Raw genomic sequence first — 932933 nt, forward strand, 5'->3', positions numbered from 1 at the left:
TGTGTGAAGTCAGGTTTTCATCACCCCAACCCATATATCACAACTGATGGGAAAATTCAGCTGTTCTCTATTAAGCCAGATATTAATGAGATTTGCAAAAGAAAGGTGAAACCATTGCATTCTTCTCACTAAATTTTTTCTTTTGAAAACATAGTTGTTTTCAATAAAGTGTTACTGTTACCATGTAATGGTTTTGTTTCTATTTTTTATGAATTAATGTTTTTAAAATTTCTCAGTTTGAATTTTTAATATGGTTGGTATTGACAGATTCAACCTATACAAACAAAAGCTCTTTGAAGCTTCCAATAATTTTTAAGACTGTAAAGAGTCCAGAGACCAAAACATGCTGCCCCAAGGAAATAATTTAAACTGAGTTTAAATTGAAGTAATCCTTCACCTACTTTCCTCAACTAGAGGAGAAAGTCCTCCAGTTCCCTGAAAACATTTGCTAATTTAAACATGAGCATTTAAAATGGATGCCAGATATGAGGTTGAATGCTGTTCTTACTTCATAACTAGTTATGACGTCAAAACCATGCTGTAATTCCCAAGGCTTCTGCTTGCTTGAGCTAATACCAAAGAGAGAAAGAATCTTGCTACAGAAGGAAACGGTAATCAAGTTTCAGGTCTCCTGTGGCCAAAGCAACCACTCCATGGCTCCCTTTACCAACTCAGTGTTGAAAGTTAAATAATTTTCCAGTAACTCATCACCAGCATTCTAAAGTGAAAGAGAGGCAGGGCACAGATAGGCTAGTTTTATGGATGTGGTCTCAGGACTTTTTTTTTTTTTGGTATGTTCTAGGCTGAGCTCCTACTCTTCTGGCTGAAAGTCGGGGAAAAATTACAAGTCCTGTCTTTCTCATTGATTGTTGTAGTCCTGCTATCTAGGATCTCAGAGACTGGTTGGCACATATTAGGCATGCAATAAATATTGTTGAATGAAGTCAAATTCCTTTATTTTTATTGCAGAAGTTAGACTCCGCTTCCTAATTGGCAGGGAGCTAAGGTAACTAAAGTTTTAACAGATGGATAGAGGACCTCCCTGGTGATCCAGTGGTTAAGAATCCGCCTGCCAATGCAGGGAACATGGGTTTGATCCCTGGCTGGGAAAGATTCCATGTGGCACTGAGCAACTAAGCCTGTGTGCCATAACTGCTAAAGCCCTTGTGCCCCAGAGCCTGTGCTCTGCAACAGGAGAAGCCACCGCATCAAGAAGCCTGTGCACCACAAGGAAGAGTAGCCCCACTCGCCCACCCAGAGAAAGCCCTTGCACAGCAACAGAGATCAAATGCAGCCAAAAATAAAACAAATACATTTTTTTAAAATGAAAGAAATTTTATTAAAAAGAGATGGATAGAAAAAGAGGAAGCTTCCAAAAGAGAGAACGACCTGTTCCTGTTATTCAATGTAGTGTATGGAATCCCCTGGTGGTCCAGTGGTTAGGACTCCATGCTTTCACTGCCAAGGCTTGGGTTCAACTCCTGGTTGAGGATCTAAGATCGCTTGAGCGCAGCAGTGTGGCCAAAAAAACAGAAACCTCACAACTCCCGCCCAAAACCAGATAATGCAGCTTAACAATCTGCCTTAAAAATATACTGCTTAAAACAAAACAAACAAAAAAGAATTATTTTATTGTTATTTCACAATTGTTGGAGTCTAGACTCAGCTCTTTGGGTTCTCTCATCCAGTTGCAGCTTCTTAACTGGTCTCTGGAAGCAGAGATTCTATTATCAAAACAGCAACCACAGTGATCCTTTAAAAGTCTGTTATATCGCTGCTTCTCTGCATAAGTCAAGGTCCTCACAATGCCTATAAGACCCACAGGATCTGAATTCTCCACCTTCTCCCCCATTGCCTCTTTGGCCTCCTCTGCTGTCATCCACTCTCCCCCAGCTCACTTTTCTTCAGCTCTATTGGCTTCTTTGTTGTTCTCTGAAGTTGCCTTCTCTCTCCAAGGCCTTTGCACTTGCTGGCTAGTCTTCTTGGAAGGCTCTTACCCAAGATATTCATTTGACTCACTCTCTCCAAGCCACTGTTCAGTATCACCAGCACAGTGCGTGCTAAGTCGCTTCAGTCGTGTCTGACTCTGGGCAACCTTATGCACTGTAGACCGCCAGGCTCCTCTGTCCATGGGATTTTCCAGACAAGGATACTGGAGTGGGTTGCTATGCCCTCCTCCAGGGGATTTTCCCTACCATTACAGTGAGATCTTCCCGAATCCCACACCAAGTTTTGATGGCTAAAGGTGGATGTTTTCCATACCATAATAATCTGGTTCAGAAAGCCAACGTTGAGCGGCCACATTAGACCTCACTGGACATAGAAAACCTTGGCAATCCTTGGTGATTTCTCCACTGGTCAGCCCTAAACTGCAGCTCCCAATGAGCTGTCCTTCCGCAGAGTGGTAGTTGGGACCAGGTCCTAGAAGGAGAATTGCCTGAAGGAAGAGACTGTGACTAGTTCCCCTGCAACTTGAGGGACGCTCAGTGGGCGTCGGTAATTTGTGAATGAATGAAAAGCCTCCGGCGGCCCCGCCTCCTCTACTCCTCTCCGCCGCGCTGTTCTCCGCCTTCATCTATTACTCGGTGCTCGTTTTCTTCCCTGCAGGCCTGCCCAGCGCGTCCCATCGATCTGCCCGGCCATCGTGCGCCTGCGCCTTTTGGCTGTCAGTCGGCGGCGGCGTGGGGAGCGCGGGGAGCCCTGGGAGCTGTGGCGGCGCGCGGGGACCTGAGGTAAAGCTGAGGCTTCTGCGCTGCCAGGCCGCGCACGAGCGGGCTGGTGGGGGGAGCCGCGCGGTGGAGGCCGCCGAGCCTCACTCCACCGGAGGGAGGCGGGCTCCCCAAGCCTGGCAGAGGAGGGCCCGAGGGGGTTGCAGGTGTGCAGAGCCCGAGTCGCCAGCTCGAGTGCCTGCCGGACCTGGCCGTGGAGCCAAGTGGCCGAACTAAAAGGAAGCTCGGGGAGCATCCGAGCCAGCCACCTTGTGCAAAAGCTGAGAAAATTGAGTTTCAGGGAGGGGAGGATCTGCTGGAAGTCACCGCGAGTGAGCACCAGACGCACTGAGCACAGTGCCTGATCCTTTCCACTTAAAAGTCCTTCGTTCTTTTATTCTATTTTTGATTGTTTTAGGTGCAAGATACAAATACAAAGAGCAATACAATAGTCTAGCTGAGAGATGAGTTGTATTCGGGGTTTTTATCAATTTACAAAGGGAGAAGGCAGTGAGGGCTGTATCGGAGGCAGGTTGAAGATGCCGTGAACACCCTCTCTAAAAGCCTGAGTGGCTAGCGAGTTTTTGCCTTGATTCCCGTCACTCAGAGTCGTGGCAGTGACATTGAGACATTTGTCAGGCTGCCCGGTATCAGTTATGTTTATGATTATCACCCAGAGCCTCATTGAGAATAGGAACCTCAGATCCTAGTGACCTGGGTTCTCATGTCCCTTCTGCACATGTTTGAGCCTGATGCTTACTCTGGGTTGTGAGGTTCACAGATGCTCATTCCACAAGTACTGACTGAGTGCCTGGCATCTGACAGAAATTATGTCAGGTACGGGGGATACAGCGATGGCAGTCAAGGAACTCAACAGGAAATAGACATTTAAATAAACAGGCAGATGGCCTTCCCTGGCAGTACAGTGGTTGAGACTCCACACTTCCAATGCAGGGACAGTGGGTTCCATCCCTGGAGGGGCAAGTAAGATGCCACATACCACACTTGGTGGCAGCCAAGAAATAAAAATGAAAATAAGTGGGTAGTAAAACCTGAAAGGTAGAGATGATCTGTACATAGTAAAGTGGAAGCCTTTAAGGAGACAAGAGTTACTTCTCTGGGAGGATGGGAAGGGATAGGAATGTCTTTATACACAAGGTGATTCTTCAACTGAGTCTTTAAAATTTAATTGGTGATTACATACTGGACGCAGGAGAAAGGCAACTAAGGAAGCAAGAATAGTGATACAGGGACCAGAATTATGCAACAGCATGGTTCAGCTGGCACAGAAAGTTTCCATGACCTGACTATCATCAAAAACTTACATAATGCTTATCATTGTTTTGTGTGCTTTACATGGGTTAACTTATTTAATATTTATAACAACTCTGTGAAGTAGAAGCTAATTATCCTCACCTTAGAAAATTTAGAAAATGGAGGCTTGGGAAAGGTATGTAGCTTGCCCTGGATCGTACAACTAATTCATGGTAGAGCTAGAATTAAAATCCAGGCAGTCTGGTTAAAGGGCCTGTGAACTTAACCACCAGGCTCTTTTCTAGAAACTGAGGACACTGAGTTTTAAATGTCAGGCCCGTAGTTACCTTACCTGTGACAGAACCAGAACTCAAACTTAGGTCTTTTAACTCTTAAGGATCCAGGGTTAATACTTTTCATAGTAACATCAGATGTAATGAGGTTTATATAATGCCGGATTGAAGTTAAATTCCAATCTGAGGCAGTGCCTGCTGGAATTGAAATGACCATATCTTGTGGATGTTGTGTAAGAGCCTTTACTTTGTGCTTGGGTGTATGGGGTGTGTGTGTGTTGCAGTTTAGATACTGATGTGAGGAGCCCAGGACTGATCAAAATTATGGTAAAAGAGCAACATTATTTACCAGTTTGGTGTTAAATACACTTTTTTTCAGAACATTGAATTTCATTTTGTTTTTAAAAGGTTACATTATTTGTTGTAAATCAAAGAGTACTTTTGTTTTAAATCAATAAGGATTTGTAAGCTTTTAATGTGCCTCTCTTCTGTGGTAGCTGCTGTAAAGAGATTTTTTTGAACGTCAAACAGTTTCATTTATCACCTTGAGTCTGAAAAAAGAAATTAACTTGGTCTGTTTCTGTAATTGGGCTCTGCAAACCTAGGTTAAGATACAAGCCTACATTTGTGTTTATAGTATTATATTTCAAGTTGGGGGTAATGAAAAAATGGGAGCAGGTGGCTGAATTAATAGAAGCATCTTAAGTCATTTCATACTTTGCAGAGATCTAATGTGCTTGTATTTGTGCTGTTAATTCTAGTCGGAAGTTTAAAATTTTTTTCAGGGAATACAAACTCACATATCAGAAGCCAACCTGGTAAACTCTCACTCCTTTAAGAGTCAGCTCAAGCATTACTTTCCTATAAAACCTTCCCTGTCTTTTCTAGGAGGACTTAGGTGTTACTGTCACTATATATGCCTACTGCACCTTAGATATATCCCTGTCATGGCATTAATGATATTATATTGTAATTTACTGCATTTGCCTTCACTTAATTGTCAACAACTCAAATGCAAGGGCCAGATTTTTGTTTTATTCATTTCCCCCCTCCAGTCCATAACCCCAGGCTGGAAATGAGAGTATGTATCAGTAAGAGAATAGGATAAATGTGATGTTTATATTGTGGCTCGGAGTCTTTCTTATTCTGGTTATTGGCATTGTAAATGACATATTTGTCATGAGTGAATATCAATAACCTAAATAAAAATAAGATTGATACTGTGTGTGCATTGATTTTTATTACTTTTTTCTCTTGTTTTTCTCTGTGATTACAGTTTTTAAAAATGGAATTTCAAGCAGTTGTAATGGCAGTTGGGGGGGGATCGCGAATGACAGACTTGACTTCCAGTATTCCCAAGCCTCTGCTTCCAGTTGGCAACAAACCTTTAATTTGGTACCCACTGAACCTGCTTGAGCGTGTTGGATTTGAAGGTGAGTTATGGCAATGAGATATACTCACAAAACTTTTAGGGTTCTTCATCCCAGTGATTTGTCAGCTTTATGAGGGTGAGAGAAATGAATGAAAGAAGACTAGGACTCAATGTTGGCTGGAGACTGGCCTCTTTAAATTAGAAACTTTGGAGTACTCTATTGCTGTGTAAAAAAGATTGAGAAGATACTGCTAAGAGTTTCCTTTTTAGAGCTGGTCTCCACAGTGATCCAAGATAACCCTGGAAGGATATCAGAACATAATATGAGAACGACCACATGCCTCATAGTATTTACTGAGAACCTGTATGTGCCAGGTAGTATATTAAACACTGGAGTACGGAATTGGTTAACTCAGGCCCTGATTTCTAGAACCTTAAAGTCTAGTGGAGAGATACACATGTAAACAGGTTATCGTTGTGTAATGTATAATGTTATAACAGAGGCACATTATAAGTGCTTGTTATTAATATAAGGAAGTTACTGTTTGAACTTGAGAGATTCAGAGAATGCTTTACAGAGTAGCTGACCCTTGAATAGACTCTTGAAAAATAGACTGACATTCTGACCTGTGTGGAGGAAGTATTCCATACAGAAGTAGTAAATTTTGCAGAGATAGAGTCATGATCAGCACATATTCTCGCAACTACTTTTCTTTCTTTCTTTTTTTTTTAATAACTACTTTTCATTTTATGTGGCTGTAATATCAGTGTGTATTCCCTGGTGGCTCAGAGGTAAAGAACCCGCTTGGCAATGCAGGAGATGCAGGTTTGATCCCTTGGTTGGGAAGATCCTCTGGAGAAGAAAATGGCAACCCACTCCAGTATTCTTGCCTGGGAAATCCCATGGACAGAGGAGCCTAGTGGGCTCTAGTCCATGGGGTTGACAAAGAGTTGGACATGACTTAGTGACTAAACAACAACAGCAACATCGCGCGTAAGAGGGAATAAATGTAATGAGAGAAATAAACAGGCATTATACTCTGAAGGGCCTTGTATTCCATGTTGAGGAATTTAGATATTTTTTTTTTCTTGAAAGCAGTGGGAAATCAGTGAAGAGCCTTTTTTTTTGGCTGTGCCACAAGGCATGTGAGATCCTAGTTCCCTAACCAGGGATCAAACCCATGCCCTCTGCAGTAGAAGCACAAGGAAGTCCTGAAAGGCTTATTAAACTAAAGTTTAATATGGTTAAATTCATGTTTTCACTACTCTGAGTCCTTTGTATCTTTATATAAATTTCAGAATCAGCTTATCAATTTCTACAAAAATAGTTGCTAGAGTTTTAATTAAGAGTGAATTGAATTCATAGATCAGTTGGAAGAGAATTCACATCTTAACAGTATTGAGTCTTCTGACTGAAGAGCATGGTATATCTCTCCTTTTATTTAGGCCTTTTGTAATTTCTCTCAATAGTACTTTATAGTTTTCAGTGTATAGGACTTACACATATTATATTTACTTGTAGGTAGTTGATATTTTTATGTTATCATAAATGGTAATTTTTCCAATTTCCAGAAAATTTGTTGCTAGTACATAAAAACATAGCTTTTTTATGCTGCCCTGTATCCTACAAGTTTGCTAAATACACTTCTTATTAATTCTGGCAGCCTTTTGTGGATTCCTTTGGATTTTTTACAATTTTACCTAATTGACATTTATAGAACATGCCACCTAGTAAAGCAGAATGCACAATTCTTTTCAAATGCTAAGAACTTTTACCAAGATAGACCATATTTTTTGAAATAAAACAGGTCTCAATAAATCTTTGAAGATTAAAATAATACAAAATATATTCTCTAACCACAGTAGAGTTACATTAGAAATCAATAACATAGAGATATCAAGAGAATCCCTAAGTATTTGGAAATCAAACCACATATTTGTACATAACCCAAAGAAGAAACCACAAAGGAAATTTAAAAAACAATTTTATTAGAGTATAGTTGATTTACAGTATTGTATTACTTTCAGGTGTACAGCAAAGTGAATCAGTTATACATACACATATATCCACTCTTTCTTCAGACTCTTTTCCCATATAGGCCATTACAGAGTATTGAGTAGAGTTTCCTGTGCTATACAGTAGGTTCTTATTAGTTACCTATTTCATATAGTAGTGTTTCTACATCAATCCCAAACTCCCAATTTATTCCTTCTCCCCTTGTCCCCTGGTAGCCATAAGTTTGTTTTCTATATCTGTGACTCTGCTTCTATACAAGGTTCATTTGTACCCTTTTTTTTAGATTCCACATATAAGCAATATCATATGATGTTTATCTTTCTGTGTCTGACTTACTTGACTCAGCATGACAGTCTCTGGGTCCATCCGTGTTGCTACAGATGGCATGATTTTGTTCTTTTTTATGAGTGAGTAGTATTCCACCAGGTATATATACGACATCTTCTTTATCCATTCCTTTGTTGATGGACATCTAGGTTGCTTCCATGTCCTGGCTGTTGTAAATAGTGCTGCAGTGAACATCAGGGTACATGTATCTTTTTTTTTTAGGTATCTTTTTGAATTGTGGTTTTCTCTGGGTATATGGCTAGGAGTGGGATTGCTGGATCATACGGTAGTTTCAATTTTGAGTTTTTTAAGGAACTTCCATACTGTTCTCCATGGTGGCTGTACCAGTTTACATTCCCACCAACAGTGTAGGAGGGTTCCCTTTCCACCACACCCTCTCTAGCATTTATTGTTTTTAGATTTTTTTGGGTGATGGCCATTCTGACCAGTGCAAGGTGATAGCTCATTGTAGTTTTGATTTACATTTGTCTAATAATTAGTGATGTTTAGCATCTTTTCTTGTGCTTTTTGGCCGTCTGACCACAAGGGGAATTTGAAAATGTTTTTAACTTACTGAAAATGAAAATTCAGTGTTTTCAAATTTGAGGGATGTAGCTAAAGCAATGTTTAGAGAAAATTTTATAACCTTAGCTCTCTGTTGGAAAAGAAATGTCTCAAATTATCATCTAAGTTTCTACTTTGACAAACTGTAAAAAGAGAAGCAAATGAAACTCAAATAAGTGGAAAGGAGATAAAAATGTTAAGAGTAGAAGTAAGTGAAATAGAAACCAAAAGCATTAGAGAAAATCAGTAAAACCAAGAGATGATTCTTTTAAAAAAATCAATAGAATTGTTAAATCTTTAGTTAGACTGATCAAAAAAAGGAGAGAAGACACAAATTACTAATAACAGGAATGAAAGAGGAAACATCACCACAAATCCTACAGACATTAAAAGTTAATAAGCAAGAGAGTTCCTTGGTGGTCTAGTGGTTATGATTCTGCACTTTCACTGCCATGGCCCAGGTTCAGTCCCTGGTGGGAAATTGAGATCCGATAGCCATGCAGTGCAGCCAAAACAAGCAAACAAACAAAAAAGATAATAAGCAATTGTGAACAACTTTATGGTAATAAATTTGAAATAAAGATTTTTTAAAAAATTGCTTTGGGAGGTGTATGAAGAATCAGTGTGAGGGGGTCAAGACTATAAGCAAGGAGATGAGTTAAGAGATTGATACAAAAGTCCATGCTAACAACAAAGAGGGCCTGAACTAAGGCATTAGCACTAAGGATGGAGAAGAAGGACCATCTGGGAAAGTTGTTGATTAATGGGGAAGGGTAGTGGAAAGAAAGGGATGAGTTCCCTCTACTTTCTGCTTAGGTAACTAAGTGGATGGTGATGCCAGTAATAGGAGAGGAAATATAAGACAATGAACAGGTATGAGCGAAGACAGTGAGTTTGGCTTTGGCCACAATGTGTTTGAGGTGTCCTTTAGTTAGATATAGCAGATTAGAATACCAGATGGAGGTGGTGCCAGATCCTGGGCCCTAGGGTTATGATCCAGTGTTTATTCCACTCATACTTTTTTGAGACAGACCCATGAACACTTCTTTGCAGTGGTCTGTATGATATTGATATTGAAATGTGTTTTAGAAAAGATTTTCTTTTTAGAGGTCAATCTCACAGGTGAATGACACATCTTAATACACTTTTAAATATACTGCTTTCCTTTAATAAGTTCTTATGGCTTTGTCATCTATCACTGTTTTTTTCCTCTTGCTATATATGTTTAGTTATATTTGGGGATGGTCTTTTGTGGTATATTAAATACCTATTATATAGAAAATTCCTTCTGAATGAGGCTAACTCAGAATTTGGAGAATGACTCCTAAACTTGGGATTCTGGAGTTGATCTATAAACTCTTTGTTCATTCTATTCATATTGTTCATTATTTTAGGAAGTTCATATCCCTGCTTCGCATTTGTCTCTCCATAACGAACAGCAAGGAGAGATAAGAAAGCCTTCCTAAGTGATCAATGCAAATAAATAGAGGAAAACAATAGAATGGGAAAGACTAGAGATCTCTTCAAGAAAATGAAGAGATACCAAGGGAACATATCATGCAAAGATGGGCACAATTAAGGACAGAAATGGTATGGACCTAACAGGAGCAGAAGATATTACAAAGAGGTAGCAAAAATACACAGAACCATACAAAAAAGATCTTAATGACCCAGATAACCACAATGGTGTAATCACTCACCTAGAGACAGACATCCTGGAGTGCGAAGTCAAGTGGGCCTTAGGAAGCATCACTACAAACAAAGCTAGTAAAGGTGATGGAGTTCCAGCTGAGCTATTTCAAATCCTAAAAGATGATGCTGTGAAAGTGCTGCTAAATATACCAGAAAATTTGGAAAACTCAGCAGTAGCCACAGAACTGGAAAAGGTCAGTTTTCATTCCAGTCCTAAAGAAAGGCAATGCCAAAGAATGCTCAAACTACTGCACAATTGCACTCATTTCACATGCTAGCAAGGTAATGCTCAAAATTCTCCAAGCTAGGCTTCAACAGTATATGAACTGTAAATGTCCAGATGTTCAAGATGGATTTAATAAAGGCAGACGAACCAGAGATCAAATTGCCAACATCCGTTGGATCATAGAAAAAGCAAGAGAGTTCCAGAAAAACATCTACTTCTGCTTCATTGACTATGCTAAAGCTTTTGACAGTGTGGATCATGACAAACTGGAAAATTCTTAAAGAGATGGGAATATCAGACCACCTTACCTGCCTCCTAAGAAATCTGTATGCAGGTCAAGAAGCAACAGTTAGAACTGAACATGGAACAATGCACTGGTTCCAAATTGGGAAAGGAGTACGTCAAGGCTGTATATTGTTGTCCTGGTTATTTAACTTCTGTGCAGAGTACATCATGAGAATATGGGACTGGATGAAGCACAAGCTGGAATCAAGATTGCCAGGAGAAGTATCGATAACCTCAGATATGCAGATGACACCACCCTTATGGCAGAAAGCGAAGAGGAACTAAAGAGCCTCTTGATGAAAGTGAAAGAGGAGAGTGAAAAAGCTGGCTTAAAACTAAACATTCAAAACGAAGATCATGGCATCTGGTCACTTCATGGCAAGTAGATGGGGAAACAATGGAAACAATGACAAACTTTCTTTTCTTGGGCTCCAAAATCGCTGTAGATGGTGACTGCAGCCATGAAATCCAAAGATTCTTGCTCCTTGGAAGAAAAGCTTTGACAAACCTAGACAGCATATTAAAAAGCAGAGACATTACTTTGCTGACAAAGGTCCATCTGGTCAAAGGTATGGTTTTCCCAGAGGTCGTGTGTGGATGTGAGAGTTGGACCATAAAGAAGGCTGAGTGCCGAAGAATTGATGCTTTTGAACTCTGGTGTTGGAGAAGACTCTTGAGAGTCCCTTAGACTGCAAGGAGATCAAACCAGTCAATCCTAAAGGAAGTCAGTTCTTAATATTCATTGGAAGGCCTGATGCTGAAGCTGAAGCTCCAATACTTTGGCACCTGATGTGAAGAAATTATTCGTTAGAAAAGACCCTGATGCTGGGAATGATTGAAGGCGGCAGGAGAAGGGGATGACAGAGGATGAGCTGGTTGGATAGCATCACTGACTCGATGGACATGAGTTTGAGCAAGCTCCAGGAGATGGTGATGGACAGGGAAGCCTGGCGTGCTGCAGTCCATGGGGTCGAAAAGAGTCAGACATGACTGAGCCTGAACTGAACTCACTGGTCCAATTATGAGACTGACTGTCCCATGTTTATAGTTAACTCCCTTCACTGGACCTAAAATCTCTCCACCCTATGGAGATGTCATCTTCTTGAAATCCCAAACAGTGTCAGTCACCCTGTCCTCTATCCTTTCATCACACTTTGTTTTTCTATCTCAGTATCGTTTAAGGTCTGCTTTATGCTGTAGTTAGTGGCATGGGAGACTAATCTTCCTGAGAGCAGGTACTGTGTCTAATTCATCTTTGTAACATCAGCATTTTATATATGGTATGTACTAAATTGGACTTGAGTTCATCATGGCCTGCCTCAAAAGCCATCCCTTCCATGAAGCCTTCCTTAACCATTTTCATGACTGAAAGAAAGCTAAGTGGGAAAAGGAAGAAAGAGAGAAGGAAGGAAGGTTAAATGATTTGAAAAAGGAAGAAAGAAAAGAAAGTGAAAAAAGATTGATTATAGTGAAAGGGAGAGGTAATTGAGCACTGTCATGAAACAAATATAGAAATTGTTACACTTTCAGTTCAGTTCAGTTGAGTCGCTTAGTTGTGTCCAACTCTTTGTGACACCATGAATCGCAGCACGCCAGGCCTCCCTGTCCATCACCAACTCCCGGGGTTTACCCAAACTCATGTCCATCGAGTTGGTGATGCCATCCAGCCATCTTATCCTCTGTCGTCCCCTTCTCCTCCTGCCCCCGATCCTTCCCAGCATCAGGGTCTTTTCCAATGAGTCAGCTCTTCGCATGAGGTGGCCAAAGTATTGGAGTTTCAGCTTCAACATCAGTCCTTCCAAGGAACACCCAGGATTGACCTCCTTGGACTGCTTGGATCTCCTTGCAGTCCAAGGGACTCTCAAGAGTCTTCTCCAACACCACAGTTCAAAAGCATCAGTTCTTCAGCACTCAGCTTTCTTCACAGTCCAGCTCTCACATCCATACGTGGCTACTGATAAAACCACAGCCTTGACTAGACAGACCTTTGTTGGCAAAGTAATATCTCTGCTTTTTAATATGCTATCTAGGTTGGTCATAACTTTCCTTCCAAGGAGTAAGTGTCTTTTAATTTCATGGCTGCAGTCACCATCTGCAGTGATTTTGGAGCCCCCCAAAATTAAGTGTGACACTGTTTCCACTGTTTTCCCATCTATTTCCCATGAAGTGATGGGACAAGATGCCATGATCTTAGTTTTCTGAACGTTGAGCTTTAAGCCAACTTTTTCACTCTCCTCTTTCACTTTCATCAAGAGGCTCTTTAGTTCTTCACTTTCTGCCATAAGGGTGGTGTCATCTGCATATCTGAGGTTATTGATATTTCTCCCTGCCATCTTGATTCCAGCTTGTGCTTCTTCCAGCCTGGCATTTCTCATGATGTACTCTGCATATAAGTTAAATAAGCAGGGTGACAATATACAGTCTTGACATACTCCTTTTCTGTTTGGAACCTGTCTGTTGTTCCATATTCGGTTCTAACTGTTGCTTCCTGACCTGCATACAGGTTTCTCAGGTGGTCTGGTATTCCCATCTCTTTCAGAATTTTCCATAGTTTATTGTGATCCACACAGTCAAAGGCTTTGGCATAGTCAATAAAGCAGAAGTAGATGTTTTTCTGGAACTCTTGCTTTTTTGATGATCCAGTGGATGTTGGCAATTTGATCTCTGGTTCCTCTGCCTTTTCTAAAACCAACTTGAACATCTGGAAGTTCACAGTTCACATATTGCTGAAGCCTGGCTTGGAGAATTTTTAGCATTACTTTACTAGCATGTGAGATGAGTGCAATTGTGTGGTAGTTTGAGCATTCTTTGGCATTGCCTTTCTTTGGGATTGGAATGAAAACTGACCTTTTCCAGTCCTGTGGCCACTGCTGAGTTTTCCAAATTTGCTGGCATAATGAGTGCAGCACTTTCACAGCATCATCTTTTAGGATTTGAAATAGCTCAACTGAAATTCCATCACCTCCACTAGCTTTGTTCGTAGTGATGCTTCCTAAGGCCCACTTGACTTCACATTCCAGGATGTCTGGCTCTAGGTGAGTGACCACACCATCATGATTATATGGGTCGTGAAGATCTTTTTTGTACAGTTCTTCTGTGTATTCTTGCCACTTCTTCTTAATATCTTCTGCTTCTGTTAGGTCCATACCATTTCTGCCCTTTATCGAGTTACACTTTAGAGATGCGGAAATCTGATCTTCAGATATCTGCAACACATGTTGTATTGCAGTGGATTACATTACCCTGCCAAAGATCCATGACAGAACCCCAAGTTTTTGTTAATTGATGGCTATATGGATAAGGTGAAGGCCTGTCTATTGCATGGAAATTGTGTGTTACTGGAAACACCAATAGCCATCTGATGGGAAGTGGTGATAGCTCTTTCATTGTAGTGAATGAAGTTTTAAAATGTGATCCCAGGATTTCCCTGGTCATCCAGTGGTTGAGACTCCATGCCTCCAATGCAGGGGGCGCAGGTTCAGTCCCTGGTCAGGGGAACTAAGATCCCACATGCAGCATGGCGTGACCAAAAATTAAAATTAGAGTAAAATAGAATAAAATATAATCTCATTGGTATATGGTTTAATAAGTCCTCTTTTGCATTCTTTATGTCAGGAAGAAGTGGTGTGTAATATATTAACATGTTTTATCTTCGATCTCTTGCTTACTAGTTTTATGTACCCTGAAGAAAGTCACTTCATATCTTTTAGTCCAAGTTTCCTCATTTGTAAAATGAGATTGCTGTAAGAATTGAGAAGATGCATGTAAAGTGTGTTGCAAAACCTCAATAATATTAGCTGTCATTACTAAATCTAGCAACAGACCAAATCGAATTGAAGTAGTGTAGCCATTGTCTAAATGAATGATAGTTTTGGCACTTTTCCTTCCTTTTTTTTTTCATGCTATAGAAGTCATTGTCATTACAACCAAAGATGTCCAAAAGGCATTGTGTGCAGACTTCAACAAGATGAAAATGAAGCTAGATATTGTGTGTATTCCTGATGAAGCTGACATGGGAACTGCAGATTCTCTGCGCCACATATATCAGAAACTTAAGGTGAAAAACTATTTATTGATTTTTTTTATTTGTTGAAAATAAAGATCATCTTATGTTTTCCCAATGCATTGCAGTTTACAATGTGTTTTAAAAGATATATTCTAGTACCCCATAGTTTGTTGCCAGTGTTTCAACTGCTGTTTAGTTTGGTTTCTAGTAAAGATTTAGACAGTTGTCACAGTCACTAGTTTCCAGTATTTTTCAGTCATAATATATCTTTATAAAAAAGATACATTCTAATATACTTCAAAAGATTCCATTTATATAAAGTTCGTGAATAAGCAAAACTTATATATAGTAAGGGCTTCCCTGGTGGCTCAGCTGGTAAAGAATTTGCCTGCAATGTGGGAGACCTAGGTTGGATCCCTGGGTTGGGAAGATCCTCTGGAGAAAGGAAAGGCCACCCACTCTAGTATTCTGGTCTGGAGAATTCCATGGACTGTGTGGTCCATGGGGTGGCAAAGAGTTGGACACGACTGAGCGACTTTCACTTTCATTTTCATGTATAGTAATAGAAATCAGACCACCAGTTGACTCTGCAGATGAGAGATTGAGTGGAAAGAAATAGGAAAAAACTTTCAAAAATTTTGGCTCCCTCACATTGATAGTATTTGAAAGTTTAGTCTCCTTTGATTAAGCAACTAACATGAGTGGGCTTGCCTGGTGGCTCAGTGGTAAAGAATCCGCCCTCCAATGCAGGAAACACAGGTTTGATCTCTGATCTGAGAAGATCCCACATGCCTCAGGGTAGCTAAGCCCATGTGCCACATCTATTGAGCCTGTGCTCGAGAGTCTGGGAGCCACAAGTACCGAGCCCACGTGTCGCAGCTACTGAAGCCCCCACACACTAGAACCTGTGCTCCGCAACAAGAGAAGTCACCACAAGGAGAAGCCTGAGTACCTCAACTAGAGAGTAGTCCACACTTGCTGCAACTAAGAAAAGACCGTGTAGCAATGAAGACCCAGCACAGCCGAAAATAAATAAATAATAAATAAAATTATTTTAAAAAGTATATAGCGAGTAAATAAAAATAAGGAAAAAAAAATTATATAGCGAGCCTGTGGATATGGGGATGCAGTCTCCCCCATGGTCTGTGGCACATAAACTGAGAAAGATCCACTGTTGACTATTCTAAAATTGATGTCCTTTGGAAAAAATTCATTCTGATAATGAATGATAATGTTGCCATCTTATTTGAGTTGGGAAGCAAAATTTCTCTTGCTATTTCTGGTGACTGCAAACAGATATATTAATATTTTCTGCCTATCTATGCACCAAAGAGCGAAATATTAATGCAGATATGTACATGGCCTTTCCCTTCCTTTGCGTGCTCAGTTGAGTCCAACTCTTTGCAGCCCTATGGACTGTAGCCAGTTTTTTATTCTTGTCCAGGCAAGAATACGGGGGAGGGTTGCCATTTCCTACTCCAGGGGATCTTCCCGACCCAGGAATCAAACCTTCATCTCTTGAGTCTCCTGCATTGGCAGGCAGATTCTTTTACCACTGAGCCACTGCTGAGCTGTATACACAGGGCACATTTACTGTGTATAAATGTGTTTAACATTATACACAGTAAAATACACAGATATTAAGTGTATAGTTTGATGAGTTTTGACAATTATATACACTCAGATTGTGCTGTGCTCAGTCACTCAACATGTACAACTCTTTGTGACCCCGTGGGACTATAGTCCGCCAGGCCCCTCTGTCCAGGGAATTCTCCAGGCAAGAATACTGGAGTGGGTTGCCATGCCCTCCTCCAGGGGATCTTCCCAACCCAGGGATCAAACCCAGGTCTTCCACATTGCAGGTGGATTCTTTACCATCTGAGCCACTAGGTTATCATTATTCAAACCTGGAACATTTCCATCACCTCTCAGAGTTCCTTTGTGCTTCATTTTAGTTAATCCCCCACCTTTAAAGTCAACTGCTATCCTGATTTCTGTCACCATATGTTAATTTTGCTTGTTCATGAACTACATATAAATGAAATCATATAATTTTAGTTTGGTTTCTTTTGTTCAACATAGTATTTTTCAAATTCATATTATTGCTGGTATAACTAGTTTGTTCTTATTTATTGCTGAGTAGTATTCCATTGTATAAGAATACCACTATTTGCCCATTTTTCTGTTGATGGTCATTTGCATTGTTTCAAAATTTTAGATATTATGAATAGAGCTGTTATGAATATTATTCTGCACATCTTTTTGTAAAAATATTATAGTTTGAAAAAATACATTCTAGTTTGTAGCATTTACTGTATTGAGAAATGCCAGATAGTTTTCTAAGTGGTTGTACATTTTATACTTCTGTCAGCAATGTATAAGAATTGCATTTACTTCACATCTTCATCAACACTTGGTACTGTCAGTCTTTTTAATTTTAACCATCCTAGTGGGTATTACATAACACTATCTCATTGTGGTTTTAATTTGCATGTCTCTGATAATAATGATACTGATCACATTTTCATGTGATTATTAACGATTTGTATATCTTCATGGAATGTCTGTTCAAGACATTTGCCTTTTTTTCAGTTGTTTGCCTTTTTATTATAGATTATAGAAATTCTTTGTATATTATAGTTACAAGCCTCTTTGTCAGATATGTGCTGTGAGTATTTTCTGCCAGTCTCTGGCTTGTCTTTTTTTTATTTTTTTTATTTTTGTAATTTCCCCAGTTTATTTGAGAACAATTTTTTCTGACATATATTCATATGAATTTTAGATCAGTTATTTCAAAGTGTGCACAAATTATGTATATTTGCCTATAACCAGGCACTGATATAAGAATACTTAATATATCAATATTTAAGCATTCCAACATAAAAGGACTTTTTCCAACTTAATATTTTTTCCCACACAAGGTGATCTATAATTGACATTCAGGCAATTACACACATGTAGAGGCAGACACAGCCCCCGAACTGACTGTAAGATAAACCAGCACACACGTGTCCTTCTCCTGGATGTAATTACATTTCCAGAGGCTGCTGCTGCTGCTGCTGCTAAGTTGCTTCAGTCGTGTCCGACTCTGTGCGACCCCGTAGGACGGCAGCCCACCAGGCTCCCCAGTCCCTGGGATTCTCCAGGCAAGAATACTGGAGTGGGTTGCCATTTCCTTCTCCTGGCTTGTCTTTTTATATTCTTAATGGTGACTTTGATGGCCAAAAGTCTTACATGTTGATGAAATCCAAATTACCGATTTTTTGTTTTATGGGTAGTACTTTTTTTTTTTTTTGCCATACCACAAGGCATGCTGGATCTTAGTTCCCCAACCAGGAATCGAACCTGTGCTCCCTGCAGTGGAAGCATGGAGTCTTAGCCACTGAACTGCCAGCAAAGTCCCCTGTGGTTGGTGTTTTTTGTGTCCTAAGAAATTTTTGCTTACCCTAAGCTTAAAAAGATATTCTTTTGTGTTTACATCTAAAAATGTTATAGGTATAAAAGTTTACTTTTTTCTGTATGAATATTCAGTTGTTCCTGCATCATTTGTTAAAAAGACTTTCCTTTCCTCATTGAATTGCTCTGGAAACTTAGTTGAAAATCAGCTTACTGATTATGTGTGTGCTGTTTCTGTTCTCTCTACTTTGTTCCATTGGTCTGTTTGTCTTGTCTCTGCTTCCATACTACATTTAATAAAATCTTGATTATCTTGATAGAGTTGGTCTTGAAGTCAGGTACTATAATTCTGCCAACTTCGTTCCTTTTCCTTAAGATTGCCTTGATTATTCTAAGTCCTTTGCATTTCCACATAAATTTTAGAATTAGTTTGCCAGTTTTTAACCAGAAAAATGCTTTCTGGGATTTTGATTGGCATTGCACTGAATCTTTTGGTCATTTTGGGGAGAATTGACATCTTAATATTGAATCTTCCAATCCTTGGACATCTACTTATTTAGATTGCCTGTAATGTCTCTCAGTAGTGTTTTTTTTTAAATAATTTTCAGTATAGAGGTTTTGAACATCTTTCAGTAATTTTATTCCTATTTCATTTCAGTTTGATAATATTGTAACTAGTACTTTTCGTTCTATTTTCTAATTGTTTATTACTTGTATATAGCCATACAGCTGGTTTTTATGTATTAGCCTTGTACCCCATGACTTTCTTAAATTGTAGATTCTTTAGGATTGTCTATATACAGCATGTTGCTTGCAAATAAAAACAATGTTACATCTTTCTTTTTAATCTTAATGCCTTTCATTTCTTTTTATTGTCTTATTTCCCTGGCCAGGACTTGCAGAAGTTCAGTGTTTCCTTTTACTTTTTGGCCTTCTTTTTGTCTTTCTATGCTTTCATACAAGTAGATTTTGGTGCTTCTGATCAGAGGGAGATCTCTAATACTATCACGTTGGGTGTGTGGCTTTCTTGAGTCCAGTTTCTTATTTAGGGAAGAAATGAAGGATTTCACTAGGGTGATAAGAAGAGAACTGTGTTCTTTCACAGGGATAGATGCCAGGTTTACCAAGAAGCTTAGGATGTTTAGTGGTCTTCCCAGGAGCTGTTTTAGTTACTGTCTATAAGTTTAGTATGGAGGTATAGACTAGACTCTCTACTCCCTAATCTATAAATTTTAGAAATGTTATTTTTGCCCTAGCCTGGAACTGGAGATCCTGGGAGTTCCATGCAAATGAGTTCCTATAACCCTTAGAGGCTTGAGAAATAATAGGGGCAACTATTAATAAATAGGAGAGGGCATGAGGTAAAGAGTAAAGTAACTGCCAAAAGGACATTTTATTCCCAAGTCACTGCCTCTTCTTATGGTTTTGATTACTTACTTCTTATTTTAGGGCTCCTCCTTATCCCTAAGATCAGAATCCTCATTAACTCATTCTACACAGTCTCATTTCTTTTCCTTCCTTACTCCTGTTTCCACATCATTTACACAGCGTCCTTTACCTATAATCCTACCTCTGAGCTTTCTTAAGCTGTGACTTTGACTAGCAGGTCTCTGCTCTCTTTGCTATCTCTGCTTGGTTTCTCTTGTAAAATCCTGGTTTCTTCACACAGCTTGCATTCCGACCTGGAGTAGAAGGCAACAAAACTGACCTGTGGAGGAAAAGTAGACTCCTGAATAACCATTAAGAACAAAGTCAAACTTGAGCCAAAATTCAGAACTGTCTGATTGGGATCAACATGAACTTGTAGGAAGCACAATGGAAATGCATATGAACAGTTGAAGAGTTGAGACAGCCTGAGGAGGCAGTTGTTTGCTAAGGGATGGCAGGTAGCTCCTTAAGGGAGAAAGTAACATCTCCAGCTGTGCTGTGGTTTAAAAGCAGTGCTTCTTTGAGCCAATTTATTCCTCTTCCCTTTTGCCCACAAGAAGGAAGTGAGAAAGTGAAGTCGCTCAGTTTGTGACTCTTTGCAACCAACCCCATGGACTGTAGCCTACCAGGCTCCTCCGTCTAGGGAATTTTCCAGGCAGGAGTACTGGAGTGGGTTGCCATTGCCTTCTCCAGAGGATCTTCCCAACCCAGGGATCAAACCTGGGTCTCCCGTATTCCAGGCAGACACTTTACCATCTGAGCCACCAGGGAAGCCTAAAAGGCGACTTCCTAAACACTGATTCTTTTTCAATAAGATTTTAGGTAAGATAAGAATATTACCTTTGAGTTTATTAGCTTTTGGTTCTTTTATTTTTACCCACTTCCTAAAGATTGAGTTCCTCAAATATTACTGTGAGGTTATCCCATGTGGTTTCTGCTTTTCTCAGAGAAAGACCACAGTAGTATATTAGCTTTATTTGGCTTCTTTGTTTAAAATGTATTTTACCATTTTAATTTACCATCTTTGTCATTTGCATTGCATTTGCTAAATGTATATGCTTATAGATTATTGGAGGTGGACATCATATCTGCTATGTTATATTCTTTCAACATATTTCATTTGGTTTTATTCTTCTGGCATTCTTTTCTATTTCATTTTGCCTTATCTCATCATACAATTGCACTGATTTACTGGCTTATCACTTTTTATTTCAGCTGCCCAAACCTCTTTCTCTGACTTATCAAAAGAGATTATTGGCTCATTCATTCTCCCAGGCCCTGGGTGAGTGAGCTCCGTATCAGTGAGCTGATAATATAAAAGTACTTAGATTTTATATTTTCTTCATAGTAGTGTTTCATATTTATCAGCCTGATGAAGGATTCAGTCTTACCTGTGTCTGAACAAACTTTGTCCTACCATTTCTGTTGACTGCAAACAGATGTATTAATATTTTTAACCTACCTGTACACTTAAAGAACAAAAAATTCAGATATGTACATGGCCTTTCCCTTCCTTTGTGGATGCGCTCAGTTGTGTCTGACTCTTTGCACTCCTGTGGACCATAGCCCTCCAGGCTCCTCTGTCCATGAAATTCTCCAGGCAAGAATACTGGAGTGGGCTGCCATGCCCTCTTGCTCGGGATCTTCCTGACCTGGGGATTGAACCCACATCTCTTATGTCTCCTGCATTGGCAGGCAGGTTCTTTACCACTAGCACCACCTGGGACAGTACAGTATCATTAACTATAGTCACAAAATTGTACATTGCATCTCCATGACTTACTTATTTTATAACTAGAAGTTTGTACCTTTTGGCTCCCTTTGCCTATTTCGCTTACCTCCCGCTGTGACCTCTGGCAACTGCTAGTCTGTTCTTTGTAACTATGAGCTTGACTTTGTTGTTATTCATTTGTTTTTAGATTCTATGTGTAGGTGAGATTATATGATATTTGTCTTTCTCTGTTTGACTTATTTCAGTTAGCATATGCCTTTAAGTTCCATCCATGTTGTTGCAAATGCCAAGATTTCACTATTTTTAATGGCTGAATAATATCCCATTGTATGCATATACCACATTTTCTTTATCCATTCATTTGTCCATGGACACAGGTTGTTTACATATCTTGGCAGTTGTATATATGCGGCAGTGAACATTGGCTAACTTCCTTCTTTTTTTCAGTATTTTCTGATAAACTGGAGTTTGGATCTAAATTTTAATTAGATTCAGTGCCAACTTTTTTTGACAATAATACTTCATGTGTTTACTTCATATTGCTTTATATTCAGAAATGAAATCAGATATTTCTTTTAAAAGCCTTGATTTTGATTATAATGTCAGTCTTAATGCTGCTACTGCTAAGTCGCTTCAGTTGTGTCCGACTCTGTGCGACCCCATAGACGGTAGCTCACCAGGCTCCTCCGTCCCTGGGATTTTCCAGGCAAGAGCACTGGAGTAGGTTGCCATTTCCTTCTCCAATGCATGAAAGTGAAAAGTGAAAGTGAAGTCACTTAGTTGTGTCCAACTCTTAGCGACCCCATGGACTGCAGCCTACCAGGCTCCTCTGTCCATGGGATTTTCCAGGCAAGAGTACTGGAGTGGGGTGCCATTGCCTTCTCCGCCATTTCTTTCTAGAGATATGTCTTAATAAAGTGGTTAAAAAAACAGCCCAAATGGTTTCTTTTTGTGGAACATGTTTATGGACTACAATCTGGACTCTAGGAGAAATAGAAGCTTTTAAATTTTATTGAAATTGATTTTTCAGTTTTTCTTTTATGGTTTGTGATTTCTGTTTTTTGCTTTAGAAATTTTTCCCTATTTTAACATCTTAAAAGAGATTTTCTTAAAATTTCGTATAAAAGTTTAATCTTGCTTCTTATATTTCAGGCTCTAATTCACTTAGAATTTCTCCATTTATTTTAGTCTTTTAAAATATATTCCAATAAAGTTTTATAATTTTCTTCATAAAAATCTTATTTATCTTTTTATAGGTTTGTTCCTAGATTGTGTTTTCATGCTCTCTTTTTATTAGTATACATATTGTATATGCAAATAATATACATATATATATAATTTAAAGAGGCAAATAGTTATAAGACTTAAAGAACAAGGGTCTCTTGCACTATCCTTCCTTGTTTATTATTCTTACTCTTCAGAAGCAACTGCTTTCAGCTCTTCTTTTTTTCCTTCTGATAATGCCCTCATATTTCTAAGTACCATATTTATACTGCTGTTGTCTTTAAGTTTTTAGATATTATCTATTGTAATTCCACTATGGAAAGTAAGGATTTGACTCATTTAGCACTTTGTCTGCTCTTCTCCGTGTACATAAGCTCCCCCTTTCCTAATCTCCCAATATAGTAGCTTCAAAATTTTTATTAAATCAATTATGAGGGACTTGTTTACAGCCAAGTCATATAGTGTACTAGTGTTACATTTCCCTTTTTTTTTTTTTAAACATTTATTTATTTGGCTGCTTTGGGTCTTAGTTGCAGCATACGGGACCTTTAGTTGTGGCGTGTGGGATCTAGTTCTCTGACCAGGGATCAAACCCAGGTCCCCTGCATTGGGATCACCAACTGTTAGCCACTAAACCACCAGGGAAGTCCCTATATTTCCGTTTTTTAAAAATCAGCTTTATTGAGTTATAATTTGTATACAATAAAATATGCTCATTTTAAAAGTACAGTTTGATTTTTTTTTTTAAATCAGGTTTATGGAAGTATAAATTACATACATAAAATTACCTTTTTTGGTATACCAAGTTGTTGTTGTTGTTGTTGTTGTTTTTTAATTTTATTGGAGTATAGTTGATCCACAATGTTGTGTTAGCTTCAGGCATACAAATAAGTGACCCAATTACACACATACATATATCCATTCCCCTCCAGACTTCCCCCTGCCTCATATAAGTTATCACAGAATATTGAGTAGAGTTCCCTGTGCTACACCATAGGTCCATGTTGGTTATCTATCTTATATATAGTAGTGTGTGTGTTGTATACTGAGTTTTGATAAAGATATAGATATGGAAGATATAGATATATATTGAAATATATATCAAGATGAAGAAAAGTTCTATCAACTCTTCCAAAAGTTCTGTCACCTGTTCCAAGTTCCTTTTTTTAATACAATGATTTATTTTGCTTAGAGCTATTAATTGCCTCCCTTTTAAAGTTGCTTAGTTTTTTGTTTCTATCACTAATTCATCCTCAGATCCTTTGCAAGGAACGAAAAGATGTCAATATGCTTAAACACTTTAGGTATTCTGTCCATCTTTTTTTTTTTTCTTTTGAGACTGTCCTCCTGGAAGCCATCTATTCTCTCTTGAAATTTCTACTCATTGCTGTAGCCTGCTGCAGATCTGTCATCCTGGGACTTCTTTTCGCTATCATTCTGTGAATTCCCTTTTCTCTCCTGTGTTGGATACCCTGGTTCCTAGATCTCACATTTTATTCTTTCTTGGTTTACTCTCCCATTTCAAAGGAACCCAATCCTTATTGGCTTTTTAAAGAGAGCATGGAAGGTAAATATTTTGAGAGGTGCATGTTTAAAAATGTTTATTCCATCCTTACTCTTGAATGATAACTTATCTTTGCATAGAATTCTAGATTAGAAATAATATTCTCTCAGAATTTTTTGTCCCAGGATCAAACAGACAAACATCCTTGATGACTCCCTGTGCTATAGGTGGATTTTTTTTTTCTCCAAATTTACCCTTTCACTGAGGTCCCATTTAAGCAGAATCTCAGTTCAGACTCCCAGCTTTCATGCTTTCATACCAGCTTCAAGCTACATCTTTTGACCCAGTGTATCTGGTGGCTCAGTGGTAAAGAACCTGCCTGCCAATGCGGGAGACACAGGTTTGATCCCTGGATCAGGAACATCCCCTGGTGCAGGAAATGGCAGCCCACTCCAGTATTCTTGCCTAGGAAATCCCATGGACAGAGGAGCCTGGCAGGCAACAGTCCATGGAGTCTCAAAAGAGTTGGACACAACTTAGCAACTCAGCAACAACAGCAAAGTTTTCAATGTGGTTTTCATTTCCTTTTTCAATTCTGGCCCTTGTTATTTTCCTATTCTTTCTCATAAGTTTGAATACATTTTGAGTAATTTTTTGTTAGTGCCTTATCCATAATTTTTAGGTAGTTATAACAGTTTTTGGGTTCCTAGTCCAGAGATTTCCAACACCAGAAGCCTCCATGCTATATGCTTAATATGCATTATATAATTTAATCCTCCAACTGCACTCTGAGGTATATTGTCTTTATCCCCATTTTTTCCTTTTGTTTTTTTTTGCAAAGATATCCCATATTTATGAATTAGAAAAATTAATATTGTTAAAGTGTCCACACTAACCAAAGCAGCCTACAGATTCAATGCCATCACTGTCAAAGATCCAGTAACATTGTTTACAGAAATTGAAAAAAAATCCTAAAATTCATATGGAATCACAGTTCAGTTCAGTTCAGATCAGTTCAGCCGCTCAGTCGTGTCTGACTCTTTGCGACCCCATGAACTGCAGCACGCCAGGCCTCTCTGTCCATTACCAACTCCCGAAGTCTACCCAAACCCATGTCCATCGAGTCAGTGATGCCATGTCCCCTTCTGCTGTCCCCTTCTCCTCCTGCCCCCAATGTACTTTTCCTGAATCATATTTTTTGTTTTTACATTTTTTCAAGATCCTGTAATAACCTGTAATGAAAAAGAATCTTAAGAATATGTACATATATATGAACTAAATATATATATAAATAAATCTTAAAAATATTATTTATATATATAAGTAAATCTTAAGAATATTTTATATATATACATGTATATATACGTGTATATATAAGCTGAATCTTTGTTGCCATTTTACAGGTGAGGAAAGTAGGGCTCATAGAGGTTGAATAACTTTCCTACACTTCAGGTGGAAAGAAAGACTGTACATTAGGTGCCAAAGTCTAGGTAAGTGCATTGAGTAATTGAGGGATTGATAGGATTATGTCTGCTGGGTACAGTCAGATGGCACTTATCTCCTCGGAAATTGAATTTTTATTTGAGAGTGCAGTAGTGGAGTGGGTTAGGAACAAGGTGGGATTCCCAGGTGGCTCAGTGGTAAAGAATCCACCTGCCAATGCAGGAGATGCAGGAGACGCAAGTTTGATCCCTGTGTCTGGAAGACCCCCTGGAGGAGGAAATGGCAACTCACTCCAGTATTCTTTCCAGGGAAATCCCATGGACAGAGAAGCCTGACAGGCTACAGTCCCTGGGTTCTCAAACAATCAGACACAACTGGGCAACTCTGAGCGCAAAGAGTTAAGAGTACTATGTACCTTCTAGAGGAAACTACTTAGCTCTGCTTATTGACGCTTTCTAATTGATTCTTGTAGGAAAAATAGGAATTTGTGATGGTGTGGAGATGAGGAAAGGTAGATGTTACTAGTATGAAGGAGCTAGAATAGCTCCAGAAAAAAACATGAAAATGTTGGTAGATTTTCTTGAAGAATTACTACAAAGCTGAGATATGAGGGGATATTTTTACCTCCAAGTTGTGTGATCTGAAGGCCTTACCCAGTGTTGAGCATATACCTTTAAAACTTATACTCAAGTCTATGTTTTTTTTGAGATGTACTAAAAAATAAAACATATCAATTAAATAACTTAATTGGTACTCTTTTTCTTTCTGGGTTGTTGTTGTTCAGTCACTAAGTCATGTCTGACTTTGTGACCCATGGATTACAGCACCAGACTTCCCTGTCCTTCACTATATCTCAGAGTTTGCTCATACTCATGTCCATTGAGTCAGTCAAACTATACAGTCATCTCATCCTCTGTCACCCCCTTCTCCTCCTGCCTTCAGTCTTTCCCAGCATCAGGTTCTTTTCCATCTGATGCTCTTTGCATCAGATGGCCAAAGTATTGGAGCTTCAGCTTCAGCATCAGTCTTTCCAGTGAATATTCAGGGTTGATTTCTTTTAGGATTGACTGGTTTTATCTTGCAGTTCAAGAGACTGCATCACAATTCAAAAGCATCAATTCTTCGATGTTCAGCCTTCTTGATGGTCCAACTGTCACATCCGTACATGACTACTGGAAAAACCATAGCTTTGACTATACAGACCTTTGTCAGCAAGGTGATGTCTCTGCTTTTTAAATATGGTGTCTAGATTTGTCATAGCTTTCCTTCCAAGGAGCAAGCGTCTTTTAATTTCATGGCTGCAGTTACTGTCCGTATTGATTTTGGAGCCCAAAAAGATAAAATATGTTACTGTTTCCGCTTTTCCCCCTTCTATTTGCCATGAAGTGATAGGACTGGATGTCATGATCTTAGTTTTTTGAATATTGAGTTTTAAGCCAGCTTTTTCACTTTTTCTGGATGGCAGCTTGAATTATATCCATTTAAGGTTAATTTGATCATTTTTGTTTAAGTTGAACAATTTGGAAGAGAACAGAAAAGCAGATGAAAGATGAAAGTGAGACGCTACAGCGACCTGTTTTGTATTAACAGCTGATTATTCACACACGATCTATCTCTGCAGCCAGTTGAGCACTTTTAGGGATAATTAAATTGGCTAAAGCTTTGTAAATGAGTACATTTGAGAAATTAATTAATTTACTTCTGTTCTTAGAGACTGCTCGAGAGTAGGGAGTTAATTTATTGGCTAAATATCAGGATGTAAGTTTCATTTTCTGTGGAGTTACCTAGAATATTTTCTCTGAAGATTGCAAGGGAAATCTTCCATGTTTACTGTGTGTGTCTGGCCTGTGTTTCTGATCTCTACAGCCGCCTTGATAGGTAGATGGTATTACTCTGTTCTGCAGTTGAGAAACCTCATACTCAGAGAGCTTAAATAACCTGCTCCAAATCCCATACCTGGTTAGGTGCTGAGCCAGAGCTAGAACCCAGTCCTGGATTTTGAGATGCATTAGTGCATTTCAGATGCCCATGCTTTTTTTACTTTATCATGTAGTCCAAAAGTCTACTTTAGACTTTTGGCTTTAGAACAAGTTCAGTGGTCTGGTATTTTTCAGAATTATATTTTCCTCTTCTTTTTGTGTGGTTGGTAGTTATTTTTATATATAGAACTCTTTTAAAGTATGCAATTTAGTGTAGAACTCTTAAATATTTTTATGTAAAACATTAAAAATTAGCAAATCTCATACCAAGACTCAAGGAACTGTGTTGTCTTCCAAGAGTGCTGCTTTTGCTCCTTGATATCTTTCTAAAGTGGAGGGAGACCCAGTGTTGTAGGGAAATTTTCTGTCCTGTTTAGAGCCATATGAGCAAGAAGCCTGGCTCCTCTTGTGCAGGAGGAGCACTGTCTGTTATGCAGGAAGTAAGGATGCAGCCTGTGATCAGCACATAAAGCAACGCTGGCCGAGTCCTTGGACATTGAGCCTGACTTACATTAGATGCTCCTCTGATTGTCTGAAGTAATTAGGCTTTGGTGCCTTTTTTGTGCTTTAGAAACAATGCTACCATTCCTTAGGTACATGTTTTGAAAACAGGTTAGTGGAGTATATTTGAGAGACCTCAGCAGACTAAATCCACAATGGAGTTCTGTAACCTGTGGTTAAAGCACTTATATTGCAGGTCTCATGGCTTCCTTTAATTTAGAGATTGTGGAGCTGATAATTTTCTAATTAATCTAGACAGGAATCTTTCTATGGCCTCAGGCAAGCCTTATTTACCCTCTGCCTCAGTTTCACAACCAAGAAAATAGGGAAATAATACCAACACACTAGTTAGAGGTTTAGTTATTTAAGTCCTTTGATGTGGAAAAAGAACTATTGTTATAGGTCTTATGAAACACCTAGCGTGCTACAACAAAGAACAAACTATGCTGATGAAATCCCCATTGGAGAGACAGCTTATTAGCAAGATTGAGTGTATGTGCTATTTTTAGATGTTCAAAAAGCTGAGTGCAAGTTGTTTTCAGTTGAGTGTTTGATGTCTTTATCAAATTATAAATCTCTGTCATTCTTTCCTGGAACCTTTCATTTTGCCCAGGGATTTGTTTTTGGCAGATTTTTATCTTCTTGAAAAGAATGAGTACAATTTGGTCAGGGTAACATCTGAGAACTAGGCCCCAACTTGCCTGAAGACTTTAAAGTGGCAGCTTTCCTTCTCATGACTGCTTTGGTGGGCTGAGGTTGCCTGGGAGGGCCTCAGTATATCCCCAAATATGCCTTTGCTGAACCTGGTGGTGGCATAGTGAAAAGCCCAGGAGTTATGACAGAAACAAGTTAAAAAGTTAGTTGAGAGAATTTTTGAACATTTTTTCCCGTTCCCCACCCCTACCTTGGGAAATCTCGATGGAGCTTTTCTTTTGACTGTAATAATCTAGTATATGTATTCACAAGCTTGAAATGTTTTCATCTTTTCCTTGTTGGAACTCTGGTCTATAGGATAGGATTTTTCAGCCCTGTACCACATTCAGTAGCCAGAAAAAACTTGCAAGTTCTGTGTGAGCTTGATTCCTTTGAGTCTCTTCTACTGGAAAACTTTCATGGAATGAGGGCTGTAGGGTAGGAGGGAACTGTGATAATTAGGATTATGATAGAAAGCCCAGGCTGTCTTCATAAGCTCTCATTACCTTGGGTAACAAGTAGCCCACATGGCTTAGGTTTTTTGAAACTCTTGGTAGGACCACCTATCCTGCTCTGAATCATAAGGTAACCATAGCCTGACCAGTGAAATGGACCCATGTGTACAATCTGTGGGAAGTCAGTAAGCATTCTGTCATCATGACCAGAGTTCATTTGAAGTAGCCTGTAGCTACCCAACCTTTTTTCAGCTCTTACCTTGGGTATCATCCTCTCTTAACAAGCTTTCCCTAGCTTTCTAAGACTGGATTAGCCTCCATTTTTCTGTAATCATAGAGAGAATTTAAATTATCTGTTATAGCATCATCTCCCTTCACTAGACTGTGGAATAAGAACCATATCTGGACCTCTCAGAGAGTCCCAGAGATGTTCAATATTTGTTAATGAATAACAGACAGAGGTAAGCTCTTTGTAAACATTTGGAACAAGCTTCTTACTCCTTTAATATAGACACAGATGTTTATGTGAGCCTTAGTGTGAGTGGATGAGATTCAGTGATTGTAGACCAGAGGGATCATAACACTGGCTGCTTGGCATTCATTTTCTTTACATCTGTAAGTTCCCACCAAGCCTTAAGTTTACTGACGTTGCTAGACCTCTATCCCAAGCAAGTTATCCCAGAGGGAGGGTTATTTTATTTTATTGGAGGGATAGGATAGCATAGTGAAAAGAATACAGACTTTCAAAGGAAATCCAAAAAAGAGGATATATGTATATGTATAGCTGATTCACTTTGCTATATAGCAGAAATTACACAACATTGTAAAGCAACTGCACTGCAATAAAAATTAATTTGAACAAAGAATGAGGACTATTCAAAACAAATTTTATGAAAACTTTACTGTAAAAAAAAATACTTAGTTCAGTTCAGTTCAGTTCAGTTCAGTCGCTCAGTCGTGTCCGACACTTTGCAACCCTATGAATCGCAGCATTCCAGGCATCCCTGTCCATCACCAACTGCTGGAGTCTACCCAGACCCATGTCCATCTAGTTGGTGATGCCATCCAACCATCTCATCCTCTGTCGTCCCCTTCTCCTCCTGCCCCCGATCCTTCCCAGCATCAGGGTCTTTTCCAATGAGTCAGCTCTTCGCATGAGGTGGCCAAAGTATTGGAGCTTCAGGTTCAACATCAGTCCTTCCAGTGAACACCCAGGACTGATCTCCTTTAGAATAGACTGATTGGATCTTCTTGCAGTCCAAGGGACTCTCAAGAGTCTTCTCCAACACCACAGTTCAAAAGCATCAATTCTTTGGTGCTCAGCTTTCTTCACCTTCCAACTCTCACATCTATACATGACTACTGGAAAAACCATAGCCTTGACCAGACAGACCTTTGTTGGCGAAGTAATGTCTCTGCTTTTAAATATGCTATCTAAGTTGGTCATAACCTTCCTTCCAAGGAGTAAGCGTCTTTTAATTTCATGGCTGCAGTCACCATCTGCAGTGATTTTGGAGCCCCAAAAAATAAAGTGTGACACTGTTCCCACTGTTTCCCCATCTATTTCCCATGAAGTGATGGGACCAGATGCCATGATCTTAGTTTTCTGAATGTTGAGCTTTAAGCCAACTTTTTCACTCTCCTGTTTCACTTTCATCAAGAGGCTCTTTAGTTCTTCTTCGCTTTCTGCCATAAGGGTGGTGTCATCTGCATATCTGAGGTTATTGATATTTCTCCCAGCAATCTTGATTCCAGCTTGTGTTTCTTCCAGCCCAGCATTTCTCATGATGTACTCTGCATAAAAGTTAAATAAGCAGGGTGACAATATACAGCCTTGACGTACTCCTTTTCCTGTTTGGAACCAGTCTGTTGTTCCATGTCCAGTTCTAACTGTTGCTTCCTGACCTGCATACAGGTTTCTCAAGAGACAGGTCAGATGGTCTGGTATTCCCATCTCTTTCAGAATTTTCCACAGCTCAGTTTTACAGGTCTTTTATTTAGATGATAGCAGGAAAATCCATCCTTGAAGCATGAGGGCATGCCGACCGTTGACCCAAAGACGGTGGGGAGGGTTGGCATCTTGCTCACTTCTGTTCTTTCAGAGAAAGGTATCTAATGAAACTAGGAAAGCAATACACCTGGTCACTTTAGGGATTCATTATGTGTGTGTTTTTTGAATAGGATATTTTAAAATGAGACGTTAGAGATAGTGCAATTATTGGTAATGCCAAGGAATAGAGTATGACAAAATGGTTGAGTGAAGTGGAGAAAAAAATAATCAGAAGTGAGGTCAAGGAACCCTAACAAAGTGTATGTTGACATTTTACTAAGGTGATAAAAGAAGGAATGAAAGGAAGATAGTTTTAAAGTCTTTCAAAAAAATACTTAGTATTTATAGCTCAGAGTTTCTTCCTAAAAATATTAGTGCCCTGCCCCCCTCTTCTCATTGCCTTTTCCATAAAGGTAATCACATTCTCTTCTTTTAGCTATTTATTTTGGTTTTCACCCTTGTATCTCTAAATAACATGCTTAAATTGTTACTTTCGATTATGGACACTACTTATTGATTCCCTATTATGAAACATGAGGATTTTGCTCCTTCTAATGTAGTTACGGGTTTCCTAGTGGCTCATTGGTAAAGAAACCGCCTGTCAACGCAGGAGATGTGGGTTCAATCCCTGGGTCAGAAAGATCCCTGCAGAAGGAAATGGCAACCCACTCCAGTATTTTTGCCTGGGAAAGCCCATGGACAGAGGAGCCTGGCAGGCTACAGTCCTTGGGGTCACAAAAGAGACAGACATGACTTAGTGACTAAACGACAGCAACAATATAGTTATATTGTAATTTTAGAAGATAAATATTTAGTGTTTATTTGACTATGTAGTTTGACCATGTATACTCTTGAGCCTAGTAGTCATCTACAGTTTTTTTCCTTTACCACACCATTTTTTTTTGCCTGCAGGGTAATTATCATAGCTTGTCCTTTCCCAAGCTTCATTTTCTATGAACTTTCTTTTGCCACACCATGGGGCATGCCGGATCTTCCCTGACCAGGGATCAGACCCATTCCCCCTGCTTTGGGAGTGCAGAGTCTTTAACTGCTGGACCACCAAGGAAGTCCTTCTATGCATTTACTGATTAACCCCAACCTTTTTACTAGTTGTCTAACCATCTCTCAAGATATTTAGACTCCTTTGCTAGTCTGTCAATTTCATCTTCCTAAAGAAGTCTCTCCCAGAGTAGCAGTGATCGCCTTCCATGCCTGGTGCTCAGCTGTCATTCTGTCATCTCCCTTCATCATCATGAGGATTTACTTTGCCTCTTTTCTTCAGTTTCCTGGAATCCTTATTTTCCTTTTTCTTGGTGTACTCCCCTTGCTTTCTGAAAAACTTACTCGAGCTTCCTGACAAAATTTGTTTTGGAGCTAATTGTTTTGAGACTTTGCCTGCCTGAAAAATCTCTTTATTCTACCCTCATACTTGATTGATAGTTTGACAAGGATAGAATTCTCAGTTGAAAAGCTTATCCTTAAGAATTTTGAAAACTTTGATCCATTGTCTTTACCTTCCAGTGTTGTTAAGTACTCAACTTTTATAATTACTAACCTTTTAAATCTGATCACCTTTTTCTCTGGAAATTTGTGTCATCTTCTCTTTGTCCTGAATGTTCTGAAATTTCATGATGATGTACTTTCATGTGAATCTGTTTTATCCAGGTGAGCCCTCCTCTCAGTGAAACTGTTCAACTTGGATTTTCATGTCCTTCAGTTTAGGGGACCTTTAAAAAAAATCATTTTATTGATGATTCTTATCTGTTTTTTTTCCTGTTCTTTTTTTCTGGAAACCTACTATTCTGATAATGGATCTCTTAGACTGGTACTCTAATTTTCTTATCTATTCTCTTATATCTTCCATTTCTTTATCTTTTTGCTCAAGTTTTGTGTGTGGATGGGGCATGTTGACTATGAGCTTCACTGTAGGGTAATATGGTAATGTGGTTGGGCTGTTTCAGGAGAATCTCTTATATTTGTATCTTTAGGTTGTTTCCTCTTAGACTAGTCAAATTTCCCAGAGAGAACTATTAAATTCTGCTGCCTGAAAGGTGATGGTCAGGACTGGGGTTGGGGCAGGGAGGGGAATTGGGTGTCTGAGAATCCTGTATGCATTCTTTTTTAAATCCCTCCTTTTCTCTAAGGTACATCCCCTCTCCCTACTGCCAGTTGTGATTATGCTACCCCAGTCCAGATATCCTCTGTTTTATTCTCTTCAGCCATCTGCCTCAGTGAGACCCATGCAGTAGTTGGGCTGCAGAGTAGAAAAGAGGGATCTTTCAAAGGACCTGTTTAATTTTAACTTCTCCCTTCCTAGCTATATACTCATATCAGTTTCTGAGCCCTTTGGGGAGTCTGGTATAAACTGAGTTGCTTCTCAGTTTTCCTACAGCTGACTTGAGTCATTCTTGTCAGTGTTGTCTCCTTTCCCATTTTCCTGTTTTTGTGTGTTTGTGCCCATTTAAAAAATCTTATTACTACTATTTCATTGATATTTTGAGAAAGGAAATTATAGTTGTGCCTTTTCAATCTGTCATCTTTACTTTAAAACTTTCACAATATCTAAAGAAGAAGAAGAGGTGACAAGGGAGTTCTGTAGCTGCAACATGGAAGAATACATGATTTTGTCTGTTGTCATTTGCTTCATGTCATGAACTGGGGTAATGGAGTGAGAGAAATAACCTGGAAATGATAATGTGTAAGGAGTTTACTTACTCCCCTCTGGGCCCTTTGGTTGGAGGACAGTATGAAGAACAGAGAAAACGTCCTAAAAATTCCTTTGGTGCTTTTATAATTATGAATGATAGACTCTTAGGACCTTAGAATTAGAAAAGGTTTATAAAGACATCTAATCTAATCTTTTACCCTTCACAAGAATTGATTTGTGACTATTTCCCGTGGAGATTATGCTAGGTCTTGTTTGAAAACCTCCAGTGGGTATTTCTCATGAGGGTCGAGATATTAGAATGTTTTCGGTAATGTTGACATCAGTGCTTCTCTTGCTGTGTTTTGTTTTTTGGCCCCAACGTGTGGCATGTGGGATCCCTAAGTTCTGCTCTTCTCCTCTCTAAGGATTACTAGGTCTCATGATTTTCAGACCCATCAGCATCCCTGTAACTTCCTTTGACGTCTCTGATTTGTCAGTCTCTTTCAAAATGTTATGTTCAGAAATGTGGCCTGAACAGTGACAGTGGTATTATTTACATCCTATGATTTGGAGGTCATTATCATGAGCAATTTATTAACTTTTCATTTAAGTATCATTAATTGACTTACAGTATTATATTAGTTTCATGTTGTACAACATAATGATTTGATATTTTTATACATTACAAAATGATCACAGATTTCTTAATTTCAATAAAAGCAAAGTCTTACAATCATACAGTACTTTACAGTTTTCAAGTATCTTGTAATTTAACCTATCTTCCAGTTTTTTTATCAACTGTGATTTAGTGTTAAGTAGCAAGATGCCTGACCAAATTTAAATGTAACATAGGTATGTATAAAGAAGTAGATTCATTTAGCACCACATCTATTATTGGGGTGTGTGTGTGTGTGTGTGTGTGTGTATTTTGGAAGGCAATATGATGGCAAAGGGGCAGATCCCATAGTATTTCTGAGCCTACTTTTTGTCTATAAAATGAGTTTAACTATTTTGATATTTTAGAACTATGTGAATTTAGAATTAAATGAAATATGTGTAAAAGCTTTGTAAATGGTAAAATGCTGTCAAATTTTAAGTTACTTGATTTGCCATGAACTTAGAGATAACATAGCCTTAGAGAACCAACTGAACGGATGATGGTAGCAGGTAGACTGTAATTAGTTTCCAAACTGGAATCTTTATGGATCACAATTCTAAAAGTATGTGATTCATCAGGCTATTGCTAAAAAGATTTTCAGAGACACATGTTTTAATGAATGAACTTGGATGGTAACATCTCTTTAACCAGAATGGTTAGCTTGTTATGGATTTTTGTGCCTAATTGACTTCTCTGAGTAACTGAGAATTGCCATACATGGATTATTACTTTGGAATTAATTCAAGTTTTTAATTTTAATTGAGTATATTTCAGTTGATATAAATATTGTATAAGTTATAGGCATACAGTTGGTTAGATAGCATTACTACCTCAATGGATATGAATTTGAACAAACTCCAGGAGATAGTGCAGTACAAGGAAATCTTGTATGTTGCAGTACATGGGGTCGCAAAGAGTGGGGCACAACCTAACGACTGAACACACAACACTCATAGTGATTCACAGTTTTTAAAGGTTATACTCTATAGTTATTATAAATATTTATTGTATTCCCCATGTTGTACAGAAAGAATTCAAGTTTAATTAAATTTGGTGAGCCTCAAAATTACACTTAATGTGATTTAATCTTTCATGAAGATTCCCAAAGTGAACTTTAAGATCGCCACTATTATTAATGCCACTGAACCCAGAACATGGCTCTAGATAAAGAATTGATAATAGCTTGACCCTGGTAATCATACAGATTTGTGCCATGAAGGGCTTCAAAGTTGGTACAGCCTTTTTATCTTATAAATGAGGAAACTGAGGCTCAAAGAGGGAATGACTTATTCAAAGTCACATGTGTAATTAATAGGAAAAGTAAACATGTCTAATCTTAGAAGTTACTTTTTGGGGATGATAAAATTCTGATTTTAATTTCTTTTTTTTGGTTTGTTTAAACTTGATAGTTGTTTGTTTCTCATATTGTTATAAATGCCCGTCTTTTATAACCCTCTGCTGATCTTCTTCCAAACTTTTAGGTTTCTAAGTAAACTGGACACTATTTCTATGTCATATACTTCAGGATAAAATTAAGATTCAAGTTACAGGCAGAAAATATGTAATGTAATTGTAAGAGCATACTCTGTGGTCTTGAAATGGGGCAGTGATACATTTATCTTGTGGCATATGTGTGTCTGACACAAAGAAAAAGAATGAAGTTATTTATTATAAATTCATAATAATAAATTATTTCAAAGTGAAAGTTTGATTTGAGAGAATAAAAAGCCTTTGTTATTTCTCTATTAATATCAGTACATTTGGAGATTAAAATTAAATTATAGATATCTAAATCTTGGAAGAGGAATAATCAGCATTTTTATGTAGAACTCATTTAACAGAAATTAACACATTCTCAGTTAGTTTTTAGCTTCGCATAGGAAAGATGAGTAGAACTCTTCTATTTGTTCTTAACCTGAAGAGGAAAACTTATTGTAGAAAGGTGAATGAACTAAAAATATTATAACTGTAAATGTTGAACCTGCATTTTAAAATTATAAATCTGGCATATCACCCTCTAGCCATGCTGTCCAGGACAATGGCATCTGATTCCTTTCAGACATCTCTGCCTTTTCTTTGGAGGCACCAGATTCGTCCCCTACCTCATTGCTTCAGGAAGCTGCCAGGTTACCTCTGTGATCCCTGCCCTAACTCCAAATAGTCACAAGTTCTACAGAGGACACTCGGCTCTGTCAGAAAGTATGCTATTTCTAAACATCTAAAATTGGATGTTCTAATCTTTGAGTCAGTTTAAACAAGGAGAAGGAGGTAACAAGAAGATTGCCAATATTTACTGATGCTTTTGTTTGTTAGTAGCAGGTTGAACTCTGAGGATACAAAGATATAAGAGCTCCTTATGAAGTTCAAAGTCTAAATGGGGAAAAAGACAGCTTAGTGATTTAAGGTCAGTAATGGATCAGAAAAGACTTCATCTCTAGATGAGATGAGTCAATATATTGACTCTTTGTTTTCCAGTAACTATGATAAGACCTGAATCTTGATGTTTGGTGGGGTGGAAAGAGAGAATTGGGAATGCATTCTTGGCAGTTTACTCTAGCAAATTAACATTAACTATGTGGAGGGGGGATTGTGGGAGAGAGGCTGGCTAATTAGGTAGGTGGAGTCACATTTTGAAGACCCTTAATGTCATGCTAAGGAATTTGAACTCAATCCTGTAGAGCAATGATCTCCAAAATGGAGCGTTCTCAGAGACAGAGGGTGTGCCAGATGGAGTCCCAGAGGAAAATATTAGAATCTCTAGTTCTTATTTTCTTGGGCTCTAAAGTTACTGCAGATGGTGACAGTAGCCGTGAAATTAAAAGATGCTTGCTCTTTGGAAGAAAAGCGATAACAAACCTAGACAGCATGTTGAAAAGCAGAGACATCAATTTGCCGACAAAGGGCTATATAGTCAAACTCATGGTTTTTCTAGTTAGTCATATACAGATGTGAGAGTTGGACCATAAAGAGGCTGAGTGCTGAAGAATTGATGCTTTTGAACAGTGGTGGTGGAGAAGACTTGAGAGTCCCTTGGACAGCAAGGAGATCAAACCAGACAATCCTAAAGGAAGTCAACCCTGAATATTCATTAAGGGACTGATGCTGAACTCGAAGCTCCAATACTTTGGCCACCTGATGTGAAGGACCAGCTCATTGGAAAAGACCCTGATGCTGGGAAAGATTGAAGACAGGATGAAAAGGGGACGATAGAGGATGAGATGGTTGGATGGCATCACTGACATAATGGACATGAATTTGAGCAAACTCCAGGAGATGGTGAAGAACAAGGAAGCCTGGTGTGCTGCAGTGCATGGTGTTGCAAAGAGTCGGACATGACTTAGAGACTGAACAACAACAACTAGTTCCTTTAATTTTATTTCTTCTTTTAAAAGTATCTGTTTTTTTTATATGTTATAGAAAGAGTATATTATATCATTTATAGTGATTTGTGTGTTTTTAAATAAATTTAAGTGAGAATAAACGGGTAAGTATTTATCTTTTTGTTTGGAGAACACTACTTTAGGGCAAGAATACACAGAAGAACTGTACAAAAAAGATCTTCACAACCCAGATAACCATGATGGTGTGATCACTCACCTAGAGCCAGACATTCTGAAATGTGAAGTCAAGTGGGCCTTAGGAAGCATCACTACGAACAAAGCTAGTGGAGGTGATGGAATTCCAGTTGAGCTATTTCAAATCCTAAAAGATGATGTTGTGAAAGTGCTGCACTCAATATGCCAGCAGATTTGGAAAACTCAGCAGTGGCCACAGGACTGGAAAAGGTCAGTTTTCATTCCAATCCCAAAGAAAGGCAATGCCAAAGAATTCTCAAGCTACCGCACAATTGCACTCATCTCACACGCTAGCAAAGTAACGCTCAAAATTCTCCAAGCCAGGCTTCAGCAATACGTGAACTGTGAACTTCCAGATGTTCAAACTGGTTTTAGAAAAGGCAGAGGAGCCAGAGATGAAATTGCCAACATCCACTGGATCATCAAAAAAGCAAGAGTTCCAGAAAAACATCTATTTCTGCTTTATTGACTATGCCAAAGCCTTTGACTGTGTGGATCACAATAAACTGTGGAAAATTCTGAAAGAGATGGGAATACCAGACCACCTGACCTGCCTCTTGAGAAACCTGTATGCAGGTCAGGAAGCAACAGTTAAAACTGGACATGGAACAACAGACTGGTTCCAAATAGGGAAAGGAGTATGTCAAGGCTGTATATTGTCACCCTGCTTATTTAACTTCTATGCAGAGTACATCATGAGAAATGCTGGGCTGGATGAACCACAGGCTAGAATCAAGATTGCCGACAGAAATATCAATAACCTCAGATATGCAGATGACACCACCCTTATGGCAGAAAGTGAAGAAGACCTATACAGCCTCTTGATGAAAGTGAAAGAGGAGAGTGAAAAAGTTGGCTTAAAGCTCAACATTCAGAAAACTAAGATCATGGCATCTGGTCCTGTCACTTCATGGCAAATAGATGGTGAAACAGTGGAAACAGTGTCACACTTTATTTTTTGGGGCTCCAAAACCACTGCATATGGTGACTGCAGCCATGAAATTAAAAGACGCTTACTCCTTGGAAGGATATTCTGACCAACTTAGCATGTTAAAAAGCAGAGACATTACTTTGCCAACAAAGGTCCGTCTGGTCAAGGCTATGGTTTTTCCAGTAGTCATGTATGGATGTGAGAGTTGGACTGTGAAGAAAGCTGAGCACTGAAGAATTGATGCTTTTGAACTGTGGTGTTGGAGAAGACTCTTGAGAGTCCCTTGGAGTGCAGGGAGATCCAACCAGTCCATCCTAAAGGAGATCAGTCCTGGGTGTTCATTGGAAGGACTGATGTTGAAGCTGAAACTCCAATACTTTGGCCACCTTGAGAACAGCTGACTCATTGGAAAAGACCCTGATGCTGGGAAAGATTGACGGCAGGAGGAGAAGGATATGACAGAGGATGAGATGGTTAGATGGCATCACCAACTCAGTGGACATGAGTTTGGGTAGACTCCAGCAGTTGGTGATGGACAGGGAGGCCTGGCGTGTGGACTCAAGTGAGCGACTAAATTGGAAACTGAAACTGAAGCAGTGAAAATTGGAATATGGATTAGAATATAGGAAAATTGCAGTGAAAGAGACCAGTTAAGAGACTAGAAAAATATTTTGAGGCCTGAACTAAGACAATGGAAATAAAAGAGGAGGACTTGGGGTCAGAGAAATATGGGGAAGGGGAACTTGGCAGGAGAGAGAGGACTTCAATCCTAGGCTATGGCCTGCTTTCTGACTTAAATCCTGGATGGTGGTGACACTGTGATTAAGTTAAGGAACAGAAGAAGGATATTTAGTTCAAAGCCTAAGGATTGTCACATTTCTTATTTACATACTAAGTTGGTCATTCCTTCTTGCACCTGCTTGTCCAACCATAGTAAAAAATAAAATGGCAGCTGGCCCTTTGGTGAGCACTTTGGGGACTGAAGACGGTGAATCTTGTCCAGGCATTTTCAACCAAATTGAGCATAGTGAGGTCTCCATTGCAGTTAGCCATGGGTAATTATTAAAGATTGAAGGCAGGAGGAGAAGGGGACAACAGAGGATGAGATGGTTGGATGGCACCACCGGACTCGATGGACATGAGTTTGAGCAAGCTGTAGAAGTTGGTGATGGACAGCGAAGCCTGGCATGCTGCAGTCCATGGGGTCGCAAAGAGTTGGACATGACTGAGTGACTGAACTGAATTGAACTGAATTATTAAAGCACCAAACTACTCTTGGAGATTGGATTGAGATTGGACCACATAGAAAAATGTAAATTGTGGCAATTCACAGTCACACCAAATAGCTGAATTCATTAGTTCCTTATTGGCAAGGGTGGGTATGGGGTGGTGATTTGGATCATAGCCATTGTTTGTGGAAGTGCTGAGTGGGTAAAAGCATGGTAGTTACCTTACCCTGACAGTTTTTTTCCAGGGAAGTAAGTGTGTTTTTCTTTCTCATTGCTGTAGGAAATTGTTTGCCAGATTGTGTTACTTATGACAATCTGTCATAGAACAGCTGCCAGGAAAAGAAAAGAGGCTATTCCCAGTAGCTTTTCCCACCTCCTACCCTACCATTACCACCACACATGCATACATCCGGTTTTGTTTTTTTCTTCTAGTTTTACTCAGTGGTTTTGGCTTGGTTGAAAATGTTCTTATAATGACAGATTTCTGGACTTTGCCATGGCTTGGTAATTGGATTTTCTAAGCTCTGTTTGTTTGCTTTAGCCCAGACTAATTGGCAGCAGTTCAAGTTGTGAATTCTAGGGTATCTTGAATACCAAAGTACTATCTTCTACTTTCCCTTGAAGACCTTGTATGTTTCCACATGGTCAAAATGCACGCATTTACTGTCCTTTTGAGCTGTGCTTTTCACCCTTGACGTTGCCCTCATTCCTTTACAGGAGCAGACTTGGGTAAAGCTTACTGAGGACTGTTAGGATAGTGAATAGGGAGGTCTGTGGAGATGCCAGTTGGTCTCTGCAGAAGATGAGGCATACTCTGGTGTTAGAAAAGAACTGGTCAACCAGAACACAAGGCAGCTGAGGGTTGATGTCTCCCAGGAACTTTCAAGTTAATTGCATTTCAGATATACAGTTGTTTCACAGTCCAAACAGTCTATGTTTATTCATGGTTTGTGGTCACACGTGATCAGAAATACTTCTGGCTCTTTTAAGAGTTTTTCCACTTTCTCTCTGTGGGCTCCAGTTAGTAAAAGAACATTTGCATTTCTAGAATGGCCTTTACATTTTTAGAATGAAAATTAAACAAAACAATAGTCATTTATTTTCTTACAATTATAACTTTTATTAAACAAAAATAAACAGTATTAAAAAAAGATATAAGGATGATTTCATTTTCCTTTTAGACTTTAATTTCTTCTTCCAGGATTTCTAGCCTTGGAAACAAAGTACATTGATCAGTCAGCAAAGACTTTCCTTTGGAAATGCAGTTGCAAAGAGGACAGGAATGTGTTTAGTCTCAGTGAGAGTGGTGCATTCTTTGGGAACAGAGGCAGGAAGAGGGCCTGATGGAATAGCACCTCCATCTGTATCCCAGGCTCTGCCCTTTCAGACTGAATCCTTTCTTTTCACACTGAGAACAGATGGCAACCAGACACTAGGAGGAGGGCTCCGTTTCTTGTGCTCCTTGGGGATTTTGCATTCAGTTTAGCAAAAAGTCATCTAAAAGCAGAGAGAAAAATGAGGCTGCAGACCGTTCACAATTATGCAGGACTTGTTTGGCATTCATTATGCTGACAGATTTATTTTCTGCCGATAATGAATGATAACAGCATTTATTTTCCAAGGCAGCATTGTCACCACTTCAGAAGCATCTGCATTGGGGTCGTTTTCTTCACTTTGGAGTACAGTTAATAACTTAATTTATTGTGGAACAGTCAGCTTGCAGAAATCAGTCATCTTATTAGAGAAACTTAGAAAAATAGAAAGGGTTTTTTTCCTTCAACAAACTGTCATTTTCATTATAATGAAATGGGGTAACTTCTGTGCGGCTCTAGTGACATGTCTTTAGTAATGGCTCATGATTCCTGCCTTTCTAAGTACTGTTAACAAAAAGTGGGATTCTGCAGGCTATTTCTTCCTTAGCTTGCATGTATGTGGACTGATTTGTTAATGTTTGACGGTTCCTGGGTGGTGAGTTGCAGGCTTAGGAATTTTTTTTCCTAAAAAGAAGATGTTTATAGGAACTTTTTTTTTTTTAAGCTCAGTTAAGATCCAGAAAGAACTAAGAGTAGAAGAGTAGAAAAAAAAAATCCAAATTTGAACTTCTTAAACCTGAAGCCTTCAAAAGGAATTGTTTAGGTTATAAATAATGAGTTTTATGTAGAAAAAGAAATGATGGCCCTAGTACAGATTCTGTATTTGGAATAAGAAATTACAGGCAGTAAGATAAGGCATTCTGATGGTTGAGTCTCACTTTCTGAGCAAATGTGATTCTTTTTCCTAGAATGTAAGTTGAAATTGTCTATTTTCCCCCAAAGCAAGAATCTTGATTTTTAAATTAAAATCTTAGAAAAGTTGGAGCCACTTACAAAAATTTCTCTAGATATTCACTTTATTCTTTAACCTAGATAATGTAGTCCAGTGTTTTTCAGACTTTTTAAAATAGCAGAACTTGTATTGTTATGCGGATTAAATGAGTGCTTTTATACATACACAAGGTTGTAGTATAATGGTTTATTAGCTTGACTGTTTTCCCAAAGAGGGGCACATTATAATATATTCATCCCATTATTTATTTCCTAGTATTGTAGCAAAGTGACTGCTTTAAAATAAAGCATTTCACAACCTTATTGGATCATCAGATTGTGTGAAAGCACCTTTTAAACTGTAAAGAGACATATAAATTTTAAGATCATTAACTCCATAGTCACAGAAATAGACAATGTGATGGTTTTCATACTTTCTTCCTTAGAGCCCAGGATTCCAGAGGTGCCTCAGGGACAGCAGCAGTAAGGCACACACAAAGGGGAGGTAGGATTTCCAGACCCTCCCCCAACACAGTTCAACTAAAACAACCCTATTTTACCTATTCCACCGCTGTGAAAAAGGTTTGAGGACAAGTGTCCAATTTGTGTGTGCTTCTGAGACATTGTGAGTTTATCCTGTGATGATTTGTGTGATCCTTTGTCCTGTATGATACTGACTTTTCCTCTTCTCCTTTGACAGACAGATGTACTGGTCCTGAGCTGTGATCTGATAACAGATGTTGCCTTACATGAGGTTGTGGACCTGTTCAGAGCTCATGATGCATCGCTTGCTATGTTAATGAGAAAAGGTCAAGAAAGCTTAGAGCCAGTTCCAGGTCAAAAGGGGAAAAAAAAAGCAGGTAAGGAGGGTGGAGTTTGATTTATTTGTTTGTCAAATTCTTACAATTATCATTCATGCTTTCACTTAAAAAGAAAATATTTATTGAGAACTGACTATGCTGCAGGCACTGTGCTGGGGGTGGATGACATAAAGTCAGATAAGACACAGCCCCTGATTTAAAGAAGCTTATAACTATTGATTGGATTCTGTATTATCCAAGAGGCTTTTGTCTACAGAGAGGAGCACTCAGAACTGTTTGCACTGTGTAACTGAATACATACACCTAAGAAACAAAAAAATCTAATTTAAAATCACTTTTTAAAAAATAATTAAAATCTGATGACAAGTTAGATATCTTTAAGCAATTAAGATTACTATTGCAAATTTAGAATGGTTGATTCTTTTGAATACTCCAATGACCCTGAAAGTTGCTCAGTCGTGTCTGACTCTTTGCAACCCCATGGACTATACAGTTCATGGAATTCTCCAGGCCAGAATACTGGAGTGGATAGCCTTTCCCTTCTCAAAGGGATCTTTCAATCCAGGGATTGAACCATCTCCCACATTGCAGACGGATTCTTTACCAGCTGAGCCACCACGAACCCTAAATAGCCAGTAAACAAAACAATCATTAACTATGTTGTGTCTTGGGATTACAACATATCTTGATATTTCCCTGGATTCCAGTAGTGGGTTATTTTTTTAATCTTCAGAGAGTTATAGTAGTCCTACCAGATCCAAAAGAAAAGGAATAATACTCTACTTCAGCCAGGGTAATAGAATTTAGGTTTTTGGCTTATTGTTGATTTTTAGTTAAGGCATAGTTCATGACTGCTTTTCCCAGAGTATTTCAGCCCAGTCATATGACTGGGCTACTTCTAATAACTGAACTTATGACCAAAAAACTTTGTTAGATCATACTTTTTATATAGGTTTTAGTTTTTCCTATAATGTGTTTTTTTCCCCTGGAATGATGTGTCCTTTAGATTTTTCTTAGTCAGCATTATATAACCCATTGTCCTGTCATTATATATTGACATGGTCTGTTAAAATTATTAGAAGCTATGTATGGTTTATTAGTATCTGATTATTATTAATAGAGCCACCTAGAATGTTCATTCCTAGGATTTTAGTAATGTAGTTTATACTTTTAGCTCTCTTTTTCAGAACATTTGGTTAATTTATAATTTTGAACTATAGCATTGAAACTTCTTTCTAGGGGCTTTTTGTATTAAAGCAATCGCTGATACAGATTAATTGTTGAATCCTCTTTCTATCTTGTTATTATGTATACTTCCCACGTGGATCAGTCCTTTGGTTCTTGATATAATTTCTACTTTTGTGAGCTCTGGTTTGCTTACTCACAATTCTTTGTATTCATCCTTTTCTACCTACTAGATAGAAGCAAGTATATTGTCAGACTTTATAAACATATGTATATTTTACAAATATTATTGTTTTCTTTTTTTATAATCCTCTGCGTATAACAATGTAAAAAATCAAATACCTTACTATAGTTACTCTTCTTGGTATTACAACTCTTTTGTACATTGTATATTAGCTTTTATGTCTTAATTATCATTATAGATGAGTTCAGTTCAGTCGCTCAGTCGTGTCCGACCCTTTGTGACCCCATGAATCGCAGCACACCAGGCTTCCCTGTCCATCACTAACTCCCAGAGTTTACCCAAACTCATGTCCATCGAGTCGGTGATGCCATCCAGCCATCTCATCTTCTGTCATCCCCGTCTCCTCCTGCCCCCAATCCTTCCCAGCATCAGGGTCTTTTCCAATGAGTCAACTCTTCGCATGAGGTGGTGGCCAAAGTATTGGAGTTTCAGCTTCAACATCAGTCCTTCCAATGAACACCCAGGACTGATCTCCTTTAAGATGGACTGGTTGGATCTCCTTGCAGTCCAAGGGACTCTCAAGAGTCTTCTCCAACACCACAGTTCAAAAGCATCAATTCTTCGATGCTCAGCTTTCTTCACCATCCAACTCTCACATCCATACATGACCACTGGAAAAACCATAGCCTTGACTAGACAGACCTTTGTTAACAAAGTAACGTCTCTGCTTTTTAATATGCTGTCTAGGTTGGTCATAACTTTCCTTCCAAGGAGTAGGTGTCTTTTAATTTCATGGCTGCAATCACTATCTTCAGTGGTTTTGGAGCCCAAAAAAATAAAGTGTGACACTGTTTCCACTGTTTCACCATCTATTTCCCATGAAGTGATAGGACCAGATGCCATGATCTTAGTTTTCTGAATGTTGAGCTTTAAGCCAACTTTTTCACTCTCCTCTTTCATTTTCATCAAGAGGCTGTATAGGTCTTCTTCACTTTCTGCCATAAGGGTGGTGTCATCTGCATATCTGAGGTTGATAATATTTCTCCCGGCAATCTTGATTCCAGCTTGTGCTTCTTCCAGTCCAGCGTTTCTCATGATGTACTCTCCATATAAGTTAAATAATCAGGGTGACAATATACAGCCTTGACGTACTCCTTTTCCTATTTGGAACCAGTCTGTTGTTCCATGTTCAGTTTTAACTGTTGCTTCCTGACCTGCATACAGGTTTCTCAAGAGACAGGTCAGGTGGTCTGGTATTCCCATCTCTTTCAGAATTTTCCGCAGTTAATTGTGATCCACACAGTCATGAGTAGCTTTTCATAATTTTTTTTTAAATTAACTATTACCTGTCCATTTTAAAATTGATGCGTAAATGGTAACAAGATGGTTATTGGAAGTTTCTTTAAGGTGGCTCTTCTGTTTTTGAAAAAGTGTGATATTCGCTGGTAAATTGCTATATGGTTAGATTCTGAGTGCGGAGGGCAGGGAAGCTGGAAATGGTACTGGAGAGAATACAGGGATTAGACTAACGAGTTTGAACTTCATCCCCGAAACAGTAGGAATGTATTTGAGGAATTTTAAACAAGAGAACGTCATAATCAGATTTGCATTTTAGATTTTTTCATTCTTTACGTGAAATTTTGAAGTCCTCAATATTTATATTTTGTTGTATTTGAGAACTAAGTTTTAAATTCTTACCGTGGAATGCTATGCATTTCAATGATAAGCACTTTTTTTTTAAGAATCATAAATTTCTCAGATTGTATGTTTGGTCTGCCTTTTGACTGCTCTTATGTGCTAGAATAGCCAGTGGTCCTCTCTTTCTCAGATATTGTTTAATAGTCTGGATCCCTTGGGTCCAAGTTTCCCAAACAGTGTTCTTACTAGCTTATTAGTGAAAAGTGAAAGTGAAGTCACTCAGTCGTGTCCGACTCTTTGCGACCCCATGGACTGTAGTCTACTAGGCTTCTCCATCCATGGGATTTTCCAGGCAAGAATACTGGAGTGGGTTGCCATTTCCTTCTCCACTTATTGGAGAATGGCTAATGGCTAGATGTTTCAGGAGCCATCTTTCTTCCTGTTTCCACTTCCTTCTCAGATTTTTAGGAACTAAAGGTACCAAGGAGGGCAGGATCAAATTAATTTATGTTTGGATTTTTGGAGCTTTTTTTTCCCCCCTGCTGCAAACCTTTACATGTGATGTTTTCTGCCAGAAATGTTCTCCCCTTACCCGAAACACATGCACTCTAAATCCAACTTAACTTTCAAGTTATCTGCTGAGAGAGGCCTTCCTTGACCCTCTAATTCAACCTCTATTTGCCTACATATGGCAGCCGTACTCTTGTACTTACTCTCTCCTCTATTGGACTATAAGCTCCATGAGAATAGGAGTCATGTCTGTTTTGTTTAGTTTATCCCCACATCTGGCTCAGTTATGGCCCATGGTGACCAGTCAATAGATATTATTGAATGATTGAGGAGCCTGCCTATAAAGGTATCTCTTATTGCCCTCAAGGTAAGAGAAAGTATATTCAAGCCCTAGATGTTTAAGTCCTAAGGTGTAGTTGGATTCATGAATGGGTATTATAAGAGTCTGAGTTTCAGCAGTGTTCAATATACTGACACTACATTGCCTTTTTTTTTTTTTTTTTAGTTTAATCTTAGTTCCCTGACTAGGGATCAAACCTAAGCCCCTGCAGTGGAAGCATAGAGTCCTAAATACTTGATCACCAGGGAATTCCCATTGCCTATTCATTTGTGTTTAGAAATGTTTCCAAGATTTGTAAATTAAACAGCTACTGCTGTAGCATGGTTGTTAAATGCACAGGTTCTGGAATTCAGACTAAGTGGGCTTCAATGCTCAAAAACTGTGCAGTCTTGGACAAATTATCTAACTAACCTGAACTTCATTTTCTTTAGCTGTAAAATGAGACTGAATCCTTTGAGGATTTTTGTGTGAGAATTAAATGAGATGTCTGTAAATCAGGCAGTCTACTTCCTGAAACAGCATAGTTGGCCCTCTGTATCCAGGTTTCACAATATGAATTCAACCAACCAGTTGTATAAAGATTTCCTTTTTTCATCCCTTGCTTGTTAGAAAATCCAAGGTTTCCTTCTCTCTCAATTTCAGTGAGAACATATTGTATTTATTTTGCTTCATCACAGATAACATGTTTACTAAGAGGCTTTTTTTCCTGGGCATTCCTCTATACAACTGTTTAATGGTATTAAAATTATGGTTTTATGATTCAAATTAATGACTATTATCTCTACAGTTCCCATGTCTCTTGGAATGTTTGAAATGGAAAATGTTCTAGGAAATTGTTATTTAACTTACCCAGTTCACTGTAGTATTTCTCAAACTCTTCCCTAGTTCTCAAAGTAATCGATAGCTTTGGTCCAGACTGTGTTAAGTCATTTCAGTTGTGTTCAGCTGTTTGCAACCTTATGGACTGTAGCCTGCCAGGATCCTCTGTCCAAGGGATCTTCCAGGCAAGAATACGGGAATGGATTGCCATGCCTTTCCCCAGGGGATCTTTCTGACCCAGGGATTGAACCCATGTCTCTTATGTCTCCTGCATTAGCAGGCAGTTTCTTTACCTGGGTCCAGACTAGATCAACATATATCAGGGTCCTTCAGAATCTCACAAGTGAAAGATGTCACTTGGTTGTCACCTCTCAGTCAGCTTAGCTCCCTCTGTATTAACAAATGTTGGCAGGCAGTTCTGAGCCTGTATTTCTTTTGCTTCGGCTTCCTTTATTTCTCTCAAAGCTCTACTTCAGCAAGCAAACTTCTGCTCCTGTTTAGGCTTCTGATTTTTTTTTTTTCTCTTCTCAATCTCATTCTTTCTGCCCCAACCCGTTTTTCCCCTAATTATGTCCAACAGAAGTGGTTGAAACCCCTGCATACTCAAAACTGAAATTCTTGTGACTGAGAAATCAGTGTACAGAAATAAGTTGAAATATAGTAGAAATTGTATGTCATGATGTGACAGGTACAATAACAGGAACATGTACAAAATACAGGGAGCAATTTAATGTTTCAGTTACAGGGAAGTGTGCTTCTAGGCATAATATTTGAGAAGAAGGAGGCGAGTGATTTACTTAGGTACAGACAGGGGTAGCTGGTATGAAATCAGATCCCTGACTAACAAATACATTGAATTTTGATGTAGTCATTGAATTTAGGACATATTATATATAAAATCTATGCTAAGCCCTATATGAGAAACATAAATAATCAAGATTTGCTCACAAGATAAAATTAATGGGGCTAGGTAGTTTTGTTACTTACCAACTTGTATAATCCATCTATGGCCTAATAACACATTGTGGATAGTTGTTCAAAAGTCACATCAGTGGTAAGTGACAAAATCAGAACTTGAATTCATGGCTTCTAACTCCACAGCCTGGACTTTCTAGTTCTTTTTTTGTTTTTTTAATTTTTTAATCAGTGTTTTATATGCCCATAATGTGAAAACTACTATAATTATTCATGGTATATTATGATAAATAGCAACCCCCATCCTGTCTATCCTAACCTTACTCGGAGGCAGCCACCTTAACATTTTTAGCCAATTTTTTTTCACATTTAATCCCACATCTCAATGACTTTTGTTTGCTGTGTCTTGATGTTTTTAGTTTTAGGAATTATCTACTTACTTTCTACTGTGAAACTTAAAGATTTAGTTCTGTTTTACCACACCCTCTCCCCCCACACACAATGCATGCAAATTTCCAGTCTCCCCAGCTTCCTAATATAGTGACTTATATTGTAGTGTTGATTAACTGAATATTTAATGTTTACATTATTATGAACTTATAAATGATATTCACAGCAGAACCTTGTAGTATGTTGTTATTTTTATCTTTATTTTCCTAAAAATTGTCTTGTTTTTTCATTTGCCTAATTTTCTATGTATTTATTACCAATTCAACCTTAATGCCAGTCGTGTGAATTGCCTCTAATTACTTTCCAACAATCTGAGTATTCCCAAAATTTCAAATTCTTGAAGATCTCTTTCCTAGATTCTGGATTAGTTACTCTGCTATAGAACTGTCTTTTTAGGTTCACCCTTCATTCTCATATCTTGAGCCTCATATTTTCCTCTTAGCTTATGTACCTTTGTGTGTGTGTGTGTGTGTGTGTGTGTATAAATATATCCTCTGGTAGCCTCCTAAGATGGGGTTTGTGAAAAATAAATTTTGTGAGCTTTTCACGTCTTTATTCTGCTCTCCTACTTATTGGATATTTTGGCTGGATATAAAATTCTCTTGGAAATCCTGACCTGTCAAAATTTTGAAGGTATTATTTCACTATAGTCTAGCTTTTCTGTGAAGTCCAATGGCATAGTGATTCTTGAGTCCTTGTATAAAACTTTTTTTTCCCTTTCTAGAAACTTATAGAATCTTTTTATTGCCAAACTTCTAAAACTTCACTTTGATATGCGTTAGTGTTTTAAGTCATCTCTTGTGTTGGATGACATCTCTTGTGTTGGATGATCTCTTGGGCCTTTCAATCTGAAAATTCAAGTCCTCAGTTCTGAAATTTTTTTCTCAAATTAATCTCCTTTTTTAAAAAAAATTAAGTGAACTTTTTTTCATACATGTTTAACGTTCTCTTAGACTCCAATTCTGTTTTGTTTGCCTGTTTTTTTTTTCATTAAAGTATATTATAGTTGGTTTACAATATTATCTAAGTTTCAGGTGTACATCATAGTGATTCAGTTTCTAAAGATTATATTCCATTTATAGTTATTATGAAATACTGACTACATTCCCTGTGCTGTACAATCTATTTTTTTTAGCTTATTTATTTTATACATGGTTGTTTGTACAGACCCTACCTCTGTTATGCCTCCATCTTCCTTCTCCCCACTGGTAACCACTGCTAAGTCGCTTCAGTCGTGTCCGACTCTGTGCGACCCCATAGACGGCAGCCCACCAGGCTCCTTCGTCCCTGGGATTCTCCAGGCAAGAATATTGGAGTGGGTTGCCATTTCCTTCTCCAGTGCATGAAAGTGAAAAGTGAAAGTGAAGTCGCTCAGTCATGTCTGACTCTTAGCGACCCCATGGACTACAGCCTACCAGGCTCCTCCGTCCATGGGATTTTCCAGGCAAGAGTACTGGAGTGGGGTGCCATTGCCTTCTCTGCTGGTAACCACTAGTGTTGTCTATATCTGTGAGTCTCTTTCTTTTTATTTTTTAAATTTCACATAGAAATGATAACATACAGAGTGTGTCTTTCTCCTCTGACTTAACTTCACTAAGTAAGTATAATACCCTCCAGGTCCCTACATGTTGTTACAAATGGCAAATTTTCATTCTTTTTTATGTCGTGCTGAACTCCATACTGCAAGTTCTGAACAATGTTAACTTAGATTTTCCATTAAGAATTTTTAAGTTTTATGCTTGACACATAATTCCTTGATCCAAGCAGATTTGTCTTTTGTATACGGTGTAAGATTGGCTTTTTTTTTTCCCATGGAGATGTCCCTTCTTCCTTGCTCCATTTGTTAAATGGACCTTTTCTCCAAGGAGAAAAGGTGAGAGTCTTCTAGCAAAACATAAGTTGTGAATTTATGTAACCTAATCACAAATGTAATATCTCATTACTTTTGCCCGTTGCTGGATAGAAGCAAGTAACTAGGCCAGCCCATACTCAGTGGGAGAGGATACAGAAGGGTTTGAATGCTAGGAAGCTGTTATAATTCTTTGAGCCTGCCTACCAAAGCTGAACCCACTAATATGTCTAGGGCTTTAGCTGGGACAGCCAAGTTCTTTCTTTAAAAAAAAAAAATTATTTATTTATCTAGTTGTGTCGATTCTTAGTTGTGGCATGTGAACTCATAGTTGCAGCATATGGGATTTAATTTCCTGACCAGGGATTGAACCCAGGCCCCCCTGCATTGGGAGTGTGAAGTCTTAGCCACTGGACCACCAGGGAAGTCCCTTTCTTTTTTCATTTAGTCTCTCACACAGGAGGCTAGCCCAGGCTTGCTCACATGGCGGCGGCAGCAGGTTCTAAGAAAATAACAGAAGCTACACAATCTCTTGAGGCCAAAATCAGAACTTACATTGTGTCACTTCCTCCAAACTCTTGTTAGTCAAAGTTAATCACTAGACTAACCTAGATATAAAGGAGGGGAAACTAACCTTACTTTTTTTTTTTTTCCTTCTGGTCAGCACTCTTTTTTTCTCATACTTTTTTGTTGTGGTAAAAAACACGTAACATAAAATTTAGTTTAGTGGCATTAAATGCATTTATAATGTGGAGCACCATCACCTCTACCCTTCTCCATAATTCTTCTCATCTTATAAAACTGAAACTTCATAGCAATTAAATATAAATCCCCATTTTCTCCCTCCTCCTGCTGCTGCTGCTGCTGCTGCTAAGTCACTTCAGTCGTGTCCGACTCTGTGCGACCCCATAGACGGCAGCTCACCAGGCTCCGCCATCCCTGGGATTCTCCAGGCAAGGACACTGCAGTGGGTTGCCATTTCCTTCTCCAATGCATGAAAGTAAAAAGTGAAAGTGAAGTCGCTCAGTCATGTCCGACTCCTAGAGACCCCATGGACTGCAGCCTACCAGGCTCCTCTGTCCATGGGATTTTCCAGGCAAGAGTACTGGAATGGAGTGCCATTGCCTTCTCCGCTCCCTCCTCCTAGCCCCTGGCAAATGCCATCTGCTTTCTGTCTGTATGATTTTGGCTACCTTAATTTAAGTACCATATATAAGTATAGTATTTGTCTTTTTGTTACTGTCTTTTTTTCACTTAGTACAATGTTCTCAAAGTGTATCTATGTGGTAGCATATTTTAGTATTTCCGTCCTTTTTAAGCTGAATAATATTCTCTTATGTGTATATACCGCATCTTGCTTATCTGTTTAGTTCACAGATGGACATTTGGGTTGCTTTTACATTTTAACTATTTTGAGTAATGCTGCTCTGAACATGGGTATACAAATAATCTCTTCAAGACCTTGCTTTCAGTTCCTTCGGGTATATACCCAGAAGTGGAATTGCTGGATCATATGGTAATTCTATTTTTAATTTTTTAAGGAACCACTATGCTATTTTCCACAGTGGCTACCATTTTACATTCTAGGCTCTATTTCTTGATGGGAAGAGCTACAACAAATCTGTAACCCTTTTAAATCTATAATATACACTGTTACTTTTTATTTGCTAATATTTTATTCAGGATTCTTATATAATGAGTGAATTTGCGTGTAATCTTCCTTTCTCATATCTTTGCCTGGTTTTGGCATCAGAATCATACTGGCCTCATAAAATGAGATGAAATTCCCCACCCCAAACATAAGGCCTGTCACAGGGCTGGTGCACAAATATATTTCTTAGTTGAATGAATGAGTGGATAAGTAAACGACTAAAGAGGAAACAGAGAAGAAAAACACAACTGGAAAAATACATGGATAGTTGGTTATGACAGAATTTTTTAAGATGGAAGTTCATAGTTTTAACTGCTTCTTAACCTTATTTGTGTAAACTTTCTCTTAGGGTGGACAATCTAATGTTCTTGCTCTGCTTCCCAAGTGGAATTCACTTTGTTAATGCAGAACAGAAAGAAACTTGTCCAAGTTTCTATAATTTGTATCATATTCTGAGGTCCTAGTTACTATGGTAGCCACAAAGAAGCCAATACAAGGAGGGGGGCCTGAGAGTGAGGGAAATGTGACTGAGGTACAACATAGCTGAAAAATTGATTTGTTGGAAATTATTGCTCCCAGGACGTTGAGTAATTCAAGGTTTCTGTGGGCCAGAGGAGTTGGATAGCATAAGCACTCCAAATGTATCCAAAAATAACATCTCTGTGTTATTTCTTTTTAAAATGTTGGCTTGTAATCAGACCTTTGCAGACTGTTATATTCTCAAGTTTCCATGTAATGGATGAATTGATATATGTCACAGTTGCTTTGTGGCATTTGAAATCTCTGTAAAATATAGGTTCAGTTGAAATTCTCTGTAAATTTCATATTGGTATTCTTTAAAAAAATTTTTTTAAATTAATTTATTTATTTTAATTGGAGGCTAATTACTTTACAATATTGTAGTGGGTTTTGCCATACGTTGACGTGAATCAGCCACAGGTGTACGTGTCCCCCCTTCCCAAACCACCCTCCCCCCACTTCCCTCCCCATCCCATCTCTCTGGGTTGTCCCAGTGCACCAGCTTTGAGTACCCTGTTTCATGCATTGAACTTGGACTGGTCATCTGTTTCACATATGGTAATATACATGTTTCAATGCTGTTCTCTCAAGTCATCCCAACCTCGCCTTCTCCCACAGAGTCCAAAAGTCTGTTCTTTATATTTGTGTCTCTTTTGCTGTCTTGCATATAGGGTCATCATTACCATCTTTCTAAATTCCATATATATGTGTTAACATACTGTATTGATGTTTTTCTTTCTGACTTACTTCACTCTATATAATAGGCTCCAGTTTCATCTACCTCATTAGAACAGACTCAAATGTGTTCTTTTTAATAGCTGAGTAATATTCCATTGTGTATATGTACCACAGCTTTCTTATCTATTCATCTGCCAGTGGACATCTAGGTTGCATCTAGGATGTCCTAGCTATCATAAACAGTGCTGTGATGAATGTTGGGGTACACATGTCTCTTTAAGTTCTGGTTTCGTTGGTGTGTATGCCCAGCAGTGGGATTGCTGGGTCTTATGGCAATTCTAGTTCGAGTTCTTTAAGGACCCTCCACACTGTTCTCCACAGTGGCTGTACTAGTTTTCATTCCCACCAACAGTGTAAGAGGGTTCCCTTTTCTCCACACCCTTTCCAGCATTTACTGTTTGTAGACTTTTTGATAGCAATATATTGGCATTCTTTATCCTTCCTTCTTTGGAGTTCACTTATCTTGGTAACAAAACAAGAATGTAATTTTTTATGACAGTTTCTCCCTATTCAGATTAAAACACTGAATGTGAGATAACCAAAAAACATTTGAAAGAATGAATGCTTTCAAGAACCTGAACTAAAAACACATTATACACTTGAGTGAAACATTTGGTTTTAGGTATAGGCAGCTGCAGCCAACAGGGAAGCATATTAGATTATATAGTGGCCATTGTCTGTCAATAGGAGGTAGACAGGTTCATCTTTAGAGATGCCATTTTTCCTAGAACTCAACTTTTAGTTTTTCTCTTTCAAAGAGGTGTTGAATTATTGCTTGTTGTGAAGATCAAATGAGAGCATGTCTTTTGTTTAATTTTTTTAAACTTAAATATTTTATTTGATGTTTTAGTTAAAAGCACTAAATACAGCTTTATAGATATTATTAATTCGTTTAGTTCTCCTAACAATCCTGTGAGGTAGGTGTCGGCACTATTATTTCCCTCTTACATATGAAATTGAAGTAATAGAAGTTTAGTATTTTGCTCAAAGATGTACAGGTAGTATGTGGAATTCATACCCAAGTAGTCTAACTTCAGAGGCTCTCTTCTTAATCATTACACTATGCTGTCTCTATGTGAAGATGCTTTTGTAAGCTATAAACAGATACTGTACGGATGTTAGTAGCAGATTTTATTAACTGTTCAACATTGTACTAGAGGTTGTGGAAGATCTAAAGGAATCATAAATCTGCCTTTTTAGAGTTTGTAATCTTGTTGGGGGAAAGAAATATGACACAGAAGACAGCAATAATATGGCAGCCTATAAGATCACTGTCTGCCAGAGAACTCTCCTCATCTAGTAAATATGTGCCTTACTTTTTTTCATTGCTCCCATCCACAGCATAGAATCTAGTGCGTAATACACATATAGTTACTGTTGGCTAAATGTGGATGTCCTTAAACACTGTTTCCATTTACACAGTGAGCAGACCTAGGTTATTATTTGCAGAGAAGTAGTTGTACTTTCCTTCTGTTCCATGCAGTGAACTTGCTATTCATCCACTTAATTTGGCCAAGCAGTATCTTGATTGCCCCTCTTTTTCTTTAACTTTTCATTTTTGATATTTACTTATTATTTTTAACAAATAAAAATTATATATTTAAGATAAGTGGCATAATGTTTTGATATATGTAAACCTTATAAAATGATTACCACAGTCAAACTAATTAAAATATCTATCCTCTCCTTAACTTTTCACTTTTTAATATAATTTCACATTTACAGGTTATAGGGGTAGTACAAAGATTGCATATATCCTTTACCCAGATTGCCCAAATGTTACCATTTGCTCTAGTATTCTCCCTCTTTCCCTCTTATGTATTCAATATGTCTGATGTATATACAATATATTATGTTATCATTTTTCTGAATTATTTATGAGACTAAATTGCAGATATGATTCTCTTTGCCTTTAACACATCAATGTGTGTCTTTCCCCCATACTCCTCACCCAAAAAGGACAGTCTCCTAAGATAGGAAATTACATTGGCACAATACTTTAGTCTGCAGACTTTATTCAAGTTCACCAGCTAACCTAATTATATCCTTTAGAGCAATACAAAAAAATTCTGACTGCCCATGTTTTAAACACTGTGATGAGTACGTGTTAAATAATACTCACTCCTGTATTTGGCTCCAAAAGCATTGTGAGCAGGTGCCCTGTCCCCTGACTTAGTCACACAGGCATGGCCAATGGCTTTGTTTGATTTTCCTTTTTTTGTGTGATTCAGTGGAGCAGCGTGACTTCGTTGGAGTGGACAGCACAGGCAAGAGGCTGCTCTTCATGGCTAATGAAGCAGACTTGGATGAGGAGCTGATCATTAAGGGATCCATCCTGAAGAAGTAAGCCCTGGGGTTTTTCTTTTTGGCAGTTCTCCTTGTCTTAAAACAAAATAAAACCACCCAGTGGATGGGAAAGACGAAATGAAAACTAGATTAATCTGTGTGAAACTGACAAAAGTATGTGAATGTTTTCCCATGAGGTAGGATAGAGGCTTTTCTTCACCACACAAGCTTAGCTTTTCCCTGTGTCTTTTCTTGCCAAGGTAGAATCAAATCCTGCTTCAGAGCAGGGCAAGTGGCTGTGGAGAGAACAGGAAACAGAACAATCTTTCCAACAGTGTTATAGAACTTACTGGGTTTTTTTCAACTGTGGTAAACACACAACATAAAATTCATCACTTTAACCATATTTAAGGATACAGTTCAGTAGCATTACGTGTATTGACATTGTTGTGAAGCAGATCTCTGAAACTTTTTCATCTTGCAAACCTGAAACTCACAACTCTCCTATATCTCCTCTCCCCAGCCCCCAGTAACCACCATTTGACTTTGTTTTTCTGAATTTGACTACTTTAAGTACCATTTATAAGTGGAATTATATACTATTTGTATTTGTCACTGGCTTCTTTCACTTAATTAGTATAATGTCCTCTAGGTTTATTCACGTTGTAGCATGTGTCAGAATTTTTTTTCCTTTTCAAGGCTTCATAAATTCCATTGTGTATATATACCACATTTTCTCTATCTGTTAATCAATCAGTGGACATTTGGGTTGCTTCCACCTCTTGGCTATTGTGAATAATGCTGCAGTGAACATGGATGTACAAATATCCCTTTGAGATTCTGCTTTGAATTCTTCTGGATATATACCAGAGATGAGATTACTGGATTATTTGATAGTTCCTATTTTTTATTTTTTGAGGAGTATCCATACTATTTTCCATTTTACAATCCCACCAACCATGCAAAAGGGTTCTAATTGCTCTGTATTCTCATTAACATGCGTTATTTTCTGTTTTGTTTTGTTTTTGATAGTAGCCATCCCAGTGGCTACACATGGGCAACATAGTCACATTTTCTTTAATCAGCATTTTATTGACTGCTTCCTCAGCTTGGACTTCAGAAGCCACTATCCTCAGTGGGCATCACTGCCTGATGCCACTACATAGGAATGCTTAATAAATGTTTGGAGCCTGGATGAAATGAATGTGAGAGGGAAAATTGGGAAAGAAAAATGTCTTACTGGTTGGTATGTTTTTTCCACTGGTTGGTGTGTTTTTTCCTGTTCATTTGTTTTGCTCTCCAGCACATTAGAGGTAGCAGACATATTTTAGAGTATATATTTTAATGAAAGTGAAGTTAAACTCTAGTTTCAATTGGCCCAGTTATTCCTATGGATAAGAGTTCTGTATTAGAACTTTGGTTGTCTCATCTATAAAAATGAGTTTAATAATAATAGGGCTGCTATGGGGAATTTGTTGTTGTTCAGTCATTCAGTCATGTACAACTCTTTGCGACCCCATGAACTGCAGCACACCAGGTTTCTCTGTCCTTCACCATCTCCTGGAGTTTGCTCAAACTCATGTCCATTGAATCAGTGGTGCCATCCAACCATCTCATCCTCTGTTGTCCCCTTCTCCTGCCTTCAGTCTTTCCCAGCATCAGGGTCTTTTCCAGTGAGTCAGCTCTTTGCATCAGGTGGCCAAAGTATTGGAGCTTCAGCTTCAGCATCAGTCCTTCCAATAAATGTAAGTAAAACAGTTAGCATAATGCCTATTCCATAGTGGTTGACCAGAACATAGTAGACATCACCTGTAAATAAACAGCTCTTGAGAAAAACACTTGTAGATTAAAGTGGCTACTTCAGATTATATCACAAAACTTCCTACTCCTAGTTTCTAATCAAGTGTGAGAAATAGTTTAAAAAACTGGCAGAGGGACTTCCCTGGTGGTACAGTGGGTAAGAATCCACCTGCCAATGCAGGGGATACAGGTTCAATCCCTGGTCCAAGAAGATTACACATGCCGTGGAGGAACTAAGCCCATGCGCCACAGCTGCTGAGCCCAAGTGCTGAAACTACTGAAGCCCGTGTGTCTAGAGCCTATGCTCCAAAAGAGAAGCCATTGCAGCAAGAAGCCTAGGCACTATAACAAAGAGTAGCCCCTGCTTGTCACCATAAAGACCCAGCGCAACCATTAAATCAATAAATAAAATAAAAAATTTTAAAAACTGGCAGACTTTCAACAGTAGCAAACACAGTAGGATAATTAAACATAATAAAGCTCAAAAATTGGTGACCAAGGAAAGAAGCAAGATTCCAATGAGGAACAGAAAGGAATAACAGTAGGCTCCCAACTCCACCTTATCAGCATTCCCCAGAAGCCATACTGATGTGTTAATGAAATCCTGCAAATTCTCACTAATAGCTCCAGATCTGAAAAGAAGCAAACTGAGTACCTATCTGTACATTTATCATCTTCTGACTGAGAAGCAATGGAAACACTGCTGAGGAGTAAATGATGCACCAGGGAAAATGAATGATGAGGTTGACTCTAACAGAAACAAAAGATCTGACCTTAAACAATGAACAGGTGAAATAATGTGAAGCTGGAGACTTCCATAGGAATGGGGTAACTCCTTAGGTATATGGAATGAAACCAGAATGTTTAACAGAATCTTGAGAAAGAGAAATAATCAAACAAAGACTCTACGGTACCCTGGTGAGTTCCTTATACCCTTTTCATCTCTCCCATGTACATCATTCCCTGAAGCTGTAGAAAAGTACACAGAATACAAAATAACCAAGACTCATATGATAGCCACTCTCGGATACGAAAGGATGAAAGATAAGAATTCATCTATGGGACTTCCTGGTGGTCCTGTGGCTAAGACTCTGCATTACCAATACAGGGGGCCCAGATTCAGTCCCTGGTCAGGAAACTAGATCCCACATGCCACAATTAAGATCTCACATACTATGACTAAAAGATCCCACATGCTACAACTAAAACCCAGTGCAGCCAAATAAATAAATATAAACATTAAAAAAAAGAATTCACCTATAATATATCACACTAAATAAAACAAGCATGGGCTTCCCTGGTGGCTCAGTGGTAAAGAATCTACCTGCCAGTGCAGAAAACGTGGGTTCCATCCCTGGTCCGGGAAGATCCCACATGGTGTGGAGCAACTAAGTCTTGCACCCCAACAACTGAGCCTGTGCTCTAGAGCCTGGGAGCCACAACTGCTGAAGCCTGTGCACTCTATAGCCCATGCTCTGCAACAAGAGAAGTGACCGCAATGAGAAGCTCATGCACTGCAACTAGAGAAAAGCCTGTGCAGCAATGGAGACCCAGCATAGCTAAAAATAAATAAAATTATTTTTTTTAAAAGCATGAATAAGACCAAAAGAATCAATGTATACAACTGTACAAACGTATAGCAAAAATTAAAGCAAGAAAAATATACTGCAAAAACCTGTCATGAGAAAAACAACTCAGTGAATACAAAGAATTTCCTTACAAATATACAATTCTACAACTGCAGAACAACTCAATGGACTGTGAATTTAATAAATAAGAATTCAGTGATGAGATGGGTTTGTAAAAACAAAATGAGATAAAAGAAGATATTATAGAACCAAGAAAATAAATTGAAGACCAAATAACTACAGAATTAATTAATTAATTTTAAAATGGCAAAGAACAGAACTGACACAACTGAAAATCAAATTATACATAATAGAGGAAAAATTTAAGATATCCAGTACTTTAGATGAAAATGAAATAATTGAAATTAGAATCTAATAGAAATAAGAGAGAAACATAATTCAATATAATTAATGTCTCATGTGGTCAAAAGATGCATTCAAAGATACAAAGGATTCTTGGTAAAGTAATTGAAGGATTTGGGGGAGGGGCACACCCTGCAGGATCTTAGTTCCCTGACTAGGGATTGAATCCCCGCCCCCTGCATTGGAAACACAGAGTCTTAACCACTTGGACTGCCAGGGAAATCCAGCACTTGGTTTTATATCTTCTTTTACTCCCCCAGTGAATCATTTAGGATTCTGTTATCCAGAATTTTGAAGGATCCCAAAAAGCATCAGTTCAGTTCAGTTCAGTTCAGTCGCTCAGTCGTGTCTGACGGTGATCCCATGGACTGCAGCACACCAGGCCTCCCTGTCCATCACCAACTCCCAGAGTTTACTCAAACTCATGTCCATTGAGTCAGTGATGCCATCCAACCATCCATCTTCTGTCGTCCCCTTCTCCTCCCGCCTTCAATCTTTCCCAGCATCAGAGTCTTTTCAAATGAGTCAGTTCTTTGCATCAGGTGGCCAAAGTATTGGAGCTTCAGCTTCAGCATCAGTCCTTCCAATGAATATTCAGGACTCATTTCCTTTAGGATGGACTGGTTAGACCTCCTTGCAGTCCAAGGGACTCTCAAGAGTCTTCTCCAACACCACAGTTCAAAAGCATCAATTCTTCGGCCCTCAGGTTTCTTTGCAATCCACCTCTCACATCCATGCATGACTACTGGAAAAACCATAGCCTTGACTAGATGGACCTTTGTTGGCAAAGTAATGTCTCTGCTTTTTAATATGCTGTCTTGCATGCATGCATGCTAAGTCGCTTCAGTCTTGTTCAACAGCCCACCAGGCTCCTCTGTCCATGGGATTCTCCAGGCAAGAACACTGGAGTGGGTTGCCATTTCCTTCTCTAATATGCTGTCTAGGTTGATCATAACTTTACTTCTGAGGAGTAAGTGTCTTTTAATTTCATGGCTGCAGTCACCATCTGCAGTGATTTTGGAGCCCCCAAAAATAAAGTCTCTCACTGTTTCCACTGTTTCCCCATCTATTTGCCATGAAGTGTGGCAAGGAGAGATAAGAAAGCCTTCCTCAGTGATCAGTGCAAACAAATAGAGGAAAATAACAGATTGGGAAAGACTAGAGACCTCTTCAAGAAAATTAGAGATACCAAGGGAACATTTCACGCAAAGATAGGCTCGATAAAGGACAGAAATGGTATGGACCTAACAGAAGCAGAAGATATTAAGAAGAGGTGGCAAGAATACACAGAAGAACTGTACAAAAAAGATCTTCACGACACAGATAATCACGATGATGTGATCACTCACCTAGAGCCAGACATCCTGGAATGTGAAGTCAAGTGGGCCTTAGAAAGCATCACTACGAACAGAGCTAGTGGAGGTGATGGAATTCCAGTTGAGCTATTTCAAATCCTCAAAGGTGATGCTGTGAAAGTGCTGCACTCGATATGCCAGCAAATTTGGAAAACTCAGCAGTGGCCACAGGACTGGAAGAGGTCAGTCTTCGTTCCAATCCCAAAGAAAGGCAATGCCAAAGAATGCTCAAACTACCGCACAATTGCACTCATCTCACATACTAGTAAAGTAATGCTCAAAATTCTCCAAGCCAGACTTCAGCAATATGTGAACCGTGAACTTCCAGATGTTCAAGCTGGTTTTAGAAAAGGCAGAGGAACCAGAGATCAAATTGCCAATATCCGCTGGATCATCGAAAAAGCAAGAGAGTTCCAGAAAAACATCTATTTCTGCTTTATTGACTATGCCAAAGCCTTTGACTGTGTGGATCACAATAAACTGTGGAAAATTCTGAAAGAGATGGGAATACCAGATCATCTGACCTGTCTCTTGAGAAACCTGTATGCAGGTCAGGAAGCAACAGTTAGAACTGGACATGGAACAACAGACTGGTTCCAAATAGGAAAAGGAGTACGTCAAGGCTGTATATTGTCACCCTGCTTATTTAACTTATATGCAGAGTACATCATGAGAAACGCTGGGCTGGAGGAAACACAAGCTGGAATCAAGATTGCCGGGAGAAATATCAATAACCTCAGATATGCGGATGACACCACCCTTATGGCAGAAAGTGAAGAAGAACTAAAGAGCCTCTTGATGAAGGTGAAGGAGGAGAGTGAAAAAGTTGGCTTAAAGCTCAACGTTCAGAAAACTAAGATCATGGCATCTGGTCCCATCACTCCATGGGAAATAGATGGGGAAACAGTGGAAACAGTGTCAGACTTTACTTTTTTGGGCTCCAGAATCACTGCTGATGGTGACTGCAGCCATGAAATTAAAAGACGCTTACTACTTGGAAGGAAGGTTATGGCCAACCTAGATAGCATGTTTAAAAGCAGAGACATTACTTTGCCAACAAAAGTCCGTCTAGTCAAGACTATGGTTTTTCCAGTGGTCATGTATGGATGTGAGAGTTGGACGGTGAAGAAAGCTGAGCGCCGCAGAATTGATGCTTTTGAACTGTGGTGTTGGAGAAGACTCTTGAGAGTTTCTTGGACTGCAAGGAGATCCAATCAATCCATCCTAAAGGAGATCAATCCTGGGTGTTCATTGGAAGGTCTGATGTTGAAGCTGAAGCTTCAATACTTTGGCCACCTCATGCGAAGGGTTGACTCATTGGAAAAGACCCTAATGCTGGGTAGGATTGGGGGCGGGAGGAGAAGGGGATGACAGAGGATGAGATGGTTGGATGGCATCACCGACTCGATGAACGTGGGTTTGGGTAAACTCCGGGAGTTGGTGGTGGACAGAGAGGCCTGGCGTGCTGCAATTCATGGGGTCGCAGAGAGTCGGACACGACTGAGCGACTGAACTGAACTGAACTGAACTGATGGGACTGGATGCCATGATCTTAGTTTTCTGAATGTTGAGCTTTAAGCCAACTTTTTCACTCTCCTCTTTCACTTTTATCAAGAGGCTCTTTAGTTGTTCTTCACTTTCTGCCATAAGGGTGGTGTCATCTGCATATCTTAGCATAAAGCATACTTATTTCCTCAGACAACTTCTGTACATCTTAGAGAAACATGACAAACGCTGTAGTAGAGAAAAGTAGACACCCATTTTCAATCCAACATTTACTTGTTGAACTGAATTAGAAAAAACTACATACATATATCAGGCTGTTGGACTTTTAAAAAATCATAGTTCTCACAAAAACTGAGAAAATTTGTTTGTAACCAAATCTGGGTAGATGGTTGATTTGGGAGGTAGTCAGTGGACTCATTAAATTTCACATTATGAGTCTGTCCATGGACTCATTTAATTTCACGTTGCCTTTTAATGTTGTTGCTGGAGTTTTGGGCTGCCAGCAATCTCTAAGTTCTCAAGAGAGGTGTTCATAAATTCAAATCATTTTTGTCTTCCTCATTAACTCTGGAAAAGATACTGAGTTTTTGTTATTTCTGGTATCAGAAACCTAAATAATCAACTGCCATTTCATATCAGAGGAACATTTCTTATATTCTTGTGGTTGCAGTCTGAGTGCTATCAGCATAAGCTCTTTCCTAAGTACAAAGTAAAACCTCAGAAATGCTAGAGTTCTCTCCTTTCTTAGGTGGTCATGACCATCAGAGACAGCTTGCTTTCCTACAACATCAGGAAAAGATAATGGTGGTGGTGGTGGTGGTAGTGGTGATGATGACAACAAAGACAATAATGGCAGCAGCTCTAGTTTTTCAAATTTTGTGCCTGGCATTGTGTTAAAGGCTTTTTTTTTTTTTTTTTTACAATAGCTCTGTGAAGTAGATTCTATTATATGCCATTTTACAGATGAGGAAATGAACAAGGATTAGTCAGAAATAAGAAATTCCAGTAAATATTTGTTGAATGAATAAGTGGGAAATCACCTAGTGACCAGCTATGATTGAAAGTCTGTAATCTAGGACTTGGCACTCTGTGATGAACGTTGAGGTATAGAACAAGGATTGGCAAATTTTTTCTATAAGGGGCAAATAGTAAACATCTTAGACTTTGCAGACCATCTAGTCTCTGTTGCATTTATTCAGCTCTGCTGTTACAGCACAGAAGCATCCATAGATATGTACCAGATGAGCATGGCTGTGTTCCAATAAAACTTTATGAAAATAGGAACCAGGATCTTCCAACTGACAGAAGGCAATGGCACCCCACTCCAGTACTCTTGCCTGGAAAATCCCATGGATGGAGGAGCCTGGTAGGCTACAGTCCATGGGGTCGCTAAGGGTCGGACACGACTGAGCGACTTCACTTTCACTTTTCCCTTTCATGCACTGGAAAAGGAAATGGCAACCCACTCCAGTATTCTTGCCTGGAGAATCCTAGGGACGGCGGAGCCTGGTGAGCTGCCGTCTATGGGGTCGCACAGAGTCGGACACGACTGAAGCGACTTAGCAGCAGCAGTTTACCAGCCCCATTAGAGTTTTTTTTCCTCTCCCTCTCTATAAAGAGTATCTATCATGGGGCCATTTTAACATAGCTTGTTTATGACAGCAGTCAGGATATGGCTGATGGGATGTGGAATTCTTTCTGTTGAAGAAAGAAGTAAGAGGGTTCTTACAGATTATTGTTTCCTAAACAATTTATCAAAATAAAATTTTAGGAAACAGAGGAGAATTTCTTTATATTTTAGAAGAGCCAAGAACATAAGATGCAATTAGAGGATATCTCTTATTGTATTGAAAATATGATCTTACTTATAGATATTTTAGAATCAGGCTATCACAGTTAGAAGGTCATTTGGCCCATATATTTCAGATAATGATACTGGAAGCCAAGGGAAGAAGGATTTGTTCCATATCATTTATCTAGTTAAAGAGTGTTAGAGACAGGCCTTTTCCATTTAGTTCATGCTTTATACTTTTCAGGAATACTATATTCAACTGGCAAATGTTTACTGAGTTTCCTCCTCTTGTTAAACCACTGTTTTGGTATTTAAGGAGGCAGGAGAATATCTCAAAGAGTTCACACTAGCCTTGGTGGAAGAAAAGATTATGCATATAAAAGCCTAACAAACAGTAGCAAACAATATCAGATTCTGAACAATTATGGCCAACAGTGTTCTAAGGGAGGCATCAAACTCTAGGGGCTGAGGTGATCAAGAAAGCATAATAGATTAATTTCAGCTTGAAGAATGGATTTGGGTCTGATACAGAAAAGGATATGGGAAGCTGAATCCTGTGTGGGGAGAATGTTCTGAGCAAAGATACGGGAGGCAGGGTATGCAAGACTTGTTTAGAAACGGTTTGGCCCAAATGGAAGCTCTCTGTTGGGGAGCACTAGGACTTGAGGCTGGGAAATTAAGTTGGTATAAAAATAGAGGGTCTTGAATATTGGGGAATTATTAAAAACATTTTGAGCAGAGAGAGAATGCTTTCAGTTCTGGACTCTGGAAAGGTAATCTGACAGTAGTGTGCAGGATAGGTTTAAGGTATAAGACCTGAAAAGAAATCCAGTGTTGCATTCCTGAATTCACAAGACTCCACAGAACAAAGGGAATGTGTCCTCTGGAATGCAGAAGGGACTACTTGTGGTCATCTATTATTATGTGAAACAAGGGACCTGACTCACTTATGTATCCATCAAGCACTGTTGTTTATGCTATATTAGATTGGCAGGCTTATTCATAAAATTCTTAGAAGCCAGAGTCTAATGTTTCTGTAATCACAGCTAGAAGCTGGAGATTGTCTCCTGCTTTCTCTTTAACCTCCTGGGGAACTAGTTTGTTGTTCTATATGGTGAATTGTTAGTAAATATCTCAGTCTCAGAGGTCCCTGCCAAACAGAGCAAGGTTTAAGCATGATAGGAGCAAAGAAGATGGACATAGCCAAGAGGTAAGGTGAAAATGAACAGCAGATGGAGGTATATTTTTCCTTCATACCTGTTGATCTCAGGGCCTTGAGTAAATGCTGGGGCAGATTTTCAAGCACTTTTTGAATACCAGAATGCAGTACTTCCTATCTTTCTTTTCAAACTGAAATTCCAAAGGTGGGAGTTAGTTCCTATGGGGAAAACACCAAAGTTGTCTTGGAAAAGGTGTTTGTGTATATAGAGAGCCAGAAGCCTCTTGTTTTCAAGTTTTCTTACTTTTACATGTACTGGTTGTAGGAGAAAAGGACAGTGAGGATGGAATGTACATCCCATCTGTTTTTTCACTGTCCAATAGAGGATGAAATATTTGACTGCAAATAATGTTCTGTTCTGTTGGGCCTTGGGCATATTTGGTCCTGGAAAATGAGATAGTGTAAGACACTTGAAGTAGGAGTCCTGCTCAGCCTACGGTCAGGTACAGAGACATTCTCCCTCTGTCATCAAGTAGTACTGATAACTTTATTCCAGTGGGCCCAAATTTCTTCCTGCCTCAGTGGATTTGGAGAAGGCACAGCATCCATCAAGCACCTTTCCCATCTATCACGTTGATGTATTACTGACTTGGAGAGGCAGTATAGGTAGTGGAAAAGAGTATTGAATGTTACTGATAGAAAGAGCATAGTACTAGAAATTCGAGTCCAGAGAATTTGGAATTTAATCTTGAGAGAGAAAAGCTGTATGACCTTGAGCAAATCACTTTGTTTCTCTAAGCGTCAGTTTCCCCAACTGAAATTGGCTTAGTTGTTCTTTAATGGCCCTTCCCCAGCTCTTAAATTCCTGTTTTATTTCTGAAAGACATGTGTTTTTAATAATTTGTGAGTAAACGTGTTTGTGCCAAATATTTAATACGAAAATCATGTGGCTTTTCTCCAATGTTAGTTGTTTTCTTTTGAATACTAGTCAAGGTTTTTTACTGGAAGGGTAATGAAAATATTAAAACAAGCTTCTAAATGATGTCTTTTAAAAATGGAATAAAATATTCACACGTTCATCTTGGAAAAAGACAGGAACATAAGTCAAAAAAAACCTCAAGGATCATGGCCACATCTCTATTTCTGGGACTACAGATGATGAGAAATGGGTTCACATTATTGATTATTTTGCTGCTGGTGTGGAAAGTCTTGAAATGCATGCTGTTTATCTACATTGATTCCCTTGTGGCTCAGATGGTAAAGTGTCTGCCTACAATGTGGGAGACCTGGGTTCGATCCCTGGGTTGGGAAGATCCTCTGGAGAAGGAAATGGCAGCCCACTCCAGTACTCTTGCCTGGAAAACTCCATGGACGGAGGAGCCCAGTAGGCTACAGTCCATGGGGTCACAAAGAGTCAGACACGACTGAGCGACTTCACTTCAGTTCACTTCACTTTGTCTACATTAGGATCCCCACTGCTACTGTCCAGCTGAAACTCCTAAAGTACTCCTTCAAACTTTCTAGTGGGTAAAAGTTATGCTGCCAATTTCTAGTCTTTTCAGGGCTTCTGCAGTACAAATCAGGTAGCTACTCAGCTTTCCTTATGGCTGGTTTAGGATTCAGCTTTCTTAGGTATGCTAAGTCTGTTACCACTGTCCTTTACAGCTTCCAAAATTTTGTTACTTTCTTCTCCTGGTCTTTGTCTTTGGGGTTGTAGGGAAAGAGCAAATTAGCCAGGATAGCAGTGGTCAGGCGCCCTCGCCCCACGTGCCCTTGCTCTCACCACATGTTTTGTAAATAATGGCTCTGCATGGTAACTAACAGCTGAGATCCTTTGTAGTACTGTGTGCGTGTATCAAGCCCTTGTGGCTGTGTCTGCTGGGTCAGCTACAAGAGAATATAGTATGTCTGCTGCTGCGCCAGCCCGGAGAGAATAAACATGTCTTCAGTTCCTACAGCTCCTCGAAGTTTCCTCTAGCTTCCTCACTCGCTCCTTGCCTACCCTGGGTTCAGTGAACAGTGAGACAATTAGTGTAGTTGGCAGGATACCCAGCAGGTAGAGGAGCCTGAGGCTCCAGTCGATGGAGGAAGCCAGTGGCCATGGTCCTGTCAGCATGGGCCCCGGTGGAAGATTGGGAGGCAGTGGACAGGTCACCGTATAGCATTGAGAAGGTGTTGCAGTTGGTAAGTTTCCGTTTGCCGGACAAGATGGGACAGACTGCTGCTGGCATCATGGGGTGGATTTCCTGACTGCCCTGAAGGCTGTGCAGAGATGCTTGGAAGACCTAGAGCAATGTATATTGGCATTAGAGCAAGAACTTCATGGCCTGGAAGAATCCAGTGTCTCTGACAGTGAGACAGAATTGTATCTTTTTCAGACTACAGGTCCAGGTCCCTACTTGTTAGTGAGGCCTGTCATGCAGCAGAAGGATGGGGCCAAGAAGGTGAAGTCCCGGGAGGCCTTGGGCACCAAGGAGGCCAAAGAGAAGAGGAACGGCACCCAACTCTGCAGCCAGGGTGAAGTCCAGGAATATGAGCAAGGAGCAACCCCAGTGGAGAGAAAGAAGAAAGGAAAAAGGGAAAGTGAAACCACAGTGGCAAGTTTAGAGCTAGATCAGGTCCTGCTGAACCCCCCTCTGTGGAACCCCGAGGAAACCATTGAATCTGCAGACAGCTTCACAGGATGGCAAGTGAAGCTCAGAAAATACAATGAGGACCTGGACTTAAGGTGGTGGATGATGACTGGGAAACCATCACCATGCTTGGAGTTGGCTGGACATCCACCCTATCAGCTTCTGTACTGGTCTGGCAGGTGGAGGAGCCTCCAGAAGATGACAAGCATTTTATAGGCGGCATGCAAGTTGCCATTTTGAACAATATCCTGTCTACCCTTTTGGTTCCTTAATTGCCACCTCAGTGGTGGCAAGCTTGGGAGAAGTAGTAGAACGGTGGCAGGCGAAGGGGATTTGAAGTGTGAAGACCCTGAAGGGAGGGCCAGTTGGTAAAGGCCCCTCCTGGGTTACGCAGATGCAAAATGTGGGCTGATTTGCTGGCAGAGGGAGTTGACAGAAATAAAATTGATAAACAGCTCAGTGCTCTGCTCCTAGAGCTATGGAGGCAACTGAGACCAGAACAGCAGTTTACCAAGTTTGGGAAACACCAACAGCAAGCAATGCGGGTGGTTCAGCTAGAAGATTACATGGCACCCAAGGATTTTCCTTCAGATGCCCTTTTCCACTTTGAAATACTGTAAAGGCTGTGTGCTTACCTTTGGAAATTGGGTGGCTCCCTCTGTGGAGGTATACTGTAAAGGCTGTGTCCTATGATTGCTACTAACCTCTGATGCTCTTGCAGATTTAGAACAGTGTGCACTAGAGGTTATAAAGCATACAGAATCACTTGGATGGGCTATGAACACTGCAAAAGTCTGCTCTTTGAAGGGGTGGGCCTGGTGCCTGTGCAGGGTTTTGTGGGTCCTTAATAAAAACCCCGCAATTTCAGGACCCTGCAGTTTCACAAGGAGAGACAGTGGGCTGGACTTGGCCATGGAAGATAAAGGCACTCCACGTGTGGTGGGTGGCTCTTCTAGCCCCATGAGGGCAAGGACTGAAACATGAGTTCCAAGTGATACCTGGAGTTGGGTTTTGCTATGTATTGGGGATGTAACTATTTGCTGTTGTAGCATCTACTGCTGTTGCAGAATGTGGGTTCAAGGGTCAGTGTTACTAAGCCAAGGGAATATCACAGAAGATGGACTGGGTCTGGATTGTGAGGTGAGAGACCCTGAAGGGGTAGAATATAGAGAAAGAGCAAATTAGCCAATATGGCAGTGGTCAGGCCCTCTCACCCCCATGTCCTCTTGCTCTCACCCCACATTTTGTGAATAATGACTTTGCATGGTTATGTAACAGCTGAAATCATTTGTAGCACTGCACATGTGCATCATGACCTATATAAGCACCACCTGAAAAGCCCTTGTGGCTGTGCCTGCTGGGTCCACCATGAGAGAATACACCATGTCTTGCTACTGCTCCATCCTGGAGAGAATAAACATGTCTGCAGTTCCTACACCTCCTCAAGTTCTCTTCCAGCTTCCCCACTCGCGCTTTGCCTACCCTGAGTTCAGTGATCAGCAAGACAGGGGTTATGCCTTCAGAAACAAACATTACCAAAAAACTGTTTACTGTGGCTTCCTGGCAGTCCAGTGGTTAAGAGTTCATGCTTCAGTAGCAGGAGGCACAGGTTCGCTTCCAGGTCAGGAACTGAGATCTCGCAAGCCTCAAGACATGACCTCCCCACCCCCACCCCCACCCCCACCCACCCCCCGCCAAAAAAAAATCTTACACAAAGCGATGGATAACTGAAAAGAGAATTGAGCATAGGAGAGTCCTGGGATAATCAGTGTGCTATAGTCTGAGCCCCAAGGATCATGTTATACATCTTAAAAATATATATATATTTATTTGGCTACTTGAGACTCTCTAGTTAAGATGCGCAGGCTTAGTTTCTCACTGACATGTATCAATAAATCTATTTTTTAAAAAAGATATTTCAAAGCAGTCAGTGTTCTACAAAACAGATGATTCACTCTCTAATCATATGGCTTGTCAGGGGAATAAAAAGGGGGAACTTTTTTTAACTGAAATTGCCAAATGCATTGTGAGGCCCTGATTCAGACAGACTAGCTATAAAAAGAGAAATCTGGATTTGGATTGGATATTAGATGTTATGAAGTTGTTGATAATTTTATTATGTGTAGTAATACAGTGCTTGTATTTCATAGTCCTTATCAGTTGGAAATATTTACTACACATACTGGAATATTTACAGTAAGATGATTTTGTGTCTGGAATATGCTTTTAAAAACTATATTAGTTTGCTATAACAAATCACTATAAACTGGGTGGCCTAGAACCACAGAAGTTTATTGTCTTCACAATTCTTGAGGCTAGAAATCCAAAATCAGGGTATTTTCAGCTTTGGTTACTCCTGAGGTTTAGGAAGGAGAATCTGCTCCACCCTTCTATCTTCTGGAAACCTCGGGCTTTCTTGGCTTGTAGATGACATTCTCCTCGTGTCTTCATATTGTCTTCCCTCTGCATATCTGTCTCTGTGGTCGTTTCCCCTTTATTAAGGTACTAGTCCTATTGGATTAGGGCTCTTCTAATGACCTAACCTTAACATGATCATCTATAGATGTCATATTTCCAATTAAGATCATATTTGCAGGTGTTATGGGTTATCTTTTGGGGGGGACACAATTTAACCCATAATAAATACTGCAGCAAAAAGTTTTTAAAGATTAGAAAATGTTGATAATTGAAACTATTTGGGCACATGGGAATTTATTATGTTTTTCTCTTATTTTGTGTGTGTTTGAAAATTTCCATAATTAAAATTTAAGAAGTGTGTGTGTGAAACAGATTAAATTGATATTTGTATACTCATGTTCATATTTGTACACTCATGTTCCACCAAAAGGTGGAAGCAATTCAAGTATCCATAGACAGATGAATAGGTAAAGAAAATGTGGTACACACATACAATGAAATATTATTCAGAGTTCAAACGGAAGGAAATTTTAACATATGCTTCAACATTAACTGTGAAGACATTATGCTAATGAAATAAGCCAGTCACAAGAAGAACAAATGTATGATTCTTACATGAGATTCCTAGAGTAGCCAGAATCATAAAGACGAAGTAGAATGGTGGTTGCAAGGGGCTAGGAAGAAGGGAATGGGGAGTTAGTGTTTAATGGATACAGAGTTTCAGTTGGGGAAGATGTAAAAGTATTGGAGATGGATGTTGGTGACAGTTGTACTACAAAGTGAATGTAATTAATCCCACAGAACTACTTGAAAATTGTTAAAATAGTAAATTGTACAAACCAGCTAAGGACTGTCTTGAAGATACTTTAAAAGCCATTGATCTTTGCAGTTAAACAGTAAATGCTTAGCCTTGCATCTTTCCCAGTATTTATTTCATTTATACATTCCTCATTTATTCTAAAATAATATTAATAATTATAGTTACTACCTGTTGGTTTTTTTCCCTTGCTTTAAAAACTGGTATTCCTGTTTGTAAGATCATAAAAAGATGCTTGGTTTCCCTTAAATTTTAAACGCTATAAATTTGAATTCTAAATTATATACCTTACTATTTTAAAAATAAGTCTATAAAAATAATCCCAATGGCTTATATTGTCCTAGGTAAATTATAACTATTTCTAAATGTCCTATCATTTCTATTACTGATTTCTTTATTTTGTACAAATCAAAACATCTTCTTGGCCCAGAGCAATCAACCAGTTACCCAGATTTACTGGTGCCTCTTTGAGGTTTTTTGGTTTTGTTTATTTTGTTTTATTTTAAACTATCAATTCTTATTTCTAATGCCATTTAAAAACAATTAAAAGGGGAAAAATAAAATAAGAAAACAGCCTTTGGGGCAACTTAAATGGCATTAAATCCTGGTCCCAAGATTTGCATTCAATACAAATTTCATGTGAAAGAAAAAAATCTCTGAATTGCCCATCTCTGTTCCTTTATTGTATTTCAAATTTGTAGCTAAATCTCTAGTGTTGAGTGTACCAGCTAAATTTTTGGAAATTTTTTCTAATGGAAGAATTTTTTGTTTTACCTACTTTATATGATGAGAGTAAAAAGCAGAAAAAATTTATAAACTGTAAAATGCTATATGAATATTATTGCCGTATGAGCTAGGGATTGGTAACAGTTTATAAGATGATTACTCAAACTTTTAAGTTATTCCTTCCCCAGGTGTATGATACAAGTTGACTTCAGCTATAAATATGAGATATATATCTATTTCATAAGATAGTTGCAAGGATGGAATCATTTAAGTAGAATATGTTGAACGAATCAAGGAATTCACAAACCAAGGAACTGAACAAGAGAGTTCAGCTTCCCAAATTGGTTAGATCAAGGGAGAGAATTATCATAGTGTGAACTTCAAATCAAACCCGGGCACCACAAGGTAAGTAACCATATTTGCAAAATTCTGTTTCCTGAAGAATTTCTTAGAACTCAAGAATTTCAGGAAGTGAGAATTGGGATGTAACTTTCTTCTTCATCCTCATTGTATACAGTAATTGGCTTTTGGGGTATGTGTGTGTTATAGATGTGAGATCTGAAATCCGACTTTTCTCTTGCTCTTTTGGAAGCATTTTGTTCCCCCTTCTTCCCAAAAGAGTGGAAGCCCAGGGTGGTGTGTGTGTGTTCTGTTGCTCAGTTGTGTATGACTCTTTGCGACCCCATGGACCCTGTGGACTGTGGCCCACCAGATTGCTGTCCATGGGATTTTCTTGGCAAGAATACTGGAGTGAGTTGCCATGTCCTCCTTCAGGGGATCTTCTCCACCCAGGGATCGAATCTGTGTGCCCTATGTCTCCTGCATTGCAGGCAGATTCTTTACCACTGTGCCACCTGGAAAGTTACTTCTAAGGTATCTAGATCCTATGCCAATAATTTTCATTGAGACTATAAGCAGTCAAAGGAGAGTAACACAGAGTAGAAGATAACAACCAGGCAGCTACAATTGGAACTGCCATTCTTCCACCCTACTCCTCGCCTCCTCTCCTTCAGCTATCTTTTATTTTATTAAATAAAATGACTTTGAACATGAAACATGGCATTTCTTCAGGCTGAAACCAAAGTTAGTAGACTAAGTAGTAACTAGTGCATGTTCAGTCTCTCAATTGTGTCCAACTCTGTGCGACTCCATGGATTCTAGCCTGCTGGGCTCCTCTGTCCATGGGACTTCCCAGGCAAGACTGCTGGAGTGGGTTGCCATTCCTTCTCCAGGGGATCTTCCAGACCCAGGGATCAAACCCACGTCTTTTGCATTGGCAAACAGATTCTTTACCACTGAGCCACCAGGGAAGCCAATAAATAGCAACTAGGCAAATGCCTTAATTTGACCTAATTTATTTGTGTGTTTGTCTGTTCAGCCACTATGAAACAGTCATTCTCTGTGAGATCCAATGCTAAGTACTAAGACTATAAAAATAAATCTTGAAACTTTCCTGGTAGTCCAGTGGTTAAGAATCCACCTTGCAATGCAGGGGACACAAGTTCAATCCCTAGTCAGAAAACTAAGATCCCACATACCAGCGAGCAATTAAGCCCGTGCACCACAGCTACTGAGCCTGTATAGTGCAGCCTGCATGGACACAATTCAAGAGTTCATGCATCACAACAAAAGCTCCTATGTGCTACAGCTAAGACCCAACGCAGCCAAATACATATTTAAAAAAATAAATAAATCTCTGCCCTCAGGTAACTTTTAGTCTAATGGGAAAGAGCACAAGTAAGTAGGCTGTTACTTTGCCGTATGCTAAGGTATCTGGTAAAAGTGGGCACCAAGTGTTGTAGGAACACAAACTTGGGTCCTCAGGGAAGATTTCCTAAAGAAAGTAAACCTGAGGAAACTCCTGATGAATAATTAAGAGTAAGGAGTTAGGGATTATTCATAAAATTTTACTTCATCTTCTATGAACATGGAGTAATATATGTCAAATACTAAAGGAAATCATGGCTTAAGTATGGCCTGCAGAAAGTGAGGCAGTTAGAGTAGAAGCAAGAAAGTGTTAGTTACAAGAATTGTGGGTAGGAGTTTGTAGTAAAATAGAAGATGACTTGTCAATGATTTGATGGCTTACCAGTTTTGGTTTCATGTCTTTGGAAGCCTAAAGACCTCATAAAGTGTGAAATAGGGCTTCCATAAAGAGACAACCTTTTCTGTGGTAGCATCAGAGCCGATAATCACCTTCTTGGTCTCCCCAGAGTGAGGTGTAGGCAGCATGGCTCTGACCCTCAGAAACTTCCTAATGCATACTACCTAATAATAGAGTGGAACTCATATGACCTTCTTCTCATTCTTTTGCAGGCACCCAAGAATACGTTTCCACACAGGCCTTGTGGACGCCCACCTCTACTGCTTGAAAAAATACGTTGTGGACTTCCTAATGGAAAATAAGTAAGAAGGAGGGAGATTGAGTCAAACTCACAGCACTTAAGCTACCCTGTGACTTAGTTAACAGTTTTAAACCTTGATAATAATCAGTTATATAAATAACTAGTTTGTATAAATAACATAGTTTATTATAGAAATGAAATTATGTTATCAGCATACTGTTATTTCATCTGTACCAGAGTCCCCTGCTTATATTTTGGGGGCCTGTGCTATGATAACTGACAAATTACTTTTATAAAAGTAATATTCACTTATGAAGCATCTTTCTACACAGCTTCAGGCTCTTCCTTCTTTCTGCAAGGGTGAGCTCCCCAGATGTAGTGCTATTTTGTCTCCAAGAGGGTGTCCTTTCCCTGGGCAATTATCCCATAGATGGGCCCTCATAGCAAAGGTCCAGACACTTACCCAAGAGAAGGAAAGAAAGAAGAGCAAGATTTCCTCCAATTTTGGAAAAGAAGTCCACCTTGCTGAGTGAAGTTTCATGAATTTCATGAATTCATGAATTTCATTATTTTCATGAATTAAGAAATTTGGTAGTTTCTGTGGTTTTGCTTTGATAATAGAACTATGGGCCCTAAATACTCACCAGAGACTATCTGGCAGATCACAGGATGTGGGTGGGTTTCCAGAAAGAAAACTTCCATTTGTGGTTGATCTCAAGGATATTTTCATACATAATTTTGTTTATTTATTTTTTACTGTGATGGATCTTCTTTGCTGCACAGGCTTTCTATAGTTGCAGAGAGTGGGGTCTACTCTCTAGTTGTGATGTACAGGCTTCTCATTGCAGTGGCTTCTCTTGTTGTGGAGCACAGGCAGCTACAATTGGAACTGCCATTCTTCCACCCTACTCCTTGCCTCCTCTCCTTCAGCTATCTTTTATTTTATTAAATAAAATGACTTTGAACATGAAACATGGCAGCTACATGCTGAAGCGTGAACAAGCTTCAGTAGTTGTGGTGTACTGGCTGTAGAGCACAGGCTCAGTAGTTGTGGTGCGTGGGCTTAGTTGGTCCGCTGCATGTGGGGTCTTTCCAGATCAGGGATGGAACCCATGTCTCCTGTATTGGCAGGTGGATTCTTTACCACTGAGCCACCATGGAAGCCTAATCTCAAGGATTTTGGTAGGCAATGCAACTAGAGTCCTCAGAAGAACAGGTAGGAAAAGATTTAATAACTACCTGGTTAAGAAGAGAAATAGCTAGTCTTCATTGATGGCTGCTCTATAAGTTTCTACCTTGCATAGTACTGGTAACTGGAAAGCAGTCAGGCTGGTACGACAGCAATAAGTTCCCTCAGACAAACTGGGGAAGGGAGTCTGAGAACTGAGTTTTAAGTGCTAAGCATGCTGTTGACTGGTGGACTTGGATACATACAAGAATATTAAGGGGAAGAGAAATTGTCCCTCCATGCCCAATATAATATTTTTTTTGTAGCATTCTAACCCTTACCACCTATAACTCCTGCTAACCCACTACAGAAATCCCACATAGAGCCAATGGTAAAACAAATTATTTGGACTCCTGGAAAGCTTTCCCAGGTATTGTTTCTCTGTTTTCTCTCACGAGGACAGTATTGCCCTGCTCCCTTCTGACTTATTATTGTGTTTTTTCATTCAGTCAGCACATATTTATTAAGCTCCTGTTACGAGGCAGGCATTGTGCTAAATCAGCTGTGGGATCCATGGTGCATAAGCAGATAGGGGCTCTGCCCTCACAGATTAAATTTATTAGGACCCATTTTCCAGTTACGAGTGTCTGGGCTATCCATGTTTTAAAAGTGAAGTTAATTCTTTGCCATGAAAGGGTTTATTTTTTTAATCCCAAGTGAAAATGAATCACTGTCAAATAGGTCCTGGCCTTGACATGCTGAGAGAGGTAATGGTAGAGTAATGGTAGAGACTTTTTTTTTTTAAATTATTTCCTATGGAAAATTTCACATAGATACAAAAGTAGAGAAACTGATGCAGTTAACTCCCATGTACCCCTCATACAGCTTCAGTTCAGTTCAGTCATTCAGTTATGTCCACCTCTTTGCGACCCCATGGACTGCAGCCCTCTAGGCTACCCTGTCCATCACCAACTCCCAGAGCTTGCTCAAACTCATGTCCATTGAGTCGGTGATGCCATCCAGCCATCTCATCCTCTGTCGTCCCCTTCTCCTCCTGCCTTCAATCTTTCCCAGCATCAGGGTCTTTTCAAATGAGTCAGTTCTTCACATCAGGTGGCCAAAGTATTGGAGCTTCAGCTTCGGCGTCAATCCTTCCAATGAATATTCAGGATTGATTTCCTTTAGAATTGACTGGTTTGATCACCTTGCAGTCCAAGGGACTCTCAAGAGTCTTCTCCAACACCACAGTTCAAAAGCATCAATTCTTTGGTGCTCAGCTTTCTTTCAATCCAACTCTCACATCCATACATGACTACTGGAAAAACCATAGCTTTGACTAGACAGACCTTTGTCGGCAAAGTAATGTCTCTGCTTTTTAATATGCTGTCTAGGTTGGTTACAGCTTTTCTTCCAAGGAGTAAGCGTCTTTTAATTTCATGGCTGCAGTCACCATCTGCAATGATTTTGGAGCCCAAAGAAATAAAGTCTGTCACTGTTTCCATTGTTTCCCCATCTATTTGCCATGAAGCTGGATTTTGAAAAGGCATAGGAACCAGCAGTCAAATTGCCAACATCCATTGAATCATAGAAAAAGCAAGAGAGTTCCAGAAAAACATCTACTTCTGCTTTATTGAATACGCCAAAGCGTTTGACTGTGTGCCGTGAAATGATGGGACCAGATGCCGTGATCTTAGTTTTTTGTATCTTGCATTTTGAGACAACTTTTTCACTCTCCTCTTTCACTTTCATCAAGAGGCTCTTTAGTTCTTCACTTTCTGCCTTAAGGGTAGTGTCATCTGCGTATCTGAGGTTATTGATATTTCTCCCGGCAAGCTTGATTCCAGCTTGTGCTTCATCCAACCTGGCATTTCGCCTGATGTACTCTGCAGTGTCAGACTTTATTTTTTTGGGCTCCAAAATCACTGTAGGTGGTGATTGCAGCCATGAAATTAAAAGACGCTTACTCCTTGGAAGGAAGGTTATGGCCAACCTAGATAGCATATTTAAAAGCAGAGACATTACTTTGCCAACAAAAGTCCGTCTAGTCAAGGCTATGGTTTTTCCAGTGGTCATGTATGGATGTGAGAGTTGGAAGGTGAAGAAAGCTGAGCGCCACAGAATTGATGCTTTTGAACTGTGGTGTTGGAGAAGACTCTTGAGAGTCCCTTGGACTGCAAGGAGATCCAATCAATCCATCCTAAAGGAGATCAGTCCTGGGTGTTCATTGGAAGGACTGATGTTGAAGCTGAAACTCCAATACTTTGGCCACGTCATGCGAAGAGTTGACTCATTGAAAAAGACCCTAATGCTGGGAAAGATTGGAGGCAGGAGGAGAAGGGAATGACAGAGGATTAGATGGCTGGATGGCATCACTGACTCGATGGACATGGGTCTGGGTAAACTCTGGGAGTTGGTGATAGACAGGGAGGCCTGGCGTGCTGCAATTCATGGGGTCACAAAGAGTCGGACACAACTGAGTGACTGAACTGAACTGAACTCTGCTCACATGATGTACTCTGCATATAAGTTAAATAAGCAGGGTGACAATATACAACCTTGACTTACTCCTTTCCCAATTTGGAACCAGTCTGTTGTTCCATATCTGGTTCTAACTGTTGCTTCTTGACCTGCATATAGATTTCTCAGGAAGCAGGTAAGGTGGTCTGGCGTTCCCATCTCTTTAAGAATTTTCCACAGTTTGTTGTGATCACAGAGTCAAAGGCTTTGGCGTAATCAATAAAGCAGAGGTAGATGTTTTTCTGGAACTCTCTTGCTTTTTCTATGATCCAACGGATGTCGACAATTTGATCTCTGGTACCTCTGCCTTTTCAAAATCCAACTTGAACATCTGGAAGTTCATAGTTCATGTACTGTTGAAGCCTGGCTTGGAGAATTTTGAGCAAGCCCTCATACAACTTCAATAGTCACCAATTCATGGCTAATCTTAGTTTATATTTGCTACCACCAATCTTGCCACTGTCACACCAGATTATTTCAAAGCAAATCATTATGATATAATTTCATCTGTAATGATTTCAATTGTAATTGTGTATAAATATTTCAGTATATATCCCTAAACATAATACCTCAATACTACTCTTGCACTTAAAAAATCTAACAGCGTTACCCTAATACTATCAAATGGGATTTTAGCTTTTGGTGTCTGAATATGCAGTAGTTTTGCAACAAGGCCAGCCTCGTCCTGGCTGCTGCAGCTCCTTTGTAGCTCATTTGAGCCCCACCGGTTAGCAGGTCCCCCACCTGGCAAGTGTAGTGTGGTGGTATGTACCTGGAGGACAAGCCTCGATTTGGTGATTCGATGGCTCCTGGCCAGAAGCTCCACCAAATGGGACTTTCCCAAAGCTTGCTGTAACAGAGGAGGATACAGAGCCTCAGCTCAAACCACCTCCCCATCTCAAGGTCTTAAAGACCTTTATATCTTTCTTCTCCCCATCTACCCATTACCTCTCAGACTTGATGAGATTAAAGGAGGCATTTGTAGTAATCTGGTTATGAAAATGACTCCTTTAGAGATAGATGGGGAAAAGGAAACCTAGGAGATATAGCTTCAAAAAAGGACTGTTTTAGCAATCCTTTTTGTCACCTATGAAAATTAACATTCGGCCCTGTAAATTTTAATTGTCTATTAATACATATTAATGTCTTCCACGCAGATTCCTTGAGATTAGATTCCTACCTGTATTGATAAGGCATTCAATATATGCTTGATGAATGGAAGGAAAGGAGATGCTGTGACAGTTTAGACAGCAGAAGTAATTAGGTACATCAGTAGTTAAAGAAGACAGGAGTATTTCTGCAGTTGAGTAGAAAAGCTATAGGGAAGGCTGTGGAGAGAAAAAAACCTGTACAGTCTTTGACAAGAGAAGCTTAAACTGAGCTGTGTGACCCTGGACAGGTGTTTACCTTTCTGTACCTCACTTTCCTCAGCCGGAAATTGGAACAGATGATACCTGACACATAATGGTGATTGTGAAAAATACTTGTGAAGAGCTTAGAGTAGTACTTGGTGCATAGTAAAGACTTTCGTTAATCACCTATGTTGCTGGACAGTAAAGATGAAACGAAGTAGTTTCTGCCTTCAGGTTGCTCACAGTTTAGAGAGAGGCAGACAAGTTAAATTATTACAGTAAATGTGCTAAGCAGTACGAGAGTATAGCTGAGTAGTATAATAGTGTGCTAGAAGCACAGGGGAATTTGAGAGGGATGATGGAAGTACTTTATATCTTGATTTGGAGTAGTGATTACAATAGTATATATTTGACAAAACTTATTGAACTGTGTGTTTTAAATAAAAGTAAAGTCTTAGTTGCTCAGTCATTTCCGACTCTTTGCAACTTCATGGACTGTAGCCCACCAGGCTTCTCTGTCCTTGGAATTCTCCAAGCAAGAATATTGGAGTGGGTAGCCATTCCCTTCTCCAGGGGATCTTCCTGACCCAGGGATCAAACCCAGGTCTCCTGCATTGCCGGCAGATCCTTTACCATCTGAGCCACCAGGGAACTCTTAAATAAAAGGTACATTTTATTATATGTAATTTACAAAAAAAAAAAAAAATTCATTTTAAAAGTTTAAAAAATGAATTGGACTTATTATAATTTTTAAAAAATTCAAAGCAATAGACATTTAATAAATACCTAAATATATTCCAATTGCTATGTTGGGGGCTGAGGATACCAAGATGAATACAGTTTTACAGACCATTATCTCTGTAACCTTGAGAAAATTATATTATGAAACAAGAGAGAAAAAATGAGTCAGAGATCCCCAGTCTTAATAAATGAGAAAAGAGCACTTCGGGCAGCAGGAGTGTCATGACAGCTATGCTTTAGAAAGATGCTCCAGCAGCAATGGGAGGGAGAGACTGAACAGTTTTTGGGCTGAGCTTAATAAGATAATGTAGTTCAATATTGATTTTTAGCTAACAGTTTATCATTTCTCAGCTGGCTTAATATAACATTCTCCTTGCTAGTCTTCTGCCTCTAGGCTATCCTCTTTTAATTCATCCTTCCCAAAACTACCGGGGAACTTTTCTAAATTGCAAATCTGACTGCATCCTATCTAGTTGACTAGCATCACCACGTCCAACATTTACCAGTTGAAGTAATGCATGGGCCCAGAAGTAGTGCCTGGGGTAATAAAGATGTAGCAGGAGTTGCCTTAGAGATGCCACTGTTTGACTTGGATGCCGATGTCATGCTGAATGTCTGCTAGTCTACATGTGTATTAAGGCACTTAGCTTCATCAATATGTGATCTTGAGTTATTTCTAACTCAAGCTTTCTAAGTATCAAATAAATCTTAGAAGCCATTAAAAGAAAAGAGGATTTATAAGTTTGACTAATACCAGTTTTTAAATTTCTGTGTTGTGGGGAAAAAAATCCAGTAAACATAGTATAAAAATAAACAGGGACTTCCCAAGGGGCTCAGTGGTAAAGAATCTGCCTGCAGTGCAGGTGATGTGAATTTGACCCCTGGATTGGAAAGATCCCCTGGAGAAGGAAATGGCAACCCAGTCCAGTATTCTTGCCTGGAAAATCCCATGGACAAGAGAAGCTTGGCGGTCTACAGTTCATGGAGTCGCAAAAGAGTTGGACACGCACGACTTAGCAACTAAACAACAACAACACAAAAATAAACAACAAAGGTCTTGCAATACCAACCTACCCCAAACACTAGTTTCCATACATTACAAAGAGCACTTAAAATCAATAAGGAAAAGACTGATGACTCAGTAGAAAAATGGAAAAAAAAAAAGAAAAATGGATAAAAGCTGTAAGTAGTGGGTTCGTAGAAAAAGTTAGTACACATCAAAAGATGCCTACTCTCATAAATAAAAATGCATGTTAAGCAGTTTTAAAATACTATCCTTATTGTATGACAGAGATTTTTAAATTTTGTGATGAAGCTAGCAAGGCTGTAGGGAAATTCTTTTATACTTTTCTACATAAACTTTTTGGAGGGTAGTTGATACCTATCTGAACTTACAACTATATACTCCCTGCCTAAGCAGTTCCTCTTCAAAGACTCTATCCCACAGAAATATTTACTTAAAAGTATGGAAATATTCATTGCAAAATGTTCTTTGCAACGTTGTTCATAAGAGGGAAAAGTTGTAACAGTTTAAACAGCGTAATTAATTATATTATTGTGCAACTATTAAAAAGAATTAAATATGACTCTGTGTGGTGATATGGAAAGATTTCCAAGATATGTTTACTTAAAAAAAAAAAGAGCAAATTGCAGTATTAGTGTATAATTTCAGTGTAATGTAATTCAATTTTTTGCTCTAAGGAAATAAAAAGATATACATAAATATGTTTTAGAAGATCTTTTTATCCATTTCTGAATGTAGTTTGACAGATGGATATTCCAAAGATTGTCTGAAATTTTTAATTCAAAAATGTGTTGGATTTTATGGCCAGAGCAGAGCTTAGACTGAGTATTATCACTGTGATGTCTCTTGAGGCTGAGTGGTAAGCTTAAAGTTTCTCCTCTTTTACAAAGTATCTGATCTAAGCTTAAGGAAGCTGGCCATTTTGTAACTTTTTGTGTGGCTTAGCAAGAGTTGCTCCAAAAGGAGACTGGCCCTGTAAAGAACTCAAGCAGTATGTTGGCTATCTGAGCTGAAGCCTTGGAAGACAGAAAGTTTATACCAGAATTAGTCCTGGTTTCCTTTAGGATAGAAACTCGGGGAAAAAATTGTCTTTCTCTTCCTGTTCCTGACCTGCTAGACCTGCTAGCCATTTTAAGGGATCTAGAAATTAATCTTTGAAAAAGGAAGAATTAAAACTGAATACTTCCTTTCTGTTCAGAAGAACCCAAAATTGTAATCAGCCTCTTCTAGTGTTAAAACCCAATCCATCGGTGCAGGACATACAACTTTAGGGTTTGGTCTTCAGAGCACCATCCATGTACCAGGTACTGTTCTGGGTACTTTTCACACTTCAGTTCATTCACTCCTCAAAATAGTTCTCTCATTTGGTATTAACTTCATATTATAGAAGAGGAAAATGAAGCTTGAAGTAATTTGCTTAATGTCATACAGTCAGGGCCCTGATAAAATCAGCCACTGTTGATTAATTGGTTGCTAGCAACATCCACCACATATCTCAGATGTCTCTCTGTTACAGACCCACACACATGTGCATGTATACCTGGGAGGATAAGAGAGCAGTCACAGCTTCCTGGTCTTAGCTAAATAGAGAGGCAGAGGAGTAAGGATGGGTTCCACAAACTGAAGTCAGGAATTGGGAATAGGCAACTACGCTACATGGTCAGAATCAGGGTGATAGTTAAAGCCACATGCAAGATAATGTGATAGACTGCTTAGAAAAGACTGCGACTCATGAGTCGCATAGGAAAGCAGAGAAGAGATAAACAGATGAGGGACAATGTAGTGCCATGGGAGATAGGCAGGAACCTTGGTTTCTTACTGTTCAGTTCATGTATCCATATGACTTAGCTGTACTTGTTTTCCTGTCCTTAGATGTGCTAGAGATTGTATGAGGTATCTTTTACTTAAACAACCAAATAAAACTAAGGTAAGAATTAATGGTTTACATAACCTTCTAACCAGAGCTGTTATATGGTAGCTGTGTACTGATATCTGAATATGTAGATGCTACCAAAATTAAACTAGGGTGGTCTTCTCTGGACTTCTTGGTTACATTCATCTTGATCTCTGGGACTTCTTTGCTGCTGAGAAAGGGACAAAGTCCTAGCAGCACATTGACTTTTGTTGTTGTTGTTTTGTTTTGTTTTTTTAATGGTGATTTTCATTTATTTATTTATTTAGGCTGCACTGGGTCTTCATTGCGGTGCACGGGCTTTTTCTACCTATGGAGCACGGGCTCTAGAGCCCATGGGCTTCAGTAGTTGAAGTGCGCAGGCTTAGCTGCCCCATGGCATGTGGGATCTTAGGTCTCTGACCAGGAATTGAACCTGCATCCCCTTCATTACAAGGCAGATTCTTAACCACTGGACCACCAGGGAAGTCCTGGCTCATTGTACTAACTTATAGTTAACTTAAAGGTGAGCCCCCCCAGCTGAGCATTGCCTAAGCTATCATAGGGGACCATGGGCCAGATGGTAGGAACGATAAAAGTATAATGCTTAACTGATATGCTTGCCTTCTTTCTTCCTTCTCTGACAACATTCTTAAATATCCGTTAAAACTTACCTAGATATTAACTTCTCTAGGAAATTTTTTCTCAATTTTTTTTCTCTTCACTTCCACTAGGAATAGGTACCCTTGCTTTGTGCTACCATAGGCATGAAAATCATTCTCTCTTCTGATCTTGTATAATGTTCAGTTATCACATGCATCCTATTAAATTGAATTTGCATGTCTTTTTTTTCCTACTTTTTTGAACTCCTTGAAGACAGAAACCAACTCTGATTCACCTTGTGACACATAGTAGATGCTCCATAAATAAAAAGGCAGCCAGATCATCAACTTCATACTGAAACCACTAGGTGCTGTTTCAGGGGGCTCCGAGGAGCTCCAGTTCCTAATGTCTCAGTGCAGAAAGAATTCAACAAGAGGCAAAATGATATATAAGAAGTGATTTGTTAGAATAGGATGCTTGTGAGGCTTACAGGCTGGCGGGCAAGAGGGCCGAGAACTTAATGGGCTGCAGTTTTATAATCAAAGAAAAATTAGGGAAGGGCAAAAAACCACCTTCTTCCTCATTCTTTTTATAATCTTTTTTTTTAATTGAAGGATAATCACCTTATGATATTGGTTATCATATATTATGATATATGAATTGGTTTCTGCCATACACCAACCCGGATCAGCCATAGGTATACACACATCCCCTCTCTTTATTTTTTAATTTATTTATTTTTAATTAAAGGATAATTGCTTTACAATATTGTGTTGGTTTCTGCCGTACATCAGCATGAATCAGCCATAGATATACACACATCCCCTCTCTCTTAAATCTCCCTTCCACCTCCTATCCCATCTCACCCGTCTAGGTTGTCACAGAGCACAAAGTTTGAACTTCCTGTGTCATACAGCAAATTCCCACTGGCTATCCATTTTACATATGGTAAAGTATGTTTCCACCAGGACTTCCCTGGTGGCTCAGATGGTAAAGCGTCTGCCTAAAATGCAGGAGACCCGGGTTCAATCCCTGGGTCAGGAAGATCTCCTGGAGAAGGAAATGGCAGCCCACTCTAGTATTCTTGCCTAGAAAATCCCATGGACAGAGGAGCCTGGGGGGCTACAGTCCATGGAGTCGCAAAGAGTTGTACACCACTGAGCGACTTCACTTTCACTTCACTAAAGTATGTTTCAATGCTACTCTCCCAATTCGTCTTTCCCTCTCCTTCCCCAACTGTGTCCACAAGTTTGTTCTCCGTGTCTGCATCTCCATTGCTGCTCTGCAAATAGGTTCATCAGTACCATCCTTCTAGATTCCATATATATGCATTAATATACAATATTTATTTTTTTCTTTCTGACTTACTTCATTCTGTTTAATAGTCTCTAGGTTCATCCACCTCATTATTCCTCATTCTTGAGTAGATGTCACACTGACATCATCAGCTCCTCCTCCAGGTTGCAGGGGGGTTTTCTTGTCCCTACTTGGTCAAGCCAGGACTATTATAGCACTCTGGAAAAATTATTTCAGATCTTAGTACAATGAAGATCTTTCACTTTGAAATGTCACCTTTCTATAAAGTATTGTTTTTTATGTGTGCAGAGAGCATGTCCTAAATTTTACCAGCTCACTGGGCAGGATGTGGGTCTCATGCCATGATTGTTCAGTGGCGTGTCTCATGCTTCTGTTCCATGGTTTTGTTGCAAAGTGGGCTTGCTTGATTTTGTGGTTAGGCAGACCTGCTTTCTTGAGTGATCATTATTTTACAGGAGTCTCCCATACTTTTTTCTTCACTTACACTCCCCTAGTGGGATTAACTATTTAATTACCAACTTTGTCCCTTTACTCTGTTCCTATCAATACGAGGGCATGGATTTACCTGTTTTTTTTGACTGTTATATCCCTACAGTCTAAAATATGCCTGACACATTTGGGGTACTCAGTGAATAAATTCAAATGAATAAAATATTCGTTGACTTGCCCTAAGCCTAAGCAGTCTTGCCAGCCTGTAGGATCTGAATATGTTTGTCTTTCTCAAGACATATGCACCAGCATCAAAAATTTATTCTTATAGAAGCTTTCAATATTTTGTTTAAAAGAGGAAAACAATATCTCAGAATATTGTATACCAAATACTTGGTTCTAAAGTCAATACCTTTTAATCTAAAACAATTTCCTGTTTACTATTCCAGATTATATCTATTTTCTTTGATCAGCAATAAAAAAAAAAGCCTGAAAACAAAGCATAGGGTTAACTCAGCAATCATGTTTTCTTTCCAGTTACAGCTCTGCTGAGAGAAGAGGCAAGAAACCCAAACCTTTAGTGTTCTCCTCCGCAGTCTTGAGTTGCAGGCCTTATAAAAGTAGGTTTTCTGTTCTGCCTCTCTGCTAACTACTGTTTTTAAGGACTGACTTGAAGTGGAAAACAGAGGATTTTAAGTCTCTTTAAATTTGCTTACAAAAACAGAACAGGCAGAATGTAATAGTAGCCAATTTTTTCCCTTTGCCATGGACATAATTTTTAGACTTTCCCTAAAAAAAAAACTTACAGCTATAACAAAGACCTGATCACAGATCAAGGCAAAATGCTAAAAACAATAGATTTAAGCAGAACTAGTATCATGTGTTTTTTTCAGATGTTGGATTTTTTAATGCTAATAATATTAATAATACAGAAACATATGTAGAGTTCATTTACATTTCCAAATCAGGAAAGTTCTTTCTATCTCCAAAAATCAGAAGAAGAAACTATTGCCAGCTGTCTGGCTTAGAGGCATTACACTCAATCATTCACATATCCACTCATTCATCTATTCAAATAAATATTTATTTAGCACTGACTACATGTTTATTGGCATAGAGACAATAAGCAGAAAATTTTCAACCCTGTGAAAAGTGCTGTCGTTGCAGAAAACACAGGATACTGGTTAGAATGGTGTCGTGGAAAGAGTCGTGGGCTTTGAGGTAGATATGGAGTAAGTTTCCACTCTACCAGTTATAAAAGCTGTGTTGACCTAATCAAAATAACTAACCTTTCTAAGCCTTGATTTCCTCACTTATGAAATGAGGATGATAACACTTATCATGCGGATTGCTATAAGAATATGAGATGATATATATTAATTTCCTAGCATGAAACTCACGCTTGATATTGATTCAAAAACAATACAAATAACCGTCTTTGCTATGACAGTACAGAAACCTACAAGTGTTACAAAAGGCTTCCAAGTAGAGATAATATTTGAGAGCAGTTTTATAGCTCAGTTAATTTTCACAAAGTGAACACTCCCTTGTAACTACTATTTAGATCAAAAAGTAGAATATTACCCAGTTTCTAGAAGCTCCCTTTAAGCAACTATCCCCTGCACACAAAAGTAACTGAGTGTTAAATAAATTTAAGAAGATAAGATCAGATTTGTACTTCAGAAAAATCACTGTGCCTGCAACACAGAAGGTGGATTGAAGGAAGGAGAGACATGATCAGATTGTGCTTTAGAAAGGATATTCTGTCTACAATACAAAGGATAGATTTCATGCGGTAAGACTGGAGGAAGAGAAACGGATTAAAAGCAGATGAAAGAGTCCAGGCAAATAATGACAGTAGCTTAGACTAGACAGTAGCTGTAGAAATGCAGCGAGTTCATAGTTTTGAAAGAGATTTAGGGGATAAAATCAGCAGTGTTTGGTGACGGGTTGTATGTGAGGAGTGGAGGAAGGAGGAGTCAAGATGATTACCATGTTGTTAGCTTGGGTGACTAAATGAATCTCCATATCACTAAGCAAAGTAATCAGTGGTTGTTTGGGGTAGGAGAAGGGTTGGGAGAAAGATGATGGATTCAGTTTTAGACTTTATGTTTAATGTATTGTGGGTCTCCTAAATGAAAGGGTCCATCAGGCTATTGAAAGTGTGAGACTAAAAGAAGAGAGGACTTGGCTATGGGTTTACATTTGGGAATGAGTAGCAAAGAAATCACCAAGTGATCTATCTCAGGGAGACAAATAGCATGAGAAAAATACAGGCAAAAAGGACAATCCTGAGAAAGACCACATATTTTAGAGGAAACAAAGAAAGAGGTATCAAAAATAGGAACAGATCAAGAAAGTAATACCACAGAAAGTAAGGACCGAATGGCCTATGACTGTGAAATTTGGAAGATTCAGAAAATATTTAAAAAATTGTACCTATAGGGGATTTACTGGGCAGTCCAGTGGTTAAGATTCTGTGCTTCCACGGAAAGGGCATGGGTTCAATCCCTGGTCCAGGAACTGAGATCCTGCCTGCCCTACAGCAAGGAAAAAAAAAATGCTACCCATAACTCTGCTCATGCTTCCCTGGTGGCTCAGGTGGTAAAGAATCCACCTGCAGTGCAGGAGACCCAGGTTCAATCCCTAGGTTGGGAAGATCCCCTGGAGAAGGGAATATCTACCCACTCCAATATTCTTGCCTGGGAAATCCCATGGTCAGAGGAGACTGGTGGGCTACAGTTCATGGGGTCACAAAGAGTCGGACACAACTGAGCGACTTAACACTTTCATAATTCTACTACTGTGAGATAGTTGCTAACTTTTTTTTTGGCCACGCCCTGTGGCATGAGAGATCTTAGTTCCCTGACCAGGGATTGAAGTCCCTTGAACATTCTAATGTATTTCTTTCCATCATTTTATTTATTTTTATATATACATGTACACACTTGAGATTATGCTGTATAAATAACTGCCTTCTGCTTTCTTTGTTCAGTATTTTTTCACGAGCATTTTCCTGTGTCATTAAAAAATTGTTTACTGAGTTTTGCCTATATGCTATTCTATTACATATGTGTTTTATTGTTTTTCTATTGTTGAATATTTGGTGGTTCTCTATTTTTATAAATAACATTAAGAGTTTTTTTAAATAACTATTTAATAACTCTTATTTTATAAATAACATAAATATCTTTTTGTTCAAAGATCCTGTATTATTATCTGATTATTTTATTTATTCAGGATATATTTAGTGAGCACAGATTTATAGAAATAGAATTATAGAATAAAATAATATGAATATCTTCAAGACCTTTGTTATGTACTGCCAATTTTTAGAAAAGATTTTTACCAGTTTATGAATTTACAAGTATGAGAAGTACCCTTATCACTAATGTGAGTTATTTTAAATCTGCTAATTTGTGAGAGAAATTGCATCTTATTTTAATACTTATGTTTTAATATTTTTATATATTTTGAAACATTTCAATCTATCTGTGAAGAATATTAATCTTTTTCTATTTGTAGCAATTATTTTGTCTTATTTTGTGGAGTTGCTTGTTTGCAGCTAGTAGTCATATCTTTTGTTCTCCTTTGTGATTTTTTTATTTCTTAGGAGCTTATGACATGAGGCAGGTGTTTCTGGGAAAACTATCTAAGAGAGAAGCGAGAGGGGATTTCCCTGGTAATCCAGTGGCTAAAGACTCTGTGCTCTCAATGCAGGGGCCCTGGGTTCGATCCCTGGTCAGGAAACTAGATCCCTCATGCCATAACTAAGGCCCAGCGCAGCCAAATAAATAAATATGATTTTTTTAAAAAAAATGAAGATGAAGAAAAGGAGAAAGTGAGGTTGCCAAGGCCCAGGGCAGTGGATCCAACTGCTGGTCTTCAGCCCAGGATGTTCACAATGGTTCACGGTGGGCTGTCCCACTGCTTGGCATAGCTTTGAGCTACTTTTAGTTTGACTGGGAAGCAGGAAGAATAATTTTGTCCTCCATCATGATGCTAAGCCAACTGCATTATGAGAATCGACCTGACTGCTGAGCGCCTGCAGAGGCAGGTGGGACCTGGCAGGAATGCTTCAGGTCCTCTCCTCAAATCCTTGTCTGATCTCCTTAAAAGGTTCTGCCTAAAGAGGCTGTGTGCCAAGGCTTGTTTGCTTGCCTCTTGCAGTGACAGTTCTGTTTGGCCTATAATGTAAACATCATGGCTCTGAAATCCCCCAGCTGTCCACGCTTTGTCATTTCTTCAAAAGGAACTGACTTGTTTTCCACCAGAATGGGGCCAAGGAACGTTTGCTACCCACACTGGCTTGGAGTATTAAAAGGGGAGAAAATAGCTAAGAATAAGTGTTGTTTCATTCTTTGTATTCATATGGAAATTTTTAATCTTCATCAAAGGATCAGAAGAAAAATCACATTGAAATTCAATACAAGAGCTTCCAGCTTACACAGAATTTTTCAAAGGTGTTTGACTTGATCCTTTAAAAATGACAAAAACCATGAACTATGTAGCTCCAGGGTTTGTAATTTTGCTTACCCTCCTCAGCCTCTGCCTCTGTGTTGCCTTCCTACCTACACTTCATCTGTGTGGTCCTGTGTGAGCCTGCAGAACTTCTTTGAATGGGGGCTGGGAGAGGGGATGGGAAGTATGAAGCAGCAGTCAGATTTACTGGGCTCTCATACATTAACCCCTCTCTCAGGCCATGTTATCTCATCTTTCAGAGTCTTGTAACTGGTCTCTTTTCATTCTCCTATTCCAAGCCTATTTTCACTGCTACCAGAATCACCTCATTAAGAAATAAAACTCATCATGTCGCTTTCCTGCTTAAAAACTACCTCTAGCTTGTCTCAGTGCAAACTTTCTAGACTGCCACAGAAAGCTTTCATGATCTGGCTCCGTTGCCTTCTTAAGCAGCTTCATCTTCTTCTACTCTTTTCCTTAAATCCATGCGCAGGCTACTGTCCACTAGATGATGAATTTTTTGAAGTCAGAAACAGTATATTTCCAAGGTCTAGCAAAGTCACTGGCATATTACTTAGTCTTGTTAAATTCTAAGGTAATTAATTAGTGATTTAAAATTCTACAAGATCTACAGTGTGAAAGAGAAAATTAAAAATCATATGGCAGTCTTGCAATTCCTTTGCTAAGTATAAATTAGAAGCATACTCACTGTACTAAGGATTAGGTCCTTCTTCCCCATTACATATTACTGGTCGTTTAAGCCAGATATCCTGGTTCAGCACCCATGGGGAAGCACCATGCCTCCTGGGACCCAAAGGGGCCAAATGAAGAGTTCCAAACCTCTTAGCCAGGGTGGCTTATTGCTTGTATCTGAGTGATACAAAATAGTATAGGAAATTTCTTGCCTTCTGAAAGTTTTTCTACATATTGATCTTTGGTCTGATTTTCTTTCTGTAAGTGCTGTCCTAGACTGATCTAATTTCATGAAAGTAAATTGAAGTTAATTTTGTTGTGGATATTCTCTGGTAGCCTTGGTAAATGAGTACAACTGTTATAATATGAGGGAGCCCACTCTTAAGTAGAAGAGAGGCTGAAATCTATGTGGGAAATACTGAATGGATTAGGATGGATTAGTCATTAAAATGGATTTTAAATTTGTAGAGTCCGGAATCAAGCCAAGAGAGTAGTAGAATCTGTAAGAGTAGAATCTAGGAGAAAATAAAAGACAAGAAACATAAAGAATGGCTTAAATTATAAAATTTGATAATTTACAAAAAGATTAGAAGAATCACCCATAATTCTTCTACTGTAAGAGAGTATAGAGTAGAAATTGTATAAGTGGTTTTTGAATAGTGTTATTCAACCTGTTAGTATCAAAAAAGAATTTTAATTTTAATTTATTTATTCGCTGCACTGGGTCTTTGTTGCTGCACACAGGCTCTCTCTAGTTGTGGCAAGTAGGGGCTACTGTCTAGTTGCAGTACGTGGGCTTCTCATTGCAGTAGCTTCCCTTGTTGTGGAGCACAGGCCCTAGAGCATGCTGGCTTCGGTAGCTGTGGCACATGGGCTCAGTAGTTGTGGCGCACAGGCTTAGTTGCTCTGTGGCATGTGGAATCCTCCTGGACCAGGGATCGAACTTGTGTCCCCTATATTGGCAGGCGGATTCTTAACCACTGGACCACCAGGGAAGACCTAGTATCAGATAAAATTTTAATACATTACTATAACAGAGCAAAAGAGGAGAAAATATGATAAGCTCCATGGATGCAAAAAGAGAAAATTCAATACCCGTACATTGATGCAAGCTTTTAGCAAAGTTAGGAATAAGAGAGATCTTCCTTAACTGGATAAAGGTTATCTACAAAACCAATAACGTGCGAAGTATTAGCTATAAAGTACAAAGCCCAATGTCTATACATAGAGGACAATCAATAAATGGTGGCTTTGGTGATGGAGGATAAAACCTATAACAATCATCAGTCTAAATGATAAAAAAGAAAAATTCCCTTTAAAATCAAGAATAAGTAAGGATGAACTGCTGTTAGTGCTTCTTTTCAGCATTAGTGTATTGAAAGTCTTAGCCAATACGGTAAGATAATGAAAAATACGAATTAGGAAGAAGGAAAATTGTTGTTTACGTAGTTGGTATGATTTTGAGAATCTACAAATAAATTATTAAGATTGTTTATCAAGGCAATCGGCCCCAAGATTGAAATATAGTAAAATGAGATTCTGTTAACCAATAAGAAGAAAATAATAGTTGAAAAGACACCATCTGTAATACTAACCCCCCCAAAACTAAGATACTCTGATTAATCTAATGGAAAATACAAGGCCTTTGTAGAAAAAAATTTAATATTTAAAAAATTTTTTTTCAAAAGGCCAGAGCATTCTGTCTTCTCATGAGTTATTATCAGTTAATAGTCAAGACACCATGTTAAGACATATGCACACACATACAAACATTCAGGCACACACTTTGTAAACAGGAATTGTAAGAGACTGTTTTCTGCATAGATCAGGGGAAGGGCATCTCAGATTCAGCACACTGCTTGCCCATCTGCAGCCTGAACTGAGAGAACTTAGATCCTCTGCTTCTCCAAAACTACCAAGCCCTTGCCATTTCTGATCTCTGTCGATCCCAAGGTGGCATGACAGGAAGGAATTTGGCTTTTCCTTGGATGCACAGTTTTTTATTCTAATTGAATCCAGACCATCAGATTTCTGATATTTGGCTACTCTTTCTTCCTAGGTCAATCACTTCCATCCGGAGTGAACTGATTCCATACCTAGTAAGAAAACAGTTCTCCTCAGCTTCATCACAACAAGGACAAGAAGAAAAAGAGGAGGATCTAAAGAAAAAGGAGCTGAAATCCTTAGGTCAGTGCTTGAGTTGGTGCAGTAAGGTATGGGTAGTGACACTTGTGGAAAGAGTGGCTGGACAACTTAGCCCAGCCCAAGATACCTATCTCAAGGCATCACGTTCTCATCCAGCCAACAGGCAGGCTAGTTTAGCTGACACCACTCCCTGAGCTCTGGGCAGGCTTACTCAAGCAGATTCTTGTCCCTGTGCTCTTCAGGGACAGGCTAACCATGCCTTGGGTCTGTTCTCTGGTTAACAGGCCTGGTTTGGCTATGTTCGTCTCTAGACCTTTTTGACTTTGCACTCTGCCCACCATTTCTCAGTTCTCCTGTTCTCTAGGCTCTGGGAAGCCCCACTCCTGACTAAACTCAGCCTCTCCTATCAAGGGAAGAAAGGTGAAGGGCTGTATAATGACAGTCCAACCAGAGCCAACAGACTTTCTCCTTTCAAGGATGTAGGGATGAGGTCAGTCTTTGCTCTTATATCCTTGCCTAGTCCCTGGCCCAGTCCTGAACTCATAGTAGATATTCCCAAAAATGTATTTATCAAAGGAGTAAATCGAGACAGTATAGCATGATGATTAAGATATCAGGGCTTAGCATCTCAGACCTGGGTTTGAAATCTGACTCTACCTTTTATTAGCTCTGTGACCTAAGGCAGATTTTTCAGTCTTTTGAGCCCCAGTTTTCTTTATCATAAAATAAAAGATTTCAAATGACTGTTGTAGGAGTTGAAAAATTGGGGCCCAGGTCCTGTGCTGTTTCTCTCACAGCACAACTACCAGATGTGCTAATAGAGGCTAGCAGCACAAAGCCAATAGGGCTAGGCACTAACGCCTGGACAGACACTTGTGTTTCTCCATGGTGTACAAGAGTCTTTTATCTTCCCCAGTAGAGCTTGATCGTCAGTCAAACTTGCTTATAGGACCTCTTTTTAAAACATTTTTGTGTCATAATATTTCAAATGTACATGAAAGTATGTTGCCTCTTTTAATCTTTGACTTAGTCTTTCAGGTTTTAGTGGGATTTCCCCAGGGTCCATGCTGCATGGTTGAGTTGCAGGGGAAGAGATTTGAGCTGTACCCTCTTTCAAAACTTGACTGAGTCTATATCCTTTCTGTTATCTCTCTCACATACTTGTTTGTTTTTGGTTTCGAAGATATCTACAGTTTTATAAAAGAAGCCAATACACTGACCCTTGCTCCCTATGATGCCTGCTGGAATGCTTGTCGAGGAGACAGCTGGGAAGGTTTGTCCAGATCACAGGTGCGCTGCTATGTCCACATCATGAAAGAGGGGCTCTGCTCTCGAGTGAGCACCCTAGGACTCTACATGGAAGCCAACAGACAGGTGAGAGGATGAGTTCAGAAGAGAAATCATGGGGATTCGTCTCCCAGGAACAGACCAGAGCCTTTTGTCTTATTTCTTCATTGCTACTGCTGCTGCTAAGTTGCTTCAGTCGTGTCCGACTCTGTGCGACCCCATAGACGGCAGCCCACCAGGCTCCGCCATCCCTGGGATTCTCCAGGCAAGAATACTGGAGTGGGTTGCCATTTCCTTCTCCAGTGCATGAACAGGAAAAGTGAAAGTGAAGTCGCTCAGTCATGTCTGACTCTTAGCGACCCCATGGACTGTGGCCTACCAGGCTCCTCCGTCCATGGGATTTTCCAAGCAAGAGTACTGGGGTGGGGTGCCATTGCCTTCTGGTGCACAGTAACTTGTACAGAATCCCTCATTCCTAAGGTTGAGCAAGACCTGGTGTGTCAGGAGACACCATAGGGGTACCTGAGTACAGCAAAAGGGGAAGTGAGGGGCATGGTGCAGAGGCAGAGCCTCTATGGCTCCAAAGAAAGGCCAAGATCTCCAAGAAGGCTTAACTTCTGGCCTCTGGGTTCAACAGATTTCTCCTGTTCTGCTCAGCATGGGGATAGCCACAGCACTTCATAAACAAGCAGATAAATACTGTGTAACCATTACTGTGATGAGGTAAACAGGCACACAGGGGAGGCTTTCCTTAGAAGGTGAAGGAACAGAGTATAGAGTACCCAGATGGCAAAGCATCAGGGAAGGAATGCCTATGTGAGAGAAGTCTGGAGAACAGCATTAGAGCGTGCAGTCTTGCTAACCCATCCTTTTAACCCTGAGGTTTGTAAGGTGTGGAGAATGAGTAGCTTCTATTGAAGAGGAAGCAGTGCCCTTAAGGCCCACCAGGTTTTATTTAAGGTGAGGGTGAAGAAGGGGAACAATGAGGAGGCCGCTTGTGTGCAAGAGCTCTTTATTGTGTAGCAGAGACAGGAGGAGGGGAAAACGAATTGAATCCCTGAAGAAAACCTTACTCAAGAATCTTGAGGACCCATACCATGTGGTAGTAACAGTCCCAGACCCAGACCTCAAGCTAGCCTCAAACTGGATTGGTTATAGTCAAGGGAATCCAAGCTACAGGGTTTATGAGAAGTCCCAACTAGTCCCATGTTTACCCAGGGCAGTCCTGGGTAAAGTTGCCCCTGTGTAGCATTAGAGGTATATAGAAGGCTTCCTTAATTTGACTTTTAGTTCTCCTTATTCAGTTCTATGACTAGTCTGACTAGTCTGACTGTCTGGCTGGTCTGAAAGCAAGTTCATGGATAGCCTGAGGCCAGAGAAGTATCCTCTGGCATGTCAGCAGGGGCTGTGCATCAGACAGGCATGAATGGCATTGGCTGAAGTATAATAGAGTAGATCCCAGGGATAGGGACAGAGGGATTAGCCTTCACATCACCGGTATAGCCAGTCTGGCCAGGCCTCCCTCAGTTAGAGTGTCTACCACACACAGTCCTCTGACCAGCATTCTGTCCACACTGGAGAATCACAGATATACTATCTCTGCCTTAATGGGTCCAGAGCTAAAACACTCCACACCCATAATGTTTTCAGTTTTCTCATATTGGAAAGAGAATAGTGTGAATGTCCCCTTCGACATTTTATTTTGGTTGGTAAAGAACATGGATGCCTCCTTAGGGTGTGTCCTGATTGTGGAGTTGGCTAACATTACTCCCATCTTCACCTCCTGCATGGTCACTGTGGTTCAGGAGGCGAACAAGAACCTAGGATGACTGTGGTCAGGCCTCAGGGTTCCCCTTGCTCTCTTTAGACCTCCTCTCCCAAATGCTGCCTGGCTATCTCGAAGGCTTGTCTCACAGCCTCCCGGTTGAGGGACGTAGCAGTACTTCAGGGAGGAGACTCTCAGCTAGGAAACTGAGGATGAGACTGTATAGAAGCTGTTGCATAAACAATCCTTGTCTTAGGGGAAATCCATCAGCCCGCCTCATCCAGACAGGAAGCAGTGGCTAAAAATTCCCCACATCTCTTAACTGAACACGGGGTTCTGCTTAACATGCTTTCAGGTGTTTTCCGGTTGTACTTTACTGACCAAACCTCTTTCCTCAAGGTGTCCAAATTGCTACCTGTTATCTGTCCAGAAGAATCACTAATTCACTCATCAGCCCAGATTGTCAGCAAACACATGGTAAGTGCTGGCTTGAGCAGGGCAGGTATGGGACATTGTCTGGGTACACTGAGGCTTGTCCTTGAGAAACTGGTTTGGGGGTGTCAAGCCCTGAACATCATTGGCCCCAGGGAAGTCCCAAACTGGGTTCTGGTTATAAAATCTTATCTTCCAGTCCAGGCTCTCAAGCAGACTGCCTGGACAGGTGCTGAGCCCAGCCACACAAACCCTATAAGGAAGGTTCGTTACAGCCTTTGGACTCAGACACAGGATCTTTCCATCTGTGTCTGCCTCTTCTTACCCTGACTTGAGCACTGCCTTCAGGAGAGCACCTCGGTATACACAAGTGCATGAGTGTGTAAGTCTGAGTTGGTCTCAGAGATATTAGGTGACCTTGTGGCCCTGAGAAATACTGGTGATGATCCCTCTTGCTGAAGTGTCTCTAGGAAAAGATCTCACTAGACCCCAGCTCAAGGGATCTGGAGGGTTGGTTTGCAGTTGGTTGAGATGAAGGGACAAGGTATTATATTGTGTATTTTTATCTGCCTTTTACAGGTTGGAGCTGACAGCCTCATTGGGCCAGATACACAAGTTGGAGAGAAGTCATCCATTAAGCACTCGGTCATTGGTTCATCCTGTGTCATAAGAGATAGAGTGACTGTCACCAATTGCCTTCTCATGAACTCAGTCACCGTGGAGGAAGGGTATGTCTTCCCTTGTACCCGCCTGAGGCAAGGCCCCTGGTGTCTCTGGGAGGCTTTGGAGGCCACCCTAGCCTAGGGAGGTGATCAGCTTGGGGAGGGGAAGAAAGAGGAAAGGAAGAAATAGTTCCTAGGCCTTGGTTTCGATGCCATAATAACATAGTCTCGGAAAGCATTTCTAGCAGTCTTCTCGTGACAATTGGAGTCCTGAGAGGAGCTGCCTTCTCTTGCTTCGATATCCTGCTTGATGGGATGACCACACTAGTGAGCCCGTGGCAGGGCTGGAATGACACTGCACCGATGTCTAAGAGTCACCTGCCCCCATCTCAGTGTCCCACAGAAAGCGGAGGCCTACAAGGAGTGGACATATAAGACACATTCCATTTTCAAAGGAGAGCTTCTCTGTTACTAGTTATAGAGAATCTTTTCCCATTTTAAGATGCTTTGGAATGCCCTAAAATCTTGGTTTATGAACAACCTGAACTTGGAATAAGACTTAAATGATGCTTAATAAAATTCTTCCTCTGTATGGACCTCAGGGTTTTTTCCTTGTATAAAATGCAAAGTTAGTGGTGGAAGAGAGGAAGGATATTACCAATGGTTTTCAGACTTTTTAGAAAGGAAACTTTTTCTTAAGATAATCTTAACAGAAACTCATTATTTAAAACTGGTAAAGGCATTGTTGTTTGGAATACAGTGGGGAAGGGGCACTTATCCTTCCTATGGAATGTGAAAACTGATCTATAAAACAAATGTTAAAAACTACTCTGCAACCCTGTGGGTTGTAGCCTGCTAGGCTTCTCTGTCCATGGGATTTTCCAAGTAAGAATACTGGAGTGGGTTGCCATTTCCTTCTCCAGGGGATCTTCCTGACCCAGGGATCGAACTCTGGCCTCCTGCATTGCAGGCAGATTCTTTACCATCTGAGCTACCAGGGAAGCCCCAAATCTTGACCACACCCCCAAGATATGTGGGATCTTAGTTTCCCGACCAGGGATCAAACCCTCACTCCCTGCATTGGAAGGCAGAGTCTTAACCACTGGACTGCCCTGGAGTTGTGGCTAAAACCACTAGGTGAGAGAATTCCCTGGCCGTCCAGTGGTTAGGACTCTGGATTTTCACTACCAGGGCCGGGGTTCAGTCTCTGGTCATGGAACTAAGATCCTGCAAGCCGCTCAGCTCAGCCAAAAAAAAAGCCAGTAGGCTAGGTCAGCCTGAGATTGATTCTAGCTCTGACGTCTGTTGATTTCTCTGTCCAGGAACTGATAGGAGGGAAGGATAGGGGAAGACTGCGTGCATGTGCTAAGTTGCTTCAGTCATGTCCAACTCTTTACGACCCTATGAACTGTAGCCCACCGGGCTCCTCTGTCCATGGGATTCTCCAGGCAGGAATACTGGAATGGGTTGCCATGCCCTTCTCCAACGGAAACATTATAAAGGCCAGTAAAAGCTGAACTACCTCTCACAACTGTCTTTGGGATTTTAAACGAAACATTTTAGGGAGAGGTACTACATAGGGATAGAGCTAAAGAGCCTTTACTCTTTAGAAAGAGTGGCTGATGATAATTTTGTAAAGTAATTAGCCTCCAATTAAAATTAATTAATTAAAAAAAAAAGAGTGGCTGATGGAAGACAATAGCGACAGGGTGAAAACGGAAAGTACTATAATATGTCTTCCCCCAAGCCTACATCCTGATGATTCCCAGAATCCTGGTGAAGAGGCCTAAAGTCTTCTGTCGGGAGTTTGGAAGAATCTTTTCTGGAGAATCTGACCAGCCCAAGAAGAAAAACCTGAATTTATTTACATGAGAGATTTCTAACAGCCCAGTCAAATCACTCTATAGTTAAAATTATGGATGACAAATTCCATTCATGTGCTGTTTTAAAATCCTTTCCTAAATATGAAGAGATAATCAAAGATTACCAGAGATCTAAAGAAAGCCTCTATCATGAAAGAGAGAGACCAAATCAAATAGAAAAAAGCAACTTAAAAAGAGACAGAGACTCATCAGAGAGAGAAAGATGCTTTCAGACAACCTGTCATTTCAAAGAACAAAAAAGAAACTCTTAAGAAATTTAAAATATGGTAACAAAGAGGGAAGACTTCAGTAAAAAAAATTGGAAGATAAATTTGAAATTTCCCAAAAAGTAGAAGAAAAAGATAAAAAGATGGAGCATATAAAAGAAATGATAGAAAGTAAGAGAGAAAGTCCAGGATGTCTAACATCTGAATAGGAATTCCATAAAAAGAGAGTTGATAAATCATAGGAGGAAATTATTTAAGAAATAATGTAAGAAAATGTCCTAAAACTGAAAAATATGAATCTACAGAATGAAAGGGCCTACTAAGGGGCCAGCCCAATGGTAAAGATAAGCCCACATCATTGTAAAACTTCAGAACATCAGATACAAAGCATGCTACCAACTTACAAAGAGAAATAATAGGTCATAAACAACTAATCAGCAACCAGAATGGTTTTAGACTTATTACCAGTAGCAACAATGAAAACGCAAAGATAATAGAACAATGCCTTCAAAAATCTGAAGGGAAATTAATTTCAACCTAGAATTCTATACTCAAGCTGAGTGTTAGTCAAGTGTGACAGTAGAAGAGACATTTTCAGACATGAAAAGGTATGTCCCACCAAAATGAAAAGTAAACCAAAAGGAGACTGATGAGAAACAAAAGAACCCCACTCAGAAAAAGGCAAAAAGAACTGTGGGATATGGGGACTTCCCTGGTGGTTCAGTGGTTAAGAATCCACCGTCCAATGCAGGGGACATGGATTCGGTCCCTGGTTGAGAAACTAAGATCCCATATGCCTCGGGGCAACTAAGACCCAACACAGCCAAAAAATAAATATTGAAAAGAATCCATGGGATGATAGCAAAGGCAGATCCAAGGATGACTGCTATACATGAAGCATAAAGGGAACAATTAGTCCAGAGTGGAATCCAGCAAACACTTATTCAGGAAGATGAAACTGATAAATACATATAAACATCTTGAAAAATTTAGACAATTGGCTAAAAGTTAGGTTTGAATTAAAATAAAACAGATATTAACTCTGTTTTTTAAAAAAAAGTTGTATAAGAAAGGAAAAGGCATCAGAGTTTCCTATGGTGGCTCAGTTTGCCCCGATGGCTCAGTGGTAAAGAAATCTGCCTACCAACGCAGGAGACACAGGTTCGATCCCTGATCCAGGAAGATACCATATGCCGCAAAACAACTAAGCCCATGGGCCACAACTATTGAGTCTATGCTCTAGAGCCTGGGAGCTGCAACTACTGAAGCCTGTATGCCTAGAGCCTGTGCTCTGCAACAAGAGAAGCCACCACAGTCAGAAGCCTGTGCACCGCAACTAGAGAGAAGCACAAGCAACAGTGAAGACCCAGCACAGCCAAAACTAAATAAAGTTGTTAAAATAATTTTTAAAAAATAAATAAACACTGATCATTAGCCAAAATTATGCTATAACTACATTGAAAGGATGAAAGGTAGGAAGGGAGAAAGGAAGTAGTGGCAGGAAGAAAAGAGAGCTAAACCTTCATCTTCCATTATGCAAAGTCTATTGACAATGCTTAAAACTGAAAAATTAAGTAGTGATTGTTGTTGTTTGGCCCCTAAGTTGTGTATGACTCTTTTGCGACCCCATGGGCTATATATCCTACCAGACTCCTCTGTCCATGGAATTCTCCAGGCAAGAATACTGGAGTGGGTTGCCATTTCCTTCTCCAAGATATTTTCCCAACCCAAGTACTGAACTCGGGTCTCATGTGTTATCAGGCAGGTTCTTTACCACTGAGCTATAGGGAAGCCCTCAGTTTGTGAGTAGAGGTTAGGAAAAGAGGTCAGACCAAGAGACCTCTTCCTGAATCATGTATTCTCTGACTTACTTTCCTGTCTCCATTTTTCTTTTTCTGCCAAATCCACGCTTCCAGCATTGTTTTTATGGATTAGAGCATGAACTTTGGGATCAGACTGCCAGATTGAATACTGGGTCTATCACTTATTAGTCACTTAGGGGATTGGTTTTACCTCTTTGAGCCAAATTTTCTCACAGTAAAATAGGATAAAAACCCAATTGCCTCAGAGGTTTATTAGGAATACTAAATGAATTAGTAGACATAAAGCAGTGAAAACAGCTCTTGTCACAAAGAATGTTAGCTGCTATCACCATCATCTTCTTCATCATTACTTTATCTCATTTCACAGAGGTGGCATGTTCCCTGTGTTGTTATCTGAAAGAATATCTGATCATATCCCCGTCCTATTCAAAAACTTTTAAAGAATCCATTCCATTATCTTTAGAATAAAGTTTCGATCCTTTGGAAGAATTTGAGAAGGATCAGTATAAGTACCTCTTTGTGCATTTGGTAAAATTCTGCAGTGAAACCGTCTGGTCCTGGACTTTTGTCTGTTGGGAGTTTTTTTTATTGCAAGTTCTATTTCATTTCTAGTGATTGGTCTGTTCAAGTTATCTATTGCTTCTTGATTCAGTTTTAGAATAAAGTTTCAACTTCAAGGTTTCTCATGTTTTTCATGATCTAGCTCCAACACTGGGTTCTGGAATGTTAGAATGAAATGGGGTCTTAGAAATCATCCAGCTCAATTTCTGCATTTTTACAAGGAATAAATGGTGGTGGCAATCCAGACTTTTTTCTTATTGTACTTGTGCTACTCCATGTCCCATTCCAGATTCCTGCATAAGACTGAAGATGTCACCATTCTCTTGAAAACCAGAACTACACTTGTATTTGTCCATTTGATCACTTAGTTCTAGAGTAGCTCATGAGGCTTTGTAACTTCTACTCTCTGTCTCATCTTACCTCAGACCTTCCAAGGAAGAGAGTGCTATAACTTACTTGTTTGCTTTAATTGGTAACCTCTCCCTCTTTCCCTGTGGATGGGCAGATAAAGGAGCAGCTGTTTAAAGCCCACTGTTAGTGTCCTGAATTAATGTAAATAAACTTGATCGAAAAAGCAAGAGAGTTCCAGAAAAACATCTATTTCTGGTTTATTGACTATGCCAAAGCTTTTGACTCAAGTGTGGACCACAATAAACTGTGGAAAATTCTGAAAGAGATGGGAATACCTGACCTGTCTCTTGAGAAACCTGTATGCAGGTCAGGAAGCAACAGTTAAAACTGGACATGGAACAACAGACTGGTTCCAAATAGGAAAAGGAGTACGTCAAGGCTGTATATTGTCACCCTGCTTATTTAACTTCTATGCAGAGTACATCATGAGAAACGCTGGGCTGGAAGAAGTACAAGCTGGAATCAGGATTGCCAGGAGAAATATCAATAACCTCAGATATGCAGATGACACCACCCTTATGGCAGAAAGTGAAGAGGAACTAAAGAGCCTCTTGATGAAAGTGAAAGAAGAGAGTGAAAAAGTTGGCTTAAAGCTCAACATTCAGAAAATTAAGATCATGGCATCTGGTCCCATCACTTCATGGGAAATAGATGTGGAAACAGTGTCAGACTTTATTTTTTTGGGCTCCAAAATCACTGCAGATGGTGATTGCAGCCATGAAATTAAAAGACACTTGCTCCTTGGAAGGAAAGTTATGACCAACTTAGATAGCATATTAAAAAGCAGAGACATTACTTTGCCAACAAAGGTCCATCTAGTCAAGGCTATGTTTTTTCCAGTGGTCATGTATGGATATGAGAGTTGGACTGTGAAGAAAGCTGAGCACTGAAAACTTGATGCTTTTGAACTGTGGTGTTGGAGAAGACTCTTGAGAGTCCCTTGGACTGCAAGGAGATCCAACCAGTCCATCCTAAAGGAGATCAGTCCTGGTTGTTCATTGGAAAGACTGATGTTGAAGCTGAAACTCCAATACTTTGGCCACCTCATGTGAAGAGTTGACTCATTGGAAAAGACCCTGATGCTGGGAAGGATTGGGGATAGGAGGAGAATGGGACGACAAAGGATGAGATGGCTGGATGGCATCACCGACTCAATGGACATGAGTTTGGGTAAACTCTAGGAGTTGGTGATGGACAGGGAGGCCTGGCATGCTGCGATTCATGCGGTCGCAAAGAGTCAGACACTACTGAACAACTGAACTGAACTGAAATGAAACTTGGTAAGGAAACTAAGGCTTCCAAGGAACTCCAGTTTTTTATATGAGAGATTGATAGAAAGACCTAGCATAATATCCCAGAGTCATATTGGGCGGAGGTATAATCTTGGTTAGCCTAGTAAGGCATCTAGCCGGGGAAACAGTAAAGGTGTAAATGGTGGCTGCTGCTGTTTTTACAACTATTGTAAAAAAAAAAGAAAAAGAAAGTTAAGTGAAGCTCTAGGTAGCCCACCTGGGGCTAATGACTTGGAAGGCCGTTAGAGACTACCCAACCCTGCAGATTAGCTCTTGGTGATATGATCAGACATCTTGCATCCTATATGATCTTTTTTCCCATTATTTTCAGGTCATTTAGTTTTAATTACTTACAGTAAATTTAGGGAAGGTGATTAAATTGTAGTCATGTGAGACTTGATTACCCTGATGCTATTACATCTGGACTAAATGGCAGAGTAGGAGCATGAATTTGTCTAGAAGGGAGTTTCTCATATTCTTGGTCTGCTTGTCTCTGCCAGCAGTGGTTTGAACAGTGGCTTGAACACCTGCCCGAGGTCCTCAGGGCTTGAAGGATGCTAATAGGACCACCTTGGGAAAGGTGTAGGCAAGACTATGCAGAGAAGGCTTCTGCTTGTCTTTCTCATTTTCTGCCACTTCCAATTTATATGACAGCTGATGCTCAGCAATCCAAAGTATAGTGAAAACTTAATTGTCAATCCCATGCTCTGTGTCTTTGGTCTTCTGGTCTTGATTAACACCTGCATTTCCTCGTGGTCCAAGGTGAATGACCCAAGCAGCAGTCTAGCGTAACACCTGCACATGCAAGCAGGCTGGGGAACCAGGATTTTACCTGGATTTTCCATACTTTCTACAGGCAGCAAGTGCACCCCTCCAAACCAAACATGATATTACTGTTTCTCATTGTTACCCTGAGTGTCCTCTGTACCGACGTTAACCCACTTTCCTGCCCACTGAGCCCCTTACCTTTCCACTCTCCTTAGTCCTGACATTGACTCTGCCTGAATTGCCTCTTTCTAGAGATCTTTACCTGTAGAAATCGTACCCATATTTCAAGGTCTAATATGTATTCCAACTGCTTCATGCAGTTTTCTTGAATTTTCCTAGCCAGAAATTATCTCCCCCACCTCTGTGTTCCTGGTGTAACCATGACTTATGCTTGTGTGATATTCAATGCATCTTTCTTTTTTCCTCAACTGGACTATAATTTCTACAGAAATACTTCTCATATGTCTTTGTATCCCTTAATTCACAGTACTGTACTTTTCATGTACTAGATACCTTGTAAGTATTTACTAAATGAAAAATAGAGATCCCTGATTTAAGCCCTCCTACTGTAATTGACTAATTTCTGTCGAGAGAGCCCTGTTTACTTCTAGAAAAGTCTTGGAGTAAGTGCTTTACTCCTTGAAACTCACTAAGCTGAAAACAAGACTAGAGAAGGAAGCTTCATCTGTAATAAAACAGGTAACTGCCATGTACCTAATCACAGACTAGAGAATATCTGCCAGACACAATGAAATTTAGGTCAAATCCAAAAAGAACACCAAGATTGGACCAGCATAAGGAACAGTGACATGGGCAGTCCAAAGGAGAAATGGTAAACACCACATATACAAAATCTCAGGGCACAGAGAAGGAAAACCAGGCTGGCCTCATACTTTTCTATGACATTTAAGGCCAGAAGACAGTGAAACAACATTTAGAAAATTTGGAAGGAAAACAGTTATGACTTAAGAATCCTATAGATAGTGAAGTTAGGATTAAAGTATAAAATCATCAAAAATACTCCAAGGCTTAGGAGATGTGGTGCCCGTGAACCCTCTAGAAAACTCTGCTTGAAGACATAATAAAGCCAAGTAAGTAATGAAAAAAATGCTGACAAATGGATAGGTTTGTGTAAGTCTGTGGCAGTGAGAGTTGCAAAAAGATCATAATCATTAAAAGAATTCTGTCCACGTTTCTTCAATAACACTTTTATAAAAAAAAAAAAGCAAATTACAAAACTTTGACAAGATCCCCTGGACTTAAGGGGCTCCTTAGGACTTTTGATTCATTCTCTATTTGAACCATTTGCACTAAACCCATCTTCTGAGAATACTCCAGCTTATTTCTTTTAAGATTGTTGCATCTTGGGAACTCCTTGGCAGTCCAATGGTTAGGACTCCATGCTTTCACTGTTGTGGGCCAGATTCAATGCCTGGTTGGGGAGCAAAGATCCTGCAAGTCATGTGGTATGGCCAAAAAGATAATAATAATATATATGTATTTTTTAAATTGTTACCTCTTTACTTTGATTCCCTCCCAAACCCTTCTTTTTCTTTTTCTTTGCCGCTGCTTAGGGAATATAATTCAATTTCTTAGGAGGGAGACATTTTTACCACTAAACCTTTGTGTAATGAAGGGAGACATAGAACTAAGAGGAAGAAATGTTCAGCCTACTCACTGGAGACAGTACATTTCACATATTTATTTTTTGGCTGCCCTGGGTCTTCAACGCTGGGCATGGACTTTCTCTAGTAGTAGAGAGTGGGGGCTACTCTTCGTTGCAGTGTGCAGGCTTCTCATTGTGGTGAATTCTCTTGTTGTGGAGCACAGGATCTAGGTGCACAGGCTCAGTAGTTGTGGTGCACAGGCTTAGTTGCCTCTTGGCATGTGGGATCTTCCTGGACCAGGAATCAAACCCATGTCCCCTGCATTGGCAGGCAGATTCTTAACCACTGGACCACCAGGGAAGTCCCTGAGACAGTACATACTAACCTACAGGACCCAAGAGCAAGAGTGGCTAGAGACAGGAAGACAGTGAGATATTTCTTCAAGTATTATATCTCATTACATGAATTAACCTGGGTAAATGTCACAGATATGATGTTGAAGGGGAAATAAGGAAGTTGCACTGGGATACATAGACGTAGAGAATGATAGCATTTATATAAAATTTTTACAATTTGCCAAAGAATACAATATATCATTTACTATTATATGAAGTAAAAATGCTTAAGAACAATAGATACCAGAGTCAAACAGTAATTACCTATGGGAGGAGAAGGAGGGAAATGTGAGCAAAGAAAATTGCTGTATTTTTGTATTATTTTTTGTTGGGTTCTTTATATTCTCTGTATTTTTCTCTGCTGTGCTGAGTGCTAAGTTGCTTCAGTCATATCCAACTCTTTGTGACTCTGTGGACTGTAGCCTGCCGGGCTCCTCTGTCCATGGGATTCTCCAGGCAAGAACACTGGAGTGGTTTGCCATGCCCTCCTCCAGGGGATCTTCCTGACCCAGGGATCGAACCTGCATCTCTTACATCTCCTGCATTGGCAGGCAGGTTCTTTACCTCTAGCACCACCTGGGACTTATCTATGCCTGAAATAGTTCATTAAAAATAATACATGGTTCTTCTTCCAGAAGAAGACACCTGGCCCAGAGCCCCTTGGGCCCAGGCTAGGAGCCTCTGGCATCTGGAGAGATATGGGCAACTCAGCCATAATCTTTGGACTGAAGCAGTGGATGGGCCTAAAGTGGACCTTTAGTCATATGCCTAAAAAGCTATGTGTATTTCCAGTTCCATACTCTTTTCTCCCCCAAGGTTATGAATAAATTTATCAAGCCTGCCAGCTAATCCCCAGAGAAGAACCTGTCTGTCCTCACAGTTACTGAAAAGTTTCATGGCTCTTTGCCAAACACTGCCAGTCAGCAGCTGAGGCAAAAGCCCGTGGCACAGTGAAGGGTCACTTCCCACTGTGTAGGCTTGGGCACATGGCTTAATCTCTGTGAGCCCCAGTTTTTTGTGTAAAAATTTGAATAAGTACCACCATTCCTGCAGGTTTGCTAAAAGGATTAAGTTACATAATGAATATAAAGTGCTTTGTGTAGTGACTGAGCTGTATTAGACATTACATTTATGTAAGTTCCCTTCTCTTCTGAGATAAACTGAAAAAGGTCCTAACTAAAACCAGAAGAAGAATGAGAATTTGGAGGCATCCCTGATTGCAGGTGAGGGCTTCTTCCTCATGTCATGTGCCATGGTGTGGCATGATGTGCCTGGCTAAGCAGTAATCTTACTATAGGCTTCTGTGTTTTTCTCATGGCCTCCTGTCCACTGAAGCTTTAGGGTTTTCAGGGTAATTTCCCAAGGCTTGCAGCTTTGCTTAAAATTTGACAGCATCGAGAAGTGAGGGCTTCCCAGCTGGCACCAGTAGTAAAGAATCCACCTGCCAATGCAGGAGATGCAAGAGATGTGGGTTTAATCCCTGGGTTGGGAAGATCCTCTGGAATAGGAAATGGCAACCCACTCCAGTATTCTTGCCTGGAAAATTTCATGGACAGAGAAGCCTGGAGGGCTACAGTCCACAGGGTCACAAGAGTCAGACATGACTTAGAAACTGTGCACACACACAAGGAGAAGTGAAGATCAAAAGTCCATTAATCTTAGCCATCTCCAAGCAGATTCCTAGAGAACACAGCCAGACATCAGCACAGCAGAGTTCTTAGTACCCAGCTGAGAGCTTAAAGTAGGATGTAGAAGCTGTAGTTCTGGTACTGCAGCCAAGTCTTTTCATGAGCTATATATATAGGAAGTCACCTCTCCTCCTACTTTAAGCACAAGGCAGTCTTTACTGTGGACTGCCAACGTGGACGGGGCTTGTGAGATATGGTAGTGTCTGTCCTTCCCCTCCAACCTGAGCAAACACACATACTTCCAGTAAAATCCTTAACCTTGGAGTTCTTTCTCAACAGGGGGAAAGCTAAATTGGCTTAAAATTTTTCCAGAGAACCTCAGCCTTACTAATGAAGGTGACTTGTGACTGCAACAATGATCATGGGAAACAATTGAAGAAACAAGTGGTAGAAAACAGTTTCACACTCACTGAGGCCTTTTTTCAAGTGTTCATCTCAAAGCCTTCCACAGATCCACTGACCAGGAGCTTCAGAAGAGCCCCCAGCTTCCATCAATCAACCCACTTTTTCCTGATCACATCTGCAGACTCATTAGTGGTGGTTTATTTGTCTTAGAGGGAGTCACACACAAACTAGATGAAACGAGCAACAAAGCAATATGGGTGGTTCCTGAAGACCTCAGTCAGGCCTATAAAACATAAGGAGAATCCAGGCTCTCCATTGCTGTAGAAATCTGACCTCAGTCATTCCAGACTCTTCCTTTCAGAGATGGTTCCCACTTGTGTCTCAGATTCCAAAATAGTCATTTAGTACTCTCTGATTATGGCTGCTTGAGTTCCTGTTGGCTCTTTCTCGTTTACTGACTATGTTTACCTCTTGCCTAACTCCAGAGCATACTATATACTCTTAAGCTACTGAGCAGGAAGCATCTTCTTACTCCCATTTTGAAAAAAGAAGTGAGACTTTTCAGTGACAAACTAGCAGCCAGTTGCAAACCTACTACTATATCTCAGAAGCCTCTGTGTGTGAAGCTTTCTGTATACTTCCTTACTACTCTTTTGGGGTGAATTTTCACCGAGGATCAGGAATCACCCTAACTGCTGACTGGACTGCTTTCTCTCAGGGAGGGCAAATTGAAAAGTTCTGGAATGTCCCTTAATGCCCACTCACTGAGTATATCCTGAGTTTGAGCCAAAAAAACTAGTACTGGGACTTCCTGGTGGACCAGTGGTTGAGACTCCATGCTTCTATTGCAGGGGGCATGGGTTTGATCCCTGGTTGAGAACTAAGATCCCACATGCCTCTCTGTGCAGCCAAAAAAAAAAAAAACCAACTAATATTTTCTCTACCCATCTCTAGCCCACACCACAGAATGCTATGGCTTTGACCTTTGCTGCTTTCTGACAAGCTTTAACCTTCTAGAAGAATAAAGAAGGCTCTGGAATGCCATAAAGTGCTGGAATTTCTTTTTTGCATTTTTCTAAGATTTTGGCACTTGGCAAGAATCTCTTTTTTTATGGCCTGTGGATGATAGTTTCAGTCCTTGGAATGGCCTCTTTTCCATCCCCCATGCCTCTTGGATTGCTTGAGGATTTTTCCTTAGTTGATGTTTTATTTTGTTTAAATGGATACTCAGACCCTTCCTACTCACCTCCTTCTCCCCTCCAGCTGCCCACTTCTGACTCTTTAGGGACTGAATATTCCCTTATTAGGATAGATCTCATTCCACAGAGCCATCTTGGCTCAGAAAAACAACTAGGCAGTCCCAGGCTTCCTCTAGTCTTCACCCCTTAATTTCTTTGTATGGCCATACATGTATGGATTCTGGAGTCAGGCAGACTTAGTTTTGAAATTGCTACTTGGCAGTTCTGTGGTTTTAGGTAAATGGTTTAACTTCTCTTAATCTGTTATCTCATCTGCAAAATTTGGTTATTTTATCAGAGGTAAAAATGATACTCCTAGAATCATCTCAGTAAGTCACTTCTGTAATGTATGTAGACTGCTTAGCACAGTGCCTGGCCTGAAGTAGGTATGCAATAAATGCTAGTGAAGATTTTCAAAAGGACTTTTCCCCCACCCACCCAGCCTCAGAAGCCAAGAGGATGCTTTTTAAACACATTCAAATGCTAAGAGCCAGTGGTGCTACTCTTGAGAGTGTGGCTTTAGGGTCTAGAGTAGTCTCTTACGTAGCATGGAGTTGGCTTTATAAATGTCCTGTTTTTCTAAATAATTATGGTTTTGATTAACCAGGGTCTGTGGTAAGAGCTGTGGGGCATCCATTATTTCTATAGCTTATCTCCTAGGAAGATTCATTGGATCTGAGCCTCCACTAAATTTTTTTATATATTCCCAGATGAGAGGCAGAAGCAATGGATCAGCCCAGGGGTCAGGGCCAGCTTCCACCGCCAGACCAAAGGAAGAGCAATCGGGTGGAATTTAGACCTCCAGGTCTGGGGTGCCTAAAGAACTGAAGTCATACAGTTTGCTCTTTTCAGGCTTTGGGTGGCTATCATTATGAGCATAAATAGACTCTGGACTTCTCTAAAGCCCAGTCCTCTCTTGAGGCATTCTGTCTTCTAGCATAAGCATGTAACCATTAACTAGACTGGCCAGCTATTCCTAGCATATAGAGGAGCCAGAACCCCCAACCCATAAGGATGAGGATGGTGATGAGAGACATGGACACTCGCTAATTTGGCTACTGTGTTACAGAAGCAACATCCAGAGCAGCGTCATCTGCAACAATGCTGTAATCGAGAAGGGAGCAGACATCAAGAACTGCCTAATTGGAAGCGGCCAGAGGATTGAAGCCAAAGGTAAACCAGAATCCAAATTACAATCACAGATGCCAGTGTTTTCATATCACACTAACACAGATAACACTCTGTGCTGATGAGAACTGGGGAACAAGTATATGCATACCCCACATGTGAGAACATAAGTTGATAAAAGCCATCTTAGGAGGGCGATTGACATCACTGTCAAATTTTTAAATTCTGACCTCACAGTTCCATCTTTGGAAATTTATCTTGTTAGATAAGTCTTCATATATATTTATGCAGCCTTACTACCAAAAAATTTAAAACATACCAGAAATAGCTAATGACCCAGATTGGCACCAATACTTTACAGTGGCTGTCAGCCATAAAAGAAAAGGGCCAATGATCAACAGAGGCTCTGGAACTATCTCTGGCAGCCTCTTGCAGTCCTTGGGTACTTCATCTGACCTGGTAGTTAAGGGAGAGGAGTCCCATGGATTCTTGGCCTGGAAGAAGGTTAGTAGCTTCTTGAAAGCCATTCTCTTAGTGCCATCCTCAACTGCTTAGAGATGCTTTAGTGTTAGCTCACTCTGCTCTGTAGCTGTAGAAAGTCTGTGTAATGCTTGAAAGACATACAAACATCAGGGTTTTCCTGCTGGGCTGGGCAAATTTAAATGGTCCATAATTTGACTGAGGATTTTTAACCAAAAAGTAGCCAAAGCTCAAGATCAGTAAAGATGGCACATTCCTTTTCAGATTATTCCTTAAACTTAAACTAGGGTGGGGTAGGAGAGTTGCTGAAAGAACTAAATCCACCAGTTCTGAGTTGGTGGAAGCCACCTTTTCCTTCTCCCAGTAAGTAAAAGCCTTCTTCCATTTTTCCTCCTTCCCTTTTTTTTTTAAAGTCATATACCTCTCCTGTGAGCTTTAGACCCAAATAGACCTGGGTTCAGATCTCAGCTGTGCAAATCACTGGATGGGCACCAGGTTAAGTTTTTAATTTCTAGGCCTCAGAGGTTTGAAACTAGAAAAACTGAGACAATAATAACTTATTTTGGAGGATCGTTGTGAGAACTAAATACAGTTAAGTGTTGTGAGGATTACACACGACTTCTGGCGCATACCACAGGGCTTATAGCTCCACATATGCCCCATGCTCTTGTGCCTCTCCGTGCTTTCGCACATGCCCTCTCTCTGTCTGAAATTCTCAATGATTCTGCCCAAGTGTTTTCTCTATAGAACCTTCCTGACTCTTTCCATGACTCCTCACAGTCAAACTGAGCATTCCTTCTTCCTCCACACCTTTATCAATGGCTTAATTAAAGTATATACACAAATGGCAATTATCTATGACTCTCTCTTCCCTACTAGACCAAGAACCTCAGACCAAGGTATTCAGTATGTGTCCCTAGGTCTCAGAACAGGTCCTAGTTTATCGTAGATGTGGAAAGTGTAGAGATGAGCAAATGAATTTTGGATCCCTTGGTAAAGGGAATTTGGTGGCATTTTAGGGCAGAGAGTTAGGGTTCCAAAAAAGACATTTGTGAGACAGTTGCAATTATCATGAGATCTCTTCTGACTTTTTTTCTAAACTTATGCTGATGAAAGAACCAAATGCAACACTGATAAATGAACTGAGGAGATGCTGCCTTGGCCTGAAACCACCCTTCAGCTTTATTTCTTCACTTGAGACTAGACATAACTCTTCTTCTCGCTGCCTTTCTTCTCACATTTCAAATACTTTCTTCCTCTACATGTGAGAATTGTCATTTCTAAAAGGCCTTTTCTGGGTGATATTAGTTTACCAATAAAGTTCTTTATTGTAAGCAATATAAACTAACTCTGGGTGATTTAAACTGATAAAGAATTCATTGAAAAGATACTAGGTAGCTCACAGCTCCACGATGGCTGCAGAATCAAACTTAGAAAATGGGTCACAGCCAAGATTTACCCTCCAGACCATTCTGGTGAGGACACTGCTGCCATCCTCACTGAACACTGAATACCACACGCTTGCTCTGCTGCTCCAGCCGCCCAGCAGCCCCAAAGTGGAATCTCTCTGGTTCCTGCATTTTTGCGTCACTAGTTCCCAGCTCATGGTTTCTGGTGGCTGTGATAACAGGTCAAACCTAGGTTATCTATCCATGCCCTTGCTGCAGGGAAGGCTGGCATTTTTAGTTCAGTCTGTGGGAGACAAACTCCACCTGGTGTCTCACCAGAGAGCCTTTGAGCTGGAGTGTTGGTCAGCAGTCGCTTCCCAGCTGTTGGTACCTTCTGCCAGATCCCGTGCAAGCTGAAGGTATGAGCCTAGATGAGAGGGCTGGGACACCAGCTTGAACCCCAGCACAGGGGGAACGGATGGCACTGCCTTCCGGGAGGGGGGGGGCACTGGCTTGTGGCTATCGTGTACAGCTTTAAATGGTCTCTCGTGCACTGTCTTATTGGGTTCTCATGAAAGCCCTCTGAGGTAGGGATTCTTTATTGACTCATTTGGCAAAGTGGAAACTGAGACTTTGAAAGTTGAAATTTACCAACAGTACACAGCTAGCACATGACACAACTGGGTCTTCAGCCTGAACTATTGACAGCCTCCAAAAAGACCAGAGGAAGAAGCCACTCCTGGCTTGCCTAGCAAAGTTTAACCAGTGATACTCTTTTTCTCCCTTTAGTTCATCTTTCTCCGATGGGTAGGAAAAATATATTTGGCCTCCATATCCTGGCTCTTTCCTCAGGAACCTCAGGTCTTAGCTCTTTCTCCTGCTCAACATACCAGTTCACCCATACCTACCCTCGGCTTGAAGAGAAATTTGGTTTTTGATCATCTAGGCCCTATTGATTGTTTCTTTAAAATAGAATTCAGAAACTCAGCCTATTCTCTGACTTTGTGGAAGGCCTTGGAAGGAATCCTTCAAAAGCAGGACAGGATAATCCCATCTGCTCCCTGACTCCTCATTACATTTCTCTGTCCTTCTTTGTTCTCTTCTATTTGGGTTTGTGGCCCAGGACTACCTCCTTCTTGCCTCTTTGCTTTGTAAATTAGCTCTTGCTCAGAAAAAAAGTAGAAATACCCGAGTGCTTTCTTGTTTTAGTCCCTCCTAGAGCCAGGAGATGCTTCCTTTTGTTGTTTTTACAGGCATATTTGAATGTGTGAACTCCATTTGCCACTGCCCTACAGGGTCGTACCCCCCGCTTTCTTACATGCTGGAAGCTGGAACCTCACAGTTTCTCCTCTTTCCTCTCCCCACTTCCAACAAAGTCATAGTGCTCCTTTCTTTTCCTTTGCAAGGACCCCTCTTAGTTTTGTGTGCAGAATACATGAATGAATAATGAATGCCAGACAGTGAGGGTTTGAGGCACGTCATCTCCCATCAAGAAGCACAGGGCTGGGCTTCCCACACCCCTAAGATGTCACAGGCTGCAGTGTCTCCTGGGCTTTCTGGTTCTAACTAACACTATGTGCCCTCTCGTTAAGGGTTCTGAAGGAAAGGGAGCCAGGGAAGTCTTTAAACTGGAGATCCCCAACATTTCTTGCTCTGTCCTCTATGGTAGAGGGATCACTGCGTCCAGCACAGTAGTCAGTGCCTTCCTGCCACAGGTATTCCTGGCCGGTCAGCCTGTTCCCACTATCACTTTTCTTTGACGCTGAGCTGTATTAAGAAAGCAAATTCCCAGCCATCAGTGTCGCAATCTAGACCTGTTACTATGGATGACCTAGACAAACATCAACTTAGGTCCTCACTAGCAAAGAGGTCAGGAGATAGCAAGGTCCCCAGTCAGTCTTTCTCCCATGGAGGGATTTCAGGAAAAAACATTCATCCTCAGAAGTAATACTGTCCCCTCTCCAAATCCCAATCATTTGCATGCCACAGAGTCACCACATTCATACCAAAAATGGGACTCTACACCAAAAACAGGACTCTCATAACCCAGTGTAGGCCCCACTGCCCTTTTCTAGCATTACTGGGAGAACAAGGCATTTTCTAGCAATTCTGGCCTTTCTCACCCCACCCAGCATGCTCAGTTAATGAGATTATCTCTGGCAAAAATCCTGGCAGCCGAGTTTGACCTCCTGCTCAAGCCAGCTGAAAAGCTACAGCCAACAAAGTCAAAACCTGGGAGACTAATTGGACATTTCATCTGAGTCTCTTATTACTTTCAGAGAGAGAACTTGGATCTCTTCCCTGGGAGCACAGTGATCAGTCCTTTGGCCGTGCAAGTAGACCTGATGGGTACATAGGTCAAGTCCTGGCTAGCAGGAATCCTCCCCAGCCTCCCAACAGTGCAGCTTCTCATATGTGACTTGTCATTCCCCTCTGTCTCATTGATTTTTCCTCAGCTTACTTTCATCCCTTGTGCTCTTCTCTTTAGGATCTTTGCTGACCTGATTCCAGCCCAGAACTTTTCCAATGTGTTTATTGGAGCCTGCTTCCAACCCTGGCCAAGCAGAACTAGCACTGCTTGTTTTTCCCCTTCAGGTTTCCTCCACCTTACTGAAAGTCTCCATAAAAATACATCTTCCCCCAAAATGCCAGATACGATATTTCTCCCCTGAATCCCAGTGAGCAAGCCAGAGAAGGTGCAGGTATTTATTTGGAGCCTAGCAGAGCAGAATAAGATGTTGTTTGCCTCAGCCTGACACCTCATTCACCCCTCTGGTCTGGAGCGCTAAGGACCAAGAAGGGTGTTAATAAAACTGGGACTGTCTTCAGAACATTCCAGTGTCCTGGAAACTAGGAGGAGACTGGGTGAAGGGAAAGCAGATGTCAGAATCTAGATATGAGATGATATGGCTAACTCATGGCCACAGAGGGGATAAGGGCCAAGAGGAACTTTTGGAGGTTCCTGGGAAGCTAGCCCAAGATGCGTTTCCTTTGTTCTTTTCTGATCAGTCTTACCTCAAAGTCGAGCCTGACTGACAGTCACACTCCAAGCCCAGCCCCAGCCCTTGGGAATGTAGAAGCCTGAGCACTGTCTGGGCCTCCCTCCCATTCTTCTCACTGAAGGAAGCAGATGGCTTCCTAGGGCAGGACCACACAGGCCAAACCCAGGTGCACTCTGTAACTTCCGTTTAATTCTTACCAAGGCTCCTTACATCAGTTATCTTACTGAATCCCCACTACTTTGTGACATGGAATAATGTGATCAAAGTCCAATTAGAATTCAAAGCTCTGTGGCTCAGAGCTCTCCTATTCTGCATTGTCCCCTTTTCTTCTCACGTGAGATTGCCTCTGTCAAATATAATGCTATATCAGAAACTTTGTGAAAGGCCTAGACCTAGGTGTCTCTTCCTACTGGAGAACATTAGAGAAATAGGCCCAAAGATGCTCTCGATCCCTAGCACCTTTGCTGTGATGCACCAGTGTGTCAATTGTGTTCTTTGACAAGGGGATTGAAGGCCTTCCCTACATGCTCCTTTTCCTTCTTCTGTACCCTCACATAACCACCAAGAACACACACACTTTCTTCAACAATTACCACCTCCTATATTCTAGGCTCTGGGAGACTAGGGGTGTAAAGATGAGTAAGACTTGCCTTTTACTGTCCAGCTGCTCAGTCTATTATAGAGACACAGATAAGTAAAGAACTAAGTACAGTAAAGTTTCACAGGTATGATGTCAGGGTTCATTAAGGACAGCAAAGAGAAATCATTCAGTTCTTGGCACAAGGATCAGGCATACCATCTCAAAGGAAGGAATTTAGGCTAAATTTTTAAATTGCTGGCTATATACCAAATATACAAAAGGGAAGAACTTCTCAAACTAAGGGGAAGCATGCAAGCAAAAAACTCTCTTGTGTTGGGAACTGCAAATCATTTGGAAAATCTAGAATACAGTATGTAAAGGAGATGTAGCAAGAAACAAAGCTAGAAAGGTGGGTAGACCAGAAGACATTTCTCAAATCTCAAAGTCTCCAGGGCTTCAGTCAGAAACCCCATTTCTGCTGGCAGAGCAGAAGTAGGCTCCAGGCTGTGGGCAGTATGAACAGTCCAAAACATCTCATATTATCAAACTTGGTCCCATTATCAACGATTTTCATTTTGCTGCACCAAACCCTTCTGAGGCTGAAGTAGAGCTGCAGGAAAGTAAAGAGTTTCTGCCTTACCTATCAGGGTCACACTTAAGGTCCAAAGTATGGCAATAAAGATTTTGGACCTTTAGAGGTCAAGCTCACCCAGAAAGAATCCATTGTCAGCCAGGTGGTCAGCCTTTTCTGAGTCAGTAGAAGGCTGAACACTCCCCTCTCTCCTACATCTGCCCCATGCCTCCAGGGAAGAAGGCATGCCACTGGTTTCCCCTGCCCCTTCCAGACCACTGGTTCACTGCCTCCTTTCTATAGCTTCTACTCCTTGAAAGTTAACCTTCTTCTTACCTTTCACTGCATCATTGGTCAGCTCCCAGGGCAGTCTCCTAAATATATCAAGAGTTCATAGTCTTCCCCTTTCCTCCCTCTCTTTTTCCAAACATCTTGGACAACTTCAACGTATTCATCAGTGAACCATCCAGCCCCTCAGCTTCTCCATTCCCTGACCTTCTCTACTTTACCAACCTTCACTTCCTTGCAACTTTAGCTCTCCACTTACATAGTCACACCCTGTCCTTTAAGACTCAATTCTGGTTCCCCTTCAACGGGAAGTCTCCTGAAAGCCAGGTGTATAGAGTCAGTCCCCACCTCCTGGGTGGGAAGATGCTGTCTCTCACAAAGTCCTTTTGGCAAGTTGTTATTCCCAAGAGCTTCTAAAGAGCAGAGCCACATAGGAGAGGAATAAATGTTTATGAACACAGAATTAGAAGTAAGCAGATTTGAAATGACATCATTTGCTTCCAGTTCTCAAACAACCTTTTCTTTTTCTTTTATAGCCAAACGAATGAACGAGGTGATCGTGGGGAATGACCAGCTCATGGAGATCTGAGTTCTGAGCAAGTCAGACTCCTTCCTTTTGGCCCCCAGAACTACAGATGTTGGCTGGCCCACCTGTTTGACTCTGTATTTATTTCCCAATAAAAGAAGGGCTCCCAAAGGCATTCTGGAGACTTATGGTGTAGTCGGGCTCAAAGGATGCAGTGTATGTTCCTGTTGGAAAAATTGTCGAGAGCCAGCATGTGGGACAAGATAGGACACTTGGCCTGGTTCCTGTACACCAAGGTTATCAGGCAGGGACAGCAGCTGTCCAGTCGTGAAGCTCCCAGGAGGGCTACTTTCCAACTGGCTGGCCCAGCCTAGTCCTTAAAAGCATCTCCCACCTGAAAGGACATGAGGGTACATCAGTCCCCAACCCTAATCAGGCTTTCTAGACCCATAGGCCTAATTGCTGCCACTGCCACCTCTGCATGTGATGCACCTCCTGCAGCTGCCAGTGTGGGCAGCCTGGCCCCTGAATCTCAGCCCAGGACTTACTACGCTGCTCCCATACCTACCCACACAGGTTCCTGGCCCCTGCCACCATGCCACCCCAGCCTCACCCTCCCACCCCTGCCATTTACTTCCCCTCCTCCCAGTGTCTGGTCAGTTTCTCCAGCCCAACTGTTATGCCCTGGAGCCCCTAAAAGCAAGCAGGAAGCAGCCCCTACCTAGTCAACAATGCTATCCCCACAGGTTTTAGTGGAGGCAAGAACAATAAAAGAAAGCTGTGGCCTGAGAGAAGCCAGACCCCTTCTCACCTCTTCTTAGTGAGGTCTGCCCAACTGGGTAAGGAAGAGCCAGGAACCCACATCATCATTTGAAATTCCTACTGATTCTTCTCCAGCTGCACTCCTTTATATCCTAATTATACAGACTCTGCTGCATCAGGTAATTGAGAAAGGAGACTTCAATTCTTAAGGCTTTTCTGGAACCCCATCCACCTTGCCTTCACCACCCCCACTCCCAGATACTCCTATTCTGCTCCTGCCTCTCCCTACACCGCTTTTAACCACCTGCAGGTGTTTGGTGGAAGATGAAAGTGGTTCCTGGGGTGAGATTTCACCTCCTGGAATTATCAAAGTAAAGATTTCTCTTGATGTGTTCACTGTGGGTGGCAGTAATTATAAAGAATGATTTGAAATACTTGTTTCTACATTGCTTCAAAAATCTGAAGTCTCTCAAGTTCATTTGAGTGATCCTGCCTGAATCTTAGTTGCTCTCATTGGACTTGTGAGAGAGGAACTGAGCGTTCCTCCCCTGGGGGAGCTCCACCTCCACCAGCCTTCTGGGTTGCTCTAGGGCTCCACATTCTCCCCACTGGTCAGGACAAGGTTCCTGAAAGTCTGCCCTCATCAGAGAGAAGCTGAAATGGCCCAGCAGAGTAGTTGAAACCGAGAGGACTGTGGGGAGGTAGAAATAAAGAGCTGTAGTGGTGCCCAAAATGATCCCGTTTGGAGCTGAAATTAAATGTGTGGGGCAGCGATGGTGCTGGAGACAGTCCTGGCCTGGATAGAAGACCGGAGCTCTGGAATGTAGTCTGGCTTTGGACAGGTTACTGTCTGCCCCGAAGTTTGCACACCTGCAAAATGGAAAAGTTGAACTGGGTGACAAAATTTTAAGGGCCCTTTTAATCTCAGGTTTTATCCCCTCTCAGAGCTTTCTGATGCTTGGGGTCCAGGTGCAGAAGATGGCTCCTTGACCGCAGAAAGGGGCTAGTGGTGGGTGGGTTTGGAGGAAGGGTGGGGTCGGGGAAGGGAAGGGATTGGTTATACTGTCCCAGAACCTTCCCATTCTCCTTTCTGATCTTCCCCATCAAGCCCTTGGGTAGAGGAAAAGCCTCTCTTCTGCCTTCCCTTGCTCCTGCTCCAAGGAAAGAAGGGAGCTGAAAGAAACAGACATGGTAAGGGTTCCCCAGGGGAAGGCCTTGCTGAGTTTGAGTCCCAGCTGGGAGCAGCCCCCAGCTTGGGACACTGCTGCTATTGTCTCCACCAACTCCAAAACTGGCTGAGTGCCCAAGATGCTTTGATTTCTCTTCTGTTCACTCTGTTTGTCTGCCAGAAGGCAGGACAGTTTTTGTTTTCTTTTGGCAACATCTCCAGAGGTTTGAAATAGAATGAGCAACTGAATGTCCACTGGCCAGCTACTTCTTCATGGGAAAGAAGCCAGAAGGCTATGCAGGCAAAAGAATTGACAGGCTCTGCCGTGCCTCTCCGAGAGGTGCTACATGAGGGGAGTGAAGAAGAGGGGCAGGGAGCCTTTAATGGCAAATCAAGGAGGTTTCTTGAGGAGGTGTTGAGAAACGGGGTTCTGGGAACTTGTCAGATCAGACACAATTTGATGGCTACTGCTCCAAGAACCCTCACCCCCACCCCCGGTAACACCTCTCCCCTACTTGCTAGAAAGAGTTCCCTGAGCCTATAAAGGGACTGACTGCCAAGCCCAGAAGCTGAACTTCTTCCCATTTCTTCACCACATTACTCTTGCTAGTCCACTCCCATCTGCATGGGAAAGTGGGGGAAAACTCTCTTTAGCTGGACCCCCAAGAGTGATTTAGGGGTCTGCACAGCCTAGTTTAGAAGCTGTTTCTGTTTCCAGAGAATTGCAAAGAGTATACTTTTTTTTTAATCCACAAGCATCCCTCCCCCTGAGGAACTATTAATACATAAGCCAGGTCTTTGTATACTGCTTTCTAAATAGTTAAATGTGTCTGAGGAAAGGGGAGAGGGGTGTGGGAAGGACCACCCAGACAGAAGGTCTAGAAAGCTCAGCTCTGATGGAGCTGACAGGGAGGGAAAGAGGCTAAGCAGGAGAACACATTCTACTAGAGGTCAGGATGCCCATCCTCAACCTGAGCCATCTGCCACCACTCAGAAGGCTTCCATCAGCGGCTTTTCTGCCATGGATAAACAGGGAAATTCTACTCTGATTGTTTTTTTTGGCTGCACTGGGTCTCAGTTGTGGCATATGGGCTCTAGTTCCCTGGCCAGGGATCGAACCCAGGCCCCCTGCACTGGGATCCAAAGTCTTAGCCACTGAACCACCAGGAAAGTACCTCTACTTTGATTCTTAATCCTCTCTCCTTACCTCACCATCAAGTTAAAAGGTCATTCTCTGATCTCTGGTTGCATCCTCTAGCACTAGAGACTTGGCAGGTCTTATTGGCATAAATACGCCTAGAGGGAAGGGGCATACATTCCTAGATGTGGTCCCTAAACATAGTGGGTGGCAGTGGGGGGTTGCTAGGGTCTTTGCTTCTCTCCTCCACATCTCAGAGTTACTGACTTTGGCCCAGATAACAGAAGCCAGCCCAAAGCCAAAGCGTGGCGAGTGAGTAGCTTGGGGAATGGCAGGGAAAGAAAGCCTGACCTAGTCCACCCTCATGGACCCTACCCTGAAGCCAGGCTGACCACTTTCCCCAACAGTATGACTGTGTGTGTTTTGCCTCACCCTTCCTGGCACTGCTCCTAGCCCACATATATTATCTCCTTTAAACCTTAGGGCAATGTCACACTATGTAATCTGCCCAAGATCTCATAGCCAGTAAATGAAAGATCCAGACCTTGAACCATGTCCTCTTTGTTTAGATTCTGTCACCCTCCCACTTCTCCCATCCAGTTCCTCTCACTTCTGGAAATTTCCCTGAGTATTCTAGCTCACGGTGGTTTCCCCTGTAGTCTCTGTGCTCCCTCTTAGGCTATGAACTTTTAAAAAGCAGGTACCCTCCAACCTCAGAGCTTAGAAAAAGGTGGATCTATAAGAGACCTTAAAGAATGTTTGTCCCATAAATCAGTAGTTAGATTTACTCCTTGGTGGTGATGAAGGATTGCTTTTCTCTTTTGTTTGTCTTTGGAGAATTTCTCTGGTTTAGGCCAAAGACACATACCCAGATCCAGTGGAAGTGACTGTGAACCAGGATATTCCATAGTTGAAGCAAGCTGCTTACAGAGAGAAAAGAGGAGCTTCTTCCCTCCCGGTTCCCTGGGGTCTGTGGCTTTAGATCACCACTGGCTGAGCTCAGCTATACTTAGGAACTCACTTTGTTGGGGAGAAGAAAGGTCACTTTGGAGCCCAAAGCACCAGAGGACACCAGGCCCTGGTTGGAACTGTTGGAACTACAGACCAATTCCTCCCACCCTGGTCTTTGGACTTTACAAAGCAAGAAATTTTCTCAGGAGGGAGGCCCTGCCATTAAAGCATCCATGGATGTGCTGTTAGCAGTGGTAGGCCTGGTGTGGAAACAGAGTCCCAAGGCCCAGATGACTATAAATCTATTTCTCCATGGACTTTACTACGTCTGCAAATCTAGCAAGAAGGAAGTTTCAAGAACTACTTACAGCAAATCCTCTCTACTTCTAGTCCTGATAACACCTAGCCATACCCATCTTTTGCTGTAACTGCAAAAGCAATCTAAGAGCCCATACAACCTAGTTTAGAGGCTATTTCCATTTCCAGAGAATTGCTGAGGGTACGCTTTTTAAAAAAAAATAATGTTTGTTGTTTTGGGGGGGGAGCGTTTTTTTGGCTACACTGGTATTTAGTTGCAGCATGTGAACTCTTAGTGGCAGTATGTGGAATCTAGTTCCCTGACCAGGGATGGAACCTGGACCCCCTGCATTGGGAGCACTGAGCCACTGGACCACCAGGGAAGTTCCCTAGGGTACACTTTCTTTATCTATAACAGGACCCTCTTCTCTATGACAGGGAGGAACAAAGTGCTATGCACATATGCTGTTATTACCATGTAGTCACTACCTGGCCAACAGCATCACACATGTATTAGTTCCTCCAAGGCATTTTGCTGGATGAACACCCACTAGATGTTCACCCCCTCAGCCTAAAATTCCCCTTTCCCGAGAACTGAGAAGAGATCTCTAGGGAGATTATGTTAGTTGACACAAGTTTTCAAGAAGCAGTTTGGTAATATGTAGCAAGAGCCATAAAAATGTTCATACTTTTTGACCCAACACACTTCTGGGAATCTGTCCTAAGGACAGTCTCCAAATGATTGATACAGTAATATGAAATGTTTATGATGTAATCATAAACAAATCTGGAAGAATTGACCAAGATATTGGCCAGAGATAATAGTAGTTGTGTTACAGTAATGCATTTATTGGAGATTCTTTTTATCTTTCTCAAACTTTACATGCTGGTGTATTGATTTTACCCTCCTCTGCCATTCAGGGTTAATCAGTCAGGAACCTGCAGAAACAGCATGCTCAGAGGCCAGATAGTTGATGAAAGTTTAATAAAGGGACTATTTTCTGTTTCCAAGTCATTTCCAAGACTGGTTTCTGCAACTCTCAAATGACTCATTCAACAATTATTGAACATCTATTTATTATCTAGTGAGGCAGGCAGACTTTCAACTACATAAATTGTATCATATTGTATCATATGCAATAATATATAAATTAAGTGTTATAAGGAGCACAAAGAAAGATGCAACTATCTTTAGGAGGGTGGTGTGAATCAAGAAAGGCTTCGAAGGGACATGGTTAACTCATCTCAGTTTCAGGGTTTTTTTGTTTTGGTTTGGTCTTTGGTTTTGGGAGGTTGGCCACACCACTCGGGCTTGTTCCCCCACTAGGGACTGAACCCCGTTACTTGGCAGTGAAAGCGCAAAGGCCTAATCACTGGACTGCCACAGAGTTCCCTCAAGTTCAGTTTTGAAGATGGTCTGCCAAAAATGGCAACCCACTCCAGTACTCTTGCCTGGAAACTCCCGTGGAGGGAGGAGCCTGGTAGGCTGCAGTCCATGGGGTCGATAAGAGTTGGACACGACTGAGCGACTTCACTTTCACTTTTCACTTTCATGCACTGGAGAAGGAAATGGCAACCCACTCCAGTGTTCTTGCCTGGAGAATCCCAGGGACAGGGGAGCCTGGTGGGCTGTCGTCTATGGGGCCGCACAGAGTCGGACACGACTGAAGCGACTTAGCAGCAGCAGCCAAAACAAATGGGCTCAAACATGTACGAAGGCAGAAATACATGGCATAACACGGTGGGTTTAGGAAATTCCGTGTAACTGCAGAGCTGGAAGGAACACGGGGTGGGTGTGAAGGAGCTATGGGAGAGAAGATTTTAGATCTTGCAGGGCCCTGTACTCCACGTGGGCTTTGTGTTTTGGAGCTATAATCAGATTTGCATTTTAGATGACTGGCCTCAGTGGAGAGAAGGAACTGAATGGGGAGAGAATGCCCGCAGAGAACTGTAGAAAGAAGTCTTTGGGTCTTGGCTGGGTCGACACCTCTTAGCCCTGATCTCTCCTGGCTTAGATTTGGCCAACGCCTAGCCTCTCCAGGATCTCCCTCCCTCCTCCTCCCCGAGGGCCTGGCGGACGCGCGGGCGGGGAAGCAAGGCAAAGGGTGGCCTGCCTGGGTGGTCTCCTGCCCCGCCCCCGTGGGGCGCCGTTGCCTAGCAGCAGATCCGGCCGCTAGGCTCCGGGTAATTTGCGGTAGACTCAGCCAATGGGAGGGCGTAGCCCCAGCCCGCTCCTTTTTTCTGGGACTGCAGACGCGTCCTCGGCACTGCGGTCGCCAACTCCAGCCGCGCCGGGCCAGTTCCTGCACGCGGGACCCACTCCGCCGCACTGCCCTACTCCTCACGCTCGCGGACACCACTGCACACCGTACCCGCGTCTTAGCTGCCGCGCTGAATTCCGACGCGTAGCTCAGCGGTACACCGGACCAGGCCAATCTATGGGGGCTCCCAGATAACGCAGGTTGGGGGCGTCCATGCCCCCCCATACCCGTCATCATGGCTCGGCCGCCACCTCTCGGGGAGCTGCCCCCGGGCTACACACCCCCAGCTCGACCTGCAACACCCCAGGTGAGTGGAGGGGAAGGCGGAAGAAGGAACCGGGTCTGCAAAGAGTAACGTCTCTAAACCCTGGGAAAACTCTGTGTGTGTGTCCTCAGCATCTGCCTGGTGAGACAGAGGGTGTTTGTGTCGACTTCTGTCCACCTGAGACCCCGTGTGTGTGTGCGTGTGTGTGTATCCTATCTCAGAAAACGAATCTATGCCTTCTTCAAGTGTGTATTGGGTGGGAGGCAGGGAATGGAGTTAAATTTTTTCCAAGTTTGGGCCCCGTGTCTGTGTAGGTCCTCCCTGTCTTGCATCCAGAAACCAAGAAGCTAGAGCTTGGCAGAGGGTGGAATAAGGAGAAAAGGGAAAGGTTTCATGGGTGGTTGCAATAATGCCTGGCTGACCCTTCTCTTTCTATCCCAGATCCTAGCTGGGAGCCTGAAGGCTCCGCTCTGGCTCCGTGCTTACTTCCAGGGCCTGCTCTTCTCTTTGGGCTGCGGGATCCAGAAACACTGTGGCAAAGTGCTATTCCTGGGACTGTTGGCCTTTGGGGCCCTAGCACTGGGTCTCCGTGTGGCCATCATTGAGACAGACCTAGAACAGCTCTGGGTGGAAGGTGAGTTGTGGGCACTGGTTGTAGTTGCTTGGATGTGGTAAACCCAAGACAGGAATAGGGTAAGAAGCTGGCTATTGAGTTCTAGTGGGCTTTGCTCTGGGTGGAGGGGGCACCTGCCTGCCAGAGCCTGGGCATCTGGGAGCACTGCTCCTCCAACACCCATAAACGGACATCTGCAGATGGTGGAGCCGGGTGAACAGGCATATGGAGGCTGTGAGTGTATGTGTGTTTATTTAGCATTTATTGGCAATCTTTTATATGTATTTGACTGCACTGCAGTGTTTCTAAGGCAACTGAAGACTCGTCTTTCAGTAGCAAGGAAAGTAAAATACATGCTGCGATGTAATATACAATATAATACAAAGCAGAAAACAAGTGTGTCATACAAGAGAAGGCAGGGAGAGATCACGTCTGACTAGGAGAAATAGAAGTGTTAGAACTAGAAGGCTGGGGGAACTGATAAATCATCTGGCAGGCCTCTAGGGAGAGGTCCCATACACCGAGGCCCCCTGCAAGCGTTTAGTGGAAAAGTGTCACAGAATCTGCACTTTGAGGCAACAGCGGAGTCAAATAGAACCAGATCTTCACTTCCTAAGGGAAGCATTAGATTAAAATGATTTCTTATTAATAGTTTTGACGTAACTCTCCTTTCCTGGGCCCTGGCATGACAACCCTTTAACAGAGTCAAACTCCTCTCTGTTCTTTCCTGGGAAATTTGCATTTGTGGGCTCCTTCGAACCTCCCCCAGCCCTGGCCCACACCCAAAGGCAGGGCCAGGTTAGACTCTCACACCCCCAAGTTATTTTAAATGCTGGCACGCCTGAGGATCCAGAGCAGATGTTTCTTGGAGCCTGCCTGCCTGTTAGGATCCCACACCTCATCCTATCCTACCCCCCACCCTCTGCAGACTCACATATATACACACTCCAGGCCAGCCCTGGGGTCCAGAGCAGATGTTTCTCTGTGCCTGCCTGCCTGCCCCCAGCCCCAGGACAAACATGTGCATACAGGAACAGACACTTACCCCCACCCACACCACTGCTGCCTGGGTGGTCCCAAATGACTCTTGGCTCTCCTGCCACAATAGAGGCTGTCTCCCACCCCTTCTTCCTTCTCCATTCCCCAGATCTTCCCAGTCTAAACACTGCTTGAACCTCTATGTTTGCTCATCCTCTCTCCTGCATTCCAGCACAGGCCAGGCTCGATCTCACTGGATTTTTGGTGCTCTTTGTGGGAGGGTCATATAAGAGGGCAGGAATCAATTCCTAGGTCTTTTTCCTTTGTTTTGGAACATCACTCTGCTCTCTGTTGGGGCTGGAGGTGAGTTGAAAGCCGTGATCCTGACCTGAACTTTTCTCTGTACATCCGTAATCGAGGCTTCTTCCAGCAATACCCTCGGCAATGAGGACTGAAGGGTATTCTCCATTCCTTTCCTGTTTTGCTAATACAGAAAGCAAAGAGAGAAGCATGGCATTAGCTCTGAGAGTTCTGGGTTCTCCAGCTTTGCCATGGTGAGATTTGGCATGTGACTTCTCCTTCCTCATCAGTGTTAAAGGTGAAGGACTCAGAGATAAATTCTCTAAAATAAAAATCCCAGGAAATTCCCTGGTGGTCCAGTGGTGAGGACTCTGTGCTTTCACCACCGAGGGCCCTGTTCAGCCCTTGGTCAGGGAACTAAGATCTTGCAAACCAGGTGGTGTAGCCAAAAAAATAATAACAAGAAAGAAAGCAAAGAAAAATCACAATGTAGAGTCCAACTAGTACTTTCAGGAACAGTGATAGAAATGGTTTGAAATTGGAGCTGTCCCTGAAGATAAGGAATATACAGCCCTTCTGTCTAGAAGGCAGGTGACAGCCATGTATCAGTTGGTGGAACCACTATTCACTCAGATTCCCAAGGCTGAAACCTTGAGAGTCAGTCTCAGTTCTTCTTGCTCAGTTAATTGGTTACTAAACAATTAAAATTCTTCCTTCTCAGCCTCTCTCATGAGGGATCCCTTCTTTCCACCCTTGTGGCAGTTGCTCTAGCTAAGGCCTGGCAGTACAGTCCTTATTGTATCATTTAAAATATGTTTAGCCACATTAAGGAGAGAGAAAGGGAAAGAGGGAGAAAGGAAGAGGATTGATTTATTATTTCCCTCCTCCCCTGCCAACAAGAAGTCTAGCAGTAGAGAGTAGAGAAGTTCCACAATGGATAATTCAGCAACCTAAGGACATCAGCAAAAGGTTCTTCCTATCTTTCTCCTCTGCCTTCTTCTGTATGTTGGGCTTTTGCCCTCAGGTTTATCACACTTTCTCCCAAGGTGGCTGCTACCATGGTAGAAAAGGGAAGTCATGCCTGTCTTGCACACCTTTTTTGAAAGTGAGGAAAATTTTACTACCCACTCCTTCCCACCACCCACCCCCACAGACTTCCCATTTAGTTATTTTGGCAAGAACTGTGTAGCATCCTATGTCTGAATCCTTCACTTGGCAAAGACAGTGGAATTATAAGTGATTGACTTCTTAGTCTCATCAAATTTCAGCTTCTAAGGCTGGGGAGGGGCCCAACTGCCCTGAATCACTAGGCCTTTCTGAGGACGGCCCAGGAAATCTAGGTCTGTTAAGGGATTGCCCTTTCCCCTCACCTTTAAATCTGCCTCCACACTGCCCTCCTGTGGTGCATCTAAATCTGACCAAGTCAGTCAGTCTCTGCTTAGTGCTTCCCCTAGTACTTAGTCCTTAGTGCTATAGTGACTTAGACCCCTTATAGAATCTGCATGCAACGCCAGAACCCTGGATTCAATCCCTGGGTCAGAAGGATCCCCTCGAGGAGAGAATGGCAACCCACTCCAGTATTCTTGTCTGGAGAATCCCATGGACACAGTAGCCTGGTGGGCTACAGTCCATGGGGTCACAGAGTCAGACACAACTGAAGTGGCTTAGCACACACATGCACACAGAGCCCTTCCGCCACTCTCTACTGGCTTCCAGGGAGTCTCCAGAATCAAGTTCAAGCTCCCTAGTACACTCGAGGTTGCTTACCCAGCTTTGTCTCTCCCTCACCCTTAGCAGCCCAGATGCTGAGCCCCTGACAGTTACCTGCACGCACTTGGTCCAGAACCCCTTTCCCTGGCTTCTTACCCTGGCCAACTCCTGTTCATCATTCCCAGCTCAGCTCCAGAGTATATTAGGTGATGAAAAAGCCAGGTCATCTCAACTTCTCTGCTCAAAACCTCCCATGACTCTGATTTCATACAGAGACAGCCTGAGTCCCTACAAAAGCTTACAGGTCCTTACATGTGAAATTTCTAAACCAAAGATTGTGAACATTTCTGAGGGTCCTAAAACATATTGCAGTATCATGTGTGCTCAGTCTGACTCTTTGTGACCCGCATGGACTGCAGCATCTCCTGAAGTTCTTTCACTATCTCCTGAAGTTTGCTCAAACTCATGTCCACTGAGTCAGTGATGCTATCTCAAGATGTTTGAAAGAGGGTAAGTTGCATTTATTGGATTACCTATAAAGTGGACTCTATCCATGCTCTAACTAGTTATATTATCCCTCTTGTAACGTTTTTAACAGATGTGATGATTTTGAGTCTCCTTCCCCTGTTCTGCCTACTTTCTCCCCACTTACTTACAGTCTCTTTTTTTCTTCAGTTCTTTCTCATGTTTCTGTCACATCATTTCTCTCCCAGCAACTATTAAATAATAATTCCATATCTATACCTCTTGGGTAGTGGACAACTTCCTAAGTACTTTGCTCATATTGATTCTGTGTATTTATTTATTTTTGGCTGCGCTCTGTCTTTGTTGCTGCACACAGGCTTTCTGTAGTTGCGGAGAGCACGGGCTACTCCCTAGTTTCGGTGCACAGGCTTCTCATTGCGGTGGCTTCTCGTGTGCAGAGCATGGGCTCTAGGGTGTGGGCTCAGTAGTTGTGACACATGGACTTAGTCGCTCCGAAGCATGTGGAATTTTCCCTGACTAGGGATCAAACCGATGTGCCCTGCATTGGCAGGCAGACTCTTAACCACTGGACCACCAGGGAAATCCCGTCACATTGATTCTCAATCCACCAAGGTGGGCATTGTCCCCATTTCTCAGATGAAGAAATTGCAGGTCAGAGAGACTAAATAATTTACCCCAAGCATCAGAGCCAAGACCCAAAGCCAGGTCTGTTCGGAAGCCTTTGTGCTCCCCCAGACACCTGCTGTCTCTTCTGGCCTGCACAGTACACCCAGTTCATCTGTCCTCATAACTCACCATCACTGTCAGCCAAAACATAGCTTTCTCTTCCTCATTTTCTCTGAGGACTCCTTATTCTCTTTGATGCTGTATTTTATTCTTTCTAACATTTATTTATTTATTTGGCTGTGTCAGGTCTTAGTTGCAGCACTCAGAATCTTCATTGCAATATGTAGGATCTTCCATTGAGGCGAGTGGGCTTGCTTTGTTGCCCCAAGGCATGTGGGATTTTCTTAATTCCTCGATCAGGGACTGAACCCATGCCCCTTGAATTGGAAGGCAGATTCTCAACCACTGGACCACCAGAGAAGTCCTTTGATACTGTGTTTTAAATTGTGCCTGTCCCTTTTTCTTGCTTTCTCATTAGCTCTGTCTGGGTTGCTTCTTTCTTCCATACCTCGGTCCCCTCAGCAGACTCCCTTACTATGGGGAGCTTCTCTCTCCCCTCCGCTCCTGTCCCTCCTTGTGGCAGCTCTGGCCTAAGCCTGGTGAAATAAACACAGCAGTACAGGTCTGCAGAAGTGGGGAATCAGGAAAGGAAGAAAAGAAGTATGTGGAATTGACAGCAGAGAAGGCAGGATGGCTGTGTGAGACTGTTCGTGAGGGGAGGGTCAGGAATGTGCCTGGGAGGGGGGATGAGCATAGGGGTGAATCTGATGAGCGTGACCAAGGGTTTGGGGCTCTCATGAGCGAGGAGATTATGTGGGTTTGAAAGAGATGGGGTAGTATGATGATCCCAAATAGGACTGGAGTCTTGGAGAAGCAGTCCAGTGGGCCCAGGGGTGGCAGTGACCTCCAGGAAGAGGCCCCAGATAGGGGAAAGCAGGACTGGGCCTAAGACCAGGCCAAGTCCGCAAAGCCTCCAGGGTGGTTTGGCCTTAGCCCTTGCCTCCCCCAAACCACAGTCAGGTCATAGCATCCCTCAAACCTCCCCGCCTCCCCAGGCCTCTGGTACAGAGCTGGCCTCCGCAGCCAGGGCAATGCAGGACTTGATCAAGATGATGAAGGCAGGCCTGGTGCTGGGATTCCTCAACGTCTGGACTGAGAAACTGGTGAACGGGATCTTCTTTCCTCAGCCCACTTTGATGTCACCTCTGCCAGGGTCCTTGAGCTATTTCCTGAGAGGAAGCAGTATGCTGGCAGCATCACACTGAAAGGCCATTTGACCCTCCCCCTCACCTGTGCCACTACAGAGTCATTATTGCCAGACATTTACCCAGCCACCCACCCTCTTTACAGAGCAGTTTGCAGAAAGGTGTATGGATATAAACCACTCTCTGGGACAACCTGAACTAGGAACCAGCCCCAGCATTAGACCTGTTCCTTTAGGAGACCCTCCAACAGCAGCCTCCCTGTTGGCCCCTTTGTCCCTCATTGTCCTCCCCGCCAGAACAGAGAGGAGCTGTGTGAGGGCTCCCTTACCAGGACACCCCCATAACCCCACCCTGGCCCTGGTCCTGTTGATCTCTCATTTTTAAGTTATTTGCTCCAAACACAGCCAGCCAGGTTCATGCTGAAACCTTAGGTCTCACAAGAGTTCCAAAGAGCCACACAGCTGGGCCTCTCCACTCCAGATTCTGAAACGAGGGCCAGGAGCCTGGGGGCTCAGCGTGGCCATCAAGGAGAAGTTTTTCCCACTTGTCCTGGGAGGCCTCTGGAGTTGGGGTCCCACACTCCTTGGAGCTTGGATCTCCCGAGGCTCTTGCCCCCCAACTTTCTCTCTCTGCTCTGGCAGCAGGCAGCCGGGTGAGCCAGGAACTGGAATACACCAAGGAGAAGCTGGGGGAGGAGGCTGCGTATACCTCCCAGATGTTGATACAGACCCCGCGCCAGGAGGGGGAGAACGTCCTCACGCCCGAGGCACTTGACCTCCACCTCCAGGCAGCCCTCACCGCCAGTAAAGTGCAAGTATCACTCTATGGAAAGTGAGTCTGGCTGAGCCCCCGAGCAGCTTGGGAGCGAGAGGTGCCACAGCAGGGCTGGAGCCAGAGTCGCCCTCTTCTACTGACGTCCCATGCCCCTGGCTATTGCAGGTCCTGGGATCTGAACAAAATCTGCTACAAGTCAGGAGTTCCCCTAATTGAAAATGGAATGATTGAGCGGGTGAGTCTCCTGCACTGTTCTCTGAGACAAGGTAGAGGTGGAGCCTTCTCTGCAGTAGGGGAGGTGTTGGGGGGGGTGCAAGTAGGGGGCATTGCGGGGACAGGACTGATGTTCAGCCTGGGATGTCCCTGGCAGATGATTGAGAAGCTGTTTCCATGCGTGATCCTCACCCCCCTCGACTGCTTCTGGGAGGGAGCCAAACTCCAAGGGGGCTCTGCCTACTTGCCGTGAGTGCCACTGCTGCTGCTCCCGGGCCCTGCTTCATCCCCTGCCAGGACTTCCCCAGCATAAAGGAGGGATGGTGAGCAAAAGCTCACCAGGGCCTGATTACCACCCAGGCCAGGGTCAGGGCACAGGCAGCCTCAGGGCTCTCTCCCCATGCCCCTTCTCCTCACTTCCGAAGGAAAGGCAGACCTGTCTTATTTAGATAAAACACGAAGATCTGTAAGATCTGAACAAAGGAGAAAACAGATCCCCAGGAGAATGGATACATGTATATGTATGGCTGAGTCTCTTTGCTGTCCACCTGAAACTATCACAACATTGTTATTGGCTGTATTCCAATATAAAATCAAAAGTGTTTTTTTTGTTTTTTTTTTTAAGAAAAGATCCCCAGAAAGAGACTTTGCCAGGGAGAGTTAGCTAGGTGTCAACTCAGCTGTTGCCCAGGCCGGAAAGAAAACCTGTTCAGGCAGGCGCCTGTATGGTTATGTATCAGAACCAAGGGTAGACGGTTTGGGAAGGAATGAAATGGGGCTTTTGTGGTCTTTTCCTTGTGTTAAGAACCATCTGTCTTGAGTTCCATCTCAGCTCCTGTATCCATTCAGAGTTCACTGCAGCAATCTGCTGGACTGAGCCTCCACATAGAGGGACAGATGAGCAGCTAGGAGTGGGGTGGGCTACCCCATGGGTCCCATGGCAGCAGTCTGGAAGATGGGCATTGATCCCTGATCCTCACCAACCACAAGCTCTCCCCACAGGGGCCACCCTGACATCCAGTGGACCAACCTGGACCCAGAGCAGCTGCTGGAGGAGCTGGGCCCCTTTGCCTCCCTTGAGGGCTTCCGGGAGCTGCTAGACAAGGCACAGGTGGGCCAGGCCTACGTGGGGCGGCCCTGTCTGCACCCTGATGACCTCCACTGCCCACCTAGTGCCCCTAACCATCACAGCAGGCAGGTGGGTTCCAGCCAGGTCTGCCAGGGAAAGGTTATTTCCTTCCCTTTCCCCTCGTGTTCCCCTGTTCCTGGAGAGAGCAGACTGCTCTATGCTCTGCCCCCTACTTCCTGGATACTGTTACCCTGTCCACACTGCACTCGACACCTAAAGTTTTCCATTCCCATTCAAGTCTCTTAAGGACTCCTCAAATAGCATATGAATCCCTTTGGCTTTTTCTAAGCCCAGAAAGGCTGGACTTCATCAAAACACACATGTACAGAGAGACAAGACAAATTAGATAAGCATGGGTGTCATACCTGGTTTCCTGAGTGTCTGTGTGGCCCTGTGAATGTGGACCTTTTCCCAAAACCACCAAAGTTCAACCAGCTCCTCCCTGCAGCCTGTTTCTAGGCCTCTGCTCCCTCTTGTGGCCTCCTCCCTGCCAGACTCTAGCTGTTCGCTTACAGAGCAGGCAAGAGGCTTAGCACAACAGTATCTACACCCCAGGCCCACGGAGCTCCATGGCAAGCATGGTTCCTGGAGGCGCCCGCTCAGAGTAGGACCTGGAGTAACAAGCTTCTCTCCACCCCCTCCAGGCTCCCAACGTGGCTCAGGAGTTGAGTGGGGGCTGCCACGGCTTCTCCCACAAGTTCATGCACTGGCAGGAGGAGCTGCTGCTGGGAGGCATGGCCAGAGACCCCAAAGGACAGCTGCTGAGGTAGGACCCCCCACCGGGAGTTGGCAAGGGGACACCCCAGGCATGGGGAGCCACGCCCTGATGCCAGGCAGCTCTGGCAAACGCCCCTTGCACACGCCCCTCTGGTCGTTCAGACCAGCCGACTCCTGCTTCTCCTACACCACCGCCAGGGCAGAGGCCCTGCAGAGCACCTTCCTGCTGATGAGCCCCCGCCAGCTCTACGAGCACTTCCGAGGTGACTACCAGACACACGACATTGGCTGGAGTGAGGAGCAGGCCGGCACGGTCCTGCAGGCCTGGCAGCGGCGCTTTGTGCAGGTCAGCATGGAGCCAACGAGCACAGCGCCCAAGGCTGCTGCTTCCTCCTGCGCCTCACACCATCCTGTCTCTCCAGTTGGCCCAGGAGGCCCTGCCCGAGAATGCATCCCAGCAGATCCACGCCTTCTCCTCCACCACCCTGGACGACATCCTGCATGCCTTCTCTGAAGTCAGCGCTGCCCGCGTGGTGGGGGGCTACCTGCTTATGGTGGGTCCTCTTGGTGCCTTGCCCCCCCCACCAGCCCCACCTGGGCGCCCCCGTCCCAGACTGTCCTCTCTCCCCACAGCTAGCCTATGCCTGCGTGACGATGCTGCGGTGGGACTGTGCGCAGTCCCAGGGTGCAGTAGGCCTTGCTGGGGTGCTGTTAGTGGCCCTGGCGGTGGCCTCGGGCCTGGGGCTCTGTGCCCTGTTGGGCATTGCCTTCAACGCCGCCACTACCCAGGTAGGCCAGGTCTGCGGGCAGACTTGGGGCCCACAGCCTAGGCTGCTCAGATCCTCCAACTGCCTGCCCCCATGCCCCTCCAGGTGCTGCCTTTCTTGGCGCTGGGCATCGGTGTGGACGACATATTCCTGCTGGCACACGCCTTCACAGAGGCTCCACCTGGCACCCCTCTCCAGGTGAGGCCTCGTCCTCTTGCCTGGGTTCATCCTAGGCCATGCTGCTGAGGGGCTCAGAGCTGCTTGGTTTGAGTGACTTTGGGCTGGTAATAAGCCTCTCTGTGCCTCACTTCCTCATCTGTAAACGGGTAATCATAGTGTTTGTGTGGTAAGGGTTGTGGTGAGGATCAGTAATTCGAGTGCTTAGAACAGGGCAATAAACGTTAGCTGTGTGGTTCCTGTTCCTCCCCTGCCGTCCTTCACTCGGCCTTGTCCTGGCAGGAGCGCACAGGGGAGTGTCTGCAGCGCACAGGCACCAGTGTCACACTCACATCCATCAACAACATGGCTGCCTTCTTCATGGCCGCCCTCGTTCCCATCCCTGCACTGCGGGCCTTCTCCTTGCAGGTGAGGCCTCACCCGTGGGGCCCAGGCTCGGGGTGGGCATGGAGCCCGGCGGGCTTCATCCAGGTTTTGTGCCCCTCCTGGCCACCCCGCAGGCAGCCATAGTGGTGGGCTGCAACTTCGCGGCCGTGATGCTTGTCTTCCCAGCGGTCCTCAGCCTGGACCTGCACCGGCGCCACCGCCAGCGCCTGGATGTGCTCTGCTGCTTCTCTAGGTACCCCTGTCCCACCAAGCCGTCCCCCCTGAGCCCCATCCCGTCCTGTCCCCTTGGCACCACTTCCAGACCCTCGCCCCCTCTCTGCCTCTTCCAGCCCCTGCTCTGCTCGGGTGATTCAGATTCTGCCCCAGGAGCTGGGAAACGGGACGGTACCAGTGGCCATTGCCCACCTGACTGCCACGGTTCAAGCCTTTGCCCACTGTGAAGCCAGCAGCCAACATGTGGTCACCATCTTGCCTCCCCAAGCCCACCTGGTGCCGCCACCTTCTGACCCTTTGGGCTCTGAGCTCTTCAGCCCAGGAGGGTCCACACGGGACCTTCTAGGACAGGAGGAGGGGACAGGGCAGAAGGCAGCCTGCAAGTCCCTGCCCTGTGCCCGCTGGAATCTTGCCCATTTCGCCCGCTCTCGGTTTGCACCTTTGTTGCTCCAGTCCCACACCAAGGTAAGCCTCCAGGCCCGGGCAGGTCAAGGTGGGATGCGGCACAGACTTCTTAGATGTCTCTGGGCCTCCAGCTTAGTCACCTTTTCCCACAGGCTGTAGTACTGGTACTTTTTGGGGCTCTCCTGGGCCTGAGCCTCTATGGAGCGACCTTGGTGCAGGACGGTCTGGCCCTGACTGATGTGGTGCCGCGTGGCACCAAGGAACATGCCTTCCTGAGCGCCCAGCTCAGGTACTTCTCTCTGTATGAGGTGGCTCTGGTGACACAGGGTGGCTTTGACTACGCCCACTCCCAACGCGCCCTCTTTGATCTGCACCAGCGCTTCAGTTCCCTCAAGGCCGTGCTGCCCCCACCGGCCACCCAGGCACCCCGCACCTGGCTGCACTATTACCGCAACTGGCTACAGGGTGAGAGGCGAGGAGACGGGCAGGGAGGATGCGGCCAGCAGGAGCCCCCAGAGCCCACAGGCCAATTGGACTCCTACCTCGCCCTCTCCCAGGAATCCAGGCTGCGTTTGACCAGGACTGGGCTTCTGGACGCATCACCCGCCACTCATACCGCAATGGCTCTGAGGATGGGGCCCTAGCATACAAGCTGCTCATCCAGACCGGGAATGCCCAGGAGCCTCTGGATTTCAGCCAGGTTGGAAGAGAACCGGAGGGCTGGGGAGCACAGAGGGGCTCCAGGGCCCGTGGGCCCATACTTAACCCCCTCTGCCTCTGCAGCTGACCACCAGGAAGCTGGTGGACAAGGAAGGGCTGATCCCACCCGAGCTTTTCTACATGGGGCTGACCGTGTGGGTGAGCAGTGACCCCCTGGGTCTGGCAGCCTCACAGGCCAACTTCTATCCCCCACCTCCTGAGTGGCTGCATGACAAGTATGACACCACGGGGGAGAACCTTCGCAGTGAGTCCTGGGGGAGCCCAAACTGCCTGGGCCTGGGCCCACACAGGCCCTCCCCTGAAGCCCTGCCCACTGCTACCTGTGCTCACCAGCTGCCCCTCCCTCTCCCTCCGCCCCCTCCCTCCACAGTCCCGGCGGCTCAGCCCTTGGAGTTCGCCCAGTTCCCCTTCCTCCTGCGCGGCCTCCAGAAGACTGCAGACTTCGTGGAGGCCATCGAGGGGGCCCGGGCGGCGTGTGCCGAGGCCAGCCAGGCTGGGGTGCGTGCCTACCCCAGCGGCTCCCCCTTCCTCTTCTGGGAGCAGTACCTGGGCCTGCGGCGCTGCTTCCTGCTGGCAGTCTGCATCCTATTGCTGTGTACTTTCCTCGTCTGTACCCTGCTGCTGCTCAACCCCTGGACGGCTGCGCTCATAGTGAGTCTTGCAGGAATGGGGTTAGAGGGACTCATAGTTCCCCGATCTGCCCTACCCAGGAGCCCTGGGTGAGCCCTGCCCTCCCCAGGTACTGGTCCTGGCGATGATGACCGTGGAGCTCTTTGGCATCATGGGTTTCCTGGGCATCAAGCTGAGTGCCATCCCGGTGGTGATTCTTGTGGCTTCCATAGGCATCGGTGTCGAGTTCACTGTCCACGTGGCTCTGGTGAGCACAGGCACTAGGAGAGGGGCGGGCCAACTGATTCAGTTTTCAACAAATACTGTGTGCTCAGTACTGGGGAGATGAGAGCAATACAGACACACTTTACCTTCAAGAATGTTGAGATAAACAAGTAAATAAACAAATAAATAAGCAGCCATTTCAGTAGAGAGGAGAGACAAAAGCCTGACCAGAATGGGATGAGGACAGAATGGAAGTTGAGAAAATGGGAACCGACAGTTGTTTTGGATGGATTTACTGTGAATCAGAGCGATGGGGTGGTAGCTAGATGACAGTGAGCATAAAGGCAAGATCCTTCTAGGACAGAGATCCAGAACAGAGGTGGGCTGGCCTCTCCCACAGCTTCGTGTTCTCCAGCAGAGGAGGGATGGGGGTGGGGCGGGAGCAGTGGACCTGTAGGGAGCTCCAACACAAACCTGGCCAGACCCCACAAACAGCTTCCTTCTTCCTTCCCCCATAAAATCCTTATTATTTTTCTGGTTATAAGAACAACATATACTCACTGGGGGTCAAAAACGTCAGCATGCAGAAAAATACCAAGAAGGAATCAGAAAGCCTCTGAAATGCCACCCTAAGAAGTATCCATCCTTCTAGATCAGGCATCAGCAAACTTTTTCTGAAAAGAATCAGATAGTAATATTTTAGGCTTATCAGTCCATATGGTCTTTCTACCAGTGTAGCACAAAAGCAGCCATAGATGATAGGTGCATGAATGGGTGTGGCCGTGTTTCAACAAAACTTTATTTACAAAAACATGGGACAGGCTATAGATGGCCAACCTATTCTGAAAGAAAGTGAAAGTCACTCAGTCGTGTCCAACTCTTTGCCACCCCGTGGACTATACAGTCCATAGAATTCTCCAGGCCAGAATGCTGGAGTGGGTAGCCTTTCCCTTCTCCAGGGGATCTTCCCAACCCAGGGATCAAACTCAGGTCTCCCACATTGCAGGCGGATTCTTAACCAGCTGAGCCACAAGGAAAGCCCAGCCTATTCTAGACATCTCTGTCTCATTCATCTAGCTCAGCTGGTAAAGAATCCTCCTGCAATGCAGGAGACCTGGGTTTGATCCCTGGGTTGGGAAGATCCCCTGGAGGAGGGCATGGCAACTCACTCCAATATTCTTGCCCGGAGAATCCCCATGTACAAAGGAGCCTGGCGGACTACAGTCCCTGGGGTCCCAAAGAGTCGGACACAACTGAGCAGCTAAACACACACAGCACATTTCACTCATCTATACAGGGTTACCCACATGGACTTGTGCTTGGGTCCTGCACAGTTCCCAGGAACTCGGTTCACCTGGCCTTCTGTGGGCCAGGCATGGGTGAGCCTGGGGACACAGATGAGCTGGCCATGGTTGGTCGAGGAGCAGCTCTAGGACCACTCTGTTCCCCCAGGGCTTCCTGACCACTCAGGGTAGCCGGAACCTGCGGGCTGCCCGAGCCCTGGAGCACACATTTGCCCCAGTGACCGATGGGGCCATCTCCACGTTGCTAGGTCTGCTCATGCTTGCTGGCTCCAACTTTGACTTCATCGTAAGGTAGGGGAGGGCTCAAGGCAAGGAGGCAAGGCTGGCCTACACTGGATACAGGACCTGACCGGGCTGACCCCTCTTAACACCCCCAGGTACTTCTTCGTGGTGCTGACGATACTTACACTCCTGGGCCTCCTCCATGGGCTCGTGCTGCTGCCGGTACTGCTGTCCATCCTGGGCCCCCCACCAGAGGTGACCACACCATCCTGCTCCCAGCCCAGGGGGTGAGGTGGGACAGAACTAAGACAAAACACCCTCAGTGGCCATCAGACAGGGCTCAACTCACAAGCCCCCCTCCCCATGAAGTACCACCAGCTGAAGTTAGCAGCCTCCCCTTTTGCCCAGATATCATGTCCCTGCCCTTCAGCCCTCCTGACTTCTTCCTGGGACCCACCTTAGCCTTTAGGTGCAGGATTGGTCCCTGGTCTCAACATCCTGTCCCTTGTTAGCTCTTGTCTCCTGCTGGAAGCCACCAAAGACCCCAGCTTCCCAACTAGGAAGTTGCTGAAGGGGGCTGAGTCCCCAGTAGCCCCCAGGCTCACTGGGGCTGCTGTTTCCCCCCAGGTGGTACAGATGTACAAGGAGAGCGCAGAGGTCCTGAGCCCCCCAGCTCCACAGGGAGGAGGGCTCAGGTGGGGGGTATCCTCCACCCTGCCCCAGAGCTTTGCCAGAGTGACTACCTCCATGACTGTGGCCCTCCACCCACCCCCACTGCCTGGTGCCTACATCCACCCAGCCTCTGAGGAGCCTACATGGTCGCCTGCTGCCACACCAGCTGCCAATGGCCCCAGCAACCTCAGCTCTAGGGGACTGTGTCCAGCCATCGGGTGAAAGAGCAGCCGAAGCATGGAGACCCGATTCAGGCCACGTGAAGTCATTGGGAAGCAGTGGGGGCATTGCTGAAGACAGGGCACACTCCTGGGGAGCCCAGCTGCTGCTGCCACCTCATCCCCTCCCCTGACTGGGCCATCGGAGACCTTCCCGAAATCCACACAAAGCCACCACTGTCTAGGCTGTGAACAGCCTTGCATGCCCGGCTCCTCTGGGCCTGGGCCTGTGTCTGGGTGGGGTAAAAGCCAGCACTTCGGGCTGCAGTGCAGCCCAGACCCCCCTCCCACCCCACACTGCCGCCCCCAGCAGACCAAGCCTGAGGGATCCTGTTAGCACCCTTTGCTGGGCCTGGTCCCCACTGCTTGGTGACTCCTGAGGAGGCGCTCTGTATCCCTGTCCATCTCTCACCGCATAAATTATTTATATGGAGATGTTTATTTTTGTAGTTTGGATGTTAGCCATGCTAAAAGTTTTATTTTTAAAAGAGTGAAATATATTTTATGTGAACTCATCTCAATTGCCATTGGTGCTTTATGTTTGGATAGTTGTGAGTTTGCACATAGAGGTGTCAGGGCCTGAGGTCCTAGCCCTCTAGTCCTCCGTGTGTTTATTCACCTGGCAAGTGAAGATGATGTGCAGCAATGTGTTGGTCACATACTTGGTAACAGGGTCTGGCTGAAGTGCTTAGTACACAAAATAATACAAATGTTTTTGGTGTCAAAACCCTACTTACTGTGTGGCTTTCAGAGCCATCATAATCCATCCTTGCATTCCTCTCCAGATTCATTGGTCACCTCCTGTTTCAGCAGCCTGGGGGGATGGGCAGAGGGACACAGGAAACAGGTGAGAGGTGAAGTGGAAGCAGATCAAGAAAGTGGCCAAGGGAATTCCCTGGTGGTCCTGTGGTTAAGACTCAGTGCTCTCATTGCCAGGGGCCCGGGTTTGATCCCTGGTTGGGGAATTAAGATCCACAAGCCTCTTGACATGACCAAAAAAAGAAAAATGGCCAATTGAAACAGAGATGGGGAGGTGTTTTAGGAGTTTTGTGCCCAGACCAACCTCCAAGACAGAGGCCTCTGCAAGTCAGTAGTCTGTGGTGCCCCAGAGGCATCTTTGTCCAGACAGCAGAGGATCAGTAGGGCCACTGTAGAAACAGGTTGCACTAGCAACCAGTGTTGCTGTTGTTTAGTTGCTCAGTCATGTCTGACTCTTTGCAACCCCATGGACTGCAGCAGGTCAGACTTCCCTGTCCACTATCTCCCTGAGTTTGCTCAAACTCATGTCCATTGAGTTGGTGATACTTCCAACCATCTCATTCTGGGTCACCCACTTCTCCTCCTGCCCTCGATCTTTCCCAGCATCAGTGTCTTTTCCAATGAGTCAGTTCTTCGCATCAGATGGCCAAAGTATTGGAACTTCAGCTTCAACATCAGTCCTTCCAATGAATATTCAGGATTGATTTCCTTTAGGATTGATTGGTTTGATCTCCTTGCAGTCCAAGGGACTCTTAAGAGTCTTCTCCAACACTACAGACAAAAGCATCAATTCTTTGGCCTTCTTTATGGTCCAGCTCTCCCATCTGTACATGACTACTGGAAAAACCATAGCTTTGACTAGCAACCAGTGAGGTGCTATCTTTAAGCTGTTTGTTCTGTAAAGGTTGAACAATCCCATTGTACAGAGGTCTGGATGATTCTGGCCACACCCCTGGGTGTAGTCTCATCTAATGGATGGGAGGGAGAGGTCTTTTAGTGCCCTTCTCCAATTATCCCAGGGCTCAGTCTCAGCTGACACACATTCACACCCTGGGTTCCAGCCACACACTCACCAGGAACAATCCCATCCCCAGAGCACTGCCTTCTCACACCACACCCCACCCCACCAAGCCAAAGGCCAGAAAATCATGTTCTGACCTAATGTTGAGAGTGGAGGGGGGGATACCTACTGCAGCTGAATCAACACTGAATCAAAAAAGAGAAGGTGGTTGGCTTAGAACCAAGGGTAGGGGGTGCATCCAGTATGCCCAAGAGATAGACCCTGGATTTGGGTCCAGTGGTGTTTGGGTCACTAGAGAGCGACTTTAGGGTAGAGCAAGAGAGCTCACCGGGCTGGAACAGTGCAAAAGATGTAGTCAGCCCCCACCCCCAGGTCCACTTACCAGCTGAGTGAGCTGGAAAAGTCAGACATCCTCTGAGCCTCAGTGTCTTCATCTGTGAAATGGAAGATTATAGAGCATTTTGTAGGCTGCTGGTTTTTCCTTTTAGGATTGCAAATGAAATATTCATGTAAGAAATGGCCTGGCTTCTCATAGGTGCTCTCTGTAGTTTGTGATACCTTAGCTATGTTGAAAGTTTGTGCTCTGATCGAATGCTTAGTGAATAACCCTAAAACACTGAACGGTGTCATGATATGGCACTAGCTGAAGGATTCCAGCCAACTGGAGCTGGACCGCCCCAGGAATAGTCAGTTCCAGGGCACTGACCACAGCCAATCTTGGGGACAAGCCCCAGTGTTTTCAGAGCAAACCACCCTGTGTGGCACTGCACACTACTCAGCCCTCTGACTTCAACACCATTTCATGGCTCCCTATTGCTGATATAACAAGAGCAAAGCCAAGTCCTTTCCAGGCCTAACTGGATCTAGCCTCTGCTGTCTTCCCAGCTCTCTCAAGACAGCTAATGGCCAGATTCACGCCCTCATTCAGACACACCACACCCTACTCCGGACAGGCTGAATTACTTTCAATGTTCACCTCCCACGACTTCACAGAGGCTATTCGAGAACGCGTTTCCACTTCCCATTCACTGGAACTATCCTTCCAGATAAGTTGGATGCCGTTTCCTCCCAAAGGGGTGGTGATGGCAGGGGTCTGCGGGTATGAAATGACTGGGCTTTAACCTCAGCCTCGGTAAGGGAGCGTCGGTTTCCCGGCGGACCCGCAGAGAAGAGAGCGAGCCGCAGCCCTGAGGTGCCCACAGCGCCGCCCGGCCCGGCCAGTGACTGCAGTCACCCAGCGGCGGAGCCGCCTGCGATTTGCATACCCATAATGCACCACGAAAAGACGATTTCACGCGCTTGAATTCCAGTTCCACGGGGCTTTGTCCACTGTTGGAGGGGACAGTACCTGTTAGAAACCTATGATCTGTGCAAATTCCACTCAAGGTGCCCAAACCGCGTGGGAGCGGAGCAACCATAAGTGTTCAGGGTGTTACGTTGCTCTGGGAGTTCCAAGCGACGCTACAAAGGCATGCTCTGGTTTCTCTTCAGATCGTATAAATCTTTCGCCTTTTACTAAAGATTTCCGTGGAGAGGAACAATTCTGAGTCTTTACCCAATTTTTTGAGGCTTCGTTTTTAACGAGGCTATATTTTTTTTCAGGTTAAAAATTAGAATTTGATGTTTGTGCGAGTGTTTTGCGGAGAAAAGTTGGTTTTAGCTAGATATAATTAAAGATTTGGTTCGTATTGTAACTCCGTTTGTGTTGTTAATTTTGGGGTTTTATTCTGGGTGTTTTATGTGTGCAGTTTTAGCAGTAAGTGGTTTAGAAACAGGCAAAGATTTTTCATATGATAAAACACCAAGGACTTCCCAGGTGGCGCTAGAGATAAAGAACAGAGGTAGACGGTAAAAGACACAGGTTCAATCCCTGAATCTGGAAGATCCTTTGGAGGGAATGGCAGCGAAGTCCGATATCCTTGCGTGGAAAATCCTTTAGATAGAGGGACCTGGCAGATAAGCAGTCCATAGTGTCAGACACGACTGAGGCGACTAAACACGCAAGCGTACAGAAAGGGGGTGAACGCAGTAATTCTTTTTCTCACCAGGTTATGCTCGGCCGTGTTCGACTCTGCAACCCCATAGACCGTAAGGAAACCCGCCAGGCACCTTCCTCCCTGGGGATTCTCCAGTAAAGAATACTGGGTGGACTCCTCCAGGGGATTTTCCCAACTCAGGGATTGAACCCAGGCCCTCCATATTGTAGGTGGATTCTTTACCGTCTGAGCAACCAGGGAGGTCCTATCAGACTACCTGGTTCGTTTCCCAGAGGTTGTTACCTGAGGAAAATTAGCTGAGGCACTCTAGTATGACTTACTTCAGACTGCCTGTTCAACACTCACTCGATGCCACTTTTCCATTCTAAAGATAACACGATTCTTTCCATTAAGGAGCTTAATTTTTTGGTGGAACCGAGAACTTTAAAAAAGGTAGATAATACATAATCTCCGTGAAAGTGCTCTACAGAAACAGCATTATGAGAGAACAAGACTAGCTACCAAATGTGTCCGCTTGTCCCTAGGTCTACATCCTCCCTAGGGGAGATCACCTAGGCCTGTGGATTTTAGTGAGTCACTCAGTCGTGTCCGACTCTTTGTGACCCCGTGGACTGTAGCCCACCAGGCTCCTTTGTCCATGGAATTCTCCAAGCAAGAATACTGGAGTGGGTTGCCATTTTCTTCTCTGGGAGGATCTTCCCCACCCCGAGATTGAACCCAGGTCTCCTGCATTGCAGGCGTCCTCTTCACCATCTGAGCCACCAGGGAAGTGACTTCTAAGTGATTATCATCCCATACTTGGTGTCCTCCAGATTCACAGCCATTAGCAGATCCCACCAACTCCATATTCAAAATGTGTACTTCATGCAAACACATTTTACCTCCTCAAATGTTACCAAGCAAAGAGCAAAGAAAACTTTTCCTCCCAATATTATTTTTTCTTTCCGCAAAAGGAATCATGCTCTGCTTGGTCTGCACTGTGCTTTTCTCACCAAAGACCATGGCTTTTTAAAAAAAAAAAAATCACTGTAGGACTATACCATTGTTAATTTAACCAGCCCTCTAAATTAAACCAGTCCTCCAGGACATATAGCTTTTCTTCAGTTTTCATTATCTAAGGTTAAGGGTAACCACATTTTCAGTCTTGAGAGATACAATAACAACTATTTTTAACCCATGTACAACATATTTTTATGTAAAATCCCTGAGAAAGAAGAATAACTTTATTTTTTTTCCAAATAGTCAACTAGGGATTTCCCTGGGGGTCCAGTGGTTAAGACTCTGCATTTCCACTGCAGGGGGCACCAGTTATTAAAAGATGCCTGGTCAGGGAACTAAGATGCCCGCAAGTCCAGAGGCACAGCCAAAATAAAGTCAGTCCCTAATTTCATATTGACAATATCTTAATGGAATAAAATAATATTTAAATAAGAAAGCAAAGTCATCACTGAACATTTGCAGAGCACTGATTATGTGACAGGGACTGGGGAAGTAGAAATGAATTAGGCACTACTCCTGGCCCCAGAGATCTTTCTTCAGGGAGATCTGGATCCTCAGGAAGACAAAATGTACAACAAATGAAAGGAGAGCATGGGGAGTCCTCAATAACCAAGAGAGAAAATCCAGGGATAGAATACTAGTGTATTTTTTTTTAATTAATTTTTATTTTTGGCTGCGCCGTGTCTTCATTGCTGTGCACAGGGTTTCTCTAGTTGCAGCAAGTGGGGGTTACTCTTCGCTGCGCCGTGAGGGCTTCTCATTGGCATAGCTTCTTTTGTTGCAGAGCACAGGCTCTAGGTGCTCAGGCTTCAGTAGTTGCATGCTTGAGGCTTCTAGAGCTCAGGTTCAGTAGTTGGGGCCCACGGCCTTAGTTGCTCCAAAGCATGTGGAATATTCCCGGACCAGGGATGGAACTCATTTCTCCTGCGTTGGCAGGCAGATTCTTTATCTGCTGCTGTGCCACCAGGGAAGTCTGAGGACCAGTGAATTTTTGCAAAGGTAGTAGTTGAGAGAAAACTTACTAATGTTTGGAACCACCAGTATTTTGAGTGCTCTAAAAGTGAAACAGATTATATTTTGTCCAGAGGGCAGTGGGTAAAGAGAGAAACTTAATAAAGGGCGTAGGGCTGACAATTTTAGACAGGTCTAGAGGCACTGTGGGAAATGGTTGGGGAGGAGGTCTCCACCGGAGTGAAGGCAGGAAGATTAATAAGAGCCTGTGGCAGTAATTCCGGCCACAGATAGGACTGGTTGAACTGGGGTAAGAGAACTGAACCAACTGGAAAGATCTTGTAGGAAAGGAAAAATAATTTTACCTCTACTCTCTGAGACCTTTGTAATGAGACAGTTTAACCAGAGAAACAAAAATGGAAGTTTATTAACATGTATATCTCACATATACATGGGAGATACCCAGGGAAAAATCAGTAACTTCCAGAGGTGGCCGAAAATACCTGCTTAAATACTTCCTTCAGATAATGACAAAAGAAAGAAAAGTGTGGGGAGGCCAGATATCGGAAGGCTGTCAGGAAAAAGCACCGAAAGCAAGAAGGTTTATTAAGCAGATCTTAGTGATTTCACAGGAAGTCTCCCGTAAATTAGTCATCCTTCTGTACAAAGAGGGAGACACCCTTACCAATGTAGATTTAGCTTATAAAAATTTCCCTTACAAAAGGGTAACTTTTCTGTTTTCAAAATGTCTCCTTTTTTCTCAAAATAATCAGCTTAAAATAACCCTATGCCAAAACAGCATATTTTGGGGTGGCATATTCTGCTTTCAGTCTCTTAAGAAATAGAAGCCATGGGAGGCAACTGTGAAGAAGAATAAAGCAAGGATGACATCTAGGTTTCTGGCTTTGGCACCCATGGAGATGAGAAACATGACTGGGGCAGAACTGGGGAAAGATGAGGGGCGAGCACAATTTTGGATTGAGTCTTAAGTGTCTGTGGGACTTGTGGAGAGAGATCGCCAGGAGCCAGGTCTGGAGTTAAAGAGTGGGCTGAGTTGAAAAGACATGTGGGAATTACAAGAGTAAAGGAGGCGGGCGATAGTGCTCAGAGACAGGCTGTAGAGCCAGAGCACGCGGGCAAAAAAACTCCTTTCGCGCTTTGTCGGGGGCTGGAGGCCAAGGCTCAGCGGAAGACAGCGACGTTCAGGCCCGTCCACCTCCGGAACCTCACCCATAGCGCCTGCGTTTGGCACACATGGGTCTTCCCGTCCCCACTCGCCCGGCATTCTGGGAGCGGAAGCCCGCTTTGAGCGCGGAGCGTGTTGGGAGCTGCAGTTTAAGAGAGGCGCAGGATGCTTCGCAAGTCATGGCACTGGTCGCTTAAAAGGCAGGTCCAAAAAGCGATGATGCTCCCGGGGCAGGGTGCCCCTCCGGCGGCGGCACGGGGTGCCCCGGGCCGCATCCCCTCTCCGCAGAGCGTGACACTTCCACGCCTCCACGATCTGTTCCACCTGCAAGGGATGCCAATCACCGCGGAGTTCCGCAGTGCCCACCTCACCCTGCAGACCCTGGACCACGCCCCCCTCGCCTCCCCCAACACCACGGAGTGGATCCGAGACGTGTTCCCCGCGTCCGCACCGGGATGAGCGGCTCCCGCCGGTTCTGTTCTTCCAGGGCGCTCAGCTCTGCCGGAGCCAGCAAGGCCAGTCTCAGCTCCCGCACCACCGGGGCCGCCACCTCAGCCACAGGCCGCTCTAGCACCGCCTGCGGACGTCAGCACTCAACCTGGGCGGGCGGGGGCCCCTGCCCAACCGCCTGCTTTCCTGGTTCCTGCAGCTAGAGCTTCTTTCAGCACCCCCACCTCCCACTCCCCTCAGCCCCTGCTCACCGCGCCCACGCGCGCCCAACTCCGGGCGGCCAGGACCAGCTCGGCCTCGTCCACACAGAGCTTGTCGCTACGCAGCAGGGGCAGCAACGCGGGCGCGGACAGCTCCAGGAAACCACGGGTTCGGAGCGTCTCCTATGGGCCCGCGATTGGGTCAGGAAGGAGCAGAACGAGGGGTGTGGGGTAGGGAGTATCCGGTGGGGAGTACCTGGCTGTGGGCCTCAATGAAAGCTACACAACGCTCCTGCAGCGGTCCCAGGCCAAATGTTACAGCAACCTGAGAGCAGAATGAAGGAGGTCAGGTTGGAGATGGAGAGGCCGGGCAGCCTGGCCCTCCACACCGGAACCTCCTGCAAGCCTGTCCAGCGATACCCACCTGCAGGGCCTCACAAACCAGCTCCACGTCCAGTGCCTTCACCACAAACTCCAGGCACAGCTGGGAACAGAAATGAAGGTGGGCTGTGCCCAGATGTCCCTGTTCCAAGGCCCCAGCCCCAGCCCAGAAACAGTGAACATCCTTGGAGCAGTGAGCCACCCAGGCTACTAGCAGCCCCAGGCCCACACAGACCTCCCAGACGAAGGGAGGCAGGGAATCACCAAGGCCTGAGACTAGGAGCTAGCAAAGCCAAGCCCAGCAGCCCACCTTTTAGTACATTCCTCACTAATCAGACTAGATAAGAGCCATGTGAAAATTCCACTCTCCTTTTCTTTCAAGACACTTCTCTTTCTCCACACTTTTCTCTGAACTCAAAGACACTATTTTAACCAGAAACTTGAATTCATCTGTGACATCTCCCTCTCACCCCCTACATCCAGAAAAGCCCTGGGTAATGCCAGTTCACAGGGTCAAACCAGCCAATCCTAAAGGGAATCAACCCTGAATATTCACTGGAAGGACTGATGCCGAAGCCAAAACTCCAGTACTTTGGCCACCTGATGTGAAGAGCAGACTCACTGGAAAAGACCCTGATGCTGGGAAAGATTGAGGGCAGGAGGAGAAGGGGGAGACTGAGGTGAGATGGTTGGATGGCATCAGTGACTCAATGGACATGAGTCTGAGCAAACTTGGAGATAGCAGACACAGGGACGTCTGCTGTGCTGCAGTCCATGGGGTCGCAAAGAGTCAGACACAACTGAGCCATTGAACAACAACACCGGTTGCTAGCGTAACCTCAATTTCTACAGCGACTGAACTATGAACAATGCCAGTTCCACTTCTCTCAAAGGCAGGCACTTCTTTCCTGGGCAACCACTGCCACCCCTGTCCCTACGGGACTGGTGAGCCCTTCCCATGGCTCCCAGTCCCTTCTCCTCTTAGCTTCCAAATCCTCACTACCTGAAACCTCCAGTGAAACTCCACTGCCCTCTGTGTAAAAGAAGTCCAAATTCTTGAAGGCCCTCCAGGAACCAGCCCCTGGCACCCTCTCCAATCTCATCTCTTCCTCTCTCCCTTTCACACTCTTAGTCCTCTTAGTCTAGCTACACTAAATGTCTCACCAGTTCTTTTTGTGCTTCTGTGACTAGAATACCATCTTTCCTCTCCCCGCTGAACAAAAATCTTACCCGATGCAACACAAATGTTTCCTTCTCCAGGAAGTCTTCCCCTCTTCTCCCTCATGGTGAGACTAGAGAGGCTCTCTGTACAGTCTCAGCACAATATGCCCTTATCTGTCACACTTCTTATGCCACTGGGTTAAGCGTTTTTCTTGTGTCTGTCTCTCTTTGAAGAACAGGGATCAAGGCTAACTTATCCCGGTATCTACACCCCCATATGCCCCCACAGGGCACACACGTATCCTTTTACACATAGGCACGCATCAGTGCCTGTTTATGTAGAGATACCCATACTTCTCTCTGTATTGGTGCACAGTCCTCTCCAGGTTAGCGGGTGTGTGAGGCAGGGTGTGAACCGCGCCCATAAGAGGCAGGGGAAACGAGACAGCTGCCCATGAACCCACCTCTCGAAGTTCCTCCAGCCCATACTCCACAGCCGCCGTCAACACCTCGAGCACCTGCAGAGTGGGTGGTTGGCATGGTAGAAGAGAGTCTTCCTGCCCCTCAGCCACCCAGATCTTGCCCACCCAGACCCTTTCCCAGTGGGCTCACAGAGTGGCGGTGCAGCTTGGCACTGTTGGTATACAGAAACTCCAGCACTGCCAGGAAGGCCTCAGCTGGCACGGTACTCAGCACCACAGGGCTAGGCACCTCAGGGCCTGGCTCTGAGCTCAGAAGTCGCTGGAAGAAGTTGCATCTACACGCCAGCAAGCACCGGTGGGCAAACACCTCCTGCCGTTCTTGACCAACCACAAAGCGAACATCACTGTGGAAGAGAAGGGCAGAGAGCCAGGAAGAAGAGGCTAGCCTCTCTGTGTAACTCTAGACTTTGCCTTTGCCCTGTCTGGCCCTCCGTTTCCTTATCTGCCATATAAGAGGCAGTCCCTCTAGCAAAAGGTCTGGGTCACACAGGCCTGGTTCTAATCACAGCTCTACGTAGGCAAGAGAAGCCTAGGGAAGAGATTTCTGACCTATTGCCTCTCAGGTTTCTCATCCCTGAAATGGGATGCTCATCCCAAACCCTAGGGTGGCTAGGGTGGCTAACATTAGGTGGCTATGTTTGATCACTGAGGGGGCACCAGGGCTGATACAAGATCAATCCCAGTGTCCCTCTCCTCCCCAGCCTGTGTCTCTGGTGAAGGGAAACTCTTTTTGGCTTCTCCTCCACAGACTGCAAACTCAGCGTTTTCAGCCTCCTCCAGACAGGAGGGGGGAGGAAGGAGGCTGTGGAGGGCACTGACTGCAAACAGACACGTCAGTGATGCACTCTCATGGGGCCAGACCACATTTTCCATTTTCATGATCTCTTCCGGCCCCAGCTTCTGGGCCTCTGAACAGCACAGTGGGTAAGGGACAGATGATGAAGCTTGAGCTTCCTGGAGCCTTCTAGTCTCGAGTCCAAGGCCTGGGGTGTGGGGGTGTGGGGGTGAGGGCGGCGGGTCCCACTGCTCAGACCAGACTGCGACTCCCAAAGCAGTAGGGTTATAGAAATCGCCAACCTGTGGGAGGACTCCAGCTCTGAAGCAGTGGAGACAGAAAGCTGCATTCTGGTTCTTCTGACCAGCCCTGCCCCTGTACTTGGTCCCTGGTTCCAGACACTACAGGCAGTGAGTCCCAGGCAGTACACTTGAACTACTTCCTGTCTGCAACTCTGGCTCAATCTCTTGAGCTTTGTTCCCCTTACAAGTCCCCAGTTCCCAGAACAGGATCCTCTGCTCCTCTGCCTCCCCAGGGAGGCACTCAAGTTACACTCCATTTCTCAGGATCCAGAGGGCAGAGGGCTTTTCTCTGCCAGGAGTCTAAGATCCAAAAAAGGAAGGCCTTTCCCTGAAGTCACACAGCTGCTCTGAGCTCCAGTCCCCCCTGCCCCCACCTCTGGCTCCCAGGCTATCACAGACACTGCGTGATCAGTAGCCATCCTCTACACTCCACTTCCCCATGCTGAGTTCACCGGGAAGGAGGGTCAAGTCCTAATTCTCCACTTCCTCTGTACTCAGAGATTCCTCAGAGTCATAGGTCGCAGCAGAGCCAGTTAGGGAAAACCCACAGACAGGCGCCCCTCTCACCTGTATAAGGGGTTGTTGACGAGGCTCCGGAGTGCTGTGGAAAAAGGCGCCACCTCCCCGTGCACAACCAGTCCTGGGGTCTCCATGGGTGGGGCAGGGGACTAAGCAGGAGGAACAGCCTAGGAGGCTTGTTATGTGTGGGAGAGACAGTGCGTGGAAGGAGCAGGAGGCCTGGCTGAGCCCTAGAGCTGGTGAAGAGCTAGAAAGGCCTGAGAGGGAGGGGCAAGAGATCCAGATGCCTGTTTGCTGGGAAGCTAAAGTTTAGGAATGAGGCAGGAGAGGCCCAGAAGGCATCAGAGGCCAGTGGAAGAGGCCAGAGGCTTGGGGACTCAGGGAGGGGACGAAGAGAGGCCGAGGTAGAGCAGACCGGACTGGGGAGGAGAAGCTGGCGGCGGATGAGGCCCCAGCTGGGAGCCTGCCCGGCAGCGCTGGGGTGGGAAGCCCGTGGGTTTCCACGGAAACTAGAGCCGGGCCTGAGAGGAGGCCCCGCCCAGCTCCCACAGGCCCAGGGAAATTTTCAGCCCTAGAGGGGCCCTAAGCAGAGTTGGAGGGTCTTAGCATCCTGCCTATCCAGGGTTCAGAGTTCAAATTTCCTGCCCCTCCCTCCCCTCCCCCTACAAGCATACAGGCTAACCAGACCTGAAGAACTCCCATCAACAGGGAAAGTCCTTGTCCCCATGGACCATTTTCAGGGTCCAGACCCGGCTTGTTTGGGAGGTGGCAGTCCTGGCCCTCCCAGAGAGGGGTCAGGTGAGGAGGCGTTAATACTGACAGAGGCATCATGGTCTCTGGCGTCCCTGAAGTGCAACCACAGTGCGGATGGGGGCAGTCTGGGCACTAGGGCACACAAGAGGTGTGGACAGCGGGGGACAAGGCCAAGGACACTTAAGTTAGGTCAGCAGGATTCACTGAGGAGTGAAGTCACCACTGTTGCATCAGATCTGAGTTCCAATGGGTCTCCCTTCCCCCTCCCCCAGCCCAGAACTGAGGAAGTCATCCAAGCCCCACCCTAGCTGTACACAAGGAACGGAAATGTTTGTCCTAATTGAGGCCGATGGGGAGACGATAGGGCCGTGACGTGCTCCTTCCTGTAGGCCCGGATCCTGATTCCTGAGCAGCCACCCCGGTAGCCTCAGGGTTTCCCCATATCCCAGGCCTCTGCAACTCGCTCACAAGTAGAGAGCCAGCCTTCACAAGGGGAGAAATGGACAGTGGCTCAAGAGCCCTGGGGTAGGGGCACACCTTTCTGACCAGAGCCTCCCTCTACATCTGCCCCTTCACTCACACTTGTATGCCCTTGGGCTCTGGCCCCCTGTTGATCCCCCTCCCCGATGACTCAGCCACCCGGCATTCAACTGGCATTCAACACACGTGCTTACAGTAACACTCCCAGGTTAAGCCAGAGCCAGGACTGCTGAGAGGGAACCAGGAAGAGGAGTGAGTGCTTGCCCAGCAACCCAGGGCAACTCCACAACACAGGCAAGGGGCCCTTACCCTCCTACCTGCCATCAGGCCCGTCGGGCAAGGGCTGTTAGGAGAGAGCCTGGAGGACACAGGCTGCAGGTGCCTAAGGAGTTGGGGGAAAAGAGGGCAGCCATCCCAGAACTGACTCTGGAGGTAGGGCCAGAAGCCAAAAACAGGCTGGAAGGACCATCCTGAGTCACCTAGCCCCAGGCTCTGCCAGGTGTGGGGATCTTTGTGCCAGCCACCCTAAGAGCAGGGAGGGGGTGGAGGATGGCTGGATTCAAGACTCACAGAGGCTAGAAGGATCTGTGGGGGCTGAAGGAGCTGGGTCTGTCTGTCCCTCCCTCTGGTTAGGGGGTGGAGGCGCCACTGTCTAGGTGCAGGTAGAGGGCAGATACATCCCAGTTTCTGCTGGTGAGTCAGGTGGAAGGGAGGTGTACTTGGAGCTCACTTTAACCTCCATAGTGCCCAGGTGAAGTGGAGCTCAGAGAGCAGGGAGAGAGAGATGATAGTCTGAGCAGCGTCTCTTTCCTTGTCCCTAACAGCCCTTAACCCTCCAAGCACCCAGGAATCCACGCAGCTGGGAACTATTTGATTCATCGGTCCGAAAAACACAGGTAAGGAGGGATTAGAGGGTAAAAACTCAGCGCTGAGTAAGAGACTAGATGGTGTACAAAGATAGCTAGTGAGGGCCATCCCATCCAAGTCTGGGTCTTCCAGCCGGCAGGTCCATGGCTGGCAGGCCTGTGCCCCCCGGACGCCAGGAGGAGGAGGCCAAAGACCATGGGCTGAAACTATCAGCAGCGCGGCCTCTAGGCCACCTGCCCAGTATCGATGAAACCCGACCAGCTGGCCTGGGCCCGGCCTCCCGCCGTGGCTCCGTGCTAGGTCCGGTGTTGTCCTTTTCACGCCGCAACTCGCTGGCAGGGCCAAGTGCAGGCCCTGGGAGTCGACGCCCATCCCTGGGCCCCGTGCCCCCTCTAGGCTCGCGGGTCAGCTTCTCTGGCTTGCCCCTGGTGCCCGCCCGCCGGATGGCGCCCTCCTACCGCACGGAGCCGGCGCCGGGGAAACGCTGGGAGGCCGCGCGCGCACAGCAGGCCCTGGAGGCGGCGTTGGCCGCGGGACTGCGGGACGTGTACTACTCGGGCGCAGAGGCTGGGCGGCTGGCACAGGAGCTGTGCGAGCTGGTGCGCATGAGCCTGCGTGAGCTCTGCCCGCCGCGCTACAAGCTGGTGTGCAGCGTGGTGCTGGGGCAGCGCGCCGGCCAAGGCGTCCGCGTGGTCAGCCGTGCGCTCTGGGACGTGGCACACGACGGGTTGGCCTCGGCTGCCGTCACCAACGCCTCGCTCTTCGCCGTGGCCACAGTCCACGGACTCTACTGCGAGTGAGGAGGCCCTCAAGTTCTGCAAAAACGGTTTATTATCCCAGAAGGAGACCCTTCGTGGGGCTCACATCCCAATAAATAAATGTCAATAAATAAAAGTGGTCCATAAATAACGTCCCCTAGAGGGGGCTAAGGCTCAGGCTTTTCTTGGAGAAGGGGTGGGAGGCCGCCTCCAACCCCAGTAAAGCTGGTCCCTGATTCCCTGGGGGATTCGGCCCGGAGCCCCCAGTGAGGCACCAAAGGAACAGGGAGGGCCACAAAGGTGAGGGCCAGAGCCTGACAGGCACAGGTCTCAGGCCTGAGGGCTTGAGTGGTGGCCGGGCCCCCAGACTGCAGCCTAGACGGGGCAGCGGTCCCGGAGCAGGCACAGAGCATAGTGAAGCCGCTGCCGCAGATCTGGGGAGCAGCCCAGCTGCTGAAGGTGGGAAGTGAGGTAAGTACAAGCACTGCGATTGCGGGCCACAAAAGTCACAAGGAGGGGCTCCCAGCCACTGAGGATCAGCTTGGTGTGGTCTCCGTAGAAGTTCACCTGTGCACAGGAGGGCGGCACTGATCAGGGCCTAGCGCCCAGATCGTTTCTTCCCCAGCACCCTGGACCTCCTAGTCCTCACCCCCAACTCCAGGCGGAGCTCTTACCTGGATGGTGCCATCACTAAAGAGCATGAGTAGGGCCTGATCGGTCTTGACCCACTGCAGCAGGAGTGGGGGCACAGGCACCTCCACCTCTTCCACACTGGGCAGATCTCCACCCTGGGAACAGGGGCAGGTCACTTGTCTGACACCAGTCCTCTCCCTATTCATGTCTCCCTTAGAGGGTCAGCTTCTAGCTTCAACACCCACCCCACTGTCCACCCACCCCCAAAGGGGACTAGGAGGGGATCAGGATGTGTTAGTCCTGAATGTGCCTAACCCCCCACCCCTGCCCCCGGACCCAGTCCACAAACCTTCATGAGGCGCTGCTCCATGTAGGAGGCGAAATACTTCAGGACACCCAGCTGAGGCTGCAGAGCCCGTGGCACGGCGCCCACAAAGAAGGAGAAGTGCTTAGTGCTAGTGGGGTTGTAGTGCACAGTCCTGGAGGAAGCAGACAGAGACAGAGGTCAGAGGGAGCCCTGCACCCACACCCCCTCCTCAGAGACTGCAGGACCGGGAGCCCAGGAACACACACTAAGTTGCAGCACTACTGAGTACAGAGGCCTGGATGCCAGGCACCCCATCATAGCACTTACTTTCTGTTGGCCGACAGGGCCATGTGTGTGCCATTGTTGAAGAGCACAGCCACACGGCGGCTGGAGAGTTGATACCCAAAGCCAAACTTGTTGGAGTAGTCAACCCACTTGCTGACCCACACCAGAGGTTCTGGCTGTGCCAGGGGAGCTGGGTTCTGTTCAGCTGTCATAGAAGAGGTAGGAATGAGGACTTGTTCCTGGCTTCCCAGTCAAAGAACTCCCTCCACCATTCACATGTGCCAGGCCCCAGCCTCACCTGGGGGCATGAAGGCCAGGCAGTTTCTCAGAGCACAGAGGGCTGACTCCACCACTGTGGCCACAGTCAGACCTTCTTCAAACCCTGAAGGGAACGGGGCACTGAGAATTAGGCAATAGTCCCACAAGTCCTAGACAATGACTCTCCACCCACTCCTTCCGTCCGGGCTTGGTCTCAGCCCCCGCAACCTCGAGCACCCTTCACCCTCCTGGTGGCTCACCATCTCCACTGCTTGCCAATGTCCCACGGGGTGAACTGTCTTCTGGTGCTGTCTCTACCAGGCTGAGGGGGGCTGGACCTGAAGCTGCTGGAACCTGGAGGGTTGGGTAGGGAAAAGGAGTGAGACAGGCCCTGAAATCCAAATCCTTGAGAGTCCATGGCTCACCCTGCCCTGGCAACCAGGGCACCCCAGGTCACCCTGCTTGACTGATGAGACGCAGCCAATTAGGCCACCACAAGGCTAGATGCTTCACCAGCCTCTTTTATCCCAGGCTTCCTGCAGCTGCTAGGGTGGGGGTGAGTCAGGGGAACACCGTCCACATGAGCACCTTACCTCGGGCCTGGCATCCTGATGGCCAATGGACGTCCGGGTGAGGCCATTCACCAAACAGGAGACCTGGTCCCGCTCCTCTGGATGGTTCTTATCTGGGTGGGGGGAGATAGAACCCTCAGAATCCTGCCTAGACCCCCTGCTTCCCAAAGAGATGACATAGTTAGGCATAGCCAAGTGCCTGTGTAATGCATGCTATCCCCAGGGGTCCCCAGGGACCCTACACTCACACCCCTGCTGCTCTGTACCCTCAAATCCACTGACGTCTCAGACTTACTCTTATTCTTCTTTCTCCCAAAGAGGCTCTTGGTAACTTTGACGAACAGAATCCTAGCTGGGTTAAGGGGTGTCAGGTCTGGGACTGTCACACAGCTGCTGACAGGGAGCCGGTCCGGAGTGTAGCCCTGAGGAAAGAAAGCGTGTGAGCAGAGAAGAGCAGCCCAGGAGTCCTGTCACCTGCTCCCAATTCAATCCCTGGGGAACTGCAGACTGGCTGTGTCTGGGGCACCACAAACCTTGGTAAAGAAGTCATGGCGGAGGATCTGGTCAATTGAGGGGCGGTCTTGGGGTGAAGCTCGAAGGATGGCAGCCAGGAGCTGCCGGGCAGGCAGTGAGAGGCTGGCAGGCAGCGTGTAGTGAACCTGCTTGATGCAGCGGTACGTCTCCTTCAGGTCAACGGTCTCAAAGGGGGGGCTCCCACATAGCAGCGTGTACCTGTGGGGCAGAGAAAAAGTGGTCAGGAGTAAAGAAGAACATAGGCCTCCTTGGCCACCCCCTGTGTACACATGACCCTGGCACTCACATGACACAGCCCAGGGACCACACATCTGCCTCCGGGCCATGGCCCTGTCTCTGCAGCACTTCTGGGGCCACATAGTTGGGGGTACCACAGATGGTCCTGATGGGATAGGGAGGAGGAGAGGGCAAGGTTCAGAGGCAGCCTGGCTGGCCCCTCATCCCTGCCCCCACTGAGAGTCCAGACAAAGCAGCTGCCTGTCACCAAAGGCCAGAGAACTCCTATTTGTTCTGAGACAATGGAGCCAGGGATGGCAGCTGAGTCCCTGCCCACCCGCCTGGCCCAGCTGCTCAGCGACTCTGCAGAACCGGGGAGTTCCTGACCCCTAACCCAGCCCCCTCCTCCGGGTCAACAGAGGGTCCATCACTGATCCCTTCCTCCTTCCCCTACTCCCACCACAGGCTGTCACTTCTTATGATCTGTGCTGTACATAATCAGCTGTCACATCCCCCATGAACACTACTGCCACACATGCTGTGTTACACACCCAGTCCTCATGGCCACAGCAGGGTTTTCTGACACAGGGTGTCATGTCCACCATCTCTACACTCAGCCTGTCTCACACACACACTGCTTATGTCACCATCCACATTCACACACAGGACTGGTCATACACTTTCAAGAATCCTTACACCCCATCTGTCTTAGGGACTCAGACACACATTGGACCAGCAGCCTCTCCACCATTCCCAGGAACCCAGGCTGCCACTGCCACCTTCACACACACACACACACACACACACACACACACACACAGCTCATCATCCGTCACATCAATCACACAGTCACATCAGGCAATCATCGTGCCTCCTACAGATATAGTCAGTGTCTGTCACTCACGTCATCTGTGTCACACAAACTGTGGCCACCCCCCTCCTCAAACACTCACTTCTTCCTATGCTCTGGGGGCTCCAACCGGGTTGCCAGTCCAAAATCCCCCATCTTCAGTTCCATATTTTCAGTGATAAAAAAATTTCCTGAACGGGGGCGGAGAAGTGTGTCAGACGCCTTTTTCTCCGCCTCCCCAGCCCCCCATCCTGTTGGCCCAGGAGTCTCACCTAGCTTGAGGTCCCGGTGCAAGATGCCCCGCTGGTGCAAGTACTTGAGTCCGGAAAGGATCTGCCGAAGGTAGTAGCGCACCTCTGGCTCCAACAGGGTGTGCCGGGCCTTCCAGATGTGGGCCAGGGACTGCAGAGAGCGGCGGCCTCAGCCCCTCGTCCGCCCTCCCCGACCCTCCCTCCGTGTGCTCGCCGAGGAAGAACAGGGCTCCAACTTTGGGTCTTACGGTCCCTACTCCCTCCCCCACCTCCACCATCCCTCACCTTTCGGCTGCAAAGCTCCAGGAAAATGTATATGTTGTCAGCATCCTCAAAGTGGTGCGAGAAACGCACGATGTGGCGGTGCTGCAGGCCGCGGTGCAGCTCAATCTCGTTTAGGATCTGCAGTGGCGGCGCGGGGTTATCATCCGTCTAGGGCTCCCTCGTCACCGTCCCACCCCACCCGTCTCCCGCTGGGCCTGGGCCCTGGCTCACCTTCTCACGCTGATGCGGCTTGGTAATGCGGCTCTGCGAGATGACTTTGACCGCGTAGGCATTGCCGGTCTCTGTGTCAGTGGCCTCATAGCAGCGGGCAAAGCCCCCCTATGAGGAGAAGGCATCAGGCAGGTCTGGCCGGCAGACGTACCCATGCAGAGGCCAAGCGGCCCCGCCCCGCTCCGCGCGGGCAAAGAAGTCGGCAAGGCTCCCCTACCCTCGCTGGCACCACTCCCCAGCTCACCTTGCCCAACAGGCGGCCTTTGAAGTAGGTGCGGCCGCTCCGCGGGTCGGTGATGAGGCGCCCGGGGTCCGGTGCCGGAGTCTCGGCCAGCACCTCTGGCTCAGATCCAGGCTTGGGACTTCCAGGAGGCCCGGGTCCGGCGGGGGGCGCTGGCGGGGCGGCCGCACGCGGGAAGGGTCGCGGGGACAGGAAGCCGGCCGCGGGCTCCATGCGGGCGGTGCGGCGCAGCGCGAGCCGGGCTAATTTCTGGGTTCCGCCAGGCCCGGACCGCGCGAGGCGCTGCCAGGATTTGCTACGCGGCTCTCGCGCCCCAGGGAGCCCAGCGTTTTTATCAATGAATGCCTGCCCCCTCCCCGGCGTCTAGTCATTAAGAGCCCGCCCCCTTCATGCGAGTCACCGAGAAGCCACGCCCCCCATCAGGCCTTACGTCAACAAGAAGCTCCTCCTTCCACCCGCGCACCCAGAGGCCAAGCCTACTGCTCCCGCCTTCAGGACGCAGCCATACTGCTAGTCACCATGTGAGTGGCCATCAGGATGTAAGAGCCAGCTTTGTCCCTGCCCTTCTACCTCGTCCTGGTGACTGAGAGTCCCTCTAATGGGGGTCCTTTCGCCCCCCCATTCTTGGGGGCTTATGTTGAAGTCCGAGGGTGCCTGGGCGTATTGGGAGTCTCCTCAGCAACTAGATGGACCAGCGTTCCAACCAGGAGGGCAGAAGCAGGGACGCCGCTCGCCTTTGCCCGAGTTGGTCACCAACCCTTTAAGTGAGCGGCAATTTGTGTTCGTCGCACGCTCTTGGCCAGAGACCGCAGGTCCAGGCCAGTGCTGCCCCCTTTAGGGGCTGAGAGGAATTGCATACTCCCAGCTGGGCTTGCCTGGAGTGGGGAGTGTGGAGGCCTGAGCTCCTATGCTGAGTCTTGAGATCAAACAGCCAGGCATTCAAGGCTTTTGTAACGGACCAGGTCACATCTTCTGCCACCCCTACACCCACACCCTTAAGGGGCAGATCTCATGTTCTGGAGAGGTGCCTATTCTCTTTCCCTGAAAATATCCACTGCCCTGCGTCCACAGCCAGAGGCCAGAAAGTGAAGAATGGTACTTGTATTTTCTCAAATCTAGCAAAGGACAGTTGGGCCGGTGGTCCTGGGGCCATCTGAACCCGCAAACCTCTGGTCCATGCCACCCTTCACAGGGCCAGAGACAGAGAGATGGGGCCTTTTTTTATTTATTTACTTTTTTGAAGTATAGTTGATTTACAATGTTGTATAATTTCTATTGTACAGCAAAGTGACTAAGTTATACATATATCAATATATCCATTCTTTTTCATATTCTTTTCCATTATGGTTTATCACAGGATATTCAATATAGTTTCCTGCGCTATACAGTAGGACTGCACTGTTTATCCATTCTTTTTTTTTTTTTTTTAAGTTTATTTGGCTGCACCAGGTCTTAATTGTGGCATATGGGATCTTCGGTTGCAGCATATGAGATCTAGTTCCCTGACCAGGGGCCGAACCTGGGCCCCCTGCACTGGGAGTGTAACCTCTTTGCCCCTGGACCACCAGGGAAGTTCCCTGTTTATCCATTCTATGTGTAATAGTTTGCCTCTGCTAATCTCAAACTCCCAATCCATCTCCCCCCTTGGCAACCACAAGTCTGTTTTCTATGTCTGTGAGTCTGTTTCTGTTTCATAGGCAAGTTTGTGTCATATTTTAGATTCCACATATAAATGATACCATATGGTATTTGTCTTTCTGTTTCTGGTATGATAATCTCTTCACTTGGTATGATAATTTCTAGATTCATCCATGTTGCTGCAAATGGCATTATTTCATTCTTTTTATGGCTGAGTAGTAGTCCACTGTATATATGTGCCACATCTTTTTCCATTCATCCGTCAGTGGACATATATGTTGTTTCCATGTCTTGGCTATTGTAAATAGTGTTGCAGTGAATATTAAGGTGCATGTATCTTTTAGAATTAGAATTATCTCTGGATATATACCTAGGAGTAGGATTGCTGGATCACATGGAAACTCTAGTTTTTCGAGGAACATCCATACTGTTTTCCATAGTGGCTGCACCAAGTTACATTCCCACCAACAGTTTAAGGTGGTTCTCTTTTATCCACACCCACTCCAGCATTTGTTATTACAGAGTTTTAAATGATGGTCATTCTGACCCATGTGAGATGGTAAAGAGGTGGAGTCTTAAACCCTCTGGATCCCAGGATCACAAGCTTCTTCCTGGCCTCGACCTTTCGCCTCTCTGTGCTCACTCTGTACCATCCAATCACTTATAAACCTATTCAGTCCTCAAAGATCTGAGAGCACTTGGTCAGTGCCCAAGCACTGTGTGTATAAGATTGGTCAAGATTGCAGCCCTCATTTAGTTTACATTCTTCTTAATGGAAACAGACAATAGGCAAGAATATAAACAAAGTAATTGCAGGCTGTGAAAAGTACTGTGAAGGAAGTAAACAGGAGAGTAACCAAAGAGCTTACATTAGAAAGAGTGGCCAGGAAAGTCAACAAATATATATTTAGTACTCGATTGCTGTCAGTTTTATCTCCCAAATATCTCTGAAATCTATGCAGTTCACTCCATCTTCCCCAAGCACCCTAATCTGGGTCACAATCTCTCAAGTCAGGATTACTGCTGCAGCACCTTACTGGTCTCCATTTCATCTTCCCACCATATGACCATCCCATCCCATCCCTCACCAGGCCCACAAAAGTCTACTTCTCTAACCTTATCTTCCATGTCCCCTGAATGGAAAACCAAACCAGCCTGAAATGTGGAGAAATAGTAGCTCAGGTGAATGAGGGGGAGAGAGAGGGGGGGTGGGCAGGAAGGCCTTAAGTACCATCCTCAGGAGTTTGGTCTTTATTCTACAGGTCAACACTTTTCCAGATGGGGAGATGATAGAGGTAAGGCCAGAAAAAGCAAACCCACAGGGGAAATGGGGCTGAGGATGTATAGTTTGATAAAGCATATTCGATATTGCCATTTTGTATTTGGAAACTAGAGCGAAATGTCTTTGTATGAGTTTTCTAGGGTTGTCATAACAACATTACTATAGACTAGGTGACTTACACAACAGAAATTTATTTTCTCTCACTTCCAGAGGCTGGAAGGTCAAAATCAAGGTATTGACAAGGTTGATTTCTTCTGAGGCCCCTCTCTTGGTTTGTAGATGGCAGTCTCCCTTTGACTTCACATGATCTTTTTTCCCCTCCTTGGGACTGAACCTGTGCCCGCTGCAGTAGCAGTGCAGAATCTCGTCTGAACCACCAGGGAAGTCCACACATCTTTTTCTGTGTGTCCTAATCACTTCTTCTCTTAAAGACATCAGTCAGATAAGGTTAGGGTCTACCTGAAGAACTTGTTTTAACTTAATTACCTCTTTAAAGGTCCTATCTCCAAATATAGTCACATTCTAAGGTACTGGGGGTTAGCAGAAGTCAAAACTCTACCCATCTTAGGTTTTCATACAGGGCTCTTTATTTTCAGTTTTGTATTTTTTATTGGTAGGCTTTATTTTTTTAAGAATGGTTTTAGATTTTTCAGAAAAAATTGAGCAGATAGTGCAGAGTTGCCATATACTCTCCCACATGCCCCCTCACACACACAGAATTTCCTTTACTATTATCATCTTACTAGTTGGTACATTTCTTACAAGTAACTCTTCAGGGGTGTCCCTTTAGTCTGAGAATGAAATTCAGAATCCTTGAGACGGTTTGAGATGGTCTATAAAGTTCCCCATAGTCAGGCCCTGTCGACCTCTCTAAACAGTCTCCTCTTGCCTGCTTTGCTCCAGTCAGAGAGGCCTTCTTTCTGTCTTTCTCACACATAATAGAACTGTTTCTGCCTCTGAGCCTTTGCACATTTATTCCCTCTGCCTGGAATACTTTTCCCCTAGTTTTTACTTATGACTTACTCATTCTTATCTTTTCTGGCTTAACTACACTATCTAAAGTTGGATTCCCACATCAAATTAACCCAAACAGGACTCTTCAACAAAGAGATTAACAACAAGTACAAAAAAACAAAAAGCAAGTTTATGTATTTTTTAAAAGGATTATTTTATTTTAATTAAAAACTTTTTTTTTTTTGGCTGAACTAGGACTTCATTGCAGTGTGGGCTTTTCTCTAGTTGCAGAACACAGGCTTAGTTGCCCTGTGAGATGTGGGATCTTAGTTCCCCAACAAGGGAATGGACTAGACGGACCTTTGTCAGCAAAGTAATGTCTCCACTTTTCAATATGCTGTCTAGGTTGGTCATAGCTTTTCTTCCAAGGAGCAAGTGTCTTTTAATTTCAAGTCTGCAGTCACCACCTGCAGTGATTTTGGAGACCAAAAAAATAAAGTCTCTCACTATATCCATTGTTTCCCCATCTACTTGCCATGAAGTGATGGGACCAGCTGCCATGATCTTAGTTTTCTGAATGTTGAGTTTTCAGCCAATCTTTTCACTCATTGACAGGAAAGTGTTGGATCCCACTAAAAAAAAAGATACCCCACGTCTGAGGGCAAAGGAGAAGCCTCAGCAAGATGGTAGGAGGGGCAAAATCACATTTAGAATCAAACCCCATACCCACCAGAGACGCTCGGAGGGCTCAAACAAAACCTTGTGCACAGCAGGAGACCCCACACAGGCTGAGCCAGACCTGCCTTGAGTGTTTGAGTGTCTCCTGTGGAAGTATGGGTCAGCAGTGGCCCTGCAGGGGCAGGGGCTCCGGGTGCAGCAGACCTGGGTCTGGCATAAGCCCTCTTGGAGGAGGTCACCATTAACTCCACCACAGAGCCGCCAGAACTTACACAGGACTGGGGAAACAGACTCTTGAAGGGCACGAACAAAACCTTGTGTGCACATCAGGACCCAGGAAAAGGAGCAGTGACCCCCACAAGAGACTGACCCAGACTTGCCTGTGAGTGTCCAGGATTCTCCAGTGGAGGCATGGGTCGGTGGTGGCCTGTTGCAGTGTCGGGGGCACTGAGTGCGGCAATGCATACACGGGACCTTTGGAAGGAGGTTGGCATTTTCTTCATTACCTCCACCATAGTTTGGTCTCAGGTCAAACAATAGGGAAGGAACACAACCCTGCCCATCAACAGAAAATTGGATTAAAGATTTACTGAGCATAGCCCCGCCCATCAGAACAAGACCCAGTTTCCTCCACAGTCAGTCTCCCCCATCAGGAAGCTTTCATCAGCCTCTTACCCTTACCCATCAGAGGACAGACAGAAACCAGATTGTGAAAACCACAATCGCAGAAAACTAATCAAACTGATCACATGGACCACAGCCTTGTCTAACTCAGTGAAGTTATGAGTCATGCCATGTAGGGCCACCCAAGACGGACAGATCATGGTGGAGAGTTCTGACAAAACGTGGTCCACTGGAGAAGGGAATAGCAAACCACTTCAGTAGTCTTGCCTTGAAAACCCCATGAACAGTATGGGAAGCCCATACATGGGGAATATTCCAGGGGAAAATGAGTAACTCCTCCATGTGGCTTAGAATTCAGGTTTAAATACCAACTGAATAGAGAAAGGGGTAGGGGAATGTGAGTCTCTCAGGGGAAAGTAAATAATTTACAGGAAAGAGATATGGGCCCTTAGAAGAATGGATGGGAGATGTGATAGTTTATGACAAAGTTGGTCTGGATGTGATATAGAATTCCTGTGATATGAGATGAAACTCCCAGGAAGGGGATTTGTGATGACTGAGTTTCTTTGGAGGCTCCCTCTTTAGGCAGATAAGGTGAGTTCAGAGAAAGCCTTTCCCTGCATTTGCAATTTTTCAAGTGCCTATTTAGCTCAAAGTAACCAATATGCCAAAATGGCACATTTTGGGGTGGCATATTCTGTTACCCATCACTGTCTCCTCCCCTTGGAAGGTTAACAAGGTTCTGGCACCCTCCTCTGGGAGCCCGGGCATCAGGAGGACATCCTCCTGGATGCTGTAACTGAAGGGCCTGCCAGCCTGCTCTGCCTCCTCCCTCAGTGTCACATAAGCTGCCATTAATGGATCTTATACACTGTCACAAACCAGGTACGGGGCTAAGCACAGTAACCTTATGATGTCATGGGATTATTATCTCCATCTCACAGATGAGGAAACTGAGACTCATGGGGCTAAGCCTCTTGCCCAAGGTGAAGGGGCAGAGCCAAGATCTGAACCCAAGATACCTGACTCCACTATTCACCACTACATGACTTTTTTATTTATTCTTTGGCCACGTGGCATGCAGGATCTTAGTTCCCCAATCAGGGATCAAATCTGTGCCCCTTGCAGTGGAAATGTAACCACTGGACTGCCAGGGAATTCCCCTGCCTGACTTTTCTGAGAGTCACTAGTTCTCTGTCCTTGCATCTGTCCTCCTACTCTACTCATCTCCCAGTCCCTCTTACTAGTGCCCTTTCTCCCCCTCACAAGACGCTCACAACCTCTGACCAAGCTGAGGTTTTTCTGAGCTCTCTGAGTCTCCATCCCCCAGAGGATGCTCTCAGGCCTGCTGCTCCTAGTTGAACACCTATCCCAAATGCCTACCCCTTGGCAGCTCAGAGTCAGAATCTCTTGATAGTATCAGGTCACAGAGGTCAAGGGAGTCTTTCAAGAATGAAAGATGCAGGACTTCTCTGGTGATCCAATGGTTAAGACTCTGCACTTCCAATGGAGGGGACACAGGTTTGATTCCTGGTCAGGGAACTAAGATCCCACATGTCTGTGTGGCCAAGTAAATATATAAAATTAAAAAAAAAAAGAGTGAAAGATACCAAGTAACGTGAGGACTCAGGAGAGGCCTACTGGATTCAGCAACAAGGAGATCTCAGGTGTGCTTAGCGCACCAGAAAGGAGAAGTTAATAGCTACAGGAGCCTTTCATGCTTACCAAGTACTGCATAAATATTAATTCATGTAATAGTCACAACAACTCTGTGAGATAGGTATTATCTTTGTTTCCCCACAGGGAAATTAAGGACAGAGGTTAAACAGTTTGCTTAAGAACAAGGTCACAAAGGTAGTTTACTGTGTAGTCTGGATTTTAAAATATGGGCAGGGACTTCCCTGGTGGTTCAGTGGCTAAGATTCTGTGCTCCCAACACATGGGGACTGGGTTCGATTCCTGGTCAGGGAACAAGACCCTATATATTACAACTAAGAATTCACATGCTGCAACTGAAGATCCCGCACGCTGAAACTAACACCCGGTGCAGCCAAATACATAAATAAATATTGACTCAATGGACAGGAGTTTGAGCAAACTCTGGGAGACAGTGAAGGACAGGGAAGCCTGTTGTGCTGCAGTCCAAGGGGTCGCAAAGAGTTGGATACGACTTGGCGACTGAACAACAAAATAAATAAATATATAAAACGTGCTCTTAAAAAAAAATTATCTAGGCAGTCGGGCTCCAGACTCCATGCAATAAACTGCCAAGTCATATATCAGCTCTCAGCTGTGAGGAGGGGAGGGGGCACTGGTGGTTAGGACCAGAAGAGAGGGAGGGACAAGAGCTAGGGGAGGATTAAGAAGGGTGGGGAAAATGATTTACAGGTGGAATGGTTCCCTCTCCTTGACCATAAACCAAAGGGACCTGTCAGAAACTGGGAAGGGAGATAAAGTGACTCAGGAAGGAGGGCTGGGTGGGTCCTGGGGACTGCTCCCTCCTGGGGCAAGGCTTCAGGTTCTGTACCTTTACCCATGGGTCTGTGGGAAATTCACAGGCCAGAGATCCAGAGAGCTGGGTAACAGGCAGATGTGAGAGACCCTCAGATGGGGATGGGAGCTAAGGACTGAAACGCAGCCAACTGGAAGCACTGTCAGAGAAGTGACAGGACCTCAGGGCCTGAGCTCCCCAGGTACCAGAGACTCTTTAAGAGAAGCAGTCCAGAATGCTCTAGGAAAGCCACAGATCAGAGCGTGGGAAGGGGCTGCAGGGCCATGGGGGTTAAGTCCCCAGAACTGGTATCTTGCCCTTTTGCAGGTCAGCTTGTGGGTTTTCCAGACCTCCAGGACAAAAACACACAGAGTCCTGTTCTTTCTACATATGGACACCTCACCTGAGCCTGGGAAGGAGAACATAACTCGTCAGGCCATGAGTTGGCTCTCAGACTTTGCTCATTCAGGAAGTTTCTTACAAAAAGTGGGGAGAGGGACCAGATGTCTTTCAAGCTAAAAGATACATGCACCCCAGTGTTCACAGCAGCACTGTTGACAACAGTCAAGATGTGGAAGCAACCTAAATGTTCATCAGAGGAATGGATAAAGAAGATGTGGTACATATATACAATGGAATATTACTCAGCCATAAAAATGAAATAATGACATGGATGGACCTAGAGATTCTCATGCTGAGTGAAGTCAGAGAAAGACAAATATATGGTATCACTTATACATGGAATCTAAAAAAAAATGGTATAAAAGAACTTATTTACAAAACAAATAGAATCACAGATGTAGAAAACAAACTTAGAGTTATGGAGGGAGGAGGGGGGAGGGATATAAATTGGGAGATTGAGATTTATATATATACACTACTATATATATAAAGTAGATAACTAATAAGGACCTGCTGTATAGCACAGGGAATTCAATACTCTGTAACAGCCTATATGGGAAAAGAATCTAAATAAAAGTGGATATATGCATATGCATAAACGATTTACTTGGCTGTACAGCAGAAACAAACACAGCATTGTAAATCAACTGTAGTCTAATTAAAAAATTTTTTTAAATAAAATAGAGAAAAGAAAAGCCTTCCTGGGTTCAAGTCCTCAGCTTTATTGAGATGAATCAGATGTAATCCTGTCCGAGGTCTTGTGGGCTGGAGGGAAGACCTCTTTGTAGAGGATTTTAGGGCAGTATGACTAACTGATCTTAGAGAGGACCTCAAAGGAGCAGTGAAAAGGAGCGAGGTCAGAGGCTGATGACAGCAGGTGGAAGTGGGGCCATCTCATAGGCCTTATATCTATGTTAAAAGCCAGGACCTGGCACTGTTTGGCTTGGGGACAGGCTGGCCAGGCATCGGGGGATAGGTCTCTGACTCTCAGTCTCTGCAGGATTGCCAGGTTCTGAGAAGCAACAGTGGACCACTAGGTGGAAACCAAAGGGAAAAGACTGGCTTTTCATGGTGATAGTCGCCCAGGATAAATGCCTGCATGCTCCAGGCTCCGGGCATTCTTGCTCTGAATATGCCCCACTGCCTTGTGAGGAAGGAGTTATTGATACTGTTTTAGAGAGGAGCAAACCGAAGTTCAGTGAGATTAGGTATCTTGGACAAAGCCACAGAGAAGCAGAATTCAACCCCAGGTGTGTCGGCCTTGCAAACTTACGTTCCTAACCACCTCTCCATGAACCACTCTTCAGGAACCACTTGCAGGGAGAACCAGCTCACAGCATGGGGAGGGAGCTTCCCAGGACAGGCCAGAGATTGGATGGAGGGGTGCTCTGGCACAGTGCCTGTCACTTAGTCAGTGCTCTGCCATCAGCAGCTGTTAAAACACTTTATCATGCATGTCTTCTCACCTGGAGCGTGGGACAGTCAGTTCTGTCACCGTGGCTCCAAGGACATGGTGTGAGCTGTGGGGTCAATGCAGAGGCATTTATAGCACTCAAAGGCCAGCCCAGCCCTGCAGGCACAGCCAGTTCCCAGCACCAGGGAAAGCCGGGTGACAGCCTCAATCCATCAATGATAACCTCAGTCTGGCCAAACTTTATGGACCCGGGAGGTACATAAGTGTTGTGGGGTGAAAGCTAGCTCAGTTCCCCTTCCTTGGCACAGACTGCTGTCCAGAGCAGGTAGGTAGGTGTGGGGTAGGGGTCAGAGTGCCCTGTTCCTTGAGAGACCATCTATCAGCTTCGAGAGCAAGACCCCACGGTGTGTGGGGCTGGGCTACAGTGGAGTCTCCTGTCCTCAGCAGTTCAGGGGTTCCTCCTAGTCCTGCAAGTGGAAGAGGAGCTTGGGGCAGCCTCAGGCAGGAGAGGATGTGGATCTCAGCTCCCCTCTGCCCCATCTCATACTGGTTTGACCCATGTGCCACTGAGTCCAGGGGGCTGGGGGCGTGCTCTGTCTCCTCGCCTGCTTCCTCCCCTTGGTTTACTGAAAGCGTGAAGGCTGGGGTCGGGGGGTGACCAGAGTTGTGGGAGGTTACCTGGGCACCTAAGCTGGGTGATGAGAAGGCAGGCTAAGGAGAAGGCTTATGGGGGGAGAAGGACAGCTCCAAGGGCAGCTCTCATGATCTTCTGTCCCAGGCCACCAGCACCATGACAGTCTCCTACACCCTCAAAGTGGCCGAGGCCCGCTTCGGAGGCTTTTCTGGACTGCTTCTCCGTTGGCGGGGAAGCATCTACAAGCTCCTCTACAAGGAGTTCCTCCTCTTCATCGCCCTGTATGCTCTGCTCAGCGTCACCTACCGGTGCGAGGGTGAGGGCAGGGTCTCAGGGCTGGCCTGCGGGGGACTAGGCTGCTCACCTCCCTCTAACCCAGGTCCCACCTGACCTTCCCCAGGCTGCTGCTGACCCAGGAGCAGAAGCACGTGTACGCTCAGGTGGCCCGATACTGCAACCGCTCTGCGGACCTCATCCCTTTGTCCTTTGTACTGGGTAAGTTCAAAGGACAAGGGGTTCTCCCTTGCAGCCTTCTAGCCATCTTTCCTGACCTTTGGGCTGGCCTGCTAGCTCTGAGGGTCAGAATTAGCCCAGCGGCACATCTGGAGGTCAACCAGAGCAGGCTCAGCATACATGGGAGCTGTGTGCCGGGTCCAGGATTCCCAGAGGACTAGGCCCTGCCTATCACCAGCCCGACCCTCACTCCAAACACAGCCCCAGCCTGCTGCTGGCCTCACAACCCTCTGGGTCCTGAAGGGGAACTGGAGAGAGGTGACACCTCCCTCCGCACCCTCATGGGAAGCAGGGCTCAGAGTTAACCACTGCCTGGACTTGAACCATCACGTCTCTTCTGCCTGAGGAGGTCTGCAGTCTTCTTCCTCCCTGCCTGGTTTGGTCCATCAGGGCGTGATCAGAGGATGAGGCTGTCCCTCTGACAAGCGAGGCAGGATGCTGGAGTCAATGCGTCCTTCCCCCTGCCTTCGTTCCACCTGGCTTGGACCAGGCGTTCTGGTTGCGGGCAGGACACACTGACTTCCAAGCCCTCCGTCTTCCCTTCCCGTCCCCAATACCCATGGCGGCGACCAGGTTTCTACGTGACCATGGTGGTGAACCGCTGGTGGGCCCAGTACACAAGCATCCCGCTGCCGGACCAGCTGATGTGCGTCATCTCGGCCACCGTGCACGGCGTGGACCAGCGTGGCCGTCTGCTGCGCCGCACCCTCATCCGCTACGCCAACCTGGCGTCGGTGCTGGTGCTGCGCTCTGTCAGCACGCGCGTGCTCAAGCGCTTTCCCACCATGGAGCACGTGGTGGACGCAGGTGCCGCGCTCAGGGAGCCCTGGGAGGGACTGGACCGGACCTGCCCGAGGGTCTCCTAGGCGGGGAGGTTTGGCCACCAGGGGGAGCTCCAGGGCCCCAGAGCGGTGAGTCCTGGAGGCCAAGGATGAGCATTCCTTTTTCTTCATCCCTGCAGGTTTCATGTCCCAGGAAGAGAGGAAAAAGTTTGACAGCCTGAAATCTGACTTCAATAAGTACTGGATCCCTTGCGTCTGGTTCACCAACCTGGCGGCCCAGGCCCGAAGGGATGGGCGAATCCGTGATGACATTGCTCTCTGCCTGCTCCTGGAAGTGAGTCAGCCTAGGACAGGGCCCATCTGCCCTCCTCCCCTTGGTTTTGCATACTGCAGTCATAATTTCAGTGCTTAACACCTACATGGTGTCGATTATGTAGTGTGGCAAGAGTGAGGAAGTGAGGAAACTGAGGCAAGGAGCGAAAAAAAACTTGCCCAAGTCACACAGCTAGTTAGTGGAACTGAGATTCATCCTCAGACCTTCTGGCTCCAGGGTCTGTCCTTGCAGTCACTGTGCTAAACTGCCTTCTATCACAGGCACCCCAGCCTGACAACACCTCTGAAAGCAGAATGAGACCTGGCCCAGGCCTAATGTGTACTGGGCTCCCTGTCCCCTTCTCCTTTCTTCCTTTCTGTCTCCACTGATTCCTCTTCCTGCTGTTCCACCAGGAGCTGAACAAGTACCGAGCCAAGTGCAGCATGCTCTTCCATTATGACTGGATCAGCATCCCCCTCGTCTATACCCAAGTAACTGCCTCTCACCTCCCCAGTCCCAGTGCCTACTGTATGTCCTGTGCTGTGTGTGACATTGAGAAGAACTATAGATGGTACCTGCCCAGGGGCAGTTCAGTCCAGTGAGACACTAAATAGCCAAGGGCTCATCCTCAAAGCCTCCCTGGGCTCTCACTAAGATGATCCCCTCCCATTTGCTGCTGCCACACCTTGCTACATGTTGTATTTATTTTTTAAATTATTTTTAAAAATATTTATTTATTTGGCTGGGTTGGGTCTTATTTGCACCATGGGGGAGCTTTAGTTGGCACATGTGAACTCAAGGTGCAGCAATGTGAGATCTAGTTCCCTGACCAGGGATCGAACCTGGGCCCCCTACATTGGGAGCTCACCATCAGGGAAGTCCCCACTACATGTTTTAATTACTTGTTAGATCTACCACTGACCCTCGGGGCAGAGACAGCATTTTAACCTGTCCCACTCAGCCTGGCATCCCCTCCTCCAGGTGGTGACCATAGCAGTATACTCCTTCTTTGCCCTCTCCTTGGTGGGCCGCCAGTTCGTGGAGCCAGTGGCAGGGGCTGCCAAACCTCGGGAGCCTCTGGAGCCAGGGCCAGCCGCAGGAGATCTGGACATGTATGTGCCTCTCACCACTCTGCTGCAGTTCTTCTTCTATGCTGGCTGGCTCAAGGTGGGCACTTCAGGGGGTGGAGCTATGGGCCCAGGACCCACCCACACTTTGGGATTAGAAAGTAGGGCTCTGAGCCCAGAAAACACTCTCTTACCACCTGCAGGTGGCAGAACAGATCATCAATCCCTTTGGTGAGGATGATGACGACTTTGAAACCAACCAGCTTATAGACCGCAACTTGCAGGTGATTCAGGGTCTGGTGGCAGCTCCTGGCAGTCGGGCTCTCCCTCCTTGCCAGCTCTCAGTCCGGGTTCGCAGAGGAGAAGGGGATTCTTGTGACCTGCTGCTCCCAGGTATCCCTGCTTTCCGTGGATGACATGTACCAGAACCTGCCTCCCACGGAGAAGGACGCGTACTGGGATGAGGACTCGGCGCAGCCGCCCTACACGGTGGCCACGGTGGCCGAGTCGCTGCGGCCTTCCTTCCTGGGCTCCACCTTCAACCTGCGGTGAGTAGCCCACGCCGGCCGAGGCAGGACCTGAGTCAGTAGCCAGGCTCCAGTTCACCGCCCACCCTCCAGGCGCCCAGGACTCCCCCCTCCGGCCCACCTGCTGTCAGAGGCTTGCTCACGCAGCCCTCCTGCCTACCCGCAGCATGAGCGACGATCCTGAGCAGAGCCTGCAGGTGGAGGCGTCCCCTGGGCCAGCCCGGCCGGTGACCGCGCAGACCCCGCTGCTCGGCCGCTTCCTGGGTGTAGGCGCTCCCTCGCCAGCCATCAGCCTCCGGAACTTCGGCCGCGTCCGCGCCCCCCGGACCCCGCATCTGCTGCGCTTCCGGGCCGAAGAGGGCGGCGACGTCGAGGCAGCGGACCGCATCGAGGAGGAGGCGTCGGGGTCAGGGGACGAGACCCAGCAGCCTTGAATCAAACCAGCCGGGGCAGGCCGTCCAGCTGCCTCGCCCAGGTCCGCCCCCGCCCACTTTGCGGGCCCTGCGGAGCTATTAGAGCAGCACTCCCAAGTCCCCTAAGCCGGGGCACCTAGGGACCGCTCCTGATGGCAGAAGGGCCTGAATCAGGGCAGAGGATGCTTCCACGTTGGGTTGGAGGTGAAGCTAGGACGCAAAGGCGAGGCAGAGGACTAGAGCCCAGGTGCACGGTTTATTTCCGCTGCGATTTTGGGCTAGGCCAGTTCTTAAACTTGAGGGAGCATCAGTATCACTGAAGGGTTGGTTCAAAAGTCTTGGGTACCACTCCCAGCATTTGATTCAAGTCTGGGATAGAGGTTAAGAATGTGCGTATTTCTAGTAGGTTTCTAGGGAATGCTGCTGCTGTCCCCAGGGTAACATAAAAAGATGTTTAGGATATACCTTATTCTGGTAACCTCACCCTGAAGAGGGGCCAAAGTGTGTACTGGGTACTTTATCTGTCATGTTCAATGTGTTTACAATGAGAATGTATTCATTTATTATTTGTGCAATTAAAATTGCTTAAAACTGAATTGGCATACTCTGAAGTGGGCTTAAGATAAGGGTTTGGGGGGAAAAAAAAAGGGTTTCAGAGTCTGCCCTGGAAGCTGATACTGAGATGTGAAGGCACCCAGCCTAGACTTGCAGCATCTGAACAAGCCCTTCTCTGCTCCCACCAAACAGCAAGAAAGGACAATTTAAGGGGTGAAAACTGCAGGTCCATCTCCGTGGTGGGACTGGGGCACTCAGCTGATGGGAATAAGAGGGGGCCTTTGGAAAAGAGCCCCACCAAGTACTAGATTAGAGCTGCTGCTAAACTGAGTTTCTGTAAGATTCCTGCCTTCTAAGAAATTGATGAATGCCAAAGCTGAATATTAAAGCCAAATGAAAACAAATGCCAGAACTCAAAAACAGGAGACATGAAGAACGTAGGGAGAGCTTGAGGACATGAAGCCTCCGGCATTGTTAAGAGGATTACCATGCCGGGTTCTCCTTTCCTGCTGGGTGACAGGATACTGAACTTTTCTCAGCTTCGGTTGACAAACCTGTACTGTCCAGACAAGACACCTTGTGGTCACCATTCACTCAGAAGGCACCTGAAGTGTTTTATAGGATTGAGAGAGGAAGCCTTGCTTCAGGTTGAGTGCTAATCAGCGAGAGCAGTGGAGATGTAGATGCATTCAAGGCTCTTTTGTGGCCGTGTCACACCCAACACACAGCTCTCAGAGCAAACATCAACTAATGACCAGGTGTTGTCAGGAGATCACTGGGTGGGAAGGCAGAGGTCAAGTCCCCGGAGTCAATGGTAAGGTTTCATTTTTTTAATAATTTATTTTAGTTGGGGGCTAATTACTTTACAATATTGTAGTGGTTTTTGCCACACATTGACATGAATCAGCCATGGGTTTACATGTGTTCCCCATCCCGAACCCCCCTCCCAATGGTAAGGTTTTAAAGGGTTGGTCTTAGTGGGCCACCTTTTCCAACTGCTTAGTCACAGAAGTCTGCCGTCAGCCAAGTTGATGAACCAATTTAGATTTGCAGCTCATTTAAGACAAGTACTTTTCAACCACTTTAAATTGGATAAAACCTTTTCTTTAAAACTCCTTCAAGTACATATTTGAATGGTATATTGCTGTGCCTCTTTCCAGGTACTAGAGATGCAGCAGTAAACGTACCTGTTTCCCCAGGAGATATATTTTAATAGAGGGGCAAAATAAGATAAGCAAATAAACAAAATGCATGCCAAATAAGGAAAAAAATGGGCAAAAGATACGGCATGGAAGGGAGTGCTATTTAAAATTCAGGTAACTCAGCGGACTGACAAAGATCTGAAAGGAGTGAGCAATGTGGGCATATGACAGAAAGTATTCCCAACAAAATAGTAAGTGAACACATTAAGGATGGCAGTCACCATAGAAGGGATTAGGTCTCATTGAGTTCCACAGCTTCTGGTTGGAACTTTGAGGTGGGATGCTGTGTAAAAAAAAAAATTTATCTTTCAGGGACTTCACTGGTGGTCCAGTGGTTAAGACTTAACATTCCAGGGGACACAGGTTTGATTCCTGGTCAGGGAACTAAGATCCCAGAAGCTGTGCAGGCAAAAAACCAAACATAAAAGCAGTATTGTAACAAATTTAATAAAAACGATTAAAAATGGTTCATATCCAAAAGAAGTTTTAAAAAAATCTCTTTTTAAAATGATCACAGAGAGCTGGGACTGTGTTAGAGAAAACAAGAGGCAAGTAGGATGCAGAAAAGTGATCAGAGCAGTTGTGCTTTGTGCTCAGTTGCCAGCTCTTCTCAACGCTTGGACTACAACCCACCAGGCTCCTCTGTCCATGGGATTTTCCAGGCAATACTGGAATGGGTTGCCATGCCCTCCTCCAGGGGATCTTCCCAACCCAGGGACCAAACCTGCATCTCTTTTATGTCTCCTGCATTGGCAGGCAGGTTCGTTACCACTAGCACCACACAAAATGTGGTGACATTTGACGTGGGAGTTGTGACCCAAGGATGACCTAAGATTTAACCTGTCTTATGAAGACCACTATTTGCTACAATCAAATAACTGAGGAACTATGAAAAGGGAAAGCTGAAGAAACCGATTTAACAACTTAACAAACTGACTTTTGAGTAAGGAGAGGGCAAAGAATTAGAGTTCAAGAGAAAATTAAGATAATGTGTATAACTTGCTCAACAATGCAGAAATGTAGAACACAATTTCAAGGTTTCTAGACCAGGAACCTGAAAAAAACCCCAAACCAAAGTCTGCATACAGGGTCTCTAAAAGAACTTTAGGGAGGCAACATAGCTTTGGTTCCAACGATGGTCCAGTCAACAGCCCAATACTGCAGGGGCCCCAAGCTGGGTTACCTCCCTCATAGCCTGTTTAGTCTGCACAACACATCCCTGTTGCCACTGAAACTCAGCCTCAGGAGTGAGACATGTTCCTCCTGCTAGAGTCACAGCCCCATAACAGGCCTGGCCTTCAGGCACGGGGAGTTGGGGCATTCTGCAGTGTGCCAAACAATGAAGTATTCTCAGAACATGAACATGGAACAGTAAACGCCTTTATTATATGAGCTAAGACAGGAGGGAAGAGGGTTTATTTGCCTTTCCGGGCCTTGATCTTCCTCAGATAGAACTCGAGCTCTTTTCCCTCTAGCACATAGCCATCTGCTCGGCCACACTGGCCTGGTCTTGAAGCGATGCATGCTGCAAGAGAGTATGTGGTCCTCAGGAAAATGACACTGTGGCCCTATCCACACCTACGTATCGTATCCCCTTAAGTGCCCATGTTGGTCCAGGTATCCTGGGGGCAGACACGAAGCCCAATGTCTCCTCAGATATACTTTATCATCACTTTGAAAGTCAGTAGCAGAACTGGACAAAGTTTTCATCACTGAGACAATCCCCTCAGCCTGAACACAGACTTCTCAAGATACTCCTGAAACTCAAGAGGCCTAGACCAAGCTCAGGCCTATGGGCTCCTGCCCACTATCTTCCATTTCCGCTTCAAACGAACCAGATGATCAAATATTCTGATTTGTGCTTGTGTGCTGTTATCAAACCCTTCTGGTGAACTCTCTAGCCCCCAGAGAGCACACCGTATCTTGAGATGCCTCCTCCCCCAAATGCAGGAGTCATCTTACCAAGAAGCTTGCCCTGCTGGAACTGCTCCTCGAGAAGACTGCTGATTTTGGCATTCTTTTTCCTCTCATCGTATTTCTTCTGAATTTTCTTTGATCGTTTCTTGTTTAAAATCTCCTCCTCCTCAGGAGTCTGAATAAAGGAAATACAGATGGCTTAGAGGGCGGCTCCCCAAATCCTAGTCCAGGAATGTAACATCCCACAGCCCGGCCACCTTCCTCAGCACTAAAGGCTTTCATCTCTCTCCCTTCAGTAGCAGAACTGGACAGAGTTTTCATCATAAGAAGGCTGGAATCAGGCTGGCCTCCCCCTGCACCCCCTACAGGAAGTTGCTCCCCAAACACGCACCAGCTTGGCTCCCTTCTTGCGGCCCAGGGGCAGTGCATAGTGGGACTCGTACCACTGTCGGTACGGTGTGCTGTCGATGAGCACGATACAGTTCTTCACCAGGGTCTTGGTTCGGACCAGCTCGTTGTTGGATGCGTTATAGACAACATCGATTATTCTTGTCTTGCGTGTACAACCTGCTCATAGAAGAAATCCAGAATCAAGCCAAGTAAACCTGATGCCAACAATCTTCCATTCCCACCCTATTAAGGCCTAAGAAGGGTAACTCTAAGCCTCCATCGGGCCATAGAGCAAACAGTTCATCTTCCACAAACCTATCTTTCCAGAGGTGGCTGGCACCCACACATTGTCTCCAGATTCAGCCCCAATCCCTGAGGCTATACGAGTTAAGAGGCAGGACAGGACTGGAGATAAGTCTCCACAACCTCAAAGCTGTTGAACAGGAGAACTTTAGTATCTTGGTCCAGGCCATGGACTTCTGCTAAAAGCACTTCCTGAAGCTTGCAAACAAGGATTAGGTGCTGAGTTCCCACCCACGCCTGCAGGGCTTCACTCACACTCCGAGCCCCAGGAGAAGTTCCCCACGTCCAGCCTCAAGGCCCGGTACTTCTTGTTGCCTCCCCGCACACGGACTGTGTGTATCCGGCGGGGGCCAATCTACAAAACACAAGGAGACAGGAACTAGGTTATCAAGGAGAAGCAAGAGACAGAAGGGAACCCGGGCGCGACGGAGGTAACAGTCAGTGTAACTATGACAAGCCCTAGCATTGGCAAGTGGCACACAGGTGACCAAGACAGCCACAACCACGCCTAAGGATACTTTTTCATCATTCCAGTCACCTCCAAGAAAGCCCGATTCCAAACATTGAAAATTATGGGCCTCTGCTTCCAGGGCACGAGTGGGCTCGGAGCACTGAGGAGCCCACTCTTCTCCGGGCGCCCTTGCTGGTACTACTAGGACACGGCAGCAGTCTCCCTGCAATCTCTCAGAATCTACCCAACACGCGAAGGCAAGAAGAAGACCGCCTAGTCCCCACAGCAACTCGCAAAGCCCCACAAGCTTCAACCGACCCAGCAGAAGCGACCTCCCGGGCGGTGAGGACCCGCACGCACCTTTGTGTTGGCAGCGGGGCGTCCGAGCTCATACTTCCGCTTCTTGTGGTAGGGCTTTCTCTTGCCCCCGGTCTTACGGCGCTTGTGCCAGTTGTCCCGAGAGATGCCTGCGTGTGGAAGCGGGGGGCGAGAACCTGAGCTGGGGAGCCCGGAGCCGAGGCCGCCAGCCCAACGCCCCACGCCGGCGGCCGCACGCTCAGCTCTCCAAGGTTAGCTCCCCCACAGACAGTCGGGAGGTCACAGCATTTCCAAGGTGTCATCATGTACGTGCGACGCAGCCCGGACCCTTCCCGTCCCGACCCCGGCAGCCATGATGGTGCCGCTCGCGGCCCCGAGTCCTGCGGCTCCAGGAATGGCCCCTGGAACGGTCCCGGCGGCCCAAGCCCGAGCACCACCCTCCTCGCGGGGGTTCGGTGTCTGGGGGCCTGGGAGCCCGCGCTGCCGGCCGGGTCCCAAAGCAGGATGGCGCCGGATTGAGCTCGCTCCCGATCCCGGGCCTGAAGCAGAGCGCCACTCACCCATCGCTCGGCGCTGGCTGGAAAGAGAAAACGCAGCGCGTCACGGTCCGGTTTGTAAAACGTAGCCCCGCCTCCTTACGTATCTTCCGGGCGCCTCAGAGAGCGGCTTGGAGCGGGAGGGCGGTGTTGCTTACGTTTTTGAGGCGGCGACGAGGCCTCGGGCTTGGGAGGGTCCTGAGAACGCTTCGCTGCGAACGAGGGCCGCGCGGGGATCTCGCGGTGTCTGGCATGCGTGGAGGCCTCCGCTTCCGCCGCCACTCCGGCGAGGGTTGCCTGGCTTTATTTACGTTTTGAAAAGACCCGTTTTAGGTGAGAGCTGTGGGTGCGGGTGCGTTGAAGACAGTAGAGGGGGACTTAGGTTTCGTTTGATATAGGGGAAGGGAGGTGTGTCGGGGAGTCCGAATTCCTCACGTGGCCAGTTGGATGGATATTGGTGCCACTTAGTGAAAAGGGGTACGCTGAGGTAGGAGCTGGTCTGGTCTTGTTCATTCTGATCTCTTGGTGACTCCTGCACGTGGGAATGACAGGCAGCTGGATGGTCATGTCTGGTCATCTGTTGAGAAAGGAATCCGGACAGAAGTTGCTGCTTTGGGAATCCTTGGCATATGCATGGTAACCAAAGCTACCAGGATGAATGGAACATAGGGAGAAAGCATAAAGCAAACTTTTCTTGGAAACGGTGTGTTAATACTTTGGCCTTTGTGGGCTCTGGATTCTGTGTCACCACTGCTCAGTTTTGGTGCTGTAGTGTGAACACAGCCATGACAATAGGAAACGAATGGATGTGACTGTGTGTCAATAAAATTTAAGGGATACTAGCATTCACCTGTCATGAAACGTACTTTTGATTTTATTTCTCCCAGCATTTAAAACAAACACCAGGACTTCCCTGGTGATCCAGTGGCTAAGACTCTGTGCTCCCCACGCAGGTCAGGGAACTAGATCCCACATCCCACAAGTAAGAGTTTGCATGCAGTAACTAAAGATCCCGCATGCCCCATCTAAGACCGGGTACAGCCAAATAAATAAATATTAGAAAACAACAAAAACAGGAAAACTCTTCTTAGTTCACGGGCCCCATCAGCATACAGTAGTGTGCCAGCTGGTGGCACACAAAGAAATACTGTACACAAGGAGGGTCTAGGACCAAGGCTTGAGGAATGGCAACATTTAAGGCCAGGTAGAGAAAAGGAGCTGGAGGGAGCAATTAGAGCAGCTAGAGGAAAGCCAGCACAGGGTGAGGTCATTGTCTAATGCTACTGTGACATCTAGTTAAAAGGAGGACTCAGTTCAGTTCAGTCTCTCAGTTGTATCTGATTCTTTGAGACCCCATGGACTGCAGCATGCCAGGCTTCCCTGTCCATCGCCAGTTCCCGGAGTTTGCTCAAACGCCTATCCGTCAAGTCGGTGATGCCATCCAACCATCTCATCCTCTGTCATCCTCTTCTCCTGCCTTCAGTCTTTCCCAGCATCAGGGTCTTCTCCAGTGAGTCAGTTCTTTGCATCAGGTGGCCAAAGTATTGGAGTTTCAGCTTCAGCATCAGTCCTTCCGATGAATGTTCAGAACTGATTTCCTTTATGATTCACTGGTTTGATCTTGCAGTCCAAGGGACTCTCAAGAGTCTTCTCCATCACCACAGTTCAAAAGCATCAGTTCTTCAGCACTCAGCTTTCTTTATAGTCCAGCTCTCACTAGTGATTATTGGGTTGAGTGCTACATTGGAGTGGGAAAAAGTTTGAAACTGGATTTTTCAAATTCAAACAGGAAATTTAAAAAGATACAGTATATGTAGATAATTCTTTTAAGAAGTATGTCTTTAAAGAGGAAGAGAGAAGCTAGCTGGTGACTGAAGAGAAACTCAAGCAGAGGGAAGTTTTTCAAGAGTAAACTGCCTGATAGACTCTGTTGCACTTAGCTCTGGATCCTATTGCATCCCATGCTAAGAGGATTCTCCCAGCATTATTCCATTCTCTCTTCTGTATGTTCAAACTTCCATAGCTTCCCTGCACATTCAGAATAAAAATCTAAATTCCTTATGGCCTAGGAGACCCAGGGGTATTGGACCCTTGCTTATCTCTTTGCCTTATCTATTTGACCTCATCTCCTACCTCTCCCCCTCCCTCACCTGCAGGCACTCTCACCCTGCTGTTCCTGTCTCAGGCTTTCCTTCTCTTGACTGAAAAGGCTCTTCACATAGGTCTTAGCTTGGCTTCCTCCCTCACTTCAAGTCTCTGCTCAGAATCTCACTACCAAGCCTATCCCCCATATACCTTTCCTGAGCCTGCTTTGTAAAGCAGCAACACTATACTAACATTGGTTTTACATGCTTATTATCTGTCTTCCCACTAAAATATAGCAAGCATGAGAGTAGGAACTGTGTTCACTACTGTATTTCCAACACCTAGAATAATGCCTGGCGTTTAATAAGTACTCAATAAATATCTGAGTGGTACTCAAATATTTCGGAGAAGGCAATGGCACCCCACTCCAGTACTCTTGCCTGGAAGATCCCATGGATGGAGGAGCCTGGTAGGCTACAGTCCATGGGGTCGCTGAGAGTCGGACGACTGAGTGACTTCACTTTCACTTTTCCCTTTCATGCACTGGAGAAGGAAACGGCAACCCACTCCAGTATTCTTGCCTGGAGAATCCCAGGGACGGCGGAGCCTGGTGGGCTGCTGTCTATAGGGTCACACAGAGTCGGACACGACTGAAGTGACTTAGCAGCAACTCAAATATTTGAGCAAATTATTTTTCTGCTTACTACATTGTATCAATGGGTTTTACCGGTAGATTGAAATCTTAAAAAGTATAGTGCACATATGTCATATATCTCTCTATCCACAGGAAAAGGCAAGTGTCTTGGACATAAAAGGGGAAGTTGGAATCAAGGGACACTTGTTGGGTGATGGGATTTTGTGATAGACTAGATTATAGGGATGACAGAAGAGCAACATGAGGTTTGTCCCCTGGGAAAACACATTAATGGTGGAGTGACATCACTAGACAACACAGGAGAGGCAGGTTTCTAGAAAGTCAATGTTAGGATAAGTTTGAACTGCCTGTGGGACATATAGGTGCTATTTGTATTGCAAGTAGTTGAAAAGATGAATCTGAAGCTTGGAAGAGAATGGGACTGATATTTCCCACCCCGCTCACCATGGTCTCACTCCTCTATCCACCTAACCCAGTGTCCACCCCATCAACTAGTCTATGTCACTCGAACATTAAAATCTAGTGCTGGGACTTCCCTGGTGGTCTAGTGGTTAAGAATCCTTCTTGCAGTCCTGGGGACTCAATCCCAGATCCGGGAACTAAGATCCCACATGCCTTGGAGTAACCAGGAGCAACTAAGCCTGTGCACCACAGCTGAAACCTGCACTCTTCTGGAGCCTGCCCGGCCGCTGCAATGAAAGATCGTGCACGACATGATGAAGACTTGACTCAGTCAACTAAATAAATATTTTTAAAAGCTCAGTGCTATTTCATAATACAAACACTCAAAGTAGGAATAAAAGGAAATTTATTTAGTATGGAAAAGAGTAGTATACAAAGCCACAGCAAACATCATCCTTAATGTTAAAGGCTGAAAGATTTCACTCCTGAAATCAAGGTGGCCAGGAACCTGGCCTTCACCACTGTTATTCAGTAGTATACTGGAAGTTCTACCCAGAGTCGTGAGGAAAGAAAGAAAAGACATCCATGTGTGAATGGAAAAATTAAAACTGTCTATTCACAGAACACAGATCACATCATATTATATATAAGATTTACTATAACCCAGGTGGTACAGTGGTAAAGATCTGCCTGCCAGTGAAGGAGATGTAAGAGACGTAGGTTTGATTCCTGGATTGGAAAGATTCCCTGGAGTAGGAAATGGCCACCCACTCCAGTAGCCTTGCCTGGAAAATTCCATGAACAGAGGAGCCTGGCAGACTACAGTTCATGGGGTCGCAAATAGTCAGACACAACTGAATGACTGAGCACATATACACATAACAACAAAAAATTGTTTGAGCTAGTCAACTAATGTAGCAAAGTTACAAGACGTAGAATCAATTCACACTATCTTACACGTATATACTAGCAAATAATCAGGAAAATAATTTATGAAAGCAATTTCATTTTAAATAATGTCAATATTTAGGAATATATATTTAGTCAAGATACAAGACTTGCTTTTATGTATGTAAAACTGTCTGTAAATTTGAAATTACTGGAAAATAAATTACTTTTCAAAATACCAAGTTGGGGCCAACAAGAGGCTCATAAAAAAATAATAAATTTAAAGAGAAGAAATAGGGACTTCCCTGTTGGTCCAGTGGTTAAGACTCCACACTTCCACTGCAGTGGGCACAGGTTCAATCCCTGGTCAGGGAAATAAGATCCATGAGGTGTAGCCAAAAATTAATTAATTAATTAAAAATTTAAAAAAAGAAATAGAGGAATATGGGAATTTTTTAAGTTCCCACATTTTCCTGAAAATCTAGAAAATTTAGAAAGTCGTGTGTGTACAGGACTGAGTACACACCCAGGAGACTTGAAAACCCCCTAATGTCAGTGAGATACGACTGACCAAGCTCTGCGCAAGCGGAAACTGAAGTCTACACCATGTGTAAGTGGAACTTATTTCAGGTTTGCAAGGTTGGTTTAATATCTGAAAAATCAATTAATGTAATATACCTTATTAATAATAAAGCAGAAAAAACATATGAGCACCTCAAAACACAGAAAAAAATTTGACAAAATCCAGTATCCTTTCATGATAAAAACACCCAACAAATTAGAAACAGAAGTGAACTTCTTCACCTCTTAAAGGCACCTACAAAAAGCCCACAGCTAACATCATAATTAATGATCAGGGACAAGACAAGGATGTCCATTCTCACTACTTTTGTTCAGAATGACATTGGGTGTTTTATTCAGGGAAGTTAGAAATAAAAGGATAAGAAAAATAAAAGGAATGTTAATTAAAAAGGAAGAAGTCAAACTACCTCTATTCAGATGACATGATCCTAAATAGAATAAATTCCAAAGAATCTACTAAAAAAAACTATTAGGGTTATTAAAAGAATTCTGCAAAGTTGCAAGGTACAATATCAACACTCAGTGTGGCCAGGGAGGAGAGGAGATAAATTAGGAGTTTGGGATTAATATGTACACACTACTAAATATAAGATAGATAAACAACAAAGATCTACTGTTTAGCACAAGGAACTATATCCAAAATTCTTTTCCTATAATGGAAAAGAATCTGAAAAATATATGTATATATATACTTATATACAATATATATAAATATATGTATATATAAAGTATATATATCCAAATCACTTTGCTGTACATTTGAGACTAACTAATACAACATTGTAAAGTAACTGTACTTCAATTTTTTTAAATAGTTTAAAAAAAAGATCAACACACAAAAATCAGTTGTTTCTATATAGCAGCAATGAACAATCTGAAAAGGAACTTAGAAACAATTCCTTTCGCAATAGCATCCAAAAGAATAAAATACCTAGGAAATATATTTAACCAAGGAAGTAAAAGACTTGTACAATGAAAACTATAAAACATTATTGAAAGAAATTAAAGACTTAGATAAACAGGAAGACATCTTGCATTCCTGGATTAATATTAAGATGGCAATACAACCCAGATTCGATGCAATCCTGCAAAATTCCATCAGACTTTTTGGCAGAAATGGAAAAGCTGATCCTTAAATTCATATGGAATTGCAAGGGCCCTCAAAAAGCCAAAACAATATTGGAAAAGAACCAAGTTGGAGGACTCACATTTCCTGATTTCAAAACTTATGGTTGTTCCTTTGTGGCCTAATGGTTAGGATTCCAAGCTTTCACTGCCATTGCCCAGGTTCAGTCCCTGGTCAGGGAACTAAGATCCTACAAGCCACATAGCATGACCCAAAAAAGAAAAAAATATAAACTACAGTAACCAACAGTGAAATATTGGCATAAGGATAGACATATAGATTAATGGAAGAGCTTCCCAGGTGGCTCAGTGGTAAAGAATCTGCCTACCAATGCAGGAGATGTAGGAGACCAGGGTTCAATCTCTGGGTCAGGAAAATCCCATAGAGAAGAGAATGGCAACCCACTCCAGTGTTCTTACCTGGAAAATCCATGGACAGAGGAGCCTGGTGGGCTACAGTTCATGGGGTCGCAAAGAATCAGTCAAAATTGAGCATGCATGCACAAAGACTAGTGGAATGGCATTTAAAGTCTCATAAATAAGTGCATTCTCATTTTTTAAGTTAGTTAACGCTCGAGGAAGTATAGGCTTCAGTAATTGTTTCATGAAGATTCAGTAGTTGTGGCTTAGTTACCCTGCAGCATATGAAATCTTCCCGGACCAGGAATCAAACCCAAACCCATGTTCCCTGCTTTGGCAGGCTGATTCTTAACCACTGGACCACCAGGGAAGTCCTCATTTTCTTTTAAAAAAATTTATGTTTATTTTTTCTTCCAGTTTTATTGAGCTATAATTGAGGTACACCACTATATAGGTTTAAGTTGTACAGCATAATGATTTGATTTTTATATATTATGAAGTGATTATCAGGGCTTCCCTGGTGGCTCAGAATCATAATAAGTTTAGTGTACATCCATCATCTCATGTAAATATAAATTAGAAAAAAATTTTTTTCTTGTGATGAGAACGCTTAGAATTTACTCTCTTAACTTTCATGTGTAACATACAGCAGTGTTAATTATATTTATCACGTTGTACATTACATCTCTAGCACACATATATCTCATAACCAGAAGTTTTTACCTTTTGACTGCCTTCATTCAATCCCTTAGTCCCCATGCCATCAATTGATTTTCAAGAAGGTTGTCAAGACCATTCAATAAGGGAAAGAACAGTCTTAAAATAAGTGATGCTAGAAAAACTAGATATCCACATGCAAAGAATGAATTTGGAACCCCTACCCCACAGTGGCTACAAAAATTAACTCAAAATGGATCAATGGCCTAAATATAAGACCACAAAACTCTTAGAAGAAAACGTTAGAGCAAATCTTCACAGCCTTGGATCTGGCCTAGGATTCTCAGATATGACACCAAAAGTACAAGAAACAACAAAAAGTTAAGACTTCATCGAACTTGAAAACTGTTGTGCTTCAAAGGATACCATCAGGAACATGAAAAGACAACCCACGGTGTGAGGAAAAATATCTGCAACTCATAAATTTGATGAAGGTCCAGTATCTAGAGGATGTTGTATAAATAGCTCTTACAAGTCAATGATAAAGACAATCCAACTTAAAAATGGGCAAAGGGCTTGCATATAGACAAGAGAGTTTTGTCTGAGCAAAAAAGAAGTTTTGCTCACACAAAAACTTGTACACGAATACTGATAGCACAAATGGTCTATTCATTATGCCCAAAAGTGGAAGCAACCCAAAAGTTCATCAACTGAAGGATAAACAAAAACTGCTATAGCCATTCGATTGGAATATTATTTGACCACAAAAAGGAGTGAAATGATATATGCTACAACATGATCCTTTAAAACATGCTAAACGAAGAAGCCAGACACAAAAGACCACATTTGATATTATGATACTGTTTATACCAAATGTCCAGAATAGACAAATCCATAGTGAAAGAAAAATAGATTAGTGGTTGCCTAGGGCTCCAGGGAGAGGTGAGTGGTGGTGTATATGTGGCTGCTCATGGGTAATGGATTTTTTTTAATTGAGGTATAGTTGATGTACATCAGGGTTTCTTTTGGGGGAGTCATAAAAATGTTCTGGAATTAGGGGTGATGGTTGCCCAATTAGTGATAAATGAGTACACTATAAAAGCCCGCTAAATTGTACACTGGAAAAGAGTGAATTTTATACTATGTGAATTACATTTCAATAAAGCAGCTATTATTTTTTTAAAGCCCTAAAAAATAAATAAAAATTAAAAAGCCCTGGCATATTTAAGAAATAAAGACCAGTGTTCGCAGCCGCCGCCGCGCCGCCGTTGCTCTCCAACGCTAGGGCCGCCTCTAGCTTGCCGAGCTCCAGCCGAAGGAGAAGCAGCGTAAGTAAGGGTCTCTGGACCACCGCTTGTTCAAAGCCGACTGTCCACCATCAACGGAGGGAAAAGCACGGAGAAAGCGACTGGCCACAAAAGCCGCTCACAAGAGTGCGCCCTCTACTGGAGCAGTGAAGAAACCTCATCTTTACATGCCTGGTACGGTGGCTCTCTTGCTTTCTCTATAATCCAACGAATGTTGGCAATTTGATCTCTAGTTCCTCTTCCTTTTCTAAACCCAGCTTGGACATCTGGAAGTTCTTGGTTCGCATAATGCTGAAACCCAGCATGCAAGATTTTAAGCATGACCTTACTAGCATGGGAGATGAGTGTAACTGTCTGATGGTTAGCACATTCTTTGGTACTACCCTTCTTGAGGATTGGGATAAGGATTGAATTTCAGGAAAACATCTCTGTATCATCAACTACGCTAAAGCCTTTGACTGTGTGGATCATGACAAACTGTACAAAGCTCTTAGAGAGATGGGAATATCAGACCATCTTACCTGTCTCCTGAGAAACCTGTATGTGGGTCCAGAAGCAACAGTTAGAACCCTGTATGGAACAACTGATTGGTTTAAGATCGAGAAAGTGGTACTCGTACTCACCTATATGCTGAACACATCATGAGAAATGCTGGGCTGGATAAATTACAAGCTGGAATCAAGATAGGTGGGAGAAACATCAACAACTTCAGATATACATGATACCACTCTAATGGCTGAAAGTGAAGAGGAACCAAAGAGCCTCTTGATGAGGGTGAATAAGGGGAGTGAAAGAGCCGGCTTACGACTAAATATGAAAAAAGCTAAGATCATGGCACCTGGCCCCAATTACTGCATGGCAAATAGAAGGAGAAAAGGTGGAAGTAGTGACAAATTTCCTCTCTTGGGCTCCAAAATCACTGCAGACGGTGACTGCAGCCATGAAATCAGAAGACGATTGCTTCTTGGCAGGAAAGCAATGACAAACCTAGACAGTGTGTTGAAAAGCAGACACATTACTCTGCTGATAAAGGTCCATATAGTCAAGGCTATGGTCTTCCCAGTGATCATGTACAGTTGTGAGAGCTGGACGGTAAAGAAGTCAGAATGCCAAAGAATTGATGCCTTTGAACTGTGGTGCTGGAGAAGACTCCTAAAAGTCCCTTGAACAGCAAGGAGATCAAATAAATCAACTTTAAGGGAGATCAACCCTGAATATTCACTGGAAGGACTGATGCTACAGCTGAAGCTGCAGTATTTTGGTCATCTGATGCAAACAGACAACTCATTGGAAAAGTCCCTGGTGCTGGGAAGGATTGAGGGCAGAAGAAGAGGGTGTCAGAGGATAAGATGGCTGGATGGCATCACTGATGCAATGAACTTGGGCGAACTCTGGGAGATGAGGGACAAGGAGGCCTGGCATGCTGCAGTCCATGGGGTCACAGAGTAGGGCACGACTGAGCGACTGAACTGAACTGAAATGGTGTTTGTAGCATTTTTGTCATACAGTAGATTCCATCCATTCACTATACTTTTCTGAGTTGTCCTACATGGAAAGACATGTTTTTAATGTTGGCTGTCTCCTGTGCTGTTCCTGTAAGTTTGCGATTAAAATACATTAAACTATAAAAAAAGGAAAAAAAGTAAGACCAATGTGGTTGGAGAATCATGAGAAGTTAGAGAACAGTTCATTTATTCATTTGAAATATACATACTGTGTGCTTGTTCAAGATATTGTAGATACAATATTAAAACAAAAATCTTTGTTCTTCTGTGCTTAAATAGCTAGCACTTATTAAATGTGAGACATTGTACTTACTGCTGGGTGTGTGAACTCAACTTTCTTTTAACAGTGCTGCATGGCTTGTGGCATCTTAGTTTCCTAACCAGGGATCAAACCCAGGCCCCTGGCAGTGAGAGTGCTGAGTCCTAATGACTGGATAGGCAGAGAATTCCCAAACACTATACCAGCATTATTCTTACTCTACAGAGAGCACGAGGTTAAATAACCCACTTAAGTTTCTACAGTCACAGATCTTGGATCGTTCCCTACACTATGGCTTCAGAAGCTGGGCTCTTAGTCTCCAAATCATTCTGCTCAAATTATGTTCCCACTGGACCAACAGAAAGGAGCTGACCAGGTGCCAGGTGGGGTCTAATAGGCCATGGGAGGGCATTCAGAATTTGTTATTAAAAGCTTCCTCTGGCTGGTTGGGGAGAGTGGGTCTCTGTGAGTCAAGATTTCAAGATAGGGGGCCAGTTAGGGAAGGTGGTCAGGTCTGGGATGGTGGCATTCATTGATCTTTGCAATTCTGAGGTGGTATTGGTGGCCTCATTTTATAGATGTGGCAAGGTGGAAGCTTTTAAGGCCTCAAGAGTTAGTGCCATTTCTGTCAAACTTTTTTTTTCAATCACATGTAACTTTTGAGCACTTAAAACGTGACTAATATGTCTGAGAAATTAAATTTCTCATTTCACTAATTTTAATTATGGTAAGTGGTTAGTAGTAGTAGTGTTTCATTATTGAACACCACAGGTAAAAATATGGAATACTTCATGAATTTGCCTATCTTCCTTGCACCAGGGCCATGCTAATCTTCCTGTAGTTCAATTTTAGTACATGCGTTGCTGAAGTGAGCGCTCTGTCAAACTAATTTAGTGGAATTTCTTTTTTCAATGTCATTACAAAAATTTTTTTTAATTTATTCATTTAATTTTTGGCTGTGCTGGGACTTTGTTGCTACTTGTGGGCTTTCTCTTGCTGTGGTGTGTGGGATGGGCTACTCTAGTTGTGGTGTGTGGGCTTCTCATTGCAGACTTCTCTTGTTGCAGAACACAGGCCCTAGGGCGTGAGTTCAGGTGTGGTGCATGGGCCCAGCTGCCTCGCAGCATGTGGAGTCTTCCCAGACCAGGGATTGAACCTGTGTCCCCTGCATTGGCAGGCAGACCCCCAACCACTGGACGACCAGGGAAGTCCAAGGTGAATTTCTGAATCTAGGTCCTCTACTTGGTTATTTAATGGCACCTCAAACTCATGTGATTTTCTCACCACAAGATAGAGAATGCTCCTACTTTACAATGAAGTTCCTGAGGCTGAGAAAGAGGGAGAGAACCTGATCCATCTGACCCCACTCCTCTCTGGGTCTCTGCAGCAGCCCAGGTGTCCTATGCCCCTGTGTCTCCCTGACTGAAGCCTTCCTAAAATATGTATTTGGTTGTGTGGCTGCTAGGCTAAAAACCTTTTAGTGGTGCATTACCATTTACCTGGAGAAGGAAATGGCAACCCACTACAGTATTCTTGCCTGGAGAATCCCATGGACAGAGGAGCCTGGTGGGCTACAGTCCTGTGGGGTCGCCAAGAGTCGGACACGACTAAGCAACTAAGCACACACCATTTACCTGATTCATGTTCTGTGACGTGGGATCTGGAGTCTTCTGGTTCCCAAACCATCCATGCCCTGTGTTTGGTTCCTCAGTCTATATGGCAAACTTCTCATTTTTCAAGAGCAAACGTGTTAACTTGTCAGATCCTTTCCTGTCTAGCAAGGCAAGTGCTTTCGTGTCAGTGTTCCCACAGAATTTTTTAACATGTCTTTAGCAGACTGTAAATGACAGAGCACCATTTCCTTTCTGCTTAGAGCTCCTGTGTCCAGGAGAAGGCGTAGGACCTAGTCAGCATTGAACAAGGCAGAGGTTGGCGTCTTCACCATGTCACTGAAACCGCATGTATGGATGTGGCCTCCTGGGGAGAGTACAGCATCAGCACTACCCTGCGGTAGTGTCTGAGTCCCAGAAGGCTCTTCCCACACACCACTCAACAGGCTGATTTTTTTCTCTTTATTATTAGACATAATGTATAAACACATAAAACAGAAAACAGCAGGGATCCTCACGGGCCTCAAAAACCAGCAGGGAAGAAAGAGGCCCTGGGAAACTTTTTTTTAGTACAAAATATATTAGTTGCCAGACCAAGGGTGTGGAAGGCAGGCCAGGGCCAGCAGAGCTGAACTATAGGCTCCTTCTCTCCCCACAGAGCCAGGACAGCACCGGGGAGCTCTCCCCCAGAAGCCAGTCCACACGGGCAGATTGTTGCCTACGGGAAAACTCTACGACGGAGAGCTTTCCCCTCTTGGAGAGAAGGGCAGTGCACAGGATAACTAAAAGCTCCTTCCTTCCATCCTTTTTTCCTTCATGGCTGCAAGTGAGGAAATGGAAAGCTGTGTCCTATGCACACTGACAGACCCCTCCCAGCTGCTCTGGGCGCAAATGCGCCCATACTTGGCATTTACCAAAGCCTGTCCCAGCTCAGACCCACCAGGTGCCCAGAGTTCGCCGAGGAGGGAAGGGGAGGGGAAAGGCTGGGTATGACACCAGACAGATCTTTATTTGCTGTCGTCACTGGGGCCGTTTCTTGCTGCTTATTTGTTTGCTGGCCTGCTCTTCTAGCTGCATGGCCAGGCGCAAGGCCTTGATGACATCTGGAAGGCAGGGGTGGTGCACTTGAAGTCAGCAGGTCTCTCAGAGACCCTGTTCCCTCAGGCAGAGCCACCATCAGCCACAGAGGCCCCACCCCCCGGCTGCACCCACCTCGCAGGGCTGAGAAGTGCTTGGCTTGCTGGGCCAGGGCACACTCTGCTTTATTCACAAAGGTCTCCAGGTCGTAGTCTGGCTGCTCAGCCATCTCGGAGAGCTCCAGCCAGTCTGGCCCTTGCTGCAGCGACACAAGATGGACCTTGTCAGGTCAACAATGACCAAACCAATTTAGCAAATCATTCCCAGGGCTCTACCATCTGCAATGCAGATGCCTGTTCCTCTAGCCATGGCCCTGACCCTGCCTCCTGACCCTCCCCCCCATAACTCATAGCTTGAATCTATCCTTCCCCTGCCTGTCAAATACTTGTCCCTGTCCCTGAGGTCAAATGCTTATCTTGATGCCCAAGCCAGAAATCTGAGCAAAAATTCTTTCACCCAGCTTGTCCTCCAATCCTAATGACTGCACCCCTGAAATGGTTCTTAAATCTCATGCCTTCCCGTCAATCCCACGACCATAGTCACAGCTAGTCTAGAAACCAATGTCTCTCCTGAACTCTAACAATCTCCTAACTGCTCTTAACTCCTAAGCGTCTCTACTCATGCTCTCCCCAGGTCCTAAAGCCAGGCTCTGTACTGTGGCCACAACAAGGTACCTAAAGCTCTAACGTGACCAAGTCACCACTCTGCTTTACTCCCCTCAAAGGCATTCACTGCCCTCATAACGAGTCCAGGCCTTTGGTGTGAACCATAATGTCCTTTAGCATCAGGTCCCGGCTGACCGGTCCACAGCCTTGATCTCCCTCCCTCACCTGCTCACACCTTTTGCTATGGCCAGAGTGAACCTATCACTCTTCCTGAAAGTACCACGTCCTTTCAAACATTTGGACCCTGAGCACATGAGGGAGGGAGGACACATGGAGACACTTACCTTGCACGTTCCCCCCTCAGTTCTAAGTGCCCCGAGCTGCCCTCTCTGCTCCACACTCGGAGTGCCCCACTGTTAGGATGCCCTTCAGGCCTCTCCCCCACTTGTGCTTCCACAGCAGGGATCACGGCAGTGGTAGCGTCTATCACCTACTAAAGGCTGACCACATGCTGGGGAAGGCTGAGTGTTTAACAACATATCACTTAATCCTTAGATGTAACCATCTTGTCTTGACCATTTTGGAGATGAAGAATTTGGGGCCCAGTGAGCCTCATTGACTTTCACAAGGAAACTGGCTCATAAATAGAAGAGTCGGGATTGATCAAGTCTTTCTTTAGGCCTGTTATCCATACTTCATGATTTTGGCCCTTGGTCTCAGCACAGGAGCTGGTGGTATATAGAAAGTATTCACCAACATTCATGAACAAACAAGACCTGGCTACCCTCCAAACCCTCAGTCAGGAGCACAGGAGAGAGAGACTAGTTCCAGCCAGGAGGATGGGGGAAAGCTTGTGTGCCAGGCTGGAGAAGGAGGTGCGGTAATTAGCTGCCCTATAAGAGCAGCTGAATAATTAACTGGAGAATTAAGAAATGCTAATCTAGAAGGCTGCCTCTTGCCACCCCAGCCAGAAGACCTGAGGAGGGAGTGTATTTGTGCATGTAAAGCTCAGGTCACATTCAAAGAATGACGCTGAGCCCAGGGCCAGCTCTCCACCTGTGTGATCTCCTTGAGCTCTTCCATGGCCCTTTCTTCCAGCTCCCTGATCTGAGTCATGGCTTCATTGAAGCTGGACATCTGGGAAGACAGTTCCTCCTCTTCCTTGGAGAACTAAGGGGGCAAAAGGAGACACATAACAGTGTGGCCCAGTCCCCATCTCAGCTGGCCATGTTCCCTTCTTGCCTGGCCCACCTCCCCTTACATTGCCTGCACTCAAGGCCCCATTGGAGCTGGCTTCCATCTCTTCTGTTTCCATCTGAATTGGCTGCTCCCCACTGGGTCCACTGTGGGGGCTCAGCTCCTTGACCCTGAGAAAACAAGAAGGTCACAGCTCCATAGCAGCCTCTTTGGCACTCACAAGTGTGCAGCACCACTCAGATTTCGAGACTTCAAGGAGATGGAGTAGTGGCTTTGCTTTGACCTAGAAGGATTCTTATTCACAATGCTCCCCACCAGAGCCTGAAGGGGATCAGACAAAACCTTGTAGCATCATATGTGAACTCCCAAGCCTCAGACTTAGCGAGTCACAGAAGAGGAGACAATAGGCACTGAGTCCCCAGAGCCCCCTCCCCACTCTCATCACTGCCATTCCCTCCCCAACCCTGCCCCTTCCCATCCCACCTGGCATAGGTACCAGTACCTGTCTGCATATCTTAGTGTATTTAAAGTATATTCACAGGAGCTTATGCCTGGTGAGATCATGGCGATCTGCAAAAGAAGGAATGGGCAGTTAATGGTCAAGGATCCCAGGGTAAGTGTGCTCCTGGAGAGGCTGCCAGGAATTGGGGGGAGAGCTCATTAAATACCCACTCTGTGCCAGGCAACTTGCCCCATGGGCCCTGCAACCTAAGGTTCTTTAAAAATTGGTCCCCTGTCTTTGCTGGTATATCTAATTACTCCTGCGTCTTTACTTCTTTACTGACCCGTTCCTCTCACCAAGGTCACAATGCAAGGCTCTGTGATTCCTGCTGGAAACTTTAGTTCACCTAGGCTCAGAGATACTGCCTTAGGGAGAGGGGTTTAGAGCTTAGTCAGAAATTCCCACCTTCCTCAGCAGGCAGGAGAGAGGATATTCCCTGGTGAGAAAGGAGGGCAGATCTGAGCTAGGAAGCATTATGGATAAACTAAGGGGACAGAAAGTCACTCAAGGCTGAGGCCCTCTCCAATTTCCTAGGCTGGGAGCCAGTGACCCCTGAGGGAAGTCACAGAGGGACGAGGACTGCCTCTCCTGCTTCCCCAAAGGTCCTCCTCCTGAATCCTGCAGCCCCCTTTTCATCAGGTATGGGAGGAATGACCTCCCCCAATCCAAGAGGTGCACAGACACACAGTAAAGGGAGAATATCCTTTCCTCCCTGCTTGCGGAGGCAAAGAGGAGCCTGCTGCCCAAAAGCAGGGGGTGAAGCCCAGTTAAATTAGAGCCTGAAAACCCAGCTAGCCAAGAATATGGAGCCTCTTGCCCAGGGACAGGACTGCACCACTCCAAAGGACCCAACTCACCATGCAGGTCCTTGAGTTCTCACCAATAAAGGAGTCCCTCAACACCTGTGTCAGCTTGCTCTCGCGGAATGGGGTGTGGGCCTTGTTCTGTCCCAGGGCCCTGATGCATTCCTGGGGGACAGCAGGGGAAGCTGAGGTCCCCTTCTTCCTTTCAAGATGCCCTCTCCCTCCCGCCCTCTCCTCCCGGCAGCCCTCCAGGGCCACCTGCTCCCCTGCAGCTGGGCCTGGCTACCTTCAGAGCCAGGAGACTCTTGTTGATTTCTGCACCCTCCATTCGGGTCTGCCGGTCAGCACTGGAAGTGTCTGCGCCTCGCTCGTTCCCTGCCAGATCCACCAAAGAGAACTTGCCATGCACTCTCCCTTTGGTTCGAAGAAGAATCTGGAAGCAGGCGTGGGAGCGGGAAGAGTTGGAGTTGGCAAATGTCTGCCCAGAGGTCCTGTTGCAAAGGAGAGATAGAAGGGCTATGAGCTCCTGGGGGGGCGGTCACCAGCCACCATGGCACCTGAGGCTCCAAGGCAGTCAGTTCTCCAGGAAGAGAGGGAGATGGGCCAGGACTCTTAGATGTTCTGTGTCATCCTGTCCCACTTCTGTCCTTCCTTCCCTGGGCAGCAGCCCTCCCTCCAGCCACTCTGGGCATGGCTTACCCTGGCAGCCGAAGTACTGAATTCTGTGTGAGGGCCTTGGCCAGACCCTGGGCCATAGGCTGTGGGGAAGCATGAGTTACCTCTGCTGCAGGGTACACAGGGAAGGAGGGGCTGTCATGAACCACTTGCTAAACTCGAGGGCCCTGGGGAGGTAGCCCCTCCCTGGTCCTCCATAAACTGCTCAGCACCCACTGCACCACGCCAAGGGCCCTGGTAGAAGAGCACTTTGCTCCCTCTACACAGAAGCTCTGGCCCTATCACTTCCAGCTAGAGCATACCCAGTGCTTCTGTCCCCCACCACAGAGAGAGGGAACAGCAAGGAGAAACTCAGAGAAGTCAGGAACCATGCCTCTGGATAAAAGCCTGGTAATAAAGCCTGCCTTGGTCAGATTCAAGATGATTTGACTCGCCCCTGACGAGTCTTACCCTGGGTCATCAGCCCCATTGCGACCGCTTAAGGCAGAGGCCTTCAGAGCCCTCACCAAGCTGGGGGAAGCGGCGCTCTGTGGAAACAGCAAAAGGCTCAGTGCTCATCTATCACCTGACCCAGCATTAGAAGGTGGCCCCTTCCTCCGGCCAAACTCTGACCTGCAGGCACTGCCCATGTCGATCATCTTGATGACGTCGTCAGCACAGCTCACCAGGCGCTCCTGCAGCCCCACCACCTGCACCTGCTGCCTGCCATCCTCCAGCACACGCAGCTTGGCCTTCTTATTGAGCAGGTCGAAGAGCTGTGCCAGGCAGGAGAACAAGGCCAAGGCCGTCAAGCGCCAGGCACCCACCGATCCCTCCCCGCTCAGAGCCTGTCGCAGCTTAGACAATGGCTGGGAACAGGAAAGGTGGGAGAGGCTACACTGGGTGATGTCAGATGAGCAGAGAGCAGTTCACCTGGGAGCTGAACTGGGCCACCTCAGTTTGATGTGACCCTGCTTCTTTACTGGCTATGTGACCTGGGAAGGTACTTAGCCAACCAGCCTCGTTTCTCATCTGTGCAATAGCGACAGTAACGGTGATACTTCCTGGTAGGGTTGTGGTGATGAGCTGAGACAAGTTAAGTGCTTAGAATAGTGCTCAGTACCTAGTAACATGTTAATAAGCCACATTAGCTATTATCTAGACCCCACTCAGGGAAGGTGACTCTGCAAAAGCGTAGAGAGATACATAGAAATATAGAGAGAATACAAGTATGAGAATGAATGTGTACGATCAGGAGAAGAGAGATTTAAGAGGGAGGTGCATGGAAGGAGGACAGGGCACACACAAGCAAACCTCCTGTCTGAGAGGAAGCCCTGAGGTGTGTTCCTGCATACTTGTTGAGCGTGCCTCCCATCCCACCATCGGATGAAAACCTCCAACACATTTGGGCAAAGTGGCCCAAAGGCATGACAACACACAGGGTGTTTGTCTTCTACAATTTCTAGCCAACCTCAAGATTTTAGAAACTTCAGGGGCCCCAGCAGCATAAACAGAGGGCTCCCTGCCAGCTACCTTCCCATTATAGATCTCGAAGAATGTCACATAGACTTCCAGGTCCAGCTTCCGGTATCGGGGCTGATTCTTCAGGAGGAACACATCCCGGGCTGTGGGGAGAACCTGGATTAAGTAAGCAACCTGCCTTTCTATGCCCAACCCTGCTGGGGCAGAACATACTACTTACAGGCCATCGCATAGATCCCTTTGGATGCATTCTGGGCTTTTCCATAGAGGTCTCCACCCATCGTCTGCAAAGGGAAGGGACAGGAGACTGTGCTAAAGAGCCCTTGGCCTAGGCCAGAGCATTACTGGCTCCACCACCACCGTGGGCCATACTATAGCCGGGAAGGGATCTGGACCTGCTAAGGCCCCTCCTTGCCCCTGGCACAGCAAGAGCATCTGGAGGTGGGGCATCTGCACCGAGGGGACCTCCTGCAAGAAACTCATTGTCCTCCTTTTCAGCAGCTCAGAGGTGCACTAAGGGCAGGGTTACTCTCTGCCAGGCTTGAATACTCACATGAGTCTTGCCACTTCCCGTCTGGCCATATGCAAAACAGGTTGCCTTTCCACCTTCAAAGATTGTTTGTACCAGTGGCCTTGCTGTGAACCTAAGAGAAAGGATGGGGAAGCATGCATATCTCTGCTTAAATGTGCTTCCTAGAACGTGGTTCTGCTACCCTTCCAAAGCAGGATTCCTGGGGGCTTCCTTCCAAGCAAAGTGGTCCCATCTGACCCCAGTCCTACTTACAAATCTGAAATTCTCCTAGCCACCTGGGGAGGGCTGGAGCAACTGGCCAGGAGGAGGCTGCTGGTCCATACTCTAACTGAGCCACCAGCACCTCCTCTACCCCGGAGACACAGAGGGAAGCTTGAGCTCAGCAGCCCACTTCCAGCATATGATACACTACAAAGATCAAAGAAACTCTCTAAAGTAAAAGCCTAAAATATTTTAGGCTTTGTGGGCCACATAGATCTCTTCCATATATATACATACATAAGTATACATATATATACATTTTTAAAATTTATTTATTTGGCTGCTCTGGGTCTTAGTTGTGGCAAGTGGAATCTTTAGTTGCAGCATAGTGCAGCATGTGGGACCTAGTTCCCTGACCAGGGATCGAACCTGGGCCCCCTGCATTGTGAGCTCAGAGTCTTAGCAACTGGACCACCAGGGAAGTCCAAAATATATAGATATATATATTTAATGATTCTTTGAAAACACAAAATCCACTCTTAATTTGAGAGCCATATAAAAAGGGGTTATAAGCCAACTTTCACCCATGAGCTACAGTTTATCAATCTCTAGTCTAGAGCAGCGCTGTCCAATAGAACTTTCTGAGGATGGATACTGGAAATGATCTCTATCTGTACTGTCCAATAGTAGCCACTGCCACACATGTCTACTGAGCACTTGAAATGTGGCTCGTGTAACTGAAAAACTGAATTTTTTTTTGACCGCACCATACAGCATGTGGGAATCTTAGTTCTCCAATCAGGGATTGAACCCATGCCCCCTGCAGTGGAGGTGCAGATTTTTAACCACTGGACCACCAGAGAAGCCCCTGAAGAACTGAATTTTTAATTTTTTTTAACTTTTATTTAAACAGTCACATGAAGTTAGTGGGAGCTGTACTGGACCAAGCAGCTCCAGAGTTTGCTGAGTCTGCTAAGCCCATTGGGTAATGGGTGGCTGCTGTACAGGACACAGGAAGAACCCCTGAGGCCTGCCCTGCCCAGCCTCAAAGAGGGCAGTGGGTAATGCTTCCCTTCTGTCTACTCAAGCATGGGCCACAAAAGCTGAAACATAGGATGTGACAGCCCCAACAGGGCCTTCCTCGTGCTAGAAGCCAGAGCCAGCTCTGCGTCATGGTCCATCCAAAGAAGACACAAGAGGAAGCCAGGAAGGGATTCAGAGTCAGCATGCCTGAGAGTGCAAGTGTTACCACAAAGTCCCACATTGGAAAAAGGAAAGTGTCAGGAGGAAGGGGAGAAACAGAGGCAAGGGACTAACCTGTAGACGACTTCATTTGAAGTCGTTTCATCAAATGCGAAGTCAAAGCAGAATGCTTGGTTCTCCAGATACTTTGTTAAGTCCACTTTTAACTTGGGCTCATGGACCAAGAGGACACACTTGCTAGGAACGGAAATCACATCAATTTCTTTCTTGGCCAACTCTGCAGAAGGACAATATTTCAGGGGATGCTCCCTGGACACGGGGGACCCTCAGTCTGAAGCCTCATTCTGACTGAACTTACCTTGGGGCTAAGGTAAGGTGGGGCTTACCTTGTTTATTCAGTGGGCGTTTCCTAACACAGACACATATCCTGTGCTCTTCGATCTTCAGGAGGAAGAGAGAAGACAACCATCAGCAAAAGGTCAGCGCAATATTGAAAGAAAGCTTGTCCAGAACCCCTCTCTTACTAATCATATGTTTGGCCCAGTCAGGGGCCAAGACCTAACACTGGGACCCACTGTGCTCATAGTTAATCTAGAACACAAGGTGGCTCTGAATTTTCTTCTCAGTTTTCTCACTCTGTTGCCTATAGGAGGTTTCAGCACACTTGCATGATTAGTAGTAAGAATCTAGCCAATCTATTGAAGCAGGGAGGATGGGGGCTGGAAGGGAGTTTGTAAAGATCAAGAGTCTCCCATCTAGCCTTGCTAGCTCCAGCCCCCCAAAGGGTATTTAAAAACCCCTTGAGGGTGAGTGACGATTCCTGTATGCTCTCATTTCTTTAAGAGATATTTCTGTCTTTCAGTTATATGCCTACTCAGGAAAAGAATCTTTTTATATATATATAAAAAATGAATCACTTTGCTGTATACCTGAAACTAACACAATATTGAAATCAACTATATATAAAAAAAAATTGTACGCCTACTCAGGAAGGAGAGATAGAAGCCCTTTGAGGTTACTTACCGGATCAGCCGCAGTAAGTGGATGACATTCCAAAGTAGCTCGAAATTCTTTAATCATGCGGGCAAATTCCCAGTTTGGAAAGCTGTTGTCATACTCCTGTTTGGGGTAAGATTGAAGGACTGACTGCCAAGGTATAGGTGTTCCCAGGCCTCAGTACTAGGCAGTGGCAACAACAGCCCTTCCTATGTACAGAGCCCCTTCAGGGCTGAAAAAACCCCCACATGATCTCATTGCCCTGGACTCTGGCTCTGGGCAGAGAATCCAGGCACCAAGTTTTGGGAACAGAGATTGGCAGGGGGGCCTAGGCATGCAGCAACCACTCTAGAAAGCGGGGCAAGAGCCACTGCCCCATGTCTTAGGAGACCAGCAGGCTGGGATTCTCCTGTGCCATTAACCCAACCAAAGGGAAATAATCCAAACTGTAACCCAACTGTAGCACCCCACATATGCACAGCTAGGAGGTCAGGGGAAGCAGGCAACTGTACCCAGCAGCCCACTGGCCACTGCACTGTGTGATGGGCGTGCCCACTGGATAACCAGTAGGAAATATTCTTCATCTGAAGGCCTTCAGAAAAATATCTGAATTATTTGTTCTCTGAATCCTGATGAGAAACTGGTTAAAATTCTTGGTTATCAGAACTGGAGCCTCAGAAATGCTGGGACTGAACCGTTATCCATCTCTGTTGCTGGCAAGGTTGCAGTTAAGGATGCCTGTCCAAAAACCCTTGCCCTTGCTTCCCCAGAAAGGTACCTGAGCTCGCTTTATTCTCATTTCAGAGTTCTGGGCTCTCTTCTCTTCTCGCTTGTTCTTCATTTTTTCCATTTCCTTCACAATACATGATTTCCTCCGAACTAATGGAAGAGAAAAAAAAAAGAAGCCCTCTCTTTTACCCATCTAGGCCAGCCTGCTCTTCTCTGGCTGTTGTGCGGAGTCCTGGGCCCGTCTCATGGCTAGACCTTCTCTAGACTCTTGCTCTTACATCACCACATGCAAAGAGAGGAAGCACCAGCTATGACTCTTGGGATGCCAAGCTGACAAGAAACTTGCTAATATGAGCACTCCAGGTCTAACCCAAGCTCTATGCCTCTGTGGCCTTTTTCTCAACAATCAGTAGAGATGAGATTGTCCCTGTTTGGTGGTCACTCTGGGCTGTTGTTCAGGTGTTGACCAAGACTTTGGTGACAACACCTCAGTTACATCAGAGAGCTTCTGCCAGCTGGCAGTGAGTGACAGGGTCACTTGTTGTGAAAGATTGATTCCGTGGCCACAGGGCAACATGTCCCCATGTGATAGACATGGTTTGAACTCAGGTGCCAAGCAAGCCAGGTTTGGGACAGGCTATAACTCCTATCCTGCACTAGAAGCAGGGTAGCAGACAGCTCAGTGTGTCTACCTGACTTCACAGAGTTTGCAGAAGACCTGCCTCGGATGGAATGGACTTGCTCTTCCACCTCCTTGCTGACCATCGTCAATGGTATTTCACCCACTGCAGGGCAAGAGGGCCTAGAGGGGCCAGCTGTGGGGGAACAAGAGTCATTGGAGAAGCAGGCAGGCATACGGCAGCTGTGTTCATCTGAGCCCTAGAGGGTCACAGGCCAGGAGGATGGCTACTGACTGCCAGCTCAGCAAGGGCTCCGGTTCTACTGTGTAAGCAGAGCTCAGGCTTTTCCCTTCACCTCAATCCACACCTTGAACCCAGTAAGCCCCACCACAGGGGCTGGCTCCTGGTGTCAGGAAATCTTAAAGGTGATGTGAGTTGCTCAGTATGCACTTAACTATGAAGGGAAAAGCCTTTAAAGGTCTGACCTCTTTAGGTTTGACCAAGTAAGGGTTCTTAGGCCAGGCCAGGTCTTTCAGCTCATTTGGGAAAAATTTCTGACTTCAGAACCCAAGTGGTTAACAGGAGCAAGGACTGAAAACCAGGAATAATGGGAACCTGATTCAACCTAGAAAGGTACAACCAGAGAGGTACAACCCACAGCAACTTCCCATACCTGGCCATGACCCTTTTGTTTACTTTGACTTTAAATCACTTAATATACTAATAGCTAGTACAAATTAATAATTAAAAATGTTCTTAAAATCCCACTTATATAAAGTCCAAAAAAAGAGAAAGTTAATTTATGTGACCCAAAGCCAGGACATAGATACCCTTGGGGCTTAGGAATTGGGAGGGGGCCTGAAGGAGACTTTTGGAGTGCTAGTAATGCTGTTTGATCTAGGTGTCAGTTATATGAGTGTGTTTACTTTGTGAACTATACAGTCAATGATAGGTTTACTTTCTTGTGTGTGTGTGTGTGTGTGTGTGTATATATATATATATATAATGTTTAAATAAAGTTTAAAAAGTAAAGTGAGATGATTTTCAGATAAGGGAGCAGTGATGCAGGAGCAGAACGATATGAAAGCCAGGGAGTACAGGAATCCTAGGATATTCCAAAATAGGCTCAGGGCAATGTGTGAAGAGCAGCTCTAGGGCCTCAAACAGGGAGAATAGATTCATTACTCACTGGAAACTGAAAACTGTTTGCGGGAATTTGTAGATGCAGGCAGCTCCACCTCCATATCATTCTCCTGAGTGGCGATTTGAACCTCTGAGACAGTGGACATGCGAGTGGAGCGGCCTCGGAGACCTGAAGGACCAAGGGCCGCAGTCAATCAGTGCATCGTGATCAGGAGAGCAAAACAGATAGAGGGGTGGTTGAGGATAACCCTTCAAGATTCTATACAGGGTGAGATGGGTCCCAACACCTGGAAAGGAGCCCACCAACTTCCCATTCCTTCCATCCAAGGAAAGAAAGGCCAAGTACCAGTGACCCCAAAACTAATTTGTTACATTCTGCAGTCTAAGAGCTCCTGAGGGCTCCCACAAGAGCATCTGTCTAGAGTAAATGGAAGGACCTGCAGACAATCTGAGATCATTTCTGGAGACACAGATCTAATCCCAGAAAAAAAGCATTTTAATCTTAGCAGCAGCACCTACCATTCTACAATCTTCCCAAACATCCAGAGATAAATACCAGTATTCCAAACTGATAAAAGGGGACATTAAGGCATAGAGAAATTAAGCAATTTGCTCAGTGTCACTCAATTAGTAAGTGTCAGAGTCAGGATGTGAACCCAAGACTGCCAGATTTCACGATCAGGGCTTTTTCCACTGCTCCAAGATGCTTTACAGAGCCAGACCTGGCCCACATCATCAGAAGCCATGGGACCAGCAACTGATTCTTCTGGAATCTTAAAAGAATGCTTAACTGACAGAAACAATTTAACTGAGTTTATACAATTAAGTTGTTTAAACAAGTTTAATTCTTATCAATTTCTACTCATCTATATTGCTTCCCTCCATAAGAAGAAATAATGTACCTATAAAACAAAAGTAGTAAATTTGGAAATAAAACACTAGTGTCATATAAACAAATATCAACTTGTATGGAATTTGAGTTTCCTAAGTTTAGGCCGATGTGATGGCTCTACATAATCAATCTACGTTTTTCATAAAGAGCAGGAACTATTATAACATTCCTATTTCTCAAAAGATCTGCGATCTTCTGTTTCACTTCTACTGTTCAATATCATTCATTCAATAATGAATCATTATTTTTTTCCCCATTAAAAGGAGCGGTAGGGGTCCAGTGGTTAGGAGTCCGTGCTCTCACTGCCGAGAGCCCAGGTTCAATCCCTGGTTAGGGAACTAAGATCCCATGAGTCAGGTGGCATAGTCAAAAAAAAAAAAAAGGAGCAGTGGCAATATCTTTTTGGGACATGCATGTAGAGAGAGACCACTGCCACCCATATTTCTCCTGGAGGCCACTAGAGTGGTACAGCCAGCAAGAGAGGGCCAGCATTACACCACTCAGGCCTAGCTCAAGCTCAAAACCACACCACCTTTCACCTTGGGCCTCTGGGAAACCTGAAGTTCCAGTCACGTAGTCTCTGGGCCCAGGGTGGCTGGATTATGTTGAGACAGTGATAACCCCCGGACTGGGACAGGTTGTACAGGCTGTGAAGTATAGCTGGCTCTGGGTTATAAACTGGATTATTTGGGCAGCTTGTGCATATAGGCACCCGTCACAGCCTACCGTAGTTAAAGTAGGTTTATGCTGATTCCTGCAGAGAAAGCCTAACTTTCTCCTGGAGTTCAAAGCACTGCTATTATTTGTCCAATCCCACCCTCCCCCCAGATCACCACAGCACTACCAACTCTATCTCTACATGGTCCTGACCTAGCTTTTCTGACAGCCCCTCACCACCTCACTCCAAGGCATGTCGTTTCCCCGGGGAGAGAAAACAAGCCCACCACGGTTGATTACTGCTCTGGATTCCACAGGAAAGGCTTCCAGGCCAGCTAGCAAATTTCCCAAATGCACCAGATCCAAAGAGACTGGTCTAAGTTAAGAGCTGTAGGTTGAATGGTTGGATTCTCTTTTTCTTTTTTTTAACTGCTTCAGAGGTAGGATTGACATAAAAACAGCTGGAGGTATTTATGTGTACAACTTGATGGATTTGGAGGTAAGTATACACCCATAAAATCATCATCGTAATCAATGCTATAAATCTACTCATCACCTCCAAAAGTTTCCTCCTGCACCCTTCGTTTTATACTTTGTTTTCTCCTTTTGTGGTAAGATCACTCAACATAAGATCTACCCTCACAGTAAATTTCTAAGTGTACAATATACTCATTGATCATGGGCCCTATGAAATACATTAAATCTCCAGAACTTCTTTATCTTGCCTAACTGAAACTTTGTACCTTTTGACCAACACCACTCCATTTCTTCCTCCCTGAAGGTTGGATTCTTCCTCACTGAGAAAGAGGTGTGGAAGACAGAGCAGGACTCAGCCTACACAGTAGAGCTCTTCTAAACTGGAACCATGAGTCTACTCACAGCTTCCTGAGCCTCAAGAACATCATTTCTGGCACAAACCCCATGACAGTGAGCCAGTAGAAATCCATTTACCTTCCTTTGGAGCAGGAATTTTGGAGCTGACTGATCTGCGCTTTTGTTTCTGAAAAACAAAACAAACCACCACAACATATGGGTCTTATCAGTTCTCAAGGGCCTATCCTGGGCCCATGTGCTGTGCTGAAGTACTAAGCAGGCCCAGAAAACAAACCAGCAAAGTCCCAAACAAGCCAAGTGCATCCTCTGGGGCACTGGAAGCTACCTGAACCGTTACATTCTCCTGCAGGGGAAGATTGTCCTTTGGGTGTAAGGGAAGAAGCTGTAAGAGTTCTGGGTTTACTGCAGCCACATCATCAAAATCAACCTGCAAGGAGAAAGTAAAAGTTTCTGTGAACAACATAGCTTGTTCAATTGCATTTCGGCAATCAAGGCTACCCCTAAATTCAGATTTTATAAACTTTAAGTTCTGCCAAGTACTAACAGCTATAAACAAATATTTATTCCCTGATCATGTTTTATCTAGATGGATATTGGTTTCTGATTTCCAAGCCAGTGGTAGATGCCAGTGATGAGAATGAGGTGAGGAGGAAGGCAGACAGGCAGGCAAACAGTCAGACAGTCCACAGTAGATCTTGGCCACTTGACTCCCTACTGCTCTGTGGGGCAGTGGGGTCCTGCTGGGCACAGCCCCCTGAACACCTCTTGCTGCCTGCCACCAAGGGGGAAACAATTCTAACTGTCCCACTGATAGTCAAATGGAGGGCCCTTCAGGATCTTATGGGCGGGGACAATTTCCTGAGAGCTGTTACCTAGTCCTAAATCTACCTACATTTTCTACTGGGCCCAGAAACTTCTTCCCCAGTCACACCATCCTACTCATGCCTTCCCTACTTCTGTGCATACCTGCAATGAGGTCACAATTCCAGGTTTACATCACCAGAGTACTGAAACCCTCTAGGGACAACTCAGGGTTCATCAGCATATTTCACAGCAGATTCAAACACACCGAAATAGTACCAACTTGATTATTTGTGTTTCACATTTGTGATAAAATGTGAAAGAGCTGCACTCCAGGGTGAGAACCTCACTTCCTACATATGCAACTTTTATGTATTAACAGCTTCTTCAAACACTTATTAGGCATGAGTAAGGCAGTAGGGGGAAGGTACTTAAAAGTGAAGTAAGACATGTATTGGACTTCCCTAGTGGTCCCATGGTTGAACGGCTGGGAAGATTTCACATGCTGGGGGGCAACTAAGCCCGTGAGCTACAGCTACTGAGCTCAGGCTCTAAAGTTGTAAGTACTGAGCCCATGCTCTGCATCAAGAGAAGCCACTGCAATGAGAAGCCCACATACTGCAACTAGAGAGTCGTCCCAACTCGCTTCAACTAGCGAAAGCCCACATGCAGCAACGAAGACTCAGTGCAACCAAAAAATAAGCCATGTATTGCCTTTGCCTTCAGTGAGCTTATATTCTAGTGGGGGAAAGAAGCCATATGCACAAAGGGCTGAAAACCCAAGCAGCATGGGATAGACAAGAAGGACAGAACGATCAAGTGCAAAAGCTGGTGAGTACTTCAGTAGCCACACTTCTATTCACTTTTCTTACTACTACCCCTCCATCCCAATTCCAATCCCTAAACTACAGAGAGCATAAACAATGCAGGAGACCAGAGTTCTGACATTAACTGATTCTCACATTGATGATTCAGGAAGGGATAAGAGTGTGGAGGCAGCGAGGCACTGGGCAGGATCACTGAGTGGGGAACTGCCCCATTTGTCCCTGGCACAGGATACTTTGGGAGGAGTGTATGGTAAAAAGGACAAAAGTTGATTGGGATCAGATCTTGAAAAGGCTTTGAATGCCTCACTAAGAAGGTTGAACTTTATTCCACAGGCAACATTTGAGCTGGAGTTAAGACCTAATAAGAGTTGTATTTCTAAACAAACAACAAAACAAGTCACAAGGAACTGCTAATAGATGGTTGAAAGGGCTTATAGGAACCTCTTGATTCAAGGACAGATAACATGAAGAATTCAGTTCTTCTATTTCTCAAATATACCACCTAAATAAACAGGTACCTACCATATGGCACTATGCTAAGCAAGCACTTTACATGTGTTATCTCATTAAGCTTCAGGGAAGCGGGTCCAGGTTTGTCTTATTCACCTCTGTAACCCCAACACCAAACACACTGGCTGGCATTTTGGAACCAGTACAAAAGGATTTGTTGAATAAGTCCTCAAACAACCCTAAGAGTAAATATTATTATCATCTTAATTTCATAAATGAGGAAGCTGAATTTCTAATAGGAGCAGAAATGTGCTTGAGAACACATTAAGTAGTGGCAGGGCCAGACTCTAGAATCCAGGTTTTTGTACTCAGCCTGGTGACTTCTTCACACCACATGCCTCTAAAACATAAATGTCTTAGACATATCTCTCCTTCTTCTCAAAATCCTTCCAAGGCTCCCACTGTCTGCAGAATAAGATCTTAAACATCTTAGTGCCAGAGACAAAGGCCTTCTAGTCTCCTTTTCCAGTCTTTTTGCTGCTGCCAAGCATATTAAGCCTTCCTGTGCCTGGAGCCAGTTTCTTTACCAGTCCCCATGAGGGCCACCTCACTGTTTCTTTGGCCCCACCCCCACAAACTCATCTTCAGTGAGTTTCCATCTCTGAGCTGCTCTAGCATTATTCCATCTGTGAAAGTGAAAATGAAGTCGCTCAGTCGTGTCCGACTCAGTCTTGTTGCAACCCCATGGACTGTAGCCCACCAGGCTTCTCTGTCCATGGGATTTTCCAGGCAAGAATATTGGAGTGGGTTGCCATTTCCTTCTCCAGGAGATCTTCCCAACCCAGGTCTCCCACATTGTAGGCAGATGCTTTACCGTCTGAGCCACCAGGGAAGTTACACAAAATACATGCCTACCAGGCAAATCCTATGTAGATGTCATTTTATAAAACTAACATTTGTCTACCACATATCTAGCAGCCTCACAATATTCTCCAGCAATAAATAAAGTTCATAAACTAAAGCTTCCTACATCATCTGCCCTCAAACAACTCAAAAAACCTAAGACTAAAGCCAAATGATAACTGGCCCCCAAAATATTTCCGTTCTATGACTTTTAGTATCACTAGTTTTATACACACATATGTGCATGTATTCATATGTGTTTATATGTATACATAGATACGTATGCAAAAACATCCCTGCAAATCGTGGGCTAAATGTTTAGAGCAAATGACTACATATTCTATTTTATTAACCACCATCTAAAAAAAATCCCTTAACTGCCCAATTATTTACTCAGATAGTCTGAAAATTAGGCAAAATTTTCACTCTCTCTGCATAGTTAATGTTTTATAAAACATGCATAAATTATAGCTCATATGCCTAAAAACATATAATAATGCTATTATATTCACATAATATAAAAACATTCCTTTGATCAGCCAACTATTTCATGAACTCAGGTCTGATATACTATCACTAACATCGCCCATAAAAACTTACATATTGTCTATACAACTATAAATAAGTACTTTAAAACAATAATTCACTATTTTCATTAAAAGTCAAATGCCACTGGCAAATGAAAACTTTTCTAACCTATGCTGTTTTACCAAATGTGAAGATTTCTCTAAGTTTTGTATATAACTATATCTGAAAAACATAAAAGCAGTCCAGTGATATTTCCACCATGATGAATCCTGTCATAAAATGATATATTTACTTTAGATACTCCACACTATGTATTTCCCACAACCTAAAAATTGTGTCTAATGATCCATTGAACATACTGAGAGGCTGGAGGGAACATTTCTTTTGGCAAACAAAAATATTTCTGTCCTATTAGGTTGATATGTATTTACAATGATATAGACAATTACAAGTTAAACAAAAAATTTAACATTGCTTATAACAAACTGTTTAACAACTTCTACCAGAAATGAATTAATATTGATTGGCAATTAGGATATTTATCAAATATATTTAAATATATTTGATAAATTCCATCTGTAGTTGCCTTCTATTATTGGGTGTTTCAGAAATACATTTTTGTCTCCCCAAAGAGATTATCAATTTTACTCTCCAAATCAGTATCATAGGTAGTGTGCACTCAGAAGCTAGTTTGGGTAAGTAAGGTTTTAGAATTCTGTGCAGTTTGCTTTCTACAAACACACCAGAAACTGTTGATTGCTTCAATTTAGAACAAGGCTGCCTTAAAAAATAGTCCCAAAACATTCAAAGAGGACCACATTTAAGATTGGGGAGGACAAGTCGGCATCGAAAACAAGGCTGACATAAGTTCCATTTCCGCGCATGTCTTTCTAATTGTGGTAGAGGCACACCCACAGAACCCACCTCTTTGCCCTTTGTATCTCCTCCTTCTGTCCATTCCACTGAAACGCAGGATTTCTCCAAGTTCACAGTGCTTATACTGGCACTGTGAATTATGCCTACAGTATGAAAAAGCCAGAGTTAAACATCTTTTTCACTTTTTGGATCCCAGAGACTCAAATGTCAAGTTGACCTGAAGGAAAGGACAGTTGACTTTCTTTCTAACCCCAGCAGACAAACCTCCTGGCACCCTGCCCTTGGACTATCCCTCAGTGACCTAGGCAGGGAACAGTTAAAAATGAGCTGCAGAGGATGACTCACCCCTACTCAAAAGAGAGCCTACAGCGTGGTGACGGTATGTTTGGGCAGGGGAGTCTCTCTAGTGCTTAGGTGAGCCATTCTTCAACACAACACTGAGGCTCTAGCGCCCTCAGCTTTCCCTACCTTACTCCTGACCTTTATGTCTGACCATTCTAATGATACTGGTATCATTAGACCTGCCATAGTTGAGATACCTGCTGAACTGAAAAGGAGAGGGCAGAATTGCAAGCTCTTGAATGAAGAGCAGGGATCTCATCATCTGTCCCATTACCCCGAATCCGGTGTCTGACATATTGTAAGTTCTCAGTGTTTATGGGAGAGTAGAGGGGTCAGAGAGCCGAGGTCCCTGCAAGAGCAGGGCAGTTTCAGGGGGGAACTCTGGAGGGGAAGGGAATCCTGACTTCCCGGAGAGGTCCAGTGACACGGGGGCTCCGCCCACTCCTGGAGGACGGAAAGGAGAGGCACGGCCAGTGCAGAGGCCCCTGGCAGTTGGTAGGGAAGGTTGACCGCCAGTGAGGAGACCTAGACCAGGGGTGTGGGGGGATCCCCAATAGTGACTCAGGGCCTGCCATTTGGGGAGGGGAGGTAATTTCAGTCGTCTCAGGCCACGGGTCCCTTTGGTCTCAGGACCCCGACCCTCACCATTACTGCGCTGGATCTTGATGGTGAGACCAGGAAACAGGCGAGCCTGAAGCGACGAGTCCATGGGCAGGCGGGAGCTCCGGTGAGGGACACGCGAAAAGGCAGAAAACCTCAACTCTGGTAATCCTAACGCCGCGCAAACCGCCGAAGTTTAAATCCCGCGCGCCAGCGTCCCGAAACGTCATCACGCTGTCGCCGGTCTCCCTTCCGCCAATCAGCGGCGTTCTGCGGAGCCTTTTGGGATACGTAGTCTCCGGGACGCCTTCCGGCGTCTGGAACCGCCCACTCGTCTGGCCAGGGCGCTGAACGCAGGGCTTGACAGGAGGTCTCCTTTCCCCTAAGTTCAACCAGCGGCATCGCTGCTGAGGTCCTTTAAACGCAGAAACCTCAGGGTGATGTGAGAGAGGAAGAGTTCTGGGGTCCTATAGTCATGGGTTCGAACCTCAGCTTCATTAGTTGCCTACTCAGTGACCTCATACAAGTTAACAAACTTTGCTTCTTCGCGCGATGGGGAGCATGTTTTCTCCCGTGTGATATTATTGCTAAGTTCTGATAATGGGTGACTACGTTTGGAGTGCGTGGAAAACCTGGTTCACTAGTATTTTATCGAGTGTCTTATCACGTGCTAAGCGCTGGAAATAGTAATTGTGAACAGGACACATAGTTCTTGCCTTCGACCTAACATTTCTAATGCTGACAGGGAACAAAACGAAGTAAATTACAAGTAAGTTACGAAGTGTGGTTAAGTGCTCTGAGGGAAACAGAACTGGAATACGGAAAAATGGAGGAACCTACATTAGGTAAAACGGCAGGGGAGAAATCTTTGAAGTGATAACCTGAGTCTAGAGAACAAGAAGGAATGTCAAAATGAAGGGTCTTGAAGAAAGAAGCCAGTGTGGCTGGAAGGCAATAATAGGTGAGTGGGAGAGGAGTGAGATCAATTTGGCATCTTGTATCCCATACTAATAATTTTGACTTTTATCCTCATGAGAAATCACTGAAGAATTTTGAGCAGAGGAGTGACATGATCTGAGTTACATTTGAGTTTGTTTATTGGGCTTGCTCTGTTTGGAGAACTAATTTGAAGGTGGCAAGACTGGAAGTGAGGTGACCATTTAGTAGGCAAGAGATTATTCTGGCATAGCCTGTGGTTGTAATACTGGAAATGTAGCCAAGAGAATGGATTAAAGGTGTACCTTATTGGAGAGGTGGAGTGAATGGATTTTGTTGATGGGGTTTGTGAAAAGATTTCAGTCTTAAATGAAACAGGAGGATGTGAAATGGAGAATCTCACACATCCACCCTCCACAGAATGGAACTTAGAGACTAATTTGCCATAATTGCCTGGCTTACAGAAAAAAACACTTCCTGATCAAGGGAACATCCACCAAAAATTACTCTCCATCGTCAAGCCAGTGAACTTAATACTTTGGAACTCTGGCCAGTCTTTCTCCTCTTTGTTCTCCTGGCCCATAAATACAACTCATCCAAACCCTCAGTGGACTTGCTTGTATCTTGCTACAGCATGTGTTTCTCGAATTACAAATCAATTTCTGATAATTTGAACTTGCCTTGGTTTACCTCTAGGTAGACAGGTTGGATGTGCGGATGAAGGAGAAAGGATAATCATGATTGACTGCTGGTTTCTGGCTAGAGTAGCTGGGTAGGTGGTAGACCATTTCCTAAAATAGGGGAGTGGGGTTATAAAGGAGACAATTTGGGGAGTTAGGTAAAAAGTTTTACTGTAGTCATGTTGAGTCTGAGATATGAAGACTTCAGAGTGGAGGTGTCAGTGAGCAGTTGGATAGGCAAGCTAGGAGCTCAGGGAGAGATCCAGCCAGAGAGAGATTTGGCAATTATTTTAGGTAGATATATTCAGAGTCCTGGGACTAAATACAATCTAGAGAGAGAGTATAGATGGAGATGAGAAGAACCGTCACGGAGCCACAGAGCATTCCAACATCTTGAAGGAGGGCAAAGGAGGAAGAGCAAAGGAATGAGATGAGGGCGGTTTGAAAGGATGAGGAAAACCAGGGAGAAGCAAGCAGAGGAAAGAGTGTCGGAGGAAGTAACTCTGGAGAGCTGCAGTGAGGACAGGCAAGAGGAGGACTTGGAAATATCCTTTATATTTGCTAGCACCTAAGTCATTGGTGACTTCGAACAGTCTTGGTAAAGCGCTGAGAATAAAAGTCAGACTAGAGAGACAAGTTGGATATTGTTTAGGGATACATACATACGCAATAAAAGAATAAAGGTATGCTTAGGAATGATAAACACTAAGGTTCAGGAGAGCAGCTGCCTCTGGAAGCGAGAGTAAAATGATTGGACGGGGTAGTTCAACAGAATACAAATTTTGTTTTTTTTACATGAATCATGAGTATACATGGTATTCATTATGTTGTTTTCTGTGCCTCCTGAATTAGGAAGGCAATGTAAATTTAGACCCATGCCCACCTTTTTTTCTTTTTCACCTGTTGGTCCAGGTAGTTGCAAACCTCCTTGCTGCTTCCCAAGGCTTTGGGGCACATGGGTTTTGCAGGGGCCCTTATTTCCAGTTCCTCAACCTTGCGCAGACCTAGTGAATTTCTCCTGATCTTGCATGGGTGATAAAACTCTAGCCCTTATAACTTGTTTCTGATTCCAATACTCTCCTGTTACAGGAACCTGAAATCAAGAAATTAATATTGAGTGATTCAAAATCAATAAAAACTGCAGCAAACGCTGAGTTTTCAGAGTCAAGAATTCCTTTTGTGCCAAAAATGAAGAGAGTAGTCAGAGGAACAAGGGGAACTGACCAAGGAGAGTCCCATGGTATGAGAATAATGAAACCTCTAGAACTTTAGGAAACACCAAACCATTAAATTAGAGATGCTTACATATGCCAGGGTCTCCAACATATTACCATAGACATACCACCACTATAGAAAAAGAAGCCCTCCCTTACACTGGTAATAGAACAATTGGAGTCTATAAAACTGGTATCCATGCTTGTATGCTAAGTCGCTTTAGTCGTGTCTGACTCTTCGTGACCTTATGGACTGTAGCCCTACAAGCTACTCTGTCCATGGCAAGAATACAGGAGTGGGTTACCATGCCCTCCTCCAGGGGAATCTTCCCGACTCAGGGATTAAACCCATGTCTCTCATGTCTCCTGCATTGGCAGGTGGCTTCTTTAACACTAGTGCCACCTGGGAAGCCCATAAAATTGTTATGCTTAACATCAAAAAAATAACAAAATCATTGTGAAAGGATAGAGCAATATGTAAAAAAGAACCGATATATGAAAAAAAAAACCTGGAAAATCGTTTAAAATACAGCCACTGAAATAAAGAAAACTTTGAAACTGTATGTACTGCAGTTTCCAATTAATTTAGTGATTCAGTGGATGCTAGGTAAAAGGTTACCGAGTACAGTATGTTTGTCTGGTGCCAGAGCATTGCTCCACAGATTATTTACATTAAAATTTTGCAAAGGGAAAGCATACCTTTACATGGAGAAATGTGACAGTGACCATTATAAGCAAAGGATCAAACAATGTCATCAATAGTGCAGTTCAGTTCAGTTTAGTCACTCAGTCATGTCCGACTCTTTGCCACATCAGGGACTGCAGCACGCCAGGCGTCCCTGTACATCACCAACTCCCGGAGCTTGCTCGAACGCATGTCCATCGAGTTGGTGATGCCATCCAACCATCTCATCCTCTGTCATCCCCTTCTCCTCCTGCCCTCAATCTTTCCCAGCACCAGGGTCTCTTCCAATGAGTCAGTTCTTCACATCAGGTGGCCAAAGTATTGGAGTTTCAGCTTCAACATCAGTCCTTCCAATGAACACCCAGGACTGATCTCCTTTAGGATGGACTGGTTGGATCTCCTTGTGGTCCAAGGGACTCTCAAGAGGCTTCTGCAACACCATAATTCAAAAACATCAAGTCTTTGGTGCTCAGCTTTCTTTATAGTCCAACTCTCACATCCATACAAGACTACTGGAAAAAGCATAGCTTTGAGCAGACGGACGTTTGTTGGCAAAGTAATGTCTCTGCTTTTTAATATGCTGTCTAGGTTGGTCATAACTTTCCTTCCAAGGAGTAAGCGTCTTTTAATTTCATGGCTGCAGTCACCATCTGCAGTGATTTTGGAGCCCAGAAAAATAAAGTCAGCCACTGTTTCCACTGTTTCCCCATCCATTTGCCATGAAGTGATGGGACCGGATGCCATGATCTTAGTTTTCTGAATGTTGAGTTTTAAGCCAACTTTTCCACTCTCCTCTTTCACATTCATCAATAGGCTCTTTAGTTTTTCACTTTCTACCATAAGGGTGATGTCATCTGCATATCTGAGGTTACTGATATTTCTCCCGGCAATCTTGATTCCAGCTTGTGCTTCCTCCAGCCCAGCATTTATCATGATGTACTCTGCATATAAGTTAAATAAGCAGGGTGACAATATACAATCTTGACGTACTCCTTTTCCTATTTGGAACCAGTCTGTTGTTCCATGTCCAGTTCTAACTGTTGCTTCCTGACCTGCATACAGGTTTCTCAAGAGGCAGGTCAGGTAGTCTGGTATTCCCATCTCTTTAAGAATTTTTCACAGTTTATTGTGATCCACACAGTCAAAGGCTTTGGCATAGTCAATAAAGCAGAAATAGATGTTTTTCTGGAACTCTTGCTTTTTCGATGATCCAGCAGATGTTGGCAATTTGATCTCTGGTTTCTCTGCCTTTTCTAAATACAGTTTGAACATCTGGAAGTTCACAGTTCACGTATTGCTGAAGCCTGGCTTGGAGAATTTTAAGCATTAGTTTACTAGCATGTGAGATGAGTGCAATTGTATGGTAGTCTGAGCATTCTTTGGCATTGCCTTTTTTGGGGATTGGAATGAAAACTGACCTTTCCCAGTCCTGTGGCCACTGCTGAGTTTTCCAATTTGCTGGCATATTGAGTGCAGTACTTTCACAGCATCACCTTTCAGGAGGGTTTCATTATACAGGTCGCATCGTCTTTCTCTGGGGAATGAAGAGGACCCATGTAGCAGACTACCTCATTGGTGCTAACCAGAAAATTCCAGACTAATGGATTAAGATTACATTTCTGATGAAGGTTGTAACTGCAGGAGGTGAAGTATTAAGTCTAGGATTGGTGTCATGGGCTTTAGCACAAGTGACGCCACTTTGGGTCTGTGTTTTCTCTTCAACAGTTGCAAAAATCATGGATTATTGAGCTCTAAGCCTTTCAACATGCATCTCCCAAGAATAAGACCATTCTCCCACATAATTAAGATGTCATTATCATACTTAATAAATTAAAAATAATTCCCTAAAATCTTTCATATCTGGAAATGAGATTTGTTTAAAAACAATTTAGTAATCTTGGTGGACCAGTGGTGAGGGATGGGGAAACAGGAAATAACTGTGGACATGAGTTGATGCTAGTGGATGCAAGGTGATGGGAAATGGTGTCTTTGCATTCAGTGTTTTGTTTGCCTAAAATTTTCTATTTAATAATAACAAAGAATAAGAAGTAGAAGGAGGAGAGAGGGATTGAGGATTTGAGAATCTAAAGTAAAAATGGAGAAATCCATGAGGAGATAGAAGGTAGTGGAGCCAGTTGTGGGGAGACTGTGACTAGCAAGAGGGGAAGGGGGTCAGGTGCCTTGAGATGGGGGGTGAGGCTGAGGGAGAGAGAGTTCAGTTGTGCATACCTGTGCCTCTCCCCTCCTCACCCCTACTCCCTAGGACCCGGGGTAGATCATCACCTGTCCCATTGGCTCATAAGGCTGTAAACCCAGCACTCCAGCCTGAGTAGGTAGGGCTAGACCAAGTGGACCTTAAACATTACCTCCTCACCTCCTTCTTCATAAACTAGGGTCTGGGTCTTAGCCTTCCCCTAAATTCATTGACACCCTATTGTTTTTTTTTTAATTAGTTTATTTATCTATTTTTTAACTTCACAATATTGTATTTGTTTTGCCGTACATTGACATGAATCCACCAAAAATATGGAACGCTTCACGAATTTGTGTGTCATCCTTGCGCAGGGGCATGCTAATCTTCTCTGTATCGTTCCAATTTTAGTATATGTGCCTGCTGAAGCGAGCACTCATTGACACCCTAAAATAATAGAAACCCAAAGAGGAAACGTGCAATAAAAGAAAAAAAAAAAACAGAGAAACATATTAGAAGCTGACTTAATAGACCTGCTCAAGTTTAAAAATAATAAATATTCTTAAGAGATAAGGGAGGATATTGTTATCCTAAAACTCAGCAGGGGCCACAGGACTGGAAAAGGTCAGTTTTCATTCCAATATCAAAGAAAGGCAATGCCAAAGAATGCTCAAACTACCGCGCAACTGCACTCATCTCACATGCTAGCAAAGGGATGCTCAAAATTCTCCAAGCTAGGCTTCAACAGTATGTGAACCGAGAACTTGCAGATGTTCAAGCTAGATTTAGAAAAGGCAGAGGAATCAGAGATCAAATTGCCAACATCCGTTGGATCATCAAAAAAGCAAGAGAGTTCCAGAAAAAACATCTACTTCTGCTTTATTGACTACGCCAAAGCCTTTGACTGTGTGTATCATGGCAAACTGTGGAAAATTCTGAAAGAGATGGGAATACCAGACCACCTTACCTGCCTCCTGAGAAATCTATATGCAGGTCAGGAAGCAACAGTTAGAATCAGACATGGAACAACAGACTGGTTCCAAATTAGAAAAGGAGTATGTCAAGGCTGTATATTGTCACCCTGCTTATTTAACTTATATGCAGAGTATTTCATGCAAAATGCTAGACTGGATGAAGCACAAGCTGGAATCAAGATTGCAGGGAGAAATATCAATAACCCAGATATGCAAATGACACCACCCTTATGGCAGAAAGCGAAGAGAAACTAAAAAGCCTCTTGATAAAGGTGAAAGGGGAGAGTGAAAAAGCTAGCATTCAATAAACTAAGATCATGGCATCCGGTCCTATTACTTCATGGCAAATAGATGGGGAAACAATGAAAACAGTGACAGATTTTACCTTTTTGGGCTCCAAAATCACTACAGATGGTGACTGCAGCCGTGAAATTAAAAGACGCTTTCTCCTTGAAAGAAAAGCTATGACCAACTTAGACAGCATATTAAAAAGCAGAGACATTACTTTGCCAACAAAGGTCCGTCTAGTCAAAGCTGTGCTTTTTCCAGTAGTCATGTATGGATGTGAGAGTTAGACCATAAAGAAAGCTGAGCGCCAAAGAAATGATGCTTTTGAATTATGGTGTTGGAAAAGACTCTTGAGAGTCCCTTGGACTGCAAGGAAATCAAACCCGTCAATCCTAAAGGAAATCAGTCCTGAATATTCATTGGAAGGACTGATGCTGAAGCTGAAACTCCAATACTTTTGCCACCTGATACGAAGAACTGATTCATTGGAAAAGACCCTGATGCTGGGAAAGATTGAAGGCAGGAGGAGAAGGGGATGACAAAGGATGAGATGACTGGATGGCATCACGGACTCGACGGACGTGAGGTTGAGCAAGCTCTGGGAGTTGATGATGGACAGGAAAGCCTGGAGTGTTACAGTCCATGGGGTGGCAAAAAGTCAGACGTGACTGAACTGAACTGACTGTTAATTTAAGGTAAGAACAAATAAGAAGAATCAGTTGCAACTATTGGGAATGAAAAATTTAATAGTTGAAATCCATACATGGATTGAATAGCAGAATATTTACAGCCAGAACAAAATGATGAGCAATAAGATCAGGGTGAGGATTCATCCAAAAGGCATTAGGAAGGGATAAAGAAAACAAGAAAGATAGAAAACAAATGACTTCATTTTCTGTGACATACATTGTTGGTGGGTAATCCCACAGTCATTCCCAGCCCCCTTCTCCCTTACTCATCTCCACATTGGAGACCGAAAAAGAAGGGACTGCGATGAGGAGCCTTTCCTTGTTATATCTCCTCCCCTTTTTAACTTGCCTTGTGTATGGATGTTTTGTCTGGAGCTGTGACAGCTTTCTTGTGATCATGAGGTAGGTTGCTAGTCATCAGTTCAAAAGAAATTCATCATACTCAGGACAACCAAGTAGGAAGGCAGGAAGAGCCCAAGAAGGTTCTTGGTGGCTGAACAGTTGAACTAATGCCAGCAACCACCTACCAATCAGATTCCTTGCTGTGCAAGTACAAAACAAAGCAAAACGAAACTCAACTTTTTTATTTATGCCACCATTATTCATGTTTTCTTTAATTAGCAACTGAAAACATACCTAACTAAAATATTCCTAACTGGTGCCTTGTTCAATAATTTGGAAAAGGATTACAAAGTTGAGATTCAAAGAAATAAGAGAGGGGGAAATATTAGAAATCAGTGAAAAAGAAATTTTAAGAAGTATTTTCAAAAGCTAATTGTGGACTTCCCTGGTGGTCCAGTCATTAAGAATCCGCCTGCCAGTGCAGAGGACACAGGTTTGATCCCTGGTCTGGGAAGATTCCATATACCTCGGGGCAATGGCCCACACTAGAGAAAATCTGTGCACAGCAACCAAGACTCAGCAAAGCCAAAAAAAAACAACAGGGTGATACTGGACAGGAAAACTGAACTTCAGGATACTGGTTACTTGTGTGACCAGAGAGGCAGGGGATGGGATTGGAGAGGAGTGGTCAGGGAATAATGCTAATAGAACAAGTCAGGTTCTGTTTCTTAATTTTTGTTGGGGATATTTAGCTTTTTATTATTATTATTATGCTCCAAGAATACAAGTTTAATATACTCTTTTATGTATCAAACACCTCATAATTTAAAAATAGAAAAAATAGATTTTAAAAATGGAGCACTTTCTGACTCCAGGAAGATAAAAAGTTATATATGGCAAGAAAGGTAATCATAGAAGTCTACTTGGCTTGACTCAAACAGTATTGAATATTGAAATATAATCACATGAGGATGATGGGCATGGGGATGAGGGGATGTGAGGGAGAAAACAACCTCGTTTAGCATGATGCTAAGTGTCAAAAACAAGACAAAATGCCTAAAATGTGATGGCTTGTGCTAAACCCCAAACCGAGACTTAATTACAGTTTGGGCTCTCCCAGAACTGGAATCTTAAACCAGTCAAGCAGGAATTGCCTGATCAGCATTAGTAAGGTCATCTGCCTGATAGACCCTTGCCCTCCCCAAAGGAAAGAAAGCTTAACACAACCAACCCGATTTTTGGCCTAGTACAACTTCCTTGTTCCTGCTCCTTTCTGCCTATAAAAATCTTTCATCTTTTTTTTTTAAAGTCTTTCATCTTGTACAGCTCCTCTGAACTTCTTACTATTAGCTACTTTGGACAGTGCTCAATTCACAAATCATTGAAAAAAACCAACAAGATCATTGAAATTTACTCAGTTGAATTTTATTTTTTAATATAAATCAAGAAGTTATGTTTAAAATTAGTGACTTAACCACTAAGGACCTACCGTATGGCACAGGGGACTATGCTCAATATTTTGTAATAACCTATAAGGGAAAAGAATCTGAAAAAGAATGTATGTTTATAACTGAGGCACTGCTGTATGCCTGAAACTAATACAACATTGTAAATCAAGTATATGTCAATAAAAATTGTTTTAAATTTTTTAAAAATGAAAAATAAATACAATTAGTGATCTAAGAGGCAACAGTATAGTTGTTATTCTGAAACACAGGCCTATATCCAGCAGAAGAAATAGCTGAGAGTTGACAATAGTTGCTTCTGATAACAGAAATGGGTGTGAGGTGGGATGCAGAGAAAAAGTAACAGGTTTTGTGTTTTTTTTTAATGCTATTTAGCACTATCTGCCTTCTGCTTTGAATACTGCTTGTGGTGGTGGTAAGGAGACACTTACTTCTTCTGAAGATGTTGATAGAGCCTATGAAGGTCAAGTCAAGATGTTACAGTTTAGGACTCCTGAGAAGAAATTCAGCTCCCATTCAGCACTGCACCTTCCCTTGTTGGGGCCAGTGTGAGAAAGCAGGAGAGACTCCATCTTGAAGCCTGTCATCCATGTTAAAGACAGGATATGAACTGGGCCTGAACCCTGCCCAAGAGTGAGGAAACTGTTGCTAGTGAAAACCAGATCTCCTGGAGACTTCCCTCCCTGCAGATGACAAACGGAGATTGTAGTTGAGGTCAGGCTGCCCCTGTTAGATTAACCATGGAGACACCCCTGCTTGATGTATAATCATTGTTCCCACCCTTTAACCTTAATTGTTTGTTCTCCTAGCACCTACTTGTTGTAAAACTCAATCATATACAACAAAGAAGTTGCTAACATGTAACCAGTCATGTAGTGGGGGGTTTAAAACTAGGCCTCTCAGAAATATCAGGGTCCTTGTTGGGAACTGATTCCCCTTGCACCCGCTGGCATAATAAACTGTTCTCCACTGTCTTGAGTGTCCTCCGAGGTGTTTTGCGACTCCAGATTCCACAATACCCTTACACCACTCTCTTTTACTGCTTGTATCATGATTACAGCATTTATGTCTTTCTGGGCACACAAATAATTTCCCCTAGACTGTGTGATCTTTTTTTTCTTTTTAAGTTTTATTGAAGTATAGTTGATTTGTGATGTGTTAATTTCTGCTGTACAGGATAGCGACTCAATTATACATATATATGTATATATACATATATATATTCTTGTTCATATTCTTTCTCATTGTGGTTTATCACAAGATATTAAATATAGTTCCCTGTGCTGTACAGTAGGACCTTGTTGTTTATTGGATTGTGTGCTCTTTGAAGACAACTCAGTTTGATTTGTCAGCCTGCCTCCTTCTTTCACTTTCCATTCTTTCTTATTGCCTGCCACCTCTCTTCCTCTCTTTCAGTTGCATTTCATAGCAGTTCTGCTTGTCTGTCTGTCTATCTATCTATCATCTTTGGCCCCCATGAGATGATTATACTCCTGGGTTCATGACATTATCATCAGTGATCTGTAGAAGTTTATTCTTGCTATTTATTCATTTATCTATTTATCTTTCATTATTTATTTTATTCTCATATCCCTCTCCCATTTGCCTTCTTCTCCCAGGCAACCATCCCTCTGTGTTTTTTTTTTAATTAATTAATTTTTTTATTGACGGATAATTGCTTTACAGAATTATGTTTTCTGTCAAACCTCAACATGAATCGGCCATAGGTATACATTTATCCCCTCCCTCTTGAACCCCCCTCCCATCTCTCTCCCCATCCCACCCCTCCAGGTTGAAACAGAGCCCCTTGTTTGAGCGTCCGTAGATGTGTACAGATGTGAGAGTTGGACCATAAAGAAGGGTGAGTGCTTAAAAATTTGATGCTTTCGAATTGTGGTGCTGGAGAAGACTCTTGAGAGTCTCTTGGCCAACAAGGAGATCAAACCAGTCAATCCTAAAGGAAATCAACCCTGACTATTCATTGGAAGGACTCTTGCGGAAGCTAAAGCTCCAATATTTTGGCCACCTGATGCGAAGAGCAGACTTACTGGAAAAGACCTTGATGCTGGGAAAGATTGAAGGCAAAAGAAGGAGTGGTAGAGGATGAGATGGTTAGATAGCATCACCAACTCAATGGACATGAATCTGAGCAAACTCCAGGAGATAGTGGAGGACAGAGAAGCTGGCATGCTGCAGTTCATGGGGTTGCAAGGAGTGGAACATGACTTAAGTGACTGAACAACAACAAATTTTTTATGTGCATGAATTTTTAAAGTTATGTTAATGATATTGTATGGTGCATCTTATTTTTGTCACTAAACATTCTTTTTTTAAAAAATTTTGGCCACTCCTCGAGGCACGTGGGATCTTAGTTCCCCAACCAGGGATGGAACCCACTCTGCCTGCAGTGGAAGCACTGGAAGTGCTGAGTCTTAACCACTGGACTGCCCTGGAAGTCCCTAAACATTCTGTTTTTTTATGCAATATGAACGTCTAACATATTATTTCCAACTGTTGTGTAATAGTACATTTTACCTACTAATCTCCTAGTGATGGATATCAAATTGTCTCCAACCCCCTGCACTCACTAAGGATGCTGCAGGTAATACTCCATGAAATAAAATTAGGTCCTTATTTCACATCATGCAGACAAAAAAAAAAAAAATCTAGGTCATATGGAATTCAATTGTAAAAACTTTAAAACTTTTAGAAGAAAATGTGAGTATATTTTTATAGCATGAGGGTAGGGAAAGATTTCTTAAAATATGGAAAACTATAAAGTGAAAATTCATGAATTAAACTTCTGTATGATAATAAACATTAAAAAACTGACAGTCTACAGGAAATAACTTGCAATACATATAAACTGTCAAAGGTTTAGTTTTCTCAATATGAAGAGTAAGAAATACCAACTGAGCTATCACGGAAGCCCTATAAGTCAATAAGCAAAAGACAAAAACAACTTAAAATGGATAAAAGACCAGAACAGGCAATTCCTGGGGTGGGAAATGATTACCAATAAATGAGACGATACTCACATGTATTTCTCTGTATGTATGTTTTAAAAGATTACTTGTAACCTTAAGTCTCTGAGTGTTAACACACATCTTCTGGGTTGAATTATTTGTCATCCTAAGTACATGACTGATCGAAACAAGATAAGAATTTTCAGCCTAAAAAGTAAAAATTTATTGGAAATACATCTCCTAATGAGATGAACAAACTTTTATTTTTCAATTGGCTTACATAGAGTGAGACAGAGTTTGTCACCAGTTCTATTCCTATTTTTGTTTTCACAAGCAAAAGACCTAAGAAACCAGACTTCTCTGGTGGTCCATTGGTTAAGAATCAACCTGCCAATGGAGGGAACACAGGTTCCATCCCTGGTCCAAGAAGATTCTACATGGCAACTGGCAACTAGAGACAGCCCCACAGCAACAAAAAACCCAGTACAGCCAAAATTAAATAAATAAATACAAGTTAAAAAAAATCTAAGAAATCTTAGAATAAATAAATGGGGGTTGGAGAGAGGTTTTATGTTGTTGTTGTTGTTTTAATATATATGGTAATGTCAGTATATGTCCCTTTGTTGGATGTCCCAGGCATTGTGGTATACTCAAACAATGGAATATTGAGCAGAAAATAAAATGGATGAGCTGAAACTAGGTTTACAGATACCAACACAAATAAATCTTAAAAATGTACTGCTGAATAAAGTAAGTTTCAGGGAATTCCCTGGCCGTCCAGTGGTTGGGACTCCACGCTTTCACTGCAGAGGGACTGGGTTCAAATCTCTGGTCTCAGAGCTAGGATACTGCAAGCCCTGCAGCGCACCACCACCCCCGCCCCCGCAAAGCAAGGAAGTTAGAGAATGATGGGAAGGTATGATATTTATACAAATTTTAAAAACACAAGACTGATATTGTTGGTGGATGGAAGACATACCAAGTTCAGAATAGTAGGTATCAGTGGATAGAAGGGGAGCAAAGGGGATTGGGGGCAACAAATGCAGGCTTCAACTGTATAAAGTTTTGGTTCTAGTTTCATTTTTACAAGAGAACATTCACACTTTGATTTATTTTAATAAGTTCAAATTCTTGAGTAGTACAGCATCATACAGATTCTGTGTTCAATGGCCTTAGCTGGAAGGTTGCCTCGGAATTTGGCAGGAACCAAGATTTCGTGGGTACAAATTGCATTTCCTAGATTTCTCTTATTCGTTGGGTTTGCCACCAGGAGTCACTGTTCTGCCTTTGCTTTGTACACACAAGGACTTCTCTTGCTTAGGGAGAATTTGGTTTCATCCTGAGCATAAACATTTTCAGTTTTCTGAAGAGCTGTGTGCTCTCTTTGATTCGAGACCATGCTTAGAGCCAGCAAAAATGGCTTTGCACAAAGCCTTCCGAACGTATTCATCATTTTAAAGTCCTGTTCCCAGCAGGCCTCCACATCCTCCAAAACAGATGAAAGGGAGCTATGTAAGGTTTACTGTCTAAACATATCTAAAGCACATCTGAAGAAATGTTTATATCTATTAAGTCTGAGTATCAGGCATGTTTTTTGTCCTCTGCACTTTTCTGTGGAGTTAGAAATAGTTCGTGATGAATTTTTAAAGTAATAAAGAATGAGGGCTTCTCTGATGGCTCGGTGGTAAAGAATCCACCTGCCAATGTGGGAAAGACAGGTTTGATCTCTGATCCCGGAAGATCCCACATGCCTTGGAGCAACTAAGCCCGCCACCACAAAAACTGATGCTGTGCTCTAGAGACACAGCTGTGTGCTATGACTCCTGAAGCCCTACAGTCTGTTGTCCACAACAAGAGGAGTCACCAAAATAAGAAGCCGGAGCACAACTAGAGAGTAGCCTCTGCTCAATACAACTAAAAAAAATCCCATGCAGCAATGCAGAAAATCCAGCACAGCCAAAAATAAATAAAATAAAATTATAAAAGAGAATGAGAAGTGAGGAAGCAGAGACAAGGGGAAAAACTAAGAACTCTGTTTTAATACTGGAATTATTTCACCTAAGTGTAACCTGGTGTCTCTGTCATTTGAATCAACCTCAAGGTTTGTGAAGCATTGTTTAGATAATTACAAAAGTCATTAAAAAATTCAGTGTGAAAATTAACTAATTGAAAATGGTACCAGTTGATGTAAATGCATCCACACTAAAGTGTTACTAAGCTTCTTGAGGGCGAGGCTCAGTGGAAACTAATTGTTTAGAATGAAAGTTCCACTTGTTCTCTTGCGGTGGTAGAAAAGTTTGTTTGCTTTTTTTAAAAAATTTCTGCCAGAATTTTTCTCTGAAATAAAAACATACAAAGTTTTTTCTCTGTTGTGGTTGATTGCTGTATTCCAAAAGGAGACTGCCGTTGGCGGGTGCTGCGGGTTCATCCTCCCCTCTCCTCCTCCCCACTTCCTGCCCCCACTTTCTTTTTCAGCTAGGAGTTGATGGAGGCTACTTGGTCTGCAGGGATGAACAGGTGGGGAGGAGACAGCTGGTGCCCTGAGGGGGACCCAGAGGAAGCAGCACAGCATGGGGATGGTCTCTGATGGGAGGAGGGCTGAGGAAGGGGCAGATGATGGGCACTGTTAGGTTGAGGGTGGGAAGATACAGGCAACAGCTTCTGCTTTCTCAGCAACTTCTGCTGTGAGGTCATCTGCTGAGCACCAGAGCTGGGGAGGAGGTGTGGGATGGTTTCGGTGAGAGAAGGTACATAGAGAGTGGGAAGCAGAGCCAAGTAGAGACGTGTCGACTAATAGCAGGACCTTCATCAGAGGCCTGGCTCAGTTGTGTGATTTTTCCAGTAGTTCAGCTGTGGCAGGGTGGATACTGAAAAGGCAGGGGAATCTCAGGGTCAGAGTGGTGGGAGGAGGAGGAACTGCTGGTGAGTGACTGGATGGAGGACCCGCTCCGTAAAGATCTTCGTTGTGGTGGAGTTAATACTGCACCTTCTCGCTCCCCTCTTTCTGCCACCAGGGGGTCAGAGTCGGGATCCTTCATCTTACCTAAATGGACCTCCACCCTCCTCCCCTCTCACTCCTCAACCCCCCTTATCTGTAATTCCTCTCTCTGGGATCTTCACTCTCTCCATCTGTATTGACTCCTTTCCAAGGGGTTTAAGCATGTTTAACACTCTCCTAATATTAACAAAAGGGCTTCCCTGGTGGCTCATGCGTGTGTGCTAAGGTGCTTCAGTCGTGTCCAAGTCTTTTTGACCCTATGGACCTATCAGGCTCCTCTGTCCATGGGATTCTCCAGGCAAGAATACAGGAGTGGGTTGCCATGTCCTTCTCCAGGGGACCAAACCTGGGTCCTCGGCATTGCAGGCAGTTTCTTTACCATATTAGCCACCAGAGAAGCCCAGCAGTAAAGAATCTGCTCGAAATGCAGGAGACGCAGGATACACTGGTTTGATCCCTGGGTTGAGAAGGATCCCTGGAGGAGGAAATGACAACCCACTCCAGTATTCTTGCCTGGAGAAGCCCCATGAACAGAGGAGCCCGGTGGGCTACAGTCCATGGGGATGCAAAGAGTCGGACACAGCTGAGTGACTGAGCACACTCACAACATTAACAAAAGAGGTGGAGGGAGGCTACCTTTAATCCCAAACCCTTTCCAGCTACAGTCTCTATTTGGCTTTTCAGGGCCAATGTCTCAGAAGAGTTGCCTGCATTCTCTACCTCCGTGGCCTCCTTCAACAGCTTCCTGCGGTTGGACTTCCACCAATGCCCCCCTGTTTACACACTCTGTGGTCACCAGTAACTGCCCTGCTGTTGAATCCAATGTGAAACCACTAGGTGGCATTTTGGGGGCTCTGAGGAACTCCAGTCCTTTATGTCTCAGGGCAGAAAAAATTCAGTGAGAGGCAAAATGATAGATAAGAAGTGACTTATTATTAACAGAATAGGACTCAAGTGAAGCTTACAAGTGGGTGGGTGAGAGGCCCTGGGAACTTAGTGGGCTACAGTTTTAAAACCAAAGGAAAAGTGGGGAGGGGGAAAAACACCTTCTTCCTGATTCTTGAGTAGGTGTCATTAGCTCCTCCTCCAGGTTGGGCAGGGGAGTTTTTTTGTCCCTACATGGTCAAGCCAGGACTGTAATGGCACTGTGGAAAAATTACTTCAGATCTTAGTTACAGTGAAGGTCTTTACTTTGAAATGTCACCTTTCCATAAGCTATTGTTTTTCATGTGGGCAGAGAGCATGTCCTAGGGGTCAGTAACTTACTGGGCTCACTGGGCAGAATGTGGGTCTCAGGCCACCATTGTTTTATTGCTTGGGGGCATGTCCCACGCTTCTGTTCCATCGTTTTGTTGCTAAGCAGGCCTGCTTGGTTTCGTGGTTAAGCAAACCTACTTTCTTAAGTGATCATTAACTTACCATGGTCTCCCAAAGCCCCCTAAAGTTCCCTCCCTATCTAAAACACCCTAATGGGATTTCAGAGCTAACTAACCCTATCCCTACTAAATGAACTTTGCAGTCCCAACCTCATTTGATCACTCATCTGACGGAACTGATGGATCTCCTCTTTTCTGCTGTTGATTTCTACACTTTCCACACTGCTGCTTTTCCTCTGGCCTTCCTAATTTCACTGCTGGCCACTGTTCTCTAGGGTCTTATTCTAGCCTTGTTTTTTCTCCTTACTTTACACTCTTTCTCCTTGAACAGTCCTGGCCATCCCCTGGTCCAGGCTGCCTTTTATTTCTCTCTGGCTTTACTGCTCAGTCGTAAATCATTTTCCAAACTTCTTGTCCACCATACAGTCTCCATACTTTATCCAGAATAAGTGTCCAGTGGTTCTCAACTTAACCTGCATCAGAATCACCTGGAAGACTGTTAAAATTCAGGTACCTGGGTCCTACCTGGAGTTTCTGATTCAGTAGCCCAATCATTTGTATTTCTAACAAATACCCAGGTATATTGGGCTTCTCAAGTGGTCCAGTGGTAAAGAATCCGCCTGTAAATGCAGGAGATGCAAGAAACTCGGGTTGGATCCTTGGGTCAGGAAGAACCCCCGGAGTAGAAAACGGCAACTCACTCCAGTATGCTTGCCTGGAAAATTCCATGGATAGAGGAGCCTGGCTGGCTGCTGTCCATAGGGTCAAAAAGAGTTGGGCACAACTGAGTGACTGAACACACACACCCAGGTATATTAGGTGTATTTTTTAGGATGCCGTAACAAAACACTACAAACTTGGTGGCTTAGAAATTTATTGTCTGACAGCTCTGGAAGCCTCATTTAAACTAATTACATCTACAATGACTTTATTTCCAAATGAAGTCACATTCTGAGTACTAAGGGTTTGCACTTCAACATATGAATTTAGTGGGGGAGCTGGGTCGAGACACAATTCAACTCATAATATTGATAATACTAGATGATGCTGATGCCGCTTCAAAACACTAATTTGATCACATTATTCTCCTTTGATACTTTGGCCACCTGATGTGAAGAACTGACCCACTGGAAAAGACCCTGATGCTGGGAAAAATTGAAGGCAGGAGGTGAAGGGGATGACAGAGGATGAGATAGTTGGATGGTATCACCGACTCAGTGGACATGAGTTTGAGCAAGTTTTGGGAGTTAGTGATGGACAGGGAAGCCTGGCGTGCTGCAGTCCATGGGGTCACAAAGAGTTGGACACGACTGAGTGACTGAACTGAACTGATTCTCCTTTAAAGTTTTTCAGAGATTCCTCATTGCTCTCAAGGTAAATCCAAGGTCATGCATTGGCATTCGACCTGATCTGGTCCCTGTCACATAGCCACTTGTCCTTTCACCACTCAGGCTCACACTGTTCAAACTGCCTTTCTGCTGAGAACGCCCTCACCACCCTACTCCTGTGGATCCTCTCTTGCTCGGCCTATGTGTCACTGAAACAGTCATCAGTGCTCATCACACATGCTTGTCTCATGGGGCCTAGCACATGGTCTGACACAGTGTTCCATACATTTTTGTTGCATGAATGTATGAAAACAACTATTTTCAGGGGTCTAAAAAATTCAGTTTTAATTTTTTAATTCAAGAGCAATTTTATTTGAGTATTAAAACAAAATCTAAAATAGAGACACAACAAGGATATACTGTATAACGGAATTATAGCCATTATCTATAATCTGTACTGGAGTATAATTTGGAAAAATACTGAATCAGTATGCTGTACACCTGAAACTAACATAATATTATAAATCAAATATACTCCAATAAACAAAAAAACAGGCATTCTGGTGCAGAGCCGGGCGGTGATACGGTGCAGCTATCGTGTTGGGTGCTCCAATACCCCCCAAGGAGACCCTCAAGGAGAGGAAGAAATTCTCTTTCAAGAAACCTTTCAAACTGAGTAGCCTGTCCTTCAAGAGAAATTGGAAGGAGGGTGAGGTGATTTGTCTGTCTCCTAATCCATGGAGGAAGAGCAGGAGCAGGCAGAGATCTGATACTTACAGTGAAGAAGGCACTGCCCAGGAAGGAAGGTTGCTGCCTCCCCTGTAAGCCAGGAACCTGAGGTCCAAGGGGCAGAGGCTAATGCTGCCTCCAAAGGAAGAGAAAGGTTCCAGACCACAGAGCTATCCACTACCTCGGGGCCCTATACCATGGAGGAAACAGAATGAAGAGCTGTTTCATTCTGGGACACGTGGGTGATCTCCAAGCTGCAAAAGCTGTGCTGTCTTTGTGAGGTCACTGCCTGGACCCCGAGCTCTGGCTGCCTTCCTGTGCCCAGAAAGGAAGGAACTGTTGCCCCCTAGCCACATTCCCTCTCCTCTCCCTCCCATGGATTCTCCCATCATCCATCTGGTGTTCCTCTTAAGGCCAGTTTAAGATGGTTCCTTGCAGTTGCCCAAGTTAGGTTAGTGATGTGAATGCTCCTAGCCTTAGCCCCACCTCCTTCCCTGTTCCCACCAGGAAGAAGGCAGTTGCTGGTTTTCTTTCCCAATTCTTTCCAAGGAGGTTACGTTTGCTGCTCAAATTCCTAAGCCAGATGTGGGGTTGCCTACACTCCGAAATCCTGAGTCTTCTGCATTCCCTTGAGTTTTTAGGCTAGTGACACCTGGGCTGAGGAGGACATGGCCCCTGTCTAGGTTTTTATAAGTGCCTTAACTGAAGTTCAAACCTCCAGTTTGTGAATCAACTGTGTCTCTTTTTCTACTTGGTAAGCAAGTATTAAGCTTTGGGTTGGGGAAGGTCTGTAACGTCTTGTCTTTTTCTTTTCTTCCCTCCCATTGTTGTCAATAACTTTTACTGGCCAAACCCCAGATTTGTACTTTTCTTTTTCCTTACTGCTAAAACCATTTTTTTCTCTCTCTTCTGGTTTTACTGTAACATTTGGGAAAGGCATAGATGTCGTCCCTTAAAAAAAGGATAAAATCGAATTTTCTCGTTGGACCCGGCGTCTATACTCGTGCCGATCTCGCTTCTGCTCCGCCCCCTAGTGGTGGCTCTAGACCCAGACGCCTAACGCCTTAAATTTTAAGACATTTCCCGAAATGCGAAGTTGGTGAGTCAACTTCATTTACATACCCACAATGCATTGCATTCAGGATCGCGCCTACTTTAAAGGCTATATCCTTTTTTTCTTTTGATTTTCCTCCTACTTCTGAAAAATTAGGATATTTTCATAGAATTATCTGCGATAAGGGCAGAACTTACTCGCTTTTTGGGCGGGTATATAGTTACCATATCTTTGTTAGGACTTATGGTTAACCGAGGACTGTGTGCCGGAGCTCTACAGCATACTCTGGTTTCTCTTCAGATCGCATAAATCTTTCGCCTTTTACTAAAGATTTCCGTGGAGAGGAACAATTCTGAGTTTTAGACCAATTTTTTGAAGGCCTTGCTTTCGCGAGGCTTATAAACTGGTTTAAAAATAGATGATGTTTATTTCAAGTTATGTTCTTTGTGTTTTAAAACTAAACCGTAATTTTAATAGTATTCTATGCTTAGTACGTGGTTTATCCCAAGAGAGTTTATTGCTCAATTGTTGTTTGTAAAAAAAAAAAAAAAAAAAACTCGCTTAGCCTGGCTTTGTTTAAGGCTTGTATTTAAGATGTAGGCTTGGGGCATGTGTGTTCAAAAACAGCTTTCACGCGGGGATGACTGAGTATGGGGAGTAAGCAAAGATCCCCATCTACTTTGGGGCTGTGGTTTTAATTACAGCACTTGGTGTACGCTTTAAAAGTGAAAATCCTGGAAAATTCTTTGATGGTCCGGTGGTTAGGGTTCCATGCTTTCTCTGTCGGGTATACAGGTTTGATTCGTGATTGTGGAACTAAGGTTTTTCAAGCTGTGTGGCACAACCGGAGAAAAAAATAAGTTCTGAGGAGTATCTGTAATTTTCAGTTTTTATGTGAATCAAGACAGCAAGTTAAAAAAAAAAACAGTAATTGCTATAAATTTGAACTTTAAAAATAAGCTTATACTGCATGACAGTTGGGCTTCCCCCATAGCTTAGTTGGTAAAGAATGTGCCTGAAATGCAGGACCCAGGTTCGATTCCCAGGTCAGGAAGATCCCTTAGAAAAGGAAATGGCAATCCACTCTAGTATTCTTGCCTGGAGAATCCCATGGACAGAGGAGCGTGGCAGGTTACAGTCCATGGGATCCCAAAGAGTCGGACACGACTGTGTGATTAACTCTTCATTTCTTGGCCTGTGCCGCCTTCTGTGTATTACTCTAAACCTCTAGCTTTTGTTATGTCATCTTCTAACTAACTATGGATTGTCCTGTCTTATAAAGACCTTTGTATTTACCTGGGACCCACCTAGATAATCCAAGAGAATCTTCCCATCTCAAGATCCTTAATCACACCTGCAAAATTCCTTTTACCACATGAAGTAACACATTTACAGGTTGTTGGGAGTAGGATGTAGGTGCATTTGGAAGCCATTACTTAGACTACCACAATAATGATACAGTAATTATGTAGGAGGATGTCCTTATTCTTACTAGAAACAATGTGAAGTTTTTAGTAGTCAAGTTTTTAGTTGTCAAATGTCATATCTGAAACTTTCAAATAGCCCAGTAAATAAAAGAAAATGTGTCAAAGGGTATAGGTATTCACTGTATTATTCTTTCAACTTTTTTGGTAATTTTGAACTTTTGAAAGTTAAAAGTTGGGGGAAATAAATGTATATTAATAAATTTCATGTAATGTATATTTGTTTTAGATATTTGTAGTTACTTAAGATTTCATTTTAAAGCATTCCATTGTTATTAAACTATTATACCAGAGTTTTAGATTTTTTTCCTGTGTTTTTTTGATTTTCTAATTATTAAAATTTCCAAAAATTTCTGGGGTACTGTTTTTAAAATAATTCTATAAAAAGAAAGGCTATTTCAAGACTAAAAACAGTAAGAATGACTTGACACTAAAGGACAGGACACGTCTTTAAAATAGGAAATTCATTTAGCTTTAAGGAAAACATGCTGGATATTTTGTTAACTTTTCTTTCCTCCCTCTGCCCAAATAGAGGAAAGTGGAGGCTCAAAATCCCAGTTAGGGGTAAGGCTAGGCAGCCTTTGACCGACAACATCCGGGCCAGTGATGCCCTCTGGTGGCATCCTAGAGAATTACTGCCATCTGATTTCATTTCCTCTGACCTTGAGGGACAACTCCCTCACAATAACTCAGTCATTCATTCATGTGTGCCAGGCACTATTCTCAACATTTGGGAAATATCAGTAATGAAAACAAATATTCCTGCACTACTGGAGCTTACATTCAGGTGGGGAGACAGATAATAAAAAAAAAATACATAAATAAGTGATATGGAATAAACAGGTGAGTAGCAGGGGTTAGGGATTAGAGTACAAGGACTGGTGGTGTGGGATGCAACTTAAAAAAAAGAGTAACCCTCATTGAGAAGCTGACTTTTGTGTAAAGAATTGAAAGAAGGTGAAGAAATCAGCCATGCAGATAACCTGGGGTGAGAGTTCTAGGAACAGAACCTGTTCAGCAGAAAAGCCAGCACAAAAGTCCTAAATCATGAGCTTGTTTGTCAGTTTCAAGAACCACACACTGCCAATGCAGGAGACACAGATTCAATTCCTGGTTCAGAAAGATCCCACATGCCCCTGAGCAACTAAGCCTGTGCGCCACAACTATCCAGCCTATGCTCTAAGGCCTGGGAACAGCAACTACTGAGCCCATGTGCAAAAACTACTGAACCCCGAATGCCCTAGAGCCTGTGATCTGCAACAAGAGAAGCCACCACAATGAGAAGCCTCAAGATTGGGGAGTAGCCCCTGCTAAGATAATGTCTCAGGAGATAACCTCCCTTCTTGATCTTGTAAGGGGCCATGATGACCCATGACCCACTACTTGCATTGTAGGCGTGAATGGCATTGTATACATCATTTAAGGTACAGCCTTCTGTCTCAAAAACTTATATAACTGAGCTTTGACCTCTAACAAGCGGAACAGTTCTCAGAGCTTTCTGAGAGGCTGTTCCTAGTTTATAATCCTCAATTTGGCCAGAATAAAACTTTCCATTTCTTTCTTAGATCGACTGATTAAATTTTTCGTTGACAACAAAATGAGGTGGAAATGTTTAGCTGGAAAGAGAAATATGGGAGTCATTGTATATAAGTGGTATTTAAAGTGATAGAGGGAATTCCCAGGCAGTCCAGTGGTTAAGATTCCATGCTTCTACTGCAGGGGGCACGGGTTGTAACCCTGGTCAGGGAATGTCTCATGACACGGCCAAAAAAATTAAATTAAAAATAAATATATAAATACAAGTTAAAAAAATAAAGTGATGGAATCACCAGGGTGTAAACATAGAGAAGAGGCTCAAGGTCAAAGTCCTGCCTCCCTCCCCCTTGAAGGAAGCTGGGTTGAAAAGGAGGAATCCATAAAAATGCTTCCCAGGTGGCTCAGTGCTAAAGAATCTGCCTGCCATGCAGGAGACACAGTGGATGTGGATTCAATCCCTGGGTTGGGAAGATCTTCTGGAGGAGGAAATGGCAACCCTCTCCAGTATTCTTGCCTGGGTAATCCCATGGAAAGAGGAACCTGGCAGACTACAGTTCATGGGATTGAAAAGAGTTGGACATGACTGAGCATGCATGCATGAAAGAATGAAAGAAAGCAACCAGAGAAGCAGGAGAGAACCCAGGTGGGTGTGGTGTCCTGGAGGTGAGAGTACAGGGGCCAGCAGGGACTGGAGGTGAGGCCCACTCCTCACACTACCTCCTTGAATCTTCTAGGACGTTGGTGGTCCTTCCCTTCGGATCAGCCTTTTTCCTTGATGAGCAGAGGCACCCTGGTCCGTCATCACAGCTCTCACTGGATCTCCCTCTGCCCTCCACACATGGACACCAGGCAGCCAGCAAGACTTGTTTATTGAAGACTTCCCAGCTGGCTCTCTCTCTCTCCCACTGGAAGGCAGAACCCCCAGCTTCCCACCAAGGCCAAGAGGAGTCAACAGGAGCTTGGTTGTGACTCCTCCCTTCTGCCAGGCTTCCCTGCCACATAGCCTTGGCTTCCTGGCTTGCCTCTGAGGCTCCTTTTTCCTCCTCTTACTCCTTTTCTTCCACATCCTCCTTCTGGAAGTGTGTGATGTAGGCCACTTGATCTTCATTAGGATGGTCAAAGTTCATGTTGCTGTAGGAGAGGCCGCTGAGGTGCAACACTGGTGGCAGGGAGATGAGCCTGAGACTGGGTGCCGCTGCACCTCTGGCCCAGGCCCCCTCGCTCCCCACTCACCTCTGGTGACATTGATTTTGTTGGCCGCCAAGATGTCCGCCTGAATGCTATCTATTTTCATGTACAGATTCTCGGCATTGCTCTGGGGACAGAAGCAAGGGAAACCTGGCTAGATGCCAGGGCAGCCTGGACTTGGAGGTGGGCGTGGGCAGAGGGAGGCTGCACGCTGCAGTCAGGCTCTTAGCCTGACAGGATGGGCCGGAAAGGGAACGGTAGGGTGCCAGGTGGAGAAGCCCAAGCAGGGCAGTCCCTTCTGTCGCCCGCCCCAGCCGGATCTTGCGTGAGGTGTCCATGGATGGGGGCGGAGGGCGTGAGCTGCGACAGGCGCAGGGCCACTGTTTTGTCCCACTTACTAGGAAGAGCTTGTAGAGTTCCTCCCCCATGGTCTTGCGCACGTGCTCCTCCACCACCGGGAATAACTGCACGAAGTACTGTGATGGGCGGGCGAGGGTGGGGCGTGACTGCAGTGCCCGTGCGCCGTGCCCGCCCGCCGCCCAGCTGCCCCGGGCACCTCCAGCGTGAGGCTGGCCTGCCGCTGGCTGTTGCTGTGATCCATGTTGCCCATGGCGGCCATCAGACTGTGTACCACTCGCAGGTGCAGCATCTGCTCGGCCAGGGTCGTGTTGCTGCGCGCTAGGATCCTGGGCGGGGGTGGGGTGGTTTGGGGGTGGGGGTGGGATTCGGGGTGCGGTGGTAGGGTGGGACCCTTCGGCGGCCGGAGCCCTCCCCCGGCGCGCGGGCAGCGCAGAGCCCGGCTTGCCGCATCCGCCCACCACCTGCGGCCCGCTTACCCGATGGCCTTGGCGGCCGCGGCCTGCTGCAAAAACAGCGGCAGGTGGGCGGTGAGCTCACGGACCGACGAGTCTGGAAGAGGGAGTGGCCGTGAGACTGGGAGGAACCCGCCTCTCCCTCCTGCCCCGCCAGGGCCCACCCCCCAATCCGAGCGGATCCCTACCGCTGACGATCTGGAACTGCAGTTTGCTGGTCTCCTTGAAGGACGGTATCAGTAGCGCTACGAGGCCCTTGAGCAGCGCTGGGCACACGTCGTAGTTGACCAGGTCCTTGATCAGCTCGATGGCTGGGGAAGGCAGAGGCGCTGGAGAGGCCGGCCGCTCCACTCACTCCCTACCCCCGCAAGGAAGCACCCTCCGCCTTCTTTATCGACCTTTCGTAGCTCCTCTTTCTGGCCAACAATGTGCCAGGCGTGGGGGCAGCTGGCCCGGCCCTCCTGGAACTGGTGGTCAAAGAGGAGAGGGAGGAGGGGGGCGAGGTCCCCTGGGATTCACAGAAGCAGCTAGAGCGGGAGGAGAAAGGGTTTGAGGCTTAGAGGGTGAAAAAGCTGAAGGCCGCGCAGAGGCAGGGCCGCTTTCCGCCTTTGAGGAATCGAGTAGGTTTTGTGGAGGAGGGAGGGGTCGGGTCTTCAGAGAGAGACAGGATCGGGAAAGACGGGGTGAGAAGGAGACAGAGCAGGTGGGTGGGGCTGTGTGGCAGAAAATGAGAAAAGAGGCAAGGCTGACAGAAGTTTAGAGAAACTTTGAGTTTCTGACGAACCCTTGTCGAGGCCTTGTTTGCCCAGGCTCTGTGCTGAGCGCTCTCGATATCCCACCGCCGCTCGCCCGCCAGGACCGACGAGGTCCGCTTTGCACCAGCACGACGAGTTTTATGCCCATTTTACATTTGAGGGGATGAGGCACAGAGGGGTAAAGCACTTGCCTAGGGGGTACCACAGCTAGGAAGTGATGGAAGCAAAAGGAGGGAAAGATTGGGTTAGGAAGGAAGAGGGGACTAGAATTTACTGAGGGGCTTTTCTGTAGATACTTCCCAGTCGTTCCAGCTTTGACTCAGCCTTTCGGCCAATCTGCATAGGAAGCCTACTGTCCCCCTAGACCAGTTTGGTGACAAATGCTGTAAACGGGGTCCGTGGGCTGTAGGAATACCTGGGAAGATGGAGGAGGGCGGAATATTTTTGTAAGAAAAAGGAACCAGAGGGAGAGCTGGATGGCAATGCGGTGGTACACCGGATAAACACGGCGGGTGGGGTGGGGTGTGGTGGGGCTTGCGGCCTGAAAGACAGAAATGCGCTCTCCCTCAGCTTGAAAGTCAATGCCACCAGTCTCTCCACTTACTCCCAGGGGCGAAGTTGTTTCCCTGATTAGCTTATTTGCATATCAAAATGCAACGTTATATTATCTGTTTTAATAACTTAAGTTACCCGTTTTATTTTCTTGTTAGGACATCTTACCCAGTAAGAACATGGTGATGGTGATGGTTTAGTCGCTAAGTCGTGTCGGACTCTTGCCACCCCGTGGACTGGAGCCCGCCAGGCTCCTCTGTCCGTGGGATTTTCCAGGCAAGAATACTGGAGTGGGTTGCCATTTCCTTCTCCAGGGGAATCTTCCGGACCCAGGAATGGAATCTGGGTCTCCTGCATTGCAGGCTGATTCCTGCATTGGAGGCAGATTCTTTACTGACAGCTACCAGGAAAATAAGAACATATTTAGGGATAATTCTCTACAATGGAAGAAAGACTTTTGTTGGTAGGTGCAAAGGCACCACACATTATAAGGGAGTATCATGGGACAATGGGCACTGATGGTAGAGAAATACATGCTTTCATGGTTCACTTTGTCCTCTGGTTACCTTTTGTGTCTTAGCAAAGACTTCTGTGAAGAAGAACAATTGAGACTGGTGGTGTGGCCTTTTGAGGTTTCACTTATTTGAAGCTAAGTATGTAGACTTTGTGGACTTCCTAGGTAGCCGAGTGGTAAGGAGTCTACCTGCCAAAGAGACAGTTTCAATCCCTGTGTCGGCAAGATCTCCTGGAAAAGGAAATGGTAACTCACTCCAGTATTCTCTTGCCTGGAAAATCCCATGGACAGAGGAGCCTGGTGGGCTACATAGTCCATGGAGTCACAAAAGAGTCAGACACAACTCAACAACTGAACAACAACAATTCCTGATGTGTAGAAATACAAGTAGGTTCTGAAAAGTAGAAGGTATGACCAACTTGCATTAGAAAGCAGTTTCAAGTTTAAGCTGTAGGTTGGGAAATAGGCTGTCTGGTTCCCTGCCCTCTCAGCTGTTAAGTGAGGCTCTACAGAAGTTATTGGGATTCGTGGATAGCTCAGTTGGTAAAGAATCCGCCTGCGATGCAGGAGACCCTGGTTCAATTCCTGGGTTGGGAAGATTCGCTGGAGAAGGGACAGGCTACCAACTCCAGTATTCTGGCCTGGAGAATTTCATGGACTATATAATCCACGGGGTCACAGAGTTGGACACGACTGAGCGACTTTTTTACTTTTCTTTTTTTCTACAGAAATTATACAGCAAGGTTACTTGTGAACATAGGTGCAAAAATTCTTCACAAAATATTAGCGAATTGAATCCAGCAGTATGTAAAAAGAATAACGTGCCATCTGGGAATGCATGTATATCATCTTCATAGAAAAAAAAAGTTTGACAAAATTAAATATCAGTCTGATAAGAGCTATCTATAGAAAGCTATAACAAGCATCATACCTAATAGATGAAACATTGGAAACTTTCCTTTTCGATGAGAAATAAGGCAACTTCCCACACTTTCCTCTCCAGGAAATCTTTAGTAAAGAGTAAAGGATAAACCATCTGAAGAGAAACCAGAGTACACTTAGCTACATTTGCCACATTAACTGATTATAACTCTCCAAGACTGGTATCTATTCCTGTACTATGGCCACTCCTCCAGGAAAATCTGTAAAAGAGAATTTTGGAAAAGATGTACTATCTTTTTCTAACCTCTGGAAGAATTTGTGTAAACCTAGAATTTTTTTTGTTGAATGTTTGATAGAATTCTCTGAAGCTTCTGATCCTATGGAAAAATTAATTACTGATTAATTTTCTTTAATAGAGGACTATTTGGGCTTTCTCCTTCTAAGTCTGTTTTAGTAAATTTTATTTTCTAGCTGTTTTCATCTAAATTTTCAAACATATTGAAAGAAGTTTTCATTATATCATCAAAAATCATTTTAATGAATGTACCATCTATAATGATGTCACCTTTTAAATTCTTAATATTGATATTATGGGTTTTCTTTTTTTTTGTATCAGTTCCCTTTGCCCTCATAGAGCATGGAAGTGGAAAAGGCAATGGCAACCCACTCCAGTACTCTTGCCTGGAAACTCCCATGGACAGAGGAGCCTGGTAGGCTGCAGTCCATGGGGTCACGAAGAGTCGGACACGACTGAGCGATTTCACTTTCACTTTTCACTTTCATGCATTGGAGAAGGACATGGCAACCCACTCCAGTGTTCTTGCCTGGAGAATCCCAGGGACGGCGGAGCCTGGTGGGCTGCCGTCTATGGGGTCGCACAGAGTCGGACACGACTGAAGCGACTTAGCAGCAGCAGCAGCAGCAGCAGCATGGAAGTAACACAGATGGATTTCATTACAAAGAGGAGTCCTGATTTCAGAGAACCTGAATGCTATACAGTAGTCAGTAAGCACGCCTGCCCTTTGCTATAAAGGGGGAAACTATCTTTATTTTCCAAAGCTGTTTGCCAAACAAACATCCTTGAAAATGTAGTCTGGAATGGAGAGCAGCAAGTATATCGTTTACAATATATGCAGAAATGTGAAAGACCTGTCTCTATTGTCTCCTAGGATTATTTTTCTTTTGCTAGAAGTAATCCTTTAGCAGACATACTGGCTCTGTTCCTGAATTTCCAGGGACAGCATTCAGTCTTTCGTTATTAAGTATAATGTTAGCTGTAGATTTTTTTTCCTGGTAGATGCCTTTTATCAAGTTGGGAAGTTCTTCTCTCTCTATTTTCCTTTTTTTTTTCTTTTGGTCATGCTATGTGGCTTGCAGGATCTTAGTTCCCCAACCAGGGATTAAACTCAGGCCCTTGGAAATGAAAGTGTGGTCCTAACCACTGTACTGCCAGGGAATACCCAGGGAAGCTCTTCTCTAGTCCTATTTTTCTGAGAATTTTTAATTACAAATGAGTGTTGAATTTTGTCACATGCATTTTCTGCACTGATTGATCTAATAATGTGATTTTTCTTCTTTAGCGTGTTAACTTGGTACATTAAATTGGTTGATTTGGGATATCAAACCAGCCTTGCATTGTTGGAATAAACCTTACTTGGTCTCAGCCTGTTTTTCCCAGTCACAGAATCAAAGAATTATTCTCCCAGGAGGAAAATTCTCAAGGATGTCTGGTGCTACCTCTTCCAGTTCTTGGCAGTCTGGGGGCAGGCTTTCTGGGGCAGCCCCTTTCCCTTGTGGGCCAACCTGATTCAGAAACAGCTGGCCACTGCTTCTGCACTTTCTCTTGCATCCAGTTCTACTGAGGTAGCTCTTGCAATCCCAGCTATGCTTCACTCCGACCTCTGATTACTCAGGTATGTTTCTAATTTGGAATCACAGAGACAGCAACAGTGTGGAGGGAAAGCCACCAGCACACTGAGTCTCCCTGCATTCCCCCAAATACTTTTCCACTTGGACAAAAATGAAGCCTGGGATGCCTCTGGACACTTGGTAGCTCTGGTCTAGTGCCACAATCCCCAAGTCTTTCTCACTTGTTCTTTTATTGTTTGGTCATGAAACCTTTTCTTCCTTTTTCTTGAATTAGTGCTGCTTGGTTTTGGGGTCTGAGTAGTTATTTCCTCCTTATATCTGACTACAGGGGCCTGGTCAGCTACAGCACAGCTCACAGTACTAGCTGGGTACTTGTCAGGCACGAGCTGATGGCACCTTAGTGCCAGGATGCCCTGGAAAAACTGCCTCCCTGTACCTCAGAGAGTTCTTCCTGCAGCAAGAAGTGATTTGGTGAACATTCAGGGTAAAAATGAATGGATGAAGATATTTCAGTGAAGTTTCCCTGACCAACAATGGCATTCTCCATCCACGTGGGACTAAGCACTTCAGGAGACAAATATCTGGTTCTGTCTATTTACTTTACACCAATGCTTGAGGCTTAATTGATTATATATCTGCTCCTTGATTATGCATGTAGATCCTTTACAAAATAAAATTTTATTCACTGAATCACTTTTTATTGAGTTTTAAATTTCACAGCTGTCACTGTTTACACCCAAAGTGCTAGTTCCTGCCCAAATGTCTCCAAAAGAACCACAGCCAGTTACAACTCTATACCCTGTGCTAGTTACTCATTATATCAGACTCATTCAGAAAGCAGAAGGAACAGGAACAGGAGACCTTTAGCAGCTTTGCCTGAAGCCTGTGGTGCTGACAACATCCAACTGGCCTAAATTGAAGCTGCCGTGGATTTATTCATTGGTTGATTCATTCATCTAACAAAATACTTCTTGAGCATCTTCTCTGTGCCAGATCCCTGTGCTGGGGTTATCAGGAGGCCTAAGATACAATCCCCGCCCTCAGGGATGACACAGTTCAATGGAGAGTACCAGTAAAGAAACTGGCATTTATGATGTGTTAAAAGAGCCATGGGAAGAGCTGGGCTGGTGTGAGGGCATGTTGAGGGGGTGGAGAAGGTGGCAGTGAACTAGCAAGGCCATGAGGAGAAGAGAAGGAAGGAAGAATGTGGCGGGTGCCATGTTGGATAGTGTGTGCCACCCTGGTGGCCAGGCAAGCTGGGAGGTGTGGCTGGCACACAGGGTGCTAGATCACTGAGTGAGAGCCAAGGCTGTGAGATGGGTGGTAGAGCTAAGACAAGCCAGCCTCAGTTTCTGGAGGCTTTGCATGCACCCACCACCCTATAGAGCAGATGTTTTCTCATCTTTCATTTCAGAGAAGACTTAAGACTCAGGAATATTGACAAGCTTGCCCCAGGTCAAATAGTTAATGAGTAATGAAATAACTCTGTTGGATTCCAAAACTCATATTCTTCTCCATTAAACTAAGCCCCACTGCATCCTCTTTGGTGGAGAACCAGGAAAAGAGATTGTGTGGGCACCATGAGGGAGAGATGGAGGTCAGTGTAGATGTGAGAAATACAAAGACTTGAATTACAGCAGTGGAGACAGAATGGAGAAGGGGGAGCAGATCTGAATGATACTGGGTTAGAGTTGACTGGTCTTGTTAGAAGTTGGTTGAAGGTGGGAACCAAGAGCAGATGATGATTACCCACATGTGTAGCCTGGGTTGACTGGGTGCTTTTTTTTGCTGAGACTAGGACCTCAGAAAATGAAAGGTTTGGAGTAGGAAAATCAGGATTCTAATACTGAACGTGGTCAGTGACATCTAGGGGGAGATGTCTAGAAGGCAAGTGAATATGAGGGTCAGGTCCTCAGGCTCAGGAGAGAGATTTCAGCTGCACAGCAGCCACCCAGCCACTCTGACCCTCAACCACAAAACCAAAGTAATAGGTGATGCCTGCCTCATCAGCTTGTTGTGAGGACTTGGTGAGTAAAGAGCTAGAGCAGTACTGAGCATATAGTCAATAATTCTATATAAAGGTGTCATTGTTGTTCGGTCTCTAAGTCGTGTTGACTCTTTGGGACCCCATGGACTGCAGCATGCCCGGCTTCCCTGTCCTTTACTATCTCCCAGAGTTGGCTCAAACTCATGTCCATTGAGTCGGTGATGCCATCCAACCATCTCATCCTCTGTTGCCCCTTCTCCTTTTGCCTTCAATCTTTCCCAGCAGCAGGGTCTTTTCCAATGAGTCGGGTCTTCGCATCAGTTGGTCAAAGTACTGGAACTTCAGCTTCAGCATCAGTCCTTCCAGTGAATATTCAGGGTTGATTTCCTTTAGGACTGACTGGTTTGAACTCTTTGCTATCCAAGGGACTCTTGAGAGTTTTCTCCAGCGCCACAATTCGAAAGCATCAATTCTTCGGCACTCAGCTTTCTTTATGGTCCAACTCTCACATCCATACATGACTACTGGAAAAACCATAACTTTGATCGTATGAACCTTTGTTGGCAGAGTGATGTTTCTGCTTTTTAACATGCTCTCTCGGTTTGTCATAGCTTTTCGTCCAAAGAGCAACCATCTTTTAATTTCATGGCTGCACCCACCATTCACAGTGATTTTGGAGCCCAAGAAAATTAAATCTGTCACTGTTTCCACTTTTCCCCCATCTATTTGTGAGCTATGATTATTTCCTTCTTCTTTTTTTTTAGGGGGCTACTCTCCTATGGTACTCAAACCCCTCATGTGCATGAAATGAGACTGGAATGATTACCTTCTGACCAGGAGTTGTTCCCTGGAAGCTAAACTTACTGGATTGTCTTACTTTTGTATATTTGAAATGTAAATATGTACCAAAAGAACTTTGCCATGAAAAGCAACATATTTAGTATCAGCATGGTTGTAACTCACTTTTATTAAACTTTGTTGTTGTTGTTTAGTCACTGTGTTGTGTCCAACTCTTTTGCCACCCTGTGAAAAAAGGCTCTTCTATAGCCTGCAAGGCTCCTCTCTCCATGGGATTTCCCAGGCAAGAATACTGGAGTGGGTTGCCATTTCCTGCTCCAAGAGCTATTATTTCTATCATTATACATGGTAATTAAAACCACGGGAGTGGGTGAGGTGCCACAGAACCAAAAAAGAAGAGAAGAGAAGATGACCTGGGATTGAATCCTAGGAGAAAAAGAAACCAATACCTAAGGGACTGGTGGAAGAACAGGAATGTATGAAGGGCTAAGAAGTAGTATCCAGAGAGAAAGGAGGAAGCCAGGACAGTGTGGGTCTGGGAAGGAAGGGATCAGAGTCCTCAGGGAGGAGAATATGATCAGGAGGGTTTGGAGTTGAGAGCTCATGCCCAGTGAGGCTGAGAAGAAGCTCTGCAGGGCTCATGCCCATTAATTTGACAAGTAACACATTGGGTACCTGTCAACTACAGCGTTGGCACTGACTGAGACAGCAGTAAACAAAATATGCAAGGAACATGCCACCGACGCTTGAAGGAAACTACAGTGCAAGGGGAAGGATTCCTCCAATCCAAAGAGGAACCACAGAGCCCACAGCCTGTCAGCTCCGAAAGAAAGCTCTGTGATCACCTGTCTGATAGATGCAGAAACCCAGAACAAAAACTTCCCCGGGGGATCTCAGTGAATAGCAGACAGAGCTGTAGCAGCAGGCTTCATGTTTGTGTGTCTCAGAAATGGCCCTGCATCTGGGAATTGTTGCTCTGTCAGGCAACCGTTTCCAGCGCTCTCAGCTCTGATGAAGTTAGTTTTTACAATTCTTTGCTCCTAGAGCTGGCGAAAACCAGTGTCCTGTCCTTTTCTTCACACCCAGGCAAGACTGCCACCTACTGGTCACACTTAAGAAGTCCGCCTCAGTGCCATCCATAGAGAGCTTTGCTTCCTTTTCCAGTAGAGCTGGGGAATGGCTAACCACTGCAGTATTCTTGCCCTGGAAATCCCATGTATAGAGGAGCCTGGAGGGCTACACTCCATGGGGTCATAAAAAGTCAGACACAACTGAACGACTTTCACCAAAATCTCACTTATCGCAAGGTGCGGACCAGAAAGAAATATGTCCACAAATGTCCTCCTTTGAAGAGGAGGAACCCAATTCTCTACTCCCCTTGTGTGTGGGGTCAGCTTAGTGACTGCCTTCCAATGAAGAGAGTAAAACAGAGGTGACATATGCAGCTTCTGAAATTAGATTATAAAAGATACCGGAGCTTCCTCTTTGCTGTCTCTTGGATCACTTGCTCCAGGAGAAGCCAGCTGACATGTTGTCAGAACACTCAAGCAGCCCTATAGCAAGATCCATGTGGTGAAGAACAGAGGCTTCCTGCTGACAGCCAGCACTAGCTTGCCAAGTGAGTAAGTGAGCCACCCTGGAAGTGGGTCCTCCAGGCCTGGTCATGCCTTTGGATGATGATAGCCCCAGCTGACCACCTGACTGCGACCATATGACACACCTTGAGCCAGAACCACTCAGTTAAGCTGCTCCCAGATTCCTGATCCACAAAAACTGTGGGAGATAATAAATGTTCATCTTTTTTTTTTAGCTACTGGATTTTAGGGTGATTTATTATATAAGCAATAGGTAATGAATATAGATGAACTGATTTAACAGATTTTGTGGATTTCTGCAAAGTTTGAATATAATGTCTTTCATGTTGCCTTCATGGCAGCATTTTAAGGAATCTTCATTTGTCTTTGCCTGAGCTCTCTGAGGCTGCAGTGGCAATGGGTAGGGGCAAGAAGGGGAGACCTGATGAGGGAACTTGCTGGAGGTCACCATGCTACATGGCCTAGACTGCCCATCCTTGAGAGAAGAGGGGGTGGGAGGGGGTTCGGCAGAGAAAGGGAGGGCAAGGGCCAGAGAAGGGGGCCAATGAAGGGTAGGAAGTGGGTATGGAGGGGCAGAACTTCTGAAAACTCAGAAGTTCTGGCTTCTCCCAGCTCTCTTAGGCCCTACCAATACAACCAAGAGGAGCTGCTATACACTTTAACTTTTTTATTTTTATGTTTTGACTGCCCTGGGTCTTCATTGTGGTGCTTGGGCCTCTCTAGTTGTGATGCTCGGGCTTCGTTGCCCCACAGCATGTGGGATCTTAGTTCGATCCCCAGGGATCGAACCTGTGTTCCCTGTATTGGAAGGCAGATTCTTAACCACTGGACTACCAGGGATATCCTTATACTTTAAATATTTAAAGTAAACATATTTTCAGTAAGTTGGTGATTTGGTGAACTGGGCACTCAGCAAATTGGTCGTCTGGTCAGTTGATTTTTGGGTAAGCATACATTTGGCAAATTAATTTATACTGATGGGTCAGTTTCTTATTAAGTCATACATAGTAATTTTTAATGATGCTAAGATAATAATTTATTTGTAACAGATACTAATATATTTACCCACACAGATATATATTTCAGATTCCCAAAAGAATTAATTTCTCCTTCCAAAAAAGTTTGTGACTTTGACATTTCTCTTCTTCACGGAGGGAGACCAGTGAGTGATGATTAAGTCCCCATCTGCCACTAATTCCTGGAACAGCAATCCTCCCTGGGAGGAAACTGCCATTTTTCACTTCAGAGTCATTATAAATGGAGATAAATTCCAGGCAGGACCACTTTGGAGAAGTCCCCCCTTAATTTTAATTTTGACTCTTTTAGGTTGAATGGGATCATTATTAAAAGAAATTCTAAAATCTTAATTCTATGGGGAAAAAAAATCCTCAGAAATTAGCGGATGTAGGCGTCAGAACCCTTTCCCCGGTTATTTCTATGAGAAAGTGAATAACAGACGAGAATAGACAATCAGAATCTGCTGCAGTGGGGACCAGAAAGCCATGGCTTGGTCCCGGTTTCCTCTTCCACTCTTTGTAAAAACCTGGAAGGGCAGGGCATTCCCCACGACCTTCAAGACGGGGCTCCCGGGGCTCCCTGAACCACAGCTCCTCCCAGGGCCCCTGCATGGCTGTGGGGGAGATGTAATGTTACAAAATCCAGCTCAGCCAGACAGACATATTTTAGGAAACTGCCTGAGAATATTGAGACAGGGAAGAAAGAGGAAGAAAAAGAAGCTTATCTCACCTAGACAGACATAGAGCCAGCACCACACGTGTGCCCCAGGTGCCACAAGTCCCACTGTCGTCGTTTTAAAACTTGGTCATAAAATTATCTGATCCTCCTCCCATCAAGAGGTAGAAGCTGCTTGCTTCCCTTGAGTCTGGGCAGGAAGTGACGCTATGTGACTTATGAAGCTAGGTCAAGAAATGCCATGCAGCTTTGGTTGGGAATGTCTTGGAAGCTTGCTCAGGCTGCCCCCTCTTGGAATCCGGCCACTGAGCTCAGAGAAGCCTAAGCCACAGAGCTACAGGGAGAGGCCACATGAAGGTGTGCTGCAGGGCACAGGCCCAGCTCTGAGTCCCACCTTCAAGACCCAGCACAAGTCCCAGTCTGCTGGTGCAGCTCAAGGCTGGGACTAGGGCAAGGCAAGTGAGGCATCTGCCTGTGTTGCAAAATTTAAGGGAAGGGCCAAAATCCAGTAATCAAGAAAGATACTTTTTAATGCAATTCAAAAATGAATGCAAGGGACTTCCCTGGTTGTCCAGTAGTTGCGAATCTGCCTCCCAATGCAGGGAACGAGGGGTTGATCCCTGATCAGGGAACTAAGATCCCACAAAGCTGAGGAGCACTAAGCCCTCAAACCACAACTAGAGAGGCCCACATGCCACAACGACCGAGCCCCTGTGCTCTAGAGCCTGTGCTCTGCAACAAGAGAAGCCACCACAATGAGAAGCCTGCATGCGGCAATGAAGACCCAGTGCAGCCAAAAAAAAAAAAAAAAGCAAAACAATTTATGATGAACAACCTATCGAAATGTTATATAAAAACAGAATCGGTAAGGGCTTCCCTGGTGGTACAGTGGATGAGAATCCACCTGCCAATGTGGGGGACACAGGTGCAATCCTCGGTCTGGGAAGACTCCACATGCTGCAGAGCAACCAAGTCCTTGTGCCACAACTACTGAGCCTGTGCCCTAGAACCCACCAGCTGCAACTGCTGAATCCTGTGTGCTTAACACTTGTGCTCCAAAACAAGAGAAGTCACCTCAAAGAGAAGCCTGCACACTGCAACAAAGACCCCTGTTTGCTGCATCTGGAGAAAACTGCATGCAGCAATGAAGACCCAGTGCAACCAAAAATAAAAACGAAAACAAAAAAACACAGCATCAGTAAGAGTGCCACATGGAGCCATACTGGAGCCTGAGACAAAAGGAAAAATCAGTAAGTAATGCTCACTAGTTTCACTCTAGTTCCTGCTGTGGCCCCCGTTGTCTTTCAGCTGAGGCCCTGGATATCATGGAGCAGAGATAATTTATCCCTGCTACATCATGTTCAAATTCCTGACCTACATAATATGTGACAGTAAAATAGTGATCGTTTTACGACACAAAAGTTGGCATGGCTTGTTATAAGAAGTAGGTAACCAGAATACCGGAAAAGGCAATGGCACCCCACTCCAGTACTTTTGCCTGGAAAATCCCATGCACGGAGTGGCCTGGTAGGCTGCAGTCCATGGGATTGCTAAGAGTCGGACACGACTGAGCGACTTCACTTTCAGTTTTCATTTTCATGCATTGGAGAAGGAAATGGCAACCCACTCCAGTGTTCTTGCCTGGAGAATCCCAGGGACGGGGGAGCCTGGTGGGCTGCCGTCTGTGGGAAACCCACAGAGTCGGACACGACTGAAGTGACTTAGCAGCAGCAGCAGCAGCAACCAGAATATCCATCCTCTGCTTGAGAATCTTACCATTTCCTACCTTCCTTCTCTTTTCCCTCTTCTGAACACTTGCCTTGTTTCTAAGAACTCGCAGAAAGAGTCACTTAAGACACACAGCCTCCATGTAGCCATCTAGGCTGAAAAAACTAGGTATTTCAAATTCTATTCCCATTATCATGACTGTTAGTACAAATTAGGGTATACACAATTCAGTCATCTCAATTTATTCGGTTCAACAAATATTTAAGAGCTTACTCTTGCTAGTGCCCTTTAGGCATTAGGGATACAACAGTAAACAGAGAAGATGAAGTCTCAGCTCTTCTGGAATGGACTTTCTAACAGAGGACAGACAATAAACAAATAAATGAGGTCATTTTCGAAGGAGATAAATGCTATGATGTAAGATGATGGAGAAAGACCTAGAGGGATGGTGGGAAGGAATGGGGAAGCTTAGAGAGAGTGGTTGGAAGGCCTCTCTCAGAAGTGACGTCTGAGATGACAACTTGAAATTTGAGAAGTTGACCATCAATTCAAGGCCTAGGGCTTTGCAAGCCATGGCAAGTATACAGTTCAGGCCAGGTTCAATGGGAAGCTAAGGAGTGATGTTGCCTAGTTTATGTTTTAAAAATGATAGTGACTATAGTAGGGGAATGGACTGCAGGGGCCCAGAATGGAAGCAGAAAGATAAACTAGAAGACAGTGAGAGAATCAAACAACACTCAGTTGTGGATGTGACTGGTGATGGAAGTAAAGTCCAATGCCGTAAAGAGCAATATTGTATCGGAACCTGGAATGTTAGGTCCATGAATCAAGGCAAATTGGAAGTGGTCAAATAGGAGATGGCAAGAGTGAACGTCAACATTTTAGGAATCAGCGAACTAAATGGACTAGAATGGGTGAATTTAACGCAGATGACCATTATATCTACTACTGTGGGCAAGAATCCCTTAGAAGAAATGGAGTAGCCGTCATAGTAAACAAAAGAGTCCAAAATGCAGTACTTGGATGCAATCTCAAAAATGACAGAATGATCTCTGTTCATTTCCAAGGCAAACCATTCAATATTACAGTAATCCAAGTCAATGCCCCGACCAGTAATGCTGAAGAAGCTGAAGTTGAATGGTTCTATGAAAACCTACAAGACCTTCTAGAAGTAACATCCAAAAAAGATGTCCTTTTCATTATAGGGGACTGGAATGCAAAAGTAGGAAGCCAAGAAATACTTGGTGAAAGAAAGTGAAAAGTGAAGTTGCTCAGTCGTGTTCAACTCTTTGCGACCCCATGGACTGTAGCCCACCAGGCTCCTCCATTCATGGAATTTTCTAGGCAATAGTACTGGAGTGGGTTGCCATTTCTTTCTCCAGGGGATCTTCACGACCCAGGGATCGAACCTGGGTCTCTCACATTGCGGACAGATGCTTTACCGTCTGAGCCACCAGGGAATCCCAACCAACTCTTTGTGACCCCAAGGGCTATATAGTCCATGGGATTTTCCAGGCCAGAATATTGGAGTGGGTAGCAGTTCCCTTCTCCAGGGGATCTTCCCAACCCAGGGATCAAACCCAGGCCTCCTGCATTGCAGGCAGATTCTTTACCAGCTGAGCCACAAGGGAAGCCCTGAAATACTTGGAGTAACAGGCAAATTTGACCTTAGAGTACAGAATGAAGCAGGGCAAAGGGTAATAGAGTTTTGCCAAGAGAATGCACTGGTCATAGCAAACACCCTCTTCCAACAACACAAGAGAAGACTCTACACATGAACATCACTAGATGGTCAATACTGAAATCAAATTGATTATATTCTTTGCAGCCAAAGATGGAGAAGCTCTATACAGTCAACAAAAACAAAACCAGGAGCTGACTGTGGCTCAGATCATGAACTCCTTATTGCCAAATTCAGATTTAAATTGAAGAAAGTAGGGAAAACCACTAGACTATTCAGGTACGACCTAAATCAAATCCCTTACAATTATACAGTGAAAGTGAGAAATAGATTCAAGGGATTAGATCTGATAGACAGAGTGCCTGAAGAACTATGGACAGAGGTTTGTGACATTGTACAGGAGGCAGGGATCGAGACCATCCTCAAGAAAAAGAAATGCAAAAAGGCAAAATTGCTGTCTGAGGAGGCCTTACAAATAGCTGTGAAAAGAAGAGAAGAGAAAGGCAAAGGAGAAAAAGGAAAGATATACCCATTTGAATGCAGAGTTCCAAAGAATAGCAAGGAGAGATAAGAAAGCCTTCCTCAGTGATCAGTGCAAAGAAATAGAGGAAAACAATAGAATGGGAAAGACTAGAGATCTCTTCAAGAAAATTAGAGATACCAAGGGAACATTTCATGCAAAGATGGGCACAATAAAGGACAGAAATGGTATGGACCTAACAGAAGCAGAAGATATTAGGAAGAGGTGGCAAGAATACACAGAAGAATTGTACAAAAAAGATCCTCACAACCTAGATAATCATGATGGCGTGATCACTCACCTAGAGCCAGACATCCTGGAATGTGAAGTCAAGTGGGCCTTAGGAAAAATCACTACAAACAAAGCTAGTGGAGGTAATGGAATTCCAGTTGAGCTATTTCAAATCCTAAAAGATGATGCTGTGAAAGTGCTGCACTCAAAATGCCAGTAAATTTGGAAAACTCAGCAGTGGCCATAGGACTGGAAAATGTCAGTTTTCATTCCAATCCCAAAGAAAGGCAATGCCAAAGAATGTTCAAACTACTGCACAATTGCACTCATTTCACACGCTAGCAAAGTAATGCTCAAAATTCTCCAAGCCAGGCTTCAACAGTACATAAACAAGGAACTTCCAGATGTTCAAGCTGGATTTAGAAAAGACAGAGGAATCAGATATCAAATTGCCAACATCCATTGGATTATCAAAAAAGCAAGAGAGTTCCAGAAAACATCTATTTCTGCTTTATTGACTGCCAAAGACTTTGACTGTGTGGATCAAAACAAACTGTGGAAAATTCTTAAAGAGATGATAATACCAGACCACCTGACCTGCCTCTTGAGAAACCTGTAAGCAGATCAGGAAGCAACAGTTAGAACTGGACAAGGAACAACAGACTGTTTCCAAATCGGGAAAGGAGTACGTCAAGGCTGTATATTGTCACCCTGCTTATTTAGCTTATATGCAGAGTACATCATGAGAAATGCTGGGCTGGATGAAGCACAAGCTGGAATCAAGATTGCTGGAAGAAATATCAATAACCTCAGATACGCAGATGACACCACCATTATGCAGAAAGTGAAGAAGAACTAAAGAGCCTTCTGATGAAGGTGAAAGAAGAGAGTGAAAAAGTTGGCTTAAAAGTCAACATTCAGAACACTAAGATCATGGCATCTGGTCCCATTGCTTCATGGAAAATAGTAGGGAAACAAGGGAAACAGTGAGAGACTTTATTTTGGGGGGCTCCAAAATCACTGCAGATGGTGACTGCAGCCATGAAGTTAAAAGACGCTTGCTCCTTGGAAGACAAGTTACAACCAACCTAGACAGCATATTAAAAAGCAGAGACATTACTTTGCCAACAAAGGTCTGTCTAGTCAAAGCTATGGTTTTTCCAGTAGTCATGTCTGGATGTGAGAGTTGGACTATAAAGAAAGCTGAGTGCCAAAGAATTTATGCTTTTGAACTACAGTGTTGGAGAAGACTCCCTTGGACTGCAAGGAGATCCAATTAGTCCATCCTAAAGGAAATCAGTTCTGAATATTCATTGGAAGGACTGATGCTGAAGCTGAAACTCCAATACTTTGGCCACCAAGAACTGACTCATTGGAAAAGACCTTGATGCTTGGAAAGATTGAAGGCGGGAGAAGGGGACAACAGAGGATGAGATGGTTGGATGGCATCACCGACTCAGTGGACAAGAGTTTGAGTAAACTCCGGGAGTTGGTGATGGACAAGGAGGCCTGGCGTGCTGCAGTCCATGGGGCTGCAAAGAGTCGGACACGACTGAGTGACTGGACTGAAATGAATTGAGAGAGCCAATTCCTAGGCATGTTGAGAAGAATTCCAGGGTCCCTGAGGAGGAGAAGGGGGTCTGGGGCTCTCAAGGAGGAGATAGGGGTCTGGAATTCTCAAGGAGGAGGAAAGGACAAATGTTTTTTCCTACATTCCTTAGTAAGGATTATATAACAATAATGTATTCTGGTTGAGGACATGTTTCTCCTTCCTGAAAACCTTCTGACTAATCCTGTTATCTTAAAATGTATATTATGGGAGTGGGTCTAGTAAGGTCTTTACAACCTTGAGACATTCTTTTGATTTATTGTAATAACCAATTAAAAAGTATATAATTCCCTTGCTAAGCCTAGGGATTGGGGCACTCTCCATCCCCTTCTGAGGTCTGTGTCAGAAGCTTTGTCTGTCCCTGCCTCACTTTAATAAAACTCTGCTACACAAAACCTCTTGAGTGATCAAGGCTGGTCCTGAAGTGAAATCTTCTTTGGAGATCACAAATCTGAGACCGTTCACTGTAAGCTATCATCTTGGGTGCTCATCCGGGATCTTCAGAACAAGGTAAGAGCACTCAGAGCGCTAGACTCTCTGCTTTCTCAGTACACACGTTTTCTGCTTTACTAACTACAGTGTGCTTGTGTGAATGAATGACACGCCCTGCATGAAGCAAGTGACGAGCCCTGTTCTGCGGTTTTGCGGTGCCTCTTAATGACTGAAGGCAGCCCCAGAAAGGGGAAACCTGTCGGGGGATTAATCCGACCTGCCAATGCCAAGAGATACCCAAGGTTCCTGGGAGGGGAGCGGCCAGAAATGGGTGAAGTATGTGGACCGAACTTTCCTTTCTCGGTCACCTTTTCCTGGTCTCTTTGACCATTTCATAATTGCTTGGGGAATTAGAACTGCTAACCTGTCGGATCATAGACTTTCAAGGGACTTGTGATCCATGCTGTTACTATGCGCTTTTACTTAGACCCCATGTATGGAAGCACCTAGCCTTGCTAGGAGCCGAAAATTACAAGAGTACATTTGGGAGTGAGGCAGAGCTCTAGCTCTAGGAATGTCTCTCAGGCTAGAGGTCACTCTCTTGGCTGCCTCAGAGGCCAGAGACCTGAAAGTGAGTCTTTGTTATGGCTGTGCCTCCGATCTATGTGGATAGAAGCACTGCTGGTGACCATAAGGTTTTTGAGGACACAGATTGGGACTTGCAGGATCTGGTCAGATTGGCAGTGCAATGGGCTTCTTCCTTTGGTAGCACTAGCTCTTAGTGGACCAGACGAGGCTCTTTAGTGGCTTTTGTCCCAACTCCTTAGATATTCTTTCTGTGGGATCTGTGGGAATGAACTGGAAGGACTGACCCTAATAACTTGAGGGCAAAAATAACTTCTTCCTCACTGGCCAGCCCTTCACCATCTCTTTTGCTATCACTTATACTGGTGTGGCGGAGAAGGCAATGGCACCCCACTCCAGTACTCTTGCCTGGAAAATCCCATGGACGGAGGAGCCTGGTAGGCTGCAGTCCATGGGGCCGCTAAGAGTCAGACACGACTGAGCGACTTCACTTTCACTTTTCACTTTCATGCATTGGAGAAGGAAATGGCAATCCACTCCAGTGTTCTTGCCTGGAGAATCCCAGGGACGGCGGAGCCTGGTGGGCTGCCGTCTATGGGGTCGCACAGAGGCGGACACGACTGAAGCGACTTAGCAGCAGCAGCAGCAGCAGCATATTGGTGTGGTGATGCTCAGAAGGAATATATTGGTTTTATGTTTGTACCGGTTTTATTGTGGTCAAGAATATACTCAGAGTTGTGCACAGGCACTCAGGAGATGAATGTTTCCCCTAGCAGTCTTAGCTTGGGAGGCATTCTGGAAGGTTACTCTGATTGCACCCTGGGTGGCAACAGAGGCAAGCAAGGTTTTAATGGTGAGGAACTGGACATTAGTCTGGGATGTCATCAGGTCTACCCCTGGTGCATCTCCACCCTGCCTCGGTGGTAGAGCCCGGAGGGACAAGTACAGTGCCTGCATCCGTAAGGAACAAAGTCCGACCAGGGAAGGAAAGCTTCAGTGTAAAGTCTGTCTATACCCCCATCTAGAGCAGGGAGGGATACCTCCGGTAGAAAGATGCGCTGGTCTTTTTTTTTTTTTCTCTCTTACAGATGGCAGCTAACAATTCCAGCCTTGCTCCTTTGAACTGTATCTTGAAAAACTAGGACAAGTTTGATCCCCAGAGTTTAAAAAAGACATGCCTGATCTTCTGTGATTCTGAATGGCCACGGTATCCATTGGAGGATGGCGAATGGTGGCTGGTTGGAGGGTCTCTTAATTATAATACTGTTTTACAATTAGACTGGTTCTGTAGAAAACAAGGGAAAGGGGTAGAAGTAGCATATATGTTGCCCTTTTTCTCTCTGGGAGACCTGCTGGACTTATGTCTTAAGGGTATAGATTTGGATATGAAAGCTTCAGCTCCCTCCTGTCCTCCTACTTTGCCCCCACACCTGGGGCTCCAAAATGAGCAAACTGAAAGTCAGGGAACACTCCCAGGAAGGGTTGCCTTGGTCTCAGTAAAAACCCAAACTGAGATTCAAACTGCCCAAGTAGAGTTCTAAACAACCCCAAGGGCCTCACCAGCAACCTCGTATCTGAGCAGAGAATTAGATGCAGTGCCACCTGGGTGGCCACACTGAGTATAATCGGGGCAACTGCTTTATTTGCACTTGAAGCTCTCAAAATAATCAATGGGTGAAATCTTACTGTACTGATTTCTCATGATGGGAGTGGAATCTTAAACTCTAAGGTTAATACTTGGATGACAGACAGTAGGCTTTAAAGGCGGAGCCACTGTCACTCTGAAGGCTGACAGTAGGCTTCTCAAATATCCGTCATTGTTGTTAGAAGGACCAATAACTAAGCTTAAAGTTTATGGAAACTTAAATCCTGCCACTTTCCTTCCTGAGAAAGAAAATGAATTACCTGATCACAATTGTTTCCAATTTCTAACTTTAAACTATGCGGCTCAGGAAGATCTGACGGATACCCCACTAGACAATCCTGACCTGGAAATATTTACAGATGGCAGTTCTTTTGTTCAGGATGGGAAGCGTAAAGCAGGTTATGCTGTGGTGACAGCTGAACAGGTTTTAGAAGCAAAATCTCTGCCCCAGGGAATGGGTGCTCAGCTAGAGGAGCTTGTGGCTCTGACCCGAGCTCTAGAGTTAAGCAAAGGGCAGCGAGTAAATATCTACACTGATTCTAAGTATGCTTATTTGACTTTACATGCTCATGCTGAAATATGGAAAGAAAGACAGTTTAAAATGGCAACAGGAGAACCTATTAAGCATTTCAGAGAGACTGAGAGACTTTTAACTGTATATATTGTTCTAAAGAAGTAGCTGTTATGCATTGCAAAGGGCACAGCAGGGACAGGTAGCTGAAGTTAATCAGCTGGCTGACTGTCAAGCCAGAAAGGCGGCGCATTACGGAAACCCCTTCGCTGCTGCAGACACCTTTGATCTGAACAGGTCCTGTAGAACAGGAAAAACCACAATATGCTAAGCAAGAATTAAAAAGATATGAGAAAAGAGGAGCAAAGATTAATGATAAAGGATAGTTATAGTCTGAGGATGGATGATTAATAATTCCTGAAAATGCTCAATGGAAAATTCTTAAGAGTTTATACCAGAGTTTTCATTTAGGTGTTGAGAGTACTTACCAGATGGCTTCTCGTTTGTTTGAAGGTAGAAGTGTAACGAAAACTTTAAAGAACATTATCAAAAGATGTGAGGTTTGTCAGAAAAATAACCCAAAGACTGAAAAGCTAGCAAAATCTGGGTTACAATGAAGTGGAAAATATCCTGGAGAGGCCTGGGAAATTGGTTTTACTCATTGCCAAAAGCAAAGGGATATTCTTGCTTAAAAGTTTGGATGGATTCTTGCTTGCTAGATGGATTGAGGCTTTTCCCTGTCATAGTGAACAGGCTAAGGAGGTTATAAGAATTTTAATCCACGAAATTATTCCCAGGTTTGGGCTGCTACAGAGCCTTCAGAGTGACAGTGGCTCCGCCTTTAAAGCTGCTGTAACTCAGGGGGTGTCAAAAGCTCTAGGAATAGAATAGAATATTACTTACACTGTTCCTGGAGACCCCAATCCTCAGGAAAGGTTGAAAAAGCTAATGACATTATTAAGAGGCATCTGCACAAATTAACTCAAGAGACACAGGACAATTGGCTTAAAGTTCTACCCACAGCATTAATGAGGTCTTGAACTGCTCCCCAAAAGGAGGAACTGTCCCCCTTTGAATGTATTTATGGAAGACCCTTCTTATGCACAGACATTGTTATAGACTCTGAAGTCTTGGAATTAGCTAATTATGTAACTCAGCTCTCAGCTTTTCAACGGGCATTAATGGAACTCTGGGAGGTGACTCCTGACCCAGCCTCTGAGTCAAGCAAGCCTCTCTTTGAGCCAGGAACTGAGGTCCTGATAAAAACATTGGGATCTGGGGGCCAATCTCTCGAGCCTCTCTGGGAAGGCCCTTACCAGGTTATTCTTTCTTTTCCCACAGCAGTCAAAGTGCCAGGAATTGATTTGTGGGTACATCACACTCGAGTTAAGAGATGGCACCCTGGCCAGAACTAAGTGATGTCATTTTATGCCTTTACTTGCTATGCTCTGGCTTTGTACTTTTCAGATGGGCCTGATAATCTACGTGAGCCTGCTTCTGCTAACTCCAAAAATCCTGGGTCTGCCGTTTGATCCTCAAGACAATGCCTTCCTGTCCTGGGCTCACTCCTATGCTGCATTCCACAATCGGTCTAACTGCTGGGTCTGCGGAGCAGTCCCTTCTTCATCAGTGGAAGGTTTCCTGTGGTGGGTTTCTCCACTTCAAGGAAAGGACTTCCTTCAACTCTGCGAATACTTTCACCAACAGCAATCATATGTGATGCCTCTTCTTGATCTGATGACATCTAACAATCCTAAGAGGGACTGGTATAACATATTGTACCTTAACTATGGACATAATGTGACTTAATTTTGATTAGGTTTTAACTTGGTTTAATGACTATTTTGCCTTATGTAACTGTAAAACAGGGTTTGTTTCTAACTGTCTGAAAGCTTCTAAGTTACAAATGGTTGTCCAGGCTCCTATGAGTGCCACAGCCACCTCCAACTATTACTTGGGGCCTCTGGATCAGAGACTCTCAATATGAGGGTTAGGAGAATATGTTGCCTCAACAATTTAGGGATGGAAGCAAGTAGTTATGGAACGAAAATGACGCTCCTTTACCTTGGCAACATAATTCTCCTAAAAGAAAAGGGGGGAATGAGAGAATCAATTCCTAGGCATGTTGAGAAGAATTCCAGGGTCCCTGAGGAGGAGAAAGGGGTCTGGGGCTCTCAAGGAGGAGATAGGGGTCTGGAATTCTCAAGGAGGAGGAAAGGACAAATGTTTTTTCCTACATTCCTTAGTAAGGATTATATAACAATAATGTATTCTGGTTGAGGACATGTTTCTCCTTCCTGAAAACCTTCTGACTAATCCTGTTATCTTAAAATGTATATTATGGGAGTGGGTCTAGTAAGGTCTTTACAACCTTGAGACATTCTTTTGATTTATTGTAATAACCAATTAAAAAGTATATAATTCCCTTGCTAAGCCTAGGGATTGGGGCACTCTCTGTCCCCTTCTGAGGTCTATGTCAGAAGCTTTGTCTGTCCCTTTCTCACTTTAATAAAACTCTGCTACACAAAACCTCTTGAGTGATCAAGCCTGGTCCCTCGTCCTGAAGCAAAATTTTCTTCTTTGGTGATCATGAATCTGACACCATTCACCATAAGCTATCAACAAGCTATGGTGGGTTAGCCTAGGTGATCACAGTGGGAACAGAGAAAGTAAGTGGAGGCAGAGCCTTGAGGACTTGACAAGGATGGAATGGGTGGGAGGTGAGAGAAAGTTGGTCATCTGGTATCAGTCCTATACTTTTTCTTGAGCAATTGGGTTGGTGGTCGTAACTTTTATTGAAAATAGGAGAAAGAACAAGTTTGGGGAAGAAAATGAAACAGGAGGGAAGGGGGCAGGGCACAAGTTGTAAAGAATGACATGGGTGTTGAGAAAAACAGGATATGACAAAAACTGGTTAGACCCTACTAGGCCCAAGATGGTGAAAGATTCAACTTCCAATAGACTTTGAGCTTCATTATACACTCATTGTAATACATTAGCATATGCTAAATAATACACCCACAGGCCCCATGACAGTTCCAAGGCTGACCCTAAAAGGTCAAAAAATGGGTGGTGGCCCAATTGCTAGAAATCCTCACTCCTTCCCCCAAATAAATAATCCTCCCACTTAATAGCCTATGAAATGACACAGCCCATAAAAACTAACCCCTCCTGCACCCAAGGGAGGCTCAAACTTTCTGAGTCTGACTATATTTTGCCTATGGAATTCAAATCTCTGCTTTCACTTTACTTTGACTCACTCTTGAATTCTTTCCTGGGAGAAGCCAAAGACTCTCACTTGGTGGCCTGTCCCAGGGATTCTCTAGAGACCTAGGATATGATCATTCTCTCATTCTCCTACAACAAAAATCGAGAGTTCTGTTTTGGCTATACATTTCAGATGTTATTAGACATTCATGGAGATTTCAGGGGAGAGATCAAGGCCAGAGGTACAGACTTGGTAGCTGAATACATAACATATACATGTGGTGTGTAAAGCCATGGGACTAGACAAAATCACTTTGCTGACAAAGGTTCATCTAGTCAAAGCTAGGTTTTTACAGTAGTCATGTATGGATGTGAGAGTTGGATCATAAAGAAGGCTGAGAGCCAAAGAATTGATGCTTTCAAACTGTTGTGCTGGAGAAGACTCTTGAGAGTCCCTTGGACAGCAAGGAGATCAAACCAGTCCATCCTAAAGGAAATCAACCCTGAATATTCACTGGCAGGACTGATACTGAAGCTGAAGCTCTAATATTTTGGCCACCTGATGTGAAGATCTGACTCATTGGAAAAGAACTTGATGCTGGGAAAGATTGAGGGCAGGAGGAGAAGGGGATGACAGAGGATGAGATGGTTGGATGGCATCATTGACTCAATGAACATGAGTTTGAACAAACTATGGGAGATAGTGAAGGACAGGAAAGCCTGGCGTGCTGCAGTCCATGGGGTCGCAAAGAGTCGGACATGACTGAGAGACTGAAAAACAACACCAGGCAAAATCACACAGGGAGAAGGTGTTGCTAAAGAGGTGGGATGTAGGCTGACCCAACATTCTAGTAAGAGAAAGAAAAAACCAGCAAAGGAGACTTGGTGAAACCAGACCGCAGGAGGAAAACTCAAAGTTGTATCCCAGAAGCTGAGAGAAAAGAGTGAGTTGTTTTTTGACCAACTGGGTCAAAAGCAGCTGTGAGATCATGTAGGAAGCAAATGGAAAAATGGAGCTGGAGGGGAACTTGAAGTCAAGGAACTTGGAACTGTGCATTTTTGAACAGGATAAATTAATCTTTTTTTTTTGAGGGGGGTGGTTATGTCTTTTACATATTATTTAATCCATAGGTTAGCAAGGAGGGGCTCATTTTGAAGCTGGGTGATATGCAGCCTATTTTTTAAAATGTTTTAAAATTTTATCAGCTTTATTGAGGAATAATTGCCATCTACAGAGCATGTCTACATGTGAATGGAGATGAACTGCCAGAGAAAAAGGGAGGGGGCAGCTTCAGAAGAGAAGTCTTCGGGAATGTGCTTCAGAGAACAAGCAGAAGTAGAAGGTGGGGCTCTGACGGGAGCAGGGACACTTTGCTGTAATGGAAAAGAGAACAGAAAGGTGAGTGACCTGCCAGGCAGGTCGGTAGGCTTGGAGGTGGGAAGGTGGGGTTCTCAGTGTAAAAGGAGTTAAAGTCATCTCCTGGCTCCTCCATCGCAGACACCGTGGCAAAGGGAAGGGGTCACCAGGCCTTCTGAGCCTCTTCACCTTCTGTTCTCAATGGGACTCTCCCTGAGAGCCCACTTCCCCTGGAGCCTCCCCAGGGAAGGATGTCCTCGCCCTACCTCCACCACCTGCCACGCAGCACACAGGGTACAGAGCACAGCCTCCTTACCTTCCCCCTTCCAAACTATTCCTTTTTCGCCTCCAATACAAACAAAAGTAAACAAACCCCCAGGGCTTGGCATAGTACTTGGCACACCACAGATGTTCAATCAATACTTGTTTTTTTGAAAAAACAAACCAATCCTACCTTTACAAAGGTTAGTCCTTTCAGCCATATCATCTGTGTCCCCTGATGTTGCCATCATCCTGGGGGGAGGTGGGCGGGGGGGGGGATGGTTGGTGGCGGGGAGTGCTCCACCTTGGCCATGCAATTTGGTGTCCTCAAACTCAGAGAAATTAACCTCTGGTCCTATCCAGTCACTGCTGTGAGAACCCCATCTAAGGCCTGTCCGACCTTCCCGCCCCTGCCCTTGGCGGAGTTGCTGTGCAAACTGAGAACTGTATGCCTGCCTGCTAAGTCGCTTAAGTCGTGTCGGACTCTGCGACCCCGTGAACTGTAGCCCGCCAGGCTCCTCTGTCCATACGGATTCTCCAGGCAAGAATACTGAAGTGGGTTGCTATTTCCTTCTCCAGAGAACCGTATTCTTGCCCTTAACTTCCGCTCTACCCATCTTGTGAAAGAGTTCCTCCTAGTGGACAATCAATGCACATGCATGCTCTGAATTCCCGGGGACAGAAAAAGACTATTTTGAAAGCGCCTGGTAAAAAAAAAAGGAAGAGTAATTCTTTCATTCAACAGACGTTTCTTGTACCCTGTTATGAGTCTGGCTTATCTGAAATTATTTTGAGGTGCACAGTTTCGCTGTTATCACACCAACAGACATCAAACCAAGAAGGCAGTCCAGAGCTTCATGCCCCTGCGGCCTCTGACAGAGTAGGTTGTTATGTAATAAAAACAGAGGGACTCAAGATGGGGTCCGATATGGGAAGAAGCTGGGCCAGTTCAGCTCTGGAGGGCTTTAGTGGAAAAACTGAAGCTAAGCCATTTTTTCCATAAATTTATTCAACAAACTTATAATGCGTACCAGCCTTTTTTTTGCCAGGCCCTGAGCTGGAGAAAGAGATGAATCAGACCCCATCCTAGGCCTGAAACTGCTCACTAACACAGTGTGCATGGGGGGACTCCCTCTCTCATCCACTCAACAGACATGTACCCAGGACCTAACCTATGCTGGGGACTGTGCTGAGGGTGTTAGGGGCAAGCAACCTGAGCTACAAGAAAACTGTTCACAGTCTATATAAAGGGCGGTATATTCTGGAGATAACTACTCCAGGGGAGGGAGGTGCTGGAGGGGAGAGGGGAGTGCAAGTTGGGAAAAAGGAAGCAGGCTGACATTTGGATAGGGTTGAAGACAGGTCTGGTAAGGCCTCAGAGAAGAAAGCTTAAGCTGGGAAGTGATGGATAAGTGGGAGTGGTCACTTTGCCACGTGGAGGTGGGGCGAGGGGAGGGAGGTCACAGAGCCACGCAGTCTAGTCTTCTCTGGGTTGTATGATTAAGTTTCCTGACATGATTCTACCGCCAGCTCACCCCCTTGCTCCAATACCAACTACAACTCTCTACTTGACCTGGCCTTGACCTAGGTGCCTCCACCACTCCACTCCCTCACCGGTGACTCCTCCCCAGCTAGGAGACTCTGCTCCAGCTGGAATCAATTCCAACATGGCACTGCTGATCAACATAGGCGTCCATGTACCCCTGCAGGGGTCAAACAAATACAAAGTCGACAGTGCTGCTGAAGGCAAGATAAGACAGACATTCAATTTCAACACTGCTTCTGAAAAAATAATCTAGGCTGGGAGTGAACCCCAGGATCTCACGTGCATACCTTAACCCCAGTGCCTGTCTACTCCTTCTGCCCCACCCCCCAGGCTTCCTGGACCTGGGGGTTCAGCCTGTCCTCCTGGACACAGGTGGCCCTTCCTGTCTGGCGGGCCTCCCTACCCTGGCCTCCTTGGCCGGGCCCATTCCCTCTTCATGTGCCATTTTATTCTCCACACCTAGGTGGTCCCCAGGCATGTCCCTCCTCTCTCTTGCTGGAGCCTCTCTCCCCAGCTAGATCAGCACAGTCCATGTTGCTGTCTGAACAAAGGCCTTCCAGCTGGCCTCCAGCCTCTAGTCTCCCTGCAGTGCTGGCTCACGATTCCATCTGGGATTCTAGAAACTCCACGATCTGGTCCTGGCCTACCTTCCTAGGTCTTCCTGGAGTGAGACCTCTACCAAACCTCCACCAAACGACCTCCCTGCCATTCCCTAGACACATCTTGTACTTCCCTGTGTCTAGGCCTTTACACCAGGCTCCTTTCCAGAATGCTCTCCTCCTCTTTCTACCTTCCCTAATCCTTCCCATCTCAAAGGCTCAGCTTAAATACCACCTTCTCAGAGAATCCCTCTTTGATCTCTCCTGTTGAAAACAGAATCTCCCTTTTCTGAACCATGGTAGGAGCAGGGAAGAAAAATAATATCCTATAAACACCTGCCATGTGCTACATTTTAAAAGCACAGGCTTTGGAGTCAGACAGCTCTGGTTTGAATCTGGTTAGCTGTATAAACGTGTGTAACAGCATCCTTCATCTCTCTGTGCTTCAGTGCTTTAGCTTGAAAAACATAAAAATGCCAACCCTCACCATTCATTCATTTGAACATTAGAATATCTAACATGTGCCAGAATCTATACTCTTGTGGTTATTTTGAGAATTAAATGGAATGATGCATGGAAAGTGGCTGGTGCACAGGCGACCCCAATAAATAAAAACCTATTAATACTACCATTATTCAATCTAGTTTCTTAGAAGAACAGTCCTCAGGGTGATTTCTAATGGAGGGGATGTGCCACATAAGTCCGGGAACCAGAGCCAGCCCTGGACCCAGGAAGATTTTAACAACTGCGAGAGCATGCGGCTGATTCCTAGTGCAGAACGTGACTGTCATTTTCTGCATAACTTGACCATCAGTACCAAGTCAGCACCTTCCGTCTGCTGAGGCTGTCTCAGACACTCAATAAGGCTCTTTGTGAATAGGAGAAAACGTCTCAGAGCCAGTCTGCCCAGTTCTCATGGCCACCTTCGGCCATCTGGAGCAGATCCGGCCATCTCCCTTACCTTCATACTGGACTTCCAAGTGCATCGTACATAGCAGCTTCAGTACACAGTCCACGATGCTGGGGTGTGTGGTCCCGACGATCGACTGGCAAGACAGACAGGGGGACAAGGTGGTTACTCTTTCCATCTAGTCCACTTGGGAGAAGTGAAAAGCTGACTTCCAAACAGCCAGGCAGCCTGGCTGAATGGGGAGTTGCGGGGGTGGGGGAGGAGCAGCAGTGAGTCATGGGGCCTTGGCCCCGACACTGAAGAGGTTAGTTTCTTCTGGAGAAGGGGGTGGAGATGAGCAGCCAGAAATCTCCCGAGAATCTGCCAAGGTTGCCACTGGACCGCCTGGCTCAGGAGGCACTCGGTGGAAGGCTAGCCGGCCATTGCTAGAAGTGCAGACACCAGTTGGCTATCTCTGCTCAGGCGGAGGATGGGTGCAGGCCCAAGAGAAGGGAACTCATCTAAGATCCTAAGTCTCTTCTTCAGCAAGACCTCACCCAGTCAGGCAGCCCCCTGCCCTGTCTGCATCTTCCACCCCTGCCTGTGCATTGGGTTCCTGTCCTTCAGCATTAAACATCCTCATGCTCAGCCAGCTTCAATGCAACTTTCCTTCAACTCTGTCTCTTCTCATTACTGCTTGTTCCCTCTTTACACCTAAGTTTCCTAGGGGAAGCCACGTCTCCGTCCTCCATGCATCCTTTGACAGACGGCTATAATTTTTGTTTTCCTGCCATTGGATAGTCCCCCAATTCAGCAAAACTTTTCCTGCTGGGCCCAGCTTTCTGTTGTACCCACACAATCTCTCTACTATATTTGAGCCAGCTGATCATGTCCTGCTTCTTGAAACTCCTTTCCATTCATTTTCACAGATCTGTGTTTTTCTGTTCTCCTTGTATGGCTTCTGGTTCTTTTTCAAAGAGGCAGCATGGTATATGGACAGAATAAGGTCTTGAGGTAGAGCTGGATTTAATAGTCACTTAGTAAATATCTTCCACTCAGTGTTCGGCCTTGAATAAGTCACTGAACATCCTCCTAAGGCTTGGTTCCATCACCCATCAAGGGGATGACAGTCCTTGTCTCCATCAGCCCTTGTGAAGACTGAAAGAGACAGTGTAAGTAAAGCCTCGAGCACAGTGAAGGAGGCACTTAAAACATGGGAACTGGAAATAATAATGCTAATCAGATATTTTACTGATCTTCTTCCTGAGCTCATCTCTTAAACGTTGGTGGTGTTCCTTTTCTTCTTACTTGGTACACTCTACCTGGGTGATCTTATTTACTTCTACTCTTTCAGATACCACTTCTCCACTCAGAAACTCCAACAAAAGGCCATCTTCACCTCAGATCTCTCTGGAGCCTCAGACTTTAATTTCCTGCTGTCCTGTGGGCATCTCTACTAGATGTCCCCAGCAGTGATTCCTCAATGAAGCTAGGAATCATCACTGTCTGGGGAAACTTAAAGGCCCCCTGAAAGCTGTCAGATTCTCTGGGAGCAGGGCACAGGATTTAGTATTGTTTGCACAAGTGACCCATCTATATCTTTTGCAACCAGCTTGGTCTGCTGCTCACATGGGGACTTGGGAGCCATTGAGACTCATCAAGTTTATTGGGTCAAAACCTAACTCCATCGAAATCAAATCCATGTTTTCTGTTCTTTTGGTGGCATACAACTCACCCGTGAAGTCCAAAATTGGTGTCTTGACTGCTTTTCTTTTTTTTTTTAAGATTTTTTTGTTTTAATGTGGACCATTTGAGAGCCATGGGTCTTCATGGATGCAGGGCTTTCTTTAGTTGTGGTGAGTTCGGGGTTGCTCTTCGTTGCAGTACTTGGGCTTCTCATTACAGTGGCTTGTCTTGTTGCAGATCTTGGGCTTTAGGGGGCAGAGGCTTCAGTAGTTGTGGCTCTCGGGCCCTAGAGTGCTGACTCAGTAGTTGTAGCGCAAGAGCTTACTCACCTCGAGGCATGTGGATTCCTCACGGCTGAGGGATTGAACCTGTGGCCCCTGCATTGGCAGGCGGATTCTTAACCACTGAACTACCAGGGAACTCCCTAAAGTCTTTATTGAATTTGCTACAATATTGTTTCTGTTTTATGTTTTGCTTTTTGGCCATTAGGCATGTGGGATCTTAGATCACCGACTAGGGATCAAACCCCCACTCCTTGCATTAGAAGGTGAAGTCCCAATCACTGGACCACCAGAGAAGTCCCTCTTTGATCTTTTAGTTGTCTCTCTGCCTGCAGCCCCTCCTGGAGCTGTACTGAGAGCTTTAGATGGTTCATCTCAAAACCTCTCTTGCAGGCATGGTGTCCCCGCCTCACTAGGCATGGTTTCTTCGTGTGGTCATCACCATGCCCCAAAGCTGACTTTGCTGTATGCCAGGGCACCCAGAGGAAGGCAGGAGCCGATGAAAGAAATGGAGCTTTCCCATGCACTGGCGATCCGGCTCCTTTCTTCACTTACATGCAGCCTACAACGCCACCCTGCTTCTTTCCCTATCAAATTGACTCCTTTAATCTTTTCTATGGTCCTTTCATCATCCTTGTTGCTTGTCTCAACCACTTTTAAGTCTGCCAACATCTTTCTGATCCTCAAGTAAACAGGACAAATCAGTCTGCTGGGAGACACGAACTCTCTGCCCTGCTCTGGCCTTCTGGAAGTAACGCTGATTGAACAGCAGACAGGCAGTGGGAGGTCGAGCTCTGTGTCTCATGCCTGTGTGGAGCGCACCTGTGGAAGGTAATTGTCAGATTACTGAGTTGGAATCAGAATCACTGGAGCGTGCGGCTTGGGCTTACCTGGGCAGTCCTGAGTGTCTGCAGCGCCAGCTGCTGAGCTTTCGGGGACGCACAGGGCAGCAGGGCTATCAGACCTTTGTACACTTGATTCTGGTACTTGGGATTACCGTGGAGCAAAGAATCCAACAGGACCTGAACTTCTTCCTGAGTCTCTTCTGACTTGGACTTGGCCAAAAATTCTGCTATGGATCGTACACCTGAGTAAAGGAGAGGGGAGATGCTAGATGGGAAGGGGTTTATGAAAATTTTCCTCACTTGAGGTTATATCATATGAGATAATAGGATTAACACATATTTAACCAGCCCTGTTCAAAGCAAAATCGAGGCTCTGTTCTCATGTTGCATCACTGTTTTTTTCATCTCACGGTTATGTGTCCGGAGGATTTTGTTTCAACCTAGGCATGTTAGCTTGTCAAAATCTGTTTTCAAATTTAAAATGGCTCTGCAAAATGCACAAGTAAAACTTGCCTGTTTGATGGTTGTATGATAATTAACACATAGGTAGCAGTCAGCACTAAATGTTTTAACAAATACTACTATATTTAGTCCTGGAAACTACACTGAGAGAGAGGTATTAGTCCCATTTTATGAATAAATACACCAAGGCTCAGAAAGACATGAGGGAAGGGCAGTGAGGGATGCACTTTAAAGAGGGGTGCGTGGTGATGGCCTTTCCAGTGCATGTCTCAAGCAGAGTGCTTGGCGGAACATCCTGTAAAGACTGGGTGACTTCCTTTCCTAACTTCACTGGAAGCTCTTTGAGGATAAGGACTGTATTTTATTTAGCTTTGTATTCCCAGCACCTTAGTTATGCATGCATGCTCAGTCGCTTCAGTTGTGTCCGACTTTTCGCAACCCTATGGAGTATAGCCCACCAGGCTCCTCTGTCCATGGGATTCTCCAGGCAAGAATAATGAGTGGATGGCCATGCCCTTCTCCAAAGGATCTTCCCAACCCAGGGATCAAACCTGTGTTTCCTGTATTGCAGGTGGGTTCCTTATCACTGAGCCATCAGGGAAGCCCACCTTAGTGTATACCTAGCACCATATTTGACAATTTTAGTTCAAATTTATTTCTAGAGTTATTTACAAATGACTCGACAACTCATTGCTGAATGGATGCATGAAAGAAACTATATTTGAAATGAAGTATTTCCAAAACCGCCACGAAAAGATTTGAGCAAATGATGAATCAGGAAAATCATAAATCTTGGTCTTCTGGAGGTGAATATGGATGGGAGCTAAGTGAGTTCACTCTACAGAATGCTTCCTGTGCAGCCAGGTCCCTGGGGTATTTTCCTCTAGCAGTTCTGGGGGTCCCCAGGGAGATGGGGGGGGAGTGACACCCTTGTCCTACACAATACCCACCGTAGCTTTCACAGATGAGCTCCTTGTACTTCCTGCCGGAGTTTGCAATCACCTGAAGTAGCTTGATGGATTCCTTCTTGTCCTCCTCCCTGATCTTATTCAGTGCAAGGATCTCCAAGAGGGTTAGGACCCCTCCAACCTCAAGAAACTCTATGAGGTATCGATTACTGTCCAGAGAAATAGAAAAGCAGAAATAAGACACTTGTCGAGTTCCTTGGCACTAACCCTTCTAAGGTTATGATGCTTTTGAACTGTGGTGTTGGAGAAGACTCTTGAGAGTCCCTTGGACTGCAAGGAGATCCAACCAGTCCATCCTAAAGGAAATCAGTGCTGAATATTTATTGGAAGGATTGATGCTGAAGCTGAAGCTCCAATACTTTGGCCACCTGCTCTGAAGAACTGACTCTTTGGAAAAGACCCTGATGCTGGGAAAGATTGAAGGCAGGAAGAGAAGGGGATGACAGAGAATGAGATGGTTGAATGGCATCACCGACTCGATGGACATGAGTTTGAGCAAGCTCTGGGAGTTGGTGATGGACAGGGAAGCCTGGTGTGCTGCAGTCCACAGGGTCGCAAAGAATCAGACACGACTGAACTGAACTAAACTGAACCTTTCTAAGAGATCTCAAGGACCTTTCTTCATATAGTCCTCCTATCCAGGAAATGTTCATGGGTAAACTGATACAACAGTTAGGAAATTCTTCCCCCCGGAAGGAAATGTGAAAGTCAAATACAGTGGCCATTTCCTGTGCTTGACTTTCCAGCATCTGTGTCTCTTCTTGAAAGAACACCTCAACTGTCCCTTGGGGAATCACCCCTTCATCACTCATGAGCCATGTGGTTTTGGGAGGGTGAGCAGATGACAAAGAGTATGTCATCCTCTGACTGTAGTAATTGATTTGGGGCCAGGCATATGACCTAAGTTGGTCCAATGAGGCTCATGATTTTCTTGAGAACCCTTGGGAAATACATGCTCTCTCTTTTTTTTTCACATGTTCTCTTAAAACATTTTTTTGGGGGGATTGCACTTCATAGCATGTGGGATCCTAGTTCCCTGACCAGGGATCAAATCTGTGCCCTCTTGCATTGGAAGTATGGAGTCCTAACCACTGGACTTCCAGGGAAGTCCTACATGCTCTATTTTTGATGTGACTGAGCTAGAAGGATGCAAGTCTGGAGTGTCTGAAGACCACGGCACATGGAGGTCTATGAATATAGAGGAGAACAGAGCTGAGAAATGAAGAAAAAGCAGGAATGACCAACTACTCACATTTTTTGAGCCCTTGGATCTAGTGAACCTGGAAATATGGATTTCCATCTTCCTGACATTTCAGTTAAGTGGGCTAATAATGTTTACATTTTCCTTGTCCAGTATGAGTTGAAAGTGAAAGTGAAAGTCACTCAGTCATGTCCAACTCTTTGAGACTCCATGGACTATTCAGTTCATGGAATTCTCTAGGCCAGAATACTGGTAGCCTTTCCCTCCTCCAGCGAATCTTTCCAACCCAGGGATTGAACCCAGGTCTCCCTCATTGCAGGCAGATTCTTTACCATCTGAGCCATCAGGGAAGCCCAGGTTCAGTATGAGTTAGTTTCCTGTAATTCACAACCAAGAGGATGCTGACTAGCAAAGTATCAATGGAGCGCATGAGAAGGAGGAGCAACTAGACCAGGACTACAGGTGCCACCACCTCTGGGTCCATCTTGAGGGCTACTAGGTACCCACTGATAACTAGGAAGTCAAGATCCCATGGGGTAGGAATCCCAAGGACACCATGAGCCCAGTAGGCAACTGAGACTCCAGAATCTCTCTAGAACAGAACTCACCTGCTTACAGCTGATAAGAAGACGCCAATGGACCTGAGCAGCTTATCTAAAGGCGAACCAGTCATGTAGCTGTACGACAAGTTAAAGAGTAAATTTCAGGGTGGTTTTCCATCCCGTGTCTGATCCCTGATACCACCTATGGCCCGGATGACTAACAGCTGAACTGTGCCCTTTATCTGAGAGGGACTACTAGGTTTCAGGGACAGGTGGATGAGGGGTGCTGGCAGGCGTGTTCATGGTTCTCCAGGAAGCTCTTCTGGGGCAGTTCAACCACCCTGGCTCTGATGGGCTCTCTAGAGAGTAAGAGGCTCTGATGAATAGAAGGTGCATGAAAAAAGCTGGGGGTCAATTTCACAACCCTCCCTATGCCATGACCATTGTACCCTTGGGTCTCAGCACAGTTCATTACTTTGTGCCTCATTCTTGGACTTCTCTAAAAAATAATCAGCTTCATCATTAATTTTTCAATTTTATCTTGCTCAAAGCTTTATACTGGAGGTCACTATCTTTATGAAGAATTGTGTGTCTTCCTAATAAGAACAATAGGAGATGGTGGAAAAATTAAACTCTGATTTAAAACAACCTCAGTACTTAATGTTATTTTTTAATGTGAGCTTTTGCAAAAAGCTTCATTGTAATAAAGCACCCAGAGCACACATCAGCTCGGATGCAAGGTATGAAATCAAGCCACAACAGAAGAGGAACCAGTCAACAATTACTAGGCTCATAACACATCACGGGCTCTTAGAACACTTAAGAAATTAGCTGAAATTACTGCAGCTCATGGAGGATGACTGAGAGCTTCCAAGACTGATAAAGGCTAATGTAATGGGTTGGAGGTAATGGTGCTTTGTTGGTAAGGGAGGGTGCATGAGGCAAATTATCTCTGCTGCACCCTGGTTCCCAGGGTGCCAATAGAAGTAGAGACAGATTGGCTCATTAGGAAAAGCTCTTTACTGCAAAAACAGTGTTTGCTCTGGAGCCAGGCTCCCCTGCCTGTTGCCATTGTAGCTGGGGGCCAGGCTACCAGCCCATCACTCTGCTTCCCTGAAACCCCCGCCCCCATTCCTGCCTCCATACCTCCTCAGTGCCTCTTTTCTTCAGTCACCAGTGAGGCTGACCAACTTTTGACACCTTCTTTTCCCTCTGTCCCAGGCTAGCCTTATTATCATAACCACTCACTATATGTATTTCTGGTCCATTATTTCCAGCAATTAGTTCCAGAAGTTTGCCACTCTGCCAAGCTATCAGCAGGAGCTAACAAGTGCTAAGCATTACTATTGTGTGCCAGGCACTGTGCTAACAGCTTTGCCTGCCTGGTCTCAGTTAACTGTCACTGCACCCTGCAGTGGATGCTATCAGTATTTCTACTTTATTCATGAGGAGATAACCCCACACAGATTATAATGACCTGTTCAAGGTCCCCAGGTTCACTGATGGAACTGGTATTTGAACCTAGGTAGCCTAACTCAGAGTCCGAGTTCTTACTGTCAGGCCATCCTGCCCGGATGGTCTCCTTAGATGGTGTTGAAAGTGGGACCGTGGCAGGGAGACCCTGAGGGAGAGTGGATGATGTCTGGATTTGGGGCCAGTCTTTATCTGTGTACCTGTGCTGTGCTGTGCTTAGTCGCTCAGTTGTGTCCAAGTCTTTGCAACCCCATGGACTGTAGCCCTCCAGGCTCCTCAGTCCATGGGGATTCTCCAGGCAAGAATACTCGAATGGGTTGCCATGCCCTCCCCATCTCTGTGCCTACTAGTAAATTATTCAACCTTTTCAAGGCTCATCTTTCTAATCTAGAAAATGGGACAATACCAATCACCTATTAGGCTTGGTGTGAGGCTCAACTGAGATATTCATATGGTACACAGAGTTCAGTGCTTAGAGCATAAAAAGACTCAATATATGGTAACTAATCATTTTTGTCATTATGATATATACATCCTTAGTTTTACTGATCAGTTCTGGAAGTTCAAGTTTAAAAAAGAGGTTTGAAGCTAATGTGGAATGAGGTGGCAGTCAATTTTATAAAACATGATGATGCTATATTGATTTGTTTTCCTTCAAATCCACCATAGCTGGAGGGCTGGAGAGTAGTGAGGTGGGGGGGGTCACTGATTCAAAATACAGCATTTATGCTATGTGTCTCCAGCCAGTCTGTTTTCTCTGTTGTATGACAAGGTCACAAAAAGTTAGGAAATTATAATTTCAAGTGTAGAAACTGGATATACAAGTGTATATTAAAAGCGTGGTTCAGGAGTTCCCTGGTTGCCTAGTAGTTAGAACTCCACACTTTCACTGCTGTGCCCGGGTTCAGTCTCTGGTCGGGAAATGGGATACCACAAACTGCACAGCGCGACAAAGCAAACAAACAAACACGTTGTTCATTCAATAAGCATTGACTGAGTGTCCACTAAATGTCTGGTGCTCTGATTGATACTGAGGATGTGGAGAAAAATGATACAATGCCTCAGTTAACAAGTGCAATGATTGAGGAAGAAAAGAAGAGAGCTGAAGAGAGAATTCTTGGAAACACTAACATTTAAGGGGTGGTAGAACTTCCAGATGTTCAAGCTGGATTTAGAAAAGGCAGAGGAACCAGAGATCAAATTGCCAACATCTGCTGGCTCACAGAAAAAGCAAGAAAGTTCCAAGAAAACAGCTACTTCTGCTTTATTGACAATGCCAAAGCCTTTGACTGTATGGATCATAACAAACTGTGGAAAATTCTTAAAGAGATGGGAATACCAGACCACCTGACCTGCCTCCTGAGAAATCTGTATGCAGATCAAGAAGCAATGGTTAGAAGCAGACATGGAACAACAGACTGATTCCAAATTGGGAAAAGTGTACATCAAGGCTGTATAGTGTCACCCTGTTTATTTAACTTATATGCAGACTACATCATGCGAAATGCCAGGCTGGATGAAGCACAAGCTGGAATCAAGATTGCTGGGAGAAATATCAATAACCTCAGATAGGCAGATGACACCACCCTTATGGCAGAAAGTGAAGAGGAACTAAAGAGCCTCTTGGTGAAAATGAAAGAGGAAAGTGAAAAAGTTGGCTTAAAACTCAACATTCAGAAAACTAAGATCATGGCATCTGGTCCCATCACTTCATGGCAAATACATGGGGAAACAATGGAAACAGTGAGAGACTTTATTTTGGGGGGCTCCAAAATAACTGCAGATGGTGACTGCAGCCTTGAAATGAAAAGACACTTGCTTCTTGGAAGAAAAGCTATGACCAACCTAGACAGCATATTAAAAAGTGGAGACATTACTTTGCTGACAAAGGTCCATCTAGTCAAAGCTATGGTTTTTCCAGTAGTCATGTATGGATGTGAGATTTGGACCATAAGAAAGCTGAGTGCTGAAGAATTGATGCTTTTGAACTGTGGTGTTGGAGAAGACTCTCGAGAGTCCCTTGGACTGCAAGGAGATCAAACCCATCAATCCTAAAGGAAATCAGCCCTGAATATCCATTGGAAGGATTGATGCTGAAGCTGAAGCTCCAATACTTTGGTTATCTGATGCAAACAACTGACTCATTGGAAAAGATCTTGATCCTGGAAAAGATTGAAGCAGGAGGAGAAGGGGATGACAGAAGATGAGATGGTTGGATGGCATCACCAACTCGATGGACATGAGTTTGAGCAAGCTCCGGGAGTTGGTGATGGACAGGGAAGCCTGGTGTGCTGCAGTCCATGGGGGTCACAAAGAGTTGGACACGGCTGAGCAACTGAACTGAACTGAGGAAAAGACCCTGTAATGGTTACTGAGAAACAGTGATAGGAGAAGGGAGAGGAGAGGAGAGCTTTAGAAGGGGCAGTGGTCAAGCAGGGCCGGGGCTTGGGTGTGAGGCAAGTGACTCACTTTCTTCTGGTAGGATTTTTTTTTTTTGCCCATTCCATATGGCTTACAGGATCTTAGTTCCTTGAGCAGTGATTGAACCCACACCCTGGGCAGTGAAAGTGCAGAATCTTAACTTAAGTGCCAGGGAATTTCCTCAAGTATGAAATTTAAGGGGCTATCAAAAGACTCAGTGACTAAATAATATTTCCTGTACTATTTAAAAAAAGAAAAATAATACAAATATCCATGATGAAGAATATATCAAAGTTTTGGGACTTCCCTGGCAGTCAAGTGGTTAAGACTTCACCTTCCAATGCAGGGGATAAGGGTTCAGTCCTCAGCTGGAGAGCTAGGATCCCACATGCCTTATGGCCAAAAAAACCAGAACATTAACAACAGAAACAACCTTGTAACAAATTCAATAAAGACTTTAAAAATGGTCAACATCTATCAATCAATCAATATCACAGTTTTAAATAAAGCTAGGATCTGACCCTGAACATGTATGACCCTGCCTCACTCGCATCACCCTTTGGTTGAATGGAAAATGTTGTCAGGTTAGTGACAGCCTTGGTGAGGTTAGTGTCACGAGTTGAGGGGACAAAGTCAGATGGTAGTGCTGATGTTTTTCAAAACACCACTTGTGGATCACTGGCATCAGAGTCACCCAGCATTTTTTTGACAAAGATTCCAAGGACTCACCCTTAATCTACTAAATCAAACCTGGGAGTTGTGTGTGTGTGGAGGGGGTAACATGTTATCTGCATCTTAAACCTCTTTTATGCACATTAATGTCTAAGAACGCTGGGGTTAACCCAAAGATGTATTCAGAGGACTCCCTTTGGATTGTGTCCTCGGCCTGAGTCTGATTAATAATTTTATCAGTGATTAACTGTAAAAAAAGAAAGCTGTGGTTACCTAAGCCTTTAGTTCTGCTTAGTTGCAGGTTCTCTGGTTCAGTCATTCCCTTGTTCAGCAAACATGTGTTAAGCACCCTTTATGTGCCAGGCATGTGCCAGGTATTAGAAATACAGACATGAGTAGAACAGATGTAACTCCTGCCCTTGTAGAGTTTACAGTCCAGTGGGGGAAGAGAGATCAATATCTCAGGTAATAATAAGACATTAAGCACTATGAGTATATTTAACAGGGGAACATAAACTAGTCTGGGACTCTGAAAAGGGCTTCCTGAGAAAGTGATGCCTGGATTGAGACCTGAATAATAGAGAGGAATTGGTTAAATAAAGAGGAGGTTTAAGGGAGAGGGTTCAGGCAAAGAGAAAAATACGTAAGAAAAAGGTCTGAGGACTTCCCTGGTGGTACACTGGATAAGAATCCACCAACCAAAGCAGGGGACATGGGTTCAGTCCTTGATCCGGGAAGATTCATGCCACGGAGAAACTAAGTCCCTGCATCACAACTACTGAGCTGCACTCTAGAGCCTGTGAGCTGCAACTACTGAAGCCCGTGTGCCTAGAGCCTGTGCTCCACAACTAGAGAAGCTGTGGCAATGAGAAGCCCGTGCACCGCAACGAAGAGTAGCCCCCGCTCACTGCAACTAAAGAAAGCCCGTACACAGCAACGAGGACCCAGATCAGCCAAAAATAAGCAAAAGAAAAAGAAAAGGTTTGAGATGAATTCATGGAGTGCTACCACCCACCACTCAAACTATCTCCGTGATGGGGGCTACCTCTGTCTTCGGCCTCCGTCTGCTGCTGGGGCTCCTGAGCACAGGCACCTCAAACATATGTCCCAACTCAAATGTATCCACTCCAAACTCACGCCTCTCCTTGTATTCTCTTCCCATGTAATGACACCCCAGGCACCTAGCTTCCCGAGCCAGAGACGTGAGAGTCCTTCTGTGGGAGACAAGTGGAGTGGCAGTTGGGTTAAAAGACATGGAACTCAGATTCCAGAGAAATGTGGGCGGGGGACACAACTGAGAGTCCTTAAACTGGAGTGATGGCGACATCTCGACAGTGGTTAGATCACTTAGGGAGAATCTGGGAGTGAGCAGAGAAAATGGCTGTGCCTAGAGTTCCATAGAACACCAAAGTTTAAGGGGTGGCTGAAGAGCAGCAGGTTGGACAGAGAGAAAGGAGAAAGCCAAGAGAATTGGTATCACAGAAACCATAGGAAGAGTGTGTGTGTGTGTGTGTGTGCGTGTGTGTGTTTGGTGATGTGGTCTACAGGGCTCCTTTTTCTTTCCTTTTTTTTCAAATTGAGGTACAACTTACATAAACATTACATTAGTTTTAGGGAACAGTGTTTTGAGAAGTGGGAATGGTTTGTGTGACAAATGCCACTGACAGGTCATGTATAAGGACTGAGGATGTGGTCACTGGGTTTCACAATTAGAAAAGCATTGGTAACCTTGGCAAGAGCTGCATCAGTGGAGCGGAGGGGTCAGAAGTCAGACTGCAGTGGGTGGAGGAGAAAGGGAGGTGGGGAAGGTCAACAGCCTTTTCCACAAGCTTCAGCACAAAGGGCAGAAGCAAGGTGGAATATAGGTTCCAGCAAGGACTGAATTTCAATTTTTAAATTAGAAGAGATTTAGGAATACATAAATGCTGATGAAAAAGCTGGTAAGGAGGAAATTCCCTGGTGGTCCAGAGGCTAAGACTCCATGCTCCCAATGCAGGGGGCCCAGGTTCCATCCCTGGTCAGGGAACTAGATCCCACATGCCACAACTAAAGATCCCAAATGCTGCAACTAAGATCTGGCGCAGCCAAATAAATTTAAAAAATATATATGTGTATATATATTTTAAAAACCTGATAATGAGGCAAAAGTAAAGTCTATAGGCTGCTGCTGGTGCTGTCGCTTCAGTCGTGTCCGACTCTGTGCGACCCCATAGACGGCAGCCCACCAGGCTCCGCCACCCCTGGGATTCTTCAGGCAAGAATACTGGAGTGGGTTGCCATTTCCTTCTCCAATGCATGAAAGTGAAAAGTGAAAGGGAAGTCGCTCAGTCGTGTCCGACTCCTAGCGACCCCATGGACTGCAGCCTACCAGGCTCCTCCATCCATGGGATTTTCCAGGCAAGAGTACTGGAGTGGGTCACCATTGCCTTCTCCAAAGTCTATAGGAGAGAATGAATAAATCCTTGGGGAGACAGGAGGGGATTCAAGCATAGTACAGATAGAAGATTGGTCCTAGACAAAGAACACCCACTTCAGCTCTGATGGGAGCAAGAGAGGTTAGCAGAGAAAATGAGGATATATTTACAGGCTGGAAAGACAGGATGCTGAGAGAGTTCTTGACTTCGGGGATGGTATTTTGATCACTATTACATCCTGTTCTAAAATCTGAGAGGTAGTCAGGGAAAGTGCTCCCTTGACAGTCTTCATTCCCTTTCTCTTTTGAATATCACCTAATTGTCTTCCTGTTCAGCAAAGGATACGTGAGTCTCAGCCAGGTGGTCAGGCGGACCAGGAACAAGCTGGCTCCCTGGGAAAACTCCTGCTCCAGCTCAGGGGCAGTCTTGCCTTGGTTGGCTTCGATGAAATTGTTGAGGATGTTACTCCTGGCGACTTTGCCAGCATTGTCCCAATCCTGTAAAAAACTCAAGAGCCGGCTGATTGCTGCCTGCTCCTTTATAGAAGTCATGATCAGTCAGTCCTGAAGCTGGCTACGGAGAAGGGGAAACAGACAGGTTACCAAAGTATTCAGAACCATGCAAGGCCTGTAGTTATGCTGGAGATTTGGCTTTCCCAGCAGTCATCTGGAGGCAGGGTGAGCCTCTGTCACCCATGTGGCTGTGGTGATGTTCAAAATACACCTCTAGGACTGGCCACCTGCTGCTCAAACAGGGAGGATCCAGCTGTGTTGTCATGGAGTCAAGAAAATACATTTGCAGGTCTTTGGCTTCTCTGCTGGTGCCAGTGACTAAAAAGACCACAGGCTCCAGTGGATACGAAGAAGCTGGAGAAAAACCTGGCCTCTCTCAGCCCTCACCTCACACAGCATCAGAGATTGGGCCTTTAGAGACCCAGCCCCCTCTTACGCCAATCAGCCAAGGTAGAACACTACTCAATCTTATACCTTGGCTTTTAGGCTAACTCTTTTAAAAACAACTTTTTTTTTTTTTTTTTTAAGTTAGTGGGAAGAAAAAGTTCTCATTCCATAGTTGGATTAATGGGCTGTGGTTTGTAGGAGTCTGTGTCCTTGGGAGAGTGTTTTCAGTGGGGGAGGGAAGGTTTAAAATAAACCCGTTTTCCAAAAATAGTTGTGATTGAAAGTGTTATTATCCATAACAAATGTTAGTGCTGATGGGAAAGAGGCATGTGTGATTCTTTTGTCTAACAGACAAGTGAAAGTCATATTTCACATTATCATGGGGTTTTCTGTGATTTACAGAATATTTGTGAAACATTACTTGCAGGGCCATGATTGATATGGAGAGAACAGCTTGTGGGTAGGGGAGATGTGTATTTCACGAAGACGGTTCAACATGAAATTTACAGTCCCATAAAGTGCTCCTACATCTTCGCCAGAGATCTAGTTAAAAGGACTTTACAGTCTGAAACATCCTAAAATTGATTCTAAATTAACGTTTCCTCACATGTATTTGAGATATTGATGGGGCCCAGCTATCAGAATTTTATTAGGAAGCAATAATCTGAGGCCTGCTAAGACAGACATACATACACACCAACCTCCACTGCACCCCAGAGGGCACTGGGTATGTTCTCCCAGGAAGGGCGTCCACGTAGTCTCAGGGATGGAGTCAACCAAGATAGCCTGTCAGCATTAACATCCAGGTGAATAACTGTGGATCAACTGAAACACAGAAATGACCAAAACCTCTCATGGGATCAGGCATCCATCACTGTGAATGACATTACAGCCCCAAGTCTGAGAATAACTTACAGAGGCTACGGCCACCTTTAACAGCCAAACTGGCCTCAAGTAAATGGGGATGCATTGGCTGTACTAGACCCCAGGATGGAGGGGCTGAAACACCACCATCGGCAGGAAAACATTTGTGCCGCTCCCCTGCTGTGGATGGACCCTTTCTAGGATCAAAACTCAGAGTGCTATCAGAGATGCACCCAGCGATTCTAGAACACCGAGGGTGGGAGACTTTCAGCTGGATGCTCCATATTATGGTCCCTTTAGGTTTCTTTGGATCTGTCTTCCTCTATCAGTTTCTCCTTCTTTTTTGGGGGGGATATGCATTTATTTTTAATAAAAAAAGGTTCCCTCCAACAATTGAGGGCCATGACTCATTCCATCAATTCTCACACATGTGCAGCTGTCTGGACCTGGGGAGGAGGACTCACAACCTTCTCAGGACATGTTTCCCGTCCTCCCTCCAGGGGGGACGTCAGCCTCCAAACCAAGATCAGCCAGAGGTGTTTGTGTTTCTTCCAGCCTCAGGGGCCAAAGCCAGAGAGAGCTCCTCCTTCTAACTAAAGAAGGGCCTTCAAATCCTTGAGAAGGTGTCTGAGTTGCCGCATGGGCCTCCTGGACAGCAGGGGTGGCCACTCCAGGGTCACCACATTTGGCATGTCTGGATCACCTCCTTCAGGGTCGTCACCACCTCCATGCTCTTGTCCTTCATGGCCAGGGCGAGGAGAATGGCTGTGTTTTCCAGTTTTTTGAGACACAAATGCCACGAGGTTCTTTGTGAAGACATGGATGAGAGGGTCATCCTTCCCGAGGAGGACTTTAGTGGTCAGCACAGGCTTGCCGATGTCACTGGTCACACTGCTGGGTTCCAGGGAGACCAGGGTACCCATCTTCCCCAGCTGGGTCACCATCACCAGGATGCGACGGCTGAAGGCTGTGCAAACCACTTGAGTGGGGACTCCACACACCACTGCAGTCTTCTGTTTGGATATCACCAATGGTTTACCTTCCACAGCTACATCTGCTCCATGGCACCCTGCTCACCGCGCTGCGCCCAGTTTCTTCTGCTTTTTTCTTAAACCGGTAAAGAAACCTGACAAATGGCAGCTTTTTAAATTTAAAAAAATTTTTTTTATTGGAGGATAGTTGCTTTACAATGCTGTGTTAATTTCTGCTGTACAGCACAGTGAATCAATTATACCCATATAGATATACCCTTTTTTAAGATTTCCTTTCCATTTAGGTCACCAGTGGCTTTAAAGGTTACAGTGATACAGTTGTAAGTCAGACCCATGTAGTCAAGTGCTGTGCAAGATACTGAGGGCAGTGAGGAGAGGCATGAGGCACTGCCGTGGCCTGGAGGAGCTCTGAACCTTATGGTAGTTGGGAAGAACACGAGGTTTAGACTCAGACTGGGCTCAAGGCCTGGCTGCCCATCTGATATCTAGTAAAAAGTAAAAAGGTAATAACACTTGCCTCCCCCTTTGCCATCCTCCAGTCTCACTCCAGAGGCAACCACTTTCAACCCTTTTGGTTATTTCTTCTGGTGCTACCTCTGTACGTCCAAATAATGAGTTTATACTACTTGCTACAGGCTGAATTCAACAGATTCATATGTTGAAGCCCCAGTTCCCAGTACCTCAGAATGTGACTCTATTTAGAGACAGGGTCTTTATTTTTATTTATTTACTCATTTCCAAATCAGAGTTGCATTTTTGTTGTTGTTGTTTGCTTTTTAATTTTTTATTTATTCTTTTTGGCGGCACCGTGTGGCGTGCAGGATCTTAGTTCCCGGACCAGGGATTGAACTCATGTCTCCTGCAGTGGAAGCGTGGAGTCTTAACCACTGGAATTAGCCACAGGGAATTTCTTAGAGAGAGGGTCTTTTACAAGATAACTGAGTTAATGAAGTCATCGGGGTGGGCTCTGATCCAACATAACTGGTATCCTTATAAATGGAGCTCAGGACAACAACACGTGAAGGGAGAAGACCATCTGAAGGCGGCCATCTACAAGCCGAGGAGAGAGGCTTCAGGAGAAGCCGATCCTGTGACACCTTGATCTTGGACACCTTTATCTGAGGTGCAGAACCGTGAGAATAAATTTCTATTGTTTAAGCCACCTGGTCTGAGTTACTCTGTAACAGGGCAGCCCTCACAAACTAATAATTACTACTACCTGATTCATCAATTTTAGGCAATATTTATTTTTAATTCTGAGGAATTAGCTCTCTTACTCCACTCGAAGCCCTATTGTCCTCCCCTCATTCTCACAATATAGTTGTCCACAATTTATAGTTAATCTATATTTAGTGTTTACATTATTGATCATGTAAATAAACACTGTTCACTCAAGCTGTAAACTACTATTATGTTTTCCTTCTCTTAAAGTTGGTTTCATCTGCAGTTAGTAATTGTTTCTTTTTTCAACTGTTTACTTTTCTAAGTACTAGAGCTGTTTTCCTCCAAATATTTCAAACACATAGCAACAATCTTCCCAAATGTTCGACCGCTAACTGATCAGTCCCATCTTCTCCCTGAAGACCTCTGTCTCATGAACCTCTTGTCTTTCTGTTCCAGTTTGGACTGACTGTTTGCTGAGCCTGGTACACAAATGTTGTCCTGGAATTTCCTTTTGCTAGTCTTCTCTGTCCATCACCGTATTTCCTGGGTCCACCTCACCTTCTTTGGTTTACTCTCTCATTTTGTTGAAGCACATTCTCCAGTAGCTTCCTAAGTAAGGAATTTTTTTTTCTGTGTCCTTGAAAGTCTGAAAGTATTCTGACCGCATGTCAGATTGGTTGGCTGTATGATTCCAGGTTAGCAACAAGCCTCCTTAGACTGAGCTGTTTGCTGTTTGCTAGGTTTGCTGTTGAGAAATCTGACATCATTCTGATTCCTGTGCCTTTGTTTGTGGCTTGTTTTTTCACTCCTGATGCTTTGAAAACCATTTCTGAAATTGTATGACGATATGCCTTGGTGCAGGTCTTTTTCATTTGTTATACTGAGCCTTTGGTGGGCTCTTTTCAATAGGTGTTGTTTCCTTCAGTTTTGAAAAATTCTTTTTTTTTTTTAGGAAGTTGATTTAAAAAATTGTTTATTTATTTGACTGCACAGGGTCTTAGTTGTGGCACATAGGATCTTTAAGTGCAGCAGGTGAACTCTTAGTTGTGGCATATGGGATCTAGTTCCCTGCTGCTGCTGCTGCTGCTGCTGCTAAGTCGCTCCAGTCGTGTCCGACTCTGTGCAACCCCACAGACGGCAGCCCACCAGGCTCCGCCGTCCCTGGGATTCTCCAGGCAAGAACACTGGAGTGGGTTGCCATTTCCTTCTCCAATGCATGAAAGTGAAAGTGAAGTCACTCAGTCATGTCCAACTCTACTCGACCCCATAGTTCCCTGACCAGGGATCAAATCTGGGCCCCCTGCATTGGGAGCTCAGAGTCCCAGTCACTGGATCACCATGGAAGAATCTCAAAAATTTCTTTATCAGGCAGCAACTAGATTTGTCATTGAGAAACTCTTAAATGTCAGTGGAGGTTTTTTTCTTTTTTTCCTATCCCCACCTGGGGTTCTCAGGGCCTCTGGAGAAGAGTTTTCTACTTTCACAGGGAAGATGAGAGGGTGAAGTGAAGTTGCTCAGTCGTGTCTGACTCTTTGTGATTCCATGGACTGTAGGCTACAGTCCATGGGATTTTCCAGGCAAGAATACTGGAATGGGTTGCCATTTCCTTCTCCAGAGGATCTTCCTGACCCAGGGATGGAACCCAGGTCTCCCGCATTGTAGGCAGACACTTGACCGTCTGAGCTACCAGGGAAGCCCCAGTAGGATGAGAGGGTAGGGGTGCTAAATGCCTGGCAGTTGGCATCCGAGGGAGGCGTGGGGGAGGGGCTGGGGCTGTCACTATGAAGTAGATAGATCTTCCCTCTATCCCTCAGTTTTCCACCCTGTACCTCCTCCCTGCCCTTCAAACCCTGCTTGAGGTCCCTGAGTATGGAAGCCTCCAGAGTTCCTCTATATGCAGCAAGACAGTTTACAGAGTTGTTTGGCTTTTTTTTTCTGGCTGTGCTGGGTGTTTATTGCTGCTCTCGTGTTGGGTGGGGGGCGCTACTCCTGTGGTTCGAGGGCTTCTCATTGTGGTGGTTTCTCTTGTTGCAGAGCACAGGCTCTAGGGCCCTCAGGCTTCAGCAGTCGCAGTGCATAGGCTCTGCATAGAGCATGGGCTCAATAGTTGCGGCGCATGGGCTTAGTTGCTTTGAGGTATGTGGGATCTTCCCGGGTCAGAGATCGGACTGGAGTCTCCTGCATTGGCAGGCGGATTCTTAACCACTGGACCACCAGGAAAGTCCATAGAATTATTTGGCTTTTGAGAGCAGAGCTCTGGGGCCACAGCAAAGGGCTCTGCACACGGACTCCAGCCAAGCACCTGTGTTTAATTAACCCTGTGCCTCCAAGCTGACCTTCTGGGGTAACTCATGCTTCTCAGGCATTAAACCTCTCTGAAGTTAAACTGGGTGAACTGATTTGCTTCATGTTGGTAATCTCTCCTGGTTGGCACTTAGTCTGTAATTTCTTACAAAGTTTCTATCCAGGTAACACTTCACCACCTGCCTTCTGCTTTCCAAGTATCTTTTGACTTTCATCTGCTATTGCCTCCTTTTCTGAGCTTTTGTGTTTCTTTTAATATTTCTTTAGTGTTAAATTGGTGAAGTTTTGAGAGGTAGGGGGAAGTAAAGAGGGGCAATCATGTTCAATTAAGAGACTCCAGCCACTTATCTATTTTTGTCTCAACTTCTCTTCAAAATAAGATTTGCTGGGAATTCCTTGATGGTCCAGTGGTGAGGACTTGGTGCTTTCACTGCCAGGACCTGGGTTTCAATCCCAGGTCGAGGAACTAAGATCCTGCAAGCCACTCATGGTGGCCAAAAAAAAGAGAGAGAGAGAGAGATTTGATGATGATTGAAAAAACCAGTAAGTACAATTTTAAAAAGAACTAAAACAGTGGGTAAGGGGGAGAAATGTATCAATTTTGAGTTCCTATTACACCTGTAGGTTTTATGACTCCCAAATCCGTCAGTTCAGTCACTCAGTCATGTCCGACTCTTTGCGATCCCATGGACTGCAGCACGATGGGCTTCCTTGTCCATCACCAACTCCTGGAGTTTACTCAAACTCAGGTCCATTGAGTTGGTGATACCATCCAACCATCTCATCCTCTGTTGTCCCCTTTTCCTCCTGCCTTCGATCTTTCCCAGCATCAGTCTTTTCCAAAGAGTCAGTTCTTCACATCAGGTGGCCAGAGTACTGGAGTTTCAGCTTCAGCATCAGTCCTTCCAATGAATATTCAGGACTGATTTCCTTTAGGATGGACTGGTTGGGTCCCTTTGCAGTCCAGGGGACTCTTAAGAGTCTTCTCCAACACCACAGTTCAAAAGATCAGTTCTTCGGGGCTCAACTTTCTTTATAGTCCAACTCTCGCATTCATACATGACTACTGGAAAAACCATAGAACATGACTAAATGATCACAGACATCTTCCTTGGTAGGTTTCATACACCCTTTATTAAGTCCCATCATCAAGGCCTCCCACTGCTCCTGTGCCTGTGTTGGTCCTATTTCAGTGTCTGTTATCACTCTCTAGTCACTCAAGAGAAATCTTTGCTGTATTTCTCTCCCTTGCCCTCCTCATCAGAACTGTTGCCAGACTCTTACCAATTAGACCATTGAATTCTCCCTCAGATTGTCTATCTCCATCTCCATCTCCTCTTCCACTGTTGTAGTTTACCCCCATCCCTCATGGGGATCCCTGCTTCAACCTCCTAACTGATCTTCAGGTTTACCCCATCCTAATCTCCAGAATGATGTGAAAGACTTTTTTTTTGTATCATTACAATAAAATGTGCTTATTTTTTTTATACAGTTTTAAAGGTTACACTCCATTTACAGTTATTACAAAATATTGGCTATATTCTCCGTGTAGTGATGTGAGATTCTTTAAAAAAATGCAAATAGAGCAGATTTGCTTAAAACTCTTCAGTTGCTTCCCATTACTCTCAAGATAAAGTTTCAAACACCTCAGGCCAAAGAACATCTTCCATGTACATTTTTCCACAACTGAAATCTGACTCTGTCCCCAGCACCAGTCCATCCCCTACATTACTGCTTCCAGTGGGAATTAAGAGGAGACTGCTAGCTTCCCCCCACTTCACACACTATTCTCTAAGGTCCTCATACTGTTTCTCAGTCACTTCCTTTCCTCCGAGGTCAGGCCTCTTTCCCCCTCTCCCTTGACCCAGTGCTGATTCACTGGCCACTTCCTCCTGCAACTAAGCCCTCCTGTTTGCCCACAAGCTGCCAGGCAATTCCAACATCAACTTGTTCCATCTTCATGATTTTGGCCAGCATCGTCCCTGGCACATTACAATATTCAACAAGTGTTATTTAAATTGCCATTCAACACACTGTGTTCATAATGAGCACTTTACTTTCCTAAACTCCACACAGTAATTAATTAAACAGATGTCCTGAGTGCCAGTCCTAGCCAAGCACAAGGACTGGCAGTGGTTAACATAACAAATATATTCTTTGCTCCCAAGGTGCTTGCTGACTGATGAGGCAGACAGAAAGGCAACCAGGTGATTTTATTGAAGAGTGCAAAGTGCTCCAATGGGGTTAAACCCGTGATATGTTGGGGCTCACAGGAAAGGCACATGATCTGGACTCCAGTGACCTCTATCCAATTTGGCATTCATACTCACGGTCCACAGCCTAAACTTTGTGAATGGCCTGGTAAATCTACAACTCCAAGCTCCTTACCCTTCCACCTCTGCCCTCTGTTCTCAGAGGAGATCTACTTGTGGGCTCAACAAAAAGTTATAGGCCATTAGGCAAGAATGTCCTCACAGCCTCCTCATTCTTCTCGTGTTATGGAATCCATACCCATCCTTCTCTTTTCCTTCTTTACCCCTTTACCAGAGCTTTACACCTACCAAACCAGTCTCCTTTGAGCCCTCACTCCATCCATTACTCCCTGTTCCCCTGGGTCCTCAACTGGTCTCTTTAATTAGGCATTTTTCCGTTAACTTACTTAATTCTTACTGATCCTAAAATAAAAATAAGCAAAAAAAAAAAAAATGAAAACAAAAATCACTTACCTCTACCTCCTGCCCCCTTCCAGTCAACTTTCTGGTTTTCTCACTTCACAGCAAAGCTTCTACATACTTTCTGTTCCTCTACAGACCATTTTCTCCTCAACTCACTACAGTTCTGTTTCTCTGCCACCTCTACCCCTCCAACTTGCATTACTTTAGCCATGTCTCTGATAACCTCCTAATTGTGCAGGTCAGTGAAGAGGTGCAGGTCAATCTTAGTCCTTTGCTCACCCGTCCTGTTGGGGCAACAACTAACATCACTGGCCACCTCTCCTGCTCAAAAGGCTTTCTTCCCTCATGCCTCTCCACCCTGACATCTTCTCTTGGACAGCTTGCATCCCCGGCTGCTGCCTCTCTCTGCCCGGTCTTTCAGTCTCCAGTGCCTGTCACATTGTATGTAAATCCTCAGTAAATTGCCTCAGATGTGACTAGGAATCCTTCTGGCCCACTGCCAACCTCACTATCAGCAGCTCCATTCAATGTGAAACTCAACAAATAGTGGCAGACAAGTGTGTCCCATCCCACAAGCCCCATCCCTCTAGAGATAACTGAGAAAGACACAGTTCCTGCCCTAAGTGGGTAAGGTTAAGTGTGGCATAGAGCCCTGGAAATAAGCAATTTTAAGTCCAATAGTGTAGCAAGTGCTAGAATGGGGCAAGCAACAGGATACTGTGGGAATGTGAGCAAGGGACACCTAACCCAGCCTTAGTTGGGATGGGGCTGTTATGGAAGATTTCTGGAAGAGATGCTAACCAGGCTGAAAGGCATCTGCAGCTGGCCAGGTGAAAAGGTGAGGAAACTGTGTTCCAGGCAGAGGGAATAAAACATGTAGAGGCTCAGAGGTGTGCAAATGTAAGGCATATTTAAAGAATTGTGAGTGGGAGGCAGTGCGGTGCAGTGGAACACAGACACTGGAGTTGGATGATCTTCTACCTCCAGCCTGTGTTATCTTATGCAAATTACTTAACCTCTCCAGGCTTCACTTCTCTTACCTGAGGAGAGGGGATAATACGAGTTGACTCTCATAAGGGTCAACAAATTGCCTAGCATATAGGAAACCCTTGGGCAACAGGAGGGTATTAAAGGGCTTTAAGTCTAGAGTGGTGGGCTTCCTTGATGGCTCAGCAGTAAAGAATCTGCCTGCCAATGCAGGATACATGGGTTCAATCCCTGGGTTGGGAAGATCCCCTGGAGGAGGGTATGGCAACTCACTCAAGTATTGTTGCCTGGGAAATTCCATGGACAGAGGAGCCAGGTGGGCTACAGTCCATGGGGTTGCAAAAGAGTTGGACATGATGTAGCAACTAAACAACAACAACAAGAAGTCAAGAGTGACAAGAAATGACTTTGTCCTAGAAATATCATCTTGACTGCAGTGCAGAAAGGTGATCAGGAGGGGGCAAGACTAAAGGTGGGACAGCAGTTAGGAAGCTGTTCCTATAGTCTGGACAAAAGACACTGATGACACTAGGGCTGGAGAGAAGTAGAAATGTCATACAGGTTGGAGCAGCAGGACGTGGTGACTGTCTGGAGTATGGAAGCTGGAGGGGTCAGGAAAGATGCCCAGATAACCTTGCTTCCTGCTTCACAGGGAAAACAGAGCCCATCAGGAGCAACTCCCTTCTCTCCTTCCATTTTTTTTTTTTTTTCTTCTGGCTGTGCCACATGGCTTGTGGGATTTCAGTTCCTGGACCAGGGACTGAACCCAGGCCATGGCAGTGAAAGCCCAGAATCCTAACCACTAGGCCATCAGGGAACTCCCTCTCCCTCTACACTTGACCTCACCGCACGGACACCCAGCTTCACTGTGTGTGCTAGATTCTGCTCCTCTATCTTCAGTCTCTCCATCTCCTCTGATTTCTCTTATACCAATTTCTCTTATTTCTCTTATTCCAATCTTTGCCAACCCCAACATAAAATATAAAGACTTTCCTTCAAGCTTCTATACTCCCTCCCTTCTTTATCTACAGATTTCTCCCTCTGGCCTACAGGATAAAGTTTACCCTCAATATGGCATAAAATATCCTTCAAAACTTGACTCCAGCCTAGCCTCATGAACAGTCACTTCCACATTGCAACTGGTACCGACTTCTCAACTCCCCAGGCCCTTCCAGGGCCCTCTTGTATCTCAACCCTGCTCTGCCAGCAGGGAATAGCCAGGCTCCTTTTTGCCCTGACACAATTCCCCAAGACAGCCAGGGGTTCTCAGGTGTATGGTTCTCTGTATGCCACTCTTCTCCTGCTATGCTGTAAAACTTTACCATTGCTCCCACTAGAGTGTGAGTTCCTCAAGGGCAGGGATTGGTCCTCCCTGTCTCTGTGTCCCCAGGGCCTGGCCTGGCACAAAGTAGATGTTTAATAAATGCTCGCTGGATGAATGAGTGGAGAAATCAGCCAGCTCCCGTTTAGATGGTTATATCTGAATGTTCATGATATGTAGGTCCATAAAACCACCAACTTCCCAAAGCTGCCATGTGCAGAGTGGCAGATTCCCATCCAAGAAGGCCGGTGCAAAGTCTATGAGGCATTTTACAGCTACGACAGGAAATAGCAATGTCAGCAGCGGTGTCATCTTTGGACACTAAGGACAGGGATTCAGTGCCATGAACGGTCAGTTAAATTGTAATTGGAGTGAACTGTTCCTCTGCAAACCATAATGTTCTTTAGCTGCAGCCAAATGGCATTCAAGAAGAGGAGAAAATTTTTTGAAATGTCAAAGAAATCATTTCCAATTTGGTGCTCACAACCAGAGACTCTAATGATCAGTGGAAATGAGAAGCAAACAAATTAGCACTAATGGAAAATGGCTTTTGGAGAGGAGGATTTAATTTATAGTCAACTGATCATGGCATGCAGCATGCAGTAAAAGTCAGTTTCACCAGCTTGATCATAAGAACCAGAGAATACCCGGAATGCCAGAGAAAAATATACGTGTGCCATCATGCTTATTGGAATCTCTCTGTAAGTGGCAGCCAATTAAAATGGTCATTATTTTACCTTGGAGAGAAAATGGTCTGAAAAAATCAAAGCACATGAAATTAAAATCTGGATTAGGAGCCCCTGTCCAAATTGGTTTGTCTGTGGCCTTCTAACCTTGGCAAGGTCTTCTGCAAGGACGACAAACCTACTTTGTCTTCAGCCCAGAGTGGTCTCTTTGTTTTTAATTTCCTCTCCATCTTCAGAGGTGATTAATAAATCTAGACTCATCCATAAATCATTTCTATAGCAGCCAAATGGTTCTTCTTCATGCCGGGAAACGAAAATCATAGAAACCTCAAAACCCCCAGCTCTTGTACTAAGCCAAAGGTCCTTAACAACAAGAGAGAAGAGGTATTAAAAATCAGAAGGTCACTAGGTCTTGTTTCTAAATAAAATTTCTCAGAGGACTTTTTTGTCCTCCTAAATCAAAAGACATATTTCAAAAAGCAAGAAGCCTCCAGGACATGGGCTGCCAGCCTGGCTCCCTGTCCTCACATGGCCTTGGAGACAAGGCAGTTGCTCTCTCCTGTTTCTGCTGGTTCCACCTGCAGAATGGACAGAGGCCTCTCCCAGTCCTACTCTTCACTCTCAGCTCCTCATTCACAGAGAGAGAGGGAGAGATGGAGGGAGAAGACAGACGAAGAGGGAGAGAGAGAAACATTCCCCTTCCAAACTTCATGCCCAGGGTGTCCTGGCCTTCACCTCCACCTTAGGGCCAAACGCATTACAATTTGTCACTTTCTCCTCGTAGACTTTCTTCCTTCTGCTCCCTACTCATACCCTCTTCACACACCCCTTCTGCTACCCACCAGCTCCCCACAGACTCCATATGCCCCTATCTCTTCCCCACAGTCAGCTGCCATTCCCTCCATCCTCTCTCCACAGACCATTTTCCCTATCGCTTTCCTGCAAAACCCTCTGCCTTCACCAGCTGCCCAGGCTTACCCTCCTTCTCTACCCACAGACCCCCTTTTCCTCACCCCAGACTCAATTCTGCCTCTAGCTCCACTCTGCAGGACTGTCCTCATGCTCTCCCCCCAAAATGTAAATTATCTAGGTCAACCAGAGTCTCTCTGCCCAAGTTCTCCTCACCCCTTCATTGCTCTACACTTCATCCTCCCGGACCTGATTTCTTGCCTTTCCTTCCCTTCCAAACTTCTTACTCTGCCCTCAAAAACTTTCGTTCCTGATCAGCAAAGTCTCCCCTACCCTTAGCCCCTTAGTACCTCCACACTTGCCCTGCCTACCTCCAGCCTACTCCGAAAGCTGGGTCTTCCTCAGGGCACCATTTCTGCATAGCTAACCCTGGAAAAGGCCGCTTACACTCTTACATCCCAGGGATCTCAGGGCTGGGAGAGGGGCTAGGGTCTCCCTACCAAAGCCCACCTTAGTTCCTACTCTACCTAGGAGTTCTTTGTGAAAACACTTGCTACTTTAGCATCATGCCATTCAGCTGTATTAACCTTTGCCCCTCCTCCTGCTGTCATCTACAGACTACAGAACAACCTGCTATATTCATCAAGGACCTTGGTACTTGGCTCACAAGCATCCTCCTCCCTTTCCTCCCTTCAAGTTTTGCCATCACCTGGGGGGATTTCAAGGGCCATATCAACATCCTGGCTTTCTTCTGTACTCCATTTTGGCACCCCACTACCATGGCCACACCCTGGACCTTGTCATCACCTGAAACTACTCAAACTTCATTACTCCACTTTGTGATTATAATTCTCTCATTCAACTGTTTCCAAGATCTGGGTTCTCTGACTTCACTGAGACCTCTAGCCCATAACACTTTTACACTCTCCTATGCATTTTAGGGTCTATGGTCCACCATTTCAATCACTCTTTTGCCAGGATCCTCAACTTCCTTGTCCTTTGTCCTTCCATTTCATCCACCTGATAAAATTCAAACTGAGATCAACTCAATTCACCTTTCTGCACCCACCAGTAGAAGGCTGAATATTATTGGGGGAAAAATACATAGCACACAACCTGCAGACTGCTGCTGCAATAAATTAATGATCTCCAACCTCAACAGAAGGACTGATGCTGACGCTGAAACTCCAATACTTTGGCCACCTGATGTGAAGAACTGATTCTTTGGAAAAGACCCTGATGCTGGGAAAGATTGAAGGTGGGAGGAGAAGGGGACGACAGAGGATGAGTTGGCTGGATGGCATCACCGACTCAATGGACATGAGTTTGAGTAAACTCTGAGAGTTGGCGATGCACAGGGAGGCCTGTCGTGCTGCAGTCCATGGGGTTGCAAAGAGTTGGACATGACTGAGCGACTGAACTGAACTGAACCTCAACAGGGCTTATAATTGCCCAGAAATCTGTGGGCTAGCTCAGTCAACCTGCTTCCATTCTCCATGGCAGCTATTTCAATCCTCCTCTGCTCATCTCAAATCTTGCACTCCATCTCCAACCTCTCTCTCCCTGGCTAATACCATGATCCTACTACACAGAAAAAATAGAATCCACCAAACATGAATTTTCTCAACTTCCTGCTACCAAATCTACTAATGGACTAGTCTTATATGCTTCCTTTCTGTCACAAGGCGGATATCCCTCAAAGTGAATTTTGCCACCAATGCTTTCGATCCCCAACCTTATTCTTTACCTGGGGGCACCACTCTCTGTTTTTTCCTCTTCCCTATAATCTTCTTCCTCTTTGCTGGATCCATACCGACAGCATTTCTCCCATATGAATAAAAAACCGTCTCTCCTTCCAGCTTTCACCTTCTCTCTCTTCTCCTAAAGAGCCAAACTTCTTGAAAGTATAGTCTTCACTTCCTCACCTTCCCACTTACTTTTCAGCTCAATGTAATTTGACCTCTGTTCCTGCAGTTCCACTGAAACTGTCTTTAGAACCACTTCCTTGTTTCTAAATTCAGTAAATCTTTTTAGATTTTATTTATCTTGATTAGTAATCAAACTTTAACGCTTTTCTCCTTGGTTACTGGAAAAGCACGTTCTACTACTGATTAATGAACTACTGTAGACACTTCACCTCAATTACCTTTGCAGATTCATTCTCCTTTGCCAGAACCTCAAACACAGGTGCTTCTCAGGGTTCTGTCCTAGGCTCTCTCCTCTTCTTTTAAAAATGTTTATTTGAAATAAACTCCCGCATGCTCAGTTGTGGCATGAGGGATCTTTAGTTGCAGCATGAGAACTCTTCATTGTGGCATGTGGGATCTAGTTCCCTGACCAGGGATCAAACTCAGGTCCCCTGCACTGGGAGCATGGCGTCTTAGCCACTGGACCATCAAGGAAGTCCCCTCTTCTCTTCTTTCTCTACACAGGCTCTCCAGGCAAGCCAAACAAATCAATCCAGTGTGTGGCTGCCATCTTTAAGGCACTACAGACTACATATTTTAATTTCCAGTTTAGACTTATCTTGCAAACTCCAGTCAGGCATACTTAGCTGCTTCCTGGAGACTTCCACTTGGATATCCCACTGGCACCTCAAACTCACCATGCCCAGAACTGATTCTTTCCTAACAACTCTGCTTTCTGTTTGCCCAAGGCAGGAATTAAGACATTCTTCACGTTTCCTACTTACCTCACATCCAACCAGTCACCAAGTCCAGTTATTTTAAACTCATAAGTGTCTAAGGAATCCATCCTTCTCTTCAATCCTGTTACCTCTCCATGCTTCAGGTCACCATAATCCTTTCACATGATTGAAACAACTTCCTAAACTGGTCTCCCTCCTTCTCCCAGTCTCCAAGCCATTCTTTTTTTTTTTTTTTTTTAATTTTCTTAACCATCTTTTAATGAGTATCAAATAGCACTATAAAATGAAAAATAAGTTTTGAGTAAATTTGAAATAATTAATTAACTTGGTGGTCAGTTAAAGTAATTGCAATTTATCATATGTATTTGGACAAGCCATTCTTTTCATTGATCTTTCTAAAACATTAATCTGATTGTTACTCTATTGTTTAAACCTCTGCAGCCTTCCCATTGTCCTTAGGATAAAGTCTAAGCTCTGGTGCTCAGTGGCATAAAATGCATTGGAAATATTTTTCCATCAGTAAGATCTACCCATAAGCTCAGGGTTGAGTGTGGCATCAAAGACCCTCCAGAATCTGGACCTACCTATTCTTCCAAGGTTGCTCTCCCATTAGTCTCTCCTCTGGCCATTAGATGCTCATAGTTCCTGGCACCAACCCCTCACTTTCCTCTTTGAGCCATGCAGGACTCATGTCTCCATAAGTCTTTCAAAGCCCAGCTCAAGAGCCATCTGCAAGGCCAAAAATTCCCCTTCTAATTCTAAGCTCCTAAAATCCTTAGGGTCTACTCTTCTTGTAGTATTTATCCCTCGCATAGTATTAGAGCTGGTTCATGCACAGTTTCTCTCCCTCTCCTTTTAAGAATTACGGAAGTGAAGCGAAGTGAAAGTCGCTCAGTCGTGTCCAACTATGCGACCCCATGGACTGTATAGGGAATACTCCAGGCCAGCATATTGGAGTGGGTAGTCTTTCCCTTCTCCAGGAAACTTATGGAAGTCAGGGTCAAAAACAATCCTAACTAGAGTCAGCTTATGTAACAGATGGTAAGTAAATATTGTTTAAGTGCGTGGATAAATTTAAGAAAACTTTACTCCCTAACCCCTTACGTCGCGCACGAAGAGGGCACTCTCTAAAGTCTTCTCCAGAAGATGTCACCTCCTTTGCATCCTACCCATCCCACGATTCAAAATAAGCCTCGACCAACTGGGTGGACCACGGGCTGGCACGCACCCCTGTGGCCGTTTTGTATGGTTTTCTACCTCCAGCCCTCGGAGCTGCGGTTGGTAGAGGTCGGTGGAAGTAGCTAGATGATGCAAGTCAAAGGGCACTGTTGTCCGTCCGGTAGGATAAGACGCGGTTACGAAGGGAAACCCTCCTGATCCCCAGAAAACTCAACTCTCCCACAGACCCCCTTACCTACACTGGAGAGGTAGGGGACTCTTCCTGACTGGCGTCTTAGCTGGCCAATACCTAATCCAGACCAAGCTAGTTAGCCAATGGCCGAGGGCTAGAGATAGAGTAGGGCGGGGCATGGTTGCTAGGCCCTAGCAAGCGGGGTGAGGCGAGAGGCAAGGGGAGACACTCGGTGGTTGCTAGGGAGAGAGGTCACAGAGCGCGGCTCAGGGATTGGGTAGCGTCGAGGGAGGTGGGTGGTGATTGGGCGGTGTCCAGGAGACGCTTGGGTGAGGTGCAGGCGCGCGAGCGGGAGTTCCGGCCGGAGGCCCAAGCTGAGGGCCGGCTCCTTCACCATGGCTTCAGCCCAGCTGGACTACACCATCGAGATCCCGGATCAGCCCTGCCGGAGTCAGGGTATGGAACGAGGGTTGGGTCCAGTAGTGGGTAGGTGACCTAAGGAGTCCGTGGGTTGCAAGCGCAGCTGTGGCCCCGCCCCTCTTGCGGCCCCGCCTTCCCGCGGCCCACCTCCTCATAGGGTCAGGCAGGTCCTTAGACTTGGTCGGGTCCAGAGAGCCCCGCCCCTTAGTAAGCCCCGCCCCCAGGGCGCTCTCCCTGTCCGAGCCCCGCCCCTCCTCGGCATCTACACGCCCCCCCGCCCCCCACCAGGTTGGGGCCCTTTTTTCTGTCTCTAGGTCTCAGGTCCAAGCTTTCGCTTCTTTTCCAGTAACTGAAGGCTGCCGAGGACAGGGGACATCCTCATTCCTTTGTTTGGAGTCGGGTTTCCCACTGCTATCCTTTCTTGGCTGTTGTGCTTAGGGTTATATTCCATCCACTATTTTCCCCAGGGTCCATGGAGAAGCCCAGGACACAGAACCTTCACCCTTCCCTCTGCACTCTCCTTGGCAGGATAGTTAGCAGAGCCGTCTCTGCTGAGAGTTAGAAGTCGGCTCAAATCCCGACTCCTCCCTTCAGTAGCTGGGTGACCGTTGGTAGGCTTCCAGCTCTTAACTTCGGCTTCCTCATCTGCACAGTTGGGGTACCAACAGTAACCTCCCTCCGACGGTGGTTGGTTGCACAACTGAGATTGTTTGTGTAAAGGACTTAGCATAATGCTTGGCACTGAGTGAGTGTAGTGATTAGCTTTATTTTCCTTCCTGCAGTCATATTAGAGAAAGGAGTGTCGCAGGGCCACAGAATTAGTAGCCTGTAGAGCAGGTCTGGATCCCAGGCAGTGTGAGTCGGATTGGGGTTCCAGAGAGTGGAAAGTTTGGCCCGGATTGGGAGTGAATTATCGTAGAGGAGCCTTGTCATACAGCCCAGCTCAAGCTGCAGGTCTTGCCTGTCTTACTCCACATCACCTTCATACCTCCAGTCTCACCACCAGCCCCACCTCACCTCTTCTCCTGCCACCCCAGCCATCTTCCCAATGCAAAGCTTTGATCTTATCACTATTCTACCTAGAACCCTTCAGTGATTCTTTTTTGCCCTCAGGATAAATCAAGTCCTGATTCCTTAGCATGGCATTCAAAGTCCTTCATCATTTAGCAGCCCCTGCTTACCTCTTTGTTCACTATGTCCTTTCACTGTTCACTTTGAGTTTTGTGTTTTGGCCTCCCCAAGCTGCTTGTGATTCTCCACACCCTTCCTGCTTCTCTCTGCTCCTGCTGTTTCTTCTGTCTGGAATGCCTTTTCCTCTCTGCTGCCCCACTCTGCCTGCTCCCATATCTGGTTCATCGTTTAATGCTTCTCTCAGATGTTACCTCCTTCAAGAGAGCCTTCCCAGACCCCTTGCATAGCAGCTTATTTTCCTTGGATGGGGTCTGAGAGAGGAGTGCAACCCCTAGGGAGGGGGTGCAGAGCAGGTAGCTCCAGACCAGTTGTATTTCACTAGAGCTGGATCTGTTGGCCAAAGGCTCTTGGGCTTATAAATGTAAAAATGCTTTTGAAAAGTCTTGGCATCAGTGGGAGAGAAAGTCAATTAATATTATTACCCTTGGGGACTTCCCTGGTGGTCCAGTGGCTAAGACTGCAGGCTCCCAGTGCAGGGGGCAGGTTCGATCCCTGGTGAGGGAACTAGATCCCGAATGCCACAACTAAGACCTGGCATATGCTGCAACTAAGACCTGGCACAGCCAAATAAATAAAATGTTAAAAAAAAAACTATTTAAAATAATTTTTAAGAAGATTATTGCCCTTGGAGCACCTTTAGTTGCAAAGGCCTGGAGCTGCCTTCTGCGTGGCCAGGAGGGCAGAAGTCTGTTCCTCAGCCCCAGTGGGCAGCCTTTGCTTTTCAGTTCTACCTCCTGCTCTTCAGTTTTGGCAAGTTATTGAAGCTCTCTGAGCCTCAGATTCCCCCACTGTAAAATGGAAGTGATAAGAGTGCCTACCTCACGGCATTGTGAGGGTTAATGAGGTAGTGACTGGCATGGAGCAGGTGTGTGCTCTCCTGTGCGTGCTGCCTGACGTGTGCTCTGTCAGTATATTTCCTCCCCTTGTGGCCGCCGCCTGCTTCAAGGGGCTGGGTCCTTGAATTGAAAGAAATCTCGGGGGGCCATTTTGTCCTGAATCCTTCTCCTGTCATGAGAGCTTGCTGTTAGCACCAGACCCTTCCCTGACAGGATACTTCCTCCCAAATATCCTGACCTGTTGGAGGCAACTGGATTGTTAGAAAGCTTCCCTTTCTTGAGCCACAATAGGCCTTCCTGTCACTTCTGCTTTCAGGTCAGCATTTGCTGTGTCCTGGCCGTGGGCTAGTTGCTGGTCACCTCAGAAGTGACTCACACACAGACTCCCTGCAAGGAGCTGTGGTTCAGGGAGGACTGAGGATTTAGAAGCAGGTGGTTTCACAATGATGTGGTAACTGCAGGGCTAGGAGGTCATGGTGGGTACAACACAGAGCAAGGTATTCTCTCTTCCTCTCTTTTCAAGATGACAGCTTCATCTCTTTTCTCCAAGAGAAATACCCCCGGGGCCTTCAGCTGTTCCTCCTCTGGTATGGTTCTAATAACCCTCTCCTTATGATTGCCCTTCTGCACTGGCTTTGGTTCCTCATGCCTTTCTCTCTCCAAGTGCGTACCCCAGAGCCAAACTCGAGGCTGTGGGACCCCTCAGAAGGAAGTGACAGCACTGCGACCCCCACATCTCTCTGCTTCCTGTCTGTAGAGAGGTCCCCTCCAGGCTGGTGTGGCGTCATAGAGCGACAGTCTTTGGGGGTGTGGAGATTGTTTTTCTTTGGCACTTACTGTTTAAAGGTGGAGAAATGTGTAGGACGTTCATATTTGGTTTCTGGAATTGCATTTCCCCCATAACTGAGCTTTAGAGCCACAGAGCCTGTCACTGCTGTGAGCTGATAAGAGAAGCGAGCAGCTGCTGCTGGCACACAGTTAGCAGGAAGGCAGCTACAGATCTGGGGCCCTTCATCGCTCAGGGTCCTTCTGCTGGAATTCCCACCAGGCAGTTATTTGTGGCTGACTGGGCCTAACAAGGATCGTCTGCCTGGTCCTTTGCCAAAGCTGATCCCTTGACCTGGCCTTCCCCCCTCCCCACCCACTCTTCTTTGACCAGTGGTCCCCTCACCCTCCTAATGAGAGTTGGGTGTTCTCTCATTTCCTTGGGGAAGGTTCTGTCCTCAGGGCCCCCAGTGCAGGGATCCCTGTTGTGTTGTTTGGAGGGTTTTGCTTGCTGTTGCCGGAGCCTGGCAAGGAAGATGTACCCGAAGAGCTGAAGGGAGACATTTGGCAGCACTCCGGCCCCTCCTGAGGTGCTCTGCCATCCAGGCCAGGGTTGCACTGCCCCTCCTCCCAGCCAGAGACTGGTCAGCCAAGTCCTGCCCCAGGGCCCCTCTGTGGCTTGTGCAGGCACTTCTTAAAGGCATCCTGTTGCTCTCATGTTCCATAAACATTTTTACAAATAATTGATTTACAAAATTAATGGGGCTGGGACAAGGGGCTCACTCTTAGCCTTCGGGGGAGTCACAGAGAAGGCAAGCAATAGGTCTGCTGTGAGCCCAGGCTTCATTGTCAGTCTGCCCTTGGGCTGAGCGCTGTCTGGGGTCAAAGAAATGAAGACCTTGTCTTAACCTCCAGGAAGTTTCTCCCAGCACCAGGGAAACAGTATGGGGCGGACCATAGTTTGGACCACCATGGTGGGCTGCAGGGGTCAGCTGGCTTCCTGGAGAAGAGTGGCCCAAGCTGGACCTGGAGCTGTAGATAGGGAGCAGCAGAAAATGCAGAGCCGGGGCACTGGGGGACTGAGAGAGGCCCAAAGGAGTGGGGCCTCGGCAGGAGGCCGAGGTGTGCTTTCAGGAGCAGGAGTGAGAGAAAACCTCAAGAGCTGTCAAACCAAAGAGGCCTCATAGGCCTGGGTGCCAAGATGAACTAGACTCTCTTCTTGTCTGTGTGAACCCCAGGGGTGCTTTTTTTTTTTCCCCCCTAAACAGAGGAGTTTTGTTCATTTTTTGAATCATGACCTCTTTTCTTTCATTCATTAATAGAAACCCTTCCTAATTTGTCTGCTTTATGCCAAGTGTCATGCTAGGCCCTGGATCTGAGCTCCAGACCTGAAGGACCCTTTGCCTGAGGTCTCTGTGGTTTCAGGCTTACACTGTTGACCATGCCCTGCTCACATGCCAGATTCACCAAGAACCCCTCATATGATCTTATTACTCTTTACGACCACCTTGTGAAGTCAGGAGTACTCTTATCCCATCTTACAGATGAGGGACAGGCGCTCAGGGGAGGTGAAGTGTCTTGCCCCAAGTCATCCCAGGTTCCAACTCAGGAGCCTCACTCCAAAGCCTGTGTATGCATATTTCAGTTGCCATCAGGAAGTGCTGCCTGAATACAGTTCCATTTCTCGGAAACAGTTAAGGACATGCACGAAGAAAGAGATGTCCATTAAAGTACTTTTATAACAGCAAAAGATTAGAAACAACATCGTGTCCAATAATGGGAGCTTGGTCACCATAAATTACGAAATATCTATAGCTGCTCTGCAGCCACTAAAAAGAATGGGGTAGAAATATATAAACCAACAGGGAGAGATCTTCACAATATATTGCTAAATGGAAGAAAGCAGATTACAAAGTGGTATGATTCCAATTGTATAAGATATTCATTTTCTACTTTTTCTACAGTGAGCATGCATTCATCATGAAGTAATAACTTCAATTCACTGAACTCTTTCTTTGTGCTAGGGTAACATGCTAAGCCCTCAGTAGTCATTTTCTTGTTTAAAAGCCTTATGTACTGTTATCCTCATTTCAGTTAAGAAAATTAAAGCTTAGAGAACTAGCTCAGGGTCTGTTTCATGGTTATTAGTGGCAGAGACAGAGATTTGAACCCAGATAGGGTTTTATATGGTAGGTGCTCCTAGACACCATGCTACTCTCTGTACCATTATTCCAAAAGGTTAAAAAAAGTAAATTTAAAATGAAGTAATTTGGTTTAAATATAGAAACTCTAAGACTCTAGAAAGTATTTCTTGGGAGTAAAGGAAATTAAGGATCCTTTGATTCTTTGCATTTTAAGAAGAAAACATAGTTCTTTGTATTCGGAGTCCCGCTTGCTGATGAAAAGCACATATTGTTCCACAAATCCTTTTTCTTTGTCAGCCTTTTCCTTTGTCTTCCCCACATGCCCCTGGGATATACACAATCTAATTTATGCTCTAGTTTTATGACTTGAACTGTTGTACAATATAGTATGTATCTGTAATTCTTGTATTATCAGTGTCAGTGTCATTTGTTGAGAAAAGTCCAGAGGACAGAGAGCCCTTGAGATTAAGTTGTTTTGTGGGTTACTTAAGAAGTGTCAGGCTTGAGAAGCCTTGCCAAGGGACTTCTGGGCATCTATGATATCTTTGACTTCTCAACTGCTATTGACTCTGCTGGATACCCCTCAACCTTTTTTTTTTTTTTTAATATTTTAACTCTCATTGCAAAAGTGATACCTATGGATTTTTAGACTGTGAATTTAAAAAATCATGAAAAAGAAATTGCCTCTAACCCCAGGAATAATTACTATCAATATCTGATGCTTTTTTTTCTATACATAAGTATGTGTAGGTGTGCATGTATGTATGTACATAGGATTCCGTTGTACACACTCCTTTGCAACTTGCTTTTTTGCTTAATGTGTTATTATTAATTTTTAATAACAATGCTGCTGCTGCTGCTGCTGCTGCTAAGTCGCCTCAGTCGTGTCCGACTCTGTGCGACCCCATAGACGGCAGCCCACCAGGCTCCGCCGTCCCTGGGATTCTCCAGGCAAGAGTACTGGAGTGGGGTGCCATTGCCTTCTCCGAATAATAATAACAATATTGAGATATAATTCACATTCCATAAAATTCACCCTTTTAAAATGTGTGATTCATTGGTTTTTAATATGTTCACAGGATTGTACACCCAGCAGCACTATTTAATTTCAGAACATTTTCATCATCTCCAAAAGAAACCCTGAACCATTAGCAGTCTCTCCCCATTTCCCTCTGCCTCCAGCTCCTGGCATCTGCTCTCTGCCCTATGGATCTGCCTATTCTGGACATTTCATATAAATTATATAAGTGGAATCATATAACGTATGGTCTTTGTGTCTGACTTCTTTCACTTAAGATATGTTTTCAAGTTTCACCCATGTTGTAGCAGTGCTTCATTCCTTTTTATTACCAAGTATATTCCATTGAATGGATATACCACATTTTATTCACCCATTTACAGGTGATAGGTATGTGGATTGTGTCTACTTTTTGGCTGTCCTGAATATTGCTGCAGTGAACATTCATGTACAGGTTTTTGTATGGACATATGTTTTCGGTTCTCTTGGGTCTTATACCTAGGAGTGAAGTACTGGTTCATAAGGAAACTCCATGTCTAACGTTTTTGAGGAACTGCCAAACTGCTTTCTAAAGTGGATATACTTTTTTGCATGCTCACCAGCAGTATATGAGGGTTCTGAATTCTCATTCTCAACACTTGGTGTTATCTGACTTTTTGATTATGGCTATCCTAGTGGATCTAATGTACTGTCTCATTGTGGTTTTAATTTTCATTTCCTTGATGACTGTGATGTTGGACATCTTTTCATGTTTTTATTGGCCATTTGTACATCTTCTTTGGAGAAATATCTCTTCAAATCTTTTGCCCGTTTTAAAGTTGAGTATTTGTCTTTTCATTGTTGAATTGTGAGTGTTCTTATATATCCTGGATACAGTCCCCTTATTGGATATATGATTCGCAAATATTTTCTCCCATTCTGTCAGTTTGCTCAACTTTTTGATGTTATCCTTTGATGTACAAAAGTTTTCAACTCTGATGAAGTCCTGGTTTATCTGTTATTTTCTTTTATTCCTTTTACTTTTAGTTATATCTAAGAAACCATTCCCTAATCCAAGGTCACAAAGATTTACTTTTACATTTTCTGCTAAGAGTCTTATAGTTTTAGCTCTTACATTTATGTCTATGACCTGCTTAAGATATTCCTGAATATTTCTGTCATAGATTAAGCATTTTCCTTTCATAGAAGTGCAATCACTAAGTCAAAGATTGCATGTTTTTGAGGCTTTTGCTACACATACCAGAGTTGTTGTGATTCTTTTCTTTCTATCGTTTTCCTCTCCCTTCCTACTTGTCTCCCGCTGCCCTGGTTCAGGCCTTTACTATCTCTTGCTTTGCATGTTACAGTCATCTCTGACTTATTCCTAATGGGACCTTTCAGGGCAGTGGATAAGCACAGTGGCATGCTGGTGGTGGTGCTGTGATGGTATAGATGAGGGGCATCTAGCCCTGTCTAGTGATTTAGGGGCGTGGTGAGAAGGGGTTGGAGAGGGCATCAAGGGGAACTTCTTGGATGTCAGCAGTGAGCTGACTCAGCAGGGGGCATGGGCATTAGTAAAGCATAAACATGGATTATCAGCATCCTGGCTGGGGAGTGAGGAGCGTGTGTGCGGTCCTGGAGGCAGGGGGCAATGTGGAATGTGGTGTGGTCATTCAGAGGTGCATGCTGGCTCTGCCACTTCCTGGCTCTCTGTTTTTGGGGAGAGAGACTTCTCTCTGTGTTTTAGTTTTCTCATCTGTAAAATAGGGATAGCAATAATAGTTAACTCCTAGGATGGTGGAGGGACCAAATGAGGCAGCATGTGTTGAGGTTCTGACTTTGGTGGCCAGTCCATGAGGAGGAGCAGGTGGAAGAGGTCAGTGTTGGATCTGTTGATGGACAGAGAAAACCAAATGTACAGGTTTGGAGCTAAGTGGAAAGAGATTTGGTTAAGACTGGGGACTTTTTTTTTTTTTTTTTTTAAACTCAGGGGGCCAGCTGGGATAATGGTGATGAGCTGGTCTCTAAGAGTCAGACCACCTGGGTTTGAAATCTAGCTTCACTGCTTATTAGTTGTGTAACCTTGACCAATTATTTATTATCTCTGTGGCTTAGTTTTTCATCAGTAAAATGAGAATAATAACAGTACCTTGTTCATAGGATTGTTGTGAAGATTAAATGAGTTGATCTATAAAGTGCTTAGGGACTTCCTTGGTGGTCCAGTGGTTAAGACTCTGTGCTCCCAATGCAGGGGGACTGGGTTTGATCCCTGGTCAGGGAACTAGATCCCACATGCTGCAACTAAGACCCAGTACAGCCAAATAAATAAATATATTTTTTAAGTGCTTAAAATAAGTGTCTGACACAATTCTCTTTTTGCTGTTATTGTTTTTCTTGGTGATGGGGAAGAGAGGGAGATAGGGGCGGAAGGAGATGCGAAATTCAGAGAAGTTTGTGATGGTTTAAGACTGAGGTGGGTTTGCTTGCCTGTGCAGGGCCATGGTCAGTCCTGGTGTAGAAATGGGAGAGGGGGCCAGTGCCTGAGTCTTCAGTGCCTGAGTCTTCACTGCCTGAGGGGCAGTGGTCAGAGGCTGGGAGATGTCAGCAGCGGGAAGGGGAGAGGGTGGTGACCAGTGGGAGGAACATAAAAGGAGCAGGGGCTCTTACAGAGGGTGAAGGAATCACACGATCCGGATGTGGCAATAAATAACAATAGCCGTAGCAATTACTTTTATTACTCTGGAAAGGGCAATGGGTAACAAGAGGAACGCCAGCTCTTTCTCCTTGGATCCATCCTTCACTTTGCAGGCATGTGTTCATTCATTCAGCACGTTTCTGCTGAGTGCCTGGACGGGCCAGCTACAGTCCTGGGCACCAGGAATGTGGCACTAAGTGTGACAAACCCGGTTCCTGCCTTCAGGGACCCCGCTGGCTGAGGGGTGACAGATGTTATTCAAATAATTGTGCAAGTCATTAATCTGTATAGATTGGATCTTGCCTCTCCCCCAGTTCCAGAATCTATTCGCCTTCCACTGCTCCGGATAAAATCCTGACTAGTAAGCATGGCTTGGATCAGGCCCCCAGTCCCACTCTTAGCAGCTCTCCTGCCCAGTGTTGCTTCCTCATCTAGGCTTCTAGCCTCCCAGGACTGCTTGCTGTGCTCCAGAGTGACTGTAACATCTCCATCACCTCCTTCCCCTGCTCGCGCCCTCTTTCCACCTGGCATGCTCCTATGATCCATCAAGACTAGCACAGCAAGCGTGTCACCATCACTCTCTCAGCCATGGTCCCAGAGCACCTTGGACTTTTCTGGATGATAGCACTTCATGTCTAGAATCAGAATGGGCAGCATGGCTCCAGTGGGAGGAGGTCATGACAAAGCTCCAAGTTAAGAAGGGCATGGAGAAGGGGGTCCTGGGAGGAGACTGTGTTGGGGGAATTGGAGATGCCCGTGGGTAGGAGGGCCACCTGTGGTTCAGGTGGGGTGGCCTTGAGTGTCTGGCTGGAGTGGGGGCACCAATTCCCTCCTTTTAGGAACCTTACGAAAAGCTTGGGCTCCGGGAAGAGGCAGCGTGTCCAGGGTGTCCATATTCTGAGTTTCTTCATAAAAGGCGTGTCTGGTGAAGTCATTCCTACCTGAGTTGGTGAATCCAAGGGTGCCAGGAAAATCTGAGGTGGAACAAAGTGGAGTTGTAGAGGCCAGCCGTGGTGGGAGGGGCAGGTCAGAGAGCCAGTGGAAGTGTCTGAACCTTCCCTGTCTGGGAATGCGCCACCACTGCTGGTCAGAGCAGTCACCAGGGGATGTGACCTCCCTCAGCCTCCTTCTCTCTATTTGAGATGAACCCCCTAACCCTTTGCTGATGTTTTGGTGGTGGTACCTGGAGGGGAGTGCCATAGGGAGGTGCTGGGGAAGGGAAGTCCATACTCAGACAGTTGCTTGGAAGTTAGGGAGCCTCCCTGGGGCAGGTCTCAGAAATCCAGCGGCTGGACCTCAGATGGTCAAAGGTGGATCCGAATGGTAGCTGTCGATCACCACCTATGAGGTGGTTGCAGCCCGAGCCTTATGGGTAGCCATCGCCAGCAAGGTTGGGCCTCTCCACCAGAAAGGCCAGTGCAGGCGAACTGCTGCCCTGGCCAGGGACCAGGCCAAGAAAGTTGGTGACAGTATTTTGAGTGGCCTAACTTAGAGCTGTGGAACCATCCCTCTTACTGGAGGCCGAGGTCAGTGTCAGGGGAGCCTGGGAGGGCTGGCAGGGGTCAGCATGGGACTGAGGCGCTGGCAGCTCCTGCTCCAGGCTGAATTGTAGCCCAGCCCGGGATTCCCGTGGGCGCAAGTAGTTAATCTCCAAAGGCCAGAGTCGCCACCGCTGGAGAGCAGAAATACTGAACTTTTCAATCACATTAATTTCCCCAGGAAATTGTTGTCTTCCTTTTGTCCAAAGGTTAGTGATTTATATTTACCATCCTCTTAACTAGCCTTGAAATTTACTGTTGCCAGGTCACCACCAGCATCCATAAATCTCCAGGTGGCAGCTGAGCATAGCCAAATGGCTTGATCCTTGGAAGAGTAAACCCTGGCCCTTTCAGGAGGGCAGATAACTGGCAACAGACAGTCCCTCCACAGAAGTCACCCCGAGGGGTGTGAGTGCTTCCATGGTGGGGAAAATGAGAGGAGGCCTGACTGACAAGGTTGTGGGGAGGCCTCCAGAAGCAGCCATGGAGGAGGCAGCTGGCTTGTGCCTTGGCACATCAGGGAAGGAGATGTACTTCTGGTGGTGGACGGGGTTGGCAGCCCAGAAGACCAAGCGAGTTAGTTAGGATGGGGAGTAGGGACCGGGTTCCCAGCTCTACACTTCCTGTATGACTTGAGGCAAGCAACTTAACCACTCTGTGCCTCAGTTTCCTCATCTGTAATAATATTCCCTGTAGTGTGCTGTGAGGCTTAAATCTCAGTAAATACTGGCTGTTACTCTTCTCTGTCAGGACGGGGTTTGGTTTGGTAGGGGCCCCCAGAGTCGGTCTGCTTCACTTCCCCACCTACACTGCCCTATCGGTTTCTCTTTAAAACCCTCTTCTGTCCGTGGAATTAGAACAGGAGCTGGCCAACTGTTTTCTGTAAAGGGCCGTACCTTAGACCTTAGACTTTGTGAACTGTGTGGTCTCTGTTGCAGCTACTCAACTCTGCTGTTTTAGCTTGAAAGCAGCCATAGACATTATGTAAATGAATGAGCTGGGCTGTGTTCCAATAAAACTTTATTTGTGGATGTTTACATTTCATGATTTTCACACCACAAAAATCTTCTTTTGATTTTTTTTCTAAAACTATTTTAGAATGTAAAAAGCACTTTTATCTTTAGCTCAAAGGTCATATGAAAACAGATCATGGGTTGAATTCAGCCCATGGCTTGTATTAATATCTATAGTTTGCTGATCCCGGGATTAGAAGGTGAAATTGCATGGAGGAAGTGTTTTTTCATTTTTCTCACCTGGGCTGTGTCTCTGAAAGAAAAGAAAGGGGCCTTCAGGTGGCTTTTTCCAGTTACCTGGCAGTGCCACCTGAGAAGCCTAAAAGCCAGTTGAAGGACAGAGGAAGGAGCCTCCCGGGCACCCGAGGCACAGGGGCTGGAAGGATGCCTAGGCCTGGCCCCTGGCGCTTCCCTGCCAGCAGCTCTGGATGGGCCAGTCACCCCATCCCACACCCTAACTGCATGGCTGACAGTCCCGCCCTGCTTGTGTTGCAGAGAACAGCCCTGACCAAGACGGGAAGGAGGCTGGGACTCGACTGCCTTTGGTGATTCTCTTGGGCTGGGGAGGCTGCGCCGACAAGAACCTGGCCAAGTACAGCGCCATCTATCACAAAAGGGTGAGTACTGCAGGCGTGTGGACACCCAGTGCACTGGGGCCCCTCTGGGGGGGCTCTCTCCTCTTTGGCTGCCCTCGTCTCCAGGCTGCCGTGGAGGCTGACCACCAGTCAGGGGCCAGGAAGGCCTGGGAATGGCACCAGGACTAGCCTGTGAGGAAGATGCTGGGCCCATGGGGACTTGGGCAGGATTATCACCCTTTGCAGCCAACTCTGTGTCCTGGTCTGTCCCCTCCAGCCCCCTGACCTGCTTCCCCTTCCTTCCTCCCCAAGGCCCGCGGTGGCAGCCCATCTCCGCTGTGCTCCTGGCTGAGGTGTCAGCCCAGACCTCAAGTCTTTCTGGGCTGGTGCTGCCTTTTTGGGCAGCAGGAGCCTGGGCCGGGTGTGCTGGGCATAGTGTGGACTCCTGGGGCTTCCTCCTCGTCTCACTGGGAGAGTTTCTGTCTTAGGGTTGAGCATGGCACCTTCATGTTTCCAGGGTAGAAGGGCCTTCTGGAGAAGAATTCAGGCCTGAGGTTTCCTTGTTTCATCTCAGGCCTCACGAGAGTTGGATATAGAGGTTGCAGTGATTGGAGGGAGCCTTGGGAGGGCCTTTTATACCTGAGCACCCCTTTCACAGCTTTGGCCACTGGCCTGGCCCTGGCCTCCTCACCCAGGCCTCCTAAGGGAGGGAGGCAGTACAGACCACTCTCCTCCCCACCCCAGCCGCCAGCTGGAAACCCTGCACTGAGGAGGAGTGGCAGTCACCTGGGAGAAGGGCCAGCTAGGGCCCCCTCCCCTCAGCTTCCCTCCCCTGACCCAGGTCTGCGCTGTGCCCAGGTGTGTGGTGGCCCTGGAATAGGAGGGGAGTTGGAGGCCTCCTCTAAGCCAGCAAGCCTGGTGCCCTGACATCACCTTACTCCTTAAGTAGTTTCAGTTACTTCTGAATTCCACTCCCTGGGAGAGGCTACTTTGTCCGGCTTCTCCATTAGACTAAGATCCTTGAAGGCAGGCGGAGGCCAAGAAATAGGTGAGTATGACCAGAACAGAGGACAAAAGGAAGGGCAAGTGTGAAGAGATGAGGCTGGGAGGGTCCTCAGGGGATTTAGGCTGGGGTGTGATATTAGACTTGTGCTTCTCAGAGTCCTTCCCTGCCAAGTGGAGGAAGGGAGGCCAGGGCCAGAGGCCACGAAGTGAGATTGTTGCGGTGGCCGGAACCTTGAGGCTGCTGGTGCTGGTGGAGGGAAGTTGATGGATCAAGGGGCTTGTTAGGAGGCAGAGTGATCGGTGGATGAGAGACTGGGTGTGGGCACAGGGATAGGTGGGGGTCCAGGGTAATGCCAGGTTTCCGGCTGCAGCAGATTCCTGGTAGAGGTGGGTGTGTCCTTGGAAACAGGAAGCACTAGACGAGATGCCATAGGCTCTGGGCTGGATGAGATTCCTCCAGGGAGTGTGTAGAGAGCAAGGAGAAGAGGCCAGGTCAGAACCCAAGCTCTGAGGAGCAGGAGATAAAGAGGATCCACTGTGGGAAGAAGGAGAGGCCACAGGAAGAGAAATAAACTCAGGGGAGCATGATTGAATCCAGAGGAAGAGAGTCTTAGTGAAATGGGCCAGTGACAGGGAGAGAGGAAGGACTTTCTTGGGGTGGAAGTCACAGGGAGGAAGTGATGGAATGGAGAGAGAAAATGATCCTAGGGAAGGCAGAGGGATTGAGGGGGCAGGGCTGCTTGTGAGGGGTCACCTGGAAAAGGAAGGGGTGCTTTTACCTTCTGGTCAGGAGGATGAGATGGGGGCAGAGAAGAATTTTTCCAACCCCAAACTCCTAATACTTCATTATTTAAAAGAAAAGCATTATATTCTACCCGCCAGAGATGACCTCTATTGAGCATCAGTATGTGTCCTTTCAGCTTTTTTTCTGTGTGTCTTTTCTTTACCTAAATAAGGTTTCTTGAATATGCTATTTTTGTATCCTGCTTTTTTTTGGACCGTGATTTCCACTGTCCCATGTTAATTTATTTTAATCTCATCAAGTTTCCAATCCACGGTCAGATTCTCTGATAGTCGCCAAAGTGTCCTTTACCGCTGATTTTCCTGAACCACCAGCATCCAATCCAGGATCACCCATTGCATCTTGTTATTTTGTTCCTTAAGCCTCTTTTGTCTAGAACAGTCCATTTTTTGCTGATATTGTTATTGAAGAGCCAGAGAGTTTTTTCTTTTTTTTCCTGTCACACCATGTGGCATGCGGGATCTTAGTTCCCTGACCAGAGATCTACCCGAGACTCCTGCAGAGTGCGGAGTCTTAACCACGGGACCACCAGGGAAGTCCCGGAGAGTTTTTCTAAGAGCTTGTGGTACCAAATGCTGCTGGAAGGAAAGTACGATGGGGACGGAAAGGCATCATGGGATGGAGCCCTTTGGGAGGGTGTGGGCGACGTTGGTAAGAGCAGTGCAGCTGTCAGAGTGGAGTCCTTGGGAGAGGACCAAGGACGGAGAGTGACTGTCAAGGTTTGTCTAGGAAGGTGAAGAGAGGGTGGGACAGACTTAGTGGGGAATATGGTGTAAAGGCAGAGGGTTTAGTTTTTTTCAAATGAGATCAGTTTGTGCAGGAATCTGGAGTGAGGAAGAGACTGAGAATACAGGAGGTGAGGACGGATGGAGCAGGCTGGGACTGAGCGAGTGCAGAGATGGAGAGATGGATGGCTTCCAGGGAGAGACAGGAGATTGGGATCTGACAGGCGCAGGGGCTTCTGGGAGCATCTGACTAGAAGCAGCAGAGGTGGAAGCCTCAAAGTGAGGCCCAGGGAGGCTCCATGTGCACACTGCACAGGAGCGTTGGGCGTTCATAAGGCCTGCTGTGTGTGTGCACCCACGGGCGACCTGGAGGTAGAGAGCACACACGCCCTCAGAGCCGGCACGGTCACAGACACGAATGAGTTCATGCCTACTCCAGCAGGTAGTTCTGCGTGGGAATGCTTCTGGGGACGAGTGTGTGTGCATGTGCGTGTGCTCCTGCGTGTGTGTGCATTCCTAAAGGTGGAGGTGTGTGTGCTTGTGGGTGTGCTTTGGCAGTTGTGTGCACTTCACAGGTGGTGCATTGGGTACTCTAGTGTGTGCTGGGAGTCATGGGCATCTGCATCTAAGGGGTGTGAGGTAGAGAGGCTGTGTTTAGTCCCAGGAGTCGCGTGTGTGTGGTGGTGGTGTGGAGTGTGTTTGTATTCATTGGCAGTGCATGTGTAGGTTGAAGGTAGGTGGAGAGACATTTCACAGCACCCTGGGGAGTTGGAGCAGAGCGCTTTGTGAAGTTTTCCAGAGCTGTGGGGCCAGGTGGCACCCGTGACACCTCGCTGCAGTCTTGGGAAAGGTGGTAAGGTCCGCTAGGGCCTTGGCGACAGCAGAGCCAGGAGGAGCCGGGGCTCACGTTGATCGCAGTCAGCCAGAGGGGAGGAGGTCAGGGGGCTGTGGCAGGGTTACCTCAGCTGACTCTTTTTGGCTTTGGGTCATTCAGGTACTGCGCCCATATAATTTTCTCCTTGTTATTACTCCTGCCACCACTAATGACTGCTCTTCTTAGCTGGAACTCTGTGCCAAGTGCTGTTTGGGGGCACTGGAGACACTTTTTTTTTCTTTCATTTAATTATACTGTAATCCCATGAGATGGATGTTGTCCCAGCTTACAGAAGGGAACACAGACCCAGAAAGATGAGTTAAATTGCTCTTCATCTATACTGTTTATAGATGCTGGTCCCAGGAACTGAGCCCGGAACTGTCTGACCCCAGGGCCTGCCTAACTCAGAGTCCCCTGACAAAGAGCCCTTTGTCTCTGGCATGCATTAATGGCAGAGGGTTAGGACTCAGGGAGGCTTTGGTCACCACCTCTAACTGGCTTAGAAGGGGATCTGTGTGAGGACCTTCAGGCACTGAAGGATACAGAGGCCTAGAGAGGGTTCAGCTATTTTAGAAATTGAGGAATAACACATTTACTGTACTTGGAATTTCAGGGAGAGCGAGGAGTGATCCCAGGCCTCAGAACCTGCGAGGAAGGTGGCAGTGGCCAGAGACTGATGCCATGTGGGCCTGGCTCATGAGTGGCCTCTAGTGGTCAAGGCTGGGCCTGCAGGCTGTGTCTTAGGTGCTGGGTCTCCTGGGGGTACCTGCTTGTCCCTGGGAGGAAGGGACCATGCAGAGCAGAGTGGCTGCAGCAGGGCGTTACCAGGCAGTGAGGCCTTAAGTGTGCCAGAGTTGATCAGATGAGGATGCAAGGTCGTGGGTGGGAGGGAGACAGCAAGCAGACAGAGTGAGAAGGCTTCCTTCTGGTCAGCCCAGAGGCCTCCGAAGCAAGCTCTGGGCTCTAGACATCAAGGGCTTGGCCAGCATGAAGCAATTATTCCACAAATGGGCCTGGAGTGGACCTTCCCCTCTGGGAGGCACCTGTGTCTAGGAGAGGTGAGCATGCACCTAGGCTGCAGCAGGGCCTGGAGGACTTCCAGCTTATGGGCCTGTGGAAGTGAGAGCTGCTGGACCCCTCTGACCTTAGCTGGTCCCCACCTCTTCTCCGTCCCCCATCCCCGAGGACCAACCGGGCCTCTCTCCTCTCCCCAGGGCTGCATCGTGATCCGATACACAGCCCCCTGGCACATGGTCTTCTTCTCCGAGACCCTGGGCATCCCTTCACTTCGTGTCTTGGCCCAGAAGCTGCTTGAGCTGCTCTTTGATTACGAGGTTGAGAAGGAGCCCCTGCTCTTCCACGTCTTCAGCAATGCTGGCGTCATGCTGTACCGCTACGTGCTGGAGCTCCTGCAGACCCACCGGCGCTTCTGTCACCTGCATGTGGTGGGCACCATCTTTGACAGCGGTCCCGGTGACAGCAACCTGCTGGGGGCTCTGCGGGCGCTGGCAGTCGTCCTAGAGCACCGGCCTGCCGCACTGCGCCTGCTGCTCCTGGTGGCCTTCGCTCTGGTGGCCTTCCTGTTCTACGTCCTGCTCGCGCCACTCACCGCCCTCTTCCACACCCACTTCTATGACAGGCTGCTTGATGCAGCCTCTCGCTGGCCCGAGCTCTACCTCTACTCCAGGGCTGACGAGGTGGTCCTGGCCCGGGATGTGGAGCGCATGGTGGAGGCACGCCTGGCGCACCAGGTCCTGGTGCGCTCTGTGGACTTCGTGTCGTCCGCACACGTCAGCCACCTCCGCGACTACCCTACTTACTACACTACCCTCTGCGTCAACTTCATGCACAGCTGTGTCCACTGCTCAGGTCCTTGCCCTCCCCACCTCACCTCTGCTCCAGAAATAAATGCCTGACTCTTCCCCACAACCTACATCCATGGGTGGGGTCCTCTACTGGTACAGCTCCCTGCAGCTCTCGGGGTCTTTGTGGTCCTCCCGGTAGAGAATTCCCATGGGCCTCTGTCCTGGGGGACCATGGTGGTCTGCTTACCCCAGGATCCTGGGGGCAGTTGTGCCTGTACAGGTCTCTGCAGGAGCCTTGCTGTGCTTGTGTTTGCTAAGTGCAGCAGTCAGGCTGCTGATTCCTGTGGCATTTAGGCTGTGAAGGGTTAATAAAGCTGGGGGTGGGGTGAGGCTGAGCCCCAACAGTGATCTTTGATTCCTTGAATGGAAGGTGAGCTTTGCAGGGAGGTGTCAGAACGTAGGGGAAGGCTGGGGCAGGGGCTGTGATCTGTGCTCCCAGGACCTGGAAGGGCAGGCAAAGCCCCCTCAAGCCTGGAACACCGTCCCTTAGGATCCCATTTGGCAGTTCACTCAGGCTTCTCATTGCCAGGGAGTCTGAGGTAGAAGCCATATGGGGAGCTGACAGGTGGTGGTGGGGGTCTGTCCAGGATCTACTACACTTTGCCAGGAAGCCACTGGACCCAGGGAAGTTGCAAGATGTGTGTGGAGTGGACAGATGGTGTGGGGAGCAGGAAGACAGCAGCACCAGATGGGAGCTGGGACAAGCTGAGTCAGGAGTCCTAAAGACCAGAACCATTGGCCTTCATCTCCATGAGGGAGACCCATTTGGATCCTCTGGAGACAGGAGCAGTGGCTTCAGCCTTAGAATTCTGTATCCTCTATCATCCTATAAGTCACTGCTGCACAATACTGGCACATAGTAGGCATTCAATAAATATTTGTTGATTGATTGAGCTTACTGTGGTGATCCCTTCCCAGGTGGCGCTGGTAGTAAAGAACCCGCCTGCCAAAGCAGGAGACATGAGATGCAGGTTCCATCCCTGGGTCGGGAAGATCCCCTAGAGGAAGGCGTGGCAACCCACTTCAGTATTCTTGCCTGGAGAATCCCATGGACAGAGGAGCCTGGCGGGCTACAGTCCATAGGGTCACAAAGAGTCAGACACGACTGAAGTGACTTAGCACACTGTGGTGATCAAGGGACTTTGTGGGGCAGGGATGGGCTTTGAAAGTTTGACAGTCAGTGAAGGAGATGGCTGGAAGAGCTCTGGGTGGGAGCTGACCCCTGATAGTCTCAGAGCTGATGCACCTTCTGTCTCCAGAGCTCAGCCCTCTGGGATGGCCCCTCAACTGCTGCAGCCCGTTCCTACCCTGTGTGGCTGCATTCCTAGCCATGGCCAACAGGTGGCAGTGCTGCCTGTGCCATGAGATGGAACTCAAGGATCCCTCAGCAGGGCAGGTTTCATGCCCTCACTCTGGGTTAATGTCTTCTATTAGAGAGCATTTGACCCCTGGGGGTGAAAGTAACCAGCCATCAAGGACCTACTGAGTCCAAGGCAGGGAGAGAGGAGAGTAGAAATCTGATAGGAGCCAGCCTGATTGGAACTGGGCATTGTCCACTTCTCTTCTAAACCCTCAACCGTCACTGGAGCTGCTCTGCTCAGGCCACATACATTTTCCTAGAGTCTTGGGCCCCAGGATCCTTGCTTTCAGAATATTTGGTGCCATCAAGCTGGGCCTGGGGCTGTGAAGGGCCTTCACTGGACTCCAACCAGGGTGATTTGTCATCTGGGTGCAGAGGTGGACAGGCACTGGCAACTGGACCTGATTCTGCAGTATTCATTGTGCACATCCCAGAGGAGATGAGTGTGTCTAAGATTTGGGAGGCAGGGTCTGGTATGTGAGAACATGTGAAGGAAAGGAGTCTGGAGTCATGAAGATACCCTGGGGTTTTGAATTTTAGCAGAATCTTCTGTCAGAACAAGCTTTCTGTGGTGGGCAAGACCTCCTCTGCAGCTCTGAGCACCTGCCCAAGCACCCAGACAGTTGCTCACTCCCTGGTACTGCGCAGTTGTGGGGATCACTGCTTGACCAAGCTCCATCTCAAGTGGTGGCTGCCCAGCCTCAGTTCCCTGACTTGAGGGTCTACCTTGGATAAAGGGGGTTCTTATTTTTCGTTTGATCTGGGCAGTAGCTATAGCAGGCAGTGGTCACTAGGGTGGAGAGCAGATGCCGCCACAGGGGACCAAGATGGTGGCTTTGGTCCCTGGATCAAGGGACTAGAAAGGGACAGAAGTTTGGGGATTATGTTTTCACTTTAGCTTACAGCCTGTTCCAGCCCTAGACCAGGGGATAGAACTTGCATCCCCTCGGTACCCCCAAGCTCTGACCTCTCCTGTGATTAATGAGCTGACGATTCTGCATCGATAAGGAATTAACCTGGAGCCCCTACCCATCAATAGTCAGGAGTCCAGGTCCTGGCCCCACCCCCCACCCAACAGAGCTCCAGGGCCCCTGAGCAGACTAACCCCACACGGTTTTACAAAGCCATAGCCAAGTCCTTTTCCCCACATGGCTGCCAGGAATTAACCCCTTAACTGCCTCTGTTCCTACCACCCCATCATCCTCCCCTCCCTGCACACATACAAAGAGACAGCAGCTGTTGATACTGGTTTAATCCATGTCAAATGTAGTTTACAAAGGGAAAGGACAAGTACCTTTGTATAGAATATACAGACACAGCATCACACCATGGGGCCCACAGAAGGGCAGGGGAGGCCACACTGTTCCGGGGAAGAGCAGCTCTAATCCCAGGAAAGGTTCTCTGCGGAAGGCTGGCGAGCCAGAAGCACCCTCATCCAGCCCAGTCTCAGCCCCTGCTTCAGCTCGGTTCCCACGTCTGTGCCTCCCCCCTCCCCCAACTCCTTACCAAGAGCCCCAGGAGCTAAGACTAAGGAGAGGATCATGTCCCTTGGGGCACGTGCCCCACGTCTGGGAGAAGAAATATACACCACTGAACACCGAGCACATGGGAGAGGGAAGGGACACCAGGGAGAGGGGTGTGAGGCAGGCACCCCAAGAGGTGGATGGGCCGAGCCCCCAGCCAGCCCTGAAGGAGGCACTGCCTCCAGGCGTTCTTAACAAAAGAAGAAAATCATACAACCGAAGGGAAGGGGAAGGGGTTAAGGGCGGGGAGTTGTCCCATTTATACACAACATTGTAAACATACACGGTCTATATTACATGTGCTTCAGTCTGGTGTTTGCATGTCTGTCCGTGTGGGGGCTGGATCTCAGGAGCCTTGCTTGACAATACTCCCCCCACCCCCATCTCCCTGCCCCACCCTGGGAACAGAACCTGGAACAGGCATGGTCCCCAATCCTGGTGGGAGCCAGCAGGCAGGGCCTAGGCCTCAGCCTCCATTCTGGCTCCAGAGTCCTTTGTGTGTGCGTGTGTGCGTGTTCATGTGTGTGCATGTATGTACATGGGGAACCTGTGTGCAAGTATGTACAAGGGGGCATCTCGTCACAGGCGGGGCAGGTGGGGCGCTTGAGGCAAGGCCTGCTTGGGGTGGCCAGCTCACAAGTAGATTCTCCGCAGGTCTCCGGGCGCTGTGATGGTGTTGCACTGAGGGCAGAGCTTCTTGGCACCCTGCGGGGAGAATGGGGGCAGGGGAGGGGCCCTCTGGTTAAACCCGGTGCCACACATTTGACAGTGTGAGCACCAGGGCCTGCAGCCGTGTCTCCCTGCACCAGTTGTGTGCCGGGACCTTGGACTGGTCCTGTCCGCGAGGGCTGGGGAGGCCTGGGCGGCCTCTGTGAGCAGGCAGGCACGCTCCTGTGTTGGGGGGATGCCAGGATCAAACCGCCTGGCTAGGCCCGCAGCGGGAGCCCCGGTAATGAGAACAAGGCTGGGTCCAGCTGTGGCTGCCGCGGCCCTAACGAGATTACACGCGGCCTTTGATCAGGACACAGAGCCCATGTCCGGGCCTTTTATTGCTGTCTCCGGGCGACATTTTAATGGCTGCTCCTGAGCGAAGAACAGGGGCAGGAGCAGAAGGAGCTTAGTAATGGGAGGGGGAGGGGCTGAGGCCCTGGTCCTGCTTACCCACACCCAGCCTCCTCCTGACCAGGATCTCACTGCTATGTGTAACACGGGGGCCTTCCAGGGTGGGGGCTGGGGGAAGGGAGCAGACAGAGACCCCATGGGTGGGGAGAACTGGATAAACCTGGCGTGGGGGCAGGGAGAGGCTCATGAGCTTGGGGATGAATATCCTGGATTCAGGCTGTGGTCTGTGCTTCTGCTCTGCCTGCTCCTTGCTCTTCCTCCCCCCAGGCAGGCTCAAGCATAAGCATGGACATCTGGGCAGTAACCCAAAAGGCTACCCATTCCCAACCCCCAGACCACTTCACCAGGGTCCGCAGCCAGCACTCCTCACAGTGCACATGCCAACACTGGATGGATGTCAGGGGCATCGAGTATGAGTCCTAGGGAGAAGATGGGCAGAGAAGGGAGGGGTCACTCTGAGGCGTCCCACCCTCCGAAGCGCCCAGCTCACAGGGCAGAGACCCTCTTCAACCCCCTGGGAGCACTGAGGCCCAAGCAGGGACCTGCGAGGTTCCCTTCCTCTCACCATGCAGATGAGGCATTTGTAACGGTCCCCACGGGATAGCTGCCGTTCAAGTTCCCTGACCCGAGCCTTCAGGGCCTCAAACGTGGTCACAGCCGAATCTTCTGTGATTCTGTAAGGAGGATGGCACAGTTGCGCAGGCAGCAGGCTGGCATCTCTAATTTGAACCTCCAGCCCACACCTTCCTTGGATTCCAGAACCACATGTACCCATGTCTCTTAGACCTCCAGGCTCGCCCATCCCACTCACATTCTAGATCCACAAACTCCACATTCCAGACCTGCGCCCCTCACCCGCCTTGCTCCTCCACCTCCATCTTGGTGAATTTCCAAACCAGACACCTGGGAACCATTCTCGAAACTACTCCTTCCCAGTCACTCCTGACATCCAGCACCTCACATCTTTGGCATCTCCATTCCTTTCCACGCTACCACCCCTAGTTCAGGTGCTCATGACTTCTGTGCATTATACCAATCAGAATGGCCCCCTCTGCCTCCAGTCCCCATTCTCCTGGCACCTACAATTCTGCAACCTGACCACTTCTACTGACACTTCCAACATTTCAGTGTCTACCTCAGAGTAAAGCTCTAGCAAACTCCTACAAGCTTACAAGGGCCTTCTTGGCCTGCCCCCCACCAGCCATGTGTCTCAGCCCCCTGCCACGTGCCTTACGTTCCATCCACGTCAAATGCTGGAGTTCTTCCACACGCCCCACCATTTTTCACTCCACTGGCCTCTCAAGTACTTTCTGCTTCTTCTGGATCACCCCACCTCCTAACTCTCTAGTTCCATCTCATCATTCAGGCCTAGTTCCCACCTCCTCCCAGAAACCTTTCCCAAGCCTCGGGCCCGTACCCCACTGGTGGGGCTGCCCCTTTTGTGCTCTTCCAGCCCCTATGCTGGACTTCACTGCAGCAGTACAACTGCAAATGCCTGTCTCCTCTGCCAGACTCGCTTTCCTGAGGGCAAGATAATCACTCCACCAATACTGACTCTGGACATCAGCCCCACTCCAGGCATGGGAGTATGAGTAACACCTGTTGAAGAAACAGCTGGTCTAACCCCCAAGGAGAGTGAGAGATGGGGCTCTGAGGAGGCCCACATAATCTAGGTCCCTGGGCTGGAGGCCTAGCCTACATCAACAGCTCCTAGCTGTTTCTTCCTAGGCATGTCAGATGTCCTGGTGGTCCTCACCTGTTGTCCAATCCCTGCACAAGCCCTGCAATTTCCCAAACTCTCTGAGCTGCAATACTGAACAGGGAACAGCTCGGACAATTCTAAGGAGTAATCTTTCCCACCACTCCTAAAACAAGTCAACAGAACCCGGAGGAGCTCAGAGGGGGAGGAATATTTCCTGGAGGAGTAGTGGTACTGGAGATGAACTTCAGGGAATAATGATATAATACAAGTAAAAGAGCTAAAATTTATTAAACACTTACTAAATGCCAGGAATTTTACCGAGGGATTAAAAATTATCATCTTATTTACACCTCACAAAAACCCCATGGGGAGATCCTCCTAATGCTCCCGTTTTATATATGAAGGAACACTGGAAAAGACCCTGACGCTGGGAAAGACTAAAGCAAAAGGAGAAGGGGGAGGCAGACTGTTAGATAGCATCACTGACTCAACGGACATGGTCTGGGAGACAGTGCAGGACAGAGGAGCCTGGCACACTATAGTCCATGGGGTGCAGAGTTGGACACAACACAACAAAAGCACAGAAACATAAGTAGACTACCCAAGGTTCACGCAGAGTGGGGGAGATGGGATTCAAACCCCGGCAGACTGATTCTGGAATCAACCAGTAAATAACTGTGTGAATAACCGTTACTCTACACTGGCTACAACCAGGAGGAGATAGGCCTCCAGTCTGAGAGAACAGTGGGAACCAAGGCCAAGGGCCCCTGGCCCCCATCTGGCTGGAGGGCTCACTTGTGGATAAGCAGAAGGTTGCTACACTGGGAACCCAGTGTCCAAGACCCCAGATGCCACAATCAGAAAGGGAAGTTTATCTTATACTTGATTTACAGGAAGTTGTTGAGGATACTGGAAGAGGGCTATAAAGGATAAAAGCTGAGGTTTAGAAGGTGTATTCAGTCAGCTGAGGTAGAATCACAAGGGTGGTGTGTGGCTTAGGACCATCTCCTAGGGGATAGTCTGTCTTGCCAGTCTGGGGGGGCAGTGGGCCCAGAAAGCCTGAAAGCTTCCAGGTAGTCTGTCCTTGCTGGACGTAGGTGTAACAGGGGGCTTGTGGAGGATGGTGGGAAACACTTAATGGGTAGCAGCAAACTCTGATCTCTGTTCTCTCTTAAAGGGGCACCAGCAGTGACACAGAATGCGTCTCCCTGATGGCTGTGTCCCTGTATCAGAGATGCTCCAGATCCATCACTCCAGCAGTCCATGGTTCTCTCTGCCTTGCCTCTCTCCAAGCAACCTGAGAAAGGCTCTGACTACAACTCCTTCTGGCACTGGTGGGTTTCATGGGAGCATCCCTTCAACTTTCCAGCTCTGGAAAGCCTTTACCATACTCTCCTTCCTCACACACACTTGCACAGCTGAGTCTTCCCCCTGGCAATCTGCCCAATGCTGTATGTGCCACCCCCATCTGGACTGCTGGTATGTTCCTGGCAAGGAGACAAGGATGGGTAGCTGTGCTTCCTTCCTCTCCAAGGACCAGGCTGATCCTGTGTGGTTACTTCAATGATTGGGAAACCAAGGCCAGGAACTGGGGGCAGCCTACTCCAGAGTAGAAAAGTAACTCGAAAACCCTAAACCAGAGAATGAGCTAGAACTGGGAAGGCAAAAGCCATGAGGGCAGAAGAGCCATTTCCCACTCCCATCTCCAAGGCCACATCCATCCCCATGGTGGATTAGCTCAGCACATAACTGGCCTCTACTCTTTGCTCTAGTGAAATACCCCATCCTCCAGGCCCCTGATCCAGGGAGGTTGTGAGCTATCCCAGAGCCCCTTGAAGGCATGGGGTAGAGAATTTCTTGGAAGAAGCCACGTCATCCTGTGTTTCTCCTTCCCCTGGATGTGGAAAAGACCCAGGATGGGAACCCATAACGTGTCTGAGAAAAAGAAACGTCATTGGGACTGAAGGGCCAGACCCGTCGGAGATCTCTGCACATGCCTGAGCCGGTCCCCAACTCATCCCCGAGGGCCCCGCCCACTGGTGCCTGTGCTCACACAGGTGGGACAGAAAGCCCAGCTCCCCCAGCCCTCAGTGGGGTAGGACCTTCATGGATGGCCACTGGCTCTGGCCCCCACCTCCCCCTCCGGCGCCATCCCTGATTAATGATCTTGTCTTTCTGATTTATGAGCAGCCCCTCCAGATGAGGGTGGGCGCCCCTTACAGCCCCGCCCGCCCCGCTCAGCTGGAGTAGGAGAGAATTATTAAATAAACATCCATACGTCATTCCTCTCCCCCCAAGCTGGTTGCACCGAACCCGTGCGGCCCGCTCCGGCGCTGACACGGAGCAGCTGCGGTGATTCATGGGCAGCCGGGCCCTGCGCCGCGGCCCATACATCATGCCAGCAGCACTCGCGGCCCTGGCCGAGATAAACTGATCAACCACAACGGGCTGGAATGAATTTATGACAACACAAAATGGAGGGAAACAAATGGGAGGTGACCCTGGGCCACCGACCCGGCCCTGCACTGGCCTGCAATCCACTCTCCTGGCAGGAGGCAAGATGGAACACTGGCCCTGGAATGAAGAGGCTGCCTTTTAACCCCAGGCAACCTAGCCTTCAGAGGAGGGAGGGGCAGGTGTGAGGAGTTAGGCAATGGCCAACAGCAGCAGCAGCTCCAGGCAGCCAGAACTGGACAATGCCACCTCCTGGGGCCAGAACTGGCCTTGCCTGGGCTTCTGGAAAGGCAGTAAGGTGCGCTGCTGCTTTCAAATCCTGGTGGCTCCTGAGGATCCAGGCCAGGGGTGGCCCAACCCTGGGGGAAGTGCTTACAGATCCCCTTTTCCCCTGCCAGAGAATGCGGGCCAAAAACTCCTACCAGAAGTGATGAGACCCAATACTCCTGCCTAAAACCCACACTGCAAGCGCCACCCGGGACAAGAAAAATGAAACCAATTTAGCTCCCGATTAAGAAACAGAAACTGGAGATGAATCAAGTGTGCCGGCTGGGCTGGGCGGCCATACATCACATTCCCCGGGCGGAGGCCCCTGCAGCAGGCAGGCGGACAGGCCGCCTGCTCCTCCCTCCACCAAGGCTCCCGGGGCCGTGGCCCAGTGATCAATTCAGCAAGTCACGCTCAGCACCAGCTGGGCCCCACTGCCGGCTGTGTGCCAGGGCAGCAGGCCTTCCTGTTAACGAAGGGCCCCCTCCCTCCCACTGAGCTGTGGTCCCTGGGGTTGGTCTCCCTCCTGGCCACTCACTTCTCAATGTCACTGTTCTTGCAGGTCTTCTGCATGGCCTCCTGTTTGCTGCTCTCACCGTTGCTGGTAGATGGCATCTCTGCTGGGACAGAGAGGGGACTCACACTCTGGCCAGACTGGGCAGCACAGGTGAGGGGTTGGGCTTGAATCAGTCACCCGCCTCTGCCCCCGCTAACTTGGGTCAGGACTTACCATCACTGGCCCATTTAGAGAACTCAGGTGTGATGCGTGTGCTAGGAGGGCCACCACTAGAGGAAAGGAAAGAGGAAGAACAAAGTGAGCCCTGAAAGCAGGCAGGACAGTCCCGAGGGCGGGCACTGGGTTGACCCCCGCCTCAGGGCCTCCCTTCCCTTTCTCCCACCCGCCCAAGTCTGTGCCCACACTTGCTTTAGGACTGCACCCCGCAGTGCCTCTCTCTCCTTGGCTTCGCCAGGCTCCTCGCCTGTGCAGGGGATGACGTCAGCCTCCGTATATCTGGCAAGGTGGTCAAGGACAATGGATCCTAGTTTGTGGTGGGCCATGAGGGTTGAATCCCCAGGAGGGCTGCCCCTGGCCCAAGCTGAGACACTGACCCTGGAGGTTTTGGTGTGGATGAGTGACTGGAGGTGCTTGTGGCTTTCTTATTCCCTTTGGCCTGTCCCACCAGTCCCTCCTTGTCCCGCAGCGCCCCAAGGATACTGTGGCTTCCCATACTCCAGAGTGTCATCCCCATCCACATCCAAGTCAGCGTCACTGTCCGGATTCTCTTTGCCGCTGCACATGACGAAGCCAGAGCCTGTGGGAAGCGGGGTGTGAGGAGCGCCAGGGGCCAGCAAGACGAGGCTAAGGATCCCCCTTCTGTTCCCCAAGTTAGGGGTCAGGTATGGGGCTAGGTAAGGCCTGACAGAAACTTGGGCTTGGGGAATAGAGAGCACTTGGGTGCTCTTGATTCTGACATTACCATTCTTTTCACTCTGCATACCTCAGCCTTCCCTGTATTGCCTGCTGCTCCAAGTGGTCTCTGCTCATAAACCAGCCCATTCATACATTACGTCAAGTCCTCAGGAGACACCTAGTCTAGGCCTGCTGTCCACCTGTCTTCCATGTCTAAGAAGAGTAGGAAGAGGACAGACAGGTCTACAAGGCCACCCCAACCCAGGAGCTGGGCATCCCATGTCCCATGGTCCAGCCTGGCGAGTCTACCAGAGGGGCGAGTAGGCTGGCAAAGGCCTGTCAGAGCCATATAGCGGAACCCTCAGCCAATGTCCTGATTTTGGCCGGCAGGTCCTTGCCAGCAAAAACACCAGGCAGCTGTTCAAATATTTGGTGTCTGAAGCGCCTGACATTAATTATTCATCCCCACCTCACTCAGCCCAGATTCCTGGACAAGTGTAGTTATAAAGGGATTAAGAAGGGACAGCCGAGGGAGGACAGGCATGCACACCTGCTTCTCAAAGCAGTCCCTGGAGGCAACCCAGCTGGGCAGAGGCAGGGCCAAGGGCTGGGCAGGCAGCTGACCCCACCAAGGTGTATTTGTCATAGCAACAGGCAGACTCTCGGCCAGTGGCGGGCGAGGCGGTGATGCAAGGGGCTGAGATGCTGAAGCTACTCCAGGCCCACTCACCTGCCTTGTGTTCTGACTCCCAGAACCACCCTTCCTGATAGCCCAGGGCCAAGGACCACAAAGCTGCTTCTCCCTCCCTGCCCCTGCCTTCTCCCAGTGGTTCTGGTCTTGGACCACATCACATGAGCCAGTGGAGTAGCCTTGCTGGGGACAAAAAGGACTGAAAGCGATGGGATCTGGGGTGAGTGGAATCGATGCAAAGCAGCTCAGAGTTCTGCTCAATGATCTCAGAAATTTCTTGTCCATTCTTCCCACTTTCAGGGTCTTACACATTCACGAAGGCAACAGGCTTGTAGTGGGTTGCCAAGCCTCTCATCTATTGCTTCGTCCTGTTGCCACAGAGTCCTGACCCTTCTTTTCCCTGCTCCAACACTGCCTGCGGCTCCTCACTGTGCCCGCGACCAATCCCTACTCTTAAGCCAGACTTGCTACGCTCTGGATGCCCCCACTTTTTCACCTTCTCTCATTTCGCTCCCTAAGTCCCACATATACATGGACAGATGACTTACTCCACCTCCAATGTCACCCTGTCTGGCTCGTGCTCTCTCTCCATCTGGAATGTTCTCCATCTTTCAAGCCCATTTCAAAAGCACTTTCTTCCTGATCCTTCTCCATCCTACACTGCTGGTTTCTGGTCTCACAAAGGGGCTACCCATCCCAGAGGTAAGCAGCACCAGGGAAACAGAGAGCTAACAGGTACTGCCCAGCTCCACCCCTGCCCGCCAGTCCTCATCTGTCCTCCACACTGAGGCACAAACAAACTCAAGGCAGCAGGCGGGTCAGCAGCAGGGCCATTAAGCTGAGAAAACACCAAGTTACAGCTCTGTCTCCTATTCACAGCCAAGTGTCCTGACAAGCAATTCCCACTTTGTGGGTGAGTGGCACCTCTATAAACCCTCTGACAGTTTGGGAGACAAACTCTGCCATCAATCAGAATGTAGCTATCAGGTTCACTTAGAGCCTGCGCCCCTCGAGCTCTTCCAACCCCCCTCCTCCAAGTGCAGGCAGCTCAGCAGTCAGCCTCACATCTTCGGCTTGGCCAGACCCTGCCCAGCCCTGCCTTGAGGGTGCGTGAGAAGCAAAGCCGAGAATCCTGGCACCACTCCTCAGCCCAGTATGGCTCCCATGGCAAACCTGAGAAAATGGGGCACTCCCAAATTGCCAGGAAAAGTCCAGGCTTCTCAACACATAAAGCAGCCCAGTGGCCGGAAGTCTTTATCTCTGCAGTCTCGTTGCCTGCCAGGCCTGGACCAGGTCTCTGCACTCTGGTGGAACACAGCTATTTTGGTTCCCAAGGCCTGTGTGTTTTCTCATGACCCCAGGCCTTTGTACTTGCTGTTATCTCTACCTAGAAATGTCTCCCTCTTGGTCTACAGAACACATTCCTGCTCATTCTGCAAGTCTGACTCTTCTCAATCATGCCTTCTATTCATGGTGCCTACACATAGTAGTTGCTCTATAAATACTTCCTGAGTGAACTTGCTTCAACATTCTCTCAAACTTTATTGAACTCATCCTCCACCTGGCTTGACACTGAGGACACTGTTTCCTGATCTGATTCTTACGCTCAAGGTGCTGAGTACAGATGAGACTTCCCTAGACTTTTCTACAGAGGGGCCCCTTCCGTGATGTCCACCCAGGCTCCTGTACAACTCCAAATTCACATGTATTACCATGTATTGTCACTGTTGCTCACCAGATTGAAAGCCTAAGTCTGTGATCTAAGTGTTGCCCAGCACAGAGCCGGCCAGGCCCACCACAGGCGCCATGTAACACCCCCGAGCAGTGATGGCTAAATGCCGTCGGTGCTGTTCTGTTAGGTGCTGGGAGCCCTGTGCCAGAGGCAGGCCCAGGCCTGATGAGCTGGCGGCCTGTAGAAACCTCTCCAGCCACAACCTCTCCTCTCAGACCCCATCTCTCAGGTGGGCAACAATCTCCTTCTCCGACCACCTTGACAGGATGGAGAGCACGACACATCTTGTTTGCCAAGGAAAAGGCCTGCCTTTGGTTGGAGCAGCTAACTCTGACCCTGACCCCATCCTTCAGCAGACAGATGTTGGGAGCCTCTCCCTACCCCTCAGGTGTTCAGAACAGGCTGCCACTGCCAATTTCACTCCTATGCTGCCCCAGCCAACTCCAACCTCCTTCCCAGCGCATTAAACTTTATTTTCTTAATGAAATGTCACTTGCTGACTTCTGGCAGAATCATAATAAAAAGAAACGGCTATAAAGCCATTTTATGCAGACAGGGCCCCCGCCAGCTTGCCGCCCGACCCCCCCCCCCAACATACTTTGAGAAGGTGGCTCCACAGTCATTTTATGTTCTCAGCTGCTGGACTATCCCAAGCCAGTACTCAGAGGCAAGATGGCACAGAAAATGCCTTTCCAAGCCTCTGGCTCCTGCTCTGTGAAGCTCCGGGGATAACAGACAAGCTGCCACTCCTGCTGCTACTATTGAGGGCAGGGACTCTGCCCTCAGACCCTGCAAGATGACCCAGAGCACTCTTCAGTCACCGGGGAGTCCCCTTGCTATGGCTCAGACCCACGAAGGGCTGGGTGCTGCTGTCCACAGGCAGACTAACCCTGATGATCAGTGATGCTCAGCAGTGGGGGCTTGGTCTAGGGAGGGTGGGCAGTGCAAAAAAACCTCTTCCCTCCAAACAGAACTTAACAATAGAGAGGGAGAGGGTTAAGTGCATAAATGATAAGCAAAGCCTAAATTTCATGTAAATGAGCCATCTCTCATAAACTCATTTCTTCTTGGGTCATCTCAAAGAGAGAAGGAAAAAAAAATCAGCGTTAATTTGATCAATTGATCAGATGATCGATTGTGAAACTGGAGATGCCCACTGACTAGGGGCAGTAACGTCCTGGAACTTGAAACCACAAAAAAAGAGCCATCGATTTCCTCACCTGCTGCTCCCAACAAAACCAAAGCCCAGGGAGAAAGGCGTCCTGGGGCCTCCAGAGGCCCATGCTCTCCAAAGGAGGGGAGAAGAGGGTGGTGCGCAGCAGCAGCTTCCGGAGAGTTTTACACTGGAATTAGTTACAGATGCAGTTACGGTGTCTTGTGTAAACGCCATCGATTGGGGAGCTGACAGTCTGGGGAGCTGCGATGCGGGACAATCAATCGGCCTGCAGTGTCACCTGCCACCTCGCTGAACAGTTGACAATGCAATTATCCAGTGTGGAGGCAGGGAGTTGGCGTGTGTCAAACGCACTTAGCCACTTTCCGGGCCTCCTCGATAACGCGTTTCACTGCCTCACGTCAGGAGAGGCGCAGAGAGACAGACGCCGTTTAAAACCATTGATACTTGCTCCTTCTGCCTGTACTCCCTCTGTCCTGGTTTAACAATTGTGTTTCCAAAAGGCGATTAAATCCCCGTCAGTTGCCACAGGGGACAGAAGGTGCCCTGCTCCTTGCCACCCCTCCTTGCTCCTCCCACCAAACAAGTTCTAACTCAGGGTGGTAAGGAGGTAGAACCCTGGACACACTCCATTCCAAGACTGCCTCTGGCAGTTGGCTGTTCCAGCACCTGTCACTGACTGTACCAGGCAGCAGGGCTGCCCTGGGGGACATTTTGGAAATCTGGGGCTCCCATCTTTTGGAAATCAACATGCCGAAGGAGGCAGCAGCTAAGGCCAGGCCAATTTCTCCAGGCCCTGGACTCACAATACCCCTCAACCCCTTGACCTACAATCTGGCGTTCAAGTTTTACCAAGCAACAGCCAGTTAACAGATCTGCGCCACAGCTGCCCCACCTTTCCTCTCCATGGCATCTCATCCCAGGCCACATGGAGCCAGTCTAAATCCAAGGCAACAACTCAAGTAAGATGCAGTCCCTAGGCGAGGATCAGGGCAGGGCAGAGGCCTGGAGAGCGGGTTCTCTTAGTAGCGTCCCTGTCTCCACCCCTCCACCTGTTTGATTCAAAGGGGCTCAGTGCTGGATTCCAGGGACGCATCCTTCCAGGGCTCAAAGACTGAGCTGCAGCACCTTCCACTTCCTGCCGCTTCCTGGGAAATCCCTCCACCTTATCATCCGAATACCCATTGCATCACTGTCACGTCATCTCAAGCCAACCATTCCATGTCCTCGCTCCAGCCTGTCCATCCCAGAGATAATGAGCTCCAGGCTCCCCTAATCCAGCTAAGTGAACGTTCACTGGCAAACAAGACAGGGGAAAGATCAAGGCTCCCACCACAAGTCTCTTGTCTGGGACCAGGAGTTGGAGATAGGCAATGAGGAAAGCCGGGCTCATTCCTCACACACCTCCTTTGACTACAGGCAGGCACGGGTTTGTCCCCAAGGGCTGTATAATTGGTTCCCAAAGTGGCCCAATCTAAAGGCCCCCTGCTCTGCCCGGGGCTGGCATGGGGTGCCAGAAGAGCTTCTGTTTTTCCCCTAATGCTGACCTCTTTTAGGGAAATGTTGGTGAACTACGGTCTGTGCACCGCCCTTTATGCAATTATAACTGAGTGGGGGGAAAACAGCGCTAGCAGGCTAGCAAACCCAAGGTTCAGAGAGGACAACTCAACAGCTCACGCACATAGCCCTGGGTGTCCCCCAGAACTGAGAGGGCCACTGTGTTTGCTAAACAAATGTTTCTTTCAAACTACTCTTATGAAACCTTTCAGTATCTCTTCTTTTAGATTCTTGAAGATCCATGTCTACCTGGACCTATCCTAGTCCTTACCTGTTCTATCTGATCCTTCATTCGGTCCTACAATACCAATTTCAAGCCCTCCCAGGCCTGAGCTCTCTGGGTCTCAGTAATCACAGGTCCCATCTCCAAGGCCCATTCCCCTCAGTCAAGTGTCCCACCAACAATTCCTGCTTGTTCATTGGCTCCGTAGCACATTACATTCAAAGGAACTCATCTGCTCCACCACACCAGCCCCCATTGGGTCTGGTGGGAAGCCATGCTGAGGATGACGAAGGGGCCCTGGTCTGGGAGGAGGGATAGGTGATGATCAGATACAGGAACTTATGTGCAATTCTTCAATTCTTTCATATCTAACAAGGACAGCAATCTCTGTTCTGTCAGCACGCACAGTGCGGCTTAAATGGGCCTCGCCGTTAGCCTGCTCATCTTGCCTCTGCTCCCTCTCTCTGAAGTTGGCCGGGCAGCTTCTTCAACCGGCGTTATCACTCCCTCTAACCGGTCTTGGCAGGCAATCTAATTCCTCCTGAAAAGGTCACCGCCATTTTAACTGCCTTTCAATCACATTAAGCACGCGCTGCCCGGCTTGCGGCCCAGCCCGCCCGGCGGGCGATCAATGCGCTGCACTGACACCAGCCCGCCTGGCTGGGCCACACCCAACCCCCCAAGAGTTGGGGCCTCTCGGTCCTGGCCAAGGAGGGTAGACTGACAGATGGCCAGCTTCTGCAGACAAGGTTTCGGGGGCAGAGGCGGTCAGGATCAGCCAGGGCCTCCTTTGATAGCACCCCCCCTACCGAGGAGCCTCAGCCTCCTCCGCTCCACTGCGCCCTGCTCTCTGCCTCGTGGCCCCTGCTGATCTCGCTGTAAAACAGCCTTTCAAGTCTGTCTGTCTTTTGACTGCACTAAGCTGTTTGAGAGGCGGCAGCAGCTTCTATCAGGAAAGCTGGAGCAATTCTCTGCAGATAAAGGCACCTCCGGCCCCTGTTCCCTCTTCAAGTCTCACTCTCATTCTCGCTCTCCAAATCACTCAAAGAAAAACCCCCTTTGAACTCCTCTCAGGAATTCTTGAAAGGAACAACCTCACCATGTAAACACTCAGGGAAAACTGACACCCGCCCAGGGCTGAAGAGCCCCTCACAACCACTCTGCAAGTGGGTCCCAGTGCCTGGGAAATACATGGTCGTATGGGCAGGCCCCATGCGGCTTCATCTTCCTAAGCCTTGTCTGGAGCCCAGAAGCCATCAGGTCCAGTTCTGGGCCAAGTAACCTGACCAAGAAGTTGCTACAGCAATGGAACACATGAAAATCTGCAGCCACCAACAGAGTGAACCCAGAGCAGCATCCCGGAACTGACCGGGGGCACCTGTGAGTACAAATCACAGGACCCCCGGCTTTGGGGCTCTCTGGGCCTCAGATACTCAGAAACTCCAGGACAGGACCAGAGGGAAATGGCAAATGGACATTCTGTAGCTCAGTCCTCAGTTTGGTCTGATTAACCTTTCTCATTTACATTTTGCCAATGTGAGAGAAGCCCCAAGGCATAATGCCACACCTGGGCTTGTGGCCTCTTCATGTAGCCAGTTTGCCCTGGATGGTACTGTAGGGATCACTTCTCATCACCAGCCCTAGAAGTACAGCCCCAGTGAGGCAGAGACCCTCCTCTCAGCTGCCGCGATATTCCCAAGGGACCAGACACAGCACTACCCCCAAGGGTGTTGCCCAGAGAACTGGAGGCAGATGGGAAGCAGATTGGCTCACTTAATGACCACAAGCTGCAGTGCCAGCTGTGCTTGTGCACAGAAAGAGCGATGAGCTGGAGGCTGGGAGGCAAGACAGCTCCCCTTTCACCCTGTCCAAGGCAGGAAGCATCAACAAGAAGACACGGACCTTGGGTTCCTACCAGTCTGCTATTTAACCTGATGGGGGTTGGGGACTTCCATTGGGCCAAACCATGTCTCTCCAAGGTTCCAGGTGGGCAGTGGAGCTGGGCAGGTCCCTGCAGAGCCCTCTGCAGGGAGTCCAAGGGAAGCAGGAGCAGCTGGGCACAGGCCCCTCTTGCTTCAGGGCAGAGGGCGCTCAGGGAGAAGGGATGGGATCATAGCTAAAATTAGATTCACCAATGAAGCTCATGGGAGGTCAAATTTTGCCATAACTCACTCTCTCCTCTGTAACTGATTTCCCTGATGTGGGGCTGAGGAGGAGGAGGAGGAAAATCCAATGTGTTTGCCTGGAAGCCCTCGGGGCCCCCAGTGCTGGAGGTGTACAGCAGGTTGCTGGATTCTCATTTATCAGCCTTAAGAGGGATGGAGTGATAAATGCATAACCGTCCCTTTAATATTTTATGCAGGTGCTAACGCGGCTTGGCTGTCACCTTCAATGCATCACCCGAGGCGGAGAGCCCCCCTCGTCACTCCTAGCTTGCAGCCTCACAATTCTATTTCCCCACCCAAATACATCCATTTTAATATGCACATCACAGGCAGGCAGCACGGTCACAAAGAAGGCCTGCCAGCAGCAGTTCCCACGTGGCCGAATGGATGACCAGCCACCAGCCCTGGCCTCTTGGCTCCCACAGATGGCTACCCAGCAGAGGCCTGGCCACCACAGTGCCACTGCCTAGGTGTCGGCTGCTTGTACCTCGGAAACCACCTTCCAGGAGAGTGGTGGCCCGTATCCGCTTCTGCCCGCACCACTCATACTCCTCAAAACGGTTGCTGTTCTCATGCTCGATGTCCGCGGCATCGTCCTCAGCCATGCAGGAGCCTTCCCTCTGTGAAGAGCAGAGCAGGATCATGCGGGTCCCAGGCCGTCCCTACCTGCTCCCCAGGGCCTGCGAGGAAGGCACAGCCCTGGCCCCCAGCTGCAGTGTGCCCCACAGGCCCCCAGCTCTAGGGCTCCTTGGAAGTAAACCAATCGAGAGGTCAAAGACCTGGGCTTTTCCCCAATAATTTTCCACTGGAGCCCCAGGGGAGGAGTGGGAGAGTGAAAGCAAAGGAAGAGGGCAAAGAACAGAGAAGAAGCAGCTGCTGAGACCACGTGGAGACCCCAACAGCCCAGAGATTGGAGGCAGTCAGCGGCTAGTGTCAGGGGAAGGGGGTGGGGTAGGTGGTGATGGCCCCTCTACCTTAGAAAGGCAATGCTCCACATGCCTACTCATCTCCTGCTCCGATCCTGTCAGGGGGCGGCTGCACAGGGGACATACCTGCCCTTCATCTTGCTTCCTCCGTTTCATTTTCCCAATCCGAGCTGCATGGAGAAACCGAAAACAAAGCACAGAACAGGCAGGTGGTCACTGGAGCTCCCAAGGTCCTAGTGGGACTGACATATCCTGACCTCCTGCCAGCCATTAGCCCTCTGGCTCATGCCCAATCTCGCCCTCGTTATGCAGCACCTTCTTCACCTCCTTTGGGGTCTGGCCTTGCCACGAGCACCGGGGGAGGAGACTGGTGCTAGGCCAGCCAAGTGTCCACTCTTTGGCTACAGCTGGCTACCTACGGTGCTCAATGAGTCCAGTGAGCAAAGATGCTCCCCTTGGCACTTACTAGGTATCTCCCCAGAAGGCCAAGATCACAGGCTCTTTTAGAGTCAAGACACACAACTTTAGATATCACCTCTTGGCTAGAATCCAAAGTCTCTTCAGGGGCCTGATTTGGCCAGCTGTTTACTTATCAGTTAAAACCGCTTTGTTCCTGGGCCAGCAGGCCCAAGGTACAGCCCTCAGTGTCCTATATAAAATCATCCCAGGGAGGATTTCTCTCAGGTCCACTGGTCCCATTTTACAGAAGAGGAGATTGAGGCCTAGTCATAAAGGTACAGAGGGTCTGAGTCAGAGAGCCCAGGATATCCTGAGAGGGTAGCCCTTACTGTGCCTACTCGAACCTGTTCCATCATTTCTAATCAGAGAAGAGGGGCTGGCAGGCCCCTGAGGCAGAGGGCTGCCTGCCATGCTGTCCCACAGGGGGCTCAATTCCAAAGTGCACACTGCAAGCCCACAGCACTGCTAATTAATGCTGAGAGATGCAATCATTTCTAATTAGCTCACTAATCCCTCTCTGCAGCCCTCCTGTCACTGAAGCAGGAAGGGGTCAAAACAAGGGACTCTGTTCCCTCTACCCCCTCCCTTGATGCAGAGCTAGCCACTTGGAGACCAGACTGATTAGGGTGGGGGTGGAGCCAGCCAAGGAAGGAAGGGTTCCTCACTGCAAGGCCAGAAAGAACGTTCTCATAGATACTGACCCTAGCGGAAGGCTCATCAATGCAGGCTAGGGACTGAGACACTGGTGAACGGTGATGCAGGTGACAGTTGCTAAGTTACAATTTGGAGCTTCAACTGTGTGTGTTAACTACCCTACACGAGGAAGCTCATTTTACTCTTTATCTGGAAACCAGGTTGTATTAAGCACTTTGCCAGATAAAAATACCTAAAGCTCAATCAAGCAGTAGCCCAGGTAGCTAAAAAGTGGCAAAGGCAGGATAGGAAACCATGCCTTATTCTACAACTTCGAATGCTCTCTTGTCCCAAGAGTGCCCCCAACTGATCAGTATCAACAAAGACGGATCCTGCGAGTGTGCTAGGGCAGCACTTGGAACCCCAGCTCCTGCCTGTTGAGGGCCTGAAGCAGGGAGTTACTCCAGAAAAGAGCAGCCCCAGAAAGACCCAAATCAACAGGCAAGCCACCATTCCACCAGGACTGAGCATGGAGTTTGAGAAACCTTGGCCTGCAGCCCGGCCCATCTCCTGAGTTTCCGGTGCTCTCACTACAGGAGATGTGACCATGTTCTGGTGCCCAGTGGATTTTGTGGACAAAAATCTAGGCTCTTTCACCTTGACTGCCCTAACCCTTGGAATCTCAGGCTCAAGCCCACCTTGACACTCTAGAGCCAGGGCGCGGGTGGAGAAGGGATGCTAGATATCAGAAAGGCATTGAGCAAGTGACCCTGAGAATTCGAGGAGGCTGTACAGATCCATGCTCCAGTACAAAGGTGCCTCCCCTAACCTGCCTAGAGCTGGAGGGACTGCCTCTCTGGTAAGGAGACTATGAGAGACACTGATAATTGAATAAACAGGTGAATTTCACAGGATTGCCAAGGAAGGTGGGACACTAGATGCTCTCCTTGCCCAAGCCACCCATGCCAGAAAACTCCTTGTGGTCCCAGGAAAGCACCCTGATGGACTGGGCATCACCTGGAGATTCTCAGATAAGCAAGGCAGATTTGGTTATTTTCTTGCCATCCATCATCTAAGTCCTGAACTAAGCTTACTAAAGCATGATAGGGAAAAGTGTGCTCCCTACATGGAAGCTTCCACTAATAAGAAAAGTCAAAGTATTGCCAAGGAGGCAGCATGGCATGGTCCAAGCAGCACAGGCTTTCAAGGTAGGTGTGTGTTTATTGCTCAGTTGTGTCTGACTCTTTGCAATCCCATAGACTACAGCCCACCAGGTTCCTCTGTCCATGGAATTCTCCAGGCAAGAACACTGGAGTGGGTTAACCGGTTCAAACCACGGCTCGGCTGTATCCCAGCTGTGTGGTTTTCAACAAATCGCTTCACCTGTCCCAGCCTCAGTTTCCTCATCTACAAAACGAGTGTTACAATAAAGGGTTATCATAACCCTCTCAGTTATGATAAAGACGTTTAACATGGTGCTGGCCCATGATAAATGCTCTCCTTTTCCCAAAATCTGGGGATCAGCCTGGCAGGAGAAACCAAGCGGCAGGAACTGGGTATCTTGAACACTGATGGCCTTACCAGCTGGTCCAGAGACCCCCAAGCCCCTTACAGCCAACCCCCAGATACACCACACCCTAATCAGCACAAAAAACTAGATCATCCAGTTTGTTCAGCAAACAGGAATGCTCCAGAGGTTTGAATCCAAAGGGGGGGGGGGCTGCCAGGTAGTGCATACACAGCGTGCTTTCAGACAAGGCCTCTAAGAGCTGTTGAGCCCACGCTGATCACCTTTGTGAAATGTGGGCTGACTGATAACTCAAAGAGCCCTGGGATGAGTTAGTTCCTGTTGCCGTGGGAACTCCAGATCTCACTGCATTGTCAAGTCTCAGCAGAGAGGCTGTATTCACACGACTGGGCACTGATTAAAAACTGGAAGAAAAACATTCTCAGCGCCCTGCCGGCTTGTACAGTGAGGTCCCAGCAGTGTGCAAATTCAAAGCGGAGCTCCCAAGTGGAATTGTGTGGCTTGTTCCTCATTCTCTGCCACTTATTGCCCCCCAGGGTTCTTCAAGGCCTAGAGAGGCTCACGCAAGAGATGGCAACCATCACCTCCATTAAACAGATGGGGAAACTGAGGGCGGCAGCCTCGGTCGGCACATACTGAGGCGCTGTGATTGCGAGGAAACCAACGGGCCCTAACGTTGAAGAGACCCAGGCAAGCCAGGAGCTGCAGGCAGTGAGGGAGGGAGGAGGCCGGGGGTGGGGCGAAGGGAGGGGCCGCGCAAGACTCACCATTCAGTCGGGTCTGCCGGTTGGCTCGCACTCGCAAGAAGGTCTGGGAGAAAATCCCGGGCAGATGCAAAAAAAGAGAAGACAGCGTCAGCGCGGCCGGGAATCCCAGCCCCCGCCCCAGCCCCGGACCCCGGTCCAGGCCTGCCCCGCCCCAAACAGCCCGTAAACAAACCTACTTCCTCCCTCCCGCCGGCCCCCCTGCTCCGCCGGCCGCTCCGGGCCCTCGGCATAGCCGCCGGGGGCTGCTCTAGCGGGCCCCGGAGGCCGCCGCGCGGTGCCGCCCCAGCCCCGGCCTCCGGCGCTCCGGGCCCCGCGGCCGCCCGGCCGGCGAGGGCGGCGATGCGGGCGGATTCCCCCCGGCTGCCCGGCGGCGGCGGCACCTCAGCTCCCAGCGGCGGCGGCGGCCATGTTGGCCTTGATCACGTGACCCGCCGCCGTCGCGCGCCGGGGGTGAAAGTTCAAGAAGTGGCGGGGGTGGAGGGGTGGGTCTGCAGGACCAGGGCCGGGAAACAGCTGCTCGCACTCAGGCAGCAACAGGCTGAGGCCGCCCAGGGGTTCCTCCCACTCCCCGCAAAAACCAACCCGCCCCGGTTTTAGCGGCTGCGAGGTCCTCCCACCCAACTCCACGCCCCTTCCTAGCGCGGGGCTTCTTCCGTCCCGGAGCCCCGCCCGGCTCCCGCCTCCTGCGCCGCTACCCCTTTGCTGGGGAGGTGGCGTAGGACTTCCTGATCGCCGCGGGCCATGCCACCGCACGTCCCAACTGTCCAGCCCCCAGTCCCTAGCATTTCAGCAGTCTGGACACTAGCGGATTCCCAACATTTCAGCTGTTTTCTGGACAACCCCTGGAGCTGCCACTGGTAACGCACGCCCACAAGTTGGAACCCAGCATCCCTCAAACAAGTGCTTTCCTCCAGGATTCTCAGTTTCTAACGGGATACCACCATGCACTCTGGTGTGCCCACACCAGAAACTTGAAAGTGAGTCGTCCTTGATCCCACCCTCCTTCAGTTTCTCGCGCTCAATTCTTCTCTCATCTCAGAGTCTACCTTTAAAGGTCTTTTAAACCTTCTCATCTCCACCTCTGTGTATCTCCTACTTATCCTTCTAGACCTGTTTGAAAAATATAATTTCTTCTCTACTCCAATCTCTACCCTCAGTATAGCTTATACAGATTTTTATCAGACCATTCCAGGGACGGGACCTTATGTGAGTCATGAGTGAACCCAGAGCTCAGCACAGCACTTGGCACAGTCAAGACATCCCTGTGTGTTTCTTCAGTCGCTATACCTATCTTGGATTTGCTGCTGTAGTTCATAATCTTACTGAGCTCTCTAAATTTGCAGCTGTCTCCCATCTGGCCTTCTGAGCTCCAGCTTTCTTCTCTGTACCCCATCCTTCACACTACATGATCTTCCTATCGTGCAAAATTGACCCTCTTTCCTTCTTCCCCTTTAAATCTTTCAGTGGTTCTCCACTGAGATGATCTGCATACAGGTCATCTCTGACCTGCTCTGCCTGCTTCTCCAGACTCCTCTTCTACCATTCCTGCTCTCTCCTTTTGCCTTCCTGACACTCAGCTTTGCAGAGCTACCTGTAGCTCTTTGAGCACTCCATACTCTGCACTCTGGGCTAGATTATTCTCCATGCACCCGTATTCCCTGCTTGGTTAACTATTGTTCATCCTACAGGACTCTGGGTGAGAAGACTTCACATTTCCCCCAATGTTGGGTTAATTGCTTCCTCTTTAGTTTTCACAGTCCCTTGGCTTCACTTTGAATTTGGATATTTTAATTGTTTGGAATGGTCCCTTCTCCCTGGGAGCTCATCTCCATGCAGTCACCCAGCACAGGGTCTAGCATGCAGAAGAAATCGGTGGGAAGGAGAGGAGGATGTTTATGAGGGAAATTCCTGAGCCCAGCTGGAGGGCTGGGAAGCAATCTAGGATTCAGGGCCAGACAGACTCAGCCTGACTTGGTTCTTCACATATATGTGTGCTTAGAAAAGTCACTTCTCTCTAGGCCTGTTTCATTAGCAATAAATTGGGGCAATGAATCCTAGCTTGCACAGTTGCTATGAGGGTAAAGTGAGGTAATGGTTAAAGGGATAGGTAACCCAGCAGGGGCTAAGTAAATGGGAATCCAAAACAGAAACCAGTACCCTCTGATTTCAAAGCCAAGTGTGATGATTTCTTTAAACAACATAATTGAGCAACTACTACATGCCAGGCATTGTGTATAGATCAGGGAATTCGAGCTTCACCTTCTACCAGTTCCCCTTGTGTTTTACATTCTAACAAAACCGAGCTGCTGGTGGGTCCCCAGATACATCATTCTGTGTTACACCTCTGTGCCCTTTGCACATAGTGTTGCCTTGGTCATGAATATCCTTTCTTCCTTGTTCACCAAAGTGAACTCCTGCTCATTCTGTTCAGTCATTACCTCCCCTGTGAATCTTATTCTGATTTTTCTCTTTCCATTGTGCTGTCCTAGAAACTTATTTACACTCCCATCATAGCATTTAAAGCACTTAGAAATTATCTATCTGCAAATCTAACCCCTTGAAGGCAAGGACACTGGGCTGAGAATGAGTACTAGATAAATGGTTGAGTAAAACCAGGGAGTAAAGAAGGATAAGACGTTGTTTGCCTTTGAGAGCGCCCTCCCACCCCGAAATCTAATGCAAGAGTGAGTCTTATCATGATAGATAAAGTAGGTTCACAATTCTTCACAATTCCTCCTATCAGGAGCTGCATTTCCTCATCTCTTGAGTATGTATGAGCCCTGTGACTTGCTCTGCCAAGTGATGGGTGAGTTCCAGAGTCTAAGCCTCAAGAGGCCTTGCAGCTTTGGCCTTCACCCTCTTGGCATGACACTGCCCTGAGACTGCCAAGTAAGGCAGTCAGTCTAACCTACTGGAGGATGATAGACCATATGGAAGAAAATCAAGATCCCTGATCTCCAAACATGTGGTGAGGCCATTTTGGACTTTCCAGCCCAGCTAGTCCTCCAGCTGAATGAGCTTCATGAATGAGGAAAGGTCTAGTCAACTGACAGAATCATGAGAAATCAAAGTTGTCTTAAGCCACTAAGTTTGGGGATGACTTGTTATATACTTGTGGATAAAGGAAACATTAAATGGGTGATCACAGTATAGGATGATCAGAGCAATGACAGGGACATGCAGGGGTCATGAGAATGCTAATCCAGAAAGGCTTCCTAGAGCAGAGGAGATTGGGGCAGTTGAAGAATAAATAGAAATTTGATGGGGTCCGGGTAAAATAATCCCATTAAAAACAGCATGTGTAAAAACACACAGAGGCAAGAAAGGAATGGCATAGCCAAGGAGTGGTTAGCATTAATCTGGCGAGCATAGACCACAGGATTCACAGAAGGCAGTATTAGGGATAGAAGCTGGAAATACAGGTTGACTCTAAATCACAGAGGCCTTGGTGCCATTCCTTAGCACACCTAGCCTGTGCCTAGCATGCCATGTCTGTGCCTGATGGTTACTCTCCCTGGCTCAGCAAATAGTGGGGCTGATGCTGTGACTGAAGTAGAAGAGCCTCCAAAGGCAGGACTCTGTTTCCCTTGGGAGTAGAATTCTCTGGGATGGAGCCTTATCTCCCTACCCCAGAATTCCTTCAAGTTGGGTCATTGCTCCATCTCGAAGCAGGATTGTCTAGGTGAGGACTGACTGCCTTTCTTAAACTAGGGCTTACAAGGGTAGGGATCCCTCCCCAGAGCTGAAACTTTGGGTTCTGTACTTTGAGTCGCATACAGAAGCATCGAGCAGAGGAGGTGCCAGTGTAAGCTGGTGTACAGTCCACACGTGGTATTTCACTCACCAAGCTCTGCATGCTGATGCCAGGCTGTGTCAGTGGGGAGGAAGGGGCACCCAGAGAGAAGACCTCAAATTCCAGGAAAGGCTTCCTGAGAGCCAGCAGTGACCCTGGTTCCCTGCCCCAGATGACCGGTCCCTGCCGCCTTGTCTCTTTGCATTAGTCAGGGTTGCGTTCCCCTTTTCACATCACGGCTCCCTGAGAAGCCCCGTGGCCATTTAGGCACATGTTCCTTGGAGCAGGCCCTGTGTTACACCCTCCGACTGGGGCTCCTGCAGGTGGGGCTCTGTCTCTCCTCAGAGGAAGCCCTTTCTCCTTTCTTCCACAAAGAAGGTCTGGATAAGCTGGGATGTTCCCCTTCCCCTTATGTCCCGCTCCTGCTTTGCTGCTTGAGGATTGTATGGTTATTCCCGTTCTGTTTGCCCAAGGCACTCACAGGAAGTATCCCTCCACGACCCCGCCCCCCCCGCCCCGCCCCATGCCCGACATGATGGTGTGGCAGAATTGATGGCTCTTTGCTCAGGGGATTCTGGTTTTGAAGTGTGAAGTCTTTAGGTGATGCTGGGCCACATCCCTGGGTCCTTGATGACACTGAACCCTAGAGGGTAGATGGCTGGGATGCTTCAGAAGAGCCCACCCGGGCCCAGATGACCTTGGCATCTCTCCCTCAAGTCTGTCTATGTAAGGCACATTCCGTGAGACCTGTGCCTTCTGGTTCACTCAGGGTCACTAGACACAGGGGGAACCAAACACAGTTCAGTCTTTCTCCTGCTCCCCGTCTCCCAAGGAGAGGAGAGGTTAACTGCAGGTTAACTCCGAAGGACTCATCCAAGTGCCCGGCCCTCCCCTGCTCACCTGGTATCTGTCTGAATGGTGCAGGTCGTCGGTGGCTGATGAGTGTGGTGATGCCGTCGGAGACTCTCCTTCCCTCTTGATGGAAGCAGACAACAAGAGGGACTGAAAGAAGAAAAAGGACACATGGCCTCAGGCCGAGTGAGACCTACAGTCTATCCCCTAGGGTGTCCGGTCCTATGGAGCGTTTAGCAGAGAGGCAGAGAAAAGGAGGGCAGAGGGGTGGAGGCTACACTTGAGATTCTAAAGGCATGTGGTCAGGCCCCGGAATCTGGTTGTGGGAGGGGATGGTTTGATCCTGGGGATGGGTGGAGGCCCCTGGAGATGGTCCAGTCTTCTCCACCCCAACTAATCTCTGTTCCCGTGGGGCAGGCCTCCTAGGGGGCTGAGACTATATAGGCTTTGTTCTCCCATAGGGAGCAGAGACTCTAGGACCCTGAAGGGTTGGGGTAGAGCCACATCCCTGCCACTCTGCCTGCCCCTAATAAAGGCTGGTGGCAGCCCCGCTATGGAGACAGTAAATTAAATAGTATGTATGAGTTTCCTCTGTGCAGCTAGGGATGTGCGCCGGCTCCACTTCTCCCTGCGCTGTGGCGACGACCCCAGCAAAAACCGCAGCAAAACTAATCCCCCCCGTGTCAATCCCCCACGGCCTCTTCTACATACGCCCGCAGTTTAGATTAATAAACTGTCTGTTTTAAACTGTGCGCGAGCTGCACAATTCTAAATACCACATGGCACGTTCAGCCTGCTCTTGCTGGCTCGTGCCAAGGCCTGTTCAGCTGCAAACTGGGGGCCTGGAGGCCTGAAAGCAATCCATACTGCCCTGCCCGCCCCCCCCCCCCCATCTTCTCCAGCCTGCACAGCTCTGAGCCGGAAGCATACAATTCCCTTGGAGGCCTCCCCAGCCTAGAAAACCATGCCAAATAGCCAGTGACAGCCCAAAGAAAGCAATCTGGGAAAGATGGAGCAGCCATTTATCCTTCATCTCCGACTGAGCCTTAGGATGTGACCCGCATGCGGTGGCCACGCTGCACATCCTCAGGCCTGAGGGCCCTGGGAGGGGAGGGGGCAGCTGCTGGTCTGGCAGGGCTCCCTGACTTGGCCTCAGCCCAGAAGCTGGATTGGGGAGGAGGCCGGGCAGGGTCTGGGGTGGGATGTCCTGCAACTCGGAGCCCCCTCCTCACTCACCCCGGCCCAGTGGAAGGCCCAGTGGGTGCCTCAGCCCCCAGCTCAGAGAAGAGGTGGGCTTTCAGGCAATGTCCTCCTCCTCCTCCTCCTCCGGTCCCAAGGAGGATGCTGAGGAGGGACGACATCGTGGGGCCCCCGCCCCTCCATCAGGAGAAAGCTTGAGCTCGTTTGCTTGCGCACTTTCTCTCGCTCATTCTCTCTAGGTTAGAAGCCCTGAGAGGCCTCAGAATTACACCTGGGGCAAGCGGAATAAAAAAAGGTCACTGGCGCTTTTTAAACATGGACCAAAAAGCAGTAAAATGTGTTTTGAAAAAAAAAATCCCGGCATTAAATCATGACTTTTTGCCTGGCTCTTCGCCTCATTAAAAGTGGCCTTTTGGAAGGTAAAATTATCATTGTAAGCGATAAGATCTTTAAGAAAATAATTCACGGCTTCTTCACCCTTTAATATGATAGCCGCCACCGGCTAATTTTTTTCTTAATGGCAACGAGGCCATCAATCTTGTCTGAGGCCCCCTCGCCCTCTCCTCCTCCTCCCTCCCTCCTCCCTGTCCTCTCAGTCTCTTGCTTGAACCTTATACCTTGTGCCTTTTCCACCCATGACCTGCTTCCCTAAAGCCCAGGTCAAGGCAGAAGACAGACCCTGAAACCCTCAGCTTTGGGGGTGTGAGCTTATATCTAGAAGTGAGTAAGTGGTGGCCATTGCCTCCGAATCTGATTATCAATAATCCAGACATCGATGGTTGCAGGAATCCGCACATGTTTAAGATTTCCTGTGTAAGTATTCTGATGGGGTGGGGGTAGGTGAGTGGGTGTGCATCTGTGTATGTGGGGAACCAAGTATGTATGTTGTCTGTGTCTGTGCTTTGAACACAGGCCTCACTGGGGTCAAGTCCCCAGCCTTGCCAGCCGCGCTCGGGTGTCACGTCAATGGTTGTGCCTGACCTGGCAGCTTGTCTGTGACCTGTCTCCCTTAACCACAGCCATTGAAGACTGCAGGCTAGGCCAGGCTTAGCCAGTGTGACTTCTCCTCTTACACCTTGTCCCTTTAGGGCTGGGAGAGCTTTGGTTCCTTGGCCAGGGCCTGCATCTGTCCAAGGCTGGGCTAGGTCCCCTGCCCCTCCTCTGTCCACCTTGCTGTGTTGAGTGCGTGAAGGTGTAGAGTCCACTCCTTTATACAGGCCTGCAGGGCAGATGGGCCAACCCCCTGGAAGTTATATTGTCACTCTGGCTCCTTTTCCCAAAGCTGCCCTCTCAGAGGTCACCTGTGTCTATAAAGACATCTAAACACGACGGCCTCCTCCAGCCCTCCTGTTTGACATCGGACTACCCCCGACAGTTTGGAATTTTTTTCCCTTAGGACCTCAGGACACCATGCTCTCCTGTGCCCCCCCTCACTCATCACTGTTCCTCTTCTGCTCCTTCCCTGGCTCTGGGGCCTTCTCTTGACCCTGCCCCCACAGGAGTCCCAGAGTCTCTTCTTGGCTTTTGCTCTAATCTCTCCACACACACTCACTGACTGATTTCATCCATTCTGAGGAATTCCCTGGCGGACCAGTGGTTTGGACTCTGCACTTTCACTGCCAAGGTTGCAGGTTCAGCCCCTGGTTGGGGAACTAAGATTCTACAAGCCTTGTGGCACAGCCAGAAAGTAAGTTTCATCCATTCAGCACTCAGTCCTCACTCCCTATAGAAAGGGTTGAGGATTCCTGCCTTTACAAGTCATTGTGAGAATTTATTAAGACAGGATGCCACTTTACTGAGGGGTGGGGGAAAGAGGACACTCAGTGATTAAGGGTTTAGTCTTCCTTCCCAGGTCCCCACTCCTTCAAAACATCATCCCCCTTGGGGACGCAGTACCATCTACCTCTGTGGCCACCCATGAGAGTTCTCGGTTTGAGTCATGCCATCCTGCTGAGGCCTCTGGCCCCTCTTTTGAGCCACTGTCCTTCACTCTTCCTTTCTCCATCTGATGCTTTCAAGCTTCCCTTTCATAGTGTCTGTTCAGAGAGTCAGATGGTCTCAAATGAGCCCCACATCCTCTTTGGTTCCCTGCTGCCCTCAGGACAAAGCACATGCACTCATCCCATGGTCTGGCTTTCTAAGGCCCTGCACCAGCTGTCTTGACCTGCATGTCTATATTTTTCTTTACCTGCTGCAGCTCACCATCCTCCTTTTGAGTCTCTCCAGATTTATAGTGTCTGGGTCCCCCACTCCCCTGGTTCATTCTTGGCTTTGACCCCATCCTGACTGGAAGAGGAGGGAGTCAGATGAGCATACTCCAGCTCCCACTCATGTGCCCGAGTGCACAGGGCAGCCCGAGACCTCAGGTTGACGATCAAACCCTGAAGACAGCTGGGGATCCAGGAAGAGCTCCTTTTTCTCAGGAACCAGTTCTGAGTGGGCCTATGTTAGGATGGGTAGGAAAAAACACACAATTGTCCACCTACCTTGGGGGTGCCTGGAGCCATGGCATCCTTCAGAAGTGAATTCTTGCTGCCAAGAAAGAAGAGAACAGGGTGACCATTCCACTTGCTGCCCAGGGCATGCAAGAGAACAGCAAGAAGACCCAAGGGGGAGAAGACAGCCAGTGTTGCCCGGCTCACCTCAGCCAAGACCCACCCAGCCAGCTCAGCCTCCACTGGGGGCCAGGGGCCAGAGTTGGCTCCTGGGCGGGGGTACAGACACAAGGCATGGCAGGTTGTCTTGTGGATCTGAGGGAAGGGGCTTCACCTGACCCATCCTATCAGCCCTGAGGATTCTGCCTGTCCTACCCCTCCCCTCCATCCCCTGTCCCCAGCCTGCAGTTAGCTCCTGTGGGAGTGGGGTGATGGAACTGACATGGCTCTTGTCACTTCTCCCTCCAACATGCTGCAAACTGCGTTAGGCCGGGAATGATCTCCTCCTGATTCAATTTGTCAGCCCCAGGCCCTCCGGCATCGGGCGCGGCAGGCGGGCGGGAGCTGGGCCCTGAAATATGGTGGGTGGCTTGGAGCAGGCGGGGGCCGGGGTGGGGGAGGTGATGGATGGGCTGTGGGGGAGGCGAGGACTGTGTTTAATAACAAAATTGGTATGCAAGGCCACATCCCAGCGCTAAGCATGAGTGATCCAGAGCCACAAAGTATTACAAATCCCCGCTAAACAGATGCTGACAATGGAACAAGACGTATCAAATCAGATCCACTTCAGAAACATTAATATCCCTGTTCCTGTCCCTCCCACCCTGCTGCCCCCTCTATGCTCACCACATCTGTGCTCACACATTCATGCACGTGCTATCACATGCACACAAACACACGCACACACAGGCGCCGGCTGAAACACGGCAGGAGGCAGAAACGGCCCCTTCCCATAGGGTTCCCACGCACATACAAGCAGTACAGGTAAAGCACACCCAAGAGATCCATACAGCACAAAAGACACACACCCAGGGCAGATACCCAGGGCACACGCAGGCTGTGTGTACACAGGGAACACCCACGGGGATAGGCATAGACACACCTAATATGTGAGCAAAGGCATAGGCAGGTCTGGGTAAACTAGAAGTTCTCCATCCAGGGCAGTTTTGAGCCCCACAGAGGACAGCTGGCAACATTTGGAGACATTTTTGATGGTCACAACTGGGAGTGGGTAGTTTTCTACTGGCATGTAGTGGGTATAGGGGGTTAACCATCCTAGAGGGTACTGGATAGCCCCTCACAACAAAAAACTACCCAGCCCAAATGTTAGTAGTGCTGAGGCTGAGAAACCCTGGTGTAAAGGCGGATACGCACATATCCATTGTCTATAATTCTGTCAACGTGTGGTCACACCGATGTTCAGACATGCACACAGAGGCGCAGGCAGAGTCGTGTTCCCAGGGCCGTGTGCTTAAAGACATTCACAACTGTCACCCAGGCCCAGATGAAGAGCTGCTCATGTGCCCACCTTCATACAAGCGTGCACAGGTACAGACACCCACGCGTGCTGACACACGCCCAACACTCAGGCACCCACAAATGCAGCCATACATGGACACACCCATAGAAGCAGATACGTACATCATAGTGAAGGGGCCGGTAGCCTTGGCAGCAGGCTGAGACTAAGATCTGAGTGTAAAAACAGCTCGTGGCGGGGGTGGGGGGTGGAGAGGTGGGTTTGTTTTCTCGTCAGGGAACTAAGATCCTGTATGGCACATGATGTGGCCAAAATATTAACAACAACAACAACAACAAAAACAGCTGTCTGCCTCTCTGATCACACAGTAGGGGCATCAGACAGGAAAGGACCACCAGACTGGGTTCCATTCAGTGGCATTTTCTTCATAAATGGTCCCCATGCTCCTGCTCCTGATCCGGGCACAAGGGATACAGAGAGGAAACTGAGCTGCCGTTAAGGAACAACTAGATGTGAGTCTGTTACTTTTATCTTTCCTTCACTCCGTCAACAAGTGCTGTTGTTGCCCTGCTACCGGCCCCATTCCTGGACCTACAGGTAGAGAAATGAGGCTTCTACTATATGACACTGTTCCCACCAGACCCCTGGACTGAGGTCTGAGTGTTTTCTGAGCAGGATCAGGGTGGAATGGAAGAGGAAAGACTGAACAAGTATTGTGCACCCACCACATGTGACAGGCATGGGCTAGGAACTTCAGGTGTGTCATCTCTTTGATCTTCACAGAAACTTTACAGAGTTGACTGGTGGGCTGTGTGACACCTCACTGTTCACACAGCCCAGGCAGGGTTTGGGATTTGCGTTCCTATCGGACAGAGTCCAGAGTGCTGCTTTTCTGTTGGCCCCACTGCCTCCTAAAGACACTCAGGATGAGTTCTTTTACTCTCTCCACTTTGGGGAGGGCCCTGCTGACTGTGAGCTTTCGTTTACTCTGCCGGTGAACTGAAATGAAGACATTCAGGGCCAGGATGTCCAGCTTCTCCCTTGGCCAGTCCTCTGGATCTTTTCTTGCAATCCTCTTCACCTTCCTTCCAGCTGGACTGGTCAGACTCCTTCCCTCTCCCTGAGCAAGCACCCCCACCACCCCCCACCCTGCCTTTCTTCCAACAACCTGATCACCTCCAAGTGTGCTTGCTTCCCCCAGAGAGAGGAGTCTGGCGAGGGGCCCGCCTTGGAGAGGAGAGCTCTGACCCCCGAGCCGCTGGCAGCCAGGCTCCCACCCAGCCCATCCACTCGGCTCTGCCTTCGTCCCTCCCAGTTTCCACAGCCCGCCCCCAACGATTTCCTCCCTTCTCAGTCACTCGCTGCCTAGTGATCCATGGGTTTTAAATTATAACTGGGACCCAGGAAACGCGTTCCTAAGTACAATATTCATGGGCTGGGCTGACACTTTTAATTAAGGTGATTTACACTGAATTATCCTTGGAAATAAAGAAATGGTGTGCTGCCCGGGAATAAACCATCATCACCAGCCGCCTTTGTAAGTTACACTTCGTTTTAATCTATTTGGGGAATTGTTTATCTAGTTCATTACCCAACCAAACACCGAGGCCGGCCTTAAATAAGGCTTAAGTGGGGGTGGGGGCACTGCCATCTCCACACCCCGCCTCTCCTCTAGAGTCACCCAGCCTCCCTCTGGCTCCTTCCAGCCCCTTTAAAACACTGACTAGACCAGATCTCAGAGTGGCTGAGGAAGCCTCCAGAAAAAGGTCTCTGAGCTCAGGGCCCTCCAAGCCAAGCCTCAGTTTCAGCTCTGCGTGATCTCTGAAAGAGTCCAAGGTTCTTTCCTATTTCTGGGTAGAAACTCCTGTCTGAGGGCCACAGAGAAGTTTGGGGGCCACTGTCCCACCTGCCCTTCAATCTCCAGCTCCCATCTACGTTCCTGCCCGTCTGTCTGTCTGTCCACGTCCACTCCCCACACTGTCACCATCCCAGAGAAAGCTCAGGGCGCCCAGAGCTCTGTCTGCAGTCTCCTCCTTCCCTCAGATACCTGCTTCTCTACCATCGACACCATTCCTGTGTGCCAGGACAGAAAGCCAAGTCAGTAAGTGCCCCACAAGTAATCAGCTAAGTTCTCTTGCTTCGTCCCCCACCAGTCTCTCACCATTCTCTTTCTTCTTTGCTCCCACTGCCACTGCCATTGTCCTAGGTGAGCCTCATCATCTGTCTCCTGGACCCTGCCTAACTTCCTCACTTGCTTCCTTGCTTCTACCCCCCAAATTCTGCTCCATGCTACCTCCAGAGCGATTCTCCTACAGCTCAGCTCTCTGATTGAGCTTCTCCAGCTCACGGATGTTCTAATTCCCCCACTCTAAGGCGACCATCCAGCATCGAAGGCCCTCCACTATCTGTCCCCAGTCTAACTTTGCTCTTCTTGGTCCAGCTAGCTGAGTCCTGGGGTCAGTTGGAATGCCTGTGCAGGACTGAGAGGGGTAAAGAGAGAGGATGAGGTGAGGGAGTGTGTGGGGGCACGGCCTCTGATCTCGAATGTACAAGTGTTTTGAGAAATGTAAGTGCTTTGCCAGCAGAAGTTCTGACTCTTCTTCCTGGGTCTATCTGCCTATGTGCCTGTGGGGATGAGCATTTGTGGGAAGTGGTTCTTTGAGGGGGTAGGTGTGAGCACATGTATATGTGTTGGAATTGGGGTGTGTGTGTGCCTGTATGCTGTCTACATACATTTGTGTTGGTGTCTGTGAAAACCAGCCAGCCCTAGTTTGAGACACTCAGTCGTGTCCGACTCTTTGTGACCCCATGGACTATACAGTCCATGGAATTCTCCAGGCCAGAATACTGGACTGGGTAGCCGTTCCCTTCTCCAGGGGATCTTCCCAACCCAGGGATCGAACCCAGGTCTCCAGCATTGCAGGCGGACTCTTTACCAGCTGAGCCACCAGGGAAGCCCAACCATTGTGAGCCCTTAAGTGTGTCTAAAACAGCAGCGTGCTCTGGGGGGGGGGGGGGGGGGGCATGCTCTGTGCTGTTGGGAGAAGGGGGCAGAGAGTGCAAACTAGGCCCACCCAGAGGAGTGCCTCTGGGACGGAACCTGTGGGAGGGTGATGGAAGGAAAGGCACCCTGGCAGCAGCATCCACAGACTCAGGAGCTGGCAGGCTGAGGGAAGGGGGTGGGGGTGGGGGCGAAGGAGGCAAAGGGAGGGGGAGGGGGGAGGGGACAGCTGGAGAGGAGAGGAAAGAAAGGACGGGAGCTGAGAAGGGGACAGAGGGGAGGACTGGAGAGCTGGGGAGGCCACAGTGGCTGGGGACGCCCTCAACTGGGTTCTGCCCAGAACACTCTGAGCGATGCACGCACAGGCTCTGCCCTCCTGAAGGACTCGGTTTCCCCGTCAGTGAAATAACCTGGTCAAAGGCCCCTCTCAGGTCGGAACTGAGGTGGGGAAGAGGTGGGAGGGGGTCTCCGAGCCCTCCCAACCTCCTCTCCTCCCCTCCGGCCTCCGGGAGAGCGGGCAGGGGCGGGGCACGGGCAGCCAAGGCTGGGGTCCCTCCCCGCTCACCCGGGCGCCACGGCCCTCAGCCCGGAGGGAGCTGACACGCTCCTTGGGAATTTATCACGCACCCAATTACAATGTTAATTGGCAAGTTCCTGAAATCAATTAATTCGCAAATTTTTTCCAATTAAAAACCCAGATAAATCACGAGGGCGGCGGCGGGGAGGTCCAGCCTGCAGTCCGGTGGGCGCAGCGGCCGCAGGGACGGGGAGGGGGGCGGCGTATGGGAGAGGGGAGGGGGCGGCGGGCGCGGCTGCCCTTGAACGCCTTTGCCGGCCGGTCGGACTGTCAGCGCGCCGGGCGCGGCGGGGCCGAGACAGATAAAACCATCGACCCGTCGCCGCCAGCGCTTCGGTTTTATCGATCCGACGGGAATTTCACTTGCTGTGCAGATCCCGCTGTCCGGCTGTCAGACACCGGGTTGAGGAGGGGGAAACGTACCAGGGGTTAGGGGGTGCTGGGCTGGGCCTGGACGCGAGGGGCACAGAAGTGGGGGACGCGTGACCTAACGGTGAGGGGTGGGGCACCCGTGAAGGCTGGGGGGCGGGGAGCGGAGAAATGAACCGGGGCCAAAAGGTGTGAAAGTAGGGGACCCTCTGAGAGGCTGTGGGGCAGGAGGGATTGGCGGAGGGTCACGGGTGGGGGTGGAACACTTCTGTGGGCAGAAGTGGATGCCCTGGGCAGTGCGTGGATGGGGCCTCAGGGGCTAGGCTGTGGTGTGGCCTCCAGTGAGGAGGCAGAAAGAGAGCTTGGGCCCCACTCTCCAGACCCTTGCGCGGGGCGGGGCGGGGGGCTGTCCCTCCATCTCTGCCTCTATTCTCAGTTTCTGTTGAGAAGTCCTCCACCCAGAAGCACTCCTGCACAGCCAAGGTATGGAACTCAACTGCAGAAGGATGTTGCTTTCCCTCTCTGTCTGTTCTGTGCTAGTCGTGGGTGTGTGTTGTTGCGGGGAGGGGGAGTGGTTAAAAGTATGGGCTCTCGAGTCAGATTGCTTGGTTTTCACTCTTATCTTTACCACTTTACAGGCTGTGCAACCTTAGAGAAGTCACTTAACCTCTCTGTATCTCAGTTTCCTCGTCTGTAAAATGGAGTTAATAATTATTACCTACCCCAGTGGTAGCCCTTCCCAGGTGGTGCAGTAAAGAATCTGCCTGCCAATGCAGGAGACGCAAGAGATGCAGGTTCAATCCCTGGGTCGGGAAGATCCCCTGGAGTAGGAAATGGCAATCTGCTCCAGTATTCCTGCCTGGGAAAATTCCATGGACAGAGGAGCCTGGTGGGCTACAGTCCATGGGGTCACAAAAAGTCAGACAGGACTGAAGGAGCTTAGCGCATGCACACACACACACACACACACCAGTGGTTGTTGTGAAGATTGAATAAATTAGTATAAAGTTCTTGGCACACAGCATTCAACAAAACTATTATTATCATCATTAGTACAGTCTTCTGTGGTAGTTTTCAGTATTCCCACAAATTCTTCGGTACTCTTCCCTTTGAGGCTTCCCTGGTGGCTCAGCTGGTAAAGAATCTGCTAGCAACGAGGTAGACATGTGTTCGATCCCTGGGTTGGGAAGGTCCCCTGGAGAAGGGAATGCTACCCACTCCAGTATTCTGGCCTGGAGAATCCCATGGACTGTATAGTCTGTGGGGTCTCAAAGAGTTGGACACGTTACTTCCCTTCAAGAGGTAGAGCTTATAGTGTTTAATTCTCCTCTGTGGAATGTGGGCTGGAGTTGCTGACCTGCTTCTAGTGAGTAGAATAAAATATATTAGAAGCCATAGTGTATGACTTCCCAGACTAGATCATAAAAGGCATTGTGGCTTCCTCTCTAGCCTCTCTCTTGGATCACTTCCTCTGTGGGAAGTCAACCGCCATGTCTCAGGGAAACTCTAGTAACCCTATGGAGAGACCTGCACGATGAGGAACTGAGGCCTCCTGCCAACAGCTGTGTGAGTGAACCATCCTGGGAAGGGGTCCTGCAGCCCCAGTCGAACCTTCAGATGACTGCAGCCTTGGCTGACATCCTGGCTGAAGTCTCTTGAGAGCCTGAGCCAAAAGCCACAACCCCTCACAACTACCCAACTAAGCTGTGTCTGAATTGATGACCCCCAGAAACTGTGAAATATTAAGTGTTTGCTGTTTTTAAGCCATGACGTTTGGGGAGAATTTGTAACACAGCAATAGATAAGTAGTATTTTGGCCTTCAAAATTCAGCCTAGGCCTCACCTCCCTCAGGAGGCCTTCTCCGCTCTGTGCCGGGTTCAGTACCTTCCTGTTTCTCCCACAGCTCCTGTTTGTCCCGTAGAGAGGCCTCTGTCTCTCAAGGTTGCTAATGCCTGGCTCTCCTTACTCCTATTATGAGCTCCTGCGGGTGGGACCATTTTTTTCTTTCTTTTTTTTTTTAATTTAAGTATAGTTGATTTGCAACATTGTGCCAATACACACTGTATACAATATAGTCTGCTGTATAGCACAGTGACTCAGTTACATGTATATATATGTATATATATATATATGTATATATATATATATATACACACACATATATATACATTCTTTTTTAATATTCTTTTCCATTCTTTTCCAATATGATTTACCCCAGGAGATTGAATATAGTTCCCTGTGCTAAACCTTATTGTTTATCCATTCTAAATGTAATAAATAGTTTGCATCTACCAACCCCGAATTCCCAGTCCGTCCCTTTCCCTCCCTCCTCCTTGGCAACCACAAGTCTGTTCTCTGTGTCTGTGAGTCTGTTTCTGTTTTGTGGGTAAGTTCATTTGTTCCATATTTTAGATTCCACATATAAGGGACATCATATGGTATTTATCTTTCTCTTTCTAACTTACTTCACTTGGTATGATAATCTCTGGTTGCCTCTGTATTGCTGCAAATGGCATTATTTTGTTCCTTTTTATGACTCAGTAGCATTCCATTGTATATATGTACCACCTCTTCCTTATCCATTCATCTGTCAATGGACATTTAGGTTGTCTCCATGGTTTGCCTGTTGTGAATAGTGATGCTATGAACATAGGGACCCATGCATCTTTTTGAATTATAGTTTTGTCTGGGTATATGCCTGGGAGTGGCATTGCTGGATCATTTGGTAGTCCTATTTTTAGTTTTCTGAGGAATTTCCATACTGTTGTCCATAGTGGCTACACCTACTTACATGGAATGATTTCTGGTTCACCTTTGGGCCCCTGCACTCTGCATGGGGGGTTAGGTGAGAAGGTAGAGGAAGGAGGATCAGTCAAGTCTGCTGACTTGAACTGATCCAGGTTTTGGGACTGGGAATCATGGGGCAGGCTATTCCCAGTGGCTGACTGTATTTCCCAGAGTGGCTAGAACCCACATGCTCTTCTGTAAGAGGAGCTTGCCCCTTCTCTATCAAAAGGTGGGATACATGTTCCTGCCCCTAAAATCTGGGTAGGTTAATACTGCCAAGAGAGTATAGCAGAAGTGATGGTAAGTGATTTCTGAGGTTAGGTTATAAAAGGTGATCCAGCTTCCATCTCATTGGCTGGAACATTTTGCTTTCGTGCTTTCAGCTGCCACACTGTGAGCTACCATGCTCACAGGCCACAAGGAGCAGCCCTGTGTAGGTGCTTTGGTTACAGCCCCAGCTGAGGTCCCTGCTGACAGCCAACATCAAGCACCAGACGTGTGAATGAAGGAGCCAGGTGATCCCAGCTCCCAGCCACCAAGCCTTCCCAGCTGGGGCCCCAGACAGGGTGAAGCAGACACATGCCACCCCCTCTGTGTTCTGTCTGAATTCCTGACCCCCACAGAGTCCATGAGCATCATGAAATGGTTGCTTTAAACCCCTAAGCTTTGGGGTAATTTGTTCCTCTGCTCCCTTTGACAACCTTGGCTCTTCTGGGAGGAGGCTCCACCCAGTCCTTCAGGCAGGGACAAGGAGGATGATGTGGAGCAAGGGGGACACGCCTGAGCACCTTCTCAAGGTTGTCACCTTTCACACGTTGAGATTCATAGGGAAGGTGGATGGCAACCCCAGGCTGCACTTCTCGGGGAGCTGCCAGTCCCAGTCCCTGCTTCCATTACCCTGCTCTGAGGCTCCTCCCCTTTCCAGGTCCTCTTGTGCCTTTTTGAGACTTAAGGCTCGCTCTCCTCACATCTCCAGAAACAGAGCAAGAAGAGAAAGGCAGCACCATTCAGCTGGAGGAGCTGAGGATTGAAAGCCAGGTGGAGAATGGCAGCAGGGTCTTGCCGCCTGTGAGAGGCTGGGACCTGGTAGCCAGAACCCTGAGTGGAGGCCTCTGGCAGGTGGCTTACCTGGCGGGCAGCTGGGCCAGCTGCTCTAGTTCTTGCTCCATATGCTCCTGTAGCTCGCTGGGCCTCAGCAGGACCTGACAGATGGGGCAAATAGGGGCCTGGCTGTCAAACAGTGCTGCTGCCTTTTTCTTACCTGGTAAGGGAAGAAGAAGAGACAGACATATAAGCTGGGCTATATGTGGAGAGAAATGCCATGTCCCAGTCCTCCACTCCAAGCCTCTGCTGCCTCCTAGGGCTCCTTGGCCTGGAGGAAGGGTGAGCCTGAGGGTTTCAGAGCCCATGAACATTACTCTGCTTTGCAGTTCCAGAGGCTGTGGCCGTGCACAGCACCTCCTCAGCCAGCTGCCCCTCTCGGAAATCTATCAGGACGCAATCAATGCTCTGTGCAATCAAACCTTGATCACTTCATTTCACACGTTAGTGAAGCAGGTCTTGGTTTAATCACAACATCACCCGGAATATCCAGGGCCCTCTCTGTCGCTCCTTTTCTTGCTGCTTTCACACTTTCCAAAGCGGGAGAAGGAAGAAAAGAGGGAGAAAAGAGATCGTTCCTGCAGTCATTCAACAAACATTGTCTGATGTCTGTGCTGAACCAGGCCTAGTGCACAGCAGTGGGGACACAGAATATAACCAGATCTAGTCCCTGCCCTGAGGCACTCACAGTCGAGTGGGAAAGACCGAAAAGGACCAGCGTGACTGCCAGAGTAGCATTCTCTCCCAGCCCCTCACTCTTCCCCATGCTCCTTTCCATGGCCTCTCCTCTCCTCTCTCTGCCTGTGGGACCATCTTGTGTATTCCTATGGCTCTCACTCCCACCTGTGCCCTGCCGACATCCGTTTCTCTGCCCCAAATCCCTCCCATGTTCTCCAGACCCCTATAGCCAAACACGTAATGGACATCAATGCCTGAATGTCCTACAAGAATCTCAAACTCAACCATCTAGAATTGAGTACTTGGACTTTGTTGGTCATCCAGTGGTTAGGAATCTACCTGCCAATGCAGGGGACACAGGTTTGATCCCTGGTCTGGAAAGATCCCACATGCTGGGGAGCAGCCAAGCCTGTGCACCACAACTACTGAGCCCATGTGCCCTAGAGCCCAGCTCTGCAACAAGAGAAGCCACTGCAATGAGACGCCTGTGCACCACAACTAGGGCGTAGCCCCTGCTTGCCACAAGAGCAAGTCCATGCACAACAACAAAGACCCAGTGCTCTTCTCAGTGAAAGGCACCTGCATTCACTTGGTCACCCAAGCCCGCAACCTTCACTTTGCCCTCGGCCCCTTCCTTGCTTTACTCCCCCTCCCACATTCATTTAACCACCAAGTTCTGTCCATTCTGCTTCAGTATTCCTGGAATCTACATTCTCCCAGTTCAGGTCTCACTCCTCACTCGGGTAACCTCACTGGCTGCTGTGAGTCTAACAGATTCTGAGCTCTTCCCCTCCAAAATGCCTTTCAAATTGTGTACCCCCAATATACAAGCACACATGGATCTAGCACTGGCTATGCTGACTTGGGGGCCCCCTGGGAGCCTAAACTCTGTCCCTGATGGTAACCAGAACTCATTGTGCTAGGAAGGGGCCTGAAGTTTGCCTAGTGCACTTCCTGGGATTCCTCAACTCCCACCCTTGCCACTCTTCCCAGCCAATGCTCCCCTAGCCTTTGCTTATAGGCACAGGGTAGAGGAGCTCTATTTATCTAGGAACATCCCTGACTATCCATGTAAACTCTCGTTGTAGGAAGGAATACTTCTTTAGCTTGAGGTCAGATCTTTCCTCTGGTGCTTGAAGAGGGTCAAAATCAGCTTTTACAGAGATAAAGTCCATGCCAGTGATGACTAAGATGGTTGACTGGGTAGGGTTTCCAGATTAAATACAAGATGCCCAGCTGAATTTCACATAAACAATATTATTTTTAGTGTAAGTTTTCCATGGCAAAAGGGGGAAACTTATACTAAAAATAATATCAATTGTTTATGTGAAATTCAACTGGGCATCTTGTAGCTTCCCTGATAGCTCAGTTGGTAAAGAATCCACCTGCAATGCAGGAGACCCCAGTTCGATTCCTGGGTTTGGAAGATCTGCTGGAAAAGGGATAGGCTACCCAATCCAGTATTCTTGGGCTTCCCTTGTGGTTTAGCTGGTAAAGAATCCACCTGCGATGCAGGAGACCTGGGTTTGATCCCTGGGTTAGGAAGATCCCCAGGAGAAGGGAAAGGCTACCCAGTCCAGTTTTCTGGCCTGGAGACTTCCATGGACTGTATAGTCCATGGGAAAGCAAAGAGTCGGACACGACTGAGTGACTTTCACTATAGTATAAGTATGTCTCAACCATTGCACAGGATATACTTATGTTAAAAGTTATTTATTGTTTTTCTAGAATTCAAATTTACTTGAATGTCTTATATTTTTATTTGCTAGGTATAGCAACCCTATGTCTGAGGGAGTTCCCCGTTCAGGCTGAACACAAGAACCTATCTCCCTTTGACACAAGATCACAGCTCTCCTGGATGCCCAGACTAGGTCAACCGAGAGCTCAGAGAAGGGAGTGATTCATCCCAGGTGTGTGTTTTGAGGAGTGGAAAGAGAGAAGGCTTAACCAAAGAAACAAAATTTAAGATGTGCCTTAGAAAAATTCCAGGCAGAGAATGGGAGCAAAGGAATGAATGATTGAGTTGTGAGTTTCTTGTGGGGGGGACCATTTCTTAGTCATCTTTTAATCTATAGACAATTGAAAAAAGACCTGGCATAGATTAGATTCTCAATGATGAAGCAAAATAGTGGAGAGAACGAAGGGAAGGAGGAGAGGTAGAAATGAAGGGCTGATTGTCCCAGAAGCCAGATAACCTTTGCAGAACTGGGATATCTGCTCTGGAGGCTTTGTGTGTGGCAGGGTCGGGTAGGGGTGGCTCTAGTCAGTGTGGCTAGGTCTCTGAGGAGGGAAGGGGTCTACTGATCATATGCCCTAGTAGCTGTGCCCCAGGTGTTCAGGGAACAGCTGAAAGGCACTTCTGAGTAAAAGAAGCAGATGTGGCCCTGGTCTAGGAGTGGGGAGGTGAGGATTCTAGACTCATTCTATAATAATCTTCATTCAGCCAGAGAATCTCAGAGGTGAGTGAGACCCTAGAAATTCTGCAAGCCATTATCTTTATTTTACAGATGGGGAAACTGAGGCTCAGAACTGGGCAGGGACCCCTGTACTTGGCTTGTGATCTCATTGCTTCATTTATTTATTCATTCATCAAATATTTATCAAACAATTATTCTATGTCATGTATTATTCTAGGAGAAATGGGCTCAGAGATAAAGAAAACACAGTCTTGGCCTCAAGAAGATCACAAACCAGTGAGAAAACTGGAAAAGAAAGTCAGTGACTGCAGTCAATGCAGCCTTAGTCAGGGCTGAGGGAGGCGGGAATGGGTGCTTGTGGTGGTGGTGATGGGGGGAGCAGGAAGTGGCCAGAGGAGGGTGGTAATGCTTGCTGGCATGGAGGATGACTAAGGGACAATTGACAAGACTGTTGAAATCGAGCATTGAGGTAGGGGCTGGGACAGAAGGGGGAAATGGTGAGAGAGGAGAATGGAGAAAGGTTAGGATCTAGGGCATGAGGTCAGAGCTGAGGTGGAAATATCGGGGTATCAGCCCCCTCTGCTTGGGGTACCATGTATGGTTCTTAGGGCTGCCAGAGCCCCAGTTCCTCCGTCTCCACCTGGAAGCAGGCATCAGCATTCCCATATACCTGTGCTCAGTTCATCTGCTTTCCTGCCACAGGGATCTTCTACTTTTCCGAGCTTGGCCTCAGTTTCCCTATTGGGACAATGGACCCTCTTCCTGGCTCCCAACTTCAGGAAGAGCAGTCACAGGGATCAGCCTGGGGACCCCACAGCCTATGGCCTGCATCCCATCCCCATGTTCTCAGGGTGTCAGCATGGCCGTGGGCCCCCTGCTTCCCCTCCCCCACTGTGTTCCCTATAATTTTATATTGAGACCCGTGGTCATGACGTGGGTTTTACTGCACTAACGACATGGCCTGCCCAGGTTTAATGACAAAATCCATACTCTCGCCCTGGGCCTGCTCCTCGTTTGCATAATTCCCAGAATACAGCTCCCTGAAGCTTTTGACCTGGGCCATTACAGTGGCCATAAAACGGGCCATAAAACCGCTGGGGATGGCCCAGAGGAGGGGGCTGTGGTCCTTTGGGGGTGGGAAGGCACTCTTCAACCCCCTACTCTTCCGAGGCATCCTCGGGCTCTCCTTCCACAATTCCCAGAATCTGGGAAGTCCGTCTCAGACTGGAGAGGCCTCCAGAAATCCTTAGTCCAGCTGCCTGTCTGACGCAGGAATCCCTTCTCCAACACCGCTGCCAGCATCACAGGCAGGCAGACCAGCCCAGCAGGGGCAGGCTGTCAGAAAGCATCTTCTCCTTGAGTATTCTTCACTCCAGCCCTTGCCTCCCCTAACCCTGAGCCCACCAAAGCTCTCAGCCACAGGTGGGTCCAGGTCAGACGCACCTAGGTTGAATCCCATTCCCTCTTCAGGAAGCCTAGCTCCCCAGGGAGGTCAGGAGCCAGGCTGAGCAGCATCGTGGGGAGACGTGGGCAGCATGAGGGGCTGGGGACAGGGACTGGGACGGGCTGTCAGTGCTAAAGATGATGAATGGGGGAGGTGAGGCGGGAGGCCGGGTGTTATCGGTAGTGGATGGCGGTGCGGGCGCTCGCCGCTTCTGCTAATCCCCGGGCGCTGCCTCAGCCCTTGCACTGATAACGAGGAAATGGGACTGACAACAATTTTTAGCTGAGAGATTCTTCACCAAAATGCCAGGCGGCCGGAGGTCTGACAGCGCCTGATTGAGTGTGTGAGTGTGTCGAGGGGGAGGCGCGCGGCCCCCTCCCCTCCCATGCAAAGATGGATCGCTCATTCCGCCTCCCGTCCACATTCATTACCGAACCTCCCTCCTGCTACCCCACCGCCGCCGCTGCCGCCGCTGTGCCTGCCACCTCCACTTCTCTGCCTGCCACAGGTATCCCCCCAGCAAGAGGAGAAAGGGCAGCAGAGGGGCCTGGCACTACCCACAGCCTCACACAGGGCACTGCAGACTCAGGGAGCAGAGAGTCAGGGCTAAGACAGGCCCTGCCTGGAGGCTCCCTAGGGGTGGGACCTCCAGAGGGTCCCTTCCCCTTTCTGGGGTACCTCCCCACCAGAAAACAGCCAGGCTCCACCAGAAAGTGACTGCCTCTGGTTGTGAGTGGGGACAGGCCTGCTGAGGAGCAGCCCGCCAGACAAGTAGCTTTTCCCTTGCCTGGGCCAGGCCAGGGCCAGTCCAGGCCTCAAGCCTTGGATCAAGGCCTCAGGTACCTGGGGTCCCAGATCAGCCCTCTGCTGCCCTCCTCTGTTGGGAACTGCTGGCCACTGGGAGCAGGCAGCTAAGGGGCTGGGCTGCTACTTCTCTGCCATCTTTCCCGTCATCCATGGTGAGGTCTGGTGCAGAACTGGGCCCTGGAGGATGAGGGTCTCATTCAAAGAGAAAGCCCACCCTTCCTCGATCACTAACCCACGTCCCGCCCTGCAACTCCCCACCCTGCGATTGCCTCTCCAGCTTGGCCCATTTGGTTTTGTCCCAGTTCTGTTGCCTGTGGGTTCCATTCTTTCCTCTCTGCTTGTTTAAGGAGCAAACCCCAACCTCATCATATTTTCTCCACAGACAACAAAAGGCAGAGTTTGACTGCCTGGTGTCTTTATTTAAGAATGGGGAGGGTTAAAATGAGAGAGAGGCTAACTCTAATGATACATGGCAATAGAGGCTGGAACTTTCACGAGTATCTATGTGGGGCTTCCCCAGTAGTCCAGTGGTTAGGAATCTGCCTTCCAATGCAGGGGACGTGGGTTCAATCCCTGGTGGGGGATCTAAGATCCCACATACCTTGGGGCAATGAAGCCCGCCAGCTGCTGCCGCAAAGGATCGGTGTGTGCCACAACTAAGATGCGACACAGCCAAATAAATAAATAATAAAAAGAGTACGTGTGTGTATACACATGTGTCCTGCCCTTCCCCTCTTGCAGTCCCAGCAGAAGGGCTTCCACTTCCCAATGACCAAGAGTCTTTGAGCAGGATTGCCTCTTACTAGCTGTGAGGCCTTGGGCAAATCACTTAACACTTCTGAGTCTGAGATTCTTCTTGAAACAAGGATGATAATAACTTACTCAGCACCTTCGTGAGGTTATAGTTAAATCAAGGCTGTGTGCAAGAGATGAGTCACCATTATCTCTAGTAAGACCCTGGCACAGTTTTGCTGTTTGTGTCTGTATCTACCCCATCCTGACACCAGATTGGCCTTGCTCTGTATTCAGCCTCCTTCCCTGCTATGATCAAGATTGTGTACCACTCAGTAGGCACTTTGGGCCTTTCAGCTTCCATGGAGCTACTTCTTCATATCCATCCATACCCACATTCTATTTACTTGTTCTTTTGTCAATATAACCATTCATCCATTTATCCATTATCTGCCCACTAATAATAATAACTGTTTATGGAGGGTTACTATATGTTAGGCTACAGGTTAATGCTGCATATATTTTATTTCCTTTAATCTTTACAACAATCCTGTGAGGTAGGTATAATTATCTATCTGTATCATATTGATGAGGAAAATGGAGCTCAGAACAATGAAATGACAGGGCTGGAAGGTTCAAAGCAGAGATTTAAATCTAGATCTGTTTGACTCCAAAGCCAGTGCTCTTAACCACTGCACAATACCTGGCTACCTACCTACCTATCCAATCACCTAGGTAATGATTCAATAATCATTGACAAATGTCAACTGAGTACCAAGATGGGTCTGCTACAGTATGGATGCCATGCAATAATGAACACACACTCTCTGCCCTCAGGGAGGTTAGGCACTAATTGTGGATAGAGACAGTCAACAAATATCTCCAGCATGGTCTTAGAACAAGGGAAGTACACGGAACTATGGGAGTAGACTATCTTTCCTGGGAGGTAAAAGAAGTGATTTTTAAGCAAAGCCTTGAAGGATGAGTGGGAACCAGTTCAAGCAATGATAGTGGAGGAGTAGTGTTCTATAGTACATAGAAAACAGCATGTTTGAAGGCACAGGGAAAAAGCCTAAGTGAAGAACTGAAAAGGATTCAGTGTGGCTGGAGCAGAGAGCGAGGGGCAGAGTACTGAGAGCTGATGATAGAGAGGCCAGATCCCAGAGGACTTTCCACTGTATTAAGGATTTTGGCTTATTATTATTTTTTTAACATACAGTGAGAAGTCACTGAAGAGTTTTAAGTAGGGGAGTGACATCTCAGACTTTTATCTTAAAAAGATCATTCTAACTGCAAATCAGAGAAAGGACTAAGGGGATAAGAGCAAGTGCAGGAAGGTCATCTAGGGGGTTATCTCACTAACTGAGGTGAGACGTGATGGTGACCTGCTCTAGCGAGATGATGTGGATGACAATGAGATGAACAGAAGCAGGTGGACTGGACATGGGGGTTCAAGGACAGAGAGGAATCAAGCATGGCTCCAAACTGTCTGACTTGAACAGCTGCTAGGTGTTCAAGCTGCTAGGTGTTTGCTGACTTTTGGAACAGGAGGAAGGGCAGTAGGCTTGATAAGGAAGAAAATGATGAGTTCTGTTTTGGATGAACTTAGTTTGAGGAACGGTTAAGACATACCCCATGAAAATGCTAAGTAGGCACTATATGTGAGCCAGAGCTAGAAGGATAGAACTGGAAATGCTGACATGTAGATAAGGACTGAAATTCACCAGCACTGCATCCTCTGTGCCTTGAACAATGTCTTGCACTGGTAAATACTCAACAGAAGTTTTAAGAGTAGGTGACATCACCTAGGGCAAGAGGGCACAGTAAGAAGAGGCTGGAACAGAGCGCTGAGGAATTCCAACAGGTGGAGGAAGTTTTAGTCACTGACGACTAAGAACAGCCAAGAGGAGGATGAAAACAAGGTGATGTCATCAAAGGCAAGAAGGGAAGGGTTTCAAGGAGTGGGGAGCATTGTCCATAGGGTTGCATGCTGCTGAGAGGTTAAGAACACAAGGCATGCAAAGTGTCCCCTCCACCCATTGAGTCCACAGTACAACCATCTACCCCACCTCATCCAGCCAAGCCATCACTCTCCCCTCTCACTCATCTGCCTCCTCCTTCTCTTCTCTCCAGAAAACCGTGATTGGCGCCTCTGGAGCGTGGGACAGGAAGAGTTAACCTGCTGACAGACGGCATTTTTTACCTTCAGTCAATATGAACAAGGCCCCAAGACTATGATTCCAAACATCTGGATTTCATCAATATGTGATCTGTCATCGTATATTGGCATTCCCCAGTCCCCGCGCCAGAGCAATGCGGCTGGTTTTATTAATACGTCAAATACATTATCCGTGTAATACACTTGTCTGGCTGGGGCCTCCCGCTGGGGCGGGGCGGTGGATTTGAATGTATGATGAATCAGTTTGCATTACATGTTCGTAAGTCATCATTTGTCAGGATTAATAGGCATCCCTGGTCGAGGGGGTGGGGGTGGGGCGGGCAGAGGAGAGACGTGTATTTAGCTATGGACCATCCTTATCTGCCAGTGCCCAGGGATGCCCTGAAAACAGCTCTGCACCCTCCTTCCCAGACCCCAGGGCAGTGGCTGGTGGTCTGGTGATATTTTTTAGCAGCTCCAGAGTCACTTGGAAGCAAAGAGGCCTATCTGTCTCTGTTTTGGGCTTGCCATGCAACCAAAAAGGGTATGGCAGGGACCGTTTGCACGGACTGGCTAACTCGTGCTCATCCTTTAAGACTCTGAATTCTTTCTTCTAGGGAGCCTTTCCTGACTCCTCCAGACTGCACTAGATGCCTCCTCTGTGTTCCCATAGTTTCCTGTGCTACCTCTGGTCACACAGTGTTACGGTTGCCTATCATGTGTCTGTCACTCTCTTTAGACTGTAAATTTCTCATGGGCAGGGAATAACTTGTTTATTGCTATAGTCCCAGAAGATCCCCTGGAGAGGGGAATGGCAACCCACTTCAGTATTCTTGCCTGGAGAATCCCATGGACAGAGGAACCTGGAGGGCTACAGTCCATGGGGTTGCAGAGTCTGACATGACTGAGTGACTAACACTTTCAACTTTCAGTTATCCTGCAGAGGGCATAACCCAAATTAAGAGGATATTAGTAGTGTACGTAGAAACAAATACATATTCCTTGAATGAATGAATAAGTAATTGTTGACCTTGCTAAACCCCCAGAAGACGCGGATGTTAGCTGGGAGATGTTGTGGGGGTTTTATCTGGTTCCTTGCCTCTACCTTGCCCCTGGTCTGATCATCTCTCTATTGTACATGATCTTCTTCACTTGTTCCTCTTCCTGCCATAGGGAAGACTCCCTCATAGCACCAGGTTGCTTACAGGTGACATATAAACTCAGGATCCACAGGGTTGACATGTTCATGCCCACATGCCCTTGCCATCTGCCCTTCCTTCTACTCTGCTGGCGGAAACCCAGATTGGTATTGCCCACTCCATATGGCCTCCTGCCACCTCCAGGTTCTTGTGAAACTGGAGCCTGGCTGGTGCCCTGGCCCCTATTGTGATGGATACTGTTTACTGTCTATAGCCATGGAGGGGGTCTGGATTGAGCCAGGTATGGCTCTTGGGGGGCCAGTAGCCAACATCTGCAAGACAGCCAGGTGGAGGTCAGCCTGTGGGTAGCTGAGGCTCACACTTGGGCTGTAGCTGGAGCCAAGGACTCTGGGCCAAGGCACAGTCAAGCTCACTGAGTCTTGGGCTTGGACCCCAAACCCTTGACCCTATGAGCCTTTGCTCCACCCAAGTGCACCAGCCAGCCTGTTTAGAGGCTGTCAGGGCTTCAGGGGTCACAGCTATTTCACACCACTGAACTTGGCTGCCCCAGACACAACTGCAGCCTCTCTCCTCTTAGCTAACTTCCCCTCCTCCCTTAGCTAATCACTTCCAGACAGTGCCCTGTGCTGGGCCAGGCCTGTGGTGGGTGGGGCAGGTGGGCCTCCCAGAGTTCCCTGGGATTAGGCTTTATTATAAACTGCAGAAAAGAGCCCAATTCAGGGAAACATCCACATATGGACATGCACAAATATCCTCTCAAATGTCTAGACACACACATGCGCGCGTGAGCACTGGCACCCCCAGGTGCTCAGACAAGTGTGGGTATTTGTTCCCATCTAGATATGTGCATGCGAGCACAGGCATATATGCAAGTGTATACTGAGTCCACCTCGACACTCCCTGGCATGTCCACACACTTCACTCCCCTCCAGCATCTTCCTTGCCATGGAGCCAAAATGTTAGGACTGGACTGTGTAAAGCAAAGTAAATCCAAGTGTGCTTTACCCCCTGCTGGCTCTGACTATGGGCTTATAAAAATGAAGTGGGAACCTCCGCAGCTGTGGGCAGTAAATCCTGAACCGCCAAGGAGGCCAGTGTTACCTGCTTTCTCAGCTCACGGGGGAAAGTTGGGGCACTGATTACAAGTGCCTGCAGGGTGGGACGGGCAGCAGGCCAGCTGCTTGGCCTCGGGCACTGCCTGCTAGTCCAGCCCCGGCCAGCTGTCTCCTACAGACCTGTGGGGTGCAGAGACCCAGAGCCCTGGTGTGGGCAGAGTGGAGGTGTGCAAAGACCAAGAGAGGAAGAGGGAAGTGGAAGAGGAGAAGGGCTGGAGTGGGCAGAGTGAGCAAGACAGCCACGTGCTGCTAAGGCTGAGGGGAGCCCTTGCATCTGGAGATCAATTAGCATCAATTACTGACTTCATTTAATTGTCGTCCAAGATGAATTTGTCATTTTTAGCTGGAAATTAATGGGAGACCTTCACCTCTCCCTGGCAGCAGCCGCAGAGCCAACAGCGGTCACCTCAGCCTCCTAGGAGCCCTGAATCCTGCTTGGGGTTGGGGCCAGGCGTGGGCAAGCAGCAGCAGGGCTTCCGCTCCCTGGGCAAGCTCTGGCCTGCCCCCCAGCCCACTCAGCCTGGCCCACTGCAGCCCAGGGCCATGGTGGGGGCCGCCGGGCCAGCGGAGCAGTCCTTTGCAGCCTCTGTCTTCGGCCAGAAATTAATTTGCTGGGCTGAGCATGTTTACCTTTTCCCAGCAAAGGCGAGACAGTAAACAGCGGACCGGCGGCTGAAATTGAATTGATAACTGCATCAACGTGCCAGATAACGCCTAAAATAATACGCCGATAAGGAAATTCGATTTGATTTGCTGCTGCGCATCAGATTGGCCCCATCTGTAGCTGCCTGTAATCATTTTCAATTGCGTTGGGAAACCTTATTTGTCCTTAAATATTTCTGTCATTTTTCATTGCTGGCGACAGATCCTTGGGCAGGTGGCAGGGGTGCGCTGCCTCTGTGGGCGCGGGGCGGCGGTCCGAGGAGGAGGGGTGGCGCGGACTTGCGCGGAAGGAGGCAGGGAGCGGGCAGCCGGGCGGTGACAGCTGTTCCTCCAATCAATCACACTGTCGACAGGGAGGGACGACTGGCTGGCAGAAATTGAGTTTGCCTCACAGGGGACGATTGAGCAAATTAATAGCCCATTAGCCAAGCAGTGACCTGAGAAATGAAGGTGCAGGGGTTCCTGCTCACTCAGGCCGGCTGGGGTGGGGCAGGTCAGGAGGAGGGTTTGGGGAGGAGAGAACTGGGGAGGAGGTGTGGGAAGAGGAGGGAGGGATGTGAGGATGGGATGGAGAACAGATGGGTAGGACATGGACTGTGGAGTAGATGGTGCTGGAGGAGCGATGTCAAGCGAGGGAGATGGGCGAGAGATGCAGACGGTCCTAGGAGAGATGCTGGGAAGGGAGGGAGCAGAGAGGGCTCTTGACCATGTTCCTACCATGCCCTCTGGGACCGAGTATCTTGGCAAGAAACTCCTCTGCATCCTTGCTCCCTAGATGCTCCCTTTACGTCCTCTCTTCACTTTCCTGGAAACCTGGAAACATCACTTATATTCCCTGGTGACATCACTTCCCTGTAGTCCTCTCCAACTCCAGGTTCCTCAGGCCAGGAGGTGGGGTCAGTGTCTCCTTTAGCGCCCACTGCTGCTTTCAGACCACTGCTTCTCCACCCAATGGACCCTGAGGACAAGTACCATCCTGCATCCCTCATTGCTGTTATCCACCTTCTCCATATCTGCCTAGGACTTTGACACTCACCTGTCACCTAGGTGACACCTGCCCTGATCTTGTCAGCTCCTGTTGTTTTTTCCTGTATTCCACATCCTCCTGGAGGACTTTGACAACAACCAAAATTGTTCTGTGAAAGAACTCCCTCGCCCCCAGCCCTCTCATGGCCTTGGACCCACCCATCACACTTGATTCTCTCTCTCTCCTCCTCTCATCTCCCCAGACCACTTACTCATGGCTTTTAGCCTGGGCCCCAGGGTGCGTCACTTCAACACCCTCTTGCCAATATAGTCAACCTCCTTGTTTCCTCTGCCTTCTCCACAACCCAGCTATTCTCCTCTCTGTTTCAGACATGCAGGCGGCTAAACGCAGCTGGGGAGAATCACAAAACCACGCAGAGATGTGCCAATAAAAATTCACAGTTTCCAATCTCAGCACTGCTAAGCAATCCTTTTCCATGCCCTTGGTCAGCTCTGTCTCTCCTTTTCCACAGAGACAATCCAATAATATTTTATTATTTTGAGTCCCCCTCCCCACCTTCTGTCCCTCTGTCTTACTAGGTGGTCGTACTGCCTATTTCACTCAGAGATTTGAAGTCCTTAGGCATGAATTCTCTCAACTTCCAGACCCAAAATGCACTTCCTTATTTCCTTTCAGTTTCAGCGGAAGAGGTAGTCACCCTCCTGTTTTTGCTTAATCTCTTCTCCTGGACTTAGAATCCCATTCCTCCCATTCCCTGGGGAAACTGTCCTGTTCTCCCTTCTCTCCTGCATCCTCCCCCTTCCCTTCTCATGCTTCCCTCCATCAGCACATACACCCTGTCTCCCCCGTTACAACAATATCAACAGCATCCTCCCATCTCTTCCACATGGTCCCTTGTAGCTAATGCCCTTTCTTTCCACTTTCCTTTTCACCTAAGATGCTCTGACACTCCTTTCTCTCCCAAACACTTCTGAACTCATGGCAGTCTGGTTTCCACCCCTACCACCCTACTCTCAATCAATCTGTTCTCAGTCAGATAGATCCTCAATGGTCATCATTTGCCAAATATGATGGAACTGCAGCTATATCCATTCATTAATTTGATAAACATGATTGTCTTCCATGTGTTAGGCATTACACCAAGGTCTAAGGAAACCATGAAATCTGTGTCTTTATGGAGCTTGCAAGCAGGAAGCATGTAATAAAATAATTATACAAGTACTATAACATGGAAGTTGTATCAAAGAGAGGTGAACAGGGTCATGTGAGCCTATAAAATGGAGATTTGCCCTGCTCAGAGGAATCCAGAAAGGTTTCCCTGAAGAACTGACACAAGCTGAGATGTGATGGATAAGTAGGAATTGAATGGATGAGGAGGGAGGGAAGTGATAACACTGATCAAATGCTTACTCTGTGCCAAGCACTGTAGTATTCCTCCCTTCCCTTTATTTTATAAATGAGGACACAGAGGTGTAAGAAGTTCTGTAACTTGCAATGGGTACCTGGTAAGTGGTGGTGCTGGGCTTTGCACTCAGGCAGTGCAACAGTGGAGCCCATGCTCTCTACCACTCTCCTTCCCCTGATGTTAGCTATCATCCTCGCCATCATCTACTTCTCTCCCTGCACTCTCTGTATGATCTCTACTCTGGTTTCATTTCATCCATTCGTACCTCTAGTCCTGACCTGTATATATCACTGTGTGCCAGGTTCTCTACTTGGATGTCCAACAAGCTCTTCAGCCTCCATGTGCCTGAAACAAGACTGATCTTCCTCTAGACCTGCTCTCCTCCTGCTTTTTCAATTTCAGGGTATGGCACCACCACCCACAGAACTCCCTCAATCGGCAGTCTAGACTCTTACCCTTGACTCAGGCTCCTACATGCAATAAATCAACATCGTAGCTGTTTTCACCTCCTAAGTACCCTCAAAACCATCTTCTTTTCTCCATTGCCCTCGTTCAGACATCATCATCTCCAGTCTACTCTTAAGTTTCCTATGCATCTCTCTCCCCTCTAATCCATTTCTATCTCTACAGCTAGAAGGATATTCCTAAAACACAAATCAGATCCTATCATTCAGCTACTTAAGATCCTTCCGTGGCTCCCAAAGCCCACAGCATAAATCCTGAACTCCTTATCAGACAGTCTCTCTCCAGTCTCATATCCCCTCCAGCAATGCTGTGTGCTATGGCTGGGCAAGACCTAGCTCTCCACTTATTATTCTCACTGCCAATAATGCCCACAACATCCATCTCCCCATGGGCAACTTGTAACTCCTATTTATTCTTTAAGATCACACTCAGACAATACGTCCTTTCAGAAGCTTTCCCTGATAGAGAACTCCTCTTCTTCATGCTATATTTCTTATATGTCTACACCTCTATTGAGAGTTGGACTATAAAGAAAGCTGAGGGCTGAAGAATTGATGCTTTTGGACTGTGGTGTTGGAGAAGACTCTTGAGAGTCCCTTGGACTACAAGGAGATCCAACCAGTCCATCCTAAAGGAGATCAGTCCTGGGTGTTCATTGGAAGGACTGATGTTGAAGCTGAAACTCCAATACTTTGGTTACCTATGCGAAGAGCTAATTTGAAAAGACCCTGATGCTGGGAAAGATTGAGGGCAGGAGGAAAGGAGGTCGATAGAGGATGAGATGGTTGGATGGCATCACCGACTCAATGGACATGAGTTTGGGTAAACTCCGGGAGTTGGTGATGGACAGGGAGGCCTGGTGTGCTGCAGTTCATGGGGTCGCAAAGAGGCGGACACAACTGAGCGACTGAACTGAACTGAACACCTCTATTATGGCACATATCGGATAATATTGCAATTGTCTGTTTATTCGTCTGTCTCCCCTGGTAGACCTTGAGCTTTTTGAGGGCAGGGAAGTTATCTGACATCCTGGTACACTCAGGACCCCGAGGAGGGTCTGGTACAGAGTGGTTATGACTGTTGAATGACTCAATGACCAAGTTAATGCAGGAGGACTTGAAGGGACAGCAGGGGAATGTCCGGAAGGGGAGGAAAAGATGAGGTGGGTAAGGGTGAGAGAGGATGAAAGAGGGGAAGGAAGGCAATCGAGGTAATGTTGAAGATTCTTGCTGCTAAAATGAAGCCTGGCTTCATGGTCAAGGAGAAGCAGAGGCTGCAAGGGTTTCAAAAGGCAGAGGCTCTCAAAAGACAGAAGCTCCATAACTGCTGTCCCAGAAAAATACCAAGTGTTCATCGACAGTGGGAAGAGGGTAGGCAGTAGCTACACAAACCAGCCAGCCAGTGAAATCCCACGTCTAGGAACACCAACAGACAGACACCCCCACTGGGACAGGCAGATACCTGGTGCTTCCCCATCACAGAGCCCTCTGCAGCCCCTGTGCTGGCCCACAACCCGACCCGGAACCCTGCTGCTCTCTCTCTCTCAGCAATTTCCCTACCCAAGAAAGCTCTAAGGGTTTCAATTACCGGCGTGTGGGATTTAGTGCCCTGGGCTTCTCTGACTGGAGGAGATTTATTTGAAGGTTTAGTGTCGTGGAGAATTCACGTCTTCACTCCCAGGAGCCCAGCTTCCGTCCTGAGCCCCTAAATCAGGAACCAAGATGGGCTATTGTCACTTACCGCATTAGCCTCGTTAGCGGACCAGGAGGGGTGATTAATAGCAATGCACACACAGCCATCCTGCTCGCTGGCCGCTCTGCCGCTGTGCGTGACCTGGGGAGGGGGTGGGGAGGGGCTGAGCCTGCTCCAGGATAACTAAGGAGACGGCTAGAGCCCGCACCCCAGCCAGGCAGGGCAGCCCCTGTGGTCCTTCTAGATCTGGGGACGGTTCAAAGCAAGCTTCTCCAGAGAGAGCCCAGCTGGAAACCTCTGGGCCTGACTCATGGAAGAGGACAGAGGGTGGGTGGGTGTGTGAGGGAGAGAGAAAGGGGTGGGTATGTTTATTATATGGGCTTCTCTGGTGCCTCATGCGGTAAAGAATCCACCTGCAATCTGGGAGGCCTGGGTTCGATCCCTGGGTTGGGAAGATCCCCTGGAGGAGGCCATGGCAACCCACTCCAGTATTCTTGCCTGGAGAATCCCCAATGGACAGATGAGCCTCTCAGGCTACAGTCCACAGGGTCACAAAGAGCCGGACTTGACTGAGAGACTAAGCACAGCACACATGTTTATTTCAGTTCCCAAGCGCTCTTTGAGTGCTTATGACGGGGGCCAGTGTGCATGGGACACAAGGGCACATGGAAAGAGGGAGGTGTGGGGAGAGGGGTGAATGATGGCAGTTTCTGTGAGAGGGGAGACAGAGCGGTGTATCTCTGTCATGAGACAGAGAGGAATATGTATGCGAGAGGGAGTGTGTTTCTAAGGAGAGAGATGGTGGGAGAGAGAATGGTTTTATGTTTTCTTTTTTCTTTTGTCTCCGCAAATTCTCCCCTCCATATACCTTCCCCTCCAACTTTTTGGAGTCAGGCTCAGTTGGGTTTGGATTTCAGTTTTGGGTAATTCATGCATTTATTTATCTGTTCATTCACCAAGCTGTTACTGAGCATCTACTAGCTTTTACCTTTCTGTGACTCTTTTTCCTTACCTGTAAAACGGAGACTAATACAGTGTTTATGATACTCAGTGATGTAATTTATTAAAAAATCTTGTGAGCACACAGAATTAGGAGCCAGGTGTGCCCTGGCACCATACTGGCAAGGGGATCAGGAAATGGTAGTTAAAGAGCTGTGGCTCTTCTGCCAATCCTGTCTCCCTCTCTCTTCTTTTTCCATCTCTCCTCTCTCTCTCTCTCCATTGCCCTCTCTCAATCACAGCTGAGCCATAGTATTATTAGAACCAATTGACTGTTTAGACTCTGATGTTTTAACTAATCACCACTAATGCAGACACTGGTGGGTAATCACAATCACTTAGTTCTTAAGCAAACCCCTTCTCAGAACTGAGAGCAAACTGGAGGGGGGTGGTCCAACAATGACTGAGGCCTGGGAATGATGGGGGTGGGGGATGACTGCTGCCCAGAAGGAAGCCCCTTTCTTGACCCTGGTGGCCCTGGCCCCCAGAGGGGGCCCTCTGGGCCAGCCTGGTCCCTTGGGGCAAGTTACCTGAGCCCTGTCCTGGAGGTGGGTTGGCTTCCTTCCCTATCCTCTTACTGCTCTGCCCTTTGGTGTTCGTTTCCCACTTTGACCTAGAATTCTGTTGTGGGAGTCTCCTCTAGTACCCACAACCATGGACCAGAAATATTCCAGCAATGCCCCTTTTCTGAGTTGCTGTTCAATTGTAGCTCCTAGCAGCCTGCTTCTAGGAAGAGTCCTTTAGACATAGGTTCAAGTCCCACTGCGGCATCAGAGGATGCTGACTGGGGTGGGACCCTGTCCCTTTTGGTTGAGGACCCAAGAGAAGAGAGCAGACAATCGTGTTCTGTGTTATTGAGTGTGGGGAGAATGCCGAGGCTGTGGTGTGGTCTGAGATCTGTGTGCCTGAGGACACCTACGCACCTGTACTGCCTTGTTCACCTGCAGGCCCCAGAGCCCCAGCTTACACACAGCCCTGCTCCACCCTGAGGCCCTGGCTCATCCTACACCTGCTCCAGCCTTGCTGGGGAAGCCAGACCCTTAGAACTTCAGGGTGGAGGCCAGGCAGGGCAGGACCATAGGGCCCAGATGTCCTGGAGGGGGTGGCCTAGATGCCCATGGCCAGTAGGTGTCGCTGTGGCTCCAGCACTGGGAGGGGGTGTCAGGCAGGGGGCTCTGGAACAGGCCTAGGGGCCGGGGGTCCTTTGACTTTTCCCACCCCTACCTCAGGCCTTCCTGCTAGGAAAGATTCCCCACTGCTTCTCAAACTGGAAGGTGTCTGTGGAACACTCGGGAGTTCATGTTAAAATGTAAATTCTCATTCCGTATCTCTGGAACCTGTCTCAGGATTTTGCATTTCTATAGAGTCCTCGGTGAAGCTGATGCTGCTAATCTGTGGACCACCCTTTAAGGAGGAAGAGCCTAATCTCTCTGGCTCCCTAGTCAGGTGATACTGACTCTGCTCCTTTCCAAAGCCAATGCTCACCCTCATTCCTGTTTCCTCAGTAAAGCTCCCAGTTGTTCAGTTGCTAAGTCATGTCCAACTCTTTGTGACCCCATGGACTGCAGCATGCCAGGCTTCCCTGTCCTCCACCATCTCCTGGAGTTTGCTCAAACTCATGTCCATTGAGTCAGTGATGCCATCCAACCATCTCATCCTGTCGCCCCTTACTCCTCCTACCTTCAATTTTTCCCAGCATCAGGGTCTTTTCCAACAAGTCATCTCTTCGCATTAGGTGGCCAAATCTCCCAGACCAGAGGCCAAAGGTGACCATTAGGATCCCCCCGCTTTTTTGGATGATGGGTTCAGTTGGATGGCATGAAGTAGGTTTCTAGGGAAACTCTGAAACAAAACTTAAGCCCAATCTTCTGAGTCAACTGAGCTCAAATCCTAAACTTCAGTCTAAATTGGAATCAATCCTAATTCCCCCACATCACCCCAGTACCCACCTTCAGAGCTAAATCTCATTGTCAACCTCAGCCCAGTTCTTGTGCCCCCTTAAGTCCAGCACTGATGCTATCCCTTGCTTCAGTCTTTGCCCCAAGACTGAATGTCCTCTTGGCCTCTCTGATGACCTCCAGGTCCTCTGCTGTACTTTCCTCTAGATACTGGCCTGAGCCAGGTCAGTGGGGCATTAGGATCTGGGGACGTATGCCTCCATCGAGCTCGTTCAGGCCTCAGCAATGCTCAGGCATTTGCCCTAGGCGGAGAGGAACAGCAATTCAGCAGTCCATTTGAGGACAGGCATCCCTCACTCTCCCTGAAAGGCCCCTCGCTGCTGGGGAAACGTGTCTTACCCCATGTCTTCTGTTCTAAGGACTCCATTTCCTGGATGTAGTGTAGGTAGGGAGGAATTACTTGTACTAGCCCAGCCTCGACTGCCGGTGAACAGGGGGGATGTGTGTACGTGTGCGTGTGAGTGTATGGGGTGAAGTGAAGAGAGTGGTGAGTGGCAGGGTAGGCAGACAAAGCACCCTCTAGGGCTTTTCTTCTAAATCAAGGTTTCTCTAAGGAACTTTCCTCTCCCCCAGCCCCATGTACTCTTTGGCCCTGCTAGGTACTCCAGAAGCGGGTTCTTGAAGGGGTGAGAGTTACCTGACATGGATCAAAGAATTTACCCCTTTCAAGTCTGACATGTTGTGATTTTTAAAGTAGGAATGCATTTTTTTTTTTTTTTTTAAGCTGTGCTGCCAGGCTTATGTGTTCTTAGTTCCCCAGCCAGGGATCCACCTGGACTCCTGGCAGCGAAAGTGCAGAGTCCTTGAGACAGGGAAAGGTAAAAGTATTTGTCTGTTGCTAGTAAGCTTAAAAGTGAAATTTTGGTTCCTACAGTCCAGTGCTGTGTTCTGTTGACTACGCTAAAAACATCTGGCCAAAGTCATCCATGTGTGTGCGTGCTAAGTCGCTTCAGTCGTGTCTGACTCTGCGACCCCATGGACAGTAGCCTGCCAGGCTCCTCTGTCCATGGGATTCCCCAGGCAAGAATATGGGAGTGCGTTGCCATGCCCTGCTCCAGATCTTCCCAATCCAGGGATTGAACCTGCGTCTCTTACGTCTCCTGCATTGGCCAGTGGGTTCTTTACCACTCAGCGGGCAAAAACTGACCAGGCAGGATGGAAGGTCCAATGGTCCCCTGCCTGCTGCTAGGGCTAACGCATGGGAAGGAATAGGGAAAGGGGCTCGCCTCCCTTTGTTGAAATGTGGGAATGGCTGTGGGGGTCTGCAGAGGGGGAGGAGACTGGGTAGGCTCTGTTCCTGAGTCTGTTCTGTGGGTTCCTACTGGGCTTCCGTGACCCAGAGGAACAGCCATAGGACACTTACCACGGCAGCTCTGGACCCAATGCCCCCACCAGAAACACCTCCTCTCTCCTCACACTTGTGGCCTCCTCACCTCTTTTCACATTGGCATCCCCCTGTACCTGCGCTCTCTGCATTCTGTCCTGGTGGCTCAGTTGTAGGGAGAATCCCGGGGCCAGGGCTGGCCTGAAGGTAGGCAGCGAGAGTGAGGAAGGAGGCTGGGAAGGTGGCACGTGAGTTCTGGGATCAGGCAGACCTGGTCTTGAAACCCAACTGAGCGCTAGTGGCCGCGCGTGCACACTTTGGTACTTTGATCTGAGTCTTCATTTCCTCATTCCTAGAGACTGAGGATGATAACACAGGCCCCCCAGGTTGCTTTAACAAGTGAATGAGACAAGTGGGCAGAACCTGAAGCCCGGAGACTGGCAGGTCTCGGCGTGTCTCTGTGCCCTGTCTGGGAGCATCTGTGGGCATGGGAGTGCTGGGGGACAAGGCTGAGCACCTGGGAGCCTTGGGAGGTTCTAGAGCCCCTCCTTCTGTGCAGGCCTGGCTCTGCCCCAGGAATAGTGGTCAGTGGTCATCAGGACAACACAGCCCAGTGTCATGAGGGAGGCAGCTGCATGGGGGGTTGGGCTGGAGGTTATGTGCAAAAAGGGCCAGAGACAGCAGGGCAGCTAGGAGGCCTGGGCAGGCACAGCCTGTTACCAGCCATGCCACGGGCCTCTGAGCCCTGCCACCAGCAGCACGGCCTGCAAAAAGTCACAGCCCAAGGCTTCCATGTGCCAGTTCTTGGTTCTGATTGTGGAGCGGGGCTGAGGGAGGACCTGGGTGAACACTACCTCAGCTCAGGCTGGGATGCTCAAGGAAGAGTCTGCCCTCTGCCCTCTTTCCTTCTGTCCGTTGGTCTGTCCCTTCCTTTCTCTTTCTTCCCTTTCATTTTTAACACGTATGGGAGCCAGTGCTCTGGGGGTTGTGGTGAGAAGTGTGGCTCTGCCTCCACAGCTCTGAGGCTGGGCACAGAAGAGGCTGAAGTGAGAACGGCTAAGGAGGAGAGTGAGGTCATGGTGTGGAGGAGGGGAGGGCTTCCTGGAGGAGGGGGTGCTGGCGGTCTGGAGTGTGGGATGGCAAGAGAAGGAGGGGTGGAGCCATGACCAAGACAGAGGTTGAGAGACAGCCCAGCAGGGCCAGTGTGTGGCTGGAGTAGAAGAAGAATGGAGGGAATATTGGGGTCTGGGAAATAAAGGTCATTGGTGGTTTCCCTGGGCCTTCATTCTGTAGGCATTAGGGGCTAAGGTGACATCCCTGGTAGCTCAGATGGTAAAAGCGTCTGCCTACAATGTGGGAGACCTGGGTTCAATCCCTGAGTTAGGAAGATCCCCTGGAGAAGGAAATGGCAACGCATTCCTGGAAAATCCTATGGATGGAGAAGCCTACAGTCCATAGGATCGCAAAAAGTCGGACACGACTGAGCGACTTCACTTTCACTTTACCTTCAGGGGTAACAGGGCCTTGGAAGCAGGGGTAACAGGGCCTTGCCTTGTGAGAGCTGGGAGGACTTATAGACTCCTCCACATTATTGACCCCTCTCGACGTTTGGACAGGGAACGGAGGCTGGTGACAAGAACAGTCCTTTGTGGAAGGCCACGTCTTGGCCGTGTCTGTCACCACCCCGAGAGCCAGGCCTGGCCCAGCACGAAGCAGCCTGAGCCTCGCGCTCAGTGAGGGAGCTGGGATTATTACTCCCATTTCACTGACAGGGAAACTGAGACTCAGAGGCATCAAGCGAGATACAGGAAGCTCCACTGCCAGCATGCCATGGAGCGGAGAACTGAAGGGCCCGGTTCCCAGCCAGGCCTGAGGGGTGCTCTGGTGGAGACCACTGCATGTCCGGCCAGCCACCCACCACGCCGTGTCTCACCAGCACACTGACGCTCTGGCCACACAGAGTTCTTTCTGTTCTCAACCGGGCCATTTCCTCTCCCCTCTGGGTTTTACACATGTTGTTCCCTCTGCCTGGTAAATCTCTTTTCAGAGCTCAGCTTCAAGGTGAGCCCTTGTAGAAGCAGTGCTATCCGAACCTTTGGACTCCATGTCCCCACAGCCTCCGGCCTCCCTTGTCACACTGCGGTTACACCTCACTGGTCTATTTTCTCAACAGGCCTGGCACAGTGAATGGTGTCAGTTGAATGACTGAGCGGAGAGGGTGGCTAATGCTGGTCCCAGCCTTCCTGTTCTCTGCCTCTGGTGTCAGCAGTATCCTCTCCCCACGGCCTCCTGAGTTAGCAGCACTGGGAAAGGGGCTGGGCTGCAAGAATACAGCTGGTGCTGAGTATGGCCCCGGTTCTGCTGGGAGCAAGCCTTCTGGAGGGTGCTGGTGAAGAAAGTAGAGACTCACTCCAGTTCAAGTTCAATACAAGACCTGGCCTAAAGCCATAATCCTTCTGGGTCACGGTGGAAGGCCCCATAGGGCTGGGTGAGCACCGAGGAAAAGTAGGGCTCCTAGGTGCTCCACTAAAGGTTGGGATGAGGCATTTGAGAGGAAGGCCCTGAAGGATGGGGGATACACAACTTCATGGAGAGCAGAGGACGGTAAGCTTGGGAGCAGGGGGGCGGGGGGAGCAAAGACGGACAGAGGGAGGGACTCAGTCCCTACCTAGACTCCATGCCCAGCAGGCCCTGGGCTGCTCACCCCACCAAGGGCATATGTGGGTGGTTGCCTCGGGGGGCTGGCCCTCCTGATGTGAAGAGTGGGATGTCACCCATCGCCTAAAGGGTCCTGGCACCACGTACCTGCTTCCCAGCTCAGGGCTTCCCAGAGAAAATGTATTTTCTGAGGACCATGCCCTACTGTGGGGGCCAGCACCCTCATGGTCACATAACCACATACATCAACTCCGTTATGCTTTGTTCAACTCTGTTCTCTGCCAGTGTTCAGAAATTGTTTTGTGAAGTTTGCTCAGCGTTCAGATGTTCTTTCGATAAATCTGTGGGGGAGAGAGTGGTCTCCCCGCCCTGTTTCTCTGCCATCTTAGCCTACTCCTCCCAACTCTGTTCTCATATCTGGTTTTGCCTTGGGCCCATGACCTTCACCCACTTTTCCTACAGCATTCTGCCTCCCAACTTGCACCAGGGCGGCAGCCTGCCCACCTATCCTTGCAGCCTTAACTTAAACCAACTGACTCTGGTCACCTCTTTCCCCTGTGCTGTACTCCCACCAGACCAGGAGCCCCCTGAGTGAGGGGTCTGATCTTAGAATCAACTTTTTTTTGTAGTTCCCAGCGTAGATGTTGTTTTTAACATATCTTCCTTAAACCTGTGTCACAAGAAAAGAGGAGACAGTAATCCTGCCATCAGGGACTCTTGGGAAATGTAAGTGAGATGAAGGTTGACATACCTACACCTTTAGGAGGTAGATATTCTTGTTATCTGTATTTCACAGATAAGCACACTGGGGCTCAGAGACGCTTGATGACTTGTCCAAGGTCACACACCAGGGAAATGGAATGGCTGCAATTCGAATGAATGCTCCCCTAATGGTTCCACTCTCCAGCTTTGGGGGGTTTGCAGTTTGGTTGGAGGTAGGGATATGTAAGTCATGTTGCAGAGTCAGGAAAGGCTTCTGTCCTGGGTTTAGAGTTAACTTGAAGCAGGCAGCCCAGCAGGATGTCAGAAAGGAGAAATAGTGGGAAGAGGCATGCCTGAAGTCAGGGGACTCTTCGGGGAGAAGACATGGCTTTGTCCTCGCCTGATGCATTCTGGGACAGGAGGCAGCCTCAGGCACAGGAAAGGCAGTGTGAGGGCTGGTAGAGAAGTGCATGGTGGTGAGGGAGGCCTGAGATCACAGGGTCTGAATGTGGGAGAGCCATGGGAGATGGGTGGCAGAGGTGATTCCTTCCAGCCCCCCTACTCTTCACACCCTGGTCCCCAAGGGAGGGATGGAGAAGGCCACCTGCCACCCTCTTCACACCTGGGCTGGGGCCCGGCCCATAGGCAGCCCTAGGCTTCAGCCACCTCTGCCCCCTGGCCCAGCAGCAGGCCCAGCTGGCTCACCTTCTCAATCAATACCGCGCTCTTAATGGGCCCAGCCACCAGCACCGACCAGGGGCATTAAATGTTAATTATATCTATTTGGATTTGAAAAATTTTATTACTCCAGTTAATTATGGCTGGAGTCATAAAAAGGTTTCAGAGTGAAAGGGCTGCCTTATTGGGGCCACTTTCCCCAAGACAGATTGGAAAGGAAAAGAAGAAATAAAAGCATCTGGCTCAAAGGGCCGGGCGCTCCACATCCAGCAGGCTGGGAGCCCTGGGCTTGGGCCCCGCATCTTCTAGCTTCAGGTGAGCCTGAAGTGTGGGGCCCAGGATACTGGAGAGGCCAATCCTAGGAGGACACCCCTGTGTGTGAGCGTTGCTGTCAACAGAGAAGGGCCCCCTGGCAGCGGAGGCTCCAAGGAAACTGCAGCCCTGCTGAGATCAGCCAGGCTCTTTGAGGTCTGGGATTGCAGGCTATGCCCAAGGCTCCTCTCCAAGTGGTCCTATCACTGGGCACTCCTCCAGCCCAGCTCCCCACCCTGGCCTGGCCCCATCCAGCCCAGTCTGATTGCTTCCTGCCAGTCCCGCTTATGATTCATGGGCCTGACCTTGGGCTATAAAGTGTTCACTTTAGCAGGAATAGAGGCAGGATTTACAGCCCTAGGGTCAGCTGTAGGCAATGACACACACAATAGCTGACTCACAAGGGTGCCCCATTCCCATCCCACACATAACTCTCCTTTGCACACACAGGTACACATACACACATTTTGACAGAGACACGTGTGCACTCCCATGCCCCAGAGCTCTCTGCCTCATGCATCCGGTAATGCGAGTTCCCTTTGTGGAGCAAGCGCTGTACATAAGAAGCTTTACAAGCATTTGTCTAATCCTTAACGTTGATCCCGTAAGGTTGGAGCTGGTGTTACTCATTTCATAGGAGAGGAAGCACACTAAGGCTTGGGCAGTTTATGTGATCTGAGCATTTGTACCTACAAGAGAACCAGCTGGACAGAGAACCTCACGCCCCAAACTGCTAGCTAGGGAAATAGTGATTCCATGAGAGAGCTGGGCTGCAGCAGCCTGGAGTGGGGTCAGAGAGGCCAGCTCATCCCCTCTCCCTCTTCCCCACCAGAGGAGCTGGAGACTGGTTCAGAGAAGAGGGAATATTCCAGAGGATATTAGAAGGGGGAATAAAAAACCAAGAGAGGAATGCCTTAACCCAGATATGAGATTAGGATGTCACACTACATAAACTTTTTAAAACCAGAAGTAATTGGGAAATAGTGGGAGAATTTGCCCATATTGTTCAAGTTTCAACCACCCATCCAAGAAAGGGTATTTGACAGGGTATAGTTGGTAGAGATTGAAGGGGGTGAGCATTTCAATTTGTACCTCTTAAGTTTAGCTATTTCATGAGCTGTTTTTATTATCATTATTGTCATTTTTACTCTGTTGCTGAGATGTCCGTGTACAAGGAATCCTCCCTCCCCCAACTCCTCTTGAGCTCAAATGCCATTTGCCTCTACTTGGCTCCTTCCATCTACCAGGCCTCAGAGTCTCTGCCTTTTCTCCCAAACCAGTGCCTCCTGCCCTCTAGAGCCATCCCCCCAGTCTTCAGCAGGGACTTCACCCTCACAGCTACTTCTCTGGCTCTTGCGTGTTGCCCCTAGCTAGTCCTTTCTCTTCTTTTCAAACTCCTGTGTAACTTCTCTCTTAAAGTAGCCAGCCAGGGACTTCCCTAATGGTCCAGTGGTTGAGAATCTGCCTTCCAGTGCAGGGGACGCAGGTTTGATCCCTGGTCGGGGAACTAAGATTCTACACACCATGGGCCAACTGAGCCCGTGCACCACAACTAGAGAGCCTGCTCAGTGCAACTACTTAGCCTGCACACTCTACAGTCTGGGCTCCACAACAAGAGAAGACTACTGCAACTAGAGAAAGCCTGCACCCTCAACGAAGGGCCCACATGCTGCTAGGAAGACCCAGCACAGCCAAAATAAAAAAAAAAATTAATGACCAGGCCTTCCCTTGATCTTTTCCCCTCTCTAATTTCTTTCTGTCTTCTCATCTTCCTCTTGGAATAAGGGGCCAAACGGGCTCCTTCTCACAGCATCCTCGGCTCTTCCTCAAGAGAGGAAGAGCTCTGTCCTCTCCCTATCCCTCCCTCCTCTTTAGCAGACCTGACTCCAGTACCTTGTCATCTCTTCCCAGTTCCTCTGACTTGAAGCTCACTCCTGTGCTCTTTGCTCTGGGAGAATCTATCTTCTCACGCTTGAGGACTTCAACTTCCCCTCCCAAATGTGCCTCCAATTAGATGTCTATTCTAAACTCCATCTGAATTGTCAACTCCCAAAGGAGGTATCCTTGTGGAAGCTCTGCTCTCCCCTCAAACCAAATACCCTGAAAGTGGAAATAATGGTCTTCTCTTCAAAATGGCTTCCTTTCCTCCCCTTAATTTCTATCTGTTAAATAACTATTGTTCTGATTCTCTAGCCTCCCTAAACCCAGAGCAAACTGATTCAGTGAATACACTGAGCAAAGATTTTCCAGGTAATCACCATGTGCAAGCTCCAGTATTTTGGCCACTTGATGTGAAGAGCCGACTCATCGGAAAAGACCCTGATGCTGGGTAAGATTGAGGGCAAGAGGAGAAGACGCCAACAGAGGATGAGATGGTTTGATGGTATCACTGACTCAATGGACATGGGTCTGAGCAAACTCAGGGAGATAGTGAAGGACAGGGAAGTCTGGCGTGCTGCAGTTCATGGGTTGCAAAGAACCAGATGCCACTTAGGGAATGAACAACAACAGCCATGTGCAAAACCCAGATGGCCCAGGGTGGTGGGTTGAGGGGAAGGCAGGAAAAATAGGGAGGGAGTGTGAATGCTCCGGAATCAGGTAGATTTGGATCCAAAGCCTGGCCCAACCACTTGCCAGCTGTGTGCTATTGGGCTAGTTATTTATCATGACTGTAGACAGAACCGTGGCTATGAGCCTCCAGAATTTACTTCATCCTCACAATGATTGATCCATTTTAGAGATCAGAAATCCAGGTGCAGAGAGCTTAAGGAACCTGCCCAGGACCATACAACTTAGTAAGTGGCTGAGCCAAGGTATGAACCCAGGTGGACTGGCAGCCTGTACTTATGCTAAATTTAACCTCTCAGGGTCTCTGTTCTGTTCGTTTTGCTTACTAGTGTGTCACCAGCATCCAGGAAGCCATTAAGTATTTGTTGAATAAAAGAGTACAAATGATTGACTGAAATACACCTATTGAACTTGATAGTTTGAGTAGCTGCTGGACCTTGGCAAGAGCAGGGTCAGGGAGCAGCAGGGACAGATATGAAGTTACTAGGACTCAAGGAGTGAAAGGGAGGGAAATAGGATAGATGGGTGTCAGGGTGGACAACCCACTCCAGAACCAGAGGTCAGGAGCAAGAGTGGCACAGGGTCTAGATAATGACTGTCATGTGTTTCTTTTAAGTGTTTGGAAGAGAGCTGGGTCTACAGAGAAAGGATCATTGCTGGAGCCAGGCCTTGGAGGGGACATGAGTAAATGGGACCCCAAACACCAGAAGAGGGAGCAATTCCTGCCCATGAGGGTTATTCATCTGTTGGAGGGAGAGATGGGTTAAACAGACAACGGCAACCTTACTAGGGAAGAACTGAGCACCAGGGGTTGGGGAGCCAGGAGAAGGGAAATGCCCCGTTACAACCATCTTTGCTTAGAGCCAGTTGGCCTGGAGGGCAGGTAGGTATCTGAACTTCTCTCCTCTGCTTTTCCCCAGGAGGCTTAGTGCCAGCCCCAGAGAGAGAGGCTTGGGGGCTGGATTAGAAGTGGCTACTTCTGGCTGTGCCCAGACGAGCCAGCAGAGAGACTTACAATTGAGCCCCAAGCCCCAGTCCTGATAGTATGAGTAACTACTAAGGGCCAGCCAGCTAGGATGTCCTCAGCATCCTTTCCCCTGTCAGGGGAGTCAACTTCTATTTCCAGAGCTGGAGCCAGCTAGGGTTTCCTCAAGTGAAGCAATAAAAGAGGAAAATCAACATCCCAATGATCTTGTTTATGGTGCTAAGTAAGCTGTATAGCTTAATCCCTTCGAGGTTAATGAATTTACAACTTGCTTTGGAATTTGACAAGGGCCGTAAATGAGGAATGAAGCTCTGGGCAGCCCCTGCCTTAGAGGATGTTCAGGGTTAGACTAGCCTGGCCTGGCCAGCCTGGTGAAGGAGGGAAGATTTCAATGGTGGGTGGGTTCATGGCCAACTGTCTGGACTCTAAATTGAGTGGGTCAAAGGAGGGACCATCCACCCATGGGCCAAAGGACACTTTCTATACGGTTGGGGCAGGCTGGACTGAGTTGGAGCTCCCAGGCCTGCAGGACCTCTGCATCTTGGGCAAGTCATTTAACCTCTCTGAGCCTCATCATAAGAGCGATTAATACCTTCTATCTCTTATTGGCTTCCCTGTGGCTCAGACGGTAAAGAATCTGCCTGCAATGCAGGAGACCTGCGTTGGATCCCTGGGTCTGGAAGATCCCCTGGAGAAAAGGAATGGTTACCCACTCCAGTATTCTTGCCTGGAGAATTCCATGGACAGAGGAGGCTGGCAGTCCATGGGGTTACAAAGAGTCAGTCATGACTGAGCGACTTTCATCATCATCACCTTCTACTGTAACTGGAAAGGATGAAAGATACCGCACATGAAGAAGCTAGCATTAGTCCTTAGTTAAGTGTTAACTATGCAATTATCATTTTATTCCGTCTTAGGTCATAATTTGTTTACTTGTCTATGTCTCTCACCATTTATCAATTCATTCAGAAATCCAATAAATCTTCATTGAGAAGTTACCCTGTGTCAGACACAATTTGGCATGAGAGGCACAACCTTAAAACACATAAAAAATCAAGGAAAATCAGTGCTTGGGGAGGAGCCATGTATATGTTACTCTGAAAGCACAAAGAAGGGAGTGACTCAGCTGCCTCTCTAGTCTAAGCCAGCTTGAATAATGCCTTGTACTGATGCAGCACTTGGCAGGTCATGGAATACTTTCATGTGATTAATTCCTTTGATTCTCACAACAACCCCATAATGACCACATTTTCTAAATCAAAAATTAGAGTCCAGTGTGACCGCCTGGTGTGACAAGAGGTCAAAACATTTGGAATTGGGGCAGTTTAGAAAATCTAGGCCATGTTGAGTTTGGTAAGCAGAGAGGGCAGGGATGTTTAGCATCTCTATCTGAACAGTTAGGGAAACGAAGCTAAAATCGGCAGTGGGAGAAGGAAAGCTTCATCTCATTCATTCACTGATCACTTTATGAGGCCACCAAGGTCAAGGGCTGTGCTGCTTACTTCTGGGTGCACAGCACCTAACACAAAACCTTGCAGAGATTAGGGCCTCAATAAATGTGTTTCAAAGGAATAAATGAATCTTCCTGTGAATGTATGTATCTGCTCCTAGTTGCAAAACTCCTCAAAAGAGATGTCAATATTCATCATTGTCTCTTCCTTCCCTCCAGCCTCTCTTGAAAGTGCTCTTGCCAGGATAGCCAACGATGCCTGGTTTGCCAGTTCCGACATTTAAGTCTCAGTAGTAATCCTCATCGATTCTATTGGCAGCAACTTCACTGCAGATCCTCCCTCCTTCTTAATCACTTATATCCCTCGGCTTCCTTTACAGCACACTCTCCTGTTTTCTTCTTGCCTCACTGGACACCCCTTCTTAGTCTCCTTGCTGGAGGCCCCTCCTTTTCCCATCCTCTAAACTCTGGAGTGCAAGAATAGATTTATGAGGGGATTTCCCTGGTGGTCCAGTAGTTGAGAATCTGCTTTCCAATGCAGGGGACACGGGTTTGAGCCTTGATCAGGGAACTAAGATCCCACATGCCAGAGCAACTAAGCCTGCTTGCTGCAAACTACAGAACCTCTGAGTTTTGGAGCCTGAGTATCGCAGCTAGACAGAAAGAAGCCTGTGTGCTGCAACGAAAACTAAGAACTGGTGCAGCCAAATAAAGAGATAAATAAATATTTAGAAAAGGATAGATTCATAAGAAGGTGTGCAAGAGTGTGTAAGCGGGTCAACCCCATGTTCAGGGTCCAGGGCTCTTGGCTTATGCTGGAATGCTGGTTTCTCAGGCTTCCGCTCAAGAGTATCTTTTTCCTGTTCCTCTCATCCGAGCTCACCGGCCCCCCGTTTTACTGTTTTCAGAGTCATCTCTCTTCCTCTGTCTGTCCTCATTCTTCTACTCTGACACTAGACTTCCTCTGTGACCTACTGGTAACTCCCAACAAACAAGCCAAGAGCCCCAGGATCAGGCCGCTCCCATTTAGCTGGGAGGGGATCACTTCTCAAGGCAAGTGCTGAGTGTTTGATGCAGACCCGGCATCAGCACAGACCACACACAGGAAGTGGAGAAGGCATGGATGCTGGTGCTGGCTGGCTCTTCCTTGGCCACACCAATGCCGGCGCTAACAGTGCCAGTGTCTTGAATACACTGTGCCCATTCCTGTGGACCTGGCTAGTGGGACAGCTGCTTCACACCTGGAGATGAAATCTGAGACCAGACCAGAAAGACACAAGTGTGGAGTAAGAAGACAGGCCTGGGCCCCTACTTGGGCAAAGAGGAATGAATAAAATACTAGGAGACCCCAGGTTCTATCCAGAGTCCTTAAGGAAAGCTCTGGGTCCTGCCTACTGTGGTCTCCCAAGCCTGTCTCTTCCCCCACATCCTTCCCCACCTCTGTAGTCTCAGCTCTCTCTCCAGAGCCCCTCAACCCTCCTTCCCTCTGCACAGAGGATGATACTCTTAAGAAAATACTGAGACCATGGGTCTGTGTTTCCCCTTCCCATGCACTCCAGACCCCAAGCCAAGGTTGCCCAGCTAGAGACTTCATTTTCTCTGGATCCCAGCCCTCCTGATTCCCCAGGCATGTGTGAAAAGGAGCTTGGCCAAAGTGAGGATTCCCTGGCTAGCACCCTGAAGAGTCCTTTTGCTCTCTCAGGAGGGTCCCTGTGGGCTCCACCTGTCCAGCTGGCCCTGCTACAGGGGACAGGCAGCTGGGACCCATCCTGCAGGCGTAGAGGCTGAAACAGGCTAATGAATCCTGATGGGAGAAGTGACCTTTTCCAAATGCCACATGTCATTGGATTTTATATCACACAAGGACAATGTGCCATGGGTATTAAAATCGTTTTTCCAATAGTTATATATGTGTGTGAGTGTGGTGCACAGTCTGTATGACGAGAGGAAAATCCTAATGAAGATGTCGTCAAATGAGCCTTCCCTCCTCAGCCCCAGACAGCCAGTTCTCCAGGACACTCCCTCCTTTAGCCGGTTAGGCCCTAGACCTCAGCTCTCAAGAACAGGTAAATCTTTCTCCCAGGAAGTTCCCCTAGCACAATCAGATCTAGCAAAGCTCTAGATCTGGCTTTGGCTCCACTTCCTGGCCTAGGAAGTTCTATCCAACATCAGAGGAAAAGCAAGACCTGGAGGAGGCAGTCACCCACCCAATAGGCCTGGGACATGCTGGTCTTCTCTCTTGGGTCTTGCGGAGAAGTCAGAGGATGCTTTGGACAGGAAGGAGACACAAACTGGGAGAGCAGGCCAGGTGGTAAGTGTGGTACTCAGAGGCTTCCAGAAGGCCAGGGGAGGCTGGACTTGGAACCGAGAACCCCAGATTATTCTGTTTAAAGCCTCAAAGTTCTCATGGTCCAACCCATCTTTACAATATTCCTGACAGGTGGCCTGCCTAAACACTTCCAAGGCCAGGAGACTCTAGACATCCCCAGGCACCATGTCTGCTCTGGAGACCTTCAGCTGTTTAGAAAGTTCACATACAGCCTGAACTAAAATCTATTTCTTTGAAAGTTCCACCTATTGGTCTGTATATAACTCCTCAGGTTCAGACAGAAAAAGTTTGATCTCTGTTCTACACAATAGCCTTTTGGGAATCCAAAAGCATTAATAATGTTCCCTGATGTTTTCTTTTCTCTAGCTCGAGCATTTCTAGTCCGTTTGAGGATTCCCAATATGACCCAACTTCAAGAATCATAACCTACAGGCACTCCAGTTCTGTTCCACTGAGAATGTTCTGCCCATTTTCTATTGTCATGGTGGGAAAGGGAAGCCTGTAATGATAAAGGGGAAAAAACAAGCATCCAGAGTCAGAGCCCCAGGTTCAAAATCTCAGCCTCATTATTTAACAGGAATATGAACTTGAGTAAGGTACTTCACCTTCTGGAGACTTCATTTCTCTATTATAACACTAGATAGAGGGACAACTTTCCCATTGGAATAAGTTTTTCAGGATGTGGTCCAAGAACAGATCAGGATCTTAGTGGAGACCTACCCAGGCAGAGGAGGCCCACACAGGTCCCAGGATGGGGAGAGGGGCAGAAAGAGTAAGCAATATCCATAAATAGGTGCTTGTCCCAGACAAGTGCCCACAACTAACTGTCCAAAATTCTTGCAAACAGCTTCAAGCATGCAATTTGTCCCCATTCTTGCCCTTCATGCTCAAATTGAGACAAGGCTGCTTGCCTCAGTGATGAAGCCATTCCCCTTGCGGGGCCCACAGCACCAGAACTCAAGTGTATAGGCTCAGACTAGGGCTCCCCAAGTCTGGGGAGAGATTAAGATCCAGACTTGGCCTTCCTGCTGAAGCTACTAGTGCTGATTCCCATAAAGGCTCCGTTTCTTTGGCTTACTCAGCTTTGAATCTTGGTCCAACTACTTGCTAATTGTGTGACCTTGGCCAAATTACTTAACTCTCTACACCTGTTTCTTCATTTGAAATATGCAAATAATTTACCTACCTCAGGGTTGTTACAAGGCTTTTGTGGTTTTAGGAGTAAAACACTTGGAACAAAACATTTTGGGCACATGATAAGCACTCTGTTAGTCATTATTATTATTCCACTCCCAGGACAGTTGTGAAGGTCATGGGTGCTAACTAATAGGACGTGTCATTCTTGGCCAGCTGTCAAGCTCTGTGTTCTGAGGGGGTAATTAGTTTTGTCGATCAGTGCCTAGTCTCCCACATTGGATACGGGCCCTCAAGTTAACTTCACCAGTGCAGAGTGGAGTGGAACTATCTGTCCCCTCCATTGTTCTGGGATCCAAATGACACTAGCTACTTGGGGGTAGCCATAATACTTGCTGGATTCTTCTGAACTTACTATCAAAAATCCTGCAGGGCTTCTTTAGCTTTGTCTCCCTTCCCTCTCCATGTATTCAAATTCAGATATTTATCCTGATTGCATTTCATCTAGCTGGAAGATTCTACCCCTTATTTGATGCAGTCAAGATCATTTGATATTCCTCCTTGGACTGTGTCTTCTGCAGGTTTCATCAACATGGTTTCAGGCCCTTTGTGAGATTTTGTAGTTCAGAGCCAGAAGAGAGGTGATATAGCCTCTGCCTGGCAGCTGGGTGTCTCAGTCCTCCTTGTTTACCTGGTTAGTTCATTCTCACTCCTTCAAAACCTAACTCTAATAATAACATTCCTTGAGAATCCCTGAATTAATATTTAGTTTAAAAAACATTTGTCAGAACACTTATTACCCACTCAAAAGGCTATAACCAAAAAGACAGCAACAAGTGTTGATGGGGATGTAGAGAAACTGGAACTCTCCATTATTTGCTTGGTGGGAAAATAATTATCACTTGGAATATATTTAAGAGAATGGAAACCATACTTCTACACAAAAACATGAATGCAAATATTCATACCATCATCATTCATCATAGTGAAAAAGTGGAACAAGCCAAAGCCTTTCAATTGATAAATGAAAGTAAATTGGATGTAGTCAAGTAGGAGATGGCAAGAATAAGCACTGACATCTTAGGAATCAGTGAATGGACAGGAACACGCAAATTTAATTCAGATGATCATTATATCTACTAATGTGGGCAAGAATTCCTAAGAAGAAATGGAGTGACTCTCATAATCAACAAAAGAGTCCAAAATGTAGTAGTTGGGTGCAACTTCAAAAATGACAGAATGATCTCTGTTCGTTTCCAAGGCAAACCATTTGATATCACAGCAATTCAAGTCTATGCCCCAATCACCGATGCTGAAGAAGCTGAGGTTTATCCGTTTTATGAAGACCTACAAGATTTCCTAGAACTGACACCAAAAAAAAAAAAAATGTCCTATTCATCACAGGGGAATGCAAAAGTAAGAAGTCAAGAAATACTGGAGTAACAGGCAAGTTTGGTCTTGGAGCACACAATGAAGCAGGGCAAAGGCTAACAGAATTCTGCCAAAAGAACATACAGGTCATAGCAAACACCCTTTTCAACAACACAAGAGATAACTGCCCACATGGACATCACCAAATGGTCAATACCGAAATCTGATTACATTCTTTGCAGCTGAAGATGGAGAAGCACTATACAGTCAGCAAAAATAAGACCTGGAGCTGACTATGGTTCAGATCATTAGCTCCTTATAGCAAAAATCAGGCTTAAACTAAAGAAAGCAGGGAAAACCACTAGGCCAGTCAGGTACGACCTAAATCAAATCCCCTATGATTATACAGCGGAGGTGACAAATAGATTCGAGGGATTAGATCTGGTAGACAGAGTGCCTGAAGAACCATGGACAGAGGTCTGTAATACTGTACAGGAGGCAGTGACCAAAATCATCTCAATGAAAAAGAAATGCAAGAAGGCAAAGTGATTGTCTGAGGTTTTAAAAATAGTTGAAGAAAGAAGAGAAGCAAAAAGCAAGGGAGAAAATAAAAGGTATGTCCAACTGAATGCAGAGTTCCAGAGAATAGCAAGGAGAGACAAGAAGGCCTTCTTCAATGAACAATGCAAAGAAACAGAAGAAAACAGAATGGGAAAGACTAGAGATCTCTTCAAGAAAATTGGAGATATCAGAGGAAAATTTCATGCAAATATGGGTACAATGAGTTAAATTCACCCATTCCAGTCCATTTTAGTTCACTGATTCCTAAAATGTCAATGTTCACTCTTGCCGTCCCCTGTTTGACCACTTCCAATTTACCGTGATTCACGGACCTAACATTTCAGGTTTCTATGCACTATTGTTCTTTACAGCATCGGACCTTACTTCCATCACCAGTCACATCCACAACTGAGTGTTGTTTTTGTTTTGGATCTGTCTCTTCATTCTTTCTGCAGTTATTTCTCCACTGTTCTCCAGTAGCATATTGGGCACCTACCGACCTAGAGAGCTCATCTTTCAGTTTCCTATCTGTCTGCCTTTTCATACTGTTCATGAGGTTCTCAAGGCAAGAGTACTGAAGTGCTTTGCCATTGGCTTCTCCAGTGGACCACGTTTTGTCAGAACTCCCCACCATGACCCATTCGTCTTGGGTGGCCCTACACAGCATGGCTTATAATTTCATTGAGTTAGACAAAGCTGTGGTCCACGTGATCAGTTTGATTAGTTTTCTGTGATTGTGGTTTTCATTCTGTCTGCCCTCTGATGGATAAGGATAAGAAGCTTATGGAAGCTTCCTGATGGGAGAGACTGACTGAGGGGGAAACTGGGTCTTGTTCTGGTGGGTGGGGCCATGCTCAGTAAATCTTTAATGCAATTTTCTGTTGATGGGCAGGGTTGTGTTCCCTCTCTGTTGTTTGACCTGAGGCCAAACTATGGTGGAGGTAATGAAGATAATGGCAACCTCCTTCAAAAGGTCCCATGCCCGCACTGCCACATTCAGTGCCCCCGACCCTGCAGCAGGCCACCACTGACCCACACCTTTGCTGGAGACTCCTGGATACCCATGGGCAAGTCTGGTTCATTCTCCTGTGGGATCGCTGCTCCTTTCTCCTGGGTCCTGGTGTGCACAAGGTTTTGCTTGTGCCCTCCAAGAGTCTGTTTCCCCATTCCTGTGTAAGTTCAGGTGGCTCTCTGGTGGGTTAATGGCGACCTCCTCCAAGAGGGCTTATGCCATACTGAGGTCTGCTGTACCCAGAGCCCCTGTGGCAGGCCACTGCTGACCTGTACCTCTGCAGGAGACACTTAAACACTCAAAGGCAGGTCTGGCTCAGGAAGAGGTCTGTTTTCATTTCAATCCCAAAGAAAGGCAATACCAAAAAATGTTCAAACTACCGCACAATTGCACTCATCTCACACACTAGCAAAGTAATGCTCAAAATTCTCCAAGCCAGGCTTCAACAGTACGTGAACCGTAAACTTCCAGATGTTCAAGCTGGATTGAGAAAAGGCAGAGGAACCAGAGATCAAATTGCCAACATCCATTGGGTCATTGAAAAAGCAAAAGAGTTCCAGAAAAACATCTGCTTCTGCTTTATTGACTACGCCAAAGCCTTTGACTGTGTGGATCACAAGGAACTGTGGAAAATTCTTAAAGAGATGGGAATACCAGACCACCTGACCTGCCTCCTGAGAAATCTGTATGCAGGTCAAGAAGCAACAGTTAGAATCAGACACGGAACAACAGACTGGTTCCAAATCGGGAAAGTAGTACGTCAAGGCTGTATATTGTCACTGTGCTTATTTAACTTATATGCAGAGTACATCATGTGAAATGCTGGGCTGGATGAAGCACAAGCTGGAATCAAGATTGCCAGGAGAAAAATATCAATAACCTCAGATATGCAGATGACACTACCCTTATGACAGAAAGCGAAGAACTAAAGAGCCTCTTGATGAAAATGAAAGAGGAGAGTGAAAAAGTTGGTTTAAAACTCAACATTGAAAAAACTAAGATCACGGCATCTGGTCCCAACACTTCATGGCAAATAGATAGGGAAACAATGGAAACAGTGAGAGACTTTATTTTTGGGGGCTCAAAAATCACTGCAGATGGTGACTGCAGCCATGAAATTAAAAGATGCTTCTTCTTCAAAGAAAAGCTATGACCAACCTAGACAGCATATTAAAAAGCAGAGACATTACTTTGCCAACAAAGGTCCATCTAGTCTAAGCTATGGTTTTTCCAGTAGTCATGTATGGATGTGAGAGTAGGACTATAAAGAAAGTTGAGTGTCAAAGAATTGATGCTTTTGAAGTATGGTGTTGGAGAATACTCTTGAGAGTCCCTTGGAATGCAAGGAGATCCAACCAGTCCATCCTAAAGGAAATCAGTCCTGAATATTCATTGGAAGGACTGATGCTGAAGCTGAAACTCCAATATTTTGGCCACCTGATGTGAAGAACTGACTCATTGGAAAAGACCCTGATTCTGGGAAGATTGAAGGTGGGAGGAGAAGGGGACTACAGAGGATGAGATGGTTGGATGGCATCACTGACTCGATGGACATGAGTTTGAGTAAGCTCCAGGAGTTGGAGATGGACAGGGAAGCCTGGTGTGCTGCAGTCCATGGGATTGCAAAGAGTCGGGCATGACTGAGCAATTGAACTGAACTGAACTGATGGGCAAAATCAAGGATTGAAACGGCAAGGATCTAAGAGAAGCAGAAGAGATTAAGAAGAGTTGGCACTATAGGTGGAAGAACTATACCAAAAGAGGTCTTAATGACCCAGATAACCATGATGGTATGACCACTAACCTAGAGCCAGGCATCCTGGAGTGTAAATTTAAGTGGTCCTTAGGAAGCATTACAATGAACAAAGCTAAAGGAGGTGATGGAATTCCAGTAGAGCTATTTAAAATCCTGAAGATGATGCTATTAAAGTGCTGCACTCAATATGTCAGCAAATTTGGAAAACCCAGAAATGGCCACAGGACTGGAAAAGTCAGTCTTCATACCAGTTCCCAAGAAGGGCAGTACTAAAGGATTTCAAACTACTGGACAATCGCACTCACTTCCCATGCTAGTAAGATTATGATCAAAATCCTTCAAGTTAGGCTTCAGCAGTACTTGAATCAAGAACTTCCAGATGTACAGACTGGGTTTGGAAAGGGCAGAAGAACCAGAGATCAAATTGCCAACATTCGTTGGATCACAGAGAAAGCAAGGGAATTCCAGGAAAACATTTACTTCTGTTTCATTGATTACACTAACGCCTTTGACTCTGTGAATCATAACAAACTGTGGAAAACTCTTAATGAGATGAGAATACCAGACCATTTTACGTGTTTCCTGAGAAACCTGTATGAAGGTCAAGAAGCAACAGTTAGAACCTTACATGGAACAACCAACTAATTCAAAATTGAGAAAAGAATATGACAAGGTTGTGTATTGTCACCCTGTTTATTTAACTTATATGCAGAGCACATCATGTGAAATGCTGGGCTGGATGAGTTACAGGCTGGAATCAAGATTGCTGGGAAAAATATCAACAGTCTCAGATATGCAGATGATACCACTCTAATGAGGGTGAAAGAGGAGAGTGAAAAGTCTGGCTTAAAACTTAATATTAAGAAAACTAAGATCATGGCATCCAGCCCCATCACTTCATGGCAAATAGAAGGGGAAAAGGTGGAAGCATTGACAGATTTCCTCTTCTTGGGCTCTAAAATCACTGTGGATGGTGACTGCAGTCATGATATTGGAAGGCGATTGCTTCTTGGAAGGAAAGCTATGACAAACCCAGACAATGTATTAAAAAGCAAAGACATCACTTTGCCAACAAAGGTCTGTATAGTCAAGGCTATGGTCTTTCCACTAGTCATGAAAGAATGTGAGAGTTGGACCATAAAAAAGAGAGAGTGCAGAAGAATTGATGCTTTCGAACTGTGGTGATGGAGAAGACTCTTGAGAGTCCCTGGGACAGCTGGAGATCAAACCAGTCAATCCTTAAAGAAATCAGCCCTGAATACTCATTGAAAGGACTGATGCTGAAGCGGAAGTTCCAATACTTTGGCCACCTGATGTGAACAGCCACCTCATTGGAAAAGACTTTGATGCTGGGAAAGATTGAAGGCAGAAGGGAAGAGGGTGACAGAAGATGAGATGGTTGGATGGCATCACCAATTCAATGGACATGCTGCTAAGTCGCTTCAGTCGGGTCCAACTCTGTGCGACCCCATAGACGGCAGCCCACTAGGCTCTGCCGTCCCTGGGATTCTCCAGGCAAGAATACTGGAGTGGGTTGCCATTTCCTTCTCCAGTGCATGAAAGGGAAAAGTGAAAGTGAAGTTGCTCAGTTGTGTCCAACTCTTAGCGACCCCATGGACTGTAGCCTACTAGGCTCCTCCGTCCATGGGATTTTCCAGGCAAGAGTATTGGAGTGGGGTGCCATTGCCTTCTCCAATGGACATGAACTTGGGCAAACTCTGAGAGACGGTGAGGGACAGGGAGGCCTGGCATGCTGCAGTCCACGGGGTTGCAAACAGTTAGACATGACTGGGTGATAGCACAACAACAATATCTAGACAATGGGATATTAATTGGTCATGAAGAGGAATAAAGTAGTGACACATGCTATAGCATGGATAAACTTTGAAAACATGCTATATGAAAGAAGCCAGGCACTGCTGCTGCTGCTGCTAAGTCGCTTCAGTCGTGTCCGACTCTGTGCGACCCCATGGACGGCAGTTCACCAGGCTCCGTCGTCCCTAGGATTCTCCAGGCAAGAATACTGGAGTGGGTTGCCATTTCCTTCTCCAGTGCATGAAAGGGAAAAGTGAAAGTGAAGTCGCTCAGTCATGTCCTACTCTTAGCGACCCCATGGACTGTAGGCTACCAGGCTCCTCCATCCATGGGATTTTCCAGGCAAGAGTACTGGAGTGGGGTGCCATTGCCTTCTCCGAAGCCAGGCACACATACACACAAAATGCATATTGAAGAATTCTGTTGTTACTCTGCTGCTATAGAGATTATCATACTCAGTAAAGTAAACCAAAAAGAGAAAAACAAATAGCATATGATATCACTTATATGTGGAATCTAAAAGATAGCACAAATGAACCTATCTACTAAACAGAAACACTCATAGACATAGAGAACAGACTTATGGTTACCAAGGGAGTGGGGTGGGGGAAGGGAGATGGATGCACTGGGACTCTGGGGTTGGTGGATGCAAGCTATTACATTTAGAATGGGTAAACAACATTATAGGGGACTGGAATGCAAAAGTAGGAAGTCAGGAAACACCTGGTGTAACAGGCAAACTTGGCCTTGGAGTACAGAATGAAGCAGGGCAAAGGCTAATAGAGTTTTGTCAAGAGAACGCACTGTTCATAGCAAACACCCTCTTCCAACAAAAGAAGACTCTACACATGGACATCACCAGATGGTCAACACCGAAATCAGACTGATTATATTCTTTGCAGCCAAAGATGGAGAAGCTCTATACAGTCAGCAAAAAGAAGACCGGGAGCAGACTGTGGCTCAGATCATGAACTCCTCACTGCCAAATTCAGACTTAAATTGAAGAAAGCAGGGAAAACCACTAGACCATTCAGGTATGACCTAAATCAAATCCCTTATGATTATACAGTGGAAGTGACAAAGAGATTTAAGGGACTAGATCTGATAGACAGAGTGCCTGATAACTATGGACAGAGGTTCATGACATTGTACAGAAGACAGGGATCAAGACCATCCTCATGGAAAAGAAATGCAAAAAAGCAAAATGGCTGTCTGAGGAGACCTTACAAATAGCTGTGAAAAGAAGAGAAGTGAAAAGCAAAGGAGAAAAGGAAAGATATTCCCATCTGAATGCAGAGTTCCAAAGAATAGCAAGGAGAGTTAAGAGAATAGCAAGGAGAGATAAGAAAGCCTTCCTCAGTGATCAATGCAAAGAAATAGAGGAAAACAACAGAATGGGAAAGACTGGAGATCTCGTCAAGAAAATTAGAGATACCAAGGGAACTTTTCATGCAAAGATGGGCTCGATAAAGGACAGAAATGGTATGGACCTAACAGAAGCAGAAGATATGAAGAAGAGGTGGCAAGAATACACAGAAGAACTGTACAAAAAAGATCTTCATGACCCAGATAATCACAATGGTGTGATCACTCACCTAGAGCCAGACATCCTGGAATGTGAAGTCAAGTGGGCATTAGAAAGCATCACTACAAACAAAGCTAGTGGAGGTGATGGAATTCCAGTTGAGCTATTTCAAATCCTGAAAGATGATGCTATGAAAGTGCTGCACTCAATATGCCAGCAAATCTGGAAAACTCAGCAGTGGCCACAGGGCTGGAAAAGGTCAGTTTTCATTCCAATCTCAAAGAAAGGCAATGCCAAAGAATGCTCGAACTACCGCACAGTTGCACTCATCTCACACGCTAGTAAAGTAATGCTCAAAATTCTCCAAGCCAGGCTTCAGCAATACGTGAACCATAAACTTCCAGATGTTCAAGCTGGTTTTAGAAAAGGCAGAGGAACCAGAGATCAAATTGCTAACATCCGCTGGATCATCGAAAAAGCAAGAGAGTTCCAGAAAAACATCTACTTCTTCTTTAATGACTATGCCAAAGCCTTTGACTGTGTGGATCACAATAAACTGTGGAAAATTCTGGAAGACATGGGAATACCAGACCATCTGACCTGTCTCTTGAGAAACCTGTATGCAGGTCAGGAAGCAACAGTTAGAAGTGGACATGGAAAAATAGACTGGTTCCAAATAGGAAAAGGAGTATGTCAAGGCTGTATATTGTCACCCTGCTTATTTAACATATGCAGAGTACATCATGAGAAACGCTGGGCTGGAAGAAACACAAGCTGGAATCAAGATTGCCGGGAGAAATATCAATAACCTCAGATATGCAGATGACACCACCCTTATGGCAGAAAGTGAAGAAGAACTAAAGAGCCTCTTGATGAAAGTGAAAGAGGAGAGTGAACAAGTTGGCTTAAAGCTCAACATTCAGAAAACTAAGATCATGGCATCTGGTCCCATCACTTCATGGCAAATAGACAGGGAAACAGTGGAAACAGTGTCAGACTTTATTTTTTGGGGCTCCAAACTCACTGCAGATGGTGATTGCAGCCATGAAATTAAAAGACGCTTACTCCTTGGAAGGAAGGTTATGACCAACCTAAATAGCATATTTAAAAGCAGAGACATTACTTTGCCAACAAAGGTCCGTCTAGTCAAGGCTGTGGTTTTTCCAGTAGTCATGTATGGATGTGAGAGTTGGATGGTGAAGAAAGCTGAGCGCCGAAGAATTGATGCTTTTGAACTGTGGTGTTGGAGAAGACTCTTGAGATTCCCTTGGACTGCAAGGAGATCCAACCAGCCTATCCTAAAAGGAGATCAGTCCTGGGTGTTCATTGGAAAGACTGATGTTGAAGCTGAAACTCCAATACTTTGGCCACCTCATGCGAAGAGTTGACTCATTGGAAAAGACCCTAATGCTGGGAGGGATTGGGGGCAGGAGGAGAAGGGGACAACAGAGGATGAGATGGCTGGATGGCATCACCGACTTGATGGACATGGGTTTGGGTAGACTCTGGGAGTTGGTGATGGGCAGGGAGGCCTGGCGTGCTGTGATTCATGGGGTCGCAAAGAGTTGGACACGACTGAGCGACTGAACTGAACTGAACTGAAACAACAAGGTCCTAATGTATAGCACAGGGAACTATATTCACTATTCTGTGATAAACCATAATGGAAAAGAATATTAAAAAAGACTGTATATATGTGTGTAACTGAGTCACTGTGCTGTACAGCAGAGATTGGTACAACACTGTAAATCAACTGTACTTCAGTTAAAGGAGCATGTGGGAGTATGGTGTGAGAAGGGAAAGCATGGGTTGCTGGAGTGAACATTTTCAGAGGTAATGCAGTTTGTCTAAAACCTTTTATCTAAAAACCTTTAAGTAGCTTCCCATTGTATATCCAAACTTCTTGCCATAGGCTTTGAGGCTTACATATTCTGTTTTTTTTGCTGTCTCCACTTCTTCTTGTACCACTTTCCCCTCTCTATATCCTAGCTACTCTGGCCTCCTTATCTGATCTATTCTGTTCAGTTCTTCCCTTTCTCAGGATCCTTCTTTTACGTGTGACTCCATTTCATCTAGTAGTTCTCAACTGGAATGTTACATATAACATAGAGCCCTTTCCTGCATCATTCTACATAGAGGAGTCCCTCCTACCACATTCTCTCTTATCATGCTGTTTGTTTTCTTCATAATACTGACAGTCTCTTAATTATCTTGTATGTTTTTCATTATCTGTTTCCTGCCTCTAAAGCAAAAGATCTTTGATAATGGAGTTTTTGCTTACCACTTTGCTGCTGAGACTAAAGTTGTTATTTAGTCGCTAAATCATGTCCAACTCTTTTGTGACCCCATGGACTGTAGCCTGCTAGGCTCCTCTGTCCATGGGATTTCCCAGGCAAGAATACTGTAGTAGGTTGCCATTTTCTTCTCCAGGGTCTCTTTCCAACCCAGGGAGAGAACCCACGTCTCCTGCACTGGCAGGAGAATTCTTAACCACTGTGCCACAGTAGATGCTTAATAAAAATGGGTAAAATGAATGAATGACATCGGATCAGGGATGGACAAATAAAGTAGTGGGAAAGGCCACTGCAGTTGAGGTGATCAAGACCTGAGAAGTGAGGTACTGGGTGGCTCATCATTTCATAGGCCCTGAGATCCCTAAGATGAGGGTGGGAGATGGGGTAGAGAAGACTGATACAGGTATACATATTGGAAAACAACAGAAAAGCTGGTAGATGACAAGGAGAGCCAGTGAAACATGGTCTAGCCAAATGACCACAGTTTGAAGTGAAAGGGGATTTTCTTTTTACCTGGGGATATACTCGTGACAGTCTGGAAGTGGTGCAGGAGAAGGGAATGAAGCTGGTATCTTGGGAGAATGAATGACCTGTATAGAGCTACAGGAGAAACAGAGCGCTTTGCAGAAAGTTGAATTTCAGTTAAGTTGGGAAGTAGAGGGAATATTAAGAAGCCAAGGTTTGGGGCTACAGGTGGCAGAGGGGAAAAGCTGGGAGGGGAGGTGGCCACCAGTAAGGAGAGGGAGTGCACAGTGCTTTGGGGATGAAAACACTGGGGAGAAGGCTGCAGAGGATGGTACCTGGGCAGTGACCAAGGAACACTGGGATGTGAAATCTGATGGTGATGACAATCCTAGGCTTCCATGTGGAGCTTTGAGATCAAGATCATTGCAAGGCTGGAGTGAGCTCACTTTGCAGGGTAAGAGTGGGGCTATGAGAGACAGTGTCACTCAAGCTGCCCTGACCAGTCACATCCCTGCTTTACGTTCTTCCGACACCTTGCCTACACCTCCATGTGCACAGGGAAACTTGGCAAACGCCCAGCTCCTTACCCTCTCGTCAGTTCCTAGTGCCTGTTCCCACAGGTTTGTAGTCTCCATCTTTGGCTCTTTCCCAGAAGTGAGCCCGGAGCAGGGAAAGCAGAGTGAGATGAAGTGAGAAGGCTGACTGGGACTTTAGCCCAGCTCCGTTCAGCCCAGCTCATCTGATCCAGCCCAACCCCGCCCCGTGGTCAGCACAGCAACTGTCCGGCTGAAATAACAAGTCAGAGACCAAAAAACTGGCCAGCCCTTTTTGTTTACTCAGCTTTTTTCCCCTCCTTTTTCTCTGGACAATGCCCTGCTGGGCTGGGGCTGTCCTGCTGGGCTTGTTGCTGGAGTTCCCCCGCCAAGATGGAGCCCAGCTGCTCAGCTGTTTACAAGGCGAATCCGGTCTACACTGGGGCCCATCCTGTTCTGGCTGGGTTGGGAGCTCGAGTCAGAGCCCCGCTAGTGGCCTCTCCTGGCCCAGAGCTCCTTAATCTCTATCTCAGGCTGAGAAGCAGTAGGGCTAGGGGGTCTCACACGTCCAAGGGCCACGGATGGTGATGTCTTAAGGTAGGGTGAAGAAGAGAATAAGACCTGGCCCCACAGTCACATTTCTGCCTTTAGGAGCCCCCGAGGAAGGAGAAATGCCGGAATCTCATGGCCTCCATTTCTGTTCTTTCAAGTGATGAACTTGTAACAACAAAGATGGCGCCCCTCCCCCCATTCTTCCTGGTAGCCAAAGTCTGGGAACTAATCTCGGCTTTATCTACCACCCCCCTCAAAGCTGCTTGAGGATCAAAGGGAATTATGTGTATGCAACGACTTGAAAAGCATTTGTAACTATGATGGAGTGATCTATGGCGATTCATTGAAGTCAAACAACTGATCTCCAGGGATGAGGCTCAAGCCTCTAGATTGGCAGCTGTTCAAGGCAGGGCCCTCTTCTTAGTCACCCTGGTGGCCCCAAGGCCCATCGTGGAGCCTGACACACAGTGGGGGCACAATTATTCCATGTATTAAACAAATATTTTTCAAGAAGTTCTCGGATTAGTGGGAGAGACAGGTAATAAAAAGCCAGTGAGAGCTATGCTATGGCACGGAGGAGCACAGGGGGCTGAGAAAGCACAGAGGAAGCACCTCCCTGGGCCGGAGGTCAGGGAAGGCTTCTCTGAGGCAACAGCATCTAAGACACAGTAAACAAATGTACTCATTAGATGAAGGAAGAATGAACTTGCAGAATCACTAGTGGCAGTGTAGGGGCAGGCTGACCTGGGTGATCTCTCTTATTCTCTTGTCCTCCCCAAATACTGAAGGGCGAGGCTTAGGCTCTTGAGCACCATGGCCAGTGAATGGCGGGATCTGGCTTCCCTAAGTAAATTCATTAAGGAGTCATGTGACACCTTGGGAAGCTTCTGTCTATGCTACCCAGGCTTCTTAAACTGGATCATGAAAGGGCATAAGACAGTGTACTTATGGGCTGCAGGAAGCAGGGGATAAATATACATTCTCCTGGTCTTAGTGCATCAATCTTCTCAATGGCAAGCAATTTAAAGCTTCATCTGGTCTGAAGCAGGAGTAGGGAGAAGGTGGTTATCCCAGAAAGGAAAGCCCATGAAATGGCCTGCAGGTGGAAGAGCATTGCCCAGCTGGGAAAATTCAAGAATTACAGTACGACCAGAGGGGAGAGAAACTCTTTAGGGGACACTGAGGGATAATTCCCAAGAGGTAGGCAAGGTTACCTGATGAAGGACCTGGAAAGTCCAGTTCTTTGTCCCAAAGGGGGATACATTCCCACAGAAGCAACTGCCATCTACATTCTGTTGATTCTAAACTTTTGTTTTTATCCTTGAACTTTCTTGGGAGTATCGAACTTTTATATCCAATTGTCAGTGGATATAAACTCCTTAAACTCAAACAATCCAATAGAACTCCTCCTGATCTCCTTCCAAAGTTGTTCCTGACCCTAGTTCAGGCTTCTGCCCTGGTTCATTATGGAGGTTCTACCCACCACGATGCTCACCTTTAGCTTCTTCCCGTGGATTCTCACCTCTTTTCCTCTTTCTGGCCTGTTGTCCCCATGGGACTGACCCCATGGTTTTCCTGATCCTGACATTTCCCCTCCATTTCTGTATTGAAGTATAGTTGATTTACAATGTTGTGTTAATCACTGCTGTTGAGCAAAGTAATTCAGTTATGCTGTTGTTGTTTAGTTGCTAAGTCATGTCCGACTCTTTGTGATCCATGGGCTGCAGCATGCCAGGCTCCCTTGTCCTTCACTATCTCCCAGAGGTTGCTCAAACTCACGTCCATTGAGTTGGTGATGCTATCTAACCATCTCATGCTCTCATCCTCTTCCTCTCCTTCCTCAATCTTTCTCAGCATCAGGATCTTTTCCAATGAGTTGGCTCTTCTTATAAGGTGGCCAGAGTATTGGAGTTTCAGCTTCAGCATCAGTCCTTCTGATGAATATTCAGGGTTGATTTCCTTCAGGACTGACTGGTTTGTTCTCCTTGCTGTCCAAGGGACTCTCAAGCATCTTCTCCAGCACCACAATTCAAAGAAATCAATTCTCAGGCACTCAGCCTTCTTTATGGTCCAACTCTCACATCCATACATGACTCCTGAAAAAACTGTAGCTTTGACTAGATGGACCTTTGTTGGCAAAGTGTCTCTGCTTTTTGAATACATATATAACATATATGGCTTCCCCGGTAGCTCAGCTAGTAAAGAATCCACCTGCAATGCAGGAGACCCTGGTTCGTTTGATTCCTGGGTTGGGAAGACCCTCTGGAGAAGGGATAGGCTACCCACTCCAGTATTCTTGGACTCTCCTGGTGGTTCAGCTGATAAAGAACCTGCCTACAGTGCGGGAGACTTGGATTTGATCCCTAGTTGGGAAGATCCCCTGCAGAAGAGAATGGCTACCTACTCCAGTATTCTGGCCTGGAGAACTCCATGGACTGTATAGTTCATGGGGTTGCAAAGAGTCGGTCATAACTGAGTGATTTTCACTTTCACTATAACATATATATTCTTTTTCATATTCTTTTCCATCATGGTTTATCATAGGATATTGAATATAGTTTCCTGTTCTATACAGTAGGACCTTGTTGTTTATCCATTCTATATATACCAGTTTGCTTCTGCTAAGCCCGAGCTCACAATCCATCACTCTCCTACCCCCCATCTCCTTGGCAACCATCAGTCTATTCTCACTGACGTCTTCTTTTTTGGTATGCAACATTCCTTGTGCAGGCTCTGGACAAATCTGAAGAAGCAGCTCTCCTTCTTCAGACCCCTCAATTGATCCCATGCCTTCAAGATAAACAAAATGAAGTTCAAACTCCTTAGCACCTAACTCACAGAGTTCTAGTGAAGAACAAATGAGATAATGCATGTAAAGCACTTGGCACACCATCTGAGATATTTTAGGCATTCAATTAGTAACAGCTATTTTTACTATTAAATAATTTAAAAATTATATAATTTCTATTATGTGCTGTGCTCAGTTGCTTTAGTTGTGTCCAACTCTGTGCGACCCTATGGACTGTAGCCCTCCAGACTCCTCTGTCCGTGGGATTCTCCAGGCAAAAATACTCTCCAGCAGTGGGATGTCTTTTCTTTCTCCAGGGGATCTTCCCAACTCAGAGATCGAACCTGCATCTCTAATGTCTCCTGCATTGTCAGGCAGGTTCTTTACCACTAGTGCCACCTGGGAAGTGCCGGATTTCTATTACAGAATGTTATAAGTTCCCCCGCACCCCAACCTGTGTTCTGTTGCATCTCTCTTTAGTCTCCTTTCATGATGTTCTCCCACATGTTTTCTCCCATGAAGTCCCAGAAAACTCCTCTTTCAAGCCTCCCAGTCCTTGTCCATTCCATCCAGTGTGATTTCCATTGGGAAGACTCTGCCCTTTATGGTTTACTTGGTGAACTCCATATCATCCATCCTCATGAACATCTCTCCATAAGCAGAGCAACAGGACAAAAGTCTATGGACAGACATTTCTCTTGACAGCGTGGTTACTTGATATTGTGGAGAAAAGGGGTGAGGAGATTCTCCGTGGTGGCAGCCAATAGTAGAGATAAAAAACTACCCTTGATGCAGTGAGTCACAGACATCAAGAGAGCTGGGAAACGGCTGAGACAGAGAAGATCAGCCAGGCAGGATGGCTGGCCTCGCTGCCATGGAGGCTGGCTGGGCAGGAGGAGTTAGAAGGACCAGTAAATGAAATGTTACAATGTCCCAGGGAGAGAGTCAGTCTGTCATTTAGCTGACAAATGTTACTGAGCACTCACTTTGGACTGACGACTTAGCTATGAAAGAGGGGCTCATTGTTTAGTGAGGAATCAGACGAGTACACAAGAATTACAGTACAGTGTGATAAATATTATAATAGTAGTGGTGGGTGCCATCGAGGCATGAATGTCAAAGGAGTCCTTTCTCTAATGAATTTCAGGGTGACAGTCACATGCAATAAACATTCATGAGCACCTGGTCTGTGCCAGGCACAGTGCTGGGTACTGAGGACACGGAGGATGCAAAGATGAATGAGATGATCTATGCCACCTAGTGGGAGGAGACAGTCAAAGTAAAAAATGCCACAAAGGCAGTCAAATGTCACATGTCCCCAGACCGCCTCCTCTTCCATTTAACGTGATAGGAGTCATTATCACCTAATTCCTCAAGCTAGAAACCTGTACATTATCTCTGACTCTCTAAGATTTATGTTTTAGATAAAACATAAAACATCTTGTAGAGGATGGATTAGAGGGAAAGAAGACTGGAGGCAGGGAGACCAGCTGGAGGCTGATGCAGTAATTCTGTGGAGAGATGATGACCATGGCCAGGATTAGGCTAGGAGCCTTGCCAATGAAGAGAAGTGAAGAGATCTGAGAGTTGTTAAAGAGTTGGATAAATAGAATTTGGAGATTTGGATGTGTGGGTGAGAAAGGAGGAGTCAGAAATGAATCCAGGCTTCTGGACTGGACATCTAAGATTGTGATGCCATTTCATGAAATGGGAAGTAAAGGAGGTAGAAAAATGATACCTTCAATTCTGGACAGTCATTCCCTTGGTATCCATGGGGGATTGGTTCCAGAACCCCCACGGATACCAAAATCCATATACACTCAAGTCTCTTCTGTAAAACGGTGTAAAATGGCAAAGTGTAATAGATCCTCAGTACCCACTAATTCTGAGGTTGGCTAAATCTGTGGATGTGGGACCCACAGATACAGGGGACTGGCTGAAGTGCACTTTAGATATCTTTATGGGGAGGTGTCTAGTAGGCTGTTAGAAAGTGAGCTGGACCCTCAGGAGACTGATTTGGATTAAAGTTAAGACTCGGAAGCCATTGGTATATTGGAGTAGTTCTTCCACGGGTGTGGTTGAGACCACTCAGAGTGTGCTCAGAGAAAAGTGGAGCAGACATTCATTCATCCGTTTAGTAAATGTATTGAGCACTTACCATGTTCCAGATATGGTTCCAGGCGCTGGAAATACAACAGTGAACGTGGAACTTCCCTTCTACTGGTGGAGGTAGACAACCAACAAGTAAAAATATAATAGGAGGTCAGAAACGGACAAGTGCAATGAACAAAGGAGGGGAAGGAGATGCCCAGTGTGATGGTAGGTAGTCAGGGAAAAGCTCTCTGTAAAAGTGACATTTGAGCACATGTCTGAATGAACTGAGCAACAGGATCATGGGAAACTGTAGGAAGAGTGTTTCAGGTAGCGGAGCCAGGTTCAAAGGTCCTGGTGGGGAATGTACTTGGTGTCTAAAGGAGCAACCAGGCTATGTGGCCAGAGTGAAGTGAACATGTAGGTGAGTGGCAGGAAACGGAGGTGGAGAGAAAGCCGGGGGCCAGACCATGGGGTCCTATGGGCCCAGATAAGGACATTGGGTTCTATTCTGTGTGATAGGAAGGCCTGACAAAGTTTACAGCAAGGGATTAATCTAATTTGATTTATGTTTTAAAGGATTACTCTGGCTTTTGTATAGAGAACAGATTGTAGGATAGCAAGAAAGGAAGCCGGGAGGCCACTGCAGTTGTATAAGGAAGGCTGATGGTGGCCTGTATTACCATACAAGCAATGAAGGTGATGAGAAGTGGTCTGAACGCCTTCGCATTGGCTGATATAGTGGGTGAGTAAGATTAAAACACGTGCTGAGAATCGTAAGTGAATTAGAAAGGAAGGAGCATCAGTTTATTCTCTGCTCAGATAGAACTATGTGGTCTCAGCTCATTATCTGGCCATTCTATACTTCATTTCCATCAGTCCAACAAACACGTATGACGTGCCCACTCTACACACACCCTGTTCTAGGTGCTGGGCATTTACCAGTGAATGGCCCTGACAGAGAACTTAAACTCTAGCAGTGGAGAAAACAAGCCATTTTAAGAAGTGATAAACGTTATCCCCCAGATCAATCAGAGAGTGACAAGGAAAGTGGTAAGTAAGAAAAGCCCCCATGGACCCAACATTTGAGCTGAGTTGGGAGTGGGAACTACATCCCTCGCTGGGGCTGCTTCCCAGCATTGCTGGGTGTTCACAGAGACAACGGATAAAAAAGCACATTGACTAAAGCAGTTACAAATGACAGTCTTCACTTGGCTCTACTTCCCACCTCATTACCCAAAACATACACCCATCATTTCTGTTAAGACCTGAAACAAACCCATCTTCCTTCCCTTGTGCTAGGATGGCCCTCAGGGGTACCATTTTCTCCAGCCCCCATCTGGAAGGCCTTCCTAGGATTATCTCAAGAACACCAGACCTTCCAGGAGCTCTTGGTACCTATGACCACCGCCAAGTGCCATCGCACAAATCATCAGGGTGTGAGCTCCCTCTGGGGCCCAGGACAATGAAGGCAGAAAGCATGGAAGTAAATGACTGTGGAAAGAACGGTCTAGAAAGGAATGCCCCTTCTGTCTCCTTTTCTCCTCTCCTCTCACCTCCCCATGGCCTTCCTTCTCCCCTTCTCTCTGTTCCTTCTCAGGATTCCCCACACTTTTCTGCTGGTCCAGAGTGGATGCTGCCTCTGGAGGTGATGCAAAGATCCTGGGCTCAGCCAGGGTGGGGTCTCAGCTAGCTAGCGCCTAAGTCAGCAGGCTTCGTCCACGGCCCCACCCTGCCAGGCGGTGCCTCTGGCAGCAAAGTCATGGCCCTGATTCCTCTGTCTCCACATTTAAGAACATCTCTAACTGCTCCTTGGATAGCTCAATTAGTAAAGTGAATATATTATATAAAGTCTAAAAGATTAAACTATCATCGTCAGCCCATAATTTCATGAAGAAGTCAGGGGACCGTATCCCTCTTATTAACTCTATAACAAATGTGATGAAAATGTTCAAATAGAATGTTAATGCAATGTTACGTGTAATTTTCCCAGGCGATTTTCTGCTGAAATATTTCTTTATTAATAGTAATTGAGGGTATAAATTATGAATGAGACGATTTTCTCCTTTCAGTAGGAAAGACGTACTAATGGCAATAATTCTTCATAATAATTTTTGGGGAGAGCAGGGCAGGGAGAGAGGCTAGTCTAAAAAACAGACAAAAGCCCCTCTCCAGGGCCTCCCTTGGGGGGACAATGCCTTTGCCACAGTCACCTCTCTCTAGCTCCACGCCCCTAGACTGCCCACAAGTGAGTCTCTGATCTTCATCAATTTTCCAAAAACCTCAAGGTCTGTTTGTAGGGCAGGAAGGAAGTTTTTGCCTCTGGTCCTAAAATGGACTAAGTTCTGAGGCCAACTTTTCTGCCTCAGAAACTGTTCTGATTACAAGAGCAAAAAGCCAGGCTCCTCTGCTGAGCTTCTGGATCCAATCAGTCTGCACCCAAACAGCTTTTATAGCATCCTAGAATATTCAAGAAGGAAGTGAAGTGAAAGTCGCTCAGTCATGTCCGACTCTTTGCGACCCCATGGACTATACAGTTCATGGAATTCTCCAGGCTAGAATAACTGGAGTGGGCAGCTGTTCCCTTCTCCAGGAATTGAACCTAGGCCTCCCACATTGCAGGCGAATTCTTTACCAGCTGAGCCATCAGGGAAGCCCAAGAACACTAGAGTGGGTAGACCTATCCCTTCTCCAGGGGATCTTCCCAACCCAGGAATCAAACCAGGGTCTCCTGCATTGCAGGTGGATTCTTTACCAACTGAGCTATCAGGGAAGCCCTCAAGAGGGAAAGGCATTCAGAAACCTTTTCATCCAATCCCCCATCCCATTCCAAAAGTGGAAAGAAAAAAGGGCAGAGAGGGGAGGGAGATGACTTATTCCAAGCCACAGAGTGTGTCTGCCGGAGAGTTTGAGACTCAGTCCTAGTGACCTTTCACACACCTCTCCTCGCTGGCCTCTACAGCTCCTTCCTCACTGGTCCCCAGCCTGGGCACTGTCCTCCTCATCTGTCCTTTTCATCTGTCAAGACCCAGCTCAGATGCTGGGGCACCCTCGAGTCGTGGAGTCATTGCTTATCAGTCTTAGTGACATGGCCTTGAATTCTCCCTGTCTCCAACTGTCATAGATCTGGACAGAGGTCCAGGAGGGCACAGGCCAGTCAGAAACACCTTCCAAGTTCTGCAGAGTGGTTGGACTAGTGCACCTCTCCAGGCTCTTTCTCCACCAGGGATACCCCATTTGGTATCTGCCCATTCGTTTCTTCAGCAGACATGACACAAGCATCTATCATGTGCCAGGCACCAGGGTTACAGAGGTGAGGTTATCCAACAAGAGTTAAGATAAATTCAGTGTTCTCAAGATCACAGTAGCAAAGTCAAGAACAGGCACACAAATGTCCGTGTGTAAATAACACATACTATGTCATAGTAAGTGTTTATTAGTATTATTAAATGTTTGAGGAACAGCCAGGCAGCCAGTCTGGCTGGAGCAGAGTGTGAGGGTGAGTGAGACGGCACCTGCAGGACCTTGTGGCCACAGTAAAGATGTCACCCTGAGTGAGAGGAAACATAAGTGGCATGGATCTGAGACAGAAAGTTGGGGAAGCCTCGGGGCTGGCTGTTACACAGAAGGGTGTCTGGGGAGCACATACATGACCTTAATTTGGAGGGCAACTGCTAACGGATGGATTAGCAGAAGAGTGGCATGGTGTTGTCTACCTTGGGAAAAATGGACACTCTGATAAATCACTAGTTTGATGTGGACATTGAGGGTTAGGAGGGAATCAAGGATGAGCTGGAATTTTGGCTGTGGGGGCTGGGTGCCAATCCATTGTGGTGCCATTCACTGAGTTGGGGACACTGGAGGGGGAACAGACGGCAAGTTCAATTTTGGATCAGTAGCATCTGAGGAGTGTGAAGGTCAAACAGGTGGGAATGTCCAGGAGTCTGACTGGAGTCTGGAGCTGCAGGGTGAGGCTGGGCCCTCCAGGCTGCTTTTACCTGGGACCTCTGGGCTCGCAGGCTGGATTGCATCATCTGTTTACAAGCCTGTTTCTCCCTGCTAGACTCTAGCTCCTTGGGGCAAGAACTGGGCTGGTTAACCTTCTCACTTTCAGTCACCAGCACAAAGCACATTACACAGTTGATGACGGCGAGAGTGCACTGACTGAGCAAATGAATGAGTGAGTGAATCTGTCACTACTCTGAATATTTGGCCCTTCCTTGTAGCAGGAGAAAAGGTACCCTTCAGGTTCAAGGCTCTGTGTCCCTGTCCCAGGATCCTGCCTGTCCAGGATCCCTTAGGTCCTCCCCTTCACCTTCTTGCTGGGTCCTTGTCCCACATAGCTGGTCAGAAATGGGGTCACTGTAATATGTAAATCTTGTTTGGTTCCAAATAACACTTCCAAGACTTTTCTGTGGAATCCTCCTGGTTCCCTAACCTGAGTCCACAGCAGGAGCATCCCAACCTCTTGTACTCTGGTAAGGAGCTCTGGCCCATCCACTTGATCTCATTCTAGCGAACCCAGACTTCAGGAGAGAAGTCCTGACAAGTGTCTCCTGGACATACTCCAGGCTAATTCTCTACTAGTTCTCCTCTTCCCTTTACCACCTCTGGCTTTGTTTCCTCTTTAGACCCAAGAACCTTAGAATTACTCTAGGAGTCATTGGTAGGGGCAAGGGCCTGGGCCTGTATGACCAGGCAGGCTGAGCTTTCCGCCCTCCAAAAACAATAGGAGGATGGGATGGGAAATAGAGCTATATTCGTGATGTTCTCTGAGTGGCCATAGTGACCTCTTGACCAGAGGCCACCTGGATGACCTCCAAGGGCATCTCTATGTCTCCCCAGGCAGGGCCATGGGGCCAGGAAGCCAGGCAGAGCTCCAGAGTCCTCCAGCCTCCCTCAGGGAAATCCATCCATTAGCAGTTGCTCTCCAAATTAAGGTCATGTATGTGCTCCCCAGACCCCCTTACTGTGTAACAGCCAGCCCGGAGGCTTCCCCAGCTTTCTGTCTCAGATCCATACCACTTATCTGGAGACACCCCATCCCCTCTTCAATACAGGTCATGTCTAGACAGGAAAGCTCAAGGCTAGCCCCAAGCAGCCTTGATGGCCAGGGGGAGATGGATCTAATAGTTAAGATGGAGACCCCCACCTCTGAGGCTATCATCTGGTCCTTTCCATGCCCCGCAGGCCCCAGGCCTTGGGAACAGGCAGGGTTAGCTGGAGACATGGAGGCGTGGAGGCAGGACTGGGATCTTCATTTGTCCCGCGCCCCTCCCCCCCCCATTGCCCCTCACTTAGTCTCGGCTCCTCGGGGCACTCTCCTCCCACCTCAGCCCCCTTCCTTGTTGAGCCAACAGCTCGATCTTGATCTCTTGGAGGAGAAGGTCGCCTCCAGAGGGGCCCCCTCTGAAAGCCAATGCTAATCCAGTTAGGGGCCGGGCTGGGCGCTCCGTAGGACCAAGTGCAAGTGAGGAAATGCCAATTACCCGATGACAAAAAGGGTCCCTGCCCCTGGGGAAGGGCAAGCTGGGGGGAGGGACGGCAGGGGCGCAGTAACGGAACACCTTGCCGGAAATAGCTCCTATCAGTCCACTTAGGGAGCCATCAGCCCCGGCAGATTTATGGGCAGCGTGTGCCCCTCTGATAGATCGGACTATTTAAAGGCAGCCGAAGCCTCCATTTATATCAATGTGGAGCAGAGAGGGAGGGCGAGAGGCTGCGAGGTGGGGAGTGAGGAGTGGCGACGGGGGCCAGCCCTGAGGTCGCCTGCTGGCCTCAGAGAAGAGGTGAGGCTGCTGGCCCAGAGGACTGGCTCACACAGTGGAGATGGGAGTCTCCGGATCAAGACCCACGGGCACCCAGGGAGGGGTAGGGAATGGAGGGTTCTACAGACCTCCCATCAGCATCTCTGCCCGGGTCCTAACCCAGGCTCTGCCAGCCCCTCTAGCTAAAATGTGGCACTTGGGCTAATACTGAAGTGGAACTCCTGATTGGATTTCTCCAGCCTTGCCCCCCACCCTCCCGAGCTGCGGGGCATGCTTGCCCTCCCTGCAACCTCCCCCCTGCCTGGGCCGAGGGAGAAGGTAGGGGTAATCGCGTTAGGCTGGGGGCATTAGCCGCTGAGGAATGGCCTGCTACCTCCTGCCTGCTTGTCCCCAGCCTGCACTTCCTGGGGGCAGATTAAGCAGCTCCCATCGCTCTCTGGCTCTGCCCGGCCTTCCTCCCTAACTCCATTACTCCCTGGCTGAGGTGCTTGCCCGACCCGTGGTGGTCCCTCTGATAATTCACCTCTCAGGAAACTCTGCCTTTCTGACCTCTCACTGCCTCCTCCCTCCCTCCCATCCTCCCCCGGCCAGCTTTCCTCCAGATTTGTATCTAACTGGCCTTATCCTCTTGGCTCACTGGTGAACTGCGGTCATTCACCAACATATTCCTAGGAACAGAACCGACCACTATCTGTTGGCTGGTTGATTATGGATTCATTAGTTCATCACTCATTCACTGAATGCTAACTGGGCACTCTCCAATGAGGGACTGGGATACGAAGTTCATTCAGGTATAGTCACAGGAATGGAAGAACTGAAAATTGGAGGCCAAAGAAGCAAGGGAACAGCACGACCAAACTTGAGTCTTATAATGATCCCCCTGACCACACGTGGGCTTCCCATATGGTGCTAGTGGTAAAGAACCCGCCTGCCAATGCAGGAGACATAAGAGATGCAGTTTCGATCCCTGGGTCAGGAAGATGCCTTGGAGAAGGACATGGCAATCCACTCCAGTATTCTTGCCTGGAGAATCCCATGGATGGAGGAGCCTGGCAGGCTACAGTCCATAAGGTCACACAGAGTCGGACACGACTGAAGCGACTTAGCACTCACGCACTGACCACCCATGGGGTTGGAGAGCAGATTAGAGCAGATGAGAACAGAGGTAGGAAGACAAGAGAGTGATTTTCAACCTTGGCTGTGTAATAGAATTAATGGGGGAGCTTTAAAAATGCTGGTGTCTGGGCCACATCAAGATCAATGAATCTGAATCTCTGGGGAAAGATCCAGGCATTAGATTTTTTTAAAAATCTCCACTACAGGATTCAGACATCCAGCCAAGGTTGAAAACCTGAGTTAGAAGGCTACTGCAACAGTCCAGGTGGGAGATGAACTGGAGTAGTAGCGATCTGAACAGGAGTAGCAATAACAAGGGTGGCTGCTACTGCTAAGTCGCTTCAGTCGTGTCCGACTCTGTGCGACCCCATAGACGGCAGCCCACTAGGCTCCACCGTCCCTGGGATTCTCCAGGCAAGAATACTGGAGTGGGTTGCCATGTCCTTCTCCAGTGTATGAAAGGGAAAAGTGAAAGTGAAGTCGCTCAGTCGTGTCCGACTCTTAGCGATCCCATGGACTGTAGCCCACCAGGCTCCTCCATCCATGGGATTTTCCAGGCAAACAAGGGTGGAAAGGAGAGGAAATTTGAGAACTGTTTCTCCTACAGCTGTTGTTAACACTCTGGTCTCCCACACCCACCCCTCTTAGCAGACGACCTCGGTTATAACTTCACAAAGAAACTGAGGCCATTAGGTAAAATTCTGTGGGATTAAAAGAAAAGTTCTTGAGGACAGGCACCAGTTCTGAATCTACAGGGGCCACTAGAGTTCTCCCAGAACAAGAATCTAATAAAAGGTGAGCTAATAAAAGGTGAATCTAACAGGCGCCTAGACCTGTGGGTCTCAGGAGAGAGATAGGAGGACTCACAAATGGGGGGTCATCAGCCCTGGGGAACCCCGAGGGGCTCGTGGAAGAAAAGGAGCACAAGAACAAGACTGAAGGGCATTCAGAGAGGAGGGGAAGCGGGTGGTGCAGGGCAAACAAACCGTCAGCTTTCCTGCCACGCTGTCCCAGATGCCTGACAGCTATCATCTCATTTGAACTTCACAACAACCCTTTGAAGTAGGTGCTCTATCTCTCTTTTACAGATGGAGGTTCAGAGAGTGTAACTTGCCTTGAGTGTTATCAGGCGATTCAAATTCAGAAGCTAAGATTTGCAACCGGGTCTTTCCAATCTCAGGCATCTGTGCACCAGGTCATACTACAGGAACAAACTGGGACGCAGTACCCAGGGAGGGGCGGGGCGTTTCAAGGACAAGGCAGGAATCAAAGTGTCAAGTGCAGCGGCTTCTCCTCTTCCTGTTCCTCTGGACTCCCTCCTCCGGAACGGCCTTGGGACAGGCATTGTCAGGGCTGGGAAGAAAGCACTGCCTCCCTTGAGCCCTCGGCTGCTGTGCACAGGGCCTTTTTCTCCACAATCATGGCGCCACTGCAGCCACTCCTGCAGCAAGAGGCCCACAGTCTGGGGCCCTGCTCAGCCTCAGCTCAGCCCAGTTAGAGCTTGCCCCGGGTGGACGAGCCCAGCCTGGCCTTGCCCCTGTGGATGGAGGACCTTACTGGGAAAGAAAAGGCTGTTCTCTCTGCCCCAGCTCACAAAATCCTTCTTATTTGGCGAGGCCCGGGCCCAATGTCCCCTTCCTGGTGAAATACTCCCCATCTTCTCCCCACTCTCCTGGCCTCCTTAAGTGTAGTGTGTACCATTTTCCGGATTCCCACTATAGCACTTCATTCATGCCTGGGAGAACTTTGATCATGTGTATTTCGATTACTTAGTGTCTGCCATTTCCAGCCCCAATCAGGCCACCTGCTGCCCAAGGGTTAGCAGCCATTGTGGCTCTTAACTGGCTCCCTGACTTCCTTCTGTGGTGACTTTGGATAAATACATACAGATTGAATGAATCAAGAAAGTGAAGCACTAGGACAAGGCTGGGAGGGGCTGTGTGGGGTAGGGAAGGGAAGGTAGGAGAAGCGAGGCCCCTCTGGATTTGGAATGCTCCAGCAGGGAAAGTGGTCTCAGCTTTCCAGCAACAATTTCCAGCCCTAAGAAGAAACCCTGGGGGCGTAAAGGGAGCTGGCACCTGCCTTTCGGGGCTTCTTTGAACTACTTGTGATCTTAGTTTCCTCCAGGCACCCCCACTTGGCCCCCGTGGCTGTCTGGGACCTGCCAAGGCTGAGTCGGAGACTGAAACAGCAGCTCAGAGAGGCTGAAGGCGCCCCTATATCTTTGCTCAGGAAATGGCCTCATAAAAGTGACAGGGAGACGCACCTATGGATGCTTGTTAAAGTTTTATTACTAATCGCCTCCAAAGTCAGCGAGGCAGAGGGAGGGAGCTGGGAAATGGAGTCATCAAGGCCCGGGAGCAGGTGTCAGCTGCCTGAGCAGCAGAGTTGGGGACTGCCTGGTAGGCTGAAACAGCCACAGCTTGCTGCAGTGCCCCTGACCCTCACCCGGGGTCTGCCTGGGTGGGGCACTGGACCTGTGCTCTCCCCACTTTGTGAAATGGAGACGGCCTATCTCAGTCCTTCAGTCCCTGTATCCAGCAGGTCTTTAGCCATCCCATCCTCCCCCAACCCACCCCTTCCTGCTGCCACCACCCCAGTCAGATGGCACCAACTCTCATTCAGCCTATTGAGAGATGGCCCCAAATGAGCCCTGCATTTGCTTGGCCTCTCTAGACAACCTCTCCCACTGCTGCCCAAGGGACTTTTCCTCCTTGGTGACCCCCAGGGCCTTTAGAATGCGTCTAACTAATTTCCTGGCCTAGCATGGAAATTCCTTCCAGATTTGGGCCTCTCTCTTTAACACCATTTCCATGACTTCCCTCTTGGGAATGATTTGAATTTTCCCCAAATCCATGTTCTGTCTGCCTAGAAGTTCCTTCTCCCTGAATGCCCAGTAAACATATGCTCTTGTCTAAGGACTCAGCTCAACCTTCTTCAGGACAGCTTCCTTAACCTCTCAATGCATTCATTGCAGTGTTTGATAATTGTCTGTTTCCTAGTCCATGTGCTTCATAGACTATAAACATATCTAGGGCAGGAATCATGTCTGCTTCATTTCTCCAGCTCCAGGAATCTAGCCTGGCATCATTGTTTGCTGAATGAAAGAAATCAATGCAGAATTGTTATGCAGTTTGCTCTCCACAAGGCCATATGCTACAGGGGGGCGGGGGTGGGGGGACAGCTTGGGTCTTGCTCACAGAGGTGGCCCCAGAGCTTGGGTAGTGTCTGACACGGGAAAGGAGCTCAACAAGTGTTTGTTGAACAAGTGAATGAGGATTAAATGAGATAAAGTGTGTGAAGACATTCTGAAATGCTACAGATACTATTTTTATCCTTCTATTCTCACAAGTTTCCTGTCAGTGTCATTTTAATTTTTTTTATCATTATGGTCACCATCACTTCTATTCTCTAGGAGCCAAACTAATGAAGGCAAAAAAGGAATTGGAAGATATTGGAAGTTCTTGGGCTGGATTTTCCATTTTTAAAACAGTCCCTGGTCCTTGAATCACAACATGATTCTTACACTATCTGAAAGTGGGGACAGGGGTGCAGCATTTTCACTCAATCAGCAGCCAACTTGATCTGCCATGGAAAAAGCCCTCTTTGGGGTCAGGCTCTGTGCTAGTGCTGGGAGCACAGACCCACCCAGCAAGTTTCTGCTTGCCACAGCCTTCTTAAAGGCCATCCCACTGTGAGTTCTGAGCTCTGCCTGGGCTACCTGGATGGTGCTGAAGGGGAAGGAGCCGGGAGCATGGAGGGTGTGCAGCAGCCATGACTCTGTGTGGTCTGAGGGGCCCAGCCAGCCTTAGCCCCCACCCCAGAAGCAGCCCTTCTTGGAAGGAGCTCAGGGCTGATGGAGCCTTAGGCAGGGGGGTGGGGGTTCTGCCCAAGAATGCTCTCTCCAGGGGGCAGCAATGGGGCAGCTTTGGCGCACCTCCCTGTACAGGCCCAGTCTTCCTGACAAAGCATGTCACCCTCTTGCCTTCACAGTTGGCAAGTGAACAGGGCCAGAGTGCTTCAGAAACTGTGTCCCTGAGCAAAGAGAGTGACACTTGATGCAGAGAAATGGGCATTCCCCAAAGTGAGCTGGAGGTGCCTCGACTCGGTGGGCCAAGTCCTCTCCATGCACCCCTCACAGAGACAGCAGTTCAGCCGGCAACCCCTTTCCTTCGGCTCTCCTCTGAGTCAGAGCTGTGGCCCCTCTTCCTCACAGGCATCACCCATCTGCTCAGGCCCCCACTCCTGCTCCTTCTGGGCCGACCTCAGGTCTCCCCCGAGAAGCCCCTGCCTTGCCTGCTGTGCACAGCCTGGTCCTGCGGTGCCGCCCGCCCCCCCTTCCTCCTTCCCATCTCTATATATCTGTCTAATGAACATTTCAATAAGCCGAGCACAGCTTTTTCCACTTAATAAGCAGAGTGCTGACTTCATTGCGGGTTTGCTCTTCACTTATCTGTTCGAGGCCTTAAATCATTCCTAGGAAAAAGCTTAGCAAAGGGAAACCTGGTATCCTGGCTATCGGCTGCTCCTGTCAGCACCCTGCCCTGCTGGTGCTGAGGGGCTGCCCTGCTTCCACAGAATGCCATGGAAGTACAAACGAAACTCTGGACAGCCAAGGGATGGGAGAGCTGAGGAGTGAGGGGATGCTGGAGAGTCAACACTGGAGGAAGTTCTAGAAGCAGGGTGGAGGTGGCAGAGGAGGGCTGGCCTGGGGTGTCCTGCTCCCAGCTGGGGAGGAGGGAGGGCTGGAAATCCAGCAAAGCTCTCTGAGGGAGACACTCTAAGAAACAGAAGTTTAATGAACATCTACTATGTGCCAGGCCCTGTGCTTGGTGCTGGGAACCAAACAGTGCCCTCTGTGCTTGCTCCAATAGGAAAGGAAAACACGAAACAAGCAATTGCCTAAATATGGCTTCCCTCAGGAAATGAGGTTTAATATCAGGTGTATGAAAAGATGAGCTTGAGACAGGTGACAGGTAAACTGGGAGAGACCAGAAGAGTCCAATACTGACCTCTTTCACCAGGGCTCCGACATTTTGTTGAGACCATGTTGTGTGCTGAGACCACATAACACAGTGGCAAAAAACACAAACTTGGGAATAAGACACCCCTGTGAAAAAATTCTAGCTGTGAACTTACAAGCTATGTGATCTTGGGGCAGTTATTTAACCTCTCTGTGCCTTGGCTTCATCTGTAAAATGAGGTTAAAATACTTACCTTGTGAAGATGTTGTAAGGGTTAAACCTGATCCTCAGTATAATAAATGTATGTAAAGTACCTGGCAAAGAGCTCAATAAGCAGCAAATGCTAGGCTAATAGCACTATCATATATGTCTATTTCCCACCTCACCCCCACCCCTACCAGTTTACTACCGTGTCTTTGAAGGTGTAGACAAAACGTGTAGATCTTACACATTTTGTGTCTGATCAGATGGACAGGGAGAAATGGAAGAGAATGCTATTTTACAGGTGCAAGGTATCTCCCAGAAAAGCACCCCGGGCATCCAGCCAAAGGTATGACCCTGGGAGTGTATATGTATATATGGTGGGGTACGGGCCATGAGATACTGTTTTCCAGAAGCCTCCAGGACCTAGTTGGCAGGAAGACTTCAGGGCAAAAGGGTACAGACTCAATTAAATGTGGGCAAGTGCAAGGCAGTGCCTTTTGTGATCAACACATCAAAACCCACTCTCCAGTGCTCCACTCTGCATGGCCAGCCACAGTTCTGGCAAAGAACCTGGAAATTCTTCTTCATTTAGACAGTTCCCTGAGGCTGCTGGCCAGGAGACGAAGAGAAACGTGAATAAGACCTTAAAGAAGGAGCACACGCCGCTCAAGGTGCCTAGCTGGGGCAGTCCCACCTGCAGGGCTCCTCTGTGTCATTCTGTCCTGTCCTGGAGGAGACCCACGGCTGCAAAATCTCCTTGGTAGGAAAAGCTAAATGACTCGCTCTCCAGTCTGCATACGTGAGGGCTGCTGGGGGACGTGCAGGAAATCACAAATAGTGTAGGGAAGGTGACTGGGGACTTACTCATGAAATCCTGAAACCCTAGGCAAAGTGGGTTTGCTTTGAAACTTGAGCACAGTTGGGGTGAACACAGGTGACTGCTGTTTTACACAGGGGCTAGTAAACTCAAGAAATTCATTAAGCCAAGTGGTGGGTCTAGCAGAAAACACAAATGAATTAAAAATTCTTTGGACAAATTTATGAAAGACAGAGTCATAGATGTTCCTTAATCAGGGTTTGTTCAGTGAATGAAGGAATGAATATGGATGATTGTGGTTCTCAAGGCATTTCAATCCAATGCAATAAATATTCATGGAGCACCTACTCTGACAAAGCATTGTGCAGGATGTAAACCTGAACAGTTTCTATCCAGAAGCTTACACTTTTATAAGAGGATTAGAGAAAACACTGTCAACACGGGGTGGACAGAGTGAGGGCTGCAAGAAAAAGTGCAGGAGGCTATGGCACTCAAAGAAGGGAGGGAGTCTGTGGGGCTTGGAATAGGGATGAAAAAAGATTTTATGGAAAAGGTGATATTTGAAATGGGCCTTGAAGAACAAGTTGGTTTTTAGCAAGTGGAAAGAACATAAAGGTACCAGAAAAGAAGGAATGACAAGTCCCATAATTTGGGGGTGGAGAATAAAGGACATGTTTAGATTCAGATAATAGTACAGTGAAGTGGGTGGGGAGGACAGAGAGAAGGAGAGACAGAGGGAGAATGAGAAGTTATTTGGAAGGGAACATAGTTGGTCTTCCCTTGTAGCTCAGTCGGTAAAGAATCTGCCTGCAATGCAGGAGACCCGGGTTCAATTCCTGGGTTGGGAAGATCCCCTGGAGAAGGAAATGGCAACCCACTCCAGTATTCATGCCTGGAGAATCCCATGGACAGAGGAGGCTGGCAGGCTACACTCCATGGGGTCGCAATAGTTGGACATGACTGAGTGACTAAACCACCAAGCACCACTACCATAGTGACAGATGAACAACCAAGGAAAACCTGGGCTCCCCTATGGAGAAGAAAAGCAGGGTCAGAATTCTCAAGGCAAGACCCTCAAGATCCTATGACAATCAGGCCCTGAGATGCAAAGGGGCAGACAGGGATTCTAGTAGATCTCAAATTCGAGACTCGAAATAACTGGAAGATTTTAGAGCTAAGCAGAAAGAAGCTCCTTCCGCTCAGCCCTTAGAGAGATGCAGAATGAGGCCCCATGGTTCCCCATTAACACTGGGATCATCGCTGCCATTTCTGGTCTCGGGCCTTCTTAGTGGGCAAGGACAGCTCAGTCATGCTCTGAGCTCCCTGAGTACTCCCTCCTTTGGCAGAGGGGAACTTTGGTTAAAAATGAACATCAGGAACAGCCAGAAAGAGACAAGAGAGGCAAGGAGGTATCATAAATCAGCCATTTGGGGGAGTTGCAGTAAAAAGGGGGCAGGTTTAACAGAGGACAGCAGCCAAGTCCCAAGACAGAGAAAGGAGTCATTTGTTCATTCAGGTTGTCATGAACCGGCTCTTTATGGATCATGTTTTATGTGCCAGGCACTGTGTTATATCTAAGGAGACCTGTCTTTAAGAAGCTCATGGTGGGGTGTGGGAGAAAAATATGTGAACAGATTGTTAAAAAACTGTGGAATATTACTCAGCCATTAAAAAGAATACATTTGAATCAGTTCTGTTGATATGGATGAAACTGGAGCCCATTATACAGAGTGAAGTAAGCCAGAAAGAAAAACACCAATACAGTATACTAATGCATATATATGGAATTTGAATGATGGTAATGATAACCCTATATGCGAGACAGAATAAGAGACACAGATGCATAGAACAGTCTTATGGACTCTGAGGGAGAAGGTGAGGGTGGGATGTTCTGAGAGAATAGCATTGAAACATGTCTATTATCATATGTGAAACAAAACACCATTCCAGGTTCGATGCATGAGACAAATGCTCAGGGCTGGGGCAATGGGATGACCCAGAGGGATGGGATGGGGAGGGAGGTGGGAGGGGGGTTCAGGATGGGGAACACATGTAAATCCATGGCTGATTCATATCAATGTATGGCAAAAACCACTACAATATTGTAAAGTAATTAGCCCCCAACTAAAATAAATAAGTTTATTTAAAAAAAAAATTATGTAGTGATAGAAATAAGCTCCGTCTGGGCAGAGGCACAAAGGAGGGAATGATCAGTGACCTCAGGAAGGCTTTAAGGAGGATGTGTCACTTGAGTTGGGTCTTGAAAGATGAGTAGGAGTTCAACAGGTAGATAAAGGGATGGAGGGCATTCTAGGCAGAGAGAAGGGTATGTGTGGTCATGGAGGTAAAAATAAAAGAGTATTTGCCAAGGAAGTACTTCAGCATAACTAGAATTTAGGGTATGCGGAGAGGAGCCATAGCAGCTGAGACTAGGGAAGTAGATGGGTTAGATCATAACAGGCTTTGAACGCTCTATTCAGGAGTCTGGACCTGGTCCCTAGGCAAAAAAGAGCCATTGAAGAAATTAAGAAAGGGGTGAGACATGGTTGGATTTGCAATTTAGAAGTATCACTCTCAAAACAGTGTGGAGGAAGAATTAAGGAATCAGAATTGAGATTAACTAGGAAGCTATTACAGAAATTTAGGAGGTAAGTCAGACGGAGAAAGACAAACATCATATGATATCATTTATGTGTGGAATCTAAAAAAACTACAGATGAACTTACTTATTAAACAGAAACAGATTCATAGACTTCAAAAACTTTTGATTACCAAAGGGGAAAAGTGTGTGTATGGGGAGATAAATTAGGAGTTTGGGATTAACACATACACACTACTATTATATATAAAATAGATAACCAATAAGAATCTACGTATAATATATACCTATGGCTGATTCATGTTGAGATTTGACAGAAAACAATGAAATTCTGTAAAGCAATTATACTTCAATAAAAAATATATTAATTTAAAAAAGAATCTACTGTATAGCACAAGGAGGGGATGATCAGTGAATATCAATATTCTATAGTAATCTATATGGGAAAAGAATCTGACAAAGAATGACCACATGTGTACATGTATAACTGAATCACTCTGCTGTACACCTGAAAATAATACAACATTGTAAATCAACTATACTCTAACATAAAATAAAAATTAGATTAAAAAAAAGAAATCTAGGAGGAAGTGGTAGGACAGGTCTGAGCTAGAACAATGGAAAGAGTGGCGATAAGAGGAAGAGATCAAAAGAGGGTGAAGAGGGGATAGGGAAGGTTAGCACAGAAGCTTTCTACCTGCTGGCTGTGAAATTCCAGTGGGGACCTAGGCTGGCTCCCCACCCGGCTGCACGCAAGGAACTGCTCTGTTACAGGGCACTGGGTGCCCTGGACCCCAGCTGTGCCTCAGATGACTTCTATGGAAAGGTCCATCTTTCTGTCTCTCCGTTCTCTTCTCAGTAGATTCCAAGCCCTAGATCAACATGCCCCTCCCCCCTCCACCTCCCAACCCAGCTGTTTTGGTTCTTGGGTCTAACACTGGAGCCCTTCGGTGTTCACACTGAGGATGCTTTTGGCAGGTTCTTGGCTCTTCAGAACAGGGAGATTTGTTGGGTATGACTAGCTCAGGAAACGTAATCTGAAATAGCTACCAGGGGTCCTACCTGATCTAAGATCAGGACCTGGCAGTATGCTAGGGGAGGGGGACAACAGAGGAGTGGGGACAGGTGAGAAAGATACTCCCTGCACAGTGATAGGAGTTCCTAGATTTTTGGCCCAAGTCTGTCTTCAGTACCCACCAGGCTGCCAGAGGCCCAAACGTTGGGCTTTGCATCTTCAGAGGCCCTTACTGTTTGTGCTGGGTGCAGCCCGAGTGGACAAGGAGACCCCGTTCTGCTCATCTCCATCCTGCCTCCCTTCTCTGTTTGCCCCTCCAGCTCTCCACATCACCCTTCCCCATCCTGTCCTGTCCTCCAGAAGGCGACTTCTCTGCACCGCCTCAACCAGCCTCCCTTGCCTTCAGAATTCCTATTGGGTTCAACACACAGAGGATATTGGAGGACAGAAGGAGAGAAGCAGTTGGGATAAATAATATCCCGGCTCCTTCTTCCTTTTCTGAAGGTCACAGCTCCTAGGCAAGTCGTAGTCATAGATACAGCTTTTTCTGGGATCTGGTCAATGCTCCATCAGGCCAAGGGGTGGTAATGGTTCCCTGCTGTGCTTCACTTTCTCGTTGTAAGTAGTCCCTTCATTAACCTTTCTTCAGTTACTCCATTTGTGGACCTCTGTTCCCTGCTAGAACCTTGACTACTACAACAGGCATCCTCAGAGACATGACACTAGTTGCAAGTTCTCTTTGATCCCATCCTACTTTGTCTACCATGAGCCTTTCAGTACTATATTAATAAGAAGCTACCTCTCCCTGCTGGGTTGATGGGCAGACTGTAGAGAATCCAAACAGAAATTTAATCCTGCGCTCTTAGCCTGGGCAGCTTCTCTTCACTCTACCTAGATGCTCACTCCTACAGCTTTGTAAACAGTGCAATGGCTAAAAAGAAGTTTAACTGAGATCCAGAGAATGTCAGGACTGGGTAGCTGTGTGGCTTGGCACATTCATTCATTCTTATATTCGGCAAATATTTGTGGAACACTCACCACGTTCTAGATGCTGTACTAGGTGCTGTGGCTGCAACAACCAGTAAACAAAACATAATCCCAGTGTCACTGAGCACACAATTTTGTTAGAGAGACAGATGAGTAATCAGGCAATTATAATAAGATAACCTTATTAGAGGGGTGAATATGGCGTGATGTGGAAATACATATAAGTGGCACTTATCCTAATCTTGGGGGGTACAGCAGAGAAGGCTTGGCAGGGAATTGAGTCTAAGTTAAGATCTGGAGGAAATCTTGGAGTTGACAGGCATGGAGGGTGGGGGAGAAGGAGAGGGAGGAGAGAACAGTCTGTGCAAAAACAAGGAGTTGGAAACTGGTGTCTTTGAAAACAGAAAGTAACTCAGTATGGCTGGAGTTTGTAGATCAAAGGAGAGAGTGGTGAGAGATTAAGCTGGAAGGAGACAGAGACCAGATCCTACACGGCCTTCTAGAGTGTATCAAAGAGTCTAGACTTGGTTCTGACAGCAACGCGGGATGCCGTTGGTGGTTTTTAAGTAGGGAAGGGAAATGATCAGATTCGTACTGAAGTAACTGGCTGCAGTGTGGTGAGTGGATTGGCCGAGGCACAATGGGAGCAGGGAGCCATCTCAGAGGCTGATCTGATAGCCTGGATGGGGACAGGGAGAGGGACAGTGAGACTTGATAAAACCTGGACTGGTGAGTGAGAGATGCTGAAAAGATGAGGAGAACAGAAGAGGCAGGAACTGCTCCCATTTCTGTCATAGGTGACTGGGAAGATGGAAAGCAGAGGAAGAGAAGGGGAACAGGTCTGGCAGGAGGTATAAGGTGAATTTCATTTCTGTTCCTGAGGAGATGATGACATGGATATGTCTGGGGACAGCCTGAAGGAACCAGGAAAATCTGGAGTTTCCATGGTTACTAGTTCTGAGCCTGCTCCTGGGCTTCTCTCTCTGGGCACCCTGTGATCGTCTTGGGTGAGGTCTATCAGAGCCACCGAGCAGCCACCATCCTTCCTGTCTCAACAACCTGCAGCCTGTCCTTTGGTGGCTCTCTGGGACCCTGAAGGGCAATGACTTCCATGGGCACACATCAAACTAGTTCCAGCTCTGGGTCAGGCCCTTGGAGGGGGTAAAATGGAGGTGTATGGGGAGAGGGGACAAATAGAAAGCTTGGCTTGTAGAATGTCAGCCTCAGGCAAGTCGGGGAGCAGAACTGAGGATTCTGAGCAGGGGGAGGAACATGATGAAACTGTACCCTTAGGATGTATGACCTGATGGTGATGTGCAAGGTGAACTGAGGGTAGGAAGACCAATAGAACAATGAAGAGGTTGCTACAGTAATGCAGACAGTGGCTTTTTGTTTGTTGTGGTTTTTGTCTGTTTGTTTTTGCTAATCAAATTAGCAAAGATTTAAAAATTGATAATATGGATAATCGCTTAAGAAAACGGGTATAATTATTTGCTGCTGGTGAGACTGTGACTTGGTATAACCTCTTTTAGAATGCTATCGATATGTATCAACAACTTTTAAAAAGTTCATAACATTTGACCCAATACTTTCAAAGGTAATTATCAGAAATTCTCAAATACATGTATGTTCAAAAATGTTCATCAGTGAAAAGAAAGAAGACACCATCCAAGTCTTTCTCATTAAAGAGAGATGGATAAATATATTAAAATACACTAAACAATGAAATATCAATTTTTAGTGAATTTTATGGCATGTAAGAACTTTTATTTCAGTTTTAGATCTATTTTTTATTGAAGTAACATTAGTTTATAACATGATATAAAGTTCATATATACAGCATTCTATTTCTGTGGTTTCCATCCATCACCATGTCATTGATTCCCTTCACCCATTTTGGCCCTACACCAACTTCCTCTCCGGTAACACTACTCTGTTCTCTGTACCTACATGTTTGTTTTTTAAACAATGAAATATTTTAACAGAATTGGAAAAGGGGGTTTGGAAGCATTCTTATAAAAATGCTCACAATGTAATGATAAGTGAAAAAATCATGATACAAATGGAATGAAGTATCCTAAATTGAATCCTGAAAGAGAAAAAGGACATCAGTAGAAAAGCAGGGGCTATTCAGATACAGTCTGTACTTTGGTTAATAGCAGTTTAATAATTTAGTTAATAATTTAGTTAAATAATAATATCATACTAGTGTTAATTTCTCAGTTTTTATAAATGTACCATGGTGATTAAAACTGGGTGAGGGGCATATAGGAACTATCTATGCTCTTAATATGTTTTTAATGTTTCTGTAAATCTATGGCTAACATTTCTTGAGCCTTACTATGTCAGGCATTGTGTGAAGTACTTTCCTTACATTTCGTTTAATCCTATCTTGCATTCATGCATGCTAAGTTGCTTCAATCATGTCCGACTCTTTGCGACCCTATGGACTGCAGTCCGCCAGGCTCCCCTGTCCATGGGATTCTCCAGGCAAGGATACTGGAATGAGGTGCCATGCCCTCCTCCAGGGGATCTTCCCGACCAGGGATTGAACCTGGGTCTCCTGCATTGCAGGCAGATTCTTTACTGCTGAGCCACCAGGGAAGCCTCATCAGATGGATAGTAGTGGTTATCCCTGGGAGGTGGGAACATGTTTCCCCATGATCTTATGGGTAAGGGCTGGTTGTTGTGGGTAGGGAAAGGGCAGGGTAAAGTATGAATAGGACTTGTTGTCTGATTAGGTACAGGTGATAAAGTCAGGAACTGAAGATGGCAGTAAGTTTTGGTGCCACTTCCAGAAGTACAGAAGATAGGAGAGGGGACCAATTTTGGTGGGGGCTACAGAGGAGCCTGGTAGGCTACAGTCCATGGGGTCGCTAAGAGTCGGACACGACTGAGCGACTTCACTTTCACTTTTCCCTTTCATGCACTGGAGAAGGAAATGGCAACCCACTCCAGTATTCTTGCCTGGAGAATCCCAGGGACGGCGGAGCCTGGTGGGCTGCCGTCTATGGGGTCGCACAGAGTTGGACACGACTGAAGCAACTTAGCAGCAGCAGCAGCAGGGGAAGACTGGATTTCAGCCTCTGCTCTGCTGAGACAGAGGTGACAGAGGATATCGACTGTTGCATGAACAGTCTGAGGGATGGATCTGGGCTGGCCTCAGAGTCCTGCAGCTCTGGGAATCACAGCTTAAGTATGCCATGTGATGCTAGGAGAATGCACACATTCAGAGATGGAGAGTGGGGATGAGATGAATAGGGGGCCAACCTGGCCAGGGAAAGCATTACAAGGAGGGCCAAGAAGTCCCTGAGCTTCACTGAGTTGCTGCTGAAGGCACCCACCGGCTCAGGGCTAGAAGCGGTGGCTGGAACCATCATTCACAGCCTGGCTCTGTGATACCTGGGTAGAGCTCCCATGGCCTAACCTCGGGGCTGGGACAGGTGGAGCACGAATTTGGGGCAAGTCATGGGCAGGCATGGTTTTGTTCTCTGGAGAGGTTCCTATTCTGAAGGGTAGAAAAGTAACATTCCTGCAGCTTTTTAGAATCTCTGGCCTTCCCAATCTCCCCAGGCCTTATTCTTCCCATCAGCTCATCATTGCTGAGAAGCCCTTAGATACTCCCTACGCACCCACAGGAGGAATTCTGCCCTGAGTTCAAGGAACTGAATGCTTCCAGGATGCTGTGAAATCAAGGGCAGCCATCAGCACTTGGTGGCCTTTCCAGCTCATGCACCTGCCCCTGGCACTTGGTAGCCTACCCTGGGGGATGTCTCCCTCACCCCAGCTATCTCCACCTGGCTTCCCATCGAAGCCATCTCACTCAGCTACAGTAGGAGAGGCCAGACCTGGGTCCTCTGGACTTCTTCTCTGGAGTCGTTTTGGGCCACCTCTCAAAACCCCCTGGGCCTCTTGGCCTTGACAGAGAGGCCGTGGAGGGACATCAGTCAGCAGTCAGGAGGGCTTGGGCCTGCACTTATGCACTCTTCTTGATCAATTTGCTCTCTTTCTGATCTCTCTGGGCAATTGGGCCCTAGGACCTGAGGCTGTCCCAGGTTTCAGCCCTGCAGGGGACATACTGCAAACTTCTCAGCTGGCTCTAGGTCCCTGCAGAGCTGCGGGCTGAGGACAGGGCTCCTGTGGTAGCTGGAGTCCTTGCTGCTTCTCTTTGTGGAGGCTGGACAGATGGAGCCCAGGCACAAGATAAATAAACCAATTAAATCTGAGAAAACACCGTCCTGCTATTTCTCTCCAGAGCCACTGCCCACCCCGATGCAGAGTGAGGGTGGAACTGTCTGGGAGCTGAGAGGCTGGTGTGGGGATTCTCCGTGTCCCTGCCTGGAGCCCCCTCCGTCAGGCTGGCCCCTGCAGCTTGACATGTTTTCCTAACGTGGTGAACACATGCTCTCTCCGGAGGATCACTGTTTTCCCTCCAAGGCCCTTCAGTCACACTGGAGGGGAGGAGTAGGAAAGGCCAGGGGTCCTCCAGCTAAGAGGCAGAGAGAGGAAGGGATAGGGGTTGCTAGAGTGGGGAAGCAGAACTGGGAAGGATGGCAGATGAGGCTGGTCAAGGCTGGGGGAGACAGGAAGTTCCAAGACTTCAGAAACTCATGGCTGGTAAAGCCCTCCTACCATGGGTCACTCCAGGATCAGTTTAGGAGCAAGCAACACACGAAAGAGACGGTCACCCTTGGAATCCATCCTTTTTGAGGACTATAGAAAAGGTGGAAAGAAAAAATCCCACTGTAGAGGAAGCTTCCTTGGGCATGCTGAGCTTCCTTTACTTAAATTTGACCTGTATTTAGCAACCCCTGGGCTTCCCAGGTGGCACTAGTGGTAAAGAACCCATCTGCCAATGCAGGAGACATAAAAGACTTGGGTTCAATCCCTGGGTCAGGAAGATCCCCTGGAGGAGGGCATGGCAACCCACTCTGGTATTCTTGCCTGGAGAATCCCATGGACAGAGGAGCCTGGTGGGCTACAGTCCATGGGGTCGCAAAGAGTTGGACACAAAGGAGGCAACTTAGCACAGCATGTTAGCAACCCTTCGGGGAGCCTCCTAGATGGAAGGCATCGTGCTAGGTGCTGGGGCTGGTGGAACAAAGCAGATACTGCCTGGCTGGGGAAGATGTTCATATATACTGAGCATTACAAGCGACATCACATCTGTTCTGCTAGAACATGATGGCATGAACAAAGTGCTCAGTGGAAAGAAGGGCTCCATTGTATCCGGAGGGGTTGACAAATACTTCACAAAGGAGAGGACCTCTGAGCTGGGTCTTAAAGAGTGATCTAGAGTGTACTGAACAGAGGCTGAATGAAGGCATCAGGGTGGGGAGCTTGGGTGGAGGAGAGTGGGCCAGGTAAAGGGAATAGTGTGTGCAGATGCTTGGCGGCCTTAGAGAGCTGAGATGTTAATCTAGGAACAATCAAGAGTCCTTGGTGAGCTGTAGGCAGGTACTGGAGTGACATTTTAGCAAGATCACGCTAGCAGTGGGGTGGAGGATGGGTGATAGAAGATTGGATGGTGAACACCAGTTGGGAGGATTTTTAGATAATATAAGTGAGACATCTTGGGACCTGAACTAAATCAGCAGCAGGAACTAGGGACAAGGGGACATATAAAAGGGATGATAAGGAATCTAACAGGGATGCCTAGGTTCCTGGTTTAGGTGCCTGGAAGAAGAGTGATGGTGTTCACATTGAGAAATAGAGAAAAGAGAAGAAGGTGTGTGTGTATGTGTGTGTGTTAAAGCATAATAATGGCTGTTAAAAGACAGGTTTGATCATCAAGGTGGAGATACACAGGATGTAGTGGGTTTATGAGTCCAGAACATCTGTAGCAAAGATCACTTTAAGATTTCATGACTGGGTAATTGAAAGGATGATCATGTCATCAACAGAAATAAGGACCGCTGAAGGTGAATTATGATGGGGTGGGAGCTAGATGATGGATTCAATTTCACAATGTCTGTGGGACAGAACATTGAAGATATTCACCAGGCAGTTGGAAAAATGGGATCAGAGCAACAAGAGGTCAGATTTGGAGCTTCATATTCAGGAGTCCTCTAAATAAAGATGAAAGCTGCAGCTGCAGGGACGGATGAGATCATCAGATTAAAGTGTGCACGGAGAGAAGAGGGTCAAAGACAGAACACTAGAAAACACCTACTTTTATTTCGGGTGGGAGGAGGGCAAAGAGCCAGAGAAGGAGCTGTCTGTAAGGAGAACTAGGCATATGGTACCAGAGAGAGAGGAGGGTGTCCAAGAGGTGGCCAGCGGGTAGGCTGAAGAGATGTTGGGAAGGGCAAGGACTAAGATAGACTTGGGGACCCAGATTAATGACCTTTAAGAGAATGGATTCAATAGGGAAGTAGGATGATGGCAGCAGTGAGCCAGGGGTGGGAAGTGAGGTGGTTAAATATAAATAAACTTTTGAGCAGCAAGACAGTGAAGGGGACAGAAGTGTAAGAAGTGATGAGGGTTTAAGAGATTTTTCAAAGGGGAAAACTTGGTTTGAGTGCATTTCTGTGATACACACATCTCCATATCAGCCATCTCACAGGGCTGTTGGTCATGCCCCGCCCCTGTCCTGGGGCCTCCTATATCCATAGATCCCCAGGGCCAGTGCACCAGTGATCCTGGAGGAGGGGTCCCCCCTTCAGTCTGTGACACTCACCCATCACCTTGGCTCTCTCCTCCCTTCTTTCTGCCCTGACTCCTCTTCCTTTCCAAAACAAACATTGATGGAACACCTATTATGCGTCATCTGCCTTGGGTGGTACAACACAGGGGTTAGCACAGGCAAGAAAGGACTTCAGGGGAAGACTACTGAGGCAACCGTAGCAATGTGGTAGTTTGAACTAGGCAGTAGCAGGTGGGATGGATGAGAGGAGGATGGACTTGAAGGGTATGCTGGAGATGGAGACTCCAGGGCTTCAAGATTGACTGGAAGAGGGCTGAGGGGCAAGAAGGAGCCCAGGCTACCTTAGAAGTTTCAGCTTTGTAGTGCCAACGGGGGTCAGGAGTGATGCCCGAGGCCTCTCTTGCCTGCTCACAGCCAGGGCTGGTGCATCAACGATTCTGAAGCAGGCACTCCATCTCGGGGTAACATGATCCTGTAACGCAGGGCTCCTCTGATGTGGGCTGCTTGCCTTTTACAGCATTAGGGGAGCAACATTTCATGGAAAATTCAATAAATCCCCCTGTACAGCCAGACGTCTGTAAACAATGGCTTCCAAATTCAATCAGGCTGGGGACCCGCAGCAGCATTTATGAGCTCTAACGTGGAATATTATATAGGGGAGTGAGTAGCAGGGGGCTGGGGGAAGGGACTTCCTGGAAGATGAAAGCTCCCGTGTGGTTCCTGCTTTCCGATGCTTAGAGTGGAGTGATTCTCCAGCTAGAAGTCCTGGCTATAGGAACTCCTGCGCTGGGCCTGGGGCCACTGAGCTGAAGCTGTGGGCTTGGGGAGAAGGATCGAGGATTGGGCCTCTGCTACTGGCTGTCACAAGGCTGAATGGTCACAGTCACCAGGACTGAGAGTGAGCCCCGCAATGCCCCCCACAACCTGCAGGAGACGCCCATCTGAGATGCCTGTGAGTTGTCACCGTGTGCTTACTGCCTTTGTCATATGGGAAGGCCCTACAGCTTCAAACCTCCTGCTATAAACTTTCCACCTCTTTGGTCCTCAGGCCTGGTAATGATCTTCTGTCAGGTCCAGATTGCCCTTCACCTAGTGCAGAACGAGGTGGAGGCGAGGACATGGACTAGCATTTTGAGAGGTGTTCTGATGACGGGCCGCAGCGGGCCCTGCTGGGGAGCCTCTGAGCTCTCCTCCACTCTTTAGGCCCCTTTAGATTTCTCCACTCCTCTGCCCTTCGAGCACCTCCAGACTCTGTCCAGCTGGCCCAGCCTCTGCCTCCTCTACCACTGTTGCCTACGAACCGTCTGGCAGGCTTTCTCCAGCAAACCGAGGTGGGGCTTCATGAGGCAGAGGAAACAACCACGGCTCTGGATCAAAATCCATTCTTGTCATTTACCAGCTATGGATCTTGGATAAGTTACTTCCTTCTCTGAATCTCAGTGTCCTTATCTGTCTGGGGGAATAACATTAAATGCCTTGCAGGGTGCCTGTGAGGATGAAATTGGACAATGCCTGTCAAGTACCTGGTGTTCTGGTGTGAAATAAGTCTGCAAAACATGCACACTAGCTTCCTTCTCCACGTTTCTCCTCCTCCTCCTCTCAAACCTCCCTGTAAGAAAGGTTTTGGTGAATTACTGGGAGCTGCCCTCCCTCCAACCAAGTGTACCAGATGTTCCATTAGCTCTTTGCTGGTGTCCTGCACATCTCCCAGGCTCCCTTTGTGATTCCTGTGCATGCCTGATTAGAGTCCAACAGGAAGAGCATCAGACATCACAAAAGGCCCTGGCCACACTGAGAGGCACAGGTAAGAGGTGGAGGCACCTCTGGGGTGCCTTGACACTGAATGCCTTTCTTAGAGACAGAATGTAAGTTTCAGGAGGACAGGAGTTTCCACCTGCTTTGTTTATGGCCCTATTCCCAGTGCCTGGAGCTGGGCTTGACATTTGGTAAGTGTTCATTAAGTACTTCTTAAATGAATTAATTACTTCAGCTTTTCTCACAACTTTCCTGTGGTTTTTCTCCGGTCCCAGGGGGAGAACAGAGAGTCTGCCTTCCAGAAGAACAAACCACAAACCCTCCTGAAAGTCAGGCATCCTCTCTTCCCTCTAAATGTCCTTGGAATGCTGGCCAGGCTTCCCCCCATGGAGCGAGTATGGAGCAGAGTCACCACCAGAAAGGATTCTCCTTGCCACCCACTGCTGGAAACCCGAGTTTGGGGAGCATGAGGGGAAGAGGGCGATTCTTGCAGGAGAGGTTTTGTGGAGCCTCTAGGCTGGATGCAGACCTTTGGAGATGGTGCAATTTTAAGTTTTGTGAATGTGAACTGGATATACACTTCCCTCCCTTTTTAGAGGACTGTTCTATAGCCTTCCCCTACTCCATTACCCCCTGCCCCAGTCAATTTAAGACACAAGGCAAAAGGGAGAAAAAGGCTGGCTACCCCCAGAGCAACCCTAAGTAGCATTTCAAAGGGTTAATCACACGTCAGGATCTGCGCTCAGAACTTCATGCATCGACTGTTTTAGACCTCACATCAGCCTATGCAGAAAGGACAGTGTTATCCCCATTTTACCTATGAGGAACTTGAGGCTTAGAGAGGTTAAATAACATGCCAAGATCACAGAGCTGAGAAGAGGAGGGACAGGATGAGGTCCCAGGTCTGAGCGATGAACCTGCTGCTGCTTCAGAAAAAGGTGATGGAGGGCAGAACTGGACTTGAAGGTTTCTGGGGCCCTGGCAGAGACCAAGCATTCTCCATCTGCCTCCGCTCTGTCCTTCACCCCCACCTCCTCCAATTCACAGAGGTCAACTGAGGTCGTTTGGGAGAGGCTATCTCCTCTGGGCCCCCTGACTTCCTGCTGCTGGGCCCTCGCTAGGGAAGAGAAAGGAGGCGGGATGGGGTCCAGGGAGAGCTACTGGAGAGCTGCTGCTCCCTGACTCCCGCTACAGATACAAATGGGATGCTCAGTCGGAACCAGTTCCAACCAACTGGGCATACTTGCAAGACCCTGCTGGTAGTGTTGGGCTTGAGGCCACCGCTTGCTCCAATGCTTCCAACTGTCCAGTAATCCTACCCAACAGGAGGGAGGAGATCCTTTAGGATCTGAGCCAGCATTGAGCTTTTGGTTGTCCATTTGGCTGGAGGAGGGGGGGGATCCAAGGAGACAGATCCCAGGGGTGAGATCTCTCTCTCCACAGCCAGACACCCAGCTTCAGGGGCTCTGGGATTTATTCCCCAGGCAGTCACACAAAACGCGTTTCCCCAACCCCACCCCCACCCCACCCCCCGCAAATAACCGACAGACGATGGCATGTCCCCAGCACACCCCAGCGACATCCCCACGGACACGCACACTCGGCTTCCACGTGGACTTCGGTGACTAGATGGCTGTGTGCTCCGGCTCTCTCTGTCCCTCAACTCCCCCCAGCCTGTGCTCTCTCATTCTCCCTGCTAGCTGCTGTAAGGATCAGTCCCCAAAGAAAAATGCCCAATTTGTCATGTCATGTCCAGCTGTTAACCTCCCGTCGGTAAGCCATGGGGAAGACTTACTTTCTCCTATTTATTTATTTGCCACTTGGACAATAGAAGGCCCCAGGCCTGCTGAGTTCTCCATAATAAAGCCACCAACGATCTCCCCCCACCCCCTCCCCTCCCCCCACCCCCATGTCAACAACACTAGCCAACCTGCAGGTGTCACTGGGCATTAACCCCGGGCTTAACTCTGGTTCTGCTGAACCAGAGGGAAGGGGGAGGGGGGAGCGAGCGAAGGTGGGGGGTCTGACGGGGAGGTCTCCGCACAAAGAGGAAGGCCTGGGGATGGGCTGCCTCATAACCATCGCTCCGGAAAGCTCACTGTGCTGCGGCGGGGGGAGGGACGGAGGGCGGGATCGACCAAATAATGCGACTCCTTCTTCCCAGCCTCCCCAGTGGTCTCCGGGCGGAGCCGGGGCCGGCGGGTGGCAGGCACCCGGGCTCACCGCACCTAGCAACACTGCCGAGAGACGGGGCCCTGCAGGAATGAGGGGCGGCCGGCCTGAGCAGTCCCGGGAGGGGCAGGGGCAGGGCGGGAGGCTCAGACCCTCCAGCCTCGCGCCCCTACTTTCTCCAGCCCTCCCTAGCTCCTCTGTGCGGACACCCTAGACCCAGCCTGATTTGCCCAGGTGGAAGGGCTAGCGATGCCCCCAGGCTGGGTTCCCTGTCCTCTGGGGATTAAGAAGTTGGGGGTGGGGGTGAGTGGGCTACACTTTAGTCAGCGGCCCTTCCTTCTGTTCAGATGTCAGAGTGAGTTACGTTGGATCACACCGAAGTGCCGCCCCCACGGCCTTTCATCCGGCGGTCCCCATCCTTTCTTGCCCGGATCCTAGCCTCCAACCCCCGCCCCCCACCCAACCCGTAAAAGCTGTGGAGCAGAAAGCATAGATTAGGATTGGCTGGGGATGGGCTCCTCAGCTCTCCCTGAGGAGCCCTACTCCTTGGTGACCACTTCTCCACTGCTAGCATCCTCCCCAACCCACCAGACAACCTAAAATCCAGAGGCACTAGTGGGGCATTGCCCAAAGCTAGTCGCCAAGGCTCAGTTTGTAACCCACTGACTGTGTCCTCAGCGAGGCAGAAACCTGAGACCTGTGATGCCCGGATACAGATGAAAGACCTGGTCAGCTCCTGCCCACTGAGTTTTCTCCTGCATCTTTGTTAACTGTCTGCTCCACAGTAGGAGCTCACTGCTGGCTGAATTAGAATGAAAATAACTTGGAAAAGGAAAATTGATGGTTACTGCAAAGTTGCCTCAGGGGTCCAAGGGAGTCTGCACTGGTTCCCACTCTGTTCTTGGCCAAGTGCTGCCATCATTTGTATAAGAAGTGGCTGGAGAGACTCTAGGGCTGGAAGGACCAGGTACAGAGACAGAGGTCAGAGACCATGGGGACCAGGCAGAAACAGGGTTAGGCAGGTTAGGCGGGTCAGTTAGTGAGGTTAGTTAGGTCAAGCCCATACTTTCCTATAGTAAGAGCCCCGGTTGCCACAGTGCAGGAAGCAAAGACCACCCTCCACCCAGGGACATCAAAGGCTAAAGTTTTTCTCAAGAGGGATTTCTCAAGATTTCATTTTACAAAATTACCCATCTCCAGGAGTCGCTTGGTAAGAAGGAGGCTAACAGCTACAATGTTACAGAGTGAGACATCCAGAACGGGAAGGCATCTGACCATACTGAAGATTCACCCATCACTGTTCAGTGTGAGAAGATAGTGGGACCCTCTCTGGAGCTGTTGCACAGTGCCCTGGAGTGCCCTAGGAAAGAGCAGCTTCCAGCAGGGGCACAGTGGTTACCTGTCCAGCATAGAAATGGGAAATCTTCTGTGGTGGGCAGGAAATGGGGCTATGAAATAGATCTCTGAGAAGCCTTCCAATTAGTGCTCAGAAGTTATGATTCTAAAGACGTTATGATTCAATCTAGGAGGGTGCATACAGACGAAAAAAATCTAGACAACCATGTGAGATGGATTGGGATTTGAATCCTGGCTCAGTTGATTACTAGCTGTGTGACTTCGGGTAAGTTACTTGACTTCTCTTAAGTTTCTCTTCCATAAAAGAAAGTGCATGAGGCCAAGTCATTGGAAAAGACCCTGAAGCTGGGAAAGATTGAAGGGAGAAGGAGAAGAGAGCAACAGAGGATGAGATGGATGGATGGCATCACCGATTCAATGGACATGAACTTGGGCCCAGCAGCCACCACAAAAGGAGGATGTATTAGGACCCCTATTCACGGCACTTGGCTCATCCATTCAAGGAGTATGGTCTTTCTCCCACCTCACTCCCGCATCACCCTCAGTTCTGGACAGAGACACTGCCGTGGTTGCTTTGTGGGGGAGGCATATACACATTTCTTATCTGGCCTGAATAGCAGGCATTAAAATGCATTTTGTTTCACCCAGGACAATAAAGAAAAAAAGGGAAGCTTTAAGTCACTAATAAAAATCAAATGTAGGCAGTTTGCAGGAGTGATCAGCTCAGAGCTTTGCTGTTCTCTTGTTAAGGGTCTGAAGCCATAAATAACTTCCCCATAAGAAGGCAGAGGCGAGGGGGAGTGAGTGAGAGGGAACGCAACAACACCAAATTTTTCATTTTTCTCCATAAATCATTTCAGCGTGCGATAATATTTGTTTTTTCTAATGAGTCTCTTGTGATCCATTCCAGGAGCTAACATCAGGGCCTGTCAGGGGGTGATGTGTGGTACAGTTCAACACTTTACAAAAACTGCCTGCTACACAGATTTTTTTTCCTCTCTTCCTTATGCTAAGTATTCATGAAGCCCATTATTCTGTGCTCATGCTTTACAGATTCTTCCTTTCTGATCCTTCTCCTTTGGGCAGCTCCTGCCCTGCTCTCTCCTGTCTTCTTATCCTGTGGGGCTTTCTTTGCTGTTGCATGGGAAGGGGATGTGGGCAGCAGGAGAGGAAGGTGGCTCGAAGGTATCCTAGGGAGGCCATCGGGATACTTTGGCCTGTGATACACATTATCACAGACTTTGAGCTTGGGTGGGAAGAGGGAGCACTCTTCAAAGTTTAATTGAAGTCAGTGTGGGAAGATGTCTTTATAGTCTGGATTTCTTACGGCCATCTGTGATGGACCCTAGCACAGTGGGCAGGACCACCTGCCAATCAACCAAACCTTCCCCACTCCACACCTTCCAGAGAGCTGGCAGGTTAAACAGAGGCCAGATTCATAAGAAAGACTGTGCATGCTATGCAGAAGAGGCTGGAGGTTAGCCTATAGCAAAGGAAGTCAATGAAGGATTTTACAAAGAATAAGATTTGCATTTTAGACTCTTCTGCATGATGGAAGGCAGACTGGGAGGGGTGCAGGTTAGAGGAAGCAAGGAGTGAGATGGGAATCAGAAAATTTTGGAACAGTGTTGCAGTGATACAGATGAAAAATAATAAAATAGTGAATTCAGAAATAAGGGATTATTAGGAGTGCTTAGTAAAGCCTTACTCAAACTTTAAGAGTGATTTTAGCATTGCCTTTTTTGTGAAATAATTTCTACCCTCTCCAGGTGGCTCACTCATTTCTCTTGGCTCCCATAATACCCTTTTCATATCTCCCTTCAAGCACTCATCACTTTGAAATAGGACTCTTAGCCCAAGCTCCTTGAAGCTAGTGCCCATGCTAGCTAGATCCTTGTATCTTACCATCTAATATCATGCATGGCATATAGACTTACTCAGTGGTACTTATTTTGAATAAGCAAACAAACAAATGGACAAATAAAAAGAAGAGGAAATACAGAACCATTGATAGAAAGCAGAGGGACTTAGGGGCAGGTGAAAGAACTGGAACCACCCAAGAGACTGACAAGGAAACACTCAAAGTTAGGGAAGATCTAGGTCACATCATGGGCTCATGGCAGGTCATAGGAATAGAGCTTTTGAAGAAGAGAGCAATGTGTTTTGGTGCCAAGCGTGAAAGTGAAATTAAATAAGACAGAGACAGAAAAGTGTTCATAGGATTTGGCAACTCAGAGGTTGTTACTGAATTTGTGAAACCAGTTTAATTGGAGTGATGAGGGTAGAGGCCAGACCAGCCAGGTCACTTCTGGAATTGGATTGAGAAAGTGTAGGTTTAGTCTTTCAAGAAATGCAGAGAATGCAGGGAAATGCAAAAGAATGAGAGAACTATGGGTAGCTTTAGGAGACATACAGGATCAAGGAGAGACGGTTTCAGGAAGGACGGGACCTTTTAAAAACACTTGCAGCATAAACCAGACAGAAAAGAGAGGGAGATAGAGGAGACAGAGCAGAGAGAAAGGTAGATCCAGAGTTGGCTGGATAAATGTTCCCAAAGACTACTAGTCAGTGTTTGAAAAAGAGGTCTTCAGTGACATAGGACAGGGTTTTGTCCTTTGCCCTGTTTAGCGCTTTGATCAACAACTTGCAACTATAAACAATGTGGCTGACAAATTTACAGTGAGACAAGCTAGGGACAAGCCAACAAGGTGGAATACAGAATCAGGATTCAAAAGTTACTTCCACAAGTTGGAAGGCTAGTGAAATTTAATAGAAAAAGCTAAGTATTCTGGCAACCCACTCCAGTATTCTTGCCTGGGAAATCCCATGGACAGAAGAGCTTGGCGGGCTACAGTCCACGGGGTCACAAACGAGTTGGACACAACTTGGTGACTAAAAAACAATTCTGTATGTAGGCTAAAAATAAATCCTGTAAGTGTAGGCTGGAGGAGTTACACCTTGAGAAGAGTTCATGGGAAGAAGACCAGGGAGTTTGGGGTGAATGTACACCCACCAAAAGACTTCTGAAGACCTCGGCCACATGAGCAGAGATACAGTGAGCAGAACAAAGGAGGCCAGTCACACCACAAGCACAGTGGGAAGATTCCACTCGGACTTGGCCTTCATGTTGTTTGGGGGGCACTGGTGACGAGGGCAGATTTGGTGAAGATGGAAAGATGTCTTGAAATCATGACTTGTGATCATTGCTTGGGGAAGCTGAGGAAAGAATCACTGAGAAATGTGAGAGGAACTCTTAAGTATTTGCCACTTTATCACAGAGTTAAAAAAAAAAAACATTTCCTCTGAAAAGACTCAAAGGGCAGAACTTTAATTCCACGGTGGGAATTAAATAAAGGCACATTTTGGCTCTATATGAGGTAAAAAGTCGATGGATCCTCCTCTGCATGGGTTTTAGGATTCCTAAAACTAAATATAAATGTTGTGTATATGAGAATATATATGAGGTTGTGACTTATTTTTTTTTCAACATTTTTTTTTTAGATTTTGTTTTTTGGATATGGACTATGTTTTAAAGTCTCCATTGAATTTGTTACAATATAGATTCTGCTTTATGTTTTTTGGTTTTTTGGTCATGAGGCATGTGGGGTCTTAGCTCCCTGTGCATACCTGCGTGCTAAGTTGCTTCAGTTGAGATTCTATGAACTGTAGCCTGCCAGGCTCCTCTGTCCATGGGATTGGATCAAACCTGCACCCCCTGTGAAGTCTTAACCACTGGACCACCAGGGAAGTACCTCAACAAACTCTTAAAGGGGTCTGTGAGACACACACACACACACATACTAACAATCACAGAAAAAGGGAAAATTTTCTTTCAAGTATGGCAACGGGAATGGAACCATGCTTCCAAAAGGAACAGGCTTCCTATTAGTGGATATTTTCAAATAAAGGTAGAAAGACCTAGTTAAATCTCTATTAAGCTTGGAGGTCTGATTCAGGAAGAGGTTGGTTGTAGACCATGTAAAGGAAGGTGTGTGTGTGTGTGTGCGCACACGCACGCGCGCGCACACACACACACACACAGAGGGGTAGAAAGAGAGAGAGAGATAAAGGAGAAGGCAAGACAGAGGTAGTGAGATAAACACTGTCATGGGCCGTTTCCATCATGTACTCACAAGAGCATAATAAAGCCCTTGTAATATACTAGAACTTGTGTGGTCCCGGGGCCTAATTTGCATACTAATTACTGAGTGCAAATGGGACCGAGGGGTAGGGGGGAGGGTGGGGGAGGCATGCAGGGAGCGAGGGGCCTGGACTGTTTGCTCTGCCATTTCATATCATGCTAACAAGCTAATCCGGCGTGCAGTTAGCTCCTGATATATAACTGCTCATTAGTATTATAATAAAGTACATGAAACAACCATAAAACGTTATATACTGCACAAGTGTTGTTTTCTTGCCAATTATCTGCAGGCGGATTTATCACCACAGTTGTTTCGAATTCCCCTTGGTGAGGTTTGGGCGGAATAAAGAAAGGTGTTGGTGGCGGAGGCAGCAGAGGGGGGCCTTTTCGAGGGGCAGACCATGTGTTTTCTTAAGTAGCACTTACTGATGCGCCATTTCATGAGAGTGAAGCAAAGAGACCCCATCCTTCCCCATCTCAGCAGCTCAGGAGGAAAGTGAGGAGAGCCCAGGGGTGCTGCAGGCCTGCAGTGCCGGGGCCCAGAGACACAGGGTCCACAGCCCTTTGGACAACCCAGAACCTTCCAAGCACAGAAGCCTGTATCAGTTTCATGGCTGTTTTATGAGATCTTATAAATCTGTGCCACTTGCTCTCCAACCTTCCAGAGTGACCCAGTTCAAAGCAACACTTGGCCCCACTGCCTCATCCCGGAAGTGCTTACATACTGAGTTCTAAAGAAGGCAGCCTGATTCTGGGAAGATGTTTTGGAGACCAGTGCTTCTGGCAGAGTCCCCTTCTGCCTCTGTACCCTCAAGCTACTCTCGAAACCCAGCCCCTACTCAGCGCTCTGGGAGAAGCTAAGAGAAAGTGAGGGAAGCCCCAGCTTTCCTATCCAGTCTACTGGGTCCTGGCCATACCTCCTAAGGTCACTACTCCACCATCACCAGCAAGCACAGTAGAGGCCATCATAGTGCTGGGGTCAGGAACAGACAGGGCCCCCTTCTCAGTCTTTAGATTTAGGAGTCCCCTCATTTAGTAAGGTCCTTAGATTTAGGAGTCCCCTCATTTAGTAAGGTCTTTAGATTTAGGAGTCCCCTCATTTAGTAAGGAAGCAGAAAGAGGCTTCAGGGCCCTATCACCCTTCTTCACCCTTTCTCCCTCCTCCCCAGGCTGAAGGAGGACATGCAGCGTGCTCTCTACCTTCTCCCAGCAAGGTCTCTTTTGCACTGCCTACACCCACAGCACGTGGCCGGCTCCCAATAGCCTCACTGTCAGCAATGGGTCACAGGGTCGAAGGAGCTGATTCTTAAAAAGGAGCTCTCTGACAGGAAGCCTTAACCAGGCCCCATTCAAAATCCTGGACCTGTAAGGGGACATCACTCTAGTAGTTCCCTATGAGCCGTGGCAGAAGGATAGGGAGTCAATTCCACCTTGCTCTGTGCTGTCTCAATGGACCAGAAGACACACGTGGGTATCAGGAAATGGATGCTGACTTCAGAGGCTGGAGATGTACTCCCAACAGTTATATCCCTTTAATGATGCACAGTGGATGTGCTAAGTCACAAATGAAATTCAAACTTTGAACACAACTGTCCCGGACTCCTGGCTCCTTCCCAGTAACCCTAATGGTAGACAAGGCAAGGCAATACCTATAGGAGTTCCACATACTTCTCAGAAGCAGAGACCTCCTGACAGGTGGGTATATCAGAAGGCCCTCCTCACATGGAAGGAAGAAAATATATGAAAGTGTTCTTTCTGTACTACCCCTATCCCCATGAAGCCAGAAAACTCCATACTCCTAACAGGAGAGGACGCTGTAACTAGCCCCTAGTCATATGCGATCTGGACAACTCAATTCCCCCTTGGAGTAACATTTTCCACTTGAATATGTCATCACTTTCTGTTCTAGATATGTTCTTTGTTGTCTTAATTCTCTATACCTTTTAACTGTATATCTGAATCAGATCATAAATGGTCAGAGAAGGACCACTTGACCATTTTCTAATGTCAGAAACATGCTTTGATGTATCACTGACTCTAGGTTGATGAAATGGAGGATGACAATTCTCTCCCATACGCAGTTCTATGTGTTATTATTTGGTTATTCTGATAACAACCTTGATGATAATGATGATGATGGCAATGATGATAAAGGAATGACCACCTCGTTCGGATTTCCAAATTGAAGAAGAGAACAGTGGGCCAAAGGGTGATTCATGTCTCTGAATCAGACTAAATTCCAATGCTCTGGCAGAGTCCAGTAGCGAATAGATGGTATTTGGGATTTAGGTGCAACTGTTAGGTGAAAAGGGTCAAGTTCAGACTCTTTAGCAGAGGCTACAAGAGCTTCCATGAACTGGTATCCATCTCCTTCTTCAGCCTCATCTTCTGTGCTCTGTCCCTCACCCAAATGCCCCTGCACTGCTGACCTGAGGCTAGCCCCCCTAACAAAGGATGCTTTTTTATACCTCTGCCAATGCTCATTCTGATTCCTCTGCCTGGAAAGTCCATCCACTGTTTTTCAGCCAACTCCTTACAACTTGGGCCTGGCATTATCTCCTGCACAAGCCTTTTCTGGCATTCCACCTGATCGGATCTAGGTGACCCTTTACATGCCTGTACTTCACCTCTGCCTTACTGTCAGTCAGTAGCTTTTGAACTGTTTAAGAGTAGGTGTCTTACTGGGGTCTTACTCTTTGAGTCCCAGCACCTGGCATAGAGTCTGGCTGAGACCAGACTACTTAATACGTTTTTATTTATTTACTGCACAGTTTGGGAGAACCAACTTGCACGGAAGCTTTCAGCTTATATGAATTCCCCGGACCAGAGGTCTCCATGGACTTTCATTTATTCTCCAGATAACAATAACTAATTCAGCATGCATTAGGCATTCAAAGCCAGGTGGTCCCCTCCAAACCAGAGAGAAGGGGCAAACTCCCCCATCTCTGTGATACTGAAAGTCCTCTACCTTATTGCCATTCACTTTCTCCTTCCTTTGAGACTAGTTCTTACAGGTGCAGGTCCAGGGACAACTCCACCATGGCTCAGTCCTATTGAACCCAGCAGGTCCATCAGGCCTCCCCTTCCATTCCCCCAGCATGCTGGAGCTTATTCTTCCTCCCATGCCTTGGTCAGTGGGTCTTCAGGGACTGTTGAGCAGAAAGCCCCAGTCATCCGCTCTGCTTTGGGCTGTTCCCATTTGCAGGAAACTTAGGTAGACAGCAGGCCACCTACAAATGCCTTTCACTGTGATTGTTGATGCAAGGTTTCCAATACTGTGTCAATCACACAACAAGTGCTTAGGTGATACTGTCCTGTTCCTTCTTCCCCATTGAAAGACAAATTTATAAAAATAGTAAAAAGAACATGAGCTTTTTAGTCAACAAAATTCTGCCTCTTAAAAGCTACTCAACTTTGGGAAAATTGCTTACCTATCTGAGCTTCAGTTTTCCTACCTATTAAAATGGAAATAATAATGCCCATCCTAGCTTTATTAAGAAATATAACACTTGATAAATGATATCAATATATACATACATCTGAAATGTCTAGCCTCTATATATAGTAGGGACTCAATAAGTTATAAAAGATAATAATAATAACAATAAGTGGGAAAATTTGAATTTGAATCTAAAAACCCAACAGCATAGGAAAGGATGAAAGAGATATGATTCGGTAGTGAAAAGAGTTTGGGGTTTTAATTGATAGCAAGCTCAATTTCAGTTAGCAACTAATGTGACATTCACCTGCATTCACAGGGCAGTTCTGGGCACCATCCTTTGAGAGCCCCAAGTAACAATATATGTGAAGGCCTATTGTAAACCACAGCGCTTTCACACATGTAAGCCACTGTTTTGAATCAGCAGATCATTCTAATAATAACACACAGAGAGAGAATCTGTATTGACTTCAGAGGGGAGGAGACAGGACTGCAAGGGAGGGTGGGAAACTCAGCACCACAGAAAGAAAGGGGGAATTGTCAGCTTGTAAAAAGAAAGCTGATAAAAACAGGGAGGTTATTCCTGCATGTCCCCCATGGGAAAAACCAAGAAAAGTGGGTAGAAGTTAAAGGTAATTTAGGCTGGTTATAAGATTTGGAAAGACTGATGCTGAAGTTGAAGTTGCAGTACTTTGGCTGCCTGATGCAAAGAGTCGACTCATTGAAAAAGACCCTGATGCTGGGAAAGATTGAGGGCAGGTAGAGAAGGGGGCAGCAGAGGATGAGATGGTTAGATAACATCACTTACTCAATAGACATGAATTTCAGCAAACTCTGGGAGATAATGAAGGACAGGGAAGCCTGGCCTGCTGCAGCCCATGGGATAGCGAAGAGTCAAACATGACTTAGCGACTGAACAACAAAAATGATTTGGGCCCATATCAATATTTTTTTTTAAATTTAAATTATATTGAAGTATAGTTGATTTACAATGTTGTGTTAGTTTCAAGTGTATAGTAAAGTGATTCAGTTATACAATTTTCAATACATATATTCATTTTTTTTTAGATTCCTTTCTTGTATAGGTTATCAGATTCGGGCTCATTTTAAGAGAAGTATTTTCTAACAATCAGAGATATCCAAATTAGGACTGGTTTGAAAAGTAATGAGCTCCCTCTCATAAGAGGTATTCAAGCAGAGATTGGATGATGATAATGGGTCCTAATAGAATTCAAACACGGAGTTTAGCACCAGAGTTCTTCTGACCCTGAAATGACATGGCCAGAGGGGCTCTCTCCCTCTTGTTTTTCATCAAAAGTACAAGGAAGAGTCAGAAGTCCTCACTCTAAATGCTCATCTGATATTCACTGAATATCTTCTACATGCCAGGCCTTGTCTAGGTGCTGAGAAAGTAAGCAAAAATAAGGAAAAGACTTTGGCCTCTGAGCTCTCAGAGTCTCCTGGGGTTAACTGCTATGATAGAGGTCTGGGAAAGTTCTTTGGGTGCATGACAAAAAGAATAACTAGGTGCTTGGGACAGGGAGGGTTCTTGAGCTGAGTTTGGAAGAAATACCCTTATAGTTGGAAAAGGGAAGTAAGAAAACAACAGGCAGATGGCACAAGATACGTAATGCCATGGAATTGTGCAAAAGCGGAGCATGTTTAGGGAAGGCTGAGTCAAATGGGAAAGGGGAGTGAGGAAACAGGTTGTTGTTGGGGTGTGAAGCACTTAGTGCAACTTACTGAGGACCTTAAATTTACCTTGAGGGTTCCAGGAGCATGGGTGGGCCCTAAGAAGAGTGACACCTGTGTCTGTAAAATGTCATTGGCAAGGGCTGTAAGAAAGGACTGAAATATTAGAAGGTTATAGAAAGTAGAAGCACATGCATGAAAGGATGATTGGTGACTATATGATCAATATTTTTAAGAGATTTTTTTTCTGATTGTAGAAGTAATATATACTCATTGTAGATCATTTAGAAAATCAAGAGAACTCTAAAGAAGTAAACTAAGTGACCTATAAGTGTACCACCCACTAAAATATGTTGGTATAATTCCTTCCATTTTTGTCTATGCATAGTTTTTACTTAACTTTGTTTTAGAATCTCTGCTGAAATATTCTTCAAAACCAGATTTCTTAAATGGCTGTACAATATCTCATCACATGATTGTACTATAATTTATGTAACCATTTCCTTGTTGTTGAACATTTAGCTTGTTTCCAGATTTTCCCTGTTATAAATAATACTGAAATGATTATCCTATTGCATAAATCTTTGGCTACATTTCCAATTATTCTCTAGGTGCTCTTGTTGAATCTAGAGTAGATTCCAAAAAGGGAATTACTGAAAAAGAATATGAATATTTTAAGACTTTTGCTACACATTACAAAACTGCTTCTAGAACAAATATATAATTTTACCAATAGTATATAAGACTATCTGTCTAATGCTATCCTTATTAAATAAGCACTGAAGTTTAAAATTTTAAAAGATGCTAGTTTATATAGGCCAAATGTTTTATCATTTATTTAATTTATATTAGCTTTACTATTTTGAAGATTTTTGTATTTCTTTTGTGAACTGTTTGTTCTTGCCTTAGTTCATTTTATATTGAGCTGTTAGTACTTTTTATTCATTTGTAAGAGCTCTTTACATATTAAGGTAGGCATATGTTCTGCTATGTTTATTGTAAATTTTTGTTTCTAAAGTGGCATTTTGTCATTTGCCTTTTATGATGGAGCTTTCGTTGTTGTTGTATAGCAGTTTAAAAATTTTGGTGACTTTTTCCATTGTGTTTGTGCTATGAAGATCTGATAGACTGCCTGAAGAACTATGGACTGAGGTTTGTGACATTGTGTAGGAGGCAGTGATCAAGACCATTTCCAAGAAAAAGAAAAGCAAAAAGGCAAAATGGTTGTCTGAAGAGGCCTTACAAATAGCTGAGAAAGGAAGAGAAGCGAAAGGCAAAGAAGAAAAGGAAAGATATACCCATCTGAGTGCAGAGTTCCAAAGAATAGCAAGGAGAGATAAGAAATCCTTCTTCAGTGATCAGTGCAAAGAAATAGAGGAAAACAATAGAATGGGTAAGACTAGAGATTTCTTCAAGAAAATCAGAGATACCAAGGGAATATTTCATGCAAAGATGGAGACAATAAAGGACAAAAATGGTATGGACCTAACAGAAGCAAAAGATCTTAAGAAGAGGTGGCAAGAATACACAGAAGAACTATACAAGATCTTCATGACTCAGATAACCACGATGGTGTGATCACTCACCTAGAGCCAGACATCCTGGAATGTGAAGTCAAGTGGGCCTTAGGAAGCATCGCTACAAACAAAGCTAGTGGAGGTGATGGAATTCCAGTTGAGCTATTTCAAATCCTAAAAGATGATGCTGTGAAAGTGCTGCACTCAATATGCCAGCAAATTTGGAAAATGCAGCAGTGGCCACAGGACTGGAAAAGGTCAGTTTTCATTCCAATCCCAAAGAAGGGCAATGCCAAAGAATGCTCAAACTACCACACAATTGCACTCATCCCACATGCTAGCAAGGTCATGTTTAAAATCCTCCAAGTAGGCTTCAACAGTACGTGAATCGAGAACTTCCATATGTTCAAGCTGGGTTTAGAAAAGGCAGAGGAACTAGAGATCAAATTGTCAATATCCACTGGATCATCGAAAAAGCAAGAGATTTCCAGAAAAACATCTACTTCTGCTTTATTGACTATGCCAAAGCCTTTGACTGTGTGGATCACAACAAACTGTGGAAAATTCTTCAAGAGATGGGAATACCAGGCCACCTGATCTGCCTCTTGAGAAATATGTATGTAGGTCAAGAAGCAACAGTTAGAACTGGACAAGGAACAACAGACTGGTTCCAAATTGGGAAAGGAGTGCGTCAAGGCTGTATATTGTCACTGTGTTTATTTAACTTATATGCAGAGTACATCATGTGAAATGCCAGGCTGGAAGAAGCACAAGCTGGAATCAAGATTGCAGGGAGAAATATCAATAACCTCAGATATGCAGATGACACCACCCTTATGGCAGAAAACCAAGAAGAACTAAAAAGCATCTTGATGAAAGTGAAAGAGGAAAGTGAAAAAGTTGGCTTAAAACTCAACATTTAGAAAACTAAGATCATGGCATCTGGTCACATCACTTCATGGCAAATAGATGGGGAAACAATGGAAACAATGAGATACTTTATTTTCTGGGGCTCCAAAATCACTGCAGATGGTGACTGCAGCCATGAAATTAACAGACACTTGCCCTTGGAAGAAAAGCTATGACCAACCTAGATAGCATATTAAAAAGCAGAGACATTACTTTACCAAAAAAGATCTGTCTAGTCAAAGCTATGGTTTTTCCAGTAGTCATGTACGGATGTGAGATTTGGGACTATAAGGAAAGCTGAGTGCCGAAGAATTAATGCTTTTGAACTGTGGTGTTGGAGAAGACTCTTGAGAATCCCCTGGACTGCAAGGAGATTAAACCAGTCAATCCTAAAGGAAATCAGTTCTGAATATTCATTGGAAGGACTGATACTGAAGCTGAAGCTCTACTACTTTGGCCACCTGATGTGAAGAACTGATTCAATGGAAAAGACCCTAATGCTGGGAAAGATTGAAGGCAGGAGGAGAAGGGGATAACAGAGGATGAGATGGTTGGATGGCATCACTGACTCGATGGACATGAGTTTGAGCAAGCTCTGGGAGTTGGTGATGCACAGGGAAGCCTGGCGTGCTGCAGTCCATGGCGTCCCAAAGAGTTGGACACAACTGAGCAACTAAACTGAACTGATGAAGATCCTTCCTTAACCAGCTGTGTATTTATATCTGATACAGACCTAGTTATGCCTCTATCCTTTGCATTTAACTATTAAATTCATCTGGAATTAATTTTGATATGAAGTACAAGGCAAGGGACTTACTTCTCCGTGCATGTGTGCTCAGTCACTTCAGCCATGTTTGACTTTTTGTGACCTTATGGACTATAGCCCACTAGGTTCCTCTGTCCATCAGATTCTCCAGGCAGGAATACTGGAGTGGGTTGCCATTTCTTCCTCCAGGGGATCTTCCCAACTCAGGGATCAAACCGGCTTTTGCTGGTGTCTCCTGCATTCCAGGTGGATTCTTTACCTACTGATCCACCTGGGACGCCCTACTTCTCTGACTCCCGCCCCAATTTCTTTTCTTTGTAGGTAAAAAAGGAGGAAGGAAAGAGGAAACAATCTATGCTGGACCAGGTTTCTCCGTATGTTTCATTGGATGGTGCTTAAGCATCATTTAAAGTTGTAGACTTGAAAAAGAATATAATAGTGAATATGTTGTTTTGAATATGTTGAGTCTGAGGTGCTCTGGGTTTACAGGGAGATAATGAATTGGCAGTTGGAATATGGGCATGATGTTCAGGAGAGAGGTTGAGGCTGAGGCGGTAGACATGGGAGTCGTCAGTGTTCACATGGTATTTGACACCACAGGCTTGGAGGAGCTTAGCCAGGGCAGACGTGTAATGTGAGAAGGGAAGCAGGGTACTCTAAGCAGCAACCCTGTTGGTGGTGGAGAAGCTAGAAAATGAGAATAAGAGGGAGTAGGTAAGAGCCAAACAAATGAGAAGCTAAGGAAAAATAATCTGTAGTAGAAAGAGGTGATCACATTTCAGTAGGGACAGAACATGGTCTACAATGGGCTGGGTGAATTGGAAATTGGGAAGTAGAGGGGATAAGAGTAAGACTGCTTTTCAACAGGTTTATCAGTAAAAAGAAAGAGGAACATGGGGACAGTAATGTGCTTGGAAGGTAACATGAAAAGAAGGTTTAAAAGGGAGATTTGAGGGTGCTCGAAGGTGGAAGGAAAGGCACTGATAGGAAGCAGGGCATTTAAAATACAAGGGAAGAGGACTTCCCCAGTAGTCCAATGATCAAGAATCCACCTGCCAATGCAGGGAATGAAAGTTCGATTCCTGGTCTGGGAAGATCCCACATGCTGTGGGGCAACTAAGCCCGCATGCCTCAACTAGAGGGAAAGCTGCACATTGTAAGGAAGAGCCTGTGCACCACAAAGAAATATCCTGTGAGCTGCAATTAAGACCCAGCACCACCAAAAGCAAAACACACACACACACACACACACACACACACACACACACACACACAAGGAAAGAGATAGTGCAAGATCTCAAGGGGCAGGAGTGATGGGCACGAGAGGTGGGAGGACTGGCAGTGAGTGAAGCAGGGAAGGTGACCACCAGGGCCAAGGAGAGGGTCAGAGGGGAGAAAGTTGAGCCTGTTGGCCTCAATTCTCTCTGTAAAGCAAGAAATGAAGTCATCTATGGAGAATGAGGTAAACAGAGGCAAGGAAGGACATTTTTTTTAGAGAGAGGAAAAGGCTTAAAACAACTGCTGTGGGAAATGAAAGAGAGACCTCATCATGGGACAAGCCAAAGGGCTGGTGGTATGTGTTCAGGGCCTGGCTAGGTCGATACCAGGAGGACGGGTTGTGTGATTTTCTTAGTCAAGCACTGCAGGCCAGAAGTGGAGGAGAAAGCAAGTGGGGATATGGATCTGGAGCCGAGAAAGGCAGATAGGTGGGGCAGAAAGGCACAGGGGTAAGGAAATTGAACGAAGAAATTCTTTCAAGAGATTGATCAAAGGGTCAAGGTTGGGTAAGAAAGGAAGTGAAGCTAGGAGAGGAATGATGGGCTTGTTAAATTAGGAACGGCCCAAGGATAGAAGGTCTAAATAAGGTCAAAAAGCAGATTCCGTGGGAGTGAGGAAGTGGAACAGATGCAAGGATAAAGGTTCTGGTTGGAAGGTGGGATTTCTGAGGCAAAGAAGTTCTGGGAGATGGTCAGATGGAGAGTGTGGCCATGCTCCTGTGGACTTCTGCCAGAGGAGTAAAGGAGACTGGAGTCGAGAATCCCGGGATGTGGATGGTCCATGTGGGCGTGGACATTCCCAAGATGGAGGCAGGAACAGGGGTGAGCAGGGAGAGAGTGAGCCAAGTGCCATGCAGAGAGATGTCATCAGCAGACGATAGTGACAGGAAGGCAGAGAGGCCCCCATAGCCTCAGAGAGCAGGGCTGGTCGTGGGAGGCCGAAGAACACGTGTGGACGCAGAGGTGTCACTGCTTACAATACTCGAGGGTCACAGGTACAGAGCACACTTATTAGGTTGGCCAAAGTGGGGCAGCCGCTTCAAGGCTCTGTTGTTCTGGTTTGCTGGTTGGTTCAGTCATCCATTCATTCAAACAGGGTTTGTCGAGTTGTGTCCGCTGAGCCCTGAGCACTGCACTCGGTGTTGTGCTGAGGCTGCCTCTTCTGCAGGAATGCACTAGAGCCAGCAGCCTTTCCCCTTTTTGCCAAAGGTGGCCCCACTGTCTCTCAGCAAGCCCCCCACACCAAAGTCCTACCACCAAAGCCAGGCAGGCCCCGACACGGCTGATGGTCAGTAGGGGATCTTCTTGTTACAGCTTTTTCCCCAGAGATAAATAGGCCACAGTAAAAAAGACTGCTACATCCTTTCAATAAAGATTTTTTTTTTTTCCTTTTCCAGACAGCTTGAGAAATGTTTTAAAAGCTTCTCACATTTCCAGTGAAACCCACAGAGAAGAATTTTGCTTGTTATCAGCCCTGGAAGCCTCTGATAGACGGGTGACATTTTTTTTTCTTTTTCTTTTTCTTTTTCTCTTTTCCTTTTTTTCACCAGCTGAAGAGAGTCACAGTGTGTTTTATAACTGGCTCTCTGCATTTCAAAAGCTCAACGAGAGCTCTCTGCTAACCCCGATAAGCCTTGGGCTCTTAGCGTCTTAAATACCTCTGACAAGCTATACATTACAGCGCTAATAATTTGCCAAATTTGCGCCCATAATATGATATCTGTAAAACGTCAAGGGCAGTAATGCGATTAGCGGTCTCAAATGAAATATCGAACATTCAGCGTTTAGGTCCTGAATAGGGGGAGAAAGGAAAGGAAATCAATTTCAAAAGCAGGAGGGAAAAAGGCGATAAGCGTGTAATAAAAATAGAGAGAGACAGTGGAGAGATGCAGGGGAAGAGAGACAGGCAGAGCAAGAGTTGGGAAGAGATAGACCTGTCTTACATTCATTTTTCAGGCAGGTAAGAGATTTAAGAAACTTTTACAAATTAGTTGGAATAGGGAGCTGGGAAATAACATTTGGTCACCACGGCAACGAGGTTTGGGTGGAAGGAGGGAGGTGGGGGCTGGGAGCATTGCAAGGGGTTGGCTGAGCCTAGGGAGGGCCTTTCGCTCTCTGCCCCCAACAGCCTGCTTCCATAAAACACAGGAAGTTGAATTACAAGGAGTCTGAGGGTGGGCTGTCACCCTGCCCCCACCCACCCGAGGTGGGAGAGTCGTAATGGACTAATTATCTGGCCAGCAGAGGCGGTGGCGGCAGTCGCAGGAGTGAGGGTCCAGGCTGTCACATACCAGGCTCTAGACTAAATAACAACATCTCACACCTGCAGCTTTACGAGCCCTTTGCCGAGAGGAGCAAGCCCTCCCCTCTCCTCTGTCCCTCCAGCTTCTCCCCATGCACTTGTGGGCCCCGTTTCAGGCTGCTGCAGAGGCGTGAGGGGGAGGTCAGTCAGTTGTCTCACCCTTGCTGAAGCCACAGCCCGTTTACTCCATCCTTGCAATCTGCAGGTAGCTACACGCAAAGTTCCTTCTTTTGGGCCTTCCTGGTAATTGTCTAGAGCTGTCAGCAAGGTGAGGAGACCATGCCATTAACACATGCCATTCCAGAGTTCACTGGTCAGCAGGTTTATCTGCACCTGCAGTTCCCTGTCTTAGGCTGACAGACTGACTCTAGGATGAGGCTACACTGATGCATGCGGGCAGAAATTACTAGGGGGTCCTCCTTGGCCTGTGGGGACAGCCAAGGCAGGAACCCTCCACACAGCTCTTTGCTTTGTTCCTTTCATATCTCCTCCTGATCCCCTGCTTCACAGGGAGAAGCAGTTCTTTCTCAATGTGCTGTGCCTGCCCTTTCTGCACTGCTTGGTCTTGGAAGTGATCCCATAACCTTGAACCTCCCCCTTTTGCAAAGAGATGAGATAGAGATGCATCAAAAGAAGAGGGAAAACCGTGATGGACATAGGAGCCAGCGCCTTATCAAGGGGCTGGTGATCAGAAGAGTAAGACCACATCCTTCCCCGCTCTGAATGCCGAGTCCTCTAGGGGGCTTCCTTGGCGGCTCAGTCGGTAAAGAATCCGCCTGCAGTGCAGAGACTACCTGCCAATGCAGGAGATCCAGGTTCGATCCCCGGGTCAGGGAAGATCCCCTGGAGAAGGAAATGGCTACCCATTCCAGTCTTCTTGCCTGGAAAGTCCCATGGACAGAGGAGCCTGGCGGGCTACGGTCCATGAGGTCACAAGAATCGGACATGACTTAGCGACTAAACCACCATCACTAGTCCTACTGTGGCTCCACAGGCAGTCCGAGGCTCCCAATCCCAACCAGGATGCAGGCCAGCTCACCTGGGCGAAGAGGGGCTGAGAAGTGGCAGATGGCCTGGGGCGGAAGAAACACCATCAGGCTGCCAGGGGCTAGCCCCAGGCCCTTCCCAGGGCAGCCTGGAATGGCCATTACAGGGCCACTTCTTGCGGCACCACGAGCCATTAAAACAGGAGTGCTCAGGGAGCCATCAGCCCAGCACAGATGACTTCCCCAGATGTGGCGGTGGGCCAGGATGTGGAAGCCCCCAACCCCGACCTACAGACAAAACATTCCCGCACGAACCATCCTCGGAAACCCCACAGCCCAGAGCCCCCTCTTACAGATGCTTTCTAGACCATTTAGCAGGAGGCAGTGTTTATTTTTGAACATGTGTTCTTTTCCATCTCTCGTCTCTCTTCTCCCTTACTAGTCCTTCCATACCCAAAACTACTCTCTAGATGGGCTGCTGTCGCTTATTACTGCCAGGCTCTAAGGCCAGGGTGGGTGGCACACTTTGTTTTGGCTTTACTGTGTGTTTTAGTGTGTGCCCATGGCATGTACTCACAACCACACTCACACACACACCAGTACTTGCTCAAACCTCCTTTAATGGAGTGTGTGTACTACACAAGCTCAAAGAGTTCAGGCTCTCAGAGGCTGTTTGTGAGCAAATCCTGAATGAGGCTGTAGACTCCCTTCTTTTCAAAAGAGACACCCTAGTCAGAGATGGCTCCAGGGGATTACCTTCCTGTTGGGAAGGTGAGATCAGGGATGGAAGGAGGGAATCTGTTGGCCTGGAGCTGGGACTGGGCTCTACTTGCTTCTCCGTCTATGCACGGAGCTCAGCACAGTGTTTTGCCCCATTTCCCTCCCTCCACCCTCAACTAGGGCCTCTCTTTTCTTCAGTAAAATAGAATCCCCCAATCCTTAAGCAGTCAGCTCAAATTTTGCCCCCTTCAAGAAGCCTTCCTGAACTCAAAGAACCCAGAGTTCTTTTTCTTCTAATAAACTGGTTGAGGGGGGAACTTGAATTTACTGGGGGCCTACTGTATGCCAGGCACCATGTTAGGCATTTTTCACATCATTCTATTTAGCTTTCAGAATGTGGATAATATTATTTCTGTTTTATAGACAAGAACATAGGCTCTGAGAAATTAAGTGATTCATTGATTCAGCCAGCAGTGGTAGAGGTAACATTTCAACTCAGGTCTGAGTCAGAAATCCCATGCCCTTTCCATCATGGGAGAGAGCTTCCCACATGGAAAAGTTCTGCAAATGTTTGTCACAGTTCATTTTAAAATGTGGTCCCGGGAAAAAAAACCACACCCTAGGTAGAAGGAAATGGCAACCCACTCCAGTACACTTGCCTGGAAAATCCCATGGACAGAGGAGCCTGGTAGGCTGCAGTTTATGGGGTCACAAAGAGTCTAACACGACTGAGCGACTTCACCATACTATATAGGGATAGTCTAAGGAGTAGTCAGAGAGATGATTTTTCTAAATGGAGCCCAAGTTTGTAGCTGCCTCACTTTGTTACAGCATATGTAGTTGATGCTTAGTTTTTCTCAGATACTCCTTCTCCTTCTTAATATGTTCCCAGACATATTAGTCTCCTGTGTTTGCTCCCTCTTCCTGGAATGCCCACATTCTCATTCATTAACTCACTCATTTGTTCATTTATTCTTTCCTTCCTTCACATAAACATCAGTTGAGAGCCTGCTCTCCTGGGAATACTGGTAAGGAAAAAGGGACTCTTCACTGTGCATAGTCTAGTGGGGTAATGGGCGTTAATCAAGTAATGACAGAGATAAATATGAATCTGCAACAGTGAAGCTCTGTAAGAATGATCCATGTTGCTACGATCCATGTTGTTGTCAGGGCAGGCTTACCCAAGGAAGTGATAATAGAGCAAAGATCTGCTAAAAACCATATCTCCTACCCAACCCCTCCCCTGGGCCCCATCAACCTTGACTTTGCCTGGAAAACTCCAGTAATCTTTTGGGTCAGCTTACATATCACTTCCTTATCAAGTCCTCCTTGACCCTCCAGACTAGGGTGGATCCCCATTGCGCTCTATGGTCTTTTCTGTGGCATTTCACTTACATTTAGTTACTTGTCTAAAACATGTCATCTCAGTAGTCTGTAAACCCCATGAAGGCAGAGAACTTATCTCCCTGGTTGCCTGCTGTATGTCCAGTGTCAGGTATAGTACTTGGCATGTACTTGCTATTCAACAGATGTTTGCTGAATGCATAATCTTGCTTTCCCTTCCCGTACTGGTGCAGAAGGTTGGGATCCAAGTGAAGGAATTTACATGTGTTACATTTCACTTTATTAGGTCATCCCAATTCATTAGGACAGATCTTCCTCAACTTAAAATGTGGTTACATCTTGATAAACCCATCCTAGGTTGAAAATATCCTAAGTCAAAAATGCATTTAATACACCTACCATACTGAACATCACTTAGCCAAACCTACCTTAAAAGTGCTCAGCGTACATTAGCTTACATTTGGGCAAAATCATCTTTAAAAAGCCTATTTTATAATAAAGTTTTGAATATCTCTTGTAACTTATTGAATACTGGACTGAAAGTGAAAAACAGAAAGTCTGCCTGGGTATAGAATGGTTGTCAGTGTATCAGTTGTTTACTCTTAGAATGGTATGGCTGACTGGGAGCTGTACCTTGCTCCCAAACACTGCACAATATCGGAAAGAGTATTGTACCTCATATTACTGACCCAGGAAAAGATCAAATTCAAAATTCAACGTACAGTTTCTACCAAATGTGTACCACTTTTCTACCATCATTAAGTAAAAAAAAAAAACCCATGTATTACCATTGTAAGTTGGGGTTGTCTGTATCCCAATACATTCCAATTCATTTAACATTTATTGAGTACCTACTGTTTACCAATATTGCATAGGAACCTGGAATGTTAGGTCCATGAATCAAGGTAAATTGAAAGTGGTCAAAAAGGAGATGGCAAGAGTGAATGTCGACATTTTAGGAATCAGTGAACTAAAATGGACCAGAATGGGCAAATTTAATTCAGATGACCGTTATATCTACTACTGTGGGCAAGGATCCCTTAGAAGAAATGGAATGGCCCTCATAATCAACAAAAGAGTCTGAAATGCAGTACTTGGGTGCAATCTCAAAAATGACAGAATGCTCTCAGTTCATTTCCAAGGCAAAACATTCAGTATCATAGTAATCCAAGTCTATGCCCCAACCAGTAATGCTGAAGAAGCTCAAGTTGAATGGTTCTATGAAGACCTATAAGAACTTCTAGAACACCCTCGAAAGATGTCCTTTACATCATAGGAGTCTGGAATGCAAAAGTAGGAAGTTAAGAGATATCCAGAGTAACAGGCAACTTTGGTCTCGGGGTACAAAATGAAGCAGAGCAAAGGCTAACAAAGTTTTGCCAAGAGAATACACTGATCACAGCAAACACCCTCTTCCAACAACACAGCTCTACACATGGACATCACCAGATGGTCAATACTGAAATTAGATTGATTATATTCTTGCAGCCAAAGATGGAGAAGCTCTATACGGTCACCAAAAACAAGACCTGGAGCTGACTGTGGTTCAGATCATGAACTCTTTTTTGCAAAATTCAGACATAAGTTGAAGAAAGTAGGGAAAATCACTAGACAATTCAGGTATGACCTAAATCAAATCCCATATGATTATATAGTGGAAGTGACAAATAGATTCAAGGGATTAGATCTGATAGACAGAGAGCTTGAAGAACTATGGACAGAGGTTTGTGACATTTTATAGGAGGCAGTGATAAAAACCATCCCCAAGAAATGGAAATGTGAAAAGGCAAAATGGTTGTCTGAGGAGGTCTTACAAATAGCTCAGAAGAGAAGCTAAAGGCAAAGGAGAAAAGGAAAGGTACCCATCTGAATGCAGAGTTACAAAGAATACCAAGGAGAGATAAGAAAGCCTTCCTAAGGGAACAATGCAAAGAAATAGAGGGAAACAATAGAATGGGAAAGACTAGAGATCTCTTCAAGAAAATTAGAGATACCAAGGGAACATTTCATGCAAAGATGGGCTCAATAAAGGACAGAAATGGTATGGACCTAAAAAGAAGCATAAGATATTAAGAAGAGGTGACAAGAATACACAGAAAAACTATACAAAAAAGATCTTCATGACCCAGGTAACCACGATGGTGTGATCATTCACTACAGCCAGATATCCTGGAATGTGAAGTCAAATGGGAAGCATCATTATGAACAAAGCTAGTGGAGGTGATGGAATTCCAGTTGAGCTATTTCAAATCCTAAAAGATGAGGCTGTTAAAGTGTGGCACTCAATATGCCAGCAAATTTGGAAAACTCAGCAGTGGCTACAGAACTGGAAAAGGTCAGTTTTCATTCCAATCCCAAGGAAAGGGAATGCCAAAGAATGTTCAAACTACCACAGAATTGCACTCATTTCAGATGTTAGCAAGGTCATGCTCAAAATCCTCCAAGAAGGCTTCAACAGTACATGAATCAAGAACTTCCAGATGTTCAAGCTGGATTTAGAAAAGGCAGAGAAACCAGAGATTAAATTGCCAACATCCGTTGGATCATAGAAAAAGCAAGAGAATTCCAAAAAAAACTTCATTGACTACACTAAAGCCTTTGACTGTGTGGATCACAACAAACTGTGTGTGTGGAAAATTCTTCAAGAGATGGGAATATCAGAACACCTTAGGATGCCTCCTGAGAAACCTATATGCAGGTGAAGAAGCAACAGTTAGAACTGAACATGGAACAATAGACTGGTTCAAACTGGGAAAGGAGTATGTCAAGGCTGTATATTATCACTCCGTTTATTTAACTTTTATGCAGACTACATAATGCGAAATGCCAGGCTGGATGAATCACAAGCTGGAATCCAGATTGCTGGGAGAAATATAAGTAACCTCAGATATGCAGATGACACCACCCTTATGGCAGAAAGTGAAGAGGAACTAAAAAGCCTCTTGATGAAAGTTCAGTTCAGTTCAGTCACTCAGTTGTGTCCGACTCCCCAAGACCCCATGGACTGCAGCACGTCAGGCTTCCCTGTCCATCACCAACTCCCAGAGCTTGCTTGATGAAAGAGGAGAGTGAAAAAGCTGGCTTAAGACTCAACATTCAAAAGACGAAGATCATGGCACCCGGTCTCATCACTTCATAGCATATAGATGGGGAAACGATGGAAACAGTGAAAGACTTCATTTTCTTGGGCACCAAAATCACTGCAGATGGTAACTGCAGTCATGAAATTAAAAGACAGTTGCTCCTTGGAGGAAAAGCTATGACACACCTAAATAGCATATTAAAAAGTAGAGACATTACTTTGCCTACAAAGGTCTGTCTAGTCAAAGCTATGGTTTTTCTAGTAGTCATGTACGGATGTGAGAGTTGGACCATAAAGAGGGCTGAATGCCAAAGGATTGATGCTTTTGAAATGTGGTGTTGCAGAAGACTCTTGAAAGTCTCTTAGACTGCAGGGAGATCAAACCAGTCAATCCTAAAGGAAATAAACCCTGAATATTCATTGGAAGGACTGATGCTGAAGCTGAAGCTCCAATACTTTGGCCACCTGATGCAAAGAGCCAACTCATTTGAAAAGACCCTGATGCTGGGAAAGATAGAAGGCAGGAGGAGAAGGAGACGACAGAGGATGAGATGGTTGGATGGCATCACCGACTCGATGGACTTGAGTTTGAGCAAACTCCAGGAGTTGGTGATGAACAGGGAAGTCTGGTGTGCTTCAGTCATGGGGTTGCAAAGAGTCAGACATGACTGAGCAGCTGAACAACACTGTTTACCATGAACCATACGTGATGTTGAGGATACAAAGAAACTTGCACAGTCAGTCCTTGAGGAGCATACAATCTAGTTTGGGAGAGAGCCAAGAACAACAGGAATTCTAAAACAGTTGTTACGGCCAGACTGATGTGGTAGCCCAGAGAACAGAATTTTTAGATTTGTCTTAGTGAGGGGAGTGGGGTAGGGAAGACTTGAACTGAGACCTAAAGTAGTGATGGTTTAGTTTAAGATGGACAAGAGGCAGGGTGGAAATTTCAAGATGAGGAGGCAAATGACAGGTAGTTCAGTGGACTCATGAAGGTCACAGTTGAGACCAATGTAGATAGCTTTTCACACACACACACACACACACACACACACACACAATCTTGGACTTTGATATTTTCTTACCATTTTATTTTTTCAATCTGAAGAATGCCTTGACAGAAATATGGTAGCTTCTGCTTATATCTCCATTAATTAATTTTTCACACTTAGCCATGAGTTACTACTTCTAATATGTATCTGATCATGTCCCACCACCACCATCATCCTTCCTGATTAAAAACTTCCCATCATTGCCAACTGTCTCTAGAAGTCATACTCTTTATTATGGCAATTGAAACTCTTACTAGTTTGGTCCAAGGTTATGATTCCAACCCCACTGTTTCTCTACCTACTTCACACATGGGACTGTGAGTCAGTGACTCACATCTGTGTGTGACTTTCAGCTCCTGCTATCTTCTCTACATGGAGAAACAGGAGGGATGTGGAGAAGGTCCACAGCTTGGGTGTCTCACTACTTTCCACAGAGCAACCTGGTCCCAACACCATGATTCCCACATACTGAGCTATCTGTGTACAGTCCTTGGAATGCTTCTGTTTTCTTTTCTTTTCTTTTTAACCACTGGGCTTTTGCACATGCTACTTCCTCTGTTTGAAAGACTCTCTGGCATTTGGTCAGGCTAGTTCCTCCATCCTTCAGGCTGTGTCCAGAAGGTCTTTCTGCCTCTGCCTCTAAGGCCCATAGCCCTGTGTGCTTACTTTTACAAATGCACCAATCACTCTGATTTGAATATCTGCTTTCTTAACCATTTCCCTCACTTGACTTTATCTGATTTATTGCCATATTTTCAGCACCAGTTCATGGGGTTGGAGAGTCGGACACGACTGAGCGACTGAACTGAACTGAACTGAACTGAACATAGTGCTTGATATATACCAAGCTTTTAATAGACATTTGTTGATTGGGTAAGTGAATAAATGACTGAATGACTAAAATTCTCGTTATTCCGGCAACATATGCCTATTGACAACTGTGCCTTTCACTGCATGTCATTCTAAAACTGAACTCTTCATTTCTCCCCACCTCTCCCCACTTTCCATTAACTCTGTTCCTCCTCTCCCTTCTCCATCTCAGTAAATGGTACCTCTGTCCATTAGATCATATGAAAAGCTGAGAGCTTCTCAGGGCACATTTGTTGGTTCACTCATCATTTATTAAGCACCTACCCCGTGCCGGGCACTTGACTACACACAGTGAGGACATGGCCCTTAGTTTCACAGAGCTCACTGTCCAGTCAGGATCAAGTTTCTGAAGGTTCCTCTCCATTCCATCTCTGAAACAAACTCCAGCCTGACTGCCCAGGCTGGGTCTCACCCTCAGGAAGGTGTTATGATGGAGAAAAAAGTTCATGGGCTTTGGCTGCAGGAAGAGGTAGGTTTCAGTTAAAGCTCTTTATCCTGAACCAGTTTCACATAATACTCCTTTTTAACAAAAAATATATAGTTTAAAATGTATCAAATGCCTGCTCTGTGCTTGGTACCATGCAAGGTTTTCATGATTCATTGGTGAACAAAAGACAGAGGACTACCCTCTTAGCGCTTGTGCTTAGTGGAGGAGATAAGCAGTAAACAAATAAATACATCACCACAATTTTTCATAAAGAAATAGAAAAAAGGGGGAAATCTCTTTTAGACTGGGAAGAGTTCTCTGAGGAAATGACATTTAAGGGGAGATCTAAAGGATGAGAAGGACCCAACCATGTGAAGAAAGTCAAGTACAGTGAGCTGAGTAGGATGCAAAGGCCCAGAGGTGAGGGGAGTCAAGGTAGACAGGAAGCAAATTTTACTGGGTATGGACTAAGGGCCATGCATCTTAAAAAGATTCCTGGGTTGCCAGGTGGATTGGAAGTGGCAAGAAGGGAAGAGAAATCAAACAAGAAAACTATCTGAGTGTGATGGATGATTCAAAAGTGATGATGGCTTGATTGAGGTGGTGGTGGAGAAGCTGGGCAGAGTGAATGTATTTAAGATACGTTTCAGAAGTAGAGTGGTCGGGACTGAGGGATGCCTCAGATGTGGAGCTGGGGAAGAGGGGAAGGTCACAGAGTGAGTGACTCTGAATTTCCACCCTGAGCAAGTAAGTGGGTGGGGAGGTGATACAGGAAGAGTGAAGAAGGAGCAGGTTTGGTGGGAAATTATTGCAGCATTTTGGATGGAACATCTGGTAGGGATCCATGTGGTGGTAGTTAAGTGCAGCAGGAAGCTTCAAAGAAAGGCAGAGTTACAGTGGGAATGGAGGACAGGAGAGGACTGAAAAGTGAAGTGAGGGTGAAGGAATTCATCTGTCTCTCTGAACCACATCTTCTTAATTTAGAAAATGGCACCCACAACATGAAATGAGGTCATGTAAAACCACCCGGCACATAATAACCACTCAATAAATATGGTTTCCTTTCCCTTCTCTTCCTCACTCTCTCTATTCTATTCCAATCTTCCTTTCTCTTAGTGGCTCTCAGGCTCTTTCCCTTTCTCACTCTCCCTCTGTACTGCACATAATTGTCAGAAAAATGAGGAGCATAAACTTAGAAACTGCTAAGCATATTAAGGAATGAAGGGCCAGGATTAGTTGACTTAAAAGTCATGCCTTCGGACTTCCCTGGTGGTTCAGTGGTTAAGACTCCGTGCTTCCAATGCCAGGATGCAGGGGGCATGGGCCCGATACCTGGTTGGGGAACTGAGATCACACATGCTTCATGGCATGGCCAAAAGGAAAAATGAATTCATGCTTTCAACAATCATGCTATAGGTTTTGCTTGGAATACTCTACCCTTTGCTCTTCCTCTGCTTAGCAAAATTCTCTTCCTCCCTGAAGAATCATTTCAAGCTTTGCCAGCTTGAAAGGTGGAGTCTTTCCTGAGGTCTCTGGCTGATTGAGGGGCTTGCTTCTTCTCAGTGGTGCAGCATCCTGCTCAGAAATCTATCTTAGCACTTACAGTATAGTGAAACAGTCTCTTCGGCTGGGATGTCTTCTCAGCGACCTATGAATTCCTTTAAACAGACACTGTTTTTAAACTTCTGTATCTCCAGCATTTAATTTAGTCTAGGCAGGCTATTGAAAAAAATGCTGCCTCACCAACAAGAAGGTTCTGAGTGTCCATAATTTTAAATAGAAAGTTTAGATGAGTGAAAAAGCTGTTTGCTTATCCTTTTAGGAAGGTATACTGTTACAGCTAACATCAGGTCCAAGGGGGTCAGACTAGAAGGGTTTAGCAATCTCATCTTCACATCAACACGCTGCACTGACTGGCAAGCCAAGTGGTACCCAGGGACATCAGCATCCAAGTCATTATTCCAGATCGCAGTGAGAGGACTGTATTTTAGGAAAGTGCTTGCAATTTACAATTTTAATATTTCTATACAGAGGGAATACAGGAGAACAAGGTTACCATCTCTGTACCAAATATCAGAAGAGGAAAACTGTGAGCTGCGGCCATTCCCCTAGACTCTTGGATTGTCTACAGAACTTGGAGAACTCTGAGGTTGCAAGAAAACCTTCTCACATATTGTGATTTTCTTGGATGGAATTCCAGCCAATTTTTTCTTTGTTTACAATCTCAGTTCAGTATATAAAGGGAAAATAAAAGGGAAGTGACTCAAATTAAGTAGTAGGCCTGAAGGGCTTTCATCAGATATGATACCTCGATAGAGTAGGCATTCCATAAATGTTGGTACAAAAGAATGGTTCCCAAACCCTGAATGCCTCAGTTCTTCTTTGAGAACCTATATTCTGATCATAAGTGATCACATCATGCCCTTTACTTCTAGAGTAGGGCAATCCTATGACTCATTTACAGAATCACCTGCTATTACCTAACTCATACTGAGTACATGTACTATTCAAGAACTCTGTGTCATTCAAGAACCATTCACTGAATTATACTGGCATCACTCAACAACATCTCAGTGACTACCACAGCTCTAGAAGCATTATTCCCATTTGATTCTAGACACTGCTGCCCTTCTCCCACCCCCAGCAATACCCACCTAGTGTTCTGGATTCCCCCGGTGATCTTGGGACATCCTGGGTTGCCTGGGTTGAAATTCTCTTCAAACACTGAGGTAAAACAGGGGGGTCACAGAAAGCTGCCTGGTCCTGTTCCCAATACCTACACACCCCCATTCTACACCAACCTTCAGACCTCTCCTTTCAGAATGGATTCCCACCTCCACAGCAACTCGCTGGCACAGTCCTTGCTGGGTCTCCCCTTTCTGTTTGTTCCTCACGACTGACCAATTCCCCAGGACTGGTTCCTGCCCAGCCCAGCTCCTAATTCTTGCATTTCTTAACCCTGCTTCCTGGCTGAACACACCAATCTTCACAACTGGAACTTGAGGGTTATTGTAGAGGTTGTGCAGGTAACTAGTGAAGGATGTACTTCAGAATTCTAAAGACACTTCCCAACCTGAGATTCTGTGATTCTGGTACTTCATCTTGAGCTCATGTTGAAAAAACATTCAGTTTAGCTTTATTTGTGCATCTTGGAAGAAACACAAGCTGGAATCAAGATTGCCGGGAGAAATATCAATAATCTCAGATATGCAGATGACACCACGCTTATGGCAGAAAGTGAAGAAGAACTAAAGAGCCTCTTGATGAAAGTGAAAGAGGAGAGTGAAAAAGTTGGCTTAAAGCTCAACATTCAGAAAACTAAGATCATGGCATCTGGTCCCATCACTTCATGGGAAATAGATGGGGAAACAGTGGAAACAGTGTCAGACTTTATTTTTGGGGGCTCCAAAATCACTGCTGATGGTGATTGCAGCCATGAAATTAAAAGATGCTTACTCCTTGGAAGGAAGGTTATGGCCAACCTAGATAGCATATTTAAAAGCAGAGACATTTCTTTGCCAAGAAAGGTCCGTCTAGTCAAGACTATGGTTTTTCCAGTAGTCATGTATGGATGTGAGAGTTGGACGGTGAAGAAAGCTGAGTGCTGCAGAATTGATGCTTTTGAAGTGTGGTGTTGGAGAAGACTCTTGAGAGTCCCTTGGACTGCAAGGAGATCCAACCAGTCCATCCTAAAGGAGATCAGTCCTGGGTGTTCATTGGAAGGACTGATGTTGAAGCTGAAACTCCAATACTTTGGCCACCTTATGCAAAGAGTTGACTCATTGGAAAAGACCCTGATGCTGGGAAGGATTGGGGGCAGGAGGAGAAGGGGACAACAGAGGATGAGATGGCTGGATGGCATCACCAACTCGATGGACATGGGTTTGGGTAGACTCCGGGAGTTGGTGATGGACAGGGAGGCCTGGCGTGCTGCGATTGATGGGGTCTCAAAGAGTCAGACACGACTGAGCGACTGAACTGAACTGTGCATCTTGTTATTATGTTAGTCAAATGAAATTTTTTTTAGAAAGCTCAAAAGTAGACTGATAGCTGACAAAACCTCATCTTGGCCTGTACACTTTGTCTAAATCCAAGTAAAACAGTGAGCTGCAGTACAAGTTGCAGGCCCCAAGTAGACCATGCTACATTGGGAATCGTCCTTAGTATTAAAGAGTTGATCGGAGTTTGACTGTAGAGATTCTAGGACTGCTCACAACAAGTGATGAACACCTAATATTCTCATTGCTTTGCCACCTTGGATGTCTTCCTGTCACTTTTCTAATAAGCAATGAAGAATCAATTATCTGCCATCAACAGATGAATGGATAAAGAAGATATGGTACATATATGCAATGGAATATTACTTAGCCATTAAAAGGACTGAAATTGGATCATTTGAAGAGATGAGGATGGACCTAGAGACTGTCACTCAGAGTGAAGTAAATCAGTAAAAGAAAAACAAATATTGTATTTTAATCATATATATGGAATCTACAAAAATGGTATAGATGATCTTATTTGCAAAGCAGAAATAGAGATGCAGATGTAGAGAACAAACATATTGATCAAGGGGAATGTGGTGGGTGGGATGAATTGGGAGGTTGGAATTGATGTATGTATACTATTGACACTGTGTATAAAATAGATTACTAATGAAAACCTACTGAATAGCACTGGGAACTCCACTCAGTGCTCTGTGGTGACCAAATGGGAAGGAAAACCAACAAAGAGGAGATATATGTATATGTATAGCTGATGCACTGTGCTGCAGAGTAGAAACTAACACAACATTGGAAAGCAACTAAACCCCAATAAAAATAAGTAAAAAAGAAATACTCAATTATCTGAATAGTCTAGTACCTGAGACAAAAGTCTGATTTATCAGCATTTAATTCTCAGGAAGGTGTGATCTTCCAACCTAGCTTCTGTCTCAACAGAATTCGGTTATCCTGGGCCACTTGTGCTGGAAGCCTGCTATGCGTGAGGTGCTGTGCTGGGCGCTGGGATTATGGCCTTGAACCAGATAAAAAGAGACCTGCCCTCAGAGGGCTCACATTCTGGAATGGGAATCAGACACTAAACAGACACAATGACCCAGTCTATTCCTTGGTCTTATTTAGGACTAAGAACTACAATGATAAATAAATACAAGATGTTAGTTGACTGTGTTAAGACCGAACAAGCATTGCTTTGGTGAAATTATGAAGGGTGGCCTCTTAAATTATTTGGAATAGTTCTCTTTTTCTTCCTTCTCTTAGGCTCTTCCTACTTCTGAATGAGAAGCTTCCAAAGCTGAGCAATGTCTCCACTTGAATAAGGCAGAAAACAGAAGGTACTGACAACACAGGGCTAAAATACACATATACCTGTGGGACAGCTTCATGGCCAAGTGTGCACACACACATGCATACACACACACAGACATACGTGTACATGCACACAGACACACACTGGCAGGAGAAGGCCCAGGAACCATGCCCTGGGGGGAAGAAGAGGAAGAAAAAAAATGAAATCCAAACAGTCTTTTCACCCCGAAAACATATAATTTTGTGTAAATTTTTACTTTAAACATCTCTCTTTTCCTGAGCTGTGATATGGGCCCTGTCAAAGCCAAGGCCAATTACTGCCATTAGGTTCCCATCATGTCACTACTTCTCCCCCCATCACGAAGGCCCTTGCCTCACAGGGCTATAATCTACACTCACTTTCGCTCCATCACTTTCAGAAGGAACAAAATTGTTTTGTGTGTTTTTTTTAAAAGGGCCTTTATTTGGCCCCTGTCAACTCTGAAAAGAAGGGAGAGAAAGAGAGAGAGGGGGAGAGAGAAAGCAGGAGAAAGAAAGATTGTTTAAGTGTTTAACTGTGAGATTGCCAACAGGAAGCAGGAGAGGCAGCCTAGCTCTCCCAAGGGTCCAGGCTTGGGGACCCCTGGGTCACTGGACCAGGACACTAGACCCCCCTCCCCCCAAGGGAAAATTCTTTCTCCTCCTAGAAGGTTCTGATCTCACAGGCTTGGAAGACTCTATTTGAAGACATCATCAAAGAATAGCCTAGCTATGAATCCCCAAACCAGTTACTAAGAACATCTGCCATAGGCCCGCAAGTGGGGCAACCTTTTTGGACTCGGAAACCCCTAAGGCCTCGGCTGCAGTGGGGACAGCAGAAGGCGAGAGAAGACCCTTGCAAAGGCGGAAGGTGGTGTCAGCGGAGGGCAAAGTGAAGGCTGGTGGCTGGGGACAGGTGGTCCCTCCCTTAGCCAAGCCAGGATGTCCTGATCCTTGACCTCTTCTCAGCAGGTTGACCTACTACACCACGAGCAACCATGCTCACAGCTGGGAAACCCTCCCTGGGCCTCCTCCCACTGACGGAGGCTGGGGCCCCTTGCCCACCCGAGACAGCCGCTCTTCCTGCGCTGGAGCGACAGACACCTTTCTGAAATCTGCAGTCAGTTATCACACCCCTCGCTCGGCCCGGCAGGCCCAGCATGCCTCTCCACTCCCGCCGCCTTGGTCGTCACTTAGCCAAGCTAAACAGATTTAGCTCCTTTAATCTTTCCTCATTAGCTGGCAATCTGGAAAGGAAACAAATGCTCGCCCCATACAGGTTCAAGCTGTTGCTTTAACCTTGTAAAAGCGTGCAGGCGCTGGGGCTGCAGAGTCCACAGGATCATTACCATGAGAGGCCACTCCCGCTCAGCTAGCTTCTCCTTTTGGAAACCACTTCAGGGTGTTGGCATCACCTCCCTTCCAGGCTCAAGAGCTCCACACCCAAATGCTGTGCATGCAGCTCTCAGAACAAGGCAGCTTCCAGGGCCTTCCTCGGGCCTCTTGGAAAAGCAGGGGGCATTTCCCCCCAGACATGGTCATTTGTTCCAACGCAGCCCCACCACAACGCACATACACCCACACACACTCACACACACACACACACACACACTCACACACACACACACACACACACACGCATACCATCAGGTGCTCACGCTGGTGGGTGACTTCTCTGGGTCCCTGTGCAATTCCTCAGCCACACCCATCTATCAGCTTCTTCAGCTCCATGCAGTTTTCTCCAGATGAGAAAGCCCCAGATGAGACCTTGTTAAAGAGGCTCAGATCCTCTGCTCACCAGGAGTGTGTCCCTCTCCCAGAAAGGATTCCTTGCCATTGATTTTTCCTCTCAGCGCAGTTTTCATTTACGTACCTACACCAGCAGCGAGAACCTGAACCTGTTTTAACAACTGCCACTTGTGGCGTACCCATTACAGCACATCTGTTTCTCTGTTTCCAATTTGATCACTTGGTGTTATTCTGTTTGGTGTGGTTTGCCCCTTAGGGGTGTGTGTGTGTATGTACACACACACACACACACACACACACAAACACACACTGAGCTCAGATTCTAGTTTTCTTCCCAAGATGACAGACATCACCCACCCCCCCTTCATTGTCTCTATCTCCCCAGACTGAGTGGGTGAACATTTTTAGGACTGTTGCACCATGTTTCAGAAGACAGGAGTCACGTCGTTTCACTTCCCCGGGCTCCTGATAGCTCCTTTTACTTTCTGATTTTCCAGACATAATTATAAGTGGTTCCATCAGCTCCCTGCTCAGCACGTCCCCAGAACACCAGCCTTAACACTCCATGATGGATGTCATCCAGGCTCGCTGATTTTTCTGAGGATTCTCCTACCTGCTTTCTATCAGTAACGATTTTTGCACAGTCTGCATTTACTTCCTAATTATCCAAATTCCTTTTTGTCATTTTTCTTCTTAAAGATGAATCTAAAAAATGAGCCGAGTATCTCTGCCCTGTAGGAGGTAAGATGGATCTGCCTCTTCTCTTCATTTATTAGCGGTCTACAGGCTCGCTGGTCTTTCCCCCACCTTTCCCTTCCCCTCTCCTTCAATATACTGCTAAACGTGTGTATTCCCTTTAACCCTTCACTAGTTCAAGCTTCTCTCCATTTCCTCTGGTTCATCCTCTTGCTCACAGTCCCAGGATCTATCCTCCGCTGCCGCCTGAAGACTATCCCTTTATTTTGCAGAAAACTAGGCGGCCTCACCCAAAGCAAATCCAGCAGGTAAGGCCTCTTCTCTTATTCCCATCACAACTGGTTACGGTTCTTAGCATTCTCCTTCTAGCCTTCTCCTCCTCAGGACTCCAAAAATGGACTGCCTCTTTGAAATATATGGGAAGATGGAAGTTGGCTGCTTGCTTTTCGTGCCTCACCTAAAAGCCCTCAATCCTCATCACCGTTCTTTCCCACCTGCTGCTCTATAAATGTCCAGTGCACCATCCACACTTACTGACTTCCACTGTAGGGTTTTAAAGGAACTTTCTAGATGTCAAGTATTCTTGCCTGGAAAATCCCATGGACGAAGGAACCTGGTAGGCTAAAGTCAATGGGGTCACAAAGAGTCGGACACGACTGAACGACTTCACTTCACTTTCTAGATGTCAAAGCTATCATCAGTCCTCACCTGTACTTCTGGGAAAAGTCGGTTTTCATTTTGCTCACTTTGTCTGAGAGCTGTTGCCTTTCCCCATTCATTCATTCAGTCAGTGTATGTTACGTCCCTGAGTGCCTACCACCAGCACTGCGAATAGAGTAGTGAACAAAGTGGTAGGATGCCTGCTCTCACATTGCTTAAGCTCTAGTGGAGGAGAGCCATTAGCACTCCTCAACTCCATGTATGACTCTGAACCATGATCTGCTATATCAAGGATGTGCCGAGTGCTATGAGAAGGTAAAATCAGAGGACAAAATTCACTTTCAGAGGACAGAATAGGCTCCTCTGAGCAGAAAAATTCACAGAGACAGGAAAAGTGGGTAAAAACTGGATGAAGTATATTCTAAGATGCTGGAAAGGAAAGCTGGTGCATTTGAAGAATGAAAGGAAAAGCAGTTTGAGTGAACATAGGCAGCGAAGGGGAGAGGGCCCTGAGCTGAGGTCTGAGCATAGTGTCCTTAACTGAGCATGAAATCTTCAAGACAAGGAACAGACTTGGGAGGGCAGATGATGCTCCACTGTGCCCGAGGAGGGTTGGGGGACAACTCATTCCCATGTCTGTTTCCCAGCATCATCCCCTCGTTTCTCTGATGAAAGATGGGCTGGTGAAGAAGCAAGGGAAACCACTGGATTTATTTCCTCTTTTTCCTCAGCTGACATGGGTAGCCTTCCTCATTTTCTCTCCTGTAAATGGCCGCTGTATTTTGCTAACAGAAAATGCACAAGAGGCAATTTCATTAAACAATTCTATTCTGGTGTCAAGGTAAGGGTAGGAGTGGTCAGAGTCCTGGATGGGCAATTTGGAAGGGGCCCCTCGGTGATGCTGCTGTGCCATCCAAAAGATGCCCCATTTTTCAATATTAACCTCTCGAGTCTCCTCATTAGTTTCCCATCCATCCATCCCACAAACTAAGTGAAGACTCACATGAATCCTTTGAAAACTACAGACATTTCTTCAGGTGTTAATATTCATTATGGCGAGAGAAGTCTTCACACTGGAGACCCAGGAAGAGGTGAGGCACTGAGTGAGGAAGGGAGCAGTGGAGCCTGAAGGAGACCTGCTCCCAGATCCCAGGAAAGGTGGAGAAGGCCATGGGATGCAGCCCTGGGGATGTGAGAAGGGTACAACCTCAACTCTTGGGTTCTGATTTCTGTAAGTGAAAGTTGCTCAGTTGTGTCTGACTCTGCAACCCCATGGACTATACAGTCCATGAAATTCTCCAGGCCAGAATAATGGAGTGGGTAGCTGTTCCCTGCTCTGGGGAATCTTCCCAACCCAGGGATCGAACCCAGGTCTCCCACACTGTAGGCAGATTCTTATTTCTGGCCACTGTATATTCTGGTTATATTCCACACTGCCAACCAGACAGGGCTGGAGAGGCCTTTGAGCGCATCTAGGTCAGCTACCCAAAGCCGAGTCCTTCCATAGGTGTTCTTCCACGTTGTGGGGCACCCATCCCAAGAGGTGAAATGAAAAAGCAACCCTTCTCGAGGAAAAGGGAAGATGTGTGGAGAAGTGAGGTCACCCATTAGCAGGGTTACTAAGGGGTAGACAAGGTTCTTCCTGCTCAGCACTGAGCCCTCCCTCCACCTGCTGACCCCGAGCTGCTCTCCCCATATCTCCCTGGGGTGTGCTCTCTGGGGATGCACACACAAACCCACCCTACACAGGTGGGACCTTGGCCAAAGACACCAAGAGTTTCTGGGGATATTCCCCAGAGGAGAGGGTCGCCTGCTTGGCCTGAGGAAACAGTCTCACTGCTCCCCACCCCCGCCCACCCCTGCCTCAGGAAGAAAGGTCATTCCCTCCTCCTCTCTCCACAGTAGCTTTTCAAAGGTTAAATTCAACCAGCCTGCTCCACCACCCCCCCCACACCCACCCCCAAACAAGAGAGGAAAAGTTAATTGAAAATGCTGTTTAATTTTTCAGCTCCAGTGGATCCCACCCCAGCACAGATGGCTCCCCCAGGACTGTCTGTCCTGAGCACATCTCCACCATCCATCGCTCGCCCCCCCCCAAGCATGGGGGCAGAGGCACAGCCAGCAGTGGCTCAAAGGGAGAAAAAAGAAGGGGGAGTGTGTGTGGGGGGGTACCTCCACACAAAAGAGCATTCTGAGCCCTTGGTTCCCTGGCCCGGAGAACAATGCTCCCGACTTGATCCTTTCATAAAGAGAGTTTCTGGTGTCAGGAGACAGCCGCCCAGCGCCCAAGCCGGCCCGCACCGGCCACTTCACTGCCCACCACCAACTGCTGTGCTGGCGGGGCTTCATTCCGCACCCCCCTCTGCGTCCAGCTGGAAGTGAGCGCGGTACCAACCCCCACCCCACTCGGGGCCTGCCCGCTACTTGTTGCCCCCTAAAGGCTCTGACAGGGCCCCAGAGAGGCCAGCCAGCTGAGATGAAAGCCTAGGACTCTAACTGGATTACCCCAACCAGCCCCAGGACTAAAGAGGCCAAGGAGCCCTAATTAAAGCCATCCCCTTGCCCCTTTCCCCCCACCCCAATCACCACAGCCCTTCTCCTTTCATCCCAGGTTCTCCACTTTGTTCAAATTTCCGCCATTGATGAGTTACTAGGCTCTGGAGAGGTGGGGTGAGTGGAGAGAAGAATCCCCTCAGTCTCCGACAGCTTCAAGTCAGTGCTGTCAACGTGCTGGGACTCGGCTGTCTCCTCTGTTGGAGGGACCCTAGAGGGGAAAGCAAGAGGTGGAGGCAAGAGAACCAAAGAAGGGGAAGGGACTGGGGCTGGGGGCGTGACAGGAGATCCCGCTGCTGGTTGCATGGTGTCCTGCCAGGTCGGGGCACAGCCAGGATGCCCACTGGGTGGAGAAAGAGCAACAGTGATCTCCTCCTCCGCAGACAGTTCTGGGGCCGGGTTGGGGGGGTGGTCTCTGCTACACTCCTCCTCCCTCTTTGTACTCCCCCCCACCAGCTCTCCGCCACTAGCACCTCCTTTTCTTCCTTACCCAGAAGCAGCTTTTTGCCTTTGGCTAGAGAGCATGAAGGCATAGCGGAGCCTCCATGATAAACCACACCTAGTACGTTTGGTTCTGGGTTTCTAGTCATTCATTCTTTCCTTTTGATCCTAATCATCCCACAAGGCAGGTATTTTTGCCTTCACTTTACAGATGAAACTGAGATGGAAAGATTCCAAGGACCTTCCCTTTCCACAAGTTTACTACCACCTGGCAAGTTGGTGAAAAACTAAGCACACAGATCTCCTGGCTCCTGCTTCAGTGTTCTCCTTTCTTGAATGCTCTGAGGTTCAGAGTAGGCCCTAGTGCCCTCTCTCCTCTGAGCCTGCTCTCTGGGACAAGGGGGCAGAAGTTTTAATTTTCTTGGACCATCCCAGCCTATGGGGCACTGTGAGAGGCTAAGAGATGACCCTTGGGCAATGATGAAGGCCAGGAGTGCCCACCTCTGGGAAAGCAAAAGGCTGAGCCCATGGGCCCATGGCATCCTGTCTGCTGCTCCATTCCATCTCCTGTGATGACAGCCTGCTTCCACTGGACACACAACAGGTAGGGCCAGGGGTCTTCCTGCCTGGGTGTGATGGCACCAGAAAAGGAAGAGAGTCCTAGCGGCCACTGAAGGCTGTTTCCCTGCCCCACTATCAGGAAGTTGCTGGCAGACCTAGTTCTCTGGCACACCTAACCCCCCCACCTCCCCCCACCCCCCAACAACCACTGCAGTGCTGGGCTCGACTATCAAGTTGGTGAGGTGGACTCATGCCAGTAACTAGCCTCCTTGTGTGAATGAGGGGCACCCACCTCTGAGCCGAGATGCCCGGGCATTGCTTGGTGCAGGGTCTGGCAAAAGAGCCTCCTTGTTTCTGTTTATTCTTTTGTTTTGTCTTGTTTGTTGCCCAGAGAAGAGGTAAGGCAGAGGAGTGCTTTTTTAACCTAATTTTCAAAATAAGGGGGTGAGATGGGATACCTTCCAGAGGTGTCAAGGGTGGGGAGAAAGATCCTACGAACCAGAGTGGGGCGGAGACTGGGCAGGGCATGGGGGGGAGGGGAGCAGAGAGGATTGGAGGGAGGTCAAGGGAGAAACGAAGAAAGAGGAAAAAAGAAAAACCCAGCAGTGCGCCATGTCGCATTGTTCATGCTCAGCCCTTCAATTTGCTCTCTGCATTCTCCTGCCGTGGGGAGAATGTTACGCTGGCTTAAGGGACAAATCAGACACAAAATAAAGACCAACACTCAGCAGTAAAGCAATTATCGCAACATTTTATGCCAGGACTGTTCCTTTTGAAGGCAGCCTGGTGCTACCCGCATGTACCTTAACCCGTTCCTAATAACCATAAAGTTACCATTATTTACGGTACAAGACATTAAATAAATAATGCAAACTCAGGCAGGCAAGCAGTTGGTGCCGAGCTCGGCAAGAGGGCTTCCCCGCTGTGGGCCAGCCACAGGGGTTAACACTGGGTGGAAAAGGCTCCTACTCACCCTGTCCAGGCTTCACTCTGCCCTCTCCCCCAGGTGCCAGGCAGGGCCAAGAGGGCACGGGGTCCAGCTGGCCAGGAGAAGAGGACAGAAATTAGGTGAGGCCTGACTCTGAGCCTAACCAAGAGGGAATCCAGCCAGGACTGACACAGCCCGTGGCCTTGGCCAGAGCCCTGTATCCTTGGTGTTGTCTGGGAGGGGGTCAGGACCTGAAGGAACTCTGCTGAGAAGGTGTGGGAAAGAGGAATGAACAGATCTGGGTTCAAATCCTGCTGTTACTTCAAACCTAGGCAACCCCACACAGCAACAAACTCTCCATACTCCAGTTTCCTTATTAATAAAAGGGGAGATAACAGTTTATGGGGTGGCTATGAGGATAAATGAGATGAATTATGCAAAGCTGGGAGCACACCGCTTGGCACTTCATATTTACAGAATGCTGAGCTTTCTTTCCCTCTGAAAGGAATTCTTGCCTCATTTTAACAGATCAAAAAGCTAGTCATTTGGTGAGAGCAACCTGAAATGGTGCAGAGGACACCCAATTTCCTAGCTCAAGGTGAAAGAGAAAACTGTGAGGGGTTAAAGAGGCTGGAGAGACAAGTTGAGAAAAGGAGAGATGCCAACTTCTTAAGACAAAAATGGTCATGTGATTTGGCAAAGGGATTTATTTCCAAAAAGAAACTGTCAACCTTTGCCAAGAAAGATACTGATATGAAGGAGATACAGGTACCTGAGCCCTGCCTCTGAGATCTGAGATATTACCTGAAAAATCAAACATGAAAGTAGGAACTTTGCTCTATCCCTGATTTCCCTTTCCAATTCTAACCAACCCTTCATGATCCACGCCTATCCAGAAACCCCTGAGAATCAAACTGTGTTGGTGTTATTACAAGCCTGGATTTCTGAGAGGAACTCAAAAAGACCCACCATCCTGGATTGCCACTAGGTACTTCTGCCAGGCTCCTGTGCTCCCATTTGGATTGCGGCACACCAGGCTTCCCTGTCCATCACCAACTCCCGGAGTTTGCTCAAACTCACGTCCAACAAGTTGGTGATGCCATCCAACCATCTCATTCTCTGTCATCCCCTCGTCCTCCTGCCTTCAATCTTTCAGCATCAGGGTCTTTTCCAACGAGTCAGTTATTCACGTCGGGTGGCCAAAGTATTAGAACTTCAGCTTCAGCATCAGTCCTTCCAATGAACATTCAGGACTGACTTCCTTTAGGATTGACTGGTTTAATCTCCTTGCAGTCCAAGGGACTCAAGAGTCTTCTCCAACACCACACTTCAAAAGCATCAATTCTTCAGTGCTCAGCTTTCTTTACAGCCCAACTCTCACATCCATACATGACTACTGGAAAAACCATAGCTTTGACTAGAAGGACCTTTGTCAGCAAAGTAATGTCTCTGCTTTTAAAATGCTGTTTAGGTTTGTCATAGCTTTTCTTCCAAGGAGCAGGCGTCTTTAAATTTCATGGCTGCAGTCACCATCTGCAGTGATTTTGGAGCCCGAGAAAAAAAAGTCTGTCATTGTTTCCCATCTATGTGCCATGAAGTGATGAGACTGGATGCCGTGATCTTCATGTTTTGAATGTTGAGTTTTAAACTAGCTTTAAAGACAGGTTCAGGGCTAGATTGGAATACTGGCTTGACTTCTACCCAGAGCAAGTTATTTTTGAGGAGAATCAGGACTATTTAACTAAGAGTTGCAATATTGCTCAGCATCCCTAAAACTTTAGGGAACATCAGAAACTACTAGAGAACTCGTTAAAACACAAATGGCTAGACCTTACATATGGAGTTTCCAGTTCAGTGGGTCTGGGGCGGGGCCTGCGTATTTGTGTTTCTAAATTCCCAGGTGATGAGGACGCTTCTGGCCCAGGGCCCAGGCTTTGAGAACACTGGCCTAGTAATCTTCCTCTGTTGGCTTCCCAGTGCCCTCTCTTCACCTTAGATCTGGCCCTGAAGACCTGAAGACCTTTGGGAGGAGGGGATGGGGGGGGGTGGAAGTGGGAAGTTCAGGATTATTCTTTGGCTGCAAACCAGGTCAAGAACAAAATCAGGAAAATACTTCCAGTGAAGGGCAGCGTATCTATGGACATCTTCTAGCATATTAATTTGTGTGCATACAAAAACTGACACAGTCTTTTTTTTCCCTTAGACTGGATTTGGAACCCAAGTGTTTTCTTGCTTGGGGCAAATGTTCATGTCTGCAATGCTTTTCCTTTGTAAACACGCCAAATGTACTAAAATTCAAGACAAAAATGTGAATGTAATCTTAAAATTTGGTTCACACATTTTTCCATAGAATTCTCTTGTCAAATGAAGTTAGATGTAATTTATGTTATAATATACATAATGTGACATGAAAGTGAAAATGTTAGTCACTCAGTTGTTTCCAACTCTTTGCAGCCCCATGGACTATAGCCCGCCAGGTTCCCTTGTTCTTGGAATTCTCCAGGCAAGAATACTGAAGTGGGTTTCCATTTCCTCCTCCAGGGGATCTTCCTGACCCAGGGATCAAACCCAGGTCTCTTGCATTGCAAGCAGATTCTTTACCATCTGAGCTGCCGATGTGACAGGGGTATATTATTATTATCTCATTGGATTATAATTCTTTGTGTCATGTATGTTTTTCTATTCTAGACGGTGAGCTCTTTGAGGGCATGGACAGTCCTTCTTCCCTCTGTCCCGGAGGGCCTGGCACAACATTTAACTCAAGGAATGCTTAACAAATATTTAATGAGCTAATATTTGCTTCTTGAGGATGAGGCCTAACAGTGTGTACAGATGTTTAGTAAAAGAAATATCCCATACCCCAATTTTCTTTCTCTCCTTCTCAGAACCTTTTCTGCTGAAGTGTTTCCAGGCTGGGGTTCAGGGATTGGTCTGGGGGTGTCATAGGCAAGTCTATAAACCATGAAGCCAAGAACACATAGTGGTTCGTTTTGGAGAACTGATCACCACAGGAGTTTCTGCAGAAAGGAAGGAAAGGAAAGGAAAGTCGCTCAGTCGTGTCCGACTCTTTGCGACCCCGTGGACTGTAGCCTGCCAGGCTCCTCCGTCCATGGGATTCTCCAGGCAAGAATACTGGAGTGGTTTGCCATTTCCTTCTCCAGGGGATCTTCCCGACCCAGGGATCGAACCCAGGTCTCCCGCATTGGAGGCAGACGCTTTAACCTCTGAGCCACCAGGGAAGTCCCATTCCCCAAACACAGGATCATACTTCAGCCTTAGCTAGGAGCCTTATAAAAATGTGTGTATGTGTGTGTCTAAAATTTAGGGAGGAGAAAGACCTGACGATGTCAGTGGTTCTGAGCTGGGCAAGGCCAGGTCCCCACACCCTGACTTGGAATTGCAGATCTTCAGCCTGTTTCATGGCTATGGCTCTCACATTCCTTCTTTTTCTCCTATTCCAAAGACTGCAATAGTTCCATATTTTTGTTATATTTTGGGGAGAGTTAGGGTGCAGAGGAGGGTCAGCAGAGGCCAAGAGCAGGAAGATAGCTGATTTTTGGCCACCAGGAGGTCCTAAGCCAGCCTTGTCTCCCCTCTTGCCAAACCTAAGCCTGCACTTGTCACAAAGACAGCCCAGCATGGGTGGGTGGGATGGACGGGAGAGAGGGAGGGAACTTCATTCTTTGCTGGCTTAAAAAGTCAAAGGCTCTGTAAGGATGGCAAAAGGAAGAAAGCAGTCGCCTGGCTCTGCTCCTTGGTGCTTCCCTTCCCGAATCTACAGTAACCCTGATGCTTCGAGGACTGACTGGCATTCCTCAGTCTGGTCCTGGGAAGGGAGATGGGACCCTGTTCCTTCTCTGCTGCCCCATCCCAGCCTTTCTGCCTGTCTGGGTGTCCCACAGCTGACTGGCCTGCAAGCAGGACTCTTATCTTCAAAACCAACCCCCTCCCCCTCAACTTTAGCGTTAACCTTTCTCTCTCTTTCAACAAAAGCCAAACTCTTTCAAAGCCAACCTGATTGAAATTCAAAAACTTTTCAGGGCCTCTGCTCTACTCTCTACTCCTCCCCATATTGACAGCCCCTTACCAACCCACCCTCCCACCAACCTTCCAACCCCTCACCACCCCCCCAGCAATGTATAAAATAGCAGGACAAAGGGCTCTCCCACCCCCTTCCCCCAAGCACAAGACTCTCCCTTTGTATCATTGTATCACTTCAGGCTGGTGGAAAAGGAGAGCTGGCTCTGGACTCTCCATTGTCTCCCGCCACCCCCACCCCCACCCCCACTGCCTTCTGCAGCTTGGAGGCCTAAAGCTGGGCCCAGCTTAGTTGGCCAAACCAAGGGAAGTTGGGGCCTCTGGGGGACTCAGGGCCACCCTCTGACGGGAGAGGTAAAAAGTCAAGAGGCTAGGCCTAAAGGGTGCTGGGCCCCATAGCCCCCCAGACTTGCGTCATGGCCTCGCGGTGGACCTAGCACAGCAGACCTTGGCTTGCTCTCTTATTTTCTTGGACACCAGATGGAGCTCCTCCCTCCCTCCTCCCGCTTTAGTGACTATCTCCCTCCCTCTGCAGCAGCAGCAATTAGAATGGTCTGGAAGACCCGGAGGCGGGGTGGGGAAGGGGGCCCAGGTGGTGGTCAGGAGGCTATTAGAGAATAGAGAAAGGCAGCCTGCGGACACCTCCCTGAACAGGGCTGTAGCCAAACCATTTTCAATTGATTAATTAATTCAACAAGTATTTATTGAGCAACTACCATATGCTCATTGGGGAAATGGCTGCAAACAAAATCAAGTCCCTCCTCATAGAGCTTACATTCTAGTGATCAAGGCAGACAATTAACAAATTGGATCAATACGTCATATTAATATTTCAAGTAGAAGTCTATATAGGTAAATAGAGCAAGAAAAGGGGCAGAGAGTGCCAGGGGGTTAGGTTATGGGAGGGTGCAGGACTGGTGGGCATGTTGTAAAGATCTCAGGATATCATTAAAATTTAGATGGAGACCTCCATGGAGGGTGTCTGGGAAAGGAGAATCCAGCCTGAGGGAACAGCAAGAGCAAAGGCCCCTAAACTGTTGATAAACAGCGAAGTTGAAGCAGAGAGATCAAAGGGCAGACCCAACAGCATGAGAGAGGAGCAGGGAGGCCAGATCCTGTGGGGTCTTTTAAGCCTTGATAAGGGGTTTCAATTTTACTCTGAATGAGTGAGAAGTCAGAGGAGTCAGAGCATTTGATTTGTGCTTTATCAATAAAAGGTCCTGGGGCAAGAGTAGAAAGTGGGAGACCTTGGGAGACGGTTGTAATGATCTGGGTGAGAGAGAAGGGTGGCTTGGACCAGGGTACTGCAGGAGGGATGGAGAGCAGTGGTCAGATCTGGGGTATATCCTGGTGGTAGAGCCACTAGGATTTGCTGATGGAAGGTGTGAGGTAAAGGAATCGAGGATGGGCCTACAAGGTTTGGGGCCTGGTTCAAATGGAAGACTGAAGTCACCACTTACTCAGATGGCAGAAATAAAGGGATTCCTGTGAGCCAGTGCAGTTAGAAGAATCAGGAGTTCAGGGCTGGGCTTATACATTCGAGCTGCCTATTAGACATCCAACCAGAGACGTCCAGGAAGTAACTGGGTACATGACTATGAAGTTCAGGGGAGAGGTCTGGGCTAGAGATATACATCTGGAAATCACTGGCATTTAGCTGGTATAAAAGCCACTGGACAAGATTAGATAGAAAAGAGAAGAAATCCATGGAACAAAGTGAAGGCACAACAAAGTTTAGAGGTCAGAACCAGCAAAAGAGGAGTGAGTAGTGAGGTAGGAGAACACAGAGAGGGTGCTGTCTTGGAAACAAGTGAAGCTTTACAAGGAGGGACTTGGTGGAGCATGATGTGCCCTGAGGGTTGGCCATTGGATCTGGCAAGAGGCGAAGTCACTAGTGACCTTAACAAGAGTCATTTTGGAGGGAAGATGGGGGAATATCTGACTAGCGAGGGTTCAAGTGAGAATGAAAGGAGAGGAAGTTGACAACAAGTATAGACACAGGGGGAATGGAGAAGCGGAAAAGCAGCTAAAAGGAAAAAGGGGACCAATGGAAGCTTTTTAGAAAAGATGGTAGGGGCTTCCTTGGTAGTCCAGTGGCTAAGACTGTGCTCCCAATGCAGAATGCCCAAGTTTGATCCTTGTTTCAGGAACTAGATCCTGCATGCTGCAACTAAGAGTTTGTATGCCACAAAGGAGACCCTGTGTGCCACAACTAAGACTCGGCACAGCCAAATCAATAAATAAATATTAAAAAAAATCTTTTAAAGATGGTAGCTATCATCACATGTTTGTATGTTGACAGGAATGATCCAGTAGACAGAGAAAATACGACAATGAGATGTAAGTGGGGGAGACAATTGCTGGGACTATGTCTTTCAGGAAGTGAGGGAGACTGGGATCCAGAGTGTAAGTGGTTCTCCTGCTGGAGGAGAAGCATGACAAGTCATCCATAGCAACAGGAGAGAAAGCTGAATAATGGTCCAGACACAAATGGGTTGGGTGGGAGAGCATGGTGGGAGCAAGTCGAAGTTATCTTGTTTGTTCCATTTTCTCAATTAAATGAGAAGCAACAATAAAGCTGAGAGAAGGACCGAGGTGGACTTAACTAGGGTTGGAGATTTGCAAGGACAGGATAATGAAAGAAAGAGGGACAAGGGAATTGAGGATGTATGTAAAGGAATAAACATGAAAGTGGGTCATGGAACCTAAGCTGAGTTAGGGGAGAAGTTAGGGCATGATGGGTGTGACAGTGAGAAGCTGGTAGGATCACAGGAGTATAGTCCCACTGGGGTTGAAATTCGGGTAACCCAGGTTTGCTGGGGTAACAACAAAGAGCCAGATGGAGAAGGAAATGGCAACCCACTCCAGTATTCTTACCTGGGAAATCCCATGGACAGAGGAGCCTGGCAGACTACAGTCCATGGGGTTGCAAAGAGGTGGACATGACTGAGTGACTGAGCATGCAAAAAGCCAGTAGGTGGCTGGAAGGCAGGACGTTATGAAGGGGTACAGTCATCGCTGGAGCTTCCCAGGTGGTGCTAGTGGTAAAGAACCTGTCTGTCAATGCAGGAGATGTAAGAGTGCAGGTTCGATCCCTGGGTTGGGAAGATCCCCTGGAGGAGGGCATGGCAACCCACTCCAGTATGCTTGCCTGGAGAATCCCTTAGACAGAGGAGTCTGGCGGGCTATACAGTCCATAAGGTTGGTTGAAGCAACTTAAACACACACACACACATGCACAGTCATTGGTAATGACAAGGTTTGGGGGATGAATATTAGAATTCATGACTGAGGTAGGACAGAGGATAAGATCACTAGGGGAAAGAAGGTCAAGGAAGCAAGAGAGCAGGATATTGGAAACGGTTTTCAAAAGTTTTCAAAGGGCATCAGTGACCCTTGGGAACTTGTTAGAAATACTGATCTTTGGGCTGCACTCTAGACCTACATAATCAGAACTCAGAAAGCAAGGCCCAGCAAACTGTGTTTTAACAAGCTCTCCTGGCTGAGTCAATGATTTTAACATTTGAGAATTTTGGTGTAGGGGATTTTGATGGATTACAGAGTTGAGGAGGGGTAAGAGTAGGGTCAGATTAGGACAGTGTTTCTCAACTGTGGCTGCCCAACATTAGAATCACCCAGAAACCTTTAAAAATCCAAGGTGTCAGGGCTGTGCTTCAGAATCTATGAAATCATAATCTGGCAGGGAGGGGGACCTTAAAGATATCAGTATTTTTAAAGTTTGTCAGGTGATTCCAATATGCAGGCAAGGTTGAGAACCACTAGATTATGGGACATTCAAGGTCCTAAGAGGATGACAGTTCAGGTGATGAAGGCTTCATGGGAGTCAGGGAGCTTCTGTAGTGAGTGAAATCAACAGAGAGCATGAGACACTGGTCCTGGTAGACTCTGGGGCAGAATTTGGTGGTGAGATTGGTTGTATTACAGCTGAAGATGTGAGAATATTTTCAGGGGCATGTGGACCTCTGGGGTGTCCACTTCACACCTGCTAAGGTGCCCTTCTCTTCTGGAAATCCAGAAGTGTAGTTTTGGAGGATAGACAGCCCCATGAATGAAAAAAAAAATAGAGATGTGTATTGTCCACCAAATATACTCCATAGTAAGTATTAGTTTCTTTTTGGCATCTCAGGTCTAGGGAAACAACTGCTCTGGAGGCCAAGTTAATGGCCGACTGATGCTCATCCACTGCTTCTATTTAGCGAGCTCCTTGGCCAGGCCAAGCTTTTTCCTGGCTGGTTTCCATTTTTGTAGAAACACAATGTATCAGTCATCTTGGCCTTGAGGTCCAGTCCAGATGCCTTGGGAGTTCAGATGAGAGAAGGAACATCATTAGCTTTGGCTTTGCAGGGTCAGGAAGATCCCCTGCAGAAGGGAATGGCTGCCCACTCCTGGAAAATCCCATGGACAGAGGAGCCTGGCAGGCTACAGTCCATGGGGTCACAAAAGAGTTGTACACAACTTAGTTACTAAACAATGAGAATTTCGGAGACAACTTCTAGCAGAAAGAAAGGGGACATGTAAAAGGGGATCCTGGGAGCAGCAATAATATGTGCTCAGTAAATGTAGATAGTAAATGAACCCAGGAATAAGAAGAATTGTTGGACTTGGGGGGTGGGGAGATTATCAATATTCTGCGGAGAGGGAGTGAAAATGATCATGTATTCACGAGGTTTGGCCTTTATGCAGGAAGATTGATTGGGGGAGATGATCTCGGTAGAGATCATCTATTGTTGTTCAATAGAACAACACCAAGACCAAAGAGAAGGATTATCACGTGGTGATAATGGGGCAATACAGCTTATCACACACAGGTGGATGCGGCAGTGCTATACACTGGAGTCTGATCATGCACTCATGAGACCTGGCGTTTCCTCAAGATTCAAGGAGATTATTCCACACAGATGGGTAAGTGTCCAAGAGCATAAAAGGCAGATGATTTTACATAGAAAGAGCTTGATCTCTAAGTGTAGGGGAGAATACTGGTGGCGGTGGGGGTGGGAGCAATTATCATGGACATATGTGCCCAGAACCAACAAGACCCTTAAGAAACTATCTGGGTTGTGCACAAGGGAACAATCGGAAAGAATGAGACAGACAAATGAAATGTCTCTGTTACAACAGTAGTGGTTTAGTTTAAAGGAACCTCCAGAGATGCTCCAGGTATTCTGGGCTCTAACACCCAGAATTCCTTTAAAAGGTGACACTAGTTTCCTTCTTCTCTGCATCCAGAGAAAGGGCAGACTGGCCAGAGGAAAAATTGTCCTCGCGCTCCTGCCCTCACCTCCAGGCCAGCATCGTGGAGGAGGCCAGGACTCTTCACCTTTGAAGCAATAGGCAGGTGGGCAGGAGGCAGGCACCAGAGTTTTTCTGGCCATCAGGAGTTTGGAAAGGGACCACAACAAAGTGGAGGCACCTCTTGCAGCTCTCATTACTATAACCGTCTGTCCCAGAAGTTCCCTGTTCTCAGCATCCTCAGGTAAACATGCTTAAGTTTTAGCCTTAGCAACTCGCTAGGTGAACCAGGCTGTTTCGTTGTTGAGGGGAAAGGATGAGTTAGGCTAAAAGCTGGGCTCTGGGGGCTTCCCTGGTGGTCCAGTGGTCCAGCATCTGCCTTGCAGTGCAGGGGCACAGGTTCCAGCCCTGTTTGGGGAACTAAGATCCCACACGTGGTGGGGCAACTAAGCCCTCGAGCCACAACTAGAGAGTCTTTGAGCTGCAGCGAAAGAGATGCTGCACATGATGCAGTGGAGATGCTGAGTGCCTCAACTAAGACCCGATGCAGCCAAACAAAAAGAGCTGCACTCTGGACCACTGGCCACATCACAGAAACCTATTATACAGCAGCACCACAGTGGACTAGAAAGCCCTGTTACCTGCAAGGTGGCAAAGGGCAAGGATGATGTGGCAAGTCTCCCTTGCCTCTTCCAGGGCACAGAGCTTTTTCCCTCACACCCAGCCCTGCACCTCGGGGCTGGGAGGGAGCACTGGATCATAATTTAAGCCTTCCCTTCTTTCTGCTTCCTTGGGGGCTTCCCTAGTGGCTCAGATGGTAAAGAGTCTGCCTGCAGTGTGGGAGACCCCGGTTCAGCCCTTGGGTTGGGGAAGATCCCCTGGAGAAGGAAATGGCAACCCACTCCAGTATTCTTGCCTGGAAAATCCCATGGATGGAGGAGCCTGGCAGGCTACTGTCTGTGTAGTCGCAAAGACTTGGACAGGACTGAGCGACTTTACTTTCTCTTTCTGCAGCACTCCTCATCCTGCAGGGTTTTAACCAAAACCAATCAGAGCAGGTTATGCATTTCATTCATTCATTCATTCTCTGCCTAGATATCCCTATTCCAAGGATAGCTCATTTACTTCCACAGCTTTAGTGACTATATAAATGTTAGTGGGGCTTCCCTGGGGTCTCAGTGGTAAAGAATCTGCCTGCCAATGCAGGAGACTTGCGTTCCATCCCTGGGTTGGGAGGATCCCCTGGAGAAGGAAATGGCAACCCAGTTCAGTTTTCTTGCCTGGGAAATCCCATGCACAGAGGAGCCTGGTGGGCTACAGTCCATGGGGTCCCAAGAGTTGGGCATGGCTTAGCGTCTAAACAACAATAACAAATGTTAGTGACTGTATCACCATCCGGGAGCCCTCTTCTGAGTTCCACCTGGTAAAAATGCCCGTACCCCTAACTTCACCAGGATTTCCCACAAGCACCTAAAATTCAATATGTCCAAAGCTGAACTCACTCCCTCTTCCCTTTAAATTGGTCTTTCCATCTCAGTGGATGGTCCCTTTGTTCACCTTGTCACCCAATTTTTCCCAGAGCTACATTTTATTCTCCACCCTACAGTCATACTGCTCCTTCTAAAACAGAATTCTCATATTTCTGCCCCACTTACAACTCTTCAAAGGCTTCCCATTATCTTCAGGATTCAGTCCAAGCTTCTTAAAAGGGCTTATAAAAGCCCCACATGACTGGCCCTCACTTGCCTCTCCAGTATCCTCTCTTGCCATTGTCCCATTTATCCATTCACTCAGTAAACATGCATTGAGTGCTTCTTATGTTCCAGACACTATTCTAAATGCTGGGACACAGAGGTGAATTAAATGGACTTCTGCCCATCTCAGAGCGCTAGCCATCCTGATTTACTTTCTGTTTCCCTCTCACCTCTGGGCCAATATGTACAAGATTTATTCAGTTTAGAAAGTTCACTGTGTTTTTTCCACGAAAATGTGTCGCTACTCCAATCCCCTCTTGCCTACAGAACTCATCATTCAGGTCTCTTGCTCTCCAGACTAGGTTAGGTTCCCCTAACTTTATGCTGCCAAAGCAACTTGTACCAGCCCCATAAAAGCACTTGCCATGTTTTGTTGTAACTACTTTTCAAGTTGTCTGTATTCCCATTAGACAATATATTTTTGGAAATCAATCTTTGACATCATCTTGTTGTATACTTAGGGCCTAGCACCGTTGAATTCAACAGATATTTAATTATCATCTGTTCTAGGCCAGGTACTGCGCAAGCCTAAAAATATTTATCTTGCCTCCCAAACTTACTCTCTTTTTTATTTCCTGCTCCTGTTAATGGTGCTACCCGTTACTCCCAGCCACCTAACTTAGAAATTTTATCCTGAATTTATCATGAATCTCACTTGTCCATAAAACAAAATTTTAGTAAGTCCAATAGATTCTCCAGTTCTGTAATCTCTCTTTAGCTTATCCCCTTTTCTTTTTTTTCAGTTTTAAAATTTGAATTTGAATTAAAACTAAATAAAATTTAAAATTTAGTTCCCGAGTACACTGGGCACATTTCAGGTGTTCGGTCGCCATGTGAGGCTGTCATCTTAGTGCAGATCTCAACCCCTAGAAGGAGAATAGTGACTGATCTTTCCTCGAGGGTGGAAAAGCTTGGGTTTCTGTCCTGTGTCCCACAGAGCATTCTGTCCAGAGCAGAAGGGTGTGTTTCCAGAATGAGCCTGTAAGATCTGATGGACCGAATGAAGACAGCTTTGAAGTCTTATGTATGCCCAACCAAGAGAGAAGCAAAGCTCCAGGAGAAGACCCCTCCTGTACTACAGCATCATTTCCAGATACTAATAGTCTGGGGCTCGGGAAGAGCTGGGAATCTCTTTTTGCAAGAGTTGAAGAGAGTCCCAGTGTAGGGCAGGTGCCTCATCAGAGTATTCCTCTTTTCCATCCTATTACTGTTTCAGTTCAAGTCTTCATGATATCTTTTTTTTTAAAGACAACTTTACTGAGATACAATTTATATGCTATACAATAGATCCATTAAAAGTATAAAATTCAATGTTTTGGGTATATTCAGAGAGTTGTGAATTTTAGAACATTTTCATCACCCCTCAAATTCCATACCTTTAAGCTGTGATCTCCCCCACAATCCTCCTATTTCTCTAGTCCTAGGAGACTACTATTAATAATACACTTTCTCTTTCTATAGATATCTGTTCTGGACAATTCACATAGATGGAATCAAACAACACACGGCCTTTGGTGTCTGTTTTCTTTTACTTAGCATAATGTACAACTTCATCAATGCTATAGCATGTATTAATACTTCATTTCTGTTTTTCCCAGCTTTATTGAGATATAATTGATATATAACACTGTACAAGTTGTACAATGTGTTGATCTGATACACAGGTATTGCAAAATGATTACCACAGTAGGGTTAGTTTACACCTCCATCACCTCACGTAATTACCATTTCATTTTTGTGGTGACAGCATTTAAGATTTATTCCCTTAGAAACTTTCAAATATATCATACAGTATTGTAATACATGGGCTTCCCAGGTGGCTCAGTGGTAAAGAATCAGCCTGTCAATGCAGGAGACGCAGGATTTGTGGGTTCGATTCCTGGTCAGGAAGATTCCTTGGAAGAGGAAATGGCAACTCCAGTATTCATGCCTGAAAAATCCCATGGACAGAGGAGCCTGATAAGCTAACTCTATGGAGTCGAGATGAATCGGACATGACTGAGCACACACACACACATTATAATACATGATCACAATATAATACAGTATTATATTACAGTATTATAATTATTACAGTATTATATTACAGTATTATAATACTGTAATATAATACAGTATTATGTATAGTGCTGTATTATATTATACATAATATAATAATTATAATACTATATATTATGTTGTGTATAATGTAATACAGTATTATATACAGTATTATAATACTGTATATATAATACAGTATAAATGTATACTGTACTTTAGATCTCCAGAACTTATTCATCTTGTAACTGGAAGTTTGTACCCTTCATCCAATATTTCTTCATTTCCCCCACCCACCAACTTCTGGCTACTACCATTCTATTCTGTTTCTATGAATTTGGCTTGTTTAGATTCCACATATAAGTGATATCATACCTTTTCTGTTTGACTTAGTTCACTTAGCATAATGTTCTCAAGGTCCATCTATATTGTCACAAATGGCAGGATTTCCTTCTTTTTAAATGACTAAGTAATACTACTTTGTATGTGTATACATAACATTTTCTTTATTCATTCACCTATTGATGGACACTTAGGTTGTTTCCATGTCTTGGCTATTGTAACACAGCTGCAGTGAACATGGGAGTGCAGATATGCCTTCAAGATCTTGACTTCATTTCCTTTGGATATATCCCCAGAAGTGGGACTGATGGATCATATGCTAAGTATATTTTTAATTTTTTTTGTTGTTCAATTGCTAAGTTGTGTCCATCTCTCTGCGACCCCATGCAATGCACTGCAGCACTCCAGGCTGTCCTCCACTGTCTCCTGAAGTTTGCTCAAATTCATGTCCATTGAGTCGGCAATGCTATCTAACCATCTCATCCTCTGCTGCCTTTTGCCTTTAATGTCTCCCAGCATCAGGGTCTTTTCCAATGAGCTGACTCTTTGCATCAGGCAGCCAAAGTAGTGGACTTTAGCATCAGTCCTTCCAATGAATATTCAGGGTTGATTTCCTTTTGGATTGACTGGTTTGATCTCCTTGCTGTCCAAGGGATTCTTAAGAGTCTTCTCCAGCACCGCAGTTCAAAAGCATCAATTCTTCATCACTCGTGGTTGTGCTGGGTCTTAGTTGCAGCATGTGGAATCTTTTGTTGCCAAGTGTGGGATTAGTTGCTCCATGGCATGTGGGATCTAGTTCCCCGACCAGGGATCAAACCCATGTCTCCTGCATTGGAAGGTAGATTTAACCACTGGGCCATCAGGGAAGTCCTATTTTTAATTTTTTGAGGAACCTCCATACTGTTTTTTATAGTAGCAGCACCAATTTACATTTCCATCAACAGGGCACAAGGTTTTCATTTTCTCCTCAACCTCACCAGCATTTGTTATCTCTTATTTTTTCGATGATAGCCATTAAAAGGTGTTAGGTGGTATCTCTTTGTGGTTTAGATTTGTATTTCCCTGATGGTTAGTGATACTGAGCAACTTTTCATGTACTTACTGGCCATTTATATGTCTTTTTTGGAAAAATGTCTACTCAGATCTTCTACTCAATTTTCTTTTTCCTTTTTCGAGGGGGGGAAGTGGTGTACCACGCTGTGTGGCTTGTGGGATATTACTTCCCTGACTAGGGAATAAAACTGGGCCGTCGGCAGTGAAAGCATGGAGTCTTAACCACTGGACCTCTGCTCAATTTTTAATGAGTTTTTTTTTCTATTGACTTGTGTAACTTCCTTATAAAATGTGAATATTAACCCCTTACCTAATATATGATTTGCAAATATTTTCTCCCATTCCATAGGTTGCCTTTACATTTTGTTGATTGTTTCTTTTGCTGTGCAGAAACATTTTAGTTTGGTGTAGTTCCACTTATTAATTTTTGTTTTTGTTGCTTGTGCTTTTGTTATCATATCCAAGAAGTCATTGTCAAGATCAATGTCAGGGAGCTTTTTCTCTATGTTTTCTCCTCGGAGTTTTATGTTTAAGTCTAATCAATTTAGAGGTAATTTTTGTGAGTGGTGTAAGATAGGGGTCCAGTTTCATCCTTCTGTATGTGATCACCTAGTTTTCCCAGCACCATTTATTGATGAGACTATCCTTTCTCTGATGAGTATTCTGGGATCCCTTGCAATTTTTAGCTGGCTATATATGTGGGTGAAAGAGGAGAGTGAAAAAGCTGGCTTAAAACTCAACATTAAAATACTAAGATCATGCACTTCCCTGGTGACTCACTGGTAAAGAATCTGCCTGCTAGGGTAGGAGACACGGGTTTGATCCCTGACCCAGAAAGATCTCACAGGCCTTGGAGCAGCTGGGCCACGGCTACAGGGCCTGTGCTCTAGAGCCTGGGAGCTGCAACCACTGAGCCCACTCTCAGCAACTGCTGAGGCCCAAGTGCCCTGGAGCCTGTGCTCTGCAACTGAAGAATAGCCCCCACTTGCCCTTACTAGAGAAAAGCCCATGCAGCAACGAAGATCCAGCACAGCCATAAATTAATTTTAAAAAAATACTAAGATATTGGCATCTCGTCTCATCACTTCATGGCAAATATAAAGGGAAAAAGTGGAAGCAGTGACAAATTTTATTTTCTTGGGCTTCAAAATCACTGTGGATGGTGACTGCAGCCATGAAGTTAAAAGACACTTGCTCCTTGGAAGGAAAGCTATGACAAACCTAGGCAGTGTATTAAAAAAGCAAAGACATCACTTTGCTGACAAAGGCCCACATTGTCAAGGACTATGGTTTTTCCAGTAGTCACTTACAGATGTGGCAGTTGGACCTAAAGAATGCTGAGCGCTAAAGAATTGGTGCTTTTGTGGTGCTGGAGAAGACTCTTGAGAGTCCCCTGGACAGCAAGGAGATCAAACCAGTCAATCCTAAAGGAAATCAACCATGAATATTCAGTGGAAGGACTGATGCTGAAGTTCCAATGCTTTGGCCCCCTGATGCCAAGAGCCAGCTCATTGGAAAAGAACCTGATGCTGGGAAAGACTGAAGCCAAAAGGAGACGAGAGCAGCAGAGGATGATTGTTAGATAGCATCGTCAACTCAATGGACATGAATTTGAGCAAACTCTGGGAGATAGTGGAAGACAGAGGAGCCTGGTGCTGCAGTACATGGGGTCACCAAGAGTCAGACATGACTTGACAACTGAACAACAACAATGTATGTGAGGGTTTATTTCTGGGCTCTCAGTTCTATTCCATGGCTCTACATGTCTATTTTTATGCCAGTACCATGCTGTTTTGATTACTATAGCTTTATAGTACAGTTTGAAATCAGAAATTGTGGTGCCTCCAGCTTTGTTTTTCCCTCAGGATTATTTTGTGATTCCATGCAAATTTTAGGATTATTCTATTTCTGTGAAAAATGCCATTGCAATTTGATTAGTATTTGCACTGAATCTATAGATGGTTTATGGACATTTTGACAATATAAATTCTTCTGATCTATGAACATGGAATATCTTTCTATTTATTTGTGTCTTCTTCAATTTGTTTCATCAAAGTCTTACAGTTATCAATGTACAGATCTTTCACCTCCTTGTTTAAGGTTATTCTGATGTAGTTTATTGTTATTGATGCTATTGTGAACGGCACGGCTATCTTTCTTTATTTTTCAGATATTTGTTAGTGTATTCAGTTCAGTTCAGTCGCTTAGTCATGTTTGACTCTTTGCGACCCCATGAACCGCAGCACGCCAGGCCTCCCTGTCCATCACCAACTCCTGGAGCCTACCCAAACCCATGTCCATTGGGTTGGTGATGCCATCCAGTCATCTCATCCTCTGTCATCCCCTTCTCCCCCTGCCCTCAATTTTTTCCCAGCATCAGAGTCTTTTCAAATGAGTCAGCTCTTTGCATCAGGTGGCCAAAGTATTGGAGTTTCAGCTTCAACATCAGTCCTTCCAATGAACACCCAGGACTGATCTTTAGGATGGACCGGTTGGATCTCCTTGCAGTCCAGGGACTCTCAAGAGTCTTCTCCAACACCACAGTTCAAAAGCATCTATTCTTTATAGTCCAACTGTCACATCCATACATGACTACTGGAAAAACCATAGCCTTGACTGGACGGACCTTTGTTGACAAAGTAATGTCTCTGCTTTTTAATAGGCTGTCCAGGTTGGTCATAACTTTCCTTCCAAGGAGTAAGTGTCTTTTAATTTCATGGCTGCAGTCACCATCTGCAGTGATTTTGGAGCCCAGAAAAATAAAGTTAGCCACTGTTTCCACTGTTTCCCCATCTATCTGCCATGAAGTGATAGGACCAGATGCCATGATCTTAGTTTTCTGAATGTTGAGCTTTAAGCCAACTTGTTCACTCTCCTCTTTCACTTTCATCAAGAGGCTCTTTAGTTCTTCACTTTCTGCCATAAGGGTGGTGTCATCTGCATATCTGAGGTTATTGATATTTCTCCTGGCAATCTTGATTCCAGCTTGTGCTTCATCCAGCCCAGCATTTCTCATGATGTACTCTGCATATGTTAAATAAGCAGGGTGACAATATACAGTCTTGACGCACTCCTTTTCCTATTTGGAACCAGTCTGTTGTTCCATGTCCAATTCTAACTGTTGCTTCCTGACCTGCATACAGGTTTCTCAAGAGGCAGGTCAGGTGGTCTGGTATTCCCATCTCTTTCAGAATTTTTCACAGTTTATTGTGACCCACACAGTCAAAGGCTTTGGCATAGTCAATAAAGCAGAAATAGATGTTTTTCTGAAACTCTCTTGCTTTTTTGATGATCCAGCGGATGTTGGCAATTTGATCTCTAGTTCCTCTGCCTTTTCTAAAACCAGCTTGAACAACTGGAAGTTCACGGTTCACGTATTGCTGAAGCCTGGCTTGGAGAATTTTGAGCATTACTTGACTAGCGTGTTAGTGTATAGAAATATAATTGATTTCTGTATGTTGATTTTGTATCCTGCAAGTTTCTGAATGTGTTGATTAGTTCTGGTAGTTTCTTTTTTGGCAGCATCTATATATAAAATATGATCAGTAAACAAAGACGGTTTTACTTCTTCCTTTCTAATTTGGATGCCTTTCCTGCTCTTTTCCTTATCTGATTGCTATGGCTAAGACTTCCAATACTATGTTGAATAGGAATGGTGAGAATGGGCACCTTTTTCTTATTCCTGAAAGAGGGAAAGATTTCGAGCTTTTACTGTTGAGTATGATGTTATTTGTGGCTTTGTCATATATGGCCTTTATTAGGTTGAGTAGTGTTCCCTCTATAAGAAAGTTTTCAACAGTTTTTTTTTTTTTTAATCATAAAAGAATGTTGTATTTTGTCAAGTGCTTTTTCTGCATCTATTGGGATGGTCATATAATTTTTATTTTTTATTCTATTAATATAGTGTATCACATTTATTGATTTGCATATGTTGAACCATCCTTGCATTCCAGAGATAAATTCTACTTGATCATGGTGTATGATTCTTTCAATATGCTGTTGAATTCAGTTTGCTAATATTTTGTTGAGAATTTTTAGGTCTATATTCATAAGGGATATTGGTCTATAGTTTTCTTTTTTTTGTTTATTTATCTATTTTTTAACTTTACAATATTGTATTTGTTTTGCCGTACATTGACATGAATCCACCATGAGTGTACATGTTTTCCCCTTCCAGAACCCCCCTCCCACCTCCCTCCCCATCCCATCCCTGTGGGTCATCCCAGTGCACCAGCCCTGAGCATCCTGTATCATGCGTCGAACCTGGACTGGCGATTTGTTTCACATATGATAATTTACATGCTTCAATGCCATTCTTCCACGTCCTCCTGCCCTTGCCCTCTCCCATAGAGCCCATAATACTGTTCTATTTATCTGTGTCTCTTTTGATGTCATGCATACAGGGTTATCTTTACCGATTAAATAAATACCATATATATGTGTTAGTATACTGTATTGGTGTTTTTCTTTCTGGCTTACTTCACTCTGTATAATAGGCTCCAGTTTCATCCACCTCATTAGAACTGATTCGAATGTATTCTTTTTAATGGCTGAGTCCTTATCTGGCTTTGGTATCAGGGCAGTGCTGGCTTCTTATAATAAGTTTGAGAGTGTTCCCCCCTCTTCACTTTTTGAGAGGAGTTTGAGAAGAACAGATATTAACTCCTCTTCTCTTTAAATGTTTGGTATTTTATCGCTTTTTATGGATGAATACTATTTAGCCTATGGAAAAATCACATTTTGTTTGTCTATTCATCAGGTGATGGATGGGCTTCCCTGGTGGCTCAGTGATAAAAGAATCTATCTACCGATGCAGAAGATGCAGGAGATGTGGGTTTGATCCCTGGGTTAGGAAGATCCCCTAGAAGAGAAAATGGCAACCCACTCCATCCAGTATTCTTGCCTGGAGAATCCAATGGACAGAGGAGCCTGGTGGACTACAGTTCATAGAGTTGCAAAGAGTCAGACATGACTGAGTGCACACACACACAGTAATGGATATTTAGATTGTTTTCATGTTTTGGCTATTATGAATAATGCTTCTATGAACATCAGTATACAAGTTTTCATGTGGACATATGTTTTCAGTTCTCTTGATTAAATATCTAGGATTAGAACTGCTGGATCAAATGGTAACTCTATATTTAACTTTTTTGGGAACTGCTGGACTCTTTCCCACAGTGGTTGCAACATTTTATATCCCCAATAGGAGTTTGTTAGTGTTCCAATTTCTCCAAATCCTCATCAATACTTGTTATTACCTGACTTTTTGATTATAATCTTCCTAGTGGGTAAGAAGTAGAATCTCACTGAGTTTTGTGTTGCATTTCCCTGATAACTAATGATACTGAGCATCTTTTTATGTGTTTATTGAACATTCACATATCTTCTTTAGAGAAATATCTGTTCATATCCTTGGCCCATTTTAACACTGGGTTATTCTTTTTTTTTTTTTTTTTGATCCTTAGGGGTTGTTTATTTTATTTTATTTTATTTTTTTTTTTAATTTTATTTTTTATAAATTTATTTATTTTAGTTGGGGGCTAATTACTTTACAATATTGTAATAGTTTTTGCCATACATTGACATGAATCAGCCATGGGTTTACATGTGTTCCCCTTCCTGGACCCCCCACCCACCTCCCTCCCCATCCCATCCCTCTGGGTCATCCCATTGCCCCGGCCCTGAGCCCTTGTCTCATGCATCGAACATGGAATGGTGTTCTGTTTCACATACGATAATATACATGTTTCAATGCTATTCTCCCAGAACGTCCCACCCTCACCTTCTCCCTCAGAGTCCATAAAATTGTTCCATGCATCTGTGTCTCTTATTCTGGGTTATTCTTTTAATTATTCAGTTCATTCCTTTTTTCCTATCTGGATGCCTTTTATTTCATTTTCTTGTCTAACTGCTCTGTATAGAACCTCAGTATTGAACAGCAGTGATGAGAATGTACATCTTGCCTTGTTCCTGATCTTAGGAGGAAAGCATTCAGTGTTTCATCATTGAAGAAGTTCCCTCCTATTTCTAGTTTGTTGAGTAGTTTTTATCAGAAGGGTTGCTGAATTTTGTCTTTTTTTTTTGGTATCTATTGAGATGATCATGTGGTTTTGCTCTCTATTTTATAACTATGGTGTACTGCACTGATTTCTTTCATATATTAAACTAACTTTGCATTCCTATGGTAAATCCCATTTGGTCAAGGTGCATAATCCTTTTTAGATGTTGCTGCATTTGGTTTGCTAAATATTTTTTGAGGATTTTTGCACATATATTTATAAGGGATCTGTAGTTCTGTTTTCTTGTGGTGTATTTGTCTGGTTTTGGTATGAGTAATATTGGCCTCACAGAATAATTTGGGAAGGGTTCTCTCCTCTTCTATGTTTTGTAAGAGTTTGTGAAGGATTAGTATTAATTGTTTTTTAAAAGTTTGATTGAATTCACCAGTGAAGTCATCTGGGCTTGGTTTTTTCTTTGTGGGAAGTTTCAAAGTTACTAATTAACCTTCTTTACTTGTTATAGGTCTATTCAGATTTTATTTCTTTTTGAATCACTGCTGGTAGTTTACATTTTTTTCCAGAAATTTGTCCATTTTCTCTAAGTTACCTAATTTTGTGGCACACAATTGTTTATGGTATTCCCTTATAATGCTTTTTTATTTCTGTAAGACTGGTAGTAATGTCTCCTCTTTCATTCCTAATTTTGGCAATTTGGTATTCTCTCTTTCTTCAGTCTAGCTAAAGATTTCTCCATTTGTTGGTCTTTCCAAAGAGCTGACTTTTGGTTTTGTTTTTCCTCTTTTGTTTTTCATTTCTATATTTTACTTATTTATTCTGTTAGAGTGAAAGTGTTAGTCGCTCAGTCGTATCTGACTCTTTGCAACCCCATGGACTGTAGCCGCCAGTCTCCTCTGTCCATGGAATGCTATAGGCAAGAAGACTGGTGTGGGTTTCCATTTCCTTTTTCAGAGGATCTTCCCCACCCTGGGATCAAATCCGGGTCTCCTGCTTTGCAGGCAGATTGTTTACTGTGTGAGCCACCAGGGAAGCCCTCTAGTCTTTATTATTTCCTTCCTTCTCCTTACTTTGAGTTTTCAGACTTACTTAATTTGCTCTTCTTTTTCTAGTTTCCTAAGTTGAAAGATTGGGTTATTGAATTGAGATGTTTCTTCTTTTTAAATATAGGTGTGTATAGCTATAAACTTCCCTCTGAGCACTGCTTTAGCTATAGCCCATAAGTGTTGATGTGATGTTATCATTTTCATTCACCTCAATTTTTAATTTCCCATTTGATTTCTTCTTTGATCCTTCATTATTTGTCTTTAACTATCCCTAAAAAAATATATCCAGTATTTGCCTTTCCAGTTGATGTTGCATTTTGCTGCCTAACTAGTCTTAGGAAAAATGGTTTAGTTTAATAAACATTTGTTGAGTACTAGTATGTTCAAGCTGAGGGTTGAGAATAAAAAAAAATGTTTAAGACAGTTCCTGTACTGAAGTAATTCACAGTACAGTGGGAGAGATGAACCTGAAACAGACAACTATGAGTTGATAAATTCAATGACAGACTTATACTTAAAGTACAAAAGAATACAGAAAAGAGAGTGATTAGCTCTGTCTAGCAGAGCAGCTTTCACAATGGTGATAATTACTGAGCAGCGTGTCTAAGGACAAATAATAACTCTTTAGTTAGGCAAAATAATGAAAGACCATTTCCCCAGCAGTGGAAATAGTTTGCGTGAAGACTTGGAGTTGTGCAACGAAGTAGGGTATTTAAGATCACCGTTTTCCTCATCCTTGGTCTATGAGATTCCGATGAAGCAGATTCTACTCCTTACTCCAGGTTAATGGATTTGACCCAGACGTAAGACAATCAGAACATTACATTGCTCCAGCCACAGTAATTGGCTCAGAAATGGGCACAAGTCAAAGCCGTACACTGAGACTTTAACTGGGGCCTTGAGAAAAAAGCCTTCCTTTTACATGCTGGAAAATACCTAACAGGCAGTTGAAAATCCAAGTCATGCTCATGTGGTTGAAACCAGGGAGATGGAGGAGAGCCAAGGAAGAGTGCTGACACATGGTGGGAACTCAATACATATTCACCGAATAAATGAATATATGAACAATGTGGAGAACAGAATCCTGAGGAAAACAAGGAATTCTTAAAAGCCATCTCATGTGCCTCTGAACTTGCACAGCTTCTCAGAATCGTTCTTACGGTGTTTTATAGTTATCTTTGAAACTGCATGATCTCTTCTCTTAGGATCTAATGCTTTTCTGTTCCTATTACTTGTATTATTTATAAAATCTTATATTATCTGTCCCTATCTCTTCAGCTTCAACTTTTATCCTTCTAGTAGTATTTTAAAACTTGCCGTACCCTGCATACACCACACACACTTGTCTTTGTTCTTTCCATATTCTACCCCCTCTTCCGGAATACTTCACTTATTGAGAACTAACCAAGTACCCATCACTTGCAAAGTGAGATCCATTAGTGGAAGGTGTTATCAACTTAAGAGTAATGATCAGTACTTTTAAACGAAATACAGTAGAATACAGTAAGATAGAAAATGGCAGAGTTCATTGCATGAAGGACAGATAAATATTACCTTTGTGAAACTTTTATTTCAGTTGGTGGGTGTGTACTGAGTCACACTGTAAAACATATTTCTTACTGTAAATCACAGTGTAAAATATTAAGAGGCCTAAGGCACCCCTCTTACCAAGGTGAGCAGGTTTTTGGTTTAAAATTCAAACAACTGAGAATGCCCAGAGATTTCCCTCCTTGTTTCTCTAACTGAATTTTTGAAACTTTGTCTCAAAGTCCAAACTCTGAGGAAGGGTCAGGTTAGAGTTTTTACTTCTGTTTCAGCAACCACATTTTATTTTAAAGAAGTCCTTTCAAATCTATGAACACGTAGCCTGGTTCATAGCAGTCTGCTGCTGTTAACTACGCTACTTATAATAATAGATAGCACTTATTAAGTACCTGCTGTTTTCTAGCCATTGTTTTAGCTCTTTTCATATACTATCTTATTTATTATACCTCATAACAACCCTAGAGGTAGGTAATATTATTACCAATTTCATTTTATAGGTTGAGGAGACTGAAGTATGTAGATATTGAATCAATTTTCCCAAGGCCACACAGCTAGAAAGTGGTAGAGCTAAGATTTTTTTTTTAATTTACATTTTACTGAAATATAGTAGATTTACAATGTTGTGTTAATTTTGCTGCACAGCAAAGTGACTAAGTTACATTTATATACAGATATATATTTATACACCTGTTTTCATATACTTTACTATTACGGTTTATTATAGGATACTGAATATAGTTCCCTGTCCTATACAGTAGGACCTTGATGTTTATCCATTCTACAAATAATAGTTTGTATCTGCTAATCTCAAACTCCCAATCCTTCCCTCCACCAACCCTGCCTCTCCCTTGGTAAACACAAGTCTGTTCTCTGTGTCTGTGAGTCTGTTTCTGTTTCACAGATATTACCTGACACAAACAAACATTTCTATGAAATAGAGTTAAGATTTGAACCCTGCCATCTAGCTTCCCAGCCCATTCTCTTAACCACTAAGATCTCTGGCCTCCCAGGTTAGCTTTACTGTTGAACTGACACAGATGTGGCTCGTGAAACAGCTCTTCTGAAATGGCCCTGGGTATCTATTGCCCTAAGGATGCCCTCCACGCTGTGGCTCCTATCTTTCATAACCACCCATTTTGATCAAGAACAGCCTAATTTATTTGGCCCTGGATCTGTAAGTTCAGTGTTAATCTGCAGGTTGGTTTCAACTCTCACTAGTTCCCTTCGAAAGAGAGAAAAGAAGGAGGAAAATGAGGCCAAAATCCATCCCAATTTTTAAAGTTATTTTTAAAAAGCAAGATGATGGGGGAAGACAGCACACATCTGTCTCTTAAAAGGAAGGATCCTCTGTCTCCTGCCTGTGATTGTCTCTGACTTTGAAGTGCTTCTCCCCGCTGGAGGCTCTGAGCTCTCTCTGCTCTGGGCGCTCTCTCAGCCCGTGGGCTCCTGTTGAAGGTGATGAGGACAAAATTGGGACAGGTCACCCCAAAGACCCCCCCTTCCTTTGTTCTGAGTGAATGCTCTCTCTTTCTGAAAATTCTCAGCTTTATCTAAGAAAGGGAAAGGGCAGACCCTCTTTCATAAGAAGAAAGGAAGAGGGTCTGAGAGACTGTTCTTTCCCTGAGTATTCAGTGAGTTACTGAATAACAGGGAGAAAAGAGTCAGAGAAAGGACAAAAAAATAAAAATAAATAAAAAATAAAAAACACAGCACAGCTCTGAGCCCCTCTCCTATCAGGTTTTACAGAGGGGCCATAGATTTTCTTCATTGCCAGCCCTGACTTATCACAGCCTTGTTTTTAATGAGGTATAATAAGGGGAACATTTTGTAACAACACGGTTCCCCTATTTTATCCCGCAAACAGCTGTGTCATGCTTGCGGCTGGAAGAATGAATCATATCTCAGCCTGCATATGCTAACTCCCATGTAATTACCCCAGCATCTTAAATAAAGCCGGCCCTAAACCTGTCGCTCACATTACAAGCAAACGGTGCAGACCTCGTAACTGGGGCCTCTATCATTACAATTAATTTATCACAGAAGCAACTGAGATTAGAGGCTAGAATTAAAATCCAGAGCATGGAGAGTCGCCGTAGTGACACTGACAAACAGGCTCTTGAGAGGCGGCTGGCTCCAGCGGCTGCCTGACTAATGCCTTTCCTGGGTAAAAGCAGCCTTAGTTGGATTTGGTTTTCTTTACATTTTTTCCCACTCTGAGATTTTACTAAAGCGATTTCCCTGTTTCCCTTGATTCAAAATGATGTTGGAAAAATTCTACCTGGTACTTAACCAGAACTCTGAGCAGGAGTCACCATTTTCTCATTCTTAAACGACCACTGTCTCTCCATGCGAACAATCCCCCTGAGACCTCCCATTTGTTTTTGTTATTAGAAAGGAATTTCTTCTGACATCAGTTTGCTTCCTTTCATGGGGCAGGAGATTGGGGGGAGGGGGGAAAGTGCCCAGAGCATTTGCTTCAAATATACAAATGCTGTCTGCCTCTCCCCAGGCAGTACTTCTCAGCGAGGTTCCTCAACTGAACCACAGAGACAGAAAATTACTTGAGTAACTGTTTCCTTAGTTCTCCCAAGGATAGTACCACAAGTATATCTAGATGGTACATTCTAGAGGCATAGGAGAGATGTCAGTTTATTACTTTCAGGGCATGTAGGGGGGTGTTGTTAGCGCATCCGAGCTCACCCTGGTTGAAAAAGGCTGAAGAGAGACCATCAGAGGGACTCCACTCCAGCATTGTTTAGAGACCCCAGCAGGGAGCCCCCTCCCAGTCCAGAGTCAGCTCCTGTCCCGTCAGAGTGGTTCCCACTCAACCCACCACCCACATGCACAGGCTCCTTTCATTAGTGGGTGACTAGTGCCTCTCCTGGCCATCCAAACCTCAAAGCTGAATTAGAATATGCTAGGTCTCCAGACATTGGTGGATCTTATTATTGTCACTGATGTCACCAGAGCACAGTAGTCTACTCTGTCAACTCCCCACTCTGCAGTTGAGCCCACTGTACACCCCGCCTCCACCCCCCCGCCCCCCAGTCCAGGCCCATCTCCTCTCCTTCCCGGGCACACAGCTGCACTACCTTCCCCGGCTCCTCTCACCCTGAGATGTGATAGGACTCAGCTCGTTGGAGTGCAGGTGGAGAGGTAGGCCACTTCCCCAGGGCCAGTGAAGATCTCCCGCCTGCTCCTCCAGCTCCCCTTTCTCAAGAGACCAGCTAGAACATATGGCAGAGGGTTCCGAACCCTCAGGGTTGACAAACCCGAATTCCACAATCACCACCTTGAAGCTGCCTTCTAAACAAGCTTTGTTTGATGGAGTAATTACCCTCTCTTGGCTAATAAAGCTTGTGAATGAAATGACTCAACCTCTTCCTCGGAGGCTCCTCAGTTTGTGAAGAATAAGGAAGGAGAACCCCGAGTCTAAGGCTGGGAAAGCAGATTTGGGAGACATTTCAGCACTTGGATAGGATAAGGGGCTTATCTGTAACCCTTCAGCCAGCTCAGGACCAGGAACTCAGTCCTGGCTCAGGATCTGTTAGATGAATGGGCACCAAGCTTTGCATATATTAATATGATGAATCTGTTTCTGACTCTCCTTACTCTAAAATGGTGCCATGAAACTGGAGACAGTCCTCCACATACTTCCTTTCAGTTTTCTTTCTGATCAACAGCAGGTATTTAAAAACGGGGCTTCAGGCACTGAGAAAGGTAGAGAAGAGCTAACTGGCCCCAAGGAAATGGGAATCACCCCTAGAACGGAGTATGTTAACACTATGCTTGAAACAGCCATCGGCCATGCCAAGGGCTGCACTATGAAATAGGAAGAATCCCATTTCAAATCCCCTAGAACTCAAGTACCTTATGACTAGTGGAACATAGCTCCTTTTCTTCCTACTGAACACCCAGGACTGGTTGGATCTCCTTGCAGTCCAAGGGACTCTCAAGAGTCTTCTCCAACACCACAGTTCAAAAGCATCAATTCTGCGGTGCTCAGCTTTCTTCACCATCCAAATCTCACATCCATACATGACCACTGGAAAAACCATAGCCTTGACTAGACGGACTTTTGTTGGAAAAGTAATGTCTCTGCTTTTAAATATGCTATCTAGGTTGGCCATAACCTTCCTTCCAAGGAGTAAGCGTCTTTTAATTTCATGGTTGCAATCACCATCAGCAGTGATTTTGGAGCCCCCCAAAATAAAGTCTGACACTGTTTCCACTGTTTCCCCATCTCTTTCCCATGACGTGATGGGACCATATGCCATGATATTAGTTTTCTGAATGTTAAGCTTTAAGCCAACTTTTTCACTCTCCTCTTTCACTTTCATCAAGAGGCTCTTTAGTTCTTCTTCACTTTCTGCCATAAGCGTGGTGTCATCTGCATATCTGAGGTTATGGATATTTTCCCCGGCAATCTTGATTCCAGCTTGTGTTTCTTCCAGCCCAGCGTTTCTCATGATGTACTCTGCATGTAAGTTAAATAAGCAGGGTGACAATATACAGCCTTGACGGACTCCTTTTCCTATTTGGAACCAGTCTGTCGTTCCGTGTCCAGTTCTAACTGTTGCTTCCTGACCTGCATACAGGTTTCTCAAGAGACAGGTCAGATGGTCTGGTATTCCCATCTCTTTCAGAATTTTCCACAGTTTATTGTGATCCACATAGTCAAAGGCTTTGGCATAGTCAATAAAGCAGAAACAGATGTTTTTCTGGAACTCTCTTGCTTTTTTGATGATCCAGCGGATGTTGGCAATTTGATCTCTGGTTCCCCTGCCTTTTCTAAAACCAACTTGAACATCTGGAAGTTCACGGTTCACGTATTGCTGAAGCCTGGCTTGGAGAATTTTGAGCATTATTTTACTAGCATGTGAGATGAGGGCAATTATGCAGTAGTTTGAGCATTCTTTGGCATTGCCTTTCTTTGGGATTGGAACGAAAACTGACCTTTTCCAGTCCTATGGCCACTGCTGAGTTTTCCAGATTTGCTGGCATATCGAGTGCAGCACTTTCACAGCATCATCTTTCAGGATTTGAAATAGCTCAACTGGAATTCCATCACCTCCACTAGCTTTGTTCATAGTGATGCTTTCTAAGGCCCACTTGACTTCACATTCCAGGATGTCTGGCTCTAGGTGAGTGATCACACCATCATGATTATCTGGATCATGAAGATCTTTTTTGTACAGTTCTTCTGTGTATTCTTGCCACCTCTTCTTAATATCTTCTGCTTCTGTTAGGTCCATACCATTTCTGCCCTTTATCGAGCCTATCTTTGCATGAAATGTTCCTTTGTTATCTCTAATTTTCTTGAAGAGATCTCTAGTCTTTCCCAATCTGTTGTTTTCCTCTATTTCTTTGCATTGATTGCTGAGGAAGGCTTTCTTATCTCTCCTTGCTATTCTTTGGAACTCTGCATTCAGATGGGAATATCTTTCCTTTTCTCCTTTGCTTTTTGCTTCTCTTCTCTTCCCAGCTATCTGTAAGGCCTCCTCAGGCAGCCATTTTGCTTTTTTGCATTTCTTTTCCATGGGGATTATCTTGATCCCTGTCTCCTGTATAATGTCACGAACCTCTGTCCATAGTTCATCAGGCACTCTGTCTATCAGATCTAGTCCCTTAAATCTATTTGTCACTTCTACTGTATATTCAGAAGGGATTTGATCTAGGTCATACCTGAATGGACTAGTGGTTTTCCCTTCATTTTATGTCAATTTGTATTTGCGCTGTCACTCCACTAAAATGGCTATCAGTGTTACCAATCACCCTCCATATTGCCAAATCCAGAAGACATGTCCCTTTCTCTGATCTCTCAGTAGCATTTGACAAACTCACCATTTGCTCTTTTTAAAAACACTCCCCCAAGAGACTATACTCCAGTAAAAAAAAAAAAAATACAGACCTGAAATCCATTTTGAATGAATCCAAACTTGATTGAACCATGTTTACAATGAACTTAGATAATTTCGCTTCATTATCAGTGTATTATGTTTGCATTGGGGGTTCTGAAAATAAATTACTTGCTCAAGATAAAAAAATAAAAATACTCCCCTTGGTTTTGCTCCTTGGTTTTACCATCTCTCTCTGTCCACTCCTTCTCAGGCTCCATTCTTCTTTTCTTCTATTAAATACTTAACATTAGAGTTCTCCAGGGCTTGGATCTGTGCCCTCTTATTTTCTCCTTTTTACATTATTTGCCTCAGTGATTTCATCATTTTAAATCACTTTAAATAGTGAGGTGGTGTTATTAAAAAAACAAACAACAACAGAACCTCTGAAATATATGACACTTGCTTTGGAGCAGATAGTGGGCAGCAAGGAAGCTGATATAAAAGTCAGGAATAATAGCAACTTGTAGTTATAGTGGTAAGCATTTGGCCAAACAATAACAATCTGGAAGGTAGAAAATACATCTAATGAACCCTTAGAAGAGGAGATTTTATGGCAAAATACTGAAAGCACGAGCTGGTTGCTTTAGCTGCACTTGATGAGACACTAACAAGAAAGAGAGAAACTTGAAAAGAACTGGCTAGTTTGTAAGAAGAATACAGCAGGAATATAGAGAACCCAGAACTTGTTAGATTCAAAAACAAAACTTTCTCATCTCCAGCCTCTCTAGTAAAAGATTTTCAAATTAAGATTCATCCTAGACTAACGATCAAATCCATGGTGCTGCCAGTAGATATAATTTCAAGGTGAATTCATAATCAAGGATCTTCATTAAGCACTGAAAAAAGTAAGGCAGTGTTTTTCCATCTTTCAGGTGGAAAAGAAGCTTCTAGAAAGCTTATGAGTTTGGTTCCACAGCAGCTTGATATACTCAAGAGTACCAGTAATTAGGTCTGGATAAATCATGCTTTGTATAAATTGTAGGTATGGCTTGTGGCACATAGAACTGACTAGTATCAGATATGCAGGACTCACACAGCTTGTAAGAGAGTTGTCTTGGCAAGTACACTGCCAGTTCCAACTGAAAGAGACTGAGACTGTTCAACAAGTTACAAAGATCTCCAACTCCCCAAATTTCTACAGCCTGCTAGTAGAATTTCAGAGCTGCTATAGATTGGTGATTTCTATGTAATCTAGTTCTTCCCTTTTAAATGAAAAAATGTATTGCTGTTATCATGTACCTATTCCACCACTGTATGTTGAATGGGGAAGGCGGAATGGTATATATATTTTAGTTCTTAGGTCTTCAGATCAAGAAAAAACATAATTAGACCTGACATGATCCTTTAAGCAAGAAACAATGATTTAGATAATATTGGGGGAAGTCTTGGGATTGTGAGTGAGTGTATTTTACAGGTGAGAGGAATGTGAATAAACAAGAGGTGGGTTGTGATAAATTGGATTATTGTTCCAAACTGTTACTCCCCTGCTACCTCCATGGAGGAGTTTACTTTCCTGCTGCTTGATTTTTGACTTAATTATGAGATTATTTTGGCCAATGGTATATGGAGTCAGAAATGACTCAAAACATGGCCTTGAAATATGCTTGTGTGGTTGGTCCTCCTGAGGAAAGAGTTCTCCCCAGGAAGCTGCCCTCTCTTCAGCAGAAGCTGTAGAATGAACATCCATGGATCAAACTAGAGCTCAACTTCCTGCAGGGAGCAGAGATGCCTGGCCAAGCAGAACCTAGATCAGCCAACCTACAGATGCAGGAGAAATAAGTGCTACTGCTGTATCCAACTGAGATGTTTGTGGTTGTTTGTTATGTAGCAATAGCTAACTGGTTCTTTCTTATTCTTCAAAACACTGATGCCCCTGGTTCTTTCTCATCCTTCAAATGCAACAAGCACTTGTCTGCCTCAGGACTGTTGAAATAACCTGCTCCTTCTTTTTGAAATGTTCCTTCTTTTTGACCATGCCTCTGTTCATTGCAGGTCTTAACTTCAGATCTTTATTTAAATGCATTTTTTCAGAGACCACCCTTAGTAAGTCATCCAATTATTCTATATTGTTTTGCCATTTGTTTCATAATCCTCATCCTCATTTGTAACAATAAATATTTGTTTCCTTATTTGTTTTCCCCCACTGTTAAGCAAAGGAAAGGACCATGTCCATTTATTCACTAACTTATTCTCAAAGTATAGGATTAAGACTGATGCATGAAAAGTGAAAGTGTTAGTTGCTCAGTCATGTCCGACTCTTTGCAACCCCATGGGCTGTAGCCCGCCAGGCTCCTCTGTCCATGGAATTCTCCTGACAAAGATACTGGAGTGTGTTGCCATTTCCTTCTCCAGGGGATCTTCCAGATCCAGGGATTGAACCTGGGTCTCTTGCATTGCAGGCAGATTCTTTACTGTTTGAGCCACCAGGGAAGCCCCAGCATGTTATCAAAAGATATGTTGGGGAACACTTGGTATATGTACTCTTTGGACTACTCAGAACACAGCTTTAAAAATGAAATTCAATTTATTTTCATTCTTCTTATTTTTAATAATAATTGTTTTGTTCCCTTCCTAATGAGCTGTGCTTCCCAAGGAAGTAGATTGCCTTCTTGGTTACTAAACCAACCAATCTAACTGGTGGGCTCCCTGCCCATTACTGTGTCTGATTGCTTCTGGACAAATATGATTCAAGATCAAAGATGCAGGTGAGGCCATCTGCTGTTTTTGCCAAGGCCAGGGCAAGTTTTTTCACAAACTTTGGTTGGTGTATTCTCTGCTCCCAAAGTATAAACCGACCCACAAAAACAGACACATAGAGCTTGGTTCAAAGCTATGGCAGAAACCTGAGGCCCAAGGGTATCATCACCCCAATGGCTCTAAGCCCGAACACTGGTGACTCCAACATGAACCTTCCCCAAGCCACCTCTGTGGCTTCCAAGGTGACTCAGTGGTAAAGAATCTGCCTGCCAATGCAGGAGATACAGGAGATGCGGGTTTGACCCCTGAGTTGGGAAGATAATTTGGAGTAGGAAATGGTAACCCACTCCAATATTCTTGCTTGGAAAATTTCATGGACAGAAGAGCCTGGCGGCTGCAGTCTGTGAAGTCTCAGAGTAGGACACAACTGAGCGACTGAGCACTCACACAAGCCACCTCTAGGTTCCTCCCAGTAGCATTTGCTACCCCTGCTGCAAGGTTCCAGTGTCAGTTTCTGCAATATTTCTGAAACAGAGAGCCCACAGTGGGGTCTCTTGTAAGCATGGAAGTCCTCTTGTAAGGGAGGGGAGGGGAGAAAATTTAAAGTCTTGATCCTGGTACAAATCTACCAAGCTAAAGTGAATTATTTCTGGAGGTCTGGTTTTCTGGCTTCCTAACCCCAAGCTTCTCCAAGTCAAGATCTTTGACCTCAATTTCTATATTTTTCTACTTTTTCTTCTGCAAGCCTTAATATTTTATTAAATGTTGTATATGAGTTATATGATATGTAGATATCATATCATATATGATATGAAGCAAAATAGTAAATGATCATTTATGGACCACCATTCAACTTAAGACATAGAACAGGACCACTAATAGTCATGTGCTCCTTCTCAATTCCATCTTTCTATCTCCTCCATCCCACCAATGTAACCACCATCCCAGATTTTTTCTTCCTCAGATACTTATCTTTCTTTATAGCTCACCCAAAGTGTATCTTTTAAGCAGTGTATGGCTTTCTTTGGAACTTTATGAGTGTATCGTACTATATGTATTCTTCTACAACTGGCTTTTCCTGTTGTTGTTCAGTCATGTCCAAATCTTTGCAACCCCATGGACTGCAGCACTCCAGGCTTCCCTGTCTTCCGCTGTCTCCTGGAATTTGCTCCAACTCATGTCCATTGAGTTGGTGATGCCATCCAACCATCTCATCCTCTGTTTTGTCTTCTTCTCCTCCTGCCTTCAGTCTTTCCCAGCATCTGGGTCTCTTCCAATCAGTCATCTCTTCACATCAGGGGACCAAAGTATTGGAGCTTCAGCTTAAGCATCAGTCCTTCCAATGAATATTCAGGGTTGACTTCCTTTAGGATTGACTAGTTTGATCTCCTTGCTGTCCAAGGGACTCTCAAGAGTCTTCTCCAGCATCACAGTTTGAAAGCATCAATTCTTTGGTGCTCAGCCTTCTTTATGGTCCAACTCTCACATCTGTACATGACTACCGGAAAAACCATGGCTTTGACTATATGGACCTTTGTCAGCAAAGAGATGTCTTTGGTATTAAATATGATGTTTAGGTTTGTCATAGCTTTTCTTACTCAGCATTATATTTCTAAGAGTTCCCTGTGTTGATTCATATAGTGGTAATGCTTTCATTTTCACCACTTTATGGTATTCAATTATATGAATATACCACAATTTGTTCATACTTTCTCCTGTTAATGGACATTTGGGGTTATTTACAGGCTTTGTTTTGTTGCCATTACAAACAATTCTGCTGTGGATATCTTGTATACACATCTCTTGGAGTATATGACCAAGAGTGTTTCTAGGGAATATGCCTAGGGATGGTACTGCTCAGCCATAGTATATAAACACACTCAGGTTTACAAGAATGGCAGTTACAGTACGTTAGGTCAGGATTTCTGTCTGTTTTCTTCATTGTCATGTGCCCAGAGTCTAGAACAGTGCTCAGCACAGAGTGAGTGTCTCAACAGATATTGACTGAATAAATGCAGATAATGCAATGTTTTTCCAAAGTAATAATAACAATTTATATGCCCAACAGTTTAGCAGGTTCTATTTATTATTACTTTTTAGATCAACCACAAATACCTCTTCCACTGTTCCATTTGCTCATGTACTCCACACTAGCTTTGGCATCTTCTTTCTCTTGGTTCTACAGCTAACAGACCTGGGATGGTTGCTGTCTCTGAGTGAACTGGGACAAGTTTAACCACTCCAAGCCTCAGTTTCCTCACTTGTGAAATGGGGACAGCAATGCCTTTCTCTGTAATGATTTAACCTACTCAATAATGGCACCAATAAATGATAAATCCTAGTATAGAGAAACCTTCTCGTCCAATGCACTGGCTGATTATCCAAAAAGTCCTGTACAGAAAAATATCCTTTTAAAAAGATATATACTTACCTGGAACATTTTATTTTAACTTAAAATATATAAATATAGATTCAGTCTCCAATTTTTTGATGTAAGGCCAAGGCATGTGCTGCTGACTGGCTTTCCAGATCTTTCCTGCATAAATCACACTCATAATACATTGCCTACAATTCTTGGTTTCAGTTTTTTATAGTGGAGCAAGAACTTAAAGAAATTAGAGTGCACATTCTTATATTGTTGTGATATTTTTACTCAATATGTCTTATCCACACCTCTTTCAGTAGCGTTTTTAAAACTCACCTTAATTTTCAGCTTGACTTTCATAAAACAACAATAACAAACAACACCTCTTTCCAGTTTTATAATGTTGAGTTAACAAAATATTTAATGAAATTAGGCAGTTACAGTAATGCTACCAGTGACATAAACAGATTTAGGAACAAGTACAGTTGAGTTTTGATAAGCATGAAAGTTAGCTGGTGGGAGAAGCAGTGAGGGGCCATACTGTCTAATAGCAAAATTGAGAGGAACCGTCAGGCTAGAGTATATTGGAGACATTAGTTAGTGTGTTTTACAGAGCAGAGTGTTGGTTAACTTGGTTAGTCAGTTAGGTAGAGCTAGTGAAGAGAGCTACTATATTATTATTCTCTTTGTTTCTACCATTGACCTAGTCACCTGGCCACCTCTTTTCTCAGCTGATCCCCACTTCAGGAAAACATCTCAGGCCTGGTTCACTCTCTAGATTTACTCCTGGGTCAGTAAGGGACAGAGGAAGACATGGAGTCCCCAAGGAATGGAGCCTGATGGGTTGGAGATTTTAAAATATTCATAGTTGAAGGGTTATTCTTTACTTCCTAAGAGTTCTGTGTCCCCAGGAAGTGGAGAAAAGGAACAGAGTGGGGAGAAAAGTTCCACCTTCCTACATTGTCCTTGGATGAAGCACAGCGTTGTGGCGAGGAAGAGGGCCTGACTTTAATTAGTCAGACCATCACCCTACTAAACTCCACTGAAACCAAAACAAACCAGGCAGTCCCATATGTCATAAGAATTAAAGGCATGGTTCCTACTTCCTAACGATGCTTTTACAGAAACCGTTCCACTGTAAAACTTTATGATTTGAATCTTTATAGCCGCCAGCAGAGCACATGTTCACTGCCTTAAATTATAACTTAATCACAATAGAAGCTGACTTTCCAGCCCTTTGCAGTCAAGACAAGAGAGGGAAGGAGCCTGTGGAGCAAACTGCTTCCTCTTCCTCTGCCTACCTGCCTCCTCCTGGGTTACATAGTCCTAAGAAAGTGGAGGGACAGGAGGAAATACACACCCCACACCCAGGAAGACCTAAAAGATAGAACCTTCCAGAAAGATCTAGAGACATGAATGTAGCCCTGTCCAGGACTTATGTGGCTTGGTTAAGGCAAAGTGAGTGCTGCCAAGAAGCAAGACAAGAAAGATAAGCGTTAGAAAGGAGAAACCAGCAGAGATTTGCAGGCATCCTGATCCCACCTCATCATTCCACTGGTTAGATGACTTCCTTAACACTGGTTGAACATCCTCTATTGTTGGAGACTGAGTTGACAAAAATGTAAACAAAAGTTAAATCCCCCCTACCTCTCCTTACTTCAATGTGGTTAAAACGTAAAGAGTGAGGAGGGGAGTGACAGAAGAGGTTGAACAGAAGGGGCCTTATATACTACATTAAGAAATTTTTTTTCATTATTTCAACAGTAAGGAGTGATTAAAATTTTTGAAGTACTGTGATGAGATTGCTTTTTTTTTCCTTATGTTTTGCATTTCATCATAGTTTGTAGAGATTGCTTTTTAAAAAGACTCTGTATCCAAATAAGATATACAAACAGCCAAAAAAATGAAAAGATGCTCAACATCAATAGTCATTACAGAAATGCAAATCAAAACTGCAATGAGATACGACTTTATACCCATGAGGATGGCTATTAAAAAAACAAACAGAAAATGAAATAGCAAGTGTTGTCTAGGATGTGGAGGAATTGAAATCCTCATACTCTGCTGATGGGAATGATGGCCTTAAATGGTGCAGTCACTATGGAAAATTATTTGGCCATCCAACAGAATATTAAACATAGAGTTACCATATGATCCAGCATTTTTATTCCTAGGTATATACCCAAGAGAACTGAACATATATCCACCAAAAACCCTGGACACAAATATTCATGACAGCATTATTCATAATAGCCAAAAAGTGAAAACAACCCAAATGCCCATCAAGTGATGAATGGATAAGTGAAATGTGACACATCCATATGACGGAATATTATTCAGCCATAAAAAGGAATGAGGTACTGATATATGTTACAATGTGGATGAAGCTCAGAAACATTATGCTAAGTGAAAGAAGCCAGACACAAAAGGCCGTATGTTATACAATTCTATTTATGTGCAATGTCCAGAATAGACAAAACTATAAAGACAGAAAGTAGATTTGTGGTTAATGAGAGATAGAGGAAGGGGGAGAACTGGGAAATACAGGGCTTTTTTTGGAAATATAGGGGAAACAGTCTGGAATTAGATAGTAGTGATGGCTGTACAATGCTGTGAATATACTAAAACCCACTGAGTTGTACACATCAAGATTATTAAAATGATTAATTTTATGTTATGTGAATTTTTGTCTTAATTAAAAAAAAAAGACTGAAAAAAAAAAAAAAGACTGAAGAGGAGCAAGATAAAAGCCAGAGAGACTAATTTTAAACCTATTGGCATAATGTAAGTGAGCTATGATAAGATTGAGAAAGGAAAAGCCAGTGGGATCTGATGAGGGCCTGAATTAGGATGGTAGAAGTGGGCACAGAGAGAAGAAGACAGATTCAAACACATTTAGGGGTGAAAATAATCAGATCTCCTTGCATTAGTAAGGAGTCTGGTAATTAGATTGTGATGCTACCATTAATCAGAATAGGAAATGTAAAAAGAAGAGGAGTGGGTTGAAAGGAAAAGATGATTTCTTTTTTTGGACACGGCATCTGTGAGGTGCTTACAGAATTTTCATTCATTCATTTAACAAATATTTAATAAACACCTACTGGGTGCCTGGTGGGAATATCCAGTAGGCAGTTGGAGTCATAGTCTTTGAGTTCTAAACTGGACATTGATATTTTGGTATTAACAACAGAGAGTAGATGTAACTGTTTAGGGAAAATGTATAAAGGAGAAATGAAAAAGGCTGAAGATAATTCTTGAGGGTTAAGATCCCTCAGAAGAAATGAAGAAAAAGTGGTCATAAGAGAGAAAATGCAGAATTCAAGGAAACAGAATTTTAAAAGGAAGGCAGCAATATTAGTGACACTGAAGAGAGTTCTGGTAAAACAAAGCTGAAAAGTATCCACTGGGTTCAGTAATTAGGAAACCTTACTGGCCTAAAGGTGGAGTGATGGAGGTCAACACTGGACCATGATGGGTTGGGGAGTGAATGGGAGATAAGGAAGTGGAGACATTTTATTTTCTCAACAAATACTTATTATATTATGTCTTCTATGTGTTAAGAGTGTAATAGGGAGGAGGTCCTTCTAAACGGCTTGGGAATAATGGGAAGGAGAGAAATGGGACAGTAAGTGGAGGAGGACATGGACATGAAGAAACAAAGGGAGAGATGGAGGGTACAGGAGGGTACGGTTTGAAAGTAAAAGAAGTTCAAGGTTGATGGGTTCTGACGGATAAGGTTCACGGCATGGCCATAGGACTAGGCAGTAAAGTGGAGTGGTCTTTACAAATTAATAGGCCAAGAAGCTATACATGTCAGGTATTAGATCATTCCATCCCACAAACAAGGAGTTTAGAGAGTCAGACAAATGTCAGAAGTAAGAAGGAATGGACAATATAATAGTCGAACAGAAAAGTTCTCAAAAAAGGGGGAATTGTGTTTATCCTTTTTTTTTTTCACAAATAAACAAACCTGTATATTCCACTGCCAGCTGCACAGTACACACTGCATAAATAAATGCTGCCGACTGATATGTCCTCTCAAAAGCATTTCATATTTGGCATGTTCCAAACTGAACTCTTGAGATTTCCTCCTAAACTTAGTTGTCTTCCATTGTTTTCTGTCTGAGTGAACAGTACCAACATCTTCTCCTTAGGAAATATTAATATTACCGAAGAATTGATCCCTTTGAACTGTGGTGTTGGAGAAGACTCTTGAGTGTTTCTTGGACAGCAAGGAGATCAAACCTGTCAATCCTAAAGGAAATCAACCCTGAATATTCATTGGAAGGACTGATGCTGAAGCTGAAGCTCCAGTACTTTGGCCGCCTGATGAGAAGAGCCGACTCATTAGAAAAGACCCTGATGCTGGGGAAGATTGAGTGCAGGAGGAGAAGGGGAAGACAGAGGATGAGATGGCTGGATGTCATCACTGACTCAAGGGACATGAGTTGGAGTAAACTCCAGGAGATAGTGAAGACCAGGGAAGCCTGAGTGCTGCAGTCCATGGGGTCACAAAGTCGGACATGACTTAGCGACTGAACAACAAAATATTATTTACATGTTCCTTCCTCTCTTGTCACTCTTCAGATCTAGTCCATCAGGTCTGGTCACTTTTACTTCTTAAACCTCTTTCACATTTTCCCAGATCACTCCACTGTTAGCACTCTCATCTGAGCCACCATCCTCTCTAGTCTATTGCATCTGCTTCCTAACTCACCTGTGCCCATCTGCTCTTACTTCAATCCATTCTCCACTCAGCAGCCAGATTAATATGTTTCAAAATGTGAATCTGATCAAGGCACTGGTCTGCTGTTTCTTCCACCCCAAACATCTGTGAGTTCTGCAATGACAGACTCCTACCTCCCAGCCTCGCCTCATACCACATGCTCATCACCATTTCCAGTCTCTTCTGTCCTAGGCCTTGTCCTGAGCCCTCCTGAAACATACAGCCTTCGCACATGCTGTTGGCCCTGTCTAGCGTGTTTTCTTTCCTTTTGGTGCCCAGTTGAATTCCTATTCAGCCTAATCAGCTCAACTTTCCTAAAATCCCTGTCAGGGTCATATCACACCCTTAGGCTTTTATAGCCTGCCACTGTTGCAGTTTTACATTTGTTTGAATAAATATTTGATTAAAGTCTGTCTCCATGAGGACAGGGACTGTGCCTGACACGTTGAAGGAACTCAGTAAATATTTATTGAATGAATGAATGATTTGGTAATAAGCTTGCTCAATGTTATTAAGTGGCAAATCTGGGACTGTGTCCCAAGAGACAATGCATTAGGTGGGAGGTTTGAAAGATGAGCTCCAAGATCCCTTCCATTTCTGAAAATTTTTGCTTTTAGGTGAATTTCCATTATTTTCCTTCCCCTTCTTTCTCTAGTCTGACTTGCTTGGCATTGTTAACATCCCTCCACTGGGTACCAGAAAGATTTAAAGACCCTAAGGATTGGAGAAAATTAGTTCCTTTGGATGCTAGAAACCTTTCTTTTGTCAGATGCTTGAAAGAAACAACGAACAACTTTAATAACTGGTCACTTAATCTCTCCTTTAAACACATCTGGTAATAGAGTTCAGTTCTTCTTGAAGGACTTCTGATTTTTCTTTAATAATGTATGAGTTAAGCATCTTTTACATATAACTATTGGCCATTTGTATTTCTATTATATCTTCTCCCCCTTCTTTTTTTCCCTGGCTGCACTGTGCTGCTTGTGGGATTATAGTTCTCTGACCAGGGACTGAACCCAGGACCCAGCAGTGAAAATGCCAAGTTGTAACCACTGGACCTCCAGGGAATTCCCCTCCCTCTTTCTTAATTTAACTGATTTATAAATTCTTTGTAGATTAAGGAAATTGGCCCTTTGCCATATTATGTTACAAATAGGTTTTCCAGTTTATCTTCTGATAGCGTTTCTGTCACCTAAACAATTCTGTTCTATATAGAACAAAACTTAAAAGATACAAAAGAATATACAATGAAAAATCTTCCTCTCAGTTTTGTTCTCCAGTTCAATTCCCCCTCCCCAGATGGGAGTCTTATTAACAATTTCTTACATATCTTTCCAGAGCTTGCCTGAGCAATAAGAGCACATAGGTATATCTGATTTTCTTCCCTCCATGTACACAAAAGGTAACTCTGCACTCCATGTTCTGCATCTTGCCTTTTCACTTACAACACAGGGTATATTGGAGACCTTTCCATATCAGTACAAAAGAGCTGACAGATATTGCCAAATTGCCCTCTGTAGAGATTGAACCTATTTACACTCCTACCAGCAATTTATGGACCTCTTTCCACACCCTTCACCAGTACACGTTAAAAACTTTTTTGATCTCTGCCAATCAGATTGATAAAAAACGGCATATGTGTTTCTCTCAGAGTGAAGCTGAGCATCTTTTCATATAGTTAAAGTGCTTATGGCCATTTACAAATTTTTGTGGCTTCTAGACCTTTCCATTTTTGAAGAATTAGGATCAGGAAGGATTATTGTGATTATGGGAGAAACAATCTTTAGTTAATCTAGATCAAGTAACCTGCTTTTCCTACAGTGTAGCCTTATCCTTGTTTTTATCAGCAACACATCTGTGACTAAGGTTAAATTATGTAGAGTAGAAAGAGTTTAGGCTTTAACGTCATACAGACTTAAACTGCAATCCCATATTCCTTCTTTGCTTCCCTCTTTCCATACTTACTTATTGAAGTTTTACTACACATCATGCCCAGGGGAGGATACTGGAGATTCAAAGATAAATAAAGCCCAGTTCTTGCCATTCAGAGGCTGTCAGTGTAATGAAGGAGTCGGGCATGTAAACCAGTAAATGTAATGCAAAATAGACAATAATGATGATGATGATGAGATACTGATAATAGCTGGCAGCTCTGTGGATGATGAATTGGGAAAGGAGAAAGGGGAGCAGTTAGCAGACTATAGCAGCAATGCAGGCAAGCAATTCAGTGAGAACAAATGAGAAGAATCAGATTCTAGATATAAGGGGGCAAAATAAGTAAGACTTAGTGATTTTGGTAAAAGCAGGGAATGAGGTTAGATTCTAGTGCGTTGAGGACCAAGATATGAGGAGATTCCTCCTTCTTTGATGTCATAGCTCTTCAGGTATACTGCATGATCTTTCACCAAATAGTCACTCCTGTACCCCTCCACCTCCATCTTCCCTGTCCCATTGATGTTGTCTTGCCCATATGGCTTGCTCTGCCCTCAAAGCAAGGTGGGATGATTTTCTTAGCCTTGAATTTGGGTTGGCCGTTAATGTGCTTCATCCAGTAAATTGTTGGCAGACATAAAGCAAGCAGAGGATAGAAATGTGCTTGCACGATCAGCTCCTGCCTTAGGCTCCTGCCTTTCACCATGAGAAAAGCACACCTCTGGTGGCTGGTGGCTGCTGGTTCAAGGGGCTCAAGGAACACAGGGAGCAGACCTGGACCTAACCCACAGCCTGGAGCCAAGCCCAGCCGGGCCCAGCTGAGATCAGCTGACCCTTAGTGATCCACATACCTGTGCGTTCAAGAAACAAATACCCACCATCTTATGGCACTGAGTTTTGAGCAGACATGCTACTCTATGTTGTGGCGAGACTCCTGATACAGGTCTCCATCAGAGATATTGCTTTTCCAGGCTAAATATTACCACTTGGTTCAATTAGTCATCATATGCCTTCTTTCTCATCTCTGCCAGATTTCTTAGTGAGATATACCAACTGAGACCAATAAGGAGGCACTCCCCACAGAAAGGCATCAAATTAGAATTCTGCATGCCTGTGATCCTCTTCCCCCTTCTTCCCTTCAACTCTGCCTGCATTATAGAGTCAGCCAAATGGCAAAGGAAGAAAGAATCCGTCCTGGGGGCCTGGGCTCAGAGAGACTCTGGAATTAAGAAGCTGGGTAAGGTTAAAACTCAAGCCGCATGAGTATATGAGAAAGGAGTGATCATCAGCTCCTGGTTAATTCTGGAAATTCATTCTATAAATCAAAAAAGGAGGTCAGGTGCCATCTAAAATGTTGACATGGGAAGCAGTCATACACCAACTGCCTAGAGCTGGGACTCCAGTAATACTACTGCTTCTCATCCAAAACCACCCAAAGCCAGGAAGATGGAGGATACAGGAGCAGATCCATGTCTTGTGGCATCTGAAGCTTCACATGTACAATTCTGAGAGCCCTCTTTGAAAAAATTACAAGGGGACTTCTCTGGTGGTCCAATGGCTAAGACTCTGTGCTCCCAATGCAGGGGGCCAGGGTTAGATCCCGTGTCAGGAAACTAGATCCCACATGCTACAACTAAGAGTTCACATGCCTCAACTAAAGATCCTCCATCCTGGCAATGAAGATTGAAGATCCCACGTACCCTCAGACCTGGCACAGTCAAATACTAAATAAATACAAATAAATATTTCAAAATTAAATACAATATTGTGAAGTAAAAAATAGATAAATAAAATAAATTTTAAAAATTACAAATGTAAAATTAGGTTCAAAAATGAGTATTTATATGGAATGACAAATGCTAGTGCAACAAATTAAAAAATTTTAAAAGCTGAGGAAAAACATGAGCATGATAAAGTTTTTTAAATAACAATTTAAAAAATAATTGTCTGTTACACCCCCTAAGTGTTTATTTCCTAAGATTTTTGGACTCCAGGTGCTTTAACTCTCCATAGGGCCAACAATTTTTAAGTGTAATTTTCTGTAAAGAAAGGAAGAAATATAACTCAATCTTTGATCTACCACTGTTGATCAAACTTCATTATTGATAATTTAGAGAAGTTTCCTCCAGTTTCAAAACTCCCTGTTAGTATTGTTATATAAATTTTAAAGGACTATTATGAACATCTATCAAGTTTCTTTTACATAGGAGTCATAAGATTGCAGGGCATTTCAAAATTTCCTGAATACTCTTGGAGTTTATTGACACTCTGTTACTAGTTTATTATTGATGTCCTAGTTATAGTGCTAAGAGTCAGACACGACGGAGCGGCTTCACTTTCACTTTTCACTTTCATGCATTGGAGAAGGAAATGGCAACCCACTCCAGTGTTCTTGCCTGGAGAATCCCAGGGACGGGGGAGCCTGGTGGGCTGCCATCTAGTCTATGGGCTTGCACAGAGTCGGACACGACTGAAGCGACTTAGCAGCAGCAGCAGCTATTCTTTGGAACTCTGCATTCAAATGGGAATATCTTTCCTTTTCTCCTTTGGTTTTCACTTCTCTTCTTTTCCCAGCTATATGTAAGGCCTCCTCAGACAGCCATTTTGCTTTTTTGCATTTCTTTTCCATGGGGATGGTCTTGATCCCTCTCTCCTATACAATGTCACGAACCTCTGTCCATCGTTCATCAGGCACTCTGTCTATCAGATCTAGTCCCTTAAATCTATTTGTCACTTCCACTGTATAATCATAAGTGATTTGATTTAGGTCACACCTGAATGGTCTAGTGGTTTTCCCTACTTTCTTCAATTTAAGTCTAAATGATTACTGTGATATTAACACTTACATGTTACAGATTTTAGTTTTAAAAAAGTTTTATTCATTTACTTTTTCGGCTGTCCCAGGTCTTGGTTATAGCATGTAGGCCTTTCTAGTTGTGACACAGGGCTTAGTTGCCATGTGGCATGTAGGATCTTAGTTCCTCAACCAGGGATTGAACCTGCATACCCTGCGTTGGAAGGCAGATTCTTAACCAATGGACTACCAGAGAAGTACCTGTGTTGCAGATTTTAAAATCTCTCTATCTACTTTTAGTCTCTCTCCTGGGTTCCAGACTTTTTACATTCAAGTTTCTATTGGACATTTCTACCTGAGAGCTGAAAAGTCACCTCAAATTCAATATATCCAATGTTTGGGGGGCTATTGGATGGGTTCTGTGTAAGGAAATGGGATAGAAGATTCTGGCAAGAAAGCAGTTAAAAGTGAGAAAAGTGATTCTAGGCAGAGGCTGAGAGGTTGGGGGAAAATGTGGGAGTCAAATGCAGTGCCAGATTACCCGATAGATAAACACATTCTCAAGTCACCAGCAAAGCAAAGGGAATCCCTGCTACAATTTTGGGAAGAGAATCTGGAATTTTTTTACAAAATACCAAAATAAACACCATGGGAAAAGTCAGACCTTTATTAGACTTCCTAAAGATGGGCTCAATAAAAGACAGAAATGGTAGGGACCTAACAGAGGCAGAAGATATGAAGAAGAGGTGGCAAGAATACATAGAAGAACTGTACAAAAAAGATCTTCACGACCCAGATAATCACGATGGTGTGATCACTCACCTAGAGCCAGACATCCTGGAATGTGAAGTCAAGTGGGCCTTAGGAAGCATCACTACGAACAAAGCTAGTGGAGGTGATGGAATTCCAGTTGAGCTATTTCAAATCCTGAAAGATGATGCTGTGAAAGTGCTGCACTCGATATGCCAGCAAATCTGGAAAACTCAGCAGTGGCCATAGGACTGGAAAAGGTCAGTTTTCGTTCCAATCCCAAAGAAAGGCAATGCCAAAGAATGCTCAGACTATCGCACAATTGCACTCATCTCACATGCTAGTAAAGTTATGCTTAAAATTCTCCAAGCCAGGCTTCAGCAATACGTGAACCGTGAACTTCCAGATGTTCAAGCTGGTTTTAGAAAAGGCAGAGGAACCAGAGATCAAATTGACAACATCCAATGGATCATCGAAAAAGCAGGAGAGTTCCAGAAAAACATCTATTTCTGCTTTATTGACTACACCAAAGCCTCTGTGTGGATCACAATAAACTGTGGAAAATTCTGAAAGAGATGGAACTATCAGACCACCTGACTTGCCTCTTGAGAAACCTGTATGCAGGTCAGGAAGCAACAGTTAGCACTGGACATGGAACAACAGACTGGTTCCAAATAGGAAAAGGAGTACATCAAGGCTGTATATTGTCACCCTGCTTATTTAACTTATATGCAGAGTACATCATGTGAAATGCTGGGCTGGAGGAAGCACAAGCTGGAATCAAAATTGCCGAGATAAGTATCAATAACCTCAGATATGCAGATGACACCACCCTTACGGCAGAAAGTGAAGAAGAACTAAAGAGCCTCTTGATGAAAGTGAAAGAGGAGAGTGAACAAGTTGGCTTAAAGCTCAACATTCAGAAAACTAAGATCATGGCATCCAGTCCCATCACTTCATGGCAGATAGATGGGCAAATAGTGGAAACAGTGGCTGACTTTATTTTTCTGGGCTCCAAGATCACTGCAGATAGTGACTGCAGCCATGAAATTAAAAGACGCTTACTCCTTGGAAGGAAAGTTATGACCAACCTGGACAGCATATTTAAAAGCAGAGACATTACTTTGCCAACAAAGTTCCGTCTAGTCAAGGCTATGGTTTTTCCAGTAGTCATGTATGGATGTGAGAGTTGGACTATAAAGAAAGCTGAGTGCCGAAGAATTGATGCTTTTGAACTGTGGTGTTGGAGAAGACTCTTGAGAGTCCCTTGGACTGCAAGGAGATCCAACCAGACCATCCTAAAGGAGATCAGTTCTGGGTGTTCATTGGAAAGACTGATGTTGAAGCTGAAGCTCCAATACTTTGGCCACTTGATGTAAAGAGTTGACTTATTGGAAAAGACCATGTTGCTGGGAAAGATTGAGGGCAGGAGGAGAAGGGGACAACAGAGGATGAGATGGCTGGATGGCATCATCGACTTGATGGACATGTGTTTAGGTGGACTAAGGGAGTTGGTGATGGACAGGGAGGCCTGGCATGCTGCAGTTCATGGGGTCGCAAAGAGTTGGACACGACTGAGTGACTGAACTGAATGGTTATTTTACAAGTTACTTTTGTTTTTATTTTAAATGTCATAGGGGAGCAGTCTCTTTTTTGATGCTAAGAAAGATTGCAGGTCTGGCCTAGGCCTGAGGAGTTGATGAAATTAAAGTGTAGCTATAATAGGAGCAAAGGAGAAAGGATGCAAGAAGGATAGAGGTTGTCACCCAAGAGTAGATGCTCTCTTAACTGATCTCTTCTCTACTGATCTACTGGGTTCATCGAGACTTCCCAATCCCACTGTAAAACACCTTGGTTAATGGCCACAGCACCCTGCATGGTCCTCACTCATAGGTTACCCTCTAGAATGTCCACATCTACTTCCACGGGTTGAGTATAAGTCTTTGTGATTGTGTCAACGTTTGTTTATGCCAATAGAAGTGGTTACTGTATTTACATAATTAAATATTATGTAAGCCAGTGGTGCAAAAAGAAAGAGAATTGTTGTTCCTAAGGACGCTGAACTAAATGCTTTGGAAAGTCCCCATAGAAGAAAGTCTTTTTAAAATTCTATTGAATTGGGTGTGGGTGAGACAACTAGAAAATAGTTAACATCTGTTGAATGTTGACTATGTGTCAGGCACTACATTAGGCCTTTATGTAAAATATCATTTGAGCCTCATGATAACACACTCTGAAGCGAGTATTAAGGAAACTGAGGCATAAAGAAGCTAACAATTTGTCTGAGTTAGGAAGTGGTACAGGATTTGAACCCAGCAGTCTGGTTTGGGAGACTGTGTATTAACCATTATAATACCATGCAAAAAACCTGAAAGTATCATAATCATGGACTCTGTGCTGAGGTTATTTTATAAGAAATATTTAATTTTCTATGGATATGAGAGTTGAGCCATAAAGAAGGCTAAGCGCCAAGGAATTGATGCTTTTGAACTGCGGTGCTGGAGAAGACTCTTGAGAGTTCCTTGGACAGTAAGGAGATCAAACCAGTCAATCCTAAAGAAAATCAACCCTGAATATTTGTTGGAAGGACTGATACTAAAGCTCCAATACTTTGGCCACCTGATGCAAAGAGCTGACTCATTGGAAAGGACCCTGATGCTGGGAAAGATTGAAAGCAGAAGGAGAAAAGGGACGACAGAGGATGAGATGGTTGGATGGCACCACTAACTCAATGGACATGAATTTGAGCAAGCTCCAGTAGATAGTGAAGGACAGGGAAGCCTGGTATGCTGCAATCCATGGGGTTGCAAAGAGTCGGCTGTGACTTAGCGATTGAACAACAAGTTTCTTGTTCTATTTTGAAGCTGAAATCCATAGATAGTTCTATATGGATGCATTCATTCAAAAATCAGACTCTGCACTTAAGGGAACCTGAAGTGGTTGTGGATTTATATGTTCTAAGTTAGAGTAAGACATTGAAAACATATTTATATGTATATGTATATTACATACATATATATATAGTAATTTTTATGATTTTCCACTTTAATTGATTTTGATTAATCACCATATGAGCCATGCTAAATGAGTAGGCCTTCTCTGTTTCAGAATTTAAAATTTTGGGGATGGAATAGCAATAGATGAAGAATCAGTAATCTCTCTAAAACACAAATCTGAATATAACACTCTCTTCTTTAAAAACCTTTGATTTCCCCCCTTCTCTCCCAATTGGGAAAAAAGCCAAAGTTACAAACAGGATCCTGCTTTGCTTTATAATCTTATCTTCAACTCATCCACTTACTCATATTTCTAGTTATTTGTCAATTACTTCACACCCATTCATGCTTCTATATCTTCGCACATGTCATTTTCCTTGCCTGGAATTCTCTTTACCACCTCCTCCAGCGAGAGGTCTTACTCATAATTATTCTTCATTCATTTATTCAACACATAATTCTGAACATCTATTTGTGTGAACAATGAACCAATAAATATATTTGTGCTGTGTGTGCTCAGTTGCTCAGTCATGTCCAGCTCTTTGTGATCCCATGGGCTGTAGCCCGCCTGGCTTCTCTGTCCATGGGATTTTCCAGGCAAGAATACTGGGTTCGGTTGCCATTTCCTACTCCAGGGGATCTTCCCAACACAGGGATCGAACCAGAGTCTCCTGCATTTGCAGGCGAATTCTTTACCACTGCACCACCCAGGAAGCCCAATATATATATATATTTATGTCTTTATTGAAATAAGTTGTTCCTTTCCTTCAAAGCATTTGTTGCAATTTACCATTTTCTATTTCTCTTTGTGTTGATTTGTTTAATGCTTGAGGGAAGGAGGAAAGGAAAAAGGAAGAGGGCAAAGGAAAGTAGACATGAGCTACTACGAGTGCAGCAGGAAAAAGCAACCAATGGGAATATTCTGAGGTGTTAACTTTGGAGCAGATCTGAAGGGTAATGGGATTAACTGGGCAAAGTGGGCTGGAGGCAGGAGTGGGTAGGGGCAAAGAGGTGGGTGGGAGGATATGTGTTCTGGATCAAGGGAACAGCAGGTAGCAAGACCCAGGGACGGAAGGGAGACAAGTTTGAGAAACTGAAAGAAGGGTGGCAAGATGATCCAGCTCTTTCCTGTTGTTCAGTCGTTAAGTCGTGTCTGACTCTTTGCCACCCCATGAACTGCAGCACCCAGCTCTTAGCAGGTTCCTAACAAACGTTACTTAAATAATGCAACGTTATCATGTCAATTTTCACTCTACACTCTTTTCTTAAGTAGAACTCAACTCCATGGGCTTTTCGATGCTCTGAGAGGTAAATGGCCTTTCTTGTAAAGGGGGGACTGAAGTCTTCCTTAATGTGCCATTGAAACTGAATAAAAATGATATTACTTGTCCTGTCACTTGATTTTTCCCTTCTCTTGCAACATGTAGTAACCATACTTCATTATAGGAGCGCTGGACAAAAAATTCCACAAATTCTGCAGTGGAAAGAGCTCTATTCTTTCCCAAATGAAACACCTTCAGAGACTGATGGGGATTGTCTTGGCCTGGGTCACCCAATAGCCTTTACTTGTTTTTTCCCACTGAAGGTCTGGGCCTTTCTTCAAATCAAGTCCTCATTCTGGGAATATGACACTTGAGCAACATTTTCACTAGAATCACAAGATCCCAAGGATAGAAAGGTCCTTCAGGGTCATTTTAATTTGCCCCTCACCCCACTCCAAAGCTGAGAACCTCTCAGGAACCTTGCTTATCATCACTTAGCTCTCTGGCTTCAGGGTATCCAGATCAGCTTGGGTCAGCCAGGGGCAGATGGTCAGGTGCTGGAGCTAGAGAACTCAGAGACATACTTGATCTTCACTAGGTTTCCATGTTTATTCCCAAAAGTCTGTGCTATAGTCATAGCTTTCAGACTAGTTGATTCTCTGTCTCTGTTGCCAGCTCCTTCCCTTGTCCCAGACTGTTAAATTAATTTTTCAAGATTCTTTTCTCCTTTCAATCTACTCACTTTTCCACATTGTTTTCAATGTTTTCATCATCTCCAGTTCATTCATTTGCAGTTCTAGCAAACCTCTATTTTTCGCAACCAACTTGAAACAGCAAGCTCCTTAATTAATTAATTAAATGAGTATTTATTGGGTGCCTACCATATTTTCCATTCCACAAATTTCTCTTTCCTTTGATAACACCATGAGCCCCCAAAGACTCTGACAGCAGCCTCACTGCTGGCCCCATCTCCAGCCTCTCTCCTTTTCCCAAACCCTAATCCCATTCCCAGGTGGCACTAGTGGTAAAGAACCCACCTGCCAATGCAGGAGACATAAGAGACTTGGGAGGAGGGCATGGCAACCCACTCCAGTATTCTTACTTGGAGGATCCCATGACAGAGGAGCCTGGCAGGCTATAGCCTATGGAGTTGCAAAGAGTTGGACATGATTGAAGTGACTTAGCATGCACGTACACAGTCCCACCACAACTGGATCAGGATCATTCTCCTTTTTCAAAGCCCATAGTGGCTCACTTATCTATTCAAATAGAATTTTGGAACCATAAGCTTTCAGGATCTATATTAGTGGCTCCTGACCCACCTCCCCTACCCTATTGCCCTCAAGGTTAGTGCTCTCTGTAGGCTGCCATGACAATGATACATTAAGGTATTACAGGAGTCTGAAGCACCTTAAGCGGGAGGAGATACACAAAGACACACACGTATATAAATAAAACTGATTTGCATTGTTGTATGGTGGAAACTAAGACAACATTGTAAAGCAATTATCCTCAAATTAAAATTTTTTTAAAAATTGAAAAAAAAAAGGTATTACAGGGTAGCACACATCACTCCCCTTTTAGGCATCATGTTGTTTAAACTTCTTTTCTTCCTTTCCTTTTGCTCTCTTTCTATTTATCCCATTTCCCTCCTCCCTCCTGTGATTCCCCCATGGGTGTCTCAGTTCAGAAAACATAATATCACCTTGTGCAACCGCTTCCCAAGCCCTGTCACTGAGGTGTCCTCCCTAGCATTTTATGTTTGAAGCATGCCCTTGCTAAGGTGAAACAGTGTGAGGAGACCAAACTCACATTCTAAAAAGAGATTTGACCAGAACAAAGGAAAGAACAAAATAAACAGAAATCCAGTAAACAAAGAATGATAGGAAAATGATTCAGCAGTTTCTTGTGCAGTCAGACAAATACTTACCACATGACCTAGAAATCCCACTCATAGGTATTTACTCAAGAAAAATAAAAACTTATGTTCACACAAAAACCTATTTGAGAATGTTTATAGCGGCTTTATTCATAATCACCCCAAACTGGAAACAACCAAACATCCTTCAAGTGGTAAATAGATAACTGTAGTACAGCCATATAATGGAATACTACTCAGAAATAAAAAGAAATAAACTACTAAAATAGGAAATAGGATGCCAGAAACTGGGGCTCAAAGAAAGGTTGATTGCAAAGGGAAATGAGGGAATTTCTGAGAATGGTAGATTTCTTCTGCAATCGGACTGTGTGGGTGGTTACATGGTTGTATTGATTTGTCAGAACTCATAGAACTATACACTATAAAGGGTAAATTTTACCATATGTAAATTATACCTCGATAAACCTGACTTTAAAACAGAGAAACCTTTAGCAACCCAAATAAGAATAAATAAAGATAACATACAGGCAAACAATAATGAAAATAAAAGGGGGGTTAATTTTTGACATAAAGAAAATGTAAAATTGTAGTTTAAGTATAACATTATACTTAAAAGGTAAAAATCTACCTGAAATTGCATGACTTTCTAGGTAAATACAAATGTACAAATTGACTCAAGAAGAGATATAAAACCTGAGTAGGCCAATAACCATAGTGGAAATTGAAATGGTAGGTAAAGATACACCATTCCAAAAACCATCAGTTTCAAATAATTTATAGATTAGTTCTACCTTCAAGACAAAAATAATTTCTGTTATTTATATTAGTATAGAGGAAATATGGAAAACTTATAACTTATTCTGCTATGTTAGCAGTTCTCAAAGTGTGGTCTAGGGATCCTGAAAGTCCCTGGAGCCCTTTCTGGGAGTCCATAAGGCAAAACTATTTCTATACCAATACTAAGATGTTTCAGTTTATTTTTACCCTCATTCTCTCATACACATGTATGGTGGAGCTTTCTAGAGACCGATGGAATGCTGTGTGATGATGTCACTGCTCTGACAACTAATAAAACATACGCTAGTACATTCTTTCTTTTCTTGGCCTGTGCTACACAGCATCCTGGATCTTAGTTCCCCAACTGACCAGGGATCAACCTGTGCCCCTGCCCCCTGCAGTGGAAGCACAGAGTCTTAACCACTGGACTGCCAGGGAAGTCCCAGGTACATTCTTGAGTTTTAAAATAAACAAAAGTTCTTTGAGGATCCTCAATAATTTTTAAGAGTATAAATGGGCCCTGATATCAAAAAGTTTGAGAACTATTATAATAAACTGATATTACTCCAATGGGAAAAATAGACAAGGGAGAAAACTATCAGTTTAGTTAAGAACATCAATGCAAATATCTTAAACTTAATTGTTCTTAAAACAAATAATTTCCATGACTAAATAAGATTTATCCAGAAATGTAAGGGATGATTCTATATTAGGAAGTCTACTAATACAATCTAATACAATCCATTACGTGAATAGATTAAGGGAGAAAAATTTCATGATCACCACACTTTAAAAAGTGATATATTTTAATGTTCATTCCTGATTTTAAGAGGTGAGGAAGCAATCGAACAAAACAAAAATTTAAAAACTCTTAGCAAGCCAGTAATTGAAGAAAATTTCTTTAATTTGATGAAGGGCATTCATTATTCCCACAAAAGTCAGGAACAAGACAAAGATACCTGTTTCACTGCTATCGTTGCAACTACTAAACACAGCACTAGAGGTCCTAGCTGCTGTGATAAGACAAGGAAAAGAAACAGGAGCATTACAAAGACAGAGTTAAAACTATCACAACTTACATGTGATTTAATTTTCAATTCAGAAAGTCTAAGAATTAACTGTAAAAATTCAAAACTAATATTAAATTTTAGGAAAAGCTTGATAGAAGATCAACACAGCAAGCACTCCTTTTCCTATAAACCAATCATGTGTGTGTACTAAGTTGCTTTTGTTGTGTCTGACTCTCTGCGACCATATGGACTGGGGATGCCAGGCTCCTCTGTCCATGGGATTCTCCAGGCCAGAGTACTGGAGTGGGTTGCTGTGCCCTCAGGGCATAGCATAATTGATCCTGACCCAGGGATCAAAGCTGAGTCTTCTGCATTGGCAGACAGGCTCTTTACCACTGAGTCACCTGGTAGTCATCCCTAAACCAACTATGACAAAATAGAAAATGTTTAATGGAAAATATTTAGAATAGCAAGCAAATTATACAATACTTGTGACTAAACTCACCAATGGGGTTTCCCAATGGTAAAGAATCCGCCTGCCAATGCAGGAACTGCAAGAGATGCAGGTTTGATCCCTGAGCCAGGAAGATCCCCTGGAGTAGGAAATGGCAACCCACTCCAGTATTCTTGCCTGGAAAATCCCATGAACGGAGGAGCCTGGTGGGCTTCAGTCCATGGGGTCGCAAAGAGTTGGACATGACTGAGAGACTGAGCACACACACAAACTGACCAATATGTTCAAAATTTATATGAAGAAACTGTAAACTTTACTGTAAGACATTAGGAGAAGACAAAAATAAATGAAAACTACCTCATGTTCTTGGATGAGACTCAAATTAAGCTATAAATTTAATGAAATTCCAATCAAAATACTTACAAGGTATCTTATGGAACCAGGAAAATTTATTCTAAAATTCATCTGCGAGGAAAAAAAATGTACAAAAGCATTCAAGGAAATTATGAGTAAGAAAAACAATGAGACAAAGGCAACATGATAGTAAATGTAGTTTTGGGTCCCATAATGTATAAAAACATTCTATAATGTTACAATAATTTAAATAGTTGCTTTGGTACAAAAATGGACCCAAAATTCAGGGATAAGGATAAATCCAGAACTAGACTCATGTACAACTTGACATTTCAAATCAGTTGGAAAGAAGTAGGCTAACTGTGTTGAGACAATTAGAAATTTTCTTAGGGAAAAACTAAAATTAAAATCCTTATTCACACTACTCGGCAAAAATTAATTTTAATTGTATTAAGAATCTAACTTGGATAATAAAACTAGGAAAATATTGAGATGAAAAAGATTGTATGTCTGAAATATTCTAGGAGTAAAACACAGACCCCAGAAGCCATAATAAAATAGGTTGATGAATTTTACTATATATGAAAACCGTGTATATTATATAAGACAGTGTAAATAAAGACAAACAATAGACTAAATATATATGTATATATTTGTAACCTATAACAGAGAGCTAATATCACAATGTAATGATGCAAGCCTTCAAATAAATAAGAAAAAGATAACAACCTAATAGAGATCTTGGCAAATAACATTCATTGAAAGGCAACTCAGAAAAGAAATACAAATGATCAATAAATATATTAAAGCATGCTTAAATTCACTAGTAACCACAGAAACACAAATCTGTAAAATAGAAACATTACTTTTTTATTCATTAAATTTGCAAAAATTGAAGGACTGATAACATCCAGTGTTGGTGAGATGTGGGAAAATGGGTACTCCCATTCACTGTCGGATGGCAGTCTTTTGGGAGGATAACTGAGCACATTCTCACAAAAATTTAAACTCTCACATCTTTTAACCCAGCACTTCTACTACTAGAAAACTACCTGCATAAATTGCACATGTCCATAGTACTTGTAATAGTAAAAAACAGGAAGCAACTGAAATGCTTCCAACAGACAAATAACTAAATAACTCATAGTTGCTACAAAATATGGAATAGCATTTAGGGGTTAAAAGAACAAGGTAGTTCTATTTTGTTTTGACATGGAAAAAATTTAAAGATACATCATTAAGCGAAAGAAGCAAGAAGTATGTTTATGATCTGATCCCATTTGTGTAAAAATCCATATTTTTATCTACCATGAAATATATAAATGTTCACATGTATAAGTAGGAAAAGGTCTAGAAGGTTACAAACTAATCTGTAGACAGTATTTACCTTTATGGTGAGGAGTAAGATTAAAGAAGTCAAGTAAAAGAGACTTTTACTTTATAATTAGTATTCTGTAATTTATTATTTTTATAATGAGCAAGTATTTCTGTTTTACCTGTAAATTTTCAAAATCAATCAAAACAAAAAGAAAAAAAAAACCTCCTGCAATATCTTCAGTAAGAGGTGATATAGGCTTAAGTGAGAGCTTTGGTTTTGAAAGGTGGAAGAAATATCTCTTTCAGGCTCTTTTGAATGCACTTTATGCATTTCCACTATGCACAACCATAGGCTAACAACTAAAGGCTGCAACCGTATATATGTCTGCCTCCATAAACATGGAATTCCAGTTGAGCTATTTCAAATCCTGAAAGATGATGCTGTGAAAGTGCTGCACTCAATATGCCAGCAAATTTGGAAAGCTCAGCAGTGACCACAGGATGGAAAAGGTCAGTTTTCATTCCAATCCCAAAGATTTCGGCAATGCCAAAGAATGTTCAAACTACTGCACAATTGCACTCATCTCACACGCTAGCAAATCAATGCTCAAAATTCTCCAAGCCAGGCTTCAACAGTACATGAACCGTGAACTTCCAAATATTCAAGCTGGGTTTAGTAAAGGAAGGGGAACCAGAGATCAAATTGCCAACATCTGTTGGATCATCAAAAAAGCTAAAGAGTCCCAGAAAAACATCTACTTCTGCTTTATTGACTACACCAAAACCTTTGACTGTATGGATCACAACAAACTATGTAAAATTCTTAAAGAGATGGGAATACCAGACCACCTTACCTGCCTCCTGAGAAATCTGTATGCAGGTCAGGAAACAACAGTTCGAACTGGACAAGGAACAATAGACTGGTTCCAAATTGGGAAAGGAGTATGTCAAGGCCGTATATTGTCACCCTGCTTATTTAACTTATATGCAGAGCACATCATGAGAAATGCTGGGCTGGATAAAGCACAAGCTGGAATCAAGATTGCAGGGAGAAATATCAATAACCTCAGATATACAGATGACACCACCCTTATGGCAGAAAACCAAGAACTAAAGAGCCTCATGATGAAAGTGAAAGAGGAAAGGGAAAAAGTTGGCTTAAAACTCACCATTCAGAAAACTAAGATCATGGCATCCGGTCCCATCATTTCATGGCAAATAGATGGGGAAACAATGGAAACAGTGAGAGACTTTATTTTGGGGGGCTCCAAAATCACTGCAGAGGGTGACTGGAGCCATGAAATTAAAAGACGCTTGCTCCTTCGAAGAAAAGCTATAACCAACCTAGACAGCATTTTAAAAAGCAGAGACATTACTTTGCCAACAAAGGTCCATCTAGTCAAAGCTATGGTTTTTCCAGTAATCATGTATGGATGTGAGAGTTGAACTATAAAGAAAGCTGAGCGCCAAAGAATTGATGCTTTTGAAACGTAGTGTTGGAGAAGACTCTTGAAAGTCCCTTGGACTGCAAGGAGATCCAACCAGTCACTCCTCAAGGAAATCAGTCCTGAATATTCTTTGAAAAGACTGATGCTGAAGCTGCAACTCCAACCCCTGGCCACTTGATGTGAAGAACTGACTCATTGGAAAAGACCCTGATTCTGGGAAAGATTGAACGCGGGAGGAGAAGGGAACGACAGAGGATAAGATGGTTGGATGGCATCACCAACTCGATGGACATGAGTTTGAGTAAGCTCCAGGAATTGGTGATGGACAGGGAAGCCTTGCGTGCTGCAGCCCATGGGGTCGCAAAGAGTCAGACACGACTAAGCGACTGAACTGAACTGATAACTAAAGACTGCTAAGTATTCATCTCTGAGTCTTTGATGCCTAGAAATGTGTTCGGCATTCAGCAGATGTTAAGTATATGTTGAATGAATCATAATCTGAAAGATAATAAAAAGGTAGAATATACAGTTTTTGGTAACAAATTAGATGTAATGGGGTGAAGGAGAGGATTGGAGTGGATACTGGTATCAGTACCAAATAAGGAAAATAGGAAATGTGGGGAAAATTGTGACAATAGCTAACATTTAATGATTACTATGTGCAGCCACTGTGTTAAATGCTTTGTATCCATTATCTCGGGTTTCCCTGGTGGCTCAGTGGTAAAGAATCTGCCTGCCAATGTAGGTTCGATCCCTGGGTTGGGAAGATCCCCTGGAGAAGGAAATGGCAACCCACTCCAGTATTCTTGCCTGGGAAAGCCCATGGACAGAGGACCCTGAAGGACTACAGTCCTTGGGGTCGCAGAAGGGTTGGATACGACTTGGCAGCTAAACAAGAACAGCAATCCATTATCTCATTGAATCCTAAGAAAAGCCTTATATTTCTCTCATGCAAGGGAAGAAGAGCTAAGGACTTTCCCAAGGTCACTTAGCCATTAAGTATGGGAGCTGCAGTTGAAGCCAGTGTTCCAGACTCCATGCTCAGAGTATAACTCCAAGGTTATACTGCCTCTCCAAAGAGGGAAATTTGACAAAATCAGTTTGGATATGTTGTGACTAAGATTGCTGATGGGCTATTCATGAGATCAAGTGGTCCAGTTGGTTGCTGGATGTCACAAGTCTGCAGCTTTGTCAAGAAGTCAGGGCTAGAGATATGGATTAGTTTTCTATGAGAGTGGCATCTGGAAGGTCAATATTCAACAATCATTCAACAAATATTTATTGAGCTTCCACATAAGCTCCAGGCACATTACATCAAACACTCACTTCAAACCCATTTGGTTCACAGAATGCTTATCATGTGAAAGAATTGGGATCTTGTATTTTTAATTGTTGGTTATTTCTTATTTTTGTGTCTAATAGTCCCCATTATACTGTAAGTATCTTAAAATACTAAATTTCTTTGTATTTCCCCTTGTTATAGGGCTCAAAGAATGTTTGTTGATTGAATGCTTGAGAAAACATCAGGAAATGAACAGCCATTCACAAAGACTAGCCTGTCTCATAAAACCAAATGTAGACAAGAGTATACATTTCTGTTACCAGCTAAAACTGTACAAAAGCAGTCAATTCTCAAATCAAATATAAGACTTTTCATCAATGTCATCAAGGTTAATTGTAGACATCAGGAAGTGGTAACTTGGAGCAGCAGGCTGGCTGCCAGAAGACCCATGTCGGGTGGTACTTCAAGTGGCAAATTTATCGAAGTCCAGACCCTGGCCCTCAGCCTTACTGGTCCAGGTTATACTGCCTCTCCAAAGAGGGAAAGTTAACAAAATCAGTTTGGATATGTTGTGACTGAGGTTGCTGATGGCTATTCATAAGATCAAGTGGTCCAGAGTTGAGAGAACCTAGGGGGGTTTCTGCATATTCACTAAGTCATAAAAAACTGAAGATTAAACCTAGAGTACCAGTTGATTAATATATGACCAGATATTTGCTGCCATCATCTCCCTGTAGCCAAGTGATGTGCAAAGCAACACTCCTGGGAGACCATGTGGTAGGCCCAGAACCAGCACACAGGGAGTTAGTCACGAGATGAGGAGGTTTAACAGCACCAGGCTCTGAGCCTGATACAGAGGCAGCATGAAACAGGAACAGACTTGGAAACCAGAGAACCCTGGACACACACAGAGCCCCTTACTTCCTAGCAGAGTGGCCATGGGCAAGTCATTCAATCTCTGCAACTTTGAGTTCTTTAAAGGTGAATGATGGTACTGACATCACAGTCTTATTGTGAAGATTCAAGGAAATAAAACATAAGATACTAGGCCAGCTCCTGTCATGTGATAGGTGCTCAATAAATGGCAGCTACATATTAATCTCCACATGTTAGGGGTTAAGGGTTCAAGTCAGCCTTGTAAAATATCCTTTGCTCTGAACAAAACAGGGCAAGCAAGGCTGGGGTAGCGAAAGACCAGTAAGAAGGATGCTGCAGTAATCTGGAACATAGATACTAATGACTTAAAACAAGGATGCAGCCACAGAGAGGTGAGGAGCCAGAAGATAAATATATATATATATATTACTATATACAGACTTGAAAGATATTTAGGAGATAGGCACTATGCTGAGTGTTTTACATAATTATTTATAGTCCTGACAGGAACTTATAAAGTGGTCCATTCTTCAGATGAAAGTCAGAGATATTAAGCAACTAGCTGAGGATCACATGGCAGTGACTGAAGTGCAATCCGAATTATTATTGGTGTGATTCCAAAATCTCTCTTCTTCCTACAAATATACCTCTGTACGGATCTTGGTTCTCAACCAAGATGTCAACCATGAGGAATATAGTAATTTCTTAGTATTGAAGTTCAGAGAAATGATTGAGTTTTTAGAAAATATAATTTGGAACAGATCAAGGTCATCACTATAATAAATAACGTCACTTTTGCTCACTTGCATTATGATATGCTTTCTTGAAGGTGGGGAGAGAAGAGTGGAAGCAGAGCTCATGGATCAGAAATTATACATTATTGTAGGTTTGTCTATGACAGAGTGCCAGGCACATGAACTTCATCCACTGCATCATCTTGAAAACGGTTTTAGAAAGGAATAGGCATTCTTGTTGAGCAAAGAAAGTCTTAGCTGGGCCATACAAGGTTTCATTGTAACAATGACAGCTTTTCAGACAAAAAACATAGGTACTAATCAAAGGATAATCTCTTGACACTGTGTTCCTTAGATTTTCATCTTTCCAGCCACACTCACATGCAAATTATGATCTACTTCAGCAACTTAATTTTTTTATTTTTATTTTTTTAATTTATTTATTTTAATTGGAGGCTAATTACTTTACAATATTGTAGTGGTTTTTGCCATACATTGACATGAATCAGCCATGGGTGTACATGTGTTCCCCATCCTGAACCTCCCTCCCACCTCCCTCCCCTTCCCATCCTTCTGGGTCATCCCAGTGCACCAGCCCCGAGTACCTTGTCTCATGCATTGAATCTGGACTGGTGATCTGTCTCACATATGATTATATACATGTTTCAGTGTTATTCTCTCAGATCATCCCACCCTCACCTTCTCCCACAGAGTCCAAAAGACTGTTCTGTATATCTGTGTCTCTTTTGCTGTTGTGCATATAGGGTTATCGTTACCATCTTTCTAAATTCCATATATATGCGTTAGTATACTGTATTGGTGTTTTTCTTTCTGGCTTACTTCACTCTGTATAATAGGCTCCAGTTTCATCCACCTCATTAGAACTGATTCAAATGCATTCTTTTTAATGGCTAAGTAATATTCCATTGTGTATGTGTACTACAGCTTTCTTATCCATTCGTCTGCTGATGGACATCTAGGTTGCTTCCATGTCCTGGCTATTATAAACAGTGCTGCAATGAACACTGGGGTACATGTGTCTCTTTCAATTCTAGTTTCTTCGGTGTGTATGCCCAGCAGTGGGATTGCTGGGTCATATGGCAGTTCTATTTCCAGTTTTTTAAGAAAGCTCCACACTGTTCTCCATAGTGGCTGTACTAGTTTGCATTCCCACCAACAGTGTAAGAGGGTTCCCTTTTCTCCACACCCTCTCCAGAATTTATTGTTTGTAGATTTTTGGATAGCAGCCATTCTGACCAGCATAAGATGGTACCTCATTGTGGTTTTGATTTGCATTTCTCTGATAATGAGTGATGCTGAGCATCTTTTCATGTGTTTGTTAGCCATCTGTATGTCTTCTTTGGAGAAATGTCTGTTTAGTTCTTTGGCCCATTTTTTGATTGGGTCATTTATTTTTCTGGAATTGAGCTGCAGGAATCAGCAACTTAATTTTTTTAGATGAAGGACAGTATCACATAACAGATTCGAACTCCTTTTCCATATGAACCAACAAACTAGGCTTTTTCTACTTTTAGAGCTTAAATTCTTAACCAAAGCATAACATTTTACATTTCTTCTTATAAAATTTTGCTTTGAATTAGTTTGAGCTAAAATTTTCATCTTCATGAGATGGATGTAAATCAGATTCATTTCTCTACAAATTTAATACTCACAACTTCTCTATTCCTACTTCAAATATTGCTTTAAAGCAATGGCTGTTCTCAGATGCTTTTATAAGTTGTTCATTCTTTAGACAAGTGTCACTGCATGCCACCCAAGTGCCAGGCCCCTTAAGGAATTCACAATTTAATAAGTAAAACAGATAGACATGTACCTATAATAATTGGTATAACATTAACAACAATTTGTACTATTTACCACCACCTGCTCTGTGCCAGAAATTGTGCTAGGCCCTGAGAATGAAAAGAGAAATGAGAAATTTCTCTACATTCAGGGGTTTCCCATGCCTTCAAAGGGCTTATGGCTTATATAATCTGATGGGGGAGACAGGTATACAGACTAAACATACAATAGAGTATGGTTAATCTGTATACTAAACTGTATATTCTAGCCCTACTAGAAATAATAATAGTGTGTTGAGAAGGACAAGAGATGGAAAAGTAATGAGAGATGAGAAGGTGAGCTGGAGAGGTTTCATAAAGGAAGTGACCTTTGAATTGAGTTTTAAAAACACATAGTTTTTCAAGACAGGAGTCTACCATGTCCCTCTTCTTTTTTTTAAATTATTTTTTAATTAATTTATTTTAATTGGAGAATAATGACTTTACAATATTGTGATGGTTTTTGCCATACATCAACATGAAATGGCCACAGGTATACATGTGTTCCCCAAATCCTGAACCCTCTCCCACCTCCCTCCCCACCCCATCCCCCTGGGCTGTTCCAGAACACTGGCTTTGGGTACCCTGCTTCATGCATCAAACTTGGCACAGGTCATCTATTTTACATACGGTAATGTACATGTTTCAGTACATTCTCTCAAATCATCCCATCTTTGCCTTCTTCCACTGAGTCCAAAAGTCTGTTTTTTACATCTGTGTCTCTTCTGCTGCCCTGCATGTAGGATCGTTGGTAAGTGTTAGTTGCTCAGTCGTTCCCGACTCTTTGCGACCCCATGGACTGCAGCCCACCAGGCTCCTCTGTCCACGAGATTTTCCAGGCAAGGATACTGGAGTGGGTTGCCATTTCCTTCTCCAGGGGATCTTCCCAACCCAGGGATCGAACCCAGGTCTCCTGCACTGCAGGCAGATTCTTTACCCACTGAGCTACAAGGGAAGCCCCGGTCTTTCTAAATCCCATATATACGAGTTGATATTACTGTGTCCCTCTTTGCTTGGCAAAGTAATAAAGCTATTCTTATCTGCTTCCCGCCCGCCCCCCAAAAAGAGTATTTTCCAAATTAAGGGCAAAAGGAAGAAAAAGGATAACTGGCAAAGATGGATGTAAAACAATTTTATGTGTTCAAGGAACTGTAAGCAATTTGGTAGAGATGGAGGTTACAGGAAAAAGGGAGGGAGGAGGGGTTAAGAGGAACTTGTAAGAGCTGAGACCTGTTGGGCGGCAGGTAGATGATGGAGGGCTTTCCACAAGGTGTTGCCTGTGAGGCCATGGGGGTCACCGAAGGGTCCCAGGCGTGGGAGTTACAAGAACAGGGCTTGTCTTGAAATGGAACTCTGACAGCAACGAAGGGGATGGAGTTAGAGATAAGGAGAGCAGTTAGAATGTGCAGAATATATCTGTAGGTTGGGAGTTCCCTGGTGGTCCAGCGGTTAGGATTTTGGGCTTTTGCTGCCATGGCCAAGGTTCAGTCCCTAGCCAGGGAACTGGGATCCCACAGGCTGCATGGCACGGCACACACACACACACACACACACACACACACACACACACATATAAATATATATATTTGTAGGAGATTCTTATATGGAAATTGAAAGAGAAATACTAAGTCTACGAGAAGAAATCAAGTTAAAGAAAACTCAACAGAAAAATGAGCAAAACTTTGAACAAGTACATCACACAAAAAAGAAAATGCAATGGCCAATAAAGATATGGAAAGGTACTCTACCCAGTAACCAGGGAAAGATAAATAAGAACCACACCGAGTCATCATTATATATCAACAAGGCTGGTATAAATGAAAAGGTCTCACAATACCAAGCACTGGTGAGAATGTGGAAAAACAAAAATTCTTATGTACATGTTGGTAGTAGAATAAACTGGCAGAACCTCTTTGGAAAACAGTTCGATGTTAACTAATAAAATTGAAGAAGCTCTTATCTCAGAACCCAGCAATTTTACATCCAGATTTCTACCCTAACGAAACTTATACCCTGTATACCAGGGCACTTCACAGTACAAATATTAAAATATTTACAGTAGTACTTTTCATAAGAAGAAAAACTGGAATACCTAAGTGTATACCATCATTAGAATGGATACATGAATCAGGGTATATTCATACAATGGACTATAACATAGAAATGAAAATGAATGAATTCTAGCTATATGCAATAATATGGATGAATCCTACACTCTTAATGATGAACAGAGGAATCGAGACCCAATAGTACAAAAACACAATTTTACCCATCAGCTCAGTTCAGTCGCTCAGTCGTGTCCAACTCTTTGCGACCCCATGGACTACAGCACGCCAGGCCTCCCTGTCCATCACCAACTCCCAGAGCTTGCTCAAACTCATGTCCATCGAGTCGGTGATGCTATCCAACCATCTCATCCTCTGCCGTCCCCTTCTCCTCCTGCCTTCAATCCTTCCCAGCATCAGCGTCTTTTCCAAAGAGTCAGTTATTCGCATCAGGTGGCCAAAGTATTGGAGTTTCAGCTTCAGCATCACTCCTTCCAATGAATATTCAGGACTGATTTCCCTTAGGATGGACTGGTTGGATCTCCTTGCAGTCCAAGGGACTCCCAAGAGTCTTCTCCAACACCACTCTTCAAAAGCATCAATTATTTGGCACTCGGCTTTCTTTATAGCCCAGTTCTCACATCCATATATGACTACTGGAAAAACCATAGCTTTGACTAGATGGACCCTTGTTGGCAAAGTAATGTCTCTGCTTTTTAAAATGCTGCCTAGGTTTGGGATAACTTTTCTTCCAAGGAGCAAGCGTCCTTTAATTTCATGGCTGCAGTCACCATGTGCAGTGATTTTGGAACCCAAAAATAAAGTCTCTCACTGTTTCCATTGTTTCTTCATCTATTTGCCATGAAATGATGGGACTGGATGCCATGATCTTAGTTTTCTGAATGTTGAGTTTTAAGCCAACATTTTCACTCTCCTCTTTCACTTTCATCAAGAGGCTTTTTAATTCTTCTTCGCTTTCTACCATAAGGGTGGTGTCATCTGTATATCTGAGATTACTGATATTTCTCGTGGCAATCCTGATTCTAGCTTGTGCTTCATCCAGCGCGGTATTTCACATAATGTACTCTGTATATAAGTTAAATATGCCAGGAGACAATATACAGCCTTGACATACTCCTTTCCCGATTTGGAACCAGTCTGTTGTTCCTTGTCCAGTTCTAACTGTTGCTTCTTGATCTGCATATAGATTTATCAGGAGAAAGGTCAGGTGGTCTGGTATTCTCATCTCTTTATGAATTTTACGTTGCCAACAAAGGTTCATCTAGTCAAAGCTATGGTTTTTCCACTAGTCATGTATGTATGTGACAGTTGTACTATAAAGAAAGCTGAGCACCGAAGAATTGATCCTTTTGAACTGTGGTGTTGAAGACTCTTGAGAGTCCTTTGGACTGCGAGGAAATCCAACCAGTCAATTCTAAAGGAAATCAGTCCTGAATATTCATTGGAAGGACTGATGATGAAGCTGAAACTCCAATACTGTGGCCATCTGATGCGAAGAACTGACTCACTGGAAAACATCCTGATGCTGGGGAAGATTGAAGGTTGGGAGGATAAGGGGAACGACAGAGGATGAGATGGTTGGATGACATCACGGACTCGACAGACGTTGAGTTTGAGTAAATTCTGGGAGTGGGTGATGGACAAGGAGGCTGGGCATGCTGCAGTCCATGGGGTCGCAAAGAGCCGGACATGACTGAGCGACGGAACTGAATACAGTCAAAGGCTTTGGCGTAGTCAATAAAGCAGAAGTAGATGTTTTTCTGGAATTCTCTTGCTTTTTTGATAATCCAACGGATGTTGGCAATTTGATCTCTGGTTCCTCTGCCTTTTCTAAAACCAGCCTAAACATCTGGAAATTCTCGGTTCACATACTGCTGGAGCCTGGCTTTGAGAATTTTGAGCATTGATTTGCTAGCATGCGAGATGAGTGCAGTTGTGCAACAGTTTGAACAAGGAGATCCAACCAGTCCATCCTAAAGGAGACAGTCCTCAGTATTCATTGGAAGGACTGATATTGAAGCTGAAACCAATACTTTGGCCGCTTCATGCGATGAGTTGCCTCATTGGAAAAGACCCTGATGCTGGGAAGGATTGGGGGCAGGAGGAGAAGGGGGCGACAGAGGATGAGACGGCTGGATGGCATCACCAATTTGATGGACATGAGTTTGGGTAAACTCCGGGAGTTGGTGATGGACAGGGAGGCCTGGTGTGCTGCAATTCATGGGGTCGCAAAGAGTCGGACACAACTGAGCGACTGAACTGAACTGAACTGAACTTGAACATTCTTTGGCATTGCCTTTCCTTCGGATTGGAATGAAAACTGACCTTTTCCAGTCCTGTGGCCACTGCTGAGTTTTCCAAATTTGCTGGTATATTGAGTGCAGCACTTTCACAGCATCATCTTTTAGGATTTGAAATAGCTCAACTGGAATTCTATCACCTCCACTAGCTTTGTTCATAGTGATGCTTCCTAAGGCCCACTTGACTTTGCAATCCAGGATGTCTGGCTCTAGGTGAGTGATCACACCATCGTGGTTATCTGGGTCATGAAGATCTCTTTTGTATAGTTCTTCTGTGTATTCTTGCCACTTCTTCTTAATATCTTCTGCTTCTGTTAGGTCCATACCATTTCTGCCCTTTATTGTACCTATCTTTGCATGAAATGTTCCCTTGGTATCTCTAATTTTCTTGAAGAGATCTCTAGTCTTGCCCATTCTATTGTTTTCCTCTATTTCTTTGCATAGATTACTGAGGAAGGCTTTCTTATCTCTCCTTGCTATTCTTTGGAACTCTGCATTCAGATGGGTATATCTTTCCTTTTCTCCTTTGCTTTTCACTTCTCTTCTTTTCACAGCTATTTGTAAGGCCTCCTCAGACAACCATTTTGCCTTTTTGTACTTCTTTTTCTTGGGGATGGTCTTGATCCCTGCCTCCTTTACAATGTCACAAACCTCTGTCCATAGTTCTTCAGGCATTCTATCTATCAGATCTAATCCCTTGAATCTATTTGTCACTTCCACTGTATAATTGTAAGGGATTTGATTTAGGTCATACCTGAATGGTCTAGTGGTTTTCCCTACTTTCTTCAATTTAAGTCTGAATTTGGCAATAAGGAGTTAATGATCTGAGCCACAGTCAGCTCCCGGTCTTGTTTTTGCTGACTGTATAGAGCTCCATCTTTGACTGCAAAGAATATAAGCAATCTGATTTTGGTATTGACCATCTGGTGATATCCATGTGTAGAGTCTTCTCTTGTGTTGTTGGAAGAGGGTGTTTGCTATGACCAGTGCATTCTCTTGGCAAAACTGTTAGCCTTTGCCCTGCTTCATTTACTCCAAGGCCAAATTTGCCTGTTACTCCACATGTCCCTCGACTTCCTACTTTTGCATTACAGTCCCCTATAATGAAGAGCACATCTTTTTTGGGTGTTAGTTCTAGAAGGTCTTGAAGGTCTTCACAGAACCGTTCAACTGCAGCTTCTTCAGCATTATTGGTTGGGGCATAGACTTGTGGATTATCATGATATTGAATGGTTTGCCTTGGAAATGAACAGAGATCATTCTGTCATTTTTGAGATTGTACCCAAGTACTGCATTTCAGACTCTTTTGTTGACTATGAGGGCTACTCCATTTGTTCTAAGGAATTCTTGTCCACATTAGTAGATATAATGGTCATCTGAGTTAAATTCACCCATTCCAGTCTATTTTAGTTCACTGATTCCTAAAATCTCAATGTTCACTTTTTCCATCTCCTGTTTGACCACTTCCAATTTACCTTGATTCATGGACCTAATATACCAGGTTCCTATACAACATTGTTCTTTACAGCATCAGACTTTACTACTATCACCAGTCATGTTCACAACTGGGTGTTGTTTTTGCTTTGGCAAAAATTTTTCCCATATAAATATCCAAAAGCACTAATTGTTTAGGGGTAGAGATTTATGTAATAAAATTATAAAGAAAAACTGAAAGAAATCATTATAAAAGTCAAGGGAGGAACTTCCCTGGTGGTCCAGTGACTAAGACTCTGAGCTCTCAATGAAGGGGGCTTGGGTTCACTCCCTGGTCAGGGAACTGGATTCCACATGCCACAATAAAGAGTTCGCATGCTGCAACTAAATATCGTGCATGCCACAGCGAAGATTGAAGATCCCGAGTGCCACAACTACGACCTGGTACAGCCAAATAAACAAACAGAGTTAAAAAAAAAATCAAGGGAGTGAATATCCAGGTAAGGTAGGGGTGGGTTGTGATCAAGGAGAAGGATACAAAGACTTCTAGGATGCTGGAAATGTTCTGTTTCTTGGGCTGGCTGCGGTTTCATTGAGTGTTCAATTATTTAACTGTACCCGTATGTTTTGTGAACCTTTCTCTAGGGAAGCTATATTTCACAATATAAAAGAAAAAGTAATGCACTTAGGAAAAAACCAAGAGGCACATTAACAGCAGTATACTGCGAGATGCATTTATAAGTGAAAAGCTATTTTTGTTGAAAATTAAAAATCAGAAAAGGCTTTACATAGAAGATATGTGTGAATTGAAACACAAAGGACTCCCTGCTTTCCAACCTGGGTCCTGAAAAGAAGGGTGGAGTGAAGGAGGACTGTTCTGGCATCAGTGAAGTAGTGACCATAGACTACACCATTAACAATTACAGGCACATCAAAAATGACAGAATGATTTCGGTTCGTTTCCAAGGCAAACCATTCAACATCACAGTAATCCAAGTCTGTGCTCCAACCACTGATGCCAAAGAAGCTGAAGTTGACCAGTTCTGTGAAGACGGATAAGACTTCCTAGAACTAACACTATAAAAAGATGTCCTATTCATTAGAGGGGATGGGAATGCAAAAGTAGGAAATAAAGAGATACGTGGAGTAATAGGCAAGTTTGACCATAGAGAACAAAATGAAGCAGGAGAAAGGCTAACAGAGTTTTACCAAGAGAATGCACTAGTCATAGCAAACACCCTTTTCCAACAACACTACACACAGACATCACCAGACTAGCAAACATCCTTTTCCAACAACAAAAGAGAAGACTCTACACATGGACATCACCAGATGGTCAATACCAAAATCAGACTGATTACATTCTTTACAGCCAAAGATAGAGAAGCTCCATACGGTCAGCAAAAGCAAGATCTGGAGCCAACTGTGGCTCAGATCATGAGCTCCTTATTGTAAAATTCAGGGCTCATCACTGACTCAACGGACATTAACTGGGGCAAACTCCAGGAGATAGTAAGGGAGAGGGAGGTCTGGTGTGCTACACTCCATGGGGTCACAAAGAGTCGGACATGACTTAGCAACTGAACAAGCACCACCACCACGGTTTAGATCTCAAGAAGTATACCCCTCAGACACTCAGATCTGGAAATTTGCCATGAAAAAAAAGGCAATTCCAGATGAGTGTATTGATATCAGGCTCAACAAAGTTGTCTGGGCCAAAGGAATAAGGAATGCCCTAGACTGAAGCCATTCAGGTGTGGTTGTCCAGAAAACATACTGAGAATGAAGTTTACCAAATAATCTATATGCCGGATACCTATGTACCTGTCACTGCTTTCAAAAATCTGCAGTCAATATTGGTGAGAACTTATGAATGATTGTGAAATCAAGTTATAAAACTGGAAAAAAAAAAAAAAAGGATTCCTTGACCTAATTCCTGTGAACTATACCATGTACTTATCTGCCTTACAATACTTGCTACGATGTAACACATTTGACTGCTTATATATTTATGTTCTCCACAACTGTAAGTTTCTTGAAGAAAGAAGCTGAGTTTTGTTTAATTGGATTCTTATGACCTAACAGTTCACAGTGTATAGTAGGTAGGTGTGTGTGTGTTCACTTGCTCAGTTGTGTCTGATTCTTTGCAACCCCATGAACTGTAGCAAGCCAGGCTCCTCTGTCCATGGGATTTCCGAGGCAAGAATACTGGAATGGGTGGCCATTTCCTCCTCCAGAGGATCATCCTGACCCAGGGATCGAACACGCGTCTCCTCCATCTCTGCAGCAGGTGGATTCTTTACTGCTGCACCATTAGGGACGTCCCTATAATAGGTACAGTATTCCATAAATTTGTGGAATGAAGAAATGCTGCTTGCTCCTCTTACAGTCATGTCTAGAGTAGTCTATGCATTATATTCAGTGGAGATCATAAACCTTCTCCATGTATTAAGTTTCTAGCTGCTACTCTGTCCTTTCCTCCACAGATCTCTAATTCCTACTTTAAGGGTAGAGGCCACTAGAATCTTCCTCCCCATCAATTAAAACTGTAAAATTATCAACCACCCATTTTAAAAAGCCATGTTTAAAAGTTCTAAGTATACTATTTAACTGAAGGAAATATTCTTTACCTCTTTATTTCTAATTATAACATTCTCATTTTGACATACCCTTCTTAGAATAACTGCTCATCTCCAAGGCTAATCCTTTATGTATCACCTTGACCATATCTCTTGTACTTCTTCCTCATATTTGCATCCTTCATTATTCCTGTTCTGAATGATTATACATTTCATCTTTCCCTCATTCATAATCACATCAGCTCAGATGATGTGAAGGTACCATGTTCACCCTAGAAAATACCAGATGCTGTACTTAGGGAAACAAACTAATCTAGAATTCACATACTGACGGTAATTCTCTTTAATATCCTGTCATGCATGACTTTCACAGTCTCAGAAAATCCCTGGAGTTGTGATAGCAGACCAAAAGCCTTGGTCTCCATGGCTGCTTAGGGCTGGGGCAGCCATAGCCTAACACATCTTTCAACTGCTGGATGAGATTGGATTGTACTAGGGCAAGGACTTCCCATTTAAAAAAGGGGGACCGACACTCTTTCTTTCTAAAGATAGTACCTTGGAAGTGGCCACCACAATAGGCTCTAGGGCAGGGGATGAATCAATTCACACATTATGCTACATAGAAATGCCTCTGCCAGGGTTCAGATGTGATGCTTCAAGCTGGCTGCTCTCCTTGGCAATACAGTCATGGGTCTGAGGGTCAGGCCCTGGGGAGAGCTCCCTCTTGAATGTGGCTAATGTCAACGCCTCTCAGGAACCTGAAGGAGGTTTCCTTTCAGACTCTGAGAACAGGAGGCCAAGACTCCAGAAAACACTCTGCCTCTAAGCTCTCTCTTACACTTACTTTCAGGTGGGGTCCCAAGCTCACCCATAATTAACATTCCCTCAACAGAAGAAGGACCAAGTTGAAAAGGAGTCTGTTCTAAGTCAGAATCCCTTTTACCTTGATTGAAGAGAGAACTTGGCAGAGAGTTCTGCAATCTGTTGCACGGATACAGGAAAAGAGCATGAGTTTTTGGCATCAGCACAAGTCTGGCTTTGAATCCCAGCTCTGCCACTAACTAGCTGTGTATTGGTCAGTGTCTTAAATCCTCTGAGTCCATAAAATGGAGATATATCTACCTGAAGGGTTGTTAAGGGACTAGATCTGTTAGACAAAGTGCCTGAAGAACTATGGACGGAGGCTTGTGACATTGTACAGGAGACAGGGATCAAGACCAAGAAAAAGAAACGCAAAAAAGCAAAATGGCTGTCTGATGAGGCCTTACAAATAGCTGTGAAAAGATGTGAAGCGAAAAGCAAAGGAGAAAAGGAAAGATATACCCATCTGAATGCAGAGTTCCAAAGAACAGCCAGGAGAGATAAGAAAGCCTTTCTCAGTGATCAGTGCAAAGAAATAGAGGAAAACAATAGAATGGGAAAGACTAGAGATCTCTTCAAGAAAATTAGAGATACCAAGGAAACATTTCATGCAAAGGTGGGCTCAATAAACAACAGAAATTGTATGGACCTAACAGAAGCAGAAGATATTAAGAAGAGGTGGCAAGAATACACAGAAGAACTATACAAAACAGATCTTCATGACCCAGATAGTCACGATGGTGTGATCACTCACCTAGGGCCAGACATCCTGGAATGTGAAGTCAAGTGGGCCTTAGGAAGCATCACTACAAACAAAGCTAGTGGAGGTGATAGAATTCCAGTTGACTATTTCAAATCCTAAAAGATGAGGCTGTGAAAGTGTTGCACTCAATATGCCAGCAAATTTGGAAAACTCAGCAGTGGCCACAGGACTGGAAAAGGTCAGTTTTCATTCCAATCCCAAAGAAAAGCAATGCCAAAGAATGCTCAAACTACCACACAATTGCACTCATCCAACATGCTAGTAAAATAATGCTCAAAATTCTCCAAGCCAGGCTTCAACAATACTTGAACCATGAACTTCCAGATGTTCAAGCTGGTTTTAGAAAAGGCAGAGGAACCAGAGATCAAGCTGCCAACATCCGTTAGATCATAGAAAAAGCAAGAGAGTTCCAGAAAAACATCTACTTCTGCTTTATTGACTATGCCAAAGCATTTGACTGTGTGGATAACAACAAACTGGAAAATTCTTCAAGAGATGGGACTACCAGACCACCTGACCTGCCTCTTGAGAAATCTGTATGCAGGTCAGGAAAGAACAGTTAGAACTGGACAAGGAACAACAGACTGGTTCCAAATAGGGAAAGGAGTACGTCAAGGCTGTATATTGTTACCCTGCTCATTTAACTTATATGCAGAGTACATCAGGTGAAATGCTGGGCTGGAGGAAGCACAAGCTGGAATCAAGATTGCAGGGAGAAATATCAGCAACCTCAGATATGCAGATGACACTACCCTTATGGCAGAAAGTGAAGAACTAAAGAGCCTCTTGATGAAAGTCAAAGACGAGAGTGAAAATGTTAGCTTAAAACTCAACATTCAGAAAACTAAATCACGGCATCCAGTCCCATCACTTCATGGCAAATAGATGGGGAAACAATGTAAACAGTGACAGATTTTATTTTGGGGGGCTCCAAAATCACTGCAGATGGTGACTATAGCCATGAAATTAAAAGATGATTGCTCCTTGGAAGAAAAGTTATGACAAACCTAGACAGCATATTAAAAAGCAGAGACATTACTTTGCCAACAAAGGTCTGTCTAGCCAAAGCTATGGTTTTTCCAGTAGTCATGTATGGATGTGAGAGTCGGACTATAAAGAAAGCTGAGTGCCAAAGAATTGATGCTTTTGAACTGTGGTGTTGGAGAAGACTCTTGAGAGTCCCTTGGACTGCAAGGAGATCCAACCAGTCCATCCTAAGGGAAATCAGTCCTGAATATTCACTGGAAGGACTGATGTTGAGGCTGAAACTCTAATACTTTGGCCACCTGATGGGAAGAACTGATTCACCTGAAAAGACCCTGATGCTGGAAAAGATTGAGGGCGGGAGGAGAAGGGGACGACAGAGTATGAGATGGTTGGATGGCATCACCAACTCGATGGACATGAGTTTGAGTAAACTCCGGGAGTTGGTGATGGACAGGGAGGCCTGGCGTGCTGCAGTCCATGAAGTCACAGAGAGTCAGACACGACTGAGCGACTGAATTGAACTGAACTGAAACGGGGAAATCCCTGTTTTCCTTTCACTTCTTCCATAACAGGCTGGCAGCATCAGCCCCAATCCCAGGGTCAGCTTTGACAAAGTTCCTCCATTCTTTGCTATGTCCTCTTCCTCTTTCGCCCTTCTCCTTCCTTGCACAGTACCTGCTGGAAGGAACTCTTTTCAGTTCCCTGAACACACAGAGCTCTTTCTTCACAGAAATGGTCCAATAGAACTTTCTATAATAATAATAATAATAAAAAGAACTTTCTGCAGGGATGACAAAGTTCCATATTAGGGAATTCCCTGGCAGTCCAGTGGTTAGCACTCTGCTCTCACTAACGAAAGCCTGGGTTCATTCCCTGGTTGGAGAATGAAGATCCCACAAGCCATGCATGTGGCAAAAAATAAAACAAAAAAACAAGTAAAGGAAAATCTCCGTATTATAGCAGTCCACTAAAATACCCATAGCCTTGTGTGGGTAGTCAGCACTTGAATGTAGCTAATGGGACCAACGAGATAAAATTTCAATCTTCTTTAATTTTAATTAATTTAAATAGCCCCACATGGCCTGTGGCTATCATAACTTAAGAGTATTAAACTGTAAATCTTTGCGTTTGTCATTTCCCCACTCTTCACCTACCTAACTTCTACTCAGTCTTGAAACTTCAAGTTGCACATCTATTCTTCCAGGATGCATATCCTAAGACCCTGGACTCAGTTCAGTTTCTTCCCTGTTATTTCCATAGCATCCTCTACACTTCTCCTATAATATCACTTATCACATTTAAAAAAATTACTGTTTTGTATTTTCCATCAAGATATATACTTCATTGGTGTTCTTAGGGCCCTACAGATGTCTTCTCTCAGGTATGGATACTTCTTACCATCCCTTTGAGTGGACACCCATGGGACTTAGGATTTAGACCTTTTCCAAGTCGGGAACAATTATCTTTGAGGCAATTTCTACACATTGGAAGCTTTAAGGATTAATTAGGTGTGGCCTTATACCTTTCAAAGTGAAAGTGTTAGTCTCTCAGTCTAGCCAAGTCTTTGTGACCCCGTGGACTGTAGCCCACCAGGTTCCTCTATCCATGGAATTCTCCAGGCAGGAATACTGAGGTGGGTAGCCATTCCCTTCTCCAGGGGATCTTCCCAAATCAGGGATAGAACTCAGGTTTCCTGGAATGCAGGAATACAGTCTTTACTGCCTGAGTCACCAGGGAAGCCCAAAAATGACAAGCTAAAAGTTAGAAACGAAATAGGAAAGGAATAATAAAATGCCTCATTATATATGCAAAATAAACAACAATAAAGCCCCACCAATATACCAAGACAAATGATAAACTGGGAAAAAATATAAAACATAACGTATACATAAAAAAGTATTAATAAAAAGAGTGCTTAAAATCAGTAAGAGAAAAATGGGCACCACGGGGATAAAAGAAATGAACAGGCAATCCAGAAAAGAAAAAAAAAATAATCTCAAAATAAAAATGTTTAACTTCACTAGTAATTAAATAAATGCAGATTAAATGAACATAATACCATTTTTGCTTATTAAATTGGCAAAGATTAAAAAGTTTCATCATAATGTGTTGATAAGAGCATGAAGAAATAAGTAATCTGGTAAGAAGCACAAAAATTGACATATGCATATTTTTATCCAGCAGTCTACTTTTAGGAATATATCCTCTGAAAATGACCAGGCATTTGATAGAGGTGAATTTATAAAGATGTTCTCTGTAAATGTTGTTTATAATACTGAAAAGCTGCTGCTACTGCTACTGCTAAGTCGCTTCAGTTGTGTCCGACTCTGTGCGACCCCATAGACGGCAGCCCACCAGGCTCCGCCGTCCCTGGGATTCTCCAGGCAAGAATACTGGAGTGGGTTGCCAGTTCCTTCTCCAGTGCATGAAAGGGAAAAGTGAAAGTGAAGTCGCTCAGTCGTGTCTGACTCTTAGCGACCCCATGGTCTGTAGCCTACCAGGCTCCTCCGTCCATGGGATTTTCCAGGCAAGAGTACTGGAGTGGGGTGCCATCGCCTTCTCCAACTGAAAAGCTGGGAACACTCTAATTAGACAATCAGAGGTTGGTTAAATAAAATATGATACATCCCTGCTGTGGAATACTGAGTAACTATTAAGAGTGGTGCTATATAGATCTGTATTTACCAGTATGGAGCACTATCTAAAATAAATGAAAAAGTGAAAAAGAAAGTCACAAGCTAGCACATTAATATAATTTTACTTTGATAAAAATTTTTTGTCAACTTATCTATCTACTCATAAAAAGAATCTTGAAGGATATACGCCAAAATATTAATAGTTCTGTGAAGATGTTTCACTACTTTTCCCTGCTTAAAATCATGATAACTAGCCAGTCCTCCCTAGGATTCTCTTGTGCAGGGTTTGATGTTCTCTCACTTGGGTCACAGAGGACCTCAGATTTATCCAGTACTAGGTGTCCTGACTGATGCAGCTGTAGACTCTCTGGTCATCTGGACCTTACCTGTTTCATTCACCGCAGCATCCTCTGTGTCTATAACTGCCTAGCACATAGTAGGCATCCAATAAATGCGTGTTGAATTAATGCGTCATATCAGAACACCAATTCTGTTAACAATAAAGCATATTTAAACATTGACAAATTAAATCCAGAATGTGTAATTCACAAAACTTAAGATAATGAAAGATTCCTAAATAAGCTTTACTCTTTATTCACCCTTACAACGCTGGGGCCAGCAATTTACTTTCTTCTATCATCTGTGTCCTTTCCTAGTAGAGTGTGAAAAGCAGTGAACAGCATCTTTGTGCAAGGCCTCTCTCACCCCCTTCTGATGCTAGGTATTACAATTTCTACCTCACAGATGAGAAAATGAAGGTTTGACAGTCACTCAAGGTCACACAGTTGAAAAGCAGGGGAGTCAGGACCTAAATCCAGGTCCATTTGTGTCCAAAATCCATCCATGGCTTCGAGAAGTACAAAATAAGACAATGAAAAGGACATTGCAGGTTCGTGACAGCTAATGTTTGTGCTTCCTAACAAGTCACCACCACTTAGCCCTGAGCTCCCATGTCTAAGAGGTGCTTTTTCTTAACCCTTGGAGAATCCAGAGGACGATTTGTCACCAGGGTTATTAGCATTTCTCCCTAGATATCGACAGCTTGTCTTTCCTCCCTCCAACCAGTGACTGATTTCTTCAAATGCTCGCCAAATACAGCCCAAGTCACCATGGTAAACGTATTGACAGAATCATATTAAAAGCTACTGAGCATTTACAGGGTTGTAAGTTATGCAAGGGGAGGGGGGGAAAGATAAGAAAAAACACAAGGAAAGAAAACAAGTTCAATCAGCAGTGACAATTATTTATTTAGAAGCTGCTGGTTGGAACAGTTTTTTAAATATGCTTTAATTGCTAATTATGGTTTCTTCAGGAGAGGGGCCTCAGTTCGAGTTACTTCACCTTAAAGCTAATCATTAATATTTTAGTTGCTCAGCTCAGAGACGATGTAAATGCCAAAAACCGACCCACAGCTGCATCCATGCAGTTAGCATCTGCTGCTGGCTCCGAAATAGTCTACCCCATTGGTTTGCTACCCTAATACCAAAGTCGGCTAGTCCACTTACCATAAGGGAGCAGACATTTAAGTCCTTATTTCTCTAAAGATTAGAGTTGGTTCAATAAGCAAAATTCTGCTCTAAGCTACCTAGACAACTGACAATTTTTCAAAGGAATGACCTATCTTTTCTAAGTTAATTTGCACCTTTTATTGGGGGACATAAGTGTTGCCTTAGGCAAGATAGAGAATACAGAAGAGTTTGTTTCCAGCTCCTAATTCCCTGGGTGCTTCGATGTGAACCTGATAACAAATAAGGTCAGCCTCCAGGCCCGGGAGGTACTGAGGGTAAACAGGCACTATGGCTCCCGGGTCCCCGCGTGGGAGTTTGTTTGACGGAGCCCCGTCTCCCGTGTCTCTGACTTCACATGCTTCTTAAGGAGACTCTAATCTTCACAGGAGAGTTTAATCTGTGCATTTGCACGCATCTCATCAGCACCCTGCTTTGTGGAGGGCTGTTTGATGTCCCAAGGAAAAGACTTCGAAGTCTTTTAAAGCCTTTTTGATGTGAACCAGAAAATCACGTTTTGTCGAGAGTGCACTCAACTTGAACCTCAAAAGGTTCAGGACTCAGAAACCACACAGTTCAAGTGGGATTTAAACTAGGCAAAATCACTTCCTTGTCTTCCTCGGCAAGTCCCTCCCCTGGCCTTTGTGCTAACAGTTTCTGTACACTGTTGGCCCTTTTCCCCTTTTCACTTCTTTTCACTCACTCTCTCTTTCACACACACATGCACAGACACACATCTTGGCAAGAAAACCTTATGAAAAAGAAAGCTATATCACCCCCAAAGAAGTGGCTCTCGCCTCTCCACGGAGGATGAAAACAGTGCCCGACTCCACCTTGTCCTCAGAGATTCTGAATGGCCACAGCTGTAGTTGCAGAGACCTGGAATGCTCCAGGTAGGGCTCAGATGATTTACAGATTCAAACAGCTATGATTACATCCTTAATAGAGGCATTTAACTAGGTACAAGACTAGAGATCCCTGTGCTCCAGGGAGCTTTTGCATAGAAAACTGGAAACTTGCTTTGGGGAGTAGCTACGGTGCATGTGAAGGAAGCACATACCTTAGGATTTCACTGTTTCATTAGGGAATGAAGTGACAGGAGACTTGACTCTTCCTAACATTAAAGAGTTTTCCAATTGTCATGTACTGATGTAAGAGTTGGACCATAAAGAAGGCTGAGCACTGAAGAACTAATGTTTTTGACTTGTGGTGCTGGAGAAGATCCTTCAGAGTCCCTTGGACAGCAAGGAGATCAAACCAGTCAATCCTAAAGGAAATCAACCCTGAATATTCATTGGAAGGACTGATACTGAAGCTGAAGCGCCAATTCTTTGGCCACCTGATGCGAAGAGTTGACTCACTGGAAAAGACCCTGATGCTAGGAAAGACTGAGGGCAAGAGGAGAAGGGGGTGACAGAAAATGAGATGGTTGGATGGCACTACTGACTCAATGGACATAAGTTGGAGCAAACTCCAGGAGATAGTGAAGGACAAGGAAGCCTGGTGTGCTACAGTTCATGGGGTCGCAAAGAGATTGGAAATGACTTAGCGACCGAACAACAAAATCAAAGGGAAGAACTTAGCTGAGAGGATAATATAACCCTAACTTTATCTTTCCAGAGTTCTCTTCTTATTTTTTCTCGTTAGATTTGAAAATCCCGTTACGCAAGAGCCAGTGAAAGTTTAGATTCAGGAGACAGGATCTCAACTGTGAAAAGATTCCAAGTGTTTGTTAACACCCCAGGGTACCCTCAGATGCCCTGTCCTCAAGGCTGGAACTACATCAAAGCTCCAGTGACCACTGTCTCATGTCCTGCTATCCCATGCGCTATGCTTAGTCACTCACTCATGTCTGACTCTTTGAGACCCCATGGACTGTTACATGGGGCCTGCCAGGCCCCTCTGTCCGTGAGGATTCTCCAGGCAAGAATACTGGAGTGGGTTGCCATGCCCTCCTCCAGGAGATCTTCCCAACCCATGGATCAAACCCCGGTCTCCTGCATTGCAGGTGGATTCTTTACCGCCTGAGCCATGGTGGAAGCCCAAGAACACTGGAGGTAGTCTATCCCTTCTCCAGGGATCTTCCTGACCAAGGAATCGAACCAGGGTCTCCTGTACTGCAGGCAGATTCTTTACAGCTGAGCTACCAGGGAAGCCCGCTAACCATCATAGTCACTATTTATTGAGTGGCTACTGTAGATCAGGTGAAAGTGAAAGTATCAATTGCTCAATCCCAGGCTCCTCTGTCCATACAATTTCCCAGGCAAGAATAATGGAGTGGGCTGCCATGCCCTTCTCCACGAATCTTCCTAACCCAGGAATCGAACCTGAGTCTCCCACATTGCTGGCAGATTCTTTACTGTCTTGAGCCTCCAGATCAGGTTCAGTTCAGTTCAGTTCAGTTGCTCAGTCGTGTCCGACTGAGGTACCATGAAAAGATGTTGTTGTTGTGATTCATCATTTAAAAAGATTACTCACAACATGGTTATTTTACTGTTTAAACACTATGGCCTCCTGTTGCATCTAGAACAAAATCCAAACTCTTTGTGATCTAAGAGATTCTGAAGTCGAGCCCCTCCCCAGTTCATCTCCTTCCGTATTCCCCCAAGTTCACCCCATCCTAGCCCTCAGACCTTCTCTCTGCTCTTTCAATGAGCCAATACACTCTTCTTCCGAACACTTGTGTGATTGTCACCTGCTCATCATTCATATTTCAATTTAAACATCACCTTCAGAGGTGTATCAGGCATATTTGGCACAGCATGTAAGTTTTTTATAACAAATAATCATGTCATAATCAGGCACAAACTATTTTTTGACTAATTCTTTAGTTTTAACATAAGTGATTAACAATTTTAAAAGAATGTTTTATTTTTAAAGATTTTCTAGCTCAGTAAACTACTCACTAGATGAACTAAAATTTGCACAGACCAAACAAAAATGTCACTCACCTCAGTCCACAGCTTGTTTCACTGTTCCAAAATTTAAACATAAGTAAAAACTCCAAGTAGTCACAAAGAATTGAAACAACACTTAACATGCTCTCATTGTTTCCTGTTAATATGCTGCTCATATGTGGAATATGCAGTATATAGGACTTGGGAACAGAAACTGTCCTGAGTGAGCTCAGACGTTGCTGAGCCATTAGGTGCTTTCACTTGAAGTGAATCTACAGCTGTTGGGGCCCACAGTGTAACTGGAAGTTCTCCCAGTTCTTCCTTACAGAACACAATGTTTATTAAAGAATAAATAATAGAAAAGATGCAAACTTGAAACTTACATGCGTGTGTGCATGCTAAGTCGCTTCAATCCTGTCCGACTCTTTGCAACCATGTGGACTGTATAACCTGCCAAGCTCCTCTTTCCATGGGATTTTCCAGGCAAGAATACTGGAGTGGGTTGCCATTTCCTTCTCCAGGGGATCTTCCCGCCCCAAGGTTCGAACCTGCATCTCCTATGTCTCCTGCATTGGCAGGCAGGCTCTTTATCACTAGTGCCACCGGGAAGCCCTGAAATTTACATATGTATGATTAAAATTCAAGAATCACAGCAATTTTTCAAAACCTAGACCAACAAAAGGTGCTTTTTGAGAGAAATATTTTATAATCAACATTGTTTAAAACTGCCAGCCTAGTATGTAAAAGTAAACAAGCTTTTAGTTGATTGTTGTTTTAAAATCCCTCTATAGGGTAACATAACTAAACTACTCCCCTCAGAAATGCACACTTCACTATCTTATCATGACAAAAAATGCTGCAACAGGGGAAACATCTGGTATTATGGGAATAAAAACAGGGTTAAAGAAGCAGAAAAAGAACCAAAGGAGTATCATGTCCCAGAAGCCAAGGGAGGGAAGTTCCAAGAAAGATGAAGTCATCAGTTGTATCCAGGACTACAGAGGATCCCTCCCCTGAAGCAGGTGCCAAGGCCAATGGGAGGGCCCAGAGACCTCCCTCCACTCCATGGGAAGGTTAAACCAAGGCCTCCTTTCTTTGGCTGCCATGTAGACTAATTCAAAGGAAACATTTCTTATATGTGGTCTTTACCATTTCTTATCATCAGTGGCAGAAAGACAGATGTGGACACATATTTAGCCAATGATAGGTGTGTTTTCTAGACCCTAAAGCTGCAAAGAACTGCCAGCGGACACTACTAGCCCTGATGGTGCATGGAGGAAAGAGACCCCACTTAGAGGATGGTGAGGGATGGAGTCTTCTGGCCTGCTCCTATGTTGCCACAGTGCCCCACATAAGGGGCAAATCTTACAGAAATGACCACAAACAGAGACAGTTAAGTGGGATTCCACGTACCACTCACAATCTGTTCACTATCCACCCTGCTCATTTAAAGAAAGTAGCATCATCTGAGCACCTTGAAGTCTCTTCATTTCTGAACTCTCATCACCATACAGCTCCCAGACCAGTTTATACTTTTGGGACATTGAAACTGAAACAACCATCAGTTTAACTTTTTACAAACTAATCCAGAAAAGAAAACTAATAAACAACAACAAGAAACCAGACACTTGCCCAGAAATTGTGACTATATATCCTATACCATTTGGCCATGAAAGAAATGGAACCAATCAGTAATTAGTTCTAGAACCAGAGGAATCATTCAATTTTATCAATTCATCTCTCCAAGATTCAATATTTAGATGCTAGGTTATGGGTCTGTCCCATAATATAGTCCTCCAGATTGTATTTTGAAGAATAAACTTTAAGAATAGCTTTTAGATTTACAAAAAAATTGCAAAGATAGTACAGAGAGTTCCCAAATTCCTCACAGTCAGTTTCCCCTATTATCAATATTAACATCTTATTTTATTACGGGAATTTGTCATAATTAATGAGCCAATATCAATACACTATTATTAACTAAAGTCCATATTTTATTCAAATTTTTAGAGTTTTATTCAAATTAATGAGTTTTTCCCATTAACAAGGGCTTCCCCATGGCTCAGTGGTAAAGAATCAACCTACAATGCAAGAGATGCAGGTTTGATCCCTGGGTCAGGAAGATCCCCTGGAGAAGGAAATGGCAACCCACTCCAGTATTCTTGCCTGGGAAATCCCATGGACAGAGGACAGGCCATGGGGTTGCAAAAGAGTCAGACACGACTTAGCCACTAAACAACAACAATGAATCTTTCTGTTCCAGTGCTTCCAAATTATCTGTTTTAAATCATAAATCAGATTTTTAAATTATAAAAGTAATATATGCACGTTAACTATTCAAATACTACAGAAGAACATAATTAAAGTATTAATCCTACTTTCCATCTCAGTCATATTCCTCAAAGGAGATACTGTTAATAATTTCTTTCATACTCTTTCAAGAGTTCTATATGCATATACAAAGATATATACAGAGGCTGTTCTTTTCTATACAAAGGGGTCATATACTTCTCTGTACCTTGTTTTACATATAAGCACATATGGCCCTAACTCATTTTAAAAAACCACTACCTAATATTCTATTATATGCTGCTGCTGCTGCTGCTAAGTCGCTTCAGTCATGTCTGACTCTGTGCGACCCCATAGATGGCAGCCCAACAGGCTCCACCGTCGCCGGGATTCTCCAGGCAAGAACACTGGAGTGGGCTGCCATTTCCCTCTCCAATGCATGAAAGTGAAAAGTGAAAGTGAAGTCGCTCAGTCATCTCCGACTCCTAGCGACTCCATGGACTGCAGCCTACCAGACTCCTCCATCCATGGGATTCTATTATATAGATGTATCATAATTTATTTTACCAATTCCCCATCAATGTACATTTGTTTCTGTTTTGTTTTTTTTTTTTGTCAAATTACAAACAATACAATAAAGTACATACTTCTTTACGTACTTGACCAAATACATACAGGATAATTTCTTACTGTTGAATCTCATCAAAGGATATTTGCATTTAAAACGTTCATAGGCAAATATTGCCAAACTGCCCTCCAAAGAGACTATACCACTTTATACTCCTCCCGATGATGTGTATGGGATCCTGTTTCCCCATACTTTCATCAGTGGCTATGTTATCAAACAAGACATGTAATTCCTTGAAACACTTCAAAATTTCCATTGTCTTCCTGCCTCCTTCAAGTTTTCTTTCCTTCTTTTTAGCTTTCTGGTCACTTTTGGTTTTCTTCCTGCCTCCCTCTGTGAAAACTGTCTTATATTTTTTCTACAGTTATACTCCTGATTCCCTTTCCTCACTTTAGTAACAATTTCATTTCGCTGCTCACAAAGTTCCCCTGAAGTTTCTCTGCAGCTCATCATGATTCAGTTAAAAAAAAAAAAAAGAAAGAAAAAACAGACTCTATTCTACTCTCTCAACCTGCTGGCCATCCAGAACCAAGAAAGAATGTTAATAGGGAAACTCAAAAATCTTTAACCTGGGTCAAAATATCAGAAGGAATAAATTCATCCTGGTATAATTCTGAGGGAAGAAACATCAAGAAGAATTCTGCATTGTTTCCTTGCTAGAACTTAATCTGTTATTTTTTCCTACATTCCACACCTGGATTTCCTCCCTTTGAATCAACAGTTCTTAATTTTTTATTCACTACTCTTTTGTGTGTGTGTGGCTAGAATTGGAATGGAAGCAAAAGTTAAGGTGGAAGGAAAGAAAGGGAAAAAAAAATCCCAAAGCAGTTTATCAAAGCGCAGGAACAAATGGGCAGGAAGGGTAGTGGGGAGGGGGCAAAGTACAGCTCAGGAAAAAGCCAACTTAAGCCCTCTATACTTTGGCTTCATCACCATTCCCTTCATTCCTGAGCTCTGAAAACAGAATCATGGGGCAGGAATGGGTTGGATGGTAGGGCAGAATGGAAGAGGGAGTGAAAGCATCCTGTTCCTCTAACTCCACCCCCCCATCTGCCACTACCCCCAACTTCTTATCCAGCAAAGCCCTGTGCACCATCAGGAATCAGCTTAATAGAATAAACCACTTAGGGCTGAGGCTCAGAGAAAAGTCAAAGACCCCACAATCTCCTTGCCTATTAAGCTTCTTAGAAGTTAGAATGCCGCTAAAGAAAGTGATATTGTGGCCAAGCTACTTAGAAAGAACACAAAGATGCTAAGTTGGGAAGAGGGAGGCCAGTTTGGGGGTTTACGAGCATCAATATATCCTTAACTACAGATGATGGTGGAGACTGAAGTGGGAGCAAAAGTGGCCAGCAGTGAGAATGGGGGCTTTCAGAAGTCTTCAAGTCTTCCGGTTGAGACTGAGGAGAGAGTATTTGTACACTGTACACATGGGATGAAAATCTGGATAGTAAAGGAATATTTTTTCCTTAGGATAAAGGGGAAATCGGGCTTCCCAGGTGGCCCTAATGGTAAAGAACCCGCCTGCCAATGCAGGAGACATAGAGACGCAGGTTCAATCCCTGGGTCGGGAAGATCCCCTGCAGGAGGGCGTGGCAACCCACTCCAGTATTCTTGCCTGGAGAATCTCATGGACAGAGGAGCCTGGCAGGCTATAGTCCATTGGGTCGCAAAGAGTCGGACACACTGAAGCGACTTAGCACGCTAAAGGGAAATCAATCAGTCTTAAGCTTCATGTAAGTAATTAGAAAATAAGATAAATAAAGCAACCTGCAATAGTTCCTTTCTAGCTCAAATTTCCCAATGATTCTAGGCATTCTGCCCCTCGCTTATCCTCTCCCCAGTATAGCTGGCAAAGAGCCCAGGGGCTCGCTATCTCAATGACTGGCAAGGCAGAGGCCAAGAACAAGACTAACCAGGGCTTCCCTGGAGGTCCACTGGTTAAGAATCCACACTACAATGCAGGGGACACCGGTTTGATCTCTGGTCTGGGAAAATCCCACATGCCTTGGAGCAACTAAGCCCGTGTGCCACAATTACTGAAGCTCTAGCACCTATGCTCTGCAACAGGAGACGCCATCATAATGAGAAATCCGTACACTTTGACTAGAGAGGAGCCCCTGCTGGCAGAAACTGGAGAAAACCCACACACAGCAGTGAAGACCTTGCACAACCAAAAATTATAAAAAAAAAAACAACAACAACACTAACCAAGCCTTTGATCCCAAAAGAAAGTCCTGATGGCTCACTGTCATTTCCTAGGTAGGAGTTCTAGTTATTTTCACCCTAAGCCTTTGAGGGTAGTTATAAAGGGGGGTAGTTATAAAGGGGGATCGTTATCAGGTGGTTTCTAGCCCTCCTTGCCCCAACCCCATTTAAATGGAGTCAAGAAGGAGGGACAACATTGTTGGTTCGGTTCAGTTCAGTCGCTCAGTCGTGTCCGACTCTTTGCGACCCCATGAACCGCAGCATGCCAGGCCTCCCTGTCCAACACCAACTCCCGGAGTTCACCCAAACCCATGTCCATTGTGTCGGTGATGCCATCCAACCATCTCATCCTCTGTCGTCTCCTTCTTCTCCCTCCTTCAATCTTTCCCAGCATCAGAGTCTTTTCAAATGAGTCAGTTCTTTGCATCAGGTGGCCAAAGTATTGGAGCGTCAGCTTCAGCATCAGTCCCTCCAATGAACACACAGGACTGATCTCCTTTAGGATGGACTGGTTGGATCTCCTTCCAGTCCAAGGAACTCTCGAGAGTCTTCTCCAACACCACAGTTCAAAAGCATCAATTCTTTGGCGCTCAGCTTTCTTTACAGTCCAACTCTCACATCCATACATGACTACTGGAAAAACCATAGCCTTGACTAGACGGACCTTTGCTGGCAAAGTAACGTCTCTGCTTTTTAATATGCTGTCTAGGTTGGTCATAACTTTCCTTCCAAGGAGCCAGTTCCTTAATATCAATTAGGAATTTTTTTCAGCTGTAGAAAGACCTGTCACAAACTGTACAAACCCATAAGAAATCAAGGCTTACCAGAATCAGTATCCCTGTAATGTTACCAAAAGCAGAGGTTGGGGGTGCAGGGTGGGGGGAAAGAGCCTGATTCAAGAGACTCCAAATCTGTGCCCAAGCCCTTGTAACAGTGATTCTAGCTAACATGTATTAAAGGCTTACTTTTCTCCAGGCCCTGTCTTAGGACTTGATTGTATTTTATATGAACTCATTTAACCCTTATAACAACCCTAGGGGATTGATGTTGTTCAGTCACTAAGTTGTGTCCGACTCTTTGTGATGCCATGACCTGCAGCACACCAGGCTCCTCTGTCCTCCACTATCTCCTGGAGTTTGCTCAAATTCACATCCATTGAGTCGGTGATGTTATCTAACCATTTTATCCTCTGCGCCCTCTTCTCCTTTTGCTTTCAGTCTTTCCCAGGACCAGGGTCTTTCCCAACGAGTTGGCTCTTCACATCAAGTGGCTAAAGTATTGGAACTTCAGCTTCAACATCATTCCTTCCACTGAATATTCAGGATTGATTTCCTTTAGGATTGACTGATTTGATCTCCTTACTGTCCAAGGGACTCTCAAGAGTCTTCTCCAACACCACAGTTCAAAAGCATCAATTCTTCGGTGCTCAGCCTTCTTTATGGTCCAACTCTTACATCCGTACATGACTACTGGAAAAACCACAGCCTTGACTATACAGACCTTTGTCAACAAAGTGATGTCTCAGCTTTTTAATACACTATCTCAGTTTGTCATGGTTTTTCTTCCAAGGAGCAAGCGTCTTTAAAAGGGGATTGATATAGTGCCAATTCCACTTTACCCTGAGGAAACTGAGGCACAGAAAGATGAGATGTCACTGTCCTGTCTCTGGAGCTGGCTCTTCTGAATACTGGTATCTGTAAAGTGCAGAGTATCCCAAAAGCAGGCCCTGCACTGCAAGAAGCACCAGGACTCAGCAGATGCTAAAACATCTTCCCCTTCCCATCCAAGGGGAACACTGGACAAGCTGGTTTTTGTTTTGGTTTAAATCATAACTAGTACATTCCAGGCAACACACTAGGCACTGAGAATAGAGATGACACAGTCACTGCTTCACAGAACTCACAGTGTAGACAGAGTGACAAAGGCTTGTGAAGGGCCAAGCAGATTGTGCCTAAGGGCTGTTCACTACAGGAGACTTGGAGTAAGGACCCAGCCTGACATACATAGGTGTGGTGCTGAGAACTGGGTCTAGCACAGGTGAGCAGATTCAAGGATTCTTATTATTCACAAATCTAACCCATAGACCTCCCTTTCCTGGGGTTTATCCTCCTTCTCACCGGCTCTGGAGCCAGACTGCCTGGATTTGAATCTCATCTCTGCTATTTCTTGCTGTTGTGACAATGAATACATTGCTTAAACACTGGGCCTCCGTTTCTTCATCTGTAAAATGGAAATAACAATACCTATCCCATAGGGATTTTATTAGGATTAAATAAATGATTGCCTGTAAAGCACTCAGAATAGGGCCTGACACCTAGCAAGCGCTCCAAAAGTGTCACTATTCTTATTAGGAGCAGCCTCTGTGCCTGTCTGTGCCCACAGTCATTCTACTCGCAATAAAAAGACTGAATTTAAACGCATCTGGTACAGTTAGTTTAAGGAGGATAGGAAGTCTCTGGGACTAAATAGAAGGAGAACAGTTCCCTTGGGAATTTGGAGGAATAACCCTGGAACTTGTTAATTAAGATCTTGTTAATGAATCTGCTTGTTAATAGTCTATTAAATAATCACACAATGAAGTTTACCGAACAAGTAAAGCCTTTTTCAAATGCTTGTTCTTTCCAATCTTCCTGCCCCAGCTCTGACTCCTAAAGTTCTTCCTTAAGGGCAAGCCCTTCCAAATCCTTCCAATCTGACAGGGGCCTCTTCATCTTGTCCTGCTCGCCTGGAGAATGCCTGGAGATCAGGGCTGTTCTCGCAGCCTAGGAAAGGTCTCCAGGGCAAAGCCCTCTTCAATTTGATTCTGCCCATCATTCCTTAGGCCAGGGCATTATGCCTCTGAGCCAAAACATTTCCCTCCAGGAAGCAGGAACAGAATCACTGGCCCTGGAAACCAAAAAATAAAGGCACTTTGAATTTTGCTGAGAAGAAAGGCAGAAGGTACATTCCTTTCAGTGGGAATCTGGCAAGATAAAATTTCAGTGGAGGTGTCACAGATCTGTTACAGAAAGGGGCCTGCCAACCTACGTTTGCAGAAAGTCTACACAACTTTTGTCCCAAACCTCCTAGGAAAATAAATAGCTGTAGCCAGTGTCAGGGAGTGCAGCCTCTTCTGGAGCCAACTTCAAGGAATAAACAGTGTGTAAGAGGGCTCCCTCCAGGTTGAACACTCAGGTACTTCATAAACTATTGATACTTTGGTCTCCTATGACCATTCTGCTCTTTAGACAGATGTTCTTGGAAGAGGAAGATATACATAACATATATATATATACACATACATATATACACACACAAACACATATGTATATATATCCATAATACATTGTGTGTCATTTATATGGTTACTTTTAGAAAACGAAAACACATCTGTATTATCTCTGATTCAAGATGCAAGAGATGCAGGTTAGATCCCTAGGTTGGGAAGATCCCCTGGAGAAGGAAAAGGAAACCCACTTCAGTATCCCTGCCTAGCAAATCCCATGGACAGAGGAACCTGATGGGCTACGGTCCATGGGGTCGCAAAGAGTCAGACACAACTGAGCGACTTAGCATGCACACACACTTACAGTAGGGTAAGGATTATGTCACCTCCCATGGTATATAATATATAGGAGCTGGGGCCCAGAGAAATGAAGCAACTTACCCAACGTCAAACACTAGTAAATGACAAGACAGAGCGTCTGGCGCTGTGCTCCTGTCCTATTGCTGAGCTGCTCCCAATGCCTCTATTCCTTGTCATCACCTTCCACTTGTAAATGAGCCACAAGGTGCTCAGCCTTTGGTGGATCCTGTGTGGTCCTTCAGACTGTCAATGCATAGAGCCAGCTGGTAATGCTCAGCATAACTGGGCCCAGAAAACAGTGATCCAGGGTTCACTTACTCTCACAACAAATATTTATTAAGTCAGGTGCTACACGAGGAGAAATACTGGATTGAATTACACAAGGAGATGGACATGAATTCTCAGAGGCAGGACAATTAACCAAATAATTACAATACAAAGTGATAAATGTTTAAGGAGGAAGTATGTTGGAAAAGACCACCACCACAAGTCCATTAGCAGGGTTGAGAGCAACCACTAGCGTACAGGTGTCTGCAGCCACCTGAGCATTGAACCAGGCCCCTACTCATGGCTCATTTAACCTCCTGCCCACCGGCAGCTGCCCCCAGAAGGGTTAAAGCTTGAAGCAGAGAGCCAGTCTGCAGGTGCTGATCACCAATTCTGTCACTGCGAAATTCCTCTTACCCTTATTTCCTTACAAACTTACAAAGGAGCATTTCAGCATAAGAAATAAGCGTCGGGGTTGGGGGAGAGGAAAGAGGAGGCTGGCCAGAATGGGCTCTCCAGCCCATTCTCAGCAGAATAACAGCAGTGGAAGATGAGCTGGCTGGAACCCAAGGAGCACTGAAGTGCACACCAGCCTCCCTCACATCTGGCTAAGCACCGCCAGCCCCTCCGCTGGGCTGCCTCATAATTACAATGCCGCCCAAGAAAGGGGAGGTCTGCGCCCATACCATTAGCTGATCGCCAATAAAGGAGGAAAAAGGAAACAACCATAGGAGGAGCGAAGGCAAAGGGGGCACCCGGAGGCAGCTGGCCAGATCCCATCCACAACAGGAGACTGGAGAAGGTACCCCTGTGGGCAGACCCCGGGTCTTCACCCTTACCACCTCTGGCCCCCTGGGTTTGTTCCCTCCCCACTGCCTAGCTCTGATTCCCCTTCCTCCAAAGTCACACTCCTCTGCCAAAGCTTCCCTCTGAGTACTCTCACTCTGGAGGAGGGGTTCATAAACTTTAAGGAGAATTACCTGCTTGTTCAATATGCAGATTTCCAGGCCACATTCCCTGTGATTCTGATTGGGAGGTCTGGTGTGGGCCCTGGGAATCCGAATTGTAAATCGCATTCACCACCACCCCAACCCCAGGCCACCCCCTCCTCCTCCACATCCCCTCCTCCTCCACACTGGATCAGGACGCAGGTGGTTCTTAGATCCCATTTTGAGAAAGCAGCCTTGGGGATTACTCCTTCTCCTGAGATCCCAGAGCCTTATCTGTCTGTTATTTTACATTATCGCTTCTTTTCTCCCATGTACATGCTAACTACTCACCTTAACCATAAGGCCCTCAAGAAGGGGAAGTATCATCTCCTGATTTCTTCGACTCCCCTGCAAACAGCACCGAGCACAAGGCTCTACACACAGAGCTCAGGAAATGCTGTGGATATAGAGCCACGATGGTGATAAGAGGCCTTGGGGGAAGGAAAACCACAGCAGAGACGGCACAGTCCTGCGGCCCCAGCTGAAAGGAACTGATGTTAGTATGCCTACGCGTGCCAGGCGAAGACAACGGTTGGTTTCGCCTTCTTTCTTTCCTTCTTCAATAGTCTTGGCACTACACTCCTAACCTCCATCATGAAAGTCAAGTCTGTGCAATGCAGCTCCTATAGGAAACTTTGCCAAGAAATCCTGCCAAGAATACTGGGTGCAATGTGGCTTAGTTTAACAGCCAGGAATACTCTGGATCTTAAGACCCATCAAGTCTCCAGGCAGGGGAAGTATAGAGTCGAACAGGAACTCTAGGATAAAACTTAGGGCCCTTGACCTACCCCCTCAACATCATCAGGGTCGTGGTTCTCCTGCATTTGACAAATATTTCCCGAGTGGCTGCTCCATCCCAAGCATGGTTGTGGGTGCTCATGGTTCTTAAGATATCATATGTCATCAGAAAGTATTTGCTAGTTATTGATCTTTAGAAAGTTACTTTACAAGAAAGATCCTACATGATGCTGAGCCTCAGAACCATATAAGTACCAAACAGTCTCAAGAACGCCTGGCTATCGGATGAAATATAATAGAGACCCAAAGTCAGCTGTGAGGCCCTGGCAGAGAGAAATCCTATTCTTACTCACTATCATGGGGCTTTCTTGCCTGGAGAATTCCATGAACAGAGGAGCCTGGCAGGTTATAGTCCATGGGGTCGCAAAGAGTCAGACACAACTGAGCGACTAACACACACACACACACGCACACACACACGCACACTCACCATCATGAGTAACGCTTGGCAGCTCTGGAGTTCTTTCTTCCACACTCAGATGCCATACTTTGTCCAGAAAAACAAACTGTCACACCTAGCCTCTTTGAGTGACTCCCTGATCTTCAGATATCAGCTTATCCCATAGTTTCCCTCTAGAAAACTATCCCTGACTCATAGACAAGATTAGGTGCTCCTGATTCTAACCTCATGGCGTTTTACATTTCCTCTATTAGAGTACTTTTCACAACATCCTGCAATTGGTTGTCAAGCTTCCAGCTCCAATAAGGCAGGGACTCTAACCTGTCTTGCCCATCATCATATCACCAGCACCCAGCACAGTGTCTGGAAGGACACAGCTATTCAGAAAATACTAATTGAATGATTAAATGAACTAATGAATGTATCATATTATCAGATGGAAACTGAACCATGCCTCCTGTACTCTGCCATAGTTTTATCCACATGCGTGAGTGTTCAGTTGCTCAGTCTTGTCTCTTTGCAACCCCATGAACTGTAGCCCATTAGACTCTTCTGTCCATGGAATCTTCCAGGCAAGAACACTGGAGTGGGTTGCCATTTCCTCCTCCAGGGGATCTTCCCGATCCGGGATCAAACCAGCATCTCTTGCGTCTCCTGCATTGGCAGGCAGATTTTCTTAACACTGCGCCACCTGGAAGCCTCAGTTTTATCCACAGTGCCACCTAAAAACACCCTTGATGAGCAGCACCCTTTCTTCTGCAGTACCAGTATTTTATAGATGTGGAACGGAGGCTCACAGATCACCCCAATAGAGATTCCAGGAGGCACTTTCCATGATCTAAGAAGGACACAACATTCCAAAGTCAATGTAATGTAACCAAGAGCCTGTTAGTTACACTTGCCAGAAGCCACAGTACCAGCTGGATGGTAAAATCTCTTTCAAGTCATTCAACTTCTCAGAGACCCAGCTTCTTCATGAAGAAGATTTTGGGTCCTTCAGCAGTAGGGACTCTCTTTGAATAAAGAAACAGTAACAATAAAGAGCTACCCACACCATGATGGGAAGCTGGGAGAGGAGGGTAGCATTTGTAAGGAGTCATCTCTGCAGCTAGGAAGGGGTTAAGCACACATGTCTGTCTGGGACCTCTTACCCGTAAATCAGCCTTGACTGCTGCTCAGGCTGAATGAAGCCCCACCAGGTTGGCCTGTCAGGAAGGAAGCCCATGCGTCCAGACTTTTGTTGTTCTAAGGATTTTTTTTTTTTTTAACATTTTACTGCTCAGGAAGGAAGCCAAAGCCTAGGCCCTAACTGCAGTCCTGCTGATTACTTACCCTCGCATGCACTGCTGCCTTCGCCTCCCTATCTACCTCTCAGACTCAACTCTTTCCTTTCCTAGAGTTCCTTCCTAACCGTGACTATGGCATTGGAGCCTAAATCCCAGACTTTCTGCCCTTCTTTAAAAACTGGACATTAACATTCAACATTTCCCTTCTTAGTTCCCATATGCCTCCAAGTCTGTGCGTAGAAAGAACTGGGGCCTGGGAGAGAGGAGAATGGGTGCTCTATGATCTATGGAGACATTCTGGCCCTCAAAGTGACTGGAACCCCTTTTCTTAAATGGAGCCATGAAGGAACTGATGGGGACTGAGGTACCGGACAACTGGCCTCCAAGGGCTATTTCTGCTACATACGTATTTGAACAGAAGCCTTTTCAAGTATGAGCTGTTATATTCAAATAACAGACCCAAATCCAAGGTCCTCAGGCAGAGGGTCAGTCTTTCTCAGTCCCATCCTCCTACTTCCCATCTCTCCCACTGATGGGCGGGCAGCTTCTGGTGTTCCCAAGCCCCCTGGGGCTTTCTTTCTACAAAGAGAAAAACACTGAGTTTATTTGTGCGCTCAGGGTAATGGACAGCCTTCTTTTACTCCTAGGAGAATGCACACAGACACTATGGAAGAGGTCTGTCCCCGCCCAACCCTGCCCTCCCCTTCCCCTGCTAATCCCTCCCCAGCAGCCCCCCCAGCTCAGTCCTGCTGCTGTATTTCTCTCCTGACCTACAAGGCCCCTTCAAGCCCCATCCTAAGCCTCCCCCAAGCAGAGACAATCCATCATGCTGTGGGACTGTGACACACACAGATGGGGGAAGGTTCACAGATTTCTCTCACATAGGCGAGAGGGGGAGAAAGTGCTTGTATAACTTAAAATCTGAGGACATATTAGAAACTCTGGGACTTTGAATTCTAATACTAGTCAAATGCCATTATAGCAAATCTGATTATATATGGCCCAAATTTCTAGCACACACGAATTCTAATAACCCATCTATTTCAAATAAAATCTGGTAACACAAAATTCCAGAATAAGACAATCTGGTAAGATTTGGATTCTCTAACCTGGGCCACTGCCTAGATATCTAACCCTAGTTAAGTCCCTTCCTGGCTCAGAGACTCAGTTTCTTTAACTGTAATATTCCCTTGTTTCTCAATAAAATGAAGGGAGAAAGAGGTCAGAGGGCCACCAGGGCTAATCCTGGTGGATGGATAATAATGCAGAGAGGTGAAGCAGCTGCTATCACAGAAAAGAGCTGAGCCTCTCTCCCTCCCCCCTTTCCACATCACCATAAGCCATGAGTGCGTGAAGGGATCCTACATACATGCTAGCCATTAATGACCCTGTGTTTGACTACATCAGTGCTTCTAACAAGGAAGATTATACCACCAGATTGTCCTTGAAATAATAATAGTCATTATGTATTGAACACTTAGTATGTGTGAGGAACTGTTCTAAGCATTATTAGTTTGCTTAATCTCATTCAGTCCTTCACAACAACCCTTTTAGGGTGTGTAATTCCCACTTTACAGATAACAGTACTGAGGCCTAGAGAGGTTAAATAATTTGCCCAGGGTCACAGAACAAGTTAGCTAAAGGGTCATGATTTTACTCCAGAGGCGGAACTCATAGCCACTATGTTATATTGCTTCCCCACTTTTGGTCTGAAACAGCTTCAAGTTGAGGCTCAAAGGGGCAAACACAGCATTTATCCCTCTAACAGGTATTTATTATGCTAAGCCATTCTGATTCAGTTTAAATCAAACCCTGAAAAGCAAGATCAAGTGAGAGCAATATAGGATTAGCTAGCACCTAAATGGGAATCATATACCTGAAAATAAAGCAAAGGTCTCTCCAGAGCTGGCCCTTGCCCCCTCCCTACAGCTTTCTGACTGTCTGCTGCTCTAAGATGGATGCAAAGCCGTAAGTCTCAGCCTACAAATGAATTTCAGTGGAAGAAGACAACTCTCATCTGGTGAGTCACATTCAGGCTTACTGGGCTTGATTTCTCATGAGACTGTACCAAAAGGTTCCTCCTTCACACATGCAGCTCTAGACTTTCCTAAAGCTCCATGTCTGCTGAACAGAATGTACTGGACGCAGCACCACGTCTCCCCCTACCCAAAACACAACTTGCATTTCCTCTAGGTCGTCTTCGATCAGAACACATTCCACAGAGAAAATTGACGGTCAAATGTCTGAATTGCCAGATGGTTGTATGTGTTTACAAAACCTACACATCACTTGTCTGTTTCCAGCTCCAGTCAGGATCCAGGTAGAAACTTTTTTTCCTAAAGTACACACAAAGCAGATCTGTATTTGTGGACTCCGTGATAGGGGATGTGATGCTGTGGGAAAACATTTGGGAAGGGGATAGACTCTAATCTTAGGTTTCTAGAGTAAGGAGAGAAAAGCAAATTTTAAACTACTTTTTAAGTTATGAAAGATTTTTTTAACCAAAATAATCAACAAAATAAATCTATATTTGCGAAAGGTAATTGCACATATTTCTTGAAAAATTGCCTACCTACCTTTATACTCATCAAATCTCAAGGCATATAAATTCTTCCTTTCTTTCCTCAAACCACTATACCTGTGGGACAGCCCCATTTTACGGATATTATCCAGTGTAAGGCTGAAGTGTGGCAAATTGATGAAAACTTTAAAAATCAGGTTATAATCACCACCATCAATTTATTCAATACTCAACTAACACTGAACCCTTTGCTGTGATTGGTACTGATTTAGTGTAAATCTTTTTTTTAACACTAGCAGTAAAATGTGATTGAGATAATAGAAAAGTCTGATCCATTGGGTAAGGCTGTAAGGGTATGACTTACTCCTATTTACTTAGCATCTACTGGGTTGACTGATTCATACCACAGCCTCTCATTTCTCCAGGCCTAAACTCATAGCCCCAGTTCAGGATCTTTTCCTGGAAAAGGCACAACAAAGTGACTAAGTAGGTGAAAGTTCTTTTGCAGAAAATTCTCCTCCTTGCCCCAAAGAAAGAGATATTTAGAAATTTCCACTCTGGAGCACATACTTTGAGGTTCCAAAGGATAAAATCACACTCTGTTCAACCACAAATGCCACAAATTAAATGACATTAAAAAAAAAAAGATTTAAGGCATTTTAGCTGCTATATAGCAATGTTATGCTTAGGTCTGCAGCTAATCTCTCTCTGTTGTTGCTGTTTAGTTGGTTAGTCATGTCCAACTCTTTCGCAACCCAGTGCACTGTAGCCCACCAGGCTCCTCTATCCATGGGATTTCTCAGGCAAGAATACTGGAATGGGTTGCCATTTCCTTCCCTAGGGCGGTCTTCCCCACCCAGAGATGGAACCAGCCTCTCCTGCATCTCTCTTTAGAGAAGGTGAAATGGCACTGGAGAATGGAGCTGAACTGTCTGAAGGGAAGATTTGAATCCAAAAATTATTGTTAGTTTGGTGTTAAAATCCATCACTCTGAGTCTCAAGTATTTATAAAGAGTACATTCCAACATGTATTCTGATATTTATTGACCAGAAGGATGTGGTTAAAAAGAGTTAAAAATATGAAAACCCATCATAAAAATATAACTCTATCAAATGTACTATCAGTCCAAATTCTCAGTATTTACAAAGACTAGTTCAGCGTGTGCCAATATTTATTAACCAGATAGGGGTTAAAAATAAGGAAAACCAATATAAAAATATAATTCTATTTTTCAGTTTCCTCTTCCCTGCCTAATGAGGAAAGGGGGGGAGGGAGAGCAACTTTTGTTACTTGGATACAATGTGTGTTTTTTGTTTTCAAACAAAAAAGGGCCACCAAATAATCAACCTGGGGCCGCTGACCGGAAGGCAGCCCCGGAAAACTTCCCGTGGGAAGAGTTCCAGAAATTGCCGGCACATTAACGAACCCCGCTGTGCTGGCTACGAGCCTCGGACGGTCAGAGGCTACGTCCACTCGCCTCGCCCGAATACCAGCCATCCTGGCGATTCACGAACCCCGGGACTTGGGAAAACATCCCCCGACTTAAAAAGCAAGACGAACGCGGAAAACATTTCGAACCTACAAGAGAAACCTCAAAGTCCTCGGATGCCGAGGGCAACGCTAGATCCAGGTGCGCGTGTGCACACACGTCCATCCTCCCGGCTCGGAGAGCCCGGGCGCCCTCCGCGCTCCCGCCTCCCCTAGCCTCGTCCCCCAATCCCCCTCCCCTCGCAGTGTCCCCTAGCCTCCTCACTCCGCCACCCGCCCATCTGCACATCCCGCCGGGTCCCGGATCACCCAGACCTCCGCGTGGTCGCGCCCCCTCCTAGCTTTACACCCCCGCCCACTCCCTCGCTCCGACCCCATCTCTCTGCTGCTCGGACGACGTACGGGAAACCCGCCCAGGGCTCGGTTCTCAGCGCGACCTGGAGGCGCTGGGCGTGGAGGGCGGAGCGGGGGTGGGGAACCCGGCGGCCCCCGGGACCCGGCCCCCGGGGGCAGCGCCCGGAGTTCTCCCGCAGCCTCCGAGTCCGGCCGAGCGACGGCGAGGTCACCAACATTTCTGAAACCACTTGAACGCCATCTCCGTGGCGGAGGTGGGGGGGCGGTGTTCCTTTTCAAGTGAGCCAACTGGGCCCACTCTGTGGTCCTTCTTCCCTCCCCCGGGCCGGCCTTGCGCCTCTCCGCGCCCCCTCCCCCCAAACGATCAATTACCAGCCACCCTTCTGCCGGGAGCGGCGAGGGGCTGGCTGGCGGCCGCGAGGAAACGGCAGCCCGGATCACTTCTGCATGACAATTGATGGGAGGGAGGGCGCGAGGCGAGGAGGGAGGACGGCTGCGGTGTCCGTTTTCTCACCATGGTGATTAGGCATTCCGGCCGTGCGAGGAGGCAGCCGCCGACCACAGCGGCGCGGCGTGGAGCGAGGGCAGGGGAAGAGAGCGGGAGCGGGAGCGAGCCCAGCCGCCGGGCGGGCGGGCGGGCGGGCCAGCGGCGCGCCGAGCCAAGCCAAGCCAGGCCAGATGGCTCTGCAGCCATCAGGGACTGCTCCCGTCCAGCCCGGCCCCACTTTAGCTGTGCAAACATTTCTTTATCCCAACAAGACAATTAAACCCAGCAGCATGAAAAGGAGTCTCCATGACTGTGTTGGCAGCGAACAACCAGAAACAACCACACACATCACAGGAGTTCTTGCCCCTCCCCTCCCCCCACCCCAGATGGGGAAGGAATAGGGACTCCCGGAGAAGCCCGGGCGCAGCTGAGCCGACAGTCGACAGTCGGGCTAGGTCTGGGCAGTCAGTACAGCGGCAACCATCTGACCCATCTCTGATGATGTGCACGCCCTTTCAGAGTGGTCATCTGCTCCAGCAACGATCCAGAAGTTGAGCCTGGTGACCTGAGAACTGCCCTCAAACATCCTCTCCAGCAAGAGCAATTCTCTTAAAAGCCCAGAGCAGGTCCCTACCCACCCCAGTCCCAGAGCCCCTGGGACATAGCCCCCTCACAGCACTCCCATGATGCAGCCAGCCAGCTCCTTTCAGGCTGCCCTGGGCCTATGTGGGCTCAGTTGACTTCATTCTTAAGACATAGGGTTTTCAATGATAGGTGCCTTTGGAAAGACACATTTCAGAGTACAAAATACCATCTCCTTCTCAGCGCTTTTCAAATTTGAGTGACTTTTTAAATATATCAAAGATGAGAGCAAAGCAGAACATCTGGAAACTGCTGGGAGAGGCCGGGTTCCCTGACCACAGGGAAGGGTCAAGGAAAGAGGGCCACCTTAAGTCAGTGCCCAGGACCCACCTCTGAGGTGAGCCAGAAGGCAGGGCCTGTCATGGCTCCCCAAGGGCACTTCCGGTCCCTCTCAGCCCTCAGGGTGAACATGCATCCTGGCCAACTCCAATTTGGGCTGACTGGATAGACTGGCAGGCTGGCCAAAGACTGTGTCACCCAGACAGGAATCAGGCCTATAGGGAACAACCAGGAAATGCACATGATAACAGCCAGAGTGCTAAGGGGGTCATAAATGTATAGATTCTAGTATAAGGCAGCAGAGAATACGTATTTTCCCTTTTGTTGTAAAGTTTCCTTAATGAGGAAATGTTTATTCTAAAAGCCCTGGGAAACATATCTGTAGACACTTCGTATGTAAGACACACGTGGACTATTCGTAATTGGTCCATAAATTTTCACATCATTTCCCTGGACATGGACAAGGAGCCTTGGGTTCAGGGAATGACAATAAACAGGAGTTACCTCAGTTCCCTTCCTGGGGAATCATGCATCCTCCATGAATGGCTTCTCATCAAATACTTCTCCCTTTTTCCAGGGTAAGCAAGTCAGTCCTGTTGAGTAAAGCCTTCTTTTTTCCATAGAGCCCAATACCTACCTCAGGAATCACCTGTGATGCCAGGCAGATGAACAGCAAAACGGAATCATCTACAGGAGAGACAATACTTTACCCAAGGAGCTATGTTGCTCTCTACAAAAATGGGTATTTAACCACAAAAGAAATCCTGCCTATCAGTACCCAGATTGAAGGAAAGAACACGTGTGCATTACACCATGTCTGCAGGCCCCTCTTTCAAATGCTCTCAGATGTGGACATATCTGCATATGGATGCAGTTGTGTGAGCAGGGGGCTGCAACAGTAAAAACTGTCAGTGTTTCCATTGTAAAACTGATTTTTTCATTGACCTAAAACTCAGTCATAAAACTTCTACTCTAAGGGACACACACCCCCGTACTTACCCGCCCCCTCAACAAAACCCTAAAGCTACATGCTTATTTAGGAGATTTACTGTTGTATTTAATTAGAGCTTCTCAAATTTTATGAAAAAAAATTATTTATATGAAGAGAACTGAAAAATCAGTCAACTATATCAAGGATTAGCTCTAAATTTTAAGAATTATAAAATCTAAAATATACATGGTTAATTTTTGGCAATCTGGGCAAAAGCCACAGTATCCTATCACTGTGCTCTTTGGAACACTTTCTGTCCTCTCTTTTCTCGCCTCCTCACCCCCCCTTACTGCCCCATCTGCCCCTCAAGCTCTCCTCTTGGAAGCAGGCTTGTATAGTGTCACTCGATTATCTGAGAAATATTACTTATTTCAAAACGGTTCTGTAGGGAGGACCTGAAAGGCATCTAGTGGGAATAATCAGGCCTTCTAACGGCCCTTAAATATGTATTTACATAAAACAGACCATAAATATTCTGACACACGTCGGCATATGACAGGAGCCAAGAAAGCTGCAGCAGACTTGGTCACGGTGCCTCTTCGACCCTTCCCTACAGAAAAATGTTTCTCCAGCCTTCCAAAACTCAAAATCCAAAGCACAAATGTTCCCCAGGACAACCTTGTGATGGTTTCTACCCCACCCGAGAGAAGGAAAGAGAAAGGAACACAAATCCAGGGTTATCACAGGGTAACCGTCTCCCATGCACTCTGTACCTTTATTTCTCATTTAAGATCACTCACAAATGCAACTCTAGATAATGTGAGTGGACAGACATTCTACACTCAGACATGCCTATAGATCTAACATTTATGTAAGAAGAAAAAAGAGAACACAAAATACTTAACTAAAGGAAGGATATTTTAAACAAGTAAAAGGGGGAAGGGCTCCAATTTATACAACACTACAATTTGAAATAAAGAAGTTTCCCCACCTTTCTGATCAGAACCTCATTAATTTCAAGGTCAGAATTCCATTTCACTTTGGGAGACAGACTCATTTAATTTTTCTCCACCCAGGCGTATTCCTGTGTGAGGGATCCATCTCCATGGGGGATGACACCCCCACACATGCAAACCAGGCAAACAGAAGAGTTATGGCTTTGACACTCGGAGGGGAATGGATATCCGCATCTATGAGTTCTAACTCGGCTAACCAGCTTCCTCCTGCTCTGGGGGTCTGATACAGGTTTGGGCTAAAAAATGGAAAAATGGAGACAAGCTGGATTTGTTAGGAGAGAAGAAACGTTTCTTGATCTCCAGGTGTTACTTTGTGGCATGTTAGTTTTGAGAGGGTTTCATTTTCAACTTGTGTTTGGAGAAAAAAAGGATCAGACTTGGTCACACCCGAAACCAGGGCGGTTTTGGCCAGAGGTCAGGTTAAAGCTCGCCTTGATCACTTGCACACTGACAAATGAAAACTAAACTAAACTAAGACAGATACAACAGCAACCCGTACTCAGCAAGTATATCCCCAAAGCAGGATCATCGCGAGCATACACACACACGTCAGCTGTACAGAAAGGGGGAAAGGTGGACTAGGAGCTAAAGCAAAAGACAGAACACTGGCTGTTGTGCTGTCAGATAGCAGCCTTCTCCCTGAAGTGGGGAGGTCTCAGGCTTACAGACGCTGACATAAAAGACACACTCGCAACATATTTCAAAACCAAAGAGCGATGGATTTACAAGGCAAGTTGATTTTATGATGACTTTTATTGAAAAGGTACGCTGGGTTTAGGCAGATGCCTTTTAGCGCAGGAAAGTTAACACAGTGCCTAATTCAAGAAGACAGCCTGAGGAAGCAGTGCCGACAGGGGAGAGAGCAGCAACGTCTCTATTACTCTCCTCGGCATCATAAAGAGAAGAGAAAAAAAATGGCATTCGTGATGGTGGTTATAGAGAGGACGGGGGAGCACAAAAAATAGAGAAGAGGGAAAGCAAACCTCAAATGTAGTTTTCTTAAGAAAATAAAATGAAGCAAATCTTAGAACAAAGGGTTGGCTGGAAAAAAACACCCTCAGTTCATAAATTCTCACCAGGCTTGAAGAAAACTGCTCTGTGGGGGTCTACCCATAGTCCAAAAGCTTCAAAACACAATTATTTTCTGATTACATGAGAGGTGAGGATGGCAGGGTTCAACATTCCTAGTCTACAAGTTCCAAGCAAAGGTTTAGCCCCAACTATTAGTGTAGCCAGAGCCCATCAAGGCCCTTGGAGAACATGACAGAGCTGTTTCTTAAGCAGAAATTGGTAACAGTTGTGAGCATCAGAAAAAAAAAAAAAACCCAGCAGTCACATAGACCAACCTGTTTAGTTCTACAAGGGAGCCCCAGGATAAGCACCCAGCAAACCTGTTAAAATCCCAAGAGAACTTGGCTTTCTAGCCTTGTGATTGCAAGGAAACAGCTGTTTGAAATGCTTTATGGTGATTGACGACACCTTTGTCCTTCTCTGAAAAATAGCCTGATTTGGACAAGGGCTGAGAGTTGTGAAAATAAAATCACGTGGAGTCTGCTGGATGTGGTACAATGGAAAAGCTAAAAAATAATACCGAGGTCAGAGAATCATAATGAGGAGAGCAAAGGGAAGAGGGATGGACGGGTGTCTTCAGCGCCCCCCCCTCGAAATTCCCTAGGAACCTATGCTTACTAATGAAATGACATTCACTCCAGTATATACACAGCACCCCCTCTCCACTCCAGAGTCCCCAGAGAATAAGCCACTCGTGCCCCGGAAGGAAGGGCAGTGCAGGCCAGCGTGCCTCCGGCTACCTTCAGAAAAACATTTCCTACAAGAACTATCAATGCTCATTGACAAGACACACAAGTAAACGTCAGCACTCCACAGCTCCTGAATGGGAGAGAGTCAGCCCTTCCCATTACGAGGAGCATGAAAAATGCCACCGACCTGTTGAATACTACTGTAAGGCAGGGCCTACTGGGGTGAGGGGAGGGCCGCACCAAGGTACTTACATCTGTCATTCCGATCTTCTGGGCTAGATGAGGCTTCCCGATCCGAAATGAGGCCAGAGACAGCAAAAATTTTCTTCCCAGTGTCGTCAACCTTAAGTGAACCGGGGGAGCTAGATGGCAGCTGTGTCCCAAAGTCATATTCCTTGCCATCTGCATCTGAGAAGCGCAAGTGGGGAGACTCTGTGTCATGGCAGTTTTTAAGTCGCTTGGCGGGCGTGAAGGCTGACTGATAACTCTCCCGGTCCTCAGTGGAAGCAAAGGGACGAAAAGCCCCCACTCCACTGTGATTCAGCATACTGATTGGGGTGCAATCTAGATTTGGGGGAGCAAACTGCGGGTGGAGGTGTAGCAACGAAGGGGGAAAATCGCGATTGGCAAAAGTGCCTGGCACCCCACCTTGCCGATGGTACATAGAGGCAAAGGTGTAGGAACCATTGGTGAATGGAATATGCACGTCCTTGTCTACTGAGACAGGTACACCGAAGGGTCGTGGCTGCTGACAAGGGATGGATGCATCACGGCTGGCCTCAGCCGTGGACGCCAGGACCATCAGGGCTGGGGATGCCAGCGGGTTGGGGAGATAGGATGAGTTCTCCATCTTGAAGGCTGCCCGGTGTAAGTCCATTGGAGTCTCTTTCTATGGCCCGCGTCACACAAGAAGCAGTCTTCCCTGGGAGGGAGTGGCACCCGGGAGCAGGGCAGGGCGTATTACTGGGGCATCATCCCCTTTTAAGACCTGTGGAAACAGCAAAGAGAAAAAAAGCGGGGGGAGGAAGGTCAGGGGGAGGAAAGACAAGGGAAACCCCAAGTGATCGAAACACCATCCTTCTAGCTTACAGATGGTCGGGCAAGAGACACCACAGGCTTTAGGAGCCAGTGGGCAGCAGCATCAGACCATTTTCATTCAGGAAAATCAATAGACAACTTACTGTGATGTACGCGTAGCTGACTTTGGTCCCTACACGTTCCGGGTGAAATGCGCTTGAGCCCAGCAAAGGAAAAAAAAATCATAAAACCTCCAAATACAATATTCCCTGAGCAAATGAGCTTTGGAAGGCCAAGTCACCCAGTAGATGAGGTGAGGTCTCTATTTTAAAGGGCACCTGCACACACCACTCATGGCAGGCCTGATGTTCAAATAGAGGCCAGGTTCTACTCATAAGACCCCCCTACATTTGCATCCTCTCATCTTCCCTAACAATACTCAGAGACTGAAAAACCCCTAAATCGAGCACATTTAGACCATGACTACCTCCACGTGTTAGTTGGTACAAATTGTACGTGTGGATAAATCACACACACTGGCACATACATAAACACACATCTTCATGTATCATCTAAGTCTCTTTCCAGAAAGAAGTACTATGTGAAGAAACAACAGCAGCATTATTTTTGATCCACACCCCTCTTTAATCACGTATGCTTTCTCTTTTCTGAGAAGGAACAAAACCTTCATCAATAAAGTGCCTGCCATCTCTGACAATATTTAAAAACATAATGGGTGCCTTTGGCATATGTTCCAGGGAAACGTCTGTCTTCCAGGGGCAGCAAAGAACGGATTGGTAATTTTAGTTACTAATGCACTCACTCTTAAGTAGATTTGTAAACTGCCTTGAATTTGCCATTAACATTTAGAGCAAAATGTTAACAAAATTTCTGACTTATTTTCCTCTGCTTATTGGCCCAGTCAGAGTTGATGTCCACTGAAGGCCCCTGGAACAAATTGGAGTTCAGAAAGACCTCCTTCAATTTCCCTTTTAAATTTAGGTTGTACATTTTCATAGACACTGATCCTGTTGCAAAATTTATTTTGAGTAAGGGGTGGGAGAAGGGCTGTAGATGAGTCAGGATAACATAAGACAGAACACTAGGACTTATTAGCTTCAGAAATATATGCTAAATAAAAACTTAATGAAACTCAAAGTGTAACCAAAAAGCACCATCTGTTACAAATTATAACCTCTAAACTAACAATCATGTCTCAAATAAAATTTGTCCCCTTTCTTAAAAAAAAAAAAGCCCATTTAGATAACGGAGTATCTTTGCTATTCCCTCAAACAGAGAGACCTCAGCTAAGCACTAGATGAATCCTCCCGGCTTAATGCAGTGCATAGAGAGTATTTCCTTCTCCCATCCTGTAGCAGACGTGTCAATGACTGTTATTAATTGGGAAGATGAGTGCACACCATCAGACTGCTTCCTCATTTGGCATCTTTCCTTATAGACATCATTGCTAAATTACCAGATTATGTATCTCACATTAACGGATTTTTCTCTCTTCCAAATTTTAAATAACTTTCCTGTCAAGTTATAGCAGTGCAGGGAATGATCTGCCAAGGACAGCCAGTTAGCCTGACAAGTCTGGGAATACTGTTCTTGGCTGTTTTCAAGTCAGATTAATGGTCATACAGCATGGATGCTCTGAAAGTGGGTCCAGGGCTGTTCCAAGGGTTCTAAGCAGCTCCTCACAAAAGAAATATCGAACTACTTGTCTGTCACACAGGCAATACTACATGAGGCAAGCTGGAGAAAAGGGCAAACATAATACACTAGGGGTGAGGGGAGGGATGTTTTTCCCCCAAAATAACCATCATCCAGAGGATTCGCCCTTCTATTTTTACTTCCTGGATCACCTCATTATGTTAAATGAGTTTCATAAATTAGTAATCTGGCAACAGCACCGGACACTCCAACAGAACACGGTGAATCACTCAAACCTGGTTATTCATTTGAAACTTCATTATACTGAAAATAAATCAACAATATTTTCCCAGGCCACATCTCTTTTACTCCACTGTGTGGGCGTTGGTCTCTGTGGGGGAAGGGGGTGCCAGTTTTCCTTTTTCTTTCTTCCCCCTCTTCACATTAACAACTTGTATAGATGAGGCTTCAGCAGACCACAGTCATTATGAAAATCTATAGTTAATACACTCCCAATGTCAAAATGTCATGGGTTTAAACACAGAACCCCAAATAAGAAAACTAACTGACCCTCTTAATTAAAAAAATATGGATTGTAAGATAATCAGCTTGATGGAGCATTTGGGGGACTGTAAAGAGCCAGGCAAAGGGAAAGTAAGTAACTGTTACTTTTCTGCCTCTATGCTGATTTTTTTTAATTTAGCACTTCGTGCAAATCCAGATTAAAATAACTCCAGCTATTGATCCGAGCAGTGGAATTGACATTAATTTTAGTTCACTTCTCACTTTGCAAAGGGATCAATAGGAAGTAATAACAGCTGACATCCCTGCTGAAAGGAGGAGAAAGAAGGGCTGAAGACAGAAATCGAAAAGCAACCAAATAAATCATCAGCTACTTTTCCACGGCATCAGACAAACTCCAAACAGATTGCAAAAAGTCTTTGTTGAATTAACTAAACAAGGAGGAGGGATCAATTCACGAAGCAAAATAAATTGTCTGGCAGGCAGTGAGGTTGGACGGAGGGACCAACAAATATTGAGTTTTAAAAATCTCAAATCCTTGACGTGATGGTTTTGGTTCAGGAGTGTATGTGTGGGAGTTTGTTAAATCACACATCCAACCCTGGTTTAAAGTGATTACAAAACGCCCGCTAACTGAATAATTAGTGAGATTACTAACTGCGTTGTTAAACATGCCAGAACCAAGACAAATGAAACGAAGAAGGTGACGTTTGTAATGTGAAGATGTCTGCAACTGAGCTGATGCGCAGCGCTCCTCGCTCTCCCGCGCGAACTAGCCACTTTCGCATTGAAAAACCGAAAGCCAGAGAGAAAGTCTCAGAGAGCGGGCGATCTCCCACCTCAGGCTCTGACCATCCCTGTCCAGGGTCTGGGCTTCCTGACCCGCGCCAGGGATCGGCGTAAAAGGAAGCGCCGCCGCTGCTGCTCTTGCTGCAGCCCGGAGCCAAACCCACTTGCAAATGACTGCCACAAAGAAAGCTGCAAAAGCCTCTTTCCCGGAGCCCGAGCTCTGAACGCCCACCAAACTACGACTCTGCTGGTAATTAAATCGCACACACAACCCTCCTCTGCTTATTACAACAGGTGACATTTTTGTGGTCTGAACCGTTTCCAAAAGCCAAGAATTAAAATAATAGAACAAATTAAACGATATTTTCCCTTTGCATAAATAAACTTTTAAAAAATTAACAGGCAACTTAAAAAGCAAAGAACAATGGGAAATGGGGCCAGGGTAGTGGGGGGTTGTTAAGAACTCAGGAAAGTTTTTGTTTTTTTTTTAAAGTTCACAGACTGTTTCGCTGGAAGAGAATTCCCGCACACTAAATGCCCGGGGGGTATTTGGAAACACCGCTCTAGCAGAAATTTTACCGCCATCTGCACGAGCTCAGGAAGCAGAAGGCTAACCTGGTTCCACGGCTGGGGCCAACGCCTGCGGTTCAGACGTGGCTGGGTATCCGTCCCAGATTTGGACTCCGACTCAGGTCGGACTTAGCCGGCGGGTGACCATCCGGCCAGTCCGCGAGTGCGGGCCCGCGGGGCCGCGGTTGCACAGTTCGGTCGCTACATCTTCACCGGGAAAACCCAACTCTTTTAGGGAAAAGGAAGAAGTGAAGGCGAAACCTACATAAACTTAGGGCCGACGCAGAGCCGAGCCCACCAATCCTCGGCCTGACCTCTCGGTTGCCTTTGCACAAAGAATACTTTAGATCCCAACAACCTCTGCACGAAACATCTGTTTGTAACTTTGGGGAACCAGGGCTCCAGCCCGGGAAGAACCGCTAAATGCGATGGGCCCTGGTGCGCGGCTTGGTCTGACCTGCGGGGCTGCAGCTCGGAGGAGACTACCTTCCATCAGAGTGCAAGGACCTCGCCTCCGGAACAGCCCCGCCCCGCGGGTCATCCAGGTCCCGGCGCCGCGCGCCACCGCTTCGGCGGGCAGCCCCCGGGCTCCTGGACTGCGGGGCTCCTGCCTAGGCGAGCCGGCGCGGGGGCAGCCGGGCCCTCCCGGTTCCCGGACAGCGGGCCTGGAGTACGGGAGGGAGGGCTTCGCCTCTCGCGCCGCCGCCGCCCGGCCGCCGCACACGACGCGACTCGCAGAACAGGTGTGTGTCCCCGCTCGCTCAGCGCACGGCCCCGACACCGTCTGTCACTGGCGGCGCGGCGCCGCCCTGTCCTCGGCCTTTCCCCGCTCGCCCCGGACTGCGGCAAGCGAACTCAACGCCACTTTTGCCGGGTTTCCGCGGGCCGGGAGGGATCGGCATGGAAGACGCCCTCCTCGCTCTTCCTCGACGCTCTTTCTGCCTTTCCCTCTTCGGCTCATTTTCCATTTGCGGGAAGAACCCCCAAGGCGGGCAGAGGAGGAGGCCGGCACCCCTGCCCTGTCTGTTCCCTCCAGCCTGACCCCCAGCTTCCTCCCGGCCCACCCTTTTTTCCCCTCTTTATTTTTCCTTTCTTTCCCCTTTGCCCATCAAGCCGAGTCTGGTTGGGGGGGATGAGAGGCGAGACGTGGTTGGTGGGCATCGTGGGCAGAGAGTCTTCGCTCTGAGCTGCTCCGGGGCAGGAGGCCAGGGACCCCAGATTGCCGGCCCGGCCCCGCCGGGCAGAGCTGAGCCCCACGCCAAGCGCCCCCGCCCCATACACCCGCGCCCGGTGCGACGCGCGCCCGGCTCGGGGCCCGGGCCCTGGCCCTCCGCGGGAGCCGCGGCCCGGCCCGAGACAGCGCGTTCTGATCGGGAAGCGAGAGCTCTTCCCCTGCCTCCGAGCAGCCCGAGCCCCGGCTACTTCTGGGCTCCCGTCGGCCGGGGTCCACCCAGGTCTCGAGCTCTTGGAGGGGCTCCTGCAGCGGAGGACAGACCGGGCATCCCCTCAGATGGCCTCACCACCGTGGGCGGCCTCGCCCGGGGGGCCACACGGAAGCTCTCCGCCCAAGTTTGTTGTGCCCTGGAAGAAGAGGTTTTCCCTTACAAAGCACAAAGGCGAAACGCCCAGGCGGAGCCCTGAAAAGCCCGGGGTTGGGGAGGGGGCGGCCGGAGGCTCAGGAGCGCGGTGGCGGGCCAGGCTCCGCGCGGACAAGGTCGCTCCGCCGCGGCTGTGGCGGCCGCAGGACTGCAGTGCCCGCCGTGCTCGCTGAAAAGTTTTGTTCTCAAGTCGGAGGAAGAGAAATTGTTACTCAGTTTAAGGCAAGTCTAAGATTAAAAATAAAACTACAAAAAGCCACGCGCCGCTGTCTGTACCGCGGTCCTACCACCCCGCTCGGTGGAACCGCTGGGAGAGAGTCCCGGCCCGGGAAATCCCGGAGACCCCCCCCTCCACGGCTCGGGCTGCTCTGAGACCAGGCCGGCGGGCCAGGCGGAGCGCGAGTTTACCGGCTGCGTTTCGAGCGGTCCACCTCTGGGCCAGCACCTGCCTCCTTCCTGCCCGCGGCGGCTCCCCCCACCCCACCCCACCCCACCCCACCCCCGCTCCCTCCAGGAAAGTAAGCCGAGCCCCCGGGGGCCCCAGGCTTCCAGCCTCTCCCCGAGTACCCCACCCGGGCCGGCCGCGTGTTGTGTGGGGGCGGACGAGGTCCTTTCTCATTCGGATCGCCCCTTCCCCATCCCGCCAGCAGCCTCGGGCACCCCGCTGAGTACCACCCGGCTCCGGCCCCGCCGGAAATCACCGCAGGATCCACGGGGGAGCCGGGCGACAGGGCATTCCGGCGCTCGAACCAAACAAAGTGGGAATGTGGCTTATTAAAAGATGGAGAAAAAGAGTCCTGCTCCCTTCCCTCGCTGCCCCTGCCCCCTCACCCTCCCTGCCTGTCCAATTCCCGCGTCTGGTCCCTCCCCCTCGCACCCCCCAAATAAAACACATTAAGGAAAACTCAAGACGGAAAGTTTGAGTGAGGCAGCGCACTGAGTGCGCAGGGCACCGATGCCGGGAGGCACCGTCGCGAAGATCCGAGACGCGCCAGTCCGGGTCCCAGCCCCTACCCCTATCGCCGGGAAGCCGCCCGGATCCCTAGGAAAGCGACCCGGAAAGTTAGCCGGGTTCCTGAGACACCCGGCCGCCCTCGCACCCACCCCTCTGGTGTACGCACACGCATCCACACCCCTTTCTGGTCTCTGTACTTGCCGTGGAAATTCCTTGGGAGAACGGTCGCACTTTTCAGGACACGGAGGGAAGGAGGCTGTGAGTGTGGTGCATGAAAAGTCCCGGGTGCGCAGAGCCGGCGGAGGCAGAGGCGGCGGCGGCGGCGGCAGCAGCGGTAGGCGGCTGGCCCCGGGTTTGTGTTCGCGAGCTGCCTGGGATTGCATGTACAGATCAAGAGACTTGGTTGGTGTGAGAGAAGGAGCAGTGCTGCCTCTCAGCGCTGGCTCTAATCAGTGAATGAGCCTCCACTCTCCCAGGGACTCGGAGACACACGCGCGCACGCACACACACACACGCACACACGCGCACATTCTCTCACACTCACACACATACAGGCACTCTGAGCCCTGAATACATTAGGGCACTAAGGGACTCTGGGAAATGGAGTCCAGACCCAGGACACTCCTGGAGAGCAGACCTGCTGGCCCTTGCGAAAGAGCTGGAAGTCTTGGGGTCGCGAGACGTAGGGGAAATTGAAGAGAGATCCTGCTTTTGTTCACATTTACCCCCGCCGCTGAAAGATTTCCGTGGATGGCTGGCTGTTCTTCCTTTCTTGAACCAAAAGCGACCAAAAGTAAATGGTTATCCTTAAAACGGACACCCACTGCAGCTGAATGACTCCCTCATAAACTCTGCCTTTTTCCCAGAAAAATCTTGCCTATCGCTTTGCTCCTGGAACGCTTCTCTGGGTCTTTGCCTATAAAAATAAGATAATAAATGAATATAAATAAAACTGGTACTGGCAGAGGGAACGGAGAGGGCCTAGTTTAGCACCCATATTTGAGAATAAAAAATTTTATTGGTGTTTATATTTACAGTTCGTTCTTTTCAAATAATTTTATATCATCCTTTAATTCACCACGTACAGAAAGATAAATAGGGGAAATGGATGGAGAACTAACATTCCCTGAGTGCCTTCTAGAAGCTGGGTTATGGGACTAAATGCCTTAACATAATCTCATTTAACCCTTAGATCAATTCTGGAGATAATATTGGCACTATTTTATATACAGAAGAGGGAAGTGAGGTTGTTGAAAGAGTTTTGTAACTTGTCCATGGGAACATGGTTAACTAGCCTAGGATAGCAGGTAGTGAAACCCAACCAAAATCTAACCCCTGTTTATGAAATCACTCCTTTCTTTTGTGGCTCAGTTTCTAAAACCACAGATTTCTCATCTCAAAAAGAAAGGGCGGCAGGGTAGAATACATACTGATAATCTGTCCTCCAAAGAACCACATGGATTACAAATTGCCTACCTAAAAAACAAAGAGCCCTCACAGTCTCATTCTTGCTATTATTTCATGGTCTCCTTTTTCCTCACAATTTCTTACACATTAAAGTAGCATCTAAATATTATGTATGTTTAATGTGTTGTATGTGTTGTTTGTGTTTACTTTTTTTAGTTAGCAACTCTTAAAATAGTTAATTTGATCAACCTAGAGTTCTATGCTTATGACTATGTCTGTCTCCACGTTGAGTCATTCATTCACACAGCAGCATTTAATGTATTAGGCACTATTCTTCCCACTAGATTATTCTTTCCTGCTGGATTATAAGCTTCATGAAGGCAAGAACCATGTTTGTTTTATTTAGCATTATACCTCAGCATCTAACAGTGTCATTCTCTTAGTTGAATAAATGAAGATATAAAAGTAAAATGAACAAAATTTCTGCCTCCATTATCTAGTAGGTGGGACTAGAATTAGAAAACAATTTGATGCGTGCTGTGATTAGGGGATTTATTGGCCTCAGACAAGTTTAATAGTGAAAAGCACTATTAATCATTATGCTGGGATGGAAGGGAATCCTGAACCAAGTGGATTGAATGGTCACTCTAACTAGGTAAGGTGTTTCATTCATTCATCTAGGAAGCATTTATTGGGAACTCTCTTGTATGGTGTGTTGGAGATACTATAAGCCACTTGAAGTATGAGCATTGACTACAAGAGAAAATCAGGAAAAGTGGGGCAAAGGACTGTGGACTTACTCTACAGCTGATGAGAAACACCTACAGGGTTTTTCAGGGGTGTGATGTGATAGAATTTCTTTGTTAAGAGCACTAGTTACTGTGTGAGCAGAGTGGAGTTTTGATTGGAGGTAGGGAGACCAATTAAGGAGTCTGTTAAAGGTAATTCAGTTGGAATGCAATGAACCAAGGCACTGGGGCAGTGGGAATGGAGAAGAGGGGACAAATTACTGTGAAATCTAAAAGGTGGAATTAACAGGATTTAGCCATTTACTATAGTTGATGAAGGCAGAAAACCCCATATAAATCCTCAATAGTATTTTATTATTATAGGGCAAGATGCTATCAGTACTTTAATGTTCATTAGTAATAAAAGGCTTCTTCAGATGAGCTTACAGAGTTCCCATAAATCCAATGCAGGTAGATGATACTGATAAGAAGCCCCATGTCAATCACCAAGCCAAACATTCTAACTGTTACCATATTCTACTGTCTGCACTATGATGCAAGTACTTAGGGTCGGAAGAAATAATCCCTGTCTACAAAGACAATCTAAATTTAAAAATAAAATGCACAACCCCCACAAAACCATAGTATTATCATACAATGCAAAATCGAATATGTAATACCTCACTAATTCACAGGGCGTATGTCCAGCAACCTCAGCTATCCAAAACACAGTGAACCAGGAAATAAGCAAAAGGGGTCCCAGAATAGCCAAAATAAACATTACAAAGACCATGCACTAAAGTTAACACATTTTACCCCTAGGAGAATTCCTCAAGCCTTCACTCAGAGCTGATTTACTCTTTCTTAGGTACAATTCTAATAAGCTTGATTATTTGGCTTTCCCATTCACAGCTGATTAAGATTGTCAAATTAAAAGGGGGCAGCCATTAAAAAGAATGAGATAGACTTGAATGTACTGACATCTAAAGATACCTATTGTATTATCGAGGGGGAAGAAAAGCCAGTCATAGAACAGTTTGTAGACTATGACTTGATATTTGTGTATACATGAGTATACACGTGCATTGACAGAAAATGATACACATCACACCGCTAACAATGGTTGTACCTAGAGAGTGAGTGTGGATGTGGGGGAGGGGCAAGCTGGGGAGCCAAGAATGAGCGAGGACTTTGAGTTTTTACTTGGAATGCTTCTGTTTCTGTGTCAGTGAACATATATTCTTTTATAATTTTAGTATCCATTAAAAGGCACACAATAGGAGCAAAAGGCAGTGTTGTTAGAGGGAGCACACTGACATCAAGTTTTGACCAAAACACAAGAAGCATAAGAACTCTCAACCCAGAAGAGGATGGAGTTATTTGGTGTGCAGGCAAGAAGTGCTATCCCATCAGTGTCCCTAGAGGATGTCATGAATTACAAACCAGCATAAGGTTGGTGCTTTCAGGGATAAGTCATCAAGGAACACATTATGCTTAGTATATTTTAGTATATTTATTTAAGAGAGGAGGCATGTAAAAACTTAAAAAAAATAAATTCCCACTGAAAGCAGGTTTTGATACTTTAGGAAGTAAATTTCAGTTGCCTGGAAAATAGACTTTTGTGGAACATATCACTCCCTAAAGATGAGAAGGAGAGGAGATATTACTTTATGTAAGAGCAGAGGGCATGCAGAAGAGATGGTCCATAAACTCAATATTCAAAAAATATTGATTGAAGTTCTAGCAAGTGCCAGTCACTAAGGAGACAAAGATAAATGTAAAAATAGTCCCTGCCCTCCAGAAGCTTACAGTCTAGCAGCAGCAGAAATGGATAGGAAAACAGTGAGCAGCATTGTACAATGTGAGCAGTGCTGTAATGAAAACTCTGGGTAAAAGGTGGTGGGAACACAAAAGAAGGTGGTCCAAACTCTGCCTGGCACTATTAGGAAAGGAGGCAAAATGTAAGTGGATGTTCAAAAAATAACTGTTGTATGGGATGACATTTAAACCGTGTTAAAAAATGACTCTTACGGGATGACACTTAAATCGGGATTTGAAGGGTAAGTAGAGTTTGTTGTTGTTCAGTTGCTAAGTCGTGTCTGACTCTTTGTGACCCTATGAACTGCAGCAGTCCAGGCTTCCCTATCCTTCACCATCTCCCAGAGTTTGCTCAAGCTCATGTCCATTGAGTCGGTGATGCCATTCACCCTCTGCCACTCCCTTCTTTTGCCTTCAATCTTTCCCAGCATCAGGGTCTTTTCTAATGAGTCTGCTCTTCACATCAGGTGGCCAAGGTGTTGGAACTTCAGCTTCAGCATAGTCCTTCCAATGAATATTCAGGGTTGATTTCCTTAAGGACTGACTACTTTGATCTCCTTGCAGTTCAAGGGAATCTCAAGAGTCTTCTCCAGCATCACAAGTCAAAAGCATTAGTTCTTCAGCCCTCAGCCTTCTTTATGGTCCAACTCTGACATTTACACATGACTACTGGGAAAACCATAGCTTTGAACATATTGACATTTGTTGGCAAAGTGATGTCTCTGCTTTTTAATACGCTGTCTAGATTTGTCATAGCTTTCCTCCCAAGAAGTAAATGTCTCAATTTCTTGGCTGCAGTCAACATCCACAGTGATTTTGGAGAAAGAAAATAAAATCTGCCGCTGTTTCCACTTTTCCCTTATCTATTTGCCATAAAGTGATGGGACTGGATGCCGTGATCTTAGTTTTCCGAATGTTGAGTTTTAAGCCAGCTTTTTCACTCTCGTCTTTCATTGTCATCAAGAAGCTTTTAAGTTCCTCTTCACTTTCTGCCATTTGAGTGGTTTACCTAGGGAGAAACTAAGAACAGCACTTGGGATGAAGGAATAGCATATGCTAAGCCTCAGAGACCTGAAAGTTCTTGGCACATTAAGATACTGCATTTCAAACTTTTCCACAAGAAAGAGGTAGTGTCTGAGGACAAGCCTGAAATGACTTTCTAATAGCTGGAAATTTATGTATCTTGTTTTATCTTTTAAAAAATCAATGGAAATTTTGCCTTCAAGTTCACAAATATATTGTGCTTTAATACAAAACAATACTTTAAATTATTTATCATCTGGTAAAACTGATGCCCTGTAAAGATGCACTGCATTTACCCAGTACTTCCTTGTATCCGATGTATAACACTAAATGATCCCCCAGGGATTCTTGTTCCTAACTTGAAAAACAAAGGTATATAAGACATAGGGTGCACTGGAAATGTGAAGCAACAGGTTGTGAAGGGTTTTGTTTGTCCCACTAAGGAACCGGATGCTTCAGAGTCTAGCTAACTCCTATTTGTACTTCAAGACTCGGCTTAGGCATGGTCTCTTCCAGGAAGCTTTGCTGTCTACCAGTCCTCTCTCCTCTTCAACCCCTGTTAACCTAGCATCCAATGCATTTATCTATCCACTTACCACACTGTGCTGGAATTATTGATTAAGTTCTCAGGCTCCTCCACTAGACTTTGATCTGCTTAAAAGCAGTTGTTTTGCATAGTACTTAGCACAATAGATACCGATATCTGTTGGGCTGCATTGATTTAAATCTGAGGACAAGACTCAGGAAGCACAGACAGGAAAAGGCGCTCCTCCCTATATTCCCACAGAATCATGTGCTGACCCTGTCAATGCTAATATGAGACTGTACCAATACTGTCTGCTTACTTGTCTGTCTCTCGATCTAGACCATAAGCTTCTTGAAGGGAGGAACCGTTTGCTCACAAACACTGCATCCCAAACACTTAGTATTTGCCTGACACAGCACAGTAGGTGATGGATGAATATGCAGAATGAATGAATGAGTAGCCATTAAAAATTCTCAAGACAGGGATGACAGGATCAGATTAGGGTTTAGAAAAATAAGGTTGGAGGCAATTTTAAACGTAGACTATGCATGCTAAGGTGCTCTGTCATGTCTGACTCTTTGCAACTCGATGGACTGTAGCCTGCCAGGCTCCTCTGTCCATGGGGATTCTCCAGGCAAGAACACTGGAGTGGGTTGCCTGTGCCCTCCTCCAGGTGATCTTCCCAACCCAGGGATCGAACCCATGTCTCTTACGTCTCCTGCATTGGCAGGCAGGTTCTTTACCATGAGCGCCACCTGGGAAGCAAAGAAATTAGGGGGAAATTGCAAAAGAAACATAGGACATACTGGTAAAAGACTATCTTAAGAAATGTCTTTCTAATTGGCTAACTTGATTAAATGTTTATATTTATTTTACAAGGCTGATTTCTTCCTTCTCTTAGGATTGCCAAAGAGAGGATATTCAGTTACCTCGTTTAGGAAGCCTTCTCTGACCCCAACCCCCATCACGCTGGTGCCTCCATGTACATCTGGGGGTCACTGAGGGCAGCGATTACGTCTTATTCATCTTAGTATCTCCAATGCCTAGGACATGCCTGCTCAATAAATGTTTGCTGAATGAATGAACACATAAATTGATCTATTAGTATACTGTACTCAAGTTCCGACCAAGACACAGAGGACCTAATGATCCCCAGTGTGCAGGTTTCTGGATCCAGGAAACAGAACAAATAAAGCAAGACTAGATATGGAGGTACACCTATTCCACAGGTAGCACAGGGTAAATTTCTCTCTCTGACCCCTCCATCCTCATTCTGAAGAATAACTCTCAATGAGTGAAAATCAATAAAAGTCATTTTAAGGGAAGTAGGTTTAGAAAAAGGCTCTGCAGGAGGAGAAAGGAGGAGGGGAACTTCAAGTTCAACCAATTTGGACTTTTTTATGAGAACTTGTAAGCTTCAAAAAACCTTTACAAAATAAAAAGTCTGCTTTTTTTCCCACACTCCCTTTCAAAAGGAACCCCCCTGCACACACATACAAACCAATAGTCTTTTTGAGATTCCCAGCTTTATAACCAGAAAGGAAAAAAATCCACAGCAGAAATAAAAACTCCATTTCTCAGAATGATATCAACAGGAAACTTTGTGAAGTAGTTGCAGACAGCTCTCAGAGACGTTCAACCAACATTGATGATGAGAGTGACCCAGCAATCAATCGACAAATATTTACTGGCAGCATACTATGGGTAAGGCATTAGGACAAAGTTTTAAAAGATGTCCAAAAAAAGAGACATAAGATGCACTTTCTATCCTCTGAGAAGCTTATGGATTTGTGATGTTAAGCCATAATCAAGTGAAAGTCACTCAGTCGTGTCCGACTCTGCAACCCCATGGACTATACAACCCATGGAATTCTCCAGGCCAGAATACAGGAGTGGGTAGCCTTTCCCTTCTTCAGGGGATCTTCCCAAGCCAGGGACTGGACCCAGGTATCCCTCATTGTAGGCAGATTCTTTACCAGCTGAGCCGCAAGGGAAGCCCAAGTCATAATCAGAGAAAAGTTAAATAATATCCAACTCAATTGTATGCAGATAAAATTTATCGAACGAGTAACACAGGCAGACTGTCATAGGATTTTAAAGGCCAGAGAGACCATCTGGATGTGAGGTGTCCTGAAGTATTTTGGGAGAAGGCAGGATTTAAGTAGGGCTTAAAGGAGTTGGGATTTGAATATTGAAGCGTGCAAAATATCACAAAAATAACGCCCATGGCATTATTTGTCAAGAAATAATTTACTCATGATGGCATCTTAAAGACTGTTCGCAATGGTAAGAGTTATTAAAATCTGAGGTAGAAGTAGAACACTGCAGTTAAAAATGAGTAAAGACAGAGTCTGAGTTTGATCCTTTTTCTACCACTTATTCGGAGAAGGCAGTGGCAACCCACTCTAGTACTCTTGCCTGGAGAATCCCATGGATGGAGGAGCCTGATAGGCTGCAGTCCATGGGGTCGCAGAGTCAGACACGACTGAGCGACTTCACTTTTACTTTTCACTTTCATGCATCGGAGAAGGAAATGGCAACCCACTCTAGTGTCTTGCCTGTAGAATCCCAGGGAGGCCTGGTGGGCTGCCATCTATGGGGTCGCACAGAGTCAGACACGACTGAAGTGACTTAGCAGCAGCAGTAGCAGCTACTGCTTATTGATTACTCTCCAGTGTTCTTTACCGTTTGTAGCAAATAAGTGCTCAGTGGCTGATAGATCCTTGCTCTCCTCTCAAACCCAAAGTTTGTAGTCTGAAACTTCTAGGGATTGAAAAAGGTTGCTTTAACTGAAAAAAAGTAAAAGAAAACAAACCTGTAGAGAACAGGTCGCCGGCTCTTTTTCTTTCACTCTGTCCAACAGAGCAGCATTTCCCCTGCTGGTTTCCATTTGGAGTAAGACTTTAGTATCCTTATTGTTGATTTTGAGACATCCCTTCCTAAAAGTACTCTTCCTAAAGCTATTCTTACTGAAAAGTACTCTGAATCCTTCTCATCTCCACAGTCATCCCCAAACTTTTCTAGACAATAGAATGCTTCTGGTGGAAAGCAAGTAACTTTGCAGATTTCAGATTCCTGTTACTTGCATTTATTCAGTCATTGATTTAATAAATATTAATTGAGCACCTGCTTTTGAAAGATGAAAAGCCATCAAGTGGAAACAACTTTGCTTCCCACCTCCTACCTGCACCTGAAGCCCTCTCTCCTTGTTTTTTCCTATTGCAGAGAGGGTGCGAAGGACAAGAGCCCCTCCCCGCCTTTAAAGGCTGGACCCTCACCTGTGCTTTGGAGCCCTAGCTGTCTTTGGGAACCTTTGCACTGGTCTGTCTCTTTCCTGTTTCCAATCTTCCTCTTTAGTGGTTCTTTTCCATTCAGTATTTAAATGTATTCAAGTAGCTCTCATAGGACACGAAAGACCCCCTTAGTCCTTCATCTACATGTTTCATCAGCTCTCATTGCATTCTCTCCTCTCTCCTTCCCCAACTTATGGCAAGTGCTACCTACATACTCTGCCTCTATTGTCTCACCTCCCACTTACTCCTAGACTCACTAATCTGGATTTTGTGCCTGCCATTTCTCAAAACTGTCCTCAGTAAGATCTTCCAGTTTCATTTTTCATGACGATTCCTTCTTTTAAATGCTTTCTTCCTTTGGCTTTTGTCACATCACATGTTTGGGATTTTCTTCTTTCTTCTCTAGCTGCTCCCTCTTAACCATTTTTGATAAATTTTCTTTTATGCAACCATTAAATGTTTTACATATTCTGTTCTAATGTCTCTTCCCACATTGAATTTTTCCTAATGTAAATGCATCCACCTCCCCAGCTGTATCACCACTAATATACCTAAAACTGCCAAATCAGTGGCTCCAGATAAACAGATCCAACTGAGCTCTCCACCTGAATATTTTGCTGGTACCTCAAACTCAGCATATCCAAACCTGGACTCATTATCTTCATTCCCAAACCTGGTCCTTCTCTGATGTTCCTTAACTCAGTCAATAACAGTGCCAGCTGTTTGGGGAACCATCCTTGATCATTTCTTCTTCACCTTTCATAACAAATCAATCACTGATTTTGTCATTATACCTTATAGATATTTCTAAAAATCATCTTTTTCTCCATTTCTACTACCATCATCTCTAAGCTGGTGCAACAGCCTTCTTCTAGAAAGAGTGAATCTGTTTACATAACTTTCAATGCTTAAATTATGGCTGCCCACTGACCTAGGGTAAAGTTCACAGTCCTTAACGTGGTCTACAAAGTCTTATAAGTTCTGACTCCTGCCTGCATTTCCAATTTCATGCCATGTCCGTTTCCCCCACTCCTCTTTGCTCTCCTGTCATATTGATCTCTTCTCAGTGTTTTAATTCATCATATTCTCTCCACCTCAAGATCTTGCTCTCTTTCCCACTCCTATCAATCTCTGCCCTTCATCTAACTTCTCCTTTTCATCTTTTCTTATTTTAGCTTAACTGTTCTGGACTTAGTTGCACAGTTGGTTAGTTCTCCTTTTATGTATTCACACGATGCCCCCTCTTTTTCTAATACTCCTCACTATTATCTGTCTTCCCTAATAAATAGCCCTATAAGCTTCAAGAGGACAAGTGTCATACCTTTCACGTTTATCAGTGTATTCCATGTACATAGCATTGGTTACTGTTCAGTTGCTAAGTCGTGTCTGACTCTTTATGACCCCATGGACTGTAGCACACCAGGCTTCCCTGTGCTTCACTGTCTCCTGGAGTTTGTTCAAGTTCATGTCCACTGAGTTGGTGATGCTATCTAATCATCTCATCCTCTGTCACCCTCTTCTCCTTTTGCTGTTAATCTTTCCCAGCATCAGGGTCTTTTCCAATGAGTTCGCTCTTTCCATCAGGTGGCCAAAGTATCGGAGCTTCTCAAGAGTCTTCTCCAGCACCACAATTCAAAAGCATCAATTATTCATTGCTCAGCTTTCTTTATGGTCCAACTCTCACGTGACTACTGGAAAAACCATAGCTTTGACTATACAGACCTTAGTTGGCAAAGTGATGTCTTTGCTTCTTAATACCCTGTTTAGGATGGTCACAGCTTTTCTTCCAAGGAGCAAGCGTCTTTTAATTTCATGGCTGCAGTCACCGTCCACAGTGATTTTGGAGCCCAAGAAAAGAAAATCTGTCACTGTTTCTACTTTTTGCCCTTCTATTTGACATGATGGGATGGGACCAGATACCATGATCTTAGTTTTTTGAATGTTGAGTTTTAAGCCAGCTTTTTCACTCTCTTCTTTCACCCTCATCAAGAGGCTCTTCAGTTCCCCTTCACTTCCTGCCTTTAGAGTGGTATCATCTACATATCTGAGGTTGTTGATATTTCTCCCAGCAATCTTTATTCCAGCTTATGACTCATCCAGCTTGGCATTTCACATGATGTACTCTGGATATAAGTTAAATAAACAGGGTGACAATATGCAACCTTGTCATACTCCTTTACCAATTTTGAACCAGTCAGTTGTTCCATGTAAGGTTCTAACTGTTGCTTCTTGACCTGCATACAGGTTTTTCAGGAGACAGGTAAGATGGTATTCTTATCTCTTTAAGAATTTTCAACAGTCTGTTTTGATTCACACAGTCAAAGGCTTTCAAGTAGTCAATGAAGCAGAAATTTCTCTGGAATTCCCTTGTTTTCTCTATGATCCACCAAATGTTGGCAATTTGATCTCTGGTTCCTCTGCTTTTTCTAAACCCAGCTTGTAAATCTGGAAGTTCTTGGTACACGTACTGCTGAAGATTTGTTTGAAGGATTTTGAACATAACCTTGGGGCTTCCTTGGTAGCTCAGCTTGTAAAGAATCCACCTGCAATGCAGGAGACCCTGGTTCGATTCCTGGATCAGGAAGATCCCCTGCAGAAGGAAAATGGCAACCCACTCCAGTATCCTTGCCTGGAAAATCCCATGGACAGAGGAGCATGTTGGGCTACAGCCCACGGGGTGGCAAAGAGTAGGACACGACTGAGTGACTAAGCACAAAAGAAGCACGAACATAACCTTACTAGCATGGGAAATGAGCGCAATTGTCCAGTAATCTGAAGATTTTGAAGGGCAGTGCATAGCATAGTATCTAGCAAATTATAGTTAATAAAGTATTAATTCATTCATATAATAAGCCACAGGCCAACTTCATCTTTATTTCTGAAAATACTTCCTTGAACCCCCCAAGCAGAGTTGATAACTTCCATGTTGACATCATCACTTTACTGAAGACACTACTTCTATTTTTGGACTTCAGATACTAAATTGCAATTGCTTATTTACATGTTTATTGTTTAATGTGAGCTTCTTGTACATCGGGATTGTGTCTTATTTTTCTTTATCCTTAGCACTTCACTTAGTCTCTGGAACAAACTAAATGCTCATTAAGTGTTTATAGAATTGAATTTGACAAACTCTGCCAGCTGGCTGGATATGAAGGAATATGGAAAACCAAAGATAAATTCTGAACTGTGGTCTAGCCTTCAGTAGAAATGGAGAATTGGTAATGGAGGGTGGTTTAGAACATAAACATATGCAGTTGTTAACATAGGTATTGATAACAGTGGTGACAGAGGGAAAAATTTACTGAGTTAGGAAGGTTAGTGAAGCAATTGAGACTTGAAAGGACAACCATGCAGATATTTCCCAGGGTAGGAAGCAGTGTGCTGTAGCCAGAAGGGAGCCAATGAGTAGGTTACCTTCGAATTTGTTTAGGACAGTCCCAGTTAACACCTGTTGTCCTAGCATAACAATTGATGGTTCCCTCCCCCTTATACTCACAAAAGTGTCCAAATAAATTATGTGGTCAGTCTACTAGATGACCACGTGAATTTGGAAAAGTTGAATGAGTTCAGGAGAGGAATATTTAGGACAAGAGCTTGGAAAGGGATTAGAGTGATTTCAAGTCGCAAGTAGTGAAGGAATGTACTGACCTAAGTGACATTTTTGACGAGCTAACTATGAAATGAAACAGCTAGCTGCTCTTAAACAAGTGCTGTCACTTAACTCTTACAAAACCCCCTATAGGTAGGTATTTTCGTCTATATTTTGCAGTTAAAATAATTGATGCTCAGATTAAGTAACCTGCTTAAAATTTAGCTAAAACATAGCTAAAAAGGAAAACATACTTATAAAAGAAAAATAATGAAATATAAACAAATAATTGGAAAAAACAAGTCAAAGGGGGAACTATCTGGAAGTCACTGGAGGTTCCTTCTCTGATAACTTGCAAGCAGTTTGGGTAGAAAGGGAGAAATAAGGCATCAATATAATAGACTGACCACAGTGCAGGGCAACCACTACTACCAGGATCCTTTGCTGTAACCTGTTGAATCAGTGCCCATTATTTTCTGGAGTAGCAATCTTCATTGAAAGGCACTCTGTTTTTTCCAGGAGGGAATTAAATCCAAGAAGTAACTTCAGTAAAATTGGAAAATAGACCCTTCCATACTGGGACACTTCTGGCTTCAAAACAAGCTCTCAGATAGAGAAAAATCAAATATTCAGGGGCAAATGGAAGTTAATCTTAGCTAAAATGGATGTCAGATAATATATCATTGCAATGAACACGCAAGCAGGAAAGGGATAACCTAAGGAGAGCCTGGAAATGTGTGTGTAGAAGTGAAAACTATTCCAAAAGTCAAACATAAGCTAAGCAGTGGAGTAACATGACGGAGGAGTGTGCAGAAGAGCCACGCAAGACAAGTGAATATAAACATTTCATGAGAATGACTTAAAGGTTCTAAGCTGGAAAAGGAGTTGACGCTTGTGATAATTTCTTCAAAGTGAGTGAAAATTGTATTTTAGCAGTAAATATCCTTCAATCTTTCCCAAGAGCTAAATAAGGTGCCCTTTACTATGCAATAATAGTAGTTTCGCTTTTTACTGCCTCCCTCATTGCTGGTAAGTCGCTTCAGTCGTGTCCGACTCTGTGTGACCCCATAGACGGCAGCCCATCAGGCTCCGCCGTCCCTGGGATTCTCCAGGCAAGAATACTGGAGTGGATTGCCATTTCCTTCTCCAGTGCATGAAAGGGAAAAGTGAAAGTGAAGTCGCTCAGTCGTGTCCGACTCTTAGCGACCCCATGGACTGTAGCCTACCAGGCTCCTCCGTCCATGGGATTTTCCAGGCAAGAGTACTGGAGTGGGGTGCCATTGCCTTCTCTGAAAGTCTGCAATACAAACACATAAAAAAACTTTCTTATATCCAGCAACTTTGAATGATGCCTAATAAGCAATTATGCTTTAGCTCTGCAGTATCTTTTCCCACGCTTTCTTTTGAAGACTAGAAAGGGATGAAGGCAACAGCACATGTACAGTTTGAATTTCACTTCTTGGCAATCAGTTTTAAGAAGCCCTTTGCAAAAATGAGTTTCATTTAAGAATGCTTTTGGTCCATCTGCCTTTCCATGGGACAACACAGACTAGTGAAAAGAACAAGTACTGTGAGCCAGGAAAGCAAGACACTGACTAGTTGTGGAACTTGAGCAAATCATGTACTTTATTACTCTTTTTTCCCTACCTGTATTATAGGGCGGTTTTGGTGACAAATTCTACACAAAAGTAAGGTAGGTATTATTATGGAACACCTACCAAGTATTAAGTCCATTTAAAGGTCATAAAAGCAGTTAACTAATTATACTTCCGTCATTTCTTCCTTCTATTTTTTTTTAAACAATCTAATATTTCATTGAATAAAGACTTAGGGACCTTAAGAGACTGAAGAAATGCCAGAGGTCTAGTTAAAGTTTGATTGAAGAAGTAATTAGAATTAAATGACCCCTTCTTAAATGATATATTAGTCAAACAATAGACAAACATTTGTTCAGTGCTTGCTATGTGTCAGGACTTATCTTAGGTTGTATGGGGATGTGCTAGGAAGTACTACAGTTCATGTAATCAAAGATAATTTCCATCCCAATATCAAAACTGTTTTCTACAATGTGGAAAATATGCATCTTAGGAGTGATTGTATGTGGGTTAAAAATAAAGAGCTTCCACAGTGAGAAAATAATGGAATATACCCACAAAAAGCTTCGAGTATTGGATTCAAAAGGATCCCAGAAGTTCAGTGGAGCAAGAAGTCACAAGAAGCCTCACTGTGTGTAATTCTAGCCTAGTTCTGCTAATGTATTTCCTATTGATTCTACAAGGTGTTGTAAGAAAGAACAAATTAAAAATTAAGCTTTATACTTACCCCCTTAAATGTGACAACTTTAAGTTTTGTTAAGATTTCTAAACTCCATGATTTCTCTTGTGTTGGAAATTTTAACTTAAACTCCCAATTTTTAAATTAAAAATTAATCAGATTTTTAAAAATTCTGTTCAGTCACTCAGTCGTGTCCGACTCTTTGGAATCCCATGGGCTGCAGCACACCAGACTTCCCTGTCCATCACAAACTCCCAGAGCTTGCTCAAACTCATGTCCATTGAGTTGGTGATGCCATCCAACCATCTCATCCTCTGTCGTCCCCTTCTCCTCCTGCCTTCAATCTTTCCCAGCATCAGGGTCTTTTCCAATGAGTCAGTTCTTTGCATCAGGTGGCTAAAGTATCGGAGCTTCAGCATCAGTCCTTCCAATGAATATTCAGGACTGATCTCCTTTAGGATGGACTGGTTGGATCCCCTTGCAGTCCAAGGGACTCTCAAGAGTCTTCTCCAACACTACGTTTCAAAAGCATCAATTCTTCAGTGCTCAGCTTTCTTTATAGTTCAACTCTCACATCCATACATGACTACTGGAAAAACCATAGCTTTGACTAGATGGGCCTTTGTCGGCAAAGTAATGTCTCTGCTTTTTTAATATGCTGTCTAGGTTGGTCATAGCTTTTCTTCCAAGGAGCAAGCATTTTTTAATTTCATGGCTGCAGTCACCATCTGCAGTGATTTTGGAGCCCAAGAAAATAAAGTCTGTCACTGTTTCCATTGTTTCCCCATTGATTTGCCGTGAAGTGATGGGACCCAATGCCATGATCTTCATTCTTTGAATGTTGAAAAATTTTAAATATATAATAAGCTAAAACAAAGAAATTGGGGGGAAATGGCCCAAATCATTTAAAATTTGAGACTGCAAGTGTAAATATTTTAAAATAATAGTTTAGGTATAATTTTTATATGTCGAGAATGAAAATAAAGATTGTGCTATAACAGAAGTTCTAAGCCTTATCTGCACCTGGAGATCCAGGCTAGATTACTGGGCCACTACTAAGTCCCTCCCCTCCATACACCCTACCCCAAGCCACAAGCACCAAGACCTCCAACCCTGGATTAAATAGGACACCAGTGGATACTGAGCCTAAGAGTTTCATCTTCTTAGGTCCACTTTTCACCACTCCCTTCAGAGAGCTTTGAACTTCAAGCTTCTTTGCTCCCACTGCTCACCTCTGCTGCATCTGCTGTGACTAATCATATGTCTACAAGAAAACAAGTACTTGCAGAACCTTCCAGACCACAGTTGACTTTTATTAAGCCCTGTGTCCACTGTTTTCCATGGGTCAGTTGTGACCAAACCTGTCAAGCTTTGTTCCTATTTTCATAGATCAAAGACTGAAGTAAAAGTATTTGCTGCCCTCCTAAATTTGTCCTGTATGGAGTGTCATGCCTAAAATGCACTATACATTCTTCAACCTAATCAAATCCCCTTCTTTTCCACGCAAAAACTTTCCTTTAGCCCTCTGGAAATTCCAAGTCCTCTACACATTCAGTCACTTCTCTGAATGTTCTTTCTGCTTCTTGTCTTATCTAAACCTGGCTCTCTTTTCATTACTTTCCCTGCAACTCTTCCCAGTAACATCTGCTCATATTCTCACACCTGTGTAGTGTCAGGAGAGGAGGAAACTCCTAAGTGGTACTTGAAGTCCACTGCTTCTTCACCTCTTTGTAAAAACTCCTACCACCTTCACCCTGACTGGTCATTGTAGTCTGTCTCAAATAGTGATGGACACTTTGAAGACATAAAACTAGGTGCTTTGAGAGAGTAACTAGAGTGTTACTGAGTAACTGATGTACTCTTAGATGTACTAAGAGTAACTGATGACTCTTAGAAAGAGTCATCAGAGGAAACCTTTCTGAGGAGGTGACGCTAGAATTGAGATTTGTTTTTCCCTAAGAGCTACAGTTTAGGGAGGATTGGGGTAGCCTACCTACATATCTGAAGCCTGAGAACATACAGGGAGGGTGAGGGATGTTTAGCTGTTATGATGACTATTTTCTTTTTAAAAAGATATTATTTTTAATAAGGTAATAGTTGATGTACAGTAGTTGATGTTTCAAGTATACAATTTTGTATTTATATAAGGAATTCCTCCACAATAACAGCATGGTAAATGTGTAGTTATAATATGGCAAATAAAAAAGAAAAAGAAAGAAAGAAGGGAATATGGCATGCAAAAAACAAAGAATGCACTGTTGAGGAAAATATAACCAGAGGAAAAGAAAATTGACCGTGAATGGTTCATGCTACAAAAGAAATTTCTAAAAGCATAGATTAAGTAAAAGAATTCAAAGGTAACATGATAAAACAACAGAATGAGATGAAAAGAGGTATTATAGAGCAGAGAAAATTAGGGACTCAATGAGCACTATTGCATAATTTATAAATTAAGTAGAACAAGAAGGAACAAAATGATTCTTGGTTTAATATTGGTGAATCAGAGAAAAAAAGGGCAATTTTATAAAAAAAAATTGAAAGAAGTTTTTTAAAATATGGGAGACACATAAAGATGATACAGCTTATGGAAAATTGGTGTTCTCAGAGAATGCAACAAATTAAAAAGAAATCTGTTTTAATGTATAACAGAAGAAATTTTTCCTGATATGACCTATGGAGAACAGAAACTACTCATTAAAAGGACGTAATGTGTTCCAAGAAAAACGAGTTACAAACAACTGAAATCAAGATAGATCTTGATTAAATCCTTCACCTTTAAGGAGGAAGAAGGAATTCTTCAGTCATTTGGGCAGAAAAAGCAGGTCAGTTAAAAGAGATCTCAGACTTTTCCACCAGATTCAATGGCTGCAAGGTTTCTAGGGAAATAAAGTGAGCCCAAGAATATCACATCTGGTCAACTTATCATTTAAGTAAACAAGCTGAAGACAGACATTGTTAAACAAGCAAGAACTTAGGGAATAAGGAACATATGATCCCTTCCTGAAAATAAAAAACAAAACAAAAACTTAAGATGAAATCAAACCCATCAAGAGATGAATGAAAATGCTGGGATAAAAGAACTCAACGAACAGGCAACATCACAAAAACAATAGAGCCATGGACTCTAGGTTCTGAGGGAGAAGAAATGCAACCCATTCTTAGCCAAGTTGTCTTTCAAGTATAATATTAATAAAAAGTAACATTTTATTGTTGTAGCTCTTTTAAACATTTTTTAATTTTTATTTATTTATTTGGCTACACTGGGTCTTAGTTGCAGCATGCAGGATCTTTCAGAGGCAGCCTGTGAACTTTTAGTTGAGGCATGCAGAATCTAGTTCCCTGACCAGATCAAACTGATGCAGGAATGGAACCTGGGTCCCCTGCACTGGGAGCACAAAGTCTTAGCCACTGGGCCACCGGGGAAATTCCACAAGAGTCACATTTTAATAGATACTTCCAAATGATCCTCCAAAAGTAGCTGTACCAATGGATATCCTGCTAGCAGTATTTTGAGAATACCTGTTTCCCCACACCCTCATCAGTTGTGTTAAAGACACTATCAAATTTTCAATTAAATAGCAGTGCTACATCTCTCTCATATATCTTTCAAAAATTATACATCAATCTTATGGAAGGGAAATATCACTGCTTCTTAAATTTCATTTCCTTAGTTAAAAGAGAACTTGATCATTTTCAACTGCCTGTGAGACATATTGATATTGGATGTATTTTCTGTGACTTTCCTAATTCATATCTTTGTTCATTTTCCTATTGGGTTGCCTTTTCCTTATTTATTATTAAGTTCTGTTCATATATTGTAGATCTTCATCCTTTATTTATCCTACATATTGCAAATATGTAATCCCAGTCAGTAACATCTTTCAAATTACAGTTTTTCTTTGTATAGAATTTGAATTTTCTTCCTTAGTTAAATGTTTGCTTTACAGCATCCACATGTTATGTCTTACTTAAAAGGAACATGTCAACTGCAAGATTTAAAAAAATGTTCTGCACTATTTTCTCATGGTCTGCAAATTTCATCTTTTTCACTTTGATCCTTATCTAATTATCAGCTTCACGTAAACTTAGATTACCAAACTTTGATTATCATACTCACATAAACAATGGAGATATAATTTTCCATCTCTATCTGGAGGTACTTAGGGAGCAGAATTAGTTAACTGGTGTGTTGATGGTATTTCCAGAACTAGTACAGTTGACCCTTGAACAACATGGGTTTGAACTTCATGGGTCCACTTACTTGCTGATTTTTTTCAATAGAAAACACTACACAATCCATAGTTGGTTGAATCTGTGGGTGTGAATCCTCAGATATGGAAGAAACTTGTAGTTGGAGGGCCAATTATAAGTTGCGCACAGATTTTCAGCTGCATGGAGGGTCAGTACCCCTGACCACTGCGTTGTTCAAGCGTCGACTATAATTGAAAGAGGGGAATTTTCACCCAGCAGGTCACAGATGAGAAGAATGCTGGGTATCTGACCTAGGGAAGTAGAAGGGACAGTGGGGCAGGACCTTTCCTGGGTGGAGGAAGTAGCAGCCCTGAAGATTAATGACTGAAGCGTTCAGGTTCCCCTGTGTCCAATAACTTTCTCCCATGGACTTTGCTGGATGCATTCAGCTAAAGTTTATTTCTCTGCCTTTCCTCTCTTTGCTATATTCCAGACCATACTGAAGCTTCCTTTCCTTAGACGTGTTAATACCACTGATTAGAAATCAAGTAACTGTTCCCAGGGGCCTAGGAGAACTTGGGTTCCTTTCATCACCTGCTGATTAAGTTAAAGTCTTTCCAGGGCAACTTGATTTTCCTTATTTTTAAGTTTTAAGTATTAACTAGAAGAGTTTTATCTGGGAAGAAAAGTCTAACAAAGAAAAGTCATTGAACAATACAAGATAGTACAGGACAGGCAGACAATTGTCTAGGACAAGAGAGTCATGGAAGGTATTTAGGCATGGAAATGAGTGATAAAAGTGAAGAGGACTGATTTGTTGGTCACATGAACAGGGAAGCTGAAGTTAGGGAACAGTGGGGGACGTTGAAGACAGGGAGACTAGTCAGAGAGCTGTTGCAGTAATCCAGGCAGCCCAGCTCCAAATTCTGGACCACAGAGTCTTTGGCAAATTAGACAAATACCATACGATATCACTTAACATGTGGAATCTAAAATATGACACAAGTGAACTTATCTATGAAACAGAAACAGACTCACAGACATAGAGAACAGACTTGTGGTTGCCAAGGGGGAGAGGGAGGTAGGGGAGGGAAGGATTGGAGTTTGGGATTAGCAGATGCAAACCATTATATATAGAATGGAAACACAAGGTCCTACTGTATAGCACAGGGAACTATATTCAGTATCCTGAGATAAACCACAATGGAAAAGAATATGAAAGACAATATGAAAAATATGTATAAATGAATCACTTTGCTGTATAGCAGAAAGTAATACAACACTGAAAATCAACTATACTTCCATAAAATAAGTTTTTAAAAAGTGTCGTGCTAAAATATTGTTTATTCTATTAATTTGTTAATCCTCTTAATTTGGCTTAGCAATCTCTTTCTTTGTACTGATGCCAACTATTTACCAAGGGCTGGCTTCCCAGTGGCTCAGATGGTAAAGAATCCTCCCGCAATGCAGGAGAACTAGGTTTGATCCCTGGGTTGGGAAGATTCCCCTGGAGGAGGAAATGGCTACCCACTCCAGTATTCTTGTCTGGAGAATTCCATGGACAGAAGAGCCTGGCAGGCTACAGTCCATGGGGTCACAAAGAGTTGGACACGACTGAGCAACTTTCACACTCACAATGTGAGTGACAATTAAACATTTTAATATAATCCCTAAAACAACCCTATAATGATTTATAGGCAAGCAAAGCAAAGGTAGGAAAATTTTGAGATACTTATACAACGTTTCATAGATAGGAAATGACAATCAGACACTAAATAACATACCACAAATTAAGAGGAATGAAGTTTTATTTTATTACTATTCTGAAAAACAATAATTATTTTTGACAAAACCTGAGCCACAGACAAGCTAAAATAGTGATCTCCAGATTTCTTAACCATGCATACTTACTAGGAAAAAAGCACATACCCCCTCAATATATTTGTTTCTAAATTACTATTCTTAGCTAATATATCAAGGTACAATATGGGAAATTTTGTAATGATTGTGTAAACCCATATTTCACAAACTCTTCTACTTTTCTAAATAATTTCTTAAAGTTTTTGCTGATTTCTTATCAAATCTGATAAACTTATAATTGTTTTTAATCTGATAATCTGACTAAGCACTCCTACTAGAAATGGAAGTGATTGCTTGGGCTTGCATTTTGGGGGTATTATTTAAAAGTCATGTTTTCTTTGTAGGAATCTTTTAAAACCATCTGTCCATCCTATGAAAATGTTTAATTAAAACTAGTTAATATAATCAGCAAATCCCTTAGCTGGACACATGTTAACTGCAATAGGTCAAAAGCACCCTACACATTGTTGAATTCCATGTCTCCCCTCAGGTACATCAGGTTCCCTAAGGACAGGTAACCAAGTGACTTATCAGGGAGGGTGCCTGTCTCAGCGTGTTTGTCAAATATCAGCAAATCCCAAATTTCTTTCTTCTTTACATTAAAAATACATACAATTTATCGTTCAAACATTTTCTTCCTGACCTTTGAAGACCCGGAGATCAGAAGGTTGTCTCAAGTAACTAGGTTTTCTAGTTGGCTTTCTATAGTCAATCCAGAGTTTTCCTGAAAACGAGGTTCCAGGAAGAAACATGGGCATGTGGGTCTCTCTGTTCACCTTGTAATGGGTGAGCCTACTCTGCCTGGAGCCTGGGGAGGAGGGGGGCTGGGCCTGGTCATCTCAATTTTAAGGTTTCAGAGCCCTGAAGAGTTACAGCAAAACCCTAGAACTGAGCTCTGTTCCCTTGTTTTCCTGGTGACTGTCACAAGAAGACACGGAATTTAAAATGGGCCTGTTGACGAAGGAGGTTTTAGTGGAAACTTGTCAGACCCCCTGTTTCACTGGAGAGGGAGATGTGGAGGGAAGTGCCCAAGATCCCCCAAGCTAGTGGGCCTGGGGCTTTCTGTGACTCAGCCAGGGGCCAAGTTTCCTTCTGGGCTTATCTTTTCTCCATCATGTTACCACTTTGGGCCAGGGCCAGGAACCTCGGGATGAACCCATGAGCAGAGCAGAACAGGGGCAGTCCAGGGGCGCAAGGTCACCTGCCCACTGCACAGACATTCCCCTCCACCTGCCACCTCCACTCCATACTCTGTGATCTGAAAGGCAAGGGGTTACCACATTCTCCCTACTACTCATAGGTGTAACATCTAGACCAGTTAAAGGGGGTGCCAGGCAGCCCCCAACCACTTTATGAATGTCAAAAGGCTGGAGGTCTCCCATTACCTGGAGTATAGCCCTTCCCTTCCATGACCCCTTTAGAGGTGGAATTCTCTGGACTTGACCAGGAAGTCTCCTTAGCACTCCATCACATATACCACTCCTAGCCTAAACCTCTACTCCCTCTTCTTACCTCCCCTTCACTTAGAAATTTACTTCCTAATATTCAGTTTGGGTGCTATAGGCATCCTAAGCCCTCCCAGATCTCTTCCCAATAAATAATAGTAGCTAACCCTTAATCAACATTTCAGTTCAGTTCAGTTGCTTAGTCATGTCTGACTCTTTGTGATCCCATGGACTGCAGCACGCCAGGCTTCCCTGTCCATTACCAGCTCCCGGAGCTTGCTCAAACTCATGCCCATTGAGTCAGTGATGCCATCCAACCATCCCATCCTCTGTCGTCTCCTTCTCCTCCTGCCTTCAATCTTTCCCAGCATCAGGGTCTTTTCCAATGAGTCAGTTCTTCGCATCAGGTGGATAAAGTATTAGAGTTTCAGCTTCAGCATCAGTCCTTCCAAAGAATATTCAGGACTGATTTCCTTGAGGACTGACTTGTTGATCTCCTTGCAGTCCAAGGGACTCAAGAGTCTTCTCCAACATCACAGTTCAAAAGCATCACTTCTTCAGCACTCAGCTTTCTTTATAGTCCAACTCTCACATCTATACATGACTACTGGAAAAACCATGGCTTTGACTAGATGGACATTTGTTGGCAAAGTAATGTCTCTGCTTTTCAATATTCTGTCTAGGTTTGTCATAGCTTTTCTTCCAAGGAGCAAGCATTTCTTCCAAGGAGCAAGTAAATCAACATTTACTATATGTTAAAGACTTTATATGGATTAAACTCCTTTAATCCTCACAGCAAGTTGGGGAGGTAGATACTATGGTTACCCACATTTTATAGATGAAGAAATAATCACTGAGAAGCTAAAGCCCTTGCCTGAGGTCACCTAACTGCTTAATGGTGAAGCTAGACTTGAACCCAAGCAATCCAGCTCCAGAGTCCCGTTTTTAATGACACTATGCTGTGAGTTAAGATACACACTATCCAGAAAATGGATGTTTTCTCAACTTGTATGAAGTATGACTGAAAGCATATTAAGAAACAGTGTTGATCTGTATCATACAAGCTATACCAATGCAGCTTCGAGGTAAGTCCCCCCAGTGATCTTCCAGCCAAACTGCTGCTGCCCCAGAGACCTTCCTTCATAGAAAGTCTGGAACTGCTGCTGCAAGCCCCTACATTCTGCTCCTCTTTGAGACCCTTGATATCCCATGGACACCTACATTGGTGGTCCGGTCTGCACTCAGTGATATTCCCTTCCACTCCTCAAGAGGACACCTGCAGTGCTCACTAGCTTAATGTTTACTCCTCCTTCTGGAAGGAAGATGAAAGCAAGCAAGGAGAGCTGGGTACACAGCCATCCATCACGGTGGCTTTTGATCTCTCTGCTCAGGAAGCAGATTTCACACCCAAGCCAACGACAACAAGTTTTCCTAGTAAAGTTTCCTGTGTGGAATTGATTCTGCCCAGAGGTGAGTCCCCTTATGCCATGCCCCCCGAGGGTCCCGGACTTGCTGTGGGGTGGGTGCAGGGAACCCTCTCCAAAGACAGGATGTTCAGTCAACTCCTGTAGAGGCTGGGGGGCCGCAGGCCTCACACTTAGAGTTCCTGCTATGTGCAGAGCCCATCGTGTGTCTGTACTGGCAGCCACAGCGCACCCTGAAGAGAGACTTGCCAGACAGGGCGACTCCAGCCCTGCCCACAGCAGCCACGCTTGAGCCCATTCATTTTGATGCAGGATCAGGCAGGGGACCTGGGCGCAAGTGAAGAAACCGTCTCTCTGCAGTAAAAGGGACTGGACGAAAGGATGAGGGGTCTGGCAGGAGGAGATGCCAAGTAGCAGCTGGAGAAGAAGAGTCAGTGAAGGCAAGGAGGGCAGGGGACCAGCTGTGATGGAGATCAGACAGCTGGTTGGCCAGAGGAAACCCTTTAGGAGGTCATTCCGGGCCTGAAATGCACCCTCAGCAGGGTAAGTTATTGCAACGCCCCTGCAAATATTAAGTGCTGTACAAACACTAAATCTAGAATGGCTAATAATTTTGTTATGTTAAAGCATTCATGTCAGGTAATTAATGTACTCATTGTGATCATTTAATTTTATGGCAGGTAGTGTAGGGCTGGACAGAAATAGGGCTCTTTGGCCCAGTCCTCTCATTTCTCGTTAGATAAGCCAGCAGAGCCTCCCTGATCTCCTGCGCTGAGGTCCTGCAGGAGGGGGCTGCAGGGGGGCACAGCGCCTGGACCCGGGGCTTCCACGCTTCGTGGCTGTCCTTTCCCTTGGCCCCTGGTCCCTAGAGGCCCTAGTGCCCCCTAGTGGTGCCTCAGGCACCACCAACTCCTCAAAGAGAACATTGGTCTCCTGACGGAAACTTCTCCCTTGACGAACGGGCCTCAAAGCCACCGGATCCCAGGCACAATAAGGAGGAGCTGTCATTGCTGTGTGGGGCTTCTTGCGGAACTGGCGGAGCAGAAGGCTTTATAGCAGTTGGAGTACCTGGAGGGAACCAAGAGGTGCAGCAGCCATATTGCCCCAGAAAGTCCTAAAGGGAGGCCACTCAGGCTCCTGCCACAGCCCAGGCCATGAGGGTGCTCCATGGAAAGAAAGGCTTTCTTTGGTCCTTGTGTGATCTGCTGAGGACCCAGCCTGCAGCACTGATTCACCCTCCCCTCCTCTCTCTATTCCTTCTCCCTGCCCATCATCTTTCTGTCTGCCTCAACATAACCTGAGTCAAGGTAACTACTTGCATTCCTTTCCCCCAACCTTCTCTCTCTTCCATAAGGAGCCCTTCCTGATTAAGTAGGTCCCAGAGAAAAACCTCACCTTCCATCGGCTCTCAGTCCCAGGCCCTGTGCCAGCCTGGAGCAGGGCTCAAGGGGGTAAGGCTGGGCTTTGTTCTGCCCTGAATGAGCCTCCAATCACAAACATGTCTACATGCACGTAAATGTACAGACAGCTATCTCCTGCTTGATCTTCTTATTGACCCATGTATGCCCAGAGGTGGTGACCAGAAGGCTCCTCCAGGCTAGATATGTTAAGGCTGGCTTGGCAAGATTCTGAGTTATAGCTTACAGAATCCCTGATTGAGGTCAACGTGCTCTTATTTTGTCTCTCTCTCTTCTCTCTCTCTTCCCTTCCCCATTCTTTGCTTGACGAAGAGTTTGAGAGTGTGAGATCAACATTACACACTGCTGTATTTAAAACAGATAACCAATAAGGACCTATTGTATAGCACAGGGAAGTCTGCTCATTATTCTGTAATAACCTAAATGGGAAAAGAATGTGAAAAAGAATAGATACATGTATATGGATAACCGAATCACTTTGTTGTACACCTGAAACTAACACAACATTGTTAATCAACTATACCCCAATGCTGGACTTCCCTGGTGGTACAGTGGATAAGAATTCACCTGCCAAAATGCAGGGGACACAGGTTGGATCCCTGGTCCAGGAAGATCTCACATAGCACAGAGAGGCTAAGCCCCATGCACCACAACTACTGAGCCCGTGTGCTGCAACTACTAAAGCCCATGTGCCTAGAGCCTGTGCTCCACAACAAGAGAAGCCACTGCAGTGAGAAGCCCATGCATTGCAACTAGAGAGAGTAGCGCCTGCTCGCCACAACTTGAGAAAGCCTGTGCCCAGCAATGAAGACCCAGGGCAACCAGAAATTAATTAATTTAAAAAACTACACTCTAATATAAAATAAAAAAATTTAAAAGGGTAAAGAAATAAAAATAAAATGTATACTGTATTTTAAAATGCTGTGAAGTGGGTCCCTTCTGTGCTGTAAAGTGGGTTCCTTGGTCTCATGTGGTGGATTTTATATGGAATTCTATGCTAGTGGATCAAATACCCTGTAAACCTTCCCTTGGTGGTGCTAGCTAAAGCCCATTAGACACAAAAGACAAACTCATAACTGGAAAATGGCACCATCAAGTAAACAAAATGAACCAGCCCACAGAGGCTGGTAGGTATCAGTGGGCTGGTTCATTTTGTTTACTTGATGGTTTGATGCCCCTTCTATGATAGATACTCTCTGCTGGGCATTAACATGTGATACAAAAATCATCATACTTTGTATTCATTCTCATAGATCTAGTCACTGGCCACTCCCCAGATCTTCTTGTCTGGGATTTTCTAATCTTGTTCCTTCCAGGCCCTTGACCAGTCAGCCCAGTCATTAACTACTGCCCATGAGTCCAGATATATTCTAACCTTGAATCACTTCTCTTTCCACACAAAGTGGATGACCAGTGCTCTGCCCATTGGGAACACTGTCCCTCAGCACTGTCTCTCAGTGCAGCCCCTGTCCATTTTCGGCTTGTCCCCCCATACTGAGTCAACCCAACCAAGAACCAAGTTAGGGCTTTTCTCTCCTACTTCCTGGTCATTCCTCCATGCAAACAAGTGTGAGCAGAGGAGAGGCACTGGTGCGTCAGTGGTAGATGACCCGGGAGTCTGGGACACCTGCTCAGCAGGTGGCTTGTGCCCTATAGTCCTGCTCGTGCTCAGTCTCACATCTGCCTCTTCCATCTGAGGATGGATTGTCACTGGGCCTGCACAGCCTTATGACTTGGTGGGTCTCAAAGTCCAGTTTTTATTAAAGAATAAAGTCATAGGCTGCTGCTGCTGCTGCTAAGTCGCTTCAGTCGTGTCCGACTCTGTGCAACCCCATAGATGGCAGCCCACCAGGCTCCTCCATCACTGGGATTCTCCAGGCAAGAACACTGGAGTGGGTTGCCATTTCCTTCTCCAAAAGTCATAGGACCTCGCTAGGAAAACCCATGTAGCAAGAGCTAGGGGAAGAGCAGCCTCCTAGAGAAATTTTGAAGGAATACAAGGTGGAGGTGAAGGGAGAATTAAGATGCTTTCTATACTACTGCTTTAATTTTCTCTACTGTTTTGATTTTGTTGACTTCAACCCCATCAAGAGTCTATTTCTGTGTGCCATGCACACTATTCCAAGGTCTTTATATGAATTATTAATTTAATCCACAAAAACTATGAAGTAGGTATTATCATCATTATTATTATACCTATTTTTACAGAAGAGGAAACAGACTTACAAGGGGAACATGGAGTTGGTGAGTAGTAGAGCAAAGTCTGAATCTCAGGACTGTGTGACTTCAAGGCCTTTATTTTATTCTTTCTAGCTAATTTAAAAAACTGAATTACAGTTCACACATAGTATTATATTAGTTTCAGATGTACAACAGTGATTTAATATTTTAATACATTATGATCACTACAAAAAGTAGTCTAGTTAACCATCTGTCAACATACAAAGTTGTTACAATATTATTGACTATATTCCCCATGTTGTACATTACATTCCCATGATGCTTATTTTATAGTTGGAAGTTTGTACCTCTTAATCCTCTTTACCCTATTTCATTTATTTCCCTACCTTGCTCCTCCTGGCAGACACCAGTTTGTTCTCTTCATTTATCAGTCTGTTTTGTTTTGTAGTTTTCACATATAAGTGGAAACCACACAATATTTGTTTTTCTCTAACTTATTTCACTTAGCATAATACTCTCCTGGTTTATCCATGTTGCCACAAATGGCAAGATTTCATTCTTTTTTTAAATGCTGGAGTAATATTCCATTGCATATGTGTATCACATCTTCTTTATCCATTTGCCTATCAGTGAATACTTAGGTTGCTTCTAAATCTTGGCTATTGTTAAATAATGCTGCAATGAACATAGGAGTACATATACCTTTTTGAATTAATGTTCTCATTTTCTTTGGATAAATACCCCAAAGCGAAACTGCTGAATCTTATCAAAGCCTTGTCTTTAAATAGCCACACCATTAGCCATTCTCTTCAAGCCAGATGCCATGAGATAGAATGAAGAAAGAGTGTGTGAGGGGAGATAGAGGGGCTTTTCTAGTATACTTGAGCTGTGCTATGCAGAAGAGCTTCAAGATTTTTTACTAATTGAGTTGGTCCTTCATCCAACAACAATCACTGAATACCTAGTTAATAGAGAATAAAAAGGAGTGAAACATGTCTTGCCATTATACCCTTGCTACTTCCCTATGGGAAGGTTCTCCTGCAGGGGGAAGGTTACTGCTCAGGACAAGAGAAGGGAGCCACCTATAGGAAGGGCTGTGCACATCTGCTCAGGACAGCTCTGAGGGCTGGAGGAAGGAAGAGATGGCAAACCTCTCTCCTCTCTGCTTCTAGGAGCTGCACCTGCAGAGTCTGGGCAGAGCTGTCCACATTCTGGTCCTCAAAGTTCGTTTCAATAGCCTAGTTTCAGTCTTCTCGCTTCTCAGGGATCTCTGGGCCCTGATGTCTCAGCAGCACCCTGTGTCCCATCTCATCACTAGAGTGATGGATTACTTTCTGTCTCTTTAGCCCTCTTTTCTGCTGGCTGCCTGGGTGCATTTTGGAGCTGCAGCCATACACTTGGCCCAGGTTTTTAACTTCAGCCTGGAAAGATTAACAACTAAAATAATACCTTACATTTAGTAAGCACTTACTGTGTGCCAGGCCTTGTGTCCAAAGCTCCGTGGATGCTTTGATTGCAACCTTGTGTCAATCCCATAACAGAGATCCTGTTAGAGGCAGAGCATGCAGCTGGCACATAGAAATGGCTCTGTTAGCCAGGATCCTGCCCAGACCACCTGAGCCAGCTGCTCTGGCCTCACAACACGGAGCACCCCCAGGTGAGCCCAGTGGTGGATGGAGTATACCGGGCTGTAGGCAGGTCTCCCCTGGCCCATTCCCTTCCCTAACCTGGTCTCTGGGGGGCCAGCTCTCTTTCCCTCTGCTTCCCTTGCACTTTTCCTGGCCTCAGCTCATGCTGTTCCTTCCGCCTAGAATCCTTCTGTTCCCTTCTCTGCCTGGTAAAATCCTTATTTTCAAGCCTTGCTTTAATGTCATCCTGACCTCCCTGGCCTCCCCTGTCAGAATTAATTGCTCCCTCCTTTGTGTTGCTCAACAGCACTTATCACTGCAAACTGTAGTTACTTGTTTCACCACTCAGCCTGGGGGAAGAGATGGCAGAGGCCCTGTCTGGTCCACCTCCTCTTCTTGGGGGCTCAAGGGCCGCCCAGTAAGTGTTTGCTGAAGCCTATTGGGATTGGGGCCAGCGATGTGAAGCTTGATGTCCCTGTGGATGTCCCTGGGCCGGGCCTGGCTTCTCCCTGCCTCCCTGCTGTCAGTCTATCCTCTTTCTCCTGGGTGGCCAAAGCCGGATTTCAGGGACTGTGACAGGACTTCCCCTCCGCTGGGCTATGTCTATCTTCCTCCCCTTCCACATGAGTCTCCTTCTTCAGGGGCCAGCCTCCTTGCCTCCCTCCTGCATCCCCTCTAGCCACCCAGCTCTCCCCATTTAGCAGCATCTACGGATTTCATTAACTTGCTACTTAACCCCTCTCGCTCAGATCAGCTCTGAAGATGATAAATCAGGCCCCTAGCTCATCCCTGCAGCGGCCACCCTCTCTGCACCCCCTCTAACGAGGCTCTGGCTGCCCCTATTCATCACTAGCTGCCCTGTCTTTCTCCTGCAGTGTCTCTCTCTGTAGTCTCCCTGCCCCACGCAGACCATGTCAGTGTTGTTACAGCCCAGTCACTTTGGATTGAATTCTGGGACTGGATTTCAGGACAGACCCTGGACCACCTCAGCCCCCTGGGGGAGCTGTGAGTCTTGGCTTCTATGGGCAATGGGGTTAGCTCAAAGGCAGCACCCAAGAGCTACAAGGGAGGGTGGACTGTGGCCCAGGAAAGGATGGGGTAGGGTAAGGATACACAGACTCCCTTCCTCACCATAGGACCATGTTCATTTGCCTATAAGTGGGGGCATGGGTGGTGTTAGAGTGGGCTTGCATGCTCCTTCCCTTACTTTCTTTCTCAAGCCCCATCCTTCTCTCCCTGCCCAGATTCTCCCAAGAGCCTGCCTCTAAATCTCCTCTGTGACCCTGCTTTTCTTGCAGGCACCCACCCTACCCCCAGCTCCTTGGGGACATTGTGTACCAGTGACCTGGGTGGTGGGAGGTGCAGAGCACCATCCAGATTCTCCCCACTGTAGTTCACCCTGCAAGGTCACCTCTTCTCTGGGACTTCTCACTCTCATCTTTCTAGTTCATCTTTCTTTTTCAAAGGTCCTCTGCTTACAATCAACCTGTGATGCCACCTGTCACTGAGGCTGCCATTCTGCTCACTGGGTGGGTCACCTGGGCCTCTGTGGAGTGCTGGAGCTGGCCAGCAGTGTGCTTTTTCCAGAATTTAGCAGAAGGGCCCCTCTCTCATAGCTCCCTTGGCTCCTTCCCTAAGCCCCACCCAAACACTCTCTCTCATTTTCCTTCCTCCATGTGAGAACCTTGCACTCTCTCCTTTCAACCCCAGGTCTCTCCTCCTGACTTCTTTAAAAAATTATTTATTTATTTATTTATTTTTGGCTCTGCTGGGTCTTCACTGCTGCTCAGGGTTTTTCTCTAGTTGCACTGAGCGGGGGCCACTCTTAGTTGCCGTGTGCAGGCTTCTCACTACCGTGGCTTCTCTTACAGCAGAGCACGGGCTCTAGGGCATTGCACTCGAGAGTTCCGATTCCCAGGCTCTAGAACACAAGCTCTATAGTTGTAGTGCACAGGCTTAGCTGCTCTGCAACATGTGGGATCTTCCAAGCCCAGGGATCAAACACGTGTCCTTTGCATTGGCAGGCAGATTTTTTTTATCACCGAGTCACAGGGAAGCCCTCCTCCAGACTTCTTTTCCTTCTGTCCCATGCCTCCTCGCTTGTTCCCTTCTGCTATTTACAGACATGGGGTTCCAAAGTTCAGATCAGTTCAGTTCAGTCGCTCAGTCGTGTCTGACTCTTTGCGACCCCATGAACCGCAGCACGCCAGGCCTCCATGTCCATCACCAACTTCCGGAGCCTACCCAAACTCGTGTCCATCGAGTCGGTGATGCCATCCAACCATCTCATCCTCTGTCATCCCCTCTCCTCCTGCCCTCAATCTTTCCCAGCATCAGGGTCTTTTCACATGGGTCAGCTTTTTGCATCAGGTGGCCAAAGTATTGGGGTTTCAGCTTCAACATCAGTCCTTCCAATGAACACCCAGGACTGATCTCCTTTAGGATGGACTGGTTGGATCACCTCACAGTCCAAGGGACTCTCAAGAGTCTTCTCCAACACCACAGTTCAAAAGCATCAACTCTTGGGAGCTCAGCTTTCTTTAGTCCAACTCTCACATCCATCCATGACTATTGGAAAAACCATAGCCTTGACTAGACGGACTTTTGTTAGCAAAGTAATGTCTCTGCTTTTTAATATGCTGTCTAGGTTGGTCATAACTTTCCTTCCAAGGAGTAAGCGTCTTTTAATTTCATGGCTACAATCACCATCTGCAAAGGGACCGCCCCAAATATAACAGGTGCCTAGAATTTTTGTGTTCTAATCAGGGTCCTGCTTTGCCCCATGCCCTTAGAGATCCCCCACTCTGAGCCCCCTTCAATCACCTCATCTGCCCTCATTCTGGCTCTCCTTTTATCCCCACCCTCACCCCCATTCTCACCTTCATTCCAGCCTTCACAGGAGACAATGTTGGAGAAGGTGGAGCATCCTGCCTGGCTCACAATAGGCTCTTGAAAAACATCAATTAAGCCCAAATGGAGTCTCCCCATCACAGTTCCTTACCTGCCCCTTCCCAGGTCCTCCAATGATCCCCTGTTCTATGCTGTGTTGTTAGCCTTCTTCTGGGGTGGGAGTGGGGGCAGGGTCAAAGCCACTGGATATTCACTCAGTGCCTACTACCCCCGCCCTTCCAACCACCACCAACCTGCGCTTTTTGTCAGGTGCTATTTTTACAATGTCTTCATTACCTCCTAATTGGCCAAATCTCTTTTCTTTATTTTTCTTGTTAAAGACAGATTTAAAGAACGAGTTCAGTAGCTCAGCCATTTTCAGGCCATCGTTAATTTCCCGCCTTCTTATTTATTAATGGGGCCACTTCCTTGCTGGTATTTCTCGTTCCCTGAATATCTCTGTAAAAGCCTGCCTGGCTCATGTAGCCCCTGGGACCAGTGCTAACTCACTCTGACTTTGTGCTGCCCTCAGCGGCTCTGGCATTCCCTCCGCAGCCCCCCTGTTCTCTCAGCCCTCTCTGGTCAAGGCCCCTCACCCACTGCCAGCAGGGAGGACAGCGGGGACTACGGCTTCATTCTTCCTGAGCATGAAGAGAACTGAGACCCCTAGTTCCTTCCTCCACCCTCTCCCCTCCACTGGGCTCCAGGTCCTACTCTAAGCTGGACACAGGCTGTCCCAGCGACTCCTCAGGACCTTTAAGAACACTCCTGCATTGCAATTGCGGATTCTTTACCAACTGAGCTATCAGGGAAGCCCAAGAACAAGACAGGGGGCAGCAATGGCTTGCCCAGAGTCGCTTGGCTTCGAAGGGACTACAGCCAGGATGGGAACCCAGTTTTACCATGTGACTCCACAGCTTGAGCCTCTCCACTCTGCCAGCCTGCCTCAGGGGAGCCCGTGTGAGAAGGTCAGGTTCAGGATAAGTCTTGACACAGAGGGAGAAACCAAGGCCAGTGAGAAGGCAGCAGCACAGTGGGATGCAGAAGTCAGTGGCCTGAGGATCAGCAGGGCTGTGGTCAGCAAACTATGCTGAGTGACTGGTGTCCTCCTTCTGAACCTTGCTTGACCTCTTAGTGCTCCACACTCTCATCCTCCATGTTGGTTGGCTAAAGGACTCGTGTTCTCTTGGTGATGTTATGTGGGAACCATTATCTGGGGACTCTTTCCACCCTTTTGAAGGGTGGGTCTGTGCACATGGCTCCCTTTGAGAACTTCTGGTGTGTTCTGGGTTGATGCCTTTTGATTCTGGTTCTCCCGGAGTCTCCATCTTTCCCTCCAGGTGAGGGGGTTGGCCCTGCTGCTGCCCACAAATCCCTGCCCTTGAATAGGATTGGGTAAGAGTCAGTAAGCTGTGGCTTTGTGGGCCAACAGCTACCACTCTAGAGCCCAGGCCTGAGTCACCATATGCTGACTCTACCATGGCTCTGAAACCTTCTCTGAGTGACAGGGGTTTGTGGAATGGTCCTGTTAGGATCCTCTTCAATATTCCCATAATTAGGAATACTGTTTGTTATCTTGGCTCTGAGCTCAGACTCCAGGTCAGGCCTGATTGAGCCCCAGTGGCTAAGGTTGTCGCTGCCTGCACATGCAGATGAGTGATCCCAATCCAGGAAGCAGGCCTGACAGTCTCGAGGACCCTGGGGCTGCCACCAAATGCCAAGTCATGCTCTTCTCTTTGGATATGAAAGCTCTGGGCAGGCCCTTAGGAAGTTCCAGAGAAGTGGGGAAAGAGGAGAGAGAACCCAGGGCAGAATCACCTTGCCTGACCTGAGCCTCAGCGGGCCTCCAGCTGCTGTAGCTGGGAGCAGCAGCAGTGCCGAGAGGAGTCCCCTGGGGCCAAGCCCTGGGAGCCGTGTTTTTACACTAAAAGACCTTGTTTCTTGTCTCATCCTGGTCATAACCCTGCTTAATAGAGACATTAAGATGAATGATTGGAGCTGCCTCTCTCCCTGCAGCCAGAAGGAGGGGCAGCCTGGGTGACCCTGGACAGAGGGGACATGGTGGGGACGGGTGGAGGTAGGAGGGAATCTGCAAAGCCTCCCCCTCCAACGTGGAGCCTCAGTGTTGGGAGGCTGAAGCCCCCTGCCCTGTTAAGTGCTCCCAAAAGGCTGCTCATCCAGCAGGGCGTCTCTGCACTGCCAGCTTCAGGAGGAGTTCTGCCCCCTCCTTCACCCCAGCATCAGGGAGAGGGTGGTGCAGGCAGAAAAAGCCATCCTGGGTGGCGCGGGGATAACAAGGACTTTCATTTATATGAGCTTTCAAAAAGGCTCTGGTAAGCTCCTGTACACACAGGATCTAGTTTCTGTTTTTTAATTAATTAATTTGGCTGTGTTGAGGCTTAGTTGAGGCACACTGTATCTTCACTGAGGCACATGGACTCTCCAGTTGCCTTCCAGTTGTCTTCAACTCTTCCAGTTGCTTAGCTGTATGTGGGATCTTAGTTCCCTGACCAGGGACTGAACCCACGTCCCCTGCATTGCAAGATGGATTCTTAACTGCTGGACCACCAGGGGAGTCCCAGGTTTTTGTATTTTTAAAAACAATACAAAACACTCGAGTGTTCTGACTCTCACAATAGCCTCGTGACACAGGAAGAATTATTATCCCCAATTTACAGATGAGAAGACTGAAGCTTAGGGAGGTTAAGCCACTTGCCCAAGGTTACCCAGCTAATAAGTAGTGGAGCTGGGGGATGAACCCAGGCAGTCTGACTGCAGAGCCTGTGCTTGTAACTACTGTCATCACATGCTGCCTCCAATTTTACAAATTGACATAGTCTGGAATTGGGAGGAGGGTTGGGGAAGACTAGGGTTTGTGTATCAGACAGGGAATTGATTTAGAGGTCAGAGACAACTGTTAGGGATAAACAGGCTCATCTCTGGATGGGGCTGCCAGGGAGGTGGGGCCCCAGGGAGCACTCCTGAGACAGGCCTCATTTACCATGTTTATGACAGGTCTGGCAGAGGGCAGCTCACAGAAAACTGCCCCTTCTTAGATGACATGGAACACTTTTGGGCAGGAAAATGTCTTGCTTTTTGTCTTCCCGAGCCCTCCACCCTCTGCATTGGATCCTTTGCTGGGCATGGAGCACATATGCAATTAACAGCATCTAAAAGATAGATGCTAAATAAAAGTGAAGAGCCACAGCAGCCTTGAACCATTTTCAGTGAAAAGAATGCTCTGTGAGTGGATGCATTGGGGAAGGTGGGAAGTTGGACCAGAGAGATCGCACTAAGACCGGGCTACTTCTTGTGTGGTCTGAGGACCAGCTTCACCAGGGATCTCATGAGAAATGCAGAATCTGAGGCCCTTCCCAGGATCACAGAATCACAATTTGCATTTAACAAGATCACCACGTGATTGCAATGCAAGCACATTAAAGTTGGAGCAGTACCACAACACCAAACTGACTCAGTCACTGCCCTGCTTTAAAGGCTCTCTATTGCCTTCAAGATCAAGTCCAAACACTTCAAGAAGGCTTGCTTATAAGACTACACATGAGAACTTCCCTGGTGGTCCAGTGGTTAAGAACCTGCCTGCCAATGCTGAGGACATGGGTTTGATCCCTGGTCCAGGAACTATGATTCCACATACCACGGAGCAACTAAGCCCATGGGCCAGAACTACTGAGAAACAACAAGAGAAGCCACCGCAATGAGAAGCCCACATATTGCAACAAAGAGTATTGCTTCCCCCACCCCGCCCCACTCTCCGCAACTAGAGAAAGTCTATAAGCAGCAACAAAGACCCACTGCAGGCTAAAATAAATTAAAAAAAAAAGAGAGAGTGACTACGCATGAATTTAACTCTTGCCTACTTCAAACTCCTCTTGTACCACTTGATTTTCCACACTTTCTGCACCTGTAGTCCTTTCTTCCCATCCACATGTGGGCCATTTCTTTGCTTTGAGTCTTTGCTCATGTTATACCCTTTGCCTGGGTTGCCCTCTTCATTTTTTTCCTCCCCGCCTCCTGGGCCTGGGAAATTCCTGTTCAACCTTTCAGACTTGATTTAAATGTCACCTGCTTGGAGAAACCTTTCCAGCTGTGACTGGTCCCTCATCTTCAGACCACAATGGCAACTGGTGTCTGTGATCACAGTTAATCACTCTGAGTGACACCTGGTTCCTCACCCAAGTGTCTCCTTCAGTAGAGTGTAAGCTCTATGAGGGCAGGAACAGTGTCTGTGGCTCATGTTCCTGTCCTGTGTTTTCAAGGAGCCTAGCACAAACTAGGTATTCAAAGAATGTTTGTTGCACCTTGAAAAAGTATACACTCGAACTCTTAGTTCAGCTGAGGTTGCTGGAGGAGGCTCCCTGAAAGCCTTGCACGCCCTCCTGAAAGCCCTACAGCAGTGTTCTAAGGTCCTGAGGGCTGTGGTTGGGGATTGCCTAGAGATCAAGAATGCTGAGCAAGCCCCTGGCCTGTGGATTACTGCTACTGTGCAGGGCAGGACAGGCAGACAGGGTTTGGGGACTTGGGGAGGGGAAGGAATAGCCACTTGGGGATCAGGAAATACTTCCTGGAGCAGGGCACACTTCTCTGGGAGTTCAGTCATAGAGATGAGACTGGAGAAGGTGTCCCCAGTTGAGAGAACACCACCAGTAAAGTTTCAGAGGCAGAAAAGTGCAAAGCTCCTCCATAAGTAATAATCAGTTCCTTTGGCCTGGAAGAGAAGGGGAGTTAAGAACTACTAGGAATTAAGGCTGGAAGAATAGGCTGAAGCCTGAGTGTAGAGGATTTGGTGCCAAGTTAAGACCAGGAAGAAGGAGCTATGAAACCACAAGGGGTGCAGTGTAAGGACAAGGCTTCAATAGTCTGGGAAGGTAAGGGAAGGTGGCAGGTAGGAAAAAGAATTTATTCACTAAATCTTAGGGGAAAATGTAGTGGAATGGGGGTCTTGATGGGTTTGGAGCTGATACGTGGCTACATCCAGTGTTGGGGAGTTAGGCAACAACCCTGAACCCAAATATCTATTTGAATCCATTGTTTTACATGAGGCTGAAAATCCTCTTAGAGTAAAACAAATTTGAACCAAACCCATAACTGGATCAGCTATACATCCGTACAAACAGATAACCCAATAGACACTCTATTGCTGGAAAAGCCAGAAGAACTCCAAAGAGAAAACTGATACGGGAGGAGGATTCTGGCAGGTGAGTGTTTCCACAGCAGGACTAAGTGTTGAAGAAGGGTGGTGATTCTGGTTCAGTATGATGGCTTTCATTAAACTCGCCCTGTTTTCCTTCCTCTGGTGGTAGTAGGTATGCACAATGGAAAGAAAAAGGACTGGTTAAATAAGTGGGAAGAACTGTCTCTGAAACACTTAGGAGCTCAAACCACAGTGCTATGGGATGTTATGTCCCCCTAGCTGCATGAAATATGGAGGGAGTCAACTTCTTACTTCATGAGAGAGTGCCATGCTCTCACACTGTTGTGGTGCCATGAGAATTGAATGTATCAAGCAGAAGCATTCAAGGCAGCATCCATGGTGCTGTTAGTGACAGATGCCAGTGGAGCACAGTAGCTTGGATTGCTCCAATGGCACAACTGTGGCTTTTTTAAAAGAACATTGCTGTGGATAAGTGTTTCCACAGAAGTGAGTGAGGGCCTAGAATAAGCAAGACTGGTGAAATGTAAACTTATTGATACTACTACAAGCTGGTATAGATAGATGGTAGGGAGCATATGCATTGTTACAAGGCAGGCCAGGGAATAGAGCCACCAGGAGACAGCAGTTTGTGAGTACTTTTGGGAAAAATAGAGGGAGCCTGGTCTAGAGGAGAGGAGAAATTGGCACCACTTTGAAGGGGCCAGGGTGAATGCTGGCATCTGAACAGTGATGGAAGGGCTCCAGCAGGCAACAAGAGAGAGCTGAACTTGAAGGTGAGATGCGGACAAGCAAAAAATGGGAGTACTGGTGGCTGATGACCAACTTCAAGGGAAAACTGATGAAGGAAATTGCACTCACTGAGCAACCTACCTCATGTTGTTTGGGCACTGTTGAAGGTGCTTTCGTTGCCTTACGTTTATGTAGGTATTCCCTCCATTTTATAGTAAACAATCTTTACTTATATATCAAATAGACACACTTGGAATATAAAGATGATTAAATCACAGTCTTCGTCCTTGAGGATCTCAGCATACTGTAGGCAAGAGATACAAAGACAAATCATTTTATTACACAGTGGTCCTTAGACAAGAGTAGCTGCTGCTGCTGCTAAGTCACTTCAGTCGTGTCCGACTCTGTGCGACCCCACAGATGGCAGCCCACCAGGCTCCCCCGTCCCTGGGATTCTCCAGGCAAGAACACTGGAGTGGGTTGCCATTTCCTTCTCCAATGCATGAGAGTGAAAAGTGAAAGTGAAGTCGAGCAGTCATGTCTGACTCTTCACGACCCCATGGACTGTAGCCTACTAGGCTCCTCCGTCCGTGGGATTTTCCAGGCAAGAGTACTGGAGTGGGGTGCCATTTCCTTCTCCAAGACAAGAGTAGAGGGAAGCACAAGATACACTGAAACCACAGAGAGGTCCCCCAAGTCACAGAGTAAGTATCAGAGACAAGGTTCAATTCTTGGACTGTCTGGATCCCAACCTTAGCACCACTCTGTACGACAACAGCTGTCAGGACCCTTAGTCATAGTCTGAGTTCTGCAGAACAGTAGCTCTTTCTGCTGGCAGGAAACATTTAAGAGCAAGAGGAAGACATGAGGAATTGGGATGTGGCAGGTACAAGTGACCCAGCAACATGTTAGGCCCAGAAGAGAAGATGGTGACGAGGAGAGGAGAGGTTACCAGGTCATGAAGCCCCTCCCCTGGGACAGGATGATTCTAGAGTGTAGAGGTGGCAGTGAGTGGTTCTCCTTCTAGGAGCCAATGGGGCAAGCCAGGAAATGAAGGGTTTCAAAACTCAGCTTGGGATTGAGAGGAGGGGCCATATTGGGAATGGCAGTGAGGATGTAAGAATGAAATCAGACAATTCTTGGGCTCGAAGGAAAACCTGCCCAATTTCTAGACTCATCATCTTCTTTTCATTTCTGTAGAGCTCAGTAGGTCCTGACAGGGTGGTCTGCCTTTTGGAAAACACCTCTTTTGCTTTAAAAATTTTGCTTTTTCCTCCCTTCTGAGCACAGATCTGGAAGAGGCCTAAATCTATTTTAGGGGTTCTTTGCCTCCGACTAGTAGTTGGATAGCCTAAACCAACCTTCCACAGTTGGGACAGCACTGTGCGCCCTACCTCTGGGGCATGTGAATAATAATTCTCTCCGGGACAATGGGCAAAGCAGGGAGAAGTCAGAGGATTGGGGTGGGAAGGCTAGGACTAGAGAAGGAACAGTGGAGCAGCTTGGGGAAGACAGCCTCCCTGGGCAGGTGGCTCCATTTGATTTCCGATTTAAAGGGGAGGCTTAGATAGCCAAGAAGAAAAAGGCTAATAAGAAAAATATTAAACTGCAGTGTGTGTGTCCCCAGGGACTTCCTGTTGCCATGACTGACCTCCCAGAGAGCGCCATTCGTTCCCGAGCATGGCAGCTTTATAGGCACTTGTAGGCCTGCAAAGAACACCAATTTGCTGCTGCAGTTTGTTTTGATAACTGAAACTTTCAATAAATCTATATTAAAATCAAAGGGAAAATTAACTAGGCCCCAGTGAGGGGCAGAGAGATAAGGGAGCACATTACCACCCTGGCCTCAGCCACCCCACATCCATCTCTTAGTTCAGATTTAGGTCACCAGGGAGATGAATGGCTCAGGCTCATGGGGAACAGCCCTGGGGAAAGCAGGGAGAAGAAGGCAAGGCAGGTCTAGCCCCAACTGCTCTTGGAGTGGAGAAAACTGGGGTGGGGGTGGGGCGGCTGAGGAGCAAGGGGGTGGTATGGTGGTGATCACAGTGGGAAGAGGAGTTGCCAGAGGGGTGGGGGAGGGGTAAGAATAATAGCAATAGCCAATACATACTCAACTCTGCAGGGTACTGTTCTGAGCATGCTTAATTCTAGTAACAAGTAGAGACTAGTATTATCTACACCAGAGCGTTGAAGAAACTGAGCCTCAAAGAATATGTGACTTGCCTAAGGTCACAGATAGAGCCTGATTGCAAACCTGAGCAGGCTCTATCTAATCTCTCACTCCTTACAACTGCACTATGCTATCTTACAGGGCTTACAGGGACTGAGAATGGCAGAGCGGTTTTTCTAGTTATCAAATAAGATGGTTTCAGACTCAATCTGGGTTCTCTTAGCTGTGCCATGCTTGAGGGCTGCCATGCACTGTCCTTGGGTCCTGGGTTCTCTGCCCTTTAACTGGTAATTAAGGTCCCAGCTTTGACCGTCATCTTGCTGTTTTTCCTGGTGTCTTGACAGGGCTGCAGAAGAACCCATGTGGTCCTCTTTGGTTCTTTCTCTCAGGGTTCACTTTAGCTCAGTCACTTAATCCCGTAGCCAGGTGGTCTACCCAGGGTGTATCTGTGCCTGTATTGGACTCAGTCCATCTGTCTCCAACAATTCACTTGCCCCATCTTTCATACCCCACCCTGGGCCTTGGCCACTTGTTTTTTGGACAGCCCAGCTGCCACTACTATCACATCATTTACTAATACATTTGATTGTCTTAGCTTCCTTTGGGAGGAGGGTTAGGTTGTGATAGAGCTTCCAATGTGCCCACTGTGGTGAGACTGCAATGGCCTGTTTTGGTCAAGCCAGAGGCTCCTCATGATTTCTAATCTCAGAAGAACCACTGTGCTTTGGGGTATGGGATCTGGTGCCCCCTGTGGCTGTGGCACTCCTTTGACTGTGTGGATCACAACAAATGTGGAAAATTCTTAAAGAGATGGGAATATCAGGTCACCTGACCTGCCTCCTGAGAAATCTGTATGCAGGTCAAGAAGCAACAATTAGAACCAGACATGGAACAACAGACTGGTTCCAAATCGGTAAAGGAGTATATCAAGGCTGTATATTGTCACCCTGCTTATTTAACTTCCATGCAGAGTACATCATGCAAAATGCCAGGCTGGATGAAGCACAAGCTGGAATCAAGATTGCTGGGAGAAATATCAATAACCTCAAATATGCAGATGACACCACCCTTATGGCAGAAAGCAAAGAACTAAAGAGCCTCTTGATGAAAGTGAAAGAGGAGAGTGAAAAAGTTGGCTTAAAACTCAACATTCAGAAAACTAAGACCATGGCATCTGGTCCCATCACTTCATGGCAAATAATGGGGAAACAATGGAAACAGTGGCTAACTTTATTTTTCTGGGCTCCAAAATCACTGCAGATGTTGACTGCAGCCATGAAATTAAAAGACACTTGCTCCTTGGAAGAAAAGTTATGACCAACCTAGACAGCATATTAAAAGGCAGAAACATTACTTTGCCAACAAAGGTCCATCTAGTCAAAGCTATGGTTTTTCCAGTAGTCATGTACGGATGTGAGAGTTGGACTATAAAGAAAGCTGAGCATTGAAGAATTGATGCTTTTGAACTGTGGTATTGGAGAAGACTCTTGAGAGTCCCTTGGACTGCAAGGAGATCCAACCAGTCCATCCTAAAGGAAATCAGTCCTGAATATTCATTGGAAGGACTGATGTTGGAGCTGAAACTCCAATACTTTGGCCACCTGATTCAAAGAACCAACTCATTTGAAAAGACCCTAATGCTGGGAAAGATTGAAGGTTGGAGGAGAAGGGGACGACAGAGGATGAGATGGTTGGATGGCATCACCGACACGATGGACATGAGTTTGAGTAAACTCTGGGAGTTAGTGATGGACAGGGAGGCCTGGTGTGCTGCAGTCCATGGGGTCGCAGAGTTGGACCCGACTGAGTGACTGAACTGAACTGTGGCTGCTGGAGTGGTGGAGTAATACAACCTTCCCTTCCTGTCTGAGAAGTGATGGTTTTACATGGTCTGTAGGATAAAGTGACTGGCTGTGCCTTCTTTCAACCTTTGGTCATATTTATATTTTCTTCCCCTCCTTGCTTGCCTCATTTCCATTCTCCCCTCATTCTTGCCATCCTGGATTTCTACTTCCCAGTGAAATCTTACAACATAAGCCTTGCCTCAGGCTCTGTTTTCTAGGGAACTAGAACACAGCCAAGGTGTAGTAGTGGTAAAGAATCCATCTGCCAATGCAGGAGACACAAGAGACGTGGTTTTGAGCTCTGGGTCAGGAAGATCCCCTGGAGCAGGAAATGGCAACCCATTCCAGTATTTTTGCCTGGAAAATTCCATGGGCAGAAGAGCTTGACAGGCTACAGCCCATGGGGTTGGGTCGCAATGAGTTGGACATTACTGAGGGTGTGTGCACGAGCACACCACATACACAACACAGCCAAAGGCTTGAGGGAGCCAAATGTTGGCTTAGGCAACAGTATAAGGCACCAAGTGTACTTAAACTATCCTATTATTTGAGTGCATTTTGCCTGGTCCATGTCCAAAAAAAGCTTACAGTTTGGTGAGGCCCTGGAAGTCGTTCAGATGAGCTCTAGAGCACCAAGGTGGAAATAACACATTTTGGGGCAGTTGAGGGGACCATGGAGGGCTCCATGGAGAATCTTGGGGCTGGGTACTAAGGAAAAGCTCCAATCCTCATACAGTATGTTTACTTCATTCTTACAGCCAAGAAGGCTGGCTATGACCTATTCTCAGCCCAGATTTAGGATATAACAAAGCCAGAGGCAAGAGAGGCCATACTAGGGCCTCTTACTGGTCTAATTTTATTTATCTATTTACCTATTTGTTTATTGTCTGCTCTTCCTCTCCCTCCTTTTCCCTAATATAAAAGCTCCTTGAGGACACAGATTTTGTGTGACTTACTCACCAATGAACCCTCAGGAAAAGAAACAGTGCCTGACACTTAGCAGAGGCTGCTGCTGCTGCTGCTAAGTCGCTTCAGTCGTGTCCGACTCTGTGTGACCCCATAGACGGCAGCCCACCAGGCTCCCCCATCCCTGGGATTCTCCAGGCAAGAACACTGGAGTGGGTTGCCATTTCCTTCTCCCATACATGCAAGTGAAAAGTGAAAGTGAAGTCGCTCAGTTGTGTCCGACTCTTCGCGACCCCATGGACTGCAGCCTACCAGGCTCCTCTGTCTATGGGATTTTCCAGGCAAGAGTACTGAAGTGGGTTGCCATTGCCTTCTCCGAGGCACTATCTAATAAAACATGTCGACTGATCTCATCAACTGGGATTAACGTCTAGATAACATTAATGGGAGGAAAGTGAAAGTCTCTCAGTTGTGTCCTACTCTTTGCAACCCCACGAGCTATACAGTCCGTGGACTTCTCCAGGCCGGAATACTGGGTATACTGGGAGTGGGTAGCCTTTTCCTTCTCCATGGGATCTTCCCAACCCAGGGATCGAACCCAGGTGTCCAGTGTTGCAGGCGGATTCTTTACCAGCTGAACCACCAGGGAAGCCCTTAATGGGAGGAGGAAGACCCAATTCCAGCTCCAAAAATCAGGAGATAGGTAGATGTACTTCCACTTTACTGACCATGGGTTAAGAGACACTGATCCCTGCTGATGCTTATTTCCTGATTTATTCACAAACATTTATTGTATGTCTGCTTTATGTCTGGAACTGTGCTGGGTATTACTTCACAGCATGAACAATATGCAAATAATGCCTATGTTAAAGGAATTTACAGCCCTGGGGGAGAGACAACAAAGAAACAGAAAATTATAAAACCATGACATAAATTCTGTAGGTGCAGAGCAGAATAGCCTAATCCACCACGTGGGATTAAGGTAGGCATTCCCTGATATGGGGATTACCATGTTTTCCCAGCTCAGGTGGAAACTATATTATGTTAAGGTCAGATCTCATGGAGGTGGTAAGGCCCAGAAATGACACCATTTTCTTAAGTGAATATATTCAGATGGCAGACAGAGGGCTTGGTGACTGAAGTTGGGCCCAGAAGATGGTTCCTAGCTGAGTGGGAGGCTGTCAAAGCCATCACTGGCTTGGCCAAGGCTGGGGTTCCCCAGGTCAGAACCTGGTACGCTTGACTTCCCAGAGGGGCGTAACCAAGATGAAGAAATACATCTCTGGCTTTGGCCAGAGTATCTTCCAGTTGACTGAAGTAATTCTGTGGAAATTCTCTGTAGCTGAGGCCAGAATCCTTTTAACTCTTAAGTTCCCTGTGGAGCTGATGTGACCAACTCAGTCTCCTCTTCCTTGGGAAGGCCCTTCAGAAATCTAACCATTTTCTTCTTCACCTAAAATCCCCCTCCTCTCAGGTTTCCCTCACGCTCACCTCAGAGAGGTAATGATAATAATGACCTGTTGAATGAACGACTGATGAGGTGACATCTAAGTATAACATGTCACCTTATGAACCTATATTCACCTCATGAGCATGTTGGAAGGTGGGAAAACGGAAGTGGGTTACCTGGGTCGTTCTAGGCCTCAAAAAGTTTCGTTTTTTAAAAAAATTTCTTTCACAGCTCTAAAGTGAAGCCCCTTCACTTTCTTCAAAATACGTGCAATATCAAAACTACAAGTCCCATAAGACCTGCCGAAGGGAGTCACCATCTTGGCACACCTTAGCGCGCATGTCGGCGGGAGTGCGAGCCTTCGGGGAGAAGAAGCCCCTCCCTCCTGTAGCCCATTGGTCGGAGGAGCCGGCGGCGGGCTCAGCGGTTGGCCACCGCGCCCGCCCGTCCGCCGCGTCGGCCGGGGTCAGAGTGCGCGGAGGTGAGTCGGTGTGTTGTGGACTCGTGGTGCTGGCTGCCGCTGTTGAGGCGGCCGGGAACGGGCGGTGGGGAGCGGGCGGAGCTGGCCCTGCCTCTGCCTGGCCGGCGCCGCAGTCGGCGCGGGCCGCTCCCGCCGCCGTAAACTGTCCTGAGCTTCTGCTCAGGCCGAGGGAGACGTCGGGGCCTGCACCTGGAGGGAGCCTGCCGCGCTGGCCCCGAGGAGGGGGCGTTGCCATGGCGACAGCCTCTCCCGCTGCTGACGGGGGGCGGGGGCGGCCCTGGGAAGGAGGGCTGGTCTCCTGGCCCCCTGCTCCTCCGCTTACAATCCCTTGGACTTGGATGGGCCCGAGTTGGGGGCAACATCCCGGGGTGGGTGATGCGGCGAGGCCCCCCAGATTGGGCCCTGGTAATGCATGCGGGGTGAGGGTCGCGGCGCGCAGTTTGGGCAGCCTGGGGTACTGGCCCATGTGCTCACCCTGGATGCATATGGTCTACTGAGAAATGTTCAGGCAGAGAGGGAGAGGGGCAGGGCTTTGCAGGACAGGCTGGGTGAGGTGATTAAGCATGCTGACTTCTTACCTGGGGTTCCTTAGGAGGAGAAAGAGAGGTTTGATCAAAGAGGATAGAAAACTAGCAAGGAGATGGTAGGTAGAACATCCCCTTTACCCCCTCCCCGACACACATACGCGCAGACACGCAAGGTTAGCAGTTTACGTCTTTGTAAATCTGTATCCGTGGTAGTAGTTATGGTGGAAAGAGTGAATAAAGGGCCTAACTTGGCTAGCTTCCTGTTTGCTTTTCCTGCAAATGCTCCAGCAACAGGTGTTTTCTTAAAAAGTCATGAACTTGGATTGGGGCTTGACTGCAAAGTCTTGCAAAATATAACTGCGTCTTGTTGACTTGAAAAATGCTGAACATGGCTCCTCTTTGGGGGCTTGAATTCTGTCCTTAGGACTGGATTTTGCAAGCTGGTACTACCCATCACTGCCTCTGCTATAGGTTTCTGGTATTAGTTCTTGTCAGACATTTTATCAGCCTTCCAGCTGAAGGGCAAAAAACCAGGAATCCCATTGACTAAAGACTGTACACTATTTGAACTATAGTAGGTTGTGATTGGCTGAATGATTTTTGCTTGTAGAGTTTCTACCAGAAATTGGCTTCATCATATTCTGCTTTATTTGGACTTTATCATACACAGCATACCTTGTTTTGGTGGGTTCATGCCTGAAGCTTAAGTATATTATACCTGAATTCCCTACCGTTTAAAAGCCAATTTATAAACAGGGACTTGGAGTGTGACTCCACTAATGTGTGTGTCTGTGATCTTGGTTAGAAACCCACTTGGCTGCCTCTCCTCAGAGAGGTGGGGGTTGGGGGAAGGTAGCTGCCGGGAAGTGATTGATAAGGTTTCCTTTATGGATTCTGTGGTGCTTCACTGGAGCTCAGAGCACTTTGGCAACTTAAGCACTCCAAATTAAAAGCTCATTAACAATTCCTGCCCAAAGATCCTGTAAATAATCGGCTAGCTAGGTCACAGAGCTTGGCTGAGAGCTCTCCTTGCAACTTGAAATTTCCAAAGAAAAGTGTTTTTATTCCCTTTCATTTTGAAAAGTGTTTTCTTTGTAGTGGGGTAAGTTGGCGAGTGGCATTTTCCTAGGGGATCTGAGTAGAATAAAGTGTTAAATGTGTAGAGTGGTAGACAGGAGTAGATTGGTTCCAAACCTAGGTGTTTCTTTGTGCAAGTACGTTCTGGTTTACAAGGGCACCTCTGCAACTTCTAGTCTTTTGGAAGATGTGATTAGTAAAAGGTGTAAGACTTCTGTGCTCTGAAGAGAAAGTATGGAAGATTTGAATTGAGTGATAAATGTGATAGGTATCCATTAATGATTTGACTTGGGGTTTGGTTACCTTGACTTTTCTAGAACTTGAGGCAGACCTTCATGTATTCTGCAAGTGTTACCTGGTCTATGTGGCTCATTTTCAGTATAGCCTGTGGCTTTGCGGCAATCAGTGCTTGCCCCAATCCCTGCCTCAGTTCCTGAGTTATGAATATTGTAAGCTGTTACCAGTGTCCCCTCCTTGACTAGACTAGGATTCTGGGTTACCCAGAGAGCCACCACTTCATGGCCATATTTCTCAGTCCAGACTCAGATATTTTAAATGTTTAGTGTCTCAAGGAGATAAACCTCCTTTGGAAGAAAAATATGCCACTGGCGAAAATGAAATTCATCATTCCAAAAATATATATAGTTGACCATTGAAAAACACAAGAGTTAAGGAGACTGACTCCACACACAGTTGAAAAATCTGCTTATAACTTTTGACTCCCCCAAATTTAACTACTAATAGCTTTGACTGGTGGAGAAGGCAATGGCAACCCACTCCAGTACTCTTGCCTGGAAAATCCCGTGGACTGAGGAGCCTGGTAGGCTGCAGTCCATGGGGTCGTGAAGAGTCGGACACGACTGAGCGACTTCACTTTCACTTTTCACTTGCATGCATTGGAGAAGGAAATGGCAACCCACTCCAGTGTTCTTGCCTGGAGAATCCCAGGGACGGTGGAGCCTGGTGGGCTGCTGTCTATGGGGTCACACAGAGTCGGACATGACTGAAGTGACTTAGCAGCAGCAGCGGCAGGCTGCTTGGCTTATCTGCAAGTTTTTTAAAATTGTCACACATTTCCAAAAGAGTGTTCAGTATATTTATTGAAAAACACCCTAATGTAGGAATTAGACCCACACAGTTCAAACCTTTGTTGTTAAGAGGTCAACTGTAGCTTCTGAAAACTATGCTTGTACTGTGCTTCCACATAGATAACTGTTACCCCAAAGTAGTTTGAGTTCAGGAGTTTGAAGTATAGTGTGGTCTTAAGTTGTTTCAAACAGCAGCCCCCTGGGGATATGATCATTTATATTGAAATAGACTTGTTGCAGAGATGTGTATTTATCCACAGCATTGGGGCTTTCCAGCTCTCACTGAACCTTCAGCATCCCCAGCGGCCAGTCTTGGCATCTTCGAAGTAAGGAGAGGTGAGAAATCTTATTGCATGGTCAAGTTTTGGCTTGACGTCTTCATGATGAGTATTTGGGCTTGGAGGGAAGGGAGTGGGGACTGGTAAACATCTTACTTTTCTGTAGCTTTTTCTGCCAAAATACCATGTGCTGAAAGATGACTGAAACTTATGCAAAGTTTATGAACTGGTGAGAGTTGGAGGTGGGGTATCCAGACTGTCAAGTTCTGCCATGATTTCTTTGTGGACATTGCACAAACACCTACTTGAAGTTCAGGAATGTTGAATAGCACTGGAATAATTCTTTGTCCTAAGAAATACACGTCTTAAGACATTAGGAAGGATCATATTTATTTGGTTTTTTATAAATGCATTTTACCAAGGCCTTTAGGATCTTGGTTTAATTTGGGTTGTGGATCACCTCTGGGTAGATTGGGTTAATTCCAGCCTATTTCCATTTTATAAGGATTTTTGGGGCTGGCTAAAAAGTTATACTCTGTTGATTGATATCCAGGATCTCAGAGGCTGTTTGTTGAATAACTGAGTTCCAGGCATTTTGCTTGCTGTTGGGCTTGTGGTGAACAAGACAACTGGTATCTCTGTCCCTAAAGAGCCTGCATGGGAGAGACAGATAGTAAAGAAGCAGTTATGAGACCTCTGAGAGGGCTGTAACAAGGTAAGTATATGTGCTCTGAGAGTACTTAGAAGGAGCTCCAACCCAGACTGGTGGGTTCAGGGAACGCTTTACAGAGGAAGTAACTACTCAGCTAGAATTGAAAGAAGATGTGAAGAATTAAGTGTAAAGGTCAGAGCTTTGTTGAGTTTGAGAAGGTGAAGTTCAGTGTGATCGAAACACTGAGAACTCAGTGGGCAGGGGACAGGAGAATATGGAAAGAAATGAAGGAGGAAAGGTAAAAGCAGAAGCCAGGGACTTATCAACTCTTAGGGTTAAATAGTGGGTAGAAAAGGAAGATTAGGTCAGCAAACTTTCTGTATAGGACCAGGTAGTAAATAGTTAAGTCTTTATGGGTCTTTGTCACAACGGTTTACTCTTTTGCTATGGCACAAAAGCAGCCATAGTATGAAAATGAATGAGCATGGCTGTGTTCCAGTAAAACTTTATAAAAACAGGTGACAGCTGGATTTGGCCTGTGAACCAACCACTAGGTCAGACCATCATAAAAGCAGTGAGAAGCCATTGAAAAGTTTTAAGGAGCAGCCTAATGTTACATTTGTGTTTTGGAAAGTTTGCTTTGATTTCAGTGTTCAATGTTAATAGATTGGGATAGGCAGAGAGACCAGTAAGGAGGCTGTGGCAGTTACACGGGTGACATTTTATATTTTCGCTATTGAGGCAGTGTTTTGAGAACTAAAAATTGAGTACACCTGAATCTTTGCATCGATGTATATGCTGTCCTCTTTACTAATTTTCTGATTGTCTACTTGAGCTTAAAGGATGTCTACCTGAGAAATTGTTGGCAATACCAGCTCCTATTCCGCAGACTAGAAAAGATGGGTGGGAAAGACAAGTTGGTGTGGAATGCATGAGAAGTTTTGGGAAACTCTTTTCTATAGAAAAAAGTAGGAAATAAATGTAGCCTGGGAGAGATTTTAGTCTTTGGTCTCATAGCTTAATGTCAATTACTTTGAACTTCCAGAACTATATACACAGAGGGGGACCCATGTTCCTAAGCTTCCCAGGATATTGCCTTATTCTTTATATGTCCTACTTAGTCTCTCCTTTGTTTGCTTGTAGGAAACTGGTGACCTTTCTCTGGTTTTGAGAATGTCTCCTAGTTGAGTATGACGGTATGTGTCAGGTACAGGGACCAAATAAAGTATTTGTTGAGTGTCTGATGAATTGTCTTTCTCCTCCTACAAGCTCTGGTGTGCATTGCTGGAGGGAAGCCTGTAGGTTTCTGATAGCAGTGCTTATGTGACCTTGGGCAAGTGACTGACTTCTCTGAGTTTAGCTTTCATGTCTGTAAAACGGAAGGTTGGTTAAGGATTTGATGAGATGTAAAACTCCTAGCCTGAGAAGGCAATGGCACCCCACTCCAGTACTCTTGCCTGGAAAATCCCACGGACGGAGGAGCTGGTAGGCTGCAGTCCATGGGGTCGCTAAAGAGTCGGACACGACTGAGCGACTTCACTTCCACTTTTCACTTTCATGCATTGGAGAAGGAAATAGCAACCCACTCCAGTGTTCTTGCCTGGAGAATCCCAGGGACGGCGGAGCCTGGTGGGCTGCCATCTATGGGGTCGCACAGAGTCGGACGCGACTGAAGTGACTTAGCAGCAGCAGCAGCAGCAAAACTCCTAGCACGGTGTCCTTAACTTGTGTTATTAATAGTATTTTACACAGTTTTTTTAAAAAGCAGCTAGCAATTGGGTGACTTGGCCTTTGGCTTAGTACGTTTGGGGTCCTCACAATTGTCGTTGTGGCCATGTGATAGAAATGCAGCCCCTGGCGGAGGCAGCCAGCAGACAGGAGTAAATTATAATTAAGGGAAGATGCTGCTTTTCACTAAATAGGAAATTTTCAGACAGCAGGAGTCCCATTCGGAATTCCAGAACTTTCTTTAGGGTGGACCTTAGCCCCAACATCATCAGTGAAGCAAACTGGGTGAGTAACTACCTGAAAGAAATTCATCAAAGTGTGACCAGTCATTTCTCCCAGTCTGTCAGGGTCATTTATTAGTGTTGCCACCCTTGTGGCCCTACTTCTTTGTAAAGTGCCTCTTGAATGTTTTTTTAAAAATTACTTTTCACCACCCCTCTGGGAAGTGGATCAGGTGGTCAGCATTACTGTCCTTGCTACACAAGTGAGGAAACTGAGGCCCGGGAAGGTTGAGTGTGCTGTCAGCTGGTGCGGTTGCCTCGCAATGAAATTGTGTGAGTTTATTGCTGTGATTTCTCTTCCTTTGAGTGAGAGGTGTATAGCTGATGCAGAACCGCGGTCTGCTGCGTGCCTTGTCCACATCTGCTCATCTTGATCTGGGTCCGTTTATTCACTTGGTCCTGTTGGGTTTTAATTGATGACTGCTAGGAACAGGCCTGCTGGGAAGCAGATTCCCTTTGGGTCATTGTTTTTAGACCATCTCCCTTTGGGGACATTGTTGGGGGAGCCTTGGGTGACGAGAGATTGCTTTGATATGTTCAAAATTGTGCCTCGTGCCCCACAGCTACAGGTAAAATCAAAAGGCAGATAATTTATGGGAGTGTCAGAGCTGGCCGCTGGCACCTCAGGAGACCATTAGTATGCCTGTTCAGACCCTCTGTGTCCTTGCAATTGATTCCTCTTTGCATGAGCTTGATTTGGGAAGCTGTAGATCTGTGGGTAGTGATTGGATGTGACAGTCCAAACACCGGTCCCTAAATTAATCCTTTTAATAGTATTCCTGCACCAAGGCAATGCTGGCTCACTCTCTCTAACTGGGGAGGACAGAATTGGTGGGGGGTAGGGGGTAGGAAGAAGAAGAAAGAAAAGAAGTTTTTCCTGGTTCTTAGGCCCTGCTCTGTTCTGACATGTTCCAGTTCCAGAGCAGTTGACGTCATAAGTCGTTCACATGTTGCCTCCCACTTACTTTGTGCCTGGCCCTGTGCTGAGAGTACAGATATGAATAAAACGTGGTCCTTGCCCTTAAGGATCTAGGGCTAGTTCAGTGTTCCTCACACTTTTGAGAACTCATATGCTCCTTAGATGGAGAAAAACTATGCTTTACTTTAATGCTACTTGGAATTTTAAAATGGTTTTAATGGTCCAACCAAAAGAAGTACTTTTTACACACACGTACATAACATATACCCCTATACCTACGTTCCATTATTCTCACCTGATGAAACTCCCTGAAAATTCTCAACTCCCTGAAAATGACTGGTAAGAGGAGAATCAGGTAACTAAAATCTTACAATAGTGAGATGAAAGTTATGAAGTAGGAATAAACTGTGCTGCTGGATCACTTAAGCAATCAATTTTCTGACGAGGTGTCAGAGAAAGTTACTAAAAGGGGGAGATTTGAGCTGGGTTTTGAAGAAGGAGCAGGAATTTGCTTGATGAAAATGGAAGTACGTTTCAAAACGGAGGGAGCAGCAATTGCCAAGGTACAGATTTGTAAAAGGAAATGTCACGTTAAGGGCCTGAGCACGAGCTAGTTGTCATCCTGCTTCCTGCCAGTTTCTTTGCTCTATGAGATGGGAAGATTTGCTCCTATGGAACTGGGTTGGAAGAGAGGCTTTGAGTTTGTTGTGCTGCAGTTGTTGTAATCCAAGACATTGCTTCCTGTTTCCACTTTTGTACCCAGGGCTGCAATTTGTTTTTCTTCTTAGAAACAAATTTGGGTGATTTGGACAGACTTAATTATTGCTTATGGTTGAGTTTCTTTTAGTTAAAGTCATATCTTAGCTCAGAAGAAAAACTACAGTTGATATGCATTGTTAGCCCCATGGCTGATGGGAGAATCAGCCAAGTGGAGAACGTGGGCCCTCAAATGTAGGAGAGGAGAACAGGGCCCTGAAGAGCTGAGTGCATCTCAGCCTTAGTGTTCTCATGTGTGAAATGGGAATGCTGTTACCTATTTTGGTTGATGGTTGGGAGGCTTGAATGAGATGAAATATGTAAAGTAACCACTATAGTGCCTGGCTTATAGTAGATTTTCAGAAAATAGTAGTTTCTTTTCCTCTTTCTCCTGTATTAATAATTCCCCTTAACTGAGATCGTACTATTGTGCAAAGCACTTTGTACATATTATACAATCTAATTTAATCTTTAAGAGATAGGCAATATTGTTGTAGCTGTTATTACAAAGAACATGTGGTGGAGTCAGGATTTGAACCGGTATTTGTCTCATAGCAGCATTTTTAACAACTACTTGTTTCTATTCCAGTTCTCCATCTTGGAAGCAGGGGAGTAGCTAGTCTGGGTATCTCCCATCTGGGGTCAGATGCTGTTCTACGAGTGTGGGAGGAGTTTAAAGGGATGAGAGTACTGTACTATACCCTGCCCTTTCTCTTATTTCTGTTCTGTTTATGGTGTGTTAGGAAACTAGCCTTTGCCCCCTCTTCTGTGCCATGGGGCACAACTGACATACAGGTCTTTGCAAAGAGAGGTTTCTCAGCCTTGGCCCCTTAGAGGAGTTGGCCCAAGTCACTGGATGTGGCTGAGTGTTAGCAAACAGAAGGCAAATCACAAACAGGCACTTCTTTTTTCTATGCTGTTTTGAGTGGCTGAGATGGGCTAATTGAAGGGGAGAGGGAGCCTCCTATGGCTCATGATGGTGCCATCAGAATTTTGTGTTCCGAAGGTCTTTAGCGACTTTAGCTCTGCTGATAGTTTGGGTTTAGCAGCTGCTTCTGATGTTGGACAGATTCTCCCTAGCCTTGCCATGGAGCCGAAGTAGCTGAAACTCAAGGCCAAGAGGGTGGTGGGTTGTACAGAGGAGAGTGTTTTGTTTGAGATGAGGACCCAGCTTTAGAGTTCCTACTTTGGGACCATCGGGAAGTCATGTAGAGGTTCCAGGCTTTTGTAGGTCTGTCAAGCTTTGTTCCACCTTTAGCAGACTAGGCCGAGCCCTCAGACTGCTGGCCTCCACTGTGAGACTGCAGAAAAGCTGGGGAGACAGGTGCTGGTGCCTGCTGCTTGTGTTGGGGCAGCGGCCAGAGGCTCTGAACTGGAACTTGGGAGTCCCAGGTTCTCTTCTTAACCTTACTTGCTCTGTGAACCTTGGACTGTTCTTTTCTGTTTCTGGGGCTCATTTTCACTGACTGACTCGACTGTGTCTCCTCTTAGGTTTTCTTTCACCTTTGACAGTCTGTGATTTTCACAGAAAGTGCTCCAGCAGTAAGAATGCATTCATTAGACTGAACATTATGACTCTGGAAGGCATGCAGTTTATTTATATTTTTCCCAGGTTATTTTTAGCCGCTTGAGGCAGGGCCTGTGACTGATGAGTTGCAGACAGGTGTTACTGTGTTCTTGAGGATGCCTCTGTGGCTCAGGTGCCCGAGTACTTGTGCTGTTGCAGGTCAGATTGGGGCAGGGACTTGCCCTGAGACTCCGTGCTGGGAATGCCGCGGCTGACCCACGTGCTTCCAGTCAACTGGACTCAGAACCTGCCTCAGTGCCCTGGGCTTTCTCTGGAATGCACTTCTGCCTCCCAGTCTGGCTCCCCCAGCCCACCCACCAACGTGTGGCTTGTAGAATCTTAATTCCCTGACCAGGGATTGAACCCAGGCCCACAGCAGTGAAAGCCCTAAGTGCTAACCACTGGACCACCAGGGAACTCCCCAGTCTGGATTTTTAAGGAATGGATTGAGTCCAGGGATGGTACAAACCCATACCCTCTCCAGAGATATCCCAAGTGGATGGGGAGGTGGGGTGGGAGTGGACCCCATATTTCATGATGGGCTTCTCTTGTTTTCTCTCTCCCGGGCTCCCCTGGTCTGCATGTGGATATTAAAGGATGGCCCCCTCCTTTCGCCCTTCCTTCCCCCTCCAGTAATGGAAGGCTATAAAATGTCTATTTACCCAAGACACCAGAATGACTCCTCTGTGGTTCCACTAATCTGGTGATTTGGTGCTTCCCTGGTCTCTCAGGTAAATACGGATTGAGGCTTTTTATAAAGGCATATTATTTCCCTCATTAAATGTGTGTTTTGGCACATGCGTTATTTACCTGACCGACAGTAATGGCTGCAGAGGAGCCATTGTGTCTGTTGTGTAAATACTCTGCCCAGAGATGGTCCTCCAGGGGCTGTGGCACGGGTCTGCGCCTCCGAATTGGGCTGTTTTCCCCTCCCCTGCCCCACCGGGAGGCTGGTCCCTTTATTTTGAGGAGAGAGAATCATTCATTTTCCTCTTTGCCATAGGCTACTTACTACCTTTAATTTGCTAGGAGAAGGAAATGGGTGTCAGAGTAAATGTGTGTAAATCTTGGTCTCGGGTGAAAGCTGGTGTGCAAATAGATATACAGAGAACATAAATGGTTCCTTTTGAGTTCCACCTGTCAACTAGATTCGCATAGTCCTGGTTGATGATATAGGTTGTCGACTTATATTCTGCAGACTTGTGACTGAAGTATAAAGACATCCACAGAAAGGGGAAATCCCTAAGATGTCAGCGGGTAGATGGGCAGGTGGGGCGCCTCTGCAGGGAGTGCAGGGGTGTTTCCGGAGCAGGTGCTAGCAGTGGCAGGAGTGCCCAGTGAGGGGGCACTGGGTGGGGGCACTTAGGATGGAGACTGTGCATTGAGGGCTGGCTTTTGCCAGTCTCCGGGCAACCTACCTTCTGTAGCCAGTACGGGGTTATGGCTCCTTCATGTACTGTTCCCTGTTGCTTTTTTTTTTAATAACATTGCATATGGCTTTAAAAAATTTTTTTTGAAGTTTGAAATAGGCCAGATTTATATAAAGTTAGAAGTAGAGTACAAAGAATTTTTTTTTCCTGAACTGTTTGTGAGTTGAGTTGCCTAACACTCTGTCACCCTAAATACTTTGCATGTATTTCCTACGTGCAAGGACATTTTCCTACCTAACCATAGCACAACCATCAAAATTAATGTTGATATGTTACCTCCATTTAATCCTCAAACGCCATTCAAGTTTTGTCAATTGTCCCAATAATGGTCTTTGTAGCAAAATGATCCAGTTCAAAATCCTGCGTTGCATTTAGTTACCAGGTCTATTTAATCTCTTGTAGACTTTTCCCAGTAAAATTTCCTTGATGTTCATGACTTTGATACTTTTGAAGATTACAGGCTGGTTATTTTGTAGACTGTCTCCCATTTAGGGTTTGTCTGGTATTTTCTCATGATTAGATTCAGGTTATGCATCTAATACAGAAGACCCTGGTTCGATTCCTGGGTCGGGAAGATCCGCTGGAGAAGGGATAGGCTACCCACTCCAGTATTCTGGCTTGGAGAATTCCATGGACTGTACAGTCTATGGGGTTTCAAAGAGTCAAACATGACTGAGTGATTTGCACTTCATTTCATGCATCTTTGATAGAAATATCACAGAAATGATGCTTTGATTTTCTCATTGCATCCAATCATGTGATACATGATTTTGATTAATCCCATTATTGATGATGTTCATTTTGCTCACTGGATTGGGGTGATGTCTGCTAGGTTTCGGCACTGTAAACTTACTCCCTGTTAATAAGCATTCTGTGGGTAGATACTTTGAAACTATGTGAACTCCCTTGCCAAACTTTAACTTTTAAAATTATTCATTCATTTATTTTTATCTTAAGGCCTCATGGTTTCCTTTTTTTATTCAGTGCATAATAATCCATTAATATTATTTACTTGCCAGTGGGAGCCCCTTCAAGTTGGCTTCTGCATCCTTTTGAGTGTCTCCCTGCTTTCTGGCACAAGATGTTCTAAGCTCATCTTGTACTTCCTTTGCCGTAGCCCTGGAATCGGCCATTTCTCCAAAGAGTGTTGTTTCTCCCTGGCCCTTCAGTAAACAGAGCTAGAAAATATATATACATGTGTGTATATATTTGTGTGTAGATATATACTCTTCCTCACATTTACATCTAGCTTTATTTTTATAACATATGTCAGAAACCTTGAGTTCAACTCCAATTCCATTTGAAGATATTTCCAGTTCCACTTTGATATACAGATGTTTTTCCCTTTCCGTATTTTGATTTCACCCTCTAACAGTGAGAAACCTGGTCCTATTATCCTTAATGCAGTCCCCTTTTGGATCAGTCCCTCTGTATGTAACTAATCTCCCATTGTTGTCACTGCCCTTTCCCCTCTTGGGTGCTGCTTTTACCTACCTGTGGCTCCCACATCAGGCTGCTCCTCCCTCTCTCCCAATGGATGCCCTTCAGACCCCACTGGTGCTGTGGCATGCTGCATCGCACCTTCCTGCCTCTTTATGGATGCTGATACCTACCCCCCCCCGCCCCGCCTCCCCCAGCACACACACACTTCTGTTTCTCCCACTGCAGCTGATGGAGACTTCTACTTTCCTCTTCCACAATTAATGGCTCTAAAGCTATTAGATTGAATTTTGTAGGAAGAGAAGAGCTGCCCTCTTTTCCTTGACTTGAGTTGAACTGGATTTTTAGAAGTAAGGGAAGTGTGGAACCCAGTGACTGCATACATGTGGAGGCCTGGTCTACTGTCTGCTCTCAAGGCTTTTTTTTTTTAATTTTAATTTTTTAAAATTATTTTTTTATTGGGGTGTAGTTGTTTTACGGAGAAGGCAATGGCACCCCACTCCAGTACTCTTGCCTGGAAAATCCCATGGACGGAGGAGCCTGGTGGGCTACAGTCCATGGGGTCGCTAGGAGTCGGACACGACTGAGCGACTTCACTTTCACTTTTCCCTTTCATGCACTGGAGAAGGAAATGGCAACCCACTCCAGTATTCTTGCCTGGAGAATCCCAGGGACGGGGGAGCCTGGTGGGCTGCCGTCTATGGGGTCGCACAGAGTCGGACACGACTGCAGCGACTTAGCAGCAGCAGCAGCAGCAGTTGTTTTACACTGTGTTGTTAGTTTCTGCTATATAGCAGATAAATGAATCAGCTATATTTATACATAGATCCCCTCTTTTTTGAATTTCCTTCAAAGACTTTTTACAAGAGAGAAACTTTTCGATGTGGATGAAATCAGTTGAGAAAGTAAGTGTTGGCCGCTGTGAGGACCTCTGGCTATCAATGTGTTGTCCATGGCAGGGAATAGGGCATGTATAGTATAGGGTATCGGAGGTCTAGGGCAGCCTGGGGGTGCAGAAGATGTTGATGTTACTCTCTGAGATTGCCTTATGCATGGGGTTTATAGGCTGAAAGTATGGGGGTCCTGGGTTGGCCAGGTGGGCATAACCCAACAGGATGATAGTAATAATGGTAAACTAATACTTATTGAGCCCTATGTGCCAAACCCTGCTCTCATTTCACTCTCATTTAAGGAGTAGGAGCTGCTATTGTCATTTTACAGGTGAGGAACTGAACAGAACTTACCCAAGGTGCCATGCGCAAGCAAGTAAGTGGTAAAACCAGGATTCAAACCCAGAAGTGCTCCTTAATCACGATGCTTAATTGCCTGCAGTATTTGGCAAATTGGGTCTGATTGACCATAAACACTTTACATAGTATGTATACATACTGGAAAACATTAAAACTTTCAAAAGTACTTATACATGGCCTGACTTTGAGGACTTAGAGAAGAGTTCTAAGGCACTGAGGACTTTGAACTGAGCAGACTGGTGTTTCCCATGTCAGCAAGGCTTCCAGTACTGTTCAGGAGTGGGTGACATGAAGAGTTATTTTGGATTCCAGCTTTCAAAGGAGTGTTGGCCCGTTTGCCTTTCCAAGGGATTCCATAATGAAACTCAAGCCAGCCTTTGTCTATCTCAGGCTCCGGATCTGGGCTGCGGGATCGGGCTGCATTTTTGGAGAGGCTGTGAAGCCATGGTGAAAACAAGCACTGTGCTTGTGCTGGGATCATGAAGAACTTAAAATACTTTTCAGTCCTAGTTCTACATTGGCTCTCACTGTAGGAATAGGGAAATTGTGGACCCACACCAGCATATAAATATGCAGGCAAGTTATTGTAGGTCAGTTTGTATGTCGCAGGAGAGCCGGGATGAGAAATAATACTTGGCATTGTCTGTATTCGCTCAGGTGGTAATAACATCGTTGCCTTGAGGGTGCGCTGGACTTCCCGGGCTGCTGGCCTCCTCCATGCTACAGCAGGGAGTGAGTGCCCACTGCAGTCTTTCAGAGACAAGCTTTTGGATTTGTCAGAATGGGGCTTCAGAAAGCTTAGGAACTGTGGCTGTTTCCATCTTGAGCAGCAAGATTTCTTGTTTAACTTTGAGGATTAAAGTTGAGGGAATTTGAGTATTGGGTATGAAATGGGAAAAACACAAACTTTCTGCTTTATTCCTCTTTTTTTTTTTTTTTAAGGAAGCTTGAGTTATTTGTGAGTAAAACTTAGGCTTTGATTTTTATATTTCGTTAGCCTTCTAAGGAGCAGACATTCTGCAAATTTAAAGGAAAACTTGAAAAGTGATTTGGATTTTTTTTTTTTGCACATGTTCACTCAGAAAACTTTACTAGATTTTTAGCAATGCTCCCATTACTGCCACATCTGGGTTTTCTCTTTTTCTTCCCTATTTAAAAAAGTCCTGCAGTCATTCAAGGCCTCTAGTAGAGAGTCTAAAGACAGGGGAGGGAAAGGGCCGAGGCTGTTGCCAGCTGTGCTCTGCAGGCGTCATTCATTCCCCCAGGGTGCCACTTACTGTCTGGGGGCTGGGGAGTCACCAGACTATGGTGAGCAAGCTCACTGATGACTGTGCCTGCTTTCCAATTGGAAGAAGGGAGTCGGGTATATGGAGACGTCAAGATACAGAAAGGAACGCCAGGGGCAAGTGGCTGGAAATGGAGCTGAGGAGAGAATCCTGGGCATTTTCTGCTGTTTGTCTGAGTCTCCTTAGCTCACAGGACTGATTGTGCAATGGGGGCACCTCGGGTTACTTTGGGAAACTTAGCTTTAATGTTAACTGTTGCCACCTGAGAAGTGACCACAGCATTTTTGTGTCTCCTCTCTTTTGAACTTCAGCGCTCCACTTAGGATCAAGGCCAGTGCTGCATCTTGTTTTGAGATGGTCTGGGAGACTCAGAGCTGTCATAATGCTGTGGGGGACAGTGTTTAGGGTCTTGAACTTCAGTCCTGAATACTGGGGTTTAGAAAGGGGGCACCGAAACACTGGGGAGTGGTTCGTGTTGTGTGAATGTTCCTGAAGACGAGACGGAACAGGCCATGGTGGGAGGGAGTAACCCAGACTCTGTTCTTTTTTTTTTTTTTTCTCTTTCTTTTCCTTTCTTTTTTTTTTTTAACTTTCCTCCCCTAAGTTTTAGATGCTTCTGGATGTTCAATGCTAGCACCTTTACAGACTGGAGCAGCTCGATTTTCTTCATATTTGCTTTCAAGAGCAAGAAAAGTGCTGGGCTCTCACTTGTTTTCTCCTTGTGGTGTTCCGGAGTTCTGCTCCATATCCACCAGAAAGCTGGCGGCCCACAGCTTTGGCGCATCCATGGCGGCAATGATGTCCTTCCCTCCCCAGAGGTATCACTACTTTTTAGTGCTGGACTTTGAGGCCACGTGTGACAAGCCACAGATTCATCCTCAGGTAACTGTTGCGTCATTGCTTCAGCAAAGGTGGGGTGGGCAAGGAGGGAGGGAGGAGAGACTGGCTATCTGCGACGCAGAGGCACTTTCTCTTGTCTTCTTGGCTTTTAGCTACACACCTGGAGTTCTTGCCTAAGAAGCAAGACTTGACTCAGGCATCCTAGGGTGAGGTTAGACCTGAGAGGTCTCTGGAGACAACTGAGCACGCTGTTTCTCTCTGGTCTCAGCCTTTGAGAATCAAAATATTTCCTTCTGTCCCATCCTTCCTCTCTCCTTTCCCTTCCCTTCTTCCTTCTGCTGCTGCTGCTGCATGTTTTTTTAAGGAATACTGTGTTAGTCAGCCTCCAAGATGGCCCGCAGTGATCCTTGCCTCCCAATGTTCCTACCTGTGGTAGTTCCCCTTCCACACTGAATCAGAGCTAGCCCTGTATAGCCAATAGGGTAGAGTGGAAGAGACACTGTGTGACTTGTGAGGCTGTGTCATAAAAAGCATTGCAGTCCACCTTGCTCTTTTGGATCACTTGCTCTGGAAGAAGCCAGCCACCATGCTTTGAGGACACTCAAGCAGCCCTGGTGAGAGGGGCATGTGTACAGGAACTGAGACTTAGCTAAAAGCCAGTACCAACTTGCTAGTCATGTTTCCTGACCCTGTCTCGAAGTGAATCTGCCAGCCCCAGTCAAGCCTTCAGATAACTACAACCCCAGAGGACATCTGACTTCAACTTCAGTAGAGACCCTGAGTCTGACTGACCAGCCAAGCCACTCCTGAATTCCTGGCTCATAAAAACTGTGAGAGAATAAATGATTATTGATGTTTTAAGCCACTAAGTTTTGGGATGATTTGTTACACAGCATTTGATAACTCAAACAACAATTGTAGGACTGTTGGAAAGGAAAATTTCCTGCTTTTTTTTTTCTTAGTTAATTACCAGCTGTGTTCAGGGATCTTTTACCTTTTAAGGTAGTGCTGCTAGGAAACTTGGATTAGCAGCAAGAGACTTGTGCATGTGTGATACTGGAGTGCTTGGTATTTGCTTTGGGGATGTGCCTGGGGGCTGATATGGCAGCCCCCAGTGTGGGGGTCTTGGGTATGCCTGACTCTAGAACTGTAACTCTTCCCTGTAGGGCTGGATTATCAGGTGTGTGATTTGGGGATGTGTGGACATGTTGGTCTGGGAGTAGCTTTTAGTAGTTAGAGGAGGAGAAGAGGATGGTAGGAGCAGGCACTTGGGAGGCAAGAAGGTCCCTGCAGAGGCGAACTGGGTTCATTTCTCATGGTTGGTTTTTTCCCAGGAAAGGGTTCTATCTTTAGATAGGAGATTATTTTTCATAAAGCAGATACCACAACGCTTTTACCTTCCCCTACTCCTCTCTTTCCTATTCTCCCTTAAGGTAGTGGTCTACTTTGGGAAAGGACTGAAAGCAGGCCTGCTGAGGCTTGAGAAGACAGGAGCTGTATGAGAGCGTCCTGGGGAAAGGAACTTTGCGCGAAAGGGAGGACGGCCTGGGAGCTGCCTGAGCCACTTATTTTCTCAGCCCCTTGCTCCTACTCATGTTGTAGAGTCATCTTCTCCACCTCCCCAACCTACTGGAGATTCTGTGATGGGTGTGCTTGGGTGGTGGGTGGGAGTCTTGGTTATGTAGATTCTCTGGAGTTGAGAATCAGGGAGCCATACCCCAATATGCCATATCTCCCTTGCTGATGATTTCAGTCACTGAGTATGCCCAAGCAGGACCTGAGTCTAAAAATCTTAACACATCCTTATTGCACAGGATTCAGCCCTCTTCTGAAGCCTCATGGTTGCTGGGTACCTTCTCGATGACATTTCCTGCTTTCTGCTTCCTGACACCTGCCCGTGTATGTTTGTTTCTGAACTTTTCAGTTAGATTATATGCTGAGATAATGATGTAGCTTGGTTCTCTTGTCCTACAGAGGGTTCTGCCAATGTTACTGAAGATGAAGCTTGATTCATGTCTCAGTTTGGTCTGTCAGTATTACCTTTCATTTCTCTTTCAAGGACATTGTTCTTTTAATTTTTTGTTCTTTTTATTAATTTATTGCAGTGCTGAAAATGTAATGCAGTGCAGACTTAAATCACTTGTATCACCAACTTCCTTCCCAGGAAGGAAGAAACCTTCTGGACCCAGGTTGAGCTCAGGCTTCCTGCTGTTCACCAGGATCTGAGCCTGATTAAAGATTATCTCCAGAGTCAATGAACCCTGGTGATGTGATTCCAAGGGCACTTAAGGAATTGGCTGCCCTGGTTCATTATTAGCAAAGCATTAGCTGTTGCTGTAGAGAACTCAGGAAGAAGCATTTGCTGTCTTGCTTATCTTTAAAAGGCGAATACGAATGATCTTGGAAATTATAGACCCGTTAGTTTACTGTGATTCCAGAGAAGATACTTGACCTGATCGTCAGATAATCAATCAGCAAACAGCTAGAAGAGCATAGAGTACTGAGTAATAACTTACATGGGTTTGTGAAGAAGAGCAAATCCTGTCAGATCAATCTAACTTCTTGCTGTGACATAGTGATGGATTTGAGTGGATCTAGGGCAAGTGATAAATGTAACACATCTCTACTTCATTAGGTCTCTACAATGCTGTGATCAACAGGTAGGAAGGTAAGTTTGGGGCCAGACAGCTCTGTTGTTGAACCAGACTGCTCTCAGGAAAGGGATGGGTGGCTCAGAGTGACTTGAGACTTACTGTTATTGGCAACTTAAAGACCTCCTCTTTCTCTCTTTAAAAACAAACAAAAAAACCTTCCCTAAAGTTTGCAGGTGGTGGAGTCCTGACAGGATTCAGAGAAAGTTGGAAGATGGATTGGAAAAGTTGTCAGTCCCAGATAACAGTGTCCTTCCACTGAGCTCTTCACAGGTCAGGTTCTCATTATAGCCTCTACATTGTTTAGGTCTTTTGGTCAACATGGCTAGTGAAGGAATTGGAGAGAAGCTTAGGATAAGAGGAACAAAAATCATTAAAGGCACAAAAATTAAGATTTAGAAAAAAAAAATTAATATAGTTTTAGTGACTGATTTTTTTGTCCAGATTGGGAAGGAGTTGTTCCAAGGAGTATGATAATAACTTGCTCTTCATTTTAATAAAGACAAAAAAGAATTTGAATGGGAGCAGGAAAGATTGAGATTTGGGATGAATGTCTACTTCTAGACATGACAGTGAAAGAACTTGAGTATGTTGTACAGGTTAGGTCAGCCCTCCCTAGTGGCTTGGTGACTGTCCACCTGACAGAGATACTTCATGGGCAAGGTCTGCATGCCTCCTGGGGATGCATTTGAACTGTGAATCAGAACCACCCCAGCTCCTCTTCTGCCTGGCTCCCGAGAGTTAAACTCTCGAGAACGCTTGAACACAGTGCCCTTCTGATTCTTCTGGGAGTGTGTCATATCCCTCATTTGTTGTAGGAGGCAGGAACAAGTTTTGGACCAGGGCCTCTCTGGAGGCTTGGCGTGGGGTTCATTTCTCTCATCTGTGTCTGCCATTCGGAAGTCCCTGAGTCAGCTTGTAGGGACTATCCAAAAGGATTGCCACCATACAAATGGACAGGCACAAGCACAGTTGTACTTAACCATACTGATTGTAAATGTGGTAAAACATTTTGTACTTTCCATTTGTCATAATTTTTGCTGTTTACTTTTGTACTTTGTTCAGATTGCTGAAACTGGAATGGTTGGTTTGCCAGTAACAGGCTTTCACCTTTCTGGTGTTTGCACTCATTTTGTTTTATATGTTTTGATTCAGATTGAGAGGTATAGGTTGAATATGAGACTATTTTTCATTTGAAAATATCTTTTCCAGTTAGGTGGATTACCATGTTTTAGAGACTCAGAATGTGAGGTATACAATTTCTTCTTGCTTCAGGAATTGTTTCTCGATGTGAAAGTAGGTTTTTATCTGGTTGAGAATCGTGACTGCCTTGTCCTCAACCAGCAAGAGTTCACGTTGCTCATTTTGGTGTGGATGTGCATCAAATGATGGTGGCTGTGACCCCGAAGCCCAGGGAGCAGCCTGAAAGCTTTGGTGGGAACTTTAATTGTGCCGCTTTAACCTGGGGGCAAGTTCTCTCACCACCTCAGTGTTCAGAAAAGCCCGAAGCAAATGTAAGTGAGGAAAATGAGGTGTAGGCCACAACACGTGGGGAGGAGGAAGTAACCTGGGCTGTCCAGATGGCCAGGGAGGGGTAACCCAGCGCTCCTGTCTGGGAGCACGCATTCTGGTTGCCACCTCCCCTCCCTCCCTGAGTTTGTCCATCAGGCTCCGTCAGGACCCAAGGTGCAGTCTTTTTCTCGCTGCTCCGCAGCAGCCCCACTGACTGTTTTCCTTCCCATCTGTATTCAAGTGCCCATAACTTTGGAGAAAAATGACCTTTGGGGTTGAGGTTTTCTAGTGTTTGCTCTTTGTCCACAGGGGCTTTTTTTTTTTTTTTTAAGGAAACCTTGAAGAGACTCCATCTGCATTTTGAGTTAGAACTATGAGTAAAGGCATTTCTTTTTTATAGAAAGTTGTCCAGATGCTGGGTTATTTGGGGAGGGCAGGTTTGAGGGAGGGTTGATGGTGACAGGAGAAGGGATAATATAGAAGAGGGGCATTTGGTGGATTTTTGGTGTGATTTGAAGCTGACTCCTCATTATTAGTCTTGTGAAAGAGACATTTTGGAAAACTTCACAGGAAATTGATTACAATCCCTATAAATCACATTGTATTGGTCTCTCCTCCTCCTCCATTCGAGGCTGAGCAGCAGGAGGCCCCTAACCCCTCTACCCACCCCCCCACCCCCCGACCCACCTGATACACGCTCATTGCTGTTGCTCTGTGTTCAGCTTCTTCCCTTCTCTGCTCCTGGTTCCTGCACTTTACAAATGGATGGAAAGGTCATTCCCTAGAGAAAGAACTCACCCCTCCCTTGCCTTTCACTCGTCCTGGTCCAGGTTCCTCCAAGTGGGAGGGGTTGGGTCAGGCTCTTCAGCAGGAGGGCCCAGTTATTGGGTTGCGGTCCATCTGCCCATGGCCCCAGTCAGTCCGCCTCCTTTTTCTGTTCAGACAGGCGAAGGCGCTGACGCTATTCTAGTCTTCTAAACTGGGAAATGAAATGCAACACCGACGTTAATGTAACATTATGGTTGAGATTAAATGCACCAAAATCAGGAAATTCAAAGTTACGCTTCCCACAGCAACTATAACTCAGCCTCATCTGGCGTGTGTAATATTTTGTGTTAGTGCGGATGGTGTTATATGTTAAGACATTAAAGTTAACACCATAAGCAGAGCACAAAATGCTTGAGGGGGCTGAGTTATGATGACTGTGTGAGCCGTAAGTGTTCTTGCATAGGCTCTCAACTCCTGGAATAATTTTTCCCCTGCCCATCAGACCAATTATTGCCTTTCTTTTTAGTTATATGTCTGCTTAGCACATCTCTTCTTCCAGGGTCACTATAAATGAATTCCTTATTGGTGGCCAGTGATGGGTGGGAATGGGGCAGCCCACCAGGCCCGTTTGTCCTTTTTGTTGCTGCTTCCATAAATGTGGTGCCTCCCCTGCCCCCTCTCTGGGCCCCCCCTCCACAGGCTGCAGTTTCCTGGTGGTCCCTCATCGGGATGGGCCTCCCAAGGCTCTCACTGTGGCTCCTCACTAGTGCTCCCTGAATGGGAACAAGCATTTGCTGTGTCCGGGTCTTGGCCCTGTTGAAACTTCACGTGAAAGCCAAACGGCCCTCCTTTATTTGGAGCAGACATAGCAATGTGAAAGTAAAACATACATCTCGGGGAGCGGAGCACTGGTGCGTGGTGGTGCTCTCCTGTGTGTTTGGCATAGCAGAGGTACAGTCCAAGTGGGTTTATTTGCACTATTCAGTCTGCTTCTCTACCTTCCCCAGGGTTTATACCTTTAAGCTGCCATAGTGTGTAGTTAGGCTCTGGAGTTGCCTGGGGGTAGGACCAGGAACTTTCCTTCGGAAGTGCTGGGTCACTGGTAACAAAATCAACCACGTAATTTAGTGCAAATCAGGAGACATTTCCCCTAGCCTGTTATTATCTGGTGGCCTCTCCAGGGCTGAGACAGCTGTTGGAATGCAGATTTTCTTAGACGCTGGGCTAAGGTTGGTGGTGGGGAAGAGCTCTAAAGAATGGGGCCATTGATGAATGGTGAATGAAATCAGGGACTGTAAACTAACAGTGACACTGAGCTGCCTTTTAAGGTTTTTGTTGGACATGACAAAACCAACCAAGTCTGTAAAGGAATGGGGAGGACTTCATGGTAACCACTTTAGAGGCAATGAAGAAGCCTCTTTTTACTCTCTGGATAAAAACTTCAACCTCTGTGTTAGATGCCAGGATATAAAAACAAGAAATGGTCCCTACCCTCAAGGAGCTCATAGTCAAGGAGCATAACCACCATTGCCTGGGTGAGTACTTGGCACGGTGGGCGCACAGAGCAGGGGACCGGTCAGCCTTGCTTCTGGAGGGGTCGCATAGCTCCCCACTAAGGGAAAGTCAGGAGGTCAAGAGTGCCAAGTGGACCCGAGGGCTCTCAGAACTGCTGTAGCAGAAATGAAAGAAGGTGCTCACAGAATGTGCCAGGACCAACTGACCAAAATATGAAAAAACTGAGTTGGATTGCAAGCTTCTTGTGTGAATGTTGAAAATGAGGGAGAGGGAGAATGAAGACTTTGAACTGGCAATTTTTTTTCTTTTTTTTTTCTATGCCATGTGGCTTGCGGGATCTTTCAGGCCCCAACCAGGGATTGAACCCAGGCCCTGAAAGCATTAAGTCCTAACCACTGGACCGCCAAGGATGTCCCAGAACCCAGCCAATGATTTCACCATTTGGCTGGTAGGATTGTCTGTATCATTGATATGGTATTTTTCACATTCAAGAACATCAATGAGACTATGAAGGCTACAAAAGGTTTAAGAGAATTTTAGGCAATAAAAGTGTGAGAGGCAGAAAGGTAAGGGTCAAATAGAAATATGTGAGCTAAGGCCCTGAGGCATTGTCAGGGAGCTGCCCCAGAAAGCAGCACTGAGCTGGGCGGTGAGGTCTCTAGGGAGAGGCAAGGGCTAGGGGACGACATCACCCCCCACCCCCTGCTCCCAGTACTGGCAGTTTGGATCTGAATCTGCTAGGCATCCCATGGGAAGACCTCCTTCCATAGACTGGGGAGGTTTATACCCTTCAAACAGATAAATGGCTGGCTGACTTAACACTGAGAACAGAAGGAAGGAGGGAAGGATTAATGAAGAGGCAGGAGGAGAGAAATGACTTGCTACAGACTGGAGAGGGTGGGAGATGGGGACAAAATGAGCTGTCTGTCTGAGCAGCAGCAACAGGTAACACAGCCACAGAAAGAAAGCTGGTACGTTGGGAAGGGGGAGGGGGAGTGAAATCCTGAGGAGCATTTAGGGTTGGTCTTTGGGCTTCACTTCACTTCTCCCTGCCCCCGTCCTGTCTTGTTTTTCCTCTCCCCTCTGTTGATTACATTTCTTACTTTGTAGACCAGAATCAGTTGTCTGACAGGAGGAAAACTGATATTAGGAGATGCTTCCTCCATCTCTGTGTCTTGTTGGGAAAAAGGATCCTGCGTCATTTTGATTAAGATGCTTTGGAATGATTATTTTTTATCCCCTTATCCTAGGTATTCACAATACTTAAAAAGCCCCCACAGTCATACATTTATGTGATGAGTTTTGAGCTCTAGCTGTGAAAATTGAGTCATTGCCTAAAAGCCTGGAACAAGAGTGTTCCTAGATTGACATTAGCCAACCCCACCCCCACCCCCACCCCCCAGGCAGACAGGTCTGCAGCAGAAGGGTGAACAGGCTAGGACAGGCACAGATGGTTTGTGTGTGTTGAGTGCTGCCATGGGCGAAGCCTGGTTAGGTACTGGGAGAATCAGAAAGGAGGGAGGAGTACTCTGGAGGGGAAGTCAAGCATTATGGAAGCTCTTCACTTGAAGTAAAACTGCCTTGGAATGGGCTTGTTTAGACCCTGCCCCTGTCTGTAGTGGCCAGCAGGAGATCTTGGTCCATGGTAGTAAATGTCTGTTGTGTGAGTTCCACTGTTCCAGTGCCCTGGTTGGTGTCTATTCCAGGGGAGGCCGTTCCAGCCAAGGACTTGTCTGAAGGCTGACTGCTAGCAGAGGCTCTCACTGGGAGGTGCTGATGTTGCTCTCAGAAGGGAAAGGAAGTGCAGAGTCCACAGTAAGGTTGATAAAGTAAAATCGGCAAGCCAGAAAAGGAAGTGTGAATATTGTTGAGTGGAAGAGAGGAAACAGAAGTAGATATCGTTATCCAGCGTTCAACGGAATGGAAGGGAACGTGTTCTAAGGGGTTAAATATGGGCAGAGGGAAACTGGTTAGGAGTTATTACTTGAAAGTGGGTTAGTGGGTTGGACTAAGGTGGTGATGGTGGGAATGGAGAAGAGTTATGTGTTGTAGCCCTTAGATCTGCTGGGAAAGAAACAAGCTTGAGAACCGTGCTCTTTAGTAACTCATAGCTTTTTTGGGTACTGGTGGGCCCTGGTTGTCAGTGGTGCTAAGAGATTTGGTAAGGAGTGGAGAGTGGAAACCTGTGGCAGTTATAAATGGAGTGTTCTGCACTAAAGGCCCGTGTCAGGGACGCCTGACATAGGTGAACTTAGTGGTAATGTAGGCAGTTACTTTACTCCTCTGGGATCTGTTTGATGAACTGTTTGACCGGGTCCTTTGGGAAGTAGGTGGTGATGGTGGATTGGACGATAATTGTCTGAAAAGCTTGGAATCTTGCTCTACCAATGTGATAAACTGAGGGCCATGGCTTGAAATTGCAGTGTCTGAAATGGAGTTCAGGAACTCTGTATTGATCACAGTCTGTGCTCCCCACCTCTCCCCATTACTAGCAGGTGTGAATGAAAAGCCAACTGATCAGCTGAAAGGGATTGGTAGTTGGGGATGGAGGAGGTGGGGACTGATGACTGGGAGGAAGCATGCCATTTTGATAAGGTCTGCTTTCACTAGTGGAGAAGGCAACGGCAACCCACTCCAGTACTCTTGCCTGGAAAATCCCGTGGACAGAGGAGTCTGGTAGGCTGCAGTCCATGGGGTCGCTAAGAGTCGGACACGACTGAGCAACTTCACTTTTGCTTTTCACTTTCATGCGTTGGAGAAGGAAATGGCAACCCACTCCAGTGTTCCTGCCTGAAGAATCCCAGGGACGGGGGAGCCTGGTGGGCTGCCGTCTATGGGGTCGCACAGAGTCGGACACGACTGAAGCGACTTAGCAGCAGCAGCAGCAGCTTTCACTAGAGAGGTAAGATGACCAGAGAAACAATGCCAGGAGAAGGAACAATGCCGTAGAGGAAGTTCATGGTACGATGTGGAGGTGGTGAGGTGTCTCCAGCTTGGGGCCTCAGGCTATTTTAGGAATTGCTGTGATCCTGCTCTGCATCTGGTTAATCAGGACCAGGGGTATAAAGAAAGCTCGTCTATAATGAGAGATCTTCCTTGGAGAGGTATCCAGCCCCACTTTTTGATTCATTTGTATGGAAGGAAGATGTTTTTCTGGAGAGAGTAGTATGATGAGTGCCCTGTGGGTAGCTGATGCCCTGGGTCTTGATCACATTCTTGCAGGGAGCAGGCATTGCCTTGGCAGGAGGACCTCTTGCAAGCTTCCCAACAGAAATGTGTCAACTTGCTCTACACAGTTCTGGGATGTGACATGCCAGCTTTTCCACTGTGGATCTCTGCAGCCAGGAGAATGAAATGTCTGATGGCAGAAGCCAGGAGTGGTTGGCAGATATAAAGGGCAGATATAAAGGGCTTGAAAGTGGGCCGAGCAAGGGTTTATTCTAAGAGCCAAGAATCCTGGGCTCTGATGTTCTTTTGTCAGTGTCTCTGTGATAAGCACTTAGTCACACAGATGTTCTAGACTATACCTTGGCTAAAATGTGGTCTGAGAACCAGTGGCATCCCCATCCCCTGGGATCTTGTTAGAAATACAGAATATCAGGCCCTTGTTGTTCAGTCACTAAGTCGTGTCTGACTCTTTTGTGACCCCATGGATTGTAACCCACCAGGCTTCTCTGTCCGTGGGGTTTTCCAAGCAAGAATACTGGAGTGGGTTGCCATTTTATTCTCCAGGGGATCTTCCCAGACCAGGGATCGAACCTGTGTCTCCTGCACTGGTAGGTGGGTTCTTTACCGCTGAGCCACCTGGAAAGCCTGTTATCAGGCCCTATTCCAGCATTAGATAGAATGTAGTTTGACAAGATGTCAGGTAACTTGAAGTCTGAGAAACACTGTTCTACTCCACCAGTGGTTCTCAAACTTCAGCAAATCTCAGAATTACCTGGAAGCTTTTTAAAACACAGATTGCTGGGCCCACCCTCAGGGTTTCTGATTTAGAAAGTCTGGATTGGAGGCCAGGAACTTGTATTTCTCATAAATTCCCAGGAGATGGGAATTTATGCTGCCTGCAAGGGACCATGCTTTTAAGTCACTGACCACCTTAGCTTTCTCATCTATAAAATATGGCAGTGATACTTGCCTGCCTTATGGAGATGTGGATTCCTATGAGCCAGTGTGCGAGAGAAGTGTTCGGGCAGTGTGGACAAGATGTCAGTCTGTGTCACTTGCTTACTGGTCAGTGATTTTGAAAGTCTGCCGTAATGGCAGCACAACTGTTTCCCTGGCCTGGTTCCTGGCCTTTGGGTACACATAGAGAGAAGGGGATCTATGAAGCTCCCTTGGGGGATGCTGTCTTCTATGAAGAGACTAGCGGCCCCTGGGACTGTGAATGGGGATTACTGTGCAAGGCTTCCTGAAGCCCAACCAGCCTCTCTGGGCTTCTCTCCTAGTTGCCTGGCCAGAGCCTGCTCTTGGCCTGAGTGGGCCTGGTCTGTCTTGATCACCTGTTACTCAGCCCCACCTCTTCACTCCTGACTAGTGGGTCTTCAGTGCAGTATTTGCATTGATTGGAAAAAATGGGCTTTGTCAAACCAAGCCTCTGATTCATCTTGTGTGTTACATAACTTTCCCCACCCTATTGGGTGATTAGCTGAACAGGCTTTGGCTGCAGCATGTGCCCTGGTGCCAGAATGTGGACTCTCAACCTCCCCTCAAAGTGAGGCAAACCAAGGCAGAGGCTGTTCTATGGGAAGCAGTATAGCAGAGTGCTTAGGAGCAGGGACTCCAGAAATGGACCCTCTGGATCTGAGTCTGGTGTCCGCCACCAGTATGTGGTGCAGTATGACCTGCCTTGAGCGAGTTACTTGTACTTCGTATGCCTCAGTTGGCATTATTGGCAAAATGAGATTAATAATAGTGCCAATCTTATAGGACTATTGGGAGGATAAAATGTAAGAGCTTAGAACTGTGCCTGGCATGTAATAGCTATATGTGTCAGCTCTTGTTAGGAGAATTACTGCTAATATTATTTTGACTCATGGCCTCATAGTAAGCTATTGGGGTACAGCAGGTGGCTGGGAGGCAGGCCCTCCTTCTCTAGGGAGCATAAAGAGAGCCTGCAGGTCCTCTATCAACATGTAGACGGAGCCACAGCACTATACAAAGAGGTTTTTTCCCTCCATTAGAATGGTAAGTTGAATTTGGAGCCCTTCCACTTCTATGCCCTCCTGTACTGCTGCCCCTGGGGGACCTCTCCTGCACACAACCTGAGATTTGTTTAAATTAATTCCATGACAAATGTAGGTATACAGGTAGCTACAAAGAAATCATTTGGTTGTTTGCTGCCCGGAAGGGTCAGCTTCACAGAGGCCACTAATATCAGAAGTTATTTACAATTAAGTATCTGAAGATGTTTGAACTGAGCCTGATTCAGAGTCATGTGTGTGTAGACACCAGCTTGTACACCCCTGGGTGAGGATGTAGTTTCTAAGATTTTTGGTCTCCTTCATTTATTGGTATTACATATTTTTTAAAATTCAGATTTCAGTAAAATCTGAATTATAATTCAGTTTGCACCCCCCCCCCCATGTAAAGAATAGCAGTCTCTATCTTCAGCCTCTTTTCTATATTTTAATTGCTTTGGGGTCTATGGGAATGGGTGAAGACGGACGTGTAGGTGAAAAATCAGCCTTGTACAGCTTCAATTTTTTACCCTTCCTTGTCCTGAAACTTCGAGCATCAGCTCTCATCTGTCAAAGTGTAAATCAGCAATTAAAACCCAAACAGCCAAATGCCAAAGATGACCTGAAGCACAAAGCAACTGACAAACAAGTCCGGACAAATCGACGGGTAATTTATAAGCTTTGCCCTAAAATCTAATTATTTGGCAATTCGAATTTGCAGCCAGCCAGGGCTTGGCAATAAATTTAACCCGCCATAAATTATTTAGGAGCAGGCTGTGGTGTAAATCAAAACCACGAGTGTTTGTTTAAGAAATAAGCTCCTTGTGCATAAAATGTCTCCCTCCCCCCCCCCAAAGGAGAAACTGTTAAGTCAACTACGGTCCCTTCGTTATCCAGTGCAGCCTCCCTTCTCCCTTCTCCCTCTCAACTTCCCCTCTTCCTTGTGGTCAAGAGGCTCCTTGATCTCTTGGAGAGAAAGGAAAGGTCCTGCCTTTACGTGAAACTTTTATCCAAAAATCTTTGTCTGGATAAAATCCATGTTTTCACTAGGTACCGCTTTTTTCTGCCTTGTCGTGTCATGATGTTGCTTTTGGATTTCGTCAGACCTTTTGTGCAGGAGTGCACACTTTTTGGACTTTGAGTCAGTGGGTGAAGAGAAGGCATAGATTAGTTGTAAACTGAGGGAATGCCAGTTCCTAGGTTGAGAAGGGGGAGCCATAAAAAATGATCTGCTCATTTCAGAGAGGACCATAGAAAGATTGGCTGAAGGCAAAGAAGAATCTGTGCTTTGGAGAAAAGGTCTGTAAGAATGCCACACTATTAAACCGTGTGTCCCATTGTCAAAAAATGCCTAACCCAAAGTCCTTCTGCTTAAAATCCTTTTGTTGTTGTATCTTTGAATATAATCTTATCACTGCAGACACTTTAGCTTAAGGGAGTTTGAATACACCAAAAGCAACCTATGCATTTATTTCTTATAATCTACTGATTGTGGGTGTGAAATTTCATTTGAAATGCTGTTGCAGTTTTGTCTTCAGTTTATAACGAGAATCACTGGGGTTCCTACTTAAGCAATTAGAAAGTAGCTGCATTTGAAATCTTTGCTCCAACTGAAACTTCTACTGAAAAATGTAAAAGAATATTTGCTTGGTGCTTCCTTTTTATCTCTCTGTCTTCCTTCCCCTTAAAAAAAAATGTTTACAGCTGGCATTTTATTGAGTGAGATAGCAGATACAGTAGGTTTGGAACCATGGGTACTTGGAGAAATCCAAGTTCTAAGGCTTTTGTGCTTAGTTGTCAAGTTGTGGCTAGTTCCCGTCCATCATCAGCAGACTAGCTTTCCGGGGTTGTGGTGCTCTGCCCTTGGACAACCTAGTAGTGCAGGTAGCGGTAGATGGTGTAGGGTGACCAGCTGTCCTAATTTTAGCATACTTCTGCTCCAGGAATCTCTGGTCCCAGGCACACAGAAAACTGGGATGTGGGTGGTTTGTAGCAGTCGAGGGAGGCTGGGAGATGAGAGGCAGGGGATCTGGTAGAAAGTTCTTTGAAAAAAAAAAAAAAGAAAGTTCTTTGTAGCCTGGCTCTGCTACCTCCCATCTTGTCACCTTAGGTAGATCACTTCGCCTGTCTGGTCCTATGGAGAACTCTGTGAAAACAGAATTTTCCTGTTAGAGGCATGCCCTTGGCTTCTTTCTTGCCATTTATCAGCCCCTTTATGTGTTTACTTACCAAAAGCTGAGAGTGGGGCCTACACAGGAACAGACCTGGGTGCTAGAGATGCAGACTGAAGGCTCATAGTTCTCACCCTCCCTGAGCACAGAGCCCAGCACTATGCATGTCCCTGCAGCTGTAGTGGAGGCTTTTCAGTTGGAATCCTGCAGGACTTCCTGCCTGGATGGTCCACATTCATTGCTCTTATAACTCAAGAACAGTCTTTCTTCTTAGGAGATAGAGCACTGAGCTCCTTAAAGACAGTCTTTCAGACTAGAAGAATCAGATCTTTCTTGACCCTTCAGATTTTGAGAGCTGTTAGTCCTACTGTCTTTAAGTCTCATTTTCCCCATTTGGAGTCCCAGCTCTGTCCCTTACTAGCAGTGCAACCTTGAGCAAGTGACAACTGCTTTTGGGGTCTTAGTTGTTCTGTAAAATAGGCCTAATAGGGATTCCCATTTCATGAATTGATAGGTAGATTCAATGTCGTCATTCCTGTTGCCCATTTAGCAGAGTGTCTGCCACCTCTGTTGTTGTTCAGTCACTCAGTCGTGTCCAACTCTTTGCAACCCCATGGACTGCAATTTCCCTGTCCTTCACCATCTCCCAGAGCTTATTCAAACTCATGTCAATTGAATCAGTGATGCCATCCAACCATCTCATCCTCTGTTGTCCCCTTGTCCTCCTGCCTTCAATCTTTCAAGCTTCAGGGTCTTTTCTAATGAGTCTACTCTTCCCATCAGATGGCCAAAGTATTGGAGCTTCAGCATCAGTCCTTCCAATGAATATTTAGGACTGATTTCCTTTAGGATTGACTGGTTGGATCTCCTTGCAGTCCAAGGGACTCTCAAGAGTCTTCTCCAACACCGCAGTTCAAAAGCATTAATTCTTCAGAGCTCAGCTTTCTTTATGGTCCAAATCTCATATCAATACATGACTACTGGAAAAACTGTAGCTTTAACTAGAAGGACCTTTGTCGCCAAAGTAAGGTCTCTGCTTTTTAACATGCTGTCTAGGTTTGTCATAGCTTTTCTTCCAAGAAGCAAGCATCTTTTAATTTCATGGCTGCAGTCACCATCTGCAGTGATTTTGAAGCCCAAGAAAATAAAGTCTGTCACTGTTGCCATTGTTTCCCCATCTATTTGCCATGAAGTGATGGGACCAGATGCCGTGATCTTCGTTTTTTTGAATGTTGTGTTTTAAGTCAGCTTTTTCACTCTCCTCTTTCACCTTCATCAAGAGGCACTTTAGTTCTTCTTCACTTTCTGCCATAAGGGTGGTTTCATCTGCATATCTGAGGTTATTGATATTTCTCCTGGCAATCTTGATTCCAGCTTGTGCTTTATCCAGCCCAGCATTTTGCATGATGTACTCTGCATGGAATAAGCAGGGTGACAATATACAGCTTTGGTGTACTCCTTCCCAATTTGGAACCAGTCTGTTGTTCCATGTCCAGTTCTAACTGTCTGCCGCATAGTAAACAATAGAAAGAATAAAATGATTCCATCTTGTGTTTGTTTCTGAAGGTGTTGGGGCCAGCCCCTCACTACTCCTTGCCCAGGCTCCCAGCACTTTGGAGAGAGGAGACACATCGCATTGTATTTGCCTTTGTGTCTACACCCAGCCCCTGCCTGGTAAATAGTAGGTGCTTAATAGTATTGGTTTATGACCTGATGATGATGACAATATGACTTAACCTTCCAGGATTGAAAAGGGTAAGATAAGAAAATGTATTTAAAAACATATAATAAAAAGCATAACCCTGGGTATGTTGCTCCATTAAGATACTTCTCGTAGTGCATTGTTCATCATTTACTTTTCTGCTCTCTGGTTCATGTACTTTTCCAAAGCAGACCACATCTTATCTCTAAATCGCACTCCCACACCTGACCAGAGTCCTGTACAGAGTAGATGCTTAGGTAATTTAATTGGGTGCAAACATCATACAGAAGTAAGGAATTGTGAAATTACTATTAGGGCTGGAAAAGAGGGCTGTTAAATACAAACCAGTTCTTCTTTCCTTCATGATGCTGCCTTTACACAAGCAGACACTCAGCTGTTCCTTTTAAAAAAACTTCCAAGGGGAATGAGGAAATTGAGGGAGGGCAAAGAACGAAGGGCAGGAATAACAGGTTCATGATCCAAACAGCTGCCCCTAGAAGCTGGCACTTAGGAACATCTTCATAAGCTTTGGGTGGAATGAATGTGATCAGCCTATAGCTTTGGGGTTCCCTCTCTGATCATTATCAGCTGAAAACTCGTGAAGTGTTTGGCCTACCCCAGGTATATAGGCTGCAGAGTTTTGTCAGCTGGTACAGACTGGGGCTTCTCTTCCATGAATGGGCTGTTGAGAATAGTGCTTTGAGGTTCTGGGCTTGTCTGGGCAATATGGAAAGGTTAGAAGTAGCTAAGTGAGGTCCTTTTTGTTCTAACTCCCCAAAGGGTCTTCTGTCAGAAGTTCCTCTTTTGCATCTTCTGTGGCTCAAAAGAATATGCCAGTGTGTAAGGTCGTTGTTACAATAGCTGATGGTGGTGCTGAGGTAGGACCCCTGCAAAGTCATGTTCTGAGATTGGCCTTGTTCTTGGTCTTGGAGAGAAAGCTTGGCTGATGGCCAAACAACGTTGGAGAGGTGTTTAGGATAGGTCCAATCTGCTGCATGCTGGCCCGCAGACATTTCAGAGGGGTTACCCCTCTTCATACAGAGCCAAGGCTGGCTTGTTCCCCCTCTCTGGGAGACTGATTTTGAGTGTGAGCACTTAGGTTGGCTCCATTTCCCCAGGGGTGAGGAAGCTAGTGGCAGGAAGGATTGAGCTGCAGCAGGGAAACCCAAAGGCCAAGTTTTAAGAGTATCTACTGGGAATGCTGACTTGGTGCTGGTCAGAGCGGGAGCTGAAGCGCTTACTATTTTACAATAAATACTAATAAAATTCTAGATCTATAATAACATTTCAGATCTCTAAAACAAACCATGTGCTTGTAAAAAAGTGGAAAGAGATCAACTTTAAGCCATAAATTCTTGGTAATAGAGGGGTTTTTTTCTATTTATGTTTGATAGATATTTTTGTTTCCAGAGGAATGTCAACTCCTAATTTCATAATGTATCATGGGCTTAAGAAAATTGAATTTAATAAAAGCCAGAGATGAATGGCATCCTTAAAGGTCCCAACACTTGTCTTTATTAGCAGGACAAACTGCAGGTCTCCAAACACTGCTTCTCTCCAAATGAAAGTTTAAATGAAAAGTACAGTTGTGTCACAGGTTAAATTTCATTGTGGGCCCAGCTAACATTGTTAGTGAGGAGCTGGCTGTATTTGTTTCCTTAGACACCAGGGCTGCCAAACTCACCAGGCTATGGAGGTCTTTCCGTTGGGGAAGTGTTTCTTCTACTTAGTGGCAGAGGAAGGATATGTCAAAAACGAGCCTAACTCAGATGAGCCCCACCTCAGAGTTAGAGCCTGGAAATATTGGGTATCTGATTTTTCAAGGGGATCAGTGTGTACCGTGTGTGTGTGTGTGTGTGTGTGTGTGTGTTTTGTTTTTCAGAGCCAAGCTTTCCTCTCTGGCCTACTTCGTGGTACTCTGGGAGGAGAGGAGGCATCACTTAGTTTAAGCAGCAGCCTGGGCCTCCTCTCCGCCCCTCTCTGCCTCAGTCTTACAGTTCTTCCGCCTTTCCTGTCTCTAGGGGCTCCTGCCAGCTTCCCCATCCTTGGGGCAGTCCAGGGAGCCCAGGCAGCCAGAAGCTTTGAATTTCTCAGTCATGAAATCTGGCTGCCTTGGTTTGGTCTCTAGTCCTGCTGTGATCTGTTGGATAAAGATGCTTGAAAAACGAATCCCATAGAGCAGGTGTGTTTGGTGGAGAGACACCAGGCTCCCCTGGAATATCAGGGAGACAGGCCATTTCTCCTTCCATCTCCCCGCTCATCTATTTCCTGAGTGCAGTCAGGTGTCAGCGGCTTCTGTGTTGTTTCTCTGGGCTGTCCCTGGAGAGAACCAATTTGCCTTGATTTTAGTGATGCTGGAAAGGTCCTCAGCAGAACGGGCGACCTGGGGAAAGGATGCCGCTGGAGCTGACTGCGGGGGCCACTGAGTGGGCAAAGCCCCCCTCCTGTCTCTGCAGTGGAGGCCTCTTTCACATGCTAATTTTACTCGGAGGATTTTGCTTTTATTTATTTTTTTTATTATTTCCTATTTGTCTCTTCCAGATGTTTTCAGGGCAGTTTTTTTTTTGGTGTGTTGTAAACTAATTCCATTCATGTTTTAAAAATTTATGAAAGCGCTAATAAAAATGTCAAAGTGGTAAAAATGTTAGCTTTTCCTCTGCTTTGATTAAATTTTGCAAACTGTTTTTGAATATTAAAAAGCAATAATTTTTTTTATTCTCTCTCCTGGCTTTCCCTCATCTCTCCAGCGCGTGCGTGCTCTCTCTGGCCCTCTCCCCCCACTCCGGCATGTTCCTCCCTTCCCCGGAGCGATGTTTGAGGTGGGATGCACAGTCGGCATGCTGCAAGCCTGTTTGCACACCAGGACCTTGGTGCTGTGCATCTCTATTAAATAACGGAGACAAATTAATCTTAGAGACACCAAACAAATTGTCACTCCTCCTCGTTCTCTTCCATTACGTTCCAGCGGACTGGGGAGGGCTGGCTAAGCAATTGGGTTGGAGTGGGGGGTGGCGGTGCTAAGGGGTGGATGTGCTGCCTGAGAGAAAGGTGGGAGGCACTAGCTCTTAATACTCTTACTCAGGTTTCTCCTTCTCTTCAGTATCGTCTTTGGCTCCTTTGACTTTATTTATTGCTTATCTCGCTCTTTTTTTTTTTTTGTAAAAGCTAACAAAACTCATTGGCTCTGTTTAAACTTCATGCACAGAGATCTGTGCATTAGTCTGATGGCTGGTTATCTATATGACTGGAGACTTAGGCCCCTTCCAGGGAAGGGACCCTGGCAGGAGGAAGGGGGTTCTCCTTTTAGGGGCTGGAGTGAGCAGACCCCTGCTGGAGAACCAGGGGTAGGGGGAAACTGGGCCAGATGCTCCCACTGTCTCCTTCCCCTTCCCAGAGACAGTGAGGGTGGAGTGTGTGTCGGGTCCCTGGAACCTGTGAGGATGTTAACACTGGGAGGGTCAGGATTATAACTGAGCTGGCATCTTCTCACTCAGCATCTTCGGTTTGACCTGGCAGGAGCTAATGAGTCCAAAACACTCCTCCATTCTTGATTCGGAGTTATTTGAGATGGTTAGTTTAGGAAAAAACAACTGATTCTTCCTTTTCTGTGCCTTTGCCATTCCAGGAAATCATCGAGTTCCCCATCCTGAAGCTAAATGGCCGGACCATGGAGATTGAGTCTACCTTTCACATGTATGTCCAGCCCGTAGTCCATCCACAGCTTACTCCTTTCTGTACAGAGGTAAGGGCCCTGGCTAGCGGCAGGCACTGCTGGGACAGGAGCTTGGGGATCATTGGTGCTCTATACTGGCTGCTTAGGGAAAGCATAGGTCTTCTCAGTGGTTAAGGCAGGTACACATTGGGCCCAGCAGTTGGCTTTTTACAAAGTCTGCCACTCCCCTTGGACCACTGTGGTCATCGGGAGAGTAGTGATTCACTCTTCCCTGCTTCCCTGACACTTTCCTTTCCTCGTCATCCCTACCTTTCCTGGTAACGAGGCACTTGGAGTCTAGGAGTGGGGTGGTGCCTCTGGGGTTCAGCTTGTTTTCAGTTCCATTTCCCCTTAGGGTCCTTGGCAGGAGGTGAAGATTTCAGCTTCTTGGTTATATTCAGGCTTTCTTAGCTGTCTGGGGATGTTTTTTGTCCTTGAATGAAGTGGTGCTCTGTGAAGGATTGATGGAATTTGTGGGAAGCACAGCTATCACTGAGGAAAGAGAAGGGCAGTCCAAGTCGGGTATGAGGACAGCCTGGCTGGGGCGGAGATGTCTTTATCCTTATCCTAGGCTGCTTCTGTACTTGGCCACCTTGCCAGCAGGTTAGTGTGGCCCCATTTTATGGATTGTGAAACTGAGACTGAGATCTTGGTGCTTGCTGGGGGCTCAGAAGAGCCATTGGCAGAGAGGAGGCACCCCGGAAGAGTTTGACTCTCAGGACTGTATGAAGAAGCCTTCTGTGGCTGCTTTTCCCTGTGATGCATCGTGTTATGTGCTCTATGCTGGGGTGGTGGAATGATGGGCCAAGTGTGTATGGTAGCAGAGATCCTGGGAAAACGTGAAAGCAAGGAGATCAAACCAGTCAATCCTAAAGGAAATCAACCCTGAATATTCATTGGAAGGACTGATGCTAAAGCTGAAGCTCCAATCCTTTGGCCACCTGATGCAAAAAACTGACTCATTGGAAAAGAAGCTGATGCTGGGAAAAGATTGAGGGCAAGAGGAGAAGGGGACAGCAGAGGATGAGATAGCATCCTCAGCAGACCTGAGTTTGAGCAAACTCGGGCAGATAGTGAAGGATGGGGAAGCCCAGCGTGCTGCAGTTCATGGGGTTGCAAGGAGTTGGACGTGATTTTGCGACTGAACAACTAGCATTTGGGGTGAGAGTATGTTAGAGATTTTGTGCCGTCATCCAGGGACCTGCTTTCTCCATATGAGTGAATCAGGAGGACAGAAGTTCTCGAGTAGTCCCCAAACAATCTCTTTGGTGTGGAGGGGGTTGGGGAAGTGCCTGCCTGTGCTGGTTGGGGAGCTCACTGGTCTCTGATACTGACTTAGCTCAGATATGTGGTCTTGAGCTCCTGGCCTTGATGCCAGTGCCCCAGGTGGGCCTTTTGTTGTAGGCATCCATCTGCCAAGGTGTCTAGTCTCTCAAGCCTTTTCTTGTTCCAGCCAATGATGATGAGGCTCTTGTTTCCACTGGGGACAACTTTTTCCCCCCTCATTCCCCTGGGAGTTACCTGTACCACTAGGGGGCGCTAATCTGTCCTGTTTCCCACTTTGGGAAAAAATCGTCATTTTAATGATGATGATGAAAACTCCCTTCCTTATGGGAAGGGAAGGGAAGACTTTCCTGAAACTAGCCAGGCTCTTGAGCCTTCCACTGGCCTGAAAGCATAGTGTCCTCTTATCTTTTTCTTCCTCCTCTCTGTGTGCGGCCTCCCCCTTGGGGCCTCTAGTTCCAGCTCACTGCCTGGCATTGACAAGCAGGCCTAAATTGGGGAAGCTGGTACTTGTTTAGGGATGGAACGAAGCATTGCTGGAGCTCAGCTCTGGGCAGGAGTGGATGCTTGAGGATATTGGGAAACGTGTGTTTTTCAGAGCACAGTTGCTACTGCTTCTCTTTTGAGGGAGGGGAGAAGGGATTGTAAGACTCTGATGAGAGATGTTTCTTTTTTCTGGAAAGTCTCACCGAAGGACACGCATACATAAGTTGGAGGGTAGTAGGCTTGGTGGCATGGGATCTTCCTTATGAAGCCTGCTCTGAAGTGAGGCTGTGACTGTGCTGTAGGCATGGATTCTGCCATCCTCTCTCAGGCTCCCAGAGCTCAGAACTCTCCCTGGCCTGGTCCCTGCCTTTTCGTCCAGCCTCGGATCTCCCTGCTTCAGCTCCCCCTCACTTTCCTCAGTCCACCTCTACACGTGATGGTCCTTCTGCCTGTGTGCCTCGCCTGCCCTCCTAGTTGTCCTCCAGCACTCTGCTCAGGGTCACCTTCTCTGGGAAAGCTTTACTGAGCCCAGGCTGGGCTGTGCTCAACCCGGCATAGCACAGTCAGATACATTATACTGCAGTCATTTATCCATATCCCCACTAGACTGTGAGCTCCTTGATGGCAGAAACTAGATGTGATCCCTGTCGGTCCTATCCTTAGGGCCTGGCACCAAGTAAAAATCCATGTTCCTCAAGTGACTGGTGTCAAGGAGTTTTTCCACCACAGCCTGCCTCCCCCCAGAGTAGCTGTACTGCTCACTGCTCTTTTGAGTAAGTAATGTCTTCTTTGGAAAACCTCAGGTTATCTAGATATCGCCCTGTCTTCGTACTAGATGGACTGTAATGCCAAGGGAGACACGGACACAGGATGGGGCTGTCCTTCTGAGACCTCATCCAGTCTGGCAGTATGTGCCTTTGCGGACGGGGGGGAGATCATTCCAGCCACAAGGAATTTTTCATTGGTAAGGGTGAGGAACAACCCCAAATCTCCAGATTTTTCTAAGCAGGTCCTCCAGGAGGGTTTTCTCTCTTGCACCAGAAGTGTTTTTTAAGAACCCTGGCCATGTGTGTGCATGCGCAAGCACAGGCTTGTGTTAGGAGAGAGACAGGCTCAGTGCTGGGCAGCCGAAAGAGGGGTTCTGCCTTGAGTGAATCTGCAGCCCGCATGCAGACACTCTTACTGCACTGAATGATCAACATGTCATTAGCCTTCTTGAGGTCCTTTCTTAGTCCCAGTTGATAGGCTGCCTGGAGATGTTCTGACAGAAACAGGATGGGGGTATGTTTTCTTCCTTCCCAAGCCCTTTCCTGCCACCTCTAGAATCCACTCCAACTCATTACGTCTCTGCCTCTAGCAGCTGGGCTGCTGCACAGTCCCTGACCATGTGCAGTCCTTTTTGTTGTTGTTGTCACTGTGGAAAAAAAAAACTAGGAAAAAATACCCATTTTGCTAAATGCCAGTAAAGGGCTTTGTCTTGCACCTGTACTTGTAAAGGGTGAGATTTATTGGTCTCTTTGTCTGAGGAGAAAGAGTGGGTCTGATTATCAGATTGCACACCAGAGACAAGTGCTTATGTAATCAACAAACTGTCTTGGTGTCAGAATACGATTGTACTGGAGATAAACTGTGAAGGCAGAAAGCACTGGATGCTGACATGCTATTGGCAGCAAGCGTCCAGGGCTGCTTCCTGTAGTTGCCCGTGTTTATGAACGAGGAAACCCACTCGTCCCCAGACAGAGCTGTGGTGCGGGTAGGGGATCTCAGTCACCAGTCACGTTATCAGTCAGGGTCAGAAGCCCCTCGCCTTGTGGTTTCTGAGTCTGGGGAATCGGGAGTTAATCTGTAATCCCTCAGTGAAAGGAGCCACAGAGCACACATTAATCCTTCCTCTCACCTCTCCTGCTTTAAGTGGTTAAGGTCTCTGAGCTCTGTTTAGCCTGTGAGCCCTGGTTCTCAGCTTAATAAATACTTGGCTTTGCTCTAGTACCTTTCATTGTGAGGATGTGAAAGCTTTTTACAAACATATATTAACCCAAGTGGGAATGGGCTTAAACAGCAGCGTGAAAGATTTAGGTTAGGCCTAAGGTATAACTTCCCAGTATGTATTTTATTGTATTTTCTCTCTTCCTCACAGCTTTTGGTATGTCTTATAGGTTGTCGGTATCAGGTACGGGGATTGACTTCTTAAATTTCACCCTCCACCATCTTCATCGAGTGCCTTGACAGAGCTGATCAGATGTGGTCCATTGTTGGAGGCATTAATGCAGGGGAGAGAGGCCTGTTCCTGAAAGGATCTCAAGCCCCTGTGTCTCTGGGGGTTGAATTCAAGTCCCTTAGCTGTAAGCTGTAAGCCATGCCTTGGACCACAGGTGAAGCATGGAGAGAGGGAGGAAGCCAAGCTCACTAGACTCCTCCCAGGCTGATGATTCTAGGATTTCTGGCCACTGTGGGGGAGTGTGAGGAAGCCCCAGAATCCTGGGGACCATCTGCACCCCCGCACCCCACGGTGATAGGAAGCGGGCCTAGTCTTTGGTGAGAGACCCTGCAGGTCAGCGCCTCTGTTGTTGTTTTCGATGTAGTACTTTTCCTGGGACCTAGTGCAGGTGCTGACCTTAGTCCCATCTCCAAGGAGAGAGGGTTCTTGGCAAGGATGCTATTGGTCTCCTGTGTAAGAGGGGTTTTCTGGAAGCCCTTCAGAGTTCATCTGAGTGACCCTTGGTGGGAGCCAAGAGGAGGAGACCTAACCTTGCCCCAGGAAACTCAGACTGGACATGAGACTGTGCGCAGACCCTGGGGCTTTCCCCGACAAGTGGCTGTGTGCCCTCTTTTCCAGGATTATCCTGATCCAAAGCCCCAGCGCCAGGCTTGGGGATGTGACTTGGCCCTAGGAGAACCTAGCAGTAGAGAGGCTGGGCGAGAAAGGGCAGTCGTGGGTGCAACCAGTCATCTGGCTGTGGGACCTAGAGTTGGCAACAGGCCTACTCCAGACCCTGCTGAGACAAAACACAGGGCCCTGCCTGCTCAGTGTGGCTCTGGATGCCGACTGGACTGGACCAGGACTGGGCTGCCAAGAAGAACTCAGATTCCACAATGGCAGGGTTGCCATGCTTTTCTTCACGGCTGGATCCCTGCTTGCTTGAGTGGGGCCCAGCCTCTCCAGCAGTAGATGCTGACTGAATGAAAGGAAAAGTCTCAGCACTCCACGATGAAAGCTACGAACCTGAGGCTCTTCCCCATCCCCACCCGAGCCCTCAAGGGACCACCTTTTCTTCTCTTTGGCTCAGGCCCTCCCTCTGCTGGGCAGTTCTTTGGTCTTCCAAGCAAGGAAAGGGTGTGGAAGTGCCAGCCGGGTGGGCATGCTGTGGGTTAAAGCCTCGCGAAACAACAGTGTAGTTAATCTTTCTAATTTATTTTCCTTTTAGACCATGGGAAGTCTGTAGGCAGCAGCTGTTACCCAATTAAAATACAGATTAATATAAAAACAGTTTCTGGAATATAAAATAGAGTGGCTGTGTCCTTACACTTCCTTAAAATACCACCTAATAATGACTTGATGAACTACAGAAACCCACCTAGAGGAACTCAGCGTTCTTAAAATGAAAATTTCTTCCCTAAAAGGTGTGTATTACCATTCTGTGTAAGTTGCTGTGAGAAAATAACCTTCCCTCTTAGAGCCAGCGGTTTCTGTGAGTTGGGTATTTGGTATTCATTACACATAATTATAGTTTGATTGGAGTTTAATCCCCACCCCCCACACTTAAAAAAAAGAGAAGTTTCCAAGCAGGCCTGAGATGCTACTCTGTCTGGAAGTGGCCAGGGGCACGCCAGCCACGGTGATTTCCAGCTGGGTCCACGTCTGTGCAGGGGCCTCCTGCCGCAGGCCCTGCAGGCAGCCTCTCTAGTCTGTACTTGAGGGATATTTTCCACTTCAAAATAAAGCAGACCAAAGCACCAAGCTGGTTTGAACCCAGGCCTGACCTCGGTGGAGCAGAGGCCCTTGAGTGAGAAATCCTCTAGACCAGGTTTGTAGGCTTTTTCCTCTGCTGAAGGTGCTGGTTTCCTGCTTGGCCAGCCAGTATCGAGGGCCCAGGTATGCAGGGTGAAGGGTGGATGCCTGCGGGGCACCCTGGTCCTTCACTGGTGCAGAGGGGGAAGTGCTGGACACCAAGGCTCAGAGAAAGGGGGGCTTGGAACTAGAGGTGCTGGTCCCATGTAGGGGCATTCCCTGAGTTCTGCAGGAACTCCTAAGGAGTCTGGAGGTGAATTTACTTGGGCTTCCCAGGTAGCTCAGCTCCTAAAGAATCTGCCTGCAGTGCAGGAGACCCTGGTTTGATTCCTGGGTCAGGAAGTTCCCCTGGAGAAGGCATAGGCTACCCACTCTAGTATTCTTGGGCTTCCCTGGTGGCTCAGATGGTAAAGAATCTGCCTGCAGTGTGGGAGACCTGGATTTGATCCCTGGGTTGGGAAGATTCCCTGGAGGAGGGCATGCAGCCCACTCCAGTATTCTTGCCTGGAGAATCCCCATGGACAGAGGAACCTGGCAGACTACTAGCACAGTAATTGGGGAGGAGTTATTGCACCTACTGAATACAAAAGATGTGTAAAATCAGATTTTCTGCAAAATGCAAGCTGAAAACAGGTCTGAGACCCAGCCCGTGCTCCCTATGTGGATATGCACCCGCACCTCGGGGCAGGAAGTTGTGGGGGAACGTGATCCCCAAGGCTTTTGTCAGGTTTGGAGCCTACAGCTGTGCAGGTCAGAGGCTTTTACTGTAGAAGGAGGAAAACAGAAAGACTCTAGTCCAGCTTTGAGTCCCTGCATCCCCAGTTTCCACCCATAGGCTATTTCTCTTTCCTTTCAGCTCACCGGGATTATTCAAGCCATGGTGGATGGTCAGCCAAGCCTGCAGCAAGTGCTGGAGGTAGGTTGAGTGACCTTTAATTCCTGACCTCTGACCCCTTCCTGCCGCCTTCCTCTCCCTCCCCTCCTGAGAATGTAGCCATGTAATTTGACTATGATTATGGCTTGATTAGAATAACATTTGCTGTCACATCAGTGACATGCTGTTGAGAGTATTGAACCATTGATCTGTCATCTCCAGCTGTTCCCGTCAGGGTTACTGACAAGATGTCCGCACGCCCCCGGGAGTCCGCGGAAGCCCCGCCTGCTTGCAGCCTGAGGCTGTTGCTGGCCGGTGGCTCCGGTGACTCGGGCAGCCTGCGCCAGGCGGCTGGAAGCAGGGGAGCCGAGCTGCAGCACTGCGGGCGGCCCCAGGGACTGGAGGTGTTTTTGTTTAGCTTTAGTGTTGGCTTCTTGTGGCATGTGAGCACTTCATTAACTCACCCAGAACTCCCCATTGATGGCTTTTGTTTGCTGTCAGCTCCTCCAGGAGGTGCGGCCGGCCCGCCTGCCCCACTGCAGCTTGCCGCTGGATGCATTGTGCCTGTCAGGGGTGCGGAGGCTGCACTGGGTAATGATTCCTAATCAGAATAATTACAACAATTGCCTATGTGAGGAAAATCAAATTAAAGGCTTTAGAACCCTTGGCAGAGACCACACTTCTGGGATGTTCTCCTCGGGGAGCTGGAAAAGGTTAAGATGCTGCTTCTCGTGCTCCAGCCTGAGGGAATCGGGAAGCTGTGCTCTGCCTCAGCTCATCTCCCACCCCTGCTGGCCTGGGGTTTTCAGAGAGGGAGAGAGGCACACCCCCCCACCCCACCCCCGCACTTCCTTCTCTAGGGGGAGGGGAGAGGAGAAAAAGCCTGCCGATCGCATTAGGTGCTTTATTTATCCTTAAGAGCAATAAGCCCAAAGCTCTGCCCTGATCACAGGAGCAAGCTGAGTGTCTGGGAGGATAGCGGGGCACACCTGCCCTGGAGGGAGTCCACCTGGGGGAAGTAGGGCGGTGGCAGGGAGAAGGAAGAGGATCTCTTTCTTGAGCCCATAGGGCCTGTCCCATGGGGGAGAGAAATGGAGACTGAATTTCCTGGGGCTCCTCAGGGTGGAACTAGGGCCAGAGAGACAGGTCTAGGCTCACCCAGTGGCCGAGTGTGTTCCCGGTCCCAGGGAGCATGCAGGCCCAGGCTCTGTGGCTGGTCAGGCTCTTGAAGGGTTGGGAGAAGATGAGCTCTGAGGTGTCTCCCAGCCCCACTGACCCTCTTCTTGGGTGGGGAGATTCACCCCTATGACTAAGGGGTATCCTCAGCCTGGACTGCTCTCTCCAAGACCAGACTCAAGGAGAAAGAGGGGATCCTTCCATCCCTATCTTCCAGCCAGCATCCCAGAGCGAGGCCAGGGGACAGGCAGCTTTTCCCTGGAGTGTCTCTGGCTGGGATCTTGGGAGGAAGATGCTTTTTCTGGGCCAGCACCAAACCAGGGCTGTTGAGGTTATGGAGTTTTCTCCTGGGTGGTGCTGGTTGAGGGGGAGATTGGTCTTCAGGAGGCTTTCTCCTGCTGACCCTGAGCCAAGCCTGAAGCAGGGTGGTCAGAGGAGTCTGAGTCTCACCCAGTCTCAGTGTACTTTGTGGGTGAAGAGGGGAGATTGCTGGCATTGAGGGAGTCTCTGGGGGGGGGGGTCGAGGAGACCAGACTGGGCTCCGCTTTTTCCCATGAGCCCTGAGCTGGTTTAAGAGCTGAGGAGCTAGTTCTCATCCTAACCAAGGCCCTGAGCAGATGACCGGCTGGGTGTTTGTTCAACACATTTGTTCTTAGCCGGTGTTGGATTGGGCTTCTCCACACCTTCAGTAGCTGGGAAGGCTGTCTACTGTGGGTTGTCTTGGTGGTCCCTCCAACCATCTCTCCATTCAAACAGAGAAGGGAAGGAAAAGGACAGGCCTGATTCCAAACATATGACTTCCCTGGACAGCCTCATAGCAGAAGCTGCTCACTGAATACCTGCTGCATGAGTGAATGGCCTTGGCCCTAAGCTTCCAAGGAGCAGTGAGTGCTTCCCATGGTAGAGGCCTGATCTTGCTGGGCGTTGCCTCCTGACAGTCCTGTCCTGTCCTGCTCTCTTTTCCAGGACCACTGTGCAGGAGTTGGGGCGTTGGGGAGCCCCCTAGCAGGTGGGGCACTTACCTTGGGGATTTAAGGCCAGTGAACCGGAGCGAGATTAGCTGACTTAGGGAGCTCCAGGTTTGCCTTACCTCTTTTCTTATGTAATGTCTACCTAATTTTCTTTAGGTGACCCTAGGGAAAGGATGCATGTGTGCATGCATGTGTGTGTGTGCGTGTGTGTCTGTGCAAGGGCTGGGGCCAGAGTGGCCCAGGAGACACACACTCAGCAGTGGAAGGTCCAGAATTTAGCTGCCGGGGAGACCCTTGCACTGAAGAGGATGCTCTGGGATGCACACTGTGAAGAGGGTCTGCAGAGTCTGGCCCTGATGTCCCAGGAGGTAGGGCTGCCGTAGCCATGAAACTGGATGGGACCCTTGGCCCTGCTCCAGGACTGCTTCAGCTGGGCCAGACCTCCTGAACCTCTGAGGATCCAGGAAGCCCAGGGTTATCATGGGCTGTCCGTTATCTGCTGGGTACACAGGCCTTCACAGTCTGGCCTCACCTAGTCCCCCGGCCTCAGTTCCTGCCCTTCCTTTCAGTCACTGCAGAACTCCAGTCACATTACTTCTTATTCATATTTCAATCAAGAGATCAAGAAGGGCCTGTGCTGGGTTAGGGATTAGGACAGTGAATAAGACACCTAAGAGCCCCTGCCTTCATGGTGCTGATAGTCTGGTGGGAAAGGCAGACGTTAAACAGACAGCTGCTTCTCAGACACAGGGTGTCTGTGCCTTTGCCTCCTGTCCTGTGTTCCAAGCTGTCAGGCAAACTCAGCCACCCAGTCTTTAGTTCAGTCACTTTTATGCAGCCTTTCTGATGCCTTTCCCCATGAAAGGTGGGGCTGGCCTCTGGCTCTTCTTGGTCCAGTGGCATCTTGGGTGCTTCTCCATTGATGCCTCTGTTATATTAAGATGATCTGTCTTCCTCCTCTTCCCAGCCTACTGTCTATTTTTAGGTAGGCACTTAATCCATTATCACATATAATTCACAAAACAACCCTGTAAGGTTAGTCATCCTACCTCGTTTTATAGATGAAGGAAACTGAAGTTCAGAGGGGTTAAATGACTTTTAAATGACTTCCCATCAGTGACACAGCCAGGATACGGAAGAGCCAAGGTTAGAACCCAGATGTGTCTGATTTTTCAATCCTGAGTTTCTAACGACTGTGCGATATAGCCTTTAAAAATAATCCCCCTGTGTGAGTGGCACAGCGGTGTGATCTGCTGCACTCTTGCCCCATGCCTGGGATCTTCTGAAAAGTAGGCACTGCTTCGTGAATGCTTTATGATAATTCTCTCGTTATATACTGATTTTTAGTATTTGTACTTGCAGTGTGAGTGCAAATAATAAAATGGATCCAAGGGATGAAGGGGAAGAAAGACTTAAAGTGTGTTTAGGAGCAGTTTCTTTCCCTGTCTAGGAATTGAGCTCAGCCTTCAAAAGATTCTGCTGAATTTGAATCCCCAACCAGGAGGAGAAAAATACAGATTCTGGGGCCAGTGGATGAACTTCTAGCTACTGGAGCAGGCTGTGCTCTCCTAGTTGTCAAAATGGGGCTACAACCCAGCAGAGGAGCCTCTTCTGCTAGCCTCTTGGTGAAAATTAACTTGACCTTCATTTGGAGAATAAGTAAATTAATACATTTGGTTAGTAAGCATTTGGTGGGAGGGTGGAATGACCAAACAAGTGAATGATCCTATGGATTGGAGTTCCCTGCTTGGGGGCCTCCTTCCAGCCCATTCTCATGGTCCAGGCCAGCCTGTGTCTATGCTAGGCAGTACCTTGGTTTGAGGACCAGAGGTATTTGGACTGACCTACTGGCATCTGTCCTTACCCTGTCTAGAGTGGGCTGCCAGACACTGGGAGAGTGGAGGGGCTCCCTGCCCCCCACCCACCCCTCCAGCACTTGAGCTTGTGGGATCTGCCTGCAGGGATCATCCTGCAAGGGCCTCCATAGTTCTGAGCCAAGGCTGAGAGCCCAGAGTGGAGCTCTGGGTGGGATAAGATTACAGTTTTCTCCTGCTCTGATTACAAGCAGCTTATCTGCGTTTCACTGTTGTGGCTCTTCAGAGACTCAGGAAAAAAAAAAAAGGAAAATCTCATCTGTTCTTGTTGTGTACTTTTCAGAGGGTCGATGAGTGGATGGCGAAGGAAGGCCTCTTAGATCCAAACGTCAAGTCAATTTTTGTCACCTGTGGAGACTGGGACTTAAAAGTCATGTGAGTATGAGCAGGACTCCTTTTCTGACAGGGCTTGGAACCTGTGGGACCAAGTTTTGCCTTCCACAGTCTCAAATGTCCAAGCCTACAGTGCAGCTGGGTCAGGCAGTCCTTGGATCTTGGGGCTGGCTGGGCAAGACGAGGGCTGGGAGCTCTGCCTTCTGCCTTTGGATGTTCCTTTCCAGCCCTGCTGTTGCCTTCTTACCTTTGCCAGGAGAGCTCTTCCTATTGTGGGCTACACGTTACTGCCCTGAAAGAAAGGAGTTAAAAGAGGGTCTTTAATTTTCTTCTAAACCAAACACATAGTATTTACTATTCTAAATGCTTTAGAAATAGTAACTCATTTACTAACCCTTGGGACTCTTATTATTCCTATTTTATAGATGAAGACATTCAGGCGCAGAGAGGTTAAGTATCTTGCCCAGGGACACGCAGAGCCAGAATTGAGACCCAGGCAACCTGGCTCCAGGGTCCATCTTCCTAACCACGATGCTATGTTAGGCCCTCATGTGGGATGCGAGGCCCTGATGATCCCACAGAGAGCCCCGTGTGGGGATGGGAGAGGAATGCTGCTGCCAGGTCACCAGCCTCCTCTTTTCCTCCCTTGTCCCCACTGCTTTTTCTCCTTTGTCTCCTGATCCTGCCCCAGTTCTGGAAGACAGAGCTGTTTCCTTTGCTGGGTTGGCACTTCTGCCTCTTGTCTACTCTCATGGATACTTGGCTTCAGAAAGTCCCCAGGGAACAGAAGCAGGGTGGAGGTGGGGGGGCCACTATTTGCTGAGGATTGATAGGATCAATACCTTTGTGTTCTTTGTGACTGAAGGCAGCAACAATTATTCTGTGTATGTATGTGTATGAGTTTTTGAGCATAGGATGGGGTATTGGTGGGGGTGGGGAGTCGTGGCTCTGGAGTGACATTTCCTTCCAATTCAGGCATTATTTTCTCACCAAGATCCTTTTTATGCCTTTTGGATGCTGGGCATTGAGGTGAAGTTCTGCACCCTGGTGGCTGTCCAGCCTGCTATTGGACCCAACCCTCTAGGTGAGGCAGGAGGAAGAGCAAGCCTGTATCACATACTCACCCACACACCTGTCTCCCCCAGGCCTTAGATCACGTATGCACGCTGACTGCATACCACATGCTCCAGAGCTCCCGATGACACTCATTGTTGGGGAAATTATAGGGGCTGTGCCTGGAGGCAGAGATGAGTCAGGGGAGGGTTCCAAGGAGAAGGTGAGGAGGAGGAAGGCTGTTGCTCTGGTTTACAGGGTTCCGTATCCTGGGCAGCTCTGAGCACTCAAGTGAGAAGGGACTCCTGGGGAGGGAGCTCCAACACAGGAGAAGCTATCCGGGGTGGGGCAGGATTCAGGCTGACACCCAGGCTTCTGGGGCTCGTGTGGCCCAGGCCAGAGGCCTGGTTTCTCTAGTTAGCTGAGACTCCCGCTCTCCCAGTGGCTTTCTCTCTCTGGTATGTTCATGTCCCAAACACCCAGTTTCAGCATCTTCTGTGATAGGGCTGAATGGTGTGTGCTTATATGCATATGTGAGAGCTTGCCTGTGCTTGATGTTGGGGACTATCTGGCTGGGCCTCTGAAGCTTGGGGTCAGTTTCTCCATGACAAGGAGAGGGGATGGCTGGCATTGGAGACCTTGGCATGGCGGGCTCTGGACAAATCTTGGTGACTCAGGAGGCCGCTTTGCATCTTGATGGAACTTATGTCATCAAGAAGAGGGATCGGGCTGGGGAATCAGAGCACATGTAAAAGGAAAATCAGATGTTAATGAGCACAGTTTCTGGATTACTCTTTTCCTTTACCTCCTGGAGAGAATCTGTTTCACTTTTTTATTTTAACTACTAAGGGAGTGAGGGAATAAAGGAAAAAAGGAAAATGTGAAAATGACAGCTAACGTCAATTTCAAGAACGACATTTTATGTTTCTGATCTTATTTCTTAGTTGATATTTCTATTATAATATTACTCTATCATGCCAAAAGAATTTCATTAAATGGAAGAAATTAGATCATTTGGGAGATGAAGGCAAAACAACCAGTTAGATTGGCAGAATCTTAAAATCCATAACTTGTTTAGGCACAGAAGGTTGAAGTGTGTTCCCCCAGCATGAGTGCCAGGGCCTCTGAGAAGGCAGACAAATATAGACACCGTCTCTGCTCTCGGGGTAGCTCATGGTACAAGCAAGGGGCAAGGGTATAAAAAGGACGGGGAAAGAGTGATACATTTATAACAAATCAGGAGTAAGAAATTAAGGGACCAAATACAAACAATACACCCTTTTGAAAGTGGCGGTGACTGTAATAAAGTGCAATTTAAAAAAATGTTAATGAGCACATACCATATGTCCCCCAGTCCTCCTACCCGTCTTCTTGGGTGGGAAGTGGTGTCTCTCTTTTATAGATGAGAAAACAAAGCCAAATTAAAACCTGAGGCTTAAATTGGTAGACCCAGCTAGGCATAATCGAATTCTTAAGGCCACATAGCTTCCAAAAGAGATGACTGGGGCAGACTTTGGTGGCTGGTTTGGGTCTGGCTCCTGAAGGCCAGCCAAGCTCTGAAAGCGAGAGTGCAGGGAGGAGTCAGATGTCTGGTGGCAGGGGTGGGGGGAGGAGAGCTCTGTGGCCGCCTTTTCGAAGCAGGATTCCGCATAACTGCTGGGAAGGCTCTTAATTAAATGTGTAACAAAATAAAAACAGCCAGAGAGGAAACCTAAGTAGTGCTGCGTGACGGTGCACAGCTTCTCCGTGTTCCCGGAGCCTCTCGTCAGATGGCTCTCGTCAGAAGCATCACCTTCTCACATGCCTGGTAAAGCCTGCTGATGAGCCTGACAAGGGTGGAGTTAAATTGACCTAACAACTTGTTAGTATGTGGCTCACTTCTTGTTTTGACATCTATTTTCAAAGTTAACTAAGTCTAAGGAACTCAGCAAATATTTTGATTTCCCACTCTAGTCTCTCCGAGCCATGGCTCCCTATCATTGCTGTTCCCTGCCCCCACCAGCCTCCCTCTCCTTGCAGCCAGCTTCATATCACTTTTGTTGGAAAGGGTCTGATTAGTGTGGCACTGAGAAATGGGGACTGAAGTGGCAGTGGAAATCCCACTGGAGAAAAGAAATCTCACCTCATCCTGACAAATTAATTTTGTGTCCATCTTTTGTCAGCCTGAATGGGGTGATACTCAGGTTTACGTGGGCTTTGATGCTGTCGTCACAGATTCCGCTCAGGTGGCTTTTAATACAGTGGGTGCAGATTTCATTTTCCTTCTAAACCTTTTTTAAGAAACGACGCTTGTGGTTTTGGCTCTTGGTCAGCTTGCCTTCCCTACCTGACCTACCTTTCCTTTGCCTTACCTGTTGTTTCTTGAAGCTTCTTATAGAGTTTGGTGTTCTTTCACCAATATTCTCTATCCTCAGCTTATCCAGGCTCTGTATTGTCTCTGTAAAGGGCTTCCGTCTTTGACAAAGTGGGAGGATAGGGAAGATGCAGAGTGAGGATGGACACCTGCACAGGTGCTGCCTTTGAGGAACTTACCTTTTCGCCTGTAGTTTGGAGACCTGGGTTTGCCAGCTGAACAGCAAAGGTGGCTCAGAAGCTAGGCCCCAGGGTTTCCCAGTGGCATGTGGGTTTAAGAAGAGGAACAGATCAGGAGGCCTGGGGGTTGTGGAGTGGGCTGGGGGATAAGAAGAGCTGATATGAGGGTGGACCTGATCCTCCGTGCCTCAGGGGAAGAGGCCCTTTGGAGGAGAGGGTCAGGATTATCAGACCCCGCCGTGGAGGAGCAGGGTCCAGGGGTCCGCTCCAGGTCTGCCGGGAGGGCCCTCATGCAGCTTCCTCTCAGCTTGGGAGCAGGGAGTTTTCCAGCCATTGGAGGCCAACTGTGTGAGTGCAGGGCTGGCATTTGACTTGGGTCTCTCCCCTGCTCTCCTTGTGCAGTTTGCATACCACACCCTTCTGTTGGTGCTGTGCAGATGCGGACCAGAAAGTCTAGAGATCAAAAGATATTTAACATTTAACATAAGTTTGTGTGAGACCATCTGAACTAATATTTTGCAACGAAAAACTCAGCACCTGGGTAGCAAACTGTTTGAAAAAAATAATGATAATTTATAAGAATGGCAACTGGAGGAGAACACTTAATACTAGGCTGTCTAGCCAAAGAAAATGAGATATATTTCAGTTACTTCAATACTCGGACATGAAATTTTTTATATTATTTTGTTCTTAATCCATCATGAAGAAGACCCAGTCAGGAGGCAGGTGGAAGCACCTCTGTGAAAGTCACTCCTGAATTCATACTTTTTTTTTTTTTCAGATGATTGTACCCTTTCCAGACTACATAGCTCTCCCTTCTTGTTTCAAGTACAAACATTGTCTCTGAAAAAAAAAGACACTTGCTCAAATTATCCTACTTACTGTTTGATATGGGGACACATACTCAACAGGGACTTGGGCTTCCCAGGTGGCACTAGTGGTAAAGAACTCACCTGCTGATGCAGGAGACAAGAGATGTGGGTTTGATCCCTGGGTCAGGAAGATCCCCTGGAGGAGAGCATGGCAACCCTCTCCAGTATTTTCGCCTGGAGAACCCCATGGACAAAGGAGCCTGGCGGGCTACAGTTCATAGGATCACAAAGAGTTGGATACAGTTGAAGTGACTTAGCGTGCATGCGCGCGCACACACACACACACACTCACACACACACACTCACACACACACACTCACACACACACACTCACACACACTCTCTCAACAGGGACTGCTGAGGGTCACGCAGCAGAACGGTGGGAGAGCAGAGAGTGCTGTCCCCTGGAGTGAAGTCCCATGGCAGAGGAAGCACATGCTGGGGAGAACTCTGTGGGGTACACAGTATTTCGTGGGATGTGTAGGTGAAGTTTGAAAGGCTTGCTGGGGGTCATCCTGGGCCCTCTTGGCATCTCTCATCAGTCTGACTACTTCCTCCTTCTTGAAGCACTCTTCATCTCTACTTATGTCTCCTGTTTCTCTGACTTTTTCCTCCCCTTTCCTTTCTATGATACTTTTTTCCTTTTCTCTTAAATTTGGTGTTTCTTAAATACTGGTGTTTCTTTGATCTCTCTCCTAGCTGTCTTTTCTTTTTATCCTACACACTCACACTTATGGGAGTGATCTCATCTATTTCTCAGCTTCAGCTCTTCTCTGTATGCTGTCTTCTCATCTTTTCCTCTGTATGAGAAATGGAACCAACATGCAGCAGTGATCCCACTGGAGAAAAGGAATCTGTTCCCTCTGCCATCTGAACTCTGAGCCTTCATATCCAGCTTCTCTTCTCTATCTTACCTAGATACCCTTAAAGCTTGTGCTTAGTTGCTCAATCGTGTCCGACTGTTTGTGACCCCATCAACTGTAGCCTGTCAGGCTCCTCTGTCCATGGGCTTTTTCAGGCAACAATACTGGTGTGGGTTGCCATTCTCTCCTCCAGGGAATCTTCCCGACCCAGGGATCAAACCCGCATCTCCTGTGTCTCCTGCATTGCAGGTGGATTCTTTACCTGCTGAGCTATCAAGGAAGCTTTAAAACTTAAAGCTCAGGTGTTATTTTTCTCCCAACACCTTGTCCTCCAGCATTTTCTTGAATAATGACTCACTGGTGCCATCTACTCAGTAGTTCTGTCAGAAAACTGAAAATCTTCCTTGGTTCCCCCCTCTGCTGCTGCTGCTGCTGCTAAGTTGCTTCAGTCGTGTCCGACTCTGTGTGACCCTATAGATGGCAGCCCACCAGGCTCCTTCGTCTCTGGGATTCTCCAGGCAAGAATACTGGAGTGGGTTGCCATTTCCTTCTCCAGTGCATGAAAGGGAAAAGTGAAAGTGAAGTCGCTCAGTCGTGTCCGACTCTCAGCGACCCCATGGACTGTAGCCTACCAGGCTCCTCCGTCCATGGGGTTTTCCAGGCAAGAGTACTGGAGTGGGGTGCCATTGCCTTCTCCGCTGGGGCACTGAGAGGTAAGTAGTTTGTCAAGGGCACACAACCACTTTGTAGCAGGGATTTGAACTCTGGAAGCCGCATGTTTGACTGCTTGGGTTTCTGACCATCTGCTTCTGTCTTCCATCATGGCTTTGGGGTTGGTGGGAGTGCCCTTCCTCCTCTTCTTTGTTTGCACTGAGTGATGGAGCCTTGGGATGTTCTCTGACACCCTGGGCTTCTGGTACCTGGGCTGGTGTTGGTTGGAAGCCTGGACCGTTGCGTTCATTTTGCTCTGGGGGACATGGTTGGCTGGGAGGTATGGTGGGGTATGGCTTGGGGCTGTCTAAGAGGCTCCTTGCTGATCTACAGATGAATGAATCCTCAGATCTGTTTTAAGGAAACCACTGCCATTGTCACTTTGGACACCTCTATCCTATAGTATGCTTGGAAGCACGTGGGGCATCTCATTGTGTCTCTAAGCACCTGAGAAATTTGTCCATGGGTTTGCCAGTTGTCCCGGCATGGAGCTGTATCACCTTTGATTAGCAGCCTGTTGGGGGAAGGGGCTTGAGTCAGAACTCCCTGGCAGTCCTGACTTGTCTCATTTCCTGATACTTTTATCTGTCACCGCAAGCGCTTGGGCTCCCCTCCTGAACTAATTAAGTTTGCATGTGTTTAGACACATTGCCAAATAGGGCTTAGCAAAGCGGAACTGAGCTACATCTCTTTCTGAGTAGGGAAAGAAGGGTATATGAATGCTTCACCACGAGGGCCAGGGAAAGCGTGGACGACACGGGCCTGTGTGTACAGATGATAGGCATTCTGCCCTGGCCTCCCTGGGACACAGCAGGCCTGCAAAGCAGCCTTCTGATTGGCTGGCAGTAGCAGCTGAGGGCCCACCCTCCATCTTTCTAAGTGAACTGGGCGTTCTTAGAGGGCCGAGGGTGGAGGACAGGCTCTGAAGTAGGATTTTTCTCCCAAGCAAAAGCAAAACTGAACAGCAAGTTTAATGGGACTTGCGGGGGAAGTTTCTAGGCCTGTGTGCTGTTTGCTACCAGGCTGAACCTACCCACCTCCATGGCCTGAAACCACCTGTGTGGCTAGCAGAGTGCAGGGTGGCCGCCTCTCCAGGTCTGTGAGAAGTAACGTTGGAAACATGGGCCACGTTTTCCTTTTTGCCTCGAAAACCTGTCTTCAAGACCAAGGCAATCTTTTGCCTTGAAGATTCCAGACCACCCTTCTCAGTCTCATGATTGCTGTGGGGTGGCTCCAGGGAGAGAGAAGTAGTGTTGCTCAGGATCCCCCCACCCTGGAGGTGGGGTTCAGCCTAAGGGGTCAGCACAGTGTGGTGCTGCAAACATGTTTCCACGTCAGACTGATGCCTGCCTTTTCCTGAGCGCTGGGTAGCCCGAGGTCTGAGATGCCCAGTGGCCAAACATACTTGGGTCCTGCCCACACAACTGCAAACATGGGGCCTTACCATGTTGTGGACTCTTCCTCTGAGGTAGGGAGTGAGGGTATTTCCCATAGAAAGCGAGAGAAACAGCTGATTGCTTTGGTCAGCACTTTGATATAGCTGTGAAGCCAATGGGTCAGCTTCCTGGCCACGAAGAGGCTCTCGGTAAGGCGAGATCAGCTCAGAGTCAGGCCAGGCTCGCACTGCACACCAAGTGTGTGGGGGTGGGCTAGGGAGGGGCTTCTGGAGGTTGTACAGGAATTCTGGGCCTTTGAGCTGCAGCCTGAGCCCAGAGCGAACAAGAACCAGACCTTCTGCCCTCCCTTTAGCTTCCCTAGAGCCCTCTCGTCAGCAGAGGTGCATTGGGTTAGCCCCAAGAAGGCAGCTTGCGTTGATGGGGTCATGTTTCAGCTGCAGCTAATCCAAGTCACTCGATATAAATCTCTCCCTGCCGCCTCCCCCCTCCCATCCCCAACCCACAGACAGGGAAATGAATCCTGGCCCTCGCCCTGAATACATCATGGCAGGCCTGCCTCTAATGAGAGAGGGCCATTCATTGTGGGGTGAAGCTCCCTGCAGAGCCTAGGATGCCATTAATTAAAGAAGAGCCACCTGAAGCCAGTCGTGCGGCGCAGCCTGCCACGCTCAGATGGAGTGGTGGTGGGGTAGCCTCGTTAGCCTGACAGCTCCTCGGGCCCAGGGTTCCTGGGCACTGGGGAGCGAGGGGTGCCCCGCCTCCACCTGAGAACTCGGTCTCTGGAGCCAGCCTCCTCACAGATGCGAGCGAGCCCCTTCCTGCACCTATCTTGGGGCCGGGACCTGGCAGAAAAGGGACTGCTGACGGTGGGCTTGGCTAGGGATTACCCATCTCCGGCGCGTGGGCCTTGGGGCAGGAGCAGGTTTCTGTGAAGTCCGAGCAGGCTCCTGGCTCCCAGCTGGCGCTCCCTCCCACCCTTCTCCACGCGGTCCTGGAGCTGCGGGTTGGCAGGCCGGGCAGCCTGCAGCCTTCCCTCAGAGCCTGAGTCCAGGGAAGGACTGGAGGGACCTTAGGCCCGCAGGGACACTCTGGGAGAAAGAAGCTCTTCCATCAAGTCTGCGGGCACGGCCCCTCCTGGGCAGACGGCACCTCTGGTATTACAATTTCTGGGTATTTCTAGGCTGCAGGCTGGGGCTTCAGTGGTAGATACTTCTCCTTGCCCCCTGGGAAGGTGTTGGAGGATCTTAAGCACTTCAGTGGTTGTGGGAATCCCTGGAGTGGGAGTTTTGCTCAGTTAAAACCCTGATAAAAGACGGAGGTGTTTATGTAGTGGCCAGCCAGGTGCTGAGATGTTTCTGGTGGTGGGAGCCTGCTGCAGCACTGCTGAGTAGACACCTCTTTATTGCTTCATTGGTCCTGAGGTGAGTGTGGCTGCCAGGTGTCTGGTCCCCAGTCTGATGGATGGAGTGCCCCTCAACCATCCTTGAGGGTCTTACCGCCTCCTCCTCACTGGCAGGAGGGGCCTTAGGCACTCAGACCCTGACCATCACCCAGAGCTGGAGTAGATCAGCTGGTCTCTGCCTGGCTTGTCAGGAAGACAGATTGTTTCTGTGTCTGTGGCTCTTCTGGGCAGTTTCTGGAAGTCTGGTTCTGTGCTCCGTGGAAGAATCTGATAGGCTCCTTCAGAGAGCCTCAGAACCAGCAGGGCATGGCTTGACCAGGGTGCCAGCTCTACTTCTGTGGAATCTGCGTGGTCTGAAATAGAGGCTGCATGTGGCCTCCAGCTAAGACTTGGGTGGCACTGCTTTGTGTTTTGAACAGTTTTGCACCTTCGCAGGCCTTGGCCATTCATATGGGCCCTTCTGTCCTCTGGCAAGGGCTTTCCAGGTGGTGCTAGTGGTGAAGAGCCCGCCTGCCAGTGCAGGAGAGTAAGAGACACAGGTTCAATCCCTGGATTGGGAAGATCCTCTGAAGGAGGGCATGGCAACCCACACCGGTATTCTTGGCTGGAGAATCCCATGGACAGAGGAGCCTGGCAGGCTACAGTCCATAGAGTCACATGGAGTTAGACACAACTGAAGCGATGTCCTCTGGAAAACAGAGAGTGAAGAATGGGCGGCTTGTGTCCTGAACTCCAGAGAGAACTCCTGAAGTTCCACTGTTGATGCTAGAAAATATTTTTGTATGGATGAGATACTTTTTGCATGACTCTTGAGACCCAACTTTGAAAAAAATTTTTTTACCGTGACTTCCCCAGCAGTCCAGTGGTTAAGACACCACACTTTCAACACAGAGGGCTCAGGTTTGATCCCTAGTCGGGGAACTAAGATCCCACATGCCGTGTGGTACAGCCAAAAAAAGAAAAAGGAAAACCAAAAAAAAAAGTTTATCATTTTAGATATGAAAGTATAAAATAGGTACAGTAGGGTACATCCAGTACACAAGTGTGAAATGGGCAGCTCAGTATATTGTTATACATGTATATACCTGTGTACTACCCAAATCAAGGTGAGCTTTTCCCATCATCCCAGAAAGCTTCCTTGTGCCCCTCTCCTGTCAGTAATGCCTTCCTCCTTCCAGGTAACCACTACTCTGACTTCTGTTACTTTTGCCTCATTTTCTTCTTTTTGGCTTTCATATACATGGAATCATTCTAGATGTACTCTTTTGAGTCTGACTTCCTTTGCTCAATGTAATATACAAGAGATTCATCCGTGTCATTTTATGTATTGGTAGTTCAACCTGTTTATTGCTGGGTAGGATTCCATTGTATTACTATACTGCAGTTTGTTCTTTTGTTGGACTATATACCTTCTTTTGGTCTTTCCGTTCATGTTTATCAAGTGCGTATGTGAATGTTCAATCTGATACAAGCATCTGCCTAGTCCTGTCAGCTTGTCCTAATCTCCCTCATCCTTTTAAACCTAATTCCAGCCCCTTAGACATGTGGTCTTCCCTTGTCTCTTGTGGAGTCTGCACTGGCCTCCCTCTTTTCTAAACCCCCATGATAGAGGTTGACCCCAGGGCTGTGGAAGTACCCTTTGAGCCCTAGTCACCCATTTATTTATTCTTTCAACAGATATTTATTGAATGTCCATGATATGTCTTATACTGTTCCAGGTACTGAGGACTTAGTGAACAAAGAGATAAAACTTCTGAGTGTCCTGCCTTCGTGGGGCTTTCATTTCAGTGTTTGCAGCCAGCACTACCCTGTCTTTTGGACGCTGATGCCAGGAGACTCAGAGTCTTGTCTAGGCTCCTTTGTCCCCTGGGATTCTGTAGGAGCTGCGTGGCAGTGGCCCATGCCACTTTGACAGGGCCTCTCTCAGACTTTTGTGGGCTTTCGTCTTCCTTTTTTGCTGCTGTTACTGCTGCTTGGCAATGAAAGGGTTTCTCAAGATTGGCGGGCGCCTCCTTGCACTATCCTGGAGTCCGATTCCCTCTGTGAGAGGAGAGAATTAATCTCCAACTTTCCATGCCTGTAAGGTGAGTGACCTCTGTTTTGTCAGCGCTCGCCAATCTGTCCTCTTAATTCCCAGCCAGGGTAATGTAGACATTACTTTGTGTTAAAGCAAGCCACCAGCTCTCTTGGTGCAGATTCTGTCCTGATCTAGGTAGCTCAGAAAGGATCCTTGCAGGTGCTCAGGCACCTGAGCGTCTTTGGTCCTGAACAGTGTTTGGCAGGTTCAAGGAGGGAAGATGCCCTTCCACTGTGTATTCCCTAACCACCATCCATGCCAGCGAAGCGGCTGCTTCTGAAATTGGTCACTATGATCAGGTTCCTGAGAGCATGGAGGAGGCTGTGAACACCCCAGTGAGGAGGAAGTCAGGAAGCAGAGGGCTGGGAAGGTGTGGGCCAGGGAACCCAAGGCTGCCGCTGGCAGAGTGGCCCATGCCTAAATGATCCATGGACTCTGGGGGCTTAGCTCTGTCGGGCTTTGGGAAGGGCACCTGTGAGCGGGTGGGGTAAATTCTCTGTCCCTGGCTAACGGGTGACACGACTCAGACTTGATAGTTCTGTAAAACTGTTTCTTCCAAAGCCTGCAAGGATGTTGGTTTGGGGAAGAAAGCCAGCCAGCCCAGAGAGTCCCGGGAGCCTGACAGGCCTTTTTCTCTGCGATTCTTTCTTTCAGGCAGCCCGAGGCAGCCTGTCTCTTTGTTAACAGAGTGACAGCAATGTGACACCATGGAAATAATTACTAACAAATCACGGTGCTGACTGCAAACAGCTCTCTGTCTTCAGAGGCATGTCAGGGTGCATTAGAGCAGGACTGGAGGAGCGGCACGTGGGGTCTGAGGCGCAGCCCGTGCTCAGACACTCTCCTCTTCTTCCCCCACCCTGACCCCTTGCTGCTTTGTCTGACTTTCCTTCTCGTGGCCTTAACCCAGTCAGTCAGCTAAGGGACCCACTGGATAAGTAAGTGGCATGTGGCTTCCTCTGGGCAAGTAGCTGGGACTCCCATCTTTGCTAGGGAACACCTGGGTGTGATGGGATGGTTAGATAGCATCACCGACTCAATGGACAAGAATTTGAGCAAACTGGGAGATAGTGGAGGGCAGAGAAGCCTGGCATGCTACAGTCCATGGGGTCGCAAAGAGTTGGACACAACTTAGTGACTGAGCAACGACAGCCTGGGTAGTGAGGAGATCCAGGAGTTTTTCTGTTATGGGGCCCCCAAAAGGGTGGAAGGGTGTTCCATTTTTGATGACTCTCTACCAGTTGGGACCAGCTTCACCTGCTGATGGTTTTGGTGTGGAGAGTATTCATGCTAGCTGGACCCATAATCTGGGAGAAGCTTTGCATCTCAGTATTGGCTCTGCTCCCTTCCCCCACAGCCCTGGATTCTTCTTCAATTGCCATAGTCAATTTTGGGTAAGTCGACTTTGTCCATTCCCTCTTGGTTAGCAGAGTGATTGCTCTGACTGTCAAGGCTGTAAATAATGTTCTTGGTGTGTGTGGCTGGAGGCAGCCGTGTGGGGTGGGGAAAGGAGTGGAAGGAGGAGCAGCACTCCACTGGCTCCCTCGCTGGCCCCCCTCCCCTCTCATACAATATTTATCCAGGGATGGGAGTCAGATGCAGCGACCTCAGGGTCACCCAGTTAAATAGCTTCTGAACCTCCCTGCATTCTAATTGCTGCAGTTGTCCTTTGCTCTGGAGACTTCTCCTCCCCATTGTCTGCTGAGGCACACGCTAATGGCTCTCCTCCCTGGCCCTGCTGGGAGGCAGATGTGGGGTGGGGTGATGTGGAGGGAGGGAGAGGGCTCACTGCTGCTTCCTTTTCCCCAGGGATGAGGGAATCTGGGGCCTATTAACAAGTGGCTTCAGCAAGGAGGAGCACGGTCCCCTGCCTTCCTGCTGCCGCCTCCCCAGAGCTGGCTGGAGGAGGCCCAGGAGGCGGGCCTGGTTGATGGGCCAAGGAGTTTTGCCCATTTCCAGTCCGATAAGCAGAACTGTGGGACTCGTGACTCCTGGCGGGCACAATCCATGGGATCGCAAAGAGTCGGACACGACTGAGCATGCACATACGAGCAACTCCTCTACAAGGGGCAGACCCTTGAGTACTTGGCTGAGGAGCATCATCCTATGTTCCAATGGTCCTACTTCCATGGCTTGGGAACTTCTAATGAGTGGTATTTCCTATTGGGATATATTGCATTTTGCCCATAGATTGGTCAGATGCAAAAGTCTCCTTGGTCCCTGGTTGGTTTAGATGATTGATGATGGTAGCAGGTGTGCTGCAGTTGGTGATTTAAGAGTGGCACTTGATGCACGTCTTCACCGGGATCTTCCTGTAAATGTCAGTTACCACCCATGGCAGCTCTTGTCTTTCGAGGAATACTGTTAGAAACTGCCATTGAAGGCACTAGCCACTGTGTATCCTGGAAGAACATTCCAGCAGGAGCCAAAAGTGAGCCCCTGTTGAGAGTTGCTCTGGGCCCAGTAAGGACTGTGCTGGGGACTCTGGGGACCACCAGGTGATCAGGAAAGAAGGAGCAGCATGTGCAAAACCAGTTGTAGGCTAAGTAATAAGTAAGGTAGAGCCTGAGAACACTACCGAGAAGATACACAATGAATGCCATGAGAACCCAGAGCAGCACAGTAGAGATCGAACAGGTAGTATTTTTAGCAGGAAACTTAAAAAAGTAAAATGTTCAAGAAAGCCCAATATTACAAAATATATAAAAATTGAGCTGCTCTGGTTGAAGCTGGGGCAAGACCCTGCCCATTCTTTGTCTTCCCACCCTCACCAGTCCACAAAGTAGCTCCATGTCCCTCCTAGAACACTAGAGCTCCATGGAGCACAGTTGAAAATGCCCACCAGAAGTGTGACTCTGTAGGCTAGGTTACACATTCTGAAGGAGTCAGGGGAGCCAGGATCAGGGCAGAGGAGATCAGTGGGGTGAGGGGAACAGCTGTGTCCTTGAAGCAGAGGTCAGGCTGCCTGCCGCATCCCGAATGCTTGCAGGATGCTCTGTGTGGAGCCTCCAGAGGGCATTGTAGGCCAGGCAAAGGGTCAAGATGGCCATAGGCCAGATGGAGACTCTAGTGGGAGATGAGTGAGGTATCTTGGAGACCACTCAAACTGCTACAGAGTGCCTGAGCTGAAAAAGCAAATAGCTCACCATCTGAGACACTGACCAGAATGTGCTAGAAACCTCCCAGCACCTGCCCACTCTCCTCCCCCAACCCCACTCCCTGCTGCCTGCTGGGGCCTCCGCCATTCCACCTGCCCAAGTCCTGGCAGCCACTCCAGCACTTCTCGCAGCCACACAGGTGGGCACCGTGCCTTTTCCCTGGAAGAACAGCAGCGGGAGAGGCTCTGGAGAGGTGCCTGTCTTATCCTTTCACTGGAGAGGGGGTGGTGAGATACACAGTATTTGATTTCGTGGCGTATTTGTGGCACTGGAGAGGCACATGTTATATGTTCCACAGGGTGTTTGTGGCTCCTGTGTGTTGTGTGTGGTTATTAATACGGGCTCCACGAGGGAGAAATGGGAATAGAGATAGGTGGCAAGTGGGCCAGAAAGCTGTGGCGCAGGGAGGTGCGCTATACACATACAGAACCTTTTGGAACATCTGCTTGCCTGTGGGGATTTGAGGTTGGTTTTCTCTGGGAAGACAGGCAGCTTGGCCTACAGGGCGTCCCTCTGCACCCGCCTGTATTCTGGTTTCTGTTTGGGAACTCTCCAGAGCAGCATGTCTGGGAACACTTGCAGCTGTGCTGCCAGACCCAGACGCAGGTGACGGCCTTTAGTCTGTACCATAGGGAAACCAAGAGGAAATTAAATGTCATTTGCCCCCTGCACAGCAGGTCATTGCCAGATCAGACACTGCTGATCAGAGCTGTGCGGAGGGCACCCGAGGGAAGGCTCCTGCCTGCAGCCATGCCCTCTGAGCCGTGGAAACTCCCAGGTGATGGCCTGGCTCATGCCCAGGGCTTGCTCTACCAGGCTGGGTTCACCCTGGCCCAGAGCCCAGCCCTGTGCTACATGGCAGCTGTGGCCCATGCCAGCCAGAGATGCATGTGTCCCTGGGGGAGGGAGCAGAGGGGCAGGGCAGGGCAGGGCCTGGCAGTTGAGGGCACTCAAGAGCCAGTGTGTGGTCAGCCCCTCCTTAGAGAGGTGTGTGGTACTTTGGAAAGATCAGGGCCTTTAGAAGTGAAAGAGACCTGGGTTTGAGTCTTGGCTCCACTGCCTGCTAGTTGTAGGATCTTGGGAAAGTCACATTACTCCCTCCGCCTTTATTCCTCATCTGTAAAATGGAGGGCATAATAAGCTCTGACTCCTGACATCCATGGCGGAAGTAGCTTCCAGTTTCCTCACCCCACCTCCCTAGATCTGGGACAATCTAGGAGCCCTTGCTCCTGGGTTCAAGTGAAGTGAGTTGGCTGAAGTTGCTGGGAAGTGGAGCAGGGAGGGAGTGAGTCTGGTCGACTGGTACTCTCTCCCTGCACGAGACTTTTCTTCTTGTCCTCCTAGTCCTCTCAGCCAAGCATCCCAAGGCCGATAAGAGATGAATGTGGTTGATGGTGGTCACCTTCTGTTGGGGAGCTCAGCTGGCTCGCTCCAGCCTCACACTTGCACTCCCCTTCCTCTTTGGGAAGACCTCAGGGCTCGTCCTAAGCCCTCCCCCTCTTTTGCCCTGAGTCTTAGTGGTGGGCATAGTTCTCAGTTCTTCAGTGGCATTTATTCACAGGGCTTTGGGAAGAGACATTTTAATACTGTGAGAGTTCTCCCTAGAAAACTCCCCACCCCCACCCCCACCCCCATCTAAGGCATGGCTGCTGGTGGTGAAATTCATTAGTGTTCCCTGACAGGCAGTGGCGACAGAGGCGAGCGCTGTCTGCTTCCCGCTCCCTCGCTCTCGTGCTCCTGCTTCACGCACACTGATATTTAAAGCTGATGGGCTGCTTATAGACTTCTTGTACCATGACAAGTTTGGGGAGGGGGATGGGGGAGGAAGAGACAGACAAGGAGCCAGCTGTCACGCTGGTATTTCAAACAGTACTCTCCCCTGACCCTTTGCAGGCTCCGGCAAGTGTATCATCTTTCTGAAGCCTGTGGTTGGAATTGTAACCTGCAGCCGTCCCAGAGGATGGGGGCAAGTGTGGAGGCCAAGGGGGCCGAGAAGTCGGCAGTGCATCCTCCCAGGGCTGTGGGCAGGCAGAGAAGAGTGGAGGGACAGGGAGAGAGGGAGAGATAGGGAGAGAGAGAGAGAGAGAGAGAGAGAGAGAGAGAGAGAGAGAGTGTGTGTGTGTGTGTGTGTGTTAGAGCAGAGGGGATTGATGCTGAATCTTTGTAAGTGCTCCCCAGCATTGCTCTCCCAATGGCAGTAGTCTCTCCTGGAGTGATCATTAGATTCATACTGTGGTTATCTCCTAGGTGGTCCTGAAAGCTCTGCATGTCTAGGAATCACGGTTGCTTGCCCTCTGCCCCCTGAGGGTCCTGGATCTCAGTGATACTTGTAAATATGTGGTTTCAATTGAGGTAGAAAGTTCTCCCACTTTGTGTGTAGACTGGGGCCTTGGCTTTTGTTGCCTCCTATTTGCATGCTGAATTTTTAGATTTGGAGAGTGAGTACCAAGGTGCCTTCTTCATCCACAAGTCCTCCCTTCACCCCCAAGCTTCTTGGAATTCATTCTGGCAACTGTTGAGTGGTTTTGGATTTCCCCGACTGTCATCCCCAGAAAACTTCTCCAGGAGCCTTTTCCTGACCCAAGACACTGTCTTCTCAGTGCAGGCGGCTTGGAAGCATCTCCAAAGGCAGTTGCAGGTTTGGTCTCAGCTGACCTCCTTACAGCCAGGATCCCTTCTGTAAGTGCTTATTTATGAAATGTTTCCCTTGGCTGGCTCCTTTAACCTTCACAGAGCAGGTCATGGAGGTGATATAACTTGCCCAAGGACACATGGTCATTTGACCAAGTTTTCTTTTAGTGCGGTAGAACCACAGACCTGGTCCTTTCCCCCATCAGGGGCCCTTCTAGCTCCAGGGTCTGCAGTGGGGGAAGTGATTGGGGAGCAGAAGTGACTCCTCCACTCCCTGCTTTTTTAGCCTTGTCAGTGCTGTCAGTACTCTCGTTGGCTTCCTCACTTTCAGCATGGCTGTGTCTGTGTGTGTGTATGTGTATACACTCCTGTTGGCTTCCTCACTTTCAGCACAGCTTTGTGTGTGTGTGTGTGTGTGTGTTTGTGAGAGACAGAGAGGGGTTGCTCACTTCCAGCACAGAGCTCTGTGTGTGTGTGTGTGTGTGTGTGTGTGCACGCACTCCTGTTGGCTTTCTTACTTTCAGCACAGCTCTGTGTGTGTGTGTGTGTGTTTGTGAGAGACAGAGAGGAGTTACTCACTTTCAGCACAGAGCTGTGTGTGTGTGAGTGAGAGACAGACAGACTGAGAGGGGTTACTGGCCATCTCCTGGTGGAGGGTGGGGCCAGAATGTCTTTTCTCTCTGTAGACTGAAGTGTGTTCTTTTTTTTTTTTTAATTTGGTTTTGCCTGGGTCTTCATTGCTGTGCAGGCTTTTCTTTGGTTGTGGTGAGCAGGGTCTACTCTCTAGTTGCAGTGCGCAGGCTTCTCACTGCAGTGGTTTCTCTTGTTGCAAAGCACGGGCTGTAGGGTGCTTGGGCTTCAGTAGTTGTGGCTCCTGACTCTAGAACACAGGCTCAGTAGTTGTGGCGTACGGGCTTAGTTGCTCCAGGGCATGTGGAATCTTCCCGGACTAGGGATCGAATCTATGTCTCCTGCATTGGCAGGTGGATTCTTTACCACTGAGCCACCAGGGAAGCCCTGAAGCGTGTTCTTGACTGTCCAGGATCATCTTTGATGGGCTCACCTCCTATACCCTCGCTGCCCCTCTCCTTCCCCCACACCCCACACATCATCCTGTACGTTTCTAGTAGGTGTTGCTGGCGCAAGGCATTGCTTCCCTCTCCCTTCCTGTCCTTGCCTGGCCAGGAGTGGCTGGGCTGTGTCTTCTACCATGGTGTGTCTTGCAGGTGAGATGGAGACTGGCCGGCTTTGATAAGTACGAGGCTCGAGCATTAATTTTTTATACATCAGCAGAGGCCAAGTGAGTGAATTCAATTATGAGTCTCCTTTCTCTCCCCCCTCCTCCCTGCCATGTGGTGGTTCTGAGCAGAGACTAAGGAACCTGTTGAAATGAGAAACCCTTATTTCCTGGCTTGACCCCCTCACTAATTCGGGTTAAATTGCTACGTGATTGCAGTGGTGCCACATTGTACCTGCCTCTGTTTGTCTAAGAGGATGCAGTAGGGGTGGAAGGACCAATTTGTGCAGAGATAAAAGGTGTCATGGGCAGATAACTAAGGTCCCAGCCCCATGCCTGCTCTCACTGCAGCTCGGCTGGCTCCATGTAGAAGCCCAGCCTTCCCTGCTTTCTTCCTTCTCTCCTCCTGCTCATATTTTACCTCGATGCCACAGCATAATGATGCCCTGTGTAGTGGGGGAGGAGATAGGCACCTCTGGCTGACAGCCCTTCCTGATAACCAAATTCTAGCCCATCCATCACCAGCTACTCTCCTCAACTTGAGGAAAAGTGATCATGAAAGGCGGGCCGTTTATCACCCGGGGTCTGTTTATCTCCTCTGGGTGGGGAAACGGAAACAGGAGAGACAAAGAGCTGAGTCCCCAGCGAAGTGCTGCCTGGGCTCCGGTAGCCTGCCTGAGCTGGATGCCGACGCATGTCGTGCTGACTGTGGGGCTCTGACTAGGACTCCCAGACTGGGACCCAGGGGAAGGGGACCTTTCCTGAGGCTCAGCCTTGGAGACAAGCCTAGGAGATGCGGTGGTTCTGAGGTGCAGGACAGCCAGCGACAAGATCTGTGGGAAGGTTTGCATCAGAATGAGCAAGAGTAGCGCCCCTCATGGAAACAAGCCCCACACCCCTCATAGGTGATCCCTCAACAGGAACTCCCTCTCTGACCGGTCGGCTGGGTGTGCCGCTTCTGCCTTCCCCGGGCTGGCCTTCCGTGCCTCTGTGCTCTGAGATGACTTAAAAGAAGACAGAGCTTTTCTCCCAGCTCTTCGCCTCTGCACCTCCACATGCCCCCTTTTCTGCATATCAGGTGGAACAAAATAGTTTGCCCTTGCAGGTGAGCGGTATGTGCTTTTGGGTACAAGAAATGACAGCCTACATCACTCTGTGATCCGGGTCCCACAGCCTTTCCCAGAGAAGCAGAGAGAGGTCAAATATAGCCCTTAGATTCATCTGACTTCCTCCTCTTAAAGGCTTGAGAGTGACCTGCATGTCCCTAAGACTTGCAGAGAAAGAAACCCAGAAGGAAGAGTGTCCATGATCTCTGCCAGCACTGGTGCGTGCTCTCTGGCTGCTCCTGGCTTTTGGTGTCTGCCAGTCTGTTTGTCAGACCTCCATGGATGCTGCTGGCCCCCTTGACTGAAGCCTAGCAGTTCTGGCAGAGCCCCCCAGCTCTGTGTCACCCAGTCTTCAAAGCTGAGCTCTTGCTAACAATGGCTTCATCCCGCCCATACCCATTAGCGAGGGTGGCGTTCCCTTAATGAGCCAGTCCCCTGCCTTGGCTGGCGCCGAGCTGGTCACACCTGTTTGCCATCAGGGCTGTCTGGGCCTAGCCCGAGCACGGGGCTGCAGGTGGTGGGGCTCCCTTTGCTCTGTGCTGTATGCTTATTGAGGGGGCTCTTTCTTATACCCTTATTCCTCCCATACTCTTCTTTCTAAGTAGGAGAGGGCTTTCTTTGCTTTTTGTTACTTAGCCAGAGTAGTAAGGGAACTTGCGAAGTACCCCATCTTTTCTGACTTCCCCCTGGATGGAGTAGTGGGGAGCCAGTCAGGCCTCAGAGGGGAGGGTTTCATGGTCAGTTCTGATGACCCTAGGGGGCCAGTGTGATAAGAGAAGAGCCCCATGGTAAACACCAAAGGTGGACCCCCCCTCTGGCCCTAGGCCCCATAGTATTTGGAAAGCAATCACATCCCTTGGTTTAGAGCCCACAGGCAGGACTGGGGTGGGGGGGCTTCCTTGAAGAGGGCCCCTTGCATTCATGAGGCTGAAGGAAGTTTTGATTTGGTTGAAAAAAAATTCCCATTCCTTTTTATGGCCTGGACATAATTGGCTCTTTTCTATTGGCCATCAGTGATGTCATTCCGACCCTCATAAAGAAGGGGAAATCACACCTGTGGACTTGGTGCATAAAATTTCATTGGGCAGCAGTAATAAGCATGGCCAGATGATGTTTGGGCAGTTGAGGAGCTAAGTGCCCAGTGATCCCAGCTGCATGGAGGCCTGGGCACCATAAACCTGCCTGCACGTTCATGCCCGTAGGCTAGTCCAGGGCCCTCTGCCAGTGGCTCTTTTCCTGGGATCAGTGTCTGGTAGAAACTCACAGCATTCAGGCCCTTTGTGTCAGGGGCACTTTCACCTTTTTCTTTTCCAAGTTAGTGGCACCAGGTACCCACTAGTACCCACTGACCATAGCCTTATGCTCCTAAGAATTGTGGACCCATCAGTGACCTTGAGCACCAACCACTGTGCTACCTACCCCTCTGAAACCCAGACCTTGCCTTCCTAGGGACTTGTAAAGACTGCATCTACATGATTGATGCCTTGGGTAGTCAGAAGTCTTAGATCCCATTTCTGGTTCTGCCCTTGGCTTCTTGTCTGATCAAGCAAATCCTTTTTCTTCTCTGGGATGACAACTACTCTAACCTACCCTTCCTCATGGGGTTTCTTGTGGTGCTCTCTGAGCTGGGCTAGGGTTCTGTCATAGAAATGTGTAGCTAGCTGTTTTCCCACGAGGCACCTGGGAGTTCAAGTTCTGGCATATGGGTCTGTGTTTCTTGTGAAGACGAGCCTGGGTCCTGCTATACCTGTACTGCTTGTGTCTTGAAGTCACAGAGCTAGGACTTCCCATCAGCTGGAGGACTCAACAACTGGAATGCCTGCGAGTCTACAAATGGCAGGTGTACCTACAAGTGACTGTACAAGCCCCGAGTGAGGGTGATGGTCCCACCGCTCTCTGCTTCAGTCAGCCAAGGGGCCCAGGCAGCACTCCGGGTGCTGCCGAGCCATACTTGAAGCTGAGTCTCCAGCCTGACAATCTTATCTAGTCTGTCCTCCTTCAAGAGAACCAGGCGGGATCCTGTGAGACACTTCCTGCCTGGGCATAGGACACTTTCTGTCTGACAGCCGACAGTTGACATCTGCCCTTGAAATCCTGCTGAAGAGGGAACCCTTCCTCTCCCAGGGCCAGCCACAGCCAAGAGCACTCTTGGCCTGGGTCAACTAAATGAACCAGAGGGTGCTGGGAGAGTGTGATAGGTGGACCCAGACCTTTGCCTTTTCCTGGCCAGTCCCCCGATGTGTTCCTTTGCAGATTCTGCTGCTTCTGGTGGCCCCCTTCACTCACAGGCCTTAATGTGATGTTTTAAAAGTAGCTGACCTGAGCAAGCATTTTCACAAACACCAAGGATAGGGAACATGAAAGAAAAATTGAAGGGAATAAGAAAATTACCCAGACGTTACAGTTCTGTGTCTTAAGCAACCACATCCTAGTTCCTAAAGCTACCTTTTGTCTTTCAGAATCTTGCCTCATTTCCTTATAATCTTGGTCATTGGTTCCCACATGGAGACGTCCTACCTGGATACCCCTTCATCCTCTTGGTCTCAGCCAGACTTTCCCTCCCAGGAAATTGACTGGTTGTAGTTAGTGTCACCATGTCCGCTGGGTGTGGAGGGGAACCTTCCCCTTGGTAAGGTATCTCAGGTCTTCGAAAAGTAAATGCTTACTCTACTAGTAGCCTGAAACATAGGCATTGACTCCCACTATTATCTGTCAAACAGATGAAGAGATGGAGGGAAGGTTGACTGCCCTAACACTTTCTAGGGTACAAACAGTCATTTCAACTGGATTCTTGTTGCCAAACCCCCTAAAGAGGGAGTTTTTGCTTGCGATCTCCACTTTATTTCTTCTCACTCTTCAACACGTCACCTGCTGCCTTCTGTCCCTACCAGCCCACTGATGCCCAATTCATTGGGTTTTTCTCAGCTCTCTCTTAGTTGACTGCTTTGTGGCATTTGACATTAATGACTTGCTTTTTAGGCTCAAAAATCAATTATTCCAGAAAGGGTAAGCTTGCTTTCATCATCCTTTAGGTTGACCACAGGTGATCTGAAGTCTGAAGTATAGTCACTCAGTCGTGTCTGACTCTTTGTGACCCTACAGACTGTAGCCCGCTAGGCTCCTCTGTCCATGGAATTCTCCAGGCAGGAATACTGGAGTGGGTTGCTATTCCCTTCTCTAGGGGATCTTCCTGACCCAGGGATTGAACCCGGGTCTCCTGCATTGCAGGTGGATTCTTTACCATCTGAGCCACCAGGGAGGCCCCAGGTGATGTGACATGGGATCCAAAGAGCATGTGAGACCTTGGCTCTCTGATACTAGGAGTCTTGCGCTCTGGGCATGGAGGTGAGTTGGGTGAGTCCTGCCTCATGGCATGTTATCTCGAAGGAGCTGAGGCTATGTGACCTGGGGAAAGGAACTTGGAGGGAAGCTCCCTAGGCTCGCACATCTTGAGAGGTTCTGCAAGGAAGAGATGGAAGTCTCATTCTCTGTAGTTTCTAAAGACATTTCTCAGACTTGTGGGTGGAAGTTACAAAAGACAGATTAAAGTTTAGCATTAAGGAAGGATGTTCTATTAATTGGAGGAGTCCACAATTCGAGCCGACTGCTGTGTGTAGTAGTGAGTTCCTTGTCTCTGGTGTTGGTCTGGTACAGGTGGCCTCATTTCATTTTAGCTCAGCAAAGCTTGGTGGTCATTGGTCATCGGTGAAAGTCCCTCAGTTGTGTCCAACTCTATGAGACCTTATGGACTATACAGTCCGTGGAATTCTCCAGGCCAGAATACTGGCGTGGGTAGCCTTTCCCTTCTCTGGGGAATCTTCCCAACCCAGGGGTTGAACCCAGATCTCCCACATTGCAGGCAGATTCTTCACCAGCTGAGCCACAAGGGATAGCCCAAAAATACTGGAATGGGTAGCCTATCCTTTCTCCAGCGGATCTTCCTGACCCAGGAATTGAACCAGGGTCTCCTGCATTGCAGGCGGATTCTTTACTGACTGAACTTTGTGAGACATGTGAGACATTAACCTGGGCGCTCTGCTCCTCTCATTCCATAGTCTTCCTGGGTGATGTTGTCTTCTCTCGTGGCTTTAATTTTACTAAAATTACACGAATGATTCAGCAGTTTATATCTCCAGGCCAAATCTCTCTTCAAAACTGGATATTCATCTGCCTTTTAGACATCATCCCACTGCCAAATGTCTCCTAGGGCTCTCAAACTCAATAGGTATTGAGTGCTTAGCAGGCATCAGGTATACCTCTCAAATCACATTCCCAAACTCATGCCTGCATCCGGTGCTAGTAGAGGGGAGGCAGTGGGATGATGCCTGGTCTAGGGAGACACTGTATGAAGAGAATTTAAGAACAGTAATGAAGTTGACTAAATGCTGGTTGGCTTCATCTGCATTGTCACATATGCTCTCTGCACCCCTAAATTTGTCTCAGTAAGTAGCACAAAGCTGATCTAGCCACATGCCTCTGGATTGGGTTCTACCACTTTCTCTCATTCACTCACCAAGACTTGCTTTACATCTCTTTTCTTCCTGTTGCTTGCTCACTGTCTCTACGGTACTGTCTAGTCTCCTGGCTACTACTTGGCTTTTGTAGTGTACTGTTTTTGTTGCCCCCAGAACTATCTTTGTAAATCACAACTCTTCAGCGGCTCTCTATTGCCTGTGGCCAAGCTCCTTTTAGCAAGAAAACTATGATCTTCCCCAGCTGATGTTTCTTGTATCTTCTTCCATCCTTCCATGTACCCCAATGCTTTAACTTAAGGCTTTTAATCTATTTCTTTTACTGTCCATTCTGCTGAACAAACTGTGAGTCCCTCATGTGCAGGAGTTAAGTTTTACTTTTTGAGTCCCGAGTGCCTGACTCTTATTAAACATCAGTGTTTAATAAGAGTGTTTGTTTCAATGGATTTGTGTAGGCAAAAAGGCATCATCAGCTAGAAGGGGAGAGTTTATAAGTTATAATTTAAAGAAAAATCAAGAACAGACTCTCGATTTACATTCTGACATCTTTTTATGTCTCTCTTTGCAATCACAAAAAGCTTATTGTTAGAGACTCAAATGTGAGCCAAAGGCCCTGCCCAGCTGTCTCTAAATCATGTGCTCTTTTCCCTCTCTCCTCCTGTCTCAGTCTCTGCTTCTCTGTGTAACAAAATGACAACAACATCCTGTTGCACTGGAAAGAACACAAGCTTTTGAATGAGACAGACCTGGTTCAGTTCTTGGCACTATCATGTTTTAGTTGTGGGGACTTAGGCAGCCTCTCTGAGTCTTGTTTTCTCATCTGTAAAGCGTACAGATCTACCACCTCCCAGCATCACTGTGAATTAATGTGAAAAGGTAAGAGACTTAGCAATATCGTAGGCCATCAGAAAGCAGTGCATCTGATATTATTTTGAATAAAGTCTCCAGGTTCTTGCATTTGGATCTGAGGGCTGCATCTAGAGCCTGGTGTCCAGGGTGCTGAAGGTGGGGTGCCTTTCTTGGGTGGGGTGGGACCCATGGTTGGTGGGTTGTTAGCCTTTGGGGGTCTCTCTGTCTTATAGACGCTGTTGGATTTCCTGTCTTAAGACTCCGTACCTGTGACATGGGTTGCTCAGCTTGTTCTCCCCTCCCTCTCTTTCTTTAGGCTCCCAGGACAGTGCCAGTACTTGGGCTTGCCAGTAGCAGATTACTTCAAGCAGTGGATTAACCTGAAAAAGGTACTGTATCTGAGCCCCTCTCCATGTGTCCTTGGGTTCTCCTGTGCCTCAGACTCCATCCCTCTTGCTTTCTTTTCTCATTTCTGTTCTTTTCATCTTGTTGTTCTCATTTCTTTTCTTTTCATTCTTTTCTTTCCTCAATACTCCTCCTTCCTCCTCCCTAGCTAATATGGAAGGTTGTGGTTATTTCTGAGAGTGGGGAGCTGCTTAAGGGACCAGGCTGCTGGGTGGAGTTTGACACCACCCTCCTTAGTGTCCCCTAGATGTGCAGAAAAGTTCCCATTAAGGGGAGTTTCCAGTTCTTGCTCAGAGCTCTCCCTCTGGGCTGAGCTGCATTGCCTCTAGGAGGGATGTGGTCCCAACTGAGCCTCTGAGGAAGTGCCAGGAGTGATCATGAGTGTGACCTCTGACCCTCCTGACTGGCCCTGGTATCTCCTTCTGGTGGCGAGGTGGAATTGGTCCATGCTGGCTTTGGTTCTACCTATCCCCAGCCGAGCCTGCTCATGTGAGAAGGGCTGTGGACACTAGTACCCACTCCCTTTTAGCGTGGGGGAGAAGGCTGGCACTCATCTAGCACCAAGCACCTGGGGAGTGGGTGCTGAGGCTGTGGTCCAGGAGGGACCCCATGCAGCTAGGAAAGTGGGCCCTGGTAGAGAATGAATCACCCAGAACGCTGTACTTTTCCTAGTGTGTGCTGGACTTCTTAGGTAAGCAGAAGAAGGGAGGTATAGGAACAGACTTACCAGATCCCTGCTGTCTTAGGATCCTAGCTGCGGGAGGCCCAGGCCACTCGGGAGACTTGACTGCCATGAATCCTTCTTGTTGGAAGGGTAACAGACCAGGGGCAGCCCCAGGAGCCTGTGCCGTTTGGCCAGCTCAGTGACTCCCAGGAAGCTCAGAGGAGGGAGAACACAGCAGGAGTCAGAGTAGTGATTCCCCAGGGGTGAGGGGAGAGGAGTGCTCAGAGGAGGAGAGATGTTAGAGGGTCAAGCCCTCTGGTATTGTAAGGATTAGAGTCTTGAACTGGGCATTCTCAGAAGGCAGGATCTGTATCTGGGGAGAGGGGACTTGTGCGTAGGGGGAGCAGCATGCTTTGGTGTGTAGGGATGCTGGAGGCAAGCTAGTGTTTGGAGGAGCAGTGGAAGACAACCACCCTGGGCTTTGTTCCGTAGGTCTCAGGGCAGCTCCTCTCTGGGGCAGTGTGTATGAACTCCTTTGCTGTCCCCTGGTGTGCAGGTCCTTTGCCCTCTGGCTTGTCTGTGTGACCCCTCCCCACCTCTCCTGCTGATCTCCTTGCAGCTGAACAACAGCTTCCTACTGCCTCCCAGCTGGGGCTGAGGAGGCCAGGCTCTATCCTGCCTTTGGGCCTTGGCCTGAGGCCTTCTGTCCGTCTGAAGCACCCCCGGTCATCTTCATCAGGCATATTCCCTCTCCTTGATGATTGGGCTCAGGTCTCACCTCAGCTGAGAAGCTCAGAAGTCGATCTCTTGCCTTAAGGCTTTGACACTCTGGATATCCATGATCTTCGAGTCCCTGTGTTTCCTTGCAGACGTGTCCCTCCACAGCGCAGAGACTGAGCCTGGTTCCTCTCTGTGTCCCCGCTGGCCAGATCAAGGCTAGGTGCAGAGTGTATGCCCAGTGAGCAATTGCTAGCTGGCTGACTGATCCTTGAGAGCTGGCTCCAGAGAGGGCCTCTCACGCAGGCCTTGGCAGGGCTACGCGTGCGGGTGTGGCCAGGCCCGTGTGCCTGGAAGACGGCATGCCAGCTGTCAGAGTGCATCTGAGGCTGCTTGCTGGTCTCTGCAAATGCAATGTGAAGGGCCGGCCAGGCGAGGCAGGCGCTGACCATGAACAATTGCTCTGTGAAGTTCACTAGACTTTTTGGTGTATGGATAGCTCCCTGCCTCTAGGTTCCTTGGCAGAGAGGCAGGAAACCAGCCGACCCGTGTGATAACATTGCCACTCGGGACTACCTTGGTGCTGCTGGCGGTGGAGGAAGCTGTGCTGAGCCTATTCAGCTTGGCTCTCTGCCAGATTGTGCGGAGTCATAGAGGGGGGAATGGGTACCAGGGGAAATGGAGAACTCTGTGATCGCCTCCTGAGAGGTAAACCGCATAGGTCTAAGAAAAACCAGGGGTGTCACCCCTTCCTTTCTGCTCTCCAGCAACACTGTGTTCTAGCTGTGCTTGAGGGCCCAGCAGGAAAGCTGATCCAACTCTAGTCCTCATCAGCCATTCAAGACAGGGAGGCTGCAGGACCCTAGAGGTCCAGGCACGTGGCGATCTTTCTGACCTTTATACTGCGTGACTTAGTGCAGGTTGCACAGGGATTCCTGCACCCTTAAAAAGAGCAATGAGAAAAGCTAAGCCAGAGAGGCCATTGCCAAAGTTGTGGGAATACCACATAAAAGCCTCACTCCTACCCTCTTTCCCCACAGGGGACCCAGGCCCTGGCTGGCTGTGGGCTTCTCTCCCATCCTTGACCTTACTTTGTCCTGCCTCCTTCCCTTCCTTTCCTCTCCTCAGTGCCCAGGAGGGCTCTGCTCCATGAAAAGAATGGGGAGGCTCCGGGTCTGCTTGGCCACCTAGACCTGCTGAGTGAGCGAGCAGCTGGGACTGAGGTCTCCATCCACACTTGACTAAGGCCTCCAATCTGAGCAGAGGCAGAATGTGGTCTTTCAGCTGCCCTCTCCTGTCCAGAGGTGGCGTGGGTGGTCTCAGGGAAAGGCAACTCTTCCAGGGCCAAGTCTCCACTTCTCCCGCCTCCACTTAACTTTCCCTGTAGCAGAGAGGAGTGAACTAGTGTTTGCTGACATTTGGAATGTCATTGAATGATCTATGCTCTTATTGAACTGTCAGCTTAGAGAGGACTTGGGGCCCTGCTTCCAGCAGCCTCCAGGAGGTCAGAGCTGTCACTGAGGGGCCAGAATAGCATACACACATGTGCGTGCACATAGATATACACATGTACTCATGTGAATGAATACACTCAAGTACCCAAAACTGTATGCATATATCCATACTTGAATACATGGGAATACACCTATTCACGTGCAGAAACATGAAAATATATACAAGTACAAATGTGTTTATATATACATATTCATAAACTGTAAAGGCATATGCACATATATAAACATACACATCTGCATAAATAAGCAAAATATTCTTGAGTGCCTTCTGTGTTCCAAATACTGTGCTGGGCCCTAGGGATATAACAGAAAATATGTATGTTAAATAAACAATTTCAATTGTGTTATAATACGAAAAAGTTCAAAGTCATAGGATCATATAACAAGGGATATGATAGGATATCATAGGATAATATCACCTGACTTAGTGGGACGAGGGGGAGGAAGGGGGCCTAAGCTGAGACCTGGGGGATGAGCAGAAATCGACTGAGCAGAGGAGACCACATTTGGCAAGGCTTTGGGTGAAGAGAAGCCTGGCAGCTTCATGGAGTTAGAATGTAAGTTCCGTAAGGGTGGAGAATGTTTGTCTCTTGTGTTCCCTCTTCCGTCCTCGTCACTCTGGATAGTCCCTGGCACACAGTAGATGTGTAATCATTACTTGCAGGACAAATGGCTGTGCACAGTGAATGTGGGGAAGAGAGAAGGCTGACCTGAAATGAAACTGGAGGGGAGGCAGCACCTTGTAGACCAGGCTTAAGGTTTTGATCTTTGTCCTTAGGGTGAGGGGACATGATTGAAGATAGGAGAGGCATCATCTGATTTGCCCTTTGAAAAAAAACCCTCAAGTTGCAGTGTAGAGAGAGCTAGCAGAAACGGGACAAGTAATAGAGCTGTGGTTGGCGTGTTGGGATGGGCAGATCATTGTGTGGGCAGCATGGCTGAACTCGTAGCATCCCCAGCCCCTGTTCATTGGATGCCAGGAGAGTGCCCTTCTCCAATTCACTGTGACAACTGAAAATGCTTCCCCCCCGCAACAAACATACATTTCCAGTGGCCTGGACGAAGCTGGCGTGGGGAGGTACCGTACCTACTTGAGAACCATGGAATTAGACCGTTACTGTAGTTCAGGTGAAAGATGATAATTACTGGGATTGAAGTGATAGCAGTGGAAATGTAGAGAAATGGACTGAGTCTGGAGTATTAAATGGTACAGCCAGTTGTCCTGTGGTGGAACATACGGCTCCCTGCAAATCACCATGCTGTGGAAAGCTGTGCAGTAAAAATGGGATTAGGGGCACAGTCCTTACAAACTTCATCAGTGATACATGAGAAGAGATGGGAATCTAATAAAAAAAAACTAATAAAATAAAAACTATGGGTAATATGACTTTACATGTATTTTATGGTTAAGAAATACACAAATACTACGATAAATATGGCATTTTTACCTTGAAGAAAACTTGAAGTTTGCGTGGAAATGAGCATGAGAAGGGTTGCAGCTTGTGAGTTACAGTGAAGTGGCAGCAGAAGAGTTCTCTGAAACCAGAGATTGTAACCAGATGGATGTGGCTTGTAGCACAAGTGGTGGTCCAGGTAGCTGGTATGTGTTTGGGATGTGTGCATTTTGTATGTTCTTGCACAGCTCTGTTCAGCTGGGTGTAGTTTCCTGTGTTTACCTTATATTGTTTATGGACAGAGTCTCACATAAATGCACACTGTGTGTTATGCTGAATCGTCCCCTGATACTCCAGTTGCACTGGAACAAGCTTGCTCTTTCAAAATGAATGTTACAGCAGAACTGACGGTAAAACAGATGGGAAATGGTGACCGACTGACTGTGAGGGTTGAGGATAAAGGAGGAGACTATCATGACTCCAGGGTTTATGATTTGAGCAACTGGGAGAACTGGAATGAATTTACCGAGATAATGGAAGAAGTGTAGAGATTGGAAGAGAAGGTGAATTCAGTGTGGGGCATGTTGAGTTAGATGCCATTGAGGCATTCTGGTGAAACTTTTGAGAAGGTAATTGAATATGTAGTCCTGGGGCTCAGGGATAAGGTCTGGATAAGAGATGCAGATTTGGAGGCATTATTGGTGTGTGATAATTGTAACCATGGAATGGAGTGATTAAGATGAGAAGGAAAGAGAGCCTAGTGCAGAACACTGGGAAATGTCAATGTTTGATACATAGAGGAGCGAGAGTCAGAACTAGAGGTGGATGGGGAGTGGTCACTAGTAGTAATAATATTTCTTAATTAATGGTTGTGTTTTGTGTGCTAGACCTGGCAGTGTCCAGTATAGTTGCCACTAGCCACCTGTAGCAATCGAATACTTGAAATGTAGCTAATATGATTGGTGAACAAATTTTAAATTTTATTTAATTTTAATTAAACATAAGTTGAAAACTTTCAAGAAGAACTTTTAAGTATGTTTAGAACTGGATTGGTAAATCTGTATTTTCAACTGTTAATTGTTTAAAATCTAAATACAGTTGAAGTATTTCTGATGAAGATTTAGCATCTCAATTGAGATGTGTTGTAAGTGTAAATTACACACTTGGTATGAGAAAATACAAAATACTTCTTTAATAATTTTTTATGCTGAGTCCATATTGAAATGATAATCTTTGGATATACCAAGTTAAATAAAATATATTCTTAAAATTAATTTCTTTTTTTTTTTTATTTTTTTACTTGAGCTGGGCACTCAATTCCTAGCTTGCTTATATAGCTCACGTATGTCTGTGTTGGACAGTGCTGTGCTGAGTGCAATGTGCTCACGTACCTACATTATCTAATTCTCACAACTCTGTACGGTAGTTATTGTCATTTTTTGCATTTTAAGGTTGAGAAAACTGAGGCACAGAGTGATGACGAAACCTGCTCAGTGTCTCAGTTTGGTACATGAACAAGTTAGAACTTAAATTTAGTTTTGCCTGCATCTGTGCTGAAGAGAATAAACAGAGTGAAAAAGAGACAGTGAAAGGATTGTAGAAGAGGAGGTAGGTCAGGAGAGGGTGATATCACAGAAACCAAAGAAAAACAGTATCTTCTGGAAAAAAAAGGATTGGTCAGTTCCGAGGGGGCCACATGATGTAAAGACTGAAATACAAGTGCAAGACCTGGGCTCAAGGACCTTGGCGACCCCGGTGAAACCTCTTGATGGCATGATAGGGATGGGGCCAAATTGGAGCAAATTGGGGAGTAAATGAGATAAGAGAAATTTGAACTTTTTCAGAAATGTGGCTTTGAAGGAGGGAGGGAGGGTAAGAGCTGTGGTGGGGCAGCTGTGGAATCGAGGCTAGTTTTGTGTTTTAAGATGGAAGGTGTATGTTCTCGTTTGTGTATTAGAGAAGAAAGGTTGAAATACAGGAGTGAGGGAGGTCTCTAAGAAGGTGACAGGAGAAGGGATGGAAAACCCAGTCTCTTGACACTGACTGTCTTCAGGGGGATGGCCGCTCTTTCACTGTGATGGGGGGAGGAGAAGTGCAGACAGGTGCAAGTAGGCTTGTGGATTTGGTGATGACAAGAGACAGTTTCCCTCTAATGGCTTTTGCTTTTCTCTGTGAAATAGATCAGTCATTTGCTAATAACGAATAGGGAAGGGCTGGGAAGGTTGGCAGAAAGTGGGAAAGGATTGCTTAGTTTTAGTAAAGAATAGCAGTGTGAGCTTACTTGAGAAAGTACAGTAGGATTTCTAGGCAGTGTTGAGGGTCCAGTTGATGTTGGTGACACTAATTCACAGCGGAACCTCTCTGTTGAGCTGTGTGGCTTTTCTTGAGCAGAGCTCGGCTGCCTGGCTGTGGGCATGCAGAAAGCAGACATTTAGATTCATCCACAGGAGAGAGATTCCCAAGGGGTGTGATGAAAGCAACAGTTGAAGATATTGTCAAGTCAGTGGTTGCCAGGATGAACTGTGTTGAAGGAAGAGAAGACAGTAGGGGACCTGACAGATATGGAAAAAGTAGATAGGTCCCAAGAAGATGAGGGACAGGTAAACCAGTGTAGTGGAGCATGCCAGATGGAAGAATAAGAGACTGTGTGGTTGGAAAGCAGCATGTCTGAATCAGTGATTTCAGAAATGGGGTGATTCTAGGTGTTTGCAGGCTCCAAGTTGTGCCTAAAGGGGTGGGTGGCTAAGATTAGGTGGAGGAGAATGTTATTGTAAATAAGAGATCAAGAAATGGGTAGGTCCTAAAGGATATGAATATGTGTATATATATGCAGGACACATAGGTATAAATGTGTGTATAAGTGCATGCCTGCACAATAAGCACTTCGTGTACAGTCAGACCATGCCATGCAAGTGTATGCATATACATTCACAAATGGTCTGGAATTCCCTTTAGTGCCTGGGCCTGTTTGGATGGGCTTTTGGGGAAGCCGGCAGTCAGCCTTAGGAGGATTCTGAGTCAGTCCTGGCAGACAGGGCTCAGACAGTCCTACTGAGAAGTTGTAGGGTTGGAGGTCACCTAGAATTTGACAGACTCAGATGAAGCAGGTTGTGGAGATTGCTGCTCCACTTTCCCTCTGCCATCTGTGCTGAACACCCTGCCGCAATTGCTGGGTGCCCTGAAGGGGATGGGGTTGGGACCAGCTATGGAAGAGGGAGAGGAGACCTTCTTGGGTCCCTGCACGAAGCATTTCTGTCTCCCCCCTCCCCTGGGAGTGGACAGCAGGAGAAACTGCTGAAGGGAGGGTTGGTGTCTACGATTGAGTACGACTTTTCCTGACCTTGGAGCATTCAGAGTCCCAATCAGCGCAGTAATAAATTAAGGGCTTATGGAGGAATAAATTCTCGGCCTTAATGAAGTTCTTCGCTGGGGGCCATAGGCAGGTCAGCAGGTCGGGATGGTGCAGATTGGAGGCTCCAATGAGCGGCCTGAGCTAGCCGAGAAGCCGTCAGGACTGAAAGGGTCTGGAACTCTGCTGGTCAGGTCACTTTTTTGGTGCTGTGGGGAGAGAGCTGTTCCAGTGATAGGCAGTCTGACAGAGGCTGGGATTCTCTCTACAGTGGTGGCTGCCTGGTGCCTGCTGCAGAGCCCCTTACTGGGGTGATTTGGGAAAAACAGTAACAAAACAAAATCAGAAACCGAGAGGCGTGAAGATGTAGGGGCCCTGCCTGGTGTTTGTTTTGTTTTATTTTGGAGGGAGGAGGGCTCATACCGAGATGGGGTGCTTCTGGACCACTCAGTGGTCAAGACCAGACAGGGGCTGTGGCCCTGGTCTTCGGCATTATCCGAAGTACAGAGTGCTGTCTGTGGGGCGTTGACAGCATCACACAGGCCGCTGTCTTAAGGGGGACTAGCTCTGGGGCCAGGTAGATGAGGGCCTCTAGCAGCGAGAACAGGACTCAAAGCACCAGGTAGAAGTATGGGAGAGGCAGGGGCACAGGCAGGGACAAGGAGAGGCTGAGTGGGAGAGCAGCCTAAAGCATTGGCCGTGGGGTTCGAAGCTGAAGCCCTGGGAGGGGTCAGCTTGGAGGCTGGAGGCTTTGGATTGAAGAGCTGAAACTGGAGCCTGGGCCTCAAGACTCCACACGTCCTGAGCTTTCTCCTTTCATCCCATCCCCTGTGACATCGCCCCTTGGGAATGAGCTCTTGGGACGAAGCCCAGAGGTGGCAGAGGAACCAGTGCTGTGTTTGGAGTTGGGGCAGCTGGAGCTGGAGAGGCTGTCTTCTTTCTTCGCATCTCCCTGCCCCCATGGCATAGTGCCCTGCCTGGGCTTTTCCTTTAAATATGTCTTAACAGCTGTCTGAACTCTGAAATTTCTTTCACTCCTTCCTTCGCCTTGTTAACATGTGTTGCCTTTGGGGTAATCAGGGAAAAAATATTATGTCCTTTTACAATTACCGGGTTTTGGAATATTAAAATGTCTCGCTGCATCGGCACTGTTATTTTGATTGGTATTCTAACCTTTGACTAGCCCATAAAGCGCGCCGCTCCTGAAGCCAATATTGCAGGACTGAAATTTAATTCCGGAATGATTCCAGATAATAGGGAGACAGATAATATATGCATGAAGGATATTATGTTTGGACTAACTGCAGCAGGGCCAAGGCTGGGGAGCTGAATAATAGCCCAGAGTGAGTTATAATCTGTGGGACAGAAATGCCTTACTGTCAGGGCCAGGAGAGGAACTCTTAAATCAAAGACCCGGGAAAGGGTGCGATTGCAGTGTGCATGTTTTGACAGGAAGAGCACCAGAGCCAAGAGGGTAGGTATGGAAGGCCCATCCCTCCTCTTGAGCATGGTACCCAAGGCCTGGAAGATGCAGCTCATGGCAGCATCCCCGCCTTCATAGCTCCTGTCCTTTAACATTCCAGCCGTATCAGACTTCTTGCTGCTCTTCCGATAGGCAGGATACTTTCACTTCCCTTTGCTCATTCTGTTCCCTTTGCTTACATTCCTTTTCCTTTTTAGAGTGTTGGAAAAACTCCTGTTCATCCTGCAAAACCCTCTTCTGTGAAACCTTCTCTGATGCTACCCCAATTCTGGTTCAGTTCAGTTCAATCACTCAGTTGTGTCCAACTCTTTGCAACCCCATGGACTGCAGCACGCCAGGCTTCCCTGTCCATCACCAACTCCCGGAGCTTGCTCAAACTCATGTCCATTGAGTTGGTGATGCCATCCAACCATCTCATCCTCTGTCATCCCCATCTCTTCCTGCCTTCAGTCTTTCTCAGGATCAGGGTCTTTTCCAATGAGTCAGTTCTTCACATCAGGTGGCCAAAGTATTGGAGTTTCAGCTTCAACATCAGTCCTTCCAGTGAATATTCAGGACTGATTTCCTTTAGGATTGACTGGTTGGGTCTCCTTGCAGTCCAAGGGACTCTCAAGAGTCTTCTCCAACACCACAGTTCAAAGCATCAATTCTTCGGTGCTCAGCTTTCTTTATAATCCAATTCTCACATCCATACATGACTACAGGAAAAACCATAGCTTTGACTAGATGGACCTTTGTTAGCAAAGTAACTTCTCTGCTTTTTAATGGGCTATCTAGGTTGGTTATAGCTTTTCTTCCAAGGAGCAAGCATCTTTTAATTTCATGGCTGCAGTCACCATCTGCAGTGATTTTGGAGCCCCCCAAAATAAAGTCTGTCACTGTTTCCATTGTTTCCCCATCTATTTGCCATGAGGTGATGGGACCAGATACCATGATCTTAGTGTTCTGAACGTTGAATTTTAAGCCGACTTTTTCACTCTCATCTTTCATTTTCACCGATTCTGGTAGACATAGTTAATCACCTCCTCTGTATGGCTTCAGTACTTTGTAATGAGTATATCACATAATCTTGTAATCATCTGCTTACATGTTTGTCTTTCTTACTAGACTATGAACTCCTCGAGGCCTACTTACCACCCATCTCTGTACATCCAGTGCTCAGCACTGGGCCTGGCACACACTAGGTATCAACAAGCACTCATTGAACCCACACTGAATATAACACCAGACTAATGAGCTCCAGAGTCCAGATGCCCATTCCTGTGCCAGATTTCCCAGACAAACAGAGAAGTTAAGTAATTTGCCTAAGGGCACCTAGCCAGGAAGAGGGAAAGCTAGGATTAGAACCTGCATAGGTGTTGGTCTTTTCCCCACCATGTCTCCTCGGCAGATGGGCAGGGAAGGAGTTGGAGGCCAGGATAGGAAAGGCAGAAGCTCACTTCCCTGACTCCGTCCTTCCTTCCTTCCCTCACTAGCTCAGAACTTGGGTCCTCTTTGCTGGAGACTACACTACTTCTTAATACTCATGGGACTCAAGACCTGGAAAGGATTGTGCCTCCTGTTTATGTTAATGACCTTTAGACAGTTCTTCCAGACAAAAGGCACTTCTGTATTGTGAGTTTGTGACTGAGGATCAGGAGAGTACCTGAGAAAAGTACTAAGTGTGGTTTTGGAGAGCTCTTAGGGAGGTAGGCAGACAGCACATGGTGCTCTTAATAATGTTAGAAAACTTCACAGACATTGCTTTTGGCTTTGAACATTTGGTGGAACTAATATTTTGGGTGTATAGTTTAAAATTACATAATGAAAAAAGCTACAGTGAATTTGGTTGGCTTTTAAAGGAGCTTGTGTTTTCTTAATTACAAAGCGAGCTGTATCGTCCTAGACAAATGGTATGGCCGTAGGTGACACTTAGCCCTCACTTAGTGTTCAGGTGATACTTGATGTGTACACTGGGCCCTGTGGATGTGGCTCAGACCAGAGACCACTGGTGCAAGAGAAAGAGCTTCAGAGCCAGGTGAGTGAGTCTGGCTCAAACCAGCTGATACCACCACCAACCAGCTGTGTGATCTGGGGCAAGTTCCTTAACCTCTCTGACTATGAGAGATACCAATATCCGACACACAGACTCTGGAGTCCAGTAGGCGTGGTTTAGAATCTTGATCCTGCACTTACTAGCTGTGAGGTTTTAGGGAAGTCACTTCATTTCTTTCAGCCTCAGTATCATCCTCTGCAAAACAGGAAGAACAATACCCACTCCGAGAGTTGTCCTGGGCATGAAGTGATAGCACGTGCCTCTGCTCCTCCCTTGCCTCACACAGAGCACCAGAGACAAGGCGACTAGACTGCAAGGGGAAAAGAGACAGGAGTTCAAGGTAGACATGTAAGCTTTTGTGGGCAGGAGCTAGGAAAAGGGGGTTCCTCCAGCAAAATTCAAGTGAGCCCAGGGAGGAGGAGCTGAATGCCATCCTCGGACTGACTTACCCTCAGCTGACACTGAGGAACAGAGTCTGTCATCTCATGTCCTGGATTCCAGCCGCCACCAGCATGCCTGGCTGTTCATGGGTACAGAGTCACATTCACCTTCGGGCAGTTCCTGGCTCTGCCACCTCGCCGTGCTGTGACCTTGGACAAGCTGTTTACCTTCTCAGTCCTTGCTTTCCTCACTTGTAGAGTTAATTAATAATAACAAACAGGTGCTGCTCTAAATGCTTTTTATAAGTTAACTCAGTCCTCAAACAGCTCTGAGATAAGTGCTATTATTAGCCAGTTTCCAGATGAGGAGACTGAGGTACAGCAGTTAAGTACCTTCCACAAGATTCAACAGCCAGTGAGTGATGGAGTTATGCACCTGAATCTAGGCAGTAGACTCTGGGGACCACGCTCAAAACTGATTTTCCCTGTTGCCTCCAGTGCAAACCAGTGTTTCCCCTGGGGTGTGGGAGAGGCAGTCAGCCAGGCTTCACTGAGGAGACTCGAGGTGAGCCTTGGAAGACACAGAGTTTTCAGGAGTCAAAATGGGAGCCGTGTGAGCAGAGGCCTGGAGGGAAGGAGCTTTCTGCACTTGGGAACTACAAACAGTAATTTTCAAGTTTTCTAAGCTACGATGTGGGCCAGCCGTGTGTGTGCTTTTAGTGGAGAGGAAAGCAGAGAAAGCGAGAGCAAGCGAGCGCTGGAGCGAGCGCTGGGAGGAACCATTTCCCGTGGTCTAGGGTGGAGCCAGCCTCAGCTGCCTTCTAACAGTGAGGCAGTTGCTCCAGGAAGCTGCCATGTTCATGTGCAGGTGAGGGAAAAGAGCCTGTGGGCCTGGATGGCAGGGAAGGAAAGAGGCCACTAGGCCTTGTCGCATTATTGGCCGGGAACAGTCTGAGACTGCTTGGCCAGAAGACCCCAGAACCCTTACGGTAACACATAGGAAATTACAGAGTGAAGAATCAATTAGGTGCTGTTCGTCAAAGTTCTAGAAGAGTGCTGGTACTTGGCGTGGGGTTGGGCAGCCCGGCACAGCCTCAACCAGGGAGCCAGCCTGCTTTGCTCCGCATCCCTGGTGAGTGTGGCCACAAGGGGGAAGGGAGAGGAGTTAGCTCGGGGCAGCTGGGATCCATCCTTCCTCTGTGAGGTTTCCCTGTAGCTGCTACAAATCGACCTCCAGCTGGGGGTGGCCTGCAGTGCCCTCCGTGGTAGGTCTTCACCCCGAGGCCCGCCCCGGCTCTGTGTGCCTCTCGCTGGCTGCTGCTCAGAGTCAGTGTCCTGTCGGATGACACAGCGTTTTGGTCCCAGTCCCACCTTGAGCCTCCTTTGTCTTTCTTTTGTGTCTTTGAGGAAGTGAATTCCGAGCCCACTCTGGAGTAGGGGAGAGTGGGGAGCTGTCGTGGGTGTGTTTGGAGACTGGATTTGAACCTTGGCATCCAGACTGCAGAGCCTGTACTCTCACCCTGGGGCCAGGGGCTAGTCCATGCCTCTTGGTTATGGTGTGTGCAGGACCGTAAGCCGCTTGAGGGAAGGGACCAGGTCTGCTGCTTCTCTGAATCCACATGGTGGGGTGAGCAGAGAGGATGTCCGGAGATTTCTAGAGGCGTAGATACTGTGGAAGAGGTGGACTCATCAGAGTTCAATGTAAAGCCTGAGAAGCCAAGGGAACCCTTAGTTACTCTGCCTTCTCACAGGTTCATTCTTTTTTTCTTTGCTTCCATCCTTCTTGTATTGTTGTTGCTACTTTGGACCCTGGAAACTGGGAGGACTTACAAAAAAAAGGGAGAAAACGGCACAGAGACTTCCTTGAATGCAGGAGGCACAGCCCTGTCTCCCAACTCCTGTTTTACTTTGCAGTCCACTCTGGAAAGGCAGGTGTGATCACGTCTGTCAGTATCAGTAATAGAGTCCCAGCTGGAGCCAGGCTCTGTGCTCCATGCGCTTCGCACATTTAGTCCTCACAACTACTCCCCAAGACAGGGCCATTGTCCCTGTTTTTTGGGTGCTGAAGTAGAGACTCAGAGACATTAAGAAGTTCGCTCAAAGTCACATGACCAGGATGTAAATCCAGGTTCTCTCCTTCCATGGCTTTCTTCTTGTGAACAGTCCTAAAGCAGATACTAACTGAAGGCAGTTCCTCTGGTCTGGCCTGGGCTGGAGGCCTGGGCTGGAGGCCTGGGCAAACACACACGGGCCATTCCTAATTGTATGGCCAATGAGGCAGTGGTTGGGGAAGGACGGGGTTTGGCCTCATGCTCTAGATCTCTTGGGAATGACACCTATTTAATGGGAATCTGTTTGTGTGTCAGAGAGTGAGCCCATGTGTACTTGCACGTCTTCTATATGTGTTTTAAAGATGTGGATCTTGTATTTCTCCTTGTGGGGAGGCTCGTGTGTGTATACTCAACTGTGTGTATGTGCCCTCATGTGGGAATACAGGAGAGGGTGTGGTTATGGGCCCTGTGGCCTGACTCCACCTGGAGGTGTGCAGATGCGGGCCTTGTCTCTAGAGGACAGCATGGTGCAATACAAAGAACCCTGGGCTGGATTCGAAGCTGGAAGGTAAAGATGTGGGCTCTAGCGTTGGGTCTCGTGCCCCTTCTGAGGCCTCATTGTTTTCATCTAACAAATAAGGAAGCTGAGCGAGGTGATCTTTCCTGTGGTCTCTTCTCCCTTTGCCATCCTGAGATCATTTATGGTACCTGAGGTTTCCTCTTTTTGCTCCCAGCAAAAAATGTGACAGATGCAAGGAAGGCAAGTGAAGTCCCTCTTTGACTCTTACTTACTTTGAGCTCTAGCCTTGGGGATACTGCTATATCCTATTGGGAAAAGCTGAGGGTCCAGGAAAGGCAAGGCATTGCCTGGCATCAGGTCAGGAGAGCTGCGGACTCAGATGTTGGGAAGGAGTTTGGATGGCTGGTCGTCCCAGAGTTTGGGGTGACCTGGACTGGAGCTTAATGCCATTGAGGCTTTGGGCTGCTTCTCCATAAGGATATGGGGTAAGGAGAAGCTTGTCACCCTGCTTCTACAGGAGGTGGCGGGAGGGGGCCTCTCAGTACTCTAAAGGCAGGGTGCAGCCCAGGCCCTTCCTCTGGCCTGTGATCTTTGGCAGACAGGGAGTGATGGCCAGATAGACACCAGGAAAAGTAGCTGGGTTGGGTTCATGTTCATATGAGACTGAGCTGGGTTAACCCAAGGTCCTTGTGTGAGCTCACCTGGCCTGCTATCAGCTCTGTTGAGGGAAGAGTGGTATAGGGTTGGGTGCTTTGGTTTTCCCTGGCCTACTCAGGGCTGATCTAGGTGGCTCCTAGAGTCTGTCTCAGTCTTCAAGTGGGATTGGAGCAGGGTTTTGCCTCTTCTGTTTCATTAAGTAGCCATTCAGTCCCTGAAAGTTTGAATTTGATTGGCTGGATCACTGGAGGAAGAATGAGCATTGGTGGACTCAGTGCAGCTGTCTCAGCCCTGGTGAGGGCTTCTGTCTCTGTGGGTTGTGTTTCGATCAGCCTGGACCTAAGCCTCAGGTAGCAAGTGACCGGCGCTCTGCCTGGGCCAGCACATCTCAGTTAACATCTCACTTAAGACCATTCTTCAATGTAGCCCTGTGCCTCAGGGCATGTAGACTCAGAGATGAATCAGATCTGGTCTCCACCTGTACAGAGCTCCGGATCTAGGAGGGAAGATGGATGGGTCAAGGCAGATGGGGGGAAATACAGTGGAGGTAGTAAATGAAGTAATAGGAATATGTGTATAGTGTGTGTGTGTGTGGTGGGGAAGGCAATGGCACCCCACTCCAGTACTCTTGCCTGGAAAATCCCATGGATGGAGGAGCCTGGCAGGCTGCAGTCCATGGGGTCACTGAGTCGGACACGACTGAGCGACTCCACTTTGACTTTTCACTTTCATGCCCTGGAGAAGGAAATGGCAACCCACTCCAGTACTCTTGCCTGACGGGGGAGCCTGGTGGGCTGCCATCTATGGGGTCGCACAGAGTCGGACACGACTGACGCGACTTAGCAGCAGCAGCAGCAGTGTGTGTGTGTATTTTTAAAAACTTATTTGAATCCAGCTCTGTACTGAGTTGGTGTTTACAGGAGAAAGAGCCCCTGTAATCACGCCTGTGCGCTCAGGTATCCCCTTGCCTATGCAGCTCAGGAAGCTTGGGGCTCCCTGCAAGTGTGAGCCCCTGCTGCAGCCAGGCCTGGGACCTCTTCGAAGGCCTTACAGCAGGGCCCTCTCTAGACCCTTGGCTATCCGACTTGGAAGAGAGGAGCGGCCTTCCTGGAGAGATGAGATCCAAGCGAGCCGCTCAGGAAGTGCTTGTGTGTGGGTGTGGGCAGGTGTGTCTGTGAGCATGCACAGGCGTGAGACCAAGTATGCATACGGCAACAGCCAGTGGTCTGTCCTCTGCACCACCATCAGGTCTGCTAGTGCTAGGCCTGGGCTTGGCACCTACGTGGCTGCAAGCAGGAGGGCGGGCTGCAGGCAGATCCCAGGGCAGCCCTGCAGCCTCCCCAGTGGTGTGTTTGCTGTGCCTAATTACCCGGCAGTTGTTTAACTATGCAAGCTGCATGCCTGCCTTTATTGCGCTGTGATTGCCGAGCTGCCTATGGGGAGTGTCATAAAAAGATATAAAATGCCCATTATCTGTCTGACGCCCTCCTCCTGGACTGTGGGTGTTTGTGTTTTATTTTATTTTTATGGCTCGAGGGAAGCTCTGCAGGAAGGAGAGGGAGGGAAAGAAAGGGAGGGGAGGGGAGAGGCCTGAGGGCTGGGAGATGGAGGAACCCCCTTCCTACTGTGGTCAGCCATGAACTGAAGGGCCCTCCTGACCAGAGGGGAGGTATGGAAATGGCAGCTGTCCAGGGGCAGGACAGGGTGCTCAGGAGAGAAGGCCCAGATCCTTCCCTCCTCCTCCCTCCACATGCAAGTCCTGAGCTTCTGTTTCTGCCCTACCTGTGCTTGGCTCCCTGCAAGGAGACTTGCTGCTGTGGGTGCAGGGCGGTCTGCAGAGGGTTCCGAGAATGCACTGTGGGAACAGTCTCATTCCTGCTCAGTTCTTTACTAACTTGAGCAACTTGGATTGCCTCCTGAGCACTATGGCTGACTTTGGGACAAATACCATGGGCATCACCCTCTGCTCCTTCCACCCTTATAGCTTCAGCTTCTCTTTTCTCGCCAGCCACAGTGAGGTATTCAGGCCATGCCTCTCCAAGAATCACTGGGTCTCAGGGAAACCTCCTGGACCAGGAGAAGGAAGGGAATTAACGTTGACTTGAGCACCTGCCCTGTGCCAAACAGAACCTGTGTAAGGCAGTAAGGCAGAAGAGATCAGATATCAGACAGGTGCCCTACGCTTGAAAAGCTCACTCTGTGTAACCAGAGTGCCAGCTTCACAGTAGGTGTTCAATAAACGTTTGGCAAATGGGATTGAATTCAACATAGCCATCCATTCATTCATTTTCATTCAATAGATGGCTGTTGAGCACCTACTAGGTCAGGCACTCTGCCAAGCACTGGGGATAAAATAGTGAGCAAAATAGCAAATTCCCAGCACATGCTGGTTATTTGAAGAAGAATTAAAGGATTTTAAATCCTGGATATCTGACTCCAAAAACATGTCCTTGCAACTTGGACGTGTTATTTCTCCTACCTGAACCATCAGACCCCAAGCTATCCTGTACTGATCACCTAACTTCTCTGCTTGAGAAAGCTTGGTGTCTCCTGAATAAAGTGCAAGCTCCTTGGCCTGTCCTTTGAGACCCTGAATGTACCTCTGCAGCAATACCAAGAATGTCTGTGTGACCATCCACTTTTAGGCCTTATTCATATTGGCTGCATCTGCACGGGATGTCCCTTCCTTCATTCCTGCCTTGTGAGCTCCTGCTGACCCTTCATGACCTAACTCTTTTATATCCTCTGTGAAGACTTTCCCCCTCTCCCATCGGTAACTCAGTCTCTTCAGACACCTGTTTCAAGTGCCTGAGACACACACAGGCACTGTGCTGGAGCTTTCCCTGGCTCTGTTCATTGTTGGTGAGCCTGTACTTCTTCTATTCTACTGTACATGTTAAAAAAAAAAAAGCTTTATTGAGATATAATTCACATACCATACAATTTGCCCATTTTAAAGTGTTTTAATTCAGGGACTTCCCTAGTGGTTCAGTGGTTATGATTCCACACTTCCACTGTAGGGGATATGGGTTCGATCCCTGGTCAGGGAAATAAGATGCCATGTAGTGTGGCCAATAAATAAATAAATAGTTTCAATTCTGTGTTTCCTGGTATCTTCACAGGGTTTTGCAACCATCGTCATCATCTAAACTTAGAATATTTTGTCACCCCTAAAACACTAGCAGTCACATCCCATTTCCCCTCAAGCACCCCAGCCCTAAGCAACCACTGATCTGTTTTCATCTCTATCAGTTCAGTTCAGTCGCTCAGTCATGTCCGACTCTTTGTGACCCCATGAATCGCAGCACACCAGGCCTCCCTGTCCATCACCAACTCCCGGAGTCTATCCAAACTCATGTCCATCGAGTATGATGCCATCCAGCCATCTCATCCTCTGTTGTCCCCTTCTCCTCCTGCCCCCAATCCTTCCCAGCATCAGGGTCTTTTCCACTGAGTCAACTCTTTGCATGAGGTGGCCAAAGTATTGGAGTTTCAGCTTCAACATCAGTCCTTCTAATGAACACCCAGGACTGATCTCCTTTAGGATGGACTGGTTGGATCTCCCTGCAGTCCAAGGGACTCTCAAGAGTCTTCTCCAACACCACGGTTCAAAAGCATCAATTCTTCGGTGCTCAGCTTTCTTCATAGTCCAACTCTCACATCCATACGTGACCACTGGAAACACCATAGTCTTGACTAGATGGACCTTTGTTGGCAAAGTAATGTCTCTGCTTTTTAATATACTGTCTAGGTTGGTCATAACTTTCCTTCCAAGGAGTAAGCGTCTTTTGATTTCATGGCTACAATCATCATCTGCAGTGATTTTGGAGCCCCCCAAAATAGTCTTTCACTGTTTCCACTGTTTCCCCATCTATTTGCCATGAAGTGATGGGACCAGATGCCATGATCTTAGTTTTCTGAATGTTGAGCTTTAAGCCAACTTTTTCACTCTCCTCTTTCACTTTCATCAAGAGGCTTTTTAGTTCCTCTTCACTTTCTGCCATAAGGGTGGTGACATCTGCATATCTGAGGTTATTGATATTTCTCCCGGCAATCTTGATTCCAGCTTGTGCTTCTTCCAGCCCAGCATTTCTCATGATGTACTCTGCATATAAGTTAAATAAACAGGGTGACAATATACAGCCTTGACGTACTCCTTTTCCTATTTGGAACCAGTCTGTTGTTCCATGTCCAGTTCTAACTGTTGCTTCCTGACCTTCATACAGGTTTCTCAAGGGGCAGGTCAGGTGGTCTGATATTCCCATCTCTTTCAGAATTTTCCACAGTTTATTATGATCCACACAGTCAAAGGCTTTGGCATAGTCAATAAAGCAGAAATAGATGTTTTTCTGGAACTCGGTTGCTTTTTCGATGATCCGTCGGATGTTGGCAATTTGATCTCTGGTTCCTCTGCCTTTTCTAAAACCAGCTTGAACATCTGGAAGTTCACAGTTCACGTATTGCTGAAGCCTGGCTTGGAGAATTTTGAGCACTATACTAGAGTGTGAGATGAGTGCAATTGTGCGGTATTGCCTTTCTTTGGGCTTGGAATGAAAACTGACCTTTTCCAGGCCTGTGGCCACTGCTGAGTTTTCCAAATTTGCTGGCGTATTGAGTGCAGCACTTTCACAGCCTCATCTTTTAGGATTTGAAATAGCTCAACTGGAATTCCATCACCTCCACTAGCTTTGTTCGTAGTGATGCTTTCTAAGGCCCACTTGACTTCACATTCCAGGATGTCTGGCTCTAGGTGAGTGATCACACCATCGTGATTATCTGGGTCATGAAGACTTTTTTTGTATAGTTCTGTGTATTCTGGCCACCTCTTCTTAATATCTTCTGCTTCTGTTAGGTCCATACCATTTCTGTCCTTTATTGAGCCCATCTTTGCATGAAATGTTCCCTTGGTATCTCTAATTTTCTTCAAGGGATCTCTAGTCTTTCCCATTCTGTTGCTTTCCTCTATTTCTTTGCATTTATCACCAAGGAAGGCTTTCTTATCTCTCCTTGCTATTCTTTGGAACTCTGCATTCAAACGGGAATATCTTTCCTTTTCTCCTTTAGCTGAGAAATTGAGTTGCCCCCATGATGGCAGGTGTAGCATCTGGCTAACTTTGACCCTGAGGCAGAGACCAACTCCACCCTCCCCTCGCCTCCCCTCTTCTCCTGAGGGGTCCTGCCCTGCTTTATATGGAGGGCTGACTCTGTGGAAGTACCCCGGAGAGAGTATGGGGCTGGGTGGCCTCCTGGCTCCAGGCCAGGCTGGCTTTGTAACTGTTCCAGATGCCCAGACCTCTGAGCAGGAGGAGAGGCTACCCCTGCCATTCCAGTCAGGAGCCCCTGTCAACCGAGTCTGTGGAAGAAAAGGAGTTTCTGGAACCAAGAGCCTCTGACAGATTAGTAAAACCAATATTTCTCTTTTCTTTGCGCTTACTCACCCTGATAGTTTGCGCCCATAATTAGAATTGGGCTTTATTAGGCTAATTAGGAGGTAGAAATGATGGCAGGAGGGCATGTGGAGATGTATCAGTGTGGTGGGCAGTAAATCTAGGGTTTTAATAGGTTTGTTCCGTAATCGGGTGGTCTGGAAGGCTGGCAGGGCAGCAGGGCGGCAGGGCCCCCCTCCCTCCCTCCTGTCCTCCACTCCCATCACTCCTTGAAGTGGCCTTCACACTTTGCCGTGCTTGTCCTCGAAACTGGCGGTGGTGCTGGGATGTGGGGGCGAGGGAGGGAGGGGGGAGACCCCACCCGGAGCTTCATTGCCTATGCACGCGCCGTCCAGCCTGGCGGCATGATTACCTTGCTGAGAAATCCGTCCAGGCGCAGGGCTGCTGATAGCAATCATTGATTAAGAGGGTAATTGTCCTGAAAATTCAGATTGATCAGAAGGCAGAAATGATAACTTGTGTAACTGTGTTTAAAACCACGTCCTGTCAATAGAAGAGACTGAGATGTATCACGCCAAGAGGGGGGCAGAACGGATGGGTGTGTGCAGGCGGTCGGGCGCTGCCATCCTTCTCTCAGGGCTGAGCAGGATGTTTCTTGTCAGTAACCTGGACTATTGGAGATTCAATCACTTTTATCTCCCCCTCTCTCTCAATCCAAATGCCTTTTCATATTAGGAAATTAGAATCGGCCCTGCTCATGCAAGATTTATTAGCTCTGCTGAGCAGTCGCACTGAAGAGTAAATGATTTTGCTTTGCTGGAGCTTTTTACACATTAGGACCCAACTTCTTCCCTGCTCTGTGCCACCGGCCGCCTCGGAGAGTGGGCTCTAGAACCAGGTACTCAGGGAATGAGCTTTTCAAATCTGGTTTGGGGGGAGAATATCCCTCGGGTCTGGCCTCTTGACCTGCTGGAGACCCTGTTGTGTCTGGCTGACTTTCTTCTGTCTGACCACTGGCAGGTCCTTTACTGGGGTGAAAGTTGACTCTCTGCTGCAGGGGATTCACCCCTGAGTTGGATGGCTGTGGGGAGGCCCTGGTTTTTGTGTTGGGAAAAGACAGAGGTTAGAGGGGCCACCGTGACTTGTCTTCCCAGGGCCAGAACTGTCCCCACTGTTGGGGGGGACAGCTCTCTTGAGCCCCTGGGGGAGCTAGTTAGAGCAAGTTTAGGGGTGTCTGGGCCTGCTGGCTGCCTGTGTCTTGAAGGCTGCAGGCTTCACTGGCTGAGGCTCTCTGATCTGCTAGCAGTCTGGGCTCTTAGGGAAGGGAGGGCCTAAGCTCCATGCTTCTGGAACTCTGCTCTGACCTTGGTCTTGGAGGCCACATGGGCCTGTGTGCCAGCTGAACCTAGCTTGCCCTGGAGCCCAGGGTACTGGTGGGCTAGGTGGGTTATAGGGAGGACCATTCTCCTTCACTGAGACAATCATTCTCTCTCCTTCTTGCCCTCCCTCTTCAGTCCTTTGGTCAGTTGGATTCTTGGACAAACATTAGTCATGGTCATTCTTCCAGGCTTCCCTACTATAGGTGTCTGATCCTGGAGGCCAGGTGGAGTAGGTGACAATGTGAACAGTCCTTCTCATATGGGGCTGAGGGAAGGTCAACAGAACTGGAGTTTTGGTAAATGGGATTTGATCCCAAGGAGTACCTCTTACCTACATTGCTCTTTAACTTGGCCCTATGAAACCTCCTTTTCTCCAGACTTTGCCAAAGCTGAGATATAACTGGTCAAACCTGAGAGTTGGGACTGGAGGTGATGCGGTCCCCAGTAGTGAGTGGTGGGAGTAGGTAGCAGCCATTTTGATCCAAAAGGAAGACTGTGTTTGGGGCAGATAGTAGAGGGAGGCTTTTTAGAAGAAAGTATCTGACAGGTGTCTGCAAGATATTCCCTAGGAGGGACCTGCCTCTAAAGAGATCACCGTGCTACCAGCTTTCTACTGTGGAGCTACTCTGGGTCTTTCCTGTCCACCACCAGACTCCATCCTTGGAGAAGACTTGACTGTCTTGGAAGACTCCTCCTACTAGGCTGGATTGAGCAGGACAGGCCTTCCTTCTGCATATATGCCATCCCACCTCCCATCATGAGGATGTGCTGAAAGAGACAGTTGTCCAGGAAGCTTGACTGATCCCTGCCCCCGTCCAGTCTGATGGACTGGGAAGTGAGTGGGTGCACATGGAGGGCTTCCGTCCCCCTGCCTCGGAGCGAAGCTTGCCAGTTGCATGGGAATATATTTCAGTCCAAAGGGCGGCTTGAGCCTTGTTTGGCTTAGTCTCCTGCCAGGGCTACTTTGGGCAGGGTTGAGAACGAGTGGAAGCGCCATGGACACCTTGTTCCTGGGACTAGAGAACTCAAAGGACAGACTCCTAGTGGAGTGAAGGCAACAGGTTTATGTGAATTATAGCATAATGTGAATGGTGTTGCCTTCCAGAGCCCAGAGCAAGGGAGTGCCTGAATCCTTCTGGAAGAGCTCAGCCAGGCATCCAGAGGACCCTCACACTTGTCCAAGAGGAGGGTGGGGACTGTGCTGTGGAGACCAGTCTGGGCACGCACCTGGGCAGGGAGAGCAAGAAATGTCACAGGTCTAATGTGTTAGGGCCAGGCTGGGGCGCAGCCGGGCTTCTTGTCCCCAGCACACTTCTCCATTAGAATTTGGAGATATGGGCCACACCTTGGTTTTTGCAAGCTTAGAGGGTGCCCACTTTCACCATCTAGCTGAGCTACTAGCAGCTGGGGCCTTGGATTGGCCCAGCTAGAGCCTTAGGTTGGAAAGATATGCAGGGCAGAGCACCAGGCCCCGGCTCTGCTCTGTTCCCTCCCCTCTTCTGCCTAAGGAGCAGGAAAGGGGCAGGGGTTTGGGCTTTAGGCCAGCTCGCTCCACCCCTCACTAAGCCCCTGCCCAGCCCTGTCTCCTGCCCAGACCCAGCCCTGCCGCCAGGGGCCGGATTGGTTCCCTGGGCCTGGTAGGGAGGCTGGGAGGAGACCAGGAAGCCAGGAGACTCATTTTGACTGGAATTTGACCTAAAGCAGGATTGGAAGGGAAGAAAAGAATTTGAACAAAAGTGCAGGCAGGAAGGAGCTGTTAACGAGCCTTTCTTTCTCTTCGGGGACAGAGCGCCGCGCATAGCGGGGCGCAGCCACGCTCTCCTCTCGGCTCTCTGAGACCGTTGCAGTCTCTGGCCGCTGCCTGCTCTGGCCCGCTCTCCTTTTTTCCCCTCTCCTCTTTCTCGGCTCTCTCTATTATGGGGACTTGCTCCAGCTCTTTCTCTCTCTTCTGTCTCTCCTTTTGTTCTCTCTTTGTCTATTTATCACACTGTGAAGGTTGAAAGAGATGTTATTAATCTGGGAGAATGAAGGCAGGATTAGTGGTATGAATCGGATTTTGAGAGGTGTAATGATAGAAAGACTCGCTCGGCTGGCGGCCTGCGTGAGCTTGATAAATGGGGAGCACTCCAGACTGACTCGCGCCTTCCTCCGCGCTGTGCGCCCTGCCCGCTGGGGCGTGCCGCGCTCTCAGATCTGCCAGCCGGCCCACCCCGCTTCTACCTGAACCAGAGCAAAAAGCCAAGGGTAAAGCAGACACAAATATCTCCCATCGCACTTGGAGACATCATTGCTTTCAGCACCCTTTTCAAGTGGAGGCCTGTCGAGTTCTCCAAGGGCTGTGGGCAGAGGGAGTGGGGACCCAGACTGCCACCTGCTTCTTCGGCCTGTGTGAGTGGAGCTTCCCTCCTGCCCCTGAAATGGATGTCAGGGGTTGAAAGTGATGAGACAGTCTCTCGACCAGTCAAGTAAGGGTACCAGACCATACGTAATAGGTAATTAAGCAAAGTGCTGTTGGGAGAACTGTGGTATGAACTGTGGAGGTCAGGGTGGGACGTAGAAGCGAAGAGAAAGAAGCGAAGAGGAAGAGAAATCAGGAAGGGCTCCCTGAAGGTGGTGTCCTGGCAGGGTAGAAGAAGGCTTGGAGAGGGTAGAAGTATGATTTGGAGAGGGTAGAAGAAGGCTAGTGTTTCATGTGGGAAAATAGTATAAGCAAAGATGTGGGAATAGAAATAAGCCTGACTCTTATGGGAGCCTGAAGAACCTCAGAACTGGTGAATTTCAGACCAGCAATGGACCTAAGAAATCAGGTAATTAAGCTCCTCTCCCCCCTTTTCTTTAGTTTTTACAGTATAGTTGATTTACAGTGTTGTATTAGTTTCAGGTGTTCAGCAGAGTGATTCAGCTATATGTGTGTGTGTATATATATATATATATATATGTATTTTTTTTCAGATTCTTTCCCATTATGGGTCATTACAAGATATTGAATATAGTCCCCTGTGCTATACAATAGGTCCTTGTTGTTTATCTATTTTATATATAGTAGTGTGTATCAAATTCCTAACTTATCCCTCCCCGCCGTCACCCTCCAGCCCCTTGTTTTCCAAAGAGGAAACAGCCTGGGGACTGGAGTTGCCATTCCTGGAAATGATTTTCTATTCAAGTCTTGTTGCTTGTTTTAAAGGTGCCCCGTCCCCCATCCTTGGATGATACAGTGAGCTTTTCCATCTTCTCCTCAGTGGCTTTGGTCTCAGCCTTTCAGCCTTCATCTTTGCAGCCGGAAGATCCTGGCTTAAGTTTGCTGCTGCCCAGGGTCCTGCTGCCACCCTTGCCCCCCGCCCAGGCTGCAGTCTGTGTCGGGAGTACAGTTTCCCCACCTGCCCTGGCTGGTGCGATGAGGAGAGGATCCAGGGACAACACTCCCCGTGCTGGGCTCCAGATGCCTCCAGACGGCCCTGAGCACCGTCCTCCTTTCTGTCTCTACCTCAGTTGTCTCTAATCACTCCATATTACTGTGATCAGGCATTTCCTGACATCTGTTTCCCTGCAAAGGACTGTGAGTTCCATGAGGACAGGATTTACATGGGATTCAGTTGAGTTGCCAGGGGCCTGGCAGGCCTTCAGTGAACGTGTGAATCTTACAATGAATGAATGAGGTCATCTGCTCATGCAGGTTCTTTCTCTCCTTCTAGATAAAAAAAATGGTCCCTGGTTCCCAGGCCTGTTCACCCTTAGGAATAGGGAGGGTTAGATGTGCCAAGGAACTAACTTTTGATGTTGGTGGAGCACCTAAGATGGCATAGCATGGCAGTGGTAGACACTTTGATGGCTTCCCATCACCTTAGGAAAGAGTACACAACCCTCATCGTGTCCTCTGAGGCCCTGGCATCTCCTGCCTTCTTCATTAGCCTCATCTCATGCTGGCTTTCTGTGCTCTGGGGACATTAGCTTTGACTTGGTTCTTTCTAAGTGATGTTTGCCTAGAGGCCTTAGCAGTAGTCATTCCTCTGTCACCTCCCCGTCAGTCAGTTTCTGTTGAGTGTCCTCAGAGTTCCCCATCTAGGTCAGGTTCCCCTCTTTTGTCCTGTAAACAGCTTACCTTTCTTCTTTGAGTCCTTCTGAAAGCTATAACTTCGTGCTTATTTATGTTGCTGTTTATTTAACATGGGCTCCCTCCAATAGACTGGAAGCTCTCTGGGGACAATACTGTGTCTATATTGCTAGCTTCCCAGGTGGAACAGTGGTAAAGAATCCACCTGCCAATGCAGGAGATGCAAGAGACACAGGTTCAATCCCTAAGTCAGGAACATTCCCTAGAGTAGGAAATGGCAACCGACTCCAGTGTTCTTGCCTGGAAAGTTCTGTGACAGAGGAGCCTGGCGGGCTATAGCCTGTGGGGTCACAAAGAGTCGGACATGACTGAGCACTCACTCACTTACACGTGTGGTCTGGCCTGTAACAGACTCTCAGTAGTGTTTGTCGTGACTAAGTCAGTGTGACCAAGAAGTCTGCACTGTTTCATCCTGTCACATCTGGGAAAAGTGAAGGTGGAGATAACAACAGGGGAGCAGAGGCCAGGATGTTGGGTGTGCCCAGAGAGCCTTAGCTCTGAAGACACTGGTGTTCAGGCTTCCCATCTCTCAGCCTTCCTTGTTACCATCCAGATATCAGAGAAAGAAGGGCCTCATTGGCCCTAAAGGCTTATTCTGTACCTGGGTGATCTTACCCAGTCCTGCAGGTTCCTGCACCACCCCTGTGCTTTCCAAGGACTTTCTTGAACTGAGCTCCTGGCCTGCATGTCCACCTTCCACAGGCACCTCACCTTGGATGTCACATTGAAGGCCATCTTAGTCCTTCTCGGTTATTCCCCTCCAAGGCTGGTTTCTCCCTTGGGGCTCTTGTCAGATCTCAGTCCCCCACCATGTGTGAGTTGACATGTATCTCCTTCCAGCTTGGAAGCTCCTTGAAGTCAGTGGCCTAGCGTGGTTGATCTCTAGTACTGGGCACAGAGCTTGGCATGTGGGTTTGCTCATGAAGTGTATGTTACATGAACAAGCCCGCAGAGAGAGAGAGTCAGGTCTGGGAGGAAGGTGGAAGCACTTTTTCCATTTTCTGCATGCACAGGGAAGAAGAAGGGAAGGTGTTGTGCTGGGTGCCAGCATGTACATGCCTTCGCGTGTGAGGGCTGGGTAGCCGTGGTGGTGGTGTCACATGCCCGATGATGGATTATATTTTAATTTGGAAAGCACTTTAGAAACTTAGAGTGCTTTGCCTAAGTGCTGACTGCTATTAGTGTCTCCTTTTTATTAGGAAAAAGGACATGATTTTTCTCTTTCATCTTCAGGCCTGTCTGACTTCTGAGCGTCAAACTTAGCAAAATGCCTGCCCCTGACTGAGGACTAGTTACATGCCAAGTTCAAAGCTTTGGACTTGAAACACAAAATTCTGCTTTGCAGACTGGTTTCTGACACCCCTGAGGGGATTAGTCCTGACAGCTCAGTATCAGGAAGGGGGTGGGAGAGACAGGGTCATTTGACATAGTTCAGGCCGCAATCCCAAGCCCCTCCCCTCTCCATGTAGACCTGGGTGGGAGGACATAAGAACTTGGACCATTTGTGGGGGATAGGGGAATGACCCCAGTGGTTATCAGAAACCCGCTTATCATGCAGTACTCAGGGCCAAACTTCAGAGAGAGGACAGGGGAGGAATGGCCCCTGGAAGAACTGGATCTGCTCAGCTCAGGGATGACAGGACCAAAAAGCAGAGACATCACAGTTGTTAGACTTGGTGATGTTAAGAGCTGCCAATACAAAGGGCTAGGGCAGAGGGAAGAATTCTGGTGCAGGAGGCCATGAGGCAGGAACTTGCCTTGTGCCCTACCAGCACCTTTGGGGGCCTTGCTGGTCTGAAGGAAAGGTCACACTCCTCCCCATGGAGAAGATCTGGTGCTGCAATGGCTCGGAGGTCTGGAAGGCCCAGCTGCCTTGTAGTTGGGCCTCTCTGTGTGGCCTCTGCCCCAGGCTCTTGCCTGAGCAGCCACAGGACAGACAGCTCCCAGGTCTCAGTCTGGCCTATGTCTGCCAGCCCTGGATGCTGAAGGCTCTGCCCATGGCTCAGGTCCTGGGAGGCAGAAGCTTTGGCCCATCTTGCTAGTGCCCTGCAGTTCCCATCTCCTAATCGGGTCCTAATCTGGGGGAGCTAGGGCGGGGGTGTGGCGGGGGGAGTACGTTGAGCCTTCTGCCTTAACTGAATTTCCATACCTCCTGTTGTTAATTATAGAGATGTAATAATGCGATTAGTGCACGATTAAAAAAAATCCCTGATATGATTACCATGGATTTAATATCACATGATATATCATTATATCGTTATGCAGTGACAGATGTAATTGAAATACACTTATTGGAGCCGGGGGTGGTGTTTCATTCAATCCCCAGCACCCCGGGGAGGAAAGGGCTGGCTCCAAAGAAGCCATGGGAGAGAAAATTGTAATGAAAACAAAGAAAACCCACAACGTAGCTTTCTCCCTGGGCAGCTGGCTCTGGCTGACCTGCTGCCTTGACTCAGTGGCACATGGGGCTCCAGACAGGCCAGCCTCTTCTCTGGGGGCTCAGCCAGCAGGGCTTATGCTCCTTACCTACTTCTCTCCCCAAAGCCTCAGTGTCCCCAAGTCCTCTCTGACTCAGCATAGAAGCAAGGGCTCTGGGAACATGTGGGAGATCGTTCCACCTAAAAATAGACTCAGGACCCAAGGGATCAAACTGAGCTGGCAGCTGTCTTCCAAATAATTGTGGGTCCTGGACCTGTAGCGCAGCTCCTGCCTTTGCCATGGTGGTGGTCCCATGCACTCGAGGCAGCTGTCCTGTTGTTCAGCAGTGAGCAGGAAGGTTAAGTACACAGAGAAGATAATTATCCCACTCAGGTTCTGTTGATGGACAGAGGCAGCAGCAGCTCTGGTGCCCCTGAAGTGTGTCGGTAGCCAGGGAGCACTGAACACACAGAACTACCAGCTGGGGTAGGAAGAACGGTCTGTGTCACCTGATGGGAGTGTCCTTCCCTTTCCTGCTATAGCTGTGTTGCCCAGGTCTCTGCTGGCCTGAAGAATGGAGTTAAGGCTACCCATAAGGCCAAAGAGTTCAGAAAAGGAGGAGACAGGAATAGTCTCCCCTTCTTTCCTAACCCAGGTAGCTGAGCCCCCAGTTCCAAGGATGGCTGGGGATGGGGTGGAAATGCAGTTCTGCTAGGCGAGACCAACCATGGTTCCTGAATGAGATGGAATAGGACTGGCAGGAGCAGCCTCTCCGAAAACCAGGCCTGTCTGCCTGGCAGAGTTATACCCAGAGAGACGTCTTTCTTGCCCTTCCTTCAGTGGAGACCATTCAGAGAGAGCAGATAACAGTCTCACCCCAAGAGACTCCCAGCATCATGGGGCAACAGATTTGTAAACAAATCTAATATTCCAGGTGCTACTCAGAGTCAGGGTGTGTTTAAGGAAGGGAAGAGTCAGGAAGGCTTGGTAAAGAAATGTACTTTTATATATATATACATTACATTTTTTTTTTCTTAATTTTTGGCTGTGCTGAGTCTTCATTGCTGTGCATGTACTTTTTCTAGTTGCAGCGAGCAGAGGCTACTTTCTAGTTGTGGTGCGCAGGCTTCTCGTTGTGGTGGCTTCTCTTGTGGTTCGCAGGCTTAGTTGCCCTGCAGCAACTGGAGTCTTTCCAGAGCAGGGATCGAACCCGTGTCCCCTGCATTGGCAGGTGGATTCTTAACCACTGGACCACCAGGGAAGTTGAAGGAAGGTACTTTTGAACTGAATGCTGAAAGAAGAGTATGTGTTCATTAGGGGAAAAAAACTGGGAGAAGGCAGAGGGCACCCTAGTTAAGCTAAGGAGTTGCTCAAGTAGAGTCTTGGGGGGCATAAAGCAGCAATCCCAGGACTTGAGGAGAGGTAAGGAGGAAGAAGGCAGTAAGGTTGACCCCCTGCCTCTCTGCTAGACCAGGTAGATGGTAAGAGTTTGCACTGGGATTGAGGAGCCCAGGAGAGGGAACACTTTGGAGAGGAGATGTTGAAATGGGTTTTAACCCTATTGAAAATGAAGTTCCTGAGTGGAATCCAGGTAGAAATGCCAAGTGGGCAATAGAAGATATCTATTTGACACTTAAGTAATGACAAAGAATAATCGATTTGAAAGTTGGACAGATTGAAGACCAGGGAGTTGAGGAAATCACGCAGGGAGAGTGGTAGAGCACAGACAGAAACAGGAAGGGAGCATGCAGGAACCACACACGACCAGATGACACTCTACAGGAGACTGTGAGGAAAGACGTCAGAGAAGGGGATGTTTGGGTGGAGCAGCTGGAGGCTGGCTGGGCACCTCTCTCTCTCCATCTAGTCCCATGGCTTCTCCACGTGGTCTCTCCTCCTGGACTGATTTGGGCTTCCTCACAGCATGGCTGCCTTGGAGCAGTCTGACCTCTTACAGGCAGCTCAAGGGTCAGGGAAAGTGTTCCAGCAAATGAGGAGGAAGCTGCCTCGACATTTCTGAAATAGCCTTGAGATCACACAGCGTTACTTCTGTGTTACTCTTTTGGTTGAGGTCGTAACAGATGCCCACCCCTTTCCAAAGACTCCTCTCTTGACGGCAGGTTTATCAGAGTCATATCAGAAGTTGAGCATATGTGAGATTGAAGATAATGTTACGACCATCACTGGAAAACACAGTCTGCCATAATCAGTGTTAAGTTGAACCTGGAAAAAGGAGTGATAGCATTCTCAAAGACAGTCTGCATTTTGGATGATGGCACCAAGAATATTTGGGGGTGGCAGTGGGACTGGGTGTTCCTGAGTGACCTCAGGTATACCTAGGAGAAAGAGCTATCATCCCATCTTACAGTACAGGAAGTTGAGGCTCAGAGTTTTAATAACTCATCCAAAGTTATGGTGTACTTTTTAAAAAAAAGCTGTAAATTATTACAGCTTTAATAATTCTTAATTATTTGTAATTATTACAAATTATTTATTTGTAATTATTACAAATTATTTATTTGTAATTGGGGGTGTGCTTTTTAAAAAAAAATGTATTTATTTGTAATTGGGGGATAATTGCTTTATAATGTGTTGGTTTCTGCCATACCTCAACATGAAGCAGCCATAGGTATACACATGTCCCCTCTCTCTTGAACCTCCCTGCCACCTCCCACCCCATCTCACCCTCTAGGTTATCACCAAAGTTACCCTGCTAATAACTGGCAGGATTGGGAACCAACTCCTGAATACACTGCCTTTCCATGAGACCTGGGCTCTTGGGTACACCATCCTCATGTACATCTGTAGCCTTGGTATTTGGCTCACCAACTGTCGACATGTTGGCTGGTTAAAGAAAAGGTTAGGTAGCAGTTTTGTCTGTCAGACTTCCTCTCCTGCATTCTCCAGAGTATCACCTCCCTGTCTTTGTCTGTTGGGTGTTTCTGGGAAAAACAGGTGATTTGATTTGGGTCCTTGTCTTGGGAAATGGCCCTTCAGCCATAGGCCACCCCTCAGGGTGACCTCGTGGGAGGCTGGATGGCTCATATGTGCCGCTGCCAGCTTTCAAGTTCTGGGTTTTCTGCAAGTTGCAGAGCAGTTTGTGCTTCTCTTTGTGCTCTGAGCTGGGTTCTAGCCCCAGCCACTGCCCTGCCCACTCTGTGTCCACCCGACTCTCAGGGCCCTGGTGGGTGGCGAACCAGTGGGCAGAGACACCCTAGCAGCTGTCAATGCCTCTTCTTTCCTCTTTGAAGGATCTGATGCTGCTGCCGATGAGGGCTACTTCATCTATTAAACCCAATACACTTGTCGCAGCTGCTAAGCCCCCGTAAGCCGCCGGGCGCTGTGTTTGTGATGGGACTGACAGTGCATGGAGGAGGCTGATTATACACGATTCCATTTCGCGGGCCCAGCAATGTAATTTCACAGGGCGATCAGCGTTTGCATGTAATAGCAGGCTGTGCTGAGGTGTCAGAATATTAAAGGCGCTAATGGCAAAGCTCCCTGTTACACAGGGGGCCACCCGCCGCGCCTACAGCAGGGCTGCGTGGCAGGCCCGTCGCAGATGGCTGGCCACTAAGCTAATGGGGCAGCAGCCAAGGCGGGCAGAGCCGCGAGAGGGGAGAGCCAGCCGGGAACAGCTCGGCACCTGCTTCCCTGCGCATGGAAATTACAGCAGCCCAGGGGAAGGGAAGTGTGCATGCTTGCCTGGCACAGGGCTGGGGTGGGTGGCTTGGGAGGCCCAGCATCTTTCACCCTGACTCTTCCTGCCCTGGAGAGGACTCCTCAGTTATCCTTCCCCCTGCCCCACTCTCTGGCCAGGAACCCTCAGCTGGGCAGGTGGGCCCTACTAGCTAGGAGAGGTGCAGCTGGAGAAGTGGCATCCAGCGAATTGGGAACCAGCGTGGGACAGGGGCTCGGGCACAGGCTCTGGCTCTCAAATTTCCGCCCAGCACTGATCAGGGTCAGAAAGCTTTTGGGTCCCTTACCCCATGCCCCACAGATTGGCAGAAGAGAGAGAGGGAGTGGGGATAGGAAGCAGGCAGGAGTAAGGGGTGGGGGATAGATGGTACTCGGGCCCCTTGACTGATGCCAGCACTGCACGGAGCTGGAAGACAGCACCTCAAGATGTCTCCACGTTGGCCGCCCCAGCCCAGCCCTTGCCTGTTGCCATCCAGCTTGCTCCCGTCATTCTCCTTTGTCCTTGCTGTGTCTTCTTTCCGGTGCCTCCAGGACCGCTCCCTTCAGGAAGCTCTCCTAGTCATCTCCAGCATGGGCCTGTCTGTCTCCAGTGTCCTTGTGGGCAACCCACAAGGCTCAGCATCCCTGATCCTCCTGCTCTGGTGGCTCTCTGGTCCCAGCCTTGACCCCTCAGCCAGAACCTCTGAGACACAGCCCACTTCACCTTGCCCCGAGCTGGGCTCCTGGGAAGGCTCTGCTAAGATTCACAGATGGATGTAATCTCTGAGGGAGGGGAGGGGCGTAGGGAATGGAAGGATGGGCTGAGTCACCCAAGGGAGGATTTGGTGCCTGTGTGGGTGTGTGTACTCGTGCTCAATGGTGTGTATGTTTTGAGGGGGTGGGGTGGGGACTTTAGTAGTGAGTGCTGGGGGTGGTGGGCCTGAAGGTACAGGCCCAAAGTGGCAGCAGGAGCAAGATCCAGAACACGCCGATAGAAGCTTAGGTTGCGGAAGAACCCTGTGTTCTCTCCTGTCTGCTAGCTGTGCCCGAGGGGTGCCCGAGATAGTGGGAGCTGGGGGGAGCTGTGGTGCTGTGCCCTGGGACTGTGCCTCAGGGGGAGGGTTTCCACGAGGCAGGCGGTCACGTCGGAAGGCGCGTGGCAGTACCTGGAGGAGGCCTGCCGGGTTCTCTAGCACAGGACGAGCCCAGGCTGAAGGAGAGCAGTTTTAATTAACCGTTTTTAATATCATTTTGGACTTTGGCTGGTATGTGAAGGCCCCGCTGGAAGCAGCATTTGTAAAAATTAAATCCCTCTTATTAGGAGCTTGGCAGATCCATGTGCACGTGCCTTTTCTGGCCCCGCGCCCGTGCCCCCTGAGGAGGTGCTGGCTGAGGCCATGTCATGGCAGCAATTGGTTATCACGCCTTATCTGGGAATAGGAACCTGTGTGGCATGACACTGGCGGCCGCAGCAGAGACGCCAATTCATCTCGCCCAGGCTCTGACAAGCTAGACTGCCCTTCCTGAAAGGCATTCGTCAGGCGGGACCGGGCTGCCGCCTTGCCTGGTACCCCTGCTTCCCCGCTGTGGGCCCCAGCTTGCCCTGGACCAGCCAGGCCCTCCTGAGCTCTGCTGCCCCCTCACTTTCCAGTCTGCAGAAGATCTTGGGGAGTCATAATTATAATAATAATCTAATCATGTTGACGCATCAGGGCAGGCGCCTAATGTTATCTGAAGTGGTCTTCCCGCTTAGCGGTGATAAGGCTCAGGATGACGCGCAGATAACGCCAAGCTGCCCTGTCCCCGAGCCACACGCAGAGCAGAGGGGCCTCCGCAGCCCTGCCACCCGCCCGCCGCTTTAAGCCGGGAAGCGGCAGCACCTGCTAATGCAAGTGTTTAATATTTGATGGGCTGGGATAAAGCAGGATCACCTTCGAATTGAATTGAGTGTCAGCCGAGAATCTATTACTGAAATTCGGGTGTGATTTGACAGCAAAGTAGACGGTGTTATTCTTCACTAGTTACCGCAATCTTCTCCCTGACATCACTTAAATATTTTTTTCTTTGCTTGAGTAAACACACATTATCCTTCTTTTTTCCCCCTTCCTTCCCTTTTTCCTTTTTAGATGGGGAAAAAAAAAGAAAACCCATCCAGCTCGCCTTCTCTAGGCTGATAGAGTAGATGGTTATTTCTTTATTTGTCCTATTAAATGGAATTTCTGATCGTTTAATCCGGTCTTTGTAAGTGATTTTAAAGTACTTGAAAGGCGGCCTGCCACTGCTCTCTGGCCCACTGAGCTCCAGCCGCGGCCCTGACCATGCTCAGCAGTTCCCCCAGCTGTGCACCGCCCACCGGCTGCTCTCCCTGCTGCCTGCATCCCGGCTCTGCCCTGGCTCTGAGCCAGCATCCTCTCCCCTGTCCTTGAGCCTCATGCTCAGCCCCCGATTTGTGGGTACAGCTGTGGCCTGGGGAAGCATGGGAGGGCGGGCTGGGAAGTTGGGTGGTGGCTGGTACCTCTGTGGTCAAGGAAAGTGGCTCTGGAGGGAGCTGAGGTTGAGGGCCTCCCAGGGCCCACAGGGCTGACACTTGATTCCTGCAGCTGGGAAGGAAGTGTACCAGCCTTCTGCTCAGCCCCTTGGTCCTGGCACAGCTTGCGTGTTCAGCCTCCTGTGCTCTGTTTCTGACCCTGTGCTGGGCACTCTTCCACTGGGAGGCAGTCTGTGGTGGGACGGGGACTTCCCTGGCCCAGTGGTGGACAGGAGCTCTGTGGTGCCTGCCTGCCCATGGCTAACAGTCACCTTAGTTCCACCAGTGGACTCACCATCCGACTTCTGGGAACTTACCCAAACACCATTTGCAATGATCACTGTCTTACCACCCTGTCACCTTCCTGCCACTGGGAGAAGGACAGCCTGGTGCTGGGGACTTCTTGGGGAGAAGAGACGGGCACTGTTTGAAGGATCAGCTAGCTATGCAAGCCCACTGATAGAAGCCTGGGACTTGCTGGCAGGCTGAATAGGAATTAAATCCCTATTGGGCCACTTAATAGCATTCTAACCTTTGTAAGCCTCTTCTCTCTGGGCCTCAGTTTCCTCATCTGTGATACCTGGTTGTCATGCCTGTAAGGGATGTGAGAGGAGGTGCTGTCCCTGCTTGATGTGTGTCCCCCCCACCAAGGAGGAGGTGGGTGGTGGCCTGGGGACCAAGGCGGGCAATGGAGTACTGGGGGCTGAACAGATCGATGCCCCCAGCACTTCCTTCTCCAACCCCAGGAAAACAATTAAGTACAGATCGATGGGTGGCCGCTTTGAATATGCATAAGTGAGCACTTGACCTTCAGCGAGATCTGCTTCCCACCACACACACACACACACACACACACTCTTCATGTGCTCCCCTCACAGCTGCTTGAGTCGTCCAGGTGACCTTACCCCTCTTCATTTGAGGCCCACATGGCGCTCAGCTCCACAGTCTGGCCTACCTCCAGGTCAAAAGCACCTTGACCACAGGCATTTGGCTGGCCCCTCATTTCTGGCTTCAGTTTTCCTGTCTTTGGAATGAAGTCTGGATATATTGATCTCCAAGTCCCTCCCACCACTGGTCTTTGTGACCAGTAATACATAGGGAGGGGACCCAACAGAGGGCCAGAGACTCTGGATGGGGGTGTTGCATGACGAAGGGGATGCCCGGTGGGAGGAGGGGTCCTAAGAAGGAGGATCTTAGTAAATGGGAACTTTGGAGAGGAGCTTGGTGAGGGGCACCCCATGAGGGCTGGGGACCTCTGATGGGGAGACGCCCAGGAGAGAGGGAGCTCTGAAGGAGGAAAGGGTTTTCTGGAGGGACTCTGGTGGAAAGGGGACCCAGCAAGCAGGGAGGACTCTCATGAAGTGGCATGATGAGAGTAAGCCCTTGCTGGGAAGACATGGGGGGCTGGGGGTGTTGGTGAGTGATGGGGTTGGGTCAGGGCCTCTGGTAACCACTCTTGCCTCCTGTCTTCCAGGCTTACAGCTTCGCCATGGGCTGCTGGCCCAAGAATGGACTTCTAGACATGAACAAGGGCCTCAGCCTGCAACACATAGGCCGGCCCCACAGCGGCATTGGTCAGTCCCTCCACATGTCACCCTGGCAGCTTGGTCAGTCCCCTGCCCACACACCCCAGTCCCCTGGCACACAGAGGGGTTCTGGGGCTCATTCAGTGCTCCAGCAGGGTGCTCTCCGTAGCTGGGGGGAGCGGGGAAGGGAGGGGTGGAGTGAGGGGAGAGTGGAACCTGATCGCTGGAAAGGATCTCTCAAAACAACTTTCAGGAGGAGGCTGGGGTCTGGGCTTTGGGTGGATCACAGGTGGCCTTGGATTCAGACCAAGGGATCCCACCCTTGGTTACATCTCTGGTGGGTGATATCCTTAGAGGGGTGGGCACATGTCAGCTTACCCACCCCCCGTGGAGCTGGAGAAGGCTGTTTAATATTGTTTCAAGTCTGTGGCCACTAAACTGGGCGATCAATGGGAGTTAAGGAGATGAATTATTTAAACCTCACCAGCTTTTAATTAGTCGGGGTCCTTCTGACCGATGGCTCCGTCCACAGGGTATTGAACGCCCCCGTAGGAGCAGCAGCCTCCATTGAGTGGTGCCGGGGCTGGGAGGGGCCGCTTGGGGTACCAGATGGGGGTGCATCCTCAAGGGGATTCCTCCGTGGGAGGGGGCTGGTTCTAGGCATTGGAGGCTCTGCTGGCTTCTTATATATCATTGCGGACGTGTTTCTGTGAGTGTATGAGCGCGTGAATGGCACCTTAAGCTGCATGTCTCTGTGTGTTTGTCTGGGAGTTTGTATGTGCCCGTGTAACGTGTCTTTTTGAGGGATGCGTGTATGTGTGTATGGGTAACAGTGTTCTGTGTACATCTTCCTGAGGGCACCTGTCTCTGTGGAAGCAACCATCAGCCTTTGTGTATATCCATCTGAAAATGCGTTTGTTCATTTCTGTGTGTCTTATTTGGTGTGTGTGTCTGCACATGTGTGCATGCAAATATTTTCAAGCAGGGTACTTGACAGGCATAGACTTTGTTCCAAGCAGGGAGGAGCAGGGGTGTTCCTGGGTGATGTTACGACATTAGCATAGCCTGTGTACCTTTGTGGAGGTATGACGGGGAAGGGGACCAGCAAGATACACTGAAAGGGTCCAGTCACCTGCTACAGACTGGCCTCTCATCCTTTCCGCGGACACTGCAGGTGCCTGGTGGGGCTGGGCGTGCTGAGTGGATGGTCCTGTCCTCAGGGAGCTCACATCCTGGGAGGAGACAGAGACTGAACTGGGCAGTTTCCTCCCAGGGTGCTCAGGGTCGTGATAGAAACACCTGGGCTGCCCCAAGGACAGTTTCCCCTGCCCTCAGTTGCCAAGGGCTTCTTCTTCATTTACATCTCACTACTTGAGGGATGCTGCATATCATTCTTATGGGCCCTCAAGGTTCTCTTGGGGTCCCGGGAAAAGAGGAAGTGGCCATCAGGCCTGGGGAATTGGGAGTCCCCCATAGCAACTGCTGTTCCCTCCCATGGGAGCTGTTATGTACAGCCTAGAGGAGACCTCAAACCTATCATGCTGATAGGCCTTCGAAGTCAGCAGGAAGTTTCCTAGAGAAGATGAGACTTGAGTCAGAGGATCCCTGAAGGATGAATAGGAGTTTGCTAGGCAGACAGTTGGGGGAAGGGTTTTCTACTTTGGGGAGGCCATCTGTACCAAAGCGCAAGGGCAGGAGGAAGCCTGGTGTGATGAGAGGACAATTTTTGTACATCTACAAGTAGTTTCCTGTGACTGGAGTGGGACATCTGGGTTAGGGAATGAAATGGTTAGAAAATAAATGGGGAAATAAGCCAGCCTTGAATGCCAGGTCAGAGGGTGTGGCTTTTCGTGAGGTTTTAAGGAGACAGGAAGTCCGTGAGTAAGAAAAAGACAGGATCAGAGCTCTGATCCAGAAACCATGAGGCAGTTGGGTGCTACACACACTAGTTCTAAGTAGGTGCTCTACAAATGCTCTGGTGGATGAATGGACAGCGAGTGAGTGATGAATCAGGGCACGGGTGTTGGGAAAGGGAGGGACCAAGAGAACCTGGGCCACTGGGAAGACATTTGGCCCAGGGAAAGGGGAGCTGCCAGAAACTGAGGGGCTGGCAGGACTGAGGTAATTCACCCCACACAGCCTTGAACGCGGTGCCCTGCTTCTGTGTATCTATCCTGGGGGTGTTTGTGAGGGGAAGGGGTGCCTTGTTGCCACTCTTTGCTGCCTCCTGGGACTCAGTGATGTCGTTCTTGTCTGTTCACCCATGTTGACTGTAGGCGGGGACCCTTGAAGTATTCCCTCCTTCTTCAGAGAAGAAGTTTCCCTCTGGGTGGGCCCCAGGGGACCACCCAAGGCTCTGGCTGATGGCAGCGAAGTCAAGGCTTTGGAGCTAGCAGCAGTTCAGGCCCTGTGACCTTAGACCAGAGACAGTGCCACCTGTCTCCCTGGGCTGTTGGGAACGGCTGGCGCAGTCTGGGCCCACAGTGGGTGGGTGCTCCAGGAGCCGCCTCCTCTGTTGCTCTGCCCAGGGCATGGGGGGCTCCTGGCACTCAATCCTTGTATTCGTGCAGGAAGGGGGCTGCCCTGCCAGCTCCTGGCTGGCTCTGAGGTGTGGGTGAGGGTGCTTGGAAGGAGGGAGGATGCAGGGCATTAATTGGGCTGGGAGAGGCGGGGAGGGGAGGTGCAGATTTTGAGCGGTGAGGTTAATGGCCCTCGCGCCAAAGAGACAGCTTTAATGAGCTTCAGCTGGCGGTGCCCTGAGTTACTGTGCGTGCTAAAAGGGTCATGCTGTAAGAGTTTGATGTGAACTGTTTCCCAGCCCTGGGGTCAGGGGTCAGCTCCTGTCACTGGCCACTCAGGCTGGTCCTCAGTGACATGGTGCTAATTAACTGTGTGAGGAGCTGCCAACCCCAAGTGGGGAGTGGTATGTATCTTGCTGGGGGGTGAGGCAGCCTTGGTGACGCTGGGTAAGGGCTCTGCAGGTCCCGTAGCTTAGCCCTCTGCAGGGGCTGCTGGCTTCTCCCACAATGCCTTGGGTGGGGGGGGGGCAGTGGCAGGGTGTGCTGAGCTCCGATGACCCTGGCCCCTGGAGGAATCTCCTGAGTCTCCTTCTAAGGTATGTGTGGCAGGGGAGGGCTGTGGGGCTTACCTGGTGGAGACTCTTGCTGGGCACTGGGGTGGTGGAGGTGCTGACAGAGTAAGGGGGCAGGTGTGCTGGAGGTTTGGCCGGCCAGGCAGGACAGGGACCTTGGCTGTGGAAGGGAGGGGCCCACTGGGATAGATGTGCATGGCTGGGCTGTTTGAGGGGGAGCTGTAGGGTGTTTGGGTAGAATGACCTGATCAGAGCTGGTGCCAGTCAGTGCCATCTGAGAGTCTGTGTAGAAAGGACCAGCAATGAGAAATCACAGAAGGGGAGGCCACAGGGCAATGGAGGGGGCAGTGGGGAGGTTGGATGAGGGACACATGCAGTAAGATATATGGGAGGTGGTGGTTAATTCAGGGCCGGGCAGCTGGCCATGGGCATGGGGAAGGAGGTGGTGAACAGCTACCTTGCACCTGCTGTGTTTCAGGAGCTGAGGTAGGTGCTAAACCTGCATTGGTAGACAGGGTCCTGCCCCACTGAGCTCCATCACCAGGATAGGAAGAGGGCTTGGCCGTGGAGATTGAAGTAGGGGGAGCATCAGGGATGGAATGCCTACCAGAGAGGGGGTTCGGGGGCTGTCAGTGTGGCCTCGTGGTCGGGGAGAGACGCTTCTTCCTGGGAGAGTGAATTCAGCCTTGCGACCCCGGGGAGCAGGGTGGCGGGGAGCAGGTTACAGGTGAGGGGGACTACACGTTTGCAGAACTGCTGACTGGCTGTGTCAGCGGGCTCCATCAGCGTTCTTGACTCGGGCGGCCTTCACGGGGGACTGCTGAGTGGGCCTTCTTTCATTTCAGCAAGTGGTCAGCACAGCACACTCACATTATTTGAGGGCACTTTGTATTAACTCATTTAGGTTTCACACAGTCTGATGAAGGCAGCCATCGTCATCCCCATTTTACAGATTGGGAGGCTGAGGCTCAGCTGAGTGACTTACTTGCGGTCACACAGGCAGTCGGACCAAGTAGCCAGGATTCACTCTCAGGTCCATCTGAGCACAAAGTCTGCGTTCTTACCACCATGCTGAACTAGGAGCACCTTTTTGGTGTTGGGCTTTGTGCCGCCAGCAGAGACAGTGAGGAAGAAAACAAGCTTACATTCGGCATTTCTCTCAGTGTCACGTAAAACCCACAGGTCTTGGCGAAGAAGCTTCAGTAGCAGCACTAGTGGAAGAAAGGGGAGGGGGCGTGGCCACCCTGGTACAGTCGCCCTGGGAGCCTTGGCTTCCAGCCTCCTAACCCAGCCGTACACAGTGATTTCATTTCCGTTTGCTCTCCACCCAGGAGATCCTGCCTGTCTTCTAAGGACCACCCCTCTGGGGGTCTTGCCTAGCCCTCCCAGTGTGAGCACACAGAATACATCCCTAGGCCCTAGTTAGAGGTAATGATCAGGCCCGACATACTTGACCTCCCTAAGGGCAGGGCGTGGGCCTCCTTCCCTTCTTTCTTGTTGGAAATCCACACAGGAAACCTCAATAAAATCTCCCCTGTTGTTGGGACATGGAGGCCCCGCAGACTGCCGGTGTCACAGGTGGGGCGAACAATGAAAACCTTCCCTGGTTCCCAGCAGGGTGGTCCTGCCCTGGCTTCTTAGCTCCTCTGCTCAGGGACCGGGGATTCTACAGGCTCCAGGTGAGATGGGATGGCAAGTTACCGGGTGAGCTGTCTCAGGTGCTTGCTGCCTAGTACAGTTTGGCAAGAGAGCTGGGCTGGCAGGTGGCTGGGTGGGGCCAGGCCCCGGGGGGCAGTGCCAGCTTGTAGGCTCCCCTGAAGGAGTGGGGTGTCTATCAGAGTCCAGTCAGAGCGCATTAGCTCTGTGACATGGATCTCATTAGCGCCCATGAGAGATGTCACTGCAGGAGAATCGTCGGTTCGGGGAGATGCTTGTACCAAAAGGAAGAAAGGACAGTGACAGCCTTTTCTCTGCCGCCTCCGCCGCCGAGCTCCCTGGGCCGCCCGCCCTCCTCCTCGTGGGGGGGTGGGGGGGTGGGGGTGCTGGCTAATGAGCTCGTCTGCAGTACAGCTCTGCCTTCCCCTCCTTGAAGTTCCCCGGTCCCTCTGAAGACCTCGGCCTGGGATTAGCACACACCAAACGCCAGCGCCCCCCCAACTTGCCCAGCAGGGAGTTCCTTCTGATCACCCTGCTCCTGCTACCCTGGGCGAGGGAAAGAGGTGGGGCCAGGACAGAGCCGTTGGCGGAGGGGTCACTCCTGGAAGGCTCCAGCCCCTTTGCTTCCCTTGGCAGAGTGACCATGTCCACTTCTCTGCAGTGAGCTCTTCCTTCCCAGAGTTCCCATCTTCTCCTCCCCTTCCCCCCCATGACATCTCCTACCCATCCCTGTGCTGAACTCTCCTCCCAAGGCAGGGGAGAACGTGGGGACTCTGGCCAAGGGCCCAGCAGGGAGGTTGTAGATCTGACCTGGGACTTGCTGACTGAGCTAAAGGGCTTCAGAATCAGCCAGAGCCCAGTCTGGGCTTCTTCGGATGACCTGAGGGTGGTGAAGTGTTGAGGTGAGGCCTCCACGACCTGATAGACCTGTTCCTGGCCATCCTGGAGAGGCAGAGGAGTGTCTCGCCGCCACCCCCCCACACCGGCTTTGGCCATCCTCAGGGCAAGGAGGCTGGGAGGGGAGAAGTCAGCACAGCGCCCTTATGAGGAGAGGGGAGAGACAGCTGGAGTGTGTGTTTCCCCAGCACTACCACCCCTCTTCCCCCTCTCCCCCGACCCCGTCCAGTTCTTTCTAGCATGTCCCAGAGAAGATGAGCCAGGGGGTGGCCAACCACGAGAAGGGACAAGTCTGTCGGCATCCACAGGGCCTCCACTGGGCTGCCTGCATAGTGCTCGGAGCTGTTCACACCTTCCTCCCTGGGCTGTCACACTTGGAGCCCAGGAGCATCTGAGGAACTGGCCCTTGCCAGATACCAGGCTCTAGTCTTCAAGAGATGGAGAAATGGATGGATGAGTGGAGTGGCAGATAGGTGAAGGAGGTTCTGGTGTCTTTCTGTGTGTGTTGTGTGTGTATGATGCGATGGGAAGTACAATCTTTGTTTCCCTACCTTCCTAGCCCCAGGCCCGGCTTGGCCTCCCCTTGTCTCTCTCTCTATCTCCTGTCAAACCATCGCAGACGTAAATGACAAAGAAATCAGAAAGACAGATCAATGCCGGCCAAATTAGCACTTGCAGATAGACTGTGCGGGGATGTCAGCGCCCTGACCCCTGGTGATCTTGCAGCCTCCGCCGCTGATATTATGCAAATTGCATCCATCTGGCAGGACCTGCGTGCTGGCTGCTCCTACTCAGAGGAGTAATGGGCTGGGGTGGGCGGGAGTGTCGGAGCAAGAGTCGTGGAGTGAGTGTGTGCATGTGTGAGCATGTGCTTGAGTGTGCGAGGGCGTGTGGTGCCCACCAAGCACTGGGCGGTGATGGAGTGATTGACAGGGCAGATAAGGGGCTGCATTGGATTCCTTTGGGCTGGGGGATTAGGAGCAGCCACAGATGGGAGATAACCGGACTTCATTTCAGTTTATTTTTCTCCTTATCCCCTCTCCCCACCTTCACTCCCCGAAAAACACAATCTCTGTAGTTTGCGTTTTCATCAATATTTGCAAGTCATTACCACTGGTTTAAGGTGAGAGACAATGTCAAGGCCCAGACCAGTCCAGCCCTTCCCCCAGTCCCGTACAGATCTGGTACCTTGAGAATTAATACCTAGAGTGACCCAGAGAGCCTTCATTCCCGTGGTGTTCCTAGCACCCCCTCCTCCCAAGCCCACAGTACTCAAGGGACGATCTCTATCTCATGGACCATCATCCCTACTAACCTACCTCATCTGACCTCAATGCCACCTGATGGTGCGTAAGCTGGGCCCCTGCCCCTCCCACCTGACACTGCTGTGTGATATCCCTGCCCCCAGACTGTGGCTCCAGCATCGGTGCTCCTCCCGCTGGTATCAGCTGGGTCCCCTGGGAGCTGCTCTTTTTTTCTACCGGGCTCTGGACCCTTCCTCACAGCTCTTTCTGTCCCTGACATTTTTGACCCAGCGGGGCAAGGTGAGGCCTGTGGAGAAGAGAATTTGTTGAGCCTGGTCCGAATCCACTGTCCCCACCTGTATCCTTCCATAAGATTCGCTGGGTGCCAGGCATAGTAGAGAGGACTTGACATCTGTTACTTCAGTGAATCCTCAATCCCTGTGAGATTGGGGCTGTCACCTATACCATATATAAGGAAGCTGAGGAAGGCTGTCACACACCCAAGGCAGCAGAGCAAGGAGGTGGGAGAGCTGGGGTTCAAACAGACGTCTCTCTAGGGTCAGAGCTCTTCACCACCCAGCTCCCCTGCCTCCCTGCCGTGCCACCAGCCCCAGACGCTCACACATCGCCATGCCTGGATCTGTTTAAGGGAACCAGCCATGCACAGTAGGCTGACAAATTCCTTCAGCCCCTGGCCTCTGAATGCAGACCCTGACCCACAGCAGACCCCCTGCCAGGCTGAACCAGCCCCAAGGGGACAGGATTCAAACACAGCTCACCGTCAGGAGCTATGTGTCTGAAACAGTCGGGCTGTAGCAAGAAGGACACACAGAGGGCAGAATGCACACAGTGGCTGAGCCGGCCCAGGGACATGTCACAGCACGTGACCTCCAGGGCCCCGCCGCTCAGGGAGAGGTGCCGAGCCGCTCAGGCCAGCCAGCTGTGGCCGAGGGTACAGCTGTCCCAGGAGCCCCTCCAAAACTGGGTCCCCGCTGTATCCTCCCACCAGGCAGGGTTGGGAGCTGGGAGTGCTGGGGACATGTCCGGGGACACGTGTGCAAGGGGAGCTTGTCCTAATGAGGAGAACATGGCTGCTAGTTAGGCGAGGGGCGGGCGGGGAGCCGCAGAGCTGATTGAAGGCAGGGGCAGGGGTCAGACAATTAGGCCCAGATCCGGCCGTTTGATGTGAGTTCTGAGGCCTCAAAGCCTCCCTTCAGCCCGCTCCCTCCACTCCCTCCTCTCCCTCCTCTTTCCTTTCTTCTTCTGCCCAAAGGCAGGAAGGATGGAAACGCTTACTCTCACTGTTACTATTATTAAACTCTGCGGCAAGCCAGCCAGACCCCAGGACTCTTGCCCACAGGGGGCACCCCAGGACCCCAGGAGGCTCCTTGGGTCCCGGGGCAGGGGGCAAATCTGGCCAGAAGCCAAGGCCAGCTGGAGGACAGGGACGAGCTGAGCCCCAGGGCAGGGTCATCCCCGCTGCCTCTGTTGCTTCTGGCTGACTGAATAAGGTCGCCCAGTGGGGAATTTGGTCCTGGGACCCACTTAGACCATCATCTCCTGCAGCCTCCTGGTTCTTTCCTGTACTGCCCTGGGGGCTTGGGGGTCAGGGCATGGATCATTCATCCTCATACCCCATCACAGAAATCATCATCTGTAGCCCCACACCTTGCCCCAAAGATGAAGATGCACCGAGTCACGTGGCTCCACAGTGCTGCCACACTCATACACCAAAGCAGAACTCCACCCTCATATCATGGCCACATGTGCCAACACAAGGTCCCGTACACCCACAGGGTCTTGTGCAAAAGCCCTGACTGTCTGTGGCGGCAGGGCCCTGGGAACTAAGCCCCTCCCCTAGGGTGGCTGGGAACAGTCTGACCTTGTGTCTGGGGTGGGTGAGTATCAGGCCCTTCCAGTGCCCCGTCCTAGGTAATAAGCCTTGAGAGCTGGTACTGACCAGAGAGCAGGAAGAAGCCGGACTGGGGTGGGGATGAGGGGGTGGGGTGGTGGCGCGTGGGGAGAGGGAGGGTGGGAGCAGAGATAAATGTTAGCTCATTTCTTCCGTAATTAGTTACTCCCTCATCCCCGCGTTGTAATTGTGAACAAGCTGTAATGTTTAATTAGTCTGTAAATGAAACCCCAATTTCATAATGGCCTGGCTGACAGGGCTAAGTGAGCAGGGGGTAGGCGGAGGGGAGGTAATAGGGAGGGCCTGTGGCGGGGGGTGGGGGTGCGGGCTCGCGGTCTCACCTCCTCTTCTCAGCCCCAGCCTGGTCTCTGGTTGGGGAGGCTCTGAGACTGATCCCATCCTTGCCCTCCCGTCTGTAACATCCTCTCCTCAGGCCTTTCTTACTAGCAAGAGAGGGAATTCGGAAGGGTTCCTGACATCCTTCTCCCTCCCTCCCTTCCCTTCTATTCTCTGGTTGGCATACCACAGTCACAGCCCAACCTAGATGCCTCTGGTTGGAGAAACTGACAGTAGGGGGGCCCAGGCCCAGTGACCCCAACAAAGATGATGCTTCCTCCCTCGGTCCAACCTTCGCCCTCCCCAAGTCATCCTACTAAGAGACCCTCGCTTGCTGGCACCTGGACCTGAGGATATGGCCCAAGACCTCAAGGAGCCAGTGATTGGCATAGATAGGCTCCGCCCCCTCCAGTGCGGCGGCTGAAGGGAATCAGCCTCCGCGCTAGGCTGACACCCCAGGCCAAACGTGGCTCTCGGTAGGTATCTCCGCAGACTGCGATGAACCGGAGCTGCCGCAGGGGGGAGCCCCCGGCCCCACCGCGGTCTCATGGTCTCTCCTGTCTCCCCCACAACATCCTCACCGTCTGCCCGCGCCCCCGCCCTGCTTGCTGCAGCTATAAATCTCAATTTACGAGGGCGGCTCTGGTGGGGGAGGAAGGCAGCGCTGCTAATGACGGCTCCTCAGCCGGATTTTTCATGTTGCACAGTCATAAATTTTTAAGAACAGCATGGGCAGCACGTTAGCGAGTTATCAAGGCTGCCTCCATGCTGGCTGCCTAGCTCCAAGAAAACAGACTGAGCGGGGTAGAGGAGGCGTTTGGGGCAGGGGTGAGGCTGGGTCAAGCAGCCAGGCCAGCCTGAGCCTTCTCACAGCGCGGGTAATGCTGCCAGAGCAGCCACTAGTTAGGACAGGCACATGGGGTGGGATCAGGCATATGGGCACCCAGACCCTGGCGTTGGGAGCTCCTGATGGATGCCACTGCTCCGTGACTTGACACCGTGATGTACGGAGAGCCTGGAGACATGAGAATTTTCAAAGTGGCCATTTTGAATAGAATTACAAACCCCCCAAACCATGTGCACTGTGAGGTCTTTGCCCTGGCAGAGCTACATTTGGTTCATAAACAAGGTACCTTTTAGGACTGTTCTCAAATTGGGGGTCCCTGGAGTCACCAAGGGAGATCCCTGGGGGAAATCCTTCCACAGAAGGGGCAGATCTATGGACCTGCCAGGAGCCTGGAGCCATGCTGACCACATTCTGATTACACCCATCATTTCAGGTTGTGTGGTCCTGGGTAAGTCATTCACCTTCCAGGGCCTCTGTTTCTTCCTCTTTAAAGTGGGATTGACGATGGTTTCTACCTGTGAGGCTTACCATGAAAGTATTGTACCACCGTGAGTATGAGTTAGCTCGTTTATATAAATCTCTGGGAAACTTTTGAGGGGAGTGTCTGGGGAAAGATCCTTGTGGGAGATGGTGGGCATTCACTTTTGTACAATGATTCATTCAGAAGGTGTTTGCTGGGATCTTCTGGGTGCCCAGTCTGGTGCTGAGTTTTCAGAGATGAGGCCAGTTCCTTCCTGGGAGGTGATGTGAGCATGGTGGCCGAGGCCAGTCAGTATCCCCAGCCCTGGCCTGCCACAGGCACACCTAAGCTTCAAGGCATTCAGAGGTCCACACTGCCTCCTCAGAGTCCTCCAGGCCAAATGCTCACCTGAATTTCCTGATCTGTGCAGTTGAAGGCTTACAGTCTTGACCACTTGTCCAGTGCCACAGGCACAAAGGACAAGCAGTTAAGACACTGCTCAAGTCAGCAGAGGTGGTGTTGAGTGTGCGCTTGTATCCAGGTGTTCGGGAGGACCCTGTGCTAATCTACCGGGACAAATGCCGGTCACTTAGGGAGAGGAGCATACCCGGGCTGGGCCTCGTTGATACAAGGTCCCCTTCTGAAGCCTCTCTCCTCATGCTCCCTGTACTGCAGCACACAGTGCCCTCCCTCATTCTCTGGAACCTGCCATGCCTTCATTCACCTCAGGGCTTTTTCCCACGTGGCTTTATTTTCCTTGCGAGCCCCCATTCCTACCCTTGGCCTAATTCAGTCCTGCTCATCCTTCGGTGCACAGCTCAGTTTGCTGTTCAAGGAAGAGTCCTTTGACTCCTAGCCTTGGTCAGGTCCCCTCCCCTGCGCACTGGACCTTTGGAGCATCCAAGTCATAGTCCTCATTAAGAAGTTGTTAAATGCCCCCCCCCCGCCCGCCCCCCGCACTAGATTGAAAGTTCCCTGAGGGCAGGAACTTATGTCTCTCTTGTTCAGCTTGTGTCCCCAAAGCATAACATAGTGTCTGACTCCTGTGGGTAGATAGTGGATAAAATGTGTTGTTTTGAATTGAGTTAAACTGTGCTGAGACAGCCCAGGCCCACCCCTGGGTGCCAGGGCAGGGGGAGGGGGCTAGGGAAGTGCCTGGAGCTGAGGTGGTTCCCATTAGTCCTCATGATTAATTCACAGCCACACTGTGATGGAGTGGGCTTGTCCCCAGTCAGCGCCTCCGCTGGGGCCCACCTGTTAGCGACAAACAAACAAAGGGGATAAATAATGCATTGGGAGCTGAGCCAGGCAAGGCGGCGGTATTGAAATTAATAGGGATTAGCTGAGCAGCTTGAGGATGAAATATTTACCAGGTGGGACTGGGCTTAGGGAGGGCAGCCGCCCTCCCAGAGTCCCCAGGCTTAGTCAGGCCCTTCTCCAGGGCATCACTGGCAGGGACTATGGAGCCCCAACACTGCTCCTTCTGCCCCTAGATGTCTTGATTCAGGACGGGCTGGCCAGGTCAATGAGAGCTCAGGTCCCAACCTGTCTCCTGGCATAGGAGATCTTGGGGAAATAAAGGTACTCGGAACGAGTGGAGGTAGGGAAGGACCTGAACCTGCCAGGTTCCCAACCTGGGGCTGACGTTGGGGCCGGGGCCTGCCTGGGCTGCAGGCGGCAGGTATCAGGGCTAGAGTAGGCTTACTGTGATCTCGTCCCCCCATCCTTCCCTTTTACTTTTCCTCCAGTCCTTCCTTTCCTCTACTTATTACGTATTTACTGAGGGCTTCTGTGGAGATAACATGAGTGCCCTCAAGGGATTTGTGGTCCAGCAGGGGGTGACAGAGGCAGTCACATAGAGGAACAGTGGGTGCTGTGGGAACACACAGAAGGGGTTCCTAATGTCAACATGGGGGTGCAAGCAAGGACCTCAGGAAACCGCAGCAAACTTCTGTCCCTCAGGACGGCTGAGCAGTGGGGGAAGAGCTTCCCAGGCAGAAGGAAGAGCATGTGGAAAAGCCAAGAAGGAGAAGAGGCGGAATTCCACAGTCCAACAGGAGTGTGGGAAAGATGAGGCCCAAGAGGGACCCTGGGTAGATCCCCGGAACTGAGTGTAGGAGTTTGAACACTATCCTGAGAGCAGTGAGGCTTTGTTGAAAGTGGTGGTGGTGGTGGTGGTGGTGGGTGTCTGTTGTTTTAATTATGAACTCTTAAACGTTTTACTTGGAACTGGCTTTCTGTTGGCAGGAGCTTTTGTTACCAAGCTTTCCCTAGTGTTAACCTCTTGCCAGTCTCAGTACAACCATCAGCACCAGGCCGTTAGCATTGGTATCTTACTGTTTACTAAACAAAAGGCCTTATTTCAGTTTCACCGACATTTCCACTGATATCCTTTTTCTGTTCCAGGAGCATTGAAGGGGTTTAAGACAGGGACTGAAATGACCAGATTTGTGGCTTAGAAGGACACCATGGAGGAGGAGATGGAGAGGAGGCAGTAATGTCACCTGGTTGAGAGAGGTTGACGCCTGGACCAAGAGTATGGTAGTAGGTATACAGGTTTAGAAACTGTTAGAAGATATGTGGTAAATAAAGCTTAGGGGTAGGGAAGTTTGCTGAGGGAGAGTGCAGAGAGTAAAAAGGGGAGAAGGCCCGACCGCTCTGCCTCGTAGGGGCAGTTAGGAGAAAAGGTGGAGTGGACAGGGGAGCTGGAGGAGGGGAGGGGAGAAAGGGTGGTGTCACTGAAACCCAGAGAAGAGTCTCAAGGCCTGAGTCAGTCCACTGAAGCTATATCAGAGAGAAAGGGGGTTACTCACAATGTAAGACCCCTGAAAAGCAGTCAGGTTAGACTCCAGAAGCCAGGTAGAGTTGGGGGGGAGGGTGGGCTTCAGAAGGGACCTCAGGACAGTTCCTCTGCTGTATCAGGATGAAAGGCAAGGACTGGCCCAGGTGCAGGGGGCTGGCTTCTGTGCTTCCTCTGAAGTAGGAGACAAAATTGTGTGGGTGAGGCAGTCAAGGGGTATGTTGGGAGTAGGGGTTAGAGAGTTGTGGAAAGTAGAGAAAATGTGAAGTTGTCACTAAGGAAAAAGAGAGCATGCACACTGATCAGGCACATAGAAAATGGGGTGGTGTTTATACACCCAGATGAGGTTGATGATTCTGATTTTATGAGTCATGTGAATCTGTAAGGGTACAGTTTTCTCTAGTCACACTCAGCCCAGATGCAAGCTTAAAGAAGGCAAAGTTTGGTTTTTCCAAGCAAGGGCGGTGGGAGGAACAGGGAGCAAGAGAGTTGAAACTACTAAGAAAGGACTGAGATGATGGACTGTGGAATCCAGGCTCCAAAGTGAGGTGTATCAGTTATGTTGCCTGGACAAAAACTACTTGGTATGTACCCAATAGCCATTGACCTTCTTCCTCACTTCATAGAGCCCCTGGATAATTAGGGGCAACATGGTGTACCTAGTTAAATACTTTCTTTTTTTTTAGTTTCTCATACAACTAGATGTTTATATCTCTGAGTTCTGGCTAGTGAGATAAAAAGAAAAGTGTGTGGGACTGAACACACTGAACACACTTGTCCCTTTCAGGAGCAATACTGAAAGGGAAATGACTCAGCTGGAAAGTACATTAGTCTTGCTTTTTTCCTTCTTCCTCTTTCCTAAAATGTGGATGTGATGGTTGGAGCTCCAGCAGCCATTTTGGACCAAGAGATAATCTAGAAATTGGAAGTGACATTGCTAAGAAGGGTAGGGGAGAAAGAAGAAACCGTGAGTGAGTCTGTTGACTTTGTGTTGCTGTGGGAGTTTGAGAAAGTCTACTTAAATTGCACGTCACATACATAAAAATCCTTTCTCAGTAAAGTTGTATTTTCTTCCCTCTGTTTTCTCCTGGGTTCCCGTCTAAGCTTGACTTTTTTTAGCCTTTATGGTAACATGGCCTGTATCCTGAGATATAGCAGGAGACAGTTTGAGCAAATATTTTAAGAGAGCATAACAGGAGTTACCAATTCCCTAGCCTCAAATAGTGCCCTTGCTGCCCTTTGCCTCCCCTGATTTGTTTTCTCACTCTCTCTCCTGCCTTTACATTCTGTATCAGTTACTGTGCTTTTGGTTACAGGAAAAAGAAAACCCAATTTAAATCTTAAACAATAAGGTTTTATTACGTCACAAGAGAGGTAAGGTTATCCTAGGGTTGGTTCATTTAGCATCTCAGCAGTGTCATCAAGGACCCAGGTTTTTTTGTTTTTTGTTTTTCATTTTTCTGTTCTTTTATCTTCAGCATGTTCTTCACAGACTAACTGCCCTCAAGGCTGGAAGATGGCTTCTTTGGTCCCAGACATGATGTACAGACATGAAAATGTCCAGCCAGAATATAAAGGACCATTTCCCCCTCATGCTTCTCTTCTTAAGAGTCAAGAAATTTTCCCTGAAGGTCTTTCAGGAAACTTACCATCATATCCCAGTAGCCAGAATGCTTGGCTGCTCCTAAACCCATGACTGGCAAGGGGTTAGGATCCCCATAAATGGCTCAGACCCTGGGGGTTCCTCTTGGGTCAGGGAGGGAGGAGTGGGCTCCACCAGCTCTGCAGAGGGAGTGGCTGTTGGATAAGCAGTCAACAGTGGACAGAGGAGAAAGGTGAAGACAGGAGGGGGATGTACCTGGAGAGATTAGGGATCTAAATGGTTTTGAGGTTCCAGTGAGGGGAAAGAAAAAGTGTGTTATTGTCAGTAACTGGGGATATATGAATTTAGTATTTCACAGGAAGAACAGTGGAGGATGTTAACAAGCCAGAGGGTGTGACTGTGGAAATGGATGAAAATAAGACATAATGGCGATGGTTGTTAGTGCCGACGGCAAACACTAAGAGGCTGGCAGCAAGGTTCTCAAACGACAGGATGCAGAGGCCGTGACAGGCAGGGCTCCTGGGAGGGAGGTGGCCATGGTCAGTGTTGATAGCGCGTGCTCACAGGACAGACCTTAGATAGGCTGCTGGCCCGTGGGTCTGGGGCCAGGTCTTAGGTCCTGGGGCATGCAGACAAGCAACCTAACCTCTCTGTATCCTGGGTGTCCGGTGTCCATTTTGGAAAGAATCTGCCCTCATTGGTCAGGCCATTCTGGAAGGTGAAGCCCCATCACCTTCCCACTGGAGCCTCTCCTGGACACCCAGAAGACAGTTCCACAGGAGACCCCTAGGGACAGGCTAAGGTGGGAGCTTGGTTGGGGCAGAAGAGGCTGCCAAGCATGGCAAATGTGCTCAGCAGTTCTTAGTGGCCTCCTCTTCCCTGCTCCCCTCCCATGCCAGGTCCTCTTCACTTGGCCTTAGGTTATCAAGCACTTTTAGCTATGGCATCCAGAACCAAGAGGAAGGTGAGGCTTCTTGGCCCCTCTGCCCCAGTGGGGTCTTGGCTGGGGACGAGTGGGGGAAGGCGGGCACCCGTTGTAATGGCCAGAGCAGCCGCCCTGTTACTACGGCGTATTTCACTTTTAATTCTGACATATAATGTAATGATCTTTTTTAAGGCCCGATGATATTATCTGCCTGACTAGATTATTGAGTCTTCATCATCTCCAGATAAATTTATGGCCAGGAGGAGGCTCAGGATTTATCATCAGTCAATAGAGCTCGATACTCTAACAAGGCGTGTAATAAGATATACATATTTAATGATCCAAGGGGAGGAGCGCTAATGGGAGCCCAGAGTGAGTGGTCCACGGGGCCAGGGCTCTGCCCTGGGGCTGCCATAGCCAGAGGGGCGTGGATGTGGTCTCTGCCCTGTGGTCCCCAACTCAGGACTGCCTCAGTCTCCTCCTGTCAAGATCCTGAGGGAGAGGCAGACAGGGAAAGGATGAGGCAACAGGGATAGTGTCAGAGCTGGGCCTGGAGTGTGTACACGCACCCCAGTGGGAACTCCTCTCCCTGCTTCCAGGCCTTGGAGGGCTTTGGGGTGTCCTTAGACCTGTACGCCCGGGCCCCTGAGCATTAGGGTGGGCCCACAAAGGGAGGGAGTGCCGGGGCTGCGTGCCCAGCCCGCGCTGATGGTGACGGATGGTTTTTCATTACAGCCTCTCAGGTCCTGCCCGCGCCCTGTGTGGAAATTCTATTTATTCCCTAATTTGTAAAAATTCCCTCTTTATCTGATCCCAATCAGGGCGGGGTAATTGGCTCTCTGGGGCAGCGGCTGGGGTCCTTGATGAAGAGCTATGTGGATGTACCCGGCCCGGCCCCCACCCGGCCCGCCACCAGGGCCCACAATTAATAATGATTTGCAAATGGCAGACAAGCAATAACACAGAAAGATGTGGCGTCCGCGCTGCCTCTTCATTTCCTCCCCTCGCAGATATAAATGGCCACAGAACAAAAACCCAGCACTATAAATTCTGGAATTAGTTATTCACTGGGATAAATGGGGCCTGGAGCCACCCGCCCCTCTCTCCCGCCACCCTTCTTGCCTACTTTGCCCAATCCAGGCCTGTCCCCAGGTGTGTTCCTGAGCCTGGCCCCTGACTCAGTCCCCCAGCTTCCTCTGAGACCTATCCCTCTAGCTCCCCTCTAGCTCCCCTTCCTGTGTGGCCTAGAATTGGGAGAGGACACTTGGGTCTGCAGCTTCCTCAGCTTCCGCCTCTTTTCATTGACCTCTCTGGCTGCCCAGTCGGGCTCCTGTCCCCGCACTGCACTGGGGTTTGAATGGAGTTGACGTGTCCTGCCAGGCCTGGGAGTCTGGACCCAGGTTAGTCTTGGGTGCCTTTGGCATTTGGGACCTGTCCCATCATCTGCCTGGCCAAGTGTGAGTCAGGCTCCTGGTGGCCACATGTCAGTGGCCTATAAGTGATTCTGTGCTTACTGGTCAGGCTGTCTCGGGCTGTTGGCACAGGCGTTTCCAGGCACTGTGCCCTCTCGGCCAGGCGCATCCTCTCCCTGCCCCCCAAGTGGCTGCGAGCTGGCGGGTAATGGGCGTGTAATGGCCTCATTTCCATGCCCGGCCTCCAGGAGCGGCGGTAAGTGTTTGATTGCCTTAATTTCCAAACACATCATTATCCCAGCTTTACCAGCGCTTAATAAACACTTTATGAGGATTTTTTTTAAAACATCTTCGGTCCGCATACTTCTCTGAAGTGATAAACTCTAATTAAGTCTAATATTTAAAAATATGGTAATGGTGAGTTGTTTGAATAAGTGGACTGCATTTCTGTAATTTCATTATTACGTAAAACACGCTAATTATTTGGAGCGCGCTTATTACGGAGAGAGAAATCGCCTGCTAATCAAGATGAAATTGCCTTTTCCCCTTATTGTAGAACCACCGTCATCCTTCACCATCAGCCCTGTGGCACCTCCAGGCACCTCAGTGGGGCGGAGGGAGGTTGTGGGGGGGCCTGGAAGAAGGGGTCACTTTGGAGTTGAGGCTAAGAGGGCCCTGTCTAGGGGGAGGGGAGGAAGCTGCAGGAGCCCTGTTGGTGGGGAGAAGGGAATCTGTGTCTGGGGTGGGGGGTTTCCAGTGGGCCAAGGTCACCCTGTCTGTGGGTCCAGGGGACTGTGTGGGCTGCGTCTGGGACAAGGAATGGGAGTTGGGGGAGAGCAGAGTATTTCTGTTGGAATAACAATATTATCATTGGACACTATTGGAATAACACTACCAATACTACTAATAATAACTTACCCAGCCACTGTTTTAAGCACTTCACAAATAAAAGCTCATTTCATTTTTTTAACAACCCTTTGAGGGAAGTAATTACTATAATTATCATTATTATTCCCATTTTAGAGAAGAATCTGAAACACAGGTTAAATCAAGTACAGTAATCTGCTCGTGTTCACACGGTTGTCCGTCCACTGATGGAGTTTGGATTCGAACCCAGAATCTAGGGATACACAGGGGCCCTCTGCTGGCTTAGTCCATATTCCCTGCCTCCGCCGCCTGTCTTCTGAGCTCCCATTTGCTGTTGTGCCCTGAACTCCACCCATCCATAGCTTGAGATGCTGCTCCCAGCACCGAGTAGCCAATTTAGCGATAAAAACATAGTATGCCAGTTAAATTAGGGTTTCAGATAAACAGCGAATAGCTTTTTAGAGTAAGTATGTCCCATGTGGGGCTGGGAACGAATTTGCTCTGGCAGTCCCACTGACCCTTTGTGCTCAGGCATGCTGCGGCCAAGATGTCCTAGCAGAAGGAGGCAGAGACAGGATGAGGTTCTAGGATGCTGACGTGCACCAGGTTCTTGCCGTCTTCCTTGTCATGGTTCCTGCTCCGTGCACTGTTCTCTCCACCTATCTGGGGGGTCCCTGCTCCGTGTGATCCAGCCCCGTTCCTCGCCGGCTCCTGGAGATCACTCAGTGTGTCGCCATGCTGAGCTTTTTAGGCAGGGGACCTCAGGTTGTGTCTGAGTCTTCCTTTAGGCCTCACAGCCTCGTAAGGTCAGCAGCTTGTTACCCTTCTGCTCCAGGTGTCCTCTCAATATGATTTGCCTCTTTGATCATTTCATGTTCATTCTCCTTCCTGGCTCTGACAGATCCTTGTATGGAAATTGTATATATGATAGAGGGATCATTTCAAAAGTGTAGGGCAAGTGTGGACAGTTTAGTCAGTGGTGACAAGACAGCTGGCTATCCACTAGGGGAAAAAGCAAGTTAGATCTTCTACTCACCACATACAAAAATAAATTCCAGGCAGACTAAAAAGTCAAAGTTTTTATAAACAAAGTATTAGATGAAAATATATGATAGTTTTCTAATAACACTGGGATAGGGAAGGCCTGTTTAAGCAAGCTATAATGCCCAGAAGCCATAAAAGAAATGCCTGATAAGTTTAGTTGCCCCGTGGAAGTCTCAAGACTTAATACATCTGAACCTGAGTTCATCACTGACCTAAACCTGTACTTTCTCCTGTTTGCCTTATTACAGTGAGTAGTACTCAGATCTTAGACTTGTGCCTCCTCCAGCCCTCCCAGTCCCCTCATTAAGTCTTGCTCATTCTATTTCTTAAAAACCTCGTGCCTCCATCTGCTTCTCCACACAACCATTATCTCTCCACCTTCATCTCCACCATCACTGGCCTTGTTCTGAGCCAGTATTTCTGACCTGGACCAGCAATACATAGTACAGTCTGCCAGCTGGTATCTCTGCCTTCCGGGTTAACCCCTCCAGTCCTCAAAAGATAATTCTGAAACTCAAATCAGAACCTATCGTGCTCCTCAAACATGTGTCTTCACCATCATTCCCGGAATAAAGAAATTAAAGCTCCTTAGTTTGGCATTTGGGGCTCTGCGGGAGTTCCTCTAGCCAGCCAGCGCTGACCTCGCCACTCCCCTGTCTCCTCTTCATCACCTTCACCCACCATCTGCTCATCTTAAATCTGGGGGGACACTCCACATTTCCCCTGTGAAAGTGTGCCTGTGCTGTTCACTATACCGAGAACACCTCCCCACCTTGCTGGCTAGCCTCCTCTGCATTTTTAACTTACTCCTCCCAGGAACCCTCTCCTGATCCTTGGACTGAACGAATTGCCCTTTTTGGTGCCTGCTTTTCTCACAGCATTGTTCACACTGCACCACTTGTAGATGCAGTCTCTGAAGTTCCTCGAGGGCAGGGAGCTGCAGGGTCTGCAGGCCGTGGCCCAGCATGGGCCTGTGCACCTGGCACACAGGAAGTGTCAGTGTATTTGCTGAATGAGTGTGTGCAATAGATGGCCCTCCAAGAGCTTCCTGGGGCCCCTTCCCACCTGAGGGTGGCCCTGGCCCAGGCTCCGCATCCTATCCTCTTTCAGTTCCCAGACAAGGGCACCAGCTGGAACAGGTCAGCCGCAGGGGGCTGCCCTGTGTGAATTTTCACAGGCTGTTCTGAGCAATCTGAGCCACCCTCCACTAGCAGCTACCTTGCCAAGCAGGTATTTGACTACCCTTGGGCCCAGCCAGCAAGCTCATCCTGTTGAGTGCTGACCCCACTCACCTTTGAGGGATGTATGCAACTAGCCCCTCCCCCTCCATTACAGCCTTGGCAATATGAAAACATTAAGAATTAATTCCAACATTAAAAATATTAATGCCCCCCAAAAGATGAGGGCAGTCTTGTCACAAGTTGATGATCCTGCAGGAACATAAAAACAGGTTAGTCTTCTAGAATTTGGAGGTGAGGAGGACCTACTTTTAGAGGCCTCCATTGTGGGCACAAGGCCCCCTGTTCTTGACCCCCAAGAACAGCCTCAGGCTGTTCTCAGTCACTCAGTGATAGGCTACAAGGTGAGACTGCTAACCCAGGGCTTCGAGCCGAGGACTTTCTGGGAGGCCATGTTGTTATTGGGCTCACCCAGAGCTCTATCTGAACTTACTATTAAAAGCCCAGATTTGTGTCTGCGCTGATCAGTGGAGTGCTAACTCTTAGGTCAGCTTCCAGGGGTGGAAGCCCAAAACTGCAATAGTACTGACCTGCTGGATGAGTCCAGTCTGGGTCTCTCTTCATTATGATAGACCAGCTGTAACAAGTTAGACTCTGGAATCCCCAGTGGACGAAGTCAGTAGTCAGAGTTTGTGGCATGGTGAATAGTGGTTTCACCAAGTGTGCTGGCCCCTATGTCACCTATGCCACAGATTGTACAGTACACACCTTCTCACCACTGGACCATCCTGAAAACTAGCATCCTTGCCTTCCCATCAAGAAGAGAGGAGATATTCCAGACATAAAGCATGTACAGACATGTGGCTGTTTCACTCGCTCATTCCTCCCATAACACTCAGGTAGCACCTCTTATCACCCCAGTGAACCTGAAGTTTGGGGAAACTTGGCAGTTGCCACAGGGCAACAGCCAACAGGCGAAGTTAAGACTAGAAACAGGTCTATCTGACTCCAAAACCTACTTTGTCATTTTCAGAAAACAGTAAGTGGCCCCTTGAGGCTGGAGTCCGGGGGTGGAGGGTAGAGAGTGGCAGGGGTGAGGCCAGAGATAGCATGGGTCCGGTTTTGCAGGGCTTTAACCTTGAAGTCGTAATGAGTGTGTGGACTTGAGGGCAGGGAAGCCACTGAAGAGATTTAAGGAGAAAAGAATGTGATCAGATTTGTTTGAGAAAGATCACTTTGGCTGTGAGAGAATGGATTAAAGGAGAGAAAGAGAAGCCGCTGCTGTTGGAAGAGCAGGACATGCTGGGCTCTGGACTGGGAGGTGGTGCCAGAGTGAAGGGGAGAAGATGAGACAGAGGACAACGACAAAGCCTGCAGTTCATGCTTGATTGGACTGGGGGAGAAGGCAGGATGCCAGGCTTGAATCAGGTTTCTTCTGGGACATTTCGGGGTGTCACTCACTGTGATGAACACGGGAGAGTGAAGGAGCTGGGGGGAGGAAAGTAGCTCACTGCTGGCCGTTTTGAGTTTGTGTGTGAAACTAGGAGATGTTCCCGAGGTGTCTGGATCTGTGGTGGTCTGGAGCTCAGGAGTCAGTTTTCAGAAGTAGCTTGAGCTCGGGGTATGGATGAACCCCTCCAGGGTGTACAATGAGGAGAGGTCAGGGCTGAGACTGGGGTGCATGGACCTTTGCCCAGCCCCAGACCCAGCACAGGTGGGAGGTCAGTGCTCGCCCACTGGATGGCTGGTGGCCTGGGGGGAGGGGCTGGGCACATTCACTTGGGCCAGGGGAGGCAGATTGAGCGATTTGTCCAGCAACGAGGGAGGAGCCAGATGAAGTCAATAGAAAACTAATTTTCTTTTCTGCTGGAAGAAATGAGGTGTGTGGCCGCTGGGTAATTGCAGATAACGAGGGGACTTATTCTTAATATGCACAGTGGCCATGGTCCCCAGAGTGTCAGAGACAGGAAGGACTGGAGGTGCCCTGACAAGGCCAGATTTACCTGGGAAGAAAATCACCCCATCAACAGTACCATCACACCTCCTGGACCCTGTCGTAAGGCCCTCCTGTCCCACTCCCACACCCGCCCCTCCTGCACAGCCGTTCCTGCCCCGTTCCCCTTCCTGTCGACTGCCTGGCTCCTCCTGTCGCAGCCCCCTCCCTCCACCCTCTACCCCCCCAGACTAGGCGTACACACTAAGGGAGACAAATGACAGGGCAGCAGCTGAGCGGGGTGCGTGTCCGGCCCATAAACCACAGGGATGGGTCACGTCTGGAGTTGCCATGGCCGCCACTACCCACCCATCTGTCTTCGCACTGTTCTGCCTCAGACCAGCCTTCCTGGCTTCCCAGATGCCTGGGGTCACCTGTCTGCCCACACCCATCCCAGCCGGCTACATTCATTTTGAGCTCTGAGAAACGACCCCGTGTGACCTGTCTGCCTTGTGCAGGGTCTGCAGAGCTGGGGTCCAGCTGATGGCGTAAGGCTTGGCCTGACCAGACTTGCCCCAGTCCCACAGTCGTCCTCGCTCTGGTCGGTCCCCTTTCCTAGTCTAAGATCCTGGCAAGGAGAGGCTGGGAGCTCACTGGAAGGGGTTGGTCCTTGACAGATGCAGGGCCTCCTGACCCCACCTTGACCTTACCACCCCCCACACCTGATTATGACATCAACGTACAAAACTTTTGCAGTCCTAGCATTGATCTTGTAAGGGCTGTGGCAGCTGAGGTCCCGGTTGTGGTATAGGAGCACCTATGGGGTGTGGGAGGAGGTGGTGAAGGAAGTCCTGGTCCATGACCATGACACTGAGGCTCCAGAAGTACCTGTGCCTGTGGCTACCCACATCTGGGGTCTGGGATGGTTTTCACCATGGAGTTTCTCATGGGAATCAATACCGAGGACACTACTGCCAGGATCTGGCAGGCGTAGATGTCTTTAATCTGAGATACTGCCCAAGTCAGGGTCTGAAGCCTACCTGGGAAGGAGAGAGAGCTTGGGCTGAGCTCCACAGGCGTATCTGGTAGAAGGCTGCTGGCCAGGGCGCGAGAGGACCACAGACCTGGCCCTTGTCTGCTGGCCGGGGCTGCACAGAACCAGGCGCCCAGGCAGCTGCTGCTGGAGCATGTGAGCCTGGGGCCCCAACTGGAAGTGCCAAGGCTCGTGCCTTGTCACCAGTGGTTATGTCCTGGGCCACGTCTCCCACACACACGCAAGTGCCGGCAAAGTCACCCTGGCCGTGGGCGTGATGAATGGCCGCACAGTAATGAAATGGAGACATCAAGGCGGGTGGCGGGAAGACGGAGTGTGGCGGACGGGCCGTCCCCACGCGGCGGCAACAAGAAGGATCGCCGAGCGGCTGGGGGCCGTCAAGGGAGAAATTACACATTTACTCTGCCTTTTTCTTACTGCGACGGCGCCCATACATCACCGCTGGGGCCGGGCGGGACACGCCGGCCAATTTCCAGCATGAATTATGGGACTGAGAAGCCCTGAGACCAGGCTTCCTGCCGACCCAACCTGAAGCTGGAGATGCTGCCACCTGGGGATAGGACCCCCCTGGTTTAGAGCCTTTGGCTCCTGAATCTGATCCTGCTTCCCACGACACCCGTTTAGGAGCACCTGTGGGCTCACAGGGGAAGGATCTGGGGCCCCCCTAACTGTCTCCTCTCCCTCCTTTTAGATGACTGCAAGAACATTGCCAACATCATGAAGACACTCGCGTATCGAGGCTTCATCTTCAAGCAGACGTCAAAGCCGTTCTGACTGGCCGAGGATGGGATGGGGCAGGACAGGGTAGCTGCTTGGCCCAGCCCAGAACCTTCCTCTCCCTCACTAGAGGGGCAAAGGGAGAGTGGCACAGCTCTGCGTCCAGAGTGTCCCCAAGCCCACCCCGTGGGCTTCTGCCCTGGGTAAGGCCTGGCTACTTGGCCCCTCTGGAACAGACACTTTGTGCCCCCTACCCCCACCTCTCAACCTCAGCCCAGTATCAGCCCCTCCCACTGTGGGCCTGGGCTGGGGGACCTCCTCCTCACCGCCTCCTCCCAATACACAGGCTTCTGCTGGGGCCACCGAGCCCCCCTGTGCCCCCTCCCATCTGTAGTGCATGGTGTGTGGTGCCCCCAGGGCTCCAGGACAGATCAGGCCCCACCTTGTGTCTGCCCCCGTCCCCGCTGTGAACGTGCCACTGAATAAAGTCGGGGAAATGAGGTTCTGGGTGTGTGTGTGTGTGGACCACGTGGTGCCAGGCCCGACGGCGTCTGGATGTGTGGGGGACAGCACATGCGCCAGGCTGCCCTGTGCCCAAGGCCACCAGTAGAGCTGGCATCAGTGGAGCACCTGAGACCCTTTCTGAATACGCACAGGGCTGCGGGGACGGACTGAGCACGACGCTGTGTTAGAAGCAGCTGGGATGTAGTCGCTGCTATGTGCGAACCAACCTGAGTGTAGAACGACAGGTGTTCCCGGATACAGGTGTTGGGGGAACTGGTCAGTGGTTAAAGGGCTGCCAAGGGCCTCAGCGCGGGCAAGCCCCAGTGCCACCCCTCCCGGCCACCCTCCCAGCCAGGGGCGTCAGAAGTGGTGAGAAGGAAAAGGAGGCAGCCCAGTCCAGCTCAGCAGCTCTATTTACACAGCAGCATCCCACACCCCGTGTGGCCTCTCATGGCTTCTTGGCTTTCTTCACAGAAGAGGAGCTGGAGGCCGATTCCCGCCGCTTCCTCTGAGGAGACACAAGGTGCTGAGGTCAGTGGCTGGGCTTGGGCTTGGTGCGTGTTTCACGCTCTGAGTCAGGAGGGTGATGCCCACTGGCCCCCCACTCATTCTCAGAACCCCTCAGAGTGATGATTCCTGTTGCAGGCACTAGGGGGGGTGGGGCCTGTGCATGCACGTGCGTGTGCTCACAAGCAGGGCCAGCTGGAGCTCTCCTGGTTGGTCCAGCCTCTTACCGAATTGGGCGTGAGGGGTGCGCCCACCACGTCGATGATGGCGTCCTTGCCAGGGTCGGAGCCAAGACCGGGTTCAGACACCGCTGGCTCGGCCGGGGCAGGGGCCGGGCCCGATGCGGGGGTGGTGGGGCCGCCTAGCACGCCAGCCCGCGCCAGCGCCTCATGCCGGTGCCGCAGCATCTGCAGTTCGTACTCGCAGTTGGCGCAGGCCTGCTTGAGCTCGTAGAGCAGCACCAGGTCACTCCGCAGCTCGTTGAACATGTGCACCAGCTCCTCCGTGGGCATCGGGCTCAGCTCTGTGGGCGGGTAGGAGGCACAGTGCAGGGAGGCCAGCAGTAAGAACTGCCCCCTACTGCCCGGCCTGCATCCACAACCTCGCCTGGGAGGGGGCGGGCGTTGGTGGGAAGGTCCCTCCTGAGGGGCCCAGCCTCCACACTCACCCACACCCAGCTCCAGCAGCATCTGTTCCAGGGCCTTGATCTTCTTCTGTCCTACAGAGCTGGGCAGCTTCATCTGCAATGACCCAGGCAGCTCAGCTCAAGCGGGACCCTCTCCCGACAAGCGGTTTAGAATGAAGGGGACAAAAGGAATTGGGGGGGGGTGGAGAGGGCTGGAAGAGAAGTTAACCCCTAGAGGCAGCTCCGGGTCACAGAAGGAAACCACCAGTGAGGAGAACAGGCTGAAAGCTGTGAGCTCAGCCTGGCGTCCCCTTGAGATCCTGGTGTGTCCACCTCCACCTGCTCCAGGCCCCTGGCCTACACCGTTCAGGCCGTAGAGCCGAGGGTCCAGACACAGTGAAGAAGGTGACTCACGTACCCGCTGGCTCCGCAGCGTGACGCCCGCAGACTTGAAGTCTGGGAACTTGATGCCTGCAGTCTCAGGAACAGCCTGGGGAGGAGCAGTTATGGAGACCAGGGTGTCATGGGGAGAGGGCCCAATGTTAGTCCCAGCCCCCCACCCTGAGCTGGGCTGGCTTAGTCTGCACACCGGCTTCTCAGCCTCCTTTTTCTGGGGGAGCTTCTTCTTGGGGGCCTTGCGTTCCGTGCGCCGCTGCTCGGCAGTAGTGTCTGCCGCTGTGATCAGCTTCTGCAGGTCCTGGCTGCGCTTCTCCCGCTCCTTCTTCCGGGCCTCGATCTTGCGCAGCTCCTGCAGCAGGTACTCCTCCTCCGCCACCTGGGAAAGAGAGATGCTGAGAGGAGCCTGAAACTAAGGGGCAGCGAGGGGAGACAGGGAGGCAGAGGGGTGCTGGGCTGTCTGAGGGGCTCTGAGCAGCAGGGGGTCGTAGGGAGGTGAGGACTATGGAGAGCAGGGAGGGTGGCTGGTGAGGGGTGGGACGGATGGGGTCATGGCGGGGGCAGTAGGGGAGCTGAGGGCATGGAGGATGCAGGCAGTGGTCAGGGGGTCTCAGGGCTTGGAGAAGAGTCTGTGGGACTCGGGGCTGACCTGCTCTGGGGTCCGGTTATAGAGACGCTCCAGCTGTTCCTTCCGCCGTCGCTCGTGCCCAGCGTCAAATACTGGTATCTTCAGGTCTGTGCCTGGCACGGCCCGCACGTTGGCAAGCTTGGCACAAATGTGGTAGTACCGCTCCTTCAAGTCCTCCACAGAACGCTTCTAAGGACAGACATGGAGAGAGACAAACGCAGAGGTGTGTGAAAAGGAAGGCATGAAGCTAGTGGCCTGCCGGCCCTGAGGGTTGGGCACACATGCAAGTAACAAGGCACCAGCTCACCTTGAACTGCTGGTGGTCATACCGGTCATGGATAACGACAAAACGTAGGTCAAAGCGGCGGCTGAGGTCAAAAAGGTGGTCGGTTTCTGCCTTTGTCCAAGCGTCGTCATGAAGGTAGAGCTGGTACTCCTGCTCTGAGTACACGGGCACCTGCACCGTCTACAGGTGTGGGGGGGTGGGGAGGGGGACAGGGGACATGCCTGCGTCACGGCACGTCCTACAGGCTGCAGCCCCATGACCACAGTCCCTCCTGTTTATTGCCAATCCCTGCGCTGGACAAAAGCAAATCCTCTGCCGGGACCCTGCACAGGACCCTGGAGATGATGTTTCCAGAGCAAGGAAAGAAACTGATGGCTTGAACAAAGGCCCTGGCTGGCTCCAGGACTGTCGCCCACGTCTGGATCCACTTCAGGACCAACTGCACAAAACACATGCTCCTGACCCCATGGTTAAGGTGAGGGGCTCACGGGTAAGAGCATCTGTGGAGGCCAAGGGTCAACTTTGGAGTAGGGCAGATGGCTAAGTTACAGAGAAAGGCCCAGGAGCCCCTAGCAGGGAACACTTGTCTGAAGCACTCCTGCCACCCAGTGGTGACAGGGAGACTTGCCGCTCCCCAAGCTGGCCAAGGTTACATCTCTATAGAAAAGGCACCTGAATCCTACTCCCAACATAAATCCCCATCCCAACCCCCATGCCCCATCCCCCAGACCTCCCTCAGGGGAAACAGCACCACTATGGGCTGGGTCTGTCCGTCAGAAACCCCAGGAAGGAGACAGTGCTAGGCTGGACCAGGGAAGTTTCTCCATCAAAGACCACACTGGCTCTCAAAACCCTTATGTCCAGCAGCCTCTTGGACATTTCCTACTGGAGGTCCTACATACATCTCAAACTGAATATGTTCAGGTGATGCATGTTAACTAGATTTACTGAGGTGACCATTTCACAATATATACAAATACGGGATCATTATGTTCTAAACTGAAGCTAATATATATTTAACAGTTCTACCTCAATAAAAAAATTTCAGTATGTTCAGTACTGAGCTCACTGTGCTCCCTCAAACTTCTGTCTCCTCCAGTCCAGATCTCAATGTTGGCATCACCCAAGCCAGAAGGCATCTTTAATTCCTACCTTTACCCTTGAACCGCTCCCCTTTCCCAAATCTGTGGCTTTTACCTCCCAATTCTCCACTGCCATGCCCGTGTCCAGACCATCACTACCCCCTTGCCTGGATAGAGATACAGCCTCCCCACTGGTCTCTCTGACTCCATTTAATCCTCTTCCGGGCAATTCTCCATCTGCAGCCAAGATGTGACCTCTCTGACACTGCTAAAGGGCAGCCTTTGGACCAGTGCTGCTGCAAAAACCTGGTCTACAGTAAGTACAGAAATGAGAGTAAGCATTTAGAAAGCTTTACAACAATTTTACAGCATCATATGCTGCTAAATAATTTAGAAGAAACATGGACTGATATTTTGTCTTTTCTTACAATTTTACTATCTTTAGCAGTCTCTGATGAATTGGGAAATTTTTTAAAATGTCCTTTATCACAGATAATTTGAAAAGCACTGTTCTAGAATATATAACTCATGTTACCCAACCATCCCTTATGAAACCTCTCAAAAGCTCTGTGATACTTTGAAAGTGCCTTCTAGATAATTTTCAAACTTGCCAAGAGCAAGGGTTGTCTGGATCACTTCCTCCCTTCTGGGTTCAGCACAAGACCTGCACACTGTAGGTATCAATGAATATTTATTAACTCAATCAGTGAACACATGGTGAGTGACCTGGCCTCCCTCTGCAGCCACTGTCCTTTATGGACCCTCAGTTCCAGCTGAGCGACTAGCAGTTACTGGAATATACCAGGCTCTCCCCCTCAGCCTTTTTTGTTCTTGCCTGAAATGCCTTCCCACTTCCACATTCCTTCTAGATAACTTCTCATCCTTCTGATCTCTCTGGAGTTGGTTAGGTATCCCTCCTATGCATTTTAATTCCATTTAATTAAAAAAATATACTCAGGAACAGTCTAGCTGGTGCTGTTCTCAAGAAGCTCATGATCAGGGAATTCCCTGGTGGTCCAAAGGTTAGGAGTTGGCACTTTCACTGCTGGGGCCCAGGTTTGAATCCTGGTTGGGGAACTAAGATCCCACATAGCACGGCCGTAAAAATGAAAAGAAGTTCACAGTCAAGCAAGAGAGATGGTCATTCATTCAGCAAATATTTATTGATATCATGGGCCTGCCAGACCTATGCTAGGGACACAATGCTGAGTAAGATGGGCCTTACCTTCTCAGAGCTCACAGTCCAGCTGCAAAACTAATTTAGTACAGTGAGGCAAAATTGATGACAAAGGTATGCCTAGGATGTAATGAGTGACACCTGATTCAGCCTGGGACAAGGGTTGACAGGGAAGAGATAAATGAGGCCTGGTTCAGCCTTAAGGTTAAGTATAATAGAAGTGAACTGGTGAGGGAATGCAATGGAGAGAATCCTAAGCAGGGGGACCATATAAACAGTGATGAGAGAGAAACGGCCTGAAGCATCAGGACACATTAGGGGAACAAGAAAAGGGCAAGACAGGGAAAGGCCTGAGAGAGCCTGGAGAGTCAGCAGAGGTGAGCTGCTGCAGTCCTATGCGCCTGCTAGGGAGTCTGCAATTCATCCTGTGGGTGATGGGAGCCAGAAAGGTTTTAAAGAGAGGAGTGAGGTGGTCGTGATTCTCTTCTACAAAGACCAGCCTGGCAACAGTGAAGACAGAGGGGGTGAAACACGAGTGTGGGAGACCAATTGGCAGGTTTAAGAAATAATCCAGGTAGGAAGTGAAGAGGCCTGAAATAAAGCAGCACCAGCAGAAGGTAAAGAAAAGGGCACAGACTTGAGAGGCTTTAAACATCACAAGTTGTGACAACTGGCCGTAAGGGGTGAGGGAAGATGCTGTCACAGGTAACTCCTGTGTTGCTGGCTTGAGCAAGAAATCGGCTGGGGAGCCACAGACTGAAAGCATGACCCCAGGAATGAGCAGCATTGGCAGGAAGATGGTTAGTTTCTTTTACTTCGGCTTCATTCTCCACCCATAATCACCACAACCTTTCTAAAACTCAAATCTGATCCTGACACCATTCTACTTAAAACCTACTAGTGGCTCCCCAAAGACATCCACGCAAAGCCCATTCCTGAGCCTGGCTGCCAAGCCCTGCTAGCCTCTCAGGCCTCTTCTCCCACCATGTTCTATCCTGGACTTCAGGCTTCATCAACAGGGAAATGCCCACAGCATCCCATACACATGACTGATTTTTCACTTATGTCTTTGCTCACGATGACCCCTCTGCCTGAACAAGTCACTGTACTCCTTTCCTACTATTACCTGGTGACATCCTTCAAGCATCAATTCAATATCTTATGACCCAGAATCCCGTGCCTGGGCAGATATCTGGAGAAAACTCTAATCTCAAAGATCCATGCACCCTTATGTTCACAGCAGCCAAGACACGGAAGCAACCTGAATGCCCACTGACAGTGAACAGATAAAACTGGTATATATACACAATGGAATACTGCTCAGCCATAAAAAAGAATGAAATAATGCCATTTGCAGCAACACGGATGCAACTAGAGAAGTCAGAGAAAGACAAATGTCATATGATATCACTTATATGTGGAATCCAAACATGATACACATGAACTTATTTACAAAACAGAAATAGACTCACATACACAGGAAACACATTTATGGTTCCCAAATGGGGGTGGGGGAGGGAAGAATTAGGAATTTGCGATTAGCAGATACAAACAACCATATATAGAACAGATAAAAAAGAGACACAGATGCACAGAACAGTCTTCTGGACTCTGAGGGAGAAGGTGAGGGTGGGACGTTCTGGGACAATAGCATTGAAACATGTATATTATCATATGTGAAACAGAACACCATTCCAGGTTCAATGCATGAGACAAATGCTCAGGGCTGGGGCAATGGGATGACCCAGAGGGATGGGATGGGGAGGGAGGTGGGAGGGGGGTTCAGGATGGGGAACACATGTAAACCCATGGCTGATTCATATCAATGTATGGCAAAAACCACTACAATATTGTAAAGTAATTAGCCCCCAACTAAAAAAAATAAATTTATTAAAAATAATTTTAAAAAAAGGTCCTACTGCATAACACAGAGAACTATATTCCGAACTTGTAGTAATCTAAAACGGAAAAGAATAAGAAAAATTTTATATATACACATATATAGCTGTTTAGTCGCTAAGTCATATCCAATTTTTGCAACCCCATGGACTGTAGCCCACCAGGCTCCTCTGTACCTGGAATTTCTCAGGCAAGAATACTGGAATGGGTTGCCATTTCCTTCTCCAGGGGATCTTCCCAGGCCAGGGTTTGAATCTGCATCTCCTGCACTGGCAGGTGGATTCTTTACCACTGAGCCACAAGGGAAACCCTGGCATGTAGTATTTACGAAATACAAAATGAACAACACTCTTTTGTCTTCACCTTGAATTGTCTCAACCAACCTTTCCTCCCCTACCTCAAACCTCTTACCTCTTGGATATCCCTTCTCAGTCTTAACATCTCCAGCCTCTCCCTCCACTGGACGTGAAGGGCCTAAAGACGGTGGTGAGGTGGAGAAAAAGCAATTTGGGGGTGTGGGGGAGAATGATGGGTCACACCTGGACATGCTGAGTCTGAGAAGCCTGTGAGGCATTCAGGGGAACGTGTCCAGGTGCGAGTGGAGGTACTGGCTGAGGGGAAAGAAGTCAGGACTTGGAAGTCCAGCTACAAGCCCCTTGTGCTTTCAGCCTCAAAGACTAGGCTGCTCCAAGCTGCAGGGACTGGGGTCCATATTGTGTAGTGGCTTAAACAATGGCCTAGGGAATCTTAGCCTAGCCCAGCTCTGTTTCTCACTGGTTGGGTGAGTCTGGGTAGGGCCCTGCTCCATCTGAGCCTCAGTCATCTAAACCAGAGATAAGTCAGCATGGACTAGGGTGCTGGTAAAGAGAAGGAAGAACATAGGCAGATGTCATTTATTATAGAAACCATCAGCAGGACTCATGACGAGATGTATCATTGAGGTCTAGCTCAAATCCCAGCTTCTCAGAGAGGCCCTCTCTGACCACCCTACCTAAATTAGGCCTCCGCTACAAGTTCACTCTTTATCTCATTTCATATCCTGGTTTCATTGATCGCTCCTATCTGAAAGAATCCAACTTATTTGTTTCCACGTTTGTTGTATGTCTTCCCTACTTTCTTTGTCCTGTTGTTGATTGAAATAATATGAGTGCTAAAGGAGGATTAGTGAAGAATGAGTCCCAAATTTCTGGTTTGGGTAACTGGGTGGATGGTGGTGTCATTTACTGATGTGGGGAACAGGTTTAGGGGTGGGGAACAGAGGGAAGATGGTAAGTTCTGCTCACAGGAATCCACTTGATCTGAAGTACCTGTGGGGCCTTTAGGGAGGGAGGTAAGCAAATGACTGGATATATGGGAACTGCTGCTCTGGACTGGAGATATTAAGTTGGGGTTAGTGACATACAGAGGGTAACTGAGGTCATGGTGTAAATGACGCACACTAGGGAGAAAGTAGAGTGAGCAGAGTAGAGCACCTAGAACAGAGCTCTGAAGAACAGCAACAGTTGAAAGGCCAAGGCAGCACACCAAAAATCAGAGCCATGCTAGGAGAAGACAGGATCCCATGGGCAGAGAAGACCCTGCAGGCATGTGTCCCAAGGACTGAGTGGGGCAAACATGGTCGAGATCTGGCCTGAGAGTGCCTCTGGAGCCAACCAGGAGACTGGAGAGCTCAGGCATGTGGTTCAGAGTAGGTGGGCACAACCTTGGCCGATGTCCCCATGGTGGTGGCTCACCTTATTGAACCTGGCGAAGGGGTAGTCCTTGCCCTCCTCTGCTGCCCTTCGCCAGTGGAAGAACATGGCTCCATCCTTGCGGGCTGGGTTGGTGAATGGCATCCACTTCCAGGGCCGCACCTTCTTAGAGCCCAACTTGGCCTTCACTGTGCGGTAGCCTTGACCAGTGTCACTGGGTAGCAGCGGGGGTGCATCCCTGGGAGCAGGGTTTGAGGAGGTGAGAGATTACAGAGTCAGAGGGTGTGGAGAGAGCCTTTGGACCCAGGCTACTGATCTACCCTAGAGCAAGGAAGTCACGTTCTGGAGTGACACATCCGAGCTCCTGCATCCTAGTAGGCAAGCAAGAGCCCTGGGTGGGGAGGAAACTGGCTGGGAAAATCAGGAGTTAGGGACAGGCAGGTTGGTCAGGGGCCTACGTCTGGGGCCCTGGGTTCTAATACTTGCTTCTTGTCAGAGTAGAGCAGTGCATAGACCTCCCGGTGCATGCCCTCCGGCCTCTTGAAGGTCAGTGTCTCCGAGGACTTCTTGGACTTTTTCTGGGGAGGGAAACCACAGGAGAGGAACCACAGCCTAGACTCCCTTTCCTGAAAATTCTTTAGCCCAGCTCAATCCCTGAACAAACCAGCACCTACAGGTACAGCGACACACATTCACACGATGACACATCATGACTATGAAGGTACAGAAACCCACTCAAGGGGCACCTGGGTATGAGCGGGTCATTCCCCACCTCACCTCTAACCTCAGAGCTCGACCTGTCAGAGGAGAAGATACTTTTCCAGTATCTCAGCATGGTCGCCCCGACGTGATGCTCCTCCCCCCAACATCCCACACAAGTGTCACACTCTCCAGGTCCTCTCCTACCCGTGTCACACCTTCTAGGTCCCCACCACTTTCCACGGGTGTCCCCCCTCCTCCGTCCCACCTCACCAAGGTGACACATGCTCTCTATCCCGTTGTGTCACATCTTTTACCGCCGTCTCACTCCAGCGTGGCACCCCATCTCTCCTCGAGCCCTCTTCTGTTGTCACGCCTCCTCACCACTTCACTCCCGCTACCCAACTCCCAGGCACCACTGCTACCTTGTCCGGATTGATAATGTCCTTCTTGCTGATGGTCCCAGAGGCTGCATCTCCCTCTGGACCCCCGAGCTCTAGAATGTCCCGGACATCCGCACCTGTAGCCATCGCGCCCAAAGGATGGGGGAGCGCCCCGAGGTCAAGGGTCAGTGCCTGAAGAGGGACCAGGCTCAGATCAGGAGGCGGAGCCACTTCAGCCCCAAGTGGGGGCGGGGTGAGGAGGCGGGCCGCGAGGACGACAGTGGTCCAGGGTCAGATCGGGACCCCGCCAGTGTCCCGCCACCTCAGTCTCCCCAACGGCCCCAGCTGTCTCCTAAGTCTCAGCGCCTCCACTCCTAGGCTCCCCGGCTGCGGCCCAGCGGCTCCACTATCTCCTCAAAGCCGCGGACAGAAACTTCCGATCGTGCGCGTTAGAAACGTGGCCGACAGGAACGCTTCCGGTCTGTGCTAAGCGGAAAGCAAGCCGGCTGGCAACCCAGTATGAAAACTACTGACCGCGCAGAGCCTGTCACCCACGTTGCCTCCCTGGAGCTCGCTGGTTTCTTGGACTGCCTGGGGTTCTGGCATTTTCCCTCTGCGTTGGCATTTCCCTCTGCGTTGCGCCATCGCACAATGAAAAGGGAGTGCACAGCTTTGTGACCTTGGGAGTCGCTTAATTTCTCTGCACTCGTTTCTTCAAAGTGGAAACTGTCATGGTACCTGCCTAAATGAAGTGCCAATAATCCATGTAAAACATTAACACGGTGCCTTTTTCCATTAAATGAATTAGTGGTGTTAATTGCCTCTGTTCATTAAGTGCTAAGTACGTACAAGACACTGTGCTGAGCGTTGAAGAGATCAACTAGGCAAGGCAGAGCTTGCCAGGGTGGCTGCCAAGATGGTGTGAGGTGTGGACCCTCACTTCACCTCCTCTGATTGGGTTGTCTGTGGATTGGGGTCCTGTGGGACTTTACTGGAGCCCAGCTTTCTGAAACTTCACTTGTCTGGGAGCTAACTGCGTTAGTGTGGGTTCCAAAGAGGTCCAAGAGCACAGCCCCAAGCAGGTAGCAACTGGAAGAAGTATCCCACAAGGGAAGAAACTCGCTGATCTTCCTGGAGAGAGAGAGAGAATTCAAAAACAGAAGGTCCTGAGGAAGGGCAGAAGGGACAGGGGAAGCAGCTCCTAACTTCAGCCTCTGCAAAATAGCCTGCAGACATGGAGGACCCTGGGCATTGGACATGGGAGATGGAGTGGAGCTTGTAAGGCAGGGGTCCCCAACCGCCAGGATCTAATGCCTGATGATCTGAGTTGGAGCTGATGTAATAATAATAGAAATAAAGTGCACAGTACATGTAACGTGCTTGAAGCATCCCCAAACCACCCCCTCCCCCCAATCAGTGCAAAAATTGTCTTCCATGAAACTGGTCCCTGGTGCAAAAATGGTTGGGGACCGCTGTTGTAAGGTATTACGGAGACCAGACCCCAAGCCAGGGGCTTGTCAAAAATCTAGGAGGAGCAGACAGCCCACACAAGTGAGCTATCAATGTCATATCCTGTTCTGACTTGGGTAGGGGGAGGGGGAGGGAAAAATTGCTGTTGCAGCCACAAACCTAGCTAGACCCCAAAAGTTTGGAGAACTTGGCCTAGAGATACAAACCTTGCCCTGCTTCTGAGGCCTAATGCTCTGAGCTCTAATCAGTTTCCAGGGGAAGCCAGGGTCTTGCAGAAGCAAATGCCCACAGGGTAAAGGAACGGTCCTTGGAACCAGAGTGGACAAAGCAGTAGGAAAGGGTCCTGCACCTCAGCCTCAAACACTTGATTCTGCTTGTAGTTAGTGTTGCATGATTATTTGTTTAAGATATATCTCTCCTGATAGAATAATTTCTGTGAGGACAAGGATGTGGTACACCAATGTGTTAGGCGTTATTCTAGGCTTTGGGAATGCAGTGGGTGAATGAGATACAAATGTTTCCCAATGGGGCTCATATCTAGCATATGAACAATAAAATAGATAGTGTAAGTTTCATGGGGACAAGAGCTATGCAAAAAATTAAATAGGGTAATGGGATAGGGGACTAAATGTAGTGTGGTCAGGGAAAGTTTCTCGGGGAGCTGAAATCTGAGCTGAGGTTTAAATGATGGAAACAGCCACAAAATACCTGGAGAAGGAGTGTTTCAGACATGAGGTATAACAAATGCAAAGCCCCTAAAATGGAAGGAACCATGTATGTTGAAAGGATATAAAGAAAATAGGCTGGTGTAGTGGCCGTTGGGTAAGGAGGGGAAGAATAGGAAGACTTAAGATCAGAGGTACGCACTAGGGGCCACAGTAAGGAGTTTGGGTTTTACCCTAAGAGTAATCATTTATCTTTCCGTCTTGGACATGGCCTGGTTTCTTCCCTTTTCTTGGAGTGCCGCCTTAGCTGGTGTCATTAGGAAATCCCTCAGGATGATTGGTCCAGAGCTTCTCATTCCTTGGGGAAACTGAGTCCAGGATTGGGGAAAAGGGAATGAGAGAGGGATGCCTCTCTCTTGACCCTTCTGGGAGCCACTGCCACACTTCCTGTATCACACTGCAGGTGACAGTGGATCTCTCTGCCAGGCCCGAGGGGAGCTTACTCTGCGGTGCCCACCCAGCTGACCCTCCACAGAAACCCAACATCACTTCTGAAGAGACTCGTGCATTGCAGTGTCCTATTGAGGGGCCTGGGAGAGGGATTTCAGGCTGGGGTGCTCTGGGGCTGCAGAGTCAACTTTAACAGAGTTTTCATTCAACCCTGAGAGCAATATGAAGCCATTGAAGGGTATGGGGGGGGGGGTCGGCATGGGGAGGAGAGTTGGGAAGAAGGTTGAAAACAGTCAGATTCATCTTTAAGAAAGATCACTGGTGGCTTGCTGGTGCAGGGAGCTGGAGACAGGAGAACAAGTTGGGAGGCAGTGGTAGGGTCACCTGGAACTAGGAACTGATGGAATGTGGATGTAGGAGGCAGAATAAAAAAGGATCCCGGAAGCCCATCCCTCTTCAGCCTGTCTGTTGACAGCTCAGCTAGGAAATAGTAGACTGGCGCCCCCGAGTGTCTGGCCTGGCTCTCTCCTTCCTTCCTCTCCTGCCTTCTTGCTCTCCCCTCCACCCCTCCCCCTCCTACCCTCTCCTCACCAAGACTATGCACTCCTTAAGTGCGGCAGTGGGTTTTCTCATCCTCTGGGCTCTCCCAGCAAGTGGTCATGTGCCCTATCTTCAGGGGCTTCTTAGAAACTGTGGGGAAGAGAAGGTGGTGTGTGCGTGCTGTGATCAAGATCCGGAGCCACTCCATCTGCCCTGGTCTTGCTCAGGTGAATTATGAAGGACGTTTTCCAACTAATAGGACAAATTTCCCACGTTTTGAAATGGGCAAAGAACATGATTAGGAAATGCACACAAGTGCAACAGCCAATAACCATACAGATCAGCGTTCCACTTCACTGGGATTCAAAGAGTTGAAAAACTGAGAGCTATCATGAGAAATCATTTTATGCTTATCAAATAGCTAAAACTTGAACATAATTGTGATAGCTATTTTTGACAAGGGTGTGGTTGAAATAGGCGCCATATTTCTATATACTGTTGGTGGAAATGTACATTGACTTGATTTTGTTCACTAGTTTATTCAACAAATAATTGTTTAGTATTTAATGCAGAGTACATCATGAGAAACGCTGGGCTGGAAGAAACACAAGCTGGAATCAAGATTGCCGGGAGAAATATCAATAACCTCACATATGCGGATGACACCACCCTTATGGCAGAAAGTGAAGAAGAACTAAAGAGCCTCTTGATGAAAGTGAAAGAGAAGAGTGAAAAAGTTGGCTTAAAGCTCAACGTTCAGAAAACTAAGATCATGGCATCTGGTCCCATCACTTCATGGGAAATAGATGGGGAAACAGTGGAAACAGTGTCAGACTTTATTTTGGGGGGCTCCAAAATCACTGCTGATGGTGATTGCAGCCATGAAGTTAAAAGACGCTTACCCCTTGGAAGGAAGGTTATGGCCAACCTAGACAGCATATTTAAAAGCAGAGACATCACTTTGCCAACGAAAGTTCGTCTAGTCAAGGCTATGGTTTTTCCAGTGGTCATGTATGGATGTGAGAGTTGGACAGTGAAGAAAGCTGAGCGCCGCAGAATTGATGCTTTTGAACTGTGGTGTTGGAGAAGACTCTTGAGAGTCCCTTGGACTGCAAGGAGATCCAATCAATCCATCCTGGAGGAGATCAATCCTGGGTGTTCATTGGAAGGACTAATGTTGAAGCTGAAACTCCAATACTTTGGCCACCTCATGCGAAGAGTTGACTCATTGGAAAAGACCCTAATGCTGGGTAGGATTGGGGGCAGGAGGAGAAGGGGACGACAGAGGATGAGATGGTTGGATGGCATCACTGACTCGATGGACATGGGTTTGGGTAGACTCCGGGAGTTGGTGATGGACAAAGAGGCCTGGCGTGCTGCAATTCATGGGGTCACAAAGAGTCAGACATGACTGAGCGACTGACCTGAACTGAACTGAACTGATTTAACTGTAAAGTGAAAGTGAAAGTGTTAGTCACTCAGTCATGTCTGACTCTTTGCGACCCCATGGATTGTATAGCCTGCTAGGCTCCTCTGTCCATGGAATTCTCCAGGCAAGAATACTGGACTAGGTATCCATTCCCTTTTCCAGGGGATCTTCCTGACCCAGGGATTGAACCCAGGTCTCCCACATTGCAGGCAGATTCTTTACCTTCTGAGCCACCAGGGAAGTCACTTAGTTATGCCATTACATGCCAGGCCCCGTGCCTTAAAGGCTCCAGCCGTCCAGAAGGAAAATGTGATTACTGCCTTCAGCTGGTACATTAAAAATGGTGCACTTCATCGCGTGAACATTGTACCTCAATATAAAGAACCAAGTAGATGGGAACTGGAGCTGCCTGTGAGGCCTGATCAAGACGGCTACTTCTCCAAAGCATCCTGTGCCCCTGGGGCAAAAGCCAGTGGGGAGTGGGATAGACAAAGTCCAGGGCAAGGAGCTGGAGGACAGGGGTCTCTTCAAGGCCTGTGTGGTCCCCCTCCAGTTCTAGGGGCCAAAGGAAGATGAAACCTCTCTGGGGTCAGGCAGGCAGAGTGGGGGGTGGCTTCCTCCTCCTAGGGTGGAGGCTCCTGGGATGTTCTTGGGAGCCCTGCCCCTGTCCCCACCCCTAGAAGTCTCCAGAATTTGCAGTAGATCGAAGAAGCTTCCGACATTCTCCACAAAGCAAAAGATTTCTGTTTTCACACTCACCTCCCATGGATTCCAGGGTTTGTGGGAGGTTTCTCTCTGTACCATTTCAGCTTCTTTGAAATTCTAGCTCTTGCAGGCGTCTCCCTTCTCCTTCCCCTGCCAGTTGCATGTCGTCAATTATCAGCTTTCCTGAGTGGACTCCTATGGTCTATTTTATGTTATTGGGCTTTTTAAGTTTTTTGGCAGAACAGTCTCCTCAGTTGCCAGAACTCTAAGAAATACATTTCTTTTACGTCACTCTGTCTATAGTTATTTCTGTTATAGCAGCTCAAGCTAAGACATCTTTTTTTTTTCTTTTTTCTTTGAAACACATGTATTTTTTTATTTGGTGAGCCAGTCCTTCCAAAATCTGGAGTCTCTTACAAACTTCCTTGTGAGACAATTCTTTTACTTTTCTACACTAAATAAATAAACAAAAATTTAAGTAATAAACAAGAGGCCACACCTTGTACCACTCACCTCAAAGAGTTAGAAAGCTTGGTGGCCCTCTTGGGCTTGGAGGCCATGTGTACTATATTTGAGCGTGCTTCTCTGACTCATTTATCAGTAACCTGTAGGTTTAGAGAGGAGCCTGGCTCCAAAAGATGGGCCTAGGTTGCAGTGCAAGCTGTGTTACTAGCTGGGCCTGATTATCCAACAGACCCAATGTTTTGGACGTATTTTGTGACAGAAATCTTACTTAATATCTTCAGGCAATTCCAACTGGGGAATCACAGCATGGGCACCCAGGATTCTGAAGCAAGGCTCTTATCCCACCCACAAACCACTGACGACTACTTGAGAAGGAGTTTTTGGCTTACAACAACTGTTGTAGAAACTAAACATTTGTCTGTGAGATGCCATGAAACCACCCAATGAGAAGTGAGAATTATTTGATCCATTGGACCATAACGTTGGGGAGGCTAGTCAGCATTCCATGATAAAATGTAAGGGATATATAGACCTTTCTTATTTTCAATCACAAATACTTAGAGCTATAAATTTTACCCTGCATCCTGCTAATCATTTTATGTTTTCATTATCATTCTAACTTCCCTTGTGGTTACTTCTTTGATCCATGGATTGTTTAGAACTATGTTGCTTAATTTCCAAATATTTGGGAGTTTTCTAGGTAGCTTATGATTATTGATATCTAATTTAATTCTATTGTGGTCAGAGAACATATTCTATATGATTTCAAAGCTTTCAAATTTATTGAGACTTGTTTTATGGCTCAGCATATGGTCCATTGGTGTACAATGTGTACAATGTTTGAAAAGAATATATATCCTGCAGTTGTGGTATACAGTTTTATAAATTTCAATTAGGGAAAGATATTTGATAATATTGTTCACATAATCTATGTCTTTCTTGATATTTTTATGTCTATTAGTCTATTGCTGAGGGTTTCTTTTCATCTCCCAACTATGATTGTGGAATTGTGTATTTCTTCTTTTAGTTCTGTCAATTTTTGTTCCACGTATTTTGAAGCTCTGTCATTAGGTTATAATCTCTGTTGTCACAAATTTGTAATTCTTACATCTTCCTGGTGAATTGATCACTTTACCATTATGAAATATCTATCTTTTAAAATATTTATTTTATTTATTTATTTTGGTCAGGTCTTAGTTGTGGCATGTGTGATCTTTCACTGCAGCACATGAGATTTCTCTAGTTGCCCCCTGGCATGTGGGATCTTAATTCTCCAATCAGGGATCAAACCTGAATCTCCTGCATTGGAAGGTGGATTCTTAACCACTAGACCACCAGGGAAGTCCTGAAGTATCTATCTTTATCTCTAGTCTTTGTCTTGAAATATACTTTAACTCATATAGTCTTTCCATCCTTCACAAGCTTACTGTTTGCATGATATATACTTTTTCCTTCCATTTTATTTCATCTTTTAGAGTGCCTCTCTTACATACAGCAGGTATTTGGGTTTTGCTTTTCTTTATCCATTCAAACAACCTCTGCCTGTTAAGACGGTAAGTGTTTATTGAGGGATGGGTGGCAGAGGAGAAGACGCTTAGGCCTGGTCTCATTTGTTTCCTTTCCATCTGATGATGAATGCTTTTGGATACTTCAGACTTAAGAATGGATCAAATAGTTTCCAGGTTATGGAAGGCAGGTCACCTGGTTGTCCCTGAGACAAGCATGCAGTCTCTATCAGGGCCTAGTAGTAAGATAAAGCTGTTTCTCAAAGGAGATCAGTTACTTATCAGAGCATGGTTTTCTTCACTTCTGCATTACTGCTCCTGGGCTTGCTATAGCCTCCATCAGTAAGGTGATTGCAACATGATTGGGATCTGGTGGGTCGTGGAGACCAAGTGGCCCATCTACTTACATTGCAGGCTAGACCAATTGGACAGTTTCCTTTGCTCTGGATTTGTCTCAAAGCTAACAGTCTTTCAGGTCAACTCAGTAGATGAGTGGCTGGCAAGACACCCAAATATAAAGTGTGCTTCCTCAAAAATCCAAGAAAACCACCAAGTACCCAAATTCAACTACTCTAAGACACCATCAACTGAAAGGTGCACCTTTGTTTATATTCCACTATGAAGAATTTTATGAAACATTATCAATTAAACTATAGCATATCATTGATTGTAACATAAATTCCATTTCAGAGGTATTAGAATATTGGAAAAAATATTGTGAATGAACTAAATGCCACTGAATTGTTCATTTTTAAATAATTAATTTTATGGTATGTGAATTTTGCCTTAACAACACTTTATTTTTTTAAATGTGAATCAGTAAAATATAGCATTCTGTCACTTTCATATGGTAGGAGGGTATAAGGTGAAGCAACTGGTACTTAGGAAAGGACATTGTGATACCACCTAGAACACCGGGTCTGCAGAAACATCACTCACGTGTATTTTCATGGAATTTACCTTGATGTACCAGAAGGGGTCAACAGAAGGCTTTCCAGAACTGTGTCACTATTTCCTCCTGCTGACAAGGATTGTCAGAAGTCACCCATTAGCCTCACAGGGGAAGAGGAGCCACTTCCACTGGCCGGGGAGACTCAAGGCAGGTAAGATTTTAGATGCCCTGAGTTATCTGACTGCTTTCTTTTCTGGTCAACACTCTGACATTCACATAACAGACTGGCAAGGCTGTGAATTTAATTGGTATTATACTACAGTAATCTTCAATATCACACTCTGGATTTGATTTTCAGTTACTATCAGCCCCATGACTGCAAGAGATAAATTATTTTTATGATAGATATAGAAAGTCAATGGTTTTGGACTTGTCTTGAATCAAAATTTTAGGGTATTGAGTTTCACATTCTTTTCTTCTTCTTCTTTTTTTTCTCTCTGTTCAGAAAGAAATTCCTCTTTACTATGTTCATAAATCCCTTCTGTCCTCCAGACTGTTCTGTGGCAGAGGCCACTTAGTTCACCAACACTTTGCCTTCATCGTTCATTCAGGTGATAATTGATTGCAAGTGATAATCAGTTGGCAGCAGGCCAAGGGCTACCTTTGAGATTACCTGTATTTTCACTGCCCCAAAATAAATACCAAATTCATGCCTGTTATGATACCAATTTCTTTACCAGTTAAAGCTCATAGTTCTCAGTTATGTTTTCCAGTTTAAAAAAAAAGTAGCCAAAATTTTTCCAAAAAGAATTAGAAAATCAAATGGGGCAATAACCATAGAAAAACTGAAAATATTGTCATTGGATGACAAAGTTAAAAGGTAACAGGCTGAGAATTTTAGATAGGTGAGTTCTAGTTGACCTTCAGGGGAAAGATTTCCTCACTTATAAATAAATAAGTCAACTTTAGAGCATATAAGATGAAATTTCCTCAACTCAGGAAAGTAGCATGATATCAGAGCCTAATAAAGAGAGAAACACATTTGAAGGATACATAATTTTCACATTATAGAATCTGTTTAAGAAAATAAGAAAAGGCTGAACATCCTGCTCAATGGTCAGGGTGAACGACAGGGCAGAGATGGGGGGTAGGTTAGGCAAGGTACTAGGCAAAGGACTTGCATCAAAACCACTGAAATACATTCATGTGAGTAATTTAACTCAAGAAGTCTCATCGCTGGATATTATATGGAGTTTGGCAAGATGCCTTCTCCCAAGAGCATGCTGAAAGATGCAGAGATGATGGCACAAATCCTGAAGGACATGGAGATTACAGAATATGAGGTAAGAGTTGTAAATCAGATGTTGGAGTTTGCCTTTCAATTTGTGACCACAATTTTAGATGATGCAAAAATTTCTAAGAGAATTATTGTTGATGCTCATGATGTGCAATTGGCAATCCAGTGCTGTGCTAACCAATCTTTTACCTCTCCTTCCCCAAGAGATTTTTTTATTAGACATTGAAGAAAGAAATAAAACTCTTTTGCAATCAGTCAAGCCATATTCACGCCCTAGATTGCCACTTGATAGATATTGCTTGGCTGTTCCAACCTATAGACTTTAATCTTTACCAAATAAAGGCATATACTCTGCAGGTAGAGTAACAGTTCCACAGGTAAATGTTGGCTCAGTTTTTGGCACACCAAGTACTCCTACTCCAGTCACCCAATCCCACAAACCATGTCTGTTTCAACTAAGGTTAATTCTTTACCAGCTGAGCCACCAGGGAAGCCCTCAGCTAAGGTAGGGACTCCAATGTCCCTCACAGAGCCAAGGTTTACAGTACGGATTCCTGCCTCACAGTCCCCAGCTGTAAAAGCATCAGTTCTTGCAACAGCAGCAGTTCACCATATTTGGATTAATCCATCATTAATAGGGTCCACAATCACTATTATTACCACTAACATAATGCCATCATAAAAGACTTCCAATGAGTCATCAAACAAGTTAAAAGAAAATGTGAAGGTGATATTGATAATGATGATGGTGATGACAATCATTTATAATCTAGCCTTAATGCATATAACATGTATACTTGGTCTTGAAACCATTGTACTGAAATTAAACACACACATGATGTTTTCAAGTTGTTTTAGAAAACTTCAGTAGTAGTTAATGAGTACATATAGTTACCATAGTTTTCGATTAAGATGTTAGATTTTCTTTAATAGGACTAGTAATCGTTTCTCAGCAGCCTTTAAGTATAAGAAACAAGTTGTCATTAAAGAAAGAAAGGAAGACAGAAAGAAGGAAAAGAAAAGAAAGAAAAAAGATGGAAAGCCACACAACACATTTTACTGATTGGCATATCCTGAAGCCAAAGCCAGGTAAGAGCAAGAGAAAACACATATGTACATGATCCCACATATGAACAATGAAGCAAAAATCTTAAATTAAGTCTTAACAAGTTAAATCCAGCAGTGTATTGAAAGAGTAATTCATCAAGCCCAAAGAGGATTTATCCCAGCATTGCTAAGATGGCTCAGCATTAGATTATATATCAATTTAACTCATTATATTAATAAATAAAAAATTTTAAATGAGTGTCTTAAATTCAACATCCACTAATGATATAAAAGAAAAAGTTTCCTAACATGTAGGAAAAGAACAGCTTTAATTTGATGCATTGTTTGTTTTTAATAAAACAATGATAAAAACTTATAGCAAATGCCATACTTAATGGTAAAGCAATAGACACACATTCCAATTGAAGTCAGAAACAAGACAAGAATGACCTTTATCACCACTACTATTCAAATGGTATCATTTACTTTCTCTAATTCAAAAAGAGAAGGAAAACAATAAGAGGTATAAACATTAGAAAAGAAGAGGCAAATTGTGATTATTTGCAAATGACACTATCGCTTACATAGAAAAACCCAAGAAAATCAATTGACAAACTATTAGAATTAATAAGAAAATTCAGCAAGGTGACCACATACAAGATCAATGTGAAAAAAAAATCAATAGTTTTCCTATATACCAGCCATAACCAATTAGAAAATGTAATAGAAAATAAGATTCTATTCACAACAGCAGCAAAACTTATTAACCACCTAAGAATAAACCTAAAAATAAAAATTACCTTGGCCCTTTACAGATAGTTCAAAATTAGGAAACCTCAACCTAATTAAGCACATGGATGAAAATCAAGTTGAAAACTGTACAATTATACAACGGCTAAGAACAGTCAAGAACAGCTTCTGGTAAAAACACTAAGTAAAACAAGAGACAAAGGATATTTCCTAACTATGATGAAGAGTCGTTTATTTTCTTTTTCTGAGAAACTAAGTTCAGTTCAGTTCAGTCGCTCAGTCGTGTCTGACTCTTTGCGACCCCATGAACAGCAGCACTCCAGGCCTCCCTGTCCATCACCAACTTCTGGAATCTACCCAAACTCATGTCCATTGAGTCGGTGATGCTATCCAACCATCTCATCCTCTATCGTCCCCTTCTCCTCCTGCCCTCAATCTTTCCCAGCATCAGGGTCTTTTCCAATGAGTCAGCTTTTCGCATGAGGTGGCCAAAAGATTGGAGTTTCAGCTTCAACATCAGTCCCTCCAATGAACATCCAGGACTGATCTCCTTTAGGATGGACTGGTTGGATCTTCTTGCAGTCCAAGGGACTCTCAAGAGTCTTCTCCAATATCACAATTCAAAAGCATCGTGCTGCGGTTCATGGGGTGGAAAAGAGTCAGACACGACTGAGCGACAGACTTGAACTGAACTGAAGAGCAAACATCATATTGAATGGTTTAACATCATGAACTCCTTATTGCTAAATTCAGACTGAAATTGAAGAAAGTGGAGAAAACCACTAGACCATTCAGGTATGACCTAAATCAAACCCCTTATGACTATACAGTGGAAGTGAGAAATAGATTTAAAGGACTAGATCTGATAGACAGAATGCCTGATGAACTATGGATGGAGGTTCGTGACATTGTACAGGAGACAGGAATCAAGACCATCCCCAAGAAAAAGAAATGCAAAAAAGCAAAATGGCTGTCTGAGGAGGCCTTACAGATAGCTGTGAAAAGAAGAGAAGAGAAAAGCAAAGGAGAAAAGGAAAGATATACCTATTTGAATGCAGAGTTTCAAAGAATAGCAAGGAGAGATAAGAAAGCCTTCCTCAGCGATCAGTGCAAACAAATAGAGGAAAACAACAGAATGGGAAAGACTAGAGATCTCTTCAAGAAAATTAGAGATACCAAGGGAACATTTCATGCAAAGATGGGCTCGATAAAGGACAGAAATGGTATGGACCTAATAGAAGCAGAAGATATTAAGAAAAGGTGGCAAGAATACACGGGAGAACTGTAAAAAAGATCTTCACGACACAGATAATCACGATGGTGTGATCACTCACCTAGAGCCAGACATCCTGAAATGTGAAGTCAAGTGGGCTTTAGGAAGCATCACTATGAACAAAGCTAGCGGAGGTGATGGAATTCCAGTTGAGCTATTTCAAATCCTGAAAGATGATGCTGTGAAAGTGTTGCACTCCATATGCCAGCAAATTTGGAAAACTCAGCAGTGGCCACAGGACTGGAAAAGGTCAGTTTTTGTTCCAATCCCAAAGAAAGGCAATGCCAAAGAATGCTCAAACTACTGCACAATTGCACTCATCTCACACTCTAGTAAAGTAATGCTCAAAATTCTCCAAGCCAGGCTTCAACAATATGTGAACTGTGAACTTCCAGATGTTCAAGCTGGTTTTAGAAAAGGCAGAGGAACCAGAGATCAAATTGCCAAAAATCTGCTGGATCATCGAAAAGGCAAGAGAGTTCCAGAAAAACATCTATTTCTGCTTTATTGACTATGCCAAAGCCTTTGACTGTGTGGATCACAATAAACTGTGGAAAATTCTGAAAGAGATGGGAACACCAGACCACCTGACCTGCCTCTTGAGAAACCTGTATGAAGGTCAGGAAGCAACAGTTAGAACTGGACATGGAGCAACAACAGACTGGTTCCAAACAGGAAAAGGAGTACGTCAAGACTGTATATTGTCACTTTGCTTATTTAACTTATATGCAGAGTACATCACACATTGGTGTGTTTAATGTTGTCCTGAGATCTCTTACACTGTCTTCATTTCTCTTCATTCTTTTTCCTTTATTCTGTTCTGTGGCAGTAATTTTCACCATTCTGTCTTCCAGATCACTTATCCATTCTGCCTCATTTATTGTGCTCTCAATTCTTTCTAGTGTATTTTTCATTTCAGTTATTGTATTCTTCAACTCTGGTTGTTCTTAATATTTTCTAACTTTTTGTTAAAAACTTCCTGTAACTTCTCTCCATGTGCATCTATTCTTTTCCTGAGTTCTTTGATTATTTTTACAATCACTGTCCCTGAACTCTTTCTTGGGTAGATTGCCTAGCTCCTCATCACTTAGCTGTTCTTCTATTTTATTTTGTTCCTTCATCTGGAACACAGTCCCCTGCCAACTCATTTTGTCTAAATTTCTATTTGTATTTTATGTATATGGAAGGTTATTTATGTTTCTTGACTATGGAGAAGTGCCCTCTGTGGGGGACGTCATATTTGTCGCCTCTCGTCACCCAAGGGCCAGGGATCAGCTGGTCCTAGGGTAGGTTCTGACCTGCATTTGTAGACTCAGTTCTGCAGGCTGCTGGATCATAGTTTTCTTGCTTCTGGTGTCTCCCTCCTGGTGGGTGAGGCTGGTCCAGAGACTTGTGCAGGCTTCCTGGTGGGAGGGGCTGGTGCCTGCTCACTGGTGAATGGAGCTGGGTCTTGGGCCTCTAGTAGGCAGGGCCATGTCAAAGAATGTGTGTAGAGGTGGCTGTGGGCTCAGGAAGGTTTTAGGCAGTCTGTCCACTGATGGGTGGGGTTGTGTTCCCACCCTGTTAGTTGTTTGGCCGAAGGCACTGGGACCTGATTGGTGGGGCCAGGTCTTGGTGCTAATTCTTTCCAATTCCAAAGGAGGACAATGCCAACGAATGTTCAAGCTACCACACAATTGCGCTCATTTCACCTGCCAGCAAGGTAATGCTCAAAATCCTTCAAGCTAGGCTTCAACAGTACACGAACTAAGAACATCCAGATATACAAGCTGGATGTAGAAAAGGCAGAGGAATCAGACATTAAATTGCTAACATCCGCTGGATCATAGAAAAAGCAAGGGAATTCCAGAAAAAAGGTTACTTCTGCTTCATTGACTATGCTAAAGCTTTTGACTGTGTGAATCATAGCAAACTGTGGAAAATTCTTAAAGAGGTGGGAATACCAGACCACCTGATCTGCCTCCTGAGAAACCTGTATGCAGGTCAAGAAGCAACATTTAGAACCAGACATGGAACAAGGAACTGATTCAAAATTGAGGAAGAAGTTTGTCAAGCCTGTATATTGTCACCCTGCTTATTTAACTTATATGCAGAATACCTCATGCAAAAATGCCAGGCTGGATGATTTACAAGCTGGAATCAAGATTGCCAGGAGAAATATCAATAACCTCAGATATGCAGATAACACCACACCAATGGCGGAAAGTGAAGAGGAACTAAAGAGCTTCTTGATGAATGTGAAAGAAGAGAGTGAAAAAGCTGGCTTAAAACTCAACATTCAATAAACGAAGATCATGGCCTCTGGTCCCATCAGTTCAGTTCAGTTCAGTCGCTCAGTCGTGTCCGACTCTCTGCGACCCCATGAATTGCAGCACGCCAGGCCTCTCTGTCCATCACCAACTCCCGGAGTCTACCCAAACCCATGTTCATCGAGTCGGTGATGCCATCCAACCATCTCATCCTCTGTCGTCCCCTTCTCCTCCCGCCCCCAATCCTACCCAGCATTAGGGTCTTTTCCAATGAGTCAACCCTTCGCATGAGGTGGCCAAAGTATTGGAGCTTCAGCTTCAACATCAAACCTTCCAATGAACACCCAGGATTGATCTCTTTTAGGATGGGTTGATTGGATCTCCTTGCAGTCCAGGGGACTCTCAAGAGTCTTCTCCAACACCACAGTTCAAAAGCATCAATTCTGCGGCGCTCAGCTTTCTTCACCGTCCAACTCTCACATCCATACATGACCACTGGAAAAACCATAGCCTTGACTAGACGGACTTTTGTTGGCAAAGTAATGTCTCTGCTTTTAAACATGCTGTCTAGGTTGGCCATAACCTTCCTTCCAAGGAGTAAGCGTCTCTTAATTCCATGGCTGCAGTCACCATCAGCAGTGATTCTGGAGCCCAAAAAAGTAAAGTCTGACACTGTTTCCACTGTTTCCCCATCTATTTCCCATGGAGTGATGGGACCAGATGCCATGATCTTAGTTTTCTGAACGTTGAGCTTTAAGCCAACTTTTTCACTCTCCTCCTTCACCTTCATCAAGAGGCTCTTTAGTTCTTCTTCACTTTCTGCCATAAGGGTGGTGTCATCCGCATATCTGAGGTTATTGATATTTCTCCCGGCAATCTTGATTCCAGCTTGTATTTCTTCCAGCCCAGCGTTTCTCATGATGTACTCTGCATATAAATTAAATAAGCAGGGTGACAATACACAGCCTTGACGTACTCCTTTTCCTATTTGGAACCAGTCTGTTGTTCCATGTCCAGTTCTAACTGTTGCTTCCTGACCTTCATACAGGTTTCTCAAGAGACAGGTCAGATGGTCTGGTATTCCCATCTCTTTCAGAATTTTCCACAGTTTATTGTGATCCACACAGTCAAAGGCTTTGGCATAGTCAATAAAGCAGAAATAGATGTTTTTCTGGAACCCTCTTGCTTTTTTGATGATCCAGTGGATATTGGCAATTTGATCTCCGGTTCCTCTGCCTTTTCTAAAACCAGCTTGAACATCTGGAAGTTCACAGTTCACGTACTGCTGAAGCCTGGCTTGGAGAATTTTGAGCATTACTTTACTAGCATGTGAGATGAGTGCAATTGTGCTGTAGTTTGAGCATTCTTTGGCATTGCCTTTCTTTGGGATTGGAACAAAAACTGACCTTTTCCAGTCCTGTGGCCACTGCTGAGTTTTCCAAATTTACTGGCATGTCGAGTGCAGCACTTTCACAGCATCATCTTTCAGGATTTGAAATAGCTCAACTGGAATTCCATCACCTCCACTAGCTTTGTTCGTAGTGATGCTTTCTAAGGCCCACTTGACTTCACATTCCAGGATGTCTGGCTCTAGGTGAGTGATCACACCATCGTGATTATCTGTGTCGTGAAGATCTTTTTTGTACAGTTCTTCTGTGTATTCTTGCCACCTTTTCTTAATATCTTCTGCTTCTGTTAGGTCCATACCATTTCTGTCCTTTATCGAGCCCATCTTTGCATGAAATGTTCCTTTGGTATCTCTAATTTTCTTGAAGAGGTCTCTAGTCTTTCCCATTCTGTTGTTTTCCTCTATTTGTTTGCACTGATCGCTGAGGAAGGCTTTCTTATCTCTCCTTGCTATTCTTTGGAACTCTGCATTCAGATGAGAATATCTTTCCTTTTCTCCTTTGCTTTTCGCTTCTCTTCTCTTCCCAGCTATCTGTAAGGCCTCCTCAGACAGCCATTTTGCTTTTTTGCATTTCTTTTCCATGGGGATTTTTTTTGATCCCTGTCTCCTGTACAATGTCACGAACCTCTGTCCATAGTTCATCAGGCACTCTGTCTATCAGGTCTAGTCCCTTAAATCTATTTGTCACTTCCACTGTATACTCATAAGGGATTTGATCTAGGTCATACCTGAATGGTCTAGTGGTTTTCCCTACTTTCTTCAATTTAAGTCTGAATTTGGCAATAAGCAGTTCATGATCTGAGCCACAGTCTGCTCCTGGTCTTGTTTTTGCTGACTGTATAGAGCTTCTCCATCTTTGGCTGCAAAGAATATAATCAATCTGATTTTGGTGTTGACCATCTGGTGATGTCCACGTGTAGAGTCTTCTCTTGTGTTGTTGGAAGAGGGTGTTTGCTATTACCAGTGCATTCTCGTGGCAAAACTCTATTAGCCTTTGCCCTGCTTCATTCTGTACTCCAAGGCCAAACTTGCCTGTTACGCCAGGTGTTTCTTGACTTCCTACTTTTGCATTCCAGTCCCATCACTTCACGGCAAATAGATGGGAGATAAATGGAACCAGTGAGAGACTTTATTTTCTTGTTCCAAAATCACTGCAGATGGTGACTGTAGCCATGAAATTAAAAGACTCTTGCTCCTTGGAAAAAAAGCTATGACAAACCTGACAGTGTATTAAAAACCAGAGACATCACTTTGTCAACAAAACTCCTCATACTCAAGACTATGGTTTTTCCAGTAGTCATGTGCTGATGTGACAGTTGCTCATAAAGAAGGCTGAGTGCCGAAGAATGGATGCTTTTGAACTGTGGTGTTGAATAAGACTCTTGAGAGACAGCAAGGAGATCAAACCAGTCAATCCTAAAGGAAATCAGTCCTGAATATTCATTGGTAGGACTGACGCTAAAGCTGAGGGTCCAATACTTTGGCCACCTGATGTGAAGAACTGACTCATTTGAAAAGACCCTGATGCTGGGAAAGACTGAAGGCAGGAGGAGAAGGGGATGACAGAGGCTGAGATGGTTGGATGGCATTACTGACTCAATGGACATGAGTTTGAGCAAACTCTGAGTTGGTGAAGGACAGGGAAGCCTGGTGTGCTTCAACCTATGGGGTCAAAAAGAGTCAGACATGGCAGAGAGATTGAAGAACAACAACCCAAGCAAGATATCTGCCTCCAACAAGAGTTCAAGTAGATGAAGACTTCCTGGTATTTCTGTCACCAGCTTTTATGACTCCAGAGAGAACAACAGCCATCTTCTCCCTCCCTGGAAGACTCCCCAAGACCAGCATGGAGGTCTGGCTCAGGCTCCAGTGAAGTCACTGCTTTCCCCCTGGCTCCTGGTGTGCACAAGAACTTGCATGCACCCTGCAAGAGGGGAGTCTCTGCTTCCCCTAGTCCTGTGGCGCTCCTACAATCAAGCCCCACTGGCTTTCAAAGTCAAATGCTCTGGAGGGTCCTCCTCCCCATACCAGACCCCAAGTCTGAGGAGCCTGACATGAGGTTCACAGCTCTCACTTCTGTGAGAGAACTTCTCTGATATAGTTATTCTCCAGTTTGTGATTCACCCACCTGAGGGGTATGGGATTTGATTATATGATGAGTGCATCCTTCCTACCATCTTGTTGAGCTGCTTCTTCATGGCTCTGGATGTGGGATGTCTTTTTTTGGTAGGTTCAAGTCTTTTTTATCAGTGGTTGTTCTGCAGTTAGTTTTGATTTTGATGTTCTTGTGGGAGGAGGTGAGCTCAAGGTCCTACTCTGCCATCTTGTCTGCTCTCCAAATCAAGAGAAATATTTTTTAAAACAAAGAGAGATGACTATATGTAAAATAGTCAACAATTAAAAACTAATTTTTTACCAATACTATAAATGAGGCATACTCACATATGAAAGGATTTTTGAGTTGTCAAATGAAGCAAAGTCCAATAATATGTTATCTAAAAACACTAAAACAAAGAGATTAGAATGCTTAAAAATAGGAGAATGGATAAATTTATACCAAGCAAGATGTAAAACAGAAAAACAGCAAGGGTCATGATGTTGGTATCTGTCAAGATAGAATTCTGACAAAAAGACTTTAAAAAGAAAAAGGAGGACTTTAAGAAATGTTAATGGCTAATTTGAAAATGGAGATATGTAGTCAATAACATAGAGTCAGCTTCCACCAAATAAAAACTACAGCAGATGCAGACGAAACAGAAACACATTAACAAGAGAAAAGATTGATACAGTAAGTTCATTCCAAGACATAGCAAGTGGATGAAATACGAATAAGGGTTTAGGAAACCTTATCCAGTGCTACTGAAAATGTGGTTACAGACTGCTGCCAATTCATGAACTGTGGTTACCAGATGCAGTAAGATAAGAAGCTTGCTCCAGAATATAAATCAATGCACTACTTCCTTCATTTGCAAAGTCTTGCCACCAAAAAAAAAAAAAAAATCAGCTCAACTATTGTGTGCTTAGTGACATAGTAGACTGGCTACTTTGAGTATCACTGACCTAAACAGCATGATCAGTATGGTAACTCTTACAAAAGTATGTCAAATTCTGAATACCTGTATTAATGAATATACCTCCTTTTGAAGTACACATGGAATGTTCCTGAAAATGGATATCTTAGGACGTAAAGAAAACTTGGCAATAAACATTGATAATTATTAGAAAAATGCAAATCAAAGCAACAGTGAAATATCACCTCATGCCTGTCATTAAAAAGTCTACCAATAACAAATATCAGAGAGGATATGGAGAAAAAAAGAACACTTGTGCACAATTGGTGGGAATGTAAATTGGTGCAGTCACTATAGAACAGTATGGAACTTCCTCAAAAAACTAAAAATAGAGCTACCATATGATCCAGCAATTCCATTATTGGGTATATATCTGGAAAAAACAAAAATGCCAATTCAAAAATACACGTGCACCCCAGTGTTTACTGCAGCACTATTTACAATAGCCAGGAAATGGAAGCAACCCAAGTGCCCATCAATAGCAAATTAATAAAGAAAATGTGATATATATGTACAATGGAATATTACTCAGCCACGAAAAAGAATGAAATTCTGCCATTCGCAGCATCATGGATGGCCCTAAAGAATATTGTGCTTAATGAAATGTCAGACAGAGAAAGAGAAATACTGTAAGATAAGTGGAATTTAAAAAATAAAATGAATGTATATAGCAACAGAAAAAGATTCATGGATATAAAAAACAAACTAGTGGTTACCATTAAGGAGATGGAAAAAGGGAGCAGCCAGATAGGGGTATGAGATTAAAAGATACAAACTATTCTGTATAAAATAGATAAGTGACAAGGTATCAGGAAATTACAGCCATTATCTTGTAATAACTTTTTGTTGCTGTTGTTCAGTCGCTCAGTCATGTCTGACTCTTTTTGACCCCATGGACTGATGCAGCACAGGCTTCCCTGTCCTTCACTATCTCCTTAAGTTTGCTCAGACTCATGCCCATTGAGTTGATGATGTCATACAACCATTTCATCCTCTGTCGCCCCCCTACTCCTGCCCTCAATCTTTCCCAGCATCAGGTTCTTTTCCAATAAGTCAGCTCTTTTAGTGGAGTAAAATATGTAAAAATACTATGAATCACTATGCTGTATACCTGAAACTAACATATTGTAAATCAACTATACCTCAATTAAAAAATAATAAAAGAAAATAATGTAAAAAATTTAAATGCAAATAACAGGCTGTATTCTATGACTACAATGCTAGATATTGATGATAATAATAAAGTCTCTGCCACTTGGAAAAAAATTTTAATACACATACTTTTAAATAATTCCTTTGATGAAGGAAAAATAAAAAATTTAGAACTCTCGAAAATACTGCTGCAAATAGTGTAAACATTACATCTGAACAAATGGTCTTTGGCAAAGAGTTATCAGAGGAAAATTCATTATGTTGGATATCTCTATCAATGAATATGAAAGTAAGTAAATGAAACATTGATGTCACAAAGATAGAAAAAGATCAAAGAAAACCAAAGTAAAGCACAAGCAAAGAATTAATAAGAGTGAAAAATTAGTGAAGTGATAAAACAAAGTAAAAGTAATACAGAAATCAAAAGGCTTATTTGAAAACACTCACAATGTACACAAACTATTGAATAACTTAATTTTTAAAATAAAGTATAAAACATACACACTAATGACAAGCCAGACAGGGCCATCAAAACAGAGCCAATTAATTTGTACAATTTTGTGCAAATAAATATGAAAATCTTGATGAAATAAATAAATAAATAAGATAACTGAATGCCACTTAAAGAATTCTAGAGCACAGAAGAGGAAGAAACACTTCCAATTTCTTTTTGTAGAACAAGTATAACACTGATAGTAAATGAATAAAAAAGGTAAAATATTAGTAAGCATATATTAATAACACATTAAATAAATACATATAACTAAGTGGAGTTTATTTCAGGAATATAAAGATCATTCAATACTAGGAAATCTGTTAACATAATGTATCAAATTTATACACCTAAGGAGGAAATGATAATCTCCATAGATATTGAAAAGGCCTTCAACAAAATTCAAAGCCCATTCATGTTATAAAGACTCAATAAAAACAAATTGAGGGATACTTCCTTTACAATATCTTGGCCCCAAATTAATTAGTGGGCAAACCCTAGAGGCTTTCCTACTGGAGATATAATTTAAAAAAAAAAATTTTTTTCTCCCAGATTCCTGGCACAAAACTTAAAAAATCCTTGGAATTTCCTGAGTGATAGGGGTGTCTTGTTACTCATAACAAGCCCCTTGATACTTGAATTTATAAACTCAATACTTGAATTTATATATTTAATACTTTATAAACTTGATACTTGAGTTTATGCTAATGAGGGGTTTCATGGTGAGGATTCACAGCAGAGAGGGGTTTGGTAGCTTCAGGATGAAGGCTGGGGCCAGAAGAACCAAACCACCTGATTAGAGCGTTGGAACTCTCAGCCCCACACTCAACTTCAAGAAGTGGAGCAACTGGAGATTGAGTTCAATCACCAAACTAATGATTTAAAAACTCAGGGCCAGGATGCTAAGGGAGCTTCCCCAGCTGGGAAACATCTTAATAGGCTAGGAGCGTAGTATCTCTTCCTCTGGCTGTTCATTAATATCCTTTGTAATAAAATGGTAATTGTAAATACAGCACTTTCCTGAGTTCTATGAGTGGGTCTAGTGAATTTTCCACTTGAGGATGTTGTGGGAAGTCCCAAATTTGTATCCAGCCAGGCAGAAGTGTGGATGGGCTGGGGACACCCAGGACTTGATGTGGGGGCAGCCTTGTGGGACTGAGAGCCTTAACCTGTGGAATCTTCACTAACTGTGGGTAGCTGGTGTCAGAACTGAATTGAACTGTAGGGCACACAGCTGGTATCAGACAAATAGTGTTGGAACTCATCACAAAAATCATAAAGAAGACAAGGATGTCCACTATTTTAACACAAGAGGAAACAATTAGAAACATAAGAATGGAAAAAGAAGAGGTAAGTTTATGTTCATGTGCAAATGATATAGTTCTAGGAAACTTACAATAAATGGAAAACCTCCTATGAAGAATAAATGTATTTTGTCAAGTAGCATGTTATAAAATTAGCATATAGAAATAAAGAGCTTTGTAACCACTTGGAAGAAATAGTAATCACTTATAAGAAATAAAGGAAGAAGAGAGTCCTGATTCCATTTACAACAGCAAAAGCAAAATGAAATAAAATGCAGGCACAAATTTAATGAGAATTGTGTAAAACCTACATGAGGAAAACTATAAAATATTCCTACAGGACAAAAAGTAGATTTGAAAAAATGAAAAATATACCATATTATTGATCAGAAGACTCAATATCAGAACGATATCAATACTCTACAAGTTACAATTTGTGATCCCAATAAAATTATCTTCTGTGCTGTGCTTAGTGGTGTCTGACTCTTTGAGACCCCGTGGACTATAACCCGCAGGCTCCTCTGTCCATGGGGATTCTCCAGGCAAGAATACTGGAGTGGGTTGCCATGCCCTGCTCCAGGGGATCTTCCCAACCCATGGATTGAACCCAGGTCTCCTGCATTGCAGGAAGACTCTTTCCTGTCTCAGCCACCAGGGAAGCCCACGAATATTAGAGTGGGTAGCCTATCCCTTCTCCAGGGGAACTTCCTGGCCCAGGAATCGAACCAGGGTCTCCTGCATTGCAGGCAGATTCTTTACCAGCTGAGCTACTAGGGAATTATCTTCAAGTTATTATTTTTTTTCTGGAGCCAGACAAGTTGATTATATATTATTTTGGAAAATAAATACAAGACTAACCAGAAATCTCCTAAAAAAGAAGAGAAATGGGAGACTAGCCGTACTTGACATTGAAACATTTATTAAAACTCTCTTATTGAATGAGACAATGCCATCTGCAGCAACATGAATAGAGCTAGATGTGCCTAGAGCCGGTCATGCTCTGCAATGAGAAGCTACTGCAAGGAGAATCGCATGCTCCACAACTAGAGAGTAGCGCCTAATCTCCAAAACTAGAGAAAGCCCATACGCAGCAACAAAGACCCAGCACAGCCGAAAAAAGGAAGATACAGACTCATAGATAGAGAAAACAAACTTAGGGTGACCAAAAGCAAAAGGGGATGGGGGAGGGATAAATTAAGAATTTGGGAAAAGCAAATACAAACTACAATGTATAAAATAGGTAAACAAAAAGGTCCCACTGTATAGTATAGGGAACTATATTCAATATACTGTAATAAACCATAATAGGGAATAATATATTTATTCATATATTATATATACTTATGTATATATATGAATTACTTTGTTGTACATGAGAAACTAATACAGCATTGTAAATCAATTCTAGTTTTTAAGAAAACTCTTATTAAAAATGGTATTTGTGCATAAATAGGTATATAGTTAATTGAACAGGATATAAAAATCTAAAGATAATACCAACCTGGTGGCTCAGATGGTTAAGCTTCTGCCTGCAGTGTGGGAGACTCAGGTTCGATCCCTGGGTCGGGAAGACCCCCTGAAGAAGGAAATGGCAACCCACTCCAGTATTCTTGCCTGGAAAATTCCATGGACTGAAGAGCCTGGTAGGCTATAGTCCATGGGGTCGCAAAGAGTTGGACACAACTGAGCGACTTCACTTTCTTTTCTTTCTTTCTTTAGTTTTTAAAAAAAACTCTTTTATTAAAACATGGTATTGGTGCGTAAATAGATACATAGTTAGTTAATTGAACAGAATATAAAATCTAAATATAGATTCCAAAGGTATACAGACATTTAATGTTTGATAAAAAAATGGTGTTGAAACAACTGATGGCCAAGTGGATAAAGATAAAATTGGATCCACTCTTCATGACTTGCACTTGGATAAATTCCAAGCGAGTCAGATATCTAAATGTAAAAATAGAAGGTCATACAAATACTAGAGGAAAACATAGGTCAATTTTTTTACAACTTAGAAATGAGGAGGACTTTCCCGTGATTCCATATCGGGATTCAGTAACAGAAAGATGGGTAAATTTATCTACCTGAAATTTTCAAAAATTAAAAAATTTCATGCCTGAAATATCATGCACAATGTCAAAGTTAAATAAAAGCCAAGACAAAATTGTAACTAATATCACAAAAGGCCAATATCCCTAATATGTAAAATTTTTCTAAATATTGAAATTAAATCTTAGTCTAACTACCCAGTAATAAATGAGAAAGTTAAAGAAAAGTAAATGCAAATAGCTCTTAAGTATATGAAAAGATGCTTATCTTTGATTTGCTACTTGTATAGTAAGATAAATGTATATTAATACTAAAATAAAATAACACTACTTATCTATCAGATTTGCAAAAATCTCAAACTTGATAACACACTAAGCTGATGAGACTGTGCAAAAACAGATACTTTCATGTATTGCTGATGGAGATGAGAAATGGTACAACTGTGGAGGGAGATTTGACGTCAGCTTGCAAAATTATGTATGCATTTATTCTATGCCCAAGAAACCTCCCTTCTAGGTAAGATAAAATGGCTAAAACTTGAAATGATGAATCCTCAAGGCTATTTATTGCAGCACACTTTGTAATAATATAAGAGTATCAACAGCTCACATGTCTATCTATAGAGGACAGGTGAATAAACAATGGTACATACATGCAATGGGGTATTCATCAATTGTAAAAAGAAGAATATTTCTATGCATTGCTAAAGAGTGACCTCCAGGATAAAAGTGCAAAAAACCAACATGCAGAAGAGTATGTATAGTATTATACTTTTTGTATAAGAATGGAAAAAGTGTATATATATATATATATATATATATATATATATATATATACACACACACACACACACACATACATATATGCAAAATTTTAAAGTGCGTAAGCCAAAAACTAATAAATAAAAATGATTACCTATAAGGAAAAGGGTATGGATGTATCTCCCTGAATGTACCTTGTTTTATACTTTTGATATAATAAAATATATACACAATTAAAAAACAAACTTAACCACAAAGAAAAAAGCAATAATTCCTTACTACGGCCATCATGCTGAAGTTTGTCAGGCTTTGTGCCCAAACTTTTGCCTTAGAGTCATACATATGATTATTGCAGCAATGTCCTATATGAAGTGAAGGCAAAAACAAAACACCATTAATAGGTATAAGGAAGACTTTAAAACAAAAGGAAATTCATATGCCTTTTTTTTTAATTAGGAAGCTTTTATTTATTTTATTACTTATTTATTTGGCTGCACAGCCTGTGGGATCTTAGTTCCATGACCACAGATCAAACCTGTGCCCTCTGCATTGGAAGTGCAGAATCTTAACCACTGGACCTCCAGGGAAGTCCCAGGAAGCTTGTATTTTAGCTTGGCAATGCACTTTATGCAATATCAAGATAAATGCAAAATGGGGAAAATACAGCGTGTGTGTATATATATATATATTAATTGGCTTTAAGCTTGGCAGATTTTTGCCTTTGATTCATATGTTTCTGACCAAAAGGTACAATCCTGTTCTTTCTATTTCTGGCTGTGCTGGGTCTTTGCTGCTGCACAGGCTTTTCTCTAGTTTGGACGAGGAGGGTGGAGTGTCACCCTTCAGTTGCTATGCGCAGACTTGTGGTGGCCCCTCCCCTTGCAGAGCAGGGGCTCCAGGGCACCGACCTCAGCAATTGGAGTGCATGGGCTCAGTAGTTACTGTTCCTGGGTTCCAGCGCACAGGCTCCATAGATGCAGCACAGGGGCTCAGTTGCTCTGTGGCATGTGGCTTCCTCCTGGACTAGGGATCCCATCCGCGTCTCCTGCATTGGCAGGCAGACTCCTCACCACTGGGTCACCAGGGAAGGCCTACAATTCTATTCTCATGTGCGCTTTTAATCTTTCAAGTTCATTTACTCAATTTATTAGTTTTCTTAGACTAGTCTGAATAATATGTAACTCTTTGGATAAGGCTTTTTCCTTCTATTTAGAAAGCTGATGCCTATTTTGGAAACTAGAAAAAACAAATTTCTTCAATAGAAAGGCTGTATTTAACTTAGAAAATGAGAGAGAGAGACTTAAGAGACCTACCAACCAAATGCAATATGTACATCTTGTTTAGATCCTGATTTAAATAAACCAACTATAAAAAGGCATTTTGAGACCATTGGGAAAAACTGAACATGGACTGATTATTAGATGATATTAAGGAGTTAATTGTTGATTTTGGGGGGAATGATAATGAAATTGTGGTTATATTATGTTTATAAAATTAGCCTATATTACTGAAGAATTTACAAAGTGGAACTATATGCTGTCTTAGATTGTTTTAGAATACTCCAGCAAAAGAAAAAAAGTAGTGGTAGGAAGGATAGAGTATAAATAACAAGAATAGAATGTTGATTACTGTTGAAGCCGGAAGATAGGTGCTTAGAGGCTTATTATACTACTCTCTCTACTTTACGTATGTTTGAAATTTTCCGTAATAAAAAGGTATGAATTCTGTCACTCCTATGTCTCCCCAGATGAAGCCATTGAACTCAAAAGAGCAAGATCTAATGTTAGATCAAATAAAAGTTTTATAACATAAATTCCTTTCTTTAAGTTGCTTTCTTTGGTCTTGAAAGCCTTTTAGCAGATAGAAGTTACAATATTATGGAAAAATAAAAGACCATTGTCACAGTCTGTTAATCCCATATGCTTCCCATGAGAAGGATAAATAGTTATATGGCAGTTTTATGGGATTCAGGACCCAATATAGAAAATTTTCCTAAAGGACTCTCTAACACTCCATCCTTCCTTTTCTTCTTCTTCTTTTTAAATTTTTAAAATCAGGATGGGAGATAGATGGGGAAAAAATGGAGGCATGAAAAAATCTCCTGTTTGACTAGTTAGAGCAAAGTAAAGAATGGGGCTGGTGGCCTTTGGTTTGATATACTCTGGTGTGATATAAACAAACATACAATAAGTCTACAAGTACAATCATCTGAAGATGCCAGCTAACTTTATCCTAATACATAGAGTATTATTTAGAAAGCATGTCGAATTCAGCAAATGGCTCTTTTGGGAACTAACACCCGGCTGGCTCCTGAACTCCAGCAGAGTACAACAACACTAAACCATGAAATACTTGGTGATTATACATCCCCAACTAACCTCAAGCCATAAAACAGAGGGCACTTCATCCATCAAGTGGAGGTGGTCCTATAAGACCAGGCTCAAGTCTGAATATGCATGAAAGTTGCATGAGCTAACTGTTTACCTTCCTAATATGTCCACTCTCATCATATGCCATCCATCCCTCAGCCAACGCCAATGACCTCAGTTTCCTATGATCAGTGAGCCAAGAGAGAAAACATTTCAACTTTTTACAGAGAACTCAGCATAGGACACTGGTAGTGGCCAGCAGTGTACTACTGTGTCATGTATTACATTCAGAGTGTCCCTGACAGACTACAGAGAAGGGAGATCCTTCTAGTGGGCAGAACTCAAGTGGCACAGCTTGTTGTCCACTTTCCTTGTTAGGGAAGGTGTCCCGAGGTAAGGCTCCCCAGGGACACACAAAAAAAGTGGTAAACTGTTAACTTTATGGTCAGGGACTTGGAAGGGACAAGATAAGAAAATCGATGAAAAGGAAGATTGGAGAAGAGGTATGTAGGTGGATTTAAGACCCTTTTAAAATGGGTCTAGACTATGAGAGTCTTTATTGACCTTGAGAATCTTCAGAATAGAGGAGACGTTCCATAACCTGGTGAACAAGATGACCTATTCCATGGATGTCAGTCAGCCTCCCTCCCCAGTCATTCCAGTACTTGCCCAATGGATTCATAAATTAAATCGAGCCCAGCTGAATCACGTGGACTTCCCCTTCCCAAGATTGACCTGTTTATTGCCATTGAAGTGAAGAGTTAGTCACTCAGTTGTCTGACTCTTTTTGACCCCATGGAGTATAGCCCACAAGACTCCTCTGTCCATGGAATTCTCCAGGCAAGAATATTGGAGTGGGTAGCCATTCCCTTCTCCAGTGGTTCTTCCCAACCCAGGGATCGAATCCAGGTCTTCCGCATTGCAGGCAGATTCTTTTCTGTCTGAGCCACCAGGGAAGCCCTTATTGCCATTACTGAGGCCCGATTTATCAGCAAGTCACAAACCCTCAGCCCCCTGCACTTGGGGACAGTCAGGCACCTGGAGGTAGTCAGGCACCTGTAGTGCCTAGACAGTCAGGCACCACAAATCAAACAGAGTAGTGATTTAACCCCCATGGGAATAGATACTTATTCTGATCTGGATTTGATTCCCCTGCTCACCAAGTCTCTGGCAGCACTACTGCCCCAAGCTTGTTAGGTGCCTTATGCTGTTATGGTAACTCATACATATGAATCATGTTCATTTAAATGCACAAAGAAACCCAACACATTTTGAATATGGAATCCCATTAGCCATAGGTCTATCTTATTCTTATGTGTGAAAATAAAAGAGAAAATTTCCAATCATGTCCAATAAAGAGTACATCTGTGAAACTGCAATATGTCTGGAGTCCTTGAAAACAGTTTTTTCTCAGTTGGAAAGATGCTGTTCCCTTGAAGAGATATTATGTTCTAGGTAGTGGAGCCAGAGTCCCATAAAATTTTGTAATATTTTTCACAAAAGCATTGTTGTTCTCTTAGGCTACACAGGAAAGATAGTTGCTCTGTTTGCAGGCATTTACTGAAGGACAGAGACACGACTGAGTGACTTCACTTTCACTTTTCACTTTCATGCATTGGGGAGGGAAATGGCAACCCACTCCAGTGTTCTTGCCTGGAGAATCCCAGGGACGGGGGAGCCTGGTGGGCTGCTGTCTATGGGTCGCACAGAGTCGGACACGACTGAAGCAACTTAGCAGCAGCAGCAGCACTGAAGGACTGAACAGCAATAGGTCATCACTGTGTCAGATGAGACTAAACAACCAGGAAACATAATATTATTTAAACCCTTTCAAAGCATTTAGAAAAATTGGACAGTCTTTGGAATGTTTTCTTAGTACACTGGAACGGAGAAAAAGGTAGAACCCAAGGTTGTGACTGTGAAATATTTAGCAGTATTACGACTGGACTGGGGGCAACTGGAAATGAAGGCAGTATTGCTTCATTAACAGAGTGGACATCTTTAATTAAAAAAACATAGTTTGACTAACTTTGTGACCTCCATAGAGGTATCCAGGTACAGAAAGGCTCTTGTTTGAAAAAAACTTTGCTTTGAAAGTAATATAATTACAGAAAGGAGACCTGCTTCCAGATGCAATAGATTCTATACTAGTTTGCTTGAGCTGCCATAACAAAATATTACAGACTGAATGATTTACAAGTTAGAAATTTATTTTCTCACAGTTTTGGGGGCTAGAAGTCCAAGATCAAGGAGTTGGCAGGGTTAGTTTCTTCTGAGACCTCTCTCCTTGGCCAATAGATGGCTGTCTTCTCCCTGCATCTTTCCTCTGTGCATGTCTGTGTCCAAATTTCCTCTTCTTATAAAGATACCAGGGACTTTCCTGGTGGTCCAGTGGCTATGACTCCATGCTCCCAATGCATGGCGTTTGATCCAAGCCAGGGTTTGATCCTTGGCTCTGGGAACTAGATCCCATATTACAGCAACTAGAAAGATCTCACATGCTGCAACACAGCCAACAAAATAAATAAGTAAAAAAATAAAGATACCAGTCATATTAGTGACTAATACCAAGATTAGGACACACCCTCATCACCTCAATTTTAACTTACTTCTTTAAATATTTTATCTCCAAATACAGTCACATTCTGAAATAACTGGGGGTTAGTACATGAGACATTGCTTTGCCAACAAAGGTTCTAGTCAAAGCTATGGTTTTTCCAGTAGTCATGTATGGATGTGAGAGTTGGATTGTGAAGAAATCTGAGTGCCGAAGAATTGATGCTTTTGAACTGTGGTGTTGGAGAAGACTCTTGAGAATCCCTTGGACTGTAAAGAGATCCAACCAGTCCATCCTAAAGGAGATCAGCCCTGGGTGTTCATTGGAAGGACTGATGTTGAAGCTGAAACTCCAGTATTTTGGCCATCTCATGCGAAGAGCTGACTCATTGGAAAAGATCCTGATGCTGGGAAGGATTGGGGGCAGGAGGAGAAGGGGGCAATAGAGGATGAGATGGCTGGATGCCATCACTGACTCAATGGACATGAGTTTGGATAAACTCCGAGAGTTGGTGATGGACAGGGAGGCCTGGTGTGCTGCGATTCATGGGGTCGCAAAGAGTCGGACACGACTGAGCGACTGAACTGAGCTGAGTGCATTAATACGAGGATTTAAAGGGAACACAATTCAGCTCCTAGCAGGTACTTGGAGAATAGATTTATGTACAAGAAGTGGTCACTGCAGGGCCCTACCCAGACACCTTGTTTTCCCTTTATCTGCTTTGTGTGCCCTCCCCCAAGCTTCTGCATGCTTTGATGCTAAAATCTTACACTTGTGGCAAAGCATGCATTGTCCTAAACCTTTTTCCTACCATACAGAGGGCTGAAAGTGCCTGGGAGTCTTGTAAGTCCACCTGTTTCCCTCCCCTCCTTTCCTGGGGGAATGGGGTGTCATCCATAAACTCTTTCCCTCCGGTCTACAACAGATTGACAAGAAAGAAAGGATTTAATTAAAAATGCCAAATGGCCCTAAGGTAACATTTGCAGGGAGAGACTTGGAAGAAGTCACACTTTAATTAGTAATCCCCACAACATTAGATATTTTTGAAGAGAGGAATAAGCCAAAACTTACCCTAACTGAACATGGGGACAAGCCCTTGATTTGGGTGCCACCTAGTGTATGGAAAACAGGAAGACCCGAGTGACCTAGGAGTTCTGCCCCATGTGGAAATGACTTTCTAATTCCTCGGCTCCCATAAGAGAAGGACAGATTTGGGGGGTGCCTCTTGATTCTGAGCCCACTAAAGAGGTGGCCCCAAAGAATTACTTCTGACTGAGGTCAGTGTGGGTACTTATTTTTTTTCCAGAACTCTGTGCCTGCAGAAATGTAAACTTTTCCACTCAAAATCTTTGGTAAAATTCCTTCCTACCCTTTCCTTTGTAATTGTTTTGTCTTCTTCCATTATTTCAGTTTTCTTTCTTTTTTAAATTATTTATTTTGGCTCTGCTGGGTCTTCATTGCTGCGCACGGGCTTTCTCTAGTTGGGGTGAGCAGGGTCTCTACTCTCCAATGCTGTGCTTGGGCTTCTCATTGCCGTGGCTTCTCTTGTTGCAAAGCACAAGAGAAGTGTGCATCTGCACTCTTTAAAAAATGACAAGATGAAAGCAAGGAAAGACCAAAGAGCTGTTGCATATTGAAGGAGAATAAAGAAACATAACAACTAAATGCATGATTCTGGATTGGATCTTGGACCTATAGAAGATATCAGAATAATAGTGATGTGATGTGAGTGGAGCATATAAATTACATAGTCAAATTGCTCCAATGTTAATTTTCTGATTTGTTGGTTGGTTTTACTGTGGAGAGTGCCCTTGCTTTGAGCAAATCGACACTAAAGTTTTAAAGGGTAGTACTGATGTATTAATGGAGCATTGTGTTCAGCCTAACTTTTAAATGGTTCAGGAGAAAACAAATATGTCTACATATATACAGAGAGAGAGAGAGAATTACAATAAGGACAACAAGGTAGATGTGGCAAAATACTAAAGCTTGGAGAATCTGGTTGGACATATAGGAGTCCTGTGTCCTATTCCTGCAACTTTTCTGTAAGTTTGAAATGATTTCAAAATAAAACTTCTTTTTTCAAAAAGTAATTTTGGTGTTCCAGAATTTTCCTAAAATCTCCACTCTCTATCTCTCAACCAATTCATACTTTCCTCCAGAAGGAAAAAAAAAAGATCTCATGCACTCAAAGAGTTGAAGATCTTGCTAAATTCACAATCTAGAGACTTTAAGAAAATCCTCCTCTAATGTAACAGGTTCTCTTCCCCCATAACCAAGTGCTGGTGAGTATCTCAGTCAAGGCACAGAGTTTTTAAGCCGAGAAACTCCCATGTGAGTATTTTATTATTGGAGAATATTTATTCTTATTTTAATACATCTGCTGCTTCCATTGTCCAACTGGGTTGAGAGATTAGCTTAAGTTTAGCACAGGAGCTGATATCCACAGATAAAAATGCCTTTTTTCTGTTACACAAGTTTTTTTCCACTTCCTTATTTGGCTTTTGTAATAGATTGGATCAATGCTTCCATTTCTTTACTTCCTTCCTGTACAAAAATTATATTTACATAAAAGGTTCAATACAGCAAGAAGGTAACACAAATATTTACAGACATAATAACAAATCTCCAAAGTATATGAAGCAAAAACTGAAGGAAAAGAAGGAAGAAACAGTCCTATAATAATAGTTGAAGATTTCAGTACCACACTGTCCATAATGGATAGAATCAGACAGAAGATAAGTAAGAGAATTTGAACAACACAAAAAACCAATTAGTTTTAACAAGGAGAGTGTTCTACCCAACAACAGAATAAACATTCTTCTCACCTGCATGTATGACATTCTCTAATACAGACCATATGTTAGACCACAAATTAATTCTCAAATAGACTTTTTAAAGATGATAAGGACACCAAGTATTTTCTCTGATTACAGCAGAATGAAGTTAAAATCAATAACTAAAGGGAAAATAGAAAATTCAAAAAATTGTGGGAATTAAACAACACACTTTTAACCATTTTAACCAAACAACAGGTCAAATAAGAAATCAAAACAGAAATAAGAAAATACTTAGAGATGAATGCAAGTGAAAAACACTGTTTTCATTTGCATAGTAATGAAAATATACAACAAAAACTTGTGAGATGTAGTGAAAACAGTGCTAAGGGGGAAATTTAATGCAGTGAATGCTAACCTTAAAAAGGAAGAAATATATCAAATCAATAACCTAAATGTACACCTTAAGGAATTAGAAAAGAAGAGCAAACTAAACCCAAAACTAGTAGGAAGAAGAAATAATAAAGGTTAGAGCAGAGATAAGGGCCTCCCCAGTAGCTCAGCAGTATAGAATCTGCCTGCAATGCAGGAGACACAGGCGATGTGGGTTCAATCCATGTGTCTAAAAGATCCCCAGAGGAGGGCATGGCAACCCACTCCAGTATTCCTGCTGGGAAAATCTCATGGACAGAGGAACCTGGTGGGCTACAGTCCATGTGGTTGCAAATAGTCAGATACGACTGAAGTGACTGAGGACACACAATGCACAAAGCAGAGATAAATGAAATAGAAAATAGAATAGAGGAAATCAGTGAAACCGAGAGTTGGTTCTCCTAAAAGCTTAACAAAACGGACAGACCTCTAGCTAGATTGACTAAGAAGACTATATTTGAATTTTGACAGTTTCCCCACTCCTGAACGATTTTGTTTGTTTTGTTTTTTTAAAATCCCAGCCAGGATTCCATATTGCATTAATTGACATGTTTCTCTGATGTCCTTCAATCTATAGTTTTCTCTATTTCCTTATTTTTCCTCATCCCCATTTTTTCCAACTTTTGAAGAGTACTGGTCAGGTATTTTATAGAGTGTTCCTCAATTAAGGATTTTCTGAAGTTTTCTCTTGACTAGATTGGACTTATTATGCCCTTTGGGGAAGAATACCACAAAGGTGAAGTGTCCCTTGGGGTACAAGATATGAGCATGACTTATTACTCCTGGGTAGAAACAATCTAATGGCAGCCCTGAAGTTTTTCTCTTTGTCTTGACAGTTTTGCATATTGTGGGAATAACAAACAAAAGCAGTTTTTAACTGCACTGTTGGACCACTCTGGAAGAATTAAGAGCCTAGTAGTTTTTTCCTAAAACACTTTGTAGGGAGCATTGCCTTAGGATGATCCTGTGGAGAAAGAAACGGCAACACCCACCCCCCCCAACACAATATTCTTGCCTGGAGAATCCCATAGATAGAGGAGCCTGGTGGGCTACAGTCCATGGGGTCGCAAAGAGGAAAACAGTCCAACAAGAGTAAATAATGGGTTCAGTCATTAAGAAAAGCCAAAGACATTTAGTTCCTTTCCATGGGCTATTGATAATATTCTGAGCCATATCCTGTGAGCTGTTTTATAGATATTGAAAGCCCTACCAGGTGGAAGAAGTTAACCACATGATGACCAGACTGTAGCCATGATGTAAACTGCCACAATTCCAAGAAGACTACCCCTGGACCAATTTCAAGATGACTGTCAGAGCTGACTATGCTGTTTCTCCATGTAGACTCTTCCCTTCACCTAAAAGCTCTTATGTCCCTATGGGTTGCCAGCATCCAGAATAGAGCAAACTTCTTTTCACCAACCTTGCCTCTCTCTCTCTTTAAAAAATTTATTTAGCTGCACTAGACTTTGGTTGCACCACGCAAGGATCTTCAACCATCCTTGTGCTATGTGGAATCTTTCAGTGGTGGTATGTGGAATCTTTAATTACAGCATGCAGACTCTTAGTGGGGATCAAGTTTCCCGACCAGGGATCCAATCCAGGCCCCCTGCATTGGGAGTCTTAGCCATTGAACCACAAGGAAAGTTCCAACCTTTCCTTTTTACTGGTTTTTGAGGAGCAAGCAACCAGACCCAATTTTCAGTAGCAGCCACACCAGTTTACATTCCCACCAGCAGTGACAAGGATTCCCCTTCCTCCACATCCTCACTAACATTTGTAATTTGTGGTCTTTTCCAGGTGATTCTTAGAAACATTAAAGTTAATGCAAAGATACACTATTTTAGAACAAGGACTTTAAGACTAGGAATGACTTTCCATCTTATTTTGAGTCCTGTAAAGAAGAAATATATGGCAAAAGATATACATATAGGTTAAAAATTCATTTGAACTTATACTTAATTAAGGTTTTATACACCACTTTCTCCAGGAAATGCAAATTTAACAAGAAAATGAGACATGTCATGAGTTCAAAATGCTCATGGCAAACAATCATTATGCATTCCTGCAAATAAAATTGTTTTATACTGTAAAAAAATCATTTGAAGATTGTATGGCAATTAAGAATGTATTTTCTCCCCCTGTCTGAATTTTAACCTCTATGAGGCTTTCAGATACAAAATGACTACCGTTATCTCAATATTGGATTAGTCCAAGATCCTAAAGTCAGTTAGCAACTTTACATGACATAATTATCACTAAGGAATACTACAACTGCTGATAATAATAATCATCTGATGAAGAAATATGACTTTACTCAGTTTAGTTAGCATAACTCCATAGACTCACATAGTTTTTATATTTTCCAAGATTTAGAAGGACAAAATTTATAAAGATGCTAGTGATCCAGATTATGATCAACCTTAATTAGACACCCATTCTTACATTTAGAATCCTTAACATTATTGTAAGTAATAATAAACTATATGACTCATGAGGCAACCATAAGGAATTTAGGTGATTGTTTTAATTTAACCTTTTTATTTAAACCAAATCATACATAAATTAAAATGATATATTTGCAGGTTTATTTCTCTCAGTGGTAAAATCAAGAAGTCATATAACCATCTTTTAAGCTCCAGATTCAGCCTCCAAATTTAATTTATCAAAGGATATGCCGTGATTAGGCATATAAAATTAACTTTGACAAAATTTTAATTTCCTGGATTTATTGAGTTGGTCAGAAAGTTTGTTCAGATATTTCCATGAGATGGTACAGAAAAATCCAAACTTTTTGGCTAACCCAATATTTTATTTTCTAATCAGCTAAAAGTCTTAGAAGAGTTTCTTAGAATCCCGTTTATGACTATGAATTGTTGACCTGATGTTGACTCTCATATGTTCATTCTATGTCTTAAATTCAGCAGAGAACCCATGGTATAGGTAGCTTTTCTCTTTTTTTTTATTAAAAAGAAGCCTTTAAGCAAAGGAATTATATTAGAGAAATGATGTTCTGCCAATACTTAGTTGCTTATACGGTTATTCACATGACATTTTAAATTTTTGCCAGAGTGTAACTTTTACCTTTTAATCAAAGTTTTACTTTTTCCACTAGGCAGACACATTTGTTTTCAAAATCAAACTACCATAAGATTCAGACTAAGATTTCTTCAAGCTATTTACTATATTTCTTTTACCAATCAGTGCAAATTCAGTCAGGGACACTGCACTTGAGAGGCCTGAGCCTGCTGTTTTGTACACGTCCATGAACATGGACAGGCCCTTAGTCCTTAACCAAAAGCAATTTCCAAATTTATCTGAGGATAACCTGGAAAGGAACCAGCTCTCCTTTGTCCTGGTGGTGGGCTCACACCAGATGCCTCCTGAATATGCTGGTGGTCCAGTGGCTAGGACTCTGAGCTTCTACTGTAGGCGGCACAGGTTCATCCCTGATCAGGGAACTAAGATCCCACATGCCACGTGGCATGTCCGCCAAATTAAAAATGTTTTAAAAAGAAAGAAAGAAAAGCCAGTCCCTTCTGAGGCCCACAAATTTTCTTTAGTGGCATCTCCTCATTACTCCACTCATACAAAGTGAAAAAAAGCCACAGTAAAAACAGCGCACTAAGTGACTATCCACAAGAATAGATGGACGATATAAGGTCCAGTGAGAAAAGGCAAATTTCAGAATAAGTGTTGAGTAATGCCATGCCATGATGTACTTATATGCAGAGTACATCATGGGAAATGCCGGGCTGGATGAATCACAAGCTGGAATCAAGATTGCAGAGAGAAATATTAACAACCTCAGATATGCAGATGATACCACCCTAATGGCAGAAAGTGAAGAGGAACTAAAGAGCCTCTTGATGAGGGTGAAAGAAGAGAGTGAAAAAGCTGGCTTAAAATTCAACATTCAAAAAACTAAGATCATGGCATATGGTCCCAGCGCTTCATGGCAAATAGATGGGGAAAAAGCGGAAACAGTGGCAGATTTTATTTTCTCGGGCTCCAAAATCACTGCAGATGGTGACTGCAGCCATGAAATTAAAAGATACGTGCTCCTTGGAAGAAAAGTTACGACAAACCTAGACAGCATATTAAAAAGCAGAGACATTACTTTGCCAATAAAGATCTGTATAGTTAAAGCTATGGTTTTTCCAGTAGTCATGGAGAATTGGACCATAAAGAAGGCTGAGTGCTGAAGAATTGATGCTTTTTGTTGAGGAAAACTCTTGAGAGTCCCTTGGACTGCAAGGAGATCAAACCAGTCAATCCTAAAGGAAATCAATCCTGAATATTCATTGGAAGGACTGATGCTGAAGCTGAAGCTCCAATACTTTGACCACCTGATGGGAAAAGCCAACTCATTGGAAAAGACCCTGATGCTGGGAAAGAATGAAGGCAGGAGGAGAAAGTGGGGGCAACAGATGAGATGGTTCCAACATAGTGAGTGGTTCAGCATGATGGTTCCATCACCCATTTAATGGACATGAATTTGAGCAAACTTGGAGATAGTGAAGTACAAGAAGCCTGGCATTCTGCAGTCCATGGGGTCAAAAAGAATGAAACACGACTTAGCGACGACTGAACAACGACAATACTTTGTCATTTACATATGTGGAACAGTGAGAAAAAACAGAACAGTGCTTGCCTGGGGTATAAAAGAGTCTGTGTGAGAAAAGCATTTGGGTTATCAACTAATCTCTCCAGAGGAGAAGCCTCTGAGTGAATGGAGCTCAAGAGCCCTGGAGCTGCCCATGAGGACAAGCCTGCCAGCGGCCAAGAATCTGGGAGTCAGTCCAAGGACCTGATCGGGCTCCTTCCGTCCCACTCACCTCACCTCACCTATCAAGCCACATCGGGCCAGGTGAACAGACGTGAGCAGCTTGAAAAATTTTAGAGACCCGAGGCTGGTGGGGCACCCCTCCAGCAGGTCTATGAATGGTTAAAGCCCCGAAGCTTGCTCTTGATGGATGAGCCATAAGTGGTGGGGACCAGACTTGGACCTGGAGTGGAGTTGCAAGAGGGTCAGGAGTCACTCTTGTGACCCCAGACGTGGATCATGCCGCTGGGATAAAACAGTCTGCATGACACTTGGGGGTGGGCAAGGGGAGATGGAAGTGATTTCTAGGTGATCTCATCAAATCCAGGATTTTACCCTGGAAGCACTTCCGATTCTGTTTACAACCTAGAGATGAAATATATAGAACTCAGTGGCTGATTGGGTCCTGGGTTGACACTTCTGATGTGTTTAAGGACCTGGATTACAAACACTAAGCCTTTTGAGTTCAAATCTAGAAACTATGACTGACACTGAATGTAATCTCAAGCAAATTGCTTAACCTCTCTGAGCCTCACTTTCTGCATCGTATGCTGACAGTTATAAATTCTACCATATATGACTGTGGTATGGATTAAATGAGCGAATTGTGTAAACCATTTTCCCTGCACCGTTTGAATTCCTGGCAAATGACTGTAAAAAACATTCAGAAGTACCTCTGGGTGACCTAATCAGGTAGGTACCCTGAGAGGTCGAGAATTCCCAGGTGATTGGTTTCTGAGGCTGGGATCCGCCCAGCAGGGCGTGGCCAACCAAAGAAAGCTGGTCTGGGACTGCAGTACATTCATCCTGGGCTCTATAGGAGGCCAGGTGCTCCGGCCAGCAGCCCAGTCCTGGAAACTCTTGGCCCACGACGCTGAGGTCCCTGAGCACACGATGGATGCCCCGATGGTGAGTCTGCACCATCTCAACCAGGCACCAAAGTCTGTGTGCTGGGGTGGCAGGTCAGCAACTCCCAGGTGGACAGTCATGAATCCTAGCAGGAGTACACTCTTGGGGAAGAAGAACCCAAACATTCAAAATGGTTCATTTCTTCAAGGGGTTGTTGACTGTGTGCATGCACTGTCCAGGGGGTGCCCTCACACAGACAGGTTCCTGCAAGCAGACAGCGTTGAGACCTCTTCAGTTGCCTGTCCCCGAAGGTCCCTTGAGGGCAAGGATGCTGCTTGCATGGTCCCCTGAGTCCCAGATCACTGTGTGGAACAGGGTGGCTGCAACCTCTGATTAGAATGGAAGGATGTGAAAAATGTGTGACTGTGACCATGTATGGAGGAGTCTAGGTGTATTATGGCATTAATAGAAATTGGACAATTAAGAGAGAGAGTTATAATCTATGGGGGGTGGGCACTGATTTCCTCCTACCTTGAAAAAATTTATTTTTATACCCAGGTTTATTGAAGTAGGAGTTCTCTTGTGGCTCCACCTTCAATGTGGGAGACCTGGGTTTGATTCCTGGGTTGGGAAGATCCCCTGGAGAATGGAAAGGCTAGCCACTCCAGTATTCTGGCCTAGAGAATTCCATGAACTGTGTAGTCCATGGGGTTGCAAAGAGTCGGACATGACTGACTTTTGCTTTCACTTTATTGAAGTATAATTGACAAATTCCCATAGATTTAAAATATACAACATGCTAATATGATGTATGTATATGTTGTGAAATGATGACCATACTCAAAGTGGTGAACACAATCATCACTTGCTATGGATACCTCTCTGTTTTGGGTTATGATGCTTAAGACTTACTCTCTTGGTAAGTTTCTGGTATTCAATTAACTATCATCACCAAGCTATATATTAGATCCTAAGAACTTAACTGTCTTAAGACTTTTTGCTCTTTGACCAATATCTCTCATTTACTGACCCCTCAGCCACTAGCCACCACTACTCTTCTCTCTGATTCTATGAGTTCAAATGCTTTTTCTTATTTTCCGTATAAAATAGTACCATAAGGTTTAGGTTTCTCTGACATTTCACATAAAATAATGCCTTCTAGGTTCATGCATGTTGTTAGAAATGTCAGGATTTCCTTTTTTGATGGTCGCATGATGTTCTGTAGCATATACACAGGTTTCCTCTGTTCTCAGAAAGTGGAACATTCCTATGAAACCTTTTGTAAGCTGAAATGGTATAAAGCAATGAGGCAGTTACCTTAGGACACTTCTTCCTAAAGGATTAGCAAAACAAATGAGGACAAAGCACAGATGGTCGCGGAGAGAGTTCAAGGCTATGGCGCTTCATGCTGAGATGCTGAGTGTAGTTCTCTAGGGAGGGTCTGCCAGTCTACTCAAGTTCACTGCAAAACAGATGATGAACACTACTTTCACTTTCAACTCTTTTTGTGAAAGCAAAAATCTTTTTTTTTTGGTAGGTTACTGAAAACAAGTACTAGTGTAGGTTTTCCATAAAAGGAAAATGGTAATCTTTCAAAAAGTGCTGGATACCTGAATAACACATAATCATTCATCTGCTGAACAGACACTTGAGTTGTTTCTATATCTTGGCTATGGTGACTAGGGCTGCAATGAACCTCGGAGTTTAGATCTCTTTTCGAGATATGAATTTCATTTCCTTTGAACACCCAGCAGTGTAATACTGGATCATGTAGTAGTTCTAGTATTTGATTTTTCAGGAAGTTCCATTCTGTTTTCCACAATAGCTGCAAAAATTTGCATTCCCAGCAGTAGTGCTTGAGAATTCCCTTTTCTCCAAATTCTGCCCCAGATTTTTATCTTGTCTTTTTGATATAGTTATTCTATCAGGTAGAGGTGTTACTTCACTGGAATTTCTATTTGCATTTCCTTAATAAACAGTTCAAACTACCGCACAATTGCACTCATCTCACACACTAGCAAAGTAATGCTCGAAATTCTCCAAGCCAGGCTTCAGTAATACGTGAACCGTGAACTTCCAGATGTTCAAGCTGGTTTTAGCAAAGGCAGAGAAACCAGAGATCAAATTGCCAACATCCGCTGGATCATCAAAAAAGCAAGAGAGTTCCAGAAAAACATCTATTTCTGCTTTATTGACTATGCCAAAGCCTTTGACTGTGTGGATCACAATAAACTGTGGAAAATTCTGAAAGAGATGGGAATACCAGACCACCTGACCTGCCTCTTGAGAAACCTGTATGCAGATCAGGAAGCAACAGTTAGAACTGGACATGGAACGACAGACTAGTTCCAAATAGGAAAAGGAGTACGTCAAGGCTGTATATTGTCACCCTGCTTATTTAACTTATATACAGAGTACATCATGAGAAACACTGGGCTGGAAGAAGAACAAGCTGGAGTCAAGATTGCCGGGAGAAATAGCAATAACCTCAGATATGCAGATGACACCACGCTTATGGCAGAAAATGAAGAAGAACTAAAGAGCCTCTTGATGAAAGTGAAAGAGGAGAGTGAAAAAGTTGGCTTAAAGCTCAACATTCAGAAAACTAAGGTCATGGCATCTGGTCCCATCACTTCATGGCAAATAGATGGGGAAGTAGTGGAAACAGTGGCTGACTTTATTTTTCTGGGCTCCAAAATCACTGCAGATGGTGACTGCAGCCATGAAATTAAAAGACGTTTACTCCTTGGAAGAAAACTTATGACCAACCTAGACATCATATTAAAAAGCAGAGACATTACTTTGCCAACAAAGGTCTGTCTAGTCAAGGCTATGGTTTTTCCAGTGGTCGTGTATGGATGTGAGAGTTGGACTATAAAGAAAGCTGAGCGCCAAAGAATTGATGCTTTTGAACTGTGGTGTTGGAGAAGACTCTTGAGAGTCCCTTGGCCTGCAAGGAGATCCAACCAGTCCATCCTAAAGGGGATCAGTCCTGGGTGTTCATTGGAAGGACTGATGTTGAAGCTGAAACTCCAATACTTTGGCCACCTGATGCGAAAAGTTGACTCATTTGAAAAGACCCTGGTGCTGGGAAAGATTGAGGGCAAGAGGAGAAGGAGATGACAGAGGATGAGATGGTTGGATGGCATCACTGACTTAATGGACATGAGTTTGGGTGGACTCTAGGAGTTGGTGATGGACAAGGAGGCCTGGTGTGCTGTGGTTCATGGGGTCACAAAGAGTCGGATGCGACTGAGTGACTAAACTGAACTGAATAAACAGTATCTTTTCATGTGCCTATTTGACACCTGTGCATGCTTGCTCAGTTGCTTCAGTCTTACTACTTTTTGCAACTCTACAGACTGTAGCCACGCTCCTCTGTCCTTGGGATTCTCCAGGCAAGAATACTGGAGTGGGTTGTCGTTTCCTCTTCCAGGGAACAGTTGGTCTATCTCTTGACTAATTGTTCCCTTTCATGATATAATGACCTTCTTTCTCTCATGTAACTGCTTTGGCCAGTGAATTTTCCTGATATAGGGTAACTAACCTGGTTTTTGGTTTCCTTTTCCATGCAATATATTTGGTTGTCATTTCACAAGCCTACTTGCATCCTGAAATCTTAAACATGAATCATATTATGATTTTTAAAACTCTGTGGGACAATCTCTATGTAGGGGTGGTGGAATATTTTTACATTCATCTAGATTCCCACCTCCACTGATAGATAGGGTGGCATAGGAAGAGTTTTCATTTTAGAAATATTACTCTGACTGTCTTGAAGGTTACATAAGATACAGTCCTCTACTTCACAGAGGCCAATTAAGAGGAAACTGCAGGCTTTTAGGCAAGCAATGATGGTGGGCTAGACTAGAATTGGATCAATAGGAAGGGAGAAGCATGAACGTGGAACTGAGATTTGAGCTAGGTAGAGTACATGAACTTCCTTTTTTTTTCAGGACTCCACAACTGAAGCTCAGCTATTGGGCAATAGCCAAGAGGCTTCAAGAGACTCTTACCTTGAGGCAATGGAAGAGCTTGAGGCATTTTTCCAGGAACTCAATGACACATATGGGACAGAAACCTCAGCAGCACCAGAGGCAGAACTCTGTGCACCCCTGACTGCCCATGAAGAGGACAGCCAAAAGAAGTCCATGCAGAACCAGGTGAAGAATCTTTTGACTCACAATGATGATTTATACCTGTCCTAACATCCCTCAGACACTTCTTGTGCAGAACTCACATCAACCCATGTTAAAGCCCTTGATTTGCCCCATGGAAACTTAGGCAAGATCCTTTTTGACCCAAGGTGACCTCTTTTGAGGACAGTAGACCAGCAGTAACATCCCAGATGACAGATGTCCCTGACAGTTCAAACACATCCTGAGATTTTAGAGGCTGGATGCAGAACTAGAGCTGGGGGAGTGAAAATCAGAAGTCCTTCATTGAGTCCATTTTCTCCGAGGTCCTCACAGTTATATCCATCAGAACTCACTAAGGAGTTCTCTATTCTTGAGGAGCTTCCAGTTCAGTAATGGAGGAAGGGGAGCAGACTGGCATGACACTATTTCAATAGTGAGAATGGGAGGAAAGGAAGTGCCAGATTAAGATGCTATTAGAAGTTGACTTTCCATGAGGCCTTCATCTCTGAGAATCCATAGGTTTTCATGGTCCTTGGTGGAGTGTCACCACAGTGACATTGGCCTCGTGAGCATATCCTATTTCTACACCTTCAAGTGACAGTGGCCTTTGCTCCACTGTGGCTGGGAAATTTTCACTTAGGTTCAAGCATGATTATATATGTTAAATTTAAGGCCATCTCTCATTCCTATGGATTTTGTTTAGAAGAAGACTTCAGAATGTCCTCAACTTACCTTATTCAATGGATATACCATCATGAGTTTTGATTATAGCCCCTGGGCAAATTATCACAGCTGTCTCTCTGCTCTGAGAGTTAGGACAAGGTGGAAGAATCTGGGCTTTCTTGGCAGGGATGAAAATGGGAGATCATATTTGGTAATACAGGCTATAGTCACTGAGTCAGTTTGCTGAGAGAGGCAGACTGAGAAAGGGACCAGATGGGGATATGGCAAAACTGAGCAGACTGATTTGATCAGAGTATGACAAGAGCTGCAGGGAGGCACACAGGGTGAAAAGGTGTGAGACTACTGACATCATGGCTTTTGGCAGTCAATTGTAAACTTTCTACCAGATGTTTAGGAAACCTATACACCCAGTGATGGTGGATGTGTAGAATTAGAATTTGAACTGGGTATAACATCTGACTGGTGGCTCATTCAGTAAAGAATCTGCCTGCAATGTAGGAGACCTGGGTTTGATCCCTGGGTCAGGAAGATACCCTGGAGAAGGAAATGGCTACCCATTCCAGTATTCTTGCTTGGAAAATCCCATGGACAGAGGAGCCTGGCGGGCTACAGTCCATGGGGTTGCAAGTGTTGGACGTGACTTAGTGATTAAACTACCACCACCACAACATCTGAACTTCTAACTTTTTTTTGCAGAAACCCACAACTGAGGATCTAGTTCAGTTATCAGGCAACAGCAAAGAGGCTTCCACGACATCTTACTTTCCGACACTTGAGGACATTGAGGAGTTTCTCCAGGAGGTCAATGAGACATATAAAACAAGAAGCCCAGCTGCACCAGCATCAGAGCTCTGTGTACCTCTGACTGCCCATGATGAGGTCAGCCAAAAGGAGTCCCTGGAGAAGCAGGTGATGAATCTTTTGAGGCCCACAGTGATGATTTATGCATGTTCTGTCATCCCTGGGACAGTTTTTGTCCATGTTAAAGCCTTATTTTGCCCCTTGGAAACCTAAAGTGACTTTCTTTTTGACTCCAAGGTGACCTCCTTTGATGAGAGAAACCCAACAGCAGTATCCCAGTTGATGGATGTCACTGACACTCTGAAGACATTCATCACTGATTGTCAAGCAACAACCATTAATGCAAACAAGTTGACAATCCCCAGTGAGGGTAGCCAGATGAAGCCCCTTAATCATGACCAGAGCCTCTATGGAAGCCAAATGACCTTCAGTGGGGTCCAAACTACCTATCTGGGTCAGATGAAGACACTCAATGATGAAGACACTCCCCACAGAGTCTATATGATGCCACTTTCCTCAGCATCACTGCTATATCCTAGACTTCTGTATGTTTCCAGCCCTCATTTGATCCAAGGACAATGCCCAGAAATGCAGAAGTGGAATCCCAAGATTCAGAGGTGTCCATCACAGAAGAGGCCTGACATTTTGAGGCCCTACATCTGCACCTATAAGAACTGTGGGAAAGCGTATGTCAAATCTTCCCATCTGCGAATCCATGAGCGTGTGCACACAGGTGAGTAAAGACTGAAGGATGGGGGTGTCAGGAAAATAACTAAAGGTGTCTGCCTTTACAAAACGTTGGGATCATTTGAGATCATTGCCACCTCCCTCTAAGTCTGGGACCCAGAAGACTCTAGAAAAGGTTGGCCGATCTGAAAGGGTATAAAAAGCAGTCCTAAGAGCAGAGTCTAGTTCTGCTCCAGAGGCAACCTGGCTGCAGCGCTTTGTGGTGTTGACTGCCTAGAATGATGGAAGAAGGGGAGGGGTTTGTTTGACCTCTTAGGATGGTCCTGACCCTACCTCTTCTGGGGCTGTCTCTTTATGGACTCCCATAGTCCCAGTAGATAACCCCCACTCAACCTTCTCTACCCACCACCAACCTTCCTGCTTCCCCTCCTACTTTTCTTTTTCTCTTCCTCTTCCTCCTCCAGCCCTCTAGCCTATCCTGCCCTCCCCCTCTTCCTTTCCTGTACACACCTTCCAGTTCTGTCTTCTGTCTCTCTCTGTCCCACTCCAACATGCCCAACATTTTTCTTCTCCATTCTTTTCCAACTTCCCTGTGCCGTGCTACCTTGAATCATGACAAGTCTCCCTTTCTTTCTTGGTTCCAGGAGAGAAGCCCTATAAATGTAATGTGAATGGATGCCCATGGGCATTCTCCCGTTCATCTGAGCTCAACAGACACAAGAAAAGGCACACCAGGGAGCGGCCTTACCTGTGTACTATATGCGCCAAAGACTTTGCCCGATCCGATCACTTAAAGCAGCATCAGAGAATTCACAGATGAATTTCTGCCATGAGGACAAACCCAGCAGCCTTTGAGGAAATGACTTGAACTGAAAGATTCTCCCTGCTAAGACTTTGCTTGGCAACTAGCACCATGCCAGCATATAGTAGATGCTTAATATTAGTTGTAAATTTTAAGGTTTTCATTATTTTTTGTATAAATGTAATGTATAAAGAAATGTACAAAGAATATGTGTATGCATTTCAATAGAATCAGAAGCACTCTGCATTTACTTTTCTGTACATAGTGAATGTTTTCATCAGTGTGTTATGAATCCTTGTAGACGGATGCCTTTATTTCTATTTGTACATGTAAAGATGTTTTATGTAGATGATTGTAATGCATGCATGGTTCAAATGTGTTAAGAAATTAGCATTTCAGTGGGAGGGAGGTTCATATGTACACCTATGGCTAATTCATGTCAATGTATGGCAGATATCAAACCAATATTGTAAAGCAGTCATCCTTCAATTAAAAAGAAAGAAAAAAGAAGAAAGAAGATAGCATTTCATATCTGAGCACTTCATTTATTTCTTTGGAGATCCATTTCTACAGAGTTAAGAGAAAGGGGATGCTTGGTCACTTCCAGTGTCAAGTGGTCTCATTAAATGAAACTCATTTGGATGAACTTCATTAAAGATTTGAACCTCCTGTCTCAGCTGTTTTTTTCCTAAGGCAAAGTATTTCTTTTCCCCTTATGCTTTCTCAGGACACAGCAGGTGGTGGTGTTGGAGAAAGAGGACTGGTCAAGTGCTGGCTGCCAGGGGAAAGATGCTTCCTTTCCATGGGGCCTCAGGCTTCTGCTGACATGTCTGCAGCTGCAGTGACCTGGGGTCTGTTTCTCTTGTCTTGGGCATGTCTGAACACCTGTTCCTGAGGAGCTTAGCCATCTTCATCTGCTGTCTAGGTCCTTCTCCATGCTCTTGCAGGCCCTGTCCTCTTAGTTCTGACTTGGACCCTTATCCAAGTGCTGGCTTGAATAATATTCCTTTGAACACGTGTCTGGGTAATCCCTCCATTTATTTCCAAGTTTGGGGGCCACTCAGAAAGGCATTTTCTACTGCAAGACTTCAAAAAGAAGCAGACTGCAAATCCCAGGGCTTCAGTTTGCCCTGCAGCATTTGAAGTTCTACTTGATCCACCCACTCTCACTCCAGAGGCCCCAGGAGCTAGATTCCTGAGTCTTTGAGGGTCTCACATTAATTATCTCTTAGTGTGGTATTAAGTATGATATGAATTCATATAAGTACAAAAATAAACATCTGTGAGAGCCCATCACCCAATGGCCTTCACTCAGGTATTGAGATGATCAATCAGGACAATGCGCCAAACTGAAAGTAGAGATCAAGCCTTTATTCACTTACTGCTGGAGAGTGAGCAGGGAACCAAAAGAAGAGATGGCAGCTCTCCAGCGTTCCTTCTTTCCTTGTGAAACACCAGGCAAGGGTTACATTACATACAGTTATCAGGGAGTTCTCTCATTGCCTCCAACAAAAGACCCCTACCGTTTTGTGGAAGGGAGAGAGAGGTGGGAAAGGGGAATTCTAGGAGTAGAAACGTGTTGAGTCAGATGGGAGAAGAATGGTTCAGCCGAGACTCCCAGTAAGGAGGTGTGGGTGTCCTTGCAGCCACTTGCTTCAGAGATTTGCACTGCAGGGATCTGCACCAGGTCTGGTGTTCGGAGGGGAACTTCCAGCATGAGGCCATCCACAGTCTTGTAATAGCCTGGCCCAAAATATCACAAATACGTATTGACCTCCTGGAACTGGACACCTTAATTTAATCCCTGGATCCTTTAGGATCTGAATGAGAAGCGGAGGTTACACCATCAGGTCCTTTGTGAGCCAGACATTGAGGGGATGTGACCATGCTGACTGGTGAGTATGAGGGCAATGATCTAAGCCACTCCAAGTCGAATGATTAGGCCTGCCTAGAGGAGTGAGTGTAGCCATGAGCCTCTATGTCTGTTAAGCAAGATAAAGATGGCCCATAACCAATTAGGGTCTACTCTAGAGGGGCAGAAGTCCTTCTGTCTCAGCCTCCTAAGGGACTGCTCTAATTTGCCAGTTTTCTTGATCCAAGTGTTGGTAATGGCACAGATCCCCTCCTTGACTGGGCAGCTGGAAGCCAAGGACTAAGCAGTTAGCCAACACTACTCAGGCCAAGGAGTGGGGGCCGTTCTGTTGTGCCTCCAATGCTCAGAGAGTATTGTTAATAAGTTCAACAAGGGCCAAGGGCAAGTTGCATAGAACTTTTTATAACTGGAGGCTTCCAGCAGTGAGAGAAACTACCTAGCCTGTGCAGAGCAGGAGTGAGTGTAGGAAGAAGGCCACCACTAGTGTGGCCAAAATTCTCTGATGGTGGATCTTCCACTGCTCTTCCAGATGTTCTGGTGGCCTCCTTCTCTGACAGGAGTGAACTGACATTTAGGGAGGTGTTTTGCTCCTGCAGAATCCAGTTGCATCAATAAAGAATGTCAGTGCTGGTGCACTTGAGGTCCTAGAAAGGCCCTAATTGGCCAATAATTGCCTATCAAAGGATATGCACTTTTCAAGCTAATCAGAGTTGATGAATGCAAAGCCAACTAACACAACTGGCCTATGACACTGTTCTCCTGCCTTAGACTCCAACTAGTGATCTGAGAGATTGTGGAAACATGTAAGACAAGAGTAAATGTAGATAAATGGGGCTCAGGAAAAGGGTGACTGGGTGGGCCACTGGATGGCTTCCTGGCATTTCATTGGTAGAGTCCCCACTCAAAGGAATCAGTCTTTCTGGTAACACAGTAGACATATAACATCAAGATGCCCAAATGGGTCAGTTGGAGAGCATCAGTTCCAAAGCTTCTCACCAAATACTGGGCCCTCTCCTCCCCTTTTTTCTCTTCCTTCCCAACCAAAATGTACTGTGTCAGGGCACTTTGAAAGAGGGGGTCTGTGGCAATGCACCCCATCAACAGATGCTCCATCACAAAGTGTAAGAAAATAGTCTTGGTCCATCACAAAGTGTAAGAAAATTATCTTTGTCATGATAAAGGCAAACTAACCAAGTCTCTATCTAGGTCTCTTTGAATTACTATAGAAAGTGACCCTGAAGGACTTTACCTTCTTTTCTGGAAAGCATGAGCCTCAATAACACACTGAGTTCCAGAAAGTCTACTGACGCCAGGGACCTGCTCACAGTCAACAACAGCACTGCCTACAACTAGAACAGCTTGGCTTTTGGCTTGTCCAACATCCATTGTACACCCGCTTTAACCATAGATGAAAAGAATGCATTGTTCTGAAGTAAAAAGAATGTCTACTTTGAGGATAGGGATCAATGCTGCCCTTCCTATGACACCGATGCTAGTACTCCCTGAAAGATTCCTTTCCTAGATGCCAAGGCCATACTGGCTTACTGTGTACATGCTAATTTCTTTCTTTTGAAAACCTGAAGGAATATTTGTCATGTTTGATGTATGCTCTTGTTATGAGAGATATAAAACTGTGTTGAACACCACGTATCTCTGGAGCACTTTCTTCCTTGGTGGAGACTGAACTGCTAGACTAGTCCTCTGTATGGCTAAAATAACACTCTCTTCTATTCCTTACTTCAGACTATGTAATGATTATCTGGGTTGACAACTACTCGGAATAGTACCAGTCATGGGTCAGATGTTTGCAGGTAGACAGGGATGTTTTTACTGCTGTGCGTTTGTGTGGTCAGACATGTATGACTCTTTGTGACTCCCATGGACCCCCACCAGGCTCTGTCCATGGGATGATCCTGACAAGAATACTGGTGTGGGTTGCTATTCCTCCTCCAGGTGATCTTCCTGACCCAGAAATGGAAACCACTGCTCCTGAATCTTTACCACTGAGGCACCTCAGGCCCCAGACAAAAGTCTTCTCCTTTCTTACAGACCTGGGAGACCTGGAGAGGAAGAGGAAGAAGGGCTAGGAGTAGAGAGATATGAGTCATAATGAAGAAATGTGCCTCACCAATGCCTCCAGTAAAGAGGCTTATGGATGGAAGTGAGCAGGCAAGAAACAAATCTTTTATCAGCCTGTCTGATCTAAGGGGCCATGGGTCACCTTCAGAAAGTGCAATGCCCTGCTATGCACCAAATCCCATGTGGGGAGGGTAGCTTCCCCCAGGAAACCAGCTAGGGACAGCCTTAGGGTTAGCCCTGAAAAAAAATCACACATAGGGTTGGACTTGAGCCAGAATCCTCACCCAATTTAAAAATTGGAATATTATTGACACTTTTTGTATCTACTCATGTGCTTCTCCCATTTAACCCTCTGTATATCATGTAGGGATAACTACTACTCAGAATTTTGCATATATATATATATATATATATATATACCCTTGATTTACCTTCTATGGATTTATTACAAATGTATGTATTTTAAAAATGTATAGCTTTGGGAACTGACTATCCAGTGGTTAAGACTCCAGGTGGCACAGATTTGATCCCTGGGCAGGGAACTAATGGAGAAGGAAATGGCAATCCACTCTAGTATTCTTGCCTAGGGAATCCTGTGGACAGAGGAGCCTGGTTGGCTGCTGTCCACAGGGTCGCACAAGTCGGACACGACTGAAGCGACTTAGCATGCATGCATGCATTGGATAAGGAAATGGCAACCCACTCCAGTGTTCTTGCCTGGAGAATCCTGGGGATAGAGGAACCTGTTGGGCTGCCGTCTATGGGGTCGCACAGAGTCGGACACGACTGAAGTGACTTAGCAGCAGCAGCAGCAGGGAACTAAGATTCTGAGTGTATGTGGTGTGGCCAAACAAAAGACCCTTGATAACAACCACCAAAGAAAAATTCAACGCATTATCAACACACTGGGGTGGGAAGGAGACCAAAGAAATATGAGCATGCACTTGAGTCTTGTATCAAGTGCAACCACCATAAAGAGAAAAGATAATACACCATTCTTCATTATCCAAATTTAATCTGCTGGACAGTGAATTTTTAGACATTAACCCAAATACGAAAAATAGTAACACATTCCCACCCCAGTAAAAATCCCAGCCATTTTCTTGAAATTTCACTAAAACTAAAATCCATTAAGGATTTTACATTATGTCAAGCAGTGGAATGCGAAGTCAAGTGGGTCTTAGGAAGCATCACTACGAACAAATCTAGTGGAGGTGATGGAATTCCAGTTGAGCTATTTCAAATCCTAAAAGATGATGCTGTGAAAGTGCTGCACTCAATATGCCAGCAAATTTGGAAAACTCAGCAGTGGCCACAGGACTGGAAAAACTTAGTTTTCATTCCAATCCCAAAGAAAGACAATGCCAAAGAACGCTCATGCTACTGCATAATTGCACTCATCTCACATGCTAGCAAAGTAATGCTCAAAATTCTCCAAGCCAAGCTTCAACAGTACGTGAACCGTGAACTTTCAGATGTTCAAGCTGGTTTTAGAAAAGGCAGAGGAACCAGAGATCAAATTGCCAATAACCGCTGGATCATTGAAAAAGCAAGAGAGTTCCAGAAAAAACATCTACTTCTGCTTTATTGACTATACCAAAGCCTTTGACTGTGTAGACCACAACAAACTGTGGAAAATTCTGAAAGAGATGGGAATACCAGACCACCTGACCTGCCTCTTAAGAAATCTGTATGCAAGTAAGGAAGCAACAGTTAGAACTGGACATGAAACAACAGACTGGTTCCAAATAGGAAAAGGAGTATGTCAGGGCTGTATATTGTCATCCTGGTTATTTAACTTAAATACAGAGTACATCATGAGAAACGCTGGGCTGGATGAAGCACAAGCTGGAATAAGTATTGCCGGAAGAAATAGCAATAACCTCAGATATGCAGATAACACCACCCTTATGGCAGAAAGAGAAGAAGAATTAAAGAGCCTTTTGATGAAAGTCAAAGAGGAGAGTGAAAAAGTTGGCTTAAAGCTCAACATTCAGAAAACTAAGATCATGGCATCCGGTCCCATCACTTCATGGCAAATAGATGGGGAAGCAGTGGAAACAGTGAGACTTTATTTTGGGGGGCTCCAAAATCACTGCAGATGGTGACTGCAGCCATGAAATTAAAAGACGCTTGCTTGCTCCTTGGAAGAAAAGTTATGACCAACCTAGACATCATATTAAAAAGCAGAGACATTACTTTGCCAACAAAGGTCCATATAGTCAAGGCTATGTTTTTTCCAGTAGTCATGTATGGATGTGAGAGTTGGACTATAAAGAAAGCTGAGCATCGAAGAATTGATGCTTTTGAACTGTGGTGTTGGAGAAGACTCTTGAGAGTCCCTTGGACTGCAAGGAGATCCAAGCAGTCCATCCTAAAGGAAAACAGTCCTGAATATTCATTGGCAGGACTGATGTTGAAGCTGAAGCTCCAATACTTTGGCCCCCTCATGCGAAGAGTTGACTCATTTGAAAAGACCCTGATGCTGGGAAAGATTGAGGGCAGGAGGAGAAGGGGACAACAGAGGGTGAGATGGTTGGATGGCATCACTGACTCAATGGACATGAGTTTGGGTAAACTCCGGGAGTTGGTGATGGGCAGGGAAGCCTGGCATGCTGCAGTTCACGGGGTCGCAGAGTCGGACAAGACTGAGCAACTGAACTGAAAGCAGTGGAAAGATAAAATACAGAATGTAATAAAAGAGTAACTCTAAAATATAAGGGAATACTATATGGGACTCTAGGGCTGAAAGAGGACAAGCTAAGAAGTAAAGACAAGCTTGGAAGATGAGCCCTCTCTCTGAGATTGGGGTTCAGATCTCATTGAAGAAGGTATAGTTTCAGAAGGTGGATGGCAGACAAGTTTGCAGGTTTGTAGTCATTGCAGAAACAGAGCTGGTCCACAGTCACTGATCAAGCAGGAAGGAACCCTCCAGGATGCAGGTGAGCTGTAGACAGGGGCTGGGTGCCTGAGAGGGAATAGAGGTGCTAGTGTGGGCTGAGGCAGAGAATACACAGTGTCCATGATGGGAGGGCTGTGGTGTTGGGGGAGTCAGAGGAGACAACCCTGGGAGTTAGCAGAGGGACTGAGGGTGGTGGTGTGGGTGGGAGGCCAGCAATGTGCAGGTCTGCACTGACAGGGCTGTGGGAGGGTGATCACCAGGCTCTGCTCTGGCTGCAAGGTCAACAAATAGTAATGTGGAGCCAGAGGATGAAGAGACGGACCAGTGGGGTAAAATAGAAAACCTATAAATAGGCACAAGGATATATCAGAAATAAGTACAAAAGTGACAAGTCAATAGAAGAAAGATGAACTTTAAGAAGTTGTGCTGGGGGAGTTCCGTGGTGGTCCAGTGGTTAGGATTCTGAGCTTTCATTGCTGTGGTCTGGGTTCAATACCTGGTCAGAGAACTGGCTGCAGTGCAGCCAAAAAAAAGAAAGAAAGAAAATGCTGACATAACTGTTTAACTTAGTAACGAAAGCTGAAATTAGATCTTTAATTCATTCCATATGTAAAAGTAAACTCAAATGGATCAGGTACTTAAAATATGCAACCATATGGACAACTGAACAACAAGCACCAGAAAAAAATAGGTGAATTCCTCTATGTTGCTATTCAGTCGCTAAGTCATGTCCAACTATTTGCAAGCACGCCAGGATTCTCTATCCTCCACTGTCTCCCGGAGTTTGCTCAAGTTCATGTCCATTGAGTTGGTGATGCTATCAACCATCTCATCCTCTGCTACCCTCTTCCCCTTTTGCCTTCAGTCTTTCCCAGCAGCAGTATGCTCATTTTCCAATGAGTTGGCTCATAAACCAGAATTTATAGAAAGAATTCTAGGACTCAGGTCCAGATGCAACAAAAGAAGAGAGTTGGCAAAACTGTCTGTATGAAGATAAAAATCTTTCACAGGGCAAACAATAGAGAGATAAACAGGCAGACAGATAAAATCAAGAGTCAACTGGCAAACTCTAAAACCTGAGGGGAAAATATACCAAAACCCAGAGGAAAATATGGACAAAATCATTGAATAGACAATTTACATGAAAATATACTTTAATAGCCTATAAATGTATGAAAATAAATCTATCATTTATAATTTGAAGGGTAAAAATGAAAACTACAATTAAAGAATAAGGCAGTGACAATGGTGAAGGACCTTTGCAAATTCTTTCCTCCATAAAAGTAATGACAACGGATTAGAATAAAAAATTTTGAACTCAAGAAATTAGTCACAGACGAGACTGGGGAGCATTTATACGAGAAAAATGGCTGACATGAAAAGAACAACAAGCTCTGTGGTATTTCAGCTCATCCTGTTTCCATCCATCAAGGCTTCCTTGTAGACTTGAAAACTAGCAGCCTGGCAGCCACTGTAGAGAAAAGAACAAGGCTGGAATTCCTGTAAAGCACCCCTTCCCAGAGAACTCTCATTATTTGACCTGTCTGGTGGGTCCCTGGAAGACCCCAGTTGCAAAACTGAAAATATTTGACCAGACTCAAAGTTTGCCTGGGGCAAACACCATTTTCTCTGGCGGCATTTATTAAAAATCACTCTAGGTATTTTTTGGACATCACATCTGCCTGAGGCAGTGGGTAACAGATCTAATACTTCACACACTTCCTCTTAAAAATCAAACAGAGAATTGAGAGTAAATAAAAACACCTCTGGCGGCGCTGGCCTCAGAGGCTGAGGAGAGCAGGAGGAGGTAGCGGCAGCGGGAAGTTGCTGCACTTTGGTGTAAACTGCAATTCATTAGGGATCCTTTCTCAGACTCCAGTTAGAAGTGAGAGTTCACATAAGTGAGGCCGCCATCGCTGCTTTGAACACCTCAAAAGGGGAGAATGAATTTATCAGGAGTGAAAAAGAAGAGCTTGCTAGAAGCCAAAGAAAATAATAAAAAGTCCAGCACTAGGGCCCCTTCAAAATTGGGAAAGGAGTACATCAAGGCTGTATATTGTCATCCTGTTTATTTAGCTTATATGAAGAGTACATCATGTGAACTGTCGGGCTGGATGAAGCACAAGCTGAAATCAAGATTGCTGGGAGAAATAGCAATAACCTCAGATATGCAGATGACACCATCCTTATGGCAGAAAGTGAAGAACTAAAGAGCCTCTTGATGAAAGTGAAAGAGGTGAGTGAAAAAGTTGGCTTAAAACTCAACATTCAGAAAATCAAGATCATGGCATCTGGTCCCATCACTTCATGGCAAATAGATGGGGAAACAGTGGAAACAGTGGCTGACTTTATTTTTTGGGCTCCAACATCACTGCAGATGAAATTAAAAGACACTTGCCGCTTGGAAGCAAAGCTATGACAAATCTAGACAGTGTATTAAAAAGCAGAGACATTACTTTGCCTACAAAGGTCCATATAGTCAAAGCTATGGTGTTTCCAGTGGTCTTGTATGGATGTGAGAGTTGGACCATAAAGAAAGCTGAACTCTGAAAAATTGATACTTTTGAACTGTGGTGTTGGAGAAGACTCTTGAGAGTCCCTTGGACTGCAAGGAGATCAAATCAGTCCATCCTAAAGGAAATCAACACTTAATATTCACTGGAAGGACTGATGCTGAAGCTGAAGCTCCAATACTTCAGCCAGCTGATGTGAAGAACTGACTCGCTGGAAAAGACCCTGATGCTGGGAAAGATTGAAGGCAGGAGAAGGGGACGACCAAGGACAAGTTGTTTGGATGGCATCACTGATTCGATGGAAATGAGTTTGATCAAGCTCCAGGAGATGGTAATAGGACTTGGAGGCCTGGTGTGCTGCAGTCCATGGGGTCACAGAGAGTCAGACACGACTGAGCAACTGAACAACAACAACAAGGTCTCCTTCTCCTACCAAACGCAAAGACTGCTCTGATGAGAGGTTGAAGGATGGCTCTAAAGATAAATGGGCCCTCAACGAGTCAAGCGAGAAGGAAGGATGGTGGAAGAGGTTCAGTGTTTCCGGTGGTAGTAGCACCAGGCCCGGCTCCAGCCACTCCGGAAGTCCCAGCACCTCCAGTGGCTCCAGCTCCAGAGGCTCCTCAGGCTCTCCAAGTCTTTCTCAGGACAGATAGGACAACAGGTGGCATTCTTGTTCCAAATCCAAACCACCCAAAAAGGATGAAAAGAGAAGGAAACGGCAGAGCCCTTCCCCTAAATCCACCATAGTCCTCAGTGGGAAGCTCACCAGGAATGTGACCAACGGTTACATCGTGGAGATATTCTCCACCTGTGGAAAAATTTAAATGACTGACATGTCTGCCAAAAGGATGCACCCCCATCTGTCTAAAGGCTAGGCTTATGTGAAGTTTGAGAATCCGGATGAGGCTGGGAAGGTTCTGAAAGCACATGGACAGAGGAAAAATCGATGGCCAGAAGATCACTGCTATTGCTGTGCTGGCCCTCTGGCCTCAGCCATCCCCCCAGGTGAGTCGGCCCTCCCAGGAGAATGCTCCCACTGCCTCCCATGGGGCGCAGGTCACCCATCACCACCTCGGATGAAGGAGGTCGCATTCCCCTGCCCCCCACCCAAGTCCCCTGCCACTCCCTCCATAGGAGCCGCTCCAGCTCCAACTCCTCTGGGTAAGCGGGGCCACCAAAATTCCGCCCCTGTGACTTATATCTCATCCAGCTCACTTTTGTCACTTTCCCAGCTGAAGAAGGATCCATAGGAAAGAACTCCCTCTTTCCCTCTGAGGCAGGCTTCCAAGGTGAAGGCAGCAATTGAGATGTTTCCCAGGCCACAGGGTTCCGGCTGCAGAAGTGTGGTTGGTTTGGGGTAGTGCTTGTAAAGAGGCAAGGATGAGCAGAGGGCTCTAGGTGGTGGTACAGTCCCAGCCTGGGAGCATGCTTCCCCATTCCACAGCTGACCTGGGCCTATCTGGTTATCTGTGTGGCAGAGTCCCACAGGAAAGGGCATGCCCAGCTGCCCATCCTGGTAGCCTGGCCCTGCTCCCCTGCCCGAGTCTTCTTCTGACCTCTGGATCTAAATACCCTGTTACCTGCCCCAAATGGTTCTTTTCACATGTATTCGCGTGCATGCATACACATGTGCGCACACACACACACACACGTCTCTCTCTGAAACTGGTAAGTTGTCAGTGATAACTGTCTGGTCATCACAGAATTCCCTGTTGTGTTGGTATTCGTGGTCTTGGTGCAGATTACCTTAGCAACATGTACACTGCTTTTTCGGCTTTTATTGTACAGTCAATACTATGAATTTTACGTTTTGAGTTTTGTAACTTTGCAGCATTTTAGATAATATTATGTTTGTACTTTGCTGGGTAGAGTGAAAGAGTTCTCTTAAATAAAGGTACAATTAGAATGCAAAAAAGAGAGAGGGGGCACCCTAGAGACAGTAGTGTTTCCAGGAAGCTTAAGCAGATGATGAAAGAAGGAAGGAAGTAGCTCAGAATAAAGGTTCTACTTAGAGAAGATCTAAGAATCAGAGAAAGCAACCAGAAATAAAAGTCCCATGTACTAAAGAAATAGCTCTACATTGTGTAAACAAAAGAGGACAGTCTTGAACTGAAAATTACTTTTAATACCTAAATTTTCCCACCTCATACACCAGAAATTCCTTTCAAATAGATGGTCCAGAAAACCCCAACACATTCTAAACATAAACAAGAAAAATCAAACCTTGATACAAAAATACAATGATTGTTAAAAATGAGAAGCAATTATTTTTGTCAGACAAAAAGACAATTAAAAAGTCCCTCTCAGGTGCTTAGTCTCTCAGTCATGTTTGACTCTTTTTGACCCCAGGGACTGTAATCTGCCAGGCTCCCCTATCCATGGGATTCTCCAGATAAGAATACTAGAGTGGGTTGCCATGCCCTCCTCCAGGGGATTTTCCCGACCCAGGGATCAAACCTGGGTCTCCTGCGTTGCAGGTGGATTCTTTACCATCTGAGCCACCAAGGAAGCCCCCCGAAAGTCCCTGGCAGAGGAAAGTTGCAAAAGAAGAATCCAACCTGAATCTCAAATACTTAAATAGGCAATGTCAATGTGGGGGAAGGGGATCACAAGAAACAAAGATGCAAAAATACGAAAACTGACCAAACCAAAGGATCATATAAAATGTAGCTTACTTACTAAAGCAGGAAATAGACTGAAAAAGACAAAGTCATCTCAGAAATGAAAATTAAATTATAGAGTGTCAGTGAGAATAAATAAGATGGAAATATAATAAAGGATATAGAGAACAAAATGAAAAGAACTCTAGTTGTGCAGAGCCAGGGATACTTTCTAGTTGTGTTGTCCAGGCCTCTCATCGCAGTTGCTTCTCTTGTTGCAGAGCACTGACCCTAGAGTGCTGGCTTAGTAGTTGTTGCCCCAAGGCATGTGGAATCTTTCCGGACCAGAGATCAAACTTGCGTCCCTCACATTGGTTGGCAGATTCTTAACCACTGGACAACCAAAGAAGTCAAGGAACTAATTTTTTAAAATTCTAATTCAAGAAAACATTTGACGTTAAATAGGATTCATCTGCAAATATTTAAAAGACACCATCTTTATCTAGAGAAATCAACTTAGTACAGTTAACTCTGAGATGTATCCTCATAGAATTCTTAAACTTTAAAAGTAAAAAGTAATTCTTCCATAAGCAGAATTTTTTTCTCCTTTTCTTCAAGCAGAAAGACTCAAGTGGAAGAAATCAGTTTGAAATTACATTCTTGGTATAAATAATCAGTAAAAACAACAACAACAGCAGCAAACAAACAGTGGACTAGCACCTACACAAGGAAAGAAATTGTGGAACACTTTATCTATAATATCAGGGCTGTTGGAAAGCAATTTTAGACAGGCCAGAATTTAGGGAATATTGTTTCCATTAGCTCTTCCTGAAAGGAAGTGGAGATTGAGCGGCAGAGGAGTGAAGTTTTCTTATATTTTTGAAGTCAAGCTAGTATAATTTCAAATTAGAGTATAAAACTTTATGATGTGAAACATAGTCCCCACAGTAGGCACAAGTTAATGGCTATACAATATATACAAAAGAAAGGAATTAAGCATACCAAAGTTCAACTAAATATAAAAGAAGACAGTAATAGAGGAAGTGAGGGACAAAAAAACACTATAAAGCATATAGAAGGAAACAGGCAGCAAAGTCGTAGAAGTGAATGCCTTCTTGGCAGTAATTCCTTTCACTGACTAAACACTCCAAAGACAGAGGTTGGTAGAATGAAGCAAAAAAAACTGATCCAACTAAATGCTGTCTACAAGAGAATCCATTTAGATCCAAGTACACAAACAGGTCGGAGAAGGCAATGGCAACCCACTCCAGTACTCTTGCCTGGAAAATTCCACCAACGGAGGAGCCTGGTGGGCTGCAGTCCATGGGGTTGCTAAGAGTCGGACACGACTGAGCGGCTTCACTTTCACTTTTTCCTTTCATGCATTGGAGAAGGAAATGGCAACCCACTCCAGTGTTCTTGCCTGGAGAATCCCAGGGATGGGGGAGCCTGGTGGGCTGCCGTCTATGGGGTCGCACAGAGTCGGACACGACTGAAGCAACTTAGCAGCAGCAGCACCACACAAACAGGTTGGAAGTGAAAGAATGAAGAAGATAGTCCCCACAAATAGTAGCCAAAAGAGAAGTAGCTATGCTGACAGTAGACTTTAAATCAAAACAGTTACAAGAGACAAGGCACTTTATTATTTTTTTTAAAAAAGGTTCAATACAACAAGAAGGTAATTATAATTACAAACATTTAAGTACATAATAACAGACCACCAAACTATATAAAGCAAAAACTGAAGGAAATGAAGGAAGAAATAGTCCTACAATAATATAGTTGGAGATGTCAGTACAACACTGTCAGTGATGGATAGAACCAGACAGAAGTAAGAGAACTTGAACAACACAAAAAACCAATCAGTATTAACAAGAGACCCAACAACAGAATAGACATTCTTCCCACCTCCATATGGGACATTCCCTAATACACACAATTTAGTAAACCACAAATCAATTCTCAATAGATTTTTAAAAAGATGGATGAATTACCAAGTATTTCCTCTGACTATAATAGAATGAAGTTAAAATCAATAACAAAAGGGAAACTGGAAAATTCCCAAAATTGTTTGAATTAAACAACCAACAGGTCAAGAAAGAAATCAAAACAGAAATAAATACTTAGAGATAAATGGAAATTTTTTTAAAAGTTTTTATTTGCATAATAATGAAAATACACAATGAAAACTTGTGGGATGTTGTAAAAACAGTACTAAGAGGGAATGCTCACTTTAAAAAGGAAGAAACATACCAAATCAACAATCTAAATGTTTACCTCAAGGAATTAGAAAAGAGCAAACTAAACCCAAAGACAGCTTTAGAATAAATAAAGATTAGAGCAGAGATAAATGAAATAGAAAAAGAATATAGGAAATCAGTGAAACCAAAAGCTGATTCTTCTAAAAGCTTCACAAAAGGAACACACATTTAGCTAGAATGCTTAAGAAGACTGTATTTGAATTTTGACAGGTTTTCCACTATTGTTTTGTTTGTTTAAAATCCCAGTCCAGGATCCCATATTGCATTAATTGACATGCTTCTTTGATCCTCTCCAATCTATAGTAGCTTCTCTATTTCCTTGTTTTTCCCCATCTGGACATTTTTGAAGAGCACTGGTCAGGTATTTTATAGAATGTTCCTCAGTTAAAGTTTTTCAGAAGTTTTCTATGACTAGATTGGATTTATGCCCTTTTTAATCACAGAGGTGAAGTGTCCTGTTAGGGTATATGACATGAACATGACTTATTACTCCCGGGTAGAAACAACCTAATGGCAGCCGTGAAATGTTTCTCTTTGTCTTAACAGTCCTTTTCACATTGTGGGAATAACGAATAAAAGCAGTTTTTACCATACTGTTGAACCACTCTGGAAGAATTAGGAGCCTATAGTATTTTTTCTAAAATTCCTTCTGGGGCACATTGCCTCAGGATGCCCAAGCAGATGAACAGCAAATGGTTGGTGATATTCAGTGTCTCTCTGGGCAGTCTCACAAGCAAAAATAAAAATAAGTTCTAAATAGGTGCAGAAATAATCTGGATGCAAAAGAGAGCAGGATCCAGCAGAAAGCTAAGATTAAGCCAAAAGTGCCAGAAAAACTGGTTAGCTCACAATCATAAGAGCAAAGGTGACTGAGAATGTAAAATGGCTATATCCTTGCCTATGTTACTAATCAGTTAGAATATTGTATTATATCTCACCCAAGACAGATGAGTCATGGTGGAGAGTTCTGACAAGACGTGGTCCACTTGAGAAGGGAATGGCAAACCACTTCAGCATTCTTGCCTTGAGAACCCCATGAACAGTATGAAAAGGCAAAAAGATATAACACTGAAAGATAAACTCCCCAGGTCAGTAGGTGTCCAATATGCTACTGGAGAAGAGCAGAGAAATAACTCCAGAAGGAATGAAGAGGCTGGAACAAAGCGGAAACAACACCCAGTTGTGGACGTGTCTGGTGATGAAAGCAAAGTCCGATGCTGTAAAGACCAATATTGCGTAGGAACCTGGAATGTTAGGTCCATGAATAACGTAAATTGGAAGCGGTCAAACAGGAGACAGCAAGAGTGAACATCGACATTTTAGGAATCAGTGAACTAAAATGGACTGGAATGGGTGAATTTAATTCAGATGACCATTGTATCTAATACTGTGGGCAGGAATCTCTTAGAAGAAATGGAGTAGCCATCATAGTAAACAAAAGAGTCTGAAATACAGTACTTAGATGCAATCTCAAAAAAGACAGAATGAACTCTGTTTGTTTCCAAGGCAAACCATTCAATATCACAGTAATCCAAGTCTATGCCCCAATCACTAACGCTGAAGAAGCTAAAGTTGAACAGTTCTGTGAAGACCTACAAGATCTTCTAGAACTAACACCAAAAAAAGATGTCCTTTTCATCACAGGGGACCAGAATATAAAAGTAGGAAGTCAAGAGATAACAGACAAGAGTAACAGACAAGTTTGGCCTTGGAGTACAAAATAAAGAGGGGCAAAGGCTAACAAGAGAATGCATTCTGCCAAGAGAATGCATTGGTCATAGCAAACACCCTCTTCCAACAACACATGAGACAACTCTACACATGGACATCACCAGATGGTTAATAATGAAATCAGATTGATTATATTCTTTGGAGATGACGATGAAGAAGCTCCATACAGTCAGCAAAAACACGCAGGAGCTGACTATGGTTCAGATTATCAGCTCCTTATTGCAAGATTCAGACTTAAATTGAAGAAAGTAGAGAAAACCACTAGGTCATTCAGGTATGACCTAAATCAAATCCCTTACGATTATACAATGGTGATCCCAGGAGAGCTGTAGCCTCTGAGTGAGCGGAGGGTAAGAGGACTGGAGATGCCCACAAGGACAGGTCCTCCAGCAGCCTGAGCAGAAGCCAGGATCTAGATGTCGGCCCAAGAACCCAGGAAGGCTCCTTTTGCTTCTCTAGCCTCACCTCTCAACCCATATTGGGGCACAGGTGAAGGGATGTGTGCTGCTTGCTTTAAAGATTTTAGAGACCCGAGGCTGGTGGGGTGCCCCTCGGACAGTTCTATGAATGGTTAAAGCCTGAGTGCTTGTTATAGGCGGTGAGGACCAGACGTGGACCTTGAGCGGAGTTGCAAGAGGATCGGAAGTCACTCTTGTGACCCCAGGCGTGGATCACTCCACCGGGATGAAACAAGTTACAGTGACAGTTGGGGATGGGGGAGGGGACATGAAAATGATTTCTAGGTGATCTCATCAAATCCAGGATTTCACCCTGGAGGTACTTCTGATCTGTTTATAGCCAAGGGATGAAATAAACAGAACTCAGTGGCTGATTGGATCCTGGGTTGATACCTCTGATGTGTTTAAGGACCTGGATTACAAACGCTAAACCTTTTGAGTTCAAATCTAGAACACGTGACTGACTCTCGGCGTGACCTCGGGCAACCTGTTTAACCTCTCTGAGCCTCACTTTCTGCATCGTATGCTGACAGTTATAAATTCCACCTCATAGGACTGTGGTAAGGATTAAATAGGCGAATTGTGTAACTCATTTACCCCACAATGTTTGAACACCTGGCAAAAGACTAAAAATGTCCTGAAGTGCCTTGTGGGTAACCTAATCAGGTAGGTACCCTCAGAGGTCGCGAATTCCCAGGTGATTGGTTTCTGAGGGATGGGATCCGCCCATCAGGGCGTGGCCAGCCAAAGAGTGCTGGTCTGGGACCCCAGTACATCCCTCCCAGGCTCTATAAAAGGCCAGGTGCTCCAGCCAGCAGCCCGATCCTGGCAACTCTCGACCCGCCACACTGAGTTCCCTGAGCACATGATGGATGCATCAATGGTGAGTCTGCACCTGCTAAACAGTGGCCAAAGTCTGTGCGCTGGGGTGGAAGGTCAGCAACTCCTAGGTGGACAGTCATGAGTCCTAGCAGGGGACTAGGACTTGGGGAAGAGGAACCCAAATATTCGAAATGGTTCATTGCTTTGGGGCCTTGTTGACTGGGCAACCCTGCATGCATGCACTGCCCAGGAGGTGTCCTGGTCAGACAGTCCCATTCCTGCAGAGTGGACAGTGGTTGAGACTTGTCCAGTTGGCTCCAGTTCCCAAAGGCCTCTTGAAGGCAAAGCTGCCACCTGGATGGTCCCCAGAGTCCCCAGATCACTGCGTGGTACAGAGTGGCTGCAACCTCTGTGGAAAGGGTAGAAGGATGTGCAAAATGCATGGCCATGTGTGGAGGGGCCTGGGTGAGTTCTGGTAGAAACTGGACAATTTAGAGAGGAAGTTATAATCCATGAGGGGGCACTGATTTCTCCTTTCCTTGAAAAAAATTATATTTTTTTACCCAGATTTATTGAGGTATAACTGACAAATCAGATGACACCACCCTTATGGCAGAAAGTGAAGAACTAAAGAGCCTCTTGATGAAAGTCAAAGAGGAGAGTGAAAAAGTTGGCTTAAAGCTCAACATTCAGAAAACTAAGATCTTGGCATCCAGTCCCATCACTTCATGGGAAATAGATGGGGGAACAGTGGAAACAGTGGCTGACTTTATTTTTGGGGGGCTCCAAAATCACTGCAGAAGGTGACTGCAGCCATGAAATTAAAAGACATTTATTCCTTGGAAGGAAAGTTATGACCAGCCTAGACATCATATTAAAAAGCAGAGACATTACTTTGCCAACAAAGGTCCATCTAGTCATGGCTATGGTTTTTCCAGTAGTCATGTATGGATGTGAGAGTTGGACTATAAAGAAAGCTGAGCACCGAAGAACTGATACTTGTGAGCTGTGGTGTTGGAGAAGACTCTTGAGAGTCCCTTGGACTGCAGGGAGATTCAACCAGTCCATCCTAAAGGAGATTAGTCCTGGGTGTTCATTGGAAGGACTGATGTTGAAGCTCAAACTCCAATATTTTGGCCACCTGGTATGAAGAGCTGACTCATTTGAAAAGACCCTGATGCTGGGAAAGATTGAGGGCAGGAGAAGGGGATGACAGAGGATGATATGGTTGGATGGCATCACTGACTCAATGGACATGAGTTTGGGTGGACTTGGAGTTGGTGATGGACAGGGAGGCCTGGCGTGCTGCGGTTCATGGGGTCACAAAGAGTCAGACAGGACTGAGCTACTGAACTGAACTGAACTGAACTGACAAACTCCCATAGTTTTAAAGTGTACAATATGCTGATTTGATGTTTGTATATGTTGTAAAATGATGACCACACTCAAAGTGGTTAACCCAATCATCACCTGATGTGGTTACCTTTCTGATTTGGGTGATAATGCTCCAGATTCACTCTCTTAGCAAATCTCTAGTATCCAATACAGCATGATTAACTATCATCACTGGGCTCTACCTTAGATCCTCAGAACTTATTTGTCTTATGACTTGTGTGCTCTTTGACCAACATCTCCCATTTCCTCGACCCTCAGCCTTTAGCAACCACCACTCTTGTCTCCAGTCCTATGGGTGTAAAGTTGCTTCAGTTGCATCTGACTCTTTGGGACCCTACGGACTGGAGCCTGCCAGACTCCTCTGTCCATGGGATTCTCCAGGCAAGAATACTGGAGTGGGTTGCCATGCCTGCCTCCAGGGGATCTTCTCTACCGAGGGATTGAACCTGCATCTCTTATGTCTCCTACATTGGCAGGCTGGTTCTTTACCAATAGCGCCACTTGGGATGCCCTTTAGTTCCTGTTTTTCTCTGACATTTCATAGAATTATACCTTCTAGGTTCATCCATGTTGTCACAAATGTCAGGATTTCCTTCTTTCTGATGGCTGAATAATGTTCTGTAGTATATATACAGGCTTTCTCTGCTCTCAGAAAGTGGCACATTCCTATGAAAACATGTGTAAGCTGAAATGGCATACAGCAATGAGGCAGTTAGTTTAGGACACTTCCTGCACAAGGATTAGCAAAATAAATGGACATAAAGCACAGATGGTCACAGACAGAGTTCAATGTTGTGCTGCTAAGGAGATGCTGAGTGTACTTCCCCAGGAAGGGGCTGCCACTCTACTCAAGTTCACTGCAAAACAAATGATGAGCACTATTTTCATTTTCACCTCTTTTTGTAAAAGCAAAAATTCTTTCTTGGGTTTTTCTTTCTTTCTTTTAGATTATTGAAAACAGGTACTAATGTAGGTTTTCCACAAAAGCAAAATGGCATAAAATAAACTTTCCAAAAGCTCTGGATACCTGAAGAACACATTTTCTTTATCATTCATCCTGTGGACAGACACTTGGGTTGTTTCCATATCTTGGCTATGGTGACTAGGGCTGCAATGAACCTCTGAGTGTAGATCTCTTTCCAGATATAAATTTCATTTCCTTTCTACACCCAGCAGTGGAATACTGGATCATATAGTAGTTCTAGTATTAAATTTTTCAGAAACCTCCATAATGTTTTCCACAACAGCTGCAAAAAATTTGCATTCCCAACAGCAGTGTACGAGGACCCCTTTTTCTCCACATCCTGCCCCAAATTTATATCTTCTCTTTTTGTTAATATAGCTATTCTAACAGGTATGAGATGCTATCTCACTGTGGTTTCTGTTTGCATTTCTCTGATGATCAGTGATGATCAGCATTTTTTTATGTGTCTATTGGCTGTCTGTATCTCTTTGCAAAAAAGTCTGTGAAGGTCCTTTGCCCATTTATAAAACAAAGTCAGATTTATAAGAACAAGTCAGATTTTTTTTTTTGCTATGGAGTGGTATTGTTTCTGTATGTATTTAGATACAAACCCCTTCTCAGGTAAATGGTTTGCAAAGATTTTTTCCCAGCCACAGGCTGTTTTTTCACTTTGTTCATTGTTTCCTTTACTGTGCGGAAGCTTTCAGTTTGATGGAGTCCTGATTGGGTATTTTGGCTTTTGTTTCCCATGCTTCTGGTGTCAGATCCAAAGTAATCATTGCCAAGACCAATGTCAAGGAGATTTTTTTCCCTATGTCTATTTCTAGAAACTTCATGGTTTCAAGTTTTATATTTAATTCTTTAGTCTATTTCAAGTTGAATTTTTGTAAGTTCTATAAGATAGGTATCCAGTTTCATTCTTAAGCCTGTGTGAATCTAGTTTTGCCAAAACCCTTTATTTCAGTGACTATATTTTTTGCATTGTGTCTTCTTGGTACCCTGGTCAAAGATGAGTTGACCTACATGCATAGGTTTATTTCTGACTCTCTATTCTGTTTCATTCATCTATATGTCTGTTTTTCAGCCAGCATGATATTGTTTAAATTACTATAGCTTTATAATATAAGTTTGAAATCAGGAAGTGCTATGCCTCCAGCTTTTTTATTTTCTTTCTCAAATTGCTTTTGTAATTCATATCTTTGATGGATTGAGTTGAACTTCGGAATTGTTCTTTTTCTATTTTGTGAGAAAGGCCATTGGAATTTTGATAGGAATCCCTTTGATTGTAGATCAACTTGGGTCATGTGGACATTTTAACAATATTAAATTTTTTCAGTCTAAGAAGAGGGGATATCTTTCCACTTCTTTTTGTCTTCTTCAATTTCATCACCATCTTATAATTTTCACTGTACAGATTTTTCACCTCTAAGGCTAAGTTTATCCCTAAGTATCTTATTATTTTGATGCCATTGTAAGGGGGATTTTTTTCAAAACAATTTCTCTTTCTGAGAGTTGCTTGTGTATAGAACCACTACCAATTCTTGTATGTTAACTTTGTATCCTGCGAGTTTCAATAAGGGCATTTATCATTATACACTTCTCCTCTAGAACTGCTGTTGCTGCTCCCCTAGGTTTTGATATGTTATATTTCCATTTTCATTTGTCTCAGAATGTATTCTTTTCTTTTGATCTTTTCTTTGATACATTGGCTGCTCAGGAGTGTTGTTTAATTTCCACATACTTGTGAATTTTCCAATCTTTCTGTTTTTTTGATTTCTACTTTTTCACCATTTTGGTAAGAAAAGATACTGGGTATGATCTTAGTCTTAACAAATTTTTAAGTCTGTTTTTGTTCTGTGAAATTTGATCATGATCTATCTTGGAGACTGTTCTATGTGTAGCTGAGAAGAATGTGTATCAGGTGCTGCTAGATTGAATGTAGTGGGTAAGACTGTTAGGTCCATAGGAGCTAACAGACAGTTCAAGTCCAACATTTCTATATTGATCTTCTGTCCGGATGATCTATCTGTTGTTGAAAGTGGAGAATGAAGTACCTGACTGCTGTTTTGTTGTTGTCTATTTCTGGCTTCAGAACTGTAGTATTATTTAACACATTTATGTGTTCTTATGTTGAGTCCATTAATTTATAGTTGTTATATCTCTTGATTAATTGTTCCCCTTCATTATGTACTGACCTTCTTTGTCTCATGCAACAGCTGTGATTAGCGAATTTTTCTGAGGTAGTGTAGCTACCCTGGTTTTTGGTTTCCATTTCCGTGGAATATATTTTGTCTTCATTTCATTTTCAGCCTATATGGGTCCTGAAACTTTAAACATTAAAATTATGTTACAATTTATTAAACTCTGTAAGGCAATATCTCTGCAGGGGATGGTAGGGTATTCATGCATTTATCGAGTTTCCCACTGATAGATAGGGGTAGCATAGGAAGAGTTTTTGTTTCAGAAATATTACTCTGACTGTCTTTGGAGGCTACACAAGATGAAGTCAACCTCTGATTCACAGAGGACAATTAAGAGGCAATTGCAGGCTTTTACTTTGGCCACCTGATGCAAAGAGCTGACTCATCTGAAAAGACCCTGATGCTGGGAAAGAGATTGAGGGCAGGAGGAGAAGGGGATGACAGAGGATGAGATGGTTGGATGGCATTACCAACTCAATGGACATGAGTTTGAGTAGGCTCTGGGAGTTGGTGATGGACAGGGAGGCCTGGCGTGCTGTGGCTCATGGGGTCGCAAAGAGTCGGACACAACTGAGCGAATGAACTGAACTGAACTGAAGCAAGCAATGATGGTGGGCTAGACTAGAATTAAGTCATCAGAGATGGAGACACATGGTGTGTGGACTTGGGATTTCAGCTAGGTAGAGAACATGAACTTCCAACTTTTTTTTGCAGGATTTCACAACTGAAGACCAAGTTCACTGGTCAGTCAATAGTGAAGAGGCTTCAAGAGACTCTTACCTTGAAGCAATAGAAGAGCTTGAGGAACTTTTACAGAAACTCGATGAGACATATGGGACAAGAAGCCCGGCTGCACCTGAGCCAAAACTCTATGTACCTCTGACTGCCCATAAAGAGGACAGCCAAAAGGAATCCATGCAGAACCAGGTGATGAATCTTTTGACCTACAATGATGATTTACACATGTTTGAACATCCCTGGGACACTTTTTCTGCAGAACTAACATCAACCCACATTAAAGCCCTTGATTTGCCCCCTGGAAACCTAAGTGAGGCCTTTTTTTTTTTTTTTTTAACCCCAAAGTGAACTCTTTTGATAAGAGTAAACCCAAGTAACACCCTAGATGACATATGTCATTGACACCTCAAACACACTATGAGACTTTAGAGGCTGGATGGGGATCTAGAACTGGGAGGGGAAATCAGAAGTTCTTCATTGGATCCCTTTTCTCTGAAGTCCACCCAACTAGCTCTGTCAGACCCTTCTAAGAAAGAAGTAGAGTTCTCTAGTCTTGAAGAGCTTTCAGTCCAATGGTACAGGAAGGGGAGTAGACAGGCAAAACACTATTTCAAGAAAGGAAATGAGAGAAGAGGAAGTGAGTCCCCTGCATTGGCAGGTGGAGTCTTAACCAGTGGGCAAGTCCTGAATTCTTCCTTAATAGGGATTAATCATGGCTCCTGTTTCTGGGGTCATTGCGTGAATCAAATGAGATAATGTGTTTGCACTTCCATTGATTTCACCAAATCTCCAGTAGGATGTCTGGGAGATAGGGCATCTTTGGAAAAGTCTCTCTGGGGATTGTGGGAGAGGAAATACAGAGACAGGGGATTAAGTGTTACAAACTCCTATGTGTTTAATAAGCTACAAGGATATATTGTACAAAACAGACAGCCAATATTTTATAATTACTAAAACTGGGTATAACTTTTAACTACTGTAAATCACTATATTGTACCCCTGTAACATATAATATCACCCACCAAGTATACATCAATTTAAGAAAGAGTCTGTGGGGCAAAGTCTCTGCAGGGGATGGTGGAGCACTCACACATTTGTCCAGAGTCCCACCTCCACCGATAGATAAGTGTAGCATAGGAACAGTTCTCATTTTAGAAATATTACTGTGTGTGGAGGGCATATGAACTAGAGTCAACTCCAAATTCATAGAGGCCAATTAAGATGCAATTACAGACTTTGGGCAACATATGTTGGTGGGCTTGATTAGGATTGTATCAGCAGGGATGGAGAAGAAGGGAGTGTGGAACTGGGATTAGATCTGGGTACGACTCATGAACTTCTTTATTGCAGGATCCTACAACTGAAGATCTAGTTCAGGTATCAGGCAACAGCAAAGAGGTGTCGAGGTACTTCTATCTTCAGACAGTTGAAGAAATTAAGGCATTTCTACAGGAAGCCAATGAGACACATAAGGCAAGGACCCCAGCTGCCCCAGAGCTAGAGCTTTGTGTACCTCTGACTGCCCATGAAGAGGATGGCCAAAAGGAGTCCATGCAGAACCAGGTAATGAATCCTTTGATGATTTATGCATGTTTTAACATCCCAGGGACAGTTCTTAACCAGAACTAAGATCAACCCATGTTAAAACTCTTGATTTGCCCGCTGGAAACCTAAGTGAGACCTGTTTTTGACCCCACGGGGAACTACTTTGAGGAGAGTAAATCCAAGTAACATGCCAGATGATAGATGTCATTGACTTGTCAATACATCCTGAGACTTTGGAGGCTGGATGCAGACCTAGAGCTGGGAGGGGAAATCAGAAGTCCTTCATTTGGTCCCTTTACTCTGATGTATGTCCAAATGGATCTGTCAGACCCTTCTAAGGAAAAAGTAGAGTCCTCTAGCCTTGAGGAACTTTCAGTTCAGTGATGGGGGAAGGGGAGCAGACAGGCATGACACTATTTCAAGAGCAAAAATGGGAGGAAAGGAAATGCCAGAGTAAGACATTATTAGAAGCTGACTTTCAGTGAGGCCTTCATCTTAGAGAATCTGTAGGTTTTGATGGTCCTTCTTGTGGAGTGTCTCCACAATGACATTGGCCTCATGAAAGTATCCATTTCCACACCTCCAAATGACAATGGCCTCTGCTACACTGTGGCCTGGAAAATTCCACCTCTTTCGGAGTGTGCTTGTAGATAACAAATGTAAAGCCATCTATTACTTCTATGGATTTTGTGTAGAAGAAGACTTCAGAGTGTCCTCAGTCTACCATATTCAATGGCTGTATAGTCATAAGTTTTGAATATAGCCTGGAAAGAATTATGATATCTGTCTCTCTGTTCTGAGAGTCAGGACAAGGCAGAGTGTCCAGGCTTTGGTGGCAGGATGGGAATGGAGATCATATTTGATAAGACAGGTTATAGTCACTGAGACAGTTTGCTGAGAGAGGTAGGCTGAACTCGAGACTGGGCAGGGATATGGCAAAACTGAGCAGACTTGTCTGACTAGAGTATGACAAGAGCTACAAAGAGGCACACAGGGTGATAAATGTGAAGCTACTGACATCGTGGCTTTTGACAGTCAATTGTAAACTTTCTACCAGATGTATAGGAATCTAGAAGCATAAGGATGGCTACTGAGAAGAAAAGCATAGAGTTTGGGCAGTGCACACTAAGCCTCTGCCTGTAGAGTAGCTTTTTCCTGGATTGGTTTCTGGAAGCTGCTGCTTTCCAGGATAGTTCTCAGGAAGCTGCAATGCCAGGGGGAATCCCAGGAAGATTCAGGGGGTATTTTCCATAGTGTTCAGGTCTGTGAGCACCCAGAGCAAGATAGGTCCAATTCAAGTTAAGTCATTTCACCTCTTCAAACTTCTGTGAGTTCTTCTTTAATAGGATTTTATCATGGCTCCTCTTTCTGGGGTAATAATGTCAATAAAATGAGATAATGTGGTTGGAAGTTCATTAATTTAACCAAATGTCCAATAGGATATCTGGGAGATGGGGCAGCTTTGGAAAAGTCTCTACGTGGAAACAGGACAATATAGAGATAGTGGATTAAAAGATGCAAACTATTATGTATACAATAAGCTACAAGGATGTATTGTACAAAACAAGGAATATAGCTGATATTTTATATAAACTAAAATTTGAGCTTCACCTTTAACTATTGCGAATCACTGTAGTGTACACCTGTGACATATAATATGGTACATCAAGGGTACATAAATTTTAAAGAAGTCTGTACAGCAAGATCTCTGCAGGGAATAGTGGAGTGTTTGCATTCATCTAGATTCCCACCTCCACCAATAGATAGGAGATGCAAAGGAAGTGTTTTCATTTTAGAAATATTACTCTGTGGGCGGGGGGGCACACAGGGTGGAGTCAACTCCAGATTCACAGAAGCCAATTAAGAGGCAATTTTAGGCTTTTAGCTAAGCAGTGATGGTGGGTGTATGGAATCAGAATTTGAACTGGATAGGGTATCTTAACTTTAACTTTTTTGCAGAAAACCACAACTGAAGATCTAGTTCAGTTATCAGGCACCAGCAAAGAGGCTCCCATGACTTCTTTCTCTGTGACACTTGAGGACATTGAGGAGTTTCTTCAGGAGATCAATGAGATACATGAGGCAAAAGTCCCAGCTGCACCAGAGTCAGAGCTCTGTGTACCTCTGACTGCCCATGATGAGGTCAGCCAAATGGAGTCCATGCAGAACCAGGTAATGAATCCTTTGAGGCCCACAATGAAGATTTATGCATATTCTCACATCTGGACAGTTCTTATCCAGAACTAATCACAACCCATGTTAAAACCTTGATTTTCCCCTTGAAAACTTAAAGTGACTTTCTTTTTTACCCCAAGGTGACCTCCTTTGATGAGAGAAACCCAACAGGAACAACCCAGTTGATGGATGTCACTGACACCTCAATGACATTTATCACTGATTGTCAAGTAACAGCTGTTAATGCAAACAAAAGGACAATTCCCAATGAGGGTAGCAAGGTGAAGACCCTTGATGATGACTGGAGCCTCTGTGGAGGCCAGATGACCATCAGTGGGGATCAGACCCTCTATGGGGATCAGATGAAGAGCCCCACTGTATGCCAGAGTCTCACTGGAACCCAGATGACCTTCGCTGCAGACAAGACCATCTATGGGAATCAGATGAAGACCATGGATGAATACCAGACCCTCAGGGTAGGACAGATGACTTTCAGTGGGGACCAGACTCTCTATGGGGGTCAGATGAAGACAGTCAATGATGACACTCTCCGTGGAGTCCATATAATGCCACAATCCTTGTCATCATTGTCATATCCTAGACTTCTGTATGTTGCCAGTTCTCATTTGATCCAAGGACAACCTGTAGAAATGAAGAAGTGGAATCCCAAGATTCAGAGGTGTCCATCACAGAAGAGGACTGACATTTTGAGGCCCTACATCTGCACCTATAAGAACTGTGGGAAAGCGTATGTCAAATCTTCCCATCTGCGAATCCATGAGCGTGTGCACACAGGTGAGTAAAGACTGAAGGATGAGGGTGTCAGGAAAATAACTAAAGGCGTCTGCCTTTACAAAACGCTGGGATCATTTGAGATCATTGCCACCTCCCTCTAAGTCTGGGACCCAGAAGACTCTAGAAAAGGTTGGCCGATCTGAAAGGGTATAAAAAGCAGTCCTCAGAGCAGAGTCTAGTTCTGCTCCAGAGGCAACCTGGCTGCAGTGCTTTGTGGTGTTGACTGCCTAGAATGATGGAAGAAGGGGAGGGGTTTGTTTGACCTCTTAGGATGGTCCTGACCCTACCTCTTCTGGGGCTGTCTCTTTATGGACTCCCATAGTCCCAGTAGATAACCCCCACTCAACCTTCTCTACCCACCACCAACCTTCCTGCTTCCCCTCCTACTTTTCTTTTTCTCTTCCTCTTCCTCCTCCAGCCCTCTAGCCTATCCTGCCTTCCCCCTCTTCCTTTCCTGTACACACCTTCCAGTTCTGTCTTCTGTCTCTCTCTGTCCCACTCCAACATGCCCAACATTTTTCTTCTCCATTCTTTTCCAACTTCCCTGTGCCATGCTACCTTGAATCATGACAAGTCTCCCTTTCTTTCTTGGTTCCAGGAGAGAAGCCCTATAAATGTAATGTGAATGGATGCTCATGGGCATTCTCCCGTTCGGATGAGCTCAACAGACACAAGAAAAGGCACACCAGGGAGCGGCCTTACCTGTGTACTATATGCGCCAAAGACTTTGCCCGATCCGATCACTTAAAGCAGCATCAGAGAATTCACAGATGAATTTCTGCCATGAGGACAAACCCAGCAGCCTTTGAGGAAATGACTTGAACTGAAAGATTCTCCCTGCTAAGACTTTGCTTGGCACCTAGCACCATGCCAGCATATAGCAGATGCTTAATATTAGTTGTAAATTTTTTAAAGTTTTCATTATTTTTTTTCTGAAACATAAAGAATATGTGTATGCATTTCAGTAGAATCAGAAGCACTCTGCATTCAATTTCCTGTACATATCAAATGTTTTCATCAGTGTGCTATGAATCCTTATAGATCACTATCTGTGTTTTTACTTCTATTTGTACATGTAAAAATGTTTATATGTAGAGAATTGTATTCATAGTTCAAATATGTAAAGAACGTAGCATTTTATATCTGAGCTCATATTTCTTTGAAAGTCCATTTCTACGGAGTTAAGAGGAGGGGGACACTTGGTCACTTCAGTGTCAAGTGGTCTCAGATTAAATGAAGCTCATTTGGATGAATTTAATCTATTAAAAAATGGAACATCCTGCCTCAACTGTTTTTCTCTTAGGCAAAGTGTTTTCTTTTTCCCCTCTGCCTCCTCCAAATGCTGTCAGGACCCAGGCGCGGTGGTGTTGGCGTCAAGTGCTGGCTGCCAGGGAAAGGATGTTTCCTTTCGTAATGTGGTCCAGTGGTTAAGAATTCGCCTTGCAGGGATGGGACACCAGTTCAATCCATGGTCTGGGAAGATCCCACATTCCACGAAGCAACTAAACTCACGTGCCACAACTGGAGAGTCTATACGAAGCAGCAGAAGAGCCCGCGTGATGAAATGAAGATTCCATGTGCTACTACTGAGGTCCCGTGCAGCCAAAGAAATATTTTTTAAAAAAATAAAGTAGGTAAACAGCAAGGACTTACTGTATAGCACAGGGAAGTATATTCAATACCTTGTAATAACCTACAATGGAAAATAATCTGAAAAGGAATACATACAGATAGATATGCATATAGATATCTGAAACATTTTGCTGTACACCAGAAATGAACACATTGTAAGTCAACTCCAATTTTTAAAAAATGGTCAAGAAGTGCAATTCTCCCCCACATCCCTGTTGAACCTTGACCTTGGCCTAGGGTTTCCAATCCCTTGTGGCGACAGAGGGACCTTAGCATGGCCCATGATCTTGTTAATTTTTTTTTTTTTTGAACGTCAGGAGGTCCAGGTAAGATTGGCAGTACTCTTCATCTCCTGGCTCCGCAGGAGCCCCCGCGTCAGCTGACCCATGGGCAGCACTTGGTCTGAGTTTCCTCGGCCTAGATCAGTCTCCTTTGAGACTGCCAGCCAAGAATCAAGTTCAGAGAACTTTCTGGGGAGGCCTTAGCCCAGGTTGCCCAGGAGAGGGCGCCAGGTCATTACTCTAACACCTGCTCTCCCCATCGATCTTCGCTGTTTTGCCAGTGGCCGCTTTTTCCACATCTAGGAATCTGTCAGTTAAGACTTGAACGTGTCTTGGACCAACTGCCCAGGGCCAACTCAAGCAGCATCTACAAACCTGGAAATCTGAATCTGGCTAAGTCTTACCACCTACTGTCCTCAATCCCTTACTGTTGGGTCCCTTAGGACCATAAGGATGGCGGCAGGGAGGCTCTAGCTTCTGCAAGGGTAGGTCAAAGGAGGAACTTGTCACACACGGGTGGATCAAACCTGAGGGAGCCAAATAGCACGGAGTAGAAGAAGGAGGTCTCAGATGGTTGGGCCCTCTCCTCTTCATCTTTCTCATCCTTCTCAGTCCAAGTGGACACTGTCAGGGCACTTTGAAAGAGGGGTCTGTAGTAGTGCACCCCAAAACAGACTCTCCATCACACAGTTTATTTGTTTTGGCTGCAAGGCATGACGAGTTTTAATTCCCCCTGCTGCTGCTGCTGCTAAGTTGCTTCAGTCGTGTCCGACTCTGTGCGACCCCATAGACGGAAGCCCACCAGGCTCCCTCGTCCCTGAGATTCTCCAGACAAGAACACTGGAGTGGGTTGCCATTTCCTTCTCCAAGGCATGAAAGTGAAAAGTGAAAGTGAAGTCGCTCAGTCGTGTCCGACTCTCAGTGACCCCATGGACTGCAGCCCACCAGGCTCCTCCGTCCATGGGATTTTCCAGGCAAGAGTACTGGACTGGGGTGCCATTGCCTTCTCCAGGGATCAAACCCATGCCCTCTTTGGTGGAAGTGAGGAACCCTAACCACTGGACAGCCAGGGAAAATCCCTCCAGCACAAAGTTTAACAAGATGATATTTGCCAAGGTGATGGCAGACTAACCAAGTCTCTAGGTCTCTTTGAGCTACTGAAGAAAGTGACCCTGGAGGAGTCTATACTCTTTGACAGAAAGCATGAATCTCAATTTTTGTTTTTTGGCAATCCACTCCAGTATTCTTGGCTGGAAAATTCCATGGACAGAGGAGCCTGGTGGTCCATGCAGTGGCAAAAGAGTCAGACATGACTGAGCACCCTCCCACACATACTGCTATATGAGAATCAATAACACACCGGGTTGCAAGGCTTATCTTGGCACCAGGGACCTGCTTGGATTCAACAACAGTTACTGCACAGTGGGAGGTGTCTCTGACAGTTGCTGATCCCGCTGCCGCAGAACCACGAGCGGTGGCCAGGGAGCTGCTTCCCTAGCTTTCCCAGAGCCCCTCTGTCGGATTGCTGATTTGACCCACAGGGAAATTCAGCCAGGGAGTTCAAGACCAACAGTTCCTCTCAGAACTAAAAGTTGCTACACCTCATTTACTAGTGCTCCCAAGGCCCACTTGCAGAGCTGTGGAAATGCCCATGGAACCCTCAGCTTTTTATTCTTCCAGAATGGCTTAGGGCTCAATGGAGCACCCTGCCGGCTGCATCAATCTGTTGAGTTGCCAGGTGCCAAGATGGTTAATTAAGACAACAAGTCAAACTGCAGGGAAAAGTCAAATATCTACTCATTTCCTGTGACACTGCAAGAAAGAGGTGAAACAAAAATGTGCTGGCTTCCTGATGCTCCATTTTCCAAAATGGAAACGGCTTTCATCCATTGGAATGTGGGGAAAGCATTCTGGCGTATGCAATGTTTGGCCTGAACTTTTTGTGGCTACAGCAGCCTGGCTTTTGGCCAAACATCATTGTACATCTGCTCTAAGTCTAGAAGACCAGCATGCATTGTCTAGAAGTGAAAAGAATGTCTTGAGAATAGGGATCAATGCCACCCTTCCCATGACACCAACGCTAGTACTCCCTGGAAGATTCCCTTCTCAGGTGCCAAGGCCACACTGACTCACTGCATCCTAGTTTCTTTCTTCTGAGACCTTGAAGGAATATACTCATGCCGTGTTTGATGTATGCTCTTGTTCTGAGAAGATATAAAACTGTGCTGAATGCCACCCACCCATCTCCAGAGCACTTTCTTTCTTGGTGGAGACTACACCCCCAGGCTAGTTCTCAGTATGGCTAGAATCACACTCTCTTCTATTCCTTATTATAGACTGTTTATTGATTATTTGGGTTGACACCCTCTCAGAACAGCACCAGGTAAGGGTCAGATAATGCAGGCTGACTGGAATGATCTCACTGCCAAAGATCCACAAACACTTCCTGTCTTTTCATGCACTTGGGGAGTCTGGGGAGGAAGGGGAGGAAGGGCTAAGACTAGAAAAGTACTGAGTCATAGTGAAGAAGAATGCCTCTCCAGGACCCCGGTAAGAAGGCCTCTGGATGGAGGTGAGCAGGCAAGAAACACAACTATGCATCAGCTTGTCTGCTCCAAGGGACCATGGGTCTTTCATCTCCCTTCAAAAACTGCAATGCCCTGCTGTGTACCATGTCTGGTGTGGGGAGGGCAGCTTCCCCCAGGAGACCAGTCGGGCACAGCCTTAGGGTCAGTTCAGTTCAGTTCAGTCGCTCGGTCGTGTCCGACTCTTTGTGACCCCATGAACCGCAGCACACCAGGCCTCCCTGTCCATCACCAACTCCCGGAGTTTACTCAAACTCACGTCCATTGAGTTGGTGATGCCATCCAACCATCTCATCTTCTGTCGTCCCCTTCTCCTCCCACTTTCAATGTTTCCCAGCATCAGGGTCTTTTCAAATGAGTCAATTCTTTGCATCAGGTGCCCAAAGTATTGGAGTTTCAGCTTCAGCATCAGTCCTTCCAATGAATATTCAGGACTGATCTCCTTTAGGATGGACTGGTTGGATTTCCTTGCAGTCCAAGGGACTCTCAAGAGTCTTCTCCAACACCACAGTTCACAAGTATCAGTTCTTCGGTGCTCAGCTTTCTTTATAGTCCAACTCTCACATCCGTACATGACTACTGGAAAACCATAGTCTTGACTAGATGGACCTTTGTTGGCAAAGAAATGTCTCTGCTTTTTAATATGCTATCTAGGTTGGTCATAACTTTTCTTCCAAGGAGCAAGCAAGCATCTTTTAATTTCATGGCTGCAGTCACCACCTGCAGTGATTATGGAGCTCCCCAAAATAAAGTCTGTCACTGTTTCCATTGTTTTCCCATCTATTTGCCATGAAGTGATGGGACCGATACCATGATCTTCATTTTCTGAATGGTGAGCTTTAAGCCAACTTTTCCACTCTCCTCTTTGACTTTCATCAAGAGGCTCTTTAGTTCTTCTTCACTTTCTGGCATAAGGGTGATGTCATCTGCATATCTGAGGTTGTTGATATTTCTCCCAGCAATCTTGATTCCAGCTTGTGCTTCATCCAGCCCAGTGTTTCTCATGATGTACTCTGGATATAAGTTAAATTAGCAGGGTGACAATATACAGCCTTGATGTACTTCTTTTTCTATTTGGAACCAGTCTGTTGTTTCATGTCCAGTTCTAACTGTTGTTTAGGACAAGCTTAGGAGTAAGCATAAGCTTGGAAGATGAGCTCTCTGAGATTGGGGTTCAGATCTCACTGAAGAAGATATAGTTGCAAAAGATGGATGGCAGACAAGTATGCAGGTTTGTAGTCACTGCAGAAGCAGAGCTGGTCCACAGTCACTGATCAAGCAGGAAGGAACCCTCCAGGGTGCAGGTGAGCTGTAGACAGGGGCTGGGTGCCTGAGAGGGAATGGAGGTGCTAGTGTGGGCTGAGGCACAGAATACAGTGTCCATGATGGGAGGGTTGTGGTGTTGGGGGAGTCAGAGGAGACAACCCTGGGAGTTAGCAGAGGGACTGAGGGTGCTCTGGTGACTCAGTGGTTAAGAATCTGCCTGCCAGTGCCGGGGACACACATGCGATCCCAGGCCTGGGAAGATCCCACATGCTGTAGGGTAACTAAGCTTGTGTGCCACAAGTTCTGAGCCTGTGCTGTAGAGCCTGTGCTCTGCAACAAGAGAAGTCACTGCAGTGAGAAGGCCACGCTGCAACTAGCAGGTAGCCCCTGCTCAATGGAACCAGAGAAAGCCTGTGAAGCGACAAAGACCCAGAGCAGCCAAAAATCAATCAAACAGATTTTTTTTTTTTAAAGAGGGATTTCTCTGGCAGTCCAGTGGTTAAGACTCTGGACTTCCAATGCAGGGGGCATGGGTTCAATTCCTGGTTGGGGAACTAAGATCCCACATGCTGTGCAGTATGGCCAAAAAAATTAGAGAAAAGAAATTGTTCTGGGAAAGTTGATATTAGATCTATAGCTGATTCCATAAGTAAAAGTAATCTCAAATGGATCGAGAATCTAAAAGTAAAATATTCAAGATACAATTACTAGGGAAAAAACAGGTGAATCCTTCTATAACCAGAATTTAGACAAAGAGTTCTAACTATGAACCAAATCCAGATGAGATAAAAGTAGGTGAGGAAAATTGATTTCATGAAAATAAAAATCTTTTACACGGCCATTACACGGCCATAAGTATATAGATGGTAGCTAAAATCAAAAGACAACTCAAACTCTAAAAATAAGGGGAAAATACACCGAAACCAAGAGGAAAAAATGGACAAAATCATGAACAGATAATTCACATCAAAGAATAATAGCCCATAAATATATGAAAAGAAATCTAGTTGTCATTTATTATTTGAAAGTTAGAGTGGCAGATTTTATTTTCTTGGGCTCCAAAAATCACTGCAGATGGTGACTGCAGCCACAAAAGTGAAAAATGCTTGCTCCTTGGAAGAAAAGTTACGACAAACAAAGATGGCTGCGTTACAAAGAATTGATGCTTTCAAACTGTGGTGCTGGAGACATACTCTTGAGAGTCCCTTGGACTGCAAGGAGATCAAACCAGTTAGTCCTAAAGGAAATCAACCCTGAATATTCATTGGAAGAACTGATGCTGAAGCTGAAGCTCCAATACTTTGGCCACCTGATGCGAAGAACTGACTCACTGGAAAAGACTGTGAAGCTGGGAAAGATTGACAGCAGGAGAAGAGGGTGACGGAAGATGAGATGGTTGGATGGCATCACCAGCCATCATTAGTTTGATCCAACTCCAGGAGATAGTGAAGGGCAGGGAAGCTTGGTGTGATGCAGTCCATAGGGTCATCAAGAGTCAGACACAACTGAGCAACTGAACAACAACAAAGGGAGAAAAATAGTAAGCCTCAAAGAGATCCAACTAATTCCAAATTCATGCCAGAAATAAAAGCTAACACCACACTTAAAGGAATAAAACAGTCCAACAATCAACAGTGTAAATTCACAATATTCTGAATTGTCAGCCATTCAAAGACTGAAAAAAATTTGAATATTACTGATCTTGAGGGCAATGCTTCCCAGGTGGCACTAGTGATAAAGAACCCGCTTGTCAATACAGGAGACACTAGAGACGTTGGTTCGATCCTTGGGTTGGGAAGATCCCCTGAAGAAGGGCAAGGCAACTCACTCCGGTATTCTTGCCTGGAGAATCCTATGGACAAAGGAGCCTGGTGGGCTACAGTCCAGAGGGTCGCAAAGAGTAGGACATGACTAAAATTCTGCCTTTGTCGGACTATGTGTCAGACTGTGTGTCTGTGTGTCAGGACAGGAGGGGCGACAAAAAATTGTAAAAACGATTGCTAAATTTTTTCCAAATTTTATTAAGACAATAAAACTTTAAAGAAGCTTAATGAACCCCATATAGAATAAACACAAAATTCAAAACTACATAAAACCAATCATTATATTGTTTAATAATACATATATAGTAAGAACAACAAAGAAAAGCAAAAACAAGATCAACCAAAATTCAGGATAGGATGAGAAATACAACCAGAGAGGGGAACTCAAAAGTCTTCAAATGTATTAGTATGTTCTTTTTCTCAAGGGTCATAAAAGCAAATAAGTGTTTTTTACACTATTCTTTAAATTGTATATATATATATATATGTATATATATATAAGATATTTTGCACATATTAAATATCACAATAAAAATAAATAAATGATTGTCATCCAGTTCTCTTTCTGTGTTACTTACAATGTAAGCCAGAAACCTGGGTGTCATCTTTGACCACTCCCTTACCAACCAAATTCAATTAATTTTACCAGGGTTAATTTTCTCTCCTAAATCTACTACCCTCTACCTCTATCTCCATAACCTGGTCCAATCCACCTTCCACTCTCACCTGGAGTGCAAAAATCCCTCCCTCTTTTTTAAATCAAACCATTTTTGAATGTGATTAACTCTGTCTCTCTTGAGCTAATTCTATTAATCTGGCGTCACTGCTATTTGAAGCAGAGATAACTAATTTGCCCAAGGGCTTCCCTGGTGGCTCAGATGGTGAAGAATCTGCCTGCAATGCAGGAGACCTGTGTTTGATCCCTGGGTTGGGAAGATCCCCTAGAGAAGGGATCTGCAACACACTCCAGTATTCTTGCCTGGAGAATTCCATGGACAGAGGAGCCTAGCAGGCTAGTCTATGGGGTCGCAAAGAGATGGGCACGACTGAGTCACACACGCACGCACACACACACACAGTTAGGGAATGGCAAAGGATTAAAACCTAGACTTACTTGAGAGCCCAGTGTCTTATCCATCCATTATCTTGTCTTGTGTTGAAACCAAGATAACATTGGGATATGCTTAGCCATGCCTGCCATAGGGTAATCAGTGGATATAAAGGATACATTTATTTCTTCTCCAATCATCCTTTCACCTCCTTTATCTTCCTAACTTCTCCTTAATCCTTAACTCTGAGATTAAACTACACTTTCTATGGAATGCCTTCCTAACTCCTTTGGCCTAGTATAGTCACCTTCAGATACTTGTGCTCACAGCATGCTGTACATTTCCGACATCCCTCCTCTACGAGGTTGTGACCTCCAAGGGGTGGAGGCCTGTTTTTCCCACCGTTGCAGCATACAAGGCACACTCTCACCCACTCTGGTTCCCACCTGCTCCCATTCATCAGTGAAAGTGATGGGTCACCAACAGATCTCTCTTGCATCCCAACAAGCAACCCGTCCTGCTGACCCTACCAGCACGGCAGCCAATAGAGTCCAGCCCTGGCCCACTGAGTCTGGGACGCCCCACTCCATGGAAGGGACCCAGTGCTCAGGTGGAAACCAAAGGGACTTCAGATACCTAAGACTCCTGTCCCTGGGGCCAGAAATTGGTCACAAGATTGCCCTCTGCCTCCATTTTTTAAAATCAGATCCATTACCCTGGCTCACAATTGGGGTGGAAGCCATCAGGATGCCAGGCCCAGATATGAGGGGGTCACTTAGGAAACAGACCAAGCTGTCCTGCTTGGTCAGGGTGGAAGGGGGAGAGGCAGGCACAACCAAGGCCATGAGAATGCCCCCAGATGCCCAGAAGAAGTCTGAGTCCACAGAGGTTTGACTCTTCTCCTTGGCAGCTTGGAGCACTTTCAGAACTTTCGTCCATGATCTTTCTGCCCTCTAACAAGGCACTGTCATTCTCTGAGTCCTTACTGTCCAGCATAGGGCATGATCAAAGGTAGACACCCAGGAAATGGGAGACCCAACTAGCCTCCATAAACCCTTTAGGTCTGATTCAGGCACCTCTTTGAGAAGTCTTTCTTCCCTGACTCATCCTTTCGTTTTCTCTGTGCCCCTCACTATGAGTAGTCCTCACAGCCATGGTGCTGTCTATTGTGGGTTCTTTCAAGAACATGTGCTGAATGAAAGGAAGCTTGCAGGCTGACTCTCCTCAGAGCAGATTACCAGATCCCGCTTCCTTTGGCTTGGAATTCTCTTCTTTCATCTGATGGGTTTATTTCAACACTAAGGGGTTACTATATGTTACATACCCTTGCTTACTGAGCTCAAGGGTCACCTCCTCCAGAAAGTCTTTGACCTTTCCTCTTCAGGTATTCCTCCTCTCCGTGGCCACTGCACCAAGGTGGACCTCTCAGCCCCGAGACCAAGATGGTCCCTGGGCCACAAGAACCAGACTTGATTCATTTCACTGTGGCCATCTCCTGGCAGTGCTGGGCCCAGGAGACACCTGTAGAAGATATCACCTCTAAGGTAAAAAATCCACCTCTGAAGTGGACACCTCCTGATTGGGATCCCAGCTCTGCTACTTGAGGACTTAGGTCACTTCCTATTAGTGTGCTGGTCAGTAAAACAGCCAGCTGAGGTCCAGAAATGAGGTTCTGAACTAACTGTGGTTGAGTTGCCAGGGGAGTCATTATGCCCTTAACCCCAGGGGAGGGGCAGGGCAGAACAGGCCCTGTGATAGCTGATATTTAGGAGTCCAGATATCTGGGCTTGGTGGGGGGCAGAGGGGAACTTACAGTGGGGTTCATCCTTCTCTGTCCCAGTCTAACGTCCTCCACCCACAAGTCACCTAGAAAACAGAGCCTGGAACATGAACTAAGTATCAATGTTTTATTTGGGTGACAAAACCCCAGGGCCTTGAGGATGGGAAAAGGGACACAAGGTGAGGAAGAACGGGAGGTAATGCAAGGTGAAAGCACACGGAGTCGGCTTCGTGACAAGCCTGGAAGAGGCACAGAAGCTGTGTGCACCGGCCACCTGGGAGGTCTCCCCACTGGGAGAAATCTTGCCACCAGTTCAGGGAAGGGAGGGAAGAGGAGGGAATTTATCCGCCTGGATTTCTCCCAACTCCCAATAGTCAAATACTACGCCTGGAGCATTAACTCTTCCATACTCCTGGGCTACTTGAGATGTCAGATCCCATGTCCTTTGGGGAGCATTTCATCCAAGTCTGGAAATGATGAGAGAAGACAAACTGGACATGTGGCTAGTGAGTGCCAGAGAGCATCTGATATTGTACGTAAGACGTGTTCACACAGTATAATACTGTTTCTCTCATTTATCAGAAGAGGAAACCTGGCACAATGGTCAAAAACCTTTCCCAAGGTCACATGGCTAGTAAGTGGTAAATTCAGGATTTGAACGTAGTCTGGCTCTGGAAACTGTCAAAGACCAAGATAAGGAGCTTGGAGTTTGTGTAGCAGGCAAAGGAGAGTTGCTAAAGGGTTTCAAGCTGGGGGTGACATAAGATAAAGAGCTTTTGAATAAAGCTCCCATTCTTTACTTTGCTCCATCTTCCCATGTGGCTGAACTTGGCACACGTAGGTGGCCCCAGAGATGTGAGGACATCCAACACAGTTTCTGAGGAGCCCTGACTGGGTTCAGAGCTCATATGGGCTTCACCACTGCCTCATAATCTTAGCGTCTTCATCAAAGCCTATATCCACCAAAGAGACTAGCTGGTCAGAGGCGTGCAGGATCTGCGTGGAGAAGCCAAAATGAGGGGATGAGCAGATTGACCTAAAGACCAGGAGTAGGAGGAGGACCAGCCATACGTCCATCGTCAGCCGGTGGGTCTGGAGTTCTTGGGGTCCGCATATGAGTCCTTTTGTGTTGCCTGAGATGGTCAGATCTCATGAACTGTCGGCCGCACTGGTCACATTTATGTGGTCGATGTTTGGTGTGTATCCGAGTATGTCTTCCAAGTTCATCAGAGCGGAAGAAGGACCAGGTACAGGCTTCCCATGTGCATTTATAGGGCCGTTCACCTGGGGAATGACAAGGAAGAGAAGGAATTTAGAGGAACAGGCTAGCAAGTAGGAAGAAAGGGGTCTGACTTGATGAAGCAGAGCCGTCAACGTTGAGGAATCAGAAGGAAAACTGTAGGAAAGCAGTGAGGAGATGGCATAACTAGCGGTCTGCATCATCTCAGCACAGGCATACCAGACTGTGGGAAAGCAGGTCAGTGGGGCCAACAGAGCTTGATCCCAAGCTTTAAGGATGACGGGCTAATTCCAAACCATTACAAACCAGGGGTCTCCCACAAATCTAAAACCCAGAGATTTCTCCACCCACATGCCTGATACCTCATTTACCTGTGTGTTTGCGTTGGTGACTCACGAGATGGGAGCGCTTAGTGTAAGCTTTTTCACAGTTCTCATAGTCACAGCGGTAAGGCCTTAAAACTGGGGATCTCCGTCTGGGAGCCTTTTCCTGGATCCCGGAGTACTGCGGCTCTGCTCTTTGTGGAGCAGGTATGGGCTGCTTAGGTAGGAAGGGGTCTTCCTGGGAGACTGGCTGGTTCACAAAGGAGCCCTGGGATTCCAAACCCAGCAATAATGGAGATCCACCTGGGGGCATCCCAAAGTTGTGAGGCTCTCTAGGAGGCAACATCTGAGCCACGGAAGGGAGCACTGCGTGGGCCTCAGTGGAAGGCACGGCTGTATTTAATAATGTTTTAGGTGGTAAAGGGTCTCTGCTAGAAGCTACTGTTGGGAGGCCAGGATAAGACAGTGTTCGCATTCTGATATGGGACATCATTGGGATTCCGCTGGGAGGTGAGGCTGGTGGCCCATTGAGGGGCATCCTTAGATTCCCACCAAAGGTCATGGCCATCCCTGGAATGTTGGGCTCTCCTAAGGGCATCATCTGAGGCTCCTTGAAAATCATCATTCCTGGCTGCGAAGGAGACATTCCTTGAGTGAAAGTCATCTGGGAAGGGGTGAAAGTCAGTTGAGGGCAGTAGCTCACACGGTGGTCAGGCAGTGCAGGCAGTGCTATACTGAACTGTGGCCCCATTTCACTGGCATTCTGCCTGGGTGCCTCAGCAGAAGCCAAGGGGATCCTCTGCAGCTCTGTGCGCTGAGAGATGTGTTGAATGCCTAATGGACTATGGTTCCAAGAGGTGTGCATTCCACTGCTTCCAGGAGATGAAGACATGTTCAAGATGGACATTGACTTCTCAGCATCCTTGGAGAAAGAAAAGTCAGGGGAGATTCACTATAGCTTAAACCACATTTCCACATGTCCCCATTTCCAGACCCCACCTTAATCCAAGCCCTCATCATCTCTTGTCTGAATTATCCCACCTTCAGGCCATTCTCCAGTTTGGGTTTTCTAAAATGCAAGTCTGGGGGACTTCCCCGGTAGTCCAGTAGTTAAGACTCCTTGCTTCCACTGCATGGAGCTTGGGTTCGATCCCTGTTCAGGAAACTAAGATCCCACATGCCACACAGTGTGGCAAATAAATAAATAAAATGCCAGTCTGGCTGACAGAAGCATGGTAGAAGCCTAGAAGTGACTCATGCCACTCTACCTGCTTGGCATGCTTTCAGTTTTATTTCATAAAAAGTATAAAGAGCAAATAAAATATTCCACAATCTGTACTTTCAGCTAAGACTCTGAGAAAACTCTCAAATTCCAGATTATGTTTAAGTGTGAGGGTGAAAGATCATCCCAAACTAGCAGAACAGGTTCAGAAAACCATAAAGGTAAGAAGAATGGAGGGTTCAGATAGGTCTTGGCTTTGGCAAAACTTAGAAACCATTCACAAATATTTACCTACAGAAGAGGCTCTCAGGAATTCCCTGGTGGTCCAGTGGTTAAGAATCCGCCTGCCAACACAGGGGACACAGGTTGGATCCCTGGTCCAGGAAGATCCCATATGGTGCAGAGCAAGTAAGCCTGTGCACCACAACTCCTGAGCCCACTCTCCTAAAGCCCGTGTTCCAGCAGGAGAAGTCATTGCGATGAGGAGCCCACTCACCACAACTAGAGAAAGACTGTGTGCTGCAACAAAGACCCACCACAACCAAAAATAAATTTAAAAATTTTAGAAGTACTAATTTAGGGGGAAAAAAAAAAGAGGCTCTCATTTGAGTAGGAATGCAGTGGTTAAGTCTGAGATCAAGCATTGGAGGAAGTAAAGAAAAGGGGAAGACTTTTAAGAGCACTTTTTAAAAGGGTAGGGGATTGTTTTGGAAGTCAAGGGCAGTATTCCTCGACTGACTGATATTAAGGGAAAAGAGAAGAGATTGGTGGTAGAATGTCTTGAAACAGGACAGGATCCAAGAATCATATTTTTTACAGTTGTCAATTACTGTTGCAATAGAGAGAGCTCTTGAGCTGAGAAACTGGGAACACAACCCCAGGATCTCTCCAGAAAAGACCAATCCATTCAAACATGAAAACCAATACATGAGTAAAATACAGTATCCACAGAAGACACTAAAACACCAAAACAGAAATGGAAGATTGTAATTTCTCAAAAGAGAAAGAAAATTCACCAGAAAAGTGTTGTTGAAGATCAAGGAAAAATTAACAACATTCAAATACAAATTAAAAAAAAAAAAAAAGGAAAACAAAACTTAAGAAAGCAATTGCAGCTTTTACCAATTACAGGAACACCACAGGGCGGACAGGGAATTCAAAGAAGTTATGTCCAGACAATAGGCTATGAGTAATAATAGAGGGGAGGGAGGCAAGGAGACAATGATAAGGGAAACCATAGGGGCTTCCGTGGTGCTAACAATGTTTCAAAGGTCTTGATTCTGTAATAATCCATTAAACTGTGCACTTACATTCACACTTTTGTTTGAGTGCTATTTATCACAATAAAAAGGTTTTAACATAATACTGTGAGAAATCTGGATTTTCAGCATAAGTGAAATTATAAAAATCAGAAGCAAAAATAATGCTATATTGAAATAGGAAATATTTTATACAAGCACAAATCCTTCATGCTCAGATTTTTGCCTTCAATTCCATTCCTTACTAAAAGGAAGAGAGGGGAGAATTTCCTGACTCCAAGTCTGGAGCAAGGAATGGATAAATGAACCTGGTGCTTCTTATTGTGCCAGAAAATAAGGGAACTTCCCAAGATAATTAGGACTGTGTCAAATGGACACAGCTGAAGTGACACCAGGGAAGATAGTAGAGTAGGAAGCACCAGGAATTCCCATCTCTGAATGCAGAATTTGCCTGATGTAATTACTTTGGAACAATGGAGTCTATTAAATGCTTGTGACTTCAAGGGAAGGTGTGAAAGGTAGGCTGCAGTTAATTTCAGTCAGTTTCAGCTCTTAGGTAGTTAGTGGCTATCCCCAAACATCCTGGGTCCCCTATATTTCTGGAGCAGCCTGCTTCATCTTGTGGGAACCAGAGAGGGCAATGAAAACCTTGTGCTCCAAATAATGCGTAATCTGTGTTCTAATCACTGACTGCTGCTTCTGATCATGAGGTGCAGAAAGAGGTGGGAAGCCATTGTTGCAAGTCCCACTGCAATCGTCACAAACCTCCTCCTCCAAATGACAGAACCTACAGGGTATTTAAAAGGACTGGCACTTATCTCTCTCTCTCTCTGGCCATGTTGCATGGCTTATGGGATCTTAGTTTCCAGGCCAGATATGGAAACTGTGCCCCCTGCAGTGGAAGCACAGAGTCTTAACCAGTGGACTGCCAGGGAGTCCCTGGCATCTGTTTCTTTCTCCCTTCATTTTTCCCTTTTTCACCTTTTGGGAACCATACATTTAAGAACTAGTACCCTTAAAAGCTTCCCAGGTGGTTCAGTGGGTAAAGAATCTGCCTGCACTGCAGGAGACACAGGAGAAGAGGGTTCTATCCCTGGGTCAGGAAGATACCCTAGAGGAGGAAATGGCAACCCGCTCCAGTATTCTTGCCTGGAGAATCCCATGGACAGAGGAGCCTGGTCTGCTACAGTCCTTGGGGTCAAAAAAAGTCAGACACAACTAAAGTGACTGAGCTCACACACACACATAGATACTCAAAAGCAACCACATGTATGGACAATTTAGAAAGTCACCACACATACCTAAGAAAAGATCCAGACTCAAAAAGTATCTGGGAAACCTTAAACTTACCTCTCAAGCTGATGCTGTCACAGAGACAACATACACCAATTTAAATAAACTATAAACAAAATCAGTAAACTCTGAGGATGAGGAAGAATTTTACTTCCAGAGTTCCTTCATCGTAAGATTCAAATGTCCTATTTTCAACAACAAAAAAATCATGAATCATAAAAGGACAGGAATGTTATGACCCATTCAAAGGGGGAAAAAATAAACAGAAATGTCTAAGAAAGACCAGATGGTGAACTTCCTACACAAAGAATTTAAAACAACTGTCTGTCTTAAAGATGCTCAAAGAGCTAAAAGAAGATGTGGACAAAGTCACAAAACTGATATACGAACAAAATGGTAATTTTGATAAAGAGACAGAAAACCTAAAAATAAACTAAAAAGAAATTCTGGAGCTTAAAAATATGATAACTAAAATAAAACTGACTAGAGGGATTCAAAAGCAGATTTGAGTAGGCAGAATCAGCTAATTTGAAGATAGGGCAATTGAAATTGTCAAGTTTAGGAACAAGAAGAAAAAAAGATTGAAGAAAACTGAAATGAGCACCTAAAGGACCTGTGGGACAACATCAAGCAGATCAACATATGCACTGTGGGAATCCTAGAAGAGACAGAGAAAGGAGCAGAGAGACTGCTTGAAAAAATAATGGGTGAAAACGTCTCAAATGTGATGAAAGACATGCCTATAGCCCTCCAAAGAGCTCAGTGAACTTCAGGTAGGATAAAATCAATCAAGGAAATCCTCACTGAGACACATTATAATCAGACTCTCTAAAGACAAAGAGAATCTTGAGAGCAGTAAGAAAGTAACTCATCACATATAAGGGATCGCAGATAAGATTATCAACAAATTTCTCACTAGAAACCTTGGATGCCAAAAGGCAGTGGGTTGATATATTCAAAATGCTGAAAGAAACTGTCTAACCAAAAATCTTATAACTGGCAAAACTGTCCTTCAAATATGAAGGAGATATTAACTTATTCCCAGATAATTGCTGGAAGAGCTTATTAAATTAGAGCATCTTTTATTCTAATGAGATGACTCTTGGTGACCTTCTGAATAGGGGCTGGTCACCAGAAAGACCAAGCCATCATTAGAAGCTTGAAATTTTGGGCCCTATCCTTCATTCTCCAGAGACAAGATAGGGTCTAGAAAATGAATTAATAATTGATGATGTCTACATGATCAAGTCTCCATAAAAATCCCCAAAGTGCAGAGCTCAGAGAGCTTCTGAGTTGTTGAATAGGAGGGTGGTGTACCTAAGAGATGGAATGGAAGCTCTGTGCCCCTTTCCCATACCTCACCCTCTATGTAGCTCTTTATCTGGCTGTTCAATTGTATTCTTCAAGATATCATTTTTTAATAAATCAGCAATTGTAAATAAAGTTTTCCTGGGTTCTGTGAGCTGCTCTAGAAAATTATCAGATCTCAGGAGGAGGCCATAGAAACTGGTCCCAATTTACAGACAGTTGGTCAGAAGCCAAGGTGACAACCTGGACTTGTGACTGGTGTCTGAATCAGGAAGTAAGGACTTCCCTGGTTGTCCCGTGGCTAAGATTCAATGCTCCCAATGCAGAGGGCCTGGGCCCTATCCCCGTTGAGGAAACTAGATGCCACTTGCCGCAACTTAGAGTTCCCACCACATGCTGCAACTAGAGGATCTTGTATGCCTCAACTAAAAATCCCGCATGCCACAACTAAGACCCAGCACAGCCAAATAAATAAAAATAACGGGGTTTCCCTGGTGGCTCAGTGGTAAAAAAAAAATCCTCCTGCCAATGCAGGGACATGGGATCGATCTCTGGGCTGAGAAGATCCCACATGCCATGGAGTAACTAAGCCTGTGCACCATGACTACCGAGCCTGTGTTCTAGAGTCCAGGAGCTGCGACTGCTGAGCCCATGTGTCACAGCTACTGAAGCCTGAGCTCCATAGAGCCTGTGCTCCACAACAAGAGAGTCCACTGCAATGAGAAGCCTTCAAACTGCTACTAGAGAAAAATCCACTCAGCAACAAAGACCCAGCACAGCCAAAAATAAATAACATAAATAAATAAAATTATCTTTTAAATTTAAAAATAAATATTAAGGAAAAGAGGGGACAGTCTGTAGGATTAAGCCCTTAACCTGTAAGACTGGGCACTAATTCCAGGCATTTAGTTTCCTGTTGCAGAAAACCCACACATCTGATGTCATAAGTGTTGTGAGAGTGAGAATGAAGGAAAACAGTTTTCTTAGGTACCAATGCATAAAAAATGTTACTAGTTTGTATTTTTAGACTCTTAATACATAAAGGTGTAACTTTGTGACATTAATAACTGAATTGGAATGGGGACAGGACTGGATGGAGCTTTTATTTTAATCACATTAAAGTGGTATAAATTCAAATTAGTATAATTTGGGGATGTCAAATTTAATCCATATAGTGAACACAAAGAAAATAGTTATATGATATATACAAAAGGAAATGAGAAGGGAATTAAAGTTTCACTACAAAAAAAATCAACTAAACACAAAAGATATAATACAGGAAACAAGGGGCAAGAAAGCTAAATGCAGACTGAAAACAAAGAGCAAAATGACAGAAGTCCCTCCTTATCATTAATTACTTTAAATATAAACAGTTTAAACTCTCCAATCAAGACAGAGTTTGGAAGAATGGATTCAAATAAACATGGTCTAATTATATGTTGTTTACAAGAGACTACTTTAGATCCAGAGACAAAAATAGGCTGAAAGTGAAAAGATGGGAAAAGATATTCCATGGAAATAGTAAACAAAAGAGTTGGCATGGCTATACTAGTGGCGATCAAACATAATAGACTTTAAATCAAAAAAAGTTGCAAGAGACACAGGATATTATATATCAGTATATTAATAAAGGTTCAACACAGCAAAAAGATGCATAATTATAAAGATTTACAACTAATAATAGGTCAAAGTATCTGAAACCAAAACTGACAGAATTGAAGGGACAAATAAACAGTTCTAAGTAACAGTTGGAGATGTCAATATCTCACTCTAAATAATAAATAGAACCAGACAGAAGATGAGTAGGGAAACAGAAGTTGAACAACACATAAACCAACTAGATATAACAAACATATACAGAACACTCTACTCAACAACAAGATACACATTCTTCTCAAATGCACATGGTACGTTCTTCTTCAGAATAGATCATATGTCAATTCACAAATTAAGGCTCAAGAGATTTTAAAAGACAGAAATCAATAATAACAAGAATGCTGGAAAATATCCAAATTTATGGAATTAAACAACATACTCTTAAAAAACCAGTATGTCAAAAAAAAAAACAAACCAGTAGGTCAAAAAAGAAATCACAAGGGAAATTAGAAAAATACTTAGACAAACGAAAATGAGAACAACACTAAAAAACTTGCAAGGTACAGCAAAAGCAATGCTAAGAGGGAATTTATAACCATAAATGCTTATAATTTAAAAAGATCTCAAGCCAACAACCTAGTTTACGCCTTAAGGAACTAGAAAAAGAACAAATTAATCCAAGGTTAGCAGGAAAGAAATATTAGAGAAATATCACTGAAAGCAAAAGTTGGCTTTTGAGAAAGATTAAAAAAATTCCAAACCTTTAGCTAGACTGATGAAGAAAAAGAGAAGACTCAAATTACTGATAGCAGAAATGAAAGTGAAGACATTACTACCAATTATATAGAGATGAAAATTGTAAGAATAGAGTACTATGAACAGTTGTATGCCAACAAATTGGATAACCTAAATGAAATGGATAAAATCATAGAAACACAATACATACCAACACCAAATTATGAAAAAATAGAAAATCTGAATACACCCACAACTAGTAAATCAGTAACCAAAAGCTTCCAGGACAAAGAAAGATCCTGAACCTGATGGCTTCATGCTGAATCCTACACTAAACATTTAAAGGAAAATGTCAATGCTTTTCAAATTCTAACAAAAAATTGAAAAGGGGACTCCCCTGGTGGTCCAGTGGCTAAAAATCCACCATATAATGCAGGGGACCCAGGTTCAGTCCCCGGTTGGGGAATTAAGATTCTATACTCTGCAGGGCAACTAAGCCTACTGAGCCCACGCTCCACAGCTAGAGATCCTGCATGATGCAACAAAGACCCTAAGTGCCACTAAGACCCAATGCAGCTAAATAATTAAAAAAAAAAAAAAAACTGAAAAAAAGGGGACTACTTCTTAATCCAGTCTATGAGCTAAGTATTGCCCTGACATCAAAGCTAGACAAAGATATTACAAGTAAAGAAAACTATAAGCCAACATTTTTATGAATATAGGCACAAAAAAGAAAAAAAAGCAAAACCTAGCAAAACAAATCCACCAGCATATTAAGCAGATTATACAAAATGACCAAGTGGAATTTATCCAGGAATTCAAGGCTGATTCAGCATACAAAAAGCAATCAATGTAATATACTACATAAGTAAAATAAAGGTGAAAAAACCACATCATTTCAACTAATGCAGAAAAAGCATTTGAAAAATAAAATACCCTTTCTTGATTAAAAAAAAAAAAAACTAAGAGAAACTAGGGATAGAAAAAAAATTCAACATGAAAAACCCACGGCTAACATCACAGTAAACGGTCAAAGACTGAATGCTTTTTCTTTAAGATCAGAAAAAAGACAAGGTTGCCTGCCTCCATCACTTCTATTCACATAGCAATGGAAGTTCCAGCCAAAGCAATTAGGCAAGAAAAATAAATATAAGGCCTCCAAACTGGAAAAGAAGTAAAACTATCTCTATTCCCAGATGATACAATATTATATGTAGAAAATCCTAAAGATTACAGACATACAGACCTGTTAGAACCAATAAATAAATTAAGCAAACTACCAGGATACAAATTCAGCACACAAAAATTTGCTGTGTTTCTATATACTGCAATGAATAACCTAAAAATGAAAGTAGGAAAACAATTTACAATAGCATCAAAAACAATTACTTGGGGACTTCCCTGGTGCTGCAGTGGCTAAGAATAATCTGCCTGCCAATGCAGGGAACACAAGTTTGATCTCTGGTCCAGGAAGGGATATGCCACAAGGCAACTAAGCCCAGAAGCCACAACTATTGAAGCCTGAGTGCCCTAGAGCTGGTCCTCTGCAACAAGAGAAGTCACTGCAATGAGAAGCCCACACACTGCAACTAGAGAAAGACCCAGGACAGCCAAAAATAAATAAAATTTTAAAAATAATTATTTAGAAATAATCAGAGTTTAACTTAATCACTGAAAACAACAAAATACTGCTGAAGGAAATTAAAGACACAGAAAAAATGGGAAGAAATAATGTAGCCAAAGCAAAATACAGTTTTAATGCAATCCCTGTCAAAGTCTACTTTTTGCAAAAATAGAAAAATCCATCCTGAAATTTATATAGAGTCCCAGATATCCAAAAACAATCTTGAAGAGGGAAGAACAAAATTGGAAAATTCACACTTCCTGATTCAAAACTTACTATAAAGCTACAGAATCAAAACAGCATGTTTGGCATTAAGGATAGACCAACAGAAAGGAAGAAAGCCAAGAAATAAATCCTTACATATATGGTCAAATGATTGTCAAAAGATGAGAAAACCATTCAATAGGGGAAAGGACAATCTTTTCAATAAATGGTGCTGGTATAATTGGATATCCACATGCAAAGAAATGAAGTTGGACCCTTACCTAACACCACATACATGGATTTCCCTGGTGGTGGACACAGTGGATAAGAATCCACCTGGCCAAGGCAGCGGACTCAGGTTCGATCCCTGGTCTGGAAGAGTCCACATGCCTCAGAACAACTAAGCCCATGCACCACAACTACTGAACCCCTAGTCTGGAGCCCACAAGCCACACCTACTGAAGCTTGTATGCTCCAGGATCCACAAGCCACAACTAATGAGCCCCTGAGTTGCAACGACTGAAGTCAGTAGGCCTAGAGCCTGTGCTCCACTACCAGAGAAGTGATCACAGCTAGAGAGTAGTTCCTGCTCTCAGCAACTAGAGAAAGCCCACATACAGCAATGAAGACCCCACACAGCCAAAAATAAATAAATAAATAATAGAAATAAATAAATATATCAGTGTGTACATGTTGATCTCAGACAAGGGTTTAAAAAATTGAGATGATACTGAAGGCACTGGTAACAAAAGAAAATATGGACAAAATTGACTTCATCAAAGTTTAAAACTTTTGTGCATCATAAGACACTATCAAAAGAGCCTAAAGGCAACCCATTGGAAAGCAAGGACTGGAATAGATACCTGTTACACACATATTCAGAGCAGCATTATTCACAATAGCCAAAATGTGGAAGCAAGCCAAGTGTCCATCAACAGATAAACAAAATATGATATATACATACAGTAGAATATCATTCAGTCTTAAAATGGAAGGAAATTCTGACACAGGCTTCAACATTAAGACATTAAGCCAAGTGAAATAAGCCAGTCAAAAAAACAACGTATGATTCCACTCATAAGATACTTAAGGAAGTCAAATTCAAGGAGACAGAAAGTAGTAATGTGAATGTGTTTAATCCCACTGAACTATAAACATAACTACATATAATGATATTTTTATGTTATACAGATTTTACCACAATTTTTTAAATGTTTAAAAAGGGGCACATTTGTAACAATTTGAGAATCAAAAAGAACAATTGTTGATTTTAACAGATTAAATCTATGAAAATTCATGAACCAAAAGTGACAATGGGTCGGCTATTATCCCAGCTCTGAACATTGTGAATTGAAGTGAAAAATTAAGCATTTATTCTGTCTGATAGGAAACTATTACTTCAAATTCACCAAATGATTCCAGTTGTTTAAGAAAACTCCTACTTTACAGAAGAGTACAAACTAATACAGAAGGAATGGTGGAATTGGAAAATCAATTTATAATCTCTAAGGGAACTCTTGATTAAGGAAAAATTAGTATTTGTTTAAATGAAAGTGAATGATAAGTGGGGAGGCGGACATTTGGATGGATCCAAGGTAAAATTACAAATTACTTTCTGACAATAAAGCTGAAATATAAGTTCAAATAGATCAATGAGCCTTTTCTCTCCCCTAATTCAAGGGCCACACCTAATGTCACCAAAGGTGGGAGCCAGATGTATCTCCGGATAGTACCTTTGAGACAACCTTACCCCAAATCAGGAATCCAATTAGCTTTAAGATCTTTAGAGGGAATACAATATATAATAATTTAGATCAAGCTAAATCATAATGATGAAAGTATAAGAGGAGAGTGAAAAAGCTGGCTTAAAGCTCAACATTCAGAAAACTAAGATCATAGCATCTGGTCCCATCACTTCATGGCAAATAGATGGGGAAACAATGGAAACAGTGACAGACTATTTTCTTGTGCTCCAAAATCACTGCAGATGGTGACTGCAGCCATGAAATTAAAAGACGCTTACTCCTTGGAAGGAAAGTTATGACCAACCTAGATAGCATGTTAAAAAGCAGAGACATTACTTTGTCAACAAAGGTCCATCTAGTCAAGGCTATGGTTTTTCCAGTAGTCATGTATGGATGTGAGAGTTGGGGTATAAAGAAAGCTGAGCACCGAAGAATTGATGCTTTTGAACTGTGGTGTTGGAGAAGACTCTTGAGAGTCCCTTGGACTGCAAGGAGATTCAACCAGTCCGTACTAAAGGAAATTAGTCCTGAATATTCAGGACTAATATTGGAAGGACTGATGTTGAAGCTGAAACTCCAATACTTTGGCCACCTGATGCAAAGAACCGACTCATTTAAAAAGACCCTGATGCTGGGAAAGATTGAAAGTGGGAGGAGAAGGGGATGACAGAGGATGAGATGGTTGGATGGCATCACCGACTCAATGGACATGAGTTTTGAGTAAACTCCAGGAGCTGGTGATGGACAGGGAGGCCTGGTGTGCTGCAGTCCATGGGGTTGCAAAGAGTCGGACAAGACTGAATGAACAGAACTGAAATCATATCACAAGAAAGCAATCTGATAAGTCCACAAGGAGGAATAGTCTACAAGGCAAAAGTTAATATGATGAAAAATGAAAGGTCAGTAAGGAAAAAAGAAAACTCTTCTAATTTCAAAGAGACTTAAAGTAGATTTTGGTTTGGACACACTAACTGGAAAGGACATTTTAGGAGTAACTAGGGAATTTGAATAAGAATTACATCTAAGTAAACAACAAGTTGCTACTATATAGCACAGGGAACTATATACAATATCCTTCGATAAACCATAATGGAAAAGAATATGAGAAAGAATATAGAAGTGTGTATGATTGAATCACTTTGCTGTACAGCAGAAATTAACATGACATTGGAGATCAACTGTACGTCAAAACAATTCTTTTTTAACTTTTGAAAGAATTACATCTAAGATGATATTTAGAAATTACCTCTGAAGATGTGATAATGTGTTTTCACTATGGAGGAAAAGTGCCATCCTAACTGTTTTATCAAAACTCCATCCATTTTATTCACCACTACACTCAGTAACTAACATAAAGTAGGCACATAATAGGCACCAGAGATCTATCTACTGGATGGGTATTTCTGGGGTACACAGCCACTTTTCCCTTCCTTTTCCTTTCCTGATTCTTCCCAGGCAAACTTCTTTGGGGATGTCTACAACACTTTACCACTATCTCAATTTACTATTCCTCCAAGTTCGGTCTGGCTCCCATTTCTCCACAGAAACAGCTTTCATAAAGGTCACTGATGATCTCCATGTTATCAAGTCCAATACATGTCAGAGTCCTCCCCTGCTTGACCTTTCATGAGTTTCTGAGACTACTGGCCATTGTTCTCTTTCTTTTTAAAAATTTTTATTGGAGTATAGTTGATTTACAGTGTTGTATTATTTTCTGCTGTATAGCAAAGTGAATGTTATACCTATACATATACCCACTCTTTTTTAGATTCTTTTCCCATAAAACGAATAATGGCCATTGTTTTCTTAAATGGTTCCTTCCCCTTGGCCTCTGGAATGCAGGGACACACTTGGCCGGGTTTTTCTTCTTCCCTTCATTCTGGCCTTCCTCCTCAGTCCCCTTTTGCATTATGCTACTCTCTGGGCAACCTTTCTCATGTTAATACATCCACTTCTGTTTATAGTCAATTATTCTTAAATCAATAGCTCCAGGGCATACCTGCTCTGAATCTTCCAGATGCTTAATGCTCAGTCTATTTGGATAGCCCAAAGGCACTTAGTTTTTGGACTAAGTCCAAAACCCAGGATCAGCTTTATCCACTCACCCACCCCTCAACCTACCCCCAGGAGAAAAAACTATTATTCCTGTTCCTTCTCATTCTTTGCTCCCAAAAAATGTCCCCAACCCAAGTTAATTACCAATTCTTGTGATGTCTACCTCCAAAACGTCTCCAAGATCTATTCCATTTTCTCCACTCGCACCTTTCTAGTTCAGCCACCACTTTGATTGGATTATCATGATAGCTTTCTAATTATCACCTTGAGTTCTGCCCATACCCACCAGGACATAAATCACGGGTCATTTATTCAGTTAATAGTCTCAGCATTGGGTGCTGGGATTAAAGAGAGTCCAGGTAACTTCTGATAGAGATTTTTGAGTACTCAGGGAAGAAGACAGAGTTGTAAAGTCAGCGGGAAGCAGATAGGGAGGAAAAATTACTAACTGACAGGCCTTTGACAGATACTGAAAATACAATGGTAAGTTCACCATCATATGTTTTACCATTTAAAGTATTTTTTAAAAAAACAAATTTAATTGTGATTGATCATACTTAAACTCTTCAATGGCTTTCCCCTGCTCTTGGAACAACCAAATCAAGCCCAGCAGGACTTAGGTGGCCGGAGTCCCTGCCTCCCCTCTCCTTGATCACTCTCCCATCACTCTCTTGACTTTGGTCTCTTCCTGCATCTTTACTGCCTCCAAGGTGGAGGCATTCTGTCTGCGGTCTCAGGACCTGCCAACGCTTCACCTAACCATTTCTCTCCGGTCCCAGAATGAATACTCAGCAGTCTTCTCCACATCCTAAATCAAATCAAACACCTCTACTCTATGTTACTGTGGCCCTTATATTTCTTCTTTACGGTTATTTCTACACTTCCAATCATCCAGCTACTTATTAATAAAACGATCGATGAAATATCTGATGGTAAACTCACCATCCTATTTCCAGGGTCTGCCAAAGGCCTGCCAACTGGTAATTTTCCCCTTTCTGTCTGCTTCCGCCAACTTTCTTGGTCTTCTTTCCAGAGTACTCAAAAAAGTCTCTATCAGAAGTGACCTGAAATCTCTTTACTCCCAGCACCCAGCGCTGGCTACTACCAGAACAAACGACACATAATTAATGTTCTCTTCCTCGCATCCCTTCCCTTCCCAACCTATCCCTCGGACCCCTAATCCTCCAGATTTCTGCTGCCCTCGACTTCCCCAATGTCCATGCCCTCAGCCCCCACGCGGTGTCCTGGGGGTGACGCCCTGACTCACCTCTGTGAACTGGTGCGAAGCCACAGGCCACTGGCTCAGGCCCTCGGCCCCCTGCTCCATTTGAATTGGGGATGGGTTGCACATTGACACTGCACTAGGGTCCAGACCCACACCCGAGCAGAGCTGAGACTCGCGGCGCGTCGCAGGTCTGGTACTGCCACGCCACAATCACCGCGCTCAGCTTCTACTTCTCTCCGCGGGGGGGCGGGAGGGGGCGGAGCCAAGGGCCGCGCCCACCGACCCACCCAGCAGCCGCTGCCCCACCCTGCCGCGCTGGGGCCCCGCGCTGATTGATCCTGCCCTAAGGCAGCAGGGTCACTAACAGGGGACCTCAAGACTTTCATTACTTGTGTCTCAAGTCTTCACCACCCTACCTACCCCACCCGCCTTTCTGAGCATTTTTATTTGGCCTAAGTGAGGGTGGGGACCCCGAGGTTTCAGACTTCGGTCGGGCCATGTTGACTTTATGAAGGGACGAGGGAAGGAGGCTGGAGAGAACATCAGGTCTGCAGACAGGAGAGCTTCCAGCACCACCCCACCAGCTCGGGGTTCTTGCCGTGAGCTGGATCTCCTCCGCTATAGGCCAGGTACCGATATCCTGAGTGTACCAGCTGAAGACTGGGAGCTCTGGGAAACAAAGTCTTTTTTCCTATGGTACTTCGGGACTACCTACTGTGTGTTGGGAGCTATCTTTTGCAACTAGGGGTGCAATGACAAACGAGACAGAACCAAGTCCTTGCGCTCAGCGAATTTTCATCCTAAATGGGCAGACAGGAAAAGAATATAATAAAATCAGCAGTCAACATAATTTTAGATGGGGGTGAGCACTGTGGAGAAAACAAAACAGGACAAGTGAGTTATTCTGTTTCCGGCACTAGGTTCTCAGGCGAGCTGAGAACCAAGTGCCTGAAAGGAACCAGACATAAGAAGATTGGAGGAAGATGGAAGAAGAAAGAGCTTGGTAGGCCAGTTGGGCAAGGGAGGGCCAGGTGACCTCAGTGATGTGAATAAAGGGGGAGGATGGAATGCCATGAGAGCAGAGATGAGCGGGTCTTGGAGACTGTGGAAAGTAGTTTGGATTTTATTCTAGGGGCGGTGGGAAACCACTGAAGGACTTTTAAGCAAGAAATTGGTATGATCTAAGTTTTTGAAATAATTATTGGACAGGGACCTACTGTATAGCACAGGGAACTTCATTTAGTGTCTTGGGATGCTTTCCTATCATGGGAAAGAATCTGAATCACTTTGCTTTACACTTGAAACTAACACAACATTGTAAATTAACTGTACCTTGATAAAAAGAAAATAATCCTTCCATTCCTTTGAGGCTTATGGAAAAGAGAGAAGCAGGGACGCCAGTTAAAAAGCTAAAGGAGGTCTCCAAGAAAGAGAAGTCATTGTTCAGTGGTCGGGGAGAGGGTGGTGGTGATGGTCATTAAAGAATATTTTAAAATTTTAAAAGATGGGACTTGGTAATGGATTTGAATGGTAAAGGACTGGGAGGAAAAGAAGAATTAAAGGTGACCCTTAGATTACTTGGGAAGCAACCAAGTGCTGACTGCACCATTTGGTAATACTGAAAGATAGGAATTTGAGAAGATATAGAAGCTGCTGAGACAAGAATTCCACTTTAGACATGTTGACTTTGAGATGACTTTCCTGGTGACTCAGAGGTAAACAACCCACCTGCCAATGCAGAAGACACAGTTTCAATCCCTGGGTCGGGAAGATTCCCTGGAGAAAAATATGCAACTCACTCCAATATTCTTGCCTGGGAAATCCCATGGACTGAGGAGCCTGGTGGGCTACAGCCCATGGAGCTGCAAAAGAGTCAGACACAACGTAGCAACTAAAACAAACAACAAACAGATTAAATATGTTCAGAGAGACATCAGGAGTATAAATGTAAATTTAGGTGTTGTCAGCATAGAGATGGTGGTTTTAAGGTCATAAGAATGGATGATATCAACTAGGAAGATAACAGGACAGAACCCAAGTTCCCCCTACATTTAAGATCAGGTATAACAGTGAGGTCATCCAAAGACACTGGGAAATAACCACCAGATAGAGGAAAAGTCAGGAAATTATATTTCAGGAAGCCAAGAGACGGAATTACCTGGCAGTCCATTGGTTAGGACTCTGGGCTTCCATTGTCGGGGGCCCAGATTCCACAAGCCATGTAGTGGGAGAAAAAAAAAATCAGGAGAAACATGTATGTAAAAGAGGAAATGTTAAACTACATCAAATGTTGCTAAGAACCAGGTAAGGGCCTATGAGATTTGACAAGGTAGAGATCCTTGGTGACTTTGACTATGACTTTGGCAGTTACAGAGGAGATAGAAGCCTGACTGGAGTGGGTAAGAAGGGAACAGTTGCTGATAAGGTAGACACACTGTCTGGTAAACAAATTTTTCCAAGGAGTCTAAAACTGACATTTAAGCAGAGAGAGGGTTTAATTATAGGAGTGACAATGATAAGGGAAGAATAGACAGGATCCAAGGTACGAATGGACAAGAGAGCTTTTGGTGAGAGCAGGGACTTCTCTATTGTAACAGGTGAGATAATAAGTCTTAAGAATCAATGTCTACACTAAGAAGGGTGTGACCGAGAGCAGGCCCTTGAGAAGTAGTGCTCCAGTGCTTCCATAACTAACACCTGCTCAGGTATCAGCTTTGGTATCACCTCTTTATGGGCTTTCTCTGACTCCCATTTGATGTCTCTTCCAGTTACCATACACCTAGTGTTTCTTCTAACATGGCACTTGGAAAATATTTGTGGAATGAATGATATTTGACAGAGTCGGTCATTTTTTAACACCTCATTCCTCTATAGGACAAAATTATTTTCACAAATCAAATGTATTAATTAACTTCATGTTAATTTCATATCACTCTGGCTTTGAGATTTGGGATCTCTCCTGATTCTCACCGTTAGCAATCAACACTTGAGAGGATTAGCTCTGTGATTTATGAACAATCCATTCATGTCTTTATTTCATCAGTCCCCCTTCCCCCAGGGCAAGGCTTGACAGGACAGAGACAACCCACCCTTCAGTCTTTTAACATAGAACATATTTTTGTTGTGGACATCTGGAACACCAGGGACTGGAGAGGAAGAGATTATCCTGGGGTCCTGCCTCCTGCCCCCACCTAAAACTACACTCATGGTCTGCTGACTGTCCTAGAGAAAGATGCCTCAGGCCTGGGAATGACTCAGGGGCAGGCATGTCCCCCTATTTCCCCTCAGCCTGGGTCATTCTGGACTCCGGTCTTGGTTCAGCAACCTGTCCCTTCACCCACTCTGCCCCACCATCCAAGGTAGCTCTGATTCCTGTGAGTATTCCAAACACACAAAAAAGCTTGGTACCAAGCACTGGGCACTGTTACATTGTTACATTTTCATCCTTAACTCTCTTAGGGCTTCTGTGGTGGCTTAGTCCACCTGCAATGCAGGAGACCCAGGTTCGATCCCTGGTTCAGGAAGATCCCCTGGAGAAGGAAATGGCAACCCACTCCAGTATTCTTGCCTGGGAAATCCCATGGACAGAGGAGCCTGGGGGGCTACAGTCCATGAGATTGTAAGTGTCGGACACGACTGAGCAACTGGACCACCACCACCTCTTCTTTCATCATTCAGAGAGGATTATCACATCCATTTATACATACTGAGGCTCAGAGAAAAGCAATCCATCAAATAATAGGAAGGTAATTCCAAAAGCCATATGCTACTTAATGTCTCCAGAACGTGTTTCTCTGCCAGGAATATCCTTCCTGTTCGTCATTAGAGCATCTGCAATCTGACTAACTCCTACCTGTCTCCTACCTGTCATATAAGGTAGGCTTCCCTGATACTTAGGCTGGGTTACGTGCCTTCTCTGTGCTCCCATTGCCTTGGGTTACCCACATCTTGGCACAAATAACTAATTACTTTTTTGTTGATGATGTGGTTATTATTTATTTGCTTAAGAGTCTTTCTTTTCTGCCTTCCCCCGTCTCACTGTGAGGCCCACATATACATACCCCATTCTGTTTGCTCTCTCTCCTCTGTTCTACTCAGAGTGGGGTCCATGGACAACACCAGTTTGCAAACTTGACCAGTCTGCAATGAGATCGGTACAGGAATTGAGAGAAACATTTATAAACTTTTATAGTAATTTTGCAAGTAATTTTTGTTAATTAACTCTAGTAATGAAAAACTGGGACTTGTATTTTTTTATGCTTTTTCTTTCACTTTATTTTTCTAGTAGTTGATTTTCATTGTATTCTATAAAAAAATCCATTCTTTTTCAAAAATATTCATTTATTTATTTGGCTGTTTCAGGTCTTAATTGGGGCAAATGGGATCTTTGTTGCATCATCACGGGGATCTTTCATTGTGGCTCACGGACTCTCTAGTTGTGGGATGTGGACTCGGTAGTTGAGGCCTGTGGGTTAGTTGCTCTGAGGCATGTGGCGTCTTAGTTCTGCAGGGATCAAACCTGAGTCTCTTACATTGCAAGGTGGATTCTTAACCACAGGACCACCAGGGAAGTCCTGAAAGAATCCATTCTTGGCTGGTTGGAAAAAGAAAAAAGAAAAGAAATGGTCCTTCACTAGGATAGTTTGAGAAGCACTGGCTTTTGTTTCCCAGAAGCCAGGACAGGTTCCAGTATAAAAAGACACTGAATAAATGCAAAAGTGAATAAAAAGTGAATTCAGTTGACAAATGTGTCTATCCTAAGGTAATAAAATAGACAGAACTTAGTGCTGTGTTAGGTTAATGCTGGGGAAGAGAAGTGAGTCCAGGGAAACTCCCAGGTGTTTACTTTGAGTTCTGGGAGCTTGCTCATGCCATTCCCTAAGATGCAGGGAACAATGGAAGGGGAACAGATGCAGGGCATATTACAGATGATGATTTCATTTTTGAACAGGTTGACTTTGAGGTTACCTATAAGGTCGCCAGACTTACCTTGTAGCTCAGCTGGTAAAAAATCTTCCTGTAATGCAGGAGACCCTGGTTTGATTCCTGGGTCGGGAAAGGTCCCCTGGAGAAAGAATAGGCTACCCATTCAGTATTCATGGGCTTCCCTGGTGGCTCAGACAGTAAGGAATCCACCTGCAATGCAGGAGACCTGGGTCAATCCCTGGGTTGGGAAGATCCCCTGGAGGAGGGCATGACAACTCCCTCCAGTATTCTTGCCTGGAGAATCTCCAAGGACAGAGGAGCCTGGTGGGCTACAGTCCATGGGGTCACAAAGAGTCGGACATAACTGAGCAACTAAGCACAGTACAGCACATGAGACAGCGAAATAGGGATATTCCAGAGGCAGATAGATATATGGGTCAGATGCTTGGGAAGCAAAGTCTAGGCTGGAGGTGTAGATATCAGAGTTGAAACCATTAGGATGTATGAGACAACCTGGGACAGACTAGATATCATGCTTTCCTGCTGCCTCAACAGCTCCGCAGTCTGTGAGCCTCCTGCCGAGGAGAAAAGGTGCACAGTGTGAGGAGGATGGTCCCTGCCACAAGTTCCCCTTCTTGTCCTATCCTGACTGTGACCTAGTGACATCAAACACACCAATGAAATCTCTTCATTCCTTTTGCTGTGTGCATCACCCTGATCCTCAGGGAGAAACTTGCCCACCATCTTCAGTCTCTCCCAGCACCCCGCCTGCTTGGTTGAGCTGGCTCCCTTAGTGATCCTCCCACATAGCCCCCTGGCATGCCTGCCTCTCTCTTCTACAGCCTGTGAGTATGGTAAATCTCTTTCACTTTCATATGTCTTGATGTGGTGTTATTCCATATCCATACTGATCATTTTTTAAAAAATTTAAGAACATAGTTATTTCTTAAACATACTTATGAATCCCATTCTGCTCATTTTTTTTTCAAACTTTAAACTTTTTATTTTGCATTGGGGTGTAGCTAGTACAATACAATCGGTGTTGGAGAAGACTCTTGAGAGTCTTTTAGACTGCAAGGAGATCAAAGCAGCCCATCTTAAAGGAAACCAGTCCTGAATATTCATTGGAAGGACTGATGCTGAAGCTGAAGCTCCAGTACTTTGGCCACCTGATGCGAAAGAGCTGACTCATTAGAAAAGACCCTGATGCTGGGGAAGATTGAAGGCAGGAGGAGAAGGGGATGGCAGAGGATGAGGTGGTTGAATGGCATCATTGACTCAATGGGCATGAGTTTGAGCAAGCTCTGAAAGATGGTAAAGGACAGGGAAGCCTGGCATGCTGCAGTCCATGGGGTAGCAAAGAGTCGAACATGACTGAGCAACTGAACAATAACAGCCGATTAACAATGTTGTGGTAGTTTCAGGTGAACAGTGAAGGGACTCAGCCATACATATAATCCCATTCTGCTCTTAATCTGTACAGCATTCTAACAGATACTGCTGGGGCTTATGGTGGGGTGAGGAAGATGACCAGAAAAGGCAAGTCTGAGGATCAGGAAAGCACTGGGCAGAGTAGAAAACAGGAGAGAGCTAGAGAAGTTAGTAGTGAACTTGAAAGGTTGTCTGGGAGTGAAGATGAGGCTAGAACAGAAAACTAGAGCCAGATTTTGAAGGTTATAGGCTGGCACTTCATCATAAATTACAGATAGATGCTGCAGATAGATGCTCTCTCTCTGTTTCCTGACAATGTAAAGAAGATATGGATAAAAGTACTAGGATTGCACCAGTTTATAATAGTAAAGGAAATTTGGAAACAACCTAATATGTACCAATAGGAGAATGTATACCTTGATTACAGTCAAAGAATGGAATTCTGTCTTCAGTCAGAATGAATAAAAAAGAATGCCATGTATCATTATAAACCTCAAACATGTAATCTGATAAATGTAATGTAGCATCCTGGGTTGGATCCTAGAAAAGGAAAAGGACATGGAAATGGAAAAACTGGTAAGGAAATTCCCTGGCAGTTCAGTGGGTAGAAATCCAAGCTTCCATTGCAGCGGGCATGGGTTCAATCCCTGGTTGGGGAACTAAGATACCAAAAGCCACAGGGCAGCACCAAACATTAAAAATAAACTATATACTATTATTTAGTTTACATAATTGATACTGTGTCAATTATATCAATAAAACTAGAAAAAAACTTGGAAGATGAGTACATTGATGATCACTGTTACTCTCTATATGTTTTTTTTTTTAAAGAAAGGAGAAAAGACCATAAGGATTTTCTGAATTGTCACATTATATAACTATAGAGAAGATCTTAATTTCTCAGTAATGTCATCTCAGACCTCAGCCCCAGGTTCACAGTAACTCTGTCAAAGTAGAAATTTTTAAAGCTTAACTCAGAAGATTGGGAAAGCTGATTGAGAGAGCAGTTAAAGAACAGAGATTTACATAATCACATGGGAAGGGAATGTTTAAATAAGTTTGCTAAAGTAGAGGCTTATGGACTAAATGTTTGTGTTCCCCAAAATTCATATGCTGAAATGTGATGGTAATAGGAAGTGGAGTTTTGGGGAAATAATTAGGTAAGGAGGCTGGAACCCTCGTGAATGGGACTAGTGCCCTTATGAGAGAGCTCTTTCTGGCATGTAAGGATACAACGAGAAGAAGGCAGTCTGCAGCACAGGAGAGGGCCCTCAGCAGAACTTGACCATGCTGGCACCCTGATTTTGGACTTCCAGCCTTCAGAACTGTGAAAAATAAATTCCTATTGTTTATAATCCACCCAGTCTATGGTACTTTGTCATAGCAAAACAATGTACTGCACTACGTTTGAAGTTATCTTCTCTACTGGCCAAATATCATTTACACATTTACTAGGCAAAAATCTACAAGTCAACTTGTAACTTCAGTGAATCTAGGCTGTAATTAGTAGTAATAGCAAGTCAAAGGTACATCCCCTAGAGAATTAACTAATAAATCCTATTGGACTATAGTATAACATTGAAAGGACTCAAAAGAGTTATGTTATCATTATGGCAGAGTAAGAGCATTCTACCATCTTCCTCCCAAAAAGCAACAATTTAGAGATTGAACAGAGATGATAAGAGGACCAGTTTTGCTTTACTTCCCCCAGAGAGGAGCACAGCTCAGTGCTAAGAGGGACCGTTTTGGCCCATGATTCCTCTCTTGGGGGAAAGTGAGCTTGTGAGTGAATGTCTAGCATCTTCAGTTGTGCAGGCCACTGCCAAAGATTCCCACATCTTTGTTGCTCCATCCCAGAACCTGAGGTGTGCCTCACAACAGAAAGGTAGGGAGCAGCAGATAGAGCCCACAGGGGGCATCCAAGGGACACAGATCCTAGTAACTGTGTCACAAACTCCATCAGGAGGTCTGCGCATGGGCCACTGGAGATGCTTCACCTTCAAATCCCCCCAGCTGTCCCACAGCACCCCAGAACTCCGCATGCCTCATCCATGCACACCCGCTCCTCATGACTGGCTCCCTATCACTGCTCCCAGCAGCAGTGAGAATGAGCTTTTGCAGTTGGTTAGCAAGAACACCAACTTCTGCTTCATTGACTATGCTAAAGCCTTTGACTGTGTGGATCACAACAAACCATGGAAAATTCTTAAAGAGATGGGAATACCAGATCACCTTACCTGCCTCCTGTGAAACCTGTATGCAGGTCAAGAAGCAACAGTTAGAACCAGACATGGAACCATGAACTGGTTCCAAATTGGGAAAGGAGTATGTCAAGGCTGTATATTGTCACCTTGCTTATTTAACTTAATGATTTAACTTAATGATGGTGACTGCAGCCATGAAATTAAAAGACGCTTACTACTTGGAAGGAAGGTTATGGCCAACCTAGATAGCATGTTTAAAAGCAGAGACATTACTTTGCCAACAAAAGTCCGTCTAGTCAAGACTATGGTTTTTCCAGTGGTCATGTATGGATGTGAGAGTTGGACGGTGAAGAAAGCTGAGCGCCGCAGAATTGATGCTTTTGAACTGTGGTGTTGGAGAAGACTCTTGAGAGTTTCTTGGACTGCAAGGAGATCCAATCAATCCATCCTAAAAGAGATCAATCCTGGGTGTTCATTGGAAGGTCTGATGTTGAAGCTGAAGCTCCAATACTTTGGCCACCTCATGCGAAGGGTTGACTCATTGGAAAAGACCCTGATGCTGGGTAGGATTGGGGGCGGGAGGAGAAGGGGACGACAGAGGATGAGATGGTTGGATGGCATCACCGACTCGATGAACATGGGTTTGGGTAAACTCCGGGAGTTGGTGATGGACAGAGAGGCCTGGCGTGCTGCAATTCATGGGGTCGCAGAGAGTCGGACACGACTGAGCGACTGAACTTATTTAACTTATATGTAGAGTACATCATGCGAAATGCAGGGCTGGATGAAGCACAAGCTGAAATCAAGATTGCTGGGAGAAATATCAATAACTTCAGGTATGCAGATGACCCCCACCTTTATGGCAGAAAGTGAAGAGGAAATATCCTAAAGGAAATCAGTCCTGAATATTCGTTGGAAGGACTGATGCTGAAGCTGAAACTCCAGTACTTTGGCCACCTGATGCAAAAAACAGACTCATTGGAAAAGACCCTGATACTGGGAAAGATTGAAGGCAGGAGGAGAAGAGGACGACAGAGGGTGAGATGGTTGGGCAGCATCACTGACTCGATGGACATGAGTTTGAGCAAGTTCTGGGAGTTGCTGATAGACAGGGAAGCCTGGCGTGCTGCAGTCCATGGGGTTGCAAAGAGTCAGACACAACTGAGCGACTGAACTGAACTGAAGAAGAACTATAGGCCTCTTGATGAGAGTGAAAGAGGAGAGTGAGAAAGCTGGCTTAAAACTCAACATTCAGAAAACTAAGATCATGGCATCTGGTCCCATCACTTCATGGCAAATAGATGGGGAAACAATGGAAACAGTGACAGACTATTTTCTTGTGCTCCAAAATCACTGCAGATGGCGACTGCAGCCATGAAATTAAAAGATGCTTGCTCCTTGGAAGAAAAGCTATGACAAACCTGACAGTGTATTAAAAAATAGAGACATTACTTTGCCAACAAAGGTCTGTATAGCGAAAGCTCTGGTTTTTCCAGTAGTCAAATATGAATGTGAGAATTGGACCATAAAGAAGGCTGAGCACTGAAGAATTGATACTTTTGAGCTGTGGTGCTGGAGAAGAGCTTTGAGAGTCCCTTGGACAGCAAGGAGATCAAACCAGTCAATTCTAAAGAAAATCAGCTCTGAATATTCATTGGAAAGACTGGTGCCAAAACTGAAGCTCCAATACTTTGGCCACCTGATGGGAAGAGCCAACTCATTGGAAAAGATCCTGATGCTGGGAAAGATTGAAGGCAGGAGGAGAGGGGGACAAGAGAGGATGAGATGGTTGGATGGCATCACTGACTCGATGGACATGAGTTTGAGCAAGCTCCGTGAGAGGGTGAAGGTCAGGGAGGCCTGGCATGCTGCAGTCCACGGGGTCTCTAAGAGTCGGACATGACTGAGCAAGTGAACAACAACAAAGGAAGCACACCGAGAAAGCCAGTCCAACTCTGTAGGCCTGGGAGAAATCACAAACTTAAGCATTCAGTACCATTACTGAGAAAGTATGCAAGCTTAAGGATTCTACCACAAAAGGGGACAAGTACGGAGCCGTGTACCCTTAGAAAAGGTCTGAGAGAGCCTCAGAATGCCTAGCAGGGGTGACAGAAAATATTTCTACCCCAAAGCCAATCAGTAAAGAATGAAAGCGGTAATTGCCATTTCAAGTGGGAAGATAGCAATACAAGGCTTCAAGTTATGCAAACAATCAAAGAAACATGGCAACACCAAAAAAACAAAATAATTTTTCAGTAACCAACCTCAGAGAAATGAATATCTGCAATTTACCCAATAAGGAATTCAAAATAGCTGTTTTAGGGAAACTTGGTGAGCTATAAGTAAATATCAAAAAAGACGATCCAGTGAAACCAGGAAACCAATACATGAACTAAATAATTCAGTAGAATCATTGAATATTGAAATATTGAAAAATAGTTCAATAGAGAGATAGGAACTTAAAAAAAAAACACTAAACAAATTCTGGAGGTAAAGAATACAATAAATGAAATGAAAAATGCAATAGACAGAGAGCATAAACAGCAGACAGGATACAGCAAAAGAAAGAACCTGTGAAGTAGAGGAAAGGATCTTTGAAATTATCCAGTTAGAGGAGAACAAAGAACATTCTTGAACATTCTTACCAAACAAAAGAAGAGTGAAGAAAGCCTACATGAATTATATGACACTGTTATGCAAAAAATACAGTAAGACTCATACACATGAATCTTCAAATTGAGAACTTTCAAAGATGCACATGTGCTTTCTATCAACATCAGGCTTGAGTGAAATTGCAACTAGCCCTCTATCTCCCATTGCTGACAGTCCTTTAGTGCTACCATCTCCTACCTCTTCTCCTTCAATCAGTAACTTGCCTGTTCACTCAGTGCCAGCCCCTGTATGCCAGCTGTTGTACTGTACTACTGTACTTTTCAAGGTACTATACTGTAAAATTTAAAATATTTTATTTTTGTGTTTATTTTTATATATCACTTGTCTGAAGAGTATTATAAATCTATTAAAGTGCAGTACTGTATGTCAATTGTTTTAGCTGGATACCTAGGCTAACTTTGTTGGACTTATAAACAAATTGAACTTATGAACATGCTCTCAGAAAGGAACTCATTCATATGTAGGGGACTTACTATATTTGCATTATGAGAGTCCCATAGAGAGAAGAGAATGAGAAAAGGGCTGAAAGGTTATTCAAAGAAATTGGAGCTGAAAAATTCCCAAATCTGGAAGGAGAAATGGACATCTAGATACATGAAGCTCATAGGTCCCCATACAGATTCAACCCATAAAAGACCTCACTGAGGCACATTATAATAAAACTGTCAAAAAACAAAGACAAAGAGGGAATTTTGAAAGCAGAAAAAAAATTATGTAACTCATCTCATGCAAGTGAACACCCATAAGGCTATCAGTGAAGTTCTCAGCAGAAACCTTGCAAAAAAGAAGAGCATAGAGTGATATGTACAAAGTGCTAAAAGAAAAAAAACTTTCCACCTAAGAACAATACTAATAAAAAAACTGCTCAGCTAAGAATACTTTAGCAGGCAAACTTGTCCTTTAGAAATGAAAAAGAGATAAAACAAACAAAAGCTAGTTCACACCACTAGACCTACTTGTTTTAAGAACTGGGAGTTCTTCAAGCTGAAATGAAAGGACAAGAATTAGTAACATGAAAACATTGAAAAATATAAAGCTCACTGATAAAGGTAAATATATAGTCAAATTCAGAATACTCTACTACTGTGATATGGTAAAGTGTTATCCATTTAACTCTAGTATAAAGGTTAAAGGACAAAAGTGTTAAATATAACTATAGCTATAATAATTTTAACAAATATACAATATAAAAAGATGCAAATTGTGACATTTAAATCATAAAATGGGGGAGCAATAAAAGAGTAGAGGTTTTATATGTGATCAGTTATCAGCTTAAATAAAATTGCTATATTAATATCTATATATTGTTTTATGTAAGTCTCATGATAACCACAAAATAAAAACCCATGGTAGATAAAAAGAAAGGAATCAAGGCATACCACTATGGAAAATCATCAAACCACAAAGGAAGACAACAGGAAAAAAAGAAAGGACAAATGGAACTGTAAAACAGCCAGAAAACAATTAACAAGATGGCAATATTAAGTTTTTATCTATCAATAATTATCTTGAATGTAAGTGTATTCAATTCTCCAAGCAAAATACAGGGCTGGATGGATAAAAAAACAAGACCCATCTATAAGCTGCCTAAAAGAGACCCACTTCAGCTTTACAGACACACATAGGCTGAAAGTAAAAAGATGAAAAAATACATCCCATGCAAATGGAAACCAAAAGGAGAGCAGGTGAGCTATACTATATCAGAAAAATAGATTAAGTAAAAAATGTTATGAGACAAAGAAGTCACTGTATAATAATAAAAGGATCAATTAAGCAAGAGGGTAAAACCATCGTAAATAAATGCACCCAATAAGAGCACCTAAATATATTAGGCAAATATTAACAGATATTTAATTTAATAAAGGTAATAATGTGCAACAATACAATAATAGTAGGAGGCAGTTCCTCATTTTCAACAATGGATAAATCACCAGACACAAAATCAACAGGGAAACATTGGACTTGAATCACACTTTTGAACAAAAAGAACTGATATAGAACATTCTATGCAACAAAACAGAATACACATTCTTCTCAAGTACACACTGAACCTCCTCCAGAATAGATCATATATCAAGTCACAAACAGGTGTTAGCAAAGTTAAATAGACTGATATCATACCAAGTATCTTTTCCAACCACAATAGTATGAAACTAGGAGTCAATAACAGGAGGAAGACTGAAGATTTCACAAATATATGGAAATTAAACAACACACTTCCAAACAATCAATGAGTCAGGGAAGAAATCAAAAGCAATGGCACCAGAAATCTGTTAGGATAAAAGAATTCAGTAATGTTGCAGAATACAACCTTGACATACAAAAATCAATCGAGCTTCTATACACTAACAGCAAATTATCAGAAAGAGAAATTAAGAAAACAACCCCATTTACAATAGCACCAAAAACAATAAAATAAGAATAAATTTAATTAAGGAGGCAAAAGACTTGGATAATGAAAACTATAAAACACTGATGGGAGAAATTGAAGACACAAAGAGAACAATATCTCGTGTTCATAGATTGGAAAAATTAATATTGTTAAAATGTTCATACTATCTAAAGCCATCTATAAAGTCAATGCAATCCCTACTAAAATTCCAATGGCATTTTTCACAGAAATAAAAAAACCAATCCTAAAATTCATATGGAAATACAAAAGACCCCCAAATAAACAAGCAATCCTGAGAAAGAAGAACAAAGTTGGAGGCAAAATACTTTCTGATTTCAAACTATATTACAAAGCTATATTATCAGCACAGTATGGCACTAGCATAAAAATAGACACATAGACCAATAAAACTGAATCAAGAGCCTGGAAATAAACCTGCATATATAGGTCAATTGATCTTTGACAAGGGCAACAAGAACACACGATAGGGAAAGGGGAGTCTCTTTAATAGAGTGTTAAGAAAACTGGATATCTACATGTAAAAGAGTGAAACTAATCACAATCACTGAAGAACAATGGACAGAGGTTCATGACATTGTACAGGAAGTGGTGATCAAAACCATCCCCAAGAAAAAGAAATGCAAAAAGGCAAAATGACTGTCTGAGGAGGTCTTACAAATAGCTGAGAAAAGAAGAGAAGTGAAAAGCAAAGGAGAAAAGGAAAGATATATCCATTTGAATGCAAGGTTCCAAAGAATAACAAGGAGAGATAAGAAAGACTTCCTCGCAATCAGTGCAAAGAAATAGAGGAAAACAACAGAATGGGAAAGATTAGAGATCTCTTCAAGAAAATTAGAGATACCAAGGGAACATTTCATGCAACATGGGCACAATAAAGGACAGAAACGGTATGGACCAAACAGAAGCAGAAGATATTAAGAAGAGGTGGCAAGAATACTAGAAGAACTATACAAAAAAGATCTTAATGACCCAGATAACCACGATGGTGTGATCACTCACCTAGAGCCAGACATCTTGGAGAGTGAAGTCAAGTGGGCTTTATGAAGCATCACTACGAACAAAGCTAGTGGAGGTGATGGAATTCCAGCTGAGTTATTTCAAATCCTAAAAGATGATGCTGTTAAAGTGCTGGGCTCAATATGCCAGCAAGTCTGGAAAACTCAGCAGTGGCCACAGGACTGGAAAAGGGCAGTTTTTATTTCAATCCCAAGAAAGGCAATGCCAAAGAGTGTTCAAACTACTGCACATTGCATTCATCTTACACGCAAGCAAAGTAATGCTCAAAATTCTCCAAGCCAGGCTTCAGCAGTACATGAACCGAGAACTTCCAGATATTTAAGTTGGATTTAGAAAAGGCAGAGGAACCAGAGATCAAATTGCCAGCATTCACTGGATCATCAAAAAAGCAAGATAATTCCAGAAAAACATCCACTTCTGCTTCATTGACTATGACAAAGCTTTTGACTGTGTAGATCACCACAAATTGTGGAAAATTCTTCAAGATATGGGAATACCAGACCACCTTACCTGCCTCCTGTGAAACCATATGCTGGTCAAGAAGCAACAGTTAGAACCAGACATGGAACAACGGACTGGTTCCAAATTGGGAAAGGAGTACGTCAAGGCTGTATATTGTCACCCTGTTTATTTAACTTATATACAGAGTGCATCATGCAAAATACTGGGCTGGATGAAGCACAAGATTGCAGGGAGAAATATCAATAACCTCAGACATGCAGATGACACCACCCTTATTGCAGAAAGCCAAGAAGAACTAAAGAGCCTCTTGGTGAAGGTGAAAGCGGAGAGTGAAAAAGCTGGGTTAAAGCTCAATATTCAAAAAGTGAAGATCATGGCATCTGGTCCCATCACTTCATGGCAAATAGATGGGGAAACAATGGAAACAGCGACAGACTTTATTTTCCTGGGCTCCAAAAACACTGCAGATTGTGACTGCAGCCATAAAATTAAAAGACGCTTGGTCCTTGGAAGAAAAACTATGACAAACCTAGATAGCATGTTAAAAAGCAGAGATATCACTTTGCCAACAAAGGTCCATCTAGTTAAAGCTATGGTTTTTCCAGTAGTCATGTATGGATGTGAGAGTTGGACCATAAAGAAGCTGAACTCTGAAGAACTGATGCTTTTGAACTGTGATGTTAGAGAAGACTCTTGAGAGTCCCTTGGACTGCAAGGATATCAAAACAGTCATCCTAAAGGAAATCAGTCCTGAATATTCACTGGAAGGACTGATGTTGAAGTTGAAGCTCCAATACTTTGGCTACCTGATGCGAAGAGCTGACTCATTAGAAAAGACCCTGATGGTGGGAAAGATTGAAGGCAAATGGAGAAGAGGGTGGCAGAGGATGAGATGGTTGAATGGCATCACTGACTCAATGGACATTAGTTTGACAAGCTCCAGGAGGTGGTGAAGGACAAGGAAGCCTGGTATGCTGCAGTCCATGGGGTCCCAAAGAGTTGAACACGACTGAGCGACTGAGCATCGGAACAACAACAACATATGAATATAAAATAATAGAAATTATTTCTTTGAAGAATCAAATAATCAGCATATGAAATAAAAGTTTAGGGAAGAACTGGGCTTTTTGACATTATATCTTTAATGAATAAAGTATTAACTTTCAAAAACTAAAAAAAGCAAAGCACATGGTTACATAAGATGTGAGATTCTGAGTGACAGGTATATATGGGAACACTCTATACTATCACTGAAACTCTTCTGAAAATTGAAAGTTACTTCAAAATAAGTTTTTTAAAACTTCAAAAGAAGGGACATGTAGTGATCCTTTTGCCTTATTACCATTTTTATACAATTTTTCTTAATAGTCCCATGTTATGATCATAAATATTCTACCAAAGATTATTCTTGATCACAAAGTAAGCCTGGCCTCACGTTGTTGGCCTGATTCATGTACATCAAGCAGTAAGCCTTCTCGTAGCCTGCTCAGCAGAGCTCAAGTGACATGGTGATGAGAAGATACTAAAGCCAGAGATATAACCTTTGTCCAGAGATTTCATAAGGAATCTAGGATTAAACTTTTAAAGACTTTTGCCCTTCAATTTTATGGCTAGAAAATCCCCACAAAATTATTTCCACCATGTTTTACCTATAGTACTATAAAGACAGTGAGTCCTTTCTCCTTCAGATTCCCCAAATTGGCTGAGGTGTGGCTTACCAGGAAGGGCCTTCCTTTCTATCTGAAGGGCTGCAATGCTATAAACAATAGAACATATAAGATGCCATTTCAGGTTTCTAGGAGTGCTTTGTGGGATTTGATTCCACATGTGAATTGAAACCCTTGCTCCTTAATCAGGTTTGTAGGATCGAATGAGATATATTCTCGAAGACGATGTTCCAGGAATGGGTGTGACTGCATTTTTCCAATTTTGTACTGGTATAAAGGAGGACAGATACTTACTGAACTCATGCTGATATCACTTTCATATAATGTTTAAGATGAAGAAAAACAGGATTTGTACACTAATGTTCACAGCAGCATTATTCACAATAGCCCAAAGATGAAACAACCCAAGTGTCCGTCAACAGATAAATGGATAATCAATGAGATCAATCAAACAATGGAATATTATTCAGCCATAAAAAATGAAATTCTGACACGTGCTACAACATGAATAAACCTTGAAAACATTATAAACAGAGGAACCAGGGCACAAAAGGACAAGTATTGCATGACAAGTATTCCTACTTATATGAAATATCTAGAATAGGCAAATTCATACAGACAGAAAGTAGACTAGAGATTACCTGAGCTGGAGCATGGGTTGGATGGGGGAGTTACTGTTTAGTGATTACAGAGATTCTGTTTGAGGTGATGAAAAATTTTGGAAAGAATTAATACTGATAATCAAACAACATTGTGAATACAATTACTGCCACTGAATTGTACATTTTAAAATGGCTAAAATGGCAATTTTTATGATACATATATTTTATAATTTTTTTCAGATCAATCAAGGAGATTTTTTTAAATTTATTTTTTATTGAAGTAACTAGTTTCTAACATACAAGCTTCATGTGTACAATATTATACTTCTACTTCTATATACACTACTTTATACTCACCACCAAAAATTTAGTGTTCATCAATCACCATAGAGTTGATCCCCTTTACCCATTTCTTCCTGCCTCCTGTCCCTACCCCTACTCCCTGTTGAAATCACTCTTTTGTTGTCTGTATCAGCATGTTTCTTTTCACTTGATTTGGTCTGTTCATTTATTTGGAGCATGTTTGCTTCTTATATTCCACAAATGAGTGCAGTCTAACGGTATTTGTCGTTCTCTGTCTGGCTTATTTCATTTAGAACAATACCTTAAGGTCTATCCATGTTGTCCCAAATGGCAAAATTTCATCTTTTTATGACTAATATTCATTGTATATAGTTACCACGTCTTTTTATTCATTCATCTGTTGATGGACACTTAGATTGTTTCCAGGTCTTGGCTTTTGTAAATAATGCTGCAGTGAACACAGTAGTGCATGTATCTTTTCAAATTAGCGTTTTTGTATTCTTTTACTGCAATAAAAAAGTTAATATTGCAACATGCCAAAATCATTAAATCATACACATTAAATGTGTTAGTTATATGGTATCAACAAAGCTGTTTTGAAAAAAGAAAGATTAATAAAAACATAAAATTTAACGTGTTTAATTAAACTGAAGTATAATTCTGACAAATTTTTTGATAGCAACAGTAATTAGGTTCTGTAATGTTTGTTTTTGTTTAGTCATTAAGTTGCATCTGACTCTTTGTGACCCTGTGGAATGCAGCATGCCAAGCTCCTCTGTCCTTCACTGTCTCCCAGAGTTTGCTCAAATTCATGTCTGTTGAGTTGGTGATGCTCCCTTGGAATTTCCTAAGTGACTAAGAGTAAGAAATATGTTTTTTGTTAGGTCAATGAAGTGACTTTTGGACTGTCTTTGATCACCTAAAGATGGGAGCTGGTCACCAGAGGAAACAACCGTGTGATTAGAGGGTTGGGAGCTTTTGGTCCCAATCTGATTTCTGGGAGAGGGTGAAGAGCTGGAGGTTGACTTGATTGGCGATGACCAATGATGTAATCATTGACAGATTGTGGTCCACTGGAGAAGGGCATGGCAAACCACTTCAGTATTCTTGCCTTGAGAACCCCATGAACAGTATGAAAAGGCAAAAAGATAGGACACTGAAAGATGAACTCCCCAGGTCAGTAGGTGCCCAATATACTAATGGAGATCAGTGGAGAAATAACTCCAGAAAGAATGATGGGATGGAGCCAAAGCAACAACGATACCCAACTGTGGATATGACTGGTGATAGATGCAAAGTCCGATGCTGTAAAGAGCAATATTGCATAGGAACCTGGAATGTTAGGTCCATGAATCAAGGCAAATGGAAGTGGTCAAACAGGAGATGGCAAGAGTGAACGTCAACATTCTAGGAATCAGCAAACTAAGATGGACTGGAATGGGTGAATTTAACTCAGATGACCATTATATCTACTACTGTGGGCAAGAATCCCTTAGAAGAAATGGAGTAGCCATCATGGTCAACAAAAGAGTCCAAAATGCAGTACTTGGATGCAATCTCAAAAACGATAGAATGATCTCTGTTCGTTTCCAAGGCAAACCATCCAATATCACTGTAATCCAAGTCTATGCCCCGACCAGTAATGCCGAAGAAGCTGAAGTTGAACGATTCTATGAAGACCTACAAGACCTTCTAGAACTAACACCCAAAAAAGATGTCCTTTTCATTATAGGGGACTGGAATGCAAAAGTAGGAAGTCAAGAAACACCTGGCGTAACAGGCAAGTTTGGCCTTGGAGTACAGAATGAAGCAGGGCAAAGGCTAATACAGTTTTGCCACGAGAACACACTGGTAATAGCAAACACCCTCTTCCAACAACACAAGAGAAGACTCTACACGTGGACATCACCAGATGGTCAACACCAAAATCAGATTGATTATATTCTTTGCAGCCAAAGATGGAGAAGCTCTATACAGTCAGCAAAAACAAGACTGGGAGCTGACTGTGGCTCAGATCATGAACTGCTTATTGCCAAATTCAGACTTAAATTGAAGAAAGTAGGGAAAACCACTAGACCATTCAGGTATGACCTAGATCAAATCCCTTATGAGTATACAGTGGAAGTGACAAATAGATTTAAGGGACTAGACCTGATAGACAGAGTGCCTGATGAACTATGGACAGAGGTTCATAACATTGTACAGGAGACAGGGATCAAGAAAATCCCCATGGAAAAGAAATGCAAAAAAGCAAAATGGCTGTCTGAGGAGGCCTTACAGATAGCTGGGAGGAGAAGAGAAGTGAAAAGCAAAGGAGAAAAGGAAAGATATTCCCATCTGAATACAGAGTTCCAAAGAATAGCAAGGAGAGATAAGAAAGCCTTCCTCAGCGATCAGTGCAAAGAAATAGAGGAAAACAACAGATTCAGAAAGACTAGAGATCTCTTCAAGAAAATTAGAGATACCAAAGGAACATTTCATGCAAAGATAGGCTCGATAAAGGACAGAAATGGTATGGACCTGACAGAGGCAGAAGATATTAAGAAGAGGTGGCAAGAATACACAGAAGAACTGTACAAAAAAGATCTTCACGACACAGATAATCACGATGGTGTGATCACTCACCTAGAGCCAGACATCCTGGAATGTGAAGTCAAGTGGGCCTTAGAAAGCATCACTATGAACAAAGCTAGTGGAGGTGATGGAATTCCAGTGGAGCTATTTCAAATCCTGAAAGATGATGCTGTGAAAGTGCTGCACTCGATATGCCAGCAAATTTGGAAAACTCAGCAGTGGCCACAGGACTGGAAGAGGTCAGTCTTCGTTCCAATCCCAAAGAAAGGCAATGCCAAAGAATGCTCAAACTACTGCACAATTGCACTCATCTCACATGCTAGTAAAGTAATGCTCAAAATTCTCCAAGCCAGGCTTCAGCAATACGTGAACCGTGAACTTCCAGATGTTCAAGCTGGTTTTAGAAAAGGCAGAGGAACCAGAGGTCAAATTGCCAATATCCACTGGATCATCGAAAAAGCAAGAGAGTTCCAGAAAAACATCTATTTCTGCTTTATTGACTATGCCAAAGCCTTTGACTGTGTGGATCACAATAAACTGTGGAAAATTCTGAAAGAGATGGGAATACCAGACCATCTGACCTGTCTCTTGAGAAACCTGTATGCAGGTCAGGAAGCAACAGTTAGAACTGGACATGGAACAACAGACTGGTTCCAAATAGGAAAAGGAGTACGTCAAGGCTGTATATTGTCACCCTGCTTATTTAACTTACATGCAGAGTACATCATGAGAAAGGCTGGGCTGGAGGAAACACAAGCTGGAATCAAGATTGCCGGGAGAAATATCAATAACCTCAGATATGCAGATGACACCACCCTTATGGCAGAAAGTGAAGAAGAACTAAAAAGCCTCTTGATGAAAGTGAGAGAGGAGAGTGAAAAAGTTGGCTTAAAGCTCAACGTTCAGAAAACTAAGATCATGGCATCTGGTCCCATCACTTCATGGGAAATAGATGGGGAAACAGTGGAAACAGTGTCAGACTTTATTTTTTTGGGCTCCAAAATCACTGCTGATGGTGATTGCAGCCATGAAATTAAAAGACACTTACTCCTTGGAAGGAAGGTTATGGCCAACCTAGATAGCATATTTAAAAGCAGAGACATTACTTTGCCAACAAAAGTCCGTCTAGTCAAGGCTATGGTTTTTCCAGTGGTCATGTATGGATGTGAGAGTTGGACTGTGAAGAAAGCTGAGCGCCGCAGAATTGATGCTTTTGAACTGTGGTGTTGGAGAAGACTCTTGAGAGTGCCTTGGACTGCAAGGAGATCCAATCAATCCATCCTAAAAGAGATCAATCCTGGGTGTTCATTGGAAGGTCTGATGTTGAAGCTGAAACTCCAATACTTTGGCCACCTCATGTGAAGAGTTGACTCATTGGAAAAGACCCTGATGCTGGGTAGGATTGGGGGTGGGAGGAGAAGGGGATGACAGAGGATGAGATGGTTGGATGGCATCACCGACTCGATGGACATGGGTTTGGGTAGACTCCGGGAGTTGGTGATGGACAGAGAGGCCCGGCGTGCTGCAATTCATGGGTTCGCAAAGAGTCGGACATGACTGAGCGACTGAACTGAACTGAATGATATAATCAATCATGCATACTAAGTTGCTGCAGTCATGTCCGATCCTTTGTGACCGTGTGGACTGTAGCTCACCAGGCTCCTCTGTCCATGGGATTCTCCAGGCCAGAATACAAGAGTGGGTTGCCATTTCCTCCTCCAAGGGATCTTCCCGACCAAGAGATTGAACCCAAGTCTCTTATGTCTCCTGCATTGGCAAGCGGGTTCTTTACCATTAGTGCCACCCAGGAAGCCCCAGTGCCTATGTAATAAAGTGTCCATAAAAACCCAAAAGGATTTTGGGTTCAAAGAGCTTCTAGGCCCCATGGAGTTTCTGGGAAAGCAGAGCACCTAGAGAGGAAATGGCAGCTCCAAGCCCTTACCCTATGCATTACCCTATGCGTCTGTTCCATCTGGCTGTCCCTGAGTTATAGCCTTTTGTAATAAACCAGTAATCTAGTGAGTAAAATGTCTCTCTCAATTCTGTGAGCCTCTCTAGCAAATTAATCAAACTCAAGGAAAGAGTGGATTGTAAGAACCTCCAAAATGTAGCCAGTTAGTCAGAAGCACAGATAACAGCCTTTAGAGAAGGGCAGAGTCAGAGAGAATGTAGGTCTGAACCTTTAATCTGTGGGATCCCATGCTGTCTCCGAGTACATAGTGTCAGAATTGAGCTGAATTATGGGACACCCAGCATTACTCATTATTGTGGGGAAATCTACACACACACACACACACAATCGGGTCCAGGAACCTATAAGTTTTGGTAAAATATTTGTTCGTGATAGACAGTTCTCAATGTTCTCTCTGAAGCAGAACCTAGTCACTTTGGTAAAAGTTATAATAAAGGTGATTGAAACTATACCAGGCACAATAGTGTTAGAGGACTATATTGTGTATTAGAATGTTTGTGTCAACTTTTCTCTTCATAAGAAAACAAAAGCAAACTGAAAATATCACATAAACTAAAATATGTGTTTGTATTATACTCTACACTGGAAAATGTGGAAAACAACATGTTTGTATTTTAGACAAAATTCTCAGATCAGTCTGACTTGTCCAAGGATTAAAGCTTACTCGATTACATGAATTTGGATTTCGTATAAAATTGCCTCTGAGTCGGTCATTTCTATGAGGAAGTGTTTTTGTTTTGTTTTCTTTAACCCATTTAAAGTATTAGAAGCTCAGTTTCTTTGTGTTCTGGGAATTTGGGCAATATTGGATTTATATAAGCTCTTCTTAGTCCCTATAAACCAATCAAAACAAATCTCCTTTAATTTGAAAGTTTTTATAATCTAATTTGTTAATACCCTTAGGAGGTAGGAAAATATTCCAAGCTGGAATAATGAGATTTCAGGCTTTTCTCAAAGAAGTAAAAAATTAATAATAAAAAGAAAAAAAACCTCTAAAAACAAAACAAAAAGGCTTTTCTCATTTATAGGCCTACAGGCTGCCTTTCATTTTACAATTTGCAGCTTCAGTTTTACAACTTTAGCCACTAGTCAGAATAGACATTGAATCACAAAACTCAGTCCAGATCTCAAAGGGCTCTTCTCCTTTCCATTTGGCACAAAATATTTTAAAGTGACTTATCTCACAAATAAACAATCAGACAAACAAAAACACTAACAAACCAAACAATCTCTAGTATATCTCAACAGAGATACCAACAGAGAGACCTCATCATCCCTTGGCAGAGATTACCAAATGTCAATCATAAAACTAGATTCCTGACCTTTGCTGCTACCCCTGGGAGAAATTCATCACCCCGGCACAATTAAATTCTTTTTTGTTGTTGTTGGTTTTTTGTTTTTATTTTTCTGCTCCACGGCTTGTAGGATCTCGGTTCCCCCACCAGGGATTGGACCTGGGCCCTCTGTAGTGACAGCACAGAGTCCTAACCACTGGATAGCCAGGGAATTTCCTGATTAACTTCTAGTATTAACAGATTGTCAGGAAAGCAATTCAGCCTGGCCTAGAGGTCTGGTGCCCTCCCTTCATGGACCAGCTATGGAAAGGGGCACAGCTCAAAAGACAAGTTAGACAAGTCACAGACAGACTTGACCAGAAACCAAAACAAAGAATCAAAAGGAAAAACGAAGAAGCAGAGTTACCAAAAGTAATGTTCTCGGCTTCCCTCACAGCTCAGTTGGTAAAGAATCTGCCTGCAATGCAGAAGACCTGGGTTCGATTTCTAGTTCGGGAAGATCCCATGAAGAAGGAAATGGCAACCCACTCCAGTATTCTTGCCTGGAGAATCCAATGGACAGAGGAGCCTGGCGGGCTACAATCCATGGGGTCGCAAAGTTGGACCATGACTGAGCAACTAACACTTTCACTTTTTCCACTTGGAATTCCTTGTATCACAGCATGACCTGTGGGAGAGACGGGAAGGGAATGGGAAAGAGGTTCAGATTAAATTGTACTTGCGATCTCTTACTCCATACACATCTTTCTCTTTGGCCTCTCTTGTTCTCTGACATGTCTCTTTGTGTCTTCACATCTCTTTGAGGATGCCTTACCTCTCCTCTCCTCCCTCCAACTTCCTATCCTGGTCCCTGCCCTGCCCTAAACACACCATGAACAGTGGAGAAGTTCTATCTGAAATCTAACTTGAGTGATTTCCGTTGAAGTTTCTCACCTGGACACTGAGGAGGAAATTTCATATGGAGGGATCATCAACTCTCATAGTCCCCAACATTCCATCCAGCTTCTAGATTTCATCATGAATCTTCCTCAATTTGCACCTTGGAGGAGGAGATGATGGAAAGGAAATGTATAAGAATAGGGACAATGGACTTCCCTGGTGATACAATGGATAAGAATCTGCCTGCCAATGCAGGGGACACAGATTTGATCCCTGGTCTGGGAATACTCCTCATGCTGTGGAGCTAAACCTATGTGCCACAACTACTGAGCCCGTGCACCTAGAGCCTGGGCTCCACAACAAGAGAAGCCACCACAGTGTACTGCAATGGGGAGTTGCCCCTGATGCCGCAACTAGAGAAAGCCCATGAGCACCAATGAAGACCCAGCACAATAAAAAATAAGCAAAGAAATTTATAAATAATTTTTTTAAAAAAAGAATAGGGATGGGGTGCATTGGAGATAAGATGGAGATGGCAATGAAGACAGATTCACCATCACCAAGGATGGGTATTGGAAATGGGTAGAAATGAACCCTGGAAGAAGCAGGAACTGATGATAAAGATGAATGAAACTGAAGATAAAAATGAAGATGGAGATGCAGATGGGATGGAGACCAGATAGAGATGGGGATGGGATAGAATCTGAGGATATGATATGGATCGGAATGAGAATAAAGATGGAAAGAAGGATCTGTAGGGATGGGGAATGGAGCTGAGGAGATGAGTACAGAGATGGGGATAAGAGTGGAGGTAGAATGGAAGCGGAAACAGGAATAGGATGAAATCATGAAACTTCACTTGGTATCTCCAGCACCTTCAGCTTTCTGCACCTTGTCTGTTTTGGCAGCTCCATTTTTTGCAGGGTTATTCCCATCCTTGCTAGCATCACTCCCTTTCACTTTGGGTGCCTTCTCTCTCTTCTTTGCAAGTGCCTTTTTAGGCTTGGGCTCTGACTTTGGAGGAGCAGGTTTAGCAGATAACCTCATAGATCTTCCCTGTGGTTTGTCCTGCACCTTGGCTTTATCTCCTTTAGCATCCCCTTCAGTCTTTCTCTTGGGCATAATGGCAGGGGGACTTAGGTGCTAGACACACAGGGATGCTGTTGTGCACAGGTTTTGTTTAGTCCACGGATCACTCTTCCTTCTTCTTCATTGTTCCGGTCATTGGTAATTCTTATCCAATTACATTCCCACAAATATTTTACAATATGCTTGTCATGTTGGCATTTTCTTTGGGATTGCATTGAATCTATAAATCTATTTGAAGAGACTAAATACATTACTCTTCCAGTCCATAAACATGTCTTTCTATCTCTCTAGATCTTCTGTAGTGGTCATTTTGGCAGCACATAAACTGTTTTGATCCTCTGTAATGTCTATCATTAGAATTTTACCATTTTCCCTTAAGAGGTCTTGTACATATTTTGGTAGACTTATTCCTAGGACTTCATCTTTTTTAATACCATTGTGAGTTTTTTATTTCAATTTTTGGTTTCTTTCAGGAATGTAGAAATAAAATTGATTTTGTTAATGCAGGTTTTATATCTAGCAACTGGGCTGTTTTAATTATTTATCTTTACATTATTTAAGGTTCTTAAATACCTAAAATCATAGGGTCTGCAAATAATGCCAGTTTTGTTTCTTCCTTTCCAGTCCTTTATCTTTTCATTTTTTCCCTTTTCATACATCACAGTCTATGACCTCAAGGACAGTGCTGAATAGAAGTGATGATTGCAGGCATTCATGTCTTGTTCCAATCTCAAAAGGAAAGCTGTTACTTGCTACAGGATTTTTGTAAACAGCTTTTATCAGGCTAAGGAAATGTCATTCTATTCTTAGTTTGTTAGGAGTTTTCATGAATAGATATTAAATGCTACCAAGTGCTTTTCTGTGTCTATTGAAACTGTCATATGATTTTTCTTATAATTTGTGAATGTGGTGAATCAAACATCGATATTTTGAATGTTCAAACTAAAGGTGTTTATTAGTTGGATTTACATATCTGAAATTCTGTCTTGGTTACTGTTGAAACAGCTTCCACACATTTCAGATTAATTTTTTTTTTTTAATGTTCATGTTAGAGGAGGGACTCTCTTACATTCAACACCAAAATCTGTTTTCTGAAACCTCCAGCCAATCTTTTCCCACAGTTACCTGAACAAAAGGGTATAGGTCAACACTCTAGTACTTTGACAATTAAATTCACTTTAGCTATTCCCTTTAAAAGTATGCAGTAAAATTGCAAATCAAAAGAGAAAACTGGAACCATTTGCAGTTTGGATGGATATAGAGCTTATTTCACCTTGATTCAATACCTTTTAATACATACTTGGCAGAATTTCTATAAATCTCAGCAACTTAATTCCACTTACTAAAATTTCACAGGAAAATCCAGTCTTTGAGCATAAAGGGTAATCTTACCTTTTCTTTATTGGTTAGCACTTTCAAATTTTCTAAAAGAATAATTATTCATAATTTCTAGGAAGTACCATAGCTTTTCCCCTCTCTCATTAAAAATAAATCTCAATTGTACATTGTTTATTCAGTTTAAGTACACAGAATTTTTGAGCAGAGATGAAACCTTCTGGCTGTTTAGGTGAGTTGGCAGAGATCCTGACCCCTCATTCTTTTATCGAGAAACCACACCCAGCAGCTGTGACATAGCCACTGAAACAGCCTGTATCTCTTCAGCCTTGAAAAGACTTTGTATATCTCAAAAGCTTTGAGTCTGTGAAGGGATAAATATAATGTGGTATATAGCTGAACTATTGTTCAGCTTTCAAAAGGAGGAAAAGGGTGGGGGAATTGAATGAAGGTGGTCAAAAGGTACAAATCCTACTCATAAGATAAATGAGGACTGGGCATGTAGTGGACAACATGGGGACTATAGTTAACACTGCTGTATGGCATATTTGAAGGTTGTTAAGAGACTAGAACTTCTCAAGGGGAAAAAGAATTTTTTTTAAACTATCTGAGGCAGTGAAAATTAACCAAACTTGCTGTGGTAATCATTTCACAGTACATGTATGTGAAGTTACTATGCTGTACACCTTTAACTTATTCAGTGCTATATGTCCATTATATCTCAATACAGGGGGAAAATTAAACTAAAATTTAAAATTAAATTAAATTTTGGGCTTCCCTCATAGCTCAGTTGGTAAAGAATCCACCTGCTATGCAAGAGACCCTAGTTCGATTCCTGAGTCGGGAAGATCTGCTGGAGAAGGGATAGGCGACCCACTCCAGTATTCTTGGGCTTCCCTTGTGGCTCAGCTGTTAAAGAATCCACCTGCAATGCAGGACACCTGGGTTCGATCCCTGGGTTGGGAAGATCCCCTGAAGAAGGGAAAGGCTACCCACTCCAGTATTCTGGCCTGGAGAATTCCATGGTCTACGTAGTCCATGGGTCGCAAAGAGTTAGACACAACTGAATGACTTTCACTTCACTTCACAGTGTAGTCAAAGCCATAGAAACAAAAAATAGAATGGTGGTTCTATTCAGGGGCTGGGTGGGAAGAGGAAATAGAGAGTTGCTTTATGAGTATAGAGTTTCAGTTTTGCAAGTTTTGAGATTGGTTGCACAACAATATGAATATACTTAACACTACTAAACTGTACACTTAAAAATAATGAGACGGTAAACTTTATGTTATGTTTTATCCTAATTAAAAATTTTAAAAAGTGCAGAGTCTATATCTGTATCAATGTATCTGGCTATTAGTTAACAAAACAGATTTCTTTTTCCCCTTGAGGCACCATCAGTATTTTGTTTTTAAAAGACGCTCATTAATTTTTAAATAATGCCAGCTACACCTACAGCTTAGCGCTGTAATAGCACAGGAAATCCGATAGGGGTAGGAGTCTCACTACTGAAGAGGAGGATCTGAGCTCTTTGCGGGGAGTAAGCTTGAAAACATTCTTTGGAGCAGCTGGAGCTATGTTTCTTTAAGAGCCGAATTGGGAGGTCATGATCCATATTCAAAGTCCTTTCCTGCCTGTATCCACATCTCAGCTATCTCAGCCCGACAGCCCCTCTAATTATATTTGGGGTGACATCCTTATGGCCTGGAGTGTCCACAATGTAATAATTTGGTTTTCTACTTTGTAAAATGTCAATGTCCATCATGACTTTCTTTTCCTTATCTTTGCTGATGCCATCTGAGACTGTATGTATGTGAATATGGATTTGCCAGCCTTTTTAGAGTGCTGTCTATACCTATGCATAGTTCTTTTGTCTTTATCACCCAAATGGCCCATCAATGACATCACCAGACCAATGACCACCAGGCTGAGCTGCTGATCCTCTACATTTTCTCCCTGTTCTGCAGTAACAAACAACTCCTAGATCTTAGTGGTTTGAGTATGATTGTTCTGTTGTCCTTATGACTAATTAGGGCTTCTTAGGTGGCTCAAGTGGTAAAGAATTTACCTCCCAATGCAAGAAACGCAGGTTTGATCCCTAGGTGAGGAAGATCCCCTGGAGGAGAAAATTGGCAATCCACTCCAGTATTCTTGCCTGGAAAATCTCATGGACAGAGAAGCCCCAGAAGCTAGTCTATGAGGCTGCAAAGAGTCAGACACAACTGAGTACACGTGCAGGAGTTAACGAATTAAAGTTATACATTTTGGAGCAGGAAAATCAGGTAAATGATGTGCCCTTCTCAGTGCATCATGCATGTTAGTTGCTCAGTCGTGTCTGACTCTTTACAGTCCCATGGACTGTAGCCCCCATGTTCCTCTGTTCATGGAATTTTCCAGGCAAGAATACTGGAGTGGGTTGCCATTTCCTTCTCTAGGTCAGTGCATCATATCAGAAGACATATGACATCTGTTGTCCTTTGACTGATGAGAGTAACTTTCACCACAAACTTCTTCACTGTAAAGATAAAAAAATAAAAAATTTAATTTTGTTGGTATGCTAAAAATATTTTTATTGATATACTAAGAAAGGAGAGAAAATGAAATCATATTGAACACTCAAAAAACCAGAAAAGGCAGAGAAAGAGTGGAAGTCAAAAACAGGAACAAAGAACAAAGACAACAGGTAGAAAATAGTCACAAGTATGGTAGATATTAATCTAACTATATCAATAATCATTTTAAATTTCAATGGTCTAAATATACCAATTAAGAAACAGAGATTGTCAACATAGATAAAAGAACGTAAATACATGTTTCTACAAGAGACTCACTTTAATTTTTCTTGGTATATGATACTTTCATTTTTGCAAGAGACGAGTATGAAGACACTTGAAAAAGATTAGAAGTTATGGTCTATACTCCCACTTGATGCTCCCCACTGGATGGGATTAAGAAAACTACTCTACATCTAGGTTAAAAGTAAAGATATAGAGGAAGATATACCATGCTAACACTAATCAAAAGAAAGTTGGAGTAGGGAGTCCCCTGGTGATCCAGTGGTTAAGACTGCATTCTCCCAATGCAGAGAACTCAGGTTCAATCCCTGGTCAGGAAACTAAGTTCCCCCAGGCCTCGTGGCACAACCAAACAAAAAAAAGAAGTTAAAACAAAACAAAACCAAAAAAAGCTGAAGTCGCTGCATTAATTTACAACATAGCAGACTTTGGAGCAAGAAAATTATCAGGCATAAAGAAAGGCATTACATGATGATCAAAGGGTCAATTCTCCATGAAGTCATAACAATCCTTCATGTGTATACACCTAACCACAGTGCATCAAAATACATGAGTCAAAAATGGATAGAACTACAATGCTTGAAATAAATGAATCTACTTTTCTCATTGGAGACTTCAATACTTCTCTATTAGAAATGGACAGATTCAGCAGACATATCAGTAAGGACAAAGGTAAACTCTATAGCACCATCAATCAACTGCATATAATTGACATCTATAGGCTATTTCATCCAACAATAACACAAAACACATTTTTCTTAAGTTCACATTGAAACAAGACAGACCACACTCTGGACCATAAAACATACCTTAACAAATGTAAGAGACTAGAAATTGTACAATATCTGCTCTCAGACAACAATGGATTTAAATTAGAAATCAATACAGAAGAATAGCTGGAAAATTCCAAAATACTTGAAGGCTAAAGTTACTGTTTTTCCTTTCACAATCCACCAGTACTTTGTGGGGAAAATATTTGAGACCATGCTAATTTCCCTTGTTAGTTTTAGTGTTTTTAGAGGATTCTTCCCTGAATCAATTATTATTATTATGGTTGCCAGATATTAATTCCTAACTACCTCATCCTTCTACATTTATTAATTGGCATTCTACTGTAAGAAATAGTTTTTTCTTCTTCCTTGTTTATTTATTTATGTATAACTGTATCAACTCTTGGATTCTTATTTTACTCAATGCATTCTAATCCATACTCTCATTTATTCTGATGCTTGAATTGTCCCATTTTTGGCCAGATGGAGCCACTTTAATCTACGTCCTGTGTCTTTTTGACATATACCAACATTTTTAAAGCACTTTCTTAATTCCTGCCACAACAAGATTGTCCAAGTTCATGTGTATTTTCCCAAGTTCAGCCTACAAGCATTTTTTTTAGTGTGGATTTAAAAACCAAGATCTAGGCACTAGAAGAGCTCATTGTTACAAAAGTGTTACTGTTTTTAGATCCTCTTAGTGGACCAAGCTAGGAAATGCGTATATACATATACATATACACACACATGTCCAAACTAAATTTATTTCAACACTTCCAACTTTAATTCAATAGCACAAGGTTCATTCTAACCTTTCCTCTTTTCACAATTGTAACTTCCTTCTTCAACAATAAGAAACTTGGTATACGTATTCAATCCTGCAATACACAGAAAAAGAAATTTCAAAATCTCTAGCCTATACCATTGCAAAAAACAAACCAGATCTCAATATTAAACAGAACTCCATATTTCTGTTTTTCTTTGACTGAAGAATGTGTACACAAAATTCTGTGTTCAAAAGCTATCTGAATTAGCTCTTTTTTTCCTTCTACCGTGTGGTTTGTTTTTCATTTTAAACACATTTGGTTTCATTTATTTCTTTGTATTCCATTGTAGGCTTCACCTCTTTTTTTGTTTTGTTTTTTATTTGTTTTTGTTTTTAGTATTAAAACATTAGCATGATTCCAAAACTCAGAACTGTAACAACAGGTGTACTCAGCAAAGCATCTCTCCCCTTTCCCATTCTCTGTACCTTAATTCCATCCCCACATTCTTTCCACCTCATTCCTCCCACCCAGTGTGGGTCACCAGTCTCATTAATTCCTGCTCTCACCATTCTATGCTTCTTTGCACAAATAAACAGAAACATGCATATTTTCTTATTTTCATTCTTTCTTACACAAAAGGTAGTATTACTGTAGACACCCTTTTACATGTTTCTTTTTTCATTTAACAATACATTCTGGAAACTATTCTGTATCTCTTCATCTAGATTCTTGCTTCCAGTTGCATGGTATTTGTGTGTGTCAGTCACTGTCCTATGCATTTAGGTTGCTTCCAATATTTTGCAGTGTCAAGCATTGCGGCATGAATAGACTCGTCCATATTTTCATATTGTTAGACACATATCTTCTATAAGTGAATCAGGGACAGATGAATCAGGAGATAAACACATATGCAGTTTCGATAGATATCACTAAATTCCCCTCCATAGGGTTGTGCCAATTTGCATTCCCATTAGCAGTGTATAAGACTGTTTCCCCAGAGCCTCACCAATGGAAATGTTTCATGATTTTTGGTTTTAAAACAGTTTGATGAGTGAGAAATGGTATCTCACAGTAGATTTACTTTGCATTTTCTGTTATTATGAGTAAGGTTGAACATTTTTTCATATGTTTAAGGGCATTTTAATATTTCTGTGAATTGTCTTTTTGGTCTTTTGCTCATATTTCTAATAAGCTTTAGTCTTATTTCCTTCAATTCTTTTTCATTAAAAAATGTATATACTTCTTTAAAAGATGTCAATAATAACTATTATTTAAACCAACAATGCTTCTATAATTCATTTTCATTTCATTTTAGATGAAAGTGTATATAAAATTTCAAATTTGGTTGATTGTTCTTATAAAATTAAAATAGCAATTTTCAACTTAAATCTATCAAATGTTTCACTCTCTTTTTAATTTTATTTTTTTTAACTTTTGGCCATGCCCTGCAGTTTGAAGGATCTTATTTCCCCAACCAGGGATCAAACCTGCGCCCTTGGCAGTGCAAGTGAAGAGTCCTAACTATTGCACCACCAGAGAATTCCCTCAAACATTTCATTATTAAAAAACCATTTTAAGATGGTTGGGGAAAAATGGTTGGAAAGGGGTGACCACTGAAAAACTCATTCAGTGCAGTGACAGAAGTTCTTGAGCACAAACTAGTCATTCCTTCAAATAACAGCATATATATATATATATACATACATATGTATGTATATATATTAGAGAGAAAGAAATGCCAAAAAACAAAAGAAAAAAGAAAATACATACACATACATGCACACGCACTACCTTAACAGCAATTTTCTATTCTTCATTTAGATTATAAAAGGCTTTGAAAGAAAATAAAAATTTAACCAATTTTGTTGGCTAATGTCTTTTATGTCTTCTTTAAAACTTGACTGGCTAAATTCTCCCAATATTGTGAGTTCCCTACTGTCAATCTTGGACAGGCTATGGTTTTTAAGCATTTTAATACTTTGGCAAATAATAGTACAAATGACTTAATACAAGGACTTGCACATGGCTGCTAAAGCAACCGGAATTTTTTTTTAATGTATTTATTTTTTAATTGAAAGATAATTGCTTTACATGATAACATGATTTTTGCTTGTTTTTTAAAGAATTATGCTTGGCACTCACAACTAAAACTATGACTACCTCAATAATGTACTGGAGTTGCTTGGTATTAATTTCATTTATATGTGGTACTTCAATACCACTAGATGCTCCGACATTTCATTTAAAACTGACTTATCACAACTAAAATTCAGAAATGACTTGCTCAAGCTACTCATTTATGCCTATATATTTTTTTAAGACAGCAAATAATTTCATTCTCCTTCAATAAGTTTAACTTCCTTCACTTTGTGATTGTTACAAGGAAGACTACTTTGTGATTTCTGAAAACAACTGCAGATTTATTAAGGAGTGGCAGCAAATGTGCCAAATATATGCCATCTTGCTGGAGACTAAAAAGGCTAATGTTTCAGTTTCATTCTTACCATCTCTACATTGATTTCTTATATGTGCCTGCTAATTTTGTATCCTGTTATCTTATTTAATTCTTTTACTAAACGAGTTGGTTTTACTTATTATCTAGGGATTTTCAGGAATACTATCATATTATCTAAAAATAAAGTTAGTTCTACTTTTTTTTCTCAATTTTTTTTTTATTCTTTCAAAATACATTTTATTAGTGGCATATGGAATTGAAAGTGAAGCAATTTCTTTCCAGAGAGAAAGTAAGCCCTGACAGGTTATTAAAAAATGAGCAGATATGTCATAGCAAAAATACTGTCTCCAGTGTAAAGAGGCTAATAGGAATACTCTCTACCAAGGAAATGACTTTACCATGCTGACCACAGTGGACACCCAGTTCAGCTGGGGGAACCTACAACACTGGACAGACATGGAGGTTTTTTCTCAATTTTTATACCTTTAATTGATTTCTCTTGTCTAAAATACCAATAACCTCAGATATGCAGATGACACCACCCTTATGGCAGAAAGTGAAGAACTAAAAAGCCTCTTGATGAAAGTGAGAAAGGAGAGTGAAAAAGTTGGCTTAAAGCTCAACATTCAGAAAACTAAGATCATGACATCTGGTCCCATCACTTCATGGGAAATAGATGGGGAAACAGTGGAAACAGTGTCAGACTTTATTTTTTGGGGGCTCCAAAATCACTGCAGATGGTAATTGCAGCCATGAAATTAAAGGACGCTTACTCCTTGGAAAGAAGGTTATGACCAACCTAGATAGCATATTAAAAAGCAGAGATATTACTTTGCCAACAAAGGTCCGTCAAGTTAAGGCTATGGTTTTTCAGTAGTCATGTTGGATGTGAGAGTTGGACTGTGAAGAAAGCTGAGTGCCGAAGAATTGATGCTTTTGAACTGTGGTGTTGGAGAAGACAAGATCTTGAGAGTCCCTTGGACTGCAAGGAGATCCAACCAGTCCATCCTAAAGGAGATCAGCCCTGGGTGTTCATTGAAAGGACTGATGTTGAAGCTGAAACTCCAATACTTTGGCCACCTCATGCGAAGAGCTGACTCATTGGAAAAGACCCTGATGCTGGGAAGGATTGGGGGCAGGAGGAGAAGGGGACAACAGAGGATGAGATGGCTGGATGGCATCACCGACTCAATGGACATGAGTTTGGGTAAACTCGGGGAGTTGGTGATGGACAGGGAGGCCTGGTGTGCTGTGATTCACGGGGTTGCAAAGAGTTGGACACGACTGAGCGACTCAACTGAACTGAACTGATGCCTTTGGTGTTAGGCAATGTTAACAATAATGAAGAAAATGATCTTCTTTGCTTGTTCCTGAACATAGTGGAAGTGTCTTTGGTGTTTCTGCCTTAAGCAAGATGCTGATTTTAGAATTAAGGTACATACAATTTATCATGTTAAGAAAGCATTAGAATCAGATCAAGATGGTAGAGTAGGAAGACATGGAGCTCACCTTCCCCCACAAACACATCAAAAATACATCTTCACATGAAACAAGCCTCTTAGAGAACTAACCAGAAACTGGCAGAAGAACTCCTATACAACCAAAGCTGCAAGAAATATTTCCATGTAACCAGGTAGGACAGGAAAAAGGCATAAGGTTGGGACCTCCAACTCTGAGAGAAATCAAAAGAAGGTCCACACAGGTGGACCCTCACCCTGGGAGCAGGGCACCCCAGTCCTGGTGTCCTATACAAAGGAGGCAAGCCCCCTTGGTTGTTGGGAGAATCACTGGGACAGATGGAAGGGTGGAGAATCCTATACTCTACCCACAAAGAGTAAACAGGTGCTGGCTTGCTAACAAATAGGGAAAAGAGAGTTTACACTGGCAGCTGCCTTGCCACACTCCCCAATCTGAGTAGGGCAAAAACCCAGGCCCTACTCACTCCACACCGTAGTTAGGTACAAGATCTGGGCAGACTTGGCCCTGGGAAAATATTTGGTCTAGACACACAGAGACCAACCCAGGGGCCCTGGGATGTGGCCCAGGTAGGAAAGCAGTAGCCATTGTTAGTGTTACTCAAGCAGTGCTAGGAACAAGCACACTAGGTCCCTGTTCCTAACCCTGTTCCCAGATAAACAAATGGCCTGCCCATGCCATGCCACAGTTTGGCACTGGACCTGGGGCAGATAGATCCTGGAAGAAGACTGCCACAGAGGCAGCCCAGATCTCTTGTAGCAAGACAACAATGTAAATTCCTACAGCCACAAAGCCCCAATCTAGCCCCAGCTCCAACCTAGTGAGTACTCTGACCCCACCCACTCCATGCCACAGCCTTCCACTAGATCTGGGATGACACAACAGGTGAAGAGGCTCAAACTTGAGCTGTGTCTGAGCAGAGCTTCAGACACCTACACAAGTGACACATCAGTCCTCTGTGAAGACATGAGCCTCACATCTTTAACACTCTTCTCTTTGGGGGCAGAGCATGCCCTCAAGGAGAATGGAACCTTATTGAGCCCAACCCTCAGGGCTTCTACTGTAACAACTGGGGAGTGGACTACACCCTTTTCAGTATGGCAGCAGCCATGGAGCAGAGACAAAGTCCTGCCTCACACCCTTTACAGGCTTTAGACCCTCCAACAACAACCACAGCCCCTATCAAGGTGATGGTGGCCAGCCACCCTGGGAAAAGATGTGGCTGGTGTCCATATCAAAACCAGCCCTGGCACCAAAGACTCTGGATGCACACAGCCTACATAGGGATGCTCCCACATAAGAACAGTCTTCAAGACCACAATAGAGAGATAATAGATAATCCAGCAAGGTTATCATTTAGAATGGGCAGGAGAAAGAAATTCTCAGACAAGCAAAAAATAATTTAGCAATACTAAACCTACCCTAAAAGAAATAGTGAAGGGTCTTCTCTAAATAAAAAAGAGGTGAAAATCTATATGAAAGGGAAAATCACAATAGGAAAGGCAAATCTATAAAAGAATTGAAGATCACTTAAACAAGTCAGTACACATTTCAAAAAATAATCAAAAAATTGTAAAATTTTTATAACTGATTGATTATAACATAATAAACAGTAAAAACATAAGCTTGAAGATGTAAAGGACATCAAAATTACAAAATGTGGGGAGGGGAATAAAAAGGTAGATCTTTTAGAATGTGTTTGAACTTGAACAACTATCAGTTTAAAGCAAGTAGATAGTTACAGGTGAACATACTTGAAGCCCATGGTAGCCACAAATAAAAAGATTCACAAGAACCAAAAAGAAAAGAACTCAAGCATATTACAGAAGAAAATCATCAAACCACAAAAGGAAAAACAAAATGAAGAAATTAACAAAGAACTAAAAAACAATAGAAACTAAGGATTAAAATGGCAAGAAGTACATACCTATCAATAATTAATTTTAAGTGTCAATTATCTAAACGCTCTGATCAAAAGACAGAGTGATTGACTGAATAAAAAAAATAGATCAAGAACCTACAATATTCTGCTTACTCGAGACTCATTTCATGGCAAAATACACACAGAGACTGAAAGTTAAAGGATGGAAAAGGTATTTCATGCAAATGGAAATGATGAGAAAGTAAGGAGAGCATTACCCATATGAGACAAAATCATCTTTAAAGCAAAGGCCATAAAGAAAGACAAAGAAAGGATCATATATATAAGCATAAAGGGATCAATACAAGAGGATATTACACTGGTTAACATATACACACCCAACATATGAGGACCTAAATATATAAAACAACAGTAACAGACATAAATGGAGAAACTGATACTAAATCAATAATAGTTGGAGACTTTAACAAGCCACTGCCATCAATGGATAGATCATCAAAACAGAATATCAATAAGACAACAAAGGTCCTAAATGACGCAATGGACTAGCTGGACTTAATTGTTATGTACAGGACACTATGACCAAAACCAAAAACACAGGGCACATTCTTTTCAAGTGCATATCAAACATTCTCTAGGATAGATCATCACATACTAAGTCACAAAACAAGTATCAACAAATTTAAGAGGATAGAAATCATTTCAAGCATATGGTTGAAACGGGAAATCAACCACAGGGGGAAAAAATGGGTAAAGAATGAACACATGGAGACTAAACAACATGCTACTAAAAAACCAATGGATCAATGATAAAATCAAAGAAGAAATAAAAATACCTCAAGAAAAAAATGAAAACACAAACTTACAAAATATGTGGGATACAGCAAAAGCAGTTCTAAGAGGGAAGGTCATAGCAATACAGGCCTTTCTAAAGAAACAAGAAAAATCTCAAATAAACAACCTAACTTACCACTTAAAGAATTAGAAAAAAAGAAGCAAAAAGTCCAAAGCCAGAGAAGGAAGGAAATTAACAAGATCAGAGAGGAAATAATTAAAATAGAGATTAAAAAATGATAGAAAAGATCAATAAAACCAAGAGTTGATTTTTTAAAAAGATAAAATCGACAAACCTCTAATCAGACTCACCAAGAAGAAAAGAGAAGACTCATATAAACAAATTAAGAAATGAGAGACTTCCCTGGCAGTCCAGTGGTTACGATTCCCCATTCTCAATGCAGGGGACATGAGTTTGATCCCTGGTCAGGAAACTAAGATGCCACATGCCTCATTATGCAACCAAAAAAGAAAGAAAGAAATGAAAGAAGAGAGATAAAAACTGATACCAGAGAAATAAACAAACAAACAAAAGAATACAATGAACAGCTACATGTCAACAAATTGGACAACTTAGAAGAAATACACAAGTTTCTAGAAACATATAACCAGCCAAAAGTGAGTTAAGAAGAAATGGATAATTTGAACAGACCAATTACTAGAAGTGAAATAGGATCTGTAATTTAAAAAAAAAAGAAGAAGAAAAGTAAACAAACAAAAACAGCAAACAGAATTCCAGGACCAGACAGTTTCATTGGGGAAATTCTACCAAACATATAAAGGAAAAACTTACAGCTTTCCTTCTCAAACTATTCCCCAAAATTGAAGTGGAAACATTCAAATTAATTTTATGGAAGTCACCATTACCCTGATACTAAAATTAGACAAAGACATTACCCTAAAGAAGAAATCACAGGTCAATATTTTTGATGAATGTAGATACGAAAATCTTCAACAAAACATTAGCAAACCAAATCCAATAGTGCAAAAAAAGGACCATTTACCATGATCCAGTTGAATTCAGTTCAAGGTCACAAAGATGGTTCAGTATACACAAATCACTGTGATAGGCCATATTAACAAAAGGAAAGACAAAACCCACATGATTATTCAATAGACACAGAAAAAGCATTTGACAAAATTCCATATATGTTCATGATAAAAACTCTCATCAAAGAGGGCTTGGGGGAATATATCTCAACATAACAAAGTTCATTTACAACAAACCCACAGCAAACATAATAGTGAAAAGTTGAAAGATTTCCTGCTAAAGTCAGGAACAAGACAATAATTTGTCTCTCTCTACTTCATTTTAACACAGAATTGGAAATCCTAGCCACAGAAATTAGACAAGAAAAGAGAATAAAATATACCCAAATTGAACAGAAAGAGGTAAAATTCTTACTATTTGCAGATAACATAATAGACTACATAGAGAACCCTAAAGTTTCTACACAAAAACCACTAGAACTAATAAATGATTTCAGCAAGGTAACAGGATAGTTGATTAATATACAGAAATCTATTTCATTTCTATTCACTAATAACAAAATACCAGAAAAAAAAGTAAAAAAGCAATCTCATTTAAAACTGCATCTAAAAAAATACCTAGGAATAAGCTTATCCAAGGAGATGAAAGACCTATATGTTGAAAACTATAAAACACTGATAAAACTGAAGATGATTCAAAGAAAAGGAAATGTAGTCCATGTTCTTGGATTAGAGGAATTAATATTGTTAAAATGGCCATACTACCCAAAGCAATTACAGATTTAATACAATCCTTATCAAAATACCCATGACATTTTCCAAAGAACTAGAACAAATAATCTTAAAATTTATATGGAACCACAAAAGAAAAGAATGGCCAAAGAAATCCTGAGACAAAAGAACAAAGCTGGAGGTATAACCCTTCCAGACTTCAGGCTATACTACAAACATACAATAATCAAAACAGCATGTGTTGGTGCAAAAGCAGACACATAGATCAATAGATCAGAATAAAAAGCTCATGAATAAACCCATACACCCATGGTCAACCATTCTACATATAAAACAGTGAAAATAGAATATTTCCTATCACCATATACAAAATTAAACTGAAAATGATTTAAAGACCTAAATGTAAGACATACCATAAAATTTCTTGAAGAGAACATAGGCAAAAACACTCTCTGACATAAATTGTAGCAATGGTTTCTTAGCTCAGTCTCCCAAGGAAAAAGAAATAAAAGCAAAAATAAACAAATGGTACTAATCAAACTTAAAAGCTTTTGCACAGCAAACGAAACCATCAACAAAACAAAAAGACAGGGACTTCCTGGCAGTCCACTGATTAAGACTTCACCTTCCAATGCAGAGGGTGCTGGTTCAATTCCTGGTGGAGGAGCTAAGATCCCACGTGCCGTGTGGCCAAAAAACCAAAGCTTAAAACAGAAGCAATATTGTAACAAATTCAATAAAGACCTTAAAAATAGTCCACATTGAAAAAAAAAAAAAACAGAATAGAAAAAAATGAAAAGACAAACTACAGAATGGGAGAAAATATTTGCAAACAATGCAACTGTCAGGCGAGTGTATGCTCCTCTGTTCTTGTCTTGTCACAACAAAGATTTGGAGTGACGGACATTAGAGCCCTCGGCGGGTTACAGCTCTCGGATAGCTCTTAGACGAAATCAGTGTTACAGCTCTTTTATTTAGATAATAGCAGGGAAATCCATCCTCGAAGCATGAGGGCATGCTGACCATCGACCCAAAGACACGAAGAGAAGGACGCCCCAGCGAGCAGGAGAGAGAGAGAGAGAGAGAAAGAGAAACAGAGAGAGCGAGAGAGAGCGCGCATGAGAGAAAGAGCGCACGCACGTGAGAGAGAGAGCGAGCGCTTTGGCTCCTCCTTTTATATGTTTTTTCTTCCCCCTGGGCCTGCCCTATGCAAATTGGGCTTAGCTAGGAGTGCTGTTCTACCTGAAGTTCTCACTCCGGTCCTCAGACCTTCCTTTGACCTTCCTTTGTTCCATTTTCGCGGGCTTTTCCCTTCCTTGTCTTTTAGCCACCGCCATTTTGGACTCCTGTTTCCTATTGTAACTACCTAACACAACCAACAAAGCGTTAATATAAAAAATAGAGAAATAGCTCATACAGCTCAATATTAAGAAAACAAACAATCCAATCAAAAAAACAGGCAGAAGACCTAAACAGACATTTTCCCAAAGAAGACAAACAGATGGCTAACAGGCATACGAAAAGATGCTCAAAATTTCTAACAACTAGAGAAATGAAAATTAAAATCACAATAAGGTATCACCTCACACTGGTCAAAATGGCTAGTATCAAAAAGTCTACAAATAATAAATGCTTGAGAAGGTGCAGAGAAACAGGAACTCTCCTGCATTGCAGAGAGAATGTAAAGTGGCACAGTCACAATGGAAAACAGTATGAAGTTTCCTTAAAAAACTAAAAATGGGCTTCCCTGGTGGTCCAGGTCCTCAAAATCTTTCAGGTAGCTACAAAGTCAAAACTAGTTCCATAACAGTACAAATATGTTATTTGCCTCTTTCACTCTGATTATCTTACTAGTGTGTGGAGTTTTTTAGAAGCTACAGGATGTGCTATTGCAACAGATTGAATGCAGATATACAGATAAGAGAATCAGTTGTCTTCTCTTAAGCCAGACATTAAAGAGATTTTTTTAATGTAAAAATAATGTCGCTCTTCTCATGAACTTTTTGTTTTGAGAAATATAGTTGTTTTTCATAAAAATATTAAATTGTTGCTTTTAAATTAATTTCCAAATTATTTTTAATTTTCAGTTTTAATATTAAATACAGTAAATAGTGGTAGATATAACCCACGAGTACAAAAGGTCTTCAAGGCACTCAAATAACAAAGTCCTGAGACCAAAAAATCTGAGAACAGATACTTGAATGTTTTGGGTGTGTTTGATGGTAGTTTTTTATTCTGCAATTTTTTTGGTTCTGTTTTGCTTTGCATGGCTCAACATTTTTCTCTTTTGATTATTTTCCTCTTTACCATCTAAACTCCAAAGGGTGCCTCTACTTTCCTTTTTTGCATTCTATTCCCCTGGAAGAATTACTTTTCTGAGATTGCCTCCCTAGTCCTGAAATGCCTTTTTATACCCCTTCCCATGGTCGGTGCTCTGATCCACCAGGATTCTTTTTCAGTACTTTTTCCCACAGTAACAATTTTATTTTAGATCAGTCTTTGACCTGCTGTTAGCTGTCCCCTCTTCTCTTCTGCAGTTTTTCCTGGGCTGCCCTTGCTCTCCACAAAGATTTGCAATAGGATCATGAAAGACCTCACTGGGACTTGGTTTTGCTTTTCTACTTACAGGTAATTTGAAGTTTGGGCATTCTCTGTCATCCAGCTATGCTAAAAGAGTAGGTTTTGTCTTTTTTTTTTTCTTGTTCTATATCAAGAGTCAAGAAAGTTTTTCTTAAAGTTCCAGATAATAAATATTTTAAGCTTGCAAGCTATACTATCTCTGTAACAACTGCAACCCTGCCATTGTAGCATGATGGCAGCCATAAAGACAATACTTAAGAGAAAGTGCATAACTGTGTTCCAGTAAATCTTTATTTACAAAGACAGTTCTCTTAGGACATCATGTGCTGACTCCTCTTCTATACTGTTATCTGGAATGTAAAGAGATTCATATTTGGGCAGCAACTAATCCTTTGCAGGGCTTCCTCAGTGGCTCAGCAGTAAAGAATCTGCCTGCAATGTAGGAGATGCAGGAGAGGAGGGTTCAATCTCTGGGTCAGATAGATCCCCTGGAAGAGGGCATGGCTACCCATTCCAGTATTCTTGCCTAGAGAATCTCATGGAGCTTTCTGAACTGAACTGAACTGAAGACATAGAAACAAACAGATGTCCATAAATAAATGAATGGATAAAGAAGATATCATACATATATACAATGGAATATTACTCAGCCATAAAAAAGAACGAAATAATGCCATTTGGAGCTACATGGTTGGACCTAGAGATTATCATACTAAGTGAAATAAGTCAGAAAAAGAAAGGCAAATACCATATGATATTGCTTATATGTGGAATCTAAAATATGGCACAAATGAACTTATTTATGAAACAGAAACAAACAGACATATAAAACAGATTTGTGGTTGCCAGGTGGGGGGATGGCAGAGGCTGGATTAGGAGTTTGGGACTTGCAGATGCAAACTATTAGATACAGAATGGATAAAAAACAAGGTCCTACTGTAGAGCACAGGGAACTATATTCAATATCCTGTAATAAACCATGATGGAAAGGAACATGAAAATATGTAAAACTGAATCACTTTGCTGTATGCCGAAAACTAACACAATATTGTGAATCAACTATACTTCAATTTTTAAAAACTGAAATCATGAGGTTGATGTCTTTATCAGAAAAGGAAGAGACACCAGAGATCTCTCTCTCTCTGTCCACAAGCATAAGAAAAAGCCATGTGAGGACACAGAAAGAAGGCAACTGCCTAAAAGCCAAGAAGAGAGGCTTCACCAGAAACCAAACTTGCCCATACCTTGATCCTGATGCTTTAGCCTCCAGAACTGTGAGAAAATAAATGTCTGTTGTGTAAGCCACTCAGTCTGTGGTTTCTTGTTATGGCAACTTGAGCTAAGACACTTTGTTGTGCTTCGTGTTCAGTCACTCAGTTGTGTCCAACTCTTTGTGACCCCATGGACTGTAGTCCACCTGGCTTCTCTCTCCATGGGATTTCCCAGGCAAGAATTCTGTACTGGGTTGCCGTTTCCTTCTCCAGGGAATCTTCCCTACCCAGGGACTGAACCCACATTTCCTGCATTGGCAGGTGAATTCTTTACCACTGAGCCACCAGGGCCAAGACACTCCCTTACCTGGTTTAAATTCCATGACCAATCAAAATCAACCATTGCAAACACCCTTAACTCCCTTGATCAGATCTCAATTTGTATTCTTTTCTTCTTGTTGTTGTTCAGATGCCCAACGGAGCCCGACTCTTTGCGACCCCATGGACTGTAGCACACCAGGCCTCCCTGTCCCTCACCATCTCCCAGAGTTTGCCCAAGTTCATGTTCATTGCATCAGTGATGCCATCCACCCATCTCATCCTCTGATGCCCTCTTCTCCTTCTCCCCTCAATCTTTCCCAGCATCAGGGACTTTTCCAATGAGTTATGTTTGCATCAGATGACCAAAATATTGGAGCTTCAGCTTCAGCATCAGTCCTTCCAGTGAATATTCAGGATTGATCCCCCTTAAAATTGACTGATTTGATCTCCTTGCTGTCCAAAGGGCTCTCAGGAGTCTTCTTCAGCATCATAATTCGAAGGCCTCAATTCTTCAGCACTCTGCCTTCTTTATGGTCCAGCTCTCATAACCGTACATGACCACTGGGAAGACCGTAGCCTTGACTATACGGACCTTTGTCAGCAGAGTAATGTCTCTGCCAACATTACCGTCTAGGTTTGTCATCGCTTTCCTGCCAAGAAGCAATCGTCTTCTGATTTCAGGGCTGCATTCACCATCCGCAGTGATTTTGGAGCCCAATAAGAGGAAATATATATGTCACTGCTTCAACCTTTTCCCCTTTATTTGCCATACAGTAATGGGGCTGAATGCCATGATCTTAGTTTTTTTAATATTTAGTCTTAAGACAGCTTTTTCACTCTCCTCCTTCACTCTCATCAAGAGGCTCTTTAGTTCCTCTTTGCTTTCTGCTATTAGAGCGGTATCATCCACATATCTGCATTCTTTGCTTAGCAAAACCCAAATATTGATGAAATCCAATTCTCCCAGCTACTCGATGTATGCACCAGTGCTGCCAAATATGGCTGAAGAAAAGCAATTATGTTGACTAGACTGTTTTAAATTCATGACCACTTACTTCCAGTGGGCACTTAACTTCCTAGCAATTATTCTACATTTTTCTAGTCCATTAACTCTCTCAGTTAATTATTTCACATCCTTTCCTCCCTTTTCATACAGGTTCATTCTCGCTCCCTGCTGATGACCTTGCTTCTTATTTCACTAATAGAGTCCAGCTCGAGAGAATTTCGATAGCTCCCGCTACCAAATCCACCAATCACAGCATCTCTCCACAGGCCTCTGCCTTCTCTCCTAGGCTGTCTGCACCCTCATTTTGCTCCTGCAATTTCCTTAGTTCTCTTACAGCATAGATAGTTTCTCTCCAGTGGATAATCACCACCAGCATAGATCTATTAATATATGATCTCCCAACCCCCCAAAACCAGAAAACAAAAAGGCAAAGACTTTTATTTACCTGTGTCCCCTTCCAGCTGTTATACTGTTTCTCTGCTCCCTCTTAAAACAAAATCCCTCAAAAAAAGAATCTGCACTTGCCGTCTCCAGTTTCTCTCCATCTGAAGTCATTTCCATCAGGTTCTCACCCCTGTCGCTCCTCCAGAGCTGGCCCACTCTCTGCCCTCATCTTACCCAACTGCCAGCAGCACTTGATAGACTTGGTCACCCTCTCCTCCTTGAAAGCATTTTTTTCCAGTGGGCTTCCAGAGCAACGTAAATCTCCTGCCTTCTACCTCAGTGAAATTTTTACTGGTTCCTCTTCATCTCCCAGACCTCCAATAGCAGGAATGCACCTGACCATTTCTCTCTTTTCAAGTGGAACTTAGGTATATAGTACTTACTACTCATAATCTTGGAGTGTCCATCCCTCAGACAGCCACATGGCTTGCTTTTACTTCCTTCTAGCTTTATGCAAAGGTCCCCTTCCAGGGAAGCCTTGCCCTGGCCACCCTGGCCACCGTACTAAGATTGCAGTTCTCTTATCACTGACCACACAGGTATTCTCTACCCTCTTTCCTTGCTTTTTTTTTCTCATTAGCACTAAGTACTGTCTAACATAATATACATTTTACTTCTGTATCTTGTTTCTGTCTTCCCATTAGAATGTGATCTCTGTGAGTGAAGGAATCTTTGCCTTCTTTGATCACCACTTTATCCCCAGCACATAGAACAGTACCTGGGATATAGCAGGTACCCAATACATATTCACTGACTGAATAAACAGTAACATCATTATGGTCTCACACAGTGGAATATTACTCAGTCATAAAGAAGAATGAAATAATGCCGTTTGCAACAACATGGATAGACCTAGAGATTATCATGCTCAGTGCAGTAAGTCAGAAATAGAAAGATAAATATCATATTATATTGTTTATATGTGGAATCTAAAATACGACATAGATCAACTTGTCTATGAAACAGAAACAGACTCACAGACATAGAGAAGAGACTTGTGGTTGCCTAGTGAGGGGTGGGGAAAGGATGGATTGGAAGTTTGAGATTCGAAGATGCAAACTACTATATATAGAATGGATAGATAATAAAGTTCTACTATATAGCATAGGGAACTATATTCACTACCGTAATTATTCAACAGTGGAAAAGAATATATATATATACACAAATAAATATAGAAGAAATTAGCACATTGTAAATCAAGGATACTTCAATAAAAAAAAAATTCAGCTGCACTGGGTCTTCACTGCGGATCATGGCCTTCTCTTGTTGCAACAAGGGCTTAGTTGCCCTGTGGCATGCGAGATCTTAGCTCCCTGATGAGGGATCAAACCCAGGTCCCCTGCATTGGAAGGCAGACTCTTAACCACTGGACCACCAAGAAAGCCCCTAAAGTTAAAAAAAAAAAAAACAGTAACACCAACTTCTCATAAATATGAGTGGGTCATCCTCTACCACAAAGACATGTGTAAATATTTAGTTTTTTTCCTGCCCAGACAGAGAAATGATGTTTATTCGATTATGAGCTTGGTAATTCATGTGTGTTTTTAGAACAGAGAGAAATTAGCAGTGAGCGAAGGCTAACACAGTCACCGTTCATCAAAGGCTCCTAAAGAGCTTCACTCTCTAGGGAACGTTATCTCTCAGTAGTGATCAGGGTCCTCAGATTGCAGGTCAAATAGTAAAGGAAATGTGTAAAGCCTATCAACACTAATGCTTTCATTGTTCACATCACCCACAATTAGTTCAGAATGGTAAGAAAGCTAAAAGGAGATTTTAAAAAGTAAGTTGGCCAAGAAGTACAGACCCAAATGATTAGCTGTCCTGCCCACAATTTCCAAGACTATGAGATCTATAGCCAACAGAAGGACTGGGTAGACTCAGGAAATTCCTGGCCATTCTCTTGGAAAATATTCATGTGTTAAATGGTAGTTTGCTACTTAATTACAAAACATAATTGAAGTGTTTTGAAGCTTTATAACCATAGCAACAAGAAGCCTAAACAACCACCCTGCTAAAACTGAGCGATAACCTACTAACTGAAGATTGAACATACATTAAGATTAGTCAGAAGAAAGAAGCATCACTTGAGCTTCCGTGGAGGGGCGAATGCCAGCTTGTACTTACTACCCCCGTTCCCTGTTTTTTTTGAGCTTTCCACCTCAAGAAAATGTGTGCCCCGAGGGCATGGTAGCTTCTTGTACCAATTTCATTGACTTTAACCTTCAGAATAATTTGGTGGATGTTTTATATTGGCTCATTAGTTGCCCTCTGGATGCTTAGCGATACTTATCAATCGCAAGAGGCTGGAAGTGGGCCAGTCTGTGAGCAACATAGAGGGTGCAACTTTAAAGAGAAGAACTCTGTCACTAACCTCTCTTCTACAAGGAAAAAACTTAAGAAAATTACCTAGCTTCTTCTATTGAACCAAAAAAAAAAAAAAAAAAAGCCTTACTCTTACTTCAAAATTTAAAGACACAGTGAGTGTGAAAATCCCCTCTCCTCTGGCAAAGAGACCAAATGGTGAGGTTGGCTCCACCATACAGTCACCAAGGCAGTGGTCCCATCGTCTCTTTCAAATGTGTCAGTTTGGCCTGAGGTCTTGCCCTCAAGGTACAGAAGAGGTGCCTTTCCAAAGTGAAAAGTATCTTCTACTCTGGAGAGAAAAGAAACATATAAACATTTGAAAAAAAAAAATCCAGAATGATTGATTCATTTGTCTGATTACTGTTGCATAACTTTTGAGTATCAAAAATCCAGAGATAAGAATACAACTCTCCTCTTAAACCATTCCTTCTGTTCATGAAGAAACTTTATATCTTGAAGTGGTTGGATCAGTTCTCCTGGGACCCCCACGATGCCTGTGTTCCTCCTCTAGGAAGACTTTTGAAGTCTGAGGATGCAAAAAAAAAAAAAAGTTGCTCTGGTTGCTGCTGGAATAGGACCAATAAAACTCTCCAAATGCACCCTTTGCCCAGGGTAATTTCCGATACTCCCATACTCTTTCTACAAATAGCCATCACCACTAAAAGGTTTTAATGTTTCATTCAAAATGGATTCGTTCCTGTGACCCAGAGCCAATGTAAATTATAATGTTGTATTAATCCTTATGATATTTCCTTGAATTCAATACATCTCTGCATCTTTATCTTCTGCTATCCAGTTGTTCAATTACCCAATTAGATTGCTGGTGATCATTTCTTAGGACTTGCTCTATCTGTGGTACCTGAGCTTACTGCTGGAATTTGTCTGGCCTATGTGATTATGGGAATATTATCCCGGTTATTCCCTACTTCCAGTCTTTCTCCTACGCACAATTATAAGATCTCAGAGAAATAACTGAAACAGAAAGACTTTGGACATGAACTTACCCAATATATGGTGTTGGCAGGTCCATTAACAAAAATAATCTAACATTTTAGAATAAGTTAGTGATGTTACATATCCTAAAACACTAGAAGATACTGCAACAAAAAGAGTTCTCCACTAGCAGTATGGCTCACTAGAAAAAGCCCTCGTGCTTAAAAATGTATTGATACTGGATAAATTTCAACAAATATATATTCATACACTTTGTTAGGACTTCAAAACACTAGGGAAAATCTCCAGGGGCCTAAAACGGATACAACTTTCTGGAATTAGTGACATGCTAACATGAACACTAAGCTGTCATCAGGGGGAAGTGCCAATACCAGAAACCTAGAGCTCTGGAGGTAAATAGACATTATGAGAAATGGAAGGTAAGTATTGGGCCTACACAAGATGCAACTTGAATGCAATAATAATAATAGATTCACCAGAGAAATTTAAACTATGAACTTGCCCCCTCAGGAGTCTGGGGTTCAATTTTATATAATCTTAATTTTATGGATTGTTTAACCAAAGATAGCCAAGCAATAAAAAAAGAAAGTCTGCCATATGAGGAAGTAAACCACTGTGAGCTAGAATCAATAACAACAAGATTTAGTTTAACATTTAAAAAGCAATCAATGTGATTCATCAAAGATGAAAGAAGAAAATGTAAGATCTATAAGATCATCTCATAAAAAGTAGCAAAAAGTATTTGATTAAAATTAGAGATATTTTTGGAGAAAATGAAAACGGTGAAGGGAGGCATGTGTTACTAGATAATAAAATTTATTATGAAATATGATAATTGAGACATGGAGGTATATGTTGTAAGAGTTTTATAGTTCAGTTTTTACATTTAAGAATATAGTCCATTTTGAGTTAATTTTGTGTATGATGTGTGAAAAAAGGGCCTCCCTGGTGGTTCAACTGGTAAAGAACCCGCCTGCAATGCGGAAGACCTGGGCTTAATCCCTGGGGAAAAATGTTCAACTTCATTCTTTTGCTTATATTCAGTTTTCCTTGTACCATTTGTTAAGAAGATCTTTCCTGCACCGAATTGTCTTGACATTTTATCAAAATTCAATTGTATGTAAATGTAAGATATTACTTTTGAGATCTCAGCTCTTCCAATGATCTATATGTCTATCCTTACTCCTGCATCATGCTATCTTGATTATTGTCGTTTTCTACTAAGTTTTGAAATTGCAACATATGAATCTTGGCACTGTCCTATTCTTTCAAGATTGTTTTTGTTAGTCTGGATTCCTTAAATTTCCATATGTAGATTAAGATCAGCTTGTCAGTTTCTGCAAAGAAGCTAGCTGAGATTTTGGCAGGAATTATATTGAATATATAGATCAGTTTGGGTAGTCTTGCTATCTTAACTCGGAGAAGGACATGGCAATCCACTCCAGTATTCTTGCCTAGAGAATCCCATGGGCAGAGGAGCCTGGTGGGCTGCTGTCCATGGAGTCGCACTGAGTCGGACACAATTGAAGCAGCTTAGCATGCGTGCATACATTGGAGAAGGAAATGGCAACCCACCCCAGTATTCTTGCCTGGAGAATCCCAGGGATGGAGGAGCCTGGTGGGCTGCTGTCTGTGGGGTCGCGCAGAGTCAGACATGACTGAAGCGACTTAGCAGCAGCAGCAGCTATCTTAACAGTATTAAGTTTACTGAACCACAACTATTGAGCATGTACTCTGGAGGTCAGGAGCCATGATACTGAGCACATGCATCCTAGAGCCCATGCTTCCCAAAAGGAGAGGCCACCGCAATGAGACACCTATGCACTGCAGCTAGAGAGTAGCTCCTACTGGCTGCAACTAGATAAAAGCCCTTGCAACAAATAAGACCCAGCACAGCCAAAAATAAATAAATAAAATTATTTTAAATAATCGATCAACTTCATTAGTAATCAGTAAGATGTAAACTAAAAGCACAATGAGGGGCTTCCCTGGTGGCTCAGAGGTGAAGAATCTGCCTGCTAATGCAGGAGACACGGATTGATCCCTGGTTGGGGAAGAGTGCTGTAGAGTGGCTAAGCCCATGTGCCACAACTACTGAGCCTGTGCTCTAGAGCAGGAGGAACTGTAAGTCCACATGCTGCAACTTTTGAAGCTCAGCTCTGCATCAAGAGAAGCCACTGCAATAAGAAGCCACACACAACAACTGGAGAGTAGCCTCCACTCTCTGCAACTGGAGAAAAGCTCATGCGGCAATGAAGATCGAACACAGCCGCACCGCCCCCAAAATTGTTTTTTAATTTATAAGAAAATAGTGTAAAAGGTGTCAATTTGAAGGATCTTCATTAGTATGGACTTTGAACAAGAAAGGATTCTCCGAGGTGATTGTTAACTCAACGATGCTCACCCAAATGTTGCATAGAAGACAAAGTGACTTGGGCCAAGGTCTCTACATGCCTGGTCTCAATGATAATATATCCCCACTTGAGAAACCTTTATTAGATCCTGATTCAAATAAACATTCTTACAAGTCAAATTTATATACAACATGAATGGTAGCAAAATCAACCATGGTTTTTTACAAAATCACATGTCTCTTAGCTTTATTTTAACCAAAAAAAAGGAGTTTGTGGTAAAGAATACTATTATACATTCAGAAAATTCCAAAGAAAAGTTGTCAAACACCAGATTGAGCACTAAGCCCTATGATCTTTGGTTGGCATCTTACTAAGATAACTAAGAATAAAATAAAATTATATAAGAATTCATAGTTACATTGGAAATAATAGTTTCATTAATATATATCAATAACTAATTATATATTAATTATATGAAGATATAATTAGTGTAATATCTATAAATTGCATAATTAATCCATTAATTAGAACATATATACATTTTTGTCTAGCCTTGACTAGAAGGGAATTCTAGGTCACAGATTGGTATGGGAGGAAAAATTTATAAAGAGAAGATAAAAATCTCAAGGTCATGAGAAATGTTTTACTTATTCAGGTCCTGGGCTGATAATTTCTCTTGAAGATAAGATAAAGAAAAATACAGAGTACTTATAACCCCCAAATCCTTGTTAGTTGACTAGTCAGTCTGCAACAAAAACTGGAGTTCCAAGTGAGATTCAATTTGAATTGCTTCATCTTTTTTTAATCATAGCTTATAGATACTTTCCCAAGGTTTCCTGACACTGGAAATTAAGAAAAAAGAGCTCTCTGAGAAGGCAGATTATTTTACCACAGAGACTGTCTTCAACTCACAGGCTTGGAACCCCCAGGCCCAAGGCTTGTGCTAATGCCAACATACATAAAATATATTTTAGAAAATTTCAGGAAGTCATTTATTATGTCTATTGTAGGGAATAGTGCTAGTTCATAAAATAAGCTTATTAATATTTACTTAAGTCACTGAAAAAAAGCAGTTGCATCTCTTTCTTCCCATAGCTGCTTGTATTAACCATGGCTCTGGCAATTTCTAACCAATATACAGTGCAAAGCTATGTTTCTTCCCCGGGATGCTGAAGCAGATTAGGTATGGCAAAAGGGAATGGGAAAGCGATGGTGATGGAGATGGAGACTGCATGTTGATGGCAAGAGAATAGAACGGGAGAGGAGCAGAATAGAGACCATGCTGGCAATGACAACAGGCAACTGTGATGACGCAATCAGGAGAGCAGACAGGATGTGGGTCGGAGTAGAGCTGAGACTGGGGCTAGCAGGGGAGTTAAGTTGGGGGATGGAGGAGATGAGACGTAGATGAGGGTGGCTACTCTCAGGACAAGGGTAGTATGGGGGGAGGGTAGTAGGGGAATGATGGGGATGGCAGTGGAGATAGGTTAGAATGTTTTCTTGGGTGAATGGGGATGGAAAATGGGAGGAGATGTAGGTTGTAGGAGAATGAAATAAAAACAAGAATGGAATGAGAACTGAGCATGTTGCCATGGGCAGGAGGGAAGGATTCACTTCTTCCTTCATTCTCAAATATTTACTGGGCAACTACTATGTGAGACACTAATACTGAGTGTTGGCAATATAGAGTAAATAAGACCAAGTCTCTCCCCTCATGGAATTTATATTTTAATGACAAAGACAATGAACATATTTATTCTGTAATATTATTATGACAAATGCTACAAATAGGGCTCCCCAGGTGGCTTATGATCAAGGATCTGCCTGCCAATGCAGGAGACACAGGTTTGATCCCTGAGTCTCAAAGATCCCCTGGAGGAGGAAATAGCAACCCACTCCAGTATTCTTGCCTGGAGAATCCCATGGACAGAGGAGCCTGGCGGGCTATAGTCCACGGGGTCGCAAAGCACGGACACAACTGAACGACTGAGGATGTGCTAACAAATGAAAGTAAAGCAGGGGACTTCCCTTGGTAGTCCAGTGCCCAAGACAACGTGCTCCTTATGCAGTGGGTCCGGGTTCAATCCCTGATCAGGAAACTAAATCCCACATGCTGCAACTAAAACTCTCTCATGCCGCAGTGGGGCAACTAAGAAACTGCACAGCCAAATAAATAAATATTTTTTTTAAAAAAGTAAAGCAGGATAAAAGGATAGAGAGTGATGGGTAGCACCATTCTAGAAGACTGGACAGGAAAGATTTCTCCAACAGCAGACACTGGAGCAGAGTAAAGGGAGAGAGGAAGCCTCGAAAATAGCTCAAAAGAGTTCCTGTCTAAAGACAACCTCTCTGCTCAGGGAGTAGGTCCTTTAGTCTCTCAATCTCTCAAGAATTCTGTTCTTCTAATATTTCTTCCCTCTTGTTTCATCAGTCTTTTCCTCTCTGCTGGATCAATCCCATAAATATACAGAAATAATCTATGTGCTGTTATTTATCCCATATTTAAAAAACAAATAAACAAAAACACTCTCATGATCTTAATTAACCCTCTAGCAGGCTTCCACTTTACTGTACCCTTTTTACAGCAAAACAGTTTTTAACAACTTGTCTAACTCCAACCCTTCTCTCTCCTTTTTCTCTTAGATGTAATCCCACAAGCTTTTGCCACATCATTTCCTGAACTGTTCTTGTCTGCATCATCAATGATCTTCCTGTTATTAAATCTTGTGGTCAATTCTCAGCCCTCAGCTTACTTAACCTTTGACACAGTTGACCACTTCCCCTTCCAGCAAATCCCTTTGCCACTAGGCTTTCAGGGTGCTACATTTTCCTGCTTTTCCTCCTGATTTTTCTCTCCTAAGGCTCATCTCTGCAAATTTTTAATGCCGAAGGCTCCTGGGCCTCTTTGACTTTTTATGAAACCTATACCCTCAGTGGAGAAGGCAATGGCACCCCACTCCATTACTCTTGCCTGGAAAATCCCATGGACGGAGGAGCCTGGTGGGCTGCAGCCCATGGGGTCTCGAAGAGTCGGACACGACTGAGCGACTTCACTTTCACTTTTCACTTTGATGCTTTGGAGAAGGAAATGGCAACCCACTCCAGTGTTCTTGCCTGGAGAATCCCAGGGACGGGGGAGCCTGGTGGGCTGCCGTCTATGGGGTCGCAAAGAGTCGGACACGACTAAAGCGACTTAACAGCAGCAGCAGCATACCCTCAGTGCTCTCATTCAGTCTGTGGCTTTAAATACCACCTTTCCACTGTTGACTCATCAATTTACAGCTCCAACTCAAATCAGTCCCCTGAACCAGATTCATATACCTAACTGGATTTCTAATAGCCATTTCCAGTGACACATCCAAAACTGAACTCCTTCTCTTCCCATCCAAACCCATTATTCCCAGTCTTCCCAATTCTGTTAGTGGAATTCATTTTTTCTAGCTACTCAGGCAAAAATAAATAAATAACAAAACTGAAAACTTATCCTTGACTCCTTTCTTTTTCTCTTACCACATTTCCAAATCCAAGAAGTCCTATTGTATTTGCCTTCAAAGTATGCCAGAATCTCATCAATTTCTTTTTTTTTTTTTACATATATCCACTTTTTAAACAAAGATTATTTTCCCATGTAGGCCATTACAGACTATTGGGTAGAGTTCCCTATGCAATACAGAAAGTTCTTATTAGTTATCTATTCTATGGTGCTAGTGATAAAGAACCTGCCTGCCAATGCAGGAGAAGTAAGAGATGCAGGTTCAATTCCTGGGCCAGGAAAAGCCCTTGAAGAAGGAAATGGCAACCCACTCCAGTATTCTTGCCTGGAAAATCCCATGAACAAAGGAGCCTGGTGGGATACAGTCCATGGGTCACAAAGAGTCTGACATGACTGAAGCAACTTAGCACAGTGCGTGTATGTCAGTCCCAATCTCCCTATTTACCCCTCCCCCGATTCCCTAGTAACTATAAGTACATCTGTGACTCTATTTTTGTTTTGTAAATAAGTTCATTTGTACCCCCCCCCTTTTTTCTCCAGAATCTCATCAATTCTTACCACATCCATGTCACCACCCTAGTTCAAGTCTCTAACATCTCTCTACTGGCTATTTTTGTCCCCAAAAATAATACAGGAGAGGAGAAAAGGAAGCTCCAGGTAGCTACACATTGTTGGAGCAGAGAGTGAGAGCTAAGGCTCTCCTGAGCACATGTACACCTGAGGTCAGGAACCATAAGATGGAAAGTACAAAAGGCCAGCCTGAGTCAATGAGGAATCACTGAAACCTCATCAGACTGACTTCAGTATGGAAAGTGGACTGAACAGGTAGAGACTGGGGAGACCAGTTCAGAGGCTGTTGCAAGCCAGAGATAATGGCAACTTGGACGAGGGTGGTAGCCAGAAACACAGAGAAATGAATAAGTCAAGACAGTTAAGAGACAAGAGTCAATAGGATAGACCTGGTAGATTGTAGAGGAAGTTAGGTGGGGCTATGAGAGAGAAAGATTTTGAGCTTGGGGACTGAATGGATGATGGCACCTCTCCCTGAGACAGAAGATGCTGGAGAAGGAATGTTTTGTTGGACACCTGAGAACTCTAGTTCAGATTTAGTGAATTTAGGCGCCTAAAAGAGTACACAATGGAATGCACAGATCTGCAAGTCAGAAGCTATGGCTGAGCTAAGGAAAGCTGTTAATTTAATTTTATTTATTTATTTAGCCACAGCGTGTGGCCTGTAGGGACCAGGGATTGAACTCAGGGCCTTGGCAGTGAGCCACAGAGTCTTAACCACCGGATCACGTAGGAAATCCCAGGAAAGCTGTTTAGAAGTAATCTGAGTGCAGATGGTAACTGAAGCCACACAAGTGCAGGAACTACCCCAGGAGAGATACATAGAGAGACAGAGGAGACAAAATCCAGCTCAGGATTCTGGGGAACACACACATTCCTAGAGGAAGAACCATGAGGATGTCCGAAAGGGACAGGTATAGGAAGTAGAAGGGAACCCAGGAGAGCAGTTGTCACTGAAGCCACAGGAGAGCTTTTCAAGGCTAGAGGTGACATCTGCTGAGAGGGTCACAGCTGAGAGGAAAAGACATCCATCAGATTTCTCAACGTGAAGGTCACTGGCGGCCTTGGCAGGAACACTCAATGGTGTCTGAAGACACCGGAGGTTGAAGAGCTAGAGGTGAGAAAGAGAGAATTAACACCTTTAAAAGGTGAGGGTTAACCACTGGACTGCCAGTGGTTAAGACTGAACTTCCACTGCAAGGGGCAAGCTGGGAGGCCGGAAAAAAAGATGAGGGTTCCCATCCCTCCTATCTATACGTGACACAACTAATTTTTGATTTTCAAAGTAATGTAAAATTTGCATGTGTGATAAAATTCAAGTAAGCCTTTTCTAAATTATCTTAAGCATGACAACATTAATTTATTGCCACTTTTCACTGAAATGACCTTTCCTATTCCTATGGCACTTGTTCCTCTTGGCTGGCTCCTGAAGTGCGTCCCTGGTTTGTCTGTCAGGTAACCCAGCAGGGTCTGGAGACACACAAGAAGGGAGAACCAGGGGCAGGATGCGTGAAGAAGGGAGATTTGGGCTTTTTTACTTATTTATTTATTTTTAATGAGGAAGGTTTTTGCAAGTTTATAGGCTACAGATAGACACCCAAAGACTTGGAGGCTAAAAATGCAAGTGATAAGGACTAATCAATAAAACAACAGGGTGGAAGATGGAGGCATCCAGAGCACAGGGGGAACAGCTGAGGGTGTGGAGTGACCTCCCTACAGAGACAGAGGTGCCCCCTCTGAATGCAGTGGCCGCAGCTGTGTGGGACGGTGGGGCATGAGGTCTGAAGGAAGGGACAGGCATTGACTGCCTGCGGAGCAGGAGCTAAGGATGGACAAGAAGAGGGAAAAGAGAAAGGGGGAAGCTGGCGCCTTTAGGTTGGAACCTGAGGCCCCTGATTCAAGCAGCTGGGGGTGAAATTTGATACAGCCTTTCCCTCAGTACCTTCGAGACAGGACTAAGTGGAGGAGGGACCACCAACTTGGGGGGATCCTGCTGAGCCTCGTCTGGCCAAGGCCCCTCCCAGAAAGCTCCTGTCCCCTACTCAGGCCCCCCACCCCACGCTGCTAAGATGTCCCCATCCTCCAGCCACCCAGAAGGATGGGAGAACTGGAATGCTGAAACAGCTCCTACCCAGGCCTGTCTCAGCCGCTGAACTTCCGGCACCAGCCTGTGGTGGCTCTGGCTTCCTGCTCGAGTATTCGAGTATTCGGAAAGGTATAAATCTCTGCTGAAGGTGGGGGCTGACCCCTGGGAGCAGGTGGCAGGGGAAGGTGTGCAGAAAGCACAGGTGGCTCCAGAAAGTATAGATATATGGATAGAGGTGGCAATTGTGTTGGAAAGAGGGGCAGGCCAGGGGACACTCCTTTTATTCAGATTAAGTGTTTCCTGGATGGCCTGGGTGAGAATGAGGATGCATATGGAGTGTCCAAAGCCCTCCACAAAGCTCCCTTTGGTGCCACCCTGGAGAGAACAATTTCCAGAATCCTGGGTTCTGGCCCTAGAGAAACATGCTGGCAGAGCAGGGGTTAATGCCTCCTGGTCTGCCCTCCTGTGAGGCCAGAATATTCCACTCCAGACTGAGGCAGGCAGCTTGGGGGAAAACTGCCTATCACCCAATGAATCAGCCATCACATTGAATCCAGCACTTTCAAAGTCTGAGATCAAGGCCAAGGATGGGGCTGCAGAGAGTAGCGAGGAGGAAGGGGGAAGCAGGTTGCTAGGAGAGAAGCCTAGTTCTCTCTGCCTGGGTAACAAGAAGGGTGATACTGATGACTGGGGTGGGTTGATGATGCACTTGGCACTCTCTGGAATGAGAAGCTAAGGGGAGGGCTTGGCCTGTCCTTCTGTGTCCCCATGGGGACGAGAGATCACTGCTTCGCAAGGCCAAGCCCCCAGGGTCTCAGGCTGCCCTTCCAGGGTGCACAGACAGCCCCCTCTTCTGCTCTCCCCACCTCGCTGCCCTCCTCCACCCTGACCTCGTCCCAGATCTCCCCTGCCCTTCCCAGCGAGGTCAGGTTGGTGCTGAGTCACCTCCAGGGCTCTGCCCTGCTCAGTGCACCCAACTGCAATCACTGTCAGAGCTGGTGGCCCCTTCCCAGCCACACGGAAATCAAATCCCCTGGAGGCTAGGCACCCTCCCGCAGGTACAAAGGGCTAGCCTATCCTACTTGCCTGAAACGGGAGCCAGTTCTGTGGTACCATCATGCTCCAATGCTCCCCTGAGAACCAGGCTGAGGACAGTCTCCAGATGAGAACATTCCCAAATTCTTGTTTAACTTTCTTCCTCTTGTCCTGTCTGGTTCCCCTCACTCATCTTCTCCCAAGAGCACTCCTTAAATAAATATAACAAACAAATAGATAATCTCTTAATTAAGGTTAATTCATTAATCTTAATTGATTAAATTAATTAATGTCTTGATTAATTTAAACTAAGATTTAAAATAAATCTCTTAAATAAGAATCTTAAGTAAGAACCTCTAGAGCTTCCCTGGTGGAGCCAGTGGTTAAGAATCCGCCTTGCCTGAGAGAATAGCACTGAAACATGTATATTATCATATGTGAAACAGAACGCCAGTCCAGGTTCGACGCATGAGACAAGTGCTCAGGGCTGGTGCAGTGGGATGACCCAGAGGGATGGGATGGGGAGGGAGGTGGGAGGGGAGTTCAGGATGGGGAACACATGTAAACCCATGTCTGACTCAGGTCAATGTATGGCAAAAACCACTACAATATTGTCAAGTAATTAGCCTCCAACTAAAATAAATAAATTGATAAATTAAAAAAAAAAAGAGTGACTCAGTGGGAGGAGAGGGTGGGATGATTTGAGAGAATAGCATTGAAACATATATATTACCATATGTAAAAATAGATAACCAGTGTGAGTTTGATGCATGAAGCAGGGCACCCAAAGCCATGACTCTGTGACAACCTAGAGGGATGGGATGGGGACGGGGTGGGAGGGGGCTTCAGGACGGAGGGGACACGTGTATATCTGTGGCCAATTCATATTGATATACAGCAAAAAACATTCACAATATTGTAAAGTAATTGTCCCCCAATTAAATAAAAAAATTTTTTTAAGTGAAAAAAAAAGAAAGAATCTGCCTTGCAAACAAGGAACACCTCTTCAATCCCTGGTCCTGGAAGATCCCATATGCCTTGGGGCCACAACTATTGAGCCTATGCTCTGAAACCTGCAAGCCGCGCCAGCTACTGAGCCCACGCGCAGCAACAACTGAAGCCCACGCACCCCAGAGCCCGTTCTCCACAACAAGAGAAGCCACCGCAATGATAAGCCTGCAGACCCCAACTAGAGAGTAGCCCCCACTCTCTGCGACTACAGAAAACCCACGCATAGCAACAAAGACCCAGAACAGCAAAAAATAGTAATAAAAAATATTTTAAAAAAATCTCCACTGTAGACTCTGTTCTAGGGACCCCACCCTAATTATTCATAATTAGCATCAGCCACAATTTAGTGCCTCTAAAATTCAGCTTTACCCAGTACCTGAGTGAGTGAGTGAGTGAGAGAGTGAAAGTCGCTCAGTTGCATCTGACTCTTTGCGACCCCGTGGACTGTATAGTCCGTGGAATTCTCCAGGCCAGAATACTGGAGTGGGTGGCCTTTCCCTTCTCCAGGGAATCTTCCCAACCCAGGAATCCAACCCAGGTCTCCCACATTGCACGCAGATTCTTTAACAGCTGAGCCACAAGGGAAGCTCAAGAATACTGGAACGGGTAGTCTATTCCTTCGCCAGCGGATCTTCCCGACCCAGGAATCGAACCGGGGTCTCCTGCATTGCAGGTGGATTCTTCAACAACTGAGATATCAGGGAAGCCCACACAGTACCTAGTATCTTGTCATACATCCTTTTCTTTTTAAGCTGAGTATTAGATTCTGTGGTTTGCACAAAGCACTTTGACCAATACAATGATTCACACCAAAAATAGTTGCAGCAATAAACACTCAAGGGAGTGAGAGTCTGGCATCCTTAGGGGTGAGACTGGTCATCCTATCTGGTTGAGTTTGAAGGCAATGAAGATCCTATTAGTAGTAAAGGATGATATGGTGAGGACTATTCATTTCTTGATTTTATTTTTTAAAATAATATAATGAGAACCCATGAGTTTGGTACTCATCCCAAGAGCTAAACTATTATCAGTAACTTAGGTCTACCATGCACTCCTCTCCCATCCAATACTCATACCTCCCCCAAGAGGTCACAATTATCTGAGGGTTTTATCACATATGTTGTTGCCTAAGTAAGATATTGTTTTGTTTCATTTGCTTTTAATCTTAGTGAAAAGAGCAGTCTTTTGACACTTGCTTTTCCACTCAAAATTATAATTATGAAGATTAGCCATGTTGTGGCACAAAAAGGAATATCATTTTCATTTTTACTGTTGTGTAGTATTCCATGCACGAATACACCACAAACTATCCATTCTGTGGTCACTGGGTGTATGAATTGTTCCTTTTTTTCTTCTCTCTTACAGATAGTGTTACTGGCAACTAGTTTGTTCTCTGTATCTGCGAGTCTGTTTCTTTTCTGTTATATTCACTAGTTTGTATTTTTTTAGACCCCACCTATAAGTGATATCATACAATATTTTCCCTTCTCTGTCTGATTTATTTCACTTAGCATAATGTCTTCCAAGTCCATCTATGTTGCTGCAAAAGGCAAAATTTCATTCTTTTTTATGGCTGAGATGTGATATATAAACCACATCTATAAAGTTCTATTTTCTTTACCCATTCATGTGTTGATAGATACTTATGTTGCTTCCACATCTTTGCAATAAATAATGCTGCTATGAACATTGGGATGTATGTATCTTTTTTAATTAGTGTTGTTTTGGGGGGAGAGGATATACACCAAGGAGAGGAATTCCTGGTTCATGTGGTAGTTCTATTTTCAGTTTTTTGTGAAACCTTCATACTGTGTTCCACAGTGACTGTACCAATTTACATTCTCATCAACAGTGTACAAGGATTCTCTTTCTCCACATCTTTGCCAACATTTTTGATGTTCTTTTTTGAAGATAGACATTCTGACAGATTTGAGATGATATCTCATTGTGGTTTTGATTTGCATTTCCCTGATTGATTAGCGATATTGAGCATCTTTTCATGTGCCTGTTGGCCATCTGCATTTCCTCTTTGGAAAAATGTCTATTCAGGTCTTCTGCCCATTTTTTAATTGGGTTGTTTGATTTTTGTTTTTGATGTCAGATTGTATGAGCTGTTTACATATGTTGAATATTAATCCCATGTTGATCAAATCATTTGCAGATATTTTCTCCTATTCAGTAGGTAGTCTTCATTTTGTCAATGGTTTCTTTTGCTACGCAAAAGCTTTTACGTTTCATTAAGTCCCATTTGTTTATTTTTGCTTTTATTTCCTTTACTTTAGGAGGTGGACCAAAAAAAAATATTGCTGCAATTTACATCAAAGAGTGCTCTGCCTATGCTTTCCTCTAGGAGTTTTGTAGTATGCAGTCTTACTTTTAGATGTTTAATCTATTTTGAGTGTATTTTGGTATATGGTGTTAGAGAATGTTCCGATTTCATTGTTTTATATGTAGCTGTCCAGTTTTCCTAGCACCACTTGTTGAACAGACTGTCTTTTCTCCCTTGTATATTCTTGCCGCCTTTGTTGTCGATTAATCGACCGTTCGTGTGTGGGTTTGTTTCTGGGCTCTCTGTCCTGCTCTGTTTGTCTACTGTGCCTGTTTTTGTGCCAGTACCATAACAGTTCTTGACTTTTAAACAATATAAAGTTCTTTCTAAAAATACCTAGTGAACATACTTTCTCTTCAAAATCACATTATCAACCTATTTTCATATTAAATTATTTGAAAGTTCTTTGTCAGTGTTTTGTACACAATCAACAGCTTTCAAATCATTATCAATTAATATAGCATTTTACTCATGAAAAATTACATATGTATTTATACTTCAACTGATAGAATTTCATCATATAAAGCAAAAGAAGTACATTTTCACTGAATTATATCTTAAATAACACTTACATTTGAAATTGAATATTCAGACAATAATCAATCCAAGTAATGTGGCTACTATTGTTATGTTGACAAGATTTATAGAAGTATACACAGTGGATCACACACAAGTTCAAAGATGTCAGAAATGATACTGAAGTAGGTTGAAGATGATTGTTTTGGGGGAGTGGCATTTGGGGCAATTAAAAAAACTTTTTTAGTACTTTCTGCATTAATTTTTATGAGGAACATATGTCTTTAAATGATCGTTTATTTAAGAATCTTTCCACAATCATGATATTAAGAATTATTCACATTTAACCACAAAGAGTATTTTCATGTTACACTGCAATGTCAATAAAATATAGCATAAGACTAAAGCTGCACATGGCATAAAGATCTGACTCAGTAACATCTCTCTTAATAGCAGGCAGTTACATGACTTTTTCATCTTATTAGCATATAATTTAGATACAGTAATGAGTACAATATCAATTTTAAATACATATATCTCATATAATCTCCACCCAGATCAAGAATAGAATAAGTCCAGCCTTGCAGAAGACTCTCTTGTGGCTTCTGCAAGTTAGTACCACTTCCATGGGTGACCTCTACCTGGCCTCTCCCACAGTACTGGTTAGTTGTGCCAGTTTTTAACGTCTTATAATTGGAATAATACAGTATAGCCTCTTGCATCTGATTTCTTTTGGTCAAAATTATGTGAGGTTCACCTCTGTGGTTATACTGCCCATACATTGTTCCTTTTTTATTGCTGTGTAATATTTCACTGTATGGACACATCACAATGTATTTCCTCCTTCTACTGCTGCTGGACTTCTGAGTTGTTTCCAGAGTGAGTTATCATGAAGACAGCTGCTGTGAACACGTTCACCCGCACCTTCTGGTGGACAGAAGCACTCATTTCCATTGGGCACATAGTCAGGAGGAGAATTGCTGGTCAGGGGTATATGTATGCTTAGTTTTAGGAAATGTGGGAGATTTCCAAAGTCGTCGTATCAGTTAACACTTGCGGCAACAATGTAAGGTTATCCTGGCTTTTCCTCATCCTTGACATTACGATATATGGTTTTGGGACTTCCCCTGGCAGTCCAGTGGTTAAGAATCTTCATTCCCAATGCAGGGGGCATGGGGTTCAACCCCTGGCTGGGGAATGAAAATCCCGAATGCTGCAGAGCAAAAAAAAGCCTAGCTGAGTCAATAAAACTTGAACTTTTCATAAAAGTATATATGATTTTGAAAAGACTGAAAAATAAGTTTGTCATTTTTAAATTTGAGGGGTATATGTGTATAGAAAGTAAAAGATATCTGATTGCTTGTATATTTGATCTTTTAAAAAAATCTATTAGAGAATAGTTGATTTACAATGTTACATTAGTTTTGATCTTAATAAAATAAAAATAACACCTCTAAATTCTGTCTTATATTAGAGTTAAAATACATTCAATTAAAATTTTGAACTAAATTTTTTTTTATTATTTCTTTTGAGGGGAGAAAAAGACTGATAAAACCAAGAATTGAAAAACACACAAAATTTTTGTGACAGTGGGTATTGGCAGTGGTGTACTGGTAACTATTTAACAACTGGCTCACTAGGAAAGAAAGTGTGATTTGTAGAAGTTGCCAGTTTCTGTGGGGTAAATACTTTTACCATGGCTGACTCTCACACATTGTTGGTAAGAGTGTAAATTGCTACAATCACTTTATAAAACCATTTGATGATATCTGTTAAAGTTGAATGTATGCAAATGCTGGGAAACAGCAATCCCAACCCTAGGTATGTGTACCAAAATATTTATATTTTCAGGTCATCAAAAACTGAAAAACTAGAATGAATAAATAGTTGTGTATTCAGGCAATGGAATACTATACAGCAATAGAAACGAATAAGCTGCTATTACACATAACAACATGAATGAATCTCACACATACAAAAGCATACATACTGTATAATTCTAACTATAAAAAGTTCAAAAACAAGCAAAACTACTTTGAGGGGTCAGAAGTCAGGGTAGTGGTTGCTTTGGGAAGGACAGAGAAGGTAGTGATCAGGAGCATCTTTCCTGGATGGTTACTGTACAGACTGAATGTGTTCAGTTCAGTTTTTTGTTCAGTTCAGTTTATGTTCAGTTCAGTTCAGTGTTTATGTGTTAAAATTTATGTGTTGAAATCCTAACCCCTAATATGATGCTATCGTTACCGAGCCCAAGCTCATACTGCTCACCACATGACAGGTGTCCCAGAGAACCATCTTACCGGAATTAGAATTCAGGCTTCTTTTAGACTGAAAGGGTAGGGGATGTGGCTGGTTGCTGCAAACTTCTTGGTGCTGACCAGCCCCCAGAGGGAATGCGATATCCTTTGGTCTTGCAGCTGTTCACTCTAGGTCTTGTCACCATATTCCCATAAATCTCCAAAAGAGAAAAGTTATCTCTATATGAATGAAAATTGTTATATCTTTAATAGTCAAGCCTGGGAGTCAGAGCCCTGAAAAGGAGCTGTGATGTGTGTTTCAGGCTGTAGGCGGCATTCCTTTCCAGGGTGCAGAGCCAGCAGGAGTAAGCACAGGAAACAGCACAAAGGTTAGAGCTAAAGCAATAGCTCCAAGATGGAGTCAGGTTTGTTCTCTGTTACATTATGAGGTGGGGCTTGGGGGAGGTACGTGCATGAGTTTAGATGAGATCATGAGGTGAGGCCCCCCGTAATGGGATTAGTGCTTTATGAGAAGAAACCAAAAACTTTCTCTCTCTCCATCGTTCTCTCCCTCTCTCTCTCTCCCTTTGTTCCTCCCCACCATGTGTACACACAGCAAAAAGGTGACTTTCTGCAAGCCAGGAAGCCAGGAAAAAGGCTCTCACCAAGAACTGAGTCTGCCAGCACCTTGATCTTGGACGTCCCAGCCTCCAGAGATGTTAGAAATAAATGCCTGAAGTTTGACCCTCCTCGTGTATGGTATTTTGTTACGATCTGACTAAAACAGTTATGTTTGCACAGATGTGTTCAAGTTATAATGGTGTATTAATGAGCAATTTCAATTAAATTTTATTAAACTAATGGATTATTTGCACACAGAAAACCAAAAAAATCTTAACATCATTATCAGAATAAATCAGCTTTTTCAATGTCTCTTAATTCATAGATAAATCTTACTGTGTTCATAAATGAAACAAATTATACCTTGGCCAGTTAAACACATAAAGACAATTTTGCCAAGAGCAATTTAGGCTCATAATAGAGCAATTCATTTACATACTTAAGAGAAGCCATTCAAGCAAACAGAATATTTTCTAAATCCCCAGATACTAATTTTTAACCAACTAGCTCTAAATCCAATTGAATCAAAGACAATTTCTGACTGGAAACAAAGAGTGTGGTACCCTCTCAGAAGGAGAAAAAGTTAAACACATATTTAAAGACAAAAATATTCACCATTAAGATGAAATCTCTAACTCGTATCCTCTTACATGCCCTTCCCCCCAAACCTTTCTATTTTCACATCCTGACAAAAATGTCCTTTTATTTACCCTGGGTATCCTATCTCTTGGTCCTTCTCTTGTTTTGCTTTGTTTTCTTTTATTAAATAATGGCACAGCACTTTTTATTTCTTGTTCCGGGTGAATCAAGGGAATCAGTGGAATTGGAGTATTTCTCAGTTTAACTGACATCTAAAATCACCCAGGCAGACATCCAGTTCTGCTTGGAAAGTTACTGACTGTGCCTTCTTATTTAAATCACCTTACTTAGTCCACGTCAAGCGAGGGGAAAAGTTCCTATCTCCACAGCCTTTGGTTTTCTCACATTTTGAATAAAATCCTTGGGTTATTGCCATCAACTACTCCCACATCTTTCTTCTCTAACCATTTCCTGATTTCTGCATGGTGAAGTTAGGCGAAGCTGCATAGCTCCCAACACACACACACACACACACACACACACACACACACACACACACAGTGTTTCTTATGGGCCTGCTTCCCAAACACTCTGGAGACCAACCCCTTGGTTTAAAAAAAACACAAACAAACAACAAAACCCAACTTGCCACATCCAGTCTAATATTGTGTAAATTCACAAAGTGTTCACTAGAGGGCACTATAACCCCACCTCTGATGCCGAATTCCCCAAGGGAAACTTTCTCTTTCTATTCAACCCATTCATATGCTTTCATCTTATACTAAGCACCTAAGAAGGATTAGGTGATATGAATAGGGATGTAAGTAGCACACCTATTTATCTATGCCCCTCATCTCCCACCCTTGGCCCTAGGGCAAGACAACTCTCACAATACAGGCATTCTTTCCCTCAAGATGTGTGCAACTGACAGTAGATGTATTATTAGTAAATTATTGATTTGACTGTGCTATCAATGCTTCAGGAAAAGTTGAAAGGTTGAGTCCTGTCTTGCGTCATCATCCAAACAAAGAATTTGTCAACCATGGCAGTCCTATCTCAGGACCAGGTCAGATTCTATCTAGACTTAGTTCTGCTTATTACCAAGGTCCCTTCCTCCCTCCTACCCCACCCTTCACCCCAGGACCAGCTCTTATTTTTTCTCTCACCAAGAAAATCACAACCATTCTCTCATTAGCCCACTCAAAAAACCAGATGCTGCTGCTGCTGCTGTTATGTCACTGCAGTCGTATCCGACTCTGTGCGACCCCATAGATGGCAGCCCACTGGGCTCCCCCATCCCTGGGATTCTCCAGGCAAGAACACTGGAGTGGGTTGCCATTTCCTTCTCCAATGCATGAAAGGGAAAAGGGAAAATGAAGTCGCTCAGTCACGTCTGACTCTTAGCGACCCCATGGACTGCAGCCTACCAGACTCCTCTGTCCCTGGGATTTTCAAGGCAAGAGTACTAGAGTGGGTTGCAAGAAGAATAATGACTAATGTAATTGCTTTATCTTATCAAAAGAAAAATGAGCAACTGTTTGTAATGAACATCCTTCTGTGATTGCATCTTATGAACAAATACAATGTTGCTTCTTATTGCACATTTTAAAATAAAACCTGATATATCTAAATAGAAACATTCAAGATGGTGACTGTGAAGGAAGGGTGCATCTTTTTAAGCCAGACTGCCTTGATCCAATCTTGGGTTTGCAAGTTACTGAACCTCTGGGCATCAGTTTCCTTAGCTGTAAAAAGAGGAAAGCAAGAGTTCTACTCCAGAGAGTTGTCATGAAAAATTTGTCGCTATTGTTGTTTAGTTGCTAAGTTGTGTCTGACTGTTTGCGACCCCATGGACTATAGCCCTCCAGGCTCCTCTGTCCATGGGATTTCCCAGGCAAGAGTACTGGAGTGGATTGCCATTTCCTTCTCCAGGCAGTTTGCCTAACCCAAGGATCGAAAGTTGGTCTCCTGAATTACAGGCAGATACTTTACTGCTGAGCCACCAGGGAAGTCCTCGTGGAGAATAGAAGAGTTAATCTATTTACGTGGTGTTCTGCAAAACATGGGTGGTCGGGTGACCCAGACTTAGCCAATCAGAGCCATTTATTTGGGATTTATAGGTATTTGTCTCTTTTCCTCAGAAATAACTACACCTGCATGACATGAAGAGACTGGCTGAGACCTGGGACCTGGGACCCTTTGCTGCAATGCTTACATCTGGACAAACGTTCCTGGAGCAACAAAAATACAAAGAAACTATTAGGCATGAGAAATAACCATGCATGTGCAACTGGGGCAAATTAAGGACAACAAAATATAAAAAGGCCAGAAACCCAACTGCCGCTTCTAAAGAACGGGGAACAAAAGCCGGGGTCAGGAACAAAAGCAGGGTACCCCACACATGCCCTAGGGGTGGGGAAACCACCCAAGCCACCCCTCCGGCCCAACCCCTGGACACACCCCTAACTTCGCCCCATGTACGGAACCACCTTGCCCTCCCCGCTCAGGAAGCCAGCAAGGGAAATTTATTTGTTTTCGTTTCCCCTTGGTGCAGTAGAAGCCCCAGTAAAGCCCTTGCCTGAATTTCTTGTCTGGCCTCTTATTTTTTATTGAGTAAGGAAGGCCAGTACTTTGGCCAACTGATGCGAAGGGCCGACTCATTGGATAAGACCCTGATGAGGACAGGAGATTGAGAGCAGGATAAGGGGACACCGGAGGATGACATGGTTGGATGGCATCACCAACTCAATGGATGTGAGTTTGAGCAAACTGTGGGAGATCATGAAGGACAGGGAAGCCTGGCGTGCTGCAATCCATGGGGTTGCAGAGCCGGGCACGACTTAGGGACTGACCCATAAGAAAGGCCAATAACCCTGGTCGGTAACTACAAGACAGGAGCATTTTTGGCCATGTGATTTCCAGAGATGGAAGAAGCCTGTCTGAAGTAGAAACTGTAATGAGAAAGGGAGAGAACGTTTGAGTCACTGAATTTAAACCTATCCTTGTTCTCTCCAGGCCTGAGTCAAAAAGCAACACCTACTCCATGCCAGGTCCAATTCTAAACACTCAACAAGAGTCAGCTCAGCAATCGCAGCTCAGTACCCCAGAAGGGTACTGCCTGGGTACTCCACATTAGCCATAAGAAGATTCACCCAGAGTCACAGAGGGCCGCTGCTGCTAAGTCGCGTCAGTCGTGTCCGACTCTGTGCGACCCCATAGACGGCAGCCCACCAGGCTCCTCCGTCCCTGGGATTCTCCAGGCAAGAATACTGGAGTGGGTTGCCATTTCCTTCTTGAGTGCATGAAAGTGAAAAGTGAAAGTGAAGTCGCTCAGTCGTGTCTGACTCTTCGCAACCCCATGGGCTGCAGCCTACCAGGCTCCTCCATCCATGGGATTTTCCAGGCAAGAGTACTGGAGTGGGGTGCCATTGCCTTCTCCGTCACAGAGGGCAGGAGCTAGGATTTCAGCTTGGCAGTCGGGTTTCAGAGTGGGCCCCCACATTTAGGTCCTTGTGCGGGACCGGCCTGTGCACGTGGACTGTGGAGCAACATCCTGGCTCTACACGCTACGTGCTAATAGCACACCTTCCCCTCACATGTGACAACCAAATGTGTCTCCACACACAGACAAATGTCCCTGGAGGGGAGGGACCAATTGCCCTAGTTAAGAACCACTGCTGACTCTTGGCTGCCCAAGAACTCATTTTGAATCACTGTCTCTGAGTCACCAAATCCTGTGTTAGCCACAACTCAGAGTCACCTAATCTGTGTGTCAAGAACAAACAACCCAACATCCCTCAAACCTGGGCCACCCGCAACGTGTTGCCACTGAGACCCTGTGCTGTCTAAGACCTCACGTCACCTACCAGTCTGTGTCTCCAGAGACTTCCTGTCACCCACGGTCCTGTCACTGAGGTCTGTGGAGCCCATTTCCTAGTGGTGTCTGTGCCCCTCTGTCAACCCACCAGGGTTTCAGGGAGTCAGTCAGGGCCACAGAGCTCTTCACAAAGACAAGGCACAAAATACGCATGGAGTCAGGGAGATCAGAGGCCCAGAGGCACCGCAGGGGCACCACACAAGGCAAGGAGGGCAGAGGAGTCCCAGAAGCAGAGAGACTCACAGAGTCAGGGATGGACAGAGGCCTGACCCCCACGGGGCCACTGCTGGTTACGCTAAATGGGTCACTGGAGCCCTATCAAGGCTCTCCCCACCTCACCTCTGGATTAGACTTAGGGGTGGAGAGGCTAGAGTTCTGAGGGTAAGGAGCTTAGACCCAGCGTGACAGCTAATCGCCCGCACAGGGCCTCTGTCTAGGTCACCGAGCCTTGAGCAGCCCCCACCTCGCACAGTCACTCCTCTACTCCTCCCATCAGGGACTCAGTTGACAAGGTCGCATCTCTAATACATCTCAGCTCAGAGGGGCAGAGGCAAGGGGTCAGCCCCTCCCTGCCTCCCTTCCAGCTCTGCCACCAGAATGCCCAGAGGAGACATTCACCAGCATCCAGAGTGTTGGGGTGGGGCGGGCCTGGACAGAGAGCCTGAATTTCCTCTTGGATTGTGTTGGCAAGGACCTGGCTGAGACCACAGAAACTTCCTTCCTTGAGTTGAGAGACACGGTGGGGAGCGGATGGTCCCTGCTGGTCTGGATCTCCCAGTCCTCAGGGCCCCTGAACATGACCACGATGAGAGGAACAGGCCTATGTTTTGAAGCAATAAAAGACTTTAAAGCAGCCCCACCCCACTCCCATCCTGTCTGGCCTGGTTGCCATGGTGATGCCCCAGTTGCTCCAGAGGCGGCTGCTGGTCCTTGAAGTGGGAGTGGTGGGGGCTGTGGATCCTGAGCTGAAGTGGGCTGGGGTGAGAGGTCAGCAGTGTCTGGAAACATTCCTGGCTGTGGCTGGGGGCCGACAGCCCAAGGTTCCCCTCCATGCCTGCTTCTCTTGGCTCACACACCATCTCTACCCACTCCCCTCACCCTCCAGCCCCCACTTCTTCTGCTGCTCCCTAAAAGGTGTCATCCTGGAGTCTGAACCCACCGGATCTCAACTCCAGGAGTGAGGTTCTGGTGTGATCGTGGCTCGCAGGGCCCAGGTGTACAGGATGCAGTGAGGAGCTCAAGCATGCTGCCCCAGGTAAGGGCTCAGAGAGACCACTGGAGAGCATGTGGGGGTGAAGGCTCGGCATAAAGCTTCTGGAAACAGTCCAGGCAAGACATCATCAGCAGGGCTCAGACATGCTCTCAGCGTGGGGGGTCTCACGGGGCCAGGACCCAAACATCCTCAGGGCTCGGGTGCGGATCTGTGCTCGCGTCTCCCTTCGGTGGTACTTTATTACTAAGAACAATCGTTCAAGGACCAAAATTCAGCTGGGCAACTTTTTGAATGTGTGAATTAAAAGGGCTTTAAAGTCATCTCCATTCCTAGAGGCTTCTCCTAACCTTTCTGAGGCTGAGTTTTCTTACCTGTAAAATCAGAATCATAGTTTCTAGCCTGTAGAATCATTGTGAGGATTAAATGAGAAAATGAATATAGAGTTAACACAGTACTCAACAGATAATTGCTTTTTTTAAAAGGGTGTTTAGAAACAGGAGAGGTGGGATGAGAAGGAGCACCAGTAATTACAGACAGCCCAGGCAGACAACCGGCCAATGTCACCGCTCCTGGAGGCAGGAGCTACTGAGGGATCAATTTTTCTCCTCATGAAGGAAGACCAGGCTGTACAGGGAGAAGGTGACAAGGTAAACACTCCACAAGGGGAAAAAAATGCCGCCAGGCACACTGTGAATATGCTGAAAATCTGTGACTTCTTTGCATTGTGATGGAAGCAGTAAAAGAAGCTTATTCTCTAGTAGTACGTTAATAATGACAAGAAAAAATAAAGTCTCCTTTTTTAAAACAAATGAGATAAAATTAACATATAACACTGGGTACATTTAAGGGGACCATATATTAATTTGATACATCTATGTATTGCAATGTGATAGCCATTGTAGCATTAGCTAACACCTCTATTGTTTTATATAATCATTATTACTATAGGGACAAATAAGACCTAGTTTCTTAGAAAGTTTTAAAATACAGTTTTGTCCTTTTTAAAGTAAAACTCTAATTCAGTGGTTCTCAAAGTTTTTCATCTTAGGACCCTTTACACTTAAAAGTCATTGAGGACCTTACTGTAGAGCATCTTAAAGGTCCATGGCTCAGATGGTAAAGAATCTGCCTGCAATGGAAGAAACCCAGGTTTAGTCCCTGGGTCTGGAAGATCCCCTGGAGGAGGGCGTGGCAACCCACTTCAGTATTCTTGCCTACAAAATCCCATGGACAGAGAAGCCTGGAGGGCTACAGTCTACCAGGTTGCAAAGAGTCAGACATGACTGAGTGATTAACACTTTTTTTCACTGTATACAGCACAGGGGAATCTGCTTAATGTTATGTGGCAGCCTGGATGGGAGGGGAGTTTGGGGGAGAATGGATACATGTATATCTATGGTTGAGTCTCTTTGCTGTCCACCTGAAACTATCAGTTCAGTTCAGTTCCGTCGCTCAGTTGTGTCCGACTCTTTGTGAGCCCGTGAGCTGTAGCATGCCAGGCCTCCCTGTCCAACACCAACTCCTGGAGCCTACCCAAACTCATGTCCATTGAGTCGGTGACACCATCCAACCATCTCATCCTCTGTCATCTCCTTCTCCTCCTGCCCTCAATCTTTTCCAGCATCAGGGTCTTTTCCAATGAGTCAGCTCCAAAGTATTGGAGTTTCAGCTTCAACATCAGACCTTCCAATGAACACCCAGGACTGATCTCCTTTAGGATGGACTGCTTGGATCTCCTTGCAGTCCAAGGGACTCTCAAGCGTCTTCTCCATCACCACAGTTCAAAAGCATTAATTCTTCAGCACTCAGCTTTCTTTATAGTCCAACTCTTACATCCATACATGACTACTGGAAAAACCATAGCCTTGACTAGATGGACCTTTGTTAGCAAAGCAATGTCTCTGCTTTTTTAATATGCTGTCTAGGTTGGTCATAACTTTCCTAACAAGGAGTAAGCGTCTTTTAATTTCATGGCTGCAATCACCATCTGCAGTGAGTTTGGAGCCCCCCAAAATAAAGTCTCTCACTGTTTCCACTGTTTCCCATCTATTTGGCATGAAGTGATGGGACCAGATGCCATGATCTTAGTTTTCTGAATGTTGAACTTTAAGCCAACTTTTTCACTCTCCTCTTTCACTTTCATCAAGAGGCTCTTTAGTTCTTCTTCATTTTCTGCCATAAGGGTGGTGTTATTTGCATATCTGAGGTTATTGATATTTCTCCCGGCAATCTTGACTCCAGCTTGTGCTTCATCCAGCCCATAGTTTCTCATGATGTACTCTGCATATAAGTTAAATAAGTAGGGTGACAATATACAGCCTTGATGTACTCCTTTTCCTATTTGGAACCAGTCTGTTGTTCCATGTCCAGTTCTAACTGTTGCTTCCTGACCTGCATACAGGTTTCTCAGGTGGCCTGGTATTCCCATCTCTTTCAGAATTTTCCACAGTTTATTGTGATCCACACAGTCAAAGGCTTTGGCATAGTCAATAAAGCAGAAATAGATGTGTTTCTGGAACTCTCTTGTTTTTTTGATGATCCAGCGGATATTGGCAATTTGATCTCTGGTTCCTCTGCCTTTTTAAAACCAGCTTGAACATCTGGAAGTTCACGGTTCATGTATTGCTGAAGCCTGGCTTGGAGAATTTTGAGCATTATTTTACTAGCGTGTGAGATGAGTGCAATTGTGCGGTAGTTTGAGCATTCTTTGGCATTGCCTTTCTTTGGAATTGGAATGAAAACTGACCTTTTCCAGTCCTGTGGCCACTGCTGAGTTTTCCAAATTTGCTGACATATTGAGTACAGCACTTTCACAGCATCATCTTTCAGGATTTGAAAGATCTGAAACTATCACAACATTGTTAATTGGCTATACTTCAATATAAAATAAAAAGTTTTTTTTTAAATTGAGGACACAAAAATTTGAGTTTTATCTGGTGATATTCATGTTGATTCATACCGATTCTCATACCTGCTTTTGCATTCAATCTGTTGAGTAAATGGTTTTGGTTGAATGATGTGAAGGAAACTCAGCTTCACAATATATGTAGTTGGAAAAGAGAGAAGTTAATAGTCTTTTCGGGCCTCCCAGGTGGCTCAGCAGTATAGAATCCACCTGCCAATGCAGGAGACACCGGTTTGATCCCTGGGTTGGGAAGATCCCCTGGAGACGGAAATGGCAACCCACTCCAGTATTCTTGCCTGGAGAATCCCATGGACAAAGGAACCTGGAGGGCTACAGTCAAAACAAGTTGGAATAAGAGTCGGACACAACTGAGACACTAAACAACAACTATAGTCTTTTAGTTTGCTGTGGCTATTCCTCTTTGATACTACAGCAAAACTCAACAGGTGTCATTTCTTAAACATTAGTGACAGTGTGGAATCTGAAACTATATCAATGAATCGATTATATTCTATTAAAATCCATTGGTCTGTCTTGCATTTTGAATGGTTCTTTTATCTGTGCGTGTTTCTGTAACTCGTACTCTGGTCATTTGAAAAATACTGGTTCACTGAGTTAGTTATGAGATCTTCCAAATGTTGACACATTTCATTGTACACAATAACCAACAACCAACCAACCAGCAAAACAAAAATCCAAACAAACAAAAAAGCCTGTACATTCATTAATGTCATTACCAATCTCATCAAACTTGGGAAGCTTTCAAACTCATGGTAGCAGATGGAAGTTTTCCAAACTCTAATTTTCACTTGAAAGCTCTAATTGTATCACTGACCAAAACGCTAATAGTTTTCTTCCCTTGAAGTGACAGGCTCACTTCACTCACTTTTGAGAAAATCATGCCAAAAACTCAAGTCTGAATAACTATTTTTGTCATGTGCTCTTTTAAGTGAAAGTAGCCAGTCAGCGAGAAAAGTGACTTTCGGCTCACAGCTCAATCGTTTTGAGTGCTTTTCCTGGAGATAACTATCATACTTCTATATGCACACTTCCCCTTTATCACACGAACTGTTGAAAAGATGTACTCAAGAGTCGAGATTTAATAAAATTTATAATTTTGTTGCTTTATCAACAGCAAAATTGGCCTTTTCTTCTTCTTTTTTTGTACTGAGCTCACACAGTGGCAGAAAAAAAAAAGAGAGAGAGAGACTGCTGGTACAGTTGGGAGCCACGCCTTGATTCCTATTTGGGTGCCAGCAGTTCTACCCGCTGCTGTTCTATGTCATCAGTGCAAATATCAACCAAGTGAAAATGGCAAAGAACAATTTAGTTGTATTATGAACATCATTTTTGCCTTGTAGATCCCCTGGAAGGGTCTTGGAGACCCTCAGGGATCTGTGAACAAGACCAGGAGAACGGATAAGAACTGACACTTGAATTCAAATGAAGGAATTAGAATAACTATATTTACTTTTCTTTTTTAAATGATTTTTTAATGGAGTTATCACTCAAAGGTTTATAAAACGCTCTCACAAATATCCTATGGAAAAACTGAAAGCCAATTCCATTGGCAGCACTATTTGCTTTACTTCCTCCAAAAAAAGTCGGGGAGAGGGGAGGATTAAGAACTGGGAGGCCCAAGGGAGTGTATCAGGCATGTGGAGCCATCCATCAAGTGTGTCATGGTGAGCACACACAGTCCTGGGACCACAAAGGCAAGGGGTGCTGGGAACTCAGGGCCCTCGGTCAGCTTCCCCCACACAATCTCGCTAGCTAGCCACACACCCCTCCACTACAGTCACACACACACACACACACACACACACAGCTGCCCTTTGCCATGGCTAATTTCACACAACATAAACGACCAGCCTAACTATGGTTACACTCACACAATACAATCATACAGCCACGCAAAACATTTTCATGGTCAAACACCCAACCTCACTGTGCTCACAACCAAGTCACACGATTTTGTATTCACAGTTGAAGAATTTCAATGAGCACACACCCAAGCATCGCTGTAATCCAGTTATCAGTATGGCACATAAAACTTTGACTGGGTCACCACATGACCGTGTGTGTACATTGTTCGCAAGGTGAGAGCATAGGTTTTGGAGACTGGCCAACCTGGGTTCGAGCTCAGGTTCTACCACTTATTAGTTCTTTCACCTTGGGCAAATTATTTAACCTGCCTGAACCTCAGTTCTAGAAAATGGGGATAATTCCTACCTTGGAAATACGATATGAGGAAAGCATAAAGACAGCACTTTGTCTGGACAGATGTGCCCTAGGGATAGGCTGTAACTGCCATGGATGGATTTTGTCACCAGAGGGCACCAGGGCTCCAAGATGTCAGTGCAGGGCGCTGGAAGAAACCCTGCCAGGAAGCCCAGGATTCCTGGGGAGCCTGAAGTCAAGCGCAGACTGGGATGGAGTGGGGATGGGGCTGCACAGACTCTGGAAACCCCAGCAAGGCCCAGGCCAGCCAGGAGCTGCTCCTGGGCCGGGTGGGCACCTGATAGGATCCTGGCCTTCCCTAGGAAGGAGGATGAGCACTTACTATGAACCAGGCCCTCTTCCGTGCTTACTTCACCCTGTTTAATCCCCACAACAGGACTGTGATTGGTAGCCACTACTGATAGTCTTCTGTTGAGGAATATTGAGGAAAGCGAGGTTCTGGTTTACCTGGCTATCAAGTGGAAGTCCTGGGATAAGAATGCAGACAGCCATGGCTGTCTTGGGGACCCCTCCTACCCCCTTTCTGGGGCTCTGACAGGGCTCCCTGACCCTGGCTGTCTGCCCTGGAGCTCAGCCAGCCCCAGACCCTTTCCCCTCTTCCAGCCTGCTCCCGGCCTGCTCCCTGAGCTAGCCCACGGGTAAGAGGCTTATCAGGCATGTGGGGGAGACTGATAAGGCAGGGCCCCCCAGTAAACCTTATCTAGCCTCGCCATCCTCAGCTGCTGGGAGTTGTGGGGTGCTGCCAGCAGATGGAGACCCACCCACTCGGGCCACCAGACACCACCCACTTGGGGCCCCATGTCGCTCCCCATCATGTCACAGCTCCCTGTGATGTCATCATTGGTAGGCACGTCATGGCCTTGTTCCTCCTCCCAGTCTGAAAGGGTTACTCAGACAGGACCTGGGGAAGTGGAGTCAGACAGGAGCCTTACCCAGGCTCCAGGTCAGCGAGCTGAGCTGTGTTGGGCTGGACTGGGAGGAGGGGGTGGTGTCTCAGGATTCTCCCCAGGGTGGATGGCTATTTTTGGTGTTGGCTGCTCCACTTATAGCCACTCCTCCCAATCCAAGGAGGCTCTGGGTTCAGCGGGGGCAGGGGCAGTGGGAGGAATCTCTCATCCCTCAACCAGACAGCTCTGGGTGTCAGCTTCTAGCCTAGAACTAGCCTCCTGCTCCTCACAGGGAGGCCCAATCGGGTGGAATAGGGACCTTACCTCCACCCCTTAGGAAAGCAGTGAGGTAGAGACATAGTCAGACCTGCTCTGACTGTCAGACACGTCAACTTGATGATGGTCTGTGCTCACAGCCTGACATCCACACTCTCACAGGCCAGCAGACATTCATTCTCACAGCCAAGCCCTTGACTACACGTGGGCCTCGGAGACAGGCTGCCTCACACCGGCACACGGTCACGTTCCCATATAGGAAAGCAGGAGTTCCTCTCCTCTCAGGGCTGATTTCCTAGAAATCAGCACAGTCCCCAGATGTACATTCATACGTGGTGAGTAAGTGGACATTCACTTACACAGGTCACGTGACCTGGGTGGGGAGGGACTGGAGGAAAAGTCACCAGTCTCCATCGCACTTCAGGACAGGATGAGAGCATCAGGGAAGCATCTCTGCTGCTTCCAGCACCACCTCTGGCCCAGCTTCCATGATGGCCACTCCTCAGGCAATGCCAGTCACTGAAGGGACCTGGGTCAACTGGGCCACCACTCCTCCCACTCCAGATTCCTTTCCAGTGAATTGGCACTCTGAGCGCTGGATGTTAGGAACTCCAGAGGTCTAGACATGAGGTGCTCTGGGCATTTAGGGCCTCTGGGTGCTGGGAACTCTAGGTTTCAGGTTTGTTGTGGTGTTCAGAGCTCTGGCACCCTTGGTGTTGGGAATCCTGGATTTTGAGCACCCTAAGGTATATAGAAATCTGAACACTGAATGCTCTGGACATCAGGGCTGTACCCCAGACAGGCCAAAGTCAATGTTTCCGATCTCTCTTTCTAATTTTACCGGCAGCTGCTGAGATCCAGCCTGGGCCCCTGCTCTGATTCCTGTAATTGGCTCATGCTGCCCCCCTGGACCAGGGCCAGAGAAAGCACGGCAGGATGGCTGGAAGGGCACACGGAGCCCCAGAGGCAGCTCTTGGATCTGGAACCAACCTAGATCCCTCCCTTGCATCAGGACAGGATAGGGAAGGTGCTAGGCACTGACCACTAGGCATTCAAGGGAGGAAGAATCTGAGAGCAGAGCCCAGGTGGGTTTCTGCAGCTCCTGAGGCTGGGGCTTCAAGCCTGGTCAGGCCAGGCTGTAACTCAAAGCAATGTCCACCGTCCCCCAACTCCTCTGCCGGGTCCCCCTGGCACCCCTCCACCAAGTGCCCAGTGCCATCAGCTCCTACAGTGCCTTCCAGAAGTGGCCCACGTCTGGCCTGATCCCTCATCCCACCAGACACACACCTAAGTACACTCTGTGCCGCCCAACAGAGGCCTTGTTTCTTCGGGCTGATGATGACAAGTGAAACCAGTCAGCACCAGGGGATCTGACGTGGACCCAGCCCTCCCAGGAAATAGCACTGCAACGGGAGGCTCCTGAGACACGCCTTAGACCACAGTGGGTGGCGCCCGGCCTCTGCCTGTCCTCTCGCTGCCCTGTCCAGGAAGAAGCCAGCCAGCGAGATGTCTGACCCCATCGGTCCTCCCCTCTGTCCTCTGGCCTGATCCCCCTCCTCTCCCCACACTGGCTCAGGCTGGCCATGCCCTTCCCATCCTGTGGGCCAGCGGTCTAGGGTGGGGAGCTCACGGTGGGGGTGACCTGGGCTAGGCCCAAACCTGCCTCCCTTGAGGCCTTATTCTGGTTGGAAGAAAACAGCTGCTTTAGTCTCTGACTCGTGGAGACAGACGATTTTTCAAACCAGGCTTTTCCTCAGGACTCACCTCACTGTGTACCTGCTTGAAGCCCTTTCTGGATCAAAATGGGTAAAATGCACAGATCTATAAGTCTCTGCATGTGTGCAAATGTACTTTGTGTGATGTCATCAGTCTAGCAACACCCAT

The 932933-nt window shown here is 45.4% G+C and overlaps 15 protein-coding genes, 8 long non-coding RNA genes, 10 other non-coding genes and 4 pseudogenes across 138 annotated transcripts; 18 read left to right on the forward strand and 19 right to left on the reverse strand.

Annotated features, from left to right (window-relative positions):
- Positions 1–2692: 2692 nt before the first annotated feature.
- On the forward strand, positions 2693–117781 carry EIF2B3 (eukaryotic translation initiation factor 2B subunit gamma). Of its 3 annotated transcripts, none has more exons than XM_081488701.1 (12): positions 2693–3040; positions 5532–5688; positions 14647–14795; positions 43193–43352; positions 56343–56454; positions 74911–75000; positions 93195–93322; positions 94464–94654; positions 96732–96809; positions 97344–97492; positions 110713–110816; positions 117617–117781. In XM_081488701.1, the coding sequence occupies exons 2-12, from the start codon at positions 5541–5543 to the stop codon at positions 117667–117669; spliced, it is 1362 nt and encodes a 453-aa protein (XP_081344827.1). In that variant the 5' UTR covers positions 2693–3040; positions 5532–5540; the 3' UTR covers positions 117670–117781. The 3 variants fall into 3 exon arrangements, with proteins under 3 accessions (XP_081344827.1, XP_081344828.1, XP_081344825.1); XM_081488702.1 differs by having other exon boundaries at positions 2693–2732; positions 43193–43361; positions 56351–56454; XM_081488699.1 differs by having other exon boundaries at positions 2693–2732.
- On the forward strand, positions 85208–85280 carry TRNAF-AAA (transfer RNA phenylalanine (anticodon AAA)). The gene has a single exon. It is a non-coding gene; the product is annotated as a tRNA-Phe (tRNA).
- Positions 117782–123826: 6045 nt separating the features above from the next.
- On the forward strand, positions 123827–139673 carry PTCH2 (patched 2). 5 transcript variants are annotated; one of them, XM_081488703.1, is made up of 22 exons: positions 123827–124490; positions 124890–125082; positions 131048–131237; positions 131346–131415; positions 131551–131642; positions 132396–132591; positions 133167–133288; positions 133402–133585; positions 133662–133793; positions 133873–134028; positions 134112–134204; positions 134466–134591; positions 134684–134802; positions 134900–135248; positions 135341–135653; positions 135746–135888; positions 135972–136152; positions 136279–136559; positions 136648–136785; positions 138195–138337; positions 138424–138523; positions 138896–139673. In XM_081488703.1, exons 1-22 carry the CDS (start codon positions 124419–124421, stop codon positions 139160–139162), a joined length of 3660 nt encoding a protein of 1219 aa, XP_081344829.1. In that variant the 5' UTR covers positions 123827–124418; the 3' UTR covers positions 139163–139673. The 5 variants fall into 5 exon arrangements, with proteins under 5 accessions (XP_081344829.1, XP_081344830.1, XP_081344832.1 ...); XM_081488704.1 differs by having other exon boundaries at positions 133438–133585; XM_081488706.1 differs by having other exon boundaries at positions 132396–132504.
- Positions 131996–142190, reverse strand: LOC145505802 (uncharacterized). Its single transcript, XR_014053297.1, has 5 exons — positions 141902–142190; positions 141321–141372; positions 139896–139972; positions 137304–137416; positions 131996–136854 (listed from the first exon to the last, which is right to left on the reverse strand). It is a non-coding gene; the product is annotated as an uncharacterized LOC145505802 (long non-coding RNA).
- A 219-nt stretch (positions 142191–142409) lies between these two features.
- On the forward strand, positions 142410–142526 carry LOC145508006 (U5 spliceosomal RNA). Its single transcript, XR_014055276.1, has one exon. It is a non-coding gene; the product is annotated as a U5 spliceosomal RNA (small nuclear RNA).
- Positions 142527–145282: 2756 nt separating this feature from the next.
- Positions 145283–151117, reverse strand: BTBD19 (BTB domain containing 19). 4 transcript variants are annotated; one of them, XM_081488716.1, is made up of 8 exons: positions 150390–151117; positions 148876–149089; positions 148728–148781; positions 147146–147205; positions 146978–147046; positions 146773–146904; positions 146523–146648; positions 145283–146395 (listed from the first exon to the last, which is right to left on the reverse strand). In XM_081488716.1, the coding sequence occupies exons 1-8, from the start codon at positions 150473–150475 to the stop codon at positions 146249–146251; spliced, it is 888 nt and encodes a 295-aa protein (XP_081344842.1). In that variant the 5' UTR covers positions 150476–151117; the 3' UTR covers positions 145283–146248. The 4 variants fall into 4 exon arrangements, with proteins under 4 accessions (XP_081344842.1, XP_081344841.1, XP_081344843.1 ...); XM_081488715.1 differs by lacking the exon at positions 148728–148781 and adding an exon at positions 148606–148711 and having other exon boundaries at positions 147146–147212; positions 148872–149089; positions 150390–151108; XM_081488717.1 differs by lacking the exon at positions 146523–146648 and having other exon boundaries at positions 150390–151108.
- DYNLT4 (dynein light chain Tctex-type 4) lies at positions 146559–153347 on the forward strand. 2 transcript variants are annotated; one of them, XM_081488719.1, is made up of 3 exons: positions 146559–147223; positions 152399–152470; positions 152574–153347. In XM_081488719.1, the coding sequence occupies exon 3, from the start codon at positions 152585–152587 to the stop codon at positions 153239–153241; it is 657 nt and encodes a 218-aa protein (XP_081344845.1). In that variant the 5' UTR covers positions 146559–147223; positions 152399–152470; positions 152574–152584; the 3' UTR covers positions 153242–153347. The 2 variants fall into 2 exon arrangements, with proteins under 2 accessions (XP_081344845.1, XP_081344846.1); XM_081488720.1 differs by lacking the exon at positions 146559–147223 and adding an exon at positions 151923–152006.
- On the reverse strand, positions 153255–158180 carry PLK3 (polo like kinase 3). Of its 2 annotated transcripts, none has more exons than XM_081488709.1 (15): positions 158007–158180; positions 157601–157708; positions 157391–157507; positions 157127–157256; positions 156958–157045; positions 156075–156170; positions 155788–155986; positions 155550–155676; positions 155276–155367; positions 154943–155036; positions 154723–154806; positions 154467–154629; positions 154182–154311; positions 153874–153987; positions 153255–153766 (listed from the first exon to the last, which is right to left on the reverse strand). In XM_081488709.1, exons 1-15 carry the CDS (start codon positions 158052–158054, stop codon positions 153575–153577), a joined length of 1782 nt encoding a protein of 593 aa, XP_081344835.1. In that variant the 5' UTR covers positions 158055–158180; the 3' UTR covers positions 153255–153574. The 2 variants fall into 2 exon arrangements, with proteins under 2 accessions (XP_081344835.1, XP_081344834.1); XM_081488708.1 differs by having other exon boundaries at positions 157845–158180.
- On the forward strand, positions 158012–172169 carry BEST4 (bestrophin 4). 4 transcript variants are annotated; one of them, XM_081488714.1, is made up of 10 exons: positions 158336–158362; positions 168103–168274; positions 168359–168453; positions 169045–169278; positions 169433–169587; positions 169980–170057; positions 170548–170733; positions 170837–170917; positions 171027–171181; positions 171327–172169. In XM_081488714.1, exons 4-10 carry the CDS (start codon positions 169059–169061, stop codon positions 171592–171594), a joined length of 1143 nt encoding a protein of 380 aa, XP_081344840.1. In that variant the 5' UTR covers positions 158336–158362; positions 168103–168274; positions 168359–168453; positions 169045–169058; the 3' UTR covers positions 171595–172169. The 4 variants fall into 4 exon arrangements, with proteins under 4 accessions (XP_081344838.1, XP_081344840.1, XP_081344836.1 ...); XM_081488710.1 differs by lacking the exon at positions 158336–158362 and adding an exon at positions 167485–167579 and having other exon boundaries at positions 168103–168266; XM_081488711.1 differs by lacking the exon at positions 158336–158362 and adding an exon at positions 167593–167649 and having other exon boundaries at positions 168103–168266.
- Positions 172170–174694: 2525 nt separating this feature from the next.
- On the reverse strand, positions 174695–177296 carry RPS8 (ribosomal protein S8). The gene is made up of 6 exons (XM_081488721.1): positions 177270–177296; positions 176752–176858; positions 176196–176295; positions 175639–175814; positions 175293–175422; positions 174695–174855 (listed from the first exon to the last, which is right to left on the reverse strand). The coding sequence occupies exons 1-6, from the start codon at positions 177271–177273 to the stop codon at positions 174746–174748; spliced, it is 627 nt and encodes a 208-aa protein (XP_081344847.1). The 5' UTR covers positions 177274–177296; the 3' UTR covers positions 174695–174745.
- Positions 174978–175048, reverse strand: LOC145508111 (small nucleolar RNA SNORD38). Its single transcript, XR_014055370.1, has one exon. It is a non-coding gene; the product is annotated as a small nucleolar RNA SNORD38 (small nucleolar RNA).
- Positions 175506–175575, reverse strand: LOC145508112 (small nucleolar RNA SNORD38). Its single transcript, XR_014055371.1, has one exon. It is a non-coding gene; the product is annotated as a small nucleolar RNA SNORD38 (small nucleolar RNA).
- On the reverse strand, positions 176373–176476 carry LOC145508113 (small nucleolar RNA SNORD46). The gene has a single exon (XR_014055372.1). It is a non-coding gene; the product is annotated as a small nucleolar RNA SNORD46 (small nucleolar RNA).
- On the reverse strand, positions 176941–177019 carry LOC145508108 (small nucleolar RNA SNORD55/SNORD39). The gene has a single exon (XR_014055367.1). It is a non-coding gene; the product is annotated as a small nucleolar RNA SNORD55/SNORD39 (small nucleolar RNA).
- A 10547-nt stretch (positions 177297–187843) lies between the features above and the next one.
- Positions 187844–187946, reverse strand: LOC145508073 (U6 spliceosomal RNA). Its single transcript, XR_014055340.1, has one exon. It is a non-coding gene; the product is annotated as a U6 spliceosomal RNA (small nuclear RNA).
- Positions 187947–189668: 1722 nt separating this feature from the next.
- On the reverse strand, positions 189669–208367 carry KIF2C (kinesin family member 2C). 14 transcript variants are annotated; one of them, XR_014053298.1, is made up of 21 exons: positions 208240–208367; positions 207301–207395; positions 203193–203294; positions 202985–203033; positions 200531–200653; positions 199414–199536; positions 198771–198871; positions 198020–198115; positions 197383–197437; positions 197111–197273; positions 195614–195704; positions 195281–195344; positions 195112–195203; positions 194212–194354; positions 193211–193415; positions 192979–193089; positions 192122–192189; positions 191684–191789; positions 191479–191592; positions 189893–191150; positions 189669–189783 (listed from the first exon to the last, which is right to left on the reverse strand). XR_014053298.1 is itself a non-coding variant. In XM_081488723.1 (21 exons), exons 1-21 carry the CDS (start codon positions 208301–208303, stop codon positions 189701–189703), a joined length of 2142 nt encoding a protein of 713 aa, XP_081344849.1. In that variant the 5' UTR covers positions 208304–208367; the 3' UTR covers positions 189669–189700. The 14 variants fall into 14 exon arrangements, 12 of the variants coding, with proteins under 12 accessions (XP_081344849.1, XP_081344848.1, XP_081344850.1 ...); XM_081488723.1 differs by having other exon boundaries at positions 189893–190016; positions 199444–199536; XM_081488722.1 differs by having other exon boundaries at positions 189893–190016.
- Positions 196202–196274, reverse strand: TRNAV-CAC (transfer RNA valine (anticodon CAC)). Its single transcript has one exon. It is a non-coding gene; the product is annotated as a tRNA-Val (tRNA).
- On the forward strand, positions 203877–218633 carry LOC145505818 (uncharacterized). The gene is made up of 2 exons (XR_014053302.1): positions 203877–204499; positions 218035–218633. It is a non-coding gene; the product is annotated as an uncharacterized LOC145505818 (long non-coding RNA).
- Positions 214230–214336, reverse strand: LOC145508032 (U6 spliceosomal RNA). The gene has a single exon (XR_014055302.1). It is a non-coding gene; the product is annotated as a U6 spliceosomal RNA (small nuclear RNA).
- A 9757-nt stretch (positions 218634–228390) lies between the features above and the next one.
- LOC145508008 (U5 spliceosomal RNA) lies at positions 228391–228507 on the forward strand. Its single transcript, XR_014055278.1, has one exon. It is a non-coding gene; the product is annotated as a U5 spliceosomal RNA (small nuclear RNA).
- A 3475-nt stretch (positions 228508–231982) lies between these two features.
- On the reverse strand, positions 231983–290473 carry ARMH1 (armadillo like helical domain containing 1). Of its 40 annotated transcripts, none has more exons than XM_081488760.1 (14): positions 290403–290473; positions 285615–285795; positions 275141–275264; positions 273886–274113; positions 266627–266695; positions 264800–264966; positions 263433–263629; positions 260648–260732; positions 233319–233441; positions 233155–233227; positions 232875–233004; positions 232717–232794; positions 232364–232445; positions 231983–232289 (listed from the first exon to the last, which is right to left on the reverse strand). In XM_081488760.1, exons 4-14 carry the CDS (start codon positions 274089–274091, stop codon positions 232177–232179), a joined length of 1323 nt encoding a protein of 440 aa, XP_081344886.1. In that variant the 5' UTR covers positions 274092–274113; positions 275141–275264; positions 285615–285795; positions 290403–290473; the 3' UTR covers positions 231983–232176. The 40 variants fall into 40 exon arrangements, with proteins under 40 accessions (XP_081344886.1, XP_081344899.1, XP_081344895.1 ...); XM_081488773.1 differs by having other exon boundaries at positions 275141–275225; positions 285580–285795; XM_081488769.1 differs by having other exon boundaries at positions 275141–275225; positions 290246–290409.
- LOC145505299 (proteasome assembly chaperone 3 pseudogene) lies at positions 275643–276630 on the reverse strand (annotated as a pseudogene). Its single transcript, XR_014052926.1, has 2 exons — positions 276585–276630; positions 275643–276372 (listed from the first exon to the last, which is right to left on the reverse strand). The product of XR_014052926.1 is annotated as a proteasome assembly chaperone 3 pseudogene (transcript).
- A 204-nt stretch (positions 290474–290677) lies between the features above and the next one.
- Positions 290678–314825, forward strand: TMEM53 (transmembrane protein 53). 7 transcript variants are annotated; one of them, XM_081488814.1, is made up of 4 exons: positions 290678–290795; positions 302434–302555; positions 307134–307788; positions 314669–314825. In XM_081488814.1, the coding sequence occupies exons 1-4, from the start codon at positions 290735–290737 to the stop codon at positions 314701–314703; spliced, it is 873 nt and encodes a 290-aa protein (XP_081344940.1). In that variant the 5' UTR covers positions 290678–290734; the 3' UTR covers positions 314704–314825. The 7 variants fall into 7 exon arrangements, with proteins under 7 accessions (XP_081344940.1, XP_081344941.1, XP_081344938.1 ...); XM_081488815.1 differs by having other exon boundaries at positions 314678–314825; XM_081488812.1 differs by lacking the exon at positions 314669–314825 and having other exon boundaries at positions 290678–290825; positions 307134–307852.
- RNF220 (ring finger protein 220) lies at positions 310382–615334 on the reverse strand. Of its 8 annotated transcripts, XM_081488737.1 has the most exons (18): positions 615156–615334; positions 608751–608913; positions 571736–571926; positions 571212–571381; positions 564156–564891; positions 347099–347231; positions 337810–337855; positions 334172–334273; positions 329479–329521; positions 326218–326261; positions 325653–325785; positions 317429–317525; positions 317138–317224; positions 316943–316998; positions 316751–316829; positions 312355–312463; positions 312134–312208; positions 310382–311372 (listed from the first exon to the last, which is right to left on the reverse strand). In XM_081488737.1, exons 5-18 carry the CDS (start codon positions 564778–564780, stop codon positions 311301–311303), a joined length of 1701 nt encoding a protein of 566 aa, XP_081344863.1. In that variant the 5' UTR covers positions 564781–564891; positions 571212–571381; positions 571736–571926; positions 608751–608913; positions 615156–615334; the 3' UTR covers positions 310382–311300. The 8 variants fall into 8 exon arrangements, with proteins under 8 accessions (XP_081344863.1, XP_081344862.1, XP_081344870.1 ...); XM_081488736.1 differs by lacking the exons at positions 571212–571381; positions 571736–571926 and having other exon boundaries at positions 326140–326261; XM_081488744.1 differs by lacking the exons at positions 347099–347231; positions 564156–564891; positions 571212–571381; ... (1 more) ...; positions 608751–608913; positions 615156–615334 and adding an exon at positions 339287–339361.
- On the forward strand, positions 321841–323997 carry LOC145505819 (uncharacterized). Its single transcript, XR_014053303.1, has 2 exons — positions 321841–322182; positions 322288–323997. It is a non-coding gene; the product is annotated as an uncharacterized LOC145505819 (long non-coding RNA).
- Positions 330180–335710, forward strand: LOC145505817 (uncharacterized). The gene is made up of 2 exons (XR_014053301.1): positions 330180–330455; positions 334196–335710. It is a non-coding gene; the product is annotated as an uncharacterized LOC145505817 (long non-coding RNA).
- On the forward strand, positions 339450–355510 carry LOC145505816 (uncharacterized). Its single transcript, XR_014053300.1, has 2 exons — positions 339450–339747; positions 355283–355510. It is a non-coding gene; the product is annotated as an uncharacterized LOC145505816 (long non-coding RNA).
- Positions 558348–561124, forward strand: LOC145505820 (uncharacterized). Its single transcript, XR_014053304.1, has 2 exons — positions 558348–558576; positions 560820–561124. It is a non-coding gene; the product is annotated as an uncharacterized LOC145505820 (long non-coding RNA).
- A 98-nt stretch (positions 615335–615432) lies between the features above and the next one.
- Positions 615433–745829, forward strand: ERI3 (ERI1 exoribonuclease family member 3). 21 transcript variants are annotated; one of them, XM_081488795.1, is made up of 10 exons: positions 615433–615460; positions 618413–618488; positions 618984–619145; positions 630344–630621; positions 649704–649820; positions 656426–656485; positions 660748–660839; positions 685474–685546; positions 721301–721433; positions 745303–745829. In XM_081488795.1, the coding sequence occupies exons 4-10, from the start codon at positions 630367–630369 to the stop codon at positions 745383–745385; spliced, it is 813 nt and encodes a 270-aa protein (XP_081344921.1). In that variant the 5' UTR covers positions 615433–615460; positions 618413–618488; positions 618984–619145; positions 630344–630366; the 3' UTR covers positions 745386–745829. The 21 variants fall into 21 exon arrangements, with proteins under 21 accessions (XP_081344921.1, XP_081344936.1, XP_081344919.1 ...); XM_081488810.1 differs by having other exon boundaries at positions 721301–721400; XM_081488809.1 differs by having other exon boundaries at positions 615442–615828; positions 721301–721400.
- Positions 639161–644270, forward strand: LOC145505821 (uncharacterized). The gene is made up of 2 exons (XR_014053305.1): positions 639161–639634; positions 640735–644270. It is a non-coding gene; the product is annotated as an uncharacterized LOC145505821 (long non-coding RNA).
- Positions 745830–746227: 398 nt separating the features above from the next.
- DMAP1 (DNA methyltransferase 1 associated protein 1) lies at positions 746228–755629 on the reverse strand. Of its 4 annotated transcripts, none has more exons than XM_081488820.1 (11): positions 755248–755629; positions 754610–754701; positions 754166–754361; positions 749524–749667; positions 748296–748454; positions 748010–748177; positions 747554–747739; positions 747383–747454; positions 747007–747079; positions 746567–746862; positions 746228–746340 (listed from the first exon to the last, which is right to left on the reverse strand). In XM_081488820.1, the coding sequence occupies exons 1-11, from the start codon at positions 755350–755352 to the stop codon at positions 746281–746283; spliced, it is 1551 nt and encodes a 516-aa protein (XP_081344946.1). In that variant the 5' UTR covers positions 755353–755629; the 3' UTR covers positions 746228–746280. The 4 variants fall into 4 exon arrangements, with proteins under 4 accessions (XP_081344946.1, XP_081344948.1, XP_081344947.1 ...); XM_081488822.1 differs by having other exon boundaries at positions 754606–754701; XM_081488821.1 differs by lacking the exon at positions 749524–749667.
- Positions 755630–764573: 8944 nt separating this feature from the next.
- On the forward strand, positions 764574–765391 carry LOC145507363 (transcription initiation factor TFIID subunit 9-like; annotated as a pseudogene).
- A 44505-nt stretch (positions 765392–809896) lies between these two features.
- Positions 809897–811631, forward strand: LOC145505300 (uncharacterized; annotated as a pseudogene).
- Positions 811632–818291: 6660 nt separating this feature from the next.
- Positions 818292–829439, forward strand: LOC145504375 (uncharacterized). The gene is made up of 6 exons (XM_081484966.1): positions 818292–818399; positions 823613–823825; positions 824987–825199; positions 827141–827353; positions 827497–828151; positions 828750–829439. The coding sequence occupies exons 1-6, from the start codon at positions 818382–818384 to the stop codon at positions 828923–828925; spliced, it is 1488 nt and encodes a 495-aa protein (XP_081341092.1). The 5' UTR covers positions 818292–818381; the 3' UTR covers positions 828926–829439.
- Positions 829440–838680: 9241 nt separating this feature from the next.
- On the reverse strand, positions 838681–854557 carry LOC145506921 (Krueppel-like factor 17). Of its 3 annotated transcripts, XM_081492552.1 has the most exons (4): positions 854439–854557; positions 854114–854272; positions 840179–841052; positions 838681–839851 (listed from the first exon to the last, which is right to left on the reverse strand). In XM_081492552.1, the coding sequence occupies exons 2-4, from the start codon at positions 854114–854116 to the stop codon at positions 839604–839606; spliced, it is 1125 nt and encodes a 374-aa protein (XP_081348678.1). In that variant the 5' UTR covers positions 854117–854272; positions 854439–854557; the 3' UTR covers positions 838681–839603. The 3 variants fall into 3 exon arrangements, with proteins under 3 accessions (XP_081348678.1, XP_081348677.1, XP_081348679.1); XM_081492551.1 differs by lacking the exon at positions 854114–854272; XM_081492553.1 differs by lacking the exons at positions 854114–854272; positions 854439–854557 and adding an exon at positions 841644–841871.
- A 25112-nt stretch (positions 854558–879669) lies between these two features.
- Positions 879670–879936, reverse strand: LOC145506923 (non-histone chromosomal protein HMG-17 pseudogene; annotated as a pseudogene).
- Positions 879937–900687: 20751 nt separating this feature from the next.
- Positions 900688–924317, reverse strand: LOC145506924 (uncharacterized). The gene is made up of 5 exons (XR_014054446.1): positions 924146–924317; positions 918514–918668; positions 912409–912568; positions 901960–902391; positions 900688–900887 (listed from the first exon to the last, which is right to left on the reverse strand). It is a non-coding gene; the product is annotated as an uncharacterized LOC145506924 (long non-coding RNA).
- Positions 924318–932933: the final 8616 nt, after the last annotated feature.

The sequence above is a fragment of the Giraffa tippelskirchi genome, chromosome 5 (assembly GCF_054371585.1).
Source record: "Giraffa tippelskirchi isolate mGirTip1 chromosome 5, T2T-mGirTip1v1.2.pri, whole genome shotgun sequence".
NCBI lineage: Eukaryota > Metazoa > Chordata > Mammalia > Artiodactyla > Giraffidae > Giraffa > Giraffa tippelskirchi.

What these genes read in the sequence shown, in the direction of transcription:
- RNF220 (XM_081488736.1), bottom strand. Translation starts at nt 564,780, where the DNA reads ATGGACTTACACCGGGCAGCCTTCAAGATGGAGAACTCATCCTATCTC. An exon ending in CTGGAGTATGGGAAGCCACA is followed by an intron (nt 317,225 to 317,428) that starts GTATCCTTGGGG and finishes CCACCTTGCCAG; the next exon opens with ATATACGGAGGCTGACGTCA. An exon ending in AAGAACAGTGACATTGAGAA is followed by an intron (nt 312,464 to 316,750) that starts GTGAGTGGCCAG and finishes TCCTCCTTACAG; the next exon opens with AATCACAGAAGATTCGGCTG.
- DMAP1 (XM_081488820.1), bottom strand. Translation starts at nt 755,352, where the DNA reads ATGGCTACAGGTGCGGATGTCCGGGACATTCTAGAGCTCGGGGGTCCA. An exon ending in CCTTCGCCAGGTTCAATAAG is followed by an intron (nt 749,668 to 754,165) that starts GTGAGCCACCAC and finishes TACTTACTGTAG; the next exon opens with ACCAGGTTTTTGCAGCAGCA. An exon ending in ATGACCACCAGCAGTTCAAG is followed by an intron (nt 748,178 to 748,295) that starts GTGAGCTGGTGC and finishes GTCTGTCCTTAG; the next exon opens with AAGCGTTCTGTGGAGGACTT.
- LOC145506921 (XM_081492551.1), bottom strand. Translation starts at nt 854,522, where the DNA reads ATGTGCAACCCATCCCCAATTCAAATGGAGCAGGGGGCCGAGGGCCTG. An exon ending in CTTCGCACCAGTTCACAGAG is followed by an intron (nt 841,053 to 854,438) that starts GTGAGTCAGGGC and finishes TCTTTCTCCAAG; the next exon opens with GATGCTGAGAAGTCAATGTC. An exon ending in TCACCAACGCAAACACACAG is followed by an intron (nt 839,852 to 840,178) that starts GTAAATGAGGTA and finishes GTCATTCCCCAG; the next exon opens with GTGAACGGCCCTATAAATGC.
- KIF2C (XM_081488722.1), bottom strand. Translation starts at nt 208,303, where the DNA reads ATGGACTCGTCGCTTCAGGCTCGCCTGTTTCCTGGTCTCACCATCAAG. An exon ending in TGAGAATAAAGCGAGCTCAG is followed by an intron (nt 198,116 to 198,770) that starts GTACCTTTCTGG and finishes TACCCCAAACAG; the next exon opens with GAGTATGACAACAGCTTTCC. An exon ending in ACACTAAGATATGCAGACAG is followed by an intron (nt 191,790 to 192,121) that starts GTACTGGTACCT and finishes TTGTTTTCTCAG; the next exon opens with GGTCAAGGAGCTGAGCCCCC.
- TMEM53 (XM_081488812.1), top strand. Translation starts at nt 290,735, where the DNA reads ATGGCTTCAGCCCAGCTGGACTACACCATCGAGATCCCGGATCAGCCC. An exon ending in AGGGTTGGGTCCAGTAGTGG is followed by an intron (nt 290,826 to 302,433) that starts GTAGGTGACCTA and finishes CTTGTGTTGCAG; the next exon opens with AGAACAGCCCTGACCAAGAC. An exon ending in GCGCCATCTATCACAAAAGG is followed by an intron (nt 302,556 to 307,133) that starts GTGAGTACTGCA and finishes TCCTCTCCCCAG; the next exon opens with GGCTGCATCGTGATCCGATA.
- LOC145504375 (XM_081484966.1), top strand. An exon ending in AGGAATCCATGCAGAACCAG is followed by an intron (nt 823,826 to 824,986) that starts GTGATGAATCTT and finishes TCTTTATTGCAG; the next exon opens with GATCCTACAACTGAAGATCT. An exon ending in AGGAGTCCATGCAGAACCAG is followed by an intron (nt 825,200 to 827,140) that starts GTAATGAATCCT and finishes ACTTTTTTGCAG; the next exon opens with AAAACCACAACTGAAGATCT.
- BTBD19 (XM_081488715.1), bottom strand. Translation starts at nt 150,475, where the DNA reads ATGGAGACCCCAGGACTGGTTGTGCACGGGGAGGTGGCGCCTTTTTCC. An exon ending in AGAGAGAAGTATGGGTATCT is followed by an intron (nt 147,213 to 148,605) that starts CTACATAAACAG and finishes CCTTCATTTCTG; the next exon opens with TTCCCAGCTGTGCCTGGAGT. An exon ending in TGGTTTGTGAGGCCCTGCAG is followed by an intron (nt 147,047 to 147,145) that starts GTGGGTATCGCT and finishes TTCTGCTCTCAG; the next exon opens with GTTGCTGTAACATTTGGCCT.
- PTCH2 (XM_081488703.1), top strand. Translation starts at nt 124,419, where the DNA reads ATGGCTCGGCCGCCACCTCTCGGGGAGCTGCCCCCGGGCTACACACCC. An exon ending in TCAACGCCGCCACTACCCAG is followed by an intron (nt 134,029 to 134,111) that starts GTAGGCCAGGTC and finishes ATGCCCCTCCAG; the next exon opens with GTGCTGCCTTTCTTGGCGCT. An exon ending in TGCGGGCCTTCTCCTTGCAG is followed by an intron (nt 134,592 to 134,683) that starts GTGAGGCCTCAC and finishes GCCACCCCGCAG; the next exon opens with GCAGCCATAGTGGTGGGCTG.
- EIF2B3 (XM_081488701.1), top strand. Translation starts at nt 5,541, where the DNA reads ATGGAATTTCAAGCAGTTGTAATGGCAGTTGGGGGGGGATCGCGAATG. An exon ending in AAGGGATCCATCCTGAAGAA is followed by an intron (nt 56,455 to 74,910) that starts GTAAGCCCTGGG and finishes ATTCTTTTGCAG; the next exon opens with GCACCCAAGAATACGTTTCC. An exon ending in CCAGAGGATTGAAGCCAAAG is followed by an intron (nt 110,817 to 117,616) that starts GTAAACCAGAAT and finishes TTTCTTTTATAG; the next exon opens with CCAAACGAATGAACGAGGTG.
- ERI3 (XM_081488789.1), top strand. Translation starts at nt 615,694, where the DNA reads ATGGCGACAGCCTCTCCCGCTGCTGACGGGGGGCGGGGGCGGCCCTGG. An exon ending in AGCCACAGATTCATCCTCAG is followed by an intron (nt 630,622 to 649,703) that starts GTAACTGTTGCG and finishes TTGCCATTCCAG; the next exon opens with GAAATCATCGAGTTCCCCAT. An exon ending in GACTGGGACTTAAAAGTCAT is followed by an intron (nt 660,840 to 685,473) that starts GTGAGTATGAGC and finishes CTCTTTCTTTAG; the next exon opens with GCTCCCAGGACAGTGCCAGT.
- BEST4 (XM_081488710.1), top strand. Translation starts at nt 168,115, where the DNA reads ATGACAGTCTCCTACACCCTCAAAGTGGCCGAGGCCCGCTTCGGAGGC. An exon ending in CTCTCTGCCTGCTCCTGGAA is followed by an intron (nt 169,588 to 169,979) that starts GTGAGTCAGCCT and finishes CTGTTCCACCAG; the next exon opens with GAGCTGAACAAGTACCGAGC. An exon ending in TCTATGCTGGCTGGCTCAAG is followed by an intron (nt 170,734 to 170,836) that starts GTGGGCACTTCA and finishes TACCACCTGCAG; the next exon opens with GTGGCAGAACAGATCATCAA.
- RPS8 (XM_081488721.1), bottom strand. An exon ending in GCCCCGCTGCCAACACAAAG is followed by an intron (nt 176,296 to 176,751) that starts GTGCGTGCGGGT and finishes TGTGTTTTGTAG; the next exon opens with ATTGGCCCCCGCCGGATACA. An exon ending in GCAAGAAGGGAGCCAAGCTG is followed by an intron (nt 175,423 to 175,638) that starts GTGCGTGTTTGG and finishes TCCTTTATTCAG; the next exon opens with ACTCCTGAGGAGGAGGAGAT.
- ARMH1 (XM_081488745.1), bottom strand. Translation starts at nt 274,091, where the DNA reads ATGACTTCTATAAAGGAGCAGGCAGCAATCAGCCGGCTCTTGAGTTTT. An exon ending in CTTGGAAGTCCAGTATGAAG is followed by an intron (nt 234,301 to 260,647) that starts GTAAGGGAGATG and finishes CCATCTTCCCAG; the next exon opens with GTATTCCTACAGCCCACGGA. An exon ending in AACTCTACAAGCTCTTCCTA is followed by an intron (nt 232,446 to 232,716) that starts GTAAGTGGGACA and finishes TTCTGTCCCCAG; the next exon opens with AGCAATGCCGAGAATCTGTA.
- PLK3 (XM_081488708.1), bottom strand. Translation starts at nt 158,054, where the DNA reads ATGGAGCCCGCGGCCGGCTTCCTGTCCCCGCGACCCTTCCCGCGTGCG. An exon ending in CCCCCAGAGCATAGGAAGAA is followed by an intron (nt 156,171 to 156,957) that starts GTGAGTGTTTGA and finishes CTATCCCATCAG; the next exon opens with GACCATCTGTGGTACCCCCA. An exon ending in ATCAGGATGCCAGGCCCGAG is followed by an intron (nt 155,037 to 155,275) that starts GTAAGGTGCTCA and finishes CCAACCCTCCAG; the next exon opens with GTTCCAGCAGCTTCAGGTCC.
- DYNLT4 (XM_081488719.1), top strand. Translation starts at nt 152,585, where the DNA reads ATGGCTGGCAGGCCTGTGCCCCCCGGACGCCAGGAGGAGGAGGCCAAA.